Here is a 1,153,433-nt window from a genome sequence, read left to right as displayed (position 1 = left end):
ATAAGCTACAACACTTCTAACAATACATCAATATATTCTAAACAGGTCTCCAGTACTTTGTTCATCACAAGCTCCTTTTTGCTCGCTTCCCTACTCTGTTAGGCATTCCTATCCGTGCCAGCATGCCTGTGGCTCCCGCGTGCTGAGCTGGACAGCTGTTAGGGACCTCCACTGAATAACTCTGTAATGTGCCTCTCCCGCTGGAGAGCAGAAACTAGTGAGCTCCCAGTAGGACAGCATATAATTCCAGATCTTAGTGATGTTAGCAAGGAGTTCTTTAGGGTGCTTGATAACAGAATTACTTTCTCTCTTATGACCATCCAGAAGTCCAAAGTCAGTGGCATCGATGGGAAGTTGAGCTAATGTGGAGGCCCTCCATATAGAGGAGGAACAAAAGGGATTCACAGCTTGTTTCTCATTGTAACTCTGACTGGAGGCCATTGGACAAGTCTGGTAGGACTCCACTGGAAATCACCACATAGAGGTGTGTGTAGACATCCAATGATAACCTGTGGTCACGTATGTTTGGAATCTCAACATCCTTTGTTATTTTCTCTCCTTTCACTTCATTTTTTTGAAAAATGAGAAACATTTTAGTTCTTAACAATGGTGCACGACAGTGAAAGTAAGTAAGCATGATCTTAACAACATGTGCAAAAGATGCTGCACACATAGGGCTTAGGCCATATATTCGTCATATACAAAGTTCAAATCTTTGGGGGCCGCACACTAGAGTAACAGGTAACTCTGTTGCTTGCAGCACCAGCATCCCACATGGGCACTCTGTGTTCCAACGCACTGCTCATGTGCCCCGGAAAACACTGAAGGATGGCCCAGGCCCTTGGGTTCCTATCTCACATGGAAGACCTGGCCCAGCTCTGGTAGTTGCAGCCACTTGGGGAGTCTTCCACCTCCTCTTACTTTCTTTATATTTTTATACATTTAAATTCTATGGAAATCTTTCCCACCTTGTTTGGGGAACTACTGAATTTTCTCTACAGCAAATGAACAAGAAAATTATCCACTTAGGTCAATTTAGGCAAATTTTCTCAAACTAAGCATTCTTACATGCTGGCAGCCTTGCAGTTGGGGTGAACAGCATGAAGGTATAAATAGAACAGCTCCCCTGTTGGCATGGCCAGGAGGATCTTCCAGCTGTATGGTAAGGCTTGGAGGATGTCTGTCTAACCCCCTTTGCATGAACACTCAACCACCCCTTTACAAAATTCTGAAATCTGTTGAGTCACTCTTGTTTGCCCCTGCGAGATGGCTTCTGCAACTGATGTGAGCTTAGGAACTAATGTTATTGGTGAGTGGGCCTTAAACAATTGACAAGAATTAATACGTACAGGTGTACAATTGAGCCCATGCCATTCCTGAACATTGTACCTAACTGTTGCCTTGGAACCCGGTCCAAATCTGCAGTGTACCTTCTGGGAAATGGCTTGATAAGCATACTAAAAATTAATGAAAACTATGGGTGCATGAGCTGAAACTGCTGTGTTGGTATAGTTACTATAACCTTAAGGGCTAGCCTGTCTTTGCAGTTTCTTTGGAGCATAGAAAATTTGTCTATTTCAGCTGCTAGAGAAACTAAAGGATGTTTGTACTAACATTATAGAAACATGTTTTTAATTATTATTTGGTTGTTTATGGGATTGTAAAACCCATAGTTGTAGTGGGGTTTAATGTTTAAGGTTTTTTCCTTTATGGTATATTTCTCCCACTGATAGATAAGTTGTAGAAATAGAAATGCAGTAGGAGTGTGTTACTTTTTAAGATGTAACCGCTTGTGTTACTGTCCAAAGAGTTCCTGGCTATAGCCCAGTGGCTGCAAAGTCAGAATGAATAAGAATGGATAATAATGAATAATAATGAAGTGAAATGATTATAGTATTTTGCAAAATTATCTTTGAAAACATATATTTAATCATGAAGTAAAAAGAATAGAACAACCAGATGTCTGTGCAAAAGCTTGTGATGATTTCTGTGTCAATTAGTAAGACAGCTTATTGAGTTGTCCATTATGAGCACCAAATGATAGTGGTCCACGTTTGCTCTCTCGCCAACTCCACACATCCTTCTTCAAGCTCTGAGCTCAGCTGCAGCTGGTTTCCAGCACTTAGCGCTCCAACAGCCTGCTTTTAGTTTTTCCTTTAGAAATCAATTTACACTTTTTCTCAAAGATCACTGAGGTCCATACTTTACCAACCTCTACTCTGTGATCATTCAGATGTGCTGACACATGATTTTATATTTTAATAAGCATATTTTTATACATATTAATCTTTTATTTATTATTTTATTATTATCATTTTATGATACAGTTCCATAAGCCCCTGGGATTTCCCTTAACCCCTCCCCATTCTCCCCCACTGAGTTCCCCTGTATCATTACAAAAGTATAGTTCTTCATGCACAGTCATATGTCCATTATTGTGGGCATGGACAATGGCAGAGAGTCTATCATTCTATTGTCATATAGTAAACAGTTTCAGTGGGAGTCCATCTTTAGTCTGGAAGTAGAGATGCATACTGCATTGTATCCTCACATTTGGATATGTTAGTCTCCATTTCACAGTTACTGTACATCCCCTTAAATGAAAAGGCACAATATAAAATCAACAATAGGAAGAAAAATAAAAATTTACAATGTCATGAAGTTAAATAATACATTACTAGATATGAGAGTCTCTATTACAGTTATTATATATCTCCTTAAATGAAAAGCCACAAAACAAAAACGACAGGAAGAAAAAAGAAATTAACAACACCATGAAGTTAAATAACATGCTACTGAATGACTAGTTTGTCTCTGAAGAAATGCAAAAGAAAATCAAGAACCTTCTTGAAGAAAATAATGCTACTGTATAATCTATGAGCCATTGAAAGATTTAATGAGAGAGTTTTGGAGAGATGAAACTAACAAAATAACTAAATAAGTAAAATCCATGAGCTATAATTTCCGCTGATTTTTGTTGGTGAAATGTGTCTCCTGTAGGCAACACATAGATGGGTTTTGTTTTTTAATTCAGTCTAGTAATCTGTGACGTTTGATTGAACTTAAGCCATTTACATTCAGGGTTAATTTGAAAGGGTGGTAATTTGGTCCTGTCATTTTAGCATTGGGTTGTTCATTGATTTAATCTTTTGTTGTTATTTTACTGGGATGGTCTTCACATTTGCCTTTGGTTTTGTTGGGCGCTATTCCTGTTCTCTGCCAAGAGAACATATTTAAGTAGCATTTGTACGCCAGGTTTGAAAGAGGCAAATTCTTTGAACTTTTCTTTACTGTGAAAGAATTTTATTTCATTTTCAAAGACAAAGAAAAGTTTTGCTGGGCACGTTATCCTGGGCCGATAATTTTTTGCATTTAGAATCTGGAATATGTCGCTCCATTCTCTTCTTGCCTGTAGAGTTTCCTGTGAGAGGTTTCCTGTGAGTTTAATTGACATTCCTTCATATGTCAGTTGATTTCTTTCACATTCACATTTAAGGATCTTTTCCTTTTGTTCAGTTGAAGAGAGCTTGATTAGCATGTGTCTTGGTGAAGATCACTTTTGACCAAGCCTGTTGGAAGTTCTGTGACCCTCCTGCATATTGTTTTCCAATTCTTTCTCTAGATTAGAGAAATTTTCCCTTATGATTTCATTGAATACACCTTTAATCCCAGCTTCTCTTTCTGCACCTTCTGCGACTCCCATAACTCTTAGATTTGGCCTCTTAATAGTGTCTTTCAATTCTTGAATACTTTTTTTGGCCTGATCCAGCTCTGCTTCCATCATTTTGTTTATTTCTCCCTGGTGACAGGAAATATCTTCCAATTCTGAGATTCTTTCTTCTGCTTGCTTCATTCTATTTTGGAAACTCTCCACTGTACTTGTAATTTACTCCACTGTATTCTTCGTTTCTTTTTTAAATCAATTAATTAATTTTTAATAATTTTACATAGTTGATTAGGGTACAAAGGGTCAAGGGCTATAGGAAAATGGGTAAGAGCATTGTTTCTACTCTATTCTTCATTTCTAATGCATCACTTCTCATTTGATTCATTTAAACTGTGACATATTCCTTAAATCCCTTGAACACCTGCTTTACATGCTTCTCATTGTTGATAAGAAGCTTCATAACAAGTGTTTTGAATTCTGTATCTCCCATTTTCTCGATGTCTTCCTCAGTTAACTCTGAGGTTGGCATAGGGTTTTGCTCCTTTGCAGGGGAGTCTTCAGTAATAATCATTGTGCCCCTGTCTCTTCTTTTGCTTTTGGTCATTGTACTTCTGGTTAGCAGAGTCCATGCAGTCAATATGGGGGACATGAAGGTGTGAAGAGAACTGTTCCATTGCAGGCAGGGCTGCAAGGAATTTCCCACTGCATGGCAGGGCCCAGACAATGTCCCTACAACCACCTGGAGGCGGCAGACACTGGATGACCCCCGCTGAGAATTCTGTAATCTATTCAGGCATTGTCTGCCTCTGCAGAGTTGGTTTTTCACTATCAATGTGATCTTGGAAGTTGATGTTGCTGATAAGTCTTATCAAAGGGTCTCTGTCTCTGTTGCCCCCCTTGACCATCCTTGATCTTTAGCTCCCTCCTTTTGTGATGCATTTCCTCCCTTAACTGATTCAAGTTTAAGTTGTAGAATGAGGATTGGAGTAGGAAAGTGTTACTGATTGATATGCACTGTCAACTGAGAACTTCTATTGAGAATTGCTATTGAGAGCTTTAAGGTGAAAGAAATGGCAGAATTATCCTTGGAAACACCCGCTTGACCGTGATGTAAAAAGTCACAAGTCAGAGCTTTTGGCTGGTTCTGTATAAATAAAGGACACCTTTCTTGCATTGTTCATTAAGATCCTGAAACTGTAGTGGTCCATTTCTTTTTCTATGCCTACTCCACACACCCTTCTTGAATTTTGAACTCGACTGCAGCTGGACTCTATTAAGATTATTGTGTAGAACAGATTGGGTTTGATTAAGATGAAGTTATAATAATTTGGGGTATTAGCACTGTCTCTGCCATAAGTCTTGTGGAATAACTAGCAAGCTTTGAAATGTCAATGGTCCCTCAGAGATCTCAGAACTGCTTACTGAAATGTTAGGTCTCTCAATTACAGATGTTTCAAGATCTGGGTGGCTTCATGTTGACTTCTATACATTTCCCAAATGTCATAGCCAAGGTTGGACTCTTTCCCTGCTCTCTTGCTGTCAGCAAGCAAAGTACAGGTGTGGGTGATATTGAGGTATAGGGGAGCTACTACTAGAACTTACTTTGATAACTCCATGCTCATTCTCTGCATGCATTCATATAGTGCTTGAAACAGCATGATAGACTTGTCAGACTAATGAAGCCATGGCCACTCACTATACCAGTCGTCACAGGTCTGCGGCCATCAGGCTATGACCCACAGAGGAGGAATAGAGTCACTGTAGGCCATTGTCTGCTCCTCTTCCTCAATCTTTTGCATCATCACTCTACTGTTCTTCTTATCTGACTATCTCACTTTCTATAGTAGTAGGACAATATTGAGCAAACTTGCAGGTCTACTGGTATAAGATGAAGACGTGTCTTCTTTCCTGTTTGAATAGAGGAAGTGTCTGTCTTCTCCCCAAAGGTCAACTGTCCGCTTGTGTCTTGATTCAGGTTCCCCTTCATCCTTCAATGACCTTGTTCCATTGTTTCTCCCTTCTCTTTTGAATCTTCAGCCTCTTCTTCTGCTATGTATAGAAGTGTCCCTTAGAAAAAAATTCGTCCGCTTCAACCCAGCTGCAGCTTTCCCCCATCTTTCCCCCAACACTAGCATTAAGGCATGAATGGGAATGGCAAAAAGGTAACTTTAAAAAGGTAGTAGGGGAAAAATAAGTTAGTAACCAGAACAGCTTAGTTATAAATCACTGTTAGGGACATGGTTTCTGAGATGGATCTGTCATTGTCCAGATGACTTTGGGGAGTCCCCTTGTGCAATCTAAATGTGGCTCTCTTGGCTTAAATACGTATCTATAGTATATACTATATATATTATATATATATGCACACTATATATGCTATATGTATACACACTATATATACTATATATAGTATATAGTGTATTTATACTATATATACATATATATATACACTTCTAAACAAAGGAGATTGGAAATTGTCTCCTTGAGAAAGTGAAGTATTTATTTTTTTTTAAAAAATAAGGTTTATTTGTTTGAAAGGGAGGCAGCAAGGCAGGGAGATCTTCCCTCTTTTGATCCTCTTCCCAAATGGCCACAGTAGGGAGATTTGGGTCAGGCCAAAGCCAGAAACCTGGAATTCCATCCTATTGTTAGGTGTTTAAGTGTTTGGGCCATCTTCTGCTGCTTTCCCAGTCAGTATCAGCAGGGAGCTGTACTGAAAGAGAAGCATACAAACACTCCAACTAGCCCTGTATCAGGTGGCTACTTCCCCTACTCTGCACAAGGCTGCTCCTTGGGCCGAGTGTTTCTTGCTGACATCGACCATGTTCTGCATTGTTGAAGGATGGCACTGGGCTGCCTGCAACAGGAAGTATGCCTATACAGTGGCTGCTGCAGCTGCTGGCATGGTGCACCTATCCAACAGATAGCAAGCAGAAAGAAAACAACAGGCCAGGAGCTGAGGGCTGTGCCGGCTGGCTGAGGATCCCTCAAAGATTTTCCTGGCCTCTCTACCTGATGAATTCCATGTACATCTCAGTGGTCAGAACTCAATCCCTGGGACCTCTGAGCTACAAAGGAATCTAGGGAGGTATATTTATTTTGCAGGTTTATGAAAAGAGATAAAAGAGCTGTAATTAGCTCTTGGGTGTATATCCCATGTATTATTCTCCCTGACCTGAGGCAGAAGTCCTCAGTGGCATGACCATTAGTATCTCTGGGAAGCTTTTAAAATTAAAGTGCAGGTGACTCTCTAATCGGCTAAATTAGAATCTCTAGGTGGAAAGCCTCACTTACTGTTGAAGAGCTCCAGGTGATTTTGATATGCAGCCAAGATCAGGAGCTACTACTGAAAAAGCTGGTGAGTAACTTATTGTTACTTTTACCTGATTAAGATCAGAAATGGTGGCAGATTGGAAAATGTTAGAGGTGGCTGGGATCTGAGTGATCACTGAACAAGAAATACTCAAGGTCAAATGTTCAGTCAGTGAAGAGCTTGAGATGAGATAGCCAAATCCTCTCCTCCTGCCCCTGCAAACGGTGGTAGCCCCTGCTTACGTCTCCCAGGGTATGCAGCAGATGCTTTATGAAACACTTAACTGGAAGAATTTAACCTTGATCAGTGGGTACCGAAGGTCAAGGAGAGCAGGTAACTTTGAACTGTAGCGGTCTCTCTTCCACGTTATAATGACACTCGGCCTGAAATCTGATTTGAGATGAGTGTGTAATTTAAATGTTTATTTAATCCGGAGCTACTTCTCAATAAATAGGATGTTCAGGGACTTGCATTTCCAGATTCTGTCTACCCAGTTCTCTCTTGCTAATCAGGGCACCGAGTGTGCAGCTGCCAAAAAGCCCCATGCTTAATGCCCTCATTCATCTGGAGGTTTTGTCTCCTGAAGCCACATGGGTGGCTTTTCTGAGTCCCTGGTGGTGTTGATTAACATGGGATTTTTCCAGGCCATTAGTGCTGGAGACAGCTCTACAGACCTATCTAAACCAAAGCTCAGGGGGTGGGGGAGCGACTTTCCCAAAGTCACCCAAACTGTTAGTTGCAGGACTGGGACAAGAGCATCAGCCTGCAGGTCAAATTGATCAGATGCTTTCGATCAAACCTCACAGACGTGGCCTAACAGACCTTGGTGCCTAATTAATGATTGCCCTCCAACTTTTCAGCATCGATTTTTAAACAAGTCATAATCCCAAACAAACTCTGCTTACAGGTGCAATGCTGTTACGTATTTGCTGAGGTGTCTGCTGACACTGCATGACCACACTGGAGGGTCTTGCCAGCATGGAGACCAGCGTTGCCCCACAGGGCCTCTCTCCACATGTTTGGTGGTGTATCCAATGCCCTCAAGTCCTTTGCTTTGCTATGTTGTTGGGTTAGGACAGCTCAGCAAGGCTACATTGTTACCAGCCATTACATTGCAAGCAAAGCAACAATCAACTCTGTTAGGATTTATGTGAAGACTGTATTAGCTGGAAGTCATACACAGGCCAGGTGTTTTACAGTAATCTGCTCTCAAAGTTCATTTCGGAAGTTCTCTAGGTGAAGAAAAATGATTGATTCTGAAAATGAACGTTGAAGAAATAAATTGATTCCTTTGAAGTAAGTGGACCATTAATTCTTGACCTTAAAAACTCTAGAATCTTTTAAAAGGAGTTGACTTAGCAATGACTGCATTTTACAGAATTAACTCTTTTTTTCCCTCTGCTTTTGTTATATCATCTTGCTTGGCCTGTCTGCAAGCTTCATAGTTTCTAGAAAATTAGAATGGGATCTGCTACTTGTCATAAGGTCCTGTAATGTCTTATTTTAAACACATATGGAGTCAGTGGATGAAGATGTAGTATGGAAAGCTATGGAAGGCTCCAAGCCATCCTTTGGCTGCCTGAGACATGGTGGTTCTTGTGGCCGTGTTCTCCTCTGAGCTTCTGCTGAGGCTGACTGTTCCACTGTAGCCCCCAGAGCAGCCTGCCTCCCCCCACTGTGGCACATCCCTGGCTGTGCCTACCCAGAGAGGCTCCATTTCACTCCCCCTCAAGCTGCTACTGTGGAAGAGCTGGGATATGGGCTTAAACAAAACAATTATTTCTTCTGTTACACACAATATTTAGTAGTTGCATATGCTAGCAGGCCTGCCCCCAATGCTTGTCCAGCCTGGGACTAGAGAATGATTAGAAATCCATCTATCATGTGTCTCAACCGTAAGTAGTAAATCAAACTAACTGTTTAACAAGTGCCTTTAGAAACTTGGAAGGCCAGATTAAAACGTTTAACTCCAGGGCTCCTTGGAGTTCTGCATTGTAATGCTGTGGTGTATGAAGGGCTCTCCCATCCTGGCTCCTAAACCCTGTGTGGAACACCTTCCACCCTGCCAGTTCCACTGTGTGTTCAGCATTCTCAACAGCATTGCCCTCATGGGCTACGCAGTTAACTCTGGGCTCTTGGGATCTCATAGTGCTGTAAAATGTGTCCTTGGGATGGTAAGAGGTCCCCACAGACCCTGCAGGTAATGTTAGAGTCCCTTAGCCAGGGAATTCTTGGCTTTGGGGTAACCACAGTCATCTAGAAGGAGAGAAGCAGACTTTGGGTGAGCACATTCTCTTGGCCTTGTGGACCCTTCACCCCAGGGAAGGGATACAGAACAGATCTAGATTGGTTCAAGGCTGAACTGGCCCTGTCTGAGGATGCCACTGTGTGTCAAGTGGACCCAGTGAGCTGGCAATAGTGAACAAGATTCTAAATTACTGTTTTAACGAAGGGGACAAAAATAGCAAAAGTGTAGCTGGCAGCATAGATTATGAAGGCATTTTACTGGATAACCGGGTGCAGGTTGACTGGTAAATGCTCCTTGCTGACCATGGTGTCCTAGGGGTGGCAGCACATGCACTGAGCCTCAGTGATCCAGACACAGAGGAAGTGCTGGCCAGCAGGGAGGCAGGAAAGGCTTGGTTCCTCTGAGCAAGCTGGGTGATCAGGTGTCTCTGGGAAAGGTGCTGGAGCAGCATTCAGCGGGCTGAGTTTAGAGTGGACAGCAGGAGCCAAGTGACACAGGAAATAGAGAAAAGTCAAACGACCTGAAACTCAGGAAAAATGGGCTGGAGGCTTAAGGTCTCTGCTTACTCATGGGTGCAAAACCTATAAAGTTGAGATGCTTTCTGCCTATCCCGTCTCCCCTGAGGGCTACAGGGGGGTCAGATGGTCCACTGCTATTCCAGCTTTTGGATAGGAAGTGACTAGGCAGTGATGAGCACAAATGATGTCCAAACTGGTCCCAGGGACATGGCTGGGATAGCTTTACTAGTTACGGGGATTGTTTTGTTGAAACTCAAAGGGAGGATTGTTCACCAGGACAGACTCAAATCCTCACACACCTCCATCCCCACCTTCACCCTCCAGATGCTCTTTGGAACCCTTGTAATGCAACTGTCCTGGGACAGAATTCTGTTGAATGAACAGGAGATGCCTGGCGTGCCATGGGTGATGTGCCTTCTCTGTAGCACTTCCACCCTCATGGAGAAGTAAAACCCAGTGGCAGCAGAGCATTCCCAGGCCAGGGGCAGAGCCCAAAAGCCAAGCCCGGATATTGTCAACCTGCTTGGCGCCAGAGCAATCGAATCCACCAAGCACCACTTCTCCGTAAGCAACAGTGGGACTATTCACCCAAGCATTCCTGGCTAAGAAGCCTACTCAGTGAGAGGAACCAGAGACCAATGTGAGATCCACTGCGTCTTTTTTTATAGGTCATCGTACTCTTTGCCTTGGGAGTTGTCTGTTACAAACAGCATAGAGTGTGCACCCAAACACGTCCCATCAAGTTGACATCTTTATGAACTCCCAAGTTCAAGAATTGCTTCATGCACTGTATAATAGTAATGGTGTTAATAACCATGACATCAGCTACTGGTGGTTGACCATTTACTACATGCTGGAATCTACCACCCTGTGAAAAAGGTACTATTATTCCATTTTACACATGAGAAAAAACAGTCCTTTTTTTAAAAAAAGATTTATTTTATTTTTTTATTGCAAAGTCAGATATACAGAGAGGAGGAGATACAGAGAGGAAGATCTTCCATCCAATGATTCACTCCCCAAGTGATTGCAATGGCTGGTGCTGCGCCGATTCAAAGCCAGGAGCCAGGAACTTCCTCCAGGTCTCCCATGAGGGTGCAGAGTCCCAAGGCTTTGGGCCATCTTTGACTGCTTTCCCAGGCTATAAACAAGAAGCTGGATGGGAAGTGGAGCTGCCGGGATTAGAACTGGCACCCATATGGGATCCCGGTGCGTTCCAGGTGAGGACCTTAGCTGCTAGGCAACCATGCCATGCCCAGGTGTATCTAATCTATTCTAGGCCATTGTCTCAAATGAAGATAACTATTCTAAGTTGAGACATGTGTAAGGTAATACGTATCACACAACCATAACAAATTTTTTAAAAGGGGAGAAAGTGAACAAATATACACATGAGTATGGGCAAGAGGATTGCCTGAAGGGAAAAGGGTTGGAGAAGGGAGAACAGCTAAGCAATACCACTGACCCAGATGCTCCAAGTGGAAGAGACTGCTTCCAGTGTGTTGACTCCTTGGTGAGATAGCAGGTGGTCCTCTACGTGTGTCGGGACATTTGGGAATTTCACGCTGACTCCACATATCCATATGCTCACAGCATCCTCCTTGTAGAAGCAGGGTGAAAGAGGCTTTTGATTGACAGGCAAAGGGATCAAATTGCAGGGACATTCAACTCTGTACTCAGGTCTAAACAAGTTACCCTAATTCCACCACATCCTTTCCTGACTGCGTATGCCATGTATGGCTCAAGCATTTTGGCGAATGGAATGTTCTGTGGCTATTCTTCATGCCTTGCTTGTGGTGGGGGTTTTACCAAACACCACCGATACACAGATGATGAAAGAAGAAAAGGGAGCCCAAGGGCAGAATGATCCACAAATGGAATGATTCCAGTGTGAGTTGGAATTGACTCATAGTTGCCCAGCAGGGGCCTCTTGGTGGGCTACACTGCCTGAACTGAGAGCTAGACTCTAAGACGAAACCTCTCGTTTCAACTCAATTCCAGTGCTTGAGCAAAATCTTAATTAAAAAAAAAAAAAAGGTTTTCTTAAGGGAAGGGGTCAACCTAACATTTTTTTTCTCAACAAATTGGAACAATTCGAACAGTATAGTGGCAGAACTTGGTCCATGAATAGTAATGATAGAATGATTTCCCACTGTAACTTGAAATAACCATCTTAATGGAAGCCTCAGACGTGCATAAAGTTAATGTGCTCACTTCCAACAGCACCAATTTAGATTAAGTGTTTGGGCCAACCCCTGAGTTAGGTACAATTTCTCAATATATTTATATTCCAAAGGAGGAACAGAAATAAGCTAAGCACAAAATGACTCCCAAAGTATCAAGTAGGAGCAAAAAATAATCTTTTCAACAAATGATCTAGAACAACACATGCAAAAAATAATCCTGCCATGGGTATTACACTCAAAAATAAAGTCAAAATGGACTATAGTCCTAAATGCACAACGCAAAACTACAGAAAATGGCTCAGAAAAAAGTCTAAATGACCTTGGATCTGATGAGGACTTAGGTGTAACTGTAAAGGTATGACCCATGAAGAAAGAGAAGCTGGACTTCATTAAAATTGAAAGTTTCTGTCCAGCAGAAGATGTTTAATAGAATGAGAAGCCAAGCCAACAGAGATATGTCTGATAAAATGCAATAATACAAAATACGCAAAGAATTCCTAAAATTCAACGAACACAAGCAATTAGGATAAAAAAAAAAGTGTTCCCCAGATCTCAGCAGACAGCGCAGACACACACGCAGCAAGCGCACTGATGACAAGCAGCTTCCGGCGTGCACGCTGCATCAAGGAAATGCAAATAAAAGCTGCCGTGAACTACAAGGCTCCTCTACGAAGTTTGTGGAAAATGAAATGTTTTGAAATCCAGGCCATGTGAGTGCTGTTACCCACCTCTTGGAATGCCCCAAATCCAAAACACTGACAACAACAAATGCTCATGGGGACACGGAACGACAAGCACCCTATTTCATCAGCAGTGGGAGTGTAAGATGGCAGAGTCGCTTGAGGACTGCAGTTAGGCAGAGGTGGGGTTTTTTTGTTTGTTTGTTTACAAAGCTAAACATATTCTTGCAATATGATCCAGTTATTACACTCTTTGGTATTTACCAAAACGAAAGGAAAACTGCTGTTTGCACAAAACCTACATGCGGATCTCCTGTAGCAGCTTTAATGCCAATGCTTGTAAGTCACTAAGAAGCAAGTCAGTAGATGAATGGCTAAATAATGTTTCCTATTTCCCCACTATGGAATTATAAAAATAAATGAGCTATCAAATAAAAAGATAGGGATAAACTATAAATTTATATTGTAAAGTGAGAAAAATTAATCCAAAATGCACTATATTGTGTATGATTCCAGTTATGTGACTTTCTGGAAAAAAAATGAAACTATGGAAACAATAGAAATATTCATGTTTTCCAATGGTGGATCAGGGAAAGGGAGAGTAAGTAGAGCATGGTGGATTTTTAGGGCAGCAGAAATGCTCTGTAAGATTTTAAAACGGTGGCTACCTATCATGATCTAATTGGTCAGGCCCATGAAATGCACACCAAGAATCCATGCCAGCTCTGCACCTTCGGGGAGGAAGACATGCCGATGGAGCTTTATCATTTGCAGCACATCTTTCTGCTAGGGAGAAGGCTGGCCATGCGTGGGAGCAGGGAGTGCATGGCAGACCTCCTACCTGCCTTTCAGTTCTTTTGAATCTAAAAGTGCCTTCAAAAAAATGAAGTTTAATGAAACCACCCAAGTGTAAGAAGAACCAAGAAAACAACATAAAATCTCTGGTGAACCTTACATACACCAGAGAGTACGGAATGAGGTAAAAGAATCAGTAAGTGATGTGTGTGTGTGTGTGTGTGTGTGTGTGTGCGCGCGCGCACGCAACTAGGCTGAGGCCCTGAGACAAGAGGCATGGGATGTGGAGAGAAGACCAGTGTGGCTGGAATGAGATGAGAAAGGGGGCAGAGACCTAGAGGTAAATGAGTCTAACAGAAAAGGACAGATCTATGTTAATAGAAGGACTAAAAATATGCAAAGGCAAAGCAGGTGAGATTTGGGGTGATGGCATTCTTTTCATTACTCTTCTCTCAATTTCTTCTTCCCTTAATGTCTGCATTTCCATCATGAATTGCAGTTGTTCTACTCCTCCCACAATTCCCTGTTGATAGGCTGGAAGTAGATCATCACAGCCAGGGAGGGCTGCCAGCATTGCAGTGCCTGCTGGTCTGACCTGAGCCTGGGGAGCAGGCCCTGAGGACGCTGAACCGACACCAGGAGGCAGTGTATTCCCCAGGGCTGCTCTTGACTGACTATTGTGCTAATTGCACATTACATTGCTGATGCATTACCCATATGACTGGATTGATAATGTTTGGGCAGTTAAATGTTTTACGATTAAAGACTCCCAAGGTGAAGGCAAACAATTAGGAAGCAGAGTGGAGAATCCCAGGGACTTTGCCGCTACTCTGTGTGTGTGTGTGTGTGTGTGTGTGTGTGTGGCCTGTGAATGTTTCAGCACAGCAGGAAGCCTCCTAGCCCCCATCTCGTCCTAGTTCTGGTCAGCCTCTGGGGTCTCTTGGTCAATTTCTCCTCTTTTCATTGCTTCAAGTTCACATGTTGTTCTTAAACCATTGAAAATCCTAAGTTGCTGTATTTTCAACAAACCCCCTTTAACCTAGCATTCACATAACCCTGTGTTAGTGTTCAAAAGCCAAGCATGGCACAAAGTGTCACTCATTTATTCTGATATGTAGCATTTATCAAGTGCGCGCTGGATTGACTACAGCTAAGCATGTGTCTCTGCACAGCCCCCCGACTTCATGCGTAAATATTGACCAAGGAAGATGAAGTGCCTGTGTTTACAAAAGCACATCTATGTGTGTATTGATAGCAGTTTTTTCATAGTTGCCAAAAATTGAAAACAAATTCAAATAAACAACAAATACGTATAAATCAAGTATACCCACACATAAAACACTTAGCAATTTAAAAGAACAAAGTACTGAGATGTGTGATAACATGGTCCAATCTTGCAGACATTACGTTTTATAAAGCAAGCGGGATACTAAAGGCTGCAAATAATATGATTCTTTGTATAATACATGCTGTATACAACTGTAGAAATCCATCCCGCCGTACACCAGTCTATATACTTCACAATAGATAAGCTGTATCTCAATTGAAAAAAAAAAATCTATCAGTCCGCAGGACACTGTGCTGCTGCCAGAGTCCAAGCTGTTAGTATGCAGAAGTGTCAAATTGTGGAGAGAAGCCTGAAGGGGCTGTTTCTGAGGACTCCACGGGAAATGGGTTCTCAGGCTTGCAATATTCACAGGAAAGAAAGAAATTTGTTGAGGCACAAAGGAGATGCACATATGGTGAGCCACTCAGGGGCTGCAAGCGAAGCCTGTAGTGTGGACCCCAGCAGGAAGGACTTCCCTTCCTCTGTGTAGCTGGGGACTCCCAGGAACCACTGTGGATTGGCGGGAGGTAGCAGGACAGGGCTTTTTCCTGGGAAGAAGGCACATGGGTGCAGGAGAGAGACAGAGAGAGAGAGAGAGAGAGAGAGAAAGGGAGAGACTAAGACACTGTATTAAAGGAACTCATTATTTTTGAATGCATACAGACTATTTAAATCTCACAAGTGTGTGATATAGCTTACATTAGCACATCTTTACAAACTGAAAATTCATGAGATGAGTTCATAGTAAGTCACATAGGTGATTGGTGCCAATTTCAGAGCCAGGGCTGGAAAGCCAGCAGCTGCATCCCAACTTCTGCACACTGCCTGGTGCAGCCTGTGGCAGCCTGGTGACTGCCTTTTCCACCCGAGAGGAGCAGGTGTAAACTGACTTTCTCCCTGTCTGTGCTGCACCCATCCAACTCTGGAAGTCTGTGACATTTCAGTTATAAAAGCACAAATTCCTTCTGTGTTCAAACTCCAGTTTCATCTTTGATACAAATCTTGCCTTCTTTTTCTGAATCCAGGTTTGAGGTATGGTTCTGGGGTGCAGGAGGTGGCATGGTGGGCTCCCTTTGCCAGCCCTGGCCACTGCACCCTGCCTGTGCTCACCTTCTTGGAGAAAATGATGCTACTGTGTGACCCATGAGTCAGTGAAGAACTTAATAAGACAAAATAAGCTATTTTGAAGAAATAAAAATAAAAACGAAAATATGAAAACCCATGATTTGCAGCAAAAACAGTACTGAAAATGCTATTGATCTTACATTTTTCATGAAGGCTGCATTATATCAGAGAGAACATATGATCTTTGTCCTTTTGGAATTGACTTATTTCACGGAGCATAATGGTCTCTAGTTGGGGCCACTTGGTTGCAAATGGTAGAATTTCATCTAGCAGAATGATGGACTTAGGACTGCTTGTAGGACTATACTGCTGTAATAATATAGAGGCAATCAGTGGCGGGGGAGAGCACTTGGGCAGGGGGTAAGGGAAACCTATGGAATTACATCATAAGAAAGCATAGATCGCAGTGAAGCAGCAGAAAATAATTATCACATTTGAAAGCCTGGGAAAAAAATTAGGATAATGACATGATATAATCATAATAATAGAATTGTCTTTATTTTATAGTGAGCAGGTTTTTCAACCAGAGTTTTAAATAGTGTCATTTGTCAGACAGCACCAGTGTTATTGCCATGGATCTTCCAAAGAACTTTTCATTTCTCCTTTTATAACTTAGCTCAGCCCTATTAGTTGTATTTAAATATAGAAAGAAATCTTTTCCTGTTCCTTTTTCTTTAGATTTTTCTTTTCAAAACCCACACAAATCTATGAGTCACAAATGAAGCTATGAAAATGAATGGTCCCCATCACGCAACAACACGCTGGCTTCTCACGTGAATTGTCAAAGTAGGTTCAAACCGCACATGAAAATGTCTCTGTGCATTCTACTCAAACAGACAAAAAAAAAAAAAAGCCCAAAACTTTTGAAGTCGGCACAGTATCCAATGTTCTAATTCAACAGAATAGACTGTGTGTACAAACACGTTGGTTTCTCAGCTCTCTAAATGGTAAATCATAAGGAAAACCAGAGAGATAGTGGGAGGCCAGCTGTTCATCTCAGCCCTCTGCCCCAACAACTGTGTGAAAACAGAAGGTCTAATGTCTGCTTTGCTGCCTCCCTATGTTTGCTGACAGCGTTGAATATGAAAAAACTTGTAAAATGTTTTTGCAAGCTGCAATATGTTATCATGATTCTAAAATACATTCATTACTGTTTCTTCAGCTCATTAATTATTTAGGCGGTGGGACAAATTGACTGGCAGATGATGAATTTGTCAGCTGCTGCAAACATATTTAATGCCCAACTTAGTTTCCTAGGATCTGATAATGAATTGGGTCCTGTAATACAAACCATAATGGATCATCCTAAGTCATGTCCAATTCAATGTGAAGAAGCCAATGGAGTAACAACTGTCCAGCAGAGATCTATTGCTGCTTGCCGTTGAACTTGGTTTACTGAAGTCCCAGAGTGAGCTGCCTCTGGCTGCCAAACATTGTCTCAAACCTTCTCACCAATGATTGATCTCCACAATCTTGCAAGCGCTAGCCTCAGTCTGTATCATGGTATCCCTACTTTAGAGACAGAGAAATTGAAATCATAGCATAGCTTTCTTATGAAACTATGTATTGAAATTTTGTTAGAGATGTTATTACATACTACCTTCACTCTATTTGGACAGAAGCTCTTTTTATTTGAATTACATTTTTTTAAATTGGAAAATAAGATATACACAGAAGAGGAGAGACAGGAAGATCTTATGCATGTTGATTCACTCATCCACACAATTCTTTCACAAAGGAAACAATGAATCGATGCTCTCAGATTTCTTGAAACGTGGTGTATTACATAATAGAAAAAGGATTATCCATAGTTTTATTTAGAATGGCTACAATGGCTAGAGCTGATCCAAAGCCAGGAGCCAGGAGTCTCTTCCATGTTTCCCACATGGGTGCAGGGTCCCAATGCTTTGGGCCATCCTCAACTGCTTTCCCAAGCCACAAGCAGGGAGCTGGATGGGAAGCTGGGTCGCTGGGATATGAACTGGCACCCATGTGGGATCCTGGTGCGTGCAAGGTGAGGACTTTGGCCATGAGGTTATTGCACTGGGCCCTGAATTACATTTTTAAAACCTTATTTAATGAGACAGGTTACCAAATGTAGGGCTTACAGTATAAAACATGAAAAACATTTTCAATGGGTGATATTACAAATGGTAAACATTCCAACAATGTTTAAAAATATATACAATAAGGCATTGTGGCATAGGAAGTTAAGCCTCTGTCTGTAACACTGGCATCCCATGTTGATAGTTTGTTCAAGACCAGCCGCTGCACTTTCAATCTAGCTCCCTGATTATGAACCTGGAAAAGCAGCGGAGGATGGCCCAAGTGGTTGGGCTCCCATCACCCACAAGCTGCAGGCTCCTGGCTTCAGCCTGGCCCAGACACGGCTTTGTGACCTTTTGGGGAGTGAATCAGTGGATGAAAAAATCAGTCTGTCATTTTTGTAACTCTTTCACATAAATAAAGAAATAAATCATAAAATAATATATAATGAAAAGTCTTTTTTTTCCAGGACAAATTCCCAAATCATCTAATTTGCTTTGTTTTAAGAAGCACATTATTAAATACATTAAGATATTAAAGTTTGCAATTATTTAAATATTTATGTACGCAAAATTTAGAAACAGAATAGCATAATGTGCTTGCTATTCCACATTTTTTTTGTTTACTTAACAATATATCCTGGAGGTTATTCCTCACCAACTTCAACAGATTTTGCTTCAGATTTGTAATAGCTCTCTGATAACTTATTATATATTGGATGCATTATAATTTTTATAACCAGTTGTCTATTTATAGGCAACAAATCTGCTTTTGCTAATCATTTTTGTTAATAAAATTCTGGAACATACATCCACACATTTTATTTTAAAGGAAACAATGAATTGATGTGCTTAGAATTCTTGAAACATGGTGTATTACGGAATAGGAAAAAGGATTACCCATAGTTTTATTTAAAATTTGAGAAAATCTGGATTACTTTTCGACCAATTGATAGAAACAGGATTGAAAGCCATCAGTTTAAGTGAATTTGGCCCCATGCAGATTAACGTTTCCCTGTTGAATTTACCCCTCAAAAGTATTCAAGTGAAAAGCTAATGTTTAGGCAATAGCAAACCTTCCACGGAATAAAAAGTAACCAGTCACCTTCAGCAAGCAGAGACAGTGAGCTTTGCTATAACAATTAGGATACTTTTGTTGTTCCGGCTTGCTGGGGGAGCTGTGAGCGGTGCATCTTAGGATTCTCTCTGACACGTGATACTTGCGAGGAGTGTGTTGCAGCCGTCTCAGTGAGACTGGGAGGTGACTTCCTTCCCAGAGTCCCCACTCTGAAAGCAGCAGGTCCTAGTCACGCTGGGGGTACTTTGGGGACATGAGGAATAAGGGTTCCTCCTGTGTGTTCCTAGGATTGAGACCTACCAGGTTCCCGATCACCACTCTCTATTTGGAACCACTCCCTGACAAATGTATCCTCTCATCTATGGTCTCATCCACGGTCTCAATTTCCTTTGCATTTTTTGCATTTTTCATGAAATACAGGGTTTTTTTTTTTTTTTTTTCTGTAATGGATACATTGCTTATCTAACTATTCAGGGAAAGATATATTTGCTTCAGGATAAATGAGACTCCTTATTGTTCCAGTTAATTCCAAGGATGAGATGAAAACCAACCCTGCTTGCCCTTGGGCAACAAGGAACTGTCTGATCTCAATAGGTCATTACCAGTGGCCGCCTCCCTGCTTCCCAGCTTGTTGTAAAGGGGCCTGCATGAGAGTGGTTTAAATGGATGCGATTCATGGATCACTGCAAGAATATCAGATAAAAAATAGCCTAATGATCATTTATCTTATCTCTGTTGTTTTTATGACCATGTAGGTTCTGAGTCCTGACAGAAGGGAGTTTTTTTTTTTTTTTTTTTTGTTAAAAGATGGATTGCACTTAAAGTTTCCTCTGTCATTTTCTCTGCAGTCAAACCAGTGGGATATCATGAGCATAAGGCCTTTCATGAGCTTAATAGCTGCATTCCCTACAACGGATAAAGGGAAGGTGTGCAGAGAGGGGAGGGAAGGATGGATGTTTTTTATGGATTTTTTCCTCTGGCTGTATTTCCACGTTGTTCTACCACTTAGGCTTTGGTTACAGCGCTTGTAAGGCAGATTTCTATGTCCTCGCGCAGCGCTTTGTCCTGCTGGCAGGAGCATTCAGTGTGAGCCAGCCGCTCATAAAGCTGCTGCCAGGAAATGCAGCAGCAGTGGGGGGAGCAGAGCCTCTTTCGGGCCACCTCCTCTGCTCCCCCTCAGCCTGCTTAAACAATGTGCTGTTTGCTTCTGATGCTAAAAGTGAGGAAGTGCTTGTAAATTATTCAAACAATACAGAAATGTATAATTTAGGAAGCCAAAGTGATCTACTATCCCTTCCTCTGACTACTTTCAACAGTTTGTTGGTGATTTTTTTTCAGATTTCTCTCTGGACAAATGCTAATGTTTGCATTCATTTTCAAAAATAGAATCTGACTAGACACACAGTGCTGTAACTTGGTTTTTAAAAAATTTATCTGAGGGGCAAGCAGGCAGAGAGACGGAAGGGGAAAAGGAACACACACACAGATGCAGAGAAAGAGAGAGAGAGACTATCTCACCTATTGGCTCAGCACCCAAATGTACAAATGCCTGCAGTTCATAACCAAATTAGGATCGGGACATCACACCCAAGCACCATGCTAGGGGATCTAAGTGTTGTACCGCTAGATTAAATGCCTGCTCCAGTATCTCTATTTTTCATGGAATATCACATACAAGATTTTCTGTCTCATCATTAGATCTATCTCACTCTCATTAATTGCTACACAGTCTTGTATGGATGTACACATTTCAGCTGGAATCTTACTGAAGGATATTTGAGTTGTTTGCAATATTTCAATATTATAAAAGGAATACAATAAATATTTTTATTCATTTGCTGCAGCCTGTGCAAGTGCTTTGGTTGGACAATTTCCTAGACATTTCTGCCTACCATTGTGTGATGTTAGATATTTTGAAATTTTTTTCTGAAAGAGAGTGAGAGAGTTCTCCTACCTGCTGGTTCTCTTCCCAAATGGCTGCAATGGGCAGAGCTGGGTCAGGCCAAAGCCAGGAGCCAGGAACTTAAGGTCTCATACATAGTTGGCAGGAGCCCATGTACTTGGTCCACCTTAGGGAGCTGGATGAGAACAGGAGCAACTGGAATTCAAGTCAGTGCCCGTCATAGGTCACAGCCTAACCAACTACATAAAAATGTGGGTCTGATGCTTAATTTTTAGCTGCAAACTAGGGCAAAGCATGATGTTCTTACTATTAGAGTAATAAATGATCAGTGAAAGAAATCTGAGCATATCAAAGTATATGTCAGTCAGAAGTATGGATCATTTCTTATGCCTTGTGCACAGTTCCCAACTTAACTGGCTTACTTCCTGGAATCCTTGTTAGTAAAGGAAATGGATCCAAGAAAACTCATCAAATAGTCCTAGTCCTGGTGGAATTCCATTTGTTAGAGAGCCAGTGGCGCACAGGAAATGAAAGAGAAAAGTAAGGATTAATGCTTTTTCTGCTTCTGTATCCTGCTTGGCGAGATCAGATTAAAGGTAGGGGAATGGCCATGCTGGGCCTGACAATGGGAAGAGGGCCTAAGTTTCTATCTCCTGATAAGTAAATTCCTTAGTCCGAGGAAATGAGGCTGGAGGGCCCTGAGCTGGTGCCAGACTAAGGTCATAAAATTTGTACCAAACCCAGCAAGTGTGCTGAGCTTGCAGTATAAAATGCCTGTACCCCTGGACATCGGGGCTTCTTCTTCTCCTTGCAGAGTGGGAGCCCGTTCGCGAACGTCAATAAAATCCCTCTTGCTTTTGCAGCCTCTGACCTGGTTATTGGGAGCTTTCGGGCGGCGACTCCTGGGGCCCGTACCTGTTAAACCCCCACGGTTTAACATTTGGGGGCTCGCCCGGGATCCGGGGGTCGTCTTTCGACGCTCTGACCAGACAGAGGGAGGTAAGTCCGGCCGGTTCATGTAGTGTGTGTGTTTGTTATATGTTGTGTTGATATTTGTAATTACTTGGTACACCGGTGAATTTGAATTTTGTATTTGAATTTTGTTTGTGCCTGGAGGACGCTCCAGGACTAGTTTGTGCCTGGAGGACGCTCCAGGACTTGTTTGGAACTGGGGAAGAGCGAGTTTATCTCATCCCTGGAGGTCGTGTGGAGGCAGGGTGCCCCTCCGACCATTTGTATTTGGAATTTGTATTTGGAATTTGTATTTAGAATTTGTATTTGAAAGGAGAATTTGATCGCGCGATAGTCTTGTCTTTCGTTAGTTTGTTGTGTGTTTTTGTGTTGCTGCCCATTGTGTTTAGTGTTTTAAGTTTGATAATGGGACAAGCTTTAGTTACTCCCTTGAACCTCTCGATTGATCATTGGCCAGAAGTCCGGGGACAAGCCCGAAGTCTATCTGTGGAGGTAAGCAGCCACCTTACGACACCCCTTAGTTTGATTCCTCACCCTTGGACTAAAAGTTAAGGATAGGGCTCACAATCTCTCCCCCCAGGTTAAAAGATCTTGGGAGACTTTCTGCTCTGCAGGATGGCCCACCTTCAATGTGGGCTGGCCAAAGGAAGGCTGTTATAATCCTGATATTATCCAAGCAGTTAAAAAAAGGTGTGTGAGAAGGACCGGTCCGAGTGAGAGCTAGTTTGTCTGGATTGCTTGGTGATTGCTTAGCAGTTTGTGTGACTATTGTTAAGAGTGCTTTGTAGATTATGTTGGTAGTGATGTGTGTATAAATATTCTTTTAATGATGAAATTGATTAAAGTCCACTTTTTCTAATAGCCCTATCCTCGGCTTGAGTAAATTCTGTTTTTATTCTTAAACTGAATGTATGCGTGAGAAATCTCTCTTCTGAAAGAATATCTAGCAGAACCTGGCTGGACCAGACTCCTCCACCATTCCCTACTGGAGAGAGGTTTGACTTTGTTAACCCTTTCTAGCCAGAAAAATGTTTTCTTTCTTTCTCTCCGTTGAATTAAGGCTTGTTTGTTAAACTCAATTGAACCTTTCTTATTTACAAAGAAGTATTATTTCTGAGATTGCCTTACAGAAAGATAATGAATTCTTAAAGGATGTGTGGTAAAATTGTTTATACTGTGTACATTTTCTGAGTATTTAACCTTTAAAGCAATAGAATTAAAATTGAGCTTTGATCTCTTGTCAAAAAAACCCAGTGTTTTAACATCTTCTAAGCTATTTTTCATCTTATTAATGAGTAACCTGCTGACTAGGTTCAATAGATACTTAGGCAGCCTCCTAAGACAATAGCCAAACTGGAGTTCTTCCATTCCCTCGACTTCAACAAAACAGAAGATAAGAAGATGCTCCAGGGCTTGGAAAAGGGAGGGACATGCTTGGAGCCAGGGCTTTGAAAAGTTCGGACTTTGTCCTTGCCATTGGGATTCTCAAAAGGGGAAAGTTCCCAAATTAGCTAAAAGGAGGTAACTGCTTCTGGTTTCCAAGAGGGTTTGCATTTTAAAATGTTTTTATAGATTGGCTATATATGAAAGATGATTGACGATTGCCTAAAACAATTGTGTTTAAAATTTAACCTGTTTTTATTTAGAAAATGTTTTGGTTTGAAGTTTTAAATGTTTCAGAATGTAGATCCAGAGAATTGGCAGATGAAGGATGGTTGCAAGCCTGAGAATGTGTTTTTGGTGAGAAGGTTATAAAAAGAGGATTATTAAAAAGAACATTGCTGTTAAAATATTTTGTCCTACAGGAGTATGGCTATCATAAAATGCAAAGGAAAAACCCATAACCCCCTTTCTCGGGATCCCCAGGCTTTAATAGGATTAATTGAGTCTATTTTGCCAACCCATCAGCCCACGTAGGATGATTGCCAACAGCTCCCGTGGACACTACTCACTACAGAGGAGCGGCACCGAGTACTTTTGGAGGCCCGGAAGAACATTCCTGGAGCTGATGAGAACCCGACTCAACTCCCTAATAAAATAGACGCTGTGTTTCCTCTCAGTCGACCGGACTGGGACCACAGCACACCTGCCGGTAGGGAGCGTCCCCGTCTTTACCGCCAGACTCTGTTAGCGGGTCTCAAGGGCGCCGGAAGGCGACCCACCAATTTGGCCAAGGTAAGGGCAGTAGTACAAGGGACAGAGGAAACCCCTGCAGGATTTTTAAAAAGGTTAAGAAAGTTGCAAGAAGAGAGGAAGGACGAGAGAGAGAAAAGGCGTGATAGAAAGGTTAAAAAAATTACAAGAGGAGAAGGAGGATGAGAGAGAGAAAAAAGATATAATCAAGAGTTAAGTTGAATCCTGGCCACCGTAGTGCATGATAGACCAGAAACAGGGAGGCAGATCAGCAACCAGGGAAATGAAAAGTGCCCCAGTCGAGCCAAGATCAGTGTGCTTACTGCAAAGAAAAAGGACATTGGGTCCGAGAATGTCCCAAGAACTCACGGAACCCCAAGAAGATGACCTCCCCGCTGGCCCTTGGAACTTTAACCGTGGGGAGGACAGCCAGTCACCTTCCTGTTAGATACGGAAGCACAGCACTCCGTGTTGACTAACACAAGAGGACCTCTCCGATCAACCCATGCCAGATACTGAGGTAATGTGGTTCATCGATGGGGGTAGTTATGTGGTGGATGAAAAGCGATGGACAAGGGCCGCAGTGGTGGACAATGAAAAGACTATTTGGTCAAGTGCCCTGGCACCGGGCACTTTGGCTCAGCAGGCAGAACTGATAGCCCTAACCCAGGCCCTGAAGCTCACAGAAGGGAAAAAGACTAATACACTGGTAGCCGCTATGCCTTTGCTACTGCGCATGTACATAGAGAAAAAATACCGGAGGAGAGGACTACTGACGTCGGAAAAAAAAAAAAAAGAGATAAAGAACAAAGATAAGATTAAAGGACTCTTACAAGCATTGTTTTGCCCCAAGATCCAATAGCAGAGGGGAACCAATTAGCAGACGAGGCCGCTAAACAGGCAGCTGAAGAGACTCAGACTTTAGTCGTGGTAGAGACCATTGTTCACAAGGACTTGGAAGTGCAGAGATAAGGTCGCTCTGCCTCTTAAAAATTCAAAGAAAATAGTAAAGCATCTACATCAACTTATGCATTTGAGTCGCAGAAAAGAGCTTGCCTTACTAACTAAAGGAGAGTGCCCCTTCCACATTCCCCATCTGCCTGGTTTAGTCCAAGAGACTGTAGATCTTTGCAAACCGTGCACACAGGTAAATGCAGGGAGACTCAAGCTCCACCCCCCCCCCCCCCCGGGTGAGAACACGGGGTCATCGTCCAGGAACGTGTTGAGAAGTAGACTTCACTGAAGTTCGTCCAGGTATGTACGGTTATAAGTATCTTCTCGTTTTTGTGGACACCTTCTCTGGGTGGACGGAAGCGTACCCCACCAAAAAAGAAACGGCACAGGTGGTAGTAAAGAAGATCTTGAAAAAAATATTCCCTCGGTTTGGACTGCCACAGGTACTTGGGTCTGACAACGGGCCGGCCTTTGTCTCCCAGATAAGTCAGATGATGGCCAGGGTTTTGGGGATTGATTAGAAATTGCATTGTGTCTATAGACCCCAGAGTTCAAAACAGATAGAAAGAATGAATAAAAGCTTAAAAAAGACCTTGACCAAATTAGCTTTGGAGACTGGCGCTAAGGACTGGGTGCAGCTCCTACCTAAGGTGCTTTTTAGGGCCAGAAACACGCCGGCCCATCATGGACTCACTCCCTTTGAAATGCTGTATGGGAGCCCGCCTCCCGCGGCTTCCTTGTGTAGCCTTGACCCGGTCCTGTATCCTAACCCTCCCACTTTACAGACTCATCACCAGGCGCTCCGTGTGGTGCAAGATCATATCTGGAAGCCCCTTGCGGAGGTCTATCGAGACAAAAAAGTGCCATCTTGCCCACATCCCTTCAAGGAAGGTGACCTCGTGTATGTGAGGAGACATCAGTCAAAGACCATCCTTCTCACCACTCCCACCGCCTTGAAAGTGGACAGCATTTCCGCCTGGATTCATGCGTCGCATGTAAAGAGGGCACCGCCCCGGGATCCAACTGACTCCCCCTCCGCTGCAGAACCACTGCTTGGAGCCTGGAAAGTGCAACGTTCCCCGAGTCCACTTAAGCTAAGACTTTTAAAAGTTTAAATTTTGTTTTAATATGATGCCTGTTATTATTGTACAAACAGTTTTTTATCCTGTGATACTTTGTGATTTTAAATGATAGGGCTCAGGCAGGGCTTGATAATCCCCAGACGGCACACATTCTTCTTCAGAAATACCAACCTTGTGAGTGTGCAGGAGGCAGGAGGAGTGGGACAGTTCTGGATGAGTTATTACCAACACATAAACAAGACTGTGGAAGTGAGATAGCCTACCTTCCCATTCACAGGAATAGTGTAGAGAACGGCCAGTGGATTTGTGTTCCAAAACCTAGGCCGAGTTCCCTGGGGCCCAATGAGGAATGCCCTCGAGAATGCAAGCAAACTGTTTATAGCTCTGTACATTCTGCATGTTACTCTAGTTGGAGCACTTGTGAACTAGGGCCCAGACAGGTGCTTTATGTGGCCATTACTGGAGAATAGAAAGGGTCTTTTGAAAGTGAGTTATCACCTTTTGTGCAAATTTTATGGATGTCTCCAAACCCCTTATGGAGGGCATAGAATGGTCTTTTACCATACCTGTTACCTCTTCTAGGCCCCCTCACCAGATTATTAATAGTGATATCGGTCGGCCCCTGTATTTTTAATCGGCTACAGCAGTTTGTTCGGGACCGACTTTCAGTCACCCAAGCTTTAGTATTAACTCAACATTATCAAGCTTTAAAGCAACAGGAAAAGCCATACCCAATACCTTAGTAAATTTTAAGATTAAAATTCACAAGAAGAAAATGGGGGAATGAAAGAGAAAAGTAAGGATTAATGCTTTTTCTGCTTCTGTATCCTGCTTGGCGAGATCAGATTAAAGGTAGGGGAATGGCCATGCTGGGCCTGACAATGGGAAGAGGGCCTAAGTTTCTATCTCCTGATAAGTAAATTCCTTAGTCCGAGGAAATGAGGCTGGAGGGCCCTGAGCTGGTGCCAGACTAAGGTCATAAAATTTGTACCAAACCCAGCAAGTGTGCTGAGCTTGCAGTATAAAATGCCTGTACCCCTGGACATCGGGGCTTCTTCTTCTCCTTGCAGAGTGGGAGCCCGTTCGCGAACGTCAATAAAATCCCTCTTGCTTTTGCAGCCTCTGACCTGGTTATTGGGAGCTTTCGGGCGGCGACTCCTGGGGCCCGTACCTGTTAAACCCCCACGGTTTAACAGAAATGAGGAGCCAGATTCCGTGGGCAGTAGTCACTGTGTTGCTGTCGGTTTTATTTGCCTTTCCTATTTGTGAACTGGAGGTAGTAGAAATGCCTGCATCATGAAAGAAGGTGAGGACTCAATACGTTTGTTGCAGGGGAGCACTTGGAACAGTACTGAGCACATCCTAAGACATGAGCCAGGTAACTTGGTGTATGAGCAGTTCCCCAATAGCTAGCACTTGTGGAACACACAGTCCCGTTCAGGTACCACACGCTCTTTCAATGCCAGTCTCATGTCAAAGTTTTCCATCACAGTTCCTTGCCTTCCCACAGTCCCACCTCTTCATCTTCACATTCTCTCTGGCTCTAGAACACGATGTCCACTACAAGGAAGATCTAATGAGTGTCATGAAGTTACTATAGATAAGAAACACACATATAGAAACATAGGCATATTTTTGAAAATAAACACATATGGGTTATCCAGAAACAACTTATAATCTGTTCCTTCTAGAACACAGGAGCAAACAGGGTGAAGGGAAATAGGACCGAGATTTCTCTGAGTAGGCTTTTTTTCTGTAGTTTTAACTTCCAAACTTTGTAAATAATTTACATATTAAAAATAAAACCAGCAGGATGATAAATGGTTCTAACTACACATCAGGTTGATTGCTTGGAGAAGAAATGATAAAGAATTCTCAAGCAGAGTACTCTGAATGAATAGTTTTGAGGGGGTTTATTCTAAGGATAAAAAGAAATAGCAAAGAATTTTTGGGCTTAATAGCTTTATGCTCAATGGCTGTTTTACCTCTCAATTGCTGTAACTGAATACTCCAGATTGTGCAGTTTGTAAAGTATGGAGCTCCACTGGGCTCATTGTACCAGACACTGGACAGACCGAGAGCATAGTGCCAGAGTTAGGGGCATTGGAACATTCTTGCTGCATCATAACATGGCCAAGGATTTTCACAGAGAGTCAGACCAAGTCTGCCAGCTGGGGTCTCTGTTCTAACCCTGTCACACCACCCTCGGCTCCCATAGTCATGCCCTCTTTTTTGTTTTTTGATTTATTCATTTTTTTTTTTTACAGCCAGATATACACAGAGGAGGAGAGACAGAGGGGAAGATCTTCCATCCGAATGATTCACTCCCCAAGTGAGCCGCACGGGCCGGTGCGCGCCGATCCGAAGCCGGGAACCTGGAACCTCTTCCGGGTCTCCCACGCGGGTGCAGGGTCCCAAAGCTTTGGGCCGTCCTCGACTGCTTTCCCAGGCCACAAGCAGGGAGCTGGATGGGAAGTGGAGCTGCCGGGATTAGAACCGGCGCCCATATGGGATCCCGGGGCATTCAAGGCGAGGACTTCAGCCGCTAGGCCACGCCGCCAGGCCCACTCATGCCCTCTTCATCTCTTCTAATACTAATTACAAAGGCCTCACCTCCCAGATACTACTAACACATGAATTTGGGGAATAGGTTTCCACTGCATGAAGTTTATAGGGTATTGCTGATTAATTCTGAAACAACTGTGTGTGGGATGGGTAAAATGAGTGAGCATGTGTAACTGTTTGATGTAATGAGGTTCTCCTATGGGGAAGAGAGAAATAAAACCTTCGCATCACAGAGTGGGGAACCATGGCAAGAATCTATTCTGCAGATTCAAATGGCTAACAGACATAGCAAAAGATGCTCAGCTCCCTAGCCATCAGGGAGATACAAATGAAAACCATGTTGAGGTACCACCTAACTCCAGGGAGATTGGCCTACGTTCAAAATTCAACTAACAACACCTGTTGGTATGGATGTGGGGAGAAAGGCACCCTCCTTCACTGCTGGTGGGAGTGTAGGCTGGTACAACCACTGTGGAAATCAGTATGGAGAGTGCTTGGAGAATTGCAAATAAATCTGCCATATGACCCAGCTATCCCGCTCCTAGGAATATACCCAAAAGAAATGAAATCTGCATATGAGAAGAGGATCTGTAATCCTATATTTGCAGTAGCAAAATCTACAATAGCAAAGACATGGAAACAATCCAGACGTCCATCCAAAGAAGAGTGGTTAAAGAAACTGTGGTACATCTATTACTCAGCTCTTAAGAAGAATGAAATGGTATCATTTACAACTAGGTGGTCTCAACTAGAGACCATTATGCTCAGTGAAATAAATCAATCACAAAAGAACAAATACCATATGTTCTCTTTTATATAAGGAAACCAGCATGGAAAGCGTAACTTCAATAATCCATTCCATACTGCTTTGCTTTTTTTTTTTTTTTTTTGGCTGCATCCCATGTGTTTTGTTGTTTTTGATTTCAGTTTCATTTATTCCAAATACTTTCTTTTCTTTTGTCGAATTCATTGCTGGCTCATGGATTACACAGTGGCATCATTTTACCCAAGAGACTTTTGTGTCTCCTTTTTGTCACCCATGTGTTGGTTACTCAGTGGCGCATTTTTTCATGGTGTTATAATTTTGTTGTTGTTGAGGCTGTTGTTCTAATTCATACCGGTTGTTGACCTTATTTCATGGCTTCTCATTTTTGGGAATGTATAGTGATAGAGTAATAGAGACTACTATATCCAGATGTGGGGATAAAATGCAATATGCATCCCTGCTTCCAAATCAAAGATGGACTCCCAATGAAACTGTTGGAAATGTGTAGACAATGAGATGCAGGGTTGTCTGACATTGTCTTTACCAGCAGTGTCAGGACACACTTAAAATAACAGACTGATGGAATTACAACTCCTTATGAAGGACTGACTATACTATTGTAACAACATGGGGAAAATCAGTCGGTGCGGTGGGAGTTTGGGGGTGAATCCCAGTCTATACAAAATTGTATCATAAAATTCAAAAATTCAAAACAAAAATTTAACAACAAAAACAAAAAAATCTGTTTTGTTGGATTCGAATTGCAAATGTCAGGCTGTGCTTTGGGTGTTTGTGTTTGTGTTCCTGGCGTATGCACAGAAATAATGATGCGCCTGAAAAATTTAACTCAGATCTTTGCTTCTGAGTTCTGTTCCCCACAAAAAGAGCCTAGCCTGACTCCATGTCAGGAGTGGAGGAAAAAATAAGATAAGGCTAGAAAATTCTGTTGTGTTAATGGGGTCATGTCAGAAAGCACAGCTGGAAAGGGGCTCCTACAGGCTACATCTGATAAATGAACACTGAAGGAATAGCGCCCGTGCAGGATGACATGTTGTGAATACAAAAATGTGCAAGTGTACAGTGGTAATAAATAAACGAGAATGAGAAAAGAGAGAAAGACAGGGAAGCGTTCATGAAGAATAGAATGCCAGCTAAGAAATTAAAAACAAGAAAATTAGAAAACCGCCTTTTGCATCCTTTTTTTTGTGTGAATGGGCATGGAAGAACAGGATAGTCATCTAGTTTTCCAATATCATCAGAAATTATTTGTTAATTCCAAAGAGAAGACATGTCTCTCAAGGAGAGCACTGGCCACTCATCTTAACCAGATGTAAACTCAGTTCCACCATGATGAATGTCCCAGCATCATGCTCCGGATGGGACACACCAACAAGTTGTAACGTGCACATGTTCCTTTCAAGAATGCGTCATCTGAGACAGTTCTGTTCTAAAATATGGGTTATGCAGGACAGTGGGACTTTTGAAGCAACCAGCTTCTCAACAAACAAAAATAGGACAAAGAGACAGTTACTCAGGCTGCTGTCAAAAGCTTTTTGAAGCCTGCTGGGGGAAAGGAGAATATGAGTTGTATATTATACAATACTATCTAATTAAAATTAGCTGGGGAGGGGCCTGTAGTAGGTTAGTCCTCCATCTGCAGCACTGGTATTCAATAAGGGTGATGGTTCATGTCTTGGCTGCTTCGCTTCTGATTCAGCTCCCTGCTAATAGCCTGGAAAAGCAGTGGAGGATGGTGTGAATATCTGGGCTTCTGCTACCCACATGAGGGACCAAAAAGAACCTCCTGGCTGCTTTCTTAGCCTGGCACAGGTGATTGGAACCATTTGGGTAATGAGTCATCATATGCAAGATTTCCCTTTATTTCTGTCTATCCCTCCACCTCTGTGACTGTGACTTTCAAGTAAATAAATTTTAAAATAAATTTAAAACCTCAAAACTTAATTTTTTCAGAGCGATAGAGATATTTTGGTTAAGACAGAAAAGGGAACTGCTTTCTAAAATATTTATTTATTTATTTATTCATTCATTTATATATTTAAAATTTTTAAAAATTTATTTTTTTTTATTGGAAAGGCAAGTTTTCAGAGGAAAGACAGAGAGAAATATCTTCCATCCACTGGTTCACTCCCCAAGTTGCTGCAATGGCCGGAGCTGAGCTGATCTGAAGCCTGGTGCCAGGAGCTTCTTCCCGGTTTCCCAAGTGGATACAGGGTCCCAAAACTTTGGGCCATCCTCCATTGCTTTTCCAAAGTCACAGGTAGGGAGCCGAATTGAAAGTGGAGCAGCTGGGATATGAACTGGTGTCCATCTGGAATCCTGGCGCTTGAAGAGGTGGATTAGCCAGTTGTGCCATTGCACCAAGCTCTATTTATGTTTGAACATTTAGGTGTGTATGCATGTATGCATGTTTATTTGAAAGGCAGAATTACAGAAAGAGGAGGAGGAGAAGAGAGAGATAACTGTTCCATCTGCTGGCTCACTCCTCCAAGACCACAATAGCCAGGCCAAATCCAGGAACCAGGAGCTTTATGCCCGGTGACAGGGGTGCAAGGACATGGGCCGGCTTTTGCTGCTCTTCCCAGACCCTAAGCAGGGAACAGGGGTAAGAAGTGAGGCAGTGGCACCTGAGAGGTCCTCAATATGGAATGTCAACATTAGAGATGGCCGTTCTACTGCCATTCTACAACACTGGCTGAAAAGGGCTCCCTTCTGAGAAACCATGAGCTGAAGTATGTAGAGATGAAGTTTCATGCTAAGTGAAACTTATTTCAAGTGATTCTACAGAAAACAAAAGTGTGTGTGTGGTTTGTATTGGAAAAAAGATGAGTTGTAGCAAAATGTTGATCATTGTTGGATAAACAGGAATTTATTCATCTGTCAACTTGGACGTTTTGAAACGGTCCAACTAAAATGTTGAAAAGTATCCATGATAATAACCCAAAATTGTATATTGCTTTATTTTACATTCCGTTCATGAGTAAGACTGAGCATCTTTCCTCACATGGTTTACTAATTCATGTTTTAGTTACATCACTGCTGTGGTAGGACCCTTTACTATCAATAGTGTCTTTATTGTCTCTTACCTACTTGTTGGAACCCCTCATGAAACATATTAAAATCCTGGTTCCTGACTTTTCTCAGAATGCCTGTGACCCTGGAGTGTATTGGTTTAGTCTGCTCCCACTTCTTTCTGCCAGGATCACTTCTGAGTGACCCTGCCTAGTCTGCCAGCCTTGCAACATCTTTACCCTAACACTTGTGGTTTTAACCCCACCACCATGGCATCTCTGTTCTCTTCCACCAACCCCCCCAGACGCCATGATCACCTAGTGCACAGACACTAATTTCTGAACACCAACACCAGGATGAGGAACCAAGTCTTCTTGGAGAAAGGGCTTATTCTAAGGCAGAGAAAATAAAGCATAAACCTCGAACATCTTCACTAGAAAAGACGAGAGGGCCAAAGAGCAATAAACGGAAACTTGTCACAAGGATATAAAGCCAGATTGAAGGGACGGCCATCGGACAAATCTAGGACAATGTGAGCACCAAAATAAATGATAAGAAGAAATAAGAATGCAGGAGTTTACATTAAAAAGTAAACCAGGAGTTGGCCTTTTCTATAAAGGACAAAGAAACAGACATTATAGGTGTCACAAACTGCACAGTCTTCATTACAATTATTCAGCTCATAATAGAAAATAGCCATAGACAACACAAACATGAAGCAGTTGTGTTACAGAATGTTTTATTTCAAAAATAAGCAGTGGGCCGGATTTGGTTCATGAGTCATAGTTTGCCAATCCCTGCCTCTAAATAAATGAGCACATAAACAAGCAGGGGGGGAAAAAACCCTCCTCAGCAGAGCAGGATGCAAATCCACACACAGGATGCTGCAGTTGGAAATATGACAGTGCGGCCACCATCAGGGTAATCATTAATTCATGTAATAAACATCAATGGACACCAAAAATAGTGTGCAAAGTAAGGATGAAGTTTTGGCCAAAGCAGCGGTGCAGTGGGTTAAGCCACAGAGTATACTGTCAGCAGCCTATATGGGTGCTGGGGTTTGAGCCCTGGCTGCTTTAGTTCTGCTCTAGTTTCCTGCTGATGTGCCTGGGAAACAGAGGGAGATGGACCCTACACCTGCATAGCAGATCCGGAAGAAGCTCTGGCCTGGGTTAGTGGCCATTCGGGAAGTGAACCAGAGGATACAAAATTCTCTCTCTCCCTCTCTCTCTCTTTCTCTCTTTCTCTCTCTGTTTTTCAAATTTTAAAAATTAAAAAAAAATAGCAATGAGGAGTGGATTATTGATAGGGAGGCATCTCCATGTCAAATACTGACTAGATGCCAAGACTGGGAGTGGGGAGAGTATCTTTACAATGGGGAAAACTGCAGATACCACCTCAATCAATGAATCAACCTTAATATTACTAATAACGAGGACAGGTCAACATCATTTGCACCTGATAGCAGTCCACGAGAAAAGCATTCACTCCTGTGATATTCCTGCTAAGGATGTATAATATGGGTATAAATATGAGGAAATAGACAAACCCAATAGTGGTACCTTGATAATGAACTTTTGGGGGATCGACAAATAAAAAGAAATGGCCATGAGGTGATACTAGCACATCCAAGCCTTACTGGGCTACGCTTCACAGAATGAGACTGCAGAATGAAGCTGCTATTTGGGAGCCACTGGAAGGAAAGGAATTCTGAGGGATTGGGGGATTGGAGAGGGGCTTAAATGTTTCAATGAAACCATTCAGTGGCACAACAGGGCATCTGTGGATCTGGGAGTTCTGCAGGGCAGAGTGGCTTGGAGTCCCTTAGGTCTACAAGGTTTACTTTGTTTATGGTTGACCATATATTGGAGTTAGTTTCACAGACTGTACGAAGACGATAGGGTAGACATAGTTAAAACCCTGACTTATCTTGGAATTATACAACTGGATGTATAAAATCTGCCCACTTTTGAATTAATAGATCTCATTCTATTTTGAGAAAATAAACAATCTGGAGCCATGTATAGAATCCGCCTTGGACTTATTTCTATAGCAGACAGTTAAAAATAATCTTCTGACTTGTCAGGGATAGGAAACTCAAAGACTGAAGTTTCTAAGTCAAGGTGTGCAGCAAGGCTTGTCAACTGGGATCCTAGCTGGACCCTCTTGCTCTGCAAGAGGGTCATGGATCAAGTGGGAAACCTGAAGGGAACCTCCAGGTAAACAAGTATTTCAAACTTTTTTGTGATTTTTGAAAATAAAATTATAAAAGCAATTTCTAAAAACCACACACATGGGTGCATATCACCTGGGGTCCAGTGGTTTAAGTCTGGCACAGCGCAGTCTGTAACTTTAAGCTGGAGTGTGATGACTAACACTTTGTTAAGGTAACATGGGGACATATTCTATTTTGAATTTTTGTAACTTCCAATTGCATAGACATATGGAATGTGGGCCTCCACTTGTTTTCCTAACTCACCTCCCATAACTGTCGGGGCTAGCCTGGGCTGGGGAATACCTCTGTTCTCAGAATTTGGAGGAAGGACCGAAATTGCAAGAAGCCTCAAGAATCTGAAAGAGAGGTGGGATGAGGTCAAGAATGTTTTGGAAAATCGGGAGAAGAAACAGAAAGATGTCTGCTTTGGAGGCAGCAGGCAGAAGCAGAATGGGTAATTGGAGACTCTGGGGGTGTAGAGGATGAAAGTAAAAATTCATTCCCGAGGGGCAGGGTAGTTTCCATTTTGTGAGAAATATTTGATGGTGGATAGCACAGATATCTATTTTCTCTGGAGTCAGGATATTACAGCACATTGGGGGCTCTGCCCACTGCACACACACTCGGGGTTACTAATCTTAGACCCAGGGATGCCTCAGGTATGCCTGTGTTTGAAGTGTTTTGTCTAACTTTTTCCGTGTCCTTTCTGTGGCTTGTAATCAGTCAACGCCAGCAGTGCTTCAGGTAGGGAGTCCTGAGCCCACATTTGCAACGCCATGGGTCTGTCCTTGCACCTGCCCTATGGGGCATTCTCTTTTATGCCACGCTGTGGTGGACAAGACCTTGTGATGGGCCGTCAGCAGTAAGAGCAGTCACTGTGCTGCAGTGTTCAGGGAGGGTGGATTTGTGGGGTCAGTTGTGGAAGCTCCAGTCTGCATCTCACCAGCTAAGGTAGTGGATAGTGGGGTCTTTGCACTCACACTGTGACCTAGAGTGTTGCAGAGCTGGTTTCATGGACATGAGGTCGTGAAGTCCCAAACACCCTGCACTTAGAAGGTTTGGTCTATTACTCCATCTGTTGCTGGCTTAGATTTCCTGAGGTAAAGCTCACAGATCACATTGGCTGCTCCTGGGATTTTGATCTGACCATGGATTCGGCTGCTTATTGCATCTGAAGAATTTGAATATTGTCCTCTACCCTTTTGGCAATTAGGTGACTTATCTATCACCATGATGTGCCAATAAATGACAAAAGTTCATTGAGAAAAATAAAGACAAACTATTTCACTTAATGAGTTTGTCAGTTCCTATATTTCCATTTTTAAAATATCGGCGCATCCTGGAACTGAGTTGGCCTACACTATTATTTCCTTGGTATTTATTGAACTCTTTTTTTTCTTTTTGGGCACAGAAGCCTCAGAAATACAAAATGTGGGCAAGAAAAATTGGGAAACTCTAAATTTGTTCCACTCTGGAAAGTCTTGATTGTATCAGACAACAAGTCCTAACAGAAGCTTTTGCTCCCTTGGGGTAAATTTCCCTTTAAAGCAGTCTAAGATTCAGGCTCCACTGGCCATCCCATTTACAGAGTAGGAAATTGAAGCACAGATTGGTTAATAACGTGTGCCAGTCACATAGCTAGATAGTGGTGAACTGGGAATGGAACCCAGGTAGACATGCCCCATAATTTGTGGTCTTAACCAATAATGTTCTACAACTTTTCTAAAACTCTATTTTGTCATCTATCAGAAAGGAGTAACATTGTGTGTCCACATATCTCTGAGTTCTATTCAGAGCATTTGAGCTAAAGTATATGGAAAGGCCTCGAGAAGGCCACTTGGGGAAGCACCAGGACTGGACTCCAAACTCACCAATATCCTTGCAACCACAGTAGTCACTATGGCTGACCACCTGCTCTGACAGACCTCTGAATAGAGCAGGTGCTTGGACAAGGCTCTAAGCTGATGCATGTGCTGGAGCGGCTGACCCTATGGGGTCTACAGAGGTATGGTGCTGCCATGTTGGAGAACTCCAGCTCAACCTTTGTGTGTGCTTGTAAAGATCCCAAATGTTGTGCAAGCTGTTGTGGTGCCTGCCTCTTCTGCAGGTGCTAAAACTCTCTGTGTTGTCAACCAGGTGTGCTAGCAGACATGATCAAGAATAAGAACAGGTTGGTGTAACATTCCAGAATAGTACTTGCCCTTTGGGTCCTTTCCCTTTTGCTTTAGTTGTACTGAAGGTTAGTTGCAAGGAGTGAAAAAGGGTGATTTGGTTTCATGGGGACCAAACTACGTCTTTCTGCAGTTTTAAGGGCAGGTCATCACACAGGTATTAATTGTGAAAAAGCATTTTCTGGGGCCTGTCATGATGGCTCAGTAGCTAAACCCTTGCTTTGCAACTACTGATATTCCACATGGGTGCCGGTTCATAGCCCAGCTGATCCACTGCCATCCTGCTCCCTGCTTGTGGTCTGGGCAATCATTAGAGGATGGCTCAAAACCGTGGATCCTGCATCAGTGTGGGACACCCGGAAGAGGCGTCTCGCTTTGGATCAGCTCAGCTCCAGCCATTGTGGCCACTTGGGAAGCGAGCCAATGGACAAAAGATTTTTCTGTCTCTCCCTCTTTCTGTAAATCTGGCTTTCCAATAAAAAAAATAAACCCTTTTTAAAAAAGCTTCTCTCTATATACATATAAAAAAGCATTGACTGAAGTCTGCAGAGATGAGTTTCTAAAACATTGGGCAGATACACTACCTGAGATTATTCTTAATGAAGTAAGGTATTCATTTGGTCCAGTTGAAGTTCTTAAAATTAGAATGAAATTATGGCCAGACCACGCTGATTGGCTCCTGGCCAAATCACACCTCAGACAAGGATTCTGCTGTACCAACAGGTGCCAGATTTGCTCCACACCTGCTTTGGCAGAATCAGGAAAAGGACATGGTGGCAGCACACAACAATCTCATCTTATGAAGTTTCAGGTTTAAATCTTTGATAGGAAGCAAAAAGCATTTACTGTTTTCGCAGTTGTAACTGAGTTTTAAGAAAGAAACAGAAAGGAAAGGAGTTACTGTCTGCTCGTAGCATGTGTAGTGCGCCTCAGCTTTTATTTCTCTACTCAGCCTCTAATCCCTCTTCTATGCGTCACCTGTGTTGGCTCTGTCCAGAGTGCCTTCTCAAAGACTGGTAATTTGGACCCCTGTTCTTCCTGTTCGAGGGCTGGCTGGAGGGATCAGTGTGTCAGGCAGACACAGCAGGGACAAGATGGATTGTGGGGAGGAACCGTACAGTTCAAAGCAGGGCAGCTAAGAACGGCGAGACTCTCCCTTTCCCACATGAAACCCACTCACCTTACAGTCCTCGTCTTGGTGGATGCCTTCTCCAGCTTTCCAGTTATGTTAACCCAAGAGTAAACAGACAAAAAGGAGCAGCAGCATGGAAGTCTTCTCATGTTCTCACAACCCATATCCAATCAGTTATCATGTCCTATTTACCTTCAAGATACATCCAGAATCACACCGTTCTTTAGCACGACTATCAGAATGACCCAAGTCACCATTCCTACCTTGTTTTGCCGCTTCTGATCTGGTATCCGATCTCTGTTCATAACATCCCAGACAGAGGGATTGCTGCCGATACAAAACTCTAAAAGGCCTGGTTGCATATGCAGTTCCATGACCTGATTTATAGTCTCCTTTGTACATTCTGCTCAGTCACCCGGCCTTATGGGTCTTAATGTCTCTATTGCATCAGTGAGCCTCAGGACACTTACACATGCTTTTGCCTCCATTTCCTGCATGCAGCTCCTTGGATTCTGGTGTTTTCTCTGTGCTTGTTCCACTGTGTGGATGTAAACAGACTGGCAATTAATTGATATTGACCCTGAGATTCAAACCAGACAAAGAGAAGTGAGAAGTGGGGACTGAGAAATAATTACAAGGTGTTAGGAGAGATGAATATCAGTGCAGCTAGGTACTGGGGGGAGTGGGATGTGTCAGGGCTTACAGCAGAACACTGCAAGGTGTGCAGAGGTCTCAGTGAAGTGAGGGGATTGGAAGGCTCCAGAAGTAAGCTCTCTCTGACACGTCCTCTCTCTCTCTCTCTCTCGCTCATTTTTCCCCCTGAAGTGAGTGGTTGAAACCAGAATTCCTCTCCTTTTGACAGATCAGATATTAGAATCTTCTCCCCTAAACCAGCTGCAAAGCCTAGAAAGCTCACTGTCTCTCTCCTTGCTTCCCCTTGAGGACCCTCATTCCAAAGATGTCCTGTCTTATATCCAAGGGGAAGGATTGGCGAACCAAAAAGGCAAGAATCTCAACGCGCAGACCTTGCAAGGTCTCCCAAAGGGTCCATTGTCATTGGACCAAACTCTTAGAAGCCAAAGTTTGTAACAGATTTGGCCAAACACAATACTCTAGAGACATCACTGTCAACCTGTCAAAAATAGAGGGCCAGGAGGTAGTGAGGCAGGATAACCTTCCACCCATACTGCAGGCATCATAATATAGGCACTGGTTCTATTCATGGCTGCTCTACCTCCCATCCAGCTCCCTGTTAATGGCATGGGAAATCAGTGGAGAATGGCTCAAGACTTTGGGTCGCTGAACCCATGTGGGAGACCCAGATGAATCTTCTTGCTCCTGGCTTCAGATCAACTCAGCTCTGGCCATTCAAAGCTTCCCCATTAGATTAACTGTAGACTTAAGAATACAACATTATTTATTTTATTGGAAAGTCATATATCAAGAGAGGAGGAGAGACAGAGAGTAAGATCTCCCATCTGCTGATTCACTCCTCAAGTGGCCACAATGGCCGATCTGAAGCTAGGAGCTAGGAGCTTCTTCTGGGTCTCCCATGTGGGTGCAGGGTCCCAAGGTTTTGGGCTGTTCTTGACTGCTTTCCCAGGCTACAAGCAGGGAGCTGGATGGGATGCCGGTGCCCAGATGGGATCCCGGTGTGTTCAAGGCAAGGAGTTTAGCCACTAGGTCACCGTGCCAGGCCCTCTACCTGGAATTTTTTAAGGTAATAACAGTGGAGGCAAAAGAATGATTGGTGCAGTCATGGCAACACAGGGAATTAAAACCTCAGCAGCAGAGCAGATACACAAAACTAGAAAGATAAGAAAATAAAATGATTGTTATTTTACTTATATTTTTCTGTTGTTTGATTCGCTATTTTAAATTATATGTGTAATATATAATATAATATAATACATTTAAATATACATTTTCAAAATACATACTCCATAGTTTTTGTTCGTGCTTTTTTTGATGGCAAGACTATGTTATTCTCCTAAAATGCATTGGAAAATTCTTTATCCTTCAGTTTTCTGAAAAAAAAATTTTTTTTAAGAAATATCTACACTTTATATTACTTGCCAAAATTGTTGACATGGTTACTTTTAATCCTTAAAAAGTAAAAAACAGAGCTGATCGATGATCTGGTAATCTGACTATTGGCTGGTGATCTTTTGGATACTTGTTTGAGTGCCTTTTCCAAAGAGCCACGTGTTAAAGGCTTAATGTCCAAAGCCGTATGTTAATGACACTAAAAGAGCAAAAATTTAATTTAGTTATGGTACTTTCAGGTGGGAACTTTTGGAAGTGAGTAGAGTGGATTGAGCTGTTGGTGGAACCCTAAGGAGAGCCGTAGCCAGCACAGTCCCTGTTGCTATGTGGAGCTTCACCCCACTGCTCAGGCTGCTGCCAGCAAGAATATTATCTGTAGGTGCTGAACCATTGACTCCTGCCCAACCTTGGGCTGCAGACCTTTGGAGCCATCAGTCAAACGTTAAGCTTTTCCCAAATACATTTAGTTTGTTTCAAGTTTCTCCTTGTAGGGATGCGACAATGACTAATGTGTAGTATAAATCTGAAGGAAATTAAGTCAGCTTCATTCCCACAGTTACTGTAGCACTCGTTACAGTAACCAAGATATGAGCTGACTAAACCGTCTTTCAGTAGGCATGTGGTTATAGAAAACAGGGTGCCTTTCCATGATGGAATGCTCTTTGACCTTGGACAAAGGTTGAAATGGTTTCATTTGTGAAAACATGGTTGAGCCTTGAGGGTTTTGTGTTACACAACATGAATCAGTCACAAAAAGATAAATTCTGCACAATCTTACTCATATGGAATCTAAAAAAATGAATCTCAGAAGTTGAGAGTCAGAGTGGTAAGTCGAGCCTAGGGAGAGGAGAGGTGGTGGTGGGAACGGATTGAGGTTAATCAGTAAGTCCATTGTTCCATTCAGAAGGAGCAAAAAGCTGTGGTGTTCTGCTACACAGCAGGAGGACTAGCAGGAACAACCACCATGCATATTCTAAAACAGAAGAGGAGGGTTTAGTGTTCCCATCACTAATAAAAACAGATGCTTGAGATGATATTCTAATTATTCTAATGTGATCATTACACTCTATATACGCATCTAAACATCACATTGTGCTTCATAAACATGGCAATCAAAATTAAAATGAAACCAAACCAACAATGGCTAACACTCAATACGAAACAAAACAAACATAGAAGTAATGCATGCTCATGATAACAATTCAAATAATTTAAAAAAGCCTAAAATGGAAAATAAAAATTTCCCTCCCCCCTTCAAGTCCTAGAGGTAATGGTGTGAACAGTTCCTTGGATATTATTTCAGCCATTTCTATGCATGCTGAGGCAAACAGTGTGTAGCTAGTTTTTTTTATTAAAAAATTTTTAATTGCAAAGTTAGATATACAGAGAGAAGGAGAGACAGAGAGGAAGATCTTCCGTCCAGTAATTCACTCCCCAAGTGACTGCAACGGCCAGAGCTGCGCCGATTCAAAGCCAGGAAGCAGGAACTTCCTCCAGGTCTCCCACACGGGTGCAGGGTCCTAAGGCTTTGGGCTATCCTTGACTGCTTTCCCAGGCCACAAGCGGGGAGCTGGATGGGAAGTGGAGCTGCCGGGATTAGAACCAGTACCCATATGGGATCCCGGTGTGTTCAAGGCGAGGACTTTAGCCGCTAGGCTACGCCACTGGGCCCTGTAGCTTTGTTTTTTAAAAATATGTTATTTATTTAAAATGAAGAGAGAGGGGGAGAGAGAGAAAGAGAGAGAGAGAGAGAGAGAAATCACTGGTTCACTCCCAAATGGCCAGGGCTAGGGCAGGCTGAAGTCAAGAGCCTGGAACTCAATGCTGGTTTCTCATGTGAATAGCAGGAATCCAAGCACTTGGGCTACTTCATGTTACAAACACTAAATAAAGTAGGTATAGAAGGAATAATCCATAGCATAATTATAGCAATATATGAAAATCCCCAGGCCAACATCATATTGAATGGGGAAACACTGTAAGCCTTCCCAGTAAGATCTGGAACCAGACAAGGCTGTCCACTATCACCACTGCTATTTAATATAGTACTGGAAGTACTTGCAAATGCTATTAGACAGGAAAAGGGAATCAAAGGAATTAAAATGGAAAAGGAGGAAAGGAAATTATCTATGTTTGCAGATGACATGATCCTATACATAAGAGAACCAGGAGACTCAATAAAGAGACTGCTACAACTAATATGAGAGTTCAGCAAAGTGGCAGGGTATAAGATAAATGAAAAGAAATCTACAGCCATAGTGTACACAAACAACCCCAAGGCTGAAGAAGAACTAACCAGCATGATGCCCTTCAAAATAACAGAGCAGAAAATAAAATACCTAGGAATCAACCTAACAAAGGATGTGGAAGACCTATACAAAGAAAACTACAAAATATCAAAACAAGAAATAGAAAAATACTTCAAAAAATGGAGAAAAATACCTTGTTCCTGGATAGGCAGAGTAAATATTGTCAAAATGGCCATATCACCAAAAGCAATATATACATTCAACGTGATTCCGATTAAAATATAAGAACATACTTCACAGAACTGGAAAAAATGATGCAAAGGTTCATCTGGAAACACAAAAAAACCCACGAATACCCAGAACTATCCTGAAGAATAAGAACCTAGCAGGAGGGATCACAATCTCAGATCTCCAGACATATTATAGGGCAGTGGTGATCAAAACAGCTTGGTACTGGTACAGAAACAGGGAGGTAGATCAATGGAGTAAAACAGAAAACTCAGAAGGGAATCCACACATGCACAACTACCTAATCTTTGACAAGAAAACAGAAAACAATCTGGGAAAACCGGAAGGTCTCTTCAATAGATGCTGTTGGGACAACTGGCTAATAGCACATAGAAACAAGAAGCAAGACCCACACCTTTTACCACACACAAAGATCAAATCTAAATGGATTAAAGAGCTAACCTACACCCAGAGACCATCAGACTTTTGCAAGAAAAAGTTGGACATACTCTGCAAGACATAGGAGTGGGCAAAAACTTCTTAGACAAAACACCAAAAGCAAAAGAAGTCAAGACCAAAATCAACAAATGGGAATACCTTAAGCTAAGAGGTTTCTGCACAGCAAAGCAAACAATCAACAAAACAAATAAGAAACCGACAGAATGGAAGAAGATTTTTGCACACTACGCAGAAGACAAAGGGCTAATTTCTAGAATATACAGAGATCCAGAACGACAATAACATCAAAACAAACAAACCAGTCAAGAAAGGGGCACAGGACATGGACAGATACTTTACAAAGGAGCAAATTCAAATGATTAACAAACACATGAAAAAATGCTCAAGCTCTCTGGCAATAAGGGAGATTCAAATAAAAACAACACTAAGGTTCCACCTTATGCCTGAAAGAATTGCCCATATATAGAAAAATACCAACAACACGTGCTGGCGAGGTTGCGGAGAAAAGGGAACTCTACTCCACTGCTGGTGGGAATGCAGGCTAGTGCAGCCACTATGGAATTCAGTATGGAGAACACTTGGGCAATTAAAATTCACCTACCATATGACCCAGTAATACCACTTCTAGGAATATATACAAAAGACTTGTTATATGACAAGGCAACATGCATCCCAATTTTTATTGCAGCACAATTCAACAATCGCAAGACTAAAATGGTAGGGAGCAGGAACCTGGAATTGGGAAGCAGGTCATGACTCTAACCCAAGAAGTCTAACATGAGATATGGACATCTTAATCTGAATTTAACTGATTGGCCAATGTTTGCCCCAGGAAGTGGAATCAATTTGTCAAGCTTAGTGGAAAAAAAAATTGCTCAGTGTTTTAGCCCTAGATTTTTGCATTTTGGTTTTAGTTGCTGCCTTACGGGTTATGCTTTATGTCCTTCACTTTGCACACCCTTTCAAAGTTAACATTGTATAAACTTTCATGTAAACATCGTAAAATTGAATGTGAGCATTTTACAATCCCAGAAATCTGTTTACTCACCTCCATGCTTTGCGCTAGTTGCTGCGTTACATCCATATACTCATAAACCCAAATGATTGCATGAGCCCTATAATTTATAATTTAACTATTATTGTGTATTTTAGAAGGACTAAGGGAAAACAAACCCTTGCCATACATATTCCCTCACACATTTACAATGAATTGCTCTTTCTTCCTTCCTGAATGTTATAGTTCCCATCTGGTGCCTTTTTCTTGATCTCAGAATAAATTTCTTTGCTACTTCATGTAGATGGAGCCATTGATGACAAATTATCTTGTCATCATAGTTTTGGTATTTTGTTAACCTGAAACTATCTTGCTTTCATTTTGGAAGGGTACTTTTCTTGGATATAGAATTTCTAGTTAATGGGTTTTCTTTCTTTCAATCCTTGAAGGATATTGTTTTGCCTTCTTCTGGAGCTTATGATTGGCAATTCAATCACTATGAATTTGAATTATTCTGGATTGCTTTGATCTGCAATTTTCAATAATTTTGCCACAATATGTGTGAGTTTAGTATTCTTTGTAGTCACTGTATATGGAGTTCACTGAATTGACTGAGACTATTAATTTACATTTTTCACCAAATCTGAACTTGCTGCATTCATTATATCTTCAACCATTTTTCTGCCCTCCTCTGCCATTTCTTCAGAGACCATCAAAGTATGCTTGTGTGACCTTGTTGAATATTGTTTCACAGTCTTAAAATTCTGTGGTTTTTTTGTGTGTGTGAGAGTATGCTTTTATTCTGTTACTAATTTTGATTTACATCTAAATTATTTGGCTTTTTATGGTTGGTTTCCATTCCTTTCCCAGATACACTTTCTGTCTTCAGGTTGCTCTGAGTCTTCTCAATACATGCAGAACATGAGGTATAATTTATGCTTAGGGTTCAGGGCCTCCTCAGGTTGTATCCCTTCATTTTCCAGTATATGGAGTTGCTCCAAACTCCGTCATCTGATTCTTTAGGCCTTAAAGATCATGACTCTTCCTACCAAGATTTTAGTGTTTTATGTAACATTGATGTAAATCTGACCTCAGGCTGCATGTTGTATAAAATTAGATAATACACTGTTTAACGTTTCCTGTAGAATGTATCACTGCCCAGTGACTTCAGATCATTGCCTGTCTTTCTGTGTGTGTGTGTATGCATGAGAGAGAATGAGAGAAAGAAGTCTTATCTTCTCATCTGTTGCTTCCTTCCATAAAAGTGTGCAATGTCTGGGACCGTGCTATGCTAAAATCAAGAGTTGGGAACACAGCTCAGGGCTCCCACATGGGTGTTAGGGACCCAGTCAGTTGAGCCATCAATGTTGTCTTCCAGCATCTGTGTTAGCAGGAAGTGAGAATCAGAAAGCAGGGTCAGAGCTTGAGCCCAGGTATGGGACACAGGCATCTTAACTGCTACATTTACTGTTCACCCTGGATTTATCTTCTCTGTAAATTTTTGAGGTATCCTCCTACACATGTAACTATTCTTGTCATTACTTCAAAATGTTTTAACATTGATCTGTTTTATATATTTACATTTCATTTTAGCGGAAAGATTTGGAAAAAATTATTTCTCAAAAATAAGTAGTAGTTCCAAAATGATTTATTAGAACTTTTATCTTTGCCTAATTTGGTAACACCAACTACATTGCTTAATTTTAAAAATTTTATAATGTCATGTTTCAACACATACGCACACAGTGAACAAATAGAACGAGGAAACTAAGCTCTCTGTCTTCTCATTATCATGTCTGTAGTCTGTCAGCTTCTCCATTCTAGGTCTCTTTTCCATAAGGATTTATTTTACTTGAAAGTCAGAGTTGGGGGGATAGGGAGAAGAGACAGAGTGAGGGAGAGACAAAGAACGAGGGGGAGAGTGAGAGAGAGAGATCTTCCAGCTGCTAGTTCACTGGCCAAATTGCACATGACTGCAATGACCCAGCTGGGTCCATCGGAAGCTGGGAGCCAGGAGCTCCTTCCGAATCTCCCACATTGGGTGCAGGAGCCTAAGGAATTCAGCCATTCTTCCCAGTCCATAAGCAGGGGGCTGGATCATAAATGGACCCATATGGGATTCTGGCACCTCAGGTAGAAAATTAGCTTGCTATGCCACAAGCTCAACTCTATTCTAGGTCTTTATGCAAAAATACTGTGAGCTTTAAGTGACTCCATGTCCCACAGAACACTAGGACTTGTTACTCCTAACAGACTGTGTTTTATTAATTATCCAACTTCCCTTCATCTCCTTTCCCTCCTTCCTTTCCAGTGTCTAGTAATCACTGTTTTAAGCTCTGTTTAACTTTCATATGTGGTATTTATCTCTGACCTATTTTACTTAACGTTAACATTGTCCAGTTCTATCAGTTTTGATGTAAACATCAGGTTTTTATTTTTTATGTCCAAATAATACATCAATGTGTATATATATATGTGTTTGTGGTCACATATGCACAGTTTGTTACCCACTCACACACTGATGGATATCTGCGCTGACTCATATCTTAGTTATTGTGAATAGTGCTGCAATTACAGAGAATTCTGCTGTCTCTTCTGTATTCCGACTTCACCTCTTCTGGATGTATATTCAGAGACGGGATAGCTAGGTCATATGACGGTTCTGTTTTTAGTTTTTAGAGGAAACTCCATATTGTTCTTCATAATGACTGCACTAATTTGCATTCCCATCAGTAGTGTGTAAGAATTCTCTTTTCTCCACATTCTTACTGACATCGTTTATTTATTTTTGTCTTCTCACTAATGGCCATTCTAACTGGAGATGATATCATTTCATTATCTGGATTTACATTTTCCTGATGATAAGTAATGTTGAGCATCTTGTCGTGTGTCCATTGGCTGCATTTCTTCTTTTGAAAATGTTAATTCAGATCCTTTGGCCATTTTTAAACTGGAATTTATATATTCTGAATGTTAATTCCTTGTCAGGTACAGGGTTTACAAATATTTTCCCTTATTTTGTCTGCTCTGCCTTCACTCTGTTGATGGTGTAGTTTAATTTGATATAATTCCATTTGGCTGATTTGCTTTTGTGTGCTCTTGGAGTCTTACTAAAAAAAAAATTGCTTATGCCAATGTCTCAAAGTGCTTCTCTTATGTCTCTTTCTAGTAATTTTATTTAGATATTCTTGTGTTTATTTTTACTATCTTTTATTTTTTTCCAAGAAGGTTTTATATTTTCATGATGATTGCTATATTTCTTTCATTTTTTTTTTATATTGCACTTGTTTAGGCATCTTTCATGAGGCTGGTCTGAGGGCTGTGGATTCCCTCAGTTTTGTTTGTCTTGGAAGGATTTATTTCTGCCTCATTTACAAATATTAACTTTGTTAGTGTAATATACTTGGATGGACATTTTTTTCAGAACTTGGAGTATATCATTATATTTCTCCTGAGAAATCTGTTGTTAATTTTTTAATAGAAAAAAATGATTTCATTTATTTGAAAGGAAGAGAGACAGAAAGAGAGAGTGTGTGTGTGTGTGTGTGTGTGTGTGTGTGTGTGTGTTTTCCATCCTGCTTATTCACTCCTCACATGGCTGCAAGGGTTGAAACCAAAAGTCAGAGACCACATTCAGGTGCCACACGGGTCACAGGGGCTCAAGTACTTGGCCCATTGTTGGCTGCTCACTTAGGAATATCAGCAGGGAGCTGGATTGGAAGAGAAACAACTGGGACTTGTAGCATGTCCACATGGGGTGCCAGCGTTGTAAGTGGCTTAATCCATTGCATCACAGCACTGGTTCTAGTTGCTATTAGTATAATAATGCACTCAAGTGTGTTTTGATGCTTTTCTATTACGGATTTTAGAATAACATCTTTGCATTGCATTTATGAGAATTTGATTATGATGTATTTTGGGGAGGATCCTCACTGGACATGTGTACTTGGGTTCATATGAATCTCCTATAGTTGGGTGTCCAAATCTTTTTCAAGACTGGGGAAGTTTTCAGCTATTATTTCATGGAGTAAGTTTTTTATACCTCTATCATTCACCCTCAGTGTTTGCTCTTTTCCTAGTGTCTCCAATGGTCTTGGAAGCTGACTTCATTTTGTCTAAAATTTTGTTTCCTCTTTCTTGTTCTAATTGCAATACTTAAAAGTTTTTAAGTTCATATATTTTTTCTTTTGCTTAATCTGTTATTGAGGCTTTCAAATATATTTGTATTTGACTTACTGAGTTTTTCATTTTTCAGATTTCTGTGTGGATCTTTTTCAGGATCTTTGTGTCTTTGCTGGTTTTCTCATTCATATCATGCACTGCTTTTCTGATTTTATTAAATTATCTTTTTGTTCTTGTATCCTTTTTATATTTTTATAATGATTCCTTTGAATTCTTTATCAGATATGCCATTAATTTCCTTTTCTTTGGAGTCTGCGGGGTACTGTGACGTTTTCTCTGGGAGTGTCATATTGCATTGCTTTCTATGCTTCCTGTATTCCTGGGTTGGTATTCACACATTTGGTGGATTTGTTCTATCACTTTTACTGAGTGGTTCTCATGTCTAGGTATTGGTCTTTAGGTATTGGCTTGGCAAGTTGTTTTGGATTGATTTCCAGTTGGATGCTACTGTGTAGTCTGATGGTAGCACCAGTGGAAATGTGAGTGAATGACTCATTGGGGAGGAGTCTGTGGTGGTGAGGGGTCCCACCCTCAGGCCACAAGGTTGGCTTGTGGGAATAGCAGATGAGAGTACTGAAAGTGATCACTTGGGGACTTGCAGGTGTAAAGGCATGGCTAGGATTATAGTAGTGGAAAGCCAATTCTGGGCAGGGGTGCCAACCCCACTATGCAATATCTTGGCACCCATCTAGTTTTTCTCCCCCAACCAGATAATTACTCTATCGTTACCATGCTGATTAGAGTTGGGATCTGAGAAAAATGAATTGATTAGTCTTATATTCATATGCCAACAGGTCTGATCACACAGGAAGCAATAGCATGTTGAGACTGGAGCATCATGGGCTAAGGCCGAGGCCCACATAGCTATGTGTTGTCTGTTACTGAGGTGGATTGCAACTGGTGCTGCTACAAACCAGCACGTATGATGCTTATCAATATATAAGTTCAATTGATTAGAGTCACAGGTTGGGATCAGGCTTAATCTATGGTCTCCATGTCCGGTCACTGTGCAGGAGACAGGGACTGGCAGCATTTGCTATGTGATCATTTCACCAGCTCTGAGACGCTGTCGTGGGCTTCCCTTGTTCTCTATTGCCAGTGGCTGGAGTTTTGCTCCTTACCCTCTGCCCACAGTTGGTGTTCACAGCTTTGCTCCTGGCTCTCTGCCCACTCTCTCTTTCCACCCCCAGGTTTGTACTAAGTTAGATTCCATCTGAATCTAGTCACAGGCCCTGTGTTGTCTGCAGATGGATGCCAGGCCCACTAGAGGCTGGGGAAAATGTAGGTTGGATCATTCATCCATCCTTCCAGAGCACAGATATCTACCTGAAGTCAGAACAGGTCTAGAAGCTTTAGTAGGACTGACTTAGAGGCCACAATGAGAACACCTTTGAATTTCAAGGCAAAGCCATGGTCTTTTTTTCCTGTTCTACCTCCATGTGGTTGAAACTTTACTCCTCTCTATCTTCCCATATTAGGTGAGTTAAGATAGACGCTGTTCCTTGGTAACCAAAGGATGACACTAGGCAGGTTCATACCTAGGTCTCATGGTTATTGGGTCCTTCAGATTCTTGGAATTTTGTGTCTGGTACATACTAAGATGGCAGTGATACTGGTTAAAATGGATTTGTCTCTCCAAGGCAGATCTCTACCTATTGCCAAGGCATATCTAGAGGCTGTGAATGTGAGCTTACATTCATTTTTCAATGAATCAGGTTGTCTTATTGGATTTTCTTCGTTAGTTTCATCTTGGAGTCTTATTCTTTTTAAGTTCCATATCTTTCTTTTTTTTAGATTTATTTTTTTTAATGGGAAAGTCAGATATACAGAGAGGAGGAGAAACAGAGAGGAAGATCTTCCGTCCAGTAATTCACTCCCCAAGTGAGCGCAATGGCCAGAGCTGCGCCAGTTCGAAGCCAGGAGCCAGGAACTTCCTCCAAAACTCCCACGCGGGTGCAGGGTCCTAAGGCTTTGGGCCATCTTTGACTGCTTTCCCACTCCACAAGCAGGGAGCTGGATGGGAAGTGGAGCTGCCAGGATTACAACCAGCGCCCATATATGATCCCGGCACGTTCAAGACAAGGACTTTAGCCACTAGGCCACCGTGCCGGGCCCCAATATCTTTTTTAAACTTCTTTGAGATCACAGAGAAATATTGTTCTGCTGTTTCTTCTGTTTCTGTTCTTCTGCCAGGAATCATTGATCTGCGATTTGCTTATTACATTACATTCCCAATCCCTGTCAGGTTTGTGCCATATCTATTTATTTGACATTCAATCTCCTGTTCTAATGAAGTAGAAGATAATATAACGGATGGGTGCACAGGCCTTGGAGGCTCCTAGTCTGGAATAAGTCTCTGCTTTCTCACTTATCAACCGTGTGGCTGCAGACAGCTAAACTGGTGTCAGGTTGCATGTTTGAAAGGCTACAGGAAGGCACTGAAGTGATCAACACAGCACCTGGTGCACAGAGATTATTCTAGTTATTACTGAAGTATCAGAGCGATAATACTCCTCTTGCATAACTTTTGATACATCTAATTAATATGTAGACATAAACATGCAAATTGAATTTCTCTTTTTGGTTCATCCAAAGTTGCATAAATTCTACCAATAAAGAATTGTCCCCATCTGCTGGCCACATTCAAGAATTAAAAAAAGGAGGCCATCTAAATATGATTGCTGAGGAAGTATTTCATCTTGCAGCTCCTTTGACTTGTAGCAGGCTTTTCAGAAGAGTGTCCCTCTGTCTCTCTCTGCCCCTCCCCCACTCACACACACACTCAGACGTACGTTAGCTTCTAGTCAAAAAGTGCTGGTTAACTGTTGACACCATTATTTAGTTGAGGTCAAATGTTTATTTTCATTTTGTCCAAATTCAGGCTACACAGCATTCCTTTCTCGCTGAGCTTTACAAGTCCCATAAAAGCAGCTGCCCGTGATAATTTTTTCTTTTTCTTCTTCTTAAGGCTCCTTATAGCTGGTGGAACTGTTCCTTTTTCCTGTTGTGCCCGCATTTCCAAGAAGAATCTCTGCCTATACTAGACCCCATTCAATGGGTGAATGAATACTTCTGCAAATCTAAATCTTCATTTGTTGATCAAGTTTCCTCTGATGTCCATTTTCCTGGTTTCATTATTGCCCCCCCAAAAAGAAATTCCCCTAACTTTTTAATTTGAAGTACTTTTGGATTTGCAATGGAGTTTAAAAAAATACTACAAAATAATTCTCACATGTTTTCAACCAAATAACCTGAATGGCAACATCTAATACAACCACAGCGCAGTGATTGAAACCAGGCCATTAGCAGCATTGATGTCATATTCAAATGTTATCAGTGTTCAAATTCGTGTTTTTGTCTGAACCAGGGTTCAAATTCAGAATCACCCTTTCATCGGGTTGCCTTGTCTATTCTGGAGCAGTTCCTTAGTGTTGGTTTTTCATGACCTTGACATTTCAGAAGGGTACTGGCCAAGTATTTTGTAGATATTCCTCAGATTGGGTGTGTGTAATGTTTCCTTATGATTGTGGTCAGGAGTAACAAATTTGCCAAGAGCACCCTTCTCGGCGCTAGATCATACCACAGGCCATGGCACAGTTGCCTGTCTCATTGCTGATGACCTTCTGGTGAACCTGAGACTGAAGGAATCCCAACAGGTTTATCTGTGCTGAAGTCACTGTTTTTCTTATTCAAGTAACAGAGGATATCCACACCAGTGATAATTCTGAACTGCAGCAGTTGTTAAAGAGCTATTTTCCCAGCGGTGATTTAATATTTCTAACTTTTCCAATGGGGCTGGGGAAATGATTTGCTCTTGAAGAACCACCTAAGGCTCAACCCCAGAAGGGAGGCTGTCATACATTCTGAGTGAGACAGAGCATTTCACATGGCATTCTGGTCACAGACTTTTCTGAAGAGATTCAGTTTAAAAACTGTTTGCATTCCCACTCTCCCTCTGCCCCCCAAATCTCCTATTTGTAGACACAAATAGGCTTTCCTGATGGAATGGTGGTGTTCCTGATGAGACACCAAGAAGGGCTATCACAAGTAAATTGATCATGCCTTAATTATTAATTCATGCCCCTAAAGTACATACTGTGGAGCTTAATGCTGTAAGCCAAAAAGATCCTTGGCTCGCATTTGAGAACCACCGGCTTGGAGGACAGCTGCAGAGGGAACAGATAACAAACCAAGACTGACCCAATGTCTGCTCAATCTATTCTGAGTTGTATCATGAAACTAATGACCTTGGGAATCTTCCCTAAGGTAGGCAACTACTGAGACAGAGAGTATGTGAAATTAAGACGTGCTAGACTCTGTGTCTTTGACAGAAGGCCTGTTAGATTCCTTGAGTTACTGAAGTTCAGGGTGTTTATTGTATAGGAAATGTTTCAAATCCTTACATAGCATGTTAAGAAGAAAACCTGTCATTTTCCATGTTTGTGGAAGCTAGCTTTCGGAGCGACAGGTATAGGTTCATTATTCTCTGGGTAGGGAGGTCATGGTGAAACGAGTTCTTTATTTTGATAGGACAGTAAAGTAGGTCACCAGAATGCCAAACTGCCTGGAGACCCCTTGAGAGAAGCAGGGAAGTAGACCTTGGAAGGCACAGTCAGGACTGAGATAAAGAAAAAGGCAGAGGCTGTCCTTGACCTTGACCTGGGAAAAGTAAGAGAAATTCACTGAAACTCCAGAGAATTCAAGACAAGGCTCTGTTTCTAGACTGAGTTTCAGCACTGGCAGGGTCTCTCCAGCTATGGCTTCCCTAGGCACTGTTCCATTGGGAATTACAGGGTTGAGTGGACAAGACCCAAAGGCCAGAGTTTAGCTTAGGAGCATGGAGGACTAGCCATCACCCTGGCATTTTCCTGTGTGAGAGCACCAAGGAGGGAGGGTATGTGTCATGGGGCCTTGATGATGGTGACAGTGGTGAGGCAGAGAGTTTTTGCAAATAGAGTTTTGGAGGCAGAGAGTTGGTCTTGCACAGTGACTCAGCGAGCTAACCCTCCAACCACAGTGTTGGCATCCCATGTGTGTCCATGGGTGCCAGTTCGTGTCCAAGCTGCTCCACTTCCAATCCTGTTTATAGCCTGGGAAAGCAGTGCAGGATGGCCCAAGGACTAGCATCCAAGTGGGAGAAAGAGGAAGCTTTTGGCTTCTGTTTTGGATTCGTTGACCTCTGGCCATTGTAGTCACTTGAGATATAAACCAGTGGATCTCTCTCTCTCTCTCTCTCTCTCTCTCTCTCTCTCTCTCTCTGTCTCTCTCTCTCTCTCTCTCTCTCCTTCATCTGTAATTATGCCTTTCAAATAAAAATAAATAAATCTTACAAGCTGTTTGCCATTTCTGCTCCCCATTCTCGCACCATAACGACTGGCAGAATCCAGAAAACGAAAGTTACCTTTATGAACAAGTTGAAAACAAAAGCTATTTCCATTTTGGAAGGAATTCTTTAATTCTGATCATAACATATGAAACCTGCAAGCAAAATTAATCTTACCTTGGGTTGGAAAAAGGCTTTCTTTTTGTTAAAGTGGCAGCCATTGTTGTACAGTAGCACAAATGCTACCTGTCCTGAGCGTCACATTCTGGACAGAAACCTCCCTAGAGCCACAGGCTGATTCAGGACTTGAGTGACTCCCTTATGCTTCCATGGAGAAACTCAAGATGCCTTCTTGAGGGTGGCTGTGCCCGGAGCAATGGCATCGCCTGGGTTTAATTTCTTTGTTTCTCAAAGATGGTTCTGAACTTCAAGCATAGTCCCTTTAAGGATCAGCATCACTCAACTGGGCTCTTTAAGAGAAAAGAGCACTTGAGCTTGATATATAGCCAGGGTGCAGAGGGAATAGTAGGTTGGGTACATGTCATGTGGAGGATGACCAAGTCATATCCTTGTCTATCACTGAGCTCCCTAGGAAGTGCTGCACAAGGGACGTAGCTCTGTGCATTTATTGCTTGACTCTCCCAGGGATGCAGGCAATGTTTGTTCAGAACTGTGTGAACGCTCTTAGTTACATCTGTCTATACACTTGGCTTCACCTTGGGACACCTTGATTTAGAAAGGCAACTTGAAGAGGCTTGAGGGAAATGTGAGTTGGAGGGCGGGGTGGTGGGTGAGCCCATGTCAGGGCTGTTTTTGTTAGTGCTTGTAGTCATTGCTTCCTGTGTAAGAGTAGCTACACAATCGCCAAGAGTCCCTCTTATGGAATAGTCTGGGAATACAATGACAAGAAAAAATAGAACAGAATAGCTTTCCTTGAATGCTTTTCAGCCATTCAATTAATCATGCTCTTGGTCAATGAAGATTTATCAAGTGTCCAGGAGGGACATTGGTGGGAAGTTGGATGAAGTGTCAGAGCCAGGTGTCAAGCCCAGGTACCCCATTGGGAAATGCGAGTGTTTCAACTGGTATAACTGCAAATATCACATGCTAGCCCTACTACTATGTTTTTGTCACCTTTCTAACCTTTGCCAACCCATACATCTTGCTTTTTTTTTTTAAATATAGTAGATAAAATATAACCTTAGATTTAGAGATTTTAGCAGGCAACAGTATCTTATAAGATTAACATTATTTGATATCACTGTTTAATTTTCATCATGTTTAATGTTTTGTCCATTATCAATTGTTTTTAAACTTCATACAGGGATTTCCTTGAAATGGGCAGGTGTTGAGTGCAGTGGGTTAAGCTGCTTTGGGAATCCTGTCACCATATTGGAGTGCTGTTTTTGAGTCCTTGCTACTCTATGCTTCTAACCCAGATTTCTTCTAATCTGCCTGGAAGGTAGTAGATGATGGCTCAAGAACTTGGGTTCTACCATCAATGGGGAAGACTCAGACTGAGTTCCAAGTTCCTGGTTTTGACCTAGCTTGGTCCTGGCTAATCTAGGTATTTGGGGAGTGAACCAGAGAATGGACAATCTCTTTCTCCTTTCTCTCTCTCTCTCTCTCACTCTCTGCCACTCTGCCTTTCAAAGAAATAAAATGGAACTTCAAACGGCAAATGTTACTCCAGTGACTCTCCAATCCAAGCTTTGTCTATGCACCTATTGTGGGTTGTTCCAGGGAAGAAAGGCTGATGAGATACCACATATTACAGGACTCCCAGGCAGCTTAACCCACAGCACCACAGGGTTAGAGCGTTATAGTAACCACCAGCAGGGTTAGAGTGCTTACACACACCCAGCTATGTATACTAGTCTTTTGCAAACTCTGAGGCTCATGGAACTCACAGCATCCTTCTATCATCCCATTGGGGTCAGCTAAATGACAGGAGGAAGGGCAACCCCACAAGAATGCTCTAACACATGACTGGTAAGACTTTACTCCAATGGCTGTTTGCTTTCCTGGTCCTTTCTAGAGTCTTCCAGTGCATGAGCCATGGCACCTGCCCCGGGACTCCTGGCCAACAGTTCTGTCAACTCAGCAGTCCCTGACCTTCCGTGTCTGCAGCTTGCACTGTCCTAATGTACTCAGCAGTTTGAGCTGTTCTTTGATAGTCTCAAAGGGCGAGGAGATGAGAGCTGTGCTGAAAATGTGCATCTTCTGCAAAAAAGAGGGCCAGGGAACACTCAGGGAAGAAAAGGACAAAAAAAAATCAAAGTGATTTTCGAAGGGGAGAAGAGGGACTATAAAGTTTAAATGAAGAAGCTGGACTAAAACAAGCAGAAGTTTGAGTTGGGGGGAATCCTGTTAAGAAGAATGAAAGCTCTTTTAAGTAAGGGTGGCTTGAAAACCAAACACTGACATCCTCCCTGCTGTGGCTCTCAAGCCTTGCATGTAACTGGAGCACTTCTGTCGACCCCAGTGCGTGTATGGCTCCTTTATCCTCCCTGGTATCTGATTGTTAAGTTGTCTCCTCCATGCAGTCTTCCTGGATCACCCCATCTGCAAGTGTTCTGTCCTCCTTCCCTAACCCTGGTCTCAGTGATATGCTTCCCAGTAGCTCGTGTGGCCTCTATGTGGACTTGAATTTGATAACTGATTTACTGTTCCTCTAGACCTTGACTCCATGAAGGTAGAGACTTTGTCACTTTTTATCCTCATCTCCTCTGGCATCTAGGCGGCATTCCATGAATTGCTGTTGGGAGACTGGATTCAGCCAGTTACTTTGCTGAGCCCCTTAGAATGTGCAAGGTAACACCAGGAATGAAAGAGAAATGAGGTATGAATTTTTCATCAAGAAATTATCTAATAGTTATAGTACCCACCACCAGATTTAGAGAGCTTATCATGTGTAGGCATTTAATACACCCCTTGTCACTTGGGATAACTAGAGGTGATGTTCAATGTCGACCATAGGTATAATAGTGACCTATCAGTACCATGAAGCGGTAGTCAGACCTGCCAAATAATGCTACTAAGATCTAAGAACCAGCCGATAGGAAAGCCTAAATCCAAATGAATGTGTGGTGATTTCTATATCTCACTCTGGGAGTACCTATCACCCTACCAGTAAGTGGTACATGTTGAGGACCTGCTGTGTGCACAGAAACAAAATACTCTCTGTTCTTCAAGCCTACATCTCTTTGGGAGCTGAGGCCTCTGAGATAGTGGCATGGTTGCTGGGAACGCAAGACTATGCAAAGCTTAATGAGGTGGCAGAGGCCAAGGAAGAGGAAAAGGGATGGAGCAGGAAGGAGAGAAAGATCAGGGAAGACATCCTTGCAAGGCTCAGGGGAGAAACGGCCGCATCAAAGAACAGCCCAGAATTTGGCAAAAGGGAGACTTCGTGTGGAGTAGGGGCCATGGGACCAAAGGGTGTGGATGTCTTGGCTGGAGAGTTTGGACTTGACTCTGAGGCATGACAGAACTATGGAGGTGAAAAAAAAAAAAAAAGAATCAGATATTTGGGACAGAAGAGAGCCCGAGGCAAGTTTTGGATGTGCATTTTCTCCAAAAATGAAACAGATCTGCAGACAACAGCTGAAGGTACAGGAATTTGACCCAGGAAAGGTGAAGACCCAGAACTGCTGTGAGCACCCTAGTGGAAGCTGTCCTGTATCCTGACCAGCAGGCCACCCCCTGGAAAGCTTCCTCTCCTAACATCAGATGAGAAATGCATCCATGTAGCATTTAATTCCTGTGAAGACAGCTCAATAGAGCTGTCCTTGGTCCTTTACCCGGGTCGCTGCATCCCCTTGGCCTCAGCTACTCTACATGCAAAATTATGCCTGCAAGCTCTTCGTTAATGTCTAAGTTTTCCCACAAAGTCAGTCTGCTCCAGTTGTTTTCTGTGGGGAGTGAGGGAGATGCTTTGGAAGATGTGGCTCTAGGTTTCCCTTTCCAGTTCTTTGTTTAGGAGGGAACCAGTTCTTTCGTAAGCCCTGTTATCTATTGTTTTTGGGCCTAACAGCCTGTTTCTGTGCTGAGGTCAAAGTTTCACGTTTCACAGAATGCAGTGCTCTGCGGGAACAGCAAGAAAGGGTTAGGTGTGGATGAATCTAGCATAAACAAACATTTAAGAGCATTCTCTTGGAGTATACACTGAAATATTTATGGATAAAATAGTGTGGAATCTGGGAATGTGTGGTGAGTAGATGAAACCAGACTGGCCACTACCTGAGAACTACTGGCGATGAGTGATGGTGCACGAAGTTCCATGAAACCATCCTGACTACTTCATGTGTATGTTTAAAAGGTTTCCCTAATTAAAATAGAGGAGGTGGACATTGCAGTGTGACAGGTTAGGAGACAACATCCATCTCAGCTTATCATCCTGCTACCTGCTAACGTGCCAAGAAGGCATCAGGTAATGGCCCAAGTACTTGGCTCTTGCTGCTCACGTGAGAGACCTAGCTGGAGTTCCTGGCTCCTGGCTTTTCATGAGGCCTTAGCCTGATTACTGTAGCCTTTTTGGAAATGAACCAGTCAATGAACAATCTCTCTACCTCTCCCTTTCTCTCTGTTACTCTGCCTTTCAAGTTAAATGGCTGCACTTTTTAAGTGAGAATTTGGTTGAGCTGGGCTGTCATGTGCTATCTTGTAGTTTTCAGACAGTAAGAACAAACAACAAACACAATAACGGGGTGAGGGCAGTTATCTCAGCTTTCTCTTCCATGCTCAGGGGAGATATCAGACAAGAGGACAAGGCAGGGTGTTTTCTTCAGACCAGAAAGAGAATCTCCATTCTTTTTTTTTTTAATTTTATTTTAATTACATTGCATTATGTGACACCGTTTCACAGGCTCTGGGGATGCCCCAACCCCTCCCCGCTCCCTCCCCCCATGGTGTATTCCTCCACCTTATTACTGTATTACATTGCATTATGTGACATGGTTTTAAAGGCCCTGCGATTATCCCCCCGCCCCGTGATGTATTCCTCCATCTTGTTGCATCACCACAGATCAAATTCAGTTGAGATTCTTTCATTGTATGCATCTACCAGGCAAAAATCCAGCATCTTATTGTCCAGAAAAGCTCATCAATTTCTTGGGGAGACCATCTCTGGTCTGAAGGTAGAGCTGGCAGAGTGGTTTTGATAGTTCCACAGCACTGTATTGCTGCCACTCTCACCACTCCAGGCACAATGAGGTCCTTGGAAAATCCATTGATTGATATAGTCCATCCTATAGTCACCTGTTGCCCCGTCTTTTCATTGCCAACATATAACTGAGGTGGTTGATTGATTTGCTCTGTCCTCTGTCTTTTGATGTTTAGCGTTCAGAGACTGAAAGCTCGATTGGGAGGATCCCAGAAGAAACTTTGTGTGATTTGTTCCCAGACCAGAGGGAATCTCCATTCTTCTCTTCAGAATGTAGGACTAGTACTAATACTGTGCTAAATGAGATAATGCCTTGCATCAAGCCCAGAATCTGACATGAGGGCCAGACCCCGAGGAGATGTTAACTTCTGTGTAACAGCGGGAGAGTACTCCCTGAGCCTTGACTGCTCTCCATGTTGAAGTAAGAAAAACAGCAGAAGTCAGAGCTGGAGGCACAGCAGGGGAGTGCATCCTTCTGTCTTTAACAGGTACTATAACTTTGCTTATGTCATCTGCTGTAGCTGCCTGGACACTGGGCATGAGGTGGTTGATTGGGCTGGGGTTCACCCTTGAACCTGGGAGGGGCCCATCTGTTCAGAGCACTTTCCCAGCAAGGAAGGCAGTATAACTAATGGTCACATGAAATGGTAAGGGTGAGAAATGAGGGAGCGGAAGGGTGAAATTTGCCATCTTCCCAAAGCACTCCCAGTGCTTCCTGAAGCCCATATCCCCAACCCTTAGCTCCCAGCACAGACACTGATAAGGTTCTTTTTAAAGGTTGTTCAATCCAGTGCCTTGGATGGCAAGTGCATCTGCCTTGCTTGGCCTGGAAGCTGAAGAGAAAGGAAAGGAACCAGAAGAGCTGTCAAAAACAAGCGAGTGCCCAGGGAGCCACGATTTCCTGCTTGGTGAAGTGGGTCTCTGGTTTCTCAGCCACGAGGCGGAGGCGGGGAAACACTGTGGCTCACATACTCTTGCCTCCCGTTTCTGGGGAGGCAGTGAGCACTTGAGCACCAACGCAGTCACCCTGGGTCATCACTGCTCCACCCCGGGGTCTCCGAGTCCACCACGAGCTGTCCCCTGTGCATCCTGAGCACCTCTCCTGAATGATAAAGCAATTGCTAAGATTCAATTAAGCCTTTCCCTTAAAACGATGGCAAGGGACCTATTTTGTGGATAAAGTCACTTTCGTATGCCAGGAAGTTTGTCTTTTCCAGTCCTTGATGGTGTTTCCAATTGGTTGCATAGAGGTGAAACAAACTGTACCATCATTTCCACCACTGTTATTTTAGTCAAAGATGATTTCAAGTATCTTTTTGGGGGGATTTTGAAGAACAAATGCAATTTGGGTGCTTTCCTGTAACCCTCCAAGTACTCTCTGTGGGTATTGGTGGTCACTCATTGTTGCTGAGCCTTGATCCTTTCGGACACCGCACTGATGGCCGTGCTTGGCAGGAAGACTGTCCTGCCCTGTGGCTATCACCTCCATTTACTCAATTAAACACGCATTTTTCTCTGCACTCTCATTAGTGGTGTGTATGAAGTGCCCTTGAACAAAAGCTAAGGGTAGTCAAATAGGACTAAATTGAGTAATGGCCTGTAATTAAGACAAAATCACTTCACTTAAATAATTAGCTTTAAGTGGCTATCGAAACAGAGGTAATAGAGTCGCTTTCAGTTCCTCTCTATTATCGGTGTAAATAGTAGGACACTTGGAAAACTCAGGCTGAGTGCTAGGACTCCATGCCACAACAGCATGTCCTGCAGTCACCTGAAGGGGTTCTCTTGATGATTATATTTATGAGGTTGAGTAAGCATCCACAACAAAGCTTTCAACAAAGCTTGGGCTGTTACCCGGAGCACAAGAGAATACACTGGAGGTATTAATTATTTATTTGAAAGGCAGAGCAGCAGAGAGATAAAGAAAGAGAAGGAAAGAGAAAGAAGGAAGGAATGGGGATGGGGAGGGAGAGAGATCTTTCATCAGACTCCCAACATCCGGGGCTGGACCAGACTGAAGTATGAAGGTAGGGGGTCCATTTGGGTCTCCCACGTGGGTGGCAGGTACCCCAGGACTTTAGCTTTTAGCAGCTGCCTCTTAGTGTGCACATTGGCAAGACAAGGCTGGATCAGCAGTGGAGACAGGACTCAATTCTGGATATTCTGTTATGGTGCAAGCAGTGTGGTTTAACTTGGTGCACTCTAACACCTTCCCTGAACCTCACACATTATTCTGGGGATTCCCCACATCACAATTGATTGAGGTCACTGCAGAGTCCCTGGGCAGCAGCTGCAGGTGAAACCAGCCCAGCCAGGATCCACTACAATCAAAGAAACACCACCTCACCAGTTTCACATACTTTGAGAAATAGGCAAAGAAAATTCAGTGCATAATGACTTAGATTTTCTCGCACATAGTTAAATATCAAGAAGCACATCGCCGATCTGGCTCACAAGGTCCAGGATGCCACCCAGGCACCCAGTCCTCGCATTGCCATCCTTGGATGCCACCCAGGCACCCAGTCCTCGCACTGCCATCCTTGGATGCTGCCGTCATCCTTTCATTGCTCATTCTTTCCTCCCAAGTTGTGGTTTCAGCCACATATCAGCATTCCTGGTGACCAAAAGGGAGAAGGGGGCAATGAGCCACTTACACCTCTTTTTTTATCAAGAGGAAATCAGGTTTCGCAGACCCCTGTAACCGTGCAGGTGTCTGCTGCTTAAATCTCCTCGAGTGGAACTGGTTTGATGGCTACCTGTACAAGGAAGTTGGAGAGCAGGGTCCAGGGTGTTTATGTCTGGCTTAGATCCGATTGTATCAGAGTTAAATCCTGCATTCTGTGATACTTCTTTTTTGTTTTTTAAAGATTACTTTATTTTCATTTGAAAGGCAGATTTATAGAGAGAAGGAGAGACAGAGAGAGAGAGAGGTCTTCCATCTGCTGATTCATTCCCCAAATGAGTGCAATGGATTTGGAGCTGAGCCAATCTGGAAACAGAATCCAGGAGGTGCCTCCAGATCTCCCACATGAGTACAGGGGCCAAAGGACTTGATCCATTCTTCACTGCTTTCCCAGGCTATAAGCAGGGAACTGGATCAGAGGTGGAGCAGCTGGGACACAAACTGGTGCCCATAGCGGGTGCTGGCACTTGCAGTTAGAAGATTAGCCTGCTGAGCTACACTGCCAGTCCATTTTTGATCCTTCTTTATCCTCAGAGGAAATGAATAGATTATATAATCTATACCCATAACTCCAAAACATCTTAATTATTATATAAAGATAATAGATTATCACTACCCCTGCCCAAGGCCACTTATCCTGGAGAAGGAGAAGCTGGAGGGATGTGTATCTGTGGGCAAGGCGAAGTGGTGACAGGATGCCTGGAGAGACTGTGTTAGATCTCAACCCCATCAGGGTCAGACCCCCCACTCGGCGAGTGGCAGGGTGTGGCTCTCCCTCCCAGCTCCCACAGGGTGTAGGCAGCATCTCCATGCACTCTGTGTCCTGGTGAGGGTGCTCACAGTGCAGGAAAGGTAAGGTGCCCCTGGGAGGCTCTGGCTGCTTAACAGACGCGGAAGAGGGATTCTGCACAGGGCAGGACTGCTGGAAACTGCCTCAGCTTCCAGCACCCTTCTTCCCACACCAGCCTCTCACTTGTGACTGGACTTATGCTCTGGAAAAACACACCTGCAGGCTTAAAGTCATTTCCCCCACCAGCACTGTGGAATTTGGCCAGGGTCTATATGGTTGCTGCTGGACTCTATCTCATCTCCGGTAACAGACATATTGAGATAGCTCCTCTTGCTGGTGAAAAATACACAAATTAAAGATTTTCATTATTATTATTTATTTTTACTTGAAAGTCAGATTTATACAGAAAAGAGAGAGAGATCCTTCATTCATTGATTCACTCCCCAGATAGCCTCAAGGGCCAGAGCTGGGCCAATCCAAAGCCAGAAGCCTAGAGGTTTTTGCAAGTCTCCCACATGGGTGCAGGGGCCCACAGTGTTGAGGCCACCTTCCACTGCTTTCGCAGGCATGTGAGCAGGGAGCTGGATCACAGTGGAGCAGCCAGCCAGGACCCGAGCTGGCACATCACATGGGGTGCCATCACCACAGGTAGAGACCTAATCCACTACACCTAGAGGCTGGTCCCACAGATATATATAGATCTGATTCCAGCTGTGTTGCTTTCTCAGTTGATTCAGGGCTTCCCAATGTAAAACTCCACTGTAGGGTTACTTCTAATTTTTTTAAAGTTTGTTTATTTGAAAGGCAAAGTTGCAGAGAGAGAAGGAGAGGCAGAGAGGTCTTCCATCTACTGGTTTAGTCCTCAGATGGCTGCAGTGGCTGGAGGTGGGCTGATCCAAATCCAGGAGCATCTTCTAGGTCTTCCATGTGGGTGCAAGGGCCCACGCACTTGGGCCATCCTTGGCTGCCTTCCCAGGCGCATTAGTGGAGAGCTGGGTCAAAAGTGGAGCAGGTGGGACTCCATATGGAGTCCTATATGGAATGCTGGCACCACCAGTGGTGGTTTTACCTGCTAAGCCACAATGCTGTCCCCTAGGATTAGTTCTTTAAATAAATTGTTTTTTTTTTTTATTTCTGCGCTTCCTTCTAACCCACTATATTAAGCAACTACTATGTGTCCAGTTCTGCAGGGTGCTAAAGATAATTTGAGAATGATAGGGCTCCAATCCTAAAAACTATTACAGAAGGTAGGTAAGTCTACTTTACTGTTGGCCAAATAATATCTCCTCCCCTACTCAAGCCTACTGCTTCCACAAGCCCACACTACCACCCACACCATTTACACTCCTCTCCACTGGGTCAATGTGTATATGACCTGAAGGCTTCCACTACTTCCCCCATAGAATAGTACTCCTTCCTGACACAATCCCTCTTTTTCTCTGCTTTCCCTTGGCACACAGGTTTTAAGTGGAGGCATCCAGCAGCTGACTGTCACTCCCCCATGTACTCAGAGGAAAGGGAAAAAAAATGTGTTCTCCTAACCAAAAAGGACTCAGAACAGAGATCTATAAAGCCACCTTCAAGAGACAGAGCTGTTTCTGGGCTGTCCAACTGTTAGTAGCTAAAGAAAGTACTAAGGTATGTAAAGGAAGAAAGTATCACCAAGAGGGGTTAGTCAGTCAGGGAGGTTCACAAAGGGACAGTTCCTGAGGCAAATACTGCTGGTGCCATTCAAACGTCATCAGAGAAGGGAGTGCCGTGCCAAGGTGAAGGACAAGATTCACTACTTAACTTTTAATTTCACTTTCCATGACCATTTTTGAAATATCCCTGTATTTGGTGGGAATGTCTACTCAGTATTTAATGTTTTCAAAAGTTGAGTGTCCTGAATCCATGCTGAGGCATAGACTCAGATGTTCAGGGTAGGGTAAAGTTGTTTGTTTTTTAAGTAGGTTATTTATCCAAATTTTATTAGTTGTTTGACTTTTATGTTTTATAGAAACAATGGAACCTCATTTATTGGAAAAAGAAAGTTCTATTTTAGTCTACCGAGTCTGTTTTCAGTTACCTTAACCAGCAAATTGGCCTCTGATTTTCAGAGCGTGGGCAGAGGAAAAGAGGTACACTCTGGATGTCAGAAGTTAATGATAAATGAGATACTTACATCAAGGTCTCTGCTAATTGTAGAAAGACCAATCTCATTTGGTAAATCAATCACGTTAAGGTATCTATGTTTTTAGACACAGGCAAAATTAGAAGAACAATGAAGATTAAAGGAAACTTTAGAATTTTCTATAATGTTTACAGTGTTCTAAAAGGGAAAAAGTAGTATCAGGTTGAAGTAAATTAGCTTAATTCTGTCATCTAAAATGCGTTCCCTGGTAGACTCTTCCTTCCATTTGTTGACTAATTGAATATAAATCCCATTAAAGCGCATTGGATTCATTTTTCAATTGAATGAAAGGAGTTTGGTTTCCTAAGAAATTGGCCTATTGAGAATTTCTAACACACTGCTCAAAGTGCTCTAAATTTGCAACCAATTTCTCCAGGGATGCTGAGTCCCCTGGGATGAACACACACACACACACACACACACACACACACACACACACAGTTATGGCAAAGAAAGAAATAGATAAGTATGGTTCCCCCATTCCCCAGTGAGAGCCAACTACATCTCTTGTTTTAACACATGTCGCAGAATGTCTCAGCTGCACATGTAAGTATCTAAATACATAAATACACAAAGCCCTTTCAGACTTGCCTCTAATCAGATAGAAGAATGTGTAATCCATATCAATTGCTGCATCCTCATGTAATTTCCCTCTTCTTATTTCTGGGAGAGTCTGCATATTTGGTAAAGAATCTCTGGGTTTTATTTACAGCAACTGGCAGAGTCAGACTGCCCCAATCCTACTCAGTGAGGGAACCAGGTCTTGGACATAAGCTTTGGGCTGTAACTTCTGATACAAATACCAAATGCCCCTCTACCGCCCCCTGACCCAGACCATTGGCTCTGCACGTGATATACTACAAAGTCCTCAGGTTTCCCCAGGCATCAGCTTTCATCTTCATTTTGACTCTTTTACTCTGATGTCTCTGAAGTCTTAATCATTTCTATTTCTTTATCAATTTCCAGAAGCAAGGTCCTTGGAGTTGAACTAAAAGCATGAAGATGGGGAAAAGAGAGATTCCTTCCTTTAGGGACCACAGCTCTGGCAGGTGGATCTTGGAGAGTTTGTTAGGCAGGCTGGAATTTTATCTGTAGAAGTGAACATCTGATGAAAACTAGGGGAGATAGTTTTGGTGAATTCTGAAGTCAAAGAGTTTATTGAAGAGTTATGGAGTCGTTGGATTGGGGTGTGGGTGGGGTCTCTGATAAGCTGCTTGGGAAGAAGCCCAAATCAGATTCTGTAGGTCCCAGGCTCCAGGAATAAAGAGAGTCTCCTAACTTCCTGTTTGATGACTACCCTCTTATTAAACTTGGAAGAGAACAGGGGTTCTGGGAAAGGCCAACCCTGGATCTTTCCATGGCATTTGATTGTCAAAAACCTGACCCCATTACATGTGCCAGAGAAGAGGAAGTCCTGAGCAACCATGACTTTCACTGCCTAGCAGTATCCAGGGTATCGTTTCTCACCTAAGTCCTCTTGACTTTTCCATTCCCTAATTGGATGATCTAAATGAAGTTCCATCAGACGTTCACTCCATGGCACTTTCACCATCTGAATGCCTGTGGCTTGTCTATGGATGTCAGCCACATTTGATTGTTACTCACCCCCTGGATTGTGAGTTCAAGAGACCTTCCTAAGAGTCATCCCTGTGTCTTTTCATTTCATTTCATTTTACTTATTTATTTTTTAAAATTTTTGTTTTGAATTTTGAATTTTATGGTACAATTCCACAGAGTCTGGGATTCTCTACCACCAAGTTACCACCCCCGATTTATTTTCCACATATTGTTAGAATAGTATAGTCCTTTCCATCAGTCTCTTACTTAAGTGTGTCCCGACATTGCTGGTACAGAAAATGTCAGACACCCCAGCCTCCCATTGCCTAGATATGTCCAAGAATTTCACTGAGATTCCATCTTTGATTTAAAAATAGGGATGCACATTGCACTGTATCTTCACATCTGAATATGATAGTCTCTATTACACCATTACTATACATTCCCTTAAATGCGAAGCCATGAAATACGGTCAACAACAGGTATGAAGTTAAAGCAAAAACAAAAGAAGAAAAATATACAGCACCATGGAGTTGAAAAAACTCACTGCTGAATAACCAATGCATGGGTAGTGAAAAGAAAACACAAAAGCTTCTTGAGTAAAATGAAGTATTTATAAGAAATGAAAATGAAATAAAAAACATCAAAACACTTGGGATGCAGCAAAAAACAGCATGAAAAGGTTTATTGAACTTACAATTTGCATTATGGTTTCCTTATATTAGAGAGGACATAGTATTTGTCCTTTTGGGATTGACTTATTTCACTGAGCATAATGAGACCTGGTGGCAGGTGTGCAAGCCCAGTAAGGAGGCTGTAGGGGGCTCCTCTCTTGGGCCACTGCCTTCACTGGTGAGCGTGAGAACTGCGAATGGGCGCAGACCAGGCTGGGAAGGGCTACAACACCTATTGCCCTGCGTGTGAAATGGGTTGGGGGCTGTTCCAGACTGGGTTAAGCGACCATTTCCACTGGTATGTGCATGAGCCAAAGTAAGTGCAAGCTAGTCAGGCTTTGCCCCAGCATCAGCTGGCAAGGGCTGGGAATGGGGGCAAATCCTGTCAATCTAGACTGTAGAACTACCCAGAGAGTGCAAGATACTGGACTGGGAGTGGGCCTAGTAGAGAAATTGCAGGCACCTCTCTGATGGACTGCAACTCCCACTGGTGAGAATGAGAACCAGGGCTGGGGCAGGCCTGGCTAGACAGATGCTGGCAACCCTCAGTGCGAGTGTGGGCTGGGTAGTACGGTTAGTTGGCTTAGCTAGGCTTCAAAGTCCACTAAAAAGTATGCAAGAGCTGAATAGGATTTGGGACAGACTAGACTCATTATTTTAGAGAGTACTCTATTTTTTAAAAGGTAGCTGCAAGCCTTGACAGGCCCTCTGGAAGGTATCCTGAAAGAGGCAGTGTTACCACAGGAGATGTTAGCTCTGTGGTAGTTACTTCCCATGAAGACCTTCTAGAAAGACAAGATATGGAGAAGGAAACTGGTAATATTGATATCCTGACCCTGTGTAGGCCTAGGCTGTGTGTCCTTGCTCCTCAGTTTAAAATAAAAATTTCTAAAATGTAATGAAGGATATACTATAGTAGCCTAGCTATGAGTGAACTACATGATCTAGAACTGTGTAACTGTATGCTGAATAAAATTCACAGAAGTTCTCTGATTTACACTGTACTCCTGCATTAGGCCCAATGAACCAAAGCACAGAAATAATGAGTTCTGTTAAAGATTTATAAGAGAATCTTGACCAAGAGAGCCTTATTTCTTCAAGGTCAAATAACCAAGGACAGTTTCACAACATCTCCCAGAGCCTTGCAGGCACCCAGGGCTCTGAGAGGATTCCTCACCTCTAGACCCTTTATCTTTCCCCTGTTTCTATTTGTAATAGAAATCATCATGTTACAAGGTAAACATAGGATGCTTTCTTTAGGGTCGCTGGCCTAGCCACCCTTTTGATCTACTGTGGCTAAATTCACTTTGCTTCAATACTTTACCCTGTATTTTTGGATTTTTCACATAAGTACACCAGCTTGGATTTGATAACAATTTTTAAAGATTTATTTATTTTTATTGGAAAGGCAGATTTACAGAGAGAAGAGACAAAGAGAAAGGTCTTTCATCTGCTGGCTCACTCCCCAGGTGGTCGCAATGGGTGGAGCTGAGCTGATCTGAAGCCAGAAGTCAGGAGCCTCCTCTGGGTCTCCATGTGGGTGCAGGGTCCCAAGGCCTTGGGCTATCTTCTATTCTTCTACTACTTTCCCAGGCCACATGGAAGGAGCTGGAAAGGAAGTGGAGCAGCAGGGACACAAACCAGCACTCATATTGGATGCTGGCATTTGCAAGGCAAGGATATAGACACTGAACTGCTATGCCAACCCTGCTAATAATTCTCGTTAAGCTTATACGCTCTCAAACTGAAACAAAGTCATGTGACCTTCCCAAAAATTGATGAAGAGAGAGAAACAGAGATAAGTGTATCCCCAAAGAAGCCACTTTTGGGCTGCGCCACAGGCAGTTTTCATTGCTACAATCTTAACAATCTTTACAATCTTTGAAGTGGTCAGTCTGTTTCCTGTCCTTACTCGTGATGTCTTCAGCCTTTTTTCTGTCGATAAAACCCATCTATTCTACTCAGCTCATCAGCACACTCAGTGCTTTACAGAATGAGATGTTGCCTGATTCCAGAATTCCAAATTAAAGGCAGTGGGATCTTTGAATGCATTTTGTTCTAAGTTGTTTCTTGACATTCATCAGGAAAATGACAGGTCACCAATTTGAACCTCTCATCTAGCTCTTTTTCAGTTACAAATTCACTTGATCTCACTTAACCTCTTAGGAGGTTGTACCACACAACTCCTGAGGCACAACTGATAGGAGGCACAGCGTTAGTTTATGACAGAGCTATAGAGCAGTTGGACAAACTGCCAGAATCACATAGTCTTCTAGGAGTCTGGCCAGTGCCTCATCTTCCATTAATAGAGTAATGGGAATAGGATAGTCATCACTTCCACTTCAAGCCTGAAATTCTGAGAATAGACTCCAATTTGGTTTCCAATTCCAAGGATACATTAGCAGATTTGTAACTTATCTCCTAGCTCACTGATTTTAGAAATGAGCTTTTATATTCACTTTCAAGCTGGTCGGCTAGTTTTTCAAAAGCTGTTGTCTCGTATGGTACAGAATCTAAAATGATAACTAGGGCCTTAAGAAGATGAAGGTGAAGAAAAGACTACAAATGGAATAATCATTCTGGATCGTTGGCTAAGGAGCAAAAATCAACTATAAATAACAATGGCTCTTAATTCACTGAATTAACTTTTACTTACAGCCAAGGTAGAAGTACTGCTGTGCATAGCTGGAGTGGAACAGATTTTCATTTTCAGAAATGAGATTCAGTGTCATCTGTTGTGTTCCCAAAACCATATCCCGGAGTGCGGCCCTTTGGCATGCTGAGAACTTTGACAGGTGATGGGTTCAGGGTCTCCCTAATCTGCTATGCTGTCTCCTACCCTTCTTTTTGCCTCCAAAGTATCCTGAAACAAGAACTTCTTTCCTTCAAAGCCAGCCATGAAACACAAAAACGTCACTCTTGGGCCTGGCACAATGACTCCATTGGCTAATCCTCCACCATGAAAGCGCCAGGATGCTATATTGGCTCTGGTTCGAGTCCCAGCTGCTCCACTTCCCTTCCAGTTCCCTCCATGTGCCCTGGGAAAACAGTTGAGGATGGCCCAAAGCCTTAGAGTTCTGCACCCATGTGGGAGACCTGGAAGAGTCCTGGTTCCAGCCTACAGATCAGCTCAGCATTGGGTATTGCACTGTTGCAGTCACTTGAGGAATGAACCAGTGGATGGAGATCTTTCTGTCTCTCTTCTGTAAATCTGCCTTTCCAATAAAAATAAATAAATCTTTTTTTTTTAAAAAAGGAATGTCACCCTCGTACTTCTCTCTGAAGATGCTCACTCTAGGGGAATTCTCTCAAGGAGGAAGGAAAACAGTACAAAGACCAAGAAGATTCAACACATAGGTCTTTCTGGATCTCACCTGTTTGAGATCCTCCCTTTATGTCCAATCATTTGTCTATGTGATTATTATCTACTAAACCTAAGCATAGAAGTAGACAGATTTCCCCTGAGTTCTTGAATGCTTATTTCTAAAGGCTTCCATGTCATGTAAAATTTTGATCAAGTAAGGCTGTTGGGTTTTTTGGTGGTTCACACGTCTTTTGTTAATAGGACTGCCAGCCGTGGCTCCTATGGTGCATGTCATACATTCTCACTGCTGTGCATCCCAGCCGGCTACCTCATTTATTGGCGTTCACAAAAATATCAGCTTCAATTAATGAATCTAAGAAATCCTGCAAAAAAAAGTGCTTTAAAAAGAAACAGGAACTTCTCGTATTCTCTTGGGCCCGATCAAAAAAATTTTTTTTTGTTAATTGATGTGACAAGACAATGCTACTAACTCAAATGGTTTCCATTTTGCTTTTGCATTACTTGCCTAGAAATAAAAGAATCTGGGAAGACAGCCAAGAGACATTATCCTCTGAAAAACACAACCCCTGGAAAACATAACACCAGGACAGAAAGGATGATGGTAACTGACTGCTGAGGAAATAATCACATGGGGTAATCTGTAAGTGGGAGCAGTTTTGATCAAAGCAACAATTCAGAAAGAAAATTATAAATAAAAACCTACAAGATGTTGTGCAGTTAAGAATTTCCTTCATTCTAATGGAAAAAGTTACTGATTTTCATTAGTTTGAAAGGCAGTGAGACAAAGATCTATTCATGGTTCCTTCCCTAAATGTCTACAACAGTTGACACTGGATCAGGTCAAAACCAGGAGGGAGGAACGCCACCGGGATTTCCATGTGGGTGGCGGGCACCCGACTGCCCGAGCCGTTGTCTGTTGCCTGCTACAGTGAGAATTAGCAGGACACTGGAATCCAAAGATGAGCGGCACGTGAACCTGTGAACTTCAGTGTGGACACAGGCATCCTGCGTGGTATTTTAACCCGTGCACCAAATGCCTAGACCGTGACTGCATAATGTCTGTAATACTGGGCTAAGTGAGACTTCTCCATTTAAGGACAGACTTAACGGTACCACTTCTCAAAATCTTTAGTATGTTAATGTATATTTTCAAATTTCTAAGGGAAGCTGTGTATAATATTTTCCAACTATTTTATCACAGAATTTCTTTTCCTAAAGAAAAAGTACTTTGGCAAACTATGTATGAGTGTTTTCTTAATTTTAATAAGAAAGTCAGGATCCTACTGTGCAGTAAAATACCAGAACGTCTTCCTCCTATCTAGCTAAAATCTAGAAACCATCAATCAACCTTTTCCCATCTCTCCCTTCCTAGTTACTTCCCTGGGCTCTGTTAGCCACCAGTGTGTTTTTAACTCTTATGACACCACGTATTTTTTTCTTTTTTTAGATTATGCACATGAGCAAGGCCATATGATATTTGTCTTTCTGTGCTTGGCTTGTTTCATTTGACATGATGACCTCCAGATCCATCAATGTTAGCGGGTTGATGGCGGGATAACATACCATTGTGTATACTATGACGTTTTCTGTCCTTTCACTGATGGATTGATGTGTAGATTGTTTCCAATTCCTGGTTGCTGTGAATGGTGCTGAAATAAACATGGCTGCAGATGTCTTTTCAACAAATGGATTTCATTTCTCTTGGATAATTGCCCAGGAGTGGGATTGCTGGATCACATGGCAGTGCTTTCAGCTTTTTGAGGAACTTCTAAACCATTTGTCACAATGGCTGCACTAATTTACATTCCTGCCAAGAGTACTCAAGGGTTCCCTCTTCTCTACACCCTTGCCACACCACCTGTTCCAACTTGGATAACAGCCAGCCTTACCTGAGTAAACTGATATCTCATTGCGGTTTGATTTACATTTCCCTGATGTTCAGTGATGTTGAGCATTTTCCAGTTTCCCTGTTTGTCTTGTGTATGTCTTCCTATGAGAAATGCCTGTTGAGATTTACTGCCTAGGTTTAAATTGGGTGTGTTTTCTTGTGATTGGTTGGCTGAGTTCCTTATGTATTCTAGATATTAACTCCTTGTCAGAAATACAGCTTGCAAGTATTTTCTCCCACTTTATAGGCGTTCGCTATTCACAGTTATTTCTTTCGCTATTCTTCAGTTTGATAAAACCCTGTTTATCAGTTTTTGCTTTTATTTCTTATGCTTTTGAAGTGTGGTCTAAAAAATTCTTTCTCCATCCCACCATCCTGGATGATTTCCTTATGTTTGCCTTTAGCATTCCCAAACTTTCAAGACTCACTTGCATCCAGTTCATGTTCAGTTGATTTTGGAGCATGGTGAGACACAGGAATTTAGTCTTATCCTTCTGCATTTGGATATCCATCCTTCTATCACCATTTATTGAAAAGATCATCCTTTTTCCTATGTACCTTCTTAGTACCTTAGTCAAAAATCCTTTGGGTGCAGATGAATAGGTTTCTTCTAGGATTTCTAGTCTGTCCCATTGACCTATTATTTTGTTTCTATATCAGTATCACACTGTTTTAATTACTATATCTTTGTAGTATATATATTTAATTTTTATTTTAATTTTTGAATTTTATTGTACAATTCTATAGAGTCTGGGACTCCCCTCCCATCAATATCCATGTCCCCGACTGATTTTTCCCATATTGTCACAACAGTGAATTTCTTCATAAGGAGTTATAACTCAGCCAGCCTGGTATTTAAGCATGTCCCAACACTGCTGGTACAGAGAGTGCCAGACAGTTCATCATCCTATTTAGATATGTCCAACACTTTCATTGGGATTCCATCTTTGGTTTGGAAGTAGGGATGCATGTTGGATGTCTTCACATCTGGATATGGTAGTCTCTATTACTCCATCACTATACATTCCAATTTGCATGACGGTTTCCTTATATTAGAGAGACTATATGGTATCCCCCAAAGACAAATACCATATGTAACATATTTTTGCATATTTTTAAAGTCGTATAGTGTGATGCCTCATGCTTGTTCTAGATCTCCTGGGTACTCAGGATCTTTTGTGGCTCCATACAAATCTTACTTGCACATTTTCTAGTTCTGCAAAAAAATTCTCATTGGACATTTGATAGAGATTGCATTGAAGTTCTAAATTATTTTGAGTAACATGCACATTTTAATGATATTGAATATTCTGATCCAGGAACATGGCATATTTTCATCACTTTATGTTCTCTTCTATTTCTTTTATTACTGATCTATGGCTTTAATTGTAGATAGTATATTACACATCTTTGTGTTTATTCACAGGTATTCTGCTCTTTTTTTTGGTTAACTATTAAAAGCGGAATTGATTTCTTGGTTTCTTTCTCAGGTGATTAATCACTGTTGTGTAGTAATGCTACTGATATTTGTAGATTCTATTCCACAATTTTGTCGAGTTTGTTAGTTGAGACAGCTTTTAGGTAGAATCTTTGTGGTTTTCTTTTTAATTTTTTTTTTTAAAAGGCAGATTTACACAGAGAAGGAGAGGCAGAGAGAAAGATCTTCCATCTGCTTGTCACTCCATATGTGGACATAACATACATATCTGAGCCAATCCAAAGCCAGGAGCTTCTTCAGGGTCTCTTCTTTAGGGTGCAGGGTCCTAAGACTTTGGGTCATATTCTATTGTTTCCTCTGGCCACAAGCAGGGTGCTGGATGGGAAGTGGAGCAGGTGGGAGGTAAGGATTTAGGTACTGGGCCACCAGGCTGGGCCCTGGGGTTTTCTATATGTAAGATCATATTATCTACAAACAATGATAATTGACTTCTTCCTTCCCAGTTTGGGCACCTTATTTTCTTTCTCTTGCCTCATTGCTGTGGTGGGGGACATCTATTGATATATTGATTGAAAGTGGTGAAAGCAAATATTTTTGTCTTGTTCTGGTTCTTAGAGATAGTCTTTAGCTGTTTCTCATTCAGTATAGTGATAGCTATTGACTTTGGAAAAAACAAACAGATTTCTTTGGAACTGATGCAGTAGTAAATCATGTTAAGCTGCTTCCTGAAGCACCGTCAGTTACTATGGGTGCTGGTTCGAGTCCTGACTGCTCTACTTCCAGTCCAGCTTCCTGCTAATGCACCAGGGAAAGCAATGGAAGTTGGCTCAAGCACTTGGGCTGCTGTACCTATGTGTGAGACCCAGAAAAATCTGGTGGTTCTTGGCTTTGGCCTGGCCCAACCTCAGCCATTGCAGTCATTTGGGGAATGAATCAACAGATGAAAGACTTCTGTCTCTCCTTCTTTCTCTGTGTAACTTGCCTTTCAAATGAATAAACGTATATTAACGTACTCGTCTGAAAGACAGTGTAATTATGAGAGAGGGAGAACGAAAGAAAGAGAGAGATGTTGATTTTTCATCTCCTGGTTCATTCCCCAAATGGCTGCAATCGCTGGGCTGGACCAGACTGAAACCATGAGCCAGAATTTGGGCCATCTTTTTTTGTGTCCCAAGACACGTTACCAGATTGTTGGAAGGGGAAGTGATATAGTTGAGACTTTGATATTAGATGTTAGAATCACAGGATTAACAGGTTGTGCCACAACACCATGCCCAGGTGTTATTTTTTTTACATATGGCCCTTACTATTTTGAGGTGTGTTTCATCTATAGCTCATTTCTTTGGAATTTTTGTTGTAAGATAACATTAAATTTTATAAAATGCCTTTTCTGTATCTGTTTATATCATCATTTGGTTTGAAGAATTTCCATGAATTTTTTTTGTGCAATAGGTCTGGTGATGATAATCTCAGTTTTTGTCTGGAAATGTCTTTACCTCTGCCTCAGCTCTGCTGGATACAGTGTTATTGGTTGGCTGTTTTTTCCCTTCAGCACTGTGAAAGTATCTTCTTTCTCCAGGCCTATAAGGTGTCTGCTGAGCCGTGTACAGTCAATCAACCTGGAACCCTCTCTACATGCTATTAGATTATTTCCTTTTGCAGGTTTTATTCTTGGAGAGTTGACTGTGGTGCGTGAGGTCCCCTGGGTTGAACTGAGTCAGAGTGGTTATCCTGAACTGCTCTTTTCTAGCATAGTTGTGTCCTGCTCTGTGTTTGGCAAATTTTTTGTTTGGGAAATTTATTTCTTTGAATGTATTTTCTACTCCTTTTCCATTCTCAAGTCTCTCTTGAGTTCCAGGAACTCAAATCATTGCTTTTCTCATACTGTCTCAAATTTCCTGGAGTATTTATTTGTTTGAAAGGCAGCGTTTCAAAGAGACAAAGCAAGACACACAAACACACACCCATACACAGCACGGAGAGATTTTTCCACCTACTGGTTCACTCCACAATGGCACTGGGATTCAATTCACTGTCATTTCTCCCAAACAGTTGTCTCTCCATGCCACAGCGCTTGGAACTGGGTGAGGAGTGATGTGAGTAACTTCTTTCTTGCCTACTACAGTACAAGGTTTCTTACGATTATAGCAAGTTAAAGTGCTGTGGTTTCCATAGTCATGTGTGTGAGGTGAAATATTGTGTATATAGCTGCTCATATTGGCAAGAGGGGAAGTTTGGAAACTGTTATTGAAGCCCTTTGGTTTGACTCCCAGAGATTCTTTCTCTTTCTCTCTCTCTCTCTCTCTCTCTGTGTGTGTGTATGTGTGTGTGTGTGTGTGTGTATAAGGGGAGTAGTTAGTTTGTTGGGGGTTTTTTAGTTCCATCTGAATATGCTGCTCCCTCAAAACTCTGAGCTGAGGGGCTCCAGTACAGTGGCCAAACTGCAGCAAACAGAGGGTGTTTAGCAAAAGACCAGAGTCAGACACTGAGGAGAGATTGGAAATTTCAAGGAAAATATCCTGGGCCTGAATTTGCTCAATGACAAAATAATAAGGTGGCAGAGTGGAGAACCCAAGTTCTCTTCTCACTCTCGAACTAGGGACAAGGGTTCCACCAACAGGACAAGCTGGCTGTCTTCCTGCATTGCTTTTTTTCTTCAGTAGTTTGTTGTACGGTGAAGAATTCCTGAGAATTCCTGCTCCCAGTCTGTGGAGGCATTTCTTTGGCTGGAGCGATGATTTCATGAAGATGTAAGCATCACTGTGCTTTGCCCACACTCACCTCTGAAGGGGTTCTTCTGGTGCCTGCTGTTTCTCTGTCCCGTAGGTACCCTTGCGCTCAGCAGTGGTGAGGCAGACACTAGCAGGGATTATTACTCATTCTCTGCAAATTCACGCAAGGTAGTAATCCCCTTTGGGCCAAGGGCTGTACCCACTTCTGCATTTATTTTAGAGTAAAAGTCAGAGTGCAAAAATTCCTACTCCTGCCTGGAAATGTGAAGAAAATCAGAGTTCATTTTTCTCTATTCTTGGTTTTTGGCTACAAAATGAAACATCTTTTCTGAAATTTATGCCTGCTTTTTCAAGTGCCTTTAATTAAATCTGGTGTGTTAACTTCATCTCCCTAAATTCTTACTGTACGCTGGAATAGTTTCTTTTTGTGAAAAAAAATACAAAGGAAAATACCTTAACACTCTTCTATGTAATAATCAACCTTTGTAAATTGATAACTTGTGCATCTACAATAAAACCTGAAAATGCTATTTATTTCCTCTGGGCAGAAATGGAAAAATTGAGGCTGTTATCATGTCCAAATTTGTCTTGGGCTCATTTTCCTCCCTTGGAAACTGAAACTTTAGTAGATTATTCTTCTACCAATTCTGCTTTATTTTTCTGCAGTTCTGTTTTGGAAAAAGGAGAAAATTGCTCTCATTTTATGAATTGCCAATTCTTCTGAATTTACTTACACCAGTTTGGCTGGATTCATATTTAAAACATTCTCAGAGGGGTAAATAATTTATTTGAAATCTAGTGCAGAAAGGCACTTTTAAAAATTAAACTAGGTGGGCCCTGCATGATAACGTAGCAGTTAAAGTCCTCGCCTTGACCGTGCTGGGATCCCATATGGGCGCCAGTTCAAATTCGGCAGCCCCACTTCCCATCCAGCTCCCTGGTTGTGTCCTGGGAAAGCAGCCGAGGGCGGCCTAAAGCTTTGGAACCCTGCACCAACTTGGGAGACCCAGAAAAAGTTCCTGGCTCCTGGCTTCAGATAGGTGCAGCACTGACCATTGTGGTCACTTGGGGAGTGAACCTTTGGACGAAAGATCTTCCTCTCTGTCTTTCCTCTTCTCTGTATATCTGCCTTTCCAATAAAAATAAATAATTCTTAAAAAAAATTAAACCAGGTAAGTGGATTTGAAAGAAAGTATGTTACTGGGAATCAAAATATGTGCCTTGAAGAAGAGTAAGAACTCCACAATTTAAATAAAAAAAAAGAAACTTACATGCCGTTGATGCGTGACCTTCATACATATGATTTCACGAATCATGCTTGACTCTAAATATGCCTGCATAAGTAAATACAGCCTTTATTGACTTAAAGACATTTTTCTAAGCTGTGATGCTGTCATGCAGTAAGGCAAGAAAATGTCTAGCTACTGAAAGCTGGTTCATTTGTTCCAAAATAAAGTGACAATGGACAAATCAACAGGAGGAGAAAAGACATAAATTGTATTTGCATGTAAGGACATGAAAGTTACCAAAATATGACACTCAAAGAAAAGCCAGATGGTTGAAACTTGAATACTTCTCTCACAAGAGAGGGGAGAGAGGGAGCCGGAGGTGATTGTAAAGGAAGAGGGAATGTGCTGTAGGAGAGGTGAGTGGCCAGAGAGCAAATCACCACCACCCGCACAGATTTCAACCGGGCTCTTCGTGGTGTTAGACATTTTCTCTCTCTTTTTTAAACATTAACTTTACTTACATAGAGTGAGTAAATGTCACATTTTTCATGATGCAGATTTAGAAGCACAGGGGCTCTTTCTTCCCCACTCTGTTCTTTCGCCAAGGCACATCTTCCCTGCTTGACAAAATGACAGGGACTGGAGAGAAGGCAGCCGTGGTCCCTCTCGGTGGATCCAGTCTGAGAGTAGACAAGGGGTCTGCAGAGAAGAGCCGTTCCCTGCATGTGGCGCTCCCCCACTGCTCTCAGTTTGAAGTCCAAGGAAATCAATTTTGGACATTGCTTTCTGGATCCCAACATTGTTTAAGTTTACATCAGATTACAGTTGTGAACACATTAAGTACTGCTTAGTGACATTTTCAGTCAATGAAGAACTGCAAATACGGTGGTAATCCTACAAGATTATATGGCTTGGTGATGTCCTAGCCATTTGTATGAGCTCACTCCACAACCGTACTTAAGTAGCATTCATAACCAATGTACACAAATTCTCTGGGAGTTCAAAAACTATCTTAGACATTAATTTTACTCAAGTCTCATTTTATTTTGCTCAACTCTGATGATATCAAGAAATCATCTGCTTTACATTTCACAGAATTTTCATTTTCTGTCAACTTTTACCTGGGGAGGTTATCCTTAAAAAAAATTCTTGCTAGTTCACCATACACAGAAAAGGTAGCTGGATGCCTGGGTGGATGCTCTGTCTTGACACACTTAGGATAAGGAATGGAAATAAAAGGAAGCAGGTTCATTGGACTTTGGGTGTGCAGTTGACCTGCAGAACACTGGGCAGGGCCCTCAGACACAGCCCTGACTGGGGAAGGCACAGAACCTAGCCCATCATTTCCAGAAGTTCTGAGTTTCATGTGCTCAGCTTCGCAGGAGAATGTCATGGCTTTTGGTATGTTACTTATTTGAAAAAAAGTCCAGCAGAGCAAAAGGAGGAAACGCAACCGAGTTCACCACATTTTGCAACTTGTGAAACTGTGAAAAGGGGAAGAAGCAATACACTTAGTTTATGTATATACATATCATTCTCAGTTCTATACACATGACAATTACAAGCTAAACTGTTTTATAATAATAACTTTAATGTGCTTACATGTTTAAAAGCCAATCAAAATATACATCTAGAAGTAAAAATGAAAAGTGATTTCCCCACTAGAAATGTGTTGATTCTGTCCAAGCTGGAGGCTGTTCATCTCCAGCTGCAGCCTGTTGAGATAGGAAAGCCCCAGATGTGTGGTTCTTCCCCACATCACAGAACGGGCTCCAGCTCCTAGACTGTAGTCCCTAGAGAGCTCAACAGCTGGGGTTTATAAACCGTGGAGGAGATTCTGATGTGTGGCTATGATTGAATTCCAATGGCTCATAGACTACATTAGCTGTTTACTTACTGATAAGGCTATCAGGTATTCAATTTTTTTTCTTTGTCTCTAAGTTCCCTCAAAATCCTGAACTTCTATATTGGTGTTCAGTGGAGTTCACTAAAGTTGGGTGAGGACCTACTTGCATAGGAAGCATTTACAAAATGTTGTTGTGAAACCATAAAATCAACACAAATCAGAAGAAAAGAAAAAAAATTACCCAGAAACTCTGCGTCTGTCTCCAGAAATCAAACCACTGTCTTTTTTTTTGTCTGCGTCTTTCTTTTGCTTTGAGATAAGCATGGATAAATAAACAAGTGAAAATTGATGTGAGTCATCAGTGAGCGTTTTCGCCTCTCTTGAAATCAGACCGGATTAATGAAAGATTTAGTATTCCCGGAGCTTGAGAAATCACTCCGAATTATTTGGCTTTGGGCTTTCAAAAGAGATAAAAATACCTTTCCAAACATCCTCTATCAGAAGCAAAATGTGATATTATGAGATTCCATGACTTTCATTAATGTCTTTGAGAGGAGGAGCTAGCGCAGTGGCATAGGGAGAGTGAGAGAGGGAGAGAAAAGTCTTCCATTTGCTGGTTCATTCCCTAAATGCGCACAACAGCTGGAGCTGGATCAGGCCAGAGCCAAGTTTCAGAAACTCCATCTGGGTCTCCCTTTTGACTGACAGGAACCCAGATTCATAGGTTATCATCGGCTATCTCACAGTGCATTAAAAGTTGAATTGGAAGCAAAAATAGGACTTGATCTCAAGCACTCTGAAATTGGTCCCAAACCTGTTGTATCACAATGTCTACTCCAAAATTTCAGTTCTTAAACATCTCCAAGCAGTAGAAATTCTAGATCATATTGCGTTTCTAGTTTATTCAGGAACTTATTATACTACTGTATTTAAGGACTTTAAGTTGGGGGCACAGCATGATGGCTCAATTAGCTAATCCTCCCCATGCAAGGGCTGGTATCCCACATGGGCTCCAGTTTGTGTCCCGGCTACTCCACTTCCCATCCAGCTTCTGCTTGTGGCCTAGGAAAGCAGTGGAGAATGACCCAAGACCTTGGGACCCTGCACCTGTGTGGGAGACTGGGAAGAAGCTCCTGGCTTCAGATTGGCTCAGCTCAGGCCATTGAGGTCATTTATGGAGTGAACCAGCGGATGTAAGCTCTTTCTTTCTCTCCTTCCCTCTGTAATAAAAATCTTCCTTTCCAATTAAAATAAAACAAATCTTAAAAAACAAGGCTAAGTTGGGACCAGTGGGATGGAGACAGGAGTCATTCATGCCCTGACACTCGAGGGACATGTGCCTTGTATTTCTTTTTTCCCCTCTCCAGTTGTGGACTTGGAGGCAAAAGCAGGGGAAATAGTTGATGCTAAGCTGATTCTCCGGGATTTGAAGCCAAGTGTTTCTGGAGCTAATGCGTATGCTTTGCTGGCCCCTCAAAGGCCTTTTAAAGGCCAAAGCTTATTTGAAGCTGCTCTTCGGAAGCAGACAGAATGCAGTCATGAATTTACTTGATATTACATATTGATTCTAATATTTATTAATTGATGGACCATGGGAAAATTTTTATATTTCTGTCTCTCAGTTTCCTCAGGTGTAAAACAGAATGATAATAGAAGCAAACTCATAAGGCTAAGGAAAACAAAAAATGTGAAATAATTGAGCTAGCACTATTGCCTGCTGCACTGTAAAACTCAATAAAAGTAGTGATTATGCTTATTATAATAGTTCATCAACTGTAAAATATTGATAGCACCAAAAAGAATTTTAGATGCTATATTTAAAAGTCTCAGCACAGTCCCTCTCATGTAGTAGACACTCCATAAATTGTGGTATCTGAGAAGTAATGTGAAATCAATAGGCAGGAAGTTAGTTTTAAATTGCTGAGCTGAAAGTCACCAGCTCCCATGTGTAATTCTACTCTACTTATCAACCAAAATGCCTAAATGTCTTCTTTCCCAGAATACATCTGCTTCATCCGGGACCTAAATGGGGACACTGTGAAAATATGGACATGGAGTTCCGTGTGGAATTAGTGAAGCTGCCTTACAATTCCCAGAGGGCTTCACGCCTAGAGAAGCCCGTCCCTGCCCTCGTCAAGGAGAGCGAGACTGGGAGGAAATCTTTTTCAGCCAGAAGCCACAGCTGGAGAGGCCGCAGGCTCTACTGCCTCGCTCCACTCTGCTACCTCTTCTCCTTTCAGGCCGTCTGGCCCACTGCCCACTCCATGTGGGGCAACCATGCACAACGTGTGTATTTGCATGTGCGTTTACCTTTTCATCTTTATTTCTAAAAAGATTTTAATTATATTTATTTGAAAGGTAGAGTTATGGGGTGGAGGGAGAGAGAGATCTTTCATCCATTGGTTCAATCCCCAAATGACGGCAACAGCTGGGCTGAGTCAGGCTGAAGCCAGGATCCAAGCTTATTCTAGATTTCTCAAGTGGGTCCAGGGGCCCAAGACGTGGGCCATCCTCCGCTTCACTTCGTTCCCATTAGCTGGAATCTGGATCAAAGTGGAGCACCCAAAGCTCAAACCAGCACCCAAATGGGATGCCTGCATTACAGAAAGTGGACTAACCTGCTGTGCCACAGCACTAGCCCCAATTTCTCATTTCCTTTTTTTTTTTTTTTAAAAGAAATTTACTTAATTTTTTATGATGTTTACATAAGTGAAAATGATGCATGTCCACGTGGACAACCAGTCAGGGTAGGAAGGGTGAAGGTATGGGGCTAAGAGGATGAGACAACTGCTTTTTTTTCCTATATCTTGGAGAAGGGAGGAGAGAAAGTGAGAGAGTTGCTCCCAACAGCCTAACTGCATCAGTACTTGGGACTAGGGGACAGTTATTTGTTCCATCCGAGGGTTCCAGTGTGGAGCATGTCCCAAGGGTACTGCTTAAGTGATCTTGAGAGTTCTCAGATTCTGTTGATTTTGTTGCTCCATGGTTAAAGAAATACTTTCAAGGTCCATTGGCTGACATAGTCCACCCAAGAGTCTCCAACTCTCCAGGTACTTGCTCTCAAACCTTGGCCAGGAAAGTTGTCTGATTTGTTCTGCCCTCTATTCTTTTCCATGGTACTAGATGTTCTCTGCAGGACTCAATGATCTGGCTGCCATGTACCCTATGTGCATCCAGACCCATTGCCAGCCACAGATTTTGCATGTGCCAGTGTTGCACAGACTCAGCTTGCCATAGACCATCCCCTGGCTTGGCCTTTGTTTTCAGATGGTGGGGCATAGCCCAGCTTGTCTTAAACCCATCCTGACTCCTGCAAGCACCAGCGGGTGCTAGAGCCTAGCCCAGTCTGGCATACCCCCAGATCTAGCCCACACCCGTGCCGAGGAACAATGCAGCCATGTCCAGCCAGTTCATTGCCTTCATTCCAACTCTTGTGTTCATCAGTGAGCACCACAGCCAAACCAGGGTGTCGCTGTAGCTCCCCAGCCAGGCCTGCTCCCAGCCACGGATCTTGTGTTTGCTGGTGGTTGCTCTGACCTAGGCCAGCATAGCCTACCCTCCATCTTGCCCTAAGTCTTCAGATACTGCAGCCTGACCTGGCCTGGCCTGGCCTAAGTCCTGACTCTCAGTGGTGGGTGCTGCAGCTTAGTCCTGCCCAACCTGCTCCCATTCCTTCCTGTCATGCAAACTGATAGGTCTGATAGCATGACCAGGCATTGCCCACATCTTGGCTCTGTGCATGCCAGTGTGCTATGGCTTGGCCCAGCCCTGCCCTGTATGTCCCCTTCCTCCCAACTCACATACCTTCTGACAAGTGGAACAGCCTTGCCTGGCCTGACCAACACTCAGCAGGAGCTATGGCTTACCAGGGGAGTTCCCCAAGTACCCCCACTAGGCCTAATCCCAGACCCAGATCTTACATGACCCAGAGGGAGCTAGGCCCTTACCCAGCATTGTCTGCCCCTCTACCAGTTTTGGCCTTTTTGTGTGCTGGTTGAGGTTGTGGCCCAACCCAACTCACATCCAATTCTTGCGTATGCCTGCAGGTGTTGCAACCTAGAGCACCCTGGCCTGTTCCCAACCCCAGTACCCTTGATCTCCAGTGAATTCCATTGTCATGCCTAATTTGGCCAGTCACCACCCCCAGCTCTTAAGCTAACCAGCAGGTATTACAGTCCAACAGGGGTGGGCCCACATAGTCCCCACAGAATCTGCCCCCAAACCCAGTTCTATTGCGTGCTGGTTAGTTGGCATCATGGCCCAGTCTATTACAACCTGTCCTCTGTTATGACACTCACTGACAGGCACTGTGTTTAGGCCTGCCATGCCAGCTCCACCAATTCCCCCTCCCTCCCCTAGACCCCATCTGTCCACATACTGGTGTCTGTCCCTCACATATCTTGAGAAAAAAAATAGAATAAGTAACCAAGCTGACACACTGATATACTTAACACAAATTTGGCATTTAATCGGACCCAGTATGCCCTCCAGCTATTAGTTGCTTTTCTTCTAGTGGTGCAACACTTTCCTAAGTACAAGGCAACCTAGGCAGTTGCCAACAACTGGAGACTATGTTCCCATAAAAAGAAAAACAAAAAACTCCTTTATCACCATGCATGTTATTTGTGTCAGCACTTAGGGTGGTCAACTTTGTGTATGATAAGGGCCTGGATTTTGTAAGTTGATATCTGCTCACCCCTATCTCAAGTTCATATTGAAAACAGAAGGAGCGGTTCTCCCTGTAAGAAGAAACGTAGAAGCATGTGAGTGATGAGTTTCGAGGGACAGTGGTGATATTTATCATTATGTAGGAGCAGAGACTCACACTAGAGAACCAGAAAGGTAATCACCCTTTTCCTATCGCGTTAGGTGAAAAAATGTTTCCTTGTTCAGGTTTTGCCAAACACATTTAACTTGAGAGCTCAGCCAATTTAAGTCTTATTGAAAAACCTTCTTTTTTGTGTCACATGAATAACAAAGAACCAAAGTCAATGCAATTCTTAACAGCTGTTCAATTGCCCATAGAGTGTGACCTATTGCTGAAAGACAGAATAAAGAAACTGTTGTGTCTCTTTACAGAAAAAGAAAACACTCCTTATTTGAAAAACCCCAAATAAACATTGATTTTCGAGAACAACAGACTTGAATTATGATCTTGTGATTGGTCTGGCCTGTTAGCTGCCATTTTATCTGGCAGAATATGATGGGGGATCTTGTAAAAGATTTGTTTATTTCTTTGAAAGGCAGAGTTACAGGGAGGGAGGAGGGAGAGCAAGAGAGAGAGATATCTTCCATCGGTTGATTCACTTTCCAAATGTCCTCATGGATTCTATCTTGTTTGCACATTCAGTTAGGGGACCACCCTTACCCATAAAGGGGACCTGTTCCATGTGGGAGTGGTGCTTAAGTCAAGTCCTCTGGTCTCCTCCCATGTCCTACCTCACCAGCAGCTCTCTGGCCCACTCACGACAGGAATCTCTCCATGTGCTGGCACCCATACTCACGCAGGAGCTCATATTCACTCCCTCACTTTTAAAGAAATCTTGCTGTTACCTGTGCACTATATTTATGCTTTTGGTTAAAATGATCATCATGGGGTGGGCAAGGACCTCAAGTACAAATTGGGATGCATGTTCCCAGGACAGCGTGAGGAAGCCGGTGTAGCCTGGAGTGTGTCACCTGTAGCAGGTGACAGTGGAGCTCATGTTGTCATCGGCATGAAGCAGCAGCAACTCCTACCGGCCGTGACAGCTGTGTGCTTGGTGGCCCTTGCTACATCCACTTTCAGACAGGGTAGCGAGAAACCTAGGAGAAAACCTGCAGTCTAACATTGTTTCTCTTTAAGAACAGGATGACTTACAGCAGACATTTTCTTCTGGACACCGGGTTTAAATCGGTGAATCCAAGATGTCCTCAAGCAGATCCAAGCCTCATTATAACTTTCATCTAATTCTAGGGTAAAAATCACTCCTACGGGTACCATTACAACCAGAAGGAGAGCCTGCAAAAGGACCACAAAGCAGGCAGCTCCTGGTCCTCCCCATTCTGGGCATGTCCTCCCCTCCCTTCTTCTGCTGTGTGAATGTGGCCCCTCAGCTCCTAGCAGCTGGCACCTCAGTTCTCCCTCCCCTGTTGGGCCGCTGTTCGTGTTCAGCCTCAGTCTTGCTACTGGCCCCAGATGGTCAAACAGACGAAAGGCCCCAAAGGGGGCATCCTTGCTGCTACAAAGGGGTGACCCGGGGCACTCAGACACAGGATGCAGCCTCACAAGTGTCGTTTAAACGCTGCACTAAACACCTTCCCAAATCCATTATGCTTGAGCTTGGCAGTGTGTGGCACACAGCTGCTGAATCGAGTGCAATTTTTAGATAGAAAACTTGACCTAGGATCTCACAGGGCTACAAACCCCAAAAAGCAAACGAGGGGATCCCTTGGGAATTGTATGATTCCCAAGTGAAAAATCTCCACATGTAGGAATATCCAGCAGCACTTAGACTGACAGGGGCGCTCGGTCCCCCCAGAGTGGTGCTGACCACCTGTCCTGGCCCGTTTGCACTGTGTTAAGAATATATATATTCTTCAGACTTGGCAGTTTATGAATAGCATAGCTTAATATACTTTCCTGAGGCAGAGCAGTGGAAGAACCAACAGTCTGAGTTTCCATATGTTTCAAAGAGCATAGCAGAAAACCCGCCACATCTAGTCCTCCAATCCCAACTGGGAACAACTCTAACCCGTGAGCGGTAGGCTCGCACTTAGGAGCCAGTCACCCCCTGTGGCTCACCTCTAACGCCACAGCACTGGACAGAGCTTCCCGCCCGAACTCTGCTCGCGAAGCAAACATTCAAACCCCAGCCCCCTCGCCTGCAGACCATCTCCCCCGGGAGAGAAACCTAGCGCGTTCCTGGAAGGCAGGGTGGGAACTGGCAACCTTCAGGGCCTGCGCACCTATTCTCGCAGCTGTGCCTCCAAGTGTGCTCTGGGAGTGATTGCTGCGTTCCTGGAGCAGGACAGCCGCTGTCCAGGACATGAAGAGCTTGCTGGCCACCCCGGGCTCAGCCTTCCCTGCTGGCAGCAGTGCAGCCCGGAGGAGCGAGGTGTGCACAGGCAAGAACGTGGGCCGTCAGTTGTTTTCCCCAGTTGGCCATCCTCATCCTGGACCAAGCGCAGCTTGTACCCCCAAGCCGGTTGGGGTGCGGGGAGTGGGGAACGCCCAGAGCAGCCTTGTGGCTGGGGCCCAGGAGGATGTAGGGCGGAGCGGGCTGGGTGGGGGGCGGTGTCAGCGTGTGCGGGGCAAGCTGTGCCCCTTCCCAGTCCCCTGCTTCTCCCTTGCCTGCCTGCAAGGGTGAGCATTTGAAAGCTGGATGAGGGATGGAAGGGCTGAGACTTGGTGTTCCCAGCGACCTGTCAATGCTCCACACCACACTGTCCTTTGGCGTTCCCACATCTGCATCTCCACGGTGCCCCCAGAGACTGGAGGCATGATCTTCAATGCATCGGGGAGTACCAGGAGGAAGAGCACAGGGTGGAGGGCATTTGGGACAGAGAGTGCAGTGTGTGTATTATTAGCATAGAACTGCCTGCTGCGATGTATGGAATGTTGGGGACACTGAAGAAAAGTGACTCTGTGGACGCACACGGCATGTGACACTCAGGGACAGAGCTGCAGGTACCTGGGCCGTGGAGTCTGTCACACCACTGGAGCCAGAGGGGGCACAGAGAGAAGGGAGCTGGCCACAGAAAGGGCCATGTGAGGGACAACCCAGAAGGATGAGACTGTAGGCAGGTGCAGATTCCAGGACCCCCATCAGCTGATGGCCTGTCCCTTCCTACTCCACCTGTCCGCTCAGCTGATGGTGAGGAACAAGGGAAATCACTAACCACAGTGCAAAGAGCAGGCCTTGTAGTATGACAAAATATTTATTATCAAATGGGTTGGAAAATGACTACTTAAATGTTGTCCTAAACATAAAATGATTGATTTAAAGTACTTCTCCAAATGTTCTAATGTGAATGGTCACTTAAGTGTCAAAATGCACACTGCAGGAGCAATGAAATTTGAACAAAACAAGGATTGCCAAGTGTTCTAATACATGTCCTTGTTTTCCCATAACTTGGAGAGAGGCTAGACAGGCTTCAAGAGAAGACAACTCTTGACTTGAGGTTTTTGAGATCACACGTGGTTATTTTAGTTTACAATCTGAGTCCACCAGGAAACTCCATACAAATATTTGCTCTGTGTAACAGATGCCCACAAGATACTGCATCAGAAACAACATTATATCATATTCTAGTAATATAATACCAGAATGTTCTCCACTGGAAGTAGTGTTAGCAGCAGATCTCACTGAATTATCCCAAATTTCTGATCCTTTGCACACTCAGCGGCAGGTTCTTTCTTCAAGTGACAATCAGAAAGCTCCCTCTTTTTTTTTTAATATTGCACAGAACCTTGCCCTGATCTACATGGATAATTGCCTTGCTTTTGCGTAATAGTATTCTTCATGAGCTAAATATTAAATTCCAACTTTTTAATAAAAGTGAATTTAATAAAGTTCACCTGACAGAGTACCACATCAGGGAGAATTCCATCCCTGGCTGCACAAAAGAGCCACAAAACTGGAAATATTTAGGGGATTGGTCCCCCTTTCCTCAGATATTCATCCTTACCAAATCCCAATCCTCACACCAGTGAACTGGGAGTGTGAAGTGTGTGGGTCCCTCCAGATTCTGCTCTGTGTAGTACATTTGCTTCTTTGTGTCCTCAGATCACCGGAGATTCAACCAGACAGAACTTCCCAGAAGCCAGAGCCCAACCCAGGCCTGTCCCTTGAGGACCTCATCTAGCCTGAGTGATCTCAGGTGCTTCCAGAGATGACATTCCTTCTCTCCGCGAGTTGGCCTTGAGGCCTCTGCACTACAGCCCCTCCTCATCAACAATGAGCCCAAAGGCGAAGGCAACAATGGTGTCACGCATGGACTGGATTTATGCAGGAAAGTGCAGCTGTGACTTTGGTTCTAGAAATTGCCATGGCATCCACTTCAAAACCGTGACTGGTCCAAGAAATGCCTGCAGATCTGCATCCACGTTTTATTACACGGCTGATTTTCCACTTTTTTTTCTGTTAAACTTGCATTTTTTCAGGTGTGTAACATGACTGAGATGTTTACCATCCCACTATCCGTGTCCTCTTCTCAGAAGTGAAGGTAGCTCTGGACCCACCTCAGAGGGTGAGAGTGAGGATGTCCTGGGCTCCAGGCAAAGCATGGCCTGCTGCTGCGAAGTCAGAGCACAGGGGACCTGAGCAAATGGTGATGGTTATGACCACTGTGGGTCTGGTGCCAAAGCGTATAGATTACTACATGGTTCATATACACCAGCTGGTTCACTCCCCAAATGGCTGCAATGGCCAGTGTTGAGCCGATCTGAAGACAGGAGCCAGGAACTTCTTCCAGGCCTCCCATGCAAGTACAGGGTCCCAAGGCTTTAGGCCATCTTCCTCTTTTTTCCTGGTCCATAAGCAGGTAGCTGGGTGTGTAGTGTCTGGACAGTGTAGATACTAGAACACAAATTGGTCCATATGGGATACCAGGGCTTGTAGGTAGAGGATCAGCTTACTGAGCCATCATGTCAGCCCCACATGGTGCTTTAGTGCGGATTAAGTGACACACAATTAGGGTGGCATGCAGGAGATTCTCAGTGCCAGTTGTTGCAGCCCTGGGTGGTTTGCTCCAAGAACTCACCAATGCCTTATCCTTATATTCCTCAGATACTGTGCCTGGGCAATGCAGGAGGATGCCCGAGGGAAGATACAGGACAGAAAGACCCTACCTTCCAGCACAGGTGGGAGCAAAGCACCTTACACAAAAGCTCCCTCAAGTTCTGTCCCCAGCATGGGGCTACAGAGACTCATCTGGTGACCACTGCACATCATTCAAAGGAAATGGATCCTGAACATGTTCCCCTCACCTGAGATGACTGCATCGCAGAATTAACAGGAGAAACTTTGAGCTGGCACCTGCCTCAGGAAGGGTTAGAGCCCTGGATAAGGAGGCCATGTCTGGGAAGCGCTCTGGCCAGTTATTTAAAGAAGGCACAACTGGAGAACTCAAGAGGAAGGATTTAAGCACTCTAAGGAGGAAATAAAACAGAGAAAAACGGGGAAAAAGCTGATTCTGTCCAGGGCCTGCACTGACAGCTGTTATATGCCCCCTTCACTGGACCTCCCCAGGACCATTCAATTGTTCTTGTTTGAAGGTTAAACTGGCACAATTTGGCTTCCTAGTCCAAAGTGTGCAATACCACATTTTCCAAATATTGAGTGTATTCATGGGAAATATTTCATACTAAAAATATTTCGGGCCCAGCACGATAGTGTAGTGATTAAAGTCCTCGCCTTGAAAGGTCGGGATCCCATATGGGCGCCGGTTCTAATCCTGGCGGCCCTGCTTCCCACACAGCTCCCTGCTTGTGGCTTGGGAAAGCAGTCGAGAACAGCCCAAAGTCTTGGGACCCTGCACCCGCGTGGGAGACTCGGAAGAACTCCTGGCTCCTGACTTCAGACTGGCTCAGCTCCAGCCATTGTGGCCGCTTGCAGAGGGAACCATTGGACGGAAGATCCTCCTCTCTGTCTCTCCTCTCTCTATATATCTGCCTTTCCAAGAAAAATAAATAAAGCTTTAAAAAAAAACAAAAATGTTTCGAGTGGAATGCCTATCAACCCTGGTTTAAATGATGTGACAGGAGAAAGCAGAAAAGCATTAATTACATTTTGTCATTTGAGGTTTGATGTTAATAACAGAGTGTGAATTACAATATCAATTTATGATCAGAGGGTAAATATTTAAGAAGCTTTTCTAGCAAAAAAAAAAAAAAAAGCAGCCAGTGCTTACTGTGTGTTTACTAAATAGCAGACACAATTCGAAAGGTTATGTACAAGTATATACGATCTCTTAATAACCCTAATTATAGGCAGAGACGCTAACATCAAACGTCAGGTCTGTCCTATGTAATAATCAGAGGCCTTCACTTTCTAAATCCTTCCAGATTCACCTTGTATTTCTCCTTGCCCAGTGGAGCAGTTGCCCCCTTTATCGTATACTTAATGAATAAACTGATAAATGAAAATAATAAATAAAAAATGTTTCCCCCAAGTTATGTGAGCTATCCTAGCAAACTGATGAAACCATGGAAGGGACATTTCCCGAGGTACATGGAGTGAGAGTTAAACCCAATTAGGAAATGTACAGGTAGAGTCCACTGGAGAATTCCTGAAAGCAGCACCTGCTTGCTCGCCTATTGTGGAAGCATTCTTTGATGATTATTGAGGGACAATAGTAAAAGATACTTTTTTAACCCTTTCTGTCTCCTGTATTACACAAACTGCATGTGTTTGTCAGTGCAATCCACTGCTCCCTTAAAAAGCATCATCTATCATGTCCATTTTACAGATAAAGAAATGGAAGCTTAGACACAGTAAATAACGGGTTCATGATCTAGTAAGTTGTTGAGATTTGAATCAAGTGAAGTAATTGCCAAAACTGTTACAAATCTCTAGACAGGGCCCGGCGGTGTGGCCTAGCGGCTAAAGTCCTCGCCTTGAATGCCCGGGATCCCATAGGGGTGCCGGTTCTAATCCCGGCAGCTCCACTTCCCATCCAGCTCCCTGCTTGTGGCCTGGGAAAGCAGTCGAGGACAGCCCAGTGAATTGGGACCCTGCACCCGCGTGGGAGACCTGGAAGAGGTTCCTGGTTCCCGGCATTGGATCTGCGCGCACGGGCCCGTTGTGGCTCACTTGGGGAGTGAATCATCGGACGGAAGATCTTCCTCTCTGTCTCTCCTCTGTGTATATCTGGCTGTAATAAAATGAATAAATCTTTAAAAAAAAAACAAATCTCTAGACAATAATCTACAGAGGGGGTTAATAGTGCAGTCCTTCCCAGAAAAGATTCTGTTTGTGTACACAGCTGAGGTGCAGACAGGGACAGCTCCAAGAAACCCTTGGAGCTGGGGACTTTGCAGCCTGCTCTTGAGGAATGAACAATAACATAGTTTGGTGGAAACATTCAAAGACAGTGCCTGTTTTCATCTCTGTGAAGGGATATCTTGGAACAGGAGACACGTTCTAGAGGCTGAAATGGAAGCCAAAAGATGCTGGAGACGGTCGACCAGTGTGGCTTGTGCAGGGGTAGAATCATCCACTGTGTTTTCCCCCAACTTGGTCTGTAAGAATGCTCGGTCTGCACACACACTTCCGTGGTAATCAACTTAGGACTTCAGATTCTATTAGGATTCTTTGTTTAGCTCAGTGATTCTAAGACTTAATGGTAGTCTCTCTTGCCTAAAAAGTTCATCAGTGCAACACCCACTGGTTCTAGAGCAACTCCAGTCCGAAAACAAAATCAGCCCAGGAATTGCACCTACAAACTGATTGTGGCGATGACCAGCTGGACTCAGAACGCCAGCCAAGATAAGACGGTGGACGGAACGGGTCAATCAACCATCCCAGATATATGTTGGCAGCAAAAACTGGGCGAATGAAGACTCTATGATGAACAGTGTCAACCAGTGAACTCTACAACGACCTCATCGAGCTGGGAGAGGCGAGACTAGCAGTGATTCATAACTAGAGAAATATTAAAACCACTAGGGGTTGATCGCAGCTAAATAGTCTCCTCTAGAAGCTATTCAATCCATCTGGACAATGAGCAGCTGGACTACATGCTTAGCATCTGTTTGCAGGGGAAGAATCTTGATTGAATTTGAACTGTAATGATGCAACGGGGTGGGGGGGGGTCCACCGTGGGGGAGGGGCATGGGGAGGGGTGGGGGGGAACCCCAGAGCCTATGAAACTGTCACATAATGCAAAATAAAATTAAAAAAAAAGCATCATCTAGGGGATGATGCAGTGGAGTAGCAAATAAAACTGCCACTTGCCATGCTAGCATCCCACATGTCCACCGGTTTGAGTTCTGGTTGTTCTACCTGTGATGCAGCTCATTACTAATATGCCTGGGAAAGCAACGAGGGATGACCAAGTGCTTGGGTCCCTGCACCCATGAGTGAAAAACCTGAAGAAAGCTCCTGGCTTTGGACTGGCCTAGCTCCAGCTGTTGCTGTAATTTGGAGAGAGAACCAGCAACAATTTCTCTATCTCTGTCTCTCCCTCTCTTTCTGTGTAGCTCTATCTTTCAAATAAATAAATCTTTAAAGAGTCAGTTCTATCCTAAACTACTTTTCCCACTCTCACCTTTTTCAGCAGACTGTGCTGTGTTGCAGTAAAGCTCATTTACAGAGTTGCAGACAAGGATCCTCAAGACATGGCCAATGTTGGGCATAACTGTGGAAAGGAGCCCTTCTCCCTTCACCCCAACACCTATGCTCACCTACAGCCAACAGTTTTTAAGATGAACTTGATGTTGGTTTTGAACCCATACCCATGTCACAGGTTTTCTTTTACACAACGTTGTAGGTGGAGGCATGGATTCCAAGAGAAGGCCTGTGCTGTCCAATGGCTCCTTGATGCATGACAGATCGCTCTGGCTTTCCAACTTGCCACAGTGAAACTTTTCCTTATGCCTACCAATAGCTCCGGACCAATCCCAACCTGTGTCACAGGGACCTGATCTGTGGCGGGTCAAGCTTCCACCGTGTTGCCAGCAGCCCATCAGCCAGGTTCTTGACCTGGCTGCTTCACTTCTGATCCAACTTTCTATTAATGGCTTGGGAAATACATCATAAGATGGCCCAAGCTTTTGGACACTGCCACCCATGTGGGAAACCCAGATGGAGATTCAGGTTTTGGTTTTGACCTAGCCCAGCCGCTGGGTAATGAAAGATCCATTGGGGATGGAAGATCTCTCTCTCTCTTCCCTCTACCTCTCGGTAACTGACTTCCAAAATAAATCAATAAATCTAAAAAAACTGTGTCATATATAGAAGCTAAAATTTTAACACATTGCCAACCTCGATCATAGAGAGGTGACATTTGAGAATAGAATAGCATTACAATGGGATTTCATGTGTCACAGCTGTTTATTAATGCAGGCAAGATGTTAAGGAAAAGGAAAGCTTTGAATGGTGACGAAGTAGATTACACTGAGTGTGTAATCGTACTTCAGATGGGAATAGACTATTTGAGGACAGGGTCTTCTAAGTGAAAATATTTCAAATAAAATGATAGAGCATCTGTAGGAAGTAAAATGTTTAATTACTAAACCATTTAAACATCAATCTATTACTAATTCAAATCAGCACAGCTTACTTGCAAATGAGTGGAACCTGCCAATTCTGGAATTCTAATTATAGCTCATCAAATAAGAAATTATTATAGATCTCATGCTCTCAGAAAGGTTTTAAAAAATATGTATTTGCTTTTATTTGAAAGGCAGATTTACAGAGGGAAGGCGAGTCAAAGAGAAAGACAATCTCCCGTCCACTGATTCACCCCCCCAAAAAGCTGCAATAGCTGGAGCTGAGCCAATCTGAACTCAGGAGCCAGGGGCCTCTTCTGGGTCTTCCAAAAGGCACAGGGTCCTAAGTACTTGGGTTGTCCTCCACTGCTTTCCTGAGCCACAAGCAGGGAGCTGAGAGGGAAATGAAGCAGCCAGGGCACAAACTGGTGCCCAAATGGGATGCCAGCAATTGAAGGATTAGCCTGTTCAGCCATCACATCAGCCCCTCTAGGAAACTTTTAAATTCATTTAATTGCACTTGAAAGACAGAGACACAGAAAGAGAAAGGGAAACATGGAGAGAGAGAGAGAGAAAGAGAGAGAGAGAGAGATTTCTCAAGTGCTATTTAATTTCCCTAGTGCTCACAAAAGCCCAGGCTGGGCCAAGCCAAAGCCAGGAACTTGAAATTTCATGTGGGTCTCTCACTTGGGTGTCAGCAACACAGCTACCTCAGCCATCATTTGTTGCCACCCTTAGTGGACACTGGCAGGAAGCTCATTTGTGAGTGGAGGAGTCACGACTTGAACCAAGCACTCAGATATGGGACGTGGGTGCTCCATACAGGAACTCACCAGCAGCCCCACTCCAGATCCCATGTTAATAGCTTAGCTGCTTTCAAACCTCATGTCAGACTTGAAATTAGAACTTTTAGTCCCTTCTTCATCTCTGTTTGCTTATTTCAGTCTCCATCTACATCCCCCTCCATACAGCTGCACTGACAATGGGTCAAATGGAAGAAATTCATTGACTCTTACTATGATATGTAAAAGATAGTGGAAAATGGGCCCAGCATTGAAGTTCTATTCTATATTCTGAAAAATTGGATCCATTATGGTAGCTAAACCATTTCCACTCAGGTCATGGTGTCTTACACATAATGTACGCCATACACATCTACAAAACCACTACAAAACCCAGGTTGTTGGAATCATGACCATAGGTGAACTCTTAAGTTAAAAAAATTACTCTGAAATGCCCAAACCTGGCAGGTTTACCTTATTTGAGAAGCCTTGGGCCCAAGGCTTGACACAAAGTCTTTCAGTGGCTCTCCAATGTATACTGGAGCACCTGGTTCTCAAACTCTACTGCACACCCAGTGCCCTGGAAATCCGGCAGAGTAAAGGTTCTGATGCCACAGGCCTGGGGTTGAGCTGGATTTTGTTCCTCAGAAACTTCTGGTTGATGCTGATGATGCTGCTGTACTCTGGTTCCCAGAGGACATTGTAAATAGCTGCGGAAAATTAGGTGCCCTAGGCTTATCTACTGAGCAGCCTTCTCCGAGGCCAGCACTGCTTTCCCTCTGCTCTGGAGAGCAGCTCTGCCTCATCCATCATTGTCTACATGCTGTTCACATATTAAACCACCCTGCACCATAGAACTGAAGATTATACACTGGTGATCTTTATAGGGAAGTGTCAAATCAGACCTACTGTGAAAGGGAATTTTAATCAATAGGAACAGTGCATACTTAGATGTGGACTTAGCAATGTGCACAAAGTATTCAATACTAGTCATTGTTAAGGGTTTACCTTAATACAGGGTGTGCGCATCATGGGTGGCAGCAGGATCCACAGCATTTTCTTACAGAGCTACAGGGTTTTCAAAATGTGGGACATCATGTAGCATGATGGTCTGCTAAAGCATGACTTTGTGTGGGCTACACACTTCCTGGCGCGCGCACACACACACACACAGATACACACACAGAGGACCCAAGCAGGAAAGGTGGGAATCAAACAGGAAGCACAGGTTCAGTCACAGTTACCCTAGAACAAAGCTCCAGCAGCGATCCAGGGCTTCGCAGCAAGGGCTGTGCACTTGCTCCAGGACACAACACTTGACGTCAACTGCCTCGTGTTCACCTCAAGCTTCTATCAGTTTCCCTGTGTTGGTAAACCTTTCCATGGCCACCGTGGTCTTCACTCAATCACAACACCAGTCTAGTTCTTATGTTTCCTTAGAAGACATAATAATTTGGATTTTAAAATTTCATTCAAAAACATTCAGGGATCTCCCCAGTGTAGGAGGACATTGTGACCCGAAAAGGTCAGTGAGCACAGGACTACAGTTGGTTGGATAATATTTGGAGGAGAATAACCAAATGGCTACCTTTTGTATACCTTATTGGATATCATCTGCATATGTATATGAGAACACCTGGTGGAATATACAAGACAAAAGGAGTTCCAAACAAGCATTAATGGTTTTGTTGATAAGCTCAGCACTTCCTCCCTTATCCTATATGACCCTCAGAGTATAAAGTCTGATGCTACTAATAAACCTCGGCTATTGATCATCAGTCAGTAGTCCAAGCGTGTTATTATCGGCTCCGTGCACCAAGTCCATCGCTGCGGGACAGCGACAACTGGCGCCTGAACGGGGACTTGAAATAAGAAGAGAAAGTGCAGCGGAGACCCCCACAGAAAGTGGTGAGTGGGACAATGGGCCAGAACCAGTGTAGGGCACAGTCTTTCACCTCTCTTATGCAGAATTTTTTAGTGAAAAGTGGAACGAAGATAACTAGGCAGCAATTGCATTCTTATTTAGAGCTTGTTAGTGAATATAATCCTTGGTCTCCAGATGAATGGACACTAGAAACTGGACTTAAGAATTTTACTCAGAAAAATGGTGAAAAGGTTGGAAGGATAGAAGATATTCAAGTTAGTTTTTGGATTATATCGGCTTTAATTAGAGCTATTGTTATAATTTTAGAAGGGGAATCTGCAAGAAATTCCTCTAAGGGGAGACACCCCCAAAATGTAGCTAAAAAAGAAGTGTTTCATAGTACGAACAAGGAAGAAAGAGAAAGGGAATCCTTAAGAGGCCCACCTAACAGGAAAGGACGCTGTAATATGGCTAAAAAGGAAACGCCTCATAGTACAGATGAGGAGGACAGCAAAGAGGAGCCCGTGAGAGATTTCCCTAACAGGAGACGCCACCGTAATGTGGCTAGGAAAGAAATGGCTTCTACTACAGATGAAGATGAGAAAGAATGTGTGAGAGACCCTCCCACGAGGAGATGCCACTGTAATGCAGCAAAAAGAGAAAGGCCTTATACTTCAGATGTGGAAATTAGGAAAAGAAAACTTGGAAGATGTTACCATAATGTGACTGAAAATGAAATCAGAACTAAGAAAAAGAAAATTTTCAGTGTTAAACCACAGGATTTCTCTAGTGAGGTAAATGAGGCTGGGATAAAGCAACAGTTAAAGATCAGCCCATGCCGTCTTGCTCTTAAATCTGATCAAAAACGTTTCCAAATGACTGATGTTCCCCGGAGACCTCATGAATTCCGATTGCTTTTTCCAATCATACTTAGTCAAGAAAATAACCAACCTACCTATGAAAGCCTAGATGTTAATGCCATCATAGCTTTTAAAAAGGCTTGCATGTCCTACGGACCTACTTCTTCTTATGTGTGGGAATATTTAAATGGCTGGAGCCAGGGAGCAAACTGGATTCCTTATGATTTTGAAGTAATAGCAAAAATAGGGTTTTCTCCTTCTCAATATTTACAATGGAAAATGTGGAGAAGTGATGTGGCTAAAGAAAAACTGCGAACCTTAGGAGCATCAGGTCGGCAACTCCCTGGTGGAGGACAACTGACTTATGATATGTTGGTTGGAGATGGACAGTGGGTTACTACAGAGCAACAGATACAGCTACCTCAAGCTGCGTTCATGCATATACGAGACGTAGCATTGTGGGCATGGGAGAAAACCGAAACTGGGTCTGAATTTGCAGGCAGTTATACAAAAGTCATTCAAGGAGCCAGAGAATCTTATGCTGATTTTGTAAGACGTTTGACAGACTCCATTGAAAAACAAGTTAGGGGAGAAGGCACTAGGAAATTGTTGTTAAAGCAACTGGCCTTTGATAATGCGAATGAGGACTGCCAGGCTGTTATTCGTCCTATAAAAGAAAAAGAGGATCTTCTGGGTTACCTGAGAGCCTGTCGCAGCATAGGGACATTTAAGCACCGTGCCCGCCTAGCAGCACTTGAAACTTTTGCTATTCAAAAACAAATGAAGGCTAAATGTTTTAATTGTGGCAAGCCAGGACACCTTAGAAAAGATTGCCGAATGCTTCCTTCAACTCAAAAATACCCTGCGGATGCTTTTAACAGTCACTCCCCTGGAATATGTCCTAAGTGCCAAGGAGGCCAACACTGGAAAAAAGAATGTAAATCCAAATTTGACCGTGATGGCAGATGCCTGTGGCCAGAAGACTCTGGGAGGGGTCAGCCCCAGGTCCCAAACATTCACAGGTTTACAAAATGGGAATCTGCAGAGAAGCTACAAACTTAAAACTGCCACTGTCTCATTGCCCCACCTGTGCTCCTCACCCTGCAAGTATAAATCCTGGAGGCTGAAATGCCAATCAGTTGTGGTGTATGCATGTTATTCATATAGTGCTCTTTCCTATACAGCATTGCTTAATCATGTATACTAATTTTTAAGTACAAGTCTTTATATTAAGTTAATTTTTATGTTCACTGCCTCATTACGTTCTCATTGTTTAAAATTAACAAAAGCGATGTTCTTGCTTTAAGGAGTGTTTGGGTGATGTCATTATATCATTATAAAGTGAATGTTTGCTGTTTTGTTTGTTAATGTACCCGAGTTGTAACCGCATGTCTTTTGGAATATTTTATAATGCTGAGGAAGCTGGCCTTCAGTTTAGTGGCTAGCTTTCATAATAACCACCAATTTCAAGGTCTTTTGTTGTGGTAGATGTTTAGCAAACTGACTTCATCTGTATATCCATTGCAACTTTTGGGAGCTTGGAATTCAAAGAAGATACTAGGCTTTTGTAAATCCTGAGGGTTTTTTGGGGGGACATTTAATAAAAATGTGAAATTTTATCATAAATAATTTGGTATAAAATTGAACTCGAACACTATTTGATTATTTCAAGGTATAAGTTAATGTGATATTCATTGTCTACAAAGTGTTTGCATGTATTAATTGCATGTATTAATGTAATTCTTGTGTTTTTGGCTGGTTATCAAATCTCTCACTGCCTTTAATGTGTCAAGGTTTTGTATTTGTTTTAAAGATATTTGAGTGATGATCTCGCATCAATAACCAATTGTAATCTATCATATGTTATGCTAATGTCAACAACAAATCTTGTTTCAGATATTTTTAGCTATCCTTAAAAAAGCATTTAAGAATTCAAAGGTTTCAAATCCTAGGGATTCCCTTGGTATTCTTACGAGGCCTCAAGAATGCCAACGGATCTATCTCCCGTTTTGTGGAGACAGTTGACCAGGCTATTGGATTATACTAAGATTATTGCCAAATAATAAATGGAGTAAAATTTTATTGTGTCAAAACGTTGTATACATCCATGGAGTTGTGAAGGTTTAATTTTAGTTTGCGTTGCTAATTATGTATTCTTAGCATGGCTGTATTGCTGGGAAGACTGAAATTTGCAATTTTAGATTGATGGAGGGATTTCATAGCATGATCAATGTTTTTGTCTGAGTTTCTCAGTTCAAAACTATTGACTTAATGGCATTTCACTTACTGGTTTTTGATGAACACTACTACTAAGCTTGGTTGAGAATAATATTTTCAAGTCTCCAAAGGTGTGTGTGTGTGTCTGTGTGTGTGCGCGCATACATGTGTGTCTTAACATTTTGTCCTTTGTAAAAAGTTGTTTCAAATTGTTATCATGTGTTGCTGTTTGTTTATCAAGAGCAGGTTGCCTTGGGGCTGTGGCAACCTGCAGCCATGCCCAGAGCTTTCTGATAGGATTGTAAAATCACAAAGATGTTAAAGTTATGCTTTAAAAGCAGAGGGGGGAATATGCTACCCCTGTAAATGCATTAATTTGGTCTTACTCACCTTAAATTTTGTTCAGATTTTGTCTCCTGGTGAGCACCAGCTCTGCGTCACTAGAGGCTGCTTGCAGGCCCAACACAGATGCCTTTGGTTTGATGGAGGGAGCCAGCCACTCACAAGTGGAGAGGTCCTGACCCCTTGCTAACTGTGGGAAGAGGGTTTGTTTGTGTTTTTCCAGAAACTGAGCTGCAGCCTGTGTGGGTGCCAGCTGGTAATGTAAAGCCCTGGACTCCATTCACCGGAGGAAGCGCCTGCAGTAAGACAAATTCGCGACTTCATTCTGAAAGATCCATCTCCATCAAGGAGACATTGGAGGAGGAGGAGGAGGCCAGACCCCTCCCAACACCGGGTGACGTGAGGGATCCTAAGAGATTGGTGCATCAAGCGCAACTGTCCTTGACATTATGATGCATTTGATAAACACTAATAATCCATGGGAAAGGTTATGCTCTTGTCCCTAGAATTTCCTGATGGATCCTCAAAACTGGCTCATCTGACCTCGAAAGTGCTGCAGCTCCCTTGAACTCAACACTGCCCCTGGAGAAGATGGAACCCCCAGTGGAGCTGCCTCTAAGAACTGAAAAGCTAAATTTGTTTAATATTCCTCTGGTTCTACTACAGGTCAGGAGTGCAGAGAAATTCTCCACCTTCTTAGAATGTTTGAGGAAGACTTTAAGTGTAACTTGTTATTTATAGATTTTAATGACCTTAGACATTAGAAAAGCCATAGAAATTTGTGGTGGCATCCAAGGACGACTCTGACACCCTCTTAAAGGAGGTTGTGTGTATAGAGCAAGGGGGATCTCAGGGTGGAGCAGGAGGATAAGAGGAGCCCTCTATCCTAGTCCCGGAGACCCCCGGAGGCCTCCCATGTGCTTTCGCTGCAGAAGCAGTGGATATCTGCCTCATCAAGGACATCGAGAACCGTATCCCGACTGCCAAGGAGATCACAAGGAAGATGAGTGCCCTTGGAGGCCGAGAACTCTGAGGTCAGTCCTTTCCTATTGGATTTCTCACAAGGGATTGAAGCAGCCCAGTACCCTGCTCATAGGGTCTGGTGACCTGGGAACTTAAGCCAGGAGCCCCGGGAGGCACTCAGAGAGAAAAGGATTGTAGGAGGAGCTTCCTCTAGTTCTTAACTAGTTCCAGCCTTGGCTCCCAGCCCTCTCTTACACCAACCATCAGGGTTGCTTGTGAGTCCCATGTAGAGTTAAATTCTTCCTCACTAAGTTGCTGGGGATTTCCCTGCTCACCTACCTAAAACTTTTCTATTCTTCAATTGTTAAATGCAAAACTGTGCTTAACCTCTATAAACTGCAAAATTTAAATTGGGTTAAGAATCTCCCTGAAAAGCTTTTATCAATTTAAAACTGTTAATGCTAAACAAGATGTAACTGTAAAGAACTTTGATGTTATGTTTGAACTCAGCTGCTATGTATGTCAATGTTGGTCTTTACACTGTTCCTGTGCCACTCTGCTTTCGGTTAAATAATATTGTTTCTCCCCATTTTTCTGCTCTCCCAAGAGCATGTTTCCCCTACATACATCATTCAGGCCTAATTTTACAAAACACAGAAGGGGGATTTGTAGGAGGACATTGTGACCCGAAAAGGTCAGTGAGCACAGGACTACAGTTGGTTGGATAATATTTGGAGGAGAATAACCAAATGGCTACCTTTTGTATACCTTATTGGATATCATCTGCATATGTATATGAGAACACCTGGTGGAATATACAAGACAAAAGGAGTTCCAAACAAGCATTAATGGTTTTGTTGATAAGCTCAGCACTTCCTCCCTTATCCTATATGACCCTCAGAGTATAAAGTCTGATGCTACTAATAAACCTCGGCTATTGATCATCAGTCAGTAGTCCAAGCGTGTTATTATCGGCTCCGTGCACCAAGTCCATCGCTGCGGGACAGCGACACCCCAGCATTCTGCAAGGGCATCACTAGCAAAGAAGACAAACGATTCCATGAGAGATGAAAACATTGGCTGTGTTGGCTTATGTTTCTCCTTCTCAGAGTCATCTTTATGTAAAAGGATAAATTACTGAAATCATGTTTTCCGTTCACAATTTCTTATGAGAACTGTTCCAGGAAAAGCAACCTGGAAGTCACTTACTCACCAGGCACCTGGGAGCAAAATACACTTGATGTGAGTACTGTATACAAAATTGTTTTCTGAATGTGAGTTGGGAATCCTATTTTATAATCAGAAGATATTTTCCTATTCAGAAGCGTCATGTTCACAGTGAGAATGGATTTTTATTAAATTCTGGATGGTACAGAAAAGGCCTTATTGAGTTTATATTTCTACTTATATTGGCATTTTCAAATACACAATTTAAAACAAATCTATATAATAGGCCCAAAGGTACATGGTGATACTGGCATCTAAAAGAATAGTTTGGAAAAGGTAACTTCATACCTGAACTGAAACACTCCGTGGGCATGCTTTTCTTCCCATTGCTCAGCTGGCACACGTCGGCCCTGGCTAAGCCACAGACTGCCCTGGCTCCTGCCCCCGGCTGCCCACAAACAGCAGCCCTAGGTATGCAGCTTCCCAAGCAATCAATTCCGTGACACATTGTCGTGTTTGTGGGGCCTACCATAAACCTTGTGCATTTTTGTTTGTTTTCTTCTGCTGTTTTCCTTTTTTGGACAAAACTCTGTCTGTGATGTGCAGGTGGAGTGGAGCAAGGTGGGGGAGCAGATAAGGCGACTGCCCCATCACCAAGGTTTGAAAAGAAGAAACAAAAGCCCTGGCGGCTGGCACAGGAATGACAGTTGAGGCTGACCGGGCAACTACAGTTCCTGCCCTGGAGGACAGTGGGCTGGAAGCAGGGTGGGGGCCTGCAGAGAGCAGCTAGCCTCGGTCAGTAGCAGGGCTGCTGGGATTCCGCTCGGTTCCGAGGACAGAGAAGTGTGGACATCAGATGCATCACGTCCTTTCCATGGCTTCGAGCAGCTCTGCTCTCTGGCTAACGACCATTTCCCGACTCTGACCCTGCCTGCTGGGGGCTCAGCACTTGCTCTGTGTGGGCCAGCCTCGTGTGCACTGCCCTGCCTGGGGCAAACTAATGTGTTGATGCCAGGGAGCCCTGTGGCAAGCACCTGTTTAAGATCCTCCTTTGCAGGGGGTAAGCTGGGGAGCCTGTGGCCCTTGGGGACTGACTCTGGCAGTGAGGATGCCCCAGCACCGTGCCCCGCTGGGCCTGAGCTCCAGCTCTGATCAGAGCTGAGGTGCATCTCAGAGCCATGGCAGGTGTGCCTGGGAATGTCATGGAGCCCGCGGGGAAGCACGAGCAGTGGCTGGCAGCGAGGCCACAGGGGTTCCCTTGTGGGCCTGGAAATTCCAGGCTGCACGTGGGGGCCTTGGAAAGTCTCCATCCACGCATGCCTGTGGTGTCTCTCCTGCCAGTGGTAAGATCTCGCCTGCCATTGCCATCAGTTGACACTGACGGAGGTTATTGCATCTTTGTTCTCTGGTCCACGGTGCTTCCAGCACTGACTCCAGCCTTGTCGCTATAGCCACACCAGTGGTGAGGTGGCTTCAAGAGCAGGGCGTGTCCGTGTTTGTATCCCTGCTGCCCACAGAGGTGTCTCATGCCGCTGGGTGTGCAGTAGCAGAGCACGCTGCGTGGTTCCATCAAGTGGCCACTAGATGGCGCGCGCCATCCCTTAGAACCCATTTCTCCATCTAGAAAGCTGTCAAGCCGGCAAGGTGAAATTGGAAAGGATTCAAGAACCAAGGTTAGATCCACATTAGTAAAATACAGGTTGAGTGGACAATGTTTGACAGTGCGGTGAAGACGGCAGTTGGGAGGCCTGCATCCCATATGGGAGTGCCCAGGCTGGAGACTTCATCTGTTTCTGCTAAGACACACTCTGGGAGTCAGGAGTGGTGGCTTGAATACCTACTATTCATGTAGGAGAACCATATTAAGTTCTGGCTCCTGAGTGACTGGGCCCAGCACTAACTACTGTAGCCATTCAAGGTGTGATCCAGCAGACACTAAATCTCTACTCCTTTGTCTCTCTGCCTCTCACATGTACAAATGAACATAAGTTAAAGTTGAAAAAAATTAATTGTTCGCTGAGGATGAACTTGGGTATTGAGGTCTTGGAAGAAGGCGACAAGTGTTCCTCTCAACTCACTTTGCTCCATTTTCACCTCCAGGACTTTCAATATCTTGAGGAAGTTCCTTAGAAAGGTAAAATAAGAACACAAAATTTTGTGAAGTCCATGCATAGTAGGGGGTCTTTGAAACATTCATGGAAACTATCATGAAAGAACTATGCTTGGACTTGAAGAAAACTTTCTGTGCCTCAATACACTTGTTTTCATTTCTATTTTCCAAGTACTTTTTGTTTAAAAAGTTCATCAATTTATTTGAGAAGAAGAATTACAGAAACATATGGAGAGATACACACAGAGAAATCTCTCCACCGGTTCACTCCCCAGATGGTCACAATGGCCCCAGTTGGGCCAGTCTGAAGTCAGGAGCAAGAAACTTCTTACGGGTCCCCCACATGGGTGCAGGGGTCCAAGGACTTAGGCGGTCCCCCACTGCTCTCCCAGGTGCATTGGCAGGGAGCTGGATCAGAAGTGGAGCAGTCAGGACTCAACTCAGCATCCATGTGAGATGCTGGTACCACAGCGCCAGCCCCTCCGTGAACAAGCTCAAGTACCTTGTTTCTCGCAGGCTTTGAGAATCCTTAGCTGAAGCTCAGGATACAGTGAGCTTTAACACATGCCATAACACTCCTCACTACAACACCTTGAAAATCTCTTGGTGGGATTCTTTCGTCTCCCAAGCTCATCTGTGCTGCTCTGGGTGTTCTCAGTGAGCGTTCTGCACCGACAGTCCGCAGCATAGGAAATAGCATCTTCCAATCTCTGCTTTGAGACATTTGAGCAGTTGTTTAAAATGGCAAATCGTGGTATGTTCTTCTTTTTTTCCTTTAGAGAAGGAGAGTATACAACCAGTGGTGTCTCAGAGGAACTACCGAGTTCCTTATCTGCTTACAGATGGAGTGAACTCTAGACTGTGTTAAGGGGCAGTGAGGGTAGGGTTGGATCTTTCTAGCAAGCTGGGGAAGCCTGGATAAGACGTCTTTGATTCTCTGATGTTGGAGATGAGCGACAGGCCTGTGATTTGGAAGAGGTCAGACGAGAATATGACCTGCAAGTTCAGGATGCGTCGCAAGTGGCAAGGAAGCGAGCAGGGACGGGCTGCAGCCCAGGCTGCGCCACGTCATTGCAGGGGCAGGGCCCAGCTTGTGCCAAGAGGTGTGTAAGCCTTTATTACTCTAGTTAGGGTTTTCTTGGAATTGAGCCACATGGCTGGGAGTAGCAAGTGCCAATTACAGAATGTGTGTCTTGGTGAGTAATCCGCTGGGTTCAAACCGATGCTGCCCTCAGCGGAAGGAAGACAATTCAGGCATAAAGTCAGACGAACGGTTTGAATCCCAGTTCATAACCCACATAGCTTCGTGACTGTGAGCATCTTTGAAATAAACGCAGAACTCTCACCCTCCTGAGCCTGCGTGCACGACAGGGACCAGGCAGGCGGTAAGAGCTGCAGGAGGAATACAACATCCTCCTGCACTTCAAATCCGACTGGGATTCTTGGGCCTTCCCTGGGACTGAGGCAGTGCTCAATGAGACCACTGGGTGGCGCCAGACACTTAAGTAGCAAAAAGTCGGAGGGGAAGCAGTGAGTTCAGAGGGGAGGAGAGATGTTTCTGGTCCCAATCCAGAAACCTTCCTAGACGTAAGTATGATAAAATAGCTTCATATTATTTTAACATAAGTTATTTTAAGATTTTAAAATTTTATTTATTGGAAAGCAGAGAGAGCGAGCAAGAAAGAAAAAGAACACAACAGAGCAGTGTCTTCAATCCCCTCCCAAATGCTCGCAATAGCCGGGCTGGGTCACGCCAATTCCAGGCTTCATCTGGGCACCGCGATGTCCGTATACGGGTCTCAAACTGTGTGTGTGTGTGTGTGTGTGTGTGTGTATATATGTCAAGCCAACTGGCACTTCAGTATGGGACGCCAGCACGAGTAGTAGCTTACACTGCTGTGCCCATAATGCAGACCCAGACATACGCATTCCTAATTTTAAAATTTGTCTTGGGGTCATATGGTAGTGTAGCAAGGTAATCTTCTGCCTGCAGTGCTGGCATCTCTTATAAGTGCCAGTTCAAGTCCTGGCTGCACCACTTCTGATGCAACTCCCTGCTTATGTATGCTGGGAAAGTAGTGGAGAATAAATGAAAGCCTTGGGACCCTGCAGCCACATGGTAGACCTGGAAGAAGTTCCTGGCTCCTGGCCTCGGATCAGCTCTGCTCTGGCCACTGTGGCCATTTGGGGGGCAAACCAGCAGATAAAATATTTCTCTCTCCCTCTCTCTTTGTGACTTTTTTTTTTAATTTTTTATTTTGTTATTGGAAATTTTTCACATATTTAATTAGGGTGCAAAGGGTCAAGGGCTGGAGGAAAGTGGGTGAAACTATTGTTTTTACATTCTCTTCTTTCATTACTGTATCTGGGGGAAGGGGAGAGACAAGGGGAGAAGCCGCACCCGGTCCCTGATGAGGGGCATGCTCCGAGGGTCCTGCTCATGAGGTTTTGATAGTTCAACAGTTCTGAATTGCTGTCGTCTCATCACTCCAATCGTGATGAAATCTCTCCAGAATTCACTGGCTGACATAGTCCACCTTAGAGTCTCCATTTGCCCAGTTATTCACTGCCAACTCTTGGCTGGGGTTGTTGATCGATCTGTTCTGTCCTCTGTTGTGGTACCAGGTGTCCTCTGCAAGCTCCAATGGACTGCCATATCCTCCATGTGCACCTGGATATGCTGTCCACTGCTCCCTCTGAGCCCCTGAGGAGGCCCAGTTCTGAAGCACACACTCCACGATCAGACCATGGAGCCTATACTCTGTCTATGGTTGGAGCTCTGAGTCCAGCAGTTCAGTTGGGGGGACTCCCAAAGACGCCTCACCTGAGGTGATCCCAGACCTGGTTCTGTGTTCATGTCAGTGTAGAATCCGGACCATTCCACTGCCCAAATCTACCATGTGCACACTGGTGGTTGCAGTTGCTGGATCAGTTCCATCTCCAGCTCTGTCTTCTGCACAAACTAACGAGTATTGCAGTCCAGCCCAATCCTGTCCACTGTACATTTGGCCCTCACACAAACCAGTGGGAGTTATAGCCTGGTTGGAGTGACCTGCACTAACCCTCACCAGGCCTGCTCTCTGCCCCGGCTTCTGTATTTGCTAGCATGTACAGCAGATTGGTCCAGTCTGTCCCACTTCTCATTCTGCTCTAATACATGTCAATGGGCATTGAAGCCTAGATCACCCCAACCAGCCTCATTTTCCAGTCCACACTGGTGCCGGCAGTTGCCTCTCTCCATCAGCTCATGCCTACACCTAGGTCTGGTTTCCATGCTCTCTGGCAATAGTTGCAGCCCATCAGAGAGGTGCCCACTGTTTCCCTCATGGGCTCACTCCCACTCATGGATCTTGCATTCTCCATGTGGTTCTGCAGTTTAGCTTGGCACCATCTGCTAGCTGATGCTGCAGCAAAACCCAACCAACCGTCACCCACTCTGGCTTATGCATGTACCAGTAGGTACAGTCAGCCCATTCTGGCTTCCCCCAGCCCAGCTTACATGCAGACCAACAGGTGTTGTAGCCCTGCCCAGCCTGGTCTGTTCTCAGTCCCCCCTCACATGCTCCCCAGTGGGATCAGTGGCCCAGCAGGGGAGCTCCCTGCAGCCTCCCTACCAGCTTTGCCCGCTCTCCCACAGGTCTCATGTGTGTTGGTAGGGCACTGCCGCCCAGTCTGGCATGGCCCGCCTCACCTCAGCATTTGCCAGTGGGTGCTATAGTCTGGCCCAGCCCAGCTAACCCCCAATTCCAGCTCACACTGGTGGGGACTACAGCCTAGCCAGTCCAGTCAGCACCCAGTTCTGGCCCTCGTGTGAACTGGTTGTTATTGCAGCCCTTTCTGACATGATCCACACACCATTCTGGTTCTTGAATTTACCGGTGGGTGACATGAACTGGCCTAGCCTGGTTCACCCCAGACCTGAATCAAAGGTAGGTCCATGGGTGCTATAACCTGGTCTGACTGGGCTGCTCTCTTTCTTGGTTCTTGCACTCACCTGCAGGGACTGTGTCTCAACTGAGGAGTTCCCCAGGCTCCGCCATCAGAACCCCTCCCTGTGACAGATCTCGCGCACACTAGTGCATCCTTGGGCCAGCCTTAATTGCTCCACCTCCTGTCCTGGCAGGATCAGTGGCCTTCCCTGACTGGCCCTCACCCTATCTGGTTCTTACTGTTGGGTTCTACAACCCAGCCAAGCCGAGTCCACACCCAGTCTGTGACTCTTTCAAGTAAACTAAACTTTAAAAGAAGAACTTATCTTTTCAAAATCTAGAGACTCTGTTTACAAAGTGGAAGCAGAAACATGAGAAGTTACCTCCTCGGGCTCCCAGTTTTACTTCCTGGGGCAGGGGGCACCAATGCCCTAGTGTCATCTCCTATCAAGGTTTTCAACATGGGGAGGCAAAGGGGAGATCTTGAGTAACCGTGATGATGACTGTGTGGGTGTGATGACAGTGACCGTGACTTCCTGTGACCTTGTTATAGAAGCAGAGGGCACGGTAAGTGCATGCACAGAGCCGGAGGACAATTCACAGCACCTGTCACTCAGCCACCAGGTGAGCTGTGCAAGCTGTGGACACCAAGATGAAGCTGTTCTTGCCGGGCCTGGACAGAACTGGGTCTGGGGAGGAATGCAGGGAGAGGGCCGGCAGACAGTCCTTCTCACGCTTTGTTCACCTCACAGGTGCCCACAGTTTTGGGTAACAAAGTATATCCCACACAGTTCAAGTGCACTCATCCTGACAAGGTCCCCAGGATGAGTGGAGTCTAGCGGGTCTCCAACATCAGTGACCTCCGTATCCGAGTAACGGGAGCCAACATTCTGTTGTCTGCACCTGGTTGTGTTCATGTAATCACGGCCTAAGCATCAGGAGCAGTAGAGGGTTTAGTCACCAGGCCCAAAGACGGAGCGTGGTCAGCGTGTGCTGACACGTCCCGGTGCCAACCCTCCAGCAGCGTGCGGCCATGCTTTGCCTGACGCCCTCTGAACTCTTGCTCCCTCCCTCGGAGGTAGCCCAGTGTTACCTTCACATCTGAGACAAGGACTCAAGGATAGAGATGGCAAACAGCTTGGTGGTGCTACACAGCTGGAAAAATGCAAGTCTAGCAGGAAAAATAAAGTGGAAAATCAACCATGTAATGAAAAATGAAATTAATCGGTAAGACATTTCTTGGACCAGTCATGGTTGTGAAATTGATGCCATGGTAATTTCTAGACCCGAAGTCACACCTGTGCTGCCCTGCTTACACCCAGTCCATGTAAGGCAGATTCAGCTTGTCCTGCCTGTTGCTTGTCCACACAGTCAGCAGGCACCATCTCAGAGAGGAGGAGCAGGGATGCCACAGCCCTGGGTGACCTGGGGGCAGAGGCCCGAGCCTGACTTGTGAAGGGAAGGAAAAGCCTGCCTGTGGCTGGGGGAGGAAGCCCTCAAGAGGGGTGTATGGGATGGGCTGTGGTTTCCAGGGAGTTCTGTCGAGTTGAATCTCCCACAGAGTGAGGATCTGAAAAGGGAGAGGTTTGCTATGCACAAGTGGAGTGACCACACTTTTCCTTCCTGATGCACCAGCATGATGACTGGAATTTGGGGGAGATAAGTGTCTGAAGAATGAGACTGCTGTATAAATGTAAAAATTATGAATATATACACATATACATATTTATATAGAGCCCCTTGATATTAATTAAGAATAAGATCATCCATGTATAAAAATTATGTGGTATTCTGTCAGGTGAATTGTCCTGGCTTAAATACAGCTTCCCCATTGTGACAATATCCATGGTCACATTGTGACTGTATTGTGAAGTGATTTCTTCAAGGATGGAATTAGGGTGCAGGTAACCTGGTTGGTGGAAATCCCCCAGAAGTCACCTCTCACCTGTCACATTTCCCTTCAGTGGTCCTCCCTCCCACACATCGTCAGACTCTCTTCCTTGAGCAATCCACAGTCTCCCAAACAGTGTGCCAATCCCCAAGAAGTGTGCTGTGCCAACCTGGGGTCCTGCCTGCCTACCCAGAGCTCACACACACTCGTGTACTGGTCCCCAGAACCCTATCTGATGGTGTGCCAGCAACTGACCCAACATATTTAATAAAAAAGAACTAAAAAATAGAACATTGGCACACTGGCATAGGTAATATAAATTTGGCATTAACCAGACCCAGGATGCCCACCAGATATTAGCTGCTCTTCTCCCAGCAGCATAATACAGAATAACCTAGACTATCGCCTACTGCTGGGAAACAACATGTATTTTAACTCAAAGAATCCCAATCACATTACAGAAACAACAGAATTATTTTCATCCCATTGCTTTATTTTTAGAACACTTAAATATTTTCAAGTACACTTAATAAATATTTTAAAATAAATATGCATAAATAAATATAAGATAGTTCACATGTTTTCATAAATATAAAGTTATATCAATAAATATTCCTTAAATAAATGATGCATGTTTGTTGTTATAAACACTTGGGTACAGAAATAGCTTATCAATTCTTGCTCTTCTAATATAGGGTATGAAAAGTTCAATCAGGGTGGACATATTTGTTCCTGAACAATTCGCACAGCACATGTGAGTCACCTGACCCCGGGGAGCCTGCGGAGGTGCAAGCCATCCCTCAAGGCTGAGTGGCACGTTAGCACACACAAGCAGGGGGAGCCCTGCCTGAGCGCCTGAGCGCAGGCAGGACCCCTTCGGCCCCCTCCCCCAACTCTTCACCCGCACACTATTCCAATTTCTTTGGTTCTAATTTTGATAAAAAAGGATTTAGGGGGATTTTTAAGAAGAATTTAGGTAGCTCATCATTCTGTCAATAGTCACAGCACGGATCCTGAAAGCATGCAGAAGGATGCAGAGTTTGATTTTGGTTTTGTAAAAATCCAGTTCTTCAAGGGAGGGGGTTGGTGGCGCAGCTTCACTGTTGGAATTCAAGGCCTAGAAGGATGAACATTGGGCATGACAATATGGCATTCTAAAATAAAACATTCAGCTGTCAGAGTGGGTGAAGCCAGCACATGTCTCAGAGCCCACAGCTCCGTCCCGCGTAGACTTCTGTGCTGAACCTGCCAGCCACAGCCTGAGAGAATATTCATCATGCACACGTATGCATCTCTGGTGAGCTATGGGAAGAGCCCTAAATCTCTCTAGAAACTCAGCAGGAGCTGCACTGCAGAAAAGAGATGACTCTAACATGACATCTGCTGCAGCAGCTAATTTCTACCCAGGTTATATGAAGAAGCCAAGTCTCTTTCAGAACACAGAAGCGACAACCTGCTATTGACCTCCGTATCAGTAACAGATCATTTGGTACTGACAAGACCTGTGTGTCTGATAAACTCGGCAGTGGCTATCCTGACTTGAGCCCTTTGATTGACAGCACAATGTGGCAGTGGCTAGCCCAACTTAAGCCCTTTGATTGACAGCACAGCACAATGCTTATGTTTGCACATTGAGCAGTATTCTGACTTTTTCCTCACAAAAAGCATTAAAAAAGGTAGGAGAGGCAAAAGCATCCCATTTCGCAAAGAAAAATGTTGAGGTTCAACAAGTTAAGTGACTTAGACACGGTTATCCAGTTATGGGTAGAATTGATTCGGGTGCCTAAATCATGTGATTTTGGGTTCTTATAATAAAGAATCAGCTACAACTCTCTGGTTAGTAACATTTGTTGATGCTCACTTGAATTTCATTTCCTTTCAAACAACCAATTTGTCACACACACAAATAAAAAAGAAGCAAGAGCAAATTGCTTTTCAGACAATGATTTCTGCCACAATATTTTGTCTCATGCTCTTGTCACCAACGCACTGCCCCCACCTCCTGTGTGTATGCCCATGTTTCATACCCACATCCAGTGCCACGCCAACCGACAGAGCTCCAAAGCAAGAGCTTGCTTCTGCAGGACACCGTGGATGCCCTCCCACGACTGGCCAGCTGCTATTAAAGGATTTGGTTCAAAACAGGCCACAAGCAAACAATGCCCTTGCTGGCCTCCTCCAGCACCGTCTGTAGATAGGGCACTGACCCTTGGCAGGACATCCTGAGGCCTTCAGGGGCGAGTAAGAAAGTCAGAGGGATCCTCCTTGTGAGGTTGATACCCTGCCCGAGCCTCTTATTTGCTGTGTGACCTCAGACAAGTGGTTTCATCAAGTTTCAGTTTCCTCCTTTGTACAGCTGCCACATGGCTGTTGTGGCTATGACATCACAAAGTTCACAACATTTGTAGAGCCATGTGGTCAATAAATGGAGGCTGTCTTCCTACTGTGATTGTCTCTTCTACTGTGATGTGCCCTTCCTCTAGAGGGCGCTCTCAAGGCTGTCTTACCGCAAATGAAACTGCAGGGGCCTTCAGGGAAGGGAATCCAGGCCTCTCCTAACTGGGGAGGGGAGTTGGCTGGCTGTCTTCAGATGAAGAAAACTGCTCTCACGGTCTTACCTGCATCAGCTCATCCATAGCTCCCAGCATGTTCTGATCTAGAGAGATCTGTCTGTTAGGATCCACCAAAAGCTTTGCATTCATGGCCATGAACTCCATCTGGTACATCCTCAAGTCCTCATAGATACTGCTGAGGCACAGGCTCTGTGACAACAAAATGGGATAGGAATTATTGAGCCCGCCTAGAAACATTTCCCCCCAGGCACACGTAAGGAAACAGTAGTGTGGCTTACCACCATAGAGGACGTCCTTCCAGAAGATAGGCAGCTCCCATTCTAGAAGAAACAAGAAAGAAAGAAAGAAAGAAAGAAAGAAAGAAAGAAAGAAAGAAAGAAAGAAAGAAAGAAAGAAAGAAAGAAAGAAAGAAAGAAAGAAAGAAAGAAAGAAAGAAAGAAAGAAAGACAGACCAATCCCACATCAGTGATTTGAATTCATCATGTGGGCAGAAACCATTCAGTTCTTACTTACAGTTATTAAAGAGGCCTCTCTGGAAGCCAGGCAACTCTCATTCTGATGGGGGGAAAAAAGCATATATAGATTTAATCCTTAATGTAAATCTTTCTGATGGATCATTTCAAACATAGCAGTTGTCCTATTACAGTAAATCACACAACAGAAAACTCATCATCTTTTGTTTTTGTTTTGTTTTGTTTTGTTTTGTTTTGTTTTGAGAAAGAAGCTGCTGGGAAAACTCCCCACATGCCTGCAACGGCCGGGGCCAGACCAGAGCCAGGAACCAGGAACTCAATCCAGGTCTTACTATGTGATCAGCTAAGCCATCAGCCGCTATCTCCCAGGTCGCGCACTGGCAGGAAGTGGAAATCGGAAGCAGGTACAGGAGGCAGGCTTCCCAAAGGATGTCATCTCAACTACTATGCCACACACCCACCACTGCTATCATTCCCCTCACCCCTTGTAAACTATTTTTAAGAGGATAGTTCAGGAGCATTAAGTACATTCACACTGTTGGGAAAACATATTTGTTCTGATATTTTCCCCCTAAATCTAACTTTCAAAGCATGCCTTTTCGAAGTTGCATGACAATGGACATGAGCAGCATGTCCATTCTGGAAGCAGCTGAGGTTTGGTGCTGTCCAGCTTTTCTCTGTGTCTGGTCCTCCATACCTTGACTAACTCCAGTGGTAAACAGGCCTTCACTGTGCTGGTCTTATCTTTTGTGATATCTTCATGGTCAATCTCTTCAGGAGTGCAGGAGTAAAATTCTAGAGTTTGTCTGGCCTGTAATGAATTCAGTTGATAATATTAGTAAGGCTTCCAGCTGCCCCAGCCAATCTACAGCTGGCTGCCTCTGACCTCCCCCTCTTTGAGCTGTAGCAAATGTTAACTGTTGCTCAAACAACAGAAAATGAGCCACCGACACTCTCTCCTTCCTCACCTCGAGCACAAGACCTGAGTCTGTGGGTGATGTCCTTTTCTACTGCATAAACATGAGCCTTTTCCAAAGGCTGTCACGCTCAGCCCTACACCACACAGCAACACCTGCTTCTGCTGAAAACAGCTTTTTTGCCCTTTTGCCAAAGAACTTGTATTTGACAAATATTTTTTTCAAGTGTGACTTCTAAAGGAGAATTGATAAGATCCCAGCTTGGTAGCTATATGCTGAAGATAAGGTGAGATTTAACTGTGGTCCACACACCCATGCAAACACATTTATCCACACACAGTAATGTGCTGAAACATTCTATTGAACAGCACTGTGATAGATAGCTTAAGCAGTTAAGTGCATTCTGATAGAAGATTGAGGTCATTTTATCCATTCAACATCTGGTGTGTGTCATACTCTAAAGTGCTATGCATGTGACAGTGAGGAGGACTGTGTTACATCCCCCAATTCCGAGCCCACCTGCAGAGTGGATGGACCAGAGGCCATGGCTTCGTGCTGAGAAGGGCATGAAAGCTCTAAAGAGGGGAGACTGAGAAGCAAAGACCTCTCAGGGATTGGGTCCTGAGGAATAGACAGCACGTCAAGGGGAATTTCAAGTAGAGAGAACTGCAGGAGCCTTGGGCCAAGGCCTGGAAGTGCAGAACATAGCTGGGCAAAAAGAGCAAAATCTTTATCTGTGGCAGGTGGACCAGTGCCCACCCCGTCCCCGACAACTCCCTGAAAAGACACCCACCTCTCAGAACTTGAACCAGGTCATAGGCCATGTGACATGGCAAAGAGGAAGGAAAGTGCGGGTGACATTCAGGGTGCTGAGCAGTGAGTGGGTGGTCCCAAAGGAATCACAGGGTGCCCACAAGCAGACGGAGAAGCTGCAGTCAAGGAAGGCCGCAGTCTCAGGAAGCCAGAAGAAGCTAGAAGACAGAGTCTCCCCTAGTATCTGCAGAAAGGAGCTTAGCTCCATCATCCCCAGATGTCAGTCTAGTAAAGACCCAACTGGGGCCTCCGACCTCTGGGGCTCTACGATCACACGTTTGTGTGTTTAAGGCACCTTGGCAGGGAGGTTTGTGACAGCACCGCTAGGAATCCAGCCCTGGGCTGCTAGGGAGAGGACTTCAAGCTGTGAGCAGCAGGTTGCAGTTTCCCAAGGTGGCGGACAAGTCAGAATCTTGTATGAAAGTCCTGGTCTTCCAACTCAAAAGCATGAGATATCTGTGGACTGGACTCAGCCTCTGTGTCCTCTGCACCTGCCACCACCACCTTACACAGCAGCCACCCGGTCTGTTCTGACGACTGGCAAAGGAGCAAGTGAACAACTCCAGTGCTGTGGTGTGGTGACCTTCAGCGTGGCTTCCCACAAAGCATCCATGTACAATTTGCCTAGATTGATGCTTTGACCCCTACCCACCTCTCTGTCTAGGAAACCAGGCACTTAGCGCGACCGCTTTCCCAGGTGAGCCTCCACTTTAATTAGGATTCATTGAATTGTCAGGAGCAACTGGCAGCCAGTCATGGCAGATCAGAAGGTTAGGAAAGAGTTCTTTGAGAAGGTCTTGGGGCACTGAGCTCATTTTACAACCTCTACAAGGCAACAAGCTAGAAATACTCAAGATAGATTTATGAGGAGTGGGAAAACAAATGCAGCTATAGAACCAATGGCTAGGGCAGCTGCTTTAGAATGCAAAGAGACTTTATCTTGTGCATTAAAACCCGAAAAGCCTAAAACACAGGATACATCTGTACACCATAGTTACTACCTCTCCTCCTTTGGAAAGGAAGTGAGACCTGCACTGTCAGATCCTCCCTGGATGTGCTGCTGTGATAAAGATACGGTCAGCAACCCCGGCAGTCGGGGAGCAGCGGGTGGGACCCGTCTAATTCATGGTTGTAGGGCTGGCGGGCCAGGAGAGGCACCTAATAATGCCTCCTGGATGAAGAAGGGGTGTCAAAAGCAACTGTGCAGCCGACACATCCCTCCTGCCTCAGCTGGCAGGGAGCGCTGTAATACAGCCGCCTTCTCTGCGCAGACCGTGCGGAACGGATGCCATCGAAACTGATCACAGCACGTTATGAAGCCTCTTTAGTTAATAACTGGGTCACTTGTGGACCCCGCCCCCTACCCAAAGGGTGATGAACTCCTACAACTTCCCAGCTTCCTTTGGGGATGGCTATGGAGAAACCCCTGTGCAGACAGGCTGGGGAGGAGGGGGGCTGACAGACCAGAGCGCCAGGGAGCTCACCTTGTGCAGCGTGCTGCTGACAGCTCTCAGTAGATTCTGGGAGTGGTTAAGGCACTGGAACATCCCCAGCCCTGGTGAGGCCACGGGCAGGTTCCTGGCCAGGCTGACGTGGCTCAAGAGGACCAGGGCAGACACCAGAAGGAGCAGGCCTGCAAAGGAAGCAAAGGGGCCAGGCTGAACTTGCCCGCCTGGAGTGGCCTGCCGCTGCCTCCCTGCCGCTGTGGCCAGCAGCGCCCATGGCTCGTGCCCACTTCTGAATGCACCTTCCCCATGTTGTCGGGGCGCTCACCCAGACCAGACAGGGAAATTGCTCTGTGGGCTGATCGGGGGAATCGGCGGGACAGCAAAGTTTCCCTTTTGGAAGTGAGAGGGATTTGGTCTCTCCCAGCTGTGGTAGAACCACCATGGGCGAGCCGCCTCCCTCTCTGGGTCTCATCTGTGGAACCGGCATAACGAGCCAAAGACCTGGCCTGGGGAAGCGCACAGGGAGCGCCCCAGCCCCTTGGTCCCGTCTTCCTTTACCGGAGCCTGCGGATCCTCTGACGTCTCCACTCCCCCAGTCCTGCCTTTCGGCCTCCTGGGGCCAAGCGGACATCCTTCCCCAGCCCAGAGAGCGAGTGCCGCCCCTACTCACCGCGTAGGGATCGCATGCTGAGCCGGGGTGGGGCGCGGACACCGAGCGGGCGGCTGGACGCGGGCCAGTGGGCACAGCAGGTGAGGGCGGATGCTGCTGGGCGGACCCCGGGGCCACATTTTTATAATTGCGCGGAGGCACTCCAGGACTTTCCCGGGATTGTGGTCTCTTGCTTTCTCTCTCTGTCTTTCTCTACATCAGCTTCTCGGTGACACGTGCAATTCGTCGGATCGGCAGGCCGGTGGCACTTTCGGATTAACTCCCAGGCTTCGGCCCGCTGGCGCTCGGGACCTCCCCGCCGCTTCTGCCAGCTCTAAAGCGAAAGCGAAATTTCAAGGGATTGTGGCCCGGGGTCTCCCGGCTGGCCGGACCCCTGCCCCGCCCACCTCCTCAGGCTTGTTTCCCCGCCCAGCGCCAGGCTGCGCCCCCTCCCGATGGGGCTCCCGGCTCCCACTTTGCATCTCTGCCCTCCCCACGTGTCCGGATCACTGCTTCCTGCTTATTCTGGGAGGGGTGGCCAAATCGCTGGTGCCTCCTGCGGAAGGCCCACTTATGCCAGGACGACAGGTGCGAGGCGAAGGGTATCAGGGTGAACAGGGCCCTTCGGGTCCTTCCACTGCCAATCGGACTTCATGTGTCTACAGGGCCCCTGCTGAACATGAGATCGAATGAAACCAGGCTGGTCAAGCAGTAACTACTTCGAGCACCCAAGTTCTGAAAGCATCTAGGAGAGGACAGTGATGATTTGGTAGGATGGGTGCGTGGAGTGGGGCTGGGGTGGAGGAATAAGAGGGAGGGAGGGAAGAGAGAGAGAGAGAGAGAGAATATGAATGAGGATGTGAATGTTGTTGGGCCAGCTGCTGGGTGTCCTGCAGCTTAAGCTGCCCCTGGTGCAGCTGGCCTCCATGCCTGAAGTGTTGATCCGAGTCCTGTCTACTCTGCTTCTGACCCCCTACCTGATCATGTGCCTGGATGCTGAGCAGTCATTAAAGATGTTCAAACTGCTTGGATCCTTGCCACCCACGTGAGAAACCCTCATGAAGTCCCACGTTCCTTGCTGCCTCGGGCATTGCACACATTTTAGGGGGGGAAGCAGCAAATAGAAGATTCGTTCTCTCCCTTTCAAATAAATCAATACATATTTTTAAAGTGTTGTGGTGTAGCTAGTAAAACCACTGCCTGCTATGCCAACATCCCATATGGGTGCTGGGTTCAGTCCCAGCTAGTCTGCTTCTCATCCAGCTCCTTGCTGATGGCCTGGAGAAAACAGCAGATGATCCAGAAGTTTGGCCTGCTGCACCCGTAAGAAGCAGCTCCTGGCCTCTGACTTGCTTCTGGCCATCTCAGGTTATGATGGCCATGTTAGAAGTGGTCAAGTGGATGGAAAATCTGTCTCTCTCTTCCTGTGAATAAATAGATAAATCTTGAAAGGAAAAGGAAGGAAGCAAGGAAGAAAGGAAGAGAGATAAAAAGAAAATGAAAAGAAGAGGGCTGTAGCAGGGTTCCAGCAAGCCTGCGGGTTAAAGGACACCAGGCCTGCAGCTGCTGCAGTGGACTCAGGGCAGGTTCTCAACAGGGCAAGCATGAGCGGAGCCAGCCAGGGAGCAGGTGGGTGGGATGAGGGTGGAGAGCAGTGCCTACATGCTGTCCCGAGGCTGTGGGAGCTGTCCAGGGTTTGGAGCACTTGCGGCATTCAAGAGCCCTCCACAGGTTTGTGGAGGCTGTATCCCACAGGTGGGCAGTGGAGCAAGGGCAGCAGTTGGCAGGTGGGGCTCTGTCCCCACTCATGGTGGGGAAATGAAGATGAGCACGAGGGATTCTCAGGGCTTTGTGGCCAAGGCTTCATGACTTCAGGTGGGAGGGAGGAGGCAGCGCTGCGCCTGAAGCAGGGTCAGTGTGTGTGTGTGTGTGTGTGTGTGTGTGTGTGTGTAGGCAGAAGGCATATGCCTGGTCATGGGCTTGGGATTTCTCATGAACACGGCTGTACCCACCCATGAGATTCCACAGGCAAAGTCACTGGCATTGCCTTTTCACGTGGCCGTCTATCTCAGGGTGGGAGAAGCCTTCTGGGAACAGGAGAGCAGAGTGGATGCTTCATTCTTCTGGCCTCTGATTCTCCAGGAAGTCTGGCTGCAGAAGGCCACTCCAGGCATCGAAATGCCCTGGGTACTCAGCAGGGCCTCTGCTGGCCATGGAAGGAGGCAGCCCAGAGACTAGGAAATGGCGTGGCACCTGCTCTGCTTCAGACTATCTCAGTTTTTGGTGTCTGCCTTCCCTGGGAAACCACCTGCCCAAGACCTTGTGGCATCACTGTAGGAATTTTTAGGTGCGTGACAAATGAGATGGGGACTGAGCTCCAAGGTCCCTTATAATACTGCTGCCTGTAAATTCCCTCAGGGGATCCTTCCGATCTGCTGAAATTGATAATTGTGGTTTTTTTTTTTAAGATTTATTTATTTTATTACAAAGTCAGATATACAAAGAGGAGGAGAGACAGAGAGGAAGATCTTCCGTCCGATGATTCACTCCCCAAGTGAGCCGCAACGGCCGGTGCGCGCCGATCTGATGCCGGGAACCTGGAACCTCTTCCAGGTCTCCCACGTGGGTGCAGGGTCCCAAAGCATTGGGCCGTCCTCCACTGCTTTCCCAGGCCACAAGCAGGCAGCTGGATGGGAAGTGGAGCTGCCGGGATTAGAACCGGCGCCCATATGGGATCCCGGGGCGTTCAAGGCGAGGACTTTAGCCGCTAGGCCATGCAGCTGGGCCCAATAATTGTGTTTAGTGGTCTGTGTGGCACTCCTGACACAAGTAAAGCTGTAGACATATGCCAAGCAAATGACCAATGCAGGGTTGCCGTTGGAAGTCAGAGGGTAGTAACATATTTGAGTCAGAATGAAGTCAAGTTTGACATACTATGCCCTTTGTTTCCTGGAAGCGCCATCCGCTACAGAGGTAATTTCTGCTGCAAAGATGAGCACAGGGCCTCCATACTTACAGAGGAATAATGAAACATGACACTGTTTCATTACAGTCTGACCAGATACAGATGTTCAAAAAAGCATAGTTGAATGTCATGGAAATGAAAATAGAAGAACTGTGGGGAAAAAAAGACAGAGACGGGCTCTTGAAACAAAATAGGGAACTTAGATGTAGACTTGTGCACATGAGGATTTAGTACAAGGTATGGATGACACCGAGGTCAGTGAAGAAAGCCTGGACTGTATAGCAGAAAATGATCACTTTATGTTGAAAACTAAAACTAGATCATAACATACGGATGTGACTCCACTTGGAAGTGGACTGAAGACTCAATAAAAAAGTAAAACAATTTTGATAACAGAAGGAAATGCAAAGGGTTCTGTCACTCAGTAGTAGGAAGGACTTCTTAATAACTTCAGAAATGGGGCAGGTAGTTTGCCCTGCAGTAAGACACCTGTGTCTGTGTCCGAGCCCCAGCTCCAGGCCCTAACTACGCCGTTTTGCTGATCGTGGGCCTTGGGAGAAAGCAGGGGTAGCTCAAGTGGGGTTAGATTCCTTTCACTTGAACAAGACGGATTTTACATTTCCTGGAGATAAAAATCTTTGGTTGTCTTAGCCCTGTCCTATGGTTCAAAGTATGTAATGATATTATATTATAATGATATGTGTAAGGTTTTGCGTACTGTCATCCCTGAGTAAGGAGTAGTTATTCTTTTGGAGTTAAGGTTTCCACACCAATGTTTTTTTCCACAACTTCCTCTCCATGGCTTTGAAATGTTAAGTGAAAACTTCCGTTCTCTGAGGCTTTTAATAAGTGACATCATGTGCTACACACGGTTCCTTGAAGAAAACATTAACAACAGACTTCAAGAAAAAAAAAAGGAAAGGTGGCCGTCAGTTGCTTACTGATGCTCTAGAATCAATATTTTATACTATTGCAAACTCAATATCATTAAAATTAATTACTTTCTTCTTATTTGAAGGCAGAGAGACAGACAAAATAGTGGCGATCTTTCATGGTCTCATTCTCTCTCCAGATTTGCACAACAGACAGAGCTAGGCCAGCCCAAGCCACAGGAACAGAACTCATTCCAGATTTTCCTCATGGATAGAAAGAATCCAGGTACTTGAAATGTCACCTGTTGCCTAGCAGAATGTATATTAGCATGGAGCTGGAATTGATAGCAGAGCCAGGATTCAAACCCAGGCACTCTGATATGGCATACAGGTATCCCTAGGAACATCTTAAACATGATGTCAAACATTTGCCCCTACTGCAAATTTTTCTGCACTTTGAAGTGATTGATAGACTCCCTGAATGTAATACAGTGTCATAAATGATTAAGAACACCTGATGGCCAGATGTTACAAATAAAACAAATTTATAATTAGTTATTTAAAAATAAAAAATATCTGGGCCAGCCAGATGGTCGCTTAACAGGCTAATCATTTACCTGCCACACCGGCATTCTATATGAACACTGGTTTATATTCTGAATGCTCCACTTCCAATCCAGCTCCCTGCTTATGTCCTGAGAAAAACAGTGGAGGGTGGCTCAAGTCCTTGGCCCTGCATTCACATGGAAGGCTCAGAAGAAGCTCCTGGCTTCCAGTTTTGGATCAATTCAACTCCAGCCATTGCAGCCATCTGAGGTGTTAACTGGCAGATGGAATCTCTCTCCTCTCTGCAAATCTGCTTTTCAAAACAAACAAACAAACAAACAAAACTTACAAACAGGCTGCTAACCACACTCTGTTGGAGGAAGTGTAATCCATTGTAATCTACTTGGAGGACTATTTGGTACTGGCTGTCAAAATGAACAAACACAGGTATGAAAAGCAATCATTTCCGCTTTCAGGAATTTATTTTTATTTTAAATTTACTTCTCAAGGTTTATTTATTTTTATTTGAAAGGTAGTTTTTACAGAGAGAGGATAGGCAAAGAGAGAAGGTCTTCAGTCTACTGATTCAGTCCCCAAGTGGCGGTAGTGGCCCAAGTTGAGCTAATGCAAAGCCGAAGCCAGGAGTTGGGACTTGAGCCATTCTCTGGCTGCTTTCCCAGGCCATAAGCAGGGAGCTGGATCAGAAATGGAGCAACTGAGCCATGAACTGGCACCCAGATGGGTTATCAGTGGTTGTGGCAGAGAATTTGTTTGCTATGCCACCGTGCCAACTCCCACTTCTAGGAATTCATCCTAAAAAGTATTTCTACATGTGCACAAGGAATGCTATGCAGGACAGACACATGGTGCAGTTGTTTAGCGCTTGGTTTGAGTCATGGCTACTTCCTAACTCACATCCTAGGAGACATCCAACGATGGCCTAACTATCACAGGTCCATGGATGTACACAGGAGACCTGGATGGAGTTCAGGGCTTCTGGCTTCAGCCTGGCTCATCCTGGCTGGTTAGATGTTCCAAGATTTTGATATTAAAAATGACACTTTTTTAAAAAAATTAATCTTTAAAAACTTTCTTCTTTTTCTTAAAAGGCAGAGACACAGAAATCTTTCATGTGCTGGTTCACTACAAACGATGCACACACATAGATACAGCTGTAATATGGTGCACGTTATGAACAAGGCACACGCGTAGATACAGCTGAAATAGAAAGTACACTCGGAAGAGCCAGAAAAACTAGGGACTGTTGCCTTAGGAGAAGGCTGAGCTTTAGCACTGAAGGAGGACCGGCTTTTTACTGAGTAAATTCTGCACTGTTTTAACATGCAAATCAATTACAGACTTCTGTGTTTTCTGATTTATTTGGGGTATTTACATTTAATAGCAGGTGGTATAAACTGCTATGATTGCTGCTAGGACCTTCTGACAGCTTTTGAATGGAGAATTTCCTTTTAATTGTAGCATTCTTATAGGATTTTTCATACAAAAGTTCAACCTGTGAGTGACTGTCTGCCTTTGCAAGGCAGGAGCTTTTGTGTGACTCCACCTAGCCATTTGTCTGCTTATTCTCCTTGGCAGGTATTCTACTGTGTATCACCAATTGCTCATTTCAGTGTTAGTAATATAATGATGCTATTTTGGCTCAGAATGTAGAATATTTCTAGTCAAGAGCATTCTTTCTTTATCTCTCTTATTTTTTTTTTTAAGAAATGAAAATTTCTCATCCCATCTCTGAGAGGAGGACAGCTAGCCTGAGCTTTTGAAAGTGCTCCTTTAAATTTAGTGTTTACTTCTAACCTTCTTATTTGTACTCATTTGATTTTACTGCTTACAACTTTCTGGCGTGTGGCCTTGCCAAGTAGATGAAATGTATTTTGCAGTCCTGTGTTAAAATGTGAGCCCTCAAATTTTCTGAGTAATTTGAGGGCAACCTAATTAACTCTTTGAAACCTAACAAACTATGGGTAAAATATCTCCATTTGGGGGGCTGCTGGGAAGGGGAGTGGGATAACTCAGTATGCAGAGTGGAAAACAGAACAGAGTATTTCCTAGGTTGCTGGTCTCCAACTCCCCTGGGTCTCTAAGCTGTGACCTTTGGAACTTAAATAACCCCTCAAGGGCACACTCCATCTTCTATTTGTTGAATATTTATAGGCTTATTTAATTTTATTAACAATAATTTTAATATTTATATTTTAATTTGAAAGACAGATTTTTAAAGATGGAGAAGGAGTCAGAGAGAGAGATCTGCTCTCTCTTGGTTCATTCCCCAAATGGCTGCAATGGTCAGAGCTTAGTTGATCCAAAGCTAGGAGCCAGTTTTGGATCCAAAGACTCTCCTAGGTCTCCCACATGAGTTCAGGGACCCAAGGTCTTGAGCCACCTTCCAATGCTGTCCTAGGCCATTAGCAGAGAGCTGCACTGGAAATGGAATAGCTGATGCTGGTGAGGCAGGTGGGAGATCAGCTGGCTGTGCCACCATGCTGATCTCAGTATTGGTAATCTTATGGTACTATTTTGATATCTAATAGAGAAGGAAACAGAATTTTTCTAGTCAGTGTCAACATTTTCTCTTTTCTTCTTTAATTGTTTACTTATTTATTAGAAACACAGAGTTACAGAGAGGCTGCAAGAGACAAAGAGAGATCTTCCCTCTGTGCCCAAATGGCTACAATGGCCATTTCAGGCAAGGCTGAAACCAGGAGCCTGGAACTCCATCTGGTCCTCTCATGTGGGGGGAAGAGGCACTAGTCTTTGTGTCATACTCTACTGCCTTCCCAGACAACTAGCAGAGAACTGGATTGAAAGCAGGAAGCAGCTGGGGCTCTAACCAATGCTCTTATGGGGTGTAAGGATTGCAGGTGGCAGCTTAATCTGATGTACCACAAGACCAATGCCACACTCTTTTTCTTTAAAGAAATGAGCATTTCTCAAGGATGATGCTATTTTGTAGCAGGCTAAGCCTTTGCCAGTGGCACCAGCATCTCCTGTGGGCACCAATTTGAGTCCTGGTGGTTCAATTTCTGATCTAGTTCCCTGTAGATGGTCTGAGGAAAACAATGGAAGATGGCTCAAGTTCTTGGACCCCACCACTCACGTGAGAGAAGTGGAATAAAATCCTTACTCCTAGGTTCGGGCTGGCCCAGGTCTAGTGGTTGTGGACATTTGGGGAATGGATGAAACATTTCTCTCTCTCTCTCTTTGTGTGTATGTCTGTGTGTCTCCTACTCTCTCTATAACTCTGCCTTTCAAATAAAAATAAATAATCATTTAAAAAATGAAAATTTCTCAACCTGACACTTGGAAGGCAGTCTATTGGCACTCAACCCTTAAAGTGCCCTGGTACTATTGTACACAGTCAGTCTTCACTTGCCTTTAGTTGCTGGTACCTTCTGTGTTCACATGCTCCAGGAATAATGTTCTGCCTGCCTAAAAATGACTACTTTGCAGGCTTCTTAATAGTACAGGTCTCCTGGTATCAAATTCCCTGATTTATTTCTCTGAAAAAAACATTTTCTTTGCCTTAATTTTTTAAAAAATAATTATTTATTTTATTGGAAAGTCAGATGTAAAGAGAGAAGGAGAGACAGAAAAATCTTCCATTTGCTGGCTTACTGCCCAAGTGGCTACTCAGCCAGAGCTGAGCCGATCCGAAGCCAGAAGCCAGGAGCTTCTTCCGGGTCTCCCTCATGGGTGCAGAGTCCCAAGGCCTTTGGCCATTCTTGACCGCTTTCCCCAGGCCACAAGCAGGGAGCTGGATGGGAAGTGGAGCAGCCGGGACACGAACTGGGATCCATATGGGATCTCAGCATTTGCAAAGCGAGGACTTGATCACTGAGCCACCATGCCAGGTCCTGTTTTAATTTTGGAAATAGCAGTTGTTTCTTTTCAACACTGTAAGATTTCATCACGATGCGTTTGTGCCTTCATTGTTTCTCCTCAAGAAGTTAGCTGTCAGTCTAATCATACAAATAGAGGACCTTTTCAAAATGTACTACATGTGTTTTAATGAGGCTTGTGTTTGTGTTTTCATAGTTATATTTAGATTTGTGTCCTAACAACTGCAGTATCTGAAACACCTGTGTGTCTCTTCCTATTGTATATATATATATTTTTTTTACTCCTGTCTCTATGTGTTTGGTAACATACTAGTGAATGCCAAACATTCTGTATGAGAAGGTACAGAGGCTCTCAATGGTTTTACCTTCCATCAGTCAGAATAAAATCAAAACACCTTTAGCCCATCAAGGGATAAGCTGACTTGAGGTTAAGTTTTATCGCTTAAAGACCAGTCTACTAGTTTGCCTGTATTGATAGGATGCGGTACTATTACTTCCTATTAACTGGCCAACCTGGCAAAACTCTGCACATTCTGTTTGAATCACCCTTCTGTACTGTCCCTCCCTCCACGGCATTTGACACTCTGCTTCTCCCAGGGGCCTAGTTTTTCTCCCTGACAAGTATCCTGAACCTCTACCTGCCTTCTGTGCTGCTCTGCAGCCACTGTCTGCTCAGCTTCCCAGTCTTGCACCCTGCTCATTTCACGTATGAGTCAGCGAGTGACTCAGCAGAGACTCCAGGCTGCCTGGTGGACTTCAGGGAGTTTTCCTCCTTTCCGGGATCCTGGCCCTTCAAACACTGAATGCCTTGTGAGGGCTTCTACACCTTCAGAATTGAAAATGAATTATTTTGGATTTTCTTTGGGGGGATTTTTCTGTTACAAGTTAGCTGTTATACTTAAAAGTAGAGAAAAAAAATCTTAAATACAAGGTCTGCTCAGCATTCCGGAGTTGAAGCATCAGCTTCACAGTACTTATGATGATTGATGGTGTCATTTTTAAAGAAAACATATGCGCATATATGTATTAAATCCCCATTTTTAGGAATAAGGAAACATAAAGTCAATCCCTAAAGCTCCTGAAGCTAATAAGTAACAATGTGGAATTTGAATTCATCTATTTTTGAAGTCATTCTTTCTGTAAAGATTTATTTTTATTGGGAAGGCAGATTTACAGAGAAACGGAGAAACAAAGATCTTCCATCCGTTTATTCACTCACTTCTCAAGTGGTCCCAATGACCAGAACTGAGCTGATCCGAAGCCAGGAGCCAGGAGTCTCTTCTGATCTCCCACATAGGTGCAGGGTCCCAAGACTTTGGGCTGTCCTCTATTGCTTTCCCAGGCCATAACTAGGGAGCTGGATCGGGAAAAGGAGCAGCTGGGTTACAAACTAATGCCTATGTTGGATGTTAATGTTTTTTTTTTTTTTAAAAAGATTTATTATTATTGGAAAGCCGGATATACAAAGAGGAGGAGAGACAGAGAGGAAGATCTTCGATCCGATGATTCACTCCCCAAGTGACTGCAACGGCCGGTGCTGCGTCGATCCGAAGCTGGGAACCAGGAACCTCTTCCGGGTCTCCCACGCAGGTGCAGGGTCCCAAAGCTTTTGGGCCATCCTCGACTGCTTTCCCAGGCCACTAGCAGGGAGCTGGATGGGAAGTGGAGCTGCCGGGATTAGAACCAGCGCCCATATGGGATCCCGGGGCTTTCAAGGCGAGGACTTTAGCCGCTAGGCCACGCCGCCGGGCCTGAGGAATGTTTTTTTAAAGACTTGTAACACAGCTCTCTTTCAGGGAGTTGAGAAGCCAAATTCAGCAGGTTGATGCCTGTGAGACTTGTTTACGATGTGAATTCCAAAACTGTTTATGTAGATTTTATTTTCATTTAAGAATGCATTTTCCATATTGGAGTCATTCCTCTTGAAGTAATGAGCAAAACTATGCCATTGTGAAAATAATGCACAGATCCCAGAAAACAGCTTTTGAAGGGTCTCCTTGCTTCTGGTGGTAACCAAAGAGGGTGCTGTTTTGAGAATACCAGCCTTACATGTGGATCCAATAGCTGAGTGACTTCAGCTGGTGAGTAGCTTTATTGGACAGGGATGCCTGGTACTTTTTCCACTGTGTTTAGGGGATTTTACACCCAAATATTAACTCTCTCCAAAAGAGATTTGGGGAAGAGTGATATTACTGATTACGGGTAATGGTTGGTAACATTGATTGACAACATGTTATGTTTCAGTAACTGTACTAGACATTTTTACATCATATTTTAATTAAATCCGAACAATCCCACAATTTGGATACTCTGCTTTACAGACAAGGAAACAGATTTAGTGAGGTTAAGTAAGGCAATAGAGCTAAGATCTGAATCAAGCATATCTTTATCTTTACTATCCTCTCTTAAAATAGAATTGGAAGATTCAAACAACCAACAAATGAGAGCAGACCTGACTCCATCTTCCTCTTTTCCTTTTACTATCCCAGGCGGAAGTTTCAGATGCAGCCAGCCAGCAGCCTTGTGAGCCCAGATGGTCCCTAACATTGCCAAGAAGCGCTTGTGGACACAGCCACCCTTCGTGGGCTCTCCCTCCTCACCTGCCCGGCTCTCCCATCATTTCCCATGACTTTGCCTCTTGTTTGTCTCTCTGCAGAAACACCAACCTCCCTGATGATCTTGAGACATCCAGGTGCGCCCCCAAATTAGAGGCTTTGTGCTTTCTGTCCCTTTCCTTAGGATCATTGTTCCTATAGAACATCACATTTCTGATCTCCCCTATCTTCCTGTTAACCCTTTTCAACTACTGTGTCTAAGACTCATTCTCCTTCCAACTCTCCAGCTCCCCGCTTAGCTCCAGTTGACTTTTCCACCTGACAATAGCATGTGTGTTTGGTCATTGAGCTATGTTTTATTGTAAGGTCTCAGGTCCTGCGCTGTAGTGCACACTGCATGACCACAGGAACTGGCCCATGGCGTTAGCTATTGCCCTCCCCGTGTACGTGAAAGTCTTGGCCTTTGGTAGGCTCTCAAGAAATGGTCACCAGGTAAATAAATGAACAAATACACTTTTCTGGAGGGCAGTTTCAGAATACTCATTAAAATATAAAATGATTAATAACTTTGACCTAGCCAATTCTACTTGTTAGGTCTATTATGGGGTAAGGTCTATATATAAATGTTTATGAGATATAAGGAATGAAAAAATGGATTCTGGAACATTTATGGCATGATTGTATTTTATTAAGATTTGTTATAGATTTTTTTGTATTGGTGCATACAATACTGTGTAGAATGGTAGTCACCAAAAAAATAATGATGATTTTGGTGCTGGGAAGTGGGATTGAGATTAATCTTTACTGTTTCTTCATGTTCTTGTATATTTTGAAAAATAAATTAACTATCTTTCGGAAAACATGTCCTTCAAAAGCTAATAGAGTGGTTTTAAGAGTGAAACAAAAGTTTTCAAATTCAGAATTTATTCTGATGTGTAGCCTTATATCAAAGATTCCAGTAAAAAAGCTGCAGGTGAGCTCACAGGCCCCACAGTGGTGTGTTGCGATTCTTCTACTCACCGGCCCTGTTACAGTGCTAGCAGAAACCCTTCTCTGTCCAAGCAGACCAAAGAGTGGTTGCCTCCTACCTGGTGTCCCTGCTCCTTCCTGCCCCTCTGCTTCGGTGGAGCAGCCCTCAGTGGCTCCCTGTGGTCAAAGCCCACGCGTCAGGTCATCAGACTCAGGGCTGCCTTCCCACACAGCTCCAGACGCACTTTTTAAAGACTGCAAACACTCCTTTCCCTTGCCTTTCATCTGCCTGGGTCTTATGTCTAAATTTCACACATTAAAACCTGTTTTCACTCTTTCTCTCCACCATCTTCGCCTCCTAACAGTTGGATTCCTTTTATAAAATGTTTTTTATATCTATTACTGCTAAACCCAGGTGGAGAAAAAATTGTTGCACTCCTGTGTATTAGCTACAGAGACCTTTTATTGTTTATTCAATACATGTTGAAGTTCCAAGGAATTCTTGGGTAATAATTCCTCTGCTTTACCTGTTAATAAGTTAAGAATTTGGTTCTTACAATACTGTGGTGAATGGATGAGTCAGAACTCTGACAAATCAAAATTTCCTCACCCCCACAGGCTCTCTTTTGCTGTGTAATCAAGATAAGATTAATTAAATGATGATGTTATAGCTGATATTTTACTTTTTGTTTTAGTGATCCAGATGGGAACAACTCTTATCTCTTTATTGATAGCTAAAGTGATTTTCAGAATACATTCATTTATAATTTTTCTCAATCAGATGCCAAAATGTCAACTTAGGTTATTTTTAAATCAAAACATCACAAAGTAGCAAGCACCCACAATTTCTCAAGATAGAGCAAGAGAAAAAGGTGTTGTAAGACGTGTTGCTGTTGCATTTATTCCATTAATGTTTTGCTAATACGTAAGTCATGAGGAGTGATGACCCACATCCCATGCCATTTTCTTCTCATAACAGGCTCCGGATATTATGAAGAATTGTCATATGATAAGAAGTCAAGCTTTGAGCTAGCATAGGAATTTTCCAAAAGTGACATCAACCTTTTTGTTTTTCTATTAAAGAAAAAAGGGTCATAAAATTGTCATGTATTGTAGCATTAAGGATTCATTAGCATTATTTTGAAGGCAAAAGCAGTAGTGGTGCTGGGTGAAAAAATGTGGTATATATACACATTGTGGAATATTACTTAGCCATAACAATACAACAACATCCTGTATTTGGCAACAAAACAGACACAACTGAAAATGGTTAAGCTCAGGGAAATAAACCAGTTCCAAAAAGAAAAACATCATATGTTTCTGCCCATATGCAGTAGCTAATATAGAAAAATTAGGAATGAACTAGTCGCTTTGGGATATGATTGTCACTTTTAGTCCAAGTTTATGCCCCAGGGGAAGTGTAGTTCTTCTACGTTTTCAAGTTGAATATGGTGATTAGTGGCAAATTAAGACCGTGAATATAGAGTGGATTAAATTATATCTTTTCAAAAACTGATGAAGAGAGGATAGGGAGGAGTATTGAGGGGAACAGGGGAGTGAGGGAAGTATGGTCATTTTCTTGAAACTGTACCTGTGGATTGCACAACATCTGCCCAGTAATAAAAATGTTTTAAAATAAGACAGACCTTCATTTCTGCAGCTCAGTTTTATAACAGTGTGGGTAAAGGAAATAAGGGAGCTACATGCAGCTAGGGATCCAGCCCTCTTTCATTTCTTGCTCCATCTTGACATGTAGCTTCCAGTTTGTAAAGCAACGTGACTGTGCCAGCTACAGCAGACGATGCGATGGTAAAAAGGGAAAGAGGAAAGCCAGTCCTTCCGCTCCAGGTTATGCCCTCGAAGTTCAACACTTGATTCTGCTGACTCCCCACTGGCCAGATATAGTTACAGAATTACAATGAGCTGCAAAAGGTCTGACAAATGCTAATTGTACGGAGTGGTCATACAGGAAGTTAAAAATTATTCTCAACTGAACTTGAACTGTGGTTATGCAACAAGGTGGAGGAATCCACCATGGTGGGAGGGTTTGGGGAGGGGTGGGGAGAACCCGAGTACCTATGAAACCGTGTCACATAATACAATGTAGTTAATGAATTAAAAATAATAAATAATAAAAATTATTTACAATAAGAAAATGTGAGGGGGTGGGACAATTGGCATTCTTTCTGTTGGCACGAACAGACAAAAGTAAAATCAAAAAATTTGAGAATTTAAAAAAGAGGGAGAAAGGAAGCAGGAAGACAGTCAAAGATCACCTTGATGAATATAGATTGTTGTAAGGTGTTTTCTCATTTTGTGTTGTTCAGTGGATTCTAAACTTCCAAGTCTGTTTCTTATCAGACTTATGTGTTTTCTATTGCTCCTAATACTGAATTTTATTAATGAAATAAGAACCTATGAATGTAAATTGATGTGTGTCAGGCTGCAGTGGACAGCAAGGACACATTAGTTTCTGTCTTCAAGGAATGACATGAAGGAATGAGATGAGGGAAGACTGACCAAGCAATTTGAAAGTTAACGATAGAAAGGGCCAATAATCTTCTGCTTGTGGCACCGGCATACATATGAGTGTTGGTCCCAGTCTTAGTGGCTCCAGTTCTTTTTGTCTCCTTCTCTATAACTCTGCCTTCTAGTAAAACTAAATAAATCTTAAACATATTATTAATGATGTATAATGAAAAGGACAGGGAGCTAAAGCAGCCTAGCGATGAGTCTCCCGCACTACACTGGGAATGGAGAATAATTTCTCATATTAAGTTCTTTTTTTTTTAATAAGATAGTCTCACATGCCTGGGAGAAGCAGAATGATTTTTCTAGATTTCATCCATCTCAAGAATGCTAACTAGAGAATAGAGTCAAACTTTCCATGTCTTGAATATCTACTGTGTATGAGTTACTGAGCCTATCAGAAAATCTGGTTGCAAAAGAGACTAAAAGTTGGTCTTACATCCTAGGAACTCTGTAATTAAAGTTTTGTGAGAGATGATTGAAAAAGTGTATGGGATAAGCAGGTGAATTCTTACTTGGTAAAGTCTGAGAGAATGTGGCATGCCAACTGAACCTTGAGTAGAGGTGATAGGCTATGAGGGTTTTTTACATGGAAATGGTTGAAACAAGCCACAGAAAATGCAAGGCTTGACTTTCAGTCAAATGTAGCCAATGGGATGTGAAAAAAACACTGTGTTATACAACTGTAGGGTTATATGCAAGTAGATATTTGTGGAAAATCAGACGTTAGATAGCAGACCTTCATTTCTCTGTTTAGTTGATCAGTTTTTATTGATTTGTAGAAGCTACCAGAGAGGAAACTCTAAGACCAGAGAGTAGGCTTTAAGTATTTCCCAACATGGGTAACACTGTAGCACAGCTGGCTAAAACACTGCTTAGGAGACCTACATCCCATATCATTCGGATCATTCGAGAGCCTGGTTCTTGTCCTGTTCACTCCACACTCTTATTCAGCTTCCTGCTAATGCATCTGGAATGAAGTGAATGATGACCCAGAACGTAGGTTCCTGTCACTTGGGTGTGAAGCCTAGACGAAGCTCCTGGATCCTGACTTCAAGTTGGTTCAGTCCTAGTTGTGGCGTTTACAGGGTGAACCAGTGGATTAATGTCCTTTTTTTTGGGGTGGGGGTGTCTCTCTCTTTCATTCTGTCTTTTTAAAAAAATCATAAACTACCTAAACAAAGATTTTCACAGGGAAGAGGCTTATGAAGATTTATCTTTATGCCCAGTAAGTTGGAGAAAAGAACAAAATAGATAAACTCAGGATTTCAGATTGAGTGCTTGGGAGCGTAATGATGCTATTGAATGATCTAGTGAAGAAACAGAGGAAAGAAGCAGTGTGGAGACACAACTAATTGTTCTTCATCCAATAGCCATATCCCTGTCCTTCACAGCCACACCCCTGACCTTCACAGCCACACCCCTGACCTTCACAGCCACACCCCTGACCTTCACAGAGCCTTGATTTTGATGAATAACCAGCATCCTAATCCTCTAGGGAGTGTCCTGACTGCTGTAAGCATCCCCATGCTGACTCACTAGTCCAGGAGGGGCTGTGGTACTTACCTGGCCTTGTCAGATGGAGTACACATGTTATGATTGGGACTGCATATTCCAAGTTGTGGGAAGTCCCTAGAGGGGTAGGCTCAATAAACACCCAGACAGAAAAGGCAAATCATCCTACAGTAGAAAGTATCAAGAAAATGATGGAAAAAGAACTCAGGAAATTCAGTCTCTCCTGGGTCGGCCCTTAGCTAGATGAGAGCAGCCTTTGAAAATCAAACTGACATAAGGATCGTATGTCACAGAAGCTGGCTGGAACTTTTAACCTGAAACTAACAAATTGACTTTCCTGCAGAAACCAACAGAGCAGAATTCCCCAGAGGATTTCAACAAGACTCTAAGTTGCCTAACATTCCTGAGAATGCAATTCAAAATCGCATGGTACACATAGACCAAAACAAATGTCAACACACATTAGGAAAAGTAAGCAACAGATACCCATGACATAAGATTTTGAATTTACATATTCTAAGAAAGTATTATAGAAATGTTTCAAGTGGTAAGGGAAAGCCATTTTGAAATGATTGAACATCTCAGCAAATAATATAGGATTAAAAAGGAAGCAAACAGATTTTTGAACTGGAAAATAAAATAACCAAATCAAAATGGCAAAATTGATGTATCAGAAAAATCGCTAAGTTTGAAAACAGATCAACAGAAGTTATCCAATATAATGACAAAAAGAAGGGCTTGGCAAGGTTGCAAACAGTAGGAACAGTTCCTACTGTTTCCAACAGTAGAGAGAATAACAGAGGCTCTAAATCTTTGTTATGAAATCAGATGAACAGTAGAGAATTTCAAACATACTGATGCCCCATACATACAACTTTGACAGGTTTACCCATCTCTCTGTGCCTGTTTCCTCACCTTTGAATTGAGTAGAACAAGGCTAAGATAGAACTTTCATGAAAACTGACTAAGATCATGTAAACAAAACACTTAAAAATGATTTCTGGGTCTGGTGCCATGGCCTAGCAGCTAAAGTCCTCGCCTTGAACGCGCTGGGATCTCATAGGGTGCCGGTTCTAATCCAGGCAGCCCCGCTTCCCATCCAGCTCCCTGCTTGTGGCCTAGGGAAGCAGTGGAGGACAGGCCAAAGCCTTGGGACCCTGCACCTGTGTGGGAGACCTGGAGGAAGTTTCTGGCTCCTGGTTTCGGATTGGTGCAGCACTGGCCGTTGCAGTCACTTGGGGAGTGAATCATTGGATGAGAGAAGATCTTCCTCTCTGTCTCTCCTGCTCTCTGTATATCTGACTTTGCAATAAAAATAAAATATATCTTTATAAAAATGATTCCTGACGTACAGTAACTGTTGAATAAATATTAGCTTTTTAGAAAGCTGGGGGGGGGGGAGTTGGTCAGCCAAGATGACAACGAGGATTTTGGCAGGGCTCACTGCAAGGTGCAGAGGATCATATGGAGCTTTCCCTGCATAGCTAAGGGGATGAGCAGGACCACCTCGAATCGAACGGTGATTAAGAGCAGAAGATGCAAACACTTGCTGACACAGTTCGCTGATGACAGGAAGCTGCAAGATGGAATAAGAATTGCTGCAGAATACAAAGTTGATGGGATACTTTCTCTTTTTTAAGGTAGAAAATATGTTTCGGAGAATCAAGGTGGCGGAATAGGATAAGGACATGTTTAAACAGACAGAGAAATATTAGCCAGTGTGAACCAGACGGGACATTCCAGGAAATAGGAGAGGACAGAACAACAGCAGAGGGGTACCTGGAGACTTACAGACACAGGAAAGGAGTGGACACCTCAGCGGCATTCAACAAATTTTGATCTGAACTCCACTGGCAGCCAGAACTCCGCCAGCAACAAGGTCGGAAGGAATGTTTATCAAGAGCTCAGGATGTGAACCCAGACAAAGAACTGTCTGTCCTGCTGGTCTGTTTGATTTGACCAGGAGCAGAGACAGAGTTGCAGATCCCAGACAGGCAGCGTGAGAACAGGGTGGATTTCACAGCCAGGTCAGCCTCCTAGACCCGAATCAGGTGCCATTTTGTTTAAAGAGGCAAGGGCTATGGGGCAGGACTGCTCATGCACTGAGAAGGGAATGAACTCATTTCTGGCTCAGTGAACTGCAACAACATAGCGTTCTACAGGTTCCACCCAAGACAGGTCTGGGTAGCCATCAGACCTGACGGCCAGCAGATGAACAAATCTAGTAGTGTTGCATCAGGTGCCATTTTATACAGTGTGGAAAGGGTTTTGAGACTGTGGGGACAGCATTGAGCTGCACGTACGTTGAGCTCAGCGAGAACTCACTGAGCTTAGTGCACTACACTGGTTCCACAGGAAAATAATACTGACTATGGCATTGTACGAGTCAAAATAGATCCATGTGGCCCTCAGACCAAATGGCCAACAGGTTCCAGCAAGATCATCACCAACAACAACCTAGCTAAATAGGACACCTGGTATCTCCCTAATCCTGGGACCTGCACCAACCAGAAGTGGGAGAAAGGTTGTATAGACAATGGTGCAGCCTCAGCATGGTATCACAAGAGGTGGAGAGTGGTGAACCAAGAACTGGGGCTATGGAGACCACGGGGGAAATCTAACATAAGAACCCAGACCTGGAACTCACTGGAGGGTGTGGAACAATTGGCTGTAAGCAAAGAGTTGTGTACCAACTGCAATAAGTAAAATTGAACTGTAGACCTGTGGGTGACAGAGCTTAGAAACCTGCCCCAAGGAGAAGACTCTACTAACCAGAAGTACAATGACCAAGAGCAAAAGAAGAGGAAAAAGGTACACTGAATATTACTGAAGACTCCCCTGCAAAGGAGCAAAACCCTATGCCAACCTCAGAGTTAACTGAGGAAGACATTGAGAAAATGGGGGCCACAGAATTCAGAAAACTCATTTTAAAGCTTCTGATCAACATTGAGAAGCACATACAAGAGTTCAAAGAATTTAAGGAATATGTCACACTGGAAATGAATCAAATGAAAGCTGATAAATCAGAAATGAAGAATGCAGTACAGCAAAATTAAAAGTGCAGTGGAGAGTCTCCAAAATAGAATGAAGGAAGCAGTAAAAAGAACCTCAGAATTGGAAGATATTTCCTGACACCAGGGAAAAACAAACAAAAAGCTAGAAGCAGAGCTGGATCAGGCAAAAAAAATTATTCAAGAGTTGGAAGACACTATTGAAAATGGGAGTTGCAGAAGGTGCAGAAACAGAAGCTGAGTTTACAAATGTACTTAATGAAATCATGAGGGAAAATTTCCCTAATCTAGAGAAAGAATTGGGAACCAACATCCAGGATGGTCACAGAACTCCCAACAGGCTTGACCAAAAGCGAACTCTACCAAGACATATGATAATCAAGTTCTCTTCAATTGGACATAAGGAAAAGATGCTTAAACGTACACGTGAAAAAAATTCCTTTATAAGGAATGCCAATTAAACTCACAGGAGACCTCTCACAGGAAACTCTACAGGCAAGAAGAGAATGGAGCAACATATTCCAGATTCTAAAAGCAAAAAATTGTCGGCCCAGGATACTGTATCCAGCAAAGCTTTCCTTTGTCTTTGAAAATGAATAAAATTCTTCCTCAGTAAAGAAAAGTTCAAAGAATATGCCTCTTCCAAACCTGTCCTACAAATGATGCTTAAAAACGATGTTCCCTTGACAGAGAAAAGGAATAGCGCCCACCAAAACCAAAAGCAAATGGAAAGAACATCCCAGTAAAATAATAACAGAAGATTAAATCATGAACAACCCATTGCTAAAATGACAGAACCAAATTACCACCCATTCAAATTAACCCTGAATGTAAATGGCTTAAACTCATCAATACAATGTAACAGATTAGTAGACTGGATTAAAAAACAAAACCCATCTATTTGTTGCCTACAGGAGACACATTTCACCAACAAAGATCAACAGAAACTGTATCTCATGGGTTTTTTTTTATGGTTTTTGTTAGTTTCATCTCTTCAAAACACTTCTGATTAAATTCTTCAGTGACTCATAGATCATACAGTAGCATCATTGTCTTCAAGAAGGTTCTTGATTTTCTTTTTCATTTCTTCAGAAGCACGTAAGTCATTCGGTACCATGCTATTTAACTTCATGCTGTTAATTTCTTTTTTTTTCTTCCTGTTGTTGATTTTGTATTGTGGCTTTTCATTTAAGGAGATGTATAGTAACTGTGTAATGGAGACTGTCATATTCAGATGTGAGGATACAATGCAGTATGCATCTCTACTTTCAGAACAAAGATGGACTCCCATTGAAAATATTTACTATATCTTGACAATAGGATGCTGGACTGTCTGCCATTGTCCATCCCTGCAATAATGGACATATGACTGGGTATTAAGAACTATACTATACTAATGATATAGCGAAACTGAGGGGGGAGGGAATTGAGAAGGGGAAAAGGGAAATCCCAGGACCTATGGAACTGTATCATATAATGATAATAATAAAAAGAAGCAAAATTTGTAAAATGTTATATATTAGAACATGTAAAATAAAAAAATAAATATGCTGTGTTCAGATAAAAAAAAACAAAATATGTTTCATAAGCTAAGGTGGAGAAGCAATGGCCAGCAAGAGAACTAGAATGGCCCCTGGCCTTCAGAGGACATAAGATGAATGGTTCAAGTCTTCAGGTGTGTTTTGCTGCAGTAGTGGGTGTGTTTATTTGTGTTTGTGTGATCACACGAGCATGTGTGTCCGTGTGTGAGTTCTTGCTGGTGCGATGGCTTCAAATAGAAACTGGAAGTCTATTTGTCATCCAAGGTTGGGTTATCGTGGTTCACAGATTATGTGGCCTTGTCCTCAAGCAGTGTTTCCAATCTTTTCTCATTTGGCCTGGGAAAGAAGTGGCAGCATATGCAAGACAGACTGCATTGAACCTGAGGGGTGTTCGTCGCAATGTTTTGTGAGAAAACTCATTGTGTTTTTGCATGAAATAGCTATAATAGTAAAAGCAAAATATAAAATAAGGGGACATTAACTATTACATTTATGTAATTTCTAAGTATTCTCACACTGTTTTCTTAGAATCTCAAGTTTCTTTAGTTTCTTAAGTTTTCTTCTGTGGAAAAAAATTTTAGTGAAAGATTTTGTGCTAGCCACATTTTTCAAGACAGACTTCTTAATGACCATCTCTATATCGTTGACGTGAATGAGAAACTTTGTACCACTTGATTGCTGATTTAAAATATATTTGAAGACAAGGCCTGGGACACCTGCATTCCAAACTGGAGTGCTTGGGTTCAAGTCCTGCCTCGGCTCCCAACTCCTACTGTACTAATGTACAGCCTGGTGCTCAAGGGAGAGCTGAGGTAATGGGGCCTCAGCATTCCAACGGGAGCCGCGCGGTGCGTTCCCATTTCCCAGCTTCAACTTCAGCCCGGCTCAGCTGTTGTGGCCATTTAAGGAATGGACTCTGGATGTGAGCACTTAGTGTTTTCTCTCAACAATTAAAAAAAAAAAAAGAAAGAAAAATGTAATTCTATGCAAATCCAAAAAAGGAAAGATGTTTTAGAACATCCTAGGCTGGAATTTGCTGAAAAGGCAAACTGGATCTGTCAGGAATGACTGGCATGTGGAACTGGGCAAAGGATATTGTGTTGGAGCCAGGGAATAGATGCCTGAGCAGAAGCTGTAGTGTCAAAGACTTATGAAATGAGCACTGAGTGAATCTGAGTAGGAAAATGGAGACACTCAAATGGGAGAAGGCTGGAGTCAGGAAGACCTCTGGGGCTTCTTGAGCATTTATTATTCAACAAAAAGTCGTTGTTCCCCTCAGTCAGATGTTTGCTCATAAATATTCACAAAAACATGAATAAATACTTATTCATATTTGTACCTATATTCAGACGACTGAGTTGTGATGAGACACAAGGGTATCCAGATGGAAATACAGTAGAGAAAATTCCAGAATTACCCAGAGCATCCTCTGGCATACACAAAGCATGGCCATTCTGGTCTCATTCTCCCCAACAGAAAGCCATCAGACATGTGTTGTGCTTTGGACACTGTCTCCATTGTTCTGGGGAGACATCACTGACCCAGAGATCCTTAAGTCTGGGGGTGGTGAGAGAGAAGCACAGAAACTGAGGAATTGGGAGTTTGTATATGGGAGAGTGTGTGTGTGTCTGTGTGTGTCTGTGTGTCTGGGCAGTAAAGACAAACTCAACCAAGGAGTGAGTCATGGTGACATCTTGGGAAAAATGGCCTAAGATCCTCCAAACCATCAAGGTGAGGAAAGAAAGCTGAGGCAAGAACCCACATTTTCAGTGACACAATCAGACAGGGACTGAGAACAGCTCAGAAGGGAAAGAAGCACGAGGCCTGGGGATTCCGGACCTCAGAATCGGAGTGTCAAGAAACTCATTCCCTCTGGGCCCAGAACTGTCTGCAGAGGTGGCAGCGTTCTGCTTGCTTTGACTTCAGAGCAACTGCTAGACAGGGACAGAGAAAATGCCTTAGTTAGAAAACAAAACAAAATTTAAGAATTCAGTGGCTGCTACTCTTAAAGATGCCTTCTTCAGAGTTTAAAAGAAATCATGATAGATTTGTGGAGCAAAACTATAGAAATGGGATGATCGCCATCCAAAATCACACTCACAGGGAAAAAAAAAACAGAGAATGGAAAGAAACATCAGCGTACTTACATGGATCGCCATAATTCAGGTGTGGGGAGATCTGGGCTCTTCATGTTTCTGTTTCTGTTCATTTTATATAACAGTTGGTTTAAACATTGTCCTGTAGGAGGAGAAGGGAATGTAGCAGTCAAAGAATACTAACAGGGCCTGGCACAGTAGCCTAATGGCTGAGGCCCCACCTTGCACGCCCAGGATCCCATGTGGGGGCTGGTTCATGTCCCGGCTGCTCTACTTCACTTCCAGCTCCCTGCTTGTGGTCTAGGAAAGCAGTGGAGGATGGGCCACAGCCTTGAGATCCTGTACCTGCATAGGAGACCTGGGGAGGCTCCTGGCTTCGGATCAGCTCAGTACTGTTGCAGCCACTTGGGGAGTGAACCAGCAGACAGAAGATCTTTCTCTTTGTCTCTCCTCTCTGTAAATCTATCTTCTCAACAAAAATTAATAATTTTTGTTTTGAAAATTAAAAAAAGGACACAAACATAAAACTAATGTAGGAAATAAAAACAGGAAAAGCATGAAAAGACACTCAACAGTAGTAACAATTAAAGAAGTAAAAAGTAAACTTTTTTGAAATTGATCTTTTTTTGCTCACTAGATTAATATAGAAAACATTAATGCTGTGGAACCAATAACAATGTATGCAAAGAAATCATCAATTATATTTTCGAACCACAAAAGGAAATGGAAAGATGCCATCACTATAGCTGAGAGTAGATAGGTAGACTCTCATGACATTTCAGAGCATAGGGAACATAGATTAGATCCCACACGTAAATGGGAGATAAGAAAATGGCTTTTGTAAAAAGAGCAGTGCTGGCAGCCATGGTATTGCAGGTTAAGTCATGGCCTGAAGTGCTGCCATCCCATATGGCACTAGTTCATGTTCCAAGTGTTTCACTTCTCACCCCTCTCCCTGCTGATGTAAAGCAGCAGAAAACAGCCAAATTCCTGGGCCCCAGCACCCCTGTGGAAGACCCAGTAGAAACCCCTGGCTCCCAGCTTTGTACTAGCCCAGCTCTGGCCATAGCAGCTATTTGGGGAGTAAACTGGTGTATGGAAGATTCTTTTCTCTGTCTCTCCTCTCTTTGTAAATCTGCCTTTTCAGTATGAATAAGTAAATAAATAAATATTTTAAAGAAAGAGAGATCCTGAATCAGAACAGTTCTGAATTGTTGAACAGCAAAACAAGAAACAGGAAATACCTTCAAAAATATCCAAGGCAAAATTACTTACAACTCTTATTTTCAAAACTTATTTTAGAACCACCAAATTATCTTATCAATAAAGGTATTTTCAAAACTTAAGTATTTAGTTGTAGACTATTTTGTTTTCTTAGAAAGGGTATTGGAGGGATTAGTCACGGTGGTCGAAAGTGAGTCAAGAAGAAAAGCTAGAGGCAGGGACAAGAAAGAATACCTAAGGTGAAGAAAGATCCTCAAATGGCAGCCAGCCCAGATCAGAATCAGAAGTCTCCAAAAGAAAAACATCCAGAAACATAGTTTGAGAAATACTTGAGGTTTCCAAACATCTAAACAGAAATTCAGGAGATTCACCAAACACTGCTGAGTGCACTGAAAAATAAGGAAATAAATAATTATTAACGCTACAGACAACGCACAGTTGTTCAGGAAGGGGAATATGAATCACAATATCTCCTCTGAGTCGGCTATGAATAGTATCTAGTTGTAAGGAGGTAACCACCAAATATCCCTTGAACCAAAATTATGATCTAATTCTATGGAAAAGATGGGGTTCTGGAAAGGAGCGTTGTGGTAGAGTGAAGAGAGCAAATCCATTTTCTTTCACAGATCAGTGTTTGAAAACAATGCCTACTTCCATCCTCTCTTCTCGCTTAGGACACACTCAGGTTTGGAAGAAGAGCTGCTAGAAATGCAGATGGCGTGAGGATAAAGTTGGCACACTGAGGATAACGGAATGGAAGGTGACTCAAGGTCCATGTGTGAATCAACCGATCCAAGGATTAGGCCACTTGCAGTTGGCTTGCTGTAAGATGACCTCAGGACTTACTGAGAGCATCCAGGGCTTTGCACAACGGTCTGCACTAGCTGGCATGGCTTCTGAGCAAGGCACATTGAACGAAGTCTAGCAGCACAGAAAAAGGTCAGAGTTGATGATGAGATATGATTATTAAGCACTGACAATATGCCATGTCCTTCAAGCTACCTAAAGATTGATAGCCCTTTTAGCTATTCATGTATGCGCAAGATTGTTCAAAGAAAAGGTGACTTTACTGAAATTAGCCCTTCATATTTTCTAGCACTTTATACTTTCAAATATTAATTTTGACACATGAAAAGTTACAATTCTAAAGAAATACGCTCTTTTGTGCTAGTAACTTCAGGCATGATGAACTGGAGAAATGAGTAAGAATATGTGAATTTCTCTAAGAACCTAAAAACTGCTTCCATCTTTAAGATTGTTTTCATAAACAATCATGTTATTTGAGACAAGATAGAACATAACTTGCAAACTCCCTTCTTCTATGGACTCCCCAAATCAGAAAGCCACTCTAAATCCCAGTGAAGTCTTCATTTGCTGTTATGAACAGGGAAACCAGAGTGAAGGTTGTCATCTCACATTTAACAGTTCCTCATGAGCTGACCTGGGCTTTCATGAAATGAAATGAAAATGGCAAAACTATTGATCTGAAGATCCACCTCCGCAAAGGAACTGTTGCTCTTTGGAAGGTAACCATCTCAAAGGTGCTATTGGAAAACCCAGACTGGCATGCTGGTAGCTGGTCTGAGGTCAGGTCAGGACGGGTCTGCAGGTTTAAAAGAGGAAAGTCCATGTTGAAAGCAGAGACGGACATGAGGATGTAAAGAGGAGTTGGAGTTTTTCAGGTCTCTGGGACACAGGTACCTCGGTCCCAGTGTGTGTGTCTAGGCCGGAGACTCCCTCTCCTGCAGCCAAGAGGAAGTTTTTCAAAACTAAAGGGAAAAGCGGTTCTCCTACATCAACCCAGGCTTGGAGGCATTCTCCCAGTGGCCTACTACCAGAGACCAGCTCAGGCTGACTTGAGAGCTTGCAAAGGATGCATGGATTGTCGAGATGATGATAAGAAGGACAAGACATGGACCACTAAGACATGATGCTCATAATGGACAACTCAGAAAAGTTGCCTTCTTTATTTATACACAAATCATCACAAGTTTTTGCACAACATATGTTTCATTATAAAAGAATGATTACAAAATCAATCCTAAAAACCATTATTATTGTTTTACCTCAGATAAAATGTTTTCAGCATGCTATTACTCATTCAAACTTGCAGTGACCTGCCTGAAGCCAGGAACTCCATGGTTGGCAGCACATGCAGTTACATAGTGACAAGTGGTTTAATTATATCCAAAATCAGTCTTCACTAAACATAAACTAATATTACGCAAAATATCAAGAATGCAGAATTAAAAGAAAAGCTCATAAATTAAAGGAATTTATGAAAGCATATAACATAGATTTTTTTTTTTTTTTTTTTTTTTTTTTATTGTTAATTATTTTGCATTATGTGACAGTTTCATAGGCTCTGGGAATCCCCCCCTCCCTCCCCCTCCCCTCCCCCCGGTGGATTCCTCCACCTTGATGCAGTATTACAGTTCAAATTCAATCAAGATTCTTTCATTGCAAACATATACCAAGCATAGAGTCCAGCTACTTATTGTCCAGATTGGTTGAACAGTTTCTTGGGGAGACCTTTTCTGGTCTGAAGTTTGAGCTGGCAGAATATCATCACAGTCAATTAAGAGTCCCAATATAACATCAACAGCAATTTGCAATGTTATGGAATTGACATGGTTTTGAGTAACCAGTGTATTAAAAAGAAAAAAAAAAAATAAGGAAAACAAGTCCTAGCCACAACCTATGATTAGCTCATTGACATTTCAATTTAGTTCATATACAGGACCGGCTGCTCTATACCTTAAAATGGCCATAAGGCACCATTCAGCTGTTTCGTGTCCATTTCATCTTAGTATTTAGCCAGTTGTTGTGTTGAAGTAAAATTTTGCTGATCTTGGCAGATTTTAGGATAATCCAGACTGGCTTGTAACTCTAACAAGATATATGTCAACACTTTAGGTGCAGAACATTTTTTTTTTTTTTTTTTTTTTTGGGGGGGGGAGTGTGCAGGAAAATCCTCAGCACCATGGTGAGGAGTAAAACTAATCTTTGTGACCCACCCAGCGAGGCATGAGCCAATCCATGCCAGCTCTTTCCTGTCAGATTTCAAGTTCTACTTTCTGTTGTTTATTTATTTTAGGTTTTTTTTTTTTTTTAGTTTGTATGATTGTTTGTTTGCTGTGAGGGGTTTTCGAAGCGATCCCGATGGTCATTGCGAGGGAGGGGGGGTCCAGAGGTGGAGCCAGTCTCGGACCAGAGAAAGCTCTCCTCCCTGGTCCGGAAGGACGTTTATTGTTCTTCTGTTTCTGCAGACCACTCAGGGCTTCTGGTTGTCTTTCCGATGACGTTGGTTTCTGCACTGTAGTGTTTGGACTTCTTCCATCCCCTGTGGAAGCTCCGGTTGGGGGTGGGTGACCTCAGAGTACTCGGCCTCCGAGGGCATCCAATTCCCTGTGGCCTCCTTGGCAGTTGGGATATAGTCCTTGTTGCTCGTATTAATAGTTTGTGGTGAAGGTCTGGGAGTCTTCATGGTTGGGATCCAGGCTTTCTCCTTACCACCTGCTCCACCCTGGAGTGCTCCCCTGCTCCACGCACATGACCTCCTGTTAAGAGGTTGTCAGGATCGCACCCGATTCCCCCCTCATGCATTGGTATAGTAGTTTTATTGTTGTTTAGTGCCACTTTGAGTCTGTTATCTATGAATTACCAGATTTGATCTTGATAGGCTATATTGTACTTTTTTCTCTCTCTTTTTATGGTCCTGAAAGATTTCCCTGCACTCCCCCCCATTACAGGTTAACATAGCGTATTGAGGGTATAGTAGGTTTTACAGATTTTCGATTAAATCTTATAATCAATCTTGCATTAATTACCATCACCTTCACCTACTACTAATTCAATTGTTTTTTGTTCTTTTGTTAAAGGGCAGTGAGAGGGATCAGGGCGACTCAGCCATTCCACAAACAGAGGCCTTTACGAGAAACTTCCTTTTATCTTTATAAACTGTTTTCTTTCCCTAAATGTGAGTGCCAATATAAGGTAGCGATTTTTATAAGCTATTTTCTTTCCCTAAATATAAGTGCCGAAATAAGGTAGAAATTTTAAGCCATTTTTTGGGGGGGGAGTTCACATTTGTCTCCCTTTAGAAGATGCCCGATACACTTTCTGCTTTCCGTGGTGAGAAACCAAAATGCGTCATTTCATGTGTTGTGACAGTTCGAGGCGCATGGAAAACAAATTCTTTGTACCTCCATGATTGCCATCTGTTCCAAGATATTATCAAGCCATTTCTTAAGGAAACCATTACTTATATTAGGGCAAGCTCCGGGACAAAGGTGGACACATAACAGGATGTTTGGAGACATTGTGGGCTCAATTGTACTATTGTATACTTTTAGCTGTGTGTTATTGCCTTACCTCACTAAAGATGTTTTATCATAACATAATTGATCAGTTTGAGGTGTCATACCAGTTACAGGAATCATTTCACATTTGCAGAAAAACAACAACACCCTCAGGAGAATTCTATGAAATATCAGAGAAGTGATCGATTGTGCATACAATGGGGTGAGGCAGCAATGAAGTGACCAGAAACATTCTGCCGGGCCTTGCCGTGCAGCCAGAAACTCCTTGTAGCCTTGCTAGCCGAGGAGCGCTGCTCATCACAGACCTATGCCGTCTGACCCAACTTCATGGCTTCCCACAGCCTATATCCCTTCTCCAAAACAAAAGTGAACTGTGCTATCATCACTTCTATAGGGTAAAACAAACTTAAAAACAAACAAACAAACAAAGCTGGCAACAGTTGCTTCCTGAGGTTCCATGATCAGAAATGCACTTGCCTTACTTGGCACCAGTGACACCTGCAGCTTCCCACCACCAAGTGTTGGAAAGAACATGTTCATCATCACCTGCATGGGCCTTTCTCCTCTGTTTCTTTTTGTGCATCTTATTTGCTGGAGCATTTGTAGGGCTGGGCTCTGGCCTTAGAAGGGCAGGTTTAGAAGGCCAATGGTGATCTCTGTGATTGGTCCATCACTTGCAGTTGTATGTTTTCTTGGCCTTCTCTGCAGCCTTTTGGGCAGGGTAGCTGTGGCAGTCTTTCATGCTGACCGAGGGGCAGCAGCGCTTCTGGGGCTTTGGTGGATTTGTCATTGTTGCCTTTTCCTCATTCTGCTCCAACAAGACCTCCAGATACACAGTCCAGGGGCCAGCAAGGTGGCTGGTAACCTAAGCATCCATCCATAGCACCGGCATCCTGTATGGGTGTTGTTTGATGTCCCTGTTGCTGCACCTCTGATCCAGTTCTCTGCTTAGGACCTGCAAAAGCAGCAGGTGTTTTAAGACATTGGGCCTCTGCACCCATGCAGGGGGCTGGGCAGAAGTTCCTGGCTTCTGGCTTTGGATTTGACTAGCTGTAGCTGTTGTGGCTATTTGGGGAGTGAGCCAGCATATGGAAGATTCTCTTTCTCTCTTTCCTCTTCATAAAATTTGCCTCTCAAACAAAAATAAACAAATCTTTTTTTAAAATCCTGAACCTTGCAGGATCATAAGTAAAAAGATTAAAATGGGTAGAATTTTTAAAAATTGTGGCTCACTTTTAACATACATATATCTGACCAAAAATGTTGGAATTATAAGTAGGCTGTCTGATATTGATGAGGATTCTAGGAAGCTGCCCTAACACGTTAACCCAAGTAGCCGAAAAGGACCTCCCTTCCAGGTCGTAATGACAGGAACTTATTAAGTTCCTTAGATGCGCTAGACACTACACGCCATTCTTTGTGTGCCTTTTATAATTTACTTCTTACTTTTTTCTTAGGAAAGCTGCTACTGCTGTTCCCATTTGGTGTGAGACAAGCGTAGTTCATGAAAGTAAGCTGTGAGTCCAAACAGGCCTGATTCCAGAGCCCGGTTCTCAATCATCGTCCTTGACATTCTTCCACTAAGTGTGAAAAAATTTGATATGAAGTAGAAGGTGGATGAATCACTATTTTAATAGATTTCTATACCAAATATTTCAGCGTAGGTGTGGAAATGGCACTAGATATTCTCTAGTGCAGGTATACACATTCCGGAGAGCCCAGAACATTTTTTCCTCATAGCTCTGTGTCTGTTTTTATGCACAGATGTACTTGACCCTGGTCTAGATGTATTAAGTGGGCGCTTGCTTCCATATTTCTTGGGATCTTAGTATCCCACCTGAAAGTCTTTGGCTTACTCCCCAGTGTGTGATGTCTGGTCTTGAGTGTGTCTGTCCTCCACTATTGTCACAGACTGCTGTCACAGCCCTGAGTCTTGTCAATCATCCAAAAAGCCTCTAAGGAAGGAAAGCGAGTGAGCCGCGGGACTCAGTGTGAGGGCTACACCGCATTTGGGAAGAGATCCTGGGAGCTGTGTGAAGCAGGTGTACAGAAAGCAAATGCCACTGTGAGCCACTTCAAAACAGGGGCTCACAGAGACCAAAATCAGGGATGCGACTCCTGCTCACCCACCACCTGCCACAGACATCTCCTGTGCCTGCCAAGGAGCTCGTCCCAAATCGCTTGTGAACCATGTCTTAGCCTGTTGCTGATGAACCCCAATATGTGACTAGCAAGCACTAAACAGGATTGAATTGTCAGTAGCATTATGTAAGAACATCGACATAAAAAGCTTTTATGTGCTTCTCAATGACTTAATCTGTGTCCTCCCTGCCCCGGTGTTAATAAACACTGACAGCTGAAGTGCAGCGAGCTGCGTCTGCATCATGGTGAAATGCCAATGCAGGTGTCAAGAGGGCATGGGGAAAAGAAACAGAGCAATACTGGTCGTCATAACAGCCACTAATTAAAAATCACCACAACAGCAGCAGGGCCACGCCTTTAGGCAGCGGGTCTTCCATGGGGTAAATGCGCTGCTCAGATGAGCCCTCTTTCCTGGATGGCATGAGCAGCTCTGCTGCAGAGGTTGTGTCTGCGGGTGGTGGACAGCAAGGCCAGCTGTGCCGTAACTTCACCTTGACACCTTGTGGGGGCTGTCGGCGCTCCATACTTGGAGGGTGAACCTTAGAAGCCCTTGAGTCTAACCCATGTGTCCACTAGAGGAAATGTAACTCAGGAAGGAAGTAATCTGCTAAGGTCAAAGTCATGGTTTCTGCCAGAGACCCCAAAAGAGAGGCCTGCAAGAGCGGGAGGATGTAGGAACGAAGTGGGTGAGAGTGGGTGCCTGGGTTTCCCTCTGTGGACGTCAGAGGCGTCTGACAGAGTGATGCTCTGGGAGCAGCCATGGGGCACTGCCAGGGGAAAGCATGTGGATGACAGCTGAGCTCCAGGAAGGCGAGGAGTGAGCGGTCTGCGGGCAGGGTTGAGTACGTGGAAATCACCTGCATGGTAGTTACTCTCCCTACAACACCCCTGAAATTCATCTTTGTGCTGATGGACAATTACTTCCTGCCTTTGCTTGTAGTTATTGTTATTGTTAGAGCTATTGTTAGCTTTTTTTGTTAAACATAATCTGCACAGTATTTTAGAAATGAAAACTTGTATCCCTGATGTCTCAAAATCTGGTGCAAAATCAGTTGAGGATAAAATTAGAATAAAAAGTTAAATAAAATGTAGGACTCATTAATTTAATTTACTGGTTTCCTAGCCTACATAATGTCGCATTTTAAGTCTATTTTATCATATATTTTACATACACAATACAATAAGACAGTATATTTAAGTACACTAAACCATTATGTAATTAGTGTGATTTTATATTGTCAGTTTTCATTTAGATTTACCCAGTACATACTACTTTACTCTGTTACTTCATTCTAATGTGAACAGCATATCCTTAACAGTACCTTTCCAAAGGCTATTGTGGTAGTAACAGTTCTCAGTTTTTGCAAATTTGAAAAATCTTCTTCATTCTACCTTATTTCTTGTAGGATATGTTTGTTGTGTGTCAAATAAAAAAGGACAGGGTCTGGTGTGATAACACAATACCTAATCCTTGCCTTGAATGCACCAGGATCCCATGTGAGTGCCAGTTAGTGTCCCTGCTGCTCTACTTCCCATTCAGCTCCCTGCTTGTGGCCTGGGAAAGCCCTAGAGGAAGGTTCAAAGCTTTGGGACATCGCACCTGCCTTTGTGGGAGACCTGGAAGATGCTCCAGGCTTCTGGCTTCCGATCAGCTCAGCACCAGTTATTGCAGCCACTTGGAAAATGAACCAGTGGATGGATCTTGCTCTCTGTTTCTCCTTCTCTTTGTATATCTGTCTTTCCAATAACAACAATAATAATAGATCTTTAATAAAATAAAAGAGGACAATAATCTCTCAGAACACTGTCATCCTATTGGCTTAGTTTCTACTCCCACTGTTCAAGACTTGTCAGCTTACCTGAGGCTCCTTGGAAGTAAACCTAACATTTTGCCCTTTGCAAGGCATTGTCCTTGTTTTATGGATTCACTGTGATATGAGAGAACAATAAGGCTAACATGTTTAGCTTTACTACTTGAGGGTTATAGTGGTTCTCCAATCTGTGGATTAGTTTCATTCACCAATTCTGAAACATTCTCATCCATTTTATTTTCAAGTATTATCTCAACCCTATGTAACTTCTGACAGTTGTTAAATGGGTGGCAAACTTTTCAGTCCTCTGTTCTCTGCCTTCTTTTCTGTGGTTTTCATTTGGTGTATACTCTTTTCTGACTTCTATTCCAGTTCACCAATTTTTCCTTCAGTTCTTTCTTGACAACTGAAGAGAAAGCTGGGTGTCAGTTTCAAGCTGGAAAGGTCTACACTCAAAATCAATTGTGAAGTGTTACTTCACTTTACTTTCAGAGAGGTTCTTTTCAAATATGTTGTTGCTTTAAGACTTTTGGGGTTCAGGGCCCGGCGGCATGGCCTAGCGGCTAAAGTCCTCGTCTTGAATGCCCCGGGATCCCATATGGGCGCCGGTTCTAATCCCGGCAGCTCCACTTCCCATCCAGCTCCCTGCTTGTGGCCTGGGAAAGCAGTCGAGGACGGCCCAAAGCTTTGGGACCCTGCACCCGTGTGGGGGACCCGGAAGAGGTTCCTGGTCCAGGCATCGGATTGGCGCGTACTGGCCCGTTGCGGCTCACTTGGGGAGTGAAACATCGGATGGAAGATCTTCCTCTCTGTCTCTCTTCCTCTCTAAAAAAAAAAAAAAAAAAAAAAAAAAAGACTTTTGGGGTTTGAAGATATTTTTGAACTTGCCTTTTAACATTTTTTACTTATTTTGAGAGACAAAAACAAAGAGGGAGAGGATGAGAGAGAAACCTTGTCCTCTAGCTCACTGTTCAGAGATGTGCACAGTGAGTAAAGCTGGTTGAAGATGGAACCAACAACTCAGTCCAGGTTCCTTTATGTGGCAGGATGCAGGTGTTTGAGGCATTACCTGATACTCCCAGGGTACGCATTATCAGGAAGCTGGAGTTAGGAATGGAGCCAGGACTCAACCTCAGGCTCTCAAAAATCCTAATATTCCAAGAAGTGTGAGCAGGGATATGTTCAATGCCAGTCTCTACGCTTGCCTTCCTTTTTAATTGTACTTTATTATTTTTATTTTAAATTTTGAGTTTTGGTACAATTCTGTCGAGTCTGGGATTCCTTCTCCCACCCCCCAATTTTTAAAGATTTATTTATGTTTTATTTGAAAGGCAGATTTTATGGACAGAAGGAGAGACAGAATTCTTCCATTCACTCGTTCAGTCCCAAAATGACCACAATGGCTTGAGCTGGGCTGATCCAAAGACAGGAACCAGGAGCTTTGTGCAGGGTCCTGAGGACTTGGGCCATCCTCCATTGCTTTTCCCGGACATAAGCAGGGAGCTGGATGGGAAGTGTAGTAGGTAGGACACAAACTAATACCCATATGGGATGCTGTCGCTGTAGATGGAGGATTAGCTTGCCATGACATCATGGCATCCTCTGAAACTGCCCTTTTAAAACTTTAAACATCATAAACAAAATTATTGAGGTGCTTAAGATAATTTCAATATCTGAAATTATACATGTGGATTTCTGTTTGTTCTGGTGCTTATTGTTCTGAAGTGATTAAATCTGATTGAATATTTACTATTGTGTTAAAAATTGCAATAATGGACCCAGGACCATGGCATAACAAGATAACTGAAGCCTCTGTCTGTAGTACTGGTCTCCCATTTGGGCGCCAGTTCAAGTCCTAACTGCTTAAGTTCCTATCCCACCCTCTGTGGTAGGAACCATAAACACTGCCCACTTTAAATGATTAAGGATTTATTTTATTATTAAAAATAAATGTATAGCTGGAACAATGTTTTATAGGACACCATTTGATTTCTGTGATATATAAAATGCTAAGGTCAAGCTCAGAAGACAACCTGAATCAAAATTTTTTTTTTTTTTTAAAGATTTATTCATTTTTTTATTACAGCCAGATATACACAGATGAGGAGAGACAGAGAGGAAGATCTTCCGTCCGATGATTCACTCCCCAAGTGAGCCGCAACGGGCCGATGCGCGCCGATCCGATGCCGGGAACCAGGAACCTCTTCCGGGTCTCCCACGCGGGTGCAGTGTCCCAATGCATTGGGCCGTCCTCAACTGCTTTCCCAGGCCACAAGCAGGGAGCTGGATGGGAAGTGGAGCTGCCGGGATTAGAACCGGCGCCCATATGGGATCCCGGGGCTTTCAAGGCGAGGACCTTAGCCGCTAGGCCACGCCGCCGGGCCATCAAATATTTTTTTTAAAAAAAGGTTTACTTACTTTTATTAGAAAGGCCGATGTACAGAGAGACAGGGTGACAGAGAGAAAGATCTTCCACATGCTGATTTACTCTTCAGATGGCCACAGTGGCCAGAACTGAGCTGATCGGAAGCCAAGAGCCAGAAGCTTCTTGTCTCTGGGTCTGTAGGTTCTACTTTCAGAAATGCAAAGTTTAAAGGGAGGTGTGTTGTGGGAAGACTTTGCTGTGCCCTGGCATCAGCATGCCTCTCAATGACTCGGGGACAGCACTCCGTCTTTGCTTCTGTGTTTTTATCTGCTCCTAGAACTCTGTGTTCTTTCTCCCCCATAGTTCTTCATCATTCTCTAGTCAGAGTTGCCAATACATGTATCGTCAAGTTTTATGGTCAATTGCAAGTGTGTTACTGGGACTTCATCTTTTATTTTGGAGGCTTAATCTAGAAGTGGGAGGCTAATGTGTGAAGACCTGGTTTGAATCTATTCTGAAGTCTTCATTTTTGTTCTGTTCCAACCACAAGTTATATACTTCTTCACTATTGTGTACTTCTCCACTATTTCCTTAGCATTGTAAGGCTCTTCATTGGATAACCCTGTGGTTACAAAACTAGTTTGAAAATAATAGATATCTCAAATTGCTTTTCATAGAACTTCCCAGAAATAGCACACATTAGATGCTCATTCTTCCAAAGATCTTCCATTAGATGTGGCTGTACAGGTGTCCTCAAAAGCTTGCAAATGCTGGAATCATTTTGGAAAGGCCTCTTTATGAGCTGATGAGCTGGCTTTTAATATACACTATACACTATATATATATATATTTGTAACATACTGGTTACTCACAACCATGTCAATTCCATAATGTCACAAAATATATTGATCTTCACAATTCATTCCAATTTGGGCTGCATTGTGTTGACTTAGGAAAAAAATAGCCCAGCTTGTTCATTCCCCAATTCACTAAACTTGAGTCCTTACAATTTTTGCTTGCTTCAGAATCTCTTCTGGTCTTGACTCCATCCAGCATAACACATTACAACTTCTTACAGTGGTACCAAGTCCTTCACAATCTGACCTCGGCTTGCCATTCCTCTCTGTCCCTTGCTACTTTCCGGTATCAGTGCACCCTGCCCCCAAAACTAATTCCCCACGCTCATGCTCCACAAACACCGCTCTCCCTCTGAGGCACTTTGCTTTTCTGTCCCCTTGCTCCTCTGCCTGCAGGAGCTTCTTCAGCTTCGTTCCCCTTACCATTCCCCAAGGTTCAAACCAAATATTACCAGATCTTTGGTTGTTGTCCTCTCTAAATTCTCTCCTCTCCTTGAAAACATTTCTGCACTGGCCTGCGAGGTGCTTTAAGAGAGGCTTTTCCTTCACAAACCGTGTGGGCTTCCTGTGAGAGTGCATACTTCTTAGAAACAGGCTCCAGGCTGGGCTTGGCATCCCAGTGCTCTCTGAGTGAGGCACCAGGTCAGGATTGTCACTTCCCAAGGACTGACTCTCCAAAGCATTAAGCACATGTCTGTTACATGCTTACTCCTCCAGACAGTGGAGGCGTCACCACAATGCAACTGAAAGATGACAAGTAACTTGTCCTTACACCCAAAGAGATGTAGATTAAAGGAAGTTGATGGTCTGAAGCCAGATGACAGCTGGGTATGTTATAGGAGAACTGACAGGAAGGAAGCTGCTGTGACCACAGCAATCGATGAAGTGGCCTGATTTGTCACAGCCTGGTGACTAATACTGTTGTTGTAACAGCCGTTTAATAGGGTAGAGTTGAAAGGAATCATCTAGTCTTACCTCTTCAATGGCTGTCCTCCATTTCCGTCTGCCATTGCTTTTACAATCTACTCCTCTAGGGAACAACAGGATTTGCACTGGTGAATTGTTTAAATAGGTACATATGTCACTGAACTGAGTTCCTTGCCTCACACCCCCAGACACCTGCTTCCAAACCATTCCAACTCCTCCAAGCCGCTCATCTTGCATCCACTCATACGCAAGTCCCAAGCATCCTTCTTCCTTGGTTATCTCTTGCATCTGTTCTTTCTAATACTCAGGTCATGGCCCTGGGATTTTCATCTTCACTGCAGACTCTCCTTACTGTGATCCTTCTATATATCTGATTAACTTACTGAAAATAGATTCTTCCCCATTTAGAAACCTTCAGCAGTTTGCTCAAATGTTTAATCTAGCACTCACAGCCTTTTGTATGCGGATTTCAGGTGGCCTTTCTGATTTTATCGGACAGTGATTTAGTTAGGCAGCTGAAAGAAAAAAACAGCCAGTATGGTAGCATAATAGAGTTATTTATTTATGATGTAAATATCTGAATAGCTGGTCCAGGGCAAATTAATAATGGTGGAGACTGCAAAAACCTGCCTTCAAGATGGCCTCCAATGAGTCCCGCCTCGTCCTATCCATGCCCTTGCGTAGTCCATTTCCACACCATGCAAAGGTAAAGAAAGACAAGTGTTTTGTCTCAGTTACTTGGGAGTTCATTTTATGGCAGTTGGCCTGGGTTAAGGGATGCCCAGATAACTGAGAAGACATTAGTTCTGGGCATATTGCTGAAGGAGTTTCTGGATGAAATTAGCATTGGAATCAGTGGACAGGGTAAAGAGGGTCCACTCTCATCGATGTAGGACACCATCCAATCCACAGGGGAAAGAATAAAAAGGCAGAGGAGGGGTAAACTCTCTCACTTCTTGAGCTGAAATGCCGTGGCTGAGCTGAGCCATCCATCTTTTCCTGCCCTTGGACACCAAACAGTTCATGGTTCTCATGACTTGCTTCAGACTTAGAGAGTGAGTCCAGTGCCCCACACCTGCTGAATCCCTTTCGCACCTCGTCCCCTTTGCGCCATTCAGCACCTGTTTTCATGCTTTGAACGTGAGGCACCAGCTTTCCTGGCTCTGTGGTGCAGATGGCAGCTTGCGGGACTTTGTGGTCTCCATAATTGTGTGAGCCCATTTCCATAATAAATTTCCTCTTCTATGTCTGTGTTTGTCCTGTTGACTGTATTTCCCTAGAGAACACTGAGTCATACACATTGTGTATGCAAGGAATCAAACTGTAATAAATCAAGTAACTTGGTTAGCAAAATAAGATAAAAGAACAAAAATCTGGTGTCAACTGATACCAAGTACGAGACTGTGTTCACCTTGTAATGCTTTTCTTCAGAAGGAGAGGAAATTAAATGAATGAACTCACATTTTCCTTTTGTTCAAATGATTGCTCACAGGGTTAAGCTGTGCCCTTGCACACAGAGGTAATGCACAAACACATTTACCATTGTGAATTCTCTTCAGGTAAATACATTAATAAATGACAAGTAACAGCAAGACAGATGTATGACCTCCCCCCGACCACCTTTAAAATTAATCAGCCCACCCCTTTTTCTGTTGGCTCTGAGATAGAAAGATTTGCATAATATCCTGGTTGCCATGGCTGATAGCATCTTCTGTGTTAGTTAACTCTTAATGGAGTAGTCATGTAAAAGCCTGTAAATGACCACATGAATTATGCATAAAGGACTCAACTCAAGCCATGCATATAAAATGGGCATTAAGAACACAATGTTGACTCTCAGTCTTTTAAACATACCCTGTTTGGAGCTTGCTTGCCCTGTGTGTAGTCATCTTCTAGCACAAAATGGAAGGGGAATTTGCAAAATAGATACTACTAACCAAGAAATCAAAGTTTTACACATATATAAAATGAGTCAGTGAGAAATTTTAAAAGGAATTGTATGACCCAGGTTCTTGTGTGCCTTGTAGCTGGTTCCATGGCATTCTATGTACACAATGACTGATGAAAGCCAATCCTTCCAAGAACCACTTTGAGACTGGGGAGTGACTTGCTGCAGAGGCAAAGGAAGCCAGAGGAGGGTCATGACTGCATTGCTCAGGGGACTCCAAAGAAACAGAACCAGCTGGAGGTGGCTTGAGGCTCATTATGGAAGCAGCAGACTGAGAACCATGGGTGCTGTGTCAGAGGGCAGGAGTATTGACTGTTCCAACTCAAGCAGAAGCAAATGATCCCTTTCTCTGCTTTTTGTTCTATTCAGGCCTCCAACAGTTTTTGCGTGGTTGTCCACTCACATTAGCCAGTGTATTGATACAAATGTTAGTCTCTTTGGAAGCACTCTCATAGACATGCCCAGACAAATTTTATAAACTAGCTGAGCATCCATTAATTCAGTCAAGCTGACACATAATATAAAGTTAATCATCACAATATGTACATCCCATCTACTGTTCTCTGATGTTACTTTGTGACTTTTGAGGGTTTTTTTTTTTTTGTAAAGTTTAGTGTTTTGAGGCCTGGGACCCACCACCAGCTAGGCTGTGGACCCCAGGCAGCATGTGCAGCACAATGCTGAAAGAACCAGGTCTGGGGCCCACTGCCTACCTGGCCACAGACATGGTGGCTGTAAATTGTCCTGGGGAGTGCGGGGGTGGTTTAGAGGTGTGTAGATGGGGAACCACTGAGGAAATACATTACATGGAGGGATGACTTCTGGGGGACTTTCATAGACTGGGCCACTGCAACTGTAGGTAAATTATGGGACTGAGACTGGGTGGCTTGAAGAGGGCGAAGACAGAGGACCTCTCTATGTCAGACCAGACCTGCCCATGTAGAAGACCTGGGCTGGGCTAGTTGGCATCAGTCACAGCCCTCTGGCATACATGGAAGCTCGGGCTAGGGGGCTTGCCTGGCAGGACTAGGCCACAGTACCCACCAGTGAGTGTCAGGGCAGGGGGTGGGCCATACTAGGCTGGGCCATGACACTAACTGGCAGGTAAGACAAGTGGGTCTGGAGGCAGATTCTGAGGGGAATTGGTGGGCTCATCTCTGTGAGACTCCGTTACCTGCTGGTTTGTGCCAGAGCTGGAGGTGGTGACAGCTGAGTTAGGCGTGACCACATAACTCACCAATACTTGTGGGAACTGGGGCTTAGAGTTGGCTTGCTTGGCATAAGCTGCAGCAACCAAGAATTGAGTATAGGGACAGACTGGTACACAGCATCTATTAGCACTCATGAAGGCAGAGACAGGGGGTGAACGAGGCTGGCCAGAGCCCTACGTCTGCTGATGTGCATGAGATTTGGGTCAGGAGTGGGCCTGGTGTGGAAACTTGGGTAACTCCTCTACTAGGTTATAGCTCCTGCTGGTCAGCACAAGATTAGGGACTGGGTGTGGTCTAGACCAGGAAGGGCTGATTCACTTGTCGGCAGGTATATAGGCAGCTTAAGGGGATGAACTGGGCAAAGCCAGGTCAAGTTGTAGCACACACTGGCATAAATGGGAGCCAGAGCAGAGTGAGAGCCATGCTAGGCCAGGCTTCCATATTCATCTGTTTGCATGAGAGCCGGAGGTTGAGGCAGACTGGGCAGGACTGGACTGTACCCACCAGCAAGATTGGTACTAAGAGTGGGCCAGGCTAGGCCGGGATACAACATCCAATGGCAAAGGCCAAGACCGCAGATGGGTTACACTCAGCTAGAGTGAAGCAATCACTGGCATACACAAGATTTGTGGCTGGGAGATGGCCTGGTTAAGGAGCTAAGGGGACTTCTCTGCTTGGCTATTGTTCCTACTGGTTATTGCAAGATCCAGAATGTGGGCAGGAAACTGGACTGGGCATGAATGTAGCATCTATTGGCATGGGTGTGGAATGGCCTGGGGTGTGCCAGATTGTATTAGGCTCAGCACCCATGGTGTTTACAAGAGCCAGAGTGAGTGTAGGACAGGATAGGCTAGACTGGGTGGAACCAGGCTGCAGCACCTGCTATGGAATGCCAAGGGTATGTGGGCCATGTCAGATAGAGTCACAGCACCCACCAGCACATGCAAGACCCCATGGGTGGGACAGGGTGGCAAGCTTAGTAGGGGAACTGCAGGGGCCGCTGCTCCTGCTGGTAAGCATGAGAGTTGGGATTTGGGGCAGACAAGGATGGACATGGCTGTAACACCTGTCAACCTGCATGTGAGTTGGGTTAGGGGGAGACCCAGGCTGGGCTAAGTGACCTTATCTGCTGGCACATGCATGAGTTAGAATAAGTGCAGGCTGATTGGGCTTTGCTGCAGTATTAGCTGACAAGTGTCAGGGCTAAGGCTAAGTCCTATTAGGCTAGACCACAGTACTCCTGGAAAGTGCAAGATCCAGAGCTGGGAGTAGGCCTTGTAAGAAAACTGTGGGCACCCCTTTGATGGGCTGCAACTCTCACCAGTGAACAAAAGGACCAGGGTTGGGGTAGATTTGGCTGGACAGGTAGCAGCCCTTGCTGGCATAAGCGTGGACTAGATAGTGGGGTCAGTCAAGCTTAGCTAGGCTGCAGCACCCATTGGTGTATATGAGAGCCAAATGAAATGTAGGACAGACTGAACCCATCTGCTGCCCATGCCAGCATGAACTGGAACCAGGGCTGGGAGTAGGCCTGGTGGGGATGAGTAGGGGTCACTCTGACTAGGCTAGTTCGCACTGGTGTGCATGAGTGCCAAGTGTGTGTTGAGTGAGGTTAGGCTGAACCGCAGCATCCCTTGATCTGCATATACGATTGGGCTGTGGACAGAACTAATCCAACAACTGCAATCACCAGTGTGTGTATAAGCTTATATGGATGATGAACAGAGCTAGACCATGCGGTGCCTGGCATACTCAGGAGTCAGGTCTGGGATCACCTCAGAGGGTTTCTTTGGGGCCTTAAAACTCCAATGACGGTAAAAATCACAGAATCTGGTCTTGACTGTGGAGTACATGTGTCAGAACTGGGCTTTCTCAGTTGCTGAATCCTGTGCAGTGGATGGCATGCCTATAGATGGACATAGGGGATATTACAACAAGATCACTGAGGCCTGCAGACAATGTCTAGTACTATGGTAGAAGATACAGGGCAGAACAATTTGGACAGCTCTCCTGGCCAAACTTTGACAGCAAGCATATGGGAGAGTAGAGACTCTTAAGTAGAGACTCCAAGGTAGACTATGTCAACCAATAGATCTTGGAAGGGTTTCTTCAACCTTGGAGCATTGTTGTTTGTTTATTTATTTATTTATTTTAGACGGTACCTCTTGAGAGTGGGCACTTGCTCCCTGCTGATGCAACTCTGTCAAAACTATCGAACTGTTGAAACCACATAAACAGTACCTTTAGAACATGCTCTACATCAGGGACCATTGGATGACGTCAAGTTGCTGTCCCCCATCCCTGGATACTGATGCGGTTAGGCTGCTGAGAGCAGCCTGTTCCTCTTCTCTCTCCCCTCCCCCAGATACATCAAGAAAAAATATTAGAAGGAAATGTCTCATCCACTTTCTCCCATACCACCCTAATCAGTGGTCCACATGGGCTTATATCCTGCTCAACTGAGTGAACATCAACAATAAAACAAACATATATATAAAGATTTGTTTATTTTTATTGGAAAAACAAATCAGACTTACACAGAGAAGGAGAGACAGAACAAAAGATCTTCCTACCACTGGTTCACTCCCCAAATGAGCACGATGGCCAGAGCTGAGCCTATCTGAAGTCAGGAGCCAGGAGCTCCCATGCAGGTTCAGGGTTCCCAGTCTTTGAGCCATGCTCTACTGCTTTTCTGGGCCATAAGCATGGAGATGTATGGGAAGTGGAGCAGCCAGGACATATGGTGCCCATATGGGATGCAGGCACTTACAAGGTAAGGATTTAGCCATTGAGGCATTATGCTGAGCCCTCTCTGATATGACTGTGTGTGATGTCACTAAGGGCAAAACTAAGGCTCCCAGGTCTTCCTTGACATGTCTAGCTTCCCCGACTGTCCCACCTCCTTCTTTCCCATTACCCTCCAGCCCTGGGCTGCTCAGCCGTTTCTTGAGCATATTAAGGTTGTGTCTACCTACCACCCTTTGTACTTGTAGCTTGGCCTAGAATAACCCTGCTACCAATCTTTACCTTTTCAGTTCTACATTGTCATTTATATTTATTATAAAATGTTGTTTTCACTAGAGAACTTTCCCTGGACTCTGAAATCAGTAATTCCAGCGTGCAACTTGTTTTTTTTTTTTCCATCTTATCATTTCCTGATATTTCTCTGTGAAAAGGGTGTAGAAGATAGGGTGGCTGTTAGTCCCTGCCACCTGGATCGTATTTATGCGAGGCTGGTACCTCCAAGGGCACAGAGAGGATCTGTGCCTTTTGCAGTCCCTGGCCTCCGGCCTGGACCCATTCAAACAGCATTTGTTCTTGGCTTTCCTGTTGGCTGACAGACTCAACACCCCCACACTTCTTTTTTTTTTTTTTCTTCTCTGATTTCACTTGTTTCAAAATGAGTGTTAACTCCTAGCAAAGAAGAGATCCCGGAAGGTCAGGCCTTACCTTTGGTCATGGTAGTGACAATGAATCAGGGCAGAGTTCAGAGCTAGAAGTCTCCAGGATACCCGAAGTGAGTAAGGGGTTTTCCCTTTTCCCTGTGGTTGAGATCATCCAGTGAAGTCATTCTTAGCCAGAAATCAGTTGTAAGAGATCTAGATCCCTTCCCTCCCATAATAACTTTCCAAAGAAGACCAAGACCAGCTGAGATAACATCTAAGTTTAGCCAATGCCCCTGGACAGACACATGACCATCTCCCTTCATGGCCATCATCTTAAATGACAGATGAGGATGCACCAATTATAGATATCTGACATTTTAATTCCTGAAAAGGTTTGAGCTCTGGGTGAAACTGTGTCTTTAGCATAAAGATAGAGCAAAGGCTTTATTTTTCCCAGGAGTAGGCAAACCATTCTTCTCTGTGGAGAAACATGTTACTAATGGGTGATGCTTTTGACGAGTGAGGGGCCTTTCAGTCATAAGCCTGGGCATGGTGCAACCTTCTGAGGAGGTTAGACACAGGCAAGTGAGAAATCCAGTGAGAATTCCCTTCCCCCAATCTCTCCATGGTAACACATCTGTGTTGCCAAGACTCCTTCCTGTCGGTTAATACTTGGTCAAGACACAACATGGTAGATTACAGGCATGTACCCTCATGGCTCCTCCCTGGAGTCTCGTGATAATGTAACTGTCCTATTGTAGAACTTTCCATGTCACTTGTTTGTTGCTGTTGTTGTTGTTGTTACTTTCGCCTGTATCTGTGACATCACCAGGTTGGCAAATACTCTAGAGAGCAGCTAATTTATCTTTTCCATCTTATTACTGCCAGAGCCTAGGAGAGCCCCTGGCATGGGATAGAACCTTCAGGAATGTATCTGAAGGAATGACTGGCGTTGCTAGATTCTTCCAAGCCTGAAAGTTAGCTGAGCTAAAGAAGACACTGCAGATGTTGGTCTCCAAGAGAAAAGCAAAGGGCTCCCAAGGCTTCTGGGTCTGCCCCACTTAGTTTTAGAGAACTCCAGATGGATCAGCAGAGCTCGTCAGTAGGGAGCAAGTGCCCACTCTCAGGAGGTACTGTTTACTTTTAAAACAAACAACAACAACAAAAACAAAAATCCACGTTTGCTCAGGTTGGCATTTGGCACAGGGTTGAACCACTGCCTGGCATACCCACATTCCATATCAACGTGCCAAGGTTCAAGTACTGGCTCCACTTCCCACCCAGCCTCCTGTAATGGGCACCCTGGGAGGCAGAGGGTGGTGATTCAAGTGACTGAACCCTGCTACCCCTGTGGAAGATCTGAGTGCAGTTCTCAGCTCCTGGTCTTGGCCTGGCCCAGTGCTGGCTGTGAGGACATTTGGGGAATGAACCAGCAGACTGACTTGGGTGCTCCCCCTCTTTCCCTCTGCCTTCCAAATAAGTGAAAAATATGTGTTTTTTAAACTAGCAAAAAATAAATGAAAAATCATTTGCTTTCTTTGTCTCGGGCTAAGCCATGGCTCCTCCTTCTGCGGCCGTGACAATGTGAGTGAAGCCGTTTCAGCTCTTTGGCTAATCAGTCAGATTCTGTCGTTGCTTGAGCATTTGGAGTGTGAATTCTAAAGATAACTCAGGGAACTGCTCCTTCATCAACCGAGGGAACTAGTGCAGGCTTCAGGGTTGTCTGTGCTAGAGATAATGGCAACTTGATTTTCTCAGGTCACATCTCCCCTGTCAGGAAAAAAAGTGTTTCCTGCCAACCATGAGCTGAGGGTGAGGACTGTGGGTGGAAGCTTGGCTGGGGATGGTTGCCGCAGGCGCATGCTGCGACTGAAGAGGAGGCCTGGTTGCTGGCAGCCCCTCCTGCAGTGTGGCTGTGTGAGCCTCGGGTGAGGCTGGACTCCGACTGGCAGGGTTCTAGGGGCATGGCTGGAATGTGCATCCCCTCAAGCAGAAGGCAGTCACTCAATAGGATGCTTTCTGAGGGTTTCTAGCACGCTGTCAAGACACGTTTGTCACCAAATGATGACAGCTCACCGGTGCTCCTCTCATGACTTCCCTTCACGGGAGCTGTGGCTACTTCTGCTCCTGTTAGGAAAAAAACAACAACAGCAGTGACTGCTGATGCTTATTAACATTTACTATGTGCTGAGTAGCAAATGGGTTCTCCCAGTTCCCATAAGAGCTCACTGAGACAAGTGTCTTAGTCTTAGTCACCAATCATCCCCACTTTACTACGGATCTGCTTATGATCAAGCATATGCTGCTACACAGCTGGAATCATATAATGTCCGTAAACTTTTCAGATTCTGCTTTGTATTTTCATGTTTTAGTTGTCCCTCTCACTGGATTCTTCCCATCCTGAGCGTCTTGGGTAATCACACAGTGCAGCAGCACTGGAATGCAGAGAGGAGAGCGAGAGAAGACAAAAAGCAATAGCTCACACGGAATACTGTGACTGTACTTCTAGGGGGTTCCAAGTGTCAGTATTATTTTCCAACTCTAAATAATCTGAGCAGCAAAATGATTTGATTAGAAAGACTATGCTTTGGTGACCAAGGAGCAGAATGAAGAATATTTGTTAAGTGTTATTGGCATATCAGTTATCTACTACTGTATTGCAAATTACCACTAAACTTGGTTTTAAAGCATTAAATATTATCTCCTTGTTTCTTTTTAAAAATTTTATTTATTTTTATTGCAAAGTCAGATATACAGAGAGGAGAAGAGACAGAGATAAAGATCTTTTGTCCAATGATTCACTCCCCAAGTGATCGCAACGGCCAGAGCTGTGCTGGTCCGAAGCCAGGAGCCAGGAGCCAGGATCTCTTCCAGGTCTCCCACATGAGTGCCGGGTCCCAAGGCTTTGGGCTGTCCTTGACTGCTTTTCCAGGCCACAAGCAAGGAGCTGGATGGGAAGTGGAGCTGCTGGGATTAGAACCAGCAACCATATGGGATCCTGGTGCATTCAAGGTGAGGACTTTAGCTGCTAGACAATCACCATGCCAGGCCCTATCTCCTTGTTTCTATACCTCAGAAATTTGGGAAAATCTTAGCTAGTGATTCTGGGCCAGAGTTTTTCCATGAAGTTATAGTTAAGATGCTATCCCAGGCTGAAGTCATCTGAAGACTTGACAAAGCCCAAGGAGTGCCTTCTGTGATGGCTACCTCACAAGGCTGATTCCAGGAGCCTTCAGTTCCTGGTGGTTGTTGTAGGGGACCCTTCATTCTCTCTGTAGATAGCTGTTGTGTCCTCAGGACATAGCCACTAGCTTTCTCTAGAAGGAGTGATGCAATAGACAGCGAGAATGAGGGTCTCCATGCAACACTTTTGTATGCACAAGTATTACCTCTTCACCTATGAGCAGGGCTCAAGCTTCCATGCCTTTCTCATTATGGATTGCCATTCTCAGATTTGTTGCCCAGGCTTATTTCAGTATCACACTCCAGGAAGCAATTTGTTTGGTCAAGCCTTCTTGTTGCTTACCCTTTTCTGATCTCTTCTAGAAGGTTGTGACTCTTTTTCTTGTAGAAACCATGCTGGACCACCAGTTCCACTGGTGAATATGAGGGTTCAGATAGGAGTAGACCAGGCCAGGCAGGGCTACAATGCTTGTTGGCCTCATGTGAGCTGGATCAGTGGAAAACCAGGGTGGACTGACTCTTCCTACTGATGTATGCATAATCCACTGAGTTGGTTGGGTTTTGCTGCAGCATCAGCTGGAAGATGCTGGAACGTGGGGCAGGGGGGATTATGTCAAGTTAAACTGCAGTACCACCTAGAGAGTGCAATATCCAGGTGTGGGAGTTGGTTCAGTAAGGAAACAGTGGGCACCTTCCTCTTGGGTTGCCACTCCCACTGGTGAGCATGAGAACCAGGACTGGGACAGAGGTGGCTAGACAGAGAATGACACCTATTGGAGCATGTATGGGCTGGATAATGGGGTTGGTTGAGTTGGACTAGGCTTCAATGCCCATTGACATGTATGAGAGCTGAATGGGATGTGGGACAAACTGGACCAGTCTGCTGTACATGCTAGCAAGCATGGGAACAAGACAGGGGGCAGGCCTGGTGGGGTTATTGCAGGTTGCTCTGACTAGGCTTCAGTTCCCACTGGTTTGCGTGAGGATCAAGTGTGTGTTGGGCAGGATTGGGCTGTGCTGCAACATCCATTGGCTTGTGTAAAAGACAGGGCTGGAGATAGAACTGACCCAGCAATTGCAACCACCAGCATGTGTATAAGCTGATTGGTGCAACAGACTGTGCTGGACTCCGTATTGGCAAGCACACACAAGAATTAGGTCTAGGATCACCTCAAATGAAGTTTCTTGGGGTATCTCCCCAACTGAATTGCTGGACTCAGAATACCCAATCATGGAGGAAATTGCAGGCTCCATGGTCTGATCGTGGAGTGTGTGTGTCATAGCTGGGCCTCCTCAGTGGCTTAGAAGGAGCAGTGGACAGCATATCCAGGTGCACATGGAGGGTATGGCAGTGCATTGGAGGCTACAGAGGACACATAACAGACAACAGAGGACAGAACAAATGGATCAACTACCACAGCCAAGTGCTGGCAGTGAAAATCTAGGCAAATGAAGACTCTAAGGTGGACTATGTCAACCAGTGGATTCTAGAGAAATTTCATTGTACTTGGAGTGGCAAGATTGGCAAAATTTAGAACTGTTGAACTATCAAAACCTCATGAGCAGGACCCTCAGAGAATGCCCCACATTGGGGATCCTGGGATGGTGTCACCTAACTGTCCTCCATCCCAGGGTGCAGAGGTGTTTTGGAGGCTGGGTGTGGCTTCTCCCCTTATCTCCCCATCTCCCCCAGGTACAGGAAAGAAAAAAGAGAATGTGGAAATAGCGGTCACACCCACCTTCCTGTAGTCCTTGACCCTTATCACCCTAATCAACTATGTAAAAAAATCATCAAAAAAATAAGGGGGGAAGAAGAATTCTGGTTTTCTAAGTCACATGATTTTAGGTGGAAATTCGTCTTCACCACTTATTAGGCATATGGCTTTGAATAAATTGCTTAGCTTCTCTCTTATGATCATGGATAGCCATGTGAAACAATTACCCCTTATTTGTATTTATAAAGTATAGGCGCAGAAATTTGGAGCTCGGAAATTTAGGCAAGAGTCACCAAGGTAGTTTGGGTCTGTTTGTTGATGTCTACAACCTTAAGTGGAAGACTCAAAGGCTAGTTTGTATCTCAACAACTGGAGCCCAAAATCATCTGAAAACTAGTTCAATAACACTTCTGGCTGTTGGCCGAAACCTTAGGGGAGGCTCCTAACCACGGCTCCTACACACAACTTCGTCTTATAGTCTAGTCTTCTCTTAGGTGGCTAGATTCCAATATGTGTCCTAAGAGAGAGAGAGCTAAGTGAAAACTGCTTCACCTTTGCTAACTTGGTCCCTGAGGCTACACAGCATCCTTTCCTCCATGTTCAATCCCTATGGAGCCACAGAGTAGAGGGAAGGACAGATGGATTCCAGCTCTTGGTGGAAAGTGATTAGAGCATTATGACTGCAAATATTACAGTAAATGGTTTTGGAAAACAGAATCTGCCATACTTGCTAACGCCTCTATAGATGAGAATAACTAGAGCTGTCTCAGAATCTCAGAATCATGGTTGACATTTAGAGGCACTTAACCACCATCACAACGTAGATCCTGACCAATCACCACAAGAAGTGGCTTCGCATTTCAGTTGTGGATCATGGAATTTTTGAATAGGCAAGGAAAAGGTAGGGAAGAGAATGTGAGAGTATTCGGGGCCTGTCACTCAGTGCCATTGTGTGATGAGAAATGATTCAAGTAGTTTAACAACCTACTGTAGCATATTGTTTGAGTATCAGCTTTGCTCACAGAATCTTTCTGAAGACTAAGATATTGCACAACATTTTACACTTGACACATGGAAAATGAAAAGAAATGACAGATATTATTATTGTAACTCTTTTTGATAACTTAACATTCTAATATGTGGCATAGAAATTAAAATCTTGAAAGCACGAGACTGTAACATTTTCTCTCTTATAACAAGAGACTCTTACCACCTCCCAAGAGTTCATGTACCATGAAGCATCATAAAGGTCATCAACATGGCAAGTAGACAGTAATCTCCGTATATATTATTCTTAAGAAATAAGGAGTCTGGTTTTTAATTCCTCTTGTAAGAAACCATGAGTCAATACAGTATTATTTTGTGTAAGTTTCTTTCAGTAATTACGCATAGCTTGAAACTTTCCTAGATATTTTCATGAGAGTTGTCAATGAATTAATGTGATAACATAATAAAAACAAAAGTGCTGTAATTTCAGAAGGGATTTCTGTGGCTTTATAGAGAAGTGTGCTTTGCACCATGAACCACATATTCTAAAATTAGAATAGGCCAAGAGGGACAGAGCTCGGATCTACAGTTCCTCTTAGGATAGGAACATTCTTTAATAATGAAATTAAGCTCATAGGGCCTGACTCACTAATACGTTTCCTGGACATGAATGAACCTCCTGCGGTTGATCTAGCAGATACCTGAGTTCTCTGGAAAGAGGCTGGTTTATGCAAAAGGATTTTCCTCAATGCTAACTAGACCTATTTTCTGTCAAGCCACATCACCTGGGGAAAGTCAAGCAAGGGGCTGGCTCATAATGGTGACAGAAACTAAAGCTAACTCTTGCTTTGGGCTTTTTCCTAATAATCGGGCCCAGAATACCTCGCAGGTCTCTGAGAGTCTCCCTAGCTCTTTGGAGTGTTTTTGTGGCTGGTGTGGTCTCTAGGCTCTTTCCTTGCTGGGGGAAGCCAGTGAAGGGTCTGGACAGGACCTCTTGCCATTACAGTCTCGTCCACCTCCAGGATCCAGCTGGTGGTTGTCTCTGTTGGGGAAGTCCACACAGAGCAGACAAAAAGGAGAAAGTCTCTCCTTTGCCTTACTACATCTACTGAATTAGCACAAAAGAATGCTGCTGTGTCTTCCTTTTTAACAGACTTTTAATTCAAGGACTGGTATATGTTCCCTTGGATCAAAGCTGGGGAATAGGGGCTGGTGGAGGCATAGTAGGTTAATCTGCTCTGTGGCATCAGCATTCCTTATGGGTGTTGGTTCATGTCCCATGTACGAAGCTCCTGGCTCCCAACCTCAGATCAGCTTAGCTATCATCTTTGTGACCATTTGGGGATGAATCAACCAATGGAAGACTTTATCTCTGCTTCTCTCTCTGTAACTCTACCTTTGAATAAAATAAATCTTTAAAAGAATAGTTTAAAGGAGGACAGTTGAGTAGATGATAACAGCTTTGTTCATTTTTCAGAAACCACCAAACATTTAGAAAGTGCATACTACGTAAACAAGGCACTACACAATGAGAATGCAAGGGTAGAAAACACAATTACATCCCACCCTGCTGCTGATCTAGGTGGGTGGATAGCCTACTATGGCTGTGCACACCAGCGGGTAAGGGTAAGGGCCACGGCAGGGGTGCCCTGCTGCTGTGGCTGCATACCAAACTAGAGACAGGCCACATGGAAGCCACAGAGGGCATTGGAGATGTATAAAATGCTTACTAAAGACTTTCACAGAACAGGCTACTGTACCCTCATCTGAAGATGCATCTTCAGTGTTCCCTTCTGATCCTCAACCCTTCATTCAGGAAGCAAAGAAAACATGTGACCATTTCTGTCTCTTTCTCTTTCATCCTTTCTGTTTTTTAAATTTCTTCATTCTTTCTCCTTCCTTCCTTCCTTCCTTCCTTCCTTCCTTCCTTCCTTCCTTCCTTCCTTCCTTCCTTCCTTCCTTCTCTCTGCTGTGTTTATTCCTACTCACGAAACTAGTAGATTTTTAAAACACCAGGCCAGATATTTTGAGTTGTTAATCACCCCCTCCCTGTCCCCTTCAGCAGCCAAATGGTACATAATCAAATACTCTCGTTGTGTTCCAGCCTTGCCTGACATGCCTAGCAGAGGCAACAGGAACTCAGAATTCAAGACTGGATCACAGGGTGGGTCAGGACTTCTCAACTGGAGCATTGCTCTGCTCTGCTCCAGTTTTTCCAAGCAGGTAAATTAATTTTTCTGTCTGAGGTTTGTGAGGCTTAAAGATTGGCCAAAGCAGGTAACTGGTCTTGCTATGTTATGGAACAATATTAATCTGCAGTCTCCAAAGAGTTCTTTTCTGAACATGATGAGCTCAAGCGCTTGAGAATTACTTTAAGATGCATTTGGAGCGATTTCAAGAAACCAGTCCAGGGTTGTAAATCGTGAGGCTGTGACAGTTAGATGGGCTGATAGGTAGTTGGGGCCAGGTCCCTGCCAGAGTGGGAAAAGGGAGTCTCTTTCAGAACGTACAGGATGATCATTTCTCCCCTGAAACTGACTTTGAATAAGCAAAGCATCAGTTCCACTCCTTTGAGTTCCTCGTTTTATCATGAGAATAGTAACTGGTAGGCAGTGGGGAATGGTCCTGACTGGAATGCGACTCTCCATCCTCTAGTTGCCAGTTTCATCAGAATTGCAAGGGGGCAGTGACCTCACTCCTCTGAATTTTTGGATTATGAGAATAGAAAGAAGTTACCAATCACAACCTTCTGATGGCTCCTTGTTTTGAGCAGGCTGGACAGGACTATGATTCTGACCCTTCGGTGAGTTTTCCCTACCCTCTCATTGATTGTCAACTGCTGAACTATTTTTCTCCACAAAACTGAGGTTAAAAAAAATCAATTCTCACATCTCTTCAGATCTTGGTTCTCTGAATCCCCCCTACAGATGGTTGCAGCAGAAGGTTCTTTCTTTAATAAGCCTTACTTTGCTCACTGGCTTGTCCACGTGGACACGTGTGAGACAGGAACCAAGCCTCCTTCCTTTATGCCATTTGCTATAGCAATGTCATGACTCATTTGTTTTTCTCTTTTATAAATTCTATTAATTAATTAATGAAGCAGAGAACAAGAAATGGACAGACAACTTCCAGCTGCTGGCCTATTCTCCAACTGCCTGCAGTGGCCAGGACCTGAGCAGGCCAAAGGTAGCAGTCAAAAACACAATCCAGGTTTCCCATGGATCTGCTGGAATCACTCATGGAGCTGAGACTGGAACCCTAGCACTACAATATGGAATGTGGATGTCCTAAACATTAGGCCAAACATTCAACACCATTATTACAATTTCACTTCCTGTACTGAGCTTTAGTGGTTGTATGAAAAACTGCTTAGTACAGTGTAGTGGCGGAGTTATTAAGATTTGGAGTTAGGCTTTGATGACATGAAACAGCTTAAGTCTCAATTTACTCATCCATTAAATGGGGATAATCACAATACTACTTGCATGAGAGGGATGTAAGAATTCAATGATGACATGACTATAGCAGTGGAAGGCTCTTTGGGTCATGGTAGCTACACAGTGGCAGCTGAGGTTCACTATTGCTAATGTCCTCCTCTATTCAAAACTCATTTTCCTGCCTCTCTCAGATTAGCAGATCCTGCTCATGGCCCCAGAAACTTAGTCCTGACAGTCATAAATAGTAGTGATGTTGAGGCTTCCTTTTTGGGAACATTTTCAGTTCCTTCTCCAGACATTCATCCTTCAATTACTGAGTGACAGGAGAGAACCTGACATTTACAAAGACAGGAAACGCTGCACTGCTGCGCACAAGGGCGCACAGGCAAAGGTGCAGTTTAAAACTTCTCATAAGCTTCTGAATTCAGATTTTTCTTGAGACGGCCTTCCATGTAGACAACTTGTCCTTAACAGAAAGATGCAGAGACAAAACACTGCAGTCTCTCAAAATTTGGATTAAAGTAATGACATGTGATTTGGAGAGAGGAAGAATGAGGAGCTGTGGAGGATCCTATGAATAATTGAATCTGGAGAACATTTTAAAATAGACTTTATTATGTATCCGCTACTCTGTAGTAAAAATATTAAACTCAGATATTCAAGAATTTGCCATCTAATTGGGGGATAAATAAAAATGGAAGGAGCTATATGGGCTAATAGGGAGTAAGGGTTACAGTCCCTGGTAAAATGAGAAAAGGGGCTCCTTTGAAAAACTACAATGAAAATGCTGCTCCTCCCTGTTCTGTTCTTTGATAAAGGAAGATTTGGGTTTTATAGCAGAATAACAGGTGGGTAGTTAGGTGCAGCCCCTATTGGAATAGTCCCACTTCCCTGAATTCCCAGTTTTATTATAAAAATAGAAGGGAAGGCAGGAAACTTCTTTCAGAAAATGCATAGCGCTTATCTCCCCAAAACCTATCTGTGACTAGATCAGTGTCAACTCCCATTTCTCTGACGGTTCCTAAGATTTCAGCTTATCACGAGAGAATGGGAAGACAAGATTGCCAATCTCACCCTTTGACTGCTTTTCGTTCTAAGTAAGCTAAGCAGGGTTACCAGTTCCCGCCTTCTGTTGAGTTTCCTTTCCATCTACTAATTGATCTGTTTTTTCCTTTTCCCAGAATTGTGCTTCAGCAGACTGCTTGCACCATTTCCTCGGGGTTTTCCTCTCTTAGAACCTCTTCCTATTGCTGTGGCAGATTTTTATCTTCAATGATCTAACTTTGCTCACTGAAAGTGTCTGCATGAAAAATTCTTGCATGTGAGGTTACTTCCACCCTTTGGGTCAAATTCTCCATAACAGAAATATACACATTAATACCTTAGAGTAACCCAGGAGAACTCTTGGGCCCTGGTACACTGGAGCTCCACGGGTATGTTTTGACACACCATCGTTCTGGATGTTTTCCAAAGAGGTCTTCTGGAGTGGGAGAAACTGAAGGTCAGACTTGCTGAGAGGTCGATCCTAGATCAATAGACCAGATGGAGGGCAGAGGATGGAGAGGGAAGAGTGCTCTTGGAAGAAAGAGTTTCAACTGAATGGTGCAAGGAATGGGCAGTTAGCCTGCGGCCAGATCACATAGAGCATCATCTTGTCTTTTAAATCCACCTCGTCTGTGTTCCTGTCACGGTGTTTTACTAAAGTTATTAATGAGCAGTGAAAGGAACAGAGCTATATCAAGGACGACTGATGCCCCCAAGCACAGTACAACCATGTCACTCTGACTCCTCTGTTGCTTAATGTAAAGGACCTATTACATAACCCAGTAAATAAGTGACACCTTAGTTAGACCACTCCTTGTGTTTATGCAAGGTGGAAGTGAAATTCTCACACTAGGAAACGAAAATAACTGTCCGTTACTTGGAGGCCAGGCCATTATCTCACTCTCTTTTTATTCCCAGTGTGTGAATCAGAATCTATCAGAACAAGTCTACATTCATTGTCTATAAATGCCAGTGGTCATAATTAGTAATGATAATGCAAGTAAAGCCTGGGCCTGCTTTGAGGTACTCCCAATTGGGGAAGAGAGGCAGGTGTATGAGAAGTTAAAACAGTGCAACCAATGTGATAAGCAGTCATTCAGTAAGAAGCTGCCCAAGGAGGTGATGTGTGAGCTGATTTTGGAAAACAGAAGTCAAAAGTCTTTGGGGGTGGGGAGCATTTTAAGCAAATCTGACTTGTTAGAGATAAAATTATAGTTTGTTGGATGAAAGAAGGAATGATAACAGAATATAGGCATAGAGGGGTAATTGAGTATGGAGGGGGCAGACAGTTGCTACATGATTGCTGAGTGAACGATACCATTATCAGATAAAATGATGTCCGACCTCACTCGATGACGTCTAGAGAGAAGTAGTTTGTCACTCGTAGTAAGTTTTGCACACAGAAAACACTACAGAAATTAACGTTGACGTAAGATGTGTTATTGCAGAAATAGACATAGTCAGCTGTTTTCCTCAGTGTGTGTCATTCTAACAGAGAAGCAGTCACATAGTTTGAATAGCCCAATAGCTGAGTCATCAGTACAACTGTGGATGTACAAGTGTCCATGATTCCGGTGGCAGGACTGGCTTGACAGTTACACAAAGTGCCTGACTGTACACATCCACCAGACGTGTGTGCTCTATATCCATGGACTCAACTCACATGACCACAGATTGAATGTATTCATAGAAGTAAATTTTCATCTATATTGAATACATATGGAGTTCTTCTTTATCATTATTCTCTAAACAATACTGTCTAACATATTTTATACTAGACGTTACAAATAATCCAAAAATAATATGAAGTATTCAGAAGGTTGTGCATGGGTTATATGTAAATATTGCACCATTTTATTATATGTGTTTCCAAAATGAGCACAATACTACACCATTTTATATAAAGGATTTGAGCACCTGCAGCTGTTGGTATGTATAGGGAGTTGAGAGCCAATTTCCACGGATATTGAGGCTATATGAGTATGAATATGAGTAATTGCTGGGTAGAGTGATGATATATAGCCATATAAGCTGAGTATCTAGCATATGTCTAAACATGTGTATTTCTAGGAGCACCATGAACGATTTTGATCCACCCCATCTTTCCCAAGGTGGATGGTTTGCAAACTGAGAGACTAGCCAGACTGACACAGAAGGTGAGTTCTCAGGAATGGATTGGTGCTAACGTGTCCATGCCCAAGACGACACAAGGCTTTGCTCTTCTGCCTCCTGTTTTACTTTACTGTCTCTCCTCAGAGGCCCAGCAGGCTCGGATTCTTGAACCAGAGGAAGTATAGGACTGGTGGAGTCCTTCTTGCTTCCTGCCAGGGGTGATTTCTATAGCTTTCAAAACCCTCGGGGCCCGGGCTGCTGGGGCTTCCTGAAAGTCTGTACAACTCATCTCCTGACCACATTTACACCAGAGTGCAGCCGGGATCCCACTCCAGTGGTCGTTGCAGACTTGTATTTTTGGAGTTCCTCTCAACGTACTTGCATCCACATTATCTTGCTTGAAACCAACAGCAGCGCTTGCTCTGTGCTTTGTTTTATTAGATAACACAAACGTAGCCAAGATCTGCAGACTGTGAAAGGTCTCTTAGACGAACCAGCCTGTTTGACAGTTTTCCCACGGTACAACGCCTAAGGCTATGATTGTCAATACAGGCTATTTTCATTTTTTAATAAAGCAAACAAGATTCATTGTCTTCCCTAGTGCCATAGAAGCCAAAATGTGTGTGCAAAGTACAAAGCATCCTGATGACATAGAGAAATAACATTTATTCCAAACAAATTAAATGTCTACCTATATTGACTGGAACGAAGGCAGTCATCTAACTTATTTTTTAAGATTTATTTATTTTTCTTGCAAAGTCAGATGTACAGAGAGGAAGAGAGACAGAGAGGAAGATCTTCCATCCATTGATTCACTCCCCAAGTGACTGCAATGGCCGGAGCTGCGCCAATCCGAAGACAGTAGCCAGGAACTTTCCTTCAGGTCTCCCATACGGATGCAGGGTCCCAAGGCTTTGGGCCATCCTCGACTGCTTTCCCAGGCCACAAGCAGGGAGCTGGATGGGAAGTGGAGCTGCTGGGATTAGAACTTTAGCCACTAGGCCACCGTGCTGGGTCCCATCTAAAACATTTTTAAGAAAACTTCTAACTAACAACATTCAAAAATCATGAACCTGGTTTTATATATACATAATATATATGAGTTTATTTATGTGGATTTTGTTTCATTAGAATAATCTGTTAAATGTACCACAAATTGTTTTCTTAAGAGAAAGCATTTTTTGTTTTATTTGTTTTTATTTGAAAGGCAGAATTACAGTTAGAAAGACACAGAGAGAGATCTTCTATTAGCTGGTTCACTCCCCTTATGGCCACAAAGGCCAAAGCTGAATGAACCCAAAACCAGGAACCAGGGACTTCCTCTGGATTTCCCATGTGGATACAGGGTTGGTCCCAAGGACTTGGGCCATCTGCTGCTTTTCCAGGACAGAAGCAGGGAGATGAATGGGAGGCTATGCGTGGAAATTCTTTATAATTCTATGATTTTTGCTTTGTAAATTTAAGCTTATTCTGAAAAGAAGGGTTAGAATAAAAAGAAACTATGTGTGAGCCACAACACAAAGCAAACAAGTTGGCTCTGAACAAGGGTCAAGATCAAGGGATCAACCTGAAATGTTTCATTTGACCATTTCAAGTTAACATTTCTATTCTTACAAGTATTTTCTGGGTAGCTGTAATATCATTATAAATAATTGCTTAGGTTACTTTACATCTAATGGCCCGTGTAATTTCTTGGGAACCATAGAAGGTAGATGTGTCTGGAGACCCCGAGACATTGAGGCACAGCTTACATTCAGTGTTATCTGGCACTTGCTTTGGGGATGAATGCTGTGCAGAGCAAAGCCACTATTTGACAATCACTCTGACATTAAGCACTGTGGGTTCCAGTGCAGGTGCTTGGAACCTGGGATGCTCACATCACATGCTACGGTGCTGGTCCAAGTCCTGGCTCTCTACCTGAACCCAGCTTCCTGTTAATGCAGGCCTGGAAGCAGTAAGCAGTGGCTTGGGTCGTCAGATCCCTGCCACCTACTTGGGAGACCTGGATGAGCTGTTGGCTCCTGGCTTCAGAGTGACCTAGCCTCAGCTCTTCTAGGTATTTGGGGAGTGAGCTCTGTCTATTTCTATTTCCTTGTATCTCTGTCTTTTAAATGAATAAACTAAATTTTAACAAGTGATCAATCCCTCTTTCTCAGGGGGACACAATAGGAAGCCAAGTGCTCAGGTAGCAACTTTTCATTATTTGGAGAAAAATGTGTCTTATTACAAAGTAGTTAAAAGAACTGGGTCAGCATTTCTCTAAGTTTCTTTTTATAATGATATTCCATGGTATGTTAATTGGTGTTCATTGAAAAATCAGAGGGGGGTATCTTGAGCATATTTTGAGCCAATTATCCCTTCAAAGAGATTCATAATGTATAGCAGTATGTGGTAGTTTCTGAGAAGCCTGAATATTTGTATTTAGCTCATACATCCAATTAATGAAACTAATGATACACTTCTTATGCAGATGGAATGATGAATCTAAACTCAGCATTCCGGTCACTTCTCTGGCCATGGAAAGCTGCTGTTTCTTGTAACGTCTTTTGGAGATGCTGGCCTGGCCTTTGTGAAGGCATGTTAGTGTTCTGGCTGGCAGCACTCATGGATTTCTCCTCTCGGAGAAGAGGAACTTTCTTTGGGGAACAGAGCGCTGGTGTCGATGCTGCTTGGTGATATTGAGTGATAATGTTCACAGACTGTAAAACATGAAACCAAAGACAAGACAGCAGAAGGGCTAGGGCTGAGATGAGAATAGAACCTCAGTACGATGGAGAGCTGTGTGAGACTCCAAGTTTGGGGAAGAAGAGGGGCATCTCACGATGTCAGACTAGCTCCAAGTGTGACGTCACAGAAGCCTAGAATGTTCCCTTAGTTTTTGAAGTTTATTTACTGGCATTTGTACAGGATGCAAATGGCCATGGTGGCAGGTGATTTTTGAGGCTAGAAGTCATAGCTAAGATAATGCATATCTGCATTTTACTGGTGATCTCATATTCTGTTAGTCAGAAGTCAATAGTTGTAGGACAAATTTTTAAAAATGACAGCTATAAAGTCATAGGATGAGTTATATCTAAACAGCTTTTAGAGCAGAGGACAGTGCTTACTTAGGGGAAACAGTGTACAGAATGCAGAGCAGCTGGTTCAGGACATTTCTCATTTTCTTCATGTGATGTGGTAGGTACTGCGGTGTAGTAGGCTAAGTCTCTACCTGCGTATGCATCCTATAGGGGCACTGGTTCATGTCCTCCTGGCTGCTCTACTTCTGACCCAGTTCCCTGCTAATATGCTTGGGAAAGCAATAGAGGATGGCCGAAAGCCTTAGGATGTGCACTTATGTGGGAGACCTGCAGGAAGCTCCTGGATCCTGGCTTTGGAGTGGCTCAGCTCTGGCCCTTGCAGCCACTCGAGGAGTGAAATAGCGGATGGAACATTTCTTTTCTCTTTCTTTCTTTCTTTCTTTCTTTCTTTCTTTCTTTCTTCTTTCTTTCTTTCTTTCTTTCTTCTTTCTTTCTTTCTTTTGTTTCTTTCTTCTTTCTTTCTTTCTTTCTTTCTTTCTTCCTTTCTTTCTTTCTTTCTTTTTCTTTTCTTTCCTTCTTTCTCTCTTTTTCTGTCCTTCTCTCTCTCTTTTTTGAGCCAAGTGTACTTGAGACCAGTTCATGTGACATCACACTTGCGTAAATGTTTTCTCACTCAGAGCCCAGCCCCTTCAAATGGGAACTTAGCTGTGCTGTACAGATGCAGGAAGGCGTGCTTCCACAGAAGGCCTTATTTTACAGACATCATTGAAATACCAGTTGCTGTCTTCACTGATACACACTCTTCATTTCTGCACCTGTAATTTACGGTGCAGCTAATTTTACATATTGTTCCAATTTTAGTATATGTGCTGCTGAAGCGAGCTACATTTGTCAAGTTATCATTCATTTCAAAATGACCTTTCAATGGCAAGGCTAAGGGGAAACATCCTGCAAGAGCAGAGGCACCAGGCAGAAACAGGGCACCCAGTGATGAATCATTGCCCATACTTTCCGTCTTCTCCAGCCAATGGCTCAGTGAAACCTTGGTTCCTGGACAGCAAGAGGAAATCCCGCGGTCCCGGGCCCTCCTCCCAGAGCCACAGCTCCCAGCGCTGGGGAATTTCACCTCCCACTTAGTGAGGTAAGCAGCCTTCTTGCAACCAACCCTCTGTGGATGTTTGTTCTTTGTTTTGGCTTCCACGATGAGCTCCGAGCCTGGCTCTGCTGGAGCTGGCCTCTAGTTCGAGCTCACTGACCCGCCTTCCTCTAGCCTCTCACTTCGCTGTGCTGAGCTTGGAGGGGTTTGTTTTTCTCTTTAAAGCCCACTGGCTTTGAGGACTGACAGCAGCGCTGTATTGGCCTCCAGAGGCGCCAAGCTTGGAGTTGCTGTGCATTTCTGCCCCAAGGCTGAAAGAAAGTGAAAGAGTTTGCTCTTCTGAGGCGGCTCTACTTCCCTCCGGCGTTTGAGCTGTCAACTCACTAGCTGCCGCAGGCCACTGAGGCCTGGCTGCTTCCAAGGGCTGTGACTGAGTCCTGCTGAAGTTGCTTAAACAGCCCACCGCTGATCAGCCAGGGTCATCCCCCACAGACCCTGGTTTGTGTTCCTGCTGTTTCACTTCCCATTCAGCTCCCTGTTTATAACCTAGGAAGGCAGCAGAGAGTGGCTCAAGTGCTTGGGACTGTGCACCCATAGGGGAGACCCAAAGAAGCTCCTGACTCCTGGCTGTAGATGGGGCCGTTTGGGGAGTGAACCAGCAGATGGAAAATCTGTCTCTCCTTTTCTCTGTAAATCCGCTTTTCAAGTAAAATAAATAAATCTTACAAAGAAATTTTCCAAGTGGTATTGCAATCCAACTGGTACCTGCTCCTCCCAAAGCTACCATGATGAGGGAAGGCCTTTCTGAGGAGGTGCTGGAGTCGTGGCAGGAGCAGCTCAGGGGTGCTACCAGGGTTGGAATACAGTGAGGCACAGTCAGACGCAACCCTGCTCACGGAACCCCCAGTAAGTGCCTCTAAACAGTTGCTGACTTGGCTCTCCTGCCAATAGGGACCCTGTCCATCCGGGTCTCTCCAGCCTCCTGTCTCAGCGTCCCGTTACCATGTTATCCTCACTGTCCTCACAGCACTCTTTCCTTGAAAGCTAAAGATTTCTCCACAACCCAAGTCCTCCTCTCTTCAACTGATTACTTGTCTTCCCAGTTCTCCTTCTAACTGATGCTTGCTTAAACACCACCATCCACTCTTAAGCTCTTGGATTGGACATATCTTTCTCCAAACCACCCAGATCAGGCTACATTCCCTAGTCCCGAACTTGTCAGTCAGTATTACCAGTATTACCAGTCAGTATTACCATTGCCTGCAGCCTCGCAGGATCACGGTCCACTAAGGCCTGGGGTCATACACTTGACCTGACCATCTGAGCAAAGGAGAGGTACACTTGTCTGCTATTCTCCAGCAGCAGGAAGTAGCTGCCCAGATCTGCTGGGAGGGAGAAGAAGCCAATGGCTCTGCTACAAAGACAAAGCTGTACAGATCCCAGGGCTTGCCTTGCCCAGAGCCAGCTGGGCTGCCTTGCTGGGGAGCCCCCAGAGGCGGCTTTTGACACTACATTTCATGAGTCTCCAGATCCATTCAGCATAGCTGTCTCAACCCATCTGCTGCAGTCTCTCCACTCAAATGTCGACCTTAATGGAAGACGGGTGATTTGTTCCTTCAAAGTTGGAGAAAGGGCAAAAGGAGGCAGCAGTACTACGGGAGAGGGAAAAGTGGAGAGGATAGGGGGCTGTTTGCTGGTCCTCACTGAATCTCCAGTGGCGTCTTCCGTGTGACTCAAGGGATGTGTGGGACCCTTTTCCTTTTTGGGGGGAGGGTGCTCACTGAGAGCTAGGGGAAAAAATAAAATAGAGTGAAGGTCAACTCCTGCCTTGTTCATTGCCTTGGCTGCCCAGCCATCCGCTCTACTCTCTTGGGGTTGGGCTTTGTCTGGCCTTGCTGGTAGTAGAGGTAGAACATCCTGACCAGTGTGTGGGGATGAGATCCAACCAGCAGAGGCCTGAAACCTATAGCTCCCAGGGCTCTGCCTTCCTCTCCTAACTGACCAGCTAAGCTGTGCAGGACAGCGATTTGCAGTGGCTGTTCTGAAGCATGGCCCTGTGGGTATGATTTGCAGCTCTGCCGTGTGCACTTGGCTGCATGAGCTTATGTGGGCTGCCTACAAACTTCTTTGGTACTATCTGCTACTTCTAAAGTCCTTGGATATACGATGAGTACTTAGAATATCCAGGAACATTTTCATCTGGAAAATGAGAGAATTTAGCTCACTGCACACCAAGAACTCCTTCAACCTAGAACTCATGTGTTACCTGGGTTCAAAGCCGAGTCCATCACTGACCAGCCACTAGCTCTCAAGATCAGGGACTGTACCTTGATCAACTCAAGCACCAGACCCCATGCCCCACCCAGCAAAGGCATGGGAAAGCATCTGGCACATAATGTTTGCATAAATGTTGCTTGAGAAAGATCCTGCAAAAATGTATAGAGTATTGAGAAGTAGCATGTGCTGGCTTGCCTCTGTTACTGATTCCAGCCTGGGGCCAAAGCCTTTAGAAGGAAGAGGACACTCCTGCCTCAGAGATGGATTTGTCCTGAGGAGCACTGAAGCCTTGAGGAAAAGGAGATCACTGTAGTTTGAGAGATCAAGAGTGGAGGACAATGTAAAGGAACTCACCACAAACCACCGCCTGGCCCTTGAGCAGGGAAACCTGTTTCCTGCTGACACAGAACTCAGATGCCCAGCAAAATGAAAAATGATGGTAGCTTGGAACCAAAATGCCTGAGCTTGAATGCAGCCTTGTTCTGCTTTGTGTGCCTTGAAGTAGGGTGCATGTGTGCATGTGCACACGCGCACACACACACACACAGTGCCACATGACTGATCCAGTAAGCTGGACCGAGAAGTCTAAAGCAGTTTGCAGGAGTAGGAAGGTAATGACCCACCAGGGGCATCTCTAAGCTTCTTCAAATTAACATGCCTTTCACACTGTTAGTTTTCTAATGCTTTAAGAATAATTCAGCTCATATTTCTTTCAAGTTTTATTTAGGGAGAAGTGGGAGCCTAGATCTATCATCTATTGGTTCTCTCCCCTGATGGCCACAACAACCATGGCTGGGTCAGGCCACAGCCAGGGGCCAGGAGCTTCAAGCTGATCTCCCATATAAGCACAGGAGCCCAAATACTTGAGCCATCTTCTCCTAGTTTTCTAGACCTATTAACTGGGAGCTGTGTTGAAAGTGGAGCAGCTGGAACTCCAACCGGCACACATATGGGATGCCATGCTGCAGGTGGTGGCTTTATTCATTATGCCACAATACCAGCACCTCCCTTCCCATACACAGCATACCCCTGTGGGCTAGGAAGGAATGTTCCTGGAGATTTGATTCAGACCAGTTGCTCAAGATCTCTTAACTAGTTGAACTCTGGTCTTTGTACTACATATCCTGACATCTTTCTTCCTCCTCTGCCCAATGCACTGTCCCCAATTCCAGATGAATGTGAGATCTTTTGGTATAACAGTGTAATGAGGAAGAAATTTGAAGAATGTGTATGTGCAGTAGGAGTGATTAGGGCTTAAATACTGACTGGTGTCTCATGATTGGAAACTAGAGACCAAATAGATGGATCCACAGAGTTGAGCTCAACTTGCACGTGGCTGAAGCGTCCAAGTAGGTACAAGACAGCCTGGTTGCTGAGACAAAGCATGTGTCAGGCTCACAGAAAGGGATTTTTTTTTTTTTTTTTTTGCAGAGAAGATAACAGTGAAGGGAAAAATGTGCATTTGTACCTTATTTGGGGCATTCTGCAATGTTTGCTGTATGTCTCTGGAGAAAATGTAGGGACATATGTAGGGTTCAAAAATTGAGTTTGGGGATTCTAAGTCTAGCATTCACTCTAAATTCCCTGGGTAGCTATTATGTGTCAACACTGTTTCAGGCAACTTAGGAATGGCACAGAGATGGCTGAGAAACCCTTAGCTGTTGACTGGTACAGTCAACTGGTACAGACAATCTGTGCTTAGATTCTGAACTAATGGTAGCCTACTCCAATTAGAAAACACACCCTACTCAGCCAGTTCAACCAGTGGATGACGAAGCGAATATGAAGAGAGAAAAGCGTGTTCAAGGAAAATCTAATTATGTATAATAACATAAGGACAACAACAAGGGAAGGAGAATAGAACATGGGAAGGCAATGAGAGGAGACGAGGCTGGAGAATCAGGTGGGTCCAAAGTCTAGAGCACTTTGGGGAAGAAAATCTGATCAGGTCAGACATCTCCCCATCGCCTTTAGAATAAAAACCAACATCCTTACCTTGACCATCGGTCCTGATGACCACTGCATCTGTCTCAGGCTCAGTCCACTCGGGCCTCTGTTGGCACTCTGACCAAACTCTTTGTGACTCGGTCCTTAGGACTTAGTTTCCCTTCCTGAGCAGTTCCTACCAGCTGCTGCTTCCGCATTTGCCAGGAAGGTTGGCTGTGTCCCTCCTCCTTCATAGCTCATTAAAGATCCTTACAGTCAAGCTGGTTGGTTTTGCTTACTTAATTGATATCTGTCCTAAGAGAATGTGAACATGTCTATCTTTCTACCTTGGAGGCCACAAACCAAGCACAGGGCTGAAACATGTAGACATGTGGGCATTTGTCAAATGTTTGAGTGAATGACTGAACAAATGAGTGCAATTTAATTCTCCAGAGCAAGTTTTTTTTCCCCGAAGCTGTCACTCTTGTTTTAATAAAGGCAAGACAGCCGAGTGTGAAACACCTCTGTCTTCCCTTCAGTCTATCTTTCTCCTTTGCCAGACTTCATCCATTGGCTCTGAATATGAATTTCTGACACCCCTTTTCTCCCTAGATGCTCATTCAGAGCTCTGACTGGTTGAGACCTCAGGCAACAGCTTTCTGTCAGGTCTAGGAGGTGTTGCTTCCTCCCCATGATGGGAAGACAGCACTGTCACAGCAGGGGAAAGGGATGAATTCAGACCAGCAGTCAGCTGGGACTGAGAGAGGGTGACAGGTTTGGCCCCTTTGTCACATAAGTGAGGACCCTGACACTGTGTGCATCCAAGGAAACAGAATCAGTGCTTTTTTCTGACTAGACTCCACTCTAGCATCCTCAGCCACCACAGGCCACTCCCCAACTCCTGCTGAGAATGTGGACAGAGATGCTTTCCTCCTGCAGCCCCAGCTCTGGCGACTCAGAGCCATGTCATTCTGAGCCACTGGGGGATAATGAACTTCATTGAATGATCACTGCAGCTCTAATTTTCCATAGGTTTTCTATGAATTTACATGTGTATACCCAAAGTATACACTTAGTATGTTTGTGGAGATATATAAACACACACACACACACATGCATTTGCATAAGATGCCTTCAAAACGTTTATGGAAAATATGCTATGTAAAGCCCTGCATGGGTTTCCAAACCTTTTTTTTTGTACCAAAATCAGGTTATCTTTCAATTCTGTATTGCATGATTTTTTAAATGAGTCCTTTATGTATTTGAAAGTCACAGTTATAGAGAGAGGGAGAGACAGAGAGATTTTCCTTGTTGGTTCACTCGGCAGTTCACTGTAACGGCCAGGACTGGACCAGGCTGGGAGCTTTGCCTGAGTCTCCTGCATGAACGATAGTCTGCTGCTGCTTCTCCCAGGCCGTTATCAAAGAGCTGGATTGGAAGTAGAGCAGCCTGGATAAAAACTGGTGCCCATATGGGATGCTGGCACCATATGGGACACTGCAATCAGTGGCTTTCCCTGATGCCCCACAGCGTAGGCCCCTCTGTGAGCTTGTGGAAGTCCTCTGGTATCCATGTATCGGTATGCTCATGTCTATGCAGCAGACTGTATGTCACACATGGTCAGCGTTCTCAAGTAGCACTGAAGACTATAATGCAGAAAGAACGGCCAAGAGGCAGAGTCTGACCAGGAGAACAGTTACCTCGGAAAATGATGGGGAGGCGAGTGGGACAAAGTGCAACTGCAGTGAGTGCAGACTGCCTCCATTCACTTCTTGGCCCTGGTCAGGTTAATTCTTCAGAGACATGAACTCAGGGGCTGCAATCTTGGAAACAGACATGGAAATTTCTTCAGGGCATAATGGTGAGTGAAACAAGCAAAGCTGCTATAGAACAATGCATGCAAACTAGTCCCAAGCAAACTGAAACGTGTGTATGCAAATATAAGTGTGAAAGCACAAAAGAACACTAGGATGAGTGTGGGGTGGGGCGTGTGGTATGTTGGGTGGGATCTTGGAGTACGTGGTTCACAAGCAGCTTCTGCTTCAGTTTCTTGCTAACACACATCCTGACATGCAGTCAGAGATGGCTCAAGTACTTGGGTCTCTATCACTCCTGCGGTCACTCTAGCTATAATAATGATTGCTATTATTGTTATTGATAAATAAACAAACAAGCTGTGAAAAGTGAATCTAGAGCCACACTGTTATGTTCCAGGGCTTGGCACTGAGGTTCCACTCTGAGTTCTCTGCTGGGTAATCTGAATCATTTTTGAGGTTTGTAATGCTGGAGACTCAAGCTTCTGTCGCTGTTGCGTGGGGCTCCAACACTGGCTCAGCCTAAGCCAATGGGAGTGCCACCTGCTCTGTCTGTAGAGATTGGCTTAGAACCCATAGCCTTGAAGGAATATTAAAGCGGGTAGTTTTCTTACATCATTTACTCATTTCCAGTCTTATTTTAAGGGGAGGGGCACTGGAACCCTACTTGGGATTCACATGGGTAGCAGGGACCCAAATATTTGAGCCATCATTTATTGCCTTTTGGGGTGAACATTAGCAGGAAGTTGGATCAGAAGCTGGGACTCAAAAGAGACACATCAATATGTAATGTGGGCCTTCCCAGCAGTACTTTAACTGCTTTGCCAGGAATCTGCCCCCGAGCTAGGCACTTTTTGAGCTAGCTTGAACACAAAAGTAAGAAAGGTCTCATAGCATTCTTGCTGCTAACTGCCATAGTTCACAGTGCCAACAAACTGTTACTGCTCCCGGGTATTATCAACTGTTTTTTTGCCATACGTTAGGAGAACACATGTATCATTCATTTTTACTTATTGTCAATGAGATTTTACATCTTTTCATGTTATGTCATGAATTGTGTTGTTTATTCATTGTCTTTTGTCATCTATAAGTTGCATTGCTAACTATTTCTAACTGACAAGTAAGACATTTTAATACGTATTTTATTGATTTATTTAAATTTTAGATGAATATATTGTTGATAGAGTACCTTTGCTATCTGTGTTACCAATATCTTAAGCTTATGATTTTAAACCATGTTTCTCTAATCATTTTAATGCTGTGTATGCTACATGTAACCTGGATTAGTCACTAATCTACTGCGCCTATAAATTCACCTAGAATTAGTGACTGTAGTAGGTTCTTCTTTTTTTTTCAAGATTTATTCATTTTCATTGGGAAGGCAGATTTACAGAGAAAAGGAGAAACGAAAAGAAAGATCCTCCATGCACACTGGTTCACTCTCCAAATGGCCACAATCATCAGAGGTATGGCAGGAGTCAGGAGTCTCTTATATGTCTCCCACATGAGTGCAAGGTCCCAAGGTTTCGGGCCATCCTCCACTGCTTTCCAAAGCCACATGCAGGCAGCTGGATGGGAAGTGGGATGGTCAGGATATGAACCAGTATCCATATGGAATGCTGGCACCTGCAGACAAAGGACTAATCGATTGAGCCATTCCACTGGCCCGTGTAGCAGGTTAATTTTAAATGCATATTCTCCAGCAGTATAGGCTAAATTAGCAAAACATGAAATTTCTTCTTCACAGGCTTTTAAAATTATGAAGGAATAGACTATATCCTTAATCAAATGTTGAGGAAACAGTTCTGTGGCATAGAGTAAAGCTGCCGCCTGCAGCACAGGCATCTTATATGGACAACAGTCTGTGTCCTGGCTGCTCCACTTCTGACCCAGCTCTCTGCTAATGTGTGTTGGAAAGCAGCAGGGGATGACCCAAATGCTTGGGCCCTTGTTTTCATGGGAGACCAAGAAGAAGCCCTTGACTTCGGACTAGCCTAGGTCCAGATATTATGGCCATTTGGAAAGTGGATCAATGGATGAAAGATCTCTCTCTCTGTCTCTCTGTCTCTCTCATTCTCTCTCTCTCTCTCTCTGTCTCTTGTGCTGTCTCACTCTGCTTTCAAATAAATAAAATAAATACATAATTTTTTTTGATAGCCAGGGTAAAATATTTAACTTTTTCCTTTGCTGTTTCATTGAAAACAGTGTTTTTATTGAAAATATTGACTTTCCATTAATTTAGCTGGTTGATTAAAAATAATGTGAGTTTTTCTCTTAAAAATTAAGTCCAATTGGTGGCAAGCTTTTGTGATCTCTTTGAATTCCATGGAACAACTGCCAGGAGTTAGGAATTGTTGACTGTTCTGATTAATGTACAATATAATAAGTAGAAAGTCAAGATTACAGAGTGTTAGACATGGCTCTAAGTGTGCTACAAAAATTTCACTACTTCTTAAGACAAACCCATGAAGACAAACCCATGAACTCTTATTATTCCTGCTTTCTAGAAAAAGAAGCAGGCCCAGTGAGGTTAATTAGCTCGTCTACCCTCACAGGGCTATGCAAAAGAAGAGAAAGTCTTGGAATTTAGAAATTCTGTGCTCATTGGTTACAGTTTAAAGCAAAACACAAAATCACTGTTAGTGTTTTATTGTTATTTTAACTTGTCTGATTTCTATAATTTAAATACATGTGATACACATCTGGTGGTATATAATGTTATACATTACAAAAATGGGAATTTGTGATAAGTACTGTATGTTTAATACTGAGTTCTCCAGGTCTGCTTTGACTACATTTCTAAGAGATTCAGAATCATTTAAAGCAACACTAAGCAAGAAATGAAGTCAAAATTCGAAATAATCCTGATTTGATCCTATACCAAGCATGAACCTTTGAGTTCATCTGTCAGATTTGTGGCTTGTTGATTCAGCTGCTCAAGGCAGGTACATGCAGGCTTGACAAGGTCATAGGATTCCCAGGCATCATTTGTAGGAATGTTGACCATTGTCCAGAGCCAAGATGAGCTAGCCAGCTGGCCTGGCAGTACGGACTGCCAGGAACCTGGCTACAGGAGCTGAGAGTATCCAGGCCTAGGGACCTCTGCTTCTTGGAAGTCCTCCTACTGGAGAGCTGTGCTTGGCTGTTGGAGCTTGGCCCAGGATCACAGGGAAAGCATGATGGCGTGGGGAGTGCAGGGTGATGGTGTTCAAGCCCTCTCCAGCATGTGTCTGAGAAATGTGCTGGCCAAGGGTCATTCTAAATGGACTCCTTACTGTTTCATGGGGCACAATTCCACATCTGACAATCATACTATTCTCAATCCACAGCTTTTATTCACCTGCTCAAGTTCAGGTCTGGTAAGATTTCCTGGCCAAAATTTTTACTTTTTTAAAAGATTTATTTATTTTTATTGGGATGATAGATTTTTCAGAGAAAAGGAGAGACAAAGAAGAAGATCTCCCATTTGTTGGTTCACTCATCAAAGAGCCACAACAGCCGAAGTTAAGCTGATCCAAAGCTAGGAGCCAGGATCTCTTCCAGGTCTCCCACATGGCTGCAGGGTCCCAAGGCTTTGAGCCATCCTCTGCTGGTTTTCCAGGCCACAAGTAGAGAGCTGGATGGGAAGTGAAACAGCAGGGACATGAACTGATGACCAAATGAGATGCTGGAGTTTTCAGGTGGAGGATTAGCCAATTGAGCCATTGCGTCAGCTCTAAGAGCTTCTCTTAAGAGCTAATCTAGGCAACCAGAGAAATGCTGAAGAACTAGCATTTACTGAACTAATATTAGGGGATCCAGTATGAGTCTGAAACCTTTTCACATGTATAAACCTTCAGAAACAGGTTTTGCTAATATCATGCTGTGCCTCATTACATACATGTGGTGAGAGAAGCCACAAACATTTAGGAAGATAACTCAAGGATGCACAGAGTGTGAAAGGAGTGGAGATGTGGGAGGCTGAAGTCTGAGGGATGTTGGCAACCTTCATGCAAAATACAAGCTAAATAGCTACGTAGGTGAACCTGTACATGCATAAATTCTCATAGATGAATTGTGCAGTGGAGACCAGCATACCAGGAATTGAAGATGTACTGCAGTAGCCATTTCTACTCCTGAATAAAAGGAGGACTCCCCATAAAACTGTTAAATATAACTTGACAATAGGGTACTAGACTTTCTACTATTGTCTATGCCTACAAGGCCATGATACACTGAGACAGAATCTGAGCTTCTGACTGTTGCTGAAGTACTATGGTAATAATACAGGAAGGGGCGGGGTGGAGGGAACAGTGGTGGGGGAATGGGAGGGAGGAAGAGAAGGTGGAGGGGAGAATTCCTTTACCTATAAAACTGTATCCTGAGAAGTAATATTCACAAAAGTTCTGGAAAAAAATTTATGTGCTTGAAGGCTTCCAAATGTTAAATTATTTTCTTATTTCTATATAAAGTGCCTAGTAAGCTTCCTTTTCTTTACTAATTAAAAAAAGAAAGACCAGCAGGAACGATGTGAAAGGAAGAGTGGGGGTGATCTAAGTAGAAACTGGGGCTTGGGTAGGAAGTTGAGCAGCAGTCTGCTGAGAACTTATGAGCCCACTCACTGCTCGGGCCTGCACCTGCTGAAGAGGAGGCAGATGTGGAAGGAATGCAGGCAGCAATGATGGGAGTTGGTGATGACTGGCTCTAGGTGGTGCAGGACAAGGAGGCAAGATTTAAATTCTGAAACCCGGATCATTGGAAGAGCTGTTTACTGATGAGAAAGCAGAGAGGACAATGTTCTGGAACAGAGGGTTAAGCCATTGCTTCTGGCATTGATGTCCCGTATCAGAGCGCCAGTTCAACTCCTGGCGGCTGTGCTCCACTGCCCTGCGAACACACCTGGGAAGGCAGAGGATGTTGGCTGCTTGGGTCCCTGTCACCTCTACGGGAAACCTGGGTGGAGCGCAGGGCTCTGAGTCGCAGTATGCCCCAGCCTGGGCCAGTGTAGCCATTTGGGGAGCCAATTAGAACACGGAAGATCTCTATTTCCATCACTCTACTTTTAAAATAAAATATACTTTAATAAAAATGTTTTTTAAAAGGTTTGTTTTATTGCAAAGTCAGATGTACAGAGAGGAGAAGAGACAGAGAGGAAGATCTTGCATCTGGTGATTCACTCCTCAAGTGGCAGCAATGGCTAGAGCTGCACCAATCCAAAGCCAGGAGCTCTTCCAGGTCTCCCACATGGCCTGCGGGGTCCCGAGGCTTTGGGCCATCCTGGACTGCTTTCCCAGTCTACAAGCAGGGTGCTGGATGGGAAGTGGGGCTGCCAGGATTAGAACTGGCACCCATATGCGATCCCAGTGCATGCAAGGTGAGGACTTCAGCTGCTAGGCTACAGCTCTGGGCCCAATAAAAAAATATATATATATATATAAAAGATATTTATATATATTTATATATGTATATAAAAGATATATTTATATATATATAAAAGAAAGGGCAGTTTCAAAGACAAAAAAATAATGGAAATAGATTAGAAGTGTTTTCAGAAATTTCAAATACAGATTTCCATAAACAAGTGGAAACTGTATGTGTACTAATGCTGAAGTCACTGCTGGAGCCAAATGTCTTGGAATCCTGGAGCGCAAGGAACAGACTCGGAGTGACCTCCTCCTCTGGGTGCCTTTGCTCCCTTCCCCGGAGTGCGGTCTCCAGGGCTTCTTGTTCAAAGCCAGTTCGCAGCAACTTCTCATTCATGTCACCTCAATCAAATGCCACAGAAATAAAAAATGAAACCGCTGGTGACAGACTCAAAAATCAAACCCAACCCAACTCTCAGCAGCTTGCCATTGGTTCACTTAGTTTTCATCTGTGCCAATGTAATTAGACAGCTCCCTTTCTCCCCTTTTACGTGGAACCTCTATTTGAGGCCTGGGGACTTTTCCCTCTGGTCAGGGCAGCAGCCACTCCAAGGACTTACCCAGAGACCACAGGACAGAAGCAACTGCCCGTCCATGTGAGCTCTTAGTTCTTCGCCGCCTAAGAAACCTTCCTGACAATCATTCCACTGACTCTTTCTGGGAAGTTTGGTCTCTGGACTTCTTCCAGATATCAAATTCACAGTGAAACTGAGGGAGACTCCCATTAACTAGGATCGTCACTCATGTGCTCCAAGGAGAAACCACATTTTGGTTTATAGAAACAGCCCCTCTGAATGGCCCAACTGACCAAGTGTGTCTGGTATGAGGCTCATTTCCAATGAATCTCAAGGAATTCATGAACTAACAAGGCCAAGAAACATTCCGTTTCAGTATTTATAGAGATGCTAATGCTTTATTGGAAGGTAGAGTGGGGTGGGGTAGGGACATCTTTTCAGTGACAGCTGTCAAACTGGGCCTAGGTTAAGGTGACACTGAATGCAGAATTTGCCTGGCCTGAGGCCATCCTCAAAGTGTCCAGGATTTCTGTAGAGTCTGTCACTGAGCAGATCAGATGTTGGGCAGTCACGGCGCCAGGCTGCATTGTTTTTCTTCCAGAAGAAATGAGGATCAGGTGAATCTGAAGGTGCTATGACTTTATAGAGGACTTTACATTAGTGCTCATGTACAGGGAAGAGCCTTGATAAGAAGAAAGCAGAAACAGATTCTTTCATTTGCAGCTTTACTCAGTTAATTAGGCAGCAACTGATAGAGAGCCTGGCAGCTCGTTGTCTGTCACCTCCACTGAAGGGCAGAGCCAGAATTTCGTCTCTTATTTACTGCTGTGTCTCTGAATGGAAGAATGCCTAGCATAGTATTGATGATTGATGTACACGGAGCAATGATGGGGTACGTGTTTAAAGGACACATTTAAAGGTGGTGTAAGAACAAGGTGAAGCAATGCTATTTGAATGGCAATATTCTTATTGCAAAAGAAATTACAAAGACTTTCCAAGGGATGTGTGGGCCTGGGTGGCTTTAAGGGAATTCATCTCCAGGCCCTTCATTTCCATGGGACCCACTTCCCAGAGGTGATCCACCTGGGGCACTCCAGGTTGTCCTATTAAATTTATTCTTATCTTTCCTTTTACTTTCTCTCTCACTTGGGCTTCTGTCTATGTTACTGAGAAACATTTTTCTTGAGTAGTGAGAAGAACCCAAGAAGACACTCCACAGCTATAGATATGACACAGTAAATGACTGTGATAAGTGGCAAGTCAGGTGATTTCCAGGTGTTAGCTGTCAACGTTGAAGTATAGCCTAATGGATTTGTGAACTGATAGAACATTAAAAATAAATTTTTAATGATTGCTCACAATCTGATTTGGGCATATGTTCAAAGAAAGGTTGAAGAGTGGTTGATGCTGGTGCGGTAAGACTCCTCCTACTCCCATATACTTGCTGATAATGTTTCCAGAAAGGAGTGGCGATTGCGGCATAGTGGGTTGGTCGCTGGTTCAAGTCCAGCTGCTCTGCTTCCATTCCCGCCCCTTCCTTCCAATATGTGTGGGAAACAGCAGAAGATTGCCCAAGTACCTGGACCACAGCCACCCGCATGGGAGGCCTACATGGAATTCCAGGCTCCTGACTTTGGTCTGGCCCGGCCCCAGCAACTGTGACCACTTAGGGTGTGACTCGATGGATGGAAGATGGAGTGAGGTCTCTCTTTCTCTGACTCTCCCTCTCTCTGTCACTATGACTTTCGGATAAACAAATCATTTTTAAAGTTTGTATCAATAAAAGGCAAGAGTGGGAATGGAATTGATGAAGACACTGTCTTATTTTGTCACCTAACAATATTCATCCACAGATATAGTAGGGAACCTGAAAACAGCCTCTTCTCAAGAAAAGGTATATTTTTGCTTTTTTTTTTCTTTAAAATTTTCTGTTTGAAATAAAAGCAATTTATTCGTATTTATTTGAAAGTCAGAGGGACAGAGACAGAGAAAGAGCTTCCAATTGCTGTTTTACTCCCCAAATGTGTACAACAGCTGAGGGTGACCCAGGCCAAAGCTAGGATTCTGAAATTCAGTTCATATCTCCAACATGGGTGGTAGGGTTCCGCTTATTTGAGACAACCCGTTGCCACTGGGACAGCATTATTAGGAATCTGGTGCTGAAGTGGGACTGGGTTAGAACCCGGACACTCTTGACACGGGATGTGGGTACGCCCAGGGGCATCTGAATGGCTGCGCCAAATACTCACTCCTTAAAAAGGTGGGTTTTCGGCTCCGGCGCGGTGGCCTAGCGGTTAAAGTCCTTGCCTTGAACGCACCGGGATCCCATATGGGCACCAGTTCTAATCCCAGCGGCCCCACTTCCCATCCAGCTCCCTGCTTGTGGCCTGGGAAAGCAGTCGAGGACGGCCCAAAGCCTTGGGACCCTGCACCCGCGTGGGAGGCCCAGAAGAGCTCCTGGTTCCCTGCTTTGGATCTGAGCAGCACCAGTCATTGCGGTCACTTGGGGAGTGAATCATCAGATGGAAGATCTTCCTCTCTGTCTCTCCTCCTCTCTGTAGATCTGACTTTGCAATAAAAATAAATAAATCTTTTTAAAAAGGTGGGTTTTTAATCTTGTATTTCTCTTTGGATGTCAGAATTTATAGCATTATGTGTATTATTTTAATCAAATAATCAGTGATAACAATTATAATTTTAGTTCAACATCGAAGAGTTTTATTACTTAGGACATTATGGACATAAGAAACTTAAAATTTAAATTGATATTTACATACATATCTTTGTGTCAAGAAGTTTGATAGGGTAATCTATAAAGTGTATCTGTAAATGAAACAAAATTACATTAGGAATAAATCTAGAGCAGAAATGGATAGAAATAAATACAGATGCAAGAACAAATAAATGTTATAAATTTCTAAAAGTTAGGTAAGTGCTTGTTCATTTATTTATGTAGTTATGTATTTATTTTTATTTATGTATTTTCATAAACATATAGCAGTCAAATTGTTCTGATATTTACATTCCATTTGCTGTATTTTAAAAATGCATTCCAATAAAAGATACATATTTTAAAACATTCAGGAAGTTTAGGAATGATATTATTTGCAGGTTGTGCTTGCTGCTGTTGGTTTCTTTGTTTTGCGTAAGGACAACCTTGATTGAGCCCTCACAGCCAGTTCTCTTTGTCCTGAATAGTCTGGGACTGCCAAGTTGCCAGTTTCTGTGGCAGTGGTAAGACCCATCTTGTGGCTGGCAGAGGCATCCCCGTGGCCCACGAAGTGCTGGTGGTAGCCGCCTCCTAAGAGCTGCTCCACAGCGCTCATGGCCAAACACTCATGGCCACAAGTTCCTTTTTGCCATTTCTGTGTGGAAGACATAGCCAGACTTCAGAATCGGAGTCACTCCACTGCCTCCAGCTACTACACTGACCATAACTCATGAAAGAGATGATGCTCTGAGAGTCCAAGGGCAACCTAATATAGTTCTGGTCTCAGAGTTAGAGATGATGGTGGCATAGTCTCTGAATGCCCAGCCCAGGTTGCCCCATTCCAAGACAGCACAAGCCGGAGGCCTTGTGTCCACAGGGGGAAATTGCCAGTGTTGGATGGCCCTTGTGAATGCCTCCATGGAGATGGATAGCTTTGTACAATTTTTTTATTTGTTTTTTGTTAATATTATTTACGTAGTTGAGAGGGATGCATGCCCACGAGACCTCTGATTAGGGTGAGGAGGTTCACATGCAGAGCAAAGTGGATGGGACACATGTCTCAGGTTTTTTTCTCTTTTCTCCTGTGTCCACAGGGCAGGAGGAGAAGGGGGGCAATCCTTGTTGTCAAATGCCATCAGCACACAGGGAAGAGGGATGGTCATTTGATGACACCTTAGAGATGGGGAAGAATGTTCTAAGGATGTTGCTTGAATGGTTTTGATGGTTCTGAGTTGTTGGTTTCATTGCTCCAGGGTGAGAAAAATGTGTCCAAGGACTATTGGTTGACAAAGTGTACCCACAGACCCACGAACATGCCACAAAGCTTGGCCAGGAGAATTTTCTAGCCTGTTCAGCTGATGTCCCCACTGGCCTAGATGAGCTGGCTGTCATGTCCCCTGTGTGCATTCTGGACAAGCTCTCCATCATACAGGCATTAACAACTGAGGATGCCCCATCCCGATACATGCACTCCAAGGTCAGACCCTGTAACCAGGGTTTGAGTCTAGCAATCTAGTTGAGGAATCTCCCAAGAAACCTCGCCTATGGTGACCTCAAACTTGACTCTTATGTGGGCCAGTCAGTGCAAGTCAAGTCCAGTCTGTCACCTGCTCCAGCCAATACACACACTGCTGGATGCAGTGGCAAAGTCACTTCATGCCCTAGCCCCATATCTCAGGTGCTGTGGCCCAGCCCAGCCAGCCCATAAAATACCCTGCCCTCACGCACACCAGTAAGTGCCATGGCCTAGTCAGGGGAAACTCCTAATAACCCCCACTTGACCTTCCCACAGCCCTGGTCTTTGTGTGTGCCAGCCTCTGCTGTGGCCTAGCTTGGCCCCATCTATATCCCATCTGGCTCTTGTGTATACCTGAATGTTGTGGTTTAACTCAGCCTGACCCACCCATAGGCCTCACATATGCTCACAGGTACCACCATCTTGTCCAGTCTGGCCCGCCCTGAGCCTTGGTTCTTGTGTTCACCAATGATAGGTACAGCCTAGCAGGGGAGTGCCCACAGTTTCCCTTCCAGGCATGTTCCCAACCCCAGATCTTGTGTCTATCAGGGTGTACTGCATTCCAACTTGACATGACTTGCATACAGTCACATTATTTGCCAGCATGTACTTGCCAGCTCTGTTGGCCTGCCCCATTCTGGCTCACATGTACACCAGTGGGAGCACCAGTCTAGCCCAGCCTGGCCTGACCCCAGTCCCAGCTCTTATGCTCACCAGTGAAAGTGGCAGCCCAGCAACAGAGTCCCTAAATTTCCTTTACCAGACCTGCTTCCAGGCCCAGGTTTTACAAGTGTCAGCAGTTTCCACAGTCCAATTTGAGATGATCTACCCCATCTAGGCATTTGGAGTTCCCCAAGTTCCCCTACCAGGCCCACTCCCAGCAACAGATCTTGCATATGCCAGCAGGTGCTGCTACCCAGACCAACATAGCTGGTCCCCAGTCCTGACACTCACTGGTCGGTACTGCAGCCTAGCTCTACTGGCCTGTACCCATTTCAGCTCTCATGGATACGTGCAATAGTCTAGCCCAGCCTGGCCAAACCCCACACCTCACTCTCATGTGACCTGGCCGGTGCTGTAGCCTAGTCTGGTTTGCCCCACACCCATTCTGGTTCTTGCAAATACCAGCAGGTGTTAGAGTTTAGCCCAGTCTTGCCCACTCCCAGACCCAGCCCACGTGCATGCTGATATTGAATATTTCAGCCTGGTTCAGCATGTTCCACCCCCAGCCCTGGCTCTTGCATTTACCAGTGAGAGCTGCAGCCCAGCAGGGGGGTTCTCAGAGTTCCCCTACAAGGCCTGTTCCCATCCCTGGATCTTATGTGTGCTGGTGGGTGCTTCGACCCAGCCTGGCATGATCCACCCATAGTCTCAGTTCTTGTTGGTGGGTATTGGAGCCTAGCCCAACACAGCACAGCCCACACCCTTTTCTGGCTCTCATGTGTGCCAGCAGGTGCTAAGGTCTGGCCCCAGACCTGGCCCACACAAATACTGGCCAGTGCTGCAGACTTGCCTGGCATGACCTGCCCCCAGCCCTGGTTATGGTGCTCCCAGAGGGAGCCCAGTGAGGAAGTTACCCAAGTTTCCCTACCAGGCCCGCTCCCAGCCCCAGTTCTCACATGTGCTACCAGTGGGGGCAGCAGCTCTTCTTGGCATGGTCTGCCCTCAGTCTGGGGAGTTGCATGTGCCAGAAAGTACTGCAGCCTGGCCTAGCTAGGCCTCCTCCCAAGCCTCAGTTGCTGTGTCAGGTGGATTGCTGTCAGGTAAGTTCTGTGTTCTAGCCTGGTTTAGCCTGTCATTACTCACAGCACTCTGCATAAATCGGTGGGTACACAGTCCCGCAGAGACAAGCCCACAAGACCCTCACAGAATCCCAAATCTGGTTCTCTCCCTTTCTGGTGGGTACTGCAGCCCAGCCTGACAAGTCCCACTCCCAGCTCCAACACTCACAGGCCTAGCCCAGCCAAACAGGCCTCCCCACCAAAGCTTTTCCCAGTACCACCCAGGAGCAGGTAGTCCCCGTCCAGGTCTCCCATGTGGGCTTGACCCAGACATGCCCTGTGTTTCCCCTGCCATCCTTGAACCCACTGTCTCAGCTCCCCCATGAAGTGGACCAGTTTGTGGAAGATCCCAGAAGTCATGCCTGCTCTGTCAAACATGCCCTTAGCTGCTTTCACTCCAGAATGTCCCCAGACCCCTTTCTTGGAGTAATCTGAAGGTTCCCCAGCCTGGGGGCTAGGGTGGCCTGTCCTAGCCCAGAGTTTCCTATCTTTCTCACTAGTCTTTAAAAAAAGGAATAAATAATAAGGAACTATGCTGGCATACTAGTGTAGTTAACACCAATTTGGCACTAACCAGGTCCAAAAGGTCCACCAGCTTTTCCCCCACAGTGCCTTGCCTAGGTGCAAGGCAAGTTGCCTATAGCAAGGGGCTTGTACAATTCTAGAAACCATGTGGATTTGCGAGATCACCTTGTCAGGGGCCCAGGCACAGCTTCCAATGTGGCAGGTACTGTCCTTCATGATGCCCATGACATAGCTGGGTCTCTCAGTAAAGGTCATAGTGCTAGGACACATGGCACCCTTGTGGTGCTTTGCAAGCACAGAGTTGATGTCCTCCTACCAATGGATCACAGGATCTAGGGGCATGGTCTGTTAAAAATGTGGCCTCAGGGTCCCAGGACAACCTCCCCACTCCCAAAAGGAGGCCATCAAACCAGGACCCCGGCAAATCAGGAAGCTGCCCGAGAGCCTCTCACCCCATGTACGCACGTACGCGGTGGAAAGCTTGGCTGTGTTAGGCTGGAATCGTGGCAGGGACCCGAGTACCCGGGCCGCATGGCTGCCCAGGGTCAAGCTGCTCGGGCCCCCCAAAAAGCAAGCAAACAAAACTTACTTGCAATTCTTTAAACACAAGAGGGTAAGATTTGAGGCCTACTTAGATACGCTTGAAGAGTATATTGTTTCATGTTTATTTCTTTTAAAAAATATTTATTTATTTGAAAGTCAGAATTTCAGAGAGAGAAGGGAGAAATCTCCTACCTACTAGCTCACTCCTCAAATGGTCATAATCACCAGGGCGGAGCTAAGCTGGAGCCAGCAGCTCAATCCAGGTTTGCCACGTGTATTCCAGACACACACATTTTGGGCATCCTCTGCTGCTTTTTCCTAGGAGGCTTTGTAAGTAGCAAGATTTGTACACCACTGGAATAATAATACAAGAGTGACATTCTTAATCCTGAGTATCTTTACTAACAAACGTTGGGAAATGCCCTTCTTAACCCCTGTACCTCTATTTCTGTTTCTGCAAAATAAAAAATAACACTTGCTTGTTTTTCCTTATTCTTAGGAAACTTCTTAGGTCATATGCTATAATGAAGTAACGTGAGAAGTTCTCAATTATTTCCTGGGGGTTAGTCGAACACCTCTGGGAAGTTTCAATAACTTTTTCAGATGAATAGGATACTTCTTAGTTCCCTAAAATGTATGAATGAAAGTTTTCCTATTACATTACAATCTCTACCATACTTCTCCATTTCCCCTAGCATTGATTCAGCTGTTGAAACTTCATCTAAGCAATCCAGAATCTTAGAGTTAGTCTCTATCAATGCATCAAAAAGTTAGCAAGGACTCTATGTCAGGCGTAAGCAAAATGTTCCACCATGGCCTTCAGTAAAAGAAAGCACAGACAAGCACAAAAGCAAAGCCAACAAGCCCTGAGGGATTCCAAGCGTGTCAGCCTAGACAGTGCTGACTGGGGTAAGGGGGGTTTCATGTTAAGAAGGATGAAGATGATAAGCCCATCCCACATAGGCCACCGTTAGCTGGGTGAACCATCTGCCAACATCCTATCAATTCCTTTCTTTTTAAAGTTACCTATGATTTTAGACAATTAATAGCCAGAACTTGCACCTCTCATCCCAGTTTATAAAGTACATTAAGTTCTGCTAACTGGAAGGTCTAATATATTTCATAATTAACCTTTGCCTCAGAGATCTTAGTAAAACACAGATTCTCAAATGAGGGCCTTTAAAGATTCCTGAATGCTCAAAAAGTCATTTAGCTTCCAGTTTTGCAAAAATCTCAGAAGTCATAGGGAAGTGAGGTGTTGAGAACCTGGAGTGTTATTTCTTTGTAACGTAACATTGAACATTCATTAACCCCCTCACTCATTGACCCCTTTATCATGGTTACTGAGCTCTTTCTTAAGGCTTATTTATTTTTATTGGAAATGTAGATTTACAGAGAGAAGGAGATACAGAGAGAAAGATCTTCCATCCACTGGTTCACTCTCCAAGCAGCCGCAATGGTCAGAGCTGAACCTATCCAAAGCCAGGAGCCAGGAGCTTCTTCCAGGTCTCCCATGTGGGTGCAGGGTCCCAAGGTTTTGGGCCATCCTCTACTGCTTTCACAGGCCACAAGTGGGGGCTTGATGGGAAGTGGATCATCTGTAACATGAAACAGTGCTCATATGGGATCTCAGCTCATGCAAGGTGAGGATTTAGTCACTGGACCATCACAATGGGCCCAGTTACTTAACTATTATAAGTAGCTGTTGCTAGGTATGGCATCAAGACACACAGATACTAATCTTCCTTGTTCTCAGGAAGCTTGCACTCAGGTTGCTGCAGACAGAACCCATGGCAATTCTACTCAGTTGCTGAATGGAGTGCACAGAGAAGGCAGAATGAGCAGCTACAACCACCTACAGGAGCAAAGAAGATTCTCCAGGGGAGATGGCTTTGAGTTCAAAGCATGGAAAGGCATTTCAGGAATACAGACTCTGTTAGACACAAGTCTGGCTTTGGGGAGAAGCTAGATCAAGTTCACACTGCACCTGCTCCACGTCTCAAAGGAAGAGTGACCAGAGGTAGGCTGGCTGGAAAGGCCAGAGAGGTACAGGCATTGAATATTATCTGAAGAGTGGACATCTTACCTTGACAGTGAGGGGCTTTTAGAAAATTGAGCAGGGTCATGTCAAGAGCAGGTGCTTGTTAGAAACATTACAAGGTCACTTTTGGCAGTCACATGGGGGATGGATTGAGGTGATGGGACAGGGCAATGAGCTTAGACACCTTTCAGTCCTAACAGATACACTACTTAAACAAGCATAGGCAAAATGGAGTATCCAGAGGAGGATCTGCTTTAGAACAAATCCATTAACTCAATGGGTGTCCTCAAGATTTTGTTTGTCTGCCCAGCACCTCTGAGTTCTGCCGCTATCCTTGACTTTGTATATAAGCTTCCCACCCACAATCCTAGTGTCCATAGAAACAGTCTTCACTGGGTCACATTGATGGGGGCTAGGAATACAGATGTTCTGATTAACATGCCTGGGTCATTCCTGTGACAGACAGGACAGGATGACAGGTCTGTCAGTCCCAGTAAAGCCACAGAGGGTTGAGTAGAGATTACCAAAGAAACAGCAAGAATGGTGAGATGCACTGGGAATAGCTCAACCATGGTTACTACTGACCACAAAGGCAGGACTGCAATGTGGTATCAGAACATGGACACACCAACGATATTTAGGGAGGTACAACTGACATGAGGATTTGGTTTTCTATTCACTTTATCTTCTAAGACAGATGGATTCCCAACTTTGGCAGCTTCCTGCATAATTAGCTGCTCTGGGAGTAGATTCCAGGTACTGATAGAAATGGCTAGAAATATAGAAGAAAACACTAATAAAATTTATAAGTATAAAAGTATGTATGGATTTATTTACAATAACTTTCCTACCTCTTCAAAGGAATTTGAGGCAGTTGAAGGTAGATATACCCAAAGCTTACATCTCATTAATCACACGTGGATTGTAAATCTTGTTCCTTGCTTTTGGGAAGTCAGTACAGAAAAGGAAGTAGTATCAAGCAAAGAAGTTACAGCAATTAATAGAGAAATTTGACTATTATTCCTACTAACACCTGAAAGTAGTATTTCCCCAGGCACTTAAGGCGCTGTCATTGTGTAATGCAATCAACAGCAGCATGTAACTGTAATAATGCAGATTTTAAAAGATTTATTTATTTACTTATTGAAGAAGTCAGAGTTACAGAGAAGGAAGAGAGAGAGAGAGAGCGAGAGAGAGAGAGAAAGAGGTCTTCCACCCACTGGTTTACTCCCCAGATGGCTGTCACGTCCAGGGGTAGGCCAGAACAAAAGCAGGAGCCAGGAACAGAGACGTTCTACCACGTGGACGGCAGGGGCCCAATCACTTGATCCATCTTCCACTGTCCACTGCTTTTCCCAGGGCATTGCCAAGGAGCTGCATCAGAAATGGAGCAATCGGAATGCAGACTGGTGCCCATATGGAATTCCAGCAGCACAAGTGGCATTTTACTTGCCATGCCACAGTGCTGGGCCCAACAATACCCCAACAGTGTGGGGCTTTTCTTAAAATAACTTTCAGGAGTGGTCAATGTTATATACTAAAAACATTGGGAGGGCTGAGCAGATGGGGATAGGCTAAGCGGCAGCCTATTGCAGGGAAGGCCTTACAAGACAGCCTCTCTGTCCGCTGTGCCTCTCTCCCCAAGGCCCTCCAGCAACTGTTTCACTAGTCAACCTCTCCCTCTCCTTTTATAGCAGTAATTATCTTAGATAGTGCACTTATACAGGACAGAAATACAACCTGGCCTGGAGAAGAAATAAGCATATTTAAATTATTGTAAGTGAATAAATAATAAAGCCCAAGTTTTAATATCTTTAAAAAAAATAAAAAATAAATAAAAACATTGGGTTTGTAATCTTAGAAAAGTCTGGTGGAGGCCAAGTCAAGCTGTCCCAGGTGAGTAGCTAGCGTTTTCTCAGCTGTAAATCACGTTAGTGAGAACATGAGCTCTCTAGCATTTATTTAATTATCTGTACTATCAGTCTTGTCCCTAAATTCATGCGGATTTATGATCCCTGGAAAGCTGGGCATAGTCGGTGGTCCAAGCTGGGCATAGTCGGTGGTCCAAGCTGGGCATAGTCAGTGGTCCAAGCTGGGCATAGTCAGTGGTCCAACGGCTTCTTTTCTGGACTTTTGAACAGATGTATTAATACTCACATAGTTAATGTGACTTTTTCTCTTCCTAGATGCCTCTGATATTACTTTTAAAAAGATGTATTTATTTGTTTGGAAGGCAATTAAAGAAAGACAGAGAGAGATCTTTTACTTGCTGGTTCACTCCCCAAATGGCTGAAGTGACTGGGGTTGGGCCAAGTCTAAACCAGGAGCCAGAAACTCCATCGGGATCTCTCTCCTGGGTGCCAGAGTTCCAGGCACTTGTGCCATTTCTGCTGCCTTCCTAGTTGCATTAGCAAAGAGCTGGATCAGAAGCAGAGCAGCTGGGTTAAGGAAGCCTGTGTAGCAGGTGGTGAATTAACCTGCCGCATCAGGGCTGACCCTCAGATATCAACAACTTACACTGTCTTCTGGGAGGAAAAGGCCCTCACATTCCCTTCTCTCCTGCTCTGGTTTGAGTGACCTGGAAAGTAAAATTGCTGTCTTTCTATACACCCCATGCTGCTGCTTACAAGGGCTCAGGCTGGTCCAGATTTTTCGATGGTTTGGAGTTCCCAATGAAAATGTTTTCATCTTGGGCCCGGCGGCGTGGCCTAGCAGCTAAAGTCCTCGCCTTGAAAGCCCCGGGATCCCATATGGGCGCCGGTTCTAATCCCGGCAGCTCCACTTCCTATCCAGCTCCCTGCTTGTGGCCTGGGAAAGCAGCCGAGGACGGCCCAAAGCTTTGGGACCCTGCACCCGCGTGGGAGACCCGGAAGAGGTTCCTGGTTCCCGGCTTCGGATCGGCGCATACCGGCCCGTTGCGGCTCACTTGGGGAGTGAAACATCGGATGGAAGATCTTCCTGTCTGTCTCTCCTCCTCTCTGTATATCCGGCTTTCCAATAATAATAAAATCTTTAAAAAAAAAAAAAAAAAAAAAAAAGAAAATGTTTTCATCTTGAGCCCAGAAGCCTGCGGTAAGTTTGAGTTGGGAATCACTGTGAGTCCTTGTCTCAGAAATCTCAAGTAGTCCTAAAACTTGGCTTTCATTTTTGGTGTGATGTGAAAGCAGTGTTGTTTGCCCAATAATAGGGAGAAGAGGAAAATCCAGACCAGCACCTGAAATGAGAGCTATTTGCATGTGGACTTTGTGTTTCTGCAGGAGATGAGGAACGCATTTGGCTCTAGTCAAGGGGGCAAAGTAGAGACAGTTGGGAGGTCTCACAGAATATGTTAACTTTCACAGATAGCAACCAACTGCTTTGTAGCCCAGGATTCTTGACAATGAGTGCAATTTAGGAAGTGATACCCATGTATGTACTTTTTTAAAAAAGGAAGTGGGTATTTTGACTTTTTATTTTAGTGGATTGGGGAGGGCATTATTAGTCTGATGCTGGCAACCAGCTATGCAAATCAGGAGACTGGGTTGACTATAAAAGAAACAAGAGGGGGAAAATCAGCCTTGATATAAAGGTTGGATTGCAAAATCAAGGTGATTTATTTGGGACTCTTTCCTGTAAAGGACAAATGGGTAATGGATTGCAAGGGTGACCCCAGAAGTCCCAACTTAACACTTTAATGTTTTATTTTTTTAAAGATTTAAAAATTTTTTATTTTATTTGAAAGGCAAAATGATGGGAGTATCTGGCAGGGATAGGAGAGGGCGAGAGACAGAGGGGAGGGAGACAGCGACACCTGGGTTTAGGTCAGGCCAAAAACAGCAGCCAGGAACTCTGAGTTTCCCACGTGGGTGGCATCATTTGTCTCCCTGGTGCATCAACAGGAAGCTGCACAGCAAGTAGAGGTGGTTTGTCAGCCCGGGGCATTCCCACGCGGGACTCTTAGCCCACCATGCCTGCGTATTGTTATTATTATTATTATTATTATTATCAGTTTTGGCCATGCCCATCTCCTCCAAACCACGTTAATTTATGTTTCCTGAGTGAGTGTTGCTCAAGTGTTTAGCCCTAGAGACCAGTAGGGAAAACTCTAGAGAGGTTCTCGCTGCTACGCCTGCAAGTTCATCAGGCTTCAGCCACTCAGTCTTGTCCAGGCCGCTTTTGCCAAATACCCCCAGGCACCAGTATTCCCGAGGGGGGCCTGGCTCTGATCCTCATAGGTTCTGGTGTGAAATCCTCATGGAAACTGCAGATGGAGAGCCACAGGCGAGGGCTCTCAGGCTTCGACTTCACGGAGGCATCTCTCCAGGCACCCGCTTGGTCAATGGCTCGATGGCACAGGAATGCACTTGAAGTGGGCCAGACCTGTGGTAGAGCTGTCCAGTTCTGCCCAGGCCCTGGGTGCCCGACGACTCTTGCAGAGTAGCTCTTCACATCTCCCCAGGCCTCACCTGCTGTCAGGTGTCCTCTCCTGCTCTCAGCGTGGAGGACAGGCGATGGACTCTGCCCACTCCCTGTAGTGCCAGCCCTCCCCTGCTCCAGGGCCTGAGGCTGCATTGGGAACTCAAGAGGCGCCTGTTGTGTTTCATTGCTGCGTTTAGTCTCGCCAAGGCGGCAGGCAGGCAGAGCTGTGACTTCCATACAAACATCCCCACACCTAGTCATCCTCCCTGAAACATTCATTACTTCCCTTAAAAAGCACTTAGCCCACAGGGCTGCCTGGTGCTCTGCTTGCAATGTGATTTGCGTGTCAGATGATGACACATTTTAGAATCACCCCTCCTGAGCAACTTCAGTTCGCTGGAAAGAGGAAACGGATGCTTTGTGAGAAATAGGAAAGCCCTCTCCCCCCACTGCTTGGAAGAGCCAAACCGCTTTCACCTTGGGCCCTCGCTTCTAAACTGCCTTGGAGGCAAAGTTCTAGCCAGCTTTCAAATGCCATTTCCCACACTGGGATGCCCGTGACCTACAATGGCTCTTGGAAGGTGAGCTGACATCCACACACTAATTCCTCCCGAGGACTAACAGGCACCTAGAAGGAAATAACTTATGAAGCAGAAACTTACAGAGCCCACTTCCAGCCAGGTCCCAGCTCAGCAGAGTCAAGGTGCATCCTGTCCATTTTCTGGAAAGCAAAAAGCAAATGGGCTATTGATGGAGTAGACAGCAGAATCTGAGAGTGAATAATCGACAGGAAAGTTTCAATGCCTAGACTGGAGAGTGAAAACAAAATCATTTTTTCTATGTTTTGTGTTCTTTTACTGTGGTGTAGGAAGAGGATTCAACATTCTTTTAAAAAATGTATTTATTTGAAAGACAGTTGCAGAGAAAAAGGGGGAGAGAGAGAGAGTGAGTGAGAGATTGAAAGAGAGTGAGATCTTCCATCTGCTGATTCATACCCCAAAGGCTACAACAGCCAGCGCTAGGCCAGCCAGTAGGCAGGATCCAGGAGCCGCTCCTGGGTTTCTCCTGAGATGCAGGGCTCAAGCACTTGAGTGTCCTTCTGTTGCTGCCCCAGGAGCATTAGTAGGGAGTTGATCTGAACTACAGCAACTAGGATGCAAACCTGTGCCATACGGGCTGCTGGCCTTACAGGCAGTTAACGCACTATGCCACAATGCTAGCTCTGGATTCAACAGCTTTGTAAACAAGGCCCATGTTATAATTGTGCACAAAGCACTGTTCCAGAACAGCAAAAAATGTATGAAGAAAAATGTGCTATGGGAAGAAATTTCTTATAACCAGTTAATCTTGGTAAATCATGTATTACCACAGCTGGTAAATGAAAGATATCTCACACTCTCACGAATTAGGACACTTTGACTTTGCATGGCCAGATCACTACCTCATAAATTATTTAACATAATGCTAAATTACATCAACAGACTATCAACCTCAACTAAAATATCCTATAAAACTCATTATTCTTCATCTCAACACAATAAGAATATGTCTTATCTTATTTTTAAAAGCAAGTGAGCACCAGTGCAGGAGGGAATTGCATCCTGTCAGCTTCAGGGTAGACAGGTGCTTGGGAAGTGGTTAAGTTGTTCCTTCAGATGCTCCCGACCCTGCTGGAGTGCATGGTTTGAGCTCCGGTTATCAGTTTCTGATCCAGCGTTCTGCTCACGCACCTGGGAGCAGTAGGTGCAGCTCGATTGCTTGGATGCTGGTCACCCAAGTGGGAGCCCCAGGTGGAGCTCGTTCCTGGCTTTGGCTTGGCCCAGCCCTGGCTGCAGGGAGCTGGGGAGTGAACCAGTGGGTAGACAGTTCCTCTCTATATATGTCACTCGGCTTTTCTTTTCCACACCACCAAACAGCTCTTCTGGAGTTACTTGGCAAGTACCTGTGTAACTGGCATCACTGTAAAATCCACAGTCTCCTTTCTGACATGGATTGTTTGTTCATGACAGAGCCTTCCATGACTTTCTGATTACGACCCCATTAGCTAAAGGAAAGGACAGAATGGGGACAGAACGGTATTCAAATTAACCTTAAAAAGCTCTTGATTGGAAAATGTTGAGTCATTGATGGAGTGAAGATATTTTTAGAGGAGATAAGCAATGTGGTACAGTGGTAAGGAACAAAGGCTCAGGGTCCAGAGACCTGGGTCTACATTCTAGCTCTTCCTGAAGGGACAACTAGTGTCTTAAGGATTTTCACCAGTTAGCATAAGGCCAGCTGTTGTGACAAAGATTCAATGCAATATAGTGACTCAAAGTTATCAATATAGAGCCAGTGTGGTGGGGCAGCATGCTAATCCTCTGCCCTGTGGCATCAGCATCCCATATCAACACTGGTTTGTGTCCTGGCTGCTCCACTTCCCATTGAGCTTTCTGCTTATGGCCTGAGAAGGCAGTGGAGGACGGTCCAAGTCCTTGGGACCCTATATCTACACTGGAGACCCAAAAGAAGGCTCCTGGCTCCTGACTTTGATTGGCTCAGCTCCAGCAGCTGCAACCTTTTGGGGAATGAACCAATGGATGTAAGACCCCTGCCTTTCCTTCTCTCTGTAAATCTGCCTTTCAAATATTTTTTCTTAAAGTATCATATCATAGGCTATTCCTCACTGGCTGGCTGGCAGCTTTCCCTACGCGGTGACTTGGGGCCAGAGGCCTTCCCTCATGTGGCTGTGCTTCCCTTCAGGTCCTTGGAACTGCAGATGGTGCAAAAAGGGGCAAGCACGGACATACAACCCCCTGCTCAAAGCCTTGGCTAGCTACCCTTGAGATTCATCAACAGCCACTGTCATCCCATGGGTGGCAGTCACTCCTGGGATCACATCTGGATCCAGGAAGATGCTGGGAATTTCCACGCCTATTTAGCCACATCCCAGGGACAAGTCTATGCTCATGATCATGTAGGAATTTCAGCAGATGATTGTGATAGGGCTGTTCATTCAAGAGGATTCATTCTATGGAGCTGATACAGATGGTGGACCAGATAGCCAGGGAGGGGAGGGACTTACAGGCAAACTGAGCATTCGAGGGGGATTAAGCTTTACAACAGTGTGATGAAATCTGACTGAAAGTCAGGTTAGAGGATGAGGTTTGAGGGGAGCAGAATGTCATCCTGTAACACAAGTGTCAAAGGGTATGTCCTAATGACCAGTCTCTCCTAGGCGTCCCTTCATGTGAGAGTTGCTTGTTTCGTTCTATGCTGGGGCTGTAGGTAAAAAAAGGTGTTGAGATTTACTCTTCTTAAACAGGGGACAGAGAGAGAAGTCTCTATTCAAGAAGCCAAGGAGTTTCTTGGGCAATCAGAAGAAAGAAAAAGAGGGGGGGGGGGAGAGAGAGAGAGAGAGAGAGAGAGAGAGAGAGAGAGAGAGAGACTGATTCATTCAAGATAAACAATGAGTTAGTATTTGTCAGATGTGGAAAAGTAGTCTAATTTTGTTATAAGGAAATAATTTTTTTTTGCAAAAGTCTCACCTGGTTTTTCCACCTTGATTAGGTTTCTATATTCTGATAGCTAAACATAATATTGAGTTAATGAGAAAAACGAGGTAATCACAGAATGGGTGAGAAAATGTTAACCATGGCGTGATTATCACATTGTCAATTTTGGTGGCAGAAATCTGGAAATATCCCTAAAGTTCATTATGTAAAGCAATGATTGAATAAGGCCCAGAGCAATAGTCTAGTGACTAAATCCTCATCTTGCACATGCCGGGATCTCCTATGGGTATTGGTTTGTGTCCCAGCTGCTCCACTTTCCATCCAGTTCCTTGCTTGTGGCCTGGGAAAGCAGTAGAGGATGGCCCAAAGTCTCAGGACCCTGTACCTGCGTGGGAGACATGGGGAAAGTTTCCGGCTCCTGGCTTCAGATCGGCTCAACTCCAGCATTTGCAGCCACTAAGGGAGTGACTCAACAGATGGAAGATCTTTCTCTTCATTGCTCATTCACTATGTTTATCTGCCCTTCCAATAAAATAAATATTAAAAAAGAAAAGCAATGGTTGAATAAAACATGTTCCACTCATCATGAAGCTTGCCTCATGGCATTAAAAAGAGTGACTTGGGGCCCGGTGGCGTGGCCTAGCGGCTAAAGTCCTTGCCTTGAATGCCCCGGGATCCCATACGGGCGCCGGTTCTAATCCCGGCAGCTCCACTTCCCATCCAGCTCCCTGCTTGTGGCCTGGGAAAGCAGTGGAGGACGGCCCAATGCTTTGGGACCCTGCACCCACGTGGGAAACCCGGAAGAAGTTCCTGGTTCCCGGCTTCGGATCTGCGCATCTCCAGCCGATGCGGCACTTGGAGAGTAAATTATTAGACGGAAGATCCTCCTCTCTGTCTCTCCTCCTCTCTGTACATCTGACTTTGTAGTAAAAAAAAAAAATCTTTATAAAAAACAAAAGAGTGACTTGGATGATACTGGTTAAGGAGCCTGTATTCCACAATGTAGTGCCTGTGTTTAAATCTCAGCTCTATTCCTGATGTCCAGTGTCCTGCTAGGAGGAGGACACTGTGCTCCTTGGGAGGCAGCAGGTGACGGCACAAGTGGTTAGGTCGCTGCCACCTGTATAGACGATGCGGACGGGTGGTTCCCAGCACCTGACTTGGCTCAGTCTAGCTCTGGTGATGGTGGGCATTTGGGGAAATAAAGAAAGAGAGACAGAGACAGAGAGAAGTGAAAGAGATAGAAAGAAAGAAGGAAAAAAAGAAAGAGAGAAAGAGGAAAGGAGGGAGGGAAAGAGAGAGAGCGAAAAAGAAAAAGATAAATAGAAAAAGAGAGAAAGAGAATGGAAGAAAAAGAGAAAGAAAAGAAAAAAAAGATGTAAATGTACCTGGAGTCTTACGGATTAATACGTTACTGATCTGTTTTGTGATTGCACCTTCATTTAAACAGATTGAAACACAAATGCTGTGCATGAGCAGCTGTCTGCATAGGTGCAGAGAAGGCGTGCAAGAATACTTTCTAAGCTTTAACAGTTGTATTTGCATGAAGGAGAAGGGCCTGAAGGTAAAAAATCATTACTATTTTTCTCAAGCGCTTCTTTTCCTTTTTTATAATGAATGAAGCAACAGCAAACCGACAAGGATGTGGTAAATTCCAGCTACTGGTAAAACACAAAATTTCCCAACTACTCAAGCCCTGATCATTCACTTGTTCATTCAAGAATCACTATCTCCTGGGTGCCAGATGATTTCATGCACTGTGTCTGATCCTTCAATAATCCCAGATGATCAAACAAGACCCAGTCAAGTTCAGTGACTTCCTTAAGTCACATCCCGGGGAAGAGGGTTGAGTCAGCACGCATGGCCAGCCCGTTCTGGCCACAGAGCCCCGCTCTGTTACCACAGAGGAGTGACAGTGCCCTGTTTTTGTGGTTGGGCAGTGCAGCATCCTCAGGTTACTCAGCAAGGGCTCTAGGGGATGGGCGCAAGGGTGCTCTGGTGCAATCAGAATCCTACTAGGGACAATCATAGCTCTTACTGAGAAACTAAGTATAAGGGACGAGAAGCTCTGCTTTGGAAAGAATCCCTTCGCGGTGAGTCACTGGGTGACACTTGTACCAAGGGCAGAGAGTCAAAGGGGCACCAGAAAGTTCAGTGTGATTTGTGAGGGTCCCAGGCTGTGGCAGCAAGAACTTGTCCACCATTAGCCAGGCTATAACCCCAAAGCATCTCGAGGGACCATATGGAGTGAATGTGTGTGTGGAGGGGAGGAGGGGTAATTCTATTTTTTCCCTCTCTTCCTGAGTTAGTTCTTTAATCACAATTATGAGCTCCAAAGAGTTAAAGAGTTCCATGGAGGTCATGGATTTCTGCAGAACAAAAACCTCTTCCTAGAAGTGGTATGGCTTAAAACACATAGAAAAAACTCTTTTCTATATTTTTCCTAGAATTGGCAATCCTGGCAAGGATTTTAAACTATCAGGTGGTACTTCTGGGTGGCTGAATTTCCATGGCAGTTCAACACTGCAGGCACTGCTGCGGGAAGTTAGGCCACTTACTTTGGCATAAGCATTTCTCATAGCATTCTTCCTCAGTCTGCTTGCCCCAAAAGTTCCAAATTAATGAAAACTTCATCTTTTCATGCAGGGAAAACTTAGATACTGAAAAACATGGTTAGAGGAAAGTTAACACATGGTAGATGGTCTCCAAGTATGGCTCCCCAGTTAGGATCCCCAGGAGACCTGGACAAAATCTCCAGGCCAGGCTATGGCTCTCCCTGGGACAACTGACAGTGTGCTTGCATTGGGACAGGACCTCGGCAGTGTCCAGTGGCCCCAGGCAGCTCCTCTGGGCCATTGGCTGAAACACTGGCTGCCATACACAGCAAAGACCCAGCAGCCGTGCCTGGATGCTCAGGGCTGGGCTCCCCTGACAGCAGGGCTGTGACCTTTGGGCAAAGAGCATGGAGGACTCCATCTGCTCAGCTCAGCAGTGGGTACCAACCCATCCTGCTCAGCAGGCAGTTCACAAAACCAACGCACACTTAGGGGTTTCCTTCCTATCTCAAACGGAAATACCGACGGTTCACGAGAAGTGGTCCGTGTGCAGTGTAAGGTTGTTCGTTTTGTGGTAATCAAGCCCAGTATGAGCAAAGGCAATCCTATCAGGACCACTCCATGTAACTCTGAGCAAAGAAAGCAAAGACCATCTATTTTCCAAAGTTCAGTCTTCAGATGATGCTATGACTGAACGGCGAGAGCAGGTGGTGAGGGGATGGCCCTGGGTGTTGACTCCTGGAGCCTAGCTGATGGTTCTCTCATCCTGGCAGGGATATTCACTAATGAAAGCAATGTTCTAAAACTCTCCACCTAGAGGGAGCCAGTCTGTCATCTACTTTAGCATGGATCTTGAAGATTTGCTTGAAAGCAGAGTTAGAGAGAGAAGGAAAGACCAGAGAGAGATCTTTCAACTGCTGGGTTACTCCCCAAATGGCTGCAGTGGCAGGAGATGGGCCAGACTGAAACCAGCAGCCAAGAGCTTCTTGCAGGTCTTCCATGTGGAACAGGAAGACCATTGCCTTCGTAGGCCATTAGCAGGGAGCTGGACCAGGAGTGGAGTGGCTGGGACACAAACCATTGCCTGCCTGAGATGCTGGCACTGCCACAGCGTCAGCCTCCAGTCTTGGACTTTTTTAATTCACGATACGGTTGAAAGTTTTAAAATGATATCAACCAGCCTTGAAAAAAAAATATAAATGCAGGTGTTAGCTGTTCACATGATACGTTCAGCAAATGGGATTTTGCTGCAGGCGAAGCCTCTGCCAGATGCAGCAACTACTAAAACTGTAAACCGCTAAAGTTCCACATTGGTAATGTCCTTCTTAAAGTGACGTTCAGAGTGACACACAGGGAGACACAGGAGAATTGAGAAGAAGAACGCTAGGCAAACTGCTCTGACCTCTTTTAATTTCCATTCCTGTGTGCATGACTCCTTTCACTGAATAAGCCCCGGGAGTAACTGGGACACAGTTTGTATTACTTCTGCGAAGAAAACCATCCTGTTTTAACATGAAAAGAGGATAAAGTTATGGAATACTTTTAGCAGCAAACATACGACATGTGTCTCTGAGCAGAAATAACTGTGAGATTGGACGCTGGTCTCTCACACGTACAAGCGTGAATCCACACACACGCACGTAACACATCTTTGGCCTTTCGGAGTCAGGCACGCACACAGACAGGGTTTGGTCTGAAGGGGGAGTGAAAAGTGAGGGAGAGTATCAAACACAGGGTTTGCTAGTGAGCAAAAAGACGTATCATATGAAACAAAGTTTTAATTTTTATTTTACATATTTATACATAAAACTTTCAAGGAACCCTCTGAATCCAACAGAATGTTAATAGCACATCTAAAAATGAACTTCAGGTAGTCAACATTCACAAAATGTTGAAAACTGATTTAAAATATATATTACGGAGAGCTACGACTTCACTACGAGGCAGGCATGTATTTTTTTTTTTGACTTGTATAGCACCGTCATTTACAGTTCTTCTTTAAAACTACAGTGAAGAATGAAAGTGGTTACTGGTAAAATACTGCTCCAACTGAAAACCTCTAAAACAAATGAAAATAAAACTACCCTCCTTGAGTAACCATGGTTGGTGATGGTGTAAGTACTATACATTTTTGTAACAATATTTTATTAAAATGCCTGATATTAAGTGGCACGAGTAAAAAAGGAAAATAAATTAAGAAGCGAAGGCCAAACACTGGACATGAAGCTTCAGACATCATCAATGACTAACACTGGTAACTGTTTCCGTGCCACCTCAGCTACAGCATTTTTACAACCACAGAAGCAAAATGAATTCTAGTGTGTCCTCCGGTTCGGTGGCTTCTTTTCACTTTGTGGGCATCTTCTCTGCCAGGTGCTTCTGTTGACTTTCAGCATGTCTGTAAAACGAACCACACAGTCACTTAGGGTGAGGAGGGAAGAACCGAACTCCTGGCTGGTCGGCAGCAGCGACATGCTCCTGCAGGCAGAGTGGCTTTCGGGGAATGCGTGAGGATCAACAGCCAATCCTTCACCCACACTACCTACCCCTCTAAGTGTTAGACAACACTTCGTCCTGAGTGAGTCCCTGGAATAACCCGAGACCTACAGATGCCACTGTCTTTGGGAAGGGAAATGGTGTGTTTAACGTGAAGAGAGACTCAGTGTCCAGGAGACTTTTCTGCACAAACATTTCACTGTACTTTCTAGAAGCCCGGCCCACGGGGCTGAGGATTTGACAGTAGGCAAGATAAGGAGTTCCCTGTTCTGGTGAGTCCTGTGCTCCAACGAGAGACGATAAGCAGACAAACGGCAGGAGAGCAGAGAGAAAATAAAGGCTGCACAGAAAGTGAAACAAGGTGTTGTGAGCGAAACAGCTAGTGACCGCTTCTCACCTGCCCGCACATGGACAAAGTTATTAACCGAGGTTCCAGCAGAGCCTGGGTCCCATAGTTGAACTCCCTCTTACAAAAGCCAATCTCTCACCAATGGAGAGCCTCCTGCATGCAAAGATTCCCCAAGTATGCCCGAGTTCCCCCCCGCCATCCAGTTAATCCTAAGGGCGTGATTGTGCGGGCATGGTTGGAGTGAGTCTTATTCACCCAACTCTGCTGTAACAACCTGTGGACCCAAAGACGAGGCCTCCCAGCAGCCGGACAGCGGGGTCAGAAGGGGACAAATGACTATGCTGCTCACAACACTTGTCCTTTCTAGAGAGGACAAGGGTGTGGTGACTGCAACAGACAATGGTTCTGAAGCAGAACCTTAGGAAATGGTAAGTCAGGCAAGAGACAAACATCCGAGGCTATAGTTTCCAGTGGTCATCAGGGTTTAGAAACCGTTGGTGTGAGCCTGGACTTAGGTATCAGTGACATCGTTGGTTTCAGGCACTATGTCTCCTATCCACGGTCGAGGGAAGACAAACCACACTTTCGGAAATAGGGAAGTGACAAGTGTCTCTACCACACTGAGCAGCCCACTATCCGAGGGTGACAATCATCTAACCATAACAAACTTGTGAAAAAACCATCATCCGCTCCTTACTCCCCCGTCATCCCGGTAGCGATCATCTCATTGCCTCGCTGCTGTGTGTGGAGCAATGAGCCTTGGTCCTTCCCACCTCGCAGTCAATTCAGCACAATAAATACTCTGCTGCTCAGTGGCCACGATTCCACTGCAGCTTATTATAGTCCATGTGCTTGAAAACGTGCTGTGTGTGTGCAGACGCACCCACAGAAACATCAAAGAGTTTTCAGAAGGAAGAGCTCTCTGAGCAAACAGCTCAGAGAATATTAAGAATTGGGTGTTATTCTGAGACATGCAGAAAAAGGAAAATTTCATTAAAACTTTAAACAATGGGGAAGAAGGATTTTGGTTCATAAAACTAAAAGGTTCTCATTAGTAATTTACATCAAAGTCCTAATAAGACTTATTTTGCTCAGCTCCCAATCGTTTTTTTTTTTTTTAATCAAGGCTTGTTCTTGAGGACTTCCTGTGTCTTAGAAGCTCTGGGGACACAGGAGTGACCACAATATGGTGCCACCACTGCTTTCAGGGACGGACAGTCAGAAGGGCAGGCAGACACACAGAACCCAGTCTGATGATGAGAATACAGAACAGAGGTCTTAATCTGGTCTTGGTTTCGAGGTCTGGCTCATGGGACCCCTGGAGGTGTCTGTAGCACTCAGTAACATGGGATGGCTTGGGGCCAGTTTCACAGCAGGTGTCTGAGTGCAGGGTCATCCTTTTGGATAAAGAGTGAGGGACACCTGTGCCACCTGCTAAGATGGAGGAGTAGGGATTCTCACACTGGGAACACGTCACACGGGAGTGTGACAGCCAGCGAGGGACCCACACCCGTGCCACCTGCTGAGGTGGAGGAGTAGGGATTCTCACACTGGGAACACGTCACACGGGAGTGTGACAGCCAGCGAGGGAGGTCTGGGGGGGATGGCAGTGCTTCTCCAGAAGGATCTCAAATCTGCATGCTGAAATCAGCTGGGAGCTCTGAAAAACCAGGACGTCGCTTTCCCTCCATTCCAGCAACTGAAGCAGAAGCTCTCGTGGGTGGGACCCAAGCATCAGTAGTTAACACAGTTCCCCAAGTGACCTCAAAAGAAGGCAGCTCTGATGTGTCCTGACCCCTGCACTGGAAGGAGCTGGACAGGAAATGGGGAGAGGGGAAGCAAGCTTCCCAGCAGCCCCACTGCCAGCCCCTCAGACTTCTGCCATGTGCCTGTAGGAATCTTAACACCACCTGTAGGAAAGTAAGTGCCCTTGCCCCTCCCACCACCATCCAGTAACTCCCAGCACCATTTAGCACAAGAAACACAAGTTTCTCCCCACCAAACCAAGGATCTGGTAGAGGGATCTTGCCCTACCTAGGGTAGGACTGCTCACATTTAAAGGGTTCCATAAGCACTTGTCAATTTGTGATCCCTGGGCCTGGCACGGTAGCCTAGTGGCTAAAGTCCTCGCCTTGCATGCACTGGGATCCCATGTGGGCACTGGTTGTAATCCTAGTGGCCCTACTTCCCATCCAGCTCCCTGCTTGTGGCCTGGAAAAGCAGCTGAGGACGGCTCAAAGCCTTGGGACCCTGCACCCGTGTGGGAGACCTGGAAGAAGCTCCTAGCTTTGGATTGGCTCAGCTCTCTGGCCATTGTGGCCATTTGGGGAATGAATCAGCAGATGGAAGATCTTCCTCTATGTCTCTCCTCCTCTCTGTAAATCTGACTTTCCAATAAAAATAAACAACTTTTTCAAAAAAAAAAAAAAATTTTGAGGGCCCAGTGCGATAGCGTAGCGGTTAAAGTCCTCGCCTTGCATGTGCCGGGATCCCATATGGACGCCGGTTCTAATCCCGGCGGCCCCGTTCCCATCCAGCTCCCTGCCTGTGGCCTGGGAATGTAGTCGAAGACAACCCAAAGCTTTGGGACCTTGCACCTGCATGGGAGACCCAGAAGCTCCTGGCTTCGGACTGGCTCAGCTCCAGCCATTGTGGCCGCTTGGAGAGTGAACCATTAGAAGGAAGATCTTCCTCTTTGTCTCTCCTCCTCTTGTACATCTGCTTTTCCAATAAAAATAAATAAATCTTTAAAAAAAAATGTGACTCCTGGGACAGGAGCTTAGCCTGGAGGTTAAGACACCGCATTCCACAGCAGAGCCCCTCCGTTTGACTCCGAAGCCCTGCTCCTGACTGAGGCTTCACGCTCAGACAGCCTCAGAACCAGCAGCGACGGCCTGAAGAACTGGGTTCCTGCCACTCACTGGGAGACCCGGACCCAGTCCCAGCTCCAGGCTGCAGCCGCTACAGGAATCCGGGAAATGAGGCAGCAGATGGCAGCACCCTCTCGGGCTCTCTACTTTGAGTATGTAAATATGTGACTCCTCTCCTTTTAAGCCCCTAGTCCTGCCTACTCGTACACTGCAAACCTACACAGGAGCCCAACAGTTTGTGGGAGAGGAGAGAGGCTCCCAGTGTCTGCCTTAACAAGAAATGCCAGCCCCTGCTCAGAGGGCAGAGAGTTCTGCTGCCTCAAGGAAACTGCAGCGCTCATACGCTTTTTCAGGCCACTCTGTTCCTGGTTGTCTATTTCTCTCGATTGATTTCCCATGAACTCATTATCAGTGTGCATACGTGTTAGTGGAATCTGCTTTACAGCTATCTTTGGTGCAATGCCCGGATATGTCTGTAGATGGCAGTAGTACTGTTGGGTGTTGCTGTGACTGGCATGTTTCACATGCAGGCTGATGCTTGTGCAGAGCATGAAGAGGCCTACCGGCTATGGTCTCTCCCCACCCTGTTTTGTGGTGAGTGGCTATGTGATATTTCAAGCATATTATAATTCTTATGGATCAAAAGGCTAAACACACCAGGTCTGCTGCATCTATTTTGCTCCCAAACTATTTTTTCTAACACTACATGCTCAGCACTGTTTGTACCCAGGGTTCTCACTGAACTGCCGTCCCCTGTGCCCAGGGCACCATCAACCTCCTGCTTCAGGCTGCTCAGCGATGCTTCTGTATGTTGTGGTGATAAGCAATGTTCTGGCTTCCCTTGCCAAGATTTTTATTCTCTGAGTGTGGTTTTGGGGGTTGACAGCAATGATTACTCTTATTATCAGTTGATTATTTGTTTTTTTAATTAGTCAAGAAACAGAGAGGGCTCCCAACTATTGGTTCACCCCGCCTCCCCCCGCAACGGCCAGGTCTGGGCTAGGCTGAAGATGACAGCTGGGAACTCAACCCATGTTTCCCATGTGGCTGGCAGGGACCCACCCAGTCATCACCAGCTGCCTCTTGGAGAGTGAGGAACTGAATCCAGCCCCTGTGCTGCGGGAAGCAGGTCTCCCAACCTCCAGGCAATGCTTGTCCCTGTCTTCTGGATTAATGATTTCATAGGAACTGTCTCAAAAATGGTGCCACAGCAAATACAAACCTAAGACTAGTCACACTATACACATGCTTTATAATGCACACATGACATACAGTGTACACATATGATGAGATTGCCTAGTAGGCGTACTGCTAAGGAATGCAGGCACCTGGCCGGCATTAGCTTGCTTGCATTCTTCCCCTCTATAAAGAGAGGTGACTGGAGCCGAGCCCAGCTAGAAACTCGAGTCCTGGAGTTTCCCGGTGAGAACAATCTGGTGGTGATGGGACTGTGGAGAGACGCCAGGGGCTTGCCTTCTGGGCATGGCAGAGATGCTCAAGAGCTGGGCTGCAGAACAGCTGGTCCTGCTTTGTGACACCGCCACGTGGCACTCCCAGACTGGAAACGCGCCAACCCCGGCCGGCTTAGGGCCAGCTCCCTGGTGGGGATGGGGCAGTCCTTCAGGGGAAAGGTCTCTCGGGACGAAGCTGCTGACCTGATTTAGCAGGGGACATAAGAACTCCTAACGCACTGCCAGTCCATCAGAAGGACAGGATGGCTGTGGAGAAGCAAAGCAAAATACGCCAAGCACACACAGACAAAACCTGCAGCAACTCACTCACGTGGAGCCTAACAAGGTTGATCTCATACAAGTCGACAGCAGAAGAGTGGTTACAGCCCAGGGGAAAGCAACAATCGGTGAACGGGTACCAACTTGCAGCTGGCTAGATGTGAGGTCTGGAGGTATGCTCAGCCTGATGTGAGCACTATCAGCGGCTGAAACATCTCAGGGCACCCTATAAAGACCTACAATTTTTGTGCATCCATTTTAAAGTCCAAGGCAATGCACTTGGTAAGGGGGAGTTGTGGCTCCCTCCACCTAAACAGCTGACATCAGCATTCTTAAGGGAGCTATGCTTGCAAATAAGGGATGCAGCTCTCCAGAGCTCCTTCCTGTACCTGGGCTCCTCCCTGTTAGGTGAGCGTGAGGTCACACCCACCTGGTCCAGTCCTCGATGTCCACCAGCATGGCGTCCTGCTCCGTGTGCAGCTCGTCGCGGATGAGCAGTAGCTGCACCAGCTCCTCATTCAAGCCTGCGATGAAGCAGAGAAAGCCCAACCAGGTCAGGAGCAGCGGCCCACACAACACCGTCACGCGTGCCTCGTGGACCATCACAATAGGTCAAGCACCCAGACACAATCACAAAGACCTTTCCGTAAAGATGTCGACTTCTCCCACCGGCTCGAACCCCGGGGAAAAGTCACTAAGCGGAGAAACACGATCAGCGTGGAGAATCCGAGAAGTGTTGGAAGAAAAGGAATAGATAAGAAGGAGGTTTAATTTACGCTGCCATTTTTAGGGGGAAAATCACTGTGAATTGCTACAAAAAGAGCTTGTTACAAGCAGCTAAGCGATTCTGCCTTGAAGAAATGTGAACATCAAAGTAAGTTTCCCCACTTTGCTCTCAGGATGCTCCTGTCACACTGAGCATCAGAGCGGTCCCCGGGTGCCAGGGTGGATGCCAGCTGCAGAGGCTGCCCCACAGGAAGTAGGAAAGGCTTTGGCCGCCGGAAACAAGGCAGGTCTCCAATCTGAGACAGAGGGTGAGGCATAGGTCTGCAATAGCTAGATGTGTAAGACCCAAAGAAACAGGCCTTCACATCTCGGGACAACAAGGAAAACACTCCTTTGACTCCTATCAGGGATAAAAAATATGTAGTTGTAAGCCTATGGAATCTTGTCACAGTCAGTACATCGGATTAATCTGTCTCCTGCCTCTGAAGGATATGAAGAAGCCAAGCGCTGTGTTTCAGAGGCTAGTTTTGTGGCTGTGTGGATGAAGCTGCTGAGTGGAATGTCAGCTCCCATAAGAACACTGCTTTGAAACCTGGCTACTCCACTTCCCATCCAGTTTCCTGCTAAAATGCCTAGGAAAGTACCATAGGATGGTCTACACACTTAGGTCCCACCAACTAAAGAGGGAGGCCTGGATGGAGTTCCAGGCCCCTGGCTTTGGTTTGGAACAATTCTGGCCGCTGTGGTCACTTGGGGATTGAGCCAGCAGATAAAAGAGCTCTCTGTCTCTCCCTCCCTCTGTAACTCTGATTTAAAAAAAAAAATTTTTTTAAAGAAAAAGTGAGGGTATCTTTCCTGACTTGTGTCATGTGGGAAGCTAAGGATTGGAGCCTCTAGGTGCAGAGCGGGGGAGGGCACTTGTCTAGCAGGGGCTCTGGGCTGGGACCCAGGAAGAGAGACATCCCCTTTGCTCCCCTCACCACCCCTGGCTCCCCACGCCAGTGGCTTCAAAAGATGCAGACACCTGCCTGGAGCTGAGACTAATTTTCAACTTTAAGAAGAGAGAACAGTTATATACAAACAGGTCTAAAATTGTATCTACTCTGAGACAGCAATTTCATTATTTAAGAATTCAAAGAAATTGTTTTAGTGGTAGAATACCAGAAAATCTTTTTAGTCCTGGGGGGAATAACAATATTAACTCTCAAGTAAATTGAAAAGAATCCTGTGAATTCCAGGTTTCTTCATTAAAATGCTAAGCCACTTATCATGATCTTAGAATAACACTGAATGTGCTGAGTTGAATACATCTGTTTTGAACCTACTGGAAGCAGCTACCTGCCACAGCGGGCCCTGCGGCTGTCTGTGTACACTGCCACACACTGAAGTGTCTGTGCGACAAAATCCCAGTGGAAAGGAATCTCATTTCCTCCTCCCACCCCCAATGAAATTTTCAAGTTTCTGTTATGGAAATATCCACTTTGAAAAGTAAAGAAACTAGTTCAAAGAATCTCTAATGGATTCAGCCAGTTTCAACAATGATTAACACATGGACAATTTTGGATCCTCTACCTCTCTTTGTGGGGCTCAGGGGTGAAAGGGTCACTAATTTGACAAGATGGTGACTAACAGTCAAGGTCACTGGTAAACAAGATGGCAACTTGACTTTTTTTTTTTTTTTTTTTTAGAAAAGGGGATATATATTTAAAAACCAGAAAGTCCCCAAACTCTAGCTGGAGGGACAGGAAGGAAGAGCAAGCAAGTGATGAGCAGACTCCTGCAGAGCCCGACCCGTTCCTACACAGTGCCTGCCCACAAGGCAAGCTCCCGCCCTGAGGCCCACCTGACCCAAGAAGCAACCTCTCTATAGCCACAGCCCTCAGTCTTCTTGCCAGTCATCCTGTGCCCAGGCTGGAATGGTGGAAAAGTACTCAAAGCCAGGCCCTTTCTAGTGCAAGGTGTGCAGGAACATGACCAGCTCCCGGCGTGAGGGATCCCGGTGCCGCAACACGCACTCGGCGCACACAGTCGGTCTGGCTCCTGACCCGCACCGTTTGTTGCAGATGCCCAGCCCGGTGTCCAGGCCCGTGGCTCTGGATCCTGAGAGGCTGCCACGACTACTTGGTCTGTTGTCAGAGCAGCTGTAGCCAACTTCTGCTTGCTCTCCTTGCCCAGCTCTGAGGAGGCCGTGAGTGCTGTGGGCAGGTCACTCTCACAGATCCAGCACGTCCAGGCTCTGTTTTGCCTGATGCTCTGCCACCAGGTCCTGCAGCAGCTCCTCATCCGTCTTGGGGATGTGGCCACCATGGCCCTGAGAGGGACCCCAGATATCTGAGTTGTAGATCTGGCTCGCAGGCTGCCCAACAGGGACTGCTGGGGATCTCACGCAACGTTCTAACCGCTAGGCCAAACGACCTCCCACAAACAAACGTAAAACAAATTCTAGACATCATATCATTTTGTCTACAACTGCTTTAGCATGTATCTCTAAAAGGGACTTTTAAAACAAACAACCACAAATCCACAATATCTTCATCATAGCTAAAGTAAATCAGTCTTCAATAAGTTATTCAGTAAAGGTTTACATTTCTCAAATTGACTCATAAACGCTTTCTTATAGTTGATTTGTTAGAGTGCATTTGGATGACTTTTTTTCTTCAAGATTTATTTTACTTTTACTTGAGTTACACAGAAAAGGAGACACAGAGAGAAAAATGTCCTAGCTGCTGGTTCGCCTCTCAAATGGCTGCAAAGATTGAAGCTGGGCCAATCCTGAGCCAGGAGCAAGGAGCTTTCTCAGGATCTCTCAAGTGGACTCAGGGCCCAAAGAACTTGAGCCATCCTGTGTTGCTTTTCCAGGCCGTAAGCAAGGAGCTGGATTAGAGGTGCAGCAGCCAGGACACAAACTGACACCCACAGGGTACACGGCACTGTGGGCAAAGATTTAGGTTACTATGCCATGGTGCCGGCCCCTCTTGGTTCCCTTTGAATCTATAAATCCACAGGAGTTAATAGAATCCTGTGTTCTGGAGGCTAGAGGGATGGCAAACACAGGTGGTCCAACCACACTGCCTGGGTGGGAATGCTCTTTCACGACACAGAGCAACTGCCTGTTCTCCGCAGAACCACTCCCCTCGAGTGAACAACACTCACAGCCCTTTCAGGTGTCTCTTCTAGAAGTGCTTCCTCATTCTGGGGCTAAAGGGTCCCCTCTGTCACCCGCAATTGTCACATACTGGTTCCACTAAATGGGCCTAGTTTGATTTGATTCATGATGATGTTGATATCTAAGACAAATGGATGCATAAACAAAGCAGTAGACAGAATTATATAATAAAGGACTTGTAACTACTGAATTACATTCTAGAAACAGATGCTATGAGTCAAATACATGCACACTGTTATGAGTTGGGTATTCAAAAGACATAAAAAGGATCTGCAACCTTCCTGGATCTTGAATATTTTACTTAAAGTCTTTGAATATTTTACTGTTAAATAACAACACAAGAGCCTTGCGATTTTCTTCCTCTCTTTGGAAATGCAAAGGATGAACCCCGTGAATTGCTGAACAAAAACAGTAGTACCATCCCACTCCTTCATCCCACCTTACGCATTGCTCACACTTACTTTCTATCTGGGAATGGAGATCATTGACTATGACCTGTAGCTGCCCAATAGTCATGTCTCGCAGGTCGGTGGGTTTTAAACTCCTTTTCATCAAGCATTCACTTATGTGAGGCATGTGTGGCAGCTGAAGATACAGACGGGAGGGAAGAGAGACGTGAGCAGAGCTGCAAGCACGCTGAACACAAGATCCTGTTCTCCCTTAGGAGACCCACCCTCATCCACCCACTGCAATTTAGGTCCTGTGCATGCTTCATAGATTTCCGAGGCTGTGGCTTGCTCCATTACCTACTACTGGCATGCTACTGTGGCCACAATGCCACACCACTAGCATCAAAAGCCTTATGACTGGAATACCAGCTGTGAGAATCTAAGTCAATTATTAAAGCCCAAATTAATGTCAATGATGTGGATAAAATTAATGCTAATGCTAGTAGTTACTAATTGATACCAGTTGCAAACACTGTTGGATGTGATTTTGGTGCTTTATCTGCCTGGATTTTCAGACATGTTCTGACATCAGGTGCTCTCTCCATTTGACTGACTAGAGAACTGGGACCTAATGAAGTCTCTAGAACCCCAGGGAGCTCAATGGCGGAGCAGGACCTAGACTCCAAAGCCCAGGGCTCTTCTTCATGGTGTGACACTGCCCTTATTGACAGCCATAATGAGAACTAGAGCAAGTGGGAGTCTGCCACCAGTAAGAGGTTCTCGGCATCCACGTTTAGCTGATATTGCCTGTAAGGAACATGTCAGATAGGAATCAAGTTAACTTTTGTGAAATCTGTTGCTTCTGTATCTTTAAGTGGAAGATACAATAGGAAGGGAAAGAAACACATTGCATTATTTCTCAACTACAGTACTTTTTACAGACCGCCTTGGAGAAACCCCGGTTTGCATAACTCCGGGAAGGGACTGGGCCAGCGTCAGCCACTGGCAACCCTCAGATGCTCGTGCTGCTTACAAGATCAGCGACGGGGGACTTTTTCCTGTTCTGTTTTTCCACTTCGACTTGCATTTTGGCCATTGGTTTGGCCATGGCGAGGGCCATTTTGGCTTCAGCCTGCAATTTCTTTTGCCTAGTGAGGAAGTCCATGTCATCCAAGGATTCAGATTCCTCTTCAGTAGTGTCCCTGTCGGAATAGGAGGAGCTCTGCTTGCTCTGCAAAGGGAAAACAAGCAGGATAGCAGGCTGAGTGCTCCATGCCAGCTAGCATCATCTCCAGAGCGGTGAGGACACGCCTGGGCCCCTCTCCGGGGCCCAACTCCCTCCATCGCCCCAACCCAGTGCTGGATTGGATCCAGATGAACCTCAAGCCACATCAAAAAGCTCTATTATGCAACAAACTCTTGATTTTAGCACAGCCAGAAAGGGCAGTCTAATCAACAGGTAAGCAACATTTTCCAAGGACCTTTACAGACCTGTCATATTTATGACAAGGCTGAGACATTTATTTGATTCTTGGTCTCAAAATCTTCCTAAAGTGACCAGACAACCAAACATTTATTGCAGGGTAAAGGCACTGGGCTGGACCTCAGAGAAGACAGGCTCTCAGGGATCCAATTTTTTACCTGCTTGTCTTGGGTTAAAAAAAAAAAAACAGATAAGTGATATAGACACTGTTGATAGACAGGAGAGAATTGCAGCAAGCACCCAGGATTATTTAGGCAACTTCTGTAATAGGCAGGAAAGGAATGAACTCCTACTTTGAAGCCTGGTAGGGGGTAGGAATTGGTACTCAGCATGTTTTTCCCTTGATAAAGTTTTGGAACATATCTGATTTCTTATGGTTTCATAGGAAAGTGATTGCTAACTTTAAAAAAGCTTCTATATTCTTTAAAGTCTCAACTCTGATTCTTCAATCATTGTCCAATTTTAGGAGCATGCAATTCTAAGCAACATTTGTTTTTTCACCTACACAAAGTCTGTTCCTGATTCACAGCAGAAAAACAGCTGAAAGCCGAGGAAGGCAGGCCGCTGGGCGCCGCTGGCAGGCATCAGGGCTCACCATGGGGACAGGGGCGTGTCCAGGCTGGGCGCCACTGGCAGGCGTCAGGACTCACCATGGGGGACAGGGGCGTATCCAGGCTGGTTTCGGTCTTGCTGTCGTCAGCATCGCTGTCCTTATCGCTGCCACTGTCGTTGACAAAGCAGATCTGCAGGTTCATGCCACTCTGCAGCCTGGGCACCAACAGACAGAACACACACACGATTTGGTGACTTGCTGCCAGGCCACAAGCCAACACAACTACCAGACTATGTGAACAGAATCAGCTTCATGGGGAGAGGTGAGGGCCCAATGTTGAAGGATTTCCTAATACTCTGGTAGAGTTTGTCTATGTCAACTTCAAGTTATAGGAAAAATACTTTAAGGCCACCTACGTCTAGCAACCAGCACAATACCAAACACACAGTTGATCTACCCAAAAAGATCTGAAAGAAGCCATTACTTAATTGCCAAAAGCCAAGCAAAGGGGCTTTCTGATGTCATTCACTCAGAACAGCATCACAGCTTCGCCCCTGAGTCCAAGGAAGCCCGATCCCAACGCAAAGCTCTGCGCACTCCTTGCAGCACTCGGGCTGTCCGAGGCAGGCAGCGCCGGGACGATGCTGTGGGAACAGTACACAGGCGGGGCCAGCCGTGCATCTCTGTTTCAACTCTCTTTTGAAGTGGCAAATTTGCAGTGTGGCCTCTTGAGTATCCCCCAGTCACTATGTGAGTCTAGAGCAAGCCAAGGCAAGAGGCGGCTCCCGGGCAGGCTCCTCAAGCGCAGGCTGAGCAGATGCTGTCTCTGCCAACATGATTACTGCAAAGAGCAACTCCTCCGCTCCTTGACATTTGTATTTGACTTTCACAGGATTCCGGTGGCAAGTGCACTTTGCAGAAATGCCTCCGATGCAAATCTTAGGTGTTCCTTGACTGGGGGCGGGGTACCCAAACAAAATGAGGTGGTGGTGAAGAGCTTAATTCCACACAGGCAAGGCGACTGTTACAGGGGGTGACTGCCACCTATTGTTAGACTCTGTAATGACTAAAAACTTTAGCTTCCGTCTCCTGCCCTGCCAGGGCCCGCCTGAGCAGGGAGGCAGGGCAGGGTGGGGGAAGCAGGCGACAGGCTTGGCTGTGATCAGCTCAGTGAGCTGCAAGTCAGTTGGACTGAGGTTTTCTCCAAGAACAGTCCGTAAATTCTCTGAACCTCAAGCTTGTCCATTTGTACACAAAGCTGACCAACACTTGGCACTTTGGAAGAAAAATAGATAGAATTTGATCAAGGACAGGTATGAGGTGACGAAGAAGCTCCTAGGATGCTCTCATCCAACACGGGAATATCCAGGTTTGAATCTTAGTTCGGGTCTGCTTTCAGCTTCCTGCTAGTCACCACCTTGGAGGCAGCAGGTGATGGTTCAAGCGCTTGCGTCTTGGCCGCCATGAGGACACGGGAATGGTGTTCCTGACTCTGGCTCCTAGCTTCGGCCCAGCCCTGCTTCTGCTACTGTGGGCATTTGGGGGGGGGGAACACAACAGCAAATGGGAGATTTGTTTCCTCTCGCAAAATAAATAAATGAATAAATAATAATGCTAAAAAGTTAAGAGAGCCAAGTTTAGAGCTTGGCATCAGGCAGGGTCTCTTCCACTTTGCACTCGCTGAGATGCTAGACGAAGCAGCACTGAATTCTAGAGGTGCTGTGAATTCTCCATTTCATTTTTTTAAGATTTATCTATTATTATTGCAATGGTAGATTTATAGAGAGAAGGAGAGACAGAGAGAAAGATCTTCCATCTGCTGCTTCACTCCCCAAGTAGCTACAATAGCAGGGGCAGAGCTGACCCGAAGCCAGGAGCCAAGAGCTTCTTCTGGGTCTCCCTCACTGGTTCAGAGACCCCAGAACTTGGGCCACCCTCCACTGCTTTCCCAGGCCACAAACAGGGAGCTGGATGGGAAGAGAAGCAGTCGGGATACAAACTGGTGCCCATCTGGGACCCAGGTGCTTGAAGGGGAGGATTAGCCATTTGAGCCATTGCACTGGGCCCGAGGTACCATGACTTTCTACAGAGACTGCCAAGGCTACTTGCTCTAATACCTCCAGCCACGTCAGAAAAACCCCTACCACCTCGTCACACCAGATAGCCTATGCAAGCTGTCTCTAACCCTTAGGCAGTTCTGTCCCGCTGAGTGGGAACTTGTTTCCTTTTCACGTTTTCCCATTGAATGTGTTTTTCTGTGAAAGTCTATATGTTCAGGTTACTCTGATCATTCATAAGTTTTCAAATTTAAGTATGTGTACTAGCTCCAAAAAAAACAAAATCAACCCACTTTTAATAAAACACAAGATCTATGTTTTGTAAGATTGGTGGGAAGGAAACCTCAAATAAAAAAAGAGATACAAGGGCACTTCAAGAAGTTTGTGGGGAAAATGGCATTAAAGGTTAAGTTTATTTTGGGCCCAGCGCAGCAGCCTAGTGGTTAAAGTCTTGCCTTGCTTGTGCCGAGATTCCATATGGGTGCCGGTTCTAACTCCGGCTACCCCATTTGCCAGACAGCTCCCTGCAGTGGCCTGGGAAAGCAGTAGAGGATGGCCCGAAGCCTTGAGACCCTGCACCTGCATGGGAGACCTGGAAGAGGCTCTGGGCCCCTGGCTTCAGATTGGCTCAGCTCTGGCTGTTGAAGTCGCTTGGGGAGTGAACTAGTGGACGGAAGATCTTCCTCTGTCTCGCCTCTTCTCTGTATATCTGACTTTCCAATAAAAACGAACACATCTTTAAGAGATAAGTTTATTTTTGTGCAAACAAGATTTGAAAATATGTTTTTAAAATATGCCTTTTCCCATGTTTTTTCAAAGATTTTTTTTTGTATGTATGGGTTAACTTTTGTTTAAAACTCCATTTGTATGACTATTTATTATTATTTATTGCCATGTGACCAATTACTCCAAAAACCTAGCAGCTTCGAAAAACAAGCATTCATCATCAGACAGCGAGCATCTTAGGCCTTGGGCATGGCTCAGCTAGGACCTCTGCTTCAAGGGCTGCCCAGGCTGCAGTCAGGGGGTGCGAACTAGAGCGTCGGCTAGTTGCCATGCCCACGTGCCTCAGTTTCTCATCTGAGGCTGTTGCTTCTTTCACAGCCATCGCCCGGAGGCTCCTCAGCTCCTGTGCATGGGTTGACTTTTTTAACACCAAAATAAACCTGTATTTTAATTGCACTACTCATGAAATTAAATTTTTTTTTGTTTAAATTTTCTGAAAGGCAAAGTTATATAGAGAGGGTGAGAAGATTGAGAGATTGTTCTATTTGTAGTGGCCAGGGCTGAGCAGACCTAAAGCCAAAAGCTTGGGTCTCTCACATAGGTACAGGGCCCCAAGAACTTGGGCCATCCTCTGCTTATCTCCTAGGCACATTAGCAGGGAGCTGAATGCAGAGTGGAGCAGCTGGGACTTGAACCTGCACCCATATGGAATGCCAGTATTGCAGGTGGCACTTAACTTGCATTAACAGCTTAATGTTGGCCCCATGACCCACAAACTTTGGAAGTTCTTTTGTATATTGTAAGTGCGATGCCAAATGCAAAGATTATTTAGCCTTTTCTGTTTACTGAGTAGATAAAATTTTGAAAAAATGGCCACAGGACATGCAGATTATACATACAAATGAGCTATTTTCGCAAAATAAACTTGAAAACATCCAAAAACGAATATTTTGATTCTGAAGCAAACTTAATAATACCTTCTGCTTTTTTGTCTCCAAACTGGGCTTTTTTGTTGTTGCTGTTAAAGATTTATTTGTTTTTATTTAGAAGGAAGATTTACAGAGAGAAAGAGACACCAAGAGAAAAAGATCTTCCATCCACTGGTTCGCTCCCAAAATGACTACAATAGTTAAGGCTGAGCCAATCCAAAGCCAAAAGATTCTTCTGGGTCTCCCATGTGGGTGAAGAGGTCCAAGGACTTGAGTCATTTTCTGCTGCTTGCCCAGACCATAGGCAGAGAACTGGAGCAGCTGGGACACGAACCCGTGTCCATATGGGATGCCAGTCTTGCAGTTGGAGGATTAGCCTGTTGACCCACAGTGCAAGCCCCACCAAGCGGGACTTTCTGTGAATGACCTGCTCAGCTCTACACCACCTATCCCACAGGACATTTCTAATTCCAGCAAGGCAAAGACAAAGGACTGTTGGGGTGAAATTTTTGAAAAGGAGAGAAAAGGGGAAAAAAAGCAAAACACCTTCGGTAGCACTGGAGAAAATCGCCTTAGTCCCACATACTCACAGTGGGGCCCTGAGGCTGAGGGCCACTTGCCTGTAGTGATATCACAGCCAGTGTTTCTCCTAGGAACAGGGAATGGATGTGACATAACAGCAAATGCGGCCCAGGGGATTTGAGATGTAAAGACATCTTAAAACAGGCTCAGACTTCAAGGAGGATTTGTTTTTCTTTAGCCTTTAAGCAGGCTTTAAGATGATGGTGATGACTTCTGGTGAAACTGGGCCACAGCTCTCCTCCCTGACTCTGGGCTCAGTGGAGACACCAGGTCTGCCAAAACCTCTGTGCTATAGATCAATGAACCGGGAAGCTGGGTGCCACCCTGCCCTAGGCACGCAGGGTTGTTCTTGGGGTTCACTTCTGACATCGGGCCTTGCTGTTAAGCAGCCAGGCAAAATGCAGGCTGCAGAATCTCCCTCTCTTAAACCCTTGCCGGGGGGGGAAACAAAGGGCAAGCCTCATCTTGCTGAATGTAGACATGATTTTTAGGTACCTGGTTCAAGGTGACTGGGTGTTTCTAGAGGCAGGGAGCAAGAGCGTTAGGTTCAAAGGCTGCCAGGAGTTGACTTTGCCTATCGATTCCATTTTTAAAAGGTCTGGCTTCTGGTTAGCCCAGAAACCACCTTTTCCTTAGACAACACCTTATGCAGTAACTCCAGCCAACAGTGCTGCCAGTTGGAGGAGGGCAGCTGCACAAATTCTCAGAAATCTGCAGAGACGCACAAGGATGTCCGTGGGTCATCCTGACATGAGCAGAGTGACCGATGGCACGTCAGCGTCTAGGCCAGAAATGAGTGGGCATGTGGTCCAGATGCTGCCGCGCAGCAATGTCTGCCTGGCACCGAGAGCTTCAGGGACTCCCGTGCTGCCTTCCAGCTACCGACACGTCAGGTACTGCTAACACGTGCGTGGACCCGGGCAGAGGGCAGGCCGCAGCAGTTGCGGATGACTCAAGAGAATATCAAATTCTCTTATCAGCCACACGGTGACAGCACTTGGGTCTTAGGGACAAGAACAGTTTATTGCCTGAGAGAAACGCCTGTGTGTGCCTCCAGAAGGGTGGTGGCCACCGTGAGTGGAGCCTTCAGCCTGGGCTGTGGACCGGAACCAGGCTGTTCCAAGGTGCTTCCTAACTGCCTTGATGGGCACCTCCCAGCCCCAGCTTAGACCACGGCAGGAACAGAGGACAGGCTTTGGTAAGCTGCTTCCTCACCCACTATTCTTTACCTACTTTCACAAGCAGCACTGAATTTTTCATAGGTCCGTTCTCTCCGTGGGCTACCTCTCTGTGGATTTTAGGCAAGACAATGTTTACTAAAAAACCATGCCTTGTTCCAGGCCTGGGACAGCCTCTCCTAGTGTGCCTCCCCCTATGTGATGCAACTACACAGTGCCCCCATGGAGAGGTGAAGTCTGTTTCCCTACCTCTGGACTTGTGCCCGGACATGGTTAACAGATGGCAAAGGAAGGCTGGGTGAATCAGCTGTGACTCTCCCTTACTGCCCACCTAACTACCCCGCTGGGAACCCTGCAACCAGGCTCAGAAGGTGTCCAGGCCAGCCTGCTGGTAACAAGACACTTTGCAGCACAGAGCTGAAACAGCAGCTGTCCCAACTGAAGCCCCAAACCCGCACTGAGGCTAATCCAGAGCAGAAGAGGTGCCCCACCCACTTGCAGTGGGGTGCAAACACCAGGTGAGCCCACCCGGGCCTGGCTCCGATCAGCACGTTGCCCAGCTGACCTAGTGGTCACTAAGCAGAAATAAACGCTTATGGCTGAGCACTGCTCATCTGAGTCTCATTTAACCATGTACCGTGACTGCGGCAATAGGCACCCTTACTACGTGATCACAAAGCCAAGTGCCAGTGGAATTTTGAATTTACATTTCAACCCACGTTTGGATTTATTAGAGATGCCACCCAAGTCTGCCAAAATAAAGTTAAAGGGTCTGCAGACCTTATAATTGCCCATAATTTCAAGGGAATCATATGGCTTTCCTTAGCAAACGGAGCAAGAGGGAACTTTCCATGTATTTCCGGATTTCAAGCTGCACTGCTCATTATCAGTCTGCAACCAGCATGGTCTGGGGACCACCGGCCTCACTCTGCCTTTGTAACTCACTATCCTCCAGTAGTTTGTGGCTGGACCATTAAAATATATTATTTCTTTCATTTTAATGAATCTTTGATGCATTATTCAAAAGTTTTATACATAATGGAAAAATTCCCGAGTTCTCATAGCCTAGCCTTTTCAGTTTCTTGAGAATTTCAAAGGGGATTGGGCATAAAACATGCATAGTAACCACGCAGGGGTAGACAAGCTCATGCATGTTTCTGAGAATTCGTCACAAAGCAGCACGTGGGAAGGACTAAAGTCTGAGCCCGCTTGGGAGGTGTCTCGCGTGGGACGCTTCCTGTCTCCCCGGCTAAAGAGAAGCCCGCTAGGCCTTGACAAACTGTCAAATACTGTCCCCGCTCTGCAAACTACACCTCTTCCTCTTCTTCCTCTTATGATTGTTCTAGATTGACATCGACCATGAGTTATTCAAACGCCTATCACCGCTTAGGAAAAATGAAGATGTTTCTGCTTTCCAGTGTTCACAATGCTGTTTCTTACCGTATTTTGCTGGCACTGTGTTCACTCACTGTCTTTTGTGGAGAGGTATGTAACACATAGGATGATAACTGACTGAACTTAAAGAATGGCATTTTCAACAGCAGAAAATACTGAATATATGGATAGCACACACACACACACACACACACACCCTACAAATGGATTTTTACAACTAAATAAGGTAGAAAATTTAATACATTATTCATTTACTCATGAATCAGGTAATAACAGCACTGTAAACTTCAGTTGCCAACAGGTTGGTACTCAGTAGCCACCAGGGCTCCTTTAGTTATTTATGTTTCTTGCTGGCTCCTGAAGGCATTTTATGGTTCAAGACCTTCACATGAAATGTAAGTGCAGTGGTGGGAACAGGAGAAAAAGCCTGGCTTTTTAAATAGCTACCAAGTGCTAGGACCATCAGATCACCATGTACATGCATAAAAATGTGGACTATACACAGCATGGAGAAGCGAATAAAAACGACAGTCCACACTCCCTGTGCTACATGAGGGGATCACAGAGTTCATGGGAAATAAAACGGAAAGACAGGTTTTCTTAGGTGCAAAAACACTCTGAAACCCATGCGTATGAGGAGCCTTCGGAAGGCTCACAGAAAATGTATATTAGGAAAAGACTATGAACTCGAATACACCTTTCAATTCCATTTCCCACAAACTTTAAAAAGTACATTCATCCCAGATTCTATGTAATTACAACACAATGTAATTAATGAATAAATTTAATAAAAAAAAATAAAAAAAAAGAAACACAGAAAAAAAAAAGTCCATTCATATGTAGAAAAATAAACACTTGTGCAACCTGGATGTATTAACCAAGAAGAACAGAAAAGCAGGGAATCGGAGCTGGTGTCCCGGTGCACGGGCTAAGCCGCTCTCTACACTGGCATTCCATCCTGGAGTGATGCTTTGGTTCGACCCCTGGCTGCTCTGCTCTGATACAGCTTCCTGCTAATACATCTGGGAAAGCACGATGGTCCAAGTACTCGGATCCCTGCCATTCAACAGCAGGCCTAGCTAGAGTTCAAGACCCCAGGTTGGGCTTGGCTTGGCCTTAGCTGTTGTTACGATTTGGGGAAATGAACCAGGTGATGGAAAACCTCTCTCTCCCCATCACTTTGCCTTTCAAATACATATGTACACAAGCAAAGAAATAAATCTTTTAATAAAAAGTGTGTTTTTTTTTTTTTTTTTTTGATTCAAAGTTACAGCAAGGGGCCTGGTGCAATAGTTCAATGGCTAAATCCTCATCTTATAAACGTAACAATGCCAGTGCTGGACACCACTTTGTGTCCTGGCTGTTCCACCTCCTATACAGCTCTCTGCTTGTTGCCTGGGAAAGCAGTTGAGGACGGCCCAAAGCCTTGGGACCTGCACTCAAGTGGGAGACCTAGAAGCAGCCCCTAGCTTTGGATGGGCTCAGCTCCAGCTGTTGCAGCCATCTGGAGAGTGAACCAGTGGATGGAAGATCTCCTTGATTCTCCTTCTCTATGTAAATATACCTTTCAAATAAACATAAATAAACCTTAAAAAAAAGAATTAGAGAGAGAGAGAAGGAGAGATCTTCCACCTACTGGTCCACTTCCCAAGTGGCCAAAACAGCCAGAGTTGGGATGAAACCCATGAGCTTCTTTGAGGTCTCCCAAAGGCGTTCAAGGGCCCAATCATCCACTGCTTTCCCAGGCCATTAGCAGGATCAAAAGTAGAGCAGCCGAGACTTGAATTGACACTCACATGGGATGCCAGCACTGCAAGTGGAGGATTAGTGTGGTACACCACCAGGCTGGCCCCAAGACATAACATTTTTTTTATGAAATGAAGAGCAGGGAACTGTAGAAGAAAGGAGGTTTGTGCAATGGGGCTCGGGGAAGATGGCTAGCAAAAGTAAGGTCAGTTGTAACCATGTGCCAAGGAGAGGCTGTGTCACTTGAGTCCTCACCCCACACCTTACAGGACTCGCACATCTGGCTTCCTCAGCTGAATCCCAGGAAGACACCTGTAAAGGCAGCTGGACTACAAATGGCTTCCTTGTGTTTCCTTCTCCTAATCATACAGGGATTCTGTTCCTGCTTCCCCTTCTAAGGCTAGTTCTGGATCCTTCCATCTGCACACACTGAGAACACAGCTGGCAGGTACCCAACACCACATGGCCATAGCATCTCTGCAATGAACAGAAAAGGGGAACTCACATTCCAGGCGCTTTCTCTGGAGTAGCAGCAGCCCCTACTGTCTAACCCAGATCTCTAGAGAGCTATAAATACGCGCATTCCTCAGACAGCTGTTGGTTCTAATTCCACATCAGTATCCATTTCCTTCACTAATGACCACTTTCATGTAATTAAATTTGGAATTACAGGATCTTAATGCTGGGAAAATGCATTTTCAACAGAAATGTTTTCCAGCATGAATGGCAAACCAGAGTGAGGCCTCTTCTGTTACAAGGAATAAAACAGACATCTTGCACAGGTGCCAAGTACAGTCTTCCTTCACGTTAATTAAGGTTAGAGAACTGCCATGCAGAGCAACTGACAGGCAAATAGGAGGTTCCGTTTTGAGCATCTACTGGGTGCCAAGCACCTTAGGTATCTTACTTCTCACCCTCACATAAACACTGGGAACTCTCTTTCATGAATTAGCTTACTTTAAAAAAAAGAGAATTAAAAGATAAATTTACTTGGGAGCAAAATGCTTTTGGAATCCGTGCATACTTAGATGGGAACACGAAGATTCAGAGAGGTTAAGCCATGTGGAGCCATGAAGCTGACAGTTTTTCTTAACAAACCAGGATATTTCGAAGATCGAATAAACTTACAAACAGAAGGAAAGAAAAACAAACAAAAAAAGAAAAATCTAGAAATTAAGTATATTCTATTCCTTCAGAGCTGCTAAAAATACTCCTGAGAAAAGAACAATAATGTATACAGATCAATGTTCTCAATAATAATGTTGCTCCCAATAGTAATGTGTTTCCAATGTTAAGTGAAAGAAAATAAGATACAAAACAGTAGCCTTGGTATGATTTCAGCCTCAAAAGCAAAAATATAAGCATACAAAAATGCTAGAAAATATACCTACATATATTTTGGTTTTTTGGGCGGTAAGTGAAAGAATAGTCAGTTGACACTGGATTTCTCTCTTTGAGCCCCTCTGCACTGTCACGCGTGGGCATTCAGCAGGAATTTAAAAAGGAAATGGAGACAAAGCGAGTGCTGCCCACTGGGGTGCTGGGAGCAGGTGAGCAGGACAGGGTTTGCCCGCTGGGGGAGGGCGACTGCGCAGCTGACTCCGCCTTGTCTAAGCAGGGACACAGTGACTCCCACGAGTCAGCCTGAACTTTTGTTTCTGGCACAGTGCTGGAGCTGGTGGGAGACCTGTGGGCAGCAAGAAACATATTTTCTTACAAGCGAACGGTTTCGGCAGATGGAGTCTGATTCTATTGTTGACAACCTTTCCCATCCCATTCTTGTGGGATCCGCAGTAAATCAAAAAGCAACCGCATTTATCTGCGAGCTTGAGGGACAGAGAGGCAGTGAAGGGGAAGGACCCATTCACTGGCTCATTTCCCAAATGCCTGCGATGCCAGGGCAGGAGCCAGGAGCACGTCTCCCGCGTCAGTGGCAGCAGTACCATGACCTGAAGCATCATCACGGTCTACCAGGGCCTATATTAGCAGGACACTGAAATGGACTCCCTTAACTGTAGTTTGAAAAAGTATTTGAGAGAGAGAAATCTTAAATCCATTTATTTACTCCTTAACTGACCACAACAGTCGGGGCGGGGCCGGGAACTCCAGCCGTGTGACCTCCCACGGCCAAGTACCTGGCCGTTTTCCATTATCTTCTCAAGTTCAATAGCAGGAGGTTGGATTGGAAGTGGAGCGGACAGGATTGAAATTAACTGCACGCCAATATTAGATGCTGGCCTCACAACCAGTGGTTTAATTTGCTGTACCACAGTGCTGGGACCCCTTGACAGCAGTTTAAAAATCAACTTGCCTAGGTATTTCACTTAGCTCTGGGCTGGAATTTCTCTGTGCCCTATCAGCTGGTGAGTTTCAGCTGCCGGAGGGACACGGGTTAAACACTTGCCCCAGCTAGACCTTTGGTAATGTTCATGTGCCTTCAATAAAAAACTAACCAGGGTGGAGAGTCAGTGCCTGTGTGTGTTTCTGAGGCAGGATTGGATTAGGTGAACATTTTAATTGCAAATTCCTTACTCTTTTGAACACTGAATCACTGCTTTTACCGCTTTTTATGTTCATGTTTAAAAACATTTTGGGGCTGCCATTTAGGCTTGGTTCTATAGCAAGCTTTTAATCTCAAAAACATTCTCTTTCATGATTTAATTTGTGAGCATTTGAATTCCAAGTAGTCATTAAAAAGACTGCAGTGGATCTTGGAATTGCAGGGTCTGCGATATGAGGTTATTCACATGCTGTCGTCCTCAAGCTCGGGCTGGGTCTCACAGTGGCGGCCCTGCACGCAACCAGCTGGCGAGTGGCACTGCTGTCCCACACCTCTCAGCTGACAGGTCAGCCAGGGTCCTCTTGGACAGGGGAGTGCTCTGGCCATTTCCTGTTGGTGCCTACTGGCAGAGCTACAGGGCTCCTGCAGCTGCGCATTCAATGTCTTCTCCTGATCTTTTTGAAACACTGTATAAGTAGGGGTGGGGGAAAATTGTCAATTTTACTCACTTAGCAAAACAAACAAAACCCAAGATTTTACAAATTAGTGCCATCAAGTCTTTTTACCTTCTTCATGATACGTTGTAAATTGCAATCTCAAAGGGGTTCTGTCCCCACCAGACACAACCGCTGCAGATTTTTAGATGTACCACAAATCTGGATAAGAGTTCGAGGGCACAAAAAACTGAATAAAAATGAACAAGAGGATGATATGAGATGACAAGGCTCAACCTGCAACCGAGGTCTTTTCTAGTAGCACAAATGTTCCTGCGCACTAGCAAACAGTGCAGACGTCTTGACCCATGTGTGTTCAGACACATGTGTATCACCACTGTCCCAAGGGGTACAAGCTGCAGTAATAAAGTCATGGGAACCTGTCAAAGATGGAACAGTGAAAAATAATTCCTAGAAGCTCTTTTAATTAAGCATTCTGCTGTCCACCAGAGCCATTTTTAAATATAAAATGCAGCCCCGTGGCCTTTTTTCTTCCTGTCTCCCACTCTTGTGCAATAGCTCAAGCAATTGAATTCTCATTGGTGATTAAAAAAAAGAAGAAGAATTCATAAGACAGGGTACAGCTGGTTATGCCTCTAGCAAGATGTCAAATTCAGCTTGCACAAAATTAATTGCACCTAATTAAACTGAGGTCATTGACATTATTGTAAAATGAGGTTATTTATTAGATAAAGAAATTTCACACACACCCATTTCCCTTTCTTTCAGGTTGTGAAAGAGAAGAACTGCTCACATAATTAAATTTGTTTTACCATTCTAATCTCATTATTCCTTAAAAGACCCCCTTCAAATCTTGCTTTACTTTTGAAATTGTGTAATAGTTTAGATAATCGTTAGAGGAGATAAAAAGAATGACCGATGTTCTGTAGATAATGAACCACTGACTTCTTAGAAAGTATGTTTTCAGAAAATGTGCTTGTAAGCTACACTTGCAATGACACAGACCTTGGAACCACTTATAGGAAGAGCTTTCTAAGCAAACCAATAGTACAGACTCATGACATCCGAAAGATTCATAGGGAGTTTTAAAGATAAGGTGTATAGTAACAATAGTTTGTTACAGTGTTACACCTATTATTTCCAGAAAATATCTTAGACAGTGAATTTTTTTTATTTGATGCTTTTTATTTACTTTTTTTTTTAGAGATTCAATTTTTCCCGTCATCTCACCCATGCTGGGCAGATCTGACCACTCTTTCTTCTTCTAGCAAATTATGCAAATATTCTTACTGTCAGAGACAAGAGGATGATTCACCTTCCTGGCAACATGGCTCTGACTGTCCATGCCATTCGGTGGCGCATGATGAATATAGATTTTCAGCTCCTCAAACCCAAAGCCCCGGGGGATTCCACTTTTCCAAAGCTTTGCTAGGCTCCTGGTTACTGGATCCAGCCAATGACAAGTCTCTGCCTCCGGCCCCAAAACAAAATGAGGGGCAGCGGGCTCGTCTTAGCCAATCACCAACAAACCTTAAAGGCTGGGAAGGAAATGAATTTTGTTTTGGGGACATTGGGAGGTTGAGATGTGTAAAGAGTAATTATTATTCAAAGCAGCTGCTCCAAAAATTCTCCAGGGAATTTGTGTTCCATACTCTCCATAGCGTTTGGAGATGAGGATATAGAACCTATTTTAGGCTGCACCATCCCAATGCATACTCTATGGAAAAGACTGTGGTGGAGTGTATTTAGATGCGAGTAGACAGTCGGCCATGGGTGGTTAACAGGAGAGCCTATAAGCAGATGAATTACTTGGAGACAAGCAGAGAGCACGCAGGACATGTTCTCTCCACCTTGTGAGATCAGGTTGTACTGCTTGAAAAAGGAAAGGCTTTCTGATGTACAATTTATGGGTCAATTTAAGAAAAAAACACATAAAGCAGAAAGATTTCCTCAGTGTGATGTGAATGCTTACTCTGTGGTTATTCCCACAGCACCTAAGCCAATTTCTACTCCCTTAATAGCACTCAACTCATCAAGTTTAGAATCCGAATTATACCACTGATAATTTGGTCGATGAAAAAAATGTTTTCAAGGAAAGTACTACGCTAACAACAAAAGAACAAAGATTTTTTTCAAGAACATCACGAAGCAGTATTTCTTAGACACCTTATTTCAAAAACTGGATAGTTTCTCTTATTTCCTCTTAAGCTTTTCCAATCTTTTTTGACTAAGCATTTTTAAAAAGAGTAAAATAACAAAGGTCACAAAATCTGGTCTGAGATGGTTAATTATGTGTAGATACTGACAGTTCTACGTTCACATTTTCCACATTTCGGTATAAGTCAAATTTAATTAGCTAGGTTCTTTTTGCTGGAGTAGTAGACATAAAATGCCTTGATGGAATTACTGTAAGCCTGGCTTACATTTAGCAGCTTGGCACGCTTTTTGACAAAGTGCTTTAAGGTTATCTAGAAAAACCCAGTGGTGCTGAAACTCAGCGGACACTGACCTCAGACTCTCAGCCACTTTGGAACTTCTGTAGTACTGTGTATGAAGTTAGTTTTCACATGTAAACGGACAACTTAAAACACACACACACACACACACACACACACATGCAGAACTCCATTTGTTTGTTAAAGACCCTATTTTCTTTCATGGACTGCCCAGAAGCCATTACTGGGCCCATTAATTTTCAATCCTCGGTTTCCTTAGAAGTGGAGTACTGACCTCTCTGAAGTGGTGAAGTCATTTGTAAAGGTCACCTGGTTCTGATTACTTAACTAATTCAACACATGTGCCCTGCTGCATCGTGGAATTCCCTACGAGTGACCTCCAAGTTTTGACTTCCTTCAAGTACTTCAGTAAGACGTAAAGTATTTCCAGCTCAATGAAGAACTTCAGAGATTAGAAAGCTTAAAAAAAATTCTAGTAGAGACAGGGAATCTGGATTGTATAATGCAATGGATTCTCCTAACGGCTCTCCTACGACATTACTGTACCAATGAGGGCGCAGACAGCCGGTCCACGCAGATGTCCAACTTACAGGGGCAAAGTGAGATTCCTCCGAAATATTTAGTCTCATTAGCAACCTCATCCTCAGAAAGCTCCAAAGAGTCGTTGTGTTCTTACAGAGGATGATGATCTCATCCCAAAACGCGGACATGAAAACATCAGAAAGAACAGAATAGAAATAATCTCCTAGGAGCTACTGAGAGAGACATAATGTGTTTTAGATAATCAGTCTCCAAACGGGCTAGGTGACTCAGTGATTTTCAAATATTTCTCTGCCACAGCAGTTCGGGTGGGCTGCGGGGGCTTTCAGGGCACTCAGAAGAGGTGTTGTGGGGGCAGTAAGGAGAAAGCTGGGGGAGGTGTGAATTCCAATCACTCTTCTTCGCTTCCCCTGAATCAGGAGGACCTTCTGCTTTCTGAAGGGCTCCTGCAAAAGCTTTTATCCGAGATGTTTTTATTTTTTGAAATACTGAAAACCTCTATGGCACTCCTAGCTAACCATACCAGATCAAACACAACTATCTACTCTCTTCTGAAAGTATATTAAAAAATATGAAAAAAAAGATACCGAAAAATAAAAAGGAACAACAGCACACAGGAGTTTGAAGAAAACATGGACAGTAAAATGCACATGGATGGCAAATATCTGACTTCATGATCTCCATCTACCAGGGGCCTGCAGGGATGAACGGGCCACAGCGGAATCCTGGAAAGGCTCAGGTACACGGAGGACAGCAGAGTGCGGTAAGAATGAACACAAAGAAGACCCACTGAACCATGAAGGGATCCAATAGCCACCTACGGCCTGCTTGGAGCTGGAGTCGGTGTCCTAAGAGGCCAAGTCAGAGGGGCTCTGGGCTGGAGCACACTTAGGTGCTGAGCAGGATACGGTGTGATACTTTAGAGAAATCAAGGGAATTGAGTACAATTCTATTTGCTAATCCTCCAGGCGTTCCTGGGCTGGAGTGTTAACACAGGCAGCCAAGCATGTAATTTCTCAAGCAGAGGTTGGAGGGCCTCTCAGCTGCAACTCACAGCCCAAGAGACATTTAGACACTTTCAACTGGATGCATTCAAAGAAAGAGGTGCATTGCTGTTCACCATTGGAAAGCCAAGGCCCCACTTCTGTGCTGGACAGATATTTGGCAACTACGAAGCAGACACTACCTTAGGCAACAGTTTTAGCGGGCAACAAAATGATGATAGACTCGACTGCAGCTTATACGAAGAATGTTCTGAAGAGCAACCAAGAACACATTAACACATATAAACAACGTTAGGTAGTGGCAAGAACTACAGTGATAAACTGAAGTAAAGGGACAGCAGGCTATGGGGAGAGAAGGGGACGGCACGTGGATGTTTATTTTCAATAGTGTAGTCAGGGAAAGTCTCTGAGGAGAAAATGGAGACCCAACCATAGTTAACAAACGACTTTTAGTCATTTAGAGGCAAAAACAACAACGAAAACAAAACAAAAAATTCAGGGGAAAAATGTGGGTAAAACAGAGATCAGAAGAAAAAATTTCAAATAATTAAAATGAATACTTCCAATGACATGAGAAAATATCACGCCAACAATTTTGAATACTTTGACAAAATCAATTCCTAGAAAATGTAATTTTCCACAACTGACTCATGATGAACTAAAATGTATAATCTTATGAGTACTTAAGACATGGAAGCAGATATGAAAGCTGGGTATGAAGGAAACACCAAGTGAGAAACATCATCGCAGGTTTATGAAACAAGTGTTCCTCATACATTTTTCAGCAAGCATAATCCTTACACTAAAACCAGACGGAAATAGTAAGACTCATGCCAATCACAAATACACATTTAACAATTAGACAATCTAGACTAAAGATTATAAATAAATCCAAAAGTGCTTGGAAGAAGGTAACAGTTTCAAACTGGCTTAGCTTACACTCGATATGTGAAGATGATTCAAAATTTTGAAAAATCTGTAAATGCAGTGAATTATATTAATAGATTAAAATTATGTAATCATCCCAACAGATGGGGAAAAAGAATGTGACATACTTAAATGTCTATGAAGGGAAAGTATTACCATCAATTTCATAAAGAGAATTATTAAGAAACACAGTTAAAAATCATCCTACATGGGAAAACAGTACCAGCACTCCATTTACCAAGAGAAATGAGCTAAAAACCCCAACTCACATCGCTATTTTAGGGCATGTATCCTAAAACAAGGAAACAAACAGCTAAGAGGCATGGGGACTAGGAAAAAATAAAGTTTTCATTATTTGTAGATAATATCTACAGAAATTCCAAAGAATAAACAGGCAACTATATGTGAAATAACAGGCCAGCTAAGAAATACTTGTAATAGAAACAGTAACAAAGAGGACTGACAGACTAGTGTGCAAGCATGATATTTTTGTTCACCAGCAAACACTAGTAAGAGAATTATCAAACAAAATCCATACAATAATATCAAGTACTTAGAGGGAAGTAAACAAGTGCAGCACTCTAACGGATAATTACAAAACACTTTAATATTCAGAAATACCTAAAAATAGACATACTATATTCATGGATAAGAAAACTTACTATAATGAATATATAATTGTTTCTGTTTCGTTTATAAAATCAATGCAATTCCAGTCAAGATCCCCAGGGAGTGCTTTGTTGAACTTGACAATTTAAAATTTATGTGGAGGGATAGAAAAATACAAACAAGCAGTACACTTTTGGAAAAAAAAGAATGCGGAAAGGAACTTGACAGTCCAGATATCAGGACTTACTATGAAGCCATAGCACTTGGCTTTAGCTTTGGTGACAGGATAGAAACAATGACTAATAAAATAGAACACATTCCCATTAACGGATTGTATACACAATATCACTCTATCATATTAGTGACTAACAGATGGACTATTCAATAAATGATGAAAAGATGGTCATCTATACAGAAATAGAGATTTTTTCTACATGTCACATAAAGAAATCATTTCTTTTTACCATGCTCCAGAAAGCAGTGACTTTTTGCTCCCTTGGCTATTTCCACCAGTCTTTACCTGCATTTCTTTAAATAAAATGCTTATCTTCTTGATTTTTATTTCAAATGACCATTGAACTGTCTACTACGGAATGTGGAGATTTAGCTTAAAGTTCTCACAGACACTCTATTCTACCCGTGTAGCTGTTTCACAATTTAGAGTCAAACAAACTGAGGATCAGATATTGCGAGTCATGTAATAAACGCGATTACTTGAGAAATTTCATTGCTTGTCCTGAAGTTAGACTTGCTTTCTTTTTCCCGTTGTTAGTCCAGGGCTTTGTCAGCTGTCTTATTGGAGGATACTTCAAGAAGTTTGTCAAACAGCTAGAGTCAAAAGGTAATTTTATTTTGCTGCCAAAATAACTTTGGAATTCTTATACAGTTTTTTATAATATGTATTTTTTGCATGAACTTTTGGAGCAATGCTCTTGAGTTTACTGAACCATATTTCTGAAGATGAGCACAGAATTCTCTTACAGGTTCTGCTTCTGTCAACAATATTGCCTGGAAGCATTTCTGTTCATGCCTCTTGTTTTCAGTAATCAAAAGATAGTTTATTTTGGTGCAAATACCTTTTTGAAATCTATGCATTTTTTTAAAGACCATACTTGTTCCATGAACTTTCCGAAGATTCCTGGTAGATAAGAATTTCAGATTTCTTTGTACCAAAATAAACTTATCTTTTAATTAATTTCTCATGCAATTTTTTTTGCACATTAAACACTTATTGCAAAACATAGGCAAAACTGTCACCATAATTCTTACAAGTGTTTCACTAACTCATTGAAGCTTCAGCTAAGATCTTACTCTGCATAAAAGATTCACTCAATGATCATGTTTACAGTGTTCTAAAAGCAGGATTCTGGTACTCTTTTGTTGACCTTAGTCACCAAAGGTGATTGCACGTGAGATCAGTTACCAATTAAGCCTTGACCACCATCTCTAGGAATGGAGATTAACGTGATTCACTTGTTAGATTCTGATATTCTCTGACAAAAATAGAGGTATCACTATCAATCTGTGTATCTTAATTACCTTTAACTGTTCAAGTACCTTCAGCACGGTGATCACCATGTCAGTAACTCAACAAAGAAAATTCACTTTCGATATTGTGCCAAGCTTCAGCGTTGATGGAATGTGTCCAATAGCCAGAGAGCTTGTGGGAGTCTCTCCAAAATACGGCTTCTTCACTTTGATGATACCTGAACAACACTGCTGTGTGGACTCCTATTGGAATACTAGTTGTCCATGCTTGCAATATTATCTAACAGGCACATTTTACCACAATGACTATGTTGAGGAAATTAAAATAAATTTAAAACTTTTTTTACATTCCACTTTAGATATTTCACAACATACCCTTAAATCTAAGTCAATCCTGTGCAATTTTAAAACCCTCCCACATATACCACGTATATGTTTATCACTAGTTTTTAAAAACAAAATCTCCCACTTGCACCACATAAACATAAAACTGCTGAATAGAAAAGACGAGGCTTTTGCTTCCAAAGAAGGATATTTGGCACTTTGGGGAATATTAGAGAGCTGTGACCAAACCATATGGTGGAAAGTGGGGCATGGAAAGATTGAAACTGTTACATTAGAGGCGGACTGGGATGATCCTCAGGACTCTAGGATCCCTCTGCCTGAGCTCCATCTGCCACAGCCCACTGAGTGCAGCAAAAGGGGCTCCCGGTTCAAAGACCAAAGCTACCTTTCCAGCATGGGGCAACAGGTGGGACAGCAAGGGGATGAGTAAAACATGGCCAGCAACCAGCCGGGGAACAGGTGCCTGGACACTCCAGGGCCAAAAGGCAGCCCTGTGACATGCTCACTTGCCCACAGTGCTTTGGATATAGGCGTATTGATGGGAGGCTGTGATTGTTGTGAATCCAGATGAATCCCTAAGGACTGGACTTAAAGTTTAGTGAAAGTCCAATAGAAATAAACATGGAAATGTCTGGCCCCAGGTCTCTGCCAGGCAGAGGCCTACCTGGTAGCAAGCTATGGCTGTATGAATACATGAGTATTATTTGTTCCTGACATCTGCCTTTTCGTGGTAAATGTATCTAGTATCCACACAGCATATATTTGCTCTTAGCTCCAAGGAAGCCTGCGAAGAAACATTTGGAGGCCTGGGGTGTTGTTGTTTCGTGTGTGTGCATTTGGGCAGGGTGCAGCAGGAATTAGGAGACGAGTAACCAGTCATTTAATACCATCTTCAATAGAACAACATGTGCTTCACACTTGCAATATTTGTGCTAACTTGCAAATTATCTATATCTTCACTAATTTAAGCAGCCTATAAAACAATAACAAGGACATATGCTGAGAGCCTGTCAGAAATACAGAAGCTTGGGGCCAGTGTAGTGGTACACCAAGGTAAGCTGCTGCCAGCTTGCCATGAGCGTCTGCCCCACTTCCGAACCAGTTCTCTAATGGATCTGGGAAGGGAGCAGAAGGCAGCCCAAAGGCTTAGGCCACTGCCATTCACATGGCTGGAGTAGCAGGCACCTGTCTCCGGGCTGACTCAGCCCTGGCCACTGCAGCCATTTTGGGAGTGAACCAGCAGATGGAAAATAGTCTCTCTCTCTCTTTGTGTGTGTCATTCTGACTTTCAAATAGATTAATGTTTAACAGAGAGGAAGAGAGAGAGAGAGGTGCAGATTCTTGAGCTAAACCTGGATCTAGAATTAGAATCTTCAACTTAACAAAAGCTCCAGATAATTCATAAACAAGTTAAACTTAGGATACTGTGGTTTGAAGTCCTGTCTTCTAGGTAAAAATTATGATTTGGGATTAAAATCTATGCACATGACCTGGAATATCCTGAAACTGCTGATGACAAGGGAGTAATGATGTCCTGAAATGAGTTAAGATAAAGAACACACACGTGGAAGACAGGGTAAGAACGGTAATCCCGTTCCTGGGCTTTTTGGCTGACATCAAGTGAAGAACAGTAATAAACCTGGAATGATCGAAGTGGGAATTACAGTTCTCAGTTACCAGTATTCATTGCAATCAAATGTACCTAGGGGGTGATTCTGGGTGCTTTGCGACTGCTTAATGGGAAATCTGGTGGACTGCCACACATCTCTAATCATCAATCAGCTTTCTTGGCAGCATGGCTTGATTGCCTATCCATGTGCAAAATGTGTACTGTGTCCAGGAAAAAAAATACCAAATATAAAAATCTGACCTCCAGTAGCTGGGCAATGGGCCAAAAGCAGTCACAACAACAAAATACATCAAAGTGGGAAGGCCCACTCTAATGCCCAAAGATGGCAGGATTACGAGGGAAAAGGGACTCAAGGATTTAAAGGCTATGTTTTATTAGACGTGTGGTCAGATAACAAAATCCATTAGGTATATATCAGAAAATCAACTTGAAAGAACACTCACCGGGAGGAAAGGCTTGGCTTCCCACTTTTGCTACAGCTGGTATAAATTCCTGGGCCATCATCAAAGAAGCTCCCGAGTGCCAACTTCTGTCTGATAGACTCTCTCTCATTTTTCTGTGCCTAAAATTTCAAGGAAAAAAAAGTGCTGATAAGAAGGCAGTTCCGTCACAACCACAGGCAGCCTGACTTGCTACAGATCTTAGAATTGTAACATTAGAAAAAAAAAAAAAGTAATAATGGGCCACAGCATAAGAAGATGCGAATTATTTAATGCTGAAATAAAGCCAATCTCTTCTGGCTCCAATCTCAGTGCTCCAGAGCCCACTGTGATCTCCAATCCAGGCACTCAATGGTTCTCACCAGATCTAGAATGCTCAGCCCTGTAACCTTCCTTCTTATCTGCTGGATATGCCCGCGTGAACACCTGAAGGCCAAGCCCTTCTCCTTGAGCAAGCACTTGCACCTCAACTGCAGCCTTTCCCTATCTTCCTCACATGCCCCTTAAGCCATTTTCTCTGTGCTGAGACAGAAACGCACTTGCCTGACACGCCCCAGAATTCTATGTGCTGGCCGTTGCCACGAGACCATGCTGAAACAGGACCCAGGAAAGAGACACACCACCTGCCTCCCAAGCTTATAGTCTTGCTGGGGACTGTTGTTCTACTCATTTCACCAGATTTAGAATGGGAGAAACCCGGAAGTAAGGCCTAGATAATTCTAATTACAGCAAATGTTTCAAATTCTGTAGAGAGCTCAGGTCAGCGGGCACAGCGAAATGATTTGGTAAAAGTCCAAGACTGTGATCATTTGGATATGTTTACAATCCCTGGCGTCCCTGAAAGTCTCATAGAAACTCTACGTCTTAAACTTGTAAACACTTTAAATAACATGGGATTAGATTAATAGTAGTTTCCTTAGCCAAAAATAAACCAACTGAGGCCAGCATCGTGGCATAACAGGTAAAGCTGTTTGTTGTCTTTCAGTCCGGGATCCTATACAGGTGTTGGTTCGAGTTTCAGTTGTTTCACTTCTAGCCAGCGCCCTGCTAGTTTACCGGGAAGAGGACCCAGTATTTGGTTCCCATTACCCACATGGCAGGCAGGGATGAAGCTCCCGGGTCTTGGTGTCACTCAGGTCAGCCCTCCGTTGCCACCACTTGGGTAGTGAACCAGCAGGGAGAAGCTCTCTCTGTCTTCCTCCCTCCCTCATGCCCCCTTTGCAACTTTTTCAAATAAGTCTCCAAAGTAAATAAACAAAAACAGCACAGTTAGAATACATAAGCACACTGAATAGAAATTGCAATGATGAACTGAGAAATGATTTTATTTGATTCCTGAGTGAAGCGCACAGTTGGTTACGGCTGCTGTGGTCTTACATGGTGGCCACTGTTCACACAGCTCTCGGCATTGAAGTTGAATAATTAATGAATGAAAAGGAAAAATTCAGTTCCTCATTGTAGGAGCTCAGTAGCCACAGGTGGCTGTGGACAGCACAGAATACAATAAAGGACAGCATGGTGCAGCTCTGAGAGTAGTCCCTGAGCTCCAGCTCCATCAGCTCCTAAGGACTTGAAAATGGCACAGCCCCGGGCCCCAGCACCAGCCACTTAGCTGCAGATAGCAGGAAGGCTTAGAGTTCACAGTGCGTTCATTTCTGCTGTCCTTTACTCTAACACTCTTGAACACCAGAAGCATCTTTTCCAGTTTTCACACTTAGCAACAGTACCCATTCACATACTAATTTCTCATTCTCACATGTACCATTGGAACTGAGTCACATTGAGGGATACTGTGTGTGTGTGTGTACGCGCAATACAGCCACAAAACAAGAGATGGCTTTTATACCGATTTTTAAGATGTGATCTGACTTCATATTGTTTATGGAGTTAGCAGAGAAACAAACCCTTGAGAGTAACCCTAAGCCTGTAAAGGAAAGCAGGCATGCCATTCAACCATGAACCACTTGCACTTGCACTGCAGGGAATGGTAACTGAAAAAGCAACCACACATGCAGGGCTGTCACTCATGATGTTCCAGCCAGAACTCTGTTGCCTGACATCTTTACGTATAATAAATTCATTTCAAATAGTCAGCAAACCTATTTCTCAATCCATATTAACAGGCAAAAGAGATTCTCACCCAGTGACATCAACAGTCACAAAACTGTTGAATATCCAAATGTAAAAAATCAGCAGGAAACCAGAAGTGTTGATGACTAATGCTCAACAACACGCTGGCCCAACATACGCCTGGGGTCTGAAGAGGCTGTCTGTGGGACACACGCCCATCCCGGGCGTGAATGCGGGACTACACCCTTGAGTCTACAGCGATCTTGCTCCATTCACTTGGTGCACACCAGTTACACACAAAGGGGAGGCATTGAAATATTTCTATTTATGTTTATTACAATTGTTTACATCTGGATAGTTCATGAATAGTTTAAAGGCAACTGTTTTATAAAACATTCTTTCCTTTTTGCTCTGCCTCCCTGCTTTACTGTGCCTCCAAACAAGTCAAGAAAAGTATAAATATAAACATCACCCCAAATTTCACCACGGAAAGAGAGATCATGGCTAATACTTTCATGTCTTACCTCCTAACTTCTACCCGCTGTGTGCATTTTTTCCCTTTTTATAAAGTTGAGATCATACTTTTACTATATTTTGATAATTACCTCGAATGCCACTTTGTATTCTTTTAAAATGTTTACCATTTAGTGATCGCATCCCATTCCACCCTTTGGAGCTGCCCTCAACGGTTGGCCATTTGGGTTGTGTCAAATTAAAAATCACAGGGGAGTTAGTATCGTCATATAAATCCCTGCCCACATGTCTGATTATTTCCCAGGACAAGTTCCTGGGAGTGGAATTACAGGCTCAGCCATGTGGGAGCATTTGTTGAGACTCTTGACACATTTTGTCACATTGCTCTAGAGAAAATCTGTTCCCATTCACATACCTCCCAGCAATGTGAAAGGCTGATTTCCCCATAGCACTTGAAAAATGCTCTTGTTTTTAGATTGACAGGAACAAAGTAGTACCCTTTTATTTTAATTTTTTTAGATTTGCCAGTGACGTAAACATTTAAATCTTTAATTTCTGTGCTTTGCTTTTCCTAGATTATTTCTTCTGAACTTGGCTTATTTGTCTATGAAGGCCTAAGAATTTAAAAAATCTGGGATTGCAGGTATTTTCCCTGTTGAGTTTTTGTTGTAGAGTTCATAGGTTGCTTCCTCTGACAAGTTCCTGATGACTTTCATGCCTGAAAGTTCTTCCTAAACCAGACATAAAGGATCTCACTGGATGCAGGATAGGTGAATTTAAATTGCTTAGCAACTGGGCTTGGCCCATGGCGTTGTAAGTCTGTGGTACATGGTGAATACTCCAAGCATTTATGCCTTAAAGATGAGGAAACTGAGGGTAATGAAAAGTCACCCTGTCAGGTGCAGAAGTAGGGCTCAAGGGGTTCAAGCTCATGCTTGTGGCTGTAGCCTTAACTGCTCTGTCGTCGTGAACAGGCAGGTGTTCAGGCTAACAGCAATGTTGCCCATCCTACTGCGGACATCTGGGAGACTGGAGAGTTACAGATTTCCTCCTCCCGGAGGTGGATGTGGTGCTTTCTCAGAAGAGAAGAAAAACACCTGACTGGCACGCAAGCCCATCACAGGTCCAGCGCAGCCATACATACTTACAGCGCACTCAGCTTCCTACGTCACAGCCATGCTCCTCGTTTCCATACTTCAATTTTCACTTTGGAACTCATGTGATTCCGTGACTTAAAATAACTAGGATTCAACTCATGAGTAAAATACAGGTTTTTTTTTTTTTTTTCCTGAAAATTCAGCAATTGGGACCTGATTTTCTTTCAGTTGCCAACATGTGTAGTGAGTGAGTGAGTGTGTGTGTGTGTGTGTGTGTGTGTAGTTTTCAAGGCTTTTTGTCCTCAGAAGAATTATACCTGCTGAGCAATTATGTCTCCCAGCCTCACAAAGCCTAGAAATGCTGGAGTAAGGAGAAGGAAGTGTGTAGGAAAAAGGGGAGGCTGAATTAAGAACAACACTGTTCCGTGCTTACATGGTTGCCAAAGCCCCATCCATCCTAAAATTGCCTTAGCAGACGACAGCCTCATAAACAGAAGAAAATATCTGAAACTGGTATCGCTAGCAGACCCTAAAGGGCAGCCTATCCCTACGCAGAGTAACCACTTGCTTAGAAACTCACCATTATGTAGCTCTAGGCAGATTTTCTCCCAGCAAGGCTGAATTCTCTACTGCCACCCCCTGTGCCTGAGCAGATAAGGCTCACAATGGCTTCCCAGGGTGCCCAGCTGCCAGGATCCTAGAACAAAGCCCACGGAATGCCTGGAGACTCTGCTGGCCAAAGCTCAGCCTCCCCCAGGGCGCCACTGTGCTGCCGTGGTTCTTCCAACCAGGCCAACAAACAAGGAGGGGGCACTTGGGAAGACAGCAAGAGGAAGACAGCCAAAAAGGGCTCTGGTAGGATTCATTTATCTCCAAGTTGAATATGTCCTTTCCATACTGTTTCTAGAACCCCATTCAGTCCTTCGTGTCCTGCCTCTGGGCCAGTTCACCTGGCTAGCTGCATTGTGGGGACCCAACTTGTAACACCTTATAGGCACTGGTCTGCATTACTAAGAGTCATTTGGTGGACCAGCTGTATTCCTGTGAGAGTATCTGTAAGGCCTATTGGGTTCTCAGGAACACAATTTAGTAAATAACATCCTCAACTTCAAACCATCTGGACATCAGGACACAGCAAACCGCTGCTTCCTTCTGTCTGCTGCTTGGAGGATGAGCCAGCCGCACACAGCCAGAAAGAACCTTCCGGACCAACAGGAAGGGTTCCTGACACTAAGGATGAATACATGTCAGGAAATTCTGCCTAGAGAATTACAGGGTCCTGGGGATGAGCATGGCACAGAGGTGCTGAGGGAGGAAACACAGGCCTAAGATTTGCAGCAGGGAGGACTGGCTGGGCCCAGATGGGGTCCGCTGGTGAGAACTGGAGTGGGAGGGAGGAAGCTTACCCCACATTGCCTCCTTCCCATTTCTAGCCTGGAGTGAATTTCACCTTCTCCCTGGCTCCCTTTGTTTCCTGCTCTACGGGCTCACTATGGGAACTGGAATGGATGTGTTCACGGCTGGAGTTAGCTATTTCATAATGCTGTCCCAGCACCCGATCCTCCAGTAACCCTACGGATAACTTTTCTGGGGTTCTTTCTACATGGCTAACCTGTACTAGTCCAGTGTGTTTCTGACGTCAGGGTACAGGTAAAGACCTGAGGATTTTATTCAGATTCCAAGGCAAGGCCAGAGACTCGCCACAGGTAGAAGGTATGTAGAAGGTGCTCTCTAAGGTTGGAACCTTCACACTTTAACTGCTCTTTCTGCACCTGAAGCAAATGCAGTTAGCCACATCCATGGATGTACCGCTGTGGATTGCAAACACAAAGAATATACCTGTGCTAAATACATACAACCTTCTTCTTGCCAGTATTTCACACACAGAGCAGTCTAACAACTGCTCCCATAGCATCAGCATTGCATTAGGTATCACAAGTAATCTAAGGATGACTTATAAGAATCACCTGGCAGACCGCACGTAGCTTACATGCAAAATACAAATGCTCCCGCATTTCAGGAAAGGCCTTGGGTACCCACAGATCTCGGTTTCTGCAGGGGGATCCCAAGGGACAGCTGTGCTGGCCTCACGTGAGAAGACAACTTGCCGCTGAGGAAAACTTGCTAAGGCTGGGGCACTGATGAATCCCCTAGCTCCTCGCAAGTGGATGCCAAGCGGAGAAACACACGCACACACACACAGACGCAGAGGACGGTCTCTCACACACTTCCTGAGGCCAGTCGTTCTCACTCAGGCTTGACTGTGTGTGATAATCCCCTGGAAAGCTTGGACATGCACAGAGGTCAGTGAGACCTTCCAGGCCTGCTGAGGTCCTGGCTACACCTTCAGGTGGGCGGCACCAGCACTGCCACCCATTTCCTAACTGATTAAGAGACCACCAATGGGAAACATCTTACCTGTAGGTTCCCCACGCAAAACAAGCAGGGGTCAGGGAATGCTTAAAATCCCAAGACCCTTCCTCAAACCTTCGGTGTCTCTCCCTCCCCTTTCGAGGCACCCCACTTCCCAGCTTTCTCTTGGGAGGTGTTTCCCTTCCCTCTCCCTTCCTGCTCACCTGGTCCCTTCACAAATAAACTTTTCTGTCTGCAACAGATTCCTGGCTTCTTACTTCTCTACTAAGTTGAGGAAAGAATCCACCGGGCACTTCTAGTAAGAGTCGGGGGCGGAGCTGGGGATGTGCACTTCTCGCAAGTGTTCAGCTGTAGCTGCCTTGAGGCGCTGCTGCGTTGGCTGGTGCAGGCCCAGCTTTGTAAACAACTGGACGGAACGGGTGCTTCTTCCACTGAGTGCACATCTGTTCCACGGGGCATGGCCAGCCTCTGCAGCCAAGTGCATTATATTTGTAGCCTTCTGGCCTCTGTACAGCCTCACCAGGACGCCTGTGTTGAAGCAATTAATGATTCCCTTGCTCCAACACGCTCTATTGCCTAGCGACATCCAGCATGAGTACCATTAGCAACATGCACCAGGGAATGCCATCGGGATTCGGGAGCTCCCTGTGGAGACGTACTCCTCCCGTGGGCGGAGGCTGGAGCTTTTAAACATTATGAACCAGAAGCACAGAACCTACTTGCTCAAGAAAAAGGGTACAAGTTTTCTTTCAAATAAAAAAGCAAAGATAAAATGAATATTCTGATGGTGATTGTTCATTATCTTCTCAATTGAGCGCAAACACGGATTTCCTACAAGATGAAAACAGGAAAAGCGCTCTGTAAGAAATTTTACGTTTCTGCATGTCAAGAGCACAAACACTTGTAGCATGCAGACTATTTCAAATTTTGTTGTCCTGTTAGATTCCCTGGCAACTGCTTTTTCATTATCAGTGGAAAGCAAACAGCTTTGTGTTTTCCCACTGTATCACTGAATGGATGTTAAGCCTGCACACCTTATTCTCATTTTGTATCTCTGTTATTTTCCATTTCAGACACACTTAACATTTTGAAAAGGTCACAATAAATCAACAACTACAGGTTTCCTGGAATGCTACTACAACTTACCTTTGCCTCCTTGCACCTGCCTACTAAGCAAGGTGTCACGTCGGGCTGACGGGTCCTGCTGGGGCCTTCGGCTGTAAACTCGCTCGGGACCAATCAGTACTCAACAGACAGCTGGCCTCAGTACCTAAGGCTCAAGGTGTCAGGGCCCAGGGGCCTGTTCGTGCCTGTGTTACTTGAGAATTGGCTGGGACGCCAGTCCAGCAGAGATGTTCATCTCCAGTCAGTCTGACGCTGAGGATGGTTTCACTCAGTGTCAACTGCAACCTCCTCCTTGAGCTGCAGGGAAGCAGTACAGAGGCAGGTGGGCAGAAACGCTGCTGCGCACAGCCTGAAGGCTCCAACATCCTGAGGCTCAAGTTCGGGAGCCACGTGCAATGGGACTTTGCTGAAAGGGGAGGGAGCCCAAGGCGTCGTCCATAAAGACAACGTTTCAGCATTAAATCCTTGAAACACACTTGCAAACTAAATGGGTTTTCTTCCCCCAAAGCAAGACTATCCAAAAACAAACTTTGGGCTTCTCCTGAGCGCCATCTAGCTCTCTGCCCACAGAGACAGCTTTCGAACACAGGACGGCGTTATGTGCCAGCTCTGTTTTCAATGGCGCCATTGTGGAAGGTTGTAAGTCCAGTAGGGCCATTTAGCATCAGAGCTGAACACAACAGTCGGGACAGAGCAGTCCCAACAACTGCCTCAGCCCACCTCATGCTCAGGCCAGGCTTAGGACCTGGAAGAGCTGACACAGGCACGCGACCAAGAGGCAGGCTAGATGACAGAGAAGGGACTTGCGAGTTGAGAAGCCCCAAGTTAACCTGTGCAAGCTGCTAAAATGCTTTGAGCCCCAGTTTCCCCTTCCGAAAAAAGGGACCATAACACCTCATGGGTTGTGTCAATGATTAAATAGGATACTATATGGGATTGCTTGGCAAAGTGCCTGGCACAGAGGGGCAGCTCATCAAACAGTAGCTGTGATGACTACTAAAAGGTGTGTGTGTGTGTGTGTGTGTGTGTGTGTGTGTGTGTAGGGTGGTGCTAAAGATAGAGAAAAGGATGAAATATGAGCTAAAAATGCCTGGAACAGGCAACTCTATAATGACAGTGAATAAATTACTGGTCATCAGAAGTTAAGAGGCATAAGGTCTGGGAGTGACTGCTCATTAGCAAATGGGGCACGACTTTCTGGAATTCAATGACAGTTCATACAACTTCATGGAAATACTATAAAAACCATCAGAGTACGATTTAAATGACAGTTCTTATGTATTTGACTTGAAGGAAAAAGGCAGCGATATACACAAAAGTGACAATGAGCTGGGAACTTAAGGAAGGGGTATGAGGACAGGAGAGGGGTAACCTGATTTCCCAAAGGGAGGGCATGCGTGTGTGTGTGCCTGTGGGTGTGCAAATGAGCCCAGAATACACAGCACTGTGCTGGAGCACCCGGGGACCCACAATGACCCCCATGGTCCCTGACTGTGTCCTCATGGTTGCCCACAGGGTGACGAAACCTGAAGCAGAAGACAGGAGACTGCCTGCCCGCTATGGCCTCTGAGCCTCCGAGCACCCCCAGACCAATGCCCGCTACGGAAAGCAGAGCTGCTCCTGCCCCCTCCCCGGGTGGCGGAGGCCCAGGCTCTGAGCCCCACGTGGCTTCCCAGCACACTGGGCCTCACAGACAGGAGCACGGCAGGGTGGCAGGGTTAATGGGGGCTGACGGCTGCTGTTCCTCAGCAGTCCTGCGGGGCGGGCAGAGCGCCTGTGTGGAGTGGCAGCTGGCATTCTGCACTCCTGTTTATTGCAGTTTATCTCAAGCAGCCACTCCCATTCACCTTTTAAAAAAACATGAGGCGCAGCTGCGGCTTCACTTTAAATATTGTTCCTTGCAGCCTTTTCAATTTCTCACAGGGTCCTCCCTAATCTTTCACCATAATTGGACGCACACCACCAGAGACAGAACCTTGGAGGAACAAAGTGGCGCCCAGGCTTGCTGGGTCCCTGGGCCTCACCTCCAAACGGCCCGCAGCTCCCTGGAAACCCAAGCAAAAGCAGCTTCCCTGCACTTCCTCTGCTCTAGCACATTTGTTTGCCAGGTTCTGCATTACATTTTCTTGCTTTCTTCTTTATAGCTCTATTAGCAAATTCTAGAGGTCCATGTGAACTGTTTGAACTTTCTTGTAGGAGGTACCCCTTCTGCACAGCCTGCAGGTTGTGGCACCTCCTCGCGTGGCCTGCGGTCCCCTGGAGGGGAAGCTCAGTGCCCTTTCGGGTCCTGGGCTGTGCATTTGGTCAGGAGCAGGTGCTGCTCTTGGGGAAGGGAGAGCGGAGATGATCCGGAGGTGAACTCTCATGCTGCTGCCCATGGCCGTGGTCCTGGAGACGGTGTGGAGTGTGGGTGTTTGTCGGCGGGTCGGAAACGCCTTGTAGAAGGGGGACAGTGGCTTGAACACACACCTCGGATGTTTCCCACACCCCGGGCTTGTTTTTGGTTGAGCAGTTTCCCCAATATTATTGAATAAGCCAGAGGTCCTTAATGAAAGCTCTGCCTCACAACTCGAAACTTCCCGGAGGACAAGGAGCACATGCATCGTCTTCCCCTGCCTCTGCCTTGGTGGAATCTAATTTTAGTCCTCGGAAAGTGACCTTTCCCCTGAAGGCTGTTTGTCTGACTTCAAAACAACCCTGCAAAATAATCCCAGTACGGATGTGGTATTTATTAGTGCGACTAGCTGAGGGAATTCCACGGCACCTAGGCAAGGGCATGCCACATTTCCAGTTGTTTCTGACAAGGGAGCTCAAAGTGGGATGAGTCTGGCACAGAATATGAAAGAGGAGATTATCAGAACTTTCTGTTGTTATTTATATCTAAATATCTCATCCTTAAAAGTCTTTGTGTTTGTTTCATACATACATAACACCATTTCACAGGGGTAAATGAGTATTGTTCCTGGATAAAACTCAAGTCTGTTCAACAGGCCCGTGTTTCTAAGTTAAATACGTGTACATTCCACTGCTGGACCTGGGGTCAGACTCAGCTGGACCTGGGGTCAGACTCAGCAGCAGACGCTGCTCCACATCTCCTTTCAATTTTTAGCTGATCAAGACAGGAAAACCATTAGACAAAAATTTAGAAAAGGAAGATTATAATTAGAGAAAGATTAGGAGTCTAATTAGGAAGATACTAATTAGTGATTTTCATGTTTTCTCATACTTAATAAAAAAACACATACTGTCTTGTTTCATTAGAAGCTGTTTATGAAATTAAATTGTGGGCTGTGGGGTTTTTTTTTTTTTTGGTAAGCACATGAAGCCTTCCTGGCGAGCATAACATGTACATTTGAAAGCATTTCGCCTGGCAAAGGTGGTTTCCAGGCTGAGAAGGCAGGGGAGCAGCCCTCGGCTCAGGCCCAGAACAGGGCTGCTTTCTCTGGGCACTCCACACGGCAGGAATGTTGATCCTGGTTTTGTTTTCTCCCTACAAACCTATCAGAGGTTAGTTCTCCTGAAACCACATCCTCAGATAATGGGCTGCACAATGCAACTCTGTTTTGTTGTTGATGTTTCAAAGCCCCTGAAGCTCTGCAGCCCTACAGCCTCGGTCAGCCCTTCTCAGGTTGCAGGGTATCATCTCTCACTTATTCCAAGCATCTGGCTTCTCCCAGTTTCTAAGCAGGAGAAAACTACAGTGCTCACCACTGAAAAGCATTCTCACTGGTGTGTCATTCATTTTGTCCTCAATGCCAACAACCTTCACTTTTCTACCCAAGACATGGCCTGACAAAACCGTGCTGGGTTCTTTGGCACTGGAAACAGGAATTGAGAGGCCTGCACATTTGTCCTGCAGGGTTGGGTAACTGATATGGCTCGGATGGTACAGCACCCAAGTGATTTGTTGCACACCTGCTTTTTGCAAGAGGGGCCAACGGAAAGGTAATTATCCGGGTTTCACAACTCCACCAACTTATCACCTTGAGTACTCTTCCCCTTCTTAGGGACCACAAGGGCTGACATGACAGGCCACTGAAACCTCCTTTATGTATTTAAGTCTCAGTTTCTGGGAAAAGAATTTAAACCATGGTGACCGACTGTAACAAACAAACGACAGAGGCTGTCATGGTGTAGCGTGTAAAGGTGCCTCCTTCGAAGCTGGCAGACCGTATGGGTGCTAGTTTGAGTCCTGGCTGCTTGCCTTTCAATCCAGCTCCCTCTTAATGGCTTGGCAAAAGCATCAGAAGATGCCCCTGCTACCCATGTGGACCAAGATAACGCTCCTGACTCCTGGCTTCGGCCTGACCTGTAATGATTGCTGTGGCCACCTGGGGAGTGAACCAGTGGATGGAAGCTCTCTCGCTCTGTTACTTCCAAGTAAATAAACAAATACACCTTCCTCCTCCCCCAAAGACTTAATATTATACAAAAAAGGATTAATTATATAATCAAAAAGCCCCCCCAGTATACGATGAGATATAAGAAAGAAACTGCCATATTTAACATTATTATTCTTAAAGATCTATCATGATAGGTTATTTCTGCATCTCACATTGGGAAAAATATTAATGATATATTTGACCATACCAAGATTCAGCAGCAAGTATACTGCTTTAGCAGATAATCTTTTAACTAATATTTGCCTCTAAGGGGAAGAAGTCTTCCTTTCCAGGTCTGTGTACTGTGAACTACACTTGACTTCTGGCGAATAATATGGGGGCAAGGACACAGGGTGTGTTTAGCTTTCTGTGGACAGACAAGCATGCACTTGTACTTTGATGTCATGACCTCACCCATGGAACTAACGCTATTTTTAGCTAGGCCTGTTATTACCAATTACCATATAAAACATGCCCAAAATATATTTATCAACTGTAAAAGACAAGCAAAGAACTAAAGCCGCAATACTGATTTTAAAAACTCAACAAATTGTTTTCAGTAGAACTTGATACTTCTCATTATTTAGAGAATCAAACTTGCAAAGCCACGTTCAACATTCTGCTCATGATTTATGACAGGGGAACTGTCCAGACACACCAACAGTGTAAAAACTTCCTTATATAGAGACTGCCTAGCACGGTGTTGCACAGCACCGATGTTCAACTGCACAATAACAACATGCGTTTTTTGTTCCTGTTCTAATATATTAATGAATATAAGCAAGGAAAAACAGCAAGAACAGCTCTCCTAGCTCAATGCATTTGGTTCTGTGCACTTAGTTTTCCTGGCTGTTGTATGGCAATAGCCACAGAGCATGGAATTTGGCTGCTCCTCAAGAGGGATCTCTCTCCCAGTTAGAAAAATGGTCCAATTGTTGCTAAACAAAAGAGCTCCCCCCTTACCTTTTTATAATTCCCCTCCATATCCAAGGGGGATTCTTGACCGATGATGTCATCCATTCCATCACTGTCCAGATTCATGCTTCAACTCTTTAGAATTTCACTGAAATAGCCTCCCTTGAATTCTGAAGGGTTGATGTGCCAACTGCCCAGGACCCTGGGGACTGCTCATACTTACATCCGTGTCCGGCTGGGAATGTCCTTGCCCCCTGTCCTGTCCGGCCTGCCTGCTCTGGCCCTGGCACTGGCACTGAGCAGCTGTGTTCTCAGAGGCTCATTCCCCTTGCTCCTGACAGTGGCACAGAGGCTCGGCCACCATCTGCCGTCACCTTCGCCTGAATGACCCTGCCTAGTTTGCTCCCCACAGCACCTTTCTTGTTCCCAATAAAGGAAAAGGGAGGCACTGGGTTTCATCCAGATCAGCCAACTCCCCGGCTGAAAGCTGAGTGTGGACTGGAGCTCTGTGAGGACAACCAGCAATCTTGTTTGGATCCAGGGCTGGACTGTGTGGGATAAAAATAGACGCAAAAGCTCCCAACCTCGCAGCCTTCTCTAGCGAGCTAAAGGCCGGGTAGCCCACAGCAAACGGAGACAGCAGACAGGCTGACCTGAAGCTAGACGGGTCATTTCTTTCTTCTTTTCTCCATAACTGATCACTTCTTTTAAAGTCAGATTTTTTAAAGCCCATGTTCCTGTAAGGTAAGATCCCAGCACAAGACTGGAATTGATTTCCAGCCCAGAGCAGGACCCCATGGCCCCAGTAGTAACACTTTGCTCTACAAATACAGACAAGAGAAGCAGATCCATTGACTTTTCTTTAAAATGCAGCCAGTGGCAGACTTGCTCACAGGAGCAGACATTCTGGGCCGCAGCTCTCTGTGCCGTTCCCCAGGGCTGCTGCCTTTGCCTCCAGCCTCTACATACAGCGAGGGAACAGACCACGGCTGCAGGATGGTTTAGTAAAAGAAGCAAACAAGCGCATGCCCAAACACGCACTGGTCAGCACCGAGGGCCTGCTGCCACAAACCGCAAAACCGGCTCGCTCTGCTACTGTCCACAGGAGACACGGCTGAGGAAACGGAGGCCAGGCCTCGTGGGCCCTGGCCTGTTAGGCGGAGAGCAGGAAGCGAAGCAGCCAACACGTTTTCCCATGTGCATCCCTGAGCCACTGCCACAGTGCTCAGAACACAGTTCAAGGGGCTCCTGGGCCTCCCAAGGGCCGCTCTCCTGCAGTCACCTCCTTGGTTCACTTCTGATTTCTGTTGTAAATGTTCAGTTGGTAGCAGACTAGGTGGCATGCAAGTGTTGGTTGCTGCCAGCAGCCTCGCTTCCTTTTTAAAGCGTGGGGCTTCCTCAGCACACCCAGAGTCTCGGCTCGGGGTCCCAGGTTCACGAACAGCGGGTCTGTCAGGGCCTGGAGAGCCACTCTTGCATCCGGGCAGGCTTCTCCCTTCCCTTCCTCTCGAGCACACCCCGTGACCCTCTCTCTAGGCAGGGGCTCCTGTTGTGGAAGCACAGAACACTTCCCATTTTCAAAATAGCAAAATGTTCAAAAATGTTAACTCCACGCATGCTCGTGGATTCCTTCTTTATACTTTCTGTATAATTTGAAGAACTTTAAAATGAAAAGTTAAAAAGAAAATCTCACAGGAAGCAATAAAAGAGAATAAGCTTTAAGGGCTTCAAAAGCTTGTAAAATATGGATCTAAAGGCTATTTCTTTTTGGTTCAAAATTTGGTGAAATCCACGCACATGAGGGGTCTTCCAAAAGTCCGTAGAATGGGGGGATTATAAAATAAGATGATGCTTCGCTGCAGCGGTGTTTCCACCACGATGAACCATTCCATTTCTGCGCAGTATCTGATATATGCTTGTAGGTTCTACTTCGAAGGCCCACGTGTGTCCTGAAGCCAGCTGCAGGAGGTCAGTTAACGCCTAGGAGGGACTCATCTGCTGACAGGACATCTACCAGCATGGTCGTCAGAGCTCCTCTTTGCTGAGGGGTGGGGTGTGCCAGGCACTTCTGCCCAGGAAGCCCTGGGAATAAACAGCAGATGCCTTTCGGAGCGGAGAGAGGTCAAGTGTGGCAGTCAGTAGGAGCCTGGGCCCTCTGCCTCAGGGCTCAGCCTCTGAAGGGATGTGCCAAACCACTCTCAACTGACTGTATTTGGAAGAAACAAGGGCCCACAATAGAATAATCTGGTAAAGCTTTCTGAAATTAAAGTTCAATACACAGCTATCCAGCAGCGTTCCTGCCTAGGAATACCACACGCTGTACTGCTCTCTAACCCTTCTCTTGGGAACACCCAGCTCCTCAGGTCACACACACCCCGCTGCTGATGCCTCAGGCAGCCTCCCGGACCACCGACAGGGGTCTGGCTCACGGCACGGTGGTTGTCCTTTCCAGTCTACCATGGTGTTGGCAATGCCATCGTGGCTTCTTCCCAACAGCCATTTTTATTTAAGGCTTTTTTCTAAGGGGACAGGGACTTGTGTTTACCCATCTTGCTTACCCCAAAGCATTCTAGGACACTGTCTTGCCCATGATAAGTAGACAAATAAGAGCGATTGAAAACCATGAGAATGAAGGAGAAATCTACATGCTAGGCAGAATGCTTCTGCAAAATGCTGGAAAGACATTAACAGCTTACAGCCATGCCTTTCAACCACAATCTTCTATGGAATGCACATATGTTAAGAAGGCCAACACGGTTTGCTCTGGCAGAAGGGATGGGTACCGAGCTTCACCTGGATGCCCCCCTCATCTGCCCCAAGGCCAGCCCCCTGAGGACAGCCCTGCAGAGCTCCGTAGGCATGAAAAATGGTTTGTCCACACCGGCAGCGAAGCAGTAGTCCGCTCCTGGCACCTTGGCTGCACTGATGGAACTCAATCCACTCCATCTAGGGTTCAACAACAATACGACCAGTAAGAGACATAATACATAAGCCTATTACTACCATTCTTTAACTCTGAGCAGGCTTCAATATGCAGCTGTGTGTATTATATATGTAAATTTACATATATATTCACTAATATTTTCGCTAGATATAGGCATGCATGTGTCTACATAAATGCATTACTGACACATTATCTTTCAGCCAACACACCTCAAAATCTAGCAAGAACATTTTATAATCAGAGAGTGACAAGAATTAGGATTACAGGCTCATTCCCATCCTCCTTCTTTGTCATAAAGGAGTCTCTCCTGGAGACAGGCAACAGAACATCTCCTGAACCACGGTGCAGGAGTTTGCAGGGAGGTGTTCAGTGCTGGTAAATGGCTTCTGGTGCCATCCAGAGAGGGGCTCCGCACAGCCAGCTGCCTGTCCTGACAGAGCTGTAGCACCGCTGGGGGCTGGCCAGGCCAACCGGAAAGTGCTCATGGGTTCCTATCTGTGACATTGGGCTGATATAGGAGATTCCACAGAGTAAGGGCAGCACCTAGAACTGTCTAGAAATGCAAGTTCTTAGGAGGTCCCATTCCATACCTACCAAGAAGCTGTATTTTAAAAAGATTAAGCTTCTTTATTTGAAAGGGAGAGTTACAGAGTAAGATGTCTTCCACTCACTGTTTCAAAATGTCCTCAGTGGCTGGACCTGGGTCAAGCGGACGCTGGGGGCTTCTTCTGGGTCAGCCGTAAGGATGCAGGGGCCCATGGACTCAGGTCACCTTCTACTGCTTTCCCAGGCACATTAGCAGGGAGCTGAATTACAAGTGGATCAGCCAGGACTGGGACTGACACGCATAAAGGATGTTCACACTATAAGGCAGCAGCTTAAGTCACTACAGTGCTGGTCCAAGAAACTGCATTTTTAAGAGTTCTAGGATTTCTGAATAAATCTTAAATTTTGGAAGCACTGCTGCGGAACTGAAAAAAAATTTTTTTTTTAAAGATCATTGTAAGCCGCTGTCCTATTTGAAACCGTCTTTCCAGGCAGCCTGGCAAGGCTCTGACTTTAGATGCTTGGGACCAACGCTGTAATTAATTGCACTGCTAAGAGGTCCAAATGAAAGCAAGGATGGAAAAAGAAAAGCCCAACACCCCCTCGGCAGACTCGGGTTGAATGTGAGTTCTAGTGGTTTTGCAGCAGCTCTGCAAACAAGATCTTACAGCCACCCATGTCCCTCCTGCAGGAATTTTCTCCAATTCCTCCTCTGCTGTTGCCTTCTCTGAGAGGAAGTGTCCAGGAATTTAAGAGTCCAGATGCTCATGCTCTCCCTTAGAAAATGAACTCACAACCACTCAGAATGACCTCAGCTGAAAGGTCCTCTTCCATCCCCCAGCTCTGAAATTCAAGGACTGGACCACAGCTACGGTTCCGGTCAAGCCACAATACAAGGCACCCTGCTCCTGTGAGCTAATGCTTTTAAATGATCATTATCGGCCACTGGTGGAAATGACGGACTCTGAGAACACTGACCACACTGATGGGAAATCACTTATGCACTGTCAAAGGATTTTCTATTCAGGATGGAAACTATTTTGTCCTGATTAACCCTTCACTTCCCCACTCCCGCCTCTCAGCCTGGATAGCCATATTCCATGAGTTTGAATTGTTGTCACTCTTTTCATGATTTTTATTGTTAAAAAGATCTGTTTCTGGTAATGGCACTGTAGAGTAATGGACTAGGCACCCACCTGTGTTGCCAACATCTGTCCTGGGCTCCAGTTCAAGTCCTGGCCGTTCCACTTCCTATCCGGCTCTCTGCTAATGCAGCACAAGAGGGCCCAAGTGCTTGGGTCCCCACCGCCACGCGGGAGACTCGGATGCAGCTCCTGATTCCTGACTCCAGCCTGGCCCAGCTCTCACTGTTGTAGCCATCTGGGGAATAAACCATCCAGCGGAAGATTCTCTCTCTCTCATTCTGCCTCTCAAACAAGCAAGAGCGTGGCAAAGACAATTAGCAGGGAGCAGGGTCCCAAGTGGAGAAGCTAGGACCTGTTCTGGGGTCTGTATGGGATGCTGCTGTTGCAGACAGCTTTATCTGCCATGCCGTCCTGCTGTGCCCCAACTCTTTTTCACGTATTTTTTCTTTGATGCAAAGTTCATCTAAACTTGATTTGCTTTTCAATTCAGATATATTACCAGCTAGAAAAGCCATAAAGATATGGGAATAACCTTCTTTGAGCAAAGCATTTTACTAATTTTATTTGCAAGGTAGGGAGAGAGCATTTCCATCTGCTAGTTCACTTGGCAAATGACCACAATATTTAAGGGCAGAAACTGGAAGCTGCAAGCTCTATCCAGGTCACTGAGTGGCAGAGGGCCCGTTACCCACTTTTCTTCCAGCTTCTGCATTAGCAGGAAGCTGGAGTCAGGAGCCAAAAGTCAACTATAGAAACCAGCTCTCTCAAATGCTGGGCATCTTAACCGACAGGCCCAACATCTGCCCCCTATAGGTGAGTTTTCAATGGATTTTTCAGTGTGAATTCAAAGAAATCAAAATAGTGGTATTTGGTCTCCATGGTGGGGGAGATGGTAATGCTGAGAGCTTGGCAGAATTTCAAATGTTTTTCAGAAGATTGGGTCCCACGGTTATGACTCTCCATCCAGCTAAAATCCTGAGTACAACAAGCCCAGCCGCGCCCACTGTGATGGCCCAGGTGCTGCTTCCAAGAGGGACCCATGTTAACATCTTTACTATGTTTCTCTGTGGGTTCCGTTCTCACTCATGGCTCTCTAATATCGCCTATCACCAGGCTTCTCTAATGTTGCTTTCGTTTGAATTCAAATGGGTTTTGTTTCTGTCAAGCTATTTTTCTATTTCAGGAAGCTTAGTGGTTTCCGATGCTTCTTTTCAATGTACATGAGAACATCAAGATTTCAAATTGTCCCTAGGTCTATACGGAAGATAAATAAAGAATGGGCTATGGTTGTATTCTGTGTGTGAAACTGTGATTAGCCAGCTAGGCTATCCATATGGGTGTGTTGACACAAACATCAACAGGTGTGGGGTTTCCGGTTTCCAGAAGAACCAGACAGCGACGTGCGCCGCAGAGAAGTCCCTAGGTCCTTGCCAGCCCTCACCAGTCCTTCCACAGGGAAGACACAAGACCTGTGCCTTCAAATGTAAGCTACCTGCTTATTACAATCATTTGAAGTCTGAATCACTAAGTGCGAGGTCTCATGCAGCATTTTAACTAGCAATGACGCGCTTGGACTAAATTTGTCACATCAGACCCTGGATGAAATGTCAGGAATTTTGCTTTTCTCCATTTAGAACACTTAGCACTGTGCTCCTCTTGTGAAAAATCTATTTTCAGATATCTTGGCTAAAAACAAATACATTTAAATTTACATTCAGACTTCATTAATTTTTAGGGTTACCACCTCTTCATCAAACGCATCTCCACAGGGCAGAACACAACTATATTTTACTCCAGCAAAACAATAAAGGCAAAGTATTCCTCAGAATCATAAGGTAAGGAAAAAAAATATTGTCTCAATACCCAAAAAAACACTATAAAGCAACACAAAAAACTGTTTCACTGAACGCAATATTTAAAAATCTGTATCAAATACCACAACATAATGCTTTGAAATTCTCTTCTCTTTTCAGTACATTTTTCCCTGCTGTTGATGAGACCAGGCTTAAATGGGATGGAATCTTAAACGAACTCAAATTTGATACCTTGTTTTCTCATTCACAGGAAGAAGGGCTTGGGAAATGAGGCCTCCCCTGGCCTGGTGTCAACAGGGATAGCTCCTTTCCTTTGTTAACCATTAAATGAGCCTCTCCAATCTGGGCAGGAAGAGTTGTTTACCACTTTTCCCAGCAAGAATTTTTTAAATATCATGATGTGCTACTTAGATGGACCAGCTTTACCGTTTGAGATGAATGTGGGATGCCTTTCATTGCACGTGCTGGGTGTGTGACACTTCAATTCGCGTGGAATACTTAATCCCAGAAAAGTCTGGTGCTCCACAAGGCAGAGACTCGATCCCTCTCTATGGCAAAACGATGAAATGGCAAAATGGAGTACAGGGTTTCTGTGTAAGTGCCTGTGGTGGACTTGAGGTTGGCCTGGGGTAAGTTCTGGGCGAGAAAGGAGGCATGGAGTCCTCAGGGGTCAGCTGGGGCCGGTGCAGCCAGATCTCATTCCATGCAGCCCATCCCGGCACTCGGGGTGTGGGAGGTAATAGCCCCTGGCCAAGACACTCAGACAACTGGGAGCAGTATTACCAGCGGGCCTAACGGGCAAGCTGATGCGGGAGACTCAGACCCACAGCAACAGGGGGAATTCAGCAATTGAACCCTGCCCACATGAACAGGCCACAGACTCCGGATGTGCAGTAGGTGCAGGCTGCAGGCATTCATGTAAGTTCCGAGGCCGGCCGTTTTCTCCCATGGGAGGCAGACCGCCATACAGACAGCAGTAAATGGATTCTGGAAAAAACACAAGGTGCATAGAGAAGCACGGAGCCTGAGTGGTGGGAGAGAGGGGGAAAGCTTCCTGAAGGTGGTGTCACTTGAGCCTGGGAAGCTGCACTGGCCACGGCAGGTGACAGCAGGTAACAGCGTGGGTGGGAGGCAGCCCAGCAAAGGACAGCGCCAGGACAGGAGTGCTGGGCCTGCAGGGAGCAGCACTGTGGCTCAGGGATCAGGTTTCTGTGGTCTTAAATGCTGTGCACAGGGGTCTGCAATTTAGTCTCGGGAACACAACGCCGCTTCTGAGAAAGATGGCCAACACCAGGTGTGTTTTTTTCAAAAGGGCTTCTCGGTCCCTCCCAAGGGAGGGACAAGATAAGTCATTCACTCACTGGATGGCTTTCTCCCTTGTCAAACCTGCATTCCCACAGCAGCCAAGAATCTGCAGATGACATTTGTGACTGAGGCAGTCCCACGCTTAGGGAAGGGCCGGCCAGAGGGGATGAAAGCGAGCATTCTGTTGTTTATAAAATGCACACTGTCCCAAAACCCAGCTGCCAGAAAAGGGGGAAATCTCTGGGAGCTTTGAAGCAAACCAGACCCCTTTGACCTAAAGTTGTGCTCACAAGTTAACAGTTCTTCTAAGCTGCCTGTCAGAGACCATTTGCAAGACTCTGGCCTTTTGCAGGATGCCAGGCCTGAAGCTGTGGGCAGGGTTCTCTCCTCGAGAGGCTGGCTTCCTCCCAAGATGGAAGACGGACGCCCATGGGCTGTTGAGAGCCCAACAACCCGGGCCTTGGGCACGTCGGCACCGATGTGAATCCAGGGAAGGAAAGAGGACATGTGGCCCACAGAAGGTCCTGAGAAACAAAACCACCACACAAAAAAAAACTCTGCAAGAGAACTCGCCTCTGTTCACTCTTCAGCCTGTGCTGTTCAAAGCACAGGGCACCGACACACTTGCTCCAACAGGACCATCCATCCTCCTGGGAGCTGCCAAACTCAGCAACAATCCTCTTTTTGACAACGCGAAATACAAGAATCAATTGTGCTTCTATGTGGTAGCAACAAACAGCTGGGGATGAACACTCTTCACTGATGTCCTGATGTGCTAAGGGGAGCAGGGGACAGGAGGCAGGTGCCTCTCAAAGCCTGGTAGCTGATTGGCGGCCTATGCAAGCAGATCTGCCCAACTCTCAGGTTAGGTGTCCATTGGGAAAACCCTCCCTCCTCAGAGATGAGAAAAGAAACAAGGGGATGATGTGAGCTCCAGACAATGCAAGCAGTCATGCAGGTTGACAGTCAGAGGAAGGCAAGGGTGGGGCCTAAGGCCCTACTGCTGCAACATGTGATTGGTGCCCTGTTTCTCAGCCATTTTATACATGGTAGCTTGCCAACCCATCTACAGAACAAAGATAAAAATCCCTCCTGCCTCGGTGCTTATTCAGAGTGAGGGAGCTGGAAAAAGACACAAAATAAACTGTGGGCTATGACAGATAGGGAGATGCCTGGTAATTACAAAGAGATATTAGGAAGATGGGTATTTAGCCTAACAGTACAGGGCCAATTGAGATGCCTCCATGCCACATGGAAATTCCTGGGTCCGATACCCCAACCCTGCTCTGGGAGGCAGCCAGTGATTGCCCAAGAGGTGGGGTCTCCAACATCCATGGGAGACCTGAACTGAGTTCTTGGCTCCTGACTTTGCCTAGCTCTAGATGCTCCAGGATTTGGGGGAGTGAACCAGTGGATGGGAGCTCTGCCTGCCTGTCTCTCCTTGGTTTTCAAATAGAACATTAGGAAAGCATAACAGGAACATTGGGATAGAAAGAACTGGGGGTTAGATGGTCACAGAGTAGATCAGAGAAGGCCTCCTCAAGATTGTGGCATCTGAGCAAGATGTGAGCAAAGCAGAGCGAGAAGTGGGGGTAGCGGGTTCCAGGTAAAACACAGGGTGCCCCAGTGAATGTGACTTTCAAAATTAAAGCCAAGAACAATTTTTTGAAACAGCACAAGTATATCCCAGATGCTGAAATCTATTTGCTAACTCTGCCAACCAAATGCAGGTGGGGATGGTGTGGGGAACACATGCCAGGCAGAAGGATGGTCCAGCATGGTGGCAGGGGCGAGCTGACCGTGAGGAAGCAGGAACCAGCGGCCTAGGTCCCGTGGTCCTGGGTGGATTCAGGTCACTTTAAAAAAAAAATCGCACATGTGGGCCCCGTTTGACTCGGGTTTTAAAAGCTCATTCTGGATGCTGTTTTGAAAACAGACTATGGGTATGGCAAGAGCAAGGGCAGGTGGGTTGGCTAGAATACTACTGCTGCTACAGTGATGATGAAGATGATAATCGAATCATCACCTTCCACAAGCACGCACTAGAATGTGCCTATGGTTTTGGAGGCAATGGCCTCTAACACCTGTCATGGACTCCCCGTTATAAATCCTTAGTATGTATCATTTATGTGGGGGAGGTTGGGTAGGGTAAGGAATCAGCAGCCCAAATATAGCCTATGAATTCACTAAAAACACTAACTTAGGGAATTTGCTGTAACCATGGCATTAGCTTGCTTAAAATAATAATAATACTAAGGTCTCATCAAAAGTTGGGGGTGGGGTCAGGGAGAACTGTGTAAAGCATCCACATGTGGCTGTCACCAAAGGCCAGGCCAGCCTCAAGCTGAGGCCCGAGAGGGGCCACCCTCTCCCAGTCCAGCCGCACACTGTGCCTGCTGGACTCTACAACCAAGACTCCTATGGCGGATTAAGATCTGACAGCAAGGTTGACATGTTTGCTCTCGTTGGGTTGTATATCCAAGTGGAGCATTAAAAAAACACATACGCATATGAAGGTAATTTTACTACAAAGTCCTATGGAGACCCAGAATCTATGAACAATTATTAGCCACTGGATACATTTAATTTTATTGTGGAAACAGGTAATAAATACTTCAAAACAAATAAGCATACAAGGCACTGTTATATACTGCAGCTCATATAAGCCAGAATCAATTTGTCACCCTTTGCAAGAAGCCGTAGGCTAACATAACCCCTCCTCGCCAGAAGGAACTGCTGCTATTTGACCAATTCTTCAACCTACAAAAACAGTAATTTTGTGTTCCACGTAATGTTAAATGCTACAGGGTATGATCTCACGGCATCTCAGCCTTCCCAGAATACACTCTACAGCTTCTCTAGAAACATGGGAAATCATTCTTCTGACAGCGATGCGATCACCTGGAACCACGCCACCGGTGGACGAGGCCCTCCAGAGATGCCTGACACTCCCCGCCCTGAGCTCTCTATTCCATGGAAGCGATGCCTCGCTCATTTCCTCAGCTGTTCTGACCCCTTTCTCATGGCAGCAGTCCCTGCACACAGCCCGTCTCAGGATCTGGGACTGATGGACCTAAATGCACGAGAAGATGAAAAGGCTGTCAGACGACTCTGCAGCAGAAACGCGGCCACACATATTTTCATGGGCACTTTCACTTAGCTGAGAAACAACAGCCTCCACTGTAGTGGAAGGCACTGCTCTGCCCCATGCATCCACCACCGGAAAACCTGACCTTCCGAGAAACACCTGATTGTTTCAGGTAACCGACCTCACACGAGGAAAATGTATTATTAATTCAGACAACCGCAGAGCTCCTAGATTTGGTCAGTTGAGTTCTATCCCAATATTAGGTAGTTAGGACGGCGATCGGCCATGCCTGCAGCACCAGTCAGGGCTCCCTCGCTCTCTGTTTACATCCAGGCTGTTTTCACTGGGGCCTCAGCAATTCAAATCCTAGAATGGAGTTCCTCAACACTCTAGAACTGATCACCAACGCTACGTGTTTAGTGCACCAACTCCAGGTAGGAAATTAGATACGCATGAGTACATTTGCTAAAATGTTTCCTAGTTGGAATCTCAAACGCACGTTGGTACTTCAATTTTTATTCATTCACCATGGAAAAGAACACAGTAATCAGATTAAGTTCAGAAAGACAAGTATAACTTTAAATGTCGAGTACACTGGTTGATTTTCGAAAATTTCTAGGATCATCAATTACGACTTCCAACTTACACATCGTTCTTAGATAATCTTGACAACTGGATGTGAGACAACTCACTTCCTGCGCAATGATTAAAAAAAAACCACATTCAATATCAGAAATGTGAAACTCCCATCAGATCGTCCTCCGAATCCCTTTAATAAATTCAATTACAGTAGAAAGCAGTTCCTCTTATTTGCACCAACACACAAAATGTGCAAAGCACAGTTCACCAGCCAGGATCTCAAAATGCTTTCCAGGCCAAGGAAGCGCTGTTTTCTGGCCCATTACTCCCCAGAAAACCTAATTACGATTCAGATACTGTATGTGAAGGCCGGAGCTGCATGCAGGATAGCAAAATCCCTTGCAAATCCGGGCAGAGGCAACCTGCTGCGTTGGAAAAGGAAGGCCTGCTCTCCCGCAGGATGCCAGGTCTCCAAATCGGGCGTTCAATCCTACCTGATACGAGCAGTTCTCCTGATGTACCATCTCAGTGCATCCTAGGCGGCAGACCCCAACGCACGACTGTTCAGCGAGGCTGCAGACGACGGAAAGCGCCGAGCATCCACGCGCAAGCGGCGGCAGCGAGAACGCCCTGGATAGGCAGGGGCTCCCCGCAGATTAAAATGGATGCTGTTTCGCTATCAACCTGCGCAGTGGCACTGCCTGTGCCGGGAGGCGCGCAGTGAGCTCGCTCGCCAGCCAGCCGCGCCGCTCCCCTCCTCGCCAGGCAGCGAGCGCCGGCGTCGGGGACAGGAGCGCGGCCGGCGGGGGAGGGGGCGCATCGCCCGCACAATCAGCCAATTATATTAGGGGCACAAAGAGAAGGATCAGTCTGGGGCTGGTGTGACCTTCTGGTGCTTTATGAAGGCAGTTAACTGATGTAGAAACATTCTAGTCCTCATTAAAGAGAAAACAGCCAGCGAGGGAGAGGGACAGACACAAATCAATGTTGGAGCCCAACATCCCTAACCTCGGCCATCATCTTCCTGCCCACAGAGGCTGCTTGGTTGGTGCTTATTAAAAAAAAAAAAAAAAAAAAAAAAAAAAGAGCGTTTCAGAACTTTGAAGGTACTGAAGGGAGAGCTGACGTTGGGAGGATACGTTCTGGGCTGCATTTCTCAAGGGGTTGTCAACTTTGAGACTTAAAGGAGGGTCTTCTCTCTAAAAACAGTCTATTCGGCAATTCTTTAATTCTGCACTTTTTAAGTCAGACAAAGATAAAATAAAGATTCCTTTAATTTATTTAGGGAGAGACAATATATTACAAATTTTAGTATACTATATTCACTTCATGAAGACTAAAGTCTCACAAGTTTCTTTTTCCAAGTCTGGCTTTGTGTTACCCATGCTGAGAGGTCAGCACACTCCCCCTGGCCCACACAGTAGCCATAACCCTGCAACAGTCCCACGCAGCAGCCAGTAATGCAAAGGGCCTTGCAGATAATAAATGCCAACCCAGCTGACCATCTATAATTCTGGGCAGACACCAGGGCCAATCTCTACTGACTTCAGGGTCTCCTAAAGATTTGAGGATATGTAAAAAGCACAAGCAGGCCTACAAATTCTTCTTGCCAACTTAATGAGAAAATTAAAGGGGTGGCTTAACAAAATAAAATTTAATCGATTTTCCACACTCATCACAGGCAATGCATTGTCTTTTTCTTAATAAAATGATCCCAATACATACATGGCATTTCATAAAAACTTGACCAAATCTAGAGAGGCTGGCATAGTGGTGTAGCAAATTATTTCTCTACCTTTGCTGCCAGCATCCCATATGGGAGCCAGTTTGTGTCTTGGATGCTCCACTTCCTGTCCAGCTCCCGGCTGTGGTCTGGGAAAGCAGCAGAGGATGGCTCAAGTAGTTGGGACCCTGCACCTGTACAGGAGACCCAGAAAAAGCTCCTGGCTTCAGCTCAGCTCAGGCCATTGTGGCCATTTGAGGAATGAAACAGTGGATGCAAGATCTGTCTCTCCTTCTCTCCGTAAATCCGCCTTTCCAGTGAAAATAAATAAATCTTCAAAAGAAAAAAGCAAGAGGAATATGATTTTACTGTGCCCTTAACTACCTTCTCAAAACTTCCTCTCACCAGTAACCTCAGAGTCTTCAAATGCTACTGATTTGTCTGGCAACATTCATCAGGCATTCTCTTAAGAAATGGAGAGAATTCGTGTTTAGAATGCTTGGTAATGTATTAAATTTTAAAAAAATGTACTTGCAAAGGAGAGAGAGAAAATCAGAAAGTGTGTGCTCCTGTTGAGCAATAAGTTTGCATGGGGCCGAGAGCTGCCGTGAACAGCATCCTGGCCTCCCACGTGAGCAGTGGGAACCCGATCACTCAAGCCATCCAGTGCCTCCCTGGGTGTGCACCAGCAGGTGAGTCAGGAGCCGGAGCCAGGGCTCAGTGCAGCAGGCCAGCAGTGGACTTCAGCAGCCTAGAGGCCCACATCGCTGCACGTGCTTTAAATTCTATACCAACTTTGCTGATTCTCGTAGAGAGAAAAGTCTATATTTATACTTCAGTTATTTGAGATTCAATCGGGAGAAATATCTGCTGTCTTCATTCAGCTCCACTGACATACTCAGAGGCACACTGGTTTGAGCCTTCCCACAGGCTCCCCTTTCAGCACTAGCTTCATAGAAGAACTCAAGGAGAGGTGGACCAGGTAACCTGGGCAGGACTGAAGGATGCCACATGCATCTCGGGTGGACAACGAGTCTTCCTTGATACAGGCTGAAAGCAGGGAGACAGCAGCTTTCCAGGGAAAGGCAGTGATAAACACCCTGATTCCACCCACATTCCTTCTCTCTACGGGGAAATGCACACCTTACAGACATGGAGCCCTCTCTTTAAACTATCTTGTTATCCAATCACCAAAGGAAGGTTCCAGAATCCTAAGTATCAGCAAGAGAAGGTGGGCCAAAGGAAAAGTTCCTTTTGCAAGGCAGCAGATAAGATGAACTGACAATCTTAGGTTGAATACAGAAGGCATAATCCAGGTTTCCCATGACAGAATGGCTCTCACTTCGAAGGCTGTGCGAGTTTACTCGAGTTACTGTGGCTGACACCATCTATGACCTTCGCGACGCAGGCACAGGTGTCCAAGTTGCACAAAGTTTAAAAAGCTGCTTTTTGGACTGTGGGATATATTACATAAGCTCCTAAAGACATTTATCAAGTGTTGTTTAAAAAAAAAAAATCTGTCTAAACAGGATTCTACTCTTCACAGTTGTGGTTCCATAAATAGTGGAAGTGACTCAGAGGTGGCTCTGGGGAGAGAACAATCCTGACAATTGCATCCCCAATCCTGTCAAAAAACCCTCCCAAGTGCCTTAAACAGGAGCAAAAAGGGAATATATCAAGCAGGCTTCTCTTTATAGCCATTCATTGGAGAGGACTTCGTGTTATCATCTGAATTATGATTTGCCAGTTCAAAAAACTTTCAACAGCAAACAGCTGTTCCAAAAACATTTATGCTAGAATAATTTACCCAACAGCAGTAACATTTGTTACTTCTGACTGAGAGATGTTGATGAACTTGTTATTTTGAAACAGCCTATGTAGCACACATTCCTTTTACTTCTTCAATCCTCAGAGATTTCCTTCTCATTAAAAGCACTGAGTTTCAGAGTTGGATGGGATGTCAAGAGATCAATTAATCCAACATCGCTACATTCCAGACTGAAGCCCAAGAAGGTGAGGATATGCCCATTCACAAGCCAAAGACCTCAAAGTCTCAACAAAGAAACAAACTATAACTGTCTGGCTTGACCCCAAGTGAGAACCTACCATCTAAAACAATGCTGTGACGGCCTAGCTGTTGGCCTCTCCTCCAAGGTCACCAGCTGAAGGACTGTTGGGAGGCAGGACCTGCCATAGAGACAGAGCTCGGATAAGGCTCATGCCCCCACCACACCGAGCCGACGGCTGCCTTGCGACTTCCACCTGGATAGGATGCAGTGACTTGCTGCCATCCACCAAGCAGGAACAGACACTGCCTCTGATGGGGCCTCCGTCCTCCTTACACGTCCTGTCCTTCAGAAGTGTGCCAAATGCTTTGGTTATCCACAGGTGACCCAGGCGATGATATTTGTTTCGTTAAAGAACTGCCTAAAACAAATGCTAAATGAAGGCCCACCAGACACAGAGAAATAAACTCCCTTTGTTTCAGCTGAAGTAGTTCGGCCTTGAAATAAAAATCCATCAAAAAGTAATAACAGTGAGGCTGTGGTGCAGTTCTATCTTAATCCAGACCCAACGTAAATTTAAAGAAAAAATCAAAATACACGAAAAAACAAGTATTTCCTGATTAAAATATGGTTGCTGTTTTGTCATCGTACAAACCACCGCATGTATAAATACAGATTTAGATGACACCTTAAGGGATCATTTAATCTAGTAGTGTCAGTTTCCAGATACAGAAACTGTATCCACAGGAAGTTGTGGAATGCCCAATAACAAACAAAAAAATGTCGGAGCAAGAAAAAGTTGTGCAGTCAGCAGGCACAGAATAAAGAGTTTGGGATAAATCAAGCATGGTGGTAAAAAGCAGCATCCACGGCTTACCGGAGTATTGTTTCCAAAGTGAATCATCGGGATAATTAATTACTTATCATTAAGGACAAGCTGAAAAGGGCAAAGGAAGTTTTCTGGCATTGACTGTGTAAACTGAATAAGTCACTGAATAAGACAATCAATGTGTGCAATTCACTATCTGCTATAAAATTGCTATAGAATTAAAACATGTATGAAGACTAAATTTTTTGAAGACTAAAACTGATATTAAATTATGGTTGCAGAATAACAAAAGAGCTGCTAACAAACCTTAAACTCTATGATATGCAGATTCAAGTACTTAAGGGGATAATTACTGATTATTGCAACTTTCATTGAAATGTATCAAATACATGACAAGAGCTGATAGGTGGGGAGAGGGCCAGACCAAGGGACAGCCTGGACAAAGACAATTAAGAAAAACAGCAGTTGTAGGTGTGTATCGATGGGCATCCACAAAGGAATTCCTATCTGAAAATGTTCACAGTAAAACATTGGGAAAGCTGAAGTACTGGGGATGGGAGGCCGAGCAGGGAAGTGGCCGTCTTGAGCGGAAACTTTGAAGCTTTGCCTTGGGAAACATGACAGGTATTTTACACAGTTTCAAACTGTGCAAAGCAACAGGAATAAAGGAATTGTGGGGAAGATGAATGTCACACCCAAAGAATTGCTGACGCTCTTGTTGCCACCAACACAATCAGCACCATCCATGACAACAACTCTTTGAAAATGCTTCACAGTTTACAAAGCGCTTAGCCCAACATCTCCTTTCATTCTTTTTTTAATGTTTTAAAAATGTTTATATTTGATGATCTTTACATAGTTGTTTAGGGCACAAAGGGTCAAGCGCTAGAGGAAAGTGGGTAAGACTATTATTTCCACTTTCTCTTTTTTCATTCCTGTATCTGGGGGAAGATGAAAGATAAAGGGAAAACCCACACTCAACCTCCCAACCATCCCAGTGTGGGGCATGCTCTGAGGGTACTGTTCATGAGGTTTTGATAGTTCAACAGTTCTGAATTGCAGCTGATCTTGCCACTCCAAGCACAATGAAATCTCTTCAGAATCCACTGGCTGACATAGGCCACCTTAAGTCTCCGTTTGCCTAGACCCACTTGGCTGGGGCAGCTGATCCATTTGTTCCGTCCTCTGTTCTATGTTAGGGTACCAGGTGTCCTCTGCAAGTTCTAATCTACCGTCATGTCCTCCATGTGCAACTGGTCATGCTGTCCACCGTCATCTAAGCCACTGAGGAAGCCCAGCTTGGACACGCATACTTCATGGTTAGACCATGGAGCCTGCAATTTTCTCCATGGTTGGAATTCTGAGTCCAGGGTTCAGTGGGGGGAATCCTCAAAGAAACCTCATCTGAGGTGATTCCAGACCTGATTCTTGCGTGTGCTTACCAACACAGGGTCCAGCACAGTCTGTCGCCCCAATCAGCTTACATGCACACTGGTGGTTGCAATTGCTGGGTCAGTTCTGTCTCCAACCCTGTTCTCTACTCAAACCAATGGGTGTTGCAGTCCAGAATTCTTATAAACTTGTAGTTGAGATGAATTCCTACCTGTGCCACGTGAATTGTTTCTGTACTCGAGGCGTACAGTAAGAGAACTTGGTGATTCACAAATAACAGTGTATGATAAAGAATGACTTAAGAAATGTACTAGGAATTGAAGAGAGGAAGAGAACTTCTCAGCTAGGGAAAACCAATAATCTCGTCCATCAGTCTATTCACTCCTTTACCGTCTCTTCCCCAGGTCTGGGTTAATCTAGGCTTGCTCAGCTTGGGTCCTGGTTGATTGCCACAGAACAGGCTTATTGCAGAGACATGTTTTGAATGCATGTTATATGTGGGGTGGTGCTCAGTACTTTCAAATGAATAACTGAATACTTCTTCAGAGAGTTAGCACACTTGTCTTCCACTTCGTTTTCTCATCTCTAACGATGTTTATTCCTTGCTCACTGGGTTGATGAAATGAGGAAATGACAGTAACAGAAATAACTGGCAGGGACTCAAGCAACGAGCAGAATGAAAGGCAACAACATTCTTCCAAGGAATGGAGGCCAGGTGCTCAGGGAACAGACAGGGAGAGGCAGATGGATGCATTCCAGAGGCCAAGAGAAAAGGCAGTCCTCCAGCACCAGGGACCCAACAACAAAGAACTGTGGAGTGTGGAGACCATCACCGGAGTGAAAGTGGTGCTGTGGAAACAGACAAGATAGGGGAATTGATTCCCAGGATGTGAGGCACAGAAAATAGGATTTACTTTCCTTTTTTCACCACAGAGTTAGCTTAAGGTACAAGAGTCAGTCAAGGCTCAACAGTGAAGTCAGGTCATCAAAACTGGATGGGCTTTTATGTGAAGTCAGCTGATGCTACAGAAATGAATTCCATTACTGTGGAAGCACAGTTGCCTTTAAAATAGAGAGGAATCTTAACTACCTTGGAATTATCCTAACCAAAGATGTGGAAGACCATTATGATGACAACATTAAGACATTAAAAAGAGAAATAGAAGAAGACATTTAAAGACCAGAAACCTACCATGTTCCTGGATCGTCAGGATCAACATCATTAAACTGTCCATAACATCAAAAGGAATATACAGATTCAATGCAATCCCAGTCAAAATCCCAACAACATTCTTCCCAGAAATAGAAAAGTTGACACAAAAATTCATCTGGAAATACAAGAAACCACAAATAGCCAAAGCTATCCTGAAGAGTAAAAATTAAGCTGGAGAAATCACAATTCCAGACCTAAAGATATACTACAGGGCAGTGGTCATCAAAACAGTCTGGTACTGGTACAAAAACAGAGAAGAAGATGCATGGAACAGAACAGAATCCCCAGAAGGGAGCCCACATATGTACAACCAATTAATCTTCGACAAGAAAACTGAAAATAATCCAGGGGAAAAGTCTGGTCTGTTAACAAATGCTGTTGGGACAACTGGATAGCAGCCTGCAGAGGTAAGAAGACAGACCCCATCTGTCATATTATACAAAAATCAGCTCTGACTGGATCGAGGACCTAAATCTGTAGCCAGAAGTCACCAAACTGTTAGAGCAAAACACAGGCAGCACTCATTAAGATAAAGGAATGGGGGAAGACTTCTTAGAAAGGTCACCAAAAGCACAGGCAGTAGAAGCCAAAGCAAACAAAATGGAATACATCAAACTAAAAACCTTCTGTACAGCAAAGGAGATGATCAACAAACCGAAGAAGCAACCAACAGAACAGGAGAAAATCTTCGCACACTACACAACTCATGGGGGACTAATATCCAGGATTCACCAAAAACTTCAGAAAAACTGACAGCAGAACAACCCTGTGAAGAAATGAGTAAAGGAAATGAACAGACATTTTTCAAAAAACAGATAAAATGGCTATTAGACATATGAAAAAATGCTCAGACCCCTAGCCATCAGGAAAATCCAATGAAAACCACATTGAGATATCACCTAACACCAGTGAAATTGGCCTACATGCAGAACTCTAACAGTAACTGCTGATGTGGATGTGCAGAGAAAGGTACCCTCCTTCACTACCGGTGCCAGTGTAAGCTAGTACAACCACTTATGGAAGGCAGTATGGAGACTGGCAAGAGAACTGAAAATTGACCTGCTGTATGGCCCTGCTCTCCCACTCCTGGGAATATATCCAAAGGAAATGAAATCTGTACATGAGAAAGGGACCTGTAATTCTATACAGCAGCACAATCTACAATAGCAAGGACATGGAAACAACCCAGACACCTGTCAAAAGAGGAATGGATAAAGAAACAGTGGTGCATCTACTCTGTGGAATACCACTCAGCCATTAAAAAGAACGAAATTCTACCATTAGCAATAAAACGGTTTCAACTAGAAACCATTATGCTGAGTGAAATAAGCCAATCTCAAAAGGACAAATATGATACATTCTCTCCGATATCAGGCAACCTTCATGAAAAAATAAAATATCAATAGATGTACAGGTGAATGTGCCCATATATATCGCCATCTAGAGTAACTACATAACAGAGATTATCATATTGACATGTAAAGATATAATGCAGCATGCATCTCTACTTCCAAATCAAAGATGGACTCCCAATAAAACTGTTAAATACATCTTGATAACAGGAGGCTGGACTCTCTGCCATTGTCCATTCCTACAATGTTAAGATACACTTAAGTAGGGCCTGGCAGCGTGGCCTAGCAGCTAAAGTCCTCGCCTTGAACGCACCGGGATCCCATATGGGCGCCGGTTCTAATCCCGGCAGCTCCACTTCCCATCCAGCTCCCTGCTTGTGGCCTGGGAAGGCAGTCGAGGACGGCCCAAAGCTTTGGGACCCTGCACCCGTGTGGGAGACCCGGAAGAGGTTCCTGGTTCCCGGCTTCGGATCGGCGCAGCACCGGCCATTGCAGCTCACTTGGGGAGTGAATCATCGGACAGAAGATCTTCCTCTCTGTCTCTCCTCCTCACTGTATATCTGACTTTGTAATAAAAATAAATAAATCTATAAAAAAAAGATACACTTAAGTAGCAGAATGATGAGCTTATGACTGTTTTTGAAGGACTGAACTATTATAAGGAAAATCAGTGAGGGGAGGGATTTGGGGGAACAGATGGGAAATCCCAGAGCGTATGGAAGATATCATAAAATTTTTAAAAATTTAAAAAAGAAATGAATTTGATTAAGGGAGATACTGTAAGAGAAGCAGAGATAGCACTGTGATAGACATGGTCCTAATCCCATGTCAAGCGGCATTAAGACTATTGCTGATTTCAGATAGCAAAAGCAATTAGCTTTATCTAAATGAACCCAATACCATCAGCATAGGACCTTTTCTAGATAAAAAAGGGAGACGCAGAGTAGAACCGTAGAGAAGGTAGTAGGAGATTTGGTCCAATACTGTTGGCTTTAAAGATGGACGAAAAGTCTACCTGCTGAGGAAGTGGGCAAGGCAAGGAAATGGATTTTCTCAAAGGACACAAAAAACTCAGTCCAACGGACATCCTGACTTCAGAATATTCAGAATATTCCAGATCTCTGAACTCTGGAATTTTGATATAATAAATGTGTGACTTAAGCCACTAAATTTGTGAAAATAGAAAATTAATACATAAAGGACATCCCACCTTTAGAGGGCACGAGGATACAGTGCAAGTATGACCAGCAAGGTTAGAGGAAGATAAAAACTAACACAGTGCAGGATCAGGGAGCTAGAGGTCAGGCAGACCCAGCTCAAAGTCTTCAAATACTATAGGGAAGGGGTGGGGAGAAAACAGGATACAACAATCAGAAGCCATTCGCTTTGACTAACAGTAAGTCATGACTCACTCAGAGGGAATCATTTCAGTAGGGCATGTGTATTTGGGGAATTAAAGCTGGGGGTTGTGGTTAAGAAGCTGAGGGGACCAAGGAAGCAATTAGTAAAGAAGTTTGTTACTCAGAGTATTAGGGTGGTAGAGTGAGTGTGTACCAGAAGCAGAGAGGTTACTGACGTGATTGTTAATACAGGGGAGACCTGACTAGCTAAGCGGGAAGCAGGGAAGCAGCCAGGCCAAGGCAGAAAGTGAAGACACTGGAAGAGGCAGATGCTGGAAGAGCTGGGTCAGGGACATGGGGCGGTTCTCCTCTTGGTCTCAGAACTGGAGATGTGGTGGATCAGATAATGCTGGAATGATGAGTTAGGGGACAGCTGTGGTGGTCCAAAGAGCCAGACACAGGAGCTAAGAGGAGTGGGCAGCCTTGAGTCAGTCTGCGAAGGAACAGCCATAGCTTTCTCACTGAATGTGGTGGGATGTGTGTGACTACACTAGGGAAGCTTTCCAAGGAGATTTTGTAAGGGCTTTATTATATAACTTCAGAAATATAACTTTATTATATAACTGAAGGCAAAAGTGAAATGGTTAAGATATGCTAGATTTAGAGAATGAGTAAGTGGATATAGTTAAAATTCTTATGTTAACATCAATAAATAAGTTAGTAGCCTAGATGTGTTAGTGCTAGATCGTGTGTGTGTGTGTGTGTGTGTGTGTGTGTTAAATACAGAAAAGGATAAAAAAAGAATGAAGCATCTAACAGTCACGACACATCAAATAAGCACAGGCACACAGCGCCCTCACCGCTCATTTGATTGAACAAGATGACCCACTGGTGACAATCAACCTGGCCACGTGCGTTTCTGCCCAGGAAATGCAAATACAACCTCCTACTTCAGATCAGGCCAGGCACGAGGGCAGTCAACAGGGTTTGGCCCTGCGTCTCCGATAAAGGTACTGTCCACACGGAACAAGCTTATGGCAGAGAAGCTGGCCCCTGAAACGACACATAAGCCAAGGTGCAGGTGATACCACTCTCCCGGACTCCTGCTCCACACTGCAGCTCTGCCAGCTATCCCCCCGCGTTCCCTTGCTTCCTGCACTGCATTTTAAATATTGAATGAGCTGTGTGATCTGAGCACCTGAAGTGGTTTGTGACTGCTGAGCTAGCGAGCCTGGTAACGGACGTGCAGACCACAGATTCATCGGGGCCATTTCTCACACTTACACATAATAGCTGAAGCCCCCAGCAATATTTCCACGTATTTCCAGCAATAATCTTAGGCCTGATGAAGATATTATAAGATAAGGATATAAAATAAAGCAGTTTATAATCTTTTGTTCTTATAAGTAAGGAACTCCTCTGAGCAACCGTCTTTGAAATGGCGTAAACTAATTTACTCAAAGACTTTAGACTATTCTGCTTCTTGCAACATTGCTGCAGCTTATTGTTAAAAAACAGTTGCCTGTGTTAATTTTTAGTCTGAATCCAATGGTTGTCACCTTAATGAAAACCACTATGAAAAAATGTTTACCAGGGCAACAATCAGCTCAAATACTTACCTATCATGTCCTTTAATGAGAATACAAAGCTCTTTGTCACACATACAAAAAAAATACAGAATTTATGGATGTCGGAGTCTCCTTCCAAATCCACTTTTCATCATTTTTGTACTTCAGTTTTGCCACATCGAAAGAATCCGGTTTCACACAGACAAATAGTTGTAAAAAGTAACAGTTCTCTTTAATAGCTTATGCTATAACCTCTGGATATTCCGTATTTTTTTAAAAAAAAATATATATATATATATTTATTTATTTGGAGGGCAGAGTTACAAACTGAGAAGGAGGGATGGAGAGAAGAGAGAGCTTCCATCTGCTGGTTCACTCCCCAAACGGCTGCAAAGCTGGTGCTGGGCTAGGCTGAAGCCAGGAGCCAGGACTTCCTCAGGTGTCCTGCGTGTGTGCAGGCGCCCAGTTGTCCATCCTCCACTGCTTCCCCAGGCACATTAGTAGGCAGCTGCATGGGAAGTGGATCAGCCAGGACTTGAATCAGCCCACAAGGCATCCTGGCACTACCGGAGGCAGCTTAACCTAACATGCTACAAGGCTGGTCCCTCTTCAGCTATTCTTCATCAAACATACCCAGAAGTTTGAAGGCAAAGTACTAAGAAAGTTGTTCACAACTTATTTACTAACAATATACAATGGTTCCTCACATTCCTTATAAACAAAAGAGCACCTAAACTTACAATAGATCATCAAAGTCAAGATCTTCTCATTTGATACTTCGCCTATTTGCTCATTAGGCACAGCACATTATTGATGAGACTGTGCCTAACAGACATGCCTGACCCCAATCTGGCACTGACCCCTTGGGCCTCTAGGGAAACACTGACCATTTCTCTTATTAGGTCACATACAGGCATGACGTTTTGCTACAGGACACTACAGAGCTAACACCTCCACAGCACTTGCACATTTATAAATCCAACTATTCTGAAGACTGTAAAGGACTACTTTACCTGGCAGGATAAACACAGCCTTCCAAAGCCAAAAATGAGAACGGGAAGAACCACACTTGGCGCGGCTCATGAGGGGATGGATCATAAGCGCCGTCCAAAGTGCCACAGATCACTTCACTGGTGGATCTAGTCTGGGTGATTCCTGTACTTCAGAACTCATTTCCAATTCGGTTTTGAGATATAGGGTTTAGCAGATCACACAATGTGTGCAAATTGGCCTCTCCAATACCTCCTGCAGGCCTGGGGCTCTGCAGTCAGTCGGGGAGCAGAACAATGAGCTTGGTTCAGCTCCGTAGAATCTCCCTGAGTGTTTGATCCCTGGACACAGTCCTCCTCCTCTCCCCACGGTATTTTCAGACACACACACACACACACACACACATACACGCACAGTGATGAGAGACATTCACATGCTGTGGAGAAACAGCAGCAGATGCACAGGTTAATTTGGACAAAGTCAACATGCCTCAGCCCAAGATGTATGTCAGCTCTTGAGAATTGCGCCCTTTAGTGCCCATTTCCCAGCCTGTGGAGAACACAGAGGCAGAAAATGCAAGGTATGATAACCTGCCAGGGCTAACCCAAGGCTTTCGAAATAAAAGTCAGTTGGTGTACCAAATGCTGTCAAACACTGTGTGTGTGCGCATGTGTGTGTGTGTGTGTGGGGGGTGTTTAAAGCACACAATCCCCTCTAGCCACCCTCCAGGTCTTTCAGGAGCCCAGAAACCCCTGGTTACCAGTGTTAAACGTGTTTAGCTGTAGCAGTGCATGGAACTCCTGATCACAACAAATGCTGCTCTCTATGATGGTAGCTGAAGAAAAGCAGGTTAACAGGACACAGGTTCATGCTGAAGAAAGCTGCCCTCTAGTGGATGACTGAATTTTTTCAACCAGTTCAAACTAGGGAAAGACTAGAAAATCTAAGATCCATTGTCTTACTGGCATCTCGATATTGTTAATAGCAATTGTAACATAAATGCATAAGCCCTTCAACTTACATTAGTAAAAAGTGGGTAAATTGCACTACACTAATACACCCAAACTTACAATCCAGGCCATTGCTCATGGCTTGGGTTGACACAGTCCCAGGCGAGGAATCAAAGGCCTGGTTCTGAGTTTGACTATACTTTTTATTAAGTGTGTTCTCTTTAGCAACAGTTTCTAAGAACCTCCATTTTCATCTATATTATGGGTTGAATCACAAATTGAGATCCCTACCATTGTCCTATCACTGCCATTCGCAGGCAGGCTGATGGCAACTTTTTTTTTAAGGTTCATTTTTATTGTAAAGGCAAATACACAGAGAAAAGGGTACACAGATAGGAACATCTTCCATCCATTGTTTCATCCCCTTAGTGGCAGCACTGGCTGGAGCTGAGCCGATCCAAAGCAAGGAGCCAGGAACCTCTTCCAGGTCTTACATGTGGATGCAGGGTCCCAAGCCTCTAGGCCATTCTCAGCTACTATCCCAGGCCATAAATAGGGAGCTGAAAGGGAAGTGGAGCAGCTAGAACATGAACCAGTGCCCATATGGGATCCCTGCACATGCAACATGATAATTTAGCCTCTAGGCCATTGCACCAGACCCTGACAACAGTCTTTATAACTTATGTTCATTTTAAATCATTAGGTGTCTAAGTCAGCTATAAAAAATTAACACAACAGGGCCTAACACGGTGGCCTAGAGGCTAAAGTCCTTGCTTTGCGTGCACCAGAATCCCATATGGGCAATGGTTCTAATCCCAGCGACCTTGCTTCCCATCCAGCTCCCTGCTTGTGGCCTGGGAAAGCAATCAAGGGAGACCCAAAGCCTTGGGACCCTGCACCCATGTGGGAGACCCGGAAGAGCTCCTGGCCCCTGGCTCCAGATTAGCACAGCTGTGGCCGTTGTGGGTGCTTGGGGGAGTGAATTAATGGACGGACTAACTCTTTTCCTCTCCGTATATCTAACTTTCCAATAAAAATAAAATAAAGTTTATACAACAGTAAATAGCATTGAGCAATCATTTTTTAAAGAAGTAAATTTCAGGCCTGGCACTGTGACATAGAAGGGAAATCCACCTGCTGTGATGCCAGCTACTTCACCTCTGATCCCACTCCCTGCGAATGGTCGAGGGAATGCAGCCCAACCATGGGCCCCTGCACCCACGTGGGAGACACAAGGAATCCTCCTGGCTTCCTGCTGGCCCAGCCCAAGCCCTTCCGGCCATCTGGGGAGCAAACCATTGGGGGAAAATTTTCTTTCTCTTTCTCTCTCTCCCTCGGTCTCTAAGTAACTCTTTCAAATAAATAATTAAAAAAAAAAAAAAAACCAGCAGGTTTCAATTCAGGGTTTTCCTTTTATGAATGTAATGAATACAAAAGTAGTAACTTTTTCTTTTCTTCTTACACTAATCAGCTAAATCATTTCAGAAATTAAACATCTTAGATTCCTAGTTTATTGTGAAAATCAGAATGACTCTTTTTAAAAGATTTGTTTCCACAACCTAAAGTAAAATGATGATGAGAAGGGAACCAACAGTTCATGCAGCATGTCTTCCTGCATGCTACCGCTGGGCCATTTCCCTAGCATGCTACACGCAGGACAGAAACATCAGGCTAGGATTAAGCTAATCGTGTTAACAATACTCCCTCTAAGGAATTACTAAAACTCACCGGTGCCCTTTAAATCTTTTTTACTAAAAATACACGGGTAGTGCTGCCAAGCCCTTAGAATGGGAAGCAGTCCGCAGGGTTTCCAGGTATATTACCTAGCCAGTGTTTCCAGGGCGAAAGAAGTGACAAGAGGCGCAGTTTCTACAATCCCACTCCCTTATCTCTCCAGGAGACGTTCAAATGCCTGTAGTTGCTGAAAGATAGGAGAACAAACACCCATCTAAGAACTCTGAAAAAGATTGAATGGCTTCATGAACTTGCCACTGAATTAAAGCCTTTTTAGAAGCAGGTTCTTTGGGCACAGAAAGGTACTAGCCAGGCAGCTATGCTGCTCCCTGCAAGTGGGCAGTGAGCAAGCTCATTCTCGGAGAGGAGTGTTAGCATCAGCCACAAGCCGTTCCTCAGCAGGAAAGCACACCCGCACACTTATCCCAGCTCCTCCAGAACACTCCAGCGCAAACCCACTTCCAAGTGCATGGCAAGAACAGCATCTTGGAGACCTCACGTGGACCCAGAAGATGTTCACGGGCGCTTTATTTACTAAGAAAAATGAGACAGAAATCGGCGGTCCTTTGGAATAGGGTGCCTTGTAGAAACACCTGTCGGCCTCACTCTGTCTCCTCTCATCAAAAAGGATGCTAGGGCCTGGTGTGGCAGCCTAGAAGCTGAAGTCCTCGCCTTGAACGTGCCAGGATCCCATATGGGCGCTGGTTCTAATCCTGGCAGCCCCACCTCTCATCCAGCTCCCCGGTTGTGGCCTGGGAAAGCAGTCAAGGACGGCCCAAAGCCTTGGGACCCTGCACCCACATGGGAGACCCAGAAGAGGCTCCTGGCTTTGGATCAGTGCAGCTCTGGCTGTTGTGGCTGCTTGGGGAATGAATCAACAGACAGAAAATCTTCCTCTCTGTCTCTCCTCCTCTTTATGTACCTGACTTTCCAATAAAAATAAGAAGTAAATCTTAAAAAAAAATGATGCTCGGGACTATCAGGTTGGTTTGTTCTCACTCTTGAGACTCATTAAAGAGAAAATCACTGGGAAATGAATGTCATCATGATGCCCAACACCTGCGCTTGCTTTCTCTCTTTCTCTCTGCACATCTGACACCCGGACCAGGTATGAGGACGTGGAACCAGCGCAACAGGGGCACCTGTGCCTTGCAGACAGCAGTGGGCACCTGCACAGAGAGCTTATGCGACCTGTCCTTCCTCGTGAGGTTTGAAAAACCCACTTCATCTTCCAAAGAACACAGGTGATTTCTTTGGCAGAGGCGTCACCACAGCGAAGAAACCAGATCCTTGCCCCTAAGCTCAGATGGCCGAAGGTGATACGATATCATATGAAATACATTCAGCATCCCTCACTCCCTGCCTGGGCTGCCCTGGATTTGACCATTGTCATGGCTCCAGGCTCCTTGATTTAGTTCCCAGAGTGTTACAAAACACTAGGAGCTTGCAGTCTTCCCTTTCTGAATGAAAAATACTTGGAAAAACATAATCAGACTGTGTCTATCTTGGTTGAATCACTCCTCTGTGGATTCTCACAACTTGAAGCTGAAATCTTAAATCCCTAACACAGCTGTGGGTCTCCAGACCCCCCGACTCCAGTAGAATCTTTTGAAATCACACGAAGTTCTAGGCACACTGGCAAAGCCAAACTCTGCTCTGCCCCAGGACCTTTGCACCCAACCTGGTCATCCGACCTTCTTCACCCTTCCCTAGGTTTGGCTGGAGGTCTTTCCTGAGGCCCCCGTGGAAAGCAGGCCCCACTTGAGGTTCACTTGGCACCCTCTGTCTCTCTCTCCACATCTATTACAACTGGTATCATGAATCACTCTGGAGAGAGGGTCCTGGACAGAAGCAGCTGCCTGAGCGAGTGCTCTTGGTGGATTTGCCCCACAGGGCTGAGACTCGACCAGAGCCAGGGCCCTCTCTATCATGTCTGGCATGACACGTTCAGCATTTCACACCGTGCTAGGCATACACTGGGTGTGAAGCAGCGGAAGGAGTGAATGAAATTCCACAGAGTGCTGGGAGTGGCTGTCTTCATTCAGCCGAGTCCCCTCTCAAGCTGGACTCAGGGGGCGAAGTGGCTGGGGGCCAGCCTGCCAGCTGGGCCTGGGGAGGCCTCTGGGGCACCACATTCCCTCCTCCTCACGGTGGCTTTGGCAGCCCAGCGGGGCTCCCTCACTTTGCAGATCCACCTCATGGATGGATTCTGGATGTGCCAGCTGGATCCCAGGGCAAAACAGTCATTTACAGCTCCCCTGTGGGGCTGACAGTGCTGAGCTGCGGTGAGAGGGTCACCCCAGCTTTATCTGAAATCACTGAGGAAAGAAACAAAGACCTGGTGGGCTTTTGTTCTCATTTCAGTTTGTCGTCTTAGGTGAAGACATTTCATACTTTCAAGGAATTGCCTGGCAAAACAGGCAAAGGATTTCATACTGCCAACTTGGACACATCCCCAAAGAGCCTAATGATACAAATAGTCAGAATTCTTACGTTTAAGGAACGATGTGCTGTCCCAAATGGCTTTCTAGTCAAATGAACAAGATGCTAAATGGCAAGGAACAAGACCAGCTGGATTTATTAAAGATGGAACATTTTAGGTTGGCCGGCCTTTGCAAGGGTCTGAGATAGAGGGAATGGAAATTTAACAAAAAAAAAAAAAAAAAAAAAAAAAAAAAAAGAAGAGGAAGAAATGCAATTGCTTTCTCAGACAGAGGGAAACAAAAAGACAGCTAAAACAACAAGTATTTCGGCTTTGGCTTTCCAAACGGAAGCTAACGTCTGAAGAAATGCACACATCTAAGTCGCTAATGCCAACACGTGCCCCGTGTAGGAAATGCTTCCTAGGTTCTGCTTTACAGGCTTATCCCCACCTGCGACTTCCATGTTAAAGGACCACCAAAGCTTAAATATTCCAGGCACTGCCTGCCTTGTCTTGGTGATAAATTAATCCTGACTCCAGGTCAGTACAGGTCTGGCACTGCCAAAACAAGAGGGCCCGGGCGGAGTCTTTACCGAGTGTTAGTTCCCCTAAGCTGTGTTGACGGCTACAGGATAAGTGCAGGGACCTAACTGTTCCAAGGCGCTGAGCAGAATAAGGCCAGCAGCTCATCTGCTGGGATAAATGACGACCCAGTCCGGCACAGGTGCCTGGGTGGCCTTCCCAAGGGTTCTCCTTCCTCACCCCAAGGCGACAGCTCTTCCACCCTTGAGCAAATCAATGTCTCCTGTAAAAACAAGAGGTCCAACCCCCAGTTATAGCCCTCCCAGTGATAGTCACCAATTCCTCCTCTGGCCTCTGCCACATGACTTAAAGAGGTATTTTCCAAGGTCAGTGCTCTTCAGAGTCCAGAGGAAATCAGGATATCAGCTAGAGAATCTCTCCAGGTTGTGTCTGCAAATTCCTCTGCTTATGCTCATCCACACAGTCAACTGTCAACCTTCCCACCACGACCAACTTCATGTCTTCATTTCATTGTTAAGTTTCCCATTCTGCAACAATCTCACACTGTTATCCCAGCTTACTCCAAGTACCCCCGTTACAATTCTTTAACTACACCTCTTTACAGTCTGTCTTTCTATCACTATCCCTCCGTTACGTCCTCCCTTCTCTCCAAAAACCTTAGATCCCGTGATCCATCACAAAACTATTCACTCTCTGACTTCGCGCTTTCTTGGTTAAAATCCACTTGTGAATCCCAGCGCAACAGCTTAACTAGCTAATCCTTCCCCTTTGAGCACCGGGACCCCACATGGACGCCGGTTTGTGTCCTGGCAGCCCTGCTTCCCATCCAGCTGGCTGCTTGTGGCCTGGGCAAGCAGTAGAGGACGGCTCAAAGCCTTGGGACCCTGCACCCCACATGGGAGATCTAGAAGAAGCTCCTGGCTCCTGGCTTTGGATCAGCTCAGCGCCACCTGAGGAGTGAGCCCGTGGATACAAGATCTTTCTCTCCATGTCTCCTTCTCTCTGTAAAATCTGCCTTTTCAATAAAAACAAATCTTTTAAAAAATCCAACTGTGAGTAAATTCAGCTCTTTGCTACTCTGTACCTTCCTGGCTGATACATATGGCTGGGGGAAATAACAACCATACTAACTGATCTCATTTTAAATTCCTGACCATGAGCCCGAGGAGTGCCCTTGGTGCTGCCAGGCCTCCTCTACATTTCACCAGTCAATTCACTGCCATGCTTTCCAGGACAACCACAAGACTGCCTGAAAGAGTTATTCAGACTCCACTTTGTCTCTCCCCTTTCTTCTCCTTTTGAACATTCTCTGATAAAGCTTTCGTCTTCACTATGTCACTGACACCGCTACACCTTCTTAATCCCCAGGATCAAGTCAAGTCTCAACCTTCCTCCCAGCGCATTTCAACTTCTGAGACAACCTTGTCCTCTTGTTCTTTCCCTGGAGCACAGGGCTCCCTCTGCTGGCCCATCCTCATTTCTCCTGCGCTTACCCACTGGAGCTGTGCGGACCAATATGGTAGCCACGAGCCACATGTGACTTTAAATTTAAAATCTAGTTCTTTCCTTGCACTTATTAACTGCTTGATAGCCACATGAACTGGACAGAGCAGAAAGAGATGTCTACCATCAGCCAAGCCAGTTTTATTGGGTAGCCCTGGATGAAATTTCCTTCAAGATCCACACTCTCCTGAAGATGCCACACATCCCCTCATTGCTGTCAGCTCAAAGGTGACACTCCCTCAGGAATGCCCAGGGCTGTCTTAGAAGTTATTCCCTACTGAAATTCCCTCTCTTGGAAAGGTCATCCAGTCTCTTGGTTGGTGACCACAGATATTTTTTATCTCCAGTCTGGATCTTTCTTTAAACTCAACTTCTTCACCCAAGTGTGCACTCACCATTTCCACCTGCACATTGAACATCTGTCACAGCTCAGAAAACTGGATCTTGTATAACTTTCACCTCCCTCCAGCTCATCCCCCTAGTGCTCCCCACTTCAGCAAATGGCAGCTTCGTGTTTCAGGTTGTTCTGTCCTAAAACATAAGGGTTGGCTTTGACTGACCCATGGCTCTCAGGTCTTACAACCCAACAGCAAATGTTTCTTGGCTGAGCTTTCATGTATATCCAGAATTTCCTCATTTCATCTCACCTCCACGTGTTACTACTCCGCTCTGAACAATGCTCTGAGCGTTCACTGCGTCCTGCAGAGGTCTTCCACCCAGAGAGCCTGCTTCTGCCCTTTCAACTGCCTCACCTTGCTCTAGCTAACAAAAGAGCCAGAGTGCTGCATCTAAAAGACAGGGATTCCAACACTTCCCTCTCCGTGCCACTCAAAATCCTCTAGTCTGAGTAGAAGCCACGGTCCTGCCAAGAGCCCACAGAGACTTCTGTCACCTGCCCTGCAGCACCAACACGACCTGCTCTTCTCCCCAGTCAGCCCTTGCTACAAAACCCTCTGAATTCATGCTTGGTCCAGGTGAGCTGCTACTTCAGGGGTTCGGCACCAACCAGTCGCTGCTGCTCAGAACTCTTGCCCAGTCATCTCTGTGACTGCTCCTAGACCTGCTTCCCATCTCCATGCTGCTCTGCTGGGGAGCCCTCCTTGGCCACGCGGTGGCACACTATATTTCCTCCACCATGCCCCACTCTGCCCTTACACCGCCCATCCCAGACACAGTCTGATTTTTCCCATAGCACTTGCCACATATAAAAATACAACCAAGGTATTGTTTGCTGCTGGTTGAACTTCCAGGTCCGTGTCACCACAGTGTGAGTGGAGGAGGACCATGTGTTACTTTAAATTTGGATTCATGGACAGTAGACACTGTCCAGATGTAAGACAGAAAAGCAAAACAACATATGTACTGGCAATGGTATGTCACCAGCTATTCAAAACCAAGACTTAGAACCCGTGGCTGGGGATGGCACTGTGGCACATCAGATGTCTTCTTGTGCTGTCAGCAGTCCATATGGGTTGTGGTTCAAGTCCCAGCTCCTCTCTTCCTAACCAGCTCCATGCTGATGCTTCTGGAAGGCAGAGGTGAGGCTTCCAACGCTCAGGCCACAGCCACCCACATGGAAGATGCAGAGTGGTTTCTGGGTCCCGTCTGTTGTAACTATCTAGGGAGCAAACCAGTGTGTGTGTGTGTGTGTGTGTGTGTGTGTGTGTGTGTTCCAACCTCTCTATCTTTCATTCAAACAAGTGAAAATCTTTAAAACAAAAACATGAACCCATGCCTGGGAGGAACACAGTGACAAAGCACTACACGGGGCTTCACCAGGAAGGGACCAGCTCCTCCTCTCCTGCCACAGGGAGGCTTTCAGGGAGAAGCAGCTAGCTGGGTCGTTCATTCAGCACGGGGTCATGTGGTTTAACCTCAATCTGATCAAACCGCTAGTAAGAACATGTTCCTTTTTTTTTTTTTTAAGCAACCCAGGAGGGAAACCAAACCGAATGGCAGGCATTCAGAGTCATCTTCAGAGGCATAGCTAGAGCCTGACACGTGGAAAGGCCACACTAAAGTGAGACAATCACGTTAAGCCCAGCTAAGCACTTCTCAAAGTGAGTTTTCTTTCACTAGAAACCAGATAAGGGCTCAGCGTCCACACAGAGGCTATTACGCCCTGCTCAGCGCTGTTCCTGCGGACGCTGCTTGCTCTTCACTCTCCCTCCCTTCAGACCGCGCCAGCCAAGCACGCTGCTCATGCTTCTTTTGGGAAGAGAACTCTGTGCCTGATGCTGACAGGCTACTGGGAGCTAAGTTGCCTTCAGCATGGATACTTAATTCCCTTCCAGACTTGTTGAGTGCCTCAGATAAAGCAGTATGTCAACAGGTGCAAGGAATACAGCAGTGGAACATGACATAGTCCTCCTTGAAGGCATACACACTACGGCTCACAAACATATTTATTTATAACATTTAAAAAACACATATCTATATAATTGGTTAGAGTGTCTAGTTGAGCTTAGGTAAGGAGGAATCAGGATAGACTTTCTGGAGCAAGGGATGGTGGAGCCCAGCTTCAGACATGAGCAAGGACTTATCTAGGCAGGTAAAGGATGGGGTGGAGAGGAAACCGCAGGCAGAAGGGAGCTGGGAACAGGAAGAACGAGCAGTCCAGGAGGCTGGCTCTGTTAGAGCACAGGCAGTGGGGGAAAGATGAGAGGCAAGCAGGTGCACACGGGGAGGCCTCTGCGGCCAACTCCGGGAGCTTGGGCTTTCCTCTAAGCAGTCTGGGGATGCTGGATGGCGTGGACAGGCAGGTGGACTGCGAGAGGGAGTGAAAGGCCGCGGGACCGGAGGCAGCAGCTGAAGTGAGAGGTGCCTGTGTCAGAACTGGGACATTCTCTGCCATGGGGAGGGGCACATTTCAAGACACATTTAGAAGGTAAAGTTCTCAAGACCTGGTGACTGGTTCTGGGGAATGAAGAGCAGGCAGGGGTTACACCTGCATGCCTGGAGGCGGCCATCACTGTCACAGGTGGAGGTGCTGGCACACACAGGGCCGACCGACCGAGGGCGTCCCCATATGGCGCCCTGGAGACACCTGAGATAAACTTACTTGTTCCCCAACTGTCTTCCAAAGTGAAGGGAGCAGCTAAGTGACACTGCACCCTGGTCTCCAGCGACGATCGCAATGCTGACCTCACGGAGCCATGACAATGGCGGTGCTCCTGTTCTCACACCTGCAGCATCCCCGGATGTTTCTGCAGGATGCGACGACGGGCTCTGCTAGCGCCATGGAAAACACTGTCAACCCAAGCTGCCCCCAGATCTCGGGCTTGACACAGCACCACTCTTAGCTCCAGGAAGTGGAGGTACCCTGGAGGTGAATTCTTCCTTACAAAGTTTAAATAAGTAAAACCACGGCAATCTGGAGCTCCTGAGCCAGCAGGAAGTCCTAGCACCTTGGCGAAGGCAGTGTTAAGACGCAACAATACTGGAGACCAACTTGACATCTACCGACTGCCTACTACAGGACAGGATAGGCCTTCTGAATCCGACTGCAGCAGGACACGGGCCTGTCACATGATCCTTGGCAGGAGCTAGGAGGGCAGAAGTCGCCCAGGAGGATTAAGGTGAGACCCTCTGGATCACTCACTGCCCCCTCATGGAGATTCACAAATCACAGAGCAGCGTGTTGAAGTTATTCAGTTAGCTTAATGTAGCTCCTTGTCACCCATGGTCACTTAGCCACAGAAGCCTCCTGTCAAAAACTTCAGGGAGCAGCCCTTGAAATTAGGATTCCTTCAGGCTTCAAAACATACTCATTTTCCAAATGAGAAACAGAAGTCCTGAAATTACACCGCCACACAGTTGGAAATGTAAGATCAGATCTTCCTTTTCCAGTTTCAGGGCCTGACTCACAGGATCAGCAAGGCAGGCAGCAATACACACCAACAGGCGACATACTGGCGAAGCGGACACCAGGGCCACCTCCAGCGTTTCAGCCACATGGACAGAATGGGGCTGGAGCTGCTTCCCATCCAGCTAGCATCTCATCGTGTCTTTCAAAACCATCCCAGCACCCCCCTATTTCTACTTTGTTTCCTCTCTGCTAGACGGCCCCAGAGGAGCTCTGGCCTCCAGGCCTTGGTTCCTGCTATTTCTGCTGCCTAGAGAAACCTTTTAAACCACAGGCAGGTGTTTACTGAGGAACTCTTGGGGAATTGACCCCTGTGGGGGAATGCAGGAAGCAGATGGCACTCAAGTCTGCTGCAGGTGCAAAGCAAGGATTGTGGGTCTGGCAGGCAGTGGGGCTGCTCTTAGTTATCCATCCAAGAAGGAAAAACAGGGCTAGCATCAACCAGGCATTGGATAGGGCTGCACCTGACACAGAGGCGCGACCTTGGGCAGGACAGCTTTTGTCAGACACGGGCATTTCCACAGGGGGGTGCATTTGGGCCGGTGTGTCTATGTTCTGTGTGCTATGGAACTGTTTTTCTTTACTTCCGCTTTTACAATGCAGCCTTTGCTCTCTACATAAAACTATTCACGTACATCAAGCCCTCTTCCATTCCTTTGTGTTTTGTGTAAAATTTCCCAGGGTATGTGTCAGAATTTGGCAATTTCAGAAGGTCCACAGAATAATGACAAATCCAAGACAAAACACTGTTGACAATTTGCCCAAAGTTTTAAGATGCAGTATTACTAAGATGGGCATGCTCCTGAAATTCTTCTACAGATTCAGCACAATTCCTTGAGAAATTCCAGCAGGGCTGGGTGTTTGAGCTTGGAGTTAAGCCACCGTCTGTGATGCTCACAGCCTCTGCCGTAGCGCCTGGGTTCAAGTCCTACCTTTGTGCCTAGTTCTGACTTTCTGCCACTGTGCACTCTGGGAACCAGCAGGTAATGGCTCCAGCAGCCTGGTCCCTGTCATCCACAGGAGAGACCCAGACTGAATCCCTGGCTCCTGGTGTCCCTTTGATCCAGGGCTGGCTGTTGCAGGCTTCTGGAAAGCAAACCAAGGAGTGACAGCTCTCTCTCTTTTCACTCTGCCTTCCCAATAAACACAATAAAAAACAAACATCAAAAAAATCAACCATATTGTTGGGCAGAAATTGACAAACTGATCCTAAATGTACATGGAGAAGCAAGGGGCTCAGAAAACTGAAAACAATCATGACAAATGATAACGTTGGAAAACTTACCACTTTCCAATTTCAAGACTTACTACAAGATTACATTAATTAAAATAGTGTGATGCTAGCATAGGGTAGACATAAAGATCAATGGAACTGACATTCCAGAAATAAACTTACATTTCTAGCCCATTGATTTTTGACAAAGGTGTCAAGGTAATTCAACAGGCAGAGTATAGTCTTCTAAACAGATGGTGCAGGGCCACCTGGATGTCTGCACGCACAGAAAAGAATTTCAATTTCTCATACCAAGAACAAAGAAATGAACTCAAAACGAATCACACACCTAAGGTAAGGGCTAACACCACGAAACTTACAGAACACAAATCTTTGTGACCTTGCGCTAGACAGAGTTCTTAGCAACAACAGCAGGAGTCATAAAAGAAAAAAAAAAACGAAAAACTGTACTTCACCAAAATTTAAAACTTTCATGCTTAAAAAGTATTAATGAGAAAGTGAAAAGTAAACCTACATGTATATTTTCCAGCAGAAAATAAACATAACTATTGTTCCTGGAAAAATATTTGTGTCCAGAACATATGTATGTAAGATCTCTTCTAAGCCAACAATAAAACAGAGAACCCAATTAAATATGGACAAAAGTTGAATAGACATTTTAACAAAGAAACCTGCGGAGCACATGGAAGAATGTTCAGGGGCTGGCACTGTGGGCCAGTTACCTCACTCTCTGGGACAGGGGACCCCACGTGATCCAGTTCCCCACTAATTGCCTGAAGACAGCTGAATTGCTATGGCCTGTCCTTCACATCACAGCTGAATGAAGACCTTGGCTGGTGGCTGCTGTGGCCAGTTGAGGAGAGAAACAGTGAATGGAACATTCTCTCTCTCTCTCTCTCTCTCTCTCTCTCTCTCTGTCTCTTTCCTCCTCCTCCTTCTCCTCCTCCTCCTTCTCCTCCTCCTCCCCTTCTTTCCGTCCATTCCTTTCAAGCAACAAAATGAATCCTTCAAAAAACAAACAAAAAAAGATATTCCATTGTTCAACATCAGAAAGCAAATGAAAATTAAAGCACTTCTCCCATGTCCCTGTTTCTATCCAAGAGAAGTGCAAACACTGGCCTGTGCAGACACGAACGCCTTAGTTACAGAATCCACAAAATACACTCAACCCACACACTCACCAACTGCCACGTGAATAAACCAAGTGTGGGTCAGCCATGCAACGGAAAGTACGCACAAACAACTCAAGTTCACTGCAGCACGAATGGAGGACAAAAACGAGATGCCAGACGCCAACACTCACACCCCTTCTGCTTCCGCTTACAGGCTGAGCAGCCAGTACCTTGCACCCAAACTGCTTGGGACTATAAGTGCTTCTAATTTCTGAATTTGGGGGGAGGGATCTTGGGACACTGGCACTCGCTAAACTGTATACTTCATCCAAATGGAATTTTTGGTATGCAAATAGAATCTTGCAAAGATGCTAAGAAATTAGAAACTCTGGGGTAGGCATTTGGCTGAGCAGGTAGGGCATACTCAGGACATCCATGTCCCATATCAGAGTGCCCATGTTCGAGACCCATCTCTGCACCTGCTTCCAGCTTACTGCAGTGCACGCTCGTGGGCAGCTGGTGGCAACCCAAGCAGGTAGGTCCCTGCTACCCACAAGCAGACCTGCACTGCATTCCCAGCCCCACCCGTTGCAGGCGTTTGGAGAATAAACCAGCAGATGGCAAGATGGCAAGATTCTCCTTCTCTCTCTCATCTTTCTCCAACCACCTCCCCTCCCTCTTTTGCTTTCTCTATTTGCTCAAAAGGAAAATAATCAGCTTAAAGTCTTCAAGGGAGTTTGGAGAAACGCAGGAATATTGCTGCCTGCAGTCAAACCAGGATTCCTTTAGAGTGGCTGAAGGGAAGCATGGGTATTGGGGAGAAGAACTTGCAATCTCTGAGTTTGAGAAATAATTCAGTTATCAGGCAAACACAAATAAAACAGCATTCCTTAGATCACAGAACAGCACTTTGGTACAAGGCAACAAACCAGAATCTGCAAGATGAAAACCAAAATAATTAAATTCTTAGGGAAGACAATAGCATTCTAGACAAGTGGTCCTGTTAGCCTGTTAAGAAACACTGAGGTGAACAAATAGTCTTCGATTGCATTTTAATTTCTAAGATAAAAACTTCAAGGATGGGATATTTGTTGAAGAAGACGGCTCAAGTTCGAGTTGTCTGGAGTCACCAGGGCCACGTCTTTTAGTAATAATGCCTTGAGCACATTCCATCATTTCACTAAGCTGCAACTTCCCCACCGGTACACAGGGAACAGTGCTTCTCTGGCGGGCTAACGCGGAGTTCACAAGAGGGCTGCCAGCTCTCCTCCGTCAGCACGCTGCCGGGCAGCACTGCGTTTTAGTTCGTTTTTGAGAGCTTTATTATTATTATTATTATTATTTTGCGAAAATTCAACAGCTACCCAGCCAAGGGTTCCTTTATACTTCCCAGGCTGAGAGTTCTTCCCAACAAGATTCCTAGAGACCATGTTTCCTTCTCTCTCTCTCTCTCCCTCCCTCTCTCTTTTACACACACACACAATATGAACAAAGAGAGAAAAAGAAAAACATTGGATGAAAAAGTTCTTATATGGAGAATAAAAATATTCAAAAATACTTCTTTTTTTTTAAAGACTCATTTATTTTTATTGGAAAGGCAGATGTACAGAGAGGAGGAGAGACAGAGAGGAAGATCTTCCATCCAGTGGTTCACTCCCCAAGCGACCGCAATGGCCAGTACTGTGCTGATCCGAAGCCAGGAGCCAAGGAGCTGCTTTCCGGGTCTCCCATGCGGGTGCAGGGTCCCAAGGCTCTGGGCCGTCCTCGACTACTTTCCCAGGCCACAAGCAGGGAGCTGGATGGGAAGTGGGGCCGCTGGGATTAGAACCTGCGCCTATATGGGATCCCAGCACGCTCAAGGCGAGGACCTTAACCGCTACGCTATCGCGCCGGGCCCAATACTTCTATTTTTGTATTCAAAGTCCATTCTTTTGCAAAATTAGAGACCATATGTAACAAAATCATTGAACCAAGGCAATTTAAGTACTCAGTACATTAAAAAAGGCGGAACCTGCGTCCACTGCTTCTGAAAGCAGGCCTGCAGGTGGGCAGGCAGCAGGAGCACCAGGATTTGATTTTGGGGACCCCACCCTAACAAGCCAAGCTGATCAATCACTTCTCAAAGGCCCCTAGCATAATCAGGTTTCATTTCTACCCTCTTGGTACCATTAGCATATGACTCTAGGGACCAAATTCCTGCATGAGTTTTGCGGCAGAGGAAAATGCACAGGCCACACCTCTCCTCCCCTGATTTTCCATCCAGTGGCCACCTGACCACTGCAGTGCTTACTTGCCTTTTTGAAGGGGAGGAGAAAGGTCTGGCCGGGGCCTCCTCTCCCAGGACTGCTTCCCAGCTCTGCCTGCCAAAGCGCAGCAGCTGTCAGCACGGCCACAGCTGGGGCTGCTGCAGCTTACCAGAACTCCCCTCCGACCCGGCCTGGGAAATCCTATCTGTCCTTGCACAGCTAATGCAGCTCCTGTCCACTCCTGAGCTCAATCCCACGTCCCCTGCAGGCCTGAGAGCTGCCACACTTCACGCTTGAGTCAGAAGTCAACTGAAAGCCAAACAAAACAAAACTTTATTGTCTTTTCTTTTGAGAATCATTCTATAGTGTCATGACGATGCTCCCACCTCTTCTCTCTCCCCTCACCCAAGTCTCGAAACACAGGAAAAGCCCTGTTTGTAACTCCAATGGCGCCGATCAGAGAAGGGCCCTTCTGGCTTAACTCCAAGTAGCAATGTGTGACAATCTTGTTATACCAGAAAGCACTACACAACGAGCGAGTGTTCTCTCTGCCACACCACCCGACTGTATGGTGGCCCTTGTTGACCTGTGCGCTTCCGGCGGTTGGACCAGTTTCCTATCTGTATGACACACACTTTCAAAACAATTGATTTGCTGAGTTTTCTAATTGCAAGTACAATCAGGCTTTGACCTGGTCACAAGCAGGGAGCTGCTTGTGACCTTGGTGACAGTTACTGGAATGCCCACCTGAGTGGAGTTAAACCCAAGCCTCCTGACTGTAGATCTAATGCTTTCCTCAGACACTAGGGGTCAGCAGCCTTCCAAGAGTGGTGAGGGTGGCAGCTGTAAAATGAAGCTAGCTGCAAACATGGAGCAGAGAGGTCCAAACACACAGCAGTTGTAGGGCACTTGGTGGTGCAGTCTTTCTTTACCAAGAAAATAAACACATGGTCATGCCTTTCCTAGTCAGACCTTCCTGCTGTGTAAGCTGGCTGCCCGCGACTTGCTCAGATGGGCTATCCTAAGTGACACAGGCTGCGGCCAAGGTTGGCACCTGCAAGTAAGCTCTGGAAAACGTAGATGCAAGTGACTCCCTCGGCTTCCCCTGGGGGGCCCGCTGCCAGCTCAATGTGCAGCCCCCCAGCTCTCCAGCAAATCAACAGGAGGCCCAGCAGCCAACATCAGCCTGGGGAAGAGGGCAGTGACTCCTGCAGGCCTCCCATGCCCAGCTATTGGGGAGCCCTTTCCCCAAACTGGTTCCGTTTCTTTGCCACACCCTCATTCATAGAGTGATTTAGCTTGGAAAAGGCATGGGTCCTCTCGATGGTGCACACCAGGAGGCCGCCCGCCACAGGCCTTTGACAGCAATGACTACAGCAGCAGAACAGGCGTCCGGCTCTTCACCATCCTACCAGCTTCCATGTCCTCATTGGTCCAAAGGCAGTGGGATTTCCTAGAGCTCACAGTAACAGAGCTGTCCCAATTACCCAGGAAAAAAATCAGTGAGAACATCATGGAAGCCCTAACGGAGCCAGCCCTCTATAAATGGGGTTCAAGCACCTGCAGATCAAATACTCAGAAACATAACCGCATCCGTACTGAACATGTGCAGGCCTTTTTCTGACACAGCACTTACTTGAATTAGATATTATAAGTAATATAGAGATTGTTTAAAGGATGTGGGGGAGGGCCCAGTGCGGTAGCCTAGTGGCTGAAGTCCTCACTTTGCATGCACCAAGATCCTATATGGGCACCAGTTTGTGTCCCAGTGGCCCTGCTTTCCATCCAGCTCCCTGCTTGTGGCCTGGGAAAGCAGTTGATGGAGGCCCCAAGCCTTGGGAGCCTGCACACAAGTGGGAGACCTGGAAGAAGCACCTGGTTCCTGGCTTCGGACAGGTGCAGCTTAGGCAATTGCTGCCACGTGGGGAGTGAATCATCGGACAGAAGATCTTCCTCTCTGTTTCTTCTCTTCTCTGTATATCTAACTTTCAAATTAAAAAAAAAATCTTAAAAAAAAATAAAGTATGTGGGGAAGGACCCAGCACGATAGCCTAGTGGCTAAATTCTTGCCTTGCATCTGCTGTGCTCCTATATGGGCACTGGAGTGTCCTGGCTGCTCCACTTCCCATCCAGCTCCCTGCCTGTGGCCTGGGAAAGCAGTCGAGGACGGCCCACAAAGCCTTGGGACCCTGCACCCGCGTGGGAGACCTGGAAGAAGCTCCTGGCTCCTGGCTTCGGATCAGCTCAGCTTTGGCCGTTGTGGCCACCTGGGGAGTGAACCACCAGATGGAGGATCTTTTTGCTCTGTATCCCCATCTTTCCAATAAAAAGTTTTAAAAAAATAAATCTTTAAAAAAAAAAAAGTATGTGCATCCAGCTCCCTGCTTGTGGCCTGGGAAAGCAGTCGAGGACAGCCCAAAGCCTTGGGACCCTGCACCCATGTGGGAGACCTGGAAGAGACTCCTGGTTCCTGGCTTTGGATCAGCGCAGCACTGGCCATTGCAGTCACTTGGGGAGTGAGTGATCAGACAGAAGATGTTTCTGTGTCTCCTCCTCTCTGTATATCTGACTTAGAAATAAAAATAAATCTTTTTTAAAAAGTCTGTGGGGGAATTATACAGGTTATGTGCACGCGCTATGCTATCTTACGTAGCAGACTTGAGGACTAAGGCATTCTGACACCCAAGATGGGGGAGGGGGTGGGAGGTCCTGGGCCAAACCCGCCATACACACACACAAAGGAAGGCTGGACTGAACACCCCTAAAGAGTCAACTTCGTCTCTCCACTGTTTTGTTTTTGTGGTTTTTTTTGCTTTTTAAAAAAGACTTATTTTTATTTGAAAGACACAGTCACAGATACGGAAGGGAAAAACAGAGCTCTTCCATCTGCTGGTGAGCATTCCCCAAAGAGCTACCACAGCCAGCACTGGGATGGTCTGAGTCCAGGAGCCCAGAGCCTCCTCCAGGTCCCCCACACAGGTGCAGGGGCTGAAGGAATCGGACAATCTTCTGTTGCTTTCTCGGGCCATTAGCTGGGAGCTGGATCAGAAGTGGAGCAGCCAGGACTCAAACTGGTACTCACACGGGCTGCTGGCGTCACAGGCAAAGGTCCAACCCGCTATGCTGCAGCATTGGTGTCCCACATTTTTTGTTTGTTTGTTTGTTTGTTTGTTTAGTTTTGTTAAGATGAGAGGCTACGCGATCAACAGCATAGATGTTGGAGTCAAAATCTTGGCAAAGTAGTGTGAATTTGTTCCTAGCTTCGACATGTATAAAATGGGAATGGACGAAGCCACCATTCCAGTTACGCTGAAACTGAAGCATCAAAACACACATAATGGGTATGGCGCTCAAAGAAGCAGTTGCTAGGATCATTATTCCAGCACTGCTTTGGAGGACAGCGTGAGGAGCTGACAGCAGAGGAAGCACCAGTTCCTTACACATCTGCCGTGTACGTAAACTTTGCGGCCGTTCCCGGGAGATGCTGATGAGAGCAGGTGGCAGGGATGCTGAAATCCGTGTCTGTTCCTCAGCCTGTGTGTGTGGCAGAGCTCAAACCTCTGAACGCAAGCCCTACGTCTCTGACAGCAACTGCAGCTCTGCCAGGACTGCTGAGTGACGGAATTCCTTAACGCAGGTCTTACGTTCGACAGCAAAGGTGCAAGGGGGCCAGTCAGAAGGCCCTGGTTTTCTTTCCAAACCTGAGAGCTCCAATGGGCTTTTATCCTTCACTCAAGATCAGGTGCTCAGGGTAAAGGCACCTGCAGCTACGCATGTGCTCCAGGAGCCCCGTCCTAGTGAAGGACACACTGCATCCTTCCGAAGAAAGACCATCTCGCTGGGCTGCATGGTAACTCTTTCCCTTTCTGTCTGCAACAATCTTTCCCCCATGTTTCTTCTTCTCTCTTCTTCCTTATCGCCAGTATTCATTTTCTTCTCCCCTGGGGACATACACACACACACACTTCAGCTGGGCATCAGAATACTAGGATAATATATTTTCAGCTAGTCTTTTTCTTTAAGATTTAGTTATTTTTATTGCAAAGTCAGATCTACAGAGAGGAAGATAGACAGAGAGGAAGATCTTCTGCAAGTGACCACAACAGCTGGTGCTGTGCCGATCCGAAGCCAGGAACCAGGAACTTCCTCCAGGTCTCCCATGCAGATGCAGGGTCCCAAGGCTTGGGGCTGTCCTTGACTGCCTTCCCAGGCCACAAGCAGGGAGCTAGATGGGAAGTGGAGTCGCCAGGATTAGAACCGGTGCCCATATGGGATCCCAGGCACGTTCAAGGTGAGGACTTTAGCCGCTAGGCCATGGTGCTGGGCCCTAGCTTCTCTTACAATCAAGTGAGTACCTAATTTCCTTTCCTTTTTCAAAAAATTATTTTTTATTAATTTTTATTGGAAAGGCAGATTTACAGGGGAGATACAGAGAGAAATATCTTCCATCCATTGGTTTGCTCCCCAAATGGCCACAACTGCTGGAGCTGAGCTAATCCAAAGCCAGGAGCCATCAGCTTCTTCTGCTTTTCCTACATGGGTGTAGGACCCCAAGGACATGGACCATCCTCTGCTACTTTCCCAGGTCATAAGCAGGGAACTAGATTGGAAGTGGAGCAGATGGGACCAGAGCCAGCACCCATATAGAATGGTAGCACTTAACAGTGGAAGACTAGCCTGTTGAGCCGCAATGCCTGCCCCAAGTGATGAACCTCTGAGCTAAGGCGTCTAAACAGAGTAGTTACAGGTGACTTACAAGGGCGTGTTTAGGTTAGAGAGGATGCGCCCTTCCCTGCCTCATCTCCTTCCCACAGACTGAGGTGTAACTGAAGCAGGTGTCTAAGCAGCCAGCTAAGGCCAGGAGGCAGAAAGCCAGGAATGAAGGATAAAAACCAAGAGCTTAGACCATCTTGCACCTGCCCTCAGGTGCCTGCCCTCAGGCTTCTGCCCTCAGGTCCCTGCCCTCTGGTGCCTGCCCTCAGGTCCCTGCCCCCAGGTCCCTGCCCTCAGGTCCCTGCCCTCTGGTGCCTAACCTCTGGTGCCTGCCCTCAGGTCCCTGCCCCCAGGTGTCTGCCCTCAGGTCCCTGCCCTCAGGTCCCTGCCCTCTGGTGCTTAACCTCTGGTGCCTGCCCTCTCGATTTCTCCTACATGCATGACAAGTCAAACGGTCCCCTTGGCAGCACTGGCCTTTGGTTTTTCCGTCCTTCACAGCTCCTGATAGCCCCATCACTTATGCTTTGCCCATTTGTCTGTGATGTCAGAACTGCACTGTCTGGAACATGACAAGCCACTTACAAAAGGGGCATGGATTCATCACTCATTCCCAGCATAGTCCCCAAATCCCACTCACATCCCACAGAACAAATTCCACGCGCAACACCAGAGAGGTCACCTTTCAGACAGCAAAAGGAAGAGTTTTTGTTTCTTTGTTTTTCTTTTTGTTAACTAGGCACAAAATGCCTTTATTTTTCTGAAAACCCCATCAATTCAAGAAGACTGTTTTCTTGAAGACTGATTCCTTAGCTGGAACGAAGAATGTTTTCTCTAGCTGCAAGTGACACAAATCTTTCTACCTGCCAACTCTTACTTAAAAATATGACACTTGTAATTTTCACACATCAGTGAGACAGAATGCTTTCTAAAGGGAAGTCAGAAAGAGAGAGACCTTCCACATGCTGGTTCTCTCCCCAGGTGGACATGATGGTGAACACTCGCCCAGGCTAAAGTCAGGAGCCAGGTGGCAGGAGTCCAAGCTCTAGGACCACCTTTGGCTGCTTCCCCAGGCCACAGTCACACAGGGCTGCAGGGCAACAATGCCAGTCCAGTTAGCACTCCTGACACCCACTAGTCTCCCTTCACAGGTCACCTTGCGGTGCCCGATGCCATCTGCGTAACAGGAAGCTGATAACGACAATGCTGCACCTATGGGCGTCTGAGTTTGGGACCCTGGCTTAGGATAGCTTTGAACCGGGCTCTTTCCTGCGTCTGTCAGTGGGGACTCCAGATCAAAGACTGTGCCACTGCGCTTTGAGGCAGCAAGCATGCTTGTACCACATAAAAGATATTTCACGGTGTGCCAGGTTCAGTGCCACGTCCTTTGTGGTCCTCCATTTGTGGAGTTCACAGATGAGGAGCCGAGGCTCACCAAGCTGACGCAATCTGCTCAGGGTTTATGGTTCTGAATTCAAGTCTGTGAGGCCCAAGGTCGGCTTTATTTCTACTGCATCACACGACGGAATGCCACCTTCCTGCTCCATGCGAGCGGCCAAGGCTGCACACATGTGTCCAAGTGCCCGTGAGAGGCGCGAGGCTGCTACTGCAGGAAGGAAGAAGGCAGAGGTGGAATTGTAGTCGGTGTTCGCCCCCCAGCCTGACACAGGGACAGGAGGCGGCCAGCCTCTGGAGCACCGGCCTCAAGGACCTGCTTTGCCCGAGTCTCCCTCCAAGGCCCATCGCTTCTCGCTGCTCAGTGAGGGCACACGGGAAGATGAGTGGGAGCAAAACTCCAGGGAGTCTGCCATTGGCTTTCAGAAGAGAGGCTCAAGGAATCAAGGAAACAACTCCAAAACCACTTTCTCTATTTTAGCGTATAATCATTCTAATTCTAAAATTCAGATTTGTTAATTTGTTGAGAGCCATCTAGGTCTAGAAAACAAACTACCATGGGCTTTGGGAAAAAAAAAAAGCTTTTTGTGGCTGTTACAAAAAGGGAGCAAGTCATGATGATGACGATGACAACCAAGGGTCAAAATAACGAATATTAATCATGAGGCAGTTCTAGACATTCCCATTGAATCTCCCGGGTAGGTACTAGTTACAGAGAAATCGAGGCACACAGGGCCAAGTCATTCGCTCACGGTCACACAGCTAGAACCAGAACCCATCCCAGCGGGGTCTGAAACCTGTTCTTCCCACTTCGCATGTAAAATCATGTAAGTAGATTCATATTTTTTTTTAAAAGAATTTGTCTCAAAATGTAACACAGGTTGTCTAGTGACATTTCAATACTAATTTTTGTCACGTAGATGCATTATTTACAATAATATACTTCATAAATTGATATTATGTTTAATTCCTTTTAAAAAATAACAATGGGAACCATCTAATCCTCCCCTTGCAAGCCAGTATCCTATATAGGTTCCAGTTCCTGTCCTAGCAGCTCCACTTCTCAACCAGCTCCCTGCTTGTGGCTTGGGAAGGCCATGGAGGATGGCCCAGAGCCTTGGGAACCTGCACCTGCATGGGAGACTGGGAAGAGGCTCCTGGCTTCTGGCTACGGGTGGGCTCAGCTCCAGCTGTTGCAGCCATTTGAGAAGTAAAACAGCAGACAGAAGATTTTAAAAAAATAAAAAGAAAAAACACCTAAAGGTAAGACTTGGGAAATTACAAATGACTGCATATTCTAACCTACAATAAACCAAAAGGCAGTTAATAAAACAAAGTTTTGCAAAGAACTACTGGGTATAGCTAGCAACAGAGTCAAAATAAACATTAAATTTCAATAGCATGCAGTGACCTCAAGCAAGTCATAAACTCCAGGCTACAGAAATGAATGGTATCACTGCCTCTCACTAACTTAGAGGAACTAGGAAAAAATCCCTTCTTGTTAAGAAGAGTTTTGAGGCTGAATAAGGACATGTGCATCTCTTATGCAACAGAGAGCTCAAGCACAAGGGTAACAGGACAAGTCAGCTGGTCATGGAAAAACGGAACAGTCCACTAGCTGGTCATTTAGGTCCTTGTTCTAACAAGATGACATCATCTAAGAGACACTGCGGTGCTTGTCCAGCAAGTGTCAGTCTCCCGCCCTGCCACGGAGCATGGGTGGTTTTCATCTGTATCTTCCTTCTATGGTCTCTGACCTTGGTACTGCTATGACTGAGTATTACATCACTTCTCCACGGTCAATGTCAGCTGTCTTAGTCATTACAGTATCTACTAAGTCAGCACTTTGTTTTAGTACAATGGCTCTAAGCTCTGGGCTCTGCAACCTACGTCCTAAACCAAAACTCTGAATTTCCTTTTTGATTGCTAGCAATACTTAGCAAGTACCACAGAAGGGGAGAGAGGGCATGGCGCTATGCTGATGGCTCTCTCCCGTTCCCCACAGAGGTCCCCGTCATGGACAGCCCATGCCTTTACCTTTGCTGTGTTCTGTTGATGTGTCTGCTTTCCCCTGGGGAGCCCTGGACAATAGGTGTGCAGCTACTCTTCTTGGCAGATCTCCTCTATTAGGAATGTACAACAGAGCCTTCCTGAATCGCAGCTGGCTACTGCATGCCAACCAGCAACCAGCCTCCCCTCTGATCTCCCCCTAGATGCTCTCTTTATACCACCAGAGCCCGCCGCCCTCGCCTGCTCCTTTCACTCCATCTTGTACACTGTGTCCACACGGATCATTCCAAAGCCCTAAATGTGGCCTGTGGAGCTGGGCCGGAGTCCAGGGACCTCAGCAGGACACACCAGGCCCCCGAGACACATTTGTTGCTTGCATCCTTGTCTGTGGCTCAGACTTAGTATTCCTACACTCTAATGGTTTGCTTCATTTAAGATTCAAATTGCCAGGCAATAACTTCACATATATTTTTGAAAATTTTGTGTTTTTTAAAAAGATTTATTTATTTTTTATTGGAAAAGCAGATATAGAGAGGAGGAGAGACAGAGAGGAAGATCTTCGTCCAATGATTCACTTCCCAACCGGCCACAATGGCTGGAGCTCAGCTGATCCGAAGCTAGAATCCAGGACCTTCTTCTGGGTCTCCCATGCGGGTTCAGGGTGCCAAGGCTTTGGGCCGTCCTCAACTGCTTTCCCAGGCCACAAGCAGGGAGCTGGATGGGAAGCGGGACAACCGGGATTAAAACCGGTGCCCATATGGGATCCTGGGCGCATTCAAGGAGAGGACTTTAACCACTACACTATTGCGCCGGGCTCGAAAAATTTGCTTTTTTAAAAATTTATTTGAAAGGTAAAGACAGCAGGCAGAGAGATTTTTTCCATCCACTGGTTCTTTCCCAAGCACTAATAACAATCAGGGCTGTGTTAATCGCAAACCAGGAACTAGAAACACAATCCAGGTCTCCTTCATGGGCAGCAGGGACCCATGCACTTGTGACATCACTTGCTGCCTCCCAAGGGTGTGTCAGCAGGGAGCTGGAATTAGAAGTGGAGAAGGCACTTGAACCAGACACTCTGATGAGGGACAGTGGTGTCTCAAGTGGTATATTACCCGGCCTAACCTCAGTGATCCTATCGTTAGGCCTGGAAGGAGGCCTGGAATCTGCACATCAAATGTGTCCAGTGCACACTGGTTGCAGCAAACCGCTGCACAGCAGGACTCCACAGCCACTCTATCTCACCACTGGCTTTGCTCAACACAATCTCAACTTTCCCAGGGCACCCAGTGCATCCTGCCCTCGTGGATGTACATGGGCTCTCTCCTTGCCTGAAACACCTGCTTCCACAGCCTCAAGTATTTTCTGAGTCCCAGCTTAAGATGCTCCTCTGACCTAGAAGACAGAAGTGAATCCATCACTTCGTTTGCCTCTATGTCTACTGCATATTTCTATGTTCCATTCCTAATTATTTGGTCCCCAAGCACCCCATCTGGAGATCAGAAATGAGAGTTCCCAAGGCAAGTTCGGCCCCCTTAACCATGGGACATCTTGGGCACACAGCTCAGCATCTGCAAATTGACAAAGTCAGCTGTTGCTAACATCCTAGGAAGTTCTACCCGTGTGGAAACAAAACAGAAGCAGAGAGATGAACTATATTTTCAAAGATTGCGTGGTGCTGGAGCTGGCATCTGCTCCCAAGCAGGCTGGCTCTTACCCACATTTAGCAAATGTAGTTCTATCTTCCTTACTAGGAAATGAGCTGGCTGAGGAAGGAGCAGAAGTTGGTGGAGCTGCCAAGTGGCCAAGTTTGGTTCTATTCTGCTCAAAGGCCACAGCCTTCGTCTAAGTGCAGAAGAATGTGGCAGAGGGAGGGTGCGCCAAGGCACTTCCTGGCCCCGCTGATTCGATCACATCTCCTCCACCGGGTCCTTGACCTCTGCCACCCTTTCTTATGTCTATTCAATCTCCTTCACGTCTACAAGACTCAACTCAGCATCACTTCTGCCGTGACAGATGTCAATCCCTTCCTTGCTCCTGACCAGAATCTTTGGGGGACACGTCCGAGGCACTGGTCCCCTTAAGAGGCTGTCATCCCACAACAACCCATCATCATCCCAATAAGCTGGTGGAGTAGAAAAACCACTGCCAGGAGCTGTCCCCTCCCTTCGCAGCTTCCCGAACTCCTAAGCACTGCGTTGGTCTTTGATTTCACTATAATCCCATCTGTTGGTCTCTCACAGAAGTTTGGAATTGTTCTTGTGCCATGAATGACCCCTTATCTGGATGATGCTTTCGCAAACATACAAAAAAAAAAAAAAGAATTACAAAGAGAATTAATTTTACTAGGACACAACTGTATTGCGCTTCTGGGGGTAAGCTCTTTAACCCCAAGCTCCAGATCAGGAATCTAGCCTTTCTGAGTCCAGGGACCCAACACATACTTAGTATTTACTGGAGGAGCAAAGTCAAGTAGCCATACTTCAACTCCCTGTTGAGAATCAATTGTTTAACAGCAAAAATTGTCCTACCCTAGGAAAAGTTAACAGGGCACCAATTGCACAGCTGATGAGATATCAACACTATGAAATCTCTCTCTCTCTCTCTCTCCCTCTAACCCTTCCTATATTCCTTTCCTTTCCTTCCTTCTGAAAGGTACAGTAGCCAAGAAACAGAAGTTCCCTTCACTGGTCCACTCCGGGACAGACCCAAGCCAGGAATGCAGAACTCAATCTGGGTCTTCCACATGAGCAGCAGAGACCCATGCCCTTGAGCCCTGCTTTCCAGGGTGTGTATTAAGGTGGAAGATGGAATCAAAAGCAGGACGGTGACTTAAATCCAGATACTCGGATGCCGAATACGGGTGTCCCAAACAGCATCTTAACCATCGTGCCAAGGGCCTACCTCGAAGCAATCGGCTTCTGAAACAAGTCCCTAAGGCACATAAAAGCTTAAATTGGGGGCTGTTTTGTAAAGAATCTGTTCAATTAAAACTCCGAACTTGGATTATAACCTCCAGGCTTTGCATACCGATTCCCTCTCGCCTATCAGAAATGGTAGAGAAATGAATCTGCGGCTCACCCAAGAGCTTTCTGTGAAAAACGCAAAAGGGGAGGGAATGGGAATTTTTCTCTGCGTGACAAAGTAATGTTCCCCTATCCAGGTCTATGACCTTATACCTTTGTCTAAATTACATTATATGGGGCCCAGCGCCTTGGCCTAGTGGCTGAAGTCCTCACCTTGCACATGCCAGCATCCCATATGGGCACCGATGCATGTCCTGACCGCCCTGCTTCCCATCCAGCTCCCTGCCTGTGGCCTGGGAAAGCAGTCAAGAACGGTCTAAAGCCTTGGGACCCTGCATCTGTGTGGGAGACCGGGAAGAGGTTCCTGGCTCCTGGCTTTGGATCAGCTCAACTCAGGCCATTGTGGCCACTTGGGGAGCAAATTGATGGATGGAGGATTTTCCTCTCTGTCTCTCCTCCTCTGTGTATATCTGATTTTCCAATTAAAATAAAAAATAAAATAAAATAAACTACATTAGATGGAAAAACAGGACTTTGTGGGTTAGATCAAAGGAAAGTATCCTGGATTACAAATTTAACTTCAGTGTAATCCCAATGTGTCCCTATAAGTGGTGCAGCAAGTGTTCAGTCCACGCTCTTTATAAGTCCTACCAAATCCTTTGGTCTGGTCCAGCCCAGGCAATTGCAGGCAGGATTCAAAACACAATAAATTCATATAGTGGGCTAATGTTTTGAAGTCGCTAATTTTGTGTGGCTCACGAATGATGTTCTACTATCCAACTGGCCCTTGGCAGATAACAAGATGCCCCGCCCTGGTAGCAAAAGACAAGCAGAGAGGAGACAGAACACAGCAACGTATTGGTGTGATGTGGGCCACGGTGTGGGGAAGTGTGTCTCCCAGTTCCATGTGTGGGAACTTGGTCCCAATGCAGCAATGCGCAGCTGTGGGTTACCACAGGGATGGCTGTGTAACAAAAGTAAGTTTCTTTGGCTCACTGGTTCCATCTGGCTGTGTGACACCATCCACCACTTATGATGTACCAAGAAGCCCTCCCCAGATGCCACCCCATCCAGAACCACAAGCTAAATGAACTCCTATAAATGATCCAGCTCTAGGTATTTTGATGTAACAACAGAAACTAGAATAAGACGGATTATGACCTGAGGGATGCAGCCTCTCTATGTGGACAAGTTCAGGGAGCATTTCTCCTTCAGGGTCCCCGAAAGGAACGAACCCTCACAACAACTTGGCTTTGGCCTTGGAAGGTCATTGAAGATGTCTGCCCTCCAGAACTTGAGAAACATGGGTTGTTCTAAGCCACCAAGCTTGTAGCAGATTTTTACAATGGCCTTTGGAAATTAATGAAATGACCAGGAGACCCGATAGGACAAACAAGGACACAGGTTGGCTTTATCTTCATGCCGAAGCTTCTGAACAGATTCTTGTTGGAATCACCTAGGGAGTTCGATGATGGATGGATGGATGGATGGATGGATGGATGGATAAGACAGAGAAATAGGCAGGCACACCACACATACACTACTGCAGGGTCCAAAATGAATCTTAGGGCAAAGGAGATGCCTTGGGTCCAAATATGCTAAAGGCTCTCAAAGACTATGATATATGGGCAGGTTCAAGAACTGACTCCGTACAAACGTACAAATGAGTGTAGGGTAAGTTAGACACATTATCTCTAGGCCTTCACAATAATTCTTACAAAAACATTGTAAATTGAGGAGATGGCAACACAGAAAGTCAACAAGCAGATGAAATAAAACAGTTTGCCTATGGTTAGGGTCAAACTTTTGTTTGGTTAAAAATAAGATCCTATTTCCTTTTAAAATTTCAGTTCAGCACCATAGGCACTAGAACAGATCCGTCTTCCCATCCAACTGCACACAAAATTTTCATTATGATGAACAACCTATCAACCTGAAAGTAAATATGAAAACCAAAGGCATGAAAAATGCTTAAAGCATCCGAGTTATTTTTTAAATTATGTTATTAAGACTTTATAAATGTCAAGCCAGTCACCTCAAATCCTGCTGAGAGCAATAAATTATATAAATCTTAAATTAATCATTCTAAAATCAATAACCTTTTGTAGGCCAATAATTAAAAACCAATAAATTAAAATGCTGACTAACTGCAGGGTAAAAAAAAAAATCTAAGCAAATTTTAAACTGTGGGGCTGGTGCGTAGCAGGTGAAGCTGCAGCCTACAGTGCTGGCATGCCATATGGCATCAGTTTGAGCCCTGGCTATTCCACTTCCCATGCAGCTCCCTGCTAACACTGCTAGCAAGGTGCTGGCCGATGGTCCAGGTGCTTGGGCCCACAACTCTCATGCGAGGCCTCGGAGAAGGCCCTGGGGTTCCTCGAGTTGGTCTGGACCACCCTGGCTGCTGTGCACTTCAGCCATTTGGGGAGTGAAACAACAGATGGAAGATCTTTTTCTCTCTGTCTCTCCCTCTTCCTGCAACTAAGCCTTTCAGATAAATGCATCTTTTTTTTAAGTCTCTCTCTATAAAAAAAAGGATTGTTCGTTTTAATGGAGCTAAAATGTTAACTAAAACCATGAATGTTTACTAAAATAACATGACACAATTTATGATGTCAACTGCTTTACTATTCATGAGCACTTAAAAAAGTTCACAGAAGATAGGATTAAAAGCCAATTTTATTTTGGTGCCGTATTTGCAATTTACCACATCACTCGTATTGCAAAAACCCCTACAATACTAGTGTTGAGACGTACGATCTAGAAGACGACACTGAGCTCAACAGGGTAAGTAGTTTCAGAACTTGAAGCTAAGTCAGTCATAGGCCAAAGTCAAGCTCTCCCCAACCACCCAGATCCCTCTGCCTCCATGCCTTTGAGACAGAGCCTGGCCCTGGGCAGGCCTGAATTTAAAGGCTTACTGAGCAGTGCTGAACACACTACGAGGAGAGTGCAATCGGCACCAACTCCATCGTCTCTAGAACAATTCTTCTCTAAAGGAATTTCAGCAAACAGGGATGCCCTAGAATTTTAATTTTTAGTAGAAAATCAAGTCATTTTTTAAGATACAGGATTGACATACAGATAAGAATGGCTATTAGCAGGATGCAGGTTCGCTCTCAAACATGAACATGAGTTTGTTAAAAAGAAATTCAAAAGTAGAACAAATATTACACAGCATTCCATTCTCTGGGAATTGTAATATTAGATAGCGATCTATCCTCTGGGATTTAAAAAAGTCAGCTGAAGTTTTTCTTTTCCTCATTAATCTAAAAGTACCTCCTCGTAATGACTAGGGAAGACTCTGTAGGGTAACTGAGATTAATAGGTTCCCTCCCTCCCCTCTGTGAGCAAGGGCCCTCCGTCACTCACACCTGCCCCTGAGAATGGTCTATGGAGACAGGAACTAAAACAGAAAATAAAGACCAAGGCAGGATGGCAGGAAGGCAGGGGCGGCAGAAGAGCCACAAGCCTCTGTCCTCTGCTGCTGAGCCTAAGTGACCTGCCTCCTAGCAGGAGACTGCCCTACCGGAGGACAGCAAGGATGCGCTCGGTGAGGTCCAGCCCCAGCGGGACACTCCAGAAGCTGCAGGGAGAAGATGTGAAGGGCGATCCTGTGGTAGGGATAAGGCTTCGGGCTGTCCCAAGGCCAGCTCTCTGTCCATCGCCCTCCTTGATGGGAAGCCTTGAGCTCCCTGAGGCGCCTCTCGGGGAGGAGCTGGTATTATCACCTCTCCCCTTCGGCTCCCTCAGCCCTAGCAGTGTAGCTGCCTTTTGCAGGGCCTAGTCTTAGGGTGAGTTCTGTGTCCACGTCTTGCTTTTTCAATCTTCCTTCCCCGTGCAGCCAAGTCTTTACATTAAATCTGCTCGCTAGATTCTTAGGCTGGCTTGGTGGCTGCCTGGACCTTGGACTGTCAAAAGACTGAGACTGGAAAGCTGATGTGAGAATGTGCCTGCCTCCCTTAGACCACACAGCTGAGTTGCACTGGGTCCCTCATCTTCCCCTTAAGGACAAGAAAGCAATGGCAGTTCCAGGGTCACAGCGGGCTAAGCCCTCGCTTATGAACTGGCACTCCATACTGAAGAGCCGGTTCAAGTCCCAGCTACTCTGCTTCCAATACAGCGTCCTGATCATGTCATGGAAAGGCAGCTGTGGGTGGCCCAAGCACTTGGGTCCCTGTCACCCATGTGGGAGACCTGGATGGAGTTCCTGGCTCCTGGCTTCTGCTCGGCCCATCCCTAACCACTGTTGCCATTTGGGGCAGCAAACCAACAAATGGAAGGTTCTCTGTCTACCCTACCCTCTCTTCCTCTCTCTGCCTTTCAGATAAACAGAATGAATCTTTCTTAGTTGTTGTTAAAGCCAAAGTTTCCATGTTGGGGTACATGACTACAAGATTCTAGAAAATGAACAGCAAAACCAATAATATAAAGACAATATTTTTGTAACACAATTTGCTCCATTAATTTTTATTAAGAAATTTCACTCTTATAAAAAATATATTTATTTTTATTGGGAAGGCAGATTTACAGAGAGAAGGACATACAGAGAGAAAGATCTTCCAACCACTGGTTCATTCCCCAAATGGCCACAATGGCAGGAGCTGAAATGGTCCAAAGCCAGAAGCCAGGAGCTTCTGGGTCTCCCACATGGGTGCAGGGTCCCTCAATTGCTTTTCCAGACCACAAGCAGGGAGCTGGATGGGAAGTACAGCAGCCGGGGCACAAACTGGCAGGTGTATAGGATCCAAGTGCTTGGAAGGGGAGGATTAACTAATTCAGCCATAGCACCGGGCCCAGGAAATTTTATTCTTAATAGAAAACCATAATATAGCACAACACAGTCAAAGTTTAGAGGAAAAGAAGCCTCCTAAATAAACATGAAGAAACTTTAAAATATATATATAAATTTTTTCCCCAAAAATGAAGTACCCTGACTGTGTAAAGATGGAAATAATGTCTTAAGGGGCAGGCTGTTTGAGAGACGCAACCCAACCCGGAAAGAACCTGTTCACTAACCCCACTGCTGGCCCTGCTCCCCTTTCATGCCGGGTATTTTATACCTAATAAAAAGTCTCTATAAAAATTCAACTTTTCCTGATGCACTAAAAGCAGTGCCAGTCCCGGCGGACTTTGAGCCCCTATCTTGGCGAAGTCTGCAGAGCACAGGGGAGCATTCTTTCAGAGCAGTAAAAGCTGACGCTTTCCACTTCAAACATCCATTCCCCACGCAATGCCCTGGTCCTAACCCAGGGAGGATGGACCTCGGGGTGCACCTGGGCTTGGACCACTCTCCACGCAATGCCCTGGTCCTAACCCAGGGAGGACAGACCTCGGAGTGCACCGGGGCTTGGACCACTCTCCACGCAATGCCCTGGTCCTAACCCAGGGAGGATGGACCTCGGGTGCACTGGGCTTGGACTCTCCTGCTGTGACAGCGACTGCAGACACCAACTCCTTGGGGTGGCAGCCCCCCAGCAAGCTGGCCCAGGGTGCACTTACCTCCCCTCACCCCTGGTTTTTAGTTACTTTTTTATAAATCAGTAAGCTGCCACTGACAGTTTACACAGCTGTGTAATCTTGGCTGGCCTGGGTCACCCCTAGGAAATAAAACTATCCTTCCGATCACCAGGGGGCCCGGCAGGCGTGGTCTAGTGGCTAAAATCTCGCCTTGAACATTCCGGGATCCCATATGGGCGCTGGTTCTAATCCCAGCAGCTCCATTTCCCATCCAGCTCCCTGCTTGTGGCCTGGGAAGGCAGTCGAGGACGGCCCAAAGCTTTGGGACCCTGCACCTATGTGGGAGACCCAGAGAGGTTCCTGGTACCCGGCTTCGGATCGGCGCAGCACCGGTCATTGTGCTCAGTTGGGGAGTGAATCATCAGACGGAAGATCTTCCTCTCTGTCTCTCCTCCTCACTGTATATCTGACTTTGTAATAAAATATAAATAAATCTTTAAAAATTAAAAAAAAATAAAACTATCCTTATGATCACCAGATAGGTTTCTGAGTCACGAAGCTGAGGGGCAGAGCAGAGGTTCTCCAAGTGTGGTCTCCGCACCGACTGTATCCACATCGTCTAGGACATGTCAGGAATGTCACACCCCAGGCCTCATGAAGCACTGGCCGGGGAGCTGGTGGGCAGCAACAATCTGCGTTTAGCAAATGTTCCAGGAGATTCTGACACATGCTCCAATTTGAGAGCCCTGAAATCCTGAAATGACACAGCGGTTTGCAGATGGGGGCGGGGAACGCAGGGGATGGTTAACTTTGTAAGTTAACTCAGTTAGGCCACAGTGACCAGCTGTTGTTCAAACGGCAGGCTCGATGTGGCAGCGATGATGGTATTTTCCTGATGTGATTAACATTCACATCTGTTGGCTTTGAGAAAAGCAGATTACTCTCCAGAAAGTGGGTCAGTCTCATCCTAGTGGTTGAAACCTTCAGAAAAAAGACAGAGACCCTGCAGAGCAGTGAGGTCTGTCTCCGCACAGCCTCGGATCTCAAGACAGCAACATCAATCTCTGTTGGAATTTCCAGGTCTGTTCCCGCACAAATGCAGGAAGCTCACACACACACACACACACACACACACACACACACACACACTCCATCCTATCGGTGCTCATTGCGCAGAGGCACCCCGACTCCTATGGGATGAGGAGGGGGTCACAGGCTCACATATGTGTCTCACACTAAGATGATGATTTTATATACGGGGTGTTGGCTTTTCTGCACTGTGCTCAATGCTTAGTATAATAGTAGATAAGCACTCCATAAAGTCCTGATGAATGAGTCAACTATGCTAAACTCAGTGAGAAAGGGAAGTAGACAGCTTGGCCCTGAGCGAGGACAATGGAAACTGGTTCACCTGAGGGTACCTCCACTAAATTCCTGTGCGCAATGATCTCTCTTGAATGGCAGCCAGCGATGAATCAGAAGGAAGCCAGTCAGGACCCAGGAGGACTCTTGAGTGTAATTTCCTACAAGAGAAGCCTCTGAGCATTGAGCAATCCATCCTGGAGCTGTTGGTCCAGCCCGAGGACCCACTGGTGGCGGTGCCACAGTGCAATGACAGCCTCTTGTCCTTCCCAGCATGCCTCGTTTGCTTATGGAATGAGCTTTTAGACCAGGTTCTGACCACCATGCTGTTTTTTCCAGAAGCAGTAAAATGGAAACTTTAATGTCAAATACTGTCTATTTTAGCCTGCCCCAATGTACTAAGGTATGTGCAGTCTTGTGATGGGAGCAGAATTCACAGACATCCCCACTGCACACCTAACAGGGGCCAGATGACAGAAACAAAGACAGCGCCGTCTCCAGCCTTGGGCACCGTCCTAGCACTGCTGTAAGCAGGCCTAACATCATCTCGACTGGGTGATTTTGAAGTCTCTAGGATAATTCCACCTGTCAGGTGCAATCGGAAAATGTAAATGGCTAGCTTTGGTCATTCCTTCGACCTAAGCCTTAATCCCATTTCTTTGAGATCATGCCAGATACTCAGTGCTGGCTAGCCAGACTCAGTCTCCAATGAGAGCAGCTGGCACAAATACAGGAGGTAGGCAGAGGTGGTCAAAGGGGGATTCCACATATGCCCCCTCCTCTTGGCAGTTGGACCTTAGGCTGAATCTCAAAAGCACTGTTAAAAGCCATAGAGTTCTCCTAGACGGGGCAAAAGCTAACAATCAGGTTGTTGGATTTGTTCTCCAATCATACAGACACCCAGCATGTGCAGAAGGATTCATTATTTCATTAGCAATCCACTCAGCTCACCGAGTGCATTCCAGGAGCAGGCTGTGGGGCAGAGCCCCGGGGAGGCTAACTATCACTTGTCACCCAGTACAGGCGCAGAAGGGCCTGAGCAAGCATGAGTGGTACAGGCAGCGTAAACAGTGATTGAAAGAGTGGAGGAAAACCGCTCAGCAGCTACTAGCGCCCACCAAGACAAAACCAAACAAAGAGGGTAACAGGCCAGGTGAGGCTCTCGTCTCCCATTCAAGCTGCACGGGAGCTCTGTTGAAACAGATCTTCAACTACGGCCCTGAACATCTGGGATTCTAACTGAACCACTTACGAGCTATGTGTAAGAGATACTGCAACATCCCGGGGCTTGTCGCTCTCATCTTTTTTACTAAACAGTACTGGTACATGACTAAAATAAGCAGACCCAAGCCAAGTGTCCTGGCGTAGGACCAGTCCTAAAGTCAATGTTCAGCAACCTTCTCTATGGCAGCCGGTACCACAGCCCAACACCGCACATCTGTCCATGCTCCCTTCGCCAGCCAGGCCTTTCAGGGCACTCCTTCTCTTGAAAACTGACCCTAAGGGGCTGGAGTTGTGGTCTGGCGAACTAAGCCTCCACTTGGGAAGCCAGCATACTATATAAGTACTGATCTGAGCCCCAGCTGGCCCACTTCCTATCCTATTCTTATTAGCAACTTGGCAATGCATCTGGGAGGCCCACTTCCTATCCTAGACCCTATTCCTAACTTGCCAATGCACCTGGGAAAGCAGCAAAAGACGGTTTAAGTACTTGGGCCCCTGACATCCCGGCGAAGCAGCAGCTGGGACTTGAACTGGCATTTTTGTGGGATGCCAGTGTAATTCACATGGGTTTAACCCTCTGTGCCACTCAAATATATACATCTTAAAAAACAAAACAAACAATAGTTGATCTCAATGCTTAACAAGGCTGGAGGTACAGCTTACCCACTGAGGGTTCCATTTATGTTATTCCCCAACCATTCCAATACCCCCACACACGTGCACACATACACATATGAATATACAAACACACTTGCACTCAACAGTTTCTCGGAGTCAGGTCTGTGCTTGATTGAAAGTGAAGATCTAAAGCCTGATTTACGACCACTCCTTCTCATTCACATGTCAGCTATACCAAATGCATTTCTCAGTGCACTTCAAGGTTTAAGGGGAAAAAAATACAAATCTTTCACAGGCATGCACAGGCCTCCAGCAGGGATTCACAATAACTCAAACCCACACAGACTCACACTGGCTAAGCAGGAGACATCTGAGAAATGTCTTCTAATTGTACCTTGAAGAGGGATGATGGGGATGCTCAGAAGACTGTCCTAACAAGGGTATTTGAGACAATTTAGAGGTTAGGAACGTTCGTGAAATTTTGCTGGAATAAAAAACAGACTTATGAGATGACTGTGTGCTAAACAGGTGATCTGTGTTGAACTCCGTCTGACTTGGAGGGAATAAGCAGACTTCGCCTCACTGCCTCTATAAACAGAAAGAGACAGTTGCTGAGGGAGTCTTCCAGGGACTGGCTGAACGTCTTAGAATAACCAGATCTTACACTATGCCTTATTAGCAGCAAGGGTGAAACAAAGATGATTTCCTTCCAGAAAGGAAGCCAAATGTCTAACGTTCCCGTTCAGAGGGGCAGAAACACCAACGACCATACTGGAGCAAAAGAAACAAAACATGTGCTGACATTTCCCAATCAAATATTTGTGTCCCAGAAAGAAACCTGAGGATTTCAGCCCATTGGTTTCATGTGCACTAGGGTCCGGGGGAAAGCAGCACTGCCAGGCTGGCACACAGCTCTCTGGCTTCCACGAACAGCCACCTTCAGCCTGCACCTTTGGTTAGGGCTTCTGCCTAAGAGCCTCTTTATTATTCAGATGGATTAGGAAAACACATTTTTCTTTTGACTTCCAGGGGCTGCTTCTTACACCCTTCTGTTGCAGCACTTGAATTGGGTACGTCATGCATAACTCAACTTGGGACTCCTGGCTTCCCAAGAAGGCCAGGGCCCTGCAAGGCCGGCTCTGTGTTTACATTCAGGCTCACACAGCAGCACTGGCCAGGGCGAGGCCGCTGACTGTCATCTCCTGGCTCTTAGTCAATATTTCATCGCAGTGCAGTTATGGAGGGAGAAGGAAACAGTCCATCTCCCAATAACATGCCTTTAATATGAAAAAAGCTTTCATTACATTTATGGAAGCATGGTCATGTTTCTTCAAAAAGCTATAAAATTGAGAAGCTGTACAACTGTTCTGATGCGATGTTTTAAGTGCATTGTCATTGGGCAGTGTATACAAGGAAAACTATTCGCAATTTTTTCAACTATTACAGGACTTTGGGTTCACCTTCCAACATTTTTATTTCATTCCTTTGTTAATGGAGAAAGGTGTTTGGAGAAAAACCACAAAATTCTTTTTTAGTTCATGACAGTTAACATCAGTTCAGTTTCTTGGCTACGAAGCAAAGAAGCCACAGGCAGGAGCAAAGTCAGTTTTGCTACTTCTACTCAGAATCCAAGCTTTCACACGCGGTCGGCATTGTGCTAGCCAGGGTCAAGCCACAGCCTGTGAGGTGTGTATCCCAGAGGAGTCCCCTCTGCTCCACTTCCTGGCCAGCTCCCTGCTAGGATGCTTGGGAAAGTAATGCAAGATGGACCAAGGGATAAGGTCCCCACTACCCACATGGGAACCCGGCCCAGTCCTGGCCGTTGTGGTCATTTGGAGAAGGAAGCAGTGGGTGCAAGAATCTCTTTCTGTTCCCCAGTAACTCTTTCAGATAAACAAAATGTTTAACAAAAAGCATTCACAGAGATTTTGTGATAGAAATTTGTAAACACTTGACATTCTTGATAGAGATCTGCAAATGCTTCTTTCGCACTAGCCTGACGCTAAGAAGCCATCGTCATTTCCATGTGTTCCTGGAGCTAATCAGAAGCTCACGAGCCACAGGTTGGAGGAGGAGAGGAAAGGAAACTCCCGCGCTGTCTCAGGAAGTCCAGGGGCTCCCACCTGACAGAACATTCCATGCTGCTTCTGTAGCAAGCAGCTCTTCTAGCAAGCTGGTCAGCTGTGCTGGAGACCTCTTGCCATTTCAGCGCCACCTGCACAGTCCACAGGCAAAGCACGTGTGTTGCTTACGGCAGAGAAGGTCAATGCCGCACGGGGCACCTGGGAATAAGTACTACAGATGCCTTAGCTCAAAGGCACACAGTTTTTCTCTCATTCTTTCTACTAATCCATGACCAGAACAGGTGTGGACTTGCTCAACTGCCTGACATGTGGCAGGAAACATTTTCATTTCAAAGTTGCAAAGTGTATTTGATATTCAACAGCTTTTCATTGCGGGTGGGGAGAAGAGAAAATTAAGTTCATTACAATTCACTGGTCATGCTCTGCATAGTAATGTCAGTTGGCTCCTAACCAAGACGCCCCAATGCAACAACCACAAAACGACCGGATTGGGGAAAACAGGAGTGTCGCTAACCTCCCAGCAAAGCACTGAAGCCCCGGGTGGAATTCCCAGGCCAGAGGACACAGCTAAGTTGCTGGCATCAGAGCATCTGACATTCTGCCCACAACCCAGCCAGCACTTGGCATCCAGGCTTGGTGTGTACTGGGCCTCAGGCAGGTAGGCAGGAGCCACTGGAGAAAAGCCTGGAACTCCTGGATGAACAAAGCCTCAGCACAGGGCAGGCAGTCAACAGCCCTGATGGAACCAAAACCCTCAGTAAATTCCCAGAACCCCAATAGTTCAACACGGACTCACCACCAAATTCAGAGGACTACTTATCACTTAATTCCTTAAAAACCTCCATCCTCCGCACCACCCCCCCGACTCTAAGTCTGATAGAAGAAAATGGCATTTCGAGAACTGTGTCCTTTTACAAAATGTATGTATTTTTATTGGAAAGGAAGATTTACAGAGAGAAAGAGAGGCACAGAGAAAGGTCTTCCATCAGCTGATTCATTTCCCAAGTGGCCGCATGGCCCAGAGCTGAGCTGATCTGAAGCCAGGAGCTTCTTCCGGGTCTCCCATGTGGGTGCAGGGTCCCAAGGCTCTGGGCCATCCTTTACTGATTTCCCAGGCCACAAGCAGGGAGCTGGATGGGAAGTGGAGGAGTCAGGAAATAAATCAGCTCCCATATGAGATGTGGGCCATTGCAGGCAGAGAATTAGCCAGTTGAGCCATCACACTTCACCTATTCTTACGCTCCCTGCAATACTTTTTTAAAAAAAGAAAAAAGAAAATTTACAATAGGAAAATTGCAAGTTGGTTGTATTGCGTAGAAAAAGGCTGAGTAGTGGAAAGTTCCACCAACATGCAGATCGGAGGCCTGGGAGGCCTGTGTTAGCGAAGCGGGGGGTACTTTGGCTTTAGTCTCCTGGCACCCTCTCTGCCCCAGACCCCTCGTGTGGTACGCCTCTTGCGGTCCAGTCTTCAGATCCCCACACAGCTGTGTCTCCCCACACTCGCTTCTGCAGGTGGCCAGGTCGTCTCCAAAGCCGCTCTATCATACCACGTATGGAACACGTTAAATACTAACTGAGGGATCTGCTGGATGTCCATTTCCCTCACTAGAATAAATATGCCTGTTGGGCTGGGATCACCCCTTATTCGCCTCCTGAGAGTCATGCACAGTGTGACTCCTGAGAAAATAAATGACTGTTTCGTGAATAAGGAAACAAACGGACCAAGAAAAGAGACCACCCAAGGAAGGGAGTGGGTTCAGTTGTTGGCTCAGTCCCTCGGCTTCACCTCATCCAACTCTGCTGTTTTCCATGGTCCTCGGGGCGAGTGTCTCTGGGAGACCGCATGCCACGGCTGAAGCCACTGCTGAAGGCAGTCTCAGGACGCCTGGGAGGAGAGCACGAACCGCACGCTGGCCTAGGGCTCGCCGCACTGGGCCACGGCTGCCTGTCACCTGAAGGGCATCGATCCGCAAGGCTCAGCTAGCCTGAGACTGATGTCACGAGAGTGGATCTCCCGGGGCAGGCACTGGCCTGGGGTTCAGGGCCCCCACAGCTCCTCTACCTTTGATACTCACTGCTGGTTTCTGATTCATCTCCCGCTAATGCAGGTCCTAGGAAGCAGTACTGATGCTCCAGTAACGGGTTTCTGCCACCCCCATGGGAGGCCCGGGCCTGGCTGTAATCCAGCACGCCTGGACCACCGTGGCTCTACGGGGAGTGAAGCAGTGGAAGGCAACTTTCTCCTTTCTCTTTGTAACAAACAAAAGCTAACAGAGAAACAGAACAGGATTCAGACTTCTCTGAGGGCCTCAGGTGACTTCTCTGGGCTTCCCCTCAGCCTGAGGACTGTTATGGTGACCTCAAGCCAACATCTGGAGGGAGTGCTGGCCTGAGCTTGAAGGACTGGGCAGTTGGTATTTTACAGAAGCACCAAGATACAGAGGTGATAGTGCGGACTTCGACAGGGGGAAGAGCGAAACGCCACGCATGGGTGTTCAAATGAACTTCTCACTAAGGAGAAGACTCTGCTCACGAAAAATCCTCAAACAGAAACGCACAATCCTAAGAGGGTACTGTGCATCAAGAGTCTACATATTCAGATGTGGCGTAGCCTAAGAAAAACGACCAGTTACTGTGGGATGGAGGCCAGGATCCCTGGCACGGTAGTTTGCAACAAATAGTGCAACTGCTGGCATCATGTGGCAGCACGTGAAGCCACTGTGTGCAATACTGGCACTCCACAGCAGAACACTGGTCTGAGGTCTGGTTGTTCCACTTCCAGTCCAGCTCCCTGCACACGCACCTGGGAAGGCAGCAGATGGCGGACCAGTTGCTGGGGCCCTGCCACCCACACAGGAGACCTAAACGGAGTTCCTGGCATGGCCCAACCCTAGTTGTTGTGGCAATCTGGGAAATACACCAGCAAACATAAATAAGATTTCTACCTCTCTCTGTCATTCTGCTTGTCAAATAAATAAATAAATCTTAAAGGGGAATGGGAAGGTTCTGCAACTTCAAGTAGATAGCTCTACTTTCCTCATCTATGAAATGGGAGCATCCGCCTGCTCTCAGATCGGTGCAGTGCCTGACCGCAGCAGGCATTCAGTAAGCAACAACTATTTTCTTATTATTCAGTACCCCGGAGATGAACACTCACTGCTTTAGCATTCCTGCGCAGTCGCTAGTGGAGGACAGGCCTGGGCCACACACAGTCCTGTCCCAGGAAGTTACCCTCTGGTTGGCTTTCATGCTCATTGCCCCACTCCTCACGGCATCATCGCTCTTTCGGGCAGTGCCCACCACACCCGAGTGCTCCTGTGCCATCTGCCGGGTCCCCTGCGTGCTCCAGAAGGGCATGACACTCCGTGGTGGCACAGCTGCATGTTGGCTTGCCTTCCTCCTTACTCTCCACACCCCACACACAACAAGCATTCAGTATGCAGCTACTGCCTGACTCAAGATATAAAGATAATGTAAGGAAATCCTTGGCAGACGCCATTTTGCAAACTCTGCTTTGTTGAAAAAAACTTCACATACGCAATTTTAAAGTATTTGAGCTCCTGCTCCAAAATGGATTTAGAACGTTCATCCTGACAGAACTCAGGGACTCAACTACTTAGAACACACAAAAAGAAGTCACGATAGAAGGCGATTTTCATTTCACAAAACATACAAGATGGAGGAGGGGGTCTTCAGGCTAGAGATTAAGACACTGGGGACTGCATCCAAGTCACACAGCAGAGCTCCAGCTAGATCCCAGCATCTTAACAATGGAGTCCTAGCGGGCAGCGGCATCTGAAGACTCAAGTGGGTGGATTCCTGCCACCCACATGGGACAACTGTACTGCGTTCTCAGCTTCAGTCCCTGCCCTGCCCAGTCCTGACCGATGCAGCTATCTGGGGAGTGAAAGCGCAAATCAAAGTTCTCTCTTCCTCCCTCTCTCCTTCACCTTGTATCTCTGCTTCTCAAATAAATAGATTAAAGAATAACTTGAAATACAAGATTTACATCCTAATGCTAACTATTTTATGCCAATAAACATAAGAAGACTATTGTCTCCATTCTAGAACCTGCTGCTAACCACTTCGTTATACAAAGTCTCAGTTCATCAAGAACGTGTGTCTGGAACCAAATCAGTTGGGTACACCTGCGAGTCCAGGAGAAAGCAGCATTTCAGCTCCAACAGCACCCCAGTCAGACACGGAACCTACAAGTCAGTTAGACTTTGGTCCTTTCCAAGGTCACTGCTGCCTCGTTCAGTTCTGTTTACCACCCCATAAACGGGCATCATGTGTCTCAGGGACAGGGCACCTGGGGTAGATGAGCCCTGGTGTGACGGGGCCTATGACGTCATCTGGAGTATCTCTTTCATCTCTTTCACAGGTCTGAGCTTGGGTCTTAAACCAGAGGCCCTTGCTGTTGTTACCACTCTGGTCCCTGATCTGCAAGTGGCAAAATCAACTGCAGCTTCAACCCACAGAATCAACAGGACGTGGACAGCAGAACAGCTGCCTTGGAAGCAACAAGAAATCCAGGCTAAGTCAAGGGGCAGAAGTCAGGGCCACCCTTAGTGGATGCATTCAGCAGCCATCACTCAAGGGCCTGGCTGTCCCTCAGGACCGGGCAAGGAGGACCCTAGAACTTACAGTGCTGGGCAAGGAGCAGCTAGGGTGAGGCTCCCAGCCTACGATGAGCGCCCTAGCACCAAGAGCCCCTCACCCAGCAGGAAGGAGGCCCTGCAAGGACGCTGGGAGTGACTTCAGCAAAGGTAACTCACGCTGGCCATGCCCACCAGAGGAGGGAAAGCCTGCACATACTGCACATGCTGAGGCTGCGGAGCCAGCCTGTCCTGCCCTCGCTCACAGCACCCGAGCACCTGCAAGGGAGTGTCAGGCCTGAGGAGGCCCTGCAAAACTCTGCCCTAGAAAACACAGAGTTTGGGAGAAAGGAATGTTCAGTTAGCACTACCAGACTCGGCACAACCTTGAACATGTGATCAGGAAAAGAATGCCAAGAATCTTCAAGTGGAAATCCCGGATCCTGTTGGCCCAACCAGGACATGCAAAGGCAGAGATTGAAGAAGCAGAAACTCATCTATCGGAGAACTCACTGAGTCGGCGACTTTCTTCCGCAGGCAACAAAACTATGCCTCATGCCCACTGGTTCTGTTTAAAAAATCCTGACCATTCCCTCCATCAGCAAACATGGGGCATCCTGACGGGCTCAGTTTTTGGCCACAGTCTTCACCGTTCCAGCCCTGAGGCCCCTCAGCCACAGACTCCTTGACTTCCCCTTTGACCCCACATGGTACTCCTGCCACAGGCTGCTGTCTGAGAGCTGACTGTGCTCCAGGCAGTCTGCCCCAGCTTTCACTCACACTCACACAGCCTTCACTCTCCCACCTGACAACTCCCAAGACAGAAGCTGTTCCCTAGTGGAAAACCAGAGCATTGGATGCCAAGGCTCCAGGTTCCTGGCTTTGGATAGGCACGGCACCAGCCGTTGCAGTCACTTGAGGAGTGAATCATCAGACAGAAGATCTTCCTGTTTCTCCTCCTCTCTGTATATCTGGCTTTCCAATAAATAAATAAACAAAACTTTTAAAAAATAAAGTTAGTATGAAATAAGTTTCCTATTTTTCTAACTGGAAGTGAATAAATATCCCAAAGTTATAGTTTGCTTAAAATTTGTGTTAACAACCTCTTTTTTTTTTAATTTGTTTTTATTAGAACGGCAGATTTTCAGAGAGAGGGAGAAACAGAGCAAAAGATTTTCGGTCCTCTGGCTCACTCCCCAAGTGACTGCAATGGCAAGAGCTGAGCTAATCCGAAACCAGGAGGCAAGAGATTGTACCAAGTCTCCCACGTGGGTGCAGGGTCCCAAGGCTCTGGGCCATCCTTTGCTGCTTTCCCAGGCCACAAGCAGGGAGCTGAAAGGCAAGTGGAGCAGCTAGGACACAAATTGGCATCCATATGGGGTCCGGGTGCATGCAAGGCGAGGATTTATTCGCTAGGCCATTGTGCTGAGCTCCTTGAAATCTGTGATGACTTACAAACTTAAAGCCAGTAGATCCCAAAGAGGAAGAGTGCTAACCTGTACACTTCCAATGGGGCCTCCTTGATATTCTGCAGTAAGAGGCAATGACATAAAATCTTCCTAGAATCCAGTAATGAAGTTTTACTGGATTTCGCATAAAAGAAAGTTTGTCAAAACTCACCACCACCATGTCTTAGATGAGCTTGCAATAGACAAAAGAACTGGGGCCTCACATACCCTGCAATGACTATGACTATCTGCATTTACACTATGATAACCTGCTCTGAAAAAGTTCTTTACTACTCATTATTCATAAATTACGAAAAGTAAGTCATGACACTTCCCCGAATCCAAATGATAAGTGAGTTTTTTAACTGCTTTGAAGATGAAAGAAAAAATGTTAATGGGATGTATATAAAACAAGAAGTGAAATAGAGTGAGGAGCGCAGTACCTCTTGTATTTTTCCCTTCTAATTACTTTAACCTTTGATGGAAGGAGCAAATGCCACCCTGGGGTCAGCAAACAGAACAGCACTCCTCCCTGTGCCTTCCCCTCTCCCAGAATCTCCCGACCCTAGCTTGTGTCCCCATTCCCCACTTCAACATTGTCACTTCATCTCTTCGGGTCTGTTTTCTCATCTGTAAAATGAGAGGGGGCTGGGTGAGGCGTCAATGGGAAACCAGGACCCTACATCTGTCTTGTGAACCGCACTCCTGTCTGTTAGTTGCACCGATGTCTCTCTGTGTGTAAAGTTATTTGCTAATGTTTGACAGATAAAGTTATTTCTCATCCACCCCTGACTATCTGAATGCTGATACTGTGTCCTGGCACGGTGACAAAAGCCTGTGAGTTTGCCACCCTTGCCTGGGATATCTTCCAGCTCTAATACACTGACTCGCAGTGGGACTGTGCACCAATGAAACGGAGCTGCAGTGGAGCTTCCAGCACAGTGGAACTTCCATAAGGGCAATCGTACATTTACTCTGTTGAGAGTTTCTGTGTGAAATGCAAGAAAAAGGAAGCCAACATTTAAACCCCTGTATCATAGTAGAGCAGGGATTCCAAAGGCTTTTAAGTTGATGCTGTCTATAGATGTTCTTCTAGAATCCTTAGTTTAGGTGCTTTTTGGGTCAGACTGGGGCCACTGGAGGCCAGACGGGACTCAGATCACTAGTTATATAACTTAAGTGTTCAAAAATAAAATCGCAGTGTTCTATTCTCTTATTCCCTCCAGAACCGATCCTAAAGCAGAAACAGCCAAGGACAGAGCGTGTTCAGATGCGGCTGCTCATCAAGTGTCAGACCAGGTCAAAATGGACCAAACATTGTGTAAAGATGCACAAAGCAAAAACACCACCTGAAATGTTCATAAGTAGGATGGTTTGCAGCTACTGCTGCCCTGAAGAGAAACTCAGGGAGACTAAATTAGTTTTGAAACTATTTCAAAACATGTTATTTTTAGAAGAGTGCAGATTAAGCCTTTTGGTTCTTTTCTAAGAGGAAGCTGCACCAGTCTCCCGGAGGGTTACCCCTTCTTATTTTGGAAATAAATTTGACATTATTCTCCCCTTGGGTGAGTAAAAAGTGTGCAAGTTATGAAGCTCTGAGCTTCACATTAAGAATACCCCAGCATTTTATGACACAGCAAATTCTCTGTTTTTGCTGCTATTTTCTCTAGTTCTAATCCCACACCTAAATTTGCAACAGCACTGGAGATCTTAGGAATTTCGAGGAAATTGCTTCATTCCCTTTAAACTTTCCCAGAAAGTGAAGTTGTCTGCATATACAGCAAACCGAGAAGGAAACGGCCCGAGTGAGGCTAGTAGCTGCCAAGATCCACCTAGGGTCTTGCTCAGGGATGCATCAGGCTATCTGCAATTTAAGTGCACCCCAACCACCACTGGCTGCCCAGGGTGAGGGCCTTCCCTCCTCTCCCACCTGCAGAGCATGAAAGGCCCTGGCCACCAGAGGTGCCCAGTACCAGATGAGACATTTTCTCAGGGGCTTTGTGTTGGTCCCTGGCACGGAGGGTGAGCTACTCATGGGCGAAATCCCTGGGCTCCTGACCACGCCCGGGGAAGCTGGAAGCAATGGGTTTGCTCTGTAGAGAGGCAGGCGCTCTGCTCAGCAGGTGCTGCTCCAGGAGCGGGGCCAGAGACTGTGGGAATGGTGCTGAGCTCCAAGGCCTCTGAGTATCCAGGAATCCAGCGCCACGTGCCTGTCCCTCCAGCTGGAAAAGCAAAAGCAACCCACACACTTCTTTCACAGCATTTTGTAATATCTTGTTTTTAAAAATAAATCTTCGTAAATAGCGAAGACATTTAGATCTACAAGGAAAAGTTTGGAAACGATCAATCGGCTGTATTAGGTCACTGGCCATAAAACCTTCTTAACTGACAAATTTGCAAAAATCAGCTGCTAATATGCTGCTTCTTGTAATCCATAAAGATCGAAGCTTTTTTTCTTGTTTTGATGTGCTATGTTAATGTCCCAAGGAAGAAAACTTCAGTTACTGGCACTGGCATGAACCATAAATACTAGGGGGCTCTGGGAGCTGGTAGAAAGAAAAAGATGAACCTGATGCTACTGATGACGGATGTATCCAGATGGGCATCCCACTACAAACAGGAGGTGTTCAGGTGGAGATGCCGCGACACCGTGGAATGAGCAGATACGAGCCGCAGTCATCAGAAAAGCCAACAGACACAGAAGAAAACTGACGATTCTGCAGCTTCCAGGGAGTTTATAACCTACCAGTTAGATGTAACAACAAAATCCGGTAGGCAGGAATTTTAAAATTATAAACCTGGGGCTAACCCAACAGAGGTGGAGCTCATTCCTGGCTAGTCTGAATCTTCATCTCTTGAATTACTGTAATTTGATAAAGAAAGTATCACGAAAGTAGAAAAAAAACAGGAACAATCTATAATTACACAAATACTGAAAAACAGGTCAGGTGGAGAGACTAAAATTAGGTTAAGTGTATGCATGAAGCAGAACAGATCATGACAGGTGTCAAAGATTGGTGATAAAACACACCTGACATAATTATTTCACAAATACCTGCAGAAAACGGCAGCTGTCCATAAAAGGGAAGTCACAGCCAAAACCAAACGCAAAGAGAACAGACCAACCAACCAACCAGCCCCGCACACCTGAAAACAGTCCCAAAGGACAGTGCCCATGACAGCTATCCTGGATCAGGCTGCAAGACCAAAGAAGGGCTGAAACCCACAAATGTGACTGGGACCCCTGGAAATATCAGGGAGGAGAAACGCCCAGAGCAACTCCTAGTCCTGATGCTCCTTTTTCTATTCCTCACTTCCATCTATATTCTAATCCTGCTAGATGTGTCCTAATTCAGGCTCTTTTGTAACCCCCCACAAAGACCTTGCTTTCCACGCCTTCCTTGCCCTTGCTATTTGGGGTGGGGAGGGCAGTGGAGCTTACCACAACAGATCTAGTCAACCTCCACCATGGGACATACATGCAGTCCCCCCCTCCCCGCCGTCTCCGGGCTCTCTGCATCCAGGATCCCACAGGCCAGACATCAGTTTATACACAGAAGGGAAAGGCAGATAGGGTCAGCACAGTGGCTCAATAGGCTAATCCTCCTCCATGAAGTGCTGGGATCACATATGAGGGTCAGTTCCAGCACCAGCTGCTCCACTTTCAATCAAGTTCCCTGCTTATGACCTGGGAAAGTATCAAAGGATGGCCCTAGGCCTTGGGACCCTGCAACCATGTGGAAGACACGGAAGAAGCTCCCAGCTCCTGGCTTTGGATCAGCTCAGCTCCAGCCACTGTGGCCATTTGGGGAGTGAACCAGCGGTTGGAATATCTTTCTCTCTGTCTCGCCATCTCTCTGTAAATCTGCCTTTCCAATAAAAATATAACTAAGTCTCAAACAAAACAGTGATAGGCAGAAAAGTGACTCTTCTTCTGCCTCCTGGAACTCCTTGAAAAGTCCTCCAACCCCAGTGCCCTCTCACTCCCCCTCCCAGGTCCTGGGCCCAGGCGTGAGTTACCCAGTGCGAGAAAGGGGAGAGGACAGACCAGCCGAGGTGCTGACAGCTGGAAAGGAGCCTCCTGGATGGAGAAGGAATAAGGCCAGGGCAGCACTGCTTTGCTAGGAGGAATTTGCACCCTGAGGAGCTGAGGCCTTGTAGAAGAGTTAGCGGAAAGCCATTTTCTACCTGTCCTAACAGCATTCGTTTCCAACAAAGACAAAAGAAGAAAAAATGAAAAACGAACATTTTCCAATCAAGTGATGAAGATTAGAATCTACTTTCTGTTTTGGAAGTATTGTCCTCCAAACTCAGTTTTGGAAACACCTGTTATTAAAAAGAAAGAAGGTGGCACCCCCCTGAGGGCATCAATCACTAAAAGTGGGCACCGAGTGGGATTCTGGACCTGGCACTGGGCAGGCTGGGACTACGGAAGTGGTGAAGAAACGCCACCAACCCCGACCTTGGCCTCCTCTGTAGGACACAGAGAGGGTTTGATGGTGACCTCACACCTCACAGATGTTCTTGCTCTCCAAACCCCTACTGCTTTTCTTTAAAAACTGCTCAGCTTCACAGCTTAGCCCATGAATGTCTGAGGAAGTTAGGTGCTAAAGAGACTTCCGGGAAATGACAGCACAAAGTGTCACCTGTCCTCGCAGCTCCCAGAGCACAAAGCAGGGAAAAGGTATTTACAGAAGGCCATTTGGTTAACATACTCAGGTGCATAGCCCGGCAGCATAAACCTAATTCAGTTTCCCCATGTAAAATGCAATGTCCCTACGTTTAGATAAACCTTTATTATTTGACCAAAAAAAAAAAAGTTCACAGCTTTGATTACATTTTAAAAGAACTAAACCGAAAGGCTGGAGAGAATACACTAACCAATGTGACAAATGCGTGCATCAGGCATGTGTTCAAGGGACTGTGATATGCATGGGTGTGTTTTCCAGGTTCGAGAACTGCGCACAGCTACCTACAACAGACAACCCAGAGTCATGAATGCTTGTGATTCTCAGAGTCTGGAACCAGAGGCAGCCCTTGGCAGGTCTGGGTCCCTATTGAGCAGCAGACTGTTGGTAAGTTCCTGAGTCAAGTGGGGCTGTTTTCTCACTTTGAAAACAGTAATTAAGCAGTAACTGCCTTGTCCAATTTTCTGAAAGCCTTTTAGAATGCATGGAAAGCAAGTGTACACTTGTGGAATGAGAAGTTCAAAAGAGCAAGAACCTTCTCAAAGGTCAGTCTAGCAAAGCTCCACCAACAGGTAGATGGGTCTTGAGTCCCAAAGAGGTGGCTGAGCCGGGAGAAGCCACGCACCAGGCAGCGAGGTGGAGCTGCTACCAAGAGGTGGCTTCCTAAGAGTGAGAAACCAAGGAGCGCCAGCCAAGGGAACCAGGGCTGAAAACACCAGCAAAGCAGAAAAGGGACTGAAGACAAAAACCACGAAGTAGGGACGTGTTCAGAGAGCTCACCAAGTGTGTGATGACCACCTCTGCACCTGACGCTCAGATGGGCACACTAGGATGTTTTAAAGGTCCACACTTGGGGGGAACATTTGACATGGTTAACACACCCTTGGGATGTCTACTTCCCATACCACAGTGTTGGGTTCAAGCCCCGGCCCTGCTCCGATGTTTCCTGCTAATGTGCACCCTTGGTGACAGCAGATGGATATCTAGATGAAGTTATCAGCTCCTGGCTTCAATCTGGCGCAGCATCAGCCACTGGGGGCTTGTGGAGAGTGAACCAGAGGACGGGAGCTCCTCCTCCGTCTCTCTGCCTCTCAAATGAATTTTAAACAAAGGATAATAATGCGCATACCAGTTAACCCAACTACAACATTTCAAAAGGCAGTTCCACAGTAGGATGTACCATTCCATGGCAGCTTTAATGTACACACACACACACACACACACGCACACACACGCCCGGGACAAACAAGCTAATTTTTTAAAAACCCTGCCTTTTCTCCCCCCAGAAACCTTGAGTATATGCTAATGAAAACCAAAAAAAATCAGCCAACAATCAAAAACTATGCAAAGAATTCTTCCTTCTGGTAAAAGACACTTCAAGGGGAAAGGCTGAGGTACAGACCACGTTCAGCCTGGGTAACTCTTAGTGGCAGTAACCAGCATGTCATGTTGTTGCTCTCCTACAGGAATGAAGGATAGAGCGTGCCACACGGAATGTTCGCACTGTCCTGTCCTGGCTGCCAGATCACATAACCGTCTAAACTTGCCAACCTGATTGCATTTTGCAGGAAAACAAAAGACAACTTTATTATAGCTATAAAAATAGGAATTTCATGTAATTTAAGTAGAGCCCAAGTAACTACGGAAACAGACTACTCAGCCATTGAAGCTACTTTAGTAGTGTCAGTGATGGGGAAGGAGTAACCAGGCTGTGATTCTTACAGAATAATACACAGAAAATAGCCTGTAATTAGTACTACTCCAGGAAGAAATGTAGGCAATTTAAAGTTTGCTACTCGCTAATAGTATAAGCAAACAAAAATACAAATTATTTTCAACCACTTTGGAAATAACCAAGAAGATTTGCTTTCAATTAACATGTCAATTAAAATTATTCTTATCTTCTCATTCAATGAGGAAAATGCACCTGTCCATGGCACTAAAAAACAATAAAACTGCACTTACAATGTGTCAGGTTTATAAGCGGAACTCCTCTGTAATTTAAAAATGACTCCTTTCTGTTTTCAAACAACAGGCTTAATGACTTTGGTTGGGTGCAATGCCTGATTCTATTGCAATCATGCTGTTTTCTTGGAAGAAGGATGGGGGGACAGCCACCCTAGTCACCTGAAGTGCTGGAGTACCAAGGATGTAAACATAGCGTAGCAATGGGGATGGGGGTGGGAGGAGAAATAGGACAAGGTTCCAGGCCATGCACCAAGAGTCATGGCAAGGGTAACATAAAACAGGCCTCCTTTGGAAGACAGCCAGCTAGCTTCTGTGGCAGTTCAGCATGTACCTGCCACAAGACCCTGCTAATCCACCCCTGGATGATCACCTAAAAGATATGAGGGGTGCACACGCAGGCAGAGGCTTGGAGGTGAATGTTCACAGTGCTTTTCTTTGTAATAGCCCCGAGAAGCAACCCAAGCATCTATCAGTAAGTGAATGATACAGTCATCAAATGGAAGGCTGCTTCACCATTGAAAGGAACAGCTATGGGTAAATATTGCAACATGGGTAATAACTCTCCAAATAATTACTTGTTGAATGAAACAAGTCAGACAAAAATGAATATATACTGCATAACTCCACGTTAATTTTGGAAAATGGGGTTTATATTACAGGAATCAAATGAATGATTGCCTAGGGACAGGATGGGGGTACGACAAATGGATGTGAGAATACTTGTGGGGTTGATGGGTATGATCACTATCCTGACATAGGTGATGGTTTCCTAGTAACCCAAAATTTATATGTGTGTCATACATACAATGCCCACATATGTCAAAACTCATCAAAATGATGTGTTTTAAATATAATCAATTGTAAGTAAATTATACTTTAATGCAACTATGTTTAAATAAATGAGTCACAAAGAGAAAAAAAAGGGAGGATGGGAGGTTGAACTTCAGGAAACTGACAGAACAGGCCATGGCTGAAGTAGTGGACACTCTAAAGAAAACCACAGAGAAAATGCAGTGAAACATATCCCACTTAGGAAAGGCAGGACACTGGGGCTCGGGGCTCCCCAGTTCCTCTGACTGACAGTCCAGCGAGGCCCTGGTGTAGATGGAAGAGTGATACAGGGAAAATCCAAAGTCTTGGAGAAGCAGAGGAAAGCAGAAATGGCTTTGGGGGCCTGATCTCTAGAAGGGGAAATGGAACAGACGCTCCTGGTGTTCCCCGAGGTCTTCCAAGCCAGTTCAGCAGAGTGCTAAGCAAAGAGGTCTGACATGAGAAACACAGCAACAAAGGCACCAGTAGCCAGAACCCCTCCCCCCTGTGCGTGGTCCTAAGAAGGCCTATTCACAGACAGGAGAGACACGGCCAGAGTGGGACAACAAGGAGCAGGGCCATCCAAAGGTAGGAAGCGTGTCTGGCAGGTGTTCGGGTTGGTGGGTAGAACCCCTCACTCACTCTGCCTGGGCCAAGCACTTGTGTCAAGCACAGTGTGAGTTACTGTGACCAAGACTTGCTCTTCTGGGACGACAGACCTGACACAGAGTCCCTGGAAGAGGCAACAGTGATTGGAGAACCCAATGTGTGTTCTCCAGGGCTCCTCAGACCACTCGATGTTCCAGGAGAATCTAGGCCCCAAGCGGGAGAAGAGCTTGCTCAAAGCTATGTAAGGTTTTAGCTCACCTACACACAGTGTGTTCTCCAGGCTGCCCTGACTCTTGCCAGGATGAAGTCCCCCACAGTGCCTGGCACATGCTTGACACTTCAGTGTTCATGTTAGGTGTGACACTGCAGCCAAGAGGAAGAGCAGGCCCTGTATGCTGTAGGACTCAGCACCACACCATGGAAACACAACAAACATGCCTGGAGGAGAGATGGTCACAGAATTGTACTCGTGTCCCATGGCTTGTCTCTGTGTCACCTAGGAGGTGCAAGAGGCACCTTGTCATTAGGAAATCTCTGAAGTTATTTCAGGGAAGAGCGTGCTCCAACTTCTCTTGTTTCAAGTTATTTTAACATTAAGTGAAGGGAAACACACGTTCATGTGGGAGAAGCAGGTCAACCCCCTTCCATGGGTTTCTCACTGGGTTCTTAGGCAAATCACTTAACTCTCATGGGCCTCAGTTTTCTCAACAATCACACAAAAGGGCTGGACTAAATCTGGGATGTGCATGTTTTTATAACACTGCCTGCCTTTGCTTCTCTTCCTTTCCTTTTTTCCTGGGACAAGAAAAAAATCTACCTACTTCCCAGGCACTAGAATATACCAATTAACTAGACAAGATCCCTGCATTTCACCTTGATTTCAGAAAACCCACAAATAATAGAGACTGACATGCGCTCACACCAGGGGCTGCCAGGCACTAGGATGATACAAGGGGTGGGGGGAGGAGAGGAGGGACTGCTGGAACTTCTCCGGGCCAGAAGCAGCCTCTCTTGAGAGGTGAGAACGTCTGTAGGTGAGTAGAAATTAGCCACTACCAGATCACTTAACTAACAGCTGGGGCAAAAGCCCTAAGGTGGGAGGATGCCTACTTGGTGGAAAAAAAAAAAAAGAAAAGAAAACAAACTCCATCTTTGTCATCTTTTATCCCCCCTTCTCGTCTGTATTACTGACACCTAGACACATTTATCCAAAAACATTTTAAAGAACAGCAAAAATATCATTTGATTTCAGCAACACCTGCAGGACAGGCACTCCCCTGTACACAGCTCCTCTGCCAGTCTCGGACGTCTGTGCCCCCGTCACAAATGTTCTCATTGTTCCTAGGCAGCACTAAAGAGGCGTTCAGACCTTTCTAACACTGACACCCAAACCAAGTTCCAAAAACCACCAAGTTCAACGGAGGGAAGTATCACAGTCTTAGAATGCTCCATCTATAAACTCAGTCTGATCTCTTCACAGTCAGACCTACACCCAGCTATCTGTGACTACCTTGTAGACACTATGGCGATGCGGACAACTCTTCTCTTTTAAAGGCTAAGGTGACTTCACCGGTACCTTAAGAGCTTGAAGCACACATTCTAAACCAACATAGACTAGCAGTTTGATTCAAACCTGGCAAAGTTTGCTATTAACCTCCTCCCCACCCCCTTTTCTGTAAACATACCTGCTTTAAAGCTATAGAACCTACATTTCTCAGTGTGGCTGGCAGAAGAAATGTCCAGAGAGGACCTGGTGGGGGTGGGGCGTGGGGGAGATTGGAGGAAGAGATCCAAATGTACAAATGGTTCCCTACACGAAAAGCACGTTTGTTTTCAAAGGTTGACCGAAAAGGAAGGAGTTACATGCTTCACTAAATACAAGAGGGGTGTGTGTGTGTGTGTGTGTGTGTGTGTGTGTGTGCGCATGTGTCTAGGCCTGTGGTGAGGGGGCAGGCGGGGGCCCTAGGAAGGGAAATCATTACCTTTAAGTTCTGGAAGGGAGGCAGCCTGCATTCCCTCCTCCCCCTTGTAAGAATCAGAGCAGCCAGAGACACAACCTGACGGCACAACCACACCTGCACCAGTGCGCCTAACAACCCAGCACTCACTCACACTTCCTCTCCTAACTTCTGAATAATGCAGCTCATTGTCACCACCAAATCCTAACTTTGCACAAACTTGTATGTGCAATTACTGCATTTTCCTGGAATGTGGAAATGTTGTGCAGCAGGAAATAAACCTATTTGCTCATTCTCAGTCATGTGTCAAGTCCAGAGAGTTTAATGAGGTATTTTTCTCAGGCAGTAAACAGGAAAAGGATGCCTGCTGTTGCAAGGTACGAGAAACTGTGAGGGCTGTAATGGAAAGATGCTGTGTCTGTGACCGCAGTAGACTGTTTAGAAGGGTGCGTTAACAAGCAGTGTCTCCAGGAACACTAACCAGTGAGCTCACCAGCCAAGGGCTCTGGGGGTGGGGGGAACCCAGCCAACTGCTGTAAACTGCAGTGCTCATCCTCACCCCCAAGTCAGAAGTGCACACACCCATTTTCCAGTAGCCCCAGGGCCCTGGGGCAGAAATATTACACCTGCAAGGCATGCGCCTTCCCACACTGACACACAGCTAGCTGTCCCACGCCCAGAGCAGCTCATTCAGACTGCGCCCCTCGGCCCCATTTAGGAACACCACGAACGATTTCAAATCACAACTGTTGCTTTATCTCTGAACAGTGATAAATGGGGGAGCTAGGTTGGTGACGCTTCTTTTTTTAAGTCATTTATCTGCTTTCTTCTCAGGGGCAAAAAAAAAAAAGTGAAGACAAGTGCAAACCTGCCGGGGCTGCTGCAGTCCTGGGTCCTTCCCTCTCCCTCCCTCCTTCCCTCCGGGTCTGGCTTTCCCTAGCTGAGGCTGTAGCCTCCGGTAAGAAACTGTAAGTGGCCCCGTTATCAAAACTAGGAGGGAAGCACCCGAAAGGGAGTGAGTCAGGCAACAGAAGCAGGAACCCCTCCCTCATCCTGGCAGTTCAATTCAGCCAGTTCCTCCGGGATCAACAATAGCTCTGGGTCAGCAGGAAAGAAAAGTCCAAGGGGGGGCGGTGGACAAGCCTCAGCGCCAGAGTGGAGGTGCGAGCAGGCAGCCTAGCAATGGGCGACACGCTGGTGGCAACGAAGGGAAAGCCACCGCAAATGAAAAAGCCACAACTATTACGATTGGAAATATCCCTCTTCCCACCCCCGCCGGCACGGCCTTCCGTGCCAAAATCTCCCCGGATTTATTTTCAGGCAAGTGACTCACAACCTCGTCTCCCTAAGTAATTCCAGCCAAATGAGTCGCTGCTTCCACCAGCCCGACTTTCCGCTGCCCTCTGGCTGTGCCTCCCTCCTCCCCGCCCATCCAGCGGAGCCAGACAGCTCCCAGACGGAGCAAGTGTACCCCAGAGGCGCAGGAGGCAGGCTTCCCGCCCTCCCTCCGGAAGGGATGAATGGGGCCGCGAGCGCGCGAGCGCGCGCGTGGGCACGCACCCCGGCCAACTTACGGAGGTGGAGTTGGTCTTCGCCTGGCCCTGGTTCCGCACCTCCTGCTCCCGGAACTGCAGCCCCGCCAGATGCTTCTCCAGCGCCTCCCAGTCCATAGGGGGTGCCGGGGGCTCTTCGGGAACGCACGTCCCGCAGTCTGGGGGCTGGACGCACAGCCCCCCAACCGCCGGGCCCCGGCCGCCGCGCCGGCCTCCTGCCGGCTGGGGCTTCTGGATCGCCCGGCGGGGAGCCCGGGAGCCGCTCAACCGACTGGCCACCACCACATTGCCATTGTGCCTGAGGTCCTGGGGGTCGTGCGAGTGGAGGTTGCCGTTGGGCATCGGGGGCGGCATGGCAGTGGTGGCGCTCCTGCCCCTGCAGCCGCCGCCGCCGATGCTGGCGCTCACGTCCCCCGGCTCCCGAGCCGGACAGCGGTCATCCCGGTACCTTCGCTCGTCTTCCTCTTCCTCCTCCTCCCCGTCCTCCTCCTGCGCCCACTCATCAATCACCTTCTTCTGGTAGACCGGAAAGGGCTCCTCATAGTCCTCCAGGGCAGACACCAAGTCCAGGCTGCCCCCCGGCGACGACGAGGATTTGCACTCGGAGCAAGGGGTCACTTTGGTGGAGTTGGACTGCGAACTGGCGCGGCTACTGCTGCTGCTGCTGCCGGCGTCACTGCCTAGATCCATCCCATCCTCTCGGTAATCCTAAGGGGAAGGAGGCAGAGGGTGAGCCGCCAGGCCGAGTCCACTCCGGCCACCCGCCGCGAACGCCCCGGCCCCGCGCCCCACGCCCTCCCGCTCCCAAGTGCGTCCACCGGGGAGGCCTAGAGGCGGGATCCCGCACCACCCGGAGGCGTCCTTGCTGTCCGGCCTTCCTCTGCGGGAAACTAACCCTCAAATTAGAAAAGGGGAGCCCAGCCACCGGCGCGCACACTTTTCATACGCGGAGCCCCGGCGCGCGCGCGGACTTTGTTTTAACCATTTTGCACCGGGCGCGCCCCTGCTCCCAGCCCCGAGTGTTCTCCGAGAACAGACACTTTGCCAGAGAATCCTGAATCCCGGGGGAGTGGGAAGGCAGGAGACGTGGGGTGGCTACGAATTTCGCATCTCGCTCCGGGCTCCGCGCCCACCCCCACCTGGCCCCGCCCCGCCCCGCCCGGCGGCCGCGGGGAGCCGGCTCTGCCTGCTTTACTTTCCAAGGAGCCGCTAGCACCGGCGAGCTCCCGCCCGCCTCCGTGCCCCGCCGCAGGTCCCGCCTCCTGCCCGCCCCGAGCTCCGCGGAGGGGGCGGCCCCCTCGCCCGGCCCGGAGGTGTGCGGGCTCGCGTGGCCGCCGCCGCCCTGGGGGAGGGAGGACGCTCCCGCCGAGCAGCCGAGCTGGTCCCGCCACCGAGCATGCCCAGAGGCTGCCGGGCGCGGCGCAGCCCGCTCCAGGGTTTCGCAGTGGCCGGCTGGAGGCCGGGCTGGCACGGCTTGGAGAGGCGGGGGAAGGCCGGACGGTAGGGGGCCGGGTCGTTGGCGCTGTAGAGGAGGCCACTTAGCCGGGGCTGTCTCTTGGGGAGGTGATGCATTTCCACTCCAGACACTTACATTTCCCGGCCGCGCCTCAAGGCCTCTCTACGGGACTCGTTACCGGGCAGCCGCTCCTAGCACCCCGCAGCACGGCGCCCCGGCGCCTCCTAACGCACGCAGCCATCCCAGAGTAACCGCGTCAAGGGCGCTCCGCCGCCGGCCACCTACACACCTCAGGCGGGAGCCCGAATGACGTGGACTCCGGGGTCATGTACCATCATTTCCCTCATTTCCCTTCCACTGAACTCGCCGCTTCCTCCTTCGCCGCTGCCAGGCTCCTGTCGCCTCGCGGAGGATCCCCTTCCAAGTTTACACTGTAGTGTGGGTGGGACCTGTTGCTGTAGGTTTCCGCTCTGCCCTCTGAGAGGTTCCGGAAGGTTCTGCTCTCCAGGTGTGCGCAGGGGCTAATGGGCTGGGCGATGGGGACCGCAAGGGGGCAGAATTTGTAGAGGGAGGGGGAGAGGTGTATACGCCCTTGTCCTTGGCAGAATCCTTGGGCTTTGCTACTTTTAGGTTTTTTTTCTGGAAGCTGAGTCAAAGGATTCTGTGCCCGGCTTGCCTGAGTTTGCATGAAGTAGAAAGATCCCAAGGGTGGGAAAACATGAGTCAACAGGGACTACCTTGTAAAGATGAAGCATTTCCTGGGAGTAGGTGCTTCCAGCTGTAAGAACTAGAAAATGCCCTCCTCTCTGGTGGTTATACTGACTCTACAATGAACTGAGAAAAGCGTTCATGTGATATCTGGATTGGGCCTGGTAGAAATTCTCCCCAGGCAGTTGTAGCCTGGACCAAGCTGCTCCCCAAGCTTGGCACACTGCAGATGGAGCAGGGCAAATACTTGGGATTGCTCAGTAGGGTGTGGCTGCCACTCTGACAATTCTTTTAGGCCTGCTTAGGGACTTGGTGCAGAGATCTTTTGTTTAAGTAATCCCTGTGAGGCTGGAGCCTGAGCCAGGGAAGGTAAGCTAACCTCTTAACCTGTCTGCAAGGGACAGTCTTATGAATAATAGGAAAAGAGGGCCGGGGCTGGCCAGCTCTTCTGTAAAACTGGACTCTTGGTGACTTGAAATGTTGTTTATAGTAACATCTGTAAACAGTTTGCATCATCTGCAAATGTGGCTCATGCTGGAGCCCTGGCTGCCACTTTAGGTGGGGGTGGCAAGTGGCAGTGGCAGGGGTGTGTATGCTGGGTCTGATGAGGACGGCGACTTTCAAAGCTTAGGTCAGAAGCAGCTGCCTGCTCTGGGCAGGACCCAGGCAGATGAGGTGAGAAGGGGGAGCCTTAGTCCCAATTCAACTTTCCAACAGGAGGGCCTTCCCAGCCAGCCACCCAGATTCCCTCCTGGGATTCTGCTTATTCTCCTGTGGTCCAGATGGTCTGTGCTCAGGAAATGCAAAAGAAGGCCTAAGAAAAACATTTGGCAGGGTAAACCCACTTCCAAAAATGCATGGCATTTCAAAGCCAGCTATAAAAATCTTCGAGTTATCTGTACTTTTATTTTCTGACCAGATATGCTGCATTAGATAAGAAAGTACCAGGCTTCCCTTTCCGTTCCTCCCTCTCTGCAAGGTGCTTGGTTAGCCCAGTGTTCACCCTGCCGTCTCCTGCCAGGAACCCTCCCACTCTGAAGAACAGAAAGCTCTGCCAGCAGAAAGGCCAGCGACAGTCTGCAGAGCGATCCAGTGGAATGGAGGGATGATTTACAAACTGGCTGAAAGCTTCTGTCTTTCTGTTTACAGGAATGGGTCAACTCTGGGGCTTGGAGCTTACAGACTTAAACTTGGTCCTGCTAGGATTTGAATGGGAACCCAGGTAGACATTTAAATCCCAAAGCTGTAAGTCAGTTATAACAAAAGGGGACAAGGGGGGACGAGGGGCAATCTTCAGGACCTTGGAGTGTATCCTTGGAAGGCAGTTCTCCCGAGCAGAAAGCCCGAGTGGAGCTCAGCTTCTCTGCCTCTTGCCTGCTTTCTGGCTGGCCCCGTGGTCCTTCTGCACAAGCCCCGCCCCCCACCATCCACTGTCCTCATCAGAAGCCACCTGATCTTGGCCTGTGATTACCCCAGAATCAGGAACCAAAATAAATCTCTGCCTTCATCAGTAGCTATCTTGGATGCTTTGCTGCGATAGTTTATTATTATGGTAGGTGTATTTATTCAAATGGTAGAGTGACAGAGGAGACACACAAGGAGAATCTGGTTTACTCTCCTCTTGGTCACAACAAGCAGAGAGCCAGGAACTCTGTCTGGGTCTCCTATGCAGGTGGCAGGAGACCAAGCACTTGAGCCATCTAGAGGATGCTGGAGTGTTGAATGGTGGCTTAGCCACTGCACCCCAAAGCCAGCCCCTTGTTGTAATGCTTTAGGGCTAACCACTATAACCTCTGGAAACCTTTGTAAAGTAGATTTCAGAAGTGTGGGACAAGTGGCAGTCACCCCAGAACCCCCCTGTTCTACCACCTATCTACCACTAAACACCAGGGTCCCACTTAAATACTGCCCTACTCCAGTCTAGGCCACAGTATCTGCAACCACTAATCTCCCAACCAATCCCTGCCTATTCTCTTGTTGTCCGGGTGGCCTTACAAAAAAGTGAATATAGCCAAGTCTCTCCCTTGCTTCATCAGCCCCTCCCTAACTGGCCTTAAAGAGTCTGCTTTCTGTGGCCACCCCCCCAACCCCCAGCTTGTTTTGGCAAATTTTCACTCATCCTGTAAATGCCTGCCTCGATGCTGCTTCCTCCTGGAAGGCTCAGCGGATGCGCTGTTCCTGACCAGCTGGGTCAGGCAAGCTTCCCGTGTGCACACGACCCTCGCTGCACTGTGCTGAGGCTGCTGCTCATTGCTTCTGTTCCTTCCTAGACGCCTAGAAATATATTTTATCTCAAGACTCTGGTCACACATACGTCATGTAAATATGTGTAACCGGAAAAAGAAAGAAACGGTGTCTAGAATTCTCTCTCTCTCTTTTTTTTTTTTTTGTAACACCCTGTTCTAATTCATTTAAAACAAACAGCCATGGGGCTGGACCTTTGCTGCAGTAAGAGACCACCGGGACACCTCCATCCCGCATTACAGTACCCGGCTTGGAGTCCTGGCCCTGCTTCCAATTCCAACTTTCAGCAGCTCATAGTTCAAGTATTTGGTTTCTGCCCCCACGTGGGAAACCCCGATTGAATCCCCAGCTCCTAAATTTATTCTGGAGCAGCCTTGGCTATTGCAGGCAGCTAGGAAGTGGATGGGAGATCTCTGTCTCTCTGCCTTTCAAATAACATGAAAATGATAAAAATGTAAACAAAATGAAATCTGGTCACACCGTAACAACACTGACTTCAGAATCCTTAAATGGGGCCATGTAAGTCAGGAGTCACTTCCCTATTGTTCATAGTAACCGGAATGAAATAGAAGCTTTGTCACTATTTCTTGCTGGAATTAATTATATCTAGCTCATCTAATCTTCAGGAACCTTCTGTATCTCCATTTACAAGTAAGGAGACTGAGGCTGGGGGGGTTAAGTAATTTGCCAAATGTCAAAAAGCTGGAAGAACTACGTGGCAGAGCAGGGACTTGAACCTGGATACCTTGGGCTCAGAAGTCACACAGACAAAAACTCAGTGTCCCTTTATCCTACTGTACATGGATAGGTTGCCAAGAAAAAATGTCAGAGTGTGTCTCCTTGTGGCCTCCTCACACTGGATGCCAGTCTCCCGGCCTGCCCAGGCTCCTGGTGTGGTGTTTGTGTCTGCAGAGAAGGCAGCTGGCATGAGCAGCCGCTCTCCTTTGCTCACAAATGCTCGACCTGCTCAACCACCACCCAGGTCAGCAACTGCGGAGATGACGTGGTGTAAAGGAAGGGTATGGACACATCAGGAAGTGATGCTTTTAGAAGCCCCCAAAAATCCTTTAGGAAAGAAGCCACTGTGAGATTGGGGTATGCATTTCCTCAGCCGTAGAAAACTGTCTGGGTTAATATCTAAGGGTAGGCAAAAGAAGATTGCTTTCCTCGGGGGTCGGTGCTAGTTAGAGATGTTCATCTGTAAGGGTAGCATTTGAAGAAGGATATGATTGAAATCTTTGAGCCATAGAGTGTAAAAAGGTTTACTTGCAAAATATCCCAAACTAATTCTGAAATTATTAGCCCTGACACTGCACCTTCTTTCTGTTGTGACATTTAGGGTAATAAAGCTATGGCTGGCAGAAGGTTTGTATTTCATCTTTATGGCATGAATTACATGCAAGTCACATGCAGGACACAGATGCCTTGCTGCTCTGCCACCTGAGTGTAACTGCATGGACTGTTGTACAGCACTGTGGGGTGACGTGTCCCGGCTGTGGAACATCTGGGCTTGCTTCTAGCCGACATTTTGACCAGCTTCCTCACGAAGGGGGCTGTGCTGCATGGTCATAGTGTTTGGCAAGCAGTGAGGCTAAACCAAGTGAAAGAATGGCTTGGAAGGACCCTTATAGCATGAAGAACCTGTGGCTTTCATCCTGGAAAGTATGGGAGGCATAGTATAAAATGTCTCTGCATCTTTTCATTGCCTTGTCGCGAGATGTAAAATTGTTTACTAATTCAGAATCAGCATCTGTGATCCTGGTCTTGGGGCCATTTGGAGAGCAAATCAGCAGATGGAAGACCCATTCTCTTTCTCCCCCCATTCCTCCTCTTGTCACCTGCCTTTCAAATAATAAGTCTATCTTAAAAAAACAAACAAAAAACAAAAACAAACAAAAAAACAACCAAGCCTATCTTGTTACGTAGCATTGCCCCTTCTTTTCTGCAGTGCTCAGGACTTGATCTTAACCTACTATCCAATATGTGTTGCTGTATTTAGAGATGGATCCTATGTACACCTAAAATGATTTTATATTGTGATGTTCCAGCAGAACATGAGATTGTGGTTGTTTCCCGCATTGTCCTCAATTAAAATAAAATAGTAAAATAGTACTTAAAAGAATTTCAGTGACTTCTCCAAATCAGAAACCGGGTCCCTTGGCGTGACAGATACTCCAGTGCTTACAGAAATCAAGTGAATGTATGAAATGAAGATTGACCCTAAACAATTGGTAGCCACTGGGAAACAAAGCAACTCTAATTCTGGCAGAGTGTGGTGTTTTTATCAAAGCAAAATCACCTATGGGGGGTCAGTGAGGACCTCAGCATCACTACATGGACTGTGTCCTGTGCAGGGCACAGCCAGTCCCTGTTTGCAGCGACCATGCGACACTGTTCACAAAGGCGGCAATGTGACGGGGGCCCTCTGGAGTTGTTCACGACACAGTCTGGGCAGTCATACACAGTTGGTAGGAAATTTGCTCTTCATTGGTAAGCTTTGGGAAGGAAACCTATTTTTCCCTAATAGTGTCACACCTTAGTACGGATGACAATGACAAAAGTCCTACTATCAAAACTTATGTTTTTTTTTTTCATAAGACTTCTATCATTATATTCTACGTTCCTTGTCAGTTATTCTTAAAAATAAATGAAAATATGTAAGCAACTGTGCGTTTAGTTTTTGAGGCCTTAATTATCATTATCTTTTGAGATAAAATGACTTTTTGCATAAAAGCTCAGAGAAGCAAACGAAGTGACAGGCAGGGACCCCAGTCCAAGACAAAGTACCTCAGAGATTGCACGCCTGCCTCACACTCTGACGATGCTGTGCTTTGTCCAAGAGCTACAGCCGCACAAGATGCTGCAGGAAGTGAGAACTTGGATGTTTTGCTCACCTTGCAGACCTTAGGGAATCACCGCAGCAGGAGCAGAGACAGCCGGGTGAGACCGGAGTGAGCTCTTGCGAGTGGCGTGGCTCTGCTTCTGTGCAGCTTTGTGTCTATGACCACGGAAGGCAGCCCCCTTTGCTGTCTGGCCTCATCACCAAAATGGAGTTGGATAGAACTGAGTCTTTGCAGCTGCACAAGTTTATGGACTGTTCCTCAGATGCCTTCAAGAGCCAGGAAGAGGAGTGAGGTGGGCACGGGGGCTGACAAGGAACACCAGGGCTGAGTTTCCAGCTCACCGGTGAGCACAGCACAGGGGCATCAAAGTGGAAGCCAGAGACGAAAAGTAGGTTACATTCTGAGGTCATCACTGGGCCCCAACACCTGGGCTCCACTCTTAGCTCTAGATCCGCAGGCTTCCAAAGCCACGTCCAAAAAACCACAAAGAACTGGAAGGGCTACACCTCCTGACTTGTGCAGGAAGGCCCTGCTTTTTATGCCCATTGTCCTGGCATAGTTACTAATGGTGCTTCTCCTCCTTCATTCTTCACAGTGTCCTGGTTTCCTCAATAAGCTTTATAATCAGTCAAAATAAGGGGGAAATTTGTGACTATTCATGAACCTTCAAAGGAGGTTCATTTACCCAAAGCTGCCAAAGTTTAGATGAAGTTAGTTAGGTTTGGTTGCATTGTTTTAAAAAAATCCCAGATTCAGTCCCAGCTGCTCCACTTCTGTCCAGCTCCCTGCTAATGTGCGGGCAAAAGCAGCAGAATGTGGCCAGTGCTTGGGCCCCTCGCTGCACCCCGTATGGACTCAGAGCTCCGGGCTCCTGGCTTCAGCCCGACCCTGCCTCAGCCACTTGTGGCCATTGAGGAGTCGGCAGATAGAAGTTCTTTCTGTGTCTTCCTCACTATGTCAGTGTGACTTTCAAATAAGTAAATCTTAAAAAAATAAGTTCAAATGTATATCAATAAAAATGATTGAACAAAATCAGTATGTCATGAATTTAAAAATCACACTTAATGTAAGTTTGCTGATATATGAAAAATATTTAGCTTCACTAGCAATCAAAGAAATGCAGTTTCAATAATGAAGAGGTAATATTTTGCCTGTCAAAATGTTTTAAAATTATTTAAAACTAATGCACTAAGTGTTAGGCTAGATATGACTCAAGAAATACTCTCATTATTACTGGTGGGCTTATAAATTTGTCGATACAAGCTTTCTGAAATGTTATGTGGGAACACATTTTAAAAATCTTTACAAAGTTTACACTTCATGACCTGCTATTTGTTCAATAAATATTTATTGAGCACTTGAATTACCTAACAGGCTTTGGGAGTAAAGTGGTGAAAGATACAAGTGTTATTTACCTAAAATGGGACTTCAGTCTAATGGGAAAACAGATATTACAGGGAGAAGACACCCACAATGTGAAGTGCAATTGGTAACAACTGACGCAAAAGTAGACTTGGAGGATGAGGGAGCATGTAGGTCTGTGTGGGGAAGGGACCCAGGAGAGGGTAGACCAGTTGGAGGAGGAGGGGATGCCCATTGCAAGCAGCAGCAGAAGCGTGATTGTAGGCTTTGTATCGGAAGCAGCTTAGCACAGTCACAGAAGTAGAAGCATTAAATTAGAGCAAGAAAATCAGGGGTAAGGGGTGAGCTGAGCTGGAGGGTGGACAGAGGTTGCATTGAGATTGTTCCCGTAACAGCCCTGGATGGGTTGGAAAAGCAGATTGGCATTTTCAGAAACCCTGCATAGCGGATGCAAAGGTCAGGGTAAGGGTGAATGTGGAGAGACCAATTAGGAAGCACCTACAAGAGTCCAGGAGAAACAGGATGGCAGCTGAAGTGGGACTTGGGGAGATGGAGAGAAATTGAAATAGGAAATAGAATCAACAGAGCAAGTGACTACATGGACAGAATGGTGGAGGGAAGAGAGATTATCATGGATTCCACATTTGTTTTATGAGCAATCTAGCGGAAAACTGCTGTCACTTTTTGGAAAGGGGCGGGGGTTGGTGGGGAGGAGAGAGTAGGCATCGAATCCTTTTTGAACATTCTCTATTTAAGATATAAAACATAAAAATGGGGGGCCAGCACTGTGGTACAGTAGGTGAAGCCACTGTCTGTGGTCCTGGCACCTCCTAAGGGCACTGGTTCAAGTCCCAGCTTCTCTGCTTCAGCTCCCTGCTGCTGCATCAGAGGATGGTGCAAATGCTTGGACCCCTCCACCCACGTGGGAGACCTGGCTTTGGACTGGCCCAGCTCTGACCATCGTGGCCATTTGGGGAGTGAACCAGTGCATACAAGATTTATCTCTGTCTCACCCTCTTGATGTAACTCTGGCTTTTAAGTAAAATAAATAAACCTTAAAACAAAATAGAAAAAACAGACTCAGGCCCTGTGCAGGCCTAGTGCCTAAATCCTTACCCTGTACCCTTGGGATCCCCTACGGTCACTGATTCATATCCTGGTTGTTCCACTTCCCATCAAGCTGCCTACTTGTGGCCTGGGAAAGTAGCAGTGCCCAAACCCTCAGGACCCTGCACCCACGTGGGAGACCTGGAAGAAGCTTTTTGCTCCTGGCTTTAGATTGGATCCAGCTGTTGCAGCCATTTGGGGAGTGAACCAGCAGATGGAAGATATTTCTGTATCTCCTCCTGTCTGTATATCTGTCTTTCCAATAAAAATAACCAGATCTTAAAAAAAAAAAGAAACACACACACGAATGAACATGACAAGAAGATCTTTAGAAATGTTGGTCTGCAGCTTACAAGAGAGACATGGAGCTAAAGATAAATATGAAAGAGCATATAGAAGGTATTTGAAAGTTTAAGTGTGGGTGACATGGCCTGGAACCAGATGGACAAAAGAAGGCCATGTTTCCAGCCGTGAGTTCCATCGTTTATAGAGCTGGGGAAGAAGCAGGTTTGGAAGATGAACAGAGAGGTGGGAGGGACTCCAGTGAGGTAGCTGCCAGCTCAACCTAAGGACATGGAGTGAGGACCTGGACTGGGGCATTACCGAGGTGCTCTCTGTAACACTAACAACAGAGGAAAATGAGCTGCAGCTTCAGTGTCAGGCAACAGGAAGCTGTCTCAGAAAGAGTGTGACGTGATCATTCTGGGAGATCAATGCAGTCACATCAGATGCTTTGGAAAGTTGTGATGCTAAGTGAGTAAAAGTAGGCATATTACACATATAATAACCAATAAAGTAAATACTTATATGCCCAGAAAAAATGTGCAGGTTAAAGTTAACAGTGGGAGTGTCAAATATGAATAGCAAGATTATACATTCATTTTTACCTTTACATGATTCTTTAAAATAATCACAAAATGGATTCTGATGTTTTTTATGAAACAGGAAGGAAAATACGCATATTTATTTTAGTTAAAATGCATGATTCTGAAATTTGTTGAGGAATATCCCATTTAAAAATAATTGTTCAGTAAGAGATAAAATTAATATTTATGAGTTCTGTGATGACTCCTTTTATAGTTAAATATTATATTTCTGGAAATCATCTGCTAATTGAGAGCTTTTGAGTGTCAGTTTCTATCAAAATACTTTTGTGTTTTTCAGAAACACACTTATGAAAAAAAACTTGGGCACAAAATGGAGTAAAGGGAGGGTTGGCAGATTTTTCTATAAAGGACAAGATATTAAGTACTTCTAGCCTTGTGGATCATGTGATTTTTTGATATATACATACATTACTTAAAGATTAATGTACATTGTTATACAAAATTAATATGTAAATTACATGCATGGATTAGAATTAATATATAAGATTAACATTTAAAAATATAAGTTAAAGCAGTGTTTTTAAAATGTAAGAACTCTTAGCTCCCCAGTCATGCAGAAATAGGTTACAGGGTGGATTTGCCCTCTTGCCCATAGCTGGCTGATATTCGGACTGAAGGGTTAACACAAATCCTTGCTACTTCTAAATGGAAGCTACCATTATATTTGGATTGTAACTAGGTGCCATGGTTTGAATATGGCCTCCAAAAGTTCACGTATTGAAAACGTAACCCCTACACTCCTGTGCTGTCAGTATTTGGAAGCAGGACCTTTGGGAGGTGTTGAGGGTTAGCTGATCCTCTGAGGCAGGGCTTCCAGGACTAGACAGGATTCATGACTCTGTAAGAAGAGGAAGGCTCCTTCCACCCTCCCACACGCCCTTGCTGTCTCCACATGATGCCCAAGGCTGTCATGCAGCCTGCAGCCTGCAAACCCTCACTAGAGACCAGCCCCTTAAAATGCATTTCCTTGTCACCATAATCATGAGAAATAAATTCTTTTTCTTTGAAAGTTACCTGGGCTCAGATAGTCTGTAACTGCAGCATAAAACAGAGATGGTTGGTGGACCTGCCCTGTTTGCCCAGCCCCATCACCAATGAGGACATTCCCAACAGGTGTTTGTTCGTGGCTACCATGCCCACTCTGCTGCTGCTGGGTATGGTACAAAGGACTCCGCGGCTGTCTTCTTTGGGAGATGCATTCCACTGCCTTCAGCCGGCCAAGGACAGATGTGGTGATCTCACTTCCTGCATGGAATTTCCCCAGGCCCTGTTGTGCTTCACTTGCTCTCCTCCATATTTCTGTCCCATAAACTATCCACACCCAAGTCTCTACACCTGCCCTGCTGCTGGGAAACCTGACTCAAAACACGAAGTCCCCAGCACTGTGTCTTCTAAGTCTATTAGACTTTTTGATGCATCTGTTTGGGTAAAGGAAAAAGGACTGGAGGACTGTTATAACTTTATTCTATTCTATGAAATGAATAAATCTCAAAATCTAATGTGTGATGTCAATAAGTCTTATGTGTATCAGGAATTCATTTTTATAATGTTATGCAGCAAATGCAATAAACAGGAATATCCATAAGGATAAAGATCAAAGAACTTGGAAGAGGTGTAGCTTCCAACATAGACATCACTTACAAAACAGAATTTTTGTGTTACTAGTATTAGTGACAGAAAACAGCTGCAAACCCAGGATTATCAATTTTGCTAATTGTTACTGATTATATTTTTAAATTACACTAATAACTAATAGCCTATAATCTTTTGTTATAAGACCTTTCCATTTTATTATGCTATAATAGGTTCATTGATGCTTAACATGATGTGAATATTTGCTGACTCCAAAGAATACTATTATTAGGATATGCATATGTGTTCGATTTAACTTCTCAATTACACTTGCATTAAAACCTTCAAAATTAAGTCTGCAAAAACAGGCTATGAATGCAAGCAGCAGAGCCTATATGAATATTTGACCTTCTGCTCTGTTGCATTCCAGTTAACGATTCACAATAACCTTTGAGGAAAAGCACCATTAAATCAAAGCACTTTGCATGGCTCTCCGGGAAACGTGGAGCAGAGTGCCCAGCAGTCTAAGACCTGACCAAGTCCAGGGGTGGAGCCAGAAGCACAAGGATCACAAATCCTCCTTCAGGGACAAGGTTTTCCCATTGGAAACTTAAAAGTTTTCCTGGATTCCTTGTAAAACGAGTCTTTTTTCTTATTCTGGAAGTCAGAAGTTAGCTTCCTAGGGCAATGTGTTTGCTCCAAGTTATTTGAACTAGTAAATCTACTACAAAAAAAAAAAAAAAACAAACAAGATCTTTTGTGGCTTAATAATCACTGAAATTGTTTAGTTGGCCATTATTATTAAACAGATTATAAGCAGCAGATAACTAAATTTTTTTTCCTTCTTCACTGCTTAACATATTCAAAACAAAACGGAAAACAATATAGAAATCTAAGAAGCTGTTTTAGCAGGTGTGAGTACTGACTATGCCAGTGCCCTCAATGAGCCAGTTTCCTGGGAATTTCCTTCACCCGGGTTGCTGCTGCGTACTCTCCAACCTGAGCACGGCAGCACTGGCCCAACCCCTCACCCACACTCCGCGGACACACTGAGGCTGCGGGTGTTAAGAGTCACTTAGATGGACTCTCCTTTTGCACTATGTGCTTTGCCATTTTCATTTTCTTGTTTTTGAAAGTTTGATAACATTGTATTAATACAATTTACACTAGTTCATTAAAGTAAATATACCAATGATGGGTAAAGCACACTGTATCGCTAAGAACAACAGAAATGTTCTCAATTATAACTGCGAGATGCTATTGATTTGTAACATATGTCTCAGTTTCAGAGACATTAAAATGATCCCGGGCAGTTTTATCGGATAACAATTATATCCAATAGTTATCTCCTACCTCTGCAGGAGCTGTGCCCAGTGCTGGGGAAGGGGGAATTGGGTCTCTGATGACACATGGGCCAAGCCCAGGCAATTAGGACCAGTCACCGACCCCTGCTGCCACGTCCAGGATCTTAGTATCTTATACTCTTACTCTTACTATGTACTAGATATTTTCCTTTAAATCTACTCATTTTTAAATTCATTCAAAATGAAACTTTTTGTTGCCACTGTTAGTGGCATAGTATCAACTGTGAAGAACAGTGTACATGTGACTATAAATCAGCAATTTTAACATATACTTTTAAAATAACTTTGGTATCCCTAAAATTAGGGTGGGACTTATAATTAATGACATCTTAATTGGCAATAATCTTAAGTGGCAATAATTATGGTCTTTTAAACTTAAAAAATTTTTTTAAAAATTCATTTATTTTGAGGATAAAGAGAGAGAGACAGTGGCAGCAGTAGGGATGGGGGGTGTGGATCTGATATGCTGACTGACTTTCCAGATGACAACAGCTGCTCCGGCCAGGCTGAGCCAGGAAGGGACTTAATCTGGGACTCCCACAGATGTGGCTGGGCCCCCACACTTGTGTCATCATCAACTGCCTCTGGGAAAGCTGGAGTTGGAGCAGAGCTAGAACTCACTCTGATATGGGATACGGGAACCTAAAAAGCATCAGGCATATTAGCTATCACTGCAGCAAATATCCATGCCTGTGTGCTTCCTTTAAAAAAGATTTGTGCATGTTTTATTTGAAGGATAGATTTATAGAGAGAAGGTCCTTTGTCCACTGGTTCACCCCCCAAATGGCCACAAAGGCTGGAGCTGAGCTAATCCAAAGCCAGGAGCCTCTTACAGCTCTCTCATGAGGGTGCAGGGTCCCAAGGCTTTGGGCCATCCTCCACTGCCTTCCTAGGCCACAAGCAGATGGTTGGATGGGAAGTGGAGGAGTCAGGATATGAATCCAGCCAGCGCCCATATGGGATCCTGGTGTTTGCAGGAAGAGGATTATTCTGTTGAGTCATTGTGCGGGGCCTCCATGCCTCTTTTCTTAAAGGGCTTGAAAATAGTTAATGTTTTGCATATCAATCATATGCTTGATTTGATGAAACATAGTAGGTTCTATAGGAACCGTGTAATCAAACATTTAGAAACAAAAAAAGTAAAAATACCAAATGAAAAATAGTAAAGCAAGTTGACTCATAAAATGTATGGTTAAAGGCAAATTTATTATTTCAAGGACTGACTTTTTTTGATCAAGATAGCTTGTTATTTTACTGCACAGTTTCAGACAAACAAGAGGCTGCATATCAATGGACGCATCTGCTGGTTTCTCTCAAGATCCAAGTTCACATGTGGCTGTGGTTAGACAGCTCAAAAGACAGTGAACTGTTGTATCTGCTGTAATTAAATGTATGTGTATATTATCTGACAGTTCCAGAAGCAATGTTTCATCATATTCCCCAAATGAAACAGAGAGCCCTGTGGGATTTAGTGCCTGGGCCCCCCTCCCCGACCATAATCCTGCACGCCTGTGCTGCTCAAGGCCCGGCCCAGGTTCGGTGAGGGAGGCTTTGGGAGAGCAGTGCTGGCCTGAGCAGTCTGTCCCTGACTTCTGGGGTCTGAGTAAGACTGATCACCATAACACTATCTACATTTGTCCAACCCAAAGCAATATTCTCCGTGAGTCACAGATTTTAGGTGTAAATATAAGTGAACAGAAGTACAAATCAGTCAAAGGTGTGTGAGTATCAGCTAAAAATGACCGTAGACCACATTCTGGGAAATACAGCCGAAAGGACTCAGCCGAGGCAGGGAGGACGTGGTTACGGCTGGAGCCAGGCGGGTCAGCTATTTTAAGGATGGCAATTAAGAGACAAAGTTATTGACGCAGCCCACTGGAGCAGGCTGCTGTGGGAAGGTGCTACCTAGAGGAGCTGACATGGTGTTCCAGTCCTTCGTTCACTCAGTCACTGGTTCACTCAGACACCTAGTATGTGTCCTGCCTTGGTTGGATCCTCGGGGTACAGGGTTGAAGGAGTTCAAAGGGAAACAAAAAATACTAATGATTACAGTGGCGTGATGGGGTGGCCAGTAGAGTGCTTTGAAAAAGGGATTGGTGTGGGATTTAACTCAACGTGGACAAATCAGGGAAACCTTTCAGAGAATGAAGCTTGAACTGAGTCTTGAGGCATAAGCAAAAACTGAAGTACCCCAGAGGCTAAAGGCCCTAACCCTAACCCTAACCCCAATACGGCTAGAGATGAACATGAGGGATACTGAAGTGGAATTTGAAGTTGGCATGAAGCCAGGTATGACTGGACTACATTTGTTTTATGTGTTGACTGATGTGGAGAAAGTAAATTTTACATCAAAACGTAACCTGAAGGCCTTGGCCGGAGTGCTAACCAGTCAGCATATGAAGACCTGTGTCATTTTAAAAATGATTTAGGGCCAAGAGTTTGACCTAGCAGTTAAAACACTGGGTAAAATGTCCTGGATTTTAGACCCAGCTCTGTTCCTGGCTCCAGCATCCTGCTATCGCAAACCCTAGGCGATAACAGGTGCCTGCCATCTATGTGGAAGACCCAGACTGAGTCCCTAGTTCCCTTGTTCAGCCTGGTCCAGTTCTGGCCTTTTCAGGCATCTGGAGAGTAGGAAAGTAGATGGGAGTTCTCTCTGTACTCCTTGAAGAAAAAAAATAAACCATAAAAAAATCAATCAATCAAACTTTAAAGTGTGAATTAGAGTAGAACCGAGGGATTGTGGCTGTAGAAGGGAGTGGACGTGCAGACAAGCAGTGTTGCGAGTGCCAGGGGTTGGCCCTCTCAGTGCATGGCTGGACCACCAACAAATGACAGGGAAAAAGATGTTTTGGTGTAGCTCCTCAGCACATTCACTGAGATCAATTTCATGTCCATTTTCACTACATTTTTTTGCCTTAAAAATAATCTCTTCTTTTCACCTTTCCTTTTACCATGTAAACAATTCAGTTATTACATATTGAATAGCAGAACGAATCCCAAGGTAGCTGACACCCAATCCCAGCAACCAGTAAGATAATCTTCCACCTTCAGCCGTTCCTCACCCCTACTTGTTAGTTCTGAAGCAAGTCCCAGCCATCATGTCTCTTTAAAACAATGGTCTTTATGTTTCTCAGCCCAAATCTTGAGGGAATCGTAGACTACAATGAGACTTGCACTGTGAATAATTAGGAAAACACTGAAAATGAACAAATACAGGGGCAGAAAGAGGAATGAAAACAAAACAGTATGACTGCAATTATGAGTCCGAGTAGGGGATAAAATGGAATAATTTTACAAGTAATGCTAATTTGGTAAACAAGACTATAAGCAAAATCCTATGACACAAGTTAAACTAATGAGTTTAAATAAAGGAGCAGAAAATAAAAGGAAATTCAATTGAAAATGTGTAAACCAAAGTATTAAAGAAATAAGCTATAAAATAACCATTTAATTGATGGGGTGAAAAAAAAACCCTGAAAACAGAGAGATCTTGGTGGAGGTGGGAGGGGCAGCCAGTCAGGTCTAAGCAGGGATGTGGCCTGGGCCAGCTCAAGTGGGGACTGCACTCCGGCCAGGTGCCAGGCTGTCCCTGGTGCTGGGCTGTCCTGGGTCTTAGTAACCTATCTTTCCTGCTTCAGGCCTCCTGGGGGGAGGCCTGAAGCAGCTGCCTGAACTTCATCCAGGTTCTTTATTAAACACCTGGCTGCTTGAGAAATGGAGGCTACTGGAAGGGGTTCAAAGATGTGAAACAGAAAATAATTAGAGAAAGAGATTGATTTTCGCAGAGGGATCAAAGGAATCAAGTGTAGGGAACTTGGCTAAGCAAGGGCTGGGGGGGAATGAGCCATTTGAGGCAGGCGAAGAGGAAAGCCAAAGAGAAGCATCGAGCTGGCGCGGAGCATAATGAACAGTTCTAGGAAAGAGACAAATGCAGGCAGAGGCGGGCGGTGGCGGGACCAGCAGCCCAGCTGCACCATATTGCGCACGCTCTTGTATCGGACAGGCTTCCACGTAGCCACTGTCCTGCCTTAGAACATGGACTTCCAGAGAGGTGGGCATGCTTTTCAACGTTTCAGCTCTGGCATAGAAAGTTTGTTAGAGCAGTCCTGCTCTGGCAGGCCACATAGGCTGACGCTAAGGACTTCTCACTCTGCCAACCCCTGCAGTGGAATTCAGAAGTCCACTCCAAGACTCTTCACTCCTAGAAAGACTGTTCCCATCAGCAGGTGGGAGGGAAGGGAGGAGGGATGGGGATAGTGGAGGGAGGAGAGGAGTGCGACCTTTACTGTTTCTGCAGGTTATGTCTTAAGTAGTTACTGAAGATCTTACTGCTATTTTGGCAACTTCTAAAAGTTTTTACCTAGTTTCTTTCAGACCCTGAGTATTACATTTTTTTTAAAGGAGTTATATCTTTGTAATTTAAACTAAGCCATATATGCCAAGTGGGACATAAAAACATATGTACAGTTTAGAGAACAATGGTTCAGTGAAATCCCGCATTTCCCATCTCTGCGTTTTAAATCAGAATACTTTGGTGCCTAAGAATCTCAAGGCATCTCCCTGTAACGAATCTCTTTTTCTCTGCCTCGCCCTTCTCAATGCTATCATAAAATTTGGTTTCCTCATTTGCCTTTCTTTATAGATTTGCAATAAGGTCTAGTACATATGTGCTATTTTTTTATTTCTTTCTCTTTTTTTTTTTTTTGGTTTTTAAGAGCTCATGATTTAGAGATTCATCTAGATCTACTTATCTAATCACTTTTCAAATTAAACTTTTTATTTGGAAGCCATCATCCATTCACTGGCAGTTTTGAGAGACAATACAGAGGTCCTTAGGTCCTTGGCCCGCTTTCCCAGCCAGGGTAACATCTTGTAAAGCTGCAGTGAAATATCAGACCAGGGCAAGACACAGGATGCTCCCAGCACCACTGGCGTCCCTCCTGCTGTCTCTTGTGGCCTGGGAAAACAGCGCAGGATGACCTAGTGCCTGCTCCCCTGTACCCATGTGGGTCACCTGGAAGGAGCTCCAGGCTCCTGGCTTCAGCATGATCCTGGCTTGGCCATTGCAGCCATTTGGGGAAGCGACCTAGCAGATGGAATCTCTCGCCATGTCTCTCTTCTCTCTGTGACTCTTTCAAATATATTAATATAATAATTATTATTAATAATATTTTCTTTTAATAATAATGGAACTCTCTGGAAGCCTTTTTTTTTTTTTAAAGGAGTGGGAATGCCAGTGGGATTGAATTGTAACATTTCTTTTTTTTAAAGATTTGTTTATTTTTATTGGAAAGGTGGATATACAGAGAGGAGAGACAGGGAGGAAGATCTTCCATCCGATGGTTCACTCCCCAAGCAGCCGCAAGGGCCAAACTACATTGACCTGAAGCCAGGAACCAGGAGCTGGAGTTGAGCCAATCTGAAGCCAGGAGCCAGGAACTCTTCCGGGTCTCCCACATGGGTGCAGGTCCCAAGGCTTTGGGCCGTCCTCAACTGCCTTCCCAGGCCACAAGCAGGGAGCTGGATGGGAAGTGGAGTTGCCAGGATTAGAACTGGCGCCCATATGGGATCCCGGCGCATGCAAGGTGAGGACTTTAGCCACTACGCTATCGTGCTGGGCCCGAATTGTAACGTTTCAAGATGACTTTTCTTGCTCAGTGTCATCCTCTGGACGTTCAGCCAGGTTGCTGCCCTGGAACTAGCTCTCACCTCTTCATTGCTTGGCAGGGTTCCATGAGGTGGGTGCCACACGACATCCACTGACAAACGTGACAGACTCTTTAGCTCTTTAACTTATTTATTTAAAGTGGTATTTATTTATTTGGAATAACAGATATACAGAGATAAGGAGATACAGACAGAAAGATCTTCCATCCGCCAGTTCACTCCCCAAGTGGCTGCAATGGCCAGAGCTGAGCCAATCCAAAGCCAGAAACCAGGAGTTTCTTCCAGGTCTCCCACGTAGGTGCAGGGTCCCAAGGCTTTGGGCCGTCCTCCATTGCCTTCCCAGGCCACAAGAAGGGAGCTTGATGGGAAGTGGAACAGCCAGGATATGAACTGGTTCCCGTATGGGATCCTGGCGCTTGCGAGGCAAAAATTTAGCCAATAGGCTATTCTGCCAGGCCCCTACTTATTTATTTTTGGGAGTGAGTGAGCATGTGTGTTTGTGTGTGAATGAGTTGGGAGGGGACAGGGAAGGGAGGAAGGACTCAAATCCAGGCACTGTGGTGTGGCACTTAACTGAAGTGCCTGCTCCCAGGCTCCTCATTTTTAAAAACACTTAAAGGTATGCCTAATGTGCATGAACATCTTAGATGTCCTGATATATTCTGTTTCTAGTTTAGATCTTGAAAAAAAAATGACCAAAATCACAATAATTACCCTTCAGACAAAAGCTGAGCACCTATTCATCCTGGGAGGGAGAAAGGCTGAGCAGGACTGATGGCATGGCCCTGTCTGTGGTGCAGCAGATAGGGTCCCTGCATGTACTAGAGTACCGGCTAGTCCCAGCTGTTCCACTTCTGATCCAGCTGCCTGCTGATGTGCCTGGGAAGGGGGCAAAGGATGAAGCACTCAGGCCCCTGCCACCTGTGTCAAAGACCCCGATGGAATCCCAGGCTCCTGGGTTTGGCCTGGCATAGCTTTGACTGTTCCATCTATTTGAAATAAATCAGCAGATGGAAGATGACTTTCTGTTTCTCCCTCTTTCTCTCTCTTTCACTCCGCCTTTCAAACAAATTAATCATCTTTAAAACAATGAAAGAGTCCAGGGATTACCTTCTGCATACAGTGGACAGGAAAAATAATGCCGTTCATGACATGTACCACTCATATAGCACAGAGGGTTCAGAAAAATGAATGCATGAGCCCTGCGTGGTACATCATGACGATGAAGCTGGAGGGGCCACAGCTCTTTGCCTGGTTTCAATAACCGGAAGAAGTACTTGTTCGGTACCACTCGGGGGTTCAAGGGAGGTTCCGCACCCATGGAGGCATTCTCTTCCTGTACCAGTCAGCATCCACGCAGCAGAGTCAGGTGCAAGGAAGAGGCGTGATTAGCTGTGTTTCCTGTTCCTCCCCGCCCTTTTCCTGAGGCTGCAGGATCCTCCTAATTAGTCTAGAACTCAAACATCTAGCCACTGGCTGCCACCTCGCCCTCTCTGAGTCCCCTCACATCCAACTTCTGGAACAGGGCGTGGCAGGGGTTTGCTATGTCTGCTGCCCATTCCAGCCCCTCCCAAATCCCAGCAACACACCGACAAGCCCTCACTATTTTTGATAACGTGACGAGGCAGGCCATGGTCCCATATTGCCGTCCCTATGGTCTTTAGCAATTCTAATTATAAGGCCTTGGTGGTTATGCATTTTAAATAAATGAAAGGATCAAAGCTTATATAGAGAATATGCAGGGAGTTTTACATTTTCTGATTTATCTTTGTGGGCAGTGCTTAAAGAGGGATGGAGAGATCTGGAAATTTCTACTCAGAACTTTTACTCTAGCTTTTTATAAATATAAACACAACAGCAAGATAAACCTCTAGTATTTCTAAAGTTCTTCGAAACTGGTGTATCTCATTGGGGAAATGGGTATTAAGATTCTGATATCTGAGAATTATTGCTGTAATATCTAAAAATCCCTCCATTCTCTTCCCTTTTAATTCTAAGCAGCCCAGGTCCCCCAGGTTGCATGTATGGGTTTGGCCACTGAGCTGGTACAGGTTCATTCTTTTTCCATTTGTGTATCCATTCAATAACAGATATACATTAAGCATGTAATAAATATCAGGCTCAGTGCTAAGGACTAATGAGTCAAAGAAAAAAAAATCCACAATATTGATCTTTGCCTCTTCCAGGGGGCACGTGAGCCCTGGTAGACAAAAGGCGTGCACGAAGAGAGGGGATGCAGTGGGGTGAAGTGGACAATTTGGTTTGGTTCATGGAAGACTCTAGGATGGCTGCAAGTCTCAAGCTCAACTACAACCGCTTAAGAGCAAATCAGGGTCATTGATCAATCCTTCATTTCAGAAATCCTAAAAGGTGAACTTATCTGCACTGTAAAGCTAGTGAGAAGTTAAGGTTTCCTGGAATAGGCATTAGACCTTAGGGTTAAAGTTTGGGTTAGGCTGCCATGTTCCACATCAGAGCGCCGAGATTCCAGCCCTGGCTGCAGCCATTCCAAGCTCCAGCTGATGAACATCTGGGAGGCAGCACATGATAGCTGAAATCCTTGGGTCCCTTCCACCATGTGGACTGAGTGCTGGTTTGGGGGGTTGGCCTGGCCCTGGCCCTGGCCTTGCCCTGCCCAGGCTGTTGTAGGTGTTTGGTGAACAAATAAGCAGATTGGAGCTCTCTTTTCCTCTGCCTCTCAAAAAATAAAAAATAAATAAAAATAAAAATGAAACAGGATTTCTTAACAGAAAGCATTTCTTTCCTTTCTAGCACACACGTGTGCCTTCCTCCCTTTTGGCTTAGGCAGTGTGAGTGGCCTGTCTCCTGCCGGGCTGTTGTGGAGTCCCAAGGTGAAGGCAGAGCTTCCCCTGCCTTGGTTTTTATGGGAAAGTAAGAACAGTCAGGCTTGAAATTCATAGGAGTTTGGCTGGTGTAAATTGGGTAATGGGTTTAAGCCAAAGAAGATTTCATTTGTTGGGGAGAGGGGATAGCAGCTTTCTGCTTCTCTTCTCCAGTTTCCTGCAGAAACTGCCAAGGCAGAGGTCTTGCTGAGCATCCCACCGCCAACCCATCAGCCTAAGTGGCAGTGGGCCATGCTGCTCCACCTGGCCCACATCTACTCCAGCGCTCGTCGGTCCCTGACTTCTCTGCCCTCGGCATACTGGACTCCGCTGGAGCAGGCCTGTGTCCTGACTGCAAGGTACCAAGCTGCTCTGTGGACCCATTCACCACAGTGAGGGTGAGCTCAAGCCAGCCACCCTTTCCTTCCTTTGCTCAGCTCGGCTTGAGGAGACAGCTCTCATGCTGGTGAACTAACAGGCTCCTGACATGTTGCTTTGTGGATCTCTGCAGTTGTGGAGGCCACTCGATGGCAGTCTAGGGGCTCCCTGCAGTGGTGTGCAGAGAGAAGAGTGAGCGCTATAATGATAGAGATTGTCTCCACCTGAGACTTGTGGGGGGTTGTCGAGGAGGGGCTGATGCACCTGGAAACTATTGGTAAAGCTCTAACGCCCAGGCAAACAATCAGTCTTGGAATGCCTGCATTCTCTCAAAAAGATTTCGATGCTCACTTAGTGCTATTCTTTCAATAGTATACATGTAGGCTTGGCTCCAGTGGCTCATGTGATTAGGCACTGGTTTTGTAAAATGATGTATGTGGACTAATTCCTATTGATCCTTCAGAGAGAGAAATCACATATTGTTATTCAAGGAGCACATGTAATTTTATCTCTTTTTTACAAGCCTAAATCAAATAGATTACCTTCCTGGGCAATGAGCAACTTGAATGCAGATAGATCCACAAGGGTAAATACAGGAGGATAAGGACTCGCATTTGAAAGAGCAAGGTCTTCTGTAATTTGGTGCCCCAAAAATCTCTGTACTGACTATGGAGGAAGCCAACTCATTCTGAAACTGAGACCTCTCAAAGATAGCAAGGCTCAGGGCCTGGCGGGCGTGGCCTAGCGGCTAAAGTCCTTGCCTTGAACACCCCAGGATCCCATATGGGTGCAGGTTCTAATCCCGGCAGCCCCACTTCCCATCCAGCTCCCTGCTTGTGGCCTGGGAAAGCAGTTGAGGACGGCCCAATGCATTGGGACCCTGCATCCGCGTGGGAGACCCGGAAGAGGTTCCTGGTTCCCGGCATCGGATCGGCGCGCACCAGCCCGTTGCAGCTCACTTGGGGAGTGAATCATCGGATGGAAGATCTTCCTCTCTGTCTCTCCTCCTCTCTGTATATCTGACTTTGTAATAAAATAAATAAATCTTAAAAAAAAAAAGACAGCAAGGCTCAGATAGGAACCATGTTTTATATTTAGTTAGCAGCCTATTGGGGGTAAAATACTTCTTGTAGCCTTCTCCACACTCCCCATGTCTAGAGCACCACCGTCTCGGGGCCTGCAAAGCCTCCTATTGAACGTTTCTGCTTTCAGTGTTGTCTCCTCACAGGTCACTGCCAGAACCTACACCGATCTTTTACAGATCATTTTCCAAGGCCTACAATTTTGCAACAACTTTCCCCAGTACCTAGCCTACATGCCAACCATGTTACCCTGGCCTTAGACAGTCTTTGGAAGATGAGTTTGGTGGGACAACAGGAGCCATGCAGGTGCGTGTGAACCTATCCCAGGCAGGGCGAGATGTTCAACGGCCCTGGACCCTGCCTACTAGAAGCTACCAGTGCTCCACCCTCAACTCCAGTATTTTGCATCAAATTACCACCTGCATATATTCAAACTTCCTTCAGGGAGAAGCAGGAGGGAGTACCACCTCCAGCTCTTAGGGGCCTGTTTCACATGGCCCTGTCCACTTCAGCCTCGGCATCCTGGCCCTGCCTGAAGCACACTATCCCCGCATCTGCTCCTCTTCCGCTTACTTTCCACCTACAATGATGCCTCCTCAGAAAAGCTGTCCTTAACCACTCTATCGCAAATGGCAACACTTTTTCCTTCTTTCATGGTCACACAACTTATTACAATACATAACACTCTTGTTTATTTACTTGTTTATTGCCTGTCTCATCTACAGAATGTCAATTCTATGAGATCAATCTGTTTTATTTGCTATTATATTCCTAATGTATGGAGATACATTTTTACAAACATTTTCTGATTGAGTAAAATAATGCCATTAAGTTTTATCTCCCTTTATCACATTCATCATAATAAATGTTAGGATGATACAAAAGAGCATTACCAATTTCATTTTTCATACAAAGGACTAAGACACTAAAAATAAATTCTATACTGAAAATATTAATGATGGTAGAAGGAACAAAACTAGAAATGTCATTAACTTCTTATTAAGTCAGTTATTTATTTTGCTATAAGGCAATTTATTAGACGGGTCACAGTAAAACACATAATATTAGCATGCATAGGCTAAAAATACTAGGATTCTGCTTTCCTCACCACGTTAGGGCAAAATGTCCCTCACAGTTTCTAGTATCCATACACCAGTTGTGTTTCCTTCTACTTTAGTTTATTATTGTGTCTTAAACTTAGGTCCAAAACTCACCCTTCTAAGAAAGGGAGGAAAAAGTAAATAAGCCTTATTGTTTCTTATGGAAATAAGGATAAGATACACATATCTCATCAGACTGTAAGTCCTAATAAAACTGAATTGCTAAGAAGGCAAAGAATAGTGTGGAGACTTGAAACCTAGGGCACCTGCATTGCCACCTTCCACCTCTGCCCCTTGCAGCCGGGGTCCGGGAAGTCTAGAATATCCTCCTGCTGAGAATCCATTCCGGCTGAAACTCCTCAACCCAGTGCTCCAGGCACTGCTGCTAATGAATTAGCATTGATGGACAAGTTAAAAATCTCTTTGCTGACCCTGGAGTGGTGGAAAGAGCATAAATTAATCAGATACATCTGAATTTGAAGGCTGTCTCTGTCCTTTAGCACCTATCAGATCTTAGTTACTTAATCTATTTTTATTTGTTTCATGATTCCAAAAATGTAGGGATGCTGGGAGGATTACAAATAATACACGCAGTATTTGTAGCACAACATGCATTATGATCAGAATGTAATACGTAGTGGGATGTAGCTGGTGAGAAGGCTGTACTTGATTCCAAGAATGGAAGAGGTATTATTACCAAAATGGGAGGAGCCGTGGATTACGGTAAACACCAAAGTGACACTTAGTGTTGGAGCTCCCAGGAAACTTAGGAACTAGCCAGCAATTGACATATTTAGGCCCTAGCCCAGACCTACAGATCAGAAACTCTGGGAATGGGTCCAGAAAATGGTGTCCTAACTGATCTTTCAAGCTGCCTCCCTCCAGTCTGGGAGCTGCCACAGTAGACAGAGAAGCAGGAAGCGGGACTGCAGGGAGGAAGAAAGGAAGACATACCAAGTCAGCACACCCTCTCCAGGGGCACTTTTCCCAGGCAGGAAATCAACCAGCCACAAACACAAAGGACAGGTCTGGGCATATATCAGAACATGGGTTTGGGGAACATGAACTTGGATTGCCAAGTCAGGTGCGGAAAGCAGTCCCAGATGGAGCTCCAGGGCAGAAAGATGATAGACTGAGCTTGTCTCTCCTTGGGAAGGAGAAGGAAGCCAAGGTGCTTGATGGTTTTGAGCGCTGACTGAAGGCAAGAAGCTGGGAAAGACACTTCTGCAAGCTTCTGCAGCTTGGTGGGTTTGCAAATGAGTGTACTCTATCAAACAGGTTCCAGGTGCAAAGTTGCGGGTGGGGAGGAGCAAAGTCGGAGATGTGTCTAGAGGTTTGGCTCCATCAAGATTTACTACTCTGCCTGTTGAGTGTAGTCCATTTGCTTCTGCCGCACCCAACTCTGTCTGCCAGAGTACCAGTCACAGAGGTACTTCTGGTGGGGTCAAAAGTTACAAAGCATTTTTAGGGGAGAATGTTGTGGGATAGCGGGCATCCCATATGGGTGTCAGCTCAAGTCCCAGCTGCTCCATTTCTGGTCCAAACTCCTAAATCCCTAGAAAGAGAAGCACAATTTTTTATAGTATACATTTTCCATAAACTTTTTAGACTTTGGGTACTGTTTCTGCTGTAGACATTTATTACAAAGGTTCTCTCTCTCTCTTTTTTTAAAGACTTGCCTATTTTACTTAGAAGTTGAAGCTACACACAGACATAGGGAGGGACCACCCTATGGTTCACTCCCCAAATAATGACAGTGGCCAAGGCTGACCCGATCTGAAGCCAGGAGCCAAGGGCTTTTCCTGGATCTCCATGTGAGTGCAAGGGGCCCAAGCCATGTCAAACGGAGCAGCCTGGCCTCCAGTCATTAGCATGTGGAGTCCCAGTGCTGCAAGTGGAAGAATAGCCTGCTGCCATGACTTTCTTAGCTGGTTGGGAGAATGTTTTCAGTTTAAAAGTGTCACACACAGTCCCACTGCAAGTAAAGCAAGCAGACTGTTGAATAGGCTTGAAGAGTAAAAACGACAAAAGTTAACAATAACTGTGGTCTTAAAGACAGCGTTGTGGATGTAGTTAGGAGATTCTATGGAGTAGTAGAAATTGTCTATTACTGACAATCTTAAGTTAAAGTTCATTTCTAAATGCTTTTTAAGCTTATGATTAGAACAGACCACCTTTATAGATATTCCATGATGGTTTACTACTGTTATTCAAGAAAATCCAAGAGGCCTTCAAAAGGTTCCAGGACAGTGTGTGTTAGGTTTTAATTCCATTGTTGCATGAACTTTTGCACCCATCCTTGTAGAATGTGAGATATTATGCCAAAGGAAAACCACCAACTGTTCGTCAGCTCTCTGACATAAAATGGATGGTAGTGAGTTTGCTTTAAGAGCAATTGCTAAACAATGAACCTGATTAATAACAGGATGGCTTTCCTGGAGAGCCAGGGTGGGGAAGAAGAGGGTGTGCGTTTTGTTAAAATTGCACCACAGAGCTGGCTTCTGTTCTCAAAAGTTGTTTCCTCCTCCAAGTAACACAATTGTTTCCCACGTCACAGAAAGAGAATGAGAAATAACAGTTATGGAGCCTCTGCTGGGTTCTGGACTCTTCTAATCCTAAACACCTTGTTAATGATTTGCTCTCTTCAACCATGAGAAAACTGCAATTCAGACTGGCTCAGTAACTTGCCTAAGGTCAGGGAATAAATGAAGGTACTGAAAATTTAATCCAAATCTTCTCCAGTCTGGGTGCAACTGGTCTTGCAATACCATTTGAAAGTCTCTCCCAGCAACCCATTTTTTCAGTGGTAGAAACTGAAACACAGATAAATAAGTGGCCTGTGCGTGGTTGCACAGTCCATACGGAACTGTGGGGCACACATCTTTCTTTAAACTAATCTTTAAATATTTATTATTATATTAAGCTTCTTTCACTTGTAAGGCAGAGTGACAGATACATTTACACACATCCATCCACAGAGAGGTGGAGGGAGAGAGAAATGGATTCCATCTGCTGGTTTACTTCCCACATGTCTGCTACAGCCAGGGCTGGGACAAGCAGAAGCCACAGCACAGAACCCAACCAGGACACCAAACACTTGAGTTGCTGTTCCCTCCCAGGACATGTTAGCAGGAAGCCAGATCAGAATCAGAGCAGCTGGGACTCCAACTAGCTCGCCAATATGGGTTTCCAAGCGATGGCTTATATATCACAATGCCTGCCCCTATGATTTATATATACATACACACACAAATTTATTCAAGAGACAGGACCAGAAAGAGAGACAATCAGATGAGAATGCTCTCACCCACTTGGTTACTTCCCAAACACCAGTGATGGGCAGCTCAATCCAGATTGCCCATGTGAGGGCAAGGGACCCAACTGCCTGATCTGCCACCTGCCACCTCACAGGCCCCACGCTGGCAGAAAGCTGCAGTAAGACACCAGAGCCAGGATTCCAACCAAGGCACTCCAGCACTGGACAAGAGCATCTTAACTAATCGGCCAACTACCTGTCCCCTTTTTTTCCTTTCTGCTGACTTGTTTTAACTTATTAAAAAACAAAAAAACTACAGTATACTACTCTCAGCATTCTTTTTTCAGGTTTGGGGTGGGATCTTCTTTTCCTTGGCGGAGTTAACATTTGAAAGCAAGCTGTTTGACACTGCTTTCTCCATTGAGTGTCAAAGTGAAGCAACCCTAGCAGCATGCACTCTGCTCTCTCCCACCCTGTGACTATATGAGTTCACTGTGTGGCTGCAGGTCAGAATAAACATGGGGACTCCACAAGGAGTCCTGCCTGAGTTTTGAGTCAAAAACAGATCTTTCGATTCAGCGAACAGGAATCCCCACATTGCCCACCATCAGAGGAGAGAGGAAGGGAACCTTTGTAGTAACAAAACCCTTTTGATCAAACAAGATATTTTTTTCAAGAACATTTTGTCTTCAGAAAGCGCCAACAAATGGACAGGACACTTGCTAGTTAATAATAAAAAGAATTCTTCAGCCACGACTCAGTTGCATGACTATTTTTGAGAGGCTTGGAGTATGTAAGGAATTTTCATCTTGCCTGAGTTCAGTCCCGACACCATGGTGGGGTAGTCACTGGCCTCTGGCCTCTGGCTGATGACTCGCCCCTGACTCACGGGAGGGAAAGAGACTCCATGCTGCATAGTTTAACATCCATTTGTTGAAATTCCTGGGTGGAATTTTCTTTTTGGCTGTGACAGATGAATAATGGGCCTAGTTAAAGGGCTTCAGAGACAATGTAAAATAACCATTAGGTGTTTCTTCTACACCATAATCTTTTGTTTTTATTCTGTCTATAAAATCTCAACCTCAACTGTATACACACATCTTTGCATTTCACAAAACATATGCTTCTGCTAGGAAAGCCGCTATTACAAATTTTCAGCAGTTGATTTTTTTTCTTTTTTAAAAAGATTTATTTATTTATTTGAAGGGCAAAGTTACATAAAGAGAGGAAGAAACAGACAGAGAGAAAGAAAGCAAGCTTCTGTCTGCTGGTTCATTCCCCAAAGGGCCGCAATGGCCAGGGCTAGTTCAGGCCAAACGCCAGGTGCCTGGAACTCCTTCTGGTCCCCCTCGTGGGTACAAGGGCCAAGCTCCTTGGGCCATCTTCCACTGCTTCTGCAGGCACACAAGCAGGGAACTGAGTCGGAGGCAGAGAAACTGGGGTGCTCGCATTGCAGGTTATGGCTTCACTTGTTGTGCTACAAAGCTGGCCCCAAGTTAGTTAATTTCAAAGTAATACCTTAGGAGGCTCCGGACCATAGAAGGGGAAAAATTAAGAAGTAGAGCAGTAAAGGATGGCGTAGCAATCAGTCGCAATGAGACTTCCTTCAGCATTTCGCTCTGAGCAACACAGAATTTCCGAACTTGGAGAATCACTTCTAAGTGTCACTTTGTAGACGTTAGAGAAGCATTTCCACAGCAGTCAACCTAGTCATGCAATCTCCTGCTGCGGTACTTCATACATGCACCCTGCCCCCACCAATTCTACGCTCTGTGACAGACAGTCAAAGTCTCCGGCTAACCAGTCACGCTGCCCGGAGGGTTAAGGCTGCAGCCTCCCAAGCCGTAGGCTTTTGCCAACCTCCCCTGGTACTTTCTCCTCTGCAGTCAGTTTGTTAGCTGTAGCTCCTGCAAAGCCTTTAGCACTTGAAGAAGCATTATTTCCTCCCAGCCATGTTTGCCTTGAACTTGCAATTCACCAGGTCATACTGGTACAGAATCTTCACTTAGGCCTGCACCTCGGTATCTGGAATCTGCTCCTCTTCCTGGCCTGGATTTGTCTGCCAGGCTTGATCCCAGAGACAGAGCCTGGGGCCTTTGGTAACCTCATTGCCTCCTCCCTGCTGGAAGTTAGCTGCCACCTTAGTGCCTGCATTATTGCACATTTCCCTAGTAACCCTGTTCTTTCCTTCAACTCAAACTTCTCCAAACAACACCCATCTCTGCCGACCCTGAAATTCTCTGACCCTCTCCTAACAGTGTTTTCCGGCCAAGAGAGCAATGAGAGAGGGCACGGTCGGGCAAGAAGGCTGGGGAACTCACCTGCATGGCAGCAGGGATCCGCCCTGGATGGGGTTGCCTGCAAACTTCCCAGCGACTGTCTGCGGTTGAAATCTCTTGGCCTTAAAGGGACCAGGGCGCTTTTCACCATATAAGGAAGACAACTTGATTTGCTGCTGCTGCTACGGAACCTGTTTGGGCAAAGCGGCTGCTTCTTCTGTGTCCTCATGGAGGCTTATGCCTTCTGGGGCAACCTGGAGCCTGCCAGCTCCTGGGGATCTCTGTGTAGCAGGCAGCTTAGTAACTCTTGGAGAAGGAACACGAATAATGTTTGGCTGACAATCTTTAAAATAAGAAAATCTCTACCAGGCTTGTCTCCTTAGAAAAGGAGTTGCTGGCAACTGGAAGTCCTCAGTTCTATGAAAGGGTTTCTGCTCCAGCACATCAGGCTTGGGTTCCTGAAATCAATGGCCTTACCTAGCTTTGAGACAGGCTGGTTCACTCCCTAGCCACATTAACAGGACACTTGAGTGTGAGGGATGGTGCCATCCCAGCTGGCAGGTGAGCTCTTTTTCCTAAGTAGATGAGCGTGGACAGCCTTCCCCTGAGGCTGTCCCTGAGTGCCCTGGCCCTCGTGGTTAAAGGCCACAGCTGAGGCTTGGGGGGCTGCTTTCAAACGGCAGGGATGACCATGACTTCGCTCTTTAGCCAGAGCAAACATTTTCTGTTGATGATCTTTAAATGCAAAGCTGTCTTGTTGATGTGGGTAACTAAAAGCAGTTATGAAACGGTAGGTTTGAAGAAGAAAGCAGAGCTTAATTTAGTCATCACTTGGATGGTTACATGCTTCTTTGCTGCCAAGTGGAGACAGTCTTTGAACATGCTTTGAAATCTGCCAGGTAACTCTAGCCAGCATCCACTTTTTATTGCTTAGCAAACTATGCCTGCTAGTGTCTACATCATACATTTGGGACTTAAAAAAATTAATTTGTCACTTCATTGTATAATCTCAGATTCCCTTAACTTCTTCCTGTCTTTAAGGACTGTGTGCTTCCTATTTCTGCTACTCTGAGGAGCACCTAGCACACAACAAGTGTGCCACTGGACAATCACTTTTTGAATTAAATCAATTGACTGGAATCTGGACTTTCTTGTGTGATATTTATGTAGCTTTATGAATTAACTAGAGATTACTAAATTATTATTTTATTCTCAAATATATACATAAATTGCTTTGCCATTTTCTTTTTTTAAATCAACTAACATTTATTTCTCATAACACCAAACTTATTTCAAGGGAGGAGATCAAAGAGATTTCTTAAGATTGCCTAACTTTATTATGTAGCAATCTGATTTCCAGGAGTTTAATATAAGGTCATAATTAGAAGTCAAACACTATATAAATAGAAATGTTCATTGCACCGCTGTCTAGGATAGTAGAAGCAGTCAGTGACTTAAAGGTCTCAAGTTTCTTTCATGTATCAATAATAATAGCTTTTTGTTACTACAATGTTACTTCTTAAAACCGAACTTCTCACAAACGAGAAGTTACAGTGTTGGTTCATGGTTTTGGAGCCTCAGAATCCAAGACTGTGCAGGCCATTGGTTCTGCCTCGGGTGGTGGTGTTCTTCTGGGCAGAGTCCCAACACAGCGACACAGATGACCACATGTTAAAAGGCAATGTGTTTTGGTGTCTATGTCGCTCCTTTAAAAAGCCACCAGGATTAAACTATGGAGGCTTGCCCTTAACAATCTGGTCCATACCAATCACCTCCCAAAACCCAAATCTCCAAACCTCATAACTGTATTAGGTTTCCACCACTAGTTTATGCCCTTGGAGTTGAAGCATCTGCCTGAACTCAGGGCCTGAACCATGTTCAAAGCACAGCACAGCTCACATATAATTATTGTACCAAGCATTGTTCTAAGAATTTCACCCTGATTAACTCACTGGATTTTGGCATGACAAATCTGTGAGACAGAAATTGGCATCATCGCCCTGGAAAATTAAGGCACCGAAGTTAAAAAATTTAGACTTAAATTGGGGTATTATGTTGTCACGTACACCCTCAGCGTCATTCCATGTGTTCATTCAGATTTTCTAAGCATTATGACAAGCACCAAGGATAGACAGATGAGCAAAACAGAAGGAGCTCTGCCTTCACGCTGCCATTGAGGAAACCACTATTCTGGAGCCACGGCTCAACAACCTCCCACCTTCAACCGCCGACTTCCCTTATGGGCACTGGTTTGTGTCCTGGATGCTCCGTTTCTGATCCAGCTCCCTGCTTGTGGCCTGGGAATGCAGCAGAAGATGGCCTAAAGCCTTGAGACACTGCACCACGTGCACGACCTGGAAGGGGCTCATAAGTCCTGGCTTTGGATCAGCTCAGTTGCAGCCAGTGCAGCCATCTAGGGAGCGAACAAGTGGATGGCAGAGCTTTCCCCTCCGGTCTCTCCTTTTCTCTGTGAATGTGCTTTTCATGTATAAATAAATACATCTAAAAAGCAAGCAAGCAAGCAAGCAAGCAAGTTGAGTCTGGCATGATAGCGTAGTGGCTAAAGTCCTCGCCTTGAACGCACCGGGATCCCATATGGGCGCTGGTTCTAATCCCGGCAGCTCCACTTCCCATCCAGCTCCATGCTTGTGGCCTGGGAAGGCAGTCAAGAATGGCTCAAAACTTTGAGACCCTGCAACCCTGCATCAGGAAGAGCTCCTGGCTTTGGATTGGCTCAGCTCCAGCCGTTGCGGCCACCTGGGGAGTGAACCATGGGACAGAAGATCTTCCTCTCTGTCTCTTCTCCTCTGTATATCCGCCTTTCCAATAAAAATAAATACATCTTAAAAAAAGAAAGCTACCACGGGAACTGTATGCAGATGTGGGAACACCCTTCTGACATGAAGCTAACTGCCAGAAGCAGAGCATAGAACAGCTATTATTGAAGTTACCTACAAATTTGTGACCACAGATCTATATAAGAAATGGAAGACAATATATAACACTGAAAACTGTACGAAAGTGTTGGACTATGACTTTCTGTTGATTACCTTAAAAATCTCTTCCATTTTCATTTTTTAAATGAACAGAAAAGTCATCTTGGCACAACACTCTGACATTCTGCCTTTCTGCTCCCGCCTCCCGGCTGATGCTGCGGGGCTGCGTCTGTGAGTGACACGCGTCCCTGGAAGCAGTGGAAGTCTCTGCTAAGTGAGCAGCTCACAGGGACAGGAGAAGGGGGCCGCCTGCTGCCCCTGCTGAGCACCAGAACTGCCACTTACTCGCTCTCATGTTGCTGCCATCCAAGTGACATCTGTTGTGCGTTTTCACCTGACATTATTTTTGTGTGTGTGTGTATATATAAGTTAAACATCAGACTGGGTACGGTTGTAATAAATCCACTAGTGCTCACGAGAATGACGTAGATTATGGTGAGAAACCAGTCAACGACAGCTTTTCATGCGTTAGTCTTATGTCCACGCTTAGGGTTGACTTCTTTCATGCATGTGAACTTCACTTTGCTTTTTAGCACTTTTACATTTATTTTGTAGTTTTAGAAATGGCTTTCCTAAAACTAGCGATCCACATCCCAATGATTAAATCAGAGAAGGTGCCAAGACAAAGCTTTCCTGCCAGAACCCGGAGGACGTGTTAGCAGCTGTGCTGGGGCTGCAGGGGCATTTTGATGATCGTGGTCAGACCACAGGAACCCAGCAGTCCCATTTCACTCGCATGAAAAGCACTCCGGGAGCCGAGATCCACGGAGATTCATGATAGCAAGCAGCCCCCGTGCCAGTGGTGCAAGCGAGTTCTGCACCACTCACTGCCCAAGTCCAGGGCTGCATCACACATGCAGCTCGCCAGCATTCCTGGCCCACGTCAGGAGTTTCTAGCATGTGGCTTGGAAACAGATGGGGAGAAGCAGGTGTGGCCTGTTAAAAGTGAGTAGAAATAGGCCTTTCTCAAACACTTACTATCTTCTTTTACATATATTGCCAAAAATTGAGAACACACTGTTCTATGTGCATTGTTCTCTGGGTTGTTTCAAGTGTTATAACATGGGCATTTTTTTTTTTTTTGATGTTATGTAGGGACCTATTACATTACTTTAAACAACTGTTATTTGTACCAAAATTTATTAAACATCCCCTGATGGATATTTATTTTTGATATTATATTATACATCTCAATACTATAAATAGTAGGCTCTAAATAAGACCTACAGTGTCTGTGCCACACTTCTTGTACACAGGGGAAGACTTCCCTAGGCGATGACTGGTAGTTGACTAGCCAGGTTGATGAGGATTCTTATCTAAACTGAAATAGATACTGTTAAGCTGAACAAGCATTCTTTTTCAAGTCTGTGCTTTTTATTCTTCTTGCTTCTTAAAAACAACTCTTTCTCTTGAACAGCTCAGACATGCACACAATAAAAATACTCAGTGGCATAAAAAAAAAGACATGGTAACAAAGGAAGTCATTTCCATTTTGTCCTCCATTCTTTAGCCCCAGTGACAGTTCCTCAAGTGCCTTTCAAGAAAAATGTGTGTGTGTGTGTGTGTGTGTGTGTGTGTGTGCACGCGTGCGTGCCGGGGGAGATTCACAATGACACCAAAATGTCTCTACACTTACACGCATGTACATGGGTATATCATGTTGAGGATACCTTACGTTTTTTAGGGAATGGTGGAATGGACAAAATACATGCACAGTGTTTTCATAACATATATTTTCATCAATTTTTTGAAGGTACCTTATATATTGTTTTGCACCTTGGTCTTTTCATTGAACAACATGTCTTGGAGAATATTCTTAGCCCTGCAAATTCCTTATTTTTTTTCCAGTAGTAGAAAATCAATACTATCCACTGGGAATACACAATTTAGTCAATCTTCTACTGATTATATTCAGATTATTTCTAGTCTATTGCAGCTAAATAATTGAATAATGAATATCTTCACTGTGTGTGATTTTATTGGCATAGTTTTTGTGTTACATGCAATTTATATATATGTGCATATATATATATGTTTATATATTTAATTTAAATGGAAGAAAGAGAAAGAGAAACCTAGAGAGACATCTACTGTCTGTTGGTTCACTTCCCAAAAGCCTTCACTAGCTGCAGCTAGGACGGCCTGGAGCTAGTAGCCCAGATCTCCACCTGGGTCTACCATGTTGGTTGCAGAGACCCATACATTTGTGACATCACTTGCCGTCTCCCAGGCTAGGTCAGCGGGAAGCTGGATCAACGGTAGGGACTTGAACCCAGCACTCCAGTATCAGATGTGCATAAACCAAGCAGCATCTGAACTACTGCATCAAATGCCTCCTTGATCATTTAGTTTTGTTTTTCTTTTTTTTTCAATATTTACTTATTTATATTTCAAAGTCAGATATACAAAGAAGAGGAGAGACAGAGGAAGATCTTCTGTCTGCTGATTCACTCCCCAAGCAGCCGCAATGGCCAGAGCTGAGCTGATTCAAAGCCAGGAGCCCGGAGCTTCATCTGGGTCTCCCATGTGGGTGCAGGATCCCAAGGCTTTGGGCTTTCCCAGGCCACAGGCAGGGAGCTGGATGAGAAGTGAGCTGCCAGAATTAGAACTGGTGCCCATATGAGATCCTGGTGCATTCAAGGTGATGACTTTAGCCACTAGGCCATTGCACCAGGCCCAGTTTTGGTTTTCAAAATAACGTATCTACTAGAGTCAGGAGCCTGCAGTTCTGCAATGGTAGAAAGCCAGAATCAAGTGCCCTAGCCGGCAGTAGAATTCAGGCACTCTGACGGTGGAAACTGGCTTCCACTGCTGTACCAAACACTTGGTCTTCAACTATTGACCTAATTTAGGGAAAGCTGAGCTCTTTAGAGCTAGTCTTTTTTTTTTTTTTTTTTTTTTTTTTTTTCCGAAAGGCAGAGTTAGAGAGAGAGGGAGACACACACACACAGGTCTTCCATCTGCTGGTTCACTTCTTAAACAGCCACAAGGCTGGAGTTGAGCTGATTGGAAGCCCAAAGCCAGGAAATTCCAGGTCTCCCACATGGATACAGGGACCCAAGGACTTGAGTTCTTCTCCACTGTTTTCCCAGACCATAAGCAGGAAGTTGAGTTGAAAGTCGAGCATCTGGGAAGTGAACTGCATCCATGCGGGTTACTAGCACCATGTGCAGACAGTCTGACAGACCACCTTGCCAGCCTCTAGAGCTAGTCTTATCTGAACATGGTGGATGCCACTTCAGTCATATATTTTGAGGCATGTTAGTTGTTTTTCTTATTCTGATACATTTTATTATTCTGGCATTTTTAAAAATGAGAATGTTATATTACATTTTCTTGTTCTCATATAAAATTATTACCGGGTATTAATTTTTACATTTTATAGCCAGCTTTCCTATTGAATTATCACCTCCAGTGATTTTCCATGTGCCTGCTTTTTAGTTATGTGATTATTTAATCTATAAATAATTATCACTTGGCTTTCCAATATTTCAGACATTTTTTTCTTTCACCTAATTGGGCAATACTTAAACACTATTACTTAAATATGCTAAATAATTCTGGTTTTCCTTCACTTTAATAGGAAGCCTTTTTGTATTTTACCATGAATCAAGATTCTGCCTTGGAAAAATGAGAATAGGTGGATAATTCCTTACCACAACCACAATAAAAATTATGAATGACATGTCAGTATTACAGCGGGAGAGTGCCTGGGGAACACATGTATTTTTAATGCCTAACCTTGATGACTCCGACTCCCAGTCTGACTTCCCGAATGGTTCTGCCTGCACGTGTTCCTTGCTATTTCTCTGGGGAGTCACCCAATGTCACTCAAGTCAGGCACTGCCTCCTCGCTCTCTGCTCTGCTGTCACCATGGCAAATGCCCCTCAGCAGACACTTGGGAGCCCAGCGAGCTCCTGCCCCTGGCCCTACACCTGTCCACGCCAGCACCCCGAGGATGAGAAAGCAAGGGGCCCTACTCTACATCTCACCATCCTGAGCACTGTGAGACGGTGTCTCCCTCTCCTTTGCGAGACAGTTGAGGCCAGCGTGACCCCTAACAAAGTGAGACTGAAAGGTGAAAGGCAATGGAATAACAACGGCACAGCACACCCAGGCCTGACCCACTGTGGGGTCTCCCTGGAGCTAGCTATCTGCCTCATCCTTCATCTACTTCCAGAAGACAAGTGAACTGCTATTTTCTTACAGCTTTCCTGATGCTGACTACCCAGTTGGGGAGGGAAGAAAGACAAGTGTCAGGCCCACTTACTTAGTCTTCATTTCCCTGCATAGGATTGATAAACTATGTGAGTGATAGCGGAAAGATCTATTTTCTTCTATAAAGTGCTTATCTACCACCTGCAGGTGTATGGTCTTTCTCTGAAGCAGTAGCAAGACAATCACCGCGTGGAGTGACATCACATAGATTACATATTTTAAAATAGACTTTGGGAGCAAACAGGTCCAGACTTAGTCAAGTTACCCTTTGCTTAATACATGGCCTTCATCCTAGAGATTGGAGTTTTAAAGTTGGTAATGTCATGGGTGCTATGAGGCCCCAACCAGGAACTATCTAATCACTCTTTTGATGGTGGGAGGGCGTGGCTAGTCTGTGATGCAGGCTACTGAACCATCAGGATGGCTCTGATAGCAACCTTTATATTACGTAAAGTTATAGGCATGGAGCCAAACCTTGTGTATTCCCAGTGGGTCATCCACGCTTTTCATCCTCACCCAGCTTCACGCCAACCCAGGAAACTGAAGCCCAATATAACCAACTCCTCTGGGAAACTTTGTTCATTTTGTAAAATAAAATTCTTCAATTCTCCAAGCACTATATTGTTTTGTTTGACCCTTGTTACTGAATAAATATATATGAATGAACACTATTTGATGTTTGGGGTTTCATTTTTTTGCCCTTGTGAGTCAAGGCTCTCCCCAGGGCAGGAATTTATTTTTTTTCTTTGATAAGACTTGTTGAAAATGTACAACACGCTGAGCTCTGTTCAGAATCCTGGGGAGGCGGTGTGGGTAAAGTAGGCAAGCTCCCAATGTTTCTTGAGCTTCAGTTGTAAGGAGGTAGAACAAAAGGCAAGCAGAAGAAACCATAAGGAGCTTATGCATCTGTTGATGAAGGCAAAATGGGATAAATGTAGGGGTGACTCAAAAGGAAAGCCCTCTCTGAATTCCAGACTGCCAGGCTGGTCACATCTTTCTTGTTAGCTTCTGCATCAACTGTTGGCTCGTTCACCTTGCAAATGATCGATCCTCCATCAATCTGGAGAACCCTTTATACAACTCTTTTGAAAACTGAAAAGGCTTTCTTTTTCATGGCTTCTGACTTTATTAGTTTGGTCTTTCATGTCTCCTTCTGACGGCACTCCCGTGGATTTTTGACAGAAGCTCCCTCGCCTACATTTTCAGCACCTTGGCAGGTGCCACTTCAACCAGTCACACACAATCAAATGCAAAAATAAAGTGATCTCAAATTCCAAGCAAGAAACACCTGCTAAGTAGTTGACGTTCTCCTCAGACAATCTTTTCTGCAAGCAATTTTGGAAATTCCCTCGGTATACTTTGGTAAAGAGCTGCACCTGGGAAATGGGATGGAGGCTTTGACGAAGAGATGCTATTACCGGCTTCTCGGCAGTGCAGGGAGGAGGTGAGGCTGCAGGGAGCTCTATTTTACAGTTCAGTCAGGTTAGCCATTTACTGTTCCCATAAGCTATTTCACTTGCAATAAAGGTCAATGGGCCTTTTTAGGGAGGCGAGCTGGACCCTGGTCTAAAGCTGCCATTTTCAACAGTCAAAAAGACAGGCTTGCTTTAGAGTCCTCTGAAAGTGGTAGGATGTTTACTTAGCTGCAAGTGACTTGGTATGACCAGCTGATGAGCAAGGCAGTAATAATTCACTGACTTCGGAGTGGAAGACTTACACCCCGAGGGAGCTTGACCACAAAGCTAAGCAGGGTGTGGCCGACTGTGGGTATAGTGTATCATGACATGGGAGCTTCGCCAACACAACTAACATTTCTGTACCTGGAATCCTTCCATAGGCTTCCTAGGAAGCTGATGTATTTAAGGACTGTGGTATGTGGCTCACAGTGCTGCAAATTTAGTACAATTGGCAGAAACAATCCCATAAACAATTGATTTTCCTTTTTTTTCCAAGTTAGTTTTTTAATAATGAAATTAAACTAGGTGAATATTTCCCTAAAGATTGTAGGCTCAACATTTTGGCTCAATATCTCCTGAAGGACTTTTGAAAAACTATGTACCCTCTTTCAGTTTTATGCTGTAATCTTAAACATTAAATCAAAAGCTTAAACGGTTGCAAAGGATATAATTTATGGTCTCTTATAAATATTGACTTTAAACACTATGTTTACCCAACTTGTTATGGTGTCTTTACTAGAATATAAATTGTATAGCAACCCCACACCCACCACCATCCACCAGGGAAAAGTTGGAGCTTTTATATAATTTCTTTTTTCTCCCATGGATTCTTATTTCCATTCCTTTATAGAAATTTACCCAATAAAATGCATTTTTTTGTGCTGAAGGGATTTGAATTGTTTACCTTAGTTTAGTTTTCCAAGATTAAGATACTGAAGAAATGAAGTGACAGGAAGTTCCAGCAGCACCCTTTGCATGTGGATGCCTAAGAAGCTGACATTGTCCACTATCCCATGGGAGTGTGAGAAGAAATAATGGATTGTTTCCTGCACTAGGCAATGAGATTGAGTCTCTCTCTCTCCTTTTCCCAGTTGGACATCAGCACTGAGATGGGCAGAGCTGGGCAGAAGCAGACCTGTCTAGGTGCCCCGCAGAAGGAATCCCCAGGCAGGATCATCTGCGCCAGCTCTGAGGTGAATCAGCAGAAAAATTCTGATGTATTGAGTCACTGAAGTTTTTTCTTAACTGATTATTTTTAATCAAATTTTCACATGCATTTGACAGGGAAGGTGGGTTGGAAGGAGAGTCTGAGATTGAGAGAAAGAGTGTGCTTTCGCCTGCTGGTTCATTTCCCAAATGCCTGGAATGGCTGAGGTTAGGCCAGGTCAAAGTTGTTAGCTGGGAACTCAAGCCGGGTCTCATAAGTGGATGGCAAAGACCCAACTACTTGAGTTACCATTGCTGCTTTCCAGGGTGCACATCAGCAGAAAGCTGCATTTGGGAGTAGAGCCAGGGCTTGAACGTAGCACTCCTACATGGGATACATACATCCCAATCAACATGTTAAACACCAGGCCAAATGCCGGCTCCTAAGTGTTAGCTTCATTGGTTACAGAAAGGTAGCTGACACTATCCTCATCATTTAGGATATAACTAGTAATAAAAAATATGGGCACATTACAACTTCTCATAGGTAATTCTCAAGAAGAAAAAAAAATTTAAGTTCTTGAAAATGCATCCCTTAGTGAAAAAAAATTAAAAGATTGTGTTCATGTGGATGGGAGTAAAGATAGTCATAGTAATGTCACTCATTTCCTTTGCGTAATAGTCACATAATGATTTACAATAAAAATATATAATGATCTATCAACTGACAACTGAATTGGGTCCCTTTTCAATTTTACTGAAGGCAAAGATTCAGCAGCTACTTAACTTGCAATGAAAGTTGTTAGAATCATTCATTTTCTCAATTTCCTTACCCACATCTCAAATTACCATCCCAAGACTTGGTACAGTGAGAAAAATACTGTTGGAAAGGGAGGTAGGCAAGAATGTCTCAAGTAGTCAACTTAGAAACAAGTCATATGAAATCTGGAAATCAACTCCTTTACAGAAATCTGTACCTGTATCCTTTGAAAGTCTCTGTGAAAGCCCACAGGTGCTCCTACCCCACATTCAAGGTGCTGGCCTGGGGACAAGAGAGACAAACCAGGAGCAGAGGTGTCTCCTGGCCTGATCCTGTCTTGGCTGTGGAACTTCGCCCAAACCTTTGTTCCATCATTTCCTGCCCTTCTTTCTAACTCCCACCGACTCCTAGGAAACAGCAGGAGGAATGTCTGTGGGGGCTGACTTTACTGTGAAAGAGGTTATAAGGGGCTTGTAAGGGGCTCCAATTTGAGGCCTGGCTGCTTCACTTTCTATCCAGCTTCCTGCTAATGCACTTGGGAAGGCACCAGAAGATGCTAAGGATGACTTGTGCCCTTGTCACCCATGTGGGAAACCAGGATGGCATTCTTGGCTCTTGACTGAACCCTGCCCAGTTTGCTCACTTGAGGAGTAAACCATTACATGGAAGATCTCTGTTTTTCTGTCTCTCCAAATTTGTTTTTAAAGAAAATTTAAAAATCTACAATATACAAAGAGCTATTTCAAGGCAACGAGAAAAACATTACTCCAACAGAGAAAGATGGGCAAATGTCAAGCACAGGCAACTAAAAGAAGAAACAAATGGCTGTTCCCCATTATCAGACATCACAGGTACATAAACAAAGACAGTGAGATATCATTTCAGGAATCAAATTGGACAAAAATTCACCTTTAACTGTGGCTGGGACAACAAACTGTTTCAACACTTCTGCAGAGCAATTCAGCAATATGTATCAAAATGCTTAAAAAGGAATTATTCCAAGAATTATTCCAATGAAGCAATCATGAATCTAAAAAGTTTCAGGCATAGATGTATCACAGTGGCAAGGTTCTTTGGTTTCAAGTACTAGGTTGCAAACACATTTCATTTGAATTATCTCCTTTCTATTGCCTTTTCTGAGTCTCTTGATTAAAATTACTGACTTAGACTAATTGCATTCCAAGCACCAGAAGATTAAATGGTCTCACCAAATCAGCTATTGTTTGCGAAGAGGAAGTATTGTGTGACGCCCTGGGTTACTTCTCCTGGGGCTGGATGTAGCGTCAGGTTTTGATTCTCCATAAGGGGCAGGAAATGACAGAAGTGTAACATATCTATAATGGTGAGAATAGAGCTAATGTAAAAGTCTAATCCAGGATATGAAGTAACTCTTCCACCATACATGAGACAGCCATTGAAAAACTTCATATGGAAGACTGATGTGGAAATACACTTGTCATGTCTTTCTATTTCTAGAGAGAAAAAAGATAACTAGACCATGCACTATCATTGCATTTTTTGGAATGGTCATTTTGATACAGAAAGAAAGGATATGTAGCAACATTTTAATGATAGAAATATCTGGATGCTGGGATCACTGGTGGTTTCTAATCTCCTCTTTAGGGAACCATTTTTTTCCCCAAAATGAATTTCAGTTAATACAAGAAGTACTCAGATTAAAAACAAACATGTACAGATTCAGGAGTAGTTTTCAGTCTTTCGGAGGACTGAAAAGAAGCAAGACAATCTAAACTGTGCATACACGAAGCTTCTAGCCAGACTGGGGTGCGAGGCTGCAGAAGGCCCAGCTGCCAGAGCACTCGCACACACTGGCTCCTGCCACAAGCATCTGCGGCTCTCATCACTCCGCCTGGAAGCGGACAACTGTGCAGAGGGATTCCTTCTCTACTTACTTGGCCCCCCACTTTCCTCCACAACCCCAAGACACTTTGGCATTACGATTCTGTCTGAAGATATGCATTTCATGGAAAAGAGACTTGGAATCAAAAATTGAGAACCCAAGCCTGATTCTGATGTTCTACTGGCTGGATTATCCTGATGGAGCCACCAGACTTCTTTGAGACTTAGTAGAATGGGGAAAATAATAGGAAAACTGTTTCTGCCTGTGACAGTTGTGAAACTGAATAATCAAAGAAATTGATGTATGTACACATACACACATATTCAAAACATAATCAAATATACACATAAAATAATAGCTGGGGAAAATTAGCAACTCAAATCCTTAATTTGACCTTGGCCAAATACAAATGGGATTGTGGATCACTGTGGATCTGGTGCAGTATGTGACAAGGAGATGTCTTGATGACTGAAGTATTCTGACCACTGCTTATTATTGCCCTTCTCCATCAGTTCAGAAAAAGAAGGCTGAGGAATATTTACTTTCTGGTGAACACAGGGGCACAATAAATAGGAACCTTGTTGAAAGACAAGCGAGTGCAATAAAGGTTTTACTTAACTCTAAGTATTTGCCCACAATGTTTCAGAATGTAATGAATTATAGCTCATTCCTTGTAGTGTTTACCAAGAATGGAAAGGCATTCTATAAGGTATCCAAATATTGACAATAAACATGACCATTAACCACAACATCTGAGAAGACCACAAAGCTTGTAAAACATTTCTGTTACAGGAAATTGTATTTGCTTGCTTGGCCATAAAATACACACTAAGAAATTCTACTTGTTCCCTGGTTGGTTATGAACTCTCTACTTTGGAGAATTAGTAAATGCCTCAGTCCCCGGACTAAACAATCAAGCTAACCTCCCCCAGCCCATGTATACTAGGTGGGTTCTTTTATTGATCAGATGCTTTGTAGATGAGTGTGCTTCTAGAAGATTGCCCACAAACACAGTGAAGTCCAGTTTCTTTCATGGTGTTACTTAAGGTCACATCTGGGGAATGGTGGTAGATGATGGAGAAGCTAAACTGTGTGCACCTGTGTGTTTTTGCACTATGACGGCATCAAGCATTCACTACCCGTGCCTCATATACAGCTTGGCGCTATGCAAACTGGTATTCCTCTACAGGCTAGTGGGCAGGACTTGAGCTTTTCCTCCTTGCGCAGAACTTGACCAAAAGCGATTCTCTAATGACTTGTCATAAAGCCAACCCCGTCATAGATGTATTTTCTCAGTTGCCACATCATTAGCCTTCTCTCTCTTTTTAAAAATAATTCAGTGAATTTTCAGTATTGGTGTTTGGATATGATTGGTCGTTCCTGAAACTCACGTTGAAGTTTAATTCCCGTTGAGATATGAAGGGCTGAGATGAGGTGGAACTTTCAAGCAGTGATTAGGCTTCTGCCCCATGAATGGATGAACCCATTCATGTGATTATCAGACTGCTAGCTAAGTGGGTTGCTGGGTTATCTCCAGAGAGGCCTGCTGTGACAGCCAGTTCAGATGGGTCACTTGCAATGTGTCTCCCTAACTATGTGGTGTTCTGCATACCCTCAGAGCTCTACTAGCAAGCAGGCCATTACCAGATGCAGCCCCTTGACTCTGCATTAGAACTGTGAACCAGAATAAACTTTTTTTTTTTTTTAAGAGCAGCTGAGTTTTATTCTCATTGCCAACAAACATTTAAACAGTAAACAAAATGAGTGGCTCCTGAGCTCGTGGAGTTGATGTAGCAAAGCACAGGGCGTCCAGCTGCCTCCCCCCCCCCCCCACAAGTGCCCTCTGGCAAGATGCATTGTTTGGAGGGTACAGGCCTTTAGCTGCGTCTTTAAGGCCCTTTAGTTAGTCTGTGTCAGCGGGAAACCGGGGGCCCAAAGCGCCTCAGGGTTCGCACCACTAGGGAAAGCTGCTCCAAAAAGTTGATAATTGACACTCGGAGGAGGCGAGGATCTTTTGCAGTCCAACGGGCCGCCAGCATGGTGCCGCTCACTGCCAGATCTTTTCCAATTGCTTCGTGGTGGGGTTCGGCATCTGGAGCCAGGGACTCCAGCGCGATTTCTGCTTCCAAACGGGTCGGGAAGGGCACACTGAGAGTGCTGGTGGAGACTTGGTAAAGGTGCCATCGGGTTCTCTGGCTCCCCGTCCTAGCTCAGGCGCCCCCACTGCTCTCAGCTCTTCAGAAGGCTTTAAACCGTACCCCCTGGACCGCCTCGGTCCCGGTCCCGAGGCCCAGGCCACTCTGTATCCCCGTTCTTCTAGCCCATCTCCAACTGTCCCTGTTTTCTTCCTCTAGGCGACCCGGCTCCCGCCACCGGCATTCCCCAGCAGTTCACCACTGGGCCCTCTGACCCCGCTCTAAGCGCGGGTTTCTGTCACCGGACGCTCCAGAATAAACTTCTATATAAGACTCCCAGAAAACAGACTAAGACAGCCATCTGAAAGCTCATATGGTTTTCGCAACAAAAGGCAATATGATGAATAAAATGGATTATGACCTGGCACACATTTTATGTGCTTCCTTCCTTCCCATCCCCTCCAAATCCCCGGAGGTTGGACAGCTAAAAATGACATTTCTAAAACCAAGCATCCAGATACGACACAGCTTTGTCTCTGGTGATTGAAATGCCTGCAAAGTGATATTTAAAAGGCAGCAGTCCCCAGTGAGCCAGTTGGCAGCAGTGATCAGACCAAGGACACTGGGCTTGTTTGGGTAGCAGTGTTCCTGGTACCTGCTTGGTGTGGGCCAGCTGGGGAGGTCTGCAGCATCTTTTAGCTGCTCTAGCTGATTTTTGTGGCTAGCACAGACCTAGGTGAGGCCTGGTTCTGGAGCAGGCAGCAGGCTGCTCCTGGAGCTCAGGGGTTAGGAATGCAGGGGCTTCCTGGCTTCCCAGCTTCTGTGCAAGACTGGGTTGGTTCCTTTCTCCCCCAGGTGCTGACTCTCCATTGTTCTGGCAGTCAGTCTTAGAGACACAGCTTCAACACACTGTCAGCACTTAATTCCCTGGGTTGAAGCCCTTTGCCCTTTTTGCCCAAAATAGCTAGAGTGGTTTCTGTTTTCTGTAACAGAACTGTGACTAATACACAGGAAAAATAAGAGTTCTGGGAACATCTGGCCCCTAAGTCAGCCAACATCACAGAGGACTGTGAGTGAGCAGCGAGCTCTAGCTGCAGGCTGTGCCTTGGTGTACCCCTCAGGGAGGCCACTGGACAGATGCCACTTGATTTCATTGTATTTGTTTTGCTTGTTTTTTTTAGAGACATCCACTGCTCTTAGTTATTTTACCTTCTTGAACACTAGAGGGATTTGAGTTTGTCACCTCCCTGACACTCATCCAAAGGTGGCTAAAAAGGTTTTTTTGTTTTGTTTTGTTTTGTTTTTTTAAATTTCGAGGACAGAATTCTCTTGTTTTGAACATACTAAAAAATTTCTCTAAATCAAAGCTAGGAAGCTCTCCACCTAAGCCACATTATTTATATCCCCATTAGAACTGTACTTCCTTAATGATAATGTTGAGAACACTGATGTTAATTTATGAAGACAAAAAAAATTCAACTTCTCTCAATCAAATTTTACCTTATAATCTTATAAGATATTATGGTTTCCTTCTTGCATGTTCTGTTAGGGAGGGCCAAAGGCATTCGGAGTGGTTCACTTCTCCAAGTCTACCTGACTTTATGCTTGCATATTCTATCTCTTTTTTGGTAATTTTTATTGTTATTATTTTCCATGATACAGTTTTGTAGGTATAGGGATTTCCCCCTCTGCTTCCCCTCCCCCCTTTCCACCCATTCTCCCTCTGCAGCATTTTTGCTGTATTATTACAATGGTGTAGTCCCTCAGCAAGAGTCCCAAGTCCAGCATGCTGGTGTTTATGTGTATCATGGCATTAGACGTACAGGCAACAGTAGAAACTCGAGTGTCATACTGCCAAGGTACATTTAAGTTCTATTGGGAGTTCTCCTTTTAGCCAGGAGTAGAGATGCATACTACAATGTATCTCCACTTCTCGGTGTGCTAGTCTCCACGATACAGTTAATCTGTGAGGACATATCCACAGTCCATCCTAGCCCTCCTCCTGCACGTCTCCTGGTTCCTGCCCTGATGTTCTTTTCACTTAACTATAAATCTATTGTACTACGTTTTTGTTTTGTTTTACTTTTAGGTTTACAGCTTCAGATCTTTTTAAGCCTTTAATCTACTTTCTTTAATTGTGATTGAACAAATAATCTTACATATTCGTGGGATACAGTTTGATATTTTGATACTTTGTGGAATGAGCCCGCAGACTAATTAATATAACATTTAATCTTTCCTAATTACCATTTCTTTGTGGGAAGAACATTTACAATCCACTCTTTTAGCCTGTTGGAATGTTCATTATTATTATCTCTAGTGACCTTGTTACTCAATGGATCACCAGAATCTATTTCCCCCATTTAGCCGACACTGTGAGCACTTTGTCAAACATTCCCCATCTCTAGCCTCTGCGAACTATCTCACATCTCCTGTGAGTTGAATTTTTAGACTCTATAGGTAAGTGAGATCATATTGTATTTCTGTACCTGAATTATTTCTCTTAGCATGTCTTCTACATTCACCCATGTCATTGCAAATGACATAATTTCATTCCTTTAAATTCGGGATAGTAAAGTACACTGTTGTGTTCATAAACTATTTTACTCGTAATGAGGCTTACGTGATGTGTGAACTTGGCTATTATGACTGTTGCAGCAATGAGTACTAGAGTTTAGATAGCTGTTGGACATGCTGAGTTCACTTCCTTTGGATAACAGAGGACACTTTAAAATGTTCATGCAAGAAATTTTTTTTTAATCCATGCATATTTTTTCAAAATATGTTTTTTCATGCACTTTTCGAAGACATCCCATATATCCGGAAGTGGGATTGATAGATCATATGGTAATTCTGCTTTTAGGCTTTGCAGGAATTCCACACTGTTTTCTTAAATGGCTGTGCTAGTTTCTGTTCCTACCTACAGTACACAGGGTTCCCTTTCTTTGCCTCTTCACTGAGACTTACTTCCTTTCTGTATGAGATAATGCACGTTTGACTTTGTTGTGTTACTTCTCCAGCACTGAGCACTGTGCCTGGCACATAATGACCACACAGCACATACTTGCTCATTGATTGACTTAGTTGTTTACCCCAATTGATCAACCTGTTGATTTTGATCACTCTGTATTTGGAGCACTCTGACTGCTAATGCCAACCACTTACTGGCAGGGAACTAATGAACCCCACTGCTCTGTTGCTCTGTGTCCGCAAGCATTTTCTTGGGTTGTGTACCCTCCATTCTTTCACCCATGTGCCCTAGACTACCTTCATGTTACCATCCTGTGTGTATTTTTCAAACCATGTGTTCCTTGTGTTTAGTACTACACATGAAAAAGTCCAAATTTAGGTAGGATTTGATCAGATTTATTTGATTCTGATATTTGCTAACTTAGCTCACTGCTGGTGCATTTAGTTTTCAGACAACTTCCACTTTTATATTTATTTATTTGGGACAATCCTCATCCAGTATTTCCTAAGTACCTGTACTGGCTTCTCTCCGCTGTACCAGTCTACTCTGCTTGCCGCACTGGGTATTGATAATTCTCACCCTATTTAAGGAGCTGTAAAGAATAGCTTAAAGCTCTTCTGGATACCTGAAAAAAGAGGGTCATTCATCTGAGAAGTCTCAGAATATAAGGTAGGATTCTTAGGCTCCTAGATCCACAGGTGTCATGGAAACACATGCTGATCAAAGGAATAGCAAAGTAACTCCTCCACCCATTCTGTGTTCGGTGATCTTTCAACTGATGATCTCAGTCCCCACCCCCACCCCGGTGCTGAACCCCACAGTTCTGGATGGTCTCCTTCTGCTCTTTCTCCTTATTTTTAATTTTAGAGAGGCATATTTATAAAAATAAGGAAAGAGAGAGAGAAATATCTTTGATCTCCCAATTCATTCCCTAAATGAGCTGAGCTGATCTGATGTCAGGAGCCAGGACATTTTTCAAGGTCTCCCATATGGGTGCAGTCTCAATGCTTTGGGCCATCCTCCACTGCTTTCCCAGTCTGTTAGCAGGGAACTGGATCAGAGCTAAAGCAGCTGGGACATGGACCAGTGCCCATAGAGAATGCTGGTGCCTGAAGGTGAAGGATTAGCCTGTTGAGCCACGGTGCCGGCCCTATCTGAATGGTCTCATGTTGACCATTCTTTTCCCTTTCTGCCTAGCCCCTTCCCTGTGGTACACCAGGATGAGTCATGTTCTCTTGCAACCTCTGACCAAAAGCTGTTCCATCTCAATCTGCCAGTTCGCTTTGGGAAGGGTAGGACAGGTGTCTTGGTTTTTCATCTAATTTTGTTCTATTTCTATGTTATAATTTTTGTGCTTCCTTGAAATGCCTCTTCGATTCTCAAAAGCCTGCTTCAGAGTCAGACAGCCAAAGACATGCCACTTATTTCCTTTTATTCTCAATCTAATCATGCTACTTTCCTTTAGACAATGTGGTCACATAAAAGGAAGCTGGGAAAAAGAAAAGCACAAAATTAATTTTTAAAGACATTATCTTGTTACAATTGGATTGCTGCTAAGCCCTAACTGTAACAGGATCCAAATACTTTAGAATCAATGCCTTTATGATGTTGAAAGGTTTGGGTACTTTTTAAAGGAAATTCTCATTTTAATTTCCAATAGAATTGTCTAATAGGAGCAACATCATTTCATTTTTGAAAGCATAATCCCTTATGAAATATTTATTGTTATTGTTAGGTGAGAGGATAATCACTTATCATTTTTCCTTATTTAAAGAAAATGTGCCTAGGAATCATAGTAATTAACATATTCTTGGTAATGAACTAGACAGTCCCTCTTATGATAGGCTAACTTTCTAGTGTAATTTTTAGCATGAATATATGCTTTCACTCATTCAGCATGCTTTCTGTGCCTGAGTGCAACCTTTGGCACTCTGCCCAGGAAAGACACGGCACCTGTACTCAACTTGGTAGTAGACAAGATGAGCACACTTGACAATAAGCAGTTTAAAACGTTTTTAAACTTATGTGACACAGATAAAGAAAGCCAGGAGAAAGGGACTCAGGGAGGACCGCTCCAGAGAGGTCAGGCTTGGGCTTTGTTTGTGAGGACGAGTGGAAGTGTACCAAGAGGAGAAACATGGGACGGAGCCTCCAGAACTTGTGAAACACAGAGGAAAGAGAATGGAGAACAAGTTTGAAGAATGAGAAATTATATGGATTTGAGCCAAGTAAGATGGCTTTTGTCTAAAGGCAATTCAACATGTAAGAAAGAACTCAAATTCTCAGACTCTGTGTGCTCCTTCCTTCTTAACAAGAATATAGACTTTATAGTGTGAGTGGATGCCATCCGGATGCGAGTTGGCAGGGATGGACTGTCAAAGCTCTGAATTCACTCATGGTCCCCATCAACAGCCTCCAGCACTCAGTACTCAGAGATGACAAAAACACAAGGAAGAAATGCATGTGATCTGTCCATTATAATGAAATTTGTTTAAGAAAGAATTTCTATTTCTACAAGTGGAAACAGAAACGAAGGGAGACAGTTGATTGTTTTCAACTGATAACGCTGCTTGCTTCAAAAGGTCAACACAAACTCTCCTGTGTTGTGGTTTTGAAGTTAAATCCTTTTGCTTAACCTGGGAAAAATATTTGGAAGTTTGAAAACTACAGTCACATAGGTTCATGTGTAATGAAGCTGGGGTAGTTGAACCTTGAAAGATTAAGTGTATGAATGTATTTAGTGTTTCAAATGCTTTACTCATTCCCTGAGAATTTCAATCAGGAACTAATATCAGGCTCTAAATTCATTTGCTAGGATGACTTTGGACAATTGATTTTCAGGTCCTCTCCCCCACCTCTTTTTTTTTCCTTCCTGGAGTTCAGCTGAGCTTCTTACTCTTAGTAACTGACATGTTCCTGATTTAGGGAACATTGTACTGCACATGTAAAGGTAGGCTATGACTATGGGCAAGCACTTCATAGATGTTCATTTTGGAGATTATTTGCAGACAAAATTAAAAAGCATTGTAAACATACAGGTTTGCCATTGTGAAAAAAAAAAACACCGATTCAAGACCAGCTTATTATTATTTTTATTATTGTTTTTGGTTCAACTTACTGTAGGCAGATTTGTATGTTTAGAACCTTTTTCTCACTAACTAAAGGAACTTATTTACCACTCCTTGCTGCCCTGGGGTCTCCTGCCATCCATGCTGCATGGGTTGCTGTATTTATCAAAATAATGTTGTTTTGGTTTGGCCTTTAGGTACAGAGAAGGGTCAAGACGCACGCTGTGAAGTGCTCTGAAGGTGAGCCTGGTTGATTTAGAAAACCATCTTGTTTGTGATGATTCGGTGTAGGACCAAGGCCACAGGTTCTGACCCTACAGCAGCCATGCAGAGTAGCCCAAGTGTGTGAGCCTGGTTAGCTGCTGACCATGGCCACCCGAGGAGAAGTACCGTTCCTTCAAAAAAGAACAGGACTTCCTGTGGGTGGGCTGCACCTGCTTGGGACTTTAGCCCCCCGAATGCTGCACTTTCAATAGTAGTCTTGGATTAAAAATAAGTATGCCACATGGATCAAACGCCTGGACGCTACCTTCTTTTAATGGCTAGTGTAAACCTGTATTCATTCATTGTTTTGCTTGTTTATTAAACTAATTAGATTTTCTCCACTATGGACAACATTTTAACAGTTTTTTTTCCCCCAAATCCTAGAACTGCATCTGGCAGATAGCAAAGGTACAAATAATTGTTATTCACCTGAACTAAGCTCTGGCTACATGCTGGCCAAAGAAGGATTTTTCTTTTTTTAAATAAAAAAGTGCTTAAAATGGAGAGTGACCTAGAGAGATCTTTCATGCAATGTTTGACTGTCCAAATCCCATAGCAGTCAGGAATGGGACAGGCTCAATCCAAGCACCTAGTTTCTGTCTCAGACTCCCGTATGGAGCCCAAGCCATTCCTGCTCCCCTCTCAGGGCGGGCATCAGCAGGAAAATGGGAGGACACAGAATGGGAGGACACAGGGCAACACTCTGCTCTCTTACATGGAATGCAGGCTTCCCATGGGTGCCTTCACCCACTGCCCTACAAGGCCTACTCTGAAGGATGTTAAGAGCTAGACAAGAGGCCAGCTTTGTGGCATAGTGAGTAAAGTTGCTGCATGTGGCACCAGCATCCTTGATGGGTGCCAGTTCGAGTCCCAGAGGCTCCACTTAAGATCCAGTTTCCTATTAATGTGCTTTGGAAGGACACAGAGGATGACCCAGTCATCGGGGACTGCACCCAAGTGGGAGATCCAGAGGAAGCTACTGGTTATGGACAAGGCCAGTTCCACCCATGGTGGCCATTTTGGGAGTGAACCAGTGAATGGAAAATCTTTCTGTCTCTTCTCTCCTCAATTTGTAACTTGACTTTCAGAGAAGTAACAAATCTTAAAAAAAAAAAAAAAAAAAGAGTTATAAAATAAAGAAATCTTCAAAAATTAAGCCAAGCCTGCTAAATTTTGTGGGTTTTTTTGAAAGTTAAACTTTCAGAACTCTTATAAACTTTGTCTAGTCCAGGAAGTGTGTTGATTAGCTTTGAAGCTCGTTTCTTAGGATATATTTTGATTCCATTTGGTTTCATGAACTTTCGTGGAAAAAACAGATGGACAAAAGGTCTTAATTTACGTTAACAGTTGAAAGAAACAGACATTAAGTGAAATTGTGTTGTCATTTTGTCTATTCTTGCTTCTTGGTATATTAGAAATTTATAACTTAATTAACAAATTAGTTTGCATAGTCAGAAGGTACGCAGAAGTTGAAAATTGAGGAAGCACTTGCATTTATGTTTGAAACATGCAAGGGCTTGAAGAATGTGGGGCTTTTGTGCTTCTTCTGCAGCCACTGGCTGGGACACTGCAGTGGCGAGCCAGTGATTCAGGGGCAGAGCTTCCACGGCACTGTCATTACCACCAGGGGGATTTCAGCTAGGAAATGCTTTTTTAAAAAAATAATTCCCCTTTCCTCCATACAAATAAGTGAACTCTTAAACTCATGTATTATTCAAAAGCAGCATTGATTTCTTTCCCAATTAGGGCTGATTTCTTTCCCAATTAAGGCTTTCAAAAAATTCCTCACGATTCTCAATGTCCTGACCTTTACTCCAAATGACCTCAAAGGTGCAGATTTGGATCAGGGCTGATGCTCTTTCTGTCATCATCCCCACTCTACAGATGAGTAAATCAACCTTTGGGGTAATCACCTTCAGAGGACGGGTTTCAGTCTAGACCGATTTTCATTCAAAGATCATGCTATGAACCACTACCCTGTTGTGACGCTCCCATCACTGTAAGTCTTCCACTCTCCCCATCATTCCTTCTGCTGTTCTATTATATACAGATATTCCACGTAGAGAAATTGTACGTAAGGTGAAAAATATCAATAAAGATTAAAAGGGCCACTGTCTAGAAAGGAAAATACAAGAAAACAACACAAAAATGGAAAAGTGCACCATTACAGAGCTTTGAAAAACACGAGTATGTATCAAAAACTATACTTTACAGAGAAACTATATAGAACCCTGCATGTAGACAATACAGTTTCTTTTCAAAAATGTACCATGCATTAGGCTGTACTGGAAAATGGAAGTTTATAAATTCCTAAAGAATCAAGATCATACAAATCACTTCTGATGACTATATAATTAAATATCAAATTAGCAGTTTTAAATACCTATCTATTTGAAAACTTTAAATTATACCCCCAAATAGCTCATGGTTTCAAAGGATACATTCTTAATGGTAGAAAAAGTTGTGTTTGTGTGTTGATGAGGGTATACAGGTATATGGGAACGCTATACTTTCTGTTCAGTTCTGTGATGAAATTAAAGCCATTCTAAAAGTAAAGCTTAATGGAAGAAAACCTACTGGAAATTCTTCAGACATCAGAGCGGGTATGGATTTTTAAAATAACTCTCCAAGATCACAGGAAACAAGAGCAAAAAGGAAAAAAAAAAAAGACAAATGAGATTCCAAAAAACTATAAAGCTTTTGCACAGCAAAGGAAACAACCAAGTGAAGGGCCAACTAGCAGACTGGGAGAAAATGCATGCAAGCGATGCTGAAAAGGATTAAGATGCAGAATACATGAGAAACTCAGCTCTGTAGGGAAAAAATCCAAATTATCCAACGTAAAATGGGCACCCAATCCATACAGACACTGCTAAAAAGTGTACATAAAAATGAGCAACAGGTAGACTCAGTGCAACAGCCTAGCAGCCAAAGTCCTCGCTTTGCACCTGGCAGGGACTCCATATGGGTGCCAGTTTATATCCTGGGTGCTCCACTTCCCTTTCAGCTCCCTGCTATGGCCTGGGAAGGCAGCTGAGGACAGCCCAAAGCCTTGGGATCCTACAGCCACTTGGGAGACCCGGAGGAGGCACTGGACTCCTGGCTTCGGATCGGCTCAGCTCCGGCTGTTACGGTCCCCTGGGGAGTGAACCAACGGACAGATTTTCCTCTCTGTCTTTCCTCCTCTCTGTATATCTGACTTTCCAATAAAAAAAGTCTTGAAAAAAATCCCCTACATGATCAATAGGTAAATGAAAAAGAAACATTACTAATCATTAGGGAAATTCAAGTTAGAACTACAGTGATATGTAATCTCATGCCAGTAATTCTAACGTAAAAAAGGCAAATGCTGATGGGTGCTAGTGAGGATGGCGAGATAAGGAAACACTGGTACACTGCTGGGGCCTTTTGCTTCCCCTTGAGGAAAAGAACATGAAGGTTCGTTGAAATATCAAGAATAGAACTAACATCCAGCCATCTCACTGCAGGGTGTGTATACCCAAAGGGAAGGAAATCATTTTGTGAAAGAGACGTCTGCTCTTCTATCTTCTAGAATTAATCACAAGAGTCAAGAAATGGAACCACTTAACTGTTCATCCATTGAATGGACAAAGAAATTTGGGTACAAATACATAAAGAAATAATATTCAGCCATGAAAAAGATGCAATCCTGTCATTTGCAACAATGTGCATGGAACTTAGGTCCTTATATTAAGTGAGAAAAGACATGTGTAGAGACAATTACTGTGCAATCTTACTCAAATGTGGAATCTGAAAATATTAACGTCAGTGTTGGCTTTGTGCTAAGCAACACTGTGTTGCCTGTGACGCTGGCATCCCACATGAGCACCATTCAAGTCCTAGCCCCACCCCCTGACTCAGCTGCTTACTGATGCACCTGAGAAAGCAACGGAAGAAGGTCCAGGAAACTGGGCTTCTGCCACTCATCTGGGAGAGCCAGACCCAATACAGGTTCCCGGCTTCGGCCTTGCACAGTCCCAGTCGGAGCAGGCTTTTAGGGAGTGTTGAGGATGAAAGATGTATCTGTATCTCCCCCTTTCTCTCTCTAACTGTGTGTGCCTTTCAAATCAATAAACCTTTCTTCTCTTTTATTGATCTCAGGGGCTTGCACTGTGGCTTAATGAGATAAGCATCTAACTTCAGTGCTGGAGTCCCATGTAGACACTGCTTCAATTTCCGGCCGCTCCACTTCTGTTCTGCCTCCATGCTGGTCCACCTTGGAGGGCAGTGGAGAATGGCCCAAGTGCTTCTTTCTTTATCCATTTTGCAAACAATAAACTGGCAGTTAATGTAGATTTTTGAATAGATTCAACACAATATTTTCTCCATAAGAGTCAATTTTGTATAATGCAGGCAATCCACTTCTGGCATTTTAATGTCAATATGGCCCTGCACTCCTGCGTCCAGGGGGAAGCTCCTGGCTCCTGACTTCAGATCAGCCTGGCTTCAGCCGCTGCAGCCACTCGGGGATTGAAATAGCAGATGAAAGATTTCTTTCTTTCTTCCTCTCTCTGTAATTCTGCCTTTCAGAGATATATATATTTATGTATAAAAGCTGGTCTCAACGTTTGTAGTGGAGTGGTAGTCAGCCATGACTAAAGAGAAGTGGAAAGGAAGGAATAGGGAAAGTTTGGGAAATATCTTGATAGGAGAAATGAATTCTGATGTTACACTGCACCACAGGGTGACTACAAATAATGACATTGTATTTTGATCTCATAAACAGCTGCAAGAATGTTTTTGAATTCAGAATGCTTTTATCCCAAAGAAATGATAGATGTTTGAGAAGAAATATCCACCTTGATTTGAACATGTACTGAAATATCATATGATCTCTATGAAATAGGAACCTTTATCATCCTCAGCTTAAGGCAAAACCAGCAAGCATCAGGGAAGTTAACTTGTTTAAAAAAAATGTGGAAAGTAGCCTCTATACCAAAACATAGGGTTTCGGGTTACCGTATGATTTCATGGCATCTGTGCCTCTGCGACTGGCTGCTCTTGCTCTCTTACTCTGTTTTCTGTCTTGACATATCATCTTTCCATAATATATAATATTTCTATCATTAGAAAGCAGCAAGCAATGAATACATGCACACAAACACCTGCACTGTCTTGTCTAATTATTTACTTAGGAGAAATTGCTAGAAATTGTATTATTACACCAATTTTTAAAGAGTAAATAGTTACTAAGTATCTTTTATGCTGTGTTCATCTTTCCTTATTTCATGCTGGTAAGTTGCTAGGAAAATTGGGTCACTTGCAGTTGCAGAGAACACAGGATTTCACTGATTACTTCCTTTTAGTGCCAATTATCTTCTTTCTTTATCCATTTTGCATACAATAAACTGGCAGTTAATGTAGATTTTTGAATAGATTCAACACAATACTTTCTTCATAAGAGTCAATTTTGTATAATGAAGGCAATCCACTTCTGGCATTTTAATGTCAATATTGACTAAAGCCAAAACCTTTCAGATGGTCAGTATGGTTACCTTGGAGGTTATGCCAGGTGAAATAAATGACTGGGCATTATGGAATACTAGCAATAACTGTTGACGGTAGATTAATAAAATCATAGAACCAGAAGACGTTTTATAAGTAGCCAGTGTAATCCCTCATTTTACAAAAAACATAATACGCTGAAGGACCTTCTGGAAGATTTTTTGCCTTCCCAGCTGGTCTTCCACAATGTTACCCCGTATTTGGCTCTGGCCAGGATGTTGTCCTCCACAATGAACTGTTGATAATGGCTCCCTGGATACTCACCTTTTGGTCTTGCACTAATGACTGAACAGTTGAAAAAAGAATTCCCTGAGTTATACTTTCTGGGCATTCCAATGATATGAAATAACTAAGAATAATTTGACAAAGAATAGAAAAGCAGACATGCTTACAAAGCACTGGGAGCATATTCTTCCTTGAGCTGTGGAGCCACTCTCTGCTCCATTGGGAGAGACACTCTTTGGGCCCAGGGCTGAATTCCTACATTTAATGTTCTGTTCCATAAAAGAACGAAAAGATTCTGGACTTGTCTTTGAAAATAATTATAAAATCACCATGATAACACGCAAAGGGAGGATTGTTGCTTCCCCATATTTGGGCTTTAAGAGAGGTACAAGTGAAAAATGGAATTTAGGTCTCCCGGCCAGGCCATTGCTGTGAGCAGGTTTGTATGGTGCCAGATGCATGACTTAAAGTTTGCTCATTGTTGATTTCAATTGAACCCTACCCCTAATCTCTTTGTCTCTTGTTAATTATCACAAATAGACAAGTATCAGATTTAACTGAGTATCACATACACTGTACACATAATAAAATAGAATTTGTGATCTACCTTCATAAATTTTATATTGTTACTGTGTATTAATTTGTACAAGTGGAATAGTTACTGATTCATCCAACAGTTTTTGTGAGCTTTACATTCTAGTATCATTTTGTTCTCAGAAACTTGTTGGATACACATCAATGCCATAGCAATTTCTATGTTTCACTATTTTGTATTCAGAAAGTTCTAAAAATAAAACTTGCTTTTATTTCACTTGATTGGTTAATTAATTAACAGTCATTCTTTTATTCAATAAAGTTCCCAAAGCATCCACTCTGTTCCAGGCATCTTATTAGCGCCTAGACACAAGGCAGAATCTAATGCATGCTCCGTGTTTCCTTAGCCCCAGGGAATTATATCTTTCTCCTTGGCTTGAATTACAATCTATATAATAATGTCTTCCAATTTTCAGAATTGTGTCCATTCTTTCCTTTGCATTCCAGATCTATGCATATTCAAAGACCTACTAGAAAACTCTGCCTGTTCACTTCATTGTCATTTTATACTTTTTATTTATTTGAGAGTAAGAGAAGCCTATCTCTTGGTTTACCCTTCAAATGCCCAGCATGGCTCAGGCTGGGACAGAGCTGAAACTTAACCCAAGCTTCCTATGAGGGTGGCAGGAACCCAGCAATTTGAATCGTTCCTGTTGCCTCTGAGGGTCTACTTTATCAGGAATCTAGGACCGAAGGTAGAGCTAGAAATCAAACCTAGGTACTCTGTCTGGTGTGGAATAAGAACATCTTAACTGGTGTCTCAACTCCTAGACTAAATGCCTGTTCTTGCCTGCTTTAACCGCATTTCAAAATCAACCCATCTTAAACCAAGCCTATCAACTTCCTTTCAAAAACTGTCTCTTCATGCAAACATTCTTGATTACATCAGTAGCATCCAACAACCACCTGCCTGAGTCTAGCCATTTGGGATTGTCCCTGAATCCTTCATTTCCCAACAGGAGTTATTTTTTTTTTAAATTTAACTAATAAGTTAATAATTGCTGTCATTCCTACCTTCTGAGCAGCCCTAAAACATGTCCACATTTCTTCAGTCTCACTGTTCTTGTTCAGTCTGTCCTGCTGTCACCTTTGACTTGGACTAGTAGCAGAGTCCTGGTGGATTTCCCTACATCTCTCAAGGGCAGCCCCAGTGACTCCTCTAACTGGCATGTCCAGTTTTCACTTCTCCTTCTTAATATTGTTTCATGCCTTTCCATCATTTCAAAGAATAAAGTCAAACTTTCATAGCTGGCTTCTTCAGACCTCCACCAGCCACTCCCCCAGGGTCACTACTTGAACTTGCCATCTCTCTGTGTTTCTCTGTTTGCAGTGAATGTTTGTCAGTTTCCTGAAGAGAGACTGTACGTCTAAGCTGTCTCATTTCTTCATCTTCAATGGGCTGCTGTCTTTTCTGGGAACATGCACCAGGCTCTACAGTAGGATGGTTCCCTTGGCAATCCCTTTTTAACCGCCAGGTTGTATTAAGAGCACTGGCACCTGCCTACTCCTATGACACTAACATTATTGCTATTTTTCAGTTGTCTTTCTTCCTGGCCAGCAGAAGTGTTCAAAATTTCTCTAGATTGGCCCCTGTTCTAAGGCACACAGGTTTAAGCACTATTTGAATCAATGCATGAGACAGACTAAATAAATGTTATTTATGATAGTTGCCCTTATAGAGATACTCAGAGTGTCATAGAATCAAAATGGGAGACATCTGCTCAAGGAATAGTGCAACACACATGGGAAACACATTTGAAGGATTAATCAGACCAGTAAGAGTCAGTTTATTGTTCACAGGCAGAAGGGCATCCCAGGTAGAGGAAACAGCATGTGGGAAATGATGAAGATGGTAACCTGCAGGACTCATGCACTGTTATGTATGAGTGCAACAAACAAAGAATGTGTGGCTAGAGGGTAAGTTCATGGGAATGGAAGTTACGAATGCAGGTAGGATCTGGTCATACACCATGGGCCACAAGCCCAGGATTCAGTCACTACTCTTGAATATTACAGGGATTCAGGACATGAAGTGACACATAGTGTGGGGAAAATACTGTGGTTGTGTGGTGGAGGGTGGGCATGTGAATGTGATGATGGGACTGGGCACCAGTGTGATACACGGAGATGGGAGATGGTGGAATTGGTCACTCAGTAAGGGACGTAGGGTGATAATTCAGGCCTGAGGTGAGATAGCAATGGCAGTGTATATAAATCCATAGAACTTGGTGATGAAATGGATGAGGAGCAGTTAGTGTGCTGGAAGGGTTTGGGTCACTTTTAAGATTCTGGCTTAAGGGATTGTTTGGGTGGTGTTTCCTCACTGGGAGTTCAGAGTGATTTGTGGGGAAGATGAATAAGATAAATGGATCATATGGAACATGAACACATTTACCAATAGACACAATGTGATGATGAGGAGTTAGATCCTCACATCAGTTACACAACACCAGTGCAATGCATTTAATTAACTGGTAGTCAAGAAGGCTCAAATCCAAGCCCTAAGCATGCTTTTGTTTTCAATCCCATCAAGCCCTGGATTCTTGAAGATAAAATCCATGTGGCATCTGACTGAGTCTTCTTGTGTCTTGAATACTTCAAAATTCTAAGAGAGGAAAGGTGATGGCAGAAGTGAACCAGGTATGTGTGTGTATGTGGCAGGAGGTTGGAGGGCAACACCTGTGTGATTCTAGGAGCAAGAAGATAGATTGGGGTGAAAATGAGAATCCAGTAGCAATGTAATTGGTGACAGACTTGAACAAGGAGAATAGTGAGGACCAGGATGGAATATCTTGAAATGGAGGAAGAAAGCACGGCAGTGGCCTCTTTAAAGTCATCTAAAGGGTCTGGTTGTTGATTGAGAACCTTCTTTAATACTGTCCATTCTACTATGAGCACTTACTAGGCTGCATAGAAAGTACTTGGTTAACGGTCAGGATAGGGCTTCTAGTTGCTCAGTCTAGATCCTCTGCAAGCATTTGCTGGGCATGTTGATAGAAGAACACCAAACATGCAAGCAGTGGCTTAACTTAGGAGGCAATCTTATAATGAAGAAAGAACAATGAAACAAGAAGTCATTGAGAGAGCTTGTTGTTCATGATGAGGGCCAACCGTCTAAATGTAACACACAGCAGTCAGCCAAGCTCTGAGACTTGTTGTGTTAGACACTGTGCCCAATCAACCAATTTATTGAGACTCACAGAACAATTGAGAAACTCAGTTGGAAAGAACTGAAATGCTGTTTAATGAGCCCCAGATATCTGATTTTAAGGTAAATCGAGTCAAAATAGCCCCTTGTTCCATCAACCCAGTTTTCTAGAATTAGCAGAGGATTCAAGAGAAAGCTTTTCTATGTTGAATCAGTGACAAGGTCTGTTGCACTTTCAAAGTTAGGAGCCTTGTGATCATTTATTTTTCCAATGTGCTATTTAGTGGTCATAACTTTATCACAAAATTATTTTCATACATTGTATGGGATTTGCAGTCCTGAACAAGGTTCTGTTTATTCCTAGTAAAGTAGACCATGATACGATAAAAAGGAAACCCAAGTTCTTACAGGAAAACATCCTAACAGTTAGCTGTGTTTGATCTGCACTTACTTACACATATCTGCCACGGGCCTAAATTCACTAGCATAGGATGGGTGAAGCACACAGAAGCCACGAGCAGACGAAGCTATAGTTGCTGTGGAAACCATGGTACTCATCTCCCTGACATGCTTGCCCTTGGCTCTTACATTTTGTAAATGACTTACTAATGGATGGATTCTTTTTTCTTAGATACTTTCTGAAACTTATTCACTGAAATCTTTAAAAATACAAAGGTTTGTTGTTTTATTTTTGTAGACTTTAGCTCTAGATGGATTTTTCTGCCCAGTTAAACCATCTGAAAATTGTAGTTGCTTGCTTCAACGCACTGTACAGAATGTGGCTTCTCTCTGCAGTCGCAATCAGGAATACGCCAACAGAGTCTTGGAAACTTTGGTATATTCTCATTGTTTTCCAGTTTGTCTTTGTAGACATTTCAATTCTAGTTGAAAGATGTGCTGTGTTCTGGTATCGCAAACATTAATAGCCAGCATTCCAAAAGTGGCAACTCCATTACATATGGATTTGAATCCAATTAATTCTTCTTGATTGCTTTATCTACTTGGTTTGCAGTCAAGAATGCTGGGAGGAAAACCATTTCTGTATTTCTTTCCAAATATGAAGTTGACAGATTTCATCTCTCTCTATATATACATACATACATATATATATTTTTTTTCTTTTTTAAAGAAAGGGAGATGTTAGAATTTCCATTCTTTTATATGAAAACAATTTCCCCTTTAATGAAACTCAAACTGCTTGTAATGATGTTAGGTTTTGTAACAATCTTAGATGAAGAGTTCTCATGTTTGAATTGTCAATTTGTAGCACCAACTCTTCTTAAAAACAACTCCTCCCTCCCTACTGGTATTCAGGATGATTCATTCTACTTTCACAGCTGCCAATAGAAGTAAATATGTCTTTGTTGCAAATATTCAGTACTCTCATACACTATTTCATAGTTAACAACATACTCTTGCAGTGGCCTGCTCTGGAAACCTGCAGACTGATCAAGTCTTTATCAGATTTATGTCATCTCCACACATTTTTGTGTGGCAATTCTGTTATATCAAGTTCATTAGAAAATATGTTTTATTTTTGTAGGAACTAGACAAGATATATTATTGAAGAAATAGAATAGTGTTTTGCGGTATCATTGGGTGTCTTTGCCAATGTTGATACTTTCTCTCTGGTGTTTGTGTGAACACCACCCTTTATAGGAGGGAGAATGCAAAGACACTGGGGACATACCCTAAGCTTTGGATTTTAGAAGAGGATCTTCAGAGTCACATCTTTCAACTTGTAGAGCAAAGTTCTCAGAGATATTTTAAAAAAAATCATTTGTTTTTTAACTTCGTAAGCTTCACTGTCAGAACAAAGCCTGAAGCTCTCAGAGCACAGCTAATGTAATAAATATAAAACAGGAAGAACCTTTGACTGAACAGAGAGCATATGCTTGTAGTGCAGAGAAGAGACAGAAACATTTGTGGAATGTGTGAGAGACTTGACAGAGATGAACAGGAAGGAAGGAGTTCCTTTGCTCATTCTGATTGAGTCTGGGCAGGGTGAGAGCTGAAGTATCTGGGTAGGCCTGTGGATCGGATTAAGGAAGAATTTGACTTTCTCTCTGGAAAAATATGGTTTCTCTGATGAGGTTTCACACAGAAGACCTGCGCGGTCCCTGAGAGATGATGTGGTTCTGGACGGTGGCCCAGCAGCTGGGAACCATCCACATTTCCTAGAGGACAGGTTACAACAAGGTGTGAACATAGGAGCTGAAGAGGCTTCGTAGTTGGGACGAACAGGCATTACCAAGTGATCAGAGAGTGCAGTTCTATAGTGAGGGAGGTGGGCAGTGAGGCCACTGAAGGCCTGGGGTGGGGTGGGGGAGGGTGGTACTCGGCGGCACACAGATCTGAGACCAAACCACTTTCCAAGGCTGTACCAGGCCCCAGGATTTAGATTAGGTCTGAATTACTGAGTATAGAGTATTTTTTTTCCAAAGAGGCTGATTTAATCTGGAGGTGACCGAGTTATCTTTAATCAGGAACACATGTGACATTTTCATCAACAACAGAAATCTCTTTATATTGATGATCATATACTTAATTTGTAGAGATATTATTTCCCTTTAAAAATTGCTTTGGCAAATTTTGTGGAATAGTACACAATTCTGGCATCTTCAGGCTTTCTTTAAACATAATACACACTTCTACTTTAATACTCTGTGTATGGGGCCTGGCATGGTAGCCTAGCGGCTGAAGTCCTCATCTTAAACGTGCCGGGAATCCCATATGGGTGCTGGTTCTAATCCTGACAGCCCTGCTTCCCATCCAGCTCCCTGTCTGGGTCTGGGAAAGTAGTTGAGGACGGCCCTAAGCCTTGGGACCCTGCACCCACATGGAAGACCTGGAAGAAGCTCCTGGCTCCTGGCTTTGGATTGTCTCAGCTCTGGCTATTGCAGCTGCTCGGGGAATGAATCAATGGGTAAAAGATCTTCCTGTCTCTCCTCCTCTCTGTGTATCTGACTTTCCAATAAAAATAAACAAATCTTTAGAAAATACTGTGTGTATGATAATGTTAATATTGCAAATCTGGAGTGTCTGACTTTCCTGTCCTTCCTGCTGGCTCTTACTCCTGCATAGTGCCTTGCTTCTTTGTGTGTTTGGTGATTGCTGATTCTGTGCGGCGTTTCTGACAATTCTCAAAGGCATGATAAGACTAGAGCATCTTCCTCTAGAGAGGACGAGCATTTGCTTCTTTTGGAACTTAGATACAATGTCAATCTGCTGCCATTTGCAACTATAATTTTTGCCAGTGATGCCCTGGGGCTGTATCTTTGGACTTTAAATAGTCCTATGGTTACAGCCTCTCAGCTAGGTTTCCATTTTTTTAACTTCTGTCTTGCTCTGTGCTGAGCTAAAGCAATTCTTCCAGTGACTTTCCGAGGGAGATACAAGGGGAAGAAAGTGCCGCCAGTGTAGCCTCCTCCGGGTTAACACGGCTCCTCTTCCTACATGCCTGATCTCTCACGGGACCTGGAATCTGAGTTTCAGTCGCCCCACCCTAGGAATCCATGGAACCTACAGCTCAGATTCACAGGCTAAATAGACAATTACCCTTGGCATGAAAACATTTTCTAGAACTTGACCTGTCTTTCTGTGTTCTCATTTATTTTCACTTTTGGCATTACAATTAATGTTTTACTTCCTTTTCCTTATTGATGTTGTCAAAAATATTAAGCCATATTTTGTTCAGTATTTTGAGGAATCTTTGTTAACAGCATTGGTCTGAATAAACTATCTTATTTTTTGCTGGGCATTGGAAAGTTATACCTGAGTTATATGTGGGTAAAATTAATATCACTTTGTCTATGGTGAGATAAGAAAAAATATGGTCCTCAGGAAGGGAAAATGGGAGATGATAAGAATAATATTTATACCTTTTAAAATTCTTGTAGCTTTGGAAAGTTAAATAAATTGATAACCTTTAACCCTGGCGCTAACTGCAACCCTAAATTCGGTAATTTAGGCAAGCTCTTTTTGGAAGTGTTGCACAGTCTTTTAAGAAGAAAGCATGAGAAAAAAAATGCAATGCTGTTCCGTTGTTCTTCCTGTGTAGAGTCATGGATAATTATAGTTTTGCTCCTATACATTGGGTCTTTGAGAAGGAAGCAGCTAAATGAACTATTACTGATAATTATTCTTTTAAATGACTAGAAAAATAAAAACTTTTTACTCTGGTTTATGATATAGAGACATTAAATATTTTTGTCATGGATTCTGCATTATGTTTTCTGTAATTGATTCTGTTTTTTTTTATTTTTACCAAACCCTAAGTGAAAATGTACAAAAATGTAGGAGACTGACTTCCTAGTGTGGTATGTACATTCTGTTTGCGAAAGATGTAAACATAGAAATGTAAGTTCACTTAGTGTTAGTGCTGATTTTTGTAGTGACTTATTCAGCACCCTAATTTTTGTGGCTTAATGCAGGTCCTAGTACCTGGTAGTGGCACAATAAATACTGCTGAATAATTAAACAAATGGAAGAGCTGAGCTGAGCATAATCCAGTACATTGGGAACGAAATGGACTCCACCTGCAATGACTGCTCTTGAATTCAACATGCTTGGCTTCATCCCGAGGCTCGCACCTAACAGGACCTGGCTGCATCTCGAGCGAGGTACTTAAATTCAGTGGGTAACCAGGGATTATTGACAAGGAAGCCTCAAAGTGTGATTGAGTGCAACATACATGCTAATACCATCGAAAGTTTATTCCTCAGTTTCCCAGAGAAGGAGGTGTGTCATACCATACCTGGCCACAAGGGGAAAACACCAGTGTGATCAGGAGGGAGAAAGGAATAAGAGAAAAGGCTAGGTCAGAGTCTTAAGTCTTCAATGGTGTGTGTGTGTGTGTGTGTGTGTGTTTATGTGTCTGTGAGAGAGAGCGAGATGGGGAGAAAAAGTATACATGCCGAGAGCTTAGGTTTATCCAGTGGGTTCTGGGCTCTCAAAATTCAGAGCAAAGAAACACTGAATACTAGCTTGATTCCTGAGAACTAGGTTGGTGGTTGAGCTGGGACAGGTTACATGGTTGCCATGAAAGGGCCTGCTAAAGCTCTGGTCATCCCTAAGGATTTCAAGATCCTTAGGCAGTTTCTCTCAGAGATGTAAAATTATTAAGCTGTTGAAACATGGTAACACAGAGGAAATAGAAATTATAATTAATTCAGAGGGGCAAAATTTCATGCAAAGAAAATCAAATTTTGCAGACAGGAAGGGATCACAGTACAAGAGAACATAGGATAGTGTTTCCTCAAAAAATTTTGACTATTCATCAGAGTTATAGCTTGAAGTGATATTCATGAGAAAGCTTGGAGCTCTGGTTAGAATGGAAATGGAGGACTCCATCTTCCAGTCTTGTTACCTGTGGCCTCCTCCATAACACCTCCAGCTACTCTGAGCACAGTTTGAGGGGTCTGATGCGGACCCCAGCGGATGACTGAGTAACAGATGAGTTGTGAACAGGCAGATGAGATGCAGTGGGGAGAGGAGGCAAAGGCTTTCACTTTCAAAGAGTGGGACTAAGGATAATGAGGTGATTGGAAGAAGCCATGCTAAGTTCTCATTAAAGCACTGACAAGCAAAGTCTTGAGCCTGGAGATGAACAGCATAAGAATGGCACAGGATAACTAAGGACCGAAGGCAGTGAAACATTTTTGTAGCTGTTTATGTCTTACTCCTTCTTGTTAGCTTGAAGGTTAAAACCTTATAGGAATAAGGAAAATAAAGTCAATACCATAGTTAGAAGCAGAGATACAAATGAAACACAGGTGTGGATGTGAGCTGTGAAATAGATTGATATAAACAACCACAGTTGCCAAAGGTGAAGTTCAAGGAGAGCTGAACTCAGATGCTGTGCTTTGTCTGGTGTGCTTAGGACTCTGCATGGGTCTCTCAAGTCCAGCAACTTCTCTATGATAATGTGAAGGGGTACATAGTTTCCTTCTATGACTGAGGTTTTTATTTTGGACTCAGCACACATCCGATCATTTTTCATTTTGAATTCATCACCGATTCCTCCTGAAACGTAGAGTACACTAACCTCACGGCATGTCAACAGGCATGACATAAATGAGCTGCTGGCCGTCTGCGGCAGGAGGCCAGCCACTTCCCCGAGTTGCTTAGCCAGAGCTGAATCCTGTCCTGAGGCCATCTCATGCTCACTTGCCTTTTGTGGCAGCAAATATTGACCCTTGGCAGTAGTAATGTTGAGACATTTGGTATTTACTTAACATACAACAGCAAAAGGGAAGGGGAAGAAGCCAGTATTTACGGAGTGCTTCCCAAGAGCAGGGTGTTCTGAATGTTCCGTCTCCTCTGGAGGGGCGGAGAGGAGCCCGAGCTGCAGAGGGTCAAGAAGCTGTGTATATCAAGCATGTGGAGTTGTCAAAATGTTCATGGAAAACATATACTATGAAAAATTATGCACAAATTTTTGTTTCATACCAACATAGACCTGTCTTTCAACTTTATTCTAAATGAACTTTTTGAAGTTTCCTTCTACAGAATTCTCTAACATGGGCGAGAAGGCTTTGCTTCTTGAGACCCCTCCCACCCCCAGTACAGCAACCCTGTCACTACCTGTGGTTTGGATGACATTCAGCTATGCCAAGTCATATAACTAATTAGAAGATTTTAAAAAATATTTATTCATTTACTTAAGAGAGAGAGAGAGAGAGAGACAGACAGACAGACAGAGGAGAGATTCTGTTTGTTCACTCCCTAAACCATCACAATGGCTACAGTTGAGGCCAGAAGCCAGGAACTTCTTCCAGCCTCCCATGTGGGCTCAGGGGCTTGCGCGCTTAGGCCATTTTCCCAGCTGCATTAGCACAGAGTTGGATGGCAAGTGCAGTAGTTAGGATTGGAACACATGGAATACCAGCACTGCACGTCTTTTATCTGCCAACACCGGTCTCCTTACATCGATTTTGTTAACGCGAAGCTGATGACACTTCTAATGAAAAGAGTGGAAGAAAATGACTCAGGAAGAAAGAAAATGCTCTCTGAACAGGTTAACTGGTGTGACTCAAAGAAATATTAGGCTCCAAAATATGATACTTTGAAGACATTTAGATGTCTAAGCCAAAAATCTCTGACTCCTAAGTGATTAGCCAGAGTCCTTTTGAAACAGAGGGAAACACAGCTGAGGCCCCACCTGATGCACACGGCATTTCTCACTGTAAAAATAACTCACAGAAAACTCGTGTGTCCCTCCCTCTAAAGTCCAGGGCAAATGCACTCTGCCGGCCGCTCTGATCTTCAGAGGTAGGTTCTCTGCAGATTTCAACTGGGAAGAAAAGAGCAATGCCCTTCCTTGTTCCATGTTTGTCTTTGCCAGGAAACTGGATGCATTCTAAATCCATCTGAGGAATGTTCCACCTCATCACCAACCCTCTCGCCATGTAGAAGTTACTCTCTGGGGCTGCAGTCACCCTTGGCTGGGTTTATGAGCAAGGACAGCTGTGGCTCACATTCAGTCACTCCATTCTAAAGCCATACTGTGTGAGAATTAAAGTGGGAGTTACAGGATATGGTTCACCAATAGGTTCCTTTGGGCAATGCTCATTATTGAGGAAATTTCTCCTCTGCTTTATCAGCCAGTGTCAGAGTGAGAGCAAGAGATGCTCCATCTGATAGTGCCCTCCCCAAATACCCACGAAACCAGGAGCCTGGGATGCCATCCGACTCCCCCACACAGGTGACAGGTACCCAAGCACTTGAACTATCACCTGCTGCCACCCAGGGAGCATTAGCAGGAAGCTGGATCAGAAATGGAGCAATCGATACTTGCAGAGATGCTCTGAGATGGCATGGGGGAATCCCAAGCAGCTTAACCTGCTATTCCACAATGCCACCCCACCAAAGCTTAATGAAATAGTCAGTTGTACTTGAAATAAAAAGGCGACTATCTCATGTTTTTTGGCCTATAAGTGACGTTACTTTGAAAGGACTCACACACTTTCTGGCGTCTGTGTTTGCTCTCCTCTGTGTTTTTCTGCTTATAGAATCCACTCCTGAGATGATTGTTATTTTTGGCCCATGTTTAATTCCCCAGTGGAACTGTAGTCTTCCTACATTATGCGTGTTGAATATTATGATTATGGCAAATTAATCCCATGAATGTACAGTGGATTAAAATTATGTTTTTGAAAACATAATGAAGAGAATGGGGAGGAAGGAGAAGATGGGAGTTAAAAGAGAGCAGGGGAATAAGGAAAGTCATCTTGGAGCTGTATCTTTGGATGGTACAAAATTTATTCTCTTTATATTAATACAAACTTTTTTAGCAATGAAAAGAAAGGTGACTATCAATCATTCATGCTTTAGCATGAACAAGTCTGCACAAAATTTCCTTTCACTAGGATGAGATCATCAATGCAGAAATTAGACTTCATGAAGAGGAGAGCGGAATAATTTGTAGATTTTCAATTTTGGGTCAGAATGCCACTGTATACCAGAAACATTGGGTAGCTACAGAACAGAAGAAAAGCTATAGACAAGTGAGCTGGACACAAAAGACAGAAAAGATTTAGTGGGAAATATCCCTGTGAATATTCACGGAGCTTTCTTAGGTTTATGAAATAACTAGAGTAACAGAAATATATACTGTATCTGATAAAGGTTCTTCCGTTCCAATCTAGGCTTTGAGCAACAGCAGAGAAAATTCTTGATGATCTGTATGACTAGGGTGCGTTCAGGAAGCAGTTTAGTAGCTTGTGCAGATGCAGATGAGGTGGTAAAAAGAATATACCACCTGCACTGGAGATTGCCCTAGCAATTCGGTAAAACCGGTAGGTGCTGGGACAGGAATACAGATGGCGGCCCACATACCTCTGTCTATAAACAGTCACAAGTTGTCAATTAAGCTGACGAACTGTTAAATACTTATGTTCTGTCTTATTACCCTCCCAAGGACACAACAAGAAAAGAGAGCTACAGGTTGATATTCTTGATGAGCACAGATGCAGATATCCTGAGAAGTGCCAGCAAACCAAACCCAGTGGCATATGAAGATGACTCACCATGATCAAGTGGGATTCATCCTAGGGAAGCAAGGGTGATTCAACATATGCAAATCAATAATGATGACACATCACACCAACAGAATGAAGAATAAATCCCACATGTTTATCTCAATGCATACTGAAAAGGCATTTGATAAAAATCCAACTTCTTCCCTTGACAAAAACTCTGAGCAAATTAGGCAAGGAAGAAATGTACCTCCACATAATAAAAAGTGCAAAAACCACCAACTCAGAAAGGATTAACAGCCTAAATGTAAGACCTAAAACTTTGAAACCACTGAAAGAAAGCAGGGGTGCTTCAGAACATTGGAATGGACAACACTTTTTTGGATCATATTTCAAAAGAACAGAAAGCAAAACCAAAATAAACAAATGGCATTGTGCCAAAGATATGCATAGTAAAAGGAAACAATCAACAGAGAGAAGAGACAACCTTCAGAATTGGAAGAAATATATGTGAGTTATACATTTGATCAGAGGATAATAACCAGCCAAAACGAGGGACTCACACAGCTCAATTCAGTTTAAATATGATCAACACAATTAAACAAGCACTTCTCAAAGTAAGACATTAAAAATTACTTACATAAAGACAGGCTCATGAGAACAGGTTCAAGATAAGAGACTCAGCAATGTTAATCATCAGGAAGTAAAAACCAAGACCACAGTAACAAAGCACCTCGTAGCCAAACGAGCAGAGATACAGAGAAGAGTGCAGCTTTGCACACTGTTGCTGAGAATGCACGTTAACAGAGCCATGTGCAAGCACGGTACTGAAGTTCCTCAAGAAGTTAAAAACAGAAATGCTTTCAAGATCCAGCGAAACCATCCCAGATCTACAGTCAAAGGAAATGAAAGTATTCTGGAAAACACATCCGTGCTTCCATGTTTATTGCAGCACTATTTACAATAACCGAGAAGAGGAAACAACTTAACCGTCCTTCCAGTTAATGGAAGGATAAAGAAAATGTGGGACATAGAGACAGTGGAATACTACTTGGTCATCAAAAGGACATACTCTTGTCATTTGCAACAAGAACTGGAGGCCATTATGTTATATGAAAAGCCAGAGCAGCAAAAGACAAATTTACATTATCTCACTCATATGGGATATAAAAAGGTGATCTCATAGAAGCTGAAGGTATAAGGTGATTACCAGAGCTGGGAGGAAGAGATGGGGAAAAGCTGATTAATGAATACTGAGTTATAGTTGTATAGGAGTAAGAAGTTCTGGAATCTTTTGCACGGTAGGGTGGGTATGGTTAAGCATAAGACCAGAAGAATGGATTCTGAATGTTTTCATTATAAAGAAATACCAAAGTGTTCAGGAGATAGATATGCTTACTCTGATTGGACATTACAGTGTATATTTGCACAGAAACATCATATAATACCCATGAAAAATCTGATTCTGGACCCGGTGCAATAGTCTAGTGGCTAACGTCCTCACCTTGCACACGCTGGGAATCTCATATGGGCAATGGTTCTAATCCCAGCGGCCTGGCTTCCCATCCAGCTCCCTGCTTGTGGCCTGGGAAAGCAGTCGAGGACAGCCCAAAGCCTTGGGACCCTGCACCTGCGTGGGAGGCCTGGAAGAAGCTCTGGGCTATTGGCATTGGGTCGGCACAGCTCCAGCTGTGGCGGCTGCTTGGGGAATGAATCAATGGACAGAAGATCTTCCTCTCTGTCTCTTCTCATCTCTGTATATCTGACTTCCCAATAAAAACAAATAAATCCTTAAAAAAAAACTCTAATTCTTAGGTGTCGAAAATGCAACAAGCCAAAGCCAACATTTGTAAGTCTGCAATTAAGCTGGTGACCTGTTAAATGACATATATTCTGTCTTTCTACCCTAACGAAGATATTTTTACAACTATCTGGGGGTTCACTTTTAGGATATTCCAGGGTTCTGTATCAGATCAGGATTGGTTCCCTGGCCCTCAGGTTGCAGTCTGCTTCCCTTCCATAATTACATCACATGGCTTGTGTGCATGTGTGTGGACACTCCCAACCCCTTTTGTACTGCATATTCAAGCTCCACTCACATTCCAGGCCTGAAGCACCCCTCCTTCAGCCACTCCTTGGGCTGCAAGTTTGCAAGTATGTCAACAAGTGGCTAAGGCTTGACCTTGAAAAAATGAGGAAAAAAAAAAAAAAGAACCCAGGGAAGAGGCCTGTGTAGGAAGAGATGTAGTCTTGGTCTTGTTTGGGTGGGGAAGGGTGGGACAGTAGGCCTGGAGTCCTGGGTAGGTAAGGCACCCTAACTCCTTAAACTCCTTTGGTTGGGAGGAGAGGGAGTGGCTGGGGATGTGACCAGAGGATGGGTAGACACAGGACTGTCAAGCATGCGGTCCTTGTTGTTAGGGTCCGTCTGAGTGTGGTGCTCTCGGCAGGTCTGATCGCACTGCTGCCCTCTGACTGCTTTGTGTATGAGGCAACAAATGGATCTCACTCCCTAACATAGATTTAATTCTTTTCAAGGCATCATTGCCACCTCTGAAAAATCCCAAGCTGGAGTTTGTGGGATAGCTGGATGAAGCACAGAACCCAGGCGACAGCCATCCTGCAGAGTGCCCCCTGCCCTTGCCCCAGTCAGCAGGTGGCTTCCTCTGGCAAGCATCCCAGTCTTCTCCTGCCAGCCTCTCATACGTGGTGTGTGAGAGTTGGCCAGCTCTTGTGTTTGCCAAGGAAGCTCCGTGTGCTGAAGGAAGGCCCGCGTCAGGACTTGATGGCCCCAGGATGCTTTGTGCAGTCCAATTGTTTTAAGGTACTCGATTATATTCCATGTAATGAACAAGGAACACTCCTCACTACAGGGGATCCCTAAAGCCCTTATTCTGATGGTTAAATAGATGTCTCCGAAATCCTAAATAGGTTTAGTTTAATAAGTAGGAATTAGCTATGATTTAAATAGAAGATTATCTCAAGAACTGAATAGAGTCACACTGTTTATCTTCAGGCATAATCTGAGTAACTGAGGGCTTTTGAACTTTGATGGAGACACAGGAAGCTACCATCTGCTATTGATGGAAGACTACCTTAGAGAGGAAGAACCAGATATTCCCTTTTCATCTAAAAAAACCCTATAAATTCCATATGTGAATATTGACATGTGTTCCTGAACCCAGAGCTGAGTTTATGAATAACAGCCAGGAAGCACCGATTCTTTCTGCATAGGTTTTAATTTCCGAGTGGGAGGAACTTGTTTTTCTTTCTCTCTGTATGCTAGAAAGTATTTTTGTGAAAACTGGTGTTAACTAATGAACGCAGTTCTTCAGGACAGTGGGTGTTGTTGACTTGCCTTCGCTGAAGTTGCCCAAATACGTTATCCTGGCTGAACCCATACCGCAGGTCAAACCATGCTGGACCTACCATGGCAGTGTACCAAGATTTCATAGTGACGCACATTGTATCCCTTCTATTAGAAGTGATTCTTTTTAGAATGTGAGAAACAAAGATCATGATTTGACATGAACTTCAGCTGATTCACTCATCATACTCAGTTGTGGATGGTGTCAGCTCTATTCCTGTCTCGTTTCTGAGCATTTCAGCAAAGATGTCAGTGTTGTGTTTTTTCTTTTTTTGCATTCAAATAGAAATTTTACTGATAACATGGATCATTTTAGTCAAATCTACATAACACTAAACATTTTTAAAAACAGGAATCCACTGCATTTTTCTTTGACTCATCTTTGTTTCTTTTTTCCATTTTATTATTATTATTATTTTATGATACAATTCCATTGGATCTGGGTTTTCCCTTACCTCTTTCTAAATCCCCTCCCCCAATCACTGATTTCCCCTTATATATAGCATAGATCTTCATAAAGAGTCATAAGTCCATCGTTGTGGGAATGGACAATGGCAGAGCATCCTGTATGTATAACAGTTTCACTGGGAGTTCATCTTCGATCTAGAAGTAGAGATGAATACATCTGAATATAATAGGCTTCATCACACACATCCCCTTAAATGAAAAGCCATGAAGAAAATCAACAACAGGAATAAAAATAGAAATTTACAACACCATGAAGTTAACTAACATGCTACTGAATGACTAATGTGTCGCTGAAGAAATGAAAAAGAAAATCAAGAACCTTCTTGAAGAAAATGATGCTACTGTATGACCTATGAGTCAGTGAAGAATTTAATATGAGAAAAAAAGCTGTTTTGAAGAAATGAAAATAAGAATCCAGACCTGAAACTCGCTGGAGGGAATGGTACAAGTGACTGCAAACAAAGAATCGAATACCAAATGCAATAAGTAAAATTGAACTGTAGACCTGTTTATAACACAGCTTAGAAATCTGACCGAAGAAGAAGAATCTGCTAACCAGAAGTGCAATGACCAAGAGCAAAAAAAGGCAGAGGCACAATGAATATTACTGAAGACTCCCCTGCAAAAGAACAAAGGCCTTTGCCAGCCTTAGAGTTAACTGAGGAAGACATCGAGAAATTGGGAGGATAAGTAACTTAAAAACCTTGTTATGAAGCTTTTTATCAACAACGAGAAGCACATGCAGGAATTTAAGGAATATGTCACAAAGGAATTAGCAACGCTGAAACAAAATCAAGCCGAATTATTAGAAATGAAGGACACAAGGGAGCAAATTAAAAATTCAGTGGAAAATCTCCATAATAGAATGAATGAGGCAGAAGAAAGAGTCTCATAACTGGAAGATATTTCTTGCCACAATGGCAAAATAATGAAAAAGCTGGAAGAGGAACTGAGTCAAAAATTAACAGGCACTATTAAAAAGCCAAATATAACAGTTATGGGAATTTCAGAAGGCACAGAAAGAGAAGTTGGGTTTAAAAATGTATTTAATGAAATAATAAGGGAAAACTTCTCTAGTCTTGAGAAAGGATTGGGACACAAAACACAGGACGGGCACAGAACTTCAACAGGGTTGACCAAAAGCGATCTTCACCACGACACATATAAGCAAACTCTCTTCAATCAAACATAGGGAAGAGATCCTTAAATGTGTACAGGAAAAAAATAAATTGACATACAGAAGAATGACAATCAGACTCAAAACTGACCTCTCAAAGGAAACTCTACAGGCCAGAAGAGAAGGGAGCGACATAGTCCAAATTCTAAGAGGAAAAAAATTGTTGGCCCAGAATAACGTACCCAGCAAAGCTTTCCTTTGTCGTTGAAAATGAAATACAATTCTTTCACAGTAAAGAAAAGCTCAAAGAATATGCCTCTTCCAGACCCGTCCTACAAATGATACTTAAAGATGTTCTCTTGACAGAGAAGAGGAATAGCACCCACCAAAACCAAAGGCAAATGTGAAGAACATCCCAGTTAAAATAGCAGAAGCAGACTAAATCAAACAATGAGCAGTCCATTGCTAATTGGCTGTGGTTTTTCTTCACCTTGAGAGACTATGCGATTTAATAAATGCCACTCTTCCCACAATTATCACCAGTCAAGGTAAACACGGGATTTTGCAGCATCTAGAAAAGCTGTACTCTATAATGCCAACAGTCTCTCAGTTTGGGTCGAGTGCAAACCAGGATTAACACATCTGCCTCTTACACCAAAACAGACAGGAAATCAGCCGCCTGCCCTCTGCTTTCTCCACCTTGACTTCTGCAGGTATCAAGCTCTGAGGGCAGCAGGTTTTCTGCAGCATGTAGCTTAGGCTCTGTTCTGATCAGTGTGGTCTCCTGTATGAGGTGTGTCAGTTGCACCCTCCTCTTGACAAAGTTATCTCTAAACTTGAGTTTTGCAGATTCTCCTGTCACTGTGGGACTCCTTGCTGTCTTTTCCTGATCCTTCTTACTTTGTGAATTACTGTGAATTGTGAATTATACGCACCTAGACTCAAAGGGGCATGCCCCAGTGGGTCTAGTTAAGTGGGTGAAGTTGGCCCACCTTTTGGGATTGCATTTTTTTCTAGATTCTCATTTACTGGTAAGTGACCTTGATTAAATATCCCATTCCTTTCTCATTATCCTACTTTCAAGTCAAATCTATTTTTCTGGGACCTGCTCTCTGGAGTTTTGGATTCTGACCCCATAACTAAGGACGAAGGATAAGGATCCTGCTGTGAGTAAATGGGTCTTTTCCAAGGACAATCATTTGTGTCTGTCTTTGAGCTTTGAAAGTCAGCCTAGAATCCCAGTGCCTTGTCTAGTTCACCTGCTGGATAAGCCAGGAATACATGCTGAGAATTACACCCTTGGGCAGCTGCCTGGACTGTCCAGCTACCCTTTTGTGCAATTGAGATCAGTCCTCTCCAGGTCTTCTCCAATGAGTCAGTGTTCCTCTCCTTCATCTTTCCAGCCCCCAGTTAACACAGGTCATGCATTAGGCATTGCAGCTAATTCATGACATAAACAAGCCTGATGCTACATGAATTTGTAAGTTATGCTTTCTTTCCATATGAAGCAAACAGCAAGGGGATGATGGAAGCTAACTTGTGGAATAAATTGACAATATGCATTACCTGGAGTCAGTTTTTCAGATGAGTTAGATGTGGAATAGACTTTCAGGACAAAGGAAACATTTTTATCAAAATATATAAAATGGCTATTTCAGGTAGGCTGGCACAAAATACAGTGCCCTTTCATGGTCAACATTTGGTAAACATTTTTTTTCTCATTGAATGAGTGCTAAATGAGACCTGCAGGTAGTGCCTTCCATATTAAGTCACTTCCCAGCAGGAAACAGTGTATTAGGTAGTAAGTAACTTTCTCTCTCAGCTTTCTCCTGTGATACAGCACAAACCGGCTTATGCATTTCTGAAGATCTGCCTTGTTCTCTTTGGGGGATCCAGAAGGATTTGTGATAAGGCTCATTTGCTTCCCAGTGGAAAATCCCATCCCCTGGGCTTGTAGAGTTTCCCACATGCGAAGTTTATAAAGTTCTTGTATGAATCTATTAGTTGCCTAACATTTCTGATAACAGATAAACATGTAAAATCAGCTTCAGTTACATCTTTTTGATCAATTCAGTCAATAACTTTCATAGCAATGGTGATATTAAGAAATAGGCCAGAGCAGGATCAAGGAGCTGCCTCTTAGTTGGCAGGGGGAGGAATATAGAACACTGATTTTACTTTTTTTTTAAAAAAAGATTGATTTATTTTACACACTGGCTTTGAGGCGCTTGGATGTGCAGATAACTCCCATCTGGCTCAGCTGTTCTGAGCATGTGGCATTGCTATACCTTGTTGCACACAAGAACATGCCCTCGAACAGGTTTCACTCTTCAGGCAGATGATAACTGAGGCATCATATCAGACAGAAATGCATACAAGCCCACAGCTCTGGCCAACTTAGGGTTTTGTATTTGAGAAGGTGTGGAAACAGTGAGCAAAAGGGAGCTGATCTCGATGCCTCTGAACGACCTGAACAGGAAACAAAAGGGAGGAAGATGACTTCCATGATGGTTTTCCTACCAAATGATGAAAAAGAATACAAAGGGGTTCAATACTCTCTCTCCTTCACCCAGGTATAGATGGGGCCTTTTGCATTAGAAGCTGTAGTACTTAACGCTACTACTGCCGTTACTGTGAGGGTTGACCATGTGCCAGGATTCTATTGTGCTTTTCCATTGACATTTATTTCCATTATTTATAAAAAAAAAACTGTGTGATTAGAATGCTACTTCTTTTCCTTTCTAGAGGTGAAGAAAACTCATGTAGAGTAGAATATCCCAGCAAATTTTCTCATACAGCACATTTTCTTTCCTTTCCCTTTTTAACGGTCCATTTATGCATTTGAAAGTCAGAATTACAGAGAAAGAGAGGGAGAGAGGGGGAGAGAGAGAGAGAGAGAGAGAGAGAGAGAGAGAGAGAGAGTCAGTCTTCCATCTGGTAGCTATTCTTCAGATGGCTGCAGTGGACCAGGCTGAAGCCAGGAGTCAGGAGATTCTTCCTACTCTTCCATGTGGGTGGCATAGTAGCATAGTAGGTTTTTCACTGCTTTTCCAGGCCATCATCAGAAGGGAGCTGCATTGGAAGAGGAGCAGCTAGAATAGGAACTGGCATGCATATGGGATGCCAGTGTTACAAGTGGTAGTATTACCCACAATGCCAGCCTCAGAGCAGATTATCTTAATCTTGTCATAAGTGACCTATTGTTTTTTCAGAGACCAGGGGTTGACTTGTTCATAGTATTATGTTCAGTGATGTTCTTGGCCACTATGTGAACTCTATCAGTACAAAAACCAAAAAAAATCTCCAGTCATTGCCAGGTGCTCCTGGTAGAGGGAGACAAAGTTATCCCCAGTTAAAAGTCACTGGACCCAGGACCTGGCGCGGTGGCCTAGTGGCTAAAGTCCTCACTTTGAATGCGCTGGGATCCCACATGGGTGCCCATTCTAATCCCGGCAGCCCCACTTCCCATCCAGCTCCCTGCATGTGGCCTGGGAAAGCAGTGGAGGATGGCCCAAAGCCTTGGGACCCTGCACCCATGTGGGAGACCTACAGGAAGTTCTTGGTTCCTGGCTTTGGATCGGCACAGCTTTGGCCATTGCACTCACTTGGGGAGTGAACCATTGGATGGAAGATCTTCCTCTCCGTCTCTTCTCCTCTCTGTATATCTGACTTTCCAATAAAAAATAAATAAATTAAAAAAAAGAATCACTGGACCTGCAGTTTATGTGTCTTCACAGTTGACTTTTTCCTTAGCCATATACTGCAGTGGCATGGGAACAGGAGTGTTCCTGTGAAGGGACCACTTTGCTAGCAACAGTGTGATCTGATACTCTCTCATTGTCATAGCAATTCATCTTGAAATAAAAGAGCATGCAACAAGTTCTAACGTTTGTTGGGTGCTTACTATGCTCAAGAATTACTCGAAGCTCTTGACACTTTTGCTCATGTGATTTTCTCACAACTTTGTGAAGAATGTTATGTGAGCCGCCTCAATGCATCATAAAGTAGACTCAGAAAATAACATTTTGCTGCGGCAGCAGCAGGAGACCCTCTGTAATGGCTAATATGTTTCTGAAGTTGAATTCGAGTTCGGTGACATCTGCGCCTCCATTTATTCCCAATTATGGTTCATATCTGGTTAAATCTGAGCAACTAAACAAGCATGGTTTTGAACAATTTCCATGGAACCAATTGCTTACTTGATCTGGTAACACATTCTTTTTGATACTAGAGCTTCTCCTAGTGTGGAACGGCATATTGTCCCCTCTTTGGGATGTGTATGGAGACAACTGAGAAAATAGAATCCGCTTTCAAAACTGAATTCTTGTCCTTCTCAGATGCTTGGTTCTCTAACAGCCTTTCGGAAGAAGCTTTTGGTTTTGAAAGTTTTTCTAAATCAAAGTCATAGTACAGGAAGAAAATTGTGATTATGAACTCATTAGTTGGAGTTAAGCTAATGCCCCAAGTGATCATTTCAGCAGGAGACACTGAAGTTCAATGCCAGCAGAGGACAGCTTATGGCATTGACACCATGCCCCAAAGAAATCACAGGCTGGCTCAGAAGTAGGCCTAATTGCTTGATAATAAACTCAATTATATTCTATAGTGCATACAGGAAGAGTTTTGACTTACATAGCAATCAATCATGGTAAAATGTTTGGAATATACAATTGTAGTTGCTGTATGGGACACAATAATTTGAACAAGGGATGGGGAGGAAAAAGACCCTAGGAGAGCAGGGTAGGGCTGCTGATTCTAAAGTAGAAGATCAGGACTGGTAAGAAGGGGAACCAAAAGGCAGAAAATCGATGAGAAAATGAAGCCAAAGCTGATTAGGGCTTGGTATGCACGTGTGGGCACACATACATTCAAAAGTAACGCAATTGCATACCAAGAAATCTCTGGATTTCAGTTGTCTCCAAAGCACTCATTCACTCATTCTTCCACAGACAGAACTGGCCAGCTAAACATCTGCAGAACTAACAGACTGTGCAGGAGTGCATGCAGGATACAGCTAGGGCATGGGATTGGGAAATGCTTGACATGTTAGTGCGGAGGAACTCCTGCGACATGAGCTCTTTTGGTATTTCAAGCTTAGCACAACCCACAGGGCCAGATCCACAGGCATGTGACCCAGGCAGTGATGCAAAGCTCGACTTCTGCAAGCTTTTCATGCTTGCCTTTAGGCTCTGAAATGGCCATTTTGAAATTCTCAGTAAATATCGAACCAGGAAGCCTGCATTTTAATTTTGCATGGGACTTTGCAAATTATATATCTGGTTGTGTTAAGCTATGTGTCTGGATATACTTCCATGTTATTTTGTGTCTGTATTACTCCAAGATCCCGGGACAAGGCGATTGCTTTTCAGGAAGCTCAGTTCTGTTCAAGTGTTGTTCACAAGATATTACACTTAAAATTCTTAGAGTTATACATTGAAGACCCTGTTCTATAATTTTAAGTTCTCATCAAATGTGATATTCTATTGGTTTAGTGACCACCTCCCTTTCAGTAGAAAAAAAATATACATTAACTGTCCATATGGAATATCTGACTTACACTGATTGAAGAAATGTTAAATTTTGTGTTGAAAAGAAAAATGTATCTTGTAATGGAAGAAAAACAGTCCACGAAGAAATTTCATCAATCCTTTTGGAGAGCAAAAGGAAGCATTCACTTTGTCTTGGTTTATCACTCTTCAGTTCAGAGAATTTTCTGGACACGTATATCTTCTAATTAAACTCTGCTACACTTAGCAAAAAAGCAAATGGAGGCGATCTTTGGTCATTAGTGAAAGACAACTAAATGAAAACAACACGACATTCGGGCTCTGAGATCTGACTTGAATGACATTGAAAATTAGAAGAAAAAGTGGAGTTTTTAATAGTTATTTTCTTTGTGCAGTTGATCTCAAAGCAGGTGTAATGATCTCAATTTCTTGATAGCCTAATCCAGCCAAAAAATCCCGATGTATTTATATTTTGGAATTTCTTCTTTTCTCCAGGCCTTGTTCAAATCACTGTGTCCCAAAAGCAACTCCAATTGTACATTCAAAAACTTAAATACAATTTTAAAACTCAACATTTTTTCCTATGAACATAAAGTACCTCCTCCAAGAAAAAATTTTCCCTACATCAAATCATTTCCTTAGAATTTTAGCTGACATTGTTCCTCAAGGTGAATGCCTCTCTAACTATCCAGGATTCATGGCTTGACAAATCTCCCTTCCCCAGAGAGCTGCTAAATAAGAGGCTCATTGTCCATCATGGTCAGTGACTCACACAGGCTCACTTACGATAGGTCTGGTTCAATCTTCCTCCCATATGCTTCCTACCAGCTCTGACTTGAAGTGATTAACCCCATTGCTTCCTTCTGCAACTTGTGAACACCACACAGAAAGTTATTCCATAAAGGGGACCCAGCATCTGCACTTTACTGGCAACCATTAAGAATGCACTGTAGATATCAAATGTAGTTGCACAGAATTGCTTAAACTTACTTTGAGTCTATGCACCTAACATGTTTTGCTAAATAACTTCTGTGTCCATGGAGAAAAGTGAGGTGAGTGTCTGGGAAGAATTTGAAGAGAAATGGAGAGTTTGACACACGAGGGAAGGACGCATTATCTAGTAGGAAAGATGTATACATGAAACCTCTACCAGTGAAATCGGCGGGCTAGTTTGGTTCCTGAAAACTCCTCATTTCATGTCATCGCATGGACTGCTGCTGCCACTTCACATCCACACTATCCACATGAAAGACCTTGTATAGCTTCTGGGTTTCATCCTGTTTACATAGTAAGGTGAGCTGAAAGCTTCCTCATAAACATCGAGCAATGGCGGGCAGAGCCATGCTCCGTTGACTATTCCACTGCAGTCAGAATAAGGCTGACTTGCTTTGGATTCTTTTAAGAAGAGAGTTATTACAGCAATGACTAACTGTGATATCTACACATTTTCCAACACCTCCTCCTCCCTCTTACTCTCCTTTGTTGGACATACATTGCTTTGTACCAGTTTAAGGGCACTGCAAGCTATGTATCCTTCTCCTTTCTCATCAGAATAAATGGGATGTCAGAAAGTTAAGTAGCTTCACGTTGCCCTCACCCTTCCTAAAGGGAGGGTGGTGGTCTTCTGCCTTCCTTCCTCCTGACTGTGGGAGTACCCAGAGTTCAGGTTCACGACCCTGGGGAGCACCGAGGAAGAGGGCCTGAGGAAACAACTGAGACTGTGGATCTCACAGAGAAACTGCAAATACTGGGGTAGAACCTACTGTCTCATAAACATTTCCCCCACTGTTGGGTAAGAATTAGCATTCTAGAAAAGTCAGGGTTTAGAAAAAAAAACACACTACGACATTTTTATTTGAAAACTCTAATGACAGAAAGGGAAGAAAAGAAAAAGAAGTTTCACAGTAAAGAAAAAGGAAAAGAGAGCTGAAGAAAAATCCTTTCTACAAATTTCCGACATTAATATGAACTATTTTAAAGGTTATTATAGTCTCTTGGGCAAATAGAAATCTGAACTTTAAGCATCTTAGGAGGATATTTTTGGAGAAGGCCAGTATTTCAGGCCCTACCAGAACAGGTGCCCTTGATATTTCTGTTGTTAAGGCCAAGTGAGAGTCATGAGGTCTGACATCCATTCATTCCTCCACGTTTTTCAAGTTCCATGGAGTTATCAGGTCATTGGAATTACATACTGGGGGCAGTCAATTTAAGTTTAGTTGAAACTGGTCAGATTCAGATAAGATCATTGTCTGAATGTCTGCTGTGTGTCAGGCATGTGGGAGTCAAACCAGTCTGGTGGAGTCTCACAGATGTAGCTCCCTGACGCCTAACATTTACAGCCCCAGTATGGTGTGGGCCCCTTGAACATTACGTGCCTGCTCCAATGAGCCTTTTTCTGGTCCCCAGCTTGGATCTCTGTCTTTTTTTAAAGCAATGATTTTGAAATTGGGGGGGGGGAGGGGAACCCTGGAAGAGAATGGCAAGATAACATCAGAGCATTGCAGACATAATGAGTGAAAGCCCGTTGGTAAAATTTTGTTCAAGCTTACATGTATGCTGGATGGGATGTAAAATGAAAATTTCACACACTATGGATAATAAATGTGTAAGTATGTATACATATATATTTCTTGCCATGTGCATGGTCTGAAAAGTTGGAACAGCACTGCCTTGAGGGAGTCCTTCCTGTACTTCCTGGAACTCTTGTAGTTACACTCCTTTATGACACACTTTTCTTTGCGGGTCCTTGGCTGTGATTGTCCACTGGACTCAGCATGTCATGCTCCTTTCTTCCAGAGGCCAGCTGATTCGTGCCTAGGACTTTGCTTGCTGTGTTCCGCATGCTCACTGCCTGTGGCAGTCCAGCCCTCAGCCAGCCAGCCATCACAGCTGTGGATCTCAGGCCTGCATCTCCAGGTGGCCAGCTCACTGAACACCCTGATCACGTGCAGGATTCAGTACCCGTGTATTTACACAGATTCCTGCTGTTTCTGCAAACAGTTGCTGATTTTTTTTTCAGTGTCATCCACTAGTTTCAGAGAGTCAGGCTTTCAAGGAAAACAAAGGCTTTTTTGAGCAGTGGAACTCAGGCATTGGGAAAACTGGAGGGTAAAAACAAAAAATCTCTCAGGATTTCTTCAGACGGTTCCTCACCCTGGCACCGCAGCTTCCCGACCCTGTCTCCTTGTGCTTCCTTTGATGGGAGACAGTCCCGCTTAGGCACCTCAGTGTTTTAAGTCTAGCATCTGAGTCCAGCCACAAGCTGGTACCCCATCCTGCTGCCCTGGGCTTCCGTAATGAGGCTAATTGTGCATCAGACCCGGTCAGCACCACAGAGGTGCTACTATCCCACCTCCTCGCACGCCCAAACCATGAAGTGGGGAGAGTTCTGATCTTACAAATCAAAAACAGAAACAAAGCTAACTGGAGCCTTGCTAAATAGCTAACCCAAAGTCAGCCGCGAACAGAATTTGGCTGGCTGACTTTTAGCCTGTAGCCATGAGCACTCCGTCAGGGAGGTTTTGTTGTCTGTAGGCATCACCGTTTTGGCTTCCCACACCTGTCTCATCATCCCTGCCTGACCAAGATGAGAAAAAAGTGCATCGACTTCATCCTCAGGCATTTCTTTAGCGGTGAGATTCAGTGAATGGAGTTTGCGTCTTATAGTGTCTACGAATGACATAACTAGATTTTCCTATTTTCTCTTGGTTTCCAGGAGATTTAGAATTACATTTGAATATAATGTTTATAGTAACGAGTTAATCTGCAGTTGGCATAATTCTTTTCTCCTTTTAGGTGCTTTAATCATTTGAGTTTATATACATGAATGTATGTATATAGTGAAAAGTCCTCCAAAATTAATGAAAAACATGTATCATGAGAAACTGTATGCACTTGAATTCTTTTTTTTTTTGCATCAAAATAAGCTTGTAGTAACTTTTTATAGCGTGACTTCACAGGATCTAGTCTGAGGCATTAAGAAGGATAAGACACAAATTCACAAAGAAAGATAATATCATGAATTCTGGTAAAATTAAGCAGAGCAGACAGCAAATTAATGGTGATGCTTGAGTGGAAGAATGGCAAAATCACTGATGTCATACAAAATGTATGAGGATAGCGTGCCAAGGAAATCAGCAAGCTGAGGTTGGTAGGGTGACAAAGTGAGGAAGTTGACTACCTGTGATGCCGGCATCCAATATGGGCACTGGTGCATGTCCTGGCTAGTCTATTCCCTAAGGATATAGGAAAAGCCTGCCTGCTAAGGATCTGGGAAAAGCAGCAGCAGATGATCCAAGTCCTTAGGCCCCTGACACCCATGTGGGAGACCTGGAAGAAGCTGCTGGCTTCTGGTTTGACCCACTCATGGCCATTGCAGCCATTTGGGGACTGACAAGCAGATAGAAGATCTCTCTCTCTCGCTCTGTTTTCCAAATAAAAAACAATTCTAAAAAGGCAATAGTATGTATTTACAAACAGATGACTTATTTCGAAAGGGACCAGGTAATGCCAAAGCCCAGCCCATAGCAGCAGACCATTTGCATTCGCTTGCAGAGTCTTATTCATGCCCTGATGCTTGACAGCAGAAACAAAAAGCCAGTATTACCACCATCTCCACTAGTCAGTTTATGCAATTCTTACTGAAGCTTACAGTGGAAAACACATTTTCTTTGTTGTTGTTGTTTTAATGAGTACCACAACTGTTGCATCCAGCTACAGATGAGAGCAGAGCTTTCAATGGAAATTTTAAGCAAGTACAATGGTACAATGGCTCAGTGGCTGAATTCTCACCTTGCACATGTCGGGAGCCCATATGGGTACCAGTTTATGTCCTGGCTGCTCCATTACTCATCCAGTTCCCTACTTATGGCCTGGGAAAGCAGTCAAGGATTTCCCAAAGCGTTGAGACGTTGCACTGGTGTGGGAGACCCGGAAGAAACTCCTGGCTCCTGGCTTTGGTTCTGTTAACCTTTGGCCCTTGTAGGCTCTTGCAGAGTGAACCTGTGAATGCAAGATCTTTATATCTGGTCTATATAAATCTGCCTTTCCAATAAAAATAAACAAATATATATTTTTAAAAAGAAACTTTAAGCAAATAGGCTCAAGTCCTAAAGCATTTATTCCAAGAACTCTAACAGGAGCTGAAACACGCCAATGTGATCATGAAAACAAAACAGAGGCAGAGCAATGGCCAGCCAGGGGTGGAAGTGGCCCAGTCAAAGGGGAAGTGGACCTGTCAAGGGCAGAAGTTGTAGCAACAGTGGTGGGTTTAAAAAAAAATTTTTTTTTACATGCCCAAGGTTTTTGTTCTTGACTTTTTGGAGGGCCAGAAAGCTGTTTTGAGAAAGTTATCTAATAGTTCAGCAGAAAAAAAGAGTTGCTTGGAATGCTTGGGAAAGCTTTGCAGGGAACATCTCTCCACAAGGCAATGCTTCTGCCCATAGCTATCCAACAAGGGCATGTATGGGAAAGACTTAGGGGAGATCATTAGGAATCCACCTGGCAGCCCACCTCATGCTCCTTCTGCCTTCTTCTGGCTTTGTTTCCTCATCTTCAAGAATCGTTGAAGGGCATCCATTTTTCTGCAGTTAATAATGTAGAAAGAGTGCAAGAACATAGCTAAATTTGGGGGATCTTCAGTTCAGTAGGGGTGAACTAACTTATAGGTTATCTCTCCCTGCAAAATGTCTAGACCTTGGTGGAATTTAAGTTTGAAATGGAGTTTTATCTCTTAATTAAATATTTTATACCTTTTTGTAGGCTCCTGGTACTAAGATAACTATATTTCATTTCAAATTTGTAACAAAAATGGGAATATTTGAGCCTTTGCTTTTTTTTTCAGGAAGCTACCTAACATTCTTGGGCAGAGAAGCATTTTATTTACTCCAAAGGAGCCTGCACAGCATTGCTGTAGAAACGGATCTGGCAGGGCCTTCTGCACCTTTGCTTCAGAAGCAGTGGGCATGCGTTATTGTGTTACTATTTGCTTAGACCAAGTCTCAGGGAGTAGCTGGCAAGACTGCATGTTACAGGCATGCAGATTATGTGCTACACAACTCCAAGGAAGCGTACTCCCAATCCATGCAGTGGCTCAGTGTGTAACCTACGTAGTTGTGTGTAGCAGCTGCACAGTTCAATTTGCCTTACTCTACTCTGCTTTTTCATCAACTGTTGGCTGGGACGGGAGCTGTTTGAAGGTGGCTGCTGTGGAATAGAATGTTATTCCATTGCTTTTCCAGGTGGGACATGTGAGTGATGAGGACAGTTCTGCCCTCTCCCTCTATACAGTAGTATGGAGACTGGGAAGCAGGAACAGCAGGAGCGAGAGAGATGCGCAGCACTGAGCCGACCATCAATCACCCCTGGAGTTCCTTCTGACTTGATTTCAGACACTGATTGGAAATGTCTGCCCCTTCTCACTAGAAAAGGGAAGAAGGCTCCAATTGAGTCTGGTGAACTGATGGGATGAGATCACTTTTCAGACTGTCACATCTTTGATTGCTCCTCCATAGCCTCATTTTGGAGCATGTGTGTGTGTAACCTGTCAGTTGCCAGGCACACACGCTGGTCCCCCTGGAACCCAACAGACAGCAGGGGAAAGGACTTGATCAACTGTTAAATGCATGGTCTTAAAAAGGTGTGTATAAATATAAAATACCAAATATCTATTATGCTATGTTCCATTATTATGTCATATATTTGGCCAATGCAAAATAAAATAGACTCTTTTGAGAGCTGCTGTTGGGAAAAGGTGGGGGCTGTGCCATTGTGCTCTGGGGAGAAACGGGGTACGTTTGAACTTGATTGCTTAGCGTGGACTTACACAGTTTTGCTGGGATTATAATTGATTGCTGAGAAAAGGTTTATTTTTCTGGGAAAGAAAAGAAGGGTAAAAAGACTCCACTGAAGAAAACTAATTCTAGAATTGGCTCTGCTTTAGACAGTGCTTCTGAGTCTTCCTGTCACACACATTGTGCCCCAAACTGGAGCTGCAGAAAAACAGGGGTAATAATGATAATATTGTATCACGGACTGACATGCAGAGAGGTGATACACAGAAGGGCATTTTGAGATATTTGCAGAAAAAATAAATAAAACAAAAACAGTTAGAAACCATGCACTTTTAAAAAATATTTTTCTTGGAAAGGCAGATACACAGAGAAGGAGATACAGAAAGATTTTCCAGTGCAAAGGCCGGAGTTGAGTCGAACCAAAGCCAGGAACCAAGAGCTTCTTCTAGTTCTCCCATGTGGGTACAGGGTCCCAAGGTCTTGGATCATCCTCCACTGCTTGGAGCTGGACTTGATGTGAGCTAATTGGGACACCAACCAGCACCCACATGAGTTCCCAGTGCATGCAAGGAGAGGACCCAGCCACGAGTCTATTGTGCTGGGCCCGAAACCACAGCTATTTTTCATAATACATTTTCCATGCACTTCTTGGCAACGATGGGCTATCTTTTCCTATCGTAATACATTTGTCTGGAGAACAGGCGTTTGGTTGGGCAGATGTAAGTTGGAATGCCTGCAGCCCATATATGAGAGCTTAGCGTCCAGCTCTATCTCTGTTTTCAGTTTCATCTTTCTGCTAAGATGCACTTTGGGAGGTAGCTGGTGATGGCTCAGGTTATTCGGGCCTGTGCCATCCATGTGGAAGGTCCAGACACCTGGATTTGACCTGTTCCAGTACTGGTTGTTACAGGTATGGAGGAAATAAACCAGTCGATGGAAGAACTCTATTTCTGTCCTACCCCATCTCTCTGGCTTTCACATAATAAAATATACAAAAATAAAAATAAATGTGGGGCTGGTGTATTGTGCAGTGGGTGGAGCTAGTGCCAGTGAAGGTGGTCCAGGTGCTTGGGCTCCCCGCCACTCATGGGGAAATCTGGAAGAAGCTTCTGGCTTCAGGGCTTGCCCTTACCCAGGCCTGGCTGGTTGTGGCCATCTGCGGAGCAAACCACTGGATGAAAGAGTCTCTCTTTCTCTATAGCTCTTTTAAACAAATGAACAAATCTTTAAACATAATAAATGTGTCTTTTCATTTCAATTTCCATAAGTTTTCGAGTTACATTCTATATAACATTGACACAAATATGTCACTATATTTAAAACAATCCATAATTCATAAATAAGCTAAGAAGTGAGAAACTAGAACCTCTATATTATTAATAATCAAACCACAGATGTGACGCTGGATGGCCATGTATCAAAGCAAGTGAAGATATAAAATAGAGCCCAGGTCTCTCCGCCGTCAGCCCAGGCTCACCAGGCTTCCTTCCACTGGCGGCGACTTTACTTCTGGGGCCAGGCCCTGCACAGAGGGAGGAGATGAACGGAAAGCCCATTTCTCCTGCAGTTTCCTCTGCTAGTTTTCCTGGTCAGTTAGTGCCATGTCATCCTTCTTAGAGCACACTGCTTCTATTAAATTTAATCTCAAGGGCCAAATAAGAAGCAAGAAACAAGCCTCAAATGATAGGACATGCTGTTCAACTTAGTCTTTGTTTTCTTCCCTCCACTGACTTAATGATTTTAAAGGCGAAAAGAACCCTTACAAGGTCTGTCAAAATCGCAATCTAAAGCAATTCTTTTCATACTTTATATCCAACTACAGCTTATTTAAATGAATAATATTGATGTGCTTTCTGTGAGCAACACACTGCTGAAAATGCTATTAATGCAATTTATCTCTCACGCACATACACTTATAACCCCTATTACAATGAAATTGGCTTTAATTTCACTATCCTAGAGTTTCAGGCAGTCTAGTAAAAAAGTAGGTGAAGAGCTAATATTTGATCTTAGAAAAGGGAAATATCTATTGCACATAGCCGTTGTTAACATGTCTCGCATTGTTCTGATATGTGTACATATCACATAGATGATACAAACATCAGTATATGTGTGTATAGGATAGTATTTCAGCTGCACAAGACACTGAACGAGGCACCATTGTTAGCAGATGTGGAGCCCCTCCTCATATACACTTAGAGAGAATGTCTAGTTAAAGTTAGGCAGAACACTGCGTTAACCAAAAATGATGGATGTATTTCACTTGAAGGCCACCTCGGATTAGACAATCTTTCACTTCTCTCTAGGCCAACAATATTTGTCAAGAGGATTAGGTTGCAGGCTTTTAGTAACTAAATCATCAGTCTATAATATACATTATAATAATCATGATGACAGGAAGATCCTAACTTCTTAGCACCAGGCACAGCACAAATGAAGTCTACAAATAGTATTTGACTGTGGGCACAGGCAAATTTTAAACAAGGTATAAGAAATTTAGCAAAATGCATTCCTATAATTTGTGGGACTGAGATAAAGAAATCCTCATTTATGTTAATTTTTATCATTATGTAAATGAATGGATGGAGGGTGAAGCAACTGCCCCTTCTCTGGCTGGAAACTGCTGTCTGATCCCGCACGCTGATTTTTCTACTTTCCTTTTGCTGCAAACTCTTTGGGCCAACTTCTAAGAGACAACCTGCAGCAGATAATTTATGGATTGACTCAAGTAGCTATTGATTTATTTTCTCTACTGAACCTCTGAAAGAGATATTTAAATTCATGGTCTTCCTGTGGTTTAGTCTTGCCCTAATCACTTAAATCCTAATTGTTCATTAAGTTGAGCCTTGAGTAAACACAAAACAATTTTTCTTTAACATATTTTTTCTTATAAAACATATTCATTCTGAATATATCTGTGCTATATGAAGGTACTTCCAAAAGTCCATGGAAAATTTTTTTTTTATTTTAAAATTTTTATTGGAAAGGCAGATTTACATGGAGGAGAAACATAAGACAGAGAGAGATCTTCCATCTGCTGGTTCACTCCCCAAAGGCCACAACAGCCAGAGCTGAGCCTGCTGAAAGCCAGGGGCCAGGAGTTTCTTCTGGGTCTCCCATGTAGGTTCAGGGTCCCAAGGACTTGAGCCGTGCTCTGCTGCATTCCCAGGTCATAAACAGGGAGCTGGATTGGAAGCAGAGTATCTGAGACATTTACTGGCACCGACACGGGATGCCTCCACAGAATGGAGGGTTAGCATTTGAGTCATAGGGCCTGTCTTATGGAAAATGGGTTTAAGAAAAGTGTGTTTTGCTGTGAAAAATTTGGAAGTCCTTGCATATGAGAGATGCTTAAAAATTTCATACAAAAGTGCATTATGAAAAAATGATGCATGAATTCAAGTGTTTGCTTCAAAATTCCTTTTCAGTTCCTTTTCCACTTTCTGAAGTATACATATGTGTGCATGTATATATAACTGCAGACACAAGTATTGGACATGTGTATATATATATATCCATACATGTCAGATAAGAATAATATGGGAGCACACATCATACAAAAATTAGATAAATTCAATTTTACCCATATGTATTAGCCCTTGACAATGTACGCACAGCTAAAACAGACCCTGCTTTTCTTTAGAACACTACAGTAGAATTTCCAAAGTATTCTGAAGAAAGACCAGTATTGGGCCCGGTGCAATGGCTCAGTGGCTAAATCGTCACTTTGCTGTACTGAGAGGCCACATGGGTTGCGATTCGTGTCCTGACTGCTCCACTTTCCATCCAGCTCCCTGCTTGTGGCCTGGGAAAGCAGTCAAGGATGGCCCCAAACCTTGGGACCCACACTTATGTGGGAAACCTGGAGGAGGCTCCTGGCTCCTGGCTTCAGATCGGCTCAGCCCTGGCCCTTGTGGCCACATGGGGAGTGAACCTGTGGATAGAAGCTCTCTCTGTCTCCTTCTCTCTGTAGATCTGACTTTCCAAGAAAAATCAATAAACCTGAAAGCAAGAAAGTAAAAAGAAAGAAAGAAAAAAGAGTGTAACAACAGAATGGCAGCCCTGTTGGCTCTTATCCCCAGCTTAATCCCAGTCACTCTCAGGCCTCCAGGCTTCCTGCCAGGACCTTTCCCATTCCACTCCCATCCGTGTTTGCCTGGTAGCATTAAGGGAAGTGCCCTAAACCAGCCATCTCAATGCTGCTTCCTGTTTTTTTTCCTCAGTGGCCATTCCTTTATGATTTGGAGATCTGAATGCAAAAATATACTATAAGTCACTGGGTATTGACTATTCAGTCTTATGTCTGCCTAGAAGCTGACAGAGCCAGGAGGAAATAAGTCAAACCATTTCAATATGATCTCTTCAAAATGACTCGTTGGTGACTCGCGGGGCTTGAACTCACATGAGCTCTTGACATGCAAGAACATGGCTGGGCAAACACAACGTATGCTCCCACCGTTCTGCAAGTCCCCCTCCCCCATTTTCGATCCTTCAACCTTTTGCAGGAAAGGAAAAAAAAATAGTGTCTTATTTGAATTATTCATACCACTTTCCGTTCTGCCAATTGCAGCATGCATTCGAAACCATTAATATGTCATGACTTTCCCTCATCCAGCTTTCTCAGATTTTTTAAAACCCGTGAAGCACCACGAAAAGGCATTATGAGTCATTAACAAGAATATTATTTTTGTAGTTCACTATTCTTGGGCTCCTTGGCCCAATTTTAGAAGTGCTGAATGTTCGACGAGGTAGGCAGTGAAGACGGCTCACCTTCGGGGCTGTTAAGAGCGATCCCACTTGATTCATGATGACACTTTGACATGAAGCTGCATGGTTTCACACCATATGGAGGAGTGTCACGTGAGCAATGATCACATCTAACTGCTGCCATCTTGTAAACAGCAGAAACAGGTGGCTTGGCTGAGGGCCAGTCTCATCCCCATGACCCTTCCATTCACCCAGTAGCAGATGTGTTGACTGTGTGTCACAGTGAGGCAGGCCATGTCCAGATACAGCAGAGAGAAGGACGGGCAGTCTCTGTCCCCACAGAGTTCCCATGATTGAATTGATCACCAGAGCATCAAGTGTTCCAAAACCAAGGCCAAAGACATGCCCAATAGGAACAACAACAAACTGGGGGCTAGGTCTTCTCTGTAGCTTTTCACAAGGACTGTGGATAGATTTGCATCTGATGAAGCAAAATTTGGATTCCAATCCAGTCAGTATTTATTGAGTATATCGTGTGTGCTGGGTCTTACACACCTTTTTCAAATACAATCTCGCTTAACCCACAACACAATGAATGCATCTGTGAATGTCTTTTCTTGGAGAAGGAAACATCTGGGATGTGAATTATTGGGGGATCATTGATGCATGTTGATTTATTCTGCAAAGAGAGTGGTGTTTGTTGATGGATTAGATGTGGTATACAAGAGTTGAGAATTACTCTAAGGTTTTTGACTGTAGTAGTTGAAGTACAATTACTTAATGAGATGGAGAAGAGTGTAAGAATGGTTTTGTTGGTGGGGTGGTGGAGGGGATGAGACATTCTGTTTTGGGTTTGCTTGATATATCAAGTCAATATCAAAATAGAAATGTTGAGTAGGCATTCGCATCTATAAATCTAGAGTTCAGATGGCATGCCCAGGCTTAGGATGCCTATTGGGAAGAAGTAAGCATTTGAATAGGCTCCCAGCTGCAAGACTCAATTAGATTCCCAGGAGAGTGTGTGTGAACAGATTAGATCTCCCAGGAGAGTGAGTGTGAACAGATGAGAACAGAGGCTCAGCTCAAGCACTGAGCTGGGGATGCTCCAAGGTAGGAGATGGGGCAGTTAGAAGGAGCCTGAAGGGCCACGGAGGCAGGATATCTATAGGGAGCAAGTAAAGACAAGGTGTCATGTGATCCTGTAGTCTATTGCACTCTCTTGAACTTTAATACACATCAGAATATATGATCAGCATGTATAACACTGAGTATATAGTGCTGGATTTCCATCTTAAGGGGTTTCTAACTACTACTTTTAATATTCGGTATTTTAAAAAATCATTCTCCTGGGTTTGAGAGTCTGTTCCTCAGCTTTAGAAATCACTCCCTGATATTGTCATCTGAACATCACAGTCAGATTGGCAAAAAAGTCAGCGGCTATATTTTCCCGTGAATTGGGAAGAGCGCCAGTCTTAGGAGTTGCAGACTTCATGAAAGGAATTCACAGCTTCTTGCATGATGTCCTCGCTCCCATTCTCCTTTCCACATTCACAGGCAATTCACTGTCCTTTCTGAGGGCTTTCTGTGGGAGGAAGTGGGCCAGGCACCACCTCTGGGACATTACTAGGCCTCAACAGTATTTGCCCGTAGCTTGCCTCTGCCTGATTTCAGGCCTTCAGATTTCATTGATGGAAGCAAAACGGCCTGTGGCAGGACCCTGGAAGCTTCAGAGCTGTGAGTTGGAGTGAAGGGCTTTGCGTGGACAATGACATCTTGATTTAAGCATCCTGTTTTCCGGCTTCTGTCTCTGGGAGAGCAAAGCCATCACCATAGCAACAGCATCCACATAATGTACCACCAAATGCCCCTCAGTGCCTTTCGGCTGCTGCTCCTCCATTGATGGCACTTATTAATTCAAAACCAGATCTAACAATTAGCTTGTCTTCAGGAGGCTAATATCTCTTTTAATCCCCACTGTTACACTTATGCCTAGAAGGTTCAGGGCCCTACTCTCTGTTTCCTGAAGAGTTAAATGACATTTAGGCAGCAGGAAACTTCTGCCAATAAAATCAAAATCTAAACCGGGCGCCTTTTATTATCACTTAAATTATTCTCTCCACTTGACATGGATTTATTGGTAAGTTTAGACTCAATGACAGATTTGGTTGTATTCACACGGAGCGTGACTAACAGCCTTAACTACAAGCCTGCAAACGGAGTGTGCATTATCACCATCTAATAATATCTGTGGGCTAATTATCTAGAAACTGAAAGTAAATGAATGCAACAGTCATGACTACACACAAGTCCAGAGAGAGAGAGCGAGCTGAGTGCATGGTGGCCACTGACCTGGACCTTGCAGCGGCAGGACTGGAGTCACTGAGGAGCTAGCTGCTGTGTGTCCCACACCACCCATTAGCAGCACCTCTGCTTGATGCGAGTCACTTGAATATGGTTTGTAGTGACTTTGTTGCTCCTTGAAGCTCATTTTCACTAAAATAATTGGCATACTGTTTGTTGGCCATTTAGTCTGGGTAGTCTTATAATAACTAACATGGGTGCTGGTGCCTGTCAATCCCTTGAGAGTGCTAGGCCAGGCAAGGGCTGCAAAAGCCTGGGACACTTGAAGGATGTCATCGAACACGGGGGCACACATCCAGCTCTATAGACTGGACTGTGGAGGGAAGGTATCCCTGCAAGTATAGGCTTGGTTTTAGAATCCTGCCCCTGTCTCCTGAAGCTGTGTGACTGGGAAGCTGACAAATGACCATGAGTCTCCCTTTCCTGATGCATAACATGGAGACAATGGCTTTGCATGTATATGTGAATGCATCAAAGCAACAATTGGCTATTCACGAGGAATAATTCACAGGCTAATAAGGAAGGAATATCAGGGATTGGTTCTGCCTTCACTAAGCAACTGTGAATCCTATTTTAAGGTCAAGCTTCATTGATCTCAGTTTCCCCACCAATGAAAAAGAGACGATCATTCAATCCTTCCTAGGGATGTCTGGGGATCAGATAAGTTCATGCATAGAAAGTACCAGAATACTTGAGAGAGTAGGGGCTGATTTTGTGTGAATCCCACTCCCTCTTCACGTTGCTTGGCATAGAAAACTCATCACACCCAATTCACCCTTGTGTGTCTGCTCTCAATGCCACATAATAAAACTCAGAAACTTTCCCAAAAAAGCCTTAGGCCATGGAGCTATTGTTGTCTTTGTTAGAAAAACTCTTCCTCCACTGTCCCTTCTGGAACCCTCTTATCCTTCCTCCAAGACCCAGTCCATGACCGTCTGTTAGAGTACTCCCCTTGCTGCCTGATGGCCTCTCCCTCCTCCCTCAGTGATGTTCCTGTTTCCAGATCCTGGCATACCACCAGTGGCCCCGAGGAAGAACAAGGAATGTACATGCTGCCCTACCACATGGACCTGAGCACTTAGGCCAGATGCTGTGCCTATCTGCACGTTAGCACTTAGCAAGTGGGAGTTGTTATTTCTGGAACTATCATGTGTTTCGGGATCTTGTACCCCAAGATGTCCTTCCACCCACTACTTGACATCTGAGAGCAGTTCACATACTTCCATGACATATTTAGGCATGTGCATGAGTTCAAAGCAAAGTCTCACCATTTTCAGAACAGTAGCGAATAGAATGAATTCAGCAGCTATTGCACACCAGACTCTTCTCGTACGATTTTCACAAAATCTGTCAAGTAAGAGAGTTCAAGTGCCTTGCTCGAGTTCACACAAACAAGTGGCAGAAACGGAACAGGAACTGGAACCCACAACTTTCACAGCACTTCTGTCCTCCCTTGAGCAGGACCATAAGTGATGGACAACACTGCTCGCCTGGCTTAAGAAGGGAGACAGTTCGTAAGCAGCAGGCTCTCCGGTGACGGAAGGGCCCGTGGGATGGCCGTTCCCACCACTGCTGACTAGCTCTGTTCTCTGTCAACTGGTTGGGGACAAATCAATGTGTCACTTCATGTACAGATTGTCTTTGCATGATTTGTGACAAAATTTGGTACTCTAAGTGGTAAGCTACATTATAAAATGAGTTTAGGAGTGGATCAATTCCAGGCCCTAGTTCCAGACTTCAGCTTCCGGCCAATGCAGATGCTGGGAAGTAGTGGTTACAGATCAAGAGATCGGATTCTTTATCCCCGCCTGGGACACCTGGGTTGCATTCCTGGCTCCTGGCTCTGTCTTTGGTCCAGCCCCAGCTGCTGTGACCAGCTGAGGAATGAACTAGTGGTGTAAAGCACACTCACCGTGTCCATCTCTCTGTGCCTCTTAAATAAAAATCATTTTAAAAAGTGAAGCTGTCTTCACTTTTCAGAGAGATGCTCGTGGCCCACTTCCACATAGGCCCCAAGTTGGCCCTTTACCTCTGGGCACTCACACGCACTCAATGCCCCCTTCCACCTGTTGCCGGATCTCCCCTCCTACACACCCGTGTTCTCTGATCACAAACACACCAGTCACTCACAGCCCTCTGTGTCCTGAGCAAGCTGATGGACAGACAACAGATCGCAGGAAGGGAGTATTTGGAGACAGGAATTGTATACCATAAAATGCTGGAATGGAACACGATTCTAAAGCTAATCTACAGCAGTCACATCATTTTCTAGATGAGTAAATTGGGGCCTAAGGTGCCTCAAGAAATTAAACATGATGAAAGAAAAACCAATATCGACCCTGAGCGAGAGTAAAGGGAAATGAGTTGGTGAATAGGAAGACACATGAGTGACACTGCGGTAGGACAAGGGCATGGGGCCAGACAGCAAAAGGTGTTTGATTCAATTCCGAAACTCAGAAGCACATTTCTGAAGCTAGACTGAGGAGGTTCTTGGATAGGTTTCTCTGCTTTGCATGTGAATATTCGTAGTTTCCTAATCATTTACAAGTTAGTGAGCCGAAGAATCAAATTCTATAAGGAAGAAAAACAGTAGAAAATAGACATCAAACATCAAGTACACTGGTATAGTTCAGTGGCCTTTAGCAAAACTGGACACTCTTCACTGTATTTTTTTTTTATGGAGCTAGAGAACGAATTACCATTAGAAGCTATTTTAAAGATCATCTCATCTTTGTGTTTTTTCTCCTCCTTTACTGATATCTAATCATCGATGTGGCCCCGTCTCTCTTGCCTTGCTTAGATGTCATTTTCCCTGAGAGCAGTCACTGCACACCCCTCATCCAACCCATTTCTGTGGTCCTTTCCCCTTGTTCCATCCTTGGCACATGCTTCCTGACACCTGACACTGCACCCCTGTCCTCCCGCCCACAGTGGGAATCTACTGGGCCAGGGACTACCCAGCAGGCCAGGAACTCGGAAGAAAAAAGCACGCATCTGGCTTCACAGATTGGCTTAGGTAAAGCTCATTCTTAAAACTTGAAAATGAATAATAACTTTTAAGTTTGTATGTTTTTCTGAAATGGGCTATTGCTATATTAAATATATTGCCACCCCCACCCCCAAGCATTGCCTTAGCAAACAAAAATTATTACCCAAAATCCATGAGCAAAAATAATTTTTTCCGATAATGCTTATTAAATACCTTGAGAATGTTATACGAGTGCTTAATATAGATGGTAGTGCTAATAACGACTCAACTGCTTACAGACAGTAAGTATGGATGAAATACTCACATAAGTGACAAAAGGACATTTTACTTAGACTCTTAAAGTTAAGTTGCATTATGTGTAATTTTACTATATTTGTAGTATTTTGTACAGCTTAAAAATAACATGCTTTGAGCTTTCAAACTTGCTTTGTGTTAAGAGTTTTCAGGAAAATAAAAGTTTGCTTATGAAAATGTAATAGAAAATGATAAAAATGCGTCTTAACACTTCCATAATTATACATTTTGCCTTTTATTTTGCAACTGCTTTGTACAGAGGTGCTAATGGAAATTGTCAAATATCGTCTGCACTTACAGAAACAAAAATGCATTTCAATGTGATTGAGGCAATCCTCAAACGACTGCACTGTTAGTGATAATGGCAGTGGAACAGCTGAAGATGTTGTACTTTTCTAAATGGAGAAGTGATGGCCACTGTCTTTGCTATAAAAAAAGACTCCCAGGAATTCATCAGTCTGCACTGTTCGCTAAAGGCAAGTTCAAGTGCATGCTGACATGTCTAAATTTACCTGATACACTTTATCAAAAAACTTCTCCATTGTTTCTTTTAAAAAGTTTCAGTGGCCTGAATTACAAAAGTAATGGTTAAGCATAAAACTTCTGGTCTTCCTCCTCTAACCCTCTTGTTGTCTATAATTCATACTTAAATGTTTGGGCTATAAGTTCCATATTTTCTTCCTTGCTTGTATAAACATAAACATTCTAACAAAAATAATAGCAAATTATCCTTGTGTATTGTTTAAGCTATACCAGGCATTTTTCTTAAAGATATGGCATACAAATATTTTACGGTATTTGTACATTCCTCTGGGATTAGAATCAGCATTCATTTCTCATCCCATTTTACATATTAGGAAGCTAAGAAACAGAAAGATCAAATAATGCAAAAATTCTCATAGGTAGTATGCAGCAGGTATTCAAATGCAAAAAATCTTGATTTCTCAACTGTGCCCCACACTTGCTTTTCTGGCTGAGTTACATAGACTGGATTCTATCATGTGTTTCCCATAACGTTTTCACCTGCCTGACACTATGCTGCTGATCTTCAGACAGATCTCACACATTGTTATGTATACCTGCCTTGCCTTTAATCACACAGATCCATCTTTGTTCCCTTCTGGTCCGCAATGAACATGCAGACCATGTCTGACTGTTTGCTATTTCAAACCATGATGCAACAAGCAGCCTTGTGCATAAATCCGTACTTGCTGGCATTTTTAGTTTTCTCAGTATTGGACTTTTGGGGGTCAAAGAATGTCTGCCTTTTAAATCCTAATAAACACTACCAGTTTATCCTTCCTAAATGTGGGAATTTATAGCTGCGCCAAGAGGTACTTGGTCCCAAGAGGAACCCCGGCATGCGTCTTGTGTGCTCTCGCATCCCTCTGGGTCTTTGCTCACTACCTGATATTTTGAATAAAAGTGATTTTGTGAGTATGTAATATTTATCACATGCTGCTATATTATGGCTTTTGATATTATGTCCTGTTTCTGAAAAAGCGTGTGTGGACCACTCACAAAGGCATGACAGAAACACGAGCCAAACAATGGGATGGTGGCATTAAAAACGGCAGTGTGGCATTTCCTTCCCTCTCGTGATTTTAAACGCAGAGTTTCCGTTTTTTCCCTGGCAACAGTGTTCATTTCTTATCACTCATGCTTGTCCATCTCTCTCACACTCCAGGGAGGACCAAGAGGGGACAGACCACCATCTGTCCTGGAGAATTCATACCAGACAATCTCTCAAAGTCCCTTCCAGCTCAATGATTCTTTGAGAATATGAATTTAAAAAAAAAATCAAGCTACAAGCTCTAGGATGCTGGCTTGGCTTTTATAGGGCTCATGTGTGATTCAATAAAAAAGAGTAGCCATGCTATTAAAACAAGTGGAGTGTGCCTGTGCTTTGGGAAAAAAGGAGTTCTGGAAACACAGCAGTAATGCGAGCTTTGTGGAGGCTGTGTGTTACAGGCTATGGTAGGGTCACAGGATGTGTGTATCCCTCTCCACTAGGGGTCTTTTATTTCCATTAAAATTCTTTTCATTTTTTCCCCTTATTTAAGAGCGCAAGAGAACAAACAATCCCATTCATTGGTTCACTTCCCAGATGCCCAGATGCCTGCAACAGACAAGAGCCAGGATTGCAATGCATGGCTGCCATGTTGGTGGAAGTTATTCAACAATTTGTTAGGAAAGAATGATGATTTGGTTATGTGCTTAGTCACTTTCATTCATTGCTATTCTCACAATGTACATTTTTTAAAGCGATTGCCAGTTTTATATTGATTTTTGAAACACTAGGATTCGTTGTTTATTATGAGCTTGAATAAAAGACCAATGGCTTGCCTTTATCTCCCAGTTAATCCGTGGTGAAACTGTAAGGCTTGTTGTGGCAGAAAGTGCAGTAGAGAGCAGGGAAGGGCTGCGAGACTGGTGCTGGGGAACACTGTGGTAGCCCTGCGAAGTTACTGCTAAGCGTGCCGGTGCAGGGAGGGGGCCGGGCATGAGCATGCCGAAAGTAACATAAGGAAGAAGCCCTACCAAACGGCAGAACCAACGCCTCCTGTTTCATTTGGTGACGTCAGAACATATATCTCAGTTTCCAGCTTCTCTCCCTGGACACCTCTCACCAGCACAACCACGTCCTGGTCTGTCTGCCAGCTCCAAGAAGTCAGGAAGGTGCAAACATTCAGAAACTAGGACTAATTGCAGGCACATGTGACAAAAGCTCCAAGGTCATGGTAACTTCAACCAGACAGATTCCACTCTGTCCCTCCTACAAGAAATGCTGAGGGAAGCAGTAAGTAACAGCTACTTGGACCAGAGAAGTTGCAGTCAGGAAAGGAATGTCGCCTGCAGCAGGGACCCAGTCGGTACTGCCAGGAACGAGAAGCGATGGGGTGAAACTTCTGGCTTTTCTCTCATCTCCCTCTGAACAGTTCTAGCAGAGAAACCATGACATCTCTGAGACTGAGAGAAAGGGTGCTTCGTTCAGTACAGCTGCTGGGGTGCAGAGAAGGACAGAGAATGGATTCGGGGCACAGGTGCAGCCAGAGGCTCTCCAGCGTGAGAAGGAAAGGAGACATGACGAGGCTTAGCAACAAGGTGAGATGACGCTCAATAGAATCCTTCAAAAAAACAGCAGTCTCCATATGCATGCCATTAGCCACCACTGGCTGAACGTCAAGCGCCCAGTGCTGTGCTAAGTGTGTGCCGGGCAACAGCTCATTTAGTTCTTATAGTTCTTTTGCTAGGTAGGCATATGGTTCTTGTTTTAGAAACATGAGTGAAGACTGACAGAAACTTGATACTTCAAAGGGTAGAGATAGCTCTGAACAAGATCAGCCTGACTTCAGAGTCTTGCTGTCAATCAGGATGCTATTTCCTATGAATAGGTCAGGCAGGAGTGCGTAACTTCAGGCTAGCGCTATGCAGCCATCGGCAAGAGTGGTCTTCCTTCCTCCTCCAAGAGCCAGGCCAAGACCAACGCTCTTCCTATGCTTCAGGGAGGGGAAGTTAAAGTGGGAGAAGATCATGCTTGGAGGCACATGCCAATTCATTTCTACTTTTCTTTCTTTTTCAAGATTTACATATTTATTTAGAAGATGGATTGACTGAAAAGAGGGGGTGGGGAGAGAAAGAAAGATCTTCCATCTGCTGGTTCACTCTCCAAATGACTGAAATGGAACAAACCTAAGTCAGGACCCTGGAACTCTATCTGGGTGTCCTATGTGGGGAGCAGTGGCCTAAGCATCTTCTTCTCCTCCGTCTTCAGGTGCATTAACAGGAAATTAGAGCAGAAGTGGAGCAACTTGAACTGTTGCTCATATGTGATGCTGACGTCACAGGCAGTTGCTTAACTCATTGCACCACAGCTCCAACCACCCACTCATTGCACCACAGTGCCAGCTCCAACCACCTACTTTCTTTTCTGTTTGTTTTGGGAGTCTCCCACATCCTCTGCCCTTGGTAGTCAATTTCTGAAAAATCTAGGTCACGGGCAAGTGTATTTTATGTTTTGAGGGCTTTAGCGGAGGAGCAATTTGCCTCTTCCTGGTCTTGTGGCCGTCCTTTTGGCCCATGGCCTCTGTTGAACCCGCTCCTCATGCTGCTGGTGGCTCCTTGGAGAAAGGCAAAATGTTTCTTAACCTTTAAAAGTCTGCTCCCCGGCCTTCACCCTGACAGAACAAATGGGAAGAATCACTGATTTCACTTTCATAGTTTTGCATTTTTGTTTCTGTCAGCAACTACTTGCAGTTAAGCTTTCAGACAGCACACAGGAAAATGAACACTGCCAAGCAATTGTGTCATCTTGGCCCAGTCCAGTGGGTAAAGTAGTAAAAAGCACCAGAACATTAGTGATAATGGCTTTTCAGGGCAAAGTGCAGGAACTCTGAAGGCACAGAATTAGCAAAATCATTTGTTCCAAGAGATGCTATTGGCCAGCCCTGAGTGTGAGGGCAAGTTCTTTATCCCTATGAAGTTTACAGTCATTGATAGACTTTCTCACGTTGTTACCTCTAGCCACAGAGAGCCAGAGAAAGACCTATAGGCCCCCAGCCCTGTCTCTTCTCTTCTATTCACTGATGCAGCTCCTGAAAGAACCTGGCAGAGTTTGAGTTCCCATCTAATTTCCCACCCAATCTTCAACTCTGGTAGGCTGGCCATACCCTTCACCAAGCACCCCACACACTATGATAGGCCTTGCTTGCCTTGGAACCCTCATTTGCCAATTTCTCTTTTCTCTTGCCCCCACCCCATGCCATCTTTTGTCTGATTTCCCTTCTGCCTTTTTCTCCTCTTGTCCTGTAAATGCAGATTCACCTACTTTCTGATTTTCTCCTAGGCAGTCATCTCTACTCTCTTGGCCTCCTATATATATCTATATATCTATATATCTATATATCTATATATCTATATATCTATATATCTATATATCTATATATTCAGTTTTACATGCCTCACATCCCAGTCTTCACTCAACTCTCTCTCTCTTTCTCACTCTTTTTCTTTCTCCCTCCCTCCCTCTCCCTCACACACACCCACGTACACCCCAATAGCTTGTGACCTCTAGATCAGATCTCTCCCCTGTGTTCCAGGCCAGCACAGGTACCCCTCTCCCTTGCTGGATGTATCTGACAATTCTAGTGCTCTGTCCAGATCCTCTGAAGTCCCTGCTTGGTATCCCTAAGTCACAGCTCTCCACTCAGTCCCCGGGGCCTGCACTTGTAGCTTGTTTTCCCCTGAAGGCCATCCTCAGATTGCTGGAACAGCTTTGCCTGAATACATGAAGATCTGCAACTTTCTGAAAGTTTCTGTACTCATCCCTCCCATCTGCTCCATTATCAACTTTTTGTTTTGTTTTATATATGCATTTAAGTTATTTGCAAGGAGAAGAGAGATCATAACTGCTGGTTCACTCCCTAACATCAAAGAGCTGGGAATTCAATTCAGTCTCTTGGGTGGTATGGCAGGACCTAAAAGGAGCCACCTGTTGCCTCCCAGGGTGATCACTGGCAAGAAGCTGCAGTCAGGAGTAGAGCTCTGACACTCTCATATGTGGCCATTTCAAGTGGAGTCTTAATATCTTCACCAAACTCATGGAAATTTCTCCAATCTTATGGATACAGACACCGCATCATCACAGTATTACTGAATTATGGCACTGAAATCATCACTGGTCTTGGCCTCCAGAATATCCTCCCTCAAACCATTCTCTATTGCAACCAGAATGGGTTGCCTAAATGCAGGGTGGGTTCCTGGTGGAGGCAGAGTTGTACATTGTCAGAAGACTAGAACAACCATTCTGGAGTTGGAAGCAGCCTTTCTATCCTCTGGTGCAAAACAGAACTGACTAGGAGAGTAGTCTGACACCTTGTTCTGGAATGAACCTTTTGCACTGTTGCTTTTGGTGATGCAGATATAAGGCAAGAGCCAGCCCAAGGTTTGTTTTTTTCTTTTTTCTTTTTCTTTTTCTTTTCTTTTCTTTCTTTTTTTTTTTTTTTTTTTTTTTTGCAGAATTTAATGCAATGAGCAGTCTTGGAACTACCAAGGTGTGAGAACTTACATGTGTTGATGAGCATAATAGGCAGAGTTCCCTATTTTAGATAAGCTCGGGATGAGCATTGAACTTGCAAAAAGTAAGGAAAACAGATAATCTTGTGAAATTGTAAAATAATGAAGTTAGCTTTTAATTTGAATTTACTGAGTATCGTTCAATATGCATAACTGGGTCCTATCTTGTTTGCTTGTGGAGCAATAAGTACTTTTACAGCCCTGTGTATTGATCGGCATGGGATGAGCTTTTTAGCTAATCTTGTTTCAACCCTCCTGTGGTCACCAGAGCAAAAGAAAAATGGCTCATACAAAGCTCCAAATGGATCAGGGGAAAAAGGTCAAGAAGGTATACAGTGGAGTCATTTATATCACCTTCGAGTTATTGACAGCTTGGAAAATGAGAGAAAATAATCACTGCACAAACCAGTCTACAATATCTGCTCAGGCATCTGCATAGTTTCTGATCAGTGACAAGCCAGTTTTAAGATGTTTTGTAGGTTGCCAAGATGGACCAGAAGATGCAAAATGAAATCCAGTAGGAAAAAATAAAAAAAATTTTTACTCAGAAGCAGGGAGTTATAGTTCAACTCCAAAGGATATTTTAAGAAATTTAGTTTCTTTCTTAAACAAGGCAAATAAATAAGGAAAATAAAACCAAATAAACAATACTTGTAAGAACATAGATTCTACCTTAGGGTATGTTACTGGAAGTGCAGATCCTGAGAGAAATGACTGGCAATTGGGTGGTTTTTTTTTTTTTTTTGAGTCCATGACACCATACTTGGAACATTGTAATTCTAGGCGCGGGTTTCCATGACAGACCTTGAGAATCAGAAGTGTCCTGATGCTGAATAGGGAAATGAAGATGTGTTTTCCACTTCACTACAACTTATTATTAACCAAAGGGATCCAATAGTAAGATGTGCTCCCTGCCCTGTCTACACTCAAATTGACAAACTAGGAATATTGGATTGACTTCCTAGAGTGAAGCCATCAAAGATCACACACATTGCTCATTAAGGGAGAGAGTCTATAGTAGATTGAATAGTATTAAACAAATAAGGAAGAAAACAGCAATTAAAGATGTGTAATATAGGAAAAAAATGAACCATGGAGAAAATGGTCAGACATACTTAACCAAACCTAGTTCAAAGAAGAGATACAAAGCTATAGATTTCTGCAGGTAGTAAAGGACATTTCAATTCTTTTTTTAAAAAAAGATTTGTTTCTTTTTTCATTGGAAGGTCAGGCATACAGAGTAGGAGAGATAGAGAGGAAGATCTTCTGTCTGCTGATTCACTCTCCAGGTGGCTGCAACAGCCAGAGCTGTGGTCCAATCTGAAGGCAGGAGCCAGGAGCTTATTCCAGCTTTCTCATGCAGGTACAGAGTCCCAAGGCTTTGGGCCATCCTCCACTGCTTTCCCAGGCCATAAGCAGGAAGCTGCTGGGATTAGAATTGGTGCCCATATGGGATCCTGGCATATGCAAGGCATGGACTTCAGCTGCTAGGCTACTGAACTGGGCCCAGGATATTTCAACTATAATTGACAGTACGATCAGCTATTGTAGCTTGATGCTATTAAAGATTCAAATCATCTTTCTCCTTGTGCCATGACTCTGTGTCCACCAACTGGACTTCTGATTACAAATGGACTTCCCACACAGGCTGGTCAACAAGGACTGAATGGTCTGGTTGTGCGATATCTGAGGCTTCTGGAATATGTGACAGTAACGGCCCCCATTGTAAATGAGTCTGTTAACTGGCTAATGGGAATCTGCCCTGAAGAGTCAGAACCATTCTTGCTGTGCTTACAGAATCCTGTCTTAGAAATTACTGGGACTGTGCTTCCTCAGTTGCTGACGCCATGGTGGTAGACAGCATGCCCAATACACACAGGGGACATGATGCCAGCTCAGCTAGGCTAGTGGGGGACATCAACTGCCTTGTCAGAGGATGGAAAGCAGAATAGATAGGACAACTCTCCCAGCCAAGTTTTGCAGCATGTTCCTGGGTCTGTGGATACGAGGTGGAACTTGTAAACCAATAGATATTGGAAGATTTTCTCAACCCTGGAGCAATGAAACCAACAACTTCTAAGAACTATCAAAACCACTCAAGCAACACCCTTGGAATACTCTTCCCTACATTGGCATCTCTAAAGCATCATCAAATGGCAGTCCCTCATCCTGGGATGGGGGTGATGTAGTTTGGCAACAAGGAGCATCCCCCCTTCCTCCTCTCCTGTCAACACAGAAGGAAAAAAAAAAAAACCCAAACATTTGTCGTACTCACCTTCCTTTACATCTGACCCTCCCCACCCTAACCAGAGCCCACGTGGGTGTGCTCCCCTCTCAACTATGTAAACAATATAAAAAAGAAAATAAAAAATTGAAAAACAAAAAGAAGAAATTTGGCTCTTCATGGCATATTGAGGGCTATTTATAAACATTATCTCATTTGGTCTCCCTAATAAACCGTGAGACAATCTTTACTGTGCAATTGCCAGTTTACATATGGAGAAATAGAAAGCTAAAAATTACTGACCTCAGAGTCAGGAAATGGCAGAAGTGTCATGTAAAACCCAGTCCTCGGCTCTAAAACTCTTCCTCTACATGGCCCCCCCAGCTACACTGCTTACACACGAGGGCTGCAAAATGAATCCTGTTCAGATCCAGCTCGGGTTGAACTCATAGGTGAGTCCAACAGACTCAATTCCTTCCGCGTTCATGTGGACTTCCTTTGTGCTACAAGAAAATGCCCATTGAGAATTTAGCACCAATAGTTTATTTTCTTGCAGGCTGCCATTTGTTCTTCTCTCTGGGCAGGTTGTCCACGGTGGAGAGTGGGCCTTGAGTCTTCCCCTGAGTGCTGTAAACTGTACATGTACCACAGTTTTGGGTGAATTACACTCACTTAGGAGCCAAGGCAAATGCCAGATACCCCCCTCGTTCCCTAATCTACACTTGCAATTGTCTGAATTTCCTTTGAAGCACTACACTATTTGAGTGTCATTGCTCAGTAGGTTGTGGGATATGGTTGCCATTTTCAAATGAAGATTTGAAAATAAAAAGCCCTATTCATATCTAGCCAGAGAAAACCGTTTAAACTCATCTCCATGAAATTGATGTTAAAACTTAGGCGCATAACTCTACTAACTCTTGAGCAAATGAGAATGTAGACAGGAAAGCCTTGTGCAGCGCATAACTCTATGTAGATATGGGCAAATGTTATAATTATTACAATTCATACAGAAGTAAATCTTCAAAACCTATCTTTGATGCAGTAAAAATCATTAATGTTGAATAATTAATCTTCCAAAAGAACATAAATTTAAATCAATGATAAATGGTTATAAAAGCAGAACTTAACATTTTTGTCAAGTTTCCAGGTTGGAGGAAGGAGCTGGGTCTAGGAATATAAAACAAAAGCAGAACCTTAATTTTCTAGTGCAGATGTAACGATACATCACGCACAGCCACAGCAGGCAGCTGCAGCCTGAGCATGTTCTTGCTTCGTTTTGGTACTGATTCGTCCCATCATTTGTCCCAATAAATCTACGAGGTAGCTATTATTTTCTGTATTTTTACATATGGAGCTTGTATTGTATATACCTTTTTCAAGATCATTTAAATAAGGGTTAAAAACCCAGAACTCTCCCTTAATTAATTTGTAAGTTGGAAATGCCTCTCTGGGGTGATTGGCGATCCTTTAAGGGGTCTGTGTCCCACAGCAGAGAGCTTCCTCCAACTCCTGCCTTTGGTTTGTGATTCCAGTTGCCGGCTACTGGAGAATCTGGGTGGCTGTAGTGACGGTCCAGCAATCAGGTCCCATGGAACACACGGGCACCTGGACCACATTCCTCGCTTCCGGCTGAAGTCCCAGGCCTGATCTTAGCAGTAATTAGGGAAGTGAACCAGCAAACGGGAGCTCATTCCATTGGTGTCTCCTTTCTCTCTATTTCACAAATAAATACATATTTTTTAGAAGTCTATTGCATCCAAGCAGATATGCAAATGTAAGCATTGTCTGCCTCACGTTGGCAGGAACTGTCTCAAAACTGATTAAACTTACATGCATTTCTGTTCAGAGGGAGCCATCAGCCAGAGAAGCTGATCTTTCTCAGCACAGATCAGTCCCCAGAGGGGCGTACAGTGCGGGCTTTCCTGACTAGTCAGTGGGGATGAAAACCGCAGAGAGGTGAGCGGCGTCAGCGGCTCTACTGTGACTGTGAGGCTGTGCCTTCCCTCAGTGAGGAAGCTGCTCTCGTGTTTTGAGGGTAACAAAACCCGTGTTTCTTACATGGTAAGGTGGAGAGTCGTCAAGACTCTGTTTGTTGTCTCTGCTTTTCTTTTGTGTACACCCCACACTCATATACAGAATTTAACCTAGCCATATATGGTCAGAAAAGCCAAACCTCCCTGCTACCCTCCAGGGAATAAGACAAGGTTTATCCTCAAAGATGGAGGCCACGGGATTACCCAAAACACCCAATGGAGAGGATTAGATTGGATGTCCCAGACGAAGAGGCCTGCATTGTGGAATTGACCCTAAGGAGGGATTTGTGGGTCTATTACACACAGTTGTTGGTAGAATCAGGATTAAAGCGCCTCGATTTCTCATTTGTACTTCAGAACTTAGATAGCGCTATAGCCTGAGAACCGATGGCCCATGTGAGGAACTGCAGGCTGTATAAATAGACTTTTTGTTACTGTGTTACATCTGGTTGTCTATTTTATCTGTAATGTCCACATATAAGATGTATCACTGCAATATTTATTTCTGTGAAGTTAAATAAAATTATCAAAGGATAGGAGATTATGTGTATTAGTCAATGGAAAAGTATTAAACGTGGATTCTAGATAAGGCACTTGCTAGGCACTGAATGGAAAGGCAAGATATATGAATCAGAATCCTTAAGGATTTTTAAAAAAGAGTAAAATTATTTACAGTTTAATGGGTGTCTGCAATGATGTGGGTGCTATACTAAGGGCTTTGTAAGTACTCTGTTTCATGAAGGGTTAAAGGCGAGACAGAATCTTATTCCATAGAGAAAAACATCGAGAGAAGCAATCGAAGGATTCAAGGTCACATAGTTAATGATGGAATAGAATGGAATGTGATTTAAAGACCTGTGAAAGTTCTGTCCAGCATATCACATGGCATTCCTATCTGAGTGGAGAGACTAATACTTATATGCAATGTTGATCATGAAATACAATATTTTTTTAAAAAAAACATGGCCTCTGTGATGAGTGTTGGAGCTACCAGGTAAACACATGTATTGCATCCAGGAGAGGCCGGGATGCTGCCTCTGGCTCCTGAATCCAGCCAAGGTAGAATATGGGAGGGAGAGATGGCAGCTGACGTCATTGGGCTCCTGCAGCTTCCTGCTCACCTGCACTGAGCTCTCACCTGCCGGCTGCAGTCTCCAGGGGCTGAGCGCATTTGGGGAGTGAAACAGTGGTTGGGAGAACTCTATCTCTCTGCTTCCTAAATTAAAAAAAACTATATATTCGCATGGGCTCGGCGCGATGGCCTAGCAGCTAAAGTCCTCGCCTTGAACGTGCCAGGATCCCATATGGGCGCCTGTTCTAATCCCGGCAGCTTCACTTCCTATCTGGCTCCCTGCTTGTGGCCTGGGAAAACAGTCAAGGACGGCCCCAAGCGTTGGGCTCCTGCATCCATGTGGGAGGCCTGGAGGAAGTTCCTCCGGATTGACACAGCACAGCACCAGCCGTTGTGCTCACTTGGGGAGTGAATCATCGGATGGAAGATCTTCCTCACTGTCTCTCCTCCTCTCTGTATATCTGGCTTTGTAATAAAAATAAATCTTTTAAAAAAATATTCACATGAAAAATCAAAACCATAGGTTTACAGGTCTAGTTAATGTATAAATTGTTTACATACTGATTATAAGCATGTTCATCTCTGTAGGCTTATTGCAGGAACTCCAAGACATTCAGCTTTCAAAAGCCTCAGGGAGGGTAGATTTTTGATCTTTCGTCTCTACATAGAATATCTGTCTTTCGTATGTGTCTGATTTGGGGAAACAATAAAAGAGAATTATTAGTGGCTCAACCCAGCAAACAGATCGAGTGATTAAGCTGGGTAATAGAATTAAAAAGGAAAAATAAAGTGTGATCATAAAATAATGAAAATGCAATTCTAGCCTTCCTGGAAAGTTTGCTAGGAATCAGCATTACGACTTTACTGTCAGACCTCAAATGCATGCAAAGAAGGATTTTCTGATAAGAAGGAAACCACATTCAAGACCCAAAGAGTAATGGAGAAGAATGAGTGCCAAGGGAGAAATTTTGGAGGCCTCAGCTGGATCAGTAATGATTTCTTCTGATAGTGTGTGCCAGGTAAGCTTGAATCTCAGCTCCTCTTTTAGTCACTGCAAAAGGCAAAACTAACTGCCTTTCAAAGAAATCTTAAGACTGAAGGACTTGCAAAAAAAAAAATCAAAAAATTAAAAATTTTAAATAAGATGTTCTTAAGAATTACAAAATCTTATTGAAGGGCAGTTCAGTGCTGGATGGGTAAGAGCCTAGGTTGTTCAGAAGAGTCAGCACTTTAAATCAGCAGTGTCCAGGGGGACACTCAAGATAACCCAGGAGAATTCAGAAAGATCAGCGTAACTCCCATGTATATTAATTTACTAAAACCCCAGGCTTCCCAAGCTTCTGTTGTTTATATTGCACATGAACTAATTATTCAATATTATGTGAAAATTGCCCATAAATATTACATATAACACATACATATAGTACTATAATACATAAATCTATGTAGATCTATTATTAACCAGCAAGGTGGGGTCTATTGAAACCTGTGGACCCTTGCTCCAGCCCCATTCAGGACAGACTGTAGGACAGACTCTCAAATGGCAGAGGCAGCGCCTCCACCAAGTGACTGGTTTTATCCGTAATAGAACCATAGGAGGATGTGCGGAGGAAGCTTTTAAAAGCTTTGACTGTTTACCACTTTGGCTTCTTTCCTATCTTATATGCACTATGACTTGGACATAAGCTTATACTGTTGAATGAGCTACTCTTGCTGGGGTGAAAGCCCAGAGGAGTATCTGTCTCATGTGCTCCCCTTGCTGTTAGAGAAAGATTATGATGGAGTGGAACAAGGCAGGCCACAGCTGATAAACCCTTGGGCCTCCATGGCTGGGACTCGTGCAGGAGAAGTGGCTCCACTGACTGGGGCTGGGGAAGTCGTTAGGAAGTTGAACATGAAATACATTTGTGGAATGACTTAGCGCTGAGAGACTCAGAGTCAACAAACCGAAGTCCTCAAGCTAGAGTAACTGTATCTTGTTGTTGCACGAGGTCAGGTGAGTCCAATCCCAGCTGAGTTGCAGAAGAAGGACTGGGTATGTGAGAACATGAACCCGTTTTACCTTGTAAGGAATGTAAACAACAACTCCCTTGAACATTTTCTTTCTTCATTTGTATAGGGAAATTTGTGGGGCGCCAGTTTTGAACATGGATGTCCCTTGCATGTGTAACTCTTCTGAAAATACCCAACTGTAGCAGATAGCACTCATCACTCTGGGCTTAAGCCAACTAGTATTTTATGTACCCTCTCAGGGACAGACATTTTTAAATATTATAGAAATAGCTCATTACAGTCAATGCTGGAATTTTCCCAGGCTTTATTTTATAGCTAATTCTTGTGCAATTTTCCATAATTTTTATGGAAAACAACTGAGAGTGTAATTCAGTGATAACTCTCAAAAGGAAAATGTTAATTATTTTACTCTCCATGACTTTTCTAGGAGAGAATTTTTCAGCCTCATGTGCGCCTCATTAATTTGAATACTGGGTTTCGTAAAAGGACTTCCAGTGTGTGTGTGTGCTTCTACAATTCAACATATGTTTCCCAGGTTTACTTTCCCCTGCCCGGATAACAGTTCCCTTTCTTGCAGATTTACTTTAAGGGCTGTTCCAGAGACCTTCCCTTGGCTATAGCGCTCTCCCACCCTTGGCAGAGAAGAGATTCCATTTGGTGTTTTATTGGGGAAGGGGGTGCTTCAATGACTAAACTCAGGCTTTACAGAAACTAGTTGTGGAGCTGTCTCTTTTCTACACTAAGCCTGGAGTTCTAGGATGACAAAATTTCTACAAATTTTATTTTCTTTTACATTTTCAGTGCATAGCAATGTTCTAAAATCTCATATGTTTCTCATATGTATTGTTAGAGAAACACGAATTATTTTCAGAACCTTAATAAAGCACAACTAAAAATATCCTGCAATCTACTGTAGAATTGTTATAGAAATTTACTATTTACTTCACATGATCAACTTGCTCTCACATTAAATAAACCATTCAGCTACTTGGAACAAAGCTTCTTGCGTTTGGTTAATGTTAATGGTGTGATATGAATCAATTACTCTGCTCAGAGCTTCATATTGAGTTGAGAGAACTGTGGGTAATCGTCTTTTGAGAATATGAGCACCTAAAACTACAACTAATAAATTAGACTCAGGGAAGCAAGGTGATACTTCGGCCTGTCTCTTCTTCGAAAATTGTTTGTTTTGGTCTCTTTCTATCATCTCACATTAACAGCTACAGTTCAAAAGGAATTATTACTTTAATATAGTGGAATTCCCTTTTTGTCCTAGGCAGCCATGCAATGCTTGCTTTAAAAAATGTAGTCCCTTGATAAATTTATTTTATGCCAGTTTCACTCTGGATGAAAAATAAATGTTTTAACCTATGAATTCATGTTTCAGAGAGTCTGCTGGGCTGGCGTATTGCACATGCCTTTCAGTTCTACATGTAGATGAAGGGAAGAAAACAAAGTAAATTGTATGACCTAGATAAAAATCATATTCCTTTACACTCCCTTGTTTTTAAAGCTTGATACTTTCTTAAGTCTTGAGAACTGATTTCTCATGAAATATTCTGTTATCACTAATGAAAAATGATAGAAAGAGAAAAGATTATTGGCAAACAATCTTCAACTACATCTCCATTGTTTGCAAAGTTAGTATCACCCAAAACATGGAATAAGAGGAAACAACGGTAACCCTGGGAACCCAGATTAGGAGACTTCAGAAAATCTGTTTCTTCCTATCACACCAAAACCAAGGTTGTGTGAGAGCTTACTTCCAAGGACGTGTGTGCTTATTTTTTTCTTTGTAAATCAGGTGGAGCTCTCAAAACATAGGGATGGAAGTTTAGTCCCTTTGTTTGTTATCCATAATTTTCAGCTTGTGTTGTCAAATTTGCATTTGAAGGCGCTATTAAACCACAGCATCAAAATAACGATGACAGTTGCTGCAAAATACAAGAAATCAAAAGAAGAAGGAGGGGAAAACTCCTGAAGAGCAGAATAGTTCCAAATGCAGTAATTACATGGAGCTGTGACGAGCTTCATTCACATAGAATGCATACTTGGAGCAAGGCAGGAAGTGCTGTACAAAGAACTCTGAACAGAACCTGCAATTCCCATCAGGCAGCGCTGGGCAGGGGCTGCTCTACCCATCTACACCAGAGTGACTCAGAAAAGGAAGCAATCCGCGAGGAAGTCATGGTAAAAGAAAGATACACGTAGTTTGTCTTTGTTAAACCAAGGGTTACTTGGAGAGAGGTGGGTCTCTAACTATTCAGCATTTCCTGCCTATTCTGGCTGGGAAAAAAACTGGTTCTTTCAGATAATGATGAAATATAATGCTGGTTGGCCCCAGCGCAGTAGCCTAGTGGCTGAAGTCCTCGCCTTGAACACGCTGGGATCCTATATGGGTGCTGGTTCTAATCCTGGGCAGCCCTGTCTTCTGTCCAGCTCCCTGCTTGTTGCCTAGGAAAGCAGTCGAGGATGGCCCAAAGCCTTGGGACCCTGCACCTGTGTGGGAGACTCAGAAAAGGCTCCGGGCTCCTGGCTTTGGATTAGTGAAGCTCCCATCATTGTAGTCACTTGGGGAGTGAATCAATGGATGGAAGATCTTCCTCTCTGTCTCTCCTTTTTCTATTTATTTATTATTTATCTATTTATTTCTAAATAAAATTAATTTTTTAAAAGAAGTATAATGCTGGTCAACATACAATTGTTTTAACTAAAACAATACATTTACATAATTTTCCTCTATTTTTACTGTTTCAAATAGTACTCAAGATAAAGCAACCCACTCTCCACACTTCATTTCTATCTCCGGAGGCAAATGATTTAAACTCTTGGTTGATGGTGTTTCTTCTGCAATATCTGCCTCCTTCACATTTCTAACAAGCATGGTAATATTACTATCAGTTGCCAGTTTTTAGCATGATCTCTTTTTCAAAAACCATTTATTTATACAATTTAGCCAAAAGGCGGAGTCCACCGATTCACTTCCCAAATGCCCACTACAGCAAGGGGTGGGCCAGGCTGACGCCGGGAGCCTGGGACTCAACCCAGGTCTCTCACATGGACAGGCAGCCAGCCCTTTGAGCTAACACCAGCTGCTTCCCAAGGTACACATTAACAAGAAGCTGGAACTGGAAGCAAAGGTGTGACTCCAACCCAGGCACCCTGATAAAGAATGTGAACATTCAAGTGGCATTGGACCTGACGCACCACACAACTGCTGCTAAATATTCTCACCTCGTTCCCTGTTGCTATGCGCCTATGGTTTGGGTATTATTGGGTTTGCGCTTATGATCTCTGGTCAAAGGCTGGATGCCCAAGGATGGTACTACTGGCAGATGGAGAAATTCTTAGGAGATAGTTCTGACAGGACTGCCTTCTGTCCCAGGGCACACGCTTCTCTTTGGGTGGGTATTGTAGGATTTCATGGGAGTTTTCACAAGAGAATTCATACACGAGCCCAAGGTTGGCTCCACACAGTGCCTCCTGCGTCAAAGCTCACTGTGACGTCCCCCTTCTGCACCTGCTTCGCCTTCTGCCCTATTGCCTTCAGCAGCACCTGCATCAGGCCGCTAAAACTTTCGGTCTCCACGACTTTCTTTCATCAGTAGCTGATCTCAACTATTTCATGACAGTAATGAAAAGCTGGCTAATACATAGGTGTTCAGGGGCAGTGCTGGGGTGCAGAGTGAAGGCACTGTCTGTAATGATAGAATTCCATCTTGGCAATGTTGCAGTCCCAGCTACTCCACTTCCAATCCAGCTTCCTGCTAATGTAGCTGGGAAGTAGAAGATGATGATCCAAGTGACTGAGCGTCTGCACTCTGGGGGAGACCTGGATGAAGCCCCAGGCTCCTGACTTCAGCCTGGCCCAGCCGTGGCTGTTAATGGCCAGCAGGTAGAAAATCTCTGTGTGTGTCTCTTTATAATTTTGCCTTTCAAATAAGTAAGCAAACAAATAAATCTTAAACATATGCACTGGTGCCTCACTTTTCCCCAAACACCCTTGAAAAACAGATCACCCACACTTCTCCATGTCTCAGCTCATTCCCCTGCGGCAATACTGAGGATACTTTAAAAAAAAAAAAAAACCAAGAGAAAACAGAATGAAAAGATAAGTTAATCTTGGCACAAAATTTTTCTGAAACTCCTGCATAGTTTCTCTTAACTTCCCAAGACCCCTCAAATTTGGTTAAACTGTGAGCCAGTCTATTTTGTAACTCAGTATTACCACTGAGCTAAGCAGTATTCTAAGATTACCTATCTCTCCCGAGCAATTAATGATTGCCTGTTTCCACTTCTGCATAGGTCCCGGTATGTGCCACTAAGACACGTTCAAAATGTTCGGGAATAAATGTGTTTTATGAAAAAATATGTGCAAGTGTCAAAATGATTTGTATTAAATGAATTTGTCTCTTAATCTATTTCTCATACTCCAAATTTTTCAGCAGATCTGTCAGATGCTTATCATGAATATTTTCTAAATATTTAGTAATATCAAATGCCCCAATTATTCTAAGCCTTCTTTTTTTCAAGAACTTTTCTTTCATAGCTCTCTCTATTATGTTTTTCCAAAGTACTATTTCTGTGTTGGCCTGTTGTATGCTAATGTCTGGGGCTTCTTTAATCTTTCTTTTGATATGGATTTCCTTTTTCTTACATCCCATGGGTCCTTCTCTCTCTCTCTCTTTTTTTTTTTTGGTATATATTTTGCTTTATTCTCCTTTGTTGCCAACAAATGGATTGTCAATATTTCCTAAACAAGAGGGCACAAAAAGTAAAAAAAAAAAAAACCCAATTGGCCCATGCATATAGAAAAATATCCTATTGTTGTTCTCACACTTGAGTTTTGATATACCTGGTACGAAATTTGATCTTAACATGACTTCCCTCAGAAGTTTAAAGGAATTTTCTACATTCTCCTAACTTTTAGTGTTGCTACTGAATTGTTTAATGCCCATTAAAAAATATATTTTAAATGAATTTGCCAGTTTAACATTTTTCAAGAGTAATTATTTCTTTCTTCTTATTTGAAAGAGAGCGAGCGAAAGCACACTCCATTTGGCTCACTCCCCAAATACTTTAGGAGATGAGGTTGGATGGGAGACCAGGCCAGGCAGTATCCAGCAGCCTAGAACTCACATGGGTGGCAAGGGCTCCAGAACTTGAGCCATCATCTCTTGGATCCTAGGTGTGATATATCAGGAAGCTGAAATGACAAATAGTCAGGCTTGGAACCCAGACTCTCTAGTATGATCTGCTGGCCTCCCAAGCAGTTTTCCACTTTGAAAACTATTAGGACTTTCTCTTCAGTCCTTGTGTTTTGAAATTTCATGATGCCCTGCCTTGCTTTGGTTGGTGCCTCTCTCTCTCTCTCTCTCTCTCTCTCTCTCTCCCACCCTCCCTCTCCCTCTCAGCCTCTCATTTATTGTGCCAGACACCAGTGGCACCTTTCAGTCTGTAGACCTGTGTCTTCCAGGTCTGCCAGATTTTCATGTATTACATCTTTGGTATCTTTTCTCCTTTTTAATCTTCTATTTTTCTCTTTTGAGACTTTCTATGAGTCATACATTGTGTCTCCTGACTTAGTCTTCCCACCTTCAAAAAAAAAATCACTTGCCTTTTAACTTTAATTTCTCTTGGCTGTTCTTCTCTCTGGACTGTTTTTCCAACTTCATCTTCCATCTCTTTTACTTAGTGTTTTTATTTTCATCTTGGGTTTTAGGATCTTGTTCTCTGATTTCTATGGCAAGTTTTGCATATATAGTCTAAGGTGATCTCACTGAGCCATGTTGTAACACACCTGGTTGAACTCAAGCAGGTCCTGCCATTTGTTTCAAATCAATAGAATATGTATGAACATTCATAATTAAACAAGATACTAAAAGGCAACTTAACACTTTTTTTTTTAGCACTTATTGACTATGAGTGACATATCAGCTTTTATTTGTTCTTTAAGAGACTTACAAATGATTATAGCTAGAGGCTTTTTTTTTTAAATCTCTGAGCCATTTGGTTTTCCAGAAATATATTTGTAATCTCCACCTTGTGGGGTCACTGCCTTGTAAGAGCAAGGAATGGGAAGAAGCCAGTGTACTACCATCAACACCCTTACTTCAAAACAACTATCTGTAACTTTCTCTAATGTAACTTTCTTTAGTTTTGAGATTTCCACTTACCCCTCTCCTCCAACAAATCAGGAAGTAAAACAACAACCCTCAATTACAGTTTTTTGCATGTTTCTGTGCTGTAAATTCTTTCCCAAGGATGACTGTGAGCTACCAATGTGACATGAACGGTCACAGAGGAAGAGATATGTTTTTGTTTGTTTGTTTTGAGATTTATTTATTTATTATTGGAAAGGCAGATCAGATTTATGGAAAGAAGAGACAGAAAGATCTTTTGTCTGCTGGTTCACTCCCCAAGTTGCTCCAACAGCCAGAGCTGAGCTGATTTGAAACCAAGAGCCAGGAGCTTCTTCTGGGTCTCCTATGTTTATGCAGAGGCCTAAGGTTTTGGGCCATCCTCTACTACTTTCCCAGCCATAAGCAGGGAGCTGGAAGGGAAGTGGAGCAACTGGGACATGAGCCGATGCCAGTATGGGATCCCGGTGCATGCAAGGTGAGAAGTTAGCACTGAGTCATTGAGCCTGAAAGTGGGTCTTGAAAACCCTGCTGGGTTATTTTTACTGGACCCTAAGTCTGAAGAATCTCTATTTCAGTTTCTCTAGAGAACAATCTTCTAAATATTCATACATTACATCTGAATAGGTCACTGTTATTGCCATATCCTCAATCTGAAAGAAGAAAAATGCATGGAAAATGACATTTTGCATTAAAATCTCCTGTGTCCCAACTATTAGTTCAATTCTAATAATCACAGAACCTCAGAATTTCAATGGAAAAGAATGAAATTCCAGAATGTGGCTATGAGTTTTCTCAGATGCCATAGAAAGTTCACTGTTGGCGCATTTTGTCTGAGCTACATCCAGGCCAACCTTCTTGGGGTAACCCAGAAGAAAAGGCAGTTTTAGAGGTTGCCCCTTAACAGGTGAAGTGCCTTCAATTTGAGTACATACTTCCTTGAATTGAGGTTTAAACTCATCTTCCTCTGACATATCCTGAGCACTGCCAGCACAAGGGGTAAATTTCCTGGGAGCTCACCATGTCTCTCTTCCCTGGCAGTTCAGCCAAACCAAGTCAGAGTAAAATTGAGCAAGCTAACAGTGCCCCTGGGCCTTGCCTGATGGCCCAATTCTGTGGCAGGACCCAGTTCCAAAGCACTTATTCTATGTTTGAAAGACAGAGTTATAAGACTTGTTGGCATATTCTCTCGGACATAGGGAAGGGCAGCAGACAGAAGTCAGCCAAGAAGCTCCCTTCCTGTCCTTCCCTGTAAAAGGAGAAAGCCTTTGTGTGGTGTGTTGAGTATAGCACAGCAGATGTTTGTACCCCAAGAGAGAGGGCATAGTTCTAGGGAAATCTGGCTGGTGTTTGCATCTGTCCTCCTCTCTACTGAAGACTTTCTTTGTGGTCCTTCTAATCTCTGCTGAGATCTCCAGGCCAGCAGAACAGGTGCCCTGTAAGGAGGGGCAGTCTCTCTGAAGTTGCAGGCTGTGGCCGTCGTGCTCCATATGGGACTTTCCACAGCAGAAGATGACAATAATGAGGACCCGGGGTGCATTGCTTTCCAAAAGAGATTCCCTACGCCACATTTTATGAAACTCCACACAAGTTCGTTCCCAAGACACTTTGTGCCTAGATTTCTGTCTTACCGAATGCACTAGTTTGCCTCCCTTTTTTTTTAAGGAAGTAAAGTCAATTCCTTTTTTAGAATTATAGGAAACAAATGCAGTAAAGTATAGAATAAATATATAAACAGGATGTGTGTGTGTGTGTGTGTGTGTGTGTGTGTGAGAGAGAGAGAGAGAGAGAGAGACATGAGGGTAGATATTAGGAAAGAAAAGTATTAACATTTAGAGATAGAGATAAGAGAAATTACTATTTTTATCACTGCTGCAATTTTTTTACTGTGGTATAATGTACATAATATAAAATTTAATAATTTTAGCCAAGTTTAAGTTTACAGTTCAGTGGCATTAAATACAATGTAGTATAACCATGCCTATTGTTTCTGGAAGCTTTTCATCATATTAAATAGCAAGTCTAACCATTAAACGGTAATTCCCAGCCCCTAGTAACCTCCACTTTGTAAATTTTTCTGTTCTAAATAGAGAAATCATACAATATCAGTTATTTGTATATGTCTGTAAAGGCATATGTTTTTAAAATTTATTCATATTGTATTGTGTATGAGCAACTAATTTTTGCAGTGCTAAAAGGGCCCATCATTCATATTCATATTTTATTTATCCATTCTTCTGCTGATGTATATTTGGTTTCTTTTCAGTTTCATTGTCCATCATGTGACCAATTATGAACAGTCATCTTCAAGGGTATGTTTAATGGCAGTCCTACATTTTCCTTTTGGAGAAATTGTCACTGCTTTCCACAGAAATTTCACTATTTAGTATTTCCACAAGCAATGCACAGGTGAACACAGGTGATTTTTCTATGTCGTTGTTTGCATTTTTTATTTATTTTTACTTTTTTTAAATAGTCATGTTATCAGAGTGGAGTGCTATCCCACTGTTGTTTTGATTTGATTTTTCTATTTTCTTTTAAAAAAAATCTGTACGTATTTACTTGAAAGGCGCCGCGACAGAGTTCTTCACATGCTGGCTAACTCCCTAGATGCCTGGGATGGTGAGGACTGGCCAGACTTGAGCCAGGAGCCAGGAGCCAGGAGCCAGGAGCCAGGAGCCAGGAGCCAGGCACTCCATGCAGGTCTCACACGGGGCAGACAGGGACCTGAGCACTTGGCTCACCGTCCTTTGCCCGGCAGTAGATGGGCAGGAAGTCGGACTAGAAGCAGAGGAGCGGGAACTACAACTGGCATTTGAGTGTGGGAGGCAGGCATCACTGGTGGCTGCTGCAAGCACTGTGCCTCAGCACCAGTCCATGCTTCCTTGACATTTGCATATTCTCTTTAAAGAAATGTCTATTCACGTCACTTTGTCTGCTTTTTCACTGTGTTTTTTAAAAAAAACTTTTATTTGTTTCCAATTACTTTCTTAAAGATATTCATCCCATAGGGCCCAGCGCGGCAACTTAGTGACTAAACTCCTTGCCTTGCACACGCCAGCATCCCATATGGGCACTGGTTCATGTCCTGGCTGCTCCACTTCCCATCCATCTCCTTGCTTGGGGCCTGAGAAAGGAGCCGGGGACGGTCCAAAGTCTTGGGACCCTGCACTCACATGGAAACCCAGAAGAAGCTCCTGGCACCTGGCTTTGGATCTCTCCAGCTGTTGTGGCCACTTGGGGAGTGAATCACTGGATGGAAGATCTTCCTCTCTATATATCTGACTTTCCAATAAAAATAAGTGAATCTTTAAAATATTTTAAAAAGATATTCCATAGATGAGAGTTTATGGTATGTAGTTCAGTTTCTTAATTTTGCATAAAACCAATGAGGTTACTTGTATGTGTGCCTTTTTCCCTTCACTTCCACCAAGGTCAGCGACCAAGATTATGTATCTGCCTCATTTTTAATTTTCCCAACACCTAACTCATATTTCAAAAAAGGGAAATAGAAGTATTCTGATTTCATAAATGTCTGACACTCTTTCATGTTCTTGGATCTTGCTACAATCCCTCTGTTTGCTCAGATCCCTTTATCTGGTCTCCAACTTTATCTTTCAAAACACAGTCTTCAGTGGAAAGTGGCTAGAGCTCTCTGCTTTGTCCCTCCACATTGTGTACAGCATCATGATACTTCGTCTGTGGGGCTGCTTGCCTTCTTACATGGGTGGTCCATAAGGACAGAGTAGATGCCCTATTGGTCTTTATATCCAAACCACCTGTCAAGGATCCTGCAACATAGCAGATATACACTAAATGTATATTGAGCAAGGGTGATGTGGAGCTTTGTTGAACAAATATAGGGTTGTTAAATAGCCACAAACAATGCTCAAATATCCCTTCACATAGGAGGTCAGGCGACAATTGTAGAAAAAGGCTTCGTAGCTTGCAAAGGGTTTCCACAGGCTATATTTTGTTTGATCTGTACATGGGCCCTGTAAAAGGGTGACTTGGCCTCACTTTTCAAAAACAGCGCCCTAGAGAGGCAGTGATCTGCCCCAAGGAACACAGCTGGTTTTGTCCTGATCAGCGAGGCCCTCTCCCGCTGCAGATCACACTTGGCTGCCTCCTGTAGGCACATGCTTGCTGATGGGCTCGATTTACCCTTGCAGCTAAATGCCAGACTCCTGAGCAAATCAGACTTAGAATAAAATGTTAATTCAGAAGCTCAAAGATAAGCTGAAACGCTTTGTTCTGAAATGGAACAGGGTTACTGAACCAATTCCTACAAAAGCAAATCTCTGAAATAAGCAAATAGAGATGAATTATCCAAGAGAAAACAAAAGAAACTCGATTTCTTTTTAATTTATTTTGTTTTATACATAGAAAATGCCTCTTATATGCACACGTCCACATGTCTTTCTAGCTTTCCTTAAATTTTTGGTAGAAACAAAGAAATCTGTGAGTCCACATATCCTCGGTTTTCCATTCTCGATTTTGTTTGATTTATTGAATTCTCATGATATTTCTAAGAGATTCTAATTATCTGGTGAGAGTCTATATCTTGGAGTATGTGCATATATTTTTTGAGCCTAATAATCAAGACGAAAGTGTGCATCGGAAAAATCCAGTATCTGCACTCACTCCACGTCAGTTTCCATTTTTTCTTCTTCTCTTGATCCTCGTCTCAGTGTGCCCAGTGATGTCTGTCTGAATGGCAGATGCTCTGCATGTGGCGTGCAAGCTCTGGAGGATGTGGGACTCTGCCTCAGAGATTCTCTTCACACTCTGGCAGTCAGAAGCAGGTCTCCAGAATCAATCGCTTGAGACTAGTTTCAAATTTTGTGATGGGTTCTTTCTGTGACGCCCTGCATGTAGAACACAGCTCCCTGGTGTGGCTCGTTCGGAGGGTTAATAAAGCTCCCCATCTTGGTGAGCCTTGAATACCATTCCCTCCCAGGGCTCCGAGATTGCCCAGCACTGTACTCAGGTTCCTAGCTTGTGTTTGCATTCTTCACTTCTAACTGTAAAGCTTAACAATCAGCAAATACCATGATATGAAAATACGCAAAGAATATTCGGGTTACTAAATACATCATCCTGAGCTCTTGGTCCTTTTAGTGTGGCTGCTCTAAGTAAGTTAAAACTCTACTTTCCCCGCATCCACATGAGGTTGAGAAAAGCTGTGTGGGTTTATCTACCTTTTTGAAGCCATCTTCTGTCCTAAGCAATCTAAGACTCAACAAGTATCAGGGGAGAATGATAGAGGACATATATATGATCTTGGATCTAGAGTTGGGAACACAACTTAGTTTTAGAAGTTCCACATAGTTTGTGTAATTGACTATAATGACTGTTTACATCTTCTGAGGGGTTAACTGCTATTAGCCTGCATATATGGTTTTATGTTTTTCTCTCCTAACCTATCAGACACTTGCATATTCCCCCTCCTTCCTCTGAATCTAGAAGAAATCCTTCTTGGCGTACACATTAATGCACTGAGATTAGAAAAGAGGGGGGTGAAGAGGCGGAGGCAGAGCAGTGAAGCTTGAAAGTGGAAGGTGAATTTCCTCAGGTCTAGGTGGGTTGGGATGTGTTGAGTGTAAGGAGCAGGGCGTCTGAGCAGCCGTGGGCTGAAGCACCTGCTGAATCTGCTCTGTGGAATCAAGGGGGTCCTGATTTGTAGAATGTGCTGAGTTCCATGGTATAAATATTCCTTTGACAACTGTGAGCTAGCCATGCGAATTGAACCAGCAAGAAAGCTTTGGCCCTATCATTAGCTGGAAAGGAAATAAAGAGGAGAGAAAAAGGATGATTTAGATTTTTAATCACCTTGTTTTTTTTTTTTATAATCTATTTTATTGTGTTGTTGTTGACAATCTTCATAGTTAATTACAGTTAAAGAAAGAAAAAGAGAAAAAAAAAGGTTCAGGGGGATAGGGAAGTGGGCAATACTATTATGTCCATATTGTTTCCATCTTGTATCTGAGGTAAAGGAGGATATTGAGGGAGAAGCCCCACCCGGTTTCCTGCCCACCCCGAGTCCCGGATGTGGGGCATGCTCTGAGATATGTGCTCGAGTGGTGTTAATAGTTCTCCAGTTATGAATCGCTGCCAGTTTCGCTCGATGAGGTCGTCCACTGGTTTTTTTTTTTTTTAGAAAGATTAAGGAAGCATAGTGTTGCACTGTTGAACAAGACCTTAAAGCCAGTTTTAAAGATAGCACAAGAATTACTTTATATAATCAGATCACAAAAAATAAAATAAGTTTATGTCCAAAAAAAAAAAAGGAAATGTAACGCTACTCTGACTAGTCCAAGTGCATCTACCGATGAAAAGGGGTGACTCTTAGAAGGAGAGGAGAAAGAGATAGACATTTGTTGAGCACTAATTGCATATCAGGTTTTCAGAGACTTCCGCCACAAACACCTCGCGGCAACCTTACAGGCTCACGATTGGACTTATCCTCCAGATGAGGAGATGCACGTTGAGAGATTTGAAGTAAATTCTCCAAGGCGAGAGACCTGGAAGCAGGGCATTCAGGACAAGAACCTGGTCCTTCCATGCCCAAGCCCATTTCATCTTTTACCACACTCTCTAGCACAAACCCCTGGCTCCACCAGGATCCAGGCAAAAGTCCAGCACCTGGGGAAATTACTGAATTGTTATGAGTTTCTCATTTATAGTATACACTCAGAGGACCCCTGCATCTGCCTTTTTAACTTTCTCTAATGGATTCTTTCTCTCCTTTTATTCTCTCTCTCTCTTTAAATATAAAGAGGTGTGGCCTAGCAGCTGAAGTCCTCGCCTTGAACGCGCCGGGATCCCATATGGGTGCCGGTTCTAATCCCGGCAGCTCCACTTCCCATCCAGCTCCCTGCTTGTGGCCTGAGAAAGCAGTTGAGGATGGCCCAAAGCCTTGGGATCCTGCACCCGCGTGGGAGACCTGGAAGAGGTTCCCGGTTCCCGGCTTTGGATGGGCGCAGCACCGGCCCGTTGCGGCTCACTTGGGGAGTGAAACATCGGATGGAAGATCTTCCTCTCTGTCTCTCCTGCTCTCTGTATATCTGACTTTGTAATAAAAATAAATCTTTAAAATATATATATATATATATATATATATATATATATATATATATATATTGGAAAGTAAGATCTAGGAGAAAAGGAGAGACAAAGGTCCTCCATCTGCTAGTTCACTCCCCAAATGGCCGCAATGGCTGAAGCCAGGAGTCTCCTCTGGGCCTCCCACGCAGATGCAGGGTCCCGAGGCCTTGGGCCTTCCTCCATGCTTTCCCAAGTCAAAAGCAAGGAACTGGATGGGAAGTAGAGCAGCCAGGACATGAACTGTCACCCATATGGGATTCTGGCGCATGCACGGTGAGACCTCTTATCTTATTCTCATGTCTAATATAAAGAATGAACAAGCACACTGTTAAGTTTCATCCCAGTGTGAAGGATTTAGTTAGTACAAGCCTTATATCCAGAACCAGGCATTTAGCCTAATAGTTAAGATCCCACAGCTCACATATGTATACCCGGGTTCCATTCCGTCTCTAGTAACTCTGTCATCCTGCTAATCAGTCTCTCTCTCTCTCTTTCTCTCTCTCTCTCTCTCTGTCTAAGATAAAGAAACAAAAGTATGTACACAGGAGAAGCTAAGACCTCTGCTAAAGGTCCGAATTTGGACCAGTCCCTCATAGAGGCTGTGACTTCCTTATTTTTGTTTGACGTTTATAGCCCTTGGGAGTCTAAGCTTCTACAATGGTTGTTCTTACTAATGAAGCTCAAGGTTACTTCTTTGGGTCAAATCAAGCTATTGCTTGTAGCTGCCATTCTGATCTGCAGGTATGGAAAAGCCTAACCTTCCTCCCGCCCACAATCACCACAGCCCTGGGCATCTCTTTTTAAGAGTCCACAGTCACACTTCCATGAACAACCATTACTTGGCCTTCTGCCAGCTTGCCTGCTGAGTGATTTCTTTAATTACTACACATTTCCCTGCCTCCAGGCATTCTTTAAACTCTGTAGTCACCTCCATCCAAGGAAGAGCTGTATCTTGTTGCAGGGTTCCTGGGATCATGATTCATGTTACACTGCTGTGAGGCAAAAGAAACCATTGAGTTGTCCATGGAAAGCCCAGAGGGCTTTAGTATTGGAAAAAGCTAAAAAGTCAGTGAATGACTACTGGGCAGAGCAAACACAAGTCCGTCAGAACATAAACTTAGAGTTATTTGACTGCTTTCCTTCAGTTTCATTCAACAGCCAGTTCATCTTTAAAGTCCATGTTCTCATGTGTAAGACGGAGCTATGAGAGGCTGGCTCTAAAGAGCAAACGTGGCGATGCGTGCTTGATGCTCAGCCCCGTCATCATCATAACCCCAGGATGCAGCACTGCACGGGTCATTCTGCAAGGTGTTTTGGAGATGGGAGATGCTCAGGAAGCATTTGTGCTTTGATTGGTTGATTGTATTTGAAGTTAGAAATGTTAGGAGCCTCTTGCAATTCTTACAGTGGAGAGGGTCAGACTCAGGTTGGGAAGCAGCAGGGCTCCTGGCGTTGAGAGAAGACTTCTATTGTTTTATTGTATTGTTCTGTCCTGTGGCAGAGCGTGTGTGGATAAAGAGGAACCCTTTTTCAATTAAGGCAGCACCTACGTGCATCCCTCGGAGCACTTTCGGGGAGACATTGCACATGTGGTATCTCTGCAGGAATCTTTTATCCTAACCCTCCAAGTTTTACACCCAAACCCTATAACCTGTGCCTGAACTTTCACTTTTCCCACTAGCGATAATATGGAAAGTAGTTGCTGCATAAAGTGGAAAAGTCACTATTTTACTTTCCTCTTTTGTTACTCAAATAGCATTCTGACAACATTCAATGAATATTTAAAAAGAGGTATCTGCTTTCAAGTTTCCCATGCCTATGAAGATTTTTCCCATTTTTCATGTTTCTTTTCAGTTTTATCCCTGTGTGTTTATTACTATCATAACAACTGTAAATGTTATACATACACAACATAAAGAATGCATACATTGTATGTTTATATATACTATATACTCAATTTTGCATTTTAAAAAAGATTTATTTATTTCTACTGGAAAGTCAGATATACAGAGAGAAGGAGAAACAGAGGAAAATCTTCTGTCTGCTGGTTCACTTCCCAAGTGGCTGCAATGGTTGGAGCTGGGCCAATCTGAAGCCAGGAGCCAGGAACTTCTTCCAGATCTCCCATGCAGTGCAGGGTCCCAAGGCTTTGGGCCATCCTCCACTGCTTTTCCAGGTTATAAGCAGGGAGCTAGAAGGGAAATAGAGCATCCGGGACATGAACCAGCGCCCATATGGGATCCCGGCACATGCAAGGCGAGGACTTCAGCCACCAGGCTACCGCACCAGGTCTTGCATTTTTAAACCTACTATCATGAGCATTTAAAAGTTTATAAAAGGCTTCAAATGTACTATTTGTAATGTCTCGATATGATTCGATTGAGAGAACCGATTAGTATTCAGTCATTGGTTTTCTTATAGAAGGAATTCAGGTTCTCACTAATCTAAGAGACGGTAATTCCACAAATTTCTCTGAATACTTATAGATATAAAACACATTTTACATGTGTATGTTACACACGTCTGTGTACACATCTGTGCTTTCCAGTGGATTATTTCCTTGTAAAACAGTCTTAAAATTAGATTTTTGAGGCAACAGCTAAGGGCATTTATGTAGAAGCCAGTATTTCTAGCACTCTCTCTGTGAGAATTAATGAAATGGCAAAGGTCTTTAAGATCTTGGGATAAAGAGAACTCTAACTATACTACAGACTAGCCTGTTAGTCTGTGAAATGAAGCTATGTGCAGCTTCCAGGAAAACTCATCAGAAGCAACGAGATTTCCTTTCAGATCATGTACCTCACTGACGCCTGCATATGCTATTTGTTTATATAATTATGCTAGGTTTGAAATTGGCAGAACCCTGTAATCTGGGATAGGATAGGGTAGTTCCAGGCCAGCAGATATATGATCTTGCTGGCTTGGCCTTGAACCTCATGTGGCCCTGCTAGTTTCCGGTCAGCTGGGCCCCAGCTCATGTGTTCTGGTGGCTCCCTGTCTGATTAGGAGGCACATGTTCAGCTTGCTTGCTGGGAAGACCACAGCCCTGGGGTCATCTTTGACTCTCCAAAATGGGTTACATCTTCAGCTTCTCAGATAGAATGGGCTGGCTGTGATGAAGAGAAGGGTCAGTGCAGCTGGGGACAGATGTCCTTACCTGGAGCCACGTACACAACCCTCAGGCTCCAGCTGCCCTTTTAAACAGAAGCAAAGCTAGTTATTAGCTTATTAGAAAATGAGCAATTTAACGGCCTCACTGGGGAACACAATGGTTTCACTCCAAGTTCAGAATAACATGAGAGAAGCAGCTAGTTGAATTACAGGGTTGGGAACTTCCAGCACTTGGGAATAATATTATCTGCCCCTCAAAAACACTAAGTTCTTTCAGCTAAAGGACCCAGAGAAGGAAGCAATCTTGAATGCTTGAAACTGTCAAGTTTCCTCCTGTGACAGTATTACCAGTGCACTTGCTGTGGACACAGTTGTGCTTCTTTGCAGCACGTAATTCTTCCAATTTCCTATCTTCTCATCGCCTTCCCAATCTTCCCATATTTCTGCGTTCCATGAGTCACAGTTTCAGGTGACAACACAAGTATGCCAGCCAGGAATATGCTGGTACATGTCACTGCCTGGCATGTCTGTACTTTTCTTCCAGCAAAATGTGTGATCAGTGGCTCGGCTGAGATGTCGGAGAGGTCTTGCACATTTCCTTACTGAAAAGAGTATGCTAAAACGTCAGACATTTTATAAGTCCAACATATTTGTGCAAATAGAAAATGGAACCTTTGAGGTATAATCTGATGGTCAGGCTAATTATTTCACTGTTAGATGGTTTAAGAAATAAATGAAGGCCCAGCTGTGTGGTGGCCTAGCAGCTGAAGTCCTCACCTTGAACGCGCCAGGATCCCATATGGGCGCCGGTTCTAATCCCGGCAGCTCGACTTCCCTTCCAGCTCCTTTCTTGTGGCCTGGGAAAGCAGTCGAGGACGGCCCAATGCCTTGGGATCCTGCACCCATGTGAGAGACCTGGAAGAAGTTCCTGGCTCCTGGCTTTGGATCGGCGCAGTACTGGCCTTTGCGGACTCTTGGGGAGTGAATCATTGGACAGAAGATCTTCCTCTCTGTCTCTCCTTCTCTCTGTATATCTGACTTTGTAATAAAAATAAACAAATCTTTTTTAAAAAAGAAATATATGAAAAGAATTTTTGTAAGAAGCATTTATTTGTGTATTTGTCCCTCCCTCCTCCAAACCCCTGCAGTGGCCACACTGAAGCTTCAGGCAAGAAGACAGCTTTGTTCTTGCCCTTCCTGGTGCTGTTAACATTCCTGGCATGGCTCACTAGTCTCTATGCCTAACAAACCACAGACAGGCACCACAGACACACATGGTCATGCAGAACGTGCCAGGTGTAAGGCAGGGCTGAGAAGGACACAGTCCACAGTATCTGCTGCCCTTCTGTTAGTCCCCCCTCACAGTGTCCTGCAAGCTATGTTATTTCTCAAGAATCACAGGGTCCCTTGAAGAGTCCGGGCTTGGAGGGGCAGAAGAGACACCTTTGCAACCACACAGACCTTGGATACATGCCATGGCTTATCTCCTTTACCAGTGCAGACAGGGTTCTATGTTGGCCACATCTTCCAGGTTGAGTCTCGTCTTTAGGGTAGCAGGCTATGCTACGGAAGTACGAGGACCTTCCCTATCATTGCAGCTCTCAGGGTCAGTTCCCCTGTATTATCTATTACCCATGTAATATTTTGGACTAAAAACAAATGCTCTGATTAAGATGGAAATTTCAGTAGCATCAGAGATACATTTTAATAGCTGTAGAATTAACAGGCAGCATCACAAAATTTTTCCACAGTGGTTTTCACATGTAATACCGTGCTTCAGAATGAAATCAGTGTCCAATGTACTGCAAGGCAGAAAGCCATCAGAAAGGGTGAGCTCGCTGGCAGTGATACTGGTCCTTTTGTAGCTTTTTTGGTGATTATGTCTTGGGTGACCTTAGAATGGGATGGGTCCTAGATTGGATCCATAAAAAATGTCTTCCACTTGCCTAGACACAGTGTTTCTATGAAGATAAACCCAACTTTATTAACATATTTCCCACTTGGCAAACAATTACCTTATCCATCAGGGACTTAATGGTTTAGTACTCCTCTTTTTAAGATTTTATTCTGAAGATGTTAAGGCAAATACCAACCACTAGAAACCTCTAATACATAATGTTACACAAAACACTGCCATGTGTTTGCTTTTTCCAAGCCAAATAAAACTAGAAAGCAGAGCTTAGCAGTTCACTCAGGCTGCAAACGTTTGGACTGCAGCCTAGATTAAAAACAATAATGACAAACAGAAAGGGTACAGTTTCCCCAGCTATAGAAATTTGCTTTGTGGGTTCCAATAAATTCTTGGCAAATAAAATGTATGAAGCAATCCACAGCTTTTATTTGGCTGAGGTCAAAGGTTATTCTTTTATGGGACATAAGACAGTTTTCCTCGAAAGCCAGGGGTGCCAAGAGCTGGAAGGACTCTCCTGGCTCTAGGACGGAGCCTGTGAGGAAGTGATGGGGATGGACCAGCGTGGTGTCTGCCTCTGGATCTTCTAATCCCTCAGCAGAAAGCTCAAGTATTTCTTCAGATTGCACCCAGGAGGTGAGGGCTGTCATGCGTGCGCTCTTGAGGCCCACAGCGCAGAGGTGGATGGGCAGCCAAGGTTGGTCACTGAGGGTTTCGCTTTACTTCTAGGCATTCTAAGACAGGTTTATGAACCAGGCTATTGAACTACTCCACGGGTATTTTTTTTTCCCTGTTTTCCATTACAAAAGTGGAGCACAGAAAGACATTCACATTTTTTCATCCAAAGATAAATGCTGATGGCAACTTTACTTTCTGTATTTTCTTTCTTCTTTTTTTAATTGAAGGGCTCTCCATGGTTGACCTGGTACAAATTTATAGCCCAGGCTACCAGCCCTGAAGTAAATCTACATACATATTTTATTGCAAGTCACCTTTAAAATTGCTGAAACGGCGCTGTTTACCCTGCTAAGGAATGCCATGGAGGGGGAGTGGAGGCTTGGGATGATGTGATTTATTCAGCCAATCAGAGGGATGGACAGCCTAGGCCATGCAGCTTTGGAAATGCCACCTGCAGTCCACCAGCAGCAGCTCTCCCTACCTGTCAGCACCAGCAGGGCTCAGGAGATGGAGGTGCTGGGTCAGAGAGCTCCGGGCCAGCACCCTGAGTGCCAGGAGAGGACTCACTGCAGGGCCACAGCTTCCCTGCACCGTGCCACAGCTTCGGGGCCAAACAAGTCATCAGGGACTGCGGGGCTTGCCACTTTGGCATCTGAAAGAGGAGAATTTGACGTTTCTTCCTCCCTATGTATGCTACTATGCTTTTCAAATTAAAGAAGAAAAAAAATCAAAAATTCCTTTCTTCGATGTCTAGGACTTTCAAGTGGCTTAATGACACACACATCACTATCATAAATATGTGAGTACATATGTGCTATTAACAAGCCAAAGTCTGAAATAAAGTACTATTTCATACTAATATGTTCCTATAGTTCTAACTTACGTATTTATTTGAAACAGAGGGAAGGAGAAAAGCAACATCCACCTCCTTAACGCCTGCGGTAGTTGAGCTGACGGAGGGCAAAGCCGGGATCCGGAAACTCAAGCCAGACCTCCCGCATGGGTGGGAGTAACCCTGTGATTTGAACCACCCTTGCTGCCTCTCAGGCCCGGCCTCAACAGATTGCTGGAGTTAGGAGCCAGAGCTGGGAATGGAATCTGAGTACTTGAAAGCGAGATATGGGCACCCTGACAGTTATCTTTTGATTGCTGTCTTTCATTCCAGTTTTAGGATGGGTGCTGTTGAAGTGAGCGCTTGAATATTTTATTCACTAAATAACCACCTGCCATAAATGCCTTTAACCAAATAGTGCTGTTTAGAATGTTTAGACCGGTTTCAGTTTGCTTTCTGTTTTGAGAACACAATTCTACAGACTGGATAAATTATAAAGAAAAACAGTTTACTTTGGTTTACATTGCTTATTCAAGGTCAAAAACCACATCCCAGAGGAGGCCTGGGACATCCCACCATCAGAAAGAGGAAGTATATGAGGAACCTAATCAAACTGGCTTTTATAGTGGATCCATTCATCGTTTAACCCATTATTCCATGAGTTCAAAATCCATGAATTAATCCGTTCATGAGGCAAAGGTCTAATCATTTATTTCTTAAAAAGATTTCTTTAAAATGGGATTACAGAGAGAGAGAAGGAGACACATAAAGAGAAAGAATTAGAGAGACAAATCTTCCATCCACTCGTTCACTCCCCAAATAACTGCAATGGCCAGAGCTGAGCCCATTTGAAGCCAGAAGCCAGGAGTTTCCTCCAAGTCTCCCAAGTGGGTGCTTGGGCCACCCTCCACTGCTTTCCCAGGCCATAATCTGGGAGCTGAATCAGAAGTAGAGCAGCCAGCACTCAACTAGCACCCATATGGTACTCTGGTGCCATAGGCAGAGGCTTAGCCTGATGTGCCATTGTGCCGGCCCCAAATTATATTGAATTTCAGTGTATGTAATTGGTCACATGTGGTTAGGGACTACATTAATGGGAAACAGTTTCAGATGGTGACTGCCCATCAACCAGAATTCAGGAGATAGGTCAATGGGGATGTAGGACAGAGCTGCAGCTAGCCTGCATCCTTGAGAAGGAAACCTCTGTCCTCCCCCCAATGAGGTTTGAGGAACACATGTTCCCACAGTATGATTTAGCCTATTCTGTCTGACAGCACCGTCTAAGGAAGATACTATGACTTTCACCAGGGTCCAAATAAACCAATAATGAAGATTCCTGTGCATTCCTTTAAATGGTACTTATGTCCAGTCCTGGAGTTCCTGAAAGCAATAGTCCATGGACCCATGATGTGACTGATGGTCGTCCTGGTAATGCAGATGATGTTGTTGTGCTCTGGGAGAGACAGACAGATGCCTTGATCTCTCTTTCCAGGGACTGAGGAGGCATCAGGAATCCTACTGCTTCCAGGCCTTGCACAGTCCTAATTCTGCTGTTTCCCAGGTCAGTTCTCATTGTGCCTGTCTGGTTCTCTGAGACAGCCTGTCCTGTAGGTTCCAACCATGGAGACAGGAAACAGACAAGCAGTTGCAGGTTTGCATAGGGTTAGAGGCCTGGATGCAGTTGTAGCGTGGCTACAGTGGTACAGAGGAAGCTGTGTCCTACTAGAGCTAGGCACTGCTGATCTTAGGGAGCCCCTGGACAGACAGCTAGCTTTTGATTCTCCAGCATCTGTCCACCATTCACTTTTCACCTGATTCTCTGTTCTTCTGCATCTTTTTTTTATCATGCAGTTTTCTTCCTTGGTAAATGATGCCACTACTGACATTTTCAGATGAGAAATCTGGGCATCTCCCTAGCCTTGTTGTTATCTTCCACTTCCCATTCAGTTCCATCACATCATTCTGCCCCAAACCTGCTGCCACGCCTCTCTATGGGCTGGGCAGTATGTGCACTTTGTGAAGGCACCTGGCAGGACGTGATGAGGGGCAGCTACATCCCAGGCAATGAGGCTTCAGAGCTCAGTTTGTTTCTTTCTAAATTCCATAAGGGTGTCAGGCAGGCCAACGGTGTTTCTCTCAATGCCTTAATTACCCTCAGCATCTTTCAGTAAGCAAAGAACCTTCTCATCAGCCACCGATCTCTGCACTGCTGCCCCCTTAGTCCTTGCTGAAGCCAGAAAGCCAGCCCAAAGGTGTTCCTGTGGCCTGCTGTGCCGTGTGTGCGGCTGCTTCTCCTGCAGTCCCTCCCTCACCTCCCCGGACATGGTTTTAAATCTGAAGAACCTTGTGCCTCTGCACTGTCTGACTGGGATTTCCTCCTGCCTCTACCCTTTGCCTGCACTGCCTTGGAACTGCTTCTTTGGAGTCGTGACCAAAGCATCGTAGCTTTCCTGAAGCCTTTCCTATGCATTAACACAGGGATCCTTGTCTCACACCTCACTATCACAGCATTCTTCCAGGCTCAGTCTCTTGCTTGTCCTGCAAACTCAAGGCTGACTCTATCGGACCCTTTTCTCTTTGTGTCCCTTGCACAGTAGACTGTGAAATGTGTCTAGAATAAATGCATAAAGGCTGCTCCGCATTAGTTTTGGGGAGCAAGTACCTAGTTTTCCAGTGAGACAACAATAATGGACAATATTTTAATTTTCTACTTCATCTTCACCTTTTCATTTGAACAAATGATTTAAACAGCACATCTTTCTTTCTGAACTTGTCAGAGTTGGGACAGGTTGAGCCATGAGGTGTTAGGAACGAAGAAAACATAATTGAAAATTCTGGTATAATTCCACTCCTTATCTCACCTGATTCTTCCAAAATGCAAATGGAAACCAACACCATGGTGATGGTTGGGTTTAAAGAGATAAGGCAGCTGTGACCCACAAATGCAATGAAGAAAACAAGATAAGATCATTCACCTAGAATTTTAGACTGTGAACAAGCAGGAAAGGAAAATTTTAAAGTAAGATAATAAATTCCCATGTAGGATAGGGAATTATGCTTATGCTTTGGCCAAAGAGCTCACAACTCGATCTACAGTTGTGAGTGAATTGACTTCTCTCTTAAATAGAAAACACATATCTGAAGTTTGCAATCAATTTCTGTAGAAACGGAACTTAAATATCTAAATGCAATCCTCCTCCTCTCTGCATACATACTAACATGGGGAGGCTGACAGGCACAGACTTCTTCGCTACACTAGCTGTGTTTGAATCCTGCGTGTGTGAACATGGGCTTGTTCCAGGACCTCACTGAAGACATCTAAAAACCACAGGCAGTGACAGCACCTGCTCCTTTGCTTTCAGTTGAGCTTCCACACACCTAAGCTTAGAGCAGCAGCTTGTTATTTCCTGTTTACTCTGGTGAGCCTGTTACTGTAACTGTGATAATTTTTTTGGATGCCATAATTGTTAAAATTTGCCAATGAACAGTGTTCCCGTGGTCTCTGAACGTTCTTCTATGAGTGGATCTGCTTGCAATCCAAGTTATTGTTCGAGGGATCATTTTATAAGATTAAGAACATCACACATTAGCAAAAGATGGTTACATGTGTCAGCTCCTTTTTCATGATCCACAGGTGGAAGTGGGAAGACTGGCCAGCAATAATGTGAACGAAGACTGTGATCCTTCAGGAATGGCCCTTCTGGCTGCTCTGGCCAGATAATTTGTGGCACAACACTGATTTCTAAGCGAGTGTGTGGCATATTTTACTAAGGGTGTTAAGGTGTTTCTTAAGGTCAACTAATAGGTCATGTCAACTCATGGAATTCATGAAAATACTGTCAAATAGGAATATTTTTAAACACTATGTAGTACATAAAGTGAAATCAAATATATATGCCAAAGGCAAAATTTTGTGTCAAAATGCTGACACAAATTCATAAGCCTGCTAGGAACTCATGCTAACTTTGTACTGATCATTTGATTAATTTTGTTTGATAATTGCCTTAATGTATTTTATTTTCTCATGATTTCATGAAATAAAGTACCATTAAATACTCTGTCCAACAGGATATATACACTTTTTGAAAATGTGATTTTGAGGACTTTACTTCAAATGCCAGCATTCATACTGATTTGGTGCTGTCTCATACATCATTGTTCAGAATCTCAGAAATGAAAAGATGGAAATTGTTGTTTCATTTGTAGATTAAATCGATTTTAATGTATCAATGTGAGAAACATTTATATATGGCTCTAACTATGACATTCTTGGGTTTAACTGTCCGAGACTGATGTTATCTAAAAGCATACTGTCTTTGGTCTGCATCTATTTATATTACTGCCTTGTAATTTAGTTTAAAAAATGTTAGAGAACTTAATATTTATTGGGCTAACCATATAACTATGGAAACAAGGGAAACTGTATCTGGATAATCATACAATTAAATGAACAAGAGAAAATAATCTATTACCACACCATCATCTGAAAGGGATGAAAACTCATCTTCAGAGAACAGATTTTCTTTTCCAAAGAAATAGTTAGTGGGCTTTCCGATTTCTGATGTTACTGGTAGAGAACTTCGGGGTCCACTTTTTTAAACGTCGTATTTTGACTCCAAGGATGTATTTGATATAAATAATTCAGTTCAGTATTACATAATTCAGATCACAAAAACATTTTCTGGAGTACAAACCACTAGGCAGATTTAATTCCCTGATTAATTTTCTATACAGTACATTTAATAGTTTTCAATATCTTTTGATTTTCATTTTTATTTCTCTAAAATGATTTTCACCAAGATCAATTCTTTTAACCTTTTATTCTAGTATTCATTTTTGGTGCCGATAGGTTATTTTATGAAGAAAATGATTATAGCTTGGGCCATATGAGTTTTTCACATATGGACATTATTTCTACAAAGTGAAGTTCTTTTAAGACTACTTTTTCCTAACTACAAATCTCAGGAGTTTTTTGTATTTTCACTAATTCTTGCCAGTGAGTTTAATGGGGGCACAGTTTTAGTGCTTGATATTAACAGTAATATTAATCATTATTACTCAGAATAACACATAATAATTTTTCCATGACTTAAAATTTGTGTTTATTTCTTGGCTAGTCCATGGGGAAGACTGTTAGGAACTTTATTGGCAGATGGGAAGAGAGAATGAAAAAGCAAGCATTCAGGTATACAGGGAGTCAAAGAAAAAGCAGAGGAAACGAGAGAAGGAAAAACAGAGACCCGGGGTGGAGACGGAGGTAGAAGCAGGGGAACTGAGACAAGGCAAAACAGAAGCCCAGGATGCAGACAGGGGCAGGAGTAGGGGTCGCTCTTGTTTTTAGATAAACATCCACGCCAGAGCACTAGCAGGGTCAGACCAGCCAGATGCAAAGCAAGAAAAAGAAAAAGGAGTGGATTCACCTATGCCACTTTGAAAAAGAAATGCAAAGCTTGTTTTATCTCATTTGGATTACTTATGATACCACAGACATTTCCTGGGTGCCTGGTGTCCTGCGCATTTGAATCAGAAAGCACCTGTGTTCTGGAGGGATCTGGCAGCATCTGAGTGCTGCGCTCTCTGTGTGTCCTGCCGTTTCTTTACCCGGCATAAGCAAAAACTGGTACCGTGAGCCAGGCTGCCAGGGCTGGACAGCTCTGGAGAAGTTGAGATGGTTTGCAAAAGCTTATGAAACTACTACCCAGCAGCTGAAATGAGAGGAAGGCTTTCCGTTTCGAATTTCATTTCTGACCTGCCTGCACAGGCTTGACGGCACACGGGCCATGGGCACTTGCTCAAGTTTCTCCCCAAGGAAAAACATCCGCACAAGAGACACTCTGCGACCTTTTCATTATCTCAAAAAGGCTTTGCTTTTCCAGTAGAGTACTCACCTAACAGCTCAGCTGCTTTTACTTCTTTTGGAATGATATCATCGTTAGTATATGTGCATTATTTTGCAAAGTAACGGAGAATATTTGGAAGGGGACAAATGCATGAAATCAGACTGTCTCATTACAAGAGGGGGCTGCTTTTCTGACATTACCACCTACTGCTCTGTAGGTATGACAGGCTGTTTTCCCTCTACTTAAGGAGATGAGCAACCTAACTGTTGCTGCCTAATTCTGTAAGTGGAAGGGAGAGCTCCTCCTACTAGTAGAGATGGCTGCAAGACAGGATCATTTCTTCCTGTAAGAAAATAATTTCAGATGTGAGGCAGAGAGTAGTGGTAACCAAGTAGTAAGATTTAATGAGATGGGGCATCTGTCAGGATGGATGGGCAGCTCTCTAAAAGGATCTGAGAGCGAGAGCACTGATTTATTCAAATTGGGGTTAGGCAAGGTTACAGAGTTTAATTGAAAGAATACACCTGACAGGCCAGGCAGGCACATCAGCAGGGCAGTGAGACCTGAGGGCGCAGTCTGCATTTCGACTGGGGCTTGGAAGGGGAAGGGGCCAGGTCTTCCTGCTGCTTCCTTCTGACCTGGCACCTCATTCTTTCAGACAAAGGATTTGCTGGGTGTGAAACAGGTGAAATTGTTCTCACAATTTTATTATCCAGTGTTCTCAGACTGGCTAGCTCTCTTGACACCAGCCAGAATGGAATCTTCCGGGTGTTTTCTGCTGGGGAAGGCCGGAATTCCCTATGGGTATGGGTAGGACTTAATGATGTAACATACTGGACTATGTTCAAGCCATGTTTCCAAGGCTGCTACATTTCTCTGACAGGTGCACTGCTCTCTTCAGCCCCCCACCCCCGCCACAGCTTCCTAGCTTCACACACACACACACACACACACACACACACACTGCTTTCTAGCTTCCTACCGAACATTACCTTGCCTACTACTTAAGTTCTTCAGAGGGAAAAGTATCGTAGTACGTACTGAATTGTTCTAAATCATGTGCTAGATCATTACAGTTTGAACATGCCTTTGCTTCCAAACTTAAGCAGGAATTTATACCCCAAAATTCTAAGTTAATGGTACTACACAGGTAAACCTTACTTATGGTTTTGGATGGGTAGAGTGGGATGATTAGTAGTTCTTATAGGAGGAGAATTAATTAGAAAACCCCAAGGTAGAGAAAGGTCTCTGTTTCCTGTTTGCCACACAATCCTTCCTTCCCAGGGCTCCTCCATCACCACCAAGTGCCCTCATAGGATATCTAATTAACGTAGCCTTCAGATCTTGGACTTGAACTTGCAAGACTATGAACTTAACAAACCACTCTTTCACAAGCATCTGTCTCAGTTGTTTCACTGTAGTGATGAAACTAACACAAAGATGTTATCATGTGTGGAAACTGACATTCAAAACACAAAGCATGTCTACCAGGAAAGGTTAGGTTGATTTTCAGACCCTGTCTTTGGCTGTTTCTTTGAGATCTTTGCTGAGCAATGACCACAATTTTCTGTCTCAATGTAAATGCCCTATTTCAATTAAACCACCTTCCATGCAAGCAGTGAGCAGCGATGTTTAAATGCTGTTCTATACTAGACGACTGGTTCAAGCAAAAGATGAAATACCATGGTAGTGTTTGCCAGGAGTAATAGAACCGGTCTTCCTGCTTTACACACTCTGCTAATAGATTTTGTTAATCTCTAAAGGGAGTAGGTTTGTTGTGGGAAAGGAAATAAGAACACCCTAACAGAAGTGTGAAACCTTTGGTGACATTCCCTGCAACGATCTTTGAACCAGAGTTGTCAATCAAAGTGTGAACACACACTAAATGAGCTTTGAAATGAACAAGAAAAAAACATCAACAGTGAATCCCACTTAGGAAAAAGCAAAAACAGGTCGCTGACAGCACATCACCTTCCACAAAATCTTGGATTCCTGTCTGGATAATGAATAAGTGAATAAGTAATTCTTTTTGGCCTTTGAGATGTTCTGTCAGCATCAGTTCTGATCGGTTCTGCCTCATTTGCTGTCTGTTTATCACTGCACCCTACCTGAGTGTGGACAAGTCCACTCCCACCCCCACGTTATCTCTAGGGTGGAGACAGACAAACCTATATTTGCATTCCAACTTTGCTACTTAGTGCCTGTGAGATCCTGGGCACACCTGACCTAGTTAAGCCCCACATTCCTCATCTTCAATATGGAAATAATATCTCCAAAAGTCGCCATGAGACGATATTGATGAAAATGTAACAGAACCAATCACGGGTTGGTAGAGCTTCAAAATCTTCAGGGAAATGTGCAGTATTTTAACTTCCTTTTCTGTCAACTTTGTGATGCTCACAGGTGCTTCCTGGCTGTCTGTTTTCAGGCTCTTCATGACTTCCCTCACCTGACATGTGCCTGACCAGGTCATTCCCCTGACAAAGTGCCTGCTGTGGTTGTTCCTTCACTTACTGGATACTTCTCAATTCCAAGATGTACAAGTGTTTGATATTTGTGCTGTGATAAAAAGACTTAAACACCATGACTCAAGCAGCATTGTTAACCTCTCACATAATGCTCATCTCCTAAATGTTGTTCTGGAGCGAATGGTTCAAAAACAGTAAGGCAAGTCTACCGACTCTAGGTGAAGTAGATTCTTTGGTTGTCTCCATCTTCTATCCAGGAGCAAGGGGATGGGGCTCCAGGAACTCATACCAGGCTTCTTAGTGGCAGTTATTGCTTAACATCTCATTGACTGGAACCTAGTCCCTTGGCTGCACTTCCCTGGCAGAAAGACCAACTGGAAATGTAGTGTTCACATGAGCTACCTCATGCCCAGCTGTTACAGACATTCTTCTATTAATGGCAGAGATATTGAGTGTTTCTGAGAGCTACCAGCCTCTGCCACAATGGATTGACTCTAATTCACCTTTCTTCCTTTCTACTTATTTCACAATGTCTTAATTGTTGGACAGGTTACTAGTCTCCAAACACATTACCTACTTGCTCTCCCAACTGCCTTCGCATGAGCTCCTTCGTTCCCACCTGTGGCCCTCTACTGCACTGTCTCACTTGGATGGAAGCTCCCTACGAGCAGAAGTTTCACTGAAAGAGTGGAATGACAGACTTAGGACTGTTTAGGAAGAACTATATTACTGTAATAATATGGGGGGAATCAATGGGAGGGATTAGGGGAGGGGATGAAGGGAAATCCCAGAGCCTATAAAACTGTATCACAAAAAGTAGAAGTTTCATTTAGTTCTTATCTTGAATTCCTAAAGACTAGTGTTTATAAATCTCATATTTGGTCTAAATTTGATGAGTAGATGATGTTTAAATCAAAGTAGGACAGCTGAGGCCAGCATGGCAGGCTGATCCCCTGACTGCAGTGATGGCATCCCATGTGGTTGCCAGTTTTTGCCACAGCTATCCACTTCTGATCCAGCTCCCTGCTTATTGGATGGGAAGGCAACGGAAGATGACTCAAGTCCTTGGGTTCCTGCATCCATGTGGGAGGCTCAGAAGAAGCTCCTGGCTTTGAATCAGCCCATCTCCAGTCATTGTGGCTATTTTGGGTGTGAACCAGTGAATGGAAAATCTCTGTCTCTCCTCTCTCTCTAAAATCTGCCTTTCAAATTAAAAACAATCTTCAAAATTTAAAGTCAGTTGTTCAGGACAATTTTCCCCCATTGACTGCTATTTAGCACTAAGGTGGTTGACTGATGGTCTCTCCAATCATAATGGGTAAATTGATGTAGCAATGCCCGGAAAAAACAAAAGAGAAAGGCAATACAAAGACTCTGGACTTATTTATAACGCCAGTTAACTTACAACACTGTCTTTGACCCTCAAACTACTTAATCTACTTATTTTAGGAGGTAGAATTGAGAAATTCATGAAAGGTAAGACAAAAGAAAAACAAATAAAACCACCACACAGACACACATACACAGAAATCCAAAGTCATCCAAGTTTTCAAAGCCAAGCAAAGCTAGGCTGATGCTAAGCCCTCCTGCCTCCCTTGGCTACTCTTCCACATGGTCTCCAGCCTCAGCCATGTTGCTCACTCCCTGTCACCCAAGGTTCCTGTCTCTCTCTGCTCTGATTTTGTTACCCTTGACACTTTCTAAAACATCAGGGTTTTTTTTTTTTCATATTGTTTTGCTGGGTCATTTTTTTTTACCTGTTCTCTGGGCCCATGTGCTTCCTTTTGTGTACACAGGATCTACTTAATGACCTTAGCACAGTCAGATCTTGCGCTGTTTATGAGTAAGAATATGGAATAGAGCTGCTTTGACATTTGCGTGTCTTCTTCACTGCACCCTCATCAGTCTCTGTCCTGAGTTTGGGACTTGGTTTTCTCCTGACACAGATTATGTTCCTGTCCTCTTTCTCCTTAGACGCGGATCAAATCGGGTTCAATTTTACATGACGATTCTCCTGGATTACTACATATGAGCTACTTCAAAAGTTATCACATTAGAATAAATAAATCTTTTTTCTAAAAGTAGCGGCATAAGGGTAAACATACGAAAGCATTCTCCAACCAGCCCTTTTGCTGTTTAGCCTAAAAAAAGGATTTTATATTTCTAACAACATTGTGAGCCCACATTTGGTGACCACCTATTATGTGATTATTTGTTTTGTGTTGGATATTCTCCATTCTCCAAACTGTTCCTGCCACCAGACCCGCTAATCTCTCTCCTTTGCTGTCCCTGCTTTAGGCCCAGGAGGGTGACCCCAGTGGGCTGCAGCACCTGGGCTCCCCTCTCTCCCTGTGTTCTGGCTGGCTGCTAACAGGGAGCCCAACACGAATATGGGATACAAGAGCAGAGCAGTGTCAAAGCATTTCTTGCCAACTCCCTCCCTACTATGTGTGGCATCTTTGGAACACGACAACACGGCGTTCCTGGTGGCTTTTCTGCTGTGCTTGTAGCTTTTGCAGGCTCTGTGAGCTCTACTTCCTGCTCACGGCCCTCAGGCCTCGGAGCGGCAACAGTTTCCTGGAAGTCTTGGGTATCTCACATCCCTATTTTACCTTTCCATTGGCCGCCACGTTGTCCAAATAATCCCACGGCAAAAATATCTCAAACCATTTCACTTGGAATATAGCTTCTGTTAAACCAACTAGTAGATATTTTGAACAAGCATTTATTGTGGTAGAGGTATTTTTTGATAGAGTAGGATCATGATTTCCAAATGCTGTCTGTGGACTGGTTGCAGAAAACCATGACAACGTTTTCATTGCTACAGTGTGAAATTTTTAAAAGAAAGGCAATGTGGGGGCCTGGCACAGTAGCCTAGTGGCTAAAACCCTCAACTTGCATGCACCAGGAGCCCATATGGGTGCCTATTTGTGTCCTGGCCGGCTCCACTTTCCATCCAGCTCCCTTCTTGTGGCCTGGGAGAGCAGTCGAGGACAGCCTAAAGCTTTGAGACTCTGCAGCCACATGAGAGACCAGAAAAAACTACTGGCTCCTGGCTTTGGACAAGCTCAGCTTTGGCCATTGCAGCCACTTGGTGAATGAACCAACAGATGGAAGATCTTTCTCTCTGTCTCTCCTCTCTGTAAATCTGCCTTTTCAATAAAAAATAAATAATATTTTAAAAATCTTTTTAAAAGAGAAAGGCAATATGGATTTTCATAATGTTGAACTGGTTCTACCTATAGTGCCATAAATATATATATGGCTATATATATATATATATATATATATATATATATATATATATATATTTGACTATACATATCCTTACATATCCTTTCCAATGGGTGAGAGTAGAAGGATCTTTCTGGTATGATCTGAATTTTTATTTCCTTACTTACCAAACTAGAACACTAGCATGGGGAAGCCTGAATTTATTTGAAAATGTGCTAGTCTGTGAAATCCTGAAGCCAAGGGCCCTCTGCGTTCTCTGCCACTGATGGTGTTTATGAATCAATTTCTCAGGAAGACATTAACAGAGACTGCCCGTTCTGCAGTTTTTCACGCACGGAATTTCCTGGGGATACGCATGTAAGAACACTCTACCCCAAATGTCACAGCTCTGTTTCCCAGTGAGACGGGCAGCTGTGTAGTAGCTCAGGGTTTTTCTCAGCAAAGGCCAGGCCTGTTACTTTGAGGTTTCCAGAGGAGAGCTCTGTAGGGTGGAGATTACATCTGAATTCCTCACACACCTAGGGAGGGGAACGGGGCAGAATGCCTCTTGCTGTTTTTCCTGGAGAGCGAGTCCCCACTGCCATCAACGTAGGCTGCTGTTAAGTCCTTTGGGACACTGAAGATGATTTCTTTATATAATCGGAATTGACAAGAATGATTATCTTTTAAATTAAAGGATTGTAGTTAATGACCGAAGTAAGCCTCTATTTGAGGTTATCAGTTTAGTTAATGGTGTGTACTTTTTAAGATTCATATATGTTTTGCTGGAAAAGTAGATACACAGAGAGGAGACACGGAGTGAAAAATCTTCCATCAGCTGATTCACTCGCCTAGTGGTCTCAATGGCCAGAGCTGAGATGATCCAAAGCCAGGAGCCGGGAGCCTCTTCTTTTCTCCCACACGGATATAGGATCCCAAGGCTTTAAGCCATTCCCTGCTGCTTTCCAGGCCACAAGCAGGGAGCTGGATGGGAAGTGGAGCAGCTGGGACATGAGCTGGTGCCTATATGGGATCCTGGGTGCTGTAAAGTGAGAATTTAGCCACTAGGCTATCACATTGGACCCAGTTAATGGTATTTTTATTATTTTTTTTAAACTTCAGCATAGGGAACAATGTTTTCTCCTGCTCAGTTGAGTGAGTGAATGAGCCTGCTCTTATTTCCTGTCCTGACGTACCATTCTTTTATGATTCTCCCCAAGTGTACATGCTGCTTTTTGAGATGCTATCTGGGGACCTTGTCTAAGTTCCTTAACTCCTTACAAACTCAGTTTTCTCACCTTAAGAGGTGGCAAGGTTGGCTAGAAAAGATGCTTACCTTCTGTGAGCTTCTTATCTCTGAGTTTGTCCAGAAGTTTAAAACCAGTTGAAACCCATACACTAATTAGTAGGATTTTTATTCATCTTTGATAGCATTCTAATGCCTGTCATGTGTCATTGTGAGAGTTAATTCGGCAGATTAGTAGCATATGTGGCTGAATTTCTTTTGGAGGGTTCTTCTTGAAGTTCTAAATGCATTTCTCCCTCCCCTCCCCTTTCAGTCCTTTTCTCTTTTAACTGATTGATCACAGAAGGAAAGGTTTGGGCCTGGTACACATGTTGACTTCTCTACCCTGAAACTCCCTAGCTGTTACTCTGATACAACCCTGAGAGGCACAGGTTTTGCTCATCCTGTGTCCTTTGACTGTTTTCTCCAATAGAGACAAATAAATTTATTAATTAAATCAGCACCTCAGGGACCAACGTCATTGGAAATTTTCTAGATACAGGAGTATCCTGTTTTTGTTTCACAATTTGGTTATCTGCATAGTTTGTAGTTATTGTTTTCAATAAGGATTAAGTTTATTGAGTTGTGTCCATTCCATCTTCAAATAACTCCACAGGAAATTTAATGCAAAAAATCTAAAACTGATGATTTTGATTTAAATTCATCTCAAGCCAAATGTTCTGATGATGATCAATATCTGCACATACATAAAATGTGCCGACAGGGTACCAATTTTTTTTATGTTGAAATTTTACTTAATGGTGAAAATTTTAAACGTAGCTTTAATTTATCTGTTGGTTTTTAAGCTTTCATGGAAAGATTCAATGAGCTAAGCAGTGAGTGAGCCTGGGCAGGACACTGCCGTCTTCCTTGATGTACCTCATTCTCCCCCGACCTTGACCCAGTGTCTGGCACTGAGGAACCACTCAGCAATTCTGGTTAAATGACTGACCACTAATGGGGCCTGAGTCACCTGTCGCCCACTTCTGACTAACTTCTTGGACGGGAATAGGAGCCCAGTTCATTGGACTGATTTTCTTGGGTCCCCAGACCATACTTACTCAAAAGAAGATGCTTACGGTTCCTGCCAAAAAAGACATACCTAGACCTCTCCAGCTGCCTATACCTCTACTGGGAACACGGGGAAGGGGAAAGCACACAGCAGAGAAAGACAAGACAGATGTGTTATTATATTTCACTCAGATGCCTCAGGAAGGCTGCCAACAACTGAATCACAGTCACACTTCGATTTTAGGTAAAACTTTCCTTTTCATCCTTGTGCTAGATTATGGGGCTGCAGATAGTGTGTAGGGCAGGAAATTATTCAGTAAGCAGGAGAACTCAGAAAACAAGCCAGACACTCTCCAACCCAACTCCTGGCCTGTTTTGTTTTGGTTTTGTTCTTTTTTTTTTAAGGAGGAGAGATATTTTTAAAAATGTTTACTTTTTAAAAAGGTATGAATAATATGCATTTTATGCTTTACATGTTATAATAGTATAAATGATAAATGATAAAGTATAAACTTTATCATTGCGACTTATGCTATTTGAGTTTCACAATCAATTTATGCTGTATTCTTGGGCTGGCCAATGATTTTTCCCATTTCGTACAACAGGAAACTGAATTGAAGGGGGCAAGAAGAATCAAGGTAGGTTGGGAAATGACCTTAACAAGTTCTTAAATTCAAGCTGAAGGCTTATTTCTACTTGACATGGAACCATGGAGTTCCTGGGTTCTGGTATGTGTTGGGTTTGATCTGTACCAAGAATAATTCAGTTCATTGAACAACAGTAGAGTGCCAGGAATTTTCATGGCACATACTGACCCCACTACAAAATTCATGAAGGCTCATCTTTTGGCTAGCATCAAAGATGTTAATCTTAGAACATTTATCATCTTGCAGTCTTTCCTCAAACAGTAGTGAGGCTGGGGAATAATGTGTAGGCTTGGAACATCTACAGATTTAGCCCAAGGATCCTGTTAGTCACACATGTGAGAGTGAATTCTTTAAGTGTCTTAAGAGCCAGGCCATGGTGGCTTACCTTTCCTGGGGACCTCTGGCCTTCTCTATTATTTCCTTCTCTGTGCTTCCTTCCTATAATTTCTCAGGACCTGCTTATTTTCCACCTCCCACTACCAATAGGCAGAGAGAACTTTAGTGTTTCCTTTTGTCCTTTAATTCACCTAGAACTTTTCCAGAATAGTCAGTGGAATAGTGGCTTCTATGGATTCCTGTAGCTATAATGTTGATGCTGGTTGACAGTGGACGTTCTTTGCTCTAAGCCTCAGATACTTCCTCTATAAAATGGGGATAATGACAGGTGCTGGGCTTGTCCATATTCTCCTTCACACTTGTTTCTCACTCACTCTTCACCTTCCTTGGGGATACGTGCCAATAGGCTACCCTGATCTCTGGCTTTTGACTTGGCTTGACCGATGGAGAATACCAGCAGGGATTGGGGAAGGGGAGGATGTGGGTGGGGTATTTATTTTACATTGAGCTCTTCTGGTAGGCCACAAATCTCTCTTCTGTGTTCTGCCTATTCAATCCCATTTCTTGGGTCCTACTAACCACTCTCAACTCTCGATCACACTCCTTGGGTCCTACTAACCACTTTCAACTCTTGGCCTTTAGGCACAGGACTGAGGATTTCTGGATTTTTTTTTAAGTCAGGATGTTGCATGTTTTACTTTCCTTAGATAGTTCTACATATTTGTAAACAATATTTTTTTGATCAAAGATCAAACTGGGTGCAAGGTTCCAAGGCTTTGGACCATCCTACACTGCTTTCCCAGGCCACAAGCAGAGAGCTGGATGGGTAGTGGAGTAGCCAGGACACGATCCAGCACTCTTATGGGATTCTGACACATGCAAGGCAAAGACAGCCACTAGGCTATGGCTCTGGGCTCACAAGAATGTATCTGTGAGATATACAATGGAATCATACATAAAACAGATGTCATTTCCTTTTATATTCTACACTCCTTTTAGCTTTTGTCCTTTTATGTTTTGTTTCAATATAATCTAAATTTCAGGTATTGGAGCAAGCCTATGGATTCCTTTGACACTGAACAAGGTCAAACAATGCCCTGAGGTAGTAAAGTGGCACAGTCTGCTTAGTGTGCAGTTGGGATAGCTGTGAACAGGAATAACCTCATGCAATAACCAGAGAACCCCTGGGACAGTTCATGCAGATTCCCACTCTCCTGTTTCTGCTTTGAGAGCTGTGACATCTGGCCTTCCATCTTGAGGACATTTGGAAGGGCAGGAGCTCAGAGATGGGAGAATTGTTCTGTGTCTGCCGGGAAAGGCACACCTGGCCAGCAGGGCAAGGCCTGCCCTTCCTGAACCAGCACTAACAGCAGCCTCTGCGTGTATGCAGGTCTCATCACTTGCGGACTACTATCCCGTCTAACCAAGCCTCACGTGCACTGCCCCTGGCTAGGTGACTGTAGCAATTTCTTTAGAATTTGTGACAGATGCTGAACAAAAAGTGCTTGGGCAATTGGGAGATTTTTTTTCTTTGTTATTTTAAGAAAATGAGGCTCTGGGTTTACACAGAGTTGGAGGCCTGGCATCTTCCTCATTTTTCATCTTTATGGATCTAACAACAAAACAGCCAATTAAGCGAACAACTAGGCTTCATGCTTTATCAGGCACTGCTTCCATCACTGAAGGACTTAGTGAGCTGAACAATTTGTGTATTTGGGGTAAACATATTTCAGAAATGAATGCACTCAGCCATCTGAGTCTGTGTTCAGAAATAAAATTATAGACAAATATAGAAACAATTGGCTTCTGTCTCAGCTGAAGATGTTAGTAAAGCATTTTCTAGAGATGAACACCATAGCTCTCTGTATCTCAGTGATGTTCAAGATTCATGGTTTATAGATTCCTGTGTCATTTGTGATGGACATAGAACTCTGGGTGATTGATGGCTAGTTTATTGGAAGCCAACCTCTTAGAAATATGATGTGTGAATGTAGGAGTCACTTTGAACTGTAATTTCAAGTGTCATGTTACCTGGAATGGGCTAGGTCCAATATTTCCATTGCTAACTTCCTTCAATTAACTTTGCTTTATCTTAGCAGTTGAACATGTCTTATTGTCACTCAGTGTCAGAAGGCAATTAACCCGATGACATAACACAAGAAAATAAATGTCCAAAGACAAAGCAAATGCACTTAGGAAAAATGACTTGGTGATTTTCTCTTCTTAATTGTCCGGCCATCAAAGCCTTCCGATAGTTTTGGGTTGCCACTTTTCACTTTGATCAAGTTGCCATTTGCTTTTCCATCGCTGTAAATGCAGGAGGCTGGTGAATGATTCCAATCTCCTTTTTGACAGAGATGGAGACATCTGCACCTGATCTCCAGGTCTCGGGCGCGGGGGGGTTTCAGGATCCTTTCTCCAAACAGGGTGTAGGGTAGCAGCTCTGGGAATGAATCTGTAAGTGACCTCAGAGTTTTCTGTTGTGCAGGTGATAAATGGTGAAGCCAGTAGGAGTGATGATCCTGTGATGTGGCTCCAGGAGAGAACCACATCAGCTCAGCCAAGCAGGAGCTCAGGATGCTGCCCTACCTGCCTTAGAGAGAAATGTCCCAGAGGTAAAGAAAGGATGCCTCAAAATATGATCTATGAAAATTCTTTTACAGTACAACCCGCCTGCCTTTTGATTCTGGCTGTTCCTGAGAAGGTCACAACCTTTCCAAATATGGCCTCCTAATCTCCTATCTCTCTTCATCCAGATAATGAGATGTGGGAAAGTGTCACAACTTGTGTCCTTAGGAGAGCTCTGCATCTGTTCTTTCCATTGGATCGACTGACCTAAGGATGGCTGCACAGGGACTTCTCCTATCACCCTATTTCCTACTAAATGAGGCACCACAGATGAGGCCCTGGAGACTCGAAGAGGTTGAGCTGCTTTCCCAGGATTACACAGCTCACACAGGTAGGTGTTGGAGGAAGCTTCCTCCAGAACTACTAACTCTTGCTAAGGGGCTGGGGTGTGTGAGGCTGAGGTAGTGGATTCCCGGAGAGCGGCAACCCAATTCATATGGGCTTCTGGGTAGGCTGCTGCAGAGGGACATATCCCACCAAGTCAGCAGTCTGCCTATCTCTGAGGCTGCTCGGGCCTGCTGTCACTTAACTTTGAAGTTGTGCAATTCCACATAGATACCCATCAACAATGAACTTGCCCAACTTCTTTAATGGATGAAAAGTTAATTTTTATCAAGCATTTTCTATGTGCCAGAGATTTCAAGTGCTATGCCACACTGTCGCCTTTAATTTTCGCAACAAACCTACGGGACCTTACTAGGATTCTCTTCCTACAGATGAGAAAACTGCACTTGCACAAGACAGAGGCTTGCCTGGCAGCCCACAACTCAGGGCTCTTTCCCCTATCTGTGATGCAACAGGGCTTTTTTTCCTTGCAAGTTGAGCCAAAGGTGACCTACTTCTAGAACAGAGGGTCAGGACAACGTATTTGTTTCCAGTCAGAGGTACACAACCACACCAATCTGATCATAGTGGATTTAGAGATCACACAGACGGTGAGCATGCCCTTCCTCTCCGCCACCTGGCCTACCCTGGGAACTTTCCTCTGCCTGTGTTCTGCCATCCACCGCTGTCACCAGATGCCAAATCAATGGGGCTACCTGATCTTGGGCTGTGAGCCTTTAAAACGCGGAGAAAAATCAAATTTGGTCCTTGATGAGCTAGTTTCTCTAAGATATTTACATTATATTCTAGTTATGAAAAGCTAATGTTGAGGGTATGGGGGCAACAGCGATGTACTTACCTGCTTTTGCCATAGATGTGAGAAAGGAATTTAGTCAGACGCCAAAGAGCTGGGCCAAGGACAACCCATACTCATTTTCTGTTGGCAAATATTAGTCCAAGCCTTAGAAGCTAGAAGTCTTAGAATGCCATTTGTCTGTAATAAGGTACAAAAGATACAGCTTCTAAGAAGCAAACATGAACAGGAACTATAAGAAGGGTTTATCTTACAAAAGAATACAAGATAAGAAGAGAATGGTTATGAGTACGATAGTTTAGGATTGCAAGGAGAGTAAGAATGCCATGGTGAGATGAAAATATACTTTGGGTACAGTGAAACCAGAACCAAAATGCTAAAACCAACTCCTGGACAAACTTGCGAGGTTTGCTCAAGACGCAAGTACAAGCAAAACTGGCAAAAATCATGGGAGAGAAAATGGGCAGCAAATGGATTCCTTGCCTAAAGTTTCTAAGTTTTCTTAAGAAAGAAAGCAAAAAGAATGTATAATAGAGGAATGATTGACATCCTCATTAGAGTAAACTTTGCTGAGCTCAGCGGGGATTTAGGAAGTAGTTGCAAGAGAGAGGTTCGCCACATGAGCAATGACTTCATCAGATTAACAGCAGGTTCCACTGGTTTGGTTCTTGTTTCAGGCATGGGCAGCTTGGGCAGCATAGGCTGTGCAGGACGGGCTAGCACTGACTTCGTGTTGTGGCAAAGCTGTGTCAAATACTGAGATACGTAAGGGCAATGAGCCACTGTCATAAACTGGCTCTGGGCTTCTGGCTAAAGGTACGGGTTCCCTCCTCTTAGAGGTGCCAGATTTAGCAAACAAAAATATAAACATCCAATCATTTGTATATTTATTGAAAATACAGAAGATACTTTTATATGTAAACATACATGATTATACCTATATCTGCATATTAATACAAGCATATGCTAGCTATGTAATTATCTTTTAAGTCAAAAATTGTGAATGAATTATTGTTCCATATCAACATTTCTTCTTTTTAAAAATTGCTTTATTTTTGATGATGTTTACATAGTTGAGAAGGATTTATGCCCATGTGGACCACCAATTAGGGTGGGGAGGGTCGAGGAATAGGGGAAAGTAGATGAGACAATTGCCTTCATTTTTTTCCTCCATATCTGGAGAAAGTGGTGAGAGAAAAGGAGAGGGCTGCCCCAGTAGCCTAACTGAATCTGTACCCAGGGATGGAGGGTGACCACTTGATGTCATCCAAGGGTCCCTAAGGTAGAACATGTTCCTGAGGTTACTGCTCAAGTGATTTCAGTAGTTCTGAGATGCTGTTGATTTTGTTGCTTCAAAGTTGAAGAAATCCTTCCAAGGTCCAACGGCTGACAATAGTCTACTTTAGAATCTACTTGCCCAGACACTTGCTGGGAGAGCTGTCCAATTTGTTCTGCCCTCCATCCTTTGCCATGGTATTAGAAGTCCTCTGCAAGCTTCAATGAGCCGTCATGCCCCCCATGTACATCTGGGCATGCTGTTCATTGCACAGTCTTCAACAACCGAGGAGGCCCAGTTCTGACACATGCACTCCATGGTCAGACAATAGATCCTGAAATTTTCCCCATGATTGGAGTTTTGAGACCAGCAGTCCAGTATGGGGGGGGGGTCCCTAAAGAAACCTTGCCTGAGGTGACCCAAAACCTGCCTGTTGTGTGTGTCAACCAGTGTGGGGTCCGGCTTAATTTGTTACCCATATTAGCCTACATACACATTGATGGCTGCAGTTGTCCAGTCAGTTCTGTCTCAGTCCCATATCATACACAAATCAACGGATATTATAGCCCAGCCTAATCATGCCCACCACACACTTGATTCTCATGCACACCAGTGGGAACTGCATCCCAGTCAGAATGACTCCTAACAACCCCACCAGGTTTGCTCCCAGCCCTGGTTCCTGCACATGCCAGTATATGGAGCAGATGGGTCCAGTCCATCTTGATGCCATTCAGGTCTCATATACATCATTGGGTGCAGCCTAACTCAGCCTGATCCCATATCAACATTTCAATTTTCTGTCCGTTGCATCTCAGCAGATGGATGGATCATTGGAAACCATCATTGGAAGGTACTACATGTCATCAATTCACCCCATCTTTCTGAGTCCTACTAGCCAATGGGTGTATTTCTATATCCTTTAGGCTATTCCCATTTCTCAGTCAAAGTATGTATTTTCCTGGCCTTCATTCTCAACTAATAATTGGCCTTGCTCAACAAGTGTTCCTCTATAAGTCCCAACCCTAAATTCACTTTGCCAAGCTTCTGCTTTGCATTCACATTTACTTACCTTTATGTTGCCTTTAAAAACATGAACATTTTATTGAAATGAAACATATACTTGGGCAAGCTCATGCATCCTAAGTGGGCAGCTGAGTTAATTTTTATAAAACGAACACTATGTCAAGAGCACCAGCAGCACCTGGAAGCTCTAATTATGCTCCAGTTCCTTAGCTTGCCTTCCACCCCACCAAGAGCCACTGGCTTGAATTTTAATGCCACGGATTATTTTTGTCTGTTTGGTGTATACTCTGGTATATTTGGCTTCTTTCACTGAACATTACAATTTTGAGACCAATGTATAATGTCCTATATGACAGTACTTTGCTATTTTTCCTTGCTATCTAGTATTCAATTTGATGATTACTATTCTCCATTTGCATTTGATGGGCATTTGGTTTAAATTAAGTTGTAGACTATTGTAAGTAGTGCCGACATGGCTAGTCTTACATCTTTTGGTGAACATAAAATGTTTCTTTGAGGTGTACATATGGGAGTGAAATTGTTGGACCATGTGTGGGCAAACATTAAGCTTGAACAGGTAATCTCAAAGAGCTGTTCAAATATGCTATGTTGTTCTTGAAATGGTCCCAACCCAGAGTTCCCTGCTGCTCAGTCATTATGAGAATCAACCTTGACACCAAGCTTGACTGACAGCCACATTCACACCTGATTCCAGCACTCCAAAGGGCTCATTAGAATAGCTTGTTTCATCATATTAACCCCAGCTAGTGAAACACAAGTCATTTCTGTCTATACTCATATCCAATCATAATCACCCGAGAGCAAGAACATTACACTAAGTTTTTACAACTTCTGAACCCATCTACCATGCCTTCCACCTGCTTCAAAGACTACAGTTTTAAATATATATGATGTGATATTGACACCTGACTATGGATTTACACCTAAGGAATTAATGCATTCCCTGCCTTTCTGCCTTTCTCCTGTCCATATTCCTGCCTCCTGTCTTGTGGCAGCATGTCAGTTCTTCTGCTCCTTCCTTTTTCTACAAAAAGAAATACCAGCTGTGGGTACTAATGGATGCTATCTACATTTTGCACTAAAGGGACTCTTCATCTTTATACGGACTCACAAGTTCCACAGACAGTAACAACTATTAGGTATTTGTAAAACCTTGTTTGAAAGGCAGAATGACAGAGAGGGAAAATGGGGGAGTGGGAGGGAGAGAGAGAGAGAGAGAGAGAGAGAGAGAGAGAGAGAGAGAGAGAGAGAATATCTTCCATCTGCTGGTTCATTCTACAAATAGCTACAAAAGCCTGTACTGGTCAAGATCAAACTCAGGAGCCAGGAACTTCATCTGGGTCTCACACATGGATGGCAGGGTCTCAAGCACTTGATTCATCATTAAATGCTTAGCAGGGAGTTTGAGCAACAGCTGGAACTCCAACCAGTGCTCCAATATGGTGTACCGGTGACACAAGCACTGGTTTAATCCACTCTGTTAATCCACGCCTTTATGTTTTATGAAGAAAAGCTAGACTAAATGTGCATTAAAATGCAGTTCTTTTTTCTTCATTTTAGGTTTTTAAAAATGATATCAGATCATATGGTTGTAGTAAATGCATGTGTACACATTCTTTGCACGCCTACCTTAATGCACATCTTACTGCAAGCACCCTCACTAGCAAAGCTCGCAGTAGGGTAACTACTTGCCCATATGTATGAGCACAGTCATCACTAGGGCTTTTCCACTTGATTTTGCTCGAGGCAATTCTTATTTAGAAAATAAATAGAAAACTACTTTCTAAAGTAAAAGCATTTTCAAGGAGATTGCATCATATTTAGGTGACTAAACTGATTTTCTACTTTAACATTTTTCCTACTAGAACATGTGGAATGTGGAATTTACTCAAGTCAGAGACAGAGAAGCTTCACTGCTGGGTCTTCAGGCAAGCTCCTTAACCCTGCACTATCTCAATATCCTACCAGTGTGCACAAGAAGATAGGCTGTGGCCTGCCTTACTGCGCATGGCTCTGGAAAGAACACAAAGGTGCTGTGAAAAGATATTTATGTATGTTTTTTCACATAAGAAAATCTTAGTGAGCATCCATGGACAAGGTGCTGTTATACAATCTATGGATACTACATGGACAAAAACAACCAAAATACTGCCTAAATGGATTTATATTCCATTAAAAAGAAAAAAAAAGGTTAATGATAATGTCTGCACAAAATTTTTAATTGGAAAAGAGGTATTGAAGGGAGGAGCCAAGAAGATATGAATGCCGAGAAGGAAATGAGCAAGAGCCAGGGGATACTTTGAGAAGCAGCAGCCCAGTCAGCTGAAACAGTGAGAGCAAAGGTCCCGAGGTGGAAGCATGCCTGATATGCTCTGGGCTGAGGAGGCTGGGTTCCAGAGAAGACCAAGCAGAAGGAAGTAGGGTAGAGAACAATGCCAGGGAGGTGACCGGGCAGACCACGGAGGGCCCTCTCTCTGCGAGAGCATGTGTGGGTACATCCCCAGGAGTAGCACTGCTGAACTGTCAGAGAGCACCATCGGTGATTTTACTGGAAGTACCAGTTGCTTCCTAGGCATACATATTTACGCTGTCAAGAACTTTTTTTAAATATTCCTATTTTGAATTTTGAATTATGTGGTACATCTTTGTATAGGCTGGGATTCTCCCCACCCCCAAACTCCCACCCCCGTCAGACTTTTCCCATTTTGTTACAGTAGTGTAGTCCTTCATAAGGAATCATAATTCTATCAGTCTTTTGTGCTGTTCCACATTTTCTAATTCTTGATACTTTAGTTTTGTAAGTCTTTAGCAGATAAGAAATGCGTCTTCTCTGTTTTGAGACACCTTGGCTATATTTGATATACTGTTTATTGGCTATTAGTATTGTGGGTATTTCTCTCCCTCTTCCCCCGAAACTGTTTACATTCTAATTTTCTATCATGTTGCTTGTTTTCTTATTGACATGAGTTTCTTCATAGGTTCTTAACATGAATCCACTGTCAGTTAATACACTACTCCTGTATTTTTCCAAGCTGGTGCCTCATATGTTTAAGGATGCAGAGAAGTTTTAAATTTTAATGTGTTCAAATGCATCAGTACTTTCTTTTATGTTCTTATTTAAGAAATCGTTTATTATACACAAGGAATTCATTATCTTCATTTTTTCTTTTAATTATCTAAGATTTTAGTTTTTATACTTAGAAAGTGCTTATCCCTGAAATGATGTAAGGTAGGGATTTTTGTTCTCGATGGAGAACCAACTGTCCTAAAACCACTCTCCTCCTCACAGAGAAGTAGCAGCTTCATAACTGCGTTTTCACATGGTGTGGGTACTTTCCTGGATCCATTCAACTCTCCCATTCATTAACTTTTCCCCTCTTACAACAGGACCACATGATCCTGACTGCGATTGCTTCACAGTAAGTCTTGAAACAGAAACAAGACACTTCAAAATGATTATGGAAAAATGGAGGGCTTTCAAATTCACGCATTTTTTCATAATTTGCATTTTCTATGAACTTTGGGTTACAGAATTTTGTTTTATTTTGCTTTATTTGAAAGATATACAGGCATCAACAGATAGAGCTCCCAGGTGCTGATTCACTCTGCGATAAATGGGACTGGGCTACGGCCAGGTTGGGGAGCCAGGAATACAGTCTAGGGTTTCCACATAGGTAGCAGGAACCCAATTACCTTAACGAGTGCCTCTCCAGAGGAGCCCGGTGCTCCACTCTGAATGTGGGTGCTTCACTGCTGGGATAAATGCCCACTCTTCTGTGAACTTCTGCAAGACCACTTGTAGATAAGCAGACAAGTTCCTCTACCTTATTCTTCTCCAAAATTGCCTTGGCTAATTTTTACCCTTTGTACTCCTATGCAAATTTGATAATCATTTTTTTCAACTTCCATATTAAAATCTGGTACTGGAACTGCATTAAATTTGGGAGTATTAATGTTTTATGACAGTGCTTTATTTCTAATTTGTCTTATTTACAAATGCAGCATGTATGTTCATTTGTTCAACTATTTTTAATGTTACTCATTAAAGTTTTATAATTTTAATCATGTACTTCACATAAATTTTTGTTGTCTTTTTTTCCTTAGAGTCATTTTTTCTGTTGCTATTATAGATGCTGCCTCTTTATATGTTTTTGTATTTTGTCTCTATTTGTTCCTTGTGAATAAAGAATGCAATTTCTTAATGTTGATCTAATATACAGTAAGCTTGCTGAACACTCTTATTAATCCTAATAACTTCACTACAGAGGCCCTTGGGTTTTCCATGTAGAAAATGATATCATCTGAGAGTAACAACAATTTTATTTATTCCTTTGTGATTCATACACACTTTGATTCATTGACTAGGCCCTCAGAACAATCTTAGAGCAGACATAGCAGTGTTTTTTTTGTCTTTTTCTTGATTTTAAAAGGAATGAGTCTAACATTTCACTATTATGCACTTGCAATGAAGTCTTTTTATTGATGTCTTTCATAAGCTCAATGAAATTCTTTTCTATTCTGAATTTACTAACGATCTTTTTCATGAATAGATGCTGAGTTACATCAAATGCCTCTTTTGCTTTGAGAGATCATGTAGTTTCACATCCTAAATTTGTTAAACTTAATGAATTTGTTAATTGTCATGATGCATTTTTCAACAGACTATTAGAATTGACTTGTTAATATTTCAGGTGAAATTTGATTTTAATACCCTATTTTGTGTGAGGAAATAGTAGGTGTTTTCTATTCAGTGAGTGCAAGTATGTGTGTGTGTGTTTACAATAGATCAAAGTGGCTAATTACAGTGTTAAAACTGCCAATACCAAATTTTTGTCTGCATCTATCAGCTACTTAAAGTAATACAGGCAAATCTCCCTCAATAATGTGGATTTGTCTATTTCTCCATACACATGTGTAAATTTTACTTCTGAATATCTCATTAGGCATGCCCAAGTTAGCAGTGCTGCAACTTTGTAGCAAAGTGCATCTTTTATCATTATGTACCTGTGCTTCTCTTTAGCTCCAGCAGAGCTTTTTGTTCTAGAAACGATTTTATTTTAATACTGATTTAGCAAGAAAATTTCCCCTTGATTAGATTTGCCCACTGGTTTCTTTTGCATCTTTTCAGCCTTGCTGTACCCCATGCTTTACATGTGTTTCTCATAAACAGAAAGAGGTGAATTTCTTGTAATCCAATGACAATGTTTTAACTAGAATGTTGAGCTCCATAGTCACTGTAATTTTCATTGAGTCCCCTATATTATCCTGTCCTCATTTCTCTGTTCTTTCCTCCCACTGTCTCTACCCCTGTCCTTTCCCTGTCTTCTCTAGTTGCTTAGAGGTCATACATTGTTACATTTTGCTAAAATTGTCTTTTGCCTTTTAAAGCCCAAGTTTGGCAATAGCGCTACACTCTCTTAGCAGTAACCAACTCCCAACCCCCTCCTCCTAGTTTTCCATGATATCTTCACTATGGTCCACCCTTTTTCTTATTACAAATTTTTCAGAATGATCATTTTGGTTACTGACTTGAGCAATCAACATTTGCTTAAATTTAACCTTGTGTGATCCTCATTATCTCTGTGGGGTTTGTTCTTCTCTCAGTCTAGCTGTCCACCTGTGAAAACGGTCCCTCAGCATAATTTTGAATGCTAAACCTCCACTCCCCTCCCCAGAACGCATTTTGTCTATTTTCTCCTTTCCGGGACTGCAACTGGAGTCTTCGTTACTTCTTGCCTCTAGACAGAAGGCTTTGGTGCGCACTTTGATTAAGCATGGCATTTCTGGAATCCGACCTTTACGTAGTAGCCTCACTCTCGGTTCCTGTGAGAGGGCAAGGCCAAGGTTCTGAGTCTTTCTCCCTCCCTGCCTCCCTCTCTGCATTTGTCTCTGGAAGCACACTCTCTCCTTTGCCAACATGAGCAAAATGTGAGTGCAGCCCCAGCTTCCTCCACATCCATTTCTCATTTTATTTCTTGCTTTTGCTTCTGGGGTTTCCATTTCACTCCTTTGATCCTGTGTACATATTTAACAAGACATGTTTTACATTGTATTCAGCATATCTAAGTGTTTTGTAACTGAAAGGCACTCATATAAAAACCTAGACTGTAATATTACCAAACCAGAATTGTACATTTTTCATTATAATTCTTAAATGCCTCAGGCTTTCCTATTGTCATGTTCACATCATTAAAGAACACAATTTTCATTATTCCAAGCACTTCTCAGGTATTAAAAGCATTATAGAACTTGCTTTTCTTTGCTGTCAGCCAAGGATTCATTTCCCAATCCCTTCTCTCCTCGACAAAAGAAACATAAAAATGAATGAATGAAAAGCAACATTTTCAGGCAAAGGATGAAGAGTGATCCTTGTAAGATCACAGCCTATAGCTGGTGCTGTGTTTGCAGCTAAAGCTAAAGCTGCCATCTGCAGCGCTGCTGTCCCGTACTGCCATTGGTTCCAGTACTGACCACTCTACTTTCAACTCACTTCCCTGCTAATGAGTGGGAAAAGCAGTGGAAGATGGTCTAGAAGAATGGGCCCCTCGTCCATGTGAGAGATCTGGGAGAGGCTCGTGGCTCTGGGTTTGGCATGGCTCAGCCCTGGCCATTGGGACAGTCTGAGAAGTAAACTGTTGAATGAAGATTTCTCTCTCTCTCTCTTTCTCTCTTTCAAACAAAATAAATATAAAGTTGGTTTCTTTTAAATATTTATTCTATTTTCCTTATCTTGACTACCTTGCTTTGGTTTAAAGTGACGTTAATGTAATCAGTTAATTATAGTATTTTTGAGCATCTAAATTTATTGCATCCAATTTGCTGGTGAGCCACCCATTTCAAAATGTAAATATCAAACGTTTCCAGAGAAAAGATGCTGAATTTACAAAAAGGACATATGTATTCACCAATCTACCCTGAAGTCAGCCAGAAGGGAGATCAAGTTTTAATCCTTATTAGATGACTATAATCCTATGTAGGATTATTATCGCCAAACTGCTGAATGTCCAAACTAGCGGTGCTCCACTCGACAGGACCAGAACAGCAGAATTCTCTGCAGAAAATCTTAAATTGTCCCTCAATGGCTAAAAATTTGCAAGCAAGTAATAGAAAATATTGATTATTTGAAAAGATGATTGGAAGCAAGTTTTATATGAAGGATGCAGGAGAGAGAGAGAGATCCAGTACCTATAGAAATGTCTTTCAAAATTTAAGGTGCATAGAATCACCTGAGGTTCTTGTTACAATGAAAATTTTATCTCTGTAAATTAGTGCTGAGGTTTTAGCAAACAAACTCACAGGAGATAGTGACACTGCCAAAGAACCTCACTTTGAGTGCCAGGCCCCAAATACTCAAGCAAATAGGTTAGTGTTGAAATTTTTTTAATTGAGGGTATCCAGCATAGTGGCCATAAGTCAAATGTGGCAATAGAGGAATTCTGATTTCTGCACAAATTCAAGGTAGTACAAATAGGTGCTGTAGTTGTAAATATTAATGCTGCAAACATCTAAGAATTTAGACTTTCAATCAAGAGATTTCCATAGACTTCAGTTAATTTCTTCTATTAATTAGCAAATGCTGGTAAACGCTTAGCAAGGATTAGCAGATACTGAGAACGTGCAGATAAGATAAAATACACTGTGGCCTCTATTGAAAAGAGTATCTTTGGGGGCTTATTCATCTTGTAACTTATTTATAATTTTCAACAGATTTTAGGAGTCACTCCCATGTATAGGGCATTACATGAAAACTCTAGGACCTCACAACCTAGCAAGGAAGGACAACATGAATGCTGACAGCTGTCCCTAGAAAGAAGTGAAAAATACCACCTGTGTAGTGGTGATGATGAGGTCAAGAGGACATTCAGTCCTCTCAGATGAAAATGATCAAGGAGAAGTTTTTGAAGAAAGAGACTTTGATCTGGGTCTTTAAGATGAAAATGAATTATGATATCTTAAGTATTGAGAACAACAGCTTCCTGATTCTTCCCTTTTGTTCAGAAGGAGCTTTTTTAAACGGTAAAGTTGGTAGCACTGAGTTGTCCTCCCCCACCCCCTTTTTTTCCTTTCAATTTCATAAACATTAACCTTGGGGTTTAGATAAATACAGGAAGTGAAGGGCACAGAAAATGAGGGCAAGGAGAGAAAAGAAGAAATGGAAATTGCTGCTTTTTCTCCCAATATACTTCCTCTCTTCAGTACAAAATAACTTGTTTGTCAAAGTAACAGGAACTAGCCAATTGTCAGGATACTGAAGGTACGTGCTTGAACTATACATTTCAAAACATTTGAGATTCAGAGATGGTCTAAATATACCATCCTTGCACAAAATTTCCATATTTATAAATTATACATGGACTCACATTACCCTCCTATTCATCCATCCATCTATCAAAGGTGACTTTATCCTGAGGGCCCTACCAGGATTCCAATTGGAGGAATCTGTGGGGAACAGCCTGAGCGTCCTAGGTCCTGCTTTGTTATGGTTGTTAATTAACCATCTCTAAGCACCGGGTGCTTCCCCAGCCTTCTGAGACATCCAGCCGCACTCTCTGGCCTTGCATGGGAGCTCACCAAGGATCAGGCTTGGATTTGCCCCAACTTGTGGAAGGAGCAGGTATTGCGGGTGTGCGCGCTGGCGGAGGATGAAGGCTGACCCAGAGAGTTGGAGCTGCATCACACAGTCCAAACTACAATCACTACCATCTGTTTACACGACTACTGAAGAGCTCATAAAATAGTTATTGGATGAGTTACAGAATATCCTACGAATAGTATAAAATATTTTTACAGCAGCAGCAGCAGCAACAACAACAACAACAACAACAACAAAACGGCTCAAAAAAGAAAAAAAAGGAACCTCACTTCCATGGAAATTGAGTTTCTTCAAGACAGAGTCTCGGCAGCATTTGGCTACCTGCTTGAGGTGCTGAGGCCCGAGGGTCAGGGCCCAGTGCGCTCTACATGGAAGCATCGGCAGGGTCTGGCTAAGAGATGGCTGTGCTGTCCAGAATCAATAGGGACCCAGTCCAGGCCAGGAATCCACGATCCACCGTGCGCTTGTCCAGGAGGGAGCACCAGCATCACATTCACACACATCTGGAGTCTGCCTTTTAACAGAGGAGGTTGAAAGCTCCGTGATGTGAATAGCACTTCGATGGAGTCACGCATTAGAGTGCAGGAAGGAGGGATCAGATTAGGAAGAATATGGACAGCTTGTGGATTTTTCCTGTCTTCTAATTCCTGGACGTCACCCAATGAACAGAGGAAAAGAGAGCTGAGTGACTCGGGACCTCGGGACCCATGCAAACGAGGGGTGGGTTTCCTGGGTTGTCGCTAGTTTCACATGTTCCAGTTTTGAAGCTGGAAATGCTAGCAATCCAGACATTGCACTGCGAGTAAGCTGAGGAAGCCTCAGCAACAAGCTGCCCTCTCTAGTCAAGGCACAGCAAGGGGACATCTCCAGGACAGAAAGCCTGCCCTGTAACTGTTCTACACCAGCCTAACACTGCTGAGAAACACTGTGACCGCGGGCTTCACCAGGACAAAGTGGGGACTCTAGACTTCTACCCTCTTGAGCCCAAAGGCCAACCCCAATGGCGCTGTGGTCTTACACAGGAAGCCAGGTAAAGTGCAGAGACCTCCATTCCTTGAGTGGACACAGCGTTCCAGCTGCCGGGTGCTGCCAAACACAGGTGCTCAGAGGAAAGCTTGATTTGCTTGTGACATGTGAAGGAGACAGTGGGAAGAGTGGGTTCTCTAAAGCAACTGCCTCCCAGGGAAGCAGCTGGTCTAGGATTTTGTGGCACTGCACAGGAGCGTGTCCAGGCTGTGGCAAAGAGGGTGAGGACAGAGAGGTCACGCTTCCTTGCAGTATAGATTGTATGCTCCAAAGTCTTTATTCAAAACCAGCTTCCTGCAGTTTTCATCTCTGGTTTATGCTGCTCTGGCACCCTCGGAGTCCAGTAGAGCATCCTCTGCAAAGCAGATGGAAGAGTAAACTATTTCCAATTCTCTGCATCTGTTCTGTGCTCCCATTTGGCTAAATCCTGCACTCTCAGGTTATGGTCTGTAAGGTAATGAGTGGTGGTCAGCAGCCCCCACTTCCATGATACCTGACCACACCACAGGAGGAGACAAGAGCTCCACCGCCATCCAGGAGATAATTCTAAAATTGAGGTAGAAAGAGGAAGGAATACCTGAAACAGTTTTTAAAAGGTAAATCAAGATCTACCCAAATCCAAGGCTTAAAAATATAGTTACAGTAATCAAGACTCTGGGATACTTGGCTGAAGTTTAAAGTTACAGATCAATGAGTGTGAAAAGGCACCTGTGCTGCAACCAACTTTATAGAAATGAGTTTTCTTTTTTAAATAAAATCTTCACAAGTTGGAAAAAAGCATTTTGGAATAGACTTTGAAACTGACTTGTAAGGCTGGCTCTAGACACTGTGGGTTAAGCCTTAGACTGCAGCGGCTGCCAACCAGCTCCCTTTTAACGGGTCTGTGGAAGCAACAAAAGATGGCCCAGTCCTTGGGCTCTTGCCAACCACATGGGAGACCCTGAAGAAGCTCCTGCCCTCAGCCTGGCCCAGCCTCTGTCCTTGTATCCATTTGGGGACTGAACCAGCAGATGAAAACACTCTCTCTTTTTCTCTCTCTGTAACTCTGCCTTTCCAAATAAATAACTCTTTTACAATATTTAAAAAACTTAATTGCAAGTAATATTTATATAAAATGTAGCCTTATGTTTTTAAAATATTTTTAGCATGATTTATGAAATAAAATTAGCATGTTAGCTTAAGTAAAACCCTAAATCTAAATTACATGTATCAAGAACTAATGAGATGACCAGAACCTTAGTGTAAAATACACATATATGTAATATATACATGTATAGCATACTTTTCTTAAACATTAAAAGCATACGCTCAAAACTCACAGCTGCCATTTTTAAATTTACTTATTTGAGAGACGCACTCCCCTTGGCTGATTTACTCACATGCTTACAACAGCTTGAGAGGGGTTAGCTCAAAGCCAGGGATCAGAACTCAACCCAGTTTTCCATGTGGTTGGAAAGAAGCCCACTGCCTAAGCCGCACCACTGCCTCCTGAGACCTGTCCTGGCACAAGCCAGAGTGAGCAGCCAGAGCCCAGAACTGAACTCAGGAACTCTGGTGTGGGAGGCCGACCTTGAAAAAACAAAACCCTTTACTTATTTGAAAAAGAAAGAAAACGAGAGAGAGAGAGAATCTTTCATGACCAGCCAAAGCCAGGAAGCACAAGGCAGGAGCTTCTTCCAGGTTTCTCATGTGAGAGGCAGGGACCCAAAGATCCGAGCTGTCTTCTGCTGCCCTCCCCAGGTTCATTAGCAGGGAGCTGGATAGGAAGTGGAGAAGCTAGGACACAAGCCGGTGCCCACCTGAGATGCTGCCAGCCAAGTGTCGTTGCACTTAGCTGAAACCTGGCATTTTAATCAGCTCTCAACACCAGATGAAATGTCCACCACTCATAGTTATTATGGTTAACTCACTGGAACTAATTTTAAATCAGAAAAGCTTGCTAAATGTAGATTACTGTTAATTAATATCATTGAAGTTTTTAATCTCATATAGGGGACTATATTATATTTTAATCACTAATTTTAATTATTCAGTTGGTTGACTCAATTCTTACTTTTCTGCATGGTTTTCTTGATGTGTAGTTCATTAGTTTAAAGAATTTGCATCTTTGGGCCCGGCGGCGTGGCCTAGCAGCTAAAGTCCTCACTTTGAACACACCGGGATCCCATATGGGTGCCGGTTCTAATCCTGGCAGCTCCATTTCCCATCCAGCTTCCTGCTTGTGGCCTGGGAAAGCAGTCCAGGATGGCCCAATGCTTTGGAACCCTGCACCCATGTGGGAGACCTGGAGGAAGCTCCTTGGCTCCTGGCTCCAGATGGGCACAGCACCGGCCATTGCGCTCACTTGGGGAGTGAATCATCAGACGGAAGATCTTCCTCTCTGTCTCTCCTCCTCACTGTATATCTGACTTTGTAATAAAAATTAATAAATCTTTAAAAAAGTTTGCATCTTTTAGCAACATTGCTTAAAAACTATTAAAGTTTGAACCTCAAATTGAACTATCAGTAATATCAAGGATTTGTACAGTACTTCAGGACTTAAAATATGTTGACATGAGTTAGTTGTATTTGACCTTTCAGGAAACTCTTAAATCACTGTGCAGATTTTCCAGCGTGTGTTAATCAGTTTCTCAAGGCCATGTAGCAAAGACGTGAATGCAGGTGTCAAATCCAGTAGCTTTACTTAGCTGCCTTTCTGGTTTCCTAGAGGTAAACATTTCAGACCCACAAAGTAGTCCAATTTACTGAAAAATTCTGTAGTTAGTAATGATGCTACCATGGCAATAACTTTACAAAAGACAACTAATTATATTTTAGAACTAATGCTCTACTATTTCTTTTCATGAAGATATCATCATCAAAATACTATTGGTGTTATGAGCAGTGAGCTTATCTGAAATGAATGGAATTGAGTTGCCCTGACTTCAACTCAGAAAGGAAAAGCAGCTCCTGACCCAGAGTATAACAAAGCAGAGAAAAATGAAGAGGAACACGCCTTTGAGAATGACTTGGTAATTGCCTCAAAATATGAACCACTGCTTCATCATTTAAACGTCCATAAGGCCTGACATCTGCTAATCAGTCACACTTGGAAATCAGCATCTCAGACTCAGTGAATGCCTTGGGCTGCTCCTGCTTCTCCAAGGTAGGAACAGTGTGTGTCATAAAGAAATGATTACATCAGTTCCGTGCATGTTTTAAATCATGGCCCAGCTGCCCTCTCCCGCCCACTGGAGCGTGTCTGTGTCCTCATTATTTGCATGCTTAGCATGCCACTTGCCTCTTCATTCTTGCGCTGAGTACCTCTTCTCCGAGGTGTCCTAGTAATGCATAATTGCCCATGTCCAACCTATAGATCAGACTCCAATCTAATTTGCAAAACAAAGTAAATACAAAGGAGGCTACACATAATTTAGACCTCATGTGGCAATGATTAAGTTATCTGATCCCAGCTTTCACATTTCCCTGTTTACCACTTAATATTCTCCCCACTGTCTCTTCACAGCAAATACTTGCTAGGTCATTTGGTGTTCCTCAGTGTTATTTCGCCTTCTTTTTAAAAACCACTCCCACAGAGCCTTTTCTATTTAGAAGTTTCAGCAATTGGATGTCTCCTCTCCCCTGACTTCTGAGCTGTAGCAACATGGTCTTCTACTTCCCCTTTTTGGGGACAAGGACAGGGCCATGTACTAGTTTTAAAAGGTAATAAATTAGGTCAATAATGTGTTGTGGGCAAAGGCTTTTCAAACTTCTGAATGTTACCTTTAAAAAGGTACAGATTTGCCTTTGTAAATTCTTTTGCAGTGAGTAGAACAAGATACATTTATGGTTGAGCTAAAGAATCACTGATGTGGCCAAGAAGTGAAGTTGGAAATTATCATGCTGTCCTTGCAGGTGGGAAGGTGAGGAAGACACCAGGCCCTCAGGGCACAGTGTGGGGAGATGAGGTCTAACGTGACCTAGAACCTGGACTCCCAAAGGGAGCTAGGATGGACTTCAGGAGCTCAGGAACATCATCAAACCACAGAGAAAGGAATTAGGCCCCTGCTGCAGCAGGGAAGATCTTGCCTCAGCGTGACTGAGTTCCAGTCCTGAGTCCACTTGCAGTTCCCTGGGCATGTGCACCCTGGGAGGCAGTGGGTAATGGCTCCAGGCCTTGGGTTCCTGCCACCCAAGTGGGAGAGACAGACTGAGTTCTGAGCTCTTGGCTGCAGCCTGGTCCAACCCTGTCTGTTGCCAGCATTTGGGGGAGATAATCAGCAAATAAAACCAATCTCTCTCCTACTCCTCTCTTTCCATCCCTTTCCTCCTTCACCCTCTTCTCTCTCCAGCTCTGCCTGCTGCCTTCCAAATAAATAATATCTTCAGAAAAACTATGTAAAATAATGTGACTGTGTTTCCATACCAGCCCATCAACACCACCTGAGAATTTGTTAGAAATGTTAGCAGTTCTTGGAATAAGGGCACCACTACCATTGTGGTCAGGAGCCCTGATGTATGCTGAAGTTGTGAATCAATACTCCAATTAATGGAGGACTAGCTTTCCTCACGTGACCCTTCTGCGTCTCCTCCCACTCCCTGCTTTGGTCAGCTCTGGTCACACTGACCTTGCAACATCCCGGGTGCATTCTACCTTAGCACCTGGGTGTTATGAGCTTCTGTCTAACTTAACCACTCTTCTTTCAGATGTTCAACCATTCTTCGAAAATTTCACAGAAAAAATTAGAGTTAACAGATCCGTACAGAACATTTATGAGAGTCATGCATTTTTTTCCCTAATAGGCATGTTCCATGACCTTTGGAAGCATTGTCATACATGCTGCCAGTTACCAGACCAATTGTTACCTTATCTAAAAGCTCAGTGCCAGCAGCCCTATTAGAAAGGCCACAGTACCCCAGCCCATGCTGGCATCATGCTCGCCCCGTTCCTGTGGCTCTGCTCATTCCTCTAACCCATGACACACTAGGTGATCAACTTCTGAGTGATGTTTTTTGCTTACAGTTTGCTTCTTTTGCCCCACAGAGTAAAAGCTCCACAAAAACAACCCTTGCTGTGTTCCTTGGGTTTCCAGAGCAATGTTTAGCACATAGCAGTTTCTCACTAAGTAACTACTAAAGTAATGAATGAATTTTCAAAGAAATCTAGACCTTACAAGAAAAGTTCTGTTCAGAAGAAGTTCAGTCATCTTCTCTGATAGGGGAATCATTCCGGACAAGGACATTATTTCCTGCTGCCTCCACTGTTACATGGTTGGGGAGAATGAAATAGAAAGTGTGGGAAAGGAAAGGCAATAAGGTCTTGCAGAAGTGAAAAATGTCTGGGCAAACCCCTAGTTGATTGTATTTTACCTTTCATGTTATGATTTTTGAGCTTTTGAAATAAATACATACTAAACTCATCTAATCCTTGTAAGAAACATTTCAGACAAAAATTATACTTATTTTTCTTTCCTAAATGAGAAACCGGGTTGCAGAAAGGGTAACATTTTGACCAAGTTCACACAGAACAGGTAGGAGTTGAACCTGAGGCTGGCTCCATTGTATAACCCTTACCAGCTATACTGTATTTAACCATTCCCAAATCAATGATTTTTTAAATACCTATATGTTAGCACTTAGGATGTATTATTGAAATTATCCATAGTTATGTATTCACCATTACACTGAAAAAAAGAAATCTTAAAAGCACCATATCTGCTTCCTCATCGCTGCCTACCCAGGATCCTGCATGACGCTCATGGATGGGTGGATGGGGCCTGCGCGGCTGCACAGACAATGGACAAGGGTATAGATCTCAAGCAGGCCACTCCATTCGGTTCTTAGATGACTACAGAGTCCCTTGAATTCCAGAAATGAGTTAATAAGACTTCTTTTTCCTCAGCTTAAATACGTCAAATGAGTCCAAGACTTATTGCAAAAGCATGTAGGAGATCAGATAAAGGAAACTAAATGATAAAGAAAGAAGTTTGTTTCTTGGTACTTTTGGCCCCAGGAAGATGAATTTCCCGGCCATCCTGTTTCTTTCCCAAGAAGATAAACAGCAATCCTGGCAGGTGAATCCAAAGGTCCCAGGGCTGTGCCCTTTGCTCTGTGTGCGCTGGAAGCTGAGCTGGCTTAGCTTTGATGACTGAACCGTAAGTTCTAAGAATAATAGGACTCAATGATAAAAGCTAAAAAAAAAAATAATAATAATAAAAAAAGCTATTCTCAGAAGAGAAGGAATGTTGAAAATGAAAACTGCACTACGGCAGCCTGAACACCCGCGGGAGGCCTTGAAGCCCAGTTCCCTCTTGCTTTGTCTATGTTTACTAAACACCACATTCCAGAGACATTTATTGGTGCTTAAACATGAGTTCTTACGGATGGCATTGTAGCAGAGGCCACGGGTTGCTTTCAGATCGAGGCCTTCCTCTGACCACTGAGGACCACCGCCCCCTGTGGGGTAATAAAGCCTGCAGCCCTTGCATCAGAGAATCCAAGCAGCTGCTGTCAGACGTTGGTGCCGCCTTAAACCACGCAGATATATGCAACCATTGGGCATGATTAGATCACCTCCCTTGCAGCAGGTAGCTTTACAAATGTGGTCACTGCTGACCCTTGAGGTGCCACACCCACGTGAGCAGTGAAAGGAAGCTTCTCTCTACAGCAGAGAAATCGAAACTTGTAGTGCCACTCTCCCAGCTCAGCTCGGTCCAGTCCAGGGGCAGCTGCCCCTCATGCCCCGTCAGAGCTACCTAGGAAGGTTTCAAAGTGGAGCAACTAAACAACCATTCCTGCACCCAATCTACAGACTCTGATGCCTAGGTTGCAAGTGAAACCCAGGAGGATGCCTGTAATTTGTAAGAGTTCTTCAGGTGAGTTTGAGGCACAATCGGTTTCAGGCAATACTAACAAGATTTTGAGTCCAGTGCGATTTTAAAATATCATTGACTTTTCAAAACTGAAGGTGTCTTTAAATTCATTATGACATGTTACATTCTATTAACACTTCAACAATCTACAAAAATGCACAAGAAACAATCATTCTAGGGTCTTATTACCCAGAAGTAATTACTGCTAACATTTTGGAGGGAATCTTTCTGAATAACTCAACTTGCATCATTTTAAGTCTAACAGTTTTCTAAATGAAATTTGCAATGCCTAATAATCGTTCTATTAATCAAATATATGTATCCTAATGACAGGCTTTTGCAAAATTTTTATAGAAAAATTAGAAATAATATTGGAGGCTGCATAGGAACTCAGAGGGGAATATCTTGTGAAAAATTATTAGATATTTAATACTTACTAAATGACACCCCCATATTAGAAATTTTGGGCTTAGTACCAGTAAAACACCAGAATGTGAAACACAAACTCTGTATAGATATAAAACAGTCTTAGAAAATAAGGAAATGAAGGCAAGTATTAGTAAAAGTCTAAGGCATATAAAATAGAATCGGCAGAAACAATACAAGATTTCAAATATTAATTTCAGATTAAGAATTTTTGTGTAATTATATTTAAATGTGCTCATCTGAAATTCAACACTTTCTTCTTATAGAAAGTTTAAACAAAAAAAACCAGGTGTGAAGGAAAAATTACTTGGAACTCTATTCCCCAGACATAACAAAGTGTTAGGCTCCAAGTTTCTATACTAAAGACTGTAGGGAAATAATCTGAGGATTAGTACTAGCATATGGAGTTTTAATATCAATGAAATTGAAGCAGAAGACTCAAAAGAACCAAAAGATTTTCATGCTCCTTAGCTTCAACCTGCTACCAGGGATCTGACAACATCCTAAGACTGTGTTCTGGGGTTCAACACTGGCACAGAGGGTTGAGCTGCCACCTGCAGTGCTGGTATCTCACGGGAGCACTGGTTCAAGTCCTGGACACTCAGCTTCCAATCCAGCTTCCCCCAAAGAGTCTGGGAAACAGTGGGAGACAATCCAAGTGCCTGGACTCCTGACACCCACATGGGAGGCCTGGATGGAATGCCAGGCTTTGGCTTGGTCAGCCCCAGGCCACTGTGGACATTTAGTCAGGGAATCAGATGATGGAAGCCCTGTGCTTCTTTTTCTGTCACTCCAGCTTTTACATAAAAAGTTTTTATTTTCATTTTGTTTTGTTGTTTGTTTGTTTGTTTGTTTAAGAATGTCTATTGCATGATGCTGTCAGTTTTTCTTACACCCTCTCAACTAATTCAGGCATACCATCTCTATGTAGGCATGGGAATGGGATGCTGAGAATTTTGGCCAGAGCCTTCCTGAACAAGACAGGATGAGAAGGAGCAGGTACTGAGCCAAAAGTCAAGATGCTCATGTCTCACACTGGAGTGCTTGGGTTCGACACTCGGATCTTTTTCTTTTTAAACTTTATAATATGTAATTTCCTTTTTAATTTTTTGCAGATATATCTGATAGCAGGTTCTTTTATGCAGTCTTTACTATTTAACAACATTCATAGATGTTTAAAAGAATTTTATGATACAATTCCATGGGCTCTGGGATTTCCCTTACCCCCTACACAAATCCTAACCCCTCCCCCACTGATTTCCCCTATATTATTACAATAGTGTAGTCCTTCATAAGTAGTCACAAGTCCATCACTCTGCTATTTAAGTTTATCCTGACACTGCGGGTTTGGACAATGGCAGAAGAGTCCAGCATCCTATTGTCAAGATCTATTTAACAGTTTCACCAGCTTCCTGCTGATGTGGGCTCTGACGATGGTTGCATTGCTGGGTTCGCGCCACCCATATGGGATACCTGGATTGAGTTACCAGCCTGCATTTTCATCCTGGTCCTGCCCCAGTTGCCCAGTTATTGTGGGCAGTTGGGAAGTGAAGCAGTGGAATGGTATTCTCTCTCTCTCTCTCTGTTTCTCAAGTAAATACAAAATGATTTCAAATATTTTGAAAAAGGAGGAAGCTCTTAGGTAAAACAAAGGTAATAATTTCAGAAATTATAGAATTCAAATTCATTAATTTTGTCTTTTCTAGTATAATTTTCCTACCTCCTTCCATGTGGTTGTTTATGATATGGAGAGACTGAGAACTAATTTGTGAAGTTGCTGTAGGACAGGAATTTATAACATTGGCTCTTTGGGAAGGACATTTGCCTAAAGTGGACATTGGAGAACCCTTTAGAACATAGCTTGACTCGACCCTCTACTTTTCTCAGTCACAAGCATTTTAGAAATAACTTTCTTATCAAGGTTGGTAATTGTATGTCAGATATGAAGTCTTAAATGACAGTGGAATATGGCAGACACTGACAAGAACAGAGACATAATCAAGGGCATAATGTGTCTTGGTGCATGAATTGAGGATGGGAACAGAGGATTGTGGGAATTTAGAGTGGATTCCAGGGACATAAATTAGGAGTTGCAAAGCCTGCCTAAGGAGTATCTAGAGATTTACAGAGAACATTCAAGCTGCATCTCAGGAAACACAGGGAAAGCACGTGCATATCCTTGCAAGCTTTGTTCAAGGGTACTGGATGCTCACGTGGGGTTTGTTATAAAAGAATTCCTGCTGCTTTTCATAAATATAAAGCTCAAGTTTACTCTACGGAAACAATTACTGGGAAAGGTGAAGCCACTGCAGAGAGGGGAACCGCCTATTCTCCTATCAACTCGTATTAAGAATAATAGCAGAGCTCTGTTGTTCCAGAGGGACTAATTCGTCCCTTTGTTTCACAGAACAGTTGCCAGGGATCCCCTGGGTAGTGCAGAAAAGTGTGTCTCAGACAACTGTCAACATAGGCCCACGAAAACTGATGTGCCTTCACTTCATGCAAACTACGCTGACAGTTCTAAATTTACAAATAAAATACGGATTATTTGCACGGTAAAAGAATTCTTTGCTCAAATGCTGTTTTTTTTTTAAAGTGAAAATTACTCCGATGTGTTTTATAATACAATTTCACGTTCAATTTAATCTACATGCAATTTTGTAGGAGCACATCTTCTGGGTCAAGAGTGGAATGCTGGTGTATTTGTGAACGCCGGCTGTTGGTGGGGTTCAGTGTTCCAACACGAGCGTTATTGCAGTGGTGTCTTCTCACCACTGCCAGTGTTTTAAGAAAAACAGGAGCCTCACATAATGCTTTGTAAAATTATGGCTGATCCACCTGGGGGGCGGGGGAGCTCCTGGGGAAGCAGAAAGGTAAACTTGGCCTTAGCTGTGTAGGAACAGGTATTCTCCTGATTACCTTCTGTGCTGACCAATTAAGTACCCTTCTTCTGAGACTCTTCCTGACTCCAATTAAAGCTTGAGGGTCTCTCTGAGTTAAAATGAATCATGAAAATAATGGTTAGAGTTAGTAGCAGACTGCAATGAGACATTTTGTGAGAAAGGACTCTACAAATGAGAATGTGATACCTGTATCGGTGGCTATTATTCTACCCTTCCACTGAGAATCACAACAAAAATGCCCACTGATTTTAGAGCATGAAGTGAACGAACAAGTCTGCCTCTGCTTGCAAAACATGGCACCCAAAACAGGTGTCCAACAGAAATACCTTTTCCAAAATATCAAACACCACATTCTTAAAAAAGGAAAAAGCTACGGAAAGCATACTTGTACAGATTCATTAGCCAACAAGCTGATGGGATATTACAAGAGTGACACATCACCACAGAAATGGCCCGTGGTGGCTTTGCCTGGAGTCATGTTTCCATCTTTCTGGGAGCACTTGTCCTGAGAGTTGCCCAGTGAACCAGCCTGCAGGTGCTGCAGACCTCTTGGAATTTTGAGCACAGCTTCTCCACGGGAGGCAGGGCAGGGATGGGGGATCCTTAAGCAGCAGGAAAGAGAAACAAGGGGTCAGGAAGTGAAGTGGGGAGAGCTGCTGAGACCAGAGAGCAAGGGTGTAGAATGAGAGGGGTGGGAGTCATCACTAAGAAGCAGAAAGTTCAATGACAGGATGAAATGATGTGAGGGAAAGGAAACATAAAGCAAGGTGGGAGTTAAAGGATCAGTAAAGAGAAACCAGAGAGAAAAGTGATTTAATAGCATCAATGGTGAGGAATGATATCAGCAAACAATGAACTCAGATAAATGCCACAGCCAAGGGCCTGATGTGTGATAGCCTAGTGGCTGAATCCTCGCCTTATGTCCGTTGGGGTCCCATATGGGCACCAGTTTGTGTTCCAGCTGATCCACTTCCCATTCCCTGCTTGTGGCCTGGAAGGGCAGGAGAGGATGGCCCAAAGCCTTGGGACCCTGTACCTGTGTGGGAGACCCAAGGAAAGCTCCTGGCTTTGGGTCTGCTCAGCTCTGGCTGTTGTGGTCACTTGGGAAATGAATCAGTGGATGGAAGATCTTCCTCTCTGTCTCTCCTTCTCTCTGTTTATCTGCCTTTCCAATAACAGAAATAAAAAGAAAGAAAAAGAAAAAAAAAAAGCAAAAACCAAAACAAAGACCAATGTTAGGTGTAAGGAAAAGACGTTACAGGGCTTAGAAAGTTTCCACTTGATTTGCAAAACAATGATTCAGAAAGTTACTTCCAAAGGTTGTTACTTTAAGAATATAATTCACAAAGTTATCAGACATGGGGCCTGGTGGTTTGTGGTGCAATGGTTTAAGCTGTCACATGAAGCAGCGGCTTCCAGTCCAGATGGCTCTACTTTCACTTCAACTTCCTGCTAATGTGCAGAGGAGACCAGTGGAGGATGGCCCAAGTTTTGACCTATTGCCAAAAAGCACCCCAAACTGATTGGAGGCATTCTTCTAGAACCCCCTGACTGGGTCCACTCACCTGATACACAGAAAGCCAATCACTGACATGGGGCTGGTGGAAGAAATTAGGCATTTATTGCAAAGCTCAGAGCAAGGAACTGGGTGGCTATCATTTGATTCCCAGGATTGCTGAAGGGTTTGGGTGGAGGTTTTTTGTTTGTTTGTTTTTTAAGATTTCTTTATTTTTTTTTGTAAAGGTAGATTTCCAGAGAGAAAGAGATACAGAGAGAAAGATGTTCCATTAGTTGGTTCACTCCTTAAGTGGCCACAATGACCAGAACTGAGCCAATCCAAAGCCAGGAGCAGGAGCTTCTTCCAGTTCTCCCAAGCAGGTGCAGGGTTGCAAGGTTTGGGGCTATCTTCTACTGCTTTCCCAGGCCACAGGCAGGGAGCCGGGTGGGAAGTGGAGCAGCTGGGATTAGAACCTGCACCCATATGGGATCCTGGTACATGCAAGGCAAGGACTCTAACCACTAGGCTACCACACTGGGCCCAGGTAAAGTTTCTTCCAGACAGAAAATCGGGGCTGAGAGGTGTGACATGCAAGATTCCAGCTATGTCAACAATGCCATGATCTTTCGGGAGTTAACAATGATCCGATAGGTACAATCCATCTTGGGGTTATATGAATGTAGTTAAGTATTCTTCAAGATTTCCTTCCAGACAACACTGGCTGCTTAGGTTCCTGTTTATAAGCAACAGGAGACCCCTTGTGATTAGAACCTTGTGGGACTGGTTTGTCTCACTCTCAGTCTAACGAATTCCTTTTGATAATGGGCAGGCAAGGAAACGTCGTGCTAAGGGAAACTGATGGGGAGACCTTGGGCATGGTGAAACGGCACGGCTCTGTCGGTTGGAGGCCTGGCACAGCCCTGGCTCTTGTGGTCGTTTGAGGAGTGAACCAGTGGATGGAACAGCATCAGTCTATGGAAGAAAAACATCCCATGGGGCACACATAATTCCTGTGCACAGGCACAAACAAGGCAACAGCAGCTCCTGATCCAGCTTTCCCCTCAATCTGGAAGATGAAAGGCACTTTTCATGATCTGGAATTTACACCCAATGGTGCTTTACTAATTAGGCAAGATATAATTATGACATTTACATGTCTGTTTATACTATCAATATTAATAATAAGGAAGCATAACTGTGGCAAAATGAACTTGTTTCTAGTGTCAAAATCAAGTCAGTTCCCTTTTGTTTCCCTTGGTAATCACTTGGGGCCCATTCGGAGCTTTTGCCTGGCCCCTCCAGTGTAAGAGGAGGCAAACTGCTGATTTATCAAGCAGGAAAAATGTGCATGCTGTGTCTTATTCAGACCATTAGATATGAATGGGCAGGAGGTAAGGATGTCTGGTGCAATAGGATGATCTTCCTTTTATGCATTAATCTATGACAATCAGTCATTTAGGAACGTGAAATTTGTCTTGGGTTGAAGCCAAATATCCCTGAAGTTTGGCCCACTGCAAAGGTTCATGGCTCCGGCAAGTAGGACAATGCCGTATCCATCTAGGAGAAGGAATCAGAAGAACGGGTGAGAGGAGACGGGAGGGAGCTGACCGGGAAGAGCCGAGATCCTCTCTGAGAAGACGGCAAAGCGGAGAGAATGCAGTCAACATTGACTGTTACGTCCTAATCACTGATATTTGATTAACAAAGATGAAAGGAGCTCAGGGGATGTGCTCAGTGGATTTGTACACTTAATCATATGTAAGTTTTGAATTAAAATTTATTTTAAAAAGGTAAATTCTACCCATTGACACAGATTCTGGAGTATTTAGGAGGAAGTAGCTTGATGTTTAAATGTTGAGTTGTGTAACAGTGGTTTCTTGGTGGCTAGAAGTATACACAGATGGAGGATTTGTGACAAAACAAGCAGAATAATGGCCTGATAGAATTCAGAGGGTGGGTAAAAGGCTGTTCACTTTAACCTTTTAAGTTTGTTGTAGGTTTGAATTTTTTGTGTACTTAAGAATACTCTATATTTTAATGTGAAAGAAAGTTGTTCTGAGGCCTGAGTCTTGAATGCGAATTACACCCAGACAGTTCTTCTGGACTGAGTTGGGTCTTCAACTTTTGAGAAGTTACTTCTGTTCTTAGGAAGACATCTCCTTTTGAAAGTTGTACCGAGCTACACTATGCCAATAGTTCTTGCCCTGCACTGATCTGCCATTCCTTCAGCTATTCCTTTGCTCATTCCTTCTGAGAGCAGAGTGGGGCAGTTTTTGCTCATGGTGGGATTAAAAAGGAAGAGATGGGGGAAGTGGCTGAGAAAGCATGATTAGATGCTGAGATAACCAAAACGCTCTTAGACAATGGTTTCGTACATGGACTGTGCTGGCTTTGCTGCGATGGTGGAGTTAGGGAGGTTGGAAAGCAAGCTTGGTAAGTGCTTCCTGACAACACCACTACTGAGGAAAGGTGCCCACCTCTGGATGCTTAACTCAAGGGTTCTTTCTCTTTCTTGCATCCTAGCACCTTTATTCAAACTCTAAGAATTTAACATCTAAGATATTTTTCTCTCTCTCCCTCTCTCTCCCTTCCTTTTCTCTCTCCCTTTCTCTTTTCCTCTCTCCCTCTCTTTCTATTGTGCTCCATTTTCTTGCTAAAACCCTATATTAACGATGCATTATATTATTGTAACAGTATGAACACTATTCTCCTATTTCTATGACTGCCTATGCCTCACCAATTCCATCCAATGACTGCTAAGTGAAGGGGGCAATGTGGAAAAACCATTGACTACTCATTGACGCCTACTTAGATCAGAGCCAAATTAATATGTGACTCATCAATGAAACCTGACATTATGGAAAGACACACAACTCATGTAGTTTTGTTAGGACCTGAATCTGCTCCTGAGACTACTCCTCAAAATTCTTTTTCCTTCAGCTAGGATACCAAGTGATATATAATTTCTTCAAATTCTCTTTCTTATTATCCTAAAAATAAGAAACTGGATTTTCTTTTACAGGCTTTCTGTTACCTGTTATCAGAAAAACAGTTATGCACGCGTGCACGTACACACACAGAGATTAAAAAGACATACAGCTTTTCAAGCACGTTTCTAATGCACATTTTCTGTTTTTCTTCTAGCTAAGTTGCTTCAGAGCCACAGGGAAACACCTTCGAGCTTATTCCTGAGACGGAGTGCCTCCGACTTCCTTGCGATCTTGATGCTTGTCCTCTCCTGTCTCCTAACACTTAGTCCCTGAATCTCCTTTCTGCATAGGTATCCTGGATGACGGTCCAGAGAGCGTCCACACTGAGCATCTTGCGCAGGCTCAACTTTACTTTCTTTCTTCCTTTTCTTTTTTTGTTTTTCATTTTATTTGAAAGGTGGAGAGACAGAGAAAGAAAAGGCTGAAAGAGATCTTTTGTCTGTTGATTTACTCCCCCAGATGCCCGCAGCCTGTTCTGGTTCAGGCTGAAGCCAGGAATTCAAAACTCAATTCAGGATTTCTACAAGGATGTCAAGTGCCTAATAGTTGAATCATCATCGGCTACATTATATCCTGCTTATTAGCCAGAAGCTAGGTTGGACATGGAGGAGTGTCCCAAGCACCAAATGCTATCTCTCATGTTTTTCTGAAATGCATGGTTTCAATCCTCTTAACAGTCTTCGTATCCTATAAACAGCTGTCCCTTTCCACCTTTAACTTGAAAGATATGTTTATGAAAAATATGCAGATTGTAGCTGCCTTTTTTTCTGCATTGAGTTTAATCTTGTTTTGAGGAAAGACTAGTTTATTTCTTTTTCTTATCTGCTGGAAATCTTTTTCTGAACACTTAGGAGCATATTATTGCAGTTCTGAATCAAGGAACTGAATCTTCAGCTTCAGTTTAAATGCTCACAATCCAGTATTGTTAGGGTTATTATCAAAGAATTTCATATTTTCCTGGATAATCCAATGATCATTTCATTCTTTTCTACTTTTTTAGATTATTCAGAAAGCTCAGTAAATACAATCAATCCTCAGAAAACTGGGAAAGAAGAGTCGTGGAATTTCTTAAGACTAATCTTACTTAAGACTAATTCTTACTTAAGACTAATTCTCTTATAAACACTTCAATGCCCATTGACATGTACGAGAGCTGCATGGCATGGGGAACAGACTGGACCAGTCTGTTGTACATATTGGCAAACATGGGAATCAGGTCAGGGAGCAGACCTGGTAGAGGTTATTGCAGGTTGCTCTGACTAGGCTTCAGCTCCCACTGATTAGCGTGAGGGCCGAGTGTGTGGTGGGCAGGATTGGGCTGCGCTGCAACACCCATTGGTTTGTGTGGAAGACAGGGCTAGAGACAGAACTGACCCAACAATTGCAACCACCAGCATGCGCATAAGCTGATTGAGGCAACATATTGTGCCAGATCCTGCATTAGCAAGCACACACAAGAATCAGGTCTGGAATCACTTCAGATGAAGTTTCTTCAGGGAGTCCCTCCACTGATTTGCTGGACTCAGAACCCCAACAATGGAGAGAATTGCAGGCTCCATGGTCTGACCGTGGAGTGCATGTATCAGAGCTGGGCCTCCTCAGTGGCTTGGATGGAGCAGTGGACAGCATATCCAGATGCACATGGAGGATATGGCAGTCTATTGGAGCTTGCAGAGGACACCTGGTGCCATAACAGAGGATGGAAGACAGAACAAATCGATCAACGCCCACAGCCAAGCATTGGCAGTGAATATCTGGGCAAATGGAGACTCTAAGGTGGACTATGTCAATCAGTAGATTCTGGAGAGATTTCATCATGCTTGGAGTGGTTAGATTGGCAGTATAAGAACTGCTGAAATATCAAAACCTCTTGAGTAGGACCCTCAGAGCATGCCCCACATTGGAGACCCTGGGGCAATATCAGGTAACTGTCTTCCATCCCAGGGAGCAGAGACATTTGGGAGGCTGGGTGTGGCTTCTCCCCTTATCTCCCCCAGATATAGGAAAGGAAAAAGATAATGTGGAAATAACGGTCTCACCCACCTTCCTGCAACCCTTGCTTGACCCTTATCACCCTAATCAACTATGTAAAAATCATCAAAAATAAAAATAATTATTGTAAAAAATTAAAAAATTAAAAAATAAAAACACTGTTGCAAAATATATGTAATACATTATTGCATTTGTATACCCTTATAAACATGATTCTGTACGTAAGATTTAAGAACTATTTTAAAAGGAAAGTTATTTATTATAGTATGTGTTTGAGATCTAGGTTTGGAAAAGATAGTCACTTTAGAGACTGAAATGCATGGATCAGATTACAAAAACGTATTCTTGGCTTTCTCACTTGAATTACAGCAAAGTCTCATGATAGGTTTTTCTTCTTTTAAGCATCATGATGGGGAGAACTAAGACTTCTGAATAGGGTAGAGATGTGTTCATTCTGACCACAGGAAGATAACAGAAAAAAAGAGGAGGAACTACTTTCCTTGCGTACAGTTGGAAAGAAGTTTGCTCTAAACATTCTGCAAAAAGAAGCGAGAGATGCCATGCAGCAGTCAGACAGTGCAACATGCAGCAGGGAGCAAGTTACTCCTGCAGCCAATGGGTGGAGGGGATACCTTCCTGCGGCGAAGGTACCTGGCTACCAGCAGGAAGGACACGCCATCCTAACGTGGCAGGTAAAGGCTCCTGGGTGATTTTATCAGAAGGATGAATCTGCAGTTCCCATTGACTTTGAGTGTGATTTGGGAGTACATAGAGAACACAATGTCCACATAGGCCCAAGAAGGGCTCCAATCCCTTCATCAACATACCCAGACTTTATCCTCCAAGGTGGAGCCCTTGCCAATCCCGATCAATTAGGAAAATGAAACTTGGGATGTCACAGTTCTTTCCATGGATGGGGAATAAGTGAGAGTAGATCTCCTGCTGAGTAGAAAATTTTCTAGGAGATAGGGACATTGGAAAGAAAATAGCTGAAGTACAAACTGAAGTATTAGAAATGAAGAATTCAAATATGTTAAATAAAAATAAAGGGGAATGCCTTAACAACAGACTACCTGAGGCAGAATAAAGAACATTCAAGCTGGAATAAAAACCTTTACAATACCTAAGACCCCTGTAAAAAAAAAATAGAAAAACCTAAACCAGTGTTTGAGATCTCTGGGATACCACTAAATTACCAGCATATGTATCTTAGGTATTCATTAGGGTAAGGAAAGAGAATGAATAAGAAGACTTATCGAATGAAATAATAGCAGGAAACTTCATTAATTCAGAGACAGATAGGGCTCCAACTACAGGAGGCACATAGAACTCTCAGACATGATCAGAAAAGATCTTCATCGAGACACATTAAAGTCAAATTTTCAAGAGTAAAACATAAATAAATGATTCTAAAATGTGCACGAGAGAAATGTCAGCTTATCTTCAGAGAATGTCCAATCAGACGGAGAGCTGACTTCTCATCAGAAACCTTACAAGCCAGGGGAGAATCCAGAGATGCAGTCCAAGTCTTAAAAGGGACAAACTGGCAACACAGAGCACTATTAGCAGGAAAGCTCTCATCGAAAAATGAGGACAAAGTAAAGACTCTCAGAAACAAACAGAAACTCAAAGAATTTGTCACCATTCGTCCAGTTTTACAAAAGATACTTAGAGATGTGCTCCACAAAGAGATGAAGAAAATTATTCAGTATCATGAAAGAATGTGAGGACAAAAAAAAAAAAACTTTTAAAAAGGTACAAAGGAAATTCAAAATAGATGGTAGGAATATTTATGAAAAAAAGGGTAGCACCAATTTATCATTTATCAATAATACATTTGGATGTAAACAGCTTACATTTTTAATTAAAACTTATAGAGTTGCTGAATGGATTAAAAAAGATTCAACACCTTGTTTACATCAATGAACGGAACTTTACCTAGGATAGACTATACACATAGACTTTTCATTAAGAAAGTCCTAACAAATAAAAAAAAATGAAATTATGCCATGTGTCTTTTCTGACTACAGAAAAGTGAAAGTAGAAATTAAAGATTTAAGACTCACCAGAAAGTATGAGAACACTTGGAGACTTAACAATATGCTCCAGAATGAACAGTGAGTTAGAAAAAAATCTAGAAACAAATGAAGATGACAACACATTTTATCAACAATTATGAGAAACAATAGCAGTGGTAAGAGTAAAGTTTATATCAAGTATTGCCTACATAAACTAGAAAGGCATAAAATAAATGATCTAAAAAAACTCAAAGGTATAGAAAAGTTAGACAAATAAAACCCCAAATTAACAGGAGGAAAGAAATAGAGACAGAATAAGGGTCAGGAAGCTGGGCTTTGCCACACTATCTGCTGGCAAGTGCTGGGACTGGTACAAGTTATGTCAGGCTGGACCACAGTAGCCACCTCTCTGGCCAAGATCGAGACCCAGGTCTGGGAGTAGGCCTAGCTGGGGAACTGTGGGTTTTGCTCTGTTGGACTGCAGTTCCTAACAAACTTTCAGGAAAGACTAATTTAAATTCTTCTCAAACAATTCAAAACAACTGAAAGAGAGGGAATTCTACCAAACTCCTTCAATGAGGCCAGCATCATCTTAATTCCCAAACCAGGAATAGATAAAATGAAAAGAATGATAGACCAGTATCTCTGCAGAATAAAGATGGAAAAATTGTCAAAACACACTCGCTAACTGAATCCAACAGTGCATCAGAAATACCATTCACCCAAATCAAGTTGGATTTATCCATGGTATGCAAGGGTAATTTGTGCAGATGAATAGATACGTTACATTACACTAAAAAGCTAAAGGATAAAAAACATGTGATTATTTCATTAGATATGGGGAAAGCATTTGATAGACCACAGCATTCTTTCATAATTAAAACTTTAAGCATATTGGAGATAGAAGGAATGTTCCTTAACGCAATCCTTTGTTAGCATCATATTGAATGGTGAAAAGTTGGAAGCATTTCCACTACGGTTCAGAACCAGACAAAGATGCCCACTTGCACTAATGCCATCAGATCTAATTTTAGCCAGAACCACTAGGAAATAAATAAATAAATAAATAAATAAATAAATAAATAAATAAATAATTTTTTAAAAAAAATCAGTGATACAATTGGGAAAAAGGAATTCAAATGATCTGTTTACAGCTGACATGTTCCTATATATAGGATCCTATATACAGAGAAAGACTCCAGTAAGAGACTACGGAAACTCTGAGAGCAGTTGATAAAGTTGAAGTATATAAAAATCAACACACAAAAATCAATAGCCATTGTACACACAAAAAATGCTATGACTCAAACAACTTGTAAGGTCAGTCACATTCACCAGAGCTACCAAACTTTAAATGCCGCAGAATAAATTCAGTCAAGGATAGGAGAGATTTCTATGACGAAATGCATCAATCATTTAAGAAAAAAAAAACAGAATGCACAAAAGTGAAAAAATCTTCCATATTCACAGACTTGAAGAATTATCAAAATGTCCACACTTTTCAAAGGAATTTACAAATCCAACATGATCCTAATCAAAATTTCAAAGAAATTCTCTTCAGATCTAGAAAGAAAATGTTCAAATTCATATGAAAACACAAGCTACTCTGAATGGATAAGCACTCATAGACAACATACTAAAGATGTTTATATTGTCAATACATACTGCAGGAGAGTTGTAATCAAAGTAGTTTAGTACTGGCATTGAACTAGACATTTAGACTGACAGAATAGAGTAGAAACCCCAGAAATTAAACTGTAAAACTACAATTAACTAATCTGTACCTAACCGACTAAAATTAATTGCTTAAGGATGGACAGTCTCTTTAACTGTGGGGAAAATTGGATGTAAGGGGCTGATCCTGTGGCATGGAGGGTTAATGCCTGCCTGAGTTGGTGGTGTCCCGTATGGACACTGGTTCAAGCCCTGCCAATGTGCCTGGAAAAGCAGGGAGGACAGCCCCGGTGATTGGGTTCCTACACACATACGGGAGAGCTAGAAGATTCTGAAGCTTAGCTTTGGACAGCCAGCTCTGGACATTGCAGCCATTTGGAGATGAACTAGAGGATGGAAAATTGCTATTTTCCTCTGTGTAACTCTGCCTTTTAAATAAATGAATAATCTTAAAAGTAAAATTGGATCTGTGAATACGGAAGTATGAAACAAAATCCCTGTCTTACACTTAGTGCAGATATCAACTTAAATAGGATCAATGATCTGAATCTTCAAACTGATGTCATCATATTATCAGATGAAAATACTTGGGAAACTGCAAGATGTTGGCATAGGCAAAGACTTCTTGGAAAAGACCCCAGAAGCATAAGCAATAAAAGCAAAGATAGACAAATGAATTAAATCAAGCTAAGAAGCTTCTGCACTGCAAAGGAAACAATCAACAAAGTGAAGAAGCAACTGACAAAATGAGAGAAAATATTTGCAAATTATGCGTCTGATAAAGGATAAATAGCCAGGATTTGTAAAGAGCACGAGAAACTCAACAACAACGAAACAGACAGCCCAAAGGACATGAAAAGGCAGTTTTCACAGGGTGAAATATAAAAGGGCATCTAATACATGAAAAAACAACGTTCAGGATTACTAACTCTCAGGAAAATGCTAATAAAACCACATTTCACCCCAGTTAGAATGGCTGTCACCCAAAAACCAAAAAAAAATATCATAACTTCTGATGAGGAAATAGAGGAAGAGGTATTAATGCAAATTAGTACAATAATTTTGGGAGACAGTATGGAGATGCCTCAGATACCTGAAACAAAATCCTGAAACTAGTCCTGAAGGTTTACCCAAATGAAAAAAGAAAAATCAGTATAGGAGGGGGATCTTTGTAGTTCCATACTCACTGCAGCTCAGTTCACACAACTAAGCTATGGGGTCAACACAAAAGTCCACCAACTCTTCACTGGATAAAGAAGACATGAAATATACACTTAATAGAACACTACACAGCCATGTTGTCTTTTGCAATGGAATGGATACAACTGTAGACTATAACGTTCAGTGAAATAGGCTAGTCTCCCAAAAACAAATAACTATTTTCTTTGATGTGTGGTAGTTAATATAGATATATACATGAACAAAACAGACGTCTTGTGATTTGATTATTATTTTTGGTCCTTGTTTAGACTCCTGTGGACTTTCTACTTTTTACTTGTTGAATCTTAGGGTTAATGGTGCATTAAGTCTGTGATTATAGAGGGAATTAAAATTATGTTATTGAAAATTTTAAAGAGAAAAACAAAAGGAAAGGAGCTGGGTTAAGAGGAGGAAGGATGAAAAAGGGGAATATGGTTATCTATTTACACCTATGAAATTCATGAAATTTGTTCTCTTTAAGAAAATTTAAAAAAAAAGAAAAAAAAAAGGATGGTTATAAATTTTAGGTTAGTTCAGTTCCCTCAGCAGAAAATGAATACCTAATCTATAAAACCAGGACTGACTCTCAATTCCAGCAAATATAAGGGCCCTTCAAAAATTTCATGAAAAAAAATTTACCATGAAAAATTATACATAGATTTCAGATCTTCTAATTTATTTTTTACCATTTTTTCCCAACACCCTCACACGTACATTTTCGCCATCCATCCCTCTCCTCACCAAGATGTTCATGAAGTGATAACAAAGAAGGCAGTGTGGCACAGTGTGGTATCCCCGTCTCCTTTCGGCGTCTCCCATTGCTAAGTGTCGCTGAAAGCCAGTTAGCTAAAGATTCTCTTTAATGGGATTTTCTAGACTTGACACCTCAGCCCTGCGGGATAAGCAGGAGACGCTGAGAGATCTATGTAAAGATCAAGAGACAAGTAGCACAAGCGCTCTGGCAAGTCCATTGCTCTCGTCGGAAGCCCCGTTTATATAAAAGATATTGTAAAGAGACATCTGTTAGGGGAGTTTGGTTAAATTAATACAGGAAATGACACAGCTAACTTTCCTCTGTGATTTTATCTCATTCTCACCTAGCACAGCACTATCAGTGTCCAGCTGATTCTAAGGATGATGGATTCCAAGGCAGCATAATGCCTTCAAAGTGTAATCACTATTATGGAAAGCTCAGAAAAGAGAATATTTTAAATAAAATACCTGCTGAAAGGACATTTTATTCATCAAAATTTAAACGTTCTATTGATCAAAATGCCTACTTTCTTTTCCTAAAAAGAGTAATTTATTTATGACTTCACATTTCAAAATATCAACAAAGGCCATACGCTGAACATCCGGGCAATAATCAGATCTCCCCGAAAAAAACTCAGAAGTCATCTCATTTTGATTCAAAATAAAATTTATGTGTGCAATCAGTGCAAAAAGATAATCCTTTTACACATCTTATAATAAAAGGGTCAATTTTCGATGTCTGCACCTTCTGTATTTGAATATTTCTTCATAAATACATCATCTTGTTTGCTTACACTAACCTGGTTGTGCTTTCAAAATCTGGCTAACATAAATGTCTAAATATGTTCTTTTTGGTTAAAAGTCTTTATAATTAGAAATGCTGGCTTATTATCATCAACAAAAACTACTTTCCTTGCCTGCAGTAATAAGTATTGTCAGCCACACACTGCTTTCAGTTTTCTAATTTGTAACGTGAAATGATGGCACTTTTTGACAGTAACTAAAATGATCTATTGCCATAAAGATATAGTCTCATGGTTATAAGCAAGATTTATGATTCGGGTTGTAAAAAGATATTTTACTCCTCAGCAACATTATAGCCATGGCTGGAAGCCCGACAAAATCGAAATAAATGTCCAGAATGCACAAGCTTGTCAGGTAATAAAAGAAGTTCTTCAAATCAATGATAAGGGGACAGAAGGGGCAGGGGCTTGATTATAAGGTTTAATTTTAATGTTATCTTGTAATTTTATCTCAACCATTTCTAGGCCTGTGTCTCTTATATTTAGGAAAGTAATATTTCTTTAAAAATACCTGAAAGGCAAGAAGGGTACACTAAGTGCTTTTAAATATCCTGATTTTGTAATCCCACATCCCAGTATTTGTTTTCATGGACACATTAACTACACATAAAGAATGCTTCCAGGAACTGACTCCATTCAGACTCCTGCTATTGTGCAGAAAAGCCCTTTTCTGAACTAAATGAACTGCAATTACACATGGAAGCAGCAGCACAGTTAGATTTAGACTTGGAAACATAGTATTCTTTTTGTTGTTGTTGTTAGATTCATCCATTACTGGGAAATAATGATTAAGAAAATCAGGTCAACCTGGTCAATCTGAGGTCCTTGTCCAAAGGAAGGGATTCCCATTAAAACACAATGTGGTAACCTTAGGTGTTATCTATTTGTTTAAGTGAAATTACTAAGCAAAAGGACAAATTTAAAAGGACTATTTTCTGAAATATGAGACAATTAAGATCTAGAACAATTAAACCTAATAATATACACTGATGAATACCTAAAACAAAAGTCAGAATTAAAAGATGAAATAGGTATATATCAGCATAGTGTGTGATTTTAATAATGTCAGCAATAAGGTACTGAAAAATCTATGAACAATAAAGGATTCGAAAAACACAGCAACATTGTCTCTGCTTTATTTTAAAGAGCAAGAAAAACAATCAGTGCTATGAATCCATTTTAGCAAAAGGGGAAGCGTTTTAAGCCTCCCACATGTTTTTTTTTTTTTTAGGACAATTTAGATAATTTTGCTATGATATCTTAAAATACCTATGAAACAGAAATTAATGAAACTGAAAACAAATATATCATGTAGCAAATGGACACAGAGAGTTCTCTGAAAATTCAAATAGAATTGGTGAGCATGGGTTCTGCTTCTCCTATGGCCAAGTAAAGTGTGCCAGCTTTGGTATCTTCCCCAGCTAACAGGTATACAAATATCAGAATTTAAAGTCATTGAAGGGTAAACAAAAACAAGTTGATTCAGTGTGATTTGCCTGGTGTATGTTGGTTTGCTCAGCCTATCATATCAAAGTACACAGACATTTGGCTTAAGCAACATAAATGCATTTTTCTCAGTTCTGGAGACTGGGAGTCTAAGCTCAAGCTGCTAGCAGGGTTAGAGTGTTAGAACTTTGGTTTTTTTTTTGAGGGTTTTTTCCCTGGGTTGCAAAGCGGCTACCCAATTCATTCTGTGCTGGTGCGACTTCTTTGTGTAGATTGAAGAAAGAGCAAGCTGAGTTTTCACTGTTATTTCCTGTGTGGTCACTAATCTCATTGGATGAGGATGCTGTTCTATGGTCTCATTAATGCTTTCTTAAAAGCTCTATCTCCAAATACAATCGTAAGATGTGAATAATGGGGGACACAAATAGCTATTGCGGTATCTATAGTTTTAATATAAAAGCCACAGCTTTTTTTGTTGGAAAAAAAAGAGAACAGAATTAAGCACAACTGTAGTTACTAGACATTAAATGGTAGAATCTCAGAAAGGAGAATTCATGAATGGGAAATCTTGAGTTTCTATGAATAAACTTTGCTTAAATTTGTCACTGATTATTGGGTCAAATGTGAATGGGACAAACCCCAGCTAAGGGTAAAAGAGGTGAACTGAACTGTCAGTTACAAGCCAAGAAATGGTTTTGATGTGTTAGCCCAAAAGCTAACTGTCTACTAAAATGAAAATATCAATGCTCTTCTAAGGAACATAACAGAATCCAGGGACTCAAAGCCCACCAATCACAAACATAATTCAAAATGTCTGGTGTATAAAGAGATAGGAGAATTTGATCCACTCTCATGAGAAAAGAAAATAGAACAAAGACATAACTCAATATGACTCAGATGTTGAAATGATCACCACCTAATTTCAGAGCAGTTATTAAATCAATGCTCAAGGATAAAAGCAAGAAGGAGGATGGCTCGGCAGTGTAAGCAGCAGAGAACGTAGGGTGGAAGGTATCACTATACTCCCAAATCTGTATGATGAAATGTGTGCATTTTGTTCACTTTATAGACATAAAAGAAGAACAAGGGATGAAAGGAAACTATTCTCACAATGAGTAAACTGACAGAAAATCTCAGCAATAAAAATAGAAACAATAAGCAAGCAAATGGAATTCTAGAACTAGAAAAGGTGCAATAGAGATTTAAAACAAAGGGTGTGAGTAGCAGTGTTGAGTGCAGCATTTTAGATACTCCTTGGGACACCCATGTTCACTGTAAATGCCTGGTTCTTGTCCCAGCCCCTCTCCTGATTGTAACCTTCTGGGAATGAGGAAGCTGGGAGAGAACAGGAAGTCGAGTTACTAACCAGGAAGTCGAGTCCTTGCTATTGGCTGGATTGGGTTTCTGCTTTAGCCTGGCTCAAGCCTGGACTGCCAGAATTTGAGAAAAGAACCAGTCAGTGGATGGAAGTTTTCTGTCTCTGTTTCAAAGAAAATTAAATGAATTTAGTAAGGATGTACTTAAAGGTAGAATGGAAATAACACACAAAAATGTAAATTAATTTAAAGGGAGATCAATGGAAATAGTATCATACAGGGGCTGGCGTGGTAGCTCAGCGGTTTATCTTCTGTCTGATGGGCATGGTTCTGTTGCAGCCCCGGCATCCCATATGGGCCTGGTTCTACTCTCAGCTGCTCCACTTCTGGCCTGGGAAAGGTCCAGGGCCTTGAGCACTTGCACCCATGTGGGACACACAGAAATTCCTGGTCCCTGGTTTCAGATTGGCTCACTCTGGCCTTTGTAGCCATTTGGGGAGTGAACCAACAGATTGAGGATATCTCTCTCTTGGGTCTTTCTCTCTCTCTCTCTCTCTCTCTCTCTCTCTGTTTCTCCTTCCCTCAGTAAATCTGCCTTTCAAATAAAAATCAAATAAATCCTTAAAAAATAAATGATATACAAAGAGCTATACAAAAATTTTAACAATATAAATGGAGACCTGTTAGACAATGTCAGAAACCTAAGAGATCCATCAATGGAGACCCAACAAGATTTGAAAATGGGATTAAAAAATTAGTCTTGATAAAAGAGGATGAGAGAGTTAAGATGAGAGTGACAGTAACATAGAGAACCAGTGTAGGCATGAAACTTGGTTATTAATATAGATTCCATACTCCTTAAGATAGAATAAATAGATGCTATAAATAATCTTATGGTAATGATTTTGAAAAATTTAAATGAAAAAGTCAAGCTAGTTAACAACACAAGAGGAGTTCTATAGGGCCAGGACTGGAGGCTAGCTGGGCTGGGCGAGGTTGTAGCACCCAGCAGCATGAGTTGGACCTGGGGGAAGACAAGGCCAGGCCAGGCTACAGCACCCACAGGAAAATGCCGAAGCGAGGTGGGCTGTGTGAGGCTTCTCCCCGTTCTCTCCCCACTGCCCCTGGATATAGCAAGAAGAAATAGAAATTTGGGAAACAATCACCTCACCCACTTTCCCCTAATTCTAGATCCTTCCCGCCCCAATCAATATGTAAACATTGTCAAACACAAAATTCAAAACATACACACAAGGAAACAGCAAATGTATTTGCAAATCCCTACATGCTGAAGAAATAAGGTGTGTAAAATATACACATCAGGGCCCGGCGCAATAGCGTAGCGACTAAAGTCCTCGCCTTGAACATGCCCGGATCCCATATGGTCGCCGGTCCTAATCCCAGAGGCCCCACTTCCCATCCAGCTCCCTGCCGGTGGCCTGGGAAAGCAGTCAAGGATGGCCCAAAGCCTTGGGACCCTGCATCCACGTGGGAGACCCGGAGGAGGCTCCTGGCTTCGGCTCAGTGCAGCACCGGCCGTTGCAACCACTTGGGGAGTGAATTATCGGACGGAAGATCTTCCTCCCTATCTCTCCTCTCTGTATATCCGCCTTTCCAATAAAAAATAAATAATATAAAAAATATATACACATCAAAATATTTTTAAAAAGTTATGATATGATACCTACTCCTGAATAAAAGGATGACTCCCAATGAAACAGTTAAAATAGCTTCACAGTATGATACTAGATTTCCTATCTTTGTCTATAGTTACAATGCCATTAAACAGCAGAATGTTAAACATTTAACTGTTAATAAAGGATTGTACTACTATAATAATATGGCAGAAAATCATGGGAGGGGATAATAGGAAGGGAGAAAGGAAAGGATGGAATCCCTACTCCTATAAAAATTTATCATGGAAAATAATAATTAAAATAATACTCTTACAAATACATAAAGAATAAACAAACTTTTTACAATTCTTTCAATGCATAATAAAAGGAGGAAATATTGTCATATTCATTTTTTTAAAGATTTATTTATTTTTATTGCAAAGTCAGATATACAGAGAGAAGGAGAGACAGAAAGATCTTCTGTCCAATGATTCGCTCCCCAAGTGAGCGCAATGGCCGGTGTTGTGTTGATCCGAAGCCAGGAGCCAGGAGCTCTTCCGGGTCTCCCACATGGGTGCAGGCTCCCAAGGCTTTGGGCTGTCTTCGACTGCTTTCCTAGGCCACAAGCAGGGAGCTAGATGGGAAGTGGAGCTGCCAGGATTAGAACCGGCCACCATATGGGATCCTGGCATGTTCAAGGTGAGGACTTTAGCCACTAGGCCACCGTGCTGGGCCTGTCCAATTTATTTTTTAAAGTTTTATTTGTAAGGCAGAGTTATAAAAAAGACGTATATGCAGATCTCCCATTTGCTTGTTCACTTCTCAAGTGATCACAATGATTCGGGCCTGGCCAGGCCCAAACCAGGAATCTAGAACTCCATCCTGTTTCCGCATGTGAGTGTTAGAGGTCCAAGCACTTGGGTCATCTTCAGTTGCCTTTCCAGGCACATTAGTAGAGAGCTGGATCAGGAATAAAGCAGCCGAGATACTAATGTAGGGTCTTAACAGTGCAGCCCCTTTAAGATATTTGGGGGAGGGGCAGATTAATCTTAACATCTTGTAAAATATTATTCCAACAACAAAGAGGTAATTTCTGGGCCCAGTGGCGTGGCCTAGCGGCTAAAGTCCTCGCCTTGAACACACCAGGATCCCATATGGGCGCCGGTTCTAATCCCGGCAGCTCCACTTCCCATCCAGCTCCCTGCTTGTGGCCTGGGGAAGCAGTTGAGGACGACCCAATGCACTGGGACCCTGCACCCATGTGGGAGGCCTGGAGGAGGTTCCTGGTTCTTGGCTTCGGATCGGCGCGCAGTGGTCGTTGCGGCTCACTTGGGGAGTGAATCATCGGACGGAAGATCTTCCTCTCTGTCTCTCCTCCTCTCTGTATATCTGACTTTGTAATAAAATAAAAATAAATCTTTAAAAAATAAAAAAAAAAACAAAGAGGTAATTTCTGGCCAATCCCACTCACAAACATGAATGCTAAAGTCTCAACGAAATATCAGGAACTCACAGAGTAATCCATAAAAGGGATAATTGATAATCGCAGCAAAGATAAACTCATTCAAGGAATACAAGATTGGTTCAATATTAAAAACCAATCAACATAACTATCAGGATAATTGAGAAAATCATATGATTATCTCAACAGATAAACAGAAGCATCCAGAACATTTCATGTTTACAGTTAAAATTTTGTAAACTGCCTCTCTTTGCTTTCCTTCCCTCTTCCAGGAATTGGAACACAACAGATATGTAACCATTACCGCTAATATTTCAAATTTTGCTGGAGAAAGGAGAGGCAGTAAAACTAAAGAGCGTTCCAACAGGAAAGGATTGTACTATGACTATTCACAAATAATCTGGCTGTGTACATAGGAAATACAAATAGCTCTCAGATTAACCATCAGAATTATAAAGTGATTTTTATCAAGTTTGCTCTCCACATGTGCCACAAATGAGACAAAATGAACAAAATATATTTTATAAGAGCATAAAAATTAAATACCTACAAATAGATCTTGTAAACATTTATAAGACAACTATACAAAAAAACTAAAACATCTTTTGAGAAAAATAATTCAAAACTGTAATTTTCGATATCATGATGATGTTAATTGTTACCAAACTGATCAACAGATTAAAGACATTCCAATATCCAACAGATCCATGCATAAGTGAGCACTTATGGAAAGTGTCCAAAAGAGAACATCTCTGATCCATAAGCCAGTTAAATAGCCACGTGGGCAAACAGGTCTGCTCTCCTTACAAATTTCATCTCTCTCCAGCTGAAAGCTAACAGCAAAGAGAAACAACTGAGCTTCTAGAATGTAACCAGAGTGTGTCTTTCTGACCTTGAGCTAAACAAAAATTTCTTTAAAAGGAGGCAAAGATTTGAACTCTATGTGGAAGAATTAAAGCATTGATTACATGACATTTAAAACTCCTCATCAGAGACAGTTACAAGGAAAAGGCAATCTCTCTAATGGGAGAAGGTTTTTGGAATGTATTTACCTGACAACAGACACATATGCAGTGATTTTTTTATTAATCGGTAATAAAAAGAAACCAAAATTTTAATAAACTGATTAGGGACTGCATAAAAGAAGATATTCAAAGTTTAATAATCATGAAATGATGTACAACTTTAGCAGTCATCAGAGAAAATATATGAATTTCTCTTTGTCCCTGTTGGATGGGCTCAAACTTCAGCAATCCAAACATGCAATGATATCGATCAAGAGGAATTCATATACTAATGGTGATTTGCTGCAATCTGCATTATAAGACTGTTTTGTTTTGTCTAGTAAAGCTGAATATTTGCATACTCTGTCACTCAGCAGTTCTACTGCATAAATATCAAAAAGTGTAGGAAAGCTCATGAGGTGTTGCTCATTATACCTTAACTCTGGCAACACATTAAATACCCTTAGCCATCAGAACAGATAAACAAACTGGTAAGTTAATGCACCATGGAGCGATGTTTTAGTCACTGACATACTATACATGCAGTCACCCGCAGCTGAGACATTCTGAACGCCTAGTGGTATCACAGCCATAGCAATATTATAGTGTAATAGATTATCCAGGGTTTGCTGTGATGCTGGCATGAACAAGACAACTGCACTGGGATTGTATAAAGGTGTAGCCCACAAATCAAAATGATAACAACAAAATGAGCACATTAGTGGCTTACATGTTAACTTTTCACTGTTATTTAAAGTGTATTCCTTTTAAGAAAAGTTCACTCTAAATGACCAGCGGGGCTTTGCCAGCAGCATCCTTACGTATCCCATGTTCACTGCTGCTCTGCAGGGCATAAAGTATACTGTGTCGTTTGCACGAGTTGCCCAATAACATTATTTCTGAGAATGTTTCCCCACTGTTTTTTCATTTGTTTTTAAAGATTTATCTCATTTTTATTTGCAAGAAAATTAGAGAGAGAAATACAGAGCAAGAGATAAACCATCTGTTGATTTACTCTGCAAATGGCTGTAACAGCTGTAGCTGAGCTGATAGAACCAGGATCCAGGAGCTTCTTCCTCGTCCCCCACATTGGTACAGGGCTCCAAGGACTTGGACCATCCTCTGCTGCTTTCCCAGGCCATAATCAGAGTCCTAGATTGGAAATGGAGCAGCTGTGGTATGAACCAGAGCCCACATGGGATGCCGGTGCCATGAGTAGAAGCCTAGCCTTCTACACCATGGCACCAGCCCCATAGTGTATCTCCATTATTGAGCAACACATGACTATATTTCATTCAGTGGAACTTGTATAGCAATGAACCTAAAGACCATTGCATGGAGGAATCTCTTGAACATAATGTGGGTTGAATGGGTATGCACATATACATACACAAAAAATAATATATAGTGCATAGCGATTTAACTTAAAATGAAATTAACCTGTTGTTACCGAAGTGAGTGGATAAGGTGAGTATAATGATTTGAAGGTGATCTAGCAGGGCTTCTTACATGTCAGACATGATCTGTTTCTGGATCTAGTAAGTAACTGCATGGCAACATTAATTTTATTCACCCAGCTATTCATTGTGATCCATGATTTATCTATATCCATGATTTTAAATAAGTACATGTAAATATGTGCACATATATATGATGTCTCTTTATGTACAATGCTTTCAAATCACTTTATTCAAAGCCATTCTTTTAGCATCCTTCTTCCTAATGTTCAGAATATTAGTCCTTTTTCCAAATTTTCCAACAAAATTTGGAAAAAAGTCTCAGAACACCTCGGTTATAGTTGCTTGTATTAATTTTTTTTTAGCATTAACAAAACTTTTCATCTGCCCTATTAATTTCTGTTTTTTAAATCTCCACAATGAAAGACCCACAGACCACTCAGTGGCAGGCGTAGCTGCATCCCCTCAGTAAGAGGAATTGCAGCTCTGTGACACAGCGCTCAATGGGCAGGTTCACACAGCCCTTTCTGAGAGCATGTGAAGAATAATCAAGTGTCCTATGTGAATGGGACTGTGGGCAGTTGATCCTGAAAGGCCCGGTGACACTGGGGTAAACTTTGGCAAGCCGTGCAAATGGCCTTAGGGTGTTGCTTAAGGTTTTTGTTTTGTTTGGTTTTACTGAGTTTAGAGCTTCAATTCACTACGGTAATACCAGGGAAATTTGGGTGCACTTTGTTTTCACTGATACGTAGAGTGGAGGAATGGAGAACTGAAAAAAGAAATGAAACTCCAAGCACCCTGCCCCATAGGGCTCTGGAAGGCTGTTGCGCTGTATCTCAGAAATCTGAATGTCATCCATAAATCGTAGCCGGGAGCAGCTTCAGCCTTGAGAAGGTGTGCTCCACATATTTCAGAGCAACTTTAAGGCTCCTTTAAACATGATCATTGCTGAATTTTTTTCTCTCTGAATAAACTTCGAGTTTATCAGGTTAGTATAGTAGAACATTTTTTCCTTGTAGAGGGAAAACTGCATAAAATACTTTAGCATTCAAAAAGGTTTTATTTTGATTTAACTATGAAAACCTTTGCAGTTCAAAATTCATTAAATGGCCTGCAAAAACAAGATTACATGCTTGTCTTAATTCATTTGGTTCAATTAAGGGACGACATGAGTTTTTCGTGTCCTCCAATTATTCCTGCCCACTTCCACTCACTATCTTCCCCCATCACTCTGTTCTAGGCTTTGAGATCTGTTCTGGAGCAGTATCCATAAATCTCTCAGCCACGGGGGAAATGTGTCATTTTTCCACAGGATTTGCTACAGCGAATCTATGAAAGCCCATTTAAGTAACTGCTCTCTGGGAGGTAAATTAATCAGACAGAAGAAAACCAAAACAAAACCAAAAACAACAAATTATAGTCAGTACTCCCCACTTTTAATCCAGGATCCAACGGCATATCTCCCATAAAAAGCTCTCTTGAAAAATTTTTGAAATGTTTATGCTCCTGTAGCCATCTGCTCCAACTTTCCTGTATCACTGTAGTTTATGACCCTTCAAAACACATATCACCCATTTCCTGAATGGACTTGCTGCTACTCTTTGCCCATCAGTTCCCTCTCGCTCCCAAACCTTGTGTTTGTCATTCACAGGGCCAGTGAGATGCTCATCGCTTGGGACCGCACCAGCAGCACAGTTTCAAGGCTTAACCTTCTGTTGAGTGTCTTTATTACTCCTCAGAAGAGGACTGAGGAGTGGGTATGCCGGCTCATCTGCAGCCTGTTACACTAATGAGTTTCCAGGCAGTATTTTATCAAAGCAATGTGTCAGAGTCTTTGTGTTATTGCTTCTTGTTTTGATGGCTTAGTGTTAGTTATTAAAGGAGAACACACATTTTTTCCTTCCCCTTGACAGGCGAGTGGAGGGCTCTCAGTAATAGGTGCTGCTGCAGGAACATCTGGTGTGCATTTAATGATGCATTGTTGCATTGTTAACTTAAAGCTGTTACGCGCCTTGATAAACACATAATGGGCCTTGAGAAAATTAAAATGTAAATGTTTACCTAAAGCATATTTCTCTCTCTTTTTTTCCTTTCAGTCATCTATACCTGCACCTTATATGTAAATATAAGAAAATATTAGTACAACAATTCTTTCCCAATCTCTATGGGCCTTGTTGCAAAAGGCTAAGACAAACAGGAGGTACATACAGTTACGCCCAAAAGGTCCCTCAGGGGTCTGAGTGACTTATGTGTTTTCTGTGATGTCTGAAAACTAAGCTAGATCATTTAGAAAATCTGCCTCCCTTGGTACAAAGGACCCATAGTGGGTTAAGTAAGCTACAGATACACTGAAAATATTTTTATCACAACACCACGTTTTGGCTTCACATTTCCCTCACGGTAAGTGGTTAAGATGCATCAGTCTCTCTTTAGCTACATTGCTGGTAGAGTGCACTAAATAGCCCTTCCAACAGTGAAAATTCCCAGATTTGAGGAGCAAAAGTATATTTCTGCACCTCACTAATGACTGGGTTTGTGTGGAATGAACAACTCTTTCTGTTAAAACATTAGGCCTGGGCTTTTATGGATGATGATCCTGTTTGCCTCTAAGAAGAAGGATGGAGCTAAAAACAATGGAATGGTCAACCAGGTGTAAATGTGAGGGATGGGAAAGGGGTGGCAAGCGGAATGAAAGTGCCCTGGGAGCAAAGGAGAGGAGGCATGTAATGGAGAGAGGATGAAAAGGAAAAACAGAGACAAAAGTACAAATCTTTTCTGAATGGTCATCTCAAAAGAATGGTCACTGAATTCACAGAAAAATGCTAAACATCATAAAGTATAAAAAAAATGCAAGTCAAAAGCACAACTGCCTTATCCAAGTTAGAATGGGTATAAGAAAAGACAAAAAAAAATCACACAAGCTGGCAAGGATGTGGTAAAATGGAAACTCATATATTGTGGAACTATAAACTAGCACAGCATCATGGAAAACAGTGCAGGGTTTCATGCTAAACCTAAAAATAGACATATCACACCATCTAGGTATCTTAGTACTGAGTATATGTGCCAAGAAAATGAAATGAGTGTATCAAAGAGATACCTGCACTTCCATGTTCACTCACAGCACTACTTAGTAACTAAGATACGGAATCAACATTAGGATTCCATCTATAGATGGAGGAAGAAGGAAAACATGAAACATGTAGACGATGGAATTTATTGCAACATAAATATTACATTCACTGAAACAGGCCATACATGGAAAAGCAAATATTACATGTTCTGGCTCAAATGTGGAAGCTAAAGAAGTTTCTTTCATAGAAGAAGAAAGTAGAATTGTATTCAGAAGAAGTTAGAAAATGAGCCATGGAGGGGCAAATGGGGAGACTTGATCATGGGTTCTAAAATACGCTTACATTGGTGGAATAAATTCTAATGTTCTATAGTACAATAGGATACTTTAGTACACAACACTGTCATGCATTTTATAAGAACTAACAGTTCAAAAAATTCTTAGCATAAAAGAAATGATAACTATTTAAGGAGATGAAACTTAATTATCCTGATTTGATCACTCTACACATTACAAACATGTATCAAATTATCACTCAGTACCCTGTAATGACAATAAAAAACAATGAAAAGATTTAATTCATAACAATTTTCATAAAATGAGATACAACTATAATTATCTACACAAAGCAACAGCAAGGAGGGCCAGTACAGTGGCTCAACTGGCTGATTTGCTTGCAAGCACCAGCATCTCACAAGGGTGCCAGTTTGTGTCCTAGCTGCTCCATTTTTTATGGCCTGGGAAAGCAGTGGAGGATAGTTTCAATCCTTGGGACTCTGTATCCCTGTGGGAGACCTGGAAGAGGCTCCTGGAGACCTGGAAGAAGCTCCTTGTTTCTGGCTTTGAGTAGGCTCAGCTCTGGCTGTTCACTCTCCATTGGAGTAAACCAGCAGTTGGGAGTCTTTCTGTCTCTCCTCATCTGTAAACATGATTTTCCAATAAAAATAAATCTTTTTAAAAAAGTTACACAAAAGTTTGAGCAGTTTTTGATAAAAAACACATCCCCAATGAAATGGTTACAACCTGACACATGGGTTGAACTGGACTCAGCTACTTCATTTGATATAGACAGAATTACTACTTCTTATTATTTGCATACATCTGGGGTGTGCATTGTGAAAATCTGAAATAATCAGATCTAGAGAAATAGCCTGATAGGGTGCAGGGCCAGGGTGTCCTTCTCCTTTTCTATTTCCTGCTTAGTTTTACTTTGGAGCCTCATGTTACAGAAGCTCCATCACTGGAGGCAATGGGTGGCTACCTGTGTACAAGGTGCTGTCCCACAGTGCAAAGCAAATAAGAAACCTCTGAATGGGTTAAATTTTTAAAATGCCATCAGATCATCCCAATTCAAACAATGAAACCAGTTTGTGGTGTGTACAGAGCTGCAGTCACTTGCAGAACTATGGGAAGCTCTTGTCAAGAAGTAAGATGGAGCTTTTTGAGAAGTTCAGATTCTTCACCTCAGCCAGTGGCTAATGCAGCTTAGCCACTTTCAGCTTTTTATCAGTTCCGGAAGATGCACAGGCCTGTTCCAGCTATTCGCTGTGTGAAAAACTAAAATTGGAGAGTCATATCCAGATAACACAGCAATTCCTCTCCCCATTATTTAACTGAAAAAATAGCTCATTGCTTTTATTTGAGTTTTAATTTCTCCTCAGCCAAGATAATGCATATTTTTCTCCTTTAAAAGTTTCAGAAAATAAGATCATGAATCTCTTCCCCTAGTTGCAGTTTTCAGAGGGGGGTAATATTTCACAGGCTTTATTAAAATGAACACAAAGTACCCTTAGGAAGAGGGTAAACGGAAGAGCAACTATAGTTGGTTATTAAGTGAATCCAATTTTCAGAGTTTAAAGATCCCTCCACATATTCCTAGGAGATTCTAACCCTTAATTACCTTATTTCAGGTAGCAGGTAGGACATTCCAGTGGGTACAAAGACTTCTCACACATTCATAAAAGATGAGAAGGGAACACGGCCAAGCCACTGACAATTCTTGGAGAGAAATGGGTTATTCTGTGCTCTTTTGAGAAACATCTTATTTTATAGCACAGACGACATTAAAATTCAAGGACTAGAAAAGCTCGAGGTGACATTAGGAAAGGCAGTGAATATGCTGCTATTAAGAGCTCCTTCTCTGAAACTCTATCTGATTTCTGTTCTTCAGAGATCTTGATGGAGAAGGAAGAGGAGTGAAACAAACACACACACAGACACATCTGTGCTTAAATTAAAAAATAAAGCAGAAACTTACAAGTGCTGCTAACTTTAAAGAAATTCTTAGATCTGTAGAATATCATAAAATGATGGTGTTCCCCCCAAAATTGCATTTATTTTTTTTTCCAAGTATACTGCAATATTTTCTAAATACACACACACACACACACACACACAAGATACTTTAAAAGTTCATGGAAAGTGAAGTTGAAAGATAAGTTTATTTTGGTGGAAAAATTTTGAAAACCAAGCATATGTTTTTATAATTTACATTTTTGCATGAACTTTTTAAAAGGCCACATACTAGTGCGTCCAGAGGAGAAAATATTTGCAAAATGAGACACCTTCAGAATGGCAAGGGAAGACTGCTGAGTAACTGCTGATTCATGCTCCCATTGCCCGGTTTATGTGGTATAGATTTTCCAGAGACATAGAAGGGTTAGACATCTAACCTCAAGGCTCTGCCATTGTAGAACATAGCTACAGAAGGGGAAGGAACCCAAGTATTTGATATCTAGGATATCTAAACTACATCACCAGGCTAACTGTTCATTGGGTGCCTCTCTAAGTAGAAAACTAGAAGCCAGCAAGAACAAAATTAATCTAGACTTCCCATTTAACCTTCTAGTCAATGAATGAACCTGTAACAGTTATATAAACTGGTTGCTTTCAGTGACATGACCCAATATCTAGACAGTGGTTTCACACATGCAAAACTAATGCTTCCAAGAACTTACTACCTAAGACTACCGGAATGCTCCTTTTGTCTTCCTGTGGTTGTGCTTTCACTGTCTAGACTGAAGCAATGAAATATTTCTTCAATTTCTGCGCTAATGCCAAGGTATTATTTACAGTAAATTATTGCTACTGGCACACACACTCACAAAAAAAGTGTTAATTGCTTAGATACAAAAATTATTCCTTATAAAGTTCTCAGATCCCAGTTCTACACAAAATAATTGAAAGGGAGCATAAAATATACATATTTTAATTTAGCTAGTTATTATTTAAAAGCAATTTATAAGGAAGGAAAAAAACAAGGGAATAAAAGTCAATTTCTTAGATCACTAGTCGAGAATAGTAAGACATTTAGTCAAATAAGGCTTCTTACCATCCAGGTGGTATTGTAATTCTTTTTCACTACTTAAATCACTTATGACTATAACCTAAAATTTTGCTCCCTTTTCTCAATAATCTTGGTTAATATATTTGGGTTATTTTACTTAAAGTATAGACTGCTGGCATCACATGACTTCCCTTTAACAGTCTAAAAGCTCTCACTGAGTCATCATAATTGCATATGAATGATGTGCTAAGCTTCTGCAGTTTCCTTAAGAATAGAGACATCTGATTCCTCAATTAGGCAGTGTGGTTAATCTCCATGATCCATGACACTGAGCAGATCAGGTCACGAAGAATGACCATGTTTAATAATTTGCGTCAAGAGTTAAATGAGCTTGTGCCTGTTGGCCTTTGTACTATGCATCATTTTAATTTAATCTTCTGTGAATTGCCTTTAATAGAATACATGTATTCATTTCTACTGTACTTACACTAGGTTGTTTAAAACTTATAACAGCTCATTTCTTCTAAGCCCCTTAAAATGTCTTTCTATTTTTAGAAAAATTCTTTTTACAAATGTAAATGTAGCTATAAAAGTTCATCCTGTGCTGACACCATTCAGGATTTTTATGTGTAGACTGCCCCTCCCTCCTTTTCATGGCAGTCACGCTCATGGTTTGGCAGTTGTATCTAGGCAGTGAAAAGAGACAGAAAAGGCATCAGAGCGATTATCCACACAGAAAGAGGCGGATCAGACCACCAGGGTCTTAGGCAAGCAGGGTGCATCCAGATACAGTGCCTGCCAGCCTAGCAGGTGTGAGAAAGTATGATTAGAAAGACAGTCTGAATGCAGATTGGGCAGGCAAATATTGCTTGTTATGACTGAAAGAAGAGCCCTAATCTGTGCAATCCTTTCAGTTATGGTGCAAGGAGTAAAGGCAGCTAAGATGCAAGTCGTTGGCAGGGTTCCCCCCAAGATAGATCTTTGGCCTTGGCAGTAAAGCTATCAAAGCAGGGTGGGTCCATCCTGATCGGAGGGACCCTCTTTCAGACCCGGGATGAATTCCAGCCAGCACCTAGCTAAGCAGAGGTGCACAGGCTGCAGACTCACACGTCCACATCTACACCCCTCTCTTCTCCCGTTCCTTGATATTTTTCAGCTCTTTAGAGCCCTATGTTTTTATATTTATTTATTTATTTCTGGATTGTACAGAGTAATAGTGTCCTAGTAAATGTTTAGCAACTGGCTGTTTGGGTAAAAGCAAAACAAAGTAAGCCACTACAGTCAATTTCAAACCACCAACATGATATCCTTGAATGTAGAATTGTGAAGAGACATGAATATAGTACTTCTACCACAGTCGATGTAAATGACCTCCACAAGTACACGAGAGTACAGGGTAGTAAAATAAGCAGGAGGCGATGACTGCTAATGTTAGAGTGCTAGTATAATGTTAGTATGTTGGTATGTTAGAATGTTAGTGTTAGGCAATGTTAGGCCCTTTTGTGCCAAGAAGCTGCTGCTTTGCTAGGCTGGGATGCGTCTGGGCCATGGGAAAACTCCACTTTAGCAGTAAATGTTGTTCCTCTGTGACCTTGTGAACAGTGTCACAAGCCTTATTTATAGAATGCACCCGGGTGCAGGAGGACAGTGGCACCATCATCCGGTCTCAGGAACAGGAATGTGTGTGGGGACAGAATGAGCTGTCTAGACTCAGCGGCCTTCTGCATTATCAGTAAGGCTCTTTATCATTGATGGGAAATTGACAAAACCGGACCCTAACTCTGTGTCCTCATTATCTTTACTTTTAATGCAATTTCCTTATATCCACTGATTTAAAATAATGTGTTTAACATCAGGTTCAAAGAATTCCTGAAGAGCTGGCAGTCGGCTCCCACCAGCCATTAGAAGCTTACCTTAAACTTCCCTTTCTGGACTCTCTCTTTCTTCTCCTGCTGCTTCTGGAGAGAACACCTTCTCAAATAGCCTGCTTTCTCTCTCCTTGAAAGTCTCCTTCTTGGCTGAAATCTTAGTAGATAGAGCTAGGATTCCTCACTTTCCTTCTATTTTCTGTATGGGTAGGAACATCTTGCTGTTTGCCTTATGAAATCGTGTTAGAAATCTCAAGGAGCTTGGATAGCACCAATAGTATAAGGTTCTGACTTAGATGGGAGGAGTCACAGGTTCATTTCTATCAACAGCCCACATCATTACAAAGCAGATAACTTTGGATAAAAGTCAAGTCTGTAAGCTCGGTCCTTCATTTTTCCTGATCTCGATCCCCACATTGCTTACAAATGAGTAGGGAAGCCCTCACAGAGATACACACAGAAAAAAATCCTCCTAAATTCTTGTGCAGAGGCTGATGACTTCGCTCTGTGGCACACAGCCGGACTGGACAACCCCACATGCCATTCTCTTGTGACTGAGTTCTGGTCAATAGGATGCGACAGACAGACAACCTACTTCTCTCTGCACCTGCTGGATGGATGTTGACACCCAGGGAAACCTTGAGATGCTCAAGCTGGTGATGGCAGAGACTCCAGAGCCTTGGGTCTCTGAAAGAGGCATGTGACAGAGTTCAGCCTCCGCCACTGGGATGCTTTTGAGATCAAGGAATTAACATCTATGGAGTTAAACATTGAGATTTCTGATTTTATTTGTAACAGCATCTGATATTACCTCAAATTCCCTTTGCCTATGCCACTTCCCCACATGGATTTCAATATCATCACCATGACCCTTTGTTTAGTTCATTAATTGGATTGAATTAATTTAGTGCTTTTTTTGTGGAGAAAATTCAGGAATAAGGGACAGATAGCTTTGTCCTGGAAAGACATCATGGCCTGACTGAATGAATCCTACAACAATCCAGTGACCACTAGGAAAGTCAGTTTGTAAATAAACAGAATGCACACTGTTCGTGGAATGACTTTTACATTTCTATTCAGTTGATTTTAACAGTGCTAGATTTATATTTAACTGTGGATTTGCAAAGAGTGAAGATGATCAGGCCATTTGCAGTCTCATGGAGGAAAGAAGCTGGTTTCTCTGCATCAAGTTGTGGTGTAACACTGCAAATCTAGGTTTAGCACTGTTTCTAAACAAGGATCTTTGCCAAAATGTGACTCAATGCTTTTTCTCTGAATAATTCTTAGCTTACATAAGATGACAAAAAATTAAAGGCTGCTGGAAAACGCCAGAATGAGGAGAACATTTCAATATGCTTCAATATGCACCAATACTGTCTACTGAAAGCCTTAAGATTAAAACAGTAGTATTACGAATCAATCACTGATATAAAGTCGTGGTCTGTAATGCTTCCTTGGAACTCTGCTTAGGTATCTGTGTACACAGAGATGGACAACAGCTTGGGAGCTGGGGCAACTAAGGAGTGAATTATTTCCTTGTCACATATTAGTTGTGAATTTGGGCAGGTTATTCAGCCTATTTTCCTTCATTCCCACAGTAGAAACTTGTCTGGCTTAGCTGTTTCTGAGAGAAGAGAAAGAAAGTCATGTATTAAAGTGCTTCTAAGGACACAGACAACCCTTCAGGGTCTGGCTTGCTCCAGCTGATGGCTCCACCTCATCTGGCTCATGGTTCCCCTTTACCTGTGCACTCTGCTGGCACTGGGATTCCTTTACTTCCCAGTACACTGCGTTTTCTTTCATTGTGCAGACTGTATACCCACAGTGACCTGTCCCCTTCCTCACTCCCTGCATTGTCTTCACTGTTCCCTGTCAATTAGCCTCAACCCTTGGCCTTGATCAGTTCCCTTGGTCAGGTGCTGTCTCCCATGCATGTAGAATACGCATGACGTGGTGTCATTGCTTGGGAAATCTCCACTTTACTCACTTGGCTGTGACACCTTGAGGCAGTCAGGAGAGCACACCCTACTCACTAACAAAATAATTTGGGGAGGGGGTAACACTGCATTGTTTCTTCAAGTTAACTTTATGACACAAATAGAAATAACTAAAGGTTATGATTTAGAGTTTGTTTTGGGCTCCATGCTCAGTCATACTTTATCTCTGCTTGTGTTACAAACATTCAGGTTGATGAGAGAAAGATAGGCATTTCCTGTAAGAGGTTGACAGAAGTGATTACCTTAGCTGGAATATGTCACTAGAATAACACACATCACCCCAAGAAAGTTGAGAATTACTTTTCTGGTGCATTCAATGTTTTTTTTTAAAGAGTCCTTTCCTTTATGAAATTTCATTACATGTACTTTGCTTTTATACTTTTTCCTATCATTGAACAAACAAAATTTAAGGGCAGCAATAAAAGTATTTTAAAAAAATGAAATATGCTTATAGCATTGAATATAATGATACAACTCAGATATTTCTTTGTTTTGCATTTGCAGCATGCACATGAGTGAACCAAATAACTTTAGATTTTTCTGGGTTATTTCTCAATAATGGATCGGAAAAATCACCACCTGATTGCCTGTTACGTTCTCAAGATTTAGCTGGGAATGACTGACAGTAAAAGGCCTCAATTCATACTCACTTGCTATGCAAACAATAAACGTTGTTTACCATCTTTATATTTATGCCAATGATTATAACATAGTCAGCAGCTAAAAGACACTGGGAAAAAAATGCATCGTCTTGCCTAAAGAAGAAATCATTAACAAAAAAAATTTTTCTCCATTTCCATTTGATTATGCTACTCTATAGTAAGGCAATATGCAAAAAATGCAAGAATCCCCAAAGTAATTTGTTGCTTTGCTGTCAATTACAAATTAATAAGCTGGAGAATATAACTATGCTGAATATTCAGGAAAACAATATTTTTGTTTGGCTTACGTATTTTAAGTACATCTTTCAGAATCTTCAGATTGACCTAGTTTATGACATAGATTTTTTCCCCATGGCTAATTTTCCTACTCTTCACTGAAATAACACTGATGACTACAAACATTTACATCACTTACGAGGTTTGTGCTTGCTCATTCATCCTCCCATTCGATTTTATATTATATTTTTAAGAAACTGAGAAAAACACTTTCTAAGACATGTAAGAGAACTTGTCTGATGTTTGATTAAACAGTAGGAGCTGAAGTCCTATCTCATTACTCCCAATCTGAATCTTTCCTTTTAGGCAACGATAATATTATTTGCAAAACTTAAGTTTTAGAGCATGACCTTCTGGATCAGGTTTCCAATTCTAGATATTTCTGCACTGATTGATTAATTAATGGATGAATTCCCTTGCTCATTTACCCCTAGCAAACAGCTTTTTAGGTGTGGCTAGTTGGATTTGGTGAGGTCATTAAGCAAGCACAGGCTAACAACAGTCCCCAGAGAACTTAAGCACAAAGCAAGCTGGGTGCAGGTGCGTGATGGCAGTGCTGGAAACAGAGGGCTTTGGCTGCAAGGTGAGATTTGAAAGGGGTCTAACCAGGGATGACAGACTTCTCATCAGAAAGGGAGAGCCGACTGACATCCCAGGTGGTGGAGCTCGCATGAAGTCAAGTGCTCACTTTAATGGCTGCAGTGAGCAGTTAATGTGGTTATTCCCTAGTCTATCTGAATACTTTGCATTTTAGTGGTAATTTATCATTATAAGGTGTGTGAATCCTCATGAGTGTTAAAACCTATCCCATTAAAAGTTAACATTAATTAAAAGTATCCAGCCTCCAGTATAAGTGTTAAATCTTTCAGAATCTCTTGGATGGATGCATGCTCTAGGTGCCACAAGCCAGTACAAAAGTTCAGTTTTGGTGAAGCTCACGATGAGGGCAGTGGATCCTCAGTGGCATTTTGCCGATGGGCAGAACTGCAGCTGCTGTTACTATATTAAAATCTATTGCTTCCTGGATGACACGGGCATGTATTCATGCCGCTTTGGCTGCGAATTCTGGCTTCCTGGTCTCTTGTAAGCAGAAGCTGATAATGCTCTGTGCAGGACAGAGGCATGAGGTCTCTCTGTGCACACTGGGAGGGACCGAGTGAGAATTCAGTCCTTGTGCAGGCAGATATATTTGAGGAAGCAGGAAGTAGGTTTCTGTCACCACCTGCTCCTAACAACTCCATACTCTACCTTCCATGGAACATTCTAAGAACATGTAGTAGGGAGAATTTTGAGGCTGAATCTGTTTGATACATACCATGGTAATAATCTACCCTGGGTATAGAAACTGGTATTTCAAAAAGAGAAATCATTTAACGGCAATTGGATTATTTGGTCAAAAACTTGCATTTTATTTTTTTATCTTTTAAAGAAGTCTATTCTTCTGGGGGTAGGATTATACTGCACTTGGTGGGTTAGGAAGTCATGTGTGGAAATGCATCAGATGACACGAATTCCATGGTGATCCATCCAGACGGTTGGCCAGCTCTGTTGCCTTTGATGCAGTTTAGGAAAGGAGGCAGTTTGAGGCTAGTTTCGTTCAATAAACTGGTCCTCCAAATGTGCAAATATAAAGCAGGAGTTTGGGGTAGCAGTGAAGACCCCCACTCGGCACACCCACGTGTCATTTTAAGCCCTGGCTGCACTCCTGCTAGTGCACACCCTGAGACACCGCAGTAATGACTCATGTAGCTGGGTCCCCTGAACCCACCGAGGGAGTTCCCAGATCCTCGCTTGCTTACCGAGCTGGTGTAGACCTTACAGCAGTGCAACAGTACTGGGAAGGGCTCACTCTCTCACACTCTCTTGTCTTACTCTCTCTTTCCTTTAGAAATAAATTCTTTCAAATGTGGAAAAAGAACTTTGGGAGATTTTAAAAGACAGTGTGTGTGTGTGTGTGTGTGTGTGTGTAATTGTGTGTGTGTGTGTGTGTGTGTGTGTGTGGACTGAAGGCAGGAAGGTACACATTTAAGCCTGGAGGAGGAAAAATTAGGCAGAGAAAGTAGAGTCAGAGTTGAGCATATCAGAACACTGCAGCCGGCTGTTCTTTCTCTTCCTTTCCCCACAGGAACAGCATCTGGCCCCTTTTCTGAGACCCTCCCAGCCCGCTAAAATCCTGTGTCAGGCTCAGGGGCAAGCCATGTGAGGCCTTTCTCCCTGGGCTGCCATCTCCCTGCCCCATGTTTGCATATGCTGCAAACCGGTTAGCATTTGAATCCTGACACCTCAGTGAGAAGGGAATTTTGCTGTTTGTCCCTCAGGAGGTGCTCAGGAAAATGACACCTTCAAGTGGGCAGGACTGCAATTTCCCAGCCTCCTCTTTATGGTTAAAGACCAATGTGGAAGGTTCCACCTAGTGAGGAGCCAGGACACTTCCTGCAGCTCCAGTGTCTCTCCTTTCAGATGACACCTCACCTTGATGTTTCTTCCCTGAGGTGCTTTCACTTAAACTTTCTCCTTCAGTTTCACTTGTTCACTTTGCAAATAAAACTTCTCTGCAAGCAATCCATTCCTGGGTTTTTATGTCTGCATTAAACTGAGGAAAGATCCTGCTGAGCTTTGCCGGTAACATCATCCTTCCAGGTTGGGGAGAGATTGGTACCGGAATCTTGAAGAGATTCTCATCTCTTCCTGACATGGAGGGATACTGGCAGTTAGAGCACTGCTCATCTGGATTTATATGTCCTCAACTAGGCTATTTTCCCACTGCTGCTCTGCCCAAGAATGTAAATGAGCACATTTAAATATCATGTTCTCCACGATTTTACGTTTTGTTCTAAGCTCAAAATAAAGCTACCCAGGTGTTCATTTATAAATAGGGCTGCATGAATTTAAACAAACCTTTGCATTATTCATTGCAACAAAGGAATTGGAGTTCCTCCTCTAGATACAACTAATTTTAATGCTTTTAAAAAAGTAGTACACTACTGAAAGCAAACGACACATCACTAAGCCTTTTCTCTAACACATGTATCAAATTTGACTTGGCAATCATTCTGTTGAATGAACCATTATTTTAAAATCCACTCAAAGTTATCTGTCATTGCTTTATGGCTGTGGTGACTTTGGAGTATCAGAGACTTTTTCATTCAAGCCTTGGGCAAACAATTTAAATGAGATTTGCAACATAACAGCGCTAATCTCACACTGGAGATATTAAAACTTCATGCATGAAAGATTTATCCTTTTAATAAGATCGATCACACTGGACATCACTTACCTTCCCAATTAAAACCCACTTAATTCACAAACCATTTAGGGAAAAAAATCTGCCTATTGTAAGCGTGAATCAGTCAGATTTTCTGATCCAGCTAACACAGACCACAACTAGCCATTTCTGAAATCAAATTCTTACCCCGCCAAAAATTCTTTATTAAATTCTTTTGACACTAAGTCAAAGATACAATGTCTAATAGTTTTCTGAGCTAGATACACCGCAGAGCCTTCAGTGACAAGCTGTTTCATTCAAGGAGATTTTGCAATGCTAAGTCCGTAAGTGCCCACAGCCAGATACTTGGTTGTCAGTGTTACCTCAGGCAAAGATCTTCCCTGTTGAAGAATCCATTAGGCAGCCCCTCTTAGTTCTTGCAAGCCAGGAGGTACTGTTTTGGGTAAGAGTGTAACCAGACATTTGCTGGCCTGACGGAGTTCCTCTTTTCCATTCTTTGGTTGTGAGACTCACATACTGAAAAGAAAGGACGAAGGGCGTTTGCACCCTGGCTGGAGGATCCTGGGAGAGGAGGGTGAGCATTGTTGATGCTTTCTCTTGTGAGGCTCAGCATTTCTCTTGAAAGAAGATGGCCTGATAGAGACTCATCTAAAAAATCCTTCAGAGTTGTGAAAGAAAACATATTCTAAGAAAAAGAACAGCTGAGGGGTCAGTGTGATGGCTACACTGGCTGTTAATCCTCTGCCTGCAAGCACCAGCATCCTGCATGGGTGCCAGTTTGTATCCCAGCTGCTTGTGGCCTGGGAAAGTAGTGGAGAATGGCCCAAGTCCTTGGAATCCTGCACCCATGTGGGAGATCTGGAAGAAGCTTTTGGCTCCTGGCTTCAGATGAGCTCAGCTCTGGTTGGTGTAGCCAATTGAGGAGTGAACCAGCTGTTGAATGATCTTTCTCTCTGTCTTTCCTGCTCTCTGTAAATCTGTCTTTCCAATAAAAAATAAATAAGTATTTTTTAAAAGATTCAATTCTTAACAATTCTTTCTATAGATCTACCTTTTCAATAAAAATGATTCTTGAAAAAATAATAAAAAAAAAGAACATCTGAATAAAAGGGTTAGTTTTAGCCACATATAGGAGTGGGAACTATCCAGGCCATGGGGTATATGAAATCTTTGTAATCAGGTTAATTTTTAAGTTGTTTTTAAAGATATTTTTGCATGGACTGCAAGTTGTCTTATAGCTATCCAATGGCACTTAGCAAGAAAAAGCTCCCCACACCTGTGAATCAAGGCAGAAGCAGAAACACAGTGTTGGCTAACACAACAAAAACAATGAAAAACTTAGTGCATGTGGCACTGGGTGGAGCCTGGGAGAATGGTGGCCAGACCAGCAGTACAGTCTCCTTTGCTCCTTTTTTCCACCCTAAAAAGCTACAGACATGGACAACGTCACACAGCCTTGGACTGCCAGTCTTCACTGTACAGCTATAACACTAGCAACAGTGAAAAAGACCCGGGCTGCTCACAATGCCTGCTTTCTTCTCCCTGGTCAGCCACAGCTATAAAGAACTATCTTTAAAAAAAAAAACAAACAAACTCTGAATTCTGAGAAAAAGTCTTTGGCATACGAACCTGTGTCTGCTATGCATATTGAAGATGCAGACCTGTGACTATGGTTCTACAACCCTTCATGTGGCGATTGCATAGTAAGAACTGACAGCTCAAACAGAAATTAGCAAAGGCCTTGGATGAAATGGCTTATTTTATCCACTCAACTTTATACCCTGTAATACATCTCTCAAGAAGTTTTGTCATTGGAAAGGCTATGTAAAAGTCAAATGGAGAATAACGGGAAATATTTTGCCAACATGAAGGCCGGAAGAAAAGACAATTTAAATATATTCTGTGCACACCCATGTAAGTAAGATTTATTTTCAGTGAGTTTGATGACTAACTCTAGCTATGAGTGGCAGAAAAACTGTGAAGTGAAGCATTTTCAAACATGCTAAAATATGGTGTTTATAACAAGAAATAAAATAAATACCTCACATTAAATTTTAACAAAAGGCTTTGCAATTTTTATTAATAGAAAATATTCTCCCACATGCTCGTCAAATGTATGTTGACTAAATATGTGGGGGGAAAATGGGTACTTAAAAGGAGGCATTGACCCACCAACCTAGCCAGGCTGTCCTGGGTTGTGCTGGTCATGTCCATAAGGAAATCTGGGCCATTCATCCCACCTGGCACTATCCAGAGGTTCTAGAAATACCTCGTGTCACATGTATTCTAAGGCAAAGTGTAAATGGTCTGCCTCCCATTCAGAACATTCTCCTCACTCTGTGCTTCAGCATTCCTACTACACTCAATTAATTGGCTACTCTTCCCATTCGCCAAGCCCTTTCCTTTCCATCAATACACTCAATTCACTTCAATAACATTTGTGAGAATATTTCCAAAAATTCACATAAAAGCATTACTTTTTATTCCAATTTCCCACAGGCTTTCTGAGTTCCCTCATAATTACATCTTTGCTGTCAATCATTCCAACATACATGTGCACTTATGACCTCCAGGGCATCAGTTATGTCTAATTCGGAATCACAGGAAGGCTTCCTCATCTTTTCTTGGCAGAAGTCATTCATTCCTTCCTTCACTTGTTTCATTCAGCAAGTATTGATCAAATGCCTGCTATATACCAGGAACTGTTTTAGACACTAAAGATGTAAAAATGAAAAAAATGGACAAACCTCTTGTTCTTATAGAACATACCTTCTAGAAATGGAAAAGGAGGCAGATAATAAATAAAGACGCAAGCAGACTGGAAAGTGGAGAAAGAAAATTCCATAGGGACCCCAGTGCAATAGCCTAGTGGCTAACGTCCTCACCTTGAACATGCCAGGATCCCATATAGGTACTGGTTCTAATCCCTGCAGCCCCACGTCCCATCCAGTTCTCTGCTTGCAGCCTGGGAAAGCAGATGATGACGACCGAAAGCCTTGGGACCCTGTATCCATGTGGGAGACTTGGATGAAGCCCCAGGTTCCTGGCTTTGGATTGGTGCAGCTCCGGCTGTTGCAGCTGCTTGGGGAGTGAATCAAAGCACGGAAGATCTTCCTCTCTGTCTCTCCTCATCTCTGTATATCTGACTTTCCAATAAAAATGAATAAATCTTAAAAAGAAAAAGAAAATTTCATAGGAGTAATTGGTATTAGCATATGAGAGTAATCGGTATTAGCTATAACTCTAAGTAAGGAGAGTCAAAGGAGGTGTCACTTAAAGCAGTGATATTTGAAGTAGTAGCTGTCTTGGGTCAGCTGACAACAGACATGTGGGGGAAGCACTTCCCAGTAGAGAGAACTGCAGGTCTGGAGGTCTGGAGGAGGGGAGGTGCTTAGTGTGGAAGAAGCAAGACAGGAGGCAGTGGCATTGACCTAGGTAATGGAGTATGGGATGTGAGGCACGGTTTGTGGTGGGCGTGAGGCTTGGTCAGATTCTGAAGGAAGGACCTAGAGGATTTGTAATTGTTGTAAATGGGGTCTGAAGGGAAGAAGAGCTGGTGTAGGCTAAATAACTCAGCAGCTCATTGAGCCTCGCTGGCCTCTGCAGCTCTTCTGACTGCCTGCTTTGGATTGCTTGAGACTCAGGCTTAGTCATCTCTTACTTATTGTTCCTAAGACCATGCGTCAGAGGCTTACTCCAGAGCCCAACCATCTTCTGCAAAGGATAACTTGGATATCTATGAGACAGCGTGCTTTAGGAAGCCAGCACCTGTAGGGCTTCTGGAGGTCGATGCTAGGTCATTGGCTCGAGTGAGATAGGTCCATAAGCAGAAGTTATAGAACTACAGTTGATTGAAGGTTCTCTGAATTGGAACCACATTTTTGATTTGAGAAACACAGTCTTGGCCAGTTTGATAGGGGATCTCACTAAAAGTCTTTCTTGACTTGCAGGGTTGCATCAGAGCTAGATATAAAAGATATACACAGCACTGGGATAGCCCCAGGGAGGGAGAGGAAATCTTTAATTTTTTTCATAAAGTTAATACTGCAAAACCAAATTTCTGAGCTGTCAACTGCATGGACTGGTCAAACTAGTGCAGTGCCTAGACATTTCACTGTGGAGCAAAGTGAACTGGATCACAATGAGTGTTTCAGAAAGAGCGGAAGTAATTGAGAAAAGGTGAATGTAGATGGAAGCATGCTGAGACTAGGTGAACAGAAGACACATAAAGAGAAGATGTTGATATTTGTGTATCAGGACATATGAACAGAAGCTGACAACAATCATGAGGGCACAGAATGCCAATGTTGGCCCATATTACTGGGAGACCCATTAAGGAAGCATGGATTCAGAGACGGAGAAGTAAGACAGTTCTCTGTTTCCTCTGCAATCAGGCTTTAAGAACAACTGAACTATCAGCACTAAATTTGTTTGAAGTTCTAGCTCCTAAATAAGCAAGCCAAAAGAGGGCAGGGAGCAGTGTCTTATTTTACTTGGTAGGTCCTACTATTAGGAAAAGTGCTACATACCCTACAGTGGTCAGAGTGTTAGTGGACAAATGGATGGATAGTTGGATGGTTGGGTAGACAGACAAATAAATGCACTAATGCATAAAGGAGCTATCACACTGCAGCTAAATGTTATTATGAAGAAAGTTGGTCTACTCCACACATGAACAATGTACGTATCTATTTATACATATATATTTCCCTTCATTGATTACTTTCTCTCATTTTAATCAGATATTAACTTTAATGAAGACAGAAGCCAACTCTGAACTTTATTTCTAATAGTCTTTGAATTCAATATTCAATTTAAGTGAATTTCATGAAAAAATAGAGAATGAACCTATCTATTTAAAGCAACATAAACAAAGACAGCAATGATAATATATCTTATTTGCAATCTGATTTTTTAAAAATAAACTATAAGAATCATACCATTTATGAGATAAGTGGAAGTTTGAACACTAGTAAGATGCTTGACATTATTAAGGGATACTTTTTTTTTCCAGTTGTGTTTAAGAAAATAGAATTCTTATCTTCCAGACATACATTCTGAAATATTTGTGAATGACATAATATTATCTGGAATCGGCTTCAGATTGATGCAGGAAGGATGAGGGTGGTTGTGTGGAATGGATATGATAATGTGGGCCAAAATTTGATGGCTATCGAAGCCAAGTGATTTGCAGTTCCTATAATACTCTTTTTTTGGTATATGATCAGAAATCTTCTCGATAAATAATTAACATATCCCCAAACTAAACTGGATATTAAGATCTAGACAATTGGCATGGCAGACGTGGTGATGCTTTCAGTTGCTCATGTTAGGTACTCTGCTACATTCCTCATTCCTCTGATCAATTACTGCTGCACATGCACACGCACAGGGCAATAGGATGCCTTAGTGAAGAAACTATTCATTTTTATCACGAGCATCATTTACATAAAATGGGCCTTGTAAACATGCTCTTTCTTCCTTGTCATGTAAATCATTTTATATAGGACATCAGAAGACTCATGTTTCATGCTTTAAAAGAGCTCTGTGTTACTTGCAAGCCTTAGCACAAATCCTCTTGATATGTTTGACTAAGATTTACAAAACTAAAACCGTTGGCCCATTTCTCCTAACATACAAATGTGCTTGTCCCTTTATCATTTGTTCAGTTTTATCTGGAGGGCTTTGCCATCTTTATTTTACATGACTGTGCTTGTACTGCTGTCGATGATGTTAGAATACCTACTTCATATGCACCTGCTTCCCAGGCTTTTACTCTGACGTGGTCTTGCACAGTTAACTGCCTGCAGAATTCTGACACCATGCACAGATGTATGTCTAATTACACTTTGCAACTTAATGAAATGGATTTAATTCTGTCTTCTCATCACAAGCAAGATATTTTAAAATTTTAATGGACTATTATCTTTCCAAGTGTGCTTATTACCGTTTGAGGTTTAATAAGTATGTGTGAACAAAATTCTTGTGTTATATCTTTAAAATCTATTGTTGTACCAATTTCTAATAATAGTTTAGCAATTGTACTATTTGTATCCACATACATTTCACACATGAATTATATATAGATTTATGTAAGCATATTATGGTAAAAACCTCCTAATAATGTAGAGCTGTGTTAGTACCCACTTAGAGTCAAGCCTGCTGTTATTGCTGTTGTATTTCAGAGGTCATTATTTGATCTTCAGTAAATCCAAATCCAGGTTATAATTCTACTCCAGCAAATGTTACCATTATTCCAGTGAAGAAGCACATTTGATATTCAGATTTTCAAACTAAAATCCTCACAGATATTCAGGTGACATAAGGCAGCTGGAAGGAAGGTGTGGTTACAAAGAGGTACCAAGTACTTCAATGGGCAGCATTTGTTTGCTCTGGTCAATTCTACATGTGCTCACAATGTTTTCAGATGTTTCGATCTTTCCAGAAAAGTAAAAATTAAGATGTTTGTGTTTAGTCTTCTGATTTTAAAATGTGGGGTAACCTAATCATGCCCACTTTTTATGGAAGAAAAATCTGGGATAGACAGCACTAGAAAAGCTTTTAATTTGGGGTAATACTCTAGAATTTCTACAACTTCTTTCACTATTCAATCCATGAATCTATTTCTTCTAATCAGGATGAGAATATATGTTCTCTAATAATCTCACAAGATCCTTACATGATGTCCATACAGGCTAAAGAAAGATACGATGCCACTTCATAGACTCAATCCAGACTCTGGGTTGGATATGTTCTCTAATCATCTCACAAGATCCTTACATGATGTCCATACATGCTAAAGAAAGATATGATGCCACTTCATAGACCCAATCCAGACTCTGGGTTGGATATGTTCTCTAATCATCTCACAAGATCCTTACATGATGTCCATACAGGCTAAAGAAAGATACGATGCCACTTCATAGACTCAATCCAGACTCTGGGTTGGATATGTTCTCTAATCATCTCACAAGATCCTTACATGATGTCCATACATGCTAAAGAAAGATATGATGCCACTTCGTAGACCCAATCCAGACTCTGGGTTGGATATGTTCTCTAATCATCTCACAAGATCCTTACATGATGTCCATACATGCTAAAGAAAGATATGATGCCACTTCATAGACTCAATCCAGACTCTGGGTTGGATATAGGTAGGAAGGGGTAGGTGTTGACCTAACAGCTCAGATGTCTGTACCTCATATCCGAATGTTAGGTCGCTTCCAGCTCTGCTCTTGAATCCAGTTTTCTATTAATATGGCCCTACGAGGCAACAGCTAACAACTTAAATATTTGGGTCCTTACCATCTAGATGGAGTTCCTTGCTTCTGGATTTGACTCCTGGCTGTGCAGCTTTTGGGGGGATGAATTGGAAAATGGAAGCTCTCTCTCTGTTTCTGTGCTACTCTAATTGAAAAAGAGGGGCGGGGGAGAAAGAGTGAGAGAGAGGGAAAGAAAGGAAGTCGAGGAATCAAGCACTTTCCTCACATTTGTTTCTGGGAACAGCTTATACAAAGAACACCTTAACTGTACATTTAAAAGATTTTATTTCAGTATGTTTTCTTTCTGAAATTACACTTCTATAAATTTATTCTTAGGAGAAAATCACAGTTGTTAAGTCAGATTGGATCAAAATAACATAGATTTTTATAAGCTTGTTCATCTCAGTATTGTTATTAGTTAAGAACGTCACTTCTTCAACCATTATGCTCAATGAAAGAAGTCATCAGCTTAAGGCATGTTTTGCAGCAACATAAGGAAGCCCTAGGTCTCAGACACTGGGTGGCAGACATGACACCTGATGTAAGGGTATGCAGACCTCCCTTACCATCCATTGGATTGGCACCGGGTCCTCTGTAGGTACCCAAACCTGCCACTCCGCAAGTCCTTTTTATGAAATAATGTAAGACTGACATATAACCAACAAATGTCCTTTTTATACTTCAAATCCTCTAGAGAACATATGATACCTAATGCTATGTAAGTGATTTTCAATGTATTGTTTAGGAAACAGACACAAAAAGTGTCAGTGCATGTCCAGTACAGATGTAATGGTTTTCACTCGCACTAGGTTGAATTTATGAATGTGGGAGCCATGGATATTGAGCAATTAAACCTAGTAACAGAAATAATCCACAGAACAAATGTATCTAGTGAAATACATGGTGAAGTACAAAACTTTGTAAGCTAAACATCAAGTTCTAGGTTATTCAAAAGGATAGATAGCACAATATGGAAAGCATGATTTACTTGGGCTGCTCCCAAACTGGTGTTCATATCTGTGGCTTAACACTTGATCACAACACACAAGTCCAATCTGGCTTTTACAAGCAGTCACATATAAAACACCTATTGCTTCACCCATAGAGTCCTATTCAAGAAGGTGTCTGCAGCTTCCAAGATATGCTAGGCTGTTTCTAGTCTCTGTAGCTCCTCCCATCTGCCTGGGACACTTCCATCCCTACTTCTGTTCATTAGTTGTTAAGCATTTTTTATATTCAATCTGGTCAATGTCTCCCCATAAACCTTTAATTGGGTGCTTTTTTCCAAGCTGTGTGAGGCTTTTTTTCTCTATCAATGCCCATCTTTACATTTGTAACTTTGTTTATGATTGTATGGTTAGGTTTTTGCTTCCTCCACTAAGTTGGGGATTGTTTTGATGAGGGAAAAGGGGTCTCCTAAATGACATACCAAAAGCTTCAGCCATTATATGTCCTGCAACTTGTGACTTTTTTTTTCCAACACAAAGATGTTTTGGAAGATTATTCCCACACTGTATTTAGCTCCTAGATCCTTTTTACAGTGTGTAGAATTACATTGTACCAATGGGTCACAATTTATTTGTCCATTTCCATAGAGACTGAAAAAAATCCATCTTTTCTGTGCTTACCAAGGGTACTTCCTTGAGCATTCACTCAAAGATGCACAGTTCCTAAGGGATAAAAATATGCATACACTTAACTCTATGTTTCTCTATTCTATTAGGCTGAAGTTCTTGTTTGTTTTTGTTTTTTTTTTAATGTTGAATGTCTTCTCTGAATACGTACTTCAACTAAATGCCAATCAGTTGATTTTTGAAATTAAAGCGAAGGTTTCTGTATGTACTATCCATACAGTGTGTAAAGAAGGAGAGCGAGATGGGTATTTATCTATACACAAGGGCTCTTTAAAATATTTAGAGAAATTGCTTTTCATAAAAACTATGCATGGATTTTAAAATGTCTTTTCAGAACAAATAAACTTAGCTCTTATTTCCATTTCACACGAAATTTTGAGAGCCATTTGCATTCAATATTTACATCTACACAAAACATATTTGAGAAGGTTATAGCATTGGGCAAATAGTCATTAATGCTGTCTATTTGAATTGTATCATATAAATAGCAATATTCCCATCCCTCTCCATGTAATGATCACTGTCATGGATACTTCAATTTATGATATTAATATCTTTGCTTTCAGGAAAAAATATATGTGTATGTATATAATGTCTACATTTGAGGTGCATGTGGCAAAATACTTTTAAAAATATTTATTTTTATTGGAAAGGTAGATTTATAGACAGAAGGAGATACAGGAGAACGATCCTCCTTCTGCTGGTTCACTCTCCAGGTGGTCACAATGGCAACAGCTGGAGCTGTGCCAATCCGAAGCCAGGAGCCAGGAACTTCTTCCAGGTCACCTATGTGGGTGCAGCGTCCCAAGGCTTTGAGTCAACCTCTACTGCTTTTTCAGGCCTTATTCAGGGAGCTGGATGGGAAGTGGAGCAGCACGGACATGAACTAGAGCTCATATAAGGTGGAGGCTGATACAAGGAAAGGATTTATCTGCTAGGTTAACATGCTGGGACCCAAAATGCTTTTTAAAATGGTTAAATTTGAAAACTACAAAGAAAACATTTTTGAAAAAAGAAAAAAATTCAGCTTCATTTTTACAAAAAAATAAACCACCACAGATTGGATATTTTTGCTATTTGACCATTTCCAGAGAAGTGTGTGTTTTGTTTGTTTTATTTTTATTTTGCCCATGTAAGTCTCAGAACTGTGTTGTGACAAACAAGTATCTCCATTAAAAGAAGAAATTATTTTAAAAGTACCTCTCTTTTATTGATCGTGACATAAATTGGAGGCAATTTTAAAATTTATTTCATTTCATAGCCACTATGCGCTTCACCAGCCTTTTACAAATGAAGAGACTAAGAAATTATGTAATTCAGGAACAAATTACTATCTGATTGATCTGGATCTTAAACTTGAACCTGTGCTCTGCCCATCAGCTCATGCTGACTTTGAGGCCCAGAAACTGAACCCATGACTGAATTTATTCAAGGAGGCCAGTGAGAAGTGAAGGCAGAAATAGACGAGGACTAGTAGATAAATCAGGGCTCAGATTTGGCATGAATGCTGAATACAACAAAAATCCTTAACAAGTTTTGCATAGTGGAGTTCCATGATCTTTTTTTTTTTCTTTTCCTTTTTTTTTTTTTAAAAGAAACACTTTTACTCCTACTTTATTGAAAATAAACTAAGGGGGGAAAAAGGCAGAATGAGCAGCAGAACTTTGGGAGTTACTAAAATAATCGAGGCAAAGATGATGGTGGACGGCGGACCACTGTGACACAGCATGTAAAGACGCTGCCAGTGATGCTGGCATACCTTATGGGCACCAGTTCATGTCCAGTCTATCTCGTCTCTGATCCAACACCCACGTCATGTGTCTGTGAGTGAAGTGGATGTGTGCAGTGGATACGGCCCAGGAGTTGGGCCCCTGTACTCACACAGGCAATCAGATGAAGCTCCCTGGCTCTTGGCTTCAGCCTGGCTTAACCTCAGCCATTGTGGCCATCAGAGGAGTGAACCAGAGGATGGAGGAGTTTCTCTCTCTCCATAAATCTTTCAAATAAGTCTTTACAAAATAATGGTAATTTAAAACAGTGTCACGGTGTTGGAGGTGCTGCAATATAGTCACACTCTTGATATATTTATGAGCACAAGTGTAACAGGATTTCTTGGAATGTAGGATGCAGAGTTAGAGGATAGTATGTGAGGAGATGAAGGCATCAGTGAACAGTGTCAAGGTGTTTTGCTGCAGCAGTGGATTTGTCATGAACTGACAGAGAACCAGAAGGAAGTTGTTTTTGAGTAGGAGTGGAAAGATTTGTTTTGGACACTGTACAATTGAAATATTAGTTAATATCCTAACGGGAAGTTTTAGTGGCCATTGGATAATCAAGCCTGGAGTTTAAGGGAACATCCTTTATTTTAGTTACATTTGAAGTCAAGAGGAAGTCTGAATTTCCAACTGTATTAAGAAACAATGAAAAAAACAGTGGATAACAAAATAAAATGTTTTATGAAAGCATTCTGACTATCCTAATCTTTACTCATGATGGGATTCAGGGAAATCAGAGTGAATTACAGCCTTGCTATACTTCCTTGTCAGCCATGATATTGAAGAATCCATTCTTTCAAACTGGCACAAAGTGGTACCATGCCAACTCTGCTCAATGAAAGAGCATCTCACTTTGTGATTAAACCGTGCGCATGGCACTGAAGCTTCTTAATAGCTCATTGCACATCACTATATAAACAGCCACTAATTCAGTAGTTCATTTAAACTAGCTAAGTGTATTAGAGTGACTAATTCCAGGAGCCTAATAGTTATAAAAATGTATCAGCAAATGAGAATTTTAGTGTATCATCAATTGATTTTTTTTTGGTTGTGGCAATTTTCTTTGCTAAACAAAGATGGAAAAGTTTCTCTGACACACATTTGCTCTTTGTGATGGAGGCAGTTTTCTGCTCTTCTGTGCACTGGGGGGCTGGCTTGTCTCTGGACACTATTTTGAGCTGGACAAGAGGGCTGCTTTCCATGTGTCCAAAAGTTATCTCCACCTGGAAATGACTGTCTTATCATCCTGCTTAATGCCAAGTTCATTGCACACTTTCTACCTGAATCACAATTAAGACTACCTAATTTATTTTTATGGGATGCTATTTTCAAACAGAAATTATATTTCATACCCAGAAAAGCCAGTCTTTAATTATGTTCTGAGTGGGAATTTGGACATCGCAATGCTTGTTACAAGGACTGGTCCCATTAGTGCCTGAGCATGTAGAAAGAGGGCGGGTGACCAGTACTGCTCACTCTCCTGGCTGCATTTCTGCAGTTGTTGGCGTGGGCAGCATGCAGTCTCCCCATACTGGCCACCAGCATCTGCTAGGGAAACAGGCTAGCTCTTCCATTGTGTTTAGAAAGCGCTATTTGGAGCAGCTGGGAGCCCCTTTCTCCCTTCAATCGAGCTATTTCAGGGTGTCTCCATGGCACTGACTCTTCCCGACATTGAGTGGCAGCCTGGCTGGAGGAAGCCGTGCTGAGGCCAAGCAGTTGGTTCCAGTTCTGGTTGTGTCATTCAGTTACTTGGCTCAGGAGAGACGACTAATCTAAGTATCAGCTTTTATCCTCCATCTAGTTTTACCAATGTTACTGGAAAGGCAAAGGGGAATAAAAATGTAAAAATCCTTCTTGTGTGAAATGCAAATAGTTAGGTTGAGGCAGCTTGTGATTCAAATAGAATACTTCAATCAAGTTTATGAGTTTTTTTCTTAAAGAAAAACAATGAAGTGCTTGATATATACATATATGTATATATATATAGATATATACATATATACATACATGTACTAAGAATAAACAAGACACAGTGGTAACTGCCTGTGTATGCTTCCCTGCCCCCAGGTCACCATCGGATCTCCAGCATAAGAGAAACTGTAACCATAAATTTAGTTTATCCATTCAACTCATATTTAAAAATGTAATGATATGTAAGTGCCTCTAAATAATATAAATAAATAATATTTTATCTTATCTACCTTAAGTTTAAAAACATTATGTTTCATTGGATGGCTTTGAAATTTACTGTCTTGTCCAACAATACATGTTGAAAATTACAAAATTTGACACATAAAAGTATTTCACTCATTAGAGTATTATGTTTTGGAGTTTACCCATTCTATTTCTATCCATGATAAACATTACTCCAATAATAATCTTCTTAACACCTCCTCACGATTAGGTGGGCCACACTGTTGGTCTATGGAATATATGTATTTGCAAGTTTGTTTTTATTGATAAATTATTCTCCACAGTGGTAATAATAATTTCTACCACACGTGGTGGTGTCTGGATGCTCGCAGTAGCCAGGGCTGAGCCAGGTCAAAGCCAGGAGCCAGGTCAACGGGGATTCTCAAGTGGGTGGCAAGACCGAAGCACCTGAGCAATCACCTGCTACCTCTCAGACTGTACATTAGCAGAATGGTGAATTGGAAACCAAGTAGCTCGGACCCAAAGCCAAACAGCCATCCCATGTGGCTCAGTGGGCTAAGCCTCCACCTGGTACACCAATATCCCACAGGAGCAACAATTGGAGTTTGAGTCCTGGCTGCGCCACTCTGACCCAGCTATCTAACAATGTGTCTTGGAAAATTAGCAGAACATGGCCCAAGTGTTTGAGGTTTTTCTTCTCAAAGGGAGACCTGGAGTGATTTCTTGGATCATGTCTTTCCTTCAGCTTGGCCCAGCCTCAGCCACTGGGCATTTGAGAAATGAAATAACCCAGAAGAGGCTTTGGAATGTGACCCACTGGAATACACTTGGCTCGGGTTGGGGCAGACCAGGCTGAGTCGGTTCACGTCATCCACTGGCAAGCCCAAGTGCTGAAACTGTGTGGGGGCCTGGCCGGGTTTGGTTGCGATAAAAAAAAAAAAACAGTACAAAACACAAAATGCCAAGGTGAAATGGCCTGTGCTAGCAGGGAATGCAACACCCGACCAGCACTCCTCCCACTGGTTTAGGTGAGGGACAAGAGTGTGATGGGCAGAGCCGGGGAGAGATGCGATACTCATTGGTTCCAAAGAGGTCGGGGCTCAGAAGAGAACCAACCCAGGGGTTAAAACCATCAGCTGATCGGAGTGATGGACGGTGGCGGGCACTGTGCTTACTAGTAGTACATGTAGGAGCCTGGACTGGGAATGCCTCAAAGTTTTTTTTAGGGGGATTCCCCTGAACAAAATGGAGGAATCAAAGCATTAATCAAAAAAAGATGGAAAATGGAGTAGATGAATCAACCACCTCAGCTTTATGCTTGCAGCGGAAAACTGGACAAGGGGAAACCCTAAGACGGACTATGTCAATCAGTGGACTCTGCACCAGCCTCATCATACCTGGACTGTTGCTGATGATATGTTGGTGCTTCTAATTGATCGAGGTGACGCTCTGCTGGCTCTGCCTACAAACCTGAGAGGGCCTCCCTAACAGGCCATTGAACTTGAACTGGACAAGTGGGATGCTGGACTCTGTATGGTGTAAACTTTTAATTAGGGAATCTCAAAGGAACTTGAGCTGTGGTTATGCATCAAGGTGAAGGAATTCATGATGGGGGAAGGGTTTGGGGTGAAGGGGGGGGAATCCCAGTACCTATGAAATTGTGTCATGTAATGCAATGTAATTAATGAATAAATGAATATTTAAAAAAAAAAAAAAAAAAAAAGAGAAATGAACCAGTGAATGGAAGATCTCTCTGCTCCCTTCTCTTTCTCTGGCACGCTGTCTTTTGACTAAATAAGCAAATCTACTTCCATCTTTTCTAGGCTGGGCCAGGTCAAAATTAGGTTCTGCTGCTTTTCCAAGTGCATTAACAGCAAGCTGAATCAGAAGTGTAGCTGAGACTCAAACCAACCCTCTGATGTGGGATGCTGGTATTATAGCTGGTGGCTTAATACACTGTACCACAAAGACAATGGCATCAAGCACACCTTTCAATAAGATATTTGGTTTTGTTTTCCCTGTTTGATTTTTGATTCATCTATACTTTATTTTTGTGTATATTATCAGATATAAAGTTATTTTGTTTTCATTATAGAAAACTAATAGTATCAACACCAGCGATTGAAATGTTCTCTTATTCTGATCTTCAATGCAGTTTTTGTCTGAAGCCAAACTCATGTGCAGACATCAGGCTGACTTGAACTGCTCCATTTTGTTCAGGTGTTCTATTTCTCTATCATTACATTGAAACCACACTGTTGAAATTACCATTGATTAATAATGCAGATATTGCCTCTCAGCTGTTCTATTCTTCATAACTATCTTAGCTAACATTCTTCCTCTTCTTTCTATTGAAATTTTCAAGTGACTTGCCAAACTAATTGGAAAACCATGTTGAGGTTTCTATTAAATTGCTCTGAACTCACTAGTTGGGTAGACCAACAGGCTGTTCATAGTAGCTGTTACATGTTTCCCCATCTAATAATGCTGCTTATTTCATGTGGGCCTTTAGCCATAACCACAAGGGAGTGTTACATTCCTGGCCTGGCTGATCCAACCCCATCCTCTGTGTGCCCTTCTGGCTTTCAGGGTCTGAGTCACCGGAACCTCTTTCCTGGGCATGTGTCCTCCTCCCTCCTGTTGGTCTTTGCAGACGTCGCTCCCCCTGCCGGGAGCACTCTTGCCTCCCTGTTCATTAATTCCTAGTGTTCACTGCCTTGAGAAGCATTTTATTTTGTACCTCCTCCAACACTCCACCCCTGAGTTCTATAACTGTGCATTCTTAAAATCACCATACCTTCCCATGTGTCCCCTTGGGGTTGTCAGATAGGTCAGGGCAGGGATTATCCCCTGATGTTCATGGAAGCGTTACATTGATGGGCTCCTGGCATCTGGTGGGTACCCAATAAATAAAGAATATTGTCAAGTACATGGATAGCGATGCTCTACTAGAAGCAAAACTCTGTGAAAGGTAGTTTGGATGGGATGGGGAGAGATCTTGGATTCTGACTGACTTGTTTATAACACACAGAAAAATGTAAAAACTATTGAATTAAAGCATATAAAGTGCTAATGCATCAAACTGACTTCCCAGACTTACTAGAGTTAGTATTCTATTAAATATATGCAGTTACTACCATTTCTGGTATTCTAAGTTATTTTACATGTTAACTACACTTGAATGAAATTCCATTGATATTTTGAGCAACCTTGGAAATGATCTGTTGAAACTGCAAAAACCTCTTTCATGATAGTAAGAACTGTTTCTGGCTTCTGAGATGACGCATGCTGAGAGAAGACTTTTGACAAAGATCTGGTTACTTCTTTAAACTAATTCTTCATGGCACTTCTCATTTCTAGGGCAAGAACTTCATGTTTTCTGTACCATGATTCTCAAACAATACAAATGCAGTTTCACCTTTTCCTTGCCTGAAACTGGGGCCATATTTTCCCCTGCAATTATTGCTTTATGCTCCTTCCAGCATCTTCTGTCAGTTGTCCCGTGACCCTAGATTCAGAGTTCCATGACTCATATTCTAACAGTCATGATTTTGCTCAGCAGCCTCTGAAGGAAAGCTAGTTGCTAAATAACCGAGTTCAGACTTTTCATTCAAGGATAGAATGTATTCGATTTATTCTAGTATTCTTTCCTTCACCATCTCTAATTGTGCATAACTCTTTCCCACTCTTCCTCAGTAAAGAGGTAGGAAGCCGAGTCACTGTCCCTTTCTCTAGCATCTTAGCCCCGGAAGTGACTCGTACATGGAAAAAAGAATACTTCCGTGCAACTCTGGGAGGCTACTCTAAATTCTGAACATTGGTGACATCAAATTGAGAATGTGATATTTCTTAATTGGATGCTGAAAAGGAATAGTTGATGTCATTTGGTCAATGGAAGTTCATTTAATAAAACTGTCAATTGTCCTTTATGCTTGAGAGGCATGCCATTGTATCCATTCATGTGACTCAAAAATCTGAATGTCGTATTGAAGGGCTGGGGTCCTGTTAGCTGTAAGAAGCCACAGCAATGGGTACGAATATAGACTGAAATAAACTGCCTATTCCGTGTTTCCAGCTTGAAAACTGCACACACAGCATGGCTTTCTTCCCTCTTCAAGTGCAAAATACACTCTGTTCCCTGATCCAGTTCCAAAAATAAATCTTCGTGAAAATAAGTAATTGATTCTTGTAAAATCTTGAACTTTTATGACAATAACTGCTTTTGCATGTCTTAACAGTATCACTTACAACTCATCAATTAAAACAAACTTTTACAAAACCAGAGGGCCTCCCTTGTGATTAGGGATTGGAAGAAATGGCTAGGGAGCTAGGTTTTAACTGGTACATAGACAATTCAATAGCAGAGAATACTGTGATAGAATTATGAAGACTAGGATTGAGGGAATCTGAGTCAACAGTTTGGTGCTTGATACTCTAGTACTAAACATGTGCCAGCCAACAATTTTCAACTTACCAAGAAATATGGGGGTTAATACTATTTAAGGCATTGCATTTTTAAAGCAAGAAATAATAAGGTTTATTTTCAAGGAACAAGGAAGTGTCAGTGCAGTAAGGAAGTTAAATATTTCTGGAACAACAATATAAATACAAAAACAAGGGTGCAGTGGTGGAAACAGTTTGAAAGGCTCAGGTACAGATCTAAAATCCTCAGGTGTTCGAAAAGAAAACCCAGAAATAAAACACACATCATGAGGAGGACATTATGTGCACCCTTGTCATTTTAAAACCAGAGTCTCTGAAATGGACTTAGGACTGGTGGAGGGTGATGAAAATAGTCCCAGACTGGACGCTTTAGGATTTCGATTCTACCACCAAGTCTCTTGATAATGATTTGATTCACCTTCCTTTGGAAATCATCTTAAAAAAAAACTACAAAATGAGAAGCTGAACGAAATGAGACAAGAAGCATATGACTGACCAAGGGATTGAATCTGCAGCTTATTAAACTGAGACTCCTAAAGGACACACTACACATTACCGAATAAGCCCCGGCCCCTCCATCTCCTTGAGCGTCAGGTTCCTCATTTACAAATAGATGCATTACGAAATGATGCCTCGTGGGGTCACTGTGACAATTAGGGAATATTAGGCATGTAAATCAGCTAGAATAAAGTTCACATTTTCTAGATTTAAAAGTCTATATTTATAGTTAATACTATGTGCTAGATGTTTTGAACACTTTTTCTCAGTGATTCATAAACTTTAGTATGCATCAAATCACCTGGAAGTGGGGAAAGAGAATTAGCATTTCTAACTAATCCACAGACAACACTGGTGCTGCAGGGCCATGACCAGAGTTCAGAGCCCCAGCAGCTTCATTTTGTCTTTGCCAGAGGCCTCTGACATAGGTGCTATTTCAACAGAGAAATTAAGGAACTTACCCAGCATCCAACAGCTAACAAGCTAGCACTTTCTCTTGCAACTGAAAATTCTTTAAATCTATATAAAAATTGATTCTATTGGGGCTGGCAGTGTGGTATAGCAGGCTGCTATGCTGGCATCCCAAATGGGCACCAATTTGAGTCCCGGCTCCTTCACTTCCCACCCAGCTTCCTACTACTAGCCTGGAAAAGCAGTGGAGCACTTGTCCCCTGCACCCACTTGGGAGACCTGTCAAAAGCTCCTGACTCCTGGTTTCAGCTTTGGATCAGCACAGCTCTGGCCATTTCAGGCTTCTGGGGAGTAAATCAGTGGATGCAAGAACTCTGAGTCTCTCTTCTTTCTGTAACTGCCTTTTAAAAAGAAGTAAATAAATGAATAAAAATCTTGAAATGTTGTTTTTGTTCTGTTACTAACATTTTCCATTTTCTGAGATCATTATTTTCATTTTAATGTTTTTGAAATTAAAGTGTGCAAAATAAATGGGAAAATGTATATACGTAGGCAGAGGAGTTCCTTGGAAACAGTCGTGACCTGAGCTAGGGGCAGAAAGTACCTGCCCATTTATTTCAGTTGACTTGGCAATATCACATACTTTTGAATTTTAATTTTGGATTCCTAATGATTTCTTGAGAGTCTTCAATAAGATCACAATGATGAAGCTTTCAAAGAAAAGGCTATGGTGCAGCTAGAAGAAAGCCTGTTGGGACCGGCATATGGCTCAGTGGTTAAATCCTCACTTTGAATGTACTGCGATCATAAGTGGTCACCACTTTGTGCTCCACTTCCCATCCAGCTCCCTACTTGTGGCCTAGGAAAGCAATAGCACATTGCCCAAAGCCTTGACACCCTGCATTGGCATGTGAGAGATGGAAGAATTTCCTGGCTCCTGGCTTCAGATTGTCTCAGCTTTGGCTGATGTGGCCACTTGGGGAGTGAACCAGTGGATGGAAGATCTTTGTCTCTCCTTTTCTCTGTAAATCTGTCTTTTCAATAACAACAAAAATGAAATCTTTTTTAAAAAAGAAGAAAGCCTGCTAAACACCAAGCAATGAGATTAAGGACATTAGAAATTGCCAAGCTCTCCACAGCAGACAACGGCAGTATTTCAAAGCTGCAAAAATAGATGTGACTGGCAATGCAATGTGATGGCCTGTCACTCAGGCACTAAACACCTCTATGGAAAGCTTCCAGATTGCTCTGATGAGAAGCTATTGAATACTTCGTGTGAGTGACTCCGGAGCCAAAGTGGGGGAAGGAGGTAAAAACTACCAGTTTAACCAAGAAGAAATGCTGACAGAAGAATTCTGATGGTTTTTTACATTCCTAGAAATTAAGTGATTAAAATACAAAGATACAAATGGAGTGGGAGTTGAGAGCAGGGTCCTGGTAGAAAGGCAGCATGTCCCAGTTGAGCTACACATTTGCCCATGGCCAAATGACTTAGTTAAAACTTTCTACCAGAAAAATAAATCACGAAAGTTCCAACTTCAGATGAAGGAGTCTATAATTACACAATTCAATGTAATTATTGATTAGTCAAGGGTAATTGTGACAAATATACTAATATGAGATGTTAATAGGAAATGGAGTGAAATGTATATGGAACTTCATTACACTGATAACTCAACTTTCGTTTTATAAATTACAAACTCCTAGAAAAAAGAAAGATTTCAAAAATCACAAAAAATGGTCAATTAGGATTTAATATAGCATGTCTTTTTTTCCTCAAAGAAGCCTGTTAAATAAGTTTATGTTTGTAATCAGTAGCATCTAATAAAGATCAAAAACCATGGTATATTTTGAATCATAATTTATTTGGTTTTGATGTCATCATTAATAATTTATAGTTAAGCATATTACAAATAGGAGTGTTATAAATACATTGCTTATAACATTTTTGATAACTGATGTTTAAGGCAAAATATGACTTAGTCTGGAAGAAAGGGGATTTTGGAGCTCTGCAGATGGGAGTGGTGTCAAAGGATGGACATTCCTGAATTTCCACATCAAGAATCCATAAAGCTGAGTCTCCTACCCGGTTCTCTGGGTGATTGCTTTCGGAAGGAGAAAACAGACACCAACCATATTTTCTTGTTTTCTGCCATTTAGCCAAATAAAATTATTAGGTTATTTTCAGTTAATCTTCCTTACCTTTTCTTTCTTTTCCAACCTGAAGCAATTTTCTCTCATAGTATAAAGAATTTTTAGTTATTTTTTCTTTTGCCTCTTGTTCATATTCATGGATAGAATTACTGTCCTTTGAACAGGACAATTATTGTCTAAAAGATTGAAATGAGTTTACTTCCCCTATGGTTCTGAAGTGATTATATAAACAAGATTTTAGAATGCAAGTGAGAATAGCAAAATAGAAAGAGCTGTTGGCTGAGTTAATTGGCTGCTCTTTTTATGTAAATCTAATTTGGGATGTCAATTGAATTTTTAGAAATCATTGCTTATTTCCTTTGAGAATTATTTATTGTTCCATATAATTTGAATATATAATATATGTTTTTTTTTCAATTTTGTATTATAGCTTGATTGAGAAAAGCTATTTCTATCAGGGAGAGATAAAAAATAATTGAATAACTTCTACCCTTCCAGTGTTGGTTTAGAGAAAGCATGCAGATGTAAAATGAGTACATAATGAATTGTTAGATTTATTGTGGTTTAATTTTCTGACATTGGTGAGCTAGCGGTAGCATAGTGGAAAGGTATTTAGACAACATAAGCTCTATTCTGGGATTTTCTACTTCTTAGCTGAGACCTGGACATTCTAAATTTACTCTCAGCCCTCAATGTTAAACATGCAGAGCTATATATCATGAACATCACTGATAGCAATGCCCCTCCCTTCTCTACTTCTGCCTTTTTGAATATACATTTTTACATTTTTGATTAATATGTAATACCTGGGCATTTTTAAGCGGTGCAATCAGTATTTCAACACACACATAGCTTAAAATAACCATACCAGGCATCTAGCTTTAAAAAAAAAAGGATTTCTTTCTTTCTTTACTGGAAAGTCATATATACAGAGAGGAGGAGAGACAAAAGATCTTCCATCTATTGATTCACTCTCCAAGCAGCCGCAATGGCCAGAGCTGCTCTAATCAGAAGCCAAAAGCCAGGGGCTTCTTCCAGGTCTCCCACACAGGTGCAGGGTCCCAAGGCTTTAGGCCTTCCTTGATTGCTTTCCTAGGCCACAAACAGGGAGCTGGATGGGAAGCAGGGCTGCCAGAATTCGAACCGGCGCCCAAATGGGATTCTTGCGCGTGCCAGGCGAGGATTTTAGCCACTAGGCTACCTACCACACTGGGCAGTAACTAGTTTTTCTATTTGATAATCTTTTCTTTGTGTTTGGAACTCCCCTATTTCCTCCATTGCAATTCTTTATACATCATCTAGGGCCATGGTCACCCCACTGCACCAAAAAACACCAGAACTCACTACAGTCCCTGTTATTCAGTCTCCGCGATCTTCCTACCCTCTATCTTCTCAGCTTCTAGTAATGACTATTTTAAGTTCAGATAGAAAGCATAGTTGTGTACATATGCACACAAATGCATGTATATATATATATATGTGTGTGTGTATACATACATGCTTAACTTCATATGAGAAAGAAATGTAGAATTTGTCTAGGTCTTATTTGGCTTACAATAAAGGTCACCAGTTCCATCTATTTTGAAGCAAATATTGGGATTTCATTTTTGTTAATCATGGAACATTACACTGTGTGTGGATAACACCTTTTCTTTATTCATCCATCCAATGATGGATAACTGGGTTGAATATATATCTTGGCTACTGTAAATAGTGTTCCAGTGAACATGGTAATAGAGGTTCTTCCTTCATGTACTGTGTTCACATCCCCTGGGATTTCTGGTTTTGCTGGGGGATCTATTCCTACTTCCACCATCTCCTCCTGTTCCTCTCTTCATTTTGTTTTAGGAGACAGTCCATTGGTTTCAAAATTAGATGAACGTTGTCTGGCATCCTAACTCTGCCAAGAGATGATCCTGGAGGTCTGCGTAACATTTACGGCCTCCTTTCCTTCCATTTTAATATACCAATTATAGGATAAGACTTCAGAAAAATAACAAAGAATTCTGTATCATGAAAAAATGGAGATATTCCATCACTTTTTTCATAAAAAATAAACTTATATAATTTCATTTTCCGTATGGATTTTTTTTGAGGTCCTCTCATAAATATTTCCAGGGTGACTTGGCAAATTAAGTAACACAGCCTATAAAACAGCTGGTATGGTTTAGCACAATTATGCCCTCAATACATAACTGTTACTCATGATACAGTCATGAAGATGTGATAAAGCATTTGAGTCCTTTATCAAACAGTAGTAGCCACTTGAACTTTGGACAACTTGATAATTCTAACACCTTCAATGTGTTGCTCAGCCTTGCCCAAGCTCTTCCTTCTTGCTTGCCCAGAACTTGCAAAATGTCTACTTCCAAACTGCTTGTCATTTTTAACAAATTGATAAGCTTGCAAATCAAATGAGATTCATTATTATTGAATGACCTGCTTAAAATTGAAACTCAAATCAGAATCTTGTTACATCTGCAAAGCAACTTAAATACCAGTTTCTAGGGACTGGCGTCATGTCACAGCAGGTCAAGCCACTTGTCCTGGCAGTTCTGCTTGTGACCTCATGCCCTGATAATGTACCTGGGAATCCAGAAGAAGATGGTCCAATTATTTGACCCCCTTCTAATTGTCTAGGAAACATGAATGGCCTTCTAAGCCCCTGGCTTTGGTTGAACTGGCTCTGGCCGCTGCAGTCAACTGTGGGTTGAAGCAACATCTGAACGATTCTCCTTCTCTTTTTCTCTCTCCATCTCTATCACTTTGCCTTTCAAATATAACATGAACATTTAAAGGGAAACAGATTCTAATATTTCTGGAACAGACCCATATCCACCTATTGAGTCAATTCCCATTCCTTTCTTAATATCTTACATAACCAGTCATTTTATTGGCTATCATATAGGTAGAAACCTAAAGATTAATTCATCTCACTTCATTCTAGGCAAATCATAAATTTCCTCTTTTGGAATTTGCTGGTCTCCCCATACACGAGGTTTCCCATTTATACCTATGACTTTAGCAGAACTTTAATAGCACATTAACTCACTCTTAGTTTCATCATTTCCTTACTGTTTATGCTCTGTGTGTGTGTGCTTGAACCTTGATTTAGCATCGGACAACTTGTAGGCACATAATAAATATCAGTTGAATAAAAGACTAAAGTTGAATTTATGTATGTGTATTTGTGTTTGTATAAATATACATTTGTACTGTGTGATTACAAAATAAATATCTAGTGTAAAAATTCATTTAATTGCTCTCATTGTCTCTTCTTGATATTATTTCCCAAGACATTCAAAAAACTTACAGAATACATATGAGCAGCTTTCAAGAAGTGCTACACATATTAAGTAAAAATTATGCCTGTATTTCAAAATGTTATTGCATCAAAATAAACTTAACTTTGAATTCTATATTTCCACAAACTTTTTTGAGCTCCCTTGTCCATGAACACATTTTCATTGTAAAAAATTCAAATTATCCAAAAATATCTCAGCAAACCCCTCTTAATGTTCAGTGCCTTTGCTCTCCAGACATTCAGAACTGACAATTGTGGGTGCACACATTCCATGTTCTTTGTGCAGAGTGGCATGTTTGGAAATGCTACAAACTTGTTTTTAATACAGGCTATCATGTAATCTGTACCATCTGAACAGCACTCTGTATCAAAGTCTTAGAACTCTCTCAGCTTTCTCTTCACACACTGATCTTCTTTTTAAATGAGTGTACAATCCCAAAGGTGAGTCTTGAAATTCACTCAATCACTGCTCATGATAAACATTTACACTTTCTAATTCCTATTCCTTCTAAACTACACTGCAATATAATTTATGTATGTATTTATTTATATTGAAAAGCTATGTTTACGAAGAGAAGGAGGGACAGAGAGAAAGATCTTCCATTCACTCTTTCATTCCCTAAGTGGCCACAACTGCCAGGGCTGAGCAGGTCTGAAACTAGGAGCCAGGAGCTTCTTCTGTGCCTTCCACACAGATGCACGGTCCCAAGCTTTGGACCATCTCTTACTGCTTTCTCAGGCCACAAGCAGGGAGCTGAATGAAACATGGAGCACAAACTGGCACCCATATGGTATTGCACTGCATTTAAGATGAGGATTTAGCTACTGAGCTGCCACATTAGGCTCTTTATTATATACTGTTATTCACATGTGTAGGAATTTCAGCAGACTAGTTTCTGAGACATGAACTGATCAAAGGGCAAGTCCACTGACAATGTTCATCATAATTGTTTTCTCAAAAGGTTCTGTCAACTGTTTACATCCTTGCAAGTCATATTCATAATCTTGGAATGAAGGATTTCAACTCTAAAGTCAGAGACGCGTCTCAGTCTCTACTAGAAAAGTGCAGCTAGGTAAGTTGTGATTGTGTGTGTGTGTCTGTGTGTTTGTGTGTGCAATAAAATGAGTTAGTACAGGATATAGCCTTTTGAAAATTCCAGACTAATAATAAAAAACCCTCTTAAATGTTTGTGATCCAGTGGTCTTATTTAGGATGCACGTTCAGAGATAGACGGAGTTGACAGAGGAGGAGGGAAAGAAGGCAACCATTTAACTATTCGTTAAGACGTGTAAGTTCCTCATTGTAAGCCAACATTTAAAAGGACATATCCTTAAAATATTTAATGATTAAAATAAAAGATGGAAAGGAGTTTATGCCATTTAATGAAAATGTGAAATTAGTCAGCGTTCTGGTTTGTGTTCTAGTACTGCCCACAGCGGAGCAACAGCAACTGAAACATTCCATGAACCCAACACTTACAAATTTGGGCAACAAGCATGTCCTGAAAAAGGACTCTGGGGAAACACAGAGGTTTAGAATTTTCTTTTTATTCAACATGTCATATTATCTTGGGAATTCCAGAATGAGGAGCAAAATTCTCACAGCTAGGCTAATTACTTTAATAAGACCTGTTTTATTTAAAAATAAATCCAAAACAGATGCCAGAACTGGACCTGGTGACAAATATTTATCCTCTCCATAGTGCTGCGTTTGCCTGTGACATTGCACAGTTGGTTCCTGGTCTCTGTGGTGCTGCCAAGGGACAGCGTAATTCTTTCCAAATGCACAAGCTGGCATGTCTGTTCTCCATGCGCTGCTCTGGCCTTCCTGTGGTCCCTTTCTCACCAGATGTCTAGTTTCCCCTTGGCTACCAGTGGGCCCCGGCCCTCTCCAGCCCTGCCCTCTCCAGATCTCACCTTCCTTTTTTTGTCACGAACCACCGCTGCTGCTAACTTCAGGCAACATTTACTGCCATGCCAGCCCTTTTATGGAAGAGATAAACACAGTTCCTGATGCTAGGAAAATTTAAAACTTTATTGAAATTTTTAGATTTAGATTTATAAACTTATTTCACATCAATTATCATGGGAGCTAAAGTCAAATTAACACATTCCTGTATAGCATCCAAAATTTAAGAAGGCCCTTGAAAGACAAAAAATATACAAGCTTAGCTGCTGAGTTTGGCAAGGTCAACGGAGAAATACTTTAATTTGCCCTCATGGTAAGGGACACTTTCAGGTTAAGTGGGTTAATTGTTGCAACACCTTTAAGATCTTTTCTACCAAACGATCTACAGGTTCCTTAGGTGGGCTTGTATCATATAGACTTGTTACAGACATTAACATTGTTTTGACATTTACCTTTTCAATTTATGTTTTATGTATTTGGCTTATCTTCCCTTCTAAGATAGAGACTCATAATGATACTTACTGCCTGTGTGGAGTTGGCCAAGCTTATTTCAATAGCATGTTCATTTCAGTCAAATGCTCTCCTCCTCACATCCAAGAGATCCCGTTATGAGAGCAGGACTGCTGCTTGTGCTGCCCAGGCCGTGCTCTAACTAGCAGGGTTGTGACAAGGTGGGACAAAAAAGCCTCAACAATGCCTCAGGGAAGTAAAACTCGAGCCTTGGGCTGTGGGACACACAAGTGTGTCCACCTAGACACCCAGATGCCAAAGTTGATACAATTTTAAAAACATTTCCCAATGAGTACATTGTTTTATTTCATCTTGATAACAAGCCCATAAAGTAATTATATTCCTCCATTTTACCTAAGAGAAAGTATTCTGAGATGTCTAGTTAAAGACCTAATATTACCTTAACTAGTCTTTAACTAGACTTTTTAATCACTTTAGGTTCCAAAAACAGGGCTTTGTATCATGAAGCAGCCCTTCCAATGTCCAGACTGTCTCCCCGCCACCCCCACACCTATTGATTAAGTTCTCATTAGTTGCCTGATCCTATTACTTTATTCTCACATCACAGACTAGGGAGGGAACTGAACCTCAGGGATCAAGCGATTATTCAAAGTCACTCAAAGATTCAAGAGGGTAACTGGAGACCTGACCCCAGGCAGACTGGCTCCTGAGTGTCTTATCCCTGTCATCAGACACATTGAACCCATTCAGTGATCATGTGGGGCAAAGCTAGTTACTCATGGATCCCATGCGGACAAAGGAGAAGCCATTTCCTGAAATTTCCTGGGAACCCAAGATAGATTTTTGTGAACTCTGCTTCTATTTGGCCAAGGAGAAAGGCTGAGGTCAGGTTACAATGGATGGAGAAAGATTAGCCAAGGAGAAGCAGAGAGTGGACAGGCAGATGGCAGAGGGACACCTGGAGACTTGCGGCCATGGGGAAGCAGTTTAGACACGGTGTGGTGTTGCAGTGAACAGATAAACCCGGAGGTGTTTGTAGCTCGACAGGCAGTCATGTGGAAAAGGGAGATCACCAGGAATGCAGGAGTGAATCCAGCCACAGTGGGTTCCACCAATTATTCAAATCCAAACACAGGCAGAGGCAGACTGGTCGAGTTCTTTTAGACAGATCCCAGATACTGCTGGAACTTTGAAAAGAGAAAGACTGAGCAAACAATGGTGTAGCCATGGCACAGGATCATGGGGTGGAGGGTGGTGGCTCAGGAGCCCTGCCTGCAGAGGACATTTTCCAAATAAAAAAGGAAAAAATTGTCAGCCCAGAATAACATACCCAGCAAAGCTTTCCTTTATGAAATAAAATACTGCCAAAGCAAACAATTCTGAAATACTTCATCTCTTCCAGACCTGTCCTACAAATGTTGCTTAAGATCGCTTCAGAGAAAAAGAATAATGCCTATCAAATCCAAAGGCAAAGGTGAAGAACATCTCAATAAAATGAAAAAAGAAACCTAAATCAACCAAAAAGAAATCCACTGCTAAAATCACAGAATCAGATCACTACCTATCAATATTAACCCTAAATGTAAATGGATTAAACTCATCAATCAAAAGACACAGATTAGCATAGTGCATCAAAAAACAGGACCCATCTATCTGTTGCCTACAGGAAACACATCTTATCAAGAAAGATATGCAGAAACTGAAAGTGTAGAGATGGAAATGGATATTCTTGGCTAATGGCAAGGGAAAACAAGCTGGTGTAGCCATTCTAACACCAGATAACATTGACTTTGAAGTGGAAAACATTAAATGAGATGAAGAAGGACACCATAGTGTGAGCAAGAGATCCACTCAGCAAGAAGAAATTACCATAATAGTGTTTACACACAAAATGCCAGGGGACTTAGATACGTGAAACAAAAAGTAGTGGATTTAAAGGGAGAAATAGACTCTAACACAATAATAGTTGGGGCATTAACACCCTGCTAACCTCAATGGACATATCGATGAGACAGAAACACAGCAAGAAAACAACAGAGCTCACCAACACAACAGAACAAAGGGACTCAATATCTACAGAACCCTTTATCTTACAGAGAATACACTTTCTTTTCATCAGTACATGGACCCTTCTGCAGGATTGATCATATCATAGGCCACAAAACAAGCCACAACAAATTTAGAAAGAATGAAATTCTATCCATTTTCAAGAAAATGGTCCAAACTAGTGACCATTTTGTCCAGTGAAATGAATCAGTCCAAAAGGAGAAATATCATATGTTCTCTCTGATATAAGGCAACAATCATGCAAAATATAAAACAAATAGATATATAGGTAAGAAATACATATATACATATATATTTTTTTCTCATAGATTAACTTTGTATCATGGAGACTAGCATACCTGGAAGTGAAGATACCTTGCAATCCTCATTTCTACTCTTGAGTGAAGGCAGGGCACTCAGTGAAACAGTTAAGTATACAGCAATATGATGCCAGAATTGTCTGCCTTTGTCTATACCTGCAATTCCATGATGCACTGTCAGGTTTATACTACACTGTTGTATTGATATGGGGGGGGTAGGCATAGCGGTTAAAGAATTTAGGGAGGGATAGAGGGAAGGAAAGGAGAGAGTCCCTGTACCTGTCAAATTGTATCATGGAAAATAGTTTTTAAAATACGCTTTTTTAAAAAAATTCTTATGATTATACCTGGTCCCATGATGCCATGCAATCAATGACCAGCTCTCAGCACCCCACAGCCATCACTTTTGCATTTTTGAATGCAGGAAGAAGTGGTTCTTCTTTGGAACTGTAGTAACTAATATTACAGTCTTTAGGTCTAGCAGCAATTTTGTTCATTTGTTTTATCTAGTGGTTTTGGAGAGACATCATAGACCAGCAAATTGGTTTTCTGCTTGTGATGCTGTTTCTTTTCGATTCACTGTACAACACAGTATCCCACTCTGTTGTTTTTTTAAGTTCCACATACCAAATCATGATGGGGTTTTGCTGTGCTTGGTAATGACAGTTGTTGTTATTGACTGAACATTTTCAGTGTATCAGGTCTTCAAAGCAATAATGGTAATGCATATGATGAAAGTTCCCTGCATGGATCTCAAAATTTTTGCAAATTCTGCTTATCTTTTAATTCCATTTTCCACAAACTTTTAAAAGTATTCTCCAATAAAAATGCATAACTGTTAATGAGCATTGATGGGTAACTAAAAATCCATATGCAGCCATGGATATTTAGTTCTCCAAGTTTGTCTCTAATATAGGGGATACTTCTACAAAGTGAAGGATACCAGCAGTCATATGACAAATTTCATTTCAAATTCCCAGTATCAATTTGCCTTGATTTAGTAAAATGCAGGAAGTTATAAAATAATTCATACTTTTTAAGCTTTCTGGAGACTTCACGTTTATAGAACATCTCCAAATGAAAGGTCTTCTCATGTTGCTGTGTGTCTCTTGCTGTTTTTTATCAGGAACTTCTCCCTCATCACCAGGTTTAACATCTGGTATAATAAAACACTCTACAAGTGTCTACCAAACAAATATCGGGGACATCTGCAGAGTCCCAGTGTGATTTCATCACAGTTAGTCTCCTGGACATAGGACTTTCCTGTCTCTGGAATTGTCTCACTTCTGCCACTACTTTCTACAGATTAAGCAATCCTGCGTAGAGCTAGGAAAGTAAATGAAGTCAAGCAACCCTCCGTATTTTGGTTAACAATTACATATAAAAAAGCTGCATCTTTGATAGGGAAGGACAAATAGTAAAAGCAATTTGAATTCTCATAAAAGAGATTCCTAAATTTGAATTGATTTAGAAGATGAAAAAAACTCCCCCCAAACAGCTGCTTGGTTAATGGCTGGTGAAAATCTGTGGGAGCTTTGTCAGCAACTCCAGATTGTAGCTAAACTCATTGGTTGGGAGGCTGATTTGAAGACAGACAAAATATATTGTTTACATTTTTTGAGAGTTGTAAATGATTTTAGGAGTCCTGACCTACTCCTTCTTATATCAAAACAAGGCAGTTTAGGCTCCCCAAGGTCTAAAGTCTGTCAATTTGCTGTTCTTCAATCCCTCCTGATCCCTATACCTAGTCATCTGCTCCCAGTGTCACTCAACAAGAATGGAATAAACACTGTCCGGACCTGCTGGCATGACTGCAGGCTCTTCTCCACTGTCACCCTTACCCCATGGAGGTGGTTAGACAGGGGAGCTGTGTGAGTCCACTAGTGATTCTTCTTAAAGTTCAGTGGTAGAAGACAGAGTGGATATTTGCTTGGTAATTTCTTTCTTTCTTTAATTCTTAAAAAAAAAAAAAACTTATTTCATTTGAAAGGCAGGGAGAAAGAGAGTTGGGAAGGAGAGAGGGAGGAGGAAAGAAAAAAGGGAGAGAAGAGAAGAAAAGAGAAGAGAAGGGGAGGAGAGGAGAGGAGGAACTGATAGGCTTAGATAGATTTTTCATCTTGTGGTGTATTCCCTAAAAGTCTGCAGTAGCCTGGATTGGCCTGGACAAAGCCAATAGCTGGTAACTCAGCTCAAGTCTTGCATATGGGTGGCAGGGTCTCTAGTACGTGGGCCATCTTCTTCTACCTCCCAGGATGCACACCAGCAAGCCGAATTGGAAGCAGGCGAGTTAGGACTCATATTAGACTCGATAAGGGATGTGGACGTCCCTGGTGGCAACTTACCCACTGCACCCAAAGCCAGGACCCTCTCCATAATTCTTAGTAATTAGAGGGTATGTGTAAAAGAAAAGTAAATTCAAGATGAGTGTCTCCATTACTAGTTAAACTACATATTTATGAAAGCTAATGAGAAATATATGTGTCATCATTTTTACAGTATTTTCTGATTAGTGCTTGTACATTAGAGTACTCAACAGGATGATTAAATTCATGAACTACCCTCAGCTGACTTTCTCTTTACTTCCTTTATATCTCTCACAAAAAATCATTGAATGCTTTAGTAGCTTCAGGCAAATGGCAGAATAACTCCTTGTAGTTTGACAGATTGCTCTTCCTGGAAACATTCATTCAGGGTAAGCATTGTGGCACAGCAAGCTATACTACCCTTTGTGACACCGGCATTTCATATCACAGTGCCAGTTCAAGTCCTGGCTGTTCTGCTTTTGATATAGGTTCTTACTAACCCACCTGCCTTGGGCTCCTGCCACCCATGTGGGAGACCAGGATGCACATCCTATCCCTTGGCTTCCACCTGGCCCAGGTCTGGCTCTTTCAGTCTTATGAGGACTGAACCAGTGAGTGGATGGAAGATCTCTGTGTCTGTCCCTCTTTCTTTTCACTATGTCTTTCAAATGCTCATTAAATAGATCTTTAAATAAAAAATTCATAGGAGACAGGTGTTTGGGATGCTTGTACCTCATACTGATATCCCTGGTTCAAGTCCTGGCTCTTTTTCCATCCAGGTTTTGGTTGTCGTGCACCATAGGAGGTTATAGGTGTTGGCTCTAGGATTTGGGTTCCCCTGTTCCCCCCACCCATATGGGAGTTCTCTCTCTCTCTCTCTCTCTCTTTTTCTCTCTCTCCCTCCTTCTGTCTCTCTGCCTTTCAAATAAGACTTAAAGAAATCAAGACAAAGACATTTATGCCACCTGCTTAAAAGAAAAATGTAAGACAGTAAATATAGGTAAGTATCTTACTGAAGTCAGAAGAGACAATGCCTTCACAAAGAAGAACATACAGCTTTGTGAAGTAACATTGCAATCCACACTAAACTATCTTGTCTGTTTTTGCTATTATATTAGGACAAAGCATACAGTATAAACACATCACACAAAATACCTGGATCAGTGGGGACACAGTACTTGTTTCATCATCTTGTATGGTGCCTCCCATTCAAGCATGCTCCTCTTGTAGGTAGACACACACACACACACACACACACACACACACACACACACACACACACGTTGACCTAAAACTTGTCCCCAGCTTGGTGGCTACCTTCTGCTCTTTCAAAAATAATTTTCAGACAATCTCTGGAAGCACAAACGAGGAGGAGTTTTGTGCTTTCCCTATTAAAGTTGAAAAGGGGGTGGGAAGATATTCTATTTCTCTGATACAAAATAAACAAGTAATGTTAAGTATAGTTATTACTGTTTTCCCAAATCACAGCATGCTGCAAAGTGCTTATAAAAGGCAAAAGCACAAATTACATGATGCTTTCTTCCAGCCTGCCATGCTGTGGCATCAAAATAAAAGAGGCCATCTGATCCCACCAATGGATAGCTACTTGTAACTCTCAGAAGCTGCTTACGAATGAATAGATTAGTGATAGATAGCCAGATTTAGCAAGCAAAGATACATGAGATCAATGACATTTGAATTTTAAATAAACAACACATTTTTTTCAGTGCATCCCAAATATTGTATGGGACTTATTCATTCTGGAACTTTGTGTTTGATTTGCAATTTCCATTTCACTGGGAATTTTGTATTTTCATCTGCCAGCCCTAGTAAGTGAACATGCAAGAAAACTAGATTACCAGGTTCACCCTGCCTTACTGATCTGTTTAAATGTAAGGCATTTTTAAAAAGAATATCACTTCTGTGAACGTGGTTTAACACTTTTAGAGGACATTTAAATACCCAGTTGGTTGAGAGCACCACTTCTGCAGCATTTCTGATTCATCAGGTTTGGGGCAAAACATGAGAGCTTGAGATTCTTTTTTTCATTATTAATGCTTTCTTTTTTTTCTTAACATTTTATTTTTATGTGAAAGGCAGAGTAAGGAGAGAAAAGGAGAGACAGAGCTTTCCCACCTACTGTTTCACTCCCCAAATGGCTGCAATGGCTGGAACTGAGGCTGAGCTGAAGCCAGGAGACAGGAGCTGCTTTTGGTTCTCTCATACGGGTGCAGGGACCCTAGGACTTGAGCCATCATCTTACGTTTTCCCCAGCAATTAGCAGGGAGCTGGATCAGAAGTGTAACAGCCAGGACATGAAACAACACCCGAGAACTTGAGTTTCTAATACAACCTCAGGAGGGTAGATGCTGCAGGTCTTTACTGAAATTGGGTGGACTTTGCTGCCCAGGGCACCCTGAAATGAGCTTTCACCACAAATAATGTTAACTTTGCAAAAGAGAAGAGTGAGATAGGAGACAGGATAATGTTTAAAGCAGTTCTTGTTCAATGAGAGATACTGTGATATATTTGTATCTGCGAGGAGGGATTTAGATGACAAATGTTGAGAGAATAAGCAATAAGGATGTGAGGGAAAAATTCCCAAAGACACTGTATTTTACACAGAAATAAGGCTGAATCCTCCCAAATCATCATTCATTTCATGCCATCTCGACAGGCCATAATTCAAATTTCATTCAGTATTGACACAGTTGAAGAAATTTAGCTTTAGCTCACTGTGTTCTGGTACTAAGGAAGCATGTGGAGCAGGAGGCAATGTTGGCATGTTTTGACCACGATAAGTTTGTAAGAGTTTATGCGGGTGAGAGATGAATACATGCAGACTTATATGATGTCCAGAAAGGATGTATCCTATCTTTCATTCTGATTTCTTTGAAAAAGTGTTCGGAAATGGATTTGATCATGACTCATCCAAGAAGCTACCAGATGGGAAAATAGGCCAGTTTGAAGGTTTTAATGGGCAGCCGTGAGCTTCATCCATGGTACTGGCTTCTCCCTCTGCTCAGTGTCGTCTTTGGAGAAACTCTCTCAACCTCTGAGCCTAAAAAATTCACCATCTTCTAAGCATGGGGGTAACACCATCTTCCTCCCAGTGTAGTTGAGAAGGTTCCACTGGTAGACATCATAAGGAAAAGAGCCTCACAGGCTAGGTTCTCAACATATTCTAACTCAGAGGCACAGCAAGAGACAAATCCAACCACAGACCTTGCAGCTCAGTCATGTATGCCTGTGGTTACATTTGTTTCCAACATGCTGGTCCCTACAGTAGCTGACACGCTTCTTCCTTTGTCCTCTGAGGAAAAATACTTGCCTTCTATGTGGGCATTTGTTTGAATTACCAGAAAACTGAAAGTTACTTTAAACAATAGTCAATGAATAGGAAAACTAACTTTAAACTATATTTCGTGTCAATCATCTTTTCCTCTGTGGCTTTTGTCACTGTCAAGTTGTGACTTACATCAGATGCTTGATTTCCTTAACTCTCAATTTCCTTAACAATAAAATGTAGAATAAAATACAGATGGAGACTTGACCTTTCACTTGGGGAAATTCTTGTTTTCCAATAGAGTTCATGAGTTTAAATGTTCAAGGTAAAACAAAGTGAACTAACAAAAGAATTAGTCAGTGAGTTACCTACTATTATGAAAAATAAATTGATTGACTTTTTAGAAACTAGAGCAAATTATCTTAACCTATCAAGTTTCAGTCTGACTATAGGTAAGGGAAAAAGGAATAATATTTCTGCAATACTATAAAACTTGTGACATAAAAAGTTTTTATAGATTATAAATACAGAATAATGATGTGTTTATACTTTGTATACAAGCTCTGCCACATAAATTGGCAGTCAAAAATGTCAGCATTCCAACACCTATCTTTTAGATTGTTTGAAATTTATCTTACCAAATATTCAGTTTTTTTATAAGAAAGTTTGTAAAATTCAGAAAAGCATAGAACATGGCACAATAATCGTAGCTATTCCACTCTGCAGAGATAATGCTTGTTAAAACTTTACCATGGAATTCTAGTCTTTATTCTCAAGTTTTTCTATTATTAATATTAAATGATATAGAATTTGACATTCTATTTTCCCAGCTTAATACTGCACTGTATGATTTTTCATAATGCATTTTGACTGTTGATAGCATCATTTAAAATATTTGTGCATGTTAGGAAAGAGAAAGAAAGAAAAGGCATCTTAATATGAAAGGAAGTAGTGAAGTTGTCTTTATTGCCAATGACATGTTCTTCCATATAGAGGAAACCCAAGGGACTCTGCCTTATGCTAGAATAAATTAATTCATTAGAGTTGTAGGATACAAAATCAACATAAATAAATCAGTTGCATTTCTAAATAGCAACAACGTAATATCTGAACAGGAAACTAGTAAAATAATCCCAATGCCAATAGCAGCAAGACAATTAGAATACTTAGGTATACTAACTTCAGCAAAAGGAAGTAAAAGCTTTATTTACTGAAAACTATGAAACACTGATAAAAGAAACTGAAGAAGATGCAAATAAATGGAAAGATGAATAGGAAGAATGAATATTATAAAACACCTATACCACTTGAAGTGATCTCTGGATTCAATGATTCCCACATCAAAACTATGTTATTTCTCACACAATATGAAAAAATTTCTAAATTTGTATGGGATCATACAAGACCTTGAATAGCCCAAACGGACAAAGCAAAAAGATAAAGCTGCAGGCAACACACTCCCTGATTTCAAAACAGAGTGACTGTAGTCAAAACAGCATGATACTGGCATAAAAACAGAGCTAGCAACCAACGGAACAGGACAGAAAGCCCAGAAATAAATCCACATGCTTCCATGAATTTATTTTTGATAAACAATCTAAGAACAGATGACGTGAGAAAGGACAGTCTCTTAAGTCAGATTGGGGAAGTGGTGTAATACCCATATCCCACAGTGAGATGCCTGGCTTCTACTCCCAGCTCCACTTCTGATTCCAAATTCCTGTGAATGCATTCCCTGGACAGCAGTGAGTCATGCATGGATGCAGTGGTTCCCTGCCACTCATGTGGGGTCCTGACTGGAGCTCAGGTCTTTGGCTTTGTCTAGCCCAAGGGGTGAATCAGCAGCTGGGAGCTTTGCTTCTCTTTCTGTCTCCACCTCACTCTTTCTCTCTTTTCCAAAAATTAAAACGAAACAGTTATCGAAATCAGAATAAAAGAGGACTGTTGTCTCAAACCATGTATATTAGCCAATTAAGAACTAAAATGTAAAATAGATTAAATAGCAAGATATAAACACCCAAACTTTAAAACTACTAGAAGCTTCATGGAATTTGTTTGTGCAAAGATACCATTTGGAAGGCATAGGTAACAAATTAAAACCAGACAAATGATGCAATTAAACTAAAAAGACATCTGCATACCAAAGGAAACCTCAAAGACACAGCAGCAGACATGGGGAAAAATATTTTTAAGACTTATTTTATTGTATTTTAAAATCAGAGCTACAGAGAGAGAGAAGGAGAGACAGAGAAAAGAGATTTTCTATCCACTGCTTCACTCTCCCAATGGCTGCAATAGCCAGAACCGAGCTGATCTCAAGCCAGGAGCTAGGAGTTACTTCTGGGTCTCCCATGTCGGTGCAGAAACCCAAGGACTTGAGCCATCCTCCTCTGCTGCTTCCACAGGCCATGAGCGGGGAGTTTGATTGGAAGTGGAGCTGCCAGGGTACCGACTGGCACCCTTATGGAAAGCCTAGTTTGCTATGTGAGAAAGCTGTCCCCAGTTTCTGATTTCACTAATCATTAGAGAAATGCAAATTGAAATCACAATGAGATGAACACTTCACATCTGACAGAATGATTCTTGTTGAAGTGATGAAAGATAAGTGTGGGTTAGGATGCTGAGAAAAGGGAACTGCTGTATCTTCTTCATGGGAATGTAAATTAATAGGGTGAAAATGAAAAACAGCAGTCCAACTTCTGGATATAACCAAAGTAATTGATATTAGTATGTCGAAACATCTGCATTCCCTTGTCTATCACAGCATTAGTCATAGCAGTTAACATGGAATTAGTCTAAGTGTCCAGCAATGGATAAATGGATAAAGAAAATGTATAACTTGGACACAACACAATACTACTAACCTTGATATTGCTTCTAACTTAAGTGACAGAGGAACCATGTCTTACGTATCTTTGTTTCACTTGTACCTAACACACACACACACACACACACACACACACGCAAACACACACACTCATACACACTGCATAGGATCATTAAAAATAAAAGATTCTGTCATTTGTGATAACATTGATGACACCTTTGGAGGACATGATCCTAAATGAAATACATCAGGCATGGAAAGACACAGAATTCACTTAGATGTGGAATCTAAAAAACACAGAAATGATAAAAATAGAGAGCATAGGAATTTAGCAGCAGCTTGAAGTGAGGGAGGGAGGCACAAAATTTCCAATGGACTGGAATAATACATTGGAGATTTATCACACAGGAAGGCAGCTATCATCAATAAAAATGTATTCTATAATTTTATGAAATAAACAGGAATAACTAAGAAAATAAATCTCAAATGTCTCATCAAGAAAAACAATCAGTAAGGAAGGTGCCTGAAATGGCAATTTTATTGAGTCATCCTACTTTATATTGATATATAAGGTTTCACATTTTATACTATAATGTCTATAATTGTGGTTTGTCAATTAATAGCATTAAAAGTAAAAATTATTGCATGACCTATCATTAGATGAATTTAACCACCACTCATATGTTTTTCATAAAAAATCTAATGTTATTTGTTTTTTGTTGTTGGTCATATAGTCTATGCACAATAATGCATATTGATACTTTAAATAATTTTAAAAATCCGCTCTTATAAAACTTTAGTATGTGCAACTACTTCACACCTCTTTCAATCCAATACAGCAATTCCCTCTTGAATCACAAAAATGAAAACCTTTCTATATGACAAGCTACAGTTGAGGAATTTAAGACGTAATAAAAAATAGAGCTGAAGATTAAAGGCATTACAAATATTGAGGACAACAAATTCAACTCCCTACAGCCTGAGGATAATACTGATGACACACCATGCATCATAGAGTAATGCTGGAGAGGACAATACAACCAAATTTGATTTACCAGCCCTTAGCTACTTTGAAACATCTTAGATTCTCCCTGGCAGTTTCCTTAAGATGCCGGTGAAGTCTGTCACAGATCAGCTGCCCACACAGAGACAGCTGTTCTCCAATGGACTCTACGCCTAAGACGCCTTTCTTTGTCCTCATCAGCATTAAGTGGTGACATTAAGAGATTTCTGCACCCTGCCAGGCCCCAGGAGGTAGCATAGCTGCCTGGCCTCCAGTTTATATAGCTCAGCATTCGACTTCAGCATGTAGGCCTGGTTTCTTGCTCCCAGGTTTTGGTATTACTCTTCAGAACTCAAAAGAAAAGCACGAACTCCTTCCTCCGCTTTTTCCTTACTTCCTGTTCCTATTTCCAGTGTTTAGATTCTTCTTTTCCTACTTAGCTCCGACTGAAATGACTCTCAGATAATGCAACAATATTCTAGAAAAGAGATTCAGAAATTAGACCATATGCAAGAAAAAATTAAGAATAAGAATCCCTCAGGTGGGTAACTGCTTTGGGGCTAAATGTGTGCTGCAGTTGTGAACATGAAGCTTTTAAGAGAAAATAAAATAAATAAGTATAGGCAAATAAACTCATATCAAAGCTTACTTCCATTAAATTATAGAGACTGGTGTTCTGATAGAGTGAATAAAGCCATTTCCTGTGATACTAGCATCCCATATGGGCACAAGTTTGCATCCAGCTGCTTTGCTTCCAATTCAGTTCCTGCTAACTGCCTGAGAAAAGCATCGGAAAATGGTTCAAGTGATTGGGTCCCTGCCATCCATATGGGAGACTCAAATGAAGCTCTTGGCTCCTGGCTTAGGCCTGGCTCATTCCCAGCTGTTGCAGCCATCTGGGGAATGAGCCAGCAGGTGGAAGATCTCTGTTTGTCTCCCTTTCTCAGTAACTCTGACTTATAAATAAATAAGTAGGTCCCTTAAAAATATGTAAAACTATGAAATTCACTTTTAAAGTTTATACATCAGTGGCATTTACAGTAAGACAACCAAGTTGTGTAATTATCCTCATTATCTAATACTAGCATATTTTCTTCTATTTCTCCCATGCTAACCTTCCCTATCTCTTGATGATGACAAATCTAGCTTCTGTCTGTATAGATCTGTCTATTCTGTAAGCTTCATGTAAGCAGACTCAAGCAACGGGTAGTTCTGGTCTCCAGCCTCTTTCATATAACACACTACTTTGCAAGTTCATCCATGCTATGGCATCTACCACTGCTGCATTTCTCCTTTGAATAGCATTTCACTGTATTAAAATATCAAATTTTGTTTTTTCATTCATCAGTTGGTAGACATTAGGGTTATGTTCTATGTTTTATTCATGAATAATACTGCTATGAATTTTCATATACAAGTTCTTGAATGGGTGTGTGTTTTCAATGGTATTGGGTATATATTTAGAAGTTTCTGGATGATGTGATAAATCTATGTTTAACTTTTTGAGGAACTGTCAAACTGTTTTACATTTCCATCTGTAATGTATAAGGGCTCCGATTTCTCAGCATCTCCACCATTATTTGTTATTTTGTTCAGAAACATTTTGAAATAACAACTTGGAGGCACTAAGTTTCCTGAAATGCAAACTTTAATTAACAATGAATTTGTAAGATACTCTATTGAAACAGTAACTTTAAAATGTTTCTCCAGTGTTTAGAATCTTCTAGTCATGTCTCCTGTAAGGTAGATTTGGGGACATTATATTTTTGGGGATTGTCAAAATCCACTGATCAATGACCAACAGGAACAAACCTGTTACACACTGCCCACCTTCCCTAATTGCAGTAGTTAAAAATCTTAGTTTATCTAAATATTCTGTGGTCTGACATTCTATAAAATCGTAAGAAAGAAGGAAAAACAAAAATCACATTAAAAAAAATCAAATCACTCTGAGGCATTGGAGGTCTTGCCCGACCTGGGATTCTCTGCTTTTCTATCTGTAACTAAGGACTGTAGGACTTCAAAGATAAAGAGGGGAAGACTATCAACTATGGTTCAAGATCAACGTCTTTAATAAGTTGATAAGAAATAACTGATAATCAGAGTGACTCAGTACCCATCAGAAACCATATACTTTTAGACAATTTTGACCTGCCTTCTAGAATAAGAAACTATCTTTACTGACACCTGAACGACAATTGGAATGGGGAAGAAGAACTGAATTATTCACAAAGAAGAGACTATCCAAAAACATGTTAAATAAACTATTCAATATTTGAAATACAAACTACCCATTTTCTCTTTTTTTTAAAGATTTATTTATTTTATTACAAAGTCAGATATACAGAGAGAAGGAGAGACAGAGAGGAAGATCTTCCGTCCGATGTTTCACTCCCCAAGTGACCGCAACGGCCAGTGCTATGCTGATCCGAAGCCAAGAACCAGGAACCTTTTCCGGGTCTCCCAAAGCCTTGGGCCGTCCTCGACTGCTTTCCCAGGCCACAAGCAGGGAGCTGGATGGGAAGTGGAGCTGCCGGGATTAGAACCAGCGCCCATATGGGATCCCGGGGTGTTCAAGGCCAGGACTTTAGCCGCTAGGCCAAGCCGCCGGGCCCAATTTTCATAATTTTTCTCTTGTTTCCTTTCTGAAACTCAGTATGTGGATCAAAAGAAAAATGTCTGAGAATCAAGATGCTTTGTATGTCAAATATTTATGTATTTTTGGCTGTTTTATGTTTTCATGTTTTTCTCTTGCCTGTATTTTGCTTTCTGCTTTTTGTAGTCTCAACTCCTGTGGAGTAGATTTCAAGGTATTAGAAACCCCTGATTTCCAAATTTAGTAAAAAATAGGTTTCAGCAAGAGCCATACTGCAACAATTGTACAGATTTGAGCAAAATTTGCTTTTAAGGATTAATATGAGTTTCCAAAAGATGTATTTTCCTGTCAAACTTAATCCTCATGATCAACAACTTTAGCTCCAAGTAATTCTTTATGATTTCTTTTATTCATGTTTTTAAGCTTATTCCAATATACCCTCCAGGATAACTTTTATTACAGGAATTGCTGGCTTTTCTGCCAGAAAAGAAACATGCTTTCTATTTAGATGACAAAGTAATAGAGTGAATGCCTTTGTTTCCTAGTGGTATTTTTAAAGATATGGACATTTTTTTGTAATTCTTGTTTTTCCCCAGTGGCAGCCGAAAGCACTGATACTCTCTTCCCTTTTTCAATAACTGGAGATAAATTACACAATCTTAGTCAATACTATTCTGATGGACCTTTATAAGTAATTTGGCTTATAGCTATATGGCTGTATATACAACTGGGATAACTATTTCATATGAACCTGGGGCAACACATTATCTTACTGAGTTTATTGAAAAACTGTACTTCATCCAGTAATCTTGATGATTTTCCTGCACGATTAGAACAATAATGACAATACAATGGAAGTTGTAATTCAAGCTTCTTAAACCCATTTGGCTTACACAGACACAAGTCCAGGTGAATCACAGGGCTGAAGCATTTGACTCGGCTGCACTGCAACTCACTGAATGGTTTCACAGGATATCCTTAATATTTCTAATAAATCTTAATTTCAGAGAGAGACCCAGTAATCAAGCAAGCTCTCCACTCTGGTTCCCTCATTTTCCCCCAACACCGGCTTGGGGTACACAGCAGCTTCCCGCTTGGTCGGGGCAGGACTGTGGAGCCTTCACTGCTGTTCTCTAGAGGCAACACCCAGGGCCATTTCCTTGGTACAGCCTGGTGGTGACGCTTCCTTAACTGTCGGCCCTACTTTCCCATCCCTTTCCGTAAGGTCTCTACAGGTGTGCCACTCAAACATTCCTAATGTGTGTATTTAATGAAGAATTTTACAGAAATATTGGCACATAAATGCCACAGATAAGTATTAAGATAACAACATCATGACATAACTCCATTCTCTTCTGTGTTTCAGGGAGCACAATATCCAGAGGCGATATAGCATCTTGCACTGTGTGGTTCTGGACAAACTCTTTAACCTTCCTGCAGCTCAAATTTCTAATTAACAAAATAGCAGTTATGGTGCTGTGAGGTTCAATGAGCTCTTCAACAGGAAGATAAGAAGCAGTGCTTGGAACATTGTGAACAATACAAGCATTTGCTTTTGTTCTTAAGCGATATTTTCAGTCTTTTCTCTTCAAACACGACTCTTAAAAAACATGGCTGAATAGATAGTATGCATACATTTTGTGTTATGTTTGTTTAATTTAAGATCATACCAATTGTTCCCCCAGGCTATTTTATAGCTTGCATAATTGAAATTGTAATGACTGCACACCAATCTATCTAGTACAAGAGTTAACATTCAAGTTGATTTCACTCTCCTATTTCTATATACAATGCTACAATGATTTTTATGTAAATAATTGTCCTTATTAAAATAATAAGGATTAAAAATGGCCAAAGGAGGGAATATTTCTTCTTTGAATGTGATGTTCTGAATAATACATACGGATGTTTACAATAAAAGGAAAGTCCTTGCCTTACATGCACCAGGATCCCCTATGGGCACTGATTCATATCCTGGCTGCTCCCCTTCCCTTCTGCAGTTATTTGGCGAGTGAACCAGAGGATCAAAGATCATTCTCCTTGTCTCCCTTTTCTTTATAAAGCTCATGTTCCAATAAAAATAAATACATTTTTTTTTAAAAAGAAAGAAAAGATTCCATTGATGAAACCATACACATCACAGGCTAAATTGTTCTGATCAAAATAATTTTTATATTTATCCTTCTAAAATATTACCATAAGTTGTTTCTTAGTTATGTTTACATTGTTATAGCAATTAAGTATTCTACCCAATTATCCACTGCAGAGTTTTAACATATTTGTATTATTTACATTATATATTGAAATAGCAAACATACATCTATTTTTGTTGTGTTTATTGGGATCAATTTCTTATTGTTTTTATTTTCTCTTTTTATTTGCATAGGAATGTGTGTTTCAGACAGCCAGATCTATCTTTTCATCTATTTATAATTTTGTAAATTTATTAGAGTCTTGTAAAATTACTTAGTTTTTAAGATTTGTGTTTGTTATCTAAAACGCATGTGAAAATAATTTTACTATGTGGGGTTAGGTATAAATCTAAAAGGAAAACTGCTCATAGTAACTATTCCACAACAAATCACTGAGACTTATCTTTATTGCTTCAGTGAGACCCTTTCAAAAGTATTTTGTACTTATTTAAGAAGGAGAGCGAGCACAGACTTTCCATCTACTGGTTTACTCCTAAAATGGCTGTAACAACCAGAGCTGGGCCAGGCCAGAGCTGGGAAGCTAGGATTCCATCCAGGTCTTGCCTGTGGGTAGCAGTGATGCCAGCACTTTGAACGTCATCTGCACTGGATGTGTAACATCTGGGATTTGAATACTGCAGTGATATTGGATATCAGTGTCACAAGCAGTGGCTTAACTTGCTGTATGACAACCGGAATCCTGAGACCTCTTCTTACTGTATATTTAATTGCCATGTAGCATGGGGGGTGACTTCACGCTTCTATGTTCCATCTCAGTGACCTTGCAATTCCATCCTATACATGAGCCATAGCCTTAATTATTTTAAGTTTTGATATACATGTTGTAGGATTGGAGGCAAACAACCTTTTTCCATGAGGAACTTGGAACCAGTCACTGTTTTAAAGGGTTTGTGTGTTTTACTTGTGGTTGATTTAGACAAAACTATCATCTATTAATTTATAGAAAATTACAGTCATATAACTATGATCTCAAACAACTGTCTTACGCTCTTCTGTATTCAGTTTCTTCCCCTTTCCCCCAACTACCCCAGGCAATGACTCATTTAATTCCCCTTCTTCCATGGTTCCTCATCTTTTCCAGGTTGTTGCATAAAGTTAGCCTTTGAAGTCTAATATCTAAGTCTCAGTACAATACTTTTTAGGAATGGGCATGTGCAGTAAATGAAGTCAATAATGAGAATACCTGCATTCCATATTGGTGAGCCCATTCGTGCTTTCAATTCGCTTTCCTGCTAATCCTCCTGGGAGGCACCAGAAGATGGCTTAGGTAATTACATTCCTGTCACCCAAGTGGGACACTTGGATAGGGTTTTCAGTTTCTGGTTTTGGCTTGGTCCAGCCCCAGTTGTTGTAGGAATGTGGGAAGTGAACCAGTAAACAGAAAATATCTCTCTGCTACTCTGCATTTCAAATAAACGAGTAACTGAACAAAACAAAAATTACATTTGAATTATGCCTATGCTGTCATACTCATATTATCAGATTTCTACCTTTGTTTTTAATTGATGAGCAGTATTTTGATTTTATGGATTTACCACAATTAGTTTATATACACTCACCAACCACTGGACATTTGGGTTGTTTATAACTTTGGAAAATTCAGAATAATATTGCTATAAACATTTGCACTTTGGAATCTGTGTGTAACACTATTTCTCTTTGATTTTGTTTTGCAGATGAGTTTTCAAAGCATACTATCCAATTCAAAGAAGTCTCCTATTAGGAATTTGATTGGGATTGAACCACATAAACAAGCGGCAGGAAGATGACATCTTTTGACAGTTTTCCTAACCAAGAAGATAAATAATTCATGGTTCTTCTACTTATCAAACTTTTCTTTTATCTTGCGCATTTGTGTGTGCGTGTGTGCAGTTTTCTTCAAGTAAGATACACATTTTTAAAGCTAAGATTAGCATTGGATACATAATTCTGCTGTGCATATGGACAAAATATTTACAAATTACATCTTCAACTAATTATTATCAGAATACGGAATTCAGTTATTTATTCACCTTGCATGTAGCTGCTTGCCACAATCATTGATCCTGACAAATATCTGTTCACTTCTTTGAGTTGTCTGGATAGATATTGTGTCACTTCTTCTCTCAACTTTATGAACTGCTACTTGTCTCACGTTTTTTTTAACAAATAACTTCAGAAATTTGTTCAGTGTAATAATGATGACTGCAATTATTTTTGCTTCTGATTTGACAAAAACAATGCTAGTAGTTCATGATTAAATATAATATGGATTAACAAGTTGTAAAATATACAAGTATCTCAACATTTTTCAATGTTTTTAGTAAAGACAGTATTAAATGTTATCAAATGTCCTTGTGTTTATTGCTGGCCATGTGGTTCTTTGATGCTTCTATATAAATATTTTACTATATTGAATCATCCTTGCTTTGCTAGAATAAAACCTGCTGATCATATTGGGTTATTATTTGACTATTTGTTAAGTTCTTTTGGTTAGTATTCAATATTTTAACATTTATGAAAACAAGGAGAACGTATATGCATTTTTGTGATGCATTTTTGGTTATCTATGTATGTTTCTTCTTGGTCTGTACTGGGAAGTTTTTCGTGGGTTTGTTTTGAAACAACTTGTGATAATTTAGCAATCTCCTCTTCTCTGACTAAATGACAGAATTCATCAGGGGCTTGTTTGGGAGTTTTCTTAGGAGAGACCACTGCATGTTAAAACCGGTGGCTTCTTCTCTGTGCTGTTTTCCCCAGTGTCCATGTTCCCCTGGCTCAGGGTAGCCTTCCACTAAGGCACCCTGCCCTTACCTGCACGTTTTTGTCTTCAAGAAAAGAAAGACAGTGTTATTTAAGAGTATTAGTAATTGTGATATTAGGAATCGTTATATTCTTATAACTAGCTTGTTAGGAGATTACTGATACTCATGTGAAAAGGAACAAAATAAAAACCTTAATGTTGATTAGAGGCTGGTAGTGTTGGGGAGGCTTAAAGGAGCTTGGGAAAAGCACAATAGGGCAAGTTGAGGGGTTTATTAACTGTGACACACATGCTAATAGGAGATGTTAGTAGGAGAAATGAGGCAAGGAATATATGGGAACTTTGATACCTCATAATGTATGATTTCAAAACTGTTTTGAAATAAAATCTCTGAAAAGGACATGTGGAAAGATGAATTTCTCAAAGTCAACTGAATTCACTTGGCAACTGCATTTGAATAAGAGCACAGGCCTGACTTTAGCTCTGTGTGTTGGCACTGGGATTCTCAGCCACACGGTTTTTTCCATCAGTCCATTCAGCCATCAATATCCCAAACATCTGGGATTTAAAAATTCCTCTCTTTAAACTCCCTGCTGATGTTTTAAGCTTGTAATTTCATTTTCACATTTTGATTTACAATTAAATGTCTTTCCCAATCATATTGCCTGTCAGGGCTTGTGAATTTCTATAATTGGTCTTGTTTGTGAGTGGATAGAATTGTTAATAACTTGGTGTTTTCAAGCCCCGTGTGGTAACCTAGTGCCTAAAATCCTCGCCTTGCACATACTGAGATTCTCACATGGGCGCTGGATCTAATACCGGTAACCCGGCTTCCCATCTAGCTTCCTGCTTGTGACCTGAGAAAGCAGTCGAGGATAGCCCAAAGCCTTGGGACCCTGCACCCAAGCAGGAGATCCGGAAGAGACTCCGGGCTCCTGGCCTCGTATCAGCTGTGCTCTTGCCATTATGACCACTTGGGGAGTAAATCAACGGATAGAATATCTTCTCTGTTTCTCCTCTCCGTATATCTCACATTCAAATAACAACAATAATAAAATTCAGTGTTTTTAAGAAAATGTAATCCTGATTTTCCTATTGACTGATAGCTCACATTCAACATGCAGTAACTGCAGCCAATCTAATATAATCTATTATTTTAAAATCAATAAATGACAAGTGTATTGCTCTTTAGGGTTTGAGGTTGTTTACTCTCCTGGCTCTGTTTCTTCAGATGTAAATGAGCAGAATGGATGACACAAATACAGTTTTAATGACTTCTTTATAAAAATGACTTTCAAGGTCAAATCAGTCTATGAATTAACATGTATCTAAGTAATGCAAGATTTCAGCATATGCAGGATTTGTGAATGTAACAAATAATAAGACTTCCTGGTTATCCAAGGGATTCTCAGATTTCTTTCAATCTGATCATTTATATTCCCTCAGTGGATAACCTTGGAATATATGCATCTTGATGACCAAAATGTGGGAGATCATGGATCAGAATTTGTCTAGTTCTAAAAGCATATACAGTGAAAAAAGGAAGCTAAATGATTTAAGAATCAGATTCGTACAATAGGAACACACATTACAGGACAGAATCACCAATCCCAGTCTAGCATGATAAAGCTAAGAATTATATCAAGAAAATGATAGAGATTCTGAAAAATTAATCAAATTCAGCAAAGTCAGTGCTAACAGGCCAAGAGCCCAAGCACTTCTCACCAAGAAGCCACAGCTGGGATGACTATGGTCAGACTGCCAGGAAATGTCCCGTGAGAATGTGACAAGATAACCGCTGAGTAAAAGAACACAGTCACTATTTACTTGGGAAGACTGAGAACTCATAGGATGAATTTAGTACTGGCTTACAGATCCCATATTCTAGGGCTTTAGAGTCATCCAGTTCAGCTCAGCATTCCGACATGACTCACCAAAATATCAGACTGCTGTGCTACAAACGCAATTAATTGAATTGCATAGTCAGATGAAAGTTTGGTTAGGTTAATTGGCTAGACATTCTATTACAAAACCCCTCTTTGATCATTTGTTTTCTACTCTTATTTTTTTTTACTGTGAAGACATTGCTACATATAAAATTATACAGTTAGAGTAACCATATCTAATTATGTATTCTTATTTTTCAGGTTTAACTTTGGAACATTAATTTTAAAAGGTCATTTTATTTATTCATGAAAGTTAAGGTTGGGGTTAGTTATTTTAAATAAAAAGTCTTCTAAGAAAGATTAAAACACAGTGTTTTTACTTGTCATTTCTAGTTCTAACTGAGATCGCAATGCTCATTTGATCTCTCTCTCCCAATCCCATGAATTTTTGTTAAGGAGAAAACCAGTATCATACAAGTGGGTCAAAATTAATGTACAAGAATGGTCACTGTGGCACTGTCACACTTTGACTAGAGAAAAACCAGAAACAAGTAAAATGTCCATATAAAGATATTATTATTGTATTAATCATTCTATAGTTGAATATAAAGGATTTACTTACATAAAATGAAGTTGTTTGACATTGAAAGATATGTATAGCATCTTGCAATATTTGAGTAAATGAGCTGATGTGTGTGTGTGTGCATGTGCGTGTAGAGTAGATACATTTGAAGGGTGGGTACAGAAAAATCTCTCATTTAGTAGAATACAGGAAACAAGCAGAAGTGCCAACAAAGGAGACCCAGAAGAGATGGTTGGGGAATATTGGTAAAACTTGGAGCAAATGTCAGTTATTATTCTGGGAGAACTGGGGTTGTGCTTAGGGTCGCAGCTGATGACTATTTTACTGGCAGTTGTACTGCTCACTCCATCTCTTTTACAACTCCTAAAATCCTTTACTTCTGTCAGCCTCTGGTTCAAACCCTACCTCTTCTTCCAACGGTTGACAAACCACACAAAACACTTGGGAGAGCTCTGTGCTCTGAAATTAAGGTACATCTGAACTGTCTTATTCCAAATTCTGGAGTCATGCACCTCCTGAGGTCATCTGTCTAAGAGCGTTATCCTCTGACACTTCAGCAGTACATTCACATGGCTACCATATTCAAACGCTTACAGAGGTTCTCTTAGGGGAGCTTTTCAGACACTCCTGCACATTAAATTCTTTCATAATCCTATGATCTAAATTCTATCAAATGCATACAAAATTAAGGAGACCAAGGCTTAGAAAAACTTTTCAGAAGTAATAATAGTAATAATAGGGATTCAAATTTAGGATTTCAAATCTCTAGTCTTCAACCGCTGCACAATAATAGCATTCTTTAAATGTTCATGGAAAACATATATTATGTTAGGAACTATTCATGGATTTCCGTGTTTTATATTAAAATAAACATTTCTTTTTAGTTTCATTTTCCTTAAGTTTGCATCTACTACTCTCCTAATTAAGCTGTAATCTTAATAGCACATTTCCACATCTTCCTTCATTTCTAAGTCACATTCGTTTTTTTTTTTAATTTACTATGATGCAATGTTTAAGTGAAAATATTTTCCTTTTGCTCCAAAAAATGTTTCTATAAATCACGTGTCACTAATAAAAAATATAACACTGCATATGATGGGAAAGTATGTTGGAAAAAGCAGCTCAGCCATGAGTCAGGGGCATCGTCCACTATTTGTTAATGACTCATCCTACTTTGGTCAATGATATCTGTTCTTCAGCATATTTGACCTCCCTGAGCTTCTGATAAACAAATTTCATCTGTTACGTCACAGGAAGGAAACAGGTTCAGCCAATCTTTATGCCCGCATCTGCCACCACATCTTAATTAAACTAACAGTGATCATGCTTTACAGCACCAAGGATAGAGGAGAGATGCCTTAGGACTAGCCTGCTAATGCTATTTTCTGCTGTGAGACAGGATAATGCCTAATCATTAGGTGTAACATAAAGTCTTATTTCAGAGTGTAGAAATATTTATTGTAATTCAAACGAAATACTGACCTTGGCCTTGTCTCAGCCAATATTTATTTCCCAGGCAAATAAATTTCCCTATTTACCTGAGCAGAAGTCAAGATCTATTTACTAGGAGCCTAAGACATCTCAGTTAATTCTCTGCTACATAGCCACATGTTATCTATCCAGTGAGTAATACAACAATTCAATCAGTGGACAGAATATTCTCTACCTACAAAATACTAACCATGGACCAAAATGAATGGCTACATCATGACTGCCTTTCCTTTCTCTCTCCCTCTCTCTTTCTCTGTTTCTCTCCCTCTTGCACACACATATGCACAATGTTACAAAAGTTCATTTACAATGCAATTTTTTAAATTTTTATTTTGAATTTTTAAATTTTATGGTACAATTTCGTTCAGTCTGGGATTTCCCCTCCCAACAAAATTCCACCCCCAACTGATTTTCCCCACATTGTTAAAATAGTATAGTCCTTCATAAGGGGTCATGATTCCATCAGTCTGTTATTTAAGTGTGCCCTGACACTGTTGGTACAGACAATGTCAGGTAGTCCAGCATCCCATTGTCTATATATTTCCAACTCTTTCACTGGGAGTCCATCTTTGATTTGGAAGTAGAGATGCATTTTGCATTGTGTTCCCACATCAGAATATGGTATTCTCTATTACTCCATCACAATGCATTCCCATAAATGATAAGCCACAAAACAAGGTCAACAATCAGTATGAATTAGAACAACAACAACAAAATTATAGCACTATGGAGTAAAAAACAAAAACAAAAACATGCCACTGAATAACCAACGCATATGTTCTCTCTAATATAAGGAAGTCATCATGCAAACTGTAAGTTCAATAACTCGTTCCATACTGCTTTTTTTGGTCTGCATCCTACGTATATTGCTGTTTTTGAAATGCAGTTTTTAAAGTGTTTGGTTCTTTACTGCATGTTTGCTTTTGTCCAGGTTTTCAGTTCAATCTCTGGTCAAAGCTGCAGTGGTTGTTCCCTTGGAGGGTAACAGCAGAAAATGGAGCTTCTTGACAGGGAGTCAAAATTTGCATCACTGTCCAGACTATATTACTCTATGTGTTTCTGTGAGAAAGGTTATCTAGGACAGTTGGATGGATGCCTCCTATTGGTTAGTGGTGAGAAACAGGCTGCAGTATCTTGCTTTAAGCAATGCAGCTTCTGACCCAAGAAAGGGATCCATGCCATTATATCAATCATAAAAATGCATATTTATAGTGAATGTTGTGCAATCTATACATGTGCCTTTACCAGCAGTAAAGGCTTAGGGGAAGAAAGTGACATCAGGGAGGTTAGCTGTGCCTGGATCTCATATATGACCATGTAGCAAAGCAAACAAACGAGTTTGGATAAATGAAAATCAATACCCTCGAAGAGCCCTCTTTCATTCAATTGATTCAAGCTCAGTGTGGGTAATAGCACAGCAGAATGTGAAGTGGTGTTAACGGGTCCCTGGCATAAATCCCATTTACAGGAAATACAGGAGCTAAAGTGGATAAAAGCATGAGGGAATTTAATGAACCATAATGAACTCTTCACCATGGACTTTTATATATGTTTTTAATATAGCATCATCATCATACCATTTGAACCTTCAATGAGACAAAGATAACCCCTTAAAAACGGATATTATTTTTCAAAATCTGAGTCAGAATAGCAAATCTTATTTTAAGTGACATTGGGCGTGGAAGGGTCGTATTTTATAGAAGAAATGAAATTTATCAGAGACATCACGTATTTTCAAAGTTGCAGAGCAACTCATTAGCCAACACCTTACCAGAAACTCACGCAATACATAGCTGATTGTTGACTGAAGAACAAGGACACAACAGGGTATTAGCAGCTCGTTCCTGGATCATGCTCTCACTGCTGCTCACACTTCAAGAAACTCTGATTCAGGAAAAAGCCCCATTTTTTTTTTAATTCAGCAATTCTGCTTCTGGGAAACTATCTTGCAAGAACCCAGAAGACAATAAGTCTGATGTATATGGTTATAGATATTTTTTTTCCTGTATGTAAGAACACTTGCATATAATATCTGTCAGCATGGGATAATTCTAAAACTCTTTTGTTTGCAATTGAGTATTGGTCCCACAGATCCGATGTGTTTGAAACTTAATGATGCTGGAAGGCAAGGGCTTTGAAAGGTGATTGGGTCATGATGGCTCTGCCTTCAGGAATGAATTCATCCATTCATGGATTAGTGGATTGATGTGAATCCATGGAGTGGAATGCTGACTGAAATTAGGTCTGTTACAAGAGTTCATTTTGGTCATCTCACCACACGATGCTTGGCATACCTTGAGCTCTACAGAGAGCCACCACCAGCAAGAAAGCCAGCCTAGGATGTGGGCTCCTGACCCTGGGCTTCTAGAGTATTGAGAAATTAATTCTTTTCTTTACAAGAATTCCCCAAGCTCAGAAATTGTATTAAAAATAGACAGCAACTATGTTTCTTCAGCTCCTTTTTCCATGACCATGATGTGTTCCTTGGGTGTACTTGGGTGGAACTGGAAAATGGCAGCATTTTCAACAATGAAGGGAAGTAGGCAGAAAAGGTGATATTGGAGGCACATTGATTGCTACGGGGGTTCGGAAGAAAAATAGATACAATGTTAACAGACAGGAACTTAAAGAGGGCAATTGGTAGTGAAGATGACGGTAAGGTGTTTCCTAACTAGCCTAGCAGTTAGGAAACTGGGTAAGAGGCTGTTTAAGAGAACCATGTGCTGACTCCAGGGACAGTGCATGGCTTTGATGCCCTGCTCTGGTTTCTGACAGCAGCTTCCTGCTAACACAGCTCCTGGGAGGCAGTGATGATGGCTTACATGATTGGTTTCTGGCAATGCTCACTGGAGATCTGGGTTGAGTTCTGGCTCCGAACTTCAGCCAACTTAGTGTCTGGCCACTGACAAGTAAGCCAAATGACAGGAGCTCTCTTTGCTGAGTTCTCTCTGCCCCTATACCTCTGCTGCTCTAACAACATTTTTCAAAAGTGAAAAAGAAAAAAAGAACTCTTAGGAAAGTCTGTGAAGCAAGCATCAGTATTCTACTGTTTCATGATGTCCCCAACAGGTCAGTGTTTCTAAGTCTGAAACTTCCTGCTGCTCCCAAATGCAAACGGCCTTCAAGTTCCTGAACTCCCCCAAAAGCCTAAGGTTTCAACATGTCCATGAATTCAAATGATTCAAGTATCCCTCTATGCTTATGGAATAAAGTCTCACAATTTAACATGGCAGAAGGACACAACATATTTTTTTTTCCTAAGGTAGGGTTTAACACAAAAAAACGACCTTTGCAATTCATCTTAATCAACCTTTCCAGTCTTTTTTTTTTTAAAAAAAAGTATTAATTTTTTATCAGAAAGGCATGTTTACAGTGAGAAGGAGAGAAAAAGAGGAATGTTGTCCATCCGCTGATTCATTCTCGAAATGACTGCAACAGCTGGAACTGAGCTGATCCAAAACCAAGAGCCAGGAGCTCCTTCTAGGTCTCCCACGTGGGTATTCGCTCCCAAGGCATTAGGCCAACATCTTCTGGTTTCCCAGGTCATGAGCAGGAAGTTGGATGGGAAGTGAAGCAGATGGGTCATAAATCAGTGCCTATATGGGATACTGTGCTTTCAGGTGGAGAATCAGCCATTTGAGCCAATGAATTATCCCCAACATCTGCAATCTTATCTCTACCACTTTCTGCCATTGACCTTGCTCTCAACTTCCTGGATATAGGGCAAGCAGCCATCCCGGTTGGGAACGGACACAGGTTACTCCTCTCACCACGCATAACTGACTCATTTGTATTTTTTGTGTGCTCACATGTGGTCTTTCTTTTATTTGGATTGTCTTGAGTCTTCCCCCAGGAACTAGAGGGTGCCTAGAATGAGAAATATTTCTGTTTAAATATGTAAGCTAATCCATTAGCTCTGCTGTTTGGGCCATGCTGAGTTGTCCTTTGTGTAACTGACATCGGAATATTCCCGCCTAAGTGGCCCCACATGTTTTTGTTCTCAGCACTTTTCACGTGGCACCTTAAAGACTTATTTGGATGTTGACCTGCTGCAGTAGATGGTGCAGACGTCTTCAAGAAAGGGCTTATCCACATCACCATGGCTCCTTGGACGTGCCCTGACACATGGCTACTCAAAAGACTGATTATTGTTATGAGCAAGCAAGCTGGGAGAGCAAGGCTTCTGTCAACCTTATTTATTAACGTTTTGTTTAGTATTTTCTAGGCCATAATCTGAAAGTGGCTGCGATTCTGTTCCTGAACTCTGATTCCAGGAAGGCAAAACCAACGAAGGTCCCAGGAGACAAAGTCCCTGGGATAGCAGCAGTCAGAAGGTGGGGAGTCTTGAGGCAACAGCGCAAGTAAAACAGCAGCAGCATGTAAAGGTATCATGCTTGCAGAAGTAGGAAATGTATTTTCCTTACATTTTGCATAATGAAAAGGAGAGAAGAGAAATGTACTATTATCTTCCTCGCATTGTCAAATATGTGTAATTTGAGATGCCAAGGTTCAGAACAAGGAGTAATACGCTTACAGAAATAGCATAGAGCTATTTAGTAACAACTCAGATGCGCATGGGAGCATGTGTGTTAAAGTGCATTTTAAAAAGCTTCCTGCTTTATTGGAGCACAAGTTCAGAAAAACCCCTGCCCTTTCAAATGAAATGTAGCTTCCCCAGGATTCTGGTTTCTTTTTCCATTTCAAAACAGATAAAAGAATAGTTTTAGCACACGCTCTTTCTCTCCTGTAATTCTCATAGGTTAAAAATTATTTCCCTCACGGCATTTCCCTACTATTTATCATGTTAAAATGTCATGGACTGAGTTCTCCTGCAGGTTCTCTAAGCAATTACCTTCATGCGCTTTACCACTGAAGGTGTTTGGCTTCAACCCAGAATATTCGTTTACCACTGATTACTAGGAGCTATTACACCCAGCCCAAACCATTAGTGGTTTTTTTTTTTTTTAAGTTGGTGCACTAGAATGAGGCTAAACTAAAGGTAAAACTTTTGACAATAACCTATGCTAAGTTTACTTGCTTCTTTTATTGTTTCCAGGAGTCAAGGAAGAAAAGAGCTGAAAGGTAACTCCTGTACCCAGAACCCCTTTCTGGTACCTGCTGGCCTTCTGGGGTTGCCCTGTTAGCCTTACAGCTTGGTTTTTGGGAGAGTGTATCCGAAGACCTCCTGCTGGAGAACCCTCAGGGATCAGAGGATGGCCTGGGGAGGAAGCTGAGCTTTCTCAGGAAAGGGATATGTACATGGGGGCAGACTTGGCCACTTGCTCCTGAGAAAGGCCAACTAGGTGGGAGACAGGGCAGTGCTTCTGGATCAGTGCCACAAAGTCATAGGGATGCTTGCTTTTGTATCAAAAATGACGATTTCATATTCTTTTTAAAAAAGATTCATTTATTTTTATTGGAAAGGCATATTTACAGAGAGAAGGAGAGACAGAGAAACAGATAGTCCATCCACTGGTTCACTTCCAAATGGCTGGAATGGTCCAAGCTGAGCCAATCTGAAGCCAGGGGCTTCTTCCCTGCCTCCCATGTGGGTGCAGGGTACCAAGGCTTTGAGCCACAAGTAAGAAATTGCATTGGAAGTGGAGCAGCCAGGACATGAACCAGTGCCCATATGGGAAGCTGGATTGTCAAGGTGGAAGATTAGCCAATTCAGCCATTGCACTAGCCCATGATTTCATATCCTTTTTAAAACAGAATTTTGATTTTTAATTAAATTTTGCTGAATCAACATTTAATTCATGAAATTTTAAAAATCAGAGTTTAAAAAGCCAAGCATTCTTTTTACTACCTCTTCCTTAATTTCATTAAGGGGTCTCGCATTAAGATCTTTTCTCATTTATCCAATCCAACTCATACCTACATACTTAAAACAAAAATAGCCCCCAAAGCATAGTGCAGGTCTTGCAAATTCTCTACCACCTAAATTACATATACATAAAATGAAGAAACAATACAAATATAATAGAAAATAATAACTACTAAAAATATAAAGACAAAGATATTTACCATATTTGAACGTCAGAATATCACTTCATTCATTTAATATGCATCATTAGCACAACTCAAAAATACATGCTAATCTGTTGGTAATGATCTTCAATTATATGAGCTGTTATTCTTGGAAATCTGCTACTTTTAAAAAGCAGCATTTCCTAATGAGGAATTTAAACTAATTGTAGGCATGGCTGTCAATACCATTATCTAGATTTTCTAATTTCTCATTATAAAACCATCATGATATGTGAATATATAGAAACAAAAGACATAGTGAAACCTATAGGTTTATTTAAATTTTTACAGAAATTATAATTTTTTAAAAATATTTGCTTGAAAGGCAGAGTGGCAGAGAGAGGGAGAGGTGAGAGAGAGAGTTCTTTAATTCTCTAATTCACTCCCCAGATGACTGTAACAGTGAGGATTGGACCATGCTGAAGCTAGGAGCTTCTTCTGGGTCTCCCAGGTGGATGCAGAGGCTCAAGGATTTATGTCATCCTCCATTGCTTTCCCAGGAGCACTAACAGTGGGCTAGATTGAAAGTGGTACAGCCAGGACAGGAACCAGCACCCAAATGGGGTACCAGTGTCTCAGGCAGTGGGTTTACCTCCTATACCACGATTTCAGCCCAGAAATTGTTATTTTAAAAAATTCCAGGGCAGCCTCTGGCTACTATGTCTGGCTAGGGGACCGCTCCCGCCTGGGGTCAGGCAGCTGCCACAGGCAATCTCCAGGTGCCAATGGTGCTGGACAAAGCCCTCGGGTTACCTGGTGGCATGCCCTGGGGGTTTGGGGTATGGATTTGCAAGGCAGCTGGGGGATCGCACAGGTGGGGTTCATGCCCAGGTGAGGAATTATTGCTAAAGGATTTCATGGGCAAGGCCACTGAATGTGTAGGTAAGTGAGGGGCTGAAACCAAATGGTTTAGAGCAGAGAACAGGAGGGAGTTTAAGGGTCAGGCCGAAGTACCAGTATATGTGGGAGACCTGAGCTGGGAAGTTAGAATTGGACATCACTGAGCACCATTCACTGGCATACACTCAAGCTAAGGCTGGGGCCTACAAGGTAGGGCAAAACCATAGTACCCACCAGTGAGAGTTGAAACAGGGCACAGGTGATCTTAGGATGGGCCATGACAAAAACTAGCATGTGAGAGAATTAGGTCTGGTAGCAGAATCTATGGGGGATGTATAGGCTCACCCCTGTGGAACTGAAATCTGCACTGGCATGTCCAAGAGCTGTGAATGGGAACAGGCCTCCCTGGAGAGCTAAGGGGACACCCCAGCTGAGTCTGGGCTGGACATGGTTTCAGCCTCCCTCAGCACTGGTGAGAACTGGGACTGGGGAATGACAGACTGGGCTACATTCCAATACCCACTGGTACTTGTGAATGCCAGGATGGGTGTAGAACAGGCTGGGCTAGGTCTTGCCTCCTGAACCACGCGAAAGCTGGGTTTGGGCATGGACCAGGTATGGCTGGGCTGCCAACAGCTAACAGTAAGAACCAGAATGAGTGTGGATTGATTGAGCAAGGTAACTGTTTCTGCTAGACAAGAGGTGGATAAAGTCAACCTGGGCCAAGAACCCACTGTTGTGTGTGAGATCTGCCGCTGGAGGGAGACCTAATAGAGAACCTTGGAAAACTCCTTCATAGCGACGCAGTCCCTGCAGATGAATGCAAGAGCCAAGGCAAGGAGCAACCCAGACCATGCCAGGTTACAGTATCTGCCAGCATGAATGTGGGTCAGGTCTGGGACAGACCAGGCTGGGCCATTTCATAACATCCACTGGCAGATCTGAGAACCAGGACAGGGCGAAGGGGGCCCAGGTTAGGCTGCAACACCAGCCAGTTCACATAAGGGCCTGGACAGCGATCTGGCTAGACTGGGCTAGGCTGTAGACCCACCAGTGGGAGCTAGACTAGAAGCAGGCAGGCTGAGCCAGGCTATGCAACGTAACAGTGGATGCTGAGATGAGGTGAGCCATGCCAGCCTGGGGTCAGTGGGTTCCGGGTTCATGAGCCCCAAGGGTGGGGGATCTGGTAGAGCTTGGGTCACCTGGTCCAGGTCCTTGCGCTCAACTACGAGTGAAAAAGGCAAAGCAATTGATACAGCTTCTGATGTACAAGGAGAATATGGCAGCTCATTGGGTACCATAGCACAGGAAGGAGAACTGAACAAATTGGACAACTACCCAAGCCAAACAATGACAGTAAAAATACGGGTGAATGGGGACTTGAGCTCGACTATATCAGCCAATGGTCATTGGAAGGACTGCCTCACCTTTGGATTGGCAAAATCGACAGCATTTCATAATTCTCCAAGCCATTTGGGAAGAACTCTTAGAGTGCGCACCACATTGGGACCCAGGGTTGACAGCAGGTGGCAGTTCCCCAACCCTGGGTACTAGGACATTTAGAAGGCTCAGTGTAATTTCCTCCTTCCCGCAGAGACAAGAAGAAGAAACAAAAAAATTGAAACAATAATTTCCCGTCCTTTTCCACAGCCCTTGATGCTTCCCATCCTGATCAACCATGTAATCATCATTAAAAAAAATATTCCAGGAGTAAGTATTTGGCCTAGCAGTTCAAATGCCTATATCCTTTACTAGGATGCCCGGATTTGACTCCCATCTCTGGCTTCTAATCCTAGCACCCTGCCAGTGCAGACCCTGGGTGGTAACAGGTGATAGATCAAATGGTTGGGTCCCTGCTACTTACAAGAGAGACCTGGATTCTGTTCCCAGCCCATGGCTCTGTCCACAGCATGGGTCACTGTGAGCACTGGGGAAGCGAATGAGTAGATGGCAGTTTCTCTTTCTCGATCTCCCTCCCTTCCTCTCCTGCAAATAAACAAGTTTTCTAACAATCCAACATAACAATTATGTTGAGGGTTTTATTTTTCAACTTTAATTATATAAAACCATGCCAATAAAGACAATGCTATTTTGGTTTTAAAAACTCTTTCTGGTGTTGTTTTCTGCCTCGACAAAATAATATTTTATGAAAAATCATTTTACTTATAATTTTCTGGCTTGTTATGAAGTATACATGTCTATTCAGGGTTATTACGTGCAATTTCTACTGCTCTTTGACATGAAAGTTCTGGCTAGTATGATACAAAGTTTTGCAGTGGACAAGTGACCATTAAGGTTGTAATGAGTTATTTTCTAGAGTAGAAGTCTCAAATGTTATTGAAGTCTAATCTTCCCATTCTGGATACTTTCATGATTCCCTTATACTTTCAGGAACACTTCTACCTTATGCTCCCTGACCCTCAAATGATCTAGAGTTTATACAAACCATTATGCTCACTGAAATTAGCCAATCTGCACTTGATCTTAGCCAAAAGGCCGAGAAGCGATGAAATTAGCCAATCTGAAAAGGACAAATATCATATGTTCTCTCTGATACAAGACAACTTTCATGCAAAATATCATATATATATGACTAAATAAAATCATCATATGTTCATATAGAGGAACCATATAATGTGGAAGCAAATATGCCATGAAATGAAGATACACTGTAGCATACATCTCTACTTTTGAATACAAGATGGACTCCCAACGAAACTGTTAAATTTACCTTGATAATAGGATGCTGAACTTTCTGTTATCACCTATACCTACAATGTCATGATACACAAATAGCAGAATGATGGACTTACTACTCTTGCTGAAAGACTATAATGTTGTTATACTATTTGGGAAAATAGGGGCAAGGGGGCAATGGGGAAGGTGGAAGGGGAAATCCCTGAGCCTGTGGAACTGTATCATGAAAAATAAAATTTTTAAAAATGTGATGAAAGAAAGCTATTTTAGCAGGATGGCAAGAGTGGGATTTAGATTTTTTTTATAAGATCTGATTTTCATGGAAGAAACTCTTCTAGTGTATAAGGAATGTGATTGCCTATGGTTTTGGTTCATCTTTCCAAATCAAAGTACGAAAGCTCCCAGTATCCACACAAATGAAAAGATCAATTTATCTGATTTTTTCTAAAATGAAGTCTATTATTCTATGTTACCATTTTCTCAACTTGGAGCAAATATGTGGAAATAGTTTCATTTTTTTATGTTAAACAATTTATGTAACTCCCATAATATTCATTCAAGTTATCAAGAAGTGCAAAGCCTAAGGCAACATCAGTCAAATCCTGTCACTAGCAACCCAGCCACTTTCAGTGAAGGGAGGAAGAGAGAGCAGCAAAGGAAATCAGTCATCCTAAACTGAGCCAGAAACCATCTGAGCAGAGCGAAAAATTCCATTAAGTTGTTTTATTAGATCGAAGCCATATCTAAGTGGTCATTGCAGAGACAGACTTACTGCTACTCAACTGGCTCAGACATCCTTTAGCATGGGTATAGCCTGAGTATACAGATGGCCCAGAAACACTCAGTAACCAGAAGTCCTGCTTCCATCAAGCCTCTGGGCCTGCACCCTAACTCCAACCACTTTGTATCTCCTAGCCCAGGAGGGCTGACACCTAGCCCAGAATTGGGCTCACCAAGCCTACTCACTGGTACTACCCTTGCCAACTCTGGCTTCCTGCCTTCTCAACTCTGCTTACATTTCTGTTATGTGTTGGGGGTAGGACTTGTCTTCCACAGAATTCAGGCATATTTTGGAACTCTGAAGTCTTACTGTTAAGACTTGATGGATCTAATCAAGCCATCTAAAAGGTGGGGCTGGTGGGAGGTGGGAGGTAGTTAGTGCTGGCGGCATGCCCTTGGAGGGTGATTCACCAGAGAAGACTGTGGATTTCAGTGCAAATTCTTAGTGCTCTGCTTCCTGGTTCACCATGTTATTTTTCCTCCACGCCCACCGTGACCAGCTTCCATGAGATGATGGACTGTGGGGCTGCCAAATCTTGGACTGTAACCTCCAGAGTGGAATGTAAACTGAGATAAACATTTTCCTTCTCAAGAAGCTCTTCCTTGGCTTTTCAGTTAGAGTGACAAAAATCAGTGATCCAATTTCTTTGCTACGAAGCCAAGGTAACATAGATCTTATGTGACATCAGATACTGCGTCATTAGGATCTGACTTATCTGACTCTTACATTTGCTTGACAATCACGTAATACTGCTGAATTTAGTTTTGACATCAATGAAATGGGTTTTGCCAAATCGTAAGATAAATAAATATAATTTGGTTATATTTTCCTGTCCCTAAAAAGAGCTTAAGTTGTTTCTACTTATTTATAAGCTCTTCTCAACTTGTATACTTCTCTAACATGTGACCATACCCATACTTTAATGTGTTTTGGAATCTAAAGTGCATGTCTTATTGGAGTATTGCTTTTTTTTTTTTTTGGCCACCTGGGTCTGTAGGTAAATTCCTTAGCACAGGCTTGTTTAGTCTTTAGGGAATATTGATCTCCTAGTGACTTCTGCTTGGCTTAACGTTCACCTACTTGGAAACACTATCCATTCATTTTAGTTGATATCTGATGACAGTGAGTCCTTAGTGCAACCAATCCTCTAGGCATAGGTAAAAATGGCATCCAGTTAGGTACTAGTACTGTCCCAGAAATCATTGATCATGTATAATAGAAAAATCTAATTAATTGATCTCTTGCTATATGAAAAAAAATCTAAGGAAATACTCAATTTGTTTTCTCTTTCTCCTTACTCTCACCCGCTGAGCTCCTACCCTTACCAAGTATTTTGCTTTATAATCTCAAAAAGGAGAGGTTTTTCTACATCTGCATGATTAGAAATGCCTGGAACAATAATCTTTAGAATATAAATTTTTATTGTGGTTCTTGAATCCACAGCTGAAATACTGATGTCAATTCCACGCTGTCAGGAGACCCATGTGTAACTATGCCTCCAAATTGCTGTGTGACCTAAGACAAGCCATTGTCCTCTCTAGACCCAGTTTTCTCTTGTCTGAAATGACAACCTTGGCCTTTACAGTTCCTGTTACGTTCATTTCTGGCATCGATCAAAGCTCTTGGGTCAAAGTAGATCTGTGTATATGCACAAACCACAAGCAGCTAAAAACTGACCTTGGTGACGATGAAGATTTCTATTCTTGTCTGGATCACCAAGGCCAGGAAGCAGAGGAACCTGGTTCTGAAATAGGATTCATGAAATGCTGATCAGAGTAGAACAAGTATTGCATGTGCTGTGTCAGGGAGAAGCCCGTGCTGTGTCAGCACTCCGTGGGCTAGAACGAGAGAGGCAAGCAAGATGTGAAGGGTGAGCCTATGGCAAGAAGGTCAGCATTGCGGACAAGTTACATCCAGGGAGGTGGTTTTGAACAGCAAGGACCAGGCACTCAATCTAGGAGTATCCAGGAAGAGGAATGAGCTCTTTGTAGGTAACTTGATTTGACATCCCTTTATATCGCTTACTTAGAACAGTAAACCTCAAAAATAGGCAGTAGAGGAATGACTGAAATGCCCATTTTGTAGATGAGAAGAATGAGGCTCAAAATAGTCAATGGCTTGTCTTAGTTCACATAGTTAAGTGGAAACAATTATTACAAAGGCACTGAAGACAAAGCTAAAACACTTTACCTCAGTAAGGGAGAGACCAACGGCCAAAAGTGACAGGGTTAACAAAGTCACTGGTATTCAGGTAAAATTTTAAACAGCGCTACTGTTTTGCTTCAAAATTTACTTAAGAATATTATCATTTGGGGCCTGGTGTGATAACTCAATTGGCTAATCCTCCCCCTACAACTGCCAGGATTTAACAGGGTACAGATTCATGTCCCAGCTGTACCACTTCCCATCCAGCTTCCTGTTTGTGGTCTGGGAAAGCAGTGGTGGACGGCCTAGAGCGTTGGCACCCCACACCCACATGGGAGACCTGGAAGAAGCTCTTGGTTTCAGATTTGTTCAGCTCCATTCATTGTGGCCTTTTGGGGAGTGAACCAATGGATGGGTGAGCTTTTTCTGTTGCTCATTCTCGCTATAAATCTGCCTTTCCAATAAAAATGAACAGGTCTTTTTTAAAAAAAGATTTATTTATTTTTATTGGAAAGGTGGAAATACAGAGAGGAAGAGAGCCAGAGAGAAAGATCTTCCATCCAATGATTCACTCCCCAAGTGATTGCAATGGCTGGTACTGTGCCGATCTGAAACCGGAAGCCAGGAGCTCCTTCGGGTCTCCCAACTGGGTGCAGGGTCCCAAGGCTTTGGGCCATCCTTGCCTGCTTTCCCAGGCCACAGGCAGGGAGCTGGATGGGAAGCAGGGCCGCCGGGATTAGAAACAGCCCCCACATGGGATCCCGGCACGTACAAGGCTAGGACTTTAACCACTATGTTATCGTGCTGGGCCCAACAAAGTGAATAGTTCTTAAAAAAAGAACATCATCAAACCAATTTTTTTTAAAAAAGATTTCTTTTCTTTCTTTAAGAGCAGAGCTACAGAGTGAGGAGGAGACACACAGAGAGATCTTCCATCTACAGCTTTACTCTCCAAATGGCCATAATGATTAGAGCTGGGGCAGTGCTAAGCCAAGGGCCAGGGGATTCTTCCAGATCTCCTACATGAGTGCCGGGACCCAAGGACTTGTGCCATCTCCTGCTGCTTTCCCAGCTGCATTAGCAGAGAACTAAGTCAAAAGTGGAGCAGTTGGGACTCAAACAAGGACCCACATAGCGCTTTAACGTAGTCTGCCTCATGGACACAGCAACCCAATGATACAGGCACGGCATTCTGCACACGAACAAGCTGAGACTCAGAGACAGGACAGGACTTGTTCAGCTGGCTAAACAGCAGAGCCCAGACTCCTGGTCCAGGCAGCTACTCTGGCTCCAGATATGGCTGCCCTTGCAATCCAAGTTAGCATTGGTTGGGAGCCTCTGAGTGAGTGAAAAGCAAAAGATGAAGCGAAAGTAGCTATGCCCAGAATGACCCAATGATGTGGGGACTCAGTAGCCATTTGTCAAGTTTCAGTCCTTGGTTTGACTCAGAAGCCACCCCCACATGGTATGGTCTACAAAATCAGAGAAAAGTTCTGTTTTCTAAGAGGAACCAATTCTAGCAATATCTCATTGCTGCCTAATATTTAGTTTTATTTTTGTGTAAGAAAACTCTCTTACATTGGCCTTGACAAAGATTCAAGTAATGTTGGTGAGATTTTGCATTGTTTTCATAGCTAAATTGAATGAAATAATTACATACAACACAGACCCCCTGAATCATGTAGTTGAATCTTCACTGTAAGATGATTAAGTCTAGATTTCTCTGTCTGTAAGGGGAAAACAGTAGCTTTATTTGTAGGCCAAAAAATCTACCCATCCTATTAGAATCAACCATAATTCTACCTATTTCTCAAGGCTTCTCTGGTCTCCACAGGTTCCAGAACTCTTGGAAGTACAGCATGTTAGTGACATCATCCTTCCAGAACATTCTACTTTGCAGCAGAGTCTCTATGAGTTGCATTTTCCCTTCTAGATTATAAACTCCCTAAGGGCAGAGTCCATTGCTTTCTGGGCTTCCTCCATAGCACTAGGTAAATCACTCAATGAATATGTGCCAACTAAGAGACTGAACAATTATGAAAATCTGGATGGTAGCTAAAAATTTTTGACATGAATTTTAAAGTATTCATCTCAAAGAGTGTTGATTTAATCTGTTCTGACGTATATAGTAGAAGATGTATAATGTAATTTGCACTGACGATCAGCTAAAGCATTGTTTCTTTTTTTCCTAACTGGCTGCCTTTTTAATTAAGCCTAAAATAACAAAGTAGATATCATTGAAAGGCATTCACAGCGGTAATGCTTGCCCTTAAAAAGGAAATAGATGAATGGCTGTGACTCTCTCGTAGTCTACCCTTTTGCTCCCTTTTCACATTGACCACAGTGGCTTACCCTAATACTCTTTCATTTAATCAGACAGCTGTCAGTGGGGTTAAGAGGGATGCATAACTACGCACACAGAAGAGAACAACCCCCAAGTAGTCTTTAACATTTGCCTTCCAAACACAGAATGGTGTTGCATCCCTCTGTACAATCTCACCTCCATTACAGTGAACTAACAAGGTAGCACTAAATCTCAGTTATTCAGAGTACTACACATTCAAAGTTAGACATTGTACACATTTTCAAAAGTAATGATTTTGTTCTAGTAAAACTTCTATTTTTCTCTTTAGATAAATAGAAACACACACAGGAAGTGGCAGGAAGGAGGGATTCACCGATTCACCTGTCACATTCTCATGATCGCCAGAGCTGGACTGGGACCAAAGTCAGGAGCCAAGAATGCGAAATAGCTCTCCATCATAAGTGGTAGAAGCCTAACCATGGGAATTATCATCATTGCCTCCTAAAGTCTGCATCAGCAGGAAACTGGAGTCAGGAACCAGAGCTGAATGTGAGACTGGACATTCTCATATGGGAAGCAGGCATCTTAGTCAGTATTGTATGCACTAGGTCAAATGCCCATCCCCATGATGACAAAAATCTTGATAGATATGAGATTGGGGAGATTATTATACTGAAGGGGAGAAAGGTGTTTGGTATGAAACTGCACTTGTATAGCAAGCACTACACTGTTCTGATTCGGTTTATTTGCAAAGGCATTGGGACACGGGCTGAAGATTTTAACGGGATACTGGCACCACAGAAACTCAGAGTTCATGTTTTGCAGCACATATAATATCAAACCATTCAGTTTGATCTGAGGCTGATTTGACTTCCAAACACTCCAGTTATCATGAGTTACATTAAAATATCAGCTGTGAGTGGTGCCATTACCAACTGAAAGTGTGCATTTAGGAGCATATAACTAAAGTCTCCTATCAATGTAACACGTGATCTTAAAGACATCTTGAAGTTAGAAGCACTTTGCTGATGCTTACATGCAAGAAATGTTGCTAATTTCATCTGCCTCATAGAGTCACTTAATTGTGAACTTCATGGTATGAATCTCTTATTGTGATTCTACTGTTAATCCAAAGCAGAATACTGAGTACAATGTGGGACAATGTGTCAGGACAAAGAGAGTAAAAACGGTTCTGTGGTAAGTAGACCAATTTTCTGAACTTAAAAATGTTGACTCTGCTCAGTAAAATGAGTCTGTTCTTGACAATAGGAAAGATAACTGTCAGGACCCTGATTGTTTCAGGTCGTTTGAGATTCCTTCTCTCTCCTTTTTTTCCCTTCTTTCTCATCATTCTCTTTCTCTTATTCTTCCTTTTTCTTATTTTCTTTCCCCCTTTCCTTCTCCATTCATACATCAAGCTCAATTACCACACCATCTGAATTCCACACACAACAATTTATTCCACAGATTGGGAAACTGAAGTGTTCAATCTGTTTCTGAAAGCTCAGGTGAAGAATTCCATTTCGAGTTTGAAAGCAATAATCTCAATGACCTTGAACAAATCATTTCGGATAAGGGGCATGTTACAGGTATCCACAGATTTCAGGTTCTATACAATTAGTGAAATGTGTAGGGCTGTGTTGCATTTACTCTTCATGTGTTTATTAATTTATATGTGATATGGACTAATGACCACCATTGAGCCTTTTCTTCTCTAAATAATGAAATTCTCTTGTGAAATATTATGATATATGACTAAGAAGAATTCCTACTCATGTTATTAGAGCATTTTTCTTCATTATTGTTAATATCTTTGGGCCTATTGGAATCCTGAGTCTTGTTTGCAACAGGGCACAATTAAATCACTATTGACTCTCTTTTCCATATTTGTAATAAAAATAGGGGAGGGTAAAGAACACAGCACATTGCCAAGGGATATTTCCTTCCACTCCTGCATTCATTAACGTGTCTGCTTCGTTGGTTTACTGCTTTGCGAATAGCTGTGGATCAGCTTGCAGGCTTGTGCTCCTATCCAAGATCTCCACACCATTTTACAAATAGAGTCAAGAGAGGTACATTAGATTAAATATTGATTTAAGTGTAAATCTGTCCCCTCTGCCATTTGGGCAAAGCGGAAGGACATCAGGTTAGCTGCAGGTAAGGCTGTACCTAGGCAGTGATGAAAGCGAGGTATGATTGTGAAGCCAAGGACAGCTGAGGCCACAAGCTGAAGATGAGGGGGAGACTGCTGGTATTTTAATTTCCCTTTTCTTTCTCATTCCCATCACCCCTTAAGAAACTAAATTAAACTATGTTTTTAGATAGGCACAGACAAAGACGTTAACAAGGTGATATATGGAATCAAAAAACCCAGCTCCAATCCCCGATTCTGCACTGACCAGGCATGAGTAAGGCGCTAAGGGCACCTTTGTCCTCCAGGACTGTCTCATGAGGACCCTGTGCATCCAACAGTGTGCACGTGCATGTTACAATGGAGAGGATGCTGTTTCATCATCTGTAGCATACAATGACTCATTCAATCTGCTGAATGATAGTTTAAGTTCTTTGTTTTACTTTTGTTCTTCATGCTTGTTATCTCTAAGCATGGTTCCTTGCCAAGAACACTCTGCTAACTGCCTGGATATCCCTTAAAGCACAGATTCTCTGACTTTTTTTTTTACTTTAAGATGTATTTACCTATTTGAAACACAGAGATATTATGAAAAACAGAGAGGGACACATACGGTACACACACACACACACACACACACACACGCACACACCCTGCTCTGCTGGTTCACTCTCCAATAGCTGCAACAGCCAAAGCTGGACAGGCCAAAGCCAAGAGCCTGAAGCACTTGAGCTACTTTTTAACTGCTTGCTGGGGAACATTAACAGTCAGTTGCATCAGAAGTAAAACAGCTGGAATTTGAACCAGCACCCATGTGGGATGCTGGCATTAATACTGGCTTATTCTGCTGCACTACAATGTTGGCCCAAATGGTACATCTTAAATGTGTACAACTCATTCAGTTCATAGCATTTACATCAGACATGTATCTCCACTTCATCGGTCTGCCCTCCACAACACTTGTCCTCTCATAAGAGGATTGTCACATACCTGTGAACTGGTTTGTTTCTTGCAATGATGTCATTAGGTGGTGAAAAAGGAGATGATTACTCTCATTGGATAGTGAGGAAGCTGAGACTCGGAGAGGTTGAGTTATTCATTACACCCAGTAATGAATCCGAGGCTTAGTTTTCTAGCTTCCTAAATAACCCTGTCTATTCCCCTGTCTGTGCTTGCATGGGGTGGGTTCTTATTTTCCATGTCCCACTCGACACCATGAAAACTTAACTCCCATATAGGAACTTAACTCTCATACCCCATATGATAGGGGTAGTCTCATATCTCACAGGCCTTAGGAATGTGTACTTTTTACTTGTTTGAAAATGAATGCTAAAGACACAACAAGATGGTTGATCAGGGTAAGAAGGTCTAGCTCTGAGAGGAGAGAGGACGGTGGGACAAAAGTGGGTGCTGCACAGAACTGGAGAAGAAAAATCACTGCACTAGGTAAATGGAGATCACAGGGAGTGGGTGGAGGAAAAACGGAACTGCACACAGAAGAAAAAAATCTGCTGAAAATGCTTGGTGCAGCTTACAGCCGAAGAAGAGGATGAGAGCAAGGGAGCCACAGGACGGCAGCCCAACCTACGGACAGGAGTCCTGTAGGTTTGGAGTAGGCACAACGGAAGACTGGCAAAGAGGTAGTGTGTGGCTGGACATTACAGGATCAAAGGGTGCTCTCTAAGCCCCATGAGGGGAGACAAACATGAGCAGAAAACCCCAGGCTGCCGAACACCCCCAGTCGGTAAGACCTCTCCATCAGGGAGCAAACCAGATGAAGGAGGGATCCAGGAGATAAAAGCAGGGCTCACTTTAGATGCAGGAGGTCTACACCCCAACCCCCTGAGAGCCACCAGGGCCACCCGAGGGGTGATCCAGGAATCTAGGATAACTGAGCCTGGATCTGCATCACTACATGGGCCCTGAGGAATAAGCTAGAACAAAAGGCCAACCACAATTGGGTAGATGGACTTCAGGACTGTGTTGCACAGATTATTCTGGCTGGAGAATGCAAGGCAGGAGCAATACACAAACTACCTGTGGTGCCGTGAGAGGAATCAGAGCAATGAGAGCTTTGAGAAGAGGTCCAGCAACAGCTGCCATAGAGGCAGGAAGAGGAAAATCCACTGGCCTGTGCATGGCTTCCAGTGCCATTGGCTAGTAGGGGAGTGAGACAGAGTGAAGCATAGATAATCAAGTGTGCAGCTCTTGGGCACCACAAATGCTCTGGTCTCTGCAGCAACACCTGTCTCAGCATCTGTACCAACAGCACCACAGTAGGAGTAGGAGTCCCAGTTGATGACAGAGGTTTCTGCTACCAGGTAGGATTAAAGGAAGGGAAATCTGCCTTGAAGCCCAGGGAAGCACCCCAGCATGGGGGAAAAATTTTTTTTTTCAAGAATTCTTTTTTCTTATCCAAAGAACATCCAAGGTAAACCAATCATGATTCTTCTTGTCTCCAAGGGCAACCATTACCCAATCACCAACTAGGGCAGAGGAATAAACGACTGAACAATGAGGCAGTATAAAATCGGGGTAGATTTTATAGCCCTGAGTGCCACTGAAACCTTGAGTGAGAGAGAGGCTAAGTAGACAAAAAGCAGGGGTACACCCAGGAGCACCCACAGTGAAGTGAGGCAGCAGGGGCAGTACTGGCTGCAAGAGGCCAAGATGGACCCAAGGTATGGGAGCCAGGGGCTGAATCTCCCCAAGCAAGCAACGCAAGTGCCAAACAATACCCCCAAACCAAGTACAAATAGGCTACTGGGGAAAGAATGAGAACAGTAAAACTTGCCCACAAACCTGGGAGCAACACAACATAAAGACAGAGCCTGTCTGAAGAGAAAACTTACAGATCAAAAAGCAAATGAGCAAAGGTAGCAGAGAAACACAAATGAGGAAACCAGTGTTTCCCTCAAAAATGAGCTACAAGCCATCTCAATCCTGGAGTTACAGGATGAAGACATACAGGAACTCCCAGACAAGGAATTCAAAAAAATCATGATAAAAGTCTTCACAGACAGTGAGAAATAGGCCAAGAATTTAATGAATATATCACAAAGAAGATACAAGATCTAAACAGAACCAATTTGAAATACTTGAAATGAAGAATACAATACAGCAATTCAAATATATATTGAGAAGCCTCATCAATAGAATGAGTTAGGCAGAAGAAAAAATTTCAGAACTAGAATACACCTTATTAGAGAATACACAATTAGAAATATGGAAGAGGAACTACGTAAAGCTTACAAAACTATCCAAGAATTAAATATCACCAACCGAAGATCGAATGTAAGAGTGATAGGAGTTCCTGAAGGCATGGAAGGAGAAGAAAGATTGCTAGGTGTATTCAATGAAATCATCAAAGGAACTTCCCTCACACTGGGAAAGAATAGGGAAGCCAAACATAAGAGGGCAAAGAACCCCAAACAGATTTGCAGAGAAATGATGCTCACCTCAACACATCATCATCAAGTTCCCTTCAGTTTAACATAAAGAAAAGAGACTTTAACAGCCATGCAAAAAGAATCAGGTAACTTATCGGAAAATACCATTCAGACTCACTGCTAACTTCTCAGCGGAAACCCTTCAGGCCAGAGGAGAAAGAAATGACATATTCCAGACCCTAAAACAACAACAACAAAATTACCAGCCCAAAGTCACATACCAAGCAAAGCTTTCATTTGCATTGGAAAATGAAATAAAAATACTTCCATAGCAAAAGAGAAGCTAAAAGATTGTACCACTACCAGACCAGACCAACCCTACAGACATTACTCAAAAAATGTGCTGAAGACAGAAAGGAAAATCAAGCCAGCTGCATCCAAGGGTGGCAGAGAGGAAGAACTCCTCAATAAGAACTGCAAAAGAAACCTAAATCAAACAAAAAAGAGAAACCTAAAGCTAAAAATAATAGGACCAAATTACTACCTCTTGATATTAACCCTGAATGCAGATAGCTTCATCAATCAACCAAAAGACAAACCGGCAGACTGGTAAACAAAACAAAACAAAACAAAACAAACAGGAACCATTTATCTGTTGCCAGCAGGGAACACATCTCACCACCAAAGATACATGCAAACTGGAAGTGAAAGGACATATCATGTAAGCGGAAAGGAAAAAACAAACTGGTGTAGCTATCCTAATGACAGATGGTAGACTTCAATGTGAAAAGCATTAAAAGACATGAAGAAGGACACCATATTATGATAGAGGGATGTATCCAGCAAGAAGAAATAATGAGAATAAATGTATACACACGAAATGCCAGGACACCTACCTACAGAAAACAATTGTTGACAGACCTAGAGGGAAATTCAGACTCCAAACAAAAGAATGAGGGAGACCTTAGCACCCTATTAGCTTCAATGGACAGATTAATGAGACAGAAACTTATGAAGCAACAGAGCTCACCCACACAATAGAAAAAGGTGGAACTAATTGATATCTATAGAATCGTTCATCCTACAGAGACTAAATATACTTTTTTCCTCTAGTACATGGAACCTTCTCTAGGACTGATCACATTATAGGTCTCACAATACGCCTCAGCAAATTAAAAAAAAAATACAAATCATTTCCATGCATCTTCTCAGACCATCACAGAGTGAAATTGGAGATGAGTAAGTCAAAATATTCCAGGAAATATGAAAGTATTGGAAGCTGAACAACATGATACTGAATGAATAATGGGTTCAAGAATAAATCAAAGAAAAAATTTTAAAATTTCTCGAAACAAATGATGACAGTCATCTAACATACCAAAATCTATGGATGAGACCAAGGCAGTGATAAGAGGAAAATTTATTGCAATCAGTGTCTATGTCAAGAAACTAGAAAGACACCAGGTAAACAAGCCTAAGGAGTTAGAAAAACAACAAAATAAGCCCAAGATTAGCAACAATAACAACATAATCAAAATAAAGAGGAATTAAAGCAAATAGAGATCGAAAGAAAAATACACAAGAACAATAAAATCAAAGAGCTGGTTCTTTGAGAAAATAGATAGACTGTAGCCCAACTGATAAAAAATAAAGGTGGGGGGAGAAGACATGAACCAATAGTATCAGGTGAAAAAGGAAATATTTTTTTACAAAGCAAAGGAAACGTAACAGATACCCCAGATTTACATAGAATAATCAGGAACTACTACAGACAACTATATGCCAACTAATTGGAAGACCTAGAAGACATGGACAGATTCCTGGACACATACCATTTACTAAAACTGAATCGGGATATGACAGAAAATCTAAATGATCTATAACCAGGGCAGAGATTAAATCAGTAATTAAATGCCTCTCAACAAAGAAAAGCACTGAACCAGATGGTGTCACTGCCAAATTTTACCAAACATTCCAAGAATAATTGACCCAAATTCTCCACAAGCTATTCAAAAACAATAGAAAGGGAGACAATCTTTCCAAACTCTTTCTATGAAGTCAGTATTACCTTAATGACACAGCTAGATAGAGACACAACAGAGAAAAAGAACTACAGACTGATACCTCTAATGAACATGGATGCAAAAATCCTCAACAGAATACTAGCAAACAGAATCCAACAATATATCAGACAGATCATTCACCCAGACCAACCAGGTGGGGTTTATTCCTGGCATGATCAGACTGCACAACATATGCAAATCAATGAATGAAATATACCACATCCACAACAAAGATCACGGCTTTCTACATGATCTTTGCATGTGCTCATCTCAATAGATGCAGGGAAGGCATTTGATAAAATCCAACATCATTTTATGCTAAAAACCCTAAGCAAGACAGGCACTGAAGAAACATTCTATAACACTATTGAAGCAAATTTATGAAAAACCCAATGCCAGCATCATACTAAATGGGGAGAGATTGGAAGCTTTCCCATTAAGATCTGGAACAAGACAAAGAATTCTGTTATCACCTCTGCTATTCAATGTAGTACTAGAAGTACTCACTAGAGCTATTAGGCAAGAGAAACAAATGAAAAAAATTTAAATTGGAAATAAGGAAGTCAAATTATTGCTGTTCACAGATGACATGATTCTCTACAGAGAAGAATCAAAAGACTCAATAAAGACATTATAGGTACTCATATGAGAGTTCGGCAGGTTAGCAGGATACAAAATCAATTAATATAAATCAATGGCTCTAGTACACAAAAAAACTCCATGGTTGAGAAAGATCTAGTAAAAACAGACCCTTTTAAAATAGTGGAGAGGAATCATAATTACTTAGGAATAAACCTAACCAAAAATGTGAAAGACTGCTATGATGAAAATTACAAAATACTTTAAAAAGTAGTAGAAGAGACGTTAAAAGATGGATAAATCTATGATGTTCCTGGATTGGTAGAAATCAACATCATCAAAATGTCCATATTAACAAAAGTAATACACAAATTCAATGCAATCCCAATCAAAATTTCAACAACCTTCTTCTCAGAGCTAGAAAAGAATGATATAAAATCCATGTGGAAACAAAGAAGACCACAAGTACACAAAACTATCTTGAAAAATAAGAACAAAGTTGGAGGAAGCATAATTCCAGACCTCAAGAATGGTGGAACTGTGACTGTAGCTGTAGGGTTATTCTATTGTCAAAAATTGGCAATAACATAGCAGAAGGGGTGATGGGGAAACCCTTATGCCTATAAAAATGTATAATGGAAAACAAAATAATAAATACAGTTTAAGAAAAAAGTAAAAATGTGGGTGGTTTGTGGCTAAAGAGAGGGGGTTCTAAGATACCACGCACCAATGGATTAAAAACCAAATTCCATTTTCATGTGAAAAAATTTTGGAGATGAATATGTCCAAAGTATGTTTTTTTCTGAAACTTTTGCAATGGTTTTCTATTGTTGCAAGATTATTATCAACTTTTTGATATTTCACACATTGGTACATAAGAAAAATGAAGAGGGCATTTTCCCAGTTGAGTGTGAGGAGTAGATGAGAGTTGCACTAAGTCGACTATCAACTTGGTGGACTTTGGCCTTTGATTTGAGTTTGAGATGACCCCATCACCCTGCCTGTGTAGCAGTCTCCAGTTTTCAGTGAAAATTGGCTTGGCATACTGTCCTCGACTTTTCACATGATTTTTGCAGGTTATATCAGGGTACTTCAAACAGTTTGTGCAAAAATTGGAATTAAAGGTAAATTGGCTTATTTGTACTACATTTTTGAAACCAGCACAGGATTGCGTTGCACTATACGTTTTTGTAATTTTGGAGGGCAAGAACACTCACATCCTATCTCCACTGTGATACATGACCTTGTTTCGCCTAAGAATTGTCATTATAATAGTATGTCTAGTGTGTTTTAATGAAGAGCAGTAGCACAGCGGTAAGTATTGATGCCACCCCTATGTGCTTGGGACACAAGTGGCTAAGATCAATACCCTGAGCCAGGAATTTATGAGTCTTCACAATATGGGTCCAAGAGAACTTTAAAATCTTCCCGCAACTGTTCCCCTTCGTCTCCCTAAGGCCAGGCAGGCTATATTGATCCAAACAACGTCCTTTGCTTTCCATCCTCTATGTCTGTTGTGATCTGCTTCTTCTGTATGGAACCTCTTTTCTAAGTACCTTGAAATGTAAAAGCCTAACACTGCCTTCCCAGGAAGGCCTCTCGAGCCTCTCCCCTGTCCAGGGGTCTCTCTTTGCCTGCGACTTGTTACATCTCGCATCACATAATCTCTTACACTAGGCTTATTTGAAAATACTTTTTAACTCCTTCTAGGGACTGGTGGGTGACCATCCGCTCTGGTAGCTTCCGTTAGAGAAACGCAATCTCACATTTAACAATTGAAATCTCTCTAAAGACACTTTTTTTTTTCTAAAAAGGTACAACAATCCCTTTTTTCCAGTTCATTTTAAATAAGATGCTGGTTGGACCCTACAGCATTCAACACATCCAGAAGTTGCCTGTAGATGGCAAAGGTCGTCCAGGGCCTGAGCTCCCCTCGCCCACAGCTGCACTCAACACTAACCCCACTCTTCCCCGTGTCCCCACTAACCCCACTCTTCCCCGTGTCCCCACTAACCCCACTCTTCCCCGTGTCCCGCCCTTCCTACTCGCACTTCACCTCCCCTTTCTCATAAGTAAACTACACGCACTTGAATGCCTTTTGAAATTAAGATATATTTACTTATTTACTTACCTGAAAGACAGAGTTACAGAGAGGTAGAAACAGAGATATTGAGAAAGATCTTCCATTAACTGGATTTATTCCTCACATGGCTGCAATAGCCAGGGCTGGGACCAGACTTGAGCCAGGCCAAAGACAGGAACCTGAAGCTTTACCTGGGTCTCCCACATGGATTGCAAGGGCCTAAACACTTGAACCCCCTTTGTTGATTTTCCCAGGCCAATAATAGCTAGTGAAATGGAAGTGAAGCAGCTGGTGCCCATAGGGGATGCCTGCAATGTTGGTTCCACGCTCCCAAGCTCTTATCTCAGGGCACCTTAGTTTGGGACCCAAACTAAGACAAATTCAACCCCTTACCCTTTCAGGCAATAACAAGTAAAGCTTGTGAAGCTGTGTTGGAACAGAACACAGAATCTAGTGAATAAACTGACGGAATCAGAAACAAGTCCCATCCTTTCCAGCAGATCTCACCAGGTCAGGAATCACAGGGGTTTCAAGAGGTAGCAAGAGCAATAAATTCGCTCAGCCCGACCGAGTTAGCTGAGGTTGTGGACAGAATATTAACCACAATGGCTTCACCCTAATGCTACTGCTGCTTTGGTGTTGAAATAAGTGACGGGTTGCACTGAATGACCTGAAAAAATGCACCTATTACTGTTTGGATAATAAAATAAAACCAGTTATCATATATTGAGGAGATCTCAAACAGGCCTACATATAATGACGAGGATTACAGAACCGGAATCTCTCAAGATATAATTGCAGATCAGAAAGATTAATGATCTTCACAGTAATGACATTTTTACCATTCAAAAACAGCAATTTGCCTTTCCAACTTCCTCTCCTTCCTATCCAAGCCTGTCAGAGAAAATCGCAGTCTCACACATGAAATATTTTCAAACTAGAGGTGGCAGGTTTATGGAAAATGACTCTGAATGTATTTGGGTTCCGACCAACTCACCCAGCTCTATATTATTCATGATAAGCATGACTTCCAAGCCATGGCTTTGTCAGATTTTCCTATTAATTGTTAATGTAACAGCTAGGTCTCCCTGGAGTGTGTGTTATTTTCTCATTTATAAAATCATAAGCCTTGGGATAATCCCTCATTAGATCAATAATATTCTCATCAAGTAAATGTAACTCTGGCCAAGAAAGGGATGTTACAGTTAACTGCGACAGTGCAGAGCTATCACTACCAACCTGTGCATCTGTCGCCGCATTCCTCCCTGGGCTCACTCAGCGGGTCTTGCCTATGCCGAGGCCCCCACCAAGGCCCCCGCCCTCTCCAGGTCACATGTTACCAAGGGCTCTGGCCTTGTGGTTTCTCTGCTCTGAAACCTTGGACTTTTTCTTTGTTTTGATTTTGCTTTTTGTTCACTCACCCTGCATCCATTCACACCTCCTAGCAACTATTTTTTGTGTAACAAGCTGAAAGGGAGACTAGTGTTAGGACAAGCACAGTCAGCCCACCAACTGTAATACCAGCATCTCATAGGAGTGCCACCTGGAGTCCCAGCTGCTCCACTTGATCCAGGTCCCTGCTAATGTGCCTGGCAAAGCAGTGGAAGGGTCCATGTACTTAGGCCCCTGATACCCACGTGGGAAACCTAAGTTACAGGCTCTGGGCTTTGACTTGGCTCAGCATCAGTCACTATGTCCATTTGGGGAATGAAACCGCAAATGGAAGATCTCTTTCTCTCTCCCTTTTTCTGTAACTGTCTTCAAATACATACATACATACATACATACATACATACATAAATATTTACAAAGGCTGGAAGCACATGTGTATACTGTCCCCGCAGCCCTCCTTCCTCAAGTGACAGAGGAGAGGAGATCCTAGTTCAGCCAGCCAGTAGTGGGCTTCCAGCTTCCAGATTTTCTGTATAAGATAAAGGTCAGAAATTCAGACTGGTGTTGGGCTATCCTGACTAGCCCTTTCCTGCTGGGCATCACTTCTGGTGTTCCTCTTGCCTCACTCTCAGTAGGTGCTGCTTTCCAAGCAATGTCTGTCAGTCTCCAAGGCTGTCCTCCAGCCTCCCTGCGGGCTTCCTAAGCTGGCATTCTATGGCCAGGAGTTCACTGTGGCTAAAGCAGTCTGTCCATGGCTTACAACAAAGTACTCTGGCTGATACAGCTCACCACTGCCTTCAGGCTCAAGATTCACCACAGCTTCAGTTTCTGCCCGTTGTTCCATACTCACACTGTTCCCAGCGACTCCAGTCTCACCATCACCCCCCTGGACATGCAGCCGTACAATTATTATGCCAGTTCTCACAATGACCATCCAGAGACCTCCATGTTGTTGGGAAAAGCTAAGCAGAAAGTGCTGTACTTGTCTCTGCAGACCAGCAGCCTTCGTTCGAGGACAACCTTCACTTCTCACTGGCTTTACATTCAGTTTAGGATGCTGACTGTGGCATGGACACCTACTTTACTCCCACAAGGAATCCACATTTCCTGCCTGCCTCGGAAAAGCCTTAGCCCTGAAGAGCTGCAGCACCACCACTGCTATGCTCCATTCCATCTTAGGGAAGAACAGATAGCTCCATCACTCCCAGAGGCTCACAGAACCAGATCCAGGGTGCTTTCCAACGCACAGGGCAGGCCCCTCCATCCACTTGCTGCAGCTGCAGGAATGCTACATATAAGCCCAAGTCAAACTCACTCATTCTGCGCAATCTAGGAAAGTTCCTCTCTGCCGCTTGGTACTAAGTGTCAGCAGATAATACCTAAGCCCGGGGACAGGACCAAAGGAAGGTCTCTCAGCATTTCTTAGCACAGAATGTTCAGTGGCTAGGACACAAACCCCAGCATCACCTTACATGTTCTGTGGGAAGCAGGGGTGCTCTCTTTTGTGTCCTGAATCTCGGAAACTGGCTATTGGTGCCATAATCCCTGGAGTAACACACACTCAGCTGTGGGACCTGGAGCATGCTGCCTGATTCCATCTGCTTTCAGGTTGGCTTCAAAATCCCCACCATAACTTGCACTCACATTTGAGACTTGGGTAAAGACTTCACTGTATCCTGCAGCTCTGAGACTGTGGCTTCTAATTCTGTAAGTCCTGTGGACACCTGTGCTTCCCTGCAGGGTCTGCTGGTGAAGTTTCCCAGAGGAACAGTAGCCAGTGGCTGAGACCTGGGTCAAGTATTCTTGATGTGACTGTCAGAGCTGTATTTTACAGACACTGAATCCCAAGGGACCAGGGTAGGGCTCCCACAAAAATCTGTTTTAATGTTAGACCCTTGTGAGATTTGTGGAATGTTCTATCTATATCTCACTGATCAAAGCTTGTACAGGCTAGTACAGGCTAGTACTCAAGCCCTACTATAATTTGTGATTGAAATGCAGGATGTGGATAAGTTTTTCTTTATGTCTTGCAGCTTTGAGATCAGGACTCCTGGAGCTATGTTCTATAGAATCATCCAGATTTTCCCGGTGGGACCTGGGGAGGACTCTATTTGCATCTTGGTGCTCCAGACCCATGCCTAACAGTATGCAATCACTGGCATAACTGCAGCTGAAACTGAGACCCAGGTAAGGTCTCAAGTGCCTACTGCAGTTCTGGGACAGTGACTGTGGGCTTTCTTTTTTTTTTTTTTTTAATTATTTATTATTTAACTTCATTAATTACATTGTATTATGTGACACAGTTACATAGATACTTGGGTTCTCCCCACCCCTCCCCAAACCCTCCCACCATGGTGGATTCCTCCACCTTGCTGCATAACCACAGCTCAAGTTCAGTTGAGATTTCCCCATTGCAAGCGTATACCAAACATAGAGTCCAGCATCTTATTGTCCCGTCAAGTTCAACGGCTTCTTAGGTATACCCTCTCTGGTCTGATGACAGAGCCAGCAGAGTATCATCCCAGTCAATTGAAAGCTCCAACATACCATCAGCAAAAATTTACATCATTATGGAATTAATTGACATAGTAATGAGTAACCAATATGTTAAAAGTAAATGCGGGTTCCCAGCCACCTTCTGTGACCACCTCACCTATACTTCAATTTTAGTTTATACACAACATATAACATTCAAAACATAACATGTTATACATAACATCATATCATCTTAAATTAAGGCAAACATGTGGTATTTAACCTTTTGGGATTGGCTCATTTCCCTTAGCATTATGGTTTCCAGTTTGGCCCATTTGGCCACAAAGAACTGCATTTTGTTTTTTTTAATAGCTGAGTAGTATTCCATGGAGTAGATGAACCATCTGGAGAAGGCTGTATCTACACCACTGCTTTAGGCCCTTGATGGCCAGGGCACAGTATCCAGGATGGCTTGGACAAGCTACCTTCCTGCTCTGCCAATCCTGGTGGATATGGACAAGCTACTGTTCCTGCTCTGCCAGTTTGGGAATGTAAATAATATTAAATATTCCTCTGAGTTTTTGGAACCCACTCTGTGGAGCCTAGGGGAGACCCAATCTGCCTTTCACTGCTCTGTGACTGTACCTGCAAGAGCAGAATCTCCAGCACAACACACATTCATCCTGTGGGACTGGGGTGAGGGTCTCTTCCAAACCCTATTTGATGGAACTAGGGACTTTAATTACCATATGCCCTAGCATCACTCTGGTTCAGCAAACAGGACTTGAAGAAGCACTTGCACATATAACAGTTCCAGTTCTATTGATACCACAAACCTCAGTATCACTCACTCTTGCCTATCAGGAGATGGGAATGGGAAGGTACCACGAATGTGATTCTTTATGATGAACTCAGGTGTTCACAACCCCATCTCCCTGGGGCTGGAAGTCTATGTCCCTTTAAAGCTATACTACTACCTCCATAAACTACTACAAGCTAGACTTCTGCGGTACTCATAGGTACTGCTGACATTGATTATAGCAGAACAAATCACACAGAGGTTGCAATTCTGTGCTCACTCAGAAATCAAAGCCAAGGCAATGACCCAACTGTTATCCTGAATGCAATCCAAGTGTCTTTGTTAACAAAAGCCACTGTATAAAGAAGGAATTGCTACAGCAGAAGCATCAAAAGACTGACACAGGAAACATGAAGAAATAGGGAACTGTGATACCTCCAAAAGCAAAAGCAAAAAACAAACAAAAATCTTGCAGAAATAGATTTTAAGATTTATTTATTTTTATTAGAAAGGCAGATCAGATTTATGAAGAGAAGGAGAGACAGAGAGAAAGAACTTCCATGGTCCATTGATTCATTCTCCAAACAGCCACAACAGCTGAAGTTGAGCTGAGCTGAAACCAGGGGCCAGGTGCCTAATGCCTTGGGCCATCTTCTACTGCTTTCCCGCGCTATAAACAGGGATCTAGATGGGAAGAGGAGCAGCAGGGACATGAACTGGTGCCCATAAGGGATGCCAGTGCTTGCAAGGTGAGGATTTAGCCATTCAGCCATTGTGCCAGGTTCCAGAAATAGATTCTAATGTGAAGGGGAACTTTGAAATGCTTGATAAAGAATTCAAAATAATGACCCTAAGAAGATTCAATGGAATACAAAAAATGCAGACAGGCAATTCAAATAAATCAAGAAAACAGTGCAGAATATGAATGAGAAACTCGGCAGAAACATAAATCATTAAGAAAGAAACAATCACTGATTTTGAAGTTGAAAATTTCAGTCACTGAAATATAAAACATAATTGAGAGCTCCAACAACAGAATAGACCAAGCGAAGGAAAGATTTTAAGACAAAATTAAAACTAGCCCAGACCAAAAAGAGAGAGAGAGAGAGAGAGAGAGAGAAAGAAAGAAAGAGAAAGAAAAAGAGTTGAAACAATGAAGAAGGTCAATGGAACATAGAAGATACCATTAAGCAAACACATGTTCGTGAAGAAAAGGAAAGAAGCATTGGAAATGCATGGGCTGAAACAATAGTTGAAAACTTTCTGAGTTTTGAAAGAAGCATGGATATCCACATTTATGTCTCTCACACACGGGAACTAAAAATAAAAAATCAATTCCGAGTGCAGAATTGTGATTACTAGATACTGGGAGGGGTGGAGGGACATAGGGAGTTTGGATAATAAGTACCAAAGCAGAATTAGAAGAAAGCAATACCTTTCTAATGTTGACAGCACACTGGGGTGACAACAGTTCATAATCACCTGGCATTTATTGTGTGAACCAAGAGAAGAATGACCTTCCTAGCCTCCATTCATAAAGTAATGTCAAAGAAGGGGAGATGTTCATGGCCTTGTTTTGATCAACACACATTGTATTCTTGCACTGCAATATCACATTGGACCACATAAGTATGTTCAGTTATTATTTAAATAGTTAGCAATGAGTGCCGATTTGAAGTCTTACATGCCTAGGTTCAAAACCCAGGTTTCTCTGTCCAACCCGCCTCAGTGAGCAACTGTTTGGCTTTGTGCAATTCAGGTATCTGTATCATTTCATCTAAAAAAAAAGTGGAGACAGCAGTGATTACAGGAGACTTGTGGAGCTAAAAGCAGTCTGGAAGCAGTGCTCATCACCACTAACGTTTAGTAAATGCTCACTGAAAGAGTGACTAAACATGTTCATGCCTCCTCCAGTATCCTGATGAAAACAACTACAAATAAAGCGAGTAGAGTCACCGAAGGGTAACAAGAGGCACACATTCCAAGGAGCAAAAACATGTGTATATGCATGTGATCATGCATATGTGTGCTGCTTGAAGCCTTCTCCTTTGGTCAGAGTCTGGCAAAACAAACTAATGGGGAAGTCTGGGCTTTTGTGATTAACACACATGATCTCACATGTAATAAGCTGAAAGTGCTACCCTACAAGCACAGTGAGCACCGCTCTCCAGGCCCCGCCACACTGGATAACTGAGATAACTTGTCTCCTGAGAAAATAGCCCTTATGACTCCATAGAGCAAAGCCGGTCAGAAAGATTGCTCTCTGGGAAATGAAGATATATTACCTTCCTCATAAAACTGTGCTCTGGCTACTAGCAAAGGAACTGTTGGGTTGAATGAGGATGATAACCTGTTCGGAGCACTAACTCAGAGTCAACCAAGCGAGTTATGGGAACTATAGGAAAGACCAGGCTGTTTTACAAATGTGCCTATGTCTACAACAAGATAAAACTTCTGAATCAATTACAGTGCAGCGACAGATAGTTCAGCCATGCAGTGCTGGGGAACAGCGTCAGTACTCAAATGACAGCCTACGAGGCATAGAAAAAAAAATGCTTGGCAATGAAGTTCAGGATGGGGAAATCCTTAGGCACTTGACAAACAACACATTTCAGTTTTGATTTTAACCAAAAAGGGCAGAGAAAACTACCCAAAACAAATTACATCCTTCTCTGTTGTACCCATTTGTAAGGATCTGGATAAGAATCTTGGATTCTGTGGGAGAAAGAATGGTTGACATATTATTGAGCCAAGTGTTACTGGAGGAGAGAACCTGGCTTCTTCTGTCCAGCCCATTCTGGTTCCGAACGCTGTGTCTGGGAGTAGGAGGAAGCCTTTGGGGGAGAGGGTTCTGCAGTGAGGGTGAGGGCCTGCGAGGAGAACAGCTGCTCAGGGGAGATTTCTTGGCAGTTTTGGACAATGCAGGCCAAGGCTCAGTCTCTGTTGCCCTACAAAGTGAGGGGTTTTGTGATGTACTCAGGGATTCTCCGTCAGGCTCATCCAGGCATCAAGTTCCAAAGCAGCACACAGGAGTTGGTTTCAACCCTTAGCTCTCTATAAGTCAGCTTTGAATTTGCAGGCTTTGTATATGATTTCAGGTAAGCTTGCAGCTAGCATTTAGGACTATTATGATCTAGACAATCACAAGCGGAAACGATCCCTCACATGGGGCTTACCATGTGGCCGGTCCTTCACTAAGCACTTTCCATTTGTCAGATCATTTCAGCCTCACAACCCCAAAGAAATTATTATTATCTTCCAGTTTTACAGCTAGAGAAACTGAGCTATTAAGCAACTGACCCAATTTAATAAAGTTTGCAGAGGCAGAAGTAGGATTTAACCAAAGCAGTCTGGTTCTGTGAGAGATGCACTTTTAAAAACAAACCAAAACAAAACAAAAACTTGCAGAAAAAGATTTACATTGTGAGGGGCAGGTACCATGGCATAGTAGTAGGATAAGCCTTGCCTGAGGTGCTGGCATCTCATGTAGGTGCTGTTTTATGACCCAGCTGCAACATTTATGATCCAGCTCCCAGCTTATGGCCTGGGAAGGACACACAGGAGAGTGCAAGTGATTGGATTTGTGTTCATATGAGATCCAGAGCAGCATCCTGGCTCCTGGCTTTGGATGTGCTCAGCTCTGGCCAGAGTGGCAATTTGGGGAGTGAATCAGCAAATGGAAGACCTCTCTGTTTCTCCTTTTCCTCTGTAACTCTACCTTCTAAATATGTATAACTCTTTCCTAATGAAATTTATACATATTTGAAAGGCAGCAAAGCAGAGAAGAGGACAGAGATTTCCCATCCACTGCACAGTTTCCAAATGGCTGCAATAACAAGGACTGGGCTAAGTGGAAACCAGGAGCAATAACCCCCTCCTGATCTTCTTCATGGCTAGCAGGGTCCAAGCACGCGGCTAGCCCATTCTCCTCCCAAGGGGCTTGTTTAAATCAGAAGCACAGTAGTCAGGACTTGAAAAGGTAATTCAACCTGGGATTCCAGGATCATCAGGAACTGCTTAACATGCTGCTATTCAACACTAGCCCCAACTGATGTTCTCAATACCTATACGATACTAATTCTCACTTTCTGTCTTAAAGATTCAATAACTACAGTATCAAAAATTAGTCTCATTCTTAAACATAAATCTAGTGTCATAAAACTAATCTTGGTACCCACATACATTCCTTGAACAAGAATTTAGGATTTTTGCCCTGAAGTTCTAGTGAGAAAAAGAAAAAGACTTCCGATTTCCTTTGTAGAAAGCAGACATTTGAAAGACAAATGGAGATTAACTTTCCTTCTTTACTCTTTGTTTCCTTTCTTTCCTATTTATTGACTGTCAAAGACCAGGAATCAAACTAGGCAGTGCAGATAAGAGAAAGGAAGTTATAGTTCTTAAAGCAAAAGGCCTCAGAGTCGAAAGTGAAATGAGTATTACAATTCACAGAAAAGTACCTTGGGCAGCCATAAACCAGGATGGCATGTCTTTAAAGAAGAGTACAAAGAAGAGACAGAGGCAAAATGAATATTACTGAAGGCTCCCCTGCAAAGGAGCAAAACCCTGTGCCAACCTCAGAGCTCACGGAGGAAGACATCGAGAAATTGGGAGATACAGAATTCAAAACATTTGTTATAATGCTTCTTATCAACAACAAGAAGCACATAAAGCAGGTGTTCAGGGAATTTAAGGAATATGTCACACTGGAAATGAATGAAACCAAGGTTGGTATATCAGAAATGAAGAATACAGTGGAGCAAATTAAAAGTATAGTGGAGAGTCTCCAAAATAGAAAGAATCTCAGAATTGGGAGATATTTCCTGTCACCAGGAGGAAACAAACAAAAAGCTGGAAGCAGAGCTGGATCAGGCCAAAAAAAAAAGTATTTAAGAATTGAAAGACACTATTGAGAGGCCAAATATAAGAGTTATGGGAGTCTCAGAAGGTGCAGAAAGAGAAACTGGGATTAAAGGTGTATTTAATGAAATAATAAGGGAAAATTTCCCTAATCTAGAGAAAGAATTGGGAAATAACATCCAGGACAGTCATAGAATCCCCAACAGGGTTGATCAAAAGTGATCTTCACCACAACACATAATCATCAAGCTCTCTTCAGTTGAACATAAGGAAAAGATCCTTAAATGTGCATGTGAAAAAAATCAATTGACATATAAAGGAATGCCAATTAAACTCACAGCTGACCCCTCACAGGAAACTCTACAGGTCAGAAGAGAATGGAGCGACATAGTTCAGATTCTAAAAGCAAAAAACTTGTCAGCCAGGATAACATATCCAGCAGAGCTTTCTGTTGTCTTTGAAAATGAAATAAAATTATTCCACAGTAAAGTTAAAAGTATTTGCCTCGTCCAAACCTGCCTACAAAGGATACTTCAAGATGTTCTCTTGACAGAGAAGAGGAATAGCACCCAACAAAACCAAAGGCAAATGGAAAGAACATCCCAGTAAAATGACAACAGAAGACTAAATCAATGAACAACCCAGTGCTAAAATGACAGGACCAAATTACCACCCATACATATTAATCCTGAATGTAAATGGTTTAAGTTCAGTCAAACCTCATAGATTAGTACACCGAATTAAAAAAACAAAACCCATCTATTTGTTGCCTACAGGAGACACATTTCACTAACAAAAATCAACAAAAACTGTATCTCATGGATCTTGATTTTTTGGTTGTTGTTAGTTTCCTCTCTTCAAAACACTTTCTTCTGATTAAATTCTTCAGTGACTCATAGATCATACAATAACATCCTTTTCTTCAAGAAGGTTCTTGATTTTCCTTTACATTTCTTCAGCGACACATTAGTCATGCAAGAGCAGGTTATTTAACTTCATGGTGTTGTTAATTTCTTTTTTTCTTCCTGTTGTTGACTTTGTTTTGTGGCTTTTCATTAGTAGCTGTGTAATGGAGATTCTCATATCAAGCAGCATGTTATTTTACTTCATGGCATTGTAAATTTCTATTTTTCTTCCTATTGTTGATTTTATATCATGGCTTTTCATTAAAGGGATGTACAGTAACTGTGAAATGGAGACTAACATATCCAAATGTGAGGATAAAAGGCAGTATGCATCTCTACTTCCAGACTAAAGATGGACTCCTAACGAAACTGTTTACTATCTGACAATAGGAAGATGGACTCTCTGCCATTGTCCATGCCCACAATTATGGACATATGACTGTGTATGAAGAACTATACTTCAGTAATGATATAGGGGAACTCAGTGGGGAGGAGAACCGGGGAGGGGATAAGGGAAATCCCAGGGGCCTATGGAACTGTATCATAAAATGATAATAATAATAGATTTTTAAAAAGAGTACAGCAATCCTTCAGGCTCAGAGACAAGAGGAGGAAACTTTCCATGCTAGAGAATGGGAACAGAAGGTCTTAGGCTGGGACAGCTGAGGGAGATTTACTACAGCGTGAGTGTTGCAAGATTTCACCAGATAGACAGATAAGGAAAGCCACCTTTGCCTAAAGGAGGAGTACCTTCAAAGGCAGGTCGCTAATTGTATGGCATTCCTGGGATCTTCATGTAGTTGGTATGGCGGGAAGCTAGTGTAAGGAATCAGATGTGCTAATTTGTTGGTAGCAGTTCTGGTCCCTGGAGAAGTTACTTTTGAAAATACAAAATCTTGCTTCTCCCCATTTTTTTTGCCCTTCCAAAGGCACCTAAGTCAGTCCCCTTGAGAGAAACCAAAGGAACAAAATCATAATATCAATCCTCATCTCTGAGTTACTCTCATAGCAAAAGCTAGGAGATGGGGCCTGATTTTTCAGTACTTTCGAAGAACGAGAGGAAGAGGCAGCCAGTCACACCCTCCGACAAGGAGCTGGATAGGACTGCTGCCCACTGTGAATGAGTTCCTCTACTCGCTCTTTGATTCATTTGTCCCCATCCCTGAGATGTGCATAAGAGATATGACCTCCACCATCTTCTCTGGTCTTCTTCCTTGGGGACCCCTCCTGTCAATATGGCAGGTGATCCCTTTCTTAAACCAATCTCACTTTGCACACTGAAATTGTCTGCATGAAAATTATTTTGAGTGAGACAACAATCAAGTTTGTTGTCGTCTTCTGTGTTGGGTTCCCTGCAACCCTAGAGGCCAGGGACATCAGGGAAGGTGGCTGTGGAGAAGAGTGAAGAGTCAGTAAGTGAAGATCTCAGGTGCCAAGCAGCTTTTAGTGTTTCCTTAAGGTAATGCAGATGAATTATCCTGTGATCCTAGCTAGGTTCTACAAGAGGTGGGAGTGAAAGGGACTAACAGTATTCCTAGTGCTAGTTAATCACAGGTACTTGGACATTCATAATCGAGGCTGAGACCCGGAAGGAGTGTGTCAGCCCCACTGTAGTTCACTGCACATGCTAGCTCCTTAGAACTGCATAAAGGACAAATACAAGATTTGAGAGATTCATAACCCTAGAAGAGTTCAATCCTGGCTCACATCACACACACAAACACCACCACCACCAGTTAAACTATCACCTCAGCAAAACCTCTCTCTCACAAAAGTTCAATATCACCTGGCAGAGACCATTCCTGCACATGTAATGGATGTACTGCTTTTACTTTTAGTGCTTTATTCCCTTTGCAGATACCTTGTAGGTAACCTTGGGTCCTGACCATATTTTATCTTTTGTGATCAAAATAGGGCTTAGAATTCAAGTTTTTAGACTCCATTTGACAATGGGTGTTTATTAGTTTTGTTAAAAGTTATTTCTTTTCATTAGTATTTGGAAAAAGAAAGTGCGCACAGTTGAGGACGGGACTCCTCTGGTACCAGAGAAAAGGAAAGGGTGGCCCCAGGGCTGATTACTGTGAGAGAGATGTTCTGTCAGATGCTCTCTTGGGGTCCAGTTCTCTTAGGGTTCCAAGCAACTTAATGAGACAGTCTCCCACTACCCAGACAAGAAAATGGAGACACACAGGCACAAATATGCCTCAACAACTAGGTGCCAAAGGGATCATGCCATACACTGCTTGACTGCAAAACTTTCAGGACTATTCCCCTACAGTTTATCTTACAAGATAAGAAACAATTAAGGAAATTGTGTTACAAAATGTGTGCATAGATGTGTGGAAAATTCTAGCTTGATAATTTAGAGACAAATGCTGATTAAACCATTTAGAGTACTGTGGGTTACTTAGGGTGACCACACCTGTAGGGCATTTTTATCAGCTTTTCATTTTCCTGGGAAGCTTTCCGGCTGGGCTGTCAGTTCTCATCAGTTCAGACACTGGCTTCTGAGGTTCTTATCATGCAAACAGGACTAATCTGCTTTTCTTCAGTCTAGTCTGGCTGTCTATTATCTCCTGCCGGGTGATACCATTTAATACACTGGGTTCCCAAACAAACTGAGTTAGATTTTAGGAAATTTTCATGTCTCTCATTCCCCTCAAATATCTCCAAGGATTTGGGAGAAACTCGTCCCTGCTTAGTGAAGTGACATGACAATACACTGCTCAGACGATGATATCACACAGTGTGGCATTTCCATGCACTCCCCTGACAAAATATAGTCTTCATATTAGCATGTTTCTAACACAAAGCAATACCAACACATGTACATACATAATGTCTGAAAGAATGTACCTTCTGTTTCGAATGAACATGGAAATTGTAAAGTGCCTAAGGCAAAGTCCTTCACCTGTTTCTCTAGATTCACACTGAATCATTCTGAAGAACCCAGAAGTCCAAGGGGGCCGTGATAAAACAGGAGTGTACATGCTGGCACCTGTGATCAGAGCACTGCCAGCTCTGATGGCTGTGGTCTGAAGACTCCTCCCGAGGGCTAGCACTCACTCCTGCAGCTGCAGGGGGTTGTCTTAGTGCTCTATTGCTTTGAACAATTCTGTTGACATAATTGTGCAAAGATGTAATAATAAAAACAGCTTACAAAGAACATTCGCCTCAAATCCTCTAAAACTCAGGCTATAAACAAATGAAACATGCATTGCACATAATAGTTTATTTAATCCACATAGTAACCTTGCTGTTGGGTATTTATACCCTTTTAAAAGTTGAGAACTCTGAGGCTTGGAGAAAATCTGTGCCTTGCCAAAAGCCAAGGCTCTGTCTAGAATCTAGACATATTGACTCCAAACATTCTATTCTGATAAGTATAAAGTAATTGCACATGACATGCATGCCTGGTGTGATGGCATCTTTCCTTCCATTGCCTGTGGTCATAGATCAACTGATTTTAGCAAAGCAGCATCAAGTATACATTTAAGGATCAACCATTCTCTGTTCCCATTTTGCAGGTATTCTGCAGGATAAGGCTAGGATGCAGTGTATCAAAAAATGCGTGCTCAGCTTCCTTGTGTGAAAGGTTATGGGAAATGAGCAAAGGAGAGGAAGTCAGAGAGTGACACACACTGTTGTTTGACTATCTCAGGCTCATTCCAAACCACCATGTCCTCTGCTTGCTCTCCATTACAGACTGTGAAAATCAGAAACTTATTTCCTCAGACATCTCTTGAAGGTCGTGATGCCATGCAGTTCCATCTTGAACAATGGCAAGTAAGGAGAGGCATGGGAAAAAAATCTTTCCCTTATTGATAGGTGAGAAGCACACAGAAACCTCTGGTACCACCTGCTTTTGGAAATGATGGGTTTAGGATATGATGCCTGGAGCTTTGGTAGCCTTCTTGGTACATTGAGAAGTCCACTGGAATTGCTGATACACTAACCTAACATCCTGATATCAGGGAACTGACGAGCTATCTCCAGAAACATCTACTCTAGGTTTTTGTTTCCGGAATAGTAAATATCCTTAAGGTTTAAGTCACTGTAAGTTGGAGTTTCTGATACTTTCCCTCTGCTGTATCCTGATGTGAAGGAGAAATGGGGAAGCATCATCTACTGGTTCTCTCTCTCTCTCTCTCCTCCCCCTCCCCCCCTCTCTCTCCCTATGGGTGAATTGAAAGATTCAGGATTATGAAAGCAGCTCTACTCCTTTAGAGTAAGGATTTATCTCTCCTGATCATTGCCATATTCTGTACCGAGCAAAGTAGATATTTAATAAGCATTGGATGACAAATTAATCACTCTATGCACAAGCATTCACAATGCATCCCTATCGTATACCAGGCACTGAGATAGAGCTGGCGATAAAGAAATAAGACATACATTCTTCCCTTAATATGTTTGCAGTTCAACTTGGGGAGGCAGACCATATATTCACACTCTTAGGATGAAGTGTGAGAAGTGTTCTAACAACGAGGGAGTATCATAACAAGTATAAATGGAGCATGTGGGAGGGATCAGGGGACGATGGAAGAATAAACCCTTCCAACAGACACTGCTCTATTCATCAGTCCTGGTGTCCAATTTAAACAGCAAATATTTTTTCAGCATTTGTTGTGTGCATGGCACTATACTTCATAATAATTAATATTTATCATAAAATTAACTGAACCTTAAATGCACTTACAAGGTACCAGTTGCTCTACTTATGACTTACATGTATTTATTTATCACACGACTCTAGGAAGTAGGTGTTATGAGGAAACCAACAGAGAAATATGAAACTAATTTTTCCCAAATCACAAAGCTAGTAAGTGGCAGAACCAGAATGGGACTCAGGCAAACTGGCTCCAAATTCCTTATTTTAATGGTAGTCACACTCATTGTTCTCACGATAGCCCGAATCATTAGAAGAAAATGGAAAAAAAATTCTTTCATCATCGCTCTGCTTCTTGTGTTTGATCCAGACCTATATTTTGCTGGGTTTTAATTCTAGCCCAGACCAAGTAGCAGTTTTGTTCTCTAGCCCCTTTGTTGTGAAGCATACAAATAATCTAAAACATGAGCACATTAATTTCAACCTTCATTATAAATGTGGCCAGCAAAGGACCAACCCTGGAGTCAATCTCAGAATGTCTTTTCTATCTGTGCAAAATGAGTTTAAAGACATTTTCCACTAAGACATTTTTTCCTTGCAAAATGTGAGAAATGTGAAGTCTAATTACTTAGCTGTGCCAGATATGCTTTTTCAGCTTTTGCTAGACTTAGCTCAACACAAACTGTGCTTACCCTTGCATGCACAATGAGTCTCATTAATTCGTTCTTGCTTCCAAGTGTACTGAAGGAAAATGGTAACAAACCTGGGGAATAAATTCTTCTCCTTTTAGTGTATCTGTGTTAGAAGATTCAACTCCGATCCAACTCTTTCGACTTGCATAAAGACTGCCCTGCTCTAACTAGACAAGGGAGGTCAAAACCTACAGAAACTCTTTGGTTAACATCACAGTTTCTCGCATGAACACTGCATAGAAGAACACACGTGAAGGAGATCTGCTGAACAATGATGGAATACATGGAGACATGGAGGCATCAACTCCCTTCCTTCTCCCATTCTGTTATCAGTGCAACCCTCTCCTGTGCTGTCAGATACAACCAAGCGACTTTATGCTCAGAATTATGCAAAACTCCTCATTCCAGGTCCCGGGAAATAACATGGCAAGGTATAAAAACACTTCATTATTTCACACCTAATGTGAGATCTTCCAAACTTCTGAATTGTATCCATCCCAAATCACACCTGTAAAATACATTCTCACGGTCTATGATATTCCTCACCTTAAAATGTAGGACCCCTTGTACCTGATTTTGAATCTACGTAAGAACTTCTTAGTATTTAAAATTCATTCGATAGAAGTGAAGATTTCTCAATTCCAAGTGTGGATGATTAATGTTTTGTCACTCCACCATCCCTTCATTCTGTGTGAGTGTTTCATCACCTGTGCTGAGGGAAGCCAGTGGCATGTCATAATGATTGTCAAGCAGCTGCATGGAGAGGCCCGCGTGGAGTTCCTCATACCTGCTGCTGACAGCTACCCCGAACTCAGACTGTATGACTAACCCATCTTCAAGGTGGATCTACTAGCTCTAGTCAAGCCTTTGATGCCGCCCGACATGTTGGATGCAATTTCATGTGACACTCTGAGCCACAACCACCCAGCCAAGCTTTCCTAGAATCCTGGCCCATTGCAATGATGTGGAGATTATAAATGGTTAAAGTTGTACGTTGTCAAAGATAATGAGTTTTTTTTAATTTGAGGGTTCTATTGCATAGTTGGGTGACTACAGATAATATTAATGTGCTCTATATTTCTCTACTTAAAAATATGAAAGAATTTTGAATGTTTACATCATTAAGAAATGTTAGCTGCTTGACGAAGATATATTTACCCTGATTAGAATTACACAGCAATTATACACATATGTATATAATATAAATTTATGTAAACTTATGTATAGATAGATATAGATATAGGTGTAGACATAGATATAGATACAGATATCTGGTACCACACAAATTTGTAAACTTTATGCCTACTAAGAATTTTTACACATAATGTTCTATCAAACTTTGTTTTAAACCTCTATCAACTAGTTTAGATGATATATAGTACAGCCTGAATGAGCTCTATTTCTAAATACATTGTATTCAAATAAAACAGACATTTCATTTGATTATTACTTATTATCCTTGCCTAGAGTTCTGCTGAACTATGACCTTTTAACTTCTTAGTTGTTGAACTCTTTATTTAGTGGAGCATTAAGCTTTTGACAATAACATAACTTTAAAATACATATGTATGGATGTATGTATGTATTTAATGATATAGCTCCACAGGCTCTGGGATTTCTTCTTCCTCCTTCCCCAGGTCCCCTCTTCCTGCTGAGTTCCCCTATATTATTTCAATAGTACAGTCCTTACAAAACAGTCATAAGTCAATCATTCTGCTATTTGAGTATATCATGATACTGTAGGTATGGAGAATAGCATAATCCAGCATCCTATTGTCTAGACATATTTAATAGCTTCTTTGGGAGTCCATCCTTGATTTGGAAGTAGAGATACTGCTTGGTAACCTCATACTTTACTATGACAGTCTCTATTATACAGTTCTCCTAGAGGACTATGTGTATAGCATGTTTATCTATGTATCTATTGATCTTGTATTTTGCATGTAGGTTGCCTCATATCAGAGAGAACATATATTTATCCTTTTGGGATTGGCTTATTTCATTGCTGCATCCCATCTTCAAAGATATTTAACATACTTTTTTTTTCCTCCCTATGGTTCCTCCATGGCTTTCCCAGGAGCTAGCACATCATTGATATTGAGGAGCAACAGCCATGACGGTTAGTAAACAAGCACAATGCTGAGTCCATATTTCCTGACACACGTGACAAAAGTCTTCCAGAGGCTTTATTTATGCAATGTAGGCCTCCAGACTAAATGTGTGTGCTAATTTTATTTCACAAAAGCATCTGGATGAAAAGTATTTTACACTCTTGAACCTCACTTAGTATATGGCATAATCTACTCTGTGCTCATCTGTTTTATTTATTTGTTTTTATTTTTTTGAAAGTGAGTGACATTATACAGAGATGCCACCTGCTTTGTGGTGCGAGAGCCTGTGAGAATGGAAGATTAGTCAGCCCATATCTATAAAGCGCTTTGCAGATGCAGAACAAGATGCAAGTGTGGGTGACTGCAATGGCCTCAACATGAGTTGATCACTCAGCCACACTGAGCTTCTACAATGATGTTCTCTGTGATTTGTCCTGTGGATGGGAACATTTGCTGCCCAACCCACTCCTCTTTGGCAGACAAAGGATTTGCATTCTTCATGGCGTCAGAAGTAGACTCTACAAAAACATTTCAGTATTCTAATGAAATCACCAAGAGCTTATGGCTATAACTGTATTCTACTGCCATCATGCATGCTGTATTCTTTTATGCCAGTTACATGTTTCTTTCAGGACCACCACCTCTTCACTCACTGAAGGGTTTCAGAACCTGCAATGCCACTGTTAGGTATATAGCTCACCATACTGTCTCCGTGTTTTCACTATTACCCAACAGACTACAATGTTCACAATAGCCCTACACTAGAACCTGGCCAGATGCCCATCAACAATTGAGAAGATGACTAAATTGTGGTATATTCACACAGGTGAACACTGTGCAACAATGAGTAACTGATTTGTAAGTAAAGCAAGTGCAAACTGTCTGTTTCAAAGACATAGAAAAAAGGAAAGAAGTCAAATACACACAAAGAAGTCACAGTGTATGAGTCCATTTATGCTAAGAACTAACAAACAAGCAGGAAGAACAAATCTCCACTGTCCTCGGCAAGTGTAGTGGCTCCCCTTGGTGGGCAGTGGTGATCGCAAGGGCTTGCGAGGGTGAGGGTGACGCTGGACCTGCTTGCAACGTTCTCTCTCTTGATCTGGATGCTGTACCACAGGTGTGTTTAGGTTGTGACCGTTCATTGAGGTTAAGAACTTGTATTTTTTTAACATATTGGTTACTCAATACTCTGTCCACTAATTCCATAACATTACAAATTGTTGCTGATGTTATGTTGGGGCTTTTAATTGATTGGGATGACACTCTACCGGCTCTACCTTCAGACCAGAGATGGCCTCCCCAAGAAGCCGTTGAACTTATCTGGACAATAAGATGCTGGACTCTATGTTTGGTATATGCTTGCAATGAAAGAATCTCAACTGAACTTCAACTGTGGCAATGCACCAGGATGGAGGAATAAACCATGGGGGAAGGGTTTAGGCAGGGATGGGGGGAATCCCAGTACCTATAAAACTGTGTCACATAATGCAATGTAATAAAAAAAAATCGAAAGGCATGGTACCAGCACTGTGGCGCAGCATGACTAAGCCACCACCAGTGATGCTGGTGTCCTGTATCAGGGCACTGCTTTCAGACTGCTTGCCCCACTTCTGAACCAGCTTCCTACTAATCACCTAAGAAGGCAGCAGAGGATGGTTAAAGTACCGAGGTTCTGGAACACATGTGAGAGATTTGGATGGAGTCCAGCCTCTTGATTTTGACCTGGCCCCACACTGCACATTTCAGCCACTTGGAGAGTAAACCAGTAGCTGGAGGCACTCTTTATTCTGTCTCTCCCATTTCCCCTGCCCTCTCTCTCCTTTGTAACTCTGCCTTTCAAATCAAATAAAATAAATCCTTTTGAAAAATTCTGAGAGGCCAAGTCAGAAGGAGAAAGACGGGGGAGAGAGAGAGAGATAGTTACTTGAGTACATTGGCAAAGAAATTGGTACTAGGAACCAGAACTAGGAATTGAACCTATGCATTTTGTTTGGGATGTGCAACCTTAACTACTCAGCAAAATTTCTGCTTCACTGTACTTTATAAGCAACATATGTTAATAAAAGATTTAATAAAAATAATAGTTATTATTTCGCTAGTCCTAGGCTAGTTAGCTGAGTTTCAAGATGCCAGATGTCTGTTTGTTCTAACTTGTATCTTAAAGTCTAGCAAAGCATTTGAGAGACAGTTCTGAAAGGTAATGTAACTTGGGAGATATTTTATGAAATTTAAGAGTTCTCCAAAAATCTCAAGTCAGAAGATTTGCTATACACCCCTGAATATAAGGGATTTGCTAATATTTCATAGAAAATACATATTATGAAAAAAAACTGCATAGATCTCAAAAATGTTTGCACAAAATATCTTTTTGTTCCATTTTTCCATGAACTTTTGGAAATATTTTCATATGTTAAAAAGTCACAAATTCTATGATAGCAAAAATACAGCAAAAGGGTTAAGAGTATAGCGAGAAAGAGGGCCAGCTAGAATTTTTAATAGATAGATGGGCAGGGTCTAAGATTTCACTGAAATCATCAGTCTCAAGTCTTTGAAAGGCACAATTACAAGGAGAGGGAGAGAGACACAGAGAGCTCCCATTTCATTTTTGATGGATATTGAAGAACTCTAACACGGTGAAAGCTGTCACTTGGAACACCGGTTCCCTTCCACATCATCAGGCAGGCTTATCTTAAAAATGGTTTGGATCTACTACATAAACAAACCAGTACTTATATCTTACAGGCTGCACACCAGATGGCCAGGATAACAGTGGCTTGTGTGATTTCCAAGTAGGTCTTAGCAATTTCCCATTGCAGCCATAGAAATTGTGCAATGGTGCTTTCTCAGTGACCAAATGAGTCAACTAGCTTCCTGGGGCTATCGCATTGAACCAATTACACTTAAAGGACATCTGCCAAAAATAATGCTCTTCATTTTTGAGTGGTTGATAATTATATCATTGTTTCCAGTAATAGTTAGATAGCAGGACAAATTGTCTTTTGAGACCTCTTCCAGTTCTGAACAATCAGATCCAATCACCCATGAAGAAGAAACTTCCCTTCTATTCTCTATGGCCTCTATAGCAATCACCCACAGGCATTTACACCATTAATTTAGGAATAAGACCTAAGGAGGGATGTGTGCGACTTTAAGGTCATAATCCAGCTGCCCCCAGACCTCTGACCTTCTTGTTACCTTGTTCTTTTCACCTGGTGAACCTAGGTGTCCGTCTCAATATGCTACTTGCACTCTCCCACACCCTGGGTGGGTTTTCTCCGTTACTCGTTTGTTTCAGTCTAGCCCACAACACTTCTCTTGGCCCCGCAATTCCTGTCCTCATTTCAAAGCCTCAAGGTGTTTCTTCCTTCCTTGAGAGGCCAGCCCTAAATCCTCACTGTCCACTCCCTTCCCCTCCCCCCAAGCGTTTCTCTCTCTCTCTCTTTCTTTCTCTCTCTCTCTCTCTCTCTCTCTCTCTCTCTCTCTCTCCCCCTGCGGCATTTATCCTTGTGTACTGGCTGTGCTTTTTCTTGTCAACCACCATAGACTGTCTTTAGAGTTAACTGTGTTTTCTCTCTGAAACCTCTTTCCTCAACGGGGCTTTGTGCTTCTGGGTCCTAGCCCAGATCACTTAACCTCTTAAATCTGCAGCTAATGGCAACAGTAGTAGTTGTAGTAGTAGAGAGAACTGATCTTCAGACAATACGCAAGAACCCCAGATTTCCCTCTAAGTGTCCTCACATAATCTGTGGTCTAAGACCTGAGAGGTCTGGTTGCCCAGGCTGTCACCAAGTTCTGGAAGGCATAAGCAGTGACAATGACTTTCAGACTGTACCGGGTTGTATGCAAGTACAAGAGATCACTGATTTTAAACCACAGAACATTTTAGAGCTATGAGAATGTGGCAGCAAAAATGCGCTCCCCAAGTTAGAGAAAACACTGCAGGGGAAAAGAGAGGGGTAAAATGAGAGTCATTCTTTCACGTCATGAGAGTCGCTCATATTCAGGTGTTAAGTGCCTACCACTGAGGCAGGTGCACGGTGGTGGGCCTGGTGTGAGGTGCGTCTCCTCCAGTACCTTCACTCCTCAGACCAGCACTGCAGGGGAGATGCCCTATCCCCATTTACAAGGGAGGAAACCAAGTTCAGAGCGATGAGACTTTCAGCCAGGAGGAGGCATACTCAGCACTTAAATTAGGCTTTTGGTATCCTTCTCCTTCAACATGCTTTTTCATTCCTGGGCTGTGGCTGGCTCTTGTCTTTGCTTACTAGAAGAAATGAATATGAGAAGTGAGCCAGAGTGGATAAAATAAAGACCATTTCGTCTCTCACAGTTGATGGAGTGGAGTCTAGTGGATCCATTGTCCATATTAATAAAGCACTGGCAGGAGAAAAACCTGACTCAAACAGAATCCTCATAAACCTCCAAGTTCTCTCTCCTTCATTGCCTTGGAAAGATGCAATGTTAGCAGGCACAGAGCTCAGACACCAACTGAGGCTTGAAGCCATCCCTGAGTCCCAGAACCAAAGCAACAAGCTCCAAGTCCTTTATAGATGTTTTTCAGATCATTTCTGCAGAACAAATGAATTCTGAAACTAAGGATTTAAGTTCTTGCATTTTAAAATAAAATTATATGTATATAAAATCATAAATAATGACTACAATGTATTTTGTACAATTTGAAAGAAAAACATTATAAGCTAAAACTACAAGTTTGGAAGTTAATAAATATCAAATTTGTACAATATTCCTTCAGAAGCACATATTCTTCTAGAAAAGCCCAGAATTCTTTTTCATCTCTAAAATTCTACTTATGACCAAGCACAAACAACTTAGAAGCCAGTTTTTTTTTTTACAACAAGAATAAGCAAAATTTGAAATGTACATATCCTTTGATCTAGTGATTCTATCTCTAGGAATTTACCCATTATAGCAACATGCCTAATACACAAAGACATCTATCTGCATATGTTCTTGGCAGGGATGTGTGGCTAGTGAAAATCTGGACACAGCATAAATGTATGTTGAAAAGGGATGCATTAAATGAATCAAAGTGCTTCCATGCAATGAAATATTCTGCAGTTAGTTCAAACCAATGAGGCTGGTCTTCATGCACCAAAATGGAAAGATATCAAAGACATAAGTATCAGTTACCTGGGCCGCAATTAACATTGCTTTAATAAATAACTACAAATGTCAGTAGCCTTACAGTAGTAAGTGTTTGTGGAAGTGTGTATGACAGGGTATCAAACCCATTTCTAAAAGCTTGAGTTACTATAAAAGATGTTGCTTAAAATTATATTCAAGGGGTTGGTAATCTGGAGAGTCAGATTAAGCATCCATCTGCAATGCTTGCGTCCTCTGTGAGAACCAGTCCTGGCTGCTCCACTTCTGAGGCAGCTCCTTGCTAAGGTGCCTGGGGAAAGCAGCAGAAAATGCCCTAAGTGCTTGGGCCCCTGTATCCACTAAGGAGACCTTAAAGAAGCTCCAACCTCTATAACTATGCCTTTAAAATAAATAAAAATAGACCTTTAAAATTGTATTCATTTATATTTATTTGAAAGGCATAAATCTCCTACCAGCTAGTACATCCCTCCAAAATGCCTTTTAGAGCCGGGGATAAGCTAGGCTGAAGCCAGAAGCTGGAAATTCAGTGCTGGTGTCCCACATGGGTGTCAGAAATCGAATAAATTAAGTTGTCACTTGTTGCCTGTCAGAATTTGCATTAACAGGAAGGTAGAATTGGGGGCAGAACTGATACAGGACCCTAGGCACTCCAAAATGGAATATGGGCATTCCAAGAATTGTTTTAATCACTGTGCCAAATGCACAATGCATAGATTTTAGAAGTAGAATATTCTTTTTATCAAAACTCATGAGTCAGTCATTGTGGGACTCTACAATTGGACAACTTGGAAATTCATCTTCCTTCTGCCCATCTTCGAATGGTCCTCTGGACCCTTCTGCCAGTAACTTGTAGTCCAGGTTAGGAACAACTGCTCTGTTGGAGGAAGAGCTCATTAGTGAGTGAGATAAATCACCTCAGACTTGTCTTGAACAAATCCTGCCAAATGAAGTGATCCAAAGGGATTGAAAGATGACATATATAATAGCCTACACTGAGAAAGCTCTTTCATCCTGAAATTGTACCTCTAACATCTCTTCATTTTCTGTCACATTACAGACTGAAGTTGGCACAAATCTCTCAGAGTTTTCATTTCTTAGATGTGATTATATCTGGCTGCCCCTTCCAGTCAGGACCCATATTGGCTCTGGCAAAGAGAGCAGCAGCCCCAACCACATACACACAAATCATCCTGTCAGAGGCAGACTCAGGTGTGTTTTTGGTGTTCTATTATTGTCATATAATTTAATGCCTTGTCTAGGAGCTCCGCGTAGCTATACCATTTGCATGTGTCAGATGACAAGAAGTTGCGCAGTTAATAACTTTCTACTTTCATAAGATTCTTCTATTCTAAAAACACTAAATCAGGATTTTAAATGTGGAAATCAATCCAAACCTAAAATTTATTCAGGTATGTTGATGAATTATTGAATGTTTGGGGGACCAGAAAGTAAAAACAAATCCAATTAGGTGAACATGTAATATTTATGGATTTTCTTCAAGTAGAATAAAACAAATTCAAGAAGTATAACAAAATGAAAATTTGTTAATTCATTCACTCAAAAAAATCAGTTTTATGCCACACTGTTCTAGACTCTAGGGGTACCAGAGTAAGAATAAAGACTGGGCTGGCACTGTGGTATTGCAAACTAATCCTATGCCTGCAAGTGCCTGCATTCCTTATGGGCACAGGTTTGGGCCCCAGTTGTTCCACTTCTGATCTAGCTCTACGCTTATAGCCTGGAAAGAGAGCTTAGGATGATGTAAGATCTTGGGGCCCTGCATTCATGTAGGGGGCTGGAAGAAGCTTCTGGCTCCTGACTTCAGATCAGCTCAATTCAAATCATTGAAGCCATCTGAGGAGTGAACTATAGATGGAAAACCTCTCTTTCTCTGTCTCTCCTTCTCTCTTTGTAAAAATATGCCTTCCAAATAAAAACATATGAATCTTTTTTTAAAAAAAAAGCAAATAAAAACACATTTACTACATGCAGCTGATACTTTATTGGGTGAAAATGAACAAAACTAAGACAACAAATAAATGGCTAAATAATTTTAGGTAGTGACAAATGTTGTGAATAAAATGGGGGTGATAGGATGGATGGTTATCAAGGCAAGGCCATGACCTGACATGGATGCTCAAGAAGGTATCTTTAGAGAGATCACATTTAATCTGAGACCCAAATAATGAGAACGAATCATCTATGTGAAGATTGAGGAGGGTATAGCTGCTGTGAAGGACCAGGGACTGGAGAACTCTAGAGTTTAAGAAGACTAAGAATGTGCAAGTAGGGCAGTTTTGTGGTACAGTAAGTTAAGCTTCCACCTGGGATGCCTGCATCCCATATCAGAGTGCAAGGGTTCAATATTCCCCTTCAGTTCTGATCCAGCTTCCAGCTGATGTGCACCCTTGATGGTTAGACAATGATGGTTCAAGTACTTGGGTATCTGTACACCACATGGAAGACCCAGGTCAAGTTCTTAGCTACAGGCTTCACCCAGGCTCAACCTAAGGCCTTGCGGGCATTTGGCAAGTGAATCAGCAGATGGAAGATCTTTTAGTCTGTTTCTCCCTCTATTATTCTGCCTTAAAAAAAGAATAAAAGAAAGAAAACCATAAAAGAGCAAGTGAAAGGGCAGTATGTCAAATAAGGTCAGCAAGACAGGGGGGACCGAGTCATGTAAGATCCTGGGGGTCACCAGTTTTATGTTTGCCATCAATCTGGAGTTATCCCTTTATACTGCAATTCTATCAGATTATTTCACTAATGAAAACAGAGCTGTAAATCACAAAAGTAGGTTTGCATGTTTGTGTAAATCTACACAAAAGTAGATTTTTGGCTTATGTAGTAAAGTTATTGCTATTCCTTTTTTTTTAAATTATTATTGGAAAGCCGGATATACAGAGAGGAGGAGAGACAGAGAGGAAGATCTTCCATCCGATGTTCCACTCCCCAAGTGAGCCGCAACGGGCCGGTGCTGCGCCGATCCGATGCCGGGAACCAGGAACCTTTTCCAGGTCTCCCACACGGGTGCAGGGTCCCAAAGCTTTGGGCCGTCCTCGACTGCTTTCCCAGGCTACAAGCAGGGAGCTGGATGGGAAGTGGAGCTGCTGGGATTAGAACTGGGGGCCATATGGGATCCTGGGGTGTTCAAGGCGAGGACTTTAGCCACTAGGCCACGCCGGGCCCATTTTTCCTTTTTAAAACAATTTTTTGTTAGTGAAGTGTGTGTTTTCATAGGAAAAAAAATTTATTAAATACTTAAAATGTACCAAGCACCATTCTAGTAGTTTTGTATATTTTAATGTCAATATTTAATTTTTAAAATTTCATTTAATATTCTGAAATATCATAATTGCACTATCTATTTTGCCCGAAAGGTGAAATAGAAGCTCAGAGGGTTGAAGCCCTTCTCCCAAAGGCATACTGCTATTAAATGCCCACACTGCTTTTGATAAATATATAATTTAGCCTTTGAATCCACAGACTAGTCCATCATCATGAACATGCTAGTGCCAAGTCAACTGTGTCTTTTTCACCCTTTTGGCTTAGCAATTATTTTGACCTCTAAACAAATCAATTTTCAATCAGGATTTAATGAACGTTAAAAAAAAAAACTACGGTCATTTCAAAAGAACAGCCAGCATAGTTGAGTCTGTCTATGCACTGGGCAGTAGGCTATATATTTAAATGTATCTTCGGAACCCAGCAGCACACATACAGGAGGGCTCTGCAAGACTAATGTTGAAACTATAACCCAGAGAAAATGGGTGGTAACTGATGGCCTGAACCCTCTGATCACTTACTTGTTGAAGCACAAACATCAACATTGTCTACAAGACTTGCAAAAAGACCTAGAACCACAAAACACAACACTCATCTATCCAGGATGCATTCCAAAATTACTTGAAAAGTTGTCTTTTCATGTCAAAAGAAAGACAATCACTATGTGCCAATAACAACATAGCACTGATGTCAGAATTATCTGACAAAGGCTTTGAAGAAATTGTCTTCAATCAGAAGTACTGTTACAAGTACATGTTGGCTTTAATATAATAACATCAGGAGGCTAAATGTGAAGAACCATCAGTCAGAATTGTGAACATATAATTGAATTTGGAGTCTTTCAACTGGACCAAACATGTTGGAATAGTCTCAAAAGGAGAGCATCTGGCATCCCATGGCTCTGGAATCAAAGAACATCTCAACTTGACTGTTTCCTATCCATTTAATCATTTGCAAATTATTTTTCCTTCCCATTCCTAGTCTTTAAGTGGAAGATAACAATGTTTGCTAGAGACATTTCTTGTGGTGCTTCAAGGTCATGGAGCTAAGCCACTGCACAGTACTGACACATAAGATGGGAACATTAGCATTTATTTTCTTTCTCCTATCTCTACTTTACATTGTGATAGGTTACCAGTCCTGAAGGTGAATTGGTGAAAATGTCTTCTTATTCTGGAAAGAAAATCATCTTTGGAGTGTATTTTTCCACTTATGATCCAAGGATAGCAGGAAGGAATACAGAAGTTCTTCTTGAACCTTGGTACCGGGCCACTGCCTGGCTCATCTGGAGCACTGGCTCACACAAGGCTCACAGGCAGGCTAAGGACTTGCTGGTGTGTCTTCTGAAGGAGGTTGCTGCAATGGTTGGTTACACATGGGCCACATAACCACACTTCCTAGTTCACTCCTCAGTTGATACCAGTTCTGTATATGGAAAAATGTCCATGTGCTGCTTTGAGATGTATTCAGTTTTTAATATGAAGCATATGAAAGTTGAATAATAAAAGACATTGTCTCCCCCCCAACTGTATGCAAGTGACGAGCAGGCCATAGGATTCTCGAGCTGGTACAGGCCTGGGAGGTAACAGATCAGTGTTTTAATTGTGCACTTGAGAGAACTGAGAACAGGGGCAAAGAATAGTCTCCATGAGTTGGAAAAAGACTCTTCTTACAGTTTTCAAAGTGATAATTTCTATAGAAGCATTTAGAAAAACTGAAGAACAAGTCCCGAAAGTTTGTCATGTTCATTATTATCTCCCCTGTGCCCAGAAACGTCCCTGCAACACTTACTTGGCTGTTGGTAAATGCTTGCTGAATGAATGAATATAGCTATCTGGGACAAATGTTGTACGCCTTACCATGTCTGGAAAGATTGTCTGAGTAGAAGGATTTTGAAAGTTTCTGTAAGTGCATAAAAAGTACAAACTCCCTTGAAAAGGTCACTTTCTGTGTCTGCTAACTACCACTGAGGATGTCTGAGTAGCTTTGCAACTTCATTTCACCTTGTCCTCCCCTATTGTCCCCAATCTCGGCCTCACCTCTTTGTCCTCTCTGGTCCCAGCCCTGTTCCACCATCAGCAGGCCACTGAACATGGGCTACCGCTCCAGATGCTACTGCTCTCTCTGGAACTAGCTTTGTCAAGAGGCCCCAGCCTCTCATCTTGATTTGAAGATCCGTGTGTCTGTGAAATTTCATAGTGTGACCTGGTTCCACATGACCCCAAAACACTATTTTAGACTCATAAAATTGTCTTGTTCCCTTTCAAGCCAGAAAAATAGATTTCCTCCAAGTGTGCTAGAGGGCAGTTAACACATTGTCATATATCATCATGGGTTCCCTGTGGGTGTTAGTGTTATGCTTCCTTTCTTGAGCACCCAACTACAATTACAATCTGCAGCTTGAATTCATGCCATATGTGTATTATGTCAGGATGTGGTTGGGAAAGTCTTTGAATAGGCCTGGGACATTCCTGGGGAAGGCCCTATAAAATGGCTGAAAGTATTCCCCCATCCATTTCCTGGCAAAAGTATCTGTTTAAATGACAGTCCTGATATTAAGAAACAGTTTAATCTCTGGTGGAGCATTAAACTTGGACTAGAGTTCTGGAATTGATTGGTAGCTAGGAACACAGGTGAGGACAAGATGGGGGCCAGGACACAATGGTGTTGTGCCATAGTGTGTGAAGTTAGCTCCTGCGACGCAAGCCCAGAGGAATGCTGGTTTGGCACCACGGTTATTCCACTTTTTATTTAGCTCCCTGCAAATGGTGGGAAACAAGCAGTGAAAGATGGCCCCAGAGTTTGGACCCCTGTCACTCACACGGAAGACCTGGAGAAGGCTACTGACTTATGGTCTGACCTGGTCTTGGCTGTCACAGCCATTGGGGGAGAGTCCTTCTCTCTGTAATTGTGCTCTTCCAATGAACAAATAAATCATTATATATCCATAAATATGTATATATATATATATATATATCCATAATACATCCATATATATCGATATATAGGTTTTAGGTTTAGAATCTGGCTTTACAAAACACTTACAAAAACTCCTAAAGTGGCCTTGAGAAAAATTACTGAACTTTTTCCAGGTTCAGCTCTTCTGCTGTAAACCTGGAATGAACAACATTAACACCTTCTTGTTTGGAGGTTTAAATAACATAAGACACACAAAGTGGTTAGCATATTCCCCAATATATATGAAACAGTTGGCAATCATTGCCTTTCTTAATAACACTGTAGAGCTAGTTGCATTCAGTGGTAACCGGCCTCATTGCTTGGCCTGATCTAAAATCTTCATTTTACCTCTGGGCCTTTCCCTTTGATTGCATTTTGTTTTCCCTATAAATACCATGTATGATTCTTGGTCTTTAATGCTTAATGCATAGTTCATGTTTCCAGATCTTGAGCTTTACAAACAAGGTTGGGCAAATACAAATTCCAAATCTAATTGTTTTTTCAGGGTGACATGAAAGTCATTTTCAATGTTTGATCTGTGACCTGGTGTCAAGGCATGAGAGTCCTGATAATGTGGATATTTTTGAAAATATTATTAATCTAGATAAATGGCATATAGCTTCAAAATTTTAATTTAATGAAGAACAAGCATTTCTTATGAGTGGTTTTCAGGAGTTATTATTATTTACTTATTTATTGGATTCTTTTTAAAGATACACTTATTTTTATTGGAAAGGAAGCTTTCCAAAGACACAGAGAGAAAGATTTTCAATCTGCTGGCTCACTCCCCAAATAGCCACAACAGTAAAGCTGAGACAATCTGAAGCCAAGGAGCCAGGACTTTCCTCTGGGTCACCCATGTGGGTGCAGGTCCCAAGGTTGTGGTCCATCCTCCATTGCTTTCCCAGGCTGCACGCAGGAGTGAGGTCAGTAGAGCAGCCAGAACACAAATCAGCAGCTATATGGGATCTGGGTGCTTGAAGGGGGAGGATTAGTGGAGGGAACCACCCCTTGAGTCCCTATTTATTGTATTCCTAAATTAATCCGTCACTGAACATTGGTGCTTTGATGTAATTTGATCTGTTATTTTCTAATTGATTCTCTTTAATGTGTATTGTTGCATTCAAGTAGGATTTATCCATACTCTTATGGAACTGAGAGTTTTATCTTTAATCCTCCTAATGTTTGTTTAAATAGAAACATTTCTAGATTATTTCTATATAAAGGAATAGATTGGATAAATGGGCTATGAGATATTTACCTTGGTGTATAAGCTGCTGTCAGTTTGAGAACTGTCTTATGATTTTCCTTTTTTTTAATATTTATGCATTTATTTTGAAAGGCAGAATTAGAGGTGGGATGGTGAGAATTATTCTATCCACTGCCTCATTCCCCAAATGACTATAATGGCTGGGGCTGGGCCAGGTTGAAGCCAGGAGCTTCATATGGGTTTTCTGACTGGGTATGAAGCCAAAGCACTTGTGCGATCTTCCACTGCTTCCCCAAGTGCATTAGCAGAGAGCTGGAACAGAATTGGAACAACTGGGACTCAAACTGGCACATATATCAGATGCCAACAGTGCAGCACATGCCTTAACCCACTGTACTATGAGGCCAGCCCCTGGGGTTCTTCCTTGACCATACAGTTTGGGTTCAGTAGTATCTGTGTGGAGCTCCCACTGTGGAGTTACACTTCCCTGGATGTGAGTACTGACTTTAGTAACTGTGGCTTGAGTTGATGCTAGAATTAAATGAAATTATGCATGTACCAGATATAAAACAAGAGGGTAAAAAGTGGTAACAACTGTTATTTAAAATTATATAACTCACCAATACGTGCCATTAGCTACACTCCCCTTGGCTAAAATCTTCATTTGGTTTAGATTTATAATTCTATTCAACCTCTCCCATCAAATCCAAGTTAAGTGTATACTAGAAACTTGGATACTTACTGGACTCAGTGGAATGACAGTCAGTTTGCTTCTTTCTATCAAGCATGTATTTATTTGTGTAATATTATTGAAGATGAAGGTGTAAGAATGAATATCTTATACTTCATGCCCTCAAATCATTAGTGGCTGACCAGATACTATGGGACTAGATGGAACTGATTTTTGTTGTTGTTGTTTTAGTATGTAGCAGGTATAAGTTCAGTAGATTGATGTACATATCTCTTTGGATCCTAACAAGACTATTAGTAAATATTATGATGTCCATTTACTAAATGAGGTTCCGCAGCTTTAGAGAGATTAAATAATTGTCTAAAGACACAAACTGAATAAGAGGGTGAAACGGACCTGGATTTCCAGAGCCTGTTCACATTATCTATGACTTAGAGATCTTTTCCAACAACAGAGACGCAATTGGAAGCCATTAGGCTTAGTGAAATAACCCAGTCCTATAAAGACACATATCGTGTTGTGTTATTTGGGAAAACTAATATAAAAAGTTCAAAAAGATGTAAGGTATATAAGTACAATTGCCGATTTCAGATTTGATTATTGTTTACAGCCCTTGTCTGTATTCCTGAGGAACAGAGGTTTTCTCTTATTGTTTGTTGAATTCTTTACTTAGTGGAAGGTTAAGCTGGTGATTATACAATAAACCATCTTTGTTAAAAGAAAAAATAAGAAAGGGAGGAGGGGACGGGGGAAAGCATCACCATGCTCCTAAACTTGCATATACAAAACCGAGGAAATTTGTTCACCTCATATAAATAAAAAGAGAGGAGTTTAAAGCAGAACAAAGGAGAAATGAAAAATAAAGTTATAAAATGCCCATATGCCATAAACCTACTATTGCCAGAGTTCATTTTGGCTTATTTCAGATTACTCAGAAACGACAGGGACCCAGACACAGAAAGACGCACATGGAAAACCATCTACTACCAGCTTTGTACTAAAAATCAAACTACTTAAGTCTTTCGAGCGAGGATAAAATTCATAAAGTACCTAGCATGTAGTATTTAATGAATATCCTTATTGTTCAACACACCACTCAGTTATCTGATAGGAACGAAACTGAATCCTTTTTAACCAATTGTCTCCCAACCAATTGTAACAGATACAGTACTCTCCCCTGCCAAATGTGCTTCTCCTTCTACCCACCAAATATTTTCTGTTCAAACCTATCCTAACCCCTCATCTCCAACTTGAGTCATTAACTGCAGTTCAACAAGATCCACGGGTGATACCTGATCCTCTCCTATTTTGAGAATCACTACTCACAGATCTGCAGCATTGACTTATTGAGGGGAGAGTAATGAGGAATGGGGGGACCCCCCATGTAGATTATGGTGCTTCAGTAGGGCAGTAGAGTACCTCAATGCTAAGAAAGCATTTATTTAGTGAGCAAACATTTCTTTAGGGTCCTGTGTATCAGGCACTGTTATGACACTTGGGATACATCAGTGAACAAGTGAAGAGCCTTGGTCCTGTGGATATTCTTTCCTGCAGGACAGAGATGATAAACAACAGATACAATTAACTAAGTACATGATATGATACAGGATGATAAGAACTGTGGAGGAAAGAGAAAACAGAGAAAGGAAAAGAATATTAGTAATATGTCTAGAAGAAGATAGGAATTACAATTTTACATGATGCTAACTTGGCAAGCCTATCCTGGGGAGAAAACTGAGCAAAGTCTTGAAGAAGGGAAAACTGTTAACCAGGCAGACTTAGGGAGAAGAACATTGCAAGCAGAAAAAGCCATTGAAAAGGCTGCTTCAGACGGGACTGCACCTGGTATATCAAGAGACACATTAAGGTGGATGTGAGCAAAGGGTTAAGATTAGAGTAGGGACTCCCACCTGAACTGCATTGTATCCTAAGGCTATTACTCATCTTGTTTGAATAATCTGCATATTTCAGTTTCAGGTAGTATGAGGAGATTTCAAAAAGTCCTTGGAAAATGAAATCAGACATAGGTTCATTTTGTGGAAAATGTAAATCCATGTAGTTTTTTATGCTATTATTTTTTCACAAACTTCTGAAAATTTCTCATGTGCATGGGTTTCAAACTTTTTAACCAAGATATGTTTTAATTCCACTTTTAACACAAATTTTTAAAAGAATCCTCATATATCAGATTGCTTACAGCATATTTCCATTTGAGAATCCTGAGGTACTCAAACTCTCAACAACAGCCAAATTCACCATGTTCACTTTCTGTCCCTTCTCTAACTTCTCCACGCCTCCCAATGGCACATCTGCCCATCAGCCAACCCAGGCACTGGAAGTCGTCTTTGAGTCTGTTAACCCCTCACTCTATCCCCAGTCATATCTTCAGTTATCAAGTCCTGACTATTCGATCCTCAAATACCTTTCAATTCCTTTCACTTCTCTGCATTTTCTTGATCTACACTCAAGTCACCTGCAGCGACAACAGGGATTAAATTACCCACTCCCTAATTTCTCTTTCTGCATCCAGGCTTGCTGTCATGCCATCACGCTACAGCCATGATTGCTTTGCCAAGGTCACTTGTTTGAAAAGGCTGCTCAGATGCTTCATTTTCTAAAGGAAAACTCCTCCACGCTCAGCCTTGACCTTCTAGAACCCTCAGTCATTCCCCTTGAGGCCTTTGTCCTGGCACAGACATTTTCCTAAGTCTCAATTTGTTCACATGTCTTCCTTAGAAGAGTACCTCTGCCCTGAGTGTGCTGACATGAATGCTGATTTGTTGCGAGGGCTCAGAAATGACTGCCTGCTCTAAAACATAAGTAAGAGCTCATGTAGGCAACTAAAGGGATATTTGTAAAGTGGTACCGACGAGAGACCATTATGCTCAGTGAAACAAGCCAATCCTAGAAGGATACATATCACATGTTCTCTCTGATATAAGGTAAAACTTAACACAAAATACAAAACAAGTTGAGTTATAGGTGAATAAGTATTTACATATATTCTCTTGGATAAACTGTATAGTGAAGACTAACATCCTGGGAAGTGAAGATATGTCACAATAGGCATCTACTCCATAATAAAGATCTCCCAGTTATACTGAGAGAAGCTGAAATAGTTGAATACACCTTGACAACATGATACAAGATTTTCTAACTTTGTCTATACCGACAAGTCCATGATGCACTTAAATAGCAGGATGTTAAACTTGTACCTGCCACCACAGAACCATATTACTGTAACAATATGGGGGAGACAAGGAGGGATGGGAAGTGAGAACGGGGAGAGCAAGGGGGAATCCCTGTATCTACAAAAATGTGTCATGGAAATTAACAAAGATATTTTTTAAAAAGAGGTGGAGCAGCCAGGATTTGAACCAGAGCTCATACAAGATATTGGCCATGCAGGTAGTAGGTCAATGTGCTCTGCCACAATGCTGGCCTTCAAATTGTACATTTTTATTTGTGTTTCTGTATTTTTGACAGTCTAGTAACTTTTTGTAAAGAGAGATCTTAGCTTCCAAAGACATAGACACTAAGAAGAAAAACGAATCCCAAAGAGTCCTCTGAGACCTTTTTCTTTTTCCTGAAGGAAAAAAGAAATAAAAGGTCTGGCTAGGTTGCCAATCTCACTTTATCCTTTGCCGAGTCTGGCATGAACATCACTGGATTTATAGTTGGCAGACCTAGGCTTCCCATCCGGCTGTCATGCCGTTATTACCTTGTCATGCAGCTGTGGGCTAGCTATGCCTGACTTCTAGGCCTCAGTTGCTTCCTTGGTAAGATATAGAACTTTGCTTTAACACCTCTTAAAGTATAGATACGTTATTCTATAAATCTGTGAGTTCAGGGTAAGTAAAGAAAAAGGAGAAAAAGGAAAGAAAAAGGCAATTTTATTTTCCAGCAATGTAATACAGCTTTTATGTGTTCTTTCATTCAATAAATATTTATTACACATTTTCCATGAGCAATAAGTGTGGACAGGACTTCAACCTAAGAACTAGATTTAAGCAGAAGCACAGTGAGTAGCAAAAAATTGGGTTTTATACAGATTCACACTGCACAGCTTAATTGCTTTCAGACAAATGCCCCACTGAATCTAGATACCCAAAGGTTTTCCTTAGAGAATGTATCATAATTTCATACTTTAAATGCCTTCAGTATTATGTATGAAAGCTCTGCAATAAAAAACGAAGCCCAAAATCGTCACCTTGAAACCTAACATTTGGATGAAATCATTTTAATTCATGAATTCATCAAGACTGCCATCAAGATGATTGAAAGCAGCAAAAAGAAATTCTAGAAGAATTGGACCCTTAAGAACTTTGTTGTTGTTGTTGTTGTTAGCAGTGGAAACATGTCCACTATAATGGGACAATTTAAATGCATAACTGTTAAGACAAACTCTTCAGACTGCTCCCTGCATGTCCTAACATTCCTCAGGTTGATCAGTAAGGCATCAATTTTTCATAAAACACTGTATGACTGAAAAAGGAGACATTTAAAAGAGGAAAAATTGAATTTGCTGTTTCATCTCAAGCTGTGCCGACTTGGGCATTTTATAAGGTGATTAACTGATCCTGTGAAGGAAGAAGCAAGTGGCGCTTCGCAGAGCTCTGCATTGCACTCTCTTTGCTGTTTTTATTTATTTTGCTTCTTAAGCATCTTTTCTTTTTTGCCTCTGTGAAGCATTATTTACATGGCAAGAAAGGTGTTGGCAGCATGACAATGTCTAGGTTATCATGCCCCTTCTGCCTTAACAAACACCAGGTTCAGCAGCCCATACATGGCCAAATGGGTTAGAACAGGGTAACGGTCTATTTTGTTAAGTTTAATGTCTGGGGGCCTGGCGGCGTGGCCTAGCGGCTAAAGTCCTCACCTTGAACGCCCCGGGATCCCATATGGCCCCCAGTTCTAATCCCAGCAGCTCCACTTCCCATCCAGCTCCCTGCTTGTGGCCTGGGAAAGCAATCGAGGACGGCCCAATGCATTGGGACACTGCACCCGCGTGGGAGACCCGGAAGAGGTTCCAGGTTCCCGGCATTGGATTGGCGCAGCACCAGCCCGTTGTGGCTCACTTGGGGAGTGAATCATCGGATGGAAGATCTTCCTCTCTGTCTCTCCTCCTCTCTGTATATCTGGCTGTAATAAAATGAATAAATCTTTAAAAAAAAGTTTAATGTCTGGATATATTTTATCTTGGGAAACGAGGGAAAGAGCAAGGATGACATTTTTTTTCCTTTCAAGATCAAGCTTTAATGTGTTATTTTCTCAAGACTGACAGAATTTTTTAAAATTTATTTTAATGTTTTATTACAGTGCCTCAGCTTTTGGTCCCTTCTCCTTTAGCATGACTTTTGTCCTGGGTCTGTGTGGGGGGACCATGGGATAACAAATTAGAACCACCCAACTTCCAGCTTACCTTGCTTCCATATTCAACAGGTGAACTACATTACTGTCTCAACAAAGAGTATAACTGAATCACTAAATAAAATCTGTTCTTTTTCAGGGCATAGTAAAATTCACTTGATTTTCAATAAAAACAGATTATTGTATCTACTACAAAGTTCATGCTTTAAAGACTTCTTGTTTCATAATAAGCTACCACTTTGATATGATGCTGATGTATTATTTTCAAAATTACAGTTTTCTCACACAAGTATAAAATATCCATATCAAAGATTATTTTTAATTCATCAATTAATTATGAAATCAGTACCATCTCAATACTAGTGCAAAGGACAACCCAAAGTACAGATTTTTACAAAGCATTTTTAAGTTTTATTTTTATTTATTATTTGAGAAGCGGAGAAACACTAAAAGGCAAAGATCTTCTATCCACTAAATGCCTCCAGTGGTAGGGGCTGGGCCAGAGGCCTGCATGCAATTCAACCCAGATCTCGCACCTGGTGGCTAAGATCAAGGGACTCAAGCCATTTCAGGGTGTACAGCAGACACAGCTGCTAGCAGAAGTGCATGCAGGACTCCAACCCAGGCACTGGGTTTGAGATAGGAACGCTTAAGTAGGGTCTCAGGTGCTATGCAAAATACCCAACCTGAAGAATTGATCGTGTACTCACACACATGATTATAGATCATTAGGAATGGCAAAGTGAATTTGTTAATAGATGTAAAACTGGTTAATATTTCATAACAAAATTAGATGTTGTATTTGGCATTATCTTTTCCTATTGGGCAGAAGCTGATTGCATTTCTATGGGACATAATTCGTTTACATTTTTATGGATGAGAATCATTTACATTAATATCCATTTTCTACTTCTACCCTTTCAGAATCACAAAACAGCCTAGTAAATAGAAACACAAAGATGCTCATGCCTTACAGAATTAGATAATTCATAGAGTCTGGGAAGTAATGTCTATACTTCATTGAACGAATACCAGTAAGCCTCAATGTCCTATTCCCAATTCTTATGCAGTTTTTCTAAATAATTTATTCATCATTACTCTTATTCTTGATTTCTAACAGTAATGCACACACTTAGAGTGTCCCTGTTTTTTTATTAGAAATGATACTTCATTGTAGTTTTGCCTGTATTATAATACAAATACACCTGCTATTCATGTAGAAGAGTTTTTATCTATGAAATTTCCAAGAAAGGAATTCCTATTTAGAATTGCATTTCCACTTAAAGAATAATTAGAGAGCCAGACAGAGGTCCTTCAAAAATGCCTTGATAATTTTATTCTCATTAAAAAAGTATATGAAGGCCACTATGTCCCCAAGCTTTGCTAACCTTTAGTACTATAATCCTAAAATGTTGTTAGTCATAAAGAGTATTTTTCCCCCTATTTTCCTTAATCTTGTCTTCAACATTTGATCCTCCCATGGAATTTTATCATTGTGTCCAGATTTATAAATGGTATGTAGTGATTTTCACTGAGTTTATACTGGATTTATAAAAGGGTAGAATATATTTTATATTATTTAGAAAAGTTTTGCAGCCCTTTCAATAAGGATTTACATATTTCCTGTACGTTTATACCCTGGCAATTTCTGCTTTTGTTTTGTGTGTGTGTGTGTGTGTGTGTGTGTGTGTGTGTCTACTAACTCAGGACCTTTGAAAGAAATATGTTCCCTTCTGTTTATTTTTTATATCTTCAGAAATAGAGTAAAAAAAGAAATAGGGATACATTTGTGAATATTGAGTCAAGTTGGCAAAATTCATTGACTCTGACTAAATGAAGAGATGAAAACAAAACTGACTATAGGCATTACACACAAGGTATTTGCTTCTGTTTGGTTGTTTGTTTTGGTCCTGTACAATTACTCAGGTACAGATGTTGGCCCTTCTTACCAGTTTCACTGAGGACCTTCTTCTAACATAGTTCTGTGACTAAGTTGCTTGCTAATAATCTCCACCTCTTTCATATGCTGTGTCTGGATACAACTCAGATAAGGAGCAATGATAGTTTAAATATGTTGAAACCGACATGGGTAATTTCCTACTACTGTTTCTCTGAGGAGCTCCTGCTACTACAGGCACAGAAGAGTAGAACTGGGAGCAAACCAAAAGGCACCTGTCTCCTTTCAACATCATTTAGTTTTGGAAAGCAGGAAGCTCTTCACATGCCAGCTAAGAAGCCAGTCTTCCACCACCTAGAAAGAGTCAAGGCCTATCACATGCTTTGAATGACCTTTTGTATCAGAGACCAGGATAATTCTAATGCTACCTCCAAAATGACAGCCAAGTGGGACCATTGTCTAACATGAAATTATCCACTCACATAAGCATGCACACTGTTTACAAAATATCTGACAAATAGAGAAACATAAGGTGCAGCCAGCATTAATGGTGTAACGGATAAGCCACGACCTGTAATGCTGGCATCCCACATGGGCACTAGTTAGAGTCCCAGATGTTGTACTTTCTATCTGGCTCACTACTAATAGATTGGGAAAAACAGTGGAAGATGGACCACATTCTTGATTTGGGTCTCTGCTACCCTTGTAGGAGATCTGAAAGAAGCTCCTGGCTTTATCCTAGTCTAGCCTCGGGTGACACAGACATATGGGGAGTGAATCCATGAATGGACTTTCTCTATGTGTCTCCCTTAGATTCTGCATAATTCTGCCTTTCAAATAAGTAAATAAAATTGAGAGAGAGAGAGAAACAAAAGTAACTTTTTGCCTTCCCCTATGCTGGCACCCACCTTGATCAATTCAGCATTGTACAACACTTATTGATCACCTACTTTATGCCAGGGAATTTTATAGGCCTGAGATAGAGCCATAAATGAAACAAAGATAGCATCTCCCTGTAGCATTCTCCCAGAAAGTCTGCAAATGAACATAATAAGTAAGCTAACATACATTATGTAAAAGGAAGTATTGGAACAGTGAGGGCGCAGGTTGTAATATTAACTAAGAAAAGGTGACATTTGAGTTGAAACTTGGATGAGATTATTGACTAAATGGGTAATTGGGGAAGAGTCTTACAGATGTCTGGAGACAACACTAATGTATGCCTGGGATACCCAACGAGGATGTCAGAGATTCAGAGAGCAAGTCAGACAGACAAGAGAACAAGGGCCTAAAGGCTGTGCAGGACTTTGCCTTAAGATAAGGGGCACAATGAAGGGGATGAGCCGAGGAGTGGCCTGCTGACAAAGGTTTTAAAGGCTTACTCTGTGACTATCACATAGACCACAGAGACAACAGTGAAGCAAGGAGATTAACTCAGAGGCTACTGCAAACATTCAGGAAGAAATGATGGTGGATGAGACCAGGGTATAACTGTATAGATATCCTCTTCTCATGGTATCTTTTAGATGAGTCTAAAGGGTATACCAAACATAGAGTCCAGCATCTTATGGTATACGCTTGCAATGGGGGAATCTCAACTGAACTTGAGCTGTGGTTATGCAACAAGGTGGAGGAATCCATCATGGTGGGAGGGTTTGGAGAGGGGTGGGAGCACCCAAGTATCTATGTAACTGTGTCACATAATACAATGTAATTAATGAAGTTAAATAATAAATAATTAAAAATAAATAAATAAATAAATAAAGATGAGTCTAAAGGTGGATTAGATATGGAAATGAGACAAAGGTGTCAGGGATGACTCCTGGTATTTTGATATAAATTAGACACAGCTAATTTTCTTTTTTGGTAGAAAGCAAACTGGCTATAAAGATTCAGTTCAATGTTTCTAAAAGAAAATGCTTCATGGTCATTAAGTTGTGTGAAACACAAGTCAGTGATATTGAGACAGCAAAGAAGCAAAACTCACAAAATCAAGCCCTTCTGACCCAAGTACTATTCACCTGTGATCACAGGGCACTCTGCCCAGCTCCAAACCAATCAGAAGCAATGAACATCTGGACCACAATAGCAAGAGATCTCTTCCTGGCCCACTAGGGACATGTCTAAAGCAGGAGGAGGACCAGAATAGTCCAGTACAGCCAACATAGGATCTAAGGCAGGGACAGCGAGCAACAGCCCCTGTGCAAAGCGCTCAGTTTAGTGCAAACAGAAGTGCTGGGATGGCAAGCCGGAGACCAACAGGGAGCGGCCAGCCCGCTGCGACACAGTGACTTGCCTCAGATTCCTTGTTGGTATTTTTTTAATCTTCTCCTAGCACAACTATGAAAAATAAACTGTCCTAAATGATTCACCTTGCACAGGAACACTGATAAACAAACTGTAGTAAATGAAGCAACTCCTTGTAAATGTTGTAGTTCACGAGGTAGTTTGAATTTGCCCACAGGAAAGTGACACTTGGCACATTGGCAGCATTAAAATACCAACCAACCTTTAAGCTCTGTTACGAACTGCTGTATATTAATTTTTTCCATACACAGTACATCTTTCAGTAGGGCATGGTCTGCTTATATAAAAGAGGTGTGACAGTGCATGGTAAAGCTGCTTGCTTTTGTAGTCAAACCGGACTGGATTTGAGTCCCATCTTTGCTCGCTGATAGCTATGTAGTACTGTTGCTAAACTTTTCTGAGCATTATTCACTTTCCTTGTCTGTATCTTTGAGACAATACCTTTGATCTTGCTTGGATATATTGGGAAAATTTAGAAAGCCTGGAATATTAGCTGATTCCAAGTAGACTGTTATAACATACTGCTAGAACTGACACATACTATAGGAAGTCATATTTTAACAGTGATGTTAATAAGCCCTTTGTTAATACAAATAATAGCTAATACTGCAACATTGCTGTAAAACAGCATTAAAGTGGAATTAATTAAAAGGATGCTTTTACCAGAAAAAAAACAGAACAGCTCTAACAGAGGCCATGTCATATCTACAGTTTTGATAGCTCAAATACTGGTAGTGATACTGATGAAAAGGACACACACAAATTGAAAATGTGTTAGTCTTAAGCACAGCAAACAATTGATGAAAAATAAAGCCACTGACAGTGGCTTTCTCAATGTGATAGTGATACTGTAAGAACAAAGAGACAGAGCGATTGTGCTACTGCAAGTTCACCTGTAAACGATATTTGTGCCATCACTCACCCATCTGGGATGTTTAGGACTTCCTGCCTTTAGGAGCCATAGTGTTTGTCAATGAAAGAATTTCACAAATATTTCCAGAAGCCTTCCAACAATAGAAGCCATTAACTCAGCACTTCAAAATAAACAGCCTTAAACTTTTTTTTTTTGTTACCATGTTTTCTCTGAGAGCTGAGTTCAAATTACACTCATATTCCAGGCAGTAACCTAGAACTCTGAAACAAAAATTTTATTTGTAATGCCCTACTAGAAAATGAAAAGGTATTTGAAGCCAACTAGGGGGCCATTATACTCCTGGCTCTTTTGGGTGCAGTTTTCCTGGGAGAGATAAGGAAGTTAGACCACAACCCACAGGTGTCTGGATTTACTGAGTATCTTTTCCTGATCCAGGAATGGGACATGGGACTGCGAAGGCATTTTCTCAGCAGTCCTCTGAACAGGCAGCTGCTAGGCTTTCCATTTCACAACAGGGAAACTGAGCGTGGTAGTAATTAGGTAACAGGACCAAGTTTACACACTCAGTCCATGGTACAGCTGGGATAAGGACACAGAATTCTCACACATTTCCAGAAACTTCATTCTCTACATTTCTTCTCAGAGAGGACAGCACTGACCTGTCCCTTCTCACCCTTGGCATTTCTCCAGGATGCCTGGCTGCTTTTCTTGCCCTCTGATTGGGATCAGCTTTGACCCTCTGGTGGCTATACTCTAAGCTCCAGGAGCTGGGAGCCTCCACTCAAAGGCAGGGGAAAAATCCTGGGGAAGCTCCCAGAAGGCACAGAGGATCACAGGGGACATCAATGCACAAAATGGATCTCCAGAATCACAGGAAGTCCGGCAGATCTATTGGGCGAATTAAAACAAGTTATTTCCCGTAATTACAAATTATGCCCCTCAATTTTACACATGGGTGGTTAAAAAGCCACCACAGGCTATAAAAACGTTGACTAATGATTTATTGTCACTGCTATCAGAGAGGACCACAGCCACCATTACAGATGCGTCCACAACTTCAGGGAAGCTTTAATGGGCTTCCGTCTGCAGCCACTATTGTCTGCTGCTAGCAAGGTGAAGCTTTGTGCTCCCGAGCCATGTGTCATTAAAATCCTTTCATTCAAAAGTGAAGCAGAGACAGTTATCAACTAATTTATGAAAGTCAGGGAGAGAATTTTATATGGCCAGCAAGAGCCCTGGTAGCAGTTCTGATTGAGGTGTGGATGCTATTAATCGCTGTCACGGCTTCAGAGGCAGCCTTCTGGGGCATAAAACCTTTGCAAGAGGCTGTGGCTAGGTGATAATCACTGGTGATGGTGAACAGCTCCAGTTTCCACCTTTGCTTGCAAGGACCCGCGTTTCTGCCTGACAGAGCTCAGCAGCTTCCTGAGAACGTGTGCAGGAGTTCAAAGTGAGCAGTATCGGTGTGACCTGAAAACTAGGGGGCCACAGCCCATGGCCTGACCGGCTGACAGTCACACACAACAGCAAGATGCAGGTTTGTCAGCTCCTTTTCCCTAGAGATCGTTTGTGTCTATAACTGGTTAGAGGGGAGATGAAATCACTCCCCAGTATGGCCAAAGTTCAAACTCAGCAACCCCAAACACCAGCAGGCAATGACTTGTTTGGTGCAATATCTCCGAGAAACAAACCAACCAACTTTGAAACACCTAACTGGAGTCCCAAGTCACAAGAAGAAGTTATTCTTTGTTGTTCAGACACTTCATCATGTTACCTGCTTATGGTTACCATCGACTATGTGCTATGAACCTGAGCACAGGTCTGGCTGCACAGAATGAATTACCCACACTGCATCTATCCTGACACCAACTTTCATCACTGCTTGCGATGCTCCCCTATGTGCAACAAATTAGACAAAAAGAATGTAGACATACAGGGCTGCTGAAGACAGTTCTGTTTTCTGGCCTGAAGTCATTTTTATTATTATTATTATTATTATCACTAGGGCTGAATTCGGTTTTCAAAGGAGAGCCATTGGTTCTGCTTTCGTGGGTTTGGAGTCCTTCCAAAGCCTACACTACTTCCCAGACCCATGCTGCACTCACTTTTCACGTCTTTCCAGCAGCCAAGCAAAGGCACTGTCTGCTAAAGAGGAGCAGAGGGCACGTGGCATGCCCACCTTCCTTGAACCTGATAATACTGGTTCTCCTGCCACCCCCCTTCAGACGCACTTTGTGCCTCCCACAGCCCTTGCTTTGGGTCATAACTTCATAACTCTGTAAAATTTCTCCTGGAAGAAGGCCAGTTAATAATATACTTTAAGTGTTTAAATATCATGAAATGATAAAGTTCTAAAAATACAAAATTAACTTTGCATTATTTAGCTCTAAATCAAAGATAAAAATAGCTCCAATGAAAATGAATCATTATTCCAAAAAGAAATATTCTTCCTTCCTAATTAAAAGCCAGTTGCTGATGACTGAGCCAGCTACTGACACCCCCAGTCTCAACAAAGCAACAGATTCCCAATGTCCTCTTGTTATTTAAAGGTTACTTGCTCCATGCTTACAGGACTAAGGTCTGTAGGCTACCACAAATAATCTGCATAAGAAAAAGGGAAGCAGATCTAGGCTCCCACTGTGCAAGTCCAGGAAAATGAGGACATAATGACAACGCTTCGGAGGAAAGTGACTTGGCTATGCTGGTTTCCTAACATTTTCCAAAAACAGACTGAGAGAGAGGGAGGAAAGGGCATTCCTTTCACTGGCCAGAATAACTTCTAAATGGGGCTGAACCTGGCAAGTTGGCAATCAGTCACTAGAACCATCACCAGTACCTTCCAGGGTCTGCATTAATAGGAATGTGGAGTCAGGTGCAGAGCCAAGTACTGTACCCAGCTACTTCAAAATGGGATACAGGCATCTTAACCTGCTAGGCCAAAGGCCTGCTCTTGTTATGCTATTTAATTTTTTTAATTTAACATTTGTTATTTGAAAAGTAAATTTATAGAGCAAAGGAGAGATAGGGAGAGAGAAATTCCATCTGCTGGTTCACTCCCCAATTCACTGCAATGGCCAGAGCTAAGCTGATCGGAAGCTGGAAGCCAGGAGCCTGTTTGGCATCTGCCATGTGGGTTCAGGGACCCAAAGACTTGAGTCATCCTCCACTGCTTTCCCGGTCCATGAGCAGAGGGATGGATCAGAAATGGAGTGGCCAGGACATGAAGCAGTGCCCATATGAGATGCTGGTGCCCAGGGTGGAGGATTAGCCTGTTGAGTCACAGCACCAGCTCCTGTCATGCTATTTTTCAGAAGAATGTGGACAAGGTCCAGACACTGGACTCCTTTGTAATGTTCAGTTGCTCTTGGTAGGAAACCAAGTTAACAAATATGTATGGAAAATGGTCTATTTGTGTTATCTAGGACACTTGGTTTTCAAAACTATTCATTCCAGTTCCACAATCCAAGCAAACAATTTGCTCCAACCCTCAGCAATCAAGACTAGTTTTTGGTTCAAAAATTTGAGGAATTGAAAAAAAAAATAAGAATTACTTCAAGATTGAAGAGCTCAGCTACCTTTAAAACCTTAATGTTGGTATTACAGTGGAGTAGTTAAGCATGTGAAGAGAAAGTCCAAACTCAACACGACTAATCAGCTACCACTTCTAAAAACTACAATACCCAGGGCCTAATAAAACTTTTTCCATAGAAGTCGTGTGCTTTCCTGGCTTCTTAAAAACTGTGTGCTTCTCAGTCAGCAGCCTCAGTATGAAATTTATAATCAGGGCTACTGTGATGAACATAGCAGGTGTCCAGGCCCACTGGTGGTGCACTTCCCAACATCATTATATGCTTAATGGAGGAGGGTGGGCACAAAGAAGCACAGAAAGGAAGACCCAGCCAAACCTTTCAAGTGCAGTGCTTGGATAAGAGAAGACACATGGCTGGGACCCACGCAGGAGACGTTGACATTCAAAGGACAGGGGAATCTTCAAAACGTTCCTGGAAAACATGTGTTAGGAGAAAATATGGCATGGTTTCAAACATATTTACATCAAGATGAATTTAACTTTTTTACTTCAATTTTCCATGCCTTTTTAAAAAATTATTTTTATAAGTGCTTTATTGAAGTCCTGACACCAGTCCTGGGGTCCAGGATAAGAACACACATGACACTAAGTCAAGCAATGTGCTCAAGATAAGGGTCTTTACAATGAGGCTTCCTGAGGAATCAGCTGACTCCAGGATGAAGGTAAAGATTGCTGGAAGAGTCAGGTGACTGCTGCTGTTGGCAGAAGAGGACACTGCAGGCAGAAGCCAAGCAGCGCCTGTGCCAGGCTGACCGCCTTCCAGCTTGGAGCTGGCCCAGAAACGTGATTTTTTTCACAAAATCTTTGATGGGTATATTCATTTGTATCCTTCTCCTGAGAATTACATTAAGTATGTAAAGCTGTTGGTGGACTATTATTGCCTTTTTGCATAAATAATTAGCAAATGATAAGCAATTGTACAAGTAATTTTTACATCCTCCAGAAAATAATTTTGCTGTTGTTGTTAGCCAACAAGGCCTTTGGGCCTTTCTCAGAATTATTTACATTTTAAACACCATACAATATTATCATAGGCACGCCTGTTCTGGTCACCTAGCAGAAAGTCGGTTAATTTCGTGGAGCAGATGTGTAGGACTAATTGCTTTCATTTCTAAAACTCATATTAGGCTGTTTTGGAGAAAGTTTACCCCAAAGTTTTAAGTGCTCTTTCAATACTACTGGAAGACAGCATATTTTTTAGATATAAGGCCAGGTATAAATTTTTTCTAAGCTTTTGTTTTTTTTAAAGATTTATTTATCTATTTGTTACTGAAAAGGCATATATACAGCAAGGAGGAGAGACAAAAAGAAAACTCTTCCATTTGCTGGTTCACTTCCGAAGTGGCTGCGACAGCTGGAGCTAAGCCGACACAAGGCCAGGAGCCAGGTCTCCCACATGCAGGTGCAGGGCACCCTAGACTTTGGGCTGTCCTCTGCTGCTGCTTTCCCAGGCCACAAGCAGGGAGCTGGATGGGAAGTGGAGCAGGTAGGACATGAACTGGCGCCCATATGGGATGCCGGTGCATGGTGGAGATTTAACACCTGAGCCAGCATACTGGGCCCTAAGCTTTTGTTACTGTGTGACTTTTTAAGCCCTTTATTGGTGGTTTGTATTAAGTCTAGTTTCCTTCCTCCATTCTCACAAATGTATCCTAGCTTTAAATATATCAAATGCTATGCCAAACTGCTATCTCACTGCAAATGCTATATTCTCTATCAACATTTCCCCCTCAACTAAGGGAGAGGAAGGAATGGGAAGATGAGAGTACAAAGCCTTAGACAGTAAGAATAAAGCTTTTTTTCTTTTTCTTAAAATCTATTACATAACATGCACATACAGTAAATAACAATGTATCATGTATGTCTAAGAAAACCTTCAAATGTTTCTTCCTCACAATTGATAATATTTGAAATGGCAGATATACTAATTAGTTTGACTTAATTATTCCACCTTGTATTTAGAAATCATAATGCCATTTGGTCCATCATAATTAAACCATATTATAACTTTCCAATATATATTTAAAATGAAAATTATTAAAAAGTCTCATGGAGGAAAATTAGAGAATTTTGGTCATTTTGGTTTAGCACAAACAAATCCATTCCTAGATGTTTTAACATTTTCTTTTTGGGGTTGGAGTTGTGGTGTCCTGAGTAAAGTTGTCACCTATAATGCCCATTCATGTCCAGGATAGTCCACCTCGACCCACCTTCCAGTTGATACCCTGGGGAAAAGATTTACGCAGAACTCACTCTGTGGAACTCCTTCAAATGAATAAATAAATAAAGCCTATTTTGTTTTGTCTTAAAGATTTCTTTACTTGTGGAAAGTCAATGTCACAGAGAAGGAGAGAGGGATGGGGAGAGGAAGAGGCAGAGATAAAAAGAGAGAGAGGGAATTCAATGATTTATTCCCCAAATTGCTGCAACATCAAGGTTTCCCACTTGGGTTCTAAGGTCCAAGCATTTGGGTCATTCTCTATAGCTCTCCCAGACACATTAGCAAGTGACCCTACATGGCACAACCTGGACATGAACCAGCACCCATATGGGATGCCAGCACCGCACCTGGCACCTTGACCTGTTAGGTAACAATACTGACCCCCAAGTAAACAAATCTCAAAGTCTCTTTTAATCTAAAACACTAGATTATTTTGTGACCTTGTGTTCTTCTGCTTTAGGAGTAAAATATAACATTTACTTCAAAAGTTTTACTTCAAAACAAATTGTTATTTATTTATGGTATAAATATGTTATTTTATAGATATGTTATTAATCAGACTTTCATGTAGGTTGTGTTCTGTCTGCAAAAATGATTCAAATCAGGGGTCAACAGGCTTGCTCCAAAGATAAACAACAAATGGCTCCAGCATGCAGGCTGTAAGGTCCCTGGTGCCTATTCAGCCTGCTGCTGGGATGAAAAAGGACAAAACATGGTGACAAAGGCACATGGCTGTGTTTCAATAAAACCCTACTTACACACATTTCGTGTAGGTCTTGTATCTAGAAGCACTACTTCTTATTTTTGGCTATTTTCAAAATAATTTATTTTAACACAGTAAACAATAAGAGCAGCATTTCTAAGTCTTTGCAGATTATACAAGACCAGGTGATGAGCCAGATTCCGTCTGCAGAGCAGAAACTACTGACAACTGATCTAAACTATTGAAAAAAAAATGCAACTGATTTCAAAGGGTATAGTGTTTGAATATATCATTAAAAAGGAAATTGAAAATACAGTGATATAAAAAATTTCCAATATATTAATTTAGTTCTAAAATATTCATAATTATCTATCACAGTATAAATACATACTTCACTCAAAAAAGATATAAAGTCAAACCAAAATTATCTTAGCCTTTCATAAATTTTCAAGTTTGTGTTGGGCCACATAATTGTTATATTTTATAAATGCTTGTGCCAAACATAGTTCACTGCTAGTTTTAATTTGAAATCGAAGGTCTTTATTTTAAGCCCCTTCTGTTCACTTCCCAGTTCTAATTAACAATTTGTACACTTGAGAAATATAGCATGGCTTATTTTAAGACTAATTTTTTTTGACTGTCCTACTTAATTTGTACTCAGCCTGAAAAATTAGAGATAACAGTTTTAATTACTGGAAAACAGGTTTAAAAAATGCTTAGGCATGCTAAATCATCCATATATTCTTTGGTATATATCTCTTGACCAATATAAATATCTGTTTTTGATATCTATCCCAACAGAATTCAAATGTAAATGATTAGTTTTCCATAAAGTTATATTGTGGAATATTTTTTGAGATTGCTCCAATGCATAAAGGAAAATGTAGCACAGGTAAACAATAATAACTCATACATTCTCTTACTGTATTCCTTTTCAAAATGTTTCCAGATACACTGCTTCATCCAAGAGTTAAAGCCCTGTGATAGCTGGAATGTCCTTACCCATGATCCTCCTCTCCCATTGCGATCTCTGGCATCATCCAAATATTGAAATGCTACAAAGCTCCATTTGAACATCTTTTCCTCCCTGGAGCTTTCCTAGTCCCTTTCTAGAAGAGCCAGATGCTCCACCAGACGCTAAGCAAGAAAAGCCAATGTGTTAGTCAGATTTTCCCATAGAAACAGAACTAATAAGATACATGGATCTAGATAGAAATACAGATAAATAGATATAAATATAGATATAGAGATATAAAGGTGGAGGTCTATAAGAGGAATTGGCCCGTAGGATTGTTGAGGAAATACTCTGACACATGCCAGTGTAAGCAGTGAAACCAGGAAAACTGCTCTAAAAACAATCTAGGGCAAGAAAAACTCAGAAACCAGTGGTAGAACCCTGAGACCCCAAGCTGAAGTAATAGAGGAAGTGGCTGGAGGAGCAGGCATTCAGGTAAACCAGTAATCGTGAAGTACGTTTGATGACTATTAATGCCATAGAGAAAAATTGAGAATGGGAGAGTATATGAAGTGTTGGGATGCCACTGCATCACGGGGCATGTGAAATTTAAGAATTAGGGACGATTGGGACTGAACCACCCTCCCAGAAAAGCAGAGGAGAAAAGGGGAAGCATGCATAGTCTCTTGAACTTCAGGGACAGCAAGAACGGGTCAGTACAAAGAGACAGGGCAAAGACAGGGAGCCAGAGCTACTACTTCAAAGACTTACAAATAGTGATTTGTGCCCCATTTAAAAACTATGCAAGATTTTTGTGTAGAATAGTGACATACTTGATTTAGATTTGAGTGAGGTTACATTTATTAAAGGAATATATGTATGCATAAAAAAGAAAGCATTTTGCCCAAAGTCATGCAGTTGGTACTGAGAAAATAAGGCACCAGAACGCAAACCCCCAGGCCTGCATATTTTTCCTTTTTTTGACTAAACTCACTCAGAAATCATTCTCAGGGTTATGAATGTGGTTGAAAAAAATGATTTGGTTTTGTTGTAGATTGCTCATTGATTATGTCTAGGACCAGTGATTACCCTCAAGGAAAATAAAAATCAACCAATCAATCCTGATATTTTAACTGAATAACCCTAACATTCTACATATGTCGAACATTTAAAATGTGTATGAGTTTGTCATTGTCCAGACAAAATATTTGTATGGGAGGTTGAATTGTTCACTTTTTGTTTGGTTGCCCTTGGGTTATTTATGTAACAAATTGGCCTCTTCAATTTTATTTATATTCATGACAACCATCACTTGGGAAAAGTTATCCATGAAATTCAAAAATACATGGCATTCCTTTCTTTCAAAAAACTCAGCATCTTTGCACATAAGTGATACTAAAACAAATCTGGTTTATTTTTTCTTTCCAAATTGGGATCCTTTAGCTGCAGATGGTCAACCTGATGTTAAACTTACATAGACATAATGTTGTTTACATATCTCTGAAATCCCAACTCTAATGTAAAGTTGAGAAAGAATATCCACTTGTACAACTGAATTCCTGAGCTGTACATAACTTACGACTTCACTGGAAAAAAAGTATATCATGTGTGAAGGTTAAATAATGATTGAAAGAAACAGACATGGTACAAGACATAAGAAAAGTTGTGACTATTTGATATGCTTTGGTCAGAGACAATGGACTAAAACATTGAACACTAATTGTCATTGCTATTATAAATTTCTTGAAATCAGACAAAGAGCCCCTACTTATTTTGGGTAAGACTATAAGACCTCAGAGAGGAGAAATCTCCAGTAGGTTAAGGACAGGCTATTATTTGGGCTCAGGTGCCCATATGCTTCTCTGTTTTCCAATAGCATCGAGTACATGAGTAAACTGTAAGTAGGATTTCGTTGCAATGACTTATGTATGGCTCAGATTTAACAAAGTGTAGTCACAGACCTTGTTTCCTTTGTTGATATGTCAATTTGGCTACGTCCAATAACTCATCTGCTATGGTAATTAGTATTTGTATGTAGGCATGCTTAAGTATAACTGTGGACTGTCCAGACCATCTGCAACAGGCCTCCCTGGATTTAAATATCACCTGATCAAGGCAACACACTATCCTAACCCACCCCTCCCACCTTTGAACCTAGGGGTTATCAGTCATTTTGTGTGTGTATGATCTATCCATAAGCTACATTCCAATAACAAAGTGTTTTTGTGTTTGTTTTTTTGTTTGTTTGTTTGGGGTTTCTTTGTTGGTTTGTTTGTTTTGGTTTTGGTTTGGGGCGGGAGGCTACTGTTAGGGTTCAAACCTACTTTTTAGAAATTGGTGGTGACATCAATTTCTGATATCACCATTTTATTTTGTTGTCATCCCTGGTTTGGAAACCTATTCAAATTAGAGCGTATTGGACTCTTGGAAACCTAAACCTTGGTGTTCAGACTCATAAGCCAGTGTTAAAAATTACAGTTTTCTCAGTTTTAGTTCTATTGATGTGTATAAAACTCATATAAGTATATGTGAATACACACATACACACACACACACACACACACACACACACACTCCTGGGAATATTCTCCAGAAGGAAAAAATATATATATATATGGTTTATACATGTATATATGTATAACTAAATATATGTGTATACACACACATACATAAACCCTGAAATCTACTCCAATGAGACATGTGAAATGAAAAAAAAGAGAGAGGGAATGCAATTAAACTTGGGAAAAGCTTGGAGATGGGGTTAGAGTGGTTGAGATGTGTTTAGCTAAGCAGAGAGAGGCAACATTCCAAGGCAGCACCAGGCCAACCATGTAGAGGCAGTCAGGGAAGCCAACATAAGAAGCCTATGAAAAAATAGATGATATGACAGATGGAATAAGACTTTGGGCATATTTCAGATGAAAAGGTTTCGTCAGAAGACATTAAAGAACTTGAGAAATGAAAAAAGGATAGATGATGGAAGCAGTGATTAGAAAGATTCATGTTAAGAACAGAAATTAGACACAATTTAGAAAATTAGAACAGAAACAACATCTAAGAAATAGAAGGATTATAACTTGCCATTTTATGAAAAAGTTAGCACAACCATTTCATGCACTAGTGAACATTCCTTAATTTTGGGTTACTAAAGCAGAGTTCCAATGTCATTTGTTTGGCAATTAATCGTGTGCTATATATTTAAAAGGCTTATGTATTCTTTGCATTTATTTGAAAGTCAGGATGACAGAGCAAGTAAGAAACTTCATTCACTAGCTCGCTCTTTAAGCAAGCACAACAACTAGGTCTGAGCCAGACCAAAGTCAGGATCCATGAAGCGTATGTGGGTCTCCCACACGCATGTCAGGAGCTCAATCACTTAGGTCATCTTCTGCTGCATTCCTAGGTGCCTTAGCAGGGAGTTGCATTATAAGTGAAGGAGTGGAGACCTGAACATGCACTGTGATAAAGGATGCAAGTGGTAGCTTAACCCACTGTTGCATAACACTGCCCCCTCATCTACTGTCTTGTGATAGTCCTCATATGGTTGCTGGAAGAGTTATTTCCTCTTGCTCTATTTAACTTTCTATCTAATTATGACGTATCTTTTTCAGATGTCCTGGGGTGAGGGTAGAGTAAATGAAATAAATTGGTACAAGTAAAGTATCACAATTCTGAGAAGAAAAACCTTGTGTGGGTGAATATTGTCTAGAATACTGAGCATAGCTTATATGGTCCAACTCTACAACCAGACAAGCATAGTGCCTGACACACTGGGATGGGTTCAGTATTTGTTGGCAGCGAGGAGATCTTAAGGCAAATCAAAGCAAGTCACAAGCTACCACATGTACACTATACGGTTTTATAAGAGACTGAAATTCCTGATAGGGAGAAGAATTGCCCATTACCAGGAGTGCTCAAACGATGATGCAGAGCCTTCCCCAGAAGATCCAGGAGAAAACTTGAGACAGTGTGGATATGCTTAAGAAGGTATCTCAAATGACACCTTGTGGGCCAGCACTTGTTTCAAAGATCTCTAGTGAAATGAGGAAGACAAAGCCAATTTAACAGCAAATGCTTGGTTTCCTAGACAGCAGAGCTCAGATTGAGTCGCTAGGTATTCTTTTGGAGAAGTGTTCTTTGTTATGTATTACAAGGAGAAATCCTTCCTAGGTTTGGACAATAGTGACATATTTTAATGAAATCGGAGTAATGGCAGAAATTGATATTTTTATCAATTCATTATCCAATAGAAGTTAGCATTCCTAAGATGTAAACATTTTTCCCTATTAAAAAGTGTCTTTTGAAATGTGACTGTCCCTAGGTTCACATGACTAAATGCTATTTGTAATCCAGTGGGGACTAGGGAGGCCACAAGTGGTGGGCTCTAGAGAGGCATGTTAGGACAAATATTATTCCTAAAGCAACAGGCTTTGTTTATTGAATGCTTACTCTGTTCCAGTGTGTGAAATAGACATCTTTATAAACTCTTTTTTACAAATGAGGAAACTATAAAGGAAGTTGAGGCACTTGCCACTTGCCCAGAGGTACAAACTGATAAATCCTAACATGACAATTTCAACAAAGATTTACTTGAATTTAGTGTTTTTTGTATTCATTGCGCTATATTGACTTTCAGAAGCGTTTAAGTGGTTGTTAGAATGCTTGAGTGCAGGAAGGCCTTCCAAGAGGACTACTGTAGAAAAGTGAACCAAGAGAGGCCCTTCCCTAAGACCAGGGTGACAGTAAGATGCAATGATAACTACTTTGGCTGTGGTGAGAGGGAGGTAAAGCATGGAAACAATTGTCTTTGGCTACGCTGGGATCACTGGAAACAAAAGTGATAGGCTCTCATGTCGTTGCTGGGGCAGAAGCCATTGGGAGGAAGAGAGGGCAACTTGTTCAATTAAAAAAATCATCAGCATGACATCAGCAACCAAACACCAAAAAACACTGCACAGAGAAGGAAATGAATGCAAGCAGATCCGTGCTCAGAATGAGGACCATCACAATATATGACAGTTACCCATTTATCTATTGATTCACACCCTAAGTAGCTGTAATGACCAGAGCTGAGTTGATCTGAAGCCAGGAGCTTCTTCCAAGTTTCCCACATGGGGGCAGGGTCCCAAGGCTTTGGGCCATCCTCAACTGCTTTCCCAATGACAAGCAGGGATCTGGATGGCAAATCAGGCTGCCAAGATACAAACTGGCACCCATATGAGATCCCAGCGTGTGCACGACGAGGACTTTAGCCACTAGGCTGCTGTGCCGGGCCCTCGACTCCCCTTTTCAAGAAGAAATGTAACACGTACAAAATACCATTTCATCACATAGCAATGGCACTGTGACAGCGTGGGACATACAGTCTCTGTTACAGAATTTTCTAAATGTAAAATATCTGTCTACAGAGAAATATCGATGGGGACAAGCCAATATGGTTATACTTCGTGTCAGAAACCAATCCTGTCACATCTGCCATCTCTCAGGTCTCCACCCCAGACCTTCTCTCTTCAGATGGTCATGAATTCAGCATGAAACAGGCAACACTCCATGACATCACTGTCAGGTTCAATTTCTGTCACAATTCTGACCACCAGGTTCAAGAACCAGTGTATGAGAGTGCAGGTGTTGGGGTATAGCTTACTAAGCTGCTGCCTGCAACAGTGGTATCATATATGGACTCCAGTTTGTATCCCAGCCACTTAATTTATCATTCAGCTCCCTGCTAATGGCCTGGTGAGGCAGTCAATGAAAGATGACTCAAATGCTTGGCTCCCGACGCATATTTGGGAGACCCAATTAACGGTCCCAACTCTGGTGTTGCAACTATTTTGAGATGGAGCTGATGGAAGGTTTCTCTCTCTCTCTCTCTCTCTCTCTCTCTCTCTCTCTCTCTCCCTCTATCTCTCTCTCTCTCTCTCCCTCTTTCTCTCCTCTAATTCTAACTTTCAAATAAATATGTTTAAAATTGAAAAAAAAAAAAAACAAAGAACCAGTGCACGGAGGGTCACCTAACTCTAAGTTTACTAGGTACTTTATTTTACACTAAAGTTATTTGGAGACATCAACAAGCTGAGAATATTTAAGGAAATGAATGGATACTCCTTTCAGCAATCCTGTTCTTATACACAGATATTAGCTAGGCAAACTGTACCTCAATTCTGCTCACACTATGACAGAAGACACACACACACACACACACACACACACACACACACACACACACACACACTGAATGATTCAGGGAGCAGTTAGTTAAGAGGATTTGTGGTGAGCTTTGAACATTCACATTGTTCTTTCTATTGCCCAGACTTGCAGGAGTAATTTTCTATTTCCTTTAAAAACAAACTCCCAAACACACTTGAGAATCTCTAATGGCAGGGTTGAATGCTTACTGCCTCTGGAAAAGTTGGAGAAGCAACAGTGTAAACATTTTCTACTATGGGTTTACTAACAAATATTCATGGAATGCCTACCATGTGCGGGAAACAGAGTCCTGGACACAAACTTCTCTGCAGTGCAAAGAGCACAAGGAAAGACTGCCTGCTTCATCAGTACTGATCGTTCATATGCTTTTAAACTCATGTACTGCTGGTGCCAGAAAAATCCAAATCTTTGATGCAGCAGCATCCTTCCTAACAAATTAATCATTTTCATGGAGTGTCAACTATGTGCACAACTTATGAGCGTAACATTCTCACAGTAAATGTCTGATTTGTCCTTTTGAAGACTACATTAAACACCAAATCCATGTCTCCCAGATTTACTAATAAACATTTTTATCTTAAGATCAGTGGGAAGAAGTCAGTGTGTTGATAACATGATATGCTTTTAACAGAACATAGGAAATGTCTTCTTTCTTCATAAAGGGTTTCAAATTCTGTGTTATACTATCATTGCAGTGTTGGAAACAGCAGTGTTCAAGAACAGGTGTGCAATATTGTAAGAAAAACGATGAGAAAGTTGGCTATCTTATAATTAGCTGTCTGAAGAAATTAATAGCTTTCACTAAAAAAAACACAGAAAAGTTTCTATAGATTTTTCTTATTTGGCTTCAGGCTTATTCTTCCCTATCAGACACCTAGTAAAAGCAAAACTCATTATCAATGTAGAAACCATAATATATTTTCTTTTGGCAGAACAGGGCTAAACAATATCAAACAAATGACCTTGAACAAGACAATGTCAATTGCCATTCGAAATACTACTCTTGGAATGAGTTGGGACTGTCTGGCCAAGCATTTCAGTGCGTGGAGCGAAGATGCCAGGTAATCATCCTGCTTTCACATACATGCAGTTGTTGGATGATAAGGGGCTGGGAGGTGCTTTGTTCAGGGTCTCACAGAAACCTGGATAATGAAGCATGACAGTTTTACCTCCCAAAGCCTGCCAGATGGCTATGGGCACAGATGAGTATCTGTCTGATGAGGAGGAACAATCGCTTTTGTATTTTTTCCATATTTCACTATTGGACAATGTGTGAGGGCCCATCACCGTTTGGGCTCCTTCCCATCCCTTTGCTGGCTTCCCACACAATATGGCAGCTAGTGTGTTCATTTTTCATTCCTGTTCAGAGTGCATTCTGCTCTTTAAGAGAGAGAAAATTCTGATTACCATCTAAATTCAAGATCATTCACCATTTTATATTTTCTTACATACTACCTAATTACTTTAAAAATAACTTATTAAAGGGATTTACTTACATATTAAGCCAAATGTTCTTTATAAAAATCCGTACATGCCACTCCCTTCACTAGTTTAAGTGAATATCATCCCATTGTGGCTATTTCATTTTCTTATTAACCTTCCCTATATCAGATCTTTGACATTATTAACTTTGTACACTCAAAGAGAAAATATAAAATTATTTTCAAATGGTTGTCATTGGGAATATCTGAATGTGAGAAACTTAGAAAGGAAGACAGAATTAAGTGTGATCAAGGTTCTTTCAATTCTCTGCGCAGCCGTTTTTCCCCCATAGGAGTCCAGTCACCCTGGTACAGGACAAGGTCATGGGCATCAATCATCCATAAGAAGGGCTGCCTTGCACAAAGGACAGCATCAGAAGTACTGGCAGAGGATCTCCTAGAATAACCTGCTGTATGCACAGAGCACTCCCCAGAGAGGCAATGAGCAGGGAGGCCTTCTGACTGATAGGAATGGCAAGCCCACGATGAGGACTGGGAGACTTGAAGCTGTGCTCTAAGCAGATACTCTCCTGAGCCTGCCCAGTTTTCCTGTGGACAACTTAGGTAGAGCAGAAAGTGGATACTTACATGAGGAGGCGAACATGGGAATACTTTACACATGATTGCCAGCTCCACTACAAGGCTGGTTTGTTATCAGGAGGGAGAGTAGTTCTTAGGAAATAGCAAATGATGTGTCACATTATGAAAGGTCTGCTTTTCTCTGAATCTTGGCCCTACTGGGTAATTTTAAGAGAACTTTCAAGCGCTATGAGAATAATCAGCTCTTTAAAAGATCTTGAATATAACTGCTTGTCTTTCATCATCAGTCAAGACTAGAGCATTCTGCATTATCTTCAATAAACTTTGGAGGCCGCAGTGAGCATTTGGTGGTTGAGACACAGGTTGGCATGCCCGCAGCCATCACGGGGGTACTTATGCTAAATACGCAGCTTCAACACTTGGTAAACCTAGACTGAGCTCCTGTCTGGCTTGAGGCTCCTTCAAGGACACCTGGGCAGTGAACGGGAGGATGAGTGCTCTCCGTCTCTGCTTCTCTCACTCTCGAATAGTATATGTATGCAACTTATGTAACAGGTAGCATATGATACTAAATACTATATGTTTAATTAGAAATTATATGTGTATTTACAAATATGTTTATATAACTGATCTATCTATATATATATATGTATATTTACAAATTTGGGAGTGAGAAAGCACATTTAAGGAATGAAAGAAAAACTGTGAATTTTTCCCCTTGGCTCTTTAAACATAGGCATAATGTGAACACCTTTTGTGTGAACTACTGTATACTTACATGTACATATTTAAGGACTAAAGAGTATTTCATTGTGAAAACAGGAAAAATGGGATTATATGATCAATTCTCAACAGTACTTCTCTCTCTTCTCTTCTTGCTTTGTACTCCTAATGCTTTCCTTTGAGTAGAGGTTGTGGGTGCTACAGATGCAAGTGAAGGAAGGGGGAGAGGAAAGAATTAAGGGAAGAAAATAGGGAAAGAGGGAGGAGAAGGAACAAGAAGAAGGGGTTAGCTGGGGACAGCACCATCAGCCAGAGACACAGAAGTGTAACTACAGGAGACAAAGGCAATCTAAGAGAATTAAAATCCCCTCACCTTGTTTCAGGTTTTCCGTTTGGTTCAGCTATGATACCTAAGATAGGAAAATGATCTGGTGCTTTTTCTTTGTTTTGATGTTAATAGGAATACAAAACCAAAAGAAAAATGTGGTCCCTGTGTTGAGAGATAAGCAAATAAAAAATAAAAATAGCTGGAAACCATAACTAATTTTAAGATGATAATGCTGAAAAACCATAGGAGGAAACCTTGACATATCAGAGTATTAGCTAAAAAATCTGCTGGATGTTTGTAACTCTAAAGCTATTTTCCATATAAGCAGTCCTACAGTGTTTGGACTGCTATATTTGCTTATAGAAATCCTAACCCACTCGATAAATTAGCTATAACATAAAGAAACCACCACAGCAGAGTCTTTTTATTTTACATAACATGCACTCATTCTTAGCAAAATTCCAGTATACACATAGAGTCTACATTGGCCTGCCACAAGCAGTCAGGCCATGAGCTCACTGTGGACCTCAACCATTGGTCTGTGGGTACCAGCTACTCCTGTCACCCTGGAAGAGTCTGCAATGGGGGGATATTCGTCCCAAAGGCAGAAAAGAATTTAGGAGAAACCAAAGAGTCTCCTATAAGAGAAGGACGAAGGTGGTGGGGTAGGATGAGAATGGAACCCATTGTCTGATAATCTGCTAAATCACAAATACTTGGACAGATAAGCCCTGTGAGGGCAGCAGAAAATATAAGGTAGTGGCATACCTGGTATCTATGAGCCAAGGGTAGAGAGAGCCAAATTCTTAAGGTAATCATGTAAGTGTTGCATCAAAAAACTTTTTTGCCTGCTCTCCAGAAACTACCTACCCAAACATCTATCTTTCATATATATCAAATCATTTCTACATTTAACAAATATTAAACACTTGCGTGTGTGGTATCCTAGACACAATGAACTGTCATCTCCGTTCTCAATGATCCATATCACCTCTCATTACTTTTTGGGATTTTGCTGCTCAAGTTCTGTTTCTTCATTCAGTATTTTCAAAGATCCCATTCCTCTTTTTTTATTTGTTATTTTTAATTCATTAATTATATTGTATTATGTGACACAGTTTCATAGGTACTGGGATTCTCCCCACCCCTCCCCAAACCCTCCCTCCATGGTAGATTCCTCCACCTTGTTGCATAACCACAGCTCTAGTTCAGTTGAGATTCCCTCATTGCAAGCATATACTAAACATAGAGTCCAGCATCTTATTGTCCAGTCAAGTTCAACGGCTTCTTAGGTATACCCTCTCTGGTCTGAAGACAGAGCCAGCAGAGTATCATCCCGATCAATTAAAAGCTCCAACATCCTCAAAAGTAGACCTGAAGTCTGTTTTCTCTTTCATGGCATTTGCATTTAGCCCTAATAGTCACACCCTAGGCATTTTTAGCCTAGCCATGTTTAGTGGAAAGTAAAGTCTTTTTTTCTTTTTCTGAAAGGCAGAGTTACAGAGAGGGAAGGGAAGAAGTTGAGAACAAAGGAGGAAAATAGGGAGAGAGAGGAAAGTTGAAGGGATGGAGCGAGAGAGAGAGGGAGAAAGGGAAACAGGGAGAGAGGGGGAGAATCTTCCTTCTTCTGATTCAGTCCCTAGATGGGCACAATGGCTGGAACTTCTTCCAAGTTTCCCCTGTAATTATAGGGTTCCAATCAGTTGGGACATTCTCTATTACTTTCCCAGGGATATTAGTAAGCAATGGGATAGAGAGCAGAGTACCTGGGACACATACAGATGGCCATTTGCAATGCCAGCACCACAGGCAATGGCTTAACATACTGTGCCATAACAACAGCTCTGTAAGGTCTCTTCAGTAAGAAGTTTTTTGGGCAACCTCTGTGGCTCCTCTAGTGAAGTTTGAAAAGCCTATTGTGATCCATGTTGGCTCAGGTTATCCAGTAAAGGCTTCTTTGAGTGACTGAGTTGTCAAGGTAAGGATGGTGGAGAATTCCAGAGAAAACTGCTGGGAAGCTGAGTGGTGGGAGAGTGGCCAGTGCTGGTCGATTCTTGATTTCCTTGGCTACAAAATTCCTTGAAAGACTTGTCTGTGTTTGCTATTTCCATTCCTTTTCTTCCATTCTTTCCCATTATAACCATGATTTAGAGGGGACTGATAGAGCCCAGTAGGCCTAATGGTGGATAAGTTTTCAAATCTTTGTCTTAGATGAACTGGCCCGGACTTGACACTTATAGATAACATTTATACACCAACAATTTTTAAAAGCATGCTTTTGTGTCTAGGTTTTACTTTGGTTTTAAAGCTAAATACAACCCAAATTAGCATGGATATCTAATATCCATTCCACATGCTCTGATCCTGTCTCCCCACATCTATTTCATGCAATTTCTTACTATTTCATTAGATGGCAAATTTGGGTTTCTATCTCCTGGGGCTGAAAATAAGGGAATTCATTGTTGAATAATTTAGCAAAAAAAGAAAAACAATTTAGAGATTCATGCTAGATGCAGTTTATGACTATGGGACTGTATTGTGATATTGTAAGTTAAACCTCTGATGACAGTACAAGCATCCCATATGGACACCTATTTGAGTTCTGGTTGCTCCCCTCTGATCCAGATCCCTGATAAAGACTCTGAAAAGGCAACATAAAGTGGTCCAGTACTTGGTTTCCTTCTCCTATGTGGGAGACCTGGAATAGGCTCCTAGCTTTGGTCTCACCTGGCCAACCCCTGGCCGCTGCAGTTATTTGGGGAACAAGCCATCAGTTTGACCAGTGGATGGAAGAGTTCTCTATATATACTTCTCTGTAATTCATCCTTTTCAAATCAGTACGGAAAATGTTCAGAGAACTGAAAATCAACCTTCCAAATGATCCAGTTATCCAACTACTGGGAATATATCCAAATGAAGTGATCTGTACACAAAAGTAAAATCCAACCCTGTATCTACAGCAGCATAATCCACAATAACAAAGTCATGGAAACAAGCCAGACACCCATCAAAAGAGGAATGGATAAAGAAGCTGTGGTACGTCTATCCCATGGAATACTACACAACTGTTAAAAGGAATGAAATCCTACCATTTGCAACAAAATGGTGCAAACTATAGCCAATTATGCTCAGTGAAATAAGCCTGTCTCAAAGGACAAATATAATATGTTCTTTCTGATATTAGGCAACCTTCATGCAAAATTTAAAAACAGAAATATAGGTGAAAAGTATGTAAATATATTCTCATAAACTGAATAATGAAGACTAGCATACCTGGCCCTGGGCAATGGCTCAATGGCTAAATCATTACTTTACAAGTGCTAGGATCCCATATGGATACCAGTTCATTTCCCAGCTGCTCCACTGCTGATCCAGATCCCTGTTTATGGCTTGGAAAGCAATAGAGGATGGTCCTAGCTTTGGATCGGCTCAGCTCCAGCCATTGTGGCCACTTGGGAAGTGAACCAGTGGATGGAACAACTTTCTTTCTGTCTCTCCTTCTCTCTGTAAATCTGGTCTGTCTTTCCAATAAAAATAAATAAAATTTTTTTAAGACTAGCATTAGGAAATGAAGATATGTCACAGTAGGTATCTCTGCTCCATAATAAAAAGAGGAAACTCCCAGTAAAACTGCTAAATATACTTGGACAATATGATGCAAGGTTTTCTACCTTTGTTTATACCTACAATTTCATGATGCACTTAAACAGGAGAATATTACACTTGTAACTATTACTAAAGCACTACACTGCTGTAATAATGCGGGGATGGGGGAATGATGGGAGGGGAAATTGATGAGAGAGAAAGAGGAGAACAGGGGTAATCCATTTACCTACAAAAATGTATAATGTAAAATAACAATCTTAAAATAAAATAAATAAAAGAAATCATGCTTTAAAGAAATAAATCCAGAATCCATTTTTTATACCTTCATTGTTAAAATTATGATTTGTACCACCATCTGTCTCTTGGGTCACTGTTACAATGATTATAGTATACCTTTAGAGTATCTTGCCATAATTAAAAGCCTAAACTATTCAAAGATTATAGTAAATAATTTCATATTTGTGATTTTCTGGACTCTGCCTTATGCTGACAGAATTGTAGTCTGCATTAAAGGAAGGAAGGAAAGAGTGGAAGAAAGGAAGGAGGGAGGGATGGAAGACAGGTCAGTGAAATCAGTGATGACCAGGATGTAGGGGACACGGAAGAATCCAAGAATAAAGGATCAGTAAGAGCTAATTCTCTGCATTATGAAGACTGGATCATTTCTTGTCTGCACGGTTGCTATAACAATGTATGCTCAGCCTGTGTTAAAAGTCACACAATTGCACACCAGAAAAAGCAGATACCACTGCATGCAAATTTCTTAAAATGGCATTCTCCTTTTAGAAGATACTGCTGATGCTGTGCTAAAATTTCACACTGTAAGGCGACATGCCTATAAATTTGGAAGCAAGTGGAAGCTTAATGGTCTCTGGGATCCTGATGATGTTTGCACTGAGCATCTCCAGACAACCGCGAGGGTTCCTCCGGGTCCAGACATTTACATTTGTCCAGTCATGCACTATTTGGCAGTGAAAAGTTCTGGGTATGTTTTCTCTAAGGTGTCATTTATTACACCTACCCTGGATTGTCACCTTTGCATTTCTGCAGTCAGCTAACAAACAAGGAAGGTACACGAATGTCATGCCGGTGGGTCTCTGTTTCCACAACAGGCCTGCTGTTCTCAATAACCGTGTGAGGATGGATTTACTTATCCTTTGTAGGAGTCTACTTGTGATTTACAGGAGTTGGTCTTTGATAGGAGAATATTTTCTTTCAGTAGCATCTAATTCTCTGATTATTGTATAAGTTACTGTTTTCTCTTGTTTCAACCACACTCCAACTTACGGTTTTTGTTCTACTCAAATGCCCAGCTCCTGTGATGACATTGCTCATTTTCAAATAAACTCTATTTTTAAAAGTTATTAACTGCTTTGATAATGTCATATCTCAAAGATTGTCTATGATACATCTTTTCATCTCCACAGTGATCAGTTAAGTTGACAAGCAGGTAGTTTTATTTCCACATTGAAAACAATCAAAGCTCCCGAGTGGTGGAATAACATTTTCAAGGTCACATGATCCACAAGAGAAGCAGAGCAAAGACTAGATTCCCATTAAATGCAAGGTACCAGCAATCCTCATTTCTCATCTCAGAAATGAATTCTTATACTATTTGATATGACTCTGAAACCTATCAGTGTGTAATCATGTTCTTCTTTGCCCTGTCCTTTGAAAGAAGTTCTAAGTTATATAGACGTTTGGCTCAAATATCATCTGAAAGTTCATGTGCCCTTAAACTCCCACTATCCTGCTTGCATTTTTTATTTTCACTATCAAGGAACCCTCTTGTAAGTGTAGCATGCCCTGGTCACCTTTGTCTCATCTACATTCTAGGCTGTTTTGTGCATTTTTCCTTAGCCTGCATCTTAAACCTACCTGCCATATCGAATGTAAATCAGTCCAAGTTTATGTCTATTTCTGGCACATCTCTTGAACACTTTAAAATTTTGTTTCATTTTATTTGAGAGCTAGAGACAGAAGGAGGAAGAGGTAAAGAGAGACTCTGCATCCACTGACTCACTCTCAAAAGAAGGCTAACAGAATCCAGGGCTGTGCCAAACTTAAACAGGAGTCTGCAGCTATCCAAGACTCCCATGTGGATAGTGGGGACTTGGGCATTTGACCTGCTGCTTCCAATAGAACTTACTAACAGAAAGTTGGATTGGAAGCTTAGTAGCCAGGACTTAAACCATTCACTGTGACATACACAGGCATCTCAAGTGGTAACTTGATTGCTCTGCCACCTGCCTGTCCCATCTTTGACACTTTATGAAGTCATTGCTTGCGAAACTTGAAAGTCAACCAAGTTTTTACTAAAGCACTTTCGTTGCTAGTAGGGAGGCTCTTTCTGACAAGAGCTGAGACTGTCAGGTTCCTGGTATTCCATTATGCAGATGAAGTAATTCTTGTCAATGGTGTGGTCTTCAAATGTGTAGGGACAAGACTTTGAACTTCATGCCTGTGTTCCACACTCAAGCCAAGCCACCAACTTAAATCTTTTCCAGTGAAACTCAACTATATAACCTTTGCTTAGGCTGCATTCTGTCTGAATTGCCTTCTCATGTTCTCATGGTTCTGAGGGTCTCTGGAGTTGGGAAGGACTACATTATATTCTGGGGATAGCAGAGGACATTGGGTAAGCAAGATACGTTCAAGACTTCTTGTTACTGGTATTGTAAAAGGGTTTGTTTTTTCTTTATCTGAAAATCAAAGCAACACAGAGATGGAGAGACTGAGAGAGAGAAACATCATTCATCTTTCTTCTTGTTCCCAAATTGCCACAGTGACAAGAACAAGCCAGGCCAAAGTCAGGAACCTGGAAATCTACCCAGGCCTCCCACATGATGACAGAAGCCTAAGGACTTGAGTCATCTTTCATTGATTTCCACAGACACATTAGCAGAGAGCTAAACTGCAAGCAGAGTGGCCAGGACCGGAATCAGCACGTCTATACAGAATGCTGGTGTCACAGGTGTCAGCTTAAAGTTCTGTGCCAGTCTACTGCCATACCACCCTGAACGTGCCCAATCCCGGCTAAAGTGCTGTGCCGCAATAACACCCATCAGAAATTTCTGATTTGACTCCATGATTTTCCTCCCTTCTCCAACTTACCCCCTTCCCTTTAAGCTCTGAGTTTGTTTCCATAAAGCCATTGTCTGCTCCTCTAAATTAAGCCCCTTTTTAGCTCGTTTCTGTTCATGTATCAACTCGTCCCAGATGCTAAGCCTCATTCTCTCATTATGTTTCAAATGCTGGCATCCTTCCTTCCCATTTCCATGGGTGCTTTTCCTGTTTGAGGGTGCTTGAGGGAAGATTCAGTTGTTCTTTAATCTGAGGTCCCTGACCCTCTGCCCAGCATCCCTCACAGTGATGTTTGCATTTATTCCAGTTACTTCCTACAGCTTCACTATGTGGAAAGATTCCAAAGCTGGTGCTTGGGCTGTGTTTCATCCTCAGGTGCTTGGTACCTGGTGCTCAGTAAACATTCAACAAATGTTCCTTACTTCAATAAGTAAATAAATAAGTACTAAATTATTCTTCTTATGAGAATTTGTCAAATTTATTTGTATAATAGAGGGGAGAAGAAAGCACCAATGAAGTAAATATGTCAACTCAAAAAACAGAATACATGGAAATTTTTGCTTCAGAAAATCCCCTTTCAGAATTCATTGTTGACCTTTGCTTAGATACTTCAGTCATGGAATCTGCGCAGTAATTTTTCTCCTGAAACAATGTATTTAGAGGGGCAATAGTTCCTATCCTTGCATTGGTGAAACTCACCTAAATTTTGTCTTGACTGGTTGTTTAATTTGTGTTTCATTGTTTGGGCAGGTGTGAGTGAGTGAGTGTGTGGGTGTGTGTGTGTGTGTGTGTGTGTTTATGTGCCAAGTTCCTTAGCTGAAAAATTAGCATCATCCTAAAATTTCAATTATGACCCACAATCTGAACCACATTTAAAAAGGGCTCTCTCCTTAGTTTTCTGAGTCTTTACACATGAATGCCTGTAAAGAAAACTTAGGTCCTTCAGGGGGTCTCTCCCAAACAGATTTGCATAGTTTTATTTTAATAATAAAATCCAACATTATTGAATAGTAAAACATTACGAATACAAGTGACATTCAATTACAGGCACATTATCTCTCCATCCTGAAACAAAGCACTCTCTCTTTTAGAAATTCATTCCATAAATTTGTTCTAAGGTGTTTTATCTTAAATTTGATCTAATCCAATTCAGATAATGGAAATGCAGTGAAATTACAGGAGACAAATGCAGAAAAGCTGGTTGGTTGTTCAGGTATATTTTTCTTTAGCTGTTCAATTTAGTTGAAAAGAACTGAATTCATTTTCCATGTTCTCTTTGGGAAGCACTATGTGAAGTGTAATTTAGAATGCTCTGTCATCTGCATGGGCTCTGTGAGACATAAGTGGGCTAACAATGCATGCTTCTGCTCTAATAAACACTCTGCTCTGTCTGTCGGCCTCCACGCGAAATGCTCCTTCAGACTAAAGTTAAAAACTAAAATGAGTCAAAATTTTCCCAGGGCCCAAACTAGTCCTATAGAGAAAATTACGCATCTTTGGATGCTTAACTCTTATACACTGTAGGACACTTTTTATTAAAGTTGCTAATGGTTCAAGAGATTTGATTCTATTGTCAAAATTGTCTAATAAGCTAATAAAGAGGGGTTAAGTTCAGATCTCCCTAGACTAATATTTTTTTCCCTACATTCAACTACCTAATTCAGACTCTGGAAACAAAATCAAAGCAACTTTGTTTAGGCTACTCTTTACACTACTCTCAAGATAGAAGTAACAACTGGAACCTGCCAAATAGAAGATCTGTTCCCTGTAAGACAAAGGAAATATTTTTTTTTCACCAAAGTTCATATATGGCCTATTATTCTGGGTGGATAAATTATGGTTTCATTCTAGAAAGAAGGCAGATTGGTATGATAAAAGTGGATACATGATGTACTGTCACTTTGAATATTTGCATTTCCTACAAAAACATATTCAAGGTATCACATATGACTAAACAACAAGACAACTCAATTGTCAGAGATCTTTTTTATGCAAAGAACCAGCCTCTACCACAGAATTTTGATTTAAACTACTACCGCCAAGTTCAAAATTTAAGGAATTGGGAGGGAGGGAGGATTTGGGATGACTTCTTGAACAGTCTTACAAAGAAAAATATCAGAGCCTGCTGCAGTTGCTAAAAGCCTCACCTTGCAAGCACCAGGATCCCATATGTCCTGGCTGTTCCATTCCCCATGCAGTTTTCTGCTTAAGGCCTAAGAAAAGCAGTAGAGGATGGCCCAAAGCCTTGGGATCTTGCACTTGCATGGGAGACCTGGAAGAACCTCCTGACTCAGCTCAGCTCCAGGTATTTGGATTAGCTCAGCTCCAGGTATTTGGTTATTTGAGGATAGGGTGGTCTGAAGGGTTCCCGAATGGAGGGACTAGGAAGAACTAGGATTATTAAAGGGAGAAATGTTTTTGTCCAAGAAAGTGTATATAATTTTGAATCCCGAATAGCTTCTGAGTATCAGAGGTGCAATAGATACTCATCAAGCTTCTATTTCATGCAGATGAGTACACAGCTATCTCATTTCCTATAATGTCACTTTCCTGTGCACTGACTACTAAGTGTCCCCAGGCCTGGCGGTTTTCATCTAGTCGCTTCCTGGCTTCTGCTCCAGCACAGTAAGAGTGTCAGGCACTCAATGCCAGAGAGGCACAGTATTGAGAAGAGTGTAATTGATGGATACCTCATGACAGACTTCCAGGGAGTAAATTATAAGTCCCTTTCATCCTATCTGATTATTCATCCACTTGCTTTAAACTCTTCCCCAGAGTGTGGGGTGAGGGTATGTGTGTGTGCACGCAAGTCTGTGTGTGTGAAAGAGCACTTTGCCTGGATTGAAGAAATGTCTGCAAAGTAGGACCACTCCACAGAGCTGCAGACATCACTCAAAATCTTCCTTTACCTATAAGCTGGGCATGGCTTGGACAGACTTTCTCACAGCCTTGACAAATACTTCGCCAATACATGAAGTCTACAATCCAATCCACTCTCGGAAGGAACAGGTTCAATTTCGTCAATCTGTTTGCATTTAGAAACTTTATAGGACAGAAAAGGCAAGACATCCTCCCAATGCAATCCATTTCTTTCTGTAAATCTTTTAATTCCACCACAAAAAAATCAAGACAAAGCCTGATTTGCATTTTCCCATCCTACACAGTCCTAATGCTGGATGTGAAATAACTGCTGTAGCTTCTCTTTTCATAGATAGCCATTGGACTCATCATGCATATGGTTTTTGAAAATGTTAACATTACTAGTTTTGTTTGTATAAACTTTCTTTTTTCCTCCATTATAATTGGAAGTTAGAATTACTCTGGCATTCTGACTCCTTGGTTGACATAATTTTAAACCACCCATAAGCCATTCAGCAATTATCACCAATACTTTTTCCGTGGGATTATGGTCACTTTATATTCTTCAGGGTTCCAATAAAAGAGAACTCTGTTCAGGTCTGCTTGCAAAATTTAGAGTACAAAGTAAAGTGTTCCTCTCTTCCAAAAATAACCTCTGAGATTCTTCAGATGTATCTTTCTGAAAGTGAATATACATGACTGCTTTCTGTAATGTTCAGGAGGAAATTCCTATGAATTAATGCAGTGATAAATATTACAGATACAGCCTCTAGATATATAGTAACATAATTTTTCTAATTAAAATGCACTATGGCTTCCAAACACAGAATGGCTCTTTTATATTAAGAACCTGAATTTTAGAATAACTTGTGTTGAAGATTACACCAGCTCTAGCACCAACCCATTACCGTTGTGTATTTTCAGTTAAAGCTGACTATATTTATTTTTTTTAGAATGTAATGAAATTGTGGAGTGAATCTCACTGAAATAACAGATTTGTTTTTAGTTTGTGAGTCAATGAGTAACAGAAATTTCCATTCACTTGTGTTGTTATTGTCTAAATAAAAATTTTAACATGGCAACAGCTTTCATGAAATGAAACAGTTTATAACTTTGAGACTCACCTTTCAACTAGCAAAACTTACCCTAAGTTAAAACAATGAAGCAGCCAACAGAGTTGTTAAATGTCTACTATATGTACAGCAGCAACATAGGTAGTGTTTAATGAAACCCAGGTATCATTTCATCTACACCAAAAGTTGCTTCATTTCCCCCATTGTGGTTCCAACTGCCCAAACCAAAAAAAAAAAAAAGCAAATATCTTGGGATAAAGATTTTTAAAAGATTTATTTATTTTATTACAGTCAGATATACAGAGAGCAGGAGAGACAGAGAGGAAGATCTTCCATCCGATGATTCACTCCCCAAGTGAGCCGCAACGGGCCGGTGCGCGCCGATCCAATGCCGGGAACCTGGAACCTCTTCCAGGTCTCCCACACGGGTGCAGGGTCCCAATGCATTGGGCCGTCCTCGACTGCTTTCCCAGGCCACAAGCAGGGAGCTGGATGGGAAGTTGGGCTGCCAGGATTAGAACCGGTGCCCATATGGGATCCCGGGGCCTTCAAGGCGAGGACTTTAGCAGCTAGGCCACGCCGCTGGGCCCAAGAAACTATTCTCATTTCTACAAGAGCTACTTTCAGCAAGATTTTTTTTTACATCAGTACAGAAGCTCTTTTTATTGCATCTTCTTTATTAACACATCCACAAGAGAGTGAGGTAACGGCAACACCTCAGACCTACAGAGTCACATATGTTTCGGCATGAGTCGTCCTCCCTTTATCCGAGTGTAATCAAAGTTGAGTAGACTCATGCAAATTCCTCAAAGCAAGCACATGGTTCTCTTCAATGTCTATGTGAAGCAAGTTAAAACATATTCAGTATGCTAATATCTACCTTGCTTTTCCCCTCTGATTTAATACAAAGTAAGTATGGGTTTCACGTGGGAAAGCAAAAAATAATTTCAATGAAAGCTTGAAAAAGTAATATAGATTGTGTGTGTTACCTGGGAAAGTCCTACTAGTAAATCAGCCAGCATATCTTTAAACTCTCTTGTGCTGAATCTACCATGCTTGCTCAAATGTATGGGAACAAGTGCCTGGTGCGGGAGCCTAGCGGTTAAAGCCTTCGCCTTGTATGCGCCAGGATCCCATTTGGGCGCCAGTTCTAATCCCGGCAGCCCCACTTCCCATCCAGCTCCCTGCTTGTGTCCTGAGAAAGCAGTAGAGGACAGCCCAAAGCTTTGGGACCCTGCACCCATGCGGGAGACCCAGAAGAAACTCCTGGCTCCTGGCTTCGGATTGGCTCAGTTCTGGCCGTTGCAGTCACTTGGGGAGTGAATCATCAGACAGAAGATCTACCTTCCCTATCTCTCCTCTTGTCTGTATATTTGACTTTATAATAAAAATAAATTAATCTTTTTAAAAAATGTATGGGAACAACTGGTTGAACTTGCATAAGAGAATCTTGAATATTGCTCTTGAAGTGTTGGCTTGGGATATTGAATTATATTTAAGGGTTAGTTTTAGAATTAAAAAGGAATGAACAGATAGGCCCGCTCCCTTTAGCCAATTTTTTCCTGCTCATGTTTCAGTCTCTCACAATATTTATCTCTTTCTCCATTTTTATCAAAGCTATGCACCACCTAAATTTCTGCTTTTTTACCATGATTCTTTAAATTGTCTGGTTTCTAAAAAAAACTTAAATACTCAAAATTTCCTTGATCTTAAGCTGTATCTCTAAAACCATGGTTTTGAAGTGCTAATTTTCCCCCAAAACATTCAGGAATAAAAGCATTGCTGTTTAAAATGCTCATTTCTTAATGAAATGATAACGATGGCTGTCAGCACTGGGGGGGATGGGGGAGGGAGAGACTGCTGAAAAAGACAGAGTATGACAGAACTGCTTTCTTGCTTTTGGTGGGTCTCCAAATCCAAATAATAGAACTCTATCCATGGAACACACACACGCACACCTTGCTAAGCTGGTGAAACTGATTACAGTTAGCAGGTTGTATCAGTGTCAGTCTCCTGGTTGGAATGTTATACTACAGAGATCCCTGGTGCCACCACCGGGAAAACTAGGTAAAGGACATCCAATATGCCTTTGTATCATTATTTCTTACAACTAAATGTGACTGCACAATTATGCCAAGATAAGATCTTATAACTCAAATTTGAACTGCAGAGGAGACCAGGAAATAGCTGATGTAAGTATGTCCTATGCAATATTTGAGACATCTCTAAACTAGAGATGTCCTACACAACCCGTGAGGCATATGTACATTAAAGAGAAGGTTAGTTTTCTGAGATTTAAGTTGACTGGCTATGGGTTCTCCATTTGTCAGACAACTCTGCATTTAATCCAAAATCTAAACTGGATGAATAAAAATAGGTATTTAAAAGCATTACAGGCAGAGAAAATAACATGTACAAAGGGCATGGGGCAAGGCAGAACTTGCTATACCTTAGGAAATGGATGAAATTTTGCAAGGCCTTTGGAAAACAGAAAATAAGGAGTTGTAGGAATGTGAGATTCCTGTGGTATGTCTCAAAGTAAGCAAAGGATGCTATTACTGTCAAATCTACTGCAGTGCCAGGCTCAACACTACAATACAAAATCTATAATACAATATATAATATAAAACATTTAATATAATATAAATATAAATATATAATATATTTATAAAATATATAATATAAATATAATATACAATATAAAAACAATACAAAATCCTCTAATGATTTTCAGAAGCAACGGAGCTGCCCAGAGCCAGATTAAGAAATTGGTCAGCAGGCTGCGGCATTGAATGTCAAAGGCCAAGATGGGAGGTGGGGTGGGCTATTCCAAGTTAGATCAGAGCAACCATTGGTATACTCAAGACCTGCGGCTGAGAACAGGCCATGCTGGGCAGCTAAGAGGACACGCCAGCTAGGTTGTGGTTCTCACTGGGGAGCATGACAGCCTGAATGTGAACAGTGTTCTGGGCTGGATAAACTGTGGTGTTCCTCGGCGAGCGTGTGGACCTGGTATGTGGTGCTCCAGACTGGACTTGACTCCAGCACAACTAGTGCTCGTGAGAACCAGGGTGGGCATAGAACTGACATGACTAGGTCTCAGTACCCACTGAACCATGTGAGAGCTAAGTCTTGGCATGGACTAGGTGTGGCTGGGCTTTAATACCCAACAGTAAGAACTGGAATGGGTGTGGGCCAGATGAACAAGACCACTGTTCCTGCCAGGAAAGGAGGTGGACTAAGTCATTCTGGATCAAGAAATCACCAGTGTGTGTGTGTGAGACCTGTCACTGGGAGCAGACCTGAAGGAGAGCTTGGGGAACAACTCTGTTAGGATGCAGTCACTGTAGGTGAGTGCAAGAACCACCTACCTGGGAGCAGCCCAGACCAGGCCAGGATTTAGTGTCTACCAGCATGCATGGGGATCAGATCTGGGGGCAGTCCAGGCTGGACCAATTCATAACATTCACTGGCAGATCTGAGAACCAGGATGGGGTGCAGGACAGGCTAGGTCAGGCTGCACTACCAGCCAGTTCACAGTAGGGCCAGGACTGGGGGCTGGCTGGGCTGGGCTAGGCTGCAGCACCCATCAGCGTGAGCTGGAAATGGGAGCAGACCAGGCCGGGCCAGGCTGCAGCATCTGCTGGCTAATGCTGAGAGGAGACATGCCATGCCAGACAGGGCTGTAGCACCCAGCAGCACTTGCGAGACCCGGGGTGGGGGTACAAATCCGGTAGAGGAACTGCAGGGGGTTTCCCTGCTGGGTCTCTGCTACCACTTCTGAATGTGAGAACTGGGACCAGGGGCAGACCAGGCTGGGCAGGGTTACAACACCTTTCGGCCTGCATGTGAGCTGAGTTGGGGGAGAGCCAGGTTGGCCTAACCAAAGGTATCCACTGGTGCAGGCATGAGGAAGAGTAAGTGCAGACTGGTCTGGATTTGTCACAGCATCAGCTGGCAAGTGCTGGGACTGGGGGCAAATCCTGTCAAGTTAGATTGCAGAACCACCTAGATAGTGCAAAATCTGGTACTGGAAATAGGCCAAGCAGGGAAATTGTGAGCACCTCCCTGATGGGCTGCAATTCCCACTGGTGAGGATGCAAACCAGGACTGTGTGTGGGCCGGGCTATACAGGTAGTAGCACCTGCTGGCATGAGTGTGGGCTGGATAGGGGGTCAGTTGGGTTGAGCTAGGTTTCAATGCCCACTGACATGTACAAGGACTAACTAGGACATGGGACAGACTGGACCAATCTACTGTGCATAGAAAGCACAGGAACCACTGTTGGAAGTGGGCCTAGCAGGGGTCATTGGGAGTTGCTCTGACTAGGCTGCAATTCCCATTGGTGTGTGTGATGGCTGAGTGTGTGATGGACGGGGTTGGAACTGACCCAGCAATTGCAACTACCAGTGTGTGTGTAAGCTGATGTGGGAGATGGACAGAGCTGGACTCTGTGTTGGCCCGCACATGCAATAGACAGGTCTGGGATTACTTCAGATAAAGTTTCTTTTGGGATTCTCCCAACTGGCTGAGGGGCTGGACTCAGAATTCCAACCATGGAGAGAATCACAGGATCTGTGGGCTGATCATAGAGTGCATGTATCAGAACGGGGCATCCTCAGTGGCTTAGACAGATCAGTGGATGTCTTACCCAGATGCACATGGAGGATAGGGCAGTCATTGGGACCTGCAGAGGACATCTGGTACCATATCAGAGGATGCAGGGCAGAACAAATTGGTCAACTACTCCAGCCAAGCGTTGACAGCAAATATCTGCACCAGTGGAGACTCTGAAGTGGAATATGCCAGCCAATGGACCTTGGAAGGATTGCCTCATCCTTAGATCAATGAGATCAACAGCATTTCAGAACTATGGAAACCACTTAAACAGAACCCTCAGAGCGTGCTCCAATTGGGGACCCTGAGATGACATGTGGTGGTCATTCCCCATCCCTGGGTACTGAGGTGGTTGGGACGCTGTGTGTGGCTTCTCCCCTTATCTCCCTTCTTCCTCAAGATACAGGAAGAAGAAAAAGGAAATTTGAAAACAACGATCTCAGCCAGTTTCTTCTAATCATTGACCCTTCCCATCCTAATCAACTATGTAAACATCATCAAAAGTAAGGGGATGTATAGTAACTGTGTAGCAGGGAGTATCACATTCAGATGTGAAGACACAATACAATGTTCTTTTCTACTTACAAATCAAAGATGGACTCTCAAGCAACCTGTCTATCTTGACAATAGAATGCTGAACTCTCTGCCATAGTCCGTAAGTACAATGTTAGGTTACACTTAAATAGCACAATGATGGACTTATGACTAATTGGGAAGGATTATACTATTGTAATGATAAGGGGAAATTGTGGGGGGGAGGATTAGCGAGGAGGGGAAGGGAAATCCAGAGCCTATGGAATTATATCATGGAATAATAAAATTGATTAATTTATTTTTTAAAAAAGAAATTGACCAGGTACTAGGAAAAACACTTTCCATTATTTTATACCTTTTCCAACAATGGAGAAAAGTAAATAATGATATAGTAAATTTTCTAAAATTCGTAGTAGCACCCCACATTATCTAATGTATTGGTAGTGATCTACACCATGTGCTATTGGAGACAGTACACAATTTTTCACCTCACTCTGCCCTAGACAAGCAGTGTGCCCTGGGGTGCCTCCTTGCTTGTCTGAGAATTCAGTTTCCCCTTCTTTATACAGCAAAGTGTTGGCAAATTCTATGGTTCCTTTTAGTTTTTGTGGTCTGGTTTCTTTACCCACTGTGCTGTGTAGCTACTGTAACATAAAACAGTAGGGAAAATTAGAATACAGCTGATGCAAGAGATTATATTTAAATTCCATCTCCTGCTTGCTAATGTATATCATGGAATGTGTCATCTCCTCTCACAATAGCACTGTAACTTCAAGTCCTAGAGTTAGGCTTTGGTGACTACACCATCAAGGACACAGAATGAATGTCAACTGTTTCCCCAAACTGTTGACATACATGAAAACACAAGTAAACATGTATTTGACTATTACAGGAATAATTAGCATGTTTTTAAAAAAAAGACTGGAATTTGATTTAAAACATTTACACCTGATCCCCAGCTCTGCTATTCGCCAGCACCAAGATTCTTAGTAAATCACTTTGCCTTTTGAAAAACACTTATTTCCCTCTCTGTGAAACAGGCACTTTCACACTTGCATAGCTGACTGCCTGGTGAACGGCAGCACAGCCCAGCAAACCACAGCGAAGCCTGGGACACAAACCCCAAAGGTCTGTGTGATCTCAGCTCTAGAGAGCTGTGAGCTTGGGGATGCCTCCAAAACTTTACAAGGGAAAAGCAGATGTGGCAAGCCTTCCAGGAGCCTCCTGAAAACCCCTGTGAGGTGGTGTTTAAGGACTGACAAGACACTATTTTGCCTGGGTGGTTAATTCTGCAACACTGCACAGCTGCCCTTTTAAATTGCTTGTTTTTTACATATAAATCTCTACTAAAAGTAGGAGAATTCATGATTTTATATTTTACAAAATGAAAAGGAACTTAAAAGTATCCATCAATTTTCTGAACAAATCCCAGATAAAAATACCAGGCAGTCCTACTAGTACTTTTAAAAACAAATAATACAAATACCATGTTGACCTGGCACGGTAGCCTAGTGACTAAAGTCCTTGCTTTCCACCTGCCGGGATCCCATATGGGCACCAGTTCTAATCTCAGTGGCCTCCCTTCCCATCCAGCTCCCTGCTTGTGACCTAGGAAAGCAGTAGAAGATGATCCAGAGCCTTGGGACCCTGCACCCATGTGAGAGACCTGGAAGAAGCTCCTGGCTCCTGGCTTCGGATGGGCTCAGCTCTGGCCATTGTGACACTTGGGGGGTGAGTCAAATGATGGAAGATTTTCCTCTCTGTTTCTCCTCTTCTTTGTATATCTGACCTTATAATAAAAATAAATAAATCTTTTTTAAAAAAATACCCTGCTCATTGGAAAGAAACCAGTTTTCTCCAATTCTTATTTAACCATCATCATTACTAATTAAATGTGAGAAAAAAATATTTCTAATGATTTTCAGACTATCAAGCTAAATACCCCATTTTCACATTTTAGGATAAATATTTATGAAACAAATCCTTTCTACTAACAGCCTCCAAGTTTTTGCACACAAATTTTCTACCAAGTGTTTCATAAACTCATTTATAAAAAGAATAAAGTTTTATTGCAGTGGAGACATAACACAGTGACAAACAAAACTGAAGCTCTCAGGTCAAAAGCAGTACGTGATTTTCTTTGTGTTTTTTGTGATTTGTTTTTGTTTTTGTTGTTAAGATTTATTTTATATGAAAGACAGATTTTTGCAGAGAGAGAAGGGAGACACAGAAAGAGGTCTTCCATCTTCTGGTTCACTCCCCAAATGACCACAATGGCCAGAGCTGAGCTGATCTGATGCCTGAAGCCAAAGCCAGGCCCTTCTTCTGGCTCCCCCACACAGGGGCCCCAAGCTTTGAGCCATTCTCCGCTGCTTTCCAAGCCCACAAGCAGAGAGCTGGATCACAAGTGAAGTAGCTAGGACATGGACCAGTGCTCAGAGGATTAGCTTGCTATGCCACCATGCCTACCCCAAGGAGATTGGCTTCTCAGAGTTTCAGTTTCCTAATTGCAGAGTTATTGTGAAACTCAAATGAGATGATATAAAACACAATACATATTTAAAACATCAATTAGTCAAGTGCAAAGTGCTTTAAAATACCAGAGCTTGAACAGCCACAAGATATAAACAAGGATTCTGCAATTTAGCAGAAACTTTATTTAAGTGGTGAACATTTCTAGACAGGCTGGCTTGGCTTTTAGAACTTCTGCTTGGCTTTGTAAAATGGGATAATAGCATTTTCAGACTTCGGAAAGATTATTAAATAACAATATAGAAAGCAAAATCCTATATATGCTATACAAAGTGATAGGCTCACAATAGTGATTATTAAATGTTAGTTAATAATGTAACTTGATCACAATGGTCAGACCTCCAAAACTGAGAAAATAGCAAACATACTTGACAAAAAAAACCTCTTCAAATAGTGGAAGAAAGGTGTGACCATTTCATACTGATGTATATACAACAGTATGGTCCTCAAGTATACTCTGTGATCAGACAGTCTAACATAGTAATGATGTTCAGTGAAAATGACAGACATCAGTCCACCAGGGCCAGCTCTCCTTCCAACGCACAGGAGGTGTTTTTCCAGAGAACACATGGCTTTTAGACTACAGTGGTTCCTTCCTGGACAACACCAGCGTCAAGCCAACGCCTGCCTGATAACAAACACCCTGACCCAGCATCTTCAAAAATAAACTGCTGACAAAGAAATTTTAACCTGTTTACCTTTTTAAAAATGTATATTTTTATTTTAATTCATTTGAAAGGCATAGTGACAGAAAGAGTAAGGGTGGTCTTCCACTCGTTAGTCCATTCCTACAACAGCCTGCAACAGCCAGGATTGGACCAAGCCTAAATCAAGAGCCAGGAAATTCATCTGAGTTGAACACATGGGTAATGGGGACTCACTACTGGAACCGTCGTGTGCTGCTTCCCAGGAAGTTGTGTCAGAAGCAGAGGATGAGACAGAGGAAAGACTCAAAATAGGCATCCTGATAACAGATCTTGTTGCCCCAGCTACACCAGCACACTTACCCCCTACCATTCACCTTTGCATGGCTTCATTTACATTGAAAACAAAAAACACCTTTGGAAAGAACAGGTGCTGCTTGCAGAGGCCTAGGTGGTTTTGGTTTTTTGTTTGTTTGTTTATCGTCTTTTTTGTTGTTTTTTTGGCCATCTGAAATCCTGCTTATGTTTAGAATGCCAAGGGCACATCCAAGGGCTCCTTTAAACTCTGAGAAGGGCAGAACTCCCCTGCTCGTTACATACTGACTCTCTTCACACAGAGTCAAAGAGAAAAAAAAAAACCAGTCTGGAATACTTTGATACAACTTAAAAACCATAAAATTCCAACACCACTGCTTGGTTCTGGAAGAATTTGTCTTCCAGAGAGCTAGAATTGGAACGAATCTTGCCTATCATTTTTTAAACTGAACACTATTGATATAAAGGAACACGGAGTTCCAAGATGTAAATCCTGGAGATTCAGGGGCTGCTGGGGCTGGGATGAATCACTAAGATCCTTTCTGAGCCTGTCTCCGTCTTTCACATTCCACTGGACAGATCTCTATGTTAGAACTCAGGTTAGTAAAGTTTAGCAAGACAGGTAATAACAAAAACTCAATGAGACTAATAACATATTTTGTATTTTTTTAACTCGTTCCAGGCACAGGGTGCTCACTTGACATATATTACCTCCCAACATCACTGCAATGATTGGCATTAATGCTACTACTCTTCTGGTATGAGCAAAAGGATTACCTATGTTTTAAGGAACCAGTTTAAGGTTAAAGAATCAAAAAGAGGCAGAACCTAATTGACATTCAGTTCTGCCTGATTCCAGTGTAGGAACCACAGACACCTCCTACTGCATGACAATACCCACATAGCGAGGTTCTGAAAGCAATACACGTAAGAAGTATTTTTGCTAGCACTATCCTACTTACACCTGAAACTATGAACATGCCCTGCACAAGTCGTGAACATACAGAGGCTGCCAGTGATCACTGAAGAAAAATAAAATGAACGCCTGAAATTTGGTTAGCACACCAATCAACACTGATTTTGGAATCTGTATCTCTGAGAGTGAATGTTATTCTTACACCACTACCTCCCCCAACAAAAAAAGAAAGATGGCATTCATTCAGAAGGAAGATTATTACTCTGTAATTTCCCAATTCCAGGATGGTCACCTGTCATTCACTCAGCACATGACTCTCCCATTGGGGCTGAAAAATGTGCTAGAAAAGGCAACTAGCCTACTTAAACATTCATACCTATATTGAGCAGAAATTCATGTTTTCAACCACTGAACAGTCATTTGTTATGGACAGAGAAGGTAAGATATGAATGAAATATGTATTGAAGAAGGATCTATTTCCCCAGGACAGTTCAAAATAGGTAAAAGGCACTATAGCAATTTTCTTGCAATTGCATACCTCCTTTGCTTATTAAATTTTGAAGAGGTTTATCAATTTGGAATATAACCTAAAGAGTTTATGTTTCATAATTTTAGTTTATTGCTGAAATATTTATGCAAATATTCAGTGTAGGAAGATGCCACCAGATGGAAATGCAATAGTTGTGGAATTCTTTCTGGCATTTCCGACAGAATATATAATATCGAATCGCTTTATGCTAATGTTCCAATGGAATACATATTTTATAGCTACTTTGAAATGCAAATGTAAAAGATCTGAACACTCTAGAAATCATGCCAATGCAAAGTAAACTAATATAAAAAATAGGAGTTAGATAAATTACAGCAATGTCGTATCAACTGCATTTTGGTAAAAGTAATGAGCCTTCACTTTGCCCCTTTTGTGTAAATACACTTTAATATTCAGAAGCAGAACTGTGTTTCAGTAAGGGTAACTAACTAACTTCAATATATATATGACATATGTCAAACACCTGACTTCTAAGAATCAATGCTTAACTTTCTTCCTCCATTTTCTCTCCCTAATTTTTCTCATTGACAGATGCTCAGATGTAGGGTATTTGACATTTTTACCGTATCCACAATTGAGTGAAAAATTTGAGGTGTTTGCCATACGTAAGTTTGATTTACAAGAGGGTTAAAGTTTTATTATTAGTAAATATCATCAGGCCTGTGAAATCAGTGTTTTTCCCACATTATAGTAACTCGCAGGAATCAATATTGCAGTCTAAATCTGTCATTTCTTAGACTTGTAGCCAGAAACTTACTGTTTAAGCAGAAAAACATTCTTTCAATGACACTTGAAAGCACAGTCTGTTCACTGAGCTCAATGAATAAGTTCCTGTCTATTCCATCCTGGAATTTTTGAATAAATTGACATCCTGTTTTTGAAAGACATAATTGTTCCTGACAACATGGTCAATTTGTATTCTCCTTTTAAAAAACGACTTTAATACTAAGTGTGACTTTGGAATTGGCTCCAGGTAAGAAAAGGGGAACTGTGAGCTTTTGAAAATGATTAAAAGTATAATTCCAAGCTTGATAGAAATAACAACAGCATTTTTTCTTTTACCTCATTCTTCCTTAAAGACATTGAACAACAATGCCAAGTACTTGGCATAGTGATCAAATTGCCAAACACCTGCCTCACAGTCCCAGGGTGCTAGCCTAGTGGCTGAAGTCCTCACCTTGAACGCAGTGGAATCACATATGACGCAAGTTCGTGTCTCGGTGGCCCGCTTCCCATCCAGCTCTCTGCCTGTGGCCTGGGAAAGCAGTGGAGGACGGCCCAGAGCCTTGGGACCCTGCACCTGTGTGGGAGGCCTGGAAGAGGCTCCTGGCTCCTGGCTTTGGATCAGCTCGGCTCTGGCTGCTGTGGTCATTTGGGGAGTGAATCAACAGATAAATGATCTGTCTCTCCTCCTCTCTCCATATATATATATCTGACTTTGCAATAAAAATAAATAAATCTTTAATTTTTTTTAAATAGAGTATAAACAAAACAAAATCAAAACCATAAATACTGCTGTGTTAATTTTTTTGGAGCCAGTGAAATATTCATATGCTGTAGACCTGACAGTGTTTCTATATTCATTATGCATAAAGCATATTACATTTTGACCAAAGTGAATTTCTTTCATAGCAGTTATTCGGCCTCTACTTGCAAGTATTGCCAGCAGGCAGGTGTTACTACTCCTTTTCACAGTTGTGGAAATAGGATCCTTGAAGTTAAATGATCCACCCACATCACACATTTAAAGAATACCAGTGACGGTTTCTTCCATGACACTTAAGTTTTGGTAATTAAGATTTGGCTGAATCACATGCTGAAATTGTGACTAGGAATGTTTCCATGATAGCTACACGCCCTTCTCTCTCCAACCAGCAGAACCAGCCACTACTCCCCAATCTCCGTTGGTTACTCTTACACTGACCGGAGTATAGTACAAGTACCGTTCTACGGAACTCATCCTATGGTCTGTGCGAATGACAAATGTGACACTGTGTGTGTGTGTGTGTGTGTGTGTGTGTGTGTGTGTGTGTGTGTGTGTGTGTTTCTGTCTATGTCTTTCAGAGAGATAAAAACTTTTTGAGAAATTCAGATTTGGTCATGAAACCAGTGAGATGTGAAGCTGTGGAAAAACACATGGGAGATGAGCACACATCCCCTCTCTGCTCCCCGGAAGCCCTGACCAACAGCAGGCTTAGCACTCAAATATCGCCTTACGTTTGCAACTCTGAAACTGATATCCCAGGGCCTTATTTATTAACAAAGAAGCACAAGTCTATTTCTTTTTTGAGAGTGCATACATTAAAGTTTTACAGAAAAATGCTGTTCACGCTGCTAGAATTCCTGGGTGAATATTTGTAACATATACCAACTAGTCCCAATGGCCACACCCCCACACATACAGTTACCTCAGAAGGATTGTGGTTGATTATTTCTTATAAAAAATTACTATTCTCTATAGTGCATAAACCCAAGCGAATCCAAAATGAATCATGTGGTTCCCAACACATTTGAGGTAAATTAGGAATCACCATCTGGCAGAGAGCTTCTCTCCTTAAAATTGCTCTCTCATTTTTAATTAAAATGTGTTTTAATTAAAAATAGACATGTCAAGAAGCACAGTATATCAATTACATGACTGACAATATGCTTTCCTTTTTTTTCTAAAACATATGAACCAGAAATAGGATGTCATCATTTCTTTCAAGAAAAAAGAGTAAAATATAGAACAGAGAAAGCAAGAACTGCTGCTCAGAGACATTTTATCTATATCAAAATCTAACCAAATCTTTTCTGGAATGCTTCAATGTTAAAAACAACTGAACAATGTTTACTCTTCATTTTCCTGATGCAACTAATGGAGTTTTCCATTCATTCCACACCACTGATGACCTGGAGCAGCTTTCTGCTCCCCAGCCTCATTCTGGAGAGGCTGGCATGTTTCACATCCTACCCTCATCATCCAGGCTCCCTTTGTGGCTCTTTCCCGTCTACACTCTTGACTAGATAGGACGATTAACACAAATCCGTGTTGTGTAGCCAGAAGTGTCAGCAGGTAAACAGGCCAGGCCGTGGGGGAAAACAGGGACCAGAAGAAGCAGCAGGACACAGCAATCACAGTGAGAATAGGTACACACACACACACATGCGTGCACACACATGCACACACACGTGTGTACATACATACACACATGCATGTACACACACATACATGCATGCATACATATCACTCTGAAATAAATAAATAAAAATGCAAAGAGATCAAATTAACAAGCAAGGTCATGTTGTAGTATGTACTTTTGAGATGCTCTGATGGTATGAAGTAACAACGTCTGTGATCTTCCTCTCACACACAAGCTCTGTCTAAGCATGAGATAAATATTAGGCACATCCTAGTGGAGGGGCATTTGACATTAGATCTGAACAGCGATTCTCAAAACCATCAAGGTCCTCAACAAGGAGGGAATTCTGCGAAACTGTCACTGAATACAAGTCTAAGGAGACATGATAACTCAGTGCAGTGTGATATCCTAGAGCAGAAAAATATACATTAAATATAAGGATTTGAAAAAAAACCCTAAGACTTCAGCTGATACTAACTTATCTATTTGGATTTCTTGTAACAAACATAACACACTAAAGACAGAAGTCAGTCGTAGGAGAACTGGGCTCAATATTAACCCTGAAACCAAGCCTAGCTGACCATAAGCTTAACAGATTATAGTTGCCCCAAACTCCTACTAACAAGAAAAACAAAACCTTAAGGTTGGAGCTTCTACAGAAATAGCTAACTAAACACAGTATACATGTCAAGAATACTCAATATTGTATGTCTTAGACTATGAATGCTCAACATGTGGTACACAGGGAAACAGTGCGGTGAAGTATATTGAAATTGACTGGACCTAAGTTCAAATCCTGGCTGCACCACTTAATGTTTACGTCTTGGACAAGTTGCCTGGCTTCTCTAAGGTTTAACCTTTTTCATTCCAGAATGCAGATAATAACAAATCTATTTCACCAGGTGCTAAAAGAGCCAACACACATTGTCTTGAATTTATAGAGGCTAAAAAGTACCCCAATATTTATTTTATGCCACATGAAGTATTCTTAAAAAATAAACAGTGTGGTCAAAATTCACACTCAAATTATTCTGTTAAATTGCTCTTAATTACCAAATGGAAAAACCAGCAACCTCTACAAAGGGAGTTAAGTCACTGCAATCCCTTACGTATGCTTAAGATGACACCTCAAAATTCTCATCACAAATCTAAATAGTTCCAAAAGATGTAATTCTTGGAATGTGTATATTAATATTTAAAACTCAAGCTTAAACATCACTTTAAAGTAGAACTAATGGAATCTAAATAGCAAATTATTTGGTATACAGAAGCATCAGTTTTAACACATATTTAAACAGAGCTCTGGTTTGCATGCAGCAAGTCACAAAAGGTTATTACTTTTAACCTACACAGCAAAAATTTTAAATATTTAAATTTTAAAAATAAACTACCATATCTCCAGTACAGTAGCCTAATGGCTGAAGTCCTTCTTTGCACATGCTGGAATCTATATGGGTGCCAGTTCTAACCCTGAAAGCCCTACTTCCCATCCAGCTCATTGCTTGTGGCCTGGGAAAGCAGTCGAGGATGGTCCAAAGCACTGAGATCCTGCACCTGCATTGCAGACTCAGAAGAAGCTCCAGGCTCCTGGCTTCAGATTGGTTCAGCTCCAGCCATTGCGATCACTTGAGGAGTGAATCAGCAGATGGAAGATTTTCCTCTGCTTCTCCCCTTCTCTCCGTATATCTCACTTTCCAATAAAAGTAAATAAATCTTTAAAAAAAAAGAGAGATAAAATACCAATAGAAAAGCAAACAAAAAATACACACAAAAAGTGTGTTTGGGGATACAAAAGTATCAAAAGGCACCAAGTTCCAGAAGGGGCAAACCCTTAACAAAGAAGAGAGCATGGCCCCTCCCACAGAGGGGTAGGAAACCTGCAGCTCTGGTGAATCTCCAAGAAGAGCTGCCTGGGAGCTGGTGCCAGTGAACACGCATCCGCCTACAGCTGTTAGTCACAGGTCTTTACTGAGCAAGCAGAGTGATTTGCCCAAAGCAAGGGGATCAGAGAAGGAAAGATAAGAAAGATTTCCCTTTGAGGTTCATAGAGATTTTCTTAAGGGAAAATCCCCTTCAAAAGTAGGGAGGATTGTCGGCTGCCACCGAGGAGCTGGGAGGGATGTAACACAGGTACCCAGCCTCAACCACCAAGCATGAACAGCTGGGCAGGAGACCTCAGAGAAACCCTTACAGGGCATTCCAAGTCTGCACACAGCACAGGGCAGCAACAGTCCAAAAGCCATGGAAAGAACAGCTGGGATGGACTCTATCTTCCTAGTTGCAGAAAGCAAGCTGGCAGGATGAGAAGGGGGAAGAAAACTCCCCAGTGACTCAGAACGAAGCCAGCTGGGCTGTAAAAACGGAGATATCAACCCCAGGTCCAAAACGTGGCAGGGAGGCTTCTGGAATCTTCCCAGTGCTTGCTACGAGACTCTGTTGAAAGGAAAGTTTGGATCATTCTCTGGACATATCTGAAGCCAATGGTGCACCAAAGACAATAATCAGTGCAAAGGAGTCCCATATCTGCTCAGTACAGTTTCATTCACAGTGTTTCTGTTCCGGACTCTTGATAGAAAAGGTGGTGTTCAATTGTTCAGACATAACTTATTTCCTTTAGTCTCTGTTGAACTCTTACACAAAATATTATCCTAAAAAGCTGTAATATGCACAAAAAGCAATAAAGTGTGATTATTCTTTAAAACTGCCTTTTCCATAACTGTAAGGCTTTTATTATTTCATATTTCTCCTAGTTTTAAAATAATGTTCTCATTATAATTATTGATAGTGTGTGGTTAAAACAACTACAAATTTTGATAGATGATTGCTAAATATATTTTTATTGGGATTGCATCATTCAATTAAATGAATCAAACAGTTTCTCTATTGGTTCATCTATCTTTGAATCCTATCTTCTAACAGAACGAAAGAATTTTTCCATCAATTCTATTTCTATTTAGTCTTTTAAGTAAACCTGAAAGTTTTGTTTATGAAAATATATGGAGTGAGAGAGACCTGGGAGGGAAATAGTGGGCTCCTCCCTCTTGGGGTACGACTACCACGGGAGGGCACAAAAACTAGAATAGGGGATGGGGTGGCTAGACAGAGAGGCACTGAACAACATCCGTGAAGGCTGGATAGTTGAGCTGGTTAGATGGAACTAAGCTTCAATACCCATCGACATGTACGAGAGCCAAATGGGATGTGGGACAGACTGGACTAGTCTGCTACACATACTGGCTAACCAGGGTAGGGGGCGGGCCTGGTGGGGGTTATTGTGTGTCACTCCAACTAGGCTGCAGCTCCCACTGGTTTATGCGAGGGCCTAGTATGTGCTGGGCAGAACCAGGCTGGACTGCAACACCCATTGGTTCCAGTGGAAGTCGGGGCTGAAAACAGAACCAACCCAGCAATTGCAACCAACAGCTGATCTGGGCAATGGACTGTGGTGGGCCCTGTACCTGCTAGTACATACAAGAATCTGGTCTTGGAACACCTCAGAGCTTCTTTGGGGATCTCCCCAATCGAAATGCCAGACTCAGACCCCTAACCAAGAAAAGACAGAAGACAGAACAAGCCAATCAACCACCTCAGCTATATGTTGGCAGTGAAATACTGGACAAATGGAGACTCTGTGATGGACTATGTCAATCAGTGGATTCTTCAACGATCACATCACGCTTGGAGTGGTGAGAGTGGCAGCAATTCATAAGTGGTGAACTATCAAAACCACTTGAGCAAGTATCTCAGAGCATGCCCCACATCAGGGACCTGGGCTGGGTGGGAGACTGGGTGGGGCTTTTCCCTCAATATCCCCTTTACCTCAGATATAGATGGAAACAATATGGAAATAATAATCTTACCCACTTTCCTATAGCCCTTGTACCTTTTTACCCTAATTAACTATGTAAAGATTGTCAAAATATAATAAAAAATGAAAAAATATGGATAAGAATTAATAGGAATTTGTGCATAGTGATGTTGTAAAAGTGTCTAAAATCCTTGCAAGTCACAGTCAAAATTAGTGTCTGTCATCAAACATGACATTTAAAGACTTACCAGCTGAGAGGTGGATTTGATCCACTCAAACTCATCAAAACAAATAAATGAAATTTGACTTGCAAAACAATTTGCTGTGCAGTCATTAGAGCTAGCCCTCTCTAAAAAATTTAGCATCGATATTTTATATCTGAGGGGCCTTTACACCTTGGCGAGTATAGTGTATTAAATTTATAGAACATGAGAGATATACTCAGTTTTTTTGTGTATGAGTGAGCGAAGTGAAGTTATAAAGGTATAAATGAAAAAGGAGAAACAGAATGAGGTACACATTCCCAATCAGAATACTTCCAGAGCAATGGGAAAATTCTTGACTTTTTGACCATTGAATTCCACCAATACTCTCAAATTCCTTGAAAAAAAATCTTTGTTTTCCTCCAACGTGAATGCCATAGATTTAAAGCTTCTATTAAACAAGTGAATGCATGCCTGCCAGATTCGCTATGCCACTGTGATCAAAAGTGGGCATTCTTCATACATAACTGAAATGACTGCCTGAAACAGACTTTCTGTGTTTCAAGATGCTTGCTAGAAGGTCAGAGAATTTCTGCGTGGAGAAAGTTCCATAATCTCCTCCCACTGCTTGATGCTTCTTAGCAAAAGTGGCTATGAAGCAGGTAATGTTTGTGACCTTGGACAAGATTCTCTCAAACCTCTTGGCAGAGACTAGCATCAGTTCCTGTTGTGTGGAAATGTAGTTTCTTTGCCAAAATAGCAAATACAAAACAACAACAACAAAAAACAGATGCAGATACAATTATCCCAGTGCCGCCATGTAAGTGAACACCAAGGCTGCTTTTTCCCCCATTCTTGTTACACTTGGCAAAAGCAGTTTATATCGCTTTGAATATGTTAAGCTCATAATCTAGCACATCTTTGATGTGACAGGCATGCATAGGACAGATGAAAAGCTGTTGTCATTATAATTATTGATAGTGTATGGTTAAAACAAGTACAAATTTTGATAGATGATTGCTAAATATATCTTTATTGGGATTGCATCATTGGAATGAATCAATGGCCATGCATACTATGAATTCAAACTACTGGCTACGAAATGATAGGGGCAGTGCTCTCCACACTGGGACTGGAGCATGTTCCCAGCCTGAGACACCATACTTGTGTTTCCTCCATCAGTGAGAAGCGACAGCACTGGACCCAGAGCATATGGACTTAACCTTCTGAACTGGGATAGCTTCTTTTGCCTGGAGTAACAACATGCACCTGTTCATTCTCAAACACAGTCTTAAATTTTATAAAATACAAATATTGGTACTATTCCAGCATGTTGAAAATGAGTTTTAAAAGCAACCATAGCATTTAATACATTTTCAGCATATTCAGATAAAAGGCATTCTTTCAGCGTGGCTGAATTCTATTACCATTGGCTATCACTCTGATCCAAGCCATCACTCTTGCCAGGATTACAATAACCTCAAAAAGTATCTTTCCTTTCTTGGCCCCAAATTATGATCTGTGTAGAAGACAGACCAAATCCAATCCTATCACTTCCATGGTTAAAACATTCAGGTGGCTTTTCATCTAGGATAAAATCAGAATAGTGGCTTGTAAGGTCTGCCGTAAGAAGGCCACCATAACCTTCATGTTATCATTCTGTGCTATCTTCTTGCTCTCTCTCTCTCTCTCTCTCTCTCTCTCTTTCTGTTTGTGCTGGCTCTTATCTTTGTTCACTCTGCCTCAGAGGCACAGTGTACAACACACAGTTGTACAGGAATATGCAGGGTTCACCCTAACTTCGTTCAGTATTTTATTCAAACATCACATTCTCAATAAAGTTGCCACTACCCCCACTGTTTAAGCTTGTACCATCCTCCCCTGCTTTATTTTATAGCATTTGAATTAAAAAAGTTTTCTATTTCTGTCATTTACTTTCTATTTCCTGATCTGTCCTACAAATGTTAGCACTGTGAGGGTGAGCAATTGTGTCGCTGCTGTATCCTTAATCACCTAAGATCTGACACAAAGATGGAATGCATCAAGAGTTTACTAAATCCAAGGTTGCTGCAAATGAAGTGTTGATGCTTCCTTATCATTTCAGGTGAGGTTAAGATCCAAGGCTGTATAGTTTTGTTGGATGTTATTTCACATTTTCTACTTTAAGTACTTGTTAAACTCCACAATAATGTTATGTTCATCCACACATTAGAAGGGCATGCTTAATTACTCATAATGAGACATTTTCTGGACATTCTAAGATGGAAATAATGATTTTACAATGCTTGAACATATTTTAAAGGAGCTTCAGTACCATAACAGTTTTTGGACTAAAACAAGGCCTGTATCATAAATTATAGAATGTCTAGACAGTCACTTGGGTGTAAAGTTGTCATTGGTGGTGATGAGGGTCAACACAGGACAAACAACAGAAACACAATGATTAGAAGATATGACATCAATTAGCACAGCTAAAATAGAGAGAGACTGGCCGTACCAAATGCTGACGTGGATGGGAGACGCTGGATGTCTCCTGCACAGCTAGGGGAGTGCCAGCAGTACAATTACTCTGGAAAAGTTTTGGGAATCTCTTGAAAAGCATATACATTTGACTCAGCAACCCTCCCTTTTGTATTTATCCAAGGAAAGTGAAAATTATGCTCACAAACATCTGTATATATGCGCTTATAGCAGTATTCTATGTAATAGTGAAACATGGGAAATAACCTAATTTATTTTCTGTATCCTTGTTGTTGTGGTCACCTGAATCCATGTATCATCAAAACTCACAGGTGTGGGTTTTAAAAATTAATTTTTCTAAAAACAAAATAAAGAAAACACAACAACAATGCATTGTACAGCCAAAAGCTGATCCTTGGGCAAGGCTGAAAACATAGATAGTATATTATCCAATACCCAGTTGTCTCTTTTAGATCAAAGGTCCCTAAAGATCTCAATCACTTTTGTGTCCCCACACCATGTACAAAATCAAGTGCTGAGACAGTTGCATCCACAGTGTCACACACTTTTATATAACCTAAAGAGTGAAGGGAAGATGAACAGGTGTTATTAAGCAGCACGTCCACATGGAGACGTTACTTACTTGACACTTTGTCTTCTGGCTTCACAAGTTTCAGGGTAGGAATTACTCTTTTGTTTTTTTCCTTCTTCACAGACCATGACTTTTGAAAATGTATTTCACTAAGTTATAGAACTACGTTTTTTTTTTTTTAAAGGTAGATATGTATCCCAAGCTTGCTGTCTTTTCTATTTCATCTTTTATTTTGCTCATTTTGGAGTACATTATTCAATACTTAGAATTATTGATTTGGGCCTTCAGTCCAGTTTATCAGAAGTAAATCAGCTCCTAAATTTCACCATTTACTTGAAGCAATCATATAAAAAGCAACATTTCCTGACTGCAGTTTAAAATGAGATCCTTTTTCACAGGCAGAGTTAATGAAAAAGGGATCTCATTGCATTTGGATGATATCAAACAAATGCAAAAATTCAACCTAAAGGTTAACTTCAAGCAAATGTCTTTGAAATAAGTATCAAAAAAGGCTCATATGTGTGGGAACAGTCTTTAGTATCATCTGTTAGATATTCATGATTGTTTTGATATGGAAGATGAACTTGTGAGTACCTAATAAATTGTACATGCCAGCTTCAGCCTCATAGGGACAGTCAATGGGTGCTGGGGGCAGGGAAGAAGAGAGAGGAAACAGGAAAAAAAAAGCTATTATAGCTGGACATCATTCATTTTAACAAAAGAATAATCTCATTTAATTATATTTTCTTATGACTGACAATGGTAGCAAACATTTACTGACTGTGATTCCAAAAACTTTGTCGTCTTACATTTATTTTCACCTTTATTCCTCCTCTTCATTTTCGTCCAATTTTTGAATTCTCCATGTTTTATATTTTGTATCAAGGGCCTAACTGCCATGAGAATTTAAATGGATGGAAAGAAAATATACTTTGCAACTTTGGATTTAGAGACAATTTAACAACTTCTGTAAATAAGTCAATTTGTGTGTTCTTCTGAGATTTAAAAAAATCCTATGAGATTGACGTGATATTATCTGGGAAACAGTTTTCTTCTAGTTTCCCAAGCTCATGATTTATTTAGAAAATAACATTATTTCAGTACCATTCTTCTCTTTTGTCACTTATTTGTCTCTAAATGCACTCTATTTCTCCAGGAACCTGACAATGATGCAGTCAGGCAAAGACTGTGGTGAAATGTAGGTCTGCCAGGAGATTTGGGTGCACAAACAGTATAGTAAAAGTCCAGAAACACACCCATGTAACTGCTTTGTAATTGATGGATAATCATTTCACTTACACACCAGTGATGTATGAAAATTTATTACTTATGCTTCCCCAATCCCCCAGGTCCCTGTATATATCATCTTGTCAAAATGAATGGTGCTTGTATAATTCCACATGCTCACACACATCATAATCGAACCATGGATATTCATTCCAATAATCAAAATCCTGTACACGAGAGCTGCACAATGAAGCTACAGGTTCCTCTCGATGACCTTACCCCACACCTTGCAGGTGTCAACTTCCTAGTGGCTATCTAGTTCATTTCCAGAAAAACCCACAAGTGAACATATTCATTTCTAGAAAGATAAAAAACAAAAAGCTACTTTGTCTCATTTATTGGAGGGTAACACAACAGAAATATTTAGTGTTTTACAACATAAAAATTAATGGAAAGAACATGGACTTTGGAGACAGATTTGAGCTCAAATCCTCATTTGATCATTTACTTTCAAATCCTGATTTGATCATTTATTTGCTAATCTGTGATATTAGCCAATCTGACATATAAATTTTTGTCTTCAAAGTAAGATAGTATCTACCTTATACAACTGCTTTAAGAATTAGAGAGGAACATTTAGACTCAAATATTTAATGAGTACCTATTATGAATAAGTACTGTGCTGGGTGCTAGAGATTATAGATTAACAGTCACTCATTGCCTTTAGGGAACTTCAAGCATGAGGACAGCAGTTTAGCAAAAGACAGCTTGACCTGATAACGAAGAGCAGGGCGAGCTGTGACTGGAATCTTAAGCAGAAAGACTGTTGGCACTACAGGCCAAGGCCATGCGGGCAACAGTTACAGGTGTGCAATGGTCCAGAACTAAACTGGAGGCCAGAAGGCAATGGTCCAAGGTCATAGAACTATGTTTTTCAATGATGCTGTTGAGACAATCAAGCACTGACTTCTGCACTTGGGTCATGCTGTCTGATCAAGTCATAGTTAATTAACAAGTAGTTGTTAGCTACCATGAGAACAGGACATGGCTGTTAATGTGTGTGTCATGTCAGTTCCTGTAATTTGACTCCCTAAACAGTAAAATAAGAAGCTATTGTAGAGAACTTGCAGGATTCCTCTTCCTTAGCCTAAGAAGGAGACTCCCTCCAGCCCCCACCCTACAATTGTTCCTTGTGTCTGTTTCTTTCCGTTTCTCATCGTGTGCCTCTCTCCCTCTTCACCCTGGTTCACACCACACAGGTTGTGGCACAGCAGCCCTGAGAAGCAGCACAAGAAGTAGATAACACCAAGAGGCACGACAGGATGTGGAAGAGCTGCAGCCTCAGTAACTGCCAACCTTAGGAGCGGAGAGGTGAAGAGTGATAAGACATGTTAGGGCATAGAGATGAGTTTCACCCTCACAAAGGAGCTGAGACCAGGGGGAACCTGTGCAGAGGGTGCAAGGCTACTGGCTCAGAACATGATGAAACAGGAGATGTGGCATAGCATAGGAATGGCGATACCATGAAAGGCTTCACACACAGTACACTGCCTTGTCACTAATGCCTTTTAAGTAGCGATGGGACTTGGTTATATCTGCAGTTTGGGACTGTCACTGACTAGAGGGAGGGAGGCTTGGAGGGCAGTATCACTAGAGGTGGGGAGACAGCAGGGGACAGATACATCAAAGTGGGGAAAACAGTGGGGGTCTAACGCGATGCACCAGGTACCAATGGTGAGACAGACTCAGGATCTCCTGAGAAGGTCAGATTAAGATGACTCAGTCCCTGAGCAACAGTAGAAGGAGTAGAAGCGGTGAGCCATTCCAGCTCAGATCCAGGGGGGCATAGGAGTAAGAAGTGAAGGAGGCAGGTTTGGGTTATACACAGCTGGACAAACCTGTGTGACATTCAAGTCCCAGACACTGGTGCACTCTCCATACCGCCTTGACGCTCACCTTGAAAGTCACATCTGTGACTTTCCAGATGAAGGCTTTCATTCCCACTTGTGGGAGGGACATGCAATGAAGGTGATGGTGAATTAACACCTTTAGAAGCAGGCATTGTGCAGTGACAGATGGAGGATAAAGATGCCAGTTCCCCCATTCCTCCATGGAAGGAAACATAGAAGGCGGCTATAATGATGTCTCCCAGAATTCTCCACTGGGACCAAGCCCCAATTGCACAAAGTGGAATTCTGCTTCAGGATGCCACTGTGGTTCCTCACTCCCTTGTGAGAGCTTTCTGGGATACGTTCCCAAAATTTTGACTACTAGCACTCAAACCCTTGTCTCAAGCTGCTTGGGGGAAATCCCATCTAAGACATACATCCAATAGGGATTGGGTATGCAGACTGGTCTTTGGGGAACATACAGATTTAGAAGAGCTTGCAAATAAGAGCAGCCAAAGACAGAATAGGAAATGAGCTCACCTTGAGGAAGGCTAAACAGGGGAGTCATTAGGACACGAAGTATAAGAGTAACCATTTCAAGCATGCAGTGCAGACTGAACAGGCTTAACAGACACCACTCGCTTTTTTAAGTCAAAAACCCAAACAGGGAAGCTTCCCAAAGTTGTCTGCTGATGCTGGACTAATTATTTTAGAGTTGGATAATCAATTTAATTTATAGTTCTTTGCTGTACCTGGAATATTGAGTATTTACCAGTTCTTTATGAGCTGTAACATTTTATGGCCTGTCAGGACATTGATTGATACGATGCACTGAAAAATAATCACATGCGATTACCTTAAAATACGTGTCAGTATCTGTCGTTTTGACAGTGGAATTGTAATACTATAAATCTACAAAGATTAAAAAATTTAAGTGAAACATTCTAAGTGGGATATTTATTAATTTATTTCAATCACATCAAAGGAGGAAGTAAAAACAAAACTACTTTGCCTTGAAGGAAACTTAGTTCTGGAGTTCCAAGATGACACAGGTCTCATTTTTTGTTGTAGACTTTAAAGTTATGTGCCATCCTCACTCTGTCTCTTGACAAATGATTTCCAGGCTAGTGTGCAAGGGTACAGAATGCCATCTTCTCAGTCACATTTCTCAGCAACACACAGAAATAGAAAAATGGAAAAAAGTATTCTTGCTCTATGCACAATTTGAAAACCACGTATTTCTAAAAAAAAATCACAAGAAATGTATATCACTGTGATTGACTTTTAAAAATCTACCAAAAAAAAAAAAGATGACAGGACTGCATCTCTGTTGGCCAGTGAGTCAGAGTCCACTCACCTCCTAAGCTCTCTTTAAATTCCTCATCCATGGATTAGATATTTTTTAAATTATTTCAGGCATTGCACTGTACATATTGACAGTCTCCCAATGTTTTATTAATATAAAATAAACAAATGCAATCAGAACTTTAACATAATGCAACATAACCATTGTCACCACTCTAGCTCGACTGAACACTACTCAAAGTTTGCTTTAATTTTTAAACTCAGTTTACATCATTTTTACAATCCCCAGCCCATAGGAACTGATAATTTTCCACTGAGAGACACTGAAATACATTTACAACCAGAACTAGGGTTCCAGAACATGATGTAAACACAATTTTTAGTTGTTCAGAGAAAACAAAATGCATTGGAAACAAAATGGCAGTGAGATGATGGCCCCAGAAAAGATTTCAGAATTGACATAAACTCAAAATACAGAGGCATTAACATAAATAAACAGGATATCTAATTCCATAGTCAGCGCTGCATATGTTGGATTCACCCCTTCCAGAGGGCCTAACCCGCTGAGTCTTTCCACACACTGCCTGGAAGTCAGGGAGTTCTGACAGCCTCTTGTCAAGGCGGGAGGTTGGGAGCTCTGCCGCAGACTCCATCTCTTGCCATACAGCACCCACGTCTCCTTTCTCACTCCTAGTATCTTGACTTTCTCCTTGGTTCCTTCTCAGATTTTAAGCACTCATCCCCCCGCCCTCTCCCATGAAAACTAATTTGCCCACAGATTGCTTGATCCCAGCACCCTCCTTCAGGACAGGAGAGAGGTCTGGGGGGAGGGCATTGTGGGCATGTGTGTGTGCGCATGTGTGTGCGCATTGTGTGTGCATGTGTGTGGATGTGTGTGGGCATGTGTGTATATGTGTGCATATGTGTGGGTATGTGTATGTGTATGCGTGTGCACATGTATGTGTATGTATGTTCGTGTGTGGATATGTGTGGGCATGTGTGCATGCGTGCGTGCATGCGTGCTGTGTGCATGTGTGTGCATGTGTTCATTGTGTGCATGTGTTCGTGTGTGCTTGTGTGCACGTGCGTGCATGTGTGTATGTGTGTACATATGTGCATGTGTGTACATATGTGCATGTGTGTGCGCGTGCGTGCATGTGTGCCTGTGTGAGCCTGTATGAGCCTGTGTGTGCATGTGTGTGCATGTGCGCACGCACTGTTGCTACTTGTGTCCTTGTCTTAACCATGCAGAATGGTAAGTCCATTGCCGTGAGGCACAGGATGCTCATCGTTTCCCTTGTAACAAAAAGGCCAAAAGGAAAGGCTCAAAGGTGCACTCCATGCCTACTGTGTGCCAAGGGCTGTTTTGGCTATGTCAACTGGTTTTTTTTTTAAAAACTCTGTATCATCCCTATGAGATAAGAAAGCCTCTTTCACAGAACAGGGAACTGTAACTCACAGGGGTTAAAAACCTATCAAAGACACAGTGAAATGTGTAGCATTCAAAGCATAGCTGCACTGACAACAAACCTTTTACCATTGCAATTCATATGAATATGATCACAATCCATTCTGTTCAAAACCCCTCCTCCTGGTATGAAAAGCAAAGTCCTACCTCTGGTGCAATGCTGTAACTTCCCCGGTCTGGCCTCACCTCCCTACCTGGGATAAACTCCAGCTGCAAACTCCAGCCGTAATGCCTGGGGCCTTGCTGCATACACTTCATGCAGCTTCACCCTCCAGAATTTGCTTTTCTGCTTACAATGCTCTCCTCCATCCTTTTCCACTTGGGGAACAGCTGCTGACCCATTAGGGCTCAGATCTGGTTTCTTCTCTTGAATGAAGTGCCTTACTGAGAACTTGTCTTTGCTGCATCCTACCATAATTGACCACCATCTCCTGCAAGCTTTCTGACTTAATCACCACTCTCCACAACAATGTGCTGATACCATTCTCTCACAATCCCAGCAGCTAATTTACTTCCCTAAACCTTCTTCTGCCTTCCAGGAAATGACACTAGCATGCATTTATTTATCTCTGGGTTACCAATGCCCAACAGAACTTTCTAGAATGAAGTGAATGCCCTTCTAACATTGTCAAATACAGTTATGACTAGCCATGTAAGATAGGAACATGAGATATGGCTAGTACAAATGGACAATTAAAATTTAAATAATTTAAGTTTAAATGGTTACAATTGGGTAATGTCTACCATATTGGATGATGCACCTCGAAATCAAAGATCAGGAACTGGCTCATTGACAATGCCCTTCTAAGCCATCTTCCATCTTCCTCAAATCCTCACTAGGTTTGCTGAAGGAGACCCCTCTCTATCCTGGAATATTTCTGGCCACTAATTTGCTTCCTTTCTTATTTTTTACGCCTTTCATTACTATGGAAGCTGTAAAACAGGATTGTATTTCCACCAGAGACTCATGTTGCAACATGTAACCATAAAACATACAGGCAGAGTTATTAAAGCCTCGAGGGAAAATATATGAACAAAATATCAGCCTGATTCATTATGAACTGTTATTATAAACATTGGGCTTGCTAGCAAATGACAGGAAAACTAATTTGCATTCACAACAAAATTATACCACACACATCCACCACAGCTCCCATCCCCCCAGACGACATATCACTAGGACTCTTTAATTAAAGAAATCATGCCAAGTTTCAAAGCCTTGGGGTCTGTGACAACTGCTTATGAGGATCTGACTTGAACTCTTTTCCAATAATCTCAGTATTGCCTGGATTATTGACAGACAGAATGCCCTCAAGACGCTCAAGGGGAACACGCATGCCGACCACTATGGGACATACATTCCGGCTGCTGGGCTGAAGCTAACCACCCTGCAGCCAACGACATTCCAGAAGGTACTGACAGCTCCACTTCATCATGACAAAGAGGAGGGTGACAGCAGTTGCTACTACGTTCAAGACTAGGGAGCAGTGCGCTGGTCATACAATCATCACTGCCTAGCTACAGAGCGTGTCCTTCCCTTTTAGGGGCATTTCCAGCCCTTAGAGACTTAGACAACAATCCAGCGGTTAACTCTTCTTTACTAGGAAAATGTTTACGTGAGATCTTATTTTTCTTCCAAACAAAGCCTTTTTCACCAGGAATCATGCTTTTAAAGTTATCTTTTAGGCCATTTTTCCTCAGAATAAATAGTCCTAGTTACCTCTACTTTTCTCTAAGTGGTTTGATTTGCAAACTTTCCCAAGAATTCCAAAACCACATTAAGGATAAAACTGGGACTGAAGAATACTATCTGGATCTGGTTGGCGCTTGACACAGTGGGATTATAGTCTCACTGCAGCCAACCAATACTTTGTGGAAAAGATCCAGAACCAACTGTAAAAATATCCAGAAAAACAGACTTCAATATTAACTTTGGATACTTCACTTTCATTTTTCTTTCTCATCATCATCATTCACACAATGATTAAACAATACTGGGTACTATGTGGGAGGTTTGAATGAATATCAAATATATAACACACAGGATAATAGTACAATGTGATCTAAATGTATCTTTACAATATCTTTATAAATTGTTATTGATATATGTAAATTATATAAGTAACATGAATTCTTATTACAATAAAATAATTAGGGCAGTGGGGGTAGAAAGATAGGGAAAGAGGAAAACTTCCAACATCAAATAATGTTTGGATGTAATTGTGATGGTTAAAGGGAGGTTGAAACAAGTACTCAGGCTACTAATAATTACAGCTAGCTTTTATACTGGTTAATAGTGCAGTCCATTTCACTGTAAAAATCAAGTATAAATCGTAATAGTAATTATCTCAACCTTCAGATTTGAGCCTCCAATTTCTTCTCAGAGGTGGAAACAGTGCTGTTTTCAAGCATAAAACTAAATTACCAAATGAACAGCAAGTTTACAATTTTTCTATTACCAATGAGAGAGTTGATAGTGAAAGAGCCACCACTATCCAGAATCTATAGAAAAGCAGGTATCTTCAAGAGCGAAGATGCAAGCACCGATCCAAATTATGCGCTGCCCCCAATATTTATAAAATGCAATTTTAAAATATTACCCTTTCAGTGAAGAAAATGGATGGGTACCAGTTCACTCAAACAATCAAAGATTACATCTAGTGAAAAGTGAGGCTACTAGCATGTGATTTCTTTATTACACAATGTATTATACCTCTGCAGTATTCTTCTCCAAGAATTTTGGAGGAGCCTAGAGAGACACCAGCAAAATGCAATGTGGGATCCTGGATCAGATGTTGCAAGAGAAAGTGATGAGATCCATCCAAAGCCTGTGGTTGGTTTGTAGCATTATGTCAACTTAGTTTCTTAATTCAATAACTGTGCCATGGTCATGTGGGATGTTAGCATGTGAAGACAATAAGTAGAAGCTCTCCAGGAGACTTCTGTCTATGGCTGCCTCTCTTCTATAAAAGTAAAATTAATTTTGAAGTTAATAACATTATGAATAATGCTACTTACTATTTTCCCATTTGTATTTCAGAACACTGAATGTTTGATAAATTACATAAACTTTCAGCAACTTTTTCTGTTTTTGCTGAAAGAAAGAAAGAAAGAAAGAAAGAAAGAAAGAAAGAAAGAAAGAAAGAAAGATCGATCATTATGGTTCCCTGGTACTACACAGACACCAGCAGACAGAAAGCACACAAGATTAGGGAGACATGGGAAAGTATAAAGCGGCTAACAATAAGTTGAGTATCTTAAAGCCAAATCACTTTCCTCTTACACTAATTTTTTAAATTCTTATATATCGGCTCAGAAGTAATTTTCTCAACTCTTTCAGAGCTCATAAATCTTCTTCCATAATCCTCATAATCACTGATAAAGCAGCTCTTTTTTGTTAACCACATTATATGCTTTAAATAATAAGAACTGTAGAGGATTTCACTAAACAGCTTCACAGTAGATAATCTGAACTACACGAAAGTGAACAGATTTAACAGGTTCTTAATGTGATACAAGTATGTTGGCGATTTCTCAAGAGGAGTAAGAGCAAAGAGGAAAGGATATGACATTTGAAATGAAAGCTAAAGAATAACACAAGGTTCAGCAAAAGCAAGGAAAGCGGGGTGGGGGGTGCTTCCTAGGTGATTACTGATTGTCTGCTTTTCCCTACAGAAAATGTCAACTGTGACATGCACCCTGGTCCCATGATGGTTTTACTGAAATCTTTGGAGGAATGTAGGGTTGTGATCATTTTCCTAATTCATAGGTCATCAGATCATCAAAAGCCACATGTGAAGGGATCACAGAGGGGTTTGGACATGGCACTGTATTCAGGGGCTCAGATTTCCTTAGTCTAAGTGTGGTACAAAAAGTAATGAGCTCTTGGTTATCATAATGGTGGAGAGTGACAGACATTTTCGTATTCGCCAGACCTCATTTCTACTCCCTCCTGGTTGGACAAACCTCAGTCACCAGTCTCCCAGTTAGATGATCCACAAAATAGGGGCAAAAGCAACACATGATCCTCACAGATTTGGCACGTGACAATAGTTTCATGTAATCCTCCACACCCACTTGTTCTGTCTTTTCGCTGAATGTTCATATTTAAGGCCACTTTGCTTGTCTCAAGATCACTCCTAGGTATCTGAGCCATGGCACACCAATCACTGCTTCCTCACCCATTTGTGATGCACTGTGATATGAGTGACAATATTTTTCTATACCATAGCCTATCCCAACTAATACAGTATTCCTGATGACTTAAGAAATCATGATACAGAAGACTCTCATCTCTCAACCTGCCTAGAGATATATGCTGACTCTAGACAGAGGAAAAGCAGAAAGAATATTTTTCCAGTATCACCTGTTTCTCATTCTTTTCCTGTCCTCTCATTTTCTGTTCCTTAGGTGGTGATTTATTCGTATTTGAGTTATTAGTGAACAATATGACTACATTCCCATCATTCTGCAACAGTGGCAGTTTTTCCATGACTCTAATGTTTATTAGCACTAACCCTTTTATTTTTCCAAGTTTGATTGATAACTCACATGTTCAACCAATCTCCGTCTTTGGTATGGGTGATGCATAAATGAGAGAATGGGTAAAATATACTTATCATGAAAAGCACGATATTTTATGAGTGAAGTTGAATATTTTCCTATCATTTTAGATAGTCAAATTGTGATATTTTCTCTCCAGTATATTATATAAAATAATTGCTAGTGTATCAGTCAAAATTATGGGAAAAGGTTGAATGGGAAGTCTGGAGATCACAAGACTCAAATACATTCAATGATCTCACATACTTTATTTTTGTTCATGCTGCAGAAAACATCATTACAATATAGTAAGTAAATAGTCTGGTTGTTAAAAATAAAATTAGAAAGCTGATGAAAAATCCATAGACACACTTAATCTATAAGAGATGTGGCAAGAAACAAGGTCTGAGTTACAGATCACACCTGGGTAGTTGAGAATTTAAATCTTCATTAAAGTCTATGAATAAAATTAATGCCATGTAATTTTTTTCATTAACAGACTTCAAACTGACAAAAAACAAACTTCATTGGAAAGTAAAGGATAATTCTTAATTTTCTATGTCATTAATTGTAAATGATCATACATTTATGCTACCTAGAAAGTTTTAAGAAATCACTTTAGGGGCCCGGCGGCGTGGCCTAGTGGTTAAAGTCCTCGCCTTGAATGCCCTGGGATCCCATGTGGGCGCTGGTTCTAATCCCTGCAGCCCCACTTCCCATTCAGCTCCCTGCTTGTGGCCTGGCAAAGCAGTCAAGGATGGCCCAGTGCACTGGGACACTGCACCCGCGTGGGAGACCCGGAAGAGGTTCCAGGTTCCAGGCTTCGGACCGGTGTGCACCGGCCCATTGCAGCTCACTTGGGAAATGAACCACTGGACGGAAGATCTTCCTCTCTATCTCTCCTCCTCTGTGTATATCTGACTGTAATAAAATGAATAAATCTTTTAAAAAAAAGAAATCACTTTAGATCAGAACAGTTTTCCACCACAGGTTTAAAAAGAAAAGAAAAAGGAAGTTCCAATGATTGTGACTTAATCAGGGTTAATTAAAAATTAACCATTAAGACAGCTTCTTGTTAATCAACGATAGTAAGAAACTTCTCTTTCAAAAGAAGTGATCAATAAACTTGCATGAATACAATATTTTAAAGTAATAGAAACTACGACTAGACCAGTAGAAGGTTCACCTGTCTCATACATTCCACGGTAATCCACCCCTGCCCTTCTGAAGATGGATCATGCCTCTACTTTAATCCTGGCATGCAAACCTTACTGATTTTATTCAGGTTCCTACCCGAACCTCATGACTGAAATTGCCCTCACCTTAGCTCTAATTTATTGTAAAGAAGTCATTAACCTTTCATGAGAATTAGTCAAAAAAGATATTGAAATTTTGTGTTTTGGCCTTTACCTACAAAGCTATTTGAAATAAGTGTCTGAAATCACTGATGTAAGCCCTCAATATAGAACAACTAGCCCTCCCATTCACTGTGTTATCATTTTATACGGTCTGTCCATGAAAACCCCAAGAGGAGAATGCACTGTCTGTCCATGAAAAATAACCTCGGTCTGTAGCTTAAGGAAACAATGATAGAATTTTAAATACCTTGGAAAAGCCAGGCTTACCTACTTACATCACTGTTGCCAGCATTCCCCTGGATAGACTGCAACATGCAAATACAATGAACAGAGAGAACAGGATTAAATATACACCCCTAATGAGGAATGTCACTTTTCAAAAACAAAAGTTTCTGAAATTTAAATTTAAAATAATGAAGTAACATGGCTGCTGGAGTAAATGACGCATTATGAGACACAGCAGTAAATGTCAAATATAATATACTACAGCAATATTCTTCAGTTTGACTATGGCTCTTTTATTTCCTGTTCCCATGTATCTCCTGCTGTTAACTGTTCATCTCCCACCCATTTAATTCTCATCAGTAGTTGCCCTGGTCATGCAGAAAGACTATCTTGCTTTAACTAAATAGCCCACACTCACAAGAGGCTAAGCACACCTGAGCCTGCTTAATGCACCAACTTGCATGTCTGAACAGGTGGAGACAGCCCTGAGCTTACATTGAAAACTGGATTCTCTGTTTGCTTCAGCTAGGACTTAGAGAACTGTTCTTTCTAAAAACTGCTCCAAGGTGTGAGGCTTAGCTCCAAAGACTGAAAATTATCTGTGCTGAGATACTTTTTAGTGCCTCTTGAAATACTATTGCAATGAATTCAGATATATTAAGCACCCAATGATTTAACTTTCAATAAAGCTGTGATCCACATATTGCCCTGTGGATTTCAGAAGGCATTCATCTAGCTTACTAGAACTAAGATTTTGATGTTAGAACATTCCAGGAAGTTGTAAGTTGCTTCCACGTCAATGCAGCCCCCTTTATTTCATCTTTACCTATTTTTTGTCTGACAGGAGGAAGAACAGGGGCAGGAGTGTCTTGTCTAATAATCTGCAAGCTACAAGACACTGTGTACATGTGAGCAGCAGACTAAAGCGCCAAAGCTAGCACCAGCACATCAGATGGGCACGACTGTACATGTACTTGTGTGACATGAAAACCAGTCCCAATCCACATCCGTTTGGCAAAAACTGGGTGAGCAGTGAAAGGTGGCAGAGCTTCCGCAGTTCCTGGGAGACAGAATACCCAGCAATGTCAGGCTTGCCCATCACTGCCATGAGAGGAATCATAGGGCTCTAACAGGGTGACTGCACTTGTGTGCAAGCTAAATTGGAGGTAAACCCAATGTGTATGATATAAACAGCCATTTTGCTTTTCTACTAGTTTTTATTCCATATGTTATAATGACTCCAAAGCATCAATGTTGTTTCTTTGTCCACATTCCTGCCAATCGCTGCCCCAGGCATATATAACAAAACAGTGTGCCAGGTCCTATCCTGAGCTCTAGCTGTACTTTTATTTAATCCACACAGTTACTCTGAGAGTGCTGTGCCTGTGTTAAAAGGGAGAATGGGACATAGGGAAGCTTAGTAGCATGCTGTATGTTACATGACATAATAAAAGACCTGGAACCCGCTCTGATTGGCCCAAATTTAAGATCTGTCCTCTGCCTCTGTAACACAGCCACCTGTGTCAATAGATTTCATACCCAGCTTTATTTTTCCATGTTGTTAAATAAATTTCTTATCTTTTTTACTGGCCTCCCCAAATTCTCTTAAGTCTATGTATTATAATTTCATTATTCTTGAATGTTTATGTTACTCATTTCTCTACTAACATAGCCAACATCACCATTAACATTTTCTTGCATAACACTGTTTCTTCTTATTCCTATTGAATTAGTTCCTATTGAATAAATTGCCAGGAGTAATAGCATTTTGTCAACAAATATAATAAAAAAATATTCAGTTATTTTAAAAACATTTATGTATCACAAATATTTTAGAGGACTTTCAGTAAAATAATAATAATTTTTGTTAAATTCTTTCAAAATCCTTATGCATCCATTTTACATGCTAGGCAGTAAACTAAATGTTAGATATATAAAAACATCAGGGGGCCAGCACAGTGGCACAGCAGATTAAGATGCTGTTTGTATTGCCATCATCTTACATGAAATGCTGGGTCAAGTCCAGACACTCTGGTTCTAATACAGTTCCCTGCTAGCGTAGTTGAAAAGGCAGTGGATAACGGTCCACATGCTTCCGCCCCAGCCACCCGGCCAGAGACCTACAGGAATTCCTTCCTCCTTACTGCATCCCAGCCCAGCTCCCACTGTTATAGCCATTTGGAGTGAATTAGGGGATGAACAATTTCTCTCTCTTCTCTCCTTCTATCTCTTTGACTCTGCCTTTAGAAAATTTTTTGATAAAAAATAAAACATCAGAAGACCCCTAACTTCCCTATATTTTATATTCCTACCATAGAAAATTTTTAAATACACATTTTATTCTTGTAACTTTATGACAAAATCCAAACAAGATCCTTCTGAATAATTAGAAATAAGGAAGGATCCCAGCGGAGTGTTTTTGTATTTTGGGTAAAGGAAAATAGCATTCTTAAGTAGCTACTGCATGCTCAGGTTCCACACTAAAGAGCATGTTCTTGGGAAATTAAATCTTTGTTTCTTCATCCATATTGATATAGATGTATCATAGAATTGAATGAGCTAATGTTTCTTAGGACTTAGCAAAGTATAAGCACATATTATAAACCCAAAAACTGTTAGCTAATTTAATGGTGTACTAGAGGCAACTAGGAAGGTTTTATGATTATTAAATCTTCAGGAATTTTCACAAGAAGATGTTTTAAAGCACTCATTATTAAATAGTCATCATGGTGAGAGCATTTATATTAGAGAAATTGGCAAAAAAAAACTGTAGCATAAAAAGGAATGAAATATTGTCATTTGCAACAAAGCGGATAGAACTGAATGGAGGATATCACGTTAAGTGAAGTAAGCTAGACACAAAAAGTTAAACTTTGTATGCCCGTTCTCATTAATGGAAATTTAAAAGGCTTTAGAAGAAATTTATACTGAACTTAAAATAGAGAGGGTAGGAAGGAAAGAGTATGAGGTTGGATAACAGGTACCAAAACGCATCAGATAAGTAACAAGTTGTAGTGTTCTATAGCACACTATTGTGGGTATAGTTCACAACAACATATGATATTCTGTGAAAAGATTGGATGAAAAGATTTGCTAGGCTCCAATAAGATAGCTTCCTTGTTGATTGGTTTACACTGTGAACATCTGTGGCAATACTGCACTGCACTACTTAAAAATTTACAAATATTACTTATCAATCAAAAACTGAAAAATATTTTGGCAGTGCCATGGCACAGCAGGTGACGGCTCTGGCTACAGTTCTGTCTTTCCCACTTCAATTCAGATCCCTGTCACTGGCCTGGGAAAGCTGGGGAAGTGCTGTACGTCTGTGGGGGATCTGGAAGAAATTCTTCAATCCTCACTTTGGACCGGCCCAACTCTGGACGTTTTAGTCATGTGTGAATCAACAGACGGAAGATCTCTGTCTCTCCTCTCTGTAACTTGCCTTTTCAAATAAAAATATATAAGTGGCTTTAAAAAATATTTATTTATTTTATTATTTCGTGATATATTTTTAAAAAGGAAAAGAAATTCACAAACATAACTAGTTATGCAGTTCACTAAGAGCATAGTTATCCAAACATTCACTTCTTACTTGGGAAAAAAAACCACTGCTGGGAAGCCCTGAGGACTGCGGTTAAGAAATCCTATCTGTGGGGCATCCCTCAACAATGTAGTCAGACAACTCTGCTTAAGCAAAGAAAGCACCCGATTGGGCATATCCAGGAATCAGGATATGTGGGATAGGGGCAGTAGACAGGCATCACAAAGAAAGGAGGATGCCGAAAGTGATGAAGTGATTATTTGTACAAGAGAGAAAAAAATGGAAGAACTACTTGAAAGATTTGAAGACACAGGAGTCCAGGAATTATTGACCCCAATGTTATCTGCCTTCTATAATTCTTGAATTGTCCTTTCGGGGGAGATACAAACTTTAAAAGCCCTTATTCAAATTCTGAAACATAAAATTTCTGATAGTATATTAACTGTCAAATTTCCTCTCATCCTCAGAAAAATAAGTAGATTGTCATAATCCCTCTAATAGGAAAAATCTTTGCAAGTTGAAAGCAAGCATCTTTCTAGTTGCTTTAAGTGAAGAATTCCTCATTCCAGAAGCAGCCTAACCAATAGAAGCTGGGATGGAGGCAGCTTATCATCTCTTAACGTCACAAGGATCCCTGTTCCCACTAACCCTAGCAACCAATATGTAAGCATAGTAACAGCAGCTGGTACACCGGAACACCATTGTTTAAAATAAATACTCTTACCAGTTGGCATTTGAAAGTGATACTTTTCTTTCCATCATTTAAAGTGTAAGTGTGAATATATCTTAAGAACATGCCAAACAAATGAAAGGAAAAGCTACTTGGAAAGGTACATAAATCAAGAGAACACACTAACTTTTCAAAAGTGATTTATACTTTGTTTTCAACCACCACCAGAAACTGTACTCTGCTCTATGCTGAAAGACTTTTCTGCAAGGCTTTTAAAACCTAGGATTGTATGACAACCTACAAGAAAGTCATTTTCTCCAAGTGCTTAGGCAGTGTCTACCATGTGCTAGGAGCCACAGGGATGCTAACATGGCAAAAATAAAGTCTTAAGGGAAGAAAAGAAATAACTAAAACAAAAAATAAGTCATAAAGAGCATCTTTGCAGATATCTGTCAGAAGTAGAGTATTTATCCAGACTGGTGTAGCCTCTTACTAATGATGTGACTGCAGAAGTCCCTCAACTTGTGATTTTCAGTCCTTCGACTGTGGAATGGAGTGGAGGAGGGGGAGAATAACCATGGCACCCACTTCCAATGGTACAGGCTTAAATGAATTAACTCCCATAAAATTCTTAGTCTGGGATCCACATGTGAAAACTACAGTGTAGGGGCTGGCACCGTGCCATTTGAAGCTTATCTTGTCTGCAACACATATGGATGTCAGGTTGCGTCTGCGCTACTCCACTTCTGATTCAGCTCCCTGCTTGTGGCCTGGGAAAGCAGCAGAAACTGGCCCAAGTCTTCAGACCCCTGCACTGACAAGCGATGCCAAGAAGAAACTCCAGGCTCTGGATTGGCTCAGTTTCAGCCATTGTGGCCATTTGAGGAATGAACTAGCAGATGAAAATCTTCTCTCCCTTTCTCTCTCTCTCTCTCTGTCTCTCCTCTTTGTAAAGTCCGCCTTTCAGATAAAAATAAGTAAATCATGAATATGTGTGTTATTAAAAATAGAATCTGATAGGTAACATTTGGCAGGTTAAGAGGACATGCGGACAATTAAAAAGCATAGATCTCAGAAAACCAGAAACAGTTTCAAGAATGAAGAGAATGGATGGTCTATAGGGGATATGAAAAGGAACATAAACATGAGCCAAGGATGCAAGTCACCCAGCAGAGGGAGAGGTGAAGACTTCAGACGTGAGAAGACAGGAAGCAGGGCAAAGCGAAGTAGAGTGAGCACCCCTGAAGAGCCATGGCACAGAATGGCTCTTCACTGTTACAGCAGGAGTTTGGTAAAAAGAGGCCATGTTAGTCAATGTCACAGCTTGAAATTTGCATGTAGGGCCTGGCATGGTGGCCTCGTGGCTAAAGTCCTCACCTTGAGCGCCCTGGGATCCTACACGGGTGCCAGTTCTAATCCCGGCAACTCCACTTCCCATCCAGCTCCCTGCTAGTGGCCTGGGGGGGCAGTCAAGAACAGCCCAAGGCCTTGAGACCCTGCACCCGCATGGGAGACCTGGAGGAAAGTTCCTGGCTTCTGGCTTCATATCAGTGCAGCACCGACCACTGCAGTCACTTGGGGGGTGAATCATTGGAAGGAAGATCTTCCTTTCTGTCTATATCTGACTTTGCAATAAAAATAAATAAATCTTTTTTAAAAAAAACAGAAATTTGCATGTAACTATATGATTGGAAAATGATAAGAAATCAGATTGGACCAAATCATAACTGCCCTAAGATGTGGCTGAATCAAAGGTCCGCAGGGGAAAAGCAGAGGGCGAGGAGAGGACAAGGGGTGTCTGAGAAGTTCACAGACTCCAAACTAGTGAACCAGATTTCTATTACACAGACTACCATTTCTCAAATTGTGCTTTGTCGTCTTTGACATTAGAATCTTTGTTTAAAATATATATATCTGGGTTGGCTTTTGGCACATTTAATGGGGGACATCCACATTGCATCCTGGAGTTGCCCAGGTTTGAGTCTCTGTTCCAATCTTCATCAACTTTGTTGCTAATACACATCTTCAGGGGAAGTAGATGATATGGCTCAGGTAGTTGAGTCCCTGCTACCCACGTGGGAAACATAGATGGAGTCCCAGGATCTTGTCTTTGGCCTGGCCTATCCCTGCTTTCTCTAGGTGCTTATGGAGGGAAACAGCAGATGGAAAATCTCTTTCAAATAAAACATGTTTTTAAAAATTTAATATTGATTCTTTTTTTTTTTAGTTTTATCCCATTCTGTTGGAAAGACAGTTTTTACAGAGCTAAGGAGCGAAAGAGAAAAATGTCTTCCATCTGCTGGCTCACTCCCCAAATGGTCACAATGGCCAGAACTGAGCCGATACAAAACCAGGAGTTAAGCTTCTTCTGGGTCTCTCACATGGATGCAGGGTCCCAAGGCTTTTGGCCACCCCCTGCTGCTTTCCCAGGCCATACGCAGGGAGCTAGATGGGAAATGGAGCAGCAGGAAAGTTGACTGGCACTCATATGGGATCCTGGTGCTTGCGGGGGCGGCGGGGGGGGGGGGTTAATCCACTGAGCCATCATGCTGGGCCCCAAATTCCATATATATTCTTAAGAGACAAGATCTTCAGGTGAAAGTGATGGCTGAAGGAAAAGGAAGCAAAGGGAGGATGCCCCCCAAGAAAGAGAGAAGACCACGAAGTAACATTCAAAAGACATGATTTCCCTCCACCTGTAAGCTACAAAAGAATGCTGGCAGGAAATCCAGCAAGCTATTATTCTCCTATTCTCCTACAGATCCTTACATGTTGCAAATATCATAGGAACTCTTGAGTTCAAATCTGGACTTTACTTCAAGTCCAGTATAAGGACTTAGTTTCTAATGTGGTAATCACATCAGTAAAGAACTCATTGCATGGCCAATTGTGGGTACCAGAAATACGGCTCAGAGGGCTAGAGTGGCCTGCAAAAGAAACAACATCTTTGTGAAGATCTTCAGCCATGAGAACAACCCATCCAGAGATTCAGAAAAGGATTGTATCATACAGACATTATCTGTCTGGAAAGTAATACAATGGGAAACCTAGCACAGATGTGAAGGAGGTAAGCTGCAGAACCAGGGACAAGAGAGACAAGCATTTCTCTTCTCTGCAATATGGGAGTAGACCTATAAAAGAAAGTTAAACTTTGTTTGTCTATGCTGTCTGCACACTTTTTAGCATCTTTGAGTCATCATGGTGTAGGGAGGCAGGACAGTGTAATGGAAGAATCAGGCAGGTAGCCCTGGGTCCAGATTCTGTTTCCAGTCCTCACTGACTTACAGCAAAGTGAGTTAACCTCCCCTAAAAATGGAATGGCAATCCCAGTCTGAAAGCACCAAGTACAACTGTTGATGGACACATAAATAACATAGTATTCTTAGAGAGTAGTGTGGAGGTTTCTCAACAAGAAACAAGAACAGAATTCAGCAATCCAGGCTTGTACACAAAGTAGATGCAGTCAGTGTATTGAACAGGTATTTGCACTCCCATGATCCCAGCAGTCTTATTCACAGTTGTCAAGATATAGCAGTAACATCAATGGACAAGCAACACTTGATAATAGACATACAATGGAATATAATGCAGTCTTTAAAAAGATGAAACCCCTGTCATTTATAGCAACCTAGGTTAAATGACCTTAGGTTCAGAGAAATAAGTCAGACATGGAAAGACAAATGCCTTATGACCTCACTTTTATAACTAACCTAAATAAGTCAAAAGTCATAGAAATAGAGCAGAATGGTGTTTCTGAGAGTTAGTGAGAAGGGAAAACTGCAAGATGCTGGCCAAAAAGTCTTTTAGTTAGAAGATGAATACATTCTGGGGATCTATGTATGACATGGAGATCGTAGTAAATATTCAATTGTTTTTCTTGAAGCTTGCTAAGAAAGCAGATTTTAAGTGTCCTCAACACACAAATTGATAGCTGTGGCTAGTGATGGATGCATTTAATTTCACTGTGGTAATCAGCATGCACTACATGTTGCTTATGTGTAACAAATCATCTTGTTGAACATTTTGAATACATATAATTGTTGCTTGTCAGCTAAGAATTTTAAAGGAAAGTGGTCCATTTATATGCTCTTGGGGCTGCTTGGGAATTCCAAAGCAAACTCCACCAACAAAGGTTGGCCTCAATTCTGTTTTCTTCTGTGTGTGTGTGTGTGTGTGTATGTGTATCGATAGGCAACATTATTTTAGCTCAAATATTTTCACACACAAACCTATTTTACTCCTTTAAAAGGAAAAGGCACCAAATGCAATCCCTACTTACCCAAACTTGGCTTTAAAATTGAAGTTTGAGGCAATGAAATATAGCTGTGCAATTTTGCCCAAAAGCAAACTGATAATCTTGGAAATTTCTATCCTTAGCATTTTCCTCTTTACAGTTAAACCTCATTTTATCTATTCTTCTCATTAGAGACCTGTATAGATACTTACTCATGTATATATTTACTTAGGCATTTATTATTTGAAAAGCAGCATATAAGAATGGGAGAGGGAGAGTTTCCATCTGTTTTACCAAATAACTGGAACAGCCAGGGCTTGGTCATGAGAATCAGGAGACAAATGCCACACCTGGTATTGCACATGGGTGACATAGACTTAGTATTCGGCCATCCTCCCTTGCATTGCCAGGCACATTGGTGGGAAGCTGGATTGGAGGCAGAACAGCCAGGACTCAAACCAACTTTCAGTATGGGCTGCCAGAGGCTTGAGGGATAGCTTAACAAGCTGTGCTACAACCCCAGAGCCTTCTTAACTCTACATTAGTAAAGACTAAATACAAGTGAATGCGATTCAGAATGTCTCTGGACTAGCCATTATGTATAGATATCAGGAGTTAAATACAAGGGTGAGCACCACCGCAGCCGCCTTCCAGATAGCAGTTCATAAGGAAAAGCACAGCACATGTGGTTCTAACACAGGGCAGCAGCAGTGTGAATAGAGATTTGCTAAGTAAACACCACAATGCCTGCAAGGGTTAAAGCGCTGTTGCTTGGAGGAGGCTGACAGGTGGGAACAGGAAGTAAGCCAGGGTTGCTGGGAGGAAGGATTGAGTAGGTGGTCAGGTCAGCAGGGGAGAACACAGACACCTGCTGGAGGCAGAAACCAAACGAGAAAAAGGCCGAGAAAGGGCCTGATGTAGGCAGGGGCTGCTGAGGAAGATATCTGAGAAAGAGAAATGAATTTTTCTGTTTTTAAACCAGAAACTTTATTACATAGAACAGCTTAGGGGACAGTTGTGGACGTTCTTTTTATGCAGGATTTGGACTTTGGCCTCAAATTATGTAGGGTGACACACCACATCTGTTTCAGTAGCCTGAATTCAGGTCAGGTAACAAAAGATCAAAGGGCACAGGGAGAAGTCCCCCTTTTCTCTCTAGTCATGATCTAGTTTGGGTTCACTCTAAGATCTTTGGAAAGAATATTCCTAATTAGCAATGGACCAGCCAGACCTGGTGTGAAATACCTACAGGACTGCAGTGTCCAAGTGGGAAGCACACTTGTTGCAATTCCATTACTTTGATGGATGTTTAGGTCTCCCAGTCCTATTTCAGGCTTCTCTGAATAAAGACAAAAACTTCGTCTCACTCATTAATTCTTTTTCTCCTCTGAAAAGTCCAATCTGGATTCTTTATGAAACCTTTAAAACATTTTGAAGGAAGGAATATGAATAGCAGAAAAATAACAGTAGAGACAGTTGGCAGGATTTGAATAATTTTTCAACTTTCTGCAGCATATGCAGAGAATAGCCAAATAAAAGTATAAATCATGGTGTGCCTCCTGAGAGTTCTGTTGAAAGAAAAAACATCATCTCAAATCTTAGCCCAAAGGTGGGCCATAAATAAGTACCTATATATTCTGAAGTTACAATTTCCAAAGTTGTTTCACCACTCTAAGGAGGATATTTTAAAAATATCTCGTTAACAGTTCCTGGTACAGAGAGCTTATGGAAAACCCCAAATCAACTAGACAATATCTACACTTATCATTTATTGTTGATGCAGAAATGGAAATACATACACACTTTGCCACTGGGAAAATGAATAGAATTCATATTTTTCTTATGCTGCTAAAACCACTCTTCATGGGTTTTGTGAACAAACTTGACACTAACCCTAGCATATGCAGCCATCAGAATAGCACTTCCCAAAGATTCTAATGAGTATCTTACTAAGTCATTCATCATCTTAATGTGGACATTGAATTCTAGAGTAGTTAAATAACTTAGTGTCCACATTGCCTGGCATGGGGAGACCCATTCAAAATGAGTAATCACTGGCTCCAAAGGTATGACACCTGCAGAGTTCTGTTTTTGCAGTTAGGATGGACCCAAATCATCTCACTCTGCAGTTTCTGACTTGGATTTCTAAGTGTGACTCTTATGCCAACAACTGGACTCCTTGATTCTTGCATGTTTCCTGCATTAGTATAAATTTCCCCTAAGAAAATAATTCTCTCAGAGAGGTTTCTGCTCATCCTGCTTCTCTCCCATCTCGTTACCTCAAAGGGGATAGTGGTAAGAGAGAGAAAGATAATTCTTTTGCATTATAACTACTGTGTTAATAGTCTAAAAGGCTAACCACGAATAACAGGATTAAGCTCCAAAAGATAATTTGATGGCAGAACAATAAACAGAGGAAAGGATAAATAGAGAGGGGAAAGATTTAGGCTCCCTGTTCATCTGAGATATCCTTTTCAAAAACCATCTGCTCTTTACTTAATGTATAAAATTCTTCCAGAACAATCTACTACTTGCACAGTCAACAGTGACCTACAAGAATTGAAATTTATTTTCTGGCTGTCCATTGGAACAGGAGAAAACCAGAGCAAGAAACACAATTGTGACTCATCCCTAACCCACCCTGTGATCTCTAGAGAAAGACTGATGCTCACCAAGTTGGATGACTGGAGCATGTCTGGCTTCCCAGATACATTCCCAAAAGCTTCAAGGACAGTCTTTAGTGCCTGACCAGAATTTTCAGAATGCATACTGATACCATATCCAATGGAGTGGTATTGGGAGACCACAATGCAGCCATACTCATTATTGTTGAGTATTATTGCATCTGTGTCTTTTCACGTCACCAAATGGAAACTGATACTACATACTTTCAAAAGAAGCATAAATTTTAGGCTTACATTGCTACACTTTAAATGTAATAATACATGTAGAAAAGTCGAATTTATTGAGCTTTACACAGACTTTCTTTTCTTGTATCTGAAAACTATGCTTCCTTACAATAGAGAAATTATGTTTGTGTAAATAGCTATGAATTAAAATACTACAAAATGTTTCTAATATAACTAATGTCAATGTTATTAGCAAGTAGAGTTCCAGTTTTTCTTGAATACTATGTCATTGGGTAACATTTCTTGCAGATATATGGCTAAATTATAATGTTCTATAGTCACTTAAATTTATTACTTTTCTTTGTAGTTATAGCACACCCAATTAGATTCATTTATGTTAGTTTTCAATTTTTCAAAAATTGCCTTTTTTATTCACTATTATCTTGGAATATATACTATTCCACATGCACATGTGAGAAAGAAAAGGTATATTTAAATAGGGTTAAATTTTCTTCAGCAAATGAAGCTTGGAGAAATGAAACTATATGTGCAGAAGTTTCAAACAAGACTCCTATCTTACACCCTACACACAAATCATCCCTAAATGGATTGGGAATCTAAAACTGCAACCAGATACCCTAAAATTGCTATAGGAAAACACCAGAGAAACTCTGCAAGACATAAGTGTAGGTAACCCTTCCTGCAAAAGACCCCATAAGCACAGGCAGCTAAAGCAAAAAAGAAACAAGCGGAATTATATGAAGTTAAGAAGATCTGGCATGGCAAAGGAAACTGGCAACAAAGTGAAGAGGTGACCAACAGAAATGGGAGGAAATATTTACAAACTGTGCAACTGAAAGGATTAATATCTGAAATCTAGAGTCAGAGAAAACAACAACAAAACAAAAAATCCAGTTAAGAAATGTGCAAAGGAAATGAACAGGCATTTTTCAAATGATGAGGACCAAATGGCCAACAGACACATGAGAAAATACTTAGGATTACTACGCATCAGGGAAAAGCAAATGAAAACCCAAATGAGGTTTCATCTCCACCCAGATAAAGTGATCATCATCCCAATAAATAAATAAATACATGTTGGAGAGGATAGTGGGGTAAGTTCCCATATATATTGTTGATGAGAATGTAAACTAGTACAATCATTATAGAGAACAGTTTTAAGATTCCTCAGATATCTGAAAACAGATATATGACACAGCCTCCCCACTCAGGGAAATTTACCCAAATGAAATTAAATCAGCATACAGCGGAGTTACTTGTACGTCCATGTTTATTATGGCATGATTTGCAATCACTAAGATATGGAATCCATCCAGACATCCATCAATGGGTGGCTGATTAAAGAAAATGTGGTCTCTATCTCTGTATTTATCTATCTACTATAGATTATTATTCATCCATGAAAAAGAATGAAATCTGCTCTTTTGAAACGTAATGAATGTAACTAGAAACCATTACACTAAGCAAAATAAGCCAGTCCCAAAAAGACAAATATCACATGCTCTCTGATTTGTGGCCACTAACACACAGAGGACCAAAATAAATGTAATTTCTTATGAGCAAGATTGACATTTCAAGATCTGATTATTGTTTGCAACTTTTATCTACACTCTTGAGGAGTAGTGGGGGCTTTTCCTACTTAATATGTGTTGAAATAATCATCTAATGAAGTATTTAGCCTGTGATTGTGAAGTGAAATGAAAGCAGAAGGAAGGAGGTGTATGGGTGGAAAATGTAGGCCGGACAGACAGTAAGGCGGGAAGTATCACTTAGCTCCTAAATTTGTATTGTGAAATTTGTTCACTGTGTATACATAAAGCAAGTTACCAAAAAATAAATAAAGATGTTTCATTTCCATCATAATCTACTCCACTAGGTCCCCTCTTAATATACACAAGTAAATATCTGCATTAGTTCTGATCATTTGTTAGGTTTTTCTTCTTCCTGTACTGTTTTATCTCTTATTTGTCTTTCGAATTGGCTTCAATGGGAAGATTATCCAAAGTACTTAGTTCTCCTTTATTAAATCAATTGTCTTCTTCATGGGTTTGTAAGTAAAAAAAAAAATAAGACCAACACAGCTCCATTCGTTTTATATTAGGAGGTAGCTGTTAAGTATAGCTTCATTTAATTGAGTATCTTTTCTTAGTCCCATAGCCTTGTTTCCAGCAATTTACTATAGTGACGGCTAAAGAGAACACAGTCCTACATGGCAAGGCTACCAAAAACTCTCCCTCTCTTTATTGTACTTTTGAAAACATATTTCCAATTGGAAACAGGTCATCACCATTTACCTCCTCTTCTGTTGTTCTTTGAGGTATGTAGCATCTGGAAGATTATTTGAGTCATTCATTCAAGAAATGTTCAAGTATTAACTGTTCAATAGCCCTAAGATCCAAACAAATAAAGCCAAGAATAGTCCCTGGCCTAAGATGAAGGTATTTAAATTTTATTCTCAAATTTTAAATTTGTTTGAGATCAATCAATTGCATTCAATCACTTGTTCCCTCTCCAAATGCCTCCAAAGGTTGGGTGGGACTGGACCAAAGGTGAGAGTTCAATCTATGTCTTTCATATGGGTGTATTAACCCAGTTACTTGAGCCATCATTTCTGCCTACCAGGGTCTGTGTTAGTAGGAAGCTGGATAGAAGAACCAGAGCTTGGAATCAAGCCCACACACTCTAATATGAGAAGTTAATATGAGATACCTATACACCTCATAGGGTTTCAATGAGAGAAACAAACAGTAAACAGGTAAAATGGTATCACTAATGACAGTTGTGATAAACCAGATGAAGTAAAGGAGTTTGTAGTTGGTAAGGACTTCTATAAAGAGCTGCCATTTAAGCAAACAATGTAAATATTTAAGTTAATACTGTTGCAGGTGCAAGCGAGATCACACCAGACATGTCTAAGGCTTATTAAGGAGTCCTTATTAATCAAGCTTGGTGATAATAGAGCACAATAGCAAATCACAAGTCCATATGTCAACCCAACCAATCATAATCCAACCAATCATAATCCCAAAACAAAGAAATGGTTATCATCCTTACGTCCATCCATTAAGCGGAAGACCTATGTCCCAGCTTCCATAACAATATGTTATACTAAGAGACATACAACAAATAACCTGGACACACTCACAAAGAACCTGGACACACTTACAAAGCTGCAGACATTCACCTTTCCCTGGCTTCTCTGCCCACATTCCACTATTGCTAGGCCTCACCCCTCCTGGAACTCCTGACAGCACACAAACCAGAAACAACATTATTATAACCATTGCCCCATCTAAGCAGTACACAGGGACCATACTCAGGGGATTACCTGTCCTGGGTCAGCCAATAGTCGAGGTACCAGAGTAATGGAAGCATCTGGCCAGAAACAGAGTGACAGCCCCTGCTTCCTGGGCCTTTTAAAGGGGCTTGTGAGGGGAGTGGTTACACAACAATGCAATACCATCTGCTCTCAGTTGATAGGTGAGCCACAGGTGGGCAGGAGCAAATATCTAAGTGTTGTGGGCTAAGGAGTTGATTAGTGCTCGTTGGGATGGGTAGGAACAGGAACTGGGCTTGTAGCTAAAAATGCCTAGACTAATTGGACTTGTCTGCATTCAATATCCTGGCTAAACTAGGACGTGGGGAAGTGGTTGAGGATGGAATTAACATTCCATTGCTGTCAGAACTCACCTTCAGGACAGAGGATATGGGACACAGCCAAACTTCATTTGCCCACTGTCAATGGGTGCTGGCTATCACTGGCTGCACTCCATAACAATCCTCAAATAATGAGGGTGAGCCTGCTAGATGGAGAAAAGTAAGAACATTCTGAACAGGGAATAGAATATGAGAAGACTCAAAAATAAAAGCAAACAAAGAAAGCAGTTTTGTAGCTCAGGGAACTGACAAAAGGCTGATATGACCAAAGCAGTATGAAAAGACAATGATCAAATCATATGATAGGACCGTGGAGTTAGAACACAGGGCTCGAGAAGGAGGAGAATCAAGGATGGCTTCCAATACCCTCTCCTGATCAGCTGGCTAGTGACTTGCAGACACAGGAAAGATTGTTGTAGGGGGAGGTTACTGATATTTCAGAAAGGGAAGTGGGGGTAGTGATACTCTGACCAATAAATGGGAACGCCTTCACAGGACAGAGCACTTTATGGCACTGCCAGTTCAGATTTTGAGTATGCTTTGTGAGCTAAAGTACGTGTCAGTCCTTGGTGTTATATCCTTCACTGATTCTATTCTTTGTGCACAATCCTCTAAGAGCACGGCACAAGATAGTCTCTCACTTTGCTTTTCATTGTAGAGGTGCATTTTCTGATGTTAATGGAAAATTAGATAGAGGTGCATGAAGGGATATTAGCTAGGCATCATTTTAAATGAAGTGTATTATTCTTTTAAGTGATACTGTTGAAGGTGGCTTTATTCATGTGCAGCAGTGTGGCTGACACCTTGGTTACAATGTTGATATTTTTTCCTTTATAGCCAGTGCATATATTGTACTTGCTTTGCAGAGGAACTTGAATACCTATAGTACGATTTCCAGTAGTTTTATTTCAAGTAATAAACCTCACAGTGGAACTGAGATTAAGTAAGAAACCATATATCACATTTGACACATCAAAATTTTTCTTCTTTCTTCTACTTCTCTTTTCCCTCTTTTTCATTAGGCTCTATCAAGGATATTTTCACAGGCTCAGACATCGATTTCATGCATGAAGTTCTGTTTTAAATTTAAAGCAACTTAATATTTTCATTTACTTTCCAGTTTCAATTTTGAAATGTTTGTTAATTAATTGCACAAGTATCAGAGCATACAAAAACCAAGGCTCAGAGCTGGGCCACCTTTAAGTTCCACCTTATATGATACATGGGACTAAGAGAACAATCTAAACTCCTGGGACTCAGAATCTCCACTCAAAAATGAAGATAATTGTGGCTTCAACTTACATGAGTGCTGTGAAAATAGAAAAGGTCAAAATACGTAAAACACTCAGAATGACACAGCATATAACAATTTATCAAGTTTAGCTATTCATGTAAGTGCTATTAAACTGATTTAAAATTTAATGTTATAATTGTTTTCTATAACTACTGAATGCATTACACAGTGTTAAATAGAATGACAAATAAACTAGAAGATATGTAAAACCAAGTGAAGTAAAACAAAGTAAAAGTCATTTTTAATGTTATCCTCTATAATACAAATTGCCAAAACATACTAAGCAATACTTGTAGAATTTTTTGATGTCATAAGGACTGAAGATTTTTATATCCAGCCCAGGTAGAATTCCACAAATGTGGAAATAAAAGAAAAAACACTACAAGAATTCATTCTCTGATACTCAAGTAAATGATCTGTCTTTAAAAATCAGAATAGTAAATATAACAATGCAGGATTGGTCATTTGGCATGATGATTCAATCACCACTTGGGATACCTCGAGCCCATACCAAAGTATGTGGGTTCAAGTCCCAGGTTGGCTCCACATTCCAGATGTCTAGTTATGTATGTCCTGAGAGGCAGCGGGCAATGGCTCGAGAGCTTGAGTTCCTACTACCTAACAAGACAGACCCAGACTGAATGTCTGAGTTCCAGGCATTTGTGAGGCACTAGAAGACCCTTGGAAGATGATGTGGGGAAAAGGTTTTTTCACCCTCTTTTCCCACCCCCTCACTCTGCCTCTCAAATAAATAAAATTGAAATAATAAAAATACTACTACCACTAAGAAGTTATAGTCATAATTACAACAATAAGAAACTATAGTATAAACAATGGTGAAATATAATATATATATATACATAATCCAATTAATTGTCACTTAGATGTCATAAAAATGAATCCAAATGTGAAAGAAATGGTTCTTTAATCACATTTTAAAACAAAATTAGATAAGGCATGGAGACAACTGTTGCATTCGTCAGACTGAGGACTGGATGACCAGCACTCCATGGCGTGGTTCACAAAGGCCCAGAGAAGCAGAAAGTGGCTTTTCCCATCCACCCACAAACCGAGAAAGTGAACGAGCAGCCATTACTGAGACAGTTACTGAAGGACTATGCTACTATAACAACAGGGAGAAAACAGTGAGAAGAGGGAGAGAGGGAAGGGAAGGTATGGGCAGCGGCACCACACACCTACAAAACTATGTCATGGAAAATAATAAAATATAAAAATTAAACTCTGCAATGGTTAATTAGAAAATACAATAGCACTGATTAATATAATTGCTGATGTTCAAAATATTCAAAGTAGTTAAAGAACACATGCATAAATGAAAATTTTAAATAAAATATGTGAACTATGGGCCCGGCGGTGTGGTCTAGTGGCTAAAGCCCTCTCCTTGAACGCCCCAGGATCCCATATGGGTGCCAGTTCTAACCCCAGCAGCTCCACTTCCCATCCAGCTCCCTGCTTGTGGCCTGGGAAAGCAGTCGAGGACGGCCCAAAGCTTTGGGACCCTGCACCCTCGTGGGAGACCTAGAAAGAAGTTCCTGGTACCCAGCTTCGGATTGGCGCAGCACCGGCCGTTGTGGTCACTTGGGGAATGAACCACTGGACGGAAGATCTTCCTCTCTGTGTCTCCTCTGTGTATATCTCACTTTGTAATAAGAATAAAATAAATCTTTTTTAAAAAATAAAACATGTGAACTAATCTTTCTAAAAGGTTTGTTTGTTTTTATTACAAAGGCATATTTACAGAGAGGAAAGACAGAAAGATCTTCCATCTGCTGGTTCACTCCCCAAAAGGCTGCAGTGCTGCAGCTGACCTGAAGCCGGGAGCCAGGAGCTTCTTGTAAGTCTCCCATATGGATGCAAGGGCCAAGGACTTGGGCCATCCTTCACTTGCTTGCCCTAGACACAAGCAGAGAACTGGATGGGAAGTGGAGCAGCCGGGACACAAATCCCATCTCCCCCTTATATGGGATGCCACCCTTGGAGGTGGAGGATTAGCCAGCTAAGCTATGGTCCTGGCCACATGAATTAACCTTAAACAATTCACTGCTACATCTAAGGAAATAAGCTCTAGAATTAAGACAATATTGCCTTATTAAATCTATCAAATAACCACAGAAGAATGAATGTGCTATGTTTTAAATAAATATACGAAGACTGTTCAGAAATGTGTTAAAGAGTTTTTCTCAAGTTTCAAGGAGTGTGTAATTATTATTCCATGTAATATTAGAGGGAAAACTGGAGAGCTTCTCATTTTACAAAGCTGGCTTTGCTCTGACTCAGAACTTGACAAAAACATCAAATAATAAATGAATATCATCCCAGAAGAAGAGATGTTAAAACTGAAATAATGACATAATACAAAAACAAAATAGAACTAAAAAACAACTTAAAAAGAAATTACCCATTAAAACTAAACTGCAATTATACCATAAAACAGGACTGTTTCATTGTCAGAATATAACTCATTACTGCAAGTAGGAATAATAACAGAAGCCACATTATTCAGATTGGATTTCTGAGTCAGCCAACTGAGATGATTAGAAAGAAGGAGACACATCTATTATTATTTGCAGCTTAAAACTTACCATATTTATGAACCCAAAAATAATTAACTAAAAGTTGTTAAATACAAATATGGATTTTATCAGGGCTAAAAGATACAATCAACATAAAACCGTTTCTTCCTTTGCTCTCCTGATACCCAGTTGGAGCTGCTAAAAGGAAATAAGCAATTCATTTGTCTAGGAATCATCTTGGTTCCTTGACTCCTCCTGGCTACAGATAGGCTCAGCTCCATCTTTTGCGGCAACCTGGGGAGTGAACCAGCAGACAGAAGATCTTTCTGTCTGTCCCTTTCTCTGTAAATCTGCCTTGCCAATAAAAATATATAAATCTTTAACAAAACTTAAAAAAATATTTTCATATATATCTGCCTATATCCATAGGCATCTATATGCTTTTACCTATCTATACTATGCTCCTAGCTGGAAAGAATATTATAAAGATATTAATCTTACATCTATTTATAGTTTTACACAGTTTTTAGACAATTTTATACCTGCCATAATGGATAGATTTCATTTATGCAGAAGCCTCATTTCCAGTTTCCTGTAAATGCGCCGTCACTGTTGTCTGTTGTAAATGCTCTTTGTTTCACTGACAAGCTCAGATAATATAGGTGTTTACGAAGATGCTCAGCGTATGTACAGAAGAGTAAGCAAATTCAAAATTGTACTTTTCAAGCTCTTAGCACTGAATGTTTAACATATTTTACTCTTTTTTTAAAAAAAAAATACCTATTTTAGGCACATACGTGGAAGCCTATGTATTTATAAAGGATGTCCCTTAGAACCAGTCCAAGAATAAATAATTTACTGGATTCCAACATATTTTTAGCCAGTCTCTTCCATCCACTGTCTTTAAAATGAAATTTTGAAGGATGTGCTTCTCTACCTGGTCTTCCAATCGGCCCATTTGGTTTCACTGGTGAAGGTGACAGACATTTGCATAACCCAACACTTACTATGACTATGAAATGGATGACGTAACATCTGAAAAGGCTCTGTGGCATTCGGCAGATGCCTGTGACCACTGCACCAAAGCCGCCCAGCCACAAATGGTCGGCTTGTCACGTGGGGAACTTAGTTAACAAGTACATATGTGGATTACTTGTTTTCAATCCCTTTTCTGCTGGCACAAGTCAGAGGTGCTGTTCCAAGTGGGAAATGCGGGTACGAGCAGCAATTCACAAAGTGTCTGCTGCCTTTTTTGTGTCTGTTGGTGGGACACTGGAAGATGGGCCTGGCACAGTTCATCTGTCACAAATGCTTAATGCCATCCCTGGGGACAGGAAGATCATGAGCCCAGAAAAACACAGCTTTTAGCTGCTTGATGCTGAAAATTTCAGGCAAAACTCCAAAAGCCCTCAAACCTAATGTCAAGCTGACAAAGTGCCAAAAACTGCTCTGGCATTAAATTTTCACTCTTTATTTTCCTTCTTCAGGTTAACAGCTTGCGAAAATAATAACGTGATAGTGCCACCCTACGTTCCAAATACCTCACATGCCATCTTGTTAAGCCTTGGCCTCCCTTTGAGTGTAATGAGAACTGAGCTGACTTAGGCATTGTACAGATGAGAAGCCCCACGGGGGATGGTCAAATGACTGGGCCATGAACATACTGAGTGACCACATAGGCCCCGGGTCTGAATAAACAAGGCCAGGCATCATAGGAAAGGACCTGGAAAGTCCTACTAGTGTCAAAAAGGGCCAGACTAAGACTCACAGGCCAGGAGACAGATTAGGGTAATAAATTGGTAAAAAGTGATAAAAATACACCCCAGGAGATGAGACAAGGCAGCACAAGAAAGTAGCCCAGGCATGTGGCCAACTGGAATCGACGGGGACCAGCACAGACCAGCAGGGGAGGCTCATGACAGCAGGCACAGTGGAATACTGTCCTTCTCTTTCCTCCTTTCCTCCATCCCTCCCATCTCTCTCTCTTTTCCAGGCATCTAAGCCCACTCCCCATAAGTACAGAACCCACTGTTGAAAAACAATGGTAACAAACAGCTCTTTTACTCCTAAACACTAAAAAATAACTGTCCTAGCTTTAAGCAAATGATCCAAATTTATCCAGAGGAAGTGTCTTAGAGGAGCAAAGGACTTTTGGAACTGTATGGCCATTGCATCCAATGCCCAATGAGGTTGGTAGCACTGCAACACTGTTGCCCTATGGGTGTTCTTTTGCCTAGGGCTCTAATCAACACATTTCCCTTCATCCCTTCTTGTTTTCTGACCCTGATTCTCCAGGCGTCTTGTTAACAAAGTGATCTATTCGCTATGCTTATAATAAACTCCTTTTCAGCTGAGATTAACAAGGCTCAGGTTCTGTTTCTAGAAGCCTGGGAAAAATACCTGCAATAGGCAGTGACCAAGCCTATAGAGAAGCTGAGATCAGGAGGCCCAAAGAGCTGGTACTGGGTTTGTAGCAACAAAAACTATGGATCTGAGGGAAGAATTGACATAGTGGAAAACCAGGTTAGGCAGAAAGTACTTAACACTCTAAAATCAATTTCATTTTTATTTCCAACTGTCCTATAGGACTGTATTTCCTATTCTTCCATGCAGTAGGGTATGGCATGAAGCTTTGATTCAGTCTAAAGAAATGTGAGTTGATTGACATTTATCTCTTAAAAATCTAGGTCATTAAAACTCCCCATGTGTACTGATCTATACTCCTTTTTCCTCTCTGTTTTGTAGAGAGGCCTTGAAATCCATGTATTGAAGATGGCAGAATTCCCATAATCCTGGGTCACGCACCCTGCTGAACTGTTCTTCTGTTTAATACTGACAACTAATCGATGATTTTTTGGTGTTGGAAATTTGGCACAGCTCTTGGATGTTGCTTGCGACAAATGTGCCCCTCTTCAGAATGCCTGGTTTGAGTTTCAACTCTTTCACTTTTAATCCAGCTTCCTACTAATGTGTACCCTGGGAAGCAAGGGATTATGGCTCCAGTATCTGGGTCCTTGCCACCGATATGGGAGACTTGGACCAAGTTCCAGACTGTGGTCTTCAGTGGGGCCCAGTCCGGGCTAATGATGGCATTTGGGGAGTTGACCAGCACACTGAAGATCTCTCTCATTTCAAGTAAAAATAAATTTAAGTGTTTTATATGGAAACATAAGCCATTAGGTTTTTGGAAATCTACTTATTACAGAATCGTCTAACTATACCATGTGTAGTAAAAAAAAAAAATAAAAAATCCTAGGTAATCAAGAATGGTTTCAAATTCAAAGCAGGGCCAAGAGCAAGGCTGAGGGGAAGTTGAGCCTTTGCAATAATGGTCTATAGCCTTAATTTTGTTTTCTAGTTGAGAGAAAAAAAAAAACAGATGAGAATTGGGACAAAAATCTCTGAGAGTGTATTTGGCAGCTATAGCTATACAGGTTGAAAGGAACTAGGCACAAATGCCAAACAACTTATCAGATATGTCACAATTCTGGATAGAATCAGAGAACTAATTGGGTGTTAATAAATTCTAAATTTAGTTCCTTTTCTATTGTTACAGTATCTTTATGCTAGGGATAACTAAGTAACATTGATTGTACCTTGGGGAAAGGCAGGGGCAATTCCATAGCCTATGAAAATATATAATAAAACAAAATAAAAAATTTTTAAATGTAAAAAAACAGAAACATTAACTCTAGGTCTGTTCCCCTCCCCTCATTCAACTGCAAACAGATCCCAGTGAAAATATCTTGCTCTCCTGTCTTGAACTTGTTCCCAACTCCTAGGGTTTATAATAAAACATTGGTGATTTTTATTAAACTTATTTCCCAGTTTCCTCCCCTTTTCTTACTCTGCTGTGAGCATGTGACATCTCAGGGCACTTGGAGAAGTTTTGGTAACCACATCAGTTGCTAGGCTCATGCATGTGTTGAGTATAGACCCTGTATGTATTTGTTAAATGAAATCACTCTTATTTCCTCTATTTAATGAGACAACATTTCTCTGATGTTTCATCTCTATGTCCAACCTAGAAGAAACCACAGAAACTACTTAGCCCAACTGCCATACATCCCAGTTAGGAAATTCTCCTCTATCACGTATTTCTATTCTGTGCACGTTTATATCTACTGATGAGATACTCACTACCCTAAGAGAAATCCTGTACCATTGAGGGAGAGAAAAAAAGTTAAGAATTGTGCTTATTTTTTAAAGACATATTCTGCTAATATTCCACTGATTGTTCAGCCTTGGGATCCCCTGGTGATCACATATCCCAACAACAACTCTTTTGACTAGGAGTCAGTAAATGGCTTGCTAACTCTCCCCTGGAAGTCAAGCAACTCCCAGACATAAGCAGATTGAGTCTCCACTCCTAGATGGAGTTTACTCAACTATTAAATGAGAGGGATAGAAAAGATTATACTGGAGACCACTGACAAAAATGATTCATGTAGCAAGAATCTCCTACCCACCACTAGGGACTCTATTCCAAGATTCACTGCTAACACTACTGGCCAGACCTAAATCGATTTGTTTGCATTGTTATCCCATTCATGTATCTTTACATTCCCCATAAAGATATCAGGAAAAAAATCTTCACAAAAGTATATTAAAATCCAAATACAATAACTATATTTATGTTCCTCAGAATCCCAGAAAAAGTTAAATAAGGATAAATGCACTACTGGCTCAAAGACACTAAGGTTTTGATACCCTTTAATTTACCAATAAATCATTGGTAGTATTTTTAGAAATCTACAGTTGCTTAATTGGTCATGGCTATCAAAACATACACTTTCTAATCGCCCACCCTATTCTTTCCATTATATCACTTAAAATGAAATCACAGTGAAGAGATGTTTTATTCCTGCCATCATCAGGCACAGCAGTCAGAGACAAGCAGCAAAAGACATCTTGGGAAAGCACAGTGCTGAGGTCTCTGCACAGTAGGAGAACTGCATCAAGATGAGTCTTACCAATGAAGAGTCAGGTGTTGTTTGATGCACTTTGTCCAATCCAGAAGTGGAGCCCAGATGGTGACAAAAAGCAAGTACGGTGAGCAATAGGAGCATTGGTTGAACAAGGAAAGATAGAAATGGCCTGAGTTCCTTGTAGTCCAAAGTACAAGGTAACATGGATACAAGCTTGGGCTTCAGCTTAAGTTGAGTTACAGGAAAGATCAAGGTTCATCCAGCAAGTTTGAAATTTGAAAGACAAAGTAAACATTGTGCCCATATTTAACTGCACTTTGGGAGAGTATTTCAGTCCTTCAGTTGTGTGAATATATCTTATGAAAAATGAAAGGCCCTGTCCAATGTGTTCTGTGCTCTGATTAGAACACAGCTAGTATTTAACAGAAATCTCAAACCAGATAGGGCATATCCACTTTGGCTCATCCCAAAAAAATAAAACAAGAATGTACTGTAATAGGGAAGGTATAAGCAACACCAAACCACAGTAACCAAGAACAAAATTCACTTGATAGAAAACTCTACACCCAAACATCAACACAAAGTGCTTGGGAAGCTGGAACTCTTCCCTTAGATCCTTGATTTCCACTGAACACTACATGTTGCACCGAAAAGGTCCACAAAACCACTGGGACCTCCTCACTGAAATAACCCAAAGGTCCCCCAAATTCTCATAACAAGCTACCTCCGGCACCTTCTTGTAATGCTGCCTTCTCAGACCCCGCCCCCCCCCCCAATAGAACTAGTCCACATTGGGCTTAAGCTGGAGGATCTGCTTCTACAGGAAGCTGTGCTGGAGACTCAAGCAGGAGAGACAAGTCTGTAAGTACCATGGCTGTGAGAAAGTTGTCCAAGATCAACTTTTCACTCGGACCAAAAAAGAAGCTTAAATCATTAAGAAACATGTCTATTAATCAGCTCCTCACTGTTCAGCCACCTTGCAGTGCACTTTAACTAGGGAGGCTTTCACTAAGTAAACATGCCTTAAAATCCTTTGTAATTAAAGGTTATAAAGCCTCATGGGGGTGGGTGGACTATGAAAAAGAGATCTGTGAACATATTTTTACATTGGCAAGAAAAACAAAATGTCACTCAACTAAATTTAAGATGGTTCACACACATCTGCTACCACCAGAATGTCATTTAAAAAAAAAAAAGAAAGAAATAGATGTGGAAAGCTCACAATCTAAACAGCTCTGGACATTTTTCTGCTGTCCAGATGACTTATGCTACATCAATAATGATGGAGAAGTAATCGAAACAGAAGCCAATGTGTGTTTGTGGTTTGTCATGTGGCAACAACTACTGGTTAAATAAACACAGAGACAACCATAGTTTAAATACAATGTGCAGGTGAGCTATAGTTAGAAATGTTTCACAGAAATGTTTCCCCCCCAAAAAAGCATCAAGTATAAAATACACTTCTGACAATATCCTAAGTGAATCACACTCTTAGAAAATACAGACAGATACAGAATAACTTTCTGAATCAGATAGAGACGCCCTCCATGGCTCATTTACAAGCACAATGCACATGAATGTCATAACATGGACCTTGCAAACTATTGAAGCTGTGTGACAGCCTGGTTGGTGAGAATGGCTCGTCCAAATCCACCACCAGAGAGAATGGACACCATTTTTGCAAGGAAATAGTCAGAGTTCAAAAATCACAAAGGTGTGTTAAATAGGAAATAAAGGCACTCTTCACTCACCTGCAAAAACAAAGCTGAACTGTAGGATTTGGAGAAATAGAACTAAAAGAACTAGAATCACACATCTGCTTTTTGCTCTTTTAAATTTTGAGTTCTTTAAAATATTGATATCAATCTAAAAATCATTACAGATCCATTTAGCAAAACTGACTAAAAAATGTTCAAGATCTCCTTAATATAAAATTAAGTCACATCTCTTAAAATTATGCACTCCATACAGTGTCAAAATGTAAGTACCATTTATCTACAAATCAAATGCCAGATTGAACAGTGAAAAAGCAAGAGTAATTCACTTGGAAATTATTCATAAAAGAACCAGTTAGTTATATCTGAGTGAGAATTTTAGCTAAGTAAATTTCATTTACCACCAATTTTCTAAATATGAGAAAATCACTTAAGGAAATAAATTTTATATTTCAAGACATAAAATGATAACTTCAATTAGACTTTTAAATAAATACTTCAGCATAAATAAATGTTCTAAACCGCTCTTAGCTGGCCAGAACAAGAAACAAAATTACTTTTTAATGATACTATATTCTCCCAGACAAATTGAAACAGTTAATAAGAATATCTGTTGGGTCATTCCAGGGGATAATTCAAAGCATCATTTCTTCATTGGCTGTTTGATCTCAAAACATCATAGATACACACACCTCTCCTGCATTTAGGGAAGAAGTTAACAGATAGTTTTTTTTTGCAGAAACCATATTGTTAAATTCTTGTTTAAATAGTTAAATTGGACTATTTTAAAATTAAACAAAAATTTGAAAATTTGTTCAAAGTACCATGTCAGTGGTTCATAAGTAATCATTTTAAGCTAATTAATCCTCAGTTTAAATGCAATGAAGGCCATTACTCTCTGCAGCTTCAGTTTAACTAGACTTGGCTAGACTTTGAAATATCTCCTCCTCCTCCTCCTCCAGTGTAAAAAATATGAGACATTTAAAATAGGTAGCAGGCATTTGGAAAACTTACGCTGCTGGTTTGCTTGCCCTGGTCACATTCCCACGAAGTCACAAGCTGCCCAGAGCTGTCCATGGTGCTGAATAGTTACTCTTGCCCATTAGAGGAGGAAGAGCTGTTTTGAAAGAAATTCATCAAAGGCCACCTATGCCCTTGGAAAGTTACCTGAAGAATCTCTGTAACACATACTAGAGAGACAATGCTTCTGTCCTTCAGTTATCAACCATCACAGTCACACAGATCCAAGGATATTGCAGAGCAGAAATCTCCAATTATTGACCAAAAGGAGGGAGAGCACTTAAGAAGTTGTAGTTTATGCTCTTCAGATTGAAAGCACACACACACACACACACACACACACACACACACACACACACACACAGACAATGCTACTCAGAGAATAGAGGATTCCAGAAAACTTCCTGATCTTCACGCAGAAAACAAGCTCCCATTAGTTCAAAGCAGGCAATTCACTTCATCCTATCATTACATCTACTTTTTGATGAAAAAAAAAGGAGTTGAAATATCGATCAGAATTCCACTGGGCACTGCACACACTGCATAAGCAGGTCTGCTTGCGGTAGCCTCAGCCTCTGTCTGCTGAAGATGAACACAGCAGAAATCAGCCTCTCGTGCCTCTCACAGATTATCTCTCTCTCAGGCTGAATCGTATAAAGAGCCATACGACACCCAATGATGTCATTTCTAAAGCAGGTCACAGTTGCTGCTGTATGTAGATGAAGTCCTTCTATTAAGTTTGTAGAACAGAGATTTTCTTGAAAATCTACTGGCATGAAACTGCTTGGTCTGCTACCAATATCCTTAACCCCATCAATACAGTGCCATGGAGAGGAAATCAATTTGCTGCTCAAATGCAAAGCAGAGTTTCTGAGCTGGGATCAGCTCCCAGTGATGTTTTCAGAAATGAATACTCGGAATGAACTCATCCAGAATACAGTGAGGCAGGGTTCTTTTTTTGAGAAGCTGCCGGAATTACAAGACCTCCAAAAATATGGGAATTATAGCATCTCCCAAAACACTTCTCAGAATTTTTTAGTGTGTTTTAAACATGAAGATTTTTAATATCCACCCATGAAGATTACAAAGTAAAAAGGCAACTGTCTTCAATTCCTAACAATGTTTTATTGGATGGAATAACAAAGTTTTACAGCCTTATGAGCAAAGAAATCTTAATGCCTATGAAAGAATTCAGAGTGTTTTCAACCATTGGTAGGAAATTCTCTTCAACATTATTTCTGGAGGTTTTCAACTCTGAATAAGGTAAACAAAAATTGCAGCTACAATAATGAATTTATTATAGTCGTTAGAGAATTGAGAAAACCAGATGAAAATCTCCTGTTCACTCGTTCACCCATCAAATGTTCACAACAGCCAGGCCAGGCTGAGGCCAGAGGATCAGAACCCAATTCAGGCTTCCTATGTGGGCAGCAGGAATTCAAGCACTTACCACCTGCTACTTCCCAGGGTATGCACTTGCCGGAACCTGGGGTCAGAAGCAGAGCCAAGAACCAACCCCAGGCACTCTGACATGGGATATGGGCATCCTAAGCCACATTATAGCCTCTGTATCACACACCACCCCTTCCTGATAAGGATGGGACACACCAGAATCAATTTAAGGACTGTGTAATGAGCCCTGCCCATGTCCATTCCATGTGACATATTATTCTGTTCTATTTGGTAACATGCTGTAGTTTAGGATCTTTTCAAAGGATTTGCAGCTCTCGTTGGCATTCTTATCAGCTGACACCCCTTTACATGACAACTAAACAGTCCTCACAGCCAAAATGAAGGTTAATTTGGAATGAGTCTAATCACTGCCATTGAATATAGTCTCACTTCTAATTAAAACCGAAGTAGTCCAAGCAGCAGAAACCATTTCTAAACAGCATGGTATTCTGTCAGGTTTTAAGGAAGAACTGTGAGTCTGATAATGAAAAAGCAATTTTTGTTCAAATTCTATAAAGCAGTAGTGATTATGGCCTCATATCAGGAAAGACTTGTTTCGGCACTGCCTCATGCCACAGCTAGGCAATGCTAAAGCATTCAAACAAAACCAAACAGAAAAATGATAACTTGGATGTTCCAGTCATATAAATTTCCTAAGTAAAATAGGTTTTTTTGCAATTTCTATAAACTGGTGTTTTCTATAATTTAATAATGACAAAGGCCTTTTCCCAGACTGTTTGATTAAATCTACTGTGGTGGGCCTGGCGCAATGGCCTAGAGGCAAAAGTCCCTGCCTTGAACGCGCCAGGATCCCATATGAACACCAGTTCAAATCTCAGCAGCCCCACTTCCCATCCAGCTCCCTGCTTGTGACCTGGGAAAGCAGTTGAGGACGGCCCAAAGCCTTGGGACCCTGCACCTGTGTGGGAGACCTGGAGGAAGTTCCTGGCTCCTGGCTTTGGATTGGCACAGCACCAGCCTTTGAGGTCACTTGGGGAGTGAATCATCAGATAGATAAAGATCTTCCTCTCTGTCTCTCCTCCTCTCTGTATATCTGACTTGGTAATAAAAAAAAAATAAATCTTTAAAAAAATCTGCTGTGGTTCTGGTATTTTTTAAAATTTCTCAAAGTAATTCTTATTTTGAGTTTATATATATATGCATGTGTGTGTGAGAGAGTGTGTGTACATATGTATATATGCATATATGTATTTATACACATATACATAGAAATTATTTAAAGGGAAAACCCAAAAGTAGAAAATAGTGTGATGGTTACCATGATAAAAACGTCAGGTTAGTGTTACATGAAGGGACCAATGTTAGGGGCTTTCTTCTTTCATCTTCTCAGGTTTCCATGAGGAATTTCATTGCAAAAGGCCTCTAGCCCGATTCCTTTTGCCACTCTCTGACTGAAGAATGAAGCAAATAAATCAAGTGTCTACAGCCCAGGATCACCCTTTGGATTCAGCATCCCTGTACAGAATCCACAAGAGCCTTGCCCTTGGATGAGGCCAACAGAGTTCAGTACCTCCAGCGACTGTGATGTTTATCTGATTATCTGATTCCAAACCCAAGGAAAAGGAGACCCGATGTGGCCACATTCAGAGTTACACCCACAAAGTCAACTTGGACAGGTAATAAAGCTGAGGTTTTGATTATCACCCTCTGATTAAATCTCCTGTCTATTAAAAGTAGTTCCTAAATCAAGAAGAAAAATCGAATTATATATTAACTTTCTAGCACTATATATTCCAAATACTGCTGGTGACTGAGTGAATGTACTGTGTGTATGTGTGTGTGTGTGTGTACTGAAAAATAGAAATCCTACAAGCCAACTAATGTGAAAAGTTGTACAAACAAGCTACCTTAATAACATTCCCATTTGTATAACTCATCTCTAGTCTAACAGCTATAAAAAAGGGGGATTCCATGTGTAAAAGTTTAACTCGATGCTTTACAAAATGTTCTGTCAATTTACATTAATTTTATTATTGGCTATCTAGAAATTCCAACGCTTAGATTTTTTTCTTTAAATACTGCTATCTCTGTATGGGGTTTCCCAATGTATGTTCCATGGATTAATGATACAGTAAGATGTGATTCATTCATATTAGATTACATGCCCAAAGGGGTTTGGGAACTATTAAAACAGTACCTCATTTTGCAGCTTCAAAATACGTATCAATTTAATATGGCTCTACTACATCCTGAAATAAATGGATTGGTTTATTTCGCCTCTTTTTCAGTCAACAATTATTGATATTCAGAAAGCTAACCATCCAGGTACCATTCCCTGGAAAATCCAGCTCTAAGATGTTTCAGTAGTCATATTATTTGTTAATATTGCCCAAGACTTCTAGACAAATAATCAGTAGTTAGTGAGTACCTCCTATAAGCTGTCAGTGCTGTTGTTAAAACAATCACCCCCGTGGTGAGAAGCCATGTAAACCACATGAGCAGAGATCGCGTGCATCTGAGTGATCATTGTACATGCTCAGCACACACACACTAGGAATTCAGATATTTGTTGAACAAATCAATGAATGATACAAGCCTAATCCAGGGATATGAAATACCACCCCCACAGAGATCCCTTATTTATGAAAGCAAAACCCAACAGAGCTTTACATCAGTGAGCTTTCCTGAAAGTGATGGGGGACATTATAACAGCTCATGCTCTGATTCCACTGTGTCTGGTTTCTCCTTACACCATAACGCATCTTTCATACTCATCCAATGAGAGTTTTAATCATGATACTGGACTCTGGCAGGGGATGCCCTCTAGATCTAAATCAGAGATCCAATACTGTATGTCCTACAAGGGATGGCACAACAAAGAAACATGTGAGCGCAAATGTCAAGACTGGGCTTGTGATAAACTACAAAGAAAACCAGCTCTTCTCTCAGCAGACTTTCTCCAAAGTCAGGTGCATGCCATCCAGGATTTTGCATCAACATTCACATGTCAATAAGCCCCGAGACTGGTAAGGAGGATTTATTAGGTTACCAGAGAGGAATGAGCCAGTGATCAATGAGTGGTCAATTCTGCACAAAATGAATCCAGGCAATATTGAATGTTAGCAGTCTTCTAAAAAGAATTTTTGAAATTCCCAAAGCAAAACAACATGCTCATTTTTTTAAACATATCTGGAAAAACTAACTTCCAACCATGAACTGAAAAGGACAATCCAGGAAATGCAATCTCTATTAGCAGCCAATATTCAAAGACAAAAAGGGAAAAGGATTTGGGTGCAAAGATACTCTTTTTATGTAACAATGCATTAACACATGCTTTCATATACTATCACAAAATCCCCAAATTCCTGTAAAATAAAACACTAATATTCTGAGACTCTGGTTTTAAAAAAAAAAACAAACATGTAAATGCTCCTATGTAAATGCCCAAAAGTTTTGTTTTTCTCATCTACTAAAACTATATTCTCTGAACCCAAATACAAGGCTGCTACACTGATAATGTCTATACTCTGGTGGTATGAGAGGCAGAGGGGAACACATCGCTTAGGTGCTGAAGAGCAGAACACAGAGAGCTGAATCTATAACAGCTGGGCAAAAGCGCTAAAACTTGCCCCTAGCCTGGAAAATGTAGGTCATTAAATTATTAAGTAACACAAGGCATAAGTTCTATATAATTTCACAGCTCTCAACATTGCATTGGAAGCAAACCCTGGAAATTCCCACCCCCGCCCCACTTTTTTTTTTAGTCCACGTACAACTAAAACAAATGCAGGAAGACTTTCTCCCTTTGGTAGTTATCTTTCTACTGACAGAGCTCAAGTCCGGTAGTTGTATATCTCAAAAGGGCAATGAAACCTGAGTGTAGGTGCAAGACACTACGCACACCGCTCACAGAGGATGTGTGCATTTGGGTAATTACTGTACTCCCCGTGTCTAACAGAGGCTTGGCCCACACTAGACGCTATTTGTTGAATGAGTGAACGCATGACGTAGACTTAATCGAGGGATCTCGATAAATGCCCCTCCCCCACCAGAGATTTCTCAATTCCACAATGAAAGTACAAAACTTTTCTTGTACTAGTGTTGTCTTGGGAAGCCAGATAAGTGCTGGCTTTTGGTAGTCTATTTGGGGAGATCTGGTGAATCACTTGACATACTACTCAGCCACTCTTGCAAAAAAAAAAAAAAAAAGAATGATTCAAATGTTCAAATGGAACTGTTAGTCTGGGGGTCCCATGGCTTTCCCTCCAGAGCAGTGAGGTAATGCGCCCCTCAGCTAGCCCAGACCATTGCTCTGGAGCTCGCTCAGGACTGTGGTACTTTCTTAGCAGCAGTGAGCAAAGACCTGCCTGTTGGGCTTGTGCACCTGCTGGAAGGGTGGCCGAACCCAATCTGTCCCAGTGTCTCAGGTCTGAAAGTGAGAATGAGCCAGGCTTATTCTTGGGGTACCACATGAGTGGGTGTGGTCTCAGGAGCGGCAAAAGTAATTAAACCTGGCTTTATTTTCAGAACTTGAAATCAATCTTTACAGATCAAAAGTAAAATAAACACTTGGCTTATTCATTTTGAAATGCACAGTTCCAATCTCAGATACAAATACATAAATTCACCTGGGACCCAGGGTGTTTCCTCTGGATCCCCCAGGGAATCAAGCAGGCACCGTGGCTGTAGTGAGGATCAGAGTAAAAGTTCCTCACCTGCTCTCCACCAGCCCAGGCTCAGCACTGAGCAAACCCCGTGCTGTCCGTTCAGTGCTTCTGCCTCTGGCTGGGGGGGAGGCCGGGTCTCTCAGATGACATCATACTCTTAGGGGAAGGGCACAGACTTGTCATTTCTTAAAACTTGTTTATGGGCCTGCACGGTAGCCTAGTGGCTAAATTCCTCACTTTGCATGTGCCAGAATCCCATATGAGCATCGGTTTTTCTCCTTGCTTGTGGACTGGGAAAGCAGTCAAGGACGGTCGAAAAGCCTTGGGACCCTGTACCTACATGAGAGACCCGGAAGAAGCTCCCGGCTGCTGGCTTCAGTTCAGCTCAGCTCTGGCCATTGCAGCCACTTGGGAAGTGAATTAGCAGATGGAAGATCTTTCTCTCTTTCCTTCTCTCTGTAAATCTGATTTTCCAATAAAAATAAATACATAATTTTTAAAAATTTTCAAAACCCCATATGTAGTAAGAACCTCAGTGCCCAAGGCATCACCACCTGTTGTCTCCAGGTTGCGCATTAGCAGGAAGTTGGTATAAGAGCTGAAGGAGCTATGGAACCCTGGTGAGGGCTGCCATTTTTAATAATGTCCTCCCATGCCAGAGCCTCACCCCAGAAGCTCCACTGCGCCAGACCATAATAACAAGGGAATCAGGGGAAAACAATGGGTATGACCACAGAGGCAGGCCCACACAGGTAGAACAAGTCCAAACCAAATGAGACTAAGAAACTCTGCAAACCCATTTCTCTGCATTTACCTACAATGACATGCTAGTACTTTCTGGAAAAGTTATTAACCCCAAGTTTTAATTATTCCATTCCATAGTTTCTCTGTGGCACCTTATTGGACAAATCAACCATCTAGGAACCAGAGTAAGTACTTTATCCTGTGAAATTAATTTTAAAAAATATACAGAGGTTTTTCCACTGTTGCCCTCTGTGAAATGACTGATCTTTTTAAGGGAGAAAGTTACTCTCCCACCTTTGATACCCACAAACTCTTTTACCAATAACGGATGCTGTCCTGAACTCCTCTGCTATAAATTCTTTTCTGTTACCACATGATACATTGTAATATAAGAGCAATTAATATGCAAATTGCCATCATAACTTAATATTATCTTCCCTCCTATTGCTCTTTGATTTGGCATTGAGCAGTAGAGGTTTGAGGTTTTAATCAAAGAGCATGGAATGAGGCAATTTATAAAACCAAATGGGTTTTTTTCCCATTGTTTCTTTCACTGTTTATACTGTCTCAAGTGTAAATTCGTCTTGGAAATGCACTAGCTCATTGCTACCCTCCTGGCCGGACCATGACTAAGTTCAAGCTCACTGGTTCAGTCAGATGCAGATGGGAGCAGGCAGGGCCAGCCTGTGCGTGCCCTGAGGCACTGTCAGCACCGCTTCGAGTTTCACTCTCATTGTCTGTAAGATGGGAGTAATCGTACTTTCTCCATCGTGTGGTCATCGAGAGGGTTCAACAAGACAATCCACGTTGTTCAACCTTCTTGTTGCCACATATTTTTAAAACAGAAATTCCCCAAGTATGATTAAGAGGATCAGAGCAGAAGCATTGCAAAAGTGTCATTCTCCACTCCGGAGGGGGACTCGGCCGTATCAGTGAGCTGGTTTGCTGTGTGGTGCAGGCATGGAGCAGTTAGCTAGGCAGCAATAGAAGTTACTAGGAGCATAGGAGCTGGGAGCAGCTGACAAGGCCCAGGAGGTGTGTGGAGGCAGGCAGCCCAGCAGAGTCCAGGATAGTGACTAAAGAGAGGCAGGCAGTTACCAGATTCTAGAAGACAGATCATGCATGGTCCAGTAGCAACAGCAATAGATCAAATCCAGAGGAAGAGGGTGGACTCTGCTAAGCTACAAGGAACAAGCAGGGGTCAGGGATCCATAGAATTCCCCAGGAGACACTTCACTGACAGCTCCTAACATGGACGATTTTCTCACGTGCAATTAACAGATAACATTGTATGATTTAATCATGTGGGTCAGTTAGAAGACTCCAGTTCCCAATGGAACCCCTATGGGACACTCATCCCTCAGCTGCCTCAGGCACTGTGGGCCAAGGCTCAGTCTGTCTTTGCCATAAACTGAAGGGCTACTCCCTAGAGCATTAGAAAACCAAGTGTTCCTGTCCAGGCTCCCTGAGAAGGTGCATGAGCAGGCCTGGCAGACCGACGAGGGGGGAGCAGAATCACCCGCTTCCGGGCAGTCAGCTGGTCCGCAGTTGCCTGCAAGCCCCAGCACACGCAAAGATGAATTTTTCTGAGTGGGATTCTGACAAAGTTACGACCGATCATGCTAGACAAAGCTTAATGACATCCCCTCCAAACAGCTGCATATAAAGTTTTCAACATTCTAATGTCTAATTTAAGCCTACCTGACAAACTAGAGACTTGATAAGGCTCCAACACCCTATATATTCTTATATATTCAGTACTGGCTTTATTTCACATATTGGGTGTCATATCACTACCATCACCAATTGCTAAATTATTACTACAATCAATAGTCTCTACGAGAATTCCAGACAGGGTCCACATGCTCTCTGACAGCTAATTCAAATAAAGCCCTTTGAAAAATGACTCCCTGTAGACAATCGGGAGTTATTCTGCTTTCCATACCCGCACCGAGGCATCCTTATCCCATGAGCTCAGCAGCGGGACAGAGCTCAAACCCACGGACACACCCTGACCACAGGGACCCTGCAGAGGAGGAACTGTCCTCTGCCAGCCATCATCCAAACTCGACGACAGGCTGAGTTCCATAAGGTAGGACTATTGGCAAGCTGTGCCCAGATAAAAATATATGTGATGCCCAGCGAGTGAGAAGAATATACATTCAGACATAAAACACTTTAGATGCTCTCTACCACAATGCATATGCACAAAAGTTAAGATATATTCCTCCAGGAGTTCAATGCGAAAACAAAAATATTGACTACAAACAACTTCAAGACCATCACATATCACTGAACGCAGCAGAAGTTGTTAATTTTCTAGAATTACGGCTGTGAGAAATACAAAGGAAGTAATTTCCAACATTGTTTCCAACACTCAGATCAAATCTTTAATTTACACCCTGCACAGTCCATCTTCATTCTGTGCACAAGGCCGAGTTGTACGTCAACTGGCACCCCAGCATTTTCCAATGTGTTTCATGAGCGCCCTCTAGTGGCGCTATGGTCAATTAGGACAATAGGACAATAGCACAAACTGTCCCAAAGACTCGAATACACAACACAATCATACGACAACATTTCAAAAAAAAGTAACTCATGTTGATCCCAAACCAAATACATTGTGTTGACAATGTATACATTGAATAAACCTGAGAAGCAGGAAAGGCAGAAATTTTGAAACCAATGTACTTGTAGAATTACTTCATTGCTCTTCCAGAAGTTTTCATCATCTCATGCTTAAAAATTATCACAATGGCTAAATCCACAAAACTGTTATTTAAAAATATCTGATGAAGATTTCCTCCCGTATTTTGTATATTTTAAAAATAAAGACTTTCAGCAGATTATTCAATTCCTTAACTCTGTATCCTAGGGTTATTAAGCTGACAGCCGATGGGCCAGTCAATCGGCATGGACTGTTTATCTTTCCAGTTGTCTCCGTGGTTGCCACATTTACAAGTCTGCATTTCTAGCATCTCCTGTGGGAGCCTCTGTCCCTAGGAGCCAGGCAGGCACTCCGATTTCCTCACCTGTCTTAGCCACAGGCACGACTCGGTCTCCGTCTGTCGGATCAGTTACTTACCTGGCCCCTGGAAACACTGGAGTCATAATTCTTGACTTTGTGTCCCCTTTTGCTTTTTGCTACAGAAGTTCTCTTTTGAATCCTTTGATCCACACTCATTTTCCATCGCATTAGCACTACATGAAATGTCCAGAGCAAATACTGCAGGCAACCTGCCTTGCCCAAGGAAAGCCACACGAATGACAACGCACAAACGAGTATGGATTATCTCCGAATGCCATCCATTCTCTCCAAAATTAAGATCTGTCACTTTGCGTTTAGAAATCATGCTGATTTCAAAATGACAAACCCTTCCCATGGAGTCCCATGCAACAACACAAACACCACAAAGCCTCACTAGCCGCACAGGACCTGTTGGCATTACCACAATTTCTCTCTTGGAGCCAAAGCCCAGGCAAGTCAACCCGCGCCAACGGAAAGGGTCACTCACGGGTGTGCTGCTGTCGGAGAAGGTGTTCATGCTGACCGAGCTGCTCAGCTTGTCGGAGGAGAGGGAGGGCGGGGACGGGCTCCTCTTCTCCAGGGGGTCCTGCCGCTGCAGGTACTCACGCCATGCGCGCTGGATGCTGCCAGAAAAGCCCAGCACACAGTCAGCTGCCTGACACTCACACAGGAGGTGTAAAGAGCTGCTTCGGAGGCAAGACCATACAACACGCACATGAGGTTCTCTGCAAGTCCCACGGCCTGGACTCACAACCTGTTTGCTGCTAACACTGCCTCTCCCTGGCCTGACTTCCACACATTTGCTCAGCTAGTTCTGTCTGAAAGAATTAACTTAGTCAGAAAGAGCCATCCATCGGAGTCAAATGTATTTGCACACACACACACACAAAATGTTCTTTCGCTACAGAAACAAAAATCTTTCAATGGCTCATGTTTTCAATAAGATTAATAAAGAGGCTACTTCTCATACATCTCTTCAAGGGATCATTGTTGAAGACTGTTCTGCATCAAGCTTAGCCAGAGGCTCTGGACACAGACTACAGTGCACAGCGCTCCCACAGACCCCAAGGTCAAGGGCATCTGTGGTGACGCACACTGCATTGCGCATGGCCACCTGCAGAGGCTCTGCTCTGGGGACCACATGGACCAAAGCACTGTGGTCATGGAGGAAACAGGTAGGGCTCAACACGCAAAGAAGTGAGAGAAACAGAATTTCAGAGTGCTATGGGAATTAAAGGAACTCAGATTTATCCTGGATTTCAACCCAAGAAGTCCTCTAGACTCTGCAATTAGTATCAGAAAAGTCACCTTTTGCTTTGAGCAATAGAAGTCGATGCATGAGAACTAAGGGGTGTGTATTCTACTGGCTGCCTCTACGCTTTCACACCAACATTTAGGTTTGCCAAGTAGTCAGTGAGCAAAACACTGTCTCCTTCAGTGCTGGCAGGCCACGCAGAGCAGCTGCCAGATTCTAAAGCACTTGCATGAATTCCATCACTGTCCCTGCTAGACCCCTGAACTTGTTTGATCTGCAACATTTCTACACACAGTCCACCTCACTCAAGTTGCTTCTGTATATACAAAGTGATTTATTTTCATTTGGCTGGAATGATTTGGCCATCAATTCCAGTAGTCACTGGATATGAAGAATAAAAAATTCCGCTATATTACTGAATTCTGTATGCTTCCCCTAGCTTATTAAAGTCTGTGGACATCAAGGACCAAGGGTTCATACAGAAACAGCAGAGAAAACAACAGCTTTGGTTCAGAGGCCAATTCCTTGGACCTATGAAACTCAGGCCTCAGGGGTTCTAACTCGGAGGCCAGGCTGGTATAGAATTGCAGAAGGCAAACTTCTTTTACAACACATTTTTAAGAGGCAATCTGAGTTATATACACGTCAAGCCCCATGGAAGTGAGATTCAACTCTACTTTGAATAACATTTGATCATTTTACTGTGTGAAGCTTGCTGAAACTGTGTCCTTATATACTTTTTAAATTTCCATATGATTTACAAAAGAAAACCCTTTAAGATTACCTGTCTGAGCCTAAGGGACTCATTTCTCTTTTTACATTTATTTATTTATTTATTTATTTGGAAGTGAGAATTACAGAGAGAAGGAAAGACAGAGAGAACAATCTTCCATCCACTGGTTTACTCCCCAAGTGACCACAACAGCCAGAGCTGGGCTGATCCAAAGCCAGGAGCCAGGAGCCTCTTCCAGCTCTCCCACACAGATCCCAAGGCTTTGCCCATCTTCTACTGCTTTCCCAGGCCACAAGCAGGGAACTGGATTGGATGTGGAGCAGCTGGGACATGAACCGGTGCCCAACGGGATCCTGGCACATGCAAGGTGAGGATTTTAGTCACTAGGCTACCATGCTGGGCCTGGGAGACTCATTTCTTACAGGATCTATTTTATTAGGAATTAATGAATTTTTTGAGGCTGTTAGTACTTCTATACCATCTGAAATTTGGTCTTTGGGTCTCCAAAAAGCAAACTAAGTTGTGCCTCTCAATAGTACCTCATCAGTAAACCTGCCCATAAAGGGTTCAAAAATATGCAGCATTCTAAGGAAGTTTAAAAATCAGCAGACACTGGCACCCTACGGAGTATCTATACACTTACAATATGTATGCCCCTACACACCCCCCCCTTTTTAATTACCTTCACCAAATAAAAGACCTCCAATAAAACTTTTAAATATATCTAACAATAGGATGCTGGACTTTCTACTATCGTCTATACCTACCATGCCACGATGCAGTGAAGCAGCAGAATGTTATCGTTGTGAGTGCTGCTGAAGGACTATGGTATTGCAATCATTTGGGTGCTGGGGAACAGGTTGGGCGATGGAGAGGGTGGAAGGGGGAATCTCTGTGCCTATGGGACTGGGAACCGTATCACTGCATATGTACATATATTATGTAAGATAGAAGAAAATGAAAGAAAATGTGGTGGCCCTTTGAGGCAGTATTACTTCCCAGTTTGTTGAACACCAGGGGGCAGTGTGACACCTTTGAAACAAGCGAGGCTTCCACAAGTGAACTTGTTTTAAGAAGTCCCTTTTCCCCTCTCTTCCAGTTTTATGGAACTAGTTTTCCCTGAGTCAAAGAATAAGAAAACAAAATTGTTTCCTTTCAAATGGAAGTTTATCTTCTTTTTAAAATTAAGATAATGTGTCAGTAGTAAATACTTCCAAAATGTGTTTAAAACACTTAAATGCCCACTGACCACCTTGTACAAGTGGAGCTCTTTCATATTTGAATTATTGCATTACAGTCGATGACAACATATACAGAAGCAGCCTTGTTTATTTGAAAACATATTGAAGTAACGTCTTTCAAACACTATAAAATAGAGATCTATTTTTGACGTCAATTTGTTCTCCATAGTGACAGCTTTTTAAAAAGATTTATTTCTTTTAAAATAGTTGCAGAAAGAGACAGAGAGAGAGCTTCCATGCACCTGCCCACTTCTCCAAATGGCCTCAATCGACAGCGAGGCCAGGCCAAAACGCCAGGGCCTTCGTCAGACTCTCCAAGCAGGTGGCAGGGGCTCAAACACTTGGGCCTTTTTATGCTACTTTCCCCAGGTTTAAGCATTGTGTGAAAAACTGGACAATGTCTTTAACTGGCATGTGAGGTCAGCAATAGCAGGTCAGCGGCCTTTATTAAACAGCTCCTCTGCTTTCCTGTAAATGGGGACCGGGGACGCTGCGTAGCTATGACCCTCCCCACCACAGGAATGGTGTTTCCATGACACATCATGTGCTTTCTGTCCCACTGAGAGCATGACCTTCAGAGCCTGGACTACTGGAGCACCGAAGCCCCGCACGCCGTCTCCCACTGCTTTTTGACTCAACAAGGGAATTTCAACCAAACACAGAAGCACCTTGCCCCCCAGTCAGCAGCAACCATGCTCAGCTGTCTCATCGTGACATCACTAATTCCAGTTCCCAGGTCTCCATCGTGGACCACAGACTACCTGACACTTATTTTTTGAGTTGAATGATGTTATCAATATAATTCTGTAAAGGTCTGTTGATGTTAGGGCATGCACTTTTTGTGTTGCTGTATTTTGAATGATAAATAATAAAGCACAGGGGGTTTGGTTAGGGGACTTTCTAGTTAGCTTCTCTCCTCTCAGCGTGAGCACAGCAGCCTTACTTGTTTTATGTAAAGTGCAGGTGGCACTCTCACACCTCCCGGGCCACGCTGATGGCAGGTGCATGCCCTCACACTCAGGAGTGGAAGAGCTCTCTGGGTGTCAGGGCTAACTGCCTTTGGGGTTACTTGGACAGGGAGCAAGCAGCAAAGCCTTGGGACAGAGAAGGGGAATGAAGACCTAGGGCAGGAGGCAGGAGGCAGGAGAGGCAGGCAGGAGGCTTCCAGGGTGGCAGGAGGGGAAGGGGAGTCAGAACCACCCTGGCTAGACCATGTAGTGACTGGATCTGTCTGGGCACACGGGATTGTGGCCACAAAAAGGGCCAGGCCTAAACCTAATCTTTTAGTTTTGTTTTTTGTTTTTGTTTTGTTTTTTATAAGAAAGCTACTCATTCTTATCTGCTGATAATTTTTATTTTTTTAAGATTTATTTTATTTTTTTATTGCAAAGTCTGATATACAGAGAGGAGGAGAGACAGAGAGGAAGATCTTCCATCCAATGATTCACTCCCCAAGTGACCGCAATGGCCAACGCTGTGCTGATCTGAAACCAGGAGCCAGGAACTTCCTCCAGGTCTCCCATGCGGGTGCAGGGTCCCAAAGCCTTGGGCCGTCCTTGACTGCCCTCCCAGGCCACAAGCAGGGAGCTGGATGGGAAGTGGAGCTACCTGGATTAGAACCAGCGCCCATATGGGATCCCAACGTGTTCAAGGTGAGGACTTTAGCCACTAGGTCACTGCGCCGGGCCCTACTGAAAACGTTTAAACATTCATCATTCACAGTCACCCAAATAGGCTGAATCTGAAGATGGCCCAAGGAAGGAGCTATCAAAGAGAGTGTATCACCTCTGAGTGTGCGGGAGAGGGACAGTGAACACACGGTTCTCCCAGTCACCTCTCACTGGAAGCAGCTGTTTGCCAGGTGTGCTGATGAGGGTAAGCATCTTCATAAGCTCAAGTGTTGCCTGCCCTGTATTGTTTTCCTTTCCAGTTCAGTGTCTAGCAACAAGTAAACTAGAGATGCTAGTGTTGGGCCCGTCACACACGGTGCACCTCAGCGGACACAGAGCCCCGATTCAAGCTTGCTCGGTGCATTTTCACTGTGCACTACAAGTTATCCTAACAGATAAGACGCGCTTTGGTGAGTTGGTGTCTGTCCCAGACCCTTTTCCCAGGACTACCATCTGCAGCAGGGAGGTTTCTCAGAGTCCCTCCACATCTCCATCTGGCTTCCCCTCCACTGCAATATCTGCCTAATTCATATTTAAAAAATACTGTGTGGGGCTGGCACAGTGGCACAGCAAACTAATCCTCCACCCTCTCATAGGGCACCAATTCATGTCCCAGCTGCCCTAGTTCTAATCCAGCCATCTGATTATGGCCTGAGAAAGCAGCAGGGATGGCCAAAGTTCTTGGAACCCTGCACCCACATGGGAGACCTAAAGAAACTCCAGGCTCTCAGCTTCAGATCTGCTCAGTTCTAGTCATTGTGGCCGTTTGGGGAGTGAACCAGCAGATAGAATAACTTTTTTCTATCTCTTCTCTCTGTAAAATCTGCCTTTCAAATAAAGATAAACAAATTCTTTAAAAAAAAGAAATAATAGTAATTTTATTTGAAAAGCAGAGAAAGAAAAAGAGAAAGCAAGAAACTCTCCTGTCTGCTGCCTTATTTCCTGAATGCGAACAGCATCTGGGGCTGGGCCAGGTCCAAGTCAGGAGCCAAGAATTCAACCTGGGCTTCTCTTGTGGATGGCAGGGACCGAATCATTTGAGTCCCCACCTGCTCCCCCGTGGCGTGCAATTAGCAGGCCACTGGGATGGAGAGAGGAGCTGGGATTGACGTGCAGGCACCTCGATGTGAGCTGCAGGTCCCAAGTGGTTTCTGAAGCACCGTGTCAAATGGCCGCTCTCCCCAGCCCCAGCTGTAAGTCTTGACTTCACTTTCTAGTCTGATGGATGATACATACTAGGCCCCAAGGACTTAGCCTCCTTGGCGTAGGTTTCTTCACCAACATCTCTGACCACTTTCACTTTCATCAGACCTCAACTCCTCAAAAAGGAGGATTTGTCTGGGGTGGTTCCCGGCTACACCACACCCTTCATTATGACGACTGAGAAGGCACATGGAGAGGGGGTGGCCAAAAGTGTAAGAGAACGGCCCTCTGGCAGAGGGAATCCAATCGTGCTGCTCTGAATGCCTCTACTCTGAGAAGTCTGCCTTCTCCACCACACTGTAGAGCCCATGTGGGCTGTGACCACACGTACGCATCATGGTCTCTACAGCCCCAGGGATACAGTGACGGAAAGCATAGCAAATGCATTCTTCTAACATTGTCTCAGAAGTAACTCCAAGAAGAAAAGGTTTAACCTCATGAGGAAGTATGTGTAGAGCCTCTCATTAGCTGTGGCTGCAGGCAACATACAAATACCTTGGCTTACATTTGCCTTATTGACAAAAAACAGGCATAACAGTAACTTCCTCGTAACTTTGCAAGAAATCAAGGCCAATATATGAAAGTCACTTGGCTCAAAAGTCAACAAACAGAGCTTCTGGACAAACTACTGTAACTCTTTAAGAAGCCATACCAAACATCTTCTAATACGTTGAAGTACTACATATAGATCACATCCATTGCTATGCTAGCTTAAATTCTTGGGCATCCTTACTGGCAATGTTTTGTTAGCCTAGGTTGACTGAAAAATACATTTGGAAAAGATAGGTTTTCACATAAAAGGTACCCTAGGCTGGTTGTTTTTCCTGGATTCTCTCATTACAAGCTCACTACTCCACTGTTGGAAGAGTTAGTGTCTCTCCTCCCCCACTTGCCTTTCCATTACCAGCTCTGTCAGCTCATCACTTCTGCCCTCGAGACACCATCCTTTGCGCTCCCGTTTGTGACCTGGGTGTGACACCTCTCCTGACACTTCCGCCACATTCTACAGCCTCTACCCACGTGCACTTACACTCACACACACGTGTGAGCATTCTGCCGCTGAGCCACACTTTCCCACAGACGTCTGCCTCCCTCCACTGCGACCTACCAGATCATGCTTTCCCTCCCAAATTCTTTCCTTTGCGTGTTATCCTGAGTGTGAGCGGCCAAGCAAGACACTCTGCTGCCCACTCTGCCCCTGTCTGGGGCTCCCAAGCATTCAGGGACACAGTGAAAGTAGCTCACACTGGAGAAGGCCTCCCATGCCCTGCTTTCAGAGACTGGCCAGTTGAGTTACCCACCAGGATTGCCATGGCTTGCAGGGGCCAAATGTTCCTGCCACCTGGCGTCTAGACCCACTGTTCTGTCTCACACAGCCAGAGCTGCAGGACATTAGACTGTGGGGACCCTGAGGTTTCTCTGTTCCCAGGAAGATGGAGATGTTCGGCTGGTCCCCACCAAGAACAGTCAAAACAGAAAGCCTGTGACCTTGGAGTGTGACCTTGGGACCTGGGATAAGGGTCCATCTTGAATACCCAGTGCTCTGCAGTTCCCAAGAATTCCTGGGAAACTGGTATGAGGAAGCCTTCCCTTAGAGGAAGGCACTGCTGGAGTGTCATGGGAGACAGCCGCAGCAGAGCAAGGGCATGGGCCAGTGAGGAGTCACAGCTAATACCATTGTTCATGGCTAATGGGCTATCCTATGGTTGTATCTGGCTGGGGCAGCAGCCACACAGCTACGTTAAAGGGAACGACTGCCTGACTGCTTGAAATTCAAATTTTTGCCAAGAAATGTTTGCCTTAGTGCTGTGCCCTTGGAAGGTGGGAGAGGTCCTGCAGGGAGGAGGCTGGGGAGAGGCAGGGAGGAGGCTGGGGAGAGGCAGGGAGGAGGCTGAGGAGAGGCAGGGAGCAGTCAGAGAAGGAAGGAGAAAAGCCGACAACACAGCTGCAGGGAGGGAGATGTTCCATCTGCCTTGGGAGTTGAGAATTTAATAACCAGATCAGACAAAACTCACTGAAGTGGACTAAATTCTCCAATGAGACTCAAATTGTATTATTCGGCAAGATTAAGTTTTTCTCTCTTATAACCCCTGCAGTGAGTAGAAAGGAGTTTAGAGCTATCAGGAGAGACAAGCCCCTCCTTTGCACCTCACTGAGCTCAAACTCCTTCAGGGCAGCAGACGCAAAGCCCGGCCTCCGTGCTGCCAAGGGCCATGGCACAGCGCTGTCAGCTTCCTGCTCTGGGCACCTGCTCCTCAGCCTCCACTCACAGAGGATGGTAGAGACTAAAACAGACCAGGGAGGTTTCCTAGCATCACTTCAGCATTCAATTCACACACCCACTTTCCTTTCCAGCACTTTCTCATTTACTAGGAACTTATCTTAATGAGAAATTCCAAAAGATAAAGCAACTTATGTTTGCAAATGAATGGCTCATGTGGTGAAGCCCACACGCTGTTTACACAGAGGCATTGGGTAGCCAGATTCATTCGGTTAGAGTGGATCCCAGGGCTTACTGGGAGGAGCTCCAGTTGGCTGGAAGCCAGGGTGGGCCTTCATCCCGCGAGGCAGCCAGCCGCTGTGCTCAGATGGGGGCAAGCTCCTTCCCGGAGAGCCATGGTAATGGAGAGTCGGGAAAGGGGGAGAGTTGCTTTTATCCAGCAGGATGTCACACATCTGCGTCATTTATCCAGCAGGATGCCACACATCTGTGTCATTTCTGTTCCAGCTTTTATTATTTTCCCAAGTCTGACACTCCAAGGCACCTTTTCCAAGCGTGACTTTTCCTTCAGGGATCCTATTTGCAGTGAGTACTGAGCCTGGCCACGCCTACTTAGACATGTTTACAATCACAGACGCATGCCTCTGGGAGCATTACGCTATTGGTGTGAGCACCTATGTGCAGGTATTTATGAAATAATCCCATGAATCTCACTGGGAAATTTTTTCTTACAAAATTATATATTTAGGGGCCTGGTGTGGTAGCCTAGCAGCTAAGATCCTCACCTTGCATGTACCAGAATCACATATGGCTGCCAGTTCTAATTCTGGCTGCCCTGCTTCCCAACCAGCTCCCTGCTTGTTGTCTGGGAAAGTCCAAAGCCTTGGGACCCTGCACCCATGTGGGAGACCCAGAGGTGGCTCTTGGTTCCTGGCTTCAGATTGGCCCAGCTCTACCCATTGAATGAATCCTTCCCCTCTGTCTCTCCTCCTCTCTATATCTGTCTCTCCAATAAAAACAAAATAAATATTTATTTTTGTGAAAAGCAGAACTACAAGGGGCAAGAGATCTTCCATCCATGGGTTCAATTTGGAGTTGGCTGTAAAGACCATGACTGTGCCAGGCTAAAGCCAGAAACTTCATCCTGGCCTCCCAAGTGGGTGGCAGGGGCCCAAGCACTTCTCCAGGTCATTAGCACAGTGACCTGAATAGGAAGTGGAGCAGCCAGGATTCAACCTGACTCGCACATGGGCTGCCAGCACTGCGGGCAGCACACAGTTCACTATGCCACATGATAACCCCTGTGCGTCTCCCTGAAGGCAGTGAGAAGATCTCCCACTAAGTACACGCAAGCAGTGTGAAATCACCTATACAGATTCCATTTGTTTCATTTCTCAGGATTGATATTTTGTGATAGAGTTTGTCTCACTCTAGATCTTACTGCTGCGTGTTTGCTAACATTGAGATGCTGCCAGGACTACTGTCACGTACTGATCATTTGCATGAAGGTAGGGGAGCTTACACTGGCCTGCACTAAAGTCTGGGAGGAGGGGCCAGCATTGTGGCACAGCGAGCTAAACAACTGCCTGAGATATGGGATCCCACGTGTGAAACGGTTCAAGTCCCGGCTCCTCTGCTTCAAGCCTATCTTCCTGCTAATGCAGGTGGGAAGGCAGAAAAAGATTGCCCCAAGTGACCAAGCCCCTAAAATCCAAACTGGAAACCTAGACAGAGTTCTAGGTTCCCGACTTCCAGCTGGACCAGCCCTAGCTGCTGAGGCCATTTGGGGAGTGAACCAATGGATGCAAGGTAACCCTGCCTCTTCCTCTGCTTGTCGCTTTGCCGTTCAAACAAACAAGACATCTTAGAAATAAAAACAGAGAATGTAAGGGAAAAAAGACAAGGAACAAGAAGTTGTTGTTGTTTTTTCCTAAAATAACTGGGTAAGAACTGGAATGAAAGAGAAAGAAGAGAGTTAAAAGGGTGTGCTTGTAAGGGGGTGTGTGTGTACACTCATACAAATCAAAGAAATGGCTTGAGCTAGAAAAGACCAAGTTGCTTAGAGATAGAATTAGCCACATTGTTAAGCTGTAAGATAGTGAAAAATGCTACTGGAAGTTCTTTACGACTGTGCTCAACCTAAAATGAAACAACAGCAACAACAACAAAAAAACAAAGAGTAAACAAAAATTCCAAGGGCAATTAAGTAATTCCCTGCACTGTCCAGCAGATGGTGCTGTGTATCCAAAACAGCCTTGCTGCTGCTTAAAACAGGCCTGTGTCAATCATAAAAATGTGAAATAAAGTATGTGTATTTCTAGCAGTCAAAGTTCCACAGTCATTCAGAACAGCACAATACAAGAACAGTAGCAGTGATGCTGCCATTTAAACCCTGAGATAACTTACATTTTCACCTTTGATTCCAAGGGCTGTAGACTGAGGGGGTACTTTTCAAAGTTATTCTCTGCATCCATAGCCATGGCCAGCGGGTGACTGAAAGTAGAAACAATGTTTCAGTATATCTCAATACAGACAATTCTCTTTGCGAGTAATAACGCTGCTAACCTACATGTATCTGAAAAAGCAGACACAGGTTTAATTTTGGGCATTTTAGGTTGTTAAAGAGCCCTAAAGGTCCTATCCAGGAGTGGTAGACAAACGGCCATTTCACAAAAGGAAAGTTCATTTGCCTTTGATCTCAGTTATCCTTTAGATCTCCACAAATCAGCTAAACATTGATAGTGAAGGCAGGAAAGCCACTTCCTTTAAGCAGAAAGGAAAGCAAAATATTGGGCCATCTCAATGGGAGAAAACCATGTAAGGCCACCAACCCTACGATACCAGCCACCTTGCACTGGGCACTGCCATGGCTCATGCGAAGGTGGTACTAGGCTGGGTTTAGAACGCACAAGAAAAGCAAAGTGGAGAGTCAACTGCAATGCACAGAAGTAGAGAAGAAAAATGAAGGGCTATTTTTGGAAAACACAGCAATTCAGCAACAATGAAACTAAGAGGCTAAAAGCAAATAGGTTTGGACAACACAAAAGTAATAGTATGGGTCACAGACTATGTATAAAACACTTTCAAAGGCATTTCTCATTTATTAGCTGGTTTAATTATTACATTCGCTTCCCCTAACTAGGTCCCATTTTCCCCTTTGTACGGCTGAGAAACCCAAAGCTCAGAGAGATTTTACTTAACTTGTTCAGGGGAGTCACAATGTTACAACCCAGTTCTTACCATTCTCTCCACCACAAAGTACTGGTTGACGGATTTCAGCTCAGGTTCACTTGAACTACTCCCACTTTCCAAAGTTTCAGAGGTAACTTGTTAGGGAATATATTTTTATATTCCAATCCAGTACATAATCACATGTGTGTGTGTGTGTGTGCGTGTGTGTGTGTGTTTGAAACAAAAGTTTCAAGAAACATGATAATTTAAGTATGTGTGATATCACTTTTTAAATTTCATTTTAATGTTTCACCAAACTGATTTAGCAAGTCAGCAGTAGTCTCTAGTGTGGCAAGCAATGCTATCGGGAAATGAAAAGCGCTTGAAGCAGGGACTGATGGTGGAATTTGATGTTCCGGGATGCTGTGCAGCGGGGGTGAGCAAAGAGAGTAAAGGAAAACTAACTAGGAGGTTCCTTCAAATTGGTCAGGCATCGAGGACCAGGATTGTGGTATGGTAAAGAAAAGAGATTGATAGGAAGTTGTGTTGGAGATATCCCTGGGACTACAAATGCATTTTCTTCTCTAGAAATGAACAGCTAAGAGGAAAAAAAACAACACAATATAGCAGATAAATTCTTTCATGGCCACCAGGTGGTGCCATTGGCCCGATAGCTTTGTGGCTGTACAGGGTGATTGCTGAGGAGCAGGATACACATATTCAGCGTCCATTATTAATTGTTTTATAAATATAATCATGTTTTTTTATAAGCCAATAATGTTGCAAAACATGAATAATAAAGTGGTGAAGACACTAGACAAGGTCTTGTGAACTTGCAATCTCTAAGAAAATGCACAAATAACTGCTTGCCCAAGGAACGGATATAGAGGAACGGAACCCAATGTGGCTGGCCATGGAGAGCTCCATGATCCTAGCTCTGTGGTCTTACAGGGCCTGCAACCTCACAACAGGACGACTAGCATCCTCTAACTTCACAACCCACTAATTACAGATGTATAAACCGGGCAATAGACATGTGGAGATGTATTGTGGATCTGCAGATAAGGAACAAGCAGAAACACAAACTAACATCTACGAAGAAAAGAAAACTTGTGTAATGTTAACAAGCTCTTTTGTGAGTATAGCTTCCACAGCAACAAACTGTGGAAGACACTCATTGGTTTAAATTGGATAGCTTTAGTATATTCCATCAATAAGTGCCAGTGAGTAATGACGCAATTCTGTATCAGTAAAATATACAATTCATACACCTCTCTTTCCAGAGCCCCAGTCTGATGCAACAGCTACAAAAGCATGGCAGTCAGCCGACAGTTCACTGAAGTTAATAAGTGATTGTCATAACAGCAGCAGTGTAAGTCGCCTAACTAATAGCCTTACAAATTGCTCTCCTCTGTTTGGGGCAATGGCCAGAGTTCACTGAATGTGTGTGTGTGTGTGTGTGTGTGTGTGTGTACACACTCAATCACACTGGGATGGCCTGACACATGCATGCATGCGTATGTGTGTGTGTGTGTGTGTACTTCAAACATGCTGGCTTGGCCCCACGTGTATATGTGTGTATGAATGCTTATGTATAATAAATGCAGTAGATTGCTGCTGTGTGTGTGTGTGTGTGTGTGTGTGTGTGTGTGTGAACAAAAGTCCTATGCTGGCTCTGCTTACAGGCTTAGATAATATTGAGTCACCGGTTTTCTTCCCATCACACTGTCTACCACAAAATGCTGTTAAGCATTCAGAAGAAATGTAATGTTCCAAGGGGGAGTAACCGATCAACTGCCATGACACCACTATCACTTAACGTACGGTCATTGCGAGTAGCTGGATGATTTACATCAGCGTCGAAGTCAGCTACGGTGCTAATGAAATGCCTAATCTGCTCACGGCAAGTACGCCCATTTCTCAATCAAATTTGACAGCTTTCAAGGACACAGCCCTGCCCTGAAGCCGGCCAGGGGAAGCTCCAGAATGCAGCCAAATGGGCCAAGTTAGCAGTGCTGGTGACCAAGGCTTATAACAGCCCTGCTGATGAGCAGGGGAGGGAAGGTAACCGCCCCCCACACACATCCCCCACTCCTCGACCACCCCAACTACTGTGTTCTGAGGGCCGACTTCAGTTCCTGTCCCTGCAACCCTTCAACCATGCCTGGAAAAACAGACGGCTAACTTCCAGAGCTCCTTTTTCACCAAGATGATGGCTAGAGAAAGGGGGCAGGGTGGGACCAGGAGGGAGGCGGAAGCTAGCGTACACCCCATTCATTTTCACACATCTTCCTGAGAGCAGGCAGCTGGGAAAGATGTCTGTCGGTGATAGTGAGGGGTTTCACATAGAGTCGTGGTCAATTAGCAGGATAAGAAAAACTTCAGCAGTTCATTTCCTTCATTAAAATCAATAGCAAAAGCCCTGTGCAGTCTAGTGCAAGAACTAAATGGGCTGAACATCACAGAGGAAGGATGTCCTCAGAGAATTCAACTGCCTGAGCTTGTCCAATCCCTGAAAGCAATTCTGAGACGCAGAGCCTCCTGAGTCACCTGGAGGAAGCGGCTAAAAACCCCGATTCCCCCGCCTCATCCCCAGTGAGCTGGGTTCCATTTGTCTTCAGTGAGACGGAAGCCAGGCTGTTTTTACTAAGCTTCCTGGGTGACTTTAAGAGCCAGGGTGAAGACCTAGACTTCATGTTGTTACAACACCAGCCCCCACAGAAGAAAATCTCTTGTTTCAGCTGAAAACTGGTTGTTATTAGTTATAGAGGCTGGAATGATTGAATTCTGTCATTCCCACTTATTCATATTAACAAACACTGGAATCCTGGGGATTAATGAAAGCAAGAGCTATCCCAGGAACTTCACCTGGGCCCTGACTGAAGGTTCCATCCAGTGGGCTTATGTAGTGGGGTCATATAGAGGGGTCTTAGGATCCTGGAGAAACAATGAACTCAAGTAGCTGTTCAAACACCCACCCAGGAGGAGAGGGAAGACACCTGCTGTCCAGGATTGTCCCATTTAATGTCCCAGGGAGACCAGCAAGTCAATTCTGTCATCTTTCTTTCAAAGCTGGGGGCCCTGGTCTACATTATCTGTCCAGACTCACAGAAAGGCAGAGAGAAGTAGCCATTGTAAAGCTTTCCAGGTTCAGACCTGGTTTTGACTTTGCCAAAAGAGAGTCATTTCTGACTTCCTGGGCACTCTGGGTATCTGTGAGCTTCATCTATGAAGTCTTCCCTTCTCTGAGTCATGTGGCTATTTCTGTACACAGCCTACTCAGTGATCCTCATTCTACTCTAGAACCAGAGAGAATGGGGCAATTTAGGACCTCTTTTACAGGAACATTCGTTCAAATATTTAATGATGGCTGTTTTGATACTCCTACCCATCTTCTGCTCTTTTGGAGTTGTTTCTCAAGGAACCCGGTACTCTCTCCCCTCTAGCCCTCTGGGGGACGTCAATCTGCTGTTTAAAAGTTGTGCCCAGTGATAAGTAAGCTTAGAAGTCATGTGGGTTTCAATGACTGGTCCAGAAAATAGAGGGACTAAACTGTGGGCTGCAAGCAAAGACTCAGAAAGAATTTCAGCCTGGGTTTGATTCCCACCCAGTATATTTGGCAGTTAACTAACTCTCCTCTGAACCTGCACCAAAGGCCTCTATCAAAAAGCAATGACCAGAATTTGATGAAAAAGTGTTCAAAATCACTCAATAATACAGAATTCACTGACAATTCTCAATATATCCTGACAATGTGTGCTCATCCATCTAATATTATTCTAGCATTTTTAGAAGAAATGTAAAATCATGAGTTATATTAAAGTCAAACAAAATCTCTAAGCATTGACTCACAAAGTGATATTAGCGTGTACCTCTCACATGCCCTCATTGTACTACTCTTTTTAGAAATCCAAATGAAAGGCTCAATCTCATCTCTTTTTATTTTTAATGCACAGTTTTGTTCCGTTCTGTGGTATTATTTTGAGTATTCATTCTTTTTGCCTTGGTATTTTTTGCCTGCTGTTTAACAAAGTCCCTGATGAAAAGCCAAAGATAGGGAAGACCTAGGCTTCAAGCCCACACTCCCAGGCATCATACAGCCTGCTAATCAGAGCAGCAGGTATATCACCACTCAGCTACCCTTAAATCAAACTACATCTCAAATGACCCATATTGCTGGACACTGACCACAACAAATTTATAACAATTTATAAGACTTAACTTACTCATTTTTGTCTTTCCAGGAAGTTTCTCACCCATGCCAGCTGTATAAAATCATAGCAAGTGGGAGGTGAACACCGTGCAGTGTATTAAGCTGACACTTGGGGTACCTGTATCTCAAATTGAAGTATGCAGGGTTAAATCCTGCTTTCATTTCCCACTCAGCTTCCTGCTAAAGTGTGCTCCAGGAGGCAGAGTGTAAGGCTCAAGTGGCTGGGTACCTATCACCCACAAATGAGACCTGAATGCAGTGTCCAGTTCCTGGGTCTCACCTGGTCCAGCCCTTTCTGTTGTAAACATACGGTTAATGAATCAGCGAATGGTAGAGTCTAAACCCTGCCCCTACACCCCTTTGTGTGTGTGTGTGTGTGTGTGTGTGTGTGTAACTTTCTTTCAAATAAATACAAAATAAACATTTTCCTCAAAAAGTAGCACAAACTTCTTTCAATATCATCACTTACTTTTCAAGCAAATATTTTTCATCATTTACTTGCTCTAAAGGATTCTGCAATCTTTTCAGTTCTTCCTGTAAAAAAAGAAAAAAAATGTATCATACAAATTGATACCATGTACTCCTGAACATTATCTGAGTACAAATGTTGAGACAATTCAAATACTACATGATTAAGAGTTATAGTTTTTTGATGGTTATGTGTCTATAAACAAACAATACATTTTGGTCTGAATCAAATTAGAATCCAATATTGTCACTTAAATTATGTGACTTCTTAATTACCACAGAGAATGCTTCCTGTTGTTTTTCTAGATGAGAGACAAGTTTGTATGAATTCTCTCCTACTCTTTCCACATTCACTCTTTTTTTTTAAAGCTTTTATTATTATTATTGGAAAGCCAGATATACAGAGAGGAGGAGAGACAGAGAGGAAGATCTTCCATCCGATGTTTTGCTGCCCAAGTGAGCTGCAACGGGCCAGTATGCACTGATCCGATGCCGGGACCAGGAACCTCTTCCGGGTCTCCCACGCAGGTGCAGGGTCCCAAGGCTTTGGGCCATCCTTGACTGCTTTTCCAGGCCACAAGCAGGGAGCTGGATGGGAAGTGGAGCTGCCGGGATTAGAACCGGCGCCCATATGGGATCCTGGGGCTTTCAAGGCGAGGACTTTAGCTGCTAGGCCACGCCGCCGGGCCCATCCACATTCACTCTTGACAATTTACTGTTTGTTGGATAAGAGACTCAAGTAACTACGTACTGGGCTGAGTCCGGCCATTCAGCAAACATCCGCTTTTGTCTCTTGGTAAACTATTCCATGTCAACCAAGTGTGCACTCACTCACTCTCATTCTTTCTCTCTCTCTTTCTCTCTCTCTGTCACACACACACACACACACACACACACACCCCTTACTTTCTAGTATCAGTAGCCTCTAATGCCATTTCCGTGGCTACAGGAATATGAAGGAAGTTGGCTCAAATTCTTGCTGAGACTACTTGTCCCTGGTCTTGTCAATCACAAAGGATTTCAGGTGTGCTCTTAAAAACCCTGTCCCTCAACAGTAAAACCATAAAGACATAGGGGGTATCAAGAGTGATCCTGACAACCCCTTAACAGGAAGTCATATGCACAGAGCAGGGGGGATCCCAGAGTGGAGCAGGTGGACAAGAGGAAACTTGTATCCCAACCATGGAGACACCCAGATCCTCACCAAGGACTATTAGTATGGGCAACAAGAACTACATCCCAACTGCCAAGGAGACCACAGGGAATTGGAGTGCCTTCAGATGCCAAGTACTCCGTGGTCATCCACTGCCATTTGAATCTCCCACATGGGATAGAAGAAGTCCAAATCCCTCCTCACAGAGCCCAATGTCACCGGAACAACAGCCAGGAAACCTGAGCGGTCTACAGAAACAGAAGAATAAACCCCCTTCGAGACTAGGGAGAGGAGCTTTCTGTGGTCCTTACTTAGTTCCAACACTGGATCCCCACCCTCTCTTGCAATGACCATCAGGGTTGCCCCGGAGCACCCCCCTCAAAACAAAACAAAACAAAAACAACAAAAAAATTAGAATAGACAGAGAACAACAGGGAAAGCTTAGAACTAGACAGGAAACGATCAGTGTCCTATCTTACTAGGTAGGACACGAAAATAAATTACTCCTAACTAGGGTATGGAGGATTTCACTGCACACCCCTCCCAACACTGTTCTATGCCTCAACTGGTGTCATATGCCTTGTTAAAGCTATAAGCCAGTTTAGACTATCCTAAAATCTGCCAAGTTCCGCAAAATTATGCTTCAACACAATAAACTGCTAAATACTAAAATGAAAATAAACACAAGACAGCTGAATAGTATCCTATAGCCATTTTAAGGTAGACAGAAGCCAGTTATATACAAACTAAAATTGAAATGTTAATGGAGTAGTCACAGGATGTGGTTAAGAACCCACGTGTTCTAACATATCAGTCACTCAATACAATGTTAATTAACCCCAAAATGTTGGAAACTGTTGTTGATGTTACGTTATGGCTTTTAATTGGTCAGAATGATATCCTGCCAGCTATGCCTTCAGACCAGAGTTGGTCTCCCCAAGAAAATGTTGAATTGAGCTGGACAATAAGATGCTGGACTCTATGCATGGCACATGCTTGCAATGAAAGAAACAAGACTGGATTTGAACTGTAATACTGCAATAAGGTGCAGCAATACACCATGGGGGGAGGGCACGGGGAGGGGATGGGGGAACATCAGAGTCTATCAAATGATGTTATAAAATGAAATGCAATAAAAAAACCCTGTCCCTGAGCAACATAAATGAGGAAACTAGTACTTCCCTCAAAAGTGAACAAAAGACCATATCAATCTTAGAGCTGCAGGATGAAGATATTGAGGATCTCCCAAACAGGAAATATAAAGAAAATCATCATAAAATTCTTCAGACACAGTGAGAAATGATGGCAAGAATTTTAGCGATTTAAAGAATATCTTACCACAGAGATCGAATCTATAAAATGGGTCCAAACTAAAATACATGAGCTGAAGAACACAAAATAAAGCCTCAACAAAAGAATGAATGCTGCAGAAGAAAGGATATCAGAATTGGAAGATAACCAATTCAAGAACACACAATTAATTGGATATGGAACAGAATCTGAATAAAGCCAAGAAATCTATCCAAGAAATGGATGACAACATCACAAAACTGAATATGAGAGTTACAGGAATTCCTGAAGGACTAGAAAGAGGTAGAATTACAGAAAGTTCTCAATGAAATTATAAAAGAGAATTCCCAAACACTGAGAACCTAAGGAAAGAACATACAGGAAGGACAGAGAACCCCAAATAGATTTAATCAGAAAAGACTCTTATCCAGAAACATCATTGTCAAGCTTCCTCAACTGAACATAAATCTTAAACCAAGCACCACAAAAAAAGATTAGATAACGTATAGGGAAAGCCAATCAGAATCGCTGCCAACTTCTCAGAAGAGACCTTAAAAAGCAAGAAGAAAATGGAGTAACATTTTTCAGATCCTAAAATAGAAAAACTGTCAACCAAGAACAATATATCCAGCAAAGCTCTCATTTGTGTTTAAAAAATATTTCCACAGTAAAAAGAAGCTAGAAGAAGTCACCAACACTAAGCCAGCCCTGGAAACGCTGCTCAGAAACGTGCTGAAGTCAGAAAGAAAGGAAGTTAACCAAAACCAATAATGGAAAAGGGGAAGATCTTCTCATTAAAGCTGCAACACACACACACACACACCAGGACTAATTCACAAGCTGTCAGTATTAACTCTAACATGAATAGCCTAAACTCATCAGTCAAAAGACATAGATTATCAGAATGGATCAAAAAGCAGGACCCATCTAAATGGGGCCTATAGCAGACACATCAAATCAACAAAGATACATGGAAGCTGACAGTGAAAGAATGAAAAAGGACATTTCATGCCCAAAAAAGCTGATGTAACCAGCCTACTATCAGATGATTTGGACTTCACCATGGAAAACATTAAAAGAGATAAAGAGGTACACTACACAATAATAAAGGGAGCCAGCCACCAAGAAGAAATAACAATAAATGTATGCACACCAAATACAAGGGCACCTGATTACCTGCAACAATTATTGACAGACCTAAAGGGAGAGATAGATGTCAATACAATAATAATAGGGGACCTTAACACCCTATTAACTTCCATAGACAGACTGAAGAGACAATTTTCACACAAAAGAACAAATCGGCTTAATTTATATATATATATATAAAATATTGATAAACATAGAGGCTACTAGCCAACAGAATGCAACAATACATCAGACAGAACATTCACTTGGACCAGGTGGAATTTATCCCTGGCAGGCAGGAATGTTTTAACATATGCAAATCTATAAATGTGATACAATATATCAGAAACTGAAGAAAAAAAATCATATCATAGTCTCAATAGATGCAGAGAAAGCATTTGATAAAATCCAACACCACTTCATGCTAAAAACTCTAAGCAAGATAGGAATAGAAGGAACATTCCACAACATAATCGAAGCAATTTATGAAAAACCCAATGCTAGCATCATATTGAATGTGGAAAGACTGGAAGCTCTCCCACTAAGATCTGGAACTAGACAAGAAAACCCACCATTACCGCTGCTATTTAACATAGCACTGAAAGTACTCACAAGAGCTGTTAGACAAAACAAATTAAAGGAATTCAAACTGGAAAAGAAGTAGTCAAACTATTGCTGTTTGCAGATGGCATAATTCTATACATAGGAGAACCAAGAGACTCAACAAAGAAACTGCTAGAAATTATAAGAGAGTTTGGTAAAGACCAGGGTACAAAATCAACAGCCCTCATGTATGAAACAACTAACTCCAAGACTGAAAAAAAAAAAACTAATCCGTATAGTATCTTTCAAAATAACAGAGAAGACACTGAATTACTTTGGAATAAACCTAACTAAAGACATGAATGATATATATGATGAAAATACGAGCCTTGAAAAAAGACACAGAAAATATTTTAAAAGTGCAGAAATATACCATGTTCCTGGATGGGCAGAGTCAACACCATCAAAATGTCCATATTACCAACAGCAATATAAAACGTCAATGCAATTCGAATCAAAATATCAACAACAAAATTCACTGAGCTGGAAAAAAGGATACAAAAGTTCATCTGGAAACACAATTATAACAGATTTTAGTAGATTATAAATAGCCAGAACTATCCTGAAGAATAAGAACTTAGCTGAAAGGATTACAATTCCAAACCTTAAGGCAGTAGTAATCAAAACAGCCTGGAACTGGTACAGAAACACAGCATGGAAACAACCTATATGCCCATTGAAAGAGGACTGGATAAAGAAATTGTGGTATATCTACTCTATGGAATACTACTCAGGTATTAAAAAGAATGAAATTCTATTGTTTGTATACCAATGGGCCCATCTGGAGACCATTATGCTAAGTGAAATGAGCCAATCCTAAAAAGGAAGATATCATTTATTCACTCTAATATAATACAACGTCCACCGAAAATGCAAAACAAAAAATCAATAAAGGTGAATAAATACACACATGTACCCTCATGAAGGTTTTAACAGAGATCAGAGTACCAGAAATCAAAGAAAATCAACAGAATGCATCTTTACTAAGGAACAAAGGTAGACTCTCATTGAAACTTCTAAATATACCTAGACAACAAAAAATTAGGATCTCTACTCTTGCCTATGGCAAAACTATTATGACCAACAAAAAGAGCAGAAAGTTGGAACCATTTCTCTTTCATGTCTAATTTTAAGTGGTTGTTTTCTCCTGATGCTCTCTGTTAATATGGCTGAGGGTTCTTTCTTGTTTCAATTTGCAGGATTTTTTGGTGTCAAATCTAATTATTTTTGCTGTGAATTTTACCTTTTTGAACTTCTTATTCATTTGTGTCTTTTTCAATAAGTCCTTGTCATTCATTAATAGAGCACTCATATGAGACATTGTTTTTGAACACCTGATATTCTAGATGTCCCTTTCAACACTGTTTTTGCTACATATCATTGGCATTGATATTCTTGCTTTTTTTTGTCATTTCATCAATGCCACATGGGTCATGCAATAGCATCATTTTCTGCAAAGATTTTGATCTTCCTTTTCATCACTTTATCAATGCATTAGTCATTCTGTAGCATATTTGGCTTCATGTTGATGTAAATTTTCTGTTTTTCCCCTTGCTGTAGTTTGTGTTTCCTGGCTCTGTATTTAAATGGATGTATAATAGAAGTGTAGTGGAGACTGACATGTCCAGATGTGGAGACATAGTGCAGAACGCATCCCTGCATCCAGACCAAAGACTGACTCTTGATGAAACTGCTGAATCTATCCTGACAGTAGGATGCTGGACTCTCTGACATTGTCCATGTCTACAATGTCAGGAAACACTTCAGTAGTGGAAATCCCAGAGCCTGTGGAACTGTATCATTAAGTAAATAACTGAATAAGTAAAATCCTGTTCCTCAGAAGACCACCATGCTTCAAGGCCCTACCGTTTCCCTCACCTGCAGAACCTGCTAAAGCACCCGGCGTCCAGAGGAAGCCACAGTGAGAACTGTAGTCATCCCTTGGTATCTCAGGGAGATTTCTTCTAGATCCCCAAATAGATAAAAAAAAATCCAAGGATGCTCAAGTCCTTTGTATGAAATGGTGTAGTGCTTGCAGACAACCTACGCACTGCTTTCTATATACATCTAACCAGGTCTAGGTTAGTTATTATACCTAATACAATGTAAATGCTATGTGAACACTCATCATATTATATTGTTTAAGGAACTTCGACCCCCCCCCAAATACTGTACATTTTCAGCACAGATGCAACATTTTTCTGAACGTTTTCCATCTGCAATTGGTTAGTTCTAGCACCTTGCAAAGCAGGGTTTGAGATCCATTCTTCCTCATATAAATGTGAGTTTGAATCACCCACTGAATCTTTTCTAAGCACAGGAGCAGATTCATCTTTAGCATAGCTTTTCTCTTGTTCCTGCCTGAATTACAATAATGAGATCCACTGGACAGAATCCACTGTATTTGTAAGCAAGAGAAATACAAATTAAAGACAGTAAAATACAAAAACAAAAAAATAGAAGAAGGTAGCACCGGAGGCCCCAATGAAATTATGGTGCTGATGTTGCTTAACGTTGACCCACCAACACTTGAACCCATTGTCATGTACAAAGGCCCAACTACGAATTTATTCATCAATACATGGCTAGATATATACAGACAAGTGACCTGCACTTCTCTGTCCATAACCCCTCAGTGGTTCTCTGCCACTTGGAGAAAAAATCCAAACTTATCTTCAGGACTATAGAACTTTCTAGAATACAAACCCCTTCCGACTGCTCTGACCTCCTGCTACACCCCACTGCCCTACCCCACAACCATGCACAAAGCTCACTTCCTCCAGCCTCCTGAGTCTTATGGCATTTCAGAAACAGCTGTGCTTGTTTCCTCAGATCATTTAATCTTACTTAGAACACTGAGTTCCACACTCCCACAAGGTTGGCTCCCTGACTGTATCCAGGAGTCTGCTCAGAAGCTGCCTTCTCAGCGAGGCCTTCAGTGGCTGAACTTCCAACATGGTACCCACCACCTGCTCTATACGTGCCATGCTTCATGTTTTTGTTTCTTTCCTTTCACTCTGTACCATTTCCTAACCATCGTGTTTGTGTTAGGTTTTCACTTGTCCCCCTCAACTACAAGATAAGCTCTTGTTTTCTGCTACACCCCCCACTACATTCTTGGTGCCTACAGAGTAGTTGCTCAGGCAAAGTTAATCCTTTAAACTTTAGAATTTGGAGACTTTCAGTTTCTGGATTTTAACGTGTGAGGAACTCTTGAACCGTGGTGGAAGTATGTTTCTGTGACAGGTGCTAACTGAAACAAAAGGGTAACACACTGAAAAGAAAGCAAATCAGAAGAAATCAGAACCAAAGTCCTGGTGATGCTGAGGACTTGGGAATCTAATCAGAACTTAAACCAGATCTTGCAGGGGAGTGGAGGCACGCATGTAGCACAGCAGTTAAGCTCCCACTGGGAGGTTCATATCCCAAATAGGAGCTCCTGGGCTTGAGGTCCATTTCTATGCTCCATTCTTACATTCATCTCAAGGCATTCGCTCACATAGTTGTATCCCTGACACACACTTGTGAGACTCAAATTTGAGTTTCCAGTACTCAGTTTTGATCTGGTCTTACCACAGCTGTTATGGGCTTTTGGGGAGTTAGCCAGCAGATAGAAACCTGTATCTCTCTGCTTTACAAGTTAAACAATTAGATCTTGGTGGACTTGTTGGCTTTGTATGCCAAAGTCACTCTCATTTGCCTAAAACATTTCCAGTTGCAACCTCTGCTGCTTTTCAACAATTCATAGACTCCCACCTGGAAAATGATAATATGAGCCACAACCTACGTCTGCTGAATACAGAATGCTCACATAAGCCATGGAATCAAGTGATGGGTGCTCAGTTTGCTTGTCTTATTCTGACAATATCTTAAAAAGTGTCTTATAATACATGAAGCAGGTCGTGGTCTCCAGTACTTTTTTTTATCAAAAGCTGCTGATCATATATCAAACAGTGGTGACAAAAATTTCATGTGAAGGACACTTCTGCATCTTCTGAAAAATTGCTGTATTCTTATGTACTATCCATTTTGTTCCTGGATCTCTTGTGTATAAAATAAAGAGAAATTCACCTTAGAATCTAGCAGTAGCTTGCATCTGACCCTATGATATGATAGTACACTTTTCATCAACAATAGAAACTCATAAATCTTACAGAAGTCACTTATTTTATCTTGGCTGTTGAAGCTTAAGCTAAATTAAATATTCAATTGCCATAAATATTCTTTCCATTGTGTTAGTGCAATTATTTTTCCTTCCTTTCACTCCATGATATGTGAACATCTTTGTTTTTTAGATTAACTCTCTTAATACGCTTGAGGTTTTCACAGTAAGTGTAAGTACACAGGTAGAGTATAAATGATGAATAGGTAGGAAGCCAGAGATGACAGGTGACAGGTAGGTAGGCGGATAGATAAATAGAACATCCTTTTGAACCTTACATTTCCTCTTCAAGCATTCTAGACCCTGGTTTGTTATTCTAAGAATTAGCCTTCCCGTCTGTCCTGTATTTTCCCCCATCCCTCTCAGCGAATTCTTTATCAGATATTATCCCTCCCTCAATGGCATATGCAATAAATCTGAGCCATATAAAGAGCCATACTTTTGATACACAGAGAATTTTCTTCTTTGTTACCCCCTGCATTCAGATTAGAAAGGAGACTGAGTTGTTGCTAGCCCTAGCATATTCTCCTCAGAGAGATGCCTTAGTGGCACTTTTCTTCTTTCATGTTCTGTGAGGAGCTGGGGGGCGGTGCAGCTAAGAGAGAGGTCTTGTACTCCACGCCAGCCACTCTTCCACAGCTCTCTTGCAGAGAGGTTGTAGGCTAGGGAGAGCTTTGATGCAGTACTTTATTCAATCTGACTATGTGCATTCTAGGAAATCATATTAGACATAAGGTCAATGACTAACAAGAGCTTTCTGAACAGCTGCTCTGCTGACAATTTGGAGGATTGATTTCATGATTTGGTTATTTAAGCTAACTATACAAAAACACTTCAACTCAATTGGCCTGGAAGTTTCAAACCACATCCTCATTTTCTCAGAGATGAATAAGAAAGTCAGCTCACTCAACCCGTCTTCATTCAGAGTTTCATCTTGGAGAAATTTGTGTTTTATCATTAAAAACAGATACAAATTTGACACTCTCTTCCATGGTTTTTTTCCCATTAGTCCTATTTATCCCTGATTTCACATCTGGCAATGCCACTTTGCCACTAGAAACCATCCATGGCTTCCTGTTGCTTCCAGGGTGGATTCCAAACTTGCCAGCCAAAGTCTTGTGCTGCAGGATCTGACCTGCCCTCTCTGCTGCTCATATGCCACTGCACACCTCCTCCTCCAGATCTGGCCAAATGATGCTGAACACATCCTGCACCTGGACCTTAAGCCATCATGCATCCCCAGCTCCTCTGCTGGACCATACCACTCTGCCATCAGGAAGCTTCCCACTTCTCTCTCTTCTTTAGAGATCATCCTAACCCAGAGGAGAGCTTGCCACAGGTTCCTGCTTCTGCCTGGTTTAGCTTGTCCTCTTTGACTCCCTCACCAAACCCTACTGTGTCAGGATGAAGATTCACTCACCTGGATGTGCTTGTTCTCAAAACGAGGCATTTAAGAGGTGATTAAATAATTCCTGTTAAACATATGAACGTAATGTCCTAAGATGGAAAGAAACTTGAAGCACTTAATGGCCCAAACAATTCCAACAAGTCCCAGGCCCTCTGCTGATGAATCTCTGTTCCCTGATCCCCAATTCTCTTCTCTGTGCCTTGAGGGGGTCCTAATTTTGGACTTTACCCACGAGGTCCATTGTATTGTATCTTGAGCAGCAGGAGGCACTAACAGATCAGCAGGTAGTAGAAGAGAGAGGTTGGATTTATTGCCTTCCCTGTCTGATTGGAGCACACACCTGTTTACTGAAGGCGGCAGGCTCCCCTCCAGTGGCTGCTCCCAGGTGGTAGTCAGGTCATAGTGTCATAAATGCTCCCTCCTCCCTGCTCTCCTGTGACCTCCAAATTCCTGGCACCCAACTGCAGGTAGCTCCAGAAGCTTCCCCATGCCTGTGCCTCTCCCCCAACCTCCTCACATCCATGTCATTCGTCATTTCATTCACCTCTTCGCATCTCCCTTTTCAGTGACTCATACTGTCTCCACCTCAATCCCAACAGACAGGGTCTCAGGAATCCTAAATTGCTTGTTTACAAAATCCTTGTTATTCGTTTCCTATATTCTAATAAATTCAATTAATAATGTTAAGTGTACTAATTACAAAAGACTATGTATTTTTGAAAGCTGTTCCCTGTGGGAAAAGTTTTCCCCATTCAAGGGCCTAAAACCAATTTTCTGGCTGCTATGACTCAGTAGATAGTAGGACAATTTCTACTGTGTTTTATTTGGATTCTCCTGTTTTAATTGTAGGCTAAGCCCCCCTGTAAAATGTGTACAAGTTGAATTATTCAGGTAAAACCCATTTTCACAGTGTTTCAAATTCTTACATCCCAATTCTCAACATGAATTCTGCGTAATGAGTGGCAAGGAAACTTGAGCTGGGCTATTCTGACGAATAACCACTCACTTGCCTTGCTTCCCACTGTCAGGGGTCACTCTAAAATAAGTTGGTTGTGAGTGATTAGAAGGAATGGTGGACCCTGGAGTTTGTTCCTGGGTGTCTGGTTTCCATCTCCGACTCTAAGTCTTCAGGTGGGTTACCTGGCACCAATGATGAAATACAAGCAAAGAAACCAGCCAAGCACATGCTTGTGCCCCTTGGACTGAAGAAACAGGAATAAAACATCATTCTTGTTTTTTTCTGCTCCTTCCACATCTATCTAAACAAATAGGGTACGTTCTTTGGAAAGGTTTAAATTCAGAAACCCACTCAAAATTGCTTATTTTCTAAAGTGCACTTACAGTACACTTAAAGTGACCCTTTAACTTTTCTTACATCAAGCTGTTCTACTGTCAGTATGTCCCACAACATTTATGGTGTATTTAAAATTTCGAAACAATTTGCAATTTACATCACTGCATAGCTTTGGATGACTAATCCTGTTCTACCTATGCAAATCACCTTCATGTACTGAGAGTAATCTTGCATTAATCTAAGAATAATGATCTAGCAAAACTTAGCTCTGGACCATTCAATCACTCAATTAAGCATTACCAAGCTTCAGCAGCACTCAGTATACATCCCTCAGCCCACACAGATACCCCGATTTTGAGTGAAAGTGTAATAAAAGCACCAAAAAAAAAAAAAGAGTTACTAACGTTTGCATAGTTTGGCAACGTAGAAGACATGAAATCTATACTAATTTTAGCCCTGCATCATTAAACATGAAATATTGATTATTGCACTTTGCAGCAGAATTATGAAGCTAGCTAGGTTGCTGTGTCCACATAAAGTGATTCTGATGCTCTGCCCTGAGACCTTAGTGGCTGTAAAGGATGCTACTTGGCGACAGCTTGGAGGCTGGCATTCTGATCCACAACCTTAAGAGATACATTTCCCAAATTAGACCAGGAATGACCCAGCTGCATAGCCCAACTTCAGAAGATTAAATTGGAGGGAGTCCAAACCCCTGTTGAAATAACCATGTGAATTACAATGCTTCCAAGGGCCTTGTTATAATGTAAATGTGCTTTACAATTTACTGCCATTTCCCTTCCACCCTGCTGTGAATGTGGACGTTAATAGTCATCTCATACATTAAAAGGCAAAAAGGCATCAGAAAGAAAAGACAGGACTCCTTCTGCTCCCTTTGGAGTGCAAACAGTATTTCTTTCTCTTCATCCTTCCCTTTCTCTCCTCTCTCTCTCTCCCCAATTTTTCCAGTGAGAACACACACTTTGTTTCTCTATTATGCATTGATGTTTTTTTATGGCCAGCAGAACTATAAATTTCACACAGAGAAGTTACCTTCCTGCTGAACATGAATTTTATTTCAGAGTGGGAAAAACGGCTATTAGGACAGCAACAGCTCATTTGAAGGACTCATTTGGGTAAAGTATGGACACATGCAGGATGTATAAAGTAACAGTCGCAAAAAGAGCTCTGCCTGCTTTTAGCACTTTAGGTCATTTTGTGCCATGAAATGCGTAAAAATTTGAAATGCGTCTATGCATGAGTTTAATTAAAACAATCAAAAACAGAATCATTTTAAATGGAAACTAAAGAGTTGCAATAGAGTGGAGATACAAAACAGTATCTGTTTTATTATCAACTGGCACACATCACCACCTCAAAACTGGGAGGACAGTCTCTTGGAAAATGGTACTCATGGGGACATCTCCCCCTGCCTTATGTAAAATGCCCCGAGTCCCACAACACCTGTGACATGGTTCTTGTCCTAAATCCTCCCACTTGACCTTCAAGGCTTTTCTAGAAAACAATTCCTTTCAGCTTCACTTTGTTGTTTCTTAATTGCAATAAATATAAGATTTCATGAAAGATGAGGTTATCAGAAGATATGACATAAGGTAGTCCTAGAACAGCTGTGAGTGGAAGGAACTGCACATCTGTAAAGTAGACCCTGAGCGGTGTTCGCACTGAAAGGTTTTTGTCAGCATGGCACGCTACCTTCTCTTGAACCTGCTTGGACATTTTCACGAGAGATGGTCAACTTTCCATTTCTGAAATCTTACAGCTGGCTGTGCCTCTGCTAGGTACAGTCCTCACCTTGCTTCTGTAAAATGCATTTGATTTGTCTTAATGCAGCCCTAATTGTCAGGGGCTGAAACATTAAAACTGGAAACCCCTTATGGGGATATGGTTAGAACCCAAAGGTTAGGGGTCCATGGAGCCTGAAGCTAGCATGCATCTTCCCAAAATGTCAAATTTACTCCCTGGACTGTAAAAACAAAATTTTAAAGTGGAATACAAGGCTTGCCTTGATGTTAAAACTAAAACAAGAAGCTTCACGTAAAATTTAGGTTTGTATATAGCTATTCCTCCATCAACAACAAAAATACCCACAGTCATTGATGTCTGTCTCCGAGATTTCTTGATGGAAAATTTAATAATCACTACTCTAGTTAAGATAGAGATGGAATATCATGTACTTTTTGATATGTGTAGGAAGTGTGTGAAAGTATGAATTCTATCAATAATGGATAAAGTGAAAAAACTTACTGTTGCTTATAAGCTTAACATTCTTCTTTTAAATGTGTCTTTTCTTTATATTTCTCATAACGGACTTAAAGATTGCAAGAGAAGAAGGTGGGATATGTGCACATCTAACGCCTTCCTCCAGTATGAGTGCATGATGTAGATATCACTGTATTTAGAGAATGGAAAACTTACTTCTACGCCTCTTTGCTCACCAGACTGAGGATGCTGTGCCTCCGGAACTTGAACTATGACCTCATGGACACATCAACCTTCATAGATTGCAGCATTCAGCCTAATTTTGTGCACACAAGACCAAGCAATACCTTGGGTGTTCATAGGGATATTCAATAAGCATGCACCAAAAAAACAAACACTTAGAAACTAAATGCAGGCCACAGCACAGAAAGCACGAAGTTGAGACTTAACTTGCATGCCAGCCAATTTCCTTTGGTCCTTTAGTCACTGTTTTCTTTCACTACTTAACAAAAATACCACCAAATGTTAGGTGCCGTACTAAGCAGGAAGATCCTGTCTGTGGAGGGGAAAAGATAAACAGATACAGTCTTTGACTTCTGCCACTGTGAAAGATGAGTTTCGGATAGTCAGGAAGTTGCTGTTGAAGAACATTTTTATTTAAAAACTAGTTTTAGGGCCCGGCGGCGTGGCCTAGCAGCTAAAGTCCTCGCCTTGAACGCCCCGGGATCCCATGTGGGCGCCGGTTCTAATCCCGGCAACTCCACTTCCCATCCAGCTCCCTGCTTGTGGCCTGGGAAGGAAGTTGAGGACGGCCCAAGGCTTTGGGACACTGCACCCGCGTGGGAGACCCAGAAGAGGTTCCAGGTTCCCAGCTTCGGATCGGCATAGCACTGGCCCGTTGCGGCTCACTTGGGGAGTGAATCATCGGACGGAAGATCTTCCTCTCTGTCTCTCCTCCTCTCTGTATATCTGACTGTAATAAAATGAATAAATCTTTAAAAAAAAACTAGTTTTAAAGTTTCAGATTAGAAGCAGATTTTGCTCTGGGAGTTGAGATGCCTGTGTTCCCTGTTAGAATGCTTCAGTTCACTTCCCAGCTCCAGCTTCCTGTCAGATTTTGAGAGACAGTGGTGATGGGCTCCTGACATAAGGTGGGAGACCTGAATTGTGTTCCTGACTCATGGGTCCCAGTCTTGACCAGTGAAGCATCTGGAGGAGGAAGCCAGTGAAGGGAAGGTTACTATGTCTGTCTCCATCTCTGTCTCCATCTCCACTTTTAAAAGATGATATTCAGTGCAGAACGCACATGATGCAAGTCATGTTGACTCCTCTGTGGACGACAACAACCTGAAATATGCCATTTAGAAGGAGAGAAACGCTGAGGGGAATGGTTCCATGGGCTCACAGGAGGACAGCTGCTCCTCACCGCTGGCTAGAGTACTGCACCCATGTGTAGGATCCTAAAAGGGTGATGGATGTCCCACCAAAGTTGAAACATTAAATTGTGAGCTGTGGATAAGAGCTTTATTCAGTAAGAATGACATTTGTTGACAGAACCAAAGACAAAGCAGACAGATAGAAAACAAAACAAAAAACAGCATGGCCAAATGTGCTTTGTCATACGGTAGGTGGTAATACTATTACATACGAGACTTTCCATGCCCCCTTGGTGTGTTCTTTAGCTATTAACAGCAATTGAATATCATATTGTGTCTAGCGCTGAAGGCTAATTCTTTCTGCTATGTATTCATCTATTCTGAAACAGGTATTAGCTTTAAAAAAATAGAGGTGTTCATACGGAAGAAAACAAATCCGCTATTTTAGGTTTATGTAAATATACATCACCTTTTAAAACCAAGAATGAACTTTTAGTGATATCACTTAATTCAAATGTGAAATTGTGTATTACACACCACTACATTTTCTGGATCTTAGTGATTGCCTCCACGTTGCTTCATAATAAATAGATGAACACCTTGATAAGCGCTATTTTATCTTAAGCCAGTATCTGTAGATTGTTCCTTCACCCAACTATCATAGTGTGTCCAGAGATGATGCCTAAGTCCCAGAGAGGATATAAAATCTCAGTGGAATCTCTGTTGCTAAAACCACTGTTACAACTTTTGGGTACATAATCTCTATGTGCTCAATATATTGGCACACTAGTGCCTATCTAAAAACTAAGAGAAGCTACACATGGGAGGTAGAGATGGATGGTTTTCATATTAGATTGCCTTACTCACTATCCCCCTGCCCTCATCACCCTCAAAGCTTGCATACGATGATTATGTCCTGAATTCTCTGGCAACTCTTAGATTCTGCACGGCTTTTTCTGTAACTCCCGTCTTCTCACCTATCTTGTATAGCTCTTCAGAAAGTGCTCTCTTTTGTCTGCAAAGCACTTTTACTTCAGCCTTTGGATGACGATTTCTCTTTGAAGAATGCTCCAGCCTGAATAGCAAGAGAAACCAGATGCACACAGTAGACTCTAGCCGTGTAGGCTTTGTGGAGATCTACTCCGGATTCCATCATCTTCTGCCATCAGCAACTTTGAAGTACTGACATGGAAAGAGGGCCATTGTATCCGTAATGTCACATGTAGAGGCCATCCTAATATCTTCCATCTTATACTCAGATGCAAATTGAGTGAGGTAAAATACATTCTGGGATGTTCCCTTAAGGGAGAGAATTTAGATATTCACCCATAATTCCACACACAAAATAATAAAGATGCCCACTCTAGGTAAGTATGTCTCAAAAATATCAATATAAGTGGTTATAAGCTTTAATAGGCCTTGGAATCCAATTAGCTGCTATTTTGTGGTGGCTAAATAACTTATGGAAATTGTAAATTTATTCGATGATATTTCACCCCTGCCAAGCCTATGGATTTCCTGTTATCTTTAAAAACATGCATTCTCAAGGTGAATTGTGGCATTTTTCTATGCTTGTTGTTACCTAAATTGTCCAATTTTAGCATTTCAAAATGCAGCTCGTTATTTAAGCCTGGATCATTTGGAGAGCTTCCTTGTTAATGCAAAGACATAAACCTAAGTACACCACACCATCTCTTCACGCGCCCTAATTCCAACAGCCGTCTGGTATCAGCTGAGAGCATGTGTGCTTAAAGGGCACCCTCTGCCTCTGCATCACAAACAAAAGCAAATCCAGAGAACGTACACATACGTGCACTTGCATACCCAATACACAACACTCACAGAAAATTCACACAGCTTGGTGAATTATAAAGCAAACTCCTGCATAACAATCACTCACTTCAAGAAATAGAACTTGGCCAAACACACCACAATCCCTTTGTTACGTCCCATTCTGATTACAACTCCCTGCCTCCTTCCTTCAGCCCTAACCACTAACAATATGTATGTAATAACTGCTTCAATCCTCTACAATTTTTCACATCCAATCCAAGGTTTTGAATTACTATTGTTTATCCATGCCCTCTTCTAAAACTTTTTGTTTTGAAATAGAGATTCATAGAAAGTTCAGAAAAAGTGTACAGGGTGCTTCCTTGTACCTGTCATTACTCCTTCCCTGAGAGTAGCATCTTGTGTTAACTATAACTGTGACATACTATGGCACGGGAATGCAAGTATTCGCTCTCTGCCCTTGGTTCCTGACACAGAGTTTCCCAAATCATTGTAATTTTCTGAGTGATATGTGTGATTTGAATATCTTACAATATTTGGGTTAGTTCTCTGCCTTCTGGCATAAAACCTTTAAGATATTTTGCCTCTCCAGTGAAAAAGAGGGTTTTTATGCTAATAAGGTAAATGGTAGCTATCAGCTTCTAGAAGAACTCACCATGTGCTTAGAGGGTTGAGTCTTTGAATCCTACCCTTTGACCTCCTGGAAGCGGAGAATGACTGGATTGAGCTCAACATCAATGGCCAGTGACCTACCAATCATGCTTAGGCGATGAGCCTCTATAAAAACCCCAAATAAACAAGGGGTTGAAATAACATGTAAGACATCGGAGTGCTGAGTGGGTGGCACACCTGGAGGGGCCTTGAAAGTTGCTCCCTGCCCTCAGCATCTCTTCTGCTTGGCTGTTGTAGGCTCTATTCTTTGCAATAAAGCATTGATATTAAGTCAAGTGCTTACCCAGTTCTGTAAGCCATTATAGCAAATACTCAGGCAAAAGACAGATGTCACAGAAACCCCCAGTTTTGTAGCCCATTGTAAGTACAGATGACGGCTAAGAACGTGGTAATGACATCTGCAGTGAGGGTAGTCTTGAGGGACTAGATGAAATCTGATGCCAATTCAGGTAGAGACATAGGAATTGAATTGAATCCTGCTGTACCCTGCTTGTGGCTGTAAAGAATTAGAGGATTATTTTCTGTGGGAAAAATGCATATGTTTGGTGTCAGAAATAAAAGTATGGAGAAACTGGTTTGGTTTTCCATTTAACAGTACATTGTGAAAACTATTAAATTGCAATCGATACAATTCACAAAGCCTATTGAATGCCTCAGTTATGTATTTACTCTGTGTGCAGGCATAGATTTATGGGCAATTTTCATATATATGTGTGTGCTTATATATATATGAAAATGTGCTAGGCAATGTTCATATATATGTGTATATAAGAATCTATAGTTTGAGGTAACTATTACAACACTGAAGATATGAAACCATCACCTCACCACCAGGTTCACTATAGTCCTGTTTAGAACCAGAGTCACCCCACTTCTTCCAGTCCTAACCACTGCCAACCATTAATCTGTCTTTCATCTCTACTAATTCATCACTCAAAAATATTCATGTATGACTGTGTGTGCTATGTAGGCCTTTGGAAGTATCTCTTTTTCCCATCTCTCTCTTTTCCATGAAGTCCATTGACATAATCAGTATCTAGCATGGCTTACTTTCATCATTAGGTAGTAATTCACACTATGGATGTATCAGAGTTCATTTAGCCCTTACCCACTGAAGAACACTTTGGCTGTTTGCAATTTTGGCTAATAACCAAGCTACTGTGAACGTTCAGTACAGATTTCTGAATCAACATAACTTTTTAGTTCTCTGAGATTGACACAGTGCGATGTCTGGGTTGTATGTTGTTGGGTTTTTAATTTTAGAAGAATGCATTATTTTGCAAAGTGAACGTTTCATTTTAAAAACTCACCAGCCTCAAGAGGAGCCCTGTTTCACTGCATCTGACATCCTGCGGGACACACCTGCTCTTACCACAGGCTTCCTTTTGATACGCCAAACTCCAAAACCTCTCTTTGTGTTTCCTCATTTTTTTCTTGAAATTTTCCCCATCTTATACCTTAATAATGGGTCTAATCATATGTAATTTTAAGGTTCTTACTTCCCTAACCACTCCAGCCCCAGAACTGGTCTCATCAGCATTTCTACATATCAGCTCATGACTAGCTCACCCATAAACAAATTTTCCCAATATCCCTGGTATGAGTTAGAGTTGGGCATTTCTTTTGACTTCTTAAGTGGCCAGCTTATGATAAACATTGTCTTAGTGGAACACCACAGCTTCTGGCTTTGGCCTTCTGATGTACAGGGGCAAACAGACTCATGTTAGTTCAGTCACTTATCCTTGCCCATTGTGATGATATATCAAATTGTATTGGTTGTAACTCATTATTATGTCAAACTATTTTAAAAATATTAAATTTATCTTAACTATCAGACTCTGCCTCCATGTTGAAGTATTCGGTCTGAATTTTACCTTCCAACAAGGAGTTTGAATTTTACCTTCCAACAAGGAGCTGGGGCCAGGGCTCACTCAGAGTTGTTCATTTCTTTGGCAAGACTTTAGGTGGCTATGCCTGCTCTCATCAGAATAAACACGTTGTTCTGGGGGTCTCTATACCACTAAAATCATTAAGCTCACACTAAATAAATAAGTTAGGGGGTTACAAAAATGATTACGTGCTAATTATGTTGACAGAAATAAATATGTTATGTAAAAGGTTGATATACCATTTATTCAAGGCAGAAAATAAGTAACCTAGACCAAAGAGACACAAGATTTTTGATGAGTTATGGAAGTGTTCCAGAAGTGGTAAAACTCTAGTCAGAATTTATATATTCTATGCCAGTAAATTTCCATTTCTCATCACACAGTGAACCATATATTGGCTTGACCCCAAAATGCAGGCCTAGGTAAGTGGGAGAGAATTTTTCACACTTTTGAGATCACATTTTTAATATAAGTGTTTATAAACATCTTCAGAAGCAAAATACTGTCTCTGAAATTATGCGACAACAAAGACTACTGATTTAAAGAAGGACATTTTTGACAATAGATAAGGAAAGTATAAAGAACAAACAATTCCATAAGTTTGCTTAGGACGGTTAAGTTGAAACGATCTTATATGCACATCACACAAATCAGTCTTGGCAGATAAGATTAATAATGCTTCCAAACACTTCTTAGAAAAGTCTCTGTGTTGCTTTTGAATGCTCTGCAAGTTTTTAGGAGCAGTTTTCCCCCCCTCAATGGTATGTATGTCTTTATTGTGATTATTATGCAAATAACTTTATAAAGATAACCAAATAATATATTCATACAGAAGAAACAGAATAAATCTTGATTGTTTAGCATTTTTTCATGAAAATGAAATGGTTCTTTTGTCTGGTAAATGTTTAGGTATGAATGACTGGCCAGGGGTCACAAGCACCTCATCCACAAAAGAGCCTAGGAATCCTGGTCTTTAGGGGACCTTAAGACTATGCATTTTAGGGTTTAACTTGTGGTTAAGTATCCTGTTAGTAGTAGACATGTAGCATAGTGGCCAATGCCACCATCTGTGATGGCAAATATCCCATATGAATACTGGTTCATGTCAAAGCTGCTCTACTTCTGATCCAGGTCCCTGTTGATGGTCTGTAGGTGATCCAAGTGTTTGGGTTCCATGTAGGATACTGGCATGAAGCTCCTGCCTCCCCTGGTTTTGTCTGTCCCAGTGCTGACTGCTGTAGCCATCTGGGAAATGAATCTAGCAAATGGAAAATTTTTTCTTTTACTTTCTCTCTAATTTACAAGGCAATCAATCTTTCTTTAAAGTGGTCTGTAAAATGGGAGCTCAACCAAATCAGAAAATTCTAGTTTGTAGCTCCATGCAAACAGGTTTGCAACTCCAGATGTCAAGCAGAATTGCTAATTAGGAGCATTAAAGCCACACCACTGGTCAAGCTACCTCCTCCTTTGTGAAAGAAAACTCTAAATGAGCAAGAAAAGTTGCTGTGTGCATCTTGGGATGCTTTCTCAAGGGGACCCTTCCTAACTTGGAATCTTCTGTACCCTACAGCGGGATGTGGGGTCTCCACTGGGCCCTTTCCTTACTAAGCATATACTGTATCTCAATAAACCTTTGCTTTATTATCCCTGCTTTCATCTCTCTGACCTACAATCCATTAGACTGTCAGCAAAAAGGAATTAAGGCAAGACGGCCACCGCTGGCAACTCTTGTTCGTCCCGCCAAGGTGACCAATTATTTTTTTTTAGCACCTCTAGGAATTCATGAATGGAAACAAGTGTGATGACAGTTTCTTTCCTGAAGTATTGAGTATTTCTGCTTATCATGTTTGGGGGAAACTGAGAGCTCCTCCTCATTCTTGAGCACTTTTCATAAAACCCTTTTCTCTGAAAATGCCCTGGCTATTGGCCCTAACAAAATGCCTAGACTAACTCATTCCTTATCACAAACCTCAAATCAGCCATTTCTTCAAGAAGCCCTGAGTTTTTTCACAGGAAAATGATGTTAGTGTAAGGAGTGACTCAAACAGATGAGACTGACCCCACCATCCTGGACTCAGGGCTGCCTTGAACGCCTTAAATACCTGTTTATGCCATACTACCTTAAATCTCCTAGGTCTCAGCCGCCTTAAGGTCGACTTGCCTAAGCCGCATCTGCCAAGCCCTGACCCCGCATTCCCCTTACCCATCTCGAGGCTATAAAGATGCCTCTGCCCTTTCTCTCTCTTTTCCTCCTGCTCTCTCTCTGTTCTGCTTTTCTCATCTTCTGCTCTGTTCTTAGTCTCCGTCTCTCTCTCTTTGTCTTCTCTCTCTCTCTACCCTGCTCTGTCTCTTGCTGTTCCTGCTTTCTCTCTGCCCCATGGCTACTTCCCCTGCTGAAATAAAAACCTCCTGGAGCGACTTGTCTGGCTTTTGGGTTTGTGGCAATAAAAGGTAACAGTTAGGGCCCGGCTAAAGTCTTTCCCTTGAACCCATATGGGCACCGGTTCTAATCTCAGCAGCCCCGCTTCTCATCCAGCTCCCTGCTTGCAGCCTGGGAAAGCAGTCGAGGATGGCCTAAAGCCTTGGGACCCTGCACCTGTATGGGAGATCTGAAGGAGGTTCCTGGCTCCTGGCTTTGGATCGGCTCAGCACCAGCCGTTGTGGTCACTTAGGGTGTGAATCATTGGACGGAAGATCTTCCTCTCTGTGTCTCCTCCTCTCTGTGTACCGGACTTTCCAATAATAATAATAAATAAACCTTTTTTTTTAAAAGCCAGCAGTTAGTATTTGGCTTCCCCACTTTGATGTTCCTTAGGGATTGAATATGTTGGCTCTTCCTTGATTCCTTGGTTGCAAATTTGATTACATTCCCTCAAATCTCTATTTTCTGTTTATTTTCTTACAATTTGAGCATGTCCCTCCTTCTTCCCTTTTATGTCTTTGAGGTACTGTCTATGTACCTACTTTTTTGTTTTCAAGTTTAATATTTACATTTAAATGTTTTTTTTTCATTTTAAAATCTCTCCTGGTTCTGTGACCTCCCCAGCAAAAAGGCTAACTCTAGGAAGAGTTCCATCAGTTAGAAGAGAGCGAATGGCACTGAAACTGCTTTTAAAAATTAATTCTCCAAAACTTTTGCTCCAGCTTAAGGGCTCAGACAGCAGGAACTTGCCTGGTAACTTTGAAGAATGTGGATCTGGGGGAGGAAGCAGAAAGCTGACAGGTGGCCCAGAATGAAATCTCCACGCAGCCTTGGAGATGGTGGGCAGGACATTATGCACCTTTTAAAGCACGGAGGTTTGCCTCTACTTAAAGAAAATTGTTGTAATTTATAATGACTTTATTTTCTGCAGGAAAATACTCAGGAACAATCACCTCAGGCCCTTCTCTTCAGAATTCTAGGGCTGCAGCAGTGATCGGGTTTAACACAACTTTGCAGAAAAGCATTGCTGTTCTCCCAAAGGTTACCTGTTTAGTGTCTGAGGGGCTAGGGAAGGGGTGCTGGGAATAAGGAAGCCTCTTTGGGAAGGGGGGTAGCACCCTAGATGTAATATAGTACCAAATCCCAGGAAAAAATGAGGATTTAATAATCATTTTTTTAAAGAGGAAGAAATTAAAATTCCAAGAGGCTTAGTAGTTTCCCACGATCACACAATTCTACCTTATTTTAATTTCACGATCACAAATGATGTTACGGTCTCCTTGAAATACACACACACACACACACACACACACACACACACACACACACACACACACAGGTAGGGTTGTTCTGACTTCCTAAATTATGTGCTCTCCGCTGTTTTATAAACTTTATCTTTCAAATGCTGACAGCCTGTTATTCTCTCCAGAGCAAACATATTTTCTTTGCATCAAGTTTCTTCCCTTCTTCAACTTATGAAAACCCAATATGTAAATGACAGCTGGCAGGGAAATGGCACCAAGCTGGAGCAATGACTGACACGAGAAGCCAGAAGACCTTGTGCACATCATCTGAACTAGCAGCTTGTCTTTCTGATTTGTGGCACGAAATTAACAACCAAGCCATCATAGGCAGTGATGTTATGCACTCTCCAAGTCTTACTGTTAGGAAGCCACAAGATTTGGCCTGTTGACAGTTAAAGTCCCAGTTTGTTCCACTTCCCATCCAGCTCTCGACCAATGTGTCTGGGAAAGCAGCATAAGATGACCCAAGACTTGAGTCCTTGCCATCCACATGGGAGATCTAGATGGAGTTTCTGGCTCTTGGCTTCGGCTTAGCTAAGTCCTGATTGTTGTCGCCATTTGGGGAGTGAGTTATTAGAAGGTCTCTCTCATTCGCTTACTCTCTCTGTGTGTGTGTGTGTGTTCATTTCTGTCTTCTGCCTTTTAAATTAAAAATTTAAAAATCTTAAAAACCACACACAATGGCCCAGCATAGTAGCCTAGTGGCCAAATCCTCACCTTGCATCTGCAGGGATCCAATATGGCCACCAGTTTTGTGTCCCACTTCCCATCCAGCTCCCTGCTTGTGGCCTGTAAAAGCAGTATAGCATAGCCCAAAGCCTTGGGTCCCTGTACCCTTGCAGGAGACCTAGAAGAAGCTCCTGGTTTCTGCCTTTGGATTGGCTTAGCTTCGGTCATTGCGGCCACTTGGGGAATGAACCAGCAGATGAAAGATATTTCTGTCTCCCCTTCTCTATAAATCTGACTTTCCAATAAAAATATATAAATCTTAAAACACACACACATACAAGATAAATGCCTGTTAGTGTTTCATGTTGGTTGTGGAGCCACCCTTGGGTGCTGGGTATGGTTGTGCCGGTGCTGACCCAGGCCAAAGGTGCAGCTCCCATCTGCAATGTTTTCAGTTTCCATGGCAATAGAAAGAAGAGATTGTTTTAGCCTGCTTGGATTGCCATAGCAAAATATGAACAACAGACATTCATTTTCTCATATTCCTGGATGATTTATAACCCAAGGCCAAGGTATGTCTGAGTCCTTTCTCCTGGGCTTATAATGCTGGCCCAATTGCTGCGTCCTCATAGGGTCCTTCCTCTTTGGCAGAACCTGGTAACAGGCCAGTCTTACATCCTGCTCCTGGACCACATTTAACCTCCATTACCTCTTTAAAAGCGCTGTTTCCAAATCACAGTCGCGGTTTAAGATACCAAAGATTTGTTCCTCAACAAGTGAATTTGGGACTCCATTCAGTTCATCACAGAGACCACGGAGAAGTCTGCATCAGTTCTACGCCCATAACCCCTCCCCCTCATTTCCAATTATTAACTTGCTGTAGGGGTCATCTTTTAAAGTCTGCACAGTGAGAGTGAAAATGGAATTACCAAATTCTTAAGGGAATACATGTCATGGAAATCTGAGACGTACACGCAGGGAGAATGGAAGCACAGAGCTGGGAGACCCATTCCTCATCTATTAGGGCTTTTTTTTTCATGCTTTAGCAGAGAAAATTCTCAAAAACATAAAAGTCAAAGACAAGCCTATACAGCATCTCCAGAGACACCCTTGAGTGAAGAGGAAAGCACTTTGTTTGAGCAGGCTCTCTCCCTCACTGCCCCAGGGATCCATGCAGAGGACAGAAACCAAGACAGCATCACAGCATGGCTGTGATTGGGAAGTCGTCACTGGTGTTTGCAGCTTGAACCAGATGTCCCTTCTTTGTAAAGAATCAGGACGCAGCTAGCGTGTGGTTCCTGACAGGGTCCCAGCCCCTCTGGAACTAAGGCAGAATCATAACCCAACGGAGAGTTGGTTCATATTTACTAATCAGAGCATTGTGGTCCTTTTGCGAGATTTGGAACTGCCTTTTTTCCCAACATTCTTTTTGAAAGCAGCTAATTTATGAACAAATTTACTTCGGCTTCCTCTGTTAAGCATCAAGTGGTTTAGTCTCTCCAGAGGGCCAAGAGGGTATCCTCTCTGTTGCTCAAGGCTCAGAGTGGACCCTGCATTGTTCCTGCAAGTAGAAGCAGGCATTTTGCTATACTGTGGTATTGAAGGGTGGGGTTTCTCACTCTCTGGCTAAGGAACACTTCTCTATCCATCTTGTAATCAAAATCTTGGAGTTGGTGCCAACGTGTATTAGGTTAGGCCTTCTCCTGTTGTGCCAGCACCCCTTAAGGGCACTGGTTTGAGTCAGCTGCTCCACTTTTGATCCAGCTCCCTACCAGGGGCCTGTGAAAACATTGGAAAATGGCTCAAGGGCACTGCACCCACGTGGGAGACTTGGAAGGAGCTGCTGGTTCCTGGACGCAGACCAGCCCAGCTCTGGCCTTTGCAGCTTTGTGGGAAGTTAAGTACGTATGGAAGATTTCTCTCTGTATCTCCTCGCTCTGCAAATCTGCCTTTCAAATACAAATTTAAAAATCTTTTTAAAGATTCCTATAAACAGCAATTTCCTTTATTTTTTTTTTAACAGAAAAGATTTGTTTCTTTACTTGAAAAGAGAGTAATAGAATATCTTTCTTTGTTCCTCAAATGCCAACAACAGACTGGGCCAGACTGAGTCCTTTAAGTCCATCCAGGTTTCTTATTTAGGCGGCAAGAACCCAAACACTTGGACTATCTTCTGCTGCCCTCACACACACACTAGCAGGCAGCTGGACAGAGGCAGAGATGAGAATCAATCCCAGGCATTCTGATAAAGAATGTGGGCAACCCAAGGGGCAGTTTAACCCACTGCACCACAATGCCCATCTCCAGCACTTTCCTTTTAAATCCCAAAAGTAACATTTCTGAGTCAGTGGTTGATTTTCCATAGTATCCCCCAAAACAGAAGCATGAGAATATACTTTGATCAGAAATGCTTTCTCATAGGGGTTTTTGAAGGAAGGTCTAGTAGATGGAATATCAGCCCCCAAAGATGTCACTGCAGTGGTCAATGTGCTATTTCCCATGACAAAAAGGACTTTGCTAACATGCTTACACCAAGAATCTTGACCTGGGCAGAGTGTCTTGGCTTACCCAGGTAGGGGTAATTCAGACATCACTTCCTCACAAAAGAGAAGCAAAGAAATCTGAGCAAGGCAGAGATTTCAAACTGCTTTGCTGATGGCATTGACAGCAGGATAGGGGACCCTAAGCCAAGATATGTTGGAAAGGCAAGGGAATAGATTCTGGCATTGGCGCTGTGATGTGGCATGTTAATCCTCCACCTGTGGTGCCAGCGTCCCATATGGAGTCCCAGCTGCTCCACTTTTGATCCAGTTCCCTCCTCATGGTCTGGGAAAGCAGATGAGATGCCCCAAGTTCTTGGGCCCCTATACCCATGTGGGAGACCTGAAGCTCCTGGCTCCTGGCTTCGGACCAGCCCAGCCCTGAAAGCTGCAGCCATTTGCAAGCTCTCTTCACTCTCTCTTCTTCTCTCTCTGTAACTCTTTAAACAAAAATAAATGAATAAATCTTTTAAAAATATGGGAAGAGCAAGAGAATCGATTCTGTCCTGTGTTCAAAAGGAATGTAGCCTTGACAGGCTAGTGAAACCCATAGCAGACTTCTGATGTTCAACATTGTGAGATGAGACACGTGCTGACTTAAGCTGTGAAATGCGTGTCAACCTGTTACAGCAGTGCTAGGAAAGGAATCCAGAGCATTAGCCCACACAGTCCCACACAGGGTGTGCAGACCAGGCTCCGGCCTCTTTCTGAGGTGTCCTAACCAGCTGCTCTTCTGCCAGAGGCCAGGTCACCCAGGAAGGTTCAGAGGCTCCAAGGAAGCTCCGGGGCCAACATGACTGCGTGCCCTCTCTTGCCCCTACGGCCCTAAACATTGACTGTTCCCAAAGCTTGAGCTACACGGTTACACTTTTACCTGATCTGATGTTAGAATCACCTGGACAGTTATCAAAACTTATTTATGCCCAAATCCCATCCTAAATCAACTAAATAAGAAAGATGTATGGATGGGGCCAGTTGAGCATGCTTTAACACTTTCCAACGTGATGGTGATGTGCAGCCAGGCATGAAAATCACTAGCTTTACATTATCCGTAAGGCTTGAAGAGTTTTCAAATGCTCTAAATTGTCCTACTAAATAATCCTATTCCAACTCAGACTACTGCTTCAACCCAAAATTATTGGGAGAAAAAATTGAGAAATAAATAAGTTCCTAAATTAGTGAAATGGGAGCTGCTGTTTTGATGATTAAATTCATTTACCTTCATGTGTACAAATAAGTCAAGCTATTCACTTCTGCTTTTAAAAGTCACTTCTATTTTGTTTTTAAAGATAACTTTAGGGATTGTTATGATAATAGCCCTCTGACACTTCATTGTATTGCCAATGTGAACACTCTATTAATGGGAAATGGACTGTGTCCTACTACGCAGTCATTTATTCTGAAAAAAAAAATTACATGTGTGTCAGTCAAGAAACAAGTCAGAGGCTGCAGAAAAAATATCCTGCCGAACAGAAAATTAAGCAACGGACAGGAAACAAAGGGCACCATAATGGAAATCTTTCAAGCTTGAATTAGGTTACTGACTAATGAGAATCCTGCAGGGAGCCGGTGATAAGGGGGCTGGATGTTTATTAAAGAACTACTCATGCAAATTACCTGACTGATGGTGTTTCTGGCAAGGCCTCTAAGATCCCCCTGATAGGGCAGGACCTGAGGGGCAGCAGCCATTAAGTAAGTTAGATGTCGATACATCTGAAAAGAAAATAATTAAGAATTTTCTTTATGTGTATTCCAGGAGGAGAAACAACAATATTTATCAAGAGAAAGATATTTCGGCAAATATGCCTCAAGAAATTAGACCTGACTGAGAGACATTTAAAAAGAATCTTTATTTGCCCTTCACCTACAACATGTGAGCAATGGATGACAGAGTGACAGTGGTCAGGAGCAGGCCTATTGGATGCCTGGAGTTAACTGGGAGAAGGGCAGGAAGGGAAACATTTCTTAGTACCTTGCACAGCATACAGAGATCACGGACTATATGCGTGCTGAAAAACTACAGGGAGAATTTGTACTGCTAATAAACTCATCTTTCATTGCCAATTTCCACAGATTTTTTGGAGTACCTTTCTCTCTCTCTCTCTCTCTCTCTCTCTCTCTCTCACACACACACACACACACACACACACTCTGCCCTCATATTTCAAGCTAGCAGAGAAATCCTACAGCTTCTCTGTGAGATATTTGCATTCATTCACTCATTCAAGCACCATGCAGTTAGCACTCTTCGACATCGTCACCCAGGCCCCAGGGGCGCAGTGATGTAACCTGGACTCGCCCCTATTCCTGAGAGGAATCTGATCTTCTAGGGGAAGTAGACATTAAACAGATGGCAGTGTGGCATAGGAAGAAATTGTGCTTCACTGAAAAACTTTGCAACATTTACATTTAGAGTATCTTTTGGGTTTCTCTGGTTCTAGTTCATTGCCTTTGAGTTATTGTACACATGCAAATAGAAGAAAACGGATAGCAATTTGAAATAATTTTTACTTACAGACATGCACACTTGGTGCTATTTAGTGCAGGGGTCAATTGAGTTCTCCCTCTGTTAAAGAAATAAATCCCGGGCCCGGCGGTGTGGCCTAGCAGCTAAAGTCCTCGCCTTGAAAGCCCCGGGATCCCATATGGGCGCTGGTTCTAATCCCGGCAGCTCCACTTCCCATCCAGCTCCCTGCTTGTGACCTGGAAAAGCAGTCGAGGACGGCCCAAAGCTTTGGGACCCTGCACCCGTGTGGGAGACCTGGAAGAGGTTCCTGGTTCCCGGCTTCGGATCGGCACACACCGGCCGTTGCGGCTCACTTGGGGAGTGAATCATTGGACGGAAGATCTTCCTCTCTGTCTCTCCTCCTCTGTGTATATCTGACTGTAATAAAATAAATAAATCTTTCAAAAAAAAAAAGAAATAAATCCCTTTTACCTCTATTTTCACATTCATTAAATATGTACGATTTATACATGTATCTCTTCTTTTACTTTTTCTATGCTAGTCTAAGCCATTGGCCAATTTTCTCATTAGCAAGTTAAAATACTGAATTTGTGTTCAGTTTTAGATTTGCGTGAGAATTAAGATTTTGCGTTTGATGGGCGTAGGGCACAGTACCTCAAAATACAGCATGTTAGTACATGGAACATTTTTAACCCCAAGAAATTTGAAAAAAAGAAAGCAGGTAGAGGGGGGACTCTCAGAGCTAACCCTGAGTCAAGTCATGACATTCAGTTAAGAAGGACCTTACCTACACCTAAAAGGAAAGTAAAATTCTTATTTCCGAATACAGAGGGACCCAGAGGGGAATCTGAGTGAGTGGGTCTTATTAACTTTACCCCACTGTAACACAGACTTCATCTTCCTTTTGTCCTGTCTTTCTGCTTGATTTCTGCTTTTCAGCAAACCTAGTGTTAAAACACTGCAATTATTCCAGGTCCATTTTCTCATGAAGTTTCCCATTATGTGCAATTTACATAAGCAAATATGTGTGGTTTCCTCTTGTCTACCTGTGGTTTTTGTTTTGTTTTGTTGCTGCTGTTGTTGTTGTTATAGTGGTCCCAGAAATTTGGAAGATAAATATTTTTTTCCTTCCAACACCCTCTTTTAAAATCATCTTTAAAAAAAGTTTTATTTATTCTTATTGCAAAGCCAGATATACAGAGAGGAGGAGAGACAGAGAGGAAGATCTTCCTTCCAATGATTCACTCCCCAAGGACTACAATGGCCAACGCTGCACCGATCCAAAACCAGGAGCCAGGAATTTCCTCCAGGTCTCCTGTGCGGGTGCAGGGTCCCAAGGCTTTGGGCCGTTCTCGACTGCTTTTCCAGGCCACAAGCAGGGAGCTGGATGGGAAGTGGGGCTGCCGGGATTAGAACTGGCACCCATATGGGATCCCGGTGCATTCAAAGTGAGGACTTTAGCTGCTAGGCCACTGCACCAGGTCCTAAAATCATCTTTTCATAGTAGACTTCCCATCAGGAGTAGACTGAGAGGGAGTAGCAAAAGTGCTCCTAATCTGCACACATGAACTTGCCCTGTATTTCAATACACATAGACACACAGAGTAGCCAAATTCAAAACTAAGAAGGGGAAGCCTCCAGGTGCAGCTCTGACCCAGAGTTAAAATCCTGCCTGAAACAGTGAGGGTACTTGTGACCAGGTACTTGTTGACCAGGCTCAGGCACTTGTGATAGGGTGGAAGCAATGCCCCTTAGAGGGCGAGGAGCCAGAGGAAATGCTGACACACGTCAGCAGCAGTCCAGTGGCCACAAGGACGAGTCAGGTCACCACGAAAGATAGGAATCTAAAGTGTGCCATGTGAGAATCTGAAACACTCATTTGATTAGAAACCTCAAACCAGAAAACTGAGTGAAAGACACATGCTGAATCAGCGCATTCTGTAGGACCCTAATAGAAAGATTTTTCTAAAAAAAAAAAATTTAAGCAAGAGATGCTTGTGTTGGAATTGAGGCAATGGCCCTAAGCAAGAAGCTGGGGGGCAGGGCGGGATAAGATGAGTCAGGAACTCTTCAGAAGCCAAGTGGCTAAAGCTGATCCACATGGAATAAGGAAAAAGTGAGAGTTGTCATTGGTTCCCAAGTTTTTTATTTCACTGACACAATCAGTATTATTAGTAATAACAAAGAGGGAATAAACAGGAGGAAAGGTGACAATAGGGCCATTTTTGTACTTTGGTCATATTGAGTCTAAGGTCTGGGTGTGGACTTGTCCAACAGGCAGGCCTGGAACTCAGAAGGACCAGACTAGAGACAGAAATGTGTGAATCAGCAGATAGTAAGAGGAAAGGATGGGACTTCCCAGGGAAGCCTAACCAATCAAAATTTACAAGATGCAGAGAGCGAGCCTGGAGAAACAGGACCATTTTTAAGTTTCATGGGTTAAAGCAGGAAAGCAACAGCTAGTTAAGTAGGATAAAACAGAACCACAAGAACCAAGTTTGGATTTTCCAATAAGAGATCACAGATGATGAAGAAGGTGAGAATTGGAAATCGTCCTTTGACCTTTGCAAATAGGCAGTTGTTTGGGGGACAACAAGCTCACTCCTCTGATCCAGCATTATATTAAGGGAAAAGAGATTTCAGTGGTTTTACCACAAACATTGGCTTAATATCTTCTTTAAGAATATCTTTGCAAACACCCATTGGTTCCAGTGGAAGATAGGGATGGAAACAGAACCAACCCAGCAATTGCAACCACCAGCTGATCAGGGCTATGGACTGTGCCAGGCCCTGTGCTTGCTAGTACATACAAGAATCTGGTCTGGGAACACCTCAGAGAAAGTTTCTTTGGAGATCCCCCCAATCTAACTTTCGGACTCAGAACGCTAACCATCAAATGACAGAGGACAGAACAAGTCAATCAACCACCTCAGCTATATGTTGGCAATGAAAATACTGGGCAAACGGAGACTATATGATGGACTATGTCAATCAGTGGATTCTCCAACGAGCACATCATGCTTGGAGTGGTGAGAGTGGCAGCAAAACAGATCTGTTGAAGTATCAAAACCACCCTGCTAGCTCTACCTTCACACCAGAGACCGTCTCCCCAAGAAACTGATGAACTTATATGGACAATAAGATACTGCGCTTTATGCCTGGTAGATGCTTGCAATGAAAGAATCTCAACTGAATTTGAACTGTGGTAATGCAACAAGATGGAGGAATCTACCATGGGAGGGGGTAGTTTGGGGAATCCCAGTGCCTATAAAACTGTGTCACATAATGCAATGTAATCAATAAAAAATTAATCATCAATAGAAGCTTAAAAAAGGAATATCTTTTATGTATGTATGTATATATGTATGTATGTATCTGTGTTTGTATTTATATTGGAAAGGTAGATCAACTTTATGGAGAGAGAGACAGAAAGATCTTTCATCCACTGGTTCACCTCATAGATGGACACAAAGGCCAGAGCTGAACCACCAAAGCCAGAAGCCTCTTCTGAGTCTCCCACATGAGTGCAGGGTCCCAATGCTGTCGGGCCATCCCTTACTGCTTTGCCAGGCTATAAACTGGTAGCTGGATAGGAAGTTGAGCAGCTGAGATATGTACCGGTGCCCATGTGGGATCCCAGTGCTTACAAGGCAAAGACTTAGCCATTGAGCCATGGTGCCAGGCTCAAGAATATCATCCTTTTCAAAGACAAAGTTCTAGAGAGATGAAATCACCATCCAATTATTAGCCCAATTTAATCAACATTTATAGAGCACTTATGATTAAAAAGAACTCTGCTAAGTTATCCTATGTAGGATTCTATGAGACCCACTAGCGGAAGGAATTTAAACCAAGTGGGAAAATAAAATATGAAGTAAATAATGGTATAGGGCAGCTTGTCCATAGGGCTTAGGAATTGATCTATTCTGATAGCTTAGAAATTGGGTCAGAAAATGCTGCCAGAAGAATTCAATTCTTGACAAAGTCCTAAATAATTACCAACATTTATGTAGCACTTATCAGGTGGCAGGTTGCTTTTCAAGCACTAAACATTCTGGTCCTCATAACCACTCCATAGCATAATCAATGGCATGATCCAAACTGAGGTTACAGAGACTGACTTACTCAGGACAGCACCAGGATTGGGACCCAGGTACTCCGTTTCCTAAGTTTGCATGTCAGAGCATTGTACAACACTGCCTTTTAAAAGGCAGCAAAGAATTTACTCAGTAAATGAAGTGAGATAGGGGGTCCTAATCAATGAAGGGCAGGCACTTAGACAAGAAAATATGGAAGAACATGTCATCATTAGTTTCATTCAAAACTGTGGGACAAGGAGAAAGGGAATGTTTCCAAGGTGTGCACATCACTCCAGTCATATCTGCTATTAAACCCCTTCTGCACTTTTAAGTTCAGGTTACAGATTTGTTCTCTCAATGATACTTCTTCTCTGGGATTTGGTTGCCTCTGCTCACACTGTCTACCACATGAACTTCTTTCCTCCCTCAGTACCTTATCTGGTCTCTCTCCATTCTCCTTGATTTGACTTCAGCTTTGATAATTTTTAAAATTCACTCCAAAATATCTCTTCTGTCTCGACTGCGCATTATCGCTCTCATTTTTTTTAAACTGTCAGGCAAAGAAATAGAAACTTGGTGATCCACACGAGTGCTTTCCTTCAAAATTACTCATCTGCAAGTTCAACCAATGAAAAGAGTTGCAATTTATTGCCATTTGAACAGACTCATAATCTCCCTTCACTGTTCACTGGTTATTCAATATTTATAACTCACAATTGACAGCAAAGTGCTCAATTGTCTTTCTTATTAATAGATGCTCTCTGATGCCCATGTATTCAGAACCAAAAACAGCATTTCAGATTCTGAGCTTTGCTCCGTGTCAACTTGCCCTTCATCTAAACAGGTGGCCAGCGAGACACTTTGGAGAGTGAAAGTGTCAGTCATGATGTCACTGAAGAACTGTCTTGAAAGAGAGTTGTCCAGGCAAACCCAGATGGTGACTCCCCAGTTATCAGAATATTTCAATAAAACCAACAAACGTTTATGTTAAAATAATGCTCAAATTGGTTAGGATGATTTTAAATGTGGAGGAACACACATAAGACACCTCCACACACACACCATACCATTCCTCACATTCTGCTGTTAGCCACACCATAGTCTCACATGTTTTACACCCAGATAGATCAACTTTTAACCCTCCCTACAATCCTCCAGTAAAACAAAAATTATTTTCAGAAACACTACTTGACGCTCAATCATATTCAAATTTTCTTGATACAGTTTTTGTTTTCAAGCCATAATTTTAAAATAACTCATTTTAATTTTACAGATGCTACAATTCAGTCAAAGGTTTCATGCAGGAAAATCAGAAATATCAGATTCCAAACTGAATCACAAGTAAAAATGTAAAGAGATTGCATAGAATCCAGAAATGAAGTTACTCAAATTGATTTTTTAGTGATTTACTTGATTCGTTTGAAGGCAGAGCGAGACAAAGAGAGACAGAGAAAGATCTTCAAATGTTCAGTTCACCCTCCAAATGGCCATGAGGAGAGGCTAGGCAGACAAAAGCCAGGAGCCAGGAACTGCATACAGGTGTCCCATGTGAGTGGCTGGTGCCCAAGCACTTGGACCTTCTTCCACTGCTTTCCTGGGCTGTTAGAGGGAATCAGAGTGGAAGGAGCACAGCTGGGACTTGAGCCAACACTCTGATACGGGGTGTGGACATCTCAGGCTGTGGTTTAACACTTTGCACCACAACACAGTCCCCTCAAATTGTTCCTATGTTTTCAGAATTCACTGGTGATCATTGCTCATATGGTAGGTATCTAGTATTTACAACACACAGGAATATGCACACCACAGAGATCAGTGACAAGAACAGCACCCACTATAACCCTAAAACTTTCTGACCATTATAGTTCACTTATTCCAAAGACAGGCACCTACAGCTGAGTGTGCATCTCAGGGCCCACTGTGTAAGTCAAAGGAACAACTCTGTTGACTACAATGCTTATTAAAGGTGAAGTAACACAGAGGTGTTAACTCGAGACTTACATATATAATATAAAGACTCAGGACTATTGTAGCAATTATTAAAAACTTGCATCAGTGAAAGACTGTGGGAAGAAGCATTTTACTACTGACGAAGTTTTCAGTTGTTGACGCTTGAATATTAAAAAGATAAAAGCAGATACAAATTTGGTTGAATTTATTTAAACTACCATACCAATGCTCAATCCATCATTGTATGCACAATGCTCCCACTGGTCCACACTGGATTGGACTCTGCGCCCACGAGAGCATACCCAGTTTCACATTCATGCTGGCTTCACAGTTTCCATTTTCCTAGCTTTCACAGTTTATTTTATTGTCTCTCTTCATAGCAAATGTGTGTCCTTGCACCTGTCTTCATAGTTATCTCACATAACATTGCATTTAAAGTCATGTTTAGGTGTTGTCCACTAGTACATGAACTCCTGGAGCATGGGGACAGATGATCCTTTTCAATTTCAGAGAGGTATGTCCTGGCAGGGTCTCACCCCTCCAAATGTTCTATGGGAGAATCCTTTCTTCCTCTTCCTGATGGCAGCAGGGGTCCCTTGGTTAGTATCCACAAAAATCCAGTATCTTCCTGTGTCTTCACCTGGCCTTCACTTAGTGTTTTTCAGCATATGTCTGTCTTTGCTATTCCTTTTAAAAAGAAGAGTCATTTACTTGTTTATTTTAAAGTCAAAGTGACATACAGAGAGGGCCATCTCCCTGGGCTATCTCTCCTGGAGCTTCATCAGGAAATTGATTTTGAAACAATGTAGATGGGACTTCAATTAATGCTCTGACATGGGATACAGGCGTTTCCAGGAACGGTTTAACCCACTGGCCCTGGCTGTCTTCTCTTTTATTTAAAGATAACTGTTGTTGCATTTAGGATACCCTCTAATTCATAGCGGTCACATCTCAAGAGATCTTGAAATCCTAAATTACATCTACAAAGATTCTGTGTCCAAAAAAGGTCACACACAATTAGGATATAGACATCTTTTCTTGAGAACTATTATTCAATCTGCTACTGTAAGCAATCTCTCACAAATAAGAATTTAGAGAAGAGAAAACCCTTCTTTACAAAGTGAGAATTAACTAATCAAACAGTTCCCCAGTCCATTCTCCAAGATTTCTGTATGAAAGACAAGTGCTCTAAAAGGAAATTGAAAAATATTAGGATCGCAAGATGCCAAGAACCAGGAGCTTGGTGCCTCGCCTTCATTCAGGGTAGAGGTATGGGACACAAGAGGACCATGGAGAATTGTGACACTAGGCAGAGTGAGGACAGAGGACAATTTATGGACATGAACCTGGGGCAGAAGGTTCCTGAGCAGGTTCCTCAGGAAGGGGGAAGAGGATGGAGTGGTGGAGAGCCATAGGTGTTCTCTCGAACTGGTTAGGCTGGGGCAAGGTTAGGAACAAAGGACAGGACAGTCATTGTGGGAATGGCTTTCCCTTGAGGAATAGTCTGAGCCCTTTTCTGTCATCTGTCAGGAGCTCCCCAGAAGCAATAACAAAGAACTCTTTCACTCTGAAAGGTATCTGGACTTGATGGTCCATGAAGACTCAATGAGCTCATTTTTTCTCCCTTCTAAGTTGTCCCACTCCCACGCTAGCAAATGCACATTCATTATCTTGTCACAACTGTATTAAGGGATAAATTTTAAAATAATGGTGTTGTGCACCACAGTTCTAATTGCCTCCAAACTACTGCATACTTTCTTTCTTAGCTTGTGTACAAAAGAAGTCAGGAGATCGGGCTGCACCTGCTTTTATGCTTATTCAGCTGGGGATGCTTACTGAAAAAATAAGTGCAATTTTCAAGTGCCCCAAAGGTTCAGGATGAAGTTAGTTATTACCGCTACCAGGGCCAACCAGATGGAGTAAGATTTCTAATAACTACAACAAATTTTCACAAAAAGACAGATCTTTTCAAAAATCACTTTCCAGCTTTGTTTTGCTCTATTCCTCAAGTGCTGAACTTCCCTTATCAGCTTTTGATGAATGATCAGAAATCTTATTTACAACTTTTATGAGTGAGTATGATCCCTTTGGGCCTGCTTACCCTATGACACCAGCACAGCAATAGCTCTAAAACCCATCAATGTGAGAGTCAAGTGATTTTCAAACATATGACTTTTTTTTATAATAGTATACTGGTCATTTGTTTTTCTCTTTGATCATTTTATAGTATCTTGAATTTCCCATAGCTCTTCATTTTGAAATGTTGTAGCTTTTAACTTTCATATTTTATTAATAAGAAAAAAGCTGATGGAAAATAAAACAATAAAGCCCTTATTTACAGTTTTTCATGTCTCTACACAGTTGAAAGCTGAAACCACTAGAGCTTCAGAGTGATATTTTGAAGCAAGGATAAAATCATCAACTGGAATGTTAACTGTTTAGCTTTATGACATGACAATGCAAAGAAGTCATATGGTGCAAAAATATGAATATGTGCATACATTTTTCATATTTATTTTCCACGGATCTTGCATGTTTATAGACTTTCTGCATGCAAACATGCCTTCTTACATTGCATGTGGCCTCCAGAATGCTGCACTCAGCAGCTTTATACAGGATTCTAGAAGTCAGTGAATACTCGGCAACAAATAATAACATCCTAGGATTTGAGAGGAGAGAAAGATACAGGAACCAACTAAGAAGGAAATAGGTTAAATAACAGACAACTCCAGAAATCTGGGAGTGACAAGACCATATGCGACATTAGCAAAAGTATGTGACCTTGAATTTGAATTTACTTAAACTAACTGAACTAGAAAATATGCTCAGTAAATATAAGTCTTTTTCCTCCCTTGTACCTTAGGAGATTAACGACAAACCAAGCAAATGGTGTCATTCAACTGTTTTAATTGTTGACAAAGAAACTGACTGACTAACTTAGGAGAAAATGAAATGAAATGAAAAGCCAGATAACTGCATGTTAGGAAAGAACACGAATCAAGTCTCTGGAACAGACATGATCTAATGTTAGAGGATGTGGGTAGCAGAACCTGCTGATGACCCATTCAGCCACAGGGATGAATGTACACTGGTCACTTTCCATCCTGTAGAAAAGGACTTCCAAAAGTCCATGGAAAATAGCATTTAAAAATACCTACTTGGAGACAAAAAGTTTTGAATCCATGTACATGATAGTTCTTTATAAACTTCATGGAAAATAAATAGCTTGAAAAATCTATGTACATATTTTTGCACCAAAAGAAACTTGTCCTTTAATAACGTTTTCTCCACAAGTCTTCTGAAGTCCCTCATATTCCTTCGCTAGATACCTGTTCCTGAAAAACAGCAACTGGCTGATCACCAGGGTCACACAGCTACCCCTTAGTGAGACATCTTGAGTGACAATCCTAGCAAGATTTTTAATCCCAAATGAAAAGGTGCTGTTTTACGAAAGTGAGTTGTGATTAAAGTGTTGTCATATACACAGCACCACAGAAGTAATGTTTGCAATTCTCCTACAGATGGTGAGGGTTGGGGAAAAATGAAAAGTGGACTGGATTAATTTAAAAATAAAAGGTAGAGAAATACAGAAAATGGGGGCTAGAACAGGTGGGTCTGAATGCATTCAGCTAACTAGGAGAAACTGACTTTGAATACAGGAAGTAATTGATGACCAAGAATCCTTGGAATGGGTGGAAGGCAGAATTCCCAGGGTAGAAAGTCTGGTCCAAGCCAGCATCTCCTTCTGTAAGTCAGGACACAAGGCACAGAGAAGATAAAAGGAGAAGTTGTGGCACCTTATACTCTGTTTATCTTGATAATTCTAGCCAGTGTAAAGGTTGCCAACTTAAGCAGGGAACTGCAGAGGGCAATAAGAAGGACAGGGAGAAGAAGATGGAGGAGGAGCAGGAGGAAGGATGTGGAAGAGGTCAAGGGAAAGAGAAAGAGAAGAGGTCAAAGGGAAAGGAAGGAGGAAGGGGGAAGAGGGAGGAGTAGAGGAGAAAGAAGGAAGGAGGAGGAAGAAAACAAGAAGAAAAAGACGGGGAAAGTGCTGGCAGAGGAGGAGGAGAATGAGCCCTGAAACATCTTAAATCAGACGCGGTGAAGTTGTTAGAATTCTCATGCTACAGAGAAATATGTCATCTTAATTCTCAGATGTTACTGAGAGCATTCATACGGGGAAAGCCCATCTGGCTGCTGCCCCTTTACAAGATCATGTAACCTGTGATTCAATTTTACTGAAAAGGAAGTCTGGCCTTGGCCCTTGTTTTCTGTGAGGTAATCTTCCTGTTCTTGTTCTTCTTCTTTTTTTAAAGATTTATTTATTTAAGCTCTTGCACCCACTGGTTCATTCCCCAAGTGGGCACAATAGCTGGAGCTGAGCTGATCCGAAGCCAGAAGATTCCTCCAGGTCCCCCACATAAGTGCAGAGTCCCAAGACTTTGGCCCGTCCTCTGCTGCTGGCTGGGAAATAGAGCAGCTGGGACATGAACCAGCATCCATATAGGATCCTGGTGTGTGCAAACTGAGGATTTAGACACTGAGCCATCTTGCAACAGGCCTACTGTGAGGCAATCTTTGTTTGGCTGCAGTCCTTGAGCTAACCTAATTAGTAACAACATTATTAAGGATGGGGGTGGCCACTCTCAAAAGACAAACCTTCTGATAAAAGGTGTGGCTTTGTGTTACATCACACCTGGAGAGGGAAAGCAACCATATGCACCATTAATCAATTCCACCAACTCAACAGCGTCCTAGCAAAAATCTAGCATTAAGGTTTGGATGAACTCTCTAGGTTGGCAATATACTATATATTGTCACACATGGATACTGGGAAAATAACCTGACCCAATTGCACTGGGAGAGTGAAGGATGGCCCAAGTTCTTGGCACCCTGCATCCATGGGGGAGCCCTACAAGAAGCTCTTGGCTCCTGGCCTCATGGCAGCTGCAGCATTGTAGTATCGCAGCCTTTTGCGGAGTGAACCAGAAGTTGGAGGATCCTTCTCTGTCTCTGCTCTCTGAAAAATCTGCCTTTCCAATATAAATAAAGAAATAAATCTTTTTTAAAAAGTAAAAACAAACAAACAAAAACAATGCATGTGTGTCTGGCAAGGTGGCCTAGTGGCCAAAGTCATTGTCTTGCAGCCTACTGGATCCCATATGGGCACTGGTTTGTGTCCTGGCTGTTCTACTTCCCATCCCGCTCCCTGCTTGTGGCCTGCGAAAGCAGTCAAGGATGGCCCAAGGCCTTGGGACCCTCCACCCATGTGGGAGACCCAGAAGAAGCTTCTGGCTCCTTGCTTTGGATTGGCTCAGCTCCAGTCGTTGTGACCACTTGGGGAGTCAACCAGTGGATTGAATATCTTTCTGTCTACCTTTTCTCTGTAAATCTGCCTTTCCAATAAAAAATTAAATAAATGTTTAACAAAACACGTGAAGGAGTTTTCAGTGAATTTTGGGAATCATGTTAGTAAATTAGTGAAACTGAACATAGTTGTGGGAAACCTCCAAATTTGTAGGTGTGAAGTGAGGGCAGTCTTGGGTCCTTCCATTCTTATAGTTAATCAGACGCCTTGCAGAGAAACCCTGCCTGGAGAAGGACAGGTTACTACTTGTTAACCTCAGAACACACATGTGATACCAGCAGGATGAGGTTCAGTGTGCGAATAGAGGAAGACGATGTTTCACCTGAAATCTCCCCAGGACAACACTGGCCTACCATCCCTTCAGAACATCAGTTAGCCACTCAAGGACACAGGAAGTGCCAAGTGCAAAAGCAGTACATACAATGTAGAGGCACAACACTGGTTTATTCTCTTCAGGGACTTCTGTGTGCCATTTGCTCTCTTGCCCCCCTGCCGCGGGCCACCCATCTCTGCAGGCCATTTAACAGGAGCAGAGGGTGGAAGCGTCTTCTCTCACACGCACAGATCTTGTCCTCCCAATAACTTGGCACTCAGCTGCACTGTTCACAAACAGCCTCATCCACTGTTACAGAAGATTAAAGATGGTCACAAGTTCTTTGACACTTTTCACATTGAAAAAGTGGATCTATCTCCCCTTCTGTTGGCCGGTGCTATGGTTGCTTTGGCTCAAGAGAACGGCTAAAACGAGGTTGTGATGCTTTGGAGGCTGGGGCCTTAGGAAACTAAGTTTTCCTTTTTCATTTCCTGGAGCACTAGGTCTGAGGGAAATCAGCCATCAGAGAAGAAATTCAGGATAGCCACTTGAAAAGATGACTAGTCAATCTCAACTGTTCCCATCATCTGAGTCCCAGCCCCAGGCACCCCACATGAGAGAAACAGCCCCGTTGAACACTCTTGCCTCAGGAGACGCAGTCTAGAGAAGAATCAAGGAGCTTTCAGAATGGAGAGGGCAGAGTATGGGCCCAGATAAGCCACTGCAACCACATACACACATCTAAATCCTCCCAGCTGAGGCTGTATCAGAGCTGAGCACCAAAAGTCATTCTTCCTGTGCTGAGTTCAGATTTCTCTCCCACACAAATAACACAACCATTGCTTTATGCTACTGGATTTTAGGAGGTTTGCTATGCAGTAGCTCAGTGTTAACCCTCGTAAATGGGGGCCTGGCTTTCCATATGTGAAGACACAGCTCTTTCATACCCCAGGGTCTCTGATTTCCCATGTTTGGTGGTAGTGGGTTGATTCTCTCCCACCACACACAGCCAAAACCTATGACCTTTAGTAGCCACAGAGAACTGGCCCTGTTATATACACCTGAGCTCCCTGCTCTCACTTGGGGGTATGGGCTTCTTATATCAACAAGAACCCCCTGTGGACATACATACAACGACAGGACCCTTTCTCATCTGAGGACTCAGCACTTGCACATAAACATATTCCCTTTGCACATTGGCACAGCAGCACCCATTTTGCTCATTTTCCCTGAGAACAGTCTCTCTCTCTCTTTCTCTCTCCCTCCCCTTTCCCTCCCTCTGTTTCATCTTGTAGCACATACAGGCACTGTCTTTCTTTTTTCCACTACAACTTGTACTTGATGCTGGTCTTACAGAAACCACGAAGTTATCTATAGAGTCTGATGCACAAGGCACTTCCAGCAAGAGATAATTCAGACCCCTTAGATGAGGAGAGGGAAGACGGCCAGGTGAAGGAGAGCAGTTCAGCATGATATCTAGAACAGTATTGTGACAGAAGGGTCATAAATTGAACCAGAAGACCAAATACCCAGACTATTCATCCTCTGTCACTGCTCTGAACTCAACTTTCTTACCACTACTCAAGTCTCAGAGCCGCAATTTCATCTTCAAACAGGGCACAAGCCCCTGAAGACTGCACCTGCCACAGAAGTGGCTGGCATGCACAGATCCACAACCTGCGGCCCTTCCTACATGACCTGTGAGAAGACTGCAGAACTGCCCCCTCCCTCCCACCAACTCACTCAGGGATGCTGGAAATCTACCTCTTGAAAAAATGAGGAAGAAGACCTCAGAAGCTATCAGTAGTTATTTCGTTTCTGGTAAGAAGAAACAGCTGGCACAGGGGCATTTAGTTAATGACACATTTCCAAGAATGTTAGTATCAATAGCAGGTATCAGGTACAGGTCAAAAAGCAGTTGGAAATATAGGAGTCAATTAAAACTCCATTGTACCTTATCAAAAAGAATCTGTGTTACTTGTGTGTAGGCTGAGCTGTGATCGCTGAGCTGGAAAGAAAGCTGACAGAGTTGGTTCTCTCCTTTCCTCCAAAGGCACACACTGCAATCTGCAAAATTACATTCTCCTGCTACTTAGCCCCAGAACAAGCACAGTGATTGGGCATTTAAAATGTGCTTAGTTTGCTGCCCCAATGCCTCCCTGTGCATTGGCAGTGGAGGTGCACACTGGGGGGAGCCGAGAGGACTAGGAGGACCTATGAGAGAGCAGCCCCCAATTTAACCTGTCTGCCTCAAGAAGCAACTTGGGTTCTTTCTGAAAAATCATGCAGGGATCTGCAGAGGGAACAGAGAACACCGCTAGGAAAAGGAAAGGGAAGAACCTGCTGTGCAGTCACGTCTTCATACTTCTATTTGCTTCCATTTGATGAACCATCTGGCCCATAGCTTTCATGTTCAGAAAATGATGCTGATTCACCAAATGATTTTCTTTCCCTTATTTCCAGCTCTCAGACTAGCAATTACTCTTGTTTCGGAACATTCTAAGAGGAAGATGATTTATGGATGAGGATGCAGAGTTAAAAAGAGATCTTTCATAGACAGATGTAACTGTGGACACTAACCCCCAGATATTATGTAGATGAGCAACCACACACATTTTAAGGACTGTTTAAGGTAACTGATGAGTCAATAGAATCTCTTTTTTGAAAAGATTTATTTATTTTTATTGTGAAGTCAGACATGCAGAGAGGAGGAGAGACAGAGAGGAAGATCTTCCGTCCCAACTGACCACAACAGCTGCAGCTGAGCCAATCTGAAGCCGGAAGCCAGGAGCTCTTCTGGGTCTCCCATGTGGGTGCAGGATCCCAAAGCATTGAGCCGTCCTCAACTGCTTTCCCAGGCCACAAGCAGGGCACTGGATGGGAAGTGGAGCTGCCGGGATTAGAACCGGTGACCATATGGGATCCCAGCACATTCAAGGCGAGGACTTTAGCCGCGAGGTCATGGCACCAGGCCCTCAATGGAGTCTTAAAAGGAAAGTGAAGGGACCAGTCCCATGGCTCAACAGGCTAATTCTCCACCTTTAAGCACCAGCATCCCATATGGGCACTGGTTCATGTCCTGGCCACTCCACTTCAAATCTAGTATCTTACTTATGGTCTGGGAAAGCAGCAGAGGATGTACCAAGTCCTTGGGACCCTGCACCCATGTGGGAGACCCGGAAGAATCTCCTTGCTCCTGACTTCAGATTGGCTCAGCTCTAGCTGTTGTGGTTATTTAGCGAGTGAACCTGCAGATAGAAGACCTTTACCTCTCTCTCCTTCGCTACGTAAATCTGTCTTTCACATGAAAATAAATAAATACATTTAAAAAATAATAAAACTAGATAAAGAGGATGGGGCTCCCTATCTTGCAATGTAGTGAATCCCATACTTCCATATTTCCATATGGTATCTATTGGAAGAAAACAGGCTGTCTTAGTGAGCCAACCAAGTTCCATATGGGCATAGTCTGCTCATCAACCTTATACCTCGCCCCCAAGTGCCCAATGAGTCTGTGACTCATTAACTCACCAATGGAGAAAAGACAAAATGAAACAAAAGATGACAACCAAAAGTGGATTAAAATTCATAATATTGTTTGTTTTTTTCTAATGACGGCTTTTCTTGGCAAACTTGAACATCTATTCAATTAATAACAAAACAAATGATTCATATTCAAACATACATATGTATATCAACAAAACATTACTCAGGGATGCTTACATAGATACATAGGCCTTAAAATTATAACAAGATCATATTTTCATGCCAAAATCCCATTTTCTCCCACTTACACACTTAATTATTTACAGAACATCCTTGAAATTTTCTAAATGATACTACTATATAAACACAAGTCTTTACTTTCAGAAAAGTTACATAAGCAGCCTTTGTTTTATGGAGAATTACTAAATCAGATTGCAGTTATTTTAACTCATTGTTATTCATTCACAATAACACAGATTCTCATACAATTGCTAAATGCAGTCACCTTCTTGCTCTTCAGTTTCTATTAGTGCCGGTTCTTGCGGAAAAATGCTTCCCACTTTTTTTAAAGATTTTTTTTATTGGAAAGTCAGGTTTACAGAGAGAAGGAGAGACGGAGAGAAAGATCTTCCATCTGCTGGTTCACTCCCCAAGTGGCTGCAACAATTGGATCTGAGCTGATCTGAAGCCAGGAGCCTCTTCCGGGTCTGCCACAGGATGTTTCATAGCTACAGTTCCATTCTACCCCTCTAGGTCTTGGTATCCATCTTTGGGCATACCAGATCCGTGTTGGAAGAAACTTATTCTGTAACTGTAGAACCATATGACCACCCCCAGCCACCCCCCCACGAGTTCAGGGTTGCAGTTTATGGGATTGCCTGCAGCTTTTGCTCTTTCTGCAAGGTCACGTTAGCTTCATCTAAGTGATGCCTTTAGAACCCATTCAATCATGCTAGAGGAAAGCTTTCATTTTTCTATATTAATGATCGTTACCTTAACTGTATTCATACAGATTGTCCTATTACAGATAGTCCCAAACTTAAGACTTGAAACAACACATTTATTCTCCTACAGTTTGGGAGCTCTGAAGTCTAATTGGGCCTCACTGGGCTAAAATCACTGTTTCTTTCAGAGGACACATGGAAAAATCTGTTTCCTTCTCTTTCCTAGTTTGAGAGGAAGTTTGCACTGCTCATCCCACGGCCCTTCCCCAGCCTCAAAGCCAACAATACAGCGTCTTTGAGTCTTTGCCTGATTCTGACATCATGCTTTGGTTCTCACACCATTTCTGACAATTGTTTTAAGATTTATGTATTTGAAAGTCAGAGTTATACAGAGATGGGAGAGACAGAGAATAATCTTCCATGCTAAGGTTTACATCTCATATGGCGACAGCAACAGAGGCTAGGCCCGACCAAATGCCAGTGCCATGGGCTTCATCCAAGTTTCCCAGACACTTGGGCCATCTTCTGCGGCTTTTCCCAGGCCATTAGCAGGGAGCTGGATGGGAGTGGGAAAGCTGGGATATGAACCTGCACCCATATGAAATGCAGGTAATGACTTTATCCACACCATGCCACAGTAACATTGATCACCCCTCATACTTTTAAGCAGCCTCTTTATTACACACACACACACACACACACGGAGGAGAAAGGCACAAGTTGGAAGTTTGATGAAACTGCAAGAATTTTTACAAGCTTTTATGATTCAATGCATTCTTCATTCTTTCTTTAATTTTTAAAATCCAGAACCAGTTGGCTTTTCAAGCCCAATGAAGCCCCAAGTTTCTGGATTACCAACTATTTTAAATCTCAAACTAGGCATTTTTCCCTTGAGTATCTTGTTTTAAAGCAGCCATAATTAGCCAAGACACACTAACGGGCTTTTTTCAGCCACCATCAGCATAACAGTTTAAACAGGCATAGTCTGCCTTCCAAGTTATAAGTTGAGACTATCCACATTTTTTGCCACTGGCTCTTCAACTTTTCAACATGAAATACAAAGGGACTCACATGGAAAATGGAGCTAACACCAATCAAATATTGTAACCCACACATAGTTTTTCTCATAATAGGTATTTTCCATTAGCTTTTTGAAGACATTTTTTTAACCTAGCTCCTGATTGCAAGTTTAGAACCACATACTTTAGATTTTTACTATGGTACTACTTGATTTCATGGTACTAACTTCTTTGTTAAAGTAGCAAATAGGTCTTGATAGATATGAGGTCTTCTATACAACTGATGTGCGAGTCCTGCCAGTGTGGGTGTTTGCCAATGGAGAGTGATGCTCCTTCATGAGGTACTTCAGTGACATCATGCGGCTGTGCCATCATTTCCCCATCCAAGTTGTCATCATTTACATCCACCCCACAGAAAAGGAAACGGAACACATACAGACCCCAGCTATGTATCATTTGGGGCATGGGGTCCAGAAATGATATCTTTTTTTTTTTTTCAGGGCAGTTCACATTGTATTGGTTAAAACTCAGTTCTGTCACTACACAGGTTTGTAAGGGAGGCCAGGAAATGTAGTTTTGTTTTGTTTCTGAAGAAGAGCAAAATGACGATTTTGGTGAAATTGTCAACTAACACAAGGAGAGGCAGGGGTGAATGTGCTGTTTGCTCTACTGATTTAGAAGGAAACAGAACTAGAGTTATGACTTTCATAGGTATGAAAACTTTTGTTGTCTTTTATATTCTTCAGATCACTGATTTCAGAAAAGTACTGTTCGATTTTCTTTTTTAAAAATACTTATATTTATTTGAAAGACATTTAACAGAAAGAAGGAGTCGAAGAGAGAGATCTTTGATCTGCTGTTTCATGCCCCCAAAGGGTCACAACGGCCCAGGAACCAGAAGCAGCTTCTGAGTTTTCCATGTGGTTGCAAGGATCCAAGGCCTTGAGCCATCCTCCACTTCCCCCCGAGTGCACAAGCAGGAAGCTAGATAGAAAGTAGAGCAGCTATGGCAGAATGGACCCCCATGCCATATGGAAGACTGGCACAAGAGGTGAAAGATAAGCCCAGTACACCACTGTGCTAACCCTCAATTTTCAAGCTTTAAACTCCATTGACTTTAAACTCCATTGGCCCTTCAATGCAGGGCCAGTTTGATGGCATTGCAGGCTAATTCTTTATGTGCAGCATTGGCATTCCACTTGGGTGTCAGTTTGTGACCTGGTTGCTCCATTTTCTTCTTGTTTTAAGATTTATTTATTTTTATTGGAAAGTCAAATTTACAGGCAGAAGGCTCCACTTTCAATCCAGCTCCCTGCTTATAATCAGGGAAGACAGTGGCAGATGGCTCAGGTCCTTGAGATCCTGAACCCACATGTGAGAACTAGAATTTCCTGGCTCCTGGCTTAGGATCAGCTCAGCTATGTTATTTGTGCCCATTTGGAGAGTGAACCAGCAGGTGGAAGACCTCTCTTTTTGTATCTCCTTCCAAATAAAAATAAGTAAAAATCTTTTTTTTAAAAAAAGTGGGAATGCAATGGAAAGGACACTCTTGGTGGCATTACGTATAGTTGGGTTTGAATCCTGAACTCATTCCCTTCCAGCCATACAATTTCTGCTGAGTTATATTACATCTGTGAACTCCCATCTTTTTTCTTTCCAAAGAAAAAATATGGTTTTAACACCAGCACGTCCATCTATTACTTTCAAGGAGAATACACTCAGAGGAAACACAAGCTCCCTAAGTTACATGTTTAAGGTTCCAGTGAGAATTAAACAGCTTTAGTCTACCCATCAGCATGTTTTACATATACTAGAATGCTAGTAATGTTAGTTACATCTCTTTTCTCCTTTCTCTTCTCTAGTTGTTCAGAATTGGGGGAAAAAAGCTTCTGTGAGAAAATGGCAGTGCAGAAAAAAGCATGGTACACACGCTTCCTCACATCATTAAAATTTCACACTCCATCTAGTCACCCTGTGACCAGTGAGGAAACTTCTCCATTTTTGCTGCACATTTTCTGTTTAATAGGCTCAAGCTCATTTCAGAAATTGCCAGACAGCGCTTTTCATTAGGACTTACAGGACCCACTTTTAAAATCCATGGCCTTGGGGCTTCTGCAGTGCAATAAGAGTGAGAGTACATTGAGGAGACAAGCAACCTTGCTTAGACCACTGGGTTGCAAATGAGATGCCACATGATACATCAGAAAGATAAAGACATGCTTTGTCTGTGCTGTCATAGGAAAACATTTGTTTTGCTTTAGTACTTAAAAGATAACACATTACATCTGAATTTCTGTGTTCTAATGAGGAATAAGAAAATCTGGACACACTGTGTTCACAGGGCTACAGGCTGCAATGTGCTCACTTGGGAGCCACTTACGCTAACACTACCTTACTTGCCAGACATCGCCTGTTCGGTTAACGAGTTTATGGCTCTTATCCTGGATGCAGTGGCTCTCAAGGCATAGCCAGGTTTCTCACTTGTTGAGTCTGTATTCCTTCAGGAGAAACATTTGTTGAATTCTCACTATTTTCTAGGTTGTCTCATATTCTAGGTAAACATCTTTCAGCTGCCCCAGGATGGTCTGTGATGTCATGACTGGACCTGTATCTCATTCAGCAGCTTTATTTAAAGTGAAGACAGATGAGGCAAAGAAGAGGACAACTAAAAAGACAACGGCAGTAGTTTGGAAGAGAGGGAATGGTGCAATATGCTTGGGTAACAGCAGGAGCCACAGAGAAATGAAGATGAAGATACTGAGGTGGCAGAGTGAGCAAGTCACAAGTGATTGGATTTAGCTATGCTATTACCCCTATGACCCTTCACCTCCTCCATGAAGGGCTTGTGGAACTTTCTAATAGCCACATCTCCACTTCAGTCGGCTCTACTGCTAGTTTTTATCTCTCTGCCTGCTATGCTGAGGAACCAAACACAAACCTAAAATTGCAGGTGGGAAAACTCAGTGGATTTAATGGAAACAAGAAGTGCAGGATAAAGGGCAACATCCATGGGATTCTTTTTGTGGGAGAAATCAAGATTGGAGGGCAGATAAGATCCCAGAAATGGTAAGCATTGATGTAATTTAGAGTCAATTACACGGTCGCCAGAATCAGAATTCCTGGGTTTGATTTGAATTCTAATTCTACTACTTCCTAGCTGGGTGACATTGGGCAAGGAAATTGCTGCCCTTCTTAGCATTTTGATTTCCTCTGAAAAACACAACTCATCATTGCACCTGGTTTATCAGAGCAGTGCAAGAGTTTGGGGCTAGAGAAGGACACAGGAGCCACTGCACACCTAGATAATGAATGTGCTCCTTTGGGAAGACCCTGCGGAGAGGGAAGAGAGCCAAGCGCACAACCCTGCCAGGAGGCACAGCAGCAGATGGGGCCCGAGAACAGCAATTCTCAACTGTGACTGCATATTGTAATCACCTGGAGAGCATCCAAACACTACTGATGGCAGGTCTCAACCCCAGAGATGCTGATTGAATTGTTCTGGCACATGGCCAGGGTGTTGGGCGATTTAAAAGTTACCCAGGTGACTTAACACAGTCAATTTCTGAAAACCACTTCCTTAGACAAACACAAAATACTCAGGATTTCTTACTTTACAATAGGCTTGATCCATTAAAATGTAAATTTCAACCAACCAAGTTTTTTCTTATAACATTACCATATGTCAAGGACTTGTTAGACAATATAATAAAAATAATAGCTACCATTTACTAGCAATTAGAGTAAAATAATGTAGTGATTATGAACATGGCCTCTTAAATTAGGCTTGGATTCAAATTACAGTGCCACCATTTGGGAAAGTTACTTGCTTCTCCATGCTTTAGTTCCTGTCTCTGTAAAATGGAAATTGCACCGCTCTCTATAACATAGGTCTGTTCGTAATATGCATTAGAACATGAAAACAACTTGGACATGTTCTTGCTATAAAGTAAAACACCTAATAAAGTTTTGCTTATTGATATTATTCAGGTTTATCCTCGGCCAAAAACTACACAGTGCACTTTATAAGCAACAAAGTTGTTGTCTTCTGTTAACACACAGCCGTTGTCCGTCCCATAAATTGCCATTTGCTAAAAGGAACTCTTTGAAACCCAAATCTTCCATCTTCTTTGGGGCTATCTAAGGACTGGTGAATGCAAAGCTCCACAGGCCTGGTTCCCTTGCTGCAATTTAAAGCTTTTTTTTTCCTTTTGCTTGGGTATATTTTTATTGGAAAGGCAAATTCACACAGAGAAGGAGAGACAAAGAGCTTCCATCAACTGGTTCACTCCCCAAGTGGGCGAAGCTGAACCTATCTGAAGCCAGGATCCAGGAGCTTGCTCTGGGTCTCCGACGTGGGTGCAGGGTCCCAAGGCTTTGGCCATCCTCCATTGCTTTCTCAGAACACAAGCAGGGAGCTGGGTGGAAAGTGGAACAGTTGGGACCAGTGTCCTCATGGGATTCCAGTGCTTGGCTAGCCACTTGAGCCATTGTGCTGGGTCCAATTTAAGGCATCTTTGACTGGACACCAGCAATCGGGGGATCTCCGTGGGGCCACTGGAGGTCTTTCTTCTGATTTTTTCACTATTCTACCTCTCCCTTCCCTCCAGCCCTGCTGTCAAGATTCTTTCACTAGCACTATATTGTCTTTCCTTTTCTTTTTTCTCTTTTCCTTTCCTTTTCTTCTATTTTCTTTTCTTTTACTCTTTTTAAGGGAACAAATGAGAGTGATTCGCTATTAATAAAAGTATAAAATGCACAGGTTTTTCTTGCTGGAGAGGGTAGGAAGGAGAAAATGAAAGGAAGAAGGAAGTCATAAAAAAATCTGAAGATCAGGCTGAGAACTTAATCATAAAGGTGGTAAAGATCCAAAGGAGGCTGAATTCAGTACCCAGCAAGTTCAAGTTCAACATGAAGGACTGAGGTTCTACTTCAGAAGGAATGGGGTCCTGAGACTTGGGATAGGGACACTTGCCATACAGCCTTGGATATTTTAAAACCCAGGTCCTCTGGAAGCATTCGGGTTCATAAAGGAAGCCCATTTCTCCCAGCTAACTGTTACCACTGCCCCACTGATTGATGATAACACTTCGGAGAAGCCTGATTTGAAAGACAAAGGGTGCATCCTTGAAGTCTACTCTCTCTGGCCATCAGACCAATAATGAAGGTCGAACTATTACCAAATGAGCGAGGCAGGAGAGACCTGAAGGAACTGTGACTTGGCGATGTGCACCAGCAGAAGCACCCCAAATGAGCACTGGTTCTTGTCTAAGCATCTCCATTTCTGATAGACCTCCCTGCTAATGGCCTGAGAAAAGCAGCAGAAGATGGCTTAAGTGTTTGAGCCTCTGCCACTCATATGAGAGAAGTGAAAGAATCTCCTAGCTCCTGATTACAGTCTGGCCCAGCCTGCTGCTATGAACATCTGGGGAATGAACAAGCAGATGAAAGATCTCTCTGTCTCAGGTGCTCACATTCTATTTAATTCTGACTTTCAATAATTAAATAAGTCTTTCAAGAACACTATCCTGTGGAGTGTAGGGTTAATGGAAGATGTTATACGACTAGAGTCCCTTTTAGCAATGGGACTGAGAAGATGCCAACAGAATGAAGACCAGGTCAGGGCACTTAACTATTAGAAACAAGATAAGTACAATTATCATTAGTAAATGAAAACTGTAGTATAGTTGTGAGGGACACGTAACATAGAAATAGCTATAGAGATGATTAACAGAACCCATCATCACCAGAGAGAAGATGGTTGTGCTGCCAACCAGAGTATAGCATAATCCATAACATCAAAAGAAACCATAGATGGATTACCAAGAGGTCCAGGAAAATTTGTCAATAAAAATAAAAATCCCCCAGGTGATTTTCAAATCTGAGTAACTTTTCAGACTTAGATCCCATCAACTAACAGAGGAGCCGAGTTTCTAAAAGAAGGGATCCTGAAAAATCATGGTAAAAGTGATTTCTCCGGTCCTCCCACAATGGATTTCCCCTTATGATCACTTAACAAGTAACTGTAAACAGAGAAATCAGGGATATCAAATCATTTGGAAGAATGGTATCCCATGACAACCATAGACAGCCACCCAAGGCCGGCCAGTCTCTGTCATTGGCCATACCATTTGCAGCACAACAGCCACTTGGAAAAACTGTCCATAGCATCAGGGACAGAGAGTACCTGGGGGCCCAACAGCACAGGATACCTTGCACTATGCCTTACTGAGATTCTTCACTGACAGAATTTTCCCCTATTAATAAGAAATACCAATAACCCCACAAATAACAGCCTCCCTTGAGAACAAAGTTGGTGGCAAACTGATTCCATTGCACCTCTCCTCATTGAAATGGACAATGATACATTGTGACTAGGATTGACACATATCCTGGGTATAGATATGCTTTCTCTGCTCAAAGGCCATGGATAGGGGAGTCTATGTTCTGCCAAAGACCATTTGGATTGGGCATGCATGGGCATATCAAATTATCAACTCAATTTTTCCTGTTACAGACTTCCAGACCAGTGACTTTACAGCCCACTGGATGGATATGCCCCATCCCTGTCATAGGGTCATTGTCAATATTACTGCAGGCATGCTTAAAGACCAATCTACCAAGCCTTTTCTCACATAACTTTGCAATGAACCAAGGAATGTACTTTGAGTAAAGAAGGTACAGCAATGGGCATTTGAGCACGGGATCCCCTGGTTATCTCACATACTGAACAACCCAGAAGCTGCACACCCCAGCTGACCTTTGGAAGGCCCAGTGAGGTATCAGCTTGGAGATGACACCCTTATAGGACACTTTGACATCAACGGTTAGAAAACATGGATCTGAAACTGATGAATGTAAAGAGAAGTGGTATGACTCTTACCACCCTAGTGAGCCATTAGGAAAATCTGTCATTTTCCTAGCATTAGGCTCTTTAAGCCTGCTAGTCTTGGTTCACAGAAAGGAACTATTTCACTCTCACTGTGGTATCTCTTAGTCTCTCCTACCCAGTTTGAGGATCAAATGCAAGTGATCAGAGATTCAGACTCCTTAGGAGTGAGGTACTAGGTTTCCATACAAGACAAGCCATTTTTATTTGAAAACTTGTTACCTGATTGTGAAGGGAAAATAGAGTAAAGGAGGGAACTAAGTATTAGCTGTGGCCTGAGACCAGGAGCATTTCCAGGAATGGGGTTCATCCTCTGACCTGTGTCTTTTACTTTTCTACAGGGAAAGAAGCTAATTAGAACTCCTGGCAATTTCTCTCCAAATAAATGGACTTAATATTTGAAGATTGAAGATCTGGGTATCCAGGGGGCATACTGCATTAGGTGCTGTGATGTGCTTTTAGGATAACCTTCAGAACTAAAGCACTCATGCTTCTAGATGCTGGTTATTGTCCACTGATGGTGTACAACAACATCCTCCTTCTGCAGCCCTCCCACCTGCCATCACTATTGGCTGAAGAAGCCTCTCTTGCCCAACATAGCACTCACAGCAGGAGGTAAACATCCAACAAATGGGCAGTGCAAAGGTTTAAAAGATAGACATTATCTTCTCTCAACCCGGGTGAATTTGAAGGCCCTTTCTAGCTCTAATATTTCCTAGTGGGATTGACTAGGGCCCTTATCACAGAAGCTTCATAGTTCAGTTTGGACCTGCTCCTAAGCCTTCCTTCTCACTCTTTATTTATACAGTTCATGACCACTCCCTGAACGTAAAAAATACACTTCAGAATCTAAGGGATTAGACTCTCAAGGTACCAGAACAAAGGACTTTGTACTTACTGGATAAAAGACCTTTTCTCTACCCTAATTTTACCCTTGATGGGAGGGGCAGTACGTGTATTCTGCAGGTGGTGTGGTGTTAGTCTTTAAAGCAAGAAATTACTATCACTACAAATATATACAGGGAGACCAGAAAGGATATTGCTAAAGGAGCCATATTCTAATTGTCCAAATAAGATCTCCTACAAAGAAACCAGACTGAAAACTCTCTGAGTGAAGCTTTTGGTGTAAATCCATGCCTGTTCTTTCCTAAGAAGGAAGACTTTGGTCTTACCTCTGCAGAAAAACAGGTCACAGTGTCACTTTTTCTGTGGAGGAATGGCCAGTTTCCTCAAGCAAATCATCATAATGACAAAGTAGAGCTCTCTCTACAGTCCCTAATGGGAAGAACAGGAGACAGAGCTGGGTCCAACTGCCTCTGCTTCCCTAACAGGATCTTTAACCTTGGTCAAGATGTTTTCCGAATGGCTTTATACTAACTCATAACAGAGATAAAATCTCCCTGTTAAAATAGCTATAATATTACTCTCCTCAGGGGGATGCTGTCAGACTTTGCAAAGTGCTTTGTAGTGCCTTAGATAAAAGCAGAGATAAAGCTGCAGTGTTATTATTTTTCAACTCGGAGGGCTATTTGGCTAACCCTCTGCATGAACTCGCTCTAATAAACTGACTCAAAAGCCTTATATAAAGCTATAAATCCCATCACGCACTTCATTTCAGCAATGACAGGGAAAACATGATGACCACTTGCTGTGTGGGTCTCAGGAAGAATGACCATCCCACCCTGGGGAGCAAGGGGCCCTGAGCAATGAATTTCAAGTCATCTCATGAGCTGAACTGCTGACCCACCAAACTTCAATGTTTTGGGGAAAAATCATCTTAGATTCCCAGTGTGGATACCAAGACGCTCCCAGCAAGGCACTGCTGAACTTCCAACTGCATCTTGAAGCACTTCTTCCCAGTCCCAACCTACCCCTCCTCTCCTGGTCTCATTCTAACTTCAATTTCTGCTTTCCTGACAAGGATGCACCCCCATAGTCTGACTGGCTCTCTGGGCAGATGACTTGATAACCCCGAAAGCCTGAAGAGTCAGCTGTTCTTCACCTAGCCCACAGCTTGACACTGGTTTCACATGTGTTCAGTGACCACTTCCACATGAAATCCACTTCATTATCATCTCCAACAGGACTTGTAATTTCATGCTATTTGCATTAACCAAGTGGTTTAATTCAGATGTCATTTTCAGATGAAAATCCTCCTGAGGACAAAATTTTTAAAACCACCAAGTGAACTCAGAACCTAAAACCTAGGATATTTTTTAGCAACCATATTTTATATAAATAATTTCATAGACCTCTTCCATGAGTTGGACATATTAGTTTAGTAAAAGTGATCTTTGCTTTTAGGTCACAAGGAGGAGAATGATACTAAGGAAAATACAGATTTATCAGTGCTGCAGCCTAGAGGTACATTTCTAATCTATACTCTCACGGAGTAATGAAATGCTGAGTGGAATCCAGGAACAGAAAAAGTACATTAGAAAAAAAAACTAAGAAAATCTAAATTAAAGTATGGATCTAATTTAATAATAATGGTTCAATGTTACTTCATGAATTATAGCAAAAATACAATATAAAGTAAAATGTAATAATAAGGCAAATTGGGACTGAGGCAAATGAGAATTCTCTGCCCTATTTTAACCAGTTTTTCTATAATCTAAAACTGTAATTAAAAACTAGTGTGTCTGAAAGAAGAGGAAAGGAATAAAAAAAAGCCATAGAACACCAAAAACAGTGTCAGGGATATCCACAAGTCTGCCTTTTACTGACAGTGTGGGAAGTCATTTTCTGTTAGCTATAGTCAGCTCTGGTAAAGAGCTCTCATTGTTTTTAAGCACAGTTAGCATATCACACTCACCCAGGGCAGGCGGTCAGGGCAATGCCAGTCCAGAGGCTGCTTGGGGAGGACTTGGCACAGAAAAGTTTTCCTTCTTCCTCTGGAAGACGGCATGGGACTCTGAGGCTACAGACCATGCAGGCGGCTACTCACAATCGCATGAACATGACCATGTAGGCAGCTACTCCCAACCGCATGACCATGAAGACAGAGGGAAGAACAATGGGAGATGGAGCTCACACCCAACAGCTGCAAAGCCGGGTGAGAAATCTTTGTGCCACAATTTCATCTTCCTTGACAGTGACTGAGGACAGTGTGACATCTAACCTGCCACTTGCAGCATAAAAACTTCTAACTCAGCTTAGGCACTTACACAGTGTCACCTGTGGCCACCTGACTGGGCAGGGCAGGACATGGCTGAAGACAATCTATGTTCTACTCAAGTCACAGGCCCTGTGGCAGAGCTAATCCTGTTCAAAGTCACAGTCCTCAGAGCAACAAAGAGGAGGAAATGCTAGTTAGGAGATGGGCTCGTCCATTTCTATTCCACAGAATCTATCAAAAGTGAATTATCTTCCAACTCTGAGCCAGATCAAGTAGAGGCCAAAAGGTTAAAGCCTTATTTGAGTTTTACATTGAGCTTTCAGGTAGGTACAAAATGATGGACTTTTAATAACCATGGAGGCAGGAATCATTTTTTCTGTATTCACCTGGCATCCCCACAGCTTAGCACACTGGCAAGCATCCACTAAGAGTTCAATAAATATATACTGCATACAATAAATGTCATAAATGTATTTGTTTAGCTGTAGAATAAATTCTCAATATTAAAAAAACCATAAAACAGTTCCAACAGCACATCTAACCCAATGTCCTCAAAACAGAAACTTGCAGAACACACAATATCAACATTTAGAACTCACTAATTTTCAAGACTCTGCCTGAACAACAGTGTTCTCATCCTGAAGCTTGTTCTTTGCTCTTCAGAAACCTAGCTGTGCAATTCAAGAAAGTGTTTCCAAGATGACCAATGTGCTAGTTTATTTTATCTCACCAGTAACACATTCAGAAATCCTCTGCTGTTGTAGTAGGCTTCCCAGTTCAGACTGATGAGTGAGAAATGAACTTGCTGCTCTGTCATTAACAGCATCTTGCTAGACAGGAAGCAACTTCTCAAAAATAGCAAGCAATTCAGATAGAACAGTAGCAGTCACCTTTCCTCCCGTCCGAATTTGCTGAGCTGAGAGGGTGAGCACATTTTTTCTTTTTTCTGCTCAAAAGCTATGGCTGTCTCTTTAATAATATCCAAAACACGTGGGGCTACAGACCTTCTCTTGACTTTAGCTTGTATTGCTGATCCGAATCCTGAACTACAGACACACAAGGAGTTCCAACTAGCCTTCTGCAAGGTTTGGATTTTGTATACTGCTTTGTCTTACTTTTAAAGAAGCAACTCACAGATCCAAACGCAACCACGCTGACCATGTGACCACCGTACTACAAGGATTAATTTAGTAACGCTTGGTGAGCATAAAAATTGGGATTTTTTTTCCTTCCAGCCAATATCTACTTAATTCAATCAGTCCTTCTTTCCCTTCTTTATCCATTGAGCATTCACAGTGTCGGCTACACATCATAGTGTTAACAGTGAGCTGGGTGTTGGGGGTATAGTTACTTAGGATGATCTAAACCCATGAAATCTATTCCACATCCCAAACATCAGGCCCTCATTGAGTTAACCATCAGTGTAGCATTATTTCCATCCTGATTATCCCCCTGCCCTGTCAATCCTTAATGGGTAAAGTTAACTCTAGTGGTTCCAAAAACATTTTAAATTATGATTCCCTTTCTTTCAAATATAGCCTAATTCCCCTGTCTTAAGAATAAACTGGACTTACTGACTTGCTGCACAACATAAAATGGGGTAGAAGTGACAGCGTGTGGCTTCCAAGGGGAAGTCGCACAAACCATTTGACCTCCTCCAGCTTCCCTTCCTGGGACTCTGCTTCAGGAGAAACCAGCTACCACGGAGTGAGGGCAACCAGGAGCTGAAGCTTTCCACTACAATCCAGCAAAGAACTGTGTCCTGAAAGTAGCTGTGTGGATAATTTGTGATTACAGCCCCATTTGACACCTTGACCGTGGGCTCTTCAGATCTACAGAGCCACGGCCACTGGCTAACCTGTTTCTGAATTCTTGGTTCTGGGAAACTATGAGAAACCAGCTTATTGTTCTAAGTTAAGTTTTGGGATAGTTTGTTACATAGTAATAGATACTAATATGATGCCTAACAACAATGGGTTTTATGAATACATTGGACTGGTACTCAGGATCCTTACAAAGCATCTACTCAGATACCCTCTTACATTGCAGATAACATTTCTGAAACTCCCTTGCAGCTGGCATTCCAAATGTGACTGGAATTCCACCAATCAAATTGCATTGCTGTGAGATACTTTAGTATACTAAAGAAGGGTCTAGAAAGGAAAACTTTGCTTCTCTCGTTTCTACTGGCAGCACAGTTGTGGAGGGCTTTGGATTTTTGTGATAGCTCAAAGGTCCCAGTATCCTAACTAGTTTTCTGGTTGTCAGCTTTAGGATTCAGAGCATCCGACCTTCTCTTGTTGTTTCTGTTGGGCCTGGTGTGGCTCCAGAACTGACATAAGTGGGGCAGGGGGCTAGATATCATTGAAGGGAGTTGGCACTTTGATGCAGTCAGCTAAGCTGCCATCTGCAACACTGATATCCCATTTCACAGTGCCACTTTGAGTTCTGGCTATCAAGCTTCCAATCCAGCTCCCTGCTTATTCATCTGGAAAGGCAGCAGAACCTGACCCAAGTATCCAACCCTTGCCACCATGCGGGATATCCAGAGGGAGTTTCAGGTTACTGTCTTTAGCCTGAACAAACCCCGGCTGTTGAGGCAATCTGGGAACTGAACCAGCTGATGGAAGATTCTCTCTGTCTCTGTCTCTGTCTCTGTCTCTCTCTCTCTCTCTTTATATATATATATATATATATATATATATATATATACACACATATATATCCCTCCCTCAATTCTTCCCTCCCTCTCTCCTACTCTCTCGTCCCTCTCCTCCCCAACTCTGCATTTCAAATAAAAAGGAACTTGTTGCATCTTTCTTTTTGGGAAACTTAGAATACTAGGCTCCTACAAAGAACTTCTTTTCCTCTTCTGAGAAAATAATACTTCCCCTGCCCACTGTCTAGAGCCCTCTGAGGATAAGTGCTCCACCAACACAGCAGAGAACAATAGCAGTAGCAGGTAACACAGAGGTGTGAAACCTGGGACTAGCAAGAAAAAAATGGCAGTGAGGTAACCAGCTCCACAAAGCTGCTTTCTGAGAGAACAGGTTTGCTCTCTTTTGTTAGTTAGTTAGCTAGTTAGTTAGCTAGTTAGTTCTAGCTCTCTGAGTATTCATGTGCACCAGGACTTCCATGTATCCCCACCTGTGATGATTTCTGGGCTCATCCAGCAGAGCATCCACTTCAATCATCAGTGTGAGTGGTTCCATTATCAGACAGTGAGTCATTCACCCAAGATCAAGTGGTTGTCAGTGAAGTCAGAGCATGTCAGGAACTATCAGCACCAGAGATGTATTTCTTAACATACCCTCGCCCCATGATGGGCACATTTCATACTTAGGCTGCCAGTAGTAAGCCAGTCTTCTGTTTTATCACCCATCTTCCAGTTTCTCTGTGGGTGATGACATCTCGATACAAGTAGGGACAGAAATAAAACTTCAAATGCTGTCAATACCTGGTGTCCCTTTTGAACAACTTTCTTGAGTTTGCTTTGAAGCATCAAGCAAGGTTACAGCTGTACGTGCTTCACTTTGGAGAAGCACGAGTTGTAAAAATGTTCTTTCATGCCTGCATTTGTCTCACAGAAAGAACACTGCTTCTTGAAGTCAGCAGCTGTGTTGTGTTGGCTGTCCAGCCCCGAACTAAGCAAGTGCTTAATGCAGAGTGCTTAATGCAGGGTGGGCTTCCAAACTGCACTTCTTGTGCTCGTTTAAACTGAGGTAATACTGGCTTCCAAGTAAAATACCATGACTTGTATAGACTGATGTTATATTTATCCTTAGACTGTCTCCCCCTCCTTCTAGTCATTGGATTCTAGTCTTTAATAGTTATTGAATACAATGTTTTTAGCTAAAACAAAACAAAGCAAAACAAACAAAAAAACCTAACATCTTAGTGAAAGCACCCCATTACTAATTGGCCAGATTTACCAATTGCTTACCATCATGCAACCAGCAATGCAGTCAAGATAAAGAATCTGCCTACCTGAAACCCCGCTGTGCTTGTTCATGGTCAGTTTTCCCCACCATCAGTCCCTGACAGTCCCTGACCTGTGAACTTAAGTGTTTGTTTCACCTCTGTAAATATATTTGTGTAGCATGTTAAGTCATGAGGCAAATAAGAGTTGACCTGTTGGCTTCACTGACTATCCTTATTACCCACTGCCAGCCTCTTCTCCAAAGTGGTTGTACTGTTTTCTCCTTACACCAGCACTGCGTGTGACTTCCAGTTGCTTCACAGCCTTGCCAGTGTTTGGAATTGTTTCTTGTTATTACTTTTCACCAGCCATTCCAACAGGCATGCAGCAATCCAGGAACTCTTTATACAAGGACTGCTGAGCAGGGGCAGGAAAGAGAACAGAAACAGCTTCTTAATGCTGTGCAGGATTTTGTAATAATTGAAGCAATGAAGACAATTCAGAATGAGCCCCCTTGAAACAGATCATTAAACAACGACGTCACTGCACTATTCATTCTTTTGTCTGCAGGAAGAAACTTGGGTGTGGACTTTCGAATCCAAAGCCTTCAACCTGGTTTCTGTTTAATGTAGAAAGTGGTGTTGTCACTAGCAAGATATTTGGAAAACAGCTTCCACCTTGCCAGCATCTGACAAACAGAGCTTTAACGAAGTACCCAATAGTGTTCCCAGGAAATCTTCAAAGCTGAAATTGCTTTTTGATATTCTCCTGGCTACACAGTTGAATCTCATATATTTTATCACCACTTTGTATGATATTCTGTACACTTGAGGAACTCACTCCGTTCAGATTAAGTTTGCCTTGTCCCTAGAACAGTATGGGACAATGCAACACAGCCTAACTGTATGGCTGCTGAGCAGTGAGATATGGCTGCTGCTTCGTTTAAAATTTTAAACTGATTCGGAGTATGAATGAAAGAAGGAATAGGAAATATTTCCTTGATGTTTTATATTCAGTATAGTGGGCTAAAGTAAATATGTCACTAATTTTACACTTTAAAAAACTCTAATGCAATTATAGGAAATTTAAATTATCCATGTAATTTACACTTATTTCTCCTGGGACATGGTTGTTACTAAAGTCTTAAGCTTTAACTATATTTCCAAGATTTTTAGGATGTTCCAAAATGAAATTTTACTTTTACACAAATATACATCATAATTAAGATTCAATAATTAAGCACTGACTTCAAAAAATATTTGCATCCATATTTTAAAAAATTATATCCCTTTTTAGAGAACAGGGTGAATGTAAACAAAACACAAAATAAAAATCAAAACAGTAAAAATGATTAAATATTGAAAGCAAATAAAAAGCTAAACCAAAGACTGGTAGAAAATATTACAAAATATATATTTTACTGAAGGCTTGCATTCAGAATCCATAAAGAACTGTTATAATTGAATATTTAAATGACGGAAAATTTGAGTAAAAGGGGCAAAAGATTTGAAGAAAAATGTCACCAAAGAGCTTACATAACTAGAAAACAGCATGTGAAAAGGTGTTCAACATCAGTACTCGTGACAGAAATGCAGATATCAACTAAAATTGCTAACGCTGAGATCAGACTTTTCCAAGTGTTGGCAAAGATGAGTAGTAACTTGAACTCCGGATACTTTAGAAACAGCTTGGCAGAGTCTTATATAATAAGCGTCTACAGATAATGTGATTCCGCAGTTGTCCTCATAATTTATTTACCTAATCCCCACAAAGACTGGCAGCTGAATTAGTGCACTGTCCACATTGGCCCCAAACTGGAACCAAATGTCTACTGATGCTTACAGAAAAGCGTACTGTAGAATATCTATGTGGAATACTCCTTAAGAATTAAATAAAGCAAAAAGAATTCTGATGTCTGCACACTCTGGTTGAATTTCAAAAACATTATGCGAAGCAAAATTCTAGTACAGTGAAAATTGCATAGACTGAAAGCAGACCAATGGTTGCTAGGACCCCAGGAAGAAAGAAGGGAATTGATGGAAGAGGTACCTGACAAATCCTTCTAAAGTGACAGAAATCTCCTTATATAATATAACGGTGGCAGCATTTTACATGACTATAAACACTTGTTAAAGAATTATGCATTAAAGTTAATGTAATCTATTAATCATATAATTTATACCTCAATTAACAAATGGTTAATTGTGTTAGATGACGAATATCTTTATTTACTTTATGACAGTAACTATTTGGCTGCATGTGTCCTATAACACTACATTGTACCTCGTGAAAGTATACGATAATATTTTTTAAAAATTTAAAGAAAAAAGATAAAGTCAGCAGTGCAGTTATCAATGACAGGATGAAAAACCTACACTGCTGGTGAAGGAAGCACGAATTGGAACGATCACTTGGACAGCAACTTGATAATATCTGGTCAAGCTGACAAGATTCACAGCTTATGGCCCACCAATTCAACGTGAAATAGATTCTTTTAAGAGGGCCTCAGATACAGCCACGGTGAAACATGTGCAAGTGTGTGACTTAAATACATTTACACGTATCTCAAACATAAAGCTATGATCAAAAATGGATATTGCAAAACAGCAAACACAACATCCAAGTATAGAGAAATTTATATCATAAAGTTCATGGAAAATGCAATTAAAAGATAAGTTTATTTTTGGTGCCTCAGAATTTTGCAGTACTTTCATAACTTATTCATAATATGCATTTTCATGATTTTTTCAAAGACCTCTCAGATTTGAACAATCAGAAAAACATTTTGTTGTTATAAATCATAAAAGTTCTCAAGAACAGGAATTTATTAAATACAAATAAGAGAACATAAACCTAGACTCGGCAGACGTTTAAACGACAAAAGCTGTTATGATTTCTGAAAACAAATCATTTCTGAATGTTAGTATCAGTAACTTAGAAAATAAACTGTTAAAATGATGCATGCAATTATTAAAATGGATTTAGCATTAAGCAGTGTTTAAACACTACATGTGGAAATACACGTTTTGGCCAATATAAGCTCTATGTGGTATTCAAGGGCTACTGGGATTCTAGTCCTCGAGATGACACAGTGCAAGCTAGAGAGTGCTCAGGGCAGGGAATCTACTCTCTTTTTAAAAAGATTTGTTTATTTTTATTGGAAAGTCAGATATACACAGACAAGGAGAGACAGAGAAGAAGATCTTCCGTCCTCTGATTTACTCCCCAAGTAGCTGCAATGGCTGGAGCTGTGCCAATCCAGAGCCAGGAGCCAAGGCCTCTTCCAGGTCTCCCACATGGGAGTGCAGGGCCCCATGGCCTTGGGCCGTCCAACCTGCCTTCCCCTGACACAAGCAGAGAGCTGGACAGGAAGTGGGGCAGCCGGGATTAGAACTTCGCCCCTATGGGATCCTGACGCGTGCAAGGCAAGGACTCCAGCCACTAGGCTGCCACACTGGGACCCAGGACATCTAGTCTTAACAAGCGGTGCAAACCAAGATCGCCCCGGGCCGTCTAAGGCTGAGCTCTATTTTAATTATACTGAGCAATTCCCAAAAAGATGTTCCTCAATACGGAATTGGATCTGCTATATTTTGTTTTACACAGAGACTTGGAAAAGTAACCCTCAGCATCTGTGGGGAACCAGCACAGCACCTGAGTCTAACTGGGCTTGTTATTAACCCCTGGGTACACTGGCATGGTAAACAGAGATGGGGCTCACCTCTGTGTCCTACCACACCTCACATACCAGCACACCCTACTCAGCCCTGCCTCCTTTCGCTGCTCTCTGACTGATAGGGACCTTTTAGTTCTTTCCATGTCATCTCTAAGGTAATTAGCATCACTCAGAAAATATCTGAGCAGGATCTGTGGTAGAGAGCGCATGAGCTGTCACTCAGGAGAAGTCACAATAGGATTTGTGGGCAAATGTGGGACTTTAGAAATTCTTTAAGAGACAAGAAATGGTCATAAGTAACTTGAAGGCAAATGTATACAAATATATGTATATATAGCTAGCTAGTTAAAAATGGGGGTAAAAGATGATCACAGAAAATTTAGTAATGAAAAACAAAGTAAAAAAATCTAATCCCATCATGTTAACATGCCATTTTTTGGTTATATATTTATTTTCTTCTGGTATTTTTCTTTTTCATGGTTTCAATTACACAGCATTTATAAATTTTTCATTCAGGTTCAAATCACAAATGATTTTCCACGTTGTTAACTTTCACAGCTGTCATTTTTAACGACTATTCCATTATAAGAATGTGCCATGATTTATTAAACCACTATTCTACGCATGGACATTTTTACCTATATGATATTTTGCTCATTATAAAAATCAGTTCCATGAACTTGACGCTTATAGCCATTTCCCATTTCTAGTTTATTTTGTTCAGATAGACTCCCTTCAGTGGAATTACAAGATTAGCAGGCATGAAGGTGCTTATAATTCTTAGTATATATTACTATAATATTTTCCAAAAATGTGGCATTTAGCAACAACACCTCAGATGTGTCAAAATCCGGTCTGCCATCACACACATTAGGGCCTAAACATTAAAGAAGTACTTCAAAATGTGTTGTTAAGCCCAAAGCACTGGTGTTACCTGAGAAGTGTTAGAAATGTGAGCTCTCAGGTCAGCCCCACATGTCAGAACCTGACTCTGGGGACACAGCCAAGAAACGCAAGATGAACAGACTGTCCAGGAGATTTTGTGCACACCCAAGTCCAAGAATTACAGGTGTAAAAGCAATGGCTGTCCTCTTTGTGCTTCATTTTAAAAAATGTATTTGACAGGCAGGCGCACACACACACACACACACACACACGAAGAGAGAAGCACCATTACAGGTTCATTCTCCAAAAGCCCACACAAGCTGGGACTGGGTAAGGCAGAGCCAGAGAAGAAAACTCAACCAAACCCCATATAGATGGGCAGCAAGGACCCAATTACCTGGACCACCAGTGCTCCCCCTAACATCTGTATCAGTAAGAAACTGGACACAGAACAGGGCCAAGAGTCAAACCTAGACAATTGCGAGGCAGGCATTCCAACCTGCGTCTTACCCATTATGCCAGACTCTGGGTCCTAGCTCCACACTTCAGCTGTACAAAGCAATAATCTTTACTGTCCGTTACTTCAAAAAACTAATGGAAAACAAAACTCAAAGATAAGTTTATTTTGGTGCAAAAAAATTGTTCTACAACCTACAGAATGGGAGAAGATCTTTGCACACTACATAAGAGATAGAGGGCTGATCTCCAGAATATACAAAGATCTCCAGAGAAACCAAAACACCAGAACAAACAAACTGCTCAAGAAATGGGCAGACATTTCACAAAAGAACAAACCCAAATGGCAAACAAGCATATGAAAAAATGCTCAAGTTCCCTGGCAATAAGGGAAACCCAAATGAAGACAACAATGAGGTACCACCTAACTCCAGTAAGGATGGCACACATACATAATACCACCAACACTTGCTGGCGAGGTTGTGGGGAAAAGGGAACCCTTCTCCGCTGCTGGTGGGAATGCAGACTTGTACAGCCTCTATGGGAATCAGTTTGGCGAATACTCAAACAACTGAAAATCAACATACCATATGATCCAGCAATAGCACTCATAGGGATATATCCAAAAAATCTCCTACACAAGAAACCAACATGCACGCCTATGTTCATAGCAGCACAATCTACAATCGCAAAAACCTGGAAGCAGCCAAAATGCCCATCAATAGAAGACTGGATAAGAAAGCTATGGTTCATCTACTCTATGGAATACTACTCAGCTATTAAAAAAAACGAAATGCAGTTCTTTGTGGTCAAATGGGCCCGACTGGAATCCATCATGCTAAGAGAAATGAACCAATCCCAAAAGGTTAAATACCACATGTTTGCCTTAATCTGAGATGAAAAGACGACAACTTGGAAGATAGTACCTGTATATTGTAATATTAGTGCAATCTCTAACAACCTGTATCCAATGCAATAATGAGATATAATCTATAAACCAACAATTAATGTCAGAATACTTAAGATCTACATCGAAAAACTGTAAAACCTACCATACCCTCAATACGCTATGTTAACCTGTAATGGGGAGGGAGTGCAGGGAAATCTTTCAGGACCATAATAAGAGTGAGAAAAAAGTACAATATAGCCTATCAAGATCAAATCTGGTAATTCATAGACAACAGACTCAAAGCGGCACTAAACAACAATAAAACTACTATACCAATGCATGAGGGGGGAATCGGGTGCGATCCTGACAACCTCTTAACAGGAGGTCATGTGCGTGGAGCAGGGGGGCACTCCAGAGTGGAGCAGGTGGTAAGGAGGAAGCTTGGACCCCAACCATGAAGACTCCCAGACCTTCACCACAAACTATTAATACGAGCAACAAGGACTATATCCCAACTGCCAAGGAGGCCACAGGGAATTGGATGCCCTCGGAGGCCGAGTACTCTGAGGTCACCCACCCCCAACCGGAGCTTCCGCAGGGGATGGAAGAAGTCCAAACACTACCATGCAGAAACCAACGTCATTGGAAAGACAACCAGAAGCCCTGAGCGGTTCGCAAAAACAGAAGAACCATAAATGTCCTTCGGGACCAGGGAGGAGAGCTTTCTCTGGTCCGAGAGTCTGGCTCCACCTCTGGACCCCCACCCTCCCTCGCAATGACCATCGGGACCGCTCAGAAAACCCCTCACAGCAAACAAACAATCATACAAACTAAAAAAAAAAAACTAAAATAAATAGACAAACAACAGAAAGTAAAGCTTGAAATCTGACAGGAAACAGCTGGCATGGATGGGCTCATGCCTCGCTGGGTGGGACACAAAGATTACTCACTCCTCACCATGGTGTTGAGGATTTTTCTGCACACCACCCCCCCAAAAAATGTTCTGCACCTTAAATGTCGACAAATGTCTTGTTAGAGTTACAAGCCAGTCTAGATTATCCTAAAATCTGCCAAGATCAGCAAAATTATACTTCAACACAACAAATGGCTAAATACTAAAATGAAATAGACACGAGACAGCTGAATGGTACCTTATAGCCTTTTCAAGGTATATAGCAGCCGGTCCTGTATATAAACTAAAATTGAAATGTCAATGAGCTAATCATAGGTTGTGGTTAGGACTTGCTTTTTTCTTTTTATTTTCTTTTTATTTTCTTTTTTTAACATACTGGTTACTCAAAACCATGTCAATTCCATAATGTTGCAAATTGCTGTTGATGTTATATTGGGACTCTTAATTGACTGGGATGATATTCTACCAGCTCTAACTTCAGACCAGAAATGGTCTCCCCAAGAAACTGTTCAACCCATCTGGACAATAAGTAGCTGGACTCTATGCTTGGTATATTTTTGCAAGGAAAGAATCTTGATTGAATTTGAACTGTAATACTGCATCAAGGTGGAGGAATCCACCAGGGGGGAGGGGCGTGGGGAGGGGTGGGGGGATTCCCAGAGCCTATGAAACTGTTACATAATGCAAAATAATTAATAAAAAAATTGTTTTAATTTGTGTATAGTCTTAAAAGATATACATGCTTACAGGTTTTTAAGTATTGTCATGTTACATATATGCACACATGTGTACCTACATTTGTGTATGTTAATTAAGGGAATTGTAGGATTGTGGACAGATTGAAATGAGTTTAGTCCATGTAGAGAGGGGTGGCTAATTTCATGGGGTGATGTTTAAGGGTAATTTGTTTCTTATTTTATTATGATTTTGGAATTATTGGTGTAACTAAATGTTGTTATATTTGTTCACCTACTGTTTTCAATATTGAAGACTTCAAAAATAAATAAAGTTTGGTTTTGAGCAATCAAATTTTGTTTTAAAGAATGGCTTATTACTAAATTATACACTTACAAAAACAAAGTGAGAGCAAACTTCGCACAAGCATGAGGAGACAGGAAAACTTACCTAAGGGAATGACTAAAGAAAACATTGCATCTTAATTAGCTGGAGTGAGAAGCTAATATTAGATGATACTAAAATGAAGCATGACTTCACTGCCCTTTTTTAACCTGGGTTTTGAGTGAAAAATCTGCAGTGAAAGACTGAGCTTCCAATACACCTGTGATATCTGAGGGCTGGAGTCATTTCTTCTACACTCAAAGTGGCAAGGACTGGCCACTGCTCATTATCTTGGCTGAGGTGCTCTCAGGATGACCAACAAACTGGAAAAAAGATAGGAGTGAGGAGCCGGAGGTGGCCAAGAAAACTGAGTCATGAAGAGTGTGCGACATTTCATTTTGATTAAGGCCTTGCTGCTTAGTTATACTTACAGTATGTATTCCACTAAAAAGTGAAAAGGAAAAAGCTCATGTAATTCATTGGCTGAAGTCTCATTTCAAAACAGTAAGTTAGCCAAAGCGGAGCATGGGTGTGCTTGCTAGTCTTTTGATGATCCTAATTAGATAAACCTGCCATCTTGTGTGTGCATGTGTGTGTGAGTGTGAGTGTGGTAGGGAAGGAAGGGTGAGACAATTCCAGCTGGTAAAGGAAAGAGTCAATTTGGATAGTTTGATTTTTATGGTTTTTGTTTCTTTTTTTCTAACATAACTTTTAATCACAAAAAATATTGGAAAAATTAATCACTCAGTGTACCTGAAAATTTCTTTCCAGCTAGGGTTCTGTGACCCATTGGTGGATATATGAACAGAATTTAGAAAGTCTGAACCCTTTGAAATTGTGAATACCAAGTTGTTTGCAGATGTGTTGCACATTACTTTATGTGAGCAGGACGACAGCTTCTACTGGATAATCAAAGATGTCGACCTGTGCACCGTTAACCACCTGCACTAACCACTTACTGAAGGATGGTAACCTTCCTCCTAGTCACCATGGGCATTCGGGTTGACTGCAGACTAGGGTGGGACAAGGCTACCTCTAAGCACCAACCAATAGTGTGGATGGCTCAGTGGTGGAGGTATCAGTTTGGATGAACACAAATCAGACCTGAATTTTCACACCTCACCCTCTCAAAATTGGAAGTTCGGCTGCTCTAGAGGGGCCAGGAAAATAAAAAAGAAAGGACAACATTTCTAGGGCCCAAGTAAAAATAAACAAATAAATAATAAAGGAAGATTCTGTGGATCAAGAACAGTGAAGAAACACACGGCTGCCACCAGCTGCTGAAGTGAGACACCATACTACCACCACAGACAAAATTACACTGTGCCTTCACTCCCAGTTCTAGCTGAGCAAGAATCCCACAGCCACCCACAACTGTGACGTCAGCCAGGGAACGAAGTGGGCTCTGAGCACTTGCCAGGCTTCATTGCTTTCCATCCTCCATGGGAGTAAGCACTATACTGGGCAGTGAAAACGCAGCCAGTGCTCATCTGATCCACTCTAGCTCTGAGCACAATTAACATGAGAAGAATGCAGCAGCCCCTGTTACTGGTCACACTGTCTGAGGACCTTGTACCCCACTAGGGTTTTAAGTCTGACCTAGAACATTAACATGAACTGAGAGCACACTGCTAGCTTTCCAACCCCACCCCCATCCCTATCACCAGCAGGACCCCAGGCAAATAACAGGGCAGAAGCATCATCTTAAGGCAAGCAGAGGCTGCCACAGATTTTGGGACTGTGACCAGGGGGTTTTATCTGGGGGGTAAATCTGTGGTCCCCACTGACATGTACAGGGGCCTGGAGAGTTAGCAGGGGTTGGAACACCCACTTAAGCCTGTGAGGTGCTCACTCCTGGGCTCCTCTCCCCCGCAGCCTCACAAGGCTGAAAGTGATTATCCTGCTCTCTGGAACTGTGGGAGCCCTACAAGTTATGACAGCAGGAACTCTGTGACTTCATGATAAAGTATGGAGTGTGGCTGGGTCTTTCCGTCTCTGGCTTTCAAGGCTTAGAGTTCCCTGAGGGCCTGAAGTAGGTCAGTGCAGATGATTCAGTGCTGGGGGGGAAACTGCTCAAATTCTTTGAGTGATCCTTGCAAATGCACGGGTGAAGCATGTTCTCACTGTGAGCTCTTCCTGATCATGGATCACCTTGGCAGGCAGGAGGCCAGGCAGTGATGACAGTAACGGATGAGTTTATACCTTCACCTGCTGCTGCCATGCTCAATGTAGGGATCATACTGGACTGGACACCACAACTGAGTACTGATCAGAACTTCCTGGGTTGACTTAGCACACACCTTTGAATACATACTTGAAAAAGCAAACACTGTACTAAGTCAAAGATAAGATTTTCTCACCAGAGAAGAAAATCAACAAATTGTTCCATAAATGCTTACAAATAAATGGAGAAACACAGGAGCATTATCAAGGGAGACAATATCACTTCCCAAAAGGAACACAACAATTCAATATTAGAATGAGAAAATGGAGGAAAAGATGCATGAAATCCTGAAAATAAATTTTTAAAAAATGAAGCTAAGATTAGTCAAAAACAACAAGAAGCAAATGCATGAATTAAAAGTTTCCCATGATTGAAATCTGAAGAGAAATCAAATTGAAATATTACAAATGAAGAACTCAATATGCCAAATAAAAATACATTATAAATTCTTGCCAAGAGACTTGCTGAAGCAGGAGAAAGAATCTCTGAAATATAAGGCAACTCTTTGGAAATAACTTATTCAGACAAAAAAAAAAAAAAAAAAAAAAGAAAAACTGAGAAAAACGGAAAACAGTTTCTGAGATCTATGGATATTAACAACGATCTGACGTATGTATCTCAACAGTTCCTGAAGGTGTGGAAAGCAAATGGATTAGAAGGCCTGTTCAGAGAATTAACAAGAGAAACATCCCTAAGTTGGAGAAATAAAGTGATATTCAAGTACAGGAAGCACACAGAGCTTTTAATAGACATGATCAGAAAAATATCCGGCAAGACACATTACAGTCAAACTTCCAATAGCAAAACATAAAAAAATGGATGCTAAAGTGTGCATGAAACACCAGATTAAATCAGAGATTCTCCAATAAGAAAATACAACTTAGGAGGAAATGGACAGACATAGTCCAAATCCAAAAAGAAAAAGAAAACCTGTAAGGCTAAAATATTACACCCTGCAAGTTCTCATTTATACAAGATGATACAAAAAGATCTTCCAAAACAAACAGAAATTGTTGGAAAAATTTGTTACCACTCATCCAGCCTTACAAATAATGTTTAAAGATGTGCTATGCACATAAACAGAGAATGATAGTTAGGATTATGAAAGAATATTAGGGCAGAGAATCTCCTAGTAAAACAAAACCCAAAGCAAACTGTAGGAATATATTCAGAAAAATGGAAGGGTCAAGTCCTTACTTATCAATGATCACCTTGAATGGAAACATACCTCATTGAGATACATGTAGACCAAAAGTGAAAGGTTGAAAAAAAAATAGACCATGCTGATGGAAAGGAAAAAATGCAGGTATAGCCATCGTAATATGAGACAAAATAGACAATACACCAAAACTGTCCCAATGGGCCAAGAAGGGTCTTATATAATAACTGGGAGATGTGAATACAGTCAACGTCTCTGCACCAACGCCATAGCACCTAGCTATTTGAAACAAATGTTAATGGATCTAAAGTGATACACAGTCTTCAATACAATAATAAAAAAGAACTTCATCACCACACTTTAATCAATGGACAGACCACCCAGACAGAAAATCAACACAGATGATAGAGCTGATCTACACTACTGATCACGTGGATCTAATTGATATGTGCAGAACGTTTGATCCCGCACCAGGAGAGTTCATTTTTTGTCTTCATTTTTTTTCTCTAGAATTTGCCATAGGTTAGGATAGAATGCAAGTGTTAACCAAAAATGCAAGCCGGAACCAAAAATATGCAAACGCACAGAAAAAAAGCGATGCATTTCTGAATAAACAGTTTGTCATAGAAAACATAAAAAAGGGAAATAAAAACATTCCTGGAAACAAGTGAAGATGGCAGCATAACATATCAAAACTTATGGGATACAGCAAAAGTAGACTTTACAACAGTTAGTGCCTACATCAAGAAATGAGAAAGGTATCAAATAAGTGATTTAACAATGCATCTCAAAAACCTAGAATAGCAGCAAATCAAACACTAATTTGGTAGGAGAAAAGAAATAATTAAATTTAGAGAAGAAACAAAATTGAGACTAAAGTTAGATAATAGAAATCAGAAATGAAAAAAGAGCATTAAGGTAGACACCATGAAAAAAAGAATCATCAGGAATTACTAAACAGTTACATGCCAATAAATTGACAAATGAAGGTGAAATTAATAGATTTCTGGACACGTAAATGTTGCTATTCAATATGAATATGGAACTTTTAGTTAGCTGCATTAGGAAAGGAAACAAACCAAAGGGATCCAACTTGTAAAAAAGAAAGTCAAATTACATCCATTTACAGATGACACAATTCTATATATAGGAAAACCAAAAGACTTCACTAAGAAGCTAGGCTTCATTCTTCAGTAAAGTTGCTGAACACACAAAAATGTGTAGCCTTTACATACACAAATGGTGCTATGGCTGAGAAAGACCTTGTAAGGTCAGTCCTATTCACAATGTCTACAAAAAATCTAACAAAGCAAGTGAAAGGTTGCTACAATAAAAATCACAAAATACTAAAGAAAAAAATATAAGCACACACACACACATACACATACAAAGGGAAAGTTTTACCATGATTATAGATTGGAAGAATTAATATAATCAAAATGTCGATACTCAAAGCAAATTACAAATCCAATGCTATCCTAATCAAAATACTAATAACATTGTTCTGGGGTCTAGAAAAAATGATGCCAAAATTAATATAGAAACACAGGAGACCCCTTAATAGCTAAAACAATCTTACAGAACAAAATAAAGCCACAGCAATCACAATATCAGATATCAGTACACACCAGGGGGCAACAATAATCAAAATACCTTGGTACTGAGTGGGAAGTAACACCATGACCCTAAATACGTATCATGAAATACTTGAAGTGTATTTACTTCATATTATGCAAGAAAAGAAAAAAGGAATAAAAGTATGAGTACATGCTCAGAGGCTCCATCCTCCTTACATCCATGTCTGTATAATCTTAGAATCTCTCCCCTCCATGCCCGTATTTAACCCACAGGCTTTAGGAGATGCATTTTATAGCAGTGATCGCAGCTGGACTCTGGAACCCAGCAGACCGATGTAGCAACAAAACCAAACTTCTAACATCTCCTCTTTCTTTTTATTTTTCCATCTTTTTCCCAGTAATTATGTCTAGTTTTGATGATTTTTACAGTTGATTAAAGTGATAAGGGTCAAGGGCTACCGGAAAGTGGGTGAGACCGTTACTTCCACATTCTCTTTTTTTCCCTTCCTGTATCTTGTACAGATAAGGGGAGAAGTCACACCAAACCTCCCAAACACCTCTCTACCCTGTATCTCCTCCTTCTTAATCTTTGTTTTTGTGATTTGCTGGAGCTTGGGTGTGATGGAGAATGCAGGCTAGGGGATCATTTAGTCTCACCTTCATTGCGCATTTCTAAATTTTATGTTCCTGAGCAAGCTATAGCAAGCCATTTATGCTTCTGAGCCTTGGTTTTCCAAGTTATATTACAAAGGAACACCAACAGTGTTTCCTATATAAGAGTCAACTTTAGGATTAAATGAGATAATGTGTCACAACGAGCTCCAAAGCATTTGTATTAAAATCAATTGCAACTACTATATCAATACCATTATCTCATCATCATCATCAATCATCATCAAGAGTTTGGCTACACTGGGAGAGAGAATGATTTTATTAGTGAAATAACTTCAGCTCTTTGGGCCCATTGACTCCAATTAAACTACCTTTTTGGTGTTTTTTCTTAAAAACATGTGGCTTCCAGGTCTCTTCTTTCACCAATGGGAATAAATGTGTGGAGTAGTCCATAAAAAGCAAACTAATAGTTACACAAGTACTCATTGGCAGCAAAAGAAATAAACTGTTTCAGGAAGCAGTGAGAAGTAGCAAAGCAGAGTCCTGTGTTAGTACCCTGGATGGCACAGCAAGATCTCTCAAGAGTCACTGAAGATGTCAGTCATTTCCAGCCTACTTATAAACCCTCAGGACTTTGGAAAACTGACGTCTAATTAGCTATTACTACTATCATAGCATTGTTGGCTACAATGGCCAGAGCTGAGCCAAACCAAAGCCAGGGGACTTATCCTGGTCTCCCACGCAGTTGCAGGGTCCCAACATCTTAGGCCTTCCTCTACTGCTTTTTCAGGCCACAAGAAGGGAGCTGGCTGGGAACTGGGGCAGCTGAGACACTAAGGGCACTCATAAAGCATCCAGTCGCATGCAAGCTAAGGACTTTAGCCACTAGGCTACTGTGCCAGGCCCTATAACAAGATTTTTATCTCTTGCCTTTTCTCCTTTTTTTCCTCTGTTATAGTCAGGATCCAGTAAATTTGTTCAGGCCTTTACATCAGATGTGGTAATAAATGTAAATACAATATGAGTATATATATTTTTGTAGACATAAATACCCAGGATCTAAGACTATCTATCCATTATATATCCTTATTGTAACATCAGAACAGGTCATAAATTCAATTAATCCTGGTGTACCAATTAACTCAGCAATTTTATCTCAAAATATTTTTCTAACTTTTAGATAATCCATAATTCCTGAAACACCCACCTATTTCTTTTTAAAGTATTATATTCCAAAATTGAGTTTCAAACATTATACTTCAAAGGTAACACTTTAAGATAATCCAATGAGAATTTAACTCAATCAGTTTTAATATACTAATTATCAAATCACTTAGGAGAACTTGCTGAAACAGAGAAAGAATACAGAGAAATTATAAATGTGATCTTGTGACAATAGCACTAAACCGAAATTAGGAAGTTCTGAATTCCAATGTCAGCTCCACCAAGTAGTCAACCTGCTATTTATTGGAAACTATAAATAAATTTTCTTTCTTTGCCTTGTTACTAGAGTTTCTGTGGGGACTCAATGAAACACAGAATGTGAAAACTCACAGATAGCTATGGAAGTACAAGAAATTCCCCACAAGCTAAATACACAGGATTTCTAGGTTCAGACACATGTGCAGAGGTTTCCAGGCAACTGGAACATTAAGAGAGGACACTTGAGATGCATACATAGAAAAAAACAATCATGACCCTAAAACAAACTCTGAATCTTCTTAGGGCAGCTCTGTGTTTGCAAGATATCTGATCAAACTGGCAAATGTCAGGATTTCCATATACAGAATTTAATCATAGGAGCCAGGTGTGGTTTAATTTCCAGAATCCCTACCATCTGAACATGCATTAGAAGCCGGTCCCTTAACAACAGAACTTGTCCTGGCTTGCCAGGGGTCAGCCCATTGACTGCTTAGATGCCATATGCAAGGGAGTCCAGCTTCAATACCAAAATTGTGTTCAATCTTTCCTCGTGGAAGAGTCCTGATCTTCTGTGAACCTAGAGATCAGTTATAGGCTGATTGGAGGGGCCACTTGGGAGATATCCCTGTAACTCCAAGAAATCAGCAGTTCAGGTCCATGTTATCAGTGGTTCAAGTTGGAATTGTTGCATCTGGTGCTGACAAGAGTAGTATTTCCAAATTGTTATACTAATTTTTCCACATGGAACCATCTGACAAATTTAAGGGAGTTAGGGAATTAGTGTGAAAATTTAACTATAATCTAGTACCTGCAAATAATCCACTTTTCTGGGGCATTCAAGGTTTTTCTGACGTAATTTTTCAGTCTAAGAGTATCAAAGCCAGATTACAAGAATCCTGTCAGTGGCTGTCAGGCTGCTGTATGAATTCTAACTGCATTTGTTATGTTCTGTGGTTTCTTGACCCAGGTCTACAGTTACATGACTGAAGAGTGTGAGGAAAGTTGCAACTGAATAGGAAGCGGGAACTAACGATGTAGTTGCTTTTAAACTGCAAAAGTTCATTTATAGTTGTATGTGGAGTTATCTAAATTCTCACTTGCTGTTCATATTTAAAAGAAGATTTGGGTTTTAAAAATTTTTTTTCAACAGTGAAAATGGTTGCTAAGCAACCCTTTCCTGCACTCCATGATTTTGATATGATTTCCACCTGCTGGAGAAAAACATCAACAAAATTATTTCTTTGAAAATCAAAGAAAAATAGGAAAATAAGCCAGTGACTCAAATGGGCATATGATACACTTACAAGATTCCAAAATATTTCAAGTATATGTATGCATTTTTTTACATAAAAATAATGTCAAAAAATTTACAGTTACTTTAAAATTACACAATACTCCAGGCTCCACAAAATAACAGTTCAGTATCCCATTTCTGAAATACACATTTTTTTGCATTCAAAAACAGTATGTAGTTGCCTGTGTGATGTAAATCAAAGTCCTATCCTTCTCAAGCTGCTCATTGACACTGCGTGCCTGAAGGTGCCACCCGGGAGGTGGGCTTTTAAGCTGAGCATATGTAAGAAGACGACCTGATGTTCCCCTGGGAGGCACAAGATGTGGTCCTGGGGGGCGGCCCAGCCAGGCCGATCCGAGAACGAGGACTCAGCATGACAAGACCACCACCGCAAGGCAGTGAGGGGGTCCCTGGCTATGGGCGGCCAGTGCACCAAATGGTGCCAGGCTCTGCCTGCTGGCCGCCCGGCAGCGAGCTTCAGAGTTTTTATTATCAGAAATAGCTGCTTAGGGCCACCCTTAAATAAGGCCAGCCTTTGTGTAGGTGAGAGATAATTTTCTGTGTATTCCCAGTAATAGTAACCATAAACACTAGGGCAAGAGTGGGACAGAGACCTGAAGGTTTGAATGAGAGCACCCATAAGAACTATTAGAGCCAGACTGATCCACCAAACAAACCAGGACCCAGAAGCTCAAGAGGACTAGTAGGGAGATAGTGGGCACCTCCTTCGTAGTTTCTTTTAGGATCCCCGCAATCGAGCTTTCGGTCTCTGGAAGATAAACATCAAATGACAGAGGACAGAACAAGTCAATCGACCACCTCAGCTGTGTGTTGACAATGAAAAAATCGGGCAACTGGAGACTAAATGATGGACAATGTCAATCAGTGGATTCTCCAACGACCGCAGCGTGTCTAGAGTGGTGAGACTGGCAACAATACAGTTCTGTAGAACTATCAAAACCACTTTGCCTGCTCTGCCTTTGGACCAGAGATGGTCTCCCCAAGAAACTGATGGACATTTTTGGACGGTGGGATGCGGGACTTCTTGCCTGGTGGATGCGCGCAGTGGGGGAATCCCAGCTGAATTTGGTCCGTGGTGGTGCAACAAGGTTGAGGAATACATTTGGGTGGGTGGGGGGGGAGAATCTCAGGGCCTATAGAACCATGACACATAATGCAATGTAATAAAAAAAAAACAAACCAAAAATGTAATATGGCAATGGGGTGGGGTGGTCCACCGAGGGGGGAGGGTACAGGGAGGGGTTGGGCAAAAAATAAAAAAAATGAATAAATGAAAAAAAAATGAAAAAAAAACTTTCCTTATCAATGTGGCAAAATAGCAAGTAAGGATCATGGTTCTGTAAGCAGACCCAGGGACAAGGCAGTTTTGTTGTTGTTGTTGTTGTTTTTACTATGACTCAGTTATTTCTGGGTTTTATGGTACCTTATAAGTTACATAAAATAAGCTTACAGAGGTTTGTTCCCATTTTGGTTGAACTTGGTTCATCAATTAATTTATTGATAACGAGCTTAATTAAACCATAAATTCATTTCCAGACTATTTTTCTAAATCGTTTTGAATATTTGACCTAGCTCCTAAAGGACCCAAAGATTGAAGGTTCCAAAATCTGTACTTACATTTACTTTTAAGTTTTTGGAAATCCCATCAGTGGATGATCTCGTAATTACCATAAAAGAAAATGCCCTCTTCGTGGCTTGTGTATTCAGAGAAGGGAACATCAAGGATGTTATGTCCAGTGTTTGGGTGTGAGCTCTGAAGGCAAACTGCCCAAATTCCAGTATGGCTCTGCTGACACTCTATGTCTATCCCACCAAATGAAGGGACAAGCACATCTGCTTCGCAGACTTGAGCAATCAAATTAATTTTCACATGTATGTTAAAACTGCATGCAATTGTATTGGGCACATGATAAATGCTCAATAAATCATAACCATAATGATTAAGTTCTTCCACCCTGCATGGGTCAAGTGCAAAGCTAATGTGTTGGTGATGGGAACACAGTGGCATTCCCAGTAGTCTCTTGATCATGTCCTAAGTTTTGCTAAACTTCAACCCAAAGGGGAGTGTGGGGGGAAAAAACAGAAAATACAGAAGAGTTAGTCATGCAAGCAACTGGGTCACTCTTCAGAGCTCAACATCACTTGAGCTATGAACCATCTGGCATAGCCAGGAAGAGTGTAGTTTCTATCTCAGGATAATGACCTTATATTTAGAAAACAGGTGCATAGATTACAAAGCAAATTAACTGTATAGGAATATAGTTATAAATTTTTCATATATAGTTTATTTATTAACATAGCAAGTAATACTTGTTAATCTGTATTGTTTCAGAAAGTTTATGGAAAATGAAATAAAATGAAGTTATCTTGGTAGAAAAAAATGGAAATCTGCTTTAGGGGAAGGTTCAAAAGTTAATGAAAAACTATGAGTGGATTTTAAAAGTTTTAGCTTAAGCTGAGAAAAAAAGAAAATGAATCCCCCACAAACATGACTACGAAATACAAATAAAACACAAACATGGCTATGAAATATAAACCAATTCAGAGCCCGTATTCCTGGCACCCACTTTTATCAAACTCTCTCCACAATCAGGTGCCAATCAATTCAATATCACTCATATGGTCCAGAGTTCACCAAAATTATTCAGACTATTCATCCAGTTCTAAACTCAGCAGCCCTGCCCTGCCATACCACTTCCTTCCCATCAAAACCCCAATAAAGAATGCGAGCTATGCTCTGCCCTTCGCTTCTGCCTGTTGCTTCCCTGGCGCTTCCCCACGTGGACCTGTGTGGCTTCTCTTCTGAGAGGTCTGCGAGTATACAAGCCTCTTAAATTTCCATGGGTTTCTGTCTTACCATGTCTGATTGAAAAAAATCTCAAGCACAAATCTTAGCACTCTAGCAGTCTAAGAACTTCATCATTTTGGCATAACGATAAGTGTAACTGATTTGGGGGGAATGTTTACAACAAATACAATATGACATATCTATGATGTCTTTTAGTGACAAAGCCCAAGTACTGACAATTCTATAACAATTTTACTTTTATCTCCAACTGAAGAAAATGTTTCATTTCAGGTAGAGGTTAGACAAAAATTAAAAATGCATGTTTTCCCATTCAAGGTCATCAATTCTGAATTCAGAGTCCATGAATCCCAGGTTAAAAACTCCTTTAAACTGATTTTGTGCTGATCACAAACATCTTGGTGGCACTACGAAACCCAGGTCTGATTTGGAGTATGAGAACTCCTGAAACTTCCCTTCCTGTCAAGCACTGCAGAACCAAGGTAAAATCCAGCAGTTCTACCGCCCACACTCCCAAGGCTTCTCAGCGCTTGCTCAGCACCAGAAGGGGGACGCTTCCTTCCTTGCTCAAACTGCCCTGCTCAGCCTCCTACAGGGTTTACAGCATGATCCCTGCCACTGTCACTGGTCTCTGACATGATGACTTCCTAAGATTTGCCAGTTCTATAAGCTTCCAGAACTGCCAATCAAGAAGCAGAGTCCTGGACTAGTGTTTTGAGTCTATTGAGACTCTAGCGGGAATGTGGTCTTGTGATCTCTTTATGTTTTACTTGTTGAATATCATGGTTAGTGGCAAATTAAGCCTATGGATATAGACTGCACTAAAATTACAACTCTACAAATACTGCTGAAGATGAGAAAGAGTGAGAGAGAGAGAAGAATGGGGGTGGCAGGCAGAGGAGCAAGGGAAGTGTTATTGCCTTCTGGGAGATGTGCCTCAGAATGCATGGAATCTGTTGCTTACATTAGTAAAAAATGTAAAATTAAATATATATATATACAGTATCTTTTAAACCAAAAACTGGCTTAGAAGAAAACTGGTACGTGCACATACAAGGCAATTTATATTAAAATTACAAATGAGCAGATCCTTTGAGTCAGCATTCTACTTCTAGGAATGTATATACATACCTAATTCTATAAGTGCACAGGAATATTTATTGTTGCATTGCTTATAAGAAAAAAAGACTAGAAACAGCTCAAATGTCTATCAGTCAAGGACTGGTTAAATGAACGGTGGTCCATCCATATGGGAATTGCTATTGGATTTCTCAAACTGAAGGAAACTCACTGTGCACTGAAGTGGAAACATTTTCAAGATATGATATGTGAAGAAACAGCATGCAGAAAAAAATGTATGCATTGTGTGCTCCCTGATGTGTAAATAAAATGGACGGAAAAGATATATTTGTTTGTGTGTAGAGAAAGTAGCAGAAGGTACAAGAAATTAAGTGGTTATTTGTGGAGACGGGGGAGTCACGTGGGTGGGAGAAAATTGTTGACCTCCACTTTCATACAATTTAGGGTCTCCATCGACATATTTAAACTAAACTAGAACATTTATTCAAAGCATTCTTGAGACGTCCTCCATGGTATTCCCCCACATCCACTCTTCGTAGGCCAGGCATTCACTACTTACAAAGGATAAATATTTGTTTACCATGCGAGATTGCCCGGGGCTTCCTCTGACCAGAACCATTATGAAATGTTTGTTTCTGTAGAAGATGAAGGCAATCCCCAGAAGCAAGCATCAGTGAACTAGAAAGCTTACATTTATGAATTGCAAAGGAACCTGCCTGTGAACACATCAATTTGGAGTGGACTAACTACCACTGGAAAGCCACTCTGACCAGTTAAACACATACTGTTGACTGTAGTTAACCTGTGAGGGGATTGTCCAGAGAGCAAACATGTACAGCACATTTCCGGCTTCCCTGGACAACAATTCTTCTTGCATTTATGCTTCTTAATCTGTTCCTTCTTCCCCCTACTCCAGACCTTGTACACTCATGGAATGGAAATTTTAGCATTAAACTAAGCAAATCACAATTACAAAAGCAAATCTGCCAGAAAAATCATCACGCAGCCCAGCATAAAGCCAAATATAACAGACTTTTGATGATCTACTACTTTGAAATGCTAGGTCCATTGGTAAAATAGCCAGATGCAGCTTGCAAAAGACTTGAGACTGGAAAGAGTCTAATAGGCTCAAACTGGCCTCTTTCACCAATCTGTGACCTGCTCTCTACACTGACCCTTCAATCTAGCAAGCTGTTCTGCTCATTGCTCCCAGCACAAGCCATGCACCCTGGCCCTTCGGTTCTGCTCCTTCTGCACCAGAAGGCTCACCACCTTTCCTCCACTCCTTAGGGCTTCATCTCCACCTAAGCCCACGTCCTTGGAAGTCTTTCTAGTTTGCTCTTATTTCTTCATATTTCACTATACCCCTCTCTTTGTAAACACAATTTTATCTTCCCAATAAATCTAGGAACTCCTCCAGAACAGGTTATATATTGTCTTGGATTTCTCTCATTTCTGAGATCCGTCATATAGCAAGCCTTAAGGAATATTAAATGAAAACAAGTAGAAATTAGATTGCTACTATCCAAATAGATAGAGTACTAAGGATGAGTGTGTATGTTGAGAAATGAGATGGCATTTGTTCAGTGTCTCTAATATTACTTTCAGGTACGTATGTTCTGACTGCTGTTCACTTTTCAAATCCAGTTGCTTAATTTTGAACACTAGCAAGGAAAGTTAAATTTTATTGCTGTGGAGATATACACACGCACTTAATAAAAGCTCACTGAGTTCCTATTTGATATTTATAGTGTTATAGATTTGGTTATACAAATACATATTATTGAAATACACCAGCATAGGAGTGGTGTATTCTCGCTACATTATTAGCTATTTTTCTAGAATGTTACTTGACTTAATTTTTTTTTCAAGAGTATCATGATGGGCCTGGCGGTGTGGCCTAGCGGCTAAAGTCCTCGCCTTGAAAGCCCCGGGATCCCATATGGGCACCAGTTCTAATCCCGGCAGCTCCACTTCCCATCCAGCTCCCTGCTTGTGGCCTGGGAAAGCATTCCAGGACGGCCCAAAGCCGTCGGACCCTGTACCCACACAGGAGACCTGGAAGAAGTTCCTGGCTCCTGGTTTTGGATCAGCACAGTGTTGGCCATTGCAGTCACTTGGGGAGTGAATCATCAGATGGAAGATCTTCTCTCTGTCTCTACTCCTCTCTGTTTATCTGACTTTCCAATAAAAATAAATAAATCTTAAAAAAAGAATAAAAGGCAGACTTGTCACAGAAGACCCCCAGGAACATCACATAGCAAAAATCACTGAAGACTCAAGAATCATGTGGTCAATGAAGGCAAATTCTGCTTCATTTCTTACTAGGAACTCAGGCACAATGCACTGGAAGAGGTAAATGTGAAAATGGGGATGGAGAGGACTGAAAAGGAAGTAGGGATGCAAGCAGATGAGAAAAAGGAGAGAGAGAAAAGAAGATAATAGAAAGAAAACTGTTAGCAGGGGTGGTGCTGCGGCAGTGTGGCTTATCAGGTAAAGCAGCCACCTGTAGCGCCAGCAGGCTATATGGGCACCAGTTCAAGTCATGGATGATCCACTTGTAATCCAGCTCCCTGCTAATGGCTTGAGAAAGCAGCAGAGGATGGCCCAAGTGCTTGGGTCCCTGTACCCACGTGGGATATTCAGAATAAGCTACTGGCTCCTAGTTTCTAGTTCCTGGTTTCAGACTTGCCCAGTTCTGGCCATCTGTGGAGTGAACTAACAGATGAAAGACCTGTCTCTTCCCCCCCCCCCCCTTCTATAAGTCTACCTTTCAAGAAAATAAATCTTTAAAAGGAAAATAAATCTTTAGAAGGTATTGTTTAACACAGCTACAGGCTACAGGGATGACAACCAGATGATTGTGACTATGAAAAGCAATGATACCCTGAGTCAAACTTACAATGATATTGGACTTGGCTTGGAATCTACCAGGGACAGCAGATCTGAAAGAGCATGTTGAGGTTGAACAAGGCCTTATTTGAGAGGCAGGCACATGTCCAAGCTGTTAAATCCCTGACTGAAATGCAAGTAGACCTTATCAGAGAGCCTCAGGCTACTGACTGTAGCTTTCTTCTGCCTGTGCACACCCTGGAAGGCAGCAAAGACATTCAAGCAGTTGTGGTTCCTGCCACCCAGGTGACTGACCTGGACTGAGTTCCTGACTTATAGCTTTATAGCAACTCAGTCCTGGGCTGTTGAGGACATCTGAGTATTGGACGAGTGGAAAGGGGCTTTCTCTGTATCTGCTACTCTCTGTCCGTCTGCCATTCAAATTATTATTATTTTTATTTTAAAAGGGCTTTGGTTAAAGAGCAGCCTAAGAAAGAATGGACCCAGAGAAGTCCATTGAGGGCAATTTCCAAGCTTAGCCGTCTCAAACAGGAGAGAAGGCTCTTCTTCAGAGAGAGACAGGCTCCACAAAGGGATTCAGATGGAGCAGCAAAAAGTGCTGTGTTGATAATTTACTTATCTTCATCTAAATAAAAGCATCAGTGCTCATTCTCTGTCCTTTCACTGATGAGCAAGGTTTCTCTGCATGTGTGTCCACTGACTGGGTCCCCTGGTCCAAGAATGCTCCCACTGTGAGGAGTGGCCCAAATATTGGCCCTGAAGGCCCCCGTTAATTTAGACCCAGTACTATTTTAACTATCTGCTTCCCCTAGATCTCCACTTCTGTAAGATGTACACACCTTCAGGTTCTAATGTTGTCGTCTGCCAATCCGCTGTAACTTCATAACCCTGTTCCCACCAATCCGCTGTAACCTCATAACGCTGTACCTGACAACTCCACCCACCAATCCCTCATGGTCCCTTTCCCTAATCTGCTCATGTACCAATCTCCTGTGGCTCTGACAATCCCGTCCACCAACCCCTCATGACCCTGTGATGCCCATTCCCAGCCATAAAAAAGAAACACCCCAACATGCGAGTGGCTCTCCCCTAAATGTGCTGCCTCTTCCCCTGCCAGTCACCCCCTTTCCCTTCTTTTGCAGCCCACTCCTGTCACCACGGCAGTAGACATTCCTCTCTCTCTTCTCTCTCTCCCTCTGCCTCAGCTCCCATCCCTAATCTGCTGGAATAAAAGACCTCCTAGGTACCTCAACACATCTGTTATTTTGGCTTATTGCGGCAAACTTATCCCAAAAAGAGGACTTGGTTGCACGAAAGAACACCCACAATGCCACCAAACTGCTTTCCAGCTATAGTGGCTCTAAGGTGGAGCCGAACCTAACATGAAAAATTGATAGAGTCATGGAAGTGTGATGTCTTTTTATTGAGTGTTATTGTCCCTTCTATTGGCATGACTGCTTTGCCCAGAAACAACCTGAGAGCTTTGTTAGAACCTGCCTTTTGGGACTGGTGTTTGGCATGGTGGTTAAGATGCCCCTTGGGAGACCCATGTCACCATACCCAGGTGCAAGCGCCCGCTCTGCTCCTGATCCCTGGCAATGTGCAGTAGGTGATGTGCTTACGTGACTAGGTTCCCTGGCCACCTATGTGGGAAACATGGATAGCGCTCCCAGCTCCCAGCTTTGCTGCAGGCATTTAGGAGTGAGCCAGTCACGGGAGATCTCTCTGCGTATCTTTGAATTTCATATAAAAGAAAATAAGAGTCACTAGGAAGTTCAGTTAAAATTAGTTTGAAACAAACAAAAACCTATTCCTTTGAAAAGTCTTTCAACAGATTTGTAATCGTTGGGGTTCTTACCAGTAACTGGTAGAATTTGTTATGACTGGTTCATTAACTGGAAGAATGTATTCAGAAATACATGAGACATGGTGTATGGGGATTGGATCGCAGAAGTAGGTACCCACAAACCTTCAAAGTATGCTGCTTGGTGTATCACCAAATAATCAGCCTCGAGTAGCAGCACCTCACAGAAAAGACTCATTTACTTAGGGACAAGCAATGGGCATGGGGGTGGGTGGTAACTGCCTCCCTGAGATGCAGTATGCTTGGACTTTTTCTTACAAGTGTTAGAAGGGTGGGATGCACAAAGCGAGCAGAAGGGCTCTTCTTGTTGAAGCCACACCCATTGTCAGGATTAAGGGGCGTCACCAAAATAGGCTTTCTCCATCCAGTCCCATGTGCAGTCACAGGGGCATCTGGTTAGTGGCTCCTAGGTCCCAGGGAAACGGAAACTTGACATTGACAAGGTGTGAAAGATCCTGAGTAATTTCATGTAACATCAAATATTCACAAAAGTCTGTGTTTCTCCTTTCATATTTATTTATCATTAGTTAGTTGATAAATTTAGCAATTAACTAATTGTCTTAATTAAAAAATTAAATACAGCTTGGATGCAATAAGCATTTGTAGTCATATCTCCAGTACCTAAAACAAGGTTAAATATGTATGATCAAATAAATACGTGTTGAATAAAGGAATTAACTAGCATAAGTAGGTGTGGGAACCAGCTTTCTAGTACAGCATCTGGTGGTAGCAGACATTCATAGGTATAATAATTGCCACCATGTCATGACTGCTCATCAGCACATTTTGGAAAGGGAAATGAAGAGCTCCATTACCTCGGGGCATTGATTCAGACAGAGTTGACTAGGAGAGCTCTTTCAGACAGTTTTCTTATCTGCCAATAAGTGATGCACAGAAAAGTTATTATTTTATTTTTCTCTTAAGTTACATATGTATAACATAATTTTTCATAATTCAATCAGATGGGTCAAACACTGTCATTAAAAATCAAAAGTTAGGGGTTGGCACTGTGGTATAGTGAGTAAAAATCACTGCTTTCAACATAGGCATGCCATATGAGCTGGTTCAAGTCCTGGCTGCTCCACTTGGCAGTTTAGCTCCCTGCTAATATGCCTGGGAAAGCAGCAAAAGATGGCCCAAATGCTTGGGAGATCAGGATAGAGATCTCAGATTCTGGTTTCTACCTGGCTGAGTTTGGATCATCGTGGCTGTTTAAGTAATTAACCAACAGATGAAAGATCTCTCTTTTCTCTGTCTTGAAATTAATGTTCCTACAACATTACAAAGCAAGAGTCATCTTGTTTCTGGTGAGGAAAGAGAGATACAAAGTCACATACTTTGTGATTAGCTGAGTTGGTGTTCAGCTCCAGACAGCTAGCCTGACTTTCAGAATCTGGTGTCTCTTCTAGTCCAGACGCATAGTAACCTATGTGAGAGGGCCCTGCAGAGCCAAGGACAAGACCCTCATAATGGACTCAGGTTGCCAGAATGAACAGTAGTGGCAACTCACATTTTTTTCTGTTCTGCACAAGACTCAACCAAGACCGTGACATGACCTCACAAACAGTGCTACCAAATATTGCACAAATGGCTTTTCCCCTGACCAGTTCTGCAATGGTGGGTCCTGGAGGCAGGACTCATCACTGTTTACCTGGCCTACTGCTCTGCCCAGAGGAGGGCATTGTTCTACTTTTAGAGTTCACCCAATTGAGCAAGGGTCTCAGACCCAGCACCTAGGTGTCTCTGGCTGAGAAGCCTAGGGGAATCAGTCTACTGTCACAGAATCTGAATGTGCGACATGGAAGGAGGTAGCATCCATGCAGTTTGACTTCCCCAGTTATTACGTACAATTTAGCGAGGAAATGGACCAGAGCAGCAAAGTGACCAAGCTCTCTGTGGGCCACAGCCATAGAAATGGTGGCTTCATAGAACTCAGCCTGGGGAGACAGGAGGCAGATGGGAGACTATCCAGCAGGACAACAACTGGGGGGAGAACTTGGTCAGAAAGGACACAGGAAGTGGCAACAGTAGTTCTAAAAATGGAATTGAATTATTGAGGCCAAACTGGGAGGGACAGGCCATGTAGGCTGAATCCAGGGTGCCCAGGCAGGAGACCCTGGCCTCTTAGAGCAGAGGCTGACTGGCATCCATGCGTGGATGGCCCCAGCAAAAGGTGGGGTGAAGTAGGCCAAGCTGAGCAGCTCCTTCTACCATGAACCCAGATTTGTTTCCAGATGGGGCCCTCTGCCAATCGTCTTAGATTTGAGCAAATTTCCTAATGGGAGAGAAGTTTGGCTCCTTTGAAAGAGTAGGCTTGGGGAGTCTGCCATCCAGCCCAATGTATTACCAAAGGAGGATGACATAGGACAAAAACCCTGACAAGGGGACCACTCCCATCTCCTTCCTGCCGTCATGTTCCACCAAAGGAGGGTGACATAGGACAAAAATCCTGACAAGGGGACCACTCCCATCTCCTTCTTGCCGTCATATTCCACCTAGCTGTACCTCTCCGCCTTCACCCCTCCCACCCCACTGAACTGGACTTGAAAAGGCCTGGCAGAGTAGGTGCTCAGCGAGTGGGGAATGAAACAGACTCCATAATTCCAAGAGTGAGAACACAAAGGCTCCGGATGAACTCTAAGTGCTAAGTAGGGAGGAAGGAGCAGGCGGGTGCCCTAACGATTGGAAGAGTGCACTTGGGGAAAGTCACCAGAAACCAAACCTCAGGTGGATCTGCTGTGTAGTCGCTTATTCCAACTTGCTGCTTCAGCAAACTTTCCCTGAATGCTGACTGTGCATTGGCACCGTGGAAAGGTGCAGCTGGGACAGAGATGGACAAGCAGCAGTTCTTAATCTTCAACACAGACAAGCACAGAAGCTGGGCTGGGTGCCTCTGCGTGTGAATGTGTGCGTGTGTGTAGGCTCAAGGCAGCAGACACTGTCATGCCCAAGACATAGCCCATTTGGCTACATCTAACTGTCTTGGGGCATACCTCTGCATCCTAGTGAACCCACTTGGCAATTCTCCCCTAATTTTTCCACAGTACAGCACAGACAGACCAAACCTTTAGGATTCACTCAATGCCTCCAGAAAAAGTGTTTGGCTCCAGCCAATGATAGACAGGAAGGAACTGGAATATATGCAGGAATAATTTTAGAAGCTTCTGGAAAGTAGAATTAAAATATAATGCACATTTTCCATGAAGATTTTGAAGACTCTTCCTACTTAAGCTTGCTTCCGCTTGGGTAACCTGGCACTATCTCCAGACTTCACAGCCAAGTTCAAAACCAGCTGCTCTCAGTGGCAACCACCCTGCAACACACTCTACCTTGCATTGGCTTCCATCATTTCTCTCTTTCCTCCATGCTTCCCAAGCAGCACGTTACAATGTCATTTCCCAAGAAACTATGTGCATTCATGTCTTGGCTCAGGGAAGTCCTTTACCCCAGACCATCAGGAGCCATTTGGGGCAGGGAGCACAGTACTAATACAAGTTGAAAGAAGAAAAAGCAGAGAGCATTGAGTGCTGGTGGGTGGGGCATGCTGGGCATTGTAAGAAAAGAAGACAATACAGGAAAAATGACTATCTTACAGATGGATGAGACAATGGACGTTGGCACAGTGAGGGGAAGTGAGCAGAGAGGCAGGGGGAGATGTCAGGGATGGTGTGACCCCCTGCCCTTGGAGTCCTCCCTCAGAGCCACCCTCCAACCCCCACTTTTTTCCCCCTGGAGATTGCAAACAGGCACAAGGCTTGTTGTCAAATGGGGCATAAGAACAATAGGTTCAGCTGAGTAAATCCCTCCAATCCAATTTACTTGTGTTAAGACTACACTGAATGAGAACAAATGTTAACTCTTGTCTCCTAAACAATGCTTATGCTTGGAGTCTGTGCCGAGATTTTCAAAAGCCAAGTGAAAATGAATGCTTTCCCAAGAAAATAATATTCCTATTATAGTCCTCTGTTGCCTTCCCTTTCACTAGAAGAAAGTCTTCACATTAGCTACCACACAGCACCTTAATGTGTTTTGTTAATACAAACCTACCAAGAACAACCCAAGAGCAACCAGGAACGAGGGGGAAAAAAATCTATTTTTAAAAAGCCAGCAAAAAAGACACTGCCTGTGAAACTGCACGATAGAAGCTGTTCTCATCCAATATCTGAAAGAGCTATGGTTTGTATGAATAATTCAAAAACAGCTCCAGACAAATGATCCTGGGATTATATGGAAACAGAAAAAAAAACCCTCCAGAGTCTGCCACTGCTTTTATTAAACCCGGGCTCACATCGAGCCCTGTTTCCTCTGGGGTTATTTCTAGTACAAATGAGCAGTCAATAAGCAGAATCTACCCACGACCATGCCTGTGCGAGAGCTGCAGGATAAGTCATTTTGATCTTCTATTCATTTTTACCTTGTAAATTATTAACTAATGTGGATTGGGTAAAAATTAAAAGTAAGCAAATTAGTCTTTATTTGTTTATTTTAATTATTTAGTGGGCTCACAAGCTGCATTACAAAACACACAGAAGGGTGAATCCTCCCTGAAATATCTGAACTTGCAGTACAGACATGATGCAATTGTGAAGTGCTAGAGGTGCCTTCAGCAAGTTAAACCAAACAGGCCTCTGGTGGCCCAGACAAAGCAGCTGGCATGTAGTTGACTCCGCCCTGGCTTTGATAATTGGGGCATTGTTGCCAAAACTTCAGAGCCTCGTGGAGGAGGGGTTCTGGGTGTCTGAGACCCCCTAAAGCTGAGATTGTACGTATCTTTAGATAATGTCCACCTTAAATAAAAACAATGGTAAGAAAAGTCATTTCCAATCCCAACTGGTTTATGAAATGTTCAAACCATTAGGCAGTAGTAATTTTACAGCATCAAAAGCAGTGAGTTTGACAACAAGGGACTCTGATGAAAAATCCCATAGCCACTGGGAAAATAGGTAAGGAGGACTTCTCCAATCAATATATTATAGTGAATGAATCACTTTGTACTGGGAGCTATCAGATGAAATGAGTCTGGATATTTAGGCATATATCTTACAGATACTCTCAAGAACATCCCAAGCGAAATTTTCACTTTTTAAGCATAAAAAAAAATTTGAGAAAAGACACCAGGACCTACTATCACAGATATTCATTTACTAGTTGTATGAATGAGTAATGCTGTTTCTTTAATTGCAAGCGGCAAAGGAAAAAAAACAAGAGTGAAAAATAAAGACAGCCAGGAATAGAGGCAATAAAATCTTGTACAAGGCCTCAAATTTCCTCTATTAAGAAGAAAAAATGATTGGTTGTAAGAAGCACACAATAAATACAGACCAAAAAAGCCAGTGAGAGTAAATATGGCAATATGCCAGCTGGGGCCTCCATGGCAAGGCAGCAGGTTAAGCCCCTGCTTGTGAATCTCCATTCCCTATCAGCAAGGGTTCAAGTCCCAATGGCCCTGCTTCTGATCCATCTTCCTGCTCATGTGCCTGGGAAGACACTGGATGATGGCTCAAGTACTTGGGCCCCTGCCACCTGTGCTGAAAATGAGACTGGAATTCCTGGCTTCTGGTTTCAGTCCAGCCCACTCCTGGCTGTTGTAGACATCTGGGGAGTAAATAAGAAGAGTTCTCTAGCACACATGCGCGCTCTCTCTCTCTCTCTCTCTCTCTCTCTCAATAAATTAATGTCTAAAATAAATTAAGGCATATATACATATATACATATATCTTCAAAAATATAGAAATCTAGGTAATCTACTTTCTGAACGTCAGATGCTAGGCATCCAACTTTAGTTCAGCAGATGTGTATAGCAAAATATAGCTGAGGCGGAAGTTAGCGATTTGACAAATGTAGTTCAGGTTAATGTGAGTCAAGTGGAGTATTGGGAAAGGATAGATGGATGGGTCTACCCAAAAAGGTTCTGATTTACCAGGTCTGACGTGAGGACCTTTTGAGCATTTCCCCCAGGTGCTGTTGGTGTTGCATGTTCAAGGGCCATGCTTAGAGAATGATTAATGTAAATGGATTTATTACACTTGATCTTAGCCAAAAGGCCGAGAAGCGATAATGGATTTATTGACAGACTGATCAGTAAACAGGATCACAATTGTTTGGTTCTCCTACTGTAATAACCACACCTAGAAACTTTGTTATGTACTTTAAAAAAGTAAGTTTCAGAGAGAAATTTGTATGTAAAAATTATGTAGGCAGAGCTGGCCCCATGGCATAGGAGACTAAGCTTCTATCTGTAGTCATTTCATATGGGTGTCGATACAAATTCTAAAATCTCCTTTTCCAATCCAATTCCCTTCATTAGACGATGGCTGAAGTCCATGGGCCCCTGCATTCACATGGAGAATCCAGAAGAATCCCCAGCGCCTGGCTTTGGATCATCCCAGCTCCTGCCATTGAGGCCATTTGAGAGAGTGAAGAGGATATAAAATTGATCTGTGTGAGTGTGAGTGTGTATGTGTGTGCGTGTCTATCTGTCTCTCCTCTTTCTGCGTAATTCTGCTTTTCATATAAAAGGAAGTAAATATTTTAATAAATCATGTAGGCAAGACAACAATGCAGAATTCATATGTGACTTATAAACCAGGACAACTGATAAAATATTCAGTTAACAGTAATCACTTTGTAACATTAGCTATTATGTTATTCCCTCTTCTTAAGCTTCCCTTTCCAAATCTACTCTTGCCCAGAAAGAAAATTTGTCTTTCTGAAATTTGTCTAAGGTCACAGTTTGCAGATGTCTCAAGATCGGAGTCAGCTCAATCCTTTATTAAGGATATAGTTTTTTTTTAAGGATATAGTTTTGATAAAAAGGACAGATTGCCCAAGAAATTGGCATATTGTCCTCAGAGACTGTGTGTCCTGCCACAGTGTGAAAACATTGCTTATAATTTGGTCTCAAGGTAGATGATGGGAAGCAACACAAATGATTGCAAACAACTAGGTGTTAGCTGATCGCATTTCACTCAGCCTGCTGAAAATGGCAGTGTTAAAGCCTGACTGAATATTTAAACTTAGTCCAAATTCTGGGAGCAAATAAAGAAATAATTTCCATTTCAATAAATAAGCACTTATATTTCCCTATCCTTAAATTGAAGGAGCTCAAACGAAACCTCATCTTGATAAGAATGCTTGATTCTAGTGAAAATTAGCATAAGATTTACATTGACATATTAGAAAGAAATTACACAAATGTAAAAAATGAATACAAGTTTCTCAAGGCTAACTCCAGCACTGAATGGAGAGTATGACTCAATTTATAGATGGCTAAAGAAAAGACTATCCAAATCAAGGATACAACTTTTCTTCATTTATTTTAATGAGTGACATTGATTTTAATTACTTATCATATTTCTGCAAAGTGCATTTTTAGTAACAATAAGGTTTTAAGATGTTGACTCCACAATCCAGAACTATTTAGCAGTGGCCAAAATTAACCATGCTGGAATCACAAAATCTGATATAATGTATGAATCAATTACTTGAAAATTATATATTTTCTCCATGCCCTTTTTTTTCATACCTCAAAATATATTTTAAGCCAGGGTTAGTGCTGTGGTATAGGGAGTAAAGCCACTTCCAAAGGCAGCATCCTATATGGGCCCCTGTTTGAAACACGGCTGTTCCCTGCTAACAGCCTGGAAAACCAGCAGAAGATGGCCCAAGCGCTTTAATCCCATCACCCATGCAGAAGACTCTCTCTCTCTCTCTCTCTCTCTCTCTTTGTGTGTGTCTTTCTCTCTGTGTCTCTCTATTGTGACTTCCAAATAAATTATCTAAAATATAATATATATACATATATATATAATATATACACATATATATATTCATCATAGTCCTCTGAATTCCAATAATATGCTTCAATGCAATATTTGGATTTGGAGATTGTTTCATCTTGACAGATGAAAACATCCAAGGTTCACGGAAGTTAAGTGATATGTCCCAGCTTGTCTGCGAATGTACACAAACTAACATCACGATCAGGACTGAGACACAGCATTCCCTTGATTCTTGCCTCTTAACATTTATGGCAAATATAAACAGAAGCTGAGTCATGAAGCACTGGATTAGAAAGCCCTTTTCCTGATTCTTTCCTGTGGCTGAAATCTAAAGTTTTAAGGGTCACAGAAGGGGACTAAGCCCCATTCTTTATTGGTTCCATTGCATTTCCACTGGCTTCTCTTTTTGTTGTTACCTTCTGATTTACAGCTGCTCTTAATGTCGACTCCCAAAGTCTTCCCAACCTCAGCTAAGCTGAAACCAACACGTCAGTTTGCCGCAGGTTCAAGAGGGATCCGCTGCCAGTCAGGTCGAGCTCCTGCCTTCCTAGGGCTACTGATGGGGAAGGCAGAGTGCAGAGTGTCTCCACATGGTATCAACCTCCAAGGCATAAGGGAAGATAACACATCTATGCTACCTTTTCAAATTCACATCTGTCTGCTTTTCCTTGCATTCTCTTTCTTCCATCCCACCTCAGTATATCTACCAAAATCCTTTTTGCCCTTTTCTGTTCTCCCCAGATCTACCTTCTGTGAGGCAGAAATGGGACTGAAGATACTGCTATAGTGACAGCTTTGACTGTGGTGACTGTGAATCTAAACTCCTTGTCTTGTTCAGATTAGAATCACTCTGAGGACAGACTACCTGGCTCGGCATCCAGCTTAACCTGAGTGTTGCTTTACCTGCAGGCAGCCTCCAATAAGTATTTTTAACCTCACTATTTTTTTATTAACTTGATCCATGGATTTGAAGCTTGGCATAAAGAATACGATGAAAATTTAGAGAAACATATGGGTAAATAATCAAATGCATGAAATGGATTGATTGAAATCATAGGACAGAAATCTTGAGAAAATTGAATCAAACAACTTATTTAATAAAGCATAATATAGGACAGTCATTTAAGAATCAAAATGTTTCTGGTTATAAAAATTTATTTCACAACTCATAGTTGTTATTCTTGTGAAAATAATTGAGAAATATCAAGGCTATATAAAACACATTTTTGGTGCTTAGGTAATAAAATCATCTCATTACTTCTGAAAATGCAAATGGATTATTTGTGATCTCTGTGGATGAATTAATGGTAAACCTAGAAGCATGTGTCTCTCTCTGTGGGCATTGAGGCAGACACACCTTCTACAACTGCCATGCCTCATCCTGGGTCTGAACCCCATCCAACATTCTCTTTAGCAGACTCTTTTCCCTTCTTCATTTTCTGTCTATATTGGTGGGAATCACCATAGCAACAATCTGAAATAAATCAATTCAGCTACTATTTTCTGGTTGGTACAGCCTTGTTCAGAGGTCAGATTTCAAAGAAAGCAAAAGGCTGAAGCTCCTGACAGATAAAGGAGGCAGAATTTTCTGCTAACCTGAATAACACCAATGAAAGGAAGCAGAGGGTGATCTCATCGCTTCAAGCTCAGAGTGTGACAGTGGCAAAAAAGGTGGGGGTGGGGGAGAGAGTATGATCCCTCAGACACTCTCCTTCCGCGATTTTAGCCATTTGTGTGATCACGGCTGGAAGAAAGGATGGGAATGATAGAAGCAAACCAAAAAGGGGGAACATTTTCTTCATTTGAAGTGAGGTATTTTTGTTTTATAACTGATTCTTCAAAAATAATAAATTCAGTTTAACAATGATATTGATTTAATCATCTTCCTGATGATCAATTCTAGAGAAAGAAAATAAGTTACAATGTCCTCCTTATTTTGCACTATGATTTTCAATGTGATACAAATTGTTCATATGAGTGTGTATGTGTGTGTGTGGGGGGGAGGTGTATGTGCCCCCATAGATAGAATATAAAAATGGGATTAAAAAATAGACCAGAGTCAGGGGATCTGGGAATAAGTTGTGAATCATTTGCCAATCTGTGTGGTCACTTAATATCTCTGGTCCTCAAGTTTTGCACTAGTGAAAATGGTAATTACATCTGTTCGTACAGGGTTACTGTGACGACCAGTGAAAAGGAAATGTTCAGCTTTAACTTCGTGTCATCTGTAATCTGTATCAGAGGGCCTTAGGATTCAAAGACATTCTAGATGCTCTATGGCTTGCACACACAAAGCCTTTAAGCCAAGCAGACTTGCACATTTGTGAAGATTCTTTCCACACCTATGATGCAAAATAATGGTTAGAATAAAGGATCAAAAGTTTTGGATTCAGTCCTGGACTTCCACATGAGTAAGTGTGCTAGCTTCTGAGAGTCTTCTGACCCAGTAGAGCATCCGTTTCCTCCCTAGCTTCTATTATGACTTGTTGTGATTTGTGTACCCTTCAAAATTAATTTAAAATTAAAGTTCAATTTAATGGTAGTTGAGGGGTGGAACTTCTCGGGACCTCATGAGTGGATTTTTTTTTTGACCAATAGAGAGACAGAGAAACAGAGAGAGGACGGATAGCTGCAATAGCCAGGGCTGAGCCGGACCCAGCTGATACCAAAGACAGGAGGCATAAACTGAATCCAGGTCTCTCACAAGTGTGCTAGAGACCCAACTGCCTGAGCTCTCACTACTGTGTGCCAGGCTCTGCCTTATCAGCAAACAGGTGCCTGAAGCAGGTGTTAACATCATGGGTACATCAGTTGGTGTGTCCAAAGCACCAAATTAAAAGCTTGCCCTAATCACGAATGGATCAGAACCTTAAATAAAAAAACTGCAGTTCACAACATATTTCCCTTTTCTCTTTCATGTAAGGACACAAGCATCCATTCAAGATGTCACGTTATTGTTATGGCAGATATCAGTCTTCACCAGATACCTGCTGTGCTTTAGTCTTAGACTCCCAGCCTGAAGAACAATGAACAATCAACTCCCTCTCCAGCGTTCTGTCATAACAGCATGGACTAAGGCACACCTCTTAGCTTCAACAGACCTATACAACACAGCAGGAGTCGGTTGGTTAGAATTTTCTAAAGATAAACCTCTTTTCCCACACACACACACGTATTTGCATGTTAACTTTCGTAACTTCTTCCACTACTTCCATCTGTTAAAGACCATTCAGGCAACCTCACTTAGCTTTCCTCTCCCAACTTTCATCTCCTCCACTAGAAGAGGCACGTGAATGCCCTGTAATTAAAGTGGTTGGAGACTAAGCGCTGAATCCCAGGTGTGTCACAGTGAGGAGGGACTACAACATGACCTGAGGCATCCCACACAAAACAGCAGTGAAGGGAAGAGGACCCAAACGATAAAGTCCAGGGTCAGTGCCAATGGGAAAGGATAGAAAGCTGCTGAGAGGCTCAGGCTCCCTGGAAAAAGGAAAAACTACAAGCATCTGTGTGGACCAGTACCCAGATCTCCTTACATGGGAGAAACTCAAGACTTTACTTCAGGCCTGAATCTTGAAGTGTGGCTCTATTCTAGGTCACATGAGTCAGAACCTCCAAAGCACTGCACACCAGAGGTATTACCAGTGACTCCTTCCAACCTCACCATTGTCCATGCGGAACTGAAACGGTGACTTCAGTGTTTTGTTTCGGAACCACAAATTTTCAAGAGTATGAGTATGATCACTTAAGTCTTATGATTAACAAATGCTGCAAAGTAGCTAAAGCAGCCTGCCCAAATGTGATTAAATTGTTTATTGTCACAAAAATTGTTTTGAACCTGATGATGACCAAGAAATAGCCATTAAAGCTTTTAAGATTTGCTTTCAACCACATGAATATCTGTGAAAACCTTGTATGAGTGAGATTCAAATGTTTGATGGAAATTTGTATTATGAAAATATGATGCATGCATTTTAAAATATCTTTGCATTCACAATAAACCTATTTTTTAAATTCTACGTTCAAAAAATATTTAAGTGCCTCAAATATACCAATTATAGAGCTCTCTCGGGCTATATCTTCCATAACTTAAAAAAACAACTGTAATTGCTATAAAAATATTCAATGGGAGCTGAGAAAGCCAAAATCACTATGTTTTGACCATTCTTTGGTAATAACTTCTAAAAATGAAATACACTCTTTGCTTCCTTCGCTGCAGGGTCTCAAGATGGCAACCTGCTGTCCCAGCAGTGGCCACCCCCCATGCCTGTACAGCAGCATTCTCTCACTGAGAGCCCTCGCACCCTTCCCTACCTGCTTTGAAGAACAGAAGAGACCATGGTCTCCTGAAGTGTAAAACAACACTTTTCACTTCTGAACAATTCTTGGGAGTGCTCAGGAAATGGACTGAACTAGAATCAGTTCGAGAGACTGCCATAGATTTTTGACTGGGACTACAAACCAAAAATCAAAAGTGAGTCAGACATTTATCCTCCAATCTACGTCCAAGTGCAGGCGATTGAACACTAACGTAATTACCCAATAGAGGCAGCACTGATGAGGATTGTTCACAAAACACAAAATAAGTGATTGCTCATGCCTCGAGTTACTCAAACCAACCAAAAAATCAAGAGCCTAAAGAAAACATGAAACCTTTATTTTTATTTCCTTCGACATTAATAAAGAGAATCAACTGGAGCTGATTAGTTTTCAAGTTCAAAAATCAAAGTACAATGGGACATGTTCTGATACTTCAGCATAAGCAGTTTTCTTAAAGTTGATAAATTCATGACTTTACAAGATTAAAATCCAAGAGGATAGAGCATTTTGAGTTTGTTGTTAAAGGACCCATCAGTGTGCCTTGCCTTATAAGCCTTTATTGATTTGGAAGATAAACATAGCTGTGGTTGGCATGGCCATTCGAAGGCTGCGCTGGAACGCATGTATAATCCTGCCTGTGTTGAACTCTCTGTTTCACTCTCCCTGTTTGCTCTGTCTAATAAGTTAGCACACGGAGAAGAACAAAAAATTTTAATGTACTATCTCAGTTTAAAAATGGGCAAATAAGCTCAAAGGAAGATATATAATTGAAATTCTCAATATCACTAATCATCAGGAAAATACAAATCAAAACCAGAGTGAGATACCACACTCCAGTTAGAATGGTGTTAGCAAAAAGACAAAAGGTAGTAAGTGTTAGAAAGGATATGGAAGAAGGGAATCCATCTGCACTGTTGGTGAGAACACCGCATAGTATAGCTATAGTGGAAAACACAGAGATCCAATAATATAACTGCTATATGATCCAGCAATCCCATTACTAGGTGTACATTTGAATGAAATCAAATTAGCATGTCAACAGGCATCTTCACTCGTGTTTAGTTCAGCATCACTGACACTAACCAAGATTGGCCATAAGCCTGAGTTTCTATCAACTTACGAATGGGCCAAAAAAAAAAAAAATGAGACACATGTGTACAACAGAATATTACCCAACCACAAAATTCCGGAAACCTAAAACGTGCAGCAACATGGGACTACCAGTGGACATTGTTAGTGATATAAGCCACGTACAGAAAGATAAATACTGTGTAACTTCACTCCTGTGTGGATTCTGGAAAGGTATACCAAAATATAACGTAAGAGCAGAACCATGCTAACCAGAAGCTGGGGACACTAGATGGAAAGCAGGAATGGAGAAAGAGTGGAAGACAGGTACAAAGAAATGAATTCAAGCAGTGTATTGTCAGCTGGGTAACTATAGCCAATGATTAAACACAGGGTATTTAAAAAAAACTTAGCGCACAAGGTTTTCAATGTTTTGCCATTAAGGAATGATATTTTTTGGGGGGGCGTATTATGGTTTCCCTCTATTGAATGTCATCATTTATATCTATGTCAATATATTACATGGCATTCCAATATGTGTTAAGAATGGAACAAAAAAATAAGAAAATTGTAACATCTTATAGTTTTGAACAGAAACTGACAGATGCTGAGGGCTTGTCACCAGCCCAGTGTGTCCCAAAGCCCTGTGCACCATGCACAGCTGTTCTCTGGCTCTCCCTGTCCTCCACTGAGGGTGTCACAGTAGCTGCAGGCACATTCAAAGGCACTAGACCTGCAGCCAGATGACTTCATCACGGCAATGTTAAACCTATGCAGTGAAACTAAAGCATGGTGCTAGGAACCTATCATTACATGTTTGTCAAAACACACAGACTATAACCCCAAGTGGAACCCTAATGCAAACCATGCATCTCGGGTGCTAATGGTACCTCAATATAGGTTCATTAATTCTAACAAATGCACCACTGTGTGCGGGATATAGACACTGGGATATATTCTGTGAAGGAGATAGGTGCTTTTTATTTTTGTTTTTATGGGAATGGTACTTTCTGCTCACTTTTGCTGTGTTCCTAATACTGCTTTAAAAGCAATAGTGCATTAAATTTAAAAAAAAAAAGCATGTTGGCTACCATATTCAGTGACTTTAGTAAGCTTAGTTAGAAGAGCTGTGTTTGGATTCTGACCCTATTTATCACTGGAGGTGAAACTTCAAGCAACACATCTTTGCTGTGATGCCTGTATTAGGAAAGTAGACATTATATTGAATCATAGATCTGATCATATCACAGCATTCAGGATCTGGCTGAAACATTAAGTCTTCCTTTAATAGTCCTCTAGACCCACCTCACTGCCAGGTGCGTCGTGTAGGGCAGAAGATGAGGAGGGTTTTCCTGTCAAACAACATCATCAGTGCATGTCCCACCTCTACTGCTACTGACTCCAGAAGCTCGCTAGACAGCCAAACAGCCATTTTCCAGCCAGTCTTCACAGCAATGGTCCCCAAAATGGCAAACTGCTATTGCCCCTGACTCCTAAGCTGGCCACCCCGGTCAGGCAGGACAGACTGTAGCCTGGGGGAAAGGACAGTGAGCCGAACTCATGAAAGAAGACCATTTGTTCACTTGACAATAAACTTGTTAATAATCATGGGATTTGGTGGGAGGAGCAGGGAAGGGCAGGAATTGGGATACATCTGAATCAAAGTCTCACAGTAAAAGGACTAACAATATGTTATCACACCAAAAAGGCTTTTGCAACTCAAGCTGTTTTCAAATATAGTTCTATGAAAAAGGAAACAAACATAAAAATAACTAATTCATTTTTACTTAAAATTTGTTACTTTAGGACCAACGTGTTGACAGAACTAACATAGGTTTCATTTTTTTATCAATATGTCAGTGTACAAGTGTAAATAAAAATCTAACAACCTGACTACATAGAACTCAGATCAGACATGAAAAAACATTCTTCGAGTTCATATTTTTCTTCACTTGGGAAAACAACACATCTCATAAACATATGAATATGGACATATGGATTTACCTAAAAACCTTTTTGTTAGAGAAATAAAGACATCCATTTCAAGGTGTCAGAGAAAAGGTAATTGATTCTCAGCTGAGTGACAAATAGATCCTAGGTCTGTCTTCGGAATCTCATTGCTGGAAAAAGGTAACTGCTTTTTATATAAAAAAATCAATCAGCACTTTATAGCAAAATCTGCACATTGTTTCTCACTAAAGACCACAACAAATAAACATGTACACAAAATTGGCATAAAATACCAGGTTAAAAGTGTCACTCCTAATTATGAAAGAAAATCATCTCTTGCAAAAGTACTGGAGGGACTAGCACCGTGGTATACTACACTAATCCTCTACCTGCAGCTCTGGCATCTTCTAAGGACATGGATTCATGTCCCAGCTGCTCCACTGCAGATCCCTCTCCCTGATTATGACCAGGGAAAGCAGTGGAGGACAGCCCAAGCACTTGGGCGCCTGCCACCCATACGGGAGACTCCAAAATTCCTGGCTTTGGTTTAGCTCAGCCACAGCCATTGTGGCCATTTTGGAACCAGCAATTGGAAAATCTCTTTTTGTTTCTTGTTCCCTGTGAAAATTTGCCTTTCAAATAAAAATAGATAAATTTATTTTAAAAATGCACTGGAACCCCCCTTAGGTAAGCTCAGATACAAGGACCAGAGCAGCACAGGCCAAGCACACAGTCTATCTAGTCTATCAAGTGACATCTGAAGGTGATACAACTGGTGGTCAGTCTCTCCCCAGCCAGGGGCTGGTCAAACCCCAGACCATTAGCAGAGACTCACCATTTCACTGGATACCAACAGGTCTAAAAACATGCATACTATTTAGAAAAAAAGATTCATTTTGAGAGAAATACAGAAAGAGCACAGGTCTTTGGTATAGAACAGAAACTTCAGTCTTGTTTTACAAGTCCTATCCATGAACTGCTGGATAAGTCTTATAATCTTTTTAAATTTCACCTTAGTTTACCCATTAGCTGATTCTGATGGATAGTGTGCTGGTGGCAATATTTCTATTACCCTTTGGTTGGCAAGATGGTCACTGCCTCCCACCCTGTGTGGGCTGTGGGGCGATGACAAGAAGCCAGAGCACTGTGTAGGTTCTGCCCTTCATGTGTAAACTAGAGATAAATACATCCACTTAGGAAATTAAATGATGTTCGTGAAATTAATTTCCATGCTTCAGAACAGTTTTGAAAACTACAGATAAAGAAAAAAAGGAGATATACAAAAATTGAAAAGGCCATGTCAGGAAAATAAAAACCTATGGCCCCTTGTTTTGCTTGTAAAATTTCTTTATGAAAATCTTGTAAGTTTAACAAAAACCTTGTTTGTTTTTAGAAATGTATTATGTTTTCTATATTGGGAGCATTCATGATAAAAAATCATACATTTTCTAAAGCAGAGTCATTTGTTACTGAGACTGGAATCAAGTTACTCATAAAACAGATACTACACATCGCTGACTTAATACAAAGGAATCAAGTACATAGTCGTGGAGCTTAGCTAAGGTCAAGAAGTCAAAATTAAACAGCTACAATTAAAGAATCATTTCATAAACAGAAGTAAAATGTTGGCACAGAAATACCATCCCAAAATTCCATTTTTCATTTTGAAGGACACCAATGTCCAATGATAAAACTGAAAAGTTCAATGTAAAACCTTAAAAGACAGACTCAAGCATTTTTTTCACAGTTAAAGGTCAGACCAGTGGCTGTGAAATATTCTTTAATACGCTGCTTAACCTTCACTCGTGAAGAAACATAAAGGTCACATCAATATCTTCCTGTACTTTTTTCAACAATAAGTAAACTTGAATCATGTGAAGGATTCTCTAAAGTTTACTGTATTTATTAGTAGCTGTCATCACCTGACACAGCAAGAGACTTCATATGTATGCGGTCAGTTTACACCAAGCTAAGACTCCATGGGTGATTGTAATGACATTGAAGTTAATTCAGCTTGCATTGTGCTCCATGGATTAAACGAGTTACTATAGCTTGAATGTGTACGTTCTCATGAAACGTGTGTGTTACACTACTAAACCCCACAATGATGCCAGAAGGGGGTGACTAAGACACATGGACAAAGCCCTCAAAAAATGGAATTAGTGCCCTGGCAAAGGGACCCTGGAGATTCCCCCTCTCCTTCCACTGCTTGAGGACAAAGCTGGAAGAGAGCTGTCTAGGAACCCGGTGCACATCACACACTAAATTTCTTGGTACTTGTTCTTGGACTTTCCACCCTCCAGACTCTGAGAGACAAAGGTCTGTTTTCTATAAAGCTGCCTCACTTACAGCATTTTTCTGCAGTAGCTGAAACAGATTAAGTGTTATCTTCAGCTTCAAATAAAATATCCACATGTTTTTGCCCACATAAATGGCACCAAAATGATATCTAAGGAGAAAAAAATTCATCAAGTTGCTCAGTTGCCAAGAACAACACTCAGTTCAACTGCAAGTGGAATTCCTCCCAGAGGGGCACACTAATTGGTGCTTCTGGTTGCATGTTTTTGGGGAGGTGTATCAACTCTGTGCATTGCACTGTGCATAAAAATGGGCATACTTCCCTGATTGCACAGGGAGGTATACTGAGATACTCAGTTTTCTCACCAATACAAAGATGCCGTTCTGATGAAAGAGTGCTGCTGCTGCTGAAGGCAGTCAGGACAGCACACAAGTGAAGCAGATTCTGCAATTGAGGGTTGAGATTTAACTCTTCACTTCCTGTACTCTTGTCTTGAGTCGTCTATTTACTCACTCTAGTTTGCCGTGTGTAAGTGCTCATAAAAACTGCACACATTCTGTTGGGTTTTGTAACTACTAAACGAGTTATTATTTTTAAAGTATCGGAAGAAAGTCAGCCTGTGGCCTCACAGTTAAAAGGCCTGCTTCCCACATTGGAGTGCTGAGGTTCAAGGCCCAGCTCTGCTCCCGATGCCAACTTCCTAGGAGGCCCTGGTAATATCTCAATTTGCTGAGTCATTGCCACTCCCATAGAAGACCTGGACTGAGTTACTGGCTCCTGAATTTTTCCGGGCCCTTGTAGGCACTTGGGAAGGAACCAGTGGGTAGTAGTGTGCTCCACTCACAGCACTCCCACTGTGTGTATGTGTGTATCTGCCTCTCAGATAAGTAAGCAACTTTTTAAATATATCCAGAATAAATAAATTCTGCTTTAATGTTCAACAAATAGATCATCAGTTACCGTCCCTTTCCCCAGAGATGCTGCCCACCAAATGTGCCCCACAACATGTGGACATAGATTCATAACTGATGAAAGTTCCCAAGCAGGGGCCCGGCACAGTAGCCTAATAGCTAAAGTCCTCACCTTGCACGCACTGGGAACCCATATAGGCACTGGTTCTAATCCCAGCAGCCCAGCTTCCCATCCAACTTCCTGCTTGTGATCTGGAAAATCAGCAGAAGATGGTCCAAAGCCTTGGGACCCTGCACCTGTCTGAGAGACCCAGAAGAAGCTCCTGGCTCCTGGCTTTGGATCAGCTCAGCTGCAGCCATTGCAATCTCTTAGGGAGTGAATCATCGAATGGAAGATCTTCCTCTCTGTCTCTTATCCTCTCTGTGTATCTGACTTTCCAATAGAAATAAATAAATCTCTTATTTTTTTAAAATTCCCACACAGCAGAAACAGCTAGTTATATCTTCCTATTGTCCTGACCTATTTTACAGACTCCCTTGTATTCAGTGTGGCCAGTGAACATGAGAAATAACGGCATGACTCCAAGTTGAACCAGAAAATCTTCCATGCACAATCCTTCCAGGCCCCTCCTGGTGGCCTGATTAAGACAGACACAGTGATGGAGGAAGTCCAGCCTTAGAGATGCTAGAGCCTGGGTCTCAGCAACACAAACTCCACAGGAGAGTTGCCTGACCAGGAATACCTGAAAAATAAACTTGTCTTGCATTAAGCTCCTGAGATGTTGTTACAACACTTCACAATGCGGTCTTAACAAGGTTCCATGTTGCCGTGAAGGAATTGCTTAACGAGGTAAACTCACTGCAACTTCCAGCACCTAGGAGAGATATCTGACTGAGTCACAACTGAGTTTGGGATGGACATAGATGCCAGAAGAACACTGGTGCACAGAGAAGCTTTATGCAGAAAGGAAATCAAGAGAAATGGACAGGCCAGAGGAACATATCAAGTAAACTTCACCAGAGACGTCAGACCCAAAGCGTAAGCAGACAACTCCAAGGGAGAAGGCACGTTAAAAGATGACTGCATTCAGCTCGACTGTCCACAGCATAGGACGGGCTTCAGAGCCACTGACTTCACACCGTCTTTGAGGCCAGTCTCATATCGAGCCAGGGATTTCGTTTCCAGTGTCATACTATGTACTTTTCTGGCTCTGGCAACTAGGCTATTGTGCCCAAACATTTCCCAAGTGTTGCCTTAGAAACTTATACCCTATCATTTTTTACAACTCTGAGCTTTTATACCATTGCACTACTATTAATACGGAAATGCAATCCACATTGGGTAACAGTGAAAATATTAAAAGAAGTTTTCCAGTCACTCATAAAGATCCAAGGCATGGCACAAGAAGTGGGTAATTTTCAATAATCAGGAAAGGCTGTTGCTTTGTATGGACAGCCGGTAAGAAAGACAAGTTTGAGTAGGTCACTTTGAGGAAAATGCTAGCAATCTGCGTAGAGTCCCAAGAAGTCAGGAAGACCATTGAAAGAAAGATGGAAAAGCTTTGATTGATTGATTGATTGTTCTGGTCCCCCTTGGGTTTGGTTCAGGACTTTCTGCCCACAAGCAGAACCATTCTAAATGTTGATTCGAAAATGCTGAACCAACCCATGTGAATGAATGGCCCCTTCTGAATGTTGGAGTGTTGCAGGTTTTTCCAACATGATCTTCGTCTGGTGTTCACATGTATGTGTAATCACCTCCCCTTGAATGAAAGGGACTTAGGACTTGCTTCTCGCCTATGAAATGTGCCAAGTGTGCGGGACACACTGACCAGAATTATGTCTTGGTTAATAAGGCTCCACCTTGCTGTGAGACTTATTCCACGGCTTCTCGTGGCTGGCTTGAAAGAGCAGCCACAGGAAACAATCAGCACAGCCAGGAGCTGCAGGTAGCATTTGAGAACACAGGGAAACCTCTAGTTAGAAGCCAGCAAAAAAGATAGGACTCAATGTCCTTTCCTAAATTAATGCTATCAAAAACCCAAGTGGGCTAGCGGTAATTTTTTTTCCTGGTCAAGCGTTCAGTCTGGTGGAGTCATGATGGTAGCCTGGGATACTCTAAGAAAGTCTATTTAAGTTGTGCCTGACTCGAATCATGAAAACTGTCAGATAGCATATGTGTTGTTTCAGGCTGCTAAGAGTTCAGTAATTTGCTTTGCAGCTATAGACAACTAATACAATGTAATAGGAACACTGACCACTGGTGCCCTTTCTCTTACCAACGTCATCCTCACAATGCTAGTCTTATCACACTGGTAGAATACTGATTCCCAACCCCACTTTAGCAAACTGTGAGAGATTTCTCCACTTCTTGCCCTTGTAAGGCTAGTCTAAGGCCCAAAAGGCTCCATGTACTTTTCTCTTGAAACTTCAGCTCACATGACATATATACCCTTATTTGCACCCATGTCACATACTAAATACAATTCTCTCTACTGAAAAATTTTAATGAAAATTTTTTGTTTACAATTTTACCTTGAAAATTAGTTGGCTCAAAAGCTCATTTAGCTTAGAATGTCAAAGGATACCTTGACAATTTACCATGCTTACTTGGGAATTTGTGAAAGAAGATCTCACCTTCAAATGTTTTCCAAGGTAATGAAATTTTCATAAATACTAAATCATACAATTAATGAAGCTGACATAATGTTGTTTTAGGAGATGCTTAATTATTTATCAATTTCACTTTTGAAGGATTCTCTAAGAATTCTGAGTCCAATAAATTCTTATTCAGATCTCAATCTGTTCTGTTTACCCCAAAGGACCTTTCATATCCTGGGCTCAGTGCCAATAATACCTCACAAATCAGGGGAACCTATTTTTTGCATACTCCTTTTGTTTTATTATTAAATTTATAATTTTTCACACAAGCAAATGTCATGTACAGGTCAAAGATAGCACTATTGTGGAAAATGGGCAAAGGGAAAGATTGAAGACATAGAAGTGCAGGAAAAGCTAAAGGCAAAGATTATATTTCTAAAAGCCTGTTAGAAAAACACACAAACCATGCATGCATCTGGATATCTTTCCACACATTTGTGCACACACACACACGTACATGTGCACACACTCACACTTGCACACACACGTGCACACATTCACAGCAAGGTTTTCTTCTTCATTTTAAACTAAGAATCATGTGATTAAGGGTCTCAAGCTTTTTTCTTTCCAAAAGAATCAATAGAGACAGTAACATTTCTCTGCCAAAAGTCCTAAGGTTAGCAGCAAATCTAGATTATAGTCTTGATTTCAATATCCCTAAAAATTAGAAACAATGACTTTCCAACTGGACAAGCTGGATCAAAACTTGGAGCATTAGTCAATGGCTTTATCTAGAGGTAAGACAAGTTGAATGAGGACCAGCAAGACTCCTTCCATCTCTGAATCTGCATACTCGCAAGCAGCCAAAGGCAGAAAATGTATTGGAACTAGGTCCTGAATGTTAGCAATCGCATCCTCTGTCTCTGGTCACGCAAGTTAACTATCTGCCATTCCTACTCTTTCTGGAAATTATGATTAATAAAAATTATGATTACCAAAGGAAATATCATAACATTAATTATGCTCGGTTAATAACTACTGGAAGAAGAAAAATCTTACCAGATTGGTCTTCAAATGGTAGCATCTTAATTTATGACTGAATCATGGGAAAGGAGATTAATTTCTTTTTATATGTTCAAATTATATTTCCTTATTATCCAGAAATTGAAAGGAATAGGTTATGTATAGAAGGGAAGCAGAAGGAGGTGGTACTATAGTAATTTCCAGTTTTGAGCCTAAATCTTAAATCTAACAATAAAATATTCTCAATCAGAAAAAGAACGCATCAGCTGTAAAACTCCCAGGAGCTCTGATAACCAGTGCACTTTACAAACACAGGGTTAAGCATCCATGTGTTGGTTGAAGGTTCTGGCAGAGAATACTCACTTAACAGATACGACTGTGTCTGTGTTTGGAATAATAACAAGAGATTCAGTGGAGGCCTCAAAGAGTCAGAAGTCAAAATTAAGCAAAGTCAAGTAGACAAAAGCAGAGGATCGCTGTTCGTTATTATGTGCCCATTTCTATCTGTACCAGTTGGGATCAGCAGGAACAATCATCAGCCCAACTTATTCATAGAAATAAAACTTAAGGGAGGAAGTACAGAGGTGCAGAGAGTTAAGAGGGAGCTGGAGAGCATCAGCAGACAGCTGCCACCTGTACAGCCCAGAGAGATTCGCGTGTGAGGAGAACAGGCCACCAAGGGGACTGAGGTCCAGGATGGCACAACCTTACCAGACAGTAGCCCCTGAAGCTGGGAGCACCCAAATAAATGCCATTATCTGCTTTCCCACCACCTTCTCATCTCGCAATGTCCAAACTCAAATGGTAATCACCTGGCCTGGGAGCCATGGTTAATCTGGGATGATTAACCAGAGAGACATTAAACACTATTTAAAGGGATCACATAGAAAAAAAAAGAGAGAGAGAAGGAATTGGGGTGGGGAGGAAAGGATGAGGAAGAGGTGACAGAACACATCATTCTTAAGAGAGAGGCATAGTTGTGGGTAATAGCATCCCTGGTTAGACAGGGCAGGAAACTGTGGCTTAGAATAGTTACATTTAGCTTTCCAGATCCCACCTGGTGTCCAAGCTCGTCGTTGAAGCCACTCTTCTTCCTCCAAGTGCGTGTTCTTTCCTCCCTGTTGCTCCCACACGCTGTATCTTGGTTTGCAAAGCCTTTCCGAATCCACCAGTTCTTTCATGTATTTTACCTTATCTGTTCCTATAATACCCAAAGGGGTAAGAAAGATTCTGGTTCTACCTTGCAGATGAAAGAATTAAGGATCAAAAAAGTAATTAACACTTTTCTTCTAAAAGCTCCATGATAATTAATAGCTTTGATCCAATAGCAAAAGGTCCCAGGCAATAGAAGGTGGGAGCGTGCACAGTACCCAGGTTACCAAGTCAGAAAAGATGAAACCAGATTTGATGAAATTCAAAATGTAAAATGAGAAAGGCACTAATAGGCAGTTATTATGCTAATCCTTATTATGCTTGTACGCATCTGTCATCATTAGCTTAAATTTTATTTTTGTGTATGAATTTATAAATAAAGACAAGGATTAACATCTAGCTGACTGAATGTTATTATTTGAATGATGTGCCTGGAAGAAAAGATCATTCAGTGGAGCTGGAGACTCAATCTGAGAGGCAGAATGTAAACTCACTTCCTTTTCTCCAGCCCCTTTGAGTATGGGCTTGCAATCTTTGCTATCTTTTTTATTAATTATTATGCATTATGTGACAGTTTCATAGGCTCTGGGAACCCCCCCACCCCTCCCCCTCCCCTCCCCCCGGTGGATTCCTCCACCTTGATGTAGTATTACAGTTCAAATTCAATCAAGATTCTTTCCTTGCAAACATATACCAAGCATAGAGTCCAGCTACTTATTGTCCAGATGGGTTGAACAGTTTCTTGGGGAGACCATTTCTGGTCCGAAGTTAGAGCTGGTAGAATATCATCCCACTCAATTAAGAGTCCCAATATAACATCAACAGCAATTTGCAACATTATGGAATTGACATGGTTTTGAGTAACCAGTATGTTAAAAAAAAAAAAAGCAAGTTCTTAACCACAACCTATGATTAGCTCATTGACATTTCAATTTTAGTTTATATACAGGACCGGACCGGCTGCTATATACCTTAAAATGGCTATAAGGTACCATTCAGCTGTCTCGTGTCTATTTCATTTTAGTATTTAACCATTTGTTGTGTTGAAGTATAATTTTGCTGATCTTGGCAGATTTTAGGATAATCTAGACTGGCTTGTAACTTTAACAAGACATTTGTCGACAATTAAGGTGCAGAACATTTTTGGGGGGGTGGTGTGCAGGAAAATCCTCAACACCATGGTGAGGAGTGACTAATCTTTGTGTCCCACCCAGTGAGACATGAGCCCATCCACGCCAGCTGTTTCCTGTCAGATTCCAAGCTCTACTTTTTTGTTGTTTGTCTATTTATTTTAGGTTTTTTAGTTTGTATGATTGTTTGTTTGCTATGAGGGGTTTTCTGAGCGGTCCCGATGGTCATTGCGAGGGAGAATGGGGGTCCAGAGGTGGAGCCAGGCTCGGACAGGGGAGTGATAGATTGAAACAAAGAAGGAGTAATTTTAATTAATAAAATTAAAGAATGAATCTACTTTTAAAGAAAACCTCCATGTGTGTAGAAAGGTAAATCAAACTAGATTGCAACCATACCCCACTTAACTGCAAGTAGATGATTGTTGGAGATCCATCTACTCTTGCTCACTTTTTTATACATTCATCAGTGTATAACCAATTCTGTAAGCATTTGTAAGATGAATCTAAACCTGAGGGTATTTCAAATTCTATGTGCTAGGCAATGCATGCAATATCTATTAATGCATCCTCATCTTGACCCCATAACATCGTCCCCATTCCCCAGCTAACAAATGGTGTGCTAGGATGTACTCATATCTCCAGACATTCTGTGTCAAATATTTTCAAATGTTGATCATGCTCCTTTGGTCCCTTAGAGATCAAGACATCCTGAGCTCGAAAGTGTATAAGTCTGTGGTCTTTGAATGTCAAAACTCTTCTTAAACCTCCTTGGTTTCATCCAAGACTTGATTCTATCTTGACCTGTCTGTGCGTTACCCAAGTTAGACAGGCAACACTAAGCATCACTTATGATCTGAAAGATTGATGGTGTATTCACATGACAAAATGTGCCAGCAAATAGATTAAGATTCCTGTTACAAGTCAATGTTTTTATATGATCCCATTCATGTAACATTCTTGAGATGACAAAATATCAGGCTGGAGAATAAATTAGTGGTTCCTAGAAGCTAAGGAGAGAGAGTAGGGGAATTGGCTACAGAAATCCAACTCTGGAAACCCTGGGATAGAACTGTCTTGACTGTAGTAGTGATTTGATAAAACTATACAGAGCTAAATGCACACATAATACATGAACATACACACACCAGTGCACATAAAATTAGCAGAATCTGAATGAAGTCATTGAAATGCATCAGTACCTACTTCCTGGCTATTATATTGAACTATCCTTATCCAATATATTACCATAGAGAAAATCAAAATAAAGGCTTTATGGAATTGTTCTATATTATTTTGCTATCACTTACATGTGAATATATAATTCTCTCAGAATGAAACGAGTTTTAAACGTTTCCATATGCTGAAATCTTCTTTATCATGGGTCTTTTCTTCCATACTGCACTCCTCCATGCAATGCTTTCTTTACCTTTTCACTCTCCCTCTCTTCATCTGAGATTTCCTTCTGGGAACTTAAACCCTTCTCCTTTCTATTATGCAGAGAATTTGGCCTTTTCGAGCTCTAACACCAAAGCTGGCTTAGGATGGTGCTGAGCAAACAAAGAACTCTGGCTCTTGTCAATCCGCAGGAATCCTCAGAAGGCAAAACATATTTGCAGGTGCCATCGTATTGGCAGATGACATTTATGGGGAAATGAGTGGTTCTGTAAGACTAGACCTCCTCCAGCTTAAAGTAAAAGCAACGGACAGACATAAAAAGTGGATCTTACGTCACCAGCCAGTATATTGTCTACAGGCTGGTTATAGTGTCAGCACTGCACTAGTTATAAGACACGTGCCCTCAGGCAAGTTATTTAATCCCATAGGGCCTCTGTTTTCTCACTGGTAAAGCACAAATATTAATAATTAACATCCGAGACTTGCGCTTAGATCTGATCTATTTCCAAAAAAATTGTTACAATAACTTTCTAATTAAAATAAAAGTAGGCCGTGGTGATTGTTGACCACATGAAGAGTTGATATCTGTGGTTGTTTTCAACCACAGATAGGAATTTGTTAGACGGAGATGGGAATCAGAAGGAAAGTCCTGTAAGTTTAAAAACTGAAAAGGCATAGGAAACGAGACAACATAGTAAAGATCAAGTGTGTTCAGGAAGCACGGTGTTCCTGGTCTAGAACAGGAAGAGTAGGTCAGGACTGTGCAAGAGGCGGGTAGGTGAAGAGGAATCAAGTCATTTTGTGGAGGAGACAAAGTTTCTCCAAAGCACTGCGAAGAATAAGAGTATCTGCTTTGGGAAACAGAACGTAGGTGAAGCCTTCAGAGCAAATCCTGGGGGTGCTGATCTGGGCACAGGGACAGGGTGCATTGGCCTGTTTGTAACCTGCAAGATGAGCATGGCTGGAAGAAAAAGGCCGAAGTCCAAGCAAAACCTGACACAGATGGCAAGCGAGTCTAGAAACCTGGAGGAGCGTTGACAACACTGCAAAGGAAGTCGGAGTTACAGATCAGATATGAAAGGGAATCCAAAAAAGAAAAAAAAGCAGCTAGAAAGATATTTGTGAATTCCTTTTGTGCATTCTCAGATAATAAGAGAGGAAAAATGTGTTTCACGCTTCCATTTCGTAATCAGACAAGAACCTTGTCTGCACTAGGTGAAATGACATAGCAGTTTCAAGTTAATTCTTGATGTCTGGATTTCTGTCCATTCCTCTGGCTCATACAGAGATACATCCCAAACCAATTCCAAACTCTATTATTACTAATTTTCAGTCCTACAATATACTTCAAATTCACAGTCTCCAAAATTTCTCTTTTGAATCTATTCTCAGATAATCTCAAGCCCATGTCCCATGAATTTTAACATTTACCTCTGCCTGTGATAAAACATAACTGTCTCTGTAGACTGCAGTTTATTTAGCCAAAATGAAATAAAACAAAAAAATCTGCACTGGCTTACAGGTTTATGAAGATAGCAGTCAGGAAACAATGCTTTTAGAGATTTCTTTCCATAGCCTTCTAAATATACTATAATAAAAGTGACCAAAGTCTCTTTTAAAATAGACAGCAGTAATAACTTCTGAGAGATCAATGATAATCGTTTATCGCATAAATAAACATTGTGGAGTTACAGAACTCCCAGATTAAATGAGAAGCATTTATTACATTTCTGCATTGCAGCAAAATCTTTTCTACACATTGTGCAGGAAACCCAAGGCAACCCCCCCACAGGTTTTTAATTAAGTGTCACTCCCACTGAGATAATAAGCATACTATCAAGGGCGTGCCTTTATTTTAAAGGTTTGATCATAACAGTGCAAGGTATATTTTGTAATTACTGATAATACATTTGATAAAATTCTCTAATTGTTCCACTCTTCTCAAATAACATGACTCAGTGTGCACTTCAATGCCCTGGGATAATCAGTCTTTCTGTATTTAGGACTTTAATAAATACCAATCTTGTGAAATTAATGTTCAACCTGAGAACAATGTACAACTGGGAAGTTGAGTCTTGAAACAAAGACACACTGCTGTATAACCAACAGAATAAAGCCAGTCAAGATAAAAACAACAAGTTTCCTGACCTCTTTTTTTTGTCCCAAGCTCCATGTTTGTAAGCACTGTAACAAGTGCTCCCTACAGACTGGAATCAGTTCAATGCAGAGTTGTAAATTGGGAAGAGAGACCAGACACCTGGGCCAGGTTCCCACAGCTTGCCAGTGAAGCCAGAATTCCCAAACCGGTGTCCTTTCCATAACCTACTGACTTCCTCCATCTGAGGGAAATCGTGCCCACTTACTACTGGGTAAATAAAGAAGACAATTTGGTTCCAGAAGGACCATGGCTCAAGCGTGTTGCCTTCACTTAGTTATAATGATGCTCTGCCAACAATAGGCATCCAAAATGTGCTTTTAGATGCAAAGAATTCCTTGTTACTAAATTCACAGAAGCATGTTAACACCATGTCCTTTTTACTCACTTTTGTGCCCTCTAATCTAAGCCACATAGGAGTCAAAAAAAGTACAGCTTTGATGCCCAGTGTGGCCAGTAGCCAAGAGACTTTGGCCAGAGCTTCCATCCAGGATATATCAACTGCTGGCTGACCAATCTATTAACCACCAGTATTGGGCTTGCCCCAGGTTTCTGTCCTTCAAGTGGGATCAGACCAGAATGAAGATAGGAGCTTCATTTGGAAGCATGGTTATCAGCAGACAATGCTGACAAGAATATTCGTGAATGTCACTGTATTCCTAGAACTGTAATCCTGACCTGTGCTGACAGCAAGCCTAAGGAACTCTCAGGAGTCATCAGCAGTACTCTTGCCCATATCTGTCAATTCCCTAAGGAGCATCATTTGAAAACCCACTATCTTTTCAATTTGATTTAATTCAATTCAACTTAATTGACGATTCATTCAAAATCTACCCTCTCCTGTTTCAAGGACTTGAAATAGAGATGAATTAAACAATATCATCCCGTTCAATGAGTCTTTGGTCTTGTGGGGACACAGTCATACTTAATATGACAGATTGAAGCCAGCTCTTAATAATGACATGAGAAATGTTTTGTGACTCCAGGGTGGAAAAACAGGAAGGAGACTGCAGAACTAACTCATACATTTATTATACACTGCTCTGGGTTGTTTCATAATCACTGTCCTCTGTGCTTCTTCTCAACAGCCCCAGGAGGCAAGAATTTCTATACCTGATTTCAATGATAAGATTTAGGCTTGCAAAGGTGGGACACCATGCCTGAGATCATATGCCCATGACTGGCAGAGATAGCCCCTCCCAAAAGTGCCCCTCCAAATATATTATATACATATATATACACACATACTCTCTCTAAAGCTACACACTTGCACTGCTGACTTCACACTACCAGGGTTACCTTCTCCAAAGAGGATCAGCGAAGGATTCATGGAGGATTTCAGTCCAGTGCAAGAGCCAACATAGAAGGACTTTGAGAAAAAGACCCCCAAAGGCCAAAGGATGATCCTCACTGCTCTCACTATAACTTGCTGTGGAAGTTGCTATACGGTTCAGGTTCCAATCAGCCCAGACCAGTCTCCATTATCCATTGCCTACAGCTCTGCTCCAGCCTCATTAGAATGCTGTCCCTGGCGGTATCCCATGAAATTCTGTGCAAGCATTAGAATTGCCATGATTTAGGTTTGCATTTGGACTGGGCCGACTCAAAACACTAGGATGTGGCTAATCCTAAGAAAAGCGTCTTGCAGTATGGAGGTTAGCAGCAAGTGATGGTCAGATGACAGGGCACTAAATCGTGGCTGCTTCTGATACCAGCTCTGGTTCTCTGCCTTTGTTTGAAAGAAACTTCAGTATTCAAGACAGTCACACAAGAATACAAAAACAGTAGGGAGTTCCTATATTCCCCACACTGTTTCCCTCCTGTTTGCTTCATTTCTTACAAGTAAAAAGCCAATATTGATACATCTATGTTAACATAAGTGCATACTTCACTCAGATTTCCACAGTTTTTCTTTAGCTCTCCTTTTCTGTTCAAGAATCCCACCCAGGACATCACAATACACTTAGTCATTACTCGGACGTTGCTCCTCGTGGATATCCTTGGCAGTCTGGGAGAGTGCTGATCGGGCAGTTTGTAGGATATTCCCCACCTGAGGATCCATGTTTTCTCCTGGTTAGATGAGTTTTTTGAGGAAGACCATTAGAGAAGTAAACAGCCAGTTTTTTTCTTTTTGATATCACATCTGATATATATCTGATATATATCTGATATATACCACATTGATGTTTTGCTTTATTGTGGCAAAATAAACATCTCATAAAATTCACCATTTGGGGGCTGCTAATGTGGTGCAGGGGATTAAGTCACTATAAATTGCTGGCATCTCACGTGAGCGCTGTGCTTGAATCCAGACTGCTCCACTTCTAATCTAGCTCCCTGTTAATGTATCAGGGAAATTAGCAGACAATGGATGGCTCAAACATTTGGGCACCTGGCATCTACATCAGCCTATACAGGCCTGGCTCAACCCTAGATGTTGTGGCCATTTGAGGAATAAAAGGTTGGAAGGTCTTTCTTCTCTCTCTCTCTCTGTCTCTGTCTCTCCCCCTCTGTATCAATGCCTTTCCAATAAATAGTTCATGGAAAATGTGGTTATGAAGAAACCAAGAACATAATTCAAATATTTTTGCACCAAAATATTTTTGCTGTATAATATCTGCCTATCTATCTATCTATCTATCTACTTACCTATCTAGCCAGCCAGCCAGCCAACCATCCATTGCCTATTTATTTAACAAGCAGAGAGAAAGAGTACACTTCCATTTGCTGGTTTACGTCTCTTATTCCAGAAATTGAGGAACTCAAAATAGGTCCTCTAATGTGGATGGCAGAGACCCAAGTACTTATGATCACATGCCTTTTGACAGAAGGATACAGAGAACAATGGAGAGAGATTTGAAAGGAAGAGTGGCAGAGAGGAAGTTTGGAAAGGTAGTCAGGGGTCATACCACGGACAGTCTGTTGGTCATATTTTTGGATTTATCATTCATAGTTTCCATGGTATACATTAACCCCGGGGGTAATGTGATTGGTCTCAAGGGCTCACTCTGGTCATGAAATGGGTTAGCACTGGGTAGAGTCAGAGCGCACGTTGGGAGGCCAAAAGCAACTGCAGTAGTTTGTGTGGAGCTGAAGGTAACTGCGTCAGAAAGGTGGCCAGGAAGAAATGAGAAAAGGAAGGGCTCTGGAGCACTTTGTGGCAGACAGGGAGTGAGAGATGAGGGACTCAGACAAGTGCAAGATGGTGTATCTTGTTTACCTTGGGGAATTAGAGGACAGGTGAGGCTACTTAGGGGAAGAAGAGCTATGAAATATGATAAGAATGGGGTACATGCATGGAAGGTGCAATACAATAAAGAGGTGAAGGACCTTGACGGCCACCTGAAGGAGTCTGGACTTTTACAATTGACCCAGAAAGGAAAGACATGTTTTTAGCAGGTGTTTCCCTAATATTTTTATGGCTAAGGGCAAGAATCTAGAGGGAGTTCCTAATTTCATATAATTTGCAACGTTTCCTTACTCAACCAATTCAACACAGTCAACATCTGACTACACAGATTTTGCAGCTCCTCATCCTGTCAGCATTGACCTGTCAGGTCCTTTGAGAAACCTGAGGCTGCAAGAGTATATGATGCACAGATTCTAAGACTCCCTGGAGTTTGAATGTGGAGGTATGTAGAGAGCTAACTCCAATTCTTGGCACCTAACTTCTTCCATGTCTGTTCCTTCTCTTCCAACCCCAGACCCATCCTGTACCAAGAGTTGCCTCAGGTACATGTCCAGAGACACCCTAACCCACCCAATCAAGCTTCAACAGACTGCATGAGTGGCAGTAACCCATTCATGGGAAGCATCACTCGCTACTCCTCAGGTGTGCATTATCCTGGAAGCTGGAACCAGGAGTAGAAATGGAACTTGAACCTACACACTCTACTATGGGATGTGGACATTCCAGTCTCCAATTTACCCAAATACCCGACCCTAGGTGGCTATGTTAAATTGGGATGTAAGTAATTGGTGTTTTGGATATTGAGCAAAATTTGCAGCCATTGAGCAGAAGAAATATTTTTGCTGAAATACAATGTTGCCCCACCTGGTGCTTTTTAAATTTCAGTTACATTCCCTATTAATGCCTCTGTTGTGTTACCCGGACCATAACTTACTTTTTGCCTGTCACATTTAAATTTGCTATTTTGAAAGAAGAGGAGAATCTAGTGATCCTATCTTGCCCCATTCAGTGACTGACTGAGATAAATGCTGCTTCCCTCTGAAAGTTCGAATAAAAGAAAAGGCATCATCATAATAAACATCATCACCATTCATCTTGACAGTAATTACCCATTCATGCCAACCCCTCAAGATTTAAACTCTAGTTAACATGCAGAAAGATGAACAGACTGAAGAATACAGCTTATTTATTTATTTCCAAAGTCAAAGTGCTGAAGAACCACCCAATGACCTTAAGACAAATCTAGCAGCCTAAAATACTCCCACTAAAGAAAACAACATTGATAGAATAAGACATTGATGAACAATCTTGACCTTTCTCCTTTATTTTTACTTATTTACTTACCAATTCTTCTCTATTTCAAAAGAAAATCTTACAATAAAAATCCATTTACCATGGAATACTACCAAAAGTGAAGTTAAGAAAATGATATCAGAAACTTTTTAAAGGAAAAAAAGGAAACGATTTTTATCAGGACTCTGAAACTATTCATGTGAGCACTAAATTGCCTCTGAATTTCCCAGCATCCAATGTCACTTCAAATGTGGAAGATACAATTAAATGTGTTTGTTTTGATGCAAACGATTTGAAAGCCATGCTTACATTTTTCATTGTATGAATTTTTCATGAACTCTCAGACCATTCACACATACATGGTCATTTTTTAGAGTGCCTACCCCAACTCTCCTTTGTTATGACATGAATAAATTAAAAAGTCACTGTAAATATATTTTTGCTAGAATCAACAGAGCACAAACTCCAACAGAAGAAAGTGATATAGCTCTCTAAATGTCCCATTCAACAACTACAAGTGAGACTGCACATCCAAGGAAAACAAGGAGAAGAGAATACCTCCTTCAAGATAACATTTATTCTCATAGCAGAAATGATACTCCTTGATCACCCGTAACGTTTTCCTCAATTCCTGGGCCCAAAGATCAGCTCAATCCACAGGTTTCCTAAAATATGGCCATGTTCTAACCAATGAAATAGGAAGGGTTTGACGCCTCTTGCAGAACTGATACAGAAAACCTTCCTTCTAAACTCCTCATAGCAGCTTTTTTCTCTCATCTTCTAACTAAATGTGGGGGATCAGCCACACAAATGACAGAGCCACAGCATGGAACAAGGCCAGGCCCCTGGATTATGAAGCAGAGCCTCACCCCAGAAGACACTTGACAAACATCATCAAGATTTTTAATTTGTTATTACACTAGTTAGCCTACCGCACATAGAACTGCCCAATGGTCTTCAAAGCAAAAGACTAAGCCCTGCAGGGGATTTCCAGGGAGAAGATGCTGCACTGAGCATCGTGGGACCTTCAGTCATGAGAGACGGAGACACCTAACCTCACTCCCCAAGCTGTTTTGCTGATGGGACATGGAGGATAGAGTTCTGAGGTTTTCCATCATAGCCAGACTGGAAGGTCACAAGACAGGATGTTGACCACGGACATCTAGTCCAGACCTCTGGCTCCATCCTTAGCCACTGGTGTTCCACGATGGGGAGGGTCGGGGTGGGAGCTGTGAACCACTCCATCTCAGGCCGCAGTAGGAAACACTGTGACAGTGGAACATTCTAGTGTTGATTTTTCTGAGGGAAATAAACTTGTTTATTTTTATAATATAAAAAATGTCAGCCACATTTTAAAATCAGATGAATGTATTTTTGATCATTTTATAGTGTATATATTGTGTTAGCAAACTGATAGATGAATGTATATAGCAAATGGTCATTTTAAGGGCGTGCTCAAAAGCACTTATCTGAAAATTCTAAAGTACCCATGTTCAAGAGAGTACATTTTAATTAATTTAGGCCACAAAACTCATTCTTCAAATGAGAAATTCTAATGAGGCCTATACAGAAAGCACATGGAAGGGCAGTGTTTCTCTAGCTGATTAAGGTGGGCAAGGCCAAAGCTCACCCCAAGTTTCTCTACACCCTAATGAGGAACCCTGGGGAAGAGATGAGATGTTCAATAGTGGGGTTTTGCTTAAGATTTTTCTTACAAGTGAGATTACATTACTTAATTTTTAAAAAGCATGCCTCGTAGAACCTATGGAACAGTGTAGCACCATTTTAACAATGCTGACACATCTCTAGCTCCTTTTTCTTGGCTTTAATTTTTCAAGTCCCCCCCATTGTGTCATTTTACTTCATGGAATTTAGCTTCTATGCTAAGCTCCTTCAAATCATATGGGATAAAGGCAGGTCATTGATGTAATTTTTAAATTATCCTAAAGGAGCTCAGGAAAGCATATCATGCTTATCATCTATAGACCATTTAAACTAGGGTTTATCCTGCATCTTTGATTTTGAGCTTTGTTGATCTGCCTTGTGATCAGGCACCAGAGAAAAGAAGGTGGCTTCACAGGACTTACAGGGCAATGCACATGGCACACAAAAAATCCACAGCACCCAGCTACTGCACCCTTCGTCATTTGTAACGAATCATGTCCACACTGAGCAGCCTGCTGTTCCAGAATGATTCTTCAGAGTTCCTGATGCTGAAAGCAGGACACATTCTAGCTAGGTGGTCAACCCTCTGCCACAATATTAAACATGAGCAGCGTATTCAAATGCGAGATTAAATACAGCCACCTAATCTCCAATGTCATGGGAACTCTCTGCACATTGTCCTCCTCTGCTCTAAGGACATGCTGTGGAGTGCTCAGTGAAAGTAAATGATATTGTTTGACTTGCTTCTCGAGATCATGATCATTGTTAAAGTCTACAAATGTTCCTTCGGTGCTACAGATCAGGCAGGCTGCACTTTCCATTCACTTATTCAAGACTTTCATAATAAAACTAGATCTTAGAGATGCTACTGCCACAGTGATAAGCCAGGACAGCAGAGATAGTGCTCTGTATGTACATGGTTTCTGTTTTGTGCACTAACATAGAACTAGAGTTGGGGTAAGGACAAAATACTTAGGCTTGGGAGCTAAGCGAGTAGATTGAAATCCTCAACATGCTGCTTACCAGCTATTTGAATTTGAACACTAGTTTTAGAAATTCAGAAACAGGATTGGTGATAATAACTTTTACCACCTTCAGTTTTTGGAGATCATATGCTCTCAGATGTCAGATGTTAAGAACAATATCCTGGAGGTAGCAATCATAAATTCAGTTTAAAGTCAGGGTCATGGTTGTGGTTTTGTGGAAATGGGAGGCTTTGAACAGGTTAGAAAGCCTTCAACAGACCCTGATCCTTTCTGGATCAAGGGCAAGCTCTTTAGGGATGTCCAGCAGCTGTTTCTACCCTGGTTCACAACAGCGACACCTACCGATTGTTGCAGGGAGCTTGGAAAATCATCTCTTCCATCTCTCTAGCAACCCTGTTTCCCTCTTTCCCTTTTCAAGTTCCCATTCAAACATTTGAGTTGGGTGCCTAAAAATTTCACTTTATGATTTCAGCTATTATACATGCAAGGCTAAAGACATTAGATGGTTTGCTGATTTTTTTGCTGGGAAAAATGACATATTTAGGCAATATTTTTGAGTAAATGAATAACACCTTTGTATTTCTGATGAATTATTTGAAATTGCTTTCTGCCCCTTTTTGAGCATCTTCAGGCAGAACAGCTGGCAGATAACGGCCCATCACACAGTAACTGTGAAAGTCAGCTGAAATCATGTGTGCAGAAGCTTTTAGAACAGTGTCAGTACGTTTGATGCAGGATAATTTGTAGACACTGCAAAATCTGTTTTGTTTGAAAATTAGCCATTAGCACTCTCATAGTGTCTGTCTGTCTTCACTGATGGACATGTAGTCTCCTGGAGCCAAGATCACCTTCTCTTTTGTTCACCATGGCATTTATAGCCCTAGCCCAGTACCTGTCACATATTAGACTTCATAACTGCAAGAGAACTTTGATTCATTAAAAAATGCACTTAAAAGATTGAAATACAAGCTTTATTTCTCAACATAGCTTAGTCAAGTTCAAAACACATTTCTAAGTGACGATTCCAGATATTTATTTAGTCACCAAAATACTGGATCCTGGAAATTTAACAAAGTCACTGCAGACTTTGTTACATTAATAATGAAGAAAATGAGTACCTTTTAAAGAATTTTTCAGATTATAAAACAATTCAAGAGTAAATCAACGATGTAAAGTAGAGGACTAATGATTTCCCATCAATCAAAATTTTTGCAAAATTTCCCTTATTTGATGGGAACATGAGAAGGATTGTCATTGTGGAACAGAACAACTTCCTGGTGAAGCTTCCCTGGATGTCCTTCTTGCTAAACCTGTGGCTAACTTGCTCAAAACACTCTCAGATGTTATCGTTATGTTACGTTATCATCTTATTCCTTCATCTATTTGTAAACTGATAATTTTTTTTGAGAAATTGTCTCCAAAACTTTTTTTAAGCATTAATAATTCTGCCATTTTCCTACCCAGTCTTGACCATAAATAGGGTGCCTGATGCTGCCTCAATTTTAGCAAAATTCATGTTGCTCAGATATTATTTAAATTGAGGTTTTTACCCTTCTTAGTTCTCTAAAAGAGGTCCTGTTCAGATGTGTTATAACAAGGTAGCTTATTTTGGAACAAATCCATTTTGAAATCTAGGCATAGTTTTTCTATAACATACATTCTCTAAGAACTGCTATTTACTGCCTATTTACTGAGTGAGTGAACTCTTAAGTAACTTGCTGATGTTGCAAATTTCCTCATTGGAAGATCCAGGTCCAAAACCCAATAGAATAACTTTTTTTCACTATTGCCAGGACTCCTCATTAATTTGCTTTTTATAACATTTTTTTCTTTATACGCCCCAGAGTTCCTAGTATATTTTGCTCATACAATGTTTTATTAAATAAATAAATGACTGTAGTAGACAGAAAACAAGGCAGAACACAGTTGGGTAGAACAATCACAGAAGAGGCTGGGATCAGAAGGCATGCACGAGATCCCAGGCTAGCTGGCACAACCCTTCCCTGACACATGAACTACCTCTGAAAGATTAGAACCAGCACTTGCCCTGCTCAGAAGACATCTGCAACAAGAGAGGGAGAAAGGGACCTGGATACAGCCAGGAAAAACAGTGCTTAAAAACCTGTGAATTTGTAAAGAAAAGACCCCGACATACACTGATTAAGGAATGAAAGAATCAATTAATAGACTCCTTAACATATTAACTCAAATGTTTTGGAAACTCAGATCCTTCCTTCTTCTATCACCCTGGGTTCTATACTTCTGCTGATTCCCCTCAGTTGTTGGTTCTGAACAGCAGTGTTTCCCGGGAACTTCTCAAATCAGAGAGCTCAGGAAAAAACAAATTGAGACTCAACTATCTCCAAGTGCTATAGTTGTGTGGTCTGGTTTTACACATTTTTTTTACCCCTTTTCAATTCTACAAAAGATCTGTAAAGATTTACAGAAATGTTTACACATTTAAAATGTTCAAGATGTTCATGATAAAAATGAACAGATGAGCAAATCTGGGTGATATATCTGGTTTATATCTGGTTTATATAAGAATGGGATGCTTAGATAGAACCAAGAAGAAAGCCCTTTTGTGGAAATCTGCATTATCAGATCCCACAGGTGGCCCGAGGTGAAATGTTAACTCTGAACTTCAAAATCACAATAGCAGAAAGGGAAACAAACTCACTCAGCAGATCCACAATCTTCCTGAGCTGAAAACAAAATTTCTGCTTAGAAGTTTCAATTTCTCCCACTGACCTTTCCAAAGAAGATGGGACTTGGAGAAGCACATACAGCCTGTATTTCCCACTCCTAGATCCCAGTGTGCATTTAAAGCTTTGTCTGCTATAGCACCCCTAAGCAAGAAATTAGTCACTGGCCAGGCATGAAATAAAACCACACGCTGGGCTTTCTAACAGTGGGAATATGGGAGATCTTGCAGTCCTTGAACAGGGCTCCTCATTCCAGATTGGTTTTGCTTTTCAGAGCCACGAACCACACCTTAGCCCTTCCTACAGGATGGGAGGAACAGAGAGGCCTTACCACCAGGCTCTGCTTGATTTCACTGGCAAATCTCTTCATCTTTGTTTGGGCTACAGGAACAGTTGGAGAGTAGGGGAAAGAAGGGAGGAAATGGTGACATTGAGAAAAGGAGTATTGCTTCTAGGAAGTTTGGAAATGGGCAGTAACTGTCATTCCTGGGAATCTCCTGGAAGAAGCACCCAGAGCTCTAAAGCAGCTGTGGCTTTTTCCCAAGAAACAGACTCCTCTTTGGTTAGACTCAGGGTGCAAAGGAGCTCAGAACTGAGCCCAAAGAAAGTACTTAAAACCATTTAGAAACAAGAAGTCTTGCGTGAAATTAAACCTATGTTACTGATAAGTGTGAAATACAAAAGAATTATTCACATACCAAAGAACCCCAGAAAATACAGCTACTGTTTCTAGGGAAAGACTGCCTGAATGTGGGCTATGCTTCTCCCACTCTTCAACTCCAAAAGAAAAAATTAGGTCAGCAAATTAACCAGTGTTAATTTTACACAATCCTCCAGCCAACTCTTTTTCTTTATTGTAGAGAGAAAAAGAAAGAAAATACTAACACAATTTCTCTTGGCAGCCTTGTTTGGAGCTGAAATAAATAATCAACTGGAACTGTTATTTGCCTCTTGTTTCTACCAAGCTTATGCTTTCAAATATTTGCATCTGTTCTTAAACTATCACTTCATTTTAGTTTTTCAGTGTAGAAAAAGAAATGTCTGGGGGCCTTTCTCCTTATTAGAGCACCATTCATTTTGTCCATGACTTCAGGCTCCATAGAGTCAGCACAATTGATATCGTCAGAGATCATTGAGTAAGCAGTAGTTAATTAGAATTGTGAGTCTTCCATCACTAAATGCTGCCTGCACCCAGTCCCTCTACTCACTTGACCCGGCTTGTGACAGGTACCGATGATGTAATTACTGTCTTAGCCCATTATAATGTGGTGCCAAGAATATCCCTTCTTACTGTGAATGTTGTAAGGGCAAAGATATCTCTGAACTTGGTGTTGCTTATTAAATGAACATAATATGATTCAAAGGGCAATAAAAGCAGTTCTTTGGATGGCATGTCCCTAAAAAAAATATTCACTTGCTCCCTCTGTGACAGATGCTATCACAAGGCTTATGTGTAACTTCTCTTTCTTTTCCTCCCCTTGAATATGTTTGCTGTCCTGATGATAAATCTTCAGTCTGCACTGTGCGGAAGAAAAACGGATGGGGCTTTTCTGTGTGCCCAGGCAGCAGGTCACATCTGTCACCCCCTTGCTTCGATTGTCCTTTTAATTATCTCACTTCGGTCAGAAACAACTTCAAATCATAAGCCTAAGGAGAAACTAGATTTTAATTTATAGAAGCACAGCTAAATATTTTTGCTCTAAGACTATATTTCATAACGAAGATGAGAACCCCAGGGCTCTTTAAACCAAAGGGCAATCATAAACATTTTTCTTCATGCCACAGATTTTTGCTTCAAATCAAACCTGACTTCACCTATAGCCCATCAACCAAAAAGTTATTATAAGATTACATTCCCCCTTTCCTCCCTGACACCCAGCACACAGGAGCCTGAACTAATCATACATTAGAGTGGAATGTTCTTAAATAGGCCATATCTTTGAGAACTTCTAAGGCTGATTTTGGCCAGACATTCTCCATTTCATTGGGGAAGTACATCTCTTTCTCTTTTTTATTTTCCTTCCAGTTTTGCAGATCTCACACAGAAAAAGTAAAGAAGCTAATAGCCTGAGACTACATTGAGATTGCTCAAACGAGCTTGCCCACTCATTAAGCGGAAAGCCTTGTGTCACCCGTGGTCGAGTTGCATTGGTTCTCCCAGCACAAGGGTGTGCAAGCCTGGAGGTCAGCTCCCAGGACTGCCACACTGTTGGGGAGAATCCACACTAATTAGGCCTCTGGATCGCATATAGGGAGGGACTACCACATTCTCCAGCAGCCTTTGTTGTGGCATGGAAGTCCTTTCCAATGACAGATAGTAGTTCCATATGTCCAAAGGTCCACGTTAAGAGGTTTCCTTTCAAGAGTGGAGGTGGGCAGGGTGAGGAAGATTTTACAGCTTCTAAGAAGAAAGGTGAGTCTGTGATTCAAGAAACTGATTGAATGAACTCAGCCATGGCATGGTTTTCATTGACACCAAGAAGCTGGGGTATGGGTCAGGCTCAATGACACCGTGTGGCAAAAAAGTCAATAAATGGCAGAAATCTGTGGTGTTTGCAGACTCACACTGTGGAGATGGAAGAAAATTAAGGGGTCCTTAAATCCGAGCATCATGTTGATCAGATAAGCTAGCAACTGGCTCCCAACTGCACACCAAGCAACCGACTGTTCTTGTTAGGTTACCAAGCATTTGTTTCGTGCCTGTAGCGTGCAATGTGCCAAGCAAGGCACTCTTATGTCACTGACAAAATCTTCTAAAGAAAAAAAAAATCAGCATTCTAAATGAAACTCAATACAGCATTTCCTAAAACAAACTAATATGGTTTGTTTTCAAAGAATTGGAGGAGGGCAAGAAATTCAATATACAATGTTTCTTACATTAAAAATCATAATATTATTTAAACACATATAAATGCAAAACTGAATCCTCTATGCTTGTTATTCTTTTAAGAAACTATCAAGCTGGAATAAATTTTCAGATTAAATGCAAATAAAACTATACAGCCAATAAAATCCAATTAAAAGTACTGTGTTAACATGACAAATGGCTGTGTTTTTGCTGCAGCTCCATCACCTCTGTGAATGGGAGCCGGGTGCTGATTGCTAAGGTGCAGGTCTAGGAGACTGAGCAGGACCGGGCCAGTCTGTGAGAGTGGTCCCATGATCAATTCCTCATCTTCCTGTCCGCACTGCAAAGTTCGAATTATTTGTTACATAAAATGCTTAAATTTTCAGACTCTTACCAAAACTGAAGACTGGAGTCAGCATTGTGGCACAGCCAGTTGAAGAGCCACCTGTGACACTGCATCCCACATCCAAGCAACACTCCATGTCCTGGCTGTTCCTCTCTGGTCCAGAGCAAACAGGAGGGCAGCAGAGGGTGGCCCAAGCGTGTGAGCCTTATGCTCCGTATGGGAGACCCAGAGAGGGTTTTGTTCTCCTGGCTTTGACTTTCCCCGGTTCTGGCTGCTGCAATCATTTGGAGAGTAAACCAACATACAGATCTCTTTCTGTCTGTGTCTTTCAAATAAAAGAACTCTTTATATGTATATATCACAAAATATGTGACTTTCAAGGACTAAGAATATAGTCCTATACCAGTTTGAAAGCTGCTAATCTATTATTTAATCTGTCAACCATTTTTCATATAATATCATATAATAAAGCTAGATCAAATGTGATTATATTCAACATTATATGATTAAGACCAGGAGTTCTATTGGTAGTTTTCTATCATTTAAAATGAGAGTATAATTTAAATATCTCAACTCCATTCCCCATCACAACAGAGCAGCACTCTCTGCCAGGTACTAAGGACATAATGACAGCTAAGAAGGATGGCTCCTCAGGAGGTCCACAGTCCACAGGAAGAGGACAGACAGAGCAATAACCATGGCAGGGTGTGTGATGCCACCGAAGGACCTAGAAGGGGGTGGGAGGGGGCACTGACATAGGATGACAAAGTCACACTGGGTTGGATGTGAGGAAAGGCTTCCTGTAGGAAGTGATGGTGTTGATCTCATGGGAGAGGATCCAGGAGAGACAGCTGAGTCTAAAACTGTATAAGGTGGTTATCTCGGATCAGGCCCTGTGCTGAACTCTGTGGGTGCGCTGGGCCACTTAGTCTTCCCCACAGATGACCCCATTTCTACTGATGTAAAGTGGGAGCCTCAGAAAGAGGTTAACAAGCAGCACTGCTCAGGTCACACCCGGAACAAAGTCTCTGTAGCCTATATTTTCCACCTCTCTGCTTTATGATTCAGAAAGCTATAAATAGTCTGATATTGCTAAAGCATGAAGTCAAAGATAGAAAAAAAACCACATCTGGTTGCTAGAATACTATGTTGCTATCAGCACTTACATATGTGACTATTAAACACAGCAAAGTCCTTCCAAAAGCTGTAATGGTGAGGGTGATGCTTCACCCATAAACTATGTTATAAAATCATAACATTTTAGGTGCTCCTATGACACCAATTCTCACTCTCTCTCCTCTCTCATACACACACTATTTCCTGGCTTATTTACTACTGTAACGATGGATATGATGGACACCTTTATAAGCTATTTTCTGTGAATGAATTCACAAATCAGACAAAATCCTTTATTTCTCTGTGCTCCACCCAGGGTCAGAAATCACAAACACTCTCCCTCATATATCCAGGCGTGTACACACACACACCAGAAATCAGAACACACAAACACTCTCCCTCATATATCCAGGCGTGTACACACACACACCAGAAATCAGAACACACAAACACTCTCACTCATATATCCAGGCGTGCACACACACACACCAGAAATCAGAACACACAAACACTCTCCCTCATATATCCAGGCGTGTACACACACACACCAGAAATCAGAACACACAAACACTCTCCCTCATATATCCAGGCGTGTACACACACACCAGAAATCAGAACACACACTCTCCCTCATATATCCAGGCGTGTACACACACACACCAGCTATATCAACCACAGAATCATCCCAAGGACATCTATAGAAATCAGTATAATAATAGAGAATATGATTATTTCTTCCTGGACAAGTTAGCAATGTGAACCAAAATGAAAGCAACTGGCATGTTCTTTTGGTTAATACAATGGAACACATGCATCTTTTTCACTGTGAGAAACTTTTCTGCTTTTAAATTTTGGCTACATGAGAATTCCAGTGCAGCACCTCCCAAGTTGAGAGAAAGTGAATATCAGGAACTCAGACCCCTTAGTAAACCAGGAATTCATTCCTGCGAGCTGTGTGAGCACTACATTCTATATTCTGTGTTATAAATGCTCTACACTCTTCAAGATAGCTCCACAGAAAGGGCGGGATTTACTATTCAAATCACCACAGCTGGAGAAAGCCTTGTAGGAGAGCTAATCCCTTCTCCCCTGCAAAAGGAAAAAAATCATAACAAAAACAGCAGGAGTGGAAACAACTTTCCCTCAACTAACTCTGTCAGTGCTGAATACCAGACTGATTCAACCTAGTTCTATATCACTCAGGGCTGTCCTAGGACTGGAGACCCCAAGGCTCAACCTCTTGGGTGAGGACATTACTAATCTGCTTGAGCCTGGTGCCTGTTAATGGTAAATTAAGAGCAAGGGATGTTTGTTAGATTAAATTAGATAAGATGATTGCAGTGTCTAGCATAATCCTATGAGGCGGGCAGTATGCTTTGGTCCCATGCCCTTTTTACATAAGCCTTTCCCCCTCCTTTACCATGTGATTGAGTGCAATTTTTCATTATAGTCATTTCTTGCACAGTTGAAGACAAAAAATAAAAACAATAAAACACAAGGCATTTATGGCATAATCGTTTAATGTTTGGGAAGCTCCAAACAGGCACTCCCATGACTAAGTGGCAGGCGTTTAGGAATACTGAGATGATAGGGATTTAGTGCTAAGCCCCATCTTCGGTGATGAAATTCACCAATAAGTTATTGCAGCTGTTTCACAGCTAATACAGCTATGTAAATCACTCATTGAACCTCTTTTTAAAGAGACTAGTATGGTGTAAGTTATTTTAACAAACAGCCTTTTTTCTTCTGTACTTTCCTCCTCACCTATTGTACGTAGAGGAATTCAATCTAAGAAATTAACATGTAAGAATTAAAGAATTTCCTCTACTTCTCAGTAAACAAAAGAAAACAAAAAGATTTAAGCTTTTGTTCCAGTATTGCTGTCATCTTTGTTTTACTGCATTATGCAAAATGGGAAAATACTCAAGTTTGTTAGGCATGAGTGATTGAAGAAACAAATGCAAATGAAGTCATTAATTGTAAGCAGACCGTCAGTGCCCTTACTGCTGACATAAAAGGGGAGCTGAGAAATCTAATCTCAGTTTGTCAATATTTACAATCTCCAAAGGAAACAGCAGTCACAACGACAGCTTCCCAAGGTGCCTGCATGGTCACTGACAATATGCAAGTTTGCTCCTCACTAATTTAAGCAAGAGATGAATGTATCTTTGCCTACCCAATGTTAAAAGATATTTTTGCATCTGCTGATTATTTTCTAGGAAAGTTTGTGGGGAAGTGCAATTGTAGTTTATATGCAGTTAATATACATCCTTAGGTCATACAGCTATGTTGGGCAAACCTTTAAACAGGAAGTGTGGATGGCAGTGAGATATTGGGGTGCAGAAGCTGTCTGTTTCTACCCCTCTGGATCAGCAGCACCCAACACCACTACTACACCCACTGAGTCAGCAAATAAAGACAATCTGGATGATGAGGAAGCTTAAGATCAGGATGCGCTGGCTGTTCACTTACTGGATGTCTAATTCGCTAATTCCTTCAACTCTTCCGCTTCCTCACTTGCAAAAAGGAGTGAAAACATTCAGGCCATAGACTATAGTGAGGAGGAAAAGTGAGTCACTGTGCAGAACTTGCATAATGCCTAACACTGGGTAAATTCTGACTGAATTTTAATACTGCTACTTGCAGACTAAGTCATACTGTCCCAGAACAAACTGGACAGAGGTTCAGTAGCTGACAGACAATGATGTCTCAGAAAAAAAAAAATGAAGATTTTAACCATATTAGACATATAGTATCTTAGTCTCTTTAGTCTGTTGTAACAAAATACCATAAACCAGGCAAGTATAGAAAAACGAAATGCATTTCTCTTAGTTTCAGAGAAGTCCAAGATCAAGGAGATACAGACTTAATGTCTGGTAAGGGCAAGTTGTTGGCTCACAGACAGTATCTTCCAGCCATGCCCATGAGTATTAGAAGTGGTAGCTTCTTGGGATCTCTTTTGTAAGGGCAATAATTCATGAGGGTTCTGTTCTGGCAATGCAACCATGCTCCCAATGGCCCCACCTCTCAGTACCACCAACCTGTGAATTTGGGTTGGACGCAGGCATTAAGACCATTGCAGGTAGATCAAGTAAAGAGATGAAACTTTCACTCAAGAAAGTAAAAACACCTGATATAATCAATCACAACTCTTAGAAAAGATAGAGGCTGATAAATTACAGCAACATAAAATATTCAACTTCACAAAATTAATCTCTTCTAGAAAGATTCTAACAATAGTTCTTTCAGACACTTATAAAACAAAACCTGATTTGTAAAAATATAACAAAACAACACAGTAGGTTTTAGGAACAATGTCAGTCTTGGGTCATGTCTTGTGAAATCTAGCAACCAGTTTCTTCTCATGCAACCCTTTAGCAACACATGGCATGGCTGACCACTCACCTTCTTGAACATCTAACTTCATTACAATAGGAAATAAATATTTGATCTTCATCCCTGGTTCCCAACACTAAGTTTTTAAAATTCTTTGTAACTGTCAAGTGGTAGAAACAGGAGAAATGTCCTCTGTCATTTGTAAGTCCCTTTCCACCATGATAATGATTTCACTGGAGGATGAGGAGATCACTAGAAAGCTTCAGGGTAGACAGTAGTTGCCAAGAGTTCAAGGTCCAGTTCACCTGAGGAGAGGCTAATCCTTCACCCTACAGCACCAGCACCGCATATGGGGACGGGTCCCTGTCCCAGCTGTTCCACTTCTGATCCAACGCCCTGCTTGTGTCCTGGGAGGACAGTGGAGGATAGCCCAAAGCCTTGGGAGCCTGGAAGATCTGGAGGAAGCTCCTGACCTGAAGATCAGCTCAGCTCTGGCCTTTGATGCCATCTGGGGAGTGAACCAGCAGATGGCTGACTTTCTCTACCTGTTCTCTCTGTGAAATCAGCCTCATAATAAAAAGAGAAACCTTTTAAAAAAAAAGGTTATCAAAGACCACCACAGGATCATGTTCATGCCTCTTACCATTTTACTTATTCACAGTGTGCCCCATGTGAAGTCAAGCTCCCCAAGACAGAAATTTCAAGGGTTGCTGATGTTACTATGTTCTCAGCCCCTAAGACAATACCCAGACTGTAGCAGCTACTCAGAAGAGATGTCTTAATCTGCTATCAGCTCTTCCTGTTTACAGCTCCAGAAGAGGTGGGCTGTGTAAGGTGGCAGATTATAACAAAATCATCAATGAGAAAGTAATTTGATAGTCTCCAAAGGCTTCTGAATCCTAAAACACTACCATACAAATTCAGATAAATGTATGTTAAAATCTCCACAATTTATCTGCTGACTTCTACAATTTTTTAAAATATTTCTGATCTTCAGTTTCTACTTCAGAAAGATTGGGATGCTATTGCTTACTGGATGTGCCATTGGGGGCATCAAGAATTTCTTGGATTCAGTACCTATGTCTTGATTTCATTCACATGTTTGTTCATTCAATTAACAACACATTATCTGCCTGCTTTGCTGCAAACATTGGATTAGTAACTGAAAAGTGAGTCATTTAACACTGAACAGAGCAGGCACAAGCCAGCCTCTTGGGATTTTGCTGCTAGTATGGCATTATAGTAAAGCATTACTTTGGTTTCAACAACTGCTGATTACTACGCACAGAAAAAGGTCTAAACATATTCTGGAATAGAAATCAGGAAAAGCTACTCAAATTACATTTCATTTAAGGAGAAATGTACAGGATATATAGTAACAGTTGTTGCTTAGATTATGGATATGCATGCCCAAGAGGAACGGCAAAGACCTTTGCTAATTTAAACAAATGTCAACAAATCAATGTGGCTAGAATGCAGAATACAGAAAATTAGTAGACAAATACATCACTGAGGTGGGCATTGGTTCAAACACAATAATGAGTGATGCATGTTATTCTAGAATTGTTCTGCAGCAGTAGAAATCATGAACTAGCTTTAGTATGTGGATAGATATTTTAGAATGTGTCAAATGGGAAAGACAAAAAGAATGAGAACTGTAGCACACTATAACTGTGTGCAAATTTAAACACAATGACTACATATTTTTATAGTCATGTATATCCATATCAAGCACATTTGAATGAAAGCCTTGAGTAGGAAGAATGAGAGTGAACATCAGGGTTTAGGAGGAAGGCACATTCATAAAACATCAGCACAGACTGCTGATGAAACGTGTGAGTGAGCTAGGGTCTGACTCCAGGCCAAAGAGAAGAAACAAGTGGGGCAATAGAGTATGAGAATCCTAAAAGCTAGGTGGTTAAGGCAAGAGCACTTAAGCTACATTTGGGGAAGAACAAATGGTTCTGCACAACTGACAGCCCCCAGAGGTCACAGTGCGCGCTGATCCAGTTTATTTCTGAACTGCAGACACCTCATCAGTCAGTCCCACTATGGCCTATGGAGCACAGTTGGGAGCACAGCTCAGCTAAAGTCTTGGAATGAAACACAGCAAAGAAATCCATCTAAAGGGATGCAATTATGAAAACATAAATTAACTTAAATCAGTTATTACAACAATTTTAAAGCTGACAAACTGTATAGCATTGGTCAACTTCAGTATAAAACTGAAGTCTCACAATCTACCAGAATTTCGAGCATTCTTCCTGAAGTCAAGAGGAGTGCCGTTTCCCTCTCAGCAACTTTTTTGTCATTCACCACAGACAAGAGGGTGCCTGAATGCTGGCCCTGAGCAGAGTTCTCACCAGTTTCTGTGAAAAAAAAAACCTGCATAATGGAATTCTAGACTTAGGCCAGAAAGAGGAAAAAATAAAATTCGTCTCATAAATATTTTATCACAAAATGGTGAGCAGCAGTTCAGACTTACTGTCCTAAGTTGCCCTGTAAAACATGTTTCCTCTTTAGTCAAGAGAATATTAGTTTTAAAATACTTTTTAAATCAAGTCATAAGGTATCGCAGTTCAGCTGTGTGTTTATTCACCAAGCTCCGCCGGAGTGGATATAACCCACTCTAGAAAGCCTCATGCCTGTCTGTCACATCAATGATGGTGCCTGAAAGAACAAAGTGTACATCAAGCCAATTTACCTGCAAAATAAGTAATTTTACAGTTTCTAAAAACATAAAAAGGACATTGCATAGATTTGTTGCAAATACTCAACAACTGTGCAGATATTTTGTAACAGAGAGGACATTTAACAATACTTAATATCAACTTTATTCTATATGAAAGTAAGCTTCAGGAAAAATCAGTGTGAATGGATAAAAATATTTTCTCCATGACATCAACTAAGAACATCTCTGAGATTTCATAGATCATTAATTCACAATAGCCTGACCTTTGCTATAAAAACAAATGCAAAGTTTTGTGTCCAGTTTAAGATAATCAGATGCTTAAAAATGCACTGAGACTTAAAACAAAAGATGTGGAGGAAAGATTGGAAATGACAAATCTCACTTGATTCTGCTTTTACATTAATAAAAATAGATCAATATAAGATAATTGTATCAGGAATAGAAAACTAAGCTTTATTTCTGATTTGAAGAAAGAGACAGAGATCCCCTCACTCAAAGTAGAAATGTCAGAAATCACCAAGAATTTTAATGGTTCTTGTACAAAATGAGAACACATTGTCTCTATCAACTAAAAGACAAAGAGCTTAATGCTTTCAGCAGTCAATTAATTAATTACAGCTCTATTTGCACATCTCTTGTCAATGCTAATCATTTGTTTATTTTGTAATAGCATTACAACTTCAAAGGCTGTTAGTGCCAAAAAAGGGTTGCATATTAGAAATATCACAGGTGTGCATTGGTAATTATTTCATTGCCCAGGAATCAAGGGTAGCTAATATTTGCCTATGTGAATCTGTGATTATGTTGGGATATTTCTGGGTGAAAATCACTATTTTTCCCAATCTAAGCCTCAATAGAAGCCTAATTGATGAATTAATGTTTAGTTTTTCTTCCTATGGCTATTAGTTGCTATTCATTTTTAGGCTTTTACCACAGCTGTTCAATCTCTGCACCAACTTTTTTCCTGCAATTTTGAATCTACTTGTCTTTTTCCCCCTCCTCTCTAGGTGCTCAGAAAGATAAATATTATTATCAATGCACACTGCTAAAATGAACACATTCTGATAGGATTATGACAACTCCAATCTTTCTCCCAATGACTTGCAAAGAGAAGAGAATTCTGTTTTATGAAAAGTGGATTATCTTATCAGCTTGGCAACTGAGGTACAGCACCCTAAGTCATGTTTTTTTTTTTTGCAAGGCACCATTTAAGCAGTACATGCTTTTAGCCAACTATTATATGGCATCATAGCCAAGGAATAAAAGAAAATCTAATCCCAGACAGTTATTCCACACATCCCCCATTAGCTGGAATTACCTTTTTTCTAAAATCTGAAAGGCAATCAAACTTCTCAGTCCTAAAAATGTTCAGCTACTGTACACAAATAGAAAAAAATGAAATTGTATTCAAAAGCTTACTCTCCCAGAGTCACATTTGGAAATGTTTTCATTTCAACTGTAAAATAATTCAATGAGTTTAGCATTTCCTACACTTGAGGAAAATGTTTAGAGGCAGGTGCTGTGATGTAGCACCTAAAAAACAAGTTAACAAAACACAAACTAGGGATAAAGGGCTCTTGTTACTAGGAAAGCGATGACCCTAGAAGCACCTGAGGTTGTAGTTGGTGATTCCAGTTAAATCTGAGGACAATGAAAGTCAAATTCTGAACATCAGAAAATGAACTCAAATCTGTGATTTAGAGGAGTTTATAGGAGACAACTAGGGCCATCTCCTGGGAGGAGTCAAGAGAAGAAACCAATGACCACAGGATTTTGCCATAACAAAACACATCAAAATGACTGATGGTGCCGTTTGAAAAGCCCTCTCCTCACCATGAGGCAATTTCACTTACAGCAGCACAAATTCCCAACATGCACAAAGTACCTCCAGCATGCACTCTGTACTTGACTTCTCCTAAAGTTTTCTCGGGACTGTTTGTCGTTCTTTATATTTCAAAGAGCAGTAGCTTCTCTATAAAATAGTCGTGGATAGGAACTCCATCTCTACACACGATCTTTACTATTTTAAGTAAAAACCATGAGACTGTCCTACTTTTTGATGTCATGGATCTGATGGCATGCAGATTTAGGAGTAAGCTTATCTGGTTCTAAGGTAATAGTTGGGAACTTTTTTATTCTGCCAAAGACTATTTGGATATGACATCATGTGTGAGCCATACAAAATCATCTAATTAAATATTAGTCTGCTATCAATCTATTGAATTTTGAGTCCCAACTGCAGTTGCCTTGGCAGGATCAGACAAAATGATTTTGTTAACCTTACATAGCCAACAGGACAGATGCTCCCCATCAGTTAGATACAAGGATATTTTACAGGAATAACTGTATAAAAATTATTTTTAAAACTTCAGGAACAATAATAAAACCAATTTCAAAATTGTAATTACTGTTAAAGGCACCTGCCAGATGTCTAACAATTCAGTTTTATAAAAACGAATTGTATCAGTGGTGATAGTGAACATTCTTGTCCAGTTCCAGGTCTTAGTGGGAAAGCTTCCAATCTTTCTACATTCAACAGGATGCTGGCATTAGGTTTTTCATAAATTGGTTTGATTATGTTGTAGAATTTTCCTTTTATGCCTACTTGCTTAGAGTTTTTAGCATAAAGGAATGTTGGAATTTATCAAATGCTTTCTCTGCATGTATTAAGACTATTATAAGATTTTTATTCTTCAGTTTCTTGATGTGGTGTATCACAGTTATAGATCTGCATACGTTAAACCATCTCTACATGCCAGGGATAAATCCCACCTGCTGTTTGAAAAAGAAACAGAAGACTTTAAAAAGTGGAGAAATACATCATGTTCCTGAATGAGCAGAGTCAACATCATCAAAATGTCAATATTACCAAAAGCAATATACAAATTCCAACATGACTCCAATCAAAATAACAAGAACATTCTTCACAGAGCTAAAGAAACTGATACAAAAACTCATCTGGAAACACAAAAGACCACAAATAGCCAAAACTATCCTGAAGAATAAGGACTTAGCTGGAAGGATCAGAATCCCACACCTTAGGACACATTATAGAGTGGTAGTAATCAAGACAGCCTCGTACTGGTACAGAAACAGAGAGGAAGATCAACGCAGCAAAAGCGAAACATCAGAAGAGAGCCCACACACATACAGCCATCTAATCTTCGACAACAGAATGGAAAACAACCCAGTGAAAATAGGTCTCTTCAATAAGTGCTGTTAGGACAACTGGAATGCAGCCTGAAGAGCTAAGAAACAAGATTCCCACCTTTCACCATGAACAAAGATCAAATCTAAGTGCATAAAGTATCTAAACCTATACCCAGAAACTATCAAACTATTAGAAGAAAATGTGAGAAATACTCTACAAGATATAGGCATAGGCAAAAACTTACTAGAAAAATCAACAAAAGCAAAGGCAGTCAAGACCAAAATAAAAAAAAATGGAACTACATCAAACTAAGAAGCTTCTGCACAGCAAAGGAAACAATTAACAAAGTAAAAACGCAACAAACAAAATGGGAGAAAATCTTACACACTACATAACAAATAAGTGGCTAATATTCAGTATATACAAAGAAATCCAGAAGCAATAATAACAAAACAAACCAGTTAAGAAATCAGGCAAAGGAAATGAGCAGACATTTTTCAAAGGAACAAATCCAAATGGCTAATCGACATATGAAAAAATACTTCAGCTCCCTAGCAATAAGGGATTTTCAAATGAAAGCCACACCAAGGTTCTTAACTCCAGTGAGAATGACCCACATACCAGCAACATCTGCTAGCGAGGATGTGGGGGGAAAGGAACCCTACTCCACTGCTGGTGGGATTGCAGGCTGGTGCAGCCACTGTGTAAGTTGGTAGGGAGAATACTCAGGCAACTGAAAATTTACCTACCATATGAGCCAGCAGTCTCATTCCTGGGAATATATCCAAAGGATCTGATACATGAGAAAACGACTTGTACCCCTGCATTCATTGCTGCACAATCAACAATTGCAACGACATGGGAACAACATAAATGTCCACTGAAGTAGTAGATTAAAAAAAACCCTGTGGCACATCTACTCTATGGAATACTACTCAGTTATTAAAAAGAACGAAATTCTATCATTTGCATCCAAATGGACCCAATTGGAGAACATAATACTAAGTGAAATGAGCCAATCCCAAAAGGACAGATATCGTATATTCACTCTAATACAAGATAACGTCTATAAAAGATACATAATGGTCCCGGTGTGGTGGCCTAATGGCTAAAGCCCTCACATTGAACATGCCAGGATCCTATATGGGCACTGGTTCTAATCCCAGCTGCCCTGCTTCCTATCCAGCTCCCTGCTTGTAGCCTAGGAAAGCAGTTGAGGATGGCCCAAAGCCTTGGGACCCTACACCTCTGTGGAAGACCTGGAAGAGCTCCAGGCTCCTGGTATTGGATCAGCACAACTCTGGCCATTGCGGTCACTTGGGGAGTGAATCATCAGATGGAAGATCTTCTTCTCTGTCTCTCTTCCTCTGTGTGTGTGTGTGTGTGTGCGTGTGTGTGTATGTCATATAGTTATATACATATATACAGAACCATATATATGACTTTGCAATGAAAATAAATAAATCTTTAAATACATAACAAAAAAGGAGAACAAACATATAGATGTAACCCCCATAAACAAAGAATATAATGGAGACCAGACTAACAGAATGCATATCTACTAAGGAATGAAGGTAGACTCCTTGTAAGTATACCTAGATAGCAAAAAAATTACAATCCCTACTACTGAGCATGCCAACAATGTCATGACCCATGCAACAAGCAAAAAGTTGGAATAATTTCTGTTTCACTTGTAATTTTCAGTGGTTATCCCCTGACAATGCTCAATGTTAATATGGCTAAGCAGTTGCTTTGCTCATCTTCTTAGGGAATGGCTCTTTCGTCTTTCAATTTGCATTTTTGGGCATCAAATTAATTATTTTTGCTATGAATTTTACCTTTTGACACTTCCCAGTCATTTATATCTTTCATGATATGTTCTTATGATTCATTAATTGGTTATCCATAAGGCTTTTTGATTGCTCGTAAGCACCTGATGTTGTAAATGTCCATTTCAACACTGTTTTTGTTGCTTCTCATGGGAAGTGATATTCTTGTTCTCGTCATTTCTTCAGTGCCTCATAGGTCATGCAGTAGCATCAACTTCCACAAGAAAGTTTTTATTTTCTTTTTCCTCACTCTGGCAATGCATTGGTATTTTTGTAGCATGCTCTTTAACTTCATGCTGATAATTTTCTCCCTGTTGTGGACTGTTTTTGCTCTGTATTTAAAGGGGTGTATAATAGAAATGTAGCAGAGATTGACATGTTCAGATGTGGAGCCAAAGTGTGGTATGTCTCTCTGCATCCAGATCAAAGATGGATTCCCAGTGAAACAGTTGAAGATACCGTGAAAGTAAAATACTGGACTCTCCAACATTCTCCATGTCTACATTGTCGATAAACACTTCAATAGTGGCATCAAGAACTTAGGACTGTTTATGAAGGACCTCCCATTTTAATACCAGAGAGGAAACCAATGGATGAGTAGGGAACCTGGGATGGGGGAAGGGAAATCCCAGAGACTATGGAACTGTATCATAAAATAATAAAATAATTAAAAATGGAAAAAACAGAAATAAAATCATAAGCAAAAAATTGTGAATTGTGTCAACTGACACATAATGAAGAGCATGGCTTTAAAATGTCTAAGACCCATCCTACATTAAATGCTATTTCCCAAAACCCATTTCCATGAAGTTTAAACCTGACAGAGATCAGATACCTTTTGGCACCTTTAATATCAATGTATTGTTCTAACCCCTGAAGGCTAGTCCTTCAGTCATGCAACACTTTGAAGCCAGTATTCATCTTTGTCCTCCATGTCTTTCCTGGGTTGAGCCAATAAAATTTGTTTAACCAACAAATGTGATCGTAGCAAATGTCACTGAGGGAATCACCAAGAGCATGGGGTGTTGTCAAGAGAAAACATGTGAAAGAGAAACACCTCCTATCAAAGGATCAGGAGCCCAGAAGCTGCTCCTGTCACTCATCTGCTATTGATCTCTGTGACACAAGCTCCTCCCCATCCTCTATTCCCCCACAACAACAAGTGTGACAGCCAGACACCACAGGCTGTGCCAAAGAGCAATATGGAGGGAAGGATACAATATACCTGATGATGTTACCAGGTGAGGTTATGGAAAATGAGAAAGCTAAATCATGAAAAAGAAAGAACAAATCAGTCATACATGTACACCTCCTGTTGCTAGAGAATTAGTTAGCAATAAGAGTTGGAAGAGATGACATAAAGGTCACTGATTCTGAGGAGAATCAATATGGTGGAATAGATAAAGACACATTTAAACAAACAGAGAAACATTAGCCAGGATGAAGCAGAGATGGCACATTCCAGGAAACAGGAGGGGATGGACAATGGCAGAGGGCACCTGGAGAGTGGTGGGCATAGGAAAGAAGTGGAGATAACAGTATGGTGTTGTGGTGACCAGATGCCCCAGTGGCAGTCGGTGAGTGGCAATCTGAACTCCACCGGAGGCCAGAGCTCCACTAGCAGACAAGTGGGGAGGGGAGTTTACCGAAAGCTCAGGAGATGAACCCAAGCAAAGAACTTCCCATCATGCTGCTCTGTTTGATTTGACCAGGAGCAGAGTCAGAGCAGCAGACATCAAACTGGCAGTGCAGGAACAGGGTGGATTTCACAGCTCAGACCCCCACTAGAACCACATCCCGTGCCATTGTGTAGAGGGAGGGAGAGGTTATGGAACAGGACTGTGCATGCACTAAGCTGGGAGCAAACTCATTTCTGGCTGAGTGCATTGCCATGACGTGCCATCCTAGAGGTTCCACCAAAAATAGATCCAGGTAGGCCCTAGACATAACAGGCAGCAGATCCAGAATTCAATGAGTAGCACATCAGGCGTCATTTAGTACAGGGTGGCAAAGGCTTCGAGACTGCAGGGACAACAGGGAGCTGTGTATGTGCTGACATGAGAGTGAACTCATTAAGCTCAGTGCATTGCACTGGCCCCACATCAAAAGAAATACCAACTTAGGCCTTCAGATCTAAGGCCAGCAGGTTCTGGTAATTTCAGTTTCACCAACCACCTAGCTATATAGGACACCTAGTGTCTCCCTAATCCTGGGAACTGCTCAAACTGGAAGTGGGAGAAAGGATGTATAGTCAATGGTACAGCCTCAGCATGGGATCACAGGAGGTGGAGAGGGGTCAGCCAGGAGATGGGGCTATGGAGACCATGGGGGAAGTCTAACATAATAGCCCAGACCTGAAACTCACTGTAGGTAGTGGCACATGTGACTGCAAACAATGAACTGGGCATCAACTGCAATAAGTAAAATCGAACTATAGACCTGTGGATGACAGAGCTTAGAAACCTGCCCCAAGGAGAACAAATTTGCTAACCAGAAGTACAATGATCAAGAGCAAAAGAAGAGACAAAGGCACAATGAATATTACAGAAGACTCCCCTGCTTTAGCAAAAGCTCTTACCAAACTCAGAATTGACTTAGGAATACATTGAGAAGATGGGGGATACAGAATTTAGATAACTCATTAGAAATCGCAATTGGAACGGCGAGATTGGTAGCAATGCAGAACTATTGAACCAGCAAAACTGCTCGAGCAGGACCCTCGGAGCGTGCCTCACATTGGGGATCTGGGATGGGTGGGAGGCTGGAGGGATCTTCTCCTTTTGTTTCTCCTCATACCCCAAATACAGGGGGAAAAGTGATGATATTAGTGTGGAAACAATGGAATCACCCACTTTTCTGTAGCCCTTGACCCTTTGTATCCTAATCAACTAAATAAGATTATTTTTTAAAAAAGCTTATTATCAACAATGAGAAGCACATCAGGAGTTCAAGAAATTTAAAAGGTATGTCACACGGGAAATAGCAACGCTGAAACAAAATCGAGCTGAATGATTGGAAATGAAAGACACAACAGAGCAAATTAAAAATTCAGTGGAAAGTTCCAGTAACAGAATGAAGGAGGCAGAAGAAAGACCCTCAGAATTGGAAGATATTTTTTTGCCACAATGGGGAAAGAATCAAAAAGCTGGAAGTAGAGCTGGGTTAAGCTTAAAAAAAAAAAAAAAAGAATTCAAGAATTAAGAGACACTATTAAAAGGCCAAATATAAGAGCTATGGGAATTCCAGAAGGTGCAGAAAGAGAAGCTGGGCTTAAAAGTGTATTTAATGAAATAATAAGGGGAAATTTCCCTAATCTGGACAAAGAATTGAAAAACCAACATCTAGAAATGGCACAGAACTCCCAACAGGCTTGACCAAAAGCGATCTTCATCATGACACATGATAATCAAGCTCTCTTCAGTCGAACATAAGGAAAAGATCCTTAAATATGCACGTAAAAAAAATCAATTAACCTATAGAGGAATGGCAGTCAAACTCTTCTGGCCTGTAGAGTTTCTTTCACAGGAAACCCTATAGGCCAGAAGAGAATGGAGCAACAATAAAAGCAAAAATATTGTCATCCCAGAATAACATACCCAGCAACACTTTCCTTTGTCTTTGAAACTGAAATAAAATTCCTCCACAGTAAAGAAAAACTTAAGGAATACACCTCTTTTAAACCTGTCCTACAAATAATGCTGAAAAATGTTCTCTTGACAGAGAAAAGGAATAGCACCCACCAAAACTAAAGGCAAATGTGAAGAACATCCCAGTAAAATAACAATAGCAAACTAATCAATGAAAACCCCATTGTTAAAATGACAGGACCAAATTACCACCTATTAACCCTGAATGTAAACAGCTTAAACCCATTAATCAAACATCAGAGATTAGTAGACTGGACTAAAAAACAAAACCCATCTATTTGTTGCCTGTAGGAGACACATTTTGCCAACAAAGATCAGAGGAAGCTGTATCTCATAGATTTTGATACTTTTGTTTTTAGTTTCATTTCTTCAAAACAGTTTTTTTCTCATTAAATGTTTCAACAACTCATAGATTACACTGTAGCATCATTTTCTTCAAAAAGGTTCTTGATTTTAATTTCTTAGTCATTCAGTAGCATGTTATTTAACTTCATGGTGTTACAAATTCTATTTTTTTTCCTATTCATTCTGTTTTGGGCTTTTAATGGGATGTGTAGTAACTGTGTAATGGAGACTATCATATCCAGGTATAAGGGTACAATGCAGTGGGCATCTCTACTTCCAGATCAAAGATGGACTCCCAATGAAACTGTTAAATATATCTGGAGAATAAGATGTTGGACTCAGTCATGGTCCAAGCCCGAAACGATGGACATATGATTGTTTATGAAGAACTATACTATTATAATAATATTGGGGAAATCAGTGGTGGGGGAAGAGAGGATGTTGGGAAGGGGGTAGGGAAATCCCAGGGCCTATGGAATTATATCATAAAATGATAATAATATCTTAAAAATGAAAAGAAGTTATTGATTTTTTTTCTTGGCTTTATATGACTAATCTCTAAAAAACCAATGAGTTAGATTCATTTTCAAACAAAGGCTGGCTAAAAGCCAGTCCTGGAAGTCTGATAAACTGGTAAGAATCATGCAGGCTTAAATGCTAACCCACACCTGTCAGTGGACAGAAGGACACAGAAGGACACAGAAGCTTTAAATAAAATCATGCATTAGCCTCTTCATTGCTAAGAAGGAATGAAAGTGAAAAGCAACCAAAATAAAAAAGAGGGAAACAAAGCTCAAGCTACTACAAAGGTATTTTAAGCTGTCATAACTAAGAAATAAGAAAAGTCTCATATAAGTAACCAGTAGGTTAAAGATGTAAATCGATTGCATCAGAGCCCAAGTCCATTCACAATTTAGTCATCTGAAAGCACGCTGCAGGGGCTGGCATCATGACACAGTAGGTTAAGCCTCCTCCTATAGTCCTTGCATCCTACATGAATGCTGGTTTCTTTCCCAGCTGCTCCACTTCTGATCCAACCTCCTGCTAATGTAACTGAGAAAGCAGCTGCTTCTCAAATGAAAATAAATAAAACATTTAAAAAATAAAAGTATATTGCAGTGTTCACCCCTGAACACTTCAGCATGTATTCACTAGAATAAGAGTATTCTCTCACATGACCATAAAACATTACTCCAGCTAAGAAAAAATCAGTTTAAGGCTACGGTCTTACAGATACAGAGACTGTGTAAATTTCACCTATTGATCACCCTCACATCCAATGGGGGAGGGAAGAGGATCGTTCAGGAGGCAATGTAGATCCACTTGTGTTCGGCTGCTGTGTCTTTCTTTAATCTTCCTACAGCTAGAATGCTGCACTGCCTTTTGTTTACCTACTTGTTTTCCAAGACATCAACCTTTATTAAGATGCCAGCCACTTGTCTTACAAAGTGCCCCACAATCTGATTGTTCCCGTATAATTACATTTTTGTTTAACACTGAAGTTACATTTAACAGCACTGTGTATGGAGAGTTGTGTTCTTACTGTGGGACATCCGGAAGCCGAGGACATCAGGTTGCCTCATGATCAGTGATGTTAGCATCACTGGGTAAACATCACTGGGGAAACTACTGTCTCCAGATATTTCCACTTGAGAGACACATTTTTCCTTTTTATAATACCTGAGTCATCTGAGAAATGGCACTGTAAAGTTTAAGAATGATCTAAATCGGACCTGGTGCGATAGCGTAGTGGTTTAAAGTCCTCGCCTTGAACGCTCCAGGATCCCATGTGGTCACCAGTTCTAATCCGGGCGGCCCTGCTTCCCATTGAGCTCCCTGTTTGTGGCCTGGGAAAGCAGTTGAGGACGGCCCAAAGCCAGAAGAGGCTCCTGGCTTTGGACTGGCTCAGCTCCAGTCATTGTAGCTGCTTGGGGAGTGAACCATCCTAAGGAAGATGTTCCTCTCTGTTTCTCCTCCTCTCTGTATATCTGTCCTTCCAATAAAAATAAAACTTTTTTTTTTTAAAAAAAAAGAATATCTAAATTTCTAAATCTATATTTATTCTTTTTTTTTCTCTCTTTTAGCATGTTGGTTACTCAACACCATGTCAACTAATTCCATAACGGTATAAATTGTTACTGATGTAACGTCGGGGCTTTTAATTGATCGGGGTGATACTCTGCCAGCTCTTCCTTCAGACCAGAGATGGTCTCCCCAAGAAACTGTTGAACTTATCCGGACAATAAGATGCTGGACTTTATGCTTGGTAGATGCTTGCAATGAAACAATCTCAACTGAATTTGAACTGTGATAATGCAACAAGGTGGAGGAATCCACCATAGGGGGGTTGGGGGAGGGGTAAGGGGGGGAATCCCAGTGCCTATTACACTGTGTCACATAATGCAATGTAATAAAAAAAAAATCTAAATTTCTAAATCTGTATTTATTCTAGCAACCATTGATTATCTTTGCCTAATCTTTCAAACCAATGAGCAAATTACAGCACTGTTTTTCTCTACATTAACATTCTTTTTTTAAAAAAAGATTTATCTGTTTTTATTACAAAGTCAGATATACAGAGAGGACGAGAAACAGAGAGGAAGGTTTTCCATCCAATGATTCACTCCCCAAGTGACCGCAACGGCCAGTGCTGCACCAATCTGAAGCCAGGAGCCAGGAACTTCCTCCAGGTCTTCCACAGAGGTGCAGGATACCAAAGCTTTGGGCCATGCTTGACTGCTTTTCCAGGCCACAAGCAGGGAGCTGGGTGGGAAGTGGAGCCGCCGGGATTAGAACCGGCGCCCATATGGGATCCTGGGGCGCTCAAGGGAAGGACCCCAGCTGCTAGGCCACGCCGCCGGGCCCTACATTAACATTCTATAAAAAGTTTTCTGCATTCCTCCTTGCCCCTTTCTCTCCCTTTCTTTCTATTAATATTACCAACACAAAAACGTTTATCTTACAGTATCACTAACCTATAAACTTTTTAAATTTTTACTTAATGAGCTATGATCTTTCAGTGTCATTACTTTTGATTGTTTATATGTTTAAATTTTCTCAAACTTAAGCCAAAAGGAGCTTCTCCAATATGCTTCATGTGTGTGTCTGTGTTTGCATATGTGGGGAAAGGTGTTTCTGTTTAATAACCTTTTAAGGTTTTAAAAACTGCCGTGGTTTCTGGCTCTACAAAGCCACCTGTCATGGTTTGCAGTTTCTAACTCTCACCCAAAATCCATATCTTGAAATCCTATCAGTATTAGTAGGGACCCTTGTAGGTGATTGGATTACAAGGACTGAACCCTTGTAAATGATATTAGTGCCCTTACAAAAGAGGCCCCAAAACATCAAGATGGCGGAATAGGGTAAGGACACGTTTAAACGGATGGAGAAACATTTAACCAGAATGAAGTAGAGAGGACATATTTCAGGAAATAGGAAAGGACAGAACAATAGCAGAGGGGTACCTGGAGACTGACAGACACAGGAGAGCAGCGGACACAACGGTGTGGTGTTGCAGAGACTGATACTCCAGCACGGCGATCTGAACTCCACAGCAGCCGGAACTCCACCAGCAACCAGGTGGGAAGGGACTTTCACTGGGAGCTCGGGTGGTGAACCCAGACAAAGAACTGTCCGTTCTGCTGGTCCGTTTGTTTTGACCAAGAGCAGAGACAGAGCAGCAGATCTCAGACGGGCAGTGTGAGAACAGAGTGGATTTCACAGTCCAGTCAGCCCCCTAGAGCTGAATTGGGCGCCACTTTGTGTAAGAAGGAAAGGGCGAGGGAGAGGACTGAGCATGCGCTGAGCTGGGAGTGAGCTCATTTCTGTCTCAGTGAACTGCAACGACGTGGCATTCTATGGGTTCCACTCAGGGCAGGTCTGGGATAGCCCTCGGATCTGATGGCCAGCAGATCAAGTGGTTGTACGGCAGGTGCCATATTGGGCACTATGGCAATAGCTTTGGGAATGCAGGGGACAACAGTGAACTGTGCATGTGCTGATCTCGCGAGAACTTGCTGAGGTCCGAGACTGCACTGGTCCCACAGGAAAATAATACTGACTGTGTCATCGTACGGGTCAAAATAGGTCCGTGTGGCACCCAGACCTAATGTCCAACAGGTTCCAACAAGATCAGCGCCACCAACAACCTAATTATATAGGACACCTGGTGTCTCTCTAATTCTGGGACCTGCTCCAACTGGAAGTGGGAGAAAGGTTGCAGAGACAATGGTGCAGCCTCACCACAGTATCACAGGAGGTGGTGAGTGGTGAGCCAAGAGCTGGCGCTGTGGAGACCACAATGGAAATTTGATATAAGAACCCAGACCTGGAACTTGCTGGAGGTTGTGGAACAAGTGGCTGCAAGAAAAGTTGTGTACCAACCGCAATAAGTAAAATTGCATTGTAGACCTGTGGGTGACACAGCTTAGAAACCTACCCCAAGGAGAAGACTCTGCTAACCAGAAGTACAATGATAAAGAGCAAAAGAAGAGACAAAGGCACAATGAATATCGCCGAAAACTCTCCTGCAAAGGAGCAAAACCCTATGCCAACCTCAGAGTTAACTGAGGAAGACATTGAGAAAATGGGGCACACAGAATCCATAAGACTCATTTTAAAGATTCTGATCAACAATGAGAAGAACATGCAAGAGTTCAAAGAATTTAAGGAAGCGATAAAGCAAATCAAGGCTGGTATATCAGAAATTAAGAACACAGTAGAGCAAATTAAGAGTACAGTGGAGAGTCTCCAAAACAGAATGAAGCAAGCAGGAGAAAGAATCTCAGAATTGGAAGGTATTTCCTGTCACCAGGGGGAAGCAAACAAAAAGCTGGAAGCAGAGCTGGATCAGGCCAAAAAAAGTATTCAAGAATTCAAAGACACTATTAAGAGGCCAAATCTAAGAGTTATGGGAGTCCCAGAAGGTGCAGAAAGAGAAGCTGAGTTTGCAAATGTATTTAATGAAATAATAAAGGAAACTTTCCCTAATCTAGAGGAAGAATTGGGAAACAACATCCAGGAGGGACACAGAACTCCCAACAGGCTTGACCAAAAGTGATCTTCACCACGACATATGATCATCAAGCTCTCTTCAATCGAACATAAGGAAAAGATCCTTAAATGTGCACGTGAAAAAAATCAATTGACATATAAAGGAATGCCAATTAAACTCACAGGAGATCTCTCACAGGAAACTCTACAGGCAAGAAGAGAATGGAGTGACATATTCCAGATTCTGAAAGAAAAAAATTTTCGGCCCAGGATAACATATCCAGGAAAGCTTTCTTTTGTCTTTGAAAATGAAATAAAATTCTTCCACAGTAAAGAAAAGCTAAAAGAATTTGCCTCTTCCAAACCTGCCCTACAAATGATACTTCAAGATGTTCTCTTCACAGAGAAGAGGAATAGCACTAAACAAAACCAAAGGCAAACGGGAAGAACATCCCAGTAAAATGACAACAGAAGACTAAACCAATGAACAACCCATTGCTAAATTGACAGGACCAACGTAACACCCATGTATATTAAACTCTGAATGTAAATGGCTTAAGCTTAATCAAACATCATAGAGTAGTACACTTGATTAAAAAACAAAACCCATCTGCTTATTGTCTGGAGGAGACACACTTCAACAAAGATTAGTGGAAACTATATCACATGGGTTTTGTTATTCTGTTAGTTTCATCTCTTCAAAACACTTCCTTCGGATTAAATCATTCAATGACTCGTAGATCATACGGCAGCATCATTTTCTTCAAGAAGATTCTTGATTTTCATTTCTTCAGCTACACATTAGTCATTTAATAGCATGTTATTTAACTTCTTGGTGTTGTAAATTTCTTTTTTCTTCCTGTTGTTGATTTTGTTTTGTGGCTCTTCATTTAAGGGGATGTATAGTAGCTGTGTAATGAAGACTGTCATATCTAGTAACATGTCATTTAACTTCAGGCATTGTAAATTTCTATTTGTTGATTTTGTATCACGACTTTTCATTTAAGGGGATGTACAGTAGTTGTGTAATGGAGACTATCATATCTAGTAACATGTCATTTAACTTCATGGCATTGTAAATTTCCTCTTTTCTTTCTATTGTTGATTTTGAAACATGACTTTTCATTTAAGGTGATGTACAGTAGCTGTGAAATGGAGACTAACATTCAGATGTGAGGATGTAGTGTGGTATGCATTTCTGCTGTTTACTATATCTTGACAATAGGATTCTGGACTCTCTGCAATCGTCCAGGCCCGCAATGATGGACATATGACTGAGTATGAAGAACTATATGTTAGTAATGATATAGAGGAACTGGTGGGGGGAGGGAACTGGGGAGGGGATAAGGGAATATGAAACTGTACTATAAAATAATAAGAATAATAATAAAATGTATTAAAAAAAAAAGAGGCCCCAGAAAGTGACCTCACATCTTCAGCCATGTGAGAATTCACGGAGAAGTCATCAGTCTTAAACCCATGAAGCAGCCCTTGTAGAGTCTGAGCTGGTACCGTGAACTTGGGCTTCTCAGTCTTAAAATTTAGGAGGGATAATTTTGATGTTGTTTGTAAGTCATCTGATTCATGAAACTTTGCTATAGCAGCCCCCAAACACTAGGATTTGTTTTTTTCTTGCTCTATGCTTATAATCCATTTATCCCAGAAGTTTTCTTTCTATTCAATGTTACTGTAGCAAAAATAATTAACTGATTATTATGAAGACAACAATGCTTGGAGCTCTCAAAAACACACTGAAAAATTCAAATTAGTTTCTATGTGTCAAAATCAACTACTAATATGATGTTGAAATGTCCTTAAATGATGCTTTCCACTCTATTTTAGGAATTCAACTTTTAGCTACATCTACTGAAATTTTTATACACATCAACTGATGAAATCCGAGCACATTAAAAAGAAAAAATATACCTGGAAGCTTTTATGCTATGTCCATGTGAACACAGACTACTGATCAATATGATCAATTCCTTCCAACTGAGTGATTTAATGAAAACAAAAGGCAGGGAGTCCAAGGCTAAGTTATACAAATGGCTATGTCATTTTCTCTCTGCCCTGGAGGGAGGACCCATGGCAGTTCCAGGCCCAGTGGAAGGGAGTCATGGCAGGCTCTCCATGCTCAGCTTCACCATTGTCTTATTTAACCTGCTGGTTCCATGGCTTCCTCCCAGTGGCATTTCACTCCATCCCTTTTCTCCTAGTGTCTCAAACATGGCATACGATTACATGCTTCCCACTTTTCAGCCCTGAACAAGCCTTACTTCCCTGCCAACTGACTCTCATGGACAGACCTCGGCTTGCCCCACACACCAACTCCATAGACCACATCTACCTAAGAAGCAACTCGACCACCCATCAAGCTAGTACACACAAAATTGTGGTGTTTTTCCATATCAGAATCTTACCAGGATCATCCAGGCCTGCGAGGTAGGACTAGAGTAAAACTTTAGGAAAGCTCATTCTAGAGACACTGGGTCTATCTCCTCCGTCATTTGCATGAGCTTCTCTTTTTCTGCCAAAACATGAAATGATCTCATTCCTGTGCCCCTTCCCCAGAGGGTTCTTTGGTGCTAGAGGCGAGGCTATCACAGATCTATTCTCTGATTATAGCTGTGTGTGTGGCAACGTTATTTAACAATTCTAGGCCCCATTCTCTTCACCTGTAAAATGCACACAGTAAAGCTACATTTTGGACTGTTGTGCAGATTGAATATGGACCTTGTCTGAAATGATTCCACAATGACTGGCACTTGGAGATAGTCCAATTACACGTGTTTTGATGATGAGGATGATCTTAGTCTTACTCCTTGAGGAATCTCACCGGAGCGGCACCACTTTCCTACTTGAACACTTCCTGTGAAGGCTGACTGGTAGTAACTGGTGGGTCCCTGGCCCCTCACCTGAGTATATATGGCCAGTGTAACAAGGCTGTAGTTGTCCTTGTCCTCACCTTCACCTGTTGTGCACCACACAGTGCTTCAGCCACACGAGACAAGCAAGGGTCCTTCAGAGATGGTTTGCAGATGCTGTCTGCGCTCTGCCAAACAGTTTATTCACTGGGCTTCTCCCCTCAACTGTAGCTGAAAAGTCACCTTTTCTCTGTTTATTTCCCATAATTACTTGCCCCCTCTCTTCTCAGGAGGAAATAATTGAATCCCCATCTGTAATCTCTTCACATCTCTACTGTCTCTAATTTTCATCTGTAAGATGGAGCTCAACACCACCTCATGAAGTTGAGAACTAGATGAGTAAAGCACAACAAGAGCAATCTCTAGCCCCTGTCGGTGTTCAACACATTTCCATTGTCATAGAGGCATATGCCATTACTGTAGCTCACGTCCTAGTTCTTCATGGGTGCCTCTTATACACTGACTACTTACACCGTTTCCACCAGATTCTCTGAGGCTGCCTAAGGCATAGCTTGCTTATCCTAGTATGCTAGCAAAGCACAGGGTCTGACAAATAGTTAATGAATCACATTGAGTACTCTGATTTCATTAATAAGCCAATTCAATTAAAAGTTGTTGTTCTCCCTATATAAACAAATTGTTTTAGCAGATGAATTATTCAGGAAATTCATGGAAATCCTCCCACGTTAGTTTTTATATTGTATTATATAAGCACAGGGGTTAATTGGCTTGTTGAACAGAGGATAGATTATTAATGGTGGCAAAATGTATTTTTTTCCATTTAATATTCCTCAATAATACTTTAAAAAAAAATAGCCAAAATGCATTCTGACTCTGGAGACAGGTACTATTGGATCCTTTACCCTTTCCTTTGAACTCTTCTCCCCCACATATTTCAGATTCTATTATAACAAGAAAAAATAACAGAGAAGAATTAGAATACTATTTGGGAGAAGAATTAACAAGTGCATAATTCTATTAAAGTACAAGTAAATGGGCAGGATTTGTTGCATTACACTAAAAAAAATTACATGTTCATTTTCAGATGTAGTTATATAAAACTTAGAAAAACAACAATGTGCTTTTATATCATAAGAGAATCTTATATACCAAAAACAAACAGAGAAAAACCTCAAAGATCTCTCCAGAACTGTTGGCAGACAGCAATTTGACTGTTCCTTGCCACTACAAAGTCTGGTTGTTGGGGGGTGCACCCCTCCAACCACAGGGACTGGATCTTGACCTAATCTATCACAATGCCAATGCTTTAATTAAAAAGGGGCCCTTGTGTCACATTGCTGGGCAACAAGGCATGCAAGGGAGTCTACTGGGAAGTTTGTCTTGCTCTGAAAAGAAAGGGAGTCAGTCCATTGTCACGTGTCTGAAGGCTGTTGTATGAAGATGTGCCCAGAGGTCCTGGAACCATCACCCAACCATAAAAGTCACCTACAGCCAGCACTGAAGATGACACAGGCAGGACCAGGTGCCAGGTGAATTCCCTCGAACTCTGAGAAGCACGTTGCTCAGTCTCACAGTATTCCGTGCATGGGGATACTAAGTCGCTTCTTGTCTGGCTAGTGTTGTGGATGTTTCCAGCCTGCAGATGTATTCTAACTGACACAGCATTTAGATCAAGTCTCTAAGTCTGTCTGACTGATTTTTAAGAGGAACTCCACAGCTTATGTGACTAATGGTGACTTACAATGAATGCTCTGGAAGAAAAATTGAGTTACTGGGTTCCCCATGCTGCAAGATTGTAAAGAGCACAGACTGACTCCAGAGGCAGAAAATTCAGGTTCAAATTTACCTTTGTAGCTCCCTGGCCATGTGGCCTTGCAAGAGCATTTTACAGCACTTTGGTTCCTTGCTTGTGAGACACCTATGGTAATACCTCTCTTGTAGGTTGATGGGAAGTAGTAAGCGCAATAATGTAATAATAAAGGCTCTGTCAAGTAGCAAGTCAAATAAATGTTAGTCTCTCTCCCCCTAATTAATCCATTGCCAGGAAGAAACACTAACTGGGTTTATGAGACCGTTAATTCCGATGCATTCTTTCCAGCAGGGATGACTCCAACAGCGGGGCTGGTGTCATCCAGAGTAATTTCTGCTGAAAAGCTTCCAATCTTGACATTTCTACTGTGAATTCTCACATGGTGCAGAAGGGATCAGGCAGGGTTACTTCCAGCCCCAGAGAAAATTGATGTGACAAAAACCACAGTGGAAGGGTTTATATGCCCTTGATTGTTTTATTCTCACACCTTAAAAAGGGTATGTGGGTGGAATTAATGGACTCCAGGCAAGTTGTGATTGCAGTAACTTCTCCAAATTACGTCCACGTTTTCTATTACTTTCTGCCAATGCTAAGGTGCTCTACTGATAATCATCACCAAGTTCCTGAATACAAATAATTAGCACACTATTTTCAGGAATACTATGTTTGAAGTATTAAAAAAAGAATTTGCATTAACAAGCAGTATGCTTTATAGTTAGCATAGCAATGGAGGCAATTGTTTAACATTTACAACAAATAAAATAGAAATAATATTTTCTTAAATGATCAGCTAATGGCAAGCTTACTCTAATAATTAGAGTGAAATTTAACTAGAAAGCAATTTGACATTTAAAGTCTTAAAATGCATTTATTCTTTGATCTTGAAATTACACTGCTAGGAATTATTTTAAGTAAAGAATGAAGTATTTGTACAAGTATTTCAGAAAGATTTATCTTGCACTAAAAAACCCATAAGCATCAGGATTGTAAAATTAACTGAATCATGAAATATCCAGACAATGAAACATTATGCAGTCATTGCGAATGGAGTTATAGAAACAATACTTATTGACATAGAATGATGTAAACAATTTTTTTCCTTGAGGATTTTAATTGTATCTGTTTTTATTGTGCCTATTTTCTGAAATAAGCATGAATTAATTGTGGAAAACAAAAATTAATTTTTAAAATGTAAAGAAAGAGTCAATGTTTTAAGTTTAATAGCTTACATGTGGAACTTCAACTCTGGTTTGTCAAACTTGCTCCAAACCCTGATTTAAGGAGAGTAAAGAGAGACTGTGAGGACAAGGGGATGTCAGGTCACTATCAGGGGCCTTGGTTGCTTCCTGGCTAGAAACCTTGGTGGACTCAACCCTTCCTGTCCAGCACATGGTACTCCTAAGCATTAACTAGAAAACGAAAGGGCTCTCTTTCAAAGTGATGGTGGTCACTTCAGTCTGAGGTGTTCAAGTCCCCGCACTGAGGCTCAGGTAAATATTGTGCCTCTGGTTCTGTATGCTTTCAGGTCAGTTTCCTTCACAGGTAAAGGAGCTGGTCAGTGCTCTCTGTATGATGTGGCTCCTGACCTGACCGCCAGGGGAAGCAAAGCTCTGGGCTGACTGACTTACATGTAGCATTACGGATAATGATGATCACCCCTCACCCTCTGCTGTGTGCCATGCACCCCGCCAAGCACTTTCATGGGAGCACACTATACATTATTTCACTCAAACTCTACACAGCAGCCCTGAATGATTAAAGTGTGAATATTCTTATTTTCAAGATAAGGGAACATTTGGTCAGGATCAATTAAAGTTAGTGACAGACTCAAAATGGGAACCTAAATCTGCTGGGATGTTACTGGGTATCACTGGGGAGGGTGCTTATAATTTACTAGAAGAGAAAGTTCAACTGGCCAGTTCTGAGTATTCCTAGATCAGAGTGAAATAATACCAAGAAAATAGTAAGACACTGCCCAAGCCAGCAGTGATTCTCCTACTCAACTGTGTCCTTGGCTGCTGGTGCTAAGGACAGCCAAGACATAATCAAGAATCCTGGAGTGTTGCCCCACGCCGACCTGCCTGTCACTTAACCTTTCCAACCCTCAGGTCCTCCCAAAGAAAATGAGCATGATAACGCTTCACCTAAATACCTCATTTGTGAATATCAGAAGAGTCAGCATATGTGTAAGCACTTTTAAAAGCATCAAGGGCCAGGATTCGTGATTACCCCATGCATACAAATGACTCCTGCCTTCAAAACCCAAAAGCAATGTAACTTTCATATAGCATTTTGTAGAAGACAGAGCCAGGATTTTAGAAATACAGAGAAACCTTAATGTAAAAAGTCCCACGTGTAAGGCTTCCTCGCATTTCACATTAATGAGTCCCGAGGAAAAGGCATGGGTGTAGTGTTCCCTTCTCCTATGCAGAGCTTCTGATTTAATGCTTCTTCTCCGGGTGCATGAACTTTAGAACAAGGGGAATTATGCCACAGGACTTAAGACTCTCCTGTGACTTCACGTTAGAGAAATTTCCTTGGTCTTCTTGGTTTCTGCTCCCTGGGAGCAAATTGGAGCCTTGGCAGAGAGTTGATACACATTCTGTTTTAACTTAAGATGATAGTTGGCTCAGTTATTCAAAAAATATTACAGCAAGCCTTAGGATCATACTTGCATGAAGGAATAATCACTCTCTATGGGTAGAGAGGGGAAAAAAAGAATTTCTCTTGGACATTTTTAAAACAATTCTTTATAATTGTAAAAGCAATACGTGCTCATGCTTAAAAATTCAAACAGTATGCATAAAATCAAAGGCAAAAACACTCACTCTACATACATTCTCACTTCCCTTTTGAAAATACTCCTGATAATCTCAAATATATATTTCTGAAAATTTTTCAACACTTCTATCAAAAAATGGATTCAAATACATACCAATTTTAACACAAGTAGCATAACTCACACTAAAGACTACTCTGAAAATGCTTACTTTTCCCCTTAAACTATGTTTTTCACATCCATACTATGCTTGGTTTTTCATATCCATGTGGGTGGCTATGCAGTTTTAAACTCTTCTGCTACATTCCATTGCATGGATATACCATAAATCATTTGGCATTTTTTCTTGATGGAAATTGAGTTACTTACAGATTTTTTTTAATATCACCATAATGTTTCAGCCAGTTTTACCATGTCTTTGCTCGATTATGTGAGTATATCTTTAGGAAAATTCTTAGATGTAAAACTGATCAACCGAAAGAACATTGAAAATGTGGACACATACTCCATATTGTCCTCTAGAGGTGGTCGGACCCATTTACACCTGCCACCCCTCCAGCCCTGGTCAGGGAGCGCCACATCTCTGCCCACACACTGGGCAAGAAATAGGAAACCGGGGTGTATATGGTCTATGACTCAGGCAACACCAGCCTATAACCAATGTGTTTACATCTAGCCTGGCATTGCCTGCCATTGGGTATATGCGATGCCCCTCACTCTGAGAAGCAACAATGGTGAAGTACACTGACTGTCATAAAGAAGGGATCAATGGCGATCAAATGGCGATCAAAGGGATCAATGTGTTCCAGGCACAGCAGTAAGTGCTTTACAGACATTCAGTCACCTACTCTAACGACTCCAATAAGAAGGTGATTTTGTATTTTCCACATTTGGAGAAACTAAGCCACAGAGAACTCCACTTCCCAAGATCACTTAGCAGATTGGTGATAGAGTTCCTGTTTGGACCTGGGAAGTTTGGGTCCAGACTTAAATGGCTTTAGACACTCCCTCCGAGTTCTTCCTCTATGTCAAGGATGACACTCACATCATTTTACCTTCACAACAGCACAATGGACTGTTGTTCCCGTTCGACAGAGTTATTAACAGGACTGTCCAAAGTGAGCAGCAAAAGATTTGTACCCAGGGATGTCTCATTCCAAAGTATCACCTATTTATTTATTCTACTACAGCATGCTTCTTTGTAGAAGCTGTCATAATACGCATTTTATAGATAAGGAAATCAAGACTTCAAGGAGAAACATAAGAGGAGACAAAATGGGGATTGTCAAGAGAGCACACCTGATTTTTGCTTTACCAGAGTTATATACAATAAGCATTATTTGTTGACTTAATTACAGTGACAAATTAACTGTCTTCCATAGAGTGTAAGCCTAAAGTGTCCAATATGCACAAAGCTGAATGCAGAATTAGAGCTCCTACTTCAAGTATCAACAAAATCTGTACAAAAAGAATGACGTGAGTGGGAATTAGCAGGTAGATATCCACTTTGTAGAGATATATGTCAATAAAATACGGTAGCAACATAATTCTAATTTCAGTGAGTAACTCAGTATCAGTCCATTAATTTTAAAAGTGGGGGGGGGGGCTTGGTGCTGGTTCCTGCATTTACCACTATATTTCCTTATTGTACAAATATAAAAAGGGTCAAGGACCCAAGGGATGTAGATGAGCTGCATGAGGAAGAAAAATTTCAGACAGGAACTCCTAAATGGAAAGTCCTCCACTAACCACTACATCACCACGCCCAAGGCACTCTCTGGGCTTACTCCTTGGGATTGAAGCCACTTTGCTAGTAACGCAGATGGGATCCCAGTGCTTGTGAGGCGAGGACTTCAGTCCTATAGTATACAAATCTTTATTCACAAATATATTTTGTCTTTCCCCTGCTCCTGTTGAGTCAGTTATTTTTGTCTCTTTGTGAGCTAGGCATGGCAGAGTGAAGCGTCTGAAGCTCATTATAATTACCTGTCCCAGAAATAAAAGGTTTCAATCAGATGGACCTACATTCAAGATCAAGTCATAGTGAAGCCAAGACAATTTCTTGAAAAATAAAATGAAATAATAATTCACCCATACTGGCTGTCATAAATTGTATGAGTCCCCAAGAAAGAGTTTTATAGTTACACTTAGAAAGAGGAACAGATTTTTCACAAAGTGATTGGTGTTTGTAAACAACTTTTATCTTGTACACCAAATCTTAATAGGATTACTGTTGAATTCTCAGAATGACAGTTAATTAAAAGCCAAACAAAATATGAGTTGAACAAGCAGTACCTGAAATGAAAGAAAGATGAAAGACTGACATGACATTCCTTTGGGAGTATTAATGAGATGGTTCATCTGTGGCTACTTCTTGGACTCTCATCATCTCCCTTCAACAATAAGCTCCTCCTGCCCCCTCTGGTTTGCTTGTAACAACCATACAACTAAAACCTGCAAGTCTCCTCAGAGTACTGTCTTTCCTACATCCTTTCCTTTTGCCAATACTATCTTGACTCATCTTTCCCATCTTGCCATTCTTCACGTACCTAATTCATCTTCTCGTGTGTAATACCTTGTCATTTGTCTCCTCTCCTGATTGCTCTTCTTTAGTGCAGCTACTATACCATAGCAACATTCACACATGATTATTTTGATCATGTCCCCTCTCTGCTCAAAACCTTCAAGGAGAAGTTAAACTTCACGACAAAGGCATGTCCTTGATCAGTACTGACTGACTTTCCTGGGCATCTCTTCCATTAATCTGCTCATGCTACAAATTTCTGTCAATCCACCCCATTCCCGTGTATCACCCCCAAATCATCTGATTGTTTTCCTCAGATGGAACACCTTCTCAGCACTACAAATTCCTATTCATCCTTCAATGCCAGAATTCAACATGTCCTTTTTGATACAGAAAATAATACATATTTCTAGTATTTCTCAGCTGTGTGTTTTAAAGTTGCTCTAAGTCTCGATTCAAATTTTCTACCCAATCAGACCATGAAGGATGTTTATACAACTTTGAGTTCATTCCCTGGGTTATAAAGAATCATTAGTGTATGAAGTATTATGATTATAAACCAGAGTTGCATTTAATACTGATGATGTCTTGGCCGTGAGTGGCCATGGTTAGACTAACTAGGATGGGAGCAAAGACAATGGAGATGAAGGGCCCACTGAGTAGCTATTGGATCTGCCCAATGAAGGACAATTGAAGAAAGAGTGCATTTGAAGGGATGACAATCAGGTAAATTCTATGTATCAAATTTGACAATCTAAAGATGGAGGTGAGGGGACAGGCAAGAATTAATTTTGAACTAGAGCTCAAAAGCATTTTCTAAATGCATTTATTTAATCAAAAAGCAGAGTCATAGAGACTGAGGGAGAGAGAGAGATTAACCTTCCATCTGCTGATTCATTCCCCAGATGGCCACAATGGCCAAGGCTGAACCAGACCAAAATCAGAAGCTTCATGAGGTCTCCCATATGAGTGCACAGGTCCACCTTCCACTGTTTTCTTAGTCATATAAGCACAGAGCTGGATTTGAAGTAGGGCAGCTGGGAATCAAACTGGCCATAGGGATAGTGGCATTACAGGCTTTAATACAGTGCCAGCGCTAGAGTTAAAATTTTAATGAGACACACACTCTGAGATGCCCACTCTTCACTATAATGACCTGAAAAATAAGTGTTTCCTTAAATTCCTCTTTGAAGGTGCTCAGCTTACTCTAAATTTCCATCGTGCATTTTGCAGACAAACCACATTGACAACCAAGAAAATATCCCACTTAGATCTTTCAAGAATGAATTTGATATTCAGCTATAAGAAGTATAATTAAACGACAGCTTACAACTATAAAACTTTTAGGATCTGCCTCAACTGATGAGTCACAGTCTTGCCCTTCCTGGGACCGTCCAGCCAGCATGGTAGAAGCATTAGGCCTGGTGGTCTCTGCTCAGTGTGTGGCTCCTTTGAAAGGAACATTGCTTCTGAAGATAACCTTTTATTGAGACTTTCTCAGATCTGGTTGTGAACTGAAGTCTTTCCTTGTCATGCTGTGCTTCCTCCCCCTTTTTATCTTTACCCCCCAATGAATGACTTGATCTACTGATTCTTTCTTAGCATCTGTTCCCAGAGATTCTTTTCCTAAAATTGCATACCTAGTAAACAACTAGCCATACCAATTAGGACCTGGAGCTAGAGAATAAGTGATAAAGGAAAGAGAATTCCACTGTGTGGTGGTTAGAGGGCTGGCCTCTAGGATCTGGGTTCAAACCTCAACCCCTCCACTTCTGAGCTTATATGTCCTTAGACACATCACATAACTTCTCAGCATCTCAGTTTCCTCATCTGTAGAATGGTGATATTGGCAATAACTGCAGCTTATATAAGACAATGCATTTAAAGCATTTGGTATAGTGCCTGACCCATAGTAAGTGCTCAAGAAATTTCAATTAAAATTATTCAGTAGACTTCAAAATGCTATTTACAGATGTTGTTTAGTATAATGAAATAGAAATGTTAATGAGATTGGTTAAAAACATCTAACACTAATCTCTTTCCATCAGTTTGATTCCTGGGTACTTCCTCTTCTTTCTTGCCTCCTGCCATGATTGTTTCTTTTCCACCCACCCAGATGCCTTTCGCTTTCCCCTTCCCATCAATTCTTTCCTAACCTATTTGAGTTTGTGTCTTCCCTGGACAGCCTTTCTTGTCAAATGTAATTGTTGTCTCTACAGGCAAATGCTAAGGATTGTGTCATCTTGAAACTAATAAAACAAGAGAATAACATAATTTTCAAACCCTGGTGATGATATCTGTGCCTCCAGAAACAATGGTTTGAAACAATAGCCAGAACACCCTGTCTTGCTTCCCTGGAAGAATCTATCCTCCCCTCTACCTTTCATCTTAAGGGAAACGAGACCATGTGGCCATGTGATGCCTAGTACAAGTTTGCTTAAAAGATGATGTTTCCAGCAGTGGGTGCATGGTCAGACTACAACTTGTGCCTTTAAACTTCTCATGCTATGTTTAAGTTATGAGAAATAAAATTTTTGCCAAGAAAATCTCAGTCATCGAATGGGGGAATTTCTGGATGGGGCAAGTATTTGTACAACCATCTTAGATATTTAGGGTCATATAAATCTGCTTTTTAAAACAAGGGTTTGGTTTATAATATTTCTAAAAACCAGCAGGAAACACTAATTAGAGGCAGATGGCATATGTGACATTCTTTCCTCTCACTACTTAGTACATATAATACACACCAGAAAATGGCACCGGATGTTTTCCATATGTAAGTTCAGAAATATAAAGCCTGTTTTTACAGCTGTGAAACTGACTTCAAACACAATTACCAACTTCAAAAGTGAGGTGAAAGTATTGTATCATTTGGTTGAATGCCAGAAATGATTTTACACAGATTAATATTTTAGATATGCACTAACGTATATTGCAATACATTAAAAAATGTGTTACTAAGTCTTTAGCCGTTCTACCTCATTCAACATTCAATTTGAAATCTTCATAACATGTTTCCCTTCAAAGAATAACTCCTATATTGAATGGGACAGAATCTGATACATTTCTAGTATGAAAAGTGTCTAAAATAAAAATCAGTTCCATACAGAAATGTATGAGTATTATCTTAATAGTCTAAACATGTTTTTAATGGCTCCTAATATAATATGTACTTTCAAGGAACCAATCCTACATACTGAGTTGCATTTTTACTATACTATTTTGTACCTATGAATTTAACATGGCTGCTAAAACTCAACAAGTTTGTAATTTTTCAAATATATATAATTCTGAGTTTAAAAAATCAAAGTATTACATCATGAACAAAAAAAGAAAGCTATTATTCATATTTTTAAAAAACACTTTCATTGTTACAGCTCTGTAAACTATCTTATCAAAGTACAATCATCACTAATTCAAATAAAATCAGACTCAGTTGTTTCCTAATCAATATCATGAACAAAAAATAATTGTTGGTCAATTTAAATAATTAAACTATTTACTACATAGTTTTAAATGCAGCGGGGAAACTATAACAGCATTGATACTGTCCTAATTGGTTGATCACCTTGATAAGCTATATTTAAGATGCTTCTGTTCTCAAACATCAATGTCTACTACACATTTTGAGGACATACTTGTGAAAATCTATTTTATTTTATTTCTTAGAAAATCAGTAGTTCTCTGTGAATTTTGACTCACTTATTTTATCATCTTTACAACAATTAATTGATCTTAAAACAAGAGCATTAACACAAAGTGAAAGAATCATTATGAAAAAGCAAGTGTCTATAACAGATGAGCAATAATCAAGACAAGTTGTTTTTCGTAAGCACGCAGCACATTAGAGTCATAATGAGCTCACCACCACTGTGAGAAATACACGTACACATTTTTCAAAATAAGTCTTTTGAATAAAGTATTGCAAGCATCCTTGTAGCTTAAGGATTGGAAATAGCAATTAAGTCTGAACCTTAAATCATTCGTCTCTGTAACTAGAAGAGCCAGCCCAGAGCATGTAAATCTCACCCAATGAGACAAGGGATGCTGGGTGTATAATTAATTGCTAAGTAATTTCTTAATTTTGGAATCTAGCACCCAGCCCTAGCAAATATATAATGTGATTTATGAGTGTGCACTCTAGTGTTGTTTAGCAGAGTTCAATAAACACAGGCACATGCTAAATGTACGGTGTGAACACAATCCTCCAAGCTACAAAATGCAGCAGGGCTCACGATAGGAAACCTACCTCCACCTACTTAGCATTCAAGCACTAATATTTAGAATACCTAAGATGCCTGCTGAACACTGCAGCTCAGTGTCCCCCCGGGGTTCCTCAAAAGCAGAACCGCATCTCTTCCCTCAGTGATTACTGAGTTTTAAGAACCAGGTCTGGTGGGGCAGAAATTCTCATGCAACAGCAAGATAACTCTTCTCTGCAAATTTTCAAACACCCACATCTCCTACTTCCCCCTTACTGCGCCCCCCCCACCTCACACTACCTTCCCTTTTAAGGAGGGTTTTTCAAATGGGTTTCTGCAACACATCATTTGCATGGATTTGAAAAAGATATTTTCCTCTACTTGATGCTGATGTTTACAGATCTGATTAGGAAACCTGGATATACATAACAAAGTCTTGCTTTCAATGAAATTCCTTTAGTGAAAGCTGTCCACACAGACATAGCAGTACATAAATAATACATATTTACACACACATGCCTACATTAAAAAGAACGCATGTGCACTCACACACCTAAGCCAGTAATTATGCCACATCATTCTACAAACCCCTTTTGCAATTCGTTCTTGCATGCATGTCATTCAGAAGACACATGTTTAAAACATAACAAGCAGCTGCACACAATGCACACCGAAGTGGTATGTTTAGAGGAGCAAATACGTTACCAGACGCATTTTGAAGTTTCTGGAACACCTGCAGGTAAAAGGAGCCTGTGAGCTGAATGCTGGCACACGATATTCCTCCGAATCACAGAGCTCGATGTGACCGTGGGTGAATGTGAGGGAGTGTGAGGCTGGAAACCTTTGAGTTGAGCTCACTCTAGGCATCAGAAAGCCTCAAAGAGGGGAAAGAAAAAGGCAGCCCACAGACAGCTAGATGAGAAACTTCTGGCTCCTCTCCAGCTCAGGAATGAATTCTCTGTCATTTGGAGACGTAGAGTGATGGAAATGAAGAGAAACTTGGATTTGCCGGTGAATTTGCTCAGCCATGCAGAAATGGGCAGGTAACAGTCTCTCTTGGTCGTTTTAAACAGTCACTCAAAAACAAGACTGAATCAAAAAATTAACAGGCATCCTTTTTCTGAAAAAAATAAAAAGGCTGTTGCGGCTAGCTTCCCCAGATGCCTTTACAAACTTCAAATGGATCATTCCATCAGCTATTTGTTGCACATTTTATTAATCCCAGTGTAGAAGTAAACTAGAAAATCTAATTCTTTTTACATAGAAAACTGGATTTATTGCTTCTTTTTTATAATGCACTTTAGACATATAAATACATAGATTTACTTACACAGTTCTCGTTTTTCATGTAAAACTACTGTTTGGTCCAGATAAAATGCTAAAGGCTTGTTCACAGCTTTTCAAGAAAGTTAAGCCAAGAAAGAGAAAAAAATGTTTTAATACTCAGAAGCTGAGCTTAGGCTCAGATACAGGGAAATACAGCTATATGTGAGCACTGAGCAGGCAGGTGGCTCAAGTTAAACACATACATAATTCAGGACAGGAGAAAGAAAAGAGCTTTGGCAAATTAAGTTCTTAGGGACAATAACTGTGGGGATTTATTTTAGGCTTACAAATATAGGCTAATAATTTCTGCGGAGCACATACGAACTTCACAGAGGAACTCCTAAACCTTACAAATGGGGCATGAGTTCAGCAGGCATTGCACACTGGCAATCTATATTCAAATGTAACCAGGAAAAGGACAATTTTACCATGAAGGATGCTGTCATATTACATTGTGCCCATGTGACTTAACTACCCATCCAACCTTGCAAATGGCCATTTGCCTTGACTCAATAGCAAATGTGCTTTCGATGGCAGGGAGGAAGTGGGCGGCCAATTGTATTTGTTTTATTTTAGGCGCATCTTTGGGAGGCTTGGGGAGAAGATGTCTAGGCTAAGTGTAGGCATAACTCTCTTCAAGGCCACATTTATCTATAATAAATTGGAAGCAGAATTAATGTCAACCAATTAAGCTATTCATTATTTTAACTCTTGAGGTCAAGGGCAGAACAGTGTTTATGTTTATTGATGAGAGTCAATGGGCAGAATGCTGAAGAAGGCCACGCGTGCCTGTAAACAGGCTACACAGACGCGAACTTAATAAGGAAACTCCAGACCTCACCTTGCAGTCCTTGGGCCTCTTGGTCTTTTTCTCTTACCTCTCCATTGCCTACTGAATTCAGATGCCTACTGAATACACATACAGTGCCTCACAGCATACAATGACACGTCACACTGTACCTCAAGGTACCTATGATCAGCTAACAGTGTCACTGCCACTTCAGTTAGGTCTGGGTGCATTGTACCAGCATCTCTTCTGTTGTGGATTCACTCTCAGTGGCTTGAAGCAGGCCAAGTTTGCATGTGTGGCTTGGGCAAACTCCCCAGGTGGCTGTGGTCAACTCCCCTCTACTACTTGCTAAGATCACTTGCAATTCAAAACCATTGTTACAAATCCTTCTGACTCCAGCCACACAGTTCCTTCAGTCGATACCCATTTCTGGATGATCCTGGGCCAACCCACCAGAGAAATGCCTTCATTTCACCAGTTTGACCCATAGCCTGAGACCACAAGGTTCTGAATAGATTTGGAAGTCAAAGCTGAAGGAAAGACAAAGTCCAAATCTTTTGTTTTATTCCTATGACCTCAGGGCTTTTGTTTTCCTGTCTGCAGAATGGGAGATTTTTTGGCAGACATGGAGGCAGGGGGCAAGCCTGAGATATATGCTCAGTATTCCTGATTTCTGTTATCTTACTGCTTAAAATCTCTATCTAGCAAATGAAGACAAGTGGAGGAATCTTGAGGCTGAGGAGCTATGCCAGCACTCACAGGCTTCTTCCACACTTTTCTATGGAGGATCACCAAGGAATCCACAACATAAGAAAAGTTTATGATGTGTCAATTCCCTCTATGCTTTCCTTGTTAACTGCCCCAGGCCCAGAGGTCCTTGCAACAGCTCCTGGAACCACTTAGTCCAGACCTGGCAGGGGGAGGGCGTGTGGAGGTGCATTCAGAAGCCACAGGGCAGCCTCCGTGGCTCTGTGCTAAAAGCATCCATGGTAGAGGATATTCATGCCACTCCTCAGAGATGGGAGAGAACCACAGCCCTGCCATCTCCAGATGCCAGTGTGTCCCTTGCCAACCAATTGGCACAAGAGACAAGAACTCCACCCTCCAATGCTTTGCACTTAGCCCTACCATCATTAACTCTGGAGGAATGCAACCTTGACATCTAATGAGAAGACAGAGCTCAGGTGACCTACTAAAATAAAAATCACCTCTTGGGATATTTCTTTGAAAAGGCTCTTTTTTTCTAACTCTTCTAGTTTTCCATCAAGGACATCAGAAAATCTTGACCTGGAAACACAAAGAGATAAAAGGAAAGAAGAAGGCAGACATGTTTACAGATAGCAGCACTGTGTAACATGTAGAGACAGACTGAACTGAACAGGAAGGTAGAAGTCTGCTTAGTAGCCACTCATCTTTGACTGAACTATTTAAAACACTTTACATTATTTCTTGCTCTGGAAAAAGAAAAAAAAAGTATGTACTTATCAGTCTAATCTGAAAAGGGCCTGGCATATAAGATGTTACCCAAGAAAGAGTATCTTGTGTTGTAACAGACAAAAGTTTCAGTGGCCTTTGGACCCCCATTAGCTTGTGAGCTCCTGGAGGGCAGGGACTACGTCTCTGTCATTTTCACGCCTCTAGCATGCAGCACACACCCACCATGAGGTGGTTTGGGGCATCTGGGCCAAGGGCACAGAGCAAAACAAGGCAGATGTGGCCACTGGCTTCAGATGGCTCGGTCCAGTGAGGTGCATGATAGCTAGACAGTGCCATGAATAATCAAAACCATGCATGAATTAATTAACTAGTTAATAACAACGTTCTTGGGGGCTTTTGTGTGTATATGTGTATGTTCATAAAAACCCAGACAATGTCAATGGCATAAAAGGAAGAAAATCTGTGAGTGCTTCAGATAATTGCCTTCCAACCTGGGGACTCAGGGCTGATGGGTTGACTCATTAAGTGGCAGGTCTCTCCCCCGATCCATCCCATGAGACCCATCAGGCTAGCCCAGGCAGCCTTTTGATCTGTCCTAACAGCCTTTTCCAAACCACTGCAAAATGTGCTGGTTCCTGGCCTCACTGCTTACATTCAAGCTGTCTAAAATGCAGTAACACATTTTTAAAACAGCAACTGGGATTTTAATTAAACTTCCACGGATCTAGCCAAGGATATTTTTCTAAAAGAAAAGCAATATCTGCTGTTGGAGACAGAACATTTTATAATAGATACCTCATATATTATGATGTATGATAAATAGTGACATGCCTACCCCCGTGTGTGTGTGCGTGTGTGTGTGTGTGTGTGTACTCTGTGCATGTCTGATGCACATCTTGCTTAATGAGAACACAGTCAGGGAGACAAATGCACTCCAGTTACTTAAACCATTCAGATATTTAAGGCAGACAGTTAATGGAACAACATAAGGGCCTGTCTCTTAAGGGTAGGAGATTACCTTTTGTTCTCCCTGATGACTCCCTTTGATTTAAAAGGTTTTGACTCCAAGATTCAGTCCCAGTAAATGGCATTAAACATGGATTGAACTTCCACACACCCTGGTGGGCAGCTTTCTAGCATGCAACTAAATCCAGGGAGGGGTGTGGTGGGATACTGCAAGTCCCTGCTGCCACACTCAGTGCTAATTGGTTTACTATCAGACCAAGCCCCAGCAGCATAGCTGACAGTTTGGCAAGAGGATCACACCTGTCAGTTTTGCTTTCTGTAAATCTGTGCTCACTGCTTGGTCCACCACCCCCATAATTGTCATTCATCAAACCCATCAGGTCCATAAAAAGTGAGCACTGGCCCTTACACAAAGGCTCAATTTGCTAATCCTTTACCTTCATGCATCAGGATCCTATATGGGTGCCAGTTCATGTCCCAAAAGTTCCACGTCTGATCCAGTTCTCTGCTATGGCCTGGGAAAGCAGTGGAGGATGGCCCAAAGCCTTGGACCATGCACCCGTGTGGGAGACCCAGAAGAAGCTTGGGACTCCTGGTTTCTGACTGATCGCTCTGGCCATTATGGCCATTTGGAGAGTGAACCAAAGGGTCCTCCCTCTATCTCTCCTTTCTGTAAATCTGCATTTCCAATGAAAATAAACAAGGCCTTAGAAAAAGAAAGAAAGGAAAGAAAGGAAAGAAAGGAAAGGAAAGAAGGAAAGAAGGAAGGAAGGAAGGAAGGAAGGAAGGAAGGAAGGAAAGCAAGTAAGCAAACATCACAGCCACTCAGGTTCCTACAGAGCTGGAACAGTCTGCATCCAGGTCAGTGTGAACACCACACCCATGCTCATTCCCATTTCAAGTCCATGAAAGAGAGGCACAAGGGGCAGACCTATCTGGAACTGGCAAGCAGGCTTGGGCAGAAGGCCTGGAGGCTCAGAGGAGTGCATTGTCTTCCTAACCCCAGAGATCACGGCATAGCCGTAAGGCCAACAATGACAAATGTCTCCTGGCCCGTCTGGCACGGGGCTGCGGTGAAGCCTCAGCTGTGGCACTAACTGGGTACCATTACTTGTTCTATGAATGTGGAACAGGAATCTGGGGTGCTAGATAGAGTCCCGCTTCCCTGACACATGGATGCAACTTGTTCTGATCCAAAGAGCAAAGTTTATAAGAGGTTGATAGACATTTCAACCCTGAAAACTTGATCATTTAAGCTAAAACTTTTCCAATGTTTCCCCTTCCCCTAGGCAAATCATCTACCTTAGGCTAGATTCTTCCATCCTAGCATTTTACATCAATTCAAGCCAGTGACAGTTGATCTAAAATCATAATACACACATACATATACAAATATACCACTCCACTTTCCTTACTACATATTTTCTATAAAGCAAATACGTTTTTGCTCTAAGTGATAGCAGCAGGTGAATATACTAGCAAGCCCTGCAACTCCAGTCAGTGGACCTTCTTCAGAACAATGTCCAAGCATCATCCACAGAAATCTACAGCATGTAAAGTGAGTGACAAGGAGTTAGTTACTGACTCAGGGTGAAAGACTGACACTGTGAGAGCATGGAAGCAAATGCCTCCGTGGTTTTTGGTCATTCCTGGTGTAGGGGCAAACACTTGACCCAAGCATCTTTGTTGCCGATCCATCACCTAGTATAGGATCTCTGCCTCAGATCTCTCATCATGAAGGAAGAGTTAAAGCTGTGTGGAAAAACTACACATGTACACCAATTTGTATATGAGATGAAAAACACACAAATGAATTGTGGCCATGTTTCCCAGCTGCAGCCCAAGGCATCAAAGTTATCACTAATAAAATCACAACTGGTTTGACAGCATAATGTCTTAGCAAGAAGGAAGCTGTTGTAAGAGCCCTAACAGGCACTCAGACACAGAGGATTAAGCTATATGAACAGGAGAGCAGGCCAAAACTTTCCACCCTCATGCCTGACAATGCAGCCTGGTCAGGGGCAGTGCACTTTAATTAAGTGCTAGGCTTCCAGAGATCCTTGTAGGTTGACTATCAAACTTCTTGCTCAACTGAACTGAAACCTTGCAAAGTGGCCACCACTAAGACTCACCAAGGAATTCCTCATACAAACAGTAGTAGATGTCAATTAACCCTTGTGAACATAAAAAATAAATGGAAAAGTTGCGGAATTAACAAGGAGACAAACACAAATGCCAGACACAAGCATGTTACTGTAAATGCTACAATCACATGGTGGTTAATTTTAGTATACTAGGAATGGCTCTTACAATAAAAGATCTTTCCTAAAATGAATATGCATTAAAAATAGGGACTGAGCCTAAACTATATTTTCCGTGTAACCCTCTCATCAGTCTCACATCTGCAGTGGGAGTTCAAATATTTATTGCTGCCTTCTGCACGTTTGAATAATCAGTAAATATATTGCATTCAGCTGTGTATCATTCAACTTCCTTAACTGAATATTAAAGTAAAATTAGTTTAATTTATAAGTTATGAAGACATCCTTTCCCCTAATGAAAAAAAAAAAAAAAGATTTGTGGAGTAGAGCATTGACTGACAACAACATTGATGAATCCAATAACAGCCTCAGAGCAAGCATATAGCCGGAGCTTCCCCACTTTCCCTTTGCCTTAACTTCTCCCCAACCTACATCCCATACTATCTAGGGCTTCAGAAGACAAGACTATTTTTCCATTCATATTATAGCATCATGCCCAAAACCTCCCATGTGAACATCCTTGAGTTTGGATATGTACACCCCTTGAACCTGGCTATGTCCTGCCCTCAAGATTGTGGGCCAGGGGAAAAAGTCATCATAGATTTTAAAAACACCTTTAGGTCACTTAGTTGGGAACTCCTGAAATCTGGGTTATAGGATCATGATCTTAAAACAAGCAATCAAATAAACATATGCAAATGGAACCAGAGACTCCGACTGCAAATGCCTCCCTGGTTTTGGTCATTCACCCCCAAAGGAAGCGTGTAACAAGAGACAGACAAAATTCAGTCCCTGGAGCTCACAGCATGACAGGGACTCAGGTTGCTGGGTTCTGTGGAGGTACTTCTTGAGCCCATCACCCTTGCAGGTAACTCCATTATCGTTATGATTTCCTAATAGCAAAACCTGAACAAATTAACTACCTCTATTGACCATTTATCCACCAAAAAACTTTCAACAGTTTCATTGGAAGTCCATCTTTGATTTGGAAGTAGAGATGCACACTGTATTGAATCTTCACATCTGTATGTGATAGTCTCTACTACAGAGTTACTATACATTCCCTTAAATGAAAAGTCATAAAATAAAATCAGTAACAGAGAAAAATGGAAAATTTACAACATGAAGTTAAATAACATGCTACTGAACGACCAATGTGTTGCTGAAGAAATGAAGAAGAAAATCAAAGACCTTCCAAAGAAAACAATGCTTTGTCAGTGAAAATAAAAACAAAAACAACCCCCCCCCCCGCCACGATGTAGCATTAACAATATTGAAAGGGCTACTGGTCTCGTATTTTGCATGAACATTGCTTTGTCTCAGAAAGTACATAGGATATCCTTTTGGGATGGACTGGTTTCACTGACCATAATGGTCTCTAATTGGGACCATGTGGTTGCAAATGGTGTATTTCATTCTTTTTAATGGCTACTGGCTGAGTAGTATTCCATGGAGTAGATGTACCAGTTTCTTTATCCACCCTTCTTGTGACAGGCATCTGCGTTTTTCTATGTCTTTGCTTTGTAGATTGTAGGAATACAGATCCCTTTGTCATATGCATATTTCATTTACTTTGGATAATTCCCAGAAGTGTGATAGCTGGGTCATACAGTAGGTGAATTTTCTGTTCTCTTAGCACTTTCCATATTGACCTCAACAATGTTTGTACAAACCTACACTTACACCAGCAGTGAATGAGGGTGCCTTTCTCCCCACATCCACACCAGCAGGTGTTGCTAGTAGAGTTCTGAAGGTAGGCTAACCTCATAAGTGGAACCTCAGTGTGGTTTTCATCTGTATTTCCCTGACAGCTAAGGAGCCCGCATTTCTACACGGTGGTCTGCGCTAACAAAGTATCAAAGGAAGGGAGCAGGTGCTGCCTTCTTAACCAAGGCATCAGGGAGGGCTTCTGTGCTGAAACAGTGTCTGGGCTGAGGCCTGGTAAGTGAAAATGCTCTAGACACAGGAATGCCGAAGAAAGAGAAAAAGCAAGCTTGTTGTCAGGAGTCAGATCACAGTGCCACACTGAAGACATCTGCTGTCCTCAGAAAGTAAAAAAAAAAAACACAAACCTTATTTTCACCTAAATGTGTGTTCTGACATCAATTTTCCCAACAAGGATGAGTTATTTTACTCATTCTTTTTTTTAAAATAGAAATTTACACCACCATAAGTTAAATAACATGCTACTAGATATGACAGTCTCCATTACACATCCCCTTAAATGAAAAGCCACAAAACCAAATCAATAACAGGAAGAAAAAAACATTTACAACACCATGAAGTTAAATAACATGCTACTGAATGACTAATGTGTCACTGAAGAAATAAAAAAAAATCAAGAATCCTCTTGAAGAAAATGATCCTACAGGAGACATATCTCACCAACAAAGATCAGCGGAAACTATATCTCACAGATTCTGATTCTTTTTTTCAGTTTCACTTCAAAACTCTTCCTCATTAAATTCTTCAATGACTCATAGATCAAGCAGTAGCATCATTCTTATTTAAAAAAAAATGTACAGACTCACTGCTGTGTCAGAATCTTTTCCAGACACCAGACACAATGGTAAATAAGGAAGACATAAATCTGGTCTCAGGCAGCTTCCACTTGAGCCCCTCCTCTATTTTGCAGGTAAAAATCACGCAGGGCTGGCATGCAGGTTCAACTGACTAATCCTTCCCCTGCAAGTGCCAGCATCCTCTATGAGTGCCAGTTCATATCCTGGCTGCTCCACTTACATCCAGCTCCCTGCTTATGGCCTAGGAAAGCAATGGAGGATGACCCAATGCCTTGGGACTCTACACCCATATGGGAGATCTGGAAGAAGTTCCTGGCTCCTATTGGCTCAGCTCTGGCCATTACAGCCATGTGGGGAGTAAGCCAGCAGTTGGAAATTTTTTCTTTCTCTCCTTCTGTCTGTAAATCTGCCCTTCCAATAAAAAGAAACAAATCTTAAGAAAAATAATGTTGACTTCACAACGTCATCAAATGAAATTAAATTTTCACAAATTTATATATAACATAGATATACTCTAGAATTCTTCTCTTACATATTTAATGATATAGTCTTTACAAATTTTAGATGGCTTTTGTATATTTAAAATTAATTTGTCTTATTAATCTATCTTATTTTCACCTTGGATTGTGATTTCTTGAATTGGAAAGTAAAATTTTATGATATTTGGCCATTCAGAGGTACCTGAGTCAGATAACTGCTTAACGGACACCTTACTGATTGCCAAATAAATAGTTAGGTTGGTGATTGTGTTCTTTTGTTGCAAGAATTAATTTATGTAAGGAATTTTGAAAAATATACTGATCACAAAGGAACAAATAAAATTACTGCTTTGCAGACAATATGATCTTATATGTAGAAAGCCAGAGCTTAAAAAAAAAATACATAGAAGGCAGTTATCTGGTACAATGGGTATCCACTCAGGATACCCATATCCTCCCTCTATTAGGATATGTGGGTTTGAATCTTGGGTCCAAATAATTGGAATTTGAATTTCAAATTCCAAGTTCTTGCTAATGCAAACCCCAAGAGGTGGCAGGTACTGGCATCCCTGTCACTCTCATGGAACACCTTACCTGAGTTCCAGACTCCTGCTTTAGTATTGCCTTAGTCCTGACGGCTACAGGCATTTAGAGAGTGAATCAGAGCGTGAAAGATCTTCTTTCACAACTCTCTTTCATTCTCCTTTAAACAAAATAAAAGTTGAAATTAAATAAGGAAAGATGTGATGAGGAAGGAAGAGTCCACAGATAGAAAATCCTGTCATAATCCCCACTCATCCTGCCTCTACTGGCTCACAAGGCCTGTCTGTAATGTAAGCCAATAACCAATCATTCTCTGAATTGTCTCATTCATCATCTCACACCATCAAGATTATTTTAATGATCATATAGACTACATATAAAAAATGAAATTGAAGCAGCACTATTGATACAAAATTCTATCATAGATAATGGAAAAAAATCAATTTTAAACAAGAAGCAGGAATCAGGCAATGAAACTGGAATACTCTATACAAAATCTTTTCAGATATCAGAAAGCCCAATTAAAACTTCACAAAGCAATATACATCTAAGAAAAACATGATTAGTAGAAACGGATCAGGATGTAAATAATCACTAATAAATAAAATATGTGGTTTAAACATTGTGCCCTTTCATCCTGAATCAACAAGTCAAAAAAAATTTTTAAAAATAATTTTCTCTACTTTTCTATTTCATAGGATGTGCTAAAATCATCTAAGGCCAAATGAAGTCATCCCATGCAGACATCTACAATAATAAATATGAAACAAGGTCTGGATGAATGAACGTAGTCCAAATATTTCATAAACAGCAAATAATACCTAGCACGTTATCAGGTTGAGTTCTGTTTAATAATCACTAAAGGTTAGAAAATGCTGTATAAATTAAATCAGTAAATAAAATTCATGAAGATACTGAGGTAGCCTACAGCCATAAGCTAAGCAAATATCAACTTGAGAAAAATAATATGAACTCAGTATAATTTCATTTCAATAAATATTGGCTGTGAGTATTTCATACTAAACATTTTCTGCTACTGATTTTATAAACCCTGATAACTAAAGACAGCCATCATTCTTCTACTCTGGGCTTGAACATGAAACTTTATGTCTGGAACCTGATTATTTTTCTGTTACAAAGAAAAATAATGATATAGAGAATTCCAGGGATTTAGGGACATGTTTCATGGAGTTAATGAAGTGGCAATATTCATATAGCGGAATGGGGGTACAACTAACATACAGTGATTCCTTCTCTGAGCCCATTATATTAATTTCCTGTTTCATTGATTTGTCACTTAATCATTGTACATGTGTTATCTATAACATCTCTAGTCTTGCCAATCTGTATTAGTACATTATTCTTATGCTGGTTTAATTTTTTCATCTTGTCTCAACACTGAAAAGAAAATTCATATAATACATGTCATAAGTTCTTTGGAGGGCTTTTGTAAACTGTAGGCAATAAATTATACTATCTGTTGGTACAGTGAATGAATTCAGAATCCGTGAGTTTCTTTCAATTAGGCCACACAAAATTAAAACTAGGCCAGATCAAGTAAGAATACAGTTGTAACCCTATCACTGAGGATGTGGGATGCCTCTATTGGAAGGGATGAGATCAGTAATTACAAAGTGAAAAGCTTTAAGTAGAAAGGAGTACAGAAATGGCATAGAAAGAACAGATGGAGGTCAGAAAGAAAGATCGGTGGGTTGAAACTCACCACAGCCAAACATCATAAATGCGGCACACTCAAGGATTAGCCAATATCTCTGTAATCTTCATATTCAAATAAATAGCAAACATATGTAAAAGATCACAACTGAAAATTCAGTTGGAAAATGTTTTAATGTCATTATGCTAGTTATGAAAATTAAATATTTCATAAAGAACCAAACCATTGTAATGAAAATATATAATAGTCAGAAAATATTAACCATTTTACAATGCGGTATAGTTGAGTTAAAAACAAATTATCTACAACCAACTATAAACTATAAGTAATTCATATTTTACTCAAGATATACTTTCATTTGTAAAAATATCAAGAAATAAGCTTTAAAGAAAACCTATAGTAGGCAGAATAAAAGAACTTCAAAGATGTGAACACTCCAGTGTTTGAACTGTGAACGTGTTACATAAAATGGAAAAAAAAAGTTAATGCTGCAGTGGAATTATGCTTGCTAATCAACTAACTTTAAGAGAAAGGTTCCAGGACACTTCAACTAGTCCTAACAATGAAATCAAAGGAATCTTATAAGTGGAAGGGCATGAAGAAGGATTTGTATTAGAATGATAGAACATTAGAAAGGCTCATCCAGCGACAGGTGTGAACATGGATGTGGAGAGCTCCAAGCAAAGGAATGAGGACAGCTTCACCTAGCAGCAAGAAGGCTCATGAAAGTGGAATCTCTCCCAGAACCGTGAACAGGAAACACCACTGTGCCGACACCTTTATTTTAGCCAGTGAGGCTATGCCTGACATCTGACCTCCAGAATGGTGAGAAAGTAAATGGGTATAGCTGAAGACACTAGGTCTGAGGCGCTACTTTATAGCAACGATAGAAAACAAACTCAAAGACCAAACATTTCATAACCTGCAGTCCACCATTTAGTTGACATTAATCTCAAATTCATGGTTTTTAAAAATGAGGGGATAAAACTGCTTATCAAGTGAGCAATGGACAAGAATAATGAAAGTAACAATAACACAAAGATAATCCAGCTAGGGTAGTATTTCTTTCCATGAGGAAAAAAGTAACCTTCATGGGACTTAAATCCACCCACTTTGGGATGTTACTCGACTCTTTCACAAGGAAGACAAGTGTAAAGCATTGTCTCAGAGAAAATAGAATTAACCCTTAGACCACACCTTTCTCTGCCCTGACATTACTGTTTTGGTGTAGGTCGAAGTCCTACTCTAACTTAAACAGTATGTACGAATATTTGCTTGGAAGTTCTCTGTTAAGAAGAGGTACTACACCAGGAATAGCAAGCTGACAGACTGTAACAACGTTAAACAGTTTCAGGGTGACAGTTGCTCCTACCAGCAGAGCCAGTAACATGGACACGGAGAGGGCCTGGGGATGAAGCACCGACAGGAGACCAGTGATGGTAGAAGTCTTCGCGAAGACTCCCTTTACAGCTCCTTCACCTCACCTTATATACTCTTCCCCACATCCTCATTTAGCAAGATATTGGATACAGATGAGTCCAATTAGTCTAGGTGTTTTTAACCACAAGCTCAATTCCTGTTCCTGCTCAGCTCAATGAGCGCTAATCAACTCCTTAGCCCACAACAGTGATACATCACCTGTTCACTTTCCAGGTGGGGTGGGGATGGAGCTGAGTGGGAGGTGCTCATCACTGTGCCTTACCACTGATGTGCTGCAGTTGAGACAAATTCAGTCTCTTAATTGCAAACACCTCCAAAATTAAAATTTCACATACGCTATGTTTAACGACAAACAAGCAACCAGGTATGGGAAAAGGGAATAAAATGCACTAAAAGAAAGAAAACATCCAGGGCTCCAATACCGAAGGATTAGGCATTTCTGCTTGTAAGCGTTCAGTTAGGCAATGCCCTGCATTAACGTGTAGTGCACCTAAAAAGCATGGACATTTATATGGGTTGGGGTAGTGGGTGAGTTGGTAAAAAGGGTTAAATAACACTGAGTCTCCAGGGAAACAATTTCCTTTTCAATGCTCTTTTTAGCCTTTCTGTGAATATCCAGGAGAAGTTCTCAAAGTGGCACTTGAGTAGCTTTCATACCTCCTCACTACCAGCAAATCTGCTCAAAGCAGAAAGAGCAAGCTTTAAGTTCAGGGCCTTCCAGAGGTAATGTTAAACAAGGAATTAAATACTGTTACCATGTTTATTGTATTTGATTATATGTCAATATCATATAATACTGGTTTCTTTTCATTCGTAGAATAATGTAGTTCACTTAAATAAAAACAGGAAGTTCATCTAAAGAAAGATATTAACAAAAATAACAAACACAAATAATTACACAAAGAGTAAGCAAAATGTTTTGAAAAGCAAACACCAACTTCAGCAATCAAGGAGGCCCAGTTCTGACAGACCACAGACCCTGTGATTTTTCCTGTGGTTGGAGCAGTACCCTTGGAACTTGCCCCACATCAGGGATCCTAGGAGGACATCACGTGGCATGCCCCATCCCCAGGTGCTGAAGTGCTTGGGCTGCTTGGAGTGGCCCTCTCCCCTTCTCTCTTCCTTCCCTCAGATACAAGTGTTATGGGGTGCAGCCTGTGATAGCCAGCACCCATTGACAGTGGGCAAATGAAATTTGGCTGGGTTCCCCAACCTATGTCCTGAAGGTGGATCCTAATAGCAATGGAATAGTAATTGCATCCTCAACCACTTCCCCCACATCCTAAATGAGCCAGGATACTGGAAGTCCAATTAGTCTAGGTATTTTTAGCCACCAGCCCTGTTCCTGTTCCCGTTCCTGTCCATCCTAACGAGCACTAATCAACTCCTTAGCCCACAACATTTAGGTATTCGCTCCTGCCCACCTGTGATTCACCTATCAACTGAGAGGGGACGGTATTGTGTTGTGTGTAACCACTCCCCTCACAAGCCCCTTTAAAAAGGCCCAGGAAACAGGGGCTCTCTCTCTCTTTCTGGCCAGGTGCTTCCGTTACTCTGGCACCCTGACTCTTGGCTGACCCAGGACAGGTAATTCCCTGAGCATGGTCCCTGTGTGCGGCTTAGATGGGACAATGGTTATTACAATGTTGTTCCTGGTCTGTATGCTATCTGGAGTTCCAGGAGGGGTGAGGCCTAGCAGTAGTAGAATGTGGGCAGAGAAGCCAGGGAAAGGTGAATGCCTGCAGCTTTGTAAGTGTGTCCAGGTTCTTTGTGAGTGTGTCCAGGTTGTTTGTTGCATGTCTCTTAGGATAACATATATTGTTGGGGAAGCTGGGACATAGGTTTTCAGCTTAATGGATGGACTTAAGGATGATAACCATTTGTTTGTTTTGGGATTATGATTGGTTGGATTATGATGGGGTGGATTACTGTATGGACTTGTGGTTTATTACTGTGCTCTATTATCACCAAGCTTGGTTAATAAAGACTCCTTAATAAACCTTAGACATGTCTGGCGTGATCTCGCTCGCACCCTGCAACACAAGAACGGGGAAAAATGGATATAATTGTCTCACCCTCTCTTCCCCATTCCTCGACCCTAATCAGTGGTCCATATGGATACACATTCTTCTCAACTATGTAAATATCATCAAAAAATAAATGTATTTTTTAAAGGTAATACTCACTAATTCTACTTTCGACACTTTCTAGAATCCTTTCCCTAACATTCTATAAACCAATAATCAGAAATTTTGCTTTCATCATGAGAGCAACTTTTTTTTTTTTTTTTAAAGATTTATCTCATTTTTACTACAAAGTCAGATACACTGAGAGGAGGAGAGACAGACAGGAAGTGGAGCTGCCAGGATCAGAACCAGCGGCCACATGGGATCAAGGCAAGGACCTTAGCCACCAGGCCACGCCGCCAAGCCCAGGAGCAACTTTTTTAAACACCATCAATTCTTTCTAGTTTCTAAATTAACTCCTGAAATTTGTTCTACTATTATTAATGTAAACAGGTCTTCTTTACCCATAATACATAGCAAATTGCCCAAAGCCAGAAAAAGTAGTGAATGTGTCTCCTAAATGTATATTAACTAAATGTTAGCTTTTAGACACACTTAAGTTCTTAATGCAGAGCCAATTTCCCGCAGCCAAGTTTTCTTTTTAGGATAAGTCCACCACCATCAGCGAGGTACTTAGGGTGTCCTTTCTCCCAGCAGGGTAGAAACGGGAGTGGGGATGAAGGGAAAGAGAATCAGAAGGGAAATGTCTTCTGCCACGGCTGCCAGGCCAGGGGAAGGGGGCAAGATGGAGGCGGATGGGGGAGCCATGTGGAGAGGCTGCAGCACACAGAGGGGGAGGAGGAAGAGGAAGTGGGTGGAAGGGCGCCCGTGAGCGACTGGTGGATAGGATTGTCAGAGCCGCAGGGGATTGGTAGGTGGGCAGGGAGTTGGAGGGACTGTGAGAGGTCGGTGGGTGGGCTTGTGAGTGGGAACAAGGTTACAAAGTTACAGAAGATTGGCTGACTACAAAGTTTGAACCTGAAAGGCAGGTAAATCTTAAGGAAGCCGACCCAGAGGAAGCAGGTATTTAAAATAGTCCCAAATGGCTGTGCCTTCAGGGCCAGTGTCCCAGTCAGTCCTCACACTAAATAAATGGATCTTTGCTGCTTTTTTATATAGATATTTCTGAACCTAAAAAAAAAAAATCCTGAACTTAAAGCCAAAACAGAAACATTTTCAAAGAATGAGGTTAGCCCAACCAGGCCAACTCATTTACGGATAACTATTAAGAATTGTTCAAATTCTCAGAAACAGTTGCATCTCCTTTTGAATTTTCCAGAAAACACAAACACAAAAAGATAAGAAAGAGGGTAGGTCCTAAACCAACCATATATGGGTTTTTGAAAAGATAATGCTGACAGTTATATTCCTACGTTGATTATGGACATGGTTTCTTTCTTCACAAGACTCTTGACTATGTCGATGTGTGTACTCAATAATCAAGACAAATTTTAGATGATATCAGAAATAGTGTATGTAGCACAAACTGTAAATTTCAAACTCTACTTTTAGTTAACTCAGATAAAATTATACCCATTGTACTCTAGAGTTTGTGTCAGTAATTTTCCATACATATAATTTTTCATAATAGTAAGTAAATATGCTTACTTCCCCAATTTAGGTGTAAGAATGAGAAATCGAAACTCAGAGGAAAAAATAAATTGCCCATGAGTATACATGCAGGAAGAAGTGCATTTAGGACGTGAAGTCCAGTGTCTACTTGACTCTGAGATCCACCCTTGCCGCGACTGCTACATGTACCTTATGACAATCATGATTATCATCCTCGTAATCATCACCGGTTACATTTACAATGATTTTAAAAAGCACCCATAATTAAATGAAATCTTAGACCTATTCAATGTTGTTATTTGAGGCTGTTTTGAACTTGACATTTCCAAAGGCCAGCAAAATTTGGTCAGTCTTTGGTGGGTAAAATGAAAATACTGTTTTTACTTTAATATTATGTTTTTGGGCCCAGTGTGGTAGCCTAGCAGCTAAAGTCTTTACCGTGCATACACCAGGATCCCATATGGGCACCGGTTCTAGTCCCAGCAGCCCCGTTTTCCACCCAACTCCCTGCTGTGGCCTAGGAGAGCAGTCAAGAACGGTCCAAAGCATTGGGACCCTGCACCCGCATGGGGATGCGGAAGAGGTTCTAGGCTCCTGGCTTCGGATCAGCTTGCACCAACCACTGCGGATACTTGGTGAGTGAATCAGCAGACAGAAGATGTTTCTGTCTTTCCTCACTGTGTACCTGACTTTCCAATAAAATAAATCTTTAAATATATATTATTTTTCATCATTATATTATATTGATACCAAAACATGGAGAAAGTTAAAGAATAATGAGATGCCAAAAAGTATAGAAATATAGTCACATTACCTACCATACTTCCGTGAAAACTAAAACAAAACCAAAGGAGATGCAGAAATGTTGTCAACATGCTATAGAGTTTTGTGAAGTAGACAAAGGGCTTCGTTATTAAGGTAGCAATGTCATTAAAGGCAGAGCATACATGTTTCAGTGTTATGGGGTGCAGCCAGTGATAGCCAGCACCCATTGACAGTGGGCAAATGAAATTTGGCTGGGTTCCCCAACCTCTGTCCTGAAGGTGGATCCTAATAGCAATGGAATGTTAATTCCATCCTCAACCTCACCCTCCCCCACATCCTAAAATAGCCAGGATATTGGAAGTCAAATTAGTCTAGGTGTTTTTAGCTACAAGCCCAGTTCCTGTTCCTGCCCATCCCAAGGAGCAATAATCAACCCCTTAGCCCACAACACAAGGTATTTGCTCCTGCCCACCTGTGACTCACCTACCAACTGAAAGGGGATGGTATTGCATTGTTGTGTAACCACTCCCCTCACAAGCCCCTTTAAAAGGCCCAGAAAGTAGGGGTTCTCACTCTCTCTCTGGCCAGGTGCTTCTGTTACTCTGGCACCTCAACTATTGGCTGACCCAGAACAGGTAATCCCCTGAGCATCGTCCCTGTGTACTGCTTAGATGGGACAATGGATATAATAATTGTTTCTGGTTTGTGTGCTGTCAGGAGTTCCGGGAGAGGTGAGGCCTAGCAGTAGTGGAATGTGGGCAGAGAAGCCAGGGAAAGGTGAATGCCTGCAGCTTTGTAAGTGTGTCCAGGTTATTCGTTGCATGTCTCTTAGGATAACTTAAATTGTTGGGGAAGCTGGGACATAAGTCTTCAGTTTAACAGATGGACTTAAGGATGATGACCATTTGTTTGTTTTGGGATTATGATTGGTTGGATTGCCGTATGTGCTATTTGTGCTCTATTATCACCAAGCTTGGTTAATAAAGACTCCTTAATAAACCTTGGACATGCCTGGTGTGATCTAGCTTTCACCCTACAACATTAGAATGCAATGTAGTTCCGTAGTCTTCTTATGGAATCATTATTTGAAGAAAGTAACTGAAACTCAACTCCAACCACTTATTCTGGAGGTTAGCGTGTTTTTCCAGGGATACCTCAGAAAAATTTTCAGAGAATGACATAAAATTTCTTCAATTACGCTGGCAAATCCATGGTGCTAAATTATGTTATAATCAATCCTTCTTGGAATCCACTCCCACCCTGAAGCATCAAAGTCTATCAATTTCTGTGTGCAGGAAGATTCATAAACCACAAAAGAAATACTGATGTAACTTCAGAAGCAAGGTAAAGATGTAGGTCTCTGAAAATCTGCAGCACTAACTGGCAGGGAAAAACAAACAATGGAAAAACCCGCTTTCCAAATTGAAGGATCGTGACAAATCTAACACATCATCTTTTTTTGTTTTATAATCTTACTTAGTTGATAAGGATACAAAGGGTCAAGGGCTACAGGAAGGTGAATATGATCATTGTTTCCACACTACTATCATCATTGTTTCCCCTGTATCTGGGTTCAGGGGAGAAACAAAGGGAAAAGCCTCCCACCCATCCCAGGTCCACGATGTGAGGCACACTCCAACGGTCCTGCTCAAGCAGTTTTGCTACCTCAACAGTTCTGAATTGCTGCCAATCTCGCTGTTCCAATTGCGATGAAACCTACTCAGAATCCACTGGCTGACATCGTCTCCCCATGGTTGGGGCTCCAAGACCAGCAGTTCAGTTGGAGGGATCCCCAAAGAAACTTCATCTGAGATGATCCCAAACCTGATTTCTTGTGTGAGTTTGCCACTATAGGGTCTGGCACTGTCCGTCACCCCAATCAGCTTATGCACATGCTGGTCGTTGCAATTGCTGAGTCAGTTCTATTTCCAGCCCTGTCTTCCACTTGAATCAATGAGTGTTGTAGTGCAGCTCAGTCCTACTCACTTCATACTTGGTCCTCCTGCAAACCAGTGGGAGCTGTAGCCTAGTTGGGGCGACTCCCCACAACCCCCACCAGACCTGCTCCCTACCCTGGTTCCCATGCATGCCAGTATGTACCGCAGGCTTGTCCAGTCTGTCCCACATCCCATTTAGCTCTAGTACATATCAATGGGCATTGAAGCCTAGTTCAACCCAACCAACCCACTATCCAGCCCACACACTTACTGGCAGGTGCCTTTCTGTCTAGCCACCCTTGCCCCTGTCCTGGATTCCATGTTCTCAGTGGGAGTGATTACCCACGAGGGAGGTGCCCACTATCTCCCTACTAGGCCACTCCCACTCCCAGGTTATGCACTCAAATCTAGCACATCATCTTAGAAGTCGAACCCTCTTTGGTCACTGCAGCAGATCTCAAGTTGCTTCAAAACTACACCCCAGTACTATTTTAACATCTGAACCCTTATCTCAAAGTGATATTTTATTGCTGACATGCATTACTTTTCTTCTGCCAAATAAGGAGACTGTTGAGAAGACTGAAGTCCCATGCTTATTTTGCTTCCACTTCATACGATTTTACTGCACCATACCATTTCTTGCAAGGCAAAATCAGAGAGAAAAATGCATGAGACTAAACAAGCTCAGGCTAGGCAAGAAGAGCTGTGAAGTTCTGAACTATCTGCTACAGGTTTTGCAGAATAAAGTCCTACTGATGGTGTTGAATAGGAAGCAGAGAAAGACCTGACGTGTAGTAAACCATGAGGTTCAAAATGATACAAGGCTTTCTGTGTCATCTGTTTCACAGTTGTATAACATAAAACAAGGTTTTTTTTTACTTAACCATTTTTGCTTCAGCTTTTTGAGTGTTATTAATAGCATACCCCTTACTGGGTTTGCTTGGGTTAACATTTCCCATGTAAGTGCCTTCGGTAGTCCCTTCAGCAAGGTGGGTGTCCTGTAATGTTGTTTCTGTAACACTACTTACATTGCAGTGTCAATCTATTTGCAGGTCTTATCCTGCCCCCATTGGGCCCTTAAAAGCCAGGAATTGTACTTTATTCGCACTAAAACACAACATCTCTCCTTTAAGTGAATGCACCAAGATGCACATTCATTAAAACTGGAAGGGAAAAAAGGATTCACTCATCACTGTGAGGACCTGAGAATCATTGTTAGAGGATTGAAGGAAAGTATGATTAAAAAGAGCAGGAGTCTGAACAGAGTATTACTACTTTCTGCCAAGAATTTTAAAGCTGGATCTGGTTATTCATGCATGCACTGTAGACAATAATTTCTTCAGTAAGCCCTTTATTTTTTCCCAACATTGCTAATTAACCTTGAGAGGGACTTAGCCAAACTTGCGAAGACTCAAGAATTTGGACAAGGACTTGATGAGGGACATTGTTGTCCAACCACAGCTGAGAAGCTGAATGCTCCACAGCATCTCCAGCACCTCCTCCCCTGACTCCCAAAGCACAGGGCTGCTGGGACCTACCCTCAGTCAGAAGCATTGTCAAAGTATAACTTTACAATTCTAAAAGCCCTAGAAGAGACAATGCAATCAACACTATAGTTTCATTATATTCTGTATCTAGGTTATCTTCTATAGACATATTCTTTTTTTTTTTCTTTTGGTTGAGAAAGGTATGGGGGAGAATTTTAAACAATATCTAAACACCAATGGAGAGCTAACTTTGCTGGTTCACTTCCTTTAAAACTCAGCCTAAAAGAACAACAGAAACCCTCATCACCTCCTGGGAGCTAATTAGTAAGGAACTTCCATGTGAAAAAAAGTTATCTCCAAACACCACAAGTATTCATTTAAAATCATAATTTATCTCTCACATTTTAATATATCAAATAGTTCTAAAAATGTGCCAAATTTGTAGTTGTTGGAAACTAGCATGGTTTAATATTTTCTGAACTGAGCTTTCAAATGCAGTTTGTGAAATTTTCAGCCATTTGTCAGAGTGATGGTATTAGACAATGACTGCTCTTCCTTCACTTCCGAAAGAAAACAGAATTCATAGATTCCAAATCATGGGACAGGCCTACGGTCATTTGAATGCATAATCTACCTTTGCACTGTGTCCACCTTATGAATTAATCAGCCTCTTATAAAAAATACCGGATAACAAAGGAGTAATAAAGTCCCTGAACCTCAACTTTGACACACTAAAACAGCCTTAACATAGATTCAGTGGCCCTTTTTGTTATTCACATTATTAAACATTCCTTGGTCTTTAAAATGCAATAGTACTGAAGGTAGCAATCTCAAAGTAAATTTCAAGAATTCTTAAATCTATTAATATAAAATTCATGTGCATATTATCTTACATAATTTGCAAGTAAAATTAAGTACTCAGTTGGTTGGTTCCCCAGAAATTCCAAACTGGTTCACTTTTCAAGTGTTAACATGTTGTATAAATAGCTTGTTTGAGAAAAACATCAGAGGATTGTGATTAATTTAATCATGGGCATTTACTATTAAAAAAAAAAAAGCAGTTGATGACTCCCAAAGCTCAATGAATTGCTGTGTTAGCTTGAGCAAATGACAAAGCATCTCAAAACCTTTTGACATAAAATCTAGATATTTCCATAAAGGATTCATATAAAATGATTATACACATTAGTAATAATGAGCATAATTGGAAGGGAAAAGCATTTTTGTTTCATAATCAAGACATATGTCTGTTGCCTACTCTCTTTGTTTTGTTTCTAATATCTAATGTTTAAAAGATGTCGCTCCTTCACCTATCGGGATGGTTATAAAGGCATTTCAGAATGTGAGTTTTTCTCTCCAGGTTCTAAACTCTAAAGATATTTCATTTTTCTGCTTTAAAAGTGATGCCAGTGGTCTTCCTTCATGTCAGATCCCACAGTTTCATTTATTGGCCAGAAAGATGGCTGGAAATAATTAAGAACCTCAAAACCATTTTTCTGGGTACTCAGACTTCTGCCACTCAAACTTTTAATTATAAACTGACATCTAATAAGGAAGGATGTCAGACAGCTCCCGCAATGACACTCGCCTTGCAGTTTCACTGTGGACCTTGCTGTATCACAAGCCTGCCTTGCTGATCATTCTTAATTAAAAAAAAAGGCAAGCCCTCCCAGAGCAAGAATTATAATGAAAGTTGGATTTTCAGTGAAGCAGCTGTGTAAACGGGTTCTAAAATTAGGCTAGTCATTTCCAAGCTGTGTTTTACAGCTTCCATGTGTCTTCTTCAGCCCATGTCAGGATAAGAAAATGAGCTTTCTAAAGAACATCCCAGTCGTTTTGAGTTCACTCCATTTTAAGGGTCTTACAGCTAATTCAAACCTCCCAGCCCTGAGCAGTCTAGGCACAGGGAAACATGATCAAAAGGTGCCATTTGAGAGGAGTGTTTACTTTAATTTAGCTAGTGTTGACAGAGCAATGGGTACTGTAATAAAACCACCTGGTGTCTTGCCCGGGGGATGTATAATCTAAACAAGACAAGCAAGAATATAATGAATAACTTCGGCTGACAGGCAGTAGCTACCTCCTGGTTTCTTTTTAACACACTAAGAAGGGACTTGTTCAGTTTCATGTGTGTGTGTGTGTGTGTGCGTGTGTGTGTCTATATATACACACATGTATTTCCTGGCCAGGTTACCAGTGCTATCATTCTTCTCTCCATCATCAGAAGGAACAACAAAACAAAAACAGCAACAGGTATTTTGATCTTCTCTAATCCAAGGCCCTGTACTGCTATCCGAGAAGATTCGGGCAGAGGGAAGAGACAACAGGGAAAGCACAAGTGAGGGAGGACTGGAACAGAAGAGAAGAAAGGAGAATGGAAGTGGCTCTACATAGAACAATAACAAAACTTCAATGTCTTACAGCATTGAAATCCACACATAACTACTAATAAATGCTCACTTTGCAGCAAGCACTTGCCTTTCTCACTGCTGAGTAGTGATAATCTAATGTTGCTAATGCAGAGGGCATCAGGGGGTGGTGGACAATGAGAACCAGATATTGCAAAAGAATCACACTTTATTTACAGAAACTGGTTTTATTTCACTTGGGACCCAAGATTATTACGTCATGTTTGACCTGGGAGGAAAGAAAAGGTCATGACAAAATAACACACTTGCCAGTGCTGAATCCATCCCAAAAACTTGGACTGAGTAGCTCAATTCACCTGCCAAGCACTATCCCCTTGAACTCCAAAGTATATAAATGGTGCCTGACTAGAACCAACAAAATGGAATATAACATTGACTATTTGTACACTCCTGTTGTAACCTTCTGACAAGTGTTTTAAATGATATTTCATATTGCTAAGTAATGAGCACCTCAAACACTCTAGGTGCTTAACTTATTCTCCAAATCTACTAGGAAGCAAAGGAAACTGAAGCATCAAGACCCTTGATCTTTTCACCTTCCCTATGAAAGCAGGGAATTATAGAATCTTCCATGGAAGAAAGGAAATCAAGTTGGAATCAAGAAAAATTTCTCATAGATCTCAGAAGACAGAAACTTTAATCCCCAAATTTCACTCATTTTTCATGATTTATTCATCATTCTAAAATAAAAAAAAATACTTTGGCATTTTCTACATTCATAACCTCATATTCTTTTTACCTGAGCATCCTTAAAATGGCAGAGCATACAGACTTCAGCAAACTTGGATATCAACTTCATGGTGATATTGAGCCTTTGGAATGTGTTTTTATCAGCCTGTCATTTGAGATGCATACAGTTAGGATGGCCTTGGGCAGAGTTATTACCAGCACCACTTTTCAATCTTAAAAAGGTCTAGGTGGGCTTATATTCTGCCATAGTGGGCAAAGTCATCACTTGAGTTGCCAGCATCCCATATGGGCATCAATTTTAGTTTCCAGCTGCTTCTGGAAAGGCAGTGGAGGATGGCCTCAGTGTTTGGGCACCCACATGAAAGACCTATAGAAAACTCATGGCTCTTGACCATGGTCTGCCCAGCCCTGGCTATTGCAGCCATTGGGAATGAATCAGCAGATGGAAGATCTCTTTCACTCTGTTTTAAGTAAATAAAGTAAATCTTTCATGAGTGTGAATGATAAATCAAGTAATCATTCTTAGTGTAATATGTTAGAACAGAACATATGAGGCCAAGGTATAGTTTTAAACCAAGAATTGTCATTTACTATCTATCTGGGAATAATTTGGGGAAGTTGTTGAACTTCTGTGATGATGATTAATTCCATGTCAACTTGACTAGGCCATAAAATGCCCAGGTAATTGATGAAACCACGTGTGTCTGTCACAGTCTTCAGACTGGGTGTATTAGAAGACCATCAGGATTATTCTAGTGAATAAGGCAGATGCGCCCATTCCAGTGGGGTTGGGTGTCATCCCACCCCGTGAACAGAGCAACGTTCAGGCTTGGACACGAACCACCTGCCCTCAGTGTTCCTGGTTCCCAAGCCTGCAGTCCACAGCATCAACTCTGGCTTCCATGCATTCAAACCCACAACACTCACTTTCCTGGGAACCCAGTTTGCATATAGCAGATCAGCAGACTCTCAGCCTCCTGAATCCCATGAATCATTACCTTATAATAACATTTAATGGCACTTTCTACTATAAATATACAACCGATAAAAATGATTTTTAGATAGGTAGATAGATAGATGGATAGATAGGAAATTCTGTTTCTCTCAAGACCCCTAGCAATACAATTTCCTTGTACCTCAGTTTCCTTGTGTGTCAAATGAAGAGAATTGTGTATACCCACAGGATTCCATGAGAATTAAATGAGTCCACAAGTGGAAAACCACCAGAGCAGTGCCTGGAATAGAAGACACACTCCAGCCTAAAGGCTTTGTTGCTGTTACTATCAACCATACTTCACTTGTTTTTAAGATTCAACTCCCTTAGAGCATACTTGGAAAATCACTCCTTTTGTAAAACATACTTCTAATCATTATTAAGAACAGCAAACATGCCTGTAGATGATTATGTTATGCAAGTCTGGAAGTGACCTAATCCCATGTAATTGCTTCAGAAGAATAAACTCAGATTAGTGACTCACAGAGAAGTAGAATGAACTCAAATTCATCAAAATGAATTCTTTCTTAAGTAGAGCTGACTTTTTGAGATGTTGAGCTCTCAAATACAGAAAGTATTCAGGAAGTGACTAGCAGACCAACCACCCAGGGATCTGGTTCCACTGTTCTGCATTAGGTAAGTGATCTAATAGCTTCCAAGGTCATGACTAACATGAAGAGCTTAGGTTCTACTGCTCTCAGGTAGAACATACATGAGGGTACTTCAAAGACTTCATGGAAAATGAAATCTGCATGCAAAAATCTTTGACATTCATGTTACAAAGGGTTTTCAAAAACTTTATGTAAAATGTGCATTTTTTAAAACTACACAGGAATTTAAAAATGTTTTGTACCAAAATAAACTTATATTTTAATTTTATCTCTGAGAAGAGTTCAAAGCACTCTTTTACTAGTAACCACATTCTCGGCTCTCCTTGCTGTCACATTTAGCACCACGGGTGAGCATTCCCTGCCCTGAAGGACACAGCCTTTCCATTCACACCTTCTCCCTGGGAGGAAATAAAGTTTTACAAGTAGAGAGTCAATATTCACGCTCAAGCTTAGAAAAATATGAAGATTATCCAAATTTACAAATAACATAGCAAATTGGAAATGTTCAAGGGATTCAAAAACTTTCTAGCAAGGAAAAGTTCTAAATATTTAATGCTTTTTGCAGTCTTTTAGGGCAAGATTAATATTATTCAAATGCAGTTTGTTTATATCAAAGTATTTAAATGCTGCACATTTAATATAAAATACATATTCTCACTTCTTCCTTGATGCAAGATCGCACTGGGAATTATGTGATCATGAGTAATTTGTTCAATGCAAATCACATTTTAAATATTCATATACCATATTTGCATTCTTTAAATCAAGATTTTCAAAAGGGAGAGGGAAGAGCATAGAAGAAATAAGTCCTGGGCCTGGCACTGTGGCCTAGCAGCTAAAGTCCTCGCCTTGAAAGCGCCAGCATCCCATATGGGCGCCGGTTCTAATCCCGGCAGCTCTACTTCCCATCCAGCTCCCTGCTTGTGGCTTGGGAAAGCAGTCGAGGACGGCCCAAAGCCTTGGGACCCTGCACTTGCATGGGAAGTCTGGAGGAAGCTCCTGGCTCCTGGCTTTGGATTGGCGCAGCACTGGCCATTGTGGTCACTTGGGGAGTGAACCACCGGATGGAAGATCTTCCTCTCTGTCTGTCCTCCTCTCTGTATATCTGACTTTCCAATAAAAATAAATAAATAAAAAGTAAGGAAGAAAGGAAGGAAGGAAGGATAGAGGAAATAAGGGGATAGGTGTTGAAAAGGTCAAGTGATCAGCATTTGGATGAATCAAGAGGAGACTGATGCCAGTTACAGTCTGCAATGCTTGTCCAGACAACTGAGACGCCTCTTGCCCTATGTCTCCTCATTCTCCACTCAGCCTGGCTCTTTCTGATGACTCACTAACTAACTTCAGTGGAATTCAAAAGCAGAAAATTAAAAATCAATAAGAACTCTGTCTAACAAATAAATGATAATGCCCAGTGTTGGCTGGGTTGCTCTGAAATAAATTTTCACATTGCTGGGAGCAGTTGGATTGGTGTAACTTTTTGGAAAGCAGTCTGGAAATTTTCATCAAAAATTTTAAATGTATTCATGTTCTTCTTTCCAGTAATTCCAAATATAAGTAAGTATAAAAAATCATGAAATTGAAAAATAGATGATTCTGTGCACACAAAAATTTATTGCAGTAGTATCCAATATAGGCAAAAGTTAGAAATGACTTGAGTTTACAACAATGAAGAAATGCTTAAGATAAGTGTGATTTATTTTCCACATTAGGATATCATATTGTAATTAAAAATTAAAGTTCTGTGGAGATTCTGTGGGAACAACAAAACGTAACAATGTGTTGACATTTTTAAGCCTGTTGGAATCCATAATATGGAATTAAAACTACATACCATTGACCCTATATTAACTTGAGCAGTTAATTACAATTAGTAATGACCAAAAACACACCTTGAGGGAATACTATGTTCATGCCTAGTTTCTTATAAGAAATTGGTGTGGGCTGTTAAGTCAGTGATTGTCTAACTTCATTGAGCAACTGTCGCTTACGGAATTTGTCAAAAATTCAGATCTAGCATGTGGGTTCAACTTCAAAACTTAGGTGGACGAACCTCACAGCAGCATGGTGGCTGCTGGGATGACTTAAGCCAGAGCAGAATCAATGCTTGGGGTCCTTAGTCCCAGCCACCACTGCCAAGCAGTGGGGAAATCCTGGGCTTGCCAGGGTCTGAGTCTTCTCCCTTCACAGTATTATTACTGAAGGAATTTTGGCAGCTTGAATCCCTGGCTCTGCCCACTGCTGCCATTCTTGGTGGGACGGGACCAGGTGAGTTCAACCTTGGTGCTTGAGTGGACGGACATCCCAGTAGCATGGCAGCTACTGGGGGAATCTGAGCCAGGGCAAATTCAATATTTGGGGCCCCAGCCCCAGCCCCAGCCCCAGCCACCACTCTCAAGCAGTGGGCGAATCCTGTGCTTGTGGGCAGCCAGAGAGTCAACAGCACCAGGCTTCATGTACTAGTTGCCCAGCAGCAGCAAGTTCTAGGGTCTTGAGGGTGTTGAATTACTGCCTAGGGACATCCATGAATAAGGCCACTGTACATGTAGGTGAGAAATGAATCCTGAGGGACTCCCAAAGACAGGGTCACTGTACTTACAGGTAAGCAAGGGGACTGAGACCTGGTGGATTGGAGGGGAGAGAGCAGAAGATCTGTTTGGGTCAGACTGATTCACCAGCCCACATGGGAGTCTTAAGTAGGGCTTGTTTTCATGGAACATTGCAGACCACCACATGCCAGTTCATGTGAAAGCTAGGGCTCGGGGCCTGTCTAGCAGGGTTAGACCCCAGTACCAACTGAATGTTGGAACAGGGGCCAGGTTACATTAGGCAGGGCCAGGACACTAACCAGCATGTGAGAGAACCAGGTCTGGGGGTAGATTCTCTGGGAGATATGTGGGGCAAACTCTGTGGAAATACAAGTCCCACTGGGTAGCTCAAGATCTGGGGTGGGGATGGGCTGACCTAGGCGTGATCGTGGAACCTGCCATCACTCATGGGTACATACACTGAGAATGGTTTGGGCAGATGCCACATGTGCATCCTAAAATAGGGTGTGGGGCAAGCCAGGCTACAACATTCAGTAGCTCATACAAAGCCAAGCTGGAGGGGCAGGCTATGCCGAGCAGGGACCTAGCACCTGCTGGCATGCATGAGATCTGGGTGAGGCAGTGGGCAAAGTGGGGAAATGTGAATAACTTCCCCTCAGTGGGCTATAGCTCCTACTGGTGAGCATGTGGTCTAGGCCTAGGGGTCAGGCAAGCTGGGCAAGGTAGCTCCAATTTATGGAAAATACGTGGGTTGCTTTAGGAAAGGGATGGACCGGGAAGGGCCAAGCAAATGTTAACTCACTGGCAAGTGCAGAAACCAGGCTGGAGTGCAGGTCATGCTAGACTAGGCTGTCACATCCACTGGTTTGCATGAGCCAGGGATGGGATGGGAGCAGATTGAGCAGGGCCAGGTTCCAGCACCTGCCAGCTAGAGTTGGGACTGGGGGCAGGCCAGGTCAGGCCAGGCTGTACCATCCAAAAGCAAAGGCCAAGACAGGGGAGGGGCTAGCCAACTTAGGTCAGAGCAACCACTGGCACATTCAAGGTCTATGGCTGGCAACAGGCCTGGTTGGGGCCAACAGCCCGGACTGCATTGTGGTTCCCACTGGTGAGTGTGAAAGCCAGAGTAGGGGCTGCTGTCTAGTCTAGGCATGGCTGCAGGGTCCTTCAGCCAAGTGCGGACTGGGTCTGTGATGTGTCAGGCTGGGGCTAGACTTCAATACCCATTGGTGCTTGTAAGAACCAGGGTAGGTGTAGGACAGGCTAGGCTAGGTCTTTGCACCTGCCGAGCCATGTGTGATCTGTGTCTGGGTATGGCCCAAGCTTGGTTGGGCTGAAGCACCCAACAATAAAAACCAGAATGGGTGAAGGTCAGTCAGGAAAGACCACTGTTCCTGGTAGGATAGGATGTGGACTAAGTAGGGCTGGCCCATAGACCTACCACAGGTAGGTGCAAGATCTGGCAATGGGAGAGATTCTGATGGAGGAGCATGGGTAACTCCTTTGTCAGGACACAGTCCCTGCGGGTGAGCACAAGTGATAGGGAATAGTCCGGACCAGGCCAGGGAATGGTACCCCTGGCATTCATTTGGCACAGGCTGGAGGTGAATCAGTTTGGGCCAGCTCATATCACTTGCTGGCAAATCCAAGTGTCAGAATGGAATGTGGGTCAGGCCAGGCTGGGTTGCAACATAAGTCAGTTCACATGAGGGCCAGGACTGGGAATGTGCTGGGCTGGACTAGGCTGTAGCCCCTACCAGCATAAGTTGGAATTGGGGATGGGCCAGAACCAGCCAGGCTATAGCATCAATTGACAAATGTCGAGGTGAGGTGGGCCATGACAAACTGGGCTGCAGCACCCAACCAGCACACATGAGACCCATGGGGGAAGCGGGTGAAGCCCGTAAGGGGGTGCTGCAGAGGGCTCCCCTGCTTGACCACCACTCCCACTGAGAAAATGAGTTGGGATGGGGCAGACCAATTCAGGCAGGGCTGCAACACCTGTTGGCCTTATGTGAACTGGATCAGGGAAAGTCAGGCTAGGCTGACCATTCCTACTGGTGCATGCATAAGTCATAGTGGGTGTGGGTTGGTCGGGCTTTGCCATAGCATCGGCTGGCAGATACTGGCAAGGCGGGGTGCTAATTCTGTCAAGTTAAACTGCAAAATCACCTGCAGAGTGCAAGATCTGAGAGCAATAGTGGGCCCACTAGGGAAACAACCGGCAACTCCCTCTTGGTTTGCCACTCTGACTGGTGAGCATAAGAACCAGGACTGGGGCCGGCATGGCTAGACACAGAGTGACACCCACCAGCAGGTGTGTGGGCTGGAAAGTAGGGCTGATTGGGTTGAACTAGGCTTCAATGCCCATTGACATATATGAGAGCTGAATGGGATCTGGGGCAGACTGAACCAGTCTGCTGTATATACTTGCAACCACTGGAACCAAGGGGACTATTGCGGGTCACTCTGACTAAGCTGCAGCTCCCACCGGCTTGCATGAGGGCCAAATGTGTGGTGGGCAGGACTGGGTTGGCCTGTAACACCCATTGGTTTGTATAGAAGACAGAGCTAGAGACAAAACAGACCCAGAAATCGCAAACAACAGCATGTGCATAAGCTGACTGGGATGACAGACTGTGCCGGACCCTGTATTGGCAAGCACACAAAAGAATCAGGTCTGGGATTACCTCAGATGAAGTTTCTGTGAGGATTCCCCCCCACCTGAATTTCTGGACTTGGAACCCCAACCATGGAGAGTATTGCAGGTTCCATGGTCTGACCGTGGAATGCATGTGTCAGAGCTAGACCTCCTCAGTGACTTAGATGGAGCAGTGGACAGCATATCCAGGTACACATGGAAGATATACAGTACATTGAGGTCTGCAAAGGATACCTGGTACCACAGCAGAGGATGGAGGACAGAACAAATCAATCAACTACCCCAACCAAGTATTAGCAGTGAATATCTGGGCAAATGGAGACTCTAAGGTGGACTATGTCAACCAGTGGATTCTGGAGAGATTTCATTGTGCTTGGAGTGGTGAGATTGGCAGTAATTCAGAACTGCTGAACTATTGAAACCTCTTGAGTAGGACTCTGGGAGCATGCCTCACATCGGGGACCATGGGGTGGTGTCGAGTTGAGGAGTTTTAGATCTGTATTCATTAGGGTTATTGAAATTAACCTTAAAAATTCTAAAAAATATGCAAACACATGGAGACTGAACAATATGCTCCTAAACGAACAGTGTGTCATAAAAGACACATAGAGATTCCTAGAAATGAATGAAGAATACAACACAACATATGAAAACTTATGGGATAAATCAAAAGCAGTGTTAAGAAAGCAGTTGATGGAAAGGATTACCTACATTATGAAATCAGAAAGGCACCAAACAATGCTTCTCAAGGATCTAGAAGCAAAATAACCAAACCAAAAACTAGCAGGAAGAAAGAAATAATAAAAGTTATGGAAGAAATAAACATAGTTTAGACCCTAAAAAGGATTCAGAGGTCAATTAAATACAAGGAGTTTTGTTTTCAAATAACAAACAAAAGCAATAGCCCATTGGCCCCACCAATGAAACACAAGAAAAAAAAGCAAGAAGATATGAATTAATAGTTGGAGATCACAAAGGAGATGTTATAATGAATACCACAGAAATGAAAGAAATTTTTACAGTCTATGTCAACAAACTGGACAATCTAGAAGAACAGATTTCTCGATACACATAATCTACCAAAACTGAGTCATGAAGATACAGAAAAACTAAATAAACCAATAATTAAGATAAAGATTGAATAGTAATAAATACCATCCAAACAAAGAATAGTTCAGGACCAGATGGCTTAACTGCTGAATTCTACCAACTTTTAAAGAATAATAAAATCTAATTCAGCTCAAACTGTCCAAAACAACTGAAAGGGAGTTAATCTTCCAAACTTTGTCAATGAGACTAGCATCATTTTAATTCCAAAACTAGAAAAAGATACAACACAAAAATAGAACTACACATCAATATCCCTAATGAATACAAATCTAAAACTCCTCAACAAAATACTGTTTCATCAGGCCTAACAACACAACGAAAAGATCATTCACAAGACCAAGTGGGATTTATTCTTGGGATGCAGCGATAGTTTTATATTCTCAAATCGATAACTATAATATAACATATTAACAAATTGAAGAATCAAGTTTCTATGAGTACCTCAGTAGATGTAGAGACAGTATCTGGTAAAATACAACCCTGTTTCATAATAAAAACCTTAAGTACCTCTGGAGATAAAAGGACCCACTTCAACATAACCAAGGCAACGTATGACAGAACTACAGCCAAGATCATATTCAATAGAGGAAACCTAGCAGCATTTTCATTAATACCCAGACACAGACAAGAATGCCGATTCTCATTGCTACTATTCAAGATAGTTCTGGAAGTTTTAGCCAGAGCTATTAGACAAGAAAAATAAATCAAAGGGATACAAATAGAAAAGGAGGAATTCAAATTTCCCTGCTGCAAATAGTAAGATCCTATACATAGGAGAATCAATAATCCACTAAGAGATCATTAGACCTCATAAGAGAGTTTGGAAAAGCTATAGGACATAAAATCAGCACACAAAAATCAATGTCCTTTGAATACACAAAGAATGTTATGAGAAAGAATTTATAAGACAAGTCACATAATAGATATAAAAAATTTAAATTCCTTGGGATAAATTTAACCAATGATGTTAATGGTCTCTATAATCAACATTACAAATCATTAAGGAAAGAGACGGAAGAAGATATGAGAAATGAAAAAATCTTCCATGTTCTTTTTTTAAAAGATTTTTAAAAATTAATTACTTTAGTATAATATTCCATGATACAGTTCCATAGGCTCCAGGATTTGCCTTCCTCACTTTCCCAATCCATGCCCCCCCAATAAATTCTCCCATGTCATTAAAATAGTATAGTCCTTCACAACCAATCCTAAGCCCATCATTCTGCTGTTTAAGTATATCATGACACAGTAGGTATGGACAATGGCAGAGAGTCCAGCATCCTATTGTCAAGATACGTTCAGCAGTTTCACTGGGAATCCATCTCTGATTTGGAAGCAGAGATGCACAATGCATTGATCTGCACATCTGCATGTGACAGTCTCTACCTCACAGTTACTATACACCCCTTTAAATGAAAAGCCATAAAAAATCAGCAAGAGAGAAAAATATAAAATTTATAACAGCATAAATTTAAATAACATGCTACTGAATGACCAGGAGTTATTACAATACACAATTTTAAGACATAGTGCAGAGCAGTTATAATCAAAACAGCATGAATGACACAAGAATAGACATATCAACCATTGGAACACACTAAACGTCCCAAAAGTTATCCACAAATCTACAATCAACTAATTTTGACAAATGAACTAAAATCACTCTCCAGTAGAAATTGATGGGAAAGTAGTGATGGGAAAAATTGGACTTCTGCACGTGCAAGTATTAAACGAGACTGATGCCTTACATCATTCACAAAAATCAACTCACAGTGGATCACGGATCTATTTATAACACTTGAATTACCAAATCACTAGAGGAAAACATTGAGAAAATTCTGCAAGATATTGGCATACATAGGTTTCTTCTAAACAATCCCTGGAGTACAAATAATAAAGGCAAAATTAGACAAAGGCCAAAACATCAAACTAAAAAGCTTATGCACAGCAAATGAAACACTCAACATAAAAATACAACCAAACAAATATTTTTAAATTGTACATCAGATAAAGGATTAATATCCAGGATTTACAAAGACCTCCAGAAACTCCCGAGCAACAAATCAAGTTCAGAAATAGGTGGGCCTGGCACGGTAACCTAGTGGCTAAAGTCCTCACCTTGCATGCACAGGGACCCCATTTGCATGCCAGTTATAATCCCAGCGGCCCCACTTCCCTTGCAGCTCCCTGCCTGTGGCCTGGAAAAGCAGTTGAGAACAGTCCAAGGTCTTTGGACCCTGCACCTGCATGGGAACCCAGAAGAGGCTCCAGGTTCCTGGCTTTGGATTGTCTGAGCTCTGGCCGTTGTGGCTGCTGGGGGAGTGGATCATCAGACAGAAGATCTTCCTCTCTGTCTCTTCTCCTCTCTATATATCTAGCTTTCTAAAAAAAAATGAAACACATCTTTTTTAAAAAGGAAAAAGAAAAGAAATAACTAGGCAAAGAACATGCACAGGCATTTTTCAAAGGATGAAATACAAACGGCCAGTTGAAACATAAGAAAAATTTAGGTATTACTAGGCAGCAGAGAAATGCAAACAAAAACAGCAACAATGAGGTTTTACCACACTGTAGTTAAAATGACTATAATTCAAAAAGCAAAAAACAATAAACACTGGTGAAGATGTGGGGAAGAAAGAGAAAGAAAATGAGGCAGGAAGGAAAGCAATGGAGGGAAGTATCAGTATGCTCTTACAAGTGTATATATGAAACATGTTAAATGTACTGCCTTTATATAAATAAAAATTGCACGTAAAAATGGAATATGTTACATAGATACCAACTGAAAGGTGTCTCTGTGTTTATCAGTCATGGGAGAGCATCTGTAAGACCAAGTACTTAAAATAAATTCTCTTTTAGAGAGACAAAACCTTGCCCAAGGAATAACTGCTAGAAATTAAAATAAATAAATAAACAAACAAGAAAAACAACTGGACAGGCAGGACACTGTGGTAAAGTAGAGATGTAAGTAAACTAAGTTTCAAAAACTCCAGGGAGAGGGACAAGAAGCTAATGAACTCAGAAACTACAACTGAAAACAACAACCACCACCAATGTCAGGGTCAGGGCACATCTTTGAAGACAAAGGCTCTGAAGCTCCAGGAAAGGCTGGCTGAAGGAGAAGACCTGGAGCTAGGCTGTGCGCTGAGACAGAGAGGTGCAGACACACCCCAGTGCCACACACTCAGTGCCTCACAGAAGCGGCTGCAGAAGCCTGAAAGGTACTTACTCCCCACAGTCCAGAACTGCCCCGGTCACTTACACAGGATTAGGGAAAAGGAAGATACTCTCCAATTCCACACTAAATTATTGCCAGAAAGACAGATAAAAATGAGCCACAAAATATCCCAGCAAACAAAAACAAATCAGGAAAACACAGACACCAATAAGAATGTTCATGTTTCAAAAAAAATTCAGCTAAAACAAAATTTAAAACTATAGGTTTTTTACATTTTAGAAAAAAAGGCCCAGAAGAAATAAATGTGCTCATAAATAAAATGACATTTTAATTCACCTCCTTTAAGGTGAATATAATGTAAAATTTGTCAATACTCCAGAAGAATTAGAAAATAAATAAATAATGAACAGGACAGGCTTCAAACATACGTTATCTTTTAATTCCATCTTCTCATGAGCTTTTTCAAGCCCCTTCCTAGATTTCATGGAAACTGAGGGAGCAGCAGATGTAACAGAAGAGAAAACATAAAGGAAACCAAAGAAAAGTAGAGAAACGAATAATAATAATTTTAAAAATCTGATTAGGGACACCCATAAGAGCTCAACTGGCTAAGGCTTCAGCTCCTGAGTGTCAGCACAGTTGCTCCACCTGCCATCCATGCCCGTCACTGTGGCCTGAGAAAGCAGCGAGGACGGCCCAAAGCCGTGGGACCCTCACCCACATGGGAGACCTGGCTCCTGGCTTCAGAATGGCTCAGTTCCACCCACGAGGCCATTGGGGAGTGACCTAGCAGATTGAATATCTTTCTCTGTGTCTTTCCTTGTCTCTGTAAATCTACATTTCCAAAGAAAATAAATCTTTTTTAAAAAATCTGATTAAAATAAAATAAAGGCAAAAATGTTCCAACAAATGCATATACCATACGTAAAGCACCCCGAAATAATATTTAAACAATGAAGCAGGAGGGAAAAAAAACTCGAAAATAATTCACAGAATCATGCTTCAAGGGGCAGGCATTTAGTGCTTCCCATATCACAGTGTCTGGATTCAAATTCTAGCTCTGCTTCCAATCTAGCTTTCTGCTAATACAATGAGATTAAGCAAATCACGGTTCAAGTAATTGGTTTCCTGCCACTCATGTGGGAGACCAAGACAGAATCCCAGGCTCCTGGCTTCAGCCTGGCCCAGGCCTGGCAGCACTAGTCATTTAAGAAATAAACCAGTGGATGAAAAACTAGATAGTACTCTCTCTCTCTCTCTCTCTCTCTCTCCCTCTCTGTGTGTGTGTGTGTGTGTGTGTGTATATAAATATAATGAAAAGAAATGAAACTTTTTTAAAGCTTCAAGTAAAAGAATACACATATTCTCACAAAACAGGTAAGTACTTACTATACCTTGAAAAATTATTACAAAGTAATTAAAACCAACTTGAACCCTAGTAAGCAAACAAAATTTTGTATAAAGGGAAAATCAAGTTATTTGGGTGTCAAACAAGAATACCAGGTCACATATGAAGGACATAAAATCAAACTGACAAATTGATCCTAGGTATAGAGCAGCAATGATAGCTCCAGTGGTTGAATCCCTACCACTCATATAGGAGATGCTAGGAAATACAAAGCATGGATTTTACCTATATTCCATGATAAATACCTCAGTCACACATTTTCGAGCATGTAAAACTTCAGAGGTATTAAATCCATGAGTTGGGGAGGGGGGGGAATAACTACTGGACACTCCTAACACCAAACAAAAACCTCTTGGAATCAGCATTGTGGCAAAGTGCGATGCTGGCATGCCCTATGAGCACTTGGTTCAAGTACTGGCTGCTTCACTTCTGACCTGGTTCCCCACTAATGGCTTGGGACAGTAGATCCAAGTGCTTGGGTCCTGGCCACCCACATGAGAGACCTGGATGAAAGTCCTGGTCCAGCGCCCGGCAGCGTGGCCTGGCGGCTGGGGTCCTCGCCTTGAAGGCCCCTGGGTCCCATGTGGGTGCCGGTTCTGGTCCCGGCAGCTCCGCTTCCCATCCAGCTCCCTGCTTGTGGCCTGGGAAAGCAGTTGAGGACGGCCCAATGCATTGGGACCCTGCACCCGCGTGGGAGACCAGGAAGAGGTTCCTGGTTTCCAGCTTCGGATTGGCGCGCATCGGCCCGTTGCGGCTCACTTGGGGCGTGAATCATCGGGCGGGGGGTCTTCCTCTCTGTCTCTCCTCCTCTGTGTATATCTGGCTGTGGTAGGATGAGGAAATCTTAAAAAAAAAAAAAAAAAGGGAGGAAAAAAAAAAAAAAAAAAAGAAAGTCCTGGTCCAGGCTGGGCAGATGTATGGTAGATCTCTATCTGCCTCTGCCTTTCTAACTCTGACTTCCAAATAAACAAATCATATATATATATATATATATATATATATATATATATATATATATATACGCACATATGAATATATGTGTACCTGTATAGACAAATATTGTATACATATAAGGAACAAGGAGAATTAGAGATGAGGAGAGTAGAGGACGCAAAGGAAAAGGGTGAGGTAAGAGAAGAAAGTAAACAAAAGGACACAGGAGCTATCGCCATAGTCACGTAAACTTCTGCCTGCAGCATCAGTATCCCAGACGGGTAGCGACTCCACTTCCCATCCAGCTTCCTGCTCAGGCAAAACAACAGAGAATAGCCCAAGTGTTTAGGCCCCTGCCGCCCACATGGGAGGCACAGATGAACCTCCTGGCTCTTGACTTTGGACCTCTTCTGGACCAATTGTTGCTGTCATTTGGGGAACGAACCAGTGGATGACAAATCTCTATTTATCCTTAGCTCTCTATAACTCTGCTATTAAAACAAGAATAAACCTTTAAAAAGAAAACACACAGCGTAGTAACAGATGTTTATGCAACTTATTAAGTGTATATGCAACTGTGTACTGTGCCACATTTTTTCATGTAAGAAAGATATGAAATTGGACACATATTTATATTTTTGAAGGAAAAAAGCCAAGCCATTTTTTTATACTTGTAATAATGAAGAAAAAGCAGAGTTGCAGGGACAGAGATATAAATAAGACTAGTATAAATATTTTAATTGTAGCTTAAACAGTGAATCATATGAATTATATAAAAGTGAAACAAAATATTAAAACCTTCCAAAACTGAAAAAAAACTAAACTTAGAAAAATGGTGGAATACTGAGATAGAGAATAAAACTATTTTAGTTACTTTAAAAGTAGTCATTTAAAAGTATCTCCACTGTTTCTGCAACTCTGCCTTTCAAAATAAATAAATCTAATCTTAAAAAATAAAGGTAAATCCACAGTTAAAAATACTCGATAGCCATGAAGAGTTTCAAATAAATGTTTTTTTAAGCAGGCATCATGTTAGTAGCATTACTGACATCAATATTTGCAAATTATTTGCTCTATATTCTGAATAAAATACTTTTTGTTAAAGGTTTTAGGAGCCAAGATTTAAAGTCCAAGAGCAGGAATACAAATATGAAATAAAATTTTTAAAAATGTTTAGGGTTGAACTTGATTTCCACTCTGTTTAAAAATACCCATGTCCTAACTCTAACAACAACAACAAAAAACTAGATGCAATGGTAATTTCTAGTCTCCTGATTATCACTATTAAATCTCATTCCCACTAACAGAAATGAGGAGTTATAGAGGACTGGGTTATTAGAGGCCTAGAATAAGAAATGTACATTGACACAGTACATACAATATATTAGAATTTTAATTGCAACAAGTTGAATTTCTTAAGCACATAGAAACCCATTCATTCATAATTACCCTTATCTATGGGGAGCTTAAAAACAAAAGAACATCTAATTAATCATTTTGGTATCAAATCTATGCCAGAAAGATAGCAAAGAATTAAGATTCATCTTATATTTCTCTAATTTATGCTTGCACTCACAGGAATAATCAGCCCAGCCTGGCTTTTCCCTGATCTAGTCCACATGCAGCACACAGGTGTTGCAGCCTTGCTTAGTCTGGTCTGTCCCCATCCCAGCCCATGCTCTCCAGTGGGAGTAGCTGTCCGGCGAGGGGACCAGCCCCTTAATCCCCCTGCCAGCTCTGTCCCTCCCTTCCTGGATCTCACGTGTGCTGGTTGGGTGCTGCAGTCAAATCCAGTACAGGCAACCTCACCCTGGCATTCCATAATGTGTACTGGTTTTGTCGCAACCAAACCCGGCTCAACCCACACTCTGTTCTGGTGTTCGGATTTGCCAGTGGATGACATGAACTGATTCAGCCTGGTCTGCCCCTGACCTATGCCAAATGTGTGCCAGTGGGAAACTTTCCATGGCCTATTCTGGGCTGTTTCCTATCATGCTTCTTGCATAAATTAGAGTGGGTGAGGGATGTTTGGGCTTGGCCGCAGCATCAGCTGGCAGAAGCTGGCACTGGGGACTAATTCTGTCAAGTCAAATCACAGAACCACATAAAGAGTGCATAAACCAGAACTGAGAGAGAGCTGGGAGGGAAAAAGTGGGTTCCCCCTTCCTGGGTCACTAGTCCCATGGGAGGGCATGAAAACTAGGACGGGGGCTGAGGTGGCTAGACAGAGAGGCACTCAACAACATCCGTGAGGGCTGGATGGTTGAGTTGGTTAGATGGAACTAAGCTTTAATACCCATTGACAAGTACAAGAGCCAAATGGGATGGGGGACAAACTGGTCTACTGCTACAATACTGGCAAACCAGGGTAGGGGGTGGGCCTGATGGGGGTAATTGTGGGTCACCCCGACTAGGCTGCAGCTCCCACTGGTTGATGTAAGGGCTGAGTATGTGCTGGGCAGAACCAGACTGGACTGCAACACCCATTGGTTCCAGTGCAAATCGGGACTGAAAACAGAACCAACCCAGCAATTGCAACCACCAGCTGATCGGGGTGATGGACTGTGCCGGGCCCTGTGCTTGCTAGAACATACAAGAATCTGGTCTGGGAATACCTCAAAGTTTCTTTGGAGATCTCCCCAATCGAACTACTGGACTCAGAACTCTAACCAAGAAAAGACAGAAGACAGAACAGGTCAATCATTCATCTCAGCTATATGTTGGCAGCGAAATATGGGGCAAACGGAGACTTTATGATGGACCATATCAATCAGTGGACGACCTCGTCGAGCGAAACTGGCAGCGATTCATAACTGGAGAACTATTAAAACCACTTGAGCAAATATCTCAGAGCATGCCCCACATCCGGGACTTGGGGTGGGCGGGAAACCGGGTGGGGCTTCTCCCTCAATATCCCCCTTTACCTCAGATACATGATGGAAACAATATGGACATAATAGTATTACCCACTTCCCTATACCCCCTGAACCTTTTTTTTTAACTGCAATTAACTATGTAAAGATTGTCAACAACAATACAATAAAATAAAATAAAATAAAAGATTCATCTTATATTTCTTATACAAACTATATTTTAGGGCCACAAAATTATTGCTGCTACTAAATGTATAAAAATGTTAGAACTAGGAAAAATATTGCTGGAATCACAAATGAAATAAGTGATTCAGTCTTATTTCTTTAAGAAAAAAAGCATTAGTCAAACATCAAGGACAGAAATCAGGCTGTTACCACTTGAAACTACCCATCAATCTTACGTCACTCAGAGAGGGACAGCTGGTTGGTGGTTAAACACTGCCTGTAAGCAGGCAATGGGAATGATACAAAAACACATAGAGTGTGTTTGTGTTAATTTTTTTAAAGAATCTGAATTTATTAGACTTCAGAGCAAATTCGTCCTAGCTTACAAAAATTATGGGCAAAAGAATAGTAAGTTGAATCTGCAGAACACAGATGAAGCCTGAATATGGCTCACATTATAGCACAATTATTCAGCAACACAGCAACAGTATCGGGACATATGGGGAAGAACAGGGAACCGCTCTATACTTTAAAAGCATTAGCTGCTTAACAACTCTAACGCAACGTGTAGACCTTGTCTGAGCACTGATTCAAATAAACCAACTGGTCATACATTTCAAAAAGGCTCTTACTCTGTTAATTTGCATTTGATAAATACATATTGCCCTACCCATTTCATGAAATTTCATATTTCCCTGTCACTAAATTAAGAGTAAACACCATTCTGATAACAGTGCTTGTGAACATTAGAAGTCTTTCTTCTAAAATAAAGAAGATAAATATGTCCATTGTCAGTGTTTCTAATCAACATCATAGACCACAACCTACGCAATGTAGATTGATGGAAAGCAAGAGAGGTATTGTAGTAAAGGCAGAAGCAAAACGATCATTATTTGCAGATTATGTGAATTTCTTTTCTAAATATTTGTTTATTTATTTATTGGAAAGGCAGAGTTACAGAGAGAAACATACAAAGAACGAACGAAAGCTTCCATCTGTTGTTTTATTACCAAGATGGCCACAACAGCCAAGGTCAGGGTCAGGCTGAAATCAGGAGCCAGGAACTGCATTTGGGCTGCGATGTGGGTGGCAGGGACCCTGACAGTTGTGTCATCTTCTGCTTTTTTCCCAGGCACATTAAAAGAGACTCGATGAGAAGTGGAACAAGCCAGCATCCAAACTGCAACTCATATGGAGTGCGGTACCACAACACTGGGCCTGGGTCATGTGACTTCCTATTCAGAAACTTCATAAGCAAATACTGCAGTTAGGATGTAACTGAGTACTGACAAGGGTATATTGAAGCTAGCTAATGGACCATAAAGAGAAGCCCACTAAGAATCTGTACATATGTGGAGTTCTTATCTGTGATAAGGCACCACAGTAGATCAGTACAACTGACTTCTATACAGAAAGAAAATCTCAAGTCATATTTCACATACTTCACACATGGCAAAAAGTCCATTCTAAATGGTTTTAATATCTAAATGTGAAAGACTGCAACACAGAACTTTAAAAATACAGAATCTTTAAAGATTTATGTATTTGAATGGACAACACAGAGAAGAGAGAGAGATTGATCTTGCCTCCATTGGTTCACTCCCAAATGGCACTGGGTCGGGTTACAACCAGGAGCCAGGAACTTCACCCTTATCGCTGACATGAGTGGAAGAGACTCATGTACTTGAGCCATTTTCAGCTGATTTCCCAGGAACTTTAACAGGAAGCTAGATTGGAAGTGGAATACCCAGGACTCAACCAGCATTCTGATTTGTGATGTGAGTATAGCAAGAAGTGGCTTAACCCATTGTGCTATAACACCAGACCCTAGAATAACTTTAGGGCTTCAGTATACAGAAGGAGATAAAAATAGCTCTAAATAAATGATAAATTCAATGACATTAAGGTTAAGAGTTTCTGTTCACACAAAGAACATCAAAAAGAAAGTGAAAAGGGATGCCACAAATGGAAAAGTATACTTGCAGTAGTCAAAGGGCACTTAATTATTATTCTTAATGAGTTATTAATTTAAAACAAAAAGCCTAACAGCTGGAAAGACACACCAGAAAGAAATAAACAGGCATGTCTTGGAAAAGGAAACACAAGTAGTCCCAGAATCTTTTTAGTATGCTGTGATAAATATGAATAAGAACTCATATAACTTCTTGTTAAGAGTATACACTGCACAACCACTTTGTAAAAAACAAATTGATATCATCTTGATGATGAACACAAATATATATTGTACAATAATGTCAAGAACATTACCCAGTACAATTCTTGCATATGTGCACCAAGGACCCTAAACGTAATTCTCCAAAACAGATCTTGTTCACAAAAAGCAAGCAATCAGGATCAAGTGAAAATCTATATGTGGGGAAATATATAACAAGCTGTGGTATATTTCCACAATGGATTATCATACAGCAACGAACATACATACATACACCATAACTAGACATACGTGAATAAATCTTTTAAAATATAATATTGAGTAGAAGAGAAATGCAAAGATATAACAACATGGAAAAACATATTGTTCAGAAATACATATATTTTTATACTCAAAATGAAAACCAAAGAAATGAAACACAGCTTTCAAAAATGCAGTTACCATCTGCAGGGCAAGAAAAGACTGGGATTAAAAGGAGCACAGGGCACTTGAACAGCATGGGGGAGGTTCTTAGGCAGGGTGTGGATTCATGAATGTCAGCTTAGCTATTTGGCTTTGCAAATGACATTTTTCTATTTTGAAGCATTAATATATCATTTGCACACACAGGTTCCCTACAAGTAGATACTACTATATATAGCAAAATATATAAGATGTAGGAACCCTGGTGAATTATCACTTTCACAAACAGGTCACTAGTGCAAATTCGAGGTCTTCTTTCACCAATGTAAACATCAGAGGGTTCTCAAATAAAGTCTGCAATAATTATAGACAACATCAAGAAACAGCTTCTGCTTGGGGAGATGCGTTCATGCCAATTCGCATATACAATTTTCAAATTTAGGCAAGTAAACCAACTTGAGGGGATTTGATTCTCAGAGAAACTAACGAAACTATTTCATTTCTCATGAAATAAAAAAGATTATTTTTAAAAAATTTAAATTGGCCTCATACTTGGAAGGCCAAGCCAATTGTTAAAACATTTGGCTTTAAACCATGCCTCAAATGTTGCAGAAATGGAAGGAAGCCTGAAGCAATAGAAGTTCTCAGTTGTAAGTTAAAACCAGTATCAATGCTCTCCCAATGTGTCTTAGTAATTAGGAGCTGGCAAGGCCCCCTTCAAGTCTGCTGCTTACCATCTGTGATATCTTCTGTCAGCCAGTCCTTAACTCCTTCGTAAGAAAATGACTATTCTACTAAATAGAGTTTGAACTACTGACTACTGAATTAAGCACCACTGCTACAAGTGGAAATCACATTTCTTGGTTCTTGGCTTCTGTGAAGAAAGGGACCAGAGAGGTGTATAAAAGAGATGACTAACCTGATGGTAAACAGACAAAACTGGGTCTTTGGCATGTTTGACTTCTGCAGGGAAGATGCACTTGCAAGTGATACACAGGCCTCTTCAAACCTGGTTTCATGTGCACATTTTCATAATAACAATTTAAAAATTTAAAAAGCATTTAGTCATCAATACAGAAATCTGTAAAATTACAAATATTTTTGCTAATTATTAAGATAAGTTAAAATATAAAAATGAAAGTACAGATGCCAGTGATCACACCAACAGTCCTTACAAAGTTAGTACAGTTAGTACAAACTTGGAAATCGCTATGTGTGCTGAAAACAGGGACTCTTTGAGCTCAATTGGAAGCTCAATGGACTGAAGCCAGTTGCCTGTGTCTTCAACTGTGAAGGCAAATAAGGAAATTAAAGAACATGCATAAAATTCTGGCACTGTATATTGAAAGTCTACGGTGTATAATCATGCCTACAAAGAAGAATGAAAACAGAGACTTTCTATATATTTTAGCTCTCTTATCAAATGACACCAGTAGTGGTTGTGACAGTACCTATCATTATCACATGCCACGTGTGAGGTTAGATACTCTTTTTGCCTTTCTGGCTGAGCCCTCTCAGTTTCTTTCTCTTCCAAGTGATCCTTCACTGCTGGAGCTCAAATAAGATCTGCTCTTTCTTCATATGATCACATCCATTCCTGAGGCTTTACATACTATCTACATAGTAATGATTCCCAAACGTCTATCATCAGTATCAATATCTCCACTGAGCTCTAAATCTTGGATTCAAATGCCTACTTGCTATTTTCACATGCACATTTAATAACTTATATGTATGTCACACTTATGACTAAAATGGAACTCTTGCTTTCTGTATACTGTACCTTTAGACCTTTCCTCACCTATGAATAACTAGTAGTTGTTCAAGCCAAGGTGTTAGAATTATAATTTATTTATTCCTTTTAATCCTGTTGAGCATTCTCCAAGCCATGAGTAAACTTGTGGGCTCTTACCTCTAAAATACATGCAGACTTACCTACCTGACTCCATCTCCGTTACAACTATCATGTACAAGACACCATCTTTTCTCACTTGGGTCTGTTAGAGTGGGCTTTAAACTAATCTTCCTACCTCATTCTTATTCTTACTCATGTCAGAATAACGCAAATGTGACCACTGATAACATTGACAACAGCAAGTTTCATGAGTTTATACGAACAAGACAAAATAGTAAGGACTTAACTATAAAGGGTAATATCTGAGGTGTTCATGTTCATATACTCAGTGCAACGAGGATACTGGGAACACTGAATGTTCACTTACTTTTCTTCTCATATACAAAGTGTCAGGCTGCCTAAAACCTTTTTGATGTATATTCTTTTTTTCCAGGTTACTTTTAATAATAATATTTCACATGGTGGTGGGGGGGATAGGAGGAAAGGAAACAAGATACCAGGAAACAGGTATGCATTTAAAATTTCTCTTAGCCCTTCACCCAGCCAAGGACAGTCATAACCACAGATTAACCACCCTTGAAATATCTAGTGACACAAGTGAGAAAGGAGTTACATTCTTCCTATGCTCTATAAGGCAGAACTTGGATCAGAAACAGTGTTATGCATCCTCCCTAAACAGAATGGATCCTTTTAGCTGAAGAACAAGAAAGCCATCTTATATTACATTCCTTTTCCAGTGAAAACCTCCCAACCATTGCTACACTTCAATGATTCTGATGGATATTGTGAATAAAAATTACCACAAATCACCAACCATGGTCCTTTTTGGTAGTACTGGTAAGCCATTTCTTGATAGCTCAGCACAGGAGCCTTAGGTTTTGGAGAACTCTAATGGCCTGAAACCATTCTAAAATTAATTAATAGAATATTTTTGGAGACATGCAGCCAAGACAGCATGGGAGTATCTTCAGAGACGGAGGCAAGGAAGCATGACTGGGAGAAACAGTAACTCAGAGTTACTGTTGTCCAGCCTCTGTTCTCAAAATGCTCGCTGACCTCCCTTGCAAAGCAATGAACTTTCACCCTGTCAAGTCCTGTTGCCTGCCTGCGGTATGAGAGAGAACCTGGAGTGGCTGTTTTACACTGATGACCCAATATCACTGTCACGTAGAGACAGCTCGTTCAACTGGAAATCTCACAGAAGTGCTTTCCAGCATCCTGAAACAAGTGGAGGGCAAACCCCACTGCTGAAGCAGCCCCTGAGACCTCTGTAAACAAAAATCCTCCCTTATTTTTTTTCCCATCTGAAAATAATCAGACAAGGAAGGGAAGCAGAAGCCATTATGTGGACAACCTGGCTGGATACTAGTTATAAATACTTTTTTTTTAATTATAGATACGTTTAAGCGTGAATGTTTTAAAAGTCTGAACAAATAATATCAAATAAAATTGATCATTTTAGGTAAAAGACTGGAGAAAATTATATACTAAACCATAAATGTGATAATGGAGGTGAAGTCTTTAGCTAGCTTACAAAAATTAGCAACCTCTACCTCCCCAAAGCTAAACCTGACAAGTAAATGGCCAAAAGTGATTCAGAATTTCTAGATATTGGGACTTAGGCTCAAAATAAGTGGCACAGTATGGAACAGAGAATACTGCATGCAATTAACTTTAAACAGTATACTACATTTTTTCAGAGACTGTATGCAGGAAGACAGCTCATCCCTCCTTTTCATCCCTTGAAAATTCTGCTGCCTAAAGCCAGACAACTGGAATAATATATCTTTCAGTACTATTGTTTGGGTCTGCTAACATTTACCTTCAGTTCTACATCACAGTATCATCATCTCTTTAGAGCACATTTTAATCTACAAGTAAGCACAGGAATTCAAGTCAAAATTCAACAGAGAGTGGTGCTATCATATCCTAAAGCTAAGCTTCAGTGATAATTGGATGAACCGACTGGCTTAGGATCTATTCACATATGCCCCAGGCCTAGGTAAGCCTGTACTATCCCACATTTCTACCCAGTTGCTGGCAGAAGTTCATGATCCCTCATAAGTTATTTCTCAAAGCACCTAAGTGTTGAAGAGTCAAGGAAAACAGTGACACAAAAAAATGCATATTCACAGTGATACCTATTAATATCTATTAACTTGTTTTCAACACTGACATTCCAACTAACCTTCTTCCCCATTGTAACTCTGAACTGTATTCAGAGAAACTAATGGCCTCCACAGAGTAAATGGAAGAAGGCAAGTTTGGGTTCATAATGCTGGACTGTTCATAGTCCTTAATTCACTGTTAGCCACACCCAGTTGTCCCTCCCCTTGGCCAGCATGACTCCATGCTCTTCTGAAATTTCCCCCATATCTTTCCTCTATTTTGGTGGCTTCTTGTATTCCACTTCTCTTGAATATTCTCTTTTCTTCTGAAGCTCGTTCTTGTTTTGTCCTTGGTGATCTCACCGTACTCCCATGCTACGATCTGTGAGATTTGTCATGTAATGAAAGAGAAATCTGCTATTGATTTTTTTCTGTAATTTATCACAATAAGCCCTTTGTGTTAAAGGAAAATGAAAAAAAAATGCAATTCAAACCCCCCATCTTCCTCTGCATCTCACCTTGACCTATTGATAGGAAAGACTGAGTGTTCTCTTCTTTTACCATTTGAACTTTAAACTCAGAAGCGGTGTGGATTCCTGTAGACAAGGACAATCTAGGAGTAAGGCAATTGATATGAAAAGGAATATGGAGAAGAAAGAGGCAGTGCAGGGAGAGGGCTGAGCTGAGCAGAATGATTAACTATGATTGATGAATATGAGACATAGCAGATGATGAATTTGAGAGGAAAAACATCTTTGTCTACTCAAAACCCCATTGCTAAATCTAGCCACCCACCTCAGATGTTTTCTAAGAAACAGTCTGATCCTATTAATAAATTAGATAGTACCTGAAATGAGTTCAAGAGATATTATTCTGATATACTTGTACAGGTTCATAAATAAGGACTAATGAGTATTCATTATCACATGTACTCTAGTAGCATAAAGAATTAATTAATCTTCAGATGGTAGGCATTTCACTTCTTGTTCAGTAATAGGATTAGATCCACTGTCTTTATTATGAAAAAGTAATATTGATATAAAAGTAATTTAGCAAATTAATACAAATGAAATTTTTCTTTTTTCCTCTTTGTAACAAGCCTTAGAAATCTTTAAAGGGTTGAGGCATGAGAATGGTATAATCAACACTCAATTCCTCCTTTGTTTACAGAACAAAGGCTCAGCTCAACACAAAATAGTGAGTTTGTAACTCTTCACTGCTATCTTTCCTTGAACTCTAATGACCCACAGATGAAATACAATATAAAAATTGGAAAGGCTACTTGGTAAAGTATCAATAACATTATTATATAATATTTGGCTATCAAAGCTGGAATACCTCATCCTTCTAGAAAGAAAACCAGAAAATAGTTAAATGTAGGAAACTCTAGTTTGAAAGGCAGTAGTTTCTTCTGATTTTTTAAATTTCAATTGTGTTGATTGCAAAGTGTCCTTTTTATGTCTAATTTGATATTTGTCTTTTCTCTCTTTTATTACTTTGTTAGTCTGGCAAAGGGGTTTGTCTATTTTGTATATTTTCTCAAAAAAATGCTTGTCGTTTTACTGGAATTTCTCTCTCTCTTATTTTCAATTTCATTTATTTCTGCTTGGATCTTTATTGTTTCCTGCGTTTTGCTAAGTTTGGGTTTGGTTTTCAGACTGAACCTTTACAATATAAACACAGGGCCCAGCCTCTTGTCTAGCTCCATTAGTCGGACAAGTCCTGGCCTGACCTTACTTCAAAAGGAATTCATTAAACTGAGAAAGAGGCACACTTGACATACGATATTCTAATTATAAAGGATTTATCTGCATCCCCAATAGACAAGAATCTTGATGGCCAGAATCATCTTGGAGAGGTTTGTGTAAGGAAATTCCACATCCAGGTAGAATTTAATAGCCACCTACATATAACCCCTAGACCAATGAATCCCCCCAGCCATCATAAACATTTCCCAAAGCGGATAACATCATGGAGCAGCCAAACACTACAAGCACCGCCCCAACTAAGAATTTGGGCATAAGCTGATCGCCTCTTGGGGAACCTGATTTGTGGCCTGACACAATGTGTATCCTAGAAGACATTCCAGGAGCCGATGAGAACAATGTGTATTGTGTAGCTGCTGAGTAGAATGGCCCATAAATGTTTGTTAGGTCCATTTGCTCAATGGTATGTTTCAACTCCAATGCATCATTCTTGATTGTCGACCTGGTTGATCTGTTTATATTGACAACTGGTGTATTGAAGTGCCCCCACTGTTACTGCATTTAGAGTCTATGTCTCTGCTTAAGTTCACTAGTATTTGCTGTAAATATCTGGGTAGTCTGTGTTGGTTGCATATTATGATTGTTACTTCTTCTTTCTGAATTGACCTTTTATCAATATATAGTATCGAGTGTGTTATCATACCTGTTCTTGGACTAGAAAAAAAAAGGGTTTAGCCCCCAAGAAAAAAAATGCATAACACCTGAAAATTAATTTTCCCTATAAAACTTAGTTCCATTACTCAGCTCATCACACATCAAGACAACCTACAGTCACCAAAATCAGGCTTCTACTAACTTTTCACATCTTAAAAGCTGATATTTCCTCAGTACCCACAATGACACTCCTTCCTATTCCATCTGGTCCCCAGCTAACAGTAATAATATGTGAATAATCCTATCACTAGCAGCAGTCACAACTATCAAAACCTTCACTCAGGTGAAGATGTTTATAAAATACGCACCGGTTTTGGTGTTCCCACCACACTGGTTTTGGTGTTCATATGCAGGAATAACTCCTCTCATAAAAGTACCTGCCACAAGTAGCCTAAGCCTGACTTTCAGAGAATGAGAGGGCCACACTTCACTATACTATATAAATGAGCCAAAGACAGCCACTGTGGATTGACTATGAATTTTCTACTATTCAGTGTAATGTGAGATCCTGCCAGCTCCATATTCTAATTTTTTACTCATTTCAATCATTTAAAAAATAATATAAACAAGTATATTTTTGGCTATTGAGAGAATCTGCTTTGTAGATACCTGGAAACATCACCCAACAGCTATTGGCTATTGGTAACAGATGACCCTGTAGTGGTCAGATTCCAAGTTGCTGCTGCCCTTCAGGACTCTGATCCAGAGACGTCTCATGTTGCTGCTGAGGCACACCACTACTGGACTCTTCTTCCCCTTGTGGTTGGTGGCCCCCTTAAGCCTCAGGATGGTCTTATGATATTAAGACTTCCTCTCTCTGTCACTTACACATCTACCTTTTCCCTAGATTTTAGCCTCAAATCCCTAAGGGTGCCAGGCATGCACCATTATTCTATATAGTGATTTAACTCTGTGAAATAGCCTGCTGACCATAGAATATCCAAACAGCATGTCAGGCAAGATAAGGCCCCTGTCACAAAACCTTATTCTCTAAGTTGAGAGGGTTAAGAAACTTACTGACAAGAATACTAAGTAGCCCCTCTTCCCTAAGTTTTGGAAACCTACACAGTTGCACCGTATGTTAGAAGGATGAAGTTCCTGTACTTTATTAAGTCCTGACTCTTCCTCTGAAAAATGGGGATGATATCAATTTGGACATGAGGCCATTAATGGCATGGAATAACTTAAGACTCTCCTAATGTGTGGTGTCACATTTTACTTTATAATAAATATGCTTTATAAACATCTTTCCTCCCTAAAGATACTAACAAACAGATGCAAAATGAGCGGAGCCTTCTTAGTGTTCAGCTTTTTCTCCTTTCCAGAGCTTACCACAATAAAAATTAAATAACTAATTCTATAATTGTTTGGGGTCTGTCTTTCCCCATGAAAGACTAACATTTATCTTGTTTCTGGATACAATCGGCACAAAATTCTTGTGGAAGAAATGGTTGAGTGAAAGGTATAGTAAAGACAAAAAAATGGTGTTGGATCTGAGCGAGGAGACTGATCAACGCAGAATGGTGTGCACAGAGACCTTGCTTTGTTTTGTGTTGCTGAAACCAAATACACACTAGTGGTTTCTTTATCAGAAAGAGGGGTTTATTTTGGCCCATGATTTTGCAGACTGCAAAGACCGAGCATGGGTTGCACATCAGGAGAGAGCTTTGTTGTCTCATAACAAGACAGAGAGCACACGTGATGGGAGCATGTGCAACAGTGGCGCGTGGCAAAAGCAGGAGGAGGCCAAACCCACGGGGTAGCCTTGGTTCATAACAGCCTGTGATCCAGGAGCCAGCCCAGGCCTGCAAGACTTTACTCACTGATGTTAGATATGCATTACTCTTGTCTTCATTTCTTTTTTAAAGATTTATATATTTTTATTGGAAAGTCAAATACACAAAAAGGAGAAGAAACAGAGAGGAAGATCTTTCGACCAATGATTCACTCCCCAAGTGGTCACAACAGCTGGAGCTGCACCAATCAGAAGTCAGGAGCCAGGAGCCTTTTCTTAGTCTCCCATGCAGGTGCAGGGTCCCAAGGTCTTAGGCCGTTCTCAACTCCTTTCCCAGGCCACAAGCAGGGAGCTGGATGGGAAGTGGGGTTACCAGGAAATGAACCAGTGCTATATGGGATCCCGGCTTGTGCAAGGTGAAGACTTTAGCCACTAGGCTACCGTGCCAGGCCTGCATTACTCTTTTTCAACGGTGTGCTCTATGACCTACTGACTTCCTGCTACCTCAATATTGTGATCTTGAGGGTCAAGCTTTTGGAGACAAGCCAGATCCAAAGCACAACAGAGGGCTTTATGAACGACTGAGGCTTTTCTGAGCTCTCTTTAAGGTTGGTTAGCATTTATACCCATGACAAAGGTATATGCTAAGGCATGAAGTTAGAAATGTCTACTGTGGCCAGAGAGCAAAGCCTGACTAAGAACAACTTTCCAAAGAAAATCATTAATAACAAGGTTAAGAAGATAGGTCAGAACTGACACTTGAAGGCCATTCTTTCCAAATACACCCATCACCAAGGAATTAAGTAAAATCCAGTGAAACGGGGTATTTGTGAGGCCTGGGATCACACTGCCAAGGCCTGCCCAACTCCCTATTTTTCTTTCTGCTCATATTGTAAAGCAGGAAACATCAGAATTCATGTCCTCAGACTAAGTCACAATGCCACAATTCACTATATTAATTGCATTAACTGAATATACTGGAAAGAAATTAATCTTAATTGCTAGATGCCTTAGTGTTTTGTTTAATAGGCACTTTCTACTTTCAGCACTTTAAAACTTACCAGGGCTTTCAACAGTCAAATGGTGGAAACAAAGATGCAAAAATCAAATACATTTCCATACCTCTACGCTGATCTCAAAATGGTTGCATCTCTGAATTCAGATACCATCTGAGATCATAAAAGAACAGTTACTCTGAAATGTAAAACATCCAGATCTCCTCTGAGACTTAATGATGTGGTATACCATTAAATAGTAACATAATCACTGATTCTTTCCAACCAAAGCATGAAATAGGTCCTTAAGTCAGCAGGAGGCATAATACCCAGCACATTATTTTTCAACAGGAAAAAAAAAAAGGTCTATTGCTGATCTTTAGGCAAACTGTCACTTCTGATGGCTGCTGCTCTGAATAGCAATAGTTTTACAACACGTTTTCTAGGGAGACTTCTACCAGAGCAGAAATACTAGTTGATTCATCAGCTAGATATGAAGTAGCTCAAGGACACAAAGGAGGAACATGTGTGAGAAAAGACATAGAGAAGGGAACTGAGGCCCCCGTGTAGGAGAGCCCCATGATGTGTAAACCAAAATGATGCCTCAGTTTTCACAGGTGACATTCAACTGGGCTCCTGGTGTCAGGTCAAAGGACTTGAGAGACAAGGAAAACTGATTCAGACACGAAGATCATACACTTTACTGTGTCATGAGTTTAAAAGTCCTTGTCTTTCTGATCCAGGCACCTTCAGTCTTGTACTAGCATGCACACGTGAAACCCAGACAAGCTGAACCTTCAGTTTGGATCCTGTATGGCCAATTGGATCTAAAATTCAAAATGGGAGTAAGTAGCCATTTGTGGACTAGAAGTTAAGTACAAACTATTCTGCTCTCCCTCTGAGTCCCCTGGAAAAACCACAAGCTGAACTTCATAGCCCCTGCCCAGAAAGATGCCCATTTCAGCTAGTGAGATAAACAACCTTTGAAAGTATTATTTTATCACCGGGGCCTGAGTGAACTGTGACCTACACTCAGATTGATTAATTATATTTGAGAGAGAACACACGTGAGCAAGCTCCTTTCCACCAGTTCACTCCCTAAATACCCACACGGGGCTGAAGTTAGGAGTCCGGAACTAAATTCCGGTCTCCTCAGGTGGGTAATAGGGACCAGTCATTTGAGCCATCCTTCCTGCCTCCCACGTGTGCATTCACAGGAAGCTGCAGTCAGGAAGCAAACCAGAATCAAACCCAGGTGCTCTGATATGGGGTGGTGACATCTTAGACACCAGGCTGAACTCCTACTCCCTGCTGTCACTTTTAAAACAACCGATCAAAACAGAGTGTGTCCCTGCAAACCTGCAGCCCCCATTTGTAGAGTGGACCAGAAGTAGAAAGCCAAGAGGGAACTTACTGAAAACAAAAGCAGCAAAAGGCAAAGTGCTTCCATTTTGATCAAAGGCTGCTTCTCCCTGGTTTGCAAACTCGCTGCTGAAATAAAACCTGCTTGTTTGTCCAAAGTTCTTTCCTAGTGGAGGTTTGGCTGGCACATAAAACTACAGCAACATAGGATAAAAATTCTCAAGAGCCTTCTGGTTTTTGACAAATAGCAAGCAAATGGGTAAAAGTTACAGCTTTTGTAACATGCCAGCACCTCTTTTCTATCAAAATATTTTGTGTCTGAATCTTCAAGTTAATGTCCTGGTTCGGCCGTAGGACTCCTGAACATGCATAACAAACATGTCCTGGTTTTGTTTTAACTAAAGGATTTACCAAGACAATGTTTGATGATTTAATTTCACTTCTGTCTCCATCCCAGAGCAGCTGTTGGGGAACAGCTCATGTGGGATGGTGGCTACCATCTTCCCTTGTAAGTACTATCTTTATAAAAAAAAGTGTTTTAATTGTACAGATTTATGGGCTGTTTGGTGAAAATTCAACATATGCACTTAGTGTTTGGTGTACAAACCAGCTTTGTCGGCATTTCCTTCCACCTAATCTTTCCAAAGTTCTTTTAACTAACAATAATTATACACATTGATCGGGTGCACTTAGATCTTTCAACAAGTGTATACAATGAACACTTGTTAAATCAGAGCAATTCCTGTTTCTCTCTCCTTAATGTTACTTCACATTTGGATATTTGAGTTCCTTTTTTCTATTTGTTCATAAGCTATAACAAGGGTTATTGAGAACTAGAGGCACCCCCGTGTGCTATAGAATACTAGAACCTATCCCTTTGTTTCAACTGAAAAGTCTTAAATGAGGTACTAGACAAAGGTTATTCATTAATAAAGAGTATTTTTATTAAGTATTACATACTTACTAATTATAAACTCTCATTTTTATTTAAAAGATGAGCATAAAAATAAAAATATGAAGGCATATGCCCAAAATGTTAACAGTTCTCTATATTAATTATTTTAATATGAACATGAATCATATTGTGTAGTGTTTGAAAGTAAAATCATAGCTTCAAAGTGAGTGTTCAGTGTAACACTTGACACATCTGCTTTCCATGTCAGAATGACTAGGTTCATTTCCTAACACCATTTCTCACCAGTGCAGACCCTGGGAAGTGGCAATAATGGCTGAAATAGTTGAGTTCTTGCCATCCATCTGGGAATCCTAGATTGCTTTCCTAGTTCCTAGTTCGTAGCTCCTACCTCTCACCGTAACTCAGCCCTTGCCACTGGGGAATGAGCCAGGGAAAGGGAACTCTGTTCAACTGTGTATCTCCATTCAGCCTCTCAAATGAAAAACTCCCTTCTCACTCCAAACCACCCACACCAGTGCCCCGATGTCAACATGTAAAACATCCTGCCAATGCCCTCACCACCTGCTGCTTCTACTCCTTTCCCTTCTCTCCTTGTCCAGAATATGGAGAAAGCAACCCACAAGGAACTAAGTATTAAAGTAATATATGGTTATTCAAATTAGTTTAGCCGATATAACCTTAGCAATACCCTTGTTATGATGCATATAAAGAGTTTTTTCCAATCCTAAATGTAGATAAAAGATTCAATTTAAAACATCCTGTATTTCGTTGAAGTCAGAACAATGATAGCACCTGTAAATTCCCTAAGGTAAGACCAGAAAGGCACTGAGTGATATATAATAGCAGCTCCCAAGAAGAGAGTAAAAAGCCATTTATGAAATCATATCATGTAGGAAGACTAATGTGTCTATTAAAAGCAAAAATGTGAACTCCAGGTCCTCTCATCGGGGACTGATTTAAATGAAGTTGTGCTAAATTAGCTATAGAAGAAGACTGAGGGAGAAGGCTAATAACAAAGCCATACAGAACAGCATACTCTTGGTTGGAATAATTTATGTAGTATGACTTCAGTACAAAACAGGAGGGAAAACAGGTTAAATAATAGTTTTCAAGGGTGTTGCTGTATGTGTTCCCCCTATTTCACAGGTGCACGTATGTGCATGCACACACACACACACTCACACACCTTTTAACCTTAAAACAATTAAGCAAGAGCATATTTAATGGAATGGAAGTAATTTTTTTATTGACCAGGAAAGACATAATTCTCCTCTGTACAGCAAAACAAAAACATGTTAATGCAGCACCTCTTTTCAGCTTTTACAGTAAAAAAAAGCTCAAAGATTCACAGATAACAAAAAACACACACCAAAAGGCACAAAAGCCTAAGAAAAGCAAGGTCTAACTAGGCAGCAGCAACAGAAGGTAGAGAAGGCACCAAGGGTACTGTGCTGGAAGCAGGGAGCAGCGTTGAGAGTTTGCAAGCCATCAGGCTTAGCTGAGCAGCTGTTTCTTGGCTACCAGGGGATCTGGGTGCCATGAAGGCCTGCCTATCAGTGAGGGAAATGTTCCTGCATGGCAGGTTGGTATACTCTGCTCAAGTCTCTGTTCTCTTTCTCCTCACAGCTCTGGAAAATTAAAAACAAAGGCAAAGAGAGCAAAGCAAGTGAGGGGGGCAGAGGAGGGTCTATTCTGAACTGATTACCCATCAAGCACACAGCTTCTGCTCTGGCTTTGTGGCAGAAACCATAAAAGCATGACTGGTTAATGTGCTTTTGGGAGCAGGGAGAATATTACCTAGTAACAGCCTGGGACATTACAAAGAAGAGAGTCAATGCCATCTGAATAGGCTATCAACAATAAATCATTTTGCATTCATTCAGTTAATAAATGCTTACTAAGAGATTACTGTGTGTGGATACTATTCCAAGTGCTGAGGATACAGCCTTAAAGAAGATGAAAAAGGTCCACCTACTTATGAAGCTTACATTAAAAAAAAAAGATAGAGACAAAAGTTAGAAATACAAAAATGTAGGTAGTTTAGGACAGACAAGATAAAATGATGGGGCAGGTCTGAGGTGACTGGGCAGGGATGGGAGCGAGGGACAGGGAGACTGGTAGCTATTCAGGGACGTCTAGATGAACTTACATTATCCAGCTGGATTTCAGCAAGGCCAACCTTGATCAGCCTGCTAAGTGTGAATTATGGAGTATGCTGCCTATGATGGACACATCCACATGCTCACTCACACCAAGAGGAGCTGGACACAGCTGCCTCATGCCACACACTGTAAGGAGTGCTAGAGACACAGCGTAAGCAAAAGGAACACACTGTCTCTCCCTGGAGGCTTATACATATGAGATGGGCATTCATCAAATAAACAGCCCAAGAACCAGAAGGGTCCAACTGGTGACAACTGAAGAAGAGCAAGGAATGAAACTATAACTTTTACTGAATAGCAATGCACAGTGTGCTCTAGTTATCAAATCATCCACACTCTGGTGCTTTCTGTATCCCTTGGAAAATGTCCCCAAGGCTTGAAAGCATCATGGAGAGTGAAGGGAGCCAGGTGGGGTGTGGTGGTGATGGAATTCTCTGGCTCATAGACCAGCAAGGCCTCTTAGATTAATAACACCAAAACCTATGCCCATTCTTATGGAAGGCAACTGAAGCCCCGAGAGGTTATGCAAGTTGTCCAAGGTTACAGAATAAGGTAGTAGGGAATCCACATATAGAACTTCCATCTACTTATCAATGAAGCACTTACATTAATCTTACATTCTCAGTGGGTTTGGGGGAGGCCATATGTGCATTCCTAAAATGTAGTTAAAAATAGAGGCAAGGAGCACCAGATTAGGCTGCCATCTCCGATGCTAGCATCCCATATGGGCACCAGTGTAAGCTCTGGCTGCTCCACTTCCGATCCAGCTAGCTGCTAATGTACCTTGGAAAGCAGCAGAGGTCCCTTTCCCCATGTGGGAGACCAAGTTGCAGTTTCTAGCTCCTGGCTTCAGCCTGGCCCAGCCCCAGACATTGTGGCCATTTAGGTAGTGACCCAGTGGATGGAAGGTCTCTCTCACTTTTTCTCTGCTCTCTGTAACTGCCTTTCAAACAAATAAGTAAAATCTGTAAAATTAAGTGAAAATTTGATGGAAAAAAAGAAGGAATTTGAAGCTAGAATTTGCTACCAGACTCAGAAATATTCCAAAATGCCTATAAGCCTTCTACAAAACAATTCTGGATTTAATATAAAAACAAAGTCAACCTCCAGACACAGCAGACGTGAAATCCCCCTGTTAGGAGAGGGATTTGCTGAGGCTCATTAATTCTGAACAGGACTTTCTTGGTTTTTTTTTTTCTTGCCTGTACTTTTCTGGGCGCTGAGCCCAGTTTCTAGAGACTCCTGGGCCCAGGCATGTGGAGTGCAGCTGCTGTCAGGCTGCTGGTTGCTGCCATCCCACAGCTGAAAAAAAAAAATGAAGATAAACCACCGCTTATTTCTAAGTGTAAACCTTTTAGTGACTTGGAATGGTGATTCTGTAAATAGCTGGAGTGTTCTAAGTGGTGACTTATCTTCATTCTTCTGCCCAGAGCTGTCAGTGCAGCCTGTTTGGAGTGAGCAGGAGCTCCAGCTAAAAGAGGGGTTCCTTGGGAAAAACTGAGGCTGAACAGAAGAACTAATACAACAAATGGTTTGGAGTCACTGCTGCACCCTCAAAGGAGGCTTCCTTCCACACATACTAAAAAGATAAAAAGGGAGGTACTTACTCCACATCTGCTTGATAATCCCTTTAAAAACTGTAGGTAAATAACCTTGACATTCACTCATAAGGATTGGATACTGTGCTCTTTCTTTCTTTCACATCAGTAGTCAGTTACTCAAGCTCAGCTTCATTGATCATAGGGCAGGGTGCTTTTTGATGAGAATGATAGCACTGAACTCTGCTTTCACTAAGAGGTTCTTCAGAGAAACAAAAGGGGGTGTGGTGGGAGGAAAGTGGGAAGCAAGCATTTTAGCCTCCCAATAAAGATACCATCAGCCCGTAGTGTGCTCTGAAGATAAACCAGAATATTCCTCATCCCACACTGTGCCTATGTTCCATTTCCAGCTCCAGCTCCTAATCCCAGCTTCACATTGGTGTGTACCCTGGGAGGCAGCAGGTAATGGCTGAAGTAATTGGGTTCCTGCCACCTATGTAGGGAATCCAGATTGAATTTCTGACTTTGGCCTGGTCAATCTCCAGCCATCATGGGCACTGAGTGAACAAGAGGATAAAAGCATGTGAGCTCTCTATCTCCCTTCCCTCTGAGATCAAGAAGAACTAATACACAGGAGTGCTATCAAAGTGATATTACCTTCAGCCAGGTATGTAGGGGCCTGGCCCCATAAGAAATCTCTGCAGATCCCTGGATTATGAGGGCAAGCATAGCACCCCCATTCTCATTGACAGCTTCCTTTTCCTAAGGTTCTGATTGCCACCTACAAAGTCAGGAAAAGGGGAAGTTAACATACAGATAAGATCCTATGATCTTATATATTCCATCCCACTAACTTCCTTCTGTTTCTTCCTTATCCTAAAGTGTCCCAAAGTAGAAAAGGGTCCAGCTTTCCTCTTAATTTCCTTCCTCCAGCTTTCCTCCTTAATTTCCTGACACATGTAGAAAGAAGCCCCCAGTTCAGCTATCACAGATAGGACTGTCATCGCCTGTCCCTAAAATATGTTTAAGGAAGGAGGGAGCGGTAATTGCAAAATCCCCTCTCCAGAAAAGATTTTGGCTTTGCTGGATGTCACCTTGCTACTTTTCACTCCAGAAATGCTTCAGCTCCCCTACCATGCACTGGGTTTTTTGCACTAAGTGGAAACACACTTGGACATAGAAAGAAGAAGGAAAGCGCAGTAATAATTTTCTAAACATTTCCCCTTTGGTTTGTACCACGATGACTGACATAAAGGGTATTTTTCTGTTTTGCTGTTACAGGTAATGTCACAAAGATTCGCATACTTCATATTTGTCTCAATGGGACAGTTTTTCAATAAAATTCTAGAAACTGGATAGCTCCAAATTGAATAATATATAATATATATAATAATAATATCTCTAAATAATATTTACGAATTTTAAAATGCAACATGAAAGTTAGGGAAGAAAAGTGAAACGCTTTGAAATTGTGTAGAACTCAACTCAGAAATGCTACCCAAACTGTCCAGGCTCCCTCACTTGCTTGCTTGCTCTCTCGCTCGCTCTCTCTCTCTCTCTCTCCTTCTTTCTTTAAAAGAGAGAATTATTTATTTACTTCAAAATGAGAGCTATAGTGAGGGAGGGAGGGAAAGAGAGAGCGCGCGTCCAGCTGCTGGTTCACTCCCCAAGCACCACGATGGTGATGGCCAGAGCTGAGCCAGGTCAAAGCCAGGAGCTTCATCCTAGTCTTCCACATGGGTGGGCAGGGGCCGTGGGTTTTCTCAGATGATTAACAGGGATCCAGATCAAAAGTGCAGTAGCCAGCACTCAAACCAGCATCCATATTGGATGCTGGACTGGCAAGTGATGGCTTTACCACCTACACCATAATGTTAGTCTTTGAAGTAAGACTCAATTTTTTGTTCTTTTACTTTCTTTTATATTCTTAAAATTTAATGATATAGTTCATTAGGCTCAGGGATTTCGCCACCTCCCCTACAGCCCACTTAGTTTTTCCTGTGTTATAACAATAGTGGAGTGCCTCAAAGCAGGCACAAGTCCATCATTCTGCTATGTAAGCATATTAAGGGTGTAGACGACGGTAGAAAAGTCCAGCATCCTGTTGTCAAGATACATTTAACAGCTTCCTTGGGTGTTTATCTCTTATTCAGAAGTAGAAATGCATACTGCAATGTCCGTTTTCATGACAAAGCTACAGCTCTTGGAGGAAAGCAAACCAGGTGCCTGCTCTCTCCTGTCGACAAAGCAGGTTTCTCAGATTTCCCACGCAGTTCATTGTTCCAGGCTATTCTGGATCATGCTCACTTGCCTACATTTCCCTTTTTTTAAGATAAAAAAAAATTGCTAATAGTATGCAATGACTTCAGACTCCAGATAACTCATTTTTATGTCAACCAGGCCTATAGCAGCATTTCCCACAGAAAATCAACAAGTAGCCAGACAATAACTGATGTAGTCTCCTCTAGGTCATTTGTTTCTCAAGTTCCTATTTGCTGTTTCTGCATCATTCCATAGCAAAATACAAACGTGAAGTTGAAAGCCTCCACTATTTAATAATCGTTGTAGGATTTTTTCTCTTTGTATGTTAGGCTTGAGCTTTACATGTGAGTGCCTCCTCATTTTCACTCCCACTCTGTCTCACTCGCCTCCCTCGTGCCCTCCTTCCTCCTTTTTCTCTGATGGCATTTCTTTCAATCACCATGTCTACGAATGGCCACATGCCCTTTACTATCCTTGGAGGCACAGTTCCTCAAGTGCCTGAATTGCAGACCTCCTTGTAGTCTTTTGATTTTTATTCCATCATTACTTATACTTCCAAACTTTAAAAAGTAATAATACATTTCACAAAAATCACTGTTTACCACTTAGTATTTGTGTTGTCTCTATTTCCAACAAAATTTTCTAGGAGGTTACTATTAGGGAAGAACAACAAAAAAAATCTAAAGAAACCCAACCTTAGCTCTGTTTAAAGCAACCAAACCAGAAAATGCTATAGATTCAATCTTTTCTTGACACATTTGCACTTTAATTAAAAAGATAGTCCTTAAAAAAAAAGACATGTTAAATCCAAATATTTTTAAAACTTGTAAGACCACTCAGTTAACTAAAGCCTACAATGCTGCTGATGTATAGTTAATAAAATTACCTCATGACAAGGACATAAACCCCCTGAGCCAGATGGCCTTACAATTAAATTTCTCAAGAAATACCAAAACTTAATACAGGAACCACCCTGCATTCCAGTTAGACTATACTTTTTTGCTAGAATATAATATCTCAGAAATGCCCGAGTGATTGAGTTTTATGCTAATCAAATTACATTCACTAAGCCTTCTGCATCCCTATTTCCTATGATAAAAATGTAAATTAACCTTCTGAATGAAAGGAAAACATAGTTTAATTTTTGCAAGGTATAGTCTACCGTGTGTCTAAGCAATTTCTGAGTAGGCATGTAAAAGATGAGCAGATCTGTAGCATCCAGGAAATACAGGGGCTATTAAGAAAAAGAATTCTTCTAAGACTAGGAGAATGAAACCAGATTGGCTACCTATAAGAGAGTTCTAGGCCTGCATTGGGGCACAGCAAAGTAAGGCACCACTTTTGATCATGCCATTCTATATGTGCACCAGTTTGAATTCTGGCTGCTGCACTTCTGGTCCAGCTCCCTACGAATGCTCTTCGAAAAGCAGTAGAAGCCTCAAGTGCTTGGGTCCCTGTACCAACATGGGAGAGTTAGGTGGAGTTCTGAGCTCCTGGTTTCTGCCTAGTCCAGTCCTGTCCTTTGCAGCCTTTGGGGGAATCAAACAGCAAAATGATCTCTTTGTATCTATTCCTTTCTCTAACTCTACCTTTCAAATAAATAAGTCTTAAAAAAATAGTCTAATTCTCTTTTTAGTGTATCTTCACATCACTTGCCTCTCATCAGGAATCACTCTCAAATTCTATCTCCTAGTCTTATGAGGTTGCAGGTATATATAAACTTTTGCCTTTCTGGCCATCTATGTGATGACAGTTAACATTAAAAGAGACAGAAGAGCCAAATATTGACTACACACACATTCCTGCCTAGATATTGGCAGCCAGAAACTAAACCCAGAGTGATTAATGATTGAAGGACTTGAAAATTTTTTACTTCCCTCTTACCTTGGAGTGTCACTCACAGCAGCACAGAGAGAGTATACTAAACTTCCAAAGTTCATGGCTTTCAAGTTCAGGTGCTAGCATTTACACAGCTTGAGTGAGGTGAAGACAATGCATCCACACTACACCCCTTTAGATTTCTTGAAATGTTCTGATTCTTGAAATGCTCTGTCTTCATGTAAGCCAGGACTGCGTCACTCTAGGACTGGGTGGCTTTCTTTCATGGCAGAAGCGGGAACTCCAAGAGGAATTGTCTTGCAGGGATTCTGCAGAGCAAGCGTTTACAGATCCGCAGCAGCACCTCATCTCCCCTGAAGCTGGGCAATGCCATCCTGAAACCTCTTTCACCTTCTGGGTTGAGGTTTGGGACAGCACAGAATTCTTGCAGTAAACATGACATGCAACTACACTGAAACCCTCAAAATTACCATCACTTGTCCAATATGAAGTCCTTGGTATCAATTTAAAATGAGTAAATGATCTAAATAAGCAAAAACAAAACATTTCAGCTGTTCCCATGAAAACTAACATAATCTGCTCTTTCTGCCAATACCCTATCAGTACCTGTCAAGTGTGAGGACAAAACAACGAAGAGGAATGATATGTTAACAATGTTAGCTGTAATAGTATCATGTCTTATTCCATTAAATAATATCAATTTGTTTAAAAGTAAATGCATGCACACAGTATGTATTTTAAGTAGATATTTTTTAAAAAACTATACAATTGAGCTAATCGAAACAGCAATCTATAAGCGAGGAACAGACAGTGGAACTAGGAAATGGTAATCAGAGGAAATTTTCAATTGAGCAGTTGGCAAATAAATAATTAATTCTTAAGTAGCAATTAAGTTAAATTCAACATCCATGGGAATTTTGAATGATAAAATTCCTTAACTGGAAAAGGAATGGAGTCTTGGGAAATGCAAGATGGATGGCCGATAGTTAATGTTCCAGTCTGCACACTGTCCAGTTCCAGGCAGAACTCATGTGCAACAGTGGCAGAAACAACTAGTAGAGCAACACGCCTTTCCAGTTACAGCTCAGAGGCAAGGCAAACATTGAAACGAGGTCTCTGCCTGGCAAAGCTAATGATCAGTCTCTCTCTCCCTCTCTCTCTCTATCTCTTTCTCTCCTCTGTCTCTCAAAAGATTCATCTATTTATTTAAAAATAAGAGAGAGAGAGAAAGAGAGAGAGAGAGAGAAAATCTCCCATCTGCTGGTTCACTCCTAGATGGTCACAACGGCCATGGATGGGCCATGCTGAAGCCAGGAGTCAAGAGCTACATTTGGCTCTCCCACATGGCTTCAGGGGCCCAAGCACTTGGACCAACTTTTGCTGCTTCTCCAACAGCAGGAATCTGAATAGGAAGTGGAATAGCTAGGACTCAAATTGGCACCCATATGAGATGCTGGTGTTGCAAGGAATGGCTTGATTGGCAGCTAATTTGCTGTGCCAGAACGCTGGCCCATAGTAAGGAGTTTCACAGCAGTGTCTACAGATAGCTCCCTAAAAAAATTCATGGTGTCTGATCAATACCTAAGGGCAAAAATAGCTACCTCCCTTGTGACCAAGAGCCAGAAAGACAGGATACCAGAGGCAGTGGCCCTGATAGTCCTGTGGTAATGGTAAGAACAAGAAGGACACTGCAGTAAATACCAGGAACTGAATCCCAGAGGCCAGTTTGGAGCTCTGACACCTCAGCAAGTGCTGGCAGACAGAGACGACAATGCTTGAGACCCCAGCAAGTGATGGCAGACAGAGACGACGATGCTTGAGACCCCAGCAAGTGCTGGCAGACAGAGACGACGATGCTTGAGGGCATAATGGGACAACGCTCACAACAATGTTGGCCTGGACAAATGAAACTCCTACATTTGGTGCTTCTCTCCACCTCCTTCTTGCTCCCCTGGAGGCCCTGGCTCTTCAAAGCTTTTAAAACCTCTTGAAATTTACAAGGATGGTATAATGGAATCCTAGGTTGACTAAGAAGGAAAGAAATAATACAAATAAATAATGTAAGAAGGAAAGAAATAGTATATCCTAGATTGGTTGAGCCTTTCCAATCAGACAACATAGGACCATGTACCAGATAATGAGCACCTCAACTGACACATTCAGGGTTCATTTCTTCTGCAATAACAGCCAAACTTTTCCCATGCTGGGTATGGACCAGCTTCTCCACGTGAGATATCTTGGCAGACTAACACAACTGATTTTTTTTCACATGAGTAGTGGTTCCTTAAATTTTTTTTCATTTTTTATTATATTTTTGACAATCTTTACATAGTTAATTACGGTAAAGAGGTTCAAGCGCTATAGGAAAGTAAGACTATTATTTCCAAATTGTTTCCTTCATGTATCTGAGGTAAAGGGGGATTTTGAGGGAGAAGCCTCACCCAGTTTCCCACACCCCGCCCCCCAGGTCCCGGATGTGGGGCATGCTCTGAGATACTTGCTCAAGTGGTTTTGATAGTCCACCAGTTATGAATCGCTGCCAATCTCGCCACTCCAAGAATGATGAGGTCGTTGAAGAGAAACTTCTCTAGTTGACCACTATAGAAATGATCCCTGAAAGTATAGTCTCGGTTCCTTAACATTTGAGGAAAGCACATTCACAGGCTGAGATAAGAAGTGATGTACTGAGTGTTGGAAAGGGTACACAGTCGATAGTTGGCAGGCTTGAGTTAAATTCCAACATTTGCTCATTGACCTTGGGCAAGTCATCTGAGCTCCTTGCGTCTAGGCCTTCATTTATGAAGTGGAAATGATGCTGACGACAATATCTAACTGATGGGGTTTCTATGAGGATAAAGTAAGATAATCTATGCAAAAGTGCTTCCTAAACTATAAAAATCACATAACTGTTACTCATCATCATTTCTATCATTACCTATGAATAATAAGCAACCGTAGAGAAGGCATGTGTATAGATTCTGAAGATCTAATATTCACAGGAAAGCATTTATTCACTGGAACAATCTGACTTATTTGCTCTGTTTTGGTCTCTCTGGAAAAATAATGCTATCCAAAATCAATTATTAAGTGGAAGAGCAAAATGAATGTTCAGAGCTTCAAATAAATTAAGGATAAGATTAAAAATTTAACTCTAACTTCAGAATTATGGAGTTATGTATATTGTTTTCTTTATAGTCAATAGCTCTCACAAGCTTTTAAAATAGTGAAACATCCACTTTTTCTAAATATTTCCAGGATATTAAAAGTGATTACCTGAAGTCACAGGAAATTTATACCAACCTTCTTGCAGAAATTCTACATATCATACACAAGTAATAGTTCATATTTCATCAAACTTTTAAAATATGGCAATGACAAAATGAGCTCAAAATTATTTCTTGTTATTTTATTCTATATTATCTTAGCATCATAAAGTTACAAAAATGACTTTGAAAATGGAAGAGCTGTGACTTTTTTTTTTTTTTAGGGAAGGATGTTCAATCAGGATTTGATGGAAAAGTAAATCGTTTAGTTTTTTGAGGGAATGAAATTCATACATTTTATTTTAAAGTAGGTAAGCTGACCAGATTATTACAAGGTACTTACAAGACATAAAGGACACAGTGTTCAATCTAGAAGTGGAAATTGGGTTCTCATCCTTAGGACCAGGACAAGGCATACAGGTATTTGTTATACCTAGGGATGGATGAGAAATCTACAAACCCAGGGTCTCTGAGGAAAATTCTTTAAAGGGTACAAAGGAATTTTCATAGTGAAGTGAGCAAAGTCGTTCTCTCTGTACTCTTCCAGCTTTCAGTGTTACCCAACTAGCTTTGTATCTGTTTCCTCCACCCCTAGGTTGCTGGTGGGACACTGGGGAAAACGGCCCTTTCCTCCCACCTCTTGTCTATAATGATATCTTCATATATGAATGTAGGAAAACAATTGATTAGATCTGTAGGAAGATGATTAAGAGAGGACATTGGGAAGCCTTGCCAATGTGGAGCCAAGGCCAACTGCAATCCTGGTTTGATAAGAAAATGTTCAGGCCCAGAACTCCCTAATCCTCAGGTTTAGCTAACAGATCAAAGGTGCTTTCTCTCACAGAGGTGTGGGAATGCCCATAGTCTCAAGTCAGTAGTCCACATGTATGAATATTGGTTCTGTGCACCAAGTGCATTGATGCAGGAGAGCAAACATACAAACACATGTTTCTGACTTACACTGATACTTGAAAGGCACACAGAAATATTCGGAAATGTCCTTGAGTAGCTGTAACCATTTTCTCACCATCTTGTATACAGCTAAATTTTTTCTTACCTCACCCTTTCTTCAAGTAAACAATGAAGTCCACATAATCCTCTTAGGAGAATTTTATCGCTCACCTGTGTGAGCATGAATCATTCAGGCTCACAAGGAAACTCTTCACTGGGAAATCCTCCCTTAAGAAGACTCACTTTATATTTACTATACTTCCAAATATTTTACCTTGGAAACAAAATTGCAAATTATTGAACTATGCACATAATGTGCAGACAGAGAATCAACCAATTAAAGGATTGTTAATCTCCTAGCCCCCTGTACTATTGTACTATTATAATCCTGGGCACATCGCTAGCTCTCACTGTAGAATTAATTAATTGTATTAGTTAATCAATCCAGTGCTTAATAACCACTTGCTAAATCAATAGCCTTTAAAAGCTGACACCTCCCACATCATTATCCTCACCCTGGTCCTTCCCTGATATCTGGGTCATATTTCCAACTGTACCCTGGACATATGAACCCAGATGTTCTGCAAGCAGATGGAAAGGAGGGGCAGCTAATATACCAGAAAGGGGTGGAAATGGGAAACAGAATAAGGATGCTTCACTCCACAGGCTCACAGAGTTGAAGCTATCCTAAGTAAATCAATCCTTTTCCACCCTCTGAAAATTATTCAGCTGGCATTTAAGATTTTCTGTGTAACAGTGCAGAAAAGACTAAATGAACACACAAAAATGCAGAGTGGTTATTCATAGAAAGCAGATTAAATGTGTTTTATTTATCTTTTTACGTTACATATTCACTTGATTCAATTTATGTGCATTGTGTGAGTTCTCAGGTACATGCATACAATCACCAGTTCCTACAAAGTCTCTTTTGTCTGCTTAATGTTTTCACTTTTACTCCTATTACTTCACCCCACAGGAACCAATAATGTGGCATTGCAAAATGTGTGTTACTGCTTAGGTATGTGTATTTTACTGCACAAATCATATTGTGATACTTCTTTAATTTTTACTTTTTTTCATCCAGGATTATGTTAAGATCTATGGGACACATATTGTAATGCTGAAAGTTAAGTTGCTACTTGGGACACTGTCATTTCATATCAGGATACTGTTTTGTCTTTTGTCTTCTCTTTTCCAAGCCATATTCCTTCTAATGCAACTACAAGGTGAATGATACGGCTCAAGTCCTTGAGTTTCTGCCATTCATGTGAGAGATCCAGAATGAATTCTTGGCTTCTGGATTCACCCTGCTTCAGTTCCCAGCTACCATGGGTAAGTGGGGAGTGAATGAATGTCTCAAAAAGAAGGAAATGAAGTCAACTGGCTGAAGTCAATCGCTTCCACATGCTGTCTTACTCCTGAAATAGTCAAAACAGCCAGGGAGGATCCAGGAACTCCACCCAGCTAAATAAACACATTCTTAAAAAAATAATAAAATAAAATAAAAAACTTCAGCTATAATGTTTTATGGCAATGTTTCCATTGCTTCAACAGTTTCATAGTGTTTCATACCTATCACTTTGTTAAGTAAACACACATACTTGGAAATACTTATTAAAGCCGATTCAGGCTAAAACAAGAATAAATAATCAATAACTCAGTTACATTATAGTAATTGAAATCTCGCTCTATTTATGTATCACTTTTTTCATATAGGAATTAAAGACTCACTAAACATTATTTTATCATAACAAATTTGGGGATTGTATTCTGCTTTTACATTAATCTTAGAGAAATCTGGTCACTGGTGCAAGGACATCAAATGTTTCACTTTCAACAATTCTGAAGCTGTTAAACATAGAACCTGGCTGGAAAAAAGTAAAAACAAACATCGCCTGGGCCAATTTGGTTAAGCACACAGTCCAACTGCTGCTTTAATGACCTGATCAACAGAAAGAGCATTACCTTGTTTGTGATGCTATCAGATAATATGTGATTATCTGATAAATTCTTAATACACAGGGTTTTCAGTGTTTTGTCATTCAAATAGGACTATGTCTCAATGGAAATCCAATTCTACCATTCTCTGAGATTGGAAGTTCATGTTCACAACTAGAAAATACTGTCTTTGTCCCCAGTGAACTGGATGTGTGCCTATCATTTCTCAGTATGTATCCTGGGTTAAAGTTACCACATGGGCTACGGTTCCATAATGTTTAGACAGAGGAAGACTCAAAAGCAGCTCAGCATCACAACACAAAGAAAAGGAAACATTGGGAGTCAAGTCAGATCACAAGAGTGGGGAGTAGAATCTGGGATCAGATATATTGATACAGGTGGGCACACAGCTGGCAAAGAAGAGTGGCCTTGACTGCACTGCAGCCTCACTTGCTCCACCCCAACTCCCACCTGCTTTCAATATTACATTAAGCCCCTCCCTAGACACCACTTCTTTGCCTCTAGTTCATATGAAGGGTTACATTCAAGTATCACACAGTGTAGCTAATGAGTGGTGTTTTACCACTCTGTGCTCAACAACCTCAAGCTCAGCTCATCCTGCACTCAGAATTACTTGCAGGGGTACTGGGTTCATCTCTCTCCTTCCAGACCCCAATTCTATTTTGCATCTTAGTAGCCTACAGCCTCCATCCTACAACACAATCTGTCCTTCTCTATGAGAGTTTATATCACCAAGAACTATGCACAGTAGGCCAGCTACTATCCAGATACAAACATTTTTTCCTCTGAGAAAGATGGCTAATGGAGATTCTGGGGCAATTAGAGTGCATGCCCTTTTCTCTAGAGCCAACTTAATTCAATGTAAGCAAAATTTAGAGAGGTTTTCAGAAGATCCTACCAAATTTGCTGAAGCATTTCAGGCCCGACTCTGGACTGTGACTTGACATGAGATGCCCTCTTGTTGCTCCTCAGAGGGGAAGCAGAAAAGTTTGGCTGTAGCTCAATCCCATGCTAACTTCCTGGTAGTCCCACCTCCTGACCAATTTTCTAGGGGAAGCATCAAGTCCCACAAACAAATCCTAATTGGAACTCTTTGAGAGATCATGAGATTCAGTATGCCTGTGAAATATAGTTACATGTCTAGTATCTGAGATGAAAAAATATAGTGTTATACCCATAAATTATGACAAAGTCAGAAAGATATCATAGAATAAGGAAGATCATTCAGACTGATTCCAGGAACAGTTGGATGAGACCTTGAAGAGAAACTAACATCAACTCTATAACCCCTAAAGAGTAGGTCTAACTGAGATCTCCTTTCATCAGTCAGCCCACATCTGCAGATCGAACTCCAGAAAGTGGCCATGGGACCCTAGTCTCCCATAATCCAGATGCTAGACAGACAAGTCAGAAGAGGAAAAAGGGCTCCAAGGAGGGAGAAGGGCATTTTTCAAAGGACAGACTTGTACAACAGTGGGTGCTGTAAGCAGTACCCTGAAACATCAGGGCCAACACAGGGTACTTCCAACCATGCATGAAAAGTGAAAGATAGAATTTTTTGGTATGAGAAGCCAGGATATTAGCAGAGGAATGTCCTCACATGAAAAAGCCACCCAGCCGCTGTCCCTGATGTAAGTAAGAAGGATTGCCTTGGCCCCAAAGAGAGAGAACTCAGAGTCCCCTCACTAGCGCATTGGGGCCTAGGATGCGCACACTCCTTCCTGAGTGTCTGCTTTCACTTCACGTGTAAATAATCTGCTCTCCCACTCTTCCTCTCTTTTTGTCATTTTCAAATAAAATAAAAACAAATACATTAAGAACAATAAAACTTCATTTCAGTGTGTATATTAGTCTACAAATACAGAACTGTAGCTGCCACTCGTGTCATAAATATAAACTTGCCAAATAAGACTATCGAAAGAAGGTGCTTCATAACCCAGTCCTTCCTCAAACACATTAACAACAATTCCTATGTTCTGGACCCTAACAACATATTAGGCACTTTTCTAAGGTCTACTGATGCATTTACTTGTTTAATATTCACAAAACACAGTAAGAGAGGTTCTTGTATTATCACATTTTGTGGATGGAGCCTCAAGATCACTCAACACATTCTATAGTAAGACTGGAATTTGACCATCTTCTGAGATTGGATTTAAGTAATCTAAACCACTGCATCTCCATCACTCAGAATACAAAGGATTCTGCCACAGAAATAAATGGAGTTTTTATTTCCAGTGAAATCTCTTCAATGTCAAAATGAATTTTCCTTCACCTGTACAGGAATGATGGCCAGTGACTTTATTATGGAAAGCAATAAGCAAATTTGAGCCAAATAATGAAATATGTGATGAACTGTGCATGTGACAACCTCTCATTGACAAAAATGACACATTAGGACATTGCAGCAAAATGGAGGCTTATAACAGAAACCCTGAGGGGTTTTAGGCTGTGTGGCACTAATAAGCAGCAGCATTAATCCCATTTACACAAATTATCTTGTGGTTCTTAAGACACAGCAAATACAGGCTATTACTCCTGAGAATTGAACATCTTCATTTTGTATGCTAACTGTATGATGAAATGGATGAAAGAAGAGCTAATCCAATTCTCATACTTCCTTGGTAAACTGTGTTAAAACTGAAAATATCAAATTTTATGGTAAACCAAGAGATATCCATGCCTCTCAGCAGTGGACAGTTCTGGGGTTTGTCTTCTAACAATAATCTCTCCTCTTTCTGGTAAGAATATTCTGATTTTCTGTTGGGACATCACCTCATACTTCCATCACCTTTCACTTAGTTCACATAGGATTTACCTGCAATACCTAGGGATAGGTCAATAAACACAGCCACAGCCTACCTCAACATTCTCAAGAACAGGTCCAAGGATAGCATATGATCCAAGACAGGTCAGAGCCTACAAACATCAATTCTATAACTTCTCCTAGAACTCCAGAGAAATAGGTGCTTGACCTTCCTCCAATTTCATTAGCCTAAATGGGGGGAAAAAGCAAATCAAGATAACATTTGCAGAAGAAATACAAGGAGTGGAAGATGGGCAAGTGACCCTCTTTCCATCACGGACCTCATTTACTCTTCAATCTTTCCACTCTAGGTTCTGGAGATTAGGAGTTTAAAATTAGTCTCACTGGGATAAAGTTAAGGAATATATTTCTCAGTTTATTAAAAATTCTCCCAAGGACATAGAAGATGTCTAAACAGGGAAAAGACATGCTGATTTTGACCACAGGATGATAAGAGAAGTGCATTCCTAGGGGAGAGTTGGAGAGTTTACAGTAGAAATTCTACAGAAAGATGAGAGCAGTCATGGAGCAGCATGGACAGTACCAATACGCAGCAGTCAGCAGGGACAATACATGTGACTCCCACAGCAGAGTTCTGGGAGAGATGCCATCTTCTGAGAGCTAGGTGACAGCAGTCCACAGCAGCCCACGTCACTGCTAACACCGCAGTGGAAACATGTGAACCACAATTGACTTTAAGCACTGTCTGAGGGACCTGCCAACCTGTGAACAGAGACTGCGTCTGCTTCTCCCCATGTCCTTAGAAAGACACTTGGTGACTAACAGGGAGGAAACATTATCTTAGTGTAAGTAGAAGCTGCAGCAGCTCACACATGCATGCTACTAGAGGATGTTTATTACAGAGATAAATCCGCATCCTCCAATGACTATGAGTCTGGTCTGGAGGGCTGGCAGGGAGCTGGGACCCACTTAGGACTGTGAGGGACTCCCATTCTCCGACTCTTTCACAAGCTGCTGAGGCAGAAAACCCACAGTATCTCTGCTCTCTGTGAATGGCGCCAGTTCCTTGTACTGAAAGTGGATCCCATGGGCCCTGTAACTATGGGAGGGTTGTATGCAATGCCTGTGGGAATTCTGCAACAGCACACAGGGTATGGTGTGTGGCTAGGTCTCTGGGCAACCCTGTGTTAGGTTCATAGATTCAGAATTCCCCCAATTCCTGGGGTGTATCACTCCAGAGGAGCTCACAGATCCTTTTTTGTGGTCCACACATCTGCATGGGTTGTAGTGACTGTGGCTAAGCTAAGGTATCAATCACTTTGGCAGAGGAGAGACGAGGCTGTGATTCTGCCAACTAACATGAGCATCCGTATCTACACACCCAACTTGGACATCACCGTGGATGCTTGCTCCACCATCGACACCGACCAAAACAAAAATTCCTGCATATCCACGGAAGCAGCAGACATTCCTTAGGAGCATCTACTCAGTAGGGCACTAAGCTACAAAGGAACAGATCAAACAAAAGAGCTTCAGAAGAGAAAAATCAAGTTTTTTTTTTACAAATGCCTAAAGTGCATAAATACAGGAGATATGAACAAGAAAGACAATATGCCTCCCCCAAAGGAACACAACAAAACTTCAATATAAGAATGTGAAGATGAAGGTACTGATGGAATGCCTGAAAAGGAATTTAAAAGAATTACTAGAACATTACTCAGCACTATAGAAAAACAAATACATGAGATAAAGAAGCCAATACACAACACGGATGAAAAATTCTGTTATGAGATAGAGATAGTGTAGACAAATCAAACTGAAATAATGCCAATGAAAAAGTCAATATACCAAACAGGAAATCCAAGTGGAATGCCTCAAGAACAAACTTAGTGAAACAGAAGAATACCTGAGCTAGAAGACAAATCCTTCAAAATGTTCATATAAAAAAACAGAAAAACTAAAAGTAGTATTTGATATTTATGGCATACTACCAAATGTCTAAATGTGTGTGTCTTAGGAGTTCTTGAAGTTATGTAAAGAGCAAATGAACTAGAAGGTCTCTTTGGTAAAATAATAGCAGAAAACTTCGTAAGTTTGGAGAAAAAAAGTGGCACTTAAGTATAGGAAACACATAAATCCCATAAAAGATCATAAATGATCATAAGCAGGACACAAATTTTTAACAGTAAATATAAATTTAGAAAAAAATTCTAAAAATGAGCACAAATACCTTTAAGAGGATCTCTAATTTGACTAACAACTGATTTCACATCACAAACTCCACAGGGTATGACACCATGGAGATAAATATTCTAACACCTAAAATAAAGAAACTGTCAATCCAAAATGTTGAACCCAGAAATGTTCTCTTTTGCAAATGAAGGTGAAATAAAAACATTCCAAAATAGAAATTCAGAGACTTCGTCATCATTCACCTAGCCTTAAAAATAATTCTCTTTTTAAAATTTATTTTATTTTTATTGGAAAGACAGATTTACACAGAGAAAGAGAGACAGAAAGAGCTCCCATCTGCTGGTTCACTCCCCAAGTGGCCACAATGGCCAGAGCTGAGCCAATCCAAACACAGGAGTCAGGAGCGTCTTCCAGGTCTCCAACACAGCTGCAGGGCCCCAAGGCTCTGGGACATCCTCTACTGCCTTCTCAAGCTACAAGCAGGAAGTTAGATGGGAAGTAGAGCAACTGGGACATGAACTGGAGCCCATATAAAACAAATCGAAGTCATTTGAAAAAAATGAAATCATCATATGAAAGAGTTATCTGTACCCCTCTATTTAATCACAGATCAATTCACAATAACTAAGATAGGGAATCAACACAGATAACTGCCAACTGATAATAAGATGCATTAAATGCAACATACACTTATCTGTATGTGATACATCTATTTCATATGCATTTTTTGCACACATAAACACCCAGGTGTATATGCATATACATGCATATGTATATACACAACTGCATTTAGTATGCATAAACACATACATACAATGAAATACTACCCAGCCATAAAAAGTATGAAATCTTGTCTCCTGTAATAAAACAGATAAAATGGGAAATGATTATGCTAAGTGAAATACGCCAGTCAGTTCCCAAAAGAAAAATATATGCTTCCTTTATTTTGTGGTAACTAATACATATACCAAACACAAAAAATGTAATGCATATGAGCAAAATGGACCTTTTGAAATCTGATCACTGTTTATGGCCCTTTTGAGGAACAGTGGTTTTTCTACTTATTATTTGTTGTTTTATTAAATTTACTACTTCTTATTTCTTTTTTCTTCATTTAGTACAGGGTTAAGCTTGTGATCATAAAATAAACTGAAAGTATTTCAATAAAAAAAACTAGAAAAATAAACAAGGAAGGAGAAGTGAGGGTGGGAGTGTAGGCAGCGGGATGGAAAGAATCATTATGCTCTTAAGTTTGTGCAAAGTAAATTAAATCTTTTATCTTACATTATAAAGATTAAACTCAGAAAAAAATGAGACTTTTTTTTTAATCTCTTAAGGAAAATAAGCTCAAGAATAAATCAACCCACAGCAAAACAGAACTGAGAAAAACAAAGGCAGACTAGCAACATGCTTGAATACCTGGAACCAGTCACACGTAACTCGAATACCCCTGGACTCCTCAAGAATATGACACCTGCACATGCATGCACACACAACACATATGTAGACATTCACACTTTTTTCTGCATAAGCTAATTCAACTTGGCTTTCCCTCTCTTGTAACAACTATCCTCCTTCTATATTACCTGAGTAAGAAAAAAAATCATTAAAATTATGCATAAAATTAGGATTTGAGATCATAGGGCAGGGAAAATTTTTCCTTATTATATTTTGATTTAGAAAATCAGACTGGCAAAAAAAGACAAATTAAAAAGGGAAAAACAACAGAAGTGGTATTAACCCATGCACTGTGGGTTTACACGGGGGAACTCACTGATGAGTGACTCAGAGGAGTGGTTAGAACTTGGGTTTAGATGGTGTCTTAGCAAAATAATAATAATATTTTTGGAAGAGAAGCGACAAGAAAACAAAAAGACTTTGGGCTGCTGGAGGCAGCACATCGTGGGAATCTAACCACAGGTAAAGCCTAACTAGCTCGGCTTGTTTATGTAGACTCTTTCTCAGTGCCTTCTTGTCTCCAGTGAAACGGTTGTAATCCTTCCTACAATGGGAAATGGGGACCAGGTAAAGCATCTTTCACAAGGGGAATTGATGTTCTGCTTTTCAGGTAGATGGAAGACAGAGAACTGACGCTCTGTTTGCTTTCTCTAAAATATCTTCAGCTCAAAATTATGTTCATGCCAGAGTGGCCTACTTTGGGCACACATCCTCTGAACCTTGTCATGGTAGAGGTGGGCTGGAGGGTGAAAGACCCAGGCAGATATTTTTTTTTAAAGATTTATTCATTTTATTACAGCCAGATATACACAGAGGAGGAGAGACGGAGAGGAAGATCTTCCATCCGAGGATTCACTCCCCAAGTGAGCCGCAACGGGCCGATGCGCGCCGATCCGATGCCGGGAACCTGGAACCTCTTCCGGGTCTCCCACACGGGTGCAGTGTCCCAATGTATTGGGCCGTCCTCAACTGCTTTCCCAGGCCACAAGCAGGGAGCTGGATGGGAAGTGGAGCTGCCGGGATTAGAACCGGCGCCCATACGGGATCCCGGGGCTTTCAAGGCGAGGACTTTAGCCGCTAGGCCACGCCGCCGGGCCCCAGGCAGATATTTAACATGGAACTAAAGAAATCATGCTGCTCATACCTTCTATTTCTCTTCTGGATGCTCATAGCAATCAATCAGTCAACGGGATTACTCAAAGTCGAACTGAGCAGTATTTCAGCAATGGTTAGGGACAGGTAAGCCGCTGTGATGATAGGAAGGCTCAGTAAGAACAGTTGTCTGACTGAAAGATCACGAATCCAGAACACTTTAATTCCATCTGGCAGAACTTTGCTAAACCTTTTCCTTGCATCAATGCCCCAAATTAACATTACCCTCTGCTTCTCTCTACCATAACACTGACAAGCCTGTTTCTCATAGATGGCCCTACTGCTGGTGCTGGCTCTTTTGCAGACAAGTTTCTGAAGCAAATTCACTTCACAGACAACAACATTCTGGCGACCATATCCTACTAGTTCTGCCTCCACAATTGCTTCCACTGTACAAACTTGTCACCAACCAGCAAAAGGGGGGACTCCTGGGTGAGTCTATATCACCAAAGGCAAAATTTCTGGAATTGGTGCACTTTTACTAACTAGAAACCCACAATTTGTCTAGCAGTTATGAAAAAAGGATAAGTGTTGATAAATGGAAGGAATATAAGTCATTATCCTTACCAAAAAGAAAAGAAAAAAATGCTTTTTTTTTAGAGCCCAGACGAGCACAGTTTCTATGAACTCAGTGGAAGCTGAGGGTTGAAAAGACACTCCTTTGACTCCAGAGGAGCCCATAATTCTTGCAAATCACAGAAAGTGATCAAGTGGTTGCTCACCCCAGCATCCTAGATGCAGGACCGAGGCCCACAAGTGGAGTTATAACACAGAGCCCGCCTCCCCCAGCTCCTACACTCAGTCTCTCAGGTCACCCTGGCTCCTGTTCTTTCAGACCCCTCCCAAATCCACTGTGAAGCAGTGGCCTCATGTTTGTTACTCTCATTTCTTCAAGTCCATTCCTTATCTGACATTTCTTAATTTTGACTTGTTTTCCAGGTCATCACTTCAATTTCCACTTGATTTACGATCTTTAGAACTCTCATTTAGAAGGTGGCTAAATCCACTCATCGTCTACTCTGTGCCTTCTCATACTGCTTCATGCAGTCTAGAAACAGAGCCTATGAACTTTATATTCATTACACACTCCTGCCCTAAATGCTTTTAACCTTTTCCTCATATCTGAGCATGTCTGACTGTAAGAACTTGAGGAATAATAGTCAGAGTCATTATCGCATGACACAGATTTACTACATCTCTTAAAGTGCGGTCCTCCCTCTTGACTCGAGCCACATAAAAACCATGTTAAAAAGAGAATAAAGACTTATCGGCAGCTTTCTCAAACTCACAACAAAGCTACAGAGATCCAATTCTTTGGAAGTAAAACAAGCATGGGAATCTGCAAACTGATCAACAGGAACTAATGTGATGCACCTGAAAGCCTGAGAATGAGGCTCATGTACTGCAAAAGGGTTAAAAACTAGTGAAATAATCTGGTGGGAATAAACCAGTAGGAATGTGCTTGTCAGAACAAACTGGGTTATTCTGCAGTATCATCCAACCTTCCCATTACAAAGATATGAAACAGAACTCTAATCCTCACACATCATCTCTGGCATGTCCTAGTGGTACTGGTGGGGAAGGTACAGGGAGTTCTGATCTACATCTTCCCAGTGGAGCCCAGACTGTTGGGGGCGCCATCACTTGGAAGAATCCTGATTGAAACAACAGGGGTAGAATGCTGGAGGCTTTCCATCAGCAATGGAGTGCTTTGGATGGGCAGTAGCACAAGCATTCACCAATGTTAGTCTCAAGTGCCTGCCAAATTGCAAAATGGAGTGCACCATACAAAATTCCCACTAACTCAAAAGGTGCAAGGAACCAGATAAAAATCAACTACTATTAGGAATTTCTCCTAAAGGGCAGCATCTCCCCTTTCCAAACACTAAGACTGACAAAAAAAAAGAAGAAGAAAAAAACTCTTCTCAAAAATCCATACTGAAATAAATACAGGGAAGCCATTTCCCTTCTTTCTTTCCACCAACATAAGGGAATTGGACACCCTTAAAATCCACCCTGTTTCATCAGTGTTTTTGCTGAAATGCCAGTTTTCACAAAGGACAGACAGTGCTAGAATTTAAATGCCATAATTATCTTCCTGAAACAGATTGCCTAATGGATAAACAGAAAAAAGGAAACCAGTTTGCAGCTGAATTACTCATCTGAGGAACACATTACATGGATGTGTCCTGCTGCGCTGTACTGTTACATGAGCACCTGCTGTATGTGTTAAGTATGTTGAGCATCTTCCCCTGACATAAATACAAAATCTGTCTGTCCCACAGGTCAACTCGTCCAGTACTTCAGAGCTAAGAGTTGTTCCTACTATCTTTCTATTGATCTCCCTTTGCCATTTGGATGTGCCCCTGACTGGACTCAAGACACCCACAGCCAACAGGCACCATATCTGCCATAGTACCACACAACCACACTTCTGCTTCCCAGGGTTCTGAGAACCTCAGTCAGAGCTGGAGCACCTCCCACTCAGGAAAGCTCTTTCAGGCCAGAGCCACCCAATTATTTCCTCAACACAAAAAAAGGAAGGACCCATGGGATAATATGTGTGACTTTGTGCCAAGTAAAACTCTCTATACACTTTCTAACATAAACAGCAGATCACAACTTTGATGATGAAACAAACACAAAATGTCTCGGGGGTTTCCTGATCAGCAGGGCCCTGCAACCACCGAGGGGATGAGGCTGTGGCAGCGTTCCTCAGCTTGACCCACCACAGACAGTCTGATGGAGCATGTCCATTTACTGTAAGGCAAACACAGACTTATATAGACTAAGAAAGAGGGAGGCAGAAGGGTGTCTCCTATAGTCCACTCATCCAACAACAGCACTGTAATTGGCTAGAAGGCACATCTATCTCTCTTCGCCCTCTAATCAAGTCACAGGTCACATGTAACACTCACAGTTGGCAGGTAGGCTGTGGGTTATATATAACAGGTAGGCTGGCAGATAGCGTGGACTGCATCTGACTTCTCAGAGTTGCTTATCAAGGAAGTCCCAGCACAGCTCACCCAAGGACAGAGAAGAGAAACTGAGGTGCAAAGCACCATCCTTGCCTATATGGCCAGTGACCAGGTCAGTTTGAGGTCTCAGTGAGCCAAGACCATAGTGAGGGGGTTCCCCTGGGGACATGGTGTGCTGTGTACCTATGAACGCCCACAAAGGCCAAGCAGGCAGAGATCCAGCGTCAGGGCAAAAGACAATCATCACATGCTGTAAATGGCAACAAATCAGTCTCTGTTATTCTGATCTGTACATTTTTTTTAAAATACTATTCATTTTTCCAGTGATTTGACTGTAGCTATAAGGTTTTTTCTTGGAGCACAAATACATCCTTCTCTGTCAGAAGGAATTTTCTGGCTCAATCTGAGTTCATTTCTCAGCCTGCAAGACCCCATGCTTTCCATTATTTCATGTTAATGGCTTTTGATGGAAAAGTCAGCACAAAGCATCACTCTAGTTGTTTCAGACTTACCAAAATTACCAACAAAATTTTATATCAGGTAAATAATTTTTCTTTTAAGCTCTATGATTTATGTCCTGACAGTCACCTATAAATGTAAAAATTTAACTTTGTCCCATTACACTCGCCACCAGCATATTATTTCTTGCTATTAATAGATTTCTTGGATTTGGAGTCTAGTACAGTTTCATGCCAAAGTCAAATCTTGCTATTATAAAGTTCTTGAACTCATGAAAAAGAATAGTAGCCACTATTTCCTCTAAGAATCTCTTTCCAATATTATGCTACATGCAAATTTTATGCTTTCCCATGTGACTGGGTGGCAAAGCTCTAATTCAAGTCAAGCAGCATGCAACACGTGCTGCACTTTCTATTACATCTGAAACAGTTTGTCTTATTTCCTTTCTAATATGCTTTGTGCCTGCTTTTCATTGTATTAGAGACTAATACTTAAGTGAAAATGGAGAAAAAAACAAACCAAAGCATTTGTATTGATTTCTTCTGATCTGGATCCTCAATCAAACTATGACCCAACACTTGCCTTTTCAACACACTCTTTGGCCTGTGTTTTTCTCTCTGCAGCCCTGTTCCACAAATCCTGGCTCCTTATTTTCCTCTTCTATTAAAAGCCTATTACCCACTGTCTTCGCGTGAACTCAGGAGTCAGCAAAACCTCTCAACACAGTTTCAGTTACTCTTCAATTAAATTTAGACATGAGATAAACCTTATTATGATTTTGACCTGAACTCACCATGGGACCTGAAAACCAAGTTTTAAATCCCTATTTACTCTGATATGTACATTGGCTTCAATTGAAGGGGCTAAATCTGATTTTTTTCCAAAGGAACAAACATTTTTTTCACTGAGTTTTATTTTTAAGTTCCTCGAAAACTTTAAATTATGGATTTTTTTTGTTTGGTGGGGATACTACCAAATGCAATCAAAAGATAAATGCTCTTGTTAACACTAAACTGTAAATACCTTCCCTCTACTATCCCCTAATACAGGAAGGGTGACTTCAGAACAGAATCACATGATGTTAGATTTGCATGAGAACTTCAAAACCATTCAAACCGTCCTCATAGGCAGATGAGGACACTGAGGCCAAGAGTGGATTGCATTTTCCTAATAGTCAAGGAAACAAAAGGAATGCTGTGTCTTTCCCCTTGGCTAAATTACTTTCCTCCATGTCTCACTAAGCCTCCCATTATTCATCAAAGGTGAGAATTATAAATAATTTCATTTTTAAAATGAAGAACACTGAGTCTTAAAGAGGTGAAATAAGTTATCAAGTCACACACCTAGAAAGAAGCCACAAAACTAGAGCTTGGATTCCAGAGCCATGTCCCTACTCCCAATTTGTGACACAGGTTCTTGATGGTGCCCAAGCTATCAGGTTATCACCTGCTTTTTTCTTTCCTCAAAAATTTATGAAACAAGAGACACATAATTTTTTTTCATGACTCTTGAGGCTTTCTCTACTATAGGTAATTTCTAGGGTAAAATATTCATGGTGTTGACTCTTGAAGATACTTAACAAACTCACCTTTCTAATGGAATAAGTTACCTAATTTATTTTCTACTATGCCTCACCCTCTACTTCCAACATATATTCACAAGTCATCTTCCTTATCTGAAAGTCCCACCTGTCCCCATGAAGGAAGGAGATGTGATTGCAGCTCAGCAGCACAGCCCCTCTCCTGGTACTGGGCTCTACATGCTTAAAGGCAGGACATGAGCTCTGTAACACAGCCAAACCATATGTTAAAATGTGTATCTGGGGCTCAGCATGATGGCTCAATGACTAAATCCTCACCTTTCAAGAGCTGCAATCCCATGGAGGCACCAGTTCATGTCCCAGCTTCTGTCCTAGCTCCCTGCTTGTGGCCTAGGAAAGCAGTAAAGGATGGCCCAAAGCCATGGACCCTACAACCACATGGCAGACAGAGAAGAAGCTCCTGGCTTCATGTCAGCTCAGTTCCGGCTGTTGCAGCCACTTGGGTAGTGAACTAGAGGATTAAAGATCTTTCTCTAGGTATTTCTTTCTCTCAGTAATCTGGTCTGCCTTTCCAATAAAAACAAATGAATCTTTAAAAACAAAAGTGTGTCTAGTCTTCCTACAACTCAAAGAGAAGAATCAGAATTAGCCAATTGCTTTGGCCTCAATAGCCTCATGTAGGTTTGGATAATCCATCTGCATATGTCAATATTTAGGGGATAAAATCACCAATTCTATATTCCCTTCTGTTTCTCTAGTCCCTTTATAACGTCCTCTTTCACCCTTTATCAGAAATGTGAGCAGGTGAAGAAGGCGGATAACAATAACAGCAATAGTCAGGTGTTCCTACTGTGACAAGTCCTATGCTAGCTACTTCACTTGCATTGTTTCATTTTGTCCTAGTAACCCTACAAGGTTGCTACAACTAGCATTTCCACTTTACACAGGGGAAACTGAAGAAAATTGCCCAGTTTCACCTAGCTGGTTAGCAAGAGAGCTAAGAGGATCCTAACCCACTAATAAATAAGCACCCACCAAAAAATACATTCCTGTCATCACGCAAACCAACACCACATGAAGAGTTAAGATGATATCAACCTTGAAAAGCTTCTCTGATAAGTGATGACCAGGATTCCTGGAAACTTTGCAAAAAAGCATCCCTGATAAATCTCAATTGCACTTTCTCCTTAGCGAATTTTTGTGTATTTCTGCTCATTCTTCACTAGGACTGCTACATATTTCTTGATTAGAACAGCACCAGATACTGTAATATCACTTTAAGTTCCACTCAGCGCTCCTTTCTTGGCCTTAATTCAATGGAAGAATGATTTACTCACATCTGAAGCATGTGCTCCTGTATATCAATGCCACCCTCACCCGCTTCCAGAAAGATTTAGTAGATGCTATATATTAGAATAGCAATTATCACATAATGTCAGAACATTAAGCATTTTACATTTCCGAATGATACATGAATAATTTGAGCCCTCTGTGTACACAGCCCTAATAAATCAAACATTTAATTTTCAAACACTTTTGAAAGCTATAAAGGCATCTCTTCTTAACTTTAAAATAGCATGGGTGGTGCCTCAATGACTTGATTTATCTCTCCAAAATACACTATTAATTCCCAATCTACAAACATTTGTGCAAGTGTTCTAAATTTTAATAAATTTGACTTATTTTAAAGCACATCCTAAAATAGGTAAGAACCAAACATTATTAAAGCACTTAAGTTACTTGTGAACACACATGAAAACAAATCAGCATTCCAAGAAAAATAAGAGGCACTGGGATGGTGGTGTAGTCGACTGCATAAAATTGGATAATGACGATTGGTAATGAGTTTCATTTCATGGGTATAGTTCCTCAAGTTAAAGCATAATTAAAATGAAATTAAAATAAGCAAACCACAATCCATAATATTGCCAACTTTAAAATGAATAATTAAATTTGTACCTTTTAATACCAAGAAAAACCATGTGGCTTAGAGTTTTTAATTTTATCTGCATATTCTGATATTCAACATAGATCTGTCCCTTCGGATGACTAGGCTTGCAATTAGCATTAACACTACTGTGGTCTTTAAATGACATGTATGGTTTAGCAGAAATTATGTCTAACAAAAAAATAACAATGGCTTATTCTGAGGGCTTCCATTTTATGACAGATATATTAACTGACACATTTGCTTGACCACACACACAAAAATATGTAAAAGGTACCATGAAAATCTCCATTATCCAAACATTGTCACTAATTACATATATTATTTTGTAAAAATTCACAATCTGGTGGGTAATTCAAATCAAGAATCAAGAAGGATTTATCAGTCCAGGTGAAACAGTCTTCCTTCTTACATGTAAAAGCCAGAAACAAAAGGCCAGGTTTTGGAAGAATTATTATGGAGAAATTAAGTTGACAAAATGGAAGGTTTGAGTTGCTTGGGGGGAAACACAGAAGTCATGTAACGTAACAGTAATTTCCCAATTTTTCATGAAATTCTGAAGCATTTACAATCATAGATGCTTCCCTGAAAGAAGGCTTTTAAATCTAACAATAAAGACTTTTGTTCCCTAAGACTAGAAGTTCACTTAAGGAGAAATGTCACAAAGATCAAAACAAAAATCATCTCACATGCACTTTGGTAGTCTAGATCAAATAACTCTCTTAAGGAAGTTCATGGTTCACAGCCTAGATAAACAGCTCAACACAAACTGGTTTCAAAATTAACTCAGACAAATTAAACATGCAATTTAGGAGTCCACCAACCTGAACTGCCTCACTTGAGGGAAAAATTTGCTTCAAGAAACCCAAGGTTTTCACGTATTGGCTAAAAGAGGTTTAGGTGTTCCAAGATGTTGCCTTCCAACACACAAACTTAAAGTAAACATTGTGTAACTGGATCCCTTCCATTATTAATGCAATACTTGCCTGGCTGGGAAATTTCTGGAAAGCAATCATCACTAACTCTCCATTCTGTGAAGCCCAAGCTGCACTGGAGAGACTCTGAATGATGAAATACCTCCTGGAAAGCCACAAGAGCTAAGAACAGGCATCAGAGCCACGCGTGGGGAAGCTGTCCTGAGAGCAGGTCCCAACTCGCCCTGCCAGCCCTGCTATATTGCTCAGAAATTACTTACCAAGTTATGGTTAACTTGGTCACTGGTTACACATATTATACAAATTCACCATCTGGTGGATAAATCAAATCAGGAATCAGGAAGAATTTATCAGTTCAGCTGTAACAGCTGAACAACTAACCCTAACAACATGTGCAAAACCCTGGACTGTAGAATAACAAATGAAGCAAAATGGATGTTTTAGGTCCATAAGTTTTGGGTTACTGTTTTACATAGCAATAAAAAAAACAACAACTGCACAATGATCAGATGCTAAACAATACAAAATGTAAGTACTTCTTATATCTGCAACATTATAAACACTAATTTGTACCATAGAGTAAAATTCTTCTTTATAATTTTTTTTCATTCATTCAAACTGCAGATACACAGAGAGAGAAAGAAATTGAACTTCCATACAAGTGATCACTACCCCAGTTTCTGTAACATCGAGGGCGAGGCCAGGGTGAAGCCAAAACACTGAAAGCCAGTCCATGTCACCTACATGGTGGGGAGGGACCCAATTACTTGAGCCATCCAACAGCTGCTCCTTGTTGATGTACACATCACCAGCAAGTTGGATCCAGGAGCAGAGCCAGGTTTCGTATCCACGCCAATATGAGATACAGGCATCCCAAGTGGTGTCTTAGGCACTGTATTCATCTCCCACTACAGATTCTCACATTTTAAAAGTAGTCCATCATGTATATCTAAGGTCCTATGAGCTGGCAGCTATTCAGTTTATATGCTGAAATGGCACACAGCTCTAAGTTCAAAGTGGTAGGAAAAGTCTTCATTCTGATGGAAAAGGTACTTACAGAAGAACAGGGAGGTTTGTTTGCCTGTTAGTTTGATCACAATTTACTGGACACAGTAAGGGAACCAAAGAGATCTCACTGTCAGGAACAGGCAGGATGAAGAGTCAGCTTTCGGCTTCAAGCATTCTGAGCAAAGTGAACAGGCCATTTGTAGTATTTGTACCTATCACAGAGAGAAATCCTGCCGGAGGCATGCCCTTGAAAGGGCTTTGACAGCAAGCTAGCCTAAAGTCCTGAAAGAAGCAACAGCCCCCAGAGGAGGCTGATGTGAAGACGTTCTGTAGAAACAAACAAAAAAAAAAACCCTTCCATTCACCGAAGCCTTGGAGAATCATAGGGTTACAGTGTCTGGAGTTTCATGAATAAATATAATAAACCAAGTAATGTATCTAGGTATTTCTTAAATCTGCTCTCTACTGCAGTTCAAAGCAGGTACCATGCCTAGTGATTCAGAACACAACTGCAGAGCCCAGTGGCCTGTCCCAGGCCTGATACTCAAGAATGAGGGCCTTCGTGTATATCCACTTCCTCAATCTTTGCTGGCCAATATGGCAGCCAGAGGTCACAGCTGTTTTGAACCTAGAGACTCTGTGATTGTGAAACACACACAGATTTCAAAGACAATACAGAAAATGTAAAATATGTTACTAACATTGTTATTTTGCTTACATGCTGGAGCAGATATTTTGGATGTAAATTAAAATGTTCTCTTTAAAACATTTTATAAAATGCATATCATACAGTTTGAAGTTCCAAACTTGTTTCACATTACATTTCTGTAAGATGCTGCTGTTTTAACGAGACAGTAACAGCCTGTTACTTTAAGAATTTAGGCCTAGGCCTTTGATCTAGTGGTTAAGACATCAGTTAGGCTATCCGCATCCTAAAGCAGCTCAGCTCTGACTCCAGCTTCCCGCTACTGCAGTCCCCAGGAGGCAGTAGTGAGAGCTCAAGGGACTGCTCTCTATCACCCTTGTAAAAGAAAGACTGTAGAGTTGGTTCTCAGTTTCAACAAATAAACCAGAAGATAAAAGCTCGTCTCTCTCTCTCCCTCTCTCTCTCTCTCTCTCTCTCTCTTTCTGTCTTTCTCTCTCTCTCTCCTTCTCAAATAAATTAAAGGTTATTTTAAAAAATTAAACTTTCCACTTATAAAACTAGAACAGTGTTTGCATGTAGGAAGTATCAATCCTTTCATATCTTCCTTCTGTCCTTCATGCAGTCATCCAGTCATCCAGTAATCCAGCATGCACTAAGCAACTACTATGTGCCATGCACCTTCCAGGTGCTTGGGGTATAGCACTGAGAACAAACACCAAACCAAAACACAAAGCCCTCTCTTAACCACCATGGTAACCATCTATCTAAATTAAATGATTCATTCACATAAAACGATGCGTCTGTTAGGTGGTTCTCCTGTTGTTGTACTTGGGTGTCATTTAGGGGCAATGAAGACTACCCTCCCTGGCTACCAAGCTCCCTCCCCCCACTCCCATGGAGAGCCCAGCTGTCAGAAACAAGAGGTCCTAAGTAGGTATATTTACCCAGGAATAGCAGGCCTTGTAAAGCCCAAACTAAAAAGAGATTACAAAATGCAGCCAGAGTTCAAAAGGAGACAACTAGGCAGCAGAGAGGAGGGAGAAGGAATCCCTGGAGCTGGGTGCAGCTGGGCGCCACCAGGCTCCTGAGGGGTAGATGGTAACAAGGGGAGCTGCCTGTCTGTCCTCCTGTGACGCACTAGAGAAGAGCAAGGAAGATGGGCACAGTCTCTCCATGTTAGTGCCTCCGGGTCACTGGCATCTGTGCCCGCGGCATTGATTTTCCTTGTCAGATGCAGACTGGCACCTGGAAAGCAGCCCACAGCATGACTGGGAAGACAAATGCCCAAGCCTTCCAAAGAGAATCACATCAGCACAACCGCCTCCTTGTTCTTACCTGGAACCTCTTCACTTCCTGCGTCTCTTCCCAGTTCCCTCAGGTGTCTGCCTCCTCTGTTCCCACACTGCCGCGAGAGGCACAGAAATGTGGCTGTTACCCCACTGATTTCACTCTTTCTACCACTTCCTTTTGTTCTTAAAATAAAGACAGATATTTTGCGAGGCTGGCAGAGCTCTTGCCCACCTCACGGCACTCCCTGCTTTGCTGTCTAGTCTCCTGACCCCTGGTCTTTCAGTCCCTCAGCTCCACCTCCTACAGCTGCAGGACCTTGGCTTCTGGCATCTCACCCCTCCACCCCTAGGAAAGCTCTCCCATCACCTCTCAGCTCAGTTCCTGCATCGCCAGAAAACCAATGCCTCCAGTGGACAGATGCATAACATCATGTCCCTAGCTTCTATCTTGGCATAATTTATATTCATTGTGGGATTATCCGAACAAGGTCACCTTCCCTCTACATTGTAGGTTCTGAAGGAAGACATTTTGTCCTTTTGGTTTACCATTAAATTAACAGCATCTAGCACAGGCACTGGTGCATGGTAGGAGCTAAGTAAGCATTTGTTCATTTCATTTATTCCACAAACATTTTGTGTGAAGAGTAAATGAGTATATGTATACACACACACACATTAAAATGATGAAAATCTAAAACTGATCGTGGTGGAGGTTGCACATTTATAAGTACACCAAAAATCAGTGAACTGCATATTGTAAATGTGTGTATTGTATGGTATGTGAATTAAATCTCAAAGAAGCTATTTTTCAAAATACGTATTTTTAAAATAAGACTAAGTAGGCTGCAATGTCCCATCATTTGAAAGTTGTTTGCTTCTGCTTAATTTTGTTCAAGCAATAAACAAATACTATTCTGTCAGTCTTCACATAACTGTTCAATTGAATGCTTTTTTCCACAACATCTTAACACTTTGAGAACAAATTAGAAGTTTTATTTCCCAACATTGTATGCCTTGGAAGTTTCCATGTTTCGGTTTAATTTTGTCCACTTGATTTTATCTGCATCATCCTAGATTGTTCCAGAAACTAATGTAATGAGTCTTTCAAAAATAGTCTCCCCAACAGATTCTAACCAGTAGACAGCAGGTGTTTACATTATTTTCTGGGTTCCTTTGGAAGACTCACAGACAGTGTCTGCTGTTTGCCAAGCTCTGGGCTGGCTGTGATGAATGCACAGGAGTAGGACAAGGTTTCTGCAGGAAAGGATGTGTAATCCCAGCTTCCTCCTCTAGCTAAAGGCAGCTGCGTGAGATCAACACTCCCACCTGGGACCTGGAACAGGGCTACCCCAGCGGGCAGGAGAGTAGTTGCTTGATAGCCCATGGTTAACACATATTTTTGCAGTTCTCTCACATAATGGGACGAAGGACCCCGCCCAAAGCCTCTCCTGAGAGTTTCTGTAATAGAAGTTCTCTTGGCATGAGCTGGTTAAGCAAAGTTCTGCAGGCAAGAGGAAGAATGAAATGACCTTGAATTCTTTTGAAATTCTGGTGGGAAAATCTACAACACAATTTTTCTGATAGTTTGAGAAAGAAATTAAGATATCACAATACTCATTCATTTTATAATCCCTCAATTTAAGCCTTATCATTTCTTATAATGTACAACTTTTCAGCACTTTTGCTAAAATCAAACATAGCTCTGGTTTTCATTAATAGCTCACAATTCCTTGAGAAACACAAATCTATCAAATAAGGGGTGTAGTTGTTCAAGTGGCTAATCTCCACCTCCAAGCACAGGTATCCCATACGGGCATGTCCTAGCTGCTCTGCTTCCCATCCAGCCTCCTGCTGGGAAAGCAGTGGAGAATGGCCCAAAGACTTGCAGCTCTGTAGCCATGGAGATCCAGAAGTTTATGGCTCCTGGCTGCTGGCTTTGAATTGGTTCAGGTATGGCTGTTACAACCATCTGGGCAATGAACCAGCAGACCAAATCTTTTCCATCTCTGTCTCTGTAAATCTGCTTTTCCAATAAAAACAAGTAAATCTTCTTATTAAAAAATCTACCAAATGGAATTTGGGAAGTTCACCCTGTGTTCATCCTATGCCTAATGTGCTAACAAAAGGGAGACACAAATAAAACAAATTCCTACTCTCTGAAAGTGCTCCTTGCCTTCCCCAGTGGGACTGAATCTAGAATGGGCCCAAGGATGAAATCTCATCCATGAGAGCGATAAACTTGCCCTTTAAAGTATCCCCAGTGGAACCAGGTGCAGATTATGGATTCTTCTCCTGCTCTAGCAGAAACTCTGTGGTAAACAATTCAATCATATCCTGAAAGAGGCCTGACCTTCACTCTCAGCTCTGGGATAAAATCTAAAAGGTATGAGGATAGCATGTCTGATGGAAATATCTATGCTCTCATTGGCTAAGAGCACACTGAATAACTTAACAATGTGATTTTGAATAAGGCAGAAGAGAGTGGCAGATGGTCACATCAGGTGGTGATCATATGACTTAGGGTGGGGCTTATTTGTGGTAATCAGTCACATCTAGAACGGTTGGAAATAAGACAATGAGATCAGTCTTGTACAAAATCCCCGTACCTACTTGAGACAGCCATATAAGGTGCACAAAACCACCATGCATGTTTTTATGTAGCCCCAATAAAACTCTAAAAAACAAGGCTCATATAAACTTTCCTAGTCCATGTGCAAGGTCATACACTGATGGCTGGGAAGTAACACCTTTCTGACTCTATGAGCAGAGAACAATGGAAGCCTCATCTTAGATACTCCTCCCAAACTGCCCCCCATGCATCTCTTCCCTTTCTTGATTTTCATTTGTAGCCTTTCCCTTTGATAAACCATCATCACAGATACAGCATCAGTGAGTCCTACAAGATTACCAAACATGAAGGTAGTTTTGAAATTTCCTTCAAACTCAAGAAGCTGGTGCTAGGATTGAGGACAGTTTATACGAACTCTCTTCCCTATAACTTTGAAGTCAACTAACTTGGGCAGAAGTGAGATGTGGACAGATCCAGAGATTGCTCTGAAGTCAGGGGGCTTTACTGCAAACCCTGCCTTCCTGCACTCACTCTCATCCTCTTTTCTCCTAACTGCTGCATACTGACTGCTCTGCTTCCAAGTTTCACCGGCATCTTTCTCCTGCACATGTATCAAAACTTACTCTGGACAAGATAGAGTATAGTTATAGGAAAATTCTATGAATTGATCTCAGCTTGAAGAATATGGATGGGCTAAGTAATCAAGCTGGGAGAATGGACAGTGGTCACCATTATCCTCAGATCTCCATCAAAGAACTGAAAAGCCTGATATGCTTTTAATACCCTATGTTATTTCACAATGGGTTGGGAGAGCAGAGAAATCTTCCACATTCTTAGAGGGTGTGAGGAAGATGTTAAGTATAATCTATCAAGATTATAACAGGTAACTTACAGATAGCAGACTCAAATCTGCACTAGACATTAGCAAAAACTATAGAGACATACAATGGGATGCAAGAGCAATCCTGACAACCTCTTAACAGGAGGTCATATGCACAGAGCAGGAGGAGACCCCAGAGTGGAGCAGAAAGACAGGAGGAGGCTTGTATCCCAACCCTGGAGATTTCCAGTACCTCACCAAGGACTATCAGTATGGGCACCAAAGACTATAGCCCAACTGCCATGAAGTTCACAGGGAATTGAAGTGTCCTCATAGGCCGAGAACTCTGAGGTCAACCATTCCCAATCGGTTCTCCCACATGGGATGGAAGAAGCCCAGAACCCTCCTCACAGGGTCTAACAATATTGGAACAACAGCCAGGAACCCTGAGCAGTTCTCAGAAACAGAAGAACAGTCAACTTCCTTCGAGACTCAGGAGAGGAGCCTTCTCTGGTCCTTACTGAGTTCCAACTTTGGCTCCCCATCCTCTCTTGCAATGACCATCAGGGTTGCTCTGGAGTCCTAAAAATTAGATCAGACAGACAGAGACAGAAAAATAAGGAAAGTTTCGAACAGACAAGAAAAATTCAGCTTGGACTCTCATATACCTTACTAGGTAGGACACAAAGTTCAGACATTCCTGAATAAGGTATTGAAGATTTCTCTACACACCCCTCCTAAAACTGTTCTGCTTATCAATCGTTAACACATAGCTTGTTAGAGTTATAAGCCTGGTTGGACTATCCTAAAATTCACTAAGTTCAGTGAAAATCATGCTTGAACACTATAAGCCGCTGAATATAAAGAAAAAAAAAAGACACGAGACAGCTGAATAGTACCCTATAACCATTTTAAGGTTTATTGCAGTCAGTTATGTATAAGCTAAAATTGAGATGTCAATGGAGTAGTTAGAGGGTATGGCTAAGAACTTGCATTTTCTAACACATTGGTCACTCAGTACCATGTCAATTAACTTCATGATGTTGTAAATTTCCAGGTTTCTTCCAGTTGAATTTGTATTGTGGCTTTTCATTGGAGGGGATGATATTCTGCCAGTTCTACTTTCAGATCAAGGATCTCCCAATGAAACTATCGAAATTATCTGGACAAAAAGATGCTGGACTCTCTGCATGGTTAATGCCCATAATGATGGAATTATGACTGATTATAAGCTGTACTACTGTAATAATATGAGGAAATTAATATGGGGGGAGGGCTTGGGAAGCGGCTGGGGGAATCCTAGAACCTTAATTTCATAAAATGAAATTTTAAAAAAAGTTGAAACTGAATCTATTTCAGCCTCTGTACCTAACTCCAATTTAGAGGCAACGCAGGGGCTGAAGTCAAAGGGCTGTGACACCCAGAGGTGGAGCCAGCAGAAGAGTCCAGTGTGACACCCAGGGACGGGACCAGCAAAGCCCAGTGTGACACCCTGGGCAGGATGAGCAAGGCCCAGACCATGGGGCTGTGACACCCAGAGGTAGAGCCAGTAAACTCCAGCGTGATACCCAGGGGTGGGACCAGCAAAGTCCAGACCACGGGGCTGTGACACCCATGGGTGGGACCAGCAAAGTCCAGACCACAGGGTTTTCCTGTAGCCTTGGTACAGTTGCTTTTCCTGCTTCTCCTCAGACTCCTCAGAATCAACGTTAAGCAAGATCAACAGGTAACACTCATGCACTTTAGATTTGGAAAGGACTACTCTCTCTACATGGCAATGCCATACAGAAAATGGAGACTGTGCTGGGATCAAGAGATTTAAGAGGCACAGCATCCAAATGTAGACAATGACCTTTGGATGGATAGATTATTTAAAAGTCAACTGCGTAAAGAGATAAAGATTTTTGCATCAATCAAGGAAATCTGAATACAGACTACAAATTGACAGTAAGGAATCAATAATTCTGTTGAGTGTGGCATGCTGGAGTGCTTATGTAAAAGCGAAAAGTTATTACAGACACATGTTTAAATCTGAAGTGACTTTAAAATCCCCATGGAAAAAAAGAATGGAGACAAAGATGAAATTAAAATATTGATAGTTGTTGGTGTTAATAAATGAGAGGTACATGAAGTTTTATTACCCTGTTTGTGGCTACTTGAAAATACATTAAAGATAATTAAAATAAATTATAAGTAGTAAATGATAATATATATTTTATTATAAAGCAATCCCCTGGAATCTCTTTGAAAATCTTTGAAAATCTCTTTTTAAAAATCAGATACAGGATCCTTTACTTAAAACCATGGAATCTGATTCTGAAGTGTGAGCCCAGGCACTAGGATTCTTGGCTAGAGGGTTTTAAATGAGGACAGTATTGGTTATGATGCCCTAGGGTATTCCCCCAACTCCTCCATCCCCTGATGCCCCAGCCCCTCTGCCTGGGAGCAAACCAAGGCAGTCTATGAACCTCAGCTTCCCAGGTCCACAAGGCCATTATTAAACTTACATGAATTATAAGCTAGACCTCTATTAGTCAGTTGGATTAATGTTGTTCCTGAAATGCATGAGGATAAAAAAGAATAAGAAAAGGAAGTAGCAATGTTTCTCCCTTTATTCTTAAGTTTCCCACCCACCTGCCTTGCCCCCAAGCACCAGCCACTAAGGGTGTAGGCAGGGGTAGGGAATGGGCTGGGCAAGTTGGGACAAAGCCCTGCTAGAAAAAAAAAGCAGGAGATACTAACACAGAAGCAGATGAATTTTCCCTTAAAAACCTGGCATTGTGGTGTAGCAAGTTTAGCTGTTGCCTCCAACACCAGTATCCCATTTAAAGCAGTGGAAGATGGACCCAAAACATGGACTCCTCTGTAAGTTTACGTTGCTGGTTCCTAGGGAGGAGTTGCAACTGAAAAGAAAAAGGGGGGGGGGGAGGACGCAATGCTCCTTGGCAACTGACACTGATAAAGTTTATTTCCAGGGTTCCAGTTCTTACAAACTTAGTAAAACAATAGTTCAGGCACAACTCAGAATTAGGTCATGTCTGTGAGCAGGGAATAGATAAGGAGTACTGTCTGTCCTTGGTTAGCTGACCAGACAGACAGAGCACAGATGTCTGCCTAAACACCACGGAGAACACGACAGCACATCCAATGATTCATGCAGGAGTGCACTCTGGGTGAGAGGCCCTCCACCTTCTCTTTCTTGCAGCCTCTTACCAATAGGATTCCACAGGCCTCTGCTGTCCCAACCATCCTGTTGGATGTATTCCGATCCCCTCCACCCTCTGGCCTGGCCCAGCCCCGTTATGGCAGCACTTGAAGGGTAAACCAACAGATTGCAGTTTTGTGTGTGTGTGTGTGTGTCTCCCTTTCTCTTGGTAATTCTGCCTTTCAAATAAATAAAATAAATCTTTGTTTTAAAAAAAATTCAAGGTCTATTCATAGGTATTTGCCATTTCATCCAGATTCAAACATTCAGGTAAACTTTCTAAATAAAATTTCAAGTAGAATTCCAAAAAAATTTCAAGATGATGGCTTGTAACTTTAATGTGATGCCCATTGCCTTTAATTATATGAATGTTCTTTATGAAATCATAGTTACAGACATTTGCCATTTGCAAAATGCCCTCAGGTAACTCCCAACATCTGTGCCCTTCAAGTGTGTAGTTCATTCTTACGCTCACATACATAGTAATTCATGCAGCCTGTCACTGGCTGTGCCCATCACAGGGAGAGATTTACAGCAGCCTCACCCCAGTAATGATGCGATCAGCCCCAGGAGCCTGCAGGACAGTTTAGAGATGAGAATTGTGTAGATAAAGCAAGACATGAAAGGACAAATATCTCCCCAGGTGATATCAGAAAAGGGTAAAATTTAAACGCTTCTATGTCTTTCCTGGAAAATTTTAACCTTTTTGTTTTACACAGATTTCTTCAGTCTTTAAACATGACAAGTGATAACTCTTAATTCTTCCAGAAAATGAGATTCACATTATCTGACAGCAGGAGGAAAATCAAGGAAAACATGAAGCCAAGTCTTAACTTTCTAAGAAAAGCGAGTGGGCGGGAGTGGTGTAGAGTTCATCGTTGTGGGAGTGGTGGGGCTGTCACCTCTGTCCATCAGCCTCTACCATTCTTCACACGAGCTACCGCCCAGGAGATAAGAACTGCCGATTAGGCTTTGCTTCTCCCACTAAGGCCTCTGCAAACCCGAAGGTTCCATCTTACTCCACAGCCATAACTTACCTTCCTTTCTGGCTTTTTCTGCTCTCTGTTGATATACAAGTATTGATTCACTAGACAGGTGGGGAGGAATAACAGGAGGCAAGGCCCTTCCTGTTCAGCTTGAGGCTCACTCACTACATGACAGCTGCTCACCAGCTCCTCAGGGTGGGCCCACGTTGACAGGATGATCCTTATTTATTGCCAGGCTGAAGAATGCTATTAACATCCAGACTGATTTACAGGGAGGGCTGGATGAAGCACTTCTGCGAGTTTAGGGGAATAGTTTCCCCTTCCCTAAAAGGTCGAGTTCTGACTCCTTAGCCTATATTTATTTCATTTTACTTATTTCAACAATAGAAACAGAGATCTTCCATGCCGCTTCCCTCCCCAGATTACCACAACAGCTAAGCTGAGGCAGGCCAAAGCCTAGACAATGGTAATGACCAAAACGCACCTTCCCAGCTATCCTTTCAAATCCACCACAGCAAGCTTATTTCTGGATCTCTAAAACTTCCATCTCCTACCTGGAACTTTTCCTTAGCCATCCCTGACTTTTTTCCTCTACAGGGCTGTCTCAATCCTGGCTCTATCCTTTCTTCTCTCAGAAAACTTTTCTTCTGAGACTCACATAGCTCCTTATCATGATGATGTCTACGTGTTTCAGAGTATATGCATAAATATCCACAGGTTATCCTGTTTGGGTGTGGAAGTGGAAATGTTCTGCCTTATTCCCTGCTTTTGCTGCAACCAAAATACAAAAACTCTCTATTCTTTTACTGGGAATGTTAGAAGATTTTCTTCCCAACTTGTAGAAATTTGGGGGGAGGGAATTTGAGAGCATAAGGAATGTCTTGTCAATGAATTGTGTAAAAGAAAAGAGGAGGTGGCATGTGGCAGAGTAGAGAGGAGGGTGGGACTTGGGAGATGACTGTGAGGAGCAGGAGCAAGTGAGAAGATGGAGAAAGACAGGAGCTGCCAGAACCTGAGGACTCATGGAAGCCTTGTCGGAACTGAGTTCACCGAAGTATGGTTCAGGGACCTTCAAGCAGAGCTTCCCATCTTCTGGACGTGGGCTTGGGTCATCTAGTCCTCCTTCAGCACTAGAGGATCCCCTCTCCTTCTTCGTCTCTGATACCTATCTCTGTGAGTACACTCACCTTTCATAGCTGGTTCCTGACCCACATCACCAGTTGCTACTTGGCTCTTCTCCACCTGAACTCAGTCACACTCCAGAAAATCATGAGGCCATTGGGAAAAGGAATCCTGAATACCTAGTGATGGGGAAAGTTCACATTCCTCTAGGGAGTGGAGATACGGAGCTAATAAGAATAGAGACCCGTGAATAAGACTATCTTGGCTATTGCCCTGGTTTATGTCCATTTCCCTAATTAGGATTTGAGCTCCAAGACCATGACCCATTCATTACTGGTTCTTAGGACAATTCCTAAAATGCAGCAAGTAGTAAATATCAGTTGAATGAATATCTGAAGGTTCTCTGCCAAAAATAAGTTTGAACAACTTTTCTCTGTTAATGCATTTTTAGACTAAATATATATATTTGTTTTGCATTTGTCATGTACAAGATAATGTGTCAAGTGGAGTAGGAGAAGGAGTTTATAGGAAGAAAAAGAAATAGAACATTTGACTTGAGATAACTCAAAATATGAAAGCAGCCATTTTTACAGAAGCCAACATTATAGCCAAAAATCTTAAAATCTTAACATAAGACAATTTAAGTCATAAATTAGTACACACTATCACTTGGCAATGGGCATGAAAAAGTAAGGAGCTAACAAATATCCCTGTATGTCTCTCCCAATAGGATACTAGACTGTGTCTTTTGGGAAAAGGCTTCAATGCCACTAACTGCACTTCACAGACATTTAGGGAAAAGGATGTACCATCAGTGTGCCACATATGATGAGTATGACACTCTGCTCCTAGGTCTGTATGGGAGTACAGCATTACAGATTACAATGGCAGCACCTGGACAGGAGCTAGGAAAACTTGTGTTGCTTTACTTCAACAAGAGCATTTAACTTTGTCATCTGATATTTTAAAGCAACTAACACTTGAGGCTGGGATTTTAGGAGTAAACAAATACATTACATACATAAGTAAGCAGCGAGCCTATGGCTGGTATTTAAGATGAGAGTTCAAAGATACACAGTCTCAGATCTTGAGTTGGTCTCCCAGTACAGCCAATGAGAATAGTCTGGCTTGTTCAAAAGGAGGCATCTCTTTCCAGCTTCATTTCATCCTAATTTTTCTCCTTCTACCAGAATCCTCTTTTATCTTTCCTATTCTAACACAATGTATTTTCCTTGTTTACAACACATTCGTTGCACACTAACTCTTCCTCAAAAAAAAAAAAAAAAAAGAAAAGAAAAGAAAGAAAGAAAAGAAAATGTATCCACACACCCTGTATAGGGTAAAATACTTATTTTCCAACTTTCTAGTTATCAGAAGCTCTTTTGCACTTATGTACTTTCCTTGTCACCATCGGGCCAAAGTGGTTCCTACATCAGTCTATACTTCCTGTCAGTGGCCTCCTCCAGGATTTCAGAAGAGCTTCACAGTATGGCATGATTTTACTCTTTGTATAAGGCATCATTGATAGAACCAGGGTTTTAGGTGATGGACATCTTCAGAGTGGGTTTACCCTCTGCTTAGAACAACCACAAGTGCCAGCCAATTGATACAATGAAATTTTGCTATTCAAATAAAACATCAGTTGATCTATTACACTGATGCCAAGTTCACAAAACAGCTGCTTGGGTCTTAAATTCCTCCTCTATCCAACTAGTAAATTGACATAAGCAGTCCGCAATAATTAGTGAATCAGTTTGTTCGAAAAAAAAAAAAGTTAATACCAAGCAGCATCCTTCGGGACCAGGGAGGAGAGCTTTCTCTGGTCCGAGCCTGGCTCCACCTCTGGACCCCGACTCTCCCTCGCAATGACCATCGGGATCGCTCCGAAAACCCCTCATAGCAAACAAACAATCATACAAACCAAGCAGGCAGAAATGCATAGTATTTAAAGCATGGTGAGACACCTATACAATACTGCATTCCTTTTCTGTAAAAGTAGAATTGTAATTTCTGACTCAGTGTAAGAATTATGTGCAGCCTCTGTTCTTAGTAAATTTACCTACCTCTCTCCTCCTAGAGATTTGGAGTAAGTAAGTCTGCTGAGCTTTATTCAAGGGTCTTTCCTTCTCTTATGTAAGATTTATTTTAGATCTATTTATTTATTTGGAGATCTGACTTACAGAGAGAGAGACTAGAGGCAGAGAAGAGACAGGAGCAGAGCTTTCACTCACTGGTTCACTCCCCAAATGTACACAATGGCCAGGGCCAACCCAGGCAGAAACCAGGAGTTTTATCTGAGTAACCCACATGGGTGGCAGAAACCCGAGCATATGGGGCCATCTTCTGATGTTTTCCAAGGTACCTTAGCAGGTAGCTGAACTGGAAGTAGAGCAGCGAGGACACAAACCAGTGACCCTATGGGATGTTGGTGTCACAAACAGCAGCTTTACCTGCTATGTCACAATGTTGATCCCTCTTTCTTTAACTTTTTATTTTGAAGTAATATTAGATAGAAGATCAGGTTTCACACTATTAACATTTTTGATACCCACAGTAATTTTACAAAAAACCAATTTTCATACATACAATGCTCCTAATTGATTGTGGTGTGTTGAATTGTGGCCTCTCCAAGGAGATACCACTAAGTCTGAACACCTTAAATCTGTTCATAATGATGTGGAAAAATAGTCTTTCCAGACGGGATTAAGTAAAGAATCTCAAGGTCAGATCACATTGGATTAACTATGTGGATTCTGAGTTCAATAAGTGTCCCATAAGAAGAGAAGACGAAGAAGATAAACCCAGGGGAAGAGGCCGTGAACGATTGGACCAATGTTGTCACGTGCCAAGGAACATCCAGAGCCACCCCAGAGGCCAGAAGAGTTGAGGAAGATTTAATCCTCAAGAAGGTGCTAGCTTTAGGACCTCTGGAGTCCAAAAGTGGGAAAACAAATGTTGTTTCAAGCTCAGTTTGTGGTACTTGGTTACCGAAGACCTAGGAAATGAATTCATCCAGGTTATGTAAATAAATGAAATTAATATTCTCTACCATTCTAATTATGATTAATGACTTGCATGTACTCTTAATAAAGGACTGGTTAATTTCAGAAGTAGTTTTACCATGGTTTATGCCCAACAAATATACTGTCATCCCCTTTGTCTTAACTTTACTTAAATAGCCCTTTAGATATCTAAAACTTCCTAAAAATCCATGAAAAAGTGTAATATAATTAATTGACCAAGGAGGACTCAGCAGTCTTTACAAAAACATCTGTTATGCACATGTACTACGTTTTGTAAATTGTTCAGCTTTAACATGGAAAATGAAGCTTAATTACTACAGCCAAGAAATGAGGAAAACATTTTTCATAAACACTAATACAGATGGATATTCATATGCTAAATAATTTAAGATATTAAATGTACATGAAATTTTAGGCATATTAATAGCAGATATTAAGTTAGTGAAACATTTTTATAGTGACTTAACTTTTTCCTTTCATAAATAATAGCTGAACAGTAGATTATAGGCTTGATATTTTGAGCTGTGTGTTTTGACATATAACCCATAAACCAACAAGTTAAAATATACTTGCTAAATGATCTAAAATTCATTGACACTGAAACTGCTGGTGATTGGTATACAGTTTTGACATTTAAATGTACAATTTATGCTGTGCTTCAATGTCATTTGATATAGATTATCAAGCAGAGAAAAATAAATTATGTTAAATTATTCTAAAATACTCTTTGAATCCATCATTTTGTACCTATCTATAAATACAGTTTTTGCTCTACTAAAATATTTTCAAAATATCTATGAAAGTATAACAATATACATTTTTATCCCTGCTAAGGAAATAAGCAGTAGGTTATTGGCCATCCTTTCCAAGCAAATAAGTACCAGGCTATTGGTTTAGGAATTAAAATAAATAATCCTGCCTCAAAATAAACACCTCACTGGGAATTGACAGTGAATCTTAGCCCTTTTTAAGGCAAAGGAATAAATGTCATATTTCTTACAGAAATATTGCCTATTAGTATTTTCCTAAATGATGCCAAGTATGGAATGATTCTGATGAAACCTTAACAAAGGTCTGAAGGGGGAAAAAAAATGGCACATTTGAACACTTTATCCATCTTCAACCTTTCCTCCCTCTGTGGAAAAAAATCCAATATAAATGACTCTTAATGATCTTCCTTAACACTCTGGGGAGGTACAGAGAGAAATCCACTGTCATTACTCTTTATGTCCTACAGAATGAGAATTCCAGCCAACATCTCCATTAGATGAAGCCAAGCACACTTGCTTTCATTATGAAGTGCAGCTGACTCCCCATGCCTGTCTTGAGACAGAGTGACAGAACGAGTGTATGGTAATGCACCTATTCCTGTCTCAGAACCTGCGTCACAGCTCCTAAGAAGCATAACAACATCAATGACAAGTTTGTCTTTAAAAATCAAAACATGAAGATTATAAATGTAAATTTCCCTTTGCAATAATTACATTCTTCAGCTGCTCTGAAGATACAGAAAGTTGAATTTTAAAAAATTAATTCACATTTTTTAAATAGCAAGAATTATTAAACTCACATTTCTAAATCTTCTCATTAAACTTTTTCCAGTGCTCCTGAATTCAATAATTAACTCTGCCAACCAGCCCATTGCTCATTCTGAAACGTGGAGCCCTTCACAACCAATTCATCTCCCCCAGGCTTCAAATGCCCAATTCTTTAACTAGCCTCAACAGTGCTCAAAATACATAAAAATGCTTAAAAAGATACTTAAAAAGGTCTTTTAAATCCTTCATTTTGCCTCATCTTAATCTCTCGCATCCAAAACACCACTGCCTTGTATCTAATGTAAAGCAGTAGCCTCCTAGCTGGTCACTCTTAATTAACCTCAATTCACTTAGAAAGCATGATTTTTAAAATACTCTGTGGCTTCCTCCTTGTCTCTCCTTGGACTTAACACCTATACTAGTTCCTCTTGCCCTCAAGCTCTACATCCTCTAGTCTTGTCACCTGCTCTTGGGTGATACAGGCTTTGTGGTTTCCTCTGCCCACATGTCTCTTGTCCCCCCTCTTTAGACAGCTGTGCTCTTCACTCTTGAGTTCTAACATTACTCCACTTTCTCTAAGAAGTCCTCACTGTCCTCTAATCTCTGTCTCCACCTCCATGACAATTTATCATTGTGCTATTTATGTTGTACTATAATTTATGTGTGTAGACTTCTTTGTTCCAATATGTTTTTATAATATATTCCTCCCAATATAGTTTATACTTTCTGTTCATTGTTCTCTCCCTGGCACCTAGCAAAGTGCCAGGGATAGTAAATGCTCAGTAAAAATTTTAATAACAATTATGTCTCTTTTCATGTGAAGAAGTAGTATACTCCCTTCTCCCCATAAGCATCCAAAAATATGAAGTTGTGCCAAGATCCATGACTGAATAACAAAAACACACACTGATTTTAGCCACAGAAAGATACTTAAAAAAAAAAAAAAAGACCATGTTCCCAGGAGACAGGAGACAGCTAGAGAGAAATCAGTGGAGATCTACAGAGACTCCGGGGAACAGTGAGGGCAGGGTAAACACACACAGCAACCAGTAGCACACACCCAGCGACTTTCACAGCTTCCAGCCAATGGGAAAGTGCCCTCTCCCACAGCAAGGTGCAAGGATGCTGCACTGGTCTATGTGCCACAGATGATCCTGTCTGAGGCAGAATTCCAGGGTCCCCACTGACTTTGAATGTGGCCTGAAGAGCTGGCAAAGGAGAAGGGTGTCGAGTAAGTTCCATAAAGCTTGGCCACAGGGCCTACACAGGGCCTACACAGGGCCTAGAGGCTAATGTTCTCACCTTGCATGTGCCAGGATCCCACATAGGCACTGTTTCCTATCCCAGCTGCTCCACTTCCCATCCAGCTCCCTGTTTGTGGCCTGGGAAAGCAATAGAGGACGGCCCAAAGCCTTGGCACTCTGCACCCACATTGGAGACCCAGAAGAAGCTCCTAGCTCCTGGCTTCAGATCGGCTAAGCTCCATCCATTACAACCAAATGGGAAGTGACCCAGCAAATGTAGATATTTCTCTCTGACTCTCCTTCTCTCCATAAATCTGCCTTTCCAATCAGAATAAAGAAATGTTTTTAAAAAATATCTACCATACCCAATTTGAGTGTGAATTTAGTTACTTGCCACACCCCCAAATTCTCGCCAGAGCTCCCTGGCCCTACTTAGCACATACCTCCGGATGTCTGCTGTAAGTATCAGGCATCCCCCAAGTCATAACGGCACATTTCCAAGACCAAATTCTTCAGAGGACATAACAAGTAATTACACAAATAAGAACCAACACAGATGTACAAGAAACAAGAACAAAGAGGGCAGTATGACTCCCTCAAAGGAACACAAGAATACAGCAATACTGGACTGTGAAGATGGGATGGTTGACCAAAAGCTAGAAAAGGAATTCAAAAAAAGATTGTAAAGATTACTCAAAAAGACAACAAAAAAAGAACACAGAAGCTATTGAATTAAAGAGATATGTTGAAAGACATGGTTAAGAAATTCTGCAAGTGTATAGTAATAATAAATAAGAGTCCATACAAAATATGAAAAATTAAGAAACAACTATCCAAGTAAAAAATATGGTAGAAACATTGAGGAAACAAACTTGGTGAGGCAGAAGAGGGAATATTTAAAATAGAACCCAAGTCTTTTGAAATATTTCAGTGAGACCAAAAAAAATTGAAAGAAAAATAAAAGTAAATCTATGTTTTTGATTTATGGGATTCCACCAAATGACCAAATATATGCATCTTAGAAGTTCCTGATGGCATGGGACAGCCTTACAAATGATACTAAATGATGAACAGAGAAAGATAACCAGAATCATGTAAGAATATGAAGGCAAAAGCCACCTATTAAAAGAAGAAAGGAAATGCTAAACAAATGATAGGAATATCTATGGTGAAATGTTAGGGTCAAGTCAATACTCCTCATTTATAACCTTGAAAGTAAATGATCCAAATTCTCTGAAAGATATAGACTGATTAAATGGTTTTTAAAAAAAAAACAAAAAAACACCTAAACACTGCCAACAAGAAAGAACTTCACCAACAAAGGTATATAATTTGAGGGTTAAAGGATGGAAAAATTATATTTCGTACTGCTAGAAGTCAAAACTAGCAATAATTATTCACATATCAGAAAATCATCTTTAAGTCATAAGCTCTTGTAGGAGACAAAGGAGGGCATTATGTAATGAGTAATTACATAATTATGTAATAAGGGATCAATTTTTTTAAAAATGTGTAAACCAACACAACCACTAGTCCGTATGGGGATTCCTCAGAAATTTGAAAAGGATCTACTATCTGACCCAGCCATTCCACTCCTGAGAATTTTACCCATAAAAATGAAAGCAGAATACTATAGAGTTATCTACAGTCCCATTCAGATGTCTATCAACAGATGATTAGATTAAAATGTGGCAGATTGCGCTATGGAATACTGTTCAGCCATTGAAACTAACAAAATCCTCTCTCTCGCAACAGAATGGATACCAACTGGAAACCATTATGCTTACTGAAATAAGCAAGTCCCAAAAGACAAATATCATGTTTTCCCTGATCTATGGAAACTAACACACACATAGTAGAAAAAAAGGTAATCTATCAATGAAATTCACATTTTGAGATTTAAATATTGTTTTAAACTTCTGTCTATATCCCTGATGAATAGCAGATTTTATATCTGGAATTTCTTGAATACTTTACCTAATACAGTGTTAAGCCTGTTATTGTGAAATGAAGCAAAAACACACCACCATAATTTTTAAAAACGAAATAAAGAATAGGAGAGTGGTTGAGAATTCAAGAGGGATAGAGAAGGTAGGGAAAGATGTAGCACTATGCTCCTAAATCTGTATTGTAATTATATGAAATTTGTTCACCTAATATAAATAAAATAATCTTTAAAATTCAAAAAGAAAGATATAACTATAAAAATGTATATACATTCAATGTTGGGGTACCCAGCTATCTAAAATAAATGGTAATGGATCCAAAGGGAGGCATAAGCTCCAAAACAGTAATGGGGGACATCAGTGCCCCACTTTAATCAATGACAAATCAGCCAGACAAAAATCAACAACAACAAAATAGAGCTAATATTCACATTCACTATTTACCAAATGGATCTAGTTGATTACGTATGAACTATATCATCCTACAGCCGCACAATCACATTATTTAATCATTCTCTAGGATAGACCATATACTGAGCCACGTAATGAGTATCAACAAATTAAAAACAAAGATTTAAACCACATCATATATCTTTTCTTACCACAATGGAATGAAGCAAGAGATTAACAACATAAGAAACTTTAGAAATAAACATATGAAAACTGACCAACATTCTCCTGCATAAATAGTAAGCCATAGAAGAAATCGAAAGGTAAATTTAAAGATCCTCGACAATAATGAAAAAGAAAACACAACATATCAAAACTTATGGGATACAACAAAAGCTATGTTAAGAGGAAAGTTTGTAACAACTAGTGCCTACATCAAGAAATTGGAAAAGTAAATTATCTATCAATGGCTATCTAACACCTTGAAAAACAAAAAAACAAGAAAAAAACAAAATGCAAAATTACTAGGAGGAAAGAAATAATAAAAATTGGAGATAGGAACCAGTGTTGTGGTATAGTACGTACAGCTGCTACTTGGATGCCAATACCCCATTTAAGTTCCAGTTCATGTTGTGGCTACTCTAGCTCCATGCTCATGGTTGGAACAAGCAGCAGAAAATGGTCCAAGTGTTTGGATCTCTGTCACCCAAGTGGGAGATTCAGGTGAAGTTCCTGGTTTCTAGATTTGGCTTGGACCAACCCTGGCCATTACAGCCACCTGCAGATGTAAGTATCATGTGGATCTAAGATTGTTTTCTGTATCTCACTTTCAAATATATACAAGAATATTAAAAAGTATATAGGGAATAAACAAAACTGAAACTTGAAAAACTACACAAAAAATCAGTGAAGAATTAAAAAACTATAATAAAATTGACAGTAACTGGCCCAAAAGGGGCCAAATTCATAAAAGGAGAGACTGAAAAAAAAGATGTTGCAACAGATATCATAGATTTATTATAAAAATGGTATGCCAACAAATTGGAAAATCTAGAAGAGATGGATAGATTTTTTTTTAACACTTACAATTTTCCAAAACTAAGGCACTGATCCATAGAAAATGTAAATATACAAATAAGCAAGGCTGAGGTTAAATCAATGACAAAGCGCCTCCAAAGAAAAGCCCAAGACCGGGTGGCTCCACTGCCAAATTCCACCACACTTTTAATGAATAACTAATCCCAGCCTTACACTATTAAAATAAGGTCAGTCTTCTGGAATTCTATAATTTCAAACTCAGGAAAAGATAAAACAAAAAAAGAGAACTACAGAGAAGCATCCATAATGAACACAGATTTTAAACTCCTCAACAAAATGCAAAATGCTAGCTAACTGTACAAAAAAAAAAAAAAATCACCCACCAGGACCAAGTGGGATTCATCTCAGAGAAACAGAGATGGTGCAACAGATCCAAATCAAAAAACATTATACATTACATTAACAAAACAAAGAATAAAAACCACAAGTATCTTAACAGATGCAGAGAAGGGACTGGATAAAATATAACATGATTTTATGATTTTGAAAAACATTAAAATAACTGGGTAAAGAAAAAACATATCTTAACACAAACAAGGAAATATATGAGAAACCCACATTCAGCATCATATTGATAACTATCACAAAACAGAAGGTGATATGGCTTCATATCAGACCACTGGCTCAGCTACATTCAGTGGACAGTCCCTGGAGAGCAAGAAGGGATAACGAGATTTGAAACCATTTTGAGCCATACCTCACTGCATACACAGATCCTTCCTCCTCTCCTCTCTCATGTCACACTCTCTCATTTTTACTTCATTAATTACATTGTATTATATGACACAGTTACATAGGTACTTGGGTTCTCCCCACCCCTCCCCAAACCCTCCCACCATGGTGGATTCCTCCACCTTGACAACATGATTCTATACAGAGGAGAACCAAAAGACTCATTTATTGACTGCTAGGACTTATCAGCATTTGGTAACATGACAGAGTATAAAACAAATGAATGCAAGCCAATGGTCCTAGTGTATACAAACAAATTCAGGGCTGAAAAAAAAAAAACTAGTCAGTGGGGTCCCTTTCAAAATACTGGATAAAACACTTAAATACCTTACAATAAACTTAACTAAAGACATGGAAGATGTCTATGAAAAAATCACAAAACATTGAAAAAAGAAATAGAAGAAGACTTTTAACAATGAAGAACGTTGCCATGTTCATTGATGGGTAGGGTAGAGTTAACATGATCAAAATGTCCACATTATGAAAAGTAATACACAAATTCAACAAGATTCCAATCAAAATAACAAGAACATTCTTCACAGGGCTGGAAAAAATAATATAAAAGTTCATCTGGAAACACAGGACATCACAATTAGGCAAACTATCCTGAAGAATAAGAATCTAGCTGGAGCGATCACAATCCCAGACATCAGAACATATAATAGGGTGGTAGTAATCAAGACAGCATGGTGCAGAAACAGAAAGGAAGAAGAATGGAGCAGAATGGAAACATCAAAAGAGAACTCACACATGTACAGCCATCTAATCTTCAACAAGAGAACAGAAAACAAACCAAGGAAGAAAGGTCTCTTCAACAAATGCTGTTGGGACAACTGGATAGCAGACTGAAGAACTAAGAAACAACACACACACAAAGATCAAATCTAAATGGATAAAGGATTTAAACTACACCCAGAAACGATCAAACTGTTAGAAGAAAATGTGGGAAACACTGTGCAAGACATAGGTGCAGGTAAAGATTTCCTAGAAAAATCATCAAAAGCACAGTCAAGACCAAAATAAACAAATAGAACTACATTAAACTAAGAAGCTTCTGCACAACACAGGAAACAATCAGCAAAGTAAAAAACAAACCAATAGAGTGGGAGAAAGTCTGCACATTACATGACAGGGGGCTTATATCTAGAATACACAAAAAACTCCAGAAACACAACAACAAAACAAACAAACCAGATGAAAAATGGGCAAAGGAAATGAGCACTTTTCAAAGGAACAAATACAAATGGCTAACAGGCATATTAAAAAACACTCACACTAAAGCTCCCTAGCAAGAAGGGAAATTCAAATGAAAATCCCACTGAAACTCCACTTAACTCCAGTGAGAATGGCCCACTTACAGAAAACCTACACCTGCAGGTGAGGATGTGGGGAAGAGGGTACCCTGCAGTGCACTTCAGGGGTGGCTGTAAAATGTAATTTTCATCTAGGACAAAGGCCTTTCTGAATCACGTCTTCTCTGGACCTATCAATAGAGACATAGCAACGTAGAATTTGCTGTCACAGGAGAGCAACAGCCAGGCTTATTTTTACCAGGGGCAATTTCCTCCTCTGCCCTCAGCAGCCCCTACTCAATCCTCTCCACAAATGGTGATTTAATACACAAAGAATGTGAGAGCCACGACCGTGTACATGAAAACAACATTCTTACCTTCTCCTGGTTGTGAGAGTAATGGAGCATCCCACAATAAAGAACACAAAAAGATGGTTTCTGGATGAAGTAAAAGAGATGCTACATGGACATGGGGTCTTCATCAAAAAGACAATAAACCCAAACAGAAGTCATCCCTCTTCTCTGACCAGTTTCTAAATGTCCATTGATGCCTTATCTTATTTCACATGTGCCCCATCATATGCCTCATAACAATGGCGTAACCATCCACAGACCAAATATATTTGACAACGGTCTCATAAGATTACAAGGGAGCTGAAATTTTCCCCTCACCTTGTGATGTTGTGGTCAGCCTGACATTATATGCAAAGCATTACTTATGTTTCTGTGGTGATACTGGCATAAACAAACCTACTGCAATGTCAGCCACACGGAAGCAAAGAACATACAATTATGTAGGGTAGATAGCACTTGATGACAGTGATCTAGTATGTACATAACTTACTATACTATATGCCTTTTATTCTAGAACACATTTGTCCTACTTACACAAGAAATCTAACTGTAAACAATCTGCCAAGTCATACCCGTGCAACCTCAGGCATCCCATGTTTACTGCCCGTCTTGACACCCTGTCAAATAATCGACCTGCACCACTGAGATCTGTGTAATTGTATTTGATGTCCTCACAATGCACCATCACCTAACTATGCATTTCTCAGAATGCATCACTGTTTGCAAGCAACACATGACTGCCTGATAAATCTAATTATTCATAAAAATCAGGAGTCCTGAAAAACACATTGGCCCGGGGCTTTGCTCACCCAGGATAGCCATACTCTGCAGACAGTTAAAATGCTGGCTTGGGGAGTCCAGACATCTCACCCACTCATAAGTGTATAACCACTGAGGGCATTGCTAAGAAGTCCTAATTGGTCATCCAATTTCCAAGTCCTACTGTTCTTGTCAGCTCTAAAGAGGGAAAAGTTTCCATTTTTACCTCATTACCACTTTCTTGAGCTATCCCTGCTAGTAGGGTCTTCTGCAAAATGTCGTGTTACAGCTAAACATACAGTTTAACCTAGTTAATATTTTTTAAAAGATTTTTTTTTCTTTAATATTCATTTATTCATTAATTACATTGCATTACATGACTGGGATTCCCCCCCCTTCACCCCAAACCCTTCCCCCATCATGAATTCCTTCACCTTGATGCATAACCACAGCTCAAGTTCCGTTGAGATTCCCTAATTAAAAGTTTACACCATACAGAGTCCAGCATCCCACTTGTCCAGTTCAAGTTCAACGGCCTCTTAGGGAGGCCCTCTCAGGTTTGTAGGCAGAGCCAGCAGTGCGTCACCTCGATCAATTAGAAGCTCCAACATATCATCAGCAACAGTCCAGGTATGATGAGGCTGGTGCAGAGTCCACTGATTGACATAGTCCGTCTTAGGGTTTCCCCTTGTCCAGTTTTCCGCTGCAAGCATAAAGCTGAGGTGGTTGATTCATCTACTCCATTTTCCATCTTTTTTTGATTAATGCTTTGATTCCTCCATTTTGTTCAGGGGAATCCCCCTAAAAAAAACTTTGAGGCATTCCCAGTCCAGGCTCCTACATGTACTACTAGTAAGCACAGTGCCCGCCACCGTCCATCACTCCGATCAGCTGATGGTTTTAACCCCTGGGTTGGTTCTCTTCTGAGCCCCGACCTCTATTGGAACCAATGAGTATCGCATCTCTCCCCGGCTCTGCCCATCACACTCTCGTCCCTCACCTAAACCAGTGGGAGGAGTGCTGGTCGGGTGTTGCATTCCCTGCTAGCACAGGCCATTTCACCTTGGCATTTTGTGTTTTATACTGTTTTTTTTTTTTTTTAATCGCAACCAAACCCGGCCAGGCCCCCACACAGTTTCAGCACTTGGGCTTGCCAGTGAATGACGTGAACCGACTCAGCCTGGTCTGCCCCAACCCGAGCCAAGTGTAAATTCATTCTAAAGCAGAGCCTGCCTTATGGATGCTGTAACCTAAGGCAGACTAAGTTATGTCACCTAAACTACATATTTATAGCAAATCATAAATATTTCTATTATACAAAAATGACCCTGGCTGTTTTATTCTGCCAAAGAGTCTCTTTATTAGATTATCATTAATGGTTTAACAAATAATCTGCAGTGAAACATTAGTACATTTTATAGCTGTCAAGGAGATGCACAAAGACTCCACTGTCGAGGTGCCAATGTCACCATCCTGGGACCCACCTTTTGTGGGGTGCAAGAAAGTGATTAAATACTCCCTTTTCTGTTAGGTATTACTGCCAAGTTCTCAACTTCCCAGATGCCAGATCTGAGCTTATGGCCTTTAAGAGGAAAAAGCCAGGTAGAAAGAAGGTTACTTCACTGAACATTCAATAATGAGGTCTCTTTGTCCTTTTGAAAGTCTAAGTAAAATTTTGTCTGGCTTCAACAAGGGTGGCCAAATTGAGCTCATGTTTATTAATTGGCTCATTTTAATTGTTAGTCACAAAATACACTTGTTAAGGAAATGATTTAGTTCTCTCACAACCCAGAATTAACCTTTCTGGAAGCCACTTTTTATGAAAATCAGACAAAAACATTTGCATTGGATTACCAGAATTACAGAGGTGTTTGGTAAATTAATTTGTGAAGAAAGGAACTCACAAATGGGGAACACAAACCAGGTGCAATATACATATATTTATTACTGAATTGTCTGCACCATTTGCTTTGAGTTTGGGATGATTGAAAAATAAGACCATGTTATTTAAATTCATGGTGTTGTTTACATCTTTTTTCTTTTGTTTTGTGGCTTTTCATTTAAGGGGCTGTGTAGTAGCTGTGTAATGGAGACTGTCATATCTAGTAACATGTTATTTAACTTCATGGCATTGTAAAATTTCTATTTTTCTTTCTATTGTTGATTTTGTATTGTGACTTTTCATTTGAGGGGATGTACAGTAGCTGTGAAATGGAGACTGACATATCCAGATAGGAGGATACATTGTAGTGTGCATTTCTACTTCCAGACAAAGATGGACTTACAATGAAATTGTTTACTATATCTTGACAATAGGATGCTGGACTCTCTGCCATTGTCCATGCCTGCAATGGTGGACATGACTGTGTATGAAGAACTATACTTTAATAATAATATAGAAGAAGTAGGTGGGGGGGGAGGGATTTGGGCTGGGATAAGGGAAATCCCAGGAGACTATGGAACTGTATCATAAAATGATGATAATAATAATAATAAAATGTAAAATGTGAAAAAAATAAAATAGCAAAAAAAAAAAAAAAACAAGACCAGAGATCATCTGCAAAGCCATACAAAACCAGACCGGAAGTGTAACACTGCCTCTAATATGCACTGCATGGGTATTTAGCATTTTGTTTGCATGGAGGCTCTAGAGAAGTTCCCATCACACAGCATAAATTCTCACACTCTCAATTCTGGGAACAAATTTCCTAGGAGATCTGTCTCCTACACACAGCCAGACACATTTGATCAATTTGCGACTGAAAAAAAGAAAAACTCGAGATATTGGGCTCTTCCGATTATGTTCTGTGTAGTACAATCTCTGGCATCTCTAAAATTTCATAATCCCTGACAGCAGGCTTGAGCATCGGGTAAGAAAAAAATATGGGGAAGTAAAGTCAGAAAAGCCCAAGTTCAAATCCCTTGCTGCATAGAAGTCCAGGTGGCAGGGCAGGCCAGCTAAGCTCCCAGTGAAATGAAAATGACAATATCCATCCTATAGCAGTCATAAGGATTGAGTGATATATTTTATGTGGAATGAGTAGAACCTACTAGGCGTTGAACAAATCGAAAGTACTCTTAACATGCAAGATCGTTTGTCTTTGTGACTGTTTCTCATCCAAATATTAGAGCAATGGAGTTGTCCCTGATAGCCTTGAATTTGACTGCCTGAGATTTATAACACCTACAGAAGCAATAAACCACCTGCTCTAAGGCGGGCCTTGCTACTAATATCTGCTTTCTTCCTATCTCCCTTCCCTATTCAATCACTCGGCCTTTGCACAATAACACTATATTAAGTACTTTTTTATACCAACCACAGGAGGTATGTAATTTAGTGACAGAAGTACCATCTTAACATTCCACAAAAGCACTTCTGTTTAGTGTTTACTATGTGTCAAAGCTTCATGCTTGTTATCTCTTTTATTATGACAATAGCATAATAATTGGGTAATGAAAGCAGAGGATATCACTATTTTTGTTCCAGGTTTTGTAGATAGGAAAATTGGCACTCAAAGCCAGCAAGTAATTGGCCCAAGACAAAACAGCATGATCCAAGCTTTTCAATGTGAAATTTTGGTCTCTTAAGAAGTGATCATTATGCAAAGGCAACACTCATTAATAATCAGATAAATGCAAGTTAAAACAACAAGGAATTTCATATAAGACATATTATATGGCAAAAACGTGTCAACACTGGGCAATCCAGGAATTGCAGGAAAGGAAATGTTAAAGGTTTCGGAACTGCTATGGAAGCAGATGCTGAAGTGGCCGTGCCGGACAGCAGCATGCAATTGCTCCCTCATTCAAATCAGGAAAGCAAAACACTGAGACCTAGAAAGCCGGCTCTTGGGATTCTGTTTCAAGAAATCCTCACAGTGTCCTTAAGACACAGATTCCCAATCTCAGCCCTGTGGATCTCTGGGATTAAATCACTGTGCTGTGTGAAAGCTGCCCTGTGCCTTGCAGGATGCTTGGCACCTCCTCTGCCTTGCACTCCTCCAGGTGTCAGGGGCACCCTCCCCCTTTGTGGCAACCAAACATGCATCCCGACATTGCCTACTGTCCCTGGGTTGCAAAGTCATTCCCAGCTGAGAAACACTGCCATAGGGGGGACATGGGAGGACATTCAATTTGGTGTCATCTGTGAAGAGGAGTTAGAGCCACCTTGGTGATTGCTCTTGGCAAACTGAATAGGGAAAGTGTAACGCTGCCCAGCATGAACAGAAGGTAGCTGCCAGACACAATGGATTAGATGTGCACCATAGCAACACAGTCCTCAAGAAAGGGAAAGGGAAAGAAATGGAATGAGACATAGAACAGTTTCATTTATGCAGGTTTACAGTACATGGTTCCAAAACAACAAAAGGCATTCTGCAAGAGTACACAGGAACAAAAGGGCATAAAATTATACAAGGGCACGGGGAAGTAGCGGAAGAGTGGTATCCCTTGGACAATACTGGATGTGAGGATTACAACAATAAACTCTGTGTGATCTTAAAAATGAAACAGCACACAATGACACACCGTGCCAGGTACAGCTAGCAATGTCATAGGCTGGGAGGTAGGAAACCACCTGAGGATGGTTGGGAGTAGGGAAAGAGATGGTAATCTGAGCTCATCAATGAGGATAAGCAGAATTTTCTAACAGATACAAACAACCCGTGTGTGTGTGTGTGTGTGTGTGTGTGTGTGTGTGTGTGTGAAGCACAGTGCAGGATATTTCTGAATGTTTAATATAATTACCACCCAATAATCACATTTACCTATTTCATTTGATTTTGAGAGGAAATTTCATTGTTCTCATGGTATATTCTGAAATTCAGAGAGGTAAAAATAGCTTGCCCATGGATACATAGCCTAGTCTCTAACTTCAAAGACCATCACTTTGATACTCTATCTGAGTCATTCTTGAGTCACAGATTCCTGGACCAGGCTTCTCAATTTATTTTTTCATAGAACTCAGTAAATCTTAGGCATTCAAAGTCTTCACAGCCCTTGCCAACAAGTTGTCAAGCTCTAATGTACTTCATTATCTCCAGAGTCTATCATCTTTTCTTTACCAAGGAAAGGTTGCCCAAGCCACCAAGATTTCTAGGCAGGATGACAGTTCTTTATTCAACTTTTCCTTAACTTTCCTTCTATCAAGAACACTCATTTGGTCACTTCCGCTTCCACTTAAATCTACAGTGGCTCCTCATCATCCTCAGATTAGAGTCTAAATAGGACTTTCAGGGCTTTTCAGGATCTGTCCTAAGGTCAACGTTCTTGTCAAATTATAATGGAATTTGGTTTGCTATACATCATGCCACACCCACGTCTGAACATTTTATTATTCTAAGAGACATCACAAGTTATTCGAAAATCACTAGTTGGCCCCATTATTTCTTAAGAATTACCCAGGTTTCATGTAACAACAGCAGTAACAAAGCCAGACTAGGCAAGGTCAGTATAACACAGTGAGCTGAAAGCATCCACACAGGATATCATTCACAAATAAAGAGTGGCACTTGTGGTTCACGAGGCCAGCAAGAGAATGCTTCAATCAATCAGTGGACAAATGCTGAGTATGTGTTACTATGTCTAGACTCTGGGTGGCAGAGTGGGGCAGGGAGGCACAGGTTAGCTCTTAGCTCCACTAATGGAGAGCAAGGCAGGGCACATGGAGAGAAGGTAAAAGACTACAAGTTAAGAAGGTTTCTAAGAAAATGAAAATCCAAGCTAAGTCTAAAAATTGAACATTATGTAGTGCTTATCAGGACCAGGGTATAATGGGGTAGAACGGATCACAGAAATGGCTTTGCAGACAGGGGTGATGGCTGCAGGAGGGCTAAGGATGAGCCATAAAATAGCTCAGGATGGCTTAAAATATGCAAGTGGCTTTTGAAACACATACCACAGAGTGTTGTTACACACTATTAATTTAAATACAGTGCATAAAAGAAATATCTGTACATGGCAGGAATATTGGACACATTGGAGCAACTTTTGTAACAATCCCAGCTCTTGGAAAAAGCATGGAACCAAGTAGCAGACCAGTGAATATATGAATCTGTCTGACAGTGATAAACTCAGCTTAGCTCTCCAAGTCTTTCTCCTAAGAATTCAGGGAAAATATAATGAGCTAGTGAACATGGGGCATTTTAATTTTAATTTTTAATTTTTAATTTATTTGAGAGGCAGAAAGCTAAACAGGACACCAAGGAAGATTTTCTCACCTGCTGGTTCATGCCCCCAAATGCCTACAACAGCCAGGGTTGGGCTGCACCATAGCCATGAGCCAAGAATCTTTCCAGGTCTCCTGTGTGGGTAATAGGTACACAACTGAGTCATTACCTGCTGCCCTCCAAAGTCTGCATTGTCAGGAGACTGGAGGGGCAGGAAAAGCAGCCTAACATTGTGAGGAGGGAAGCTGAGGAAGTTACTCAAGGATAAAGGGTGTTACCTGGGTAACAGGAGAATGAGGAAGAGCAGGATAGGGGTTTTTCAGGCAGGCACAGCATATTCAAGGGTCTACAGCAAGAACACTGAGTCCATAGTGAGCTTCTAGAAAGGGTAGAGGGAGGCTGCTGATGATGCAAGGAGTGCCATGTGAGTTGGAGCTATACCCACATGTGTGGGCAGCCCCCAACACATATCAGCCACGGACTGCCATGTGGGCAGGATCTATACCCACATGTGTGGGCAGCCCCCAACACATATTGGCTATGGTGTGTAAGCTTCGCCCATGAGATGACTTACAGACTGCTTCCTAACCATGACAGATGCTGTTTTCATTTCAGATGTTTCTGGTGTTCTATTTGACATGGCCTTGGGAGCTTAGCAAACAAAAGCACTACTAAGACATTTTGACAGAGAGGATGCTGTCAAACAGAAAACAGAAGAAAGGAAAAGCAGCCACAAGGGCAACCCTATGAATGGCAGTGGAAAAACGCAATTTCTGTGTGGTCAGGAGAGGGCAACAAAGCCTTCAGGGTCTTCAGCACGCGCCATTCCAAGCTCACATTTCTGAACCTAGGATCTGCACACAGAGATTGTTTCCTGCAAGGCAGATGCGTGAAGTCTCAAGAGTGTGACAGAGAAGCAATTACATTCCCTGGTCAAACTGGATGAAGAAATTCCACAGTCATCACCATTGAGATGCCATATTTCTTAAGGGGAGATTTTCCCTTCTCCAGACTCTGGGGAGACTCTAATGGAAAGACAAATGTTATACTGTACTAAGCAGTTTGCTTTAAAAAAAAATCAAATCATTAGCAGGGATTAGTTGCAATAGGAAGAGAAAAGGAGGGGTGAAAATAAAAGGGAAGTTTTAATCTTATTTTACATAGCACATCACTGTTTAAATTTTACGTTAAAAGGTCAGCATTGTGGTGCAGCATATCAAACTTATGATGCCTGCACCCCATATAGGGATGCCAGTTCATGTGCTGCCTTTTCCATTTCTCACTCAGTTCCCTGCTAATGGCATGGGAATGCATTTAAAGATGGATCAAGTGCTTGGGTCCTTGCTACCCTCACGAGAGACATGGATGAGGCTCCTGGATCCTGGCTTCAGTCCGACCCAGTCTCTTACCAATGTAGCCTTAGGGGAGTGAATTACCAGAAAGAAAATTGCTCTATTTGTCTCTCCCTTTCTCCCTAAGACTCTGTCAAATAAGTACTTCTTTAAAACATAAATTCTATGAAGAAGTACATTTCATAACTAACATTTTAAATTTAGAAAGTTGCAAATGTAGTGATCAAAACCCAACCTAATCAATTCAATTTGTCCAACGGTTCCACTATTAAACACTGCCTCTGCTCCTATAAGATGGCAATTAATTAAATTTAGATGGTACCTTGAGGTCAATCTTGACTATACATTCACATATAATGGAAAGCCAGATCCCAAAAGGCTTGAAAGTTAACATAATTTCGAAAACTAGAAAGGAGCAAGGAAGTGGGGTTGGGAGGGATCATAAGAGTCCTAGAACAATTTTCCAGGACCTTGTTTGCCATCTCTTTCCACAAAGGTCCTTTATCAGAAAGGCTCCCTGCTCTTCCTGTCTCCTCCCGCTCACTTCCATACTCCCTCCAGTCTATGCTGACATGTTGTCTGAAACACTTGTTACAAATTCCTTTCCCCCAGTCACCCTGACTGCACCCTTTCCCATAGGTAGTGGAAGTTGACCTGTTTCTATCCTTTACTTCCAACCCGTTACCTCATCTATGCCATGTTGGCCAGTGTCCACAGCAGCAGGCAAAGTGGCCTCCTCTACAAGCTGGCCCACCGGAGAAAAGCTTCACGAATCTGATACCTAAGTGTGCCGATGTCCAGCTCCAGCTGAGTTCGGAGCTCGAGAAGGGTACGTGGAGTTGGCAATAAGACACGGACACTGTCACTTGGTGTCCTCCTGTAACAGCTCAAGAAGAAGCTGTCCTTTTTATTTACTCAGACACATTACAAGCCTCTGCACAATCGTTTGATTGTTCTATTTTTACTTCATGACTAAGTGGGAATGCACAGATGTTTGATTATTTTATTTTTTACTTCATGGTCAACCAGGTGCGCTTAAATATAATTCTGTAAGTTACTATAATCAGTTTCTTTAAAGCAAGCCATTATTCATTCTTCAGAAGTAGCCATTAGGTGACAGCCAGAACTCCAAGGCCAAAGCACAGATGGTTGCCTACTAATCAGTAAAACATTCCTACTAAGTTTTATTTTTCACGACTTAACTATCACTTAGTGGGAAAAACACAACATAAGAGAAAAAAACAAAGATCCAAGACAAAAAGTTTCAAACATTAACCCCCCTACAACTGTAGGCTCTACAACCTCATAAACAATCAGACAATAATCAAAAGCATATCGCTATGATGTTAATAAAATCGCCCTGTATTTCCTCTAGTTAAAAAATTATGAAAGCAGCTAAAATAACTACATTTTCTATGCTCTAAAGAGTTGCAAGGACAGGCTAACCTTTAACGTCAAAGTAACTATATTTTTTGCCATAGCAGTTTCTGCTCATACTCCCATCACTTCCATTAGTTTGTAAAATTCTTGTCAAGCCATTTTCCAGATGGCATGCTATATGTCTGGGCCAGATTTCAGGGCAATGGGTAGGCACACAATAAGGTGTCCAGAAATAGCATGGGCTTAATTGTACTTCTGTGTGCAGTTAAAGGCCCATTCACCAAGACATTATTAATAGCATTAACTCTCAAGCTCACATTGGTTACAAAAGCCATCTCATAAGGGCAAACAACAATGCCTCAATAGATTACAGAATTCTTAGTGGGGTGCTTGAGTGTCCATGCAAAAGGGGGTGAGACTGTGTCAAGGTGGTCAGAGAGACATCTGCCGGGTCCTGAGTATAGCAGAAAGTTCCCGGAGCCCTGCCAAACAGGGGAGCTGTTCTCTTCACATCTTCATGTCATCCGTACCTACTGCACGGAACCCATAAGTGTTTTTGTCTCTGTCACCTGTGATCCTTGCCATGGTGGAGGATATGCACTCCCAAGACATTTTAAGGCAGCATAGTATGTGAGAAATTCCAGAAGAGAAAGAAATGAAGATAAGTAGGAAATATGATGGACTTTCTTTTCAGAAGTCCTATATGCTTGAATGGATGCCCCAGACCATTCTAGGACCTCTTAGATGTTCCTCTTGCAGTTGACTAAACTTATACTGCCTCCCAACTTGTCAAAACAAAGTATGGAATAGAGAGAATTCTATTTCTAGAAGTTGCTGTATGCAAGATGTATGTGTGAAATGTTTTCCCATACACATTAGTGCTGTTTGCATTGTCTGGTATATGGTTAATGTAAAAGAGGCTTTGGGTTTGTTTGGGAGAGATCTGAGTGTGTCCATAGGGTGCATAATAGGAGGGCTCAGCAAGTTTCTAGAATGCCTAATCAAACCCATGTTTCCACGCCGCCCCCCCCCCCCCCGCCAAAATGAATACAGACCAATAAACTGCTTATGGTCTAGGGGATAATGAACCTCTGAATCCCATCTCTTGATTTAAAAGGGGTTCTAGGTCTCCAAGAAAAACACTTCAGAATCAAACGTGTATCTGAATTTTGGATCTGCCACCTTTCAGGAATGGCCAAGAATTTAGCCGTTCTCTTTCTAGGGGAGACCAAATTCATAATCATCACAGCTCCAGAGTTATTGTAGAACCCAAATTAAAACAGAATTGCTGTGAATAACACTGACACATATATAAGAGTCAATAAATGTCACTTCCTAAATAATGACTATTTCTTTGAGAAAAGTATGCTTTAATTATAGCAAGAAAGGGCCTGCATTGTGGTACAGCATCCCAGGCTGCTATCTGTAAGGCTGGCATCAATGTGAGTGCTACTTCAAGTCCCAGCTGTTCTACTTCCTAGCCAGCTCCCTGCTACTGCACAGAAGGAGGCAGCAGAAGAAGGCCCAAATATTAACATGATCCCTTGCTAACTGTGTGACAGAGCTGGAGAGAGCCCCAGTCTCCTGGCTAGGGTCTGGACCAGCCCTGGCCATGTGGTCATTTTCAGAGCAGACTACCAGATGGACAATCTGTCTCTGTTCTTCTCACTTTCAAATAATTATTTTCTTAAAAAATATAGCAACTGACTTAAAACCTCTATGTGAATTATAAAAATGAAAAAAAAAAATCCAGTGCCAAATGATTAAGAAGTTTCAAACTCATGTCTTCGATGTGCTTATCACTTGATTCATGGAAAAAGTGTAGAGTAAATTCAACACATAGGGATATATTTTGTGCAGGGGATAAATTACTGAAGGCCTTGCATAAATCAAAACTTGCATAATTCATGACTAATTTTCCCTCTGGAATAAATGTGAAGTATAAAGATGCTGGCACATAAATCTACAACGATTGTAGCATATTTTGCTTTGATGCAGTATTTTCTTCCCTCAGCATTATCTATAACATTTCATGAAGTGCTCTTGGAAACTAGCTGCATAGTGTGGCCTAGTTTGTGCCTGCTTTTATTGTATTTTATCACATCTATCTTTCTTTTCAGTTACTGTTGTACAGGCATATTTTTAGAACCGGCATCAGCATAAGTTAATGTAGGAGATCTTTTAACAATTTTTTAGTGGAAAGTCAGACATATAGAGAGGAGGAGAGACAGAGAGGAAATGAGATTATTTTATGATCACAAAAAAAAGAAGAAAGGTTTAACAAAATGAGTATACTTCAAAAGGTTAACAGAAAATAGAACTGAAACATAAATTTATTTTGGTGGAAAAATCCTGAAATGCATGTATAAAACAGGTCTCCAAAGAGTTCATGGAACATATGTATTACTAAAAACATATGCATAAGCTCACCTTTTAATTCCATTTTCTACAAACTTTTGGCAGTAGTTTCATACTAGCGGTGAATATTAACATAACGACACAACAGTACCCCACTTCATTTGTAGGTTTTGTTGTGAAGTACAAGAGAGATCATACCAGACACAACTGTAGGATGTTAGGAACAGTCTTTATCGGCCAAGCCTGGGGACAGCATTTGCTGCTATACTCCATGAGCTGCTGCACCAAGCTGCCAAAGTTGGGGGTTTTTAAGCTGTCATGTTCCAATCAGCTTGAGAGTCACACAGTATACACAGTTTCCACGCATTCAATTTACTAAATGGCAGGAAGCAGGAACAGAGATGCTGGAGACCAAAGTTTCCATGTAGCTAATTGACTTAAGCAGGCACAGTAGGTGGCAAGATTGGTAGAGCCTCCAGAGCCATTTCTGTGCCATCAGTTAACTTAAATGGCACTGCAGGCAGGAGGGCCAGTGCACGCAATCTCACAGGCTGCTTTGGCACATTTGATTAACCGGAGGAGACAGGAAGCCCAGGGCACCAAACCTCTGTTTCAGTGTTGTCTGCACTGTCAATTAACCAGGCAAGCAGGTACTAGCTACTAACCGGCTATCCCTCCCATCACAATCTTTTCTGATAAGGCAGGATAAGTTCATCTCTTCACAGACTAAAGTGGGGCCTTCATGAAGTAAAGGGAGAAAACTGCTACCATTTTACTCAAGCTATTTATTTTTAAAATGATTTGATTTTTCAATGACACATAAAAAGTGCACCTCTTTGTAGACTTCCATATAATGTTTCAATACACTTTGTTGTAAAATTAGGGGCAGGCAATTGTGGTGCAGTGGGCTAGGGCACCACTTGAAACACCTGCATTCCTTGCTGGAGTCGCTAGAATGGAGTTCCACTTTCACTTTGAATCCACGTTTCTGCAGATGTGTGCCCTGGGTGGTAGCAGGTGATGCCTGAAGAACTTGAGTTTTGCCTGGATGGAGATCTTGGCTCTTGCGTTCAGCTTACCACAATCCCAACTGTTGGCGTTTGAAAAGATCAAAGGGCTTTTCTTCTCCCTCCCTCACTCTCTCATTCATTCTCTTTCCCTGTCCCTCTGTCTTAGGAGTTGAATAAAATTATATAATTATTGATATCTGCATTGAATTTTTGCTTTATTTCATTGGTACATAAGGTGAAATTTTATAGCTCTTTCATAGACATGCTTTTATATATGTAATATATGAGTGTGTAAAATATGTATGTGTGTAAATATATATGTCAAATGTGATGGCACAGGTTGTAACAAGAACAAAGCAAATGTAATCTTACAGCCTGGCTCAGCAGCAGACTGTATCTGCCCTGTGTTCTGGCTCCGATACCCTCGACATTATTTCTTTTGGTATCAAAGAGTAGTAACTAATACATGGCCACATTTTTGCGGTAGAGGAAATGGTCTCTGACTTTACATCATAAGACCTCTGTAGAACATTATTGCTTGGAATTTACAACCTGTGTGAAGCTGGAATCGTGCTGTCAGGGCAGCTAACGACAGCACATGGCTCATTTGCACAAGGAAAAAGGCAGAAAGTGAGTGGTTGATAGAAGATGAAGAAAAATGAAGTTTGAAAATGAAAAACTACAGTTTCTCAATGGCATCTCTAAACATTTGTCTGGCTGAAACAAACTAAGATAACTCCTATAGGTACCAACGGATTACATCACTTCAGCTTCCTGATTGTGACGTCATCCAGGTATGCAAGATATTACTTCATCGTTGGAGGAATGAGTGACCTCTTTGCTTATTGAGTGACTATATGGCTTCTTGAGGTATATGTGAATCTAAAATTATCTCCACAAGAAAGAGTGGGGGAAAATCAGTGCTAGTAATATCAGCAAAACGGTGAATAAACTATCTAAATATCTAATCATAAGGAAGTCCTCTCACTCCAATGAGAATGGCTAAAACCCAAAAGTAAAAAATAAACTAGCAAGAAAACCAGAAATGGAAACCCTAATTGTATTGGTAACAGTACAAATTATAAAATAAAGTATTGAGACACTTGAAAAAACTAAAAAGAGGTCTACTGCAATGACCCAGGTATTCCTCTTTCAGGAATACCTTTAATATATTTAAAGTAAATGAAATTAGTATAATTAGGAGATACCAGAACTCCCAGGTATTTTACAGCTCAAGTCATAATAATATGAATTAGTGTATATATGTGTATATAGCATACATATGTGTGTATATATACACATATATACATATTCCATTTCACATATACACCTCAAATGGGATATTATTCAACCACCAAAGAGTGAAGTCCTGACACATGCAATAAAATGGAGTGCATTGGTATCATTATGCTACATGAAATAAGCCAGACACAAAAAGACAAATTACTTGTGTGTGTGTATATATATATATATATATATATATATATATATATATATATATTTTACACACACACATATAGTATACTAAATTATATGTATAATGCACATGATTTTAAAAGTGTAGATGGGGCCTGGCGCAGTAGCCTAGTGGCTGAAGTCCTCATCTTGCATGTCCCAGGATCCCACATGGGTGCCAATTCACATCTCCCCTGCTCCATTTCCCATCCAGCTCCCTGCTTGTGGCTTGGGAAAGCAGTCAAGGATGGCCCAAAGCCTTGGGACCCTCCACCCATGTGGGAGACCCAGAAGAAGCTCCTGGCTTCTTGCTTCGGCTCAGCTCTAGCCATTGCAGCCATTTGGGCAATAAACCAGCAAACAGATCTTTCTGTCTCTCCTTTCTCTGTAAATCTGACTTTCCCATAAAAATACATAAATCTTTAAGATAAACTACAGATTCCATCTTAATCTTAATTGGTATATAGATCTCTATAAATGAGTTGGATTAGAACCCTGTACATAATAATATATTCTCCTGGGGCTGATGTCATGGCATATCAGGGTAAGTCTCTGCTGCAGCACCAGCGTCCATTAAGGGCTTTGGCTTAAATCCTGGCTGCTCCACTTCCAATCCAGCTCCTTGTTGAAGGCCTGGGAAGGCAGTGGAGGATAGCTCAAGTGCTTGGGTGCCTGCATTCACGTGGGAAACTCCTAGATCTTGGCTTCAGACTGGCCCAGCTCTCACCACTGGGGCCATTCAGGAAGTGAACCAGCATACAGAAGACCTCCCTGTCTCTCCTCTCTCTGTAACTCTTTCAAATAAATAAATAAATCTTTAAAATAATTATTGTATACTCTTCTTTCCTAATTTAATGATCTTTGTGAAAATCCCATGCTATGTACTATTATATCCCTCATGTACAAGAAAAATAACATGCATGTATATATGCACAATATTAACATAGGAGGTAAGTATGGAAATATGAAAAACTGATATCTAAAAAACAAAGAAGGGCACGTGATTTGACACAGACTTCAATGATAAGTCCAACAATGAGGGGCTGTGGTGTAACGGTTCAGACCCACTAAGTCACACACTGTGAGGCCGGGATTGATGCACAAAAAGGTAAGATGAGAAAGACCATGAGAAATTCAAATAACAGACTAAGTTTCACTGATACTTACACACAAATAAACATCATTTAATTTTGCGGGGAAAAAGATGAAGCCTGCAGTGGTCAACCAATCACTTCAATTTGTGAGGAATAGATAAATCTTCATTACATCATAACTTTAAAGGACTGATGATTGGCCACAGAAATAACAGCAAGCACTACAGACATCTTAATTAGCTCAGCTTATACAGCTCTGAATGAAAAATTAAAGTGGCGTAAACTTTCTGGTCAACAGGTGCCAAACAGACAAAAGTAGAGCTTTAAGTGAAAATCTCAAACAAGTGTGATCAAGGTCTTGAAGTATTTCTTTCAAGAATTGTAAGAGAAAATGAAGCACAGCTTTATCAACACAATCCTGAATCCAAGCACAGCCAAAGCACTGTCTACCAAGAGGAGGTAGTGATCCTTTCAAAGCTGGATGCACTGGTGAAACCAACAGTTTGGAGGGAATACTGATGGCATTTTGCTTGTTTGTTTTTGCATTAGTTAAATAACAATGACATCTGCTTATTAAGAGAGTATTATGAGGAAGTTAGTGGAGGCATTAGCAAAAAAAAAAAAAAAACAGGAAGTCCTCACAGGGAAATCCTTTGCCACTATGACAATGTTCCTGGTCATTCCTCTCAAAAAACAAGAGCAACTTCCTCAGACTTTCAATGGGCTATCCAGACAAACGTGACATAGCCCTGACTTGGCTCTTTCTAGATCATATTTCTTATCCTTAAATCGCATTAAGGGCATGCATTTTTCTTCAGTTACAATGTAAAAAGAAAAAAAAAGCCCTTGTTTGCCACAGTTTAAATTCCAGGATCCTCAGATTTTTTTTTTTTTTTTTTTTGGTGGGGGAAGAAACTTTTTAAATTTCATGCTTCAAATTTAGATTCTGTGCATGGAATACTATAAAACTTGTATTTAGGCTATTTAACTATTTGACATGGACATTAAGCAATCTGATCTATCTGGAGAAACCATGATCAGTCTGTTTAAGAACCCAAAGTGAGATGGAAATACAAAGGACATTAACGTTCAGAAAAATTGATCAACAGTGCAACTGGCTTAATTTTTATTTAGAATTTACCTTACAAATTGGCAAAATGCTCTCAAAGTACTATATGGAAAAAATATTGCTTCTATTTTTCTGTCAGTGGTCACCTGGATCTTTTACTCCTGACACACACAACCCCAATGATACTGCACATTTAAGTGTTTGTGTCTCACAGATCCCAGGAAATGGTGAAAACCAAAGCAAAGCTTTAATAGGATTTGAGGGACTTTAGAATAGCTCATATTTGAACCTAACTAGGGGCAGGGAAAGCTTAAAGCTTTTTAAAGTATTATCAAACTTATTAAGCACAAGAGTTTCCTTTGAAATATAGTTTACATCCAAATAATTATTACACATTGGTTCTTTAGCATAGAGGCAAACATTAAAAACATTTCAGACCTTGAAAATTAGGCCATAGTATTAAAAAATAGTACATCGTCTTACATTCAGCAAATTCATATTAAAGTACTCTGTAGGATAAAGACAAAAAAACTACAAGATTATGCTACAAGATTACATGTATTTACATGGCTCTTTCTTCCTTAAGTACTCAGAATTTATACATTGTACAATTCCCCAATTAGCACACTTGGTGAGGGTATGAAGAGGCCAGATCACTGTCCCAATAGTTTGTGCAACGATGTTAATACAAAAACATATTTGAAAAGCATTGAGTGAGCATCAAATGCTGCTTCTATTAAAACTGGCTTGGATGTGGGCCCGGTGGCGTGGCCTAGCGGCTAAGGTCCTCGCCTTGAACGCACCGGGATCCCATATGGGTGCCGGTTCTAATCCCAGCAGCTCCACTTCCCATCCAGCTCCCTGCTTGTGGCCTGGGAAGGCAGTCGAGGATGTCCCAAAGCTTTGGGACCCTGCACCCACGTGGGAGACCCAGAAGAGGTTCCTGGTTCCCGGCATCAGATCGGCGCACACCGACCCGTTGCGGCTCACTTGGGGAGTGAATCATTGGATGGAAGATCTTCCTCTCTGTCTCTCCTCCTATCTGTATATCTGGCTTTCCAATAATAATAAAAAAAAATTCTTTAAAAAAAAACTGGCTTGGATACATTTGTTGGCAGACACTTATTCAACTGAGCTTAAGGCTGTCAGGGTATCAGGTGCCTCATTCTAACCCATGGTGCTCCTTCCACATTCACTGCTCCATTACTCACACTATAACGGATCAAGGAAAAATTCATATTATCTTTTGACAGTGCATTATGTTGTTGACAAATAACTGCTATGGCCATTTCTGAAATGTAAGCTTTTCAGGGGTTCAACTAGTCCTTAATTTGATTCACTGACTAAACAGCTCACTGCAGACCTATGGATAACCATCTCAACTAGTTTCCCCACAGAAAACTAATCTTTTTGCCCTCCCCCAAATCTAAACTTGAATGGAAATTCACACTTTATGGTTTCACTTCCAAGTTACTCAATTGAGAACACAGTTTACAATCAAGTACAATGACTTATTTTAAGTTGCACTGAAACTACCATTACATTACAGTGCATACAAGTGGAATGCTTGACTGCATAACTGGTTTTACAAAAATAGGTTAAAATCTCTACTCAAATTGGACCATTTTAAACTAATATTAGTACCTGTTCTATCTTACACCTATACTTTAAGTAAGGATTTGAGTTGAAATGTCATTATTTCTTAATCTGAAGGATTAAAGGAAACAGGACCCCAGGGACTTCGTGGTTTGGAAGAACTCTAGGTGATGGTGGCTCATCAAGTTTTGCTCCAGTATAGTTCTAATTAGCTTGTGGTTTAAGAAGCAAAGTAGGTGGGTCCAGCACCATAGCCTAGTGGCTAAAGTCCTTGCCTTGGATGTGCCAGGATCCCATCTACCCGCTGGTTCTAATCCCAGCAGCCCCGCTTCCCATTCAGCCTGGGAAAGCAGTGGAGGACAACCTAAAGCCTTGAGACCCTGCACCTGTGTAGGATACTTAGAAGAGGCTCTGGGCTCCTGGCTTCAGAGTGGCATAGCTCTGGCCGTTGCGGCCGTTGGGAGTGAATCAATGGATGATCTTCCTCTCTGCCTCTCCTCCTCTCTGTATATATGACTTTCCAACAAAAATAAATAAATAAATCAAAAAAATTAAAAAGCAAGCTAGGACTTGACAAGTTAGAGTTCTCCATTTGGCACGGTCTGCCATGCTGACAAGCTACGGCCTTGTCCTCTGACTTCTCGTGCCAGGTTTTCATCCGAGTTCCGATTCTTGGTCTCCTATCGATTAAACTGTTGCTGGTCCTTACGTTCCAGGTTGAGGGGCTGGAACGTCACACCCTCTCGACCACCCATCTTCAGCTTCTTTGTCACCTTTCTGTCCGTTTTTCAGATTGTAGCTTCCCAGAGGATGTCCTCTGGCTGCCAGCTCCCCGACACCAGGCGCTCCCTTCTGGCTGAGCCTCCATGTCTCAATACAAACGTTTTCATGGGCTGATTTGCCAGTTCGGCCTAGTAGCTGGAGCCGACTGAGTCTCCTCAGCACACAAGCTTGAAAGAAATCCTAGCAACTTCAAGCTCCAAAGTGCAGCACGTGCTGCCTCTCACTGTGGTGCCCCCACCCAGCCCTTCCCAAGGGGAGGGGAGGCACAGACCAAGCCACCCTCACAAGTATGGCACAGCCAGCACCTCTCTGGCACCTCCACCTCATGTCCACCTTCTGCTCGCTACCCGATCCTCAGTTCTTTAGCAATGTACTAAACGGCTGATGCATGTTTTGAACTTGATGAAAATTATGCTAAGAAATAGCCTATATTTGCTCATTTGTATTTTTAATTTCATTCCCACAAAATTTTTGAAATACTCTCATAACAACAAAATGCTATCATCCTTCAAAATGTTATAGAAAAATATATACACTCTAAAATGTTAATATTTGCACAGGTACAAACTAAAGAATACTAGGACCTCTGATTTATAATAAGTACGTTTCTACATTCAGAAAGGACCAGAAGGCCAAAACTCAATAATATTAAAAATGTGAAATTCAGTTAAGGATGGGATTTTTTTAATATAAATTATTATTATTATCATTTTATGATACAGTTCCATAGGCTCCTGGCATTTCCCTTATCCCCTCCCCAATTCCCTCCCCCCACTGCCACCAAGTTCCCCTATATCATTTCTAAAGTATGTTCTTCATACACAGTCATGTCCATCATTGCGGGCATGGACAATGGCAGAGAGTCCAGCATCCTATTGTCAAGATACAGTAAACAGTTTCATTGTAAGTCCATCTTTGTCTGGAAGTAGAGATGCATACTACATTGTATCCTCCTATCTGGATATGTTAGTCTCATGAGTTCTTGATCTGCTGGCCGTCAGGTCAGAGGACTACCCAGACCTGTCTTGGGTGGAACCTGTAGAATGCCATGTTGCTGCAGTTCACTGAGTCAAAAATGAGTTCACTCTGAGCTCAGTTTATGCTTTGCCTCCTTAGGCAAAATGGCACCCAATTCGCAGGAGGCTGACTGGGCTGTGAAATCCACCCTGTTCTCACACTACCCATCTGGGATCTGCCACTCAGTCTCTGTTCCTGGTCAAATCAAACAGATGAGCAGGCCAGACAGTTCTTTTTCTGGGTTCACCTCCCAAGCTCCCAGTGAAAGTCCCTTCCCACCTGGTTGCTGGTGGAGTTCTGGCTGCCGGTTGGAGTTGAGATCGCCCATTAGCTGAATGCCGCTGGAGTATCAGTCACTGCAACACCACACCATTGTTTTCACTGCCTTCCTGTGTCTGTCAGTCTCCAGGTACCCCTCTGCTGTTGTTCCGTCCTGTCTTATTTCCTGGAATATGACCGCTCTGCTTCATCCTGATTGTTTCTTTGTCTGTTTAAACGTGTCCCTACCTTATTCTGCCATCTTGATTCTCTTCTTTTTCCGATTTGTGTTTGCTAGAATTCTTTTCATGATCATTAATTCACTTGTGTAACATTTATTTATTATGGCATGTGAGGATCAGTCGGAGTTCATAGTGAGCTCAGACATACAAGCTCTGTCCCCAGAAGACTGCTGGTTGAGACAGAGGGACACAAATGACTCATCTGTTATTAAGAGGGTGATAAACTCAGGAAACATGATGTTTTATCCTCAGCTCAGAGTGAACTTGCTTTGGACCCAGTTCATTTCAGTGTACAGAGTCTTTCAATGACCAAATGTGGATCCTTTCATTCCCTGGCCTCCAATTTCTGTAGCATGGTTTCTGATACCATACACTTGCCTTGATTTCAGAAGACAGAAATGGAGATTGCCATTTGTAAAGTATATATCAAATGCCAGGTCTTAGTGCAGCATTGCTTACACAGCATTGGGGAGCACTATTATAGCTGGAGCAAGGAGGTTTTATCATCAGTCCTTTTCATACGGGGAAACATCAGGACACAGTGATGAAAGAGTTGCCCACAGATGTACAACTAGTATGAAAATCTGTGTTTTGATCTGGGTCCAGCCCTAAAAGTTCATATTCTTTGCCACACTTGCCAAGAGTGCCCTCTATGTTAGCCTGTCAGAACTTCTCCCAATACAGCCACCTCTTTTTTTTTTTTTAATTTATTTATTTCTTTTTCATGATAATTACATGGCTGATCAGGGTGGGAAGGATTAAGGATAAGTGGGTGAAATCATTACTTCTAAATTTGCTATTTCTTCTTATTGCTTCTGGGGGAAGGGGAGAGATGAACAGGGAAGCCATACCTAGCTTCCCAAATGTCCCAGTACCCAGGGATGGGGAAACACCACCCAATATCCACTCAGGGTCCTAATGTGGTGCATGTTCTGAGGGTTCTGCCCAAGTGGTCTGGATAGTTCTGAAATGCTGTCGATTTCGCCAATTTAAGAATAATGCAGCCCTGCCGATGTCCATTGGCTGACATAGTTAACCTCAAGTTTCCATTCACCCAGACTTTTGCAGTCATCGTTTGGCTTGGGTAGTTGTCCAATTTGCTCTGTTCTCCTCCCTCTGCCATGGTACCAAATGGGCTGCCATTTTCTCCATGTGCATCAAGGTCTGTGTTCACTGCTGCACTTTTTTCACTGAGGAGGGCATATGCTTGCAGGTGAGGCCAAGGACCTGGACCAGTTGACTCGAGCCCTGCTGGATCCCCTGCCCAGGGAACCATTTCTTTATAGCCCCATATAGTGCCTCATCCCTTCTGCTTTCCACATGTATACCTTCTGCAGATTAGACCGGAACCTAAGTAATCAAAGTCTCTGGGAAAACTTCTGAGGTGGGAAATAGAACCCACAACAAAGAGCTGACCTGCTTGGCTGCCAGGGCTCTTCCACCCTTTCTTCAACTGCTGTCAAGGTTACATGCACCAAACAGCATCATGAATAATTGGAGTCTCTTTCTCCTGTCAAGACCCTTTGTCTGTCTGACAGTGCTCATACGAAGGTTCCTTTCACCTCTTAGGACTCAGGAGATCCGTATGAGGGTGGACTCTGAAAGCTTGTCTGGGAAAAACTGTGCTGGTGTGCCCTTGCTTGTTTGAGTCACCTATGCTCATTACCAGTCTTTACAAATAAAAATCCTTAGCAAAGTTCCTCTGTGGGAAATACCAGAAGCCAGTAAGTTAAACTATATAGAACCTGCAAAAATCAATTTGGAAGACCAAAGGAAAATACAGAGTATAATTCTATTTATAGTTTAAAGTCAAACAAAACAAAAAAAAGAATTGATATATGCATATTTTACCTTTAAAAACATTTTATGAAGATTTCCAAACCTCACAAAAACTTCTCCCATTCACCTGTATTGATTAACTTTGAAGGATGCTGGGAGTCATGGAGCAGTGGTTCAGATATTGTCAGACTGATCCATGCACCTCAAAGTTCCACAGCTGCCTTTCACTCCTCTTCACACTTTCAGCACCCACTGAGGTACGTGGCCTAAACCCATCTATCTGATTTTATTTTCTTTCGGAACTTTAGCTCAAATTCCTTCATAATGAAATTTTGCTAATTAACATTTCATTAATTTCATATATAGTGCATCCTGGAAAGAAAAGAAAACATGCGGATCTTTTTCTTTACCATTTATTTCAGTTTATTGCTATTGTTAAGAATTTATTTATTTGAACCGCAGGGTTATACAGAAACAGAGATCTTCACTCTCTGGTTTACGCCACAATGTCCATAACTGGTGGGATAAGCATTGTGAAAACCAGGATTCGGGAACGCCATCAGGGCATCCACACACACAGCTGTGGCTCAAGCACTTGGGCCATTTTCTGATGTCTTCCCTGGGCATATTAGCAGGGAGCTAGAAATGAAGTGGAGCAGCTAAGATACAAACCAGTTGAAACTGTGGCCATCTGGACAGTGACCCAGTAGACAGAAGATCACCCTCTCTGTCTCTTCCTCTCCCTCTGTAACTCTGAATTTCATATAAATAACTCTTTTTAAAAAGAGTAAAATGAATGAATGTGTTTCTTGTAGTCTATACTGGTGGGAAGAATCACTCTCCTCAAAAAATAGTTGTATAAGAGAAAAATTATGTCAGTTTCTAGGGAGGTAGTAACTTTGAAAAGAAAAAATGAATAATTACACACAGAGAAGACAGTCACACTAAGGGTTAAAAAACTAATCTTATAAAGTTTAGAAAAATACAAGAAAACAAGTTTCTTTTTAATAAATCAGATTATATCAGAAAAGAAAATTGTAGAGATTTTTTTCTCCCCACAAATGACTCATAAAGTTGACTTTGACTTGAGCCAGAGGTAGCGCAAAACGTCAAGATGTAGAATCAGCCAACTGTGCAGTAATTTCTTTATTACAACCAGCTGAACCATGCCTTTCTTCTACAAACTGGTATAGCACCTATTTGGACTCTATACGGCCTTACTAATCTCAATGAACCACCACCACAAGTCTCCATTTGCCCAGGACAGAAACTTGTCCCATACTTGACTTTTCACTTTCTTTCAGCTACTCCACATTCAGCAAATCCCACTGAGTCTACCTAGAAAATTTATAGAGCTCCTGGCTTATTCTCACTAACTCTGTCTCTGCCATCGTATGCCAAACCACTTCAAGAATATTACCAAAGCCTCTTAAAGGGTCCTCCGCTTCATCCTTGTCCCCAGATGTATACTTTTAATATGCTACCAAGATGATACCTTTAAATCCAACTCATGTCTCCTACACCTCAGATCCAGTCAGTAGGGACTTCTCATCTTGTCCAGATAGAATAAAAACAACTGAGGAGGAAGTGAGAACGGAATGGATGTGGCAGGCACAGACGGTAGCAGTGGGTGCAAAGATACAAAGGTGAAGGTTGCTTTGACTGTGGAGAAGAAGTCCAGTGCAGCTGGGCATAAAATTAAAGAGAGGGGAAAACATTCCACGGGAAAGACAAACCAAGCACCTGCGAGTCTGTACTAAGGAACGGCAAAGTTCCTGTAACATTTCTAAACAGGGGAGGGATCTGATCAATGCTGCATTTGAGGGAAAAGCACTCTGGCTGTCCTGGGAGCACCACTGTGAAGGAACAAGGCTTGATGTATAGAGGCGCCTATTCAGGTCTAGGATGCTCCATTCCTGATCCAGCTCCCTGCTAACAGCCTGGGAAAAACAGAAAGGATGGCCTAAGGGCTTGTGTGGCTTCTACCAATGTGGGATATGCAGAGACAACTCCTGACTCTGGGCTTCAGCTTGGCCCAGCCATTTGGGGAGTAAACCGGCAGATGGGAGAGATCTTTCTCTATGGGTCAAATAAGGAAAGAAACCTCTTGAAAAGGGAAAAATATAACATCAATCATGTTTTACTGACTACATGTTGAAATGATTGCATATATTGTTTCAGATATATTGCTAAAGTTAACTCGGCCTTTCTCTTCTACCATAAAGTTCTAATTTATTTTTGTTTTATTTGAAAGGTAAATACACACAGAAAGAAACAGAGACAGACTGAGGCCAACCCATTTGATTACACCAGTGCACCAACAGAGGCCAAAGAACTTCACAGACAAAGGTCTGGTGCTGGTTCTGCCAGACAACCGTGTTGTCAGTTGTAGCTATCTCAGGAAAGCAACAACACCCATCATGTTAAATCAGTGCTTCCAATTTGCATTTATTTACCTCGTTGTTTTGCTTCTAATTACTTTTGTTACATTGTCTTAGTTTTATAATTCAAAAAGCTTTGAGGATTTTATAATTAGTTTCCTGTTTGAACGTTATTTAAATACTATTATAACGAGACTAATTTCATTTTATACCAGAGATGTGCTATAATATTTCTTCCTTATATATGGATCCTCATCTTGCTCAAATTTCAGAAATCCTGCCCTGCATTATAGTACCTGCTACAACTACAATCAGTTGCCAAAGGCAGAAGGTTCCAGAAGACCTAAGAAAGCAGCAGGTAAATAAACTTGGTGTTCCACAAAGCGAAAAACTTACTGAAGGAAACTTAAATATAGAATCATGTCAAAGGTAGTTGCAAGACCAGGACATCCTCACACCCAGTTAAAGGAAAACAGCCTATATGCTAGCTAAACAGTGGTGGTACCATGCCAATTATAGGAGCCCATTTCTCCTCAGAGCAAGGAATGGGGAAAATGCAGCTATATTTCAAGATAAATGGGACTGGGACAACACGTTTCACATCACAGCCCACTTAGTAGGTTTTTTAAATAAAAGTGTTCCTGCATATATGCAGGGATGCAAAGAACAAACAAACTAACCAAAAAGCAGTTATGCCCAACATGGTAGTAGTCATGACAAGCAGCATACCTACAGCCAGCCCATTCCCTACACCTCCCCACTCTCTGGCCATTTTCTCCCTGCAATTTAGGGGCTTCTGGAGGTCTACATTTGGCTACCTGTCAGCAGAATCAGACATCTCAGTGAATAATAACATTCTCCTTCTTCTGGGCTAGAAAAGGTCTTGAAATAACTCAAGGACCTATCATCAAGTGAGACATGGGTTGGTATTCAACGCAGCATAAAGAGAGCCCTCCTCAAGTAGGGTGGATACTGCCTTCAAGGAGCAAGTTCAGCTGCACTAGCCTGTTCCTGCTCAGTGTCACCCTATGCACTCCAGTTCCCACCCTGTCCCACCCTGGATCCAGTCTTTAAGAAGAGGGATACCTTCCTAGACACGAATTCACCGTTTGCTCCCAGACTCCTCAGTTATCCATCGCGCTGCCCTTGGAGTATCTAATGCCTGTGTCACTCCTAATTATAATTCCTCTGTCAGCATAATACAAGGAGTCAGGGCAAAAATCCTGCAAGGTTATGAAACAGAAGACAGAACATAGTCAAAACTAGAAATTCTGGAGCCAAACAGAGGGGCCATTGGTTAAGTTCCATGTATCTCCATCTCCATTTCTGTGAAATGGGCATAGTACCAAACCCTACACTGGCCTGATGAAGATTAATTAAGACACTGCCCAGAAAGTTCCTGAAACTATATTAGCACTTGTTAATGGTTATTACTATTGGACAACTCAAAATGTCTTTGTCTCCCACAATACAATTACAATGTGGAACTATAAGGCTAAACCCTGCATAAAACCTGCTTGCTCTGACTGAAGAAGCATCCCTGGCCACTTTTCAGTGGATGTTACTGCACCCCTGATGTTGGAATTGGACCACCCTAGAAGCAGGGCTGGGGGCACAGGAATACAGACCTAGGGACTAGGAGCTTCCACAGCAGGAGACCCATTGATGAGGAAATGAAAGACTTGCTTTGGCACAAGTGGACACATTACCTGCAAACGCACACTTGAGCAGTCCTAGTCCATACACCAATTTCCAAGGAAGGAGTATGTGAAGTATTGGGGGCCCTGCTGATTTTAGCCACTTTTAAACAACACATTCCAAGAAGATGGGAGTGAACACAAAGGGCCTTTGATGCTTTTTTTTCTAGGGCTTCAGGTGCTTCCCAGTAGCCTCCAAAACATGAGAACCACTGGTTCTAAAGCAAAGGAAAATGATGATGCACTCCCCTGCCAGAATCAAGCTCTTCAGGAATGCCCTCACTGAACACCCCTTAACTATGAGCTCAACCCTTCTACACTTGAATTAATTAAATTAAGAAAGACAAAAATATGAAGCATGTTTAAGTAATGCTGTCTACCCACACTGTGGCATTTTGAGAAGGTATTTTGCATAAGTTTATTTTAGACAAGGGGATTCTTACAGCTCTCACATCATCTCACTATTGCTGAAAGAATACTTTAAAATTATTATGTGAAGACATCTAATTAACTTTTCGTTGAAACAGCTCCAGGAAGAAAGATACAAAGAGCACACTTGTCTGCTGTGTTTTCATCACAAGACGCCGGAAGTGATTGATGCGCCAGAAACACAGTGAAACTTCTCACATGCAGAGTGGGCACCGAATATGGAAACAGAAGGTTTACCAGAGCAGCATTGCTCCAAAAAGCTGAGTTCAGAGTTCTCGGAAAAACTCATTTGGGTTCAAGAATCTTTCAAATATTGGAAATGACCAGAACAACACTACAAGGACACTGTAACTGACATGGACTGGAAAGCTCCATCTTAAGGAAAGACTATACTCTGACATTTTGTTCTTTTCCTTGAGGCGCAGACTTTATCGAGCACAGTGCTATGACTGGAAACATGGTGCTTGGATAGAAGACAGAACATGGCATGTTGACAAACAGACATGGAAATTTTTCTGCATTTTCTCATTCTTACTCCCCACAGCCAAACCAACTAACAGTCACGTTAGTTAGCTACACCTCAGAATGCAGGAGACAGCTGCCAATCCGTTTTACTACTATCAAGGTTAATGCTGCCATCATCTCTCACCTAGATTATTACACAGAGCTCCTAAATGATTCTCCCTGCTGCAAAATCAAATCATGACATGTATCTGCTCACGGATGCTCACTTCACACAGAGTAAAAGGCAAGTAAGTCCCTTTCATGACCTACAAAACCTGTGCATTCCCTACCTCGCACCTCCTCCCTCTTTCCACTCCTGCTCTTTAGGCTCTGCTGCTCCCCAAGGCCACCTGACACAGTTCCCTCTGTCTGGAACCCTATTCCTGCCACCAGGTTACTGTATGCCTCATGTCCTCTTATCCTCCAGGGACACAAGAAATGTCACCTTCTTGCTGACACCTGTGGATTCTACACCTACCCCACTGGGTATACACAGAAAGCATCTGCAGGGTATGCAAGTAATTGTTACCAAAACTCTCATGAGAATGCGTTCAGGACCAGATGAGGGCCAGGACTTCTTACTGTGTACTCCTTGGCACTGTTTTCTGTATTCTCATGGTTAAATAACTAATGTCTGTTAGCATTATAATGTGAATGAAAAGAGACCCTATCTAATTCACAGAAACCCAGGTGACCTTAACAGTTCTGGATTATCAAAGCTCACAAGCCTATGTATTTACCAGAAGGGAACCTGAAAGCGAGATATGACATTGTTTCCTTGAGAAAAAAATTGTCTGCTCCAGTCTTTGACAAGTGCTTAAGCTCTTTTCTCTTTCACTGTCTCTGCTTCTCTCCCTGCCACTTCGCTGGCCTCGGGTAGCTCCTTTGAATACTCTGCCAAGCTTCAGGCAGTGCAGCTCAGCCAGGTGTGTGGGAAGACTGCACTGTGATGGCTTGCAGATGTTTCACTTTCCTCAAGGCCTGAGGCATACGAGTCATCCGCTCATGTGTAGTCATCTGCTGTGTGTCTGCGGTATTCTGGAATCAAATTCCCAAGCCTCCGTTCGGCAACATAGGAGGTGACAGCTCAAAAGAACTCTCCCCTCTCTGAAAAGCAATATTCTCAGCTCTGACCAAAAGTTACAAGGAACATCCCAGGTAAACCAAAGGTTAGAACATCCCAGGTAAACCAAAGGTTATATTATTCGAGTCTTAATACAAAGTCAGGATGCACAGGGGCTATCCATAATTAGAAACACAAATTTTCTTGCAGCAATTAATGGATGCCTGAGAGGGAAAAAATGTGGTATAGTTTTACTGAACTTCTCCCACCAACAATGAAGACTGGCCAAATTTCCTCATCCGTAGTAGAAAAGGAATAGCTAGCGTGAATACAGTTGATGCTCTGCACATTCCCATCCTCTTAATCATCACTGCCATGCATGAGTTCTTATCTTGTGCCGGCTCCTTGACAGCTGACACTTCCATGAAGAAGCCTCCTCCTATCCATAATTCAGTGAAATAGGAATCACCAGGGAGAAAATAATGCTCAAGAGCAGTTAAAACTTAATCCAGATGATGCTTTGGCTGGCTGGCAGGTCAGGTAGCCAATTTTCTGTCCTCCCGCTCCCTATACAGTGTACCTTGCCCAAAGAGAAGCTTACAATCCTACGCTACACAAGTCTCCTCTCTCCAGGAGATGACTCCCTAGCAGAGGAAAAGCAGTCCTCATCCACTCATTCATTCAGCTAAAGTAAATGCCTCCATCATTGGATACTACCTACTAATAATGTCACTTTGATGGTTTGAGTCAGCAGGTGCCAGTTGAGTCACTCTGACTACTGTCAAGGTCTAACCTCAAGCAAGCAGTCTATGGGGTTGAAAAGAGACAGTGGTCATTATTATTACTGAAAATGGTTGTGCTTGTGGTAGGCAGGCAGGAGGTAGGACAGGCTGCTTGACATAGACCAATCTCTATGAAACTTTCTTTACAAAAGCATCCAAGAGAACCAAGTGACCTTGCTCAAACCTCCTACATCTATGGAGCAAAGCAATTTCCCATATACTACACGTTCTTTGGATCACATGTCCTCATTTGGGGGCCACACTGCTGCCACCCAGATGTGGAACTTCAGTAAGGAACATTTCCAAGAGCTGGTGAGAAGTGCTATGCTAGCACATGTGGTTTCTGCTCTGCAGCCAGAATCATCCAGGCAAGGGGAAAGACTGTATCATCACTTAAAACAGAGGTAGACATTTCAGCCGTTGCAACCAGGGAGCTTGCAATTCAGAGTGCATGCCTGGAAAATGTGGTAGCGGGCTATAGGACTGGGGCTCCCAGTGTGTTCTCGGAACTGCATTTTGACATATTTGGAAACATTAGGATAACCAAAGTAGAACAAATTTGCTTTGCCATTTTACGGTGATCACTGCTTTTTTGTTTTTTGTTTTTTACTTACTCCAGGACTTGGCAGGGCCCTCTTCTGACCATGACACCCTCTCCTTCATGGAGCACGTAGCAGTCATGACGATTGCAGAATCTCATTCTGAGTAACAGCCCAATCCTCAGCATCCCAGTTTTGTAATAAGGGCTGGAAATCTATAAAAATCCAGAAAACAAACAAAAATCAAGGGTATTATGTAGGCATTTACAAACAGGAGAGGAAAACACAAGTAGCCGAAACAAAAATATTTTTAATTTTTAGGACATTTCTATTTGTCCTCAAAAATTCAGAATATGAGAAAATCATACTTTTGGTAATACAAGCCCATTATTGAGAACATTGAAATCTTTTCAAGAGTAAAACATTTTCAAAGTCAGTCTTCTCTATTGTAGCAACAAAAATGTGGCCTGTAGGTGAGTCAGCTGGACAATGCACCCTTAGGTCAGGGACTAACAGACTGAGAGGAGAGTCCATACAGCAATTCCTTTGTCCTCCCTGAACGGATGAAGAGTGTGATGCCCAGACCCCTGCGAATGTCTGCTCCTATCTCAGTGTCTCCCAGGCACAAGGAAGAAAAAGAAAAAATCCTGTTCTTACAACTGAGATCTACTGTACATCTTCTTAGACCCGCTCCAGAGACCGATTAACTTTCTGGTATAAAATGGGTACTTTTCCAACTTTTTTTAAAGGAAAGAAGGCATAGTCTTCATAGTTTATCTTTTAAAAAAATATTAGCTAATTGATTGATTGTCCTATTTAAAGAAAGACAGAGGTATCTCCTGTGCTCTGGTTCCCGTGCTCCCCAAATACCCACAACCAGCAGGGCTGGGCGAGGTAGCAGTCAGAAGCTGGGAACTGCATCCAGTCTGCCATGCAAGCTTCAGGGACCTGAGCACTTAGGTCATGCGGTGACAGCAAGTTCACATCACAAGCACAGCAGGGACTCTGACCCAGCTCCCACAACCACTCCAAAGAGCCTCTTTTAGGAGACCATGTTCCACCTGTTCCTAAAAACAGATCCAAGTGTCTCCAGTGACTTTGTCAAAGCAGTGTCCATGGCTTTGTTGCTTATTGCAGCCATGTGACACTTATTCACGAACAAGGCTGCCTTGTTCTTTCCCTATCCCTCCTTCAATCTCATTCATCACTACCCATTATCTTTTCCTGCATTTGAATACCCTCTCACTTATACTTAAGTGAGCTCCATAAGAGAAAGGACCTTTGGTGTCATGTTCATCCCTACAATCCTTAGACCCTATATCAATATCTGGCACAAAGCAGATAGTAAATGCTTGCTGAACAAACCAACAAATTACTCCAGAATACCTCACTCTTCTTTCTTCTATGCTCATTGAATAGAACAAAAACCTGTTGGCTAGTTACATTAAGACTGAATTTGGGGGCCCAGCATAATAGCATAATGGTTAAGGTCCTCGCCTTGAATGCACCAGGATCCCATATGAGTGCCGGTTCTAATCCCGGCAGCTCCACTTCCCATCCAGCTCCCTACTTGTGGCCTGGGAAAGCAATCGAGGATGGCCCAAAGCCTTGGGACCCTGCACCCGCGTGGGAGACCCGGAAAGAATTTCCTGGATGCTGGCTTTGGATCGGCGCAGCACCAACCGTTGTGGTCACTTGGGGAGTGAATCATCGGACAGAAGATCTTCCTCTGTCTCTCCTCCTCTCTGTATATCTGCCTTTCCAATAAAATAAATCTTTTAAAAAAAAAAGACTGAATTTGGGACTGACGCTGTGGCACACAGGGTTAACCTGCTACATGCATGGCTAACTTCCTATTTAAGTACTGGTTTGAGTTCCAGCTGCTTCACTCCTGATACAGCTCCCTGCAAATGGTCTGGGAGATCAGCAAAAGATGATTCAAGGGCTTCAGCAACTGCCACTCACGTTGGAGACAAGAAAGAATCTCTGGGCTCCTGGCTTTGGCCTGGAACAGCCCCAGCCATTATAATCATGTTGGGAAGTAAATAAGCAGATGGAAGATCCCTGCCTTTTTCTCTTTCTCTTTTTCCTCTCTGTCTCTCTTTCTCTCTCTCTCTCTCTTTCTCTCTCACTCTCTCCCTCCCTCCCTCCTCACCCCTCTAAGTTTGACTGTCCATAAATAAATAAATAAATAAACCATGAAAAAACAATTCATCTTCCTTTACAAGAGTGAGATCTTGGCTTAGACGAAATGTCATAATTGGTGAGAAACACTGGGGTAAAGACATGGTAAGAAAATCAGAAAGGAAATGGGGGAATCTCAACTGAACTTGAACTGTGGTTATGCAACAAGGTGGAGGAATCCACCATGGTGGGAGGGTTTGGGGAGGGGTGGGGAGAATCCAAGTACCTATGAAACTGTGTCATATAATACAATGTAATTAATGAATTAAACATAATAAATAAATTTAAAAAAATCAGAAAGGACTGGAGATGAAACTTACAGCACATATGTAATGTTGTATGGCTCTCCAATTTGCTTTCATCTTAGTTTGTTACTTTAAACCACTGTCCCCAAAATTATAGCCTCTGACTGACTGACACATAAATTTGTGACTTTAAAATCACTTTATTTCAGATGTGATAAATAGCATTTGTCAACAGGTAGAGTAATCAAGGGAGCAACGTTGGCCATCACCAGGTTAGGCTGACATTACTTTCTTTCAATGTTTGTTACCTGCTTGACATATTTGGCAGAGCTCATAGAAAGGCTCGGGGCTGAGTTATGTACAGCGTTTTACGGCAGCAGCTTTGTCAGGAAGATTTATCACACCCCTCGCCAAGCAGCCTCTGCTTTCTAAGAGCCACAGCAGGCATGGCTGGCACCAGTGGCCAGACCCCTCTCTTCAGCTGTAGTGGTATTCTGTCCTGACAGAGTTCAGCTACCAAATGAAAGGACAGATATTTCCTAGTTAAAATCTTTATCCATTTTGATGCCCACCCCCCAACACACAAACTCCATGATTTACTCTTACTCTCCACAGATGGCGTTTAATTAACAATTCAGTATAAATTTCAAAACAAAGGCTTTGGAGCACTAGAAGGAGCTGAATGTCCTTTGCGAAGCACAGTCTCTAGCTCTCCCCAAAACTAGAGAGATAGAGACCCAAAGGCAATTGCACAATAGATAAGCTAAATGTTAACCTGTGCATTTAGCTGTTTCACATTGTGGATGTGAAGCTGAGCCACAGAGAAATGAAGGAGGCTTGAGGACACATAGTTGGATCAATGGTAGTGTGACTACGTATGTGCAACAACCATATGCTGGCTAACAACGGAGATACATTCTGAGATATGGGTCTTCAACCTATTTCTTCTTTGCATGAACACTATGGAGTGTACCTGTACCTACATGAGCTAGGTGATATGGGCTAATCATTTGCCATGGTCTTTTGAAACAACCAGGAGATGTGATAAGTATGACATGTATGGCTGTGGGCATGACTCACAATCTACAGTGAACATTTTGTACAAGTTAGAAGGATCACTCTCTGAAATAGTCATTTAAATCACTGTATGGTAAATATAGAAGCCTATAACACAGGCATCCACTTTCATTATAAATCATTATGCATAGTGTATAATAAAATATACTAGGAATTTTTATAAAACTGTTATGTTTGCTTACAGTAACATCACTACAAATATGACTAACAAATTAGGACTTTATGTCAGCTATAATGTCAGCTATAATGTCATCTATAACCACTAGATGTTAAACTCCAATATAAATTGATGGAATCACGATTATACATGTGACTTTTTTCTGCAACACCGTTACATGGCACATGACTATATTTACTTCTTCATTTGAATGTTATAAAACCAAAGGTTTGCTAACTTGCTTCTAGCCAAATAGAGGCAACTGACAGAGTTTCACACAGGACTGTTTTCCTTTTTAAAATGTATTTATTTGAAAGAGTATGTGTGAGTGCATTGGAGAGGGTGAGAGAGAGGCAGATAAAGGGAGAAGGGAAAGATGGGACAGAAGAGCAGGAAGAAGAAAAGGAGAATGAGCAACAAAAAAAGATGCTCCACTTACTGATACATTCCCCTAAATGCCTGCAACAGCTGGGCTGGGCCAGGACAAAACCAGGAGCCTGGAACTTCATCTGCTTCTCCACATGCATAGTAGGAGTTCAAATGATTAGCACATCGTCTACTGGCTCCCAGCAAGCACGAGCAGAAAGAATGGAATAGCTAGGACTCTAGGCACTCCCATTCCTGAAATAGAGAAATGTTATCATTTTCACAGATTAAGGGACTTAATATTATGAAGATGTCAATTCTCTACAAATTAATCTTCATGCTCAGTAATTCCAAATAAAGTCCCTAACAGGTATTTTTTTTTGAAACTCTTGGGCAGATTCAACAATTTTAACTGAAAAGCAAAAAGCCAAGACTCACTAAGACAATACTTAACAAGGAAAATTAAGAGGTCTGTGCTACTGAATGTCAAGACTCACTATAAAGCTGTAGTAATGAGAACAAGTAGTGTTGCTACAAACCAAGAAAACAGGACAAACCAGAAAGTCCAGGAAGTGACTTAAATATTCACAATCATATTATTTTCAGCAAAAGTGTGAAAACATGATCTTTTCAGTAGCTGCCTGTGTCAATTAGACATCCTATGGGAAAAACACTTGGACTTCTATTTCACACAGGCACACAAATCAATTCCTAGATATTATAGGCCAAAATGTGTAAAGGAAAAATAAGTCAGCAAGAAGAAAAACTGGATCTATCCATGTGACTTTGGGAAAAGCAAATATCCTTTAAACAATATATAAAAACTCTCACCATAAAGAGATATTTTATTAAATTTTATTAAAACTAAGAATATATTTATAAGGAAAGGTGTATTATAAAAAAATTGAAAGGATTTCAAAATTTTTTGCACCAAAATAAATTTCACTTTTCCATAAACTCTTTCAAGTCCTTATAATATAGCAAAAGATATTAAAAAAAACACATACCACAGTCCAAGAGATATCTGAACTACAAATATCTGATGAGAATATGTAAAATATATTCTATAACAGATCTATAGAATCAAGAGGGCAGAATAGCAGAAGGACACATTTAAACAGGTGAAGAAACATTAGCCAGGGTGAAACAGAGAGGGCACATTCCAGAAAACATGAGAGGACAGAGTGACAGCAGAGAGACACCAGGAGACTGACAAACAAGTGAAAGCAGTGAAGACAATGGTGTGGTGTAGCAGTGTCCAGATACCCCAGCAGCACTCAGCTAGTGGAGATTTGAACTCCACCAGCAGCAAGGTGCGAAGGGGCGTGCACCAGGAGCTCAGGAGGTGAACCAAGACAAAGAACTACCTGTCCTGCTGGTTTGTCTGATTTGACCAAACACAAAAACAGAGCAGCAGATCCTAAACTAGTGGTGCAGGAACAGGGTGGATTTCACAGCCCAGACCTGCAGTAGAGCCAAACTGGGCACCAGTTTGTGTAGAGAAGCAAAGGTTATGGGGCAAGACGGTACATGCACTAAGCTAGGAGTGAACACGTTTCTGGTTCAGTAAATTACAACGTGCCATCCTACAGGTTCCACCCAAAACAGTTCTGGGTAGCCCCCAGACCTAATGCCCAGCAGATCCAGAACATCATGAGTTCTCATGTGCCATTTTGTACAGGATGGCAAAGACTTTGAGACTGCAGGGACAACAGTGAGTTGTGCATGTGCTTAGTAGAAGCAAACTCGTTGACATCCGTGTATTACACTGGTCTCACATTGAAAATAACATGAATTTTGGCATCTTATGATTCAAAATAGGTCCGTGTGCCCCTCAGGCCTAAAGGCCAGCAGGCTCTGGCAAGATCAGCTTAATCAACAACCTAACTATTTAGGATACCTGGTGTCTCCCTAATCCAGGGAACTGCTCAAACTGGAAGTAGGAGAAAGGTTGTACAAACAATGGTGCAGCCTCAGCTTGGAATCACAAGAGGTGGAGAGTGGTCAGCCAGGAGATAGAGTTATGGAGATCATGGGGGGAGTCTAACATAAGAGCCCAGATCTGAAACTCACTGCATGGAGTGGCACATGTGACTGCAAAGAACTGGACACCAACCACAAGTAAAATCGAACCACAGACCTGCGGGTGACAGAGCTTAAAAACCTGCCCCAAGAAGACTGCTAAACAGAAGTACAATGACCAAGAGCAAAAGAAGAGACAAAGGCACAATGAATATTACAGAAGACTCCACTGTAAAGGAGCAAAAGCCTTTGCCAACCTCAGTTAACTGAGGAAGACTTTGAGAAAACTGGGGATATAGACTTTAGAAAATGCATTATAAAGTTTCTTATAAACAATGAGAAGCACACCAGGAATTTAAAAAATTTAAGGACTATGTCACATAGGAAATAGCAACACTGAAACAAAATCAAGCTGAATTATCGGAAATGAAGGATGCAATAGAGAAAATTAAAAATTCAGTGGAAAGTCTCAATAACAGAATGGAGACAGAAGAAAGACCCTCAGAATTAGAGGATATTTTTTGTCACAATGGGGAAAAAATCAAAAACCTGGAAACACAGCTGAATCAAGCTAAAAAAAGATTCAAGAATTGAAAGACACTATTAAAAGGCCAAATATAAGAGTTACTAGAGTTCCAGAAGGTGCAGAAAGAGAAGTTGGGCTTAAAATGTATTTAATGAAATAATAAAAATTTCCCTAACCTAGACAAAGAACTGGGAAACAACATCCAGCAGGGACACAGAACTCCCAACAGGGTTGACCAAAACCAATCTTCACCACGACACATGATAATCAACCTCACTTCAGTTGGACATAAGGAAAAGATCCTTCAATGTGCATGTGAAAAAAGTCAATTGACCTATAGGAGAATGACTATCAGACTCACAACTGACCTCTCACAGGAAACTCTATAGGCCAGAGAATGGAGTGACATATTCCAGATTCTAAAAGAAAAAAAATTGTCAGCCCAGAATAACATACCTAGCAAAGCTTTCCTTTGTCTTTGAAAATGAAATAAAATTCTTCCACAGTAAAGAAAAGCTCAAAGAACACACCTTTCTAAACCTGCCCTATAAATGACACTTAAAGATATTCTCCTGGCAAATGTGAAAAACATCCCAGTAAAATAAAAATAGAAGATTAATCAATGAAAAACCCATTACTAAAATGACAGCATCAAATTACTACCTATTAACCCTAAATGTAAACAGCTTAAACCCATCAATCAAACATCAGAGATTAGCAGACAGGATTAAAAAACAAAACCCATCTATTTGTTGCCTACAGGAGACACATCTCACCAACAAAGATCAGTGGAAACTATATTTCACGGATTTTAATGTTTTGGTTTTTCAGTTTCATTTCCTCAAAACAGTTTTTTCTCATTAAACTCATCAATGACTCAGAGATCATACAGTAGCTTCATTTTCTTCAAGAAGGTTCTTGATTTTCTTTTTTCATTTCTTCAATGACACATTAGTCATTCAATAGCATGTTATTTAACCTCATGGCATTAAAAATTTCTCTTTTTCTTCCTGTTGTTCATTTTGTCTTATAACTTTTCATCTAAAGGGATGTACAGTAACTGTGTAATGGAAACTATCATATCCAGATATGAGGATAAAATGCAGTATGCATCTCTACTTCCAGAACAAAGATGGACTGACTGCCAATGAAACTGTTAAATATATGTTTGCAGTAGGATGCTGAACTTTCTGCCATTATCCATGCCTGCAAAGATGGACTTATGACTGTTTATGAAGAACTATACTATTGTGATAAAATGGGGAAAATCAGTTGGAAGAAATGGTAAGGGAAATCCCAAGGCATATGGAACTGTATCATAAAATGTTGTTGATTATTATGACAATAATAATAAAAACAAGAAAAATGAGAACTTAAAAAAGAATATGCAATATATGGCTATAAAGTAACAAGAATAAGATAAATATTAAGAAATGAAGGACATAAATTAAAGGGACACTATGTAATAGAATATCTCTGAAAGATAAATTATCATAGTAAAATATACTCAACATCATCCATCCTCAGGAAAATATAAATGAAGCCACTAAGTAATGAGCTCTCATTACTTAGTCACTAAAAAGGCCAATTTTTAAATTCTCGAGATTAGAAAAGATGTAGAACAACTGAAACTTGCATACTAGATGGTATTAATGTAAACCGATATAATCACCTTGGGAGACTGAGAGTATCTGTCACTCCAAACCAAGCACATCCTCTTTGCACTGAAAATTCTACCCCTAGATCAGCAGAGCCAGTAACATGGACACGGAGAGGGCCTGGGGAGGAAGCACCGACAGGAGACCAGTGATGGTAGAAGTCTTTGCGAAGTCTCCCTTTATAGCTCCTTCACCTCTCCTTATATACTCTTCCCCCACATCCTCATATAGCAGGATACTGGATACAGATGAGGCCAGTTAGTCTCGGTGTTTTTAGCCACAAGCCCAGTTCCTGTTTCTGCCCAGGCTAATGAACACTAATCAACTCCTTAGCCCAAAACAACTAGGCATGTCCTTAACATAAACATATATATACAGGTGTATCCACAGATACAAAAATATTCATAAAACTACTATTCACAATCACAAACAGTTGGAAGCATTTATAATATCCATTAGTTGGTATGCAGAAAAATAGCTTCAGTTTATTTACAGGCTGGACAAGGCATCAAAGAAAAAAAAACTACAGCTGTGTACTATAACATGGCAGAAAACTGACAGCTACATTGCTGGATAAAAAAAAAACAAATATAAAGAACACATACATTTTACAATTAAAAAAAAGCAAAACCAATCTATGTTGATAGAAATCCTAGGATACAGGTTATCCCACAAGTGGACTGGCTAGGAAGTGGCCTAGTGGCAGCTTCTGGGATGCTAGTAATACTGTATTTCTTGAGTGATGGCTGTGTTCATTCTTTAAAAAAAAAGATTCCCTTTTCATTTGTGGACATTTCTGTGTCTATGTTAAATTTTAATTAAAAGTTTTCAAAAGAAAAGAAAAAAAGAGTAATTATGCTGTGTATTTGAAACATTTCCCATAATAAAACTTCTTAGGCCAGAATTGCTGGTATTTAATCATGTATAAACTCTGGCAGGTGTACTGGGTTAAACAGTGTTGCCAATAAATCATGTCCACCTGGAACCTCAGAATCAAACTAGGGAAATGGGCCTTTACAGATGTAATGATGCTAAGATGAGCTCATGCTGGATTTGGGTGGTCTTCATCCAATGCCTAGAGCCCTCAGTAGAAGACAGAAATTTGAACGGAGATACAAAGAAAAAGATTACCATATAAAGCAGAGGCCCAGAGAGAATGCCACTTAAACACAGAGACACAGACTAGAGTAATACCTTATAACCCAAGCAAGCCAGGGATTGCTGAAGAATACAGATGCTAGAAACACAAATGGGATTCTTCCTTAGAACTCTTCAGGAAAGAATGGCCCTTTATTTCTGGCTGTTTAGCCTCAAGACTGAGATAATGCACTTTGGCTGCTTAAAACCATCAGTTTGTGCTGATTTGTCATAGCAGCTCTAGGAACTCATGCAATAGATACAGAAGTCAGCAGGAAGAAAACCCGCTTTGACAACCATGTAGAAGTTCCAGAAGAGGAAGGCTGGATAGGTGGATGGGTAAGAGGCAAGAGTTTGTCTGATACCAAGAGAAACTACAAGCTTTTTTTGTTTTCTTCTTCTTTTATTGGAAAGTCAGATATACAGAGAGAAAGAGAGACAGGGAGGAAGATTTTTCCATCCACTAATTCACCCCCCAAGTGCCCACAACGGCTAGAGTTGAGCCCATCTGAAACAAGGAGCTTCTTCCGGGTCTCCCATGCAGTTGCAGGGTCCCAAAGCTTTGGTCCATCCTCCACTGCTTTCCCAGGCCACAAGCAGGGAGCCGGATGGGAAGCGGGGCCACTGAGAAATGAAATGGTGCCCATATGGGATCCCGGAGTGTGCAAGGCGAGGACTTTGGCCACTAGACTACCACGCTGGGCCCAAACTACGGTCTCTTAATTCCAACCATTTGGATTGTGTTTATTGCTCTAAAGACGATCCACTGATTTTTATAATAGTGTCAAGTCTTATTTAAAGACCCAGAGATACGCAAACAGACTCTTTAAGGGAGAGACAACATACAAGGAAGCAGAAAACAGATTTCTTAGAAAGGAGCAAGAAGTTGGACATTTCTAAGACAAAGAGCTCAATATGTACATGTGTGAATTATAATTTAAAGTGTTTTGCTTATAAAATACCATCCCTCCCTGAAAAGACATATGTTTTACATATTAAGAGTAACAGCTGTGTTTTATAACTCAATGGAGAAACCACATGCAAAAGCACCAGCTCAGGGAAGCCTAAGCTGGCTTTAAACGATGAGGAGGTGACAGCGGTCATGGAATGCCCGGATAACGGGTCAGTACATCCTGTGGTGGGCAGTGAGGTGTGTGGCTCTTTTGCCCAGCACTCCTCCAGAAAGTGGTCATGATGCCAAAGGCATGGATCAGATTCAAGCCCTTCAGCATGCAGCATTTACTGCGTCCACTGACAGGGCCCATAGGGAAGGAATGAGAAACCATACTTCTTATACTGATGGCTCCCCTTTCAATGCAGTTTTTTACAAATCAGCAATAACCTTACTGCTGCCAAATAACAGTGGCAATCAAAGCTCCTAAATTTTAAACAGCAACTCCCCAATCATATCATTCTTGTTATGATGTCAGAATTCACGAGTAAGGAAGGGGAGTATATATGATGTGGGGATGACACGTTTGGTAACTCACAGTGTTCTGTCAATTATTTTTTTCTCCAAAATAATTAGAACCCTAGGAAGATGAAGAACAGAGAACAGTATTTTAGATTTAAAAACATCTTACCTGGAAATTATGATAAGTTCCCCAAGATCTGATTTATATGTGTATTCACTTTTGAAAATGTATACTTCTAGAATATCCTCAGGGTAAACAGAGTACGAGCAGAAGCTAACCGGGGAAAAGGAATCATTTTTAAGGGCTCTCTGACATTTCGAAAGCATTATTTATGTGATTTTGCATATGCTAACCACAAAGTATTCTGATGATTAGCTACCTCTGATTAGGTATTATAAGAGCCTCAATTATGCAATAATGATGATTTGCTTATAATTATGATTAGTTTAAAATAAATTTTTAATTACAAAGTAAGAATTCCTGCTAACCCAAAAGCGCACTTTTTGCACATCGTCTACGAATTCTTTCCCTAACCAAATGTGAATTCAATCTATGGAAGTTTGAACTCACAAGGCAGATTACTTTGAAGACATGACTGTTCATTTTACCAATGGGCTGTTCATTTTAGAAAGATTTGTTACCACAAAAAATCATAATAAATACCTATGATATGATTAAAATTCTAAAAAGTATCCTAAAATATTGTGACATAAATCCAACTTACAGCCCCTCTTTCAGCAGATATTTACACTGCCATCCCCGCTATTCACGACTCTCAGGTGTCTTTAATTGGTGAGAAGTAGCCCAATTATCCTGCCCATATTTCCCTACTTCCTCTCACTCTGCTTTATTGCTTCCAATGTATTTGTCATTATCTTATGCATGAACCTTCTTGATTTTTGTTGTTGGCAGTTAATTTCTGGCTTCTCCCACTAGAATGCAACCACTTTAAGGACAATTTTGGCTGAGCTCCAACACCAAAAACAGTCCTTGGCAAAATAAAAACTGGCAATCAATGAATCACTGCTACATGAATAAACAAATATCACAAAGCAATAGGAGATAAAATTTTACAACCTGTAATAAAAGAAGCACAACATTTTCTTGGAGATCCTAGATAGGAAGGAATTAATCCACTTGAAGTATGAATAACAGTAGCAATACAGTCTCCAGCAATCATTTTCCATTGAGTAAAAAAGCTTTAGGGTAGATCTTGTGCAAGTCAATAGGAATGATTAACTTAGTGCAGATTAAAAACAATACTAACGACCAATTGTTTGATGATATGAGCTAAGAATCCAAGAGTGTAAAGTAAATCAAACTTCTCCAAAGACAGAATAGTCCTCTGATGCAGGTGCAGCCATTCTAAGGATTTTGCATTGTTTCCCTGTGAGAGTTCTGACCTCTAGCTGTCAAACAGGTGGTGATGAAGCACTTGTCCTTATTATTATACACTTTGCGTGGGTAACGGATGGCTTCTTTATTTTCCTGAAGGTAGTGCTTTGTTTATGAGTCACCTCTGAAATCTGTTTTCTTCCTTGGGTGGCCTTTCATTGTGCTCTATTGTGCTAACACCTATTCTTCATCTTTGTCATGCCTGGAGTATAAGAGCATTTTAGAAAATGAATCTATAGTGTGCTTTGCACCACAAATTGTATGCACCCCTAATTTTTCAATATGTCCATACCCTCTGTGTTCAGTGGTTTGTGTTATGCTTCAAGGAGCTGTTCCTGACCTCAAACACCTCCTTGTATCAGTAATTCTTTCCTACACACACAGCTTCATGGCCAAGGAAAGAAACAGGTTAAAAAGTGGCTTCCTTCTGCTAGAGAGAGGAATCTCAATCTGACAAAACAGCTTCCCTGCTCTTGAGAGACAAATCCCACGGGACAAATGTCTTATTTCTGTCTCTGTCAGAAACCTTGAAGGACCACATAGAATCCACAAGAAAAATGTATCACTTTTAAATGGGTCAGAACACAGGAAGCTCATTACTCTAGGGCTTTCTGGTGATGCCCTATTGGATGCAGGCTGTAGTTTCGACTGCCACCTATTCTGTCAGCTAGCTCAAGCTGAGTGTTGCAGCCAACAATAAAGAACCCCCAAATCTCACTGACTTACAGTAAGTCTTGTGTGTCATGTGACACGCTCATGTCATCTGGCTTCTTCAATCCCAATCAAGCAAATAGGAGCAACCCCTACATAGGATTTGTCAAGACTCATGTAAATGAGTGATGGTAGACGACCAGGCACGATAGCATAGTGGTTAAGGTCCTCGCTGGTTCTAATCCCAGCGGCCCTGCTTCCCATCCAGCTCCCTGCTTGTGGTCTGGAAAAGCAGTCAAGGACGGCCCAAAGCCTTGGGACCCTGCACCTACGTGGAAGACCCGGAAGAGCTCCTGGCTCCTGGCTTCAGATTGGTTCAGCTCCAGCCATTGCGATCACTTGGGGAGTAAACCATCGGACGGAAGATCTTCCTCTCTGTCTCTCCTCCTCTCTGTATATTTGCCTTTCCAATTAAAAATAAATAAATAAATCTTTTTAAAAAAAGAGTGATGGTAAAACCAGATAATACTTTTGAACCTCTTCTTCACTAGGGGCAGGGACCACTTCCATGTACATGTCTTTGACCAAAGCAAGTCTCATGAGCAAGCCCAGAATCAGTGGGATGGGATCGTAACCTTCCTGCAGGAAGGGGTCAACGGGGAAGCACGGTGAAGAGTTATGATGAATAACACAATCTATTACCCTATGATCTAAAACTACTGACCTCCTCAAGGAGAACTGTGTTGATTCTGTAAAACCTTACCCACAGAAAATACATGCATTCAAATACATACAAAAGTTTGCATGTAATTTCATAGGTCATATACCAATTAGTGCCATACATGAACTCCAAACCCGAGATAAAAGCTTTTATTGTAGAAAGAACATTTTCCCATAAAACATCAAACTGCTGTTACTCAATATGAGATGAGCTCCTTCATTCTATATGAGGGTAGACAGGAAAAGCATTGTTCATGAAGGATTTCTGGATGCTCTGCATACTACTCGCTCCTCGTGCCCTGAAGGGATTGGGTCCCTGGGTCACTGCCTTCTACATCATCTGGTAAAGCCCATTGAAAGCAGACTATGTTGCCTTTAAGATGATTTTTTCCTGTTTCATTGTGTGCTAATTTTTTCATGCTACTTTTTGCTGCTGTTTTATTAAGTATATGTATTTTATATTATCTATCACATATGAGATATATAAATAATAATGAAATAGTAACACTGAATAATATTACTAAGCAATATTAAATAAGTTATAGTTTTATCCTAATGCAAACATTTGGGGACAAGCCCCTGGGCATCTGTGGCTCTACCATCATGAAACTGAGGATAACACAATACTCAGGTTTTGTTAAATCCTAGGAAAGTCTTCAGAGATGGCCAAGTAGATCAGAGGGAGTTCAGCCATGTGGGGCATGACTATCCATAACTGTGTCTAGGAAGCCTCTGCAGCACTTGGCCTGCCACTAATGCAGTGCCATTGTACCAAATGTCAGATGAAATGGAATGAGCCACACACCACTGTAATAAGAACCCTAAGCGATAGGTGTTTGGCGCAGCTGTACAGATAAAACTTAGGACACCACCACATCCAATACAAGAGTGTTTGGGTTAGACTCCTAGATCCTCTTCCAATTCCAGCTCCCTACCAACATGCACCCGGAGAGGCAGCCAGCAATGGTTCAAGTACCTGAGTCCCTATCATTCACCTGGTAGACCTGATTGAGTTCTGGCTCTTGGTTTTAGCCTGGGATAACCTTAGTTTCTGTGGGCATTCCAGGGTATGAACTAGCAGATGCAAGATTTCACTATTCATTCTCTCTCTCTTTCAAATAAATATGAGCAGCTCAATAATCCAAAAGAAAAGAAACAACAACAGCTACTGGAATTGGCAACTGGCATTCTTATAGTCATTTTGGTCATATCACACTGTGGTTTGAGATGCCTTGCTTAATTTTTAAAATAATCTTTAGTTGCAATTTGGACCTGGAAAATCAAAATACTTTAAGTGCGAAACCAAAATGAATATTGGTCAGAGGTAAATTACATCAGATGTTTTTAGTAAAAATGAATGTGATTTTTAATTTTTAAAAGTAATCATTGTTGTAAGTTGAAAAAATAAAACACCATGAACATTTCATGACTTCAACTTAAAGCAGCTAACATCAGTTCTGCTTCTGGATGAAAAAGCAGCAACCCAATGAGTCAAACTAGGGTCTATTGAAAACCTGGCATAGACAATCTTGAGGGACCCACTGCCCAAGCCTGGAGGACTACGGAAGGCAATGTGTTCCCCAGTAGAGAAAACTCCTCCCATGTTCTCTATTTAAATAATAGACTCTCAAAAACTCACATTTATCTTATTTTTAAAAATGTTTTGGATATGCTATAAAGACTAAATGAGAATTAAAATACAATAGCTGCTTTGAAAGGTATCTGCAATCCAGAAGTGTTTTCTGTTGGACTGTAAAATTCCATTTGAATTTTACATGGAACTGCATTGTTTAAGCAAATCCAACACATAAACATCCTGACTAGGGGGTGAAAATTTGCTTTACAAAAACGTGCACTAAGAATTTCTTTAAATAGCTACCTTCTTTGACAGCATTTTTAAAACAAACTGTAAAAACAGAATTTGAATCCATTTTGATACATACATACATCATCAAAGTGCACCATCTACTTACTTCTTTAGTTGTAATATTGGTTCTTAAGACTCAGTTTATAAATAGCAAACAAAACAATAACCTACAAATATAGTCACATTCTATTTTCTTCAAAACAAACAGCTATCTAACATAATAGAGTAACTTGTAAAAACTATTTGAAAGTCTAATTGTTATTATGTTATGTAAATAAGGATTAATTGCTGCTTATTTCACATTCATGGCTTTTAAGTGTCAAGAACAAATAGCATATTTTAACATTCGTTTTTAAATAATATTGGTGTGAAATAAATAAAAGTGAAAAAACAAAATTTCTGTCCTGTGGGTATGCTGTAAGTCCCATTTCAGCCACTCTCATTCCTTCATATTTCACAATGCCCTAGCAATATCAGAAATACTCCCTTAACATTTGAAAACGCCTGTTAGCCCTGAGCACAGTTCTATACTGACTGGCTGTAACCCTACTCCCACTTGGTGGGGCCCACAGAGTGGATGGCTACAGAGTAGGCATGATAAGCCCTTTTCAAGGTTTTATAGTTCAATGTGAAGACAGGATCATAGTTAATGGGCCACATTAATACTCTGATACTTCAAATTCAGATTTTTCCTAATACAGAGGTGTCATGTTCAGATTAGGACATCCAAACAAAAGAAAATTATTTCACATGACCTATGACTATTTCCCAATATTTTAAAATATCACAAAGCCTTCCATAATGTTTTACTGCTTACATAAAGAAGTGCTACTTGCTGACATCAACTGAAAACTGGGATAAATGCTGATAGTGGGAGAGATAGAAAGACTTACTATGGAAGGAATAGAACTCAGAAATCTCGATTAGCAATTCTCTATTTGAACACAGACTAACCATACCATCTCCTAGTTCCAGGTTCAGAAGATTGAACTTTATCAAATGCATTACCAAACAAAAGCTTGCCTTTATTCCCTAATGTAGCAGAATGTGCTTTGGTGATTGATTGAGTGTGGGTGAAGGCTTGGCAACATGCAACAATGATCAAAACCGTATATCAACCGCAGGGCATGTGGTGCTGTTATTGTGATGTCGATCAGTACACACAATCTTTTAAGAGACTGTACCCACTGATGACATACTAATTCAAGAGCTAGGCTGGACTACATAATTGCTCCGCAGAAAAACACATGATAAGGCTCCACAACTAACAGGGTCCTTTCCAGTTGCCACGTCTGATATTGCAGTAAGGTATCTATATCATCTGTGTATTTTTTTAAACTTGCTTTTTTTTTTTTTATCAAAGTAGTTTAGAACAACCCAAAACAGTTTAGAACAACTTTTGAAGCAGATTTTAAAGAGGGCCCAGGATGGTAGCCTAGGGCTGAAGTCCTTGCCTTGCAGGTACCAGGGTCCCATATGGATGCTAGTTCATGTCCCAGCTATTCCACTTCCCATCTAGCTCCCTGCTTCTGGCCTGGGAAAGCAGTCAAGCACAGCCCAAAGCCTTGGGACCCTGCACGCCTGTGGGAGACCCAGAATAAGCTCCTGGCTTCAGATAAGCTCAGCTCCAGCCATTGCAGCCACTTGGGGGAATAAAACAGACAAGATCTTTCTATCTCCTTCTCTCTGAAATCTGTCTTTCCAATAAAAATACATCTTTTTTAAAAAAAAAATTGATTTTAAAGAAACTACTTAAAATGTAAATGTTCACATCTACATTTACCAACATCTCCTCTTCCTTCATAATTCATCTTTATCATTATAGTAAAATGATAAATGTATGTTTATAAGTCCTCCCCCCAAAAGATATCAGTTTTAATAAAAACCAGATCAAAGGAAAAGTGGAAAAACAAATCTAGTTTTCTCCATGGGCTTCTGTTTCAATTCTTTATATGAGCAAAGTTAATTTATATCTGGTTTAATTAAAAATGCTTCTTGAGGTATTTCCTGAGTCAACAATATCATACTCATCTGTTTATAGATAATCATTGAATTTCATTCATTTATTTAAGATTAATTCAAGAATGTCTTGTATTAGATTGTACATTAAACTCTAAGAACAGTACAGGAAATATGAAATATATTTATCTTTATTCTTAAACCCAGTGTAGGGGGTAGAATGTTTAAATACTAATTATTTGGGAGAAAGAAAAAGTGTAGGATAGGGCCAATGATAATGATAATAGAGACAGATGTTGAGCAAGTGAAAAGGTTATCTAAACAGAATGAGAGGTCCCCAGAAGGCAACGCCTGAGCTGTCTTAGGGGAGAGTAAACACCACTTCAGGCAAAGATGGAGGAAGATGGACTGAGAACACAGGATTAACAAAGGAACAGAGGCTAGAGGAGAATGAGAACTGTTACACCTAACAGATTGTGAAGGGTCAGGTAAGAAGCAGCAACAGATCGGTGCAGAACAAAGCGGGGCAGATTAGAAAGTCACCTTAATGCAGCCCAAAGAGAGCTAGTCTTATCCCATACAAGCAATAGGAAATGACAGAAAAGGAGAGGTGCAATGATTCATGCATTCTTTTGAAAAATCTAATCATTTATTTGAAAGTCAGAGATACTGTGTGAGACAGAGAGAGAGAGAGAGAGAGAGAGAGAGAGAGAGAGAGAGAGAGAGAGAAGAGGCCTTCCATCCAATGATTCACTCTCCAAAATAACCACAACAGCCAGAGCTGGGCCAGTCTGAAGCCAGGAGCTTCTTCTGGGTCTCCCACACAGGTGGCAGGGGCTCAAGCACTTGGACCATTCTCCACCGCACCTTCGAGGCCACCAGCAGGCAGCTGGGTGAAAAGCAGAGCAACCAGGACAACAAACTGGCAGTGGGTTAGTAACTACACCACAGCATAGGCTCAAGATAAGCATTTTTAAGAGATCCATTTGGTAACTGTGAAAAACAGGTCTAACCAGAATTAAAGTGCCCAGATGAAAATGGATGAGAATATAAATTAAGAGAGAGAATAGACCAAACTAAAGACACAGAAGGTAGAGTTGCCAGAAGCTAATGCTTCATTGGGGGTAAAGGCAAGGAAAAGAAGTAATAAGATCCCATTTGGGGTTCTGCTTAAGAAACTGAGTAAACATTAAAGTAGAGAATGGAACAGGTAAGAGAAGAAGATGATGTAGAATATAGATGAGGAATGCATGCATCATCTGTGTTTGAGGCCATGGAATCTAGAGGATTTGGCTTGAATTTTTAATCTTGGGTTCACGGTAGAATTATGATGGAATATGAAACCAGTGGGGTTGTTGTGAAGTCTATAGCTGGTATCCAAAGGAAAATGTGACTGACAAGAGTATGTAAAAGCACTATTAAAAATTAGTGAGGCCAGAGACTTGAAGTTGGCTTGATATTTCAGAAGTGGCAAGAGAAAGAAGAGTACACTTTCAAGAGATAAAGACTAGATATTGAAAGAGAGGAATCTATGGTGACTGAAAGGAAAGAGGTAACAAAAAGTGCCCAATACATAAATCCAGCTGAGAGTGTTCTATTATATGAATAGAGACTGGAAAATATCTACTGCTTATGGCAGCTACGGGATGTCATTTCTGACTCAAACCAGAGTCACCTGAATGCTATAATAGTGTTAGCACAGACTATAGTAGGCCAAGGAATAAGCCAGTAAAAGTCGCAAGTATAGTCTATTCTTTCAAGAATTTAAATAAAAAGTAGGAGGAGAAATTAGGCACTAGTTCCACAAAGAAAAGCTGGGAGTGGTTGGTTGGTTTGTAAAGTTGGTGATTGGAGGCTTGAATATGTTTATAAAGTGGGAGTGAGAATTTGAAATGTGAAGATGAAAAAAGTTGCTGTCCCAGGTCAAAGGGATAATAGACTGCGTATGGGATCATGAATGAAGTCGAGTGTGTGCTAAAAGAAGGGAAAGGAAGAGAAGGAGATAGGGAATGGAGAGGGAGGTGAGGATTGGGAAAGGGAGCACAGTAGGAAAGGGGAAGAGGGAAGGAGGAGGAAGAAATGGGAGGGTGTAAAAGGAGGAGAGTGGGGGAGAAACAGAGAGGAAGGGAGATGGGGGACATGGGAAAGCAGAGACAAGTAGAGGGAAGAGAAAGGGGGATGGGAATGGGGACAGAAGGAGAAGGAAGGGAGAAGGATGGGAGAAGGAGAAGGGGCAGAGGAAGAGGGAAGGGGGAGAGCAAGGGGCAGAAGGAAAGGGAGGAGATAGTAAGAGAGGGGAAGTGAAGGCAAAGGACAGGGAAGAGCAAACAGCCCGGGCCAGCTTTAGCTTTCTAAACACCAGATTTTCTGCCAAACTTTCCTCCAAATAATAATAATAATCTGTAACAAGTTAAAAGAGAAAGAAGTCTTCACAGTCTCTACTGAGAAAAAATTACAGAAAAGATGAAATCATGAAACACGTAATTTATACTGATAAACAATGTTTATAAATAAGAATATTAAGCATATGTTATATAGACTTCTAAATAATATCACACAATAAATAGCTGTTTAGACCAACAGCAGAATGATTAGAAAAATACATGAAGTCTTCACTCTACAAAAGCATCTCTGTGGCCTCTCCTGGAGGTCAGCCTCTACTCAAAGATCCTGGAAGCTTGAATATCAAATGCCACACACATGCTGCTCTGCTCCAGCCTGGTAAAGGCCTTAACGCAGGTATGAATAATGTTCTTCTCTTTCTTTCAACAATGATCAAGGATGTTAATCCATTACACTCAGAGGGTAACAGACACACGTACGCACATCCAGAAAGGAAACAAAGCAACAAAAATAAATAGTAAGCCAAATAGCAGCCAGGAAAAAAAAAACTGGAATAGCTAATTTTGGAATTCATCACTTGGAACCTCTGGAGTGGCATTTGGCCAGCTTTCCCCCACTAAGAAAACTACTCTTACTATACTAAAGTCATTTTTTTAAGATTTATTTAATCTTATTAGAAAGTCATATATATATACAGAGAGGAGGACAGAGAAGAGATATTCTGTCCAATGATTCACTCCCCAAATGGCCACAATGGCTGGAACTGAGCCTATATGAAGCCAGAAGCCAGGAACTTCTTCCAGGTTTCCCACGCAGGTGCAGGGTCCGAAGGCTTTGGGCCGTCTCAAACACTTCGGCCTACCCTCAAATGACTGGCAAAGCAGAAGACAATGGCCCAAAGCCTTGGGATCCTACACTCATATGGGAGACACAGAAGAAGTTTGTGGCTTCTGTCTTCGCATTGGCTGAGCTCCGGCTGTTGCAGCCACTTGGGGACACTCCACAGATGGAGGATCTTTCTCTCTGTATCTCTTTCTCTCCATAAATCTGATCTGAATTTTCAATTAAAATAAATGATCATTTTTTAAGAAAAATTACTGCTTTGTGAAAAGGCAAATCATGGGGTCATTACTTCATATTGTCTGGTAAAAATAATTCAAAATGGATTAAAGATGCAAATATTTTTTAAGATACAAATCTTAAATACAAAATTACAAAAGCCTAGTAAGAAAACTCGGGATAATTCTGTAAAGTCTGAGTTAGAATGGCCAAAGTATTATACAAAAGCTCAAAAGCAATAAAAAGAGCAATAAAGTTGATCAATATTTGAGATTTCTGAGTAGTTAATAAAAAATTTACAACTCATATTCCAAAGAATTGATTTCTTTTGTAACCAACAAGATACAAAAAACACTAAGAAAACTACCAACAAATCAATAGAAAATAAAGCAAGGAAAATTAACAAACTTCTTAGTAAAAAGAAACATAAATTTCTCTTACACATATGAAAAAATGTTCCACTTCATGTCTAACAAGAGAAACAAAAAATATAACCATACTAAAATGCCATTATTTTTCACTAGATAGGAAAATAGTGATACACAGGGATTGGAATTTGATAACATAACAAGCTATGGTACAAACTGCCACAACATATACAAAGGACAACCAGCAATAAATATGTGCCCAAATTAAAACTGTGCATTTACTTTTGCTTCTGTAGTTCTACTTTCAGGTATTTATCCATGAGACATTTATACAGGAATCTTTATTGAAACATTTTTGTAGATACAAACGATACAACACCTAAATGTCTGCAAACAGGCAATTAATAAATAATTTCTAGGTTATTTGTATAATAAGCAGCATGAATTTGTTTTTAAAAAGTGAGATAGCATCACCTAAAGAGGTAAAAAACAGTGCCCAAGTCTTACCAAATAAACAAACTAAAGAACAATGTATAAAACAATGTGTATGCTGTATATCACATTTGTAAAGGTTAATGTACACATACTCCTATGTTTATAAGTTATGCATACATTACCTTAAGAAAACTAAACCAAACAAGGTTGTCTTTGATCTACACAAATGTGGAAATAGAAGTTGGGAAGCTTACTCTTTACTGTGCCCCATTTCAATCTTTAGAATTGTATGGCATGAACTTATATTACCTACTCAAAACTAACTTTTTAAAAATATATCTCAAAATAATGAAGACACTTTACTACAGCAGCATGATGTCATCTGTTACTGGGAGATAAATTGTCAAGACACAGACTTTATTTTCTTCTGTGAATTTTAAAAATCCTGTGTCTATTTCCATTCTCCATCACTGCTAGATGACAAACATATGTGCCTGAAAGTTTAGCTCAGCAATCTGCCTTGATTCTGATGAACAGCACTGAAATAAGTCAAACACAACCCACATCTTAAGCTAATTAAAATGGTTCTGAGCCTCCTAAAATTCCTTTTGGAACAGTGTTGGGTCTGAATGGATAAATTGCATTCACTATTAGCAAATTATAATTTCATAGCTGTCATATTCAAAAATTTTTAAAAATAACTGCTACAACCATATATAGAGAGAGAATAAAAATTTAAGTGATTGAAAAATGTAATTAGGCAATCTATAAAAATGTTAATTTCAATTAGAATACGGAATAAGATCTTAGAGGGAGTCCTAATGTCAATGAACATTGCCCTATTTTGAGAGAAAGGCAGACAGAAGAAATAGAGTTCCCATCACTGATTCACTTCCCAAATGCCCACAGTGGCCAGGACCAGCAGATGCTAAGAGCAGGGAACTTAACCCAGGTCCTAATCACATGAGTTATCTCAGGATCTGCATTAGCAGGAAGTTGGAGTTGGGAGTAGAGCCAGAGATCAAACCCAGGTACTCCAATGCAGCGTCCCAACTGGCATCTTAAACACTTGGCCAAACACCTGAGTCATGCTCCTGCATTGTTAAACAAAATTCTAAATATTAAACCTAATTCTACACACCCATCCCCTCTCTATGACAAAGTCCAACTTATAATCAAAAACAGAAACTGCTGCCTTGAATCTTTCCAGGGTTGTTGGCAGAAGAGCTGGGTTGCAACACCTGTGATGAGTACTGCTGTGACCAAAGACTTACAGTTTTGACTAACAGAAACCCATTTCAAACCATCCTAATGGGAGAAGGAGCAAAATAGAGGGATTTCATATACTATCCACATGGCAAGGATGAGAACAGAAACAGAGAGCAGCAGAGCAAGAACCAAAGCAGCTCTTCCTCCCCATTCATTTTCTTCCTGGCTTTATCTGCAGTTTCTACACTCAACTTAGCTGTGCAAACGGGCTCAACGTTTTCCCGACCTCTGTCACTTGTTATCCAACTCAGTCAACCTAGGACTAACTTTCGTCAATGTCTTCTCCAAATTCTTATGAAAGAGAATTCATAATTTTGGGTGAGGCCAAGGACGTACTAATAATTGGTGACTAAGTGCTTACACCTATATGAATCAGGGGAGGATTGGAAGGAGCTACGGAGAATCTTAAATACATTCTCATTTGCCTTTCAGAAGTGTTTCCCAGCACTAACAACATGCCAAGACCTAAAAAGAGAATTCAAGATCTGCTCTAACAACATCTCCAAACCACTGGAGTAGCTTCCATTCGTGTCCAAGACCACTGGAGGTCAGCGACTGCTCTTCTCAGTGCTTCCTCTGGGAACGGGCCGAGGGCTCCTCCAGCATTGAAACATTTCTAAGTGGACAAGGACAGCAAAGTGGCAATGGCACACAGCTCTCCCACGCTATGCTCAGAGGTACACCAGGCACTTCCATTCAAATGGCATTGGCTTTAAAAAAAATTTTTTTTAATTGCAAAGTCAGATATACAGAGAGGAGGAGAGACAGAGAGAAAGATCTCCCATCTGATGATTCACTCCTCAAGCGGCCACAATGGCTAGAGCTGTGCTGATCCAAAACCTGCAGCCAGGAGCCTCTTGCAGGTCTCCCACACAGCTGCAGAGCTCCAAGGCTTTGGGTCATCTTCAACTGCTTTCCCGGGCCACAAGCAGGGAGCTGGATGGGAAGCAGGGCTGCCTAAATTAAAACCAACACCCAAATGGAATTCCAGCACATACTAGACCAGGACTTTAGCTACTAGGGCCTGGCATTGGCTTTTAAAGTAAATCACATAGCAACCCTAATTCCTGGGAACAGGGAGGAATGATCCTGGGATATGTTCAGCAGTGAGAGAACTGAACAGTCTAAGATCAGCAGTGATCATTATCATGAAATTTCATGACAAAAATTCTTAAAAATCTTCTCCATTCAAAAACACCACTGTGAGGAAGACCTGAATCAGCAATGCCTGTTTACATTCACTTTGAGTCCTCTTCATTTCTCACGTCATTTATTCCTGAGTTATTGGGGGAATAAAATAAGTAACTAAATATCCTTTAATTATCCTGTTGCTGGTATTAGTTATCTTCAAAGTAAAAGAAAAATTAAGAGAAAATGAAATGTTTAAGTTACATTTAAAAGATTCTTTATACTCCAATCCTACGTAATGTAAGGAATTGTTTTTTGTGGGTGAATTCAGATGCCGTCGTGTGGATGACCTATAAACTCTGTGCAACAGCAGTCCGTTAAATCAATTGCCACAGTGATATAAAATCTCAAATCAATTTACCTTCATAAATGAGAAGAAACCTTTATCATTACATAAAATCTCATAATTTTTGGCTCTATATCTAGAAATATTGCCAATACTTCATTTATTTGAACTGTCACAAAATGCCATTAAATCTAAAACAAATTGAATATGTATAATACATCTGATGAACTTTGATAGGCTAAATTGAATATATACATAAATAATAAATATACGCTAACTTCCTTCCATAAGGTGTTAAGATGATAATTTTGTGATTTACAATTCAGAGTGTCCACAAAAACTTGTGATTAAAATACTACATGGGTTACTATACCCAAAATTTCTGGCAGTAAAAACAAACTGTATCTTTCCTGGACGAGCTACAATTTAGCATGTACAGAAATGAAATTCAGTGAATAATATTCATTAACAAACAATATGAATTCTGTGAATTTTATAGGCAAATAGTGAAAGGAAGTAGATCATACATGCAGGCATGCACAATATTTAAAAACTAGAGTTTATTTACCATTAAACTGCATTAGTCAACTGAGCTGATAAGGCATATATTTTTAATTATCTTTTCCAGAATGCATAAGTACCTGAAGCAGAATATATATTTAAATCCACATGACATGTTTGCCTTAATTTAAGATGATATGATGTTATGTATAACATGTTATGTTTTGAATGTTATATGTTGTGTATAAACTAAAATTGAAGTATAGGTGAGGTGGTCACAGAAGGTGGCTGGGAACTTGCATTTACTTTTAACATATTGGTTACTCATTACTATGTCAATTAATTCCATAATGATGTAAATTTTTGCTGATGGTATGTTGGAGCTTTCAATTGACTGGGATGATACTCTGCTGGCTCTGTCTTCAGACCAGAGAGGGTATACCTAAGAAGCCGTTGAACTTGACGGGACAATAAGATGCTGGACTCTATGTTTGGTATACGTTTGCAATGGGGGAATCTCAACTGAACTTGAGCTGTGGTTATGCAACAAGGTGGAGGAATCCACCATGGTGGGAGGGTTTGGGGAGGGGTGGGAGAACCCAAGTATCTATGTAACTGTGTCACATAATACAATGTAATTAATGAAGTTAAATAATAAATAATTAAAAAAAATAAAAAAAAATAAATCCACATGAAGGCAGATATTTGGCCCCTGGATGAAGCTGTAGGTTGGAACTGCCATCATCTCACATCAGAGTGCCTGAGCTTGAGCCCCACTCTTCTCGTAGATCCAGCTTTCTGCACACGCATGTGCATATTCTGGGAAGTATCAGGTGATGGTTTACATGCTTGGGTTGCTGACACCCATTTGGCAGACTTGGATTGATTCATGATTTCAAGTCTCAGCTCAGTGCAGTCCTTCCTGCACTAAATTACTGAGGAAACTATTTAGGAAGGCAGGCAAAAAATGGGAGTTCATGCACTTGGGCTCACTAGGTCTTTCTCTCTCTCTCTCTCGCTCTCTCTCTAGTTCTTTCGCTGCTTATCAAAATAAAATGTTAAACTAAAAGTTATTTTCATAAACTTACATGGGAAAAGTGATTTGTTTATGACTGGTGTTCATGTATTTACCCATTTGTAAGAATAAAACACACACTCAGGGCAAGTACACTCATGGCCAGTACCACAGCGAACAGTGAAAAGCTAGGATTTCCACTAAGGCCCGAATCCAAGCAAGGAGTATTCAACATACTTTTGGAAGTTTTAGCCAGAGATACTAGGCAAGAAGAAATCAAAGGCATACAAACTGGAATTGAGGAGACCAAATTATCCCTGTTTGTATATGACATGATCCTTCATACTTGAAAAACAAAAGACACCACTAACAGACTATTGATGCTCATACAGGAATTTGGCTAAGTAGAGGGATATAAAAGCAACACACAAAAATCAGTCACATAAGTATACACTAACAATGTCATGCCTAAGAAAGAACTAGTAAGATTGGTTCCATTCACAATACCTACGAAAATAATTTAAATATCTTGGACCACATGAGTGACAGGGCCCCAAGTACTTGAAGCCATCTTTCTCTTCACAGAGACATCACCAGAGGGCTGCATTGAAAGCTTAGCAGCTGGAATGGATAAAGAAACTGTAGTACATCTACTCCTTGGAATACTATTGAGCCATTACAAAGAACGAAATTCTACCATTTGCAACAAAATGGTCCCAAATAGAGACCAATAAGCTCAGTAAAATAAGCCAATCCCAAAAAGACAAATATCATACGCTCTGTCTGACGTAAGGTAACATTCATGCAAAATGTAAGATAAACAGATAAATAGGTAAACATGTATATGTATATATTCACCTAAAGAAACTGTATAATAGAGATGTCTGGAAAGTGAAGATACATTGCAATATTCATCTCTACTCCTGAATAAAAGGAGAACTCCCAATGAAGCTATTAAATATGTCTTGACAACAGACGCTGGACTTTCTACCATTGTCTATACCTACTATGCTCTGGTACACTTAAATAGCAGAATGATGGACATGTGGCTGTTGCTGAAGGCCTGCGCTATTGTAATAATACGGGGGAAATAGGCAGGGGGAGAATAACGGGATTCAAGGGGAAATCCTGTGCGTATGGCACTGTATCATGAAGAATAAAAATTTTTAAGCAAAGGAGTGCCTACTCTCATCACTATTATTTGGTATACTTCTGGAAGTTTTAGCCAGAGATATTAAGCAAAATTAAAAAAGGGATACAATTTGGAAAGGAGAAAATCAGAATATGCCTGCTTGCAGATCATGCAATCTTTATTTAGGTGAGGTAGAAAGCTAAGAAACTATCAGAACTCATAAGAGAAATCAGCAAAGTATGTTGGGAGCACTGCACGTGTGCCCTGCCCTAAGATGATGCCTGGACCCTACTTCCTCTTGGAGACAGGTTTCAGGAAGTGCCCTGTGATTGGCCCTTTACTGCTTGCCTCAGGCGTGTAAGCTGATTGGATAAGCCAGGGGCCTTGGGGGAGGGGTGAGGAGGTTCTCTGTGTAACGGAAATAACGGACTTAACTGACTTAACTGAAGGCTTCTGGGTAACGGATTTAACGGATAGGAGGGATATATAAGCCAGGGGCTTCTGCCCCAAAAGGTAGGAACTGAAGGTTGGAATAAAAGTGCCTCTGAAACGCTCTCCAGTATCGGGTGATTTCTTCCGCGGGACGGGAGACACAGATAAAAGTAGAATATAAATAAACACAAAAATCAGTAGCATCCTTACACATCAACAATGGTTTGGCTGAGAAAGAACTTATCAATTCCATCCATAATATCTACCAAATAATCAAAAATCCTGGGATAAATTTAATCATATATGTGAAGGATCTCTGCAATGAAAATAACAAATCTTTAAGGAAAGAAAAAGAAGACAACACACACACACAAAAATGACACAACCTTCCATGTTAGATTTAATATCATGAAAATGCCCATACTACCCCAAGCAACTTACAAATCTACAATTCACATATGCAATCCCAATGAAATTCCCAAGCACATTCTTTGCAGAAGTAGAAAAAATCCCGAAATGCATGTGGAAAAGATGACTAAATATTTGCAACCCTGCCAACCACATGGGAGTCCCCGGTAGAGTTTCAAGCTCCTGGCGTCACCTGGCCCAACCCCAGCTCTTACAGCAGAGAAGGTATCAATGGGTGAAAGATCTCTCCCTGTGTCTATATCTGTGTCCATGTCTGTCCATCTATCTCTCTAAATCTGCCTTTCAAATAAATAAGCCTTTTAAAAATTCATATGGAACATTAAAGACAAAGAAATGCTCCAGAGGCTTCCCAAACCCAAATTTTAAGATATACTATAGAATTGTTACAATTAACAACAACAACAATAATAATAATCCTGCTAATGGCACAAAGCCACATATGTAAGCCAATGGAACAGAGTAAGAAATCCCACAAATTAATCCATACAGCTATAATCAGCTAATCTAACTAACAAGTTAAAATCATTCCCTGAAGAATTGACAGTCTCTGAAACAAATTATGTTAGGAAAACAAAAGTCTAAAATAAGACCCTTATTTTGTGCCTTCCTTCCACCAGGTGCCTTAGCGGCCTCTGGAGCTCATGGAGGGGGCTGGCAGAGCAGGGCAAGCCTGGGAATTCCCACATGTGTTTAGGTCCCAGGTTGGAGTGCCCCAGGCTGGCATAGTGGCATGGTGTGCAGGTAGACTGGGCTTGAGAATCAGGTGAGTGCAGGGGTAGGGTGAATAGAGGCTGGCACTTGTGCCAGAGAACTGGCTCTGGGGTCCCGGGTGGGTGAGGTCCCAGGTGGGTGGCTCTGGGGTCCCAGAAGACCAGACTGAGGAACTATGTGCTCATGGGTGAGGGGCTGTGGATTGATCAGGGAAGGAATATAGGATGTGAGGGATGGGGGGACCATGAGGGAGTATAATTGCAGGAGAGGAATGACTTCTGGGGAACTTCTGCCACTAAGGTCACCATACTGGCAAGCAAGAGTGAGGGTTCAGGCAAAGTGGTTTGGAGAGGGAAGCAGGAGGACTTTTCTGGGTCAGATCAATGCATCCACCCACATGGGAGACTGGAGCTGGGCTAGTTAGCAGATCACTGCAGATCACTACCCACCAGAGCACACTAAAGTTGGGGCTGGGGGCGTACCTGGCAGGGCTGGATCACAGTACCCACCCGTGAGTGTCAGAAAAGTGGATGGGTCTCGTTAGACTAGGCCATGACACTAACCAGCATGTGATAGAACCAGGTCTGAGAGCAGATTCTGTCGGATGTATTGAGCTTACTCCTGTGGAACTGTAATACCTCCTGGTTTGCTCAACTGCTTGGGGTAGGTGAAGGGCTGAGACAGGCATGACCAAGGGACCCCTGCCCCTTCCCAATACTCAAAAGTACTGAGGTTGGGAATAGGTCAGGCTGATGAAGGTTGCAGCACCTTTAAGCACACCAAGGAATAGAGTGTGAGGTGGGCTGGGCCACAACACCCACCAGCACACACAAAACTGAGACAGAGAGGGAATACTGTCAGGTAAGGACCTAGGATACACTGGTACACGTGAGATCTGGGTTTGCGAGTGTGCCTGGTAGGGGAACTTGGAGAACTCCCCTGATGGACTGTGGCTCCAGCTGGTGAAATCATGATTCAGGGCTGGGTGTTGGATCAGGCAAAGCAGCTTCACTTGTCAGCAAGTATGTGGGCTGGTTCAGGGCAGGCAGTGAGTGCAGGAGAAGCAGCAAACTGGGCAGTACTGGCCCAAACCTTAGCATACTTTTGTATAAAAGCCGAATGGGATGTGGAACAGACCAGAGGAGTCTGCTGCTCTATCATCATGAACAGGAACCAGCGATGGGGGCAGGCCTTGTGGGGTTATTGGGGTCACCCCCACTGGGCTGAAGTTCCTGCTTGTGTACATGAGGGCCAAGTGTGTGGTGGGCAGGGTTGGATTGGGCCACAGCACCCATTGGTTTGCGTATGAGATGGGACGAGAGACAGAACTGACCCAGCAACTGCAACCATCAGTGTGTCTGTTGGCTGAGGCGGGTGACAGACTAAGCCAGACCCTGTACTGGCCAGCACACATAGGAGTCAGGTCTGGGGTCACCTCAGACGAGGTTTCGTTGAGGACTCCCCCAATTTAACCACTGGACTCAGAACTTCAACCTCAGGGAGTTCTCAGGGTGTGTGAGGGTATGAAGAAACTGTTGGTTGGAATGCAAACTGGTACAATCATTACGGAAAACAATATGCCCATTCCTCAGTAAATTAAAAGTAGATCTACCATATGTCCCAGCTATCCCACTCTTGGGACTATATCCAAAGAAAATGAAGATGGCACATGAAAGACTTGCCTGCATTCTCATGTTTATAACAGTTCAATTCACAGTAATTGATATGGAATCAACATGTCCATCAACTTGACTAAATAAATAAAATGTAATAAATATACATAATGGAATGTGATTGAGCCATAAAAATGAATTAAATACCAAAAGTTGCAATAAAATGGATTCATCTAGAGTCATCAGTATAAGCCAGTATCAGAAACACAAACATTATGTTTTATTTTTAGTAGTATAAAAATTATTTGAATGTCATACATTTGGTATATAGTATAAACTGCTTCACACAATCATACCATATCAAAGTCAAAATACCCTCCTTCTGCATATTATAACAATTGTCATGAATCCCTCACTTCATCTTAATATTTCTGCCTTCCAGAAATTAAAACATATAAAAATAAACAGAAATTTTTAATTGACAAAAATTCATTTACTATAGCACAAAAGTTTTTGAAATCCATGCATTCTATCCATAATAGACAGTTTCTGTAAACTTTTGTAAGATCTCTCATAGGACCAGGTTAGAGAACTACGACATGTATTTAATAATGGAAATAATTCTTTATAGTTACCACAGTTACTATTTTTTCTTTTTTTTTCTTAAATTTATTTATTATTTTTAATTCATTAATTACATTGTATTATGTGACACAGTTTCATAGGTGCTGGGATTCTCCCCACCCCTCCCCAAACCCTCCCACCATGGTGGATTCCTCCACCTTGTTGCATAACCACAGTTCAAGTTCAATGAGGTACCACCTAATGCCAGTAAGACTGGCCCACATGAATAAAAGCACCAACAACACTTGTTGGCGAGGTTGCGGGGAAAAGGGAACCCTACTCCACTGCTGGTGGGGCTGCAGGCTGGTACAGCCTCTATGGAAATCAGTATGGAGAACATTCAAACAACTCAAATTCAACATACCGTATGATCCAGCAATAGCACTCCTAGGAATATATCCAGAACACTTGTTTTATGAGAAACCAACATGCACTCCTATGTTCATAGCAGCACAATCAGTAATTGCAAAAACATGGAAGCAGCCAAAATGCCCATCAGCAGAGGATTGGATAAGAAAGCTATGGTTCATCTACTCCATGGAATACTACTCAGCTATTAAAAAAAACAAAATGCAGTTCTTTGTGGCCAAATGGGCCAAACTGGAAACCATAATGCTAAGGGAAATGAGCCAATCCCAAAAGGTTAAATACCACATGTTTGCCTTAATTTAAGATGACACGATGTTATGTATAACATGTTACGTTAGGTATGTTATATGTTGTGTATAAACTAAAATTGAAATGTCAATGAGGTGGTCACAGAAGGTGGTTAAGAAATCGCATTTACTTTTACCATATTGGTTACTCATTACTATGTCAATTAATTCCATAATGATGTAAATTTTTGCTGATGGTATGTTGGAGCTTTTAATTGATCGGGATGATACTCTGCTGGCTCTGTCTTCAGACAAGAGAGGGTATACCTAAGAAGCCGTTGAACTTGACTGGACAATAAGATGCTGGACTCTATGTTTGGTATATGCTTGCAATGGGGGAATCTCAACTGAACTTGAACTGTGGTTATGCACAGTTACTTCTATACAAACTTGTAGTGTTATTCCATTTCATAAGCCAATGTCTCTTTATTTCAAATGAAAGCTTTACATGATTGGTTTATTGGTAAACAAGTTCCCCTCCCACCTTTTTAAAGATACGAGACAGTCCAGCACTGAGCAAGGCTCTGTATCCAATCACTGGCCTCCAAGCATTACCATCCCAACCCCTCTCAATGGTCCACTATGTCTTCCTTCTCCCTTCACCTGAAACCAGCCATCCAACAGGTTACAAGGATTTTAAAAATACCCCAAATGCCTCAAATCTCAACTCACAAGCATTTCTATCAAGTCAATAATTAATGGATTTTCATCAACTGTTCTCTACCAAAAAAAAAATGATTTACTATCATAGATTTTGATTAAGTTACTTTCTATCTACAGGAGACATGTTTTGCAAAATTCACACACATACATTACTTTAGAAATGTTACTTTATAGGCTAGGTGTGATAGCCTAGTGGCTGAATCCTTGCCTTGCATGTGCCAAGATCCCATATGGGTGCCAATTCATGTTCCAGCTGCTCAACTTCCCATTCAGCTGCCTGTTTCTGAAAAGCAGTAGAGGATGGTCCAAAGCCTTGGAACTCTGCAGTCATATCAGAGACTCAGAAAATGTTCCTGGCCCCTGGCATCAGATTGTGTTAGCTCCAGCACTGCGGCCACTTGGAAAGTGAAGCAGTGCATGGAAAATCTTTCTGTCTCTCCTTCTCTCTGTATATTTGCCTTTCTGATAGAAATAAATCTTTTTTTAAAATGTTACTTTATGATTAACACACTGTATACTACTATTGCTACAACTTCATCCAAAGCCCAATTGATCTATGTCAGATAGTTTTATTTTATTTGAAAAAATATCAGATTTGTTTTCATGTGTGATATTTGCAATTCTTTTTTCATATGTTCATAAAAATGATATAATTCTGCTTTTGTTTTACTATTTTGAAAGCTACCATACTGGTTAACCAGCAGTAGAAATAATCATAAAGGTAAAAAAAAAAGTCAGTGTTTCTGAAAAAGATGTTTCTCGCTCACTTAGATTGACCTTTAGCAGAAATTTTCAAAGGATTTGAATTTTCAAAGGACTTGAATCAGCAAAACTTTTTTGATATATGTTTTCTTCATTTAGAACTATTCTCCTACCAAGAATACATGAATTCCCAGTACTCAGAATCAACAGAATAAACCACCACATATTAAAGTTTACAGTTTTAAAGAAGATTACCCAAACAAGATTATGATTAACTCAAAGAAGTAAATATCATAAAGGGAAACTCCAGGCACCCTAGAAACACGAGAGATCCTAACAACAGCTTTCGTACTGCGCTTACATACAAAGATACATCACAGAGCTCACAAAAAAAAAAAAATGAAATCCATGCACACTTGCAATATCTGTAAGGGACTATCTATGAGGTCCATATACAAATCAGATTTTGTCAGTCAGGACCCTAACTAACATGAGTGAAGTTCAATTTGTGCATTGGCAACTCCCTGGCCACAATATAGTGACAATCGATATTAATACATCCTAGACTGCAAGTTTTCCTTCTAAAAGATTCATAGGCACCCAAATCACTGCAAAATCTATCAGGTGTATATCAAAAAGCCACAAATGAATACAAGTTACTAAGCAAGAGGAATGCTAAAGAATATTGACTCAATTTTTCATTGTTTGGCACAGTTTAGGAGGAACTCCTTACAGCTTCAAGTGGTATGCACTGACTACAGTCTGTATGAGAAAGGTGGGTATCTAAAAACTCTAAACTTAAACCATGGTTCAAAAGAGTGGTTTTTTTTATTTACTAAAATTCTCCACGATGCATCTAATATTCATAATTTAAAACAACAACAACAACAATAACAACAAAACAGAGCAGGGCCGCTTCAGAAAAATACTCAGGTTTATAAAATGTTTCTCATTTGCCCTTTTCTACCTATTGCATTTATGGCTTAACTTCCAAGCTAGAGAAAGTATTTGAATACTCAAGCATATTTTATAGAGATTCTTTTTTTTTTTTAAAGATTTATTCATTTTATTACAGCCAGATATACACAGAGGAGGAGAGACAGAGAGGAGGATCTTCCGTCCGATGATTCACTCCCCAAGTGAGCCGCAACGGGCCGATGCGCGCCGATCCAAAGCCGGGAACCTGGAACCTCTCCCGGGTCTCCCACGCGGGTGCAGGGTCCCAATGCATTGGGCCGTCCTCGACTGCTTTCCCAGGCCACAAGCAGGGAGCTGGATGGGAAGTGGAGCTGCCGGGATTAAAACCGGCGCCCATATGGGATCCCGGGGCGTTCAAGGCGAGGACTTTAGCCGCTAGGCCATGCCGCCTGGCCCAATTTTGTACAGATTCTAAAGCTATGATTTTCTTAAGTGCAAAGTGTTGTTTGAGAGCACTTACAAAATCCTACAAGAAGTGAAAGGTCTGAATAAACAAGCTTCTCGACCTTCCTCCTAGCCCATCTCGCCTTAACCTTAAGGAAAGACTAGCTGCCAAATGAGTTGTATGTCATTTGTCATACCTTTAACCCTGCTCATTTTATTTGGTAGCAACAGATTTGATATTCTTCGTATAATTAAACTCTTTGAATATAAAATGATCAGTTGTGCAGAACAGATTTTTTCCCATCTATGAAAAAATAAAGTATCTGCAAGGTCTTAATTACATATATATACAGACATATATTCATATATATGTATATATACTGCGAATTCATATATATGTGTGTATACTTCCCACCAAAAATATCCTGTCGCAATACGTAAGAATAATAACATCTGTGATCACTATGTAAATACAGAATATAAATAAAGCACCACTCAAGAAATTCTCCCAACAGGGTGTAGTTCATTATTATCATTTTCATTCTCTCCAACAGTTATCTGATCTCAATTCTGAGAAACTGACTGAGAAAGACAAGATTTAACAAGATAAATTTACACACAGGTAAAATGATATTTAACGTCTTATTCATTCTGGATGCTGGAATTACATTTTGTCAATGTACCCTCTTTTGAATCTCAGACACTTTAATATCAGGTCTGCCTATAAAATAATGACAAGTCTGTTCTGATTTGAGGTGTCAGGCTCTTGGGTGTTTTAATCATTACATGTCTTGCAATATAACTCAGGAGGTAATCCTGTAATAAAGATGTGGGAAGAACATGCTAGAAAAAAAACTAGTGATAAAATTGGATAAATACACTGAAACTACATTTAAGTTCATAGCAAACATGGGTATGTTTCAGTTTTTATTAAATTAAAGTTGGAAGAAAAATAGGCTCCATTACACCACTGCAAGGCTCTTTCAGCTATAGAATACAAGAGTGCTCTGAGAGAAAAGAATCATTTCTTGATGCTGTTAGGAAAAAAAAAAAAACACTGTCCCTAGCACTTCATTTCAGAATATTTCCCATAATATCCTCACCACCTAACTCACTGACACACGCCAGCATTTGAGAAAGGTCAGCTCCGAGGGACTTAAACCTTAAGCAGAAGAGCTATCTGTGCAGCACCCCCTGCTTGCTTGAAGACATCTGCAGTCTCTCTCCGTTACCCAGTACCCAGACAGCACAGCCCTCCTGCTGATGAATGGGGCAATGTCACCCTCAGAATCAGATTCTGATTACCGAAGTCCAAATTGGGCAAAAGAACATTTAAAAATTAATCATCCCTTGATTCTTTTCCCGAGAGAGATGTCAGTGTCTTTCCACAGCACCATAAGCCACGTGGGAAGAAATACCTTTCCATGAAGATTATTTGTTGGAGGAAATGATCACTCAATTTTACTTCTTGAATTGCATTTAAAAATTTGAAAGGTCAACTTTCTATGATGACTAGAGTGACTACATTTGTATGCATGAAAATGATTTAAAGGCAAAATATAGCAAGTTCAAACTTTATCCAAGTCTTTTATTCCCTAGTTTTCAGAGGACATGGAATAATTTAATTACTTTAGCACCTCTGTTTATCAAGAGCTATCCTGCTTGAAGGAAAAAGACAAATTCTTGTTGACTGAAAACCACATCCTTGATATTGTACCAGTCTCTGTGTGGGATACAAATAATGGGTAAAAAGAAATTCTCAAAAGGAGCCTTCAAATAGAATATCCAAATATAAATGAAAAAATTCTCTGACCCTGCTAGTCTACATTAATGGATCAGTCTACATTAATGGATCCTCCACACGCCCAGTGACTGATATAAATTTGAGCATGTGATCAAATTGGGCCAAACTGGAGTCCAAGTAAGACTCTAGCTATGGAACATTGGCTGGGTTTGCCAAGTTGAAGGATTTACTCAATTGTGTGTTCAACCAGTGCTTCTCGGATAGCCATCTTGCTAAGTCATCCCTCTAGATGGCAGGCAAAATCTACACAGAGGAAAACAAAAGAGAGGGAGAAAAAGAATAGAGTTGTTGGAGCACCTGGATTTAGCCATACTTATCATCAGCTCAAAGATTTTTTTTTTAAGATTTATTTATTCTTATTAGAAAGTCAGATATACAGAGAGCAGGAGAGACAGAGGAAGATCTTCTATCTGCTGATTCACGCCCCAAGTGACTGCAATGGCCAGAGCTGAGCCAATCCAAAGCTGGGAGCCAGAGGCTTCTTCCAGGTCTCTCATGCAGGTGCAGGGTCCCAAGGCTTTGGGCTGTCCTGAACTGTTTTCCCAAGCCACAAGCAGGAAGCTGGATGGGAAGTAGAGCTGCCAGGATTAAAACCAGTGTCCATATGGGATCCCAGCAAGGACTTTAGCCACTGGGCTAAAGCGCCAGGCACTTGAGGACTTTGTAGTTCCACAAATCAATGCATCTCCTTTTGGTTTAAGAGAGTTCAAGTTCAGTTTTCCATCTCTTGCAAACTAGAATCTGAACTAAAGCCAAACCACACTAACACAATCCATCAGTGGTCACTGAAGTGAAACTTCGACTCCTTGTCCTTCCTTCCTTGTCTGCTCAAGGTATTGTCAAAACCCAAATTCAGGGCCTGGCACAATGGCCTAGCAGCTAAAGTCCTTGCCTTCCATGTGCAAGGATCCCATATGGACCCTATTTCTAATCCCGGCAGGCCACTTCCCATTCAGCTCCCTACTTGTGGCCTGAGAAAGCAGTCGAGGATGGCCCAAAACCTTGGGACCCTTCACCTGCGTGGGAGACCTAGAAGAAGCTCCTGGCTATTCCTCATTCCATCCTACTTTTTCTACACCCAGCTTAGATTGATCCTCAATATTTTGGAGTGAGTTCTATTCCACTACAACATAGATGGCCCTTTTTCTTCCTTTCGAGAGAAAAGGAAACCTACTGAATACCAGCATCCTCACATAAACATCACTAGAATCATAAGCATTAAGCTGGAGATACATGGAAAGCACCTCTTCCTACTTCTCTCCCACTGCAGAAATGTTATCCTGATCAAGAATCAATTAGTCTCTAATCATAAATTTATAGACACAGGAAATTGTTCATTACTTTATGCTATCTTGCTAAATGAAGCAAAAAGTGTAAGCTTCCTTTCTTATTTGTTTGACATCTATTTGTCACACTTCGTATGTTTGAAAACAATGGTCTTGTAGATGTTCAGCATATATTTTTCTACAGATTTTTTGGGCTATTTCTTAACATATGCGACTTCCAGGGCCAGTACAATGGCTCAACTTACTAATTCTCCACCTCAAAGTATGGCATCCCAAATAGGTGCCAGTTTATGTCCTGGCAGCTCCACTTCCCATCCAGCTCCCTGCTTGTGTCCTTGGAAGGCAGGCAAGGATGACCCAAAGCCTTGGGACCCTGCACCCACATGGGAGACCCAGAAGAGGTTCTTGGCTCCTGGCTTCACATCAGCTCAGCTCCAGCAGTTGTGGCCATTTGGGAAGTGAACCAGCAGATTAAAGATATTTTTCTGTCTCCCTTTCTGACTGTAAATCAGCTTTTCAATAAAAATAAATATTTAAAAAATATATATGTAACTTCCAGATTCTTTTGCATCCTGACTTTCCTTACCTGGGCACACTCTGATTTATCAAAGTGTTTAAATATGTTATCCCTCCCATTTATCCCACTCCTAAACTCATCTTTGCAGTGGTCTGAAAAGCTCAAAAATTTGGGGAAGGTTTTAATCCACAAATTTGTACTTTGCATTTAATACGGCAAACCCTAATACTTTGTTGGATCGTTTTCTTTTAACAAATACAGGATGACATGAGTTGATGAAAATTTTGGTAGCATTCTTCACACATAGGAATCTTAAGCAATGATTGTGGTATTAAAGATCTTATGACCCAAAAGCTACAGAATTATTTTTTAAGAAGTGAAATCTGCATAACAAAGTCATCTGTAACCCTATATTTATAGAAGCACAATCCACAAGAGTGGAGGCATGCAAACATGTCAAAAGGGGAATGAATAAATAAACTATGGTACAACTATTCCATGGAATACTACTCAGCTATTTAAAAAGAATAAAATTCACCATTTGCAACAAAATTGTCCCAACTAGAGATTACTATGCTCAGTAATATAAGCCAATACCAAAAAGACAAATACAATGTGTTCCCTCTGACAAAAGGCAACATTCATGCATAGGGCAACATCATTGGATATATAGATAAATATCTATGTACATATATTCCCATAGATGAACTGCATAAGGGGAAGTCAAGGTACATTTTACTATACATTTGTACTCCTGAACAAGAGGAGGACTACTGATAAAACTATTAAATATGCCTTGACAATATACTGGATTTTCCACCATTGTCTTTACCTACAATGCCATGATACACTTAACTAGCAGAATGATGGACTTGTGACTGTTGCTGAAGACTATACTATTGTACTAATACAGAGGAGGGATAGAGATGATGGGGGAAAATGAGGAAAGAAGAAGGATGGGAAGAGGGTGGAATCTCTATACCTACAAACTGTAGCATGGAAAATAATAACAATAAAAATGCCAAAAAAGAACCTACAGTATTGATGGTCTCATATTAACATCCTTATCTTCATTAACGGATACCTTTCTTTGGCCTATTTTTTTAAATCCAAGTGCCAACATAAAATCTTAGTTGATGGTCCATGACCCTATGGTCAGAACCAAGACATGTCTTACACGTGGAAAGGACTCAATTAGAGCTTACGAAGTAAATGAACATAAATGCAAGAACATCCATCCATTATTTTTACTTAATTTTTGAATTCCAACCTTGAAATTTAGTTAGTTGAGGTCATTTGCAGTCTAAATCCACTATTAGTTATGCTTCTTAATTCAAATTCCCTCTAAATTTAATAAGTCTGCTTTGTTCAGCTTTACCTAAGACATTGATGAAAACACTGGACAGGCTGGAGCCAACATTAGAGATCTTCAGCTTAACACTCAATAAAAGATACCCAATTAAGAATGTACCAACCCCATGCCACTCTCCAACCTCTGTGGCTAAAATGGCAAACCCAGCTTAGATTTCATCATCTTGCTTTTGGGAGGCTTCCAAAATGCTATGTTAATGCAGAACAGTATTTAACGGATTGAGGCTTTTTTCTACATGAAAATGATTCAACATAAAGCAATTTTATATGACCTAAAAATCAAGACCAAAATAAACAATTGGGACCTCATCAAACTAAGAAGCTTCTGTACAGCTAGAGAAACAATCAACAAAGTAAAAAGGCAACCCACAGAATGGGAGAAGATCTTCGCACACGACATAGGTGATAGAGGGCTGATCTCCAGAATATACAAAGAGCTACAAAACAACCAAAATGTCAAAACAAACAAGCCACTCAAGAAATGGGCACGGGAAATGGGCAAACACTTCACAAAGGAACAAACCCAAATGGCAAATAAACATATGAAAAAATGCTCAAGTTCCCTGGCAATAAGGGAAATCCAAATTAAAACATCAATGAGGTACCACCTAACGCCAGTAAGACTGGCCCACATGAATAAAAGCACCAACAACACTTGTTGGCGAGGTTGCAGAGAAAAGGGAACCCTACTCCACTGCTGGTGGGGCTGCAGGCTGGTACAGCCTCTATGGAAATCTGTATGGAGAATATTCAAACAACTCAAATACAACATATCGTATGACCCGGCAATAGCACTCCTAGGAATATATCCAGAACACTTGTTTTATGAGAAACCAACATGCACTCCTATGTTCATAGCAGCACAATCAGTAATTGCAAAAACATGGAAGCAGCCAAAATGCCCATCAACAGAGGATTGGATAAGAAAGCTATGGTTCATCTACTCCATGGAATACTACTCAGCTATTAAAAAAAACAAAATGCAGTTCTTTGTAGCCAAATGGGCTAAACTGGAAACCATAATGCTAAGGGAAATGAGCCAATCACAAAAGGTTAAATACCACATGTTTGCCTTAATTTAAGATGACACGATGTTATGTATAACAAGTTATGTTATGAATGTTATATGTTGTGTATAAACCAAAATTGAAATGTCAATGAGGTGGTCACAGAAGGTGGATAAGAAATCGCATTTACTTTTACCATATTGGTTACTCATTACTATGTCAATTAATTCCATGGTGATGTAAATTTTTGCTGATGGTATGTTGGAGCTTTTAATTGATCGGGATGATAGTCTGCTGGCTCTGTCTTCAGACCAGAGAGGGTATACCTAAGAAGCCGTTGAACTTGACTGGACAATAAGATGCTGGACTCTATGTTTGGTATATGCTTGCAATGGGGGAATCTCAACTGAACTTGAACTGTGGTTATGCAACAAGGTGGAGGAATCCACCATGGTGGGAGGGTTTGGGGAGGGGTGGGGAGAATCCCAGTACCTATGAAACTGTGTCACATAATACAATGTAATTAATGAATTTAAAATAAAATTAAAAAAATAAATAAATAAATAAAAAATTAAAAAAAATAAATAAAAAAAAACACTCCATAAAAGCAAACCAAACTTTTGTTAACTACTCAGGACTAACCCATGAGAATCTACACTGATACTCTTTTGCCATTTCCACAATCTATGATGCCCACATCTGAAAATCAAGGAATGCCTACATTGTCCCCAACTAACAGAATGCACCTTCCTTCTTCATTTAAGTTACAATTTGCTTATGCCTAAATACCAGGACTCTTTCAATTTAACCAGAGAGAAAGGTAGTCTTCTAATAATGCTTGTATAAGTCTTGAACTTCCACTTAACTGTGTTTTACCATTAGTGGCCTGAAGACTAATTTTCTCACTGAAGGTATTACTTTTTTAAAAATATATTTATCAGGCTCGGCAGCGTGGCCTAGTGGCTAAGGTCCTCGCCTTGATCCCATATGGCCGCTGGTTCTAATCCCAGCAGCTCCACTTCCTCTCTATCTCTCTTCCTCTCAGTATATCTGACTTTGTAATAAAAATAAAATATATACATATATATATATATATTTATCTTATTTATTCGAAAAAGGGTGAGATAAGTAAGAAAGGGAGAAAGAACGAGAGAAATAAGGGTCTTCCATTCACTGATTCATTTCCCAAATGCCTGCAACAGCCATGGCTGAGCCAGGACAAAGCCAGAAGGAAGGAACTCAATCTGGATCTAGCACACAGCTGGAAGGGAGCCAAAGGCATTGTCTGCTGCCTTTCAGAGTACTTACCAGCAGGAAGCCGGGACCAGGAGCAGGACCACTGCTTAAATAGACACTGACATGAAACATGGTATCCCATTTGGCAGACATCCTCCCCACTTCCAGAGACTTCTATCCAAATAAGAGTTCTCAAGATAAAGCCCTATTCTTCCTAAAGTTACTTAAATGTCACTTAAAGGTTCCTCAATAAATGTGAATAGTAAGGTGTTTTTAAAAATAAGTAGCAAGGTGACAATTTATAATAATATGTAATATCTTCCTTCATCATAACAATGTCAATTGACCACACAAATAATATGGATAAAACAAAAGAGATGAGATTGCATTAGGCAGGCTGACATGTGACTCTCCATGAATTTTAAAGGGTCAGCACAAAATATGGCTGAACTAAGCTCAAAACTGTTGAACATATGAATTTGAAATAAATGCACCAACATGGATTAGTTTGGAAGCCATGTTGTATGTTATAGGCAAGAATCATATAGATATTTATTTGTAGAAGATTGGGAGAAAAATAAAGCACAGAACATTATCTCTGGATGGTTATCATTTTTATACAAAAAGCTAATAATACAAGCTAAACTGTGCATAACATTCTAATGCAGTCCTTATTCTTAAAAATTAAAAATGGGTTACAAACGTGAATGGTAAATCCCAAAAAAATCACTGTCCTAGTCCTATTTGTTGTTGACTTACTATTTTGAAATTGATGATTGTAATCAACAATGGAGAGAGGAAGGAAAAATAATTCCAGGGGCCAGCATTGTGGCATAGCCAGTAAAGTGCCACCTGTGACCTGGAATCCCCATGTTACTACTGCGGCACTCCTGGTTTAGATCCTTATGAATGACCTGGGGGAAAGTTGCAGAAGTTGCAGAAGATAGCTTGAGTGCTTGGCCCTCAACCACCCACATGAAAGACTCAGATGAAGCTTCTGAATCCTGGGTTCATCCTGAACTCCATCCTGGCCACTAGCCACCTGGGGAGTGAACACAGGGATGGAAACGCAATCTCTCTCTCTCTCTCTCTCTCTCTCTCTCTCTCTTCCCCTTTTTCTCCCCTCTCTTTCTGTAACTCTGCCCTTCTAAATAAATAAATCTTTTTTTAAGATTTCCATTGCTGAAACGTCACTAATGTGTTTACTATTTTTAACATACACACAAGAAATCTTAGAAAACCAGCCAGATGCAAGCTCTAATCAGATAAAATGTCTAATAATGATTAATATCTATTATTAAATTAGAGAAGAATGTGAATCAATGGTTTTAAAGTTTAAAATGAGAATATTCTCATTAGGCCCTGGGCAAAGGAACCTCAGTAACAACAAAGATCTTAAATGAGCTCTTTTAAATGAACTGTGAAAGCTTCAAGTGCATAATTCATAGGTTACTTTTCCTTTCAGGAGAGAAATGCTGCATATTTGAACTTGCTGCACCAGGCTTCTAGGTTGTGTTTGGACAGACCATGTTATTCATTCGGTTTTCTGGTTTGTGGCTTCTGCAAAGCACTCTAGTTCTCACTCACTTTGAACCACATGTCTTTGCTCATTAGCACTAACATCTATCCATCCAGAAGGAAAGAATGATTCTCAAGCCAAGCTATCCTGTTGTTATTTGTAGGACCAGCAAAACATACATGAGCATGAGCAACTGAACCTACAGTTTGGGCTTGAGGGCCAAAGGTGGATTTGAATGTTGCCTTAATCTAACAACATTCTGGAAATATCACGCTCACTTTACATTGGTTAACTATTGTGTTTAAAATTTCTAGACTCAGCACCACTTTACATTTTCAGAGTCAGGAAGCACATGCTTGGTCTATTGCCCTAAAGCACTGCTCAAAGGCAGTTGATTGAAAAGAATTTGCAGCCAGAGCAAAGGTGACAAGTTGACCTTTTCTGACTGCAGAGACCTTTGTCATAATAATCAGCTGCTCTCTGGCCTGTAAGAGAATGATTCCGTTTCATTTATTGTTTCCAATATAAGTCCTGGATCATTATAAACATTATTCCACAAGTCTGCAGAGAGGGAAAGTTTGAACGATGATGCCCTTGAAATGCCCCAAACCTTAATTTCAGCTGGAAAATCAGACAACAAAAAGATATCTTATTTTTTGAAGAAAATATTTAATACTATTTGATAAGTTAGCCAATAAAATGTATTTACTGATAAAGATACATTAATCCCTGTATTTCCCAGCTGTTTGCATTCATGATGGAATTTCCCTGAAAACAGACAAGAGTTCATGTTATAAATATTATTTCAAATGTTTCCCAGAGGACTTGCAACCAGTTACTGGAGAGCCTATACAATGGAAAAAAGGAAAACACCCAGTCCTTGAAAGATTACTAAATGCTGGCTCTAAATTAACAGTAATTTCTAAGAGGATGCACAGGATGAAGTAAATTACGATGCAGCCATTTGATTCACGGGAGTATTTTATAATTAAGAATTGATTATGAACTTTAGCTCCACCCACCACCACCACACAGCAGGCAGAACTTGAGCTGGTCTGGGCCAGAGGCTTGGGGTTTTTTCCCACCAACCACATAGCTGTGGCTGGCAGAATTTGGGTTGGGCAGCTCAGCACCAATGGCACCAGGCAAAGCCCTCGGGCCATCAAGTGGTATGATTTGGGGACTTGGGGGTATCTGTTGCAGGGAGTCTGGGGAATGGCACAGGCTGAGCGCCAGCAGGGACTTAAGGGCCAAATCCAGTAAGGAATGACTTCTGAGGACTTCATGGGTAAGGCCAATGTCTTACTTACAGAATTAGATCATGGAGCCCACCAACAAGAGTCAGAACAGAGAACAGAGTAATGTGAGGCTGGGCCACGATGCCAACCAGTATGTAAGTGGATCAGCTCTGAGGGTAGATTCTGTGGGGGACTATGTGGGCTCACCCATGTGGAACAGCAATTTCCATTGGCGTGCACAAGTTCTGTGGCTGAGAACAGACCTGGTTGGAGAGCTAAGGGGACACTTCAGCTGGGTTGGGGTTCCCACTGATGAACACGAGTGCCAGAATGGGAGCATCTGTTTGGCCTGGACATGGCTGCAGTGACTCCCAGCATGGGTGTGGACTGGGTCTCGGAAGCACTAGACTGGGCTAGACTCCAGCATCCACTGGTACTCATGGAGCCAAGATACGTGTAGAATTGGCTGGGCTAGGTCTTAGCTCCTGCTGAACCACGTGAAAGCTATGTCTGGGCATGGGCCAGGTGTGGCTGGGCTGCAACACCTAACAGTAAGAAGCAGATAGGGTATGGGCAGGTTGAACAAGGCCACTGTTCCTGCCACAACAAGAGTTGGACAAAGTAAACCTGGACTAAGGACCCACCAGTGTGCACAAAATCTGCCACTGGGAGGAAACCTGATAGAGGAGCTTAGAGAACTCCTTTGTCAGAACACAGTCCTTGCAGGTAAGCACAAGAACCAAGCCAAGGAGCAGCCAAAACCAGGCAAGGTTACAGTACCTACTGACATCATGTGGATCAGGTATGGGGCAAGCCAGGCTGGGCCAGTTCATAACAGCCACCGGCATATGTGAGAACCAGGATGGGGTGAAAGAGGAGCCAGGTCAGGTCACAACACCAGCCAGTTCACACTGGGTCCAGGATGGGAGTTAGCTGGGCCAGGCTCAGTGGCAGTGCCCACTAGCAGGAGCTGGAACTGGGGCCAGGCTGGACTGAGCCAGGCTGAAGCACCCACCGATGGATGCTGAGGTGAGATCAGCCATGCCAGTCTGGGGGTGGTGGGTGCTGGGTCCATGAGCCCCAGGGGTGGGGGTTCTGGCAGGACCCGGGTCATCTGCCCAGGTCCTTAAGTCAACTGGCACATTGGATTCTGGGTCCATGAACCCCAGGGGCAGGTGGTCAAGCAGAGCCTGGGTTGCCTGGCCTGGGTTTAGGCCCACCTCCAAGCTGGGCACTGGATTCGTAAGGCCCAAGGGTAGGTGGTCCGCCTAGGCCTGGGTTGCCTGGCCCAGGTCACTGGGCCCACCTGCCAGGTGGTTGTCAGGTCTGTGAGCCCTGGTGATGGGAGATCTGACAGAGCCCAGGTCTCCTGACCCGGGTCCATATGCCCACCTAGGAGAATTGGTCCTCTTCAGTGTAAAGGACAGAGTGGTGGATGGCAGACCTTGGTGTACATAGAGGATATGGTAGATCATTGAAGCCTACAGAGGACATCTGGTACCATAGCAAAAGAATGGATAACAGAACATATTGAACAACTACCCCATCCAAACACTGACAGCAAATATCTGGGCAAAAGGAGACACTGGGGTCAACCGTGTCAGCCATTGGACATTGAAATGGTTTCCTCATTCACAGATTATCAAGATTGACAGCATTTCAGAGTTATCACATCCACCTGGGCCGAACCCTCAGTGTGTACTACATCAAGACACTGAGCTGATACCAGGTGGTCATTCCCCATCCCCAGGTACTGGGGTGGTTGGGAGGCTGGGTATGGCTTCTCCCTTAACTTCCCCTCACCCCAGAAATGGGAAGAAGAAATAGAAACTTTCTAATAGAAACAGGAAACAATGATCTCACCCACTTTTCCCTAACCCCGGATCCTTCCCACCTTGATCAATTTTGCAAACATCATCTAAAATAAAATTTACATAAAAAGAATTGATCATGAGAGGAAAAAATAGTATGCAAGGCCACCTGGAGTCTTACATCAATTCCAGCTAATAGTTGAACCAGCTGGGCCACATTCATGCCTGGCAGTTACTAGTTTCTGAATGTAAAGTTTATACATACTTGGCAACTGGAAGAATTCCTATGAAATTAAGGGCCCGGCGGCTTGGCCTAGCGGCTAAAGTCCTCGCCTTGGGCGCGCCGGGATCCCATATGGGCGCCAGTTCTAGTCCCAGCAGCTCCACTTCCCATCCAGCTCCCTGCTTGTGGCCTGGGAGGGCAGTCAAGGACGGCCGAATGCATTGGGACCCTGTGCCCACGTGGGAGACCCGGGGGGGGGTGGTCCTGGTTCCCGGCATCGGATCAGCGCGTACCGGCCCGTTGCGGCTCACTTGGGGAGTGAAACATCGGATGGAAGATCTTCCTCTCTGTCTCTCCTCCTCTCTGTATATCTGGCTTTCCAACAATAATAAATCTTAAAAAAAAAAAAAGAAAAAAGAAATTAAGTTCCCTGAAACATTCCTTCCCTACCAAGATAGTAAACATAGGGAACTCCAGAGATTTCTATCACTATAAAAACCTTTAAAGAAGGCTGGCATTGTAGCACAGCAGGTTATCACCTGTAATGCCAGCATCCACAGGGGTACCAGCTTGCGTCCCAACTGCTCCCCTTCCAATCCAGCTCCTTGCTCATGTGCCAGGAAAGCAGCAGAAGACAGTTCAAGTGCTTGAGTCCTTTCCTCCTTGTGAGAGACCCAAATAAAGTTTCTGCTACCTGGCTTCAGACAAGCCCAGCTCCAGATCATAATAGTTCAGAAAGTGAATCAGTAAATGGAAAAATCTCTCTCCCTCTCCCTCTTTAAAGAAACACTATGGATCATCACAGTCTCAGTCAAAGAATGGCCACAGTTGCAGCTGACAACTCCAATGTACTATCTTTGCTACAGCCAATAAACATGGCTCCTGGCACAAGATATGTAAGTAATGCCTTTCACATTGAGGTAACTTGCAAGGACCAACAGAAGCACTGTGTTTTTTACCTTGCATGGCAAACAGTATACTTCTGCAGCCTTGCTTTGGGGCTATATCAGAGTTCTCCTGCTCTATGTCATTAAAAAGCCCACAGAGATGTTAATGTTCCAGTAACTTCACCAGGGTTCACAACATTGACAATATCAGGATGAAGGGCTCTAACAAGCAGGAACGGGCATGAATCTGTCTTCCTAGTATTTATTGAAGACAAGGCAAAACTGCAGACTCACCAACACAAATCATTTCATTGAGTTTTCTAGGGTCTGAAGGAAGACATGAAATTGCCTCCAGAGTGCAAGAGAAGTTTCTGATGCCTTCCCTGCCATTTACCACCAAACAACAGCTCTTGGCAAGCCTTCTTTAAATTTGGAAATAAAAGATACCACATTTTAGTGTGCTACTTTAATTCCTCTGAAGAACTATCCCTAAAGCTATCAATTTTGAGTGGGGACTAGAGAAAGGCAATGGTTTTCACAAATTCAGGCTGAAGTACAAGTCTGTCTACCAGTTGATCCTTATTATCGAGCAGATTTAATGAGATCTGGAATGTCCATGGCAAATAGGAATGTTGTGTGGCAACCTCAGGCATGAATGAGAAGAGACTCACCAGGCAGCTCTCTGGGATTGCTAAGGTCGTGTACACCCTCTTCCGCAGCCAACTGCTCTCAATTTGAGAATGAGCTCTGGTTTGCTACTGGCATTTGAAAGAGTGTGGACGCCTAATTATAAGGTACCAGGTAGAAAGGCCTAAGTGTCTCATTATTAATAGACACAGGCTATGTGTGTGCAATAGCAGCCTGTCGTAACCTGGAGATGAAAGGCTAAGATTGCGCAAGTTTGGAAGGTCTGAGAAAGTTGTATGAGCAGATCATTCTGACTGCTTCAACACAACTCCCAACTCCCTCCCAATCCATGCCCGTGGCTTCTTTGTAACCAGCTGGCTGAGGAGAACAGTGAACACATGAACACATGAACACTCACATTTATCCACAGAAGAGAGGCCTGTTAATAACCCATAGTCAGAATGATACACTCTACGGACATCATTCTCTTTCCTCAGTCACCCCAGAGCTTTCTTAATAGGCCATAAACAAACTGGCTGCTTCCCCTAGAAATGGCTTAACTAACTATGACTAACCCGTCAACAATTGATACCGACATTGATCCCTAGATACTGCACTATTTCCTGAGAGCCAGATCACCACCTGGTAGCATGTTGATTACATTTGGTAAACAAAATTTTGTGAGAGGCCATTGACTTAGACTAGGCTCCCACACTGAGCCCAACAGACCAAATCAACATAGAGTTAAATCACAGTAGCTGAACTTCAGTTAATTGTAAGAGGCTCTGTAATCAATTAAATTGTCTGTATACCTTGTTTGTTATCTGCAAATACTATCAGATCATGTTTTGCTGGGGTTCTCAGAAGTTGTTCTGGTTCTGGGAATCCCCTGATTTGACAATCGTGTTTATTTTATTTTGTTTTCCTTTTCTTTGTTCAAATAAACTCTACTAAACTCAATTGGTTTAAGAGATTTTTCTTTTAACATATTAGATTCTTTCCAACTTGAAAATTTATCATTATCACAATAGGCACATTTTCTAGATACTGGTTTACCTCAGCTGGTAAAAGGGAAGATGACAGTTGAGCACTGACATCAGTAAATGCACAGAATACTTCATCATCATGGCATTCTTGTTAGCAGCACTTCTGATCAAGCAACTCATTTCCCAGAAAATGAAGTACAGCAGTGGCCTCCTACCCTTAAAATAAACCAGCTAACTGAAAGGTAGAATGTCTTACTGAAGTCTTCATTATGATTACCAGTTGGGACCTTGCATCCTGAAATGGGATTCTGTCTTATAGCAGGCAGTGTATGCTGTGCATCACAGAAAGTCATCTAGTGTTTTCCCCTCAGTAGCCAGAAAACACAGATTTAGAAGACACCAAGGGAAAATGAGAGTGGCTGCTCTCATTATGATACCTAATAGCTCACTCTCAGAATATATGCTTCCTGTCCCTGCAATCTTGAGCTCTGTTGGTTGAAATCTTGGGTCCACAGAGGCAATCAGTCATGGGGCACAATGCCACTGAATTGCAAGATGAAAGTGCAAGTTGGCCATTTGGAATCCACAACACTGAACTAACAGACAGCAGGGGGAAAGGTGTTACCATTTGTGTTGAAAAACTGATAGTCATTACCAACAGGACCCAGGTTGCAAAAATCAGGAAAGGACAAACACTCAGGGGATGCAAGGGATTCTTTAGCAGGCTAATGGAAAATCACAGCAACCCAAAAAAGGCAGGAAAAGTAAAGAACTCTGACCATCTGAGAATCTGGCTGGAAAGCAGAGCAAATATGATCGAGGTGGTAAAAGAAGGGAGACATTGACATCAGTTAGATGTTAACTGTGAACAATTAAAGAAAGTGATAGTAGTTTGTGTATTTTCCCCTTGCTTGACTTACGTGAGGGAGCTTGAAAAAGCTCATGCAAATGTGCATTAGCTTTTTTAAATACTATATTTGAGAATCACAGGAAGAGAGATAGGTAGATAGCCTGAGAGCTGTGACCTGCTGGTCTACATCCTAAATGGCTGCCACAAATAGGAGTAGCAGGAACCCAATTATTTGAGCCATCACCACTGTCTCTCAGCAACTGCTTCAGCAGGATGCTGGGGTCAGGAGCTGCAACTGGAATCAAACCCAGGTATTCCAATGTGGAAGACAGACATCTTAACCATGATGCTACATTCCTATGCCTGCATTACTTTAAATTCCATTTTTTCACAAACTCTCAAAAATTCTCTTTCATGTGTTTATTTTAATGTGTTATTAATTTTCTTGTATTTCTCATTTTTGTTTTAGATATAAGTTGTTGGAGGTTAACTTCACAGTTTATTTCATAGGTAGCAAAATATTCTGTGGGCTTTTAATATAATTTGATGAGTGTTGAAAATGATCTAGCATTGATACAATTAGTCTTTTTCAATTGTGTATTTATTTATTTTATGATATGGTTCCAAAAGCTCTGGGATTTCCCATCCCCTCCCCACTCCACTCTTGAGACTATGTGTCTCTTAGATAAGACACTGAATACTTTTTCACTTGTAAGGACAGTTGTATCTTGTTAGGGAAAAATATAGGACTGTTTCATTCAAATGGATGGAGAAGACTGTGTGAATACATCTTTCAACTCCATTTTCCACCAACTTTTTGAAGTTCTTGCCAACCAGTTCCTCATTATAGCAATCTCCTGCTATAACTAGCAATTTTTTATATTCAACTTGTCCTATTAAATCAAAGTGTGCCTTCTATCTCCTAGTCAAACTCTGACTAATATGGCCAGGTAGAAAATACATGCCATAGTTCTGGAGGAAGTATCTATCACATTTAAGTATATTTTAAAAGTCTATTTTTATATTTGAAAATATATTAAATTTCTGTGAACTATTTCTGTATCCCAAAGTTTCATAAGCTTGAAGCTATATTTATGAGCTAATAATATTTTAGAGATGCGACCTTTGGGAACTACTTAGATATAGATGAGGTCAGGGGGATGGAGGACCCATGAGAAGATTCATGTACATTAGTAAAATGAAGGGAACAGTGCCCTCCTCTCACCCTGCCTAGGGAGAATACGGCAAAAAAGCCCCACTCTGTGTCCAGCAAGAACACCCCAACCAGCAGTTGAGTTGGCCAGCCTCCAGAACAGTGAGAAATAGATTAATGTGGTTGAAACTCCTCAGTGACTAGGCGGGGGGGGGGGGTGGAATTGGGGGCTGGGATAAGGGAAATATCAGGAGCCTATGGAACTGTATCATAAACTTATAATAATAATAATAAAATGTAAAAAAAGAGAAACTCCTCAGTGAGGTATTTGGGTTATAACAATCCAAAGTGACTGAGACATAATTCTAAGCATTTGAATCTGCATCAAAGAATTCAAAGTTTATAGAATTTAAGTATCTTTCAAGGAAAAATATGCTGTCAAATGATTAAGAAAGCTATAACGTAAGAACTAGTGGTCCATAGTTAGTATTATTTGAAAAGATAAGAGGGGACAGATTTTTAGAGAGAAGAGAGACAGAGAAAGAGGTCTCCCCAAATGGCCACAGCTGAGCTGATCTGAAACTGGGAGCTTGGCACTTCTTCCTGCCCCCAGCCCCAGGAGTGCAGGGTCCCTAGGCTCTGAGCCTTCCTGCACTTGCTTTCTCAAGCCATAAACAGGGAGCTGGCTTAGAAGTGGAGCAGCCAGGCTACAAACCTGCACCCATATGGGATGCTGGTGCTTGCAAGTGAAGAATTAGCCTGCTACTCCATGGCGCTGGCCCCAATAGCTAGTATTTCTTCACTTACACCTAGTCATTCCTAAAGTAGGTCAAAATAGCACAGTTTAACCTCTACATACCGAAGCCTTTTTTGTTGTTGTTTTGTTTTGCTCCTTGCCCACAAAGAGTTTTACCTTCAAAGAATATTTGTAAAATTGTGCATTTTACTTATTCCTTATGAACTTAAATAAATTAGGAAAACTTTCTCAGTTAGCTATTTCTCAGTTAGCTAACTCTCCGCTAACTTTCTCAGTTAGCTATTTCTCAAGTTAGCTATTGAAACATGCCACTTCTAACCTCAAAGCAGTGTCTATCATGAAAATATGACATCATTCAAAAATCAGGTTTTTTTGCTATACTACCCTTTTTTTTATAATTTTATGTATCAGTCCACTAAAGAAAGATATGCCCTGAAGATAGCCTCACAGCCCACAGAACAGGGCTCAAATTAGCTACTCATATAATTTTACCTGTCAGAAGAAGCCTGTGTAGGGCAAACTGATGTTCTTGCCAGCAGATAGGGTTTTATAATTCTTTGAATTCTTCAAATTTTGTCAAATAACTGAATAACATAAGGCTTGATTTCTGTTTAGCAGGAATTTGTATATAAACTATGTTTTCAGTGGAGTGAAGCAAGTATCTCCAAACATGAGTCTACAGGCATTTGTGTGCCCCTGATCATTCAAATGAGGCTCACCCTCTATCCATTTCCCTAATTATTGAATGGGGAGCAAACACCGGTGATGGTTTATGAGATGCTATCACATGACCAATTATGTTAGTTGTAGAAGTTCCTAAAAGAACAGGGAAAATGATGACTTACAAAACTAATTCAGTGAAAAAATAATAGGAAATGTACCCACATTTGGAGAAAGATGTAGACATCCAAACAGAGGAAACATGTAGGCATGATCAGAACAGATGCTCACTATGACAAATTACAGTCAAACTTTCAAAAGTAAAACAAACAAGATAACATCCTGAAATATAAGGATATTGAAGATTTTTCCATTAGTTTAATCGATTTCTCAATAGAAACCCTTGAGACCAGGAGAGAATGAAGAGATATAAACCAAATCCTAAAAGGAAACACTGACAGTCCAGAATACTTTGCCCAGTGAAACTCCCATACATTTTATTTAACTTCATGGCATTGCAAATTTCTATTTTTCTTCCTGTTGTTGATTTTGTTTTGTGGTTTTTTTCATTTGAGGGGATGTACAGTAACTGTGTAAAGGAGACTATTATATCCAGTAGCATGTTATTTAACTTCAAGGCATTGTAAATTTCTATTTTTCTTCCTGTTGTTGATTTTCTTTGTGTCTTTTAAGGGATGTATAGTAACTGTAATGGAGCTTATCATATCCAGATGTGAAGATACAATGCAGTATGGACTCCAAATGAAACTGTTAAATATACGTTGACAGTAGGATGCTGGATTCTCTGCCAATGCCCATGCTTGCAATGATGGACTTAGGACTGGTTATGAAGAACTACACTGTTGTAATAACATAGGGGATCTCAGTGAGGAGGAGGGGACTTAGGGAGGGAGTAAGGAAAATCCCAGGGCCCATGGAACTGCATCATAAAATGATGATTATAATAATAATAATAAATGGGAAAAAAGAAAAAGAGACAATTGGAACTCATAAAATTCTGAAAAGTTGCAGGACATAAAATCAGCACACAAAAAATCAACTGCATTCTTACATTCCAACAACATTCTGAGTGAGAAAGGATTTGTAGATCAATCTTATTCACATCTACCAAAAAACCTTAAATGCTTTGTGATAAACATAACCAAGGATGTGAAATATACTTATGATGGAAATTATAAAGCATTAATGAAAGAAACAGAAAAGACACAAAAACGGAAAAGCCTTCCTTGACCAGGCACTGGAAGAATTAATACCATCAATGTGCATACTTAACCCACAGCAACTTATAAATTCAATGTGATCCCAATCAAAATACCAAGGACATCCTTCAAAGGTATGGATAAAATGTTCTTAAATCTCATACAGAATCACAAAAGACCCCAAATATCCAAAACTACATTAAACAATAAAAACAAAGCTAGCAGCATCACAATACCAGTTACTGAGACATATTACAGGGCTATTGAGACATATTACATGGCTATTTTAATCAAAGGAGACAAATGCAAAAATAGATATGTAGACCAATGGAGCACAACAGAAAACACAGAAGCTGATCTGTGCATCTACAGGCAATTAACCTAGACAAATCAGAGGTGAAATCACTCCCTGGGGAAAGGACAGTCTTCAACAAGAGATGTTTAGAAAACTGGATTTCTATGTGCAAAATTTGAAACAAAACTCCTACCTTACAAGTCTGTACATAAATCAACTTACATTGTAACAAGAAGCTAAATCTGAGACCCACAAAAACATCAAATTACTAGAGGAAAAAACTAAGAAAACAATGTAGGACATTGAATTAGGGAAAGTCTTCTTGAATTAGGTCCAGAAGGACAGACATAAAAGAAACATCGACAAAGTTGCATTTAGCTAAGGAGCTTATGCAAAGCAAAGGAAACACTCATAGTGAAAAGGCAAACAACAGAGTAAGATATAATATTTGCATACTATGTATCTGATAAAGGATTAATATTCAGAATATATAAGGAGCTCAAGAAACTCAACAACAGCAAAAGAAACAAACCAGTTAAATGGGCAAATGCTAGGAATTTTTCCATGGAAGAAATGCAAAGGACCAGCAGACACATGAATAAGTTACAGGATCATGAGCCATCAGGGAAATGCAAATAAAAAACATAGTAAGGTTTTACCTCCAGCAAGCTACAAGCTAGAACGGCTATTACAAAAAGCCATGAAGTAGCAAATGCTGGTGAGGATGTGACAAAACTGACACCCTAACATATTGTTCATAGGAATGAAAACTGGTACATCTGTTATGGAAAACAATATGGTGATTCCTCAGAAATCTGAAAATAGATCTACTATCCAACCCAGTCATACCATCCCACAGAATTTACTTAGAGAAAATGAAACAAACATATGAAATAGTAAGCTGTACCCACCAGCTTTATAGCAGTTTCATTCACAATAACTAAAATGTGGAACGAACCCAGAGCTCGATCAATCAATGAATAATAAAATGTGGGTTTAGAAATACACAAAGGAATACTACTCAGCCATAAAAAAGAACGAAATTCTTTCACCTCAAAATGGTTGCAACTGAAGACAATTATGCTTAGTGAAATAAGCCAGTTCCCCCAAAAAAGAAAAACACCATACATTTTATCTTGTGATGATATAAAGCACCAAAACAAACAAACAAAACACAGGCTCCTAGTTTCAGATCAGCTCAGTTCTGTCCGTTGCAGTAATTTGGTGAGAGAACCTGTGGACAGCAGATCTTTCTCTCAGAATGTCTCCTCTCTATAAATCTGCCTTTCCCAAGAGAAACAAGATGGCAGAACAGGATAAGGACACATTCAAACAGATGGAAAATCATTAGCCAGATGAAGCAGAGAGGCTGTGATCCAGGAAAGGAGGAGAGGAAGGACGACCACAGAGAGACACCGGGAGACGCATGGACATGGAGAAGCAGCAGAGACAGTAGGGCAATGTTGCAGTAAGTACTCCAGTGGTGGTCAGCAGGCAGAGCTCCACCAGCAGCCAAGTGGGAAGGGGAGTTCACCAGGAGGTGAACCCAGGCACTGAACTGCCTGTTCTGATTTGCTTGATATGCCCATGATGTTCCAATTCTTTTGGTCCGTACCACCCACATGGGATATCCAGAAGTTCCCAGCACCTAGCTTCACACAGCCCAGCTCCAGGCGTTGTCACCATTCGGAAAGTGAACCAGCAGAAGGAAGGTGTCTGTCCCTTTCTCGGTAACTTTGCATTTCAAATAAAATAAATAAATCTTTTTTAAAAGAGAGTATCCGATAGATAATAGGTGCCCCCCAAAAAAATGATGAATAAATCAATGTTCACAATCCCAATCCTGTTACCTGTGAGTTCAGGAATTCTGAATTTATGTAGTAAGGTGTTTCATTCAAGTAAGGGAATCACCACTGGCTTGGTTATTACAAGGCATTTATTGGGATCCTATCACAGGACTGGCAGAGTTGTCAAAGGTAGGAGAAACAACTTTGGAAAACAAATGTCACTCAAATGACCAGGAAATGGGAGTGATAGGAACACCTTGCTAAGGCTAGAAATGAGGGATTTCAAATGTTTCCAGTGTTTGTTCCCCTACTCAGGAGTCCAATTCCAGAGAGGAACATTCATTCTGCCTTGCAGAATCAAAGGCTAGCCCAGTGGACTGGGAAAAATGATACTTGACTATGAATAATGGACTAGATAATCGAGAAGTCTTTCCTCCCACCAGGAATTTGTTAAGGAGAAGAAATGAATCCTGGACAACTGGGCAGTTAGCTGGGGTTTCGTATTTCCCATGTTCTCACTAACTCTTAAACTGCTTTCTAAGAAAAGAATGTTTATATATTTCATTATAAAATGGCATTCTTACATAAGAAAAGGCACATTCTGTTAGAAACATACTGAAAACACTGTAGAACAATTTTTTTTACAAAAAAACTACAATGCCAATATGCTTTAGGAATGAGTATTACAAAGACTTGAACTACATCAGTTCATTAAAAAAAAAAATTCCACTCACCCTTAGAAACCTTCTCTAGTGGCCAATCACAACTTCAGTCTCCTTTGATTTATGACATTGACCACTGTTGCACAGCCATTTAATCTTATAATCAACATCAATCACCAATTTTTATTACAACATTTTGCAGGCTGAGCAAAAACTATTTCTCTTGAGGACAAATTAAGCACCCTAAAGTGACTCTTGCAAATAAACACAGTTGGATATAACTCATGCTGCTAAAGCCCACTCATAGTAATTCCTTCTGTACATGCTACAGAAGCTGAAAGCAACTGCATAATTTTTTCAAATAAAAGAAATATCTAGAGATTAATATAACATAATGGCTATCTGGTGACTGTGTAAAAGATTTTTAGTGGTTCAATGACAACATGTACTTACATTTATGCCTCCAATGGTTGTCATCCAAAAGATATTGTGTCCAAATATCCTTCAAGACAGATCATAACTCATCATTAAGATGATGCAAGGCCCTATTAGGTTAAGAGGCAAACTTCCCCGTTGGTTCAAGCGTTCATTCCTGAGTTTGCACGCGATAGCGAAAAAAGCAATGACCAAACAGAAGACCCTATGCAGAATGGCTAATTGCCAAATATACCACCAATAAATCACCTGGACCCATTAATATGTAATGGGGCTCAATTTACTGTTAATTCAGATACTCCCAGCAAACCCAGGGAGCTCTTTAAAAGTAACAGCAGTAATAATTTCCCTTTATATAAGTCAAATAAAATTAGCATTTAATCCTAGAGCTGCATCCTGTAGAAATAACCATTATGATAAATTATTTGATTATTTCTCTGCACAGAATTCAGCATTCTGGAGTCCTGGTTTCACTTTTCCAGCTTAGCTATCCATACACCACGTAGCCTTTTGTCTCTGTTTTCCAACACAGTTGTTGACCAAAATATTCCTAAAATATTCCTAAAATATTCCCTAAAGCATAACTTCAGAGCTAATTACTATTAACAAAATAGTCTAGTGCAACTACCTCTATATGTATGAGTGGTATGTTCTTAAATAAGAAGTATATAGAGAAACACTCAATAAGAAATCCAAGGATATGGCTTTAATGCTGCAAAATGGGAGGTGAACCCATTTATATCCCATTTTTATCCCTTGTAGCTTTTTCCCCTGAGAAAAGCACTCACATAATTGGTTCTTTCTTATTCCTGATAGGTGGAAGGAATGAGATAAGATCCCTCCACAGGGACTGATAAGTCCTGACTCAGTCTGAACACTTCCTATGACACAGGTCAAAATCCTGGAAAATACTCGTGTTAATTGCATCTTGTTCTTGCCACATAGTCCTCTGCCTCTATTTCAAGAGAAAGACTTGAGTGTCAACACTAACACAATTTAGGGGAAACCATCACACACACTTTCAAACCAGCCCTCTGTGATCTATCACACCAATCTTCTCTGTAGCTTGGAATTTGCATGCACGATACATCCCCTGAGAGCCATTCTCAGCCGGTCAAATGCATACAATTTAAAAATGTAATCACTTCAAAGTTACATATTATTTTGGAAAATCATTATGGCCATTAGAATAGGTAAATACATTTAAACAATAATACAAGCTTTTTAAAAAGTGTTAGCTATTTGCTGCTTCTCAAAGAGCCAACCTGATCTATACAACAGGCTGAACAATTTTCTCCAACCATGCCATTGGCTATCTCCCCAGCTTTTGTCTATCCCAGTCTGAATCTAATAAGATGGCCCCATCTTCCCCAATCAATATGAACCCTGTGCATAAAAACTGGGATCTAGTAACAAGAATTTCTAGTGTATAAACTGCAAGAATTCATTTTGATCTTAGTGTTGCTTTCACTGTACAAATCTTTTTAAAAAATAAACACATAAAACTTCTCAGTTTTCTTTCAGTACTTGAAATCAAATTTTTACATAAGAAGGTTTGAATTGAGACCTTCTATTCACATTAATAGCTATCTTATGGTGTGCATAAATGTGCTTAACTGAGTTCAAAAGGTTCAAAGTCTAAGTATATAAAATAAAATGAATTAGTGCTATAACTCTAAAGCACATTTAAACTGTGCTTAAAACAGGAAGAATGCATTCCTACTGTCTGAACCAATTAACATTCTAGACTTGGATCATACAGAATACACATTCACACGAGAATTTCTATTGTGGCCTTTGGAAATGGACATTTTCAACAAGGAATTAGTTTCAGTTCTCCACCCATCCTGGTGAAATGCACTATTCCTTAGCCCTGGAGAAGGATCTCTGTAAGGAATTGACCCTTGAGGGGCCAGCACTTTTCAGATGTGCCCAGCACAGCCAACTCACTGACTCTGCCCACCAGCAAAGGCTTAGGAAAGCCTGATGGATTAGGACAACTGCACAGATGTTACCAAGTCTCCTGCAATGACTCGATTCCATGTCTGTTGCATTACACATCACAAATCGACAACATTGAGCCAGGAACACTCACTTGTGACACAAAAAATAAAGAAGTACTATTTGCATGGGTTTTTTTTTTTTAGGATGGAAAATCAGCCATAATTTTATATAATCGACAAATTCTAAAGCAAAAGTTACATAAATATTTTCATAGGCACTTAAAATATATAACTAGCTGAAGTGTGTGCTTAGCCTAGCAACTAAGACACTATATGGATGCCCAATTACCAGAAATGTGTGAGCTGGTTTGATACCCAGCTCTGGCTTCTGACTCCAGCTTTTCCCTAATACAGACTATGGAAAACAACATTGACAGTTCAAGTGATTAGGTTCCTACCACACATGTGTGAAACCTGGATAGAGTTCCACACTTCTGGCTGCAATCTGGCCCAGGGTCGGACACTGTGCGCACTTCAGAAGAGAGCTTTATACGTGTCTCTTTCTTCCCTTTAAAAAAAATCAAATATACACACTTATTTAAATACATAATATACATAACTGGCATATGCAACCTTATGTTATTTAAAATGTGACCTAATTTTAATGAACACATCATACTGTAATATATATAGGTGTAATATGCTATTCCAATGCATGTGTACAATGTGTAAGAATCATCAAATTAGGGCAATTACCATTGATCTCAAAAAGGTAGAATTGCTTTGCATTGAGAACATTCAAAATCCTTTCTTCTAGCCTTTTTGAAATATATAACAAATCATGCTTAACTTTTCTCACCCTATTGTGTTATGGAATACCAGAATTTACTCCTCTTCCCTAACTGTATTTTTGGACCTCATAATTAATGTCTTTCTATTCTCCTATCCCTTTCCTTTTTCAACCTCGGGTAATCCCTGTCCTATCCCCTACTTCTATAAAATCAATTTTAACTTCCACATATGAAAATGTGTTACTTGTCTTTCTGTGCCCAGGCTATCGCAGCTAATATAGTGTCCTCCAGCCCCATCCATTTTGCTTCAAATGACAGAATTTCATTTTTTCATTTTTCTTTTTTTAATTTTTATATTAGTTTTTAACAGAATCATTGTGGCTTATAAGGCTACTCACCCATAAAAAAGAATGAACTCTTGTCTTTTCTTTTTTTTTTTTTTCTGTTTGCATTTGTCTGTATTTTAATAAGATATCAGAGAAGATAGCACTGGAGATTCTAGCCACGTGTCATTTTGTACCAGAATTCAGGACATAATTTTTAGTAGATTTATTTTTGTTTCTTTAGAACAATCTTATGCTCATAGAAAAACTGAGTGGAAAATACAGAGTTCCAATATGCCTTCTTCCCCCAGCCCCATCCGAACTCTTGTCTTTTCCAACAAAATAGATGCAACTGGAAACCATTCTGCTTAGTGAAATAAGTCATTCCCAAAAGGACAAACATTGTGTTCTCCCTGATCTGTGCTAACTAATACACAGAGTACCATATGAACAAGGTTGACATTTTAAGGTTTCACTATTGTTAACAAACTCTGTTGATACTCTTGTGAAATTCTAGGGTTTTTAAATTTACCTGCTATAGGTTGAAATCTACCTGTTGGAGTTTTAAGCCTGTGATTGAGAAGTACAATGAAAGTATGCTGTTAAATTTTTAAGAAAATAAGGAAGGAGAAAGATGGGAGGGGAACACAGGCAGTAGCAAGTGTAGGGTGGGAAATATCACTATGCTCCTAAATCTGTATTGTGAAATATGTGTAAATTATTCATATAACTTTTAAAACATATAAAATGTGGTTTGTGGGTACAATTCTAAGAACATAATGATATTTTCTTCCTCCCTCAATTCCTCTTTCTTTCCATTCTCCTTCCTTTGCCATTTTGATTTTATTTTTGTAATAATATATTTTAAGGTTATATTGCAGTAAAAAAAGAAAAGTACTTCACTTAATAAGAAGTTTAACAAGCAAAAAGAACCCAGTTTAGTGCAAATACAGACAATAGCTATAAACCATAACTGAATAGAAAATAGCCATTTAATTCATACACAGTAAATTTAAAAGTATTCACAAGCAATTAAAACTACAGTAGTATCACATTCCAAACCATAGCTTTGACAAAGGTATAAAATAAAGCTTTACAAAACTGTATTTGCAGCAATACTGCCACAGACATTTCTTTTGCCTTTTTCTGCTTATTAAATTTTAGCTCCCACAGGTAAGGGAGAACATGAGGCATTTGTTTTTCTGAGCCCAGCTTATCTCACTCAATGTGAAGTCCTCCAGTTGCATCAATTTTGCTGCAACTGGTAGAATTTCATTCCTTTTTACAGCTGAACAATAACCCATTGTGTGTATATACCACATTTTCTTTATCTATTCATCTGATGATGGACATCTTGGTTGATTCCAAATTTTGGCTATGTGCTGCAAGTATCTCTTTGACTCATTGGGGTCAAGTCCTTTGGATCTATATCCAATAACTGTATTCTTTCTATGTCTGAATAATACTCCATTATGTATATGTATATTATACAGTTTTTTTTGTATACAGCCATCAATGGGCATCTTGACTGATTCAATATCTTAGCTCTTGTGAATAGTACCACAGTAAACAGGGGTGAAAGTATTTCCTCAATATAATTATTTCATCCCTTTTGTTATCACACTGAGTAGTGATAAAGCTGGATCATAGCGTGGTTCCTATTTCTTTCCATATTGTCTATATTAATTCACATTCCCGCTAACAGTATAAGCGTTTTCCGTTCTTCATTTCATAATTATTATATCTTGGTTTTTTGTCCCTTTGATACCATGCATTCTAACTAGGATGAGGTGGTTTTTCATTGTCTTTCTGATTTTCATTTCTGTGATTAATGAGTATCCTTTCATATTCAGGTTCTCCATTTGTATATCTCATTTGAGAAATCATTTGCTTCTTGTTGTTTTCTCAATTCCTTTAACAAATAAACAAATTTAGCTAAAATTTAAGACTAGAGCAATGTAGATAAACAGGGTAATGATTTGCAAGTTTATGTATATTTAGAAATGTATGTACCTTTTGTTTCTAAAAATATATTTCTTGCTAACATTTATGGCTCAAGATGCACAAATTTTAAATTGAGAAATTGTCAGTCATATGTGGTACTGGAGATTTCCCCTTGTGGGTTGTACGGATGGCCTGCTCAGTGACAGTGCTAAAATAAATGTAACCAGTATCCCCATGCTGCTGTGTACCAAGTAGTGTCTGTGCACAGTTACAGATACAGAAAAGCAGTCACAGCTAGAGTTATAGCTGTTCAATGTACAGTGTGATGATCTGGGGGGAAAAATATTTGGAACAAGCATTTGGCACAGTGGTTAAGATACCTCATGAGACACCTGCATTCTATTTCTGAATACCTCAGTTTGGGTACCGGCTAATTGTTACATCCCAGCTTCATGCAGTGTACCCCGTGTTGGGTCATCTTGAATCAGACGCAGAATAGTTGAAACTCTAACCTTTGCTCCAGTATGAGAAGCTTGTGCTCAACCCCTTGCACTACAACACTGACCCCAAAAATCTTCACTCAATTCTCCGAACAGATAAGGCCAGAAAACCAAGCTGGCACTGTAGCACTGATCACTAAAATCAGACCTTTCTCAGCTCACAAACATAAATCTAACAGAGACAGCTTCTTCTCCAAAGACCACCATCTGCAGTGAAATCCTCCTCGAGCCTTCAGTGCCAAGGCCATCATTTTTTTTTAAAGATTTATTTTTGATGGAAAGGTAGATGTACAGAGAGACAAAGAAGAATATCTACAATCCACTGGTTCACTTTCCAAATGGCTGCAATATCCAGAGCTGAGCTGAGCTGGGCTGGGCTGAAGCCAGGAGCCTCCTCCAGTCTCCCACATGGGTGCAGGGTCCCAAGGCTTTGGGCTGTCCTCGACTGCTTCCCCAGGCCACAAGCAGGGAGCTGGATGGGAAGTGGAGCAGTGGAGCAGTTCAGACACAAACTGGCGCTCATATGGGATCCTAGCATTTGCAAGGGGAGGATTAGCCAACAAAGCCATCACAGCAGGATCAGCCCTCATTATTCTTGAGGCGATTTTGTAGTGTGTTTGGAAGATCCAGCAAGAACATCTCATGAGTAATGAAGTTCTAGTTTTTTATTGTAATTCCACCAGCGCCACAAGGGTCACACACTAGCATCTATTCCTACAAGGTTTTTGATTCCTATTTTCATCACTCTTGTGACGCATTTGTATTTGTGTACCATGTTTGTTAACCTCATGTTGGTGAAAATTTACTATTTTCAACCTGTTGTGGACTGTGCTTACTGGCTCTGTATTTTAGAGGATATATAATAGAAGTGTAGCAGGGACTGATAAGTTCAGATACGGAGACAAAGTGCTGTACGTCTCTGCATACAGACCAGAGATGGACTCCCAGTGAAAGAACTGAAAATATTCTAACAGTATGATGATGGACTCTCTGACATTATCCATGACTACATTGTCAGGAAACACTTCAATAACAACATGATGGACTTACGACTGTTTATGAAGGACACCCATTGTGAAACTAGAGGGGAAATCAATGGGGGGAGGCTTAGGAAGGGGCACAGAGCCTATGGAACTGTATCAAAAAAATGAAATAAAATATTTTTAAATGTAAAAAACTTTTCAAAAAACAAAAATCTAGCAAGAAGCTTCTATACAAACTCACCTCATGTGTCAGATTAATGTCTGCTTGTACTTCCATGGTCAATGACCTAGTCACCTTTGTTAGCACATGGGACAGCAACAGGCTGGAGGGAAAACAGTACAAGCAGGAAGAGTGCTTCTGGCTGAGCATGAGAGCCTCTGAGACGCAGGCCCACACACTGGCTATGACGGCACATCAACCTATCCTGCAGAAGCCTGTGGGAAACAATGACCAGCACAGCGCTGTTAGGAAGGCTGCTCGTAGCAGCAGGCATCTTGCCTAGTAAAGTAAACACCCTGGATGCCCAACTAGGTGGCTCCAGTCCTGACTCTGCTTCTGATTCCAGCTTCCTGGACAAGCAAACTCTGGAAGACAGCAGGTGATGGCGCAAGAGTTCCTGCCATCCATGTGGGAGACCTTGGTGGAATTCCAGGCTGTTGGCTTCAGCACCTGAATGTCAGGGGGCACTTGGGGAAGTGAACCAGCAGATGAGAGGTAGGTGTGTGTGTGGGGGGGTGAGAAATACATTAAGAACTCCAAAAAGAGGGTCCAGCATGGTGGCCTAGCAGCTAAAGTCCTTTCCTTGAATGCACCGGGATCCCACATGGGCACCAATTCTAATCCTGCAGTCCCGCTTCCCATCCAGCTCCGATTGTGGCCTGGGAAAACAGTCAAGGACGGCCCAAGGCCTTGGGAACCTGCACCCGCGTGGCAGACCCAGAAGAAGCTCCTGGCTCCTGGCTTCGGATCAGCACAGCTCCAGCCGTTGCAGCTGCTTGGGGAGTGAATCATCAGACAGAAGATCTTTCTCTCTGTCTCTCCTCCTCTCTATATATCTGACTTTTCAATAAAAAATAAAACAAATCTTTTTTTAAAGAATTCTAAAAAGAAAGAAAAATTGTCCTTTAAATGCCAGTCCTACAGCTATCAGAATATGGGATAACTTGCCAGTGCAGTTTGGGCTGCCCTCAGCCCCACTCTCTGCTTGTTGCCTCCTCTCCTCTGACCTCCAAAAATTAAAAGTTAGAATTTACATCTGCAAAGCTGTGGACTCAAGTGCCAGGCAAATATGTTCATTTGGGTGGTGTAATTTAATATAGCTTAACATAAACCAAGCAATTCACCATTCTGATCACCTGTCTCCCCTTAGAGTACACACTTTGTAGAATATGTCTATTAGGGTTATATTTGACTAGAAGTAGCAAACACCCAAAATAACAAACAGATCACAGTTTATCAATCCCTTATTTAAAATTCCAGTGGTAGGCTGTCAAAACGGCATGGCAGTTCTATAAATTCGAGGCCCCTGATTTTGCCAGATTCCACCTCTCCATTCTTAAGTAATGTCCTCATGGTCATAGCTCATTGTGGCCACAGGAGCTCCAGCAGTTAACACCTGTATCAGTGAGCAGGAATAAGCTACAAAAAAGGAGGGTCAACACACAGCTGGCCTTTCAGGGAGATTTGCAACTAATGCCCCAGACCACTTTCCACAGCATTCCCTGGACTTGACCATTGGCCACCCCATGATGCAGAAAAGACTGGAAGAGACGGCTTTAATCAGGACAGCTATGTGCCAAGCTAAAATCCAGGAATTATGCTACTGAGGATGAACCATGGGGAAGAAATTGACTTGGCAGCCTCTGTCCATCATAATCGTATTCACCTCTTGTTCCAGAATACTCCCTTTGATTCAACTAGAATGCAGCGTCCTGCAAAGTGACAGCTGTCTTCCGCTCTTTAATGTACTTCATGGCATCTCTTACATGCCAAGCAGCCAATAATTATGTAGAAAAAGAACTGATAAATAGCAAATAATACAAGCAAAAGTCCTTAAAATCTTGGCCAAGGAATGTGGGCTATCTTCATGCTGTGGCTGAGACAAAGGGACTGATTTCTTCTTCTGGTATATATCATGAGAGGAAGACTGTTAACTAGAAACAGGCTTGTTCTCCGCCTGTCCCAACAAACTAACCTTATTTTGACAAACTGCCCATTGTGACAATAACAGTCTTGAGGCTTTCATCTCTTACAGGTATGCTTAGAATTTGGAACCATGGAAAAGTGAGCCAGAAACAAATTTGTTGAATACAAAGTAAATGATCAGTGTATTATTTTTAAATAATAATGATAGAGTAGTTGGTCTAGATTTCTTACATGCTTCAAAAAATTCTGCTGAAAGCAAGTTAAAGAACGCAATTCCTAAAATAATTTGAGAATGCTAAATGAGTTAAATGTCATAACTAGCATCTATTCATTATGCTAATTATTATTTTCATAGAAAAATATATGTTCATGAAAATGCATATTATAAAGAAAATATCCGTCAATTTCAAAAACTTTTGCACCAAAACATTTTAATTCCATTTTTCCATTAACTTTTAAAAGTGTGTTTGTGTGTACATATATATATGCATACTAATAGGACAAATGTGCTTGCATATATGCACGTAACTACAGCCCTGTTGTTGAATATGAATCTATGTGTGCATATGTATGTATTATTCCATTATTTAGTAGGCAGCATTGTTCAGATTGGATTAGCAAAATGTTTATCAACCCCAGATTTCTTTAAAACAAAGGTTTCATTGGACTCAATATAATCCCACATAGCTACAGGAATCAAATGAAATTTTTAAGCAAATAAAAATACAGCAAACGTAACCAGTTCAGATAATGCAGTGATTTTTTTTTTTCAGAGAAAACAAAGGCATTTTGCAAACATCAACTTTCCCAGGAAAATTCACAGGCCATTTCTCTCCTGAAAGTGATTCTTGACTGTTTATACATTGCTTAGCCATTATCTGATATATGGAGAATTTTATGTTAATCACAAGGAAAGAACTGAATCAATAATGTTGCTTAGAATGGACACAGCATTTTCTCATCATCCTAGCACTTTCTCACCATGGAAGGATCAAGCCTTCATCAGTCCCAGGGAGACAGTAGCAGAGTGGTACTCCTGGACCCAGGAAAGGAGACAGGGCTGGGCAGGTCACCCCATCTGTGTCAGCTCTGTGGTGAGTGAGGCTGCGGGCTAGGACTGGAGTGAGGACCCCAGCACACTCTGGCCACCACTTGAGACCTTCACCCTGTCTTTGGGGAATAGTGTTCTTGAAGCTGAGGCGCCCCACTGTCTGAGGCAGGGTGCAGAGAGTGTTTTCAAGTCAAATATCTATCAATCAACACACGTTGATTTTCTTTAATTATCTCCACAGAACAGATTTGATCCTGAAGAGCTTATGCGATTTGAAAAATGTCTCACCTATTTGTCAGACATGTATAATTTATGAAGGCCCTTTCATTCAAGGTCTGTAGTCCAAAGCCAGCAATGTGTGAGTTATTAACATGTTATTAGATATACCCTATTAAGATTTGCAGACTTTGAGCCTCTTACACAAAAGTGAAAAAGACACTACATAAATTTTCAACTGTGCTATTAAGTGCAGAGTATTCTAACACAACCCCATGAGTCTGTTCCAAGGAACTGCTTAATGCAATGAAACTACCCAAAAACTGTCTTTCATTTTAAACTCTTTTGTTCAAAACAATCATGCTATCTCGATGGATTTATGCTTTATCAGAATGTGTTACTTTGATATCCTCCCCTTGCATAGTGCTTTCTCATAACCAACACTGACCGCAATGACAATTCTTAGAAATTTTTATCACCAATGTATACTCCTGAATGAGGAAGAGAGAAATTCATTTTCCAGTTAACCCACCTTAAAAATAACAAATTGTACTGGATTCAAAAGATAATATGCCCTCTCTTTTCGATGTCACATATGCACATGAAAAATTGAATTTAGATATGTCCAACCAAAGACAAATGAGAGGAATTTCTATTGATGTGGTCTGGTCATTAATTTTAATCGCAAAGATCGCTTAATGTACAGCAAAAATGGAACAAGAACTCATGTGATTTGAAATTCACACACAAAAAAGGATGAATGGCTGCTGGAGGGTGATCTGGCTTCAGTGCCTCTCTGCAATTCTACCGGGAGGTTAGTTAATATCGATTAATAAATATGTATTGACCCCAAATCCTAGGGACTCTGATGGCTGTAGGGATCCTGCCGAGAATGAGACCACCACAGACCCTGCTGAGGGGGGGAAGAAGATATTCTTGGACCCAGCTCAATTAGCTTATCCTCTCCTTGCAAGCACTAGGACTCATAAGGGTGCCGGTTTGTCTCCCAGCTGCTCCACTTTCCATCCAGCTTCCTGCTTGTTGTCTGGGAGGACAGAGGAGGATGGTCCAAAGCCTTGGGACCCTGCACTGATGTGGGAGACCCAGAAAAGGCTCCTGGATCCTGGCTTCAAATCGGTTCAGCTCTGGCCATTGTAGCTATGTGGGGAGTGAATCAGCAGGTGTAACACTTTTCTCCCTATCTCCTTCTGTCTGTAAATCTGCCTTTCCAATAAAATAAATAAATAAATATTTTTTTTTAAAGAGTAAGACGACTTCCTTAGCACCACCCAGAGCTTAGAGGTGATGGGAAGGCAGAGTAAAAGCAAGCATGTCAGAGGCCCTGAGCTGTGACAGTATCCCTGCGCTTGTTCCTGTGGAGAGGGGAATGGGGGTGGAGACTGAGGCTGCATGTTGCAAGCATGACCCCAACTAGGGGCCAGGGCTTTTATTCTGAGGGTACAGGAAGCTATGGATGGGCTCAAGCTTTTGATGGCTACAGCATGGAAAGGCCTTGGGGATATGAGACAGAAACAATTATAAATGAACAGGTCCTGTGAGTCCAGCTCCAATTTGAAACCTATTTCACATCTGAGTTTAAGGCAATGTTTTTAAATTAAAAAGAAAGGTCACCTTCTCAGAGGCACATGAAGTAAACCCAGTCTCCTGGAGGTTGTTTTTCACATGCAAGGATCCTACCTGTCTCTGAGTTTATGAGAAAATGTGGGATCATGGGAAAGAAGGATAGGCTGTTCTATTATTAAATACCCCCAAAATGCCAAAAGGCTTGAAGAAGCAATAACAAATACTCTCATGCCTACCACCTATTTAGTCAACAGTAACATTATATATATATATTTTTTCTTTTCTGAGAAATAAAACATTTCTCCTCTTTCCCTAGATGTGTGTAACCATCACTGCAAAATTATTGTGATTCCTTCTTATTTAACTATGATTTAGTAAATAACACCAATTAAAACACACTTGTATCTATACAAGTTGTGGTTTGTTTTGTGTGTGTTTATACTTTAAATGATTTCACACTATGTGCAATTTGGCAACTTGTTTTTTAACTTAGCATGTTACTGAGACGCAGTCACATTGTTCTATTCATCTTAACCACTATATGAATACTGTATGATTATAGCAACATATATTTATTAATTCTCTTATTGATGCACAGTTAGGCACCCCTGCTTTTTAAATTCTAATTATTGCAGTAAGCCCCTTTGCATTTATTTATCTGCTGGCAAACATGGCTGAGAGTTTCCCTGAGGGATAATATTTACATAAAATGATTTAACATATGGAAAGCAAGCAGTCTACTAAATTGAATTAATATTCTAATTGCTCAGAATGATGACACCAACAATAATATGACCCCATCACAGAGAATGATTCCAAAGTACAATTTTGTAGACTCATATTTGAGAAAATATGAAATCATTTAAATTCAGAGAAAGACTGGGCATAGAGAAGTCAATCAGAACTTGGTCAAGTGTTTGATTCAATGGCTAAAGCATGACGAGGTCTGATCTCAGTTGAAAATCTGGTTGAAAGAGCTTAGTGTTTCTAATTTAAGATATATGTCAAGTAGAATAAACTGTGGGGGGAAACGAGAACACATAAACTGAGAAGGGAAAAAAATCTTGACAGATTCAGATTAGCACCTTGCTGCTTCCCAAACCCCAAATGTTCATCCAAGATCAAGATTTATGCAGAATTAGCTGCTGATGGATGAGATTTTCATTTTTAATGTCAGCTTTTTAAGAAACAAAAATGTCCCAAAAAGTAATAAAGTAAGACCACGCTGGAGTCAGGCGCTTTTTGTTTTAACTAACTTTTTACTGCTGCCATTTTCATCCTCACTCACGGACAACACTCAACACCCCCGATGTCAGAACTTGCCCTTTGGCTAAGGGAACTGAGAATCAAAAATCTTTCAAAACTGAACAGAAGTCCCACGTACATAAGTGGCAAGGCTTCAGTGGTAAGAAAGTAAGTATAGACTCCTTCCCTTCCAGTGCCAACTAAGGGCAAATGTCTTTGAACTCCCTGTGTGCCTATGAGCAATGCTTCCAACAGGCCACGGAGACCCCACAAAAAGGACCAGTGATGCTGTCACTCAGACACACCATTCAGCATGTACTTGAAGTCAGGGAACCCAAACATCTTTGATTTATCAGCAACTTGGAGATTATCACATTGAAACTGCTTCTTTTTCAGAAACAGGAACCTAGTGAAAATAAACATGCAAGTTCACAGTGTCAGCTACTGGCATACAGATCCTGCCAATTCTCCATCCTTGCTTGTGCCCTGTATCATATGGTTTGTCCTTCCTACCCATCGTTTTCCCTTAATTTTCAAGCATTACAAATGGCCAAAACTTTCCAGCAGCAAGACTTTAAGTCTTCCTTAGAAACTCTTGCGGAAGACTACATTCAGAGCCTCGGCTGTGTGCTCCGCCCCTTGTGAGAGGACCACACCATGACATGGACGTCAGGTCTGACCTCGTGACTCAGGGAAGAGGCACAGTGTGCTTCCCGTCTCTCTTCACCATTCTGCAAAACCAGAATGAACCATTCAGCCTAGGTCCCAGGATGAAAAAAACAAGCAGAAGAACTGAAGCGAACTCACAATTAACAACATTGTACAAGGGGGAAATAAAACATCTCTGCTATGACCCACTAATATTTTAGAGTCCAAGGAGACAGGGTTGTGGCCCAGCAGGTTAAGACATTCTAAATGAGGGCTGGCTGGAGTCCTATCTGCTCCACTTTTGATCCAGCTCCCTACTAAAGAGCCTGGGAAAGCAGCAAAACATGCACTTCCTGAGTACATGGGCCCTGGATACCCAGATAGGATACTCCAATAGAGCTCCAGGCTCCATAACTCAGCCTGTCCCAGCCCCAGCCACTGCACTCATTTAGGGAACGAACCAGCAGATTTCTCACCCTCTCTGTAACTTTGCCTGGTAAGAGTCAAAAAGTACAATTGCCACTAACAACAAAAATGATGGATGGAGAATCAGAATCAATTTCGTTACAACTGTAAATACAGAAACCAACTATAAGACATAGTCAAGCTTTTCCCTTGATGTATTCACTTCTACTTTGCACAGAATGTCCTTCACAAGAAGAGTGTGAAAAGCTCATTGTGGAATCACTAACAAGCACTTTTCACTTATTACCTCAAGAACATAAATCTTGGAGCCTGCACCATGGCATAGGGGTTAAGCCTCTGTCTGCAGCACCGGCATTCCGTATGGGTGTCTGTTCAAGTTTCAACTGTGTTACTTCCTATCCAGCTCCCTGACAATGGGCTAAGAAGACAGCAAAAGATGGCCCAAGTCATTGGGACTCTGCACCCACAGGAGAGAACAGTAAGAAGCTTCTGGTTCCTGGCTTTGGGCTGGCCCAGCTCTAACTGTTGCAGCCATTTGAGGAGTCGTAGAGCAGATGAAAGATCTGTTCTTTGTTGTGACTCTGTCTTTCAAATAAAAATAAATAAATCTTTTTTAAAAAGAACATAGATTCCTTAGATAAAAGGAATCAAAACTTACGAGTATGAAACTGACATGCTCTATTTCTTTTAAGATTTATTTACTTTTATTGCAAAGTTAGATATAGAGAGAGAAGAGACAGAGAAACCTCTTCCGTCCAATGACTCACTCCCCAAGTGACCACAACAGCTGCGCTGATCTGAAGCCAGGAGCCAGGAGCATTTCCAGGTCTCCCACACAGATGCAGGGTCCCAAGGCCCCGGGTCATCTTCGACTGCTTTCCCAGGCCACAAGCAGAGAGCTGGATGGGAAGCAGGGCTGCCGGAATTAGAACCGGCTTCCATATGGGATCCCAGGGGGCCCAAGGTGAGGACCTCAGCCATTAGGCCACACTGCCGGGCCCAACATGCTCTATTTCAACACCCAGTCATAGACATAACTTAATCCTAGAAAGGAAAACAAATAGGAGTAATGAAGAAGCCCACTGCACCAAGAGCCAAGACCAGACTACTTTTCTTTATGCCCAACCATGATGACAGTCATTAACAACCAATGCCATAGAGGCCATCCAGTCATCATCTGTGTGAACTCAAACCACCCTGCTGTGATGGGAAAGCCAGGATGATGCTCAGAAGAGAAAGCCACTTGTCTTCTTTGCCAGACAGCCAGCAGGAAAATATCTCACTCAGCTAATATCCACGGAATGTGTATAAGAGCAATGTCCTATTATGTCCAAGGACATAAAGAAAAACAAAACAAGACCCTTAGCCTCAAATAATTTATATTTTAGTGGGAAAGACAGACAAAAATCGAGCATTTTGGAAAATATGTTAAGTAATAAGGTGCTCTAACAAGAAATTACAGCAAAATTATTTTTTAGGCAGTAAATCATGGCATGGTGGTGGGATGTAACATTTTAGCTGTCAGGCCAGGGATAAGAAGAACCCAACAGAGTTGGAGAAAGTGTTCCAAGCAGTAGGAGCAGGAATTGCAAAGACTTGGGGCATGAAGAGCATGACATATTCAGGAAACAAGTTGGCTCTCAGGGAAATGGATTTGTGATTTGAGTCCGAGGACCAAACTCAGCATCACAGGGTAGACTGTGTAGAAGCAGTCTTTCTAGAATATTATAAATGGAACCATTTATTCTAGGCATAACTGAATATCGACTCTCCTCCAATGAAGATGAGGCCTTGCTGAAGTTGAATCTGGTTCCAAACAGCCACTATGCACAGAACAGTACACAGATAAGCTTCGGTGTGAGTTCTGTGAATACAAGATTTGCACTACAGTAAAAACCTGGCTGTTTTCTTACAACCAGCAGGACTCTACGCTGCTGTAGGGACATCCCATGGAAAATCAGCAATAATGGGAAAGTTATATTAAAATATCCTGCAACTGTGTCTTGACTACAACACTCAGGATGTGTGCTACATGTGTGCATTTGCTCCCCTGACCCCAACTCACAGCCCCTCAACTGTGCAATGGGAAGTTAGTGTGGCTGTGTCTCACAACTGAGGAGTAGTGAATGAGATAACGGTGGAGTGGGGGACAAGGACAGGACCACAACTCAAAAGTCCTAAAACATCTGAATTCTGTTCTGAAGAACAGGTACACAGCAGAAACATTTAAGGAGACTTGGTCTGGTTTATGCTTCAGACAGATCCACCTTACTGGCCTGCAAAGAGAGGTAGAAGGAAGCCTGGAGACCCATGAGGAGCACAGGTGAAGTGAGCCAGAGACAAGCATGGGGGCAGTGGATGAACAAAAGTGGATACTTCATCCTATGTTTGACAGAATTCAGTGAGAGATTGATGCAGAGGAGTGGGGGAAGAAAAGAATGGAAAATTAATTCTAGAGTTTTTGCTTGAAAGGCTGAATAGGTAGCTACTGAAATGATGAAGAATCTTCAGCAGAGGACAAGTTAATTGGCATACAAAAAGAAGAGCTAACTTTGGGTTTACCTCCGCTATCAGATTAGAGTTCAGAGGACAAAGCAGCGCTAAGGACATGAACTACAGAGTGTCAGGAAAGGGACAATGTGAAGAAAAGACACTTCACAGCAACCACGTGGAATAGCAGTTACGACTCCACGTGGATGTCACATTGATTGTCAGCTCTACTTGCTGATCTGGCTTCCTGGCAGTGTGTAGTACCCAGGTCTGTGCCACCCACATGGGCGATCTGGATCCTGTTCCAGGCTCCTGGCTGTGGCTTGGCCCAGCCCTGGATGGTGTAGGCACGTGGGGAGCGAATTAGAGATGGAAGAGTGCTCTCTCTTCCTCACTCACTCTGGATTTCAAAGAAATAAAAACAGCTTTAAAAAAATAAAATGCATTCCACAGATTTTGCAGTTATTCTACTAGACTCACAAATTCATTTTTCTTAAACAAACCTAAAGTTTAAGAAAAAAAGGCCAAGACAGAAGGTCTTCATGTTTGCTGACCAAAATTCAAGTTTATGAATTTATATAGGAGTTACAGTGCTGGTGGGCATATGAGAGTTTAAGTGCCCACTATCATCAATATATTCTAATACGTCCACTTTATCCTTATAAAGTGAGTAAATACAATTCCCCATAACAAGTATGTATAAAACAGCCTTTGCAGGAACCAGAGCCTCGAGGTTAGAGATTACATTCCTTAGATGATTAAAACAAAGTAAAAGAAGGAAACTGCCCCCCAAGAGATTCCTTTACCTTCTTAGCAAATGAGCCAGTCAAATGTCAATTTCACATTGAGAAGATCAGTATAGAGAGGTAATCTTAACAGATCTTCCAACTCAAACTTTACCCTTTGTGATTTTATGATGACTATTTGTAAATAGCCTTCAACCTGCCCCTTACCTTTGGAGTAAAGAATAAAAGTATCTTGGTACTTTGTTTTCACAAAGATTCTTGTATCAGTAGTCTTCCTTCCTCTCAAGATTTCTAATTAAACACCATTCCTCATTAAATTCCATGCCAGGCATGGCTGTCATTTGGCCTGGTAGTTAATGTCCATGTCCGACACCAGAGTGCCTGTGTCCTACTCCAGCTCAGGAAGTCGGTTTTGGGCCATTGTCGCTCCTGGGAGGTACAAGGTGAGAACTGGAGTGGCTGCGTTCCATTCACCCACATGGGGGACACGGGTTAAGTTTTTAGTTCCCAGTTTGAGCCTTGTTCACCTCCAGCCACTGCAGGCAACTTGAAAGCACGTGCATACATTCTCACTCTCTATATCCATAATAAATCATTGATCAAAAATAAACAAACACATAGATAGACAGACAGATAGATAGATGCTACCGTCTATAATTTCAAATACAGTATTAGGTTGACCCAAAGTATTTTGGGCTCCAGTGGTCTTCTCCGTTGACAAGGCACTGGAGGAAATCTTGAGAAGTATAGTGGAAAGGAGGCAAGCCTGCAGCTGAGCCCTGAGGAACTCCAATGATAAAGAACACATGGGGGTGGGGGTTCCACCACAACGACAACGACAACAACAGGGATGAAGCACAATGCATGACAGGGAGATGCAATGCCATCGAAGCTGCTAAGGACACCTTCTGACTTTGCATCCTAGTATTCAGACTCTTCCAAATATATGGGATCCAGGTGAAATCAATCCCACCTAACTGAAATCAATTAGATCTTATAGCTGGAGGATTCATCCAAGATCTTAGCCAATCAATGCTTTCCATCCCCCTAATCACAAGGTATGCTTCAAGCATGGACACAGAGCCTGAGATAAGATCATAGGAACAGTACCAACGCCAAGACTTTCTGGTTGAGAGAAAATCTTTCTCGCTGGTGTGCAGATTAGTAAATGAAAGAGTGGATTCTGTGGCAATCATTTTATCACTATCAGGGAAGACTAGGGTGCTGTGAGAATGGGGACAACTTGGAGAGGGGGAGCCAAAAAAAAAAAAAGAAGAAGAAATGTTAGTCCTGGGACTACCATTTGAGCTCCTGCAGCAGACAATACCTAAAGCCAGACTCACCAGGACCATCTCATTATATAAGCCAGTATGTTATTTTTGCTGGGTCACCTGTGGCATGAGTCTTAATCAGCAACAAGGCAGTTCTAACGAATGGAGCAGGCAAAAGTAGAGATCCTCATCAGGAGTGCTCAACTGTGGCATATGCCAATCAGAGGCTAAAACTGAATCACCAGTTTCAGCAACACAGAAGTCACACAGAGCCTGGACAAGACCAGTGGAAGCATGATGGGGGAAATCTGATCACTATGATCTTGGGAAACCCTCGCTGTGCATGGCCTCTCATTGACAAGGAACCCTGCACAGAGAACCAGAGACCTGGATACAGCCCAGCCACTGACCAGCCCTGAGACCTTAGACAAATCACTCATTTAAGCTGTCAGAATGTAACAGTTCAACAGTTTAGTGTCCACAAACGATTATACCTGCCCAGTACTTAGGATCCTCCCTTGCTCTAAAATACGCACTATTTTGCTATTTTTAACCAACCTGAACTCTTCTCAAACCAAATGGAGAAATATCCAAATCTCCCCAGGTCTGGTTAGCTTTTTTTTTCCCTCTGCTGCAAACTTAAACTCTCCATGGCTCAATTTCCATTTCATAGTAACCATCTTGTGGAGAGCCTCGTCTGTGTGCTGGGCAGGTGGCACAGAGTTGGGTGTGCAGCCATGGCCTCCAGTACTCACCATGCCTCCTCGCTGGCACTGTCCCATAGCTCCCACTGGCTCCATACCTCCTCTCAGTCCCAGAGCCTCAGGTCCCTTCTGCTCCTGTCATCATTCTCACTGCTGACCAAAGACACATTATCTGTCCAAGGGATTATAGCAGGTGAGATCCCAACAGACGAAAGTTTAGCTGTCATTCTTGGCACAACCCTTTCCAAAGAGTGTTGAACAAGCCCTGCTCTGTATTTTCACACTGTTGCCCAGTCTTGTCACAAGTTGGACTCTGGTCATGAAGTAAAAAATACACAAAGGTCATGACAATTAAAGTGTATCTCTCTTATTTAGTTCAGTTGGGAGCAGAATAAGAAAGGTTAATTTTTCAATAGGATAACATACTGTATATATCTGCACTAACAATGAGGTTTTTATTTCCCTGAGTCAGCGTTTAAAATAATGTTGACTTTTAGGGTCGATACATTATAGATCACCATATTTATGTCAGAACATATTGGCATGGAAATAAATCAATGAAAATATTAATACATAAGTCTTGTGTTTAAATGAAACCCCTGCAACTCTACACCTTCTCCTCATATTTCATTGTAGGTCTTTCAGGAAACCCACCTCTCTTCTGCTGAATGTAAAATTAAAGCCTATTTTTATTCCCCAGGACTACTGTTTGCAATCCATCTTATTTTTAACCAAGTTCAAAAATATCCCCTTTGTCCTTTTACCATAAACACACATAACTGCATTCCATCATTAATAGGACTGTCAATCCAAAATTTATGGGCTATGCATGAACAAAGTATCTCTCAGAACCAAAGCTCTGACTGGCAATATTATTTTTAAAAAAAATGGAACTCTAGGTGGGAGACCAACTTCAAATATTATATTGTCATCCACATTTATTTTAAAGTTATAAGAAATTTCTATCAACTGTTTCAGAAAACAAGTATATAATGTAAGTACTACTAAAGAGAAATGGGGTGAGAAAGAAACTCTGCTCCCTTAATTGTCTCTGCTGCATCCCTACGATATATATCAGGAGCCAGCTGCTCACTTTCCCCTTCTGAGAAGCATGTTTATAAAAGACCCTGCACACAGAGCCACCCTCAATACCTCTCCATCAAGTGTTGGTCTGCTTGTAACTTGCTGAACCCCATCACACCAGCTGCTAGCCATAACAAAGGGGGCCACGCAGCCAGCCAACATGAGTGCAACCTGCAGCATACGAGGGGGCCTTGCTGTTGCAGACCTTCCTGAACAGCAATAAGGATGGACACATGGACCAGTCACAGTGCCCTGGGCCAATTTCTTAGCTGAGCATTCAGAACTAATCATGTGCAATAGAAGCAGCACGAAGAGGATGCCCAGAGGGAAGGAGGAGCCTACAGAAGCAAGGAGGATGTGCAAAGTGAATAGAGAGAAGCAATGAAGGAGAGGAACACAGTCGCTGCAGAGGGGTGAAGGCATCTGTTTGGGAGTAACAGAAGGAAGAGTCAGCTGGGATAGTCCAGAGCCTTCCCTTCCCCTTACTTAATTCATCAGCAAATCATGTTCATTTACCTCCTACAGATCCCCTGAACTTGCCCATTTCTCATTTATCTCCTAGATTAAAGCCACAGACTCCTGACTTGCCTCCCAGTGTGCCCTGCTCTCTACTCTCCAAACAGCATAATGATTTTCTCGAAAGGCAAACGGGATCGTATTCATCTGTGTTTGTTACACCCCCAAGCAAGTAGATCCTTACAGCTAGTGATACACACACAGAAACATCAAACCCTACCATTGAACAAAATCAATTAGATCAAAAGAGGAAAGGCTTTTATATGCTAATACACAAGAGTATCTACATTGTGTATCGACTTATAATCTATAACCAGGTAGGCAAAAATTCTTCAGCCAGATACAAAAAGCACAAACCATCAAAGAAAGAGTAAGACAGCCCCCATCCACTCTCGTCCCCAGTGCATTAGCATCCAGGGCTTCTGAGGATTTCTCCCACCACGGCCAAGCCCCATCCCAACCAACCTAGCAGCTGGTACCTTCCAAGCGAGGAAAGCCCACCCAGGTCTTACTAGGCTTCTCCACACTGCCAGAGCAGGCTGTGAGGGAGAGACAGGGTGGGAGCAGAGGTCCCTCTGCTCTGCAGAGCTGCCCCAGGCTCTGCCATTGATCTACTCCCCTGCCTCAAGTCATACCAGCCTGTGCACCTCTTCACAGCAAGGCTCCAGGAAAGACTCAGCCATGACGCTTTTAAAGCTCTTTGATGGGAAATGAAAGGAAAGGGTAAAAGGTATCTTCAAGATCTGCTTTCAGGGGGCTGTGACAGGCTTCGCATCACTGTGCTTACCTGGAGCACATCACCGAGTGAAGTGTAGAAATCGGATTTCAGGGTCTGTTTGGGGGTATCATATATTTGGACAGATGGACTAACAAGACTAGGGGAGCAGTTATCTGTCCAGACAGAACAACATCAGCTTCAGAATCTACTCTGTTGTAACAATGCCAATCATTGCCATGTGGACATTGTGTTGAAGCTGCCAATTATGTCAGATTCTTGACAAGAGAAAACAGAAATGTGCAAGCTGCCACAGAAATTAATTACTGAAATTAAGTATTTGCTGTCTTTAGACAGCTCTCTACATTATTTAAGGAATTCAATTTGCTTGCATTGTGTTAAAAAAAAAAAAAAAAGCCCTGAGGCTCCCATATTTTAGGTCAGTGCAATCACAGAAGAGGGGCCCAGGAACAGAGCAGGCCTACATTGTGAGAATCTAACACAAAATCATTACACAGTTAACATCAGCATCTCTTATCTGAAGGCTCAGAGTATGTTTTAAAACTGAATAGAGAACTGCCAAGTGTGAGCTACCCCTCATTTTTAATAGTTTTTTTTTTCAATTTTCAATACAGTATGCCTCCCTTATCCTTGGGGGATATGTCCCAAGGCCTCCACTAAATGCCTAAAACCAGACAATGCCAAACTCTACACATCCATGCCTCTGATCAAGTTTAGTTTATAAGCTAGGCACAGTAGATGAACAATAACCAATCAACAATTACAACGATATACTCTAATAAAAGCTTATACCAAACAACACTACTAAGTAATAACGAGTTACTTGGACAGAAGTACTACTATGAGAGTCAATCTGAAAACCAGGATGGCTACAAGCAGGTGAATATACTGTGTGCTCTCACTGAACTAGAACACAATTCTCACCCCAAGAAAGACAGAGAGACACTGAGAGATTTTATTCTACACAGAACAGTGTGGAATTTAAAGCTTCCTGTTGCTTCCGGCATTTTCAACCATTTGGGGATCATGATTGGCCATGGGCAAATGAGACTACAGCAAGCAAAACTAAAGACAAGAAGGACTATGGTACTCTGTCTTCTGTCCTTTCGTCATTCTCTCTCAGGCATGGCTTTTGAGCCAAGGTGGTGTCATCTATCACAAGGTACCACACCTGTGATTTGAGAGAAGCATTGCCATTCCGTTTTCATGTCTTCATTTGGGGGTGGGGATGATGGTGGCAGGACAGTGGTGGTGAGGGGACAGGAAGGTTTAAAAAAATCCCAGGAAATCTGAGAATTTGCTGAGTCTTTGCTTTGTAAAAGGAACTGGAATGTCCCCCAAACCATCATAGACATGACTTTCACTTAGCCTCTCTAAACTTGTATTTCCTCAGCTGTAAAATGTGGTACTAAAGTGGCCATATCTACTCCATAACCATTCTTTTTTAGAACCATCACTAATAGCAGGCAAGTTTCACCTAACCAAACTCCATTTCATCGTGTCAACCTAACCTAGTAACTGTAGTGGCACACCAGTAGATATTTCAGTAATTGGGATTTTTGTCCTATGTCCTCAATGAATTTTACTTCATCCACAGCGACTATGCCTGGATGAGAGCCCAAATCAGCATTCTCTTGGGCGGGTTAGGGGGCGAGAGGAAAGAGTATTGTAACTTGTTTGTTGGTCTTCATTGCCACCCAGTGGTCAGGCATCCAAATAACACCAAATTATTCTTTGGATTTGAAACGTTTTAGGAAACTCAAAGTAAACCACCAGCTACTTTAACACACCACTTAATTGAATGGGGGGTGAGACGTATAACAAACCAATGAAAAATCCAATAATTACCATGCGATGTGAATTCCTAATTCATCTTTGCAAATTAAGAATTGTACAGAATAATCAACAGCCTTAACTTTTAACTGTCAAAGAACATTTATGGGACTCCCTTCAGTGGTTTCATTTATTTAAAACAAAAAGCCCTGTTGGGACCCCCACTTGCCATATGGCAGTATCTGGTTCAAGTCCCCTAATATTCCAATATTCCATCCAGGTGTCTGCTAAGGAGGTCCCTGGGAGTCAGGAAATGATGACACTGCTTGGGCCCACCCCTAATATCCACCTAAGAGACCCAGACTGAGTTCCTGGGTCCTGGGTTCGGTCTGACCCAGCCGTAGCTGTCTGTTGGTACTTGGGGAGTTAAACAAGCAGATGGAAAATTTCTTTCAAATAATAAAAAAATTTTTTTAATTCTAAGAAGTTTTCCAGATACACATTAAACATTAAAATCAACTATCAGCCTGACAAAGACGTCCTCCCACGCAGAGAGAGCGTACTCTCCGGCATGGGTACCATTAGCGTCCCTTCTGACTTCGTTTAACCCAGTGCTTTCGCCAAGCCAAGGAGAGGCATCTCCGCGGGAGCAGAGAGGGATGCAAAATGAAGACAGCGAAGGCGACAGCCAGCCCAACTGTGCCCCCGCCTGCCCTTCTGTCCACGCACAAACCAGCGAGTACCCTGTCCCCAGCAGAGGCCGGGGCTGGGGAGAGGGCGCGGAGGCCGCCAAGGCGCTGGGCTTCTCCCCTAATTCTCACAACTGCCTCACCTGGGCACAAGGGACCCCTGCGCACCTCAGGCTGTCCCCGGTCCCTGCCAGGGGCAGTGGGGAGGCTTTACGCTGAGGAGCGGGAGCCCATGAAACACATCAGGGCAGTGGCCCCCAGGCTGCGGTGCTCTCCTCGGGAACGCAGACAAGGGGGCTCCGTCCACAAGGGCTTTCTGGGGACCCGGCCTCGTCCCTCCTGGAACCTGGCTGGCCCCCAGGTGGCGTTCGGTCAAGGCCGCTTGCCCCTCCTGGAGCTCGCGCTGAGGTGGGGTGGCAGCTTCCTGGGGGACGCTGCCAGTGCCAGCAGACGGCAGCAAAATGAAGGAAAACCACCTCGGTACTCACCAGCCAGCAGCTCTGCGGCCCGCCCGCTCGGGAGAGCCAGCCCTCAGGGCCCAGGTCTGAGCCGCCTCCCAGGCCACAGCGCTGGGGCGCTCAGGACCTGCTCCGGGCCCCTCACCCAGCCAGGCCAGGCGGGGCCCAGCTCCTTAGGTCCGCCGAGCCCCTCACCCAGCCAGGCCTGCCGGGGCCCAGCTCCTTAGGTCCGCCCAGTGCCCTGGCTGTCAGGCCTTGCTGGAGCGCGGCAGCCTCACCTGCGCCTGCGCAGCCCCCTTCCCGCGCACCTGGGCGCCTCCCTGCTCCAGGCCAGAGGCCACGCTGCAGCTGAAGGACATATTCATCTGGCCTCTGCCTTCTCCGTCTCTCCTGGCCCTGGGCAGACTGAACAGAACCCATGCACGCCACGTCCTCTGTCTCACTGAGCCAATGTTCCCAATGCTTGTCTCTCTCGGATACACCTAAAAAAACATTCTGCCATCTCTCTGGGTGTCCCCTATAGCCGGCAAGTCAACACCTCAAAGGCAGGAGCACATCTCTGTCCTGCTTGTGACGTCAATAACGCTGAGCCTCCCGACATCCCCGCCTTCCATCCACCCCAGGAACCAAACCCTTCTCGGCCTCCCAAGTACCTGATTGTTCTAACAAGCTCTTCAAAAGCCACCCCTTCCAGAGACACGTTGGTCACTGCCCCCCTTGGATGAGAGCTGTGTGCATCCGTCTGGTTTTCAGAGAATGCTACCGGCTACTTTTCACGTCGTGTTCCAGTCACAGAGCAAGCGATGTGTCTTTTTATTATTATTATTCTTTTATTTTGATAACCTTTACATAGTTGATTAGGGCACAAAGGGCCAAGGGCTACAGGAAAGTGGGTAATACCATTGTTTCCACATTAATATTATTTTTTTTTTTTCTGTATCAGGGGTAAGGGGAGAGATAAAGGGAGAAGCCCCAACCCAACCTCCCACCCATCCCAGGTCCCCGATGTGAGGCATGCTCCAAGGGTCCTGCTCAAGCTGTTTTGATAGTTCAACAGTTCTGAATTGCTGTCAATCTCGCCATTCCACCCACGATGAAATCTCTTCAGAATCCAATGGCTGACACAGTCTCTTCATGGTTGGGGTTCTGAGTTCAGCAGTTCAGTTGGAGGGATCCCCAAAGAAACTTTGTCTGAGGCGATCCCCAGACCCGATTCTTCTATGTGCTTGCCAGTACAGGGTCCAGCACAGTCCATCGCCCCAATCAGCTTATGCACATGCTGGTGGTTGCAATTGCTGGATCAGTTCTGTTTCCAGCCCTGTCTTCCACATGAACCAATGGGTTTTGCAGTCAAGTCTGATTCTGTCCACACTCTGCCTTCATGCAAACCAGTGGGAACTGCAGCCTAGTTGGGGTGACTCCCAATAACCCCCACCAGGCTTGCCCCCTACCCTGGTTCCCATGCTAGCCAGTATGTACCGCAGACTTGTCCAGTCTGTCCCACATCCTATTTAGCTCTTATACATATCACTGGGCATTAAAGCCTAGTGCAACCTAACCAGCCCTGCTATCCAGTCCACACACATGCTGGCAGGTGCTGTATTGTCTAGCCACCCCTGCCCCTGTCCTGGTTTTCATGTTCTCCAGTAGGAGTGAAAACCCAAGAGGGAGGTGCCCACTATTTCCCTCCTAGGCCACTCCCACTCCTAGATCATGCACTCTCCAGGTGGTTTTGCAAGTTAACTTTACAGAATTATCCCCCAGTGCCAGCATCTGACAACTGATGCTGCGGCAAAGCCCAACCAACCCCCACCCTCTCTGACTTATGCTTGCACCAGTAGGAACAGTCAACCCAGCCTGGCTTTTCCCTGATCTAGCTCACATGAGGCCCACAGGTGTTATGGCCCTGCCTGGTCTGGTCTGCCCCCATCTCAACTCACACTCTCCAATGGGATTGGCGGTCCAGCAGGGGAACCCTCCTCATTCCCCCTGGTTCTCATGCGTGCTGGTTGGGTGCTGAAGCCCAGTCTGACTTGGCCTGCCTTGCATCAACTTTTACCAGTGGGTGCTATAGCCTGGCCCAGCCAAGCCCATCCCCAATTCCATCTGCCACTGGTGGGGGTTATAGCTTAGCCCAGCCCAGCAGGCACCCAAATTCTAGTCACAATGTGTACTGCTATGTGTTGCAACTGAACCTGGCTCGACCCACACTCTGTTCTGGTGCTTGGATTCATCAGCAGGTGATGTGAACTGGTTCTGCCTGGTCTGCCCCCGGTCTATTCCAAATATATGCTGGTGGGTACCTTTCCCTGGCCTGGTCTGCTCCCTATGGTGGTTCTTGCACTCACCTGCAGGGACTGTGTCCCAACAGAGGAGTTTCCCAAGCACCTCCATCAGAACTTCTCCCATTGCCAGATCTTGCGCATACCAGTGGGGATGTGGGCCAGCCCTACTTAGTCCACCCCCTGTCCTGGAAGTAACAGTGGCCTTTCCTTATTGGCCTTCAATCCATTCAGGTTCTCACTGTTGGATGTTTCAGCCCAGCTAAGGCTCATCCATACCCAGACACTGTTCGCACATGGCTCAGTAGGGACAGACTTAGCCTAGTCTGTCCTACATCTACCCTAGTTCTCGTGAGCACCAGACGGTGCTGGAGTCTAGCCCGGCTCCATGTGTCCAGCCCCCATTCACACTGTGCCAAGGGAGACTGCAGCCATATCCAGACCAGAATGCAGCCCCCGCTCCAGCCCCTGCACTCACCAGTGGGAATCCCAACCCAGCAAAGGTGTACTCTCATAGCTCCCCAACCGGGCCTGTGCCCAGCCCTAGATTACACGCATGCCAGTGGTTGCTCTGACCCAGTTGGCATAACCCCTCACCTGATTTGGCCTTTGGCTTCAGTGCTGTGGCCTAGCATCCCTGGCTCATGCAGACCAGTCAGTATAAGAGCCTAGCTCAGCATGACCTGTGCTCCAGTCTGATTACTGTTCTTCCTTATGAGCTAACGGTCTGCTCATCCCTGCCCAATCTGCCCCCTTCCAGTTGCAGCTCGGCCCACCACACATCCTGTTTTAGGATGCACATTTGGGTGCTGCTGCCTTGACCTGCCAAGACTGTTGTAGGTTCCTTTATCCATCAGTGATGGCAGGTTCCATGGTCACACTTAGCCTGTCACCAACCCAACTCTTGAGCTAACAAGCAGGACTTGTTTTTCCAGAGGGTTTGGCCCACACTTCGCCTCACAAAATTACCCCCAGACCTGGTTCTCTTGCATGCTGGTTAGTGTCTTGACCTGCCAAGTGAGACCCACCCCCTGTTCCACCACTCAGTCAGGTACTGGTAACTAGCCCTGCCAGACAGGCCCCCAGCCATAGCTTTCATGTGGACTGGTGTGTGGCAGTCAGTGATGCTCTATGCTAACAGCCCATCTCAGGATTCCCATTTGGGCTGGTGAATCAGTCTGGCCCAAATAGATCTTATGGACTCTCCCCTTCAAGCCACCAGGTCTCAGTCCCCATGCTTGCCAACAAGTTCTGTGACCCTGTCATTGGAAGTCACACAGGGTTCATCCCTCACCTAAACTTACATTGGCCTTATCCACAGATGTCCCTAGGCAGCAATTACATATCCTAAAAACCCCAGAGCTCACCACTAGGCGGCAAGGAGGCAGAGCCTGGCGCCCTATGGGCACACTGGCTGCCCAAAGCCTAGGACTCTCTCACTGTAAGGTGACAGTGTCCGTGGGCACAGTCCTCGGCATTGGGTCCAACCTGGCTCGGGTACTCTCCCCACGCAGGCTGCCACCACTGTGGAGGGCTGCTGTCACCTGAGCTGCCAATGTCAAACTCCGCCGTGTCTTACTCGCTTTATATCCCTGGACCTCACTCAACACCAGTTAGTTGATTGGCAGAATGAATGAATTCTCAGTTATTTTTCTTTTTCTTTCTTTCCTTTTTTTTCTTTATTGAAAAAGCAGATTTACAGACAGAAGGGGAAACAAAGTTTTCCATCTTGAGGTTTACTCCTCAAATAGTCACAACAGCCGGACTAAGCCAATCCATAGCCAGGAGATAGGAACCTCTTCTGTGTCTCCCATGACGGTGCACAGTCCCAAGGCTTTGGCCATCCACTATTGCTTTCCCAGGCCACAAGCAGGGAGCTGGATGGAAAATGGAGCACCTGGGACACAAACTGGTGCCCATATGAGACCCACACACGTGCAAGATGCTGGGCCCTCTTGGTTTCTCTTTTGGTGAGTAAAGCTCTACATGTTTACAGTCAATAAGTTATCCTTAAACTACCTACTTAAACTCTTCCCTCTTGCCTTGTTTTACCTTGTCATTCCATTGTTCAGTCCCTAACATGAAGCCTAGAATTAAACGTCTTGCAGTCCCCTCAGGCTCCATGTTGATGAACACACTGGCTTTCCTAATGCCACCAGAAGCTTCGGCTTCCACACACACCTTCTGCTGCCATTGAGTCCCACCCTAGTGGACTTGGGGAGTAAACAAGGGATGCAAATAAAGACACAGCTGCACCTGGCTCCATGGAGCAACCTTATTTTCTTGGATGTTCAGGATGCTGCAATGATTAATAGGCAAATCAGCCCTGGTATTCAAACAAACATTCATAAATCTACAAAGACCCAAATCAACGCCTTGCAAACAAAGCCAGTAGGCAAAAAATCTGTGCTTTCCCTAATCCTCCTTGGTCCTTCCAGAATGATTTTCTAACCACCATGGTCTGTGTGGTTAGGACCAGGCTGTGGGCAGCATTACCCTAAGACTACACTGGTTTCTGTGGCGAGGCTGTCTCCCATGAGAGACTTCCTGGCCCTATGCAAAGGATTCTAGCAATAGCAATCACAGGGCTGTGTGCTCTTGAAATGACAGCATCATCTCCTCACCAGCCTGTGTACTCAACCTCCTTAGCACAACCCAACTGGAAGCAAGAGCGCACAGGTCAATGCCAGGCCAGCCCTTTGGACCTGGTAAGTCTACCAGTCACCTTATCCTTGTTTCCTGGAGGTGGGCTTTCTCAAACAAGGATGCTAGTTCTACTTGGAAAACAGAGTTAGTTGCACAGCAGGTCAAGGTGAAGGCAGACACCCAGTAGAGTTCATGACACCAGGCTGTCTATTTTGTTTCCTCCCAGGGGAAGCAGAAGTGGGAGCTGTGGCAGAGCTCTACTGCTGCAGGGAGCCTCCCAGGAGATGGAGAGGTTAGACATGAATGCCTCCAAGGGAGAAAGTGTCTGCCATTTCCAAGAGAATAAAATCTACCTCTCCCTGAGCTACATCATGATCTTTGTCCTGGGGCTGCCCTTGAATGGCACTGTCTTATGGTTCTCCTGGCAGCAAACCAAGCGCTGGAACTGTGCCACCATCTACCTGGTGAACCTGATGGTGGCTGACCTGCTCTATATCCTGACATTGCCCTTCTTCATCATCACCTACTTCGTGAATGACAGCTGGCTTTTTGGGGAGCTGCTGTGCAGGCTGGTGCGCTTCCTGTTCTATGCCAACCTGTATGGAAGCATCCTCCTGCTGACCTGCATCTCTGTGCACCGCTTCCTAGGCGTGTGCCACCCACTGCGTTCGATGCCCTACCGGACCCATAAGCATGCCTGGCTGGGTGCTGCCACCACATGGGTCCTGGTGGTCCTCCAACTACTGCCCACACTGGCCTTCTCCCAAACAGCCTATGTCAAAGGTCAGGTGATCTGCTACGATACGACCATCCCAGAGAACTTTGGCCCCTTTTTTGCCTACGCCATGGCTCTGACCTTGTCTGGCTTTGTTGTCCCCTCCATGGTCATTTTGGTGTGCTACTCACTGATGGTCAGGAAACTGACCAAGTCAGAGATCCTCACGAGAGCTGGCCAGGCAGCCCGGGCCAAGTCCATTCGGACCATCCTGCTTGTGTGTGGCCTCTTTGCCCTCTGTTTCGTACCTTATCATCTCGCCCGCACCTTCTACCTCTTTGTCATCTTCCTGGCTTCAGAGGACTGCGGGCTTGTGAAGGCAACCAGCATGGCCTACAAGATGTGGCGGCCTCTGGTGAGCATGAGCACCTGCCTCAATCCAGTCTTATACTTCCTATTAGCAGGCAACAACAGAGTCAGGCTTCTCCAGAAACTGAGGGGGAACAAGGTGGATGAGCAGCCAGCCACAGTCAAAGGAGACGTGCCCAGCGGTGGGCAGATCTGGGTGCTGCCAAGCTGAAGTTTGGGGGAAACAGACTCATTGATGTTGACTATGACTGGCTTGTGCAGAACCAGGTGCTAATGACAGAATCTCAGGACTTCAAAGAAGTGTCACCTGTAGAGAAATTTCATACAAGTCTTAAATGAGAATACGAAGGGAGCTGCCAACACAAATTACATTTTTATTTTAGTGAGAACTGACATGGATCTCTTGCCATTCATTTTCTTGGAACCACTTCTGTAGACCCCAGCTAATGCTAACCTCTCTCCCCGTGTTGAAACCACTCTTATTTTGCTGTCTACTGTCTTTGTTAACATGTATCACCACCTGGATTTGTTAATGTGTTTATTCAGTTGTGATCCATGCCTTCCCACTGGAATGCAGACCAAATAACACAAGGACCCCATCCTATCCCTGAACCCCTAACACCAGCCTCCACAGCAGGGTCCCCTGCAAGGCCCAGCACATGATGACTGCAGAAGAAATGCAAGCTGAAGTAGTAAATAATTCATCAGTAAATGGAGGGATGAGTTCATGAAACCCCTATGTAAGACCACTTCGTGTGAGTGTAATTGTTACCTGCACTTACAGCAAAGGAAACTGAGCATGCAACTCTAAGTACCTCACTGCAACTTGGCCATCTAATACTCAGACCTTAACATGGAACGGAAGCTCTGAAGCCAGGCGATCTCTCTGAGGCTCATGCTCCTGAGCCTGAAGCAAGTATACCTTATTCACACCAGTCAGAGCCAGCCAAGTCCCTGTTCACAGCGTGAGCAACAGGGTCCTTTCTTTTTATTTAGGTCTCTATTTCCCTTAATAATTAGAAGTTTTCCTATTCACCTAACTGTGAGTGATGTCTACTCCTTAAAAGGAAAATTTAAAGAGGTATTTATAGACCAGTTTTGTGGCACAGTGAATTAAGCTGCTGCTTGTGAAGCCAGCAGCCCTTACCAGAATGTCAGAGTCCCGGCAGCTTCATTCCCATCAAGCTTCCCATTTAGCCTGGGAAGAAGCAGAGCTGATGGCCCCTGACACCTATGTGGAAAACCAGGTTGGAGTTGTTGGTTCCTGGCTTCAACCTGACTCAGCCCTGACTGTTGCCACCATTTGGGGAGAAAACTCCTAGACAGAAGATCTCGCTCTAACTCTTCTCTCTCTGTGGCCTTTTGAATACACACACACACACATATACACACATATATG

At 42.1% G+C, this 1,153,433-nt stretch overlaps 3 protein-coding genes and 1 pseudogene across 12 annotated transcripts; 1 reads left to right on the top strand and 3 right to left on the bottom strand.

The window, feature by feature from the left end:
• Positions 1-110,087: 110,087 nt before the first annotated feature.
• IL12A (interleukin 12A) lies at positions 110,088-190,577 on the bottom strand. Its single transcript, XM_012930663.2, has 8 exons — positions 190,425-190,577; positions 116,092-116,287; positions 115,462-115,610; positions 112,945-113,058; positions 112,288-112,329; positions 112,053-112,094; positions 111,820-111,963; positions 110,088-110,318 (listed from the first exon to the last, which is right to left on the bottom strand). The coding sequence occupies exons 1-8, from the start codon at positions 190,575-190,577 to the stop codon at positions 110,163-110,165; spliced, it is 996 nt and encodes a 331-aa protein (XP_012786117.2). The 3' UTR covers positions 110,088-110,162.
• Positions 190,578-208,574: 17,997 nt separating this feature from the next.
• Positions 208,575-928,860, bottom strand: SCHIP1 (schwannomin interacting protein 1). Of its 10 annotated transcripts, XM_058661488.1 has the most exons (11): positions 928,751-928,860; positions 767,661-767,725; positions 762,214-762,300; positions 751,972-752,107; positions 333,002-333,688; positions 241,587-241,705; positions 220,674-220,791; positions 219,574-219,771; positions 218,613-218,736; positions 214,690-214,783; positions 208,575-209,212 (listed from the first exon to the last, which is right to left on the bottom strand). In XM_058661488.1, exons 1-11 carry the CDS (start codon positions 928,757-928,759, stop codon positions 209,161-209,163), a joined length of 1,689 nt encoding a protein of 562 aa, XP_058517471.1. In that variant the 5' UTR covers positions 928,760-928,860; the 3' UTR covers positions 208,575-209,160. The 10 variants fall into 10 exon arrangements, with proteins under 10 accessions (XP_058517471.1, XP_058517476.1, XP_058517475.1 ...); XM_058661493.1 differs by lacking the exons at positions 751,972-752,107; positions 762,214-762,300; positions 767,661-767,725; positions 928,751-928,860 and adding exons at positions 334,176-334,249; positions 334,286-334,364; XM_058661492.1 differs by lacking the exons at positions 751,972-752,107; positions 762,214-762,300; positions 767,661-767,725; positions 928,751-928,860 and adding an exon at positions 373,927-374,055.
• Positions 857,809-857,975, bottom strand: LOC131479937 (U2 spliceosomal RNA; annotated as a pseudogene).
• A 216,681-nt stretch (positions 928,861-1,145,541) lies between the features above and the next one.
• Positions 1,145,542-1,152,270, top strand: LOC101518674 (uncharacterized). The gene is given in 5 exon segments (XM_058661162.1): positions 1,145,542-1,146,044; positions 1,151,153-1,151,822; positions 1,151,825-1,152,123; positions 1,152,125-1,152,194; positions 1,152,196-1,152,270. Coding segments are annotated over 5 exon segments (1,617 nt in total).
• Positions 1,152,271-1,153,433: the final 1,163 nt, after the last annotated feature.

This window comes from Ochotona princeps, chromosome 3 (genome assembly GCF_030435755.1).
Source record: "Ochotona princeps isolate mOchPri1 chromosome 3, mOchPri1.hap1, whole genome shotgun sequence".
NCBI lineage: Eukaryota > Metazoa > Chordata > Mammalia > Lagomorpha > Ochotonidae > Ochotona > Ochotona princeps.
The sequence above is the reverse complement of the archived record's forward strand: the minus strand, read 5'-3'. Positions and strand labels throughout refer to the sequence as shown.

Bases quoted from the DNA above. Each gene is read 5' to 3' on its own strand.
- IL12A (XM_012930663.2), bottom strand. From the start codon at position 190,577: ATGAGCGCTGTGGAGCAGCTCTTAGGAGGCGGCTACCACCAGCACTTC. The intron at 116,288-190,424 runs GTGAGGGCTCAA...AAGCTGATGTAG, and splicing joins CAGGACAAAGAGAACTGGCT to AGAAAGACAGAGAGAGAAAG. The intron at 112,095-112,287 runs GTAAGTAAGAAC...TGTTTCTTCTAG, and splicing joins GAGAGGCCTCTTTAATAACT to AATGGGAGCTGCCTATCTTC.
- SCHIP1 (XM_058661488.1), bottom strand. The intron at 762,301-767,660 runs GTAAGTGATGAT...TTCTACTTTCAG, and splicing joins GAAAAATATTTGCTTGAAAA to TCACCCGCTGGCCATGGCTA. The intron at 209,213-214,689 runs GTGGGTGTGACC...TTCGTTTTACAG, and splicing joins GACATCGAGGACTGGACCAG to ACATGCTGAAAGTCAACAGA.